The sequence below is a fragment of the Phyllobates terribilis genome, unplaced genomic scaffold, assembly GCF_046119375.1.
Source record: "Phyllobates terribilis strain yellow unplaced genomic scaffold, ASM4611937v1 Scaffold_13__5_contigs__length_258822181, whole genome shotgun sequence".
In the NCBI taxonomy this organism is placed as follows: Eukaryota; Metazoa; Chordata; class Amphibia; order Anura; family Dendrobatidae; genus Phyllobates; species Phyllobates terribilis.
In genome coordinates, this window is record NW_027362773.1 from 212,346,776 (window position 1) to 213,500,208 (window position 1,153,433).

At 44.3% G+C, this 1,153,433-nt stretch overlaps 2 protein-coding genes and 2 long non-coding RNA genes across 4 annotated transcripts in view; 3 read left to right on the plus strand and 1 right to left on the minus strand.

Annotated features, from left to right (window-relative positions):
- PSMD7 (proteasome 26S subunit, non-ATPase 7) overlaps nucleotides 1-624 on the minus strand; it is a 6,733-nt gene extending 6,109 nt beyond the window's left edge. Inside the window, exon 1 of the mRNA XM_073659264.1 lies at nucleotides 466-624. Within this exon, the coding sequence (XP_073515365.1) occupies nucleotides 466-539 (74 nt within the window). The 5' untranslated portion in view covers nucleotides 540-624. The remainder of the gene's footprint in view (nucleotides 1-465) is intronic.
- Nucleotides 601-6,036, plus strand: LOC141174372 (uncharacterized). Its single transcript, XR_012252860.1, has 3 exons — nucleotides 601-689; nucleotides 2,832-2,891; nucleotides 5,956-6,036. It is a non-coding gene; the product is annotated as an uncharacterized lncRNA (long non-coding RNA).
- Nucleotides 6,037-288,251: 282,215 nt separating this feature from the next.
- Nucleotides 288,252-837,677, plus strand: LOC141174665 (uncharacterized). Its single transcript, XR_012252939.1, has 3 exons — nucleotides 288,252-288,466; nucleotides 593,645-593,730; nucleotides 837,533-837,677. It is a non-coding gene; the product is annotated as an uncharacterized lncRNA (long non-coding RNA).
- Nucleotides 837,678-1,064,117: 226,440 nt separating this feature from the next.
- The window catches only part of ZFHX3 (zinc finger homeobox 3), a 253,250-nt gene continuing 163,934 nt past the window's right edge, over nucleotides 1,064,118-1,153,433 (plus strand). The window contains exon 1 of the mRNA XM_073659266.1: nucleotides 1,064,118-1,064,168. The gene's annotated coding sequence lies outside the window, so the exon portion shown is untranslated. The remainder of the gene's footprint in view (nucleotides 1,064,169-1,153,433) is intronic.

Genomic DNA, 1,153,433 nt, shown 5'->3' on the forward strand with positions numbered 1-1,153,433 from the left:
AGCCGTGCGGTATCACTGCAGAGCATAAGGGGTTAAGCTGCGGAAGCTGGGGGCTCATTGCTCCATGTATACATATACAACAGTAACCCCTTGTTGTCAACGTCCTATATATGATGTCGCCAAAGGGTTTAATGGGCACCCATGATATGACCACAGCTGCTAAAATTGCTCCATAGGAGTCCTCAATCCCCGGACAGAGGCGCTTTATGGCTATACAACAGTTGTAGAACTACAAGTACCAGCATGCCCTGCTTTCTCCTAGGTCTGCAGTGTCACCTTTAGTGCCATCCTCCATCCCCAGCTCTGTGTATGCACAGCACATGGTAAAGGAGGGAGCTGAGAGGTAAAGTGCGCTGTCACTGAGGCTGCAGGCCTAGCTGCCTGTGCTGGAGCCGAGGTTGCAGGCAGTGAGGGCCTTCCCGGCCGGTGACTCAGCGGCTTTTCAGTAACACGTGCGAGACTCACCTATTGAAATGATCCACCACACTGAGCAGCACCAGCGGGTGAACCACGACCTTATCTACCGCCAGCTCCGGCATCTTCCCCGGCTACAATGACTCTCACACACCGGCCGGAAACACAACTGACGCTATTCCTACTACTTCCGGAGAAACTACTCCCAGGGTGCACTGCGCGCCGGAAGTGCTCTACCGTCCTGCGGTGGACGCCATGTTTGTGCAGGCAGCTTGGTAATAATTATGTAAAGCTCGTATAGAAGTAACAAAAATCACATTATCACAGCGAGTGTTCATGTTATATAGTAACAGGATGAATTATATTCACATTTCATCTGTTTTAAGTCGGATTTAAGTTATGACTGAAAGATATTATTCTTGCAGCTGCCACACATTGTTGGCACCAAAACACGACCAATTTTCCTTTTTTTTCTTTCGTTTTCCCTCCCCTTCTTCTATAAGTCATAAGTTTGTATTTTTCTGTCGACACAGAGCTTGTATTTTTTGCTGAACGATTAGTTCAAAGGGGTCAATATGATGTACAATACAAAGTTATATTGTGGTACCGTGTTAGCCAGAAATATCGATGTTAATACTTGTATGCCAAAAATGACAAAAGTATTCTTAGGGTGATACCTTTATTGGCTAACCAGAAAATATATATATATGCAAGCTTCCAGAGCACAGAGGCTCCTTCTTCAGGCAAGATATAAAAACCCAATACCACCATTATTTTTAGAGCTTAGTTTTTACGGCGTTCATCGTGCGGTAAAAATGACCGGGCGGTGCGATTCTCCAGGTCAGTATGCCTGTGGCGGATACCAAAGTTGTATAGTTTTTTTTTATTATTATTATTTTTGTGGCTTGAAAAAAATTCTGAACCTTTGTAAAACACAATTTGTGTTTGTTTCGCCATTTTTCGAGACTCGTAACTCTTTTATTGTTCTGTCCATGAAGCTGTGTGACAGCTTGTTTTTTTTGTATGTGCTGAGCTGTAGTTTTTAAAGGTGATCCCAGTCCAGTCAAATTGATGACCTATACATAAGACCCATGAATAGGAGCTGCTCTGCTGTACCCGGCCGCGGCTGCTACACATTGAATGGAGATGCGTTCTGCGTTCAGCTGCTTTCTGGCACTTCCATAAGAATGGAGCTGCAGTGCGCATGATCGACCTCCATTTTTAGGCAGTGGTTTTTAGATTGGGCGAGGGGCAGGAAAGATTTGAAGTAAAGAAAGCCAAGCTGCATCTATCTATGTAATCAATTGTTTTTTCTTTCTCCTTTCCTTCCTTTAATCTTTATCTATTGTATTAATCTTTCTTTCTCTCTTCCTTTCTTCCTTTCTTTCTTTCTTTCACTTTCCTTCTGTATGCCTTCATTCCTTCTTTCTTTTCATCTTTCTTCCTTCATCTTTCTTTCTCTCACTTTTTCTTTCTGTCTTTCTCTATTCTTTCTTCCCTTTCATCTTTCTTCTTTCATATTTATCATTTTATCTTTTTATTTCTTTCTCTGGCTTTATCTCTCTTTCTTTCTCTATTCCTTCTTTCCTTTCTGTCCTTTCATCTTTCTTCTTTCATATTTATCTATCACTTTATCTCCTTCTGTCTTTCTCTATTCCTTTCCTTCTTTCCTTTAATCTCATCTGTCTTTCATATCCATCTAACATTTTATATATTTCTTTTCTTTCTTTCTTTGTTTCTCTGTTCCTTCATTCCTTTCATCTTTCTTCATTCACATTTATCTATCATTTTGTCTTTCATTCTTTCTTTTTCTCTTTCTTTCACTTTCTCTTACTGTCTCTATACCTTCATTCCTTCTTTCTTTTCATCTTTCTTCTTTCATATTCATCCATCACTTTATCTTTCTTTCTCTCGCTTTCTCTCTCTTTCTCTATTCCTTCTTTCCTTTCTGTCCATTCATCTTCTTTCATATTTATTTATCATTTGATCTCCTTTTTTTCTCTCTTTCTTTGTTTCTTTTTTTTCACTTTCTCTTTCTCTATTTCTTCATTCTTTCTTTCCTTTCATCTCTCTTCTTTCATATTTATCTATCATTTTTTCTTTCTTTTTTTCGTTCTCCCTCTGTCTTTCTCTATTCCTTCTTTCCTTTCTGTCCTTTCATCTTTCTTCTTTCATATGTATCTATCATTTTATCTCCTTCTTTCTTTCTTGCTTTCTTATCTATCCATTCCTTCTCTGAATTTACTGTATCTGTTCTTCAATACTGGATCAATTCTGAGAAGAGACTATCTCACAAATGGGGCTGGTGAGGGAGGTGGAGATCTGGTTTATGGTAAATTAGTTGTTTAACTGACGTCCTAACCATTTACTGTAATGAATTTTGCATTGATGTCTTTTATGTATATATTTATTTACAGCTCAAATATGGTAATGACAACAAGGGCCTGGCCCGGCAGGGAAATCAATAAGACTTTCAGGTAAGGACAAATCATTGTGAAAAGGTCTGCTGGAGCAGTAAACGTCTATTGACTTAAGATCACTTGTGCTATTGACATATGTATTTTGTGTTAGGCTTGAATAACGATAAGCCGTCGTCTTGTATTTTCCTGAATGTGATGATCATTCTATTACTCTGTACTTTGTAGAACTTCATAAGTGTATAACTACCAAAGTATATTTAAAATCGACTTTTGCTAAATGTTTTGCTCAATGTTTTTATTTATCTGCAGGCAAACGAAGATCAATGATCCTTAGAGTTAAATTGTTCTGTCTGCTTTAAAGGGAGATCTATAGTGTTTTACATGCACAGGGGTGCAGCTGGGGGTGCTTCCCAAACTTGTGCCCACTGGTGATGAATGCCAGGGGGACACAGAAAAGTTACTTTTCATTTGCTAGGGTGTTTAGAAAGGGCTAAAAAAGGGCAGAAAAGCTTTCAAAGAAAGTCAAGCTACAACCAGGAGTAAATACAGGAAAATTGTTGTTGTTGTGCCCCTATAACAATGACTGACATTGTCAGAAACCTCTATTTTTGATGGGATCTGTCAACTTTCTAATTCTGACTCTACACCAATGGCAGATTTTAGGAGAATGAAGGGTCGGCCATGTTGAATTTCAACATGCCTGATTCTTTGTTCTCACAGTAGAAAAGTTACCACGAGAGATGTTTTACAGTGACTTATTCCGCTTTTTTGATTAATAACACATGCATGCTCTATTGATCCGAGGGTGCACGTGTATGGGAGAGTCAGAAGGAATAGCTATTGACCAAAAGCTATCTAAATGCCCCCATAGACATTGGATGAACATCAGCTGATGTAACTCCCCAGACAGGTGATGTTTGGTGAGAGAAGGGCCAAGAAGTTGAAATTTCAAAGCCCGATCCTTATGTTTGCAGGGGAGATAGAAGAGTCTCATGGTAACTTTCTCCTCTCTCCCCATTAAAAACACATAGCCAAAACTTCATGTGTAAGAGGAGATGGAAGACACATCTGTCTGCCAAACAAATCTTATGTTTATGGTCATCTTAAGATGTATGGCCACCTTTACACAACTGAACTCACTTAACTGGAGCTGTGTTACTGTCTCCTGCATGGTGGGAGCAGTGTCCAGAAGTTTGGACCCCACAGGTCACACTGTTTTGGCATATCCTTGTGATTAGGGATGAGAAGACCCATGGAAGTTCGGGTTCTGGTACATGACCCAAAATTTATTCCAAAGTTTGGTTCAGGTACCAGAACTGTACCCAAACTTGAACCAGAGCCCGATCTCCATTGAAAACCATGGGGACCCGAATGTTTGAGCTGAAAAATGTTCTCTCTCTCTCCTCCCGGACTTCCAATGGAACTCTGGACTTCAGCGAGAAGTCCATGTTCGGAGTTTTGCAACGGACACTAACTGTCCGGTACCACCCCCAAACTTTTGAGTTTGGGTTCGATCATCTCTAATTGTGATATCTTGCATATCTCTCTTTTCCTATACCTTGATAAAGACCCTGCACGGCCAAAACGTTGTGATTTTTCTGCACTAATAAAGTTACCAAAAGGAGGGCGTCTGGTGCCCTGGTTCCTGGATTTCTCTATATCTTTGTAATACCCTTTAAAAGGCAATTTTACCCATTCATGTAGATATGTGACCATAACAGTTGTCACCTCGCTTTCTCAGACTCCTTTTCGAGTAGCAGAAACTAATTAATAATGGAAGAAAAATTGTCATTTTGTAGTTTTGGAAAAGTTTGGTGACAACTTTTACGGGAGTTGTTTTGGTGGCCATATTGGTTGTCAATCAGCCCTCTTAGAAACTGGGTAACTAGTCAACAAACTATAAAGAAAATTTATTTATTTTAAATTAATTTTCAATGGTAATGTTAGAAATTTGTCGAGATTGTCTTTTATTTTCTCATGGACATTGTCTTTTTTTCTATCATGGACATTATTTTTTTTTTGTCATGGTATTTTTTTTTTCTTATAAACCTGATTAAATTTAAGAAAAAAAGAAAATCCAGGGACGCATGAATAAAATCTGGAGGAAGGAAAATGAAGTGGAACATTTGATAGTGAGGGATGATGATGTCCAGCAGAGGGCGTCATCGCTCTTAATATCAGAGAATTGCAGGGCTGGGGCGATCTCTTTTGTCTGTTTTATCAATATACGTATAAAACTCAATGTTCAAATTAACTAGTTCAATAAGTAATTTAGCACATTGATTTTTGGGCATATCCTAAGTGCTATTACAAGCTACGGATACTTTAAATGCCATTACCTAATAGGAGGAATGTTTTAAGCACCTTTTATTGATTTTATTACTGCTTTATTTTGCTGTCTTGGTTTAAAATCATTTTAACCACTTGGTAATCAAGAAGAAATATATTGTTGGTGAAATACAGTCAATTCCCCGAAAACCTTTGACATCGTTAAACAAGGAATTACTGTTGTTAAATCATGTCAGACAGTAACTGTAGCACTGAAAGATTTCACATTTAGAACAATGTATGAGCACACCCGTACCCGTAAATTGTGTTCACCTTTGTCTCTCCGTATGGCAATCAAACTTCAATTCTTTACTTACTTTTTACTGCAGATTAACTTCATTTTTTTTATCTTTGCATGCCAGGAAGTATGTTAAAGATTCTCATAAACATTCTCGTTGTAATGGTTTGATGTTTCGTTATACAGAAATAAACCCCCCTTTTCTACATCGTTACCCTATTATGTTCAATTTTTTCCCCCTAAGATCATATTTATTAAAGTTTTCCTCACATTTGCATTGGAGGGTCAGTTAGGAAATGTCAGGGATCTGATACTAACATTATTTTCTTTGCTCTGCTTCTGTGATGGGGCAGAACAACCGAAATAACCAACTCAAATGTAAACAGATCCTAAATTGTCTTTGAATAACATTTCAGCACCTTGATGTATCGCTTTATAACATACACTATATAACCAACGTAAATGTATTAAAAATAAGTGGTTAAGCAAATTTGTAAATACATTACACTACTTATCCTGTACTAATCCTGTGTTACCTCCTATACTATATTACAGAGCTGCACTTTGGGACTTCCAGGGTCAACTACCCCAACCAGTGGCACCCCATTTTGGTTGAACACCCACAGAGAGGAGGTAGGAGCAAGCTTGGGAATCTGACATTCCATTGAGGTACAAGGCCAGGAGACCCAAGAGTCCTATTCTGGCCTCTCCGAACAACTCCATGGGTTCCAGGTGACCTCATTGTCCTAACCTGGCTTTCTCCGAGTGTCTCCATGGGTTCCAGGTGACCAGATGGTCCGAACCTGGCAACCCAAAACAGCATATCCATAGGGCCAATTGACCTAACTGTCCCCACCTGGTTTCCCGAAATATATCCATGGGTTCTCTGGTCAATGGAGCAGATCTGTATCATTCGAGCCAGGGCCGTGCACCCTTAGGCTGGAATCCTGTAGAATCCAAATCTGTGTCTCTCTGGACGGAGCCATGCTACCAAACTACTGTCCTGAAGAGACTCTCTGATTCTCTCATTCTCCTTGCAGCAGGATAGAAAACCCTCTTTATATTTACATATGTGGCTAAGGACATCATTCACATGTCAGGGGGAAATGTGTGTGGCTCGGGTCTCATTGTTTGAGCATTTAATCAATTTACATAGTTAGTATCCCCTTGCTCTGTAAATCAACAACTTGATGGCTTATTACAATATGTAATTAGCATATTGACAAATACTGAGTCACTGTTCTTCTTAACCAGCCAAAGAAACACATACATTTAAAAGTCAACACAAACACAATAGTGTATTTCTCTTGGCCTAACAAATCTAGACGTCTGGCTAATTAAGATTAGAAGCTGTGTCGTCACATTACTCCCCCATCTTAATTAGCCAGATGTGATAGGATCTCAATCATCCTTCTCCACTTATTGGGGGCAGCCCATCAGCATGTTTTGTAGCACATACGCGAATGTAAGAGGTCTCACCTTCATGAGAACAAAATTTTGTATCATCCAGTTTCCTCAGAGCATATTCCATGTCTTCCTTGCGAATAAACTCCACACGTAATTGACGAGAACCGACTCGTATCCATTGCGTCCACACATGCCGTCCTCAGCATCCTGTGGTTCCTGAATTAAATCCGATGTGTGTTGGTGGCCTCGTATTCAATCCGTTGAAGTTCGCACAGCTCCTGTAGTTCCCGTTTCTTATTGTGGCTGTATTTCCTCTCCGGTATTCCTCCCAAGGGCGGGCTCGTGGGGTTAGACATGGTAGCGTCCGAAACCTGCTGTCTATGCCTCATCTATGGTCTGCTGGGTCTGTCTATATGCCTCCCTGGTTGTGGAGCCCCTTGGATGGTGTGTGCTAATTCCAGTCCCCTTGCAGCTCCCCCAGATCTGCCGAGCTGAGTAGTATCCCACTGCTGCCACCAAAATGTGAAGACCTGGGGTCTTATGTGGGCATAATACTACTCGGACAACACAGGGTGAGGGTAAAACAGTGTGGCAATATTTTCTTGAACCACCAGAAAGACAATAAACATATAGTACAGTCCCAGCAAATACCCAAGATGGTGCAAAATTACACAGTCTCACGCTTCCGCTGGCCCGCCGGGAACAGATCAGCTGGGACTTCCAGGGCCAACCACCTCAACCAGTGGCACCCCGCTTTGGGTGGACACCCACAGAGAGGAGGTAGCGGCAAGCTTAGGAAGCTGACAGTCCATTGAGTTACAAGGCCAGGAGACCCGAGGATTCTTTAATGGTCAATGGAGCAGATCTGTATCCTTCCAGCCAGGGCCTTGTACCCCTAGGCTGGAATCCTGTAGAATCCGAATCTGTGTATCTCTGGATGAAGCCATGCTACCAAACTACTGTCCTGGAGAGTCTCTCTCATTCTCACCAGGATAGAAAACACTTTTTATATTTACATATGTGGCTAAGGTCATCATTCACAGATCAGGGGGAAAGGTGCAGGGCTCAGGTATCATTGTTTGAGTATTTAATCAATTTACATAGTTGGTATCCCCCTGCTCTGTAAATCAAAAACTAGCTTGCTTAGTACAATATGTAATTAGCATATTAACAAACACTATTGTTCTATCTGAGTCACTGTTCTTGACCAGCCAAAGAAACACATACATTCAAAAGTCAACACAAACACAATAGTGTATTGCTCTTGGCCTAACAAATCTAGATGTCTGGCTAATTAAGATTAGAAGCTGTGTCGTCACATAATACATTACTGATCCTGTACTGATCCTGAGTTACATCGTGTATTATACTCCAGAGCTGCACTCACTATTCTGCTGGTGCAGTCACTGTGTATATACATTACATTACTTATCCTGTACTGATCCTGAGTTACATCCTGTATTATACTCCAGAGCTGCGCTCACTATTCTGCTGATACAGTCACTGTGTACATACATTACATTACTGATCCTGTACTGATCCTGAGTTACATCCTGTATTATGCTCCAGAGCTGCACTCCTATTCTGCTGGTGTAGTCACTGTGTACATACGTTACATTACTGATCCTGTACTGATTCTGAGTTATATCTTGTATTATACTCCAGAGCTGCACTCACTATTCTGCTGGTGCAGTCACTGTGTACATACATTACGTTACTGATCCTGAGTTACCTCCTGTATTATACTCCAGAGCTGCACTCACTATTCTGTTGCTGCAGTCACTGTGTACATACATTACTGATCCTGTACTGATCCTGAGTTACATCCTGTATTATACTCCAGAGCTGCACTCACTATTCTGCTGATGCAGTTGACGCGCCCCTGGGCCTGTGTCGCGCTGCGTTGCGCACGCGGGAGCTTACCCGGATCTCTTGAGGGTTGTAGTCTCGTGGCGGTGACCCGGTCCGTGCCCAGGGAGTCAAACTGAGCGGCGATGTAACAGTGGTAGATGTAGGACGACTACGCCACCCGTTGAATGCAGCTATGGAGCTGCCGCTGCAGGACAGTCCGCTGAGGCCGGTGGATGGATGGTGCAGCGTAGATGGTATAACCCCCAACGGGAGGGGTATGGCCTCAGGGCAGCAGATGTGGATGATGGGGGTAGCAGGAACCACTCAGAGACGGTGCGGTGTAATTCAGGGTCTTTACTGGTAACAATGATAGACCCTCCCGGAGTACTTGCTAGTGAACGGGGCCTGGTCAGTCCTTGAGCAGATGGGATCTCCCCTGGCCAGGCGGAGTTGTAGGCCTCCCAAACTGACTGTACTCTTCTGGCTACCTTGCTAGAAGCGGATATAAGTAGCCCACGTCCCTGAGTGTACCGTGTGGTGCTCACCCGTATGGCCGGTGACTCGGGGCCTTCTAATGGCTTCCGCTCCACGATGGCGGTGCTGGTCCCACGCGTGTGACCGTGCCTTCGGGTTTCTGGGCCTGAGGACCTGAAATCCCCTGCCGGTCGGCTTCTGCTGCTGGGTAAGAGTTAGTCCCCACAGCCTCGGACGCCGGGTCCGGTAAGAAAGCTTCTCAGTCAGGGCGAGCTCTGCAGCTGCCAGCCCCTGACTCGTAGTAGTATTGCTCCCACTGAGCTTCTGCTGTTTCTTCCTATGCTGCTTCTTGTCTCTACTCTCCTTGACTCCAGGCTCAGGCCCCTGGACAGGGCCTGCCTGTGGAGCAGAGCCCATAGAGCAGCTCTGCTCCCTGTCTTCTCCTCTCAGAACTCTCTACCCTGCCTCAGCCCAGGGTTTATACAGGGGAAGTTCTTCCCCTCCCAAGACTGGGCAGGAGGTGTGGCATGCACAGGATCCCTGACCAAAGGACCTCCCACCTGCTCTCAGACGTAATATCTCTATCACTGTGGCAACCAGACCCCTGGGGTGTCACACAGTCACTGTGTACATACATTACATTTCTGATCCTGTACTTATCCTGAGTTACATCCTGTATTATACTCCAGAGCTGCACTCACTATTCTGCTGGTGCAGTCACTGTGTATATACATTACTGATCCTGTATTGATCCTGAGTTACATCCTGTATTATACTCCAGAGCTGCACTCACTATTCTGCTGGTGCAGTCACTTTGTACATACATTACATTACTGATCCTGAGTTACATCCTGTATTATACTCCAGAGCTGCGCTCACTATTCTGCTGGTGCAGTCACTGTGTACATACATTACATTACTGATTCTGTACTGATCCTGAGTTACCTCCTGTATTATACTCCTGAGCTGCACTCACTATTCTGCTGGTGCAGTCACTGTGTACATACATTACATTACTGATCCTGTACTGATCCTGAGTTACATCCTGTATTATACCCCAGAGCTGCACTCACTATTCTCCTGGTGCAGTCACTGTGTACATACATTACTAATCCTGTACTGATCCTGAGTTACCTCCTGTATTATACTCCAGAGCTGCACTCACTATTCTGCTGGTGCAGTCACTGTGTACATACATTACTAATCCTGTACTGATCCTGAGTTACCTCCTGTATTATACTCCAGAGCTGCACTCACTATTCTACTGGTGCAGTCACTGTGTACATACATTACATTACTGATCCTGTATACTGATCCTGAGTTACATCCTGTATTATACTCCAGAGCTGCACTCACTATTCTGCTGGTGCAGTCACTGTGTACATACATTACATTACTGATCCTGAGTTACATCCTGTATTACACTCCAGAGCTGCACTCACTATTCTACTGGTGCAGTCACTGTGTACATACATTACATTACTGATCCTGAGTTACATCCTGTATTACACTCCAGAGCTGCACTCACTATTCTCCTGGTGCAGTCACTGTGTACATACATTACATTACTGATCCTGAGTTACATCCTGTATTATACTCCAGAGCTGCACTCACTATTCTCCTGGTGCAGTCACTGTGTACATACATTACATTACTGATCCTGTACTGATCCTGAGTTACATCCTGTATTATACTCCAGAGCTGCACTCACTATTCTGCTGGTGCAGTCACTGTGTACATACATTACATTACTGATCCTGAGTTACATCCTGTATTACACTCCAGAGCTGCACTCACTATTCTCCTGGTGCAGTCACTGTGTACATACATTACATTACTGATCCTGTACTGATCCTGAGTTACATCCTGTATTACACTCCAGAGCTGCACTCACTATTCTACTGGTGCAGTCACTGTGTACATACATTACATTACTGATCCTGAGTTACATCCTGTATTACACTCCAGAGCTGCACTCACTATTCTGCTGGTGCAGACACTGTGTACATACATTACATTACTGATCCTGAGTTACATCCTGTATTACACTCCAGAGCTGCACTCACTATTCTCCTGGTGCAGTCACTGTGTACATACATTACATTACTGATCCTGAGTTACATCCTGTATTACACTCCAGAGCTGCACTCACTATTCTGCTGGTACAGACACTGTGTACATACATTACATTACTGATCCTGAGTTACATCCTGTATTACACTCCAGAGCTGCACTCACTATTCTCCTGGTGCAGTCACTGTGTACATACATTACATTACTGATCCTGTACTGATCCTGAGTTACATCCTGTATTAGGTTAAGTCCACATGTAGTAGACTTTCCTAAATGCTCATCTTATGCAGAATTATGTGAATTTCCACAGCTAACTTCTCCCTTGGATAAAGTCCACCATGCGAGTAGCCATTATGGTAGTGCAGTCCAGCAAATATGTAAAGCAGTGGTGTCCTTGAAGACATGAGAACAGATGTGCGGTGAATGTACATGTTGGGAAGCACAATAACAATCACATTAATAAGCTTTCTCTCTTATTTCTTTGTGAAATATCTCCAGTCTGTGCTGCCGTCCTATAAGTTTTATTTTCCGTTCCTTGATATTTGCACAATTCCAGCATTTGCTAAACTGTTACTACTATTCTATGTGACATTTACATTTTTCAGCCCAGTGATGCAAGTAATATTTGTAGTAGACAACGCTTCACGTGTTTCTACTCCACAGACTTGCTCCGTTACACCTTTAATTTAGCAGCTGGAGATATGTAGTCCAGTTTCCAAGCAACTCATGCGCCCAACGTGTCTAGATATAGCACCTATCATATGTATTAAGGATTTTGTTGGGGTTTTTTAAACTCAGCTTTTTTTATTTAACACTTATCCTTTTTCTTTTCTGTTTCCCATTTCATATACTTACATTTAAAATCACGATTTTTTTAATTAGATGTGACATGGGAAAAAAAAAATTCACGGACAACTGTAAATGTTCATTAGTGGAAGTGTATACTTTCATCCCCTCTGACAGCATAAAAATGTTGCACACACTAAGTTAGAGAGCTGCAGCTACATCCCCCTCCTCCCCCATTCTGTTTGACCAATTAAGGCATCAGGACGAAAGAGGAGTCCTATTAGCTAAAGGGAGATTGCTGCTAAGTAAGACCTTCTTTTACACTGGCAGACAAGTCCCTTTTACGAATTATTTGATAGGGCATCATATCACATTACATTTAAAAAAGATCCATCACTTGCTGTAAATATGTATTTTTTTTACCTGGTGTAAAAGCCGCTGTTGTCCTGAATCCGGCGTTGTTTTTCTTTTATTCCTGCGAGTCTCTATTCCTGAGATATTGCCCCCTTTTCCTTGTATGTAAACCTAGTCTTTTAATCCAAGTAGGCATGTTCCTAAATGCTTTTCTGATGACTACACCCACTTGGCTAATATGACTAGATTTATCTACAGGGAAGAAATGGCTATATCTTGTGAATGGAGAGGAGCAGAAAGAAAAGAAAAACAACGCCGGATTCAGGAGAACCGGGGCATTTCCACTAAGATAAAAAAGTACATATATATGGCAAGCAACAGGTCCACTTTAGAGTTATAACCAGATTCAATAGCTAATTATACCCAAGTCTTCTGTGGCTGAACCTGTGAGGATCAGTGGATCACCAGGACAGCTTAGTTTAGCAGACATGTTGTCATGCTGAGATAATCTGTTTAAGTACAAACTATTACAAACACCTTTTATTATAATATACATTATATGAGGACTGCTACTCAACACAAAGAACACAACCTCCATCAATCATAGTTATCAAACCAGCACAAAACTGTATTGAAACAATTGATTAAAAACAACATGAAAGACAACAATATACGGGAATACATCACATTACTTAGGACAGAAAAGTAGAAGACCTGAGACATTCCATACAGTACAATAAGAATGGTACAAATTATAAAGCATATAGCACAAAACCCTAGGTACAAGTTAAATCAGGCTAATTGCCATGTTATTGTGCAAAAATATCCACGGTGCCATCCAAAGAAAACGTGGGAATAGCTGGTTTAAGAAAAAAAAAGCACATGTACACATATGCTGGCACAGAATTACTGATTTCACAGTTGATCATTCAAAGTTCCACCTATGTAATGCCCAAACAGAATTTATACATATATCAATATACTCGTTGAAGAGAGGGGAGCAGTAATCCTAACCTTAAATTGATACCAATTTGATACCTCCGATGATGCCTGATGTGAAACGCGCGTCAGGGGGTGCCAAATGAGACCTTCGTTAAGTGGGTAAAGTACTCTTTACTTGGTGTAATATTAAATAGGTACTGATTGAGCACGCAGCACTTTTAGTGGGCATAGTACAATGATCTGTGGCTGGATGCTTTAGCACGCCGCACTTTCTAGTGGGCATGGTGCAATGACCTGTGGCCTGATTTTTTTTATGACTACTATGGATAGTACAACATTAAGAGACACTGTGTAATCATATTGTTTTCTGCAATGACTGTTTTCTGAACTCCACTGCCTGCATAGGAGACAAGTGTTTGTCATGAGGACTGTGAACCTTATGAGAGGTCTATTTTGTGTCAGTTTCTCAGAACTTGTGTCTCATGACATCTTTGTGATGTAGAAGCTTTTCACACTGTGTTATGGTATCAATTTAAGGTTGGGATTACTGCTCCCCTCTCTTCAACAAGTATATTGATATATGTATAAATTCTGTTTGGGCATTACACAGGTGAAACTTTGAATTATCAACTGTGAAATCAGCAATTCTGTACCAGCATATACCATATGTACAATCGTTGCTTTTTTTTTCTTACACCTGCTATTCCCACGTTTTCTTTGGATGGTACCACTGCAGATTTTTTTGCACAATAACGTAGCAATTAGCCTGATTTTACTTGTACCTAGTGTTTTGTGCTATATGCTATATAATTTGTACCATTCTTATTGTACTGTATGGAATGTCTCAGGCGTTCTACTTTTCTGTCCTAAATCATGTGATGTATTGTTGTTTTTCATGTTTTTTTAATCAATTGTTTCAATAAGGTTTTGTGCTGGTTTAATAACTATGATTGATGGAGTTCTTGTTCTTGCTTAGGATTATATGCTTTTTTGACCTACCATTATTACTGTTGTGGCCAAGTTGGCTCACTCAACACAAAGAAGACAAAGGTATTGACTATTGCTAGGTAAGACTGGGACACATTTGAGATGGATGGCGACGTACTGGAAGTCGCAAAGGACTTCAACCTACTTGGTTGATCACTCAAAATACAGCGATGACACCAGAAGTCAATAGGAGGTTGGCTTTGGGAAAATCAACAATGACGTCAGTGGACAAGGTCCTCAATTCGAGGAATATTTCACTGGCGACTAAGACATGGCTCATACATAGTTTGGTCTTTTCTGTGGTAACATACGGATGCCAAACCTTGACAATAAAGAACCAAGGCAGAAGAAGAATCAACGCCTTCGAAATGTGGTGTTGGGGAAGGATGTTCTCAATATCATGAATGGCAAGAAGAACAAACAAACCAAGTTTCGATCAAATCCAGCCAGTCATGTCACTAGAAGCAAGGATCACCAAGCTACTATTTGTCTACTTTGGACACATCATACGAAGAGAGCAATCACTGGAGAAGGACATCATGGTTGGAAGAATTGAAGGAAAAAGGCGGAGGCAACGGTGGAGAAGACCCTGGTGGACCTATCTAGACTTGCGCAAGATCGATCTTCCTACAAATCGTTCATCCATCGAGTCATCATGGCTTGAGATCGAGCCGAAGGCCATTAAATAATAATAATATGAGAAATTGTCTCATTGAAACTTACAGAATTTGGATTTAGTACCGATCTAGAATTAGTACTTCTTCCAGCAAACACGGATTAGCTTAAATTAGCAACTTCCAGATAACAAAGAGGAATCCAGGAAGGAAAACCACTTGAAAAATCACAAATCAAAAGCTCCTGTGCTCAATTCTCCATCATGAGTGAACCAGACCAGATTTCCAGAAAGATGACAGAGCCCTGGGATATAGTGAAGGCACCAGAATCAGCATTTTCAGGTTAATTAAATTCTATTCAATCTCCATACAGTATATCTAAAGTCATCATTTTCACATTTTCCCTAATAATTATACATTATGTATATTGTCACGGTCTCCACACTTTCCTTGTCTGCTAGGTTACTATTGTGTGGAGGCTGTCAGTCTGTTTTGGGTTTGCTGGGTTGTTTCTGCTATCATCTGTGTTCACTTCCCTTGATTACTCTTCTATTTAAGCATGCTAGCTCCTTCACCCAGTGTCAATTGTACACTTGGTATTACCTGTGTAGGACTGATCTCTCTGTGCCCTGTGCCTGACCCAGCCTGACTATTTTCACTTACCTGGATTTTGACCATTTGCTTGTTATCTGACTACTCTTTTGTCTGCTCTCTTTGTACTGCGCCATCTTCCTGGACTTGACTTTGGATTGTTTGACCTTCCTATTTTTATCTAGTAAGTAGCTCTAATATTATATTTCTTTCAGTAATATTAGTCGATTCTCTCCTCTTCTGAGACTGTTATTTCTGTAGTGACTCGCGTCACATTACAATTGACCGTTCACTTTTTTTTTTTTTTTTTCCTTTTTCCCACCTATGGATCCTTTACGTACTTTGTGTGATCAGGTGGCGAATCTGACTCAGTTAGTTCAGGATCTGGCCTTGGAACAACACAAACTGGCGTCCTCACAGGCTCAGTTACAAGACCAGATTTCTGGTACGTTTACAGTCCCTCAGAATCTTTCCTCTCCGACCACTGTCATGACTTCTGAACCATCTGATGTATCTTTGAGCCCCCCTGAACCGGCTATAGCACTCCCTGACAAATTTTCGGGGGAGAAAGATCAGTTCAGAACTTTCAAAGAAAGTTGTAAATTATTGTTTACCTTGCGTCCTCGGTCATCAGGGAATGAGTCACAGCGGGTGGGAATTATAATGTCACTTCTGCGGGGGGTCCCCAGACTTGGGCATTTTCTCTACCCCCTTTTTCTCCTGAACGTCTTTCTGTGGACGCTTTCTTTGACGCTTTAGGACAGATCTGTGACGAACCTGACAGGGTCAAGGTGGCAGAGACAAGGATCATGAACCTGACACAGGGGAACCACACAGCAGAAGACTACTGTTCTGAATTTCGTCAGTGGTCTACTGAGGTTCTCTGGAATGACGCGGCTCTCAGGTGCCAATTCCTCAGGAGTCTTTCGGAGCCTCTAAAGGACGCTCTGGCTCTGCATGCTCCACCTGGTTGTTTGGGGGAGGCCATGACTCAGGCTATCCGCATGGATCGGAGGATGCGGGAGAGACGCAAGGTTCAACACGAGGTTCCATTTTGTCCACCGGGCCCGGGTCGTTTACCAGAGGTAGAACCTATGGAGGTTGGAGCTGCCAGCTCAAGGGTTAAGGAGAGGAGACGCCGCCTGGAACTTGGACTTTGTCTGTATTGTGGCCAATCTGGACATCTCTTAAAGGATTGCCCAGCACGACCTGCAACGAATAAGCCGTCGGGAAATGCCTAGGTCTGGGTGATTGTCGAGGAGGTCACCCAGACTTACAGGTACCCTTTTACTCTTCTGATAAAGTGTTGTTGAATGCTGAACTTCTGTTTCAAAAACAGTGTCTTTCAACATTTGACTTTATTGACTGTGGAGCCGTGGCTAATTTCATTGATTCGGGACTTGTTCAGAAATTAGGATTAGGGACAGTTAAGTTAGAAGACCCTATTCAAATTGTGGCTATTGATAGAACACCGTTGCTAAAAAATCTGGTTCAGTTAGTTACGGTGGAGTTCACACTCAAGGTGGGGTCACTGCATACGGAATTAATCTCCTGTTATGTCCTGGACAATTTACCTGCTGGGATTGTGTTGGGTCTTCCTTGGCTGCGCATACATAATCCGATCATTGACTGGTATCAGAAAGATATTGTCAAATGGGACCCTCATTGTATTGAAAAATGTCTTAAATCTGTGCTTGCTTGCTCCATTAGTCTGGAGGGTCTTCCAGAATACCTGAAGGACTTCGGAGATGTTTTTTCGGAAGTAGAGTCTGAGATCTTACCTCCTCACCGTCCCTATGACTGTGCTATTAATCTCATTCCTAATGCCAAATTACCCAAAGCTCGCTTGTATAACTTGTCTGCCCCTGAGCGGGCATCCATGAAGGCTTATATTAACGAAAGTTTACGGAAAGGTCATATTCGTCCTTCCTCATCGCCGGTTGCCGCCAGATTCTTTTTTGTTAAAAAAAAAGATGGAGGTCTCCGTCCCTGCCTCGATTTCCGAGAATTAAACAAGATAACTGTTAAAAATACTTATCCGCTTCCACTTATCCCCGATCTATATAATCAACTTTCGGGGGCCAAATGGTTTTCCAAACTGGATCTTAAAGGGGCATATAACCTGATACGTATTCGAGAGGGTGATGAGTGGAAGACAGCGTTTTTTAACTTCTGAAGGTCTTTTTGAAAATGTCGTCATGCCTTTTGGGTTAACAAATGCACCCGCTGTTTTTCAGAATTTTATGAATGATATTCTCTCTGATTATATTGGGAGATTCATTGTGGTTTATTTAGATGATATTCTAATTTTTTCACCTGATCTGGATATTCATTATAAACATGTCCGTTTGGTTCTGCAAAGGTTAAGAGATAATTGTTTGTTTGCCAAGATTGAAAAATGTACCTTTTCTGTTCAAGAAATATCATTCTTGGGCTTCATTGTGTCAGCCTCCGGGTTTAAGATGGATCCTGGGAAGGTTCAGGCCATCATTGATTGGGTTCAACCCAGCGACCTTAAGAGTCTGCAAGGCTTTTTAGGGTTCGCAAATTATTACAGAAAATTTATCAAAGGTTTTTCTCAAATCGTCAAGCCTCTTACGGACCTCACTCGCAAAGGGGCGGAGCTAAAGGTTTGGTCGTCAGAAGCAGTCGGGGCTTTTGAAAACTTGAAGAAATGTTTTATGTCTGCTCCTGTTCTTGTTCAACCAGATCTCCAGAGGCCTTTCATTGTGGAGGTGGATGCTTCCGAGGTTGGGGTGGGGGCTGTATTGTCTCAAGGTCCTAAAACTTTAACTAATCTGCGACCATGTGCCTTTTTCTCTAAGAAATTTTCTCCTGCTGAAAAAAACTATGATGTGGGTAATCGAGAGTTACTTGCTGTCAAATTGGCTTTTGAAGAATGGAGGCATTTTTTGGAGGGAGCCATTCATCTGGTCACCGTGGTGACAGATCACAAGAATCTAGCGTATATCGAATCTGCTAAGCGGTTGACACCTAGACAGGCCAGATGGTCTTTATTTTTTTCATGATTTAATTTTTCTATTACGTTCAGGCCTGGATCTAAGAACGTGAGGGCGGATGCCCTGTCTCGTAGCCTTGATTCTGTGTCCCCTCCGGAGCCTCCTTTCTCCATTCTTCCTCAGGGTATGGTTGTGGCCATGGTTTCCTCTGAGCTGGAAGCAGAAATTCGTACTGCTCAGTCCTTGGCTCCTTCCAGTCCTTGGCTCCTTCCAATATTCCTGAATGCAAGTTGTTTGTCCCTGTGTATCTCAGATTACGCCTTTTGCAAGAATTCCATGATTCTGTGAGTGGTCATCCTGGAGTTATTGCCACCCTGAAGGCAGTTGCTAGACTCTTTTGGTGGTCTGCTATGCGTAGGGACGTTAAAGATTTTGTGTCTGCTTGTGAAACTTGTGCACGCGCTAAAGTGCAACATTGCCGGCCGGCTGGGGAATTGGCTCCTTTGCCCATTCCAGAAAGACCATGGACTCATTTGTCCATGGATTTCATTTCCGATTTACCTCTGTCTGGGGGGATGACGGCTATTTGGGTGGTAGTCGATCGATTCAGCAAACAGGCTCACTTCGTTCCATTATCCGGGTTACACAATTCAGAGACGCTCTCCAAACTGTTTATTACTCATGTGGTACGATTGCATGGGATTCCTCTTAATATTGTATCTGATAGGGGAGTACAATTCGTCTCTAGATTTTGGAGGGCTTTCTGCAGAAGGTTGGGGATTGATTTGTCCTTTTCTTCTGCTTATCATCCTGAAACTAACGGTCAGACCGAAAGGACAAATCAGTCTTTGGAACAAATTTTAAGATGTGTTGTCGCTGATCAGCAGGAGAATTGGTCATCCTTTCTTCCTCTGGCTGAGTTTATCTTTAACAGTCGGGTTAATCAGTCCACAGGAACCTCTCCGTTTTTCTGTAATTATGGGTTTCATCCTCATTTTGGTGAGTTCTCCAGGATAAGTTCTGGGTGTCCTGGGGTAGATGTAACCATTCAAGAGCTGGGGGATGTCTGGAGGGAGGTTAAAAAGAATATTGGGGTGGCTCAGCATTGGCAGAAACAAAAGGCCGATAGGAAACGCTCGTCAGGTGCCTCCTTCAAGGTAGGGGATAAGGTTTGGCTATCCTCAAAGAATATTAGATTGAAGATACCCTCGCTGAAGTTGGGTCCTAGATTCATTGGTCCATATGAGATTCTGGAGGTGGTCAATCCGGTTTCCTTCCGATTACGACTCCCTCAGTCTTTCCGTATACTTAATGTGTTCCACAAGTCTTTGTTGAAGAAATTTATTCCCCCTGTTCTGTCTCCCTCGCCCCCGCCTCCTCCGGTGTCTATTGAGGGAAGCTTAGAATATGAGGTACAAAAGATCATTGATTCCCGTATGGTCCGGAATTCCCTTCAATATCTTGTACATTGGAAGGGGTATGGACCTGAGGAACGGTCCTGGGTTCCGGCTCATTCTGTGAGGGCTGATCGGTTGGTCCGGGCCTTTCATCGGCGGTTTCCTGGGAGACCTGGGGGTCCGGTGGCCCCCCTTGAAGAGGGGGTACTGTCACGGTCTCCACACTTTCCTTGTCTGCTAGGTTACTATTGTGTGGAGGCTGTCAGTCTGTTTTGGGTTTGCTGGGTTGTTTCTGCTATCATCTGTGTTCACTTCCCTTGATTACTCTTCTACTTAAGCATGCTAGCTCCTTCACCCAGTGTCAATTGTACACTTGGTATTACCTGTGTAGGACTGATCTCTCTGTGCTCTGTGCCTGACCCAGCCTGACTATTTTCCCTTACCTGGATTTTGACCATTTGCTTGTTATCTGACTACTCTTTTGTCTGCTCCCTTTGTACTGCGCCATCTTCCTGGACTTGACTTTGGATTGTTTGACCTTCCTATTTTTATCTAGTAAGTAGCTCTAATATTATATTTCTTTCAGTAATATTAGTCTATTCTCTCCTCTTCTGAGACTGTTATTTCTGTAGTGACTCGCGTCACATATATATTAAATATGTAGGACAATTAATCATACACTTGACCTCAGGTCATATTCCTTCCATGTACAGTACAAACCAAAAGTTTGAACACATCTCATTTAAAGATTTTTCTGTATTTTCTTGACTATGAAAATTGTACATTCACACTGAAGGCATAAAAACTATGAATTAACACATGTGGAATTATATACTTAACAAAAAAGTGTGAAACAACTGAAAATATGTCTTATATTCTAGGTTCTTCAAAGTAGCCACCTTTTGGTTTGATGACTGCTTTGCACACTCTTGGCATTCTCTTGATGAGCTTCAAGAGGTAGTCACCGGAAATGGTCTTCCAACAATCCTGAAGGAGTTCCCAGAGATGCTTAGCACTTGTTGGCCCTTTTGCCTTCACTCTGCGGTTCAGGTCTGGTGACTGTGGAGGCCAGGTCATCTGGCGTAGCACCCCATCACTCTCCCTCTTGGTCAAATAGCCTTACACAGCCTGGAGGTGTGTTTGGGGTCATTGTCCTGTTGAAAAATAAATGATGGTCCAACTAAACGCAAACCGGATGGAATGCAGTGGTAGCCATGCTGGTTCAGTATGCCTTCAATTTTGAATAAATCCCCAACAGTGTCACCAGCAAAGCACCCCCCCCACCATCACACCTCCTCCTCCATGCTTCACGGTGGGAACCAGGCATGTAGAGTCCATCCGTTCACCTTTTCTGCGTCGCACAAAGACACGATGGTTGGAACCAAAGATCTCAGATTTGGACTCATTAGACCAAAGCACAGATTTCCACTGGTCTAATGTCCATTCCTTGTGTTCTTTAGCCCAAACAAGTCTCTTCTGCTTGTTGCCTGTCCTTAGCAGTGGTTTCCTAGCAGCTATTTTACCATGAAGGCCTGCTGCACAAAGTCTCCTCCTAACAGTTGTTGAAGAGATGTGTCTGCTGCTAGAACTCTGTGTGGCATTGACCTGGTCTCTAATCTGAGCTGCTGTTAACCTGCGATTTCTGAGGCTGGTGAGTCGGATAAATTTATCCTCAGAAGCAGAGGTGACTCTTGGTCTTCCTTTCCTGGGGCGGTCTTCATGTGAGCCAGTTTCTTTGTAGCGCTTGATGGTTTTTGCAACTGCACTTGGGGACATTTTCAAAGTTTTCCCAATTTTTCGGACTGACTGACCTTCATTTCTTAAAGTAATGATGGCCACTCGTTTTTCTTTACTTAGCTGCTTTTTTCTTGCCATAATACAAATTCTAACAGTCTATTCAGTAGGACTATCAGCTGTGTATCCACCAGACTTCTGCACAACACAACTGATGGTCCCAACCCCATTTATAAGGCAAGAAATCCCACTTATTAAACCTGACAGGGCACACCTGTGAAATGAAAACCATTTCTGGTGACTACCACTTGAAGCTCATCAAGAGAATGCCAAGAGTGTGCAAAGCAGTCATCAAAGCAAAAGGTGGCTACTTTGAAGAACCTGGAATATAAGACATATTTTCAGTTTCACACTTTTTTGTTACGTATATAATTCTACATGTGTTTTTCATAGTTTTGATGCCTTCAGTGTGAATGTACAGTTTTCATAGTCATGAAAATGCAGAAAAATATTTAAATGAGAAGGTGTGTCCAAAATATATATATATAGATAGATAGATAGATAGATATGTGTATATATATGATTATTATTTTTCGTAGGAGTTTATTTCTACATTTTAGTTGTAAGAAATAAGAAACAACCATTTATACCTTAGCTGCTATATATTATAGATATCTGATAAATGTACAGCTGATGATCTATGTGGCCCATTTTCAAGATTAAGGTGACCTATTGATGGCAATTATCTGATGATTGGTTTGATGGTTATTGTATTGATGTTATTTTTTGTAATTTATAAATGTACAGATTTTGACATATTAATAAAAAAAATCTAATTAATATAGTCAGGTGTTCTGGTTTAATATTGTTCCAGCCTTGGCTGTACACACTGGGTAAAGTCCAATTGTAACGAAAACTAACATGATATTTCATATGTTCCAGCAAACTTTAAAAAACACTGAAAAGCATTCTTATTACCTGCTGTCAGTTCAGTGATTTACAGAGGCAATAAAACACTGTATGGTTCTCATTTGTCATGAGGTTCAGCTCTCCAGAAGCCATATACTAAAGCGGTAAAGCCGAGTGATAAAATGAGTTCTTTTGTTCTATAACCAAGACTTATTCCTTCCATTTAAAAGCCTGTCTATGTTACATCCCAGCTTTACCTACCTTCCTTCATATTAATAAAAAATACTATGTAGCCGATGTATCAAATAGAAGTTACTATTGTATTCTTATATTACTAGATTACTAATATTGTTATTAATAATGTGGAGAAAATCACAACAAAGAAGTTTCCAGGACTAGGATATTGATGACCGATTCTCAGGGTTCTGTGCAGACAACAGTAGTTCCGGTCCAAGTGCGATCTGTCAAAACATCGGATCACACTCGTACCAATGTTATTCAATGAAGGCGTGCACATGTATGATTTTTTCCCAGGATTGAGCAAAAAAATCACAGTATGCACGATTTGTCTCCAATAATTGGATCATACTCGGCCATTCAAGTCTATGGGTTCTAGGAAAAAATTGGACCGCACTTGGATGACATTCGAATGCTGTCCGATTTTCTCAGACTAGCAGAATGGATAAGATGGAGAAACTTTTTTTTTTTTATTCTCCACTTCCAAGAAAAACAGATCCCACTCTGATCATAATCTGATCAAACTCTGATTAGCATAATCAGACCATTTTTCTCAGATGGAGAACATACAGCTGTGTGACCCTAGCCTTACACTGTGTGCAGAATTATTAGGCAAGTTGTATTTTAGAGGATTATTTTTATTATTGATCAACAACTATGTTCTCAATCAACCCAAAAGACTTATAAATATCCAAGCTTAATATTTTTGGAAGTTGGAGTGGTTTTTTTTTAGATTTGGCTATCTTAGGAGGATATCTGTTTGTGCAGGTAACTATTACTGTGCAGAATTATTAGGCAACTTAATAAAAACCAAATATAATCCCATCTCACTTGTTTATTATCACCAGGTAAACCAATATCAGTGCACAAAATTTAGAAATAAACATTTCTGACATGCAAAAACAAAAACCAAAAAAATTAGTGATCAGTATAGCCACCTTTCTTTATGATGACACTCAATAGCCTTCCATCCATAGATTCTGTCAGTTGCTGGATCTATTTTCGATCAACATTGCGTGCAGCAGCCACCACAGCCTCCCAGACACTGTTCCCAGAGGTGTACTGTTTTCCCTCCCTGTAGATATCACATTTTATCATGGACCACAGGTTCTCTTTGGGGTTAAGATCAGGTGAACAAGGGGGCCATGTCATTATTTTTCTTCTTTTAGGCCTTTACTGGCCAGCCACGCTGTGGAGTACTTGGATGCATGTGATGGAGCATTGTCCTGCATGAAGATCATGTTTTTCTTGAACGATACCAACTTCTTCCTGTACCACTGCTTGAAGAAGTTGTCTTCCAGAAGCTGGCAGTAGGTCTTGGAGTTGAGCTTCACTCCATCCTCAACCCGAAAAGGTCCCACAAGTTCATCTTTGATGATACCAGCCCATACCAGTGCCCCACCTCCACCTTGCTGGCGTCTGATTCGGAGTGGAGCTCTCTGCCCTTTACTGATCCAGCCTCTGGCCCATCCATCTGGCCCATCAAGAGTCACCCTCATTTCATCAGTCCATAAAACCTTTGAAAAATCAGTCTTAAGATATTTCTTGGCCCATTCTTGACGTTTTATCTTATGTTTCTTGTTCAAAGGTGGTCGTTTTTCAGCCTTCCTTACCTTGGCCATGTCCCTGAGTATCACACACCTTGTGCTTTTTGATACTCCAGTAACGTTTCAGCTCTGATATATGGCAAAACTGGTGGCGAATGGCATCTTGGCAGCTTCACGCTTGATTTTCCTCAATTCATGGGCAGTTATTTTGCGCCTTTTTTGGCCAACACGTTTCTTGCGACCCGGTTGGCTATTTGCCATGAAACGCTTGATTGTTCGGTGATCACGCCTCAAAAGATTGGAAATTTCAAGACTGCTGCATCCCTCTGCAAGACATCTCACAATTTTGGACTTTTCAGAGCCCGTCAAATCTCTCTTCTGACCCATTTTGCCAAAGGAAAGGAAGTTGCCTAATAATTAAGCACACCTTATATAAGGTGTTGATGTCATTAAACAACACCCCTCCTCATTACAGAGATGCACATCACCAGATTTACTTAATTGGTAGTTGGCTCTCAAGACTATGCAGCTTGGAGTAGGACAACATGTATAAAAAGTATCGAAGTGATCAAAATACGCATTTGCCTAATATTTCTGCACGCAGTGTAGAATAGGTCATCATCACTATCAGATCAATGAAAGTCCAAGGCACCTCCACCGATCCACTGTTAGCCGGTCCCTCGTCCGCTGGAAGTAAACCCCACAGCTTCATACACTGTGGAGTGGTTGATCTCAGATAGTGCAGCTCATCTCCAATTGATCCTTATCATATAGCTTTTTTTATTTTTTATTTTCTTCAAAAATGCTAAAATAATTGCACATTCATATTATTGAAAATTCGAAAAAAAAAAATGTAAATAGCTCCATGAAAATGCCTGAAAGTTATGGGAATAATACAAGCATTTGAAAAGGCTGAATAATTGTTGCATGAAGGAGACCTTTCACAACGCTGTGTGTTCCTGTTGCATCAGTCTCTAGTAGCAGTCCTGCTAATAGTCCTACTTTGGTTGCTATTTGCCACTAGGCACCCGTGGACGGGTGCTTAGGGCGGCGGGTTGAGGGGGGCGGCGCCACCATGAAGGAAGATTTAAAAAAGAAGAAAAAATATTTAAAATCTCCCTCTTTTTTTTACCTCCACTTTACTGGGGAGGAAACCTCCAATCTTTATTTTTTTTTTTGGGGGGTGGATGCATGAGCAGAGGAGTACCGATCAGCTCCCGGCCTCGATGGAAGACGAAAAATCATAGAGGTGAAGGACCTGTGATGACGTCATGCCCATGTGACTTAACGGCGGAGCCATGTTTCAGATTACAACTGAATTGTTTTCCCGGGCAAGAAGAGGCACTGGTGACAGGTAATTAGGGAACAGAGTACATCATGCGATCGCAGGCTGTGTGTGGGGGTACATAAGTTGCAGGGTACATATGGGGGTGCAGGCTACATGTGGGGATACATACAGTGGGTATAGAAAGTATTCAGACCCTTTTAAATTTTTCACTCTTTGTTTCATTGCAGCCATTTGGTAAAATCTAAAAAGTTCATTTTTTTGCATTAATGTACACTCTGCACCCCATCTTGACTGACAAAAAAACAGAAATGTAGAAATTTTTGTAAATTTATTAAAAAATAAAAACTGAAATGTCACATGGTCATAAGTATTCAGACCCTTTGCTCATACACTCATATTTAAGTCACATGCTGTCCATTTCCTTGTGATCCTCCTTGAGATGGTTCTACTCCTTCATTGGAGTCCAGCTGTGTTTAATTAAACTGATAGGACTTGATTTGGAAAGGCACACACCGGTCTATATAAGACCTCACGGCTCACAGTGCATGTCAGACCAAATGAGAATCATGAGCTCAAAGGAACTGCCCAAAGAGCTCAGAGACAGAATTGTGGCAAGGCACAGATCTGGCCAAGGTAACAAAAGAATTTCTGCATTACTCAAGGTTCCTAAGAGCACAGTGGCCTCCATAATCCTTAAATGGAAGAAGTTTGGGACCACCAGAAGTCTTACTAGACCTGTCCGTCCAGCCATACTGACCAATCGTGGGAGAAGAGCCTTGGTGAGAGAGGTAAATAAGAACTCTGAAATCACTGTGGCTGAGCTCCAGAGATGCAGTAGGGAGATGGGAGAAAGTTCCACAAAGTCAACTATCACTGCAGCCCTCCACCAGTCGGGCCTTTATGGCAGAGTGACCCGACGGAAGCCTCTCCTCAGTGCAAGACATATGAAAGCCTGCATAGAGTTTGCTCAAAAACACATGAAGGACTCCCAGACTATGAGAAATAAGATTCTCTGGTCTGATAAGACGAAGATAGAACTTTTTGGTGATAATTCTAAGCGGTATGTGTGGAGAAAACCAGGCACTGCTCATCACCTGCCCAATATAATCCCAACAGTGAAACGTGGTGGCAGCATCATGCTATGGGGGTGTTTTTCAGCTGCAGGGACAGGACGACTGGTTGCAATTGAAGGAAATATGAATACGGCCAAGTACAGAGATATCCTGGATGAAAACCTCTTCCAGAGTGCTCTGGACCTCAGACTTGGCCGAAGGTTCACCTTCCAACAAGACAATGACCCTAAGCACACAGCTAAAATAACAAAGGAGTGGCTTCAGAACAACTCTGTGACCATTCTTGACTGGCCCAGCCAGAGCCCTCACCTAAACCCAATTGTTCATCTCTGGAGAGACCTGAAAATGGCTGTCCACCAATGTTCGCCATCCAACCTGACGGAACTGGAGAGGATCTGCAAGGAAGAATGGCAGAGGATCCCCAAATCCGGGTGTGAAAAACTTGTTGCATCATTCCCAAGAAGACTCATGGCTGTACTAGCACAAAAGGGTGCTTCTACTCAATACTGAGCAAAGAGTCTGAATACTTATGACCATGTGATATTTCTGTTTTTCTTTTTTAATAAATTTACAAAAAATTAAATTTTGAAACCCCTGGACCAATCTCACAAATTTCTCCCTTCAGCTCTCTTTCTCGAAATCAGATTGAAAATATGTCATAGATCTTATTTAACCCCCCAGAAGGGTCATAGAATGGGGCTGTACACAACCTCTGAGTGCTTTAAATGGCGCTCTCCTGAGGCCAATCTATTCCATTGCCTGTGGACATGCCCGATCATTCAGCCCTTGTGGACCAGAATACAACAATTTACCACCACACACCTGACAAACTTTGCTCGTGATGGCTCTTTGGGCCATCTTTGGATACCTAGAGGCAGATAAGAACACATGCTCTCTGGATGCTGCACATGATGGCGGCAGCTGGTGTTAAGGCCATCCTGCAGGTATGGATCCACGACCAAGCTCCTCCTTTTAAGATCTTTTTAGACAAACTGTCATTTCTGCTTCAGATGGATTGGGCTGAGGCCTCCTTACACACGGAGGTAAAGATACAGTCCTTCTTTGAAACTTTGGAAAGTTTCATCCCTTTACTTCCACAACGCATCCAAGATGATATTAGAATTTGCTTCCAACCTACAATATGGTATCAAGAGCAACTACTATAGGGGGAAATGCCCGTGTAGAAATGTGTTAGATAGAGCCGCAGTGTGGAAATACATTTATGTGTCAGAGTTCTATCTTAGTGTCAGTGGGTCACACACAATGTCTGTCTTAGTGTCGGTGGGTCCCGCACAATTTTCAAGGAGAGTATAAGGTTATACACCCCTGTTGGGTGATCTATATATAATGAAAGTACCTGCTTTGGGCATTCTCTTTTCTCCCCCCCACCCCTCCTAGTTTTTGGTTTGTCTTTTGACTTGATATAATCATACTTGGATTGTACACTCTGCTATTTACCATCTTATAACAACTTTGTCATGTATATTTCAAGTTATATTCACATTAATTAATGTATGAAAACTTTATTTTCAATAAAAACAAGGTTTAAAAAAAATTTGCAAAAAATTCTACATTTCTGTTTTTTTTTCAGTGAAGATGGGGTGCAGAGTGTACATTAATGAGAAAAAAAATGAACTATTTAGAATTTACCAAATGGCTGCAATGAAACAAAGAGTGAAAAAATTAAAGGGGTCTGAATACTTTCCGTACCCACTGCATGCTGGTGCAGGGAATATATAGTGATGCAGGGTACATATGCTTGTGCAGACTATATGTGGGGGTACAGGGTACATATGGGGGTGCAGGCTATATGTTCGGGTATATGTAGGGGTGCAGGGTATATATGGGGGTGCAGGCTATATGGGGTGGTACATGGCGGGTGCACGCTATATGTGGGAGTGCAAGCTATATGGGGGATGCAAGCTACTGTGTTTTCTTAGACTCCACATAGAAGACAGGAGAGAAAAAAGCACCAAAATCACACAGTTTAGCAGCGTCTTTAGACCACAGGGGGCGCAAGTTCTCATGAAATCACATCCACTTTGCTTGGACAGTTAAACACAGCAGAATTTGTGTGCAAAAAAAGCAGCAGAAAATATGTAACATTTAAGCTACATGTGAACAAAGTCTAAATTTCCAAGCAGGGTGGATGTGATTCCATGAAATCTCCACGCTCTCTGCGTCTAATAACTGCTGAGCTTTGCAGCTTTGATACATTTTTTCTCTATAGGCTTCATCTGAAAAAAAACGCATGAAAAAAAAAAACACTGTTGCATTTTTAAACGCAGAATGAAAGCTTTTCCATACTATTAAAAAGCGTTAAAAACTCAGCTTCATATATGCCCCAAAATCGCATTAAATAAGGGGGAAAAACATAAAAGAAACCCAGCAAACACATAGTAATAATTCTGCTATGTGAATCATTATGATCTGTGGCTTATTGGTAGAGCAGCAGCTTGCGACCAAGTGAAACATCAGTTTCCTGCTGTTTTCTGATCATTGTAGATCATTGGACCAGTTTCCTGATCATTGGAGAAGGAGCAGTGAATTTGATAATTCAGTGTATGCAGAGAGAAGTGTCAGCACCCAATGACAAGGAGGAGAGACGAAAGCTGTCATGATGGGGTGTATTATAATATTAAATGGTGGATGATGTTTTTTTCATTATCAAGTGTTTTTTATTATTATTTTTTAGTGATTTTATAGGATGAAAAAAATGTTATTCTCCCTCTAGAATACAAATGCATAGAAATACTTTGCTGTAATCAATGTATCTCTATGTAATCTGTCTGTACAGTCAGAGCCTGCAATATAGATCAAGTACACAAAATTCTCCTAGCGGCTTCACCAGAGCTTGTAGCTCAGTAGCTTAGGATCCCACCTATGATGTTAAGATCTTGGGTTCTAATACTGGGGAGACTCACAGAAAAAAATTATAATAGCTTGTAATTATTTTTTCTACTTTTATTGGAACAAAAAAAATCTTTTTCTACACCTCATTATACAGGGAACATAGAAATATGTTGTGATATATACAATGTATCTCTATGGACATGTATATTCTGCTTATGGGTTCACTGCCTACAATAGAGGACAAGATTACCAAATTATCTTATGTGAATCATTATAAGCTATGGCTCATTGGTAGAGCAACAGCTCATGACCGTGGAGATAATGAGTTTAAGTCCCAGGGAGTCCTCACCACAGCAGAAAGAGCATTTAATATTTTGTTACTGTGATGTGGGGAGGGATAGGGTGGCATTTATAATACAAAAGGGGATGGTATGTTTTTCCTCATTATTTTTTAGTAATTTTATCGGATGAAAAAATGTTATTCTCCCTTTAGAATAAAAATACATAGAAATACTTTGTATCTCTATGTAATTTTCCTGTGTAGTCAGAGCCTGCAATGCATATCAAGTACACAAAATTCTCCCAGGGATGTCACCAGTGCTTGTGGCTCATTAGCTTATCCTCCATTGCATATAATGTTAAGATAGTGGGTTCAAATATGGTGGAGACTCACAGGAAAATATCATGTTTTTATAATTGCTCATTATTATTTGTACTACTTTTATAGTAACAAAATTTTTTTTTCTTCAACTCAGTATACAGGGATCATAGAAATAAATTGTTATATATACATATATATACAGTGTATTCTCTGTCTGGGTTCTCTGACTGCAATAGAGATAAAGATGACCAAATCCTCCTACATGTGTCATTATAATATGTGGCTTATTGGTAGAGCAGCAGCTTGCAATCATCCACAAATTCAAGTTCCAGAAAATCCTCATTATAGGAGAAGGAGCAGTAAATTTGATAATTTAGTGTATGTACTAAGCAGAGAGAAGTGGCTGCACCCACTGATGAGTAAGAGTGACAAAGAGAGGAGGCGAAAGCTGACATGATGTGGTGGTCTTATAATATTAAAAGGTGGATGGTGTGTTTTTCATTATTATATTTTAGTGATTTTATAGGTTGAAAAAATGTTATTCTCCTTCTAGAATACAAATGCATAGGAATACTTTGCTGTGTACAATGTATTCTGTCTGTACAGTCAGAGCCTGCAATACAGATCAAGTACACAAAATTCTCCCAGCAGGACTACCAGAGCTTGTTGATCAGTAGCTTAGGTTCCTACCTATAATGTTAAGATCTTGGGTTCTAATATTGGGGAGACTCGCAGAAAAATTATTTTAATTACTCATTATTATTATTATTTTTCTACTTTTATTGGAACAAAAAAAATATTTTTCTACACCTCAGTATACAGGGAACATAGAAATATGTTGTTATACACTGCTCAAAAAAATAAAGGGAATACTCAAATAACACATCCTAGATCTGAATTAATGAAATATTCTCATTGAATACTTTATGTACAAAGTTGAATGTGCTGACAACAAAATCACACAAAAATCATCAATGGAAATCAAATTTATTAACCAATGGAGGCCTGGATTTGGAGTCACCCCCAAAATTAAAGTGGAAAAACACACTACAGGCTGATCCAACGTTGATGTAATGTCCTTAAAACAAGTCAAAATGAGGCTCAGTAGTGTGTGTGGCCTCCACGTGCCTGTATGACCTCCCTACAACGCCTGGGCATGCTCCTGATGAGGTTGCGGATGGTCTCATGTGGGATCTCCTCCCAGACCTGGACTAAAGCATCCGCCAACTCCTGGACAGTCTGTGGTGCAACATGACGTTGGTGGATGGAGCGAGACATGATGTCCCAGATGTGCTCAATCGGATTCAGGTCTGGGGAACGGGCGGGCCAGTCCATAGCGTCAATGCCTTCATCTTGCAGGAACTGTTGACACACTCCAGCCACATGAGGTCTCGCATTGTCCTGTATTAGGAGGAACCCAGGCCCAACCATACCAGCATATGGTCTCACAAGGGGTCTGAGGATCTCCTCTCTGTACCTAATGGCAGTCAGACTACCTCTGGCGAACATATGGAGGGCTGTGCGGCCCTCCAAAGAAATGCCACCCCACACCATTACTGATCCACTGCCAAACCGGTCATGCTGAAGGATGTTGCAGGCAGCAGATCGCTCTCCACGGCGTCTCCACGGCGTCTCCAGACTCTGTCACGTCTGTCACATGTGCTCAGTGTGAACTTGCTTTCATCTGTGAAAAGCACAGGGTGCCAGTGGCGACTTTGCCAATCCTGGTGTTCTGTGGCAAATGCCAAGCATCCTGCACATTGTTGGGCTGTGAGCACAACCTCCATCTGTGGATGTCAGGCCCTCATACCACCCTCATGGAGTCGGTTTCTAACCGTTTGTGCTGACATATGCACATTTGTGGCCCGCTGGAGGTCATTTTGCAGTGCTCCTCCTGTTACTCCTTGCACAAAGGTGGAGGTAGCGTTCCTGCTGCTGGGTTGTTGCCCTCCTGCGGCCACCTCCACATCTCCTGGTGTACTGGCCTCTCTCCTGGTAGCACCTCCAGCCTCTGGACACTACGCTGACAGACACAGCAAACCTTCTTGTCACTGCTCACATTGATGTGCCATCCTGGATTAGCTGCACTACCTGAGCAACTTCTGTGGGATGTAAAGTCCGTCTCATGCTACCACGAGTGTGAAAGCACAACCAACATTCAAAAGTGACCAAAACATCAGTCAGAAAGCATTGGTACTGAGATGTTGTCTGTGGTCCCCACCTACAGAACCACTCCTTTATTGAGTGTGTCTTGATAATTGCCAATAATTTCCATCTATTGTCTATTCCATTTGCACAACAGCATGTGAAATTGATTGTCAATCAGTGTTGCTTCCTAAGTGGACAGTTTGATTTCACAGAAGTTTGATTTCCTTGGAGTTATATTATGTTTAAGTGTTCCCTTTATTTTTTTGAGCAGTTTATATTCAATGTATCTCAATGGACATGTATATTCTGCTTATGGGTTCACTGCCTGCAATAAAGGACAAGATTACCAAATTATCTTATGAGAATCATTATAAGCTGTGGCTCATTGGTAGAGCAGCAGCTCATGACCATGGAGACATGAGTTGAGTCCTCAGCACCACAGAAAGAGCAGTTAGTATTTAATTTATGCACTGTGAGGTGGGGAGGGATTGTGTGGCATTATAATGTAAAGGGGGATGGTATGTTTTTCATCATTATTTTTTAGTAATTTTATAGGATGAAAAAATGTTATTCTCCCTTTAGAATATAAATATATAGAAATAGTTTGCTATGTACAATATATCTCTATGTAGTTTGCCTGTGGAGTCAGAGCCTGCAATACAGATCAAGTACACAAAATTCTCCAAACAATGTCAATAGTGCTTGTGGCTCATTAGGTTAGTCTCTTGTGCCAATAATTTTAAGATTGTGGGTTCAAATATGGGGGAGACTCAAAGAAACATATCATGTTTTTATAATTGCTCATTATTTTTGCTACTTTTATAGTAACAAAAAATGTTTTTTCTTCAGCTAAGTATACAGGGATCATAGAAATACATTGTATTTAAACTAGAACAATGTGGGAAGGGAAGCAAAAGGCCAGAAAAAGCCATACAGCTGACAAATACTATTGAGATCTCTGCTACTGGTGGAAGTGGAAAGGAAGAACAAAGACAAAACAATTTAAATAATAAAAATATTGGAGGAAGAGAAACCAATCACAAACTAAAATGTTTTTATACAAATGCACAAAGCATGGGCAACAAACAAGGAGAATTGGAACTACTAATGCAGGAAAAGAAATATGATGTCATTGGAATCACTGAAACTTGGTGGGACGATACACATGATTGGAATAAAAGGCTAAAGGGATACAACTTATTTGCAAGAAACAGACTTGATAAACGAGGAGGAGGTGTCGCATTGTATGTTAGAAAAGCGTATATCTGCACAGAGATTGAAGCTTCAGAGACTGGGAGTTCTGTGGAAACTGTTTGGGTAAGAATACAAGGAGAGAACAACGGAAAGGACACCATTGTAGGCATTTACTACAGGCCACCTGGGCAAGCTGAAGATATGGATGAACTCTTTATGTATCAAATGACCAAGTTCTCAAAAAAATATGACGTAGTGGTCATGGGAGATTTCAACTATCCAGACATTTGTTGGGAATCTCTCTCAAGTAAAACTAACAGGTCAAGCAAATTCTTATCCTCTCTTGCTGACAACTTTATCTTCCAAAATGTAGGGGAGAAAACAAGGGGATCTGCTACTTTGGATCTAATCCTTATAAACAGGGATGAAATGGTTAAGGAGGTAAAGGTGGCTGGGACCCTAGGAGGCAGCGATCATGCTATTATAGAATTTTCGATAACTAGAGGAGGAAGACATGTGAAGACTCAAACTTCAAGGTTAGATTTTAGAAAGGCAGATTTTAAGAGACTCAGAAAGAGAATAGGAGGGATCCAATGGCTGGATGTCCTTAAGGACAAAAATGTCCAGGAAGGATGGGAAATTTTTAAAACTGAGATTCTCAAAGCACAATCGTTAACAATCCCGAAAAGTAGGAAGAATGGGAAGCATTTAAGGAAACCAGGATGGATGAACACAGAACTTAAACACATGCTAAAAAGAAAGAAATAAATGTTTATTAAATGGAAAGAGGGAGGCATATCTAAAGAAGATTATAATGCAGTCTGCAGATCCTGTAGGGCACGTATCAGGTTAGCTAAAGCTGACAATGAATTAAGGCTTGCAAGAGATGTCAAAAGCAACAAAAAAGGATTTTGGGGGTATGTCAAAAGTAAAAGAAAAGTCAAAGATGCTATAGGATTTTTACAGGATGAAAATGGAGAAATGGTAAGAGAGGATGTTGAGAAGGCCGAACTTTTTAATTCCTATTTTGCATCTGTTTTCTCTCAGAAAGAAAATGTATCATCAACTGATCTTCACTGTCGTTTTAAAGGAATAGAAGAATCCAAGTTATCTGTAAACAGAAAGATTGTGAGGGAATATTTAGCTAACATAAATGAGTTCAAGTCTCCAGGTCCAGATGAATTACACCCCAGAGTACTGAAGGAGATCGTAGAAGAAATTTTAGAACCACTCTCCATAATCTTTGAAAATTCTTGGAGAACAGGAGAAGTCCCAGAAGACTGGAGAAGAGCAAATGTTGTTCCTATCTTCAAAAAGGGGAAGAAGGTGGACCCAGGGAACTATAGGCCGGTGAGTCTGACTTCTATACCAGGAAAGATCTTTGAACAAATTATTAAACAACATGTAGGTAAGTACATGGATAAGAATGAAGTGATTAACCAGAGTCAGCATGGGTTTGTAACTAACAAGTCATGTCAGACAAACTTAATTTCCTTCTATGACAGAATCACTGACTGGGTGGATCAGGGAAATGCTGTAGATATAGTATATCTTGACTTCAGCAAAGCATTTGACAAAGTATCTCACACCATCCTTATTGAAAAAATGACCAAGTATGCAATGGACCAGGCAACTGTTAGGTGGATTAATAACTGGCTTAGTGATCGGACTCAAAGGGTGGTTGTAAATGGCTTCACATCCAGCTGGATGAATGTCTCAAGTGGGGTACCACAGGGCTCCGTCCTGGGACCTGTATTGTTCAACATCTTTATCAATGATTTAGATGAAGGAATTGAGGGTAAACTGATTAAATTTGCTGATGACACAAAGCTAGGAGGGATAGCTAATACTAGAGAAGAGAGAGAGAGGATTCAAAAAGACCTAAATAAACTGGAGCAGTGGGCAGCAACCAACAGAATGGTTTTTAACAGGGAAAAATGCAAAGTACTACATCTGGGCAATAAAAATGAAAAAAGCATATACAGAATGGGAGGAATAGAGCTAAGCAACAGTACATGTGAAAAAGACTTAGGTATACTAATAGATCATAGACTGAACATGAGTCAACAGTGTGATGCAGCAGCAAAAAAGGCAAATACAATTCTGGGATGTATTAACAGAAGCATACAGTCTAGATCACGTGAAGTCATTATCGGACTTTACTCCTCTTTGGTCAGACCTCATCTGGAATACTGTGTACAGTTTTGGGCACCACATTTTAAAAAAGACATAGACAAACTGGAACAAGTTCAGAGAAGAGCGACCAGAATGGTGACTGGTCTGCAAACCATGTCCTATGAGGAACGGTTGCAGGATTTGGGAATGTTTAGCTTGCAAAAAAGAAGACTGAGAGGAGACTTAATAGCTGTCTACAAATATGTCAAGGGCTGTCACATTGTAGAAGGATCATCTTTATTCTCATTTGCACAAGGAAAGACTAGAAGCAATGGGATGAAACTAAATGGGAGGAGACACAGATTAGATATTAGAAAAAACTTTTTGACAGTGAGGGTGATCAATGAGTGGAACAGGCTGCCACGAGAGGTGGTGAGTTCCCCTTCAATGGACGTCTTCAAACAGAGGCTGGACAGACATCTGTTTGAGATGATTTAGTGAATCCTGCTTTGAGCAGGGGGTTGGACCAGATGACCCAGGAGGTCCCTTCCAACTCTACATTCTATGATTCTATGATATATACAGTGTATTCTCCTTCTGGGTTCACTGACTGCAATAGAGGTCAAGATGATCACATTCTCCTACATGTGTTGTTATAAGCTGTGGCTCATTGGCAGAGCAGCAGTTTGCGACCGTGGAGACATGAATTCAAATCCCAGGGAATCCTGATTAGAGATGAGCGTTGTTCTACTCGAACTGTTTGCCAATCTCAAATTCGAGCTGTTTTGGGCGGTGTTCGAGCCGGTCGGCGAACACGAACAATTTGAGAAAAATTCGGCTGTTCGATAACTGTTCGTGCACCAAAATCATAACTGGATTTTTTCTCAGTAATGATGAAAATTAATGTTAATACGCAGTTTGAGTGTACAGCGGGGCGGGGGGAGGGGCAGGGGATGGATCTCTGCAGGAACAATGAAGATCTCCATTTTTTTTTCTCTTTCCCGCATTTGCAGTGGGGAGGTGCAATCTGTCAGCCTATCAGCAGCGCACACACGGAGCGAAGTGCTTTTTTTCACACAAGCAAGGGCATGTGTGATTGGCAGTGTATGTCACATGTCCTTGCCCTATAAGACCAAGCCATTTTCCCCGTCGCCACCATTTTCTCACTGCTGCAGCTGCGTGTTAGACGGCACCGCTGTTGCTGTGTGCGCTATACCTTGTTAATTTCAAGCCAATTTTCGCACAAATATACAGATAGCTTGGGAGTAGGGAATAGTTGTGATTGCAGTCCTTTTAAGGACTAGGTTACAGCATTTCCTACGATTTTTATCAGGCAGGTCTGTGCTCTTAAATAGATAGATTGTGGGAGTAAAGACTAATTGTAATTGGAGTCCTTTTCAGGACTAGGTTACATCAGTTCCTATCAGTTTTTGCCAGGCAGGTCTGTGCCAGTGCTGTGCAAGTTTTTTTCACAGCATTTGGCTGAATCTAGCAAAGCTAATCCTTTTTGGCCTATTGCAGAGTGTGTTAGTCAGTGGAGTAGCCTATCTGTGTTGCAAGATATACCACCTGTGTATAGAATACCAATTTTTTTACTGCACCTAGTGAAGTAAAATCTTTTGGGCATAGCATCATTCTATTAGTCCATCTATACTGACCTCCATCAGGTTGCAAACTGAATATAATTTTTTTCTGCATCTAGCTCTGAAAAAATATTTGGGCTTCTAGCAGTGTGTGGGACTTGGTCTATTAGTCCATCTATACTGACCTCCATCAGGTTGCAAATTAAAAATAATTTTTTTCTTCATTTAGCTCTGAAAAAATATTTGGGCTTCTAGCAGTGTGTGGGACTTGTTCTATTAGTCCTTCTATACTGACCTCCAGCAGGTTGCAAATTGAATATAATTTTTTTCTGCATCTAGCTCTGAAAAAATATTTGGGCTTCTAGCGGTGTGTGGGACTTGGTCTATTAGTCCATCTATACTGACCTCCATCAGGTTGCAAATTAAAAATATTTTTTTTCTGCATCTAGCTCTGAAAAAATATTTGGGCTTCTAGCAGTGTGTGGGACTTGGTCTATTAGTCCATCTATACTGACCTCCATCAGGTTGCAAATTAAAAATAATTTTTTTCTTCATTTATCTCTGAAAAAATATTTGGGCTTCTAGCAGCGTGTGGGACTTGTTCTATTAGTCCATCTATACTGACCTCCATCAGGTTGCAAATTAAAAATAATTTTTTTCTGCATCTAGCTCTGAAAAAATATTTGGGCTTCTAGCAGTGTGTGGGACTTGGTCTATTAGTCCATCTATACTGACCTCCATCAGGTTGCAAATTAAAAATAATTTTTTTCTGCATCTAGCTCTGAAAAAATATTTGGGCTTCTAGCAGTGTGTGGGACTTGGTCTATTAGTCCATCTATACTGACCTCCATCAGGTTGCAAATTGAATAAAAAAATTTTCTGCATCTAGCTCTGAAAAAATATTTGGGCTTCTAGCGGTGTGTGGGACTTGGTCTATTAGTCCATCTATACTGACCTCCATCAGGTTGCAAATTAAAAATAATTTTTTTCTGCATCTAGCTCTGAAAAAATATTTGGGCTTCTAGCAGTGTGTGGGACTTGGTCTATTAGTCCATCTATACTGACCTCCATCAGGTTGCAAATTAAAAATAATTTTTTTCTTCATTTAGCTCTGAAAAAATATTTGGGCTTCTAGCAGTGTGTGGGACTTGTTCTATTAGTCCTTCTATACTGACGTCCAGCAGGTTGCAAATTGAATATAATTTTTTTCTGCATCTAGCTCTGAAAAAATATTTGGGCTTCTAGCGGTGTGTGGGACTTGGTCTATTAGTCCATCTATACTGACCTCCATCAGGTTGCAAATTAAAAATAATTTTTTTCTGCATCTAGCTCTGAAAAAATATTTGGGCTTCTAGCAGTGTGTGGGACTTGGTCTATTAGTCCATCTATACTGACCTCCATCAGGTTGCAAATTAAAAATAATTTTTTTCTGCATCTAGCTCTGAAAAAATATTTGGGCTTCTAGCAGTGTGTGGGACTTGGTCTATTAGTCCATCTATACTGACCTCCATCAGGTTGCAAATTAAAAATAATTTTTTTCTGCATCTAACCCAGCCAATAGTTTTGGCCTAATACCACAGTTTGGCCACTCAGCTCTGCTCGGTTACCATCCATTGTTTTTTTGTGCAAACAACTCCAGAGTTGTGAATTAGTTAACCACCAAAATGAGTGGAAAAAGGCCTGCTGCTGGTGGAAAGGGGAATAGGCGTGTTGGGAAGGGGAAAAAAGGTTGTGTCCGTGGGGTAGGTGCAGAAGACAGACCATCTTCCAGCCAAACTAAAATGTCTACTTCTTTTAGCGGACAATGTGATAAGATCCCTTTCTTACGGCCACGCCAATCGCTACAAATTCCAGATGAGGCACAAAAACAGCAGGTGCTTCAACGGATATCAAGTGCTCCTTTAAGTGGGCTCTCCTCCACATCAACTTCAACATCACAAATACTCCAGTCCTCAAAGGTGTCACCCAAATCACACTTGCTTCCTCACAGCTCCCAAATCTCCAGCTGCCCGTCTGAGTATGAGGTAGAACAGATGGTTGAGTCTGCAGAGCTGTTTACTCATACTATAGCCTGGGAATCAGAGGTCGACTCCAGCGCTTCTGTGAATCCAGACGAGGAAATGATCTGCACTGATGCCCAGAATCTTTATGAGTCGGATCCAGGACCAGACGCAGAAGGTTCTGACCATAATGTAGACCCTCATTCCCAAACTGTAACTCCTGTTGGTGGAGACAATGAGGAAGACGATGATAAGACTCAAATACCTGATTGGAGCGACAACTTTAGTTTTTTGTCAGGGCAGGAACAGGTTGGCTCTGAGGACGACGGGTGTGATAACGCACAGGGTGATGATGATGAGGTCGGAGATCCCACTTACTGTCAACCCACAGTCAGCCAAGAGATGAGGTCAGCAGAGGAGGTGGAGGAAGATGCTAGTGACGACGAGGTCAGGTTGCGCCTTCCTGGACAGAGACGTAGTACTGGAAGCACGTCAACAACTGCATCCTCAAACACAACTCTGCCTCTCACCACAAGTCGTGGTGGCTCTTCAGGTCGCATGGGTGCTAAGCCTTGCATAGCCTGGGCATTTTTTCAGATCGATAAAGATGACCCAACTCGTGTTATCTGTAACATTTGTCAGCAAAAGCTAAGTAGAGGCCAAAAAATACATAGTTTGAGTACTTCATGCATGAACCGGCACATGGACATGAAGCATAAGTTGCAGTGGGAAGCTCAGTGTGCTACAATGCGGTCTAGCCGGCCGGGCCAACCACCGTCTGCCATATCTTGTGCATCCGCGGCCTCTTCATCCTCTGTGACTGGGGGGACAGCAGTCACACCTGTTTTGGGGCGCAGACCTGCCACCTCTTTACCCGCAACAGCCAGCGTGATTGGCAGGTCATCATTTTCTTTGGAGGTGGTAACACCAGCTGGTCTTGAGCGCTGTCCGACATCGATAGCACCACCTTTGGATCAAGGCAACCTAACATGTCCGCCTGCATCTTCCTCACAGACCGGCAGTTTGCCGGGGACACCCTTATCAACCCCGTCTAAGCACAATAGCCAGCCCTCGGTCCCTCAGATGTGGACAAGTAAAAGACCATTTCCTCCTAGCCATGAGAAAGCTAAGAGGTTGAATTTCACCATCTGCAAGCTCTTGGCTACAGAAATGCTGCCTTTCCGCCTTGTGGACACAGAGGATTTTCGAGACCTTATGTCCGTCGCAGTGCCCCAGTACCAGATGCCCAGTCGGCACTACTTCTCAAAGAAAGGTGTGCCTGCGCTCCACCAGCATGTCGCACACAACATCACCGCTTCTTTGAGAAACTCTGTGTGTGACAGGGTGCATTTCACCACAGACACTTGGACGAGTAGGCATGGACAGGGGTGTTACATGTCGCTGACTGGGCACTGGGTAACTATGGTGACAGCAGGACAAGGGGCTGCTGTCCAAGTCTTGCCGTCCCCACGAGTTGTGCGTCAATCCTCTTTATGTCATTTTTCCTCCACTGCTTCTGCCTCCTCAACCTCCTCTCGGTCTTCCACCTGCACCCAAAGCCTGTCTGGTCATGCCACAAGCTTTCTAACTGCGCAGAAGGGATCCTGCACACCTCCTTACTATGCTGGCAGTAGGGCTCAACGTCATCAGGCGGTTTTTACATTGAAATGTCTGGGAAATGTGAGTCACACAGCTGAGGAGTTGTGGTCAGCTCTGGAGAACCAATTTCATGAATGGTTGTCTCCACTGGACCTGAAACCAGGGAAGGCCGTGTGCGACAATGCTGCAAACCTGGGTGCGGCCCTTCGCCGGGGCAATGTCACACACGTGCCTTGTATGGCTCACGTGTTGAACCTGGTTGTCCAGCAATTTTTAGCCCACTATCCCAGACTAGATGGCCTTCTGCAGAGGGCACGGTCGCTGTGTGCTCACTTCCGCCGTTCGCATCCCGCAGCTCAGCGACTTACATCTCTACAGAAGTCGTTGGGCCTGCCACTTCACCGGCTAAAATGCGATGTGCCTACCCGGTGGAATTCAACTCTGCACATGTTGCAGCGACTGTGGCAGCACCGACAAGCCCTGGTGCAATACGTTGTGACGTATAGCCTGGGCCAACGAGATTCAGAGGTGGGGCAAATCACGCTGGAGGAGTGGTCTCAGATCAGGGACCTATGCACCCTTCTGCACAGTTTTGAAATGGCGACGAAGATGTTTAGTGCTGACGATGCCATTATCAGCATGACTATTCCGGTGATTTACATGCTGGAGCACATGTTAAACAGAATTCGGAGTCAGGTGGTGGCACAAGAGGAGGTGGAGGAAGTAGAGGAGGAGGAGTTGTATGCGGAAGGGCTAACATCTGCAAGGTCCAGACGGTCGGCAGCACCAGGGCGGCAGGCATGTGAGGGTGGGGGAGATGATTTTACCAGGGCGCATGGTAGCAGCCAAACTAGTGAGGAAGGTGCAGGAGCCCAGGAAGAAGTGGAGGACGAACTGATGGAAGACTCATCAGATGAGGGAGACCTTGATCACATTTCTGTTGTGCGAGGTTGGGGGGAGAGGACAGAGGAAGGAAGCATGATTGTTACCTCGCCACCAACACAACAGGGACTTGGTGCTCCTGGATGCGCAACACACATGAGTGCCTTCTTGCTGCACTACCTGCAACATGACCCTCGAATTGTGAGAATTAGAAATAATCCTGACTACTGGGTTGCCACACTGTTAGATCCCCGGTACAAAAGTAAATTTGCAGAAATTATTCCTGCCATAGAAAGGGATGCACGCATGCAGGAGTATCAGCAGAGACTGTTGCAGAATCTTACATGTGCTTTTCCACAAAATACCAGTGGTGCACGTAGTGAATCTCACAGTTCCAACTTGCCAACCGTGGGACCGTCAAGTGTTCAGCACTCAAACCGTAACAGAACCACAGTATCTGCTGGTAACATCAATTTTGCGGAATCATTTCACCACTTTTTTAGCCCATCCTTTGCAAGGCCACAGGAGACAAGAAGTCTGACACATAGTCAACGCCTAGAGACGATGGTACAGGAGTATCTCCAAGTAAACATTGAAGCCACGACTGTGTCACTGGACCCTTGCTCTTTTTGGGCTTCCAATCTGGATAAATGGCCGGAGCTAGCCACTTACGCCTTGGAGATCTTGTCATGCCCCGCAGCCAGCGTTCTGTCTGAACGTGTGTTCAGCGCTGCTGGTGGTGTGCTGACAGATAAGCGCACGCGGCTCTCCACTGATAATGTAGACAGACTCACGTTCATAAAGATGAACAAATCATGGATCCGAAACGACTTTTCTACCCCTGTGTCATCCTGGGGAGAGTAAAAGCTTGATGATTGGTTAAAATCACCCTACCAACCGTTTTAAGCTTTCAAATTACTAATCATGTTTATCTGTATCTTGACTGGAAAATAATTTGGGCTTTGTAGCAGTGTGCAGCACTGATCCTATTAGGCCATCTATAATAAGCTTCACCAGATTTAAAATTAAAAATAATTTTTAGCTGCATCTAGCCCGGAAAATAATTTTGGGGCTCCGAGATGCGCAAGACACATAAGTGCCTTCTTGCTGCACTACCTGCAGCATGACCCTCATATTGTCAGAATTCGAAGTGATCATGACTACTGGGTTGCCACACTCTTAGATCCCCCAAACTTTTCGATCAACCTTTTCATTTTAATAAAGACCAAAAAAATGGTCATTTTTGAAATTATAAGCATTAGCAGGTTGTTAGAAACTGAAATCAAACAGTTTTCAACTCAAAACTTTATTCTAGGTGATGTTACATTTTCACATAGGACCCCTTGTTCGAAAGGAGCTTCTGAACTCTCTCGTCCATTGAATTTGTCAGGTTTTGGATGGTTTCTGCTTCAATTGTTTTGCATGAGGACAGAATACCCTCCCAGAGCTGTTGCTTAGATGTGAACTGCCTCCCGCCATCATAGACACTCCTTTTAATGATGCTCCAAAGGTTCTGAATGGGGTAGAGGTCAGGGGAGCATGGGGGTCACACCATAAGTTTGTCCCCTTTTATGCCCATATCAGCCAGAGATGCAGATGTTTTATGTGCAGCATGAGATGGTGCATTATCATGCAGAAAAATGATCTTGCTGTGAAATACACGGTTCTTCTTCTTGAACCATGGCAGGAAGTGCTGTTTGAGAAAATCCACATACATTATGGAGTTCATCTTTAGCGCCTTCAGGGATCCTAAAGGGGCCGACAATCTCTCTCCCCATGATTCCAGCCCAAAACATTACTCCACCTCCTCCTTGTTGGCGCTGTAGCCGTGTTTGCGTGGGGTGTCCATCAACCAGCCATCCTCCACTCCATTCATCTGGACCATCGAGCGCTGCACGGCACTCATCCGTGAACAAAACAGTTTTGAAATCAGTCTTCATGTAATGTTTGGCCCACTGGAGCCGTTTCTGCTTGTGTGAAGTGGATAGAGGAGGTCGACAGGATGGCGTATGCACAGCTGCAAACCTCTGAAGGACCCTGCATCTTGTTGTTCGGGGGACGTTGGAGGCACAAGCAGCTTCAAAAACTTGTCTGCTGCTATGACAAGGCTTTTTTGCCGCTGCTCTTTCAACCTGACGTAATTGCCTGTAGGAAAGAGTCCTCAATTTGCCCTTATCAGCACGCACACATGTGTACTGTGAATCAGCTACATACTTCTTGATTGCCAAGACACTTCATCCTGATCATCGCACAATGTTGATTGTAGTCATGCCTTGACCTAAACACTCCACAATTTGTTGCTTCTCAGCAGCCGACACATCCTTTTTCTTTCCCATTTTGGCAGAAAATGTAGGCTGCTTAATAATGTGAGAGAGCCTTCTTAAGTAGTCTTGCCTTTCATTGGACACACCTGCCAAACTAATTAGCACAGGTGTCTGCAATTGCTTACAGTGATATAAAGAGCCCTGACACACATCACCATCAATGAGTTTAACTGACAAACAAACAAATTCTTCCCTTATCACTCCTAAACACTTTTTGCATAATAATTTGGAACGCGGTGTACATGTGCTTTTCCACAAAACACCAGTGGTTCACGTAGTGAATCTTACAGTTCTAACTTGCCAACCGTGGTCTGTATGGAATTGTTCAATAAAGGGCCCAAAATTAAGATAACATAGATGGGAGAGGTCTCTATGAATAGGAATTCCTAAGTATTTGATACCCTGTGAGGGCCAGGCAAAGGGAAAGTTGGACTGGATGGAATCCTATATGGATTTAGGGAGGGAGACATCGAGGGCCTCAGACTTCGCTGCATTGATTTTAAAATTTTACCATGTAACAAAGTGATCTATTTCAGCCATAACAGCAGGGATGGATATATGTGATTGAGTGATATATACTAGGACATCATCAGCAAATAGAGAGCACTTGTACTCGGTGCCTCCCACCTCAATCCACCTAATATTGGGGTTATGGCGAATTGATGAGAGCAGGTGCTCCGTCACTAGGATGTATAAGAGAGGGGACAGAGGACATCCCTGCCTTGTCCCATTGGTGATTGTGAAAGGTGATGAAAATGTTCTGACGCACCCCCTGGGCCTTGGGACACCCGGAGCCGGACCCTTTTTGGTGGATGCTGGTGGTTGTAGTCTTCGTGGCGGCGATCCGGTTCCGTGGCTCAGGGCGGTCAAACCAGTGGCGGAACTATTTATGTGGTTTTGATGTTTAAATGTCCGACTACGCCACCCGTGGATTGCGGTCAGAGTGAACCGCCGCTACAGGGCAGACCGCTAAGGCTGGTGTTGTGGGTGCAGCAGAGCGTAGCATAACTCCCCACGGGAGGAGTATAGCCTCAGGGCAGTGTATGCGGAGGATGGGGGTGATGGTGCAGGGCAGCAGCAGTAACGACACGGAGTCAGTGATGCAGTTCAGGGCCTTTACTCACAGTTCTTATTATCCAGACCACGTCTGCAGGTAACGGCTGCCCACGTCGTACTGTGCTCACCAGGTGAGGGGCTCAGACAACTCCCAGATAACTTTGGAGCGCTTCACAGGACCCCCTTTGTGTGTCCTTTGTCTGGCCTTTCTTACCAACACTTCTGTCCGGCTGCCTCGGGCCTCCTCTTGGTAAACTTGGTGCCAGTTTCCCTGACCCTATGTGGTGCCTTCCTAGCGGGTGGAGCAAGGGGCTGCGCCACATAAAATGTCAGAGCCTCCGGTTTCTAGCTGAGGGTCGTTTCCTGCCTCCACTAGTTCGGGGAATCGGTCTCCCCCTTTGGCCTGACCCCTCCACGCAGGTGGATTCGGGCGTGCGGTGGCGACTCGCCCGTCCGCACCCCTGGGATCCCTTCATTCCTCGTTCCTGGAGCCTTCTCCGCTCCTCTTCCTTCCTTCTCCCTCTTGCAGGCCTGGGCCTCTGTTACTAGGCCCGCCTCCGGAGCAGAGCTCATGCAGAGCCCCTGCTCCCTGCCACTTCTGCTCAGACTTCTCTGCACTGAACTAAGATGGTGCCCACCTTTTATACTCCCTTCTCAATGCACCCAGGAACTGCTTCCTCCCTGCTCCTGCACTGCAGGGTTCCCCTTCCTCAGTGTTCCCTCCCCCCACTCCAGCCAGGGACAGGGACTGTCGTGCCCATCTCAGGGGCATATTGGTCGCCCTGCCCCACGGCAATGTGGTGTAATGCATGCAGGTGTCGGGTCCTGATCCACACTCCATCCTTATCTGAGAGTGAGATATCACACCTCTGGGTGAGGTGCAATACGTCTGTAGCAACCGAGCCCTCGGTGCTACAGTTCCATTTATCTTCAGCCTAGGTGACGTATTGTGATACAGGGCCGTGATTTTGGCTATAAAAGGGTCCCCTAGACCCCTACCCCAAGCTTTTTAAGAGAATCATATATGGCGTGCCAGGAGACTCTATGGAATGCTTTCTCAGCATCCAACGAGAGTATCTACTTACAAATTTTTAACTGCATCTAGCCCAGGAAATACTTTGTGCCTAGTAGCAGTGTCTGCTAGTCAGCGGAATATCCCGGCTGTTAAGCAAGCTACACCACCTGTAGTTTGGACACTTAATTTTTTCAAAGGAAATGCTTCGGGACCACGGGATACTTAGTGAAGAGCATCAGGAGGCACCCCAAGGCATACGGGCTGGGACTGGCACTAGGATGCCTTGCGGTGGACAGCCGAGCTCGATCCTTATAAAAGCTTTTTAACTGCAGCAGCTTTAGTGGACGCTACTGGAGCTGGAATTACGCGGCTGCTGGCATGAGACTTGCCCTCCAATAGATCCTTGTAAATGGATTTAAAGTGTATTCATTCAAATTAGAGGGACAATTTAAATTAAAAAGCTTAGAGCTGCCTCCACCACAGGGGGGCTCTCTCGACCCACCAGCGGACAGGCACCAGTATTGGGAGAGGGGGGCTGGCCGTCAGGGTTCACCGCGGCTCTGGCACAAACCCGGCGACACGGAGGTGGCACAGGCAGGAGCGGACTGGCCGTCTCGGCTTCTCACTTTTTGGATTTTAGAAGGGCATGACATGCCTATATCTGTGTCTCCCCCTCCTTTTACTCCTCCACCTCTTTTCTTTTCGCATGACTATATGTACTTGTCACTTTTCCATGTGTTAGTTGTGTCTTCTGAGCAGTTTGTCAGCTTTTGGACACCTTTGAAGGTGTTTTCTATGTGTTTCTATGTGTTTTTGTTTGCCTGCCATTGGTTTTAACGGTGTTCGAAGGTGTTCGACGAACAGTTCGACGAACAGTTCGGCGAACACACGGGTGTTCGACGAACCGAACCGAACTCGAACACTACGGGGGTGGCTCAACACTAATCCTGATCACAGGAGAAGAAGCAGAAAATATATTGTTTAGTGTATACACTGAGCTAAGAGAAGTGGCTGTGCTCACAGAGGAGAGGAAAGCTGTGATACTACATGAAGGAGGCAGTCTAAATGGAGAGGTAACACATATAGGGGTGCAGGCTACATGGAAAGAGGCACACATGGGGTTGCAGGATGCATGGAAGGAGGCACATATGGGGTGTAGACTACATGGATGGAAGCAAATATGGGGTGCAATATACATTGAGGGGGTGCAGAATACATGGAAGGGGTGCAGGTTATGTGGAAGGAGGCACACATGGGGTGCAGGATAAATGGAATGAGGTGCACAATTGGAGTTCAGGCTACATGGAAGGAGGCACATTTGGGGTGCAGGATACATCCTGAGCATAGCAGAAATTTAATAAGATTTTTCATCATTATTTTTTAGCAATTTTATAGGATGATAAAATGTTATTCTCCCTCTAGAATATAAATACATAGAAATACTTTGCTATATACAATGTATCTTTATGTAATTTGCCTGTGGAGTCAGAGCCTGCAATGCAGATCAAGTACACAAAATTCTCCTAGTGATTTTGCTGGTGCTTGTGGCTCATTAGCTTACCCTCCTGTGACAATAATGTCAAGATTGTGGGTTCAAATATGGTGGTGACTAAGAAGAATACAATATTTTTATAATTGTTCTTTATTATTTTTTACTACTTTTATAGTAACAATTTTTTTTTCTTCAACTCAGTATACAGGGATCATAGAAATACATTGTTATATATATATATATATATATATATATATATATATATATATTACAGTGTATTCCCTGTCTGGGTTCTCTGACTGCAATAGAGATAAAGATGACCAAATTCTCCTACATGTATCATTATAATCTGTGGCTTATTGGTAGAACAGCAGCTTGTGACCATGGAGATACAAATTCAAGTCCCAGGGAATCCTGATCATTGGAAAAGGAGCAGTGAATTTGATTTAGTGTATGCAGTGTAACGGGTCTGGGAGGCGGAACCTCTGAGCTACTATACAAGGGGGCGGCCCTTGTAAGGGAGCGGGCGGCAGTCTCTGGATGAACGGACAGGGAGATACGGCAAGTGATCAGGGCAGTCTCTGGGTAAAGGGTAGGTACGACCTGTGATGGCAGAGCCTCCGGGTAGGCTAGCAGGCAGATGGTAGATGTGTGCTCCCAGGTGAGCAAGCGAGAGTCTCTGGAATAACAGGTGGTCACGGCACGTGACGGCGGAACCTCCGGGCTGGCAAGCAGGCAGGTAACGGAGAAGCGCTCCCAGGTGAGCGGGCAAGAGTCTCTGAAGTAGCTGATGGTCACAGCACGTGACAACGGAGCCTCCGGGCTGGCAAGCAGGCAGGTAACGGAGAAGCGCTCCCAGGTGAGCGGACAAGAGTCTGAAGTAGCTGATGGTCACAGCACGTGACAACGGAGCCTCCGGGCTGGCAAGCAGGCAGGTAACGGAGAAGCGCTCCCAGGTGAGCGGACAAGAGTCTGAAGTAGCTGATGGTCACAGCACGTGACAACGGAGCCTCCGGGCTGGCAAGCAGGCAGGTAACGGAGAAGCGCTCCCAGGTGAGCGGGCAAGCTGGTCCATAGACAGACTGACAGGAGTTGTAAGGCAGACCGTCGGACCTCAGGAAAGTAGGCAGGTAGCTGATGTGCGCTCCCAGGTGAGCGGGCAGGCTGGTCCTTTAGACAGACTGACAGGAGTAGTAAGGCAGACCGTCGGACCTCAGACTGGCAGACAGGTAACAAGTATTCAGGCAGGAATCAGGCAGGTAACTGGCAGGAAACTGGCAGGTAACTGGCAGGAAACTGGCAACGGGACCTGAGGGCTGAAGCACAGGTGAGACACAGGTGCAAACAACATTGCTCGGGCACCTCCATTTTGGAGGAGGTGCCTTATATATGATGAAGTCCTCCGGCCATTGGCCGGGGACTCCTTAGGACGGCGCGCGCGGCCCCTTTAAGAGGAGGGGAGCGCGCGCGCGCGCGCCCTAAGCACAGGGGCCGGGAAGGAGCGCGCGCTGAGAGCAGAGCGGGAGGAGGACGCCGGGAAGGAGCGCGCGCTGACAGCAGAGCGGGGAGAGGACGCCGGGCACGGAGCAGAGCGGTGAGGGGAGCAGCGTCCCTGCCTAGCAGAGGGCAGGGACGCCAGCGCTACAGTACCCCCCCCTTTAGGCCCCCCCTTTTTTAGGCCAGACAGAAATTTAGCTAGGATGAGAGGGGCATGGATGTTCTCCCGGGGCTCCCACGTTCTCTCCTCAGGACCAAACCCCTTCCAATCTACCAGAAAAAAGGTCTTTCCTCTTACCCTTTTGGTGGCAAGAATGTTCTCTACCTCAAACTCGTCCTCAGCAGAAACCGGAGCAGGAGGCGTACCTGTAGACTTGGAAAAAGAGTTAAGTACCACAGGTTTGAGGAGAGATACATGGAAGGAGTTAGGGATCCGTAAGTTGACCGGGAGTTTCAATTTATAGGCCACCGGGTTGATCTGACTGATGACCTCCAGTGGGCCGATGAACCGAGGCCCTAACTTATAGGAAGGGATCTTGAGCCGGACATATTTGGACGAGAGCCAGACTTTATCCCCAGGACGGAATTGAGGAGGGTCCAGACGTTTTTTGTCAGCGTGTCTTTTCATACGCTCGGAAGACTGAAGGAGTGCGGATTGGGTACTCTCCCAAATGGAGGAAAATTTGCTAACGAGAGATTCCGCAGCCGGGTTGTCCACCGAGGTGGAGACAGGAAAAGGAATCCGAGGATGCTGACCAAAGACTACAAAAAACGGGGATTTGGAGGAGGATTCGCTCTCGTGATTATTGTAAGAGAACTCGGCCCATGGTAGGAGATCCACCCAGTCAGAATGGTGGGCATTAACGAAGTGCCGGAGGTAACTGGTCAGGTTCTGATTGATCCGCTCCACTTGACCATTGGACTGTGGGTGGTAAGCGGAAGAGAAGTCCAGGGAGACGTCTAGTAGTTTACAAGTGGCTCTCCAGAAGCGTGAGGTGAACTGTACCCCACGATCCGACACGATGTGGAGGGGCAGGCCATGAAAACGGAAGATGTGACGAATAAAGTCTCTAGCTAGCTCGGGTGCAGACGGGAGGCCTGGCAGGGGAACGAAATGAGCCATCTTGGAGAAGCGGTCAGCGACCACCCAAATGACCGTACAACCGGCAGAGAGTGGGAGGTCAGTTATGAAGTCCATTGCAATATGCTGCCAGGGGGCAGCAGGTACTGGGAGCGGAAGGAGGCGACCGGCTGGCAGATGTCTCGGAACCTTGTTGCGGGCGCAGGACACACAGGCAGAAACAAAGTCTATTACATCCTTGTGCAGGGTAGGCCACCAGTAGTGCCGGGAAATAAGCTGGAGGGTCTTCTTCTGACCAGCGTGGCCAGCCAGTTTAGACGAGTGACCCCAGTGAAGGATCTTCTCCCGATCAGGTACTGATACGAACGTCTTTCCGGGAGGAAGACGATTTAGACTCACGGGAGCCACCTGCATTACTCTGGCGGGATCGATGATGTGTTTCGGATCTTCCTCGAGATCAGATACCAGAAAGGATCGAGACAAGGCGTCCGCCTTGACGTTTTTGTCAGCCGGGCGAAAATGAAGGACAAAATCAAAACGAGCAAAAAACAAGGACCACCGGGCTTGGCGCGGGTTAAGTCTCTGGGCATGCTGGAGATAAGCCAAGTTCTTGTGGTCAGTGTAAATTATTACCGGGTGAAGAGCCCCCTCAAGCAGGTAACGCCACTCCTCCAATGCCAGTTTGATGGCCAATAACTCTCGATCTCCTATGGAATAATTGCGCTCTGAGGAGGAGAAGAGTTTAGAGAAGAAGCCGCAAGTTACCATCCTCCCGGAAGAAGATTTTTGAGTAAGTACCGCTCCAGCTCCAGAGGAGGAGGCGTCCACTTCCAGGAAGAACTGCTTGTTGCCGTCCGGGCGATGCAGCACCGGGGCGGAAGAGAAGGCCTGTTTTAAGGAAAGAAAGGCTTCTTCTGCTTCGGGCGGCCACTCTTTGGGATTAGTACCCTTACGGGTGAGCGCGGAAATTGGGGCAGTCCGGGAAGAGAAGTGTGGTATGAAGAGGCGGTAGTAGTTGGCGAAGCCCAGGAACCGCTGAATGGCCTTCAGCCCCTCCGGTCGAGGCCATTTCTCGATGGCAGACAGTTTCTCTGGATCCATTCGTAGGCCGGTCTGAGAAATAATGTAGCCCAAAAACGGAAGCGAGGTCTGCTCAAAGAGGCACTTCTCGTATTTAGCGAAGAGGTGATTCTGCCTGAGCCTGAGCAGGACCTGACGAACGTCCCTCCGGTGAGTCTGGAGATCCGGAGAGAAGACCAAGATGTCGTCCAGGTACACCACTACGCAGGAGTAGAGAAGGTCCCGGAAGATGTCATTGACCAACTCTTGAAAGACGGCAGGAGCGTTACAGAGACCAAAGGGCATTACCAGGTATTCATAGTGGCCGTCCCGGGTGTTGAATGCCGTCTTCCATTCATCCCCTTGACGGATACGAACCAGGTTGTACGCCCCACGGAGGTCTAGTTTGGTGAAGATTCTAGCCCCCCTCAGACGATCAAATAATTCTGGAATGAGCGGAAGGGGGTACTTATTCTTCACCGTGATCTGGTTTAGGCCTCTATAGTCTATACAGGGACGGAGAGAGCCGTCCTTCTTTTTAACGAAAAAGAAGCCTGCTCCCGCCGGGGAGGTAGATTTCCGGATGAATCCCCTGGCCAGATTCTCCTCAATATATTCGGACATCGACCGGGTCTCAGCAGCGGATAAAGGATAAATACGCCCACGGGGAGGAGTAGTACCGGGTAACAGGTCGATGGGACAGTCGTATGGTCTATGAGGGGGTAATGTCTCTGCCTCCTTTTTATTAAAGACATCAGCATAAGACCAATAAGGAATTGGAAGTCCAGGTAGATTAGCTGGGGTAGGAGAGGGACGGACGGGATGGACGGGAACCAGGCAGGTCTTATGACAGTCTTGTCCCCAGCGAAGGACTTCTCCGGTTTGCCAGTCAAGCACGGGTGCATGTCTCTGGAGCCAAGGCAGACCTAGCAAGAGGGCGTGAGAGAGTCCAGGCAGAACATGAAAGGAGATACTCTCAGAATGCAGCATTCCCACCTGCAGAGTAATGGATTCGGTGATGAGTTGGATGGGGCGTGGTAAGAGCCCCCCATCCACGGCAGCCACAGACAAGGGTACAGCCAGAGGTTTGGTGGGGATGCGGTATTTTTCTACCAGGGACTGTGAAATAAGATTCCCGGCTGCTCCAGAGTCCAGTTGGGCTAGTTCGAAATAACGGTTCTCCCCGTAGACGATTGAAACTGACAACAGCAGGGATGGAGAGGATTTATTCTTGTCTAGGTGGACCTCTCTGAGCGAACCTAAACACAGGCGTTTCCCGACCTTTCCGGGCAGGCACGGATCTGGTGCTCCTTACTGCCACAGTAGAAGCAGGTCCCCTCGGCACGGCGTAAGTCCTGTCGGGTCTTGACCATCTTGGTCTGGTCGACCTGCATAGGCTCAGGAGGGTGTACCTGGTTAGAGACAGAAGGAGTGACGGGTTTCTGAAAAGTAGGAGCTAGACGTGGTAACCTCCTCTCACGGGTGACCTCTCTGGCACGCTCCTGGAACCGTAGGTCAATCCGGGTGGCAAGAGTTATTAAGTCATCGAGAGTGGTAGGAGTGTCCCGACCGGCAAGTTCGTCTTTAATACGGCCGGACAGACCCTCCCAGAAGACGGAAACTAGAGCGTCGTTATCCCAGGTCAGCTCCGAGGCAAGGGTACGGAACCGTATGGCATATTGGCCCACGGTGAGACTCCCCTGACGGAGGCGTAGCAACGATGATGCAGATGAGGTCTTCCGTCCGGGTTCGTCGAAGACTTTCCGGAAAGCCGTGAGAAAAGCAGGCAAGTTGGACACCAGGGGGTCTCCTCTCTCCCATAGAGGATTTAGCCAGGCCAGGGCCTCCCCGGTGAGATGGGACATGATGAAGGCAATTTTGGCCCGGTCGGAGTTAAACTGGTAGGACAAAAGTTCAAAATGCAGGGTGCACTGATTTAAGAAGCCCCGAGCCTGGACGGAGTCGCCTCCGAAGCGAGGAGGTGCAGAAAGCCGGGGTCCGGGGTAGGATACCATGGTATTAGTGGGCAGCGGAGCTGCCGGATTGCAAGATATGGCACTGGCGGAGGTTGTTGGTGGATCAGACAGAGTGTTCAGGCGAGTATTAACATTCCGCAGGTGACTCAGGATGGACTCCTGTTGGGACCTCTGACGGGACAGTTCAAGACAGAGGTCCGAGAGCGAGGGAGCTTGGGTGCCACCGGGTTCCATGGCCCGAGCAAACTGTAACGGGTCTGGGAGGCGGAACCTCTGAGCTACTATACAAGGGGGCGGCCCTTGTAAGGGAGCGGGCGGCAGTCTCTGGATGAACGGACAGGGAGATACGGCAAGTGATCAGGGCAGTCTCTGGGTAAAGGGTAGGTACGACCTGTGATGGCAGAGCCTCCGGGTAGGCTAGCAGGCAGATGGTAGATGTGTGCTCCCAGGTGAGCAAGCGAGAGTCTCTGGAATAACAGGTGGTCACGGCACGTGACGGCGGAACCTCCGGGCTGGCAAGCAGGCAGGTAACGGAGAAGCGCTCCCAGGTGAGCGGGCAAGAGTCTCTGAAGTAGCTGATGGTCACAGCACGTGACAACGGAGCCTCCGGGCTGGCAAGCAGGCAGGTAACGGAGAAGCGCTCCCAGGTGAGCGGACAAGAGTCTGAAGTAGCTGATGGTCACAGCACGTGACAACGGAGCCTCCGGGCTGGCAAGCAGGCAGGTAACGGAGAAGCGCTCCCAGGTGAGCGGGCAAGCTGGTCCATAGACAGACTGACAGGAGTTGTAAGGCAGACCGTTGGACCTCAGGAAAGTAGGCAGGTAGCTGATGTGCGCTCCCAGGTGAGCGGGCAGGCTGGTCCTTTAGACAGACTGACAGGAGTAGTAAGGCAGACCGTCGGACCTCAGACTGGCAGACAGGTAACAAGTATTCAGGCAGGAATCAGGCAGGTAACTGGCAGGAAACTGGCTGGTAACTGGCAGGAAACTGGCAACGGGACCTGAGGGCTGAAGCACAGGTGAGACACAGGTGCAAACAACATTGCTCGGGCACCTCCATTTTGGAGGAGGTGCCTTATATATGATGAAGTCCTCCGGCCATTGGCCGGGGACTCCTTAGGACGGCGCGCGCGGCCCCTTTAAGAGGAGGGGAGCGCGCGCGCGCGCGCCCTAAGCACAGGGGCCGGGAAGGAGCGCGCGCTGAGAGCAGAGCGGGAGGAGGACGCCGGGAAGGAGCGCGCGCTGACAGCAGAGCGGGGAGAGGACGCCGGGCACGGAGCAGAGCGGTGAGGGGAGCAGCGTCCCTGCCTAGCAGAGGGCAGGGACGCCAGCGCTACATGCAGAGAGTTGTGTCTGCACCCACTCATGAGGAGGAGCGATCAGGAGACGAAAGCTGTCATGATGGGGTGGTATTATAATATTAAAAGGTGGATGGTGTTTTTTTCATTATTAATTTTTAGTGATTTTATAGGATGAAAAAATGTTATTCTCCCTCTAGAATACCAATGCATAGAAATACTTTGCTGTGTACACAAAATTGTCCTTCCATGTAACTTTCACCCCATATGTACCTATTTCCATGTAGCGCACATACTATATGTGTCCCCTTCATGTAGTATCACAGCTTTCCTCTCCAGGCACAGCCACTTCTCTCAGCTCAGTGTATACATTAAGCTATATATTTACTGCTTCTTCTTCTGTGATCAGGACTCCCTGATTTTAACTCATGTCTCCACGGTGTAATACTAAGGAGATCCTGAAAACATGACCTGTGGGGGGCCGTGAGGATGGGGTTTGGGAAACACTGCTCTAGAATATAAATATATAGAAATACTTTGCTATGTACAATGTATCTCTATGTAATTTGCCTGTGGAGTCATAGCCTGCAATAAAGATCAAGTACACAAAATTCTCTCATAGATGTCACCAGTGCTTGTGGCTCATTAGCTTAGTCTCCTGTGCCAATAATGTTAAGATTGTGGGTTCAAATATGGTGGAGACTCAGAAATATATAATGTTTTTATAGTTGTTCATTATTATTTTTTACTACTTTTATAGTAACAAATTTCCCCCAAATTTTTTTCTTCAACCCAGTATACAGGGATCATAGAAATACATTGTTATATATACATATACACTACCGTTCAAAAGTTTTGGGTCACCTAGACAATTTTGTGTTTTCCATGAAAACTCATACTTTTATTTATCAAATGAGTTGCAAAATGAATAGAAAATATAGTCCAGACATTGACAAGGTTAGAAACAATGATTTGTATTTGAAAGAATAATTTACTCCTTCAAACTTTGCATCGTCAAAGAATGCTCCCTTTGCAGCAATTACAGCATTGCAGACATTTGGCATTCTAGCTGTTAATTTGCTGAGGTAATCTTGAGAAATTTCACCCCATGCTTCCTGAAGCCCCTCGCACAAGTTGGATTGGCTTGATGGGCACTTTTTGCGTACCATACGGTCAAGTTGCTCCCACAACAGCTGAATGGGGTTGAGATCTAGTGACTGAGCTGGCCACACCAGCTGCCTGCTTCTTCTCTAAATAGTTCATGCATAATTTGGAGGTGTGCTTTGGGTCATTGTCCTGTTGTAGGATGAAATTGGTTCCAATCAAGCGCTGTCCACAGGGTATGGCATGGCGTTGCAAAATGGAGTGATAGCCTTCCTTATTCAAAATCCCATTTACCTTGTACAAATTTCCCACTTTACCAGCATCAAAGCAACCCCAGACCATCACATTACCTCCACCATGCTTGACAGATGGCTCAGGCACTCTTCCAGCATCTTTTCAGTTGTTATGCGTCTCACAAATGTTCTTCTGTGTGATCCAAACACCTCAAACTTTGATTTGTCTGTCCATAAAACTTTTTTCCAATCTTCCTCTGTCCAATGTCGGTGTTCTTTTGCCCATATTAATCTTTTCCTTTTATTAGCCAGTCTCAGATATGGCTTTTTCTTTGCCACTTTGCCCTGAAGGCCAGCATCCCGGAGTCGCCTCTTCACTGTAGACGTTGACACTGGCGTTTTGCGTGTACTATTTAATGAAGCTGCCAGTTGAGGAGCAGTGAGGCGTCGATTTCTCAAACTAGAGACTCTAATGTACTTGTCTTGTTGCTCAGTTGTGCAGCGGGGCCTCCCACTTCTTTCTACTCTGGTTAGAGCCTGTTTGTGCTCTCCTCTGAAGGGAGTAGTACACACCATTGTAGGAAATCTTCAGTTTCTTGGCAATTTCTCGCATGGTATAGCCTTCATTTCTAAGAACAAGAATAGACTGTCGAGTTTCACATGAAAGTTCTCTTTTTCTGGCCATTTTGAAAGTTTCATAGAACAAACAAATGTAATGCTCCAGATTCTCAACTAGCTCAAAGGAAGGTCAATTTTATAGCTTCTCAAATCAGCCAAGCCGTTTTCAGCTGGGCTTACATACTTGTGCAAGGGTTTTTTTCTAGGGTTTTCTAAACATCCATTAACCTTCTTACACAGATAGCAAACACAATGTACCATTAAAACACTGGAGTGGTGGTTGTTGGAAATGGGCCTCTATACACCTATGTAGATATTGCAATAAAAACAAGACGTTATGCAGCTAGAATAGTCACATTAACAATGTATAGAGTGTATTTCTGATTCATTTAATGTTAGCTTCATTGAAAAAATATGTGTTCTTCTTTCAAAAATAATGAAATTTCTAAATGACCCCAAACTTTTGAACGGTAGTGTATATACAGTTTATTCTCTGTCTGGGTTCTCTGACTGCAATAGAGGTAAAGATGACCAAATTCTCCTACATGTGTCATTATAAGCTGTGGCTCCCTGGTAGAGCAGCAGTTTGCAACTGTGGAGACATGAGTTAAAATTCCAGTGAGTCCTGATCACAGAAGAAGAAGCAGTAAATATGTAGTTTAATGTATACACTGAGCTGAGAGAAGTGGCTGGAGACAGAGGAGAGGAAAGCTGTGATACTACATGGAGGGGGCACACATGGAGTGCAGTCTAAATGGAGAGGTGGCACATATGGGGTGCAGGATACATGGAAGGAGGCACACATGGGGTGCAGGATAAATGAAAAGAGGCACACATGGGATGCAGGGGGTACAAGTTACATGGAAGGAGGCAAACATGGGGTACAGGATACATGGAGGGGGTTCAGGCTACATGGAAGGAGGCACATATGGGATGCAGGATCAAGGGAAGGAGGCATACATGAGGTGCAGGATACATGTAAGGAGGCACATATGGGGTGCAGGATCAATGGGAGGAGGCATATATGGGGTACAGGATACATGTAAGGAGGCACATATGGGGTGCAGGATACATCCTGAGCACATCAGAAAGAGCAGATAATATTTAATTTATGCACTGTGGGGAGGGATCGTGTGGCATTATAATAGAAAGGGGGATGATATGTTTTTCATCATTATTTTTTAGTAATTTTATAGGATGATAAAATGTTATTCTCCCTCTAAAATATAAATACATAGAAATACTTTGCTATACACAATGTATCTCTATGTAATTTGCCTGTGGAGTCAGAGCTTGCAATACAGATCAAGTACACAAAATTATCCATGTGTTGCCTATAATGTTAAGATTGTGGGTTCAAATGTGGTGGAGACTCAGGAAGATATAATTGTTCATTATTATTTTTTACTACTTTTTTAGTAACAAATTTAGAAAAATGTTTTTTTCTTCAACCCAGTATACAGGGATCATAGTAATACATTGTTATATATAGGGGAATTTGAGGAATTTTACTGTAGGAGTGGTATTTGGCTATATTTTATAACTCAGGTTCAGTGTAAAGGGTGGTTTGACAGTTATTGTTCACAAGGAGGACATAGTTCGTGGGGGAGTTATGGGGTGGCAATATAATATAAATGGGGGGATGTTGTGGAGGCAATATTTTAAAGGAGAGGAGCCCACGTATCATAAGAGGGACAGTGTAAGTAAGAAGAGCAATTATTTATTTAGGGAACAGTATGGCCAGCTATTTTTATTTGCACTGCATTACAAAGAAGACTGGAGAAGAGGGACGTCTGCGGAGACGAGCTATAGCATCGGGACCAGATGAAGCAGAAAAAGATGAAAAGAACTTCAGTCAGAGGTGATGTCACCTATAAGGTACCTGGATCTAAGGGTGCAATAACACTGGTCAATCGTAGAGCACAAATGACCACTGATCGGTTTTAGGAAGTCGATCGGCAGTCTTTTATTAGCCTGGTTAGACCGGCCAACTACACTTTCATCTGCACAAAGCAATCCTTAATATGATCGCTTTCTGCATTTAAAAATGTTCTTGATGTTCAATGATATTTACCGTATATTCCGGCGTATAAGACGACCTGGTGTATAAGACGACCCCCCTACTTTCCTGTTAAAATATAGAGTTTAGGATATATTCACCGTATAAGACTACCCCTTTTCCAACGCATACCAAACACCGGTAAAAATTAAAAAAAAACAGATTTGAATTTAACATGGTCCTTTTTTAATTTAAATTCTTATGACATGCAGGTATATAGCAGGAAAACTGTCACTCATAAACATATTAAAATAGGGGGGACCCCACGTCATTTTTTGGGGGGGTCCCCCATTCTAATAGCTAGTAAAGGCTAGGTATTCAGCTGGGGGCTGATATTAGTAGCCTGGGAAGCTCCGTGGGTATTACCCTCTTCCCAGACTTCAAACATCTGCCCCAGCCGTCTGCTTAACCTCCGCTAGAGACTATAATGATGGTGGATCCCACGCCAATTTTCTTTTTAAAAAATCCTTTATTTTAACACTAAATGACAATTGAGGGGTTAATAAAGATGCAGTCCCTAAATTATTAATTTTGTAATTAATTTTTCCCAAAAATGTTGACGTGGGGCTTCGCCATATTTTTGTGTCCAGCCAGGTACAGCAGGCAGGAACGGGCTGCCCCCAACCACCAGCTGCCTATTTGTACCTGGCCGGACACAACAATATAGGGAAGCCCTTTTTTTTTTAATTATTTCATGAAATAATTAAAAAAAAAAATACGTGGGGCTTCGCCCTATTTTTGTGTCCAGCCAGGTACAACTAGGCAGCTGGGGACTGGAATCTGCAGCGCAGGGAGGCCCAAGCTTTCTGGGCCCCACCCGCTGCAAATTGCAGTCCGCAGCCACCCCGGAAAATGGCGCGTTCATAGAAGCGCCATCTTCTGGCGCTGTACCCAACTCATCCAGGGCCCTGGTGCGGTGGCTCACTGGGTAATAAAGGGGTTAAGGCCAGCTTGGCATTATCAGCTGGCCCTAAGCCCGAAATTCATGGGGTCACGCCAATATTAGACATGAACACCATGAATTTCTAGTAAAGTAATTAAAAAAAACACAAACACCCAGAAAAAAGTCCTTTAATTGAAATAAAGACACAATTTTTTAATGTTCTAAATTAAACCATACTTACCATCACGCCCATTCCAGCTGAAGCCAACGATCTCCTGCAATAAAAGTAAAATAATAAAGCAACCTCATCCTTACCTCTCCATGGTTCCCAGGACCGGTCCAGCTCTGCTACATTCACATGACAGGCTGCACCGCAGCAGAACGCTGCCGTTCAGCTTGCCATGCGGCAGACACTGAGAAGCGCAGGCATGCTTGTGCTCCTCAGTGTCTGACTGTGACGGTATCCAGATGAGCCGAGGTCATGTCCAATGAACTCGGCTCACCTCATGCACGTCACTGACAGCGTGGGAAAATTCTCCTGCTCCCCGCATGCGCAGTAGAAGTTTCCCACGCTGTCAGTGACGGACGTCCAGGAGGTGAGCTGAGTTCATTGTCGGCTCATCTGGATGCCGTCACAGCCAGACACTGAGGAGCGCAAGCATGCCTGTGCTTCTCAGTGTCTGCGGGATGACAGGCTGGATGGCAGCGTTCTGCTGCGGTCCAGCCTGTCATCTCGATGTAGCAGAGCTGAAGCTGTCGTGGGAACCATGGAGAGGTAAGGATGAGGTTGCTTTATTATTTTTCTTTTATTGCAGGAGATCGTTGGCTTCAGCTGGAATGGGCGTGATGGTAAGTATGGTTTAATTTAGAACAATAAAGGATTGTGTCTTTATTTCAATTAAAGGACTTTATTCTGGGTGTTTGTGTTTTTTTTAACTTTGACTATGGGGTTAGTAATGGGGGTGTCTTATAGACGCCTCTCCATTACTAACCTGGGCTTGATGTCAGCTGGCATTATAAGCTGACATCAACCCCAGCCCTATTACCCCACTGCCACCGCTACAGGGCAGTGGGAAGAGCGAGGCTAAGTGCCAGATTTGGCGCATCCTATGGATGCGCCATTCCTGGGGCGGCTGACGGCTGGTGTTTCTAGCCTGGGAGGGGGCCAATATTCATGGCACCCTTCCTGGGCTATTAATATCAGCCTCCAGCTGTCTGCCTAGCCTTTGCTAGCTATTAAAATAGGGGGGACCCCACGTCATTTTTTTGGGATCCCCCATTTTAATAGCTAGTAAAGGCTAGGTATTCAGCTGGGGGCTGATATTAGTAGCCTGGGAAGCTCCGTGGGTATTACCCCCTTCCCAGGCTTCAAACATTTGCCCCAGCTGTCTGCTTAACCTCCGCTAGAGACTAAAATTAAGGGGAACCCCACGCCAATTTTTTTTTTAATAAATCCGTTATTTTAACACTAGATGACAAGTACAGTAACCAGCACTGTCACTGTACTTCATATATATGTGACTGACATGTTTCTATCTATCTAATCTATGTGTGAAGCTCTATTCTGTCTGTTATAAATTGTCGGGTACAGATGCTGAATTGCCGGCCGGCTTTTTTAAAGAGACGGTGCATGAAAACACTATTATTTGTTTTAATAAATCCTTTACACTAAATGACAAGTACAGTAAGCAACACTGTCACTGTACTTCATATATATGTGACTGACATGTTTCTATCTATCTAATCTATGTGTGAAGCTCTATTCTTTCTATTCTAAATTGTCGGGTGCCGGCTTATGCCGCTGCTGAATTGCCGGCTTTTCATATATTGTCACAGAAGCGATGCGAACTTCCCTGCTCCGGACACAGCGCAGCGCTTCTGTGACAAGTGAAAGCTGTCGGCACAGAAGCCCTGCGCTGTGTCCGGAGCTGGGAATACGCAGCGATGTGTCCGTTTCAGCACAGAAGCGCTGACCGTCTGGACCTACCGCCGCCGTATTTTAACTCCCTCCACCTTATATTAACTCCGACATGGCAGGGATACGGCAACGGCAGCTTATTAACACCCCCAGAGTATCCCCGCATGTCAATTTCTGAAAGTTCAAAAGCATTACCGGCGTATAAGACGACCCCAGACTAGACAGAAGATTTTTCAGTCTTCAAAAGTCGTCTTATACGCCGGAATATACGGTAAGTAATCTTAAAGGGAATTTTTCGCCACATTTGACCTATCTAAACCATTAATATGGGCTTACAGGTTATAGACTGCTGAGGAGAGTGATACCTGTATACCTTATATCACATGCCTTGTTACTGATAAATCCGTTTATGTAAATGACCATTTCAGGCTATGCCTGGACGCTGCCCGGAAGATAACGCTGCCTCCGCACTTCATCTCCATATATCTCTCCATTTTTTCTCGGTCCAACTATCCTTAAAAAAAAAAATCTCAGTATGCACTACTTTCTACCAAGTCTTGGATGAGACTCACAAATTCAAGTCTATAGGTGCGAGAAAAAAAGCTGATCCCACATGAAACATCCAAGTGCCATCCAATGTTTACAGATAGATTTCTATTATAAACCTAGGACACTGTATGTGATGATGTACATGTTTTAACATAGTTGTATAAAAACGGATCGCATACGGACATAAAAAAACACACATGGATGGCACATGGATTAAAATCTGATGTAAAAAAAATTGTCAGAGTTTTCTGGATGAGACTGTCAGCCGAACCCGGTGATGCTGGCGAGTTTGGCCTACATTAGTCTGGTGTGTATGGGGGACTTTAACTACTATCTAAAGGGAATAGGCACTTTTAGTCTGACTTATTAGTAGGGAAACAGAAACTTGTATGAGACCCACGTTGGTTATGAGAAAATCTACTGCACGCACCGCAAATTAAGCCTTAAAACAATGCAATCGACTAAAAAATAAAAAAGTAATAGCTGTTGAAAAGTGAGGAGGATAAATAGAAAGTGAAGAGGTGCCCACTGGGACTCAGTCGCTCAAAGGGTCTCATGAATCTGGAGATGGAGCTGGCCCTGGCTGTGACTACTGGGAATGTGAAGGGGCTGCATTGACTTCTTGAGAATTGGGGAGATGATACTGTGAGGAAGTAAGATGGTTCTGCTGTGATTACTAGGGAACCAGTGATGGCATGCTATGCTTACTGGGGAATTGGATGTAGGGTTAGCACAATATTTATGTGTCACCCTGGCCTGGATGCCACAAATGTATAATAAAGCTGTGTCTGAGAGCAAGGGGGAGGTTCTCTGGTCAAGGACCATTAGCATGCAATACCTCCTGTCCCAGGCCAGTAGGGGGAGCAGGCTGCCCCTATAAAAGCTGGAGCTGGGGACAGGGTTAGGGGAGAACTGGACAACCTGTCTCTGGATTGAGAGGTGTCCCAGAGCAGGGATAGACAGTTGTGTTGCAGCCTAAGAGGCCGTGTGGCACTAGGAGAGCCACGAGCCAGGGACAAGAGGCGAAGTGAGCCTGTCCTGGAAGATAGAGAAACTAATCTACCAGACTTTGGTGTCTGAGGCTGTGAGGATTCCAAGTCCTACAGCAAATAACCAGTCCGCAGGGGATTGTATGTTCCCTGGCCTAAGAAGCCCGGAGGATCTGCCACAGCAGAAGGGACCAGCAAAGCCATACCAGGCCAAGAGTAAAAAGGGACCCAAGTCGCCAGCCATACGGGTGAGAAGACACGGTGAGCTCAGGAACGTGGGCTATTACACCACGAGGAGGGAAATAGCCAGAGAGAGCGCAGAGAGCACGGTAGGCCTACACCCTCACCCTGATCAGGGCCAGCTTCCCACTTGTTCTCAGACATCTAGGCCCCCTCCTAGCCGGGCCTGTTTTTGGGTCGTTTCACCTGTTCTAATAAAGACCCTGAACTGTTTAAGAGGCCTCCGTTTCCTGGCTATCGCGGTCGGAATCATCCCCTCCATCATCCATTATATACTGCCCTGGGGCCATACTCCTCCCGTGGGGAGTTGTACTATTCAGTGCTGCACATTTATATCAGCCCCAGCGGTCTGCACTGCAGCGGCGGTTAGCCCTGACCGCAATCCACGGGTGGCGTAGTCGGACATTGCAAAACATATAGAAGACTGCCACTGGTCTGACCACCCTGAGCCACGGACCGGGCTGCCACTACTACCCCCATTATTGCCCTGTTGCCTGGATCCGAGTGGCCCACGGCCCAGGGGGCGAGTCATTTACGTCTCAAGGTGAAGGGGGAGAGGAAATGGGTTTAGCTTTTAAATGTGTTATTGCCAGTTCCTAACATTCAGAGCTCGCAGTAATCCATTTTCTGACCTCTGGTGGCATTTTTTTTGCAACTTTTTTGCCCTTTCCATTGATAAAAACACACTTTTTTGCTTGCATGTTTTGATATTTGTTGTAGTCTATGGACTTAAGCGTAATACACAGAGGGTAATGAGGAATAAAATATGAAAATATCATGGATCCGGTGACAAGTGCTAATGAATAAACTAGGTACATGTGATGGATAATAGGATCTGTGAATATAAAACCCTGCTACATCTTTCCTATTGCTTGGGACTCAATAACATTGGCTGTGTTTTTGTCTCCTAATTGCTGTAGATTCAGCTCATACTTATCAGATTGCTAGCTCATCACCCACACTCGGTAATGCATCTTTGTTAACAGTTACACAAGAACCCATATAGGAGGCTTCCTGCTGAGCCACAACTGAGCTTCAATTATCGTATGTGCTATTGAATGCTGCAATCTCAACAAGACCCTTGAAAGCCACAAGATGATTGCCCCCTGAATGTTATTGTGAAGATCTACCCTGGTAACTTAAAATAAAAAATATGAGCAGACTGCTTCTTTTTTCTCTAAATGATTCCAAGAATATCTAAATATTTTTTTCTGTTTTATGCCTTATTCGCAAAAGCATTTATGCATTATATACTGTTTTGCATAGGGCCAATAAAGGACTGCAGTGTGAGATCCCAACCTGGTACTAAAAAAAATGGCCTACGGGTTTGGGCACATGGCGTCCTTTTCGTTTTTTGCCTGGAACCCACCTGAAAAAGCACAAAAAAAATAAATAAATAAACATATGGATTGCAATATCAAATTGACACTTTTTTGGTCACTTTTCACCATTTTGGGCTTTGAAAGTCATGAAGCGGCTAAAAGAAGTGACCTATCCATTCTTCTGGTGGCGAAAACATAGGTATTGGAGTACAGAAATATGGCAGCAGGTGCTCTGGACTGGTGAGTCACAATGTGAAATATTTGGTCTTAGTTTGTTCACCGGAGGGATGGAGAGCGGCACAATAAGTGTCTTTAAGAACAGTGAAGGGTGGTGGAGGGTCTTTGCAAATTTGGGATTGCATTTCAGCAAAATAGAGCTCATGGGTAGCACGGTGGCTCAGTGGTTAGCATTGCAGCACTGGAGTCCTGGTTTCAAATCCCACCAAGGACAACATCTGCAAGGAGTTTGTATGTTCTCCCTGTGTTTGTGTGGGTTTTTTCCTCCGGGTTCTCCGGTTTCCTCCCACACTCCAAAGACATAATGATATAGAATTTAGATTGTGAGCCCCAATGGGGATAGTGCCGATATTGTCTCTGAAGCGCTGTGGAATTAATGGCGCTATATAAGTGAGTTAAATAAATAGAATTCAGGATTTGGTCCAGATTAATGGTGACTTCAGTGCTGAGTAATACAGGCAAATACTTATTCATTATGGAGGAATCCAAACTTATTCTGCATTTAAAGAATTACCCCAAACATACAGCCACTGTCATTAAAACTATCTTCTTCGTAAAGAAGTACGAGGAATCCTGGAAGTAATAACCCTGATCTCAACATCATCAAGTCTGTCTGGGATGACATGAAGAAACAGAAGGATCTGCACAAGCGACATCCACAGAAGATCTGGGGTCAGTTCTCCAAGGTGTTTGGAACAACCTCCCTGCTGAGTTCCTTCAAAAACTGTGTGCAAGTGCCAGGTACCTAGAAAAACTGATGAAGGCAAAGGTCGGTCAAGAAATATTCATCTGATTTATTTAGATTTCTCTTTTGTTCATTCACTTTACATTTTGATAATCAATGAAAATAAAATATTAACCCCTTTAAAGCCCATGACTTACTAATATGCGTCAGTGCCCTGGGCTTTAAGAGCCTGACCCGTATTAGTACGTCATCGCGATCGCGCGCGCACACAGGCTGTGCTGGCGCGATCGCCGCCGGGTGTCAGCTGATTGTCACAGCTGACACCCGGTACTATGTGCAGGGAGCGGTCCCTCACCGCTCCCAGCACATTAACCCCGAAGTCGATCGCAGCATTGCGGAGGCAAGGGGAGGTGATCGCAATACTCACCTCCTCTTCCGGCCTCCAGCGCTGTCTGCCGCGGCTTCCCGGGTGTTGCCATGACGACCCGATGTCGTCATGACAACATCCGGGTCACCAGACAGCAGGAAGATTGTTTGGACATGCGCAGTGCATCTCCAAACTATCCTCTCCCTGTCCAGCGCTGACTGCCTGCATGGCACAGGGATGGTGCTCCATCCCTATGCTGTGCAGGCGATCAGAATAAAAAAAGTGAAAGTCCCATAGTGGGACAAAGTAAAAAGTAAAAAAAACTCCCAAAAAGTGAAAAAAAAATAAATTGTAAAAATATTAAAAAAAAATTAAAAAAATAATCCACTAAAAATAAAAATATAATGTACCCATCAATAAATTTTATTATGAAAAAAAAACAAACAAACAATAAAAGTACACATATTTGGTATCGCTGCGTCCGTAACGACCTGGCCTATAAAACTGTTCCACTAGTTAACCCCTTCAGTGAATACGGTAAAAAAAAAACAAAAAACAAAGCAAAAAACTGCTTTATCATCATACCGCCAAATAAAAAATGGAATAACACGCGATCAAAAAGAATATAAATAAAAATGGTACCGCTGAAAACGTCATCTCGTCCCGCAAAAAACACCATACAGCTCCATCATCTGAAAAATCCAAAAGTTACAGCTCTCAGAATAAAGCGATGCAAAAGAATAATTTTTTCTATAAAATAGCTTTTACTGTGTAAAAGCGCCAAAACATAAAAAACAATATAAATGTGGTACCGCTGTAAACGTACTGACCCGAAGAATAAAGCTACCTTATCAATTTTACCACACCCGGAGCAGAATAAAAAAAAACAAAAAAACACAATTCCTGAATTGTTGGTTTTTGTTTATTCTGCCTCCCAAAAATAGGAATAGAAAGCGATCAAAAAATGTCACGTGCCTGAAAATGGCACCAATAAAAACGTCAACTCATCCCACAAAAAACAAGCCGTCACATGACTCTGTCGGCCAAAATATGGCGATGCAAAAACTAGATTTTACAAAATATGTGTCTTTTAGTGTGTGACAGCTGTCAATCATAAAAACCCGATATGATTTTGGTATCGCTGTAATCGCACCGACCCGAAGAATAAAGTAATCTCATCACTTATACCGCACGAGGAGCGGCGTAAAACATAAACGCTAGGGCTGGGGTTGGGGTTGTGCTAATGTTAGGGTTGGGGTTGTTTTTTTTTTTCAAAAGTAAAAAAAAAAAAGATGACGATATGGCGACTAGTTTCGAGCGCAAGTGCTCGCTACTTGAGTTTACATTGGGTGCTTGGGTATGCACTGAGTATCGCGGGTGCTCGAGTCTCCGCCCCATATGCTTCGCGGCCAAAAAAACCTCGCGGGGATTGCCTACCATGCACGAGCGATCCCCGCATGTTTTTTTTTGGGTGTCTAATAACCGTGAAACATGCGGGCGGGGACTCGATCATTTCACTTGAGCACCCGTGATACATGGTGCATACCTGAGTACCCGATGCAAACTCAAGTAGCGAGCACTTGCTCTCAAGAGTAATGACAACTTATTCAATATGATGACCTAATGTTATCAAATTCTGTGTCGTACCTCTGGGTTCAAAATGTTCACTATACCCCTTAATAAAATCCTTGAGGGGTATAGTTTCCAAAATGGGGTCACTTGTGGGGGAGCTCCACTGTTTAGGCACATCAGGGGCTCTCCAAACGCGACATGGTGTCCGCTAACAAATTGAATGGAAAATCGGCTCAAATTGTTAGCGGACACCATGTTGCGTTTGGAGAGCCCCTGTGTGCCTAAACATTGGAGCTCCCTCACAAGTGACCCCATTTTGGAAACTAGACCACCTATCTAGATGCATAGTGAGCGCTTGGAACCCCCAAGTGCTTCACAAATTGATACGTAAAAATGAAAAAGTGTTTTTTTTTCCACTTTTTCATCTTTACGAATCAATTTGTGAAGCATCTTGGGGATCCAAGTTCTCACTATGCATCTAGATAGGTGCCTTGGGGGGTCTAGTTTCCAAAATGGGGTCACTTGTGGGGGGTTTCCACTGTTTAGGCACATCAGGGGCTCTCCAAACGCAACATGGTGTCCGCTAACAATTTGAGCCGATTTTCCATTCAATTTGTTAGCGGACACCATGTCACGTTTGGAGAGCCCCTGATGTGCCTAAACAGTGGAGCTCCCCCACAAGTGACCCCATTTTGGAAACTAGACCGCCCAAGGCACCAATCTAGATGCATAGTGAGCACTTGGAACCCTCAGGTGCTTCACAAATTGATTCGTAAAAATGAAAAAGTGGAAAAAAAAATACTTTTTCATTTTTACGAATCAATTTGTGAAGCACCTAGGGGTTCCAAGTTCTCACTATGCATCTACATAGGTGCCTTGGGGGTCTAGTTTCCAAAATGGGGTCACTTGTGGGGGGGTTTCCACTGTTTAGGCACATCAGGGGCTCTCCAAACGCAACATGGCGTCCGCTAATTATTCAAGCAAATTTTACAATCAAAAAGTCAAATGACGCTCCTTCCCTTCCGAGCCTTGCCGTGTGCCCAAACAGTGTTTTTTCCCACATAAGGGGTATGTGCGTGCCCAGGGGAAATTGCACAACAAATTTTGGGGTCCATTTTTTCCTGTTACCCCTGCGAAAATAAAAAAAATTGGGTCTAAAGTAACATTTTTGTGAAAAAAGTTAAATGTTCATTTTTTTCTTCCACATTCCAAAAATTCCTGTGAAGCACCTGAAGGGTTAATAAAGTTCTTGAATGTGGTTTTGAGCACCTTGAGGGGTGCAGTTTTTAGAATGGTGTCACTTTTGGGTATTTTCTGTCATAAAGACCCCTCAAAGTAACTTCAAATATGATGTGGTCCCTAAAAAAAATGGTTTTGTAAATTTTGTTGGAAAAATGAGAAATCGCTGGTCAACTTTTAACCCTTATAGCTCCCTAACAAAAAAAAATTTTGGTTCCAAAATTGTGTTGATGTAAAGTAGACATGTGGGAAATGTTATTTATTAACTCTTTTGTGTGACATATCTCTCTGATTTAAGGGCATAAAAATTAAAATTTTGAAAATTGCAAAATTTTCAAAATTTTCGCCAAATTTCCATTTTTTTCACAAATAAACGCAAGTGATATCGAAGAAATTTTACCACAATCATGAAGTACAATATGTCACGAAAAAACATTCTCAGAATCAGGGGGATCCGTTGAAGCGTTCCAGAGTAATTACCTCAAAAAGTGACAGTGGTCAGAATTGTAAAAATTGGCCTAGTCATTAACATGCAAACCACCCTCGGGGGTAAAGGGGTTAAGAATTCAATCTTTGAAAAAAAACAACAGAATCAAGTAAAGTTAAATAGAAAAGGCGCAAATAAAATAATAAAGCGCAGATATAAAAAGTCAATATAAGGGTATAAGGTTATGCACTGTACGTGAGGGTATACATGACTTCTTTCTCAGGCGTTCGAACCCGCCAAGTTTTTCAAGAGGAAGATGCTTCAGGAAACGCTGGCGTATTTTTTTCCTGAAGCGTTTTCTTTCATCAATTTTTTGTCGTGTCCAGAGCACTTCACTTTTTTTTTTTTAGAATTTTTCCCTTTATTTTGGGGTGTCTTTTTTTTACTGGATTTTTCAAACCTTTTCTTTAATTCAACAATGATGAAACCGTTTAATGATTTTTCAAGTAAAAAGTACTGCCAAAACGTTCAAAAAGCCATCGAGGTGTCTTCTGAGCCTTCCCGTTGACTTGTATTGTCGTCTTCAGAGTGAGAAACATCTGAAGAATGAGCAGGCCATCTTTTTTTTTTAACCATTTGGCGTCTTTGGAAACATGAAGCGTTAAAGACGCTCAAAAGACTGAGCATATGAACTGTGAGTCGTTTTTTTTACATAAAGACATTTTCGTAGAACCATTTTTACTTCAGAAAAATGGCATCAAAGTAACGGTACGATTTCTGTCACATGTTGCGGTAAAAAATGAAGTGGGCGATATGTCTCTCAAAATGGTGAATGTGCAAAATAAATTTGACCCAACTTTTCAGTCACGATTTCACTTCTTTACGTTCAATAATGAATTCGGACCCCGGGTTATATTTGGTATTCATTATTGTACGTGTCGGCCAGCTGTGAGGTAACATAAGGAAGTGAAATCATCACTGAAAAGTTGGGTCAAATTTATTTTACCCATTCACCATTTTCGGAGACACCTAGTGTACTTCATTTTTTACTGCAATATGTGACAGAAATGGTCCGTATTTCCCGTATATTTTGTATTTCCTGGTCGGACAGCTTTATGGATGATAACGATGTTATATTAATGAAGAATAATAATGATTACACTACTATTTATTCAGGGGAAGTATATAAAATCAGGTGATAGACAGATGTTGAGGAAAAATAAAGCAGTTGCCCATAGCAACAAATTGGGGCCCATTTTTTTCTTTTTTCAAAACGCCTCAGATATGAAAGCTGGAATCTGATTGGTTGTATTTTTTTTACTCCACTCATCAGCCTGTGATATCATGTGACCATTAAGGGGCGGAGCAGAGAAGAGATGTGTGTGTTACAGGCTGTAATGGCTGCTGTGACTGAAATATGGGAAAAGTCTGAGGTAAAAGTCATTTCTCCTTGGGTCTAAGGCAAATTAATGGCGAGTAATATAAATATATAATACAGGATTTTTCAGAAATGGAGCAATCTGTGATATGTAAGCTCCTCCACACTGCTGGCTCATATTGACATCTTTCCCTGAGGTAAAAATTAGGAGAAGGATGAATGGATGGATAGATATGAGATACATGAGTCAGGTAGATAGATATGACCGGGTCCATCTGCCACGCGGCTGTCGGACAGGAGCCCTTAAAACCTCTCGGCTCTTCTTTTTATTAGCCAGCCTGGCGTTATGTCGTCGTGTGGCGTCGCACCAGGCCAGCTAATCAAAGGAAAAGCCATGGATGCCGTCATGTAAGAGGTGGTTCTCAGGACTCCCATCCAGAAGCCATAGGGTAACTGTGATAAATATGAGATAGATAAAAAAGCATAGAAAGTGGGAAGCCCTCACTAGTAATTTTCATGCAAAAAACTGATGTATTTATTGGACCTTGTGAACTGGTGGCAACGTTTCTGCTCAAGAGCAAGTAAACCTTTGTTACCTCATGCTATTGAATGCTGCCCGCTTTCTTTGAGTTTTTTATATACCATAGGTTGGTGGGTTGCAACCTGTGGGCTGGCACCTATGTCTGCACTTTTGCTTCTCCGGCTTCATTTTTTTTTTTGTTTTGTTTTTCTAGATAAATAGACAAACAGATACTGTAGATTGTTAGACAGACAGACAGATAGATATTAGATAGATAGATAGATAGATAGATGGTTTATTAGCTCAGAATGATTGGCAGCCATTATTGTTGAGGAGAGCTATAGGCTCAAATACTTAATTAACCTCCAGACATAGGAGATTGAGAGGAAAGACCCACAAAGTGTATTATTTCACCTTACATAAGGTTGTTTAGATCAAAAGATGTCTGCCATTTCCTCTTTCATCACACCATGCTCTGTTCTGGGAGGAAGCTGCATTCTATAGAAAGACTAACCCACCTTGATGACCTCATGGACTACGCCCCCTGATGACCTCATGGACTACACCCCCTGATGACCTCATGGACTACGCCCCCTGATGACCTCATGGACTACGCCCCCTGATGACCTCATGGACTACGCCCCCTGATGACCTCATGGACCACGCCCCCTGGACTAACCAATCAATACAGCTGGTTACTCACATTCTGGGCTAACCGAGCCCACATACAGTGTTTATATAAGTCTATGTTCGGGTTGAATAAAGACACTTGGAGCTGTGCCATAGCTGATCAAGGAGAGCTTACATCTGACTGTGTGTGTGTCTGATGTTATTCTTTCTTGCATGCACTTGATCATATCCATTAGGCCAGGAGCAGGCAACTAGTGAACATATTAAAGTGTTCACCCTAACATTATGCCTCCATTTTTTTTCCTGTGTAGATGGTTTGGTTTTTTGCCAGGGAGGCATTGCACCCATATTGTCGTTTTACTTCTCCTATTTTCCCATTTAGATAGATATGAGATAGATGATAGATAGATAGATTATAGATATCGATAGACAGATTGATACAAGACAGATGATAGATAATAGATAGATGATAGATATAGATAGATAGATAAATAGAAAAATTGATAGATACGAGATAGATGATAGATATGAGATAGGTAATAGATAGATATGAGATAGATAGATGATAGATATAGATAGATAGATAGATTGATACTAGATAGATAATAGATAGATATAGATAGACAGATATGAGATAGATAGATATATACGAGATAGATAGATAGAAGGATAGATAGATATGAGATAGATGATAGATAGATATGAGATAGATAATAGATGATAGATATGAGATAGATGACAGATATCGATAGATAGACAGATTGATACAAGACAGATGATAGATATAGATACATAGATAAATAGAAAAATTGATAGATACGAGATAGGTAATAGATAGATATGAGATAGATAGATGATAGATATAGATAGACAGATTGATACTAGATAGATAATAGACAGATAGATGATAGATAGATAGATAGTAGTTTTGAGCGAGCACTAAAATGCTCGGGTGCTCGGGCCGAGCTCACTGTGATACTCGGGTGCTCGACCCGAGCAACGAGCCCAATGTTAGTCTATGGGAGACCCGAACATTTTTGCGGCGGCTCCCCCGGCAGTCTGTAGAAAGCCTAAAAAGTGCCCAAAACGATAGTGACAGTGCTCAAATGACATGGGGACAGCATGGGGATCGCCCCTGGAAGCATTTCTGACCCCCAGGTCACTGCTGTCAACAACGTGGTCAGAGGTATTAAGCCACTTTTACAGGCTCACAATAAAACGTTCAAAAACAAAAGTGAAAGTGCTTTCCTGTGAAATATGTTAACCACTTAACGACCATGGGTCTTTCTGTTTTTGTGTTTTCCTTTTTTGCTCCCCTTCTTCCCAGAGCCAGAACTTTTTTAATTTTCGTTCAATATGGCCATGTGAGGGCTTATTTTTTGCGGGACGAGTTGTACTTTTAAACACCATCACTGGTTTTACCATATCGTGTGCTGGAAAATGGGAAAAAAATTCCAAGTGCAGTGAAACTGCAAAAAAATGCAATTCCACAGTTGTTTTTTGGGTCCTTTTTTTACCACGTTCACAGATTGCTAAAACTGACCTGCCATCATTATTTTCCAGGTCGTTACGAGTTCATAGACACCAAACATGTATAGGTTCTTTTTTATTTAAGTGGTGAAAAAAAAATCCAAAGCTTGTTAAAAATACCAAAAAAAATGACGCCATTTTCCGAGACCCTTAGCTTCTCCATTTTTCGGGATCTGGGGCCAGGTGAGGGTTTATTTTTTGTGTGCCGGGCTGACGTTTTTACTGATACCATTTTGGGGTAGATCCGATGTTTTGATCGCCCGTTATTGCATTTTATTGCAAAGTTGTAGCGACCAAAAAAACTTAATTCTGGCGTTTAAAATTTTTTTCTCATTACGCCGTTTACTGATTGTATTAATTCTTCTTTTATATTGATAGATCGGGCGATTCTGAACGCGGCGATACCAAATATGTGTATGTGTTTTTTTTTTTATATATATATATATATATATTATTTTGAATGGGGCGAAAGGGGGGTGACTTAAACTTTTATATATTTTTTTTTTTTTTAAAAACTTTTTTTTACTCTTTCTGCTTGCTTCTATATTCTCCAGAGGAGACTAGAAGCAGCAGTTGTCTGATTGCTTCTACTGCATACAAGCGATGAGCAGATCGCTTGTATGCGGGAGAAATGCTCACTTGCTATGAGCGCTGACCACTAGGTGGCGCTCATAGCATTTGAGACATGACAACCACAGGTGTCTGCTGCAGACCCTGAGTTGTCATGCCCACCCATTGGTGACCCGCGATCACGTGACGGGGTCACTGATGGGCGGGGCTTAGGACTCCCGGAAGCGCGAGTTAAATGCCACTGTCAGAGATTTAACGTGTTAACAGCCGCGGGTGGATTGCGATTCCAATAATCAGCTGACATGTGCTCGCTTCAGTGCGGGCTCACCGCCGGAGCCCCCGCTGAACCTTCCTTCCCGACCTGGTGCGTACTATTACTGACCAGGTCGGAAAGGGGTTAAGGAACATCCTTTCCAGGGTAAAGACTTGTGTATAAGGTAAAATAAATAACCAAAAACAAAAATACTCCTCCACACCTTGGGCTATGTTCACAAGTAGCATTTTTTATGCGTTTTTGCACGTTTGTATTGCTTTCAACCGTGACAAATGCATTCACCGGGAAATGTCATTTTAACATTTTACAACCTTATCTGGCCATGTGCTGTGTGACACATGCATACAGTGCTAAAAAGACATGGGAACAGCATGGGGAAGACCCCTGGAAGCATCTCTGACACCCAGGTCACTGCCTAAAAGTGTGCCCAACAGAAGTGATCCTTGCCGCATCAGAAGATGCAGACTTGCAACTATCCCCGTGCAAGTCCTTGCCCCAGGGCAGTGTTCAATTGTACCTCCCCCATAACTTGCAATACAAGCGCAAGTATGCAGCCTGCCACCCACCCACCCCCAGGCTGCAATACCATACTGCTAGCTTGCTTGCACTTGAAATTGGGCCTTTTAGGCATGTGGAGGTGGAATCTGGCCACCACGTCATGGCTGCGTCGGTAGCCTGGTATTCATACTCAGTCCCCAGCCGCCCGGCGGCCGGGTGTCCACGCTTGGTCCCCAGTCGCCAGGGGGCGGCCGGGTGTCCATACTCAGTCCCCAGCCGCCCCGCGGCCGGGTGCCCACACACAGTCCCCAGCCGCGTAGGGGTGGCCGGGTGTCCATAAAAGGTCCCCAGCCGCCCCTATTTGTCCCGGTGCGCCTTATACACAAGCGCGCATACCAAAACATTACCTGTGCCCTCCCCAGTGCATTTAGTGGGAAGGACAGCCTAACCACAAACACGTGGACAAGTAAATGTGGCCAGGAATGGTCCATCTCACTGACGCCTTCACACTGGGTTAATATTGTGGAAGCCGGGACACAGTTGGACACTGGGATGCAACACGTCCTCCAGACATAGAGGATTGCGGGTCCTGGGTCAATCAGGCTTCAACACAAAGTTCAGAAGGTAGACAGCAGCAGTGGTCGGCCTCCTACACAACGAGTAAATTATTCATGATCATGAGGCCATCCACCTCCTTAGCTTTCTGTTCCTTGGAATGCAAGCGCATGTATGTAGTAGCAGCTAGGCCTGAGGTGGTCAGCGTTTTGGCGCATATTCTACCTCCTTCGAGGATTGCTGGATGTTTTCCTGCTACTATCCCAGTTCTTTGACTCCCGTTAAAACAAAGCTTCAGGTGATGAATGATGGATGAGGTGGTGGCAAAGGAGAAAGAGCAGGAGGAACAGGGACCATTCACATCAATATCAGGCCAGCCAACCACACATGTCTTGTAGGATATGTTTCTGTACCAAAAGGAGCGGTTCAGCTACACAGTTATAAGGCATACAGTGAATGCAATGCCTACCAAAAATTTCGAGGCACTCCAATGCCCCTTGGAAGTGACATGGAGGTCAGAGGGCCTTAACTAAACCTTTTTTTCCATTTATAGCAACTGGGTCTCCTGTACACTGTTGGCCTAAGCAGGGAATGGAAGGCTTTCGAAAAATTATGAGGCACTGCAATGCCCCTTGAAACAGACGTGGATTACAGCGTATTAAAAACCTTCTACCCATTATTGGGGAGTGGGTCTCCCTTAGTGTTCGCCTATGCATTTAAAAGCAAAAGCTTACAAAAATTAGGAGGAAATGCAATGCCCATTGCAAGAGTCGTGGAGGTTAGAGGTAATTAAAAACAACATGTCAATGCCCCTTGGAAGAGCTGTGGAGTTCAGAGTGGTTTAACAAGACGGTTTTAATGCCCCTTAGAAGAGACGTGGAGTTCAGAGTGGTTTAACAAGACAGTTTTAATGCCCCTTGGAAGAGATGTGGAGGTCACAGTAGCTTAACAAGATGGTTTTAATGCCCCTTGGAAGAGACGTGGAGTTCAGAGTGGTTTAACAAGACAGTTTTAATGCCCCTTGGAAGAGTGGTGGAGGTTACAGTGGAATAAAAAGACAATATCAATGCCCCGTGGAAGAGACGTGGAGGTCACAGTAGCTTAACAAGACGGTTTTAATGCCCCTTGGAAGAGTGGTGGAGGTCGCAGTGGAATAAAAAGACAATATCAATGCCCCTTGGAAGAGTGGTGGAGGTTACAGTGGAATAAAAAGACAATATCAACGCCCTGTGGAAGAGACGTGGAGGTCACAGTAGCTTAACAAGACGCTTTTAATGCCCCTTGGAAGAGTGGTGGAGGTCGCAGTGGAATAAAAAGACAATATTAGCGACCCTTGGAAGAGACGTGGAGGTCACAGTAGCTTAACAAGACGATTTTAATGCCCCTTACAAGAGCCATGCAGTACAGCATATTAAAAACATCATTCCCATTATTGGGGAGTGGGTCTCCCATAGTCTTTGCCTATGCCTTCCAAGCAAAAGCTGCCAAAAATTAGGAAGGGGGAACTTGCAATGTCCCTTACAAGAGCCATGCAGTACAGCATATTAAAAACATTATTCCCATTATTGGGGAGTGGGTCTCCCATAGTCTTTGCCTATGCCTTCCAAGCAAAAGCTGCCAAAAATTAGGACAGAGGAGCTTGCAATGCTGGCAACATGGACCACGGTCACCCTGGTGGTATAGTGGTCGTGGAGGCTGAGGATAAGGAGAAGAGCAAAAAACAGCCGAAATGAGGAAGCGTATACCCATGTGTGGGTGTGAAGCGATGCATGGGAATACACCTCCCGAAATAACACAGTGGATTTGACTTTATGTTACTCTGCTGTCATTTGGTGGTGATGAGAAGTCTGGCCCAATCCAGCCCTTGTTCATTTTGATAAGGGTCAGCTTGTCAGCATTGTCAGTTCACAGGCCAGTGCGCTTATCAGTTATAATTCCCCCAGCGGCACTAAAAACACGCTCCGATAACACGCTAGCGGCAGGGCAGGCCAGGACCTCCAAGGCATACAGAGTGAGTTCATTCCAAGTGTCCAGCTTGGATACCCAATAATTAAAAGGCACAGAGGAATCACGGAGGATGCTTGTACTCCCTTACCATCTTTTGAAACTTTCCACTCCTTGTGAGAGTACCCTGCGCCTCAGGGCCTGTAAGCTGGGCAGGTCTCAGAAAACTGTCCTAGAACATTGACAGTGTTCCCCTGCCTCTGCTGGATTGGAGTTGCGTCTCTCTCGCCTGTATGCCTTAGTTGGGCAGCGAACTGTGACCTCTGCCGCTATCGTGTTCAGATGGGAATTTTTTTAATAGTTCTGCAGCAAGGGCCTTCTGGTACTGCCCCATTTTTGTAGACCTCTCCAACTCAGGAATAAGAGAGTGAAAGTTCTCCTTGTAGAGGGGGTCTAAAAGTGTCATCAACCAGTAATGACTGTCACCCAACATTTTGACAATGCGAGGGTCACGGTTAAGGCAGCGTAACATAAAGTCAGCCATGGGTGCCAGACTTGTAATGGGCAAGACTTCCGTGTCCTCACCAAGATGACGACTGATAGTGTTGAGCGATCACTAAAATGCTCGGGTGCTCGAAGCTCGGGCCGAGCTTACCGTGATACTCGGGTGCTCGACCCGAGCAACGAGCCCAATGTTAGTCTATGAGAGACCCGAGCATTTTTGCGGCAGCACCCCCGGCAGTCTGTAGAAAGCCTAAAAAGTGCCCAAAACGATAGTGACAGTGCTCAAAAGACATGGGGGCAGCATGGGGATCGCCCCTGGAAGCATTTCTGACCCCCAGGTCACTGCTGTCAACAACGTGGTCAGAGGTATTAAGCCACTTTTGCGGGCTCACGATAAAACGTTCAAAAACGAAACTGAAACGGTTTTCCTGTGAAATATGTTAAGGAATTTCCTTTCCAGGGTAAAAACTTGTGTATAAGGTAAAATAAATAACCAAAAACAAAAATACTCCTCCACACCTTGGGCTATGTTCACAAGTAGCATTTTTCATATTTTTTTGCACTTTTGTATTGCTTTCAACCGTGACAAATGCGTTCACCGGGAAATGTAATTTTAACATTTTACAACCTTATCTGGCCATGTGCTGTGTGACACATGCATACAGTGCTGAAAAGACAAGGGATCAGCATGGGGAAGACCCCTGGAAGCATCTCTGCCCCCCAGGTCACTGTCTAAAAGTGTGCCCATCAGAAGTGATCCTTGCCGCATCAGAAGATGCAGACTTGCAACTATCCCCGTGCAAGTCCTTGTCCCAGGGCAGTGTTCAATTGTACCTCCCCCATTCCTTGCAATGCAAGCGAAAATATGCAGCCAACCACCCACCCACCCGCAGGATGCAATACCATACTGCTAGCTTTCACTTGAAATGGGGCCCTTTAGTTTGGAGGAGGCCGAAGCTGGCCACTACCTCATGGCCGCTTCGGCAGCGAGGTATCCATACTCTGTCCCCAGCCGCCCGGCGGCCGGGTGTCCACGCTCGGTCCCCAGCCGCCAGGTGGTGGCCAGGTGTCCATACTCGGTCCCCAGCCGCCCTGATTTCTCCTGTCACCTTCCTCCACACTTTTCTTAGCCTGACCTGCTTTAGGGCAGCATTGGACGAGCCCACCAGAGAACCAGACTCCTCCGGTGGGCCCTGGCTTCTCCATCAGGGGAGTTGAGAGTGCCTAGGTGAGGAGCATGATGATGATGATAGAAGTTAGCATCTGCTTTGTTTTCTTGGAATGCAAGCGCATGTATGTAGTAGTGGCTAGGCCTGAGGTGGTCCGCGTTTTGGCGCATATCCTACCTCCTCCGAGGATTGCTGGATGTTTTCCTGCTACTATCCCAGTTCTATGACTCCCGTTAAAACAAAGCTTCAGGTTATAAATGATGGATGAGGTGGTGGCAAAGGAGAAACAGCAGGAGGAACAGGGACCATTCACATCAATATCAGTCCAGTCAACCAGATATGTCTTGTAGGATATGTTTCTGTAACAAAAGGAGCGGTTCGGCTACACAGTTATAGGGCATACAGTGAGTGCAATGCCTACCAAAAATTTCGAGCCACTCCAATGCCCCTTGGAAATGACATGGAGGTCAGAGGGCGTTAACTAAACCTTTTTTTCGATTTATAGCAACTGGGTCTCCCGTGCACTGTTGGCCTAAGCAGTGAATGGAAGCCTTTCCAAAAATTATGAGGAACTGCAATGCCTCTTACAAGAGCCATGTGCGGCACCCCAGGGGTCTGGTCACCACAGTAATAGAGATATTACGTTGGAGAGCAAGTGGGAGGTTTCCTGGTCAGGATCCCTTAAACATGCAACATCCTCCTGCCCCAGTCCTGGGAGGGGAGAATTCTGCCCTTATAAACTGGATCTGGGGCGGGGTTGAGTGAGTCAGAGAACAGTCAGAGTCAGAGTGAGAGCAAGGGAAAGTAACAGCAAGGAGCTCTGTAGGAGCTAGGAGCTAAAGACCAGGGGCTGGAAGCTGAGCAGAGCTCGCCCTGGCAGAAGACAATAGGAACCGGACACAGGAGTCCGAAGCTGTGAGGACTTATATATCCAGCAGCAGAAACCAGCAGGGGATTTCAGGTCCTCTGGCCATAGAAGCCCGGAGGCTCAGTCACAAGCAAGGGACCAGCACCGCCGTCGTGGAGCGGAGGCTAACAGAAGGCCCCAAGTCACCAGCCATACGGGTGAGCACTACACGGTACACTCAGGGATGTGGGTTACTTCTACCCGCTTACAGCAAGGTAGCCAGGAAGAGTGCAGACAGACGGGGAGGCCTACAACTCCACCTGGCCAGGGGAACTCCTGCTTGCTCACAGACTGACCAGGCCTCTTATGCTAGCCAGTACTCCCGGGAGGGTCTACCTTATAATCATCAGTAAAGACCCTGAACTGCACTGCAAAGACTCTGAGTCGTTCCTGCTGCGCTCGTGCACCATCACCCCCATCATCCACACTCACTGCCCTGAGGCTATACTCCTCCCGAGGGGAGTTATCCCATTCTATGCTGCGCACACAACACCAGCCTCAGCGGTCTGCCTCGCAGCGGTGGTACTCCCTGACCGCAATCCACGGGTGGCGCAGTCGGACAATTAACCTCAAAACCTAAGAAAGACTGCCACTGGTTTGACCAGCCTGAGCCATGGGACCGGGTCACCGCCACGGAGACTACAGACCCCAGAGACCCGGCACCGGGTATCCCACACACGTGTACACACGGCCCAGGGGGCGCGTCACATGCAGTACAGCATATTACAAACATAAGTCCCATTATTGGGGAGTGGGTCTCCCATGGTATTTGCTTATGCCTTGCAAGCAAAAGCTGCCAAAAATTAGGACGGAGCAACTTGCAATGCCCCTTACAAGAGCCATGCAGTACAGCATATTACAAACATAAGTCCCATTATTGGGGAGTGGGTCTCCCATAGTATTTGCTTATGCTTTCCCAGCAAAAGCTGCCAAAAATTAGGATGGAGCAACTTGCAATGCCCCTTACAAGAGCCATGCAGTACAGCATATTACAAACATAAGTCCCATTATTGGGGAGTGGGTGTCCCATGGTATTTGCTTATGCTTTCCCAGCAAAAGCTGCCAAAAATGAGGACGGAGGAACTTGCAATGCTGGCACCCTGGTGGTATAGTGGTGGTGGAGGCTGAGGATAAGGAGAAGAAGATTAAACAGCCGAAATGAGGAAGCGTATACCCATGTGTGGGTGTGAAGCGGTGCATGTGAATACACCTGCCGAAATAACACAGTGGATTTGACTTTATGTTACTCTGCTGTCATTTGGTGGTGATGAGAAGTCTGGCCCAATCCAGCCCTTGTTCATTTTGATAAGGGTCAGACTGTCAGCATTGTCAGTTGACAGGCGAGTGCGCTTATCAGTTATAATTCCCCCAGCGGCACTAAAAACACGCTCCGATAACACGCTAGCGGCAGGGCAGGCCAGGACCTCCAAGGCGTACAGAGCGAGTTCATTCCAAGTGTCCAGCTTGGATACCCAATAATTAAAAGGCACAGAGGAATCACAGAGGACGCTGGTACGATCGGCAAGGTACTCCCTCACCATCTTTTGAAACGTTCCACTCCTTGTGAGAGTACCCCGCGCCTCAGGGCCGGTAAGCTGGGCGGGTGTCAGAAAACTGTCCCAGAATGTTGACAGTGTTCCCCTGCCTCTGCTGGATTGGAGTTGCATCTCTCTCGCCTGTACGCCTTGGTTGGGCAACGAACTGTGACCTCTGCCGCTAGCGTGTTCAGATGGGAATTTTTTTAAGAGTTCTGCCCCATTGCCCCATTTTTGTAGACCTCTCCACCTCAGGAATAAGAGAGTGAAAGTTCTCCTTGTAGCGGGGATCTACAAGTGTCACCAACCAGTAATGACTGTCACCCAACATTTTGACAACGCGAGGGTCATGGTTAAGGCAGCGTAACATAAAGTCAGCCATGCGTGCCAGACTGGTAACGGGCAAGATTTCCGTGTCCTCACTAAGATGACGACTGACCATGCTCTCCTCCTCCTCTTCCTCCTCCTCTTCCTCCTCCCCCTTGTCCTCAGGCCACCCACGCTGAACCGACGGTATGACACTTGTACAGGTACTACCGTCTACAACGCATGATAGCAGCTCCTGTTCTTCCTCCTCCTCCTCCTCCTCCTCTCCCTCATTGTCCCCCAATGCACGTTGGGATGAGATGAGGCTGGGCTGTGTGTAATCGCCCGCTACGGCTTCTTGATCCATCTCATCATACTCTGGCTGCAATGCCTCCTCTTTAATTCTCTGCAGAGAGCGTTGCAAAAGACAGACAAGTGGGTTGCTGACACTAATGATGGCTTCATCGCCACTCACCATCTTGGTGGCCTCCTCAAAGTTTGTCAGGATGGTACATATGTCAGACATCCAGGTCCACTCCTGAGGTCTTATGTGTGGAGTCTGACCTGAATATCGACGGCCTTGTTGCAGCTGGTACTCCACAACTGCTCTCTTCTGCTCACAAATCCTTTGCAACATGTGGAGGGTAGAGTTCCAACGTGTGGGGACATCACACACCAGTCGGTGTGCCGGAAGCTGCAAACGCTGCTGCAACACAGCAAGGGCGGCGGAAGCTGTAGCCGACTTGCGAAAATGAGCTGACAGGTGGAGTACTTTCACGAGCAGATCTGGCAACTCGGGGTATGATTTAAGAAACCGCTGAACCACGAGGTTAAGCACATGAGCCAGGCATGGTACGTGTGTGATCTCACCTCGCCTCAGAGCCGCCACCAGGTTACGGCCATTGTCACACACGACCATGCCGGGATGTAGGTTCAGCGGTCTCAGCCACAGATCTGCCTGCTCTTTCACAGCTGTCCACAACTCACAAGCAGTGTGAGGTTTATCACCTAAGCTTATGAGTTTCAGCACAGCCTGTTGCCGCTTGGCAGAGGCAGTACTGCAATGCTTCCAGCTTGTAACTGATGTGGTGATATCTGAGATGGAGGCTGAACATGAGGAGGAGGAGGAGGAGGAGGATGCGCAGGAGCTGTACACTGTGGGGGCAACTCTGACTGACATAGGGCCCGCAATCCTCGGTGTGGGGAGGGTGTATTCCGTCCCAAGGTCCGACTGGGTCCTGGCTTCCACTATGTTTACCCAGTGTGCCGTCAGAGAGATGTACCGTCCCTGGCCACAAGCACTTGTCCACGTGTCCGTTGTCAGGTGGACTCTCCCAGTAACTGCGTTGTTGAGGGCACGGCAGATGCTTTGGGACACTTGCTTGTGTAGTGCGGGGATGGCACACCGGGCAAAATAGTGTCGGCTGGGGACCGAGTACCGAGGGACGGCCACCGCCATAAGATTGCGGAAGGATGCAAGCAGTCGTGAAATGTGCGAATTTAGGACTGTGGACTGTGGGGCGTTAGCTGCGAATTTCCGCTTTCGTTCAAAGGTCTGGGATATGGACAATTGAACGCTGCGGTGGGACGTGGACGTGGACGTTGATGCTGTTTCTTGAGAAACTGCCATAACAAGTGAAGACTGAGAGGAGGGGGCATCTTTATATGCAGTATGGACAGGGGATTGCCTTGCACACACAACAGGGGGTTCTATTGCACGCACAACAGTGGAAGAAGCAGTGGTGATACCCGCTGACACTGGTCGTGGACCCTGTGTTTCGCCCCACAAAGTCGGGTGCTTTGCTGCCATGTGCTTGATCATGCTGGTGGTGGTCAGGCTGGTAGTTTTGTCACCCCTGCTGATGCTGGCATGGCAGGTGGAACATATGGCCTTTTTGGGGTTATCAGCAGAGTCTTTAAAAAAATTCCAGACTCTGGAAGACCTACCGCTTGTACTGGCAACGTCCCTCGTGTTGGTGTTACGGGGAACGGTTGCCTGCCTTCTGTCTGCGGCCACCACACTGCTTCTTCCTGCCTGTTGGGGTACTCTGCCTCCCTCCCCCTGTGTGCTGCTGGCCTCACTCTGCATGTCCTCCTTCCACGTTGGGTCAGTTACTAGATCATCCACCACCTCCTCCTCTTCCACTTGCGCACCACGATCCTCCTCCTCACTTCCTGGCAATTGTGTCTCGTCATCGTCCACCTCTTGTGACAGATTGCCAACGTCGACTTCCTGTGGCCGTGGCTGTTCAAATATTTGGGCATCGCAACATGGGATCTCCTCTTCCACCACTTCAAGCGTATCAGGCGAGGGGCCCAAATATGGAAATGGACCAGTGAACAGCTCTTCAGAGTGTCCAAGTGTGGGATCACTTGCTGTCTGACGACACTCGGCATGGTGGGAGGAAGGAGCATCAGGGTGAGGAGGAGTATGCGGTCGAGACTCACGGCTACTAAGAGTTGACCTTGTGGAAGACAGACCGGAGGTGGTGGTGCCCAGGTAACTGGAAGTATTGTCTGCTATCCAATTAATAACCTGTTCACACTGATCAGTTCTCAATACTGGTGTTGTTCTGTGCTTCCCTAGTAATTCGGTCAAGAAGTGGGAGCGAGAAGATGTGGCTGTTGGTTGTGGCACATTTTCACCTTGGCCATGGCCCCGTCCTCTGCACGAACCATCACCAGAACGTCCACTTCCACGTCCCTTGCCACGCGCCTTGCCCATTGTAAATGAAGTAAAATAGCTTACACTTGCACTATCAATGGAAAAAGGGTAATAAAGAGTAGATTAGAACCGTGGAAGAGGAAAACCGCAGTTATTGTTTACTGGGGTATACCACACTTTTTTAAATAGAGATATTTGAGGCTGAACAGTGAGCGACACACTCAAACTGCTTTTTTTTTAGATACCAAAGGCCCAAAACTGGATAGTACAGCGATTTGACCCGTGGAACTGCGAAACCACACTGGGATGTCGGGCCTACACAAGATTATTTTCAACAGATATATTTTTGTGTCACAACAGTCAGGAGACACTACTGTTTTTCTTTACGGAAAAAACTACCAAAACCTGAATAATAGAGATTTTTTACCGTGGGATGGCAAAACCACAGTTATTGTTTACTGGGGTATACCACACTTTTTTAAATAGAGATATTTGCGGCTGAACAGTGAGCGACACACTCAAATTGTTTTTTTTAGATACAAATGGCCCAAAAGTGGATAATACAGAGGTTTGAACCGTGAAACTGCAAAGCCACACTTGTATTTCTCGGGCCTACACCAGACTATTTTCAACAGATATATTTGTGTCTGAACAATCAGGAGACACTATTTTTTACGGCAAAAAATGCCAAAAGCAGGATAATAGAGATGTTTTACCGTGGAACAGCAAAACCACAGTTATAATTTACTGGTGTATACCAGACTTTTTTGAATATATATATATTTGCGGCTGAACAGTGAGCGACACACTCAAACTGTTTTTTTTAGATACAAATGGCCCAAAAGTGGATAATACAGAGGTTTGAACCGTGGAACTGCAAAACCACACTTGTATTTCTCGGGCCTACACCAGACTATTTTCAACAGATATATTTGTGTCTGAACAATCAGGAGACACTATTTATTTTTTACGGCAAAAAATGCCAAAAGCAGGATAATAGAGATTTTTTACTGTGGAACAGCAAAACCACAGTTATAATTTACTGGTGTATACCAGGCTTTTTAAAATATATATATATTTGCAGCTGAACAGTGAGCGACACACTCAAACTGTTTTTTTTAGATACAAATGGCCCAAAAGTGGATAATACAGAGGTTTGTACCGTGGAACTGCAAAACCATACTTGTATTTCTCGGGCCTACACCAGACTATTTTCAACAGATATATTTGTGTCTGAAAAATCAGGGAGACACTATTATTTTTTTTTTTTACAGCAAAAAATGCAAAAAGCAGGATAATAGAGATTTTTTTACCGTGGAACAGCAAAAGCACACTTCTGTCTCTCTGGCCTACACCAGACTATTTTCAACAGATATATTTGTGTCTGAAAAATCAGGGAGACACTATTATTATTTTTATACAGCAAAAAATGCCAAAAACAGGATAATAGAGATGTTTTACCGTGGAACATCAAAACCACAGTAATAATTTACTGGTGTATACCAGACTTTTTTAAATATATATATTTGCGGCTGAACAGTGAGCGACACACGCAAACTGTTTTTTTTTAGATACAAATGGCCCATAGAACTGCAAAACCACACTTCTATTTCTCTGGCCTACACCAGACTATTTTCAACAGATATATTTGTGTCTGAAAAATCAGAGGCACACTTTTTTTTTTTTGGGGGGGGGGGGACACCAAAAGGTTAATAAGATGGGTATTTGTACATTGTGAAGGAGGAAAAAAAAAGAGGATTTAGATAAAAAAAAAGGATTTTTCCTGGCCCCCGGGACCTGGAGCTAAGTCCAGCAATTTCAGCAACAGGAGCAGCACACAGGACTGTAATGCAGCGTTTGCTGGTATAACCACTGCGTCTCCTATACAGCCTGCCTGCCTGCCTGATATACCTGGGATGGATATTAGTCCTGAGAAGGACTGTTTGTTTGATCTGGCAGCCTTTACAGACCCTACACTAACTATTTTGCAGGATATATCTCTCCCTAAATCAGCAGCGCTGTCCCTACACTGTCTGATCCGGAGCGACTGTGTCCAAGATGGCGGCGCCCGGTTTTAAATACTCGAGGTGACGCTGTGCGGCCAGCCAATCACTGTAATGCCCACAAACAACATGGCTGCGGCATTACAGTGACTGGCTGGCAATCCCTGCATGTTCATTGGCTCTGTAAAGAGCGCCAAACATGCAGGGCGGAGACCCGAGGTCCCGCCCGAGTAACCCGGAAATGCTCGGTGCTCGCCGAACATCCCGAGTAGCGTGATGCTCGGGCGAGTACCGAGCAGTGTCGAGCATGTTCGCTCAACACTAATAGATAGATTTGAGATAGGTAATAGATGATAGATATGAGATAGGTAATAGATATATATAAGATAGATAGATGATAGATATAGATAGATACGAGATAGATGATAGATAGATAGATATGAGATAGGTGATAAATAGATGATAGATATGAGGTTGGTGATAGATAGATAGATAAATAGATAGATAGATAGATAGACGTGCAAAAATGAAGGCATCACTTCCAAAATAGAAAATTTGAAAAATTTAATAGCCCATTGTAACAACAACGTTTCGGTCCAATTGAGGACCTCTCTCAAGAGACTTTGCACCCCCATCGGGGCAACCACCCCTGTAGCCACCCCCCCCTTAATGCTAAGAAGAACGGAAGGAAGTAGATAGGTGAAGTGATAGATATATAGATAGATATGGTTTTTGAGTAGTGGTGTTCTTATACAGCTTGTTGTACCATCTACAGCTTGGCTGCCTCTCTCTTTACCACATTATTGTACATCATTTATTTTCTGTTCTGGCCGTCTCCCCGATAATTCAGCACTACAGAATTATATTGGTATATGCAAATACCAGCCTGTTACAGTAAGTAATCAGTTATTAGCCAGCTTTATGTACAGAAGTCATGTAATTCTCTGAAGGAATAAGCTTCCACTGTTACTTTGCAGAAATAATGAACGTTATAACTCACTAATTACATATCTGGAAAGAATGCTTATGCACTGTGAAATTAATATATTGCACAAAGAAAAAAAATCAAACGATAGTTTAAGCCGTCTCATCTTTTTCTGGGCACTTTTTCTTCATTTGCAAGAAAATGTTGTCAACGTTGTATGAAACATGGATGCGTTCTTTAACCGATAATAAGTCATTTTTATTTTTGACTGCTTATTGGATTTTGGAAAAGGTTAATTTGTTATCCAGTATGCTCGGTGGAGGAAGATTACTGCAAATGTAATATTATCAAATCTCCTATTGGGGTATGAAGGTAACACCACAAGGGTGTACTATAACTTGATCAAATTTGGCCTAGTAAGTTCATTTATTAAGGTGAAGTGATTACAGCCTGCAGAGTTAATTTTAATATGCTAATACAGCCCAGCAAGTTGGGAACTTAAATAGAATGATACAATTATGGGGAATTTATGTGTGGCGGGAGGCTCGGTAAGGTCATCTGTAGATTCTATTAACCCAGCATGTAGGGGTATCAGCCTAAAAATTCAGTTTTCTTAGAAATGAGTTGTAGATGAAAGCACCGCGCACTTGAATGACCTTTCAATAAGATATAAAAAATGTAATTTTTCACAACCTGCTTTTGGTTTAATGGTAAGATGTAGTTTTCTTTGTTGGTTAATTTCAATACGTCATGATTAGTGATGAGTGAGCATGCTCGTTACTCGAGTTTTACGAGCATGCTCGGGTGTTTTCTGAGTAACTTTGGCGTGCTCGAATGTTATGTTAGAGTCACTCCGTGTGCATGATTTGCGACTGTTTGACAGCTTTAATACATGTGAGGAAAGCCTAACAAACATGCATTCCTCACATGTATTAAAGCTGTCAAACAGTCGCAAATCATGCACACGGAGTGACTCAAACATAACATTCGAGCACTCCGCAAATACTTGGCGAGCACCCGAGCATGCTCGCTGAAAGGGTTAACAGAACACGCTCGCTCATCACTAGTCATGATGACCAAAAATAACATTGTCCTATAGAAGGGACACATGGCTGGTTAGATGAATATTCAGCCTTGTATTGCAAATATACTGGGCGACATTCAGCTTATATTCCCACAGGACCTTTAGGCGGTGTTCACACATTATATATATGGGGCTGATTTTTCCCACGGATTTTACGTATGCAAAATTTGCAGCATTTTTAAGTACCAGCAAAGTGGCTTAAAGAGGTTGTCCGGTCTAAAATGAAAAGTCTGCAGTCACTCTGTGTAATTGCAGACTTTTGAATCCCCCCCCCCAGCGCAGGCATTTTGCACTGCGAGGATTCACCGGTTTCTGAGCCGGAAACGGCGGTGATGTGCGCGATATGCATAATCCCATGCAGAAGCTGTTTAATGGACAAGTGTATAGAGCAAGGCCGCGCCCACTAGCCGGCCATGCCCATTGGATGGCCACACCCACTAGAAGGCCGCGCCCACTAGACCAGACAACCCCTTTAATTACTGTGTGATTTATGTTAATTTTTTGTGAGCTGAATATAGAAAAAAAATATTTTTGGAACAGTTTTTTGTTATTTTTGCTATTATTTTTTATGCTGTCTATGTTTTTATTCTTCGGGTTTTTATAGTCATGTAAATACCTAAAATGTATCGGTGTCACGTGTCAGAGGTCACAGGCTCAAAAAGGCTACCTTGGACAAGCTTGGCACAAGCCACTCTGTCCAATTCCAGAAAACCCCCGACCTTCACCCTTTAACACCTGTACAAGGATTTGGTCTTACAACGGGGTCCAGTGGATTGCTTCCATAGAAGGGCTACCTTCTGGAAGAGTGAACCAGAGGCCGAAAGGGTTGCCAAGCAGGGTCAAAGGCAAGAGGTCATGTCCGGAAAACAATCGTAAAACAAGAGGATAGTCAAAATTCATGCTGAGGCCAGAAAACGGGAAATCAAGAAAACACCATGAGCAAGGACAGGAGCATATATCAGGCAGCAAAATCTAATTCACTAGCAGTGGAAGTCAGAGACCCAGGGGTTTAAATAGCCGGCAGCCCCTCCCAGGGCTCTCAGAAAGGAGCAATCAAAACCAGATATTTAACCCCATAGTTCCGTGATCTCATGGCACCAGAAGTCCCAGAAATAAAACAGTGCTGATTCTGTCAAGCATCACCCACAAAAAAGGCGCAGCGCCGAAGCAGCTGAAGCAGAAACTAGCACAGATGTTACAATAGGGGCTATTTGTGATGTATATACAATTAAAATGTGTTTTATATTAATTAATGGCATTTTTTCGGGGGAAGGAGGAGCTTTATTATTACATTTTTATTTTCTTTTATGTAATTTTTATGTATTTGTTATACCACACGTTCCTAAACAAACACTGAGCATTTTTTTGTTGCTCAGTTTTTCACTGTGACTGGGGCAACTTGTAACAGTTTCCAGTTCTTACCTGGGTCTTCTAAACCCCAACAGCTATTCTATACGTGTCAGATACCCGGCAATCATGTAAATAGTAGGACCAATAGAAACATCGGCTGTTTTGCAGGAAAATGCATTAAAGTAGACATGCACTAAATTAACATCAGCTCCGCATGTCCTTCAGTCTCAGGATCAGTAGAGGTCCCAGAGTTTGGACCCCCAATGATTATACAGCAAAACAGGAATGGGCAATTAATGTTTTGAGGGGCCACTTAAGAGACTGTCACTGTTGTGGAGTGCCAAATCAATAAGCTGAAATTCTGCTCAATATTATTATTATTATGTTATATTAATATTCATTCCCTCAATTAATTTTGAGTGGAATTAAGTATGTTGACCGGCTGCTACTGCCACACAGTATGATGTCCCCATAGCCCTCCAAAACAGTATGATACCCCCTCACACAGCATAATGCCCCCACAGTATGATACTCACAGTTATGATGGCCCCCACAACTCCCAAACAGTTTGAAGCACCCACAGATCCCTCACACAGTATAATGCCCCCACAGTTGCCCAAAATGTATAATCCCCTTCAGACTCCCACACACAGTATGATGCCCCACCGCCCCAACACAGTATGATACTCCCACAGCTCCCTCACACAGTATGAAGCCTCCTCAGCCCTCTCACACTGTTTGCTGCTTTCACAGGACCCTCAAACTGTATAACCCCCACAGAACCCCTCACAGTATGATGCCCCCACAACCCTCACATAGTAGGATACCCCACAGCCTCAACACAATACGATACTCCCACAGCTCCTCCAAACAGTATGAAACCTCCTCAGCTCTCTCACACTGTTTGATGCCGTCAGAGGCCTCCAAACTGAATAATCACTACAGACCGCCACACACAATAGGATGGCCCAACAGCTCATCACACTGTAACATGGACCCACAGCCCCCCACACGGTATAATTTTTTCATAACCTGGGACACAATATGATGCCCACATTGCACTTTTTTTCCCACAAGTACTGCCTGACAAGAAAGAAAAAAATAAAATTGCTAACCTATATCTGTATCCTGAGTACCTATTTCTTATACCTATACCAACCACTAAATCTTACATACTGCATATTGTAGAACATATTATTTTTAATTTTATAGTAGAAAAGTTTTTCTATTGCAGCACTTAGTAGTCTCTTTAACATTTTAAGTCCAATTAGGCAAGCCAATATTCGAGAATCAGCGTTCATTAGAACGCTCATTTCCCTATTTTCTGCCTGTGTAAACATGCCAATAATCCCCCAATGAACGAGCAAAACGCTTGTTATTGGATTGTTCATGCTAACATAAAGATCATCGTTATCGGCAGCACATCGCATTGTGTAAACAGAAAATGTACTCCCGATAACGATAATTTTCTATGCGCATAGAATGATCGTATTAATCATTTTGTGAACATGGAATTCTTCTCGACCTTTCTAAACCGGCTATTAAATGCCAGCGATCTTCAAGTATAAATGACACCAGAGAGTATGATAACGGTGTATATAGATAGTAGTTTATTTATCAGTGGTTTGAAGATTCAGACCTGCAACATCATTGCTTCTGTGTCCCCATGACAAAATTGCCTTTAAGGAATTGTCCACTTCTGGGGAACATTTTTTTTTACTTAAATTCATGTATTTGTGGCTAAAAATCATTTTTGAAATTTGGTTTAATTAAGAATGTTGCACAGTTTGGTTTTTGCAGGCTCTTTGTTTCTCTGCACATTCAACTTTCATGTGGTCTGTGGTCATAAATCAACTGGGAGGAGCAAAAGACATAAAATAGTTAGGAATGCTGTCAGAATGAGCTCACTGACGGATTCTCATTTAACTCAATCTGCAGCCAGCAATGCACAGTGCAACACAGAGGCTATAAAAAGAGAAAAGTGCAAATTTTGGAATGAAACCCAATTCCAAAAATGATTTTTAGCAAAAAAATACATGCATTTAAGTAAGAAAAAAATTGTCTTCGTAGATGGACAATGTCTTTAACGTTTTCTGCTAAGTTAGATTTTATCATAAAGATGTAATAGATCCAAATGACCACCCGTGACAGTTTCGGATTACACTGTGTGTATATTTTTTCATACTGTCCTCTTGATAACGAACCAGCAGAGCAAAGAACAGGATTTTTTGTCAGAGCAACGTAACTGCAAAATTCAGGCCTGTATTGTCAAGCACTGACAAAAAGGCTTATCATATAACCCCCCTCATACTTTTCCTTTAATATTTAGTTTGAAGATGTATTTATGACTATAATAATTTTTGCCCAGAAGGGGGCAGAAGAGACTGATTAAATATCTGTCTGAAAAGCATTAAAAATTAATTTTGTGATTGCCCTTGATAATGTTTCTTCGGATATATGGAAAAGAACAACCTTATTGTAAAAGTTTCTAAGATAGGAGAGAGACTGTCTTAATGGTTGACGGGATGTTCTAGGCAGCATCGGTCATCATTTTCTATCCTTTTGTAAAGGTAGATTTGAATTGTAATTTATTATTGTGTTGTCTGCCTGAGGCATCTCATTTCTACAGAGTCAGGTTTTTAGGCGGGTTTTATGTATAAACTGCTGTATCTGGGCAAAGAAGAGAAAACATCTTCCGTAAGGTAAACTCGAAGACTCAGGAAAACGTTGGTTAAATTCATAAAGATCCATAAAATAGCTGGGAGTGACTTTGGGATTATACTTAGAGGACGGCAGGGACTCTCACCAATCCCGGTTACAGGCATCCCAAAGAGGGAAAGTTCGCATGCGGGACCATCGCACCATTCACTTCTATGGTAATCACGTGTGCATGAAACCTTATTTGGATTTGAAGGATAAATGGAAACATAGACGTGGACTGGATGTCTTTCAGACTATGTTTATATGGCTTTTGGGGAGTGCATTATGATTTTGTTTTTTTATCTGACTTTTTCCATTTTTCATTTTAGCTAAGTGGCCATAAGCTGCCGACGACTGTGTGTGTGAATACAAGCAAGTGGTAAGTCTAATGCTTCAATCTATGTTTACAGTGACGCCACAACACATGAATACTTTTCTTCAACATAACAGTGATTCTCCTTCCAACTTTTCCTTAAAGGGGGACTGTCTGCCCAGACCAAGTACAGACGCTTGGTGCACATCTGGGTACCATCCGCACATTAGAACGCGTGTATTCCGCATGTCTTTATCTAGTGAAGCGGAATGCACGTGTTTTAATGCAAGTCAATGGCGGCGAAAACGCAGCGCTTCTGCAAAATAATTGGTAGTGCTGCGTTTTTTTCCGCAATGATAATCCACAGCGGAAATTTCTGCAGCATGTGCACATGCGGATTATCATTGGGGAACATTGCTGCCCTTCTACCATGCGTTTTTTAATAGTTTCTGCAGCGTTTTTGCCGGTGCGGAAACGCTTAAAAAACGCATCGTGGGCACACACCCTTAAGTGCACCTTCCCAACTACTTGGTTTCCATCTATCTCCGCCCTTCTCTAGCTCTATGAAGCCAGAGCTGTCAATCAAAGATGATTGGGGAGGGAGAGTGGAGATAGACAGAAAATAAGTAGGTGGGAAGATGTACTTAAATGTTTGGCCACACCAAAGGTGCACTGAGTGCCAGTATTTGGTATAAGAAGCCATTCTGTGCAGATTCCCTTTAAATGGAACCTGTCAAGTAAAAAAACGCTGTTAACCTGCAGATATGGGGTTAATCTGCTGGTCTGCTGTTTAGTAGCATACTAAAGCTGCCCGACCGATGCACTGAAAACACGGGAGGAAATGAACTTTATTCCTCCCAGCAGCCTCTGCCTTTTAGTCATAGAGGTGGGCCGGCACGGCTTCAGTCACCACTCAGTACATAGTGAATGGCAACTATAACCGCTCCCCCGACACTGACTGATAGCCAACTCTAGTGCATCAGTGCTGTCCTTTCTCAGTTTCCATGTTGGTTATGTATTATGTATGGTTGACTCTGGGCATCATTGTTCTTGCTGCCATAATAATTACCAATATTCTGTATACAGACCATTTTAGAATAAAGGCAGTGTCAAAGGGTGCTCACAGTCCCTTGGTAAGATAGAGCACTTGGGGTTCCTCCACAATGGATGTAAATTGAGTAACAAAAATCTGATACTAATTTTGCAGAGAATCTGTTGCATGCTGATTTGTCGCAGATTTTGCTGTGGATCCTTTTATGAGGCAGAGAAACCAATTTGCCACCTCAAGTACAATACACATAGTAATACATAAGTGCGACCTCATTCTCTGCACAAGACATACAGGACATGGATAAGGGCCCCAGCAATATCTCCTCACAGGGGATATTAAAAATAGTGAATTCATAGAGAGATAAAATATACAGTAATGCCATAGTGCAGGAGGGATAATGTATAATAATAATAAGAGGTCAATGGTCACAGCGATGTCACAGTGCAGGGATCACAGAGTACTGCCATATAGTGCTAATTCACAAAGTGATGTCACAGATCAGGAATAACAAACAGTGATGTCATTGTCTGTAGTTAAATACTGTGAAGTCATAAGAAAGGGTTTTACACACAATGAAAAGAGATGAAAAAAATAGTCACGTTACTACTAAAGCCAAGAGCTATCATGTAACAGTCCAAAGATAATAATCAAAGCATCATAATCTAAGAATAATGTGTATAGTAATGTCACTGTGTAGAAATAATAAACACCGGTATTTCATTATATGCCAGTGCCAACTGGGCCACCCTCAGGCTGTAGAGCCCAGATAAAACTGCTCGTCCTCTTCAGGTATCAGTTTACAAAAACTTTAAGATAGGGAAAATAATGATGTATCTAAATATAATTTTGCCCAGTCAACAATATATTGACTGTCACTCCTTCTTCTCCATGCTGTAGTATATTAAAGGGAATATGTTGTCAGAAAGTGACCTATTGTTTAAATCAGATTTCTGTGTTACATGTGTGGTTTAAAATTTTTTTTTTTTTTTTTTTTTATCATATCATGAACTTTATTAAAAAACTAAACTTATAATCTTGCAATTTTCACACTGGCCAATGGGACTATTTTAGACCCATGTTATTGTTCTTTCAGGAAGAGTTTACAGCAGTTTACTTATTATCAGAGGATGAATTAAATGAACTTATAAGTGCTTTATACACAGCTGATAACAGAGGATCCTCCAATCACAATAGACGATGTCACCGCTCCCCCTGCTCCCAGTCCTTTCACAATTACCTTTGCACACGCTCATTAGATGCTTCAATACAAATAATAGGATCAGACTCACTCTATTGCGGCTAATGTATGTGTAAATTTCCTGAAAGAAAAAGCCCCAGTGTAAAAATAGCAAAATTGTGATATGGAAATAACAGTGGCAAAAATCATTGAAAAATAATTTTATACTAAAATCTAAGTTGAACAATGTCATTTTTCTGATGACTCATTTTAAGATTAAATGATTTTAATAATACAAGTGGCTGATAAATGTATGAAAAGACATCTGATGTTACTTTTATGTTTTTTTTCTTTGCTTGTATTAGCAGACTGTTGTTCCATTATAGACTAGTGTTTTGCAGCTGCATATTGTGCCATCGCTGTCTTGAGTGCCCAAGTATCTTATCCAACCTCTAAAATCAACTAAGCACATTATGTCTACAACTTCTGCACTTAATCCACCTGCAATTAATACATGAGAGAATTGGCTTCTAAATCTTTATTGTATGGAAATGAGTCCTGTATTAAAGACCAGTTCTAAAATCCACATGCTTTCCCTAGTCAAGCAGAAGGACCAGAACCATTGCGGTTCTGGTCACACTGGGCAATTTATGAGCAGTTTTCCTAGTCAAAATCAGCCTGTATTGAAAAGAAAAGTATAATTATTTATACTTTTTTATATCGGAGTGATGCACTAAGGCCACGATCCCATGTGCAAAAAAAGCAGCTTTTTTACTCTGCTTTTTTTTCTACAAGTGTCGGCACCAAAATACCCAATAGCAATCTGCTATGATTATCGTGTATTTTGCCACATTTTCCCCCCTTTTTTATGCACTTTTTTGGAGCAGACGTAAGGCTGCATTCTTTTATACATTTTTTTTTTCAACATCATTTTTATTTGATTTTTCAAACCATAAATACATAACATGCATCTAATCTGGTACATAGAGAGGTAAGAGTACCCGTACGCCGACTGGGTCTATAACAACTCTATTCACATATTTAATTGGTATAACAGATATAACAAACAACAAAATGAATTAGTTGACAGTATGTCTTATATCTCATTGAAGCCATCATGGATAATTAATGCATTTATATCTATGCCAGAAGTCCTGGCCCATTGATTGTTCTCCTCACCATTCTCTTCTTTATTTTAAGTTAAACGAAGAGGACCTAAGTTATTTTTGAGATCTTCTAGTATATACCATGCTGTAGATGTAAAGGGTTCTACCATTTTCCTTTTATCCTCTATTGAACAGCAATTTATAATAATCTGTTTCCATTTTAGAAGGTATTTGCCTGCTTGCTTCTCTTTCTTACATAGGGCATCTTGTTGTTCTACCTGCATATAATGCTTCATTTGTGCTATTAGTTCCGTAATGGGGGGGGGGGGTATTGGGATCTAGCCAATGTTTTAGGAGCTGTTTTTTTGCCAATATAAGCCAGGTATGTAGTAGCGTGGGGGGACTCCCTATTAATTTGTTAGGGTTGTTCATGTTAGTCCAAACATACAGCAGGGCTAAACATGGAGAAATTACATATCCTGGTCCCCATGTGGTGTTAATAATGTCAACTACCTGGTCCCAATAGGAAACCGATGCAGGACAGGACCAAAGGCCGTGTAGGTCAGAGTGTGGATATTGGTACTTGGGACATGCAATTAGTCTATTAGACAGTGGGTCTTTTTTTGGTAGATTAAAGGCGTATATCGCACCATGCTTGATTTTGAACTGAGTTTCTCTCTACTACTCATTTATAATATGTTTCCTGAATAACCTCCAACCTGTTCTAATCTTCTCGGGGATATCTACATAATCAAATTGTTGTTTCCAGTACTTAAAAAAGGTATCTGGGTGTGTTTCCACAAGGTTAGGTTTCATTGATGAATATAGTGTAGATATTGAGGGGGTACCCATTGGAGATGACAGGATATTATCCAGTTCATTTCGGGAAGTTTCAAAGGTAACATCTCTTAAGTTAGCCACGACGGAGAGTTTGATCTGTTCATATTGGAAATAGTGCTGTGGGGGTAGTTCATATTTTCCTAAAGTTTCTGCACATGTTAGCCTTCTCTGTTCAATTGGGTGAAGAAGGTGAGATATGTTCACAACACCTGCTTGTTGCCATTTTATAAAGAATATATTTTCACTACCTTGGGGGAATTTTGGGTTGTGCCACAACGGAAGGTGTTTTGAGATTTTGAATGAATGGCCAAATTTTTTCCTGACTTCTTTCCATATAGAGATAGTATCTCTAAAGATCACAGATTTCTTGATTACTAAGGGTAGCTAGGTAAAACGTGAATGGAGGAGAGCTGTCTTTTATGCATTTTTAATGCAGAAACACTGAGATTCTGCACTTAGAAACAAAACTATGTTTTTTTTTTACAGTACCCCATAAAACCTATAGGAAAAAAATATGCACAAAAAAAAATGCATCGTTCAACAGCATCCTTAAACACATAGTGGGTATGAGTTTTTATTAAATCATATCCATTTTGCTTGAACTGTTGGGCGCAGCAGATTTTCTGCACAAATAAAATAGCAGAAAAAACGTTGAGTTTGCAATACGTGAGAGCATCGCCTAAATGTCATTCTATGAATGTCTTTACGAAGGTTAATTTATACAAAGCCACTTCCTTTAGGCAAGCACAAAACATGTCTAAAAAGTTACTAAAACATCACAAATGTACAACCCATTTTTGCCTATTTTCTTTATGACCTCATTCTGAGCCCTTTTGCTCCACTTACAGGGCACAGCTATAACAGCATCATGCATATTAACTGCAGGGAAAGTGATAGAAACATAATAAAAAGGACATTGGAAATTTAATGCTGGAGGCTTATATTGCCATGTCTGTTAAGTGGAGAACATCAGGACCACCTTGGAAGACACATGGCGATTGATTGCCATTGTCTTGCAAAGCAGTCGTGTGCTAAGTGAGGACTTTGGCTGAACAGTGATTCTCATTGTTTTGACAGCCATATCTTATACAATTCATAGCAGCCTTAGCAGCTGTCCTAATGCACCGTAACATTTCCTATGGCTCAGAACCAATCCATGCATGTGTTGGAGATGGTGAGTTTTGTTGGATATAACTTCATGTGTTAAACCAAAGCCAAATAGAGAAAACCAATGATAAGAATACGGAAGCATTTTTAGCTGTGCTTTAGTTAGATTTTGTCCCAAACATAGAATTGTTCATAGTATATTTTACTAGAAGTCTCACCATAAAAAAGAGGTTTGCAAGTCAATCTTTCAGTAGGGTAGTATGTCAGTACACAAAATAAATCTTAATGATCTCTAAGGGGTCCTGTAAGGGCAGGTTTATGTCATAGCCCCTAGCTATGTATTATCGAAAGCAGGAAGATACATTCAATGTGGGTTTCTTTAGTTCTGCAGGATGCCCATTGAGTTTAATGCCTGCTCAGTCATGCCTTGCAGGGAAAGTAGTTAGATACCAATTCTTCCTTTGATTACAGCAGATGGTAATGGCTCCCAACAAAGTGGTCCTTCACACCTGCAATGAGAAATGTATAGAGATAAGCCAATGTCACAAATTTAGTTTCCCCTCGGTTCACTCCAATTTGATTCAGTTCGAATATAATTAGTCCAAATCATAATTGCTATGAAAACACTTTTATTATGCCCCGGGGTCTCTCTGGGGGCCAGAAAGGTGTTAAAAAATAATAAAATCTAATAACTGTCTTAGGTCGGCGCCTTGCCTGGCATGCTCCCCACTGGGTGCTTTGCTTGCTCCCTCCGGTCATACTTGACTTTTTGGATCTGCAGGCACTAGGCCTCAGGTGGGGGTGCAACATGCGTCAATGAGTAGAAATACATGGCTGCTTTCTTCCTGATACAGCACCACCCCTGTTTATGTTTTTGTGTCTATTATTACAGTTTTGCACTATTGAAGTGAATGAGACCGAGCTGCATCGGGTCCCACTTCCAGCACCTCCAGCAAACAGCCAAGCATGTAATGTTACATGATGGCCACTTAGATGAATGCCTACTCTTGTAATACAAGGATAGCTCAAATCATCCAGGAAGAAATTGCTTATAATACAGGCCTAAGTGGAGGACCTCCCCTTCTAAGGTCCACATATCCTTATAGAGCATATTGATTGTCTTCATAAACCCCAACCCCAATTTAATTGTACAAGTTTGGTAGCTTATTCTACACAGTGGCTTTATGGGATTCTCTGCTTTTCTGCAACTTGCTATTATACGTGTTCCTTCAACATTTTCTCAGCTTGGTTGACAGTAAATGAAAACATTTTTGCTTATTCCAGTGGATAGAAACCCATTCATATCTAACACTTCTCACAGCTGACAGTTTAGACTTATCCAATCTAGATGATCCTCTATGAGCTAGAAACATCTGCACAAATCTCACTTCTGGATTGTCTTTCACAAAGTATCAGTGCAGGTAAAATGTATCAACCTAAGCTACAAAAAGTTGAAAGAGGTTGTAAAACAAGAAATAAATTATTCGTTATGCCGCCCCCCTTCTCCATCACAGCTGATACAGAGACAGAGAATGTTGCAGGCTTAACTTTTAGGGCACTGTCAGACGGCCGTATAACATCGCAGTGCACGGACTGGCTGGCGGCTCTCCTGACAGCTGCATAGAAATACATGCTGTCATGCTCAGGTCAGGAGAGACGCCTGCCAGTTCGAGCTTTGCAATGCAATCTTCGTCTGTGTTATATAGCCACCTGACTGAGCCCATAAACTGATCCTAAGGCCGAAGTCAGACATCTGTGTATTATGGTCTGAGTATAGACCGCGACTTCTCAACTGATCGTGGGGTCTCCAGACCCGAATTCAACAGACTCGGACTGTATACAAATGTCTGAATTCGGCCTAACAGTGCTGCTTCTAGCACGCCAATAAACATGCCAACACAAGGAAGGGAAAGATGCTGCTTGAATGTGTTGTAATGAAGATGAAAGTGTAATAGGAGAGGGGGGATCTAAAAGAGGACGGTTTGATAAATAATAAATATTAATGAGTTAATTTTTTTAACCCTCCTTTTTTAATTAAATCTTTTTATTTATTTTTTTAATAGTTTTAAAGCAAAAATAATAGTCAAATGCTTATTACACGTTATAAAATATTGGAATATCAAAGAAATTGCACAATTTACAGGTATATTACAATTTACGGTATATATATTTACAGTATGGCTATTAAACTATGTTATATTAAATACATGTAGTTATATAAGGAATGTTGGAATATATTACCCAGATAGTAATGTATATTAGGAGCACCTATGCATGGAAACCCTGTAGAAGAATCATCAAACACTAGTCCTCAAAAAACCTAAATGACGTTCCTCTGTGTAGTCCTGTTCAGGTCTTCAACCTCAAGATACCCAAAGTCCTCCTCAAGTCTTTTGCACAGTACCATTCAGTGTACTGAAATGAGCAGACTAAATCTTGTATCTCCTCCCTGGTGTAGTGGAGTTCAACAAACTTTTTTCTCCTTTAAAAGAATTTACTTGCATCCCGTTTGTGACGACACAGCATTTAATCTTAATTATCCAGACGTCTAAATTCAGTAGGCCAGGAGAAATACACTATTATCTTTATGTTAACTTCTGAATTTATGTGTTTTTCTTTGGTTGGTCAAGAAGGACAGACTCTTATTTGTATAAGCCTAGATGTTGACACTTGAGTTGATATTTACTGCAACTTATTGTCTGTTTTCTCTGGAGGACAGCAACTCAGGGTCATGGAACAATGATGTTTGCTAATATGCTAATTACATAATGAACCAGGCCAGCTAGTTTGTTGATCTGCAGAGCAATGGAAGACAAACTATGCAAATTAATTAAAAGCTCAAATAGTGAGACATGAGCCCCTGCCACCTTCCGCCCTGCCCTGTGAATGATGAGAAAGACTTTACAAAATCACAGCCGAGACTCTTCAGATTCAGAGTGAATTGCCAGAGCAGCAGTTAGGACACATGGCTCCATCCAGAGGGACACAGATTTGGATTCTACAGGATGCCAGACTAAAGGACCACGGCCCTGGCTGGAGGAATACAGATCTGCTCCATTGACTATCACAGAAACCATGGATACATTTGGGGAAACCAGGTTTGGACAGTCAGGTCACCTGGTCCCATGGAGATGTTTGGGGAAGCCAGGTTGGGACCCACTGGTCACCTGGAACCCATCGATATGCTCGGAGAATGCCAGGTTGGGACCCACCGGTTACCTGGTTCTCTGGATATGTTCGGAGGAGCCAGATTGGGACCCTCAGGTCTCCTGGCCACGTACCTCAATGGACTGTCAGCTTCCTAAGCTTGCCGCTATCTCCTCTCTGTGAGTGTCCACCCAAAGCGGGGTTCCACTGGTTGAGGTAGTCGGCCCTGGAAGTCCCAAAATCGCAGTTGCCCTATTCCCGGCAGGTCAGCGGAAGGGTGAGACTGTGTAATTTTGCATCATGTTGGATATTTTCTGGGACTGTTCTATATGTTTATTGTCTGTTTGGTGGTTCAATAAAGTAGTATCACATTGTTTTACCCTCACCCTGTGTTGTCTGAGTAGTATTATACCCACGGGAGACCCCCGTGTTTCCACAACGTTCTTTATGTCTTATCAAGTCGGTCAACACAAAACAATACTGTAGTTTCCATTGTAAAATGAGAGTTGTCATATCTGGCGTCTTTGACCTTAAGCACTGATGGAAGGGACATCGTAAAGAAACTAGCACATCTTGGGCACAATGACACTGCCTGCTGTACCCATCCTCTGTTTTTTTACGCCTTTAAAGTATGTGAAGGTTTTCACTAGAGATGAGAAAACCTGAACTGTAAAGTTTGTGGTTCGTACCACAGTACTGAATTGTGAACACGCCGTTTTACAATTCGGGAGTTCGAGGAGGAGAGAGAGATTTTCCAGCCTAAAGTTTGAGTTCCCATTGCTTTCTATGGGGTTCGTGTTCAGGTTCAAGTTTGGGAACAGTTCTGGTACCCGAAATAAACTTTGTACTAAAGTTCGGTCAAACCTGAACTTCCACGGATCTGCTCATCCCTAATTTTCAGCTCTACAAATGTTAACATTCAGTGACAACAAGCATTACACTGAGAAATCGAAACAGAATATTGAAAAGTTGCAAGCTTTTTACTTATAAATCCAAAAACCCCCTTAGTAAACTTTTAGTGGGATTGGTGAGGTAAAGTTTTGCAGACAAACGAAACAAAGAAGGTTTCAGCGAGGACACCCAGGTTGAGGTATTAGCATATTTTTTTATGACTTCATGGTGGATCAAAGGATTCAGTAAAATTAGGAATCCACATTGTAATTACATGGCTTCCTCAGCTTTAACCATGTTTGCTCTCATTTCTGCCTAGACCTAATTTGCATTGGACACAATTGATAATGTGTGTATTATTTATATACTGTGTTTTTACTTGCATATAATCTGCAGTCCCTGGTTTCAATTAAACATGCATTTTCAAGGCAGTGGAATCATTTGGCGCTGCCGAGGCATTAAATTGCCTCATGCCATCTAAAACATATTGTGCACATTGCCTTCTGGGATAGACAGAAAATAGGCATGAAAGACTTTGGCGGCAGAGGCAGAAGTAATCGATTAGCTTGTCAAGACTAAGTTGATTTAACTTTTTTTTCTGTCTAAACAAGCTGGAAACCATGAAAAGATATTCCAATCTGTCCTTTAAAGTGTGGAATTTATATAACATTTACAGAAATACGAGTGGGAATAACTTCACAGAATTAGTCTGCCGTCCTTCTGGGATACAAGCTGGTTTTTGTTGTATGCTTTTTAATTTTTCTTTCCCCCTTTAAGTACCAGGCATTAGCCGGTCTACCAGTCGGGAATGGCAGTTTACCCAAATGGAAGAAAAATATTGTCTATGTGATGTCATAGGTCAGGAGGCCAACTGACACCTGTTTTATTAGCCCTCAGAAAGTAACTCAAGTAGTTGACACCTTGAAGATTTATTCATGTAATAGAAGCATGTACATTAGGGATTGCGCTTTCCTATATTCTAGTTTTCCTTTTTGTACGAATTAACTTATTCCGACTATCACCTGTGATGTAATATGAAACGCTGCTCTCTTGTAAAACTGCAAATTCCACCCTGGAAATGAAGAGCAGTAAAAAGAGAATTGATTTTTTTTTCTCTTTTGATTCAAGTTTTAATCCATTCTCTGATTATTCATAAGGCCTGTTTACTAAGATGTTGTTAACCCAATATATCTTGCCTTGTATGAAGGCAGTTTTTTTCTGCTGGTTACTAAAAGAAATATATCACTTGACATTAAATTGCTGTGGTCTATAGGCATGGGGTGGTGGTGGCACGGGTCATTGTGTAAGGAAGAATGGAGCTGTGCCTGGCAGGGAAGCACCATGGCCCCTTCAAACAGCTGATGGAAAAGGGTGCCAAGAATTAGATCCCTACTGATTTAATATTGATAGCCTATACTAAGGATAGGTCATTCAATTTAAAGATCTAGGAAAAAAAAAATTTAATCTGTCTGCTTTAAATTGCTTTCTAAACTAATTACATATCTTCGTAAGTGACTTACTCCTTCAAATCTATTGTTCCTTTCATTTATTTGTGCTTGCGCCGTTGACCAAAAAACAGCTGCACATATGCAAATACACCCTTGACGTGGCCACGCAGCTCAGTCCACTGGTCGCCCCTTTTTTTTTGCATACCTCCGTCTCCCTCTCTTCTGATTGACAGCACCGGCATTGTTTTGAGTAACTGCTCCAGTTATCTGCACTAATTTCTATGTATCTCTCCCATTTGTTATAAAAGGGAAATACTGCTTCCATGTGTTTGTAAGGCCCATGGACACACTGTATCACTGATGTTTGTTTTCATCCACAATATGGCACCCATAGTTTACAATGGAACCTCACTGTAGCTCAATGTACCTAATATTTTATATGTGGGCTCACTAAAGCTTTTATCATGGATTTGTATGGTCTTTATGAGCGAAAACGGGGCTGCTCCATTGATGACTGAATTATATCAGGTATATAGCAAAACTTCCTTTATGAAATATGATGCATTACGGAGTCGCTATTCAGAGGTACATGAATTCTTATACTTATAAGAATTATATACTTATATACCGTACTTATACTAATAGTCTTAGACTAGTTAATGTTAGTCTTGGACCCTCAGTACAAGGTCTGTGCACATGGCTTTTCTGTATGCATTAGTACTAAGAGTGACCTATATATAGAGATAATTTTAGGTAACTTATTATTATTCTTTGTGTAAAATGCAACTATTTTAATTAATTTGCATTCACTCTTTCATAATTGATTTAGCCGATGGCATTTCCAACTGAATGGGGAGAGGGAAGTAAGTCAATGTCAGACTCCTGTGAAACTAAGGATCGGGTATGTTGAAGTTCAACATGCCCAATCCTATTTTGCTCAGACATCTGCTATAGGGGGTGAATCGAGATTGTCCATGCATATGGAATACATTTCCTCTCTAATTTATATGTGTCCTTCACTGATGCAGCAGAGTATCCCAATGTGAAAAAGCACCAACATAAATAACTGTAAACATTACAGGGCATTGCACTAAACATTGGGTTAGCCCTGTCTATTTAGGATTTGATATGTCATAAAAGATCTGTGATGTATCTGCGTTGAAACATAGATGGTGAATGCCCAGGAGAATATGAAAGACTGTATAAACACTTAATTTTGTTAATGTTTGGTTTCAACCACAAAGACCACGAAAATACATTAAAATAGCCGTTTACTTGCTCTTTAATCAATAAGTGTTGCAATTTTCTGGTTTTCTAAGCTAATTTATAGTCTGCGGTAATTAAATATAATTACATTTGAGGAACTGTGACCAATTATACATCGTGGTTTCGGCTAAAATTCAGATTCTAGCAAATCATGCCATATTTACATTTCTTTTTATTTAGTTTTATAGAGTGTCTGATACAGCTTGCTTGGAGATTTATGCCCTATCTTGAGCTGGCTTTAGCTCTATTGGTTTTACCATAGTTTGCTGTTTTTTTCTGACTGATGGGGCAGATTATATTAGTAGAATTGATAAAATGATCATTATATCTATGTCCTTATTTTGATAGTATCACACCTCATCTGTCTTACATGCAGGTCCGTCACTTGCACTTGACGAGTAAGTGTCGGGTCCCAATGTATATGGAGTGGACTCAGGGTCTGTGCCCACTCCATACATCGCAGGTGCCGGCTGTGTTTTACCTGAGTCTTACTGCTGCAACCAGAGTTATCTCTGATTGCATCAGTTTAACCCTTTAAATGACGCTGTCAGAATTGACAGAGGAATCTAAGAGGTTGGAAATGGGATGGGATGCCTATGGCAATGTCATGGGATTCAGGGATCTACTGAAAGCCACCTTGTCTGCCACATTTGTAAACGTGTTTATGTTTGCAGTTGGTATCATCATGTGCGTAATTGTCCAAACTATTAAAAAATTATAATATTTATTCCATAAGTTGACCACTGAAATGGGAAAAAAAGCAAAATTTCAGATTTATGGTCACTTCGCCTCTCTAAAAAAAATGGAATAAAAATAGATCAGAAAGTCAAATGGACCCCAGAAGGATACCAATGTAGGCTTCAACTCGTACCGCAAAAAAAAAATCTTTGATACAATTCTATGGAACAAAAATAAAAAAGTTAAAGATACTGGAAAGCGAGAAGGAAAAATCAAGAAGGAAGAGGAGCCCAATGGTACTTGGCCCACATAAACCTACAGTCTACCCTGCTTATTTGTATGCCTAATATCAAAATGACATTTATTTCATTTGTCGTGAAAGATTTGAAATAATCTTCAAAAAGCCAATTTTTCTGAAGTTTGCAGTGCGTGCAGTTATAATGAATGAATTCCCCTAACATCCAGGACCTATTAACTTCTAGTTCAGTCTAATAACTTAAAGAACAACTTTAATATTTTAGTGGAGCATAAATAAGCTCAGAACTGTGGGGGGCTCTTCTCCACTTTTTGTGGGAGGACTTAAAGGAGTTACAAGGGCCTTAAAATTGATAGTATATTCTTAGGGCAGGTACTGCACTGCATTCAAGGGTTTGTTTCATCTTAAGGCTAATGTGTCAAGTGACACAGAAATCGCACCGTCGCATTGCGACATGACATCTAATGATTTCCTGTAGTGTCGCTTTGTGACCTGCGACTGTGACACAGAGTCGGAAATGCTTCCAATTGTGTTGGATTTTCTGTCGCTGGTTGCAAGTCTCACGTGACTCACTTGCTATAGACTTCAGTGCAATTTGTGTGCAAGTCCCCTGCGATTTGGCCAATTTTTTTTTACAGCTCTAAAATAATTGCGAAACAGAAGTTGCTAACAAGTTGCACAGATGTTTTTTGTTGCAGGATTTTTCAGAGAATTGCTAAAATTTCAAAGTGCTTGTTAAAATAAGCAATGTTACATTCTACTTCTTATTACAAATCCTCTCTATTATCTGTTGTGTATCCGTGGTCACCGGTCTCCTAAAAAATAAAAAATATAGAAAACCTCAGCTGGGTTTGTGCATTTATGGGGTGGTAGGAGGAGGTTGCTGTTGATCGAACTAATGCTTAGCCGTCAGTTATCTTATGCATATACAGGATTTACTAACTATTCTAATGGTCGATGTGTAGTTTAGAATGAAAACAAGTATACTTTTATGTAAAATCCATTTAATTATGCTTTTGCTAGTCACATTTTTATATTTTGAGTATCACTTGTGACGACAAATGTTCTTTGAAGAGCTAGATTACTAGAACGTGACATCATGTGATCGTGGGTAAAGATGCAGGACTTCTGGTAGAGAACAAGCAAAAAATATATATGTCACAGAACATCAATATATATCACCTTCAATAAGCCTACATGAAAATGTAACCAACCCTAATTTTCACTTCCTCAGCCCTCACCAATTACTCCTTCAATCCCAGTATTGATTCATTATCTGGACGCACTGTTTGTTTCTCGCATCTTCTGGACATGACATTTCTGCTGTTATCCTCACATGTTGAGCAGGATAGAGGTCAGCCAAAGGCTGAACAATACCCATTTGTACAAGCTGCCACCCGATGAACAAGTAACCATGTCTTCTGATGTGTGATTTAAATGTGTCTTCTCACTCATAAAATCACTCTGTTAATTAAACCTGATTTTTTATGAGCGGAGTTCTGTTCTATTTGCTACCAATAACCATTGTGCAATGTCATAAAATTGTCTTATTAGTGCAAGAGAATGAGTTGGACCATGAAATGGTATGACGTGTAATACAGCATGGGTGATTAACCACTCTCTGAATAAAGGAGGTTGAGTCCTTCATGTCCAGGAAAAGGATGTCTGTTTTATTTTTTATTTTTTTATTGTTCTGAAATCTAATATTATATTTTTACTTCTATTCAACTTTCAGATTTTTGCAAAATGTATGACTTTTTGTTTACAGATCTGTAACATTTCTCAGAGCTTCGTTGACATAAAACTAGATATTTTATACTTAAACCAGTTCTGTGGATTTCTTTCCATATCTTGGAAAATGAATTATTTTACAGTCCCAACAATAGGATTTAAAGTAGTTGTCCTACAAACAAAAATATAACACTTATCCATATCATAGAAGATAAATGTATGATCACTGGGGGTCTAACCACTGGGACCCCCACCTATCATGAGAACAGGGAATGCCAAAGTTCCCTGTATAATTGAAGCATTAGGTCGGTTTCACACTTCTGACATTCACAGTCTAAGGCTATGTTCACACATGTTGTGCTTTTTTGCTGCAGATTTTTATGCAAATTTTCTGCTTCGTTTTGTAGTACCAGCAAAGTCTATGAGAAACCAGAATTCTCTGTTCACACATCATGTTTTTTTGTTGTTGTGTATTTTGTGCCTTGGTTGGGTCTTTGGAAAATAAAGCATGTCACTTCTTCCAGCGTTTTTTCAGCATTTTTTCACCCATAGGAAGTAATCAATGGTGAAAAAAACGCTGAAAAAACGCACCAAAATTTACATCAGCATTTTTGATGGCAAAATAGAATGGGGTTCTTTTTTTCCACAGAACCTTATATACATGCATAAATAGAGACAGAAGGACAGTGAAAAAAACACACAAAAAACGCAGCAAAACCTACGTTTTTGACGCAGCTGATTTCCTGCCAGAGATTGGGTTTTGCTGTAGATTTGTGATGCTGAAAAACCCAACATGTGTGAACATAGCCTACAGTGGTGGCCAAAAGTATTGGCACCCCTGCAATTCTGTCAGATAATACTCAGTTTCTTCCTGAAAATGATAGCAATCACAAATTCTTTGGTATTATTATCTTCATTTAATTTGTCTTCAATGAAAAAACACAAAAAGAATTGTCCTAAAGCCAAATTGGATACAATTCCACACCAAACCTAAAAAAGGGGGTGGACAAAAGTATTGGCACTGTTTGAAAAATCATGTGATGCTTCTCGAATTCGTGTAATTAACAGCACCTGTAACTTACCTGTGGCACCTAACAGGTGTTGGCAATAACTAAATCACACTTGCAGCCAGTTAACATGGATTAAAGTTGACTCAACCTCTGCCCTGTGTCCTTGTGTGTACCACATTGAGCATGGAGAAAAGAAAGAAGACCAAAGAACTATCTGAGGACTTGAGAAACCAAATTGTGAGGAAGCATGAGCAATCTCAAAGCTACAAGTCCATCTCCAAAGACCTGAATGTTCCTGTGTCTTCCGTGCGCAGTGTCATCAAGAAGTTTAACCCCTTAAATACCGGGGACGTATTAGTACACATATTTGCGTACTGCCCGTTCAGTGAGGGCTGCTGCGCTGAGCCCTCACTGAACGGAGCACATGTCTGCTGATTCTTACAGCTGACATGTGCCCCCAACAGCCGCGGGTGGAATCGCGATCCACCCGTGGCTGTTAACATGTTAAATGCCGCTGTCAATCTCTGACAGCAGCATTTAACGCGCGCTTCCGGGTAGCGCGTCATAAGCCCCGCCCACCGGCGACCCTGTCACGTGATCGCGGGTCACCGATGGGTGGGCATGACAACCCAGGGTCTGCAGCAGACGCCTGTGGCTGTCATGAGCTGGTCGCTATGAGCGCCACCTAGTGGTCGGCGCTCATAGCACAGGAGCATTTCTGCTGCATGCAGGGGACCTGCTCGTCCCCTGTATGTAGCAGAGGCGATCGGATAGCTGCTGCTTCTAGTCTCCTATGGAGACTATAGAAGCATGCAAAAAGTAAAAAAAAAAAGTTTTTAAAAATATAAAAAAAAAATAAAAAAAATAAAAGTTTAAATCACCCCCCTTTTGCCCCATTCAAAATAAAATAATAAAAAATAAACCCCACATACACATATTTGGTATCGCCGCGTTCAGAATCGCTCGATCTATCAATATAAAAAAAGAATTAATGCGATCGGTAAACGGCGTAATGAGAAAAAAATTCTAAACGACAGAATTACGTTTTTTGGTCGCTGCAAAATTGCAATAAAATGCAATAACGGGCGATCAAAACATCGGATCTACCCCAAATGTTATCAATAAAAATGTCAGCCCGGTGCGCAAAAAATAAGCCATCAACCAGCCCCAGATCACGAAAAATGGAGACGCTACGGGTCTTAGAATATGGCGCTATTTTTTTATTTTACCAAATTTTGGAATTTTTTTTCACCACTTAAATATAAAAGAACCTATACATGTTTGGTGTCTATGAACTCGTAATGACCTGTAGAATAAGAAGGGCAGGTCAGTTTTAGCATTCAGTGAACGTGGTAAAAAAAATAAATAAAAAACAACTGTGGTATTGCACTTTTTTTGCAATTTTACCACACTTGGAATTTTTTTCCCGTTTTCCCGTACAGGATATGGTAAAACTAGTAATGGCGTTGAAAAGTACAACTCGTCCCGCAAAAAATAAGCCCTCACATGGCCATATTGACCAAAAAATAAAAACACTATGGCTCTGGGAACAAGGGGAGCAAAAACGAAAATGCAAAAACGGAAAATGCTCCGGGGCTTAAGGAGCCCATGGCACTGTGGCTAACCTCCCTAAATGTGGACGGAAAAGAAAAATTGACGAGAGATTTCAACGCAAGATTGTGCGGATGGTGGATAAAGAACCTCGACTAGCATCCAAACAAGTTCAAGCTGCCCTGCAGTCCGAGGGTACAACAGTGTCAACCTGTACTATCCGTCGGCGTCTGAATGAAAAGGGACTGTATGGTAGGATACCCAGGAAGACCCCACTTCTTACCCCGAGACATAAAAAAGCCAGGCTGGAGTTTGCCAAAACTTACCTGAGAAAGCCTAAAACGTTTTGGAAGAATGTTGTCTGGTCAGATGAGACAAAAGTAGAGCTTTTTGGCAAAAAGCATCAACATAGAGTGTACAGGAAAAAAAAAGAGGCATTCAAAGAAAAGAACACGGTCCCTACAGTCAAACATGGCGGAGGTTCCCTGATGTTTTGGGGTTGCTTTGCTGCCTCTGGCACTGGACTGCTTGACCGTGTGCATGGCATTATGAAGTCTGAAGACTACCAACAAATTTTGCAGCATAATGTAGGGCCCAGTGTGAGAAAGCTGGGTCTCCATCAGAGGTCATGGGTCTTCCAGCAGGACAATGACCCAAAACACACTTCCAAAAGCACTATAAAATGGTTTGAGAGAAAGCACTGGAGACTTCTAAGGTGGCCAGCAATGAGTCCAGACCTGAATCCCATAGAACACCTGTGGAGAGATCTCAAAATGGCAGTTTGGAGAAGGCACCCTTCAAATATCAGGGACCTGGAGCAGTTTGCCAAAGAAGAATGGTCTACAATTCCAGCAGAGCATTGTAAGAAACTCATTGATGGTTACCGGAAGCGGTTGTTCGCAGTTATTTTGGCTAAAGGTTGTGCAACCAAGTATTTGGCTGAGGGTGCCAATACTTTTGTCTGGCCCATTTTTGGAGTTTTGTGTGAAATGATCAATGATTTGATTTTTGCTTCATTCTCTTTTGTGTTTTTTCCTTGCAAGCAAATTAAATGAAGATAATAATACCAAAGAATTTGTGATTGCAATCATTTTCAGGAAGAAACTGAGTATTATCTGACAGAATTGCAGGGGTGCCAATACTTTTGGCCACCACTGTAAGTATACATTCACCTTGAAGTCCGGACCAGCCATGAGTCTTCTGACCCAAACTCAACAACCTCCGAAATATTCACTCCTCAACATTGAAATTGCAGCACAAAGAAGGAAAAGTTAAATGGTCCTTTCTATATAGTGCACTCCATCAGATCATTATGGGACCTAACCTACGGGAGAAGATAATGGCTCTATATCATAACCCCACAGCTAAAGTAAAATGCAATGGTATATTTTCAAATTGTTTTAAGATATCAAATGGAACAAGACAAGGCTGCCCCCTGTCACCGCTGCTGTATATTATAGTGATGGAGCATCTAGCGGTAGCCCTTAGAAACAACTCCAATATCACTGGTATACAGGTTGGGCCTAGAATACATAAACTCTCCTTATATGCAGATGACTTATTGTTGTATATCACAAACCCGAGACTTTCACTACCCATGGTCATGAAGGAATTTGCTAAGTATAACAGAGTAAGTAATTTTAAAATAAATCCATCTAAGTCTGAGATACTTAATATTATGATGCCGACTCAGGATAAGGTAGTGCTACAAAATTCATTTCCCTTTCTGTGGCGTTCCACATCAATACAATATCTGGGAGTACAGATGACATCAAAGACTTCCCAATTATATCATTCCAACTTCACCCCTCTTTTAACACGTATTACAGCCGATCGTCAAAAATATGGGAGAGCTAGGTTGTCCTCGTTTGGTAGAATAAATGTAATCAAAATGGATATTCTCCCCAGACTGTTGTACCTGTTCCAGGCAGTCCCGGTGATACTCACAGGTATATTTTTTAAGCGTCTAGATACAGTCTGTAGTAAGTTCATATGGGGACTGAAGAGAGATCGACTTGACCACTCACTGCTTGGCAAACCCAAATCGGAGGGCGGTACGGGGATGCCAAACTTGAGAAACTACCATCGGGCAGCCATAGTGATACGGGCCTTGGTCTGGTTCCATGATCAGGGAGGAAAACAATGGGTCTCGACAGAGAGGTCTCTTTCACTACTGGCATTGACTTCACTACTTTGGATTCCGAAGACACATTGTAATTTGACCAAATGCCTAGCTTTTTTTTTCTGTGCACACAGGCTTCTCCTGGCTTGTAGGGCTCAGGAAACGAACTTTAAACTTTTAGCTAGGTGGTACGGATGTCCAGCACACCTTCATATAAGATATACCCACTGGTATTGACGCGCCCCCTGGGCCAGTGTTGTTTGGGGGATACCCGGAGCCGGATCAGATGGGGGTTGTAGTCTCCGAGTGGCGGTGACCCGGTCCGTGCCCAGGGTGTCAAGCTCAGTGTGTGGCAGTCCTACAGATGTTGCTGGATGTTCTTTAGTGTCAACTACGCCACCCGTTGATTTGCGGTCAGTACGGCCGCCGCTGCAGCAGGGTCCGCTGAGGCTGGTGGTGTGTGTGCAGCTCAGGTAGTATAACCCCCAACGGGAGGGGTATAGCCTCAGGGGGTCAGTTGTAGAGGGTGGTGGTTGTGGTGGTGCAGTGAGAGTGGTAATAAGACTCCGAGTCGGGCTGTGCAGTTCAGGGTTTTACTTACTGCTTTTGTGTTGGTCACTCCGGCCTTGAGTGACCGCCCGAGCCGTGCTGCGTCCACCAGGTCCTGGACTCGGCCAACCCCCAGGTGATTCTGGAGCGTGGTCCTGAGCTCCCTTTCTGACTTGTCCTTCTCTCTGGCCTTCCCCACCAGGGATCCACCTAAGTCCGGCTCCCTCGGGCCTCTTGTTGGTAAAACCCTTGTCTCTGGGTTCCCTGACCCTATTCACGGTTTGCCTTCCGGGTGGATTTAGTGGGTGGTCGTGGCAGATCCTGCCCACGACCTCCGGTCTCTGGCTAAGGATTAGTGCCCTCCACCAGCTTGGGATCCGGTACCCTTGTGCCAACTCTTCACCCTCTGGTCTAATTTTGGGTTCTTGGAGTTCCCTCTTCTCCCCCTCTGGGTCCTTCCTTCTCCTCTCTCTCTCTCTTGGCCTTGGAGCTGGCTGAGCTGCTCTGCTTCTCTGACTCAACTCTGACAGACTGACCCTGATCTAAGATGGTTCCCACCTTATATACTCCCTCTATGTGTGAGCTCAGGTGACCAGCACCCAATGAGCTCCTAGCATTACCCAGACTGCTCCCCCTATCTGCCCCTACACTACTGGGATGTTCCACCCCCCTCCCACTCCAGCCAGGGACAGACGCTGTCGTACCTGCACATTTCTCTAGTGGGAGTACCATTGGTCTGTCCCTCGGAAATGGGATGTGTGTAGTGCATGCAGCCTACTGAGCTCAGTTCCACACTCCATCCTTACCCGGGAGTGGAATACCACACCTCTGGCTTGAGGTGTAATACCCCTGTAGCAGCCGAATCCTCAGGGTGCTACATTCCCCCCTGGTAAATCACAGCACGTCCTCGGGCTGTAAGATATAAAAACATCCAAAACATACAATTTTTTTCATAAACATAAACATATAAAACATCACATAAAACTTTTCATAAAAACTCTTCATAAATAACGTCCTTGTAAACACTCTTGCTCCTCCGGCCACGGTGCAACTTGTGACCGGGAAAAGCGCGACAGTCTCTTTAAGAAAAACAACAGTTTACTATAAAACCGGTAGGGGGCGCCTTAGGAAGCGCAACTATATACAAGGGGAATATGGCCGCTCTCAGTCCTCGGCCAGGTAATGGGAATAGGGACACACGGGTTAACAGTTCACTCTTGTCCCAACGGGGACTTATTTAAAGCAGCAACAGTTCACTGTACCCCGATGGGTAACTATTTACAGTCTCTTTACCGTACTTTAACGACGGCGTCCTCCTGCTCCTTCTTTGGATTTAGACCCGTCCGGGTCCTCCTGCTCCTCCTCACACCGCAACTCCTCCTCCGTCAGGCGATGTACATGGAGGGCGTAGGGTCCTTTGGCACACTTGTGCCGGGTGAAGGTGACCTCGTCCCCTACGTACAGGTCACGACCTCTGTGTCCCTCCGGCAGATGGCTTTCTACGTCTCTGCGTGTGACAAAGACGTCGCCGGGGGTATGATGGTCTTTTATGAAGCCCCACCCATGCTGCAGGTTGAATTTAATCACAGTCCCGGTGGTACGGGGACCATGAGCTGCACGGGGGTTCCTCCTGGTCCGGCTCTTCTGCTCCACGCTCCTTATCTGTGCTTGCTGTTCCCGGACCCGCCTCTCTCTCCGCTCCTTCTCGAAGACCTCGAGCTGCTGGCGGCAGCACTCTGCACGCTCCGCTGCGGCCGCCCGAGTCTCCTGAGTGAACCCCATGAGGTCTCCTCCGGTGGGGTCCCACTCAAACTGTGCCTCCTCTAGCGGGGGCTGGGTCCTCCTGACGGGCTTCGGATCCGGAATCAGGGGTTCATCTAGGGGTCTTTCTTTCCGGAGTCGGGGATGGTGAAACTCCGGTGGCCATATGAAGGGCTGCCCATCCGGGCACGTATGCTGGGCGAACAGGTCCTCACCCAGGTGCGGTACTTTAGGTGTTATGGGCGCTGTGGTGGTAGCGGCGCCCGGGTTGACCAGACCTTGCGACCAGGCTTGGGGCACGCTAAAGGAAAAGGGCACCGTAAGAACGGCGGCGCCCGTGGTTACTCGGCCCTGCGACCAGGCTGGTGGCTCCGCGGAAGTAGGGGGCGCTGTTGGAATGGCGGCGCCCGGGGGTACTAGGCCTTGCGACCAGGCCGATGGTATTTCCTGCTTTGCCGCGCTCAGGGTCGAAGCGCGTGACGTCACAGGGGTCGCGGCCGCGGTTTCCGGTTGAGGCCTAGTCTGCGGCGGTGACGATGCAGCGACGGGCACGGCAGGGGGAATTTCGGGCTCTGCGACGGGGAGCTGGGGCAGGCACGCGGTTTCCCGGCTCGGGGTAGAGACGTCCCCTTTACCTGCCTCCGTCCGTTCAGCTCCCTTCTCGGCGCCGTCTCCGGCCTTGAGTCCTCCTGCACCATCCTCAGAGGCGGTCTGTCTCCTCGTCTCGGGTGGCGTGCTCCGCTGACGGGTTTCGGTCCGCTGGGCCATCTCTCGGCTCCACTCCGCCAACGTCTCTCGCTGCACCGGGGCCATCCTCCGTGCGAGGCCCTCCAGCGCAGTCTGTGCACACTCCCGGTCTCGGGGGAGCTGTGCTAGGATCTCCACTAAGCCTAGTGGAGTTGTGGCTTGTAGCAGGCTCCTGACCACTGGGTCGGTGCTGCCTGACTCTCCCTCCATCTCCGGGTAGGCTTTCTCTGGACTCCTCTCCAGACTTCTTGTCTCCGGGTGCGCTCTCTCCAGACTGCTCCAGGCGACACCCATCTTTGCTCTCTTGTTCTGTCTCCGCCCACATTGAAGGTGGTCCCGGGGCAACTTTGTGATTGTCAGTTCCAGGGGCAGTTCTCTTACGCTGATGAACACTTCCAGCATCACAGTCTCTGTTGGTGGGCGCAGTTTCCGCTTTTGGCGCCATTCTTCGACCTGGCCCACGATGGGAGGTGGCCTTTTGCCACCCTCTGGCACGCCCATAATGGCGTCCGCTCTTCCAAGGCGGGAAATCTTTGGAAATGGCGGGAATCGTCTCCCAGTGGCGGGAAACTCCATGGATGGCGGGAAAAAGCTGTAAATGGTGGACAACCGGCGGGAAACGACCTGTGATGGGGTCCGTTGGCGGGGACCCTCCGGAACCGGCGGGAGACTTCTTGTTAAGGTAACGGTGAACTTTTCTTCAGGCACACAGTACCCGGTTGTTGCGGGCACGTGATCCTGCCGACTACGCCAAAGTTGACGCGCCCCCTGGGCCAGTGTTGTTTGGGGGATACCCGGAGCCGGATCAGATGGGGGTTGTAGTCTCCGAGTGGCGGTGACCCGGTCCGTGCCCAGGGTGTCAAGCTCAGTGTGTGGCAGTCCTACAGATGTTGCTGGATGTTCTTTAGTGTCGACTACGCCACCCGTTGATTTGCGGTCAGTACGGCCGCCGCTGCAGCAGGGTCCGCTGAGGCTGGTGGTGTGTGTGCAGCTCAGGTAGTATAACCCCCAACGGGAGGGATATAGCCTCAGGGGGTCAGTTGTAGAGGGTGGTGGTTGTGGTGGTGCAGTGAGAGTGGTAATAAGACTCCGAGTCGGGCTGTGCAGTTCAGGGTTTTACTTACTGCTTTTGTGTTGGTCACTCCGGCCTTGAGTGACCGCCCGAGCCGTGCTGCGTCCACCAGGTCCTGGACTCGGCCAACCCCCAGGTGATTCTGGAGCGTGGTCCTGAGCTCCCTTTCTGACTTGTCCTTCTCTCTGGCCTTCCCCACCAGGGATCCACCTAAGTCCGGCTCCCTCGGGCCTCTTGTTGGTAAAACCCTTGTCTCTGGGTTCCCTGACCCTATTCACGGTTTGCCTTCCGGGTGGATTTAGTGGGTGGTCGTGGCAGATCCTGCCCACGACCTCCGGTCTCTGGCTAAGGATTAGTGCCCTCCACCAGCTTGGGATCCGGTACCCTTGTGCCAACTCTTCACCCTCTGGTCTAATTTTGGGTTCTTGGAGTTCCCTCTTCTCCCCCTCTGGGTCCTTCCTTCTCCTCTCTCTCTTGGCCTTGGAGCTGGCTGAGCTGCTCTGCTTCTCTGACTCAACTCTGACAGACTGACCCTGATCTAAGATGGTTCCCACCTTATATACTCCCTCTATGTGTGAGCTCAGGTGACCAGCACCCAATGAGCTCCTAGCATTACCCAGACTGCTCCCCCTATCTGCCCCTACACTACTGGGATGTTCCACCCCCCTCCCACTCCAGCCAGGGACAGACGCTGTCGTACCTGCACATTTCTCTAGTGGGAGTACCATTGGTCTGTCCCTCGGAAATGGGATGTGTGTAGTGCATGCAGCCTACTGAGCTCAGTTCCACACTCCATCCTTACCCGGGAGTGGAATACCACACCTCTGGCTTGAGGTGTAATACCCCTGTAGCAGCCGAATCCTCAGGGTGCTACAGTATCTGACCTCTGTTGGACATGCGAGGCATCTGAGGGTACCATGCTCCACATCTGGTGGGATTGTCCACCAATTAAAAGACTTTTGAATAAGGTCTTTGAAATATGCTCAAAGGTTTCTGGTGACATCATTCAAAGTAACCCACAACTGGGCCTACTGTCAATGATTGAAGGCTCCTTTAGGAACATCAAGATAGGACTCCTAAAACATTCCATAACGGCCACTCATACTATCATTCTTAGGAAGTGGCGTTCTAAGACAGTCCCCAATATCGGGGATTGGATAGTTGAAATGGATTTCTTATGTAGGATGGAGAAGCTATCCACTGTTACAACACAGAGTGGGGATACATTTTACAAAACATGGCAGGAATGTATTATGTTTCGCGAATCGCCGTAATTCCTAACACTCTCGGAGACAAATTAGCGGAGTGAGGTAGAACAGAGAGGAAGTTAACACAAACGGGAGAGACTCAACTCTCCTCATATTTCACACCTCAGTTCCCCCCTCTCCCCCGTTTTTTTTTTTTTTCTCCTTCCTCCCTCTTAACCAGACCCTCCCATCTCCTCCTATCCCTTTCCTTATTTTCTATTATCTACTCTACACTCTTTTCTTCTTTTCTCTTTTCATTTTATTTTGTTTCTCGGATGTTTATGATGATAAGGAATATAATACTGAAAACAGCATTATGGCAATGTTCTGGACAGTCAATCAATGTTTTTTGAGTGAATTTGACTCATGTAAGGCGGTTATGTTTTACTTGATTGTCTTGCTGTTCTGTTTGACTGTGTTGCTATTTTTGCTTTTCCTTGTCCCTGAGTGGACACTTGTTACTGTTTGTATGTTATATATGAAAACATCTAACAAAAACTGTTTAAGAGAAAGAAGGAAAAGTTGTGGCATTATGGAAATCACAGATGGATAGACATGTTAATGATATGCAAGTCATGAAAAAATGGAAACAAAATTTTCCAAACATTTTAATTTATTTAATATCAAGTATGTGCACCACACACAGAAATACCGGCACTTAGAGCCTTGGTTGCTGTCAATTAGGTTATTAATGGTTTTCTGAGGAATGTTCTGCCGAGCTGAATGCATTTCGGCACGAAAATCATCAAGATCCGCTGCTGGCAGCTGCCTGTGCAATTGACCACCAATGATGTCCCAGTTGTGCTCAATGGGAGACAAGTCCGGATACGCTGCACGTAGCAGATTTAGGCCATGCAAACTGCTCATATTTGCACGAGAAACATGCGGCCTAGCGTGTGGAAAAATGGTTCCTGGGACACTTTTAAGAAATTACCACACCATTGGTTCCATGATCAAATCAAAGTAATGACGAGCTGTTAGTGTATGTGGAATGAAGTCTAGAGGTGTCCGGTTACCATATATTATGCCACCCACACCATAATCCTGGGAGTAGACTGGTGTGACTTTCCCTCGTGAATGCCTCTTCATGACGCTCCATAGTATCCCAGGAGACATTTTTCAACACAACCATGTTGCTTATGCTACTGTGTTCAGCCGGAGCTGCCTAAAAGTTCTCCCATGGCCTGCAGAATCTCCAGATTTGTATGTCATTGAACATATCTGGGATGGATGTCTTTAGTTGGCCATTGCAAAGGGAGCTGTCAGCAGAGGATCTTGATAATTTTCCTTCCCAAGTGCAGAACATTCCACTGACAACCATTATTGCCTCATTGATAGCATCCAAGGCATGTAAGTGCGGGTATTTCTATGCATGGCATTTATACTCGTTACTGAAAAAAATGAAATGTTTTGAAAATGTTGTTTCCATTTTTTCATCATTTGTCTATCATTAACATGTCTATCCATCCTGTGATTTCCATAATTTCACAATTTTTCCTTTTTGTTGTTGCAATTTCAGTATTGAGGTTTGTATATAAGGCTGTTGAGCTAAGACCTATGGACGTCGCAGTCCATTCTCAGTCCATGAATTTCGGACATGTGAAACTGGCCTTAGTGAGCATGTGAAACCAGTGCTCCATAAACTGGATGACAATTTCAGTTCTCATGTAAACCAGCTTGTGGTACAGATCCAGATCATGCAATAAAGAAATGTGAAGGAATATTAGGATGCTCTTCAAGCATGGAAACAAAGTTGGACAGGCTGAGACCTAAGAGTTGAGTGGCAGCTGATCGCCATAAGTTACATTATTATCCAGTAGCTGTTTGGCTGTTGATTGTCAGAATAAGTGTGAAAGCATATTCGGCTCTGTTCACATCTCGTTCTTTAGCCCCATCGGGAGTATTCCCCCATGTATGCCTCTGATGTATGCTACTGTATGGCTATTGACTTTCATTTTAAAGAAAAACTACTGCCCCCCCTTATGAGGAACATGCAGCTGTAATCACTGCTAGCAGGAATAGCAATCTGTATTTCTTCAGTAAAGATATATCATATCATTGTAAATGTATATACTGCATTTATGCCCATCTGTTTTAATAACTGTTATATGCACTTATTAAATGATGGTGGTGCTTTTTATATAATGAACTAATGTATATATCAGTACAAGAAAGATAGGTGATTGTGCTATATTGATGGTCTTATTTATTTCTGCAGTTTTACAGGCGATTTATTAAACATGGGAAGGAAAATACTAATTAATCCATGATAATAAGGACAAGTCCCCAGTGCACGGTGACATGAATAGTATTTACTGCTGACAGCATTGCCCTTGGGCTACAAGTAGATGATTTTCCACTGCTGGAATTCAAAATGTTAGTGCCAACTTGCCAAGACGTATGAAATGTGATGTTCTCCAAATAATACGCTCGAAACTGTTGATTAATACAGGTTAGCATTAAAGGGGTATTTCAGTCTTATCGAATTGGCATCTCCCATTTTTTTCTGATAAGTAAAGGGTTCATCCTTTAGGATCCCGGTTGATTCTGAGAAGCTAGTGTAGCACCAAGTCCCCTTTTTTGCCCGAGCATAGTGGCACTTCCAGAAATCTGGATGTGCAGAGAATTGCGGCTTGCAATGCGGCCTCTTTGCAGTTTCCTGCCTAGAAGATTACTGGGGCACCGCTGTGCAGGGTAGAAAAGTGATGCAGCATGTGAACAGTGGTAAATGCTCACTCAATTTCTTTGTTGACTAGGAGTCTGGGACTATATCAAATAAACCAGTGGCATACTGCTTGTTACGCTCGCGCCCGGACTGACTGGTGTGAGCGTGATTAGTGATCCCACTGTACCATGAACCGAGGAGTGCCTGGAGGGGCTTAACCAAGTATCAACCCGATCCGACCAAGGTCGCACGGCGGCTTAGTCGACTCCGTGGACCAAGGAAGAACCGAGCAGAGGGACCAGATGCGACTCCAGGTCAGACCCTGGTCACAGTTGTTGACCCACACCGGGGAATGCAGGAACTGGCAGGTTAGACTGGCATATAGGCAGGTGGGTATTGGCAAGTACGGCTGGTATGCAGACAGGTGGGTACTGGCAAGTACGGCTGATATGCAGACAGGTGGGCACTGGCAAGCACGGCTGGTATGCAGACAGGTGGGCACTGGCAAGCACGGCTGGTATGCAGACAGGGAGATACTGGCAAGCACGCCTGGAGTGCAGACAGGGAGGTACTAGCAGGTTGGAGCGCAGGCTGGATAGGGTCCAGTACAGACTGGGAGACAGGTACAGAGCCGCAGATGCAGTAGACAAGCAGAGTAAAGCGAAACCGCCGGAGCGGAGGACAAGGCAGAGCAGAGAGGAACTGCTGGTGCGGTGAGCAAGCAGAGCGGAGCGAAAACCGCAGGTGCAGTGGGCAAGGCAGAGCAGAGCGGAACTGCCGGAGCGGTGGACAAGGCAGAGCAGAGAGAACAGGTGCGGTGGACAAGGCAGAGCAGAGCGGAACCGCCAGAGCAGTGGGCAAGGCAGAGCAGAGGGAAGCCGCCGAAGCGGTGGGCAAGGCAGAGCAGAGAGAAGCCGCCGGAGCGGTGGGCAAGTCAGAGCAGAGAGAAACCGCTGGTGCGGTGAGCAAGGCCGAGCAGAGAGAAGCCGCCGGAGCGGTGGGCAAGTCAGAGCAGAGAGAAGCCGCCGGTGCGGTGGGTAAGGCAGAGCAGAGGGAAGCCGCCGGAGCGGTGGGCAGGTGAGAGCAGAGAGAAACCGCCGGAGCAGTGGGTAAGGCAGAGCAGTGGGAAGCCACCGGAGCGGTGGGCAAGTCAGAGCAGAGAGAAACCGCCGAAGCGGTGGGCAGGTCAGAGCAGAGAGAAACCGCCGGAGCGGTGGGTAAGGCAGAGCAGAGGGAAGCCGCCGGAGCGGTGGGCAAGTCAGAGCAGAGGGAAACCGCCGGAGCAGTGGGCAAGACAGAGCGGAGAGAAACCGCCGGAGCGGTGGGCAAGATAGAGCGGAGCGAAACCGCAGGTGCGGTGGACAAGGCAGAGTGGACAGGGCTCTGTTCACATGGAACAGACTGGAAAATACAGGAAGATGGCTAGAACACAGGAGGAAGATACGGAGGAAGGGAAAAGGGACAAGCAGAACCAGATACACGCAAGGTACTTCCTATGAAGTAGCGAGTGGACACAAATCTCACAAACAGAAGTACAGAGACAACGAGTTGGAGTTAGGTGCAGGTTCAGATACTGCAGGAAAAGGGAAGGTACGGACATAGAGACAAACAGGTAACAGGCTAGGATACAGTTCAGACAGGAACTGCTACTGCAATGAGATACAAGAACGAGCCTGGGTATACAGCCCCCAGAGTGGCGGAAACAGACTAGAAGTAGGGGTGACTCACAGCAATAGGCTGGAGAAGCATTAGGGGTGTGCCCACAGCATCTATAAGAATCAGGAAGTAACCGGGCCGCCGCCCTAAGCAGTCAGTCAAGAGACATGCACACAGCATGAACTGGAGCAAGGTTTGTAGGCTGGACTGACAGGTAAGATTGCGATCTTGCATAGTGGGAGGTGGTGCACTATGCAAGCACGTCGCCAGGGATGTTACAGTACCTCCCCTTTACTCCCCCTCTTCTTCAAGCCTGCAAGGGTCTTCTGCAGAGAATTTGGAGGCCAATCCTTCTCTTCAAGAGGATTACCTCTTCTGTCCACTAGAGGAAACGAAACTGGTCTCATCATCTTGGTGACTAGGATGCTTCCTCCTATCAAGCCATCCTCAGCAACAGATGAAGTGGGTGAAGTACCAGGAACAGCACACAGAAAAGTCTCTCTCCATTTGTTATCAGGTAGCACCCTGGTCGATTCAGGAGACAACTGGAGGTCCTCCGCCTGGTTGGAGGGGTGCAGAGATTCGGGGGTAACCACCGCGTGGCGTACACTTTGCCAAGCTTACTGGATGAAGTGGGCGGCGTACCAGGTACCGGGAGAAGGAAAGTCTCTCTCTGTTTATCAGGTAGCACCCCGGGGAATTCAGGAGACAACTGGAGGTCCTCCGCTTGGTTGGAGGGGTGCAGAGACTCGGGGGTAACCACCGCCTTGACGTACACTTTGCCAAGCTTACTGGATGAAGTGGGCAAAGTACTAGGTACAGGGTGTAGGAAAGTGTCTCTCCCTTTGTTATCAGGGAGCACCCCAGAGGATTCAGGAGACAACTGGAGGTCCTCCGCCTGGTTGGAGGGGTGCAGAGACTCGGGGGTAAACACCGCCTTGATGGACGTAAGACCAGATTTATAAGAGACGGAGGGTCCTTGCTTTAAGATCATCTTCAGACTGGTTTCAGAGATGACATGTCTGTAAGGCGGGACGGTACCTGAAGCCAGATCATTGGTACAATCGTCGAGACTGTGTGGGGACATCGCCTCCGCTTCTCTTCCTTTGGAGACTTCAGTGCACAGCGAGTCAGCAACTAGCAGATCTGGTGAAGAAGAAGAAGAAACTGCTGACTGTCCTGAAGATGTGGGGACTGGACACCCCTTGTACCTTAGCAGTCCCGCAGGATACACCATGCAGGATCTCCTGACCTGAGCGGGCACTAGATCTCTCGGCTCTGGACGACCTGTGGGTAAGCCAGTCAGCACCTGGAATGTGAACTTCTTCATGTGTAATGCTCCAATCTGGAGCTTAATTTGTACAGACATATTTTGACTGTTTCTGAGTAGGGCTCGTCCTTCTGCTGACAATGCCCAAACCGGCTTCTGGAGTTGTCGGACGGGAATCAGACACCGACTCTTCAAGACTTTAAGACCGAAACTTCCAGTTAACCTGAGGCCTTCACTTGCCACGGAGACAGTCATGGTCATCTGTGGAGAGGAAACACTAACGCCAAGGGCAGCCTCTCCTACAGGCCTAATGTCTTGGGATTCTCCAACCTTCGCTGGACAAAGACCGTTAGGGGGTCCCAGACCACCGCAGCGGGACCGCAATCCGATTTTGTGACTGAGTTCTGGCTTCTGCTTTGCCTGACAAACATAGTCATCCTTCATGGATTCTGTGCGGTAGCTGCCTCTACAGGCTGTGAAACAGGAGGTCTTTGGGAGGACAGAACCTGGCGTCACGTTTTACCTCTATGCCTTGCACGTCTGGACTGCCTCTTGAGGTTGGGAAGAGAAGTATTCTGTGGAGCATAGTCATCCTGTGTGGATTCTGGGTGGGCAGCAGTCTCTTCAGGCTGGAGAACTGGTAGGCTACTACACACATTACCCATCGGGGCTGCTCCGGGATATTGGGAAGGGAAGCTTTAGCAGAGGGTTCAGGATTAGGGTCATCGAAGACCATTAGAAAGGCCACCAGGAAGGCCTGCAGGTCAAAGATGATAGGATCCCATGCTTCCCATAGGGGGGTGATCCATTTCAAGGCATCACCCGCTAGGTAGGACATCATGAATGCTACTTTAACCCGATCAGTAGGAAATTAGTGAGCATAGAACTTGAAATGCAGCATGCATTGCTCCACAAATGCATGGCTTCGTTTTGGATCTCCATAGTACCTTGGTGGATCGGCAGGAACGAGTGCTGATAGATCCATTTGGGCTGGTGTGTAAATCGCCTGGGTCATAGCTTGAGAAAATTTTTTTTCTTGGTGCACGTATTCGCCAGACAAGGATTCAAAATGTCTCTGAGAGCGAAAGGCCGTGGGGCTCAACGGGAACCATGGCCTGAGCAAACTGTTACGCTCGCGCCCGGACTGACTGGCGTGAGCGTGATTAGTGATCCCACTGTACCATGAACCGAGCAGTGCCTGGAGGGGCTTAACCAAGTATCAACCCGATCCGACCAAGGTCGCATGGCGGCTTAGTCGACTCCGTGGACCAAGGAGGAACCGAGCAGAGGGACCAGGTGCGACTCCAGGTCAGACCCTGGTCACAGTTGTTGACCCACACTGGGGAATACAGGAACAGGCAGGTTAGACTGGCATACAGGCAGGTGGGTATTCGCAAGTATGGCTGGTATGCAGACAGGTGGGTACTGGCAAGTACAGGTGGTATGAAGACAGGTGGGCACTGGCAAGCACGGCTGGTATGCAGACAGGTGGGCACTGGCAAGCATGGCTGGTATGCAGACAGGGAGATACTGGCAAGCACGCCTGGAGTGCAGACAGGGAGGTACTAGCAGGTTGGAGCGCAGGCTAGATAGGGTCCAGTACAGACTGGGAGAAAGGTAAAGAGCCGCAGATGTGGTAGACAAGCAGAGTAAAGTGAAACCGCCGGAGCGGAGGAAAAGGCAGAACAGAGAGGAACTGCTGGTGCGGTGAGCAAGCAGAGCGGAGCGAAAACCGCAGGTGCGGTGGGCAAGGCTGAGCAGAGCGGAACTGCTGGAGCGGTGGACAAGGCAGAGCAGAGGGAAACCGCAGGTGCAGTGGACAAGGCAGAGCAGAGCGGAACCGCCGGAGCGGTGGGCAAGGCAGAGCAGAGAGAAGCCGCCGGAGCAGTGGGCAAGGCAGAGCAGAGAGAAGCCGCCGGAGCGGTGGGCAGGTCAGAGCAGAGAGAAACCGCCGGAGCGGTGGGTAAGGCAGAGCAGAGGGAAGCCGCCGGAGCCGTGGGCAAGTCAGATCAGAGAGAAACCGCCGGAGCGGTGGGCAGGACAGAGCGGAGCGAAACCGCAGGTGCGGTGGACAAGGCAGAGAGGACAAGGCTCTGTTCACATGGAACAGACTGGAAAATACAGGAAGATGGCTAGTACACAGGAGGAAGATACGGAGGAAGGGAAAAGGGACAAGCAGAACCAGATACACACAAGGTACTTCCTATGAAGTAGCGAGTGGACACAAAACTCACAAACAGAAGTACAGAGACAACGAGTTGGAGTTAGGTGCAGGTTCAGATACTGCAGGAAAAGGGAAGGTACGGACATAGAGACAAATAGGTAACAGGCTAGGACACAGTTCAGACAGGAACTGCTACTGCAATGAGATACAAGAACGAGCCTGGGTATACAGCCCCCAGAGTGGCGGAAACAGACTATAAGTCACAGGTAATAGGCCTGTGTATACAGCCCCCAGAGTGGCGGAAACAGACTAGAAGTCAGAGATAACAGGTCTGGGTATGCAGCCCCCAGAGTGGCGGAAACAGACTAGAAACAGGACAGGACCTGGCAATTCAGTAGCAAAGACTAACTGAGTGAAGGTGTTGCTCAGGCACCTCCTTTTGGGTGGAGGGGGTTTAAATATCCAGAGACTCACAGCAATAGGCTGCAGACGCATTAGGGGTGCGCCCACAGCAGCTATAAGAATCAGGAAGTAACTGGGCCGCCGCCCTAAGCAGTCAGTCAAGAGACATGCACACCGCATGAACTGGAGCAAGGTTTGTAGGCTGGACTGACAGGTAACATTGCGGTCTTGCATAGTGGGAGGTGGTGCACTATGCAAGCACGCCGCCAGCGATGTTACACTGCTAATGGCGGCTGGCCACATGACCGTTATGGGTACCATGAGCATGGGAGAGGGGCCTGTGCTGGAAATCCCATTCCCTGCCTTGTATTCCCCCACATCTCCCGCTATAAATGTTCATCAGTGTAGCATCGGCGTCTCTGCCCCCTGCTAGGCAGAGACGCCGTTCCCCTCACCTCTCTACTCCGTGCTCGGCGTCCTCCTCCCGCGCTGCTGGCAGCGCGCGCTGCTTCCCAGGCATTGTGCTTAGGGTGTGCGCGCGCGCCCTCTCTCTTAAAGGGGCCCCGCGCGCCGTCCTAAGGAGTCCCCGGCCAATTGCTGGAGGATCTCCCATATATAAGGCACCTCCTCCAAAATGGAGGTGCCCGAGCAAAGTTGTTTGCACTGTGTCTTCCGGTGCTTCAGCCCTCAGGTCCCGCTGCTAGCCTGACTTCTCGTCCTGCCTGCCAGCCTGTTATCCGCCAGTTACCTGCCCGTCACCTGCCTTGTCTGTCAGACCGCTCACCTGGAAGCGTCCACCAGTTACCTGCCTGTGACCTGCCTTGTCAGTCAGACCGCTCACCTGGGAGCGTCCACCAGTTACCTACCTGTCACCTGCCTCGTCTGTCAGACCGCTCACCTGGGAGCGTCCACCAGTTACCTGCCTGTCACCTGCCTCGTCTGTCAGACCGCTCACCTGGGAGCGTCCACCAGTTACCTGCTGTCTCCGTCAGCCCGCTCACCTGGGAGCGCCCGCCAGTTACCTGTCAGGTATCCGCCTCGTCTGTCTGCCCGCTCTACTGGGAGCACCTGCTTGCTTTCTGCCAGCCTGCCCAGAGATTGTCCCCGTCACTTGCCGTGACCTCCTGCCTGTCTACCCAGAGACTGTCCCCGTCACTTTCCGTGACCACCTGCCTGTCTACCCAGAGACTTTCCCCGTCACTTGCCGTGACCACCTGCCTGCTTACCCAGAGACTGTCCCCATCATTTGCTGTGGCTACCTGCTTGCCTTCCCTGGGAGTCACCCGCTTCCTTACAAGGACTTCCCCTTTGTAATGCAGCTCAGAGGTTCCACCTCCCGGCCCCGTTACAGTTTGCTCGGGCCATGGAACCCGGTGGCACCCAAGCTCCCTCACTCTCGGACCTATGCCATGAACTATCCCGTCAGAGGTCCCAACAGGAGTCCATCCTGAGTCACCTGCGTAGTGTTAACTCCCGCCTGGACACACTGACTGCATCATCGGGAGCTGCTTCCACTCGCACAACTACTACCCCAGCAGCGTCGCTGCCCATCAATACCATGGCATCCCTTCCCGGTCCCCGCCTTTCCGCCCCGCCTCGTTTTGATGGAGACTCCGGCCTGGCACGGGGCTTCATTAACCAGTGCACCCTGCACTTCGAACTTTTGGCACACCAGTTCACCACCGACCGGGCCAAGGTGGCCTTCATCATATCCCATCTCACTGGGGAGGCACTGGCCTGGCTAAATCCTCTATGGGAGAGAGGAGACCCCCTGGTGTCCAACTTGCCAGCCTTTCTCACGGCTTTCCGGAAAGTCTTTGACGAACCAGGACGAAAGACCTCTTCTGCCTCCTCTCTGCTACGCCTCCGCCAAGGGAGTCTCACCGTGGGGCAATATGCCATACGGTTCCGTACCCTTGCTTCCGAGCTTGCCTGGGATAACGAGACCCTGGTGTCCGTCTTCTGGGAGGGCCTATCCGGCCGGATTAAAGATGAACTTGCCGGTCGGGACATTCCAACCACCCTGGATGACTTGGTGACACTTGCCACCCGGATTGACATCCGGTTCCAGGAGCGTACCAAAGAGGTCACCCGTGAGAGGAAGTTTCCCTGCCTTGCTCCTACTTTCCAGAGACCCGTCTCTTCATCTGTAACTCCCCGGGCGCACTCGCCAGAGCCCATGCAGGTCGACCAGACCAAGATGGTCAAAACCCGTCAAGAGTCACGCCGTGCCGAGGGGAGCTGTTTCTACTGTGGCAGTAAGGAGCACTGGATCCGTTCCTGCCCAGAGAGGCCGGGAAACGCCTGTGTCTAGGATCGCTCAGAGAGGTCGTCCTAGACAAGAGTAAACCCTCTCCATCACTGATGCTGCAGTCTCTATCATCTGCGGGGAGAACCGTTACTTTGAACTAGCTCAACTTGATTCTGGAGCTGCCTGAAATCTCATTTCTCAGTCCCTTGTAGAGAAATACCACATTCCCACTAAACCTCTGGCTGAACCCTTATCTGTCGCCTCCGTGGATGGGGGCCTCTTACCGCAAACCATCCAACTCATCACCGAACCCATAACTCTGCAGGTGGGAATGCTGCACTCTGAGAGCATCTTCTTCCATGTTCTACCTGGACTCTCTCACGCCCTTTTGTTAGGCCTACCTTGGCTCCAGAGACATGCACCCGTGCTGAATTGGCAGACCGGAGAAGTCCTACGCTGGGGGCAGGACTGCCATAAGACTTGTTTAGTTCCTGTTCGTCCTGCTCGTCCCTCTCCTTCTCCAGCCAATCTACCCAGCCTACCGGTCCCTTATTGGTCTTATGCTGATGTTTTCAACAAGAAAGAAGCAGAGACATTACCCCCTCATAGACCATACGATTGCCCAATCGACCTGGTACCCGGCGCTACTCCACCCCGTGGGCGTATTTACCCATTGTCTGCTGCATAGACCCGGGCCATGTCTGAATATATCGAGGAAAATCAGGCCCGGGGATTTATCCGGAAATCTACCTCCCCGACTGGAGCAGGCTTCTTCTTCGTTAAAAAAAAAGGATGGTTCACTCTGTCCCTGTATTGACTATAGAGGTCTTAACCGGATCACGGTGAAGAATAAATATCCCCTTCTGCTCATTCCTGAATTATTTGACCGTCTGAGGGGTGCCAGAATCTTCACCAAGCTGGATCTCCATGGGGCTTATAACCTGGTCCGTATCCGTCGGGGGGATGAATGGAAGACAGCATTCAACACCCGGGACGGCCACTATGAATACCTCGTAATGCCCTTCGGCCTCTGTAATGCTCCCACCGTCTTTCAAGAGTTGGTCAATGACATCTTCCGTGACCTTCTCTACTCCTGCGTGGTGGTATACCTGGACGACATCTTGATCTTCTCTCCGGATCTTCCCACACACCGGAGGGGCATTCGTCAGGTCCTGCTCAGGCTCAGGCAAAACCACCTCTAGGCAAAATTTGAGAAGTGCCTCTTTGAGCAGACCTCGCTTCGATTTCTGGGCTACGTCATCTCCCAGACCGGCCTACGAATGGATCCTGAGAAACTTTCTGCCATCCTGAAGTGGCCCCGACCGGAGGAGTTGAAGGCTATTCAGCGGTTCCTGGGCTTCGCCAACTACTACCGCCTCTTCATTCCGCACTTCTCTTCCCGAACTGCCCCTATCTCCGCGCTCACCCGTAAGGGCGCTAGTCCCAAAGAATGGCCGCCCGAGGCAGAGGAGGCCTTCCTTTCTTTGAAACAAGCTTTCTCCTCCGCTTCTGTGCTGCCCTGTCCGGACTGCAACAAACAATTCTTCTTAGAAGTAGATGCTTCCTCCTCCGGAGCCGGAGCGGTACTCACCCAAAAGTCGTCATCCGGGAGAATGGTAACCTGCGGCTTCTTCTCCAAACTCTTCTCCTCGTCTGAGCGCAATTATTCTATAGGAGACCGAGAATTGTTAGCCGTTAAGTTGGCACTGGAGGAGTGGCGTTACTTGCTCGAGGGGGCTCTTCATCCGGTAATAATTTATACGGACCACAAAAACTTGGCTTACCTCCAGAGTGCCCAAAGACTTAACCCGCGCCAGGCCCGGTGGTCCTTGTTCTTCGCCCGCTTTGATTTCATTCTTCATTTCTGCCTGGCAGACAAAAATATCAAAGCCGATGCCTTGTCCCGATCCTTTCTGTCCTCCGATCTTGAGGAGGAGCCAAAGCACATCATCGACCCCGCCAAGGTAATGCAGGTGGCCCCCCGTGGATCTGAATCGTCTTCCACCCGGTAAGACGTTCGTGACAGTACCTGATCGTGAGAAGGTTCTGCCAGGGGACATTCGTCTAAGCTAGCTGGCCATGCTGGCCAAAAGAAGACCCTCCAGCTTATTACCCGGCATTACTGGTGGCCTACCCTGCAAGGTTCCTAGACATCTGCCAGCCGGCCGCCTTCTGCTTCTTCCTGTACCTGCTGCCCCGTGGCAGCATATAGCCATGGACTTTATAACGGATCTCCCTGTCTCTGCTGGTTGTACAGTCATTTGGGTGGTCGCTGACCGCTTCTCTAAGATGGCTCACTTCATTCCCCTGCCGGGTCTTCCGTCTGCATCTGAGTTGGCTAAGGACTTTATTCATCATATTTTCCGTCTCCATGGTCTTCCTCTCCACATCGTGTCCGATCGAGGGGTCCAGTTCACCTTTCGCTTCTGGAGAGCCACGTGTAAACTGCTGGGGGTCACCTTGGACTTCTCTTCTGCTTATCACCCACAGTCCAATGGTCAAGTAGAGCGGATCAACCAAATTTTAACCAGTTACCTCCGGCACTTTGTTAATGCCCACCATTCCGACTGGGTGGATCTTTTACCGTGGGCCGAATTCTCCTATAATAATCACGAGAGTGAATCCTCTTCCAAATCCCCGTTTTTTACAGTCTACGGTCAAAATCCCCGGATCCCGTTTCCCGTCTCCACCTCCGTGGACAATCCGGCCGCGGAGTCTCTTGTTAGCAAATTCTCCTCCATTTGGGAGAGTACCAGATCCGCACTTCTTCAGTCCTCCGAGCGGATGAAGAAACAGGCTGACAAAAGACGTCTGGATCCGCCCCAATTCCGCCTGACTTCTCGTCCTGCCTGCCAGCCTGTTATCCGCCAGTTACCTGCCTGTTACCTGCCTTGTCTGTCAGACTGCTCACCTGGGAGCGTCCACCAGTTACCTGCCTGTCACCTGCCTTGTCTGTCAGACCGCTCACCTGGGAGCGTCCACCAGTTACCTACCTGTCACCTGCCTCGTCTGTCAGACCGCTCACCTGGGAGCGTCCACCAGTTATTTGCCTGTCACCTGCCTCGTTTGTCAGACCGCTCACCTGGGAGCGTCCACCAGTTACCTGCCTGTTACCTGCTGTCTCCGTCAGCCCGCTCACCTGGGAGCGCCCGCCAGTTACCTGTCAGGTATCCGCCTCGTCTGTCTGCCCGCTCTCCTGGGAGCACCTGCTTGCTTTCTGCCAGCCTGCCCAGAGACTGTCCCCGTCACTTGCCGTGACCTCCTGCCTGTCTACCCAGAGACTGTCTCCGTCACTTTCCCTGACCACCTGCCTGTCTACCCAGAGACTGTCCCCGTCACTTGCCGTGACCACCTGCCTGCTTACCCAGAGACTGTCCCCGTCACTTGCTGTGGCTACCTGCTTGCCTTCCCTGGGAGTCACCCGCTTCCTTACAAGGACTTCCCCTTTGTATTGCAGCTCAGAGGTTCCACCTCCCGGCCCTGTTACAATCAGAAGTCAGGAGGAAATGTATGGAGTGGGCTCATGTGCTAAAACCACTCCATACCCAGCAGACACCCATCAGTAACTGAAGCTGGCTCTTATCGCAGCAATTTAACCCCCTAGATGTCATGGCCAACAGCAGTCATGGCATCTGAGTGATTTGACAGGGTGCCCTCTGTTATGCCCATTAGGCCCACTTGGTGCGCTCACGGAAATGCAATCAGTTGTTTAATGGAAGTTAGGGGCCCCAGTGTGGACGTTCACTTTGAGGCCTCCAGATTTCTTTGTTCACCCCTTGAAAAAGACCCAGATAACACTACCCTTCCCATTCTTGATGGCTTCAATATGGCCGGCTGTCTCTACCCCACTTTGACATTTTTCAGCTGTTCAGAAGCAATTTGTGGAAGGAGAGCTCTGTGCCGGTCAGCATGTGATGTGTTCCTGGGTTAAAGGAAAGAAACAGGACTTTCCATAATAAATGCTCTTTTATGATCTGAGACCAGAGGTAAAGCCTCCGAGCAGAGCTTTAGTTAGTAGTATCTAAATACGATCTAAGTGGAATCACACTCTCACAGGTCTATAGAAACGAAAGAGAAAAAAAAACACAAATAATTTATTTTCTGAAATGAGTTGGCAGATAGCATAATTAGACATCTGCCATTATTTCCCTCATACTATCACTTCTGAGCTGTGCAAAAAAATGAACTCATTTATATCAGGTTGGTAATGCTCCTTCTTTCTGCTCCAACAATTTATCACAAATGTTAATCCAGCAAGCGGTAAGTGGAAAATAGAGAAAGGAGATTTAAAATTAGCTAGGAAATTTTGCACAACTCTCATTAAAATTGTAATCATGCATAAAATGAGATAAATGAAAATGTATCTAAAAGTGCATGGAAAAGCCATTTTCCTGTATGATACAGGATTTAATAGACTGGATTTTAATTTAGTCAGTTTGCTACAAAAATCCCTTCAGGCTAAATAAAACAGTTTTCCCTCCCAGTTATTGTACAGACAGCTAATTTTCTGTTCCTCTCCTTCTAATATTTAATCTTATCTTTTGCCTGTGAGGGGTTTCAGTATACAGAGAATTTGTTTCTTTAACAACCTCCCATCCTCCTCCCTCATATTTGCATGATAAATGATGGTAGGTGGAAATACGATAAGGCAAAGCAGAACGCTTCTTTATTTTTGTTTAAATCCTGTCTTATTGCATCTTTTGTCTATGACAAACCCTTTAGTGATGCATTCCTCTTCACTTTGAAACACTGGGAAAAAAAAAAAAAATACATACCAATCTCTTCATTAAACCGGCAGCATTTGGAAAAAAAAAATATTATCTCGTATTTACATAGAATATTCGTCTGCGCCTGGAATCCTTTCATGCATCCACTTGCAAAGTGAAACTTAGGCAGCGGATTTATGAGGCTCTTGTCAACATGGGAAGTGCAGAAAATTATTAATTATGTTGTCGTCAAATCATGTCGAAAAAAGTATGAGGTATTAAGAATTTCTGTATTTCACTCAGACTGAAGCCACAATATTATGCTAAAATCGGAGAATATTAATGTATACTCTAGGGATTTTATCATGGCTTAGGCTATCAGAAAGACCACAAGTATCGCTTATGTACGTCTCCTCCGTCAGGATTTAGGAAGAACGCTTCTCTCATTAAATTTAGGGAAATAGAAATATAATATTTGCCTACATTTCCACTTGTGCTAGGAGACTTATCTCATTAAAATTAAATCTATGGAAGCAGGTTTATGGGAGCCACCTCGTGGCCATGGTTTGGCACCAGAAGTGGATTTAGCAGAATTCCCACTCCAGTATGTAATACCACCGTATAAAGTAAATGTGTCAATTATCTTTATCATCTCCATTTTTTTTTTTTATAACTGTAATTTTTATTAAATTTTTTCACATATTTTAGCAAACATAGAACACAGAAAAGTCATTCACATTTTCATATCAGGGAAAACACTTAGGCCTCCAACAGGCCGGCCCATTAGAGATCACTTTAAAGCTTTCAAATTCAAATATCTGATGACATCCATTTTAAATAACAGTCCATGAAACACAAAGAAAAAAAAAAAAAAAAGGACAACACAGAGAGAAGGAAGGGAAAGGAAGAACGATATAGACAAAAGATCAAGAAGCAGTTGATCATTCACTACGCTGCGCCCAATAGTAGTCCCATGGGGCCCATACTGTCTCGAACAGGTCCATCTTTGCATTAAGACTTGCAGTCAAGGACTCCATCCGCCTCACATCACAGACCCTAGCGTAGTACTCTTGTCTAGAGGGTGGTGAGTCCCTTTTCCAGCAAAGAGCAATCATGCATCTCGCTGCTGTCAACAAGTGGAGGAGCAATTTGGAAGAATGTCTACCCATTCCCCCAGGGGTCACATTGAGAAGGAAAACAGAGGGCTCCAGAGAAATCTCTGTAAATAGCACCTCCTGAACCAGTTTTCCCAAAAGGGAACTATTTTGCTGCAGGGCCAGAAAACATGTGTCAGAGTGCCGACAGATGATCCACATCTCCAGCATATACTCGGGACCTGCGGGTTCATTTTATTCAGGACATCCGGCGTGTGGGTACCAATGCATTAAAATTTTATATTGGTTCTCCTTGTATAGGGTACAGATTGATGTCTTAGCTGCTTTAGACCATATTGTCTGCCATGTCTGAGGGGAAAGCCTCCTTCCCAAGAATCCCTCCCACTTAGACATATAAGGGTGCTGGAAGATGGGTCCACCCACCGGTGAATTGATTATTTTATATATATCCGAGATCAACCCCTTGGTAGAGGGACCTCTCCTGCACAGCCTCTCAAACTCCGTGGGGATGGACACTTTATATGAGCCAAACAGGAATCTTGCAAAATACTGAATCTGTATGTACTGATAGAATTCCCGGTTAGTGATGTTAAAACTTTCTTTTAAATAATCAAACTGATGTATTACTAAGGTGTTTCTGTCCACTATATCCGCAAATCTAAACAATCCCGCGTTGATCCAGGGATGAGCCACCGATGATTCTTGGCTCTGAGGGAGCAAAGGCTGAAAGACAAACGATATCATCGGGGAGTGTTAAGAAGAAAGAGGAAATCTCCTCCTACAGGTGTCCCATATGTCTCTAGTGAATTGCATAGGGCCCCGTAAAGTGGTTTGGAGTTTAACAGATTTATCAGACCACAGTAGTGAATTCAGATGAACTGGAGCTATCCATATTTTTTCAATTTCTGTCCACTTATTATATGCCCAAAGGGATGACCACGAGGAAATCCTTCTCAAGTGAGCCGCCCAATAGTATTTAACCACATCTGGGACTGATAACCCCCCCTGCTCCCTCCCCGAGATCAGTACCTGCTTGGAGATTCTATGCCTCCCATTATTCCATATAAACTTCATTATACAGGATTGGAGAGCCCTCAACTCCCCCATAGGAACCCCAACTGGCAGAGTTTCAAAATAGTAGTTGAGTTTAGGAATAAGGGACATTTTCACCGCCGATATATGCCCCAAAAATGAGATATGAAGATTGGCCCACTTGACCATAAGACCCTTCAATTCTTTAAAAAGGGGCGGAAAATTATGAGCAAACAGGGTCCCATAGTCTGACGTTATGTTAATCCCCTGATATTTGATACTCTCTGACTTCCACCGGAATTTGTAATTCAGCTTAAGATGATCTAATTCTTCATGGGGAAGGTTTAGTGGAAGTGCCTCTGTTTTTTTAGAATTAATCTTATATCCTGAGATCATGCCATATTCCCGAAGTGTCACTTTAAGATTAGGGAGGGTGATATGCAGATTCGTGAGGGTCAGTAGCACATCGTCTGCAAATAGGAAAATTTTAAATACTTTACCCCTTACCTCCACCCCCGATATGTCAGGATTGACTCTTATTGCTGCCGCTAGAGGCTCGATACACATGGCGAACAAGAGTGGGGATAAAGGACAGCCTTGCCTTGTACCATTTGCTATAGAGAAACTGGGTGATACACAATGGGGAAGTTTAATGGACGCCGTGGGAGAAGAATAAAGGGCCTTTAGTGCTGTTAGAAAAGTACCCGATATCCCAAAAGTCTTCACTGTCTCAAACATAAGTCCAATTAAGGCGATCAAAAGCCTTTTCCGCATCAAGACTGAGGAGAAGCGCCCGAGACTTATTCCTATTGACCACCAGGTCCACAGCCCTCCTTGTGTTGTCTCCTCCCTGCCTGAAGGGCACAAACCCCACCTGATCCTTATGAATCATGTGCGGAAGCCAGACATTCAGTCTATTTGCAAGGAGACGGGTAAATATTTTTAAATCCGAGTTCAAGAGGGCTATGGGCCTATAGTTGGCGCAGTCAAGGGGATCTCTACCAGCCTTGTGAATTAACACCAAATATGAATGAGACAGCGAGCTAGGAATCGGGGTTCCCGTCAGGAAGGAGTTAAAAAGGTCAACCATATAGGGGAGTAGTATATCCGCAAAAGTTTTCTAATATAGATAGGTCAGACCGTCCGGGCCTGGTGACTTACCCAGGGGCAAATCTTTCAAAATGTCAGTTAATTCCTCAAGAGTGATCTGTTTGTTAAGGGACTCTTGTGCCTCCGTTGAAAGAACTGGCAGACTAACTGTTATGCACACGCCCGGACTGACTGGCGTGTGCGGGAGAAGTGGTTCCACTGGACCATGAACCGGAGAGTGCCTGGAGGGGCGTGACTAAGTATCTGGCCGATCCGACCAAGATGGCACGACGGCATACGACGCCAGTGCACCAGGGAGAAACCGGGCAGAGGGACCAGGTGCTACTCCAGGTCAAACTCCAGACACGGGGGTTGACCCACACAGGGATTACTGGAACAGGCAGGTTAGGCTGGCACAGACTGGTGGATATAAGCGAACACGGCAGGTATGCAGACGGGTGGATACAGGCGAATATGCAGGCAGGGAGGTACTGGCCGAAAGGACGGGCTGGAGCACAGAGAGGACAAGACCCAGTACAGACTGGGTCACAGAAACAGAACCGCAGATGCGGTAGCCAAACACAGCAGAGAGGGAACGCCCGAAGCGGTGGGCAAGAGCAGAGCAGGACGGGACTGCCGGAGCAGCGAGCACAAGCAGAGCAGGACAGGACTGCCGGAGCAGCGAGCAGATGCAGAGCAGGACGGGGTTGCCGGAGCAGCGAGCAGAAGCAGAGCAGGACAGGACTGCCGGAGCAGCGAGCAGATGCAGAGCAGAAACCGCAGGAGCGGCAAGCCAGGCAAGAGCAGAGTGGAAACCGCAAGAGCGGTAAACAAGGCAGGAGCAGAGCGGAAACCGCAGAGCGGCTAAGAAGGCCGCAGCAGAGCGGAAACCGCAGAGCGGCAAACAAGGCAGGAGCAGAGCGGAAACCGCAGAGCGGTAAACAAGGCAGGAGCAGAGCGGAAACCGCAGAGCGGCTAAGAAGGCAGGAGCAGAGCGGAAACCACAGAGCGGCTAAGAAGGCAGGAGCAGAGCGGAAACCGCAGAGCGGCAAACAAGGCAGGAGCAAAGCAGAAACCGCAAGAGCGGCAAACAAGGCAGGAGCAGAGCGGAAACCGCAGAGCGGTAAACAAGGCAGGAGCAGAGCGGAAACCGCAGAGCGGTAAACAAGGCAGGAGCAGAGCGGAAACCGCAGAGCGGCTAAGAAGGCAGGAGCAGAGCGGAAACCGCAGAGCGGCAAACAAGGCAGGAGCAAAGCAGAAACCGCAAGAGCGGCAAACAAGGCAGGAGCAGAGCGGAAACCGCAGAGCGGTAGGCGAGGCAGAAGCAGAGCGGAAACCGCAGAGCGGCAAACGAGACAAGGCAAGGGGATAGGACTCTGTTCACAAAGAACAGACGGAGAAGGAAAGGCAGAACCAGAAGCACACAAAGTACTTACAAAGAAGTAGCGAGCGTACACTAAATTCACAACAGAGGTACAGAGACGACGAGAAGGAATTTAGGAGCAAGTTCAGACTCTGCAGAAAGACGCAGAAAACAGACATAGAGGGAAAAGGGAGAAAAGGCTAAAGTAGAAACGAGGCACAGACAACTGGGAACAGAGGAACGGGAACAAATACAGCAAGGCTGGAACACAAACAGGACACTGTTCCGACAGGAACAGATACCGCAAGGCACAGACAGGCAGATCTAGGAATACGGCCCCTAGAAGGCGAAAGAACAGGCTGGAAGCGTGTTCACAAGAACAGACCACAGTTCAGACACAGAACTGGAAAACAGGATAGGACCTGGCACGTCAGAGACAAAAAGCCAACTGACAGGACACAATGCTCAGGCGCCATCTTGAGGAAGAAGGTGGAATAAATACCCAAAGATGGACAGCAATAGGCTGAAGATGCAACAGGGGCGTGTCCGCAGCAGCTACAAGAAACAGGAAGTTCAGCGGGCGTCGCCCTATGCAGCCAAAGTAGAGCAGAGCAGAGCACAAGGAAAGAAGCCAGACCAGGAAGCTGGGCGGGAGATGAAGTTTGCGATCTTGCATGATGAGAGATGGAACACCATGCAAGAACGCCGCCAGGTATGCTACACTAATCCTCCGAAAAAAGCTGTCTATCTCTGATCGCCTATATTCTGGATTGCCTGCCAGTGGGTCCTGAAGATTATATAATTTCTTATAAAATTTATAAAAGATATTTGACAATTCCCCCGGGTCATAGTGGGTAGTTCCCTCATCGTCTCTAAGAGCCTGAGGAGCCGCGGCCACAGAGTGATCCTGCAATTGCCTAGCCAACAGGGTATGGGCCTTGTTCCCTTTTTCATAATATCTCTGTTTTGAAAATACAAGTATCTTCTCCACTTTACGGATGGAGAGATCCTTCAATTTGTCCCTAGTGGCCAACAGCTTCCTCAGAGTCCCAGTCGATGGAGAAGAGGCAAATCTACGTTCCAGAAGGCGAATCTGAGAATGAAGATTCGAGAAAAGTTGCCTTGAATTTTTTTTAAGCCTCGCTCCCTCTGCAATACAACACCCTCTTATTACCACCTTATGCGCTTCCCACAAAATAGGAAGGGAGGGCACAGATCCCAAATTTAGTTCAAAATACTGGGTTAAATGATTTGATAAAGATTTTTGAATACAGGGATCCTTTACCAGAAATTCATTCAGTCGCCAGTGACAGGCTCTGGAGGAACTGAGACCCAACTTTAAATTTAATATTACCGGCGCATGATCCGACCATGTTATGGACCCCACCTCCACATTCTCTAGCATTCTAAGTGTGACAATATTAGCAAAAAAGTAATCGATTCTGGTATGAGTCTGATGCGGATTTGAATAAAAAGTGTAAGCTTTTTCTTTGGGATGATCTATTCTCCACATATCAAAAAGGGAATTTGCCCGGATCAATTTTCTAAATTCCAATGATAATCGGGACGAACCAGCAGATGGCGGGTTCCCCCTCAAAGCAAGCCTATCATTTATTTCTGAGAACGGGATATTAAAGTCCCCCCCCACCAACAATGCCCCAGGCTGCAGCCGTCGAAGGCTAGTTAGAACCTTGCGAATAAAGGGTATTTGGCCCGAATTTGGGGCGTAAATGTTGCACAATATTATTGCTTTGCCCTGAAAAAAGCCCTCCAGTATCAAGAATCTACCTGCCGGGTCCTCATGAGATTTAGAGATTTGAATTGGACATAAAGATGATATAAGTATGGCCACTCCACCCTTTTCATTATTATTATAGGCAGAGTAGGCAGAAGGGTAATGATGGGCCGCAAATCTAAACGTCCCACTCCGGTCGTAATGGGTCTCCTGTAAAAAGGCAATGTCCGCTCTCTGAGACTTCAACTCTTGCAGTGTGAGCCTTCTTTTTCTAGGGGAATTAAGCCCCTTTACATTCAAAGTGATCAATTTAACCATTGCTAGTGAGAAAAGGTGAACTACTGCTTATAATCATACTCACTGACAATCGTTGTAGCCTCCCGCCCCATAATGACCTGCCATGGAGCTTCATGAATGACCCCTGCTCTCTTGATAAGGAAAAGAAAAGGTAAAAAGGAGGGAGGGGAAAGACAGTGGGATGTAGGGGAGACACAGACTGAAGCAAACCAACATTAAGAGAAAACATGTACAAATATCAAAACAGATCAGAACAATTTTCCCAAGAGTAACTCTTGGAGAAGGGTTGTTACCGTGGCACAAGGTGAGCCCACTAAGTTTCAAAAACGTACTATGCAGTTAAGGGAAATCACAATGTCCTTGCTGTCCAACAACCCTTTGGAAAAATATATTGGAGGGAGTCCAGAAAAAGGGAAAAAAAAACCTTCCTGTGAGAAGAGAAACAATAACCAAAATCCTTGTCCCAAAACCCAAGGAACCCCACTGAGCATTTATAAACAGGTTGTCAAAGTGACACTTTAAAATATTCATTCATTTAAGGCATAGAAAAATATCAAACATAAGTATTTCAGAACTTGACGTCGAGTACCGGCTTGTAAGTGAAAAAGAGCGATAAAGACAAAAAGTAAACCCTCAAGCGAAGCCGCTTATGCTCCGGGTTTTACAGTCAACCATAGTTATTCTTATGCACTTCAGAGGGCGGGCCCTGCTCTCCAGGCCTGCGGGGTGTCGTTCCCTCTTTGCCCCGCCTCCCCACCTTTTGCCATACGGGAGGTGGAGCCTCCGGGGGGAGAAGATAGTCTCATTCCGGAATGTTCGGTGCTGTTAGTTGGAGGTCCCCACAAAACTTGGCCAAATCCCCCATAGAGCGGAGCACTGCCGATACCCCATCCCTGCGAGCCATTAAAGCAAAGGGGAAGCCCCACCTATAGGGAATCTTCTTATCCAGGAGCATGCTGAGCAGAGGTTTAAGATGCTTTCTCTTCTGCAGTGTAATTCTAGACAGGTCCGGGAAGAGCTGGATGTCCGCCCCCTATACTTTATGGCTTTCTGGGCCCGTGCCTTGGCCATTATCTTTTCTTTCAGCTCAAAGTCATGCAAGCAGCATATTACATCCCTCGGAAATGCTGTAGTACCTTTTGGCTTCAAGGCTCTGTGAGCTCTGTCAAATTTGATCGAGGCAGGCTGACTATCACCCAGGATAGAGTTAAAGATCTCCTGAAGTATAGCTCTGAGATCCTCCACCCCCTCCGACTCGGGGAGACCCCTCACCCGTATATTGCTCCTTCTTCCCCTATTATCAAGATCTTCAATGTGGGCATGCATATCCTGCATCACTGATTTTTGCTGGGTGGTCACTTGTTGTAGTTTGGTTACATGAGCTCTAGTAGTATTATGATCATCCTCCAGTATTTCTATACGATTTGCCAAGTGCCTCAGGTCTAGTCTCACACAAGCAATCTCTGACCTGCAGGTATCCTTGACTTCCTTTATAAGGTTTTTGAAGTCTGTCTTGGAGGGTAAATGCTCTAGGTAACTCTGCCATGCAGGGGCACAGGGATGCAGGCTCCCAACCCCCCATTCATCCTCAGTACAGCCAGGGGAAGAGGAGAAGTCTCCACCCCCTTTACCATGGACAGTGAAAATATTCCCCTCTCCCTCAGTCTCCCCGGCTGCCTCTCCGTCTTCTGATGGGGGCTGGGGATGATCAGCAGCACATGCTGTTATCTGTGCAATTGTCTGTGGGGAGGAGGGGGAGGGGGGCTCTGATGTGCACCTCGTGTGAGCTGTAACAGTCTTATTTGCAGAGGAGACGACTCTCACAGCTCTGCCTCGGCTTTTTGCTGTTAGGTGCCCCTGCAAATCCACATCAGCAGGGGCCGCAAGCTGAGATTGGTTCCCACTCCCTTCACCTCTGTGCTCTGTCTGAGGCCGCTGCAGCCCGGTCTGTTCCAGCCAAGATGGCTCCGGGACACCATGAGGTGCTGAGTCCTTCTGAAGAAAGGTGTCCAGTGCGGTCGCTATCACTGGCCCTGGAGTGGATGCCGGTGTCCTAGCACGTCGTGGCCCCATGTGTGCTGTAATTGAGGTGAAAATGCCGGCACTCTGCCTCTTCTATGCCTCTATTGTGTTCAAAACAGCAGGAGCTCCTCACACATACTTCTTATCACATTGAGGTCCTGGCCACGCCCCCCTATCATCTCCATTTTATACAGACTGGTATATTGTCCCTGGTGACCCAGTGGTACTAAATCTCTAAAGTTTCAGCATTATGTGCTCCTTCACGTAAACCCTTCATAGTCTGTCTAAATATATAATGGCTAACGGTTGACCTCTTCTTCCATGTCTATAGAAATCAACAGCCTACTATATAGTGTTAATGTTGACAGGGGGGAATCTAGATTGTTCAATATTTTATGAATTAGGTGAACCCCAATTATGCGCTGAACCTTCTTTTCACAAAAATGAACCCCCACTGATGATGTGTAAGTAAGGAGTCAGAAGATTTGTAGAGATAAATCTTCTCTTTAAAGTGAAGGTGCAATAAAAAAAAATGTTTTTCAACAAAAATGTAAAGTATTAATGTTTTAATTTTTTTTTTAAATATTATGATTTATTTTTAACAAAGTAAAATACAAAAAATAATCCAGGGCATATGGCCCCCATCCTGGGTATATGACCCCATCCTGGTATGTGGAATATGGCCCCCATCCTGGTATGTGGAATGTGGCCCCCATCCTGGGTATATGGCCCCCATCCTTGGTATGTGGCCCCCATCCTGTGTATACGGCCCCCATCCTGGGTATATGGCCCCCCATATATTCAATGCAAAGAAAAAAATAAAATAAACCTTTATACTTACCTTACTCACGCTGTCACGCAGCGCTGTGTCTTCTGTGTGCTCCGAAGATGTGAGCGGTGATCACAGCTGACAGGCTGAGATTGCAGCCACAGATGCCTGGGACCTCCGCTCCCTGGCAGCTCCTGTCATAGCACGCACTGACTGAGCAGTGCATGCGATGACAGAGGGAAAATACAGCTCGCAGGTTAGACTGCAGGCTCCACAAAGATGGCTGTGATCTCCTTCCACAGCTGCGACCTGGACAGCCTAGGTTCTCCACACTGAATGTACTTGGGCAAATCATCAAGATCCTCTGCTGGCAGTTCCTTTTGCAATTGCTGACGTAATGGCTAAACCACTGGTTCATCACCAAATCAATGTAACACCGAGCTGTGTGCACCTGGAATGAAGACTAGAGGCGTCGGACCAGTGTGACATTCCCTCTTGAAGGCCTCTTCATGGCATTGCCCATGTGGTCTACAGACCAATCTCCAGCTGTCATTGCATCCAAGAGAAAAGCAGGACTCATCATTGAATAGACTAGATCTCGTGTCCAACCTCCTTTGACCTCTTGCTCTGCACCATGATAACTATTGATATCTGGCTCGTAGCCCAATCCTGTGCATACACCTTCTGATGGTTTGTGTAGTCCTTATATGACGCCTTTGTATGTGACGTCCAAAATCACTTGCAGTACAGAATGGACCAATCATGGAGCCAGTCGTGCGGCCATTTCTTCAAAGTGTCCCAGGAGATGTTTTTCAACACGACAATGACAACACCAGGCTGCATGTTGCTTGTGCTACTGTGAGCAGCCTATGTGGCCTAAGTGTGCTATCATGGCCTGCAGCATCTCTGGACTGCTCTGCCATGCAGCACATCTGGGACGTCATTAGTCAGCAATGGCACAGGAAGCGGCCAGCAGCGGATCTTAATGATTATCAGCCAAGGCATGTAAATGCAGAGATTTTTGCACGTGTGTCACGCAAGGTGTGGGAAAGACTAAGTGCAACACGAAGGGAAGAGGGGAAGGGAGTCCAGAAACTAGGGAAAGGGGGAGTGGAGACCTCCTAGGCTGATCTGATATCACTCTGTCTCCCCTATCGTCCCTATATTGGTTCCTCACCAATCGCCACACTGGAACCTAAACCCTGTATTTCCCTAGAGCTTGGCCCTGGACAGGGAAGGGGGGGTGAACACTAGTCAGTCCCCACTAACAACTAAAGACAACAAGGGAGATAAACACGGGGGAAAGTAATTTAGCTTGAGCTTGCTTCAGAGAGATTACACCACACGTCCTCTTAGCACCAGAGAGGAAGTAAACAGACTGCAATAGCTCCAAGCCTTCACAAGGGAACAAGTGAATATCACCCGCACCTTCCTGTAGCAAATAGAAAGTATTTAAACACCCAAGCCTGGGTGGCAATTAGCGGGAGGGAGGTAGCCACTGGGTCCTAGACAGAGACAGAAGGTGATCTTTTGCAACCAACTGCAGGGCGACTGTCTGTCACATCTGACACACCCATGACAACGTGTCGCTCATACGCAATACCGAATAAATTGAGATTTTTTTTTTTATCATTTGCATATTTTTAATATGCCTATTGATCATGTGATTTTCCAAGACTTTTCCCTGTTGTGTTGCAATTTCAATGTTGTTTAGTGCGTTAGTAGTTTTGTTTCTGCCATACCATTACCTAAAAATGTGTACACCCCTTAACATACCAATTGTTTTCAATACCTAAACTGAATCAGTGCAAAAGTCGGAATGATACATGTATTGTCTTACATAGAAGAGATATGGAGCTCTAACAATTATGCTTTAAATAACCTGCTGAGAGATGTATGTCTGATAGTTTCAACGTTATCAAACAAAATTCCATCACATTGTTACCATCCTCGTCACAGAGTATCCTTTATGGGTTGTGTTGGCCTAATTATCTGTGCATCTATAGCTGTTCTAATTGGAGCTATAAAGAAGTGCATTCTAGCTTGGAATCACTCCATTTCACTTAAATACAACCACAGGAAATCAGAACTGAGGCAAACTCGCGCAAGCATAAGACATTAAAAAGGTTCTCTTGGACTTTGAAATTGCTCCATTCTTTCAGGACAGAAAATGCTGAGTCTGTCTTATTTACACTCAGTTACTAATAAGTCCCTGAGCTGAGATCATAAGACCTATGCAGTAAGTAGGCGTATGTTAAATTATATTTGCATGTCCATAAAACAATGGGCTTGCTGCATACATAGAGCTTTGTGGACGAACACATGCATCCAAATAGCACTGCTCCCAAAACCGCTGCTCAGTGACAGGATTAAATATCAGCAGTTTTAGAGTCCTGGAGATTGTCTCTTCAGAGAAGAAGAGACAATTTGCATATTTCCCAGAGTAACATTGCAGCTTAAAAGTCTCCTCACCTTTACCTGCTTAACATGTCAGTCTCCACAAGGAGAAACGTTACCCCTTGGAGCAGAGTCCTGGAGGACATACAAGTAATCAAGAAGAAGTGAGAGCTGTGGCTGGCCGGTCACTTCCTCTTGATTACTTATACGTCCGGAGGCCAGGACAGTGAGGCAAGCGCTGATTGGGTGCAGGGCTCATGCGACGTAACAACCTCATGTGATCCCTGGGAACGTGACTGCCAATGTAAGGTTGCCAAGAGCGGTAGTAATGAACAAGCTGCTGTCCGGTTATGCTCTGGCACTTTACAGGAAAACAGCGTCTCAGTCCCAGTGTGCTGTCAGCTGTGGGGTGCATCACAGTTACTTGTAGGCCGCAAGCCTTCGCTGTCTCCAGGCCTCCATCTTCATGAGCTGCCGCACACAACTCAGAGGAAACCAAGCAAATGTTTACTGGTCAGTTCAAATTCATCAGGTTGTAGCATGTGGGATAGGGCACAACGCTTTGTTTTCCCTACTTCATTAGCACAGCAAATCTGCAGCCCTACCACTCGTTCGTCCTGGACTATCCCCAAGCCTACTGACTCTGTCAGCTTCATGGATTTCCTGTCCACTTCAGGAGTGCATCCGGGATCCACAATCTTCCATCTCCATGGGTCCCCGTCCATCTTCCATTGTACGCCAGAGGACATGATGTGCCCGGCAGCTCCTATGCCAGACTTTGGACTCCGAACATGACAGGAGAGTCGGCTCGGGATTCCAGTAGGGCTTCCCACTGCTTTAAAAGACTGGTACATGCTGGCACACTCTGCAACGTAAGTGGTCTCCACTTCATGGCTGAATTGCTGCAGTTCCTTCCACTTCTCAATAATATCACTCACAGGTGATGGGGGAAGATTTAGGAGGTAAGAAATATCATGAACGGACTTGTTACATCAGTGGCTCCTATTACAGGACTGTGCTGGTATCAGTGAGCTCATTACAACTAGCCATTCTTTAACAAGTGTTAGTAAAGGCAGATGACATGGCGAGGGACCGGATCTTATGAACTAGAGGCAATGGGGCTGAATGAAAACCTGAGTGCATTGTTTGAGGGCTGTGACCCAATAATTTTGTCTACATATATCAATGGCTCGTATATTCCTATGCATTGAAATTGCAACACCACGAAGGCAAAGTCATAAAATTATCGAAATCACAGGATCAATAGACATGTTAATGATATGCAAATTATGAAAAAAAATCTTGATTTATTCAGTATTCAGTATAAGCATCTTGCACAAAAATATCTGCACTTACAGCCTTGGCTGCTATTAATGAGGTTATTAATAGTCGTCTGGGGGTCTGAGGAATGTTCTCCATGCTGAATGCACTTGAGCAAATCATCAAGATCTATTGCTGGTAGCTCCTATGCAATTGCCGACCAATGATGGCACACAAGTCTGGAGACGCTTCAGGCCATGGTTGCACGTTTAGGCCACTGTCACAGTAGCACGAGCAACATGCGGCCTGGTGTTGTCGTGTTAAAAAAACGGCTCCTGGGACATTTTGGAGAAATGGCCACACCACTGGTTAAACAATTGAACCATTCTGTACAGCAAGTCACATTAGATAATACATATCAAGTCTAATGAGTCAAACAGTGCCTACACAAACCATCAGAAGACATTTGGTAACAAGCTGATGTCCAGCTACAGGTGCTCCACTGACGTCACACCAGCTCTCTCAAAAGTGGTCATGGTGCAGGTTAAGACGACAATAGTGGCTGGAATGGAGGTCTATCCTCTTCAGCAATGAGTCCTGCTCCTGTCTTGGATGCAATGATATCTGGAGATTAGACTGGACATCACCACGCCATGAAGAGGCCCTAATGAGGGAATGTCAAACCGTTCTTCAGTCCAGGTACACTAACAGTTCAGCATTTTATTGATTTAGTCATGGAACAAGTGGTACGGCCGTTTCTCCAAAGTGTCCCAGAAGCCGTTTTTCAACACCAGAACAGCAGGCTACATGTTGATGGTGCTACTGTGAGCAAGCTGCATGGCCTAAACAGGCTACCATGGCCTACATCATCTCTGGACTTGTTTCCCATCGAGCACTTCTAGGACGTCTTCTTGGTTGGCAATGGCAAAGGGAGCTGCCAGTAGCAGATCTTTTAATGACTTGCATCTAGCATTGCAAAACAATCCTCAGACAACCATATAGTAGCCTCATTGATAGCATGCCCAGCTGTGTAAGTGCGAGCATTTTTGGTGTTGATACTCGATAATGGATATAACAAGATGTTTTAAAAAAAATTGTAGACAAGGTATAAATATATATAAACACACACTATATACCTATGACTGAAGCTGCTTGCTTCATAGGAGGTGGAAGTGATCCACCTTACCTCCTACCCCAATTACTACTTCCATCTACTAAGCATCAAGCAGGGCAGACACAGACTGATGAGAGCCCCCCCATGCAAGAAAAAATATATGGGCCCTTTGCGGTCTAAGGCTGCGTGCCCACGATGCGTTTTTCAAGCATTTTTGCTGCGGAATTTCGCAGCGGAAACGCTTTTAAAATGGTTGGTAATACGTGCCCCATGGTCCCCAGTGAAAATCCGCATGTTCTGTGCACATGCTGCGGAATTTTCCGCAGCGGATTTTCTGTGCAGAAAAATCCGTAGCATGTCCATTATTTGTGCGTTTCCGCATGCGGATTTGACTACTCAATGCATTTGAAAAACACAAGTCAAATCCGCATGTAAAAACACTTAAAAAACGTGTGTAAAATCTGCAAGCGTTTTTACTGCCAAGGACATGCAGAAACGCTGCAGAAATTTTCTGCTTCGATTCTGCATCGTGGGCACATACCCTAACAGCTCATTGCCCCCCCACACACACTATTATCTGGAACATTATATAGACAGATGTATTGTAAAACTTCTCTTAATTTTTTCATATATATCCAGTTATAACGAGATTCTGCACATACTGGCTTGTATAAATATGAAGAGGCGTTAGAATTTGATACTCCTTCTGATTCATCACTTTATTTGACTTAAATTGTTTTAATGCACATTGTACCAGCATTTATTTCAGAGGATATATATTTTAGTTGGGATAAGACAGTTAAAAAAATAACAAACGTCTTTAATGTAAATCAAATACTTAATGCTTTTAGAGTCTCCAAAGCTTTAAATGTGTATATTAATGATATTTTTTTTATTTTTCTTCTTCTTCTTGAACACCACTAGGCAGCTTTAGATGTAGGTGACATTGATTGTTTCAGCTTGGAAATGGGTTTCTTTTCAGATGCTAATCACTTTCTCATAGTGCTGTTTCCTTCTTTACTTGCAGTCAGCGGATTGAATAATTCATGGGGTAACTTCTGTTGTATATTTATTGTGTCATAAGCGACTTGTAATTTCACTAACAGTATACTTAAGTTATTAACGAAAAAATAATTTGTCTGATAGGACGGGGCATTAGAAATTCTCATTCTAACACATCTACTTTGTATGTATTTTGAAAACAAACCGTGCGCCTTAATTTTATTCTGAATTTGATCTGAGAGGGGAATTAACAGAACTGGGATTGCATTTCCAACAATATTTCTGACAGAGACAGTCAAAGGACTGAGATTCTGCATGCACAAACATTACATTATATTTCAGGGCTTTTTTTCCCTATTTATCGTCCATTGATTTATGTAATGTTTCCTTTTTATTTTTAAACAGTCGCTGAGGAACATAAAGGAAATAGAGCAGAGTATGATTAAAATACCGGGAAGCACTGAAAAATAATAAAAACAAGCAGTATAATATCACTTAGGGCTAATGCAGATGAATGTGTTACAACCTTGCACAACGTCAACCTTCCTATGGCTCCCTAGGACTTCTTTTGGGTCCTATTTCTGGTTTCTTGAGACATTTTTAATTTAGCACTGTATTCTAGGATTTTTTTTTTATTACCCCACCATGTGTCCATTGAGAATGAATTTTAAAGATTGGGAAAACCGCTTTAGCCTCTCATTATAATGAAGTTAAAAAGGACTTGTACATTTTAATTCTACACTTAATTATGACCATTCATTGTTGTAGGCCCAAAATCTTATATGGTCTGTTGCACTGGGGGGTGAGGTGATTTTAAGAGCTTACTGGTTAAGCATTAACCTCAATAATAAAGCAGTATGCAGTATACTGTACTTACTTTAGTGACAATTGCAGGTAGTCAGATTTGCACTATTTACCATTGGAGCTCAGGATCAGAAAAATGTAGCTGCAGCTGATATAAAGATATATTATAAATAAAGATGAGAAAATGTATTCTAGTGGGATTGAATTATCCTTGAATTTTACAAAAAAAATCATATTGTCCAGAAAACAAATTTTTGGGAATTTGCTCCTCGTGATTTCAGCAAAATGGCGGCCAAGTGAGTCCGCCATTTTTCAGAACCATAGAAAGCCAGGTACACCTCTAAAAAAAAATATATATATATATACGCTCCTCACTGCTCAAAGAAGAGGTGCCCAGAACTAGACAGCAGACTGAGGGGACAGCAAAATAGGTGAGGGTGAGTATTAATTAATTAATTAATTAATTTATTTATTTTTTGATGTCCTACTTTGTTATTCTCAGGGGTATGGAGAGACATAATAAGAAACATTCTATCCGTAGAGAATAACTTCGCTACAAATCAAATTTGCCTGTATAATCCACATGATTTTGTGGAATTAGAATCTCAGCTGATCCGCTCATGTCTAATTAAAAGCTTCAACTTCACTTGTGAAGTTCCTTATACAGAAATAATCAAATTTTTGCTTTAGGCACATTTTTAGAATCTTTTTGTCATGTGCATGGCTTCACAACACGTGGCGTGGCCACTGTAAGGGGTCGGTCTATTACATCTTATGCTTAGGTTGCTTATTGAGCATTACATGCCAACACAATCCATACAGACCAAGATACACAACTTGCTGCCATCACTTTCCTTATGCTCAGTCGATAGCTTCTGAACCTACCGTACTTACACTGTTCTCCAGAATTTAGAATTTAATGAAAAGCTACGGATTCTTAGTGCATACAACGACAACGCTTAAATATATAAAGTACATTGCCTTCAGAAAACAGCCTCAAAAAGAACAAAAACGAGACAAAAAAAAATAGTTACAAAATAAAAGGGAGAAGAAACAAACTAGAGATTTTGTAGAGATTCCTCTGCCTTCTTGAGGGAAGGGAACCAATAGATACATACAGACTTAGATCTGCCCCCATCCCGTGAACCTAATTTTACTGTCCATCTTTAAACTTTTGTATTCTCTCTTGGTTCAGGTTTCTAGATCCTGCCTCTCAGTTCATCAGTCAAATGGGATGTTTATAACTGGATTGTAATAAAGGGGGATGGATTATGAATATATTAAGATAATTGTCCTGTAATTAACCTCCTTATTTTAGGATGCCCATTTGCCCATCTTTTGACATCCCAAGGACCTGTCTTAGATATCAAAGGTCACACTATAAATGATGGTCTTGGACACCCAACACTTCCGCTAAAGTATCCCGACCTCTCTGGCTATTTACAAGGGTATATACATGCTACATACAGTCACAGTACCTTTTCCATTATACAACCACCTCTCTGTCGTCCATGCATATTTCTGCCCATATTATTCAGGGCTTTTCTATCATTCTTATTTAGGGATGAGTGGGCCCGTGGAAGTTCGGGTTCTGGTACCTGACCCAAACTTTATTCCAAAGTGTGGTTCGGTAACCAGAACTGTTACCAAATTTGAGCCAAAACCCGAACCCCATTGAAAATAATGGGGTCCCGAACTGAGCTGGAAAATATTTTCTGCCCCCCCCTCTCCTCCCGGACTTCTCTTGAAGCTCCGAACATTGCAACAGACTTCCGGGAGAAGTCTGTGTTCAGCGTTTAGCACCGGACACTAACTGTCTGGTATGAACCCCGAACTTTAAAATTCGGGTTTGCTCATCTCTTGTCTTAATATGTATGAATAGCTACTCATTCATATAGCCCACCTGATACAGTACATAGCCTTAGCCTAACAAACCCACCTACGTTGCCGATACACCCATTTTAATACACAGGTAAAAATAGGAAGCTTAATGAGGGTGGTTTTGGTGACCTCCAAGGTTAGGTCGGTCTTAGAATCCATTCTCAATTTGGAATACATTGTTTTATGAGATTTGATTCCGATCTTATATTTCCGTATCTTGGCAGTTATGGCAGACAAGGTCACACTTTATAGGGCTAGTGATACATTTAATGTACCCAAATATTTCCTTCAGTGATGAATTATGGAATAAGAAGCTAAAAGATTGAATTTAAAGATGGTTTACTGTAACAATATGGGTAGAAATGGAGCAGAATTAGCTGTCTGCATTGTAATGCATATTACCCTGTCATCCTCATGGCATTTGCTCCATCCTGACTCGGATCAGAGGGGACACTTTAAGCCGGGGATATATATTTATTTCAGGCAAGATGTATTGTGAATTGCAGGTTAATTTTTCAGCTTGGAGTACTCCATTTTTTGCCTCATTTGTAAAAGACAGCGACCTTGTAACCTTGTGGAGAGGAATGATTGAATGCATAATCCTGCACTTTTTATCTGGCCGGTGGTAATACATTTCTCTCCGCCATGGTCTTTGTTCTCTCTAGGTAACCTTTAAATGTGCATTTTAGCAAAAAAAGTAAAAGCAACAAAATCATTGTATTCCTATTACTCCACGCTGTAAGAATTTATTGCATTTACTGTAATACGGATGACTGTATTTATAGCTTGTCTTTTATAAAGCATAAAATATTTTTATGTTCTGTGCATTTACCTCAGGTACTACCTGCAATTAGGAAAGTGAAGTCATAGGCCATCTCTATATTTTTTTTTAGAACTTCTTTTAGAGTTACCAATACGTTTTTGTTAATTTGATGTCTTATTGGTGAAATACTGAAGTCAGCTATAGTCTGCTTTGTTTCAGACAGCGTCTAAGGATTGTAGATAAATCTATGATATGAATGTTGAAAAATTAATTTAAAAAAAGTGTATTTTTGGCTGATCATTGAGCTTCCTATCTACATTAGATAATAGTCATCCAAACTCGGCAATTTCAGTAAAAAATGTCCTATCTATCTATGCATAGAGGGTCTCCGGATTCTCTGGAGGATCAATACAAAGGGCATTTGGATTTCTTTGGTCCTTCCATAGGCAACTGCCTTAAAATTGTACTTTCCCATTCATTTATTTACTTTTCATAGCTTATATAGTGCCAGCATATTCTGCAGCGCAGTACAGAGATTGCATCATCATTCACATCAGTTCCTATCCCCACTGGGACTCACAATCTACTTTCCTTATTTTAGATACAAACACTAGTGTCAGTTGCATTTATTTTTACAATGTAGGAGGTCAGATTTGAATCCAGGGCCCCAGGACTGCCCGGCAACAATCAAATTAAATAATACCACTGTATGTAACTTTTATATGTGATGGTTGCAGGTATACAGAATTTTATTATATAGAAAGTTATTCCCATGTTATGTAAAGGGGTATAGGCATATGCTTCCATTCCCCTGCTATCTGCTTTGGACTGGCCAACTTTTCCACATTGAAACTGTGGCTGTACATGCGCTACTACTTCATGACAGTTTTACACTGTGGCCAGCTGGGACCTTTGTAGTGCACATGCTGGAGCATGCAGGCTAGCTTCTGATCCCAGACATCCACGTTAGCTCCTGATCTTAGATCATGCACATTAGCTCCTGATCCTAGACATCCATGTTAGCTCCTGATCCCAGAGCATACACGTTAGTGTGGCACCCCAGGGGTCTGGTTTCCACAGTAACGGCAATGTTATGTCTGAGAGCAGGTGGGAGGTCTCTTGGTCAGGGATCCTGTGCATGCCACACCTCCTGCCCAGTCCTGGGAGGGGAAGAACTTCCCCTATATAAACCTAGGGCTGAGGCAGGGTTAGGGAGTAGAGAAGAAGTAGAGACAGAGAAGAGAAGCAGCATAGGAAGAAACAACAGGAGCTCTGTGGGAGCAGTACTAGAAAGAGTCAGGGGCTGGCAGCTGCAGAGCTCGCCCTGACTGAGAAGCTATCACCGGACCCGGAGTCCGAGGCTGTGGGGACTAACTCCTATCCAGCAGCAGAAACCGACCGGCAGGGGAATTCAGGTCCTCTGGCCAAGAAACCCGAAGGCACGGTCACACGCGTGGGACCAGCACCGCCGTCGTGGAGCGGAAGCTACTAGAAGGCCCCGAGTCACCGGCCATACGGGTGAGCACCACACGGTACACTCAGGGACGTGGGCTACTTATACCCGCCTCTAGCAAGGTAGCCAGAAGAGTACAGTTAGTTTGGGAGGCCTACAACTCCGCCTGGCCAGGGGAGATCCCATCTGCTCAAGGACTGACCAGGCCCCAATCGCTAGCCAGTACTCCGGGAGGGTCTATCTTTGTCACCAGTAAAGACCCTGAACTACACCGTACCGTCTCCGAGTGGTTCCTGCTACCCCCATCATCCACGTCGGCTGCCCTGAGGCCATACCCCTCCCGTTGGGGGTGATACTATCACGCTGCACAATCCTACCACCGGCCTCAGCGGTCTGCCCTGCAGCGGCAGCTCCTTCGCTGCATTCAACGGGTGGCGTAGTCGTACAACATCTACCACTAATACAGCGCCACTTAGTCTGACTCCCTGGGCACGGACCGGGTCACCGCCACGAGACTACAACCCTCAACATATCCGGCTCCGGGTAAGCTCCCGCGTGCGCAACGCTGCGCGACACAGGCCCAGGGGTGCGTCAACTTTTGGCGTAGTCGGCAGGATCTCATGCCCGCAACCACCGGGTACTGCGTGCCTGAAAAAGACTGTTCAAACTTACCAGTGGTGAAGATTCCCGCCATTCGGCGCCATCTTCTGTCTTCTTCCCGCCATCCGCGAAGTTTTCCCGCCATCCGGCGCCATCTTCTGCCTTCTTCCCGCCATCCGTGGAGTTTTCCCGCCGTTGGACGCCATCTTGAAGACGCCGCGCGGGAAGAAGAGGGGCGTGGACTCCGAAAGCGCGCGAGAACTGAAGCCCCGCCTCACGTCCGGACGTTGCGTAAGGTCCTGGAAGGAGCCCAGCAGACGCCGACGTCACAGGAGCGCGACGGAAGGTCCTCAACCCTGACGATCCACTGCGGAGCCGCGGCCTACGGAAGAGGATCATCGCAAGGTAGGCCACGGTCCACTAGGGGGGAGAAGGATGTCGGATACGGAGGAGAGCTTCACCGCTTCAACCCCCGCCAGCGCCACCGCCGTTGCGGTCATGCCTTTCACCATGCCCTATATCCCGGGGGCAGCCTGGCTACCCCAGTACTCAGGGGAGTCACATACCCTGCATGACTTTAGAGAAAAGCTGGATAGCCTCTTCCAGGTGTATCCCCTCACAGAGGAGCAAAAAGTGAGCATCCTGGTGGCCCAATTAACCGGGGCAGCCCAAAGGGAGGTAAAGTCCTGGCCACCTGGGAGGAGGACTGTCGCAGAGATACTAACCCGGCTGAGGGACACCTTTGATACCCGCACCTCAGCCGAGATCAAGCTTAGATTCTACGGGTGCAAACAGCGGGCACATGAGAGTATAAGGGACTATGCCCTGAACCTACAAGAGGCCCTGAGAGCCATTAAGCAGACCGACCCTGACGGCGTGGGAGACGAGGACAGGCTGTTGACTGAACAATTTATAGAGGGTTTATATTGCAATGCCCACCGAACCCAGTTGCGGGCAATGGCCTTACAGGACCCTCATCTGGGATTTGCACAGTTCAAGGACAGAGCCATCCGGGTGCTCCGAGAACCGGCACCAGGTGGCGTTGTGACCCACAGACGCCCCACTACCACTTACCACCAGGAGGCGGCACCCTTGTCGGCAGGGCCTGTGGGAGCTGATGCGCAGGCTTTGAACAATGACCCGGCTCCAGACCTGCACCATCAGGTCCAAGAGCTAGCTAAAAGCGTTGCCGCGCTAACCCGAGCTGTGCAGTCTTTACAGGTTTCCACTCCAGGGAAGATCCAGCTGGCATCCGGACCGGAGGACATCCCGTGGCGTCGACCAAGGAGGACCCCACCGGCCAGAGGAAGACCCAGCGACCGATACAACGAGGACGGACAACCCATCTGCCGCCGCTGCAATCAACCCGGACATATGGCAAGGTACTGTCCTTTAAACTGGCACAACCTGGGGTAGAGGGCCAAACCCCAGGAAAAAGATCATCAGGCCCATCGAACTGGCGCGACAGATATGTGGGAGGACGTCCAGTCTTGCCTGTGGTACTGGATGGCATCCCTATGAGTGCCCTATTGGACACCGGGTCACAGGTCACCACTATCCCGTACGTGCTCTTCAAGCAGTACTGGAATGACTCGGATATCACCCGCTACCCTGACGACGACTTGAGTATCATCGCCAGCAATGGTCAGCCCGTGCCACAGATTGGATTTAAAGAGGTGACCATTAAAATCGGTAGAGTCGAACTGGCAGCACAGGGACTGATCATTGTAGACATTGATAAACACGAGAGTCACCCAAAGATAACTCTAGGAACTAATGTAATTGAAAATTGTCTTGCAGAGGTGATTTTCCTTTTACAACAGGTTGCCAAGAACGCCAGCTCCGGCCAGCAGCGAGTGCTCCAGAAAGAGATCCGGGCACTGATGCGACGGTAACAGATAGAACTCTCCGGTGGTGAGATTGGTAGCGTAAGAATGTGTGACCCTTTCCCTATTGCCATGCCCCCAAAAAGTGAAATGATGATTTGGTGCCGGGCAGCTATTGGTCTGAGAGGTAGAGATTACCAGGCAATGGTAGAACCAGTTTACTCAGACAGTAGGCCCACCATTTTGACAGCACGGGGGGTGGTTAATGTACGCCATGGGAGGGTGCCCGTTCGCATAATAAATATCGGGAAGAGGGAAGTGTACCTGCCCCGGTATGCCACGCTAGCCAAATTGTATACCATCAATCAAAATTCCATACAGTCCGTAGAACCCTTGCCTCCATCTTCCCCGGAGGAAGGTAACGGCTCTAAAGAAACAATGGAGGACTGGTGTCAGCAACTACATTTGGGTACTGACTCCACTCCCTCACACCAGAAACAGGGAGTCTATCGGGTGGTTCAAGAGTACGAGAGAGTGTTTAGTAAACACCCGTTAGACTTCGGGCGAGTCAAGGGGGTAGAACACCACATCCCCACGGGAGACCATCTTCCCATAAAAGAGAGGTATCGACCCGTACCCCCTGCACACTACCAACACGCCAAGGGGATGCTTAGGGACATGAAGGAGGCTGGGGTGATCAGGGATAGCTGTAGCCCCTGGGCAGCTCCACTAGTCTTAGTCAAAAAGAAAGACAACACCATGAGGATGTGTGTAGATTACCGGAAAATTAACCGTATCACACACAAGGATGCGTACCCCTTACCAAGGATAGAGGAGTCTTTGGCTGCTTTAAGATCTGCTAACTTCTTCTCTACCTTGGATCTCACTAGCGGGTACTGGCAGGTTCCTGTAGCAGAGGCGGACCGGGAGAAGACCGCATTCACCACCCCGATGGGACTTAGCGAGTTTACCTGTATGCCGTTCGGACTCTGCAACGCACCGGGAACCTTCCAACGATTAATGGAGTGCTGTCTGGGCCACAGAAACTTCGAGACGGTCCTGTTGTACCTGGACGATGTCATCGTATATTCCAAGACTTATGAGGACCACCTGAAACACCTGGCGGAAGTGTTCGAAGCTCTGGCAAGCTACGGCTTAAAGGTAAAACCCTCCAAGTGTCACCTCTTGAAACCAAAGGTGCAGTACCTGGGACACGTGGTGAGCGCTGACGGAGTGGCTCCCGACCCTGATAAGATCACCGCAATTAAGGAATGGCCAAGTCCCTCCAGTGTAAAGGAAGTGCGGCAGTTCCTCGGGTTGGTAGGCTATTACCGCAGATTCATTCCCGGTTTCACCAAAAAGGCAGCTCCTATGCAAGACCTCCTGATAGGCCAGTCCCGGAAGGCCAAGAACCAGAAGCCGCCCTTCAAATGGGAGAAGTTAGAAGAAGAGTCCTTCCGCCAGCTGAAGATGGCCCTCACGGGGGATGAAATCCTGGCGTACCCTGATTACAGCCAGCCCTTTATCCTCTACACCGACGCAAGTAACATCGGGCTAGGAGCCGTACTGTCCCAGATCCAGCAGGGGAAAGAACGAGTAATCGCTTACGCTAGCCGAAAACTGCGACCCACCGAAAGAAACCCTGAGAATTACAGCTCATTTAAGCTACAGTTCCTGGCAGTGGTGTGGGCAGTCACCGAACGCTTTAAGCACTACCTCGCTTCTTCCCGGTTCACCGTGTACACGGATAACAACCCGTTGACACACCTGGACACGGCAAGACTCGGTGCCCTAGAGCAGAGATGGATGGCCCGTCTGTCCAACTACGAGTTCACAATCAAATACCGGGCAGGACGCTCCAATACCAACGCGGACGCCCTGTCCAGGATGCCAAACCTACCGGACGTAGGAGAAGATCCAGAGGGACTGGAAGAAGTCGAACTCCCCGCGTTCCACCGTCATGGGACTATCCAGTATTCCCATCGGGTAAGGAGTAAGCAAGCCGCTACGTTTAACCCCTTGCCTCACTACAACTGGGAGGAAACGCAAGACAGTGACCCTGCCGTCCGGCTGGTAAAGGAGATGCTGACTCTGCCAGAGGCTCGCCTTGACCCAGACGCTCCGGAGAAAGCCAAGCAACTGTGGGCTGAGAAGAGTCGACTGTTCCTTTACAAGGGGAAGTTGTGCCGCAGAATGGTTAACTCCCGGACGCATGAACTAATCTGGCAAGTAGTGGTGCCACGGAGAGACGCAGCCATGGTGATGGAGGCATACCACGACGGGGCTGGACACTTCGGATGGAAGAAGCTGGAGTTCCTGCTGCGTGGGCGGTTCCACTGGGTAGGCATGAGGGGAACCATCGAGAGGTGGTGCAGAGACTGTGGCCCGTGCAACCTAAGAAGGAAGGACCGTGCCAGCCAGAAGACTCCCCTGCAGTCCATCGTCACCCGGCAGCCGTTGGAACTGGTAGCCTTGGATCATGTAAAACTGACCCCAAGCAGAAGTGGCTACGTCTACGCGTTAACCATTGTGGATCATTACTCCCGGTTCTTGGTTGTCGTCCCCGTTAAGGACTTAACGGCTCAAACAGCAGCTAGAGCCTTCCAGCAGCACTTCTGCCGTCCACACGGGTACCCGGACCAAGTGCTGACGGACCAGGGACCTGCCTTTGAAGCGGAGGTCTTCCAGGAATTCTGCAATCTGTATGGCTGCCGGAAGATAAGGACGACACCCTATCATCCGCAAACTAATGGACTTTGTGAGAAAATGAACCAGGTGGTAATGGATCTCCTGAAAACGTTGCCTCTGGAAGAACGCAGTCTGTGGCCTGAGAAGCTGCCCGATCTGGTGGACCTATACAACCACATCCCGGTAGGTTCCACCAACTGTACCCCGGCTTACCTAATGAGGGCGAGACCTGGTAAGTTACCTGTTGACCTGGAAATGGGAGTCCTGACACCCGAGGACACTTCACCAGAAGCAGACTGGGACACAGAGAGGCAGCAGCAGTACCGGAAAGTACAGGAGAGCGTGGAGCGAAGTCTCTGTCAGGCTAGGGAAAGACAAGAGAAAACTTACAACCAGTATGCTCCCGCTGTTCCCCTGGTACCCGGAGAGCAGGTCTTGAAGAGGAAAAGACGGCTCCACAAGTTGGACGACCAGTGGGAGAAGGACCCGTACACCGTACTGCCCTCAAGCCACGAGAACCCGAAAGTCTGTACCATCAGTAAAGACGGAGGGGAGACCATAGCCATTGTATCCCGGGATCACCTGAAGAAGTGTCCTGAACAGCTACGGAACCCTGAAGAGGAACAAGAAGACCATCGACCCGTAGAGGAAAGGGAGGATATGGTTAGTACTGTGCTCGGAGACTTCCCTCGGTCCTGGACTCAAGTCAATGGTGCAGTTGTGGTACCCGTCCTCACGTTCCTCCAACCAGCATCCCAAGTGCCTACGGAGCAACAGGTAGAGCTGGAAGAGCAGCCGGTCCAGGAGGCAGAAGACTCCACACAAGCAGAACAGGAGGATCAACCCTCTGCTTATAGTGAGCCTGCCGTACCCCTAGTGAGCCAAAGAGCCGGTAGACAGCTGCCCAGTTTACCCTTGACAGCTCCTACACCCTGTATTTCAGGGCTAGACAGTCAGCTCCGTAGGTCCACTAGGGCCACTAGAGGCCAGTTACCCGCACGTTGGAGGATTTGAAGTGTATAAATTGTTTTATTTGTGGTTACCTGTTTTTCTTGTTGCTTGTGTATAATTATGTGTTTCTAGTTATTTATAGGAGTCCTTGGTGGATTTACCGGGAATCCTTGTACATGGTTGGAGCGTAACCTAGGAATTGACTAAAGACTGTTAAGGACTCGGGGCAGGACAGACCCCTACCTGGTTACGTCTCCCTGTTTTGGTGAAATGGACACCTTGTTTTTCTTCAAAGACTGCACCCGGTTGCGGACATGCCGTAACCATCTTTATGTGTTTTTCTTATTGTATTATTATTGTTTATACCTTGTTATGTTTTTCTAAAAATATGTTTAGTCCCGGAGTACTAAATTTCACTAGGGGGGAATGTGGCACCCCAGGGGTCTGGTTTCCACAGTAACGGCAATGTTATGTCTGAGAGCAGGTGGGAGGTCTCTTGGTCAGGGATCCTGTGCATGCCACACCTCCTGCCCAGTCCTGGGAGGGGAAGAACTTCCCCTATATAAACCTAGGGCTGAGGCAGGGTTAGGGAGTAGAGAAGAAGTAGAGACAGAGAAGAGAAGCAGCATAGGAAGAAACAACAGGAGCTCTGTGGGAGCAGTACTACAAAGAGTCAGGGGCTGGCAGCTGCAGAGCTCGCCCTGACTGAGAAGCTATCACCGGACCCGGAGTCCGAGGCTGTGGGGACTAACTCCTATCCAGCAGCAGAAACCGACCGGCAGGGGAATTCAGGTCCTCTGGCCAAGAAACCCGAAGGCACGGTCACACGCGTGGGACCAGCACCGCCGTCGTGGAGGGGAAGCTACTAGAAGGCCCCGAGTCACCGGCCATACGGGTGAGCACCACACGGTACACTCAGGGACGTGGGCTACTTATACCCGCCTCTAGCAAGGTAGCCAGAAGAGTACAGTTAGTTTGGGAGGCCTACAACTCCGCCTGGCCAGGGGAGATCCCATCTGCTCAAGGACTGACCAGGCCCCAATCGCTAGCCAGTACTCCGGGAGGGTCTATCTTTGTCACCAGTAAAGACCCTGAACTACACCGTACCGTCTCCGAGTGGTTCCTGCTACCCCCATCATCCACGTCGGCTGCCCTGAGGCCATACCCCTCCCGTTGGGGGTGATACTATCACGCTGCACAATCCTACCACCGGCCTCAGCGGTCTGCCCTGCAGCGGCAGCTCCTTCGCTGCATTCAACGGGTGGCGTAGTCGTACAACATCTACCACTAATACAGCGCCACTTAGTCTGACTCCCTGGGCACGGACCGGGTCACCGCCACGAGACTACAACCCTCAACAGACCCGGCTCCGGGTAAGCTCCCGCGTGCGCAACGCTGCGCGACACAGGCCCAGGGGTGCGTCATTAGCTCCTGATCTTAGATCATGCACGTTAGCTCCTGATCCCAGACATCCACGTTAACTCCTGATCCCACAGCATACACGTTAGCTCCTGATCTTAGATCATGCACGTTACCTTCTGATCCCAGATCATGCACGTTAGCTCCTGATCCCAGAGCATACACGTTAGCTTCTGATCCCAGATCATGCACGTTAGCTCCTGATCCCAGATCATGCACGTTAGCTTCTGATCCCAGATCATGCACGTTAGCTCCTGATCCCAGAGCATACACGTTAGCTCCTGATCCCAGATCATGCATGTTAGCTCTTGATCCCAGATAATGCATGTTAGCTCCTGATTCCAGATCATGCACGTTAGCTCCTGATCCCTGATCATGCACGTTAGCTCCTGATCCCAAAGCATGTATACTAGCTCCTGATCCCAGAGCATACACACTACCTCCTGATCCCAGAGCATGCACGTTAGCTCCTGATCCCAGAGCATACACACTACCTCCTGATCCCAGAGCATGCACGCTAGCTCCTGATCCCAGAGCATGCATGTTAGCTCCTAATCCCAGACTCGTCTTTTTTGCCCCATTCATTTCTATAGAACAGCTCCTCAAATAAGCAGCAGCACTGGATCGGGAATCCATGGCATTTGTGCAGTGAGTAAAGGTTTTGTCGAGCATGCGCTATGGGACTATGGGCATAGCAAGGGATATGGAACTGACAAAGTAAGATGGGTATAGTGCTTGTCACTCTAGTGACCATGGGGGTCCTACCGGCGCAGCCCTCAGTGATCAAACATTTGTCACCTATATTGTGGAAGAATAGGGAAATTGGGGCCCCCGTTCTAATGTTTATGGTCCTAGTGGTGTGGCCCCATGTGAACAGACATTTATTACCTGTTCTGTGGATGAACAGTGGAATCAGAACCCCGGTTTTAGTTATCAAGGGGGGTCTCAGTGGTGCGGCCCCCAGTGAACACACATTTATCGCTTACCTGTCAATAGGTAATTATCAATTTTGTAAAAATCCCTGTAACTATATGTGAATTTGGAGCTCTTTTTCAACATTACATTCTTCCCCCTCTTCCTCCAGAGGAAGCTTTTTTTCTGGTATACTTTTATTTACTTTTTCTTTTGTCTGTATTTGTACGTTGTTGCCTTTATAATTATTCCTTTGTCTGATAAAAAAGAAAAAAGAATACCCACATGTGTTGTACTTTACGAAAACAAAGATTTACCGTATCAGTGTTTCAGAGCTGAACCAGCGTCAGCTTTCCCAGCGAGTCGCCTTTAATGATTTTTTTAAGATATCTAATTAATGGTTTGAAGTATTTCATTGAGAGCTTCCCGATTACCATGCACACTGTGTGTGGCTCTTCATATCCTCTTAAAAAGTCAGTTAATTCACAGCACTCCAAAAATCTTTGTCTGCTAAAGTAATTTGAATTTTGTTATTAGTGACTGCTGGAAATCATAATTCAATAAAGTCTAACTCATTTAGAAACATTTCACACTGTGCATACATTAGGTAACTTGGTTAACTCAGGAGACAGAAAAATATATAGTAATAGCCATGTCTACACAGGAAATTGGAACACCACAGAGCGGTTTAAGGATTGTGTTTTTTGTTGTGTTGTTTCACCACTTCTGGAAATAAAGTCACCGCTTTACATACGGATTATGATTTTCCATTTTTTTTTGTCTTTTATAATTTTTAGCTTTCTAACTAGCAAATATGGTACGGACTCTGCCCAGTGTGAAGTAAAGTAAAATTGACGGAATAAAAGTTTGTAAAGTGTTTAAATGTTTGTTCCAGTTTAATTATATTAGAAATGAGTATGAGACTCCTGTGTGGGTGAACATGAAGAAAATATCTAGATCAAAAGAACGGAGAAAGATTCAGTGGGTAGATGAGAGTCAAAGTTTTTTTTACAATATTATTACCCCCCACCATCAGTCACACAATTAGCAGATTTAATAAAATGATTCAAGCATCTCACCTGCAGCAACCAAATTACATACTATCTTTCATCAGTTTGATAACTCTTGTACCTAATCTCTACCCAGGTGATGAGAGTAATGGTAAAGATTGCCTTTTACTTTGGTATTAAAAGAGGCTATATATGGGAATAAAGTACGGTAGCTGTTTTCCACCCAAGGAAAACTGCTAAAAAACAGGAGTGAGAGAACCCAGACCTGTGTCAAATGTTACTAGGGTCTATCCAAAAGCAGATATGTTTGCATGTACCATTAGGCAATACTTCATATTTTTTATTCAACCATTAGTGGACACTGATGGCAAAAGCCACCTGAGCGAGAGTGGTTTCAGAGTTAGGAATGTTATATCTCACCTGGTGTGGTAGATCTCTAAATTCTTGGTCCAGATTGTCAGTTGTAATGGAGAACAGACTGATGGAATTTATGTACCAGGCTGAGCCAGTTAGATCACTAGAGGCTGATGTGGCAGGATGACATCTGGAGGAATAGAACTGGAACCATAGGAGCAGAGAAGAATTCAAGGCTCCTAGAGTATCAATACTGGACAGCAATTAGTCCACTCAGCAGGAAGGAAGCAGAACTGAGTGACACAGTAGATTCTGAGGTAATGTTGGTCCAGCGGTATAGCAGAGTTAGCAACAAAGTTGCAGAGCTAGATTTGTCACAGAGTCCAAGGCAAAGCTGGACCAGTAGATAGACAGGGTACCTCAGTGATAAAGCAGAGCTGGGTTTGTCACAGAATCCTGGCAGAATTGGTCAGCTGTGTAGCAGAGTCACCCAATGATATTGTAGAGTTGGGTTTGTCACAGAGTCCAAGCACAACTGACCTGCAGTGTAGCAGAATTACTTGGTGATGTAGCAAAGCTGGTATATTCAGGAGGTTTAGACAGCACATGAAAGCAGTATACGGTAGTGGTGTGGGTGCCAACAACCTGAATACTCATGTGGCGTCCCACCACTTGAGCCAATCTTTAGGGCTTGAGATCATGGTATCACAGGAGCCCCACGGGTTTCCATAGTAAACTAACATGCAGACATAGCCAGCAGATGAAGCTGTCTGAAGCAGGACTAGACTGCAGCGCCCAGCAATGAGGTTAGGTCAGATGAGTGTCAAAGAATAAAACATTCTCCATATATGTATAAAATGTAATTCTAATAAAATGCATGAGCACCATTTACATGCTGCACACATGTCACACAATAGGCATTTTCTGTGCATGGAATGAATGCAATTAGTGGATGTGGTTGGGCCTGATAAAAGGAGACTAAACTCTTAAAAAGCAGCTTTCCAAAGAGGTGTAGTCTCAAACGGAGGTGTCCACTCTATGGATGGGGTTCATTTATAGGGCATTTTAGTTATGAAGGAAAGCCTTCACAGACTAACTACGTCAATCAGTAAATGTTTGTTGGTAATCTCTGCAGCATGATGGGGTTTGAAGGCAGCACCTTGCAGTAAGGTCACAATCATGGTCATGAGGTTAAAGAACAGGAAAAATGCATTCAAGAGAGATTTTATTTTACTGCTATATACACAAGGAAGGCAAAGGTATGCAGGTAAATAAAGAGAAATATAATATCATTTTCTGGTTTAACAGGCACATATATATAAATATAAAACAAAGGAATTAAGCATTGTTTTTAGTAATATCAACCACAAAATTCCCACCACAATCACTTCTACATCTATTTACTGAGGTTTACTGTTACAAGTGTGTGCCCAAATGTTTCCAAAATTCCATATGATTGTGGGGGGGTCTCATTTTATTCTGCAGATCACCTTTTTTTGCCTGACGGTACTTTACCATCCTGTGATTGTTCTCCCGGTGCCCCTTTACCTCTGCTTGCTCCTATACACTCATTTGTATTCTGCGTGGTGCCAGTTTCCAAACAGCCGCAGAATACAAGCGAGTCTTAGCTGGCGCTGCTTTCACAGCAGGCTGCATCGCTAAGGTTGTTCCCTACTGATTTTGCACCATTAAAAAATGGAAATAAAATATGTTTTGGGATGCATTGTAATAATCGTAGGTGTATTCACTCCAGTTCTGTTGTTTGCTGCTTTGCTGGCAGGAAAAAGAATTTACACAAAAAGCTAAATAAGAGTCATTATGTTTTCTTATTGTTAAAAGTGCTTGTTGCAAGTACCGGGTGAACGACAACAAAACAAATCTTTTCACGGTAATTGACTTGTCTAAAATATTCAATGACTTATTAATCAACACTTCTTTTGTCAGTAGGGGTTTGTTTTTTTCATAACCAGCTGCTGAATGCAAGTTTAACGTGTTTCAATTGTCTGCACAAGGCTGAGAAGAATGAGACAATGTTTGTGAGAATGGAAGCTATCCGATCATTATGTGCCAGTGAGGCAGGAGGCACTACTTGTCTCATATATCAACCATGGCAATAGTTCCTATTTAATTTCCTGGCTGCATATTGTATTTAATTAACTTACTGTATAGTACATGAGTCCTATATTGTGCATTTTATACAGTAGATATGATCCATACTTCCAAACAAGGAATTAATTTAAAATTAAATTTTTTTTTCTTTCACAATAATTCTTCATTCAGAGAGGGGATGGACATCAACCACTAGACTTTTTATTATCTTATCACCTTGCAGCATTTTATGGGTTTCATATTTGATACCTGTATTAAAAGGGTATCCTCCATCTAGGTCATTTATGGAGTATAAATATCAGATAAATGCAGATCCAACCCAGCGTGTTTGGAAGTATTTATAACTCCCAAACAAATAAAAGGATAGAGATCTGCATGTTTGGCCACCCCTCTGTTCGCACAGCCTCAGTGCTGCGTCACTCACTGAAACTAGTGGTGGGACCCACATCTGTTAGACACTTATGAAACATCTTGTGGATATAGAAGTAAAAGATTAATGGCTGCACCGCATTTTGTATAATTTGCACTGGTATATCCTGTAGATATACCATAAATATCGTTAGCATGATTGCCCCAAATTCGGGGTTTGCAGTCAAAGCCTGACGGGCCACAAAAGGTCACTTTTTCCAATACGAAAAGACTGCATGTTTTTACGTTTTTTGTTTTTCGCATATGAAGACACTAGTCATTTATAGCCACAGGACCCCGTTACAGGTTTTACATCTGGATGCTGAAGCTTCCAGTCCACACAGTCTTTACCAGTGGTTCCCAAACTTTTAAATGACGGATGGTTTTGAGCCACACTGAATAGTAAAGAATCCTATTAAATAGTGAGCTGAGTGATGGCTGCCAATAAAATTATTATGACCACTGGCGGACACAGACTATAAAAGGGCCCCTGTGCAAAAACAATATATGAGGCCTTTACAGTCCAACAGCTCATCACAATTCAAAATTTCACCTGCTTTAGAGGTGGTAGTGGCCCCCTTATCTCTTGGGCCCCTGGTTGCACCTATGCTATGTTTGTTCCTGGTTATGACCCTAGTACCAAGTTTTAGTAATGCCTTGCCCAGGTGCAAACAGTGCACAAATATAAGATCCAAATATATGGAGCCAAAAAGTCTCCCTACCACTAATTTATACCTTTGCCAGGGTTAAAAAAATGCATATTACAATATATTATACTAACCAGGGCCGGTTTTAGACAAAGTGGGGCCCTAGGCAAAAGTTTAAAGTGGGGCCCCAAATGCTCACATATTGCCCCTTCACACAGAAACATTTAAACGGGCGTGATTATCAATATTGAAGTCGTTCGACGCTTGTTTCCCTGCTTCTTTACACCGGCTGAGGAAGAATGATGGGGACAGAACGATCACTAGTGGATCAATCTGACCCCATACACATCATGTTATCAGCAGCAGATCTGCAGTTTACACCAGGCGATGTGCTGCTCAGAACAATGATTTGTGTTTCAGCATAAACAATCCACTCACTATATGAACAGGCAGTATTTTGCTTGTTTAGTATAATACACCCCATAGTCTTCCACATAGTATAATGCACACCCCATAGTCCTCCATATTGTATGATGCACACCCCATAGTCCTCCATATTGTATAATGCACACCCCATAGTCCTCCATATAGTATAATACTTGTTTAGTATAATGCACCGCATAGTCCTCCATATAGTATAATACTTGTTTAGTATAAAGCACCCCATAGTCCTCCACATAGTATAATGCTCTCCCCATAGTCCTCCACATAGTATAATGCACATCCCATAGTCCTCCATATAATATAATGCACTCCCCATAGTCCTTCATATAGTGTAATGCACCTCATAGTCCTTGATAGAGTATAATGCAGCCCCCCAGAGTACAATGCAGACACCCCCCAGAGAATAATGCAGCCCCCTTCCAGAGTATAAAGCAGCCCCCGCCAGAGTATAATGCAGCCCCTCACCAGAGTATAATGCAGCTACCCCCCAGAGTATAATGCAGCCCCCCACACAGTATAATGCAGCCACCTCCCTCCAGAGTATGATGCAGCCCCCCGCCAGAGTATAATGCAGCCACCCGCAGAGCATAATGCAGCCCCCCGTAGGGTATAATGCAGCAACCCCCAGAGCATAATGCAGCAACCCACCAGATATAATGCAGCCACCCCTCCGCCCAGAGTATAATGAATGCAGCTACCCCCTCAGAGTATAATGCAGCCCCCAGAGTATAATGCAGCCCTCCAGAGTATAATGCAGGCCTCCATATAGTATAATATAGAGTATAATGCCGCCTCCCATAGTATAATGCAGGCCCCCATAGAGTATAAAGCAACCCCTCCATAGAATAATGCAGCACCCCCAAATATAATACAGCCCCCCAGAGTATAATGCAGCCCCCCATAGTATAATGCAGGCCCCCATAGAGTATAAAGCAACCCCTCCATAGAATAATGCAGCACCCCCAAGTATAATACAGCCCTCCAGAGTATAATGCAGCCCCCCATAGTATAATGCAGGCCCCCATAGAGTATAAAGCAACCCCTCCATAGAATAATGCAGCACCCCCAAGTATAATACAGCCCCCCCAGAGTATAATGCAGCCCCCAGAATATATAACAGGACTCCAGAGTATAATGCAGACCCCATAGTATAATGCAGGCCTCCATAGAGTATAATGCAACCCCTCCATAGAATAATACAGCCCCCCCCGAGTATAATGCAGCCCCCCAGAGTATAATGTAGCCCCCCAGAGTATAATGCAGCCCCCCAGAGTATAATGTAGCCCCCCCAGAGTATAATGCAGTCCCCAGGGTATAATGCAGCCACCCCAGAGCATAATGCAGACCCCCCATATAGTATAATGCAGCCCCCCAGCCCTGCAGTATTATGGCGACCACATAGTCACTGATTTACAAAAAATAAATACAATACTTACCTCTCCTCGTTCCCCCGTTGCCACGGTGTCCGCAGCACGTCTCAGCAGATCTGCTGGCACAGCTCGGCGCGCGATGAAATGACGTCATTGCGCCCGCTGCGGCACAGGCAGAGGGGGAATGATGGGAGAGGGAGGGAGTGTCACATGACTCTCTCTCTTCCATCATTGCTTTCAAGTGTAATGGCATCATAGATCCGATACAGTTGAATGCGCGATGCGGAAGGAGGGGAGGGGGCTCAGCACTGGCGTCAGAGGGGACTCACGCACGGTGCGCCACTGGCTGGAGGTTCCTTGAGAGTGGGGGCCCTAGGCAGATGCCTAGTCTGCCTGCCCCTAACACCGACCCTGATACTAACTCATGTAGACATAGTATTTTGTCTCATACCAATCCAATTCCACAGATCAGAGTCTAGACCGGATATGTATTTTTCTTTACATTTTATCACACTGGTCAAAATAGTCTTTTTAAAAAAGAACAAAAAGAAAGTCTACAATCTGCTCAGTTTCTTTTCTCTTCACTGGGTGAATAGTGATTAATCTGACTACTATGTATTTTTATTTCTATTATATCCACAAATCAACTATCCTCTATTAAAATGAGATTAGGTACTTTGTAAAAGTGGTAAAACCAGGACAAATCATTTAGGATAAAAAAAAGTTGATTTATTGATTAAAAATTATACAAAGCCACTGCACTGTAATTGCGGAGATATTGTACGTTTTTATGACTTCACTGCATTTAATTAATACAGTTATATATGGAAATCTATTGGCTTTTTTTTGCAATGAGTAAATTAATTTTATAGAACATTGATACAGCGCAGTGCTCAAATGTTCCAATGTCTCATCATTGTGACCTTTTACACTATAAAGATTATTTTTACTTTATTATTTATCCAAGTGCACACTGATCTTTCCACAAAGACGATAATAGGGAGATGGTTGAGATCCAATTGCTTGTTAAAATTCTAATTAAAATATTTTAAGATTTTTTTTTCTTTGTTCACTTAAAAAAAGTCACACTCAACCTCATTAGCAAATGTGGTGGGCAAAGAAGGATGCAAATAGCCTAAGAAATACACCTCGTTAACTAAGGAGGGAAGTTTCCACTGACTCTTTGGGAATGTACAGGGCTAGTTCTAGGCAAAATAGCCAGAAAGCACAGTGACCCCCATGACGGTCATAAATCTGACACCAACTGTACTATGCCGCTCAGATATTTCTACAAGCTGGCATTGGGAGAAATAGATTTATTTCTAGGTTCTTTCCTGCGCAGTAAAAAATTTATGAGCATTTTAACAGTGGCCGATATTATTATTGTCCTATATTTATATAGTGGCAACATGGCATGTAGCATTGTACATTGCACAATAGAGGGTGTAAATACAGAGTCTAGTACATACAGTTTAAACCAGAATTTTACATACACTATATGAAAAGACACATATGCATGTTTTTCTCAATATCTGACATGAAATTGTGGCGCCCCTGTGGGTCCAGTTGCTACAGAGGTACTGCATCTCAGCTAGAGGTGTGGTACCCCACTCTCAGGTAAGGAGGGAGCACTACCCGGGACCCACACGCTCACATCCAACACTACACCACTCCTTCAGGGAAGGGCAAGATTGCTCCTAAGGGAGAGCACAGACCCGGTCCCTGTCCGTGAGGTGGGTCACATGACAGAGAGTATAAAAGCAAGGGTAGAAAGATCTAGAGAGTTCCGGTCCTAGGAGCAAGAGCGCAGTAAGAGAGGACCATGGAGGAGTTAGAGAGTTAGTCAGAGGAACTGGTGACAGGAGTCTGTCACAGGGAGTGAAGAGAGAAGACCGGAGCAGTGAGAAGGGCTCCAGAGAGAGAAAGGATCTTAGGGGCACGGGAAGTGCGGAGTCCACCCGTGCGCCCGAGTTCACGCCGACCGTGAAGAGATCAGGTCGCAGTAGGGGACCGGCCGCAGACTAGTGGAGGACTACAAGACTCAGCTGCATTACCTGCCTTGCACTACAACATCAACATCCACAATTCTCCTATTTAACTGCCCTGGGGCCCAGCTCTACTCGTGGAGAGCTGAGCCATCTCTGCTGCATCACCAACAGTCCCAGTGGATCTGAACAGCAGTGGCGGCCACCTCTAGCCGCATACCACGGGTGGCGTCACAAAACCTTATCCCCAAAAACTTTATTTCCCCAATTGACTTTTCTGATTGACCACCCTGGGCCACGGACCGGGTCACTGCCACCGTGACTACCTCAAAAAGGACCGGCCCATCTACCGAGTACCCCACGGCCCCAGGGGGCGCATCAAAATCTGAATAAACCTTTCCCGTTTTAGGTCAATTAGGATTACCATAATTTTTAATATTTGCAAAATGCCAGAGTAATGACAGAGAGAGAGAATGTTTTATGGCATTTTTATTACTTACTGCAAAGTCAAAAGTTTACGTACATTTCATTAGTATTTGGCACCATTGCCCTTAAACTGAATGACTTGGGTCAAACGTTTGGGATATCCTTCCACAAGCTTCTCACAATAGTTGGGAGGAATTTGGGCTCATTCCTCCTGACAAAACTGGTGTAACTGATGCAGGTTTGTAGGTCGCCTTGCTCGCACCTGCCTTTTCAGCTTTGCCCATAAATTTTCAATAGAATTGAGATCAGGGCTTTGTGATGGCCTCTCCAAAACATTGACTTTGTTATCCTTATGCCACTTTGTTACCATTTTGGCAGTATGCTTCAGGTCATTGTCCTTTCGGAAGATCCATTTCCACCCAAGCTTTAACTTCATGGCTGATATCTTGAGATGTTGCTTCAGTATTGCCACGTAATCTTCTTTTCTCATGATGCCATCTATTTTGTGACGTTAACCAGTCCCTCCTGCAGCTGAACAACCCCACAACATGATGCTGCCACCCCCGTGTTTCACAGTTGGGATGGTATTCTTAGGCTTCCAAGCATCTCCCTTTTTCCCCCAAACGTAACGATGGTCATTATGCCCAAAAAGTTCAATTTTAGCTTCATCAGACCACAGGACATGTCTCCAAAAATTAAGGTCTTTGTTCCTGTGTACATTTGCAAACATTAATCTGGCTTTTTTATGTTTCCTTTAGAGTAATGACTTCTTCCTGGCAGAGTGGCCTTTCCGACCATGTTGATACAGTACTTGTTTCACTGTAGTTATTGACACGATCTTACCAGCTTCCGCCGTCATCTTCACAGGGTCTTTTGCTTTTGTCCTTGGGTTGATATGCACATGTCGGACCAAAGCACGTTCATCTCTGGGACACAGAACCCGTCTCCTTCCTGAGCGGTATGATGGCTGGACATTCCCATCTTGTTTGTACTGGCTTATAGTTGTTTGCACAGATGAACAAGGCACCTTCAGGGATCTTGAAATTGTACCCAAGGATGAGCCAGACTTGTGCAAGTCCATAATTCTCTTCCTGATATCTTGGCTGATTTCTTTAGACTTTCCCATGATGATACACAAAGCAGCAGTGTGTTTCAGGTGTGCATTAAAATACACCACACGTGTGTCTCTAATTAACTCAGAAATTGCCAAAAAAACTATCAGAAGCTTCCAAACACATAACATCATCATATGGGCTGTCCAGAATTGTTTAAAGGCATAGTAATCTTAGTGCATGTAAACTTTTGACTTTGCAGTAAGTAATAAAAATCCCTTAAAAAAATGTCTCTCTCTCTCTCATTGTTCTGGCATTTGAGAAATATTAAAAATTATGGTAATCCTAATTGGCCTAAAATAAGAAAGGTTTATTCTGGTTTCATGTCCGATATTGAGAAAACATGCATATGTGTCTTTTTATATAGTGTATGTAAACTTCTGGTTTCAACTGTACATGTAAAACTCTAGCCCGCAGGGTGGTTTTATTTGGCCCGCAACACCAGAGCCACCATCCCTATGTGCGGCCATTATTCTGTATGGAGGACTATGTTCGGCCCATTATTCTGTATAGAGGACATTGTGGGGCCCATTGTTCTGTATGGAGGACTATGTGGGGCCCATTATTCTGTATGGAGGACTATGTTCAGCCAATTATTCTGTATAGAGGACATTGTGGGGCCCATTATTCTGTATGGAGGACTATGTGGGGCCCATTATTCTGTATGGAGGACTTTGTGCGGCCATTATTCTGTATGGAGGACTATGTTCGGCCCATTATTCTGTATAGAGGACATTGTGGGGCCCATTGTTCTGTATGGAGGACTATGTGGGGCCCATTATTCTGTATGGAGGACTATGTTCGGCCCATTATTCTGTATAGAGGACATTGTGGGGCCCATTATTCTGTATGGAGGACTATGTGGGGCCCATTATTCTGTATGGAGGACTATGTGGGGCTCATTATTCTGTATGGAGGACTTTGTGCGGCCATTATTCTGTATGGAGGACTATGTGGTGCCCATTATACTGTATGGAGGACTATGTGGGGCCCATTATACTATATAGAGGACTATGTTCGGCCCATTCTATATGGAGGACTTTGAGGGGCCCATTATTCTGTATGGAGGACTTTGTGGGGCCCATTATACTGTATACTGGTTTGTCCAAGACTTTGTCCAAGCTTTTCATTTTGGCCCTCTGTGTGTTTGAGTTTGACATCACTGGTCTCTGTACAATAGATGATGAAGAAATGCAAAGCACATACAGTGGGGGAAAAAAGTATTTAGTCAGCCACCAATTGTGCAAGTTCTCCCACTTAAAAAGATGAGAGAGTCCTGTAATTGACATCATAGGTAGACCTCAACTATGAGAGACAAAATAAGAAAACAAATCCTGAAAATCATATTGGATGATTTGGAAAGACATTTTTTTTCAAATTTTGGTGGAAAATAAGTATTTGGTCAATTACAAAAGTTCATCTCAATACTTTGTTGTATATCCTTTGTTGGCAATGACAGAGGTCAAACGTTTTCTGTAAGTCTTCACAAGGTTGGCACACACTGTTGCTGGTATGTTGGTCCATGCCTCCATACAGATCTCTAGAGCAGTGATGTTTTGGGGCTGTCGCTGGGAAACACGGATTTTCAACTCCCTCCAAAGGTTTTCTATAGGGTTTACATCTGGAGACTGGCTAGGCCACTCCAGGACCTTGAAATGCTTCTTACGAAGCCACTCCTTCGTTGCCCTGACGGTGTGCTTGGGATCATTGTCATGCTGAAAGACCCAGCCACATTTCATCTCCAATGCCCTTGCCGATGGAAGTAGGTTTGCACTCAAAATCTCACGATACATGGCCCCATTCTTTCTTTCATGTATACGGATCAGTCGTCCTGGTCCCTTGGCAGAGAAACAGCCCCAAAGCATGATGTTGCCACTCCCATGCTTCACAGTAGGTATGGTGTTCTTTGGATGCAACGCAGCATTCTTTTTCCTCTAAAAACGCTGAGTTGTGTTTCTACCAAACAGTTCTACTTTGGTTTCATCTGACCATATGACATTCTCCCAATACCCTTCTGGATCATCCAAATGCTCTCTAGCAAACTTCAGACGGGCCCGGACATGTAATGGCTTAAGAAGGGGGACACGTCTGGCACTGCAGGATCTGAGTCCCTGGCGGCGTAGTATGTTACTGATGGTAGCGTGTGTAACATTGGTCCCAGCTCTCTGCAGGTCATTCACTAGGTCCCCCCATGTGGTTCTGCGATTTTTGATCACCGTTCTTGAGATCATTTTGACCCCACGGGGTGAGATCTTGTGTGGAGCCCCAGATCGAGGGAGATTATCAGTGGTCTTGTATGTCTTCCATTTTCTAATTATTGCTCTCACAGTTGATTTCTTCACACCAAGCTGCTTGCCTATTACAGATTCAGTCTATTCAGTCTTCCCAGCCTGGTGCAGGACTACAATTTTGTTTCTGGTGTCCTTCGACAGCTCTTTGGTCTTCACCATAGTGGAGTTTGGAGTGTGACTGTTTGAGGTTGCGGACAGGTGTCCTTTATACTGATAACAAGTTCAAACAGGTGCCAGTACTACAGGTAATGAGTGGAGGACAGAGGAGTCTCTTAAAGAAGAAGTTACAGGTCTGTGAGAGCCAGAAATCTTGCTTATTTGTAATTGACCAAATACTTATTTTCCACCAAAATTTGAAAACAATTTCTTTACAAATCAGACAATGTGATTTTCAGGATTTGTTTTCTCATTTTGTCTCTCATAGTTGAGGTCTACCTATGATGTCAATTACAGGCCTCTCTCATCTTTTTAAGTGGGAGAACTTGCACAATTGGTGGCTGACTAAATACTTTTTTTCCCCACTGTAATAATTGGTAGAGATAACAGGTTTATTTAGTGTATCGACGGTAGTAGATCCAGCGAATGGAAGAAATATACCAAAAATAAAATCTTAAATATTTTATTAAAACCACAATGCGTTTTGGCTTTATGTAGCCTTCCTCAGGTGTCTGGAGGTTGGTCGGTATACTGGGCTCATATATACCTATCCCGGATGTAAGCGGATGTGGAGCAATTCCAGAAATCTTCCAGAGACCCAGGGCCCATTTACATTAGCCTTGTGTCAGCTGACTTCAATGTGAATAAGGCCAGAGTAAGACAGGAGACCTTCTGTTCAGACACCTGTCCACAGGAAGTTACATAGATGAAATGATAGCGGAAGGAAAAAGGATCCTGGCCATAAACGCTTACAATCTAAGGTTACTTCATACCTGTAAGCCAAACGCTTGTTTGACTTACAGCTGTTTTTCCCATGTCCTCCCCATAAATCTCTATGTCTGATTCTGTATCTTCCATAGGAAGAGAGGAATATTGAGGTGTCTGGCAGCAAAAGATCAGGCAGTAGAAATCCACAATCCTTATCTCCCCTTATATCTGTTGTTAGGGAAATCGTAGGGCCGAACTACATGTGTGCACGTGTTCTTAATGGGGAGGGGGGAGTAAGTGGCTGGCGGCATCTTTACTCATACAGACAAAAGGATCATCAACTGCCTAATTAATCTCTCCTTGACATCTACCAGCATTGACATTGTCAGTCAGTTCCGCAGTTGTATACCATACTACCGGCATCATGGCTTCCATCGCTGAGAGGTGTTCTCAGTAATATGGCACTTGATCATAGTGGCGACCGATTGGCAGTCACACAGAAACTGCTTGTAGTTATAGCGTAGCCTTTTGCTTGATCACAGTTGCAGATGTTCAACACTTTTAACGTTGGAACACAGGTGTAAAGATGAATATAATAGGTAAAGTTAGGGATCTGAATGTTGTCACCTCCTACACAAAAATAATAAGGGGTTCTACATTTGGTGGCAATATGAAGAAATGCTTACTAAATGGGTAGGTGAAGTTAGGTAGGCCGGGATTGCTCCTTGCTGAAACTTTTTCACAAAAGGACAAAATTGAGAGTCCAAATTAGAAAGTCCTAGAGAATGGGAGCAGCTTTAGAGAAAAGCTGTATTTGTAAAGCCTCATTCAGACGTCTGATGTTCTTGTACGAGTGTAAAACATGTCCAATTTTGATCAAGACTGTTACATAGGAGAAAGCAAAGAATTTTTTTTTTCACGTACGAGAAAAGCTGATGACAGTCAGACCACACTCCCATCAAACTCTGATCAAAATATTCGGTCCGTTTTTCTCCTATGTGAGCAAATCTGACGTCTGAATGAGGCCTAAATGGGAATTGGTGATAAAGGAAAAGGAGTAACTCAGCAGTAGGCTGGAGAGGTCAGCCAGGAGGACGTCTTTGATTAAGGGTAGAGATCAGGGGCATACATAACATTGGTGCAACCTGTGCAGCAACACAGGGGCCCAAGAGGTAAGGGGGCCCATTTCTACCTCCAAAGCAGGTAATATTATGCATTATGATGAGTTACTAAACTGGGAAGGGCCCATATATTGTTCTTGCACAGATGCCCTCTTATGTTTGTATCCACTCCTGGTAGAGACAAATCAATTGTGAAGGATTTAAAGGTAAAACATAGTTTAGATGTGATTTGCTAATGGTCGAGAAACAATTGGGGAGACTGGAAAAGAGGGACAGCAGGAAGGATGGATGAATTTAGCAACATAATGTCCATGAAGTTACTTATTATATAGACCCCTGGATCTGTAGATTTCAGTATTTGTGAACTAAATTTTAAAATGTAGGTTGTATATATTTCAACCATCCGAGTGTACCCTTGAAAGTTACAATGAGTGCTGACTATGGATATATGGCAATGAGCAATAAAGGTTTTAGCAGGGGGTGCTACGTTACCAAACCCGGCAAGGTACAGTCCTGCTCATCGTTATTGGCATCCATGAAGTTTAAGTACATAATGTGGAATATCTCCTGAAAAAAAAATGAATAAAGTAGAACAGATTTTTTGTATAGAGCACTCGTGATAAATACAAAACAGCAAATGATAAACAATCATTTAAAAACAAAAAAATGGGAGGGAAAAAACTAAAGCTTGCTGTATCACTGGCATTGGCACCCTTTATATTAATTCAGTATGGAGACACATTTTGACTCGCCTGTGGTAAACCAAAAACAGAGATTCTCCTGTGATTAATTGTCGGTGCCCATGTGACATGAATTAGCCAATGAATGATGACTTCACTGTTTTAAAAAGCAACATGATAGGCCCTGTTCCTTTGTCACAATGGTGAAGATAAAAGAGTTGTCTGAGGACATCAGAACTGCTATTATTAGCAAACACAAGACTTCCAAAGGGTATAAGGCCATCTCCAAAGGCCTTGGTATCCCAGTTTCAACAGTGCGCAGTGTTATTAAGAAGTTTGCCAGGCATAGGACTGTCAAGAACCTCTTTGGACATGGGGGAAAGAGGAAAATTGACAACAGATGTCTTCGAAGGTTGGTGCGAATGGTAGAAAAAACATGCCAAATATCCAAAGACCTGAAGGCCAACCAGGAACAGTCATGGTTTCAACAAGTACCATACGCCGCACACTAAACCAAGCAGAGCTATATGGGCGAAGGCCAAGGAAGAAACCATTGCTGAAGAAAAGACATAAAAACAAAACTACTGATCTTTGCCAAAGAGTACCTTGACAAACCACAATCCTTCTGGGAAAATGTTCTGTGGACAGATGAATCAAAAATAAAGCTTTTTGGCAATGCAAACCAACAGTTTGTTTACAGATGGCGCAATGAAGCTTATTTGGAAAAGAACACCTTACCAACAGTTAAGCATGGTGAAGGATCCATAATACTATGGGGTTGCTTTGCTGCACCCGGTACTGGAGGCCTTGACCGTATCACAGGAATCATGAAATCAGAGAATTATCAAGAGGTTATAGAGCGAAATGTCCTACCCAGTGTAAGACAACTTGCTTTGAGTCGAAGGTCGTGGGTCCTCCAGCAATTCAATGACTAAAAGTACACAGGAATGGTTGAAATAGAGAAAATGGACTGTTTTAAAATGGCCAGCAATGAGTCCTGACCTCAATCCCATTGAAAATCTTTGGGGTCAGCTGAAATCTACCATTGGGAAAAAGAACCCTGCAAACATTCAAGAGCTTGAATAAACTGCAAAGGAAGAGTGGGAGAAAATTCCAGCTGAGAAGTGCAAGAAGCTTATAGATGGCTACAAGAAACATTTGGAGGCTGTCAGCAATGACAAAGGGTGGGCAACCAAGAATTGATTAGAGGTGCCTTTATTGATGCACATGTTGTTTATTCTGTTTTTCCTTTGAAATTGCAACATGGAAGTTGAAAAACAATGTTTTATTGTTGTTTTACTTTGGACCACTAATTAAGAAATCCTGAGGATATAACTTTGGTACATTTCCATTTATTTCTGAAGATATTGTACAGTCTATGAAAAAATGAAGGGGTGCCAATAACGATGAGCAGCACTGTAGATACTGATAATCTATACCTACCATAGGGCCTCAATTTTTCAATCCCAGGAAACCTGTTTAGGTCCATATAATCTTTCCATATTTCAGGTTACACAGATTGGTACTGTATAGAAATGCATTTTATACCGATAATTAAGCATGAATATATATTAAATAACAAGCAGCCTCTTTTTAATGTGTATCGCTATTCTTATAGTAGATAGAAAATAATTTTAATACTATTATGTTTATTTTGCCCCTACTTCATTTTTGTATGAAACAGCTTTTTATAGAATTCAGAAAACACACGGTAGGTTTGCTTAGGCACTGACTTAATTTAAAATTCATGGATCCTTTCAGTTTTCTTTTTTTTTCCTTTTTACTGTGAGGTAAAAATGAAATTAGCAGCAAAAGTATTAAAATATTGATAGTAATCCATTACATGCTGAGGATTTACAAATCAATTATTAATTTAAAATTAAAGGTAAGAGCTGGGTTCCTCCGTTAACATTTCTTGCTTTCCTCTCAGCATATGTTAGGATAGGTATTATTAAAGGAAAAAAAAATAGGACATAATAATCCAGATACAAAATGTTCTGCTGTTAAATAATTATTTTTAATATTTACTAATTCAGGGATAAATTTTCTGTATCAGTATACAGTTTTTGATACATGGTTTATCCATGTAACCAGCATATCACATGAATAATTGCAATCAACCTATGGCTTTCCAGCTGTTGCAAAACTACAACCGCCATCATGCTCTGACTGTCTGTGGCACTGTAGTTTTGTCAAAGGTGGAGACTCACAGTCTGTTCCCCAAGAATTTTATGCACAAAATGAAAACGGTTGTCGTTTTGAGTTGAACGAGTTTTGCACTTTCAAAAATGTTCTCCACAAACAAGTGTATACTTTAAAAAACAAACAAAGATCGTACTCGCCCTCCCACTGGTCTTGTGCCAGCTCCCCGCTTCTGCCTTTGTTTCCATGTTTTAGCTGCAATGATGACAACAAGCTCAAATCATTGCTGCAGTCAGTCACTAAACTTTGATTATGTAATCAGCACAAGCCGCCAAGTAAAGTTCAGTGATTGGCTCCAGCGGTGATGTGTGCTATAGTCATGATGCCACCACTGCAACCAAAACACAGTCTTAAGTAGCAGCAGGCACTGGAACAGAGGAGGGTGAATACTGTCTATGCTTGTTTTTTTTCTTACAAGTAACCATTTAGGGGCCACTTTTTTGAAAGTGGAAAACTCTTAAGTTTGATATGATTTGTTAGTCCTAACTTTTACTTGAAAGGTAGCCTCCCAGCCAATCAGACTGCAGACATAGGTGTTCCTACAAGCTCCTGAGCCCACATGCAAAGTCTGCAACAGGGCTCCCACTTGTGCAAATGTTTTTGTAATCACTAGTTGTGATGATCTGAGCTTGTGGGTTGTAATAATCACCAAGGCAGTTTAACAATGCAAATATTTTTTACTCCTTACATCAATGTTCTTACACCAACTCCAGGTAGATGGGCAAAATACAATACCCCCAGTCCACAAGATCCCAACCCCTGGGCCGGTAGTTTCACTGCCCCCATTTCCAGGCGATACCCACTGTCTCCCAAATTTTGGTTGGCCCACATCTTTTGTATCTCCCGCCAATATAATCTGTAGTCACAGTCAATGCTCCTCCAGATGAAGGATACCACGACCATCGCACATGTATCTAGCTCAAGCTAACAACAACATATAGTACAGTTCCAACCGGGATTCTCCAAACGTCTTATGGGTTCAGTGATGGGCAGAGGAGCAGACCTGTATCCCACCTGATCGAGCTATGGTTCCTTGAGCTCTTCCTGTAGACATCTCTGGAGAGGGAGCCAGAGACTTTATACCCACAGCTCCCATTCAGGAGATTTCTCCACAAGTTTGAGGGAAGGCGGGGGGAGATAATCCTTCACTGTTCGACTGTTCAGCTAACCTGCATATTTGTCCTAAATTGGGTAGATTAGTAAACTGCAGTGGGCTAGTGCCATACGTTCTCAGCAGGCATTTACAAATTAACATACAACAAGAGTCAAAGTACATTTTAATATGAAACAATGGCTCAATTGAGGCCTCTGAGACGCTAACAAGAGTAATGGCATGATTTCTTTACCTGATTACCAATCTCGTGTCTGGCCTTATGTATACCTAAGATCCACGTCTTCCTCTGCTTACTGTCACTGAGTGGAAACCGCGATTCTTGAGGCTGAACACTCTCCAGGAGCGAACCATGCACCCCAATCTGACGAGCAAGCAACTCTCCAATAAAGCACAACAATAAGATCGATATAACCAGTGCTCCATGTTGGAAAAAGTCTGCATCTCTTAGACCCGTGGACTCTGCTCTACGTCCCTTGGTCCAGTACTCTTTAGTCCGTGGCCAGCTCCTCACACTAGTGTTTATGCACAAGTGTCTGCATAGTGCGCCAGAAACGGGTCATTTTTTCCATTCATTTGGAATTCTTGTTCTAATTTTTTTTTAAAGTGTTTGTGCCAAATAATCCCCTTTTTTTCTTTGCATAGTGCTCTATAGAACTACTCTACAAAGGGATACTGATTTTTGCAATTCAACATTTTATCCACAAACTGAATGTTTAAATCTGATTTTTAACTATTGATATGTTTGTTTAAGGAGACATATGACCATAATTTAAAGGGGTTATTCTATGAACCAAGTACATTTTAATTAATAGATCTTAGAATAAAAATAAGTCCCACAATTGGATGTTTTAAAAAAAAAATGTTCCTGTCGCGAGATAATTTTATAAATGTTCCCCTGCTGTGTACTGTGTAATGGCTGTGTCTGACCATGCAGGAACATGGTCTGATCATACCATATCTCCTGGGTAGGGGAGGAAGCAACGTAGTATACAGATATTACAGCAGGGGATCACAGCTGATTCATTCTGTGAGGTAAAACAAGTTTTTAAACAGGCAGGGAAATGATTTCCCTTACAGAAATCAGCAGCTGTGATCCCCTGCTGTAATGTCTGTATACTCTTTTCCTTCCTCCCCTGCCCAGGAGCTGTGGTATGATCCGACCATGTTCCTGCACGGTCAGACACAGACATTACACAGTAAGGCTATGTGCCCACGATGCAGAAATGAAGCAGAAAATTTCTGCAGCATTTCTGCATCTCCCTGCAGAATACATGCGGATCTACATGCGGGTTCACATGCGTTTCCGCATGCAGATTGACAAGCACTTTCCAGGCGATAGCATCACTTGGAAAGTGCTTGACAACTAGGTCACACTGTATAAATCCATGCAAACAGCATGGATTTATACAGTGTGAACCGTAAAAATTAAAACAAATAAAGCTATACTCACCCCCGAGGCCCCGGCGTGGCTGCAGCGCTGCTTCCTGGCTGGTTCCCGGCTGCCGGCATATCGCGAGACAGAGCGGTGAAGGGCCTGCGGTCACATGACTGTGACGTCACCGCAGGTCCTTCAGCGCTGCTGGCATTCAGAGAGAAGCCTTCGGAAAGGTGAGTATAAACTTTATTTGTTATTTTATTCTTTTTTTACAGGTACAATGGTACCCAGGTCTGGATGAGAGTCTCCTCTCCTCCAGAACTGGGTACCATCCGCACATAGAGACGCATAGAAGCCGCTTGTAAAAATGTACAGTTGCGGTTTCTGTGCGTCTCAATGCAAGCCAATGGCGGGAGTTCCGCTGCACTTCCGCAAAATTAAATGACATGCTGCGGATTTTTGTACGCAGCATAAACGCTGCGGAAAAATCCGCAGCATGTGCATAGAACATGCGGAATCCCCTTGGGGACCATGGGGTGCGGATTACCTAGCGTTTTACAAGCGTTTCCGCTGCGGAAATTCCGCAGCATAAACGCTTGAAAAACGCTACGTGGGCACACAGCCTAAGACACAGCCATTACACAGGACACAGCAGGGGCACATTTACAAGATTATCTCAGCACAGGAAAAAAAAAATTGACATCCAATTTTGAAACTTATTTTTATTTCAAGATCTATTAATTAAAGTGAACATTGATTGTGGGAAAACCCCTTTAAGAATCATTTTACAGTCATCTCTCATTTTTCGTATACAGAGGGCTTAAATCATAAGGACACAATTTTTGCGATTAGGTTTCATTAAAGGGAATCAGTCACCAGGTGTTTGCTACATAATCTGAGAGCAGCATAATGTAGAGGCAGAGCCCTTGATTCCAGCAATGTGTCACTTACTGGATTGCTTAGTGTAGTTTTCATAAAATCACAGTTTTATAAGCAGGAGATTATCACTACAGGACTAAGTGTCTCGTGCCTCCTAGTCCAACCATGCCCCCAGCACTGATTGGTAGCTTTCTGCCTATGCACAGTGTACAAGAATGCTACCAATCAGTTGTCTGGACGGGGTTATACACAGCTCAGCTTTCAGAGAACTGCTAAATCTATGGCAGATAAAGCAATTTCTAATCAAAACTGCATCACCCAGTAAACATAGTGACACATCGCTGGAATCAAGGTCTTTGCCCTTACATCATGCTACTCTCAGATGAGGTAGTGAAATCATGCAGACAGATTCCCTCTAAAAAATGTTGCAGCATTTAGCTTTTGAGGCTGTTTGTTTCCTTGCACATCGTTGGCTGCAGAATGGGATGTGTACAGTTTTAAGTCACCATTTTGTTTTTTATTTATTTAAAGGACCAAATTCAGACGTATAATGTACAGGAGTTGTGAAGTGTTAAGTCCAGAACATGAGATACATTTTTAATGGTATTTTATAACAGTGGAGGTGACTTCAGTGATATCTAAATCCGATAATCCAGAACAAGATCTGTGCCAAATGCAATTGTGCTTTACTTATGCTGCAGCTGCTGCGTTTTATTTTGGCACATGGACTTCAGTGTGGAAACATTTGAAATGTACTCGCCTTCTGATTAAATGTCAGATAAAAGCCTATATATGATTTAAGGTGGACGACACACAAGGAACATAGTAAAGGCTCATTACATTACAGAATCTAAGCCTGAGGCTGCTGTGTTCAATTTTTGTCGTATCAGCCTTCACATCCAAGTCCATACTCATAAATGCATTCAACCCATTTAGGCTGTGGGCATATTATAGCATAGGCATTATTATAGCATCAATTTATGGATGTTACTTTGAAGCCCATGAAGTTGAAGACCATTTATTTAGGGTGGACATGTACCTGTCATAGCTGTTGAGCAAACACTTATTCCTCCTAACTTTCCCATAGACTTGAATGGGTGCATGCTATCCGATTTACACTGCAAATTGCTGCATCGAATCGGTATGAGAGAAAATACGCTGATCAGCACTGCCCCATAAAATAACATTGGTCCGAGTGCTATCCGATAAAACATCAGATATCACTCGTCCGATGTATACGCTCCTGTGAGCGAGAACTTAGTGTCTGATTGATGGACTGGTTGCCTCAATTAATTAATTTTCACAAAGTTTTATTTCTTAGTAATTATGTTAAAGGGATTGTCTCACCCAAACAGCTTCATTTGTATAAAAAAATAAGCCGTCTCAGTGATCAATTGATTTTTATGGGTCTGGCAACGTAAACCCAGGAGATCAGCTGTTATTGCTGGTGGAGCCTCATCTTAATATGTTTGCTCTGTATCAGGTTAATAAAATTCTCATAAGTAATTTCCTAGCTAGATTTATTCCAGTGAAAATTAGGTTACCTAATCATTACAGGGTTTATCAAAAACCTTAATAAAGACCTTAGGTTGAAAGTTTCAGAGTTTGTACACACAGGACTGATAAACTGCAAAATTTCCATCTCGAGTTGCAGGGGGGGGGGGGGAATCTGCATTATATTACATGACCAGAAAAATGGGTAAGATTTTACTATATCTCTTCCATGCACTGCTTATATAATTGACCTACGCTGCAGATTTTCGTCACGGATTTCACTCTAGTGATGACTCGTGCAGACAACCATAGTTTCGGTCCGAGTGCGATCCATCAAAACATCGGATCACACTTGGACCAATGTTATTCAATGGGGCCATGGACATGTCTGATTTTTTCCAGGGACCCAGTGGGCAGAGGAAAAAAAATTGCTGCATGCACGATTTGCCTCCGACAACTTCGAACAGGTGAGTATAAGGATTTTTTTTATTTTATTCTTATTTTTACACTTGCTGGACACAGCAGGGGCACAATACAACTGTCAACCTTGTCCCCTGCTGGCGCTCATTGCAGCACAAGCAGGGGACAATGATGACAGATGCCTTCAGCACTCGGGCCTTGGGAACAGCGCAAACTGTACCGCTGATTACCAAGCGCCGGAAAGTGTGATCCTGATCCGGCACACGGTTGCCACACCTGTGCCACACAGGTACACACGGACATGGATATCTCCGATACTGTTTTTTCCAGTACAGGAAATATCTGGACGTGTGAAAGAGCCCTAAGACGTAGAGGAAATCCACAGCAATATCTGCAAGTAACTTGTTGAGTTGTAACTTTTTTAATGTCCCACATAGAGGTAACCTGACATATTGTTGCATGACTTTGCAAGATGACAACTGCTTTGTGAAGAATCGGCCATTATGGTTGTCATTCAAATGCCTTTGAAACAGACATTAGCTAAAGAACAGCTCAATAAGAGGACACCACAAGGGCTTATACTTACTTTTTTTTTCATTTCACAGTTTAGGGGAAAATGCTCTCTAATGAGTTTGGGCATTACATTAATCTCTAAAAGAAAAAAGTCCCAGAACTTTGTCAACATCTTTGTACTTGAATCTGCCCAGATAGCAGTATTCAGTGCTGTTTTGGTAAAAATCACATATTTAGCTACCTGACCCAATTAGTTTCCAGCAGCATATCTGAGATCACTGCTTTTTATAACTTGATTATTAATGTGTAGTGCTGCTAAGAAGCTCTTGGCTGCAAAATGACTACTTTGCATTTTTTTGTTTGACTCTTTCGCATAACTGCTTAACCATGCAATTATGCAGCAACATTAATGACTCTCCTTTTTAGTGGTACACATCTAATTGCATCTATTATTTGTGCATTGTTAATAAACATTAAAAGTGCATCTTAAAAGCAGACGTGGAAAGTGGGGAAGAGAAAACAAATCAAGTGGTGATCCTGAAACCTTCCTTCACCGCAGTCAGCAATTTATTGTTAAGACTTCCATTTAAAAACACAAGACACCCCTTATCAGAGAAATTCAGAGTTTCCATGGAAACAATTAATGGGGAAAGCAATTTATAAGAGTGGGAAAAAAATGAGATCTTCACTAGATTCCCTGCTGATCTACTTATTCCAGTGAAATACATATATACACATATATAAGTATATACCAATACTAGGGTACTGTAGGGGGTGTAAATATATACTGCACAGGATGATGTTATGGAGCTTGTTGTATTAGTGAAATCAGCTGGAAGCTCAATACCACTGAGTACTGCGTGTCACCCATGTTGTACTCTTTTATTTGTAGCTGTGAAAAACAATGGATTCCATCTTTCTGTCCAATGACCCCATCTGTGTCTTGGGAAAATAAGATAAAACAAAGATAAATGCTTGAAGGGTGTATATTGGAGACAGATTGGTGGTGAATGTCCTGGGGGCAAACATAACACACAGCTATCATAGAGGTAGAAATAGAAAATAAAAGCTGCATTTTTCCATGTAAAGATGGGTGCAAAGCCCTCAAGGTAGTCACCAAAATCATCAAAACCTACTGCATATAAAAACTCTAAGAATCATAGAGATATGTATGTCTGGAGCTACATTATAACAAATGCATTGTATGTAAATGTGGGAAATCATGCAAACCACCTCTCCCCTTCACCAAGTAAATGAATAAAAGTAGCTATAATTATACCCCATAGATAAACTTACAGTTTACAGTATTGTTCCCCTGTTATTCCACCTACATATTTATGAATAAATTGACACCTGAATGCTACCATACCCTTTAGCAAAAGGTGTGTCCTTACACAGTCTGAAGGATCCCTATACACAGTAGATGAAAGTCTGCCAAGATTTCAGCGAGATCATCTAGTTGCATCAATTATTGTGCATAATGATTATGTCGGGGGGAAAGAAGGATCTGGAATTTTTAAGGCAGATCCAATTGTTTTCAGGGAAGATAAGCAACAGCACAAAGTGTTACAACTTTTTCCTCCCTCCCAGCTGAGCCAAACACTTGTGAATGTGGGAGTTGGGAGAGAGGCAATCTAAGCAAATGATCGTTGGACAATTTTCTTACGTTTATGGCCAAAGTTAGCGTTTACACAGACCAATTGTTGCCAATGTGCTAGAGTGTTTTTATCCATACAGACCGATGGTTCACATGGAAAAAAAAAATCACAGCATGCACCATTCTGGACTGAGAGCATAGCGTATGCAATAGAAGTCAGCTCCGGCACTCATCGACGAGCACGCGCAGCTGCACCTAGTAGTGCCTGTCACATCCAAAATTTGCAAATGTGACTAACCTGATTTTTAATTTAACTCTCTGAACCAGACCTTAACTCCTTCACGTCATGGCCATTTTCCATTTTTTTCCACTTTTTCCTCCCCTTCTTCCAAGAGCCATAACTTTTTTTCCATCATGAGTTGTACTTTTGAATGACACCATTGATTTTACCATATAGTGTACTGGAAAATGGAAAAAAAATGCAAGTGCTGTGAAATTGCAAAAAAAGTACAATTCCACAATTATTCTTGTTTTTTTTTATCTCCCATGTTCATATGGTAAAACTGACCTGAAAATATGATTCCGCAGGTCAGTACCAGTACACAGATACCAAACATCTATAGTTTAATTTTTTATTGGTAAGAAATTTGTATGAAAAAAAGTTTTTGCATTTGTCGTCATTTTCCAAGACCCATAGCGTCTCCATTTTTTGTGATCTGGGGCTGGGTGAGGGCTTATTTTTTGCGCCCTGAGCTGACGTTTTTATTGATACCATCTTGGGAAAAATACAATGTTTGATCGCCTGCTATTGCATTTTATTGCAATATTGCGGCGGCCAAAAAAATTTAATTCTGGCGTTTCGACTTTTCTCGTTAAGCCGTTTACTGATCTGATTATTTTATTTTATATTTTGATATATTAGACATTTCTGAACACAGCTATGCCAAATATGTGTATTTTTTATTGTTTTTTCAACTTTGATATACAGTAAGGTTTTTAATATAGACAGTATAGGTACCGTCCCAATTTAGGGTCACCTTGCCGCTGGTGGGACGGCTTGTATACTTTTTTTGATCAAAAATAGTTCACTAAGTACCCTATATTTATTATGCAACTTTGCTTTACATTTATATATAATGATGGTAGGGTATGAGAGATATATTTTTGTCTTTTGTAGGTTTTGCTTCTTTTTGCTAGTGTGAACATGCTCCTATTTCTTGCATGTCTACCATCTTAGACCTCAGTTCACATTGCTTGGTTTTATGCCAAATATGTGTATTTTTTATTGTTTTTTTTTTCAATGGGGCAAAAAGGGAGGGGATTTCAAATTATGTGTTTTTTATTTTTTTCATATTTTTAAAAACTTCTTTTTCACTTTTTAATTTATATATTCCCTTCATTTTGAAGCTGCGATCGTCCATTCGCTTGTGCTATACATAGCAATGTCTCAGCACTGCTATGTATATCAAACATCATGATCTCCTATGAACGCCGGCCACGAGCCAGCGTTCACAAGAGATTTACAATGACAGGCATGGTCTTCTGCAGACCCCTGGCTGTCATGACAGGGCGGGATTTGTGACGCACTTCCGGCTGCCGCGTGTTAAATCTCTGTCAGAGATTGGCAGCGGGATTTAACTGGTTAATAGCCGCGGGAGAAGCTCAGATCCACCCAAGACTGTTAAAGGCACATGACAGCTGATTAGTCAGTGCCCGGCACCGATTTCAGCCAGCATAGATGCTATTGACTCGCCCCCCTGTGCCATGGGGCACTCGGATCCGGGCAATAGGGGAACGATGGGGGTAGTAGTGGCGACCCGGTCCGTGGCTCAGGGCGGTCAGACCAGTGGTAGTCCCTTTATAAGTTTTAAGTGATGTCCGACTACGCCACCCGTGGATTGCGGTTATTAGGAACCGCCGCTGCAAGGCAGACCGCTGGGGCTGATGATGTATGCAGCTGGGATGGTGTGACTCCCCACGGGAAAAGTGCGGCCCCAGGGCAGTGTAGTGGATGGTGGGAGTGATGGTGGTGAGAGTCCCGGTACCAATAGTGCTGGAGGCGCAAAGGAGCACACAGACAACAAGTTACAGTCCAGGGTCTTTACTCACAGTTCATTTGTTCCGGGTCACTTCTGTACAGGTAGTGACCACCCAAGCCGTGCTGCGTCCACCAGGTGTGGGGCTCGGTCAACTCCCAGGCAGCTCAGAAGTATGGCTCAGGACCCCCTTCAATCCTTCCTCTGGCCTGTCTCACCAGTGACCCACTTTTGTCCAGCTGCCGCGGACTTGTGCGGTTAAACGTGGATCCCGTTCTCCGCTGTCCTTTATGGTGCCTTCCTAGCAGGTTTGATGAGGTGCTGCACCAATAAATGGTCACAGCCTCCGGTCTTTGGCTGAGGGTTGTTTCTCCTCCACCAACTTGGGATCCGGTACCCTTAATCTGCCTGACCCTTCACCCTGTATTCTCATGGGTTCTTAGGGTCCCTTCCACCTTCTTGTTCCTGAGCCCTTCTGTTTCTCTCTCTCTCTTCTTCTTCTTTCCTGTTCCTTCTTCTTCTCCTTTCTCGTGGAGCTGGGCTGAGAAGAAACCACAGCTCCCCTTCACCTCCTCTCTCTCTCCACTCCACTCTCTTCCTCGGCCTCTCCCTAGGCCCACTCTGGAGTAGAGCTCCTACAGAGCCTCTACTCCCAGTCTTCTCCTCTCTCTGCACAGACTGTCCGACTTCCCAGAGCTAAGATGGTGCCCCCCTCTTATACCTCCCTCTAGCCATGAGCCCAGGTGACCAGCAACCAATGGGCTCCTTCCTACGCTCAGGAACCAACCCCTATCTGCTCCTACATCACTGGGTATTCCTCCCCCCTCCCCACTCCAGCCAGGGACATGGTCTGTCATACCTGCATTTCTGTCTAATGGGAGTACCGTTGAGCTGTCCCCCGGAAATGGGGTGTGTGTGCTGCATGCAGCTAACTGAGCCCTGGTCCATACTCCATCCTTACCCGGGAGTGGAATATCACACCTCTGGCAGAGGTGCAATACCCCTGTAGCGGCCGAGCCCTCGGGGCGCTACACTATCGATTCAGCAGCTTCCGCTGATGTTGTATTGACAGAGCTGACGTTTTTACTGTGCTACTGTATGTCCTTCATCATTTTCCCTTAGGCTAATGTTACATGAATGGCTAAACGGCGGTGGCGCTGCCTCACACTGCAATATCATTGCAAATTATTAGTGCTGTATACAACCGCAAATCAACACTTTAAAAACCTCTTTTAACACATTGAAAATGTACTAATTGTGACTTGAATCCTTAACCAGTCAACTGTATATGCGTGAAAACCTGGTGTATACAATATGATTTTTAGCGGTTCTACAGACATGGTAGATCCCACAAATATCTAATCATAACATATAAATTGTCTGCACAGGTGAGGCAAGGATAAAGTAATCCAGTAGTAGATGAATTATGTATTTTGTGTGGAATTACCTTATAAGCACAGCATACTGTCAAATGTGCCCCATCCATTACTGTAAATGGCTCCATTTTTGTCTCTGTATGCTACTCATGGGACTTATAATTATCTTCCATATATCTCCTCAAAGTTAAAGAATATTGCATTTACTCTACATGATTCTTACATTAGACTCGTTTTCGCTATGTTACAATGTGTATGTGGATTATGAATTAGTGGAGCAAGAGACTTGATGGGAATTCATTAACTAGACACATCCAACGCCTTTACCGTACAAGGATTGTTTGCGAGGGATCCACAGAAAATTAGTGGCTTGTGAACATACTTTGGACCTTAAGAGAGCTAAAAAAATGTAGCAGTTAAAAAATAAAAAACAAAATAGTATATTGATATCGCAGCTTACCAGGTCTCACTGCCAGAGATCCCTACTAATCCTCCGCTGGCTCCTTTTAGCTCTAGTCTTCACTGTTCTTTATAGGAAGGGAACATACTCTTCCTTGTCCTTCTTCACTCTGCGCAAAGCGAAGGAAGACGAGGAAGCGGACATCACCTGCATGAAGAACACACCCGAGTTTGGGGGAGCCGGCTGAAAATTAGCTGTGGCGGTGAGACAGGTAAGTGCCGAGATGGATATACTATTTTTTAAAAAATTTTTTAACTTCTTTCCTGTCCTAAAATCTAGAAAGTGATTCATCATAAAATCTCACAAAGTGAATCACCAGAAATTCAGATATGGGCGAATCCTAATTTGAGGCGTATTCAGTTTCCCTAAAACAGATTTGTTCATCTCTACTATGTACGCACAGTTATATGGAGAAGGCTGTGGCTGTCAATTACTGAATAGGACCAATGGAAAAAATAAAGATGTAAATGAATAAAATACAAGTTAGAGCATTCGAGAGAATCGGGCCGATCATGGAAATGACTCTCTGATCAAACTCTAGTCACAGTTTGATAAGAGTATGATCATAGTGTAATCTGGATGAGGAGAAGATGGCAAAAAAAAAATTCCCCATCTTCTTCATTCTGTGTGTGCGCTGAAATTGGACTGCACTCAGATGTCATCCGAGTGCAGTCCAATGTTTCCTACTCACTCATTGACTTGCATGGCTGAGTACGACCCGAATATCAGATCAAACTCGAGCATGCAGCAAGTTTTTCCTCGGACAGTCTCTGACTGAGGAAAAAATTAGACATTTGCACGGCCACATTGACTAACACTGGTCCGAGTGAGATCCGATATTTTGTTGGATCGCACTCAAACAGCAAATACGTTTGTCTACACCTACCCTTATACTGAATCTTTTCCCACTAGTAAATGTATCAATCTGCTCAGCTCCTTCTGGTCTATAAAATGTTTCCACCCACAAGTGACCACCTCAACAATGGGAATATCTGACTTTACTGTGAAACTTCCAAAACAAAAAAAAACCTCTTTAAGGGGTCGATCAGACAAACGTATTAAACATCCGTTTGTTATAAAATTGCAGCCCACAATACTTTGATCCATATTCTAGATAAGACTCGCCCATAATATGTCAATGAGTGCGTAAAAAAACAGATCACATATGGGTTTCCATCCTTATGTGTTTTTAATGGATACAATTCTAAAGATAGGAAACTGTTTGTCTTTTATTATTTATTAAATTTTTCAGGCAAAAAATGGATGTCATACGGATTTGCAAAATGAACATGTGGACATAAAAACCAGACACACGAAAGGCATATGGATTACATTACGGTTGAAAAATCGTCAGTTTTTTCTGGACGTAAAACACATGATTTTGCATATGCCCGTGCCTAAAAGATATGCATACAAGGCTGTATATAAATCTTCCTTCTTCTTACCTCCTCTCAGCTGATTTATGACCACATGAAAGGTGAGCTGAACTTTGTGGCCAAATACCAGAATCTCTGAAGAATAAAGATAAAACTCAGTCATGAATGAGCTCACTGACAGATTGTCAGTTTACTGCAGCCAGAAATAAAGAGTACAGCGTAGATGCTATAGAAGAAAACCAATGAATATTTTTTAAATAAAGTCCAATTGCAAAAAAAAAAAATAATTTTCAGACCCAAATATTTGCATTTAAGTAAAGAAATGTCCCCGAATGTGTCCATATCATATAATGCTGGAGCTAAAAGGCGACATCTCTTCTCAGGCAGGCACTGTGTTTCTAATGCACTGATCTCATTCTTTTGTGTAAAGTGATACTCTTATGTAATTATACAGTCAAACGTTTTATAATTTCCTTCATAGCCTTCTTATGAAATTGTCTTTCTATACTTCTTGATACAACAAAAAAACAAGGTTGGGGTTAGACCAGTAAGCATGTTGTTGCTTTATAGCACTGTAGCCATTGGTATGAATGAAGACCACCTGGGGACTTGTTTTTCCTCTTGAATTTCTACTACAAAAGCAAGGCTTGTAGTAGAGGATCCACCTATTGTGAATGGTGGATCCTGTGTTATCTACTGTATATAGAGGTGTTATCAGTCATTGTACAGGAGGAGGTGAGCTGTGACATCACCTATTGTGAATGGTGGATCCTGTGTTATCCACTGTATATAGAGGTGTTATCAGTCATTGTACAGGAGGAGGAGGTGAGCTGTGACATCACCTATTGTGAATGGGGGATCCCGTGTTATCTACTGTAAATAGAGATGTTATCAGTCATTGTACAGGAGGAGGAGGTGAGCTGTGACATCACCTATTGTGAATGGTGGATCCTATGTTATCTACTGTATATAGAGGTGTTATCAGTCATTGTACAGGAGGAGGAGGTGAGCTGTGACATCACCTATTGTGAATGGTGGATCCCGTGTTATCTACTGTAAATAGAGATGTTATCAGTCATTGTACAGGAGGAGGAGGTGAGCTGTGACATCCCCTATTGTGAATGGTGGATCCTGTGTTATATACTGTATATAGAGGTGCTGTCAGTCATTGTACAGGAGGAGGAGATGAGCTGTAACATCACCTATTGTGATTGGTGGATCCTGTGTTATCTACTGTAAATAGAGATGTTATCAGTCATTGTATAGGAGGAGGTGAGCTGTGGCATGACTTATTGTGATTGGTGGATCCTGTGTTATCTACTGTATATAGAGATGTTATCAGTCATTGTATAGGAGGAGGTGAGCTGTGGCATGACTTATTGTGATTGGTGGATCCTGTGTTATCTACTGTATATAGAGATGTTATCAGTCATTGTACAGGAGGAGGTGAGCTGTGACATCACCTATTGTGAATGGTGGATCCTGTGTTATCTACTGTAAATAGAGATGTTATCAGTCATTGTACAGGAGGAGGGGGTGAGCTGTTACATCACCTATTGTGAATCCTGTGTTATCTACTTTACATAGAGGTGTTATCAGTCATTATACAGGAGGGGGTGGAGGTGAGCTGTGACATCACCTATTGTGAATGGTGGATACTGTGTTATCTACTGTAAATAGAGATGTTATCAGTAATTGTACAGGAGGAGGAGGTGAGCTGTGACATCACCTATTGTGAATCCTGTGTTATCTACTTTACATAGAGGTGTTATCAGTCACTGCAGCAGGAGAAGGATGAGGTGAGCTGTGACATCACCTATTGTAAATAGTGGATACTGTGTTATCAACAGTATATACAGTACAGACCAAAAGTTTGGACACACCTCATTTAAAGATTTTTCTGCATTTTCATGACTATGAAAATTGTACATTCACACTGAAGGCATCAAAACTATGAATTAACACATGTGGAATGATATACTTAACAAAAAAGTGTGAAACAACTGAAATTATGTCTTATATTCTAGGTTCTTCAAAGTAGCCACCTTTTGCTTTGATGAGTGCTTTGCACACTCTTGGCATTCTCTTGATGAGCTTCAAGAGGTAGTCACCGGAAATGGTTTTCACTTCACAGGTGTGCCCTGTCAGGTTTAATAAGTGGGATTTTTTGCCTTATAAATGGGGTTGGGACCATCAGTTGTGTTGTGCAGAAGTCTGGTGAATACACAGCTGATAGTCCTACTGAATAGACCGTTAGAATTTGTATTATGGCAAGAAAACAGCAGCTAAGTAAAGAAAAACGAGTGGCCATCATTACTTTAATAAATGAAGGTCAGTCAGTCTGAAAAACTGGGCAAACTTTGAAAGTGTCCCCAAGAGCAGTTGCAAAAACCATCAAGCGCTACAAAGAAACTGGATCACATGAGGACCGCCCCAGGAAAGGAAGACCAAGAGTCACCTCTGCTTCTGAGGATAAGTTTATCCGAGTCACCAGCCTCAGAAATCGCAGGTTAACAGCAGCTCAGATTAGAGACCAAGTCAATGCCACACAGCGTTCTAGCAGCAGACACATCTCTTCAACAACTGTTAAGAGGAGACTTTGTGCAGCAGGCCTTCATGGTAAAATAGCTGCTAGGAAACCGCTGCTAAGGACAGGCAACAAGCAGAAGAGACTTGTTTGGGCTAAAGAACACAAGGAATGGACATTAGACGAGTGGAAATCTGTGCTTTGGTCTGATGAGTCCAAATTTAAGATCTTTGGTTCCAACCACCGTGTCTTTGTGCGACGCAGAAAAGGTGAACGGATGGACTCTACATGCCTGGTTCCCACCGTGAAGCATGGAGAAGGTGTGATGGTGTGGGGGTGCTTTGCTGGTGACACTGTTGGGGATTTATTCAAAATTAAAGGCATACTGAACCAGCATGGCTACCACAGCATCTTGCAGCGGCATGCTATTCCATCTGGTTTGCGTTTAGTTGGACCATAATTTATTTTTCAACAGGACAATGACCCCAAACACACCTCCAGGCTGTGTAAGGGCTATTTGACCAAGAAGGAGAGTGATGGGTTGCTACGCCAGATGACATGGCCTCCACAGTCACCAGACCTGAACCCAAACGAGATGGTTTGGCGTGAGCTGGACCGCAGAGTGAAGGCAAAAGGGCAAACAAGTGCTAAGCATCTCTGGGAACTGCTTCAAGATTGTTGTAAGACCATTTCCGGTCACTACCTCTTGAAGCTCATCAAGAGAATGCCAAGAGTGTGCAAAGCAGTCATCAAAGCAAAAGGTGGCTACTTTGAAGAACCTAGAATATAAGACATATTTTCAGTTGTTTCACACTTTTTTGTTAAGTGTATAATTCCACATGTGTTAATTCATAGTTTTGATGCCTTCAGTGTGAATGTACAATTTTCATAGTCATGAAAATGCAGAAAAATCTTTAAATGAGGTGTGTCCAAACTTTTGGTCTGTACTGTATATACTGTTGATAACACAGTATCCACTATTTACAATAGGTGATGTCACAGCTCACCTCATCCTTCTCCTGCTGCAGTGACTGATAACACCTCTATGTAAAGTAGATAACACCGGATTCACAATAGGTGATGGCACAGCTCACCTCCTCCTCCTGTACAATTACTGATAACATCTCTATTTACAGTAGATAACACAGTATCCACCATTCACAATAGGTGATGTCACAACTCTCCTCCACCCCCTCCTGTATAATGACTGATAACACCTCTATGTAAAGTAGATAACACAGGATTCACAATAGGTGATGTAACAGCTCACCTCCTCCTCCTGTACAATGACTGATAACATCTTTATTTACAGTAGATTACACAGGATCCACCATTCACAATAGGTGATGTCACTGCTCACCTCCTCCTGTACAATGACTGATAACATCTCTATATACAGTAGATAACACAGGATCCACCAATCACAATAAGTCATGCCACAGCTCACCTCCTCCTATACAATGACTGATAACATCTCTATTTACAGTAGATAACACAGGATCCACCAATCACAATAGGTGATGTTACAGCTCATCTCCTCCTCCTGTACAATGACTGACAGCACCTCTATATACAGTATATAACACAGGATCCACCATTCACAATAGGTGATGTCACAGCTCACCTCCTCCTCCTGTACAATGACTGATAACATCTCTATTTACAGTAGATACCACGGGATACACCATTCACAATAGGTGATGTCACAGCTCACCTCCTCCTCCTGTACAATGACTGATAACACCTCTATATACAGTAGATAACACAGGATCCACCATTCACAATAGGTGATGTCACAGCTCAAAAGGTGGCTACTTTGAAGAACCTAGAATATAAGACATAATTTCAGTTGTTTCACACTTTTTTGTTAAGTATATAATTCCACATGTGTTAATTCATAGTTTTGATGCCTTCAGTGTGAATGTACAATTTTCATAGTCATGAAAATGCAGAAAAATCTTTAAATGAGAAGGTGTGTCCAAACTTTTGGTCTGTACTGTAGGTATTATCAGTCATTGTACAGGAGGAGGTGAGCTGTGATATCACCAATTGTGAATGGTGGACCCTGTGTTTTCTACTGTTTATAGAGGAGTTATCAGTCATTGTACAGGAGGAGGGGGAGGTGAGCTGTGATATCACCTATTGAGAATGATGGATCCCTTGTTTTCTGCTGTGTACAGAGGTGTTGTCTTTTATTCTAATCCTATCTGTAATGATCATGAGACTGCTGAAAAGTCATCTGTACAAAGTATGAGGTGTGATTTTATAGAGCCAATGAACATGCAGGGATTGCCAGCCAGTCACTGTAATGCCGCAGACATGTTGTTTGTGGGCATTACAGTGATTGGCTGGCTGCACAGTGTCACCTCGAGTATTTAAAACCGGGCGCCGCCATCTTGGACACAGTCGCTCCGGATCAGCCAGTGTAGGATCAGTGCTGCTGAGTTAGGGAGAGATATATAGTGCGAAATAGGTAGTGTAGGGTCTCTAAAGCCTGCCAAATCAAACGCAGTCCTCAGGACTAATATCCATCCCAGATATCAGGCAGGCAGGCTGTATAGGAGATGCAGTGGTTATACCAGCAAATGCTGCATTACAGTCCTGTGTGCTCCTGTTGGTCAAATTGTTAGACTTATCACCCCGGTCTCAGGGGCCAGGAAAAATTATTATTTTTTCATCTAAATCCTGTATTTTTTATTTTCCTCAGTCAGACTGTCCAAATACGCGTCTTATTAACCTTTTGGTATTCCCCGCCCCCCCCCCAAAAAAAAATTGAGTGTGTCTGTGACTGTTCAGACACCAATATATCTGTTTAAAAGAGTCTGGTGTAGGCCAGAAAAATAGAACTGTAGTTTTGCAGTTCCACGGTTCAAATCTCTGTATTATCCTGTTTTTGGCATTTTTTGCCATAAAAAAAAACTGTAATAGTGTCTCCCTGACTGGTCAGACACCAATATATCTGTTTAAAAGAGTCTGGTGTATGCCACATAACTATAACTGTGGTTTTGCAGTTCCACGGGTAAAATCTCTGTATTATCCTGCTTTTTGCATTTTTTGCCGTAAAAAAAAACAGTAATAGTGTCTCCCTGACTGTTCAGACACCAATATATCTGTTTAAAAGAGTCTGGTGTAGGCCAGAAAAATAGAACTGTGGTTTTGCCGTTCCACGGGTCAAATCTCTGTATTATCCTGTTTTTGGAATTTTTTTGTGCCGTAAAAAAAACTGTAATAGTGTCTCCCTGACTGGTCAGACACCAATATATCTGTTTAAAAGATTCTGGGGTACGCCACATAACTATAACTGTGGTTTTGCAGTTCCACGGGTCAAATCTCTGTATTATCCTGCTTTTGACATTTTTTACCGTAAAAAAAACTGTAATACTGTCACCCTGACTGGTCAGACACCAATATATGTGTTTAAAAGAGTCTGATGTACGCCACATAACTATAACTGTGGTTTTGCAGTTCCACGGGTCAAATCTCTGTATTATCCTGCTTTTGGCATTTTTTGCCGTAAAAAAAAACAGTAATAGTGTCTCCCTGACTGTTCAGACACCAATATATCTGTTTAAAAGAGTCTGGTGTAGGCCAGAAAAACAGAACTGTGGTTTTGCAGTTCCATGGGTCAAATCTCTGTATTATCCTGTTTTTAGCATTTTTTTGCCGTAAAAACAAACTGTAATAGTGTCTCCCTGACTGGTCAGACACCAATATATCTGTTTAAAAGAGTCTGGTGTATGCCACATAACTATAACTGTGGTTTTGCAGTTCCACGGGTAAAATCTCTGTATTATCCTGCTTTTTGCATTTTTTGCCGTAAAAAAAAACAGTAATAGTGTCTCCCTGACTGTTCAGACACCAATATATCTGTTTAAAAGAGTCTGGTGTAGGCCAGAAAAATAGAACTGTGGTTTTGCCGTTCCACGGGTCAAATCTCTGTATTATCCTGTTTTTGGAATTTTTTTGTGCCGTAAAAAAAACTGTAATAGTGTCTCCCTGACTGGTCAGACACCAATATATCTGTTTAAAAGATTCTGGGGTACGCCACATAACTATAACTGTGGTTTTGCAGTTCCACGGGTCAAATCTCTGTATTATCCTGCTTTTGACATTTTTTACCGTAAAAAAAACTGTAATACTGTCACCCTGACTGGTCAGACACCAATATATGTGTTTAAAAGAGTCTGATGTACGCCACATAACTATAACTGTGGTTTTGCAGTTCCACGGGTCAAATCTCTGTATTATCCTGCTTTTGGCATTTTTTGCCGTAAAAAAAAACAGTAATAGTGTCTCCCTGACTGTTCAGACACCAATATATCTGTTTAAAAAAGTCTGGTGTACGGCACATAACTATAACTCTGGTTTTGCAGTTCCACGGGTCAAATCTCTGTATTATCCTGTTTTTGGCAGTTTTTGCCGTAAAAAAAGCTTTAATAGTGTCTCCCTGACTGGTCAGACACCAATATATCTGTTTAAAAGATTCTGGTGTACGCCACATAACTATAACTGTGGTTTTGCAGTTCCACGGGTCAAATCTCTGTATTATCCTGCTTTTTGCATTTTTTGCCGTAAAAAAACCCAGTAATAGTGTCTCCCCGACTGTTCAGACACCAATATATCTGTTTAAAAGAGTCTGGTGTAGGCCAGAAAAATAGAACTGTGGTTTTGCAGTTCCACGGGTCAAGTCTCTGTATTATCCTGTTTTTGGAATTTTTTGCCTTAAAAAAAACTGTAATAGTGTCTCCCTGACTGGTCAGACACCAGTATTTCTGTTTAAAAGAGTCTGGTGTACGCCACATAACTATAACTGTGGTTTTGCAGTTCCACGGGTCAAATCTCTGTATTATCCTGCTTTTGGCATTTTTTGCTGTAAAAAAACTGTAATAGTGTCTAACTGACTGGTCAGACACCAATATATCTGTTTAAAAGAGTCTGGTGTACGCCACATAACTATAACTGTGGTTTTGTTGTTCCACGGGTCAAATCTCTGTATTATCCTGCTTTTTGCATTTTTTTGCTGTAAAAAAAACAGTAATAGTGTCTCCCTGACTGTTCAGACACCAATATATCTGTTTAAAAGAGTCTGGTGTAGGCCAGAAAAATAGAACTGTGGTTTTGCCGTTCCACGGGTCAAATCTCTGTATTATCCTGTTTTTGGAATTTTTTTGTGCCGTAAAAAAAACTGTAATAGTGTCTCCCTGACTGGTCAGACACCAATATATCTGTTTAAAAGATTCTGGTGTACGCCACATAACTATAACTGTGGTTTTGCAGTTCCATGGGTCAAATCTCTGTATTATCCTGCTTTTGGCATTTTTTGCTGTAAAAAAAACTGTGATAGTGTCTCCCTGACTGGTCAGACACCAATATATTTGTTTAAAAGAGTCTGGTGTACGCCACATAACTATAACTGTGGTTTTGCAGTTCCACGGGTCAAATCTCTGTATTATCCTGCTTTTGGCATTTTTTGCCATAAAAAAAACTGTAATAGTGTCTCCCTGACTGGTCAGACACCAATATATGTGTTTAAAAGAGTCTGGTGTACGCCACATAGCTATAACTGTGGTTTTGCAGTTCCACGGGTCAAATCTCTGTATTATCCTGCTTTTGGCATTTTTGCCGTAAAAAAAAACAGTAATAGTGTCTCCCTGACTATTCAGAAACCAATATATCTGTTTAAAAGAGTCTGGAGTAGGCCAGAAAAATAGAACTGTGGTTTTGAAGTTCCACCGGTCAAATCTCTGTATTATCCTGTTTTGGGCATTTTTTGGCGTAAAAAAAAACAGTAATAGTGTCTCCCTGACTGTTCAGACACCAATATATCTGTTTAAAAGAGTCTGGTGTAGGCCAGAAAAATAGAACTGTGGTTTTGCAGTTCCACGGGTCAGATCTCTGTATTATCCTGTTTTTGGCATTTTTTGCCATAAAAAAAACTGTAATAGTGTCTCCCTGACTGGTCAGACACCAATATATCTGTTTAAAAGATTCTGGTGTACGCCACATAACTATAACTGTGGTTTTGCAATTCCACGGGTCAAATCTCTGTATTATCCTGCTTTTGCCATTTTTTCCCACAAAAAAAACCTGTAATACTGTCACCCTGACTGGTCAGACACCAATATATCTGTTTAAAAGAGTCTGGTGTACGCCATATAACTATAACTGTGGTTTTGCAGTTCCACGGGTCAAATCTCTGTATTATCCTGCTTTTGGCATTTTTTGCCGTAAAAAAAAACAGAAATAGTGTCTCCCTGACTGTTCAGACACCAATATATATGTTTAAAAGAGTCTGGTGTAGGCCAGAAAAACAGAACTGTGGTTTTGCAGTTCCACGGGTCAAATCTCTGTATTATCCTGCTTTTGGCATTTTTTGCCGTAAAGAAAAACAGTAATAGTGTCTCCCTGACTGTTCAGACACAAATATTTCTGTTTGAAAGATTCTGGTGTACGCCACATAACTATAACTGTGGTTTTGCAGTTCCACGGGTCAAATCTCTGTATTATCCACATTTAGGTCTTTTTTACATAAAAAAAACAGTTTGAGTGTGTCGCTGACTGTTCAGCCCGAAATATATCTATTTAAAAAAGTGTGGTATACGCCAGTAAATTAGAACTGTGGTTTTGCAGTTCCACGGTTCAAATCTAAATATTATCCAGCTTTTGGCCTGTTTTACGTAAAAAAGAAACAGTAATAGTGTCTCCCTGTCTGTTCAGTCACAAATATATCTGTTTAAAAGATTCTGGTGTAGGCCAGACAAATAGAACTGTGGTTTTCCTCTTCCACGGTTCTAATCTCCTTTTTATTACCCTTTTTCCATTGATAGTGCGAGTGTAAGCTATTTTACTTCATTTACAATGGGCAAGGCGCGTGGCAAGGGACGTGGAACTGGATGTTCTGGTGATGGTGCGTGTAGAGGACGGGGCCGTGGCCAAGGTGAAAATGTGCCACAACCAACAGCCACATCTTCTCGCTCCCACTTTTTGACCGAATTACTAGGGAAGCACACTACAACACCAGTATTGCGAACTGATCAGTGTGAACAGGTTATTAATTGGATAGCTGATAATACTTCCAGTTACCTGGGCACCACCACCTCCGGTCTGTCTTCCACACGGTCTAGTTTTAGTAGCCGAGAGCCTCGAACGCATACTCCTCCTCACCCTGATGCTCCTTCCCCCCACCATGCCGACTGTCGTCAGACAGCAACTGATCCCACACTTGGACACTCTGAAGAGCTGTTCTCTGGTCCATTTCCATATTTGTGCCCCTCGCCTGCTCCGCTTGAAGTGGTGGAAGAGGAGATCACATGTAGCGATGCCCAAATATTTGAACAGCCACGGCCAGAGGAAGTCGACGCTGGCAATTTGTCACAAGAGGTGGACGATGACGAGACACTATTGCCACGAAGTGAGGAGGAGGATCGTGGTGCGCAAGTGGAAGAGGAGGAGGTGGTGGATGATCTAGTAACTGACCCAACGTGGCAGGAGGACACGCAGAGCGAGGCCAGCAGCACACAGGGGGAGGGAGGCAGAGTACCCCAACAGGCAGGAAGAAGCAGTGTGCTGGCCTCACACAGAAGGCGGGCAACAGTTCCCCGTAACACCAACACGAGGGATGTTGCCAGTACAACTGGTAGGTCTTCCAGAGTCTGGAATTTTTTTAAAGACTCTGCTGATAACCCCAAAAAGGCCATTTGTACCACCTGCCATGCCAGCATCAGCAGGGGTGACAAAACTACCAGCTTGACCACCACCAGCATGATCAGGCACATGGCAGCAAAGCACCCGACTTTGTGGGGTGAACCCCAGGGTCGACGACCAGTGTCAGCGGGTGTCACCACTGCTTCTTCCACTGTTGTGCATGTGATAGAACCCCTTGTTGTGCGTGCAAGGCAATCCCTTGTCCATACTGCATGCAAAGATGCCCCCTCCTCTCAGTCTTCACTTGTTATGGCAGTTTCTCAAGAAACAGCATCCACGTCCACGTCCCACCGCAGCGTTCAATTGTCCATATCCCAGAGCTTTGAACGAAAGCGCAAATTAGCTGCCAACGCCCCACAGGCCACAGTCCTAAATTCACACATTTCACGACTGCTTGCATTGGAAATGCTGCCTTTAAGGCTGGTGGAGACAGAATCCTTCCGCAACCTTATGGCGGTGGCCGTCCCTCGGTACTCGGTCCCCAGCCGACACTATTTTGCCCGGTGTGCCATCCCCGCACTACACAAGCACGTGTCCCAAAACATCTGCCGTGCCCTCAACAACGCAGTTACTGGGAGAGTCCACCTGACAACGGACACGTGGACAAGTGCTTGTGGCCAGGGATGGTACATCTCCCTGAAGGCACACTGGGTAAACATAGTGGAAGCCAGGACCCAGTCGGACCTTGGGACGGAACACATCCTCCCCACACCGAGGATTGCGGGCCCTATGTCAGTCAGAGTTGCCCCCACTGTTTATAGCTCCTGCGCATCATCCTCCTCATCCTCCTCATGTTCAGCCTCCATCTCAGATATCACCACATCAGTTACAAGCTGGAAGCACTGAAGTACTGCCTCAACCAAAGTGGCAACAGCTGTGCTGAAAATCATAAGCTTAGGTGATAAACCTCACACTGCTTGTGAGTTGTGGACAGCTGTGAAAGAGCAGGCAGATCTGTGGCTGAGACCACTGAACCTACATCCAGGCATGGTCATGTGTGACAATGGCCATAACCTGGTGGCGGCTCTGCGGCGAGGCGAGATCACACACGTACCATGCCTGGCTCATGTGCTTAACCTCGTGGTTCAGCGGTTTCTTAAATCATACCCCGAGTTGCCAGATCTGCTCGTCAAAGTACGCCGCCTGTCAGCTCATTTTCGCAAGTCGGCTACAGCTTCCTCCGCCCTTGCTGTGTGCAGCAGCGTTTGCAGCTTCCGGCACACCGACTGGTGTGTGATGTCTCAACACGTTGGAACTCTACCCTCCACATGTTGTAAAGGATTTGTGAGCAGAAGAGAGCAGTTGTGGAGGCCGTCGATATTCAGGTCAGACTCCACACATAAGACCTCAGGAGTGGACTTGGATGTCTGACATATGTACCATCCTGACAAACTTTGAGAAGTCCACCAAGATGGTGAGTGGCGATGACGCCATCATTAGCGTCAGCATCCCACTTGTCTGTCTTTTGCAACGCTCTCTGCAGAGAATTAAAGAGGAGGCATTGCAGCCAGAGTATGATGAGATGGATCAAGAAGCCGTAGCGGGCGATTACACACAGCCCAGCCTCATCTCATCCAAACGTGCATTGGGGGACAATGAGGGTGAGGAAGAGGAGGAGGAGGAGGAAGAACAGGAGCTGGTATCATGCGCTGTAGACGGTAGTACCTGTACAACTGTCATACCGTCGGTTCAGCGTGGGTGGCCTGAGGACAGGGGGGAGGAGGAGGAGGAGGAGAGCATGGTCAGTCGTCATCTTGGTGAGGACACAGAAGTCTTGCCCGTTACCAGTCTGGCACGCATGGCTGACTTTATGTTACGCTGCCTTAACCGTGACCCTCGCGTTGTCAAAATGTTGGGTGACAGTCATTACTGGGTGGTGACACTTTTAGACCCCCGCTACAAGGAACTTTCACTCTCTTATTCGTGAGGTGGAGAGGTCTACAAAAATGGGTCAGTACCAGAAGGCCCTTGCTGCAGAACTGTTAAAAAAATTCCCATCTGAACACGCTAGCGGCAGAGGTCACAGTCCGTTGCCCAACCAAGGCGTACAGGCGAGAGAGACGCAACTCCAATCCAGCAGAGGCAGGGGAACACTGTCAACATTCTGGGACAGTTTTCTGAGACCCGCTCAGCTTAGAGGCCCTGAGGCGCGGGGTACTCTCACAAGGCGTGGAAAGTTTCAAAAGATGGTGAGGGAGTACCTTGCCGACCGTACCAGCGTCCTCCGTGATTCCTCTGTGCCTTTTAATTTTTGGGTATCCAAGCTGGACACTTGGAATGAACTCGCTCTGTACGCCTTGGAGGTCCTGGCCTGCCCTGCCACTAGCGTGTTATTGGAGTGTGTTTTTAGTGCCGCTGGGGGAATTATAACATTTAAGCGCACTCGCCAGTCAACTGACAATGCTGACAAGCTGACCCTTATCAAAATGAACAAGGGCTGGATTGGGCCAGACTTCTCATCACCACCAAATGACAGCAGAGTAACATAAAGTCAAATCCACTGTGTTATTTCGGGAGGTGTATTCCCATGCACCGCTTCACACCCACACATGGGTATACGCTTCCTCATTTCGGTTGTATTTTGCTATTCTCCTTATCCTCAGCCTCCACCACCACTATACCACCAGGGTGACCTTGGTCCGTGTTGCCAGCATTGCAAGTTCCTCCGTCCTAATTTTTGGCAGCTTTTGCTTAGAAGGCATAGGCAAAGACTATGGGAGACTATTCCCAAATAATGGGAATAATGTTTTTAAGATGCTGTACTGCATGGCTCTTCCAAGGGGCATTTAAACCGTCATGTTAAGCTACTGCAACCTCCACGTCTCTTCCAAGGGGCATTAAAACCGTCTTGTTAAGCTACTGCGACCTTCACCACTTTTCCCAGGGGCATTGATTTTGTCTTTTTATTCCACTGCGACCTACACAATTATTCCAAGGGGCATTAAAACCGTCTTGTTAAGCTACTGCAACCTACACGTCTCTTCCAAGGGCCATTAAAACCATCTTGTTAAGCTACTGCAACCTCCACGTCTCTTCAAAGGGGCATTCAAACCGTCTTGCTAAGCTTCTGCGACCTCCACCACTTTGCACAGGGGCATTAAAACCGTCTTGTTACTGCGACCTCCACCATTCTTCCAAGGGGCATTAAAACCGTCTTGTTAAGCTACTGCAACCTCCAAGTCTCTTCCAAGGGGCGTTAAAACCGTCTTGTTAAGCTACTGCGACCTCCATGTCTCTTCCAAGGGGCATTAAAACCGTCTTGTTAAGCTACTGCGACCTCCACGTCTCTTCCAAGGGGCATTAAAACCGTCTTGTTAAGCTACTGCGACCTCCACCACTTTTCCCAGGGGCATTGAAATTGTCTTTTTTTTCCACTGCGACCTACACGTCTCTATCAAGGGGCATTAAAACCGTCTTGTTAAGCTACTGCAACCTACATGTCTCTTCCAAGGGACATTAAAACAGTCTTGTTGAGCTACTGCAACCTCCACGTCTCTTCCAAGGGGCATTAAAACCGTATTGTTAAGCTACTTCGACCTCCACCACTTTTCCCAGGGGCATTGATATTGTCTTTTTATTCCACTGCGACCTACACAATTATTCCAAGGGGCATTAAAACCGTCTTGTTAAGCTACTGCAACCTACACGTCTCTTCCAAGGGCCATTAAAACCATCTTGTTAAGCTACTGCAACCTCCACGTCTCTTCAAAGGGGCATTCAAACCGTCTTGCTAAGCTACTGCGACCTCCACCACTTTCAACAGGGGCATTAAAACCATCTTGTTAAGCTACTGCGACCTCGACCAACCTCCCCAGGGCATTAAAACCGTCTTGTTAATCTACTGCAACCTCCACCAATCTTCCAAGGGGCATTAAAATCGTCTTGTTAAGCTACTGCAACCTCCACGTCTCTTCCAAGGGGCATTAAAACTGTCTTGTTAAGCTACTGCAACCTCCACGTCTCTTCTAAGAGGCATTAAAACCATCTTGTTAAGCTACTGCGACCTCCACCATTCTTCCAAGGGGCATTAAAACCGTCTTGTTAAGCTACTGCGACCTCCACCATTCTTCCAAGGTGCACTAAAACCATCTTGTTAAGCTACTGCAACCTCCACGTGTCTTCCAAGGGGCATTAAAACTGTCTTGTAAAGCTACTGCGACCTCCACCACTTTCCCCAGGGGCATTAAAACCGTCTTGTTAAGCTACTGCGACCTCCACCATTCTTCTAAGGGGCATTAAAACCGTGTTGTTAAGCTACTGCGACATCCACGTCTATTCCAAGGGGCATTAAAACCGTCTTGCTAAGCTACTGGGACCTCCACTAGTTTTCCCAGGTGCATTGATATTGTCTTTTTATTCCACTGCGACCTCCACGCCTCTTCCAAGGGGCATTAAAACCGTCTTGTTAAGCTACAGCGACCTCAATGTCTCTTCCAAAGGGCATTAAAACCGTCTTGTTAAGCTACTGCAACCTCCAAGTCTCTTCCAAGGTGCATTAAAACCGTATTGTTAAGCTACGGCGACCTCCATGTCTCTTCCAAGGGGCATTAAAACCGTCTTGTTAAGCTGCTGCGACCTCCACGTGTCTTCCAAGGGGCATTAAAACCGTTTTGTTAAGCTACTGCGACCTCCATTGCTTTTCCCATGGGCATTGATATTGTCTTTTTATTCCACTGCGACCTCCACGTCTCTTCCAAGGGGCATTAAAACCGTCTTGTTAAGCTACTGGAACCTCCACGTGTCTACCAAGGGGTATTAAAACCGTCTTGTTAAGCTACTGCGACCTCCACGTCTCTTCCAAGGGGCATTAAAACCGTCTTGTTAAGCTACTGCGACCTCCACCACTTTTCCAAGGGGCATTGATATTGTCTTTTTATTCCACTGTGACCTCCACCATTCTTCCAAGGGGCATTAAAACCATCTTGTTAAGCTACTGCGACCTCCACCAATTTTCCCAGGGGCATTGATATTGTCTTTTTATTCCACTGCGACCTACACATCTCTTCCAAGGGGCATTAAAACCGTCTTGTTAAGCTACTGCCACCTCCATGTCTCCTCCAAAGTTCATTAAAACCGTCTTGTTAAACTACTGCAACCTCCATGTCTCTTCCAAGGGGCAATAAAACCGTCTTGTTAAGCAACTGCGATCTCCACGTCTCTTCCAAGGGGCATTAAAACCGTCTTGTTAAGCTACTGCAACCTCCAAGTCTCTTCCAAGGTGCATTAAAACCGTCTTGTTAAGCTACTGCGACCTCCACGTCTCTTCCAAGGGGCATTAAAACCGTCTTGTTAAGCTACTGTGACCTCCACGTCTCTTCCAAGGGGCATTAAAACCGTCTTTTTAAGCTACTGCAACCTCCACCACTTTTCCCAGGGGCATTGACATTCTCTTTTTATTCCACTGCGACCTCCACGTCTCTTCCAAGGGGCATTAAAACCGTCTTGTTAAGCTACTGCGACCTCCACCACTTTTCCAAGGGGCATTGATAATGTCTTTTTATTCCACTGCGACCTCCACGTCTCTTCCAAGGGGCATTAAAACCGTCTTGTTAAGCTACTGCAACCTCCACGTGTCTACCAAGGGGCATTACAACCGTCTTGTTAAGCTACTTCAACCTCCACGTCTCTTCTAAGGGGCATTAGAACCGTCTTGTTAAGCTACTGCAACCTCCACGTCTCTTCCAAGGGGCAATAAAACCGTCTTGTTAAGGTACTTCAACCTTCACATCTCTTCTAAGGGGCATTAAAACCGTCTTGTTAAGCTACTGCGACCTCCACGTCTCTTCCAAGGGGCATTAAACCCGTCTTGTTAAGCTACTGCGACCTCCACCAATTTCCCCAGGGGCATTAAAACCGTCTTGTTAAGCTAATGCGACCTCCACCATTCTCCCAAGGGGCATTAAAACCGTCTTGTTAAGCTTCTGCAACCTCCACGTCTCTTCCAAGGGGCATTAAAACCGTCTTGTTAAGCTACTGCGACCTCCACCACTTTTCCCAGGGGCATTGATAATGTCTTTTTATTCCACTGCAACCTCAACCATTATTCCAAGAGTCATTAAAACCGTCTTGATAACCTGCTGTGACCTCCACCACCTTTCCCAGGGGCATTGATATTGTCTTGTTAAGCTACTTCAACCTTCACGTCTCTTCCAAGGGGCATTAAAACCGTCTTGTTAAGCTACTGCAACCTTCATGTCTCTTCCAAGGGGCATTAAAACCATCTTGTTAAGCTACTTCAACCTCCACGTCTCTTCCAAGGGGCATTAAAACCGTCTTGTTAAGCTACTGCGACCTCCACCACTCTCCCCAGGGACAATAAAACCATCTTGTTAAGCTGCTGCGACCTCCACCATTCTTCCAAGGGGCATTAAAACCGTCTTGTTAAGCTACTGCAACCTCCAAGTCTCTTCCAAGGGGTGTTAGAACCCTCTTGTTAAACTACTGCAACCTCCACGTCTCTTCCAAGGTGCATTAAAACCGTCTTGTTAAGCTACTGCGACCTCCACGTCTCTTCCAAGGGGCATTAAAACCGTCTTGTTAAGCTACTGTGACCTCCACGTCTCTTCCAAGGGGCATTAAAACCGTCTTGTTAAGCTACTGCAACCTCCACCACTTTTCCCAGGGGCATTGACATTCTCTTTTTATTCCACTGCGACCTCCACGTCTCTTCCAAGGGGCATTAAAACCGTCTTGTTAAGCTACTGCGACCTCCACCACTTTTCCAAGGGGCATTGATAATGTCTTTTTATTCCACTGCGACCTCCACGTCTCTTCCAAGGGGCATTAAAACCGTCTTGTTAAGCTACTGCAACCTCCACGTGTCTACCAAGGGGCATTACAACCGTCTTGTTAAGCTACTTCAACCTCCACGTCTCTTCCAAGGGGCATTAAAACCGTCTTGTTAAGCTACTGCAACCTCCACGTCTCTTCCAAGGGGCAATAAAACCATCTTGTTAAGGTACTTCAACCTTCACATCTCTTCTAAGGGGCATTAAAACCGTCTTGTTAAGCTACTGCGACCTCCATGTCTCTTCCAAGGGGCATTAAACCCGTCTTGTTAAGCTACTGCGACCTCCACCAATTTCCCCAGGGGTATTAAAACCGTCTTGTTAAGCTACTGCGACCTCCACCATTCTCCCAAGGGGCATTAAAACCGTCTTGTTAAGCTACTGCGACCTCCACCACTTTTCCCAGGTGCATTGATAATGTCTTTTTATTCCACTGCAACCTCAACCATTATTCCAAGAGTCATTAAAACCGTCTTGATAACCTGCTGTGACCTCCACCACCTTTCCCAGGGGCATTGATATTGTCTTGTTAAGCTACTTCAACCTTCACGTCTCTTCCAAGGGGCATTAAAACCGTCTTGTTAAGCTACTGCAACCTTCATGTCTCTTCCAAGGGGCATTAAAACCATCTTGTTAAGCTACTTCAACCTCCACGTCTCTTCCAAGGGGCATTAAAACCGTCTTGTTAAGCTACTGCGACCACTACCACTCTCCCCAGGGACAATAAAACCGTCTTGTTAAGCTGCTGCGACCTCCACCATTCTTCCAAGGGGCATTAAAACCGTCTTGTTAAGCTACTGCAACCTCCAAGTCTCTTCCAAGGGGTGTTAGAACCCTCTTATTAAACTACTGCAACCTCCACGTCTCTTCCAAGGGGCATTAAAAGCGTCTTGTTAAGTTACTGCGACCTCCAAGTCTCTTCCAAGGGGCATTAAAACCGTCTTGTTAAGCTACTGCGACCTCCACCATTCTTCCAAGGGGCATTAAAACCGACTTGTTAAGCTACTGCATCCTCCACGTCTCTTCCAAGGGGCATTAAAACCGTCCTGTTAAGCTACTGCAACCTCCACGTCTCTTCCAAGAGGCATTAAAACCATCTTGTTAAGCTACTGCGACCTCCACCATTCTTCCATGGGGCATTAAAACCGTCTTGTTAAGCTACTGCAACCTCCACGTCTCTTCCAAGGGGCATTAAAACCGTCTCGTTAAGCTACTGCAACGTCCACGTCTCTTCCAAGGGGCATTAAAACCGTCTTGTTAAGCTACTGCGACCTCCACCACTTTCCCCAGGGGCATTGATATTCTCTTTTTATTCCACTGCGACCTCCACCATTCTTCCAAGGGGCATTAAAACCGTCTTGTTAAGCTGCTGTGACCTCCACAGCCTTTTCCAGGGGCATTGATATTGTCTTTTTATTCCACTGCGACCTCCACGTCTCTTCCAAGGGGCATTAAAACGTCTTGTTAAGCTACTGCAACCTCCACGTCTCTTCCAAGGGGCATTAAAACCATCTTGTTAAGCTACTGCGACCTCCACCACTCTCCCCAGTGGCATTAAAACCGTCTTGTTAAGCTACTGCGACCTCCACCATTCTTCCAAGGGGCATTAATACCGTCTTGTTAAGCTACTGCAACCTCCAAGTCTCTTCCAAGGGGCGTTATAACCGTCTTGTTAAACTACTGCAACCTCCACGTCTCTTCCAAGGGGCATTAAAACCGTCTTGTTAAGCTACTGCGACCTCCACGTCTCTTCCAAGGGGCCTTAAAACCGTCTTGTTAAGCTACTGCGACCTCCACCACTTTTCCCAGGGGCATTGATATTGTCTTTTTATTCCACTGCGACCTCCACGTCTCTTCCAAGGGGCATTAAAACCGTATTGTTAAGCTACTGCAACAACCACGTCTCTTCCTAGGGGCATTAAGACTGTCTTGTTGAGCTACTGCAACCTCCACGTCTCTTCTAAGGGGCATTAAAACAGTCTTGTTAAGCTACTGCGACCTCCACCACTTTTCCCAGGGGCATTAATATTGTCTTTTTATTCCACTGCGACCTCCTCCATTCTTCCAAGGGGCATTAAAACCATCTTGTTAAGCTACTGCGACCTCCACCACTCTCCCCAGGGGCATTAAAACCGTCTTATTAAGCTACTGCAACCTCCACCATTCTTCCAACGGGCATTAAAACCGTCTTGTTAAGCTACTGCAACCTCCACGTCTCATCCAAGGGGCATTAAAACCGTCTTGTTAAGCTACTGCAACCTCCACGTCTCTTCCAAGAGCCATTAAAACCATCTTGTTAAGCTACTGCGACCGGCACCATTCTTCCAAGGGGCATTAAAACCATGTTGTTAAGCTACTGCGACCTCCACCATTCTTCCAAGGGGCATTAAAACCGTCTTGTTAAGCTACTGCAACCTCCACGTCTCTTCCAAGGGGCATTAAAACCGTCTTGTTAAGCTACTGCATCCTCCACCACTTTCCCCAGGGGCATTAAAACCGTCTTGTTAAGCTACTGCGACCTCCACCATTCTTCCAATGGGCATTAGAACCGTCTTGTTAAGCTACTGTGACCTCCACGTCTCTTCCAAGGGGCATTAAAACAGTCTTGTTAAGCTACTGCAACCTCCACGTCTCTTCAAGGGGCATTAAAACCGTCTTGTTAAGCTACAGCAACCTCCACGTCTCTTCCAAGGGGCAATAAAACCGTCTTGTTAAGCTACTTCAACCTTCACGTTTTTTCCAAGGGGCATTAAAAGCGTCTTGTTAAGCTACTGCGACCTCCATGTCTCTTCCAAGGGGCATTAAACCCGTCTTGTTAAGCTACTGCGACCTCCACCACTTTCCCCAGGGGCATTATAACCGTCTTGTTAAGCTACTGCGACCTCCACCATTCTTCCAAGGGGCATTAAAACCGTCTTGTTAAGCTATTGCAACCTCCATGTCTCTTCCAAGGGGCATTAAAACCGTCTTGTTAAGCTTGTGCAACCTCCACGTCTCTTCCAAGGGGCGTTATAACCGTCTTGTTAAACTACTGCAACCTCCACGTCTCTTCCAAGGGGCATTAAAACCGTCTTGTTAAGCTACTGCGACCTCCACGTCTCTTCCAAGGGGCCTTAAAACCGTCTTGTTAAGCTACTGCTACCTCCACCACTTTTCCCAGGGGCATTGATATTGTCTTTTTATTCCACTGCGACCTCCACGTCTCTTCCAAGGGGCATTAAAACCGTATTGTTAAGCTACTGCAACAACCACGTCTCTTCCAAGGGGCATTAAAACTGTCTTGTTGAGCTACTGCAACCTCCACGTCTCTTCTAAGGGGCATTAAAACCGTATTGTTAAGCTACTGCGACCTCCACCACTTTTCCCAGGGGCATTAATATTGTCTTTTTATTCCACTGCGACCTCCTCCATTCTTCCAAGGGGCATTAAAACCATCTTGTTAAGCTACTGCGACCTCCACCACTCTCCCCAGGGGCATTAAAACCGTCTTGTTAAGCTACTGCAACCTCCACCATTCTTCCAACGGGCATTAAAACCGTCTTGTTAATCTACTGCAACCTCCACGTCTCTTCCAAGGGGCATTAAAACCGTCTTGTTAAGCTACTGCAACCTCCACGTCTCTTCCAAGAGCCATTAAAACCATCTTGTTAAGCTACTGCGACCGGCACCATTGTTCCAAGGGGCATTAAAACCGTGTTGTTAAGCTACTGCGACCTCCACCATTCTTCCAAGGGGCATTAAAACCGTCTTGTTAAGCTACTGTAACCTCCACGTCTCTTCCAAGGGGCATTAAAACCGTCTTGTTAAGCTACTGCATCCTCCACCACTTTCCCCAGGGGCATTAAAACCGTCTTGTTAAGCTACTGCGACCTCCACCATTCTTTCAATGGGCATTAGAACCGTCTTGTTAAGCTAGTGTGACCTACACGTCTCTTCCAAGGGGCATTAAAACAGTCTTGTTAAGCTACTGCAACCTCCACGTCTCTTCAAGGGGCATTAAAACCGTCTTGTTAAGCTACAGCAACCTCCACGTCTCTTCCAAGGGGCAATAAAACCGTCTTGTTAAGCTACTTCAACCTTCACGTTTTTTCCAAGGGGCATTAAAACCGTCTTGTTAAGCTACTGCGACCTCCATGTCTCTTCCAAGGGGCATTAAACCCGTCTTGTTAAGCTACTGCGACCTCCACCACTTTCCCCAGGGGCATTATAACCGTCTTGTTAAGCTACTGCGACCTCCACCATTCTTCCAAGGGGCATTCAAACTGTCTTGATAAGCTACTGCAACCTCCCTGTCTCTTCCAAGGGGCATTAAAACCGTCTTGTTAAGCTTCTGCAACCTCCACGTCTCTTCCAAGGGGCATTAAAACCGTCTTGTTAAGCTACTGCGGCCTCCACCACTTTTCCCAGGGGCATTGATATTGTCTTTTTATTCCACTGCGATCTCCACGTCTCTTTCAAGGGGCATTAAAACGTCTTGTTAAGCTACTGCAACCTCCACGTCTCTTTCAAGGGGCATTAAAACGTCTTGTTATGCTACTGCAATCTCCACGTCTCCTCCAAGGGGCATTAAAACCATCTTGTTAAGCTACTGCAACCTACACGTCTCTTCCAAGGGGCATTAAAACCGTCTTGTTAAGCTACTGCGACCTCCACCACTCTCCCCAGGGGCATTAAAACCGTCTTGTTAAGCTGCTGCGACCTCCACCATTTTTCCAAGGGGCATTAAAACCGTCTTGTTACGCTACTGCAACCTCCAAGTCTCTTCCAAGGGGCGTTAGAACCATCTTGTTAAATTTCTGCAACCTCCACGTCTCTTCCAAGGGGCATTAAAACCGTCTTGTTAAGTTACTGAGACCTCCACGTCTCTTCCAAGGTGCATTAAAACCGTCTTGTTAAGCTACTGCGACCTCCACCATTCTTCCAAGGGGCATTAAAACTGACTTGTTAAGCTACTGCAACCTCCACATCTCTTCCAAGGGGCATTAAAACAGTCTTGTTAAGCTACTGCGACCTCCACCACTTTCCCCAGGGGCATTGATATTGTCTTTTTATTCCACTGCGACCTCCACGTCTCTTCCAAGGGGCATTAAAACGTCCTGTTAAGCTACTGCAACTTCCACGTCTCTTCCAAGGGGCATTAAAACCATCTTGTTAAGCTACTGCAACCTCCACGTCTCTTCCCAGGGGCACTAAAACCATCTTGTTAAGCTACTGCGACCTCCACCACTCTCCCCAGGGGCATTAAAACCGTCTTGTTAAGCTACTGCGACCTCCACCATTCTCCCAAGGGGCATTAAAACCGTCTTGTTAAGCTTCTGCAACCTCGAAGTCTCTTCCAAGGGGCGTTATAACCGTGTTGTTAAACTACTGCAACCTCCACGTCTCTTCCAAGGGGCATTAAAACCGTCTTGTTAAGCTACTGCGACCTACACGTCTCTTCCAAGGGGCATTAAAACCGTCTTGTTAAGCTACTGCGACCTCCACGTCTCTTCCAAGGGGCCTTAAAACCGTCTTGTTAAGCTACTGCGACCTCCACCACTTTTCCCAGGGCCATTGATATTGTCTTTTTATTCCACTGCGACCTCCACGTCTCTTCCAAGGGGCATTAAAACCGTCTTGTTAAGCTACTGCAACCTCCACCATTCTTCCAACGGGCATTAAAACCGTCTTGTTAAGCTACTGCAACCTCCACGTCTCTTCCAAGAGGCATTAAAACCATCTTGTTAAGCTACTGCGACCTCCACCATTCTTCCAAGGGGCATTAAAACCATCTTGTTAAGCTACTGCGACCTCCACCTTTCTTCCAAGGGGCATTAAAACCGTCTTGTTAAGCTACTGCGACCTCCACGTCTCTTCCAAGGGGCATTAAATCCGTCTTGTTAAGCTACTGCAACCTCCACGTCTCTTCCAAGGGGCATTAAAACCATCTTGTTAAGCTACTGCGACCTCCACCACTTTCGCCAGGGGCATTAAAACCGTCTTGCTAAGCTACTGCGACCTCCACCATTCTTCCAATGGGCATTAAAACCGTCTTGTGAAGGTACTGCGACCTCTACGTCTCTTCCAAGGGGCATTAAAACCGTATTGTTAAGCTACTGGGACCTCCACCACTTTCCCCAGGGGCATTGATATTGTGTTTTTATTCCACTGCGACCTCCACGTCTCTTCCAAGGGGCATTAAAACGTCTTGTTAAGCTACTGCAACTTCCACGTCTCTTCCAAGGGGCATTAAAACCATCTTGTTAAGCTACTGCAACCTCCACGTCTCTTCCCAGGGGCACTAAAACCATCTTGTTAAGCTACTGCGACCTCCACCACTCTCCCCAGGGGCATTAAAACCGTCTTGTTAAGCTACTGCGACCTCCACCATTCTCCCAAGGGGCATTAAAACCGTCTTGTTAAGCTACTGCAACCTCCAAGTCTCTTCCAAGGGGCGTTATAACCGTCTTGTTAAACTACTGCAACCTCCACGTCTCTTCCAAGGGGCATTAAAACCGTCTTGTTAAGCTACTGCGACCTACACGTCTCTTCCAAGGGGCATTAAAACCGTCTTGTTAAGCTACTGAGACCTCCACGTCTCTTCCAAGGGGCCTTAAAACCGTCTTGTTAAGCTACTGCGACCTCCACCACTTTTCCCAGGGCCATTGATATTGTCTTTTTATTCCACTGCGACCTCCACGTCTCTTCCAAGGGGCATTAAAACCGTCTTGTTAAGCTACTGCAACCTCCACCATTCTTCCAACGGGCATTAAAACCGTCTTGTTAAGCTACTGCAACCTCCACGTCTCTTCCAAGAGGCATTAAAACCATCTTGTTAAGCTACTGCGACCTCCACCATTCTTCCAAGAGGCATTAAAACCGTCTTGATAACCTGCTGTGACCTCCACCACCTTTCCCAGGGGCATTGATATTGTCTTGTTAAGCTACTTCAACCTTCACGTCTCTTCCAAGGGGTATTAAAACCGTCTTGTTAAGCTACTGCAACCTTCATGTCTCTTCCAAGGGGCATTAAAACCATCTTGTTAAGCTACTTCAACCTCCACGTCTCTTCCAAGGGGCATTAAAACCGTCTTGTTAAGCTACTGCGACCTCTACCACTCTCCCCAGGGACAATAAAACCGTCTTGTTAAGCTGCTGCGACCTCCACCATTCTTCCAAGGGGCATTAAAGCCGTCTTGTTAAGCTACTGAAACTCTAAGTCTCTTCCAAGGGGTGTTAGAACCCTCTTGTTAAACTACTGCAACCTCCACGTCTCTTCCAAGGGGCATTAAAAGCGTCTTGTTAAGTTACTGCGACCTCCAAGTCTCTTCCAAGGGGCATTAAAACCGTCTTGTTAAGCTACTGCGACCTCCACCATTCTTCCAAGGGGCATTAAAACCGACTTGTTAAGCTACTGCATCCTCCACGTCTCTTCCAAGGGGCATTAAAACCGTCCTGTTAAGCTACTGCAACCTCCACGTCTCTTCCAAGAGGCATTAAAACCATCTTGTTAAGCTACTGCGACCTCCACCATTCTTCCATGGGGCATTAAAACCGTCTTGTTAAGCTACTGCAACCTCCACGTCTCTTCCAAGGGGCATTAAAACCGTCTCGTTAAGCTACTGCAACGTCCACGTCTCTTCCAAGGGGCATTAAAACCGTCTTGTTAAGCTACTGCGACCTCCACCACTTTCCCCAGGGGCTTTGATATTCTCTTTTTATTCCACTGCGACCTCCACCATTCTTCCAAGGGGCATTAAAACCGTCTTGTTAAGCTGCTGTGACCTCCACAACCTTTTCCAGGGGCATTGATATTGTCTTTTTATTCCACTGCGACCTCCACGTCTCTTCCAAGGGGCATTAAAAGGTCTTGTTAAGCTACTGCAACCTCCACGTCTCTTCCAAGGGGCATTAAAACCATCTTGTTAAGCTACTGCGACCTCCACCACTCTCCCCAGTGGCATTAAAACCGTCTTGTTAAGCTACTGCGACCTCCACCATTCTTCCAAGGGGCAATAAAACCGTCTTGTTAAGCTACTGCAACCTCCAAGTCTCTTCCAAGGGGCGTTATAACCGTCTTGTTAAACTACTGCAACCTCCACGTCTCTTCCAAGGGGCATTAAAACCGTCTTGTTAAGCTACTGCGACCTCCACGTCTCTTCCAAGGGGCCTTAAAACCGTCTTGTTAAGCTACTGCGACCTCCACCACTTTTCCCAGGGGCATTGATATTGTCTTTTTATTCCACTGCGACCTCCACGTCTCTTCCAAGGGGCATTAAAACCGTATTGTTAAGCTACTGCAACAACCACGTCTCTTCCAAGGGGCATTAAAACTGTCTTGTTGAGCTACTGCCACCTCCACGTCTCTTCTAAGGGGCATTAAAACCGTCTTGTTAAGCTACTGCGACCTCCACCACTTTTCCCAGGGGCATTAATATTGTCTTTTTATTCCACTGCGACCTCATCCATTCTTCCAAGGGGCATTAAAACCATCTTGTTAAGCTACTGCGACCTCCACCACTCTCCCCAGGGGCATTAAAACCGTCTTGTTAAGCTACTGCAACCTCCACCATTCTTCCAACGGGCATTAAAACCGTCTTGTTAAGCTACTGCAACCTCCACGTCTCATCCAAGGGGCATTAAAACCGTCTTGTTAAGCTACTGCAACCTCCACGTCTCTTCCAAGAGCCATTAAAACCATCTTGTTAAGCTACTGCGACCGGCACCATTCTTCCAAGGGGCATTAAACCATGTTGTTAAGCTACTGCATCCTCCACCACTTTCCCCAGGGGCATTAAAACCGTCTTGTTAAGCTACTGCGACCTCCACCATTCTTCCAATGGGCATTAGAACCGTCTTGTTAAGCTACTGTGACCTCCACGTCTCTTCCAAGGGGCATTAAAACAGTCTTGTTAAGCTACTGCAACCTCCACGTCTCATCCAAGGGGCATTAAAACCGTCTTGTTAAGCTACTGCAACCTCCACGTCTCTTCCAAGAGCCATTAAAACCATCTTGTTAAGCTACTGCGACCGGCACCATTCTTCCAAGGGGCATTAAAACCGTCTTGTTAAGCTACTGCATCCTCCACCACTTTCCCCAGGGGCATTAAAACCGTCTTGTTAAGCTACTGCGACCTCCACCATTCTTCCAAAGGGTATTAGAACCGTCTTGTTAAGCTACTGTGACCTCCACGTCTCTTCCAAGGGGCATTAAAACAGTCTTGTTAAGCTACTGCAACCTCCACGTCTCTTCAAGGGGCATTAAAACCGTCTTGTTAAGCTACAGCAACCTCCACGTCTCTTCCAAGGGGCAATAAAACCGTCTTGTTAAGCTACTTCAACCTTCACGTTTTTTCCAAGGGGCATTAAAACCGTCTTGTTAAGCTACTGCGACCTCCATGTCTCTTCCAAGGGGCATTAAACCCGTCTTGTTAAGCTACTGCGACCTCCACCACTTTCCCCAGGGGCATTATAACCGTCTTGTTAAGCTACTGCGACCTCCACCATTCTTCCAAGGGGCATTAAAACCGTCTTGTTAAGCTACTGCAACCTCCATGTCTCTTCCAAGGGGCATTAAAACCGTCTTGTTAAGCTGGTGCAACCTCCACGTCTCTTCCAAGGGGCGTTATAACCGTCTTGTTAAACTACTGCAACCTCCACGTCTCTTCCAAGGGGCATTAAAACCGTCTTGTTAAGCTACTGCGACCTCCACGTCTCTTCCAAGGGGCCTTAAAACCGTCTTGTTAAGCTACTGCTACCTCCACCACTTTTCCCAGGGGCATTGATATTGTCTTTTTATTCCACTGCGACCTCCACGTCTCTTCCAAGGGGCATTAAAACCGTATTGTTAAGCTACTGCAACAACCACGTCTCTTCCAAGGGGCATTAAAACTGTCTTGTTGAGCTACTGCAACCTCCACATCTCTTCTAAGGGGCATTAAAACCGTATTGTTAAGCTACTGCGACCTCCACCACTTTTCCCAGGGGCATTAATATTGTCTTTTTATTCCACTGCGACCTCCTCCATTCTTCCAAGGGGCATTAAAACCATCTTGTTAAGTTACTGCGACCTCCACCACTCTCCCCAGGGGCATTAAAACCATCTTGTTAAGCTACTGCAACCTCCACCATTCTTCCAACGGGCATTAAAACCGTCTTGTTAAGCTACTGCAACCTCCATGTCTCTTCCAAGGGGCATTAAAACCGTCTTGTTAAGCTACTGCAACCTCCACGTCTCTTCCAAGAGCCATTAAAACCATCTTGTTAAGCTACTGCGACCGGCACCATTGTTCCAAGGGGCATTAAAACCGTCTTGTTAAGCTACTTCAACCTTCACGTTTTTTCCAAGGGGCATTAAAACCGTCTTGTTAAGCTACTGCGACCTCCATGTCTCTTCCAAGGGGCATTAAACCCGTCTTGTTAAGCTACTGCGACCTCCACCACTTTCCCCAGGGGCATTATAACCGTCTTGTTAAGCTACTGCGACCTCCACCATTCTTCCAAGGGGCATTCAAACTGTCTTGATAAGCTACTGCAACCTCCATGTCTCTTCCAAGGGGCATTAAAACCGTCTTGTTAAGCTTCTGCAACCTCAACGTCTCTTCCAAGGGGCAATAAAACCGTCTTTTTAAGCTACTGCGACCTCCACGTCTCTTCCAAGGAGCATCAAAACCGTCTTGTTAAGCTACTGCAACCTCCACGTCTCTTCCAAGGGGCATTAAAACCGTCTTGTTAAGCTACTGCGGCCTCCACCACTTTTCCCAGGGGCACTGATATTGACTTTTTATTCCACTGCGACCTCCACGTCTCTTTCAAGGGGCATTAAAACGTCTTGTTAAGCTACTGCAACCTCCACGTCTCTTTCAAGGGGCATTAAAACGTCTTGTTATGCTACTGCAATCTCCACGTCTCCTCCAAGGGGCATTAAAACCATCTTGTTAAGCTACTGCAACCTACACGTCTCTTCTAAGGGGCATTAAAACCGTCTTGTTAAGCTACTGCGACCTCCACCACTCTCCCCAGGGGCATTAAAACCGTCTTGTTAAGCTGCTGCGTCCTCCACCATTTTTCCAAGGGGCATTAAAACCATCTTGTTACGCTACTGCAACCTCCAAGTCTCTTCCAAGGGGCGTTAGAACCATCTTGTTAAATTTCTGCAACCTCCACGTCTCTTCCAAGGGGCATTAAAACCGTCTTGTTAAGTTACTGCGACCTCCAACATTCTTCCAAGGGGCATTAAAACCGTCTTGTTAAGCTACTGCGACCTCCACCATTCTTCCAAGGGGCATTAAAACCGTCTTGTTAAGCTACTGCAACCTCCACGTCTCTTTCAAGGGGCATTAAAACCGTCTTGTTAAGCTACTGCAACCTCCACGTCTCTTCCAAGGGGCATTAAAACCGTCTTGTTAAGCTACTGCGACCTCCACCACTTTCCCCAGGGGCATTGATATTGTCTTTTTATTCCACTGCGACCTCCACGTCTCTTCCAAGGGGCATTAAAACGTCTTGTTAAGCTATTGCAACTTCCACGTCTCTTCCAAGGGGCATTAAAACCATCTTGTTAAGCTACTGCAACCTCCACGTCTCTTCCCAGGGGCACTAAAACCATCTTGTTAAGCTACTTCGACCTCCACCACTCTCCCCAGGGGCATTAAAACCGTCTTGTTAAGCTACTGCGACCTCCACCATTCTCCCAAGGGGCATTAAAACCGTCTTGTTAAGCTACTGCAACCTCCAAGTCTCTTCCAAGGGGCGTTATAACCGTGTTGTTAAACTACTGCAACCTCCACGTCTCTTCCAAGGGGCATTAAAACCGTCTTGTTAAGCTACTGCGACCTACACGTCTCTTCCAAGGGGCATTAAAACCGTCTTGTTAAGCTACTGCGACCTCCACGTCTCTTCCAAGGGGCCTTAAAACCGTCTTGTTAAGCTACTGCGAACTCCACCACTTTTCCCAGGGCCATTGATATTGTCTTTTTATTCCACTGCGACCTCCACGTCTCTTCCAAGGGGCATTAAAACCGTCTTGTTAAGCTACTGCAACCTCCACCATTCTTCCAACGGGCATTAAAACCGTCTTGTTAAGCTACTGCAACCTCCACGTCTCTTCCAAGAGGCATTAAAACCATCTTGTTAAGCTACTGCGACCTCCACCATTCTTCCAAGGGGCATTAAAACCGTCTTGTTAAGCTACTGCGACCTCCACCTTTCTTCCAAGGTGCATTAAAACCGTCTTGTTAAGCTACTGCGACCTCCACGTCTCTTCCAAGGGGCATTAAATCCGTCTTGTTAAGCTACTGCAACCTCCACGTCTCTTCCAAGGGGCATTAAAACCATCTTGTTAAGCTACTGCGACCTCCACCACTTTCGCCAGGGGCATTAAAACCGTCTTGCTAAGCTACTGCGACCTCCACCATTCTTCCAATGGGCATTAAAACCGTCTTGTGAAGGTACTGCGACCTCTACGTCTCTTCCAAGGGGCATTAAAACCGTATTGTTAAGCTACTGGGACCTCCACCACTTTCCCCAGGGGCATTGATATTGTCTTTTTATTCCACTGCGACCTCCACGTCTCTTCCAAGGGGCATTAAAACGTCTTGTTAAGCTACTGCAACTTCCACGTCTCTTCCAAGGGGCATTAAAACCATCTTGTTAAGCTACTGCAACCTCCACGTCTCTTCCCAGGGGCACTAAAACCATCTTGTTAAGCTACTGCGACCTCCACCACTCTCCCCAGGGGCATTAAAACCGTCTTGTTAAGCTACTGCGACCTCCACCATTCTCCCAAGGGGCATTAAAACCGTCTTGTTAAGCTACTGCAACCTCCAAGTCTCTTCCAAGGGGCGTTATAACCGTGTTGTTAAACTACTGCAACCTCCACGTCTCTTCCAAGGGGCATTAAAACCGTCTTGTTAAGCTACTGCGACCTACACGTCTCTTCCAAGGGGCATTAAAACCGTCTTGTTAAGCTACTGAGACCTCCACGTCTCTTCCAAGGGGCCTTAAAACCGTCTTGTTAAGCTACTGCGACCTCCACCACTTTTCCCAGGGCCATTGATATTGTCTTTTTATTCCACTGCGACCTCCACGTCTCTTCCAAGGGGCATTAAAACCGTCTTGTTAAGCTACTGCAACCTCCACCATTCTTCCAACGGGCATTAAAACCGTCTTGTTAAGCTACTGCAACCTCCACGTCTCTTCCAAGAGGCATTAAAACCATCTTGTTAAGCTACTGCGACCTCCACCATTCTTCCAAGGGACATTAAAACCGTCTTGTTAACCTGCTGTGATCTCCACCACCGTTCCCAGGGGCATTGATATTGTCTTTTTATTCCACTGCGACCTCCACCATTCTTCCAAGGGGCATTAAAACTGTCTTGTTAACCTGCTGTGATCTCCACCACCGTTCCCAGGGGCATTGATATTGTCTTTTTATTCCACTGCGACCTCCACTTCTCTTCCAAGCGGCATTAAAACGTCTAGTTAAGCTACTTCAACCTCCACATCTCTTCCAAGTGGCATTAAAACCGTCTTGTTAAGCTACTGCAACCTCCAAGTCTCTTCCAAGGGGCATTAAAACCATCTTGTTAAGCTACTGCAACCTCCACGGCTCTTCCAAGGGGCATTAAAACTGTCATGTTAAGCTACTGCGACTTCCACCACTCTCACCAGGGGCATTAAAACCGTCTTGTTAAGCTACTGCGACCTCCACCATTCTTCCAAGGGGCATTAAAACTGTCTTGTTAAGCTACTGCAGCCTCCACGTCTCTTCCAAGGGGCATTAAAACCGTATTGTTAAGCTACTGGGACCTCCACCATTCTTCCAAGGGGCATTAAAACTGTCTTGTTAAGCTACTGCAGCCTCCAAGTCTCTTTCAAGGGGCGTTAAAACCGACTTGTTAAACTACAGCAACCTCCACGTCTCTTCCAAGGGGCATTAAAACCGTCTTGTTAAGCTACTGCGACCTCCACGTCTCTTCCAAGGGGCATTAAAACCGTCTTGTTAAGCTACTGCGACCTCCACCACTTTCCCCAGGGGCAGTAAAACCGTCTTGTTAAGCTACTGCGACTTCCACCATTCTTCCAATGGGCATTAAAACCATCTTGTTAAGCTACTGCGACCTCCACGTCTCTTCCAAGGGGCATTAAAACCGTATTGTTAAGCTACTGGGACCTCCACCACTTTTCCCAGGTGCATTGATATTGTCTTTTTATTCCACTGCGACCTCCATGTCTCTTCCAAGGGGCATTAAAACCGTCTTGTTAAGCTACTGCAACCTCCACGTCTCTTCCAAGGGGCATTAAAACCATCTTTTTAAGCTACTGCAACCTCCACCACTTTTCCCAGGGGCATTGACATTGTCTTTTTATTCCGCTGCGACCTCCACGTCTCTTCCAAGGGGCATTAAAACCGTCTTGTTAAGCTACTGCAACCTCCACGTCTCTTCCAAGGGTCATTAAAGCCGTCTTCTTAAGCTACTGCGACCTCCACCACTTTTCCAAGGTGCATTGATATTGTCTTTTTATTCCACTGCGACCTCCACGTCTCTTCCAAGGGGCATTAAAACCATCTTGTTAAGCTACTGCAACCTCCACGTGTCTACCAAGGGGCATTAAAACCGTCTTGTTAAGCCACTGCAACCACCACGTCTCTTCCAAGGGGCATTAAAACCATCTTGTTAAGCTACTGCAACCTCCACGTCTCTTCCAAGGGGCATTATAACCGTCTTGTTAAGCTACTGCAACCTCCACGTCTCTTCCAAGGGGCAATAAAACCGTCTTGTTAAGCTACTTCAACCTCCACGTCTCTTCCAAGGGGCACTAAAACCATCTTGTTAAGCTACTGCGACCTCCACCACTCTCCCCAGGGGCATTAAAACCGTCTTGTTAAGCTACTGCGACCTCCACCATTCTCCCAAGGGGCATTAAAACCGTCTTGTTAAGCTACTGCAACCTCCAAGTCTCTTCCAAGGGGCGTTATAACCGTGTTGTTAAACTACTGCAACCTCCACGTCTCTTCCAAGGGGCATTAAAACCGTCTTGTTAAGCTACTGCGACCTACACGTCTCTTCCAAGGGGCATTAAAACCGTCTTGTTAAGCTACTGAGACCTCCACGTCTCTTCCAAGGGGCCTTAAAACCGTCTTGTTAAGCTACTGCGACCTCCACCACTTTTCCCAGGGCCATTGATATTGTCTTTTTATTCCACTGCGACCTCCACGTCTCTTCCAAGGGGCATTAAAACCGTCTTGTTAAGCTACTGCAACCTCCACCATTCTTCCAACGGGCATTAAAACCGTCTTGTTAAGCTACTGCAACCTCCACGTCTCTTCCAAGAGGCATTAAAACCATCTTGTTAAGCTACTGCGACCTCCACCATTCTTCCAAGGGACATTAAAACCGTCTTGTTAACCTGCTGTGATCTCCACCACCGTTCCCAGGGGCATTGATATTGTCTTTTTATTCCACTGCGACCTCCACCATTCTTCCAAGGGGCATTAAAACTGTCTTGTTAACCTGCTGTGATCTCCACCACCGTTCCCAGGGGCATTGATATTGTCTTTTTATTCCACTGCGACCTCCACTTCTCTTCCAAGCGGCATTAAAACGTCTAGTTAAGCTACTTCAACCTCCACATCTCTTCCAAGTGGCATTAAAACCGTCTTGTTAAGCTACTGCAACCTCCAAGTCTCTTCCAAGGGGCATTAAAACCATCTTGTTAAGCTACTGCAACCTCCACGGCTCTTCCAAGGGGCATTAAAACTGTCATGTTAAGCTACTGCGACTTCCACCACTCTCACCAGGGGCATTAAAACCGTCTTGTTAAGCTACTGCGACCTCCACCATTCTTCCAAGGGGCATTAAAACTGTCTTGTTAAGCTACTGCAGCCTCCACGTCTCTTCCAAGGGGCATTAAAACCGTATTGTTAAGCTACTGGGACCTCCACCATTCTTCCAAGGGGCATTAAAACTGTCTTGTTAAGCTACTGCAGCCTCCAAGTCTCTTTCAAGGGGCGTTAAAACCGACTTGTTAAACTACAGCAACCTCCACGTCTCTTCCAAGGGGCATTAAAACCGTCTTGTTAAGCTACTGCGACCTCCACGTCTCTTCCAAGGGGCATTAAAACCGTCTTGTTAAGCTACTGCGACCTCCACCACTTTCCCCAGGGGCAGTAAAACCGTCTTGTTAAGCTACTGCGACTTCCACCATTCTTCCAATGGGCATTAAAACCATCTTGTTAAGCTACTGCGACCTCCACGTCTCTTCCAAGGGGCATTAAAACCGTATTGTTAAGCTACTGGGACCTCCACCACTTTTCCCAGGTGCATTGATATTGTCTTTTTATTCCACTGCGACCTCCATGTCTCTTCCAAGGGGCATTAAAACCGTCTTGTTAAGCTACTGCAACCTCCACGTCTCTTCCAAGGGGCATTAAAACCGTCTTTTTAAGCTACTGCAACCTCCACCACTTTTCCCAGGGGCATTGACATTGTCTTTTTATTCCGCTGCGACCTCCACGTCTCTTCCAAGGGGCATTAAAACCGTCTTGTTAAGCTACTGCAACCTCCACGTCTCTTCCAAGGGTCATTAAAGCCGTCTTCTTAAGCTACTGCGACCTCCACCACTTTTCCAAGGGGCATTGATATTGTCTTTTTATTCCACTGCGACCTCCACGTCTCTTCCAAGGGGCATTAAAACCATCTTGTTAAGCTACTGCAACCTCCACGTGTCTACCAAGGGGCATTAAAACCGTCTTGTTAAGCCACTGCAACCACCACGTCTCTTCCAAGGGGCATTAAAACCATCTTGTTAAGCTACTGCAACCTCCACGTCTCTTCCAAGGGGCATTATAACCGTCTTGTTAAGCTACTGCAACCTCCACGTCTCTTCCAAGGGGCAATAAAACCGTCTTGTTAAGCTACTTCAACCTCCACGTCTCTTCCAAGGGGCATTAAAACCGTCTTGTTATGTTACTGCGACCTCCACGTCTCTTCCAAGGGGCATTAAACCCGTCTTGTTAAGCTACTGCGACCTCCACCACCCTCCCCAGGGGCATTAAAACCGTCTTGTTAAGCTACTGCGACCTCCACCATTCTTCCAAGGGGCATTAAAACCATCTTGTTAAGCTACTGCTACCTCCACGTCTCTTCCAAGGGGCATTAAAACCGTCTAGTTAAGCTTCTGCAACCTCCACGTCTCTTCCAAGGGGCAATAAAACCGTCTTGTTAAGCTACTGCATACATAGTTACATAGTTTATAAGGCCGAAAAAAGACAAGCGTCCATCCAGTTCAACCTATTTCTTGTGCACTGCAGCTATTCCGCAGTGTTGATCCAGGGGAAGGCAAAAAAACCCAAAAACATGCGGTATAGGCCAATTTACATCGTTGAGGAAAAATTCACTTCCCGACACCAATCTGGCAGTCAGATTAAATCCCTGGATTAATTAACTAAGCATAAGATGTAATTTTATTGTTCTCAAGAAAGGCGTCCAGGCCTCTCTTGAACTCATTAAGTAAGTTGGACATCACCACTTCCTCTCCCAGAGAGTTCCAGAGTCTCACGGCTCTGACCGTAAAGAATCCCCTTCTTTGCTGGTGCAGGAACCTCCTTTCCTCCAGACGCATAGTGTGCCCCCTCGTTTTTGTCACCATCCTTGGTATAAACAGGTCATGGGAGAGATCTCTGTACTGCCCCCTGATGTATTTATACATGTTTATGAGGTCTCCCCTAAGCCTTCTCTTTTCTAACGTAAATAGGCCTAATTTTGACAACCTCTCTGGGTATTCTAGTCCCTCCATTCCCTTTATTACCTTAGTCGCCCTCCTTTGTACCCTCTCTAGCTCCAATATGTCTTTCCTGAGCACCGGAGCCCATAACTGTGCACAATATTCTAAGTGCGGCCTTACCAGCGCTTTATACAGAGGATGAACAATGTTCTCATCATATGCCCCTATTCCTCTTCTGATGCATGCCATGACTCTATTTGCCTTCTCAGCTGCTGCCTGACACTGGGCACTCCAATTTAATTTGCTGTTAACAAAGACGCCCAGGTCCTTCTCCATGTCAGATTTCCCCAACGGTTTCCCATTTAATATGTATGGGTGACTGCTGTTTTTCTTTCCCATGTGCATGACCTTACATTTATCGGCATTGAACCCCATTTGCCATTTTTTGGTCCAACTCCCCAATTTATCTAAATCCTCCTGTAGCTGTGCCCTATCCTCATCTGTATTAACTACTTTACAAAGTTTAGTATCATCTGCAAATATTGCTATTTTACTATGCAACCCTTCCACTAGATCATTAATAAATATATTAAATAATATAGGGTCCAAGACTAACCCTTGAGGCACCCCGCTAGTAACCCTGACATACCCTGAGCTTACTCCATTGATAACCACCCTCTGCTTTCTATCACTCAGCCAGCTATTTACCCACTTGCACACATTATCCCCCAGACCAAGCATTCTCATTTTATATACCAACCTTTTGTGTGGCACTGTTTCAAACTGCGACCTCCACGTCTCTTCCAAGGAGCATTAAAACCGTCTTGTTAAGCTACTGCAACCTCCACGTCTCTTCCAAGAGGCATTAAAACCATCTTGTTAAGCTACTGCAACCTCCACGTCTCTTCCAAGGGGCATTAAAACCATCTTGTTAAGCTACTGTGACCTCCACCACTTTTCCAAGGGGCATTGATATTGTCTTTTTATTCCACTGCGACCACCTTTCTTCCAAGGTGCATTAAAACCGTCTTGTTAAGCTACTGCGACCTCCACAACTTTTCCCAGGGGCATTGATATTGTCTTGTTATTCCACTGCGACCTCCACGTCTCTTCCAAGGGGCATTAAAACTGTCTTGTTAAGCTACTGCAACCTCCACGTCTCTTCCAAGGGGCATTAAAACTGTCTTGTTAAGCTACTACAACCTCCACGTCTCTTCCAAGAGGCATTAAAACCATCTTGTTAAGCTACTTCAACCTCCATGTCTCTTCCAAGGGGCATTAAAACCGTTTTGTTAAGCTACTGCGACCTCCACGTCTCTCCCGAGGGACACTAAATCCGTCTTGTTAAGCTACTGCGTCCTCCACCACTTTCCCCAGGGGCATTAAAACCGTCTTGTTAAGCTACTGCAACCTCCACGTCTCTTCCAAGGGGCATTAAAACCGTCTTGTTAAGCTACTGCGACCTCCACCACTTTTCCAAGGGGCATTGATATTGTCTTTTTATTCCACTGCGACCTCCACCTTTCTTCCAATGGGCATTGCATTTCCTCCTAATTTTAGTCACTTTTTGCTTTTCAATGCATAGGTGAACACTAAGGGAGACCCACTCCCCAATAATGGGTAGAAGGTTTTTAGAATGCTGTAATCCACGTCTGTTTCAAGGGGCATTGCAGTTCCTCATAATTTTTGGAAAGCCTTCCATTCACTGCTTAGGTTAACAGTACACAGGAGACCCAGTTGCTATAAATGGAAAAAATGGTTTAGTTAAGGCCCTCTGACCTCCATGTCACTTCCAAGGGGCATTTGAGTGCCTCGAAATTTTTGTTAGGCATTACACTCACTGCATGCCCTATAACTGTGTAGCCGAACCGCTCCTTTTGGTACAGAAACATATCCTACAAGACATGTGTGGTTTACTGGCCTGATATTGATGTGAATGGTCCCTGTTCCTCCTGCTCTTTCTCCTTTGCCACCACCTCATCCATCATTCATCACCTGAAGCTTTGTTTTAACGGGAGTCATAGAACTGGGATATTAGCAGGAAAACATCCAGGAATCCTCGGAGGAGGTAGGATGTGTGCCAAAACGCTGACCACCTCAGGCCTAGCCGCTACTACATACATGCGCTTGCATTCCAAGAAAACAAAGCAGATGCTAACTTCTATCATCATCATCATGCTCCTCACCTTGGCACTCTCAACTCCCCTGATGGAGAAGCCAGGGCCCACCGGAGGAGTCTGGTTCTCTGGTGGGCTCCTCCAATGCTGCCCTAAAGCAGGCCAGGCTAAGAAAAGTGTGGGGGAGAAATAGGGGCGGCTGGGGACCGTTCATGGACACCCGGCCGCCCCCAGGCGGCTGGGGACCGTGTGTGGACACCCGGCCGCGGGGCGACTGGGGACTGAGTATGGACACCCGGTCGCCCCCAGGCGGCTGGGGACCGAGCGTGGACACCAGGCCGCCGGGCGGCTGGGGACTGAGTATGGATACCTCGCTGCCAAAGCAGCCATGAGGTAGTGGCCAGCTTCGGCCTCCTCCAAACTAAAAGGCCCCATTTCAAGTGCAAGCTAGCAGTATGGTATTGCAGCCTTGGGGTGGGTGAGTGGTTGGCTGCACACTTGCGCTTGCATTGCAAGGAATGAGGGAGGTGCAATTGAACACTGCCCTGGGACAAGGACTTGCACGGGGATAGTTGCAAGTCTGCATCTTCTGATGCGGAAAGGATCACTTCTGATGGGCACACTTTTAGGCAGTCACCTGGGTGTCAGAGATGCTTCCAGGGGTCTTCCCCATGCTGTTCCCATGTCTTTTCAGCACTGTATGCATGTGTCACACAGCACATGGCCAGATAAGATTGTAAAATGATAAAATGACATTTCCCGGTGAATGCATTTGTCACGGTTGAAAGCAATACAAAAGTGCAAAAATGCATAAAAAATGCTACTTGTGAACATAGCCCAAGGTGTGGAGGAGTATTTTTGTTTTTGGTTATTTATTTTACCTTATACACAAGTCTTTACCCTGGAAAGGAAGTTACTTAACATATTTCACAGGAAAACCATTTCAGTTTCGTTTTTGAACGTTTTATTGTTAGCCTGTTAAAGTGGCTTAATACCTCTGACCACGTTGTTGACAGCAGTGACCTGGGGGTCAGAAATGCTTCCTGGGGCGATCCCCATGCTGTCCCCATGTCTTTTGAGCACTGTCACTATCGTTTTGGGCACTTTTTAGGCTTTCTACAGACTGCCGGCGGTGCCACCGCAAAAATGCTTGGGTCTCCAATAGAGCTTCGAGCACCCGAGCATTTTAGTGCTCCCTCAACACTAATTAAATATATTTAACTCATAAAGCAGATTTAAAAAGTCATTTTCTGGTGTCACACTCCTGTTCTATCTGTATAATCGGAGTGCTGGGGGGAATGGGATTATGTATAAATAAGAATGCTTGGCATTGGTAGGAGCAAATAACAAAAGAGAGATTGTCCATTTGACAGCAATTATGCATTCTTTTGCCGAAGGTGGCGGGGCGCATTCTTAAACCCCTGCCTTGTCTTACCCCTGGTGCAGACTCTTCACAGATCTTACCTGATGGTCCCCAATTACATTAGAAAAGATGCGCTATTTGCAACAAAGCCCAGGGTTTACACTTTGTATAATTTAGTGGATAAATCCTGCTTAATTACTATCCTGATGGTTTTTAAGACTGATGCAAATGTAGGTGGATTGTCAGCACACAGGTATTTTAGGGATTATTATGGTCACTAAGACAGGAAACAATTGATACTTTTGCATCAGGCTTCATACAGCTGTATGTTATAAATAAAGAGTAATATTGGCCCATTTTGTAAATGAATTACTTAGTAGTCTCAACCTGTTTACTGCATATAATTGCTGTTATATAGATATCTACCCCACAGGTTTATATGATTTTTCTTAACAATAGGATGCAAAGAGATCTCTTCATTATTTATTCTCTTCCATCTTGGCTGGTCATTTCAGTTTTGCCTGTAGAGGGCAGTCTGCTTCCATCAAAGCACCATTCCTTGTAAAATAATACAAAAAAACCCATTTATAATAATTATTATTAAAATTATAACACTTGAAGCCTGCACAAACCACATCGAGCTGCGGGATGGAGCGGTGGACCTGAAAGAACAAAAATATAGCAGTCATGTGCTGGTTGGGATTTTGCTGACCAATCTTAAGAGATTAAAATGAATAAAATAGTAAGATAGCAAAAGATGATAAACAAAACACAATCCAGTGGGGAGAAAATGATAATCCTCCATTGAGATGAAAGCTGTAGATGTAGATAAAAAGATTTCTGTGAACAATAACAAAAAAACTATGCTTAATTATACGGCAGAACAAAAGGAAATGCTGTATATACCAGCAGCCGCAGCATAATGCAGCCTAGTGTTTTGTATTCAAGTAATATTATTCAAGAGAAAAGACATTTTGTACGGGAACCTTTGCTTTGTGCTTGATCTGCAGTATCTCACACAAGAAGGATACCTTCATTACTGTACCCAGTTGTTAAATCAGCTTCTAATTTCTGAAGTATCAGTTTATGTGAAATGGTCTACCTGCTGTTCTGAATGTTTGTCAAATAAAACCGAGGCGCGAGGAATATCAATATTAATTTTGGCCAATTTCATTGTAGGATAAAAGTGTTTTTTTTGTTTTCTGATTATTTGTTTTTTGGTCTGCTTAGTTAGAAATAGGGAAAGACAAACTGCATGAAAAGGAGGTCAGAGGTGCTCGATAATGATATGAAAACAAACCAGGGGATGTAAATCTGAAGAGATGGTTGACTTTGAAAAAAAAAGGAAAAGAAAAGCAAATTTACAGCTAACACAAACTAATGAGGTGGTCTATCTATCCTTCTATGTATACTTCTATCTATCTATCTATCTATCTATCTATCTATCTATCTATCTATCCTTCTAACGTTCTATATATCCATCTATCTATCTATCTATCTATCTATCTATCTATCCTTCTATCTATCTATATATCTATCCTTCTATCTATCTATCTATCTATCTATCTATCTATCTATCTATCTATCTAATCTATCTATCTATGTATCTATCCTTCTATCTATCTATCCTTCTATCTATATATCCATCTATCCTTCTTTCTATCTATCTATCCTTCTATCTATCTATCTATCTATCTATCTATCTATCTATCTATCTATCTATCTATCTATCTATCTATCTATCATTCTATCTATCTATCACAGAAGAGAAGGAAACAGCACCAGTAACAAAATCACTGGGTGCACACCTCCAAAGCATTACCAAAAAGCCTCAACAATTGCCAGAAGAAGAAAGGAAGGCAGCACTCCTATATTCATGTTAAAAAAGACAGGCTCTTTATTTAGTCCATAATGTGCAATGCAATTCAAAAATAGTGAAAATTATGGGACCGCAGTGGCCCATGTGGTGACGTTTCGGTTCATAGTGTGAACCTTTCTCAAGTCATAGAGATGGATGGATAGATAGATAGGTAAAGGTTCAATGTTAAGTCAAAATGTTGCATTGCACTTTATGGGCTAAATAAAAAGTTTATTTTTTTTAACATGAATATAGGAGTGCTTCCTTCCTTTTGTTTTGCTGCCACTTTTTCAGGCTTTTTGCTAATCCTTTGGAAGCGTTCAACTGATGATTTGCTACTGGTGCCACTTCATTCTTTTCTGTAATAGATACTGTAGATACATGGATAGATAGTGGAGGCAACACAAAATGTACAAATGGAGGTAGCACGTTTTCAGTTAATAGAGTGAACCTTTCTCAAAAGGTTCACACTATGACCCAAATCTCACCACATTGGCCATTAAAGTCCTATAATGTACACTATTTTTGTAGTCTGGCTTCCATTTTTTGTTTCTACTATTCGGGCTTATGTCTGGCAAGCATTGCACCCCAATTTACTCTTTTTTTTACATACAGTGGGTACGGAAAGTATTCAGACCCCTTTAAATTTTTCACTCTTTGTTTCATTGCAGCCATTTTGTAAATTCTAAAAAGTTCATTTTTTTCATTAAAGTACACTCTGAATACTTATGACCATGTGATATTTCAGTTTTTCTTTTTTAATAAATTTGCAAAAATCTCTGCATTTCTGTTTTTCTCAGTGTAGATTGGGTGCAGAGTGTACTTTAATGAGAAAAAAAATGAACTTTTTGGAATTTACCAAATGGCTGCAATGAAACAAAGAGTGAAAAATTTAAAGGGGTCTGAATACTTTCCATACCCACTGTATACAGTGAAGGAAATAATTAATAATTATTTGATCCCTTGCTGTTCTTGTAAGTTTGCCCACTGACAAAGACATGAACAGTCTATAATTTTAAGGGTAGGTTAATTTGAACATTGAGAGATAGAATATCCAAAAAAATCAAGAAAATCACATTGTAGAAATTAGATAAATTTATTTGCATTTTGCAGTGAGAAATAAGTATTTGATCCCCTACAAACCATTATGAGTTCTGGCTCCTGGAGACCAGTTAGACGCTCCTAATCAACTCATTACTTGCATTAAAGACAGCTGTCTTACATAGTCACCTGTGTAAAAGACTCCTATCCACAGACTCAACTAATCAGTCAGACTCTAACCTCTACAACATGGGCAAGACCAAAGAGCTTTCTAAGGATGTCAGGGACAAGATCATAGACCTGCACAAAACTGGAATGGGCTACAAAACCATAAGTAAGAAGCTGGGTGAGAAGGAGACAACTGTTGGTGCAATAGTAAGAAAATGGAAGAAATGCAAAATGACTGTCAATCGACATCGATCTGGGGCACCATGCAAAACCTGACCTCGTGGGGTATCCTTGATCATGAGGAAGGTGAGAGATCAGCCTAAAACTACACGGGGGAACTTGTTAATGATCTCAAGGCAGCTGCGACCACAGTCACCAAGAAAACCATTGGTAACACATTACGCCTTAAAGGTTAAAAATCCTGCAGTGCCCGCAAGGTCCCCCCGCTCAAGAAGGCACATGTGCAGGCCCGTCTGAAGTTTGCCAATGAACACCTGGATGATTCTGTGAGTTATTGGGAGAACGTGCTGTGGTCAGATGAAACTAAAATTGAGCTCTTTGGCATTAACTCAACTCGTGTTTGGAGGAAGAGAAATGCTGCCTATGACCCAAAGAACACCGTCCCCACTGTCAAGCATGGAGGTGGAATCATTATGTTTTTGGGGTGTTTCTCTGCTAAGGGCACAGGACTACTTCACCGCATCAGTCGGTAAATAGGTGGAGCCATGTACTGTAAAATCCGAGTGACAACCTCCTTCCCTCCGCCAGGACATTAAAAATGGGTCGTGGCTGGGTCTTCCAACAAGACAATGACCCAAAACATAGAGCCAAGGCAACAAAGGAGTGGCTGAAAAAGAAGCACAGTAAGGTCATGAAGTGGCCTAGCCAGTCTCCAGACCTTAAATCCATAGAAAACTTATGGAGGGAGTTGAAGCTCCGAGTTGCCAAGCGACAGCCTCAAAATCTGAATGATTTAGAGATGATCTGCAAAGAGGAGTGGACCAAAACTCCTCCTGACATGTGTGAAACTACCTCATCAACTCCAAAAAATGTCTGACTGCTGTGCTTGCCAACAAGGGTTTTGCCACCAAGTATTAAGTGTTGTTTGCCAGAGGAATCAAATACTTATTTCACACTGCAAAATGCAAAAAAATGTATCTAATTTATACAATGGGATTTTCTTGATTTTTTTTGGATATTCTATCTCTCAATGTTAAAATTAACCTACCCTTAAAATTATAGACTGTTCATGTCTTTGTCAGTGGGCAAACTTACAAAAACAGCAAGGAATCAAATAATTATTTCTTTCACCGTAGCTGGTACGGCTTTTTTGCCTTTTCTATCTATCTATCTATCTATCTATCTATCTATCTATCTATCTATCTATCTATCTATCTATCTACAGTACAGACCAAAAGTTTGGACACACCTTCTCATTTAAAGAGAATACCAAGAGTGTGCAAAGCAGTCATCAAAGCAAAAGGTGGCTATTTTGAAGAACCTAGAATATAAGACATATTTTCAGTTGTTTCACACTTTTTTGTTAAGTATATAACTCCACATGTGTTAATTCATAGTTTTGATGCCTTCAGTGTGAATGTACAATTTTCATAGTCATGAAAATACAGAAAAATCTTTAAATGAGAAGGTGTGTCCAAACTTTTGGTCTGTACTGTATCTATCTCTATGGCTTAAGAAAGGTTCACACTGTGTTGCCACATGAGTCGTTAAAGTCCTATCATTTTCATTATTTTTGGAGTGTACATTCCATTTTTTTTCCTAATAGATGCTGTAGATATTCAGGTTAGGCCACGGCCCCATTATCAGTATTTGATCAGTATTAGGTCAGTATTTTTTCTCAGGAGTGGGAGCCAAAACCAGGAGTGGGTGATAAATGCACAATTGGTCACTTGTTTCTATTATATCTTTTCTCTGTTGTTCCTCACCTGGTTTTGGCTCCCACTCCTGAAAAAAAATACTGACCGAGTACTGACCAAATACTGATAGTGGGGCCGTGGCCTAAGTCTTATTCCTGGGAAGCATTGCACCCGGATTTTCTCTCTTATATATATATATATATATATATATATATATATATATATATATATATATATATACAGTACAGACCAAAAGCTTGTACACACCTTCTCATTTAAAGTTTTTTCTGTATTTTCATGACTATGAAAATTGTACATTCACACTGAAGGCATCAAAACTATGAATTAACACATGTGGAATTATATACTTAACAAAAAAGTGTGAAACAACTGAAAATATGTCTTATATTCTAGGTTCTTCAAATTAGCCACCTTTTGCTTTGATGACTGCTTTGCACACTCTTGGCATTCTCTTGATGGGCTTCAAGAGGTAGTCACCGGAAATGGTCTTCCAACAATCTTGAAGGAGGTCCCAGAGATGCTTAGCAGTTGTTGGCCCTTTTGCCTTCACTCTGCGGTCCAGCTCACCCCAAACCATCTCGAATGTACAATTTTCATAGTCATGAAAATACAGAAAAATCTATAAATGAGAAGGTGTGTCCAAACTTTTGGTCTGTACTGTATATATATATATATATATATGTTATATCTATCTGTCTACCCAAAAACGATGAAGTCAGCACTCCAGATATCCAAGTATCAATGGTTTATTGACTCATTTGAATAAAAAAAATGGGTCAATCAACCATTGATACTTGGACATCTGGAGTGCTGCCTTCATCTTTTTTGGATATGCATTGAGGTTTGGTTTTGCTTGGTAGGCTTTGCCCCCATCTAAAAATCTTTTTGCCTTGCTGGTGCCTCACCTATATATTTTATCTATCTATCTATCTATCTATCTATCTATCTATCTATCTATCTATCTATCTATCTATCTATCTATCTATCTATCCGTCTCTGTACTTATGTATCTAATCGTTTTTATCCTATTTTTACCTATTCAAAGCCTGTTGTTTTCGTTATGAAATCATGCAGGATCTTTTTCGTTTCTGTTATAATTCACATGGCTGATTTGGTAAATAAGCTGAAATAATTGCATCTGCACAGCATGAATGTTTCATTTGTGTCAGTGTTTATAAATCAAAAGTGAATAAGTTTGCTCGTTTAAAAGTTACCAAAAATGTAATTTATATAATGCATGACTGTACCGCAGGTAAATATCCCCTGTGATTTATACTCCCACAATCATGGTTTTAGTTTCTTTAGTCATATATGCTAAAAAAAAAACAAACACTGAAATATTCTTACTATAGATCAAATGGTGTGATGATCCCTGTAAATTCAGGCAAAGTCCTCTCTGTTGATAGATATAGCTGATAAATAGACAATCTGGATATCACTTTCTTTTTTATATTGCTTTATTTACAAAAAAAATCATTCCACAGAGGCGGATAGTGAGTATCTCCCTTCCCTCTAACTTGCTTTTCCCTAACTGTTGTCAATTGTAAACTGCCACTAGCAGCCGAGACACTGGCACATGTTAGAGGAAGTGGGAGACGGAGCTTGTTCTATCTACAGGAAGTGGAGGTGTAGTTTTGACTTGCTACAGGAAGTGAGGGTAGGTTTCTGTCTCATTGCTATTGCTTTTCTGTCAGTCAAACTGCAAAGAGACATAACAGAATGGCGGGTATTCAGGTGCGTAAAAGTAAGGGAATGAGAGTTCCATCACATACAGTGCTGTCAAGATCCTGTTGATGAATATAGCCAGTTATAGAGCAGGATATTGTGACCATAAAGAGTATACATTTCATTTTGATTAATCCCTGTTGGAAGAAGAAGTCTTAGAATCTGTGTTTTTATTTATCTTCCATGAAAGTAGTGGTATGATAGAATAGATGCTTGTCCCTAAATACAAATGATATACTTTTTTTTTTTAAATAGATTTGATGTGCCAGTCATTGGATTCCTAAAGTAGAAGCCATATGCAAATCAGGCTGGTAGTGCACTGGGGGTACGGAGGGGTATCAGTGGATTCGGATTGGTTCTTCCAATTTTCCCATTGCATTTCTAGCTTGACCTGACACATGGCTTATGTGCTAGATTTTTCATGATTTGCACATTGAATCTCTACACAAAAGTATCATTTTTATCATGGGACAATGACCTTTACAGTTATCCAATAACTTCCCTATATAAAAATGCACAGACTGATTCCTTTTTTAGGCCTCACTCACACACGTGTTTTGGGTAGTGTTTTTCATTAGTAAGTAAAGACTTGTAGTGGGTGACTATCATAAAGGCCCTCACCACTCATGTGACATGGATGCGACTATAAAAAAGTCCCCCTCTCATCAAAATTTTTATCCTCTTAATATATTGCAGTCCTCATATTATACGGCACTGTGTACTTACAGTTGCTCATTTTGCCTTTCTACAAAGCTAATTATTCTGTTTTCCATTAGGTCTATGACATCAACTGACTAGCTGAATGCTTCTAAGCTCTATGTAGAAACAGGAAGTTTTTTTTTCCCTCCATAGCATATCCCCCTCTGCAAGTCCTGACCCTGCTGCTCCTCTCCTCCCCCATACCAGGGATTTTGCAGTGATGTAGAATTGTAGTTCTAGTGCTGACTCATGCAGCAAAAAAAAGAGATAAATAAATAAAATAAATTACAAAGCTTCTCCTATATTTTGCAATGTTAAATACAGACAGAACACAGATGCCATCTGTGTCTTTCACAGACCCATAGACTTGAATTTGCCCTTATAATCTGTGCTGACGGAAAAATACGAATATGTGAACAGCACCATTGTAATGGGTATGTGCTCTATCTGTGAAAAACAGATACAACACGTATGTGCAACATAGATGTGTGAATGAGGCCTTATATCACTACAGAACCACAGAGTGTACAATCTACAGCATATATATATATATATACAGTATATATATATATATATATATATATATATGCAAGTGCTTCTCACTAAATTACAATATCATCAAAAAGTTAATTTATTTCAGTTCTTCAATACAAAACGTGAAACTCATATATTATATAGAGTCATCACAAACAGAGTGATCTATTTCTAGTGTTTATTTCTGTTAATGTTGATGATTATGGCTTACAGCCAATGAAAACACAAAAGTCATTATCTCTGTAAATTAGAATAATTAACAAAAAACACCTGCAAAGGCTTTCGAAGCGTTTAAAAAGGTCCCTTAGTCTGTTTCAGTAAGCTCCACATTCATGGAGAAGACTGCTGACTTGACAGATGTCCAGAAGGCAGTCACTGACACTCCACAAGGAGGGTAAGCCACAAAAGGTCATCGCTAAAGAAGCTGGTTGTTCACAAAGTGCTGTATCCAAGAATATTAATGGAAAGTTGAGTGGAAGGAAAAAGTGTGGTAGAAAAAGGTGCATAAGCAACCGGGATATCTGCAGCCTTGAAAGGTTTAAGAAAAGGCCATCCAAAAATTTGGGGGAGATTCACAAGGAGTGGACTGCTGCTGGAGTCATTGCTTCAAGAGCCACCACACACAGACGTATCCAGGACATGGGCTACAAGTGTCGCATTCTTGTGTCAAGCCACTCATGACCAATAGACAACGCCAGAAGCGTCTTAGCTGGCCAAGGAGAAAAAGACCTGGACTGATGCTCAGTGGTCCAAGGTGTTGTTTTGAGATGAAAGTAAATTTTGCATTTCATTTGGAAATCAAGGTCATTGACACCCTCCATAAGGTCCAAGAGTTCCAATTTTCATTTGGAAATCAAGGTCCCAGAGTCTGGAGGAAGAGCGGAGAGGCCACAATCCAAGCTGCTTGAGGTCTAGTGTGAAGTTTCCACAATCAGTGATGGTTTAGGGAGCCATGTCATCTGCTGGTGTAGGTCCACTGTGTTTTATCAACACCAAAGTCAGCGGAGCCGTCTACCAGGAAATTTTAGAGCACTTCATGCTTCCCTCTGCCGACAAGCTTTTTGGAGATGGAAATTTCATTCTCCAGCAGGACTTGGCCCCTGTCCACACTGCCAGAAGTACCAATACCTGGCTTAAAAACAACAGCATCACTGTGCTTGATTGGCAGCAAACTCACCTGACCTTAACCGCATAGAGAATCTATGGGGTATTATCAAGGGGAAGATGAGAGACACCAGACCCAACAATGCAGACGAGCTGAAGGCTGCTATCAAAGCAACCTGGGCTTCCATAACACCTCAGCAGTGCCACATGCTGATCGCCTCTATGCCACGCATCATTGATGCAGTAATTGATGCAAAAGGAGCCCCGACCAAGTATTGAGGGCATTTAATGAACATACATTTCAGTAGGACAGCATTTCGGATTTTAAAAACATTTTTCAAGCTGTTGTTATAAAGTATTCTAATTTACTGAGATAATGCCTTTTGTGTTTTCATTGTCTGTAAGCCATAATCATCAACATTAACAGAAATAAACACTTGAAATAGATCACTCTGTAATGACTCTATATAATATATGAGTTTCACTTTTTGTATTGAAGAACTGATATAAATTAACTTTTTGATGATATTCTAATTTAGTGAGAAGCACTTGTGTGTATATAGATACATATATTCCCATTACACTTCTTGTCTGTTCATCTTTGGCTAGCTTTGGCTAATAAATATTTTTGCAAAATACTGACCCAAATATGCAAATATGAAAACGTTCTTAATTTCACAAATTCCTTGAAGAGTAAGCTTATGTCTTGTAATGTTTTGAGTTTGCTGTTTAATGTTTTATTGTAAAAAAAAACTAAAATAATTATAACTGTCTAATTTTTCAGAGGTTAACTCAACAGTTGTATTCAGATCCCCTCTATAAATTGTGATCACGGTTTATTTTTATAGCGTGTTTTGTAGTTGGCGGTATATTCTCATTTAGGCATATAATGTCTCCATTTCTCTACATTTGCCGTGTATCAGTGCTACAGCAGCAGCTAAACCGAAATTAATATAAGCATTTAAAGAAAAAGTGTGAAAAATAAGAGTTCCAGATTGCAGATAACAGTTTTACATGTGAATCGTGCTAAATGATGGACTGTTTAATTACTAACAAAATGCAGGTTGTTTGCGCGGTTTACCTAATACATAACTTCTGCTTCTCTGCAATAATGTGCAAGTTAATGTAGCTCAGGCAGAGTAAGTTTTCTGCATAAAGAGCTGGAGTTTACATTTCATTGTTGTGCAGCAACTACTGAACGTGTGACGTTAAACATGCCATTAATGATCATTAGCGCTCAGTTTTAAAGCAAATCTGTCAGCTTAATATTCAGCCCTATGTAAGAGCAGCATATTACAGCTACAGGTCCGTACTGTTAGTACTTAAAACTGCACAAAAAATTATTGTGCTATTTGGCTACTAGAAGCAATGAAAAAGAAATACATAAGACACATCGTTCATGACTCTAGTGTATTTATGAGGATAGCGCTGCGCCTGGCTCTCTACCCTATAAACTTATACACAGCAGCCTATCACTGTAGAGAGGGGCAGGCGGTTTCGAGAGGGGGTGCTGTGCTCATAAATTGACCCGACTCATAAGCGATGTGTCCTTTTGGCTCTCCAGACATGTTTTGTGCCTGTTGTGCATATTTGTGCTGTTTTTACTGCCTTGTTTATGCACTTAGAGTAGCTGATTTGAGCTCCAGGTCTAGCAAATATCCATACTCCAGTGTCAGCTTCTTTGCTGCCCTTCTTCATGCTCAGACACTACTTACAAAATCTCTCCCTGTCCTAGCTTGGGGTAGATAACAGAGAAACTCGCACAGGAGTACGGATATTTGCTAGACCTGAAGTTCAAAACAGCTACTCTACGTGCATGAACAAGGTAGTCAAAACAGCCCTTTCAGCATGTTAGAATGTCCCCTAAAAATAAATTAATCATAGGCTGTTCTATGAGAAGCCTCCCCCCATAGAGTAACCTGATGGCAAGCATGGGGGCGATTCATCAAAGCTCTTTTGCCAGATTTATGGTGAAAAAAGCCTTGAAAAGTCGCATATTTTTTGCGCAACATAAGATTGAGCAGAAAAATGCAACTTCTGGCATTTTTAAGTCATTCTCGTCCTGTTCAGACAAAGTGGGTTTAGCTGGGGTATGATGGGGGAGTGGCGACCCCTGCTCTTCAAATTCATGATGAGTGGCAGCGTTAGTTACACCTCAAATCTTATTCCAGCATGCGCCTATTAATGAATAAGGATCACTGGCTCCAAAACGCCCCCTTATCACAACAGGCGAGAGAATCTCTGATCTTGATGAATTGCCCCCATAATTTCCACGAGATTTACTTGAAAGAAATAGATGCATTATGTAGCCTCAAAGATGGTTTTCTAATCCCATGGTTGGCATGTCTGGTGTTTCCATATTAGTTCCTTCCTGGGAACCAACTTGACAAATATTTTTTTAAGACATGCTGTTGCTAAATTGACTGTATGAACAACACATGGCTTGCACACAGAGAAGGTTTGGCGATCTAACTAAAATAAATCCAGCTACAAATTAAGATATTAACAGGGTAAATAATAAAAAAATGTAGCACTTTTTTTTAAAATAAATTTTGCTGATAAATTTTGACACTTTCTCATTTTTTGCCCTGGCTTAAAAGTGTTGTCCAAAACTACTCTTTTTGTACTCTTTTTGAGGACTACTGGGGGACTACCGGCATCACAGAAAACTTCCTAGGTAGCAAGGTCTCTGCACATTAGTTTAATTAGGTCCAAAGTATACAAACTCAGCAAATTAACTTAATTACATAGTAGAGCCTGATAGTATAAGATACAAGATAAATATGATAGCAGAAGTGTAAATTCAGAGAACATAATAGAGTAATATTTTTCTAATTTATTACTTGTCTTTGCACATATGTTTGCATATTTTGGCTTCCTTCATTGTGTTGTAGGTGACAGGCCCATTTTAATAGAACTTCACTTCTGAGACACATTCTCATCTGGTATGATCCACAGGGACCGGCTCTTTCTGCTGTAATATGAACTGCGGCTAATGCCGATTGATTTGACGTTCATTGTCAATAATTACAAAGTGTTTCCTTTCATTGGATCTCAATATTCACATAAACTGATTAAAGCATCTCAAATTATATTCACTCGAGAGCAGGCATTAATAGCATTAAACATTAATATACTACATGCGTAGCTATGCAGTGTATGCTAACAACATCATGATGGATTAAGCACAGTATAAATGGTATTACTTGCATAATATTAGCCATAATGTTAAATTGGGAAAAGTACGAGCTGCAATAGAATATATAATACGCAAAAGTCTACTGTTTTGCTATAAAATATCATCCATAACTAGTTATTAATTTATATTACTGGATTAAACTGGCTGATTAGAACAAGTTTAAAAAAAAAATCAAAACATACAAATATATTTTTTGGATTAGGAACAGCAGTAAAAATGTTGTCCAGTCTGGATTTTGTATATTGCCATTATTGACCTACTGATGTCATAGATATCGGTGTACAGCTCGGGACTGACCAGAGCAGATTGCTACTGCACGGGACTCAACGGGACCATAAATTATATGGGTGACACAAATGAGCAGCTACAAGGTGCTTCCCAGACAATAACAGCTGATTGCCAGAGGTTGGGGATGCTAGACCAGCACCTTGGACAATCCCTTTAATAGCCTTTAGAGCAATCATTATAGAAAGATATGATAAATATATTTATCTTTACGTGACTGATTTTCTTTCAGTATCTCAAGTACAGGTATCCTGAATATTATCTATATATCTTAACAAATGGCTGCTTATTAGTATTCATGAGGGTTTCTTCCTTTGCGCAACCTTATTTTTAAGCAGCTGATTGGTCGATCATGTCACCTGATACACTTTGCTGCACCTTCAACCTTTAGACTTACTCAGACACAAATCGAACCTTTAGATTCATTGACTTGAAAATAAAAAAAACTTTTAAAAAATGGCACAAAAAAACAATAAAGTAATAAAAGCTATACTTCAACTGAATGTTTTATTGTTGTATTATTTTGGACCACTAATTAAAAAATCCTGAGGATATAACTTTGGTACATTTCCATTTATTTCTGAAGATATTGTACAGTGTATAAAAAAATGAAGGCGTGACAATAATGGTGACCAGCACTGTAGAGATTAACCTCAAATATTGGTGAAATATATATTACACGTCCATAATTTTTTTGGGGGTCCATGCAAAATCATAGAGATATGTTCATGTTGATGTTGATCTGAGTGTAGGATCAAATTCAGTCATGAAACTGTATGGGTCTGTGAAACAGTGTTCGAATGCCATCTGAGCGCCATCTGTTTTTCATAAACTGATAGCAGAGGCGTAACAATCGCGGTTGCAGAGAGAGTGACTGTGACCGGGCCCGTGTGGGAGGTGAGCCCGTCGATACCAACAGCTATTTCATCTGGATGTCGATCTGAGAATGCACATTCAGCTGAAATGTATCGCAGTGCAGAGACCCGCCTTCTCCCTGCACTGCAATACACGGAACTGGCCAATCAGAGGCCGGCAGCTGACATTGGCGTGCAAGTCACTGACAGTGCATGGCAGTGACGTCATGTGCTGCCCATTGCTTGTACGCTGAAGTCAGTTGCCAACCTCTGCACCGGCTATGGAAAAGGACACCGCACGTCATGGAAGCAGGGGAAGGTGAGTAGAGTCGTTTATTTTTTTTACATTTATTGGATAAGAGCAGTAGAACATTATTACTGGAAGAAGCCCATGATGACTCACATTATACCAGGATGGGGGACATTGTTACATGAGGTGGGCAATCATGTATGTCTTCACAGGATCTGGGACGCTACAAGAGCCCATATATCTGACAAATATGCTGGTGTAAGAGGGTGTGCCGTGCAAGATGAGATTCCCCAGAATTGTGAAACATTTGTGACCAGAGACTGCCACCTACTTTTCAATTGGAATCCAGCGGACCTAAAGGATGAGGGAAAGGAAAGTGTTTCGGGAAGGACGGGTCTAAAAAGAGCACCTGCTCAGATGACATCTGTGACTCAGATACCCGATATAAAAGGCCGGTGCGGCAAGGTGTGAAGTCTGTTGGCGCCAATAAGTGAAACCTGCAGGACGTGTGCTGAGAAGGACACATTGGCTGAGTCACCAGGACGTGCTTGGAGGGCTGGCCCAGAGGGGCGACATGAGTCAGTGAGCGGGGTCAGAACCTGTGAGTCTGACTACACTGGTCAAGACCTGAGGCCTAGCCCTACGCCAGTCAAGATCCATGAACATTAAGAACATTTCAAAATATCAATAAATATGGGTTGTTCTGTTCTGTCAAAGTGTTAAGTATCTATATTCAGCCATTCCTTGGTAATAATTGTGTCCTGAAAAGCTGGTTGGCAATCACTTTTCTTGTGCAGAGTAGAAAAGAATTAGACTGGGTTTGGAAGTGGATAACCACAATTATAGAAAAAAGAGCTGGAAAGTAAAACAGGGTGATGTGAGGATCTCATCAAATTGACGATGAACACTTAGGATGTCAAAGTAAGCTTTATGTTAAACAAACAACATCTATAGTACTTTAAGAAGTTAGTAAAAAACTTCATGCAACAAATTATATGAAATCATGCTGATCCTTACAAATGTCTTATTTTAGTCAAGAGCAGTTCTCTACTATAACCTATTGGTGGACATAACCGGACCTTTTGTGTCAAAATGCCCTAACATAAAAATTATATTGGTCTGCGAATACCAAAGACAGACCGAAAGACCAATGTAAAATCAATGCAATAAAACAGAGTGACTAGTGTGCGTGGTTTTTTTTTCCAGACAGATTCTCCAGACGTCCATTAATAATGTTTAAAACGTATTAGTCAAAACTAACGGAATTGATCAGACTATGTAAATATTGAGTTCCTTCCTAAAAGTATATATTTGCAATGACAAATGCAATCAATTCATGATGTAAAAATACAGTCAAATTCATTATTTAAAGCACTTAAAGGGGTTGTCCACTTTGATAAAAAATAAATAAATACAAGAACCAATACTCATCTGCTGTTGTTTTGATGCTTCATCTGCAGATATGTTGTGAATATCTCAAGATTTATATACCAACATGCCCAGAGACTTTAAAGAGGTTGTCCAGACTTGGGGTACAAGTCTGCAGTCACTCCTTGCCACTGCAGACTTGTGAATCCTCACAGCACATACTGTCAAGATTCTTCAGTCATGTGACTGCAAGTAAGTGATTTGCAAACTTCCAGCCACATTCCGACTAGACGTGTCCAGCCTCGCTCAATACAAGTGTGTTGAGCAAGGCTGGACACGTCTAGTCGATACGTGACTGCATGTATGCAAATCGCATGTCTGCTCCTGGCACCGGAGAATCCTGACAGTGTGCGTACTGTGTGCTGTGAGGATTCACAAGTCTGCAGTCAAATAAAGTGACTGCAGACTTGAGCCCCAACCCTGGACAACCCCTTTAAAGTCTCTGGGCATGTTGGTATATAAATCTATAGATTATCACAACATATCGGCAGATGAAGCACCATAGACATGGTATGAATTTAGTTTTTTCTATTATATTTATTCAAATGAATAGGGCTAAATTGCTATACTAGACACTGCCCATGAAAAGGATTGGCACTGATTCTGAAAGAGGAAAAAAACAGCCTTTTCTATTTCATACTGCCCCTTTAACATACTAAAAAAAATGAAAACAATGAGCAATGCTGCCATTGATTTAATTAATGTTTTCCATCCTAAAAGCGAGGAAGTCATAACAGCGCACGCAGCCTAATAGAAAAATGGCATCGTCCCTAGTTTTATTTGTTTTTCACTATTTCCATTTAAAGTTCATTTGTGGAACTTTTGAAACTTATTTCAATCTTTAACCAATTATTTAATATTCAGCTGCTGAGCCGCATTTCTTTTATAGCCGAGATGACTCAGTCTTTCTTGGAAGAAGTCGTCTCGTTAATTTCTCTGTGCACAGAAGCTTAAATGTGTTTCCGATCGCAAGATCAAAACTCATGAAACGCCTTAAAGTTAATTATGCAAAAATGACATTTAATAGGCTAAAGGTAATTAGATAAAATTATCAAAACCATGTTTAATTCCTTTCAAGCTATTAGGTAATGCAGGTAGAGCACTTTTGTTCCGCTCTCAGATGGTGACCTGTCTCACTGCACGTCTCACAAACTGGAACTTGTCTACAAAGGCCAAATCAGGGAAATTATGTTTTGACTTTTCTTAATTTGTGCGGTGCCTGCGTTCTGCCAGTGCAAGTTAAACTCTCTCGTATTGCTGGTTACAGTGGTAACCGCGCTCCATTCATCTTCATGGGACACATTACTGGAATAAAAGAATTGGGTGGAGTTGATGCATTTTTGCTTGTTCTGTTTGACTTTCATAAGGACAGGCACCATCCGCAATCGGTTTAACCTATGGAGTATTCATTCTTAATAGGGTTTCTGGGATTTTAGAAAGTTTGCCTACCAGCAGTCAACATGATAACTCAGTAAAATAGCCATAAGTCACCTTTCAAATCACCATATACAGTGGGGAAAATAAGTATTTGCTACACTGCCGATTTTGCAAGTTTTCCCAACTACAAAGAATGGAGAAGTCTAATCTTTATAGTAGGAACACTTCAGCTGTGAGAGGCAGAATCTAAAAATAAAAGCCAGAAAATCACATTGTATGATTTTTACATAATTAGTTTGCATTTTATTGCATGAAATAAGTATTTGATACAATAGAAAAACAGAAGTTAATATTTGGTACAGAAACCTTTTGTAGCGTCGGCGTCCCTGCCCTCTGCTAGGCAGGGACGCTGTTCCCCTCACCTCTCTGCTCCGAGCCCGGCGTCCTCCTCCCGCTCTGCTGGCAGCGCGCGCTCCTTCCCGGCCACTGTGCTTAGGGCGCGCGCACTCCCTCCCTCTTAAAGGGGCCGCGTGCGCCGTCCTAAGGAGTCCCCGGCCAATGGCCGGAGGACTTCACCATATATAAGGCACCTCCTCCAAAATGGAGGTGCCCGAGCAATGTTGTTGCACTGTTCACTACTCTGCTTCAGCCCTCAGGTCCCGTTGCCAGTTACCTGTCAGTTACCTGCCTGATTCCTGCCAGAGTCCTGCCAGTTTGCTGTCTGTTTCCTGCCTGATATTCCTGCTACCTGCTTGCTAGCCTGAGGTCCGACGGTCTGCCTTCCTACTCCTGTCAGTCTGTCTATGGACCAGCTTGGCCGCTCACCTGGGAGCGCACATCTGCTACCTGCCTGCTAGCCTACCTGGAGGCTCCGCCGTCATGTGCTGTGACCACCTGCTATTCCAGAGACTCTTGCCCGCTCACCTGGGAGCGCTCCTCCACTACCTGCCTGCTTGCCTACCTGGAGGCTCCGCCGTCACGTGCACTGACCACCTGCTATTCCAGAGACTCCTGCCCGCTCACCTGGGAGCGCTCCTCCGCTACCTGCCTGTTTGCCTACCTGGAGGATCCGCCGTCACATGCTGTGACCACCCGTTCATCCAGAGACTCTCGCTTGCTCACCTGGGAGCACACATCTTTCATCTGCCTGCTAGCCTACCTGGAGGTTCAGCCATCACAGGTCGTACCTACCCTTTACCCAGAGACTGCCCCGGTCACTTGCCGTGACCTCCAGCCCGTTCATCCAGAGACTGCCCCGGTCACTTGCCGTGACCTCCAGCCCGTTCATCCAGAGACTGCCCCGGTCACTTGCCGTGATCTCCAGCCCGTTCATCCAGAGACTGCCCCAGTCACTTGCCGTGACCTCCAGCCCGTTCATCCAGAGACTGCCCCGGTCACTTGCCGTGACCTCCTGCCCGTACACCCAGAGACTGTTCCGGTCACCTGCTGTGACTGCCTGCCCGTCTTCCCTGGTCGCCACCCGCTCCCTTACAAGGACCGCCCCCTTTAATAGTAGCTCAGAGGTTCCGCCTCCCAGACCCGTTACACCTTTGTTTGCAATTACAGAGGTCAGACGTTTCCTGTAGTTCTTGACCAAGTTTGCACACACTGCAACAGGGATTTTGGCTGACTCCTCCATACAGATCTTCTCCAGATCTTTCAGGTTTCGGGGCTGTTGCTGGGCAACATTGAGTTTCAGCTCCCTCCAAAGATTTTTTATTGGGTTCAGGTCTGGAGACTGGCTAGACCACTCCAAGGCCTTGAATGCTTTTTACAAAGCCACTCCTTAGTTGCCCTGGCTGTGTGTTTCGGGTTATTGTCATGCTGGAAGACCCAACCATGACCCTTCATCAATGCTCTTACTGAGGAAAGGAGGTTGTTGGCCAAAATCTCGCGATACATGACCCCATCCATCCTCCCCTCAATATGGTGCAGTCATCCTGTCCCCTTAGCAGAAAAGCACTCCCATAGTATGATGTTTCTCCCACCATGCTTCATATTTGGGATGGTGTTTTTTGGGTTGTACTCATCCTTTTTCTTCCTCCAAACACGGCAAGTGGAGTTGATAGTTCTATTTTGGTCTCATCTGACCACATGACCTTCTCCCATGCCTCCTCTGGATCATCCAGATGGTCATTGACGAACTTCAAATGGGCCTGGACATGTGCTGGCGTGAGCAGGGGGACCTTGCATGCCCTGCAGGATTTTAATCCATGACGGTGTAGTGTGTTACTAACAGTAATGTTTGAGACTGTGGTCCCAGCTTTTGTCAGGTCATTGACCAGGTCCTCTCTTTTAGTTCTGGGCTGATTCCTGACCTTTCTCAGAATCACCATTACCCCATGAGGCAAGATTTTGCATGAAGCCCCAGACCGAGGAAGATTGACAGTCATGTTGTGTTTCTTCCATTTTCTAGTAATTGTACCAACCAGGGTTGTGAAGTCGGAGTTGTGGAGTCGGAGCCCATTTTGGTGAAGTCGGAGTCGGTATAAAATGGACTGACTCTGACTCCTAAAATATATAATAAATTGGGTACAGTAGTTCAACGCAGGATGTGCTGTAAATGTTTTCATAAGAATTTGGGAAAGTTAGGAAATGTCCTATAAATGTTTGTTCTATTCCCGATATAAGGATCTAGGCTTTTAGTTGATATGAATCTGCACTGCACTTTATGTATATATTCATAAGTGAGGCAGGGCTGTGGAGTCGGAGTCAGAGTCGTGGAGTCAGAATCGGAAGTCAGGGAAATTGTTGAGTCAGAGTCGGTGGTTTGGCTAACCAACTCCACAGCCCTGGTACCAACAATTGTTGCCTTCTCACCAAGCTGCATGCCTATTGTCCTGTAGCCTATCTCATCTTTGTGCAGGTCTACAATTTTGTCCCTGGTGTCCCAAGACAGCTCTTTAGTCTTGACTATGGTGGAGAGGTTGGAGTGTGATTGAGTGTGTGGACAGGTGTCTTTTATACAGGTAACAAGTTCTTCCTCCAAACACAGCAAGTGGAGTTGATACCAAATATTGGTATTGGTTGATACCACTATTTTGGTCTCATCTAACCACACAACCTTCTCCCTTGCCTCCTTTGGATCATCCAGATGGTCATTGGTGAACTTCAAACAGGCCTGGACATGTGCTGGCGTGAGCAGGGTGACCTTGCGTGCCCTGCAGGATTTTAATGCATGACGGTGTAGTGTGTCATTAATTGTAATGTTTGAGACTGTGGTCCCAGCTCTCTTCAGGTCATTGACCAGGTCCTCCCGTGTAGTTTTGGGCTGATTCCTAACCTTTCTCAGAATCATTCTTACCCCTCGAGGTGAGATCTTGCATGGAGCCCCAGACTGAGGAAGATTGACAGTCACCTTGTGTTTAACCCCTCTGATGCCGCTGTCATTAGTGACAGCGACATTGCGGGGCATCGCAGAGGGAGTGGGCTCCCTCTGTGATTCCATCAACACAACGCAATGCGATCGCGTTGTGTTGATGGTCTCCAGGGTGACCCCCAGATGGCCGCGGGGTCCTGTAGGAAGGTGGCCACTCAGCGCCTGCTCATAGAGCAGAAGCTGAGATGTCTCCTTGCTGCCTGTCAGACGCTGCTCTGGTGCTCTGCAGTGCAGATGCATTGCAGAGCATCAGATCAGTGACAGTTTGAAAATGATGTCCCATCCTGGGACAATGTAAAAAAGTAAAAAAAATCAGTGAATAAAAATGATAAAAGTATTTAAAAAAAAATCACTGAATAAATTTAAAAAAAAAGAAAAAATATTAATCCAATAAATATAATTATCTGTGTAAAAGCGGCAAAATATAAAAAAAACGATAAAATGTAGTATCGCTGTAATCTTACTGACCAGAATAATAAAGTTGCCTTATCAATTTTACCACACGCGAAACGTGATAAAAACAATCCCGAAAAAACAATTCCTGACTTGCTGTTTTTTGTTCATTCTGCCTCCTGAAAAACGTAATAGAAAGCGATCAAGTACCCAAAAATGGTACCAATAAATACTTGTCCTGCAAAAAAACAAGCATTCACATGACTCTGTCGGCAGAAATATGAAAAAAAATATAGCTCTCAAAATATGGCAATGAAAAAACTTGTTTTTACAATAAAAAGCGTCTTTTAGTGTGTGACAGCTGCCAGTAATAAAAACCCGATATAAATCTGGTATTGCTGTAATTGCACCGACCCAAAGAAGAAAGTCTAATCAATTATACCGCATGAGGAACAGCTTAAAAAATAAATAAAACCAATTCTTCACCTGCTGTTGATTGGTTCTTTCTGCCTCCCAAAGATCGCAGTATGGCTCTGCTCACATTTATCCTGCGCTCTGCACTGAACGCTTACACCGGGGTTTCCGTGTAAATATGTGAAATACATGATTCAAACGGAACCCCAGGCAGAAGATTCCCTATAATGAGGCAGATGGAGACTCTGTGGATGCCGTCTGACCTATGATCCGGAGGTATCCATCTTTTTATTAGGTGTGTATAAAAGTGCCGTCAGTCACAGATTTGTGCACTTCTGCAAAGAAGGACACAGCTGAACAGAGGCCAGATGGTGTCCAGAGTAACTCTGCTGCCTCATTTTACTGAATGGATCCCTTGGGGATTTCATCTGAATCACATCACTTGGAGATTTAGATGGAAACCCCGATATAAGTGCTCAGCATAGAGCACAGGATAAACGTGATCCAAAATGTTATGGAAAATGTTCCCAATAAAAGCTTTACCTCCTTTCACAAAAAAGCAAGTCATCCACTCAGGTCCGTCATCTGTTAACAAAAATATAGGGGCTTCCACATTACTGGTAGCACAAAGGCTCTGGAAAAACAAAATGGCTCCTCGCTCTCCAAAAGAAATCCAGTGAATTCTGCACTCCCAAAATCCAAATGTCCCTCTCCCTTCTGAGCTCCAGTGTGTGTCTAAACTGCAGTTAGCGTCCACATGTTTGGCATTCCTGTAGCGATGAGAGCCTGCATAATTTATGGGTACATATCTCCAGAAGAACGAGCTGGGCATAACGTACTGGTCACTACAACATTCTGGTCGCTTCAGCTTACTGGTCACTACAACGGCAGTTTGCAATCTTCACTTAACAACATCCACTGCTGCTTGTTTCTGGAATACACACATGGAGTCAAAATCGTCACTACACCTGTAGATACATTCACAAAGGGGTATAATTTCCAAAATGGGGTCACTTGAGGGGGGAATCTTCTATTCTAGCACTTCAGGGTTCTTTATATGGAGTCTGCATACTATTCTAGGAAAATCTGCGCTCCCGAGTCTCGCCATGTGGCTAAGCAGTACTATACAGCGACATATGGGGTATTTCTACATTCAGCAGAAATTGTGGGACAAATTTTGGTGCCATTTTTACCCATTTTCCAGTGTGAAAATGTAAAATCTGGGGCTAAAACAAAATTTTCGAGGTAAAAAAGTAATTATTTTTTCTTCACTGCCCAATGGTATAAAATTCTGTGACACACCTATGGTGTCAGTATGATCACTGCACCACTAGATCAATTCATTGAGAGGTGTAGTTTGTAAAATGGGGTCACTCATGGGGGGTTCGGCTGATCAGGCACCTCAGGGGCTCAACCAATCTGACATGGCACCCTTCAACCATTCCAGCAAAATATGAATTCCAATATGGCACTTCTTCCCTTCTGAGCTTTTCACTATGCCTCAAAAGTAGCTTTCGAACACATATGGGGTAAAAAACATTCTTGCTGGAAAAATGTGTTTTTTTTATTTTCACGGCTCCATGTTATAAAGTTCTGTGAAGCACCTGGGGGTTCAAAGTGCTCACCACACATCTAGATAAGTTCCCTGAGTGGTCTAGTTTCCAAAATAGTGGGGGGTTTCCACTTTTTAGGCATGTCAGGGGCTCTCCAAACGCGACATGGCGTCTGCTAATTATTCCAGCAAATTTGACATTCAAAAAGTCAAATGGCACTCCTTCACTTCCCAGCCCTGCCTTGCGCCCAAGCAGTGGTTTTCCTCCACATATTGGGTATCTGCGTGCTTTGGAGAAATTGCCAAATAAATTGCATGGTGCAATTTTTCTTGTTACCCTAGTGAAAATGCTAAATTTGGGGCTAAAAAAAAACATTTTTGTGGAACAATGTGATTTCTTTATTTTCACGGCTCAACAATATAAACTTCTGTGAAGCACCCGGGGGTTCACAGTGCTCACTACATATCTATATAAGTTTGTGGGGTCTAGTTTCCAAAATGGTGTCACTTGTGAGTTTTTTTCACCGTTTAGGCACATCAGCGGCCCTCCAAACGCGACATGGCGTCCGTTAATTATGCCAGCAAATTTTACATTCAAAAACTCATTCCCTTCCAAGCCCTGCTGTGTGCCCAAACAATGGTCTTCCCCCACATATGGGATATCAGCGTGCTCAGGAGAAATTGCCCAAGAAATTGTGTTGTCCATTTTGTCCTGTTACCCTTGTGAAAGTAAAAAAAAAATGTTTATTTTTTCCTTCCACATTCCATTAATTCCTCTGAAGCATTTGAAGGATTAATAAACTTCTTGAATGTGGTTTTGAGCACCTTGAGGGGTGCAGTTTTTAGAATGGTGTCACTTTTGGGTATTTTCTGTCATATAGACCCCTCAAAGTCACGTCAAATGTGATGTCGTTCCTAAAAAATGGTTTTGTACATTTTGTTGGAAAAATGAGAAATCGCTGGTCAACTTTTAACCCTTATAACTTCCTAACAAAAAAAATTATGTTTCCAAAATTGTGCTGATGTAAAGTAGACATGTGGGAAATGTTATTTATGAATTATTGTGTGTGACATACAGTACAGACCGAAAGTTTGGACACACCTTCTCATTTAAAGATTTTTCTGTATTTTCATGACTTTCAAAATTGTACATTCACACTGAAGGCATCAAAACTATGAAATAACACATGTGGAATTATATACTTAACAAAAAAGTGTGAAACAACTGAAAATATGTCTTATATTCTAGGTTCTTCAAAGTAGCCACCTTTTGCTTTGATGACTGCTTTGCACACTCTTGGCATTCTCTTGATGAGCTTCAAGAGGTAGTCACCGGAAATGGTTTTCACTTCACAGGTGTGCCCTGTCAGGTTTATTAAGTGGGATTTCTTGCCTTATAAATGGGGTTGGGACCATCAGTTGTGTTGTGCAGAAGTCAGGTGGACACACAGCTGATAGTCCTACTGAATAGACTGTTAGAATTTGTATTATGGCAAGAAAAATGCAGCTAAGTAAAGAAAAATGAGTGGCCATCATTACTTTAAGAAATAAAAGTCAGTCAGTCCGAAAAATTGGGCAAACTTTGAAAGTGTCCCCAAGTGCAGTTGCAAAAACCATCAAGTGCTACAAAGAAACTGGCTCACATGAGGACCGCCCCAGGAAAGAAAGACCAAGAGTCACCTCTGCTTCTGAGGATAAGTTTATCCGAGTCACCAGCCTCAGAAATCGCAGGTTAACAGCAGCTCAGATTAGAGACCAGGTCAATGCCACACAGAGTTCTAGCAGCAGACACATCTCTACAACAACTGTTAAGAGGAGACTTTGTGCAGCAGGCCTTCATGGTAAAATAGCTGCTAGGAAACCACTGCTAAGGACAGGCAACAAGCAGAAGAGACGTATTTGGGCTAAAGAACACAAAGAATGGACATTAGACCAGTGGAAATCTGTGCTTTGGTCTGATGAGTCCAAATTTGAGATCTTTGGTTCCAACCACCGTGTCTTTGTGCAACGCAGAAAAGTGAACGGATGGACTCTACATGCCTGGTTCCCACCGTGAAGCATGGAGGAGGAGGTGTGATGGTGTGGGGGTGCTTTGCTGGTGACACTGTTGGGGATTTATTCAAAATTGAAGGCATACTGAACCAGCATGGCTACCACAGCATCTTGCAGCGGCATGCTATTCCATCCGGTTTGCGTTTAGTTGGACCATCATTTATTTTTCAACAGGACAATGACCCCAAACACACCTCCAGTGTAAGGCTGTGTAAGGCCTATTTGACCAAGAAGGAGAGTGATTGGGTGCTACGCCAGATGACCTGTCCTCCACAGTCACCAGACCTGAACCCAATCGAGATGGTTTGGGGTGAGCTGGACCGCAGAGTGAAGGCAAAAGGGCCAACAAGTGCTAAGCATCTCTGGGAACTCCTTCAAGATTGTTGGAAGACCATTTCCGGTGACTACCTCTTGAAGCTCATCAAGAGAATGCCAAGAGTGTGCAAAGCAGTCATCAAAGCAAAAGGTGGCTACTTTGAAGAACCTAGAATATAAGACATTTTCAATTGTTTCACACTTTTTTGTAAAGTATATAATTCCACATGTGTTAATTCATAGTTTTGATGCCTTCAGTGTGAATTTACAATTTTTATAGTCATGAAAATACAGAAAAATCTTTAAATGAGAAGGTGTGTCCAAACTTTTGGTCTGTACTGTATCTCTCTGATTTAAGGGCATAAAGATTAAAAGTTTGAAAATTGTAAAATTTTCACAATTTTCGTCAAATTTCCAATTTTTTCACAAATAAACGTAAGTCAGATCAAAGAAATTTTACCACTATCATGAAGTACGATATGTCCCGAAAAAACATTCTCAGAATTACCGGGATCCGTTGAAGCGTTCCAGAGTTATTACCTCATAAAGTGACATTGGTCACAATTGTAAAACTTGGCCTGGTCATGAAGGTGAAAACAGGCTTTGGGGTGAAGGGGTTAAAGAAAAACTAACAGGTCTGTGAGAGGCAGAATTGTTGCTGGTTGGTAGGTGATCGAATACTTATTTCATGCAATAAAATACAATTTAATTATTTAAAAATCATACAATGTGATTTTTTTAAAATTTTTTTATTTTTAGATTGTGTCTGTCACAGGTGAAGTGTACGTACAATAAAAATTACAGACCTGTCCATTGTTTGTAGGTGGGAACACTTGTAAAATCAGAAGTGTATCAAATACTTATTTTCTCCACTGTATGAAAGGGGCCGTTACCAGTGTGAGACGTATAGATTAGGAGAGCAGACTGTCAGTCATTACATGTCTCATGCTGGTAATACTGGTTATGTCCCCATCCATTTAAAATAAGCTCTGGAGGCAGATTCTAAGGCACATCTAGGTCCAGCTCAGAGATCTTAACAGCTCATTTACATATTAAGAAAATCACAGATATCAGAGTATCATTTTATTCATGTTTCTATGGCCTGCATGCTCATATAGACGGTTCTGGAGGGTGTGATCTACTGACAGATGCCCTTTAATAATCACTAGATCCCATATTCCGTGTCCCCCATTTCAGTGAAGCAGCAGTGAACATGCTTGGCCATCAGGAAATGGACCCCTCTTCTTGTAATTAGTATAGGTGTCAGTGGCAGGGCCTTCAGTGATCAGGCAACTACGGTATCACTTTTTTTAAGGGGTTGAATTTTTACGACACATCCTTTTTTATCAGCAGAGTCCCCATTAATAAGCAGGGAGTTGCTTTTTGTAGCTCCTCTATTTTTTTCGTAACAGATGAGGGTTCTGGAAAGATGACCTCCCTCTATTAACTCTTTAGAATTTCCGAAAAGGATATTTGAAAATTGGTTTTCTTAACCAGACAAGGTTTTTTTTTGTGTGCAAGATAGATAAGAGCATAATAGTCTGATATAGTCTCATCGAATAGAGGACGTGAGAAATCAGTGGGGAAAAATGGGAATATGTGATATTTTGTGCAAGGTTGTGTTCTCATATCCAGTAGTTATTTCCGTTTTTGGATCCATTTCGTAAAGATAACACAGAAATAAATTAATCCAGTAAAGGATCCATTCATTTGTATAGGGATGGAAATGTCCTAAAGTGCCTTCCGTTTGCCTGTAATCCAGCTGCACTTCAGTTTTTCAACTGCACAACATTTTAGTCTGGCCAAAAAAAATTATATTCTGTTATTTCACACCTTAACTTGTCTGTTTTTTAAGCATTGCGCACGCTCAAAACACTAGAGGTGTTCGGAGACACCTCTGGTAAAAATGATCCGTTACAAATGCAACAAAAACGGATGCAAAACGGAAACTGAATTCTGCATTGATTTTTGCTCTATTTGGAATGGATCCAGTTTTTTTTTTTATATAAAAGGATGACAAATGAACGTGTGAACAGAGCCTGACATGTCACAGTAAATTTCTTTAAAGCTAGTGAATTCTATATGACTGCTCTGGAAAACGATTTGGGTTGCATAATGCTAAATTAATGCTTAATGGTTCATTAATAAATGGGATGCATGTTATTAGCGCCTTGTATTACAACTTCTATGGTAGTTATATGACTTTATTAGTGTTTTTTGTGCCCGGTAAATAGTATGGATTTAATATATATTGCTGAGGAGCAACATATCACTTTTCAGTTTCAGTTGATCTGCGGAATTAAGATCACACTTTCAAAGAAGCAGAGATATTGCAATAAAATTTGGAAAGTTCAAATGAACACACCATAAGCTCTCAAGAAGCACAGCTTTATTATACAGTCTGAAAACAACTAATGTAATATGATAAATAACAAAAAGGTGAAAAAAGGGGTAGGCAATGTCTAAGCTTTAATTTCTCCAAATTTTATGATTGTTGTAAAGGAGTAAGGGAATGAAAATGCAATTAGGTCTAAAAAGGAAGAAATATGTGGTCTGAGTGAGCAATATCTGCTTTTATAGGCACAGTCACATCTCGGAGGCAGAATAATTATTGTGCATTTATCATCGCTAAAATGCGTATTCTGATTTTTGTGCCCCTTTTATAAAGAAGGGGAATGAATTAAAGAAAGGGCAAGCAAAGAGCTGCATTGGAAGGGCAGCTATCACTTGCCCTTGCTTGGAGAAATAGACTTGCTCAATGGGATTACGTCCCTTCTTATAACCTATCAGTCGTCTGATCAGAAATTCATAAAGCCGGCCATCTATTTCTCAGCTCGGCTGGGGCCGCATGATTGAATTTAAATAAGCAAATGCCAGACTTGGGCTTTGACATTCTGTCTGCCTTTTCCCTATCTTCGTCTTTTTTTCCTCTCCTACCTTTATAATCATAATGGCTTTCATTATTACTTACCCCTTCATATACCACCATTTTAAAATCGGTCAGATTGAGCATTATGAAAATTTATCAAGAATTGGAGGATTTGTCGACTGCGGGTGGAAAAAGAGATAGAGATGCTAATTTGTGCAGTGTAATAAGAAAATATAAACATAAACACGTATATATCTTTATCACTTTTTATGATTTAATATTGTTTTAACATTGTTATTATAGTTAATTTGAAAGGGATTAAAATAAACAATTTTTCTACATAAAAAACCTTATAAAAAAGAAAATTTGTCTTAAATACTTTTTAAAAGCTGGTAGTAAATGCTTATGTAATTTCAGTATCAAAATGCATTTATGTCATGTCAGCTTGGCCATAGATAGCTTGGGCATAGAATATATACCAACCAATTACTTCATATTCGATTTTTATAGTGCAGTTTCAAGAATCAGAATTAAAGAGTAATCGTCGTTTACATTTTTGTCTAATAAATCAATAGCACAAATGAAAATAAGCAACTTTGTAATATATCTCATCAGTGAAATCTACGTTTTTCTCCTCTTGGACTAATTTTCTTTCAATATACTGAACTCAAAGGTGAAAATCCGTGTTCAGTGAATACACATTATTTTCCCATTACTGAAATAAAAAATGACAGTTGGTGCTCATAAAGTTCTATGGAGGGGGAGGAGTAGGTAGGAGCCAGAGCCAAACATAGACATTCTACTGCAAGTTCACCTTGCAGGAGAACTTGCAGCAAAATGTTTGTCTGCCTCCAGCTTTCTCTATCTTTTTTTTACAGCGTCTTCTTTGACGCAATAATTTTTTTGTAGCAGCTTTTCTGCTGGTGTCTTTTTTTTTAACTGTGTATTAGAAGCCACCTGAAGAATGGACTGATCACTTGTTTTAGCCGCTTCACATCTTTCAAACCCTGAAGCGTTTAAAAGAAGTTGCAAAAGAAGTAACAAACGCACAGCAAGCTGTTTTGACATTGCAGTGTGTATGTTAATTATTTTTAGCATTCTTTAAGTGTTTTTTTTCAGGTGGATTTCATGCGGAATACGCCTGAAAAAGAATTTGTGTGCACATACTCATAAGCCCCCCATAACACATTATTAGTAATGTCAGCCGCTGCCGCCATTATTGACGGATTTAGCCAACACTCTAAAGTGTATGGCGGTCTAACCAACTGATTGTCAGGAGAGCTGTTGATCAGGTATGTCCGATTTTGGCCTGTCGATTGCTTTGTTCTCCTAAAGATAGGCCGCCACCAGACATGTCAGAATTTTTTTATCAAATGATCAGCCGAAGCATTGTTCCTCTTACAGCCATCTAATGTGTATGGTCGTCTTTATAGTAGAAATAACTACTTACACTCCGTGAGTGATAGCCACCGCCACCCCTCACCACAATTTCATTGCTTCGTAATACAAATGCTATTCTTAACTCCCTTCTATACCATCCTTTATCCACCACAGGATTCTGTTTCAACACTTCCAACAACAAAAACAAACAAGGTAGAGCGCCCTCTCGCACATGATGAGGGAGCATGCTCGGGTATGGAGTTATCCGAGCGTGCTCGGGTTTGGATAGAGGAGCCGGGATGCTCGAGTCAAATGCTCGGATAGCTGCGGCCGCATGTATCGTGGCTGATAGACTGCCGCTAAACATGCGGAGAATGTCCGACATGGTATCTCTTAATATACAGGGTTTTACTCACTCTTTAAGGCCTCTTTCACATGTCACTGTCTCCGATAAGTGTGGTGACAGTTTTCACCGGAAACACTTACACAAGTAGATGAATGGGTCTGCGCACATGTCAGTGTGTTTCCACGGACCGTGTTTGTGGGCACAACACGCTGACATGTCCATTTTTTTCACGCTGCACGGGCTGCAAAACATCCCACACTGATGACACATGAATAATATCTTTATACTCACCTGTCCGAAGTTGAAAAAATCCAGTGTTCTACGCTGTAATCCAGCTGAACGACAGGTGACTGCAGCGAGCGGACCCCTGACCTGCGCTGAGCTCAGTGAGTGACAGGAAACCACTCACTGAGCTCAGCGCAGGTCAGGGGTCCGCTTACTGGCGCGAGTCATTCTGTCCTGCTCCTCAGCGTGTGCAGTCGCCTGTCGGTCAGATGAATTACAGCGTGGGACACTGGATTTTTTCAACTTCGGATAGGTGAGTATAAGGATTTTTTTTATTTTATTCTTATTTTTACACTTGCTGGACACAAAGGGGGCACAATACAACTGTCAACATTGTCCCCTGATCGCAGCGCCAGCAGGGGACAATGATGATAGATGCCTTCAGCACCGGCGCTTGGGAACACCGCTAACTGTGCTGCTGATTCCCAGGCGCCGGTACATGTGATCATGATGGGACACAGATAGATGTCCCAGATAGATAGTAAAAAAAAACAAAAGCAAAAAAACAGTAAAATTAAAAAAAGTTCAAAATAAAGAATGAAAAAAATAACTGAAAAATATTTTGCCAATTAAAACGCTGTTTTATGTACAACAAAAGTAAAAAAGTTACACGTTTGGTAATGCCGCATCCGAAACGACACAAGGTATAAAACTGTATTATAACCCATTCATAATAAACACGGTAAACTCCCCCCCAAAAAAGAAGAAAAACTTCAAAAATATAGCTGTTTAATTATACTAACACACAAAAAATATCTTTTAGCTTTGACGCGTTCCAACTTTGGCAACATTTTTTCGTCGTATCAATGAATCAATATCAAGAGCTATACAATTCCAGAGACATGATCAGACCACATCAGTGGACAGACAACCCGGATCTTCTCTTAAAGTATGTGATCCAGTTGTCAGCAAAATACACAACTGAAACCTGGAACATTTACACATCTGTATGTACCCAATGTGAAAAGGCCAAAAGGAATTTTACCACAATTGTGTTTACTGAAGGCAAAGTTTGTGAACTTTGAACTATAGCTAAGCAGAGGTCGCGACCGGGCCCATGGGGGTGAGCGGTCTGCCGACGCCAGCAAAAGGAGTGGGCCAAAATCCCTGCTGCAGTGTGTGCAAACTTGTTCAAGAACTACAGGAAACGTCTGACTTCTGTAATTGCAAACAAAGGTGTCTGTACCAAATATTAAGTTCTCTTTTTCTATTGTATCAAATACTTATTTTGTGCAATAAAATGAATTACTAGGATGGGGCCCAGAATAAGGGACATATACCAGAAAAGGGACATATACCAGGATTAAGGACCTATTACCAGGATGGGGCCCAGAATAAGGGACATATACCAGGGTAAGGGACCTATTACCAGGATAAGGGACATATATCAGGATAAAGGAGATATACCAGGATAAGGGACATATTACCAGGATGAAGGACATATACCAGGATAAGGGACCTATTACCAGGATGGGGCCCCGAATAAGGGACATATACCAGGATAAGGGACATATTTCCAGGATGGGGCCCAGGATAAGGGAACATATTACCAGGATAAGGGACATATTCCAGGATAACTGACATTTTACCAGGATAAGGGAAATATTACCAGGGTAAGGGACCTATTACTAGGATGGGGCCCAGAATAAGGGACATATACAAAGATAAGGGACATATACCAGGATGGGGGATATATATACATGGATGGGGATATATATTCTAGCTTGGGTGATATATATATCATGATGAGGCCTAGGATAAGGGGCATATTTACCCGGATGGGGGATATATATACCAGGATGGAGGACATATATATATCAGGATGGGGGGGTCCAAATCTTGCATCGGGGCCCATCAGACTTTAGTTACACCACTGTGATAAGTGTCTAAAGATGGGATGACTTTAGTCAAAATTATAAGTATATATATACATATGTGTGTGTGTAATATGTCTATATATGTGTGTAGTCTCATCTATATACACCTTTATAAATCACACAATCCTATTTTATGTATACACTTTTATAAATCACAATGTGATAGTAAAGCAAATGAGAAACTAACTAGCAGTTCAAGCTTGGGTAAACCAGCCTAAGTAATTGCGTGGAAAATAGGTACATGCTATAGCTCCTGCTATGAATTATGTATGAACGTTAATGCACATATGTGTCAATGTATGATTTCAGCCTACTTATCTCCTGCCACTAATGAATATACCCCATTGTGTGTTGTGAGGTGCTGCCATTACGGTGAATGCCTTGCTTTTTATAGCTACACCAGTGTGTTTTATTTTTCCAAGTTGTCTATCCAGAAGTGGTTGAATCGAGGTCATACGGGCTCAGGTGAAGATTATGATCTTAGCAATTGAGATTCCACACAACTCGCTGGTCTAGACTACTGCGGTCAGGCTGAGGAAAAAGTAATTAGCAGGCCGTAAAGTTATTTTTAAACCCTTTCAGTAGTTAACGCTATTAGTCCAGAAGACAAAAATCACATGAACATATTTACTGGAGGAAATGTTGAAAATCAGATGAAAAAGTTGGTTTAAGGTCCTCATTACTAGTTCTGCTTACTTGAAGTTATTTTGCAGATTTACCTAAAATTCAAACAATATTCAAATTGCTAATATAAAAATATAGAAGTCTTCAAATGCGTCAGTCAGAGTTGTCATATTGGACATTGACATCATCTGGTCTTGTTTATCCTTTACATTGGACTTTTTTCTTCTGGTAAAATATGCCTTTTGCTTGAACGGTGGGTTCAAGTCTTTGCTACTTTTTTCCTGGCTTTTTTTTTATGCCGCGGCTAAATGTTAGCTGTCAATAGGGAATAATATTTATTTTTTTTGGTGTGTTATTTTCTTTACTTTTTGTGTATCTGTTTGGTTAGTGTTTTTTCTTTTTTAACTGTTTTCAATATCCTTTTCTGTAGGACTTTAAAAAGGCGTGTAAAAATGGCTGAATAAAAAAAAAAGGAAAAGAACCCCAAAAGCTCCGATAAAAAAGCAAGAAAATCATTGTGTGTTTTCATGCTAAAAAAAACAAGTAAAACAAAGAACATGTTAAGTAGGCCTAACAGGTATGTACATCTTTGCAAACCTTCCTTTTTTCCCATTGTTTCAATGTATCTAAAATTACACGTAGAATTGAAATATTCTCCTATTTTTTTGTACACATCTCGCATGCATACCAAGTCTCTCCATGCAGCTTTATCCTTAAGCGATGCGTTACTTGTCTCCCTGCGCCTCATTCTTCTTGGTAATGTATTAATAATAAGAGAGGGAAAGAACAAGCAGGAGAAACAGGGGCCAGATAGAAAGGAGTTTGACTAAAGGGTGAAAAATACACAGGTTTGTAATCTGTAACCATGGAGATACAAGCAGTTTTTATGGAAACACATATTCCCTCATAGGAGCTGCATACACAAAAACGTTATGACTTTTAAAATCAAGATTATGATTTAAATCAAGATTACTGGCAAAGTTGTTTTTTTTTTTATTATTATTATTATTATTATTATTATTATTTTTACTAATTTTTCTTGCATATATACAACCCCTGGCATAAATTATGGAATCACCGGGCTCGGAGGATGTTCATTCAGTTGTTTAATGTTGTTGAAAAAAAGCAGATCACAGACATGGCACAAAACTAAAGTCATTTCAAATGGCAACTTTAGGGCTTTAAGAAACACTAAAAGAAATCAAGATAAAAAATGTGGTACTCAGTAAGGGTAATTTTTTTCAGACCAAGTAGAGGGAAAAAATTATGGAATCATTCAATTCAGAGGAAAAAATTATGGAATCATGAAAAACAAACACACAAAAGAACACTCCAATACATCACCAGTATTTTGTTGCACCACCTCTGGCTTTAATAACAGCTTGCAGTCTCTGAGGCATGGACATAATGAATAACAAACAGTACTCTTCATCAATTCGGCTCCAACTTTCTCTGATTGCTGTTGCCAGATTAGCTTTGCAGGTTGGAGCCTTGTCATGGACCGTTTTCTTCAACTTCCACCAAAGATTTTCAATTGGATTGAGATCCGGACTATTTGCAGGCCATGACATTGACCTTATTTGTTTTCTTTCAAGGAATGTTTTCACAGTTTTTGCTCTATGGCAGGATGCATTATCATCTTGAAAAATGATGTCATCATCCCCAAACATCCTTTCAATTGATGGGATAAGAAAACTGTCCAAAATATCAATGTAAACTTCGGCATTTATTGAAGATGTAATGACAGCCATCTCTCCAGTGCCTTTACCTGACATGCAGCTCCATATCATCAATGACTGTGGAAATTTGCATGTTCTCTTCATGTAGTCATCTTTATAAATCTCATTGAAACGGCATCAAACAAAAGTTCCAGCATCATCAACTTGCCCAATGCAGATTCGCAATTCATCACTGAATATGACTTTCATTCAGTCATCCACAGTCCACGATTGCTTTTCCTTAGCCCATTGTAACCTTGCTTTTTTCTGTTTAGGTGTTAATGATGGCTTATGTTTAGCTTTTCTGTATGTAAATCCCATTTCCTTTAGGCGGCTTCTTACAGTTCGGTCACAGACATTGACTCCCGTTTCCTCCCATTCATTCCTCATTTGTTTTGTTGTGCATTTCCTGTTTTGGAGACATATTGCTTTAAGTTTCCGGTCTTGACGCTTTGATGTCTTCCTTAGTCTACCAGTATGTTTGCCTTTAACAACCTTCCCATGTTTGGTCCAGATTTTAGACACAGCTGACTGTGAACAAGGAACATCTTTAGCAACATTGCGTGATGATTTACCTTCTTTTAAGAGTTTGATAATCCTCTCCATTGTTTCAATTGACATCTCTCGTGTTGGAGCCATGATTCATGTCAGTCCACTTGGTGCAACAGCTCTCCAAGGTGTGATCACTCCATTTTAGATGCAGACTAACGAGCAGATCTAAATTGATGCAGGTGTTAGTTTTGAAAATGAAAATTTACAGGGTGATTCCATAATGTTTTCCCTCTGCCTGGTCTGAAAAAAATTACCCTTACTGAGTACCACATTTTTAATCTTGATTTCTTTTAGTGTTTCTTAAAGTCCTAAAGTTGCCATTTGAAATTACTTTAGTTTTGTGCCATGTCTGTGATCTGCTTTTTTTCAACAACATTAAACAACTGAATGAACATCCTCCGAGCCCGGTGATTCCATAATTTTTGCTAGGGGTTGTATCAGAAGCATGGGAGTAAACAGTTGAAAGTAAGATTTCTTTCCCAGTGGTTGACAGTCAGACTGTCTAGTGTGAATCAATTTTCTTTTAAATAATATTTTATTTAATATTGTTTTGTTCTATTTTGAAAAGTAAGCGAACACAGGACTACAGTGAAAGTGCTAGGGTGTGTCACATGGGGACGTATTTTCAGAATCCAAGACAAAAACCCGCACAGATTAGAAGCTAAATCCACATACATTTTTCTGTGGAGTTGCATCAGATTTCATCCAATGCATGGCAAAGGGTGAAATCGCCAGTAAATATTTGGAGCAAAAAATCGATACGCTGCAGATTTAAAAGCTCAATTTCTGCCCCGGATTTTGCACAGATAAGCTGGGATTTGATGAACTCTCATTCACTTTGCTACTGTAATATGTTGTTGATTTTTTCCTCCATATGTGAAAATATTATTAGGGAAATTCAGCAGCAAATTTGCGGATATCCGTAGACCCTGTCAATTTATGCAACAGGTTTTCTCTGCAGTGCTTGTATGAGAATTAAGTGCTTCCCGCTACAGTGCTGCCTTTTAACTATTTGGCCACGTTCACACATTCAGTATTTGTAAGCCAATATCAGGAGTGGAACAATCAGAGGAAAAGTATGATATAAACACATCACCACTTCTGTATTTTTCGCTCACTCCAGGTTTTGGCTTCCAAATACTGATGTAAAATACTGACCAAATACTGAAAATGTGAATGTGACCTTAGAGAGTGAAAAATCAGAATTGTGATCTCAGGACTCCCTCTGCCTAACATCACTCACTCCTCGCTGCTGGCACAGACACAACAGCAGGGAATGAGAGCTGTCACTGTTTGCGCTGGCTAAATTAACCCCTTACATGTTGCAGTCAATAGTGACCATGGCATGTAAAGAAATTGACAAAGGGAGATCACTTCCTCTGTCACTCCATCTGCTATCTGCAACACGATTGCAGGGAACCAGTAGTTGCTATAACATTCAGAGGCCTAACAGTGGCCTCCAGTGTCCCGTAGATCAAAGCCTAACAGATTGTGCCAGAGGCGTATTGTATTAGGCTGTCTATGAGTATAAGGGCTCATGCAGACCAGTGTATAAATTGGATGCATGCTGTCCAAATTTTGATTGGATAGCTGAGAGACAATGCACTGTTATTCAATAGGGCTGTTCAGATGAGCAATTTTTCTCTCGCCCCCACTGTCCATGAGAAAAAAAATCTCAGGATGCATTACTTTTTTGCGTATATCGGATGAGACGCACCCAATTTAAGTGCGTAAAAAAAATCGGATCCCAAACATAACATCCGTGTGGCATCCTATTTTTATGGATATATTTCTATAATTAACCTAGGAAACTGTATTTGATCATGTATATTTTTTAATGTAGATGAATGAAAACGGATTGCACACGGATGTCACACAAATATAAGAAATGGACATTCGAATGGCATACAGATGAAAATTAGTTGAAAATCATCTTGATTATCTTGGGCAATTTGTAATGCGCTATTCTGCAGCCAACCTAACACTGAGAGGCTGGATAATGCACTGTACTATATAAGTAATGCAGCATATTATCAATGTGATTAAAGGATCACATGTTTAAGTCCTCTTGTGAGACTAGTAAATATTGCAAAAAAAAAGTAAAAATATTTTCAATTGTTTAATAAAATGACTAAAAATTAATAAATCCTATTATTCAGAATAAAAAGTTGTTTCATCTAAAAACAAAAAAACAAAAACAAAACCCAAATGTTAAAAAAGACATATGTCCCATGTGCTTATTCACCAGCACAATAAAATTATGTCATTATTTATCCTGCATGGTGAGTGCCACAAAAAAAAAATCTATGTAAAACTATCAGAATTGCCATTTTTGTTTATCCTGCTTCACATAAAATGAAATAAAAAATGACCAAAAAGTCGCTTGGCCCCCAAAATGGTACCAATAGCAACTACAGCTCATTAGACAAAAAAAACAAAAAAACAAAAAACAAAACAAGCCGTGACAAAAAAGCATGAACAAGTTATGCCTCAAAGAAAGTGACAAGCAAAAAAAAAAAGATTTTTGTTAAAAGCAATTTTCTTGTGCAAAACTAGTAAAACTTAAAAAAAAAGTTAAAAATTGGGTTTTGTATTGACTTGTAGTATGAAACTGTATATTTATTCCTTACTCTGAGCGCAAAAATACAAAAATCAATGCCAGAATTGCTGTTTTTTTGTTCATCCCTCCTGCAAAAAAATGAAATAAAAAGTAATCAAAAAGCCATGAGGATCAAAAAATGGGACCAGTGAAAATCACAGCTTGTCCCACAAAAAAAAGTAAGCTCTCATACAGTTTATTGGATGGAAAAGTGTTAAACTTAACTGATATAAAATTACATAAATCTGGCATTGCCATAATCCTGCTGACCCAAAGGATAAAGTTAACACGTTATTTGTGCAGCAAATAAGAAGTGTAAATTCTAACTTGTAAAACAAACAAGCAAACAAACAATAACATAATTTTTTTTGCTTTTTCCTATTTCTTCCTAAAGAGAGTTAATAAAACTTAGATATTAGGTTGCATGTACCCAAAAATGGTGACACTGCCATACACAACTCGGCCCACGGAAAGCAAGACTTTTGACAAAAAAACCCCCAAAACTCTTATATTAAAACAATGAAAAAAAAAGATGTGTGGACATTAAGGCCAAATTGGGCCTAGATCTTCAAGGGTTGAAAAAAAGTCCACTATCCTGATACTGTAAAATGCAGCAGCTATCAAAATGGCTCATCTGCAGCAAATACGTCCAGTGTGAACATACCTTTATTCTTCATGAAACAGTGCATACATTTTTTTTACATAAAGATGCAAGTTAACAGAATAGTTTAGTATTCGAGTAAAAAGAAAAGCAATAACAAGGTCTGAATCAATTTTTAATAAAGATCAATATCTTCCGCCCACTTTCAAGGAATTGTCTAAATAAACATCTTTGCATTTTATTTTTTTTAGGAGCTTCTCAATCTCGTAATAAAATACATAGAGAAGAATAAACGGAGAAACATGGTAAAAAAAATGACCGTGTACAGTCCTAGGCACAGGCTGCATGTAACATTTCTGCATGAGATGTAATTTAACCTCAGCTAAACAAGTATTATAGAAGCTGTGGGTCAGGTTAATAGATGCAAATATGCAGAAAAATAAGATTATCAGTGGAAAGTGACTTATTTTATTGCAGATATAAAGAAAAATAGCATGGAATTAAATCCTATTTACAGAGCTCATTGTATCTCCTCTTCCTGTATGAGGGAAGCGACTGGCGCTTAATCCCTACACCAGCTGCACGAGACACACTCTTTATGGAGTGTTTCAGTAATTAGCTTAACACGTATGTTGGTAGCTGTTATAATTGAGAGTAATTGAAGGTTTAGCTTTTTTCATCTGTACATTAAATCATTAACCTACAATTGTTTCATATTGAACCCAGTTCTTAGAATATTTTGTGCATGATGCCACCATTGAGGCACCGATATTCAGCAGGCGAATGCCAAGACTGAAAGGGGAAAAAATATATATTTTCTAAGAGCTAGCTACATAGATAGGTTGAGATTTAAGATGTATACGAAGATAGATAAATAGATAGATATGAGATCAAGGCATAGATAAATGTGAGATGAATGGATAAATAAGAGAGCTTATGTAAGATAAATATTATATATATATATATGTATATATTTATTAATACATATATATTTATATGCACATATCAAATAAAGATATAAAAAAGGTCCTCATATGGACCAAAATGTCGCTATTATAGCCCATTAAACATTTTTTCTATTTTGCTATATTGGTGTGCTGCCTCCATTTTTGGATATTTTGGAGGACCGGTGTTACCTGGAAGGCTTTGCATTTGTTGCTGGTGCTACACCTAAATTTTTAATTGTAGATAGATAGATATTAGTCAAGAAAGTGGAACAGCACTGGACTTAAAGGTTGGGTCAAGGCCTCCCAGACAATGATTCCGTTGTCCAATAATATATATTCAATAAGAAAAGAAGGTAGCACTCCAAAAAATTGTGAAAAAAAGAGCACTTTATTAGTCCATCAGATGTGGCAACGTTTTGGCTGAACACAGCCTTTTTCAAGCGTTCTTGAGTGCTGCATTATTTTCTTATAGAATAGATAGATAGATCGATGTGACATATATAGATAGGAGATAATAATATCATAATAACTTTATTTATATAGCACCACTATATTCCACAGATCTTATTAATTCAGATGTAAACTAAAATAGATTATTCTAAATAAATACATTCTCTAAAATATACATGAAAGAAAGATGCTTGACGTAGACAGATATATTGTACATAGACCATACTGTTGCAGATCTCTAAGGCCGGCCATTCACTTAGATGGCTGTCGGCCGAATGATCATTTGGCTGACAGCCATTTCAGCCAACTCTCCCATACACAGGAGCACTCGTTCAGCCGGGCGCTCTTGTGTCCTCTATGAGAAAGCTGCTTGCTGACAAGTCGCCAGCGGCTTATCTCAGGGATAAAAATACAATTGGTAGTCCGAAATCAGACATGCCTGATCGACATCACTCCCGACCATCATTTGGCTGGAGTAGCCATACACATTAGACCATTGGCTCAACCCGTCGATATCGACAAGTTCGGCCCACATAAGTTTAACGTGCATGACCAACTTTGCTTTCAGCGTCAGCAATCATTGTCGGAGATTGAACTAGTTTACTTGGGACATGCTGCAACTATCATCTGGATCATCACAACATGCGGCATTCAGAAAAACAATGAGCACAAACAGGTATAGAGAGGTAACAGAGTCCAGTCTAGAGAGGAACCACACAGAAACAAGCTAGAACCGTTAACGCAACACCATCTGCTATCTACTCAAGATTGTCCCTGCACAGCATAAGCCTACAGCTGTTACAAACTCCAACACATACTTGCCAACTCACAAGGAACGTCTGAAGGCTCCTGAGAAAGAGGAAACCCGGAGTTGGCAAAATCCCCTTGAAATCTCCTGGAAACCAGGCCTTTTAGGAGATTTTGTATGTGTGATACCAGACACATACCTGGTCTTTAAACAGAGCTGCCATGGTGTCCTATTGCATGTTCAGGGGCTCAGAAACGGTGTGGAGAGGCGGGGAAGGATATGAAGACATTGCTTGCAAAATGAAATGTACATATGGGAAAATTTTGCCCTTTCTTGTGCAGCAAGACTGCATTATCCAGATCACAGCCAGCAAAAGTTAGGATAGATTAGATGGATATAGTTGGATGCTTTCCATCAGATTTGCTTAAAGAAAGAAGTAATACATATATTGTAGTTTTTTTTTTAATGTGCTTAGAAACCTGATGTTAAGCAAATTTTATGTTAGACAAGATCAATTGAAACTTTCCACTTAATTCATGCCAATACAATTCAATATGTCTGACATACATGCCATTAAAATATTTTACTAGATATATTTTTTTTGTGGTGGATATATTTTTGTTTTGTGTGTGTGTGTGGGGGGGGGGGGCAGTTGCATTGTAAAGCATAGTTGTTTATAGTTTATAATACAATTGGGGCAAGTGTATTCTTCAACCCCTAAAACTAGTGTCTTCTATGGCAGAGCAGCACCAACTCGGCACCTCCTATAGCAGCTGAGGATTGTGGCAATTTCATGACACTATAACGTGTGAGTTTTCTGTCCAGCCTTGCCATAGAGACATTGGGAAACATTTACATACATCCGCTCACATTTTATTAGCTAAATATTGCATTATTTGTTACGGTATATTCCAAATTTGTAAAAATCTGTAAATGTGGTACAGATGCTGTGAATGGCAGGAATCAGGCCAAACTTGTTCCCATACATGATAAATAGTTTCCTTTTAAATAAACAAAAAACAAACAAATTTCAAAAGCCCTAATAAATCATTACTTTTATGGCAGTAAGACAACAGAATAATTCTTACAATAAAGTTATGAATAATTTGGATTTTTATCTATAATCCAGTGATAGGTCTAACACCATAGCCATATAGAGAAGACTATTTTACTGTTCATGTAGTGCAAGAATAGGACTCCAAGACCCAAAGCTGGACTAGGATGTTTTTAATAAATAATCACCATTGTGTCAATAAACCTTTCCCGTTTTAGGCCAATTAGGATTACCATAATTTTTAATATTTTCCAAATGCCAAAATAATGAGAGAGAAAGAGAATGTTTTAAGGCATTTTTATTACTTACTACAAAGTCAAAAGTTTACATACACTAAGATTAATATGCCTTTAAACAATTCTGGACTGCCCATATGATGATGTCATGTGTTTGGAAGCTTCTGATAGGTTTTTGGGCAACATCTGAGTTAATTAGAGACACACCTGTGGATGTATTTTAATGCACACCTGAAACACACTGCTTCTTTGTATAGCATCATGGGAAAGTCTAAAGAAATCTGCCAAGATATCAGGAAGAGAATTATGGACTTGCACAAGTCTGGCTCATCCTTAGGTACAATTTCAAGATCCCTGAAGGTGCCTCGTTCATCTGTACAAACAATTATACGCAAGTACAAACAAGATGGGAATGTCCAGCCATTATACCACTCAGGAAGGAGACAGGTTCTGTGTCCCAGAGATGGACGTGTTTTGGTCCGACATGTGCATATCAATCCAAGGACAAAAGCAAAAGACCTTGTGAAGATGATGGCGGAAGCTGGTAAGATTGTGTCAATATCCACTGCGAAACGAGTACTGTATCAACATGGGCTGAAAGGCCACTCTGCCAGGAAGAAGCCATTACTCCAAAAGAAACATAAAAAGCCAGATTAATGTTTGCAAATGCACACAGGAACAAAGACCTTAATTTTTGGAGACATGTCCTGTGGTCTGATGAAAATTGAATTTTTTGGCCATAATGACCATCGTTACGTTTGGAGGAAAAAGAGAGAAGCTTGGAAGCCTAAGAACACCATCCCAACTGTGAAACACGGAGGTGGCAGCATCATGTTGTGGGGTTGTTTTACTGCAGGAGGGACTGGTGCACTTCACAAAATAGATGGCATAATGAGAAAAGAAGATTATGTTGCAACACTGAAGCAACATCTCAAGACATCAGCCAGTTAGAGTTGGGCAGAAATGGGTCTTCCAAATGGACAGTGCCAAAATGGTAACAAAGTGGCTTAAGGATAACAAAGTTAATGTTTTGGAGTGGCCATCACAAAGCCCTGATCTCAATCCTATTGAAAATGTATGGGCAAAGCTGAAAAGGTATGTGCGAGCAAGGCAACCTACAAACCTGGATCAGTTACACCAGTTGTGTCAGGAGAAATAGGCCCAAATTCCGACCAACTATTGTGAGAAGCTTGTGGAAGGATATCCAAAACGTTTCACCCAAGTCATTCAATTTAAGGGCAGTGGTACCAAATACTAATCAAATGTATGTAAACTTTTGACTTTGCAGTATTCTGGCATTTGCAAATATTAAAAATTATGGTAATCCTAATTGACCTAAAACGGGAAAGGTTTATTCTGATTTCATGTCAGACATTGAGAAAAAATGCATATGTGTCTTCTTCATATATAGTGTATGTAAACTTCTGGTTTCAACTGTACCTTCCAAGCCAATAAGGATGTGAATATTTATATGGACGGTAAATTAGACCCGGACAAGGTCTCAACTGAGAGAAATTAGAACATTGAGGACCTGATTCATTATTTGCGTTTGCATTTATTTTTTTAAGTCACTTTTTTTTTTCGTTTTGTGATATTTGCTGATGTTTTCGGCACCGAATTCTTCAAAACGGCGTATGTGGTCCAAGATAACACAAATAGAATTGACTATTAAAAAAGATGCAAATAAAAACAAGAATAAGGAGTTAATGAAAGTCTGGTGAAATACACCAAAAACTAGACGAACAAAAGTGCAAATGCTATAATGAATCAGGCCAAAATGGCATGTTTTCACTCTAGTAAAGCTTTGGGTCTGTAACTTCCAACTCAACATAATCCTAAACTATAAAAAATATCAGTGCGCACTAAACAGCATTTTCTTTATCGCCCTTTGCAATAAATGTTTTTGAACCATCTAAAAGAAAACTAAAGCCACTTTTCCATAGTTGCATCGGTTACAAGGTAGTACAGCCTTGATAAGTGATAAACGACACTGGTAGGGCTGCACTTCGATAATGGCCCTTACACAAGTCGATACAGGTTATTAATGACTGCTAATCGGCTATATACAAGCCACTTGATGGTCGATTACCAGCCCGTATAGACTAACGAACATTGTAATGTTTACACAGGATGATGTGTTGCCAATAATGATGACTTTTATGCCTGCATATAAATCATCGCACCTGACAAAAAAGCATTTACCGTATATTCCGGCGTATAAGACGACCTGGTGTATAAGACGACCCCCCTACTTTCCTGTTAAAATATAGAGTTTAGGATATATTCACCGTATAAGACTACCCCTTTTCCAACGCATACCAAACACCGGTAAAAATTAAAAAAAAACAGATTTGAATTTAACATGGTCCTTTTTTAATTTAAATTCTTATGACATGCAGGTATATAGCAGGAAAACTGTCACTCATAAACATATTAAAATAGGGGGGACCCCACGTCATTTTTTGGGGGGGTCCCCCATTCTAATAGCTAGTAAAGGCTAGGTATTCAGCTGGGGGCTGATATTAGTAGCCTGGGAAGCTCCGTGGGTATTACCCCCTTCCCAGACTTCAAACATCTGCCCCAGCCGTCTGCTTAACCTCCGCTAGAGACTATAATGATGGTGGATCCCACGCCAATTTTCTTTTTAAAAAATCCTTTATTTTAACACTAAATGACAATTGAGGGGTTAATAAAGATGCAGTCCCTAAATTATTATTAATTTTGTAATTAATTTTTCCCAAAAATGTTGACGTGGGCTTCGCCATATTTTTGTGTCCAGCCAGGTACAGCAGGCAGGAACGGGCTGCCCCCAACCACCAGCTGCCTATTTGTACCTGGCCGGACACAACAATATAGGGAAGCCCTTTTTTTTTAAATTATTTCATGAAATAATTAAAAAAAAAGACGTGGGGCTTCGCCCTATTTTTGTGTCCAGCCAGGTACAACTAGGCAGCTGGGGGCTGGAATCTGCAGCGCAGGGAGGCCCAAGCTTTCTGGGCCCCCCCCGCTGCAAATTGCAGTCCGCAGCCACCCCGGAAAATGGCGCGTTCATAGAAGCGCCATCTTCTGGCGCTGTACTCAACTCATCCAGGGCCCTGGTGCGGTGGCTCACTGGGTAATAAAGGGGTTAGGGCCAGCTTGGCATTATCAGCTGGCCCTAAGCCCGAAATTCATGGGGTCACGCCAATATTAGACATGACCACCATGAATTTCTAGTAAAGTAATTAAAAAAAACACAACACCCAGAATAAAGTCCTTTAATTGAAATAAAGACACAATTTTTTAATGTTCTAAATTAAACCATACTTACCGTCACGCCCATTCCAGCTGAAGCCAACGATCTCCTGCAATAAAAGTAAAATAATAAAGCAACCTCATCCTTACCTTTCCATGGTTCCCAGGACCGGTCCAGCTCTGCTACATTCACATGACAGGCTGCACCGCAGCAGAACGCTGCCGTTCAGCTTGCCATGCGGCAGACACTGAGAAGCGTAGGCATGCTTGTGCTCCTCAGTGTCTGACTGTGACGGCATCCAGATGAGCCGAGATCATGTCCAATGAACTCGGCTCACCTCATGCACGTCACTGACAGCGTGGGAAAATTCTCCTGCTCCCCGCATGCGCAGTAGAAGTTTCCCACGCTGTCAGTGACGGACGTCCAGGAGGTGAGCTGAGTTCATTGTCGGCTCATCTGGATGCCGTCACAGCCAGACACTGCAGAGCGCAAGCATGCCTGCGCTTCTCAGTGTCTGCGGGATGACAGGCTGGATGGCGGCGTTCTGCTGCGGTCCAGCCTGTCATCTCGATGTAGCAGAGCTGAAGCTGTCGTGGGAACCATGGAAAGGTAAGGATGATGTTGGTTTATTATTTTTCTTTTATTGCAGGAGATCGTTGGCTTCAGCTGGAATGGGCGTGATGGTAAGTATGGTTTAATTTAGAACAATAAAGAATTGTGTCTTTATTTCAATTAAAGGACTTTATTCTGGGTGTTTGTGTTTTTTTTAACTTTTACTATGGGGTTAGTAATGGGGGTGTCTTATAGACGCCTCTCCATTACTAACCTGGGCTTGATGTCAGCTGGCATTATAAGCTGACATCAACCCCAACCCTATTACCCCCTGCCACCGCACCAGGGCAGCGTGGAAGAGCGAGGCTAAGTGCCAGAATTGGCGCATCCTATGGATGCGCCATTTCTGGGGCGGCTGACGGCTGGTGTTTCTAGCCTGGGAGGGGGCCAATATTCATGGCTCCCTTCCTGGGCTATTAATATCAGCCTCCAGCTGTCTGCCTAGCCTTTGCTAGCTATTAAATTAGGGGGGACCCCACGTCATTTTTTTTGGGGGGTCCCCCATTTTAATAGCTAGTAAAGGCTAGGTATTCAGCTGGGGGCTGATATTAGTAGCCTGGGAAGCTCCGTGGGTATTACCCCCTTCCCAGGCTTCAAACATCTGCCCCAGCTGTCTGCTTAACCTCCGCTAGAGCCTAAAATTAAGGGGAACCCCACGCCAATTTTTTTTAAAATAAATCCTTTATTTTAACACTAGATGACAAGTACAGTAACCAACACTATCACTGTACTTCATATATATGTGACTGACATGTTTCTATCTATCTAATCTATGTGTGAAGCTCTATTCTGTCTGTTATAAATTGTCGGGTACCGCTGCTGAATTGCCGGCCGGCTTTTTTAAAGAGACGGTGCATGAAAACACTATTATTTGTTTTAATAAATCCTTTACACTAAATGACAAGTACAGTAAGCAATACTGTCACTGTACTTCATATATATGTGACTGACATGTTTCTATCTATCTAATCTATGTGTGAAGCTCTATTCTTTCTATTCTAAATTGTCGGGTGCCGGCTTATGCCGCTGCTGAATTGCCGGCTTTTCATATATTGTCACAGAAGCGATGCGAACTTCCCAGCTCCGGACACAGCGCAGCGCTTCTGTGACAAGTGAAAGCTGTCGGCACAGAAGCCCTGCGCTGTGTCCGGAGCTGGGAATACGCAGCGATGTGTCAGTTTCAGCACAGAAGCGCTGACTGTCTGGACCTACCGCCGCCGTATTTTAACTCCCTCCACCTTATATTAACTCCGACATGGCAGGGATACGGCCACGGCAGCTTATTAACACCCCCAGAGTATCCCCGCATGTCAATTTCTGAAAGTTCAAAAGCATTACCGGTGTATAAGACGACCCCAGACTAGACAGAAGATTTTTCAGTCTTCAAAAGTCGTCTTATACGCCGGAATATACGGTACTCCTTTTTTCTGTGATTGCTGCCATGTTTAAACTGGCTAAACAAGGATCCCTATGAATGATTATTGTCTTCTCTAAATGTTTTTTTTTTTCTGTGAGTCTCCCAGTCTCGAACCCACAACCTTAACATTACAGACAAGGCACTTAAGCTGCTGAGCTACAAGCTCTTGTCTAAATGGGCATTAAAGGGCTTGTCCAAATAGTTAAATACTATATTCCCCAGTGTAAAATAAAAATAACAGATACTCACTTCCCGCACCAGGGCCCTTCCTGCCATGTTGGCCCCAGGTATCTCAAGGATAGCACTGTATCCAATCAGCAGTCACTAATGGACTGCTTAGCTCACACGTCTGAGGTCCATTCGAAGGACGTGTGGGAACTGCTGTCCTTTTGCAGTTGCTGTTCGTCTGCGGCGCTCACATGGCTTAACAATGTGATGCGGTCCCTGGGAAACACAGTTCCGACATCGCTGGAACGGTGCTGGAGCCGGAGCTGAGTATCTGTTATTTTTATTTTGCATGGGGTAAAATAGTACTTAAGAAGGGTTTGGCCAAGTCGTAGACAACCCCTTTAATTAGACCCAGCAGCAGACAGAGATCACAGAGCGATCATCTGAAGTCTATTTTCATCTATATGTAACAAACTATAGACAAATATCTATCATCAACAAACAAACTCAAGCAAAATCTGCTCAGTTTCAAGGAAGATATAGATACAATTGTTTAAAATTAATTCATTTTTATTTCCAACAATTTTTTTTTAAATGTATATATATAAAAAACAGGTACTTTCAAGATCACATAGTTAAATCCCAATCATATGCTTCTATTATTTACAGTATATCATGGCAAAAAAAATATATGTGTATATATATATATATATATATATATATATATATACTCCTACTCCACTTATATTGCAATTATTCCCTAATAATAATGTGCTGAATAGATATATTCCTTTTAATATGAATTAGACCCCTTTATATTATTCATATTAAAAGGAATATATCTATTCAGCACATTATTATTAGGGGATAATTGCAATATACGTGGAGTAGGAGTATATATATATATACAGTACAGACCAAAAGTTTGGACACACCTTCTCATTTAAAGATTTTTCTGTATTCTCATGACTTTGAAAATTGTACATTCACACTGAAGGCATCAAAACTATGAATTAACACATGTGGAATTATATACTTAACAAAAAAGTGTGAAACAACTGAAAATATGTGTTATATTCTAGGTTCTTCAAAGTAGCCACCTTTTGCTTTGATGACTGCTTTGCACACTCTTGGCATTCTCTTGATGAGCTTCAATAGGTAGTCACCGGAAATGGTCTTCCAACAATCTTGAAGGAGTTCCCAGAGATGCTTAGCACTTGTTGGCCCTTTTGCCTTCACTCTGCGGTCCAGCTCACCCCAAACCATCTCGATTGGGTTCAGGTCTGGTGACTGTGGAGGCCAGGTTATCTGGCGTAGCACCCCATCACTCTCCTTCTTGGTCAAATAGCCCATACACAGCCTGGAGGTGTGTTTGGGGTCATTGTCCTGTTGAAAAATAAATGATGGTCCAACTAAATGCAAACCGGATGGAATAGCATGCCGCTGCAAGATGCTGTGGTAGCCATGCTGGTTCAGTATGCCTTCAATTTTGAATAAATCCCCAACAGTGTCACCAGCAAAGCACCCCCACACCATCACACCTCCTCCTCCATGCTTCACGGTGGGAACCAGACATGTAGAGTCCATCCGTTCACCTTTTCTGCGTCGCACAAAGACACGGTGGTTGGAACCAAAGATCTCAAATTTGGACTCATCAGACCAAAGCACAGATTTCCACTGGTCTAATGTCCATTCCTTGTGTTCTTTAGCCCAAACAAGTCTCTTCTGCTTGTTGCCTGTCCTTAACAGTGGTTTCCTAGCAGCTATTTTACCATGAAGGCCTGCTGCACAAAGTCTCCTCTTAACAGTTGTTGTAGAGATGTGTCTGCTGCTAGAACTCTGTGTGGCATTGACCGGGTCTCTAATCTGAGCTGCTGTTAACCTGCGATTTCTGAGGCTGGTGACTCGGATAAACTTATCCTCAGAAGCAGAGGTGACTCTTGGTCTTCCTTTCCTGGGGCGGTCCTCATGTGAGCCAGTTTCTTTGTAGCGCTTGATGGTTTTTGCAACTGCACTTGGGGACACTTTCAAAGTTTGCTCAATTTTTCGGACTGACTGACCTTCATTTCTTAACCCCTTCCCGACCCGTGTCACACCGTTTGTGACATGGAAAACAGTTCCTTCCCGACCCATGTCACAGCGTCTGTGACATGGAGGGAAAGAGCCCCTGCAGCGCCTGCGAGCGGGGTGGCTCAGGTTTCACAGTTGCTACTGCAACTGGACATCCTGAAGTCGACCCCCCGGGGGGTGGATTAACCCCCCCGTGCCTGGGACCCCTCCGATTGGCTGTTTCATTTTCACTTTTAATGAAACTGCCAATCGGTATGAATTAAATATTTCACCAATGAAAATTGGTGTAATATTTAAATCTGGGCATGGCCTGATGCTTACAGCATCAGCCATTGGCTGGGGGGAGTGTCACCTCTGTCCCCACCCTCCCCCCAGATCTGATTGGGGGGCTAGCGTCACATGGATACTAGCCCCAATCAGATGTGGAGGGAGTTTTTAATGATGGCCGCAACTGCCCGTCCATGGATCGTGTGCCGGCCGTTGTGGACCCTCTGCTGCTGCCCCCTGTGGACCCTCTGCTGCTGCCCCCCCGTGGACCCTCTGCAGCTGCCCCCCCGTGGACCCTCTGCTGCTGAGCTCGTGGATCGCTTCTGCCGCCGCTGATCGCCTGCTGCCGCCGCTGATCTGCATCAGGTAGTATTGCCCCCGCTCCTCCCGACCCCCCCTCCACTCCACCCTGCCCCCCCTCCACCCCCGACCCCCCCTCCACCCCCCTCCACTTTCATACCTGCACCCCGACCTCCGCTCCCTCTGCTCCCTCTCCCACGTCTTCATCCACCGGCTGCTGCTCTCCTTCTGACAGCCGGTGGACTGTGATCACAGCAGCAGCAGGCTCAGTGTAAATGCCCTGCTCCTGTGATCAAGCCCACCATCCCCCAGTCCCAGTGATATCACCCCTCCCCCCAGTGTTCACCCCCCCTGTCCCCAGTGTTCACCCCCCCAGTGTTCACCCCCCCCTGTCCCCAGTGTTCACCCCCCCTGTCCCCAGTGTTCACCCCCCCCTGTCCCCAGTGTTCACCCCCACCTGTCTCCAGTGTTCACTCCCCATCCCCAGTGTGCACCCCCCCATCCCAGTGATCACCCCCCTGCTGCTGGCTCCTGCTCCGCTTTCTGCCCCAGTAATCACCCCCCTGATGCTGCCGGCCTCCTACCCCCCTTGCTGCTGCCGGCTCCTGCCCCAGTGATCACCCCCCTTGCTGCTGCCGGCTCCTGCCCCAGTGATCACCCCCCTTGCTGCTGCTGGCTCCTGCCCCAGTGATCACCCCCCTTGCTGCAGCTGCTGGCTCCTCCATCTCTTCAGCCCCCCCCTACGCCTGACAGCCCCCTACGCCTGACAGCCCCCTACGCCTGACAGCCCCCACACGTGACTGCAGAAGGTTACACCAAGCACACACACACACACACACACACACACGTACACTCACACTATAATAAAGTTTCGATTTTTTTTTTTTTTTTTTTTACACACGCACACAGCACACAAAATGTCCCGCCCGTCCCACTCATCCCAGTCTAGGGCGTACTCAGCTTAGGAGGCTATGTCAGGTTGGTGTGTGTGTTGTAGTGTGTGTGTGTGTGTGTGTGGTGTATATGTAGCGCCCCGAGGGCTCGGCCGCTACAGGGGTATTGCACCTCTGCCAGAGGTGTGGTATTCCACTCCCGGGTAAGGATGGAGTATGGACCAGGGCTCAGTTAGCTGCATGCAGCACACACACCCCATTTCCGAGGGACAGCTCAACGGTGCTCCCACTAGACAGAAGTGCAGGCACGACCAACCATGTCCCTGCTGGAGTGGGGAGGGAGGGGTGGAACACCCAGTGCTGTAGGGGCAGATAGGGGGCGGTTTCTGAGCGTAGGTAGGAGCCCATTGGTTGCTGGTCACCTGGGGTCATGGTCAGAGGGAGGTATAAAAGGTGGGCACCATCTTAGTTCTGGGTCAGTTCAGCCAGAGGAGAAGACAGGGAGTAGAGGCTCTGTAGGAGCTCTACTCCAGGAGGGCCTAGTGAGAGGCCGAGGAGGAGGTGAAGGGGAGCTGAGATTCTGGCTCATCTCAGCTCCAAGAGAAAGGAACAGAAAGGAACAGAACAGGAACTGCAAAGAAGGAGAGACAGAGAAACAGAAGGGCTCAGGAACAAGAAGGTGGAAGGGACCCTAAGAACCCACGAGAATCCAGGGTGCAGGGTCAGGCAGATTAAGGGTACCGGATCCCAAGTTGGTGGAGGAGAAACAACCCTCAGCCAAAGACCGGTCGTCGTGATCATCTATTGGTGCGACACCTCATCAAACCTGCTAGGAAGGCACCATATAGGACAGCGGAGGACGGGGCCCACGTTTAACCGCACAAGTCCGCGGCAGCTGGACAAAAGTGGGTCACTGGTGAGGCAGGCCAGAGAAAGGATTAAAGGGGGTCCTGTGCCATGCTCCTGAGCTGCCTGGGAGTTGACCGAGCCCCTCACCTGGTGGACGCAGCACGGCTCGGGCGGTCACTGCTGACAGAAGTGACCCGGAACAAACGAACTGTGAGTAAAGACCCTGGACTGTAACTTGTTGTCTGTGTGCTCCTTCGCGCCTCCAGCACTATCAGCACCGGGACTCGCACTACCATCACTCCCACCATCCACTACACTGCCCTGGGGCTGCACTCTTCCCGTGGGGAGTCACATCACCTCAGCTGCACCCATCATCAGCCCCAGCGGACTGCCTTGCAGCGGCGGTTCCTAATAACCGCAATCCACGGGTGGCGTAGTCGGACATTATCTAAAGTACAGTAGCAGACTACCATTGGTCTGACCACCCTGAGCCGCGGGACCGGGCCGCCACTACTACTCCCAGCATCTCCCTATCGCCCGGATCCGCGTGCCCCACGGCCCAGGGGGCGAGTCATATACACTACAATATACCACACCGCACACCAACCTGACATACACTACACAATGGTGTCCACTAACAAATTGGAACCATGTTGCGTTTGGAGAGTCCCTGTGTGCCCAAACATTGGAGCTCCCCAACAAGTGACCCCATTTTGGAAACTAGACCCCCCAAGGCACCTATCTAGATGCATAGTGAGCACTTGAAACCCCCAGGTGCTTCACAAATTGATTCATAAAAATGAAAAAGTGGAAAAAAAAACACTTTTTTATTTTTACGGATTAATTTGTGAAGGACCTGGGGGTTCCAAGTGCTCACTATGCATCTAGATAGGTGCCTTGGGGGGTCTAGTTTCCAAAATGGGGTCACTTGTGGGGGAGCTCCAATGTTTGGGCACACAGCGGCTCTCCAAACGCAACATGGTGTCTTCTAACAATTTGAGCCGACAATTTGTTAGCGGACACCATGTTGCTTTTGGAGAGCCGCTGTGTGCCCAAACATTGGAGCTCCCCCACAAGTGACCCCATTTTGGAAACTAGACCCCCCAAGGCACCTATCTAGATGCATAGTGAGCACTTGGAACCCCCAGGTGCTTCACAAATTGATTCATAAAAATGAAAAAGTGGAAAAAAAAACACTTTTTTATTTTTACGGATTAATTTGTGAAGGACCTGGGGGTTCCAAGTGCTCACTATGCATCTAGATAGGTGCCTTGGGGGGTCTAGTTTCCGAAATGGGGTCACTTGTGGGGGAGCTCCAATGTTTGGCCACACAGTGGCTCTCCAAACGCAACATGGTGTCTTCTAACAATTTGAGCCGACAATTTGTTAGCGGACACCATGTTGCTTTTGGAGAGCCGCTGTGTGCCCAAACATTGGAGCTCCCCCACAAGTGACCCCATTTTGGAAACTAGACCCCCCAAGGCACCTATCTAGATGCACAGTGAGCACTTGGAACCCCCAGGTGCTTCACAAATTGATTCATAAAAATGAAAAAGTGGAAAAAGAAACACTTTTTTATTTTTACGGATTAATTTGTGAAGGACCTGGGGGTTCCAAGTGCTCACTATGCATCTAGATAGGTGCCTTGGGGGGTCTAGTTTCCAAAATGGGGTCACTTGTGGGGGAGCTCCAATGTTTGGCCACACAGCGGCTCTCCAAACGCGACATGGTGTCCGCTAACAAATTGAATGGAAAATCGGCTCAAATTGTTAGCGGACACCATGTTGCGTTTGGAGAGCCCCTAATGTGCCTAAACAGTGGAGCTCCCCCACAAGTGACCCCATTTTGGAAACTAGACCCCCCAAGGCACCTATCTAGATGCATAGTGAGCACTTGGAACCCCCAGGTGCTTCACAAAATGATCTGTGAAAACAAAAAAGTACTTTTTTTTTCACAAAAATTTTCTTTTAGCCTAAATTTTTTAATTTTCACATGGGTAACAGGATAAAATGCATCCTAAAATGTATTGGTCAATTTCTCCTGAGTACACTGATACCTCATATGTGGTCATAAACCACTGTTTGGGCGCATGGCAGGGCTCAGAAGGGAAGGAGCGCCATTTTACTTTTTGAATGGAAAATTAGCTCCAAAAGTCAAATTGCGCTCCTTCTCTTCTGAGCCCTGCCATGCGCCCAAACAGTGGTTTATGACCACATATGAGGTATCACTGTACTAAGGAGAAATTGACCAACAAATTTTAGGATGCATTTTATCCTGTTACCCATGTGAAAATTAAAAAATTTAGGCTAAAAGAAAATTTTTGTTAGAAAAATAAAAATGTTCATTTTTTTCTTCCATGTGGCTTTAGTTCCTGTGATGCACCTGAAGGGTTAATAATCTTCTTGAATGTAGTTTTGAGTAGCTTGAGGGGTGCAGTTTTTGGAATGGTGTCACTTTTGGGTGTTTTCTGTCATAAAGACCCCTCAAAGGGACTTCAAATGTGATGTGGTCACTAAAAAAATGGTTTTGTAAATTTTTTCTGGAAAAAAAGATAAATTGCTGATGAACTTTGAACCGTTCAAACTTCCTACCAAAATTTTTTTTTTTTCCAAAATTGTGCTGATGTAAAGTAGACATGTGGGAAATGTTATTTATAAACTATTTTGTGTCACATCACTCTCTGGTTTAGTAGAATAAAAATTCTAAATTTGAAAATTGAAAAATTTTCAAATTTTTTCCCATATTTTTGATTTTTTCACAAATAAACGCAAATATTATCGACCTAAATTTAATACTAACATGAAGCCCAATATGTCACGAAAAAACAATCTCAGAATCGCTAGGATCCGTTGAAGTGTTCCAGAGTTTTTACTTCGTAAAGGGACACTGGTCAGAATTGACAAAAATGCCAAGGTCTTTAGGGTCAAAATAGGCTGGGTCCTGAAGGGGTTAAAGTAATGATGGCCACTCGTTTATCTTTACTTAGCTGCTTTTTTCTTGCCATAATACAAATTCTAACAGTCTATTCAGTAGGACTATCAGCTGTGTATCCACTATACTTCTGCATAACACAACTGATGGTCCCAACCCCATTTATATGGCAAGAAATCCCACTTATTAAACCTGACAGGGCACACCTGTGAAGTGAAAACCATTTCCGGTGACTACCTCTTGAAGCTCATCAAGAGAATGCCAAGAGTGTGCAAAGCAGTCATCAAAGCAAAAGGTGGCTACTTTGAAGAACCTAGAATATAAGACATATTTTCAGTTGTTTCACACTTTTTTGTTAAGTATATAATTCCACATGTGTTAATTCATAGTTTTGATTCCTTCAGTGTGAATGTACAATTTTCAAAGTCATGAAAATACAGAAAAATCTTTAAATGAGAAGGTGTGTCCAAACTTTTGGGATTTATTCAAAATTGAAGGCATACTGAACCAGCATGGCTACCACAGCATCTTGCAGCGGCATGCTATTCCATCCGGTTTGCGTTTAGTTGGACCATCATTTATTTTTCAACAGGACAATGACCCCAAACACACCTCCAGGCTGTGTAAGGGCTATTTGACCAAGAAGGAGAGTGATGGGGTGCTACGCCAGATGACCTGGCCTCCACAGTCACCAGACCTGAACCCAATCGAGATGGTTTGGGGGGAATATAAGACATATTTTCAGTAGTCTCACACTTTTTTGTTAAGTATATAATTCCACATGTGTTAATTCATAGTTTTGATGACTTCAGTGTGAATGTACAACTTTCATAGTCATGAAAATACAGAAAAATCTTTAAATTAGAAGATGTGTCCAAACTTTTTGTCTGTACTGTACATTTTTTAAAACATTTTTTTAAAAATTGTTGGAAATAAAAATTAATTAATTTTAAACAATTGTATCTATATCTTCCTTGAAACTGAGCGGATTTTGCTTGAGTTTGTTTGTTGATGTTATATCTTGAACTGGAAGCGGTAATCCATCGACCCCATTTTTTGATATAGACAAATATCTATGCAGTATTAAAGGGAAACACCCCACAGTGGACTATGCAGGGGAATGGGATATTTTGCTTTTTCCGCCTAGTACTTTTACCCTCCTCGCTCTCTCTTTTCACCCCGGCCTTCCCCTCTCTTCACATATGTCATTGGCGTTAATATGTATTCACATAGCGCTGACCACTGACCACATTCATGTATGTAAAATATTTGCCAAAATATATTTTTCATTTCACACTAGTACATATTGTTTTTACTTCCCATGTTACAATGTTTCCAGCCTCCTATGCAAAGCTGGATACGTATGTATGGCTGGAAGCAGAGGATGCATTAATCTTATCAGAGAAATATGAGATAGAAATTCCCATTAGGATCAAAGCGTTCGTCCATGATTACTGTGTAACATGGAACTCCGTGATGGTGAGCTAATGGCGAGAATCTAAAGCAGACAAAACATAACTGGACACACATTACAACATCTCATGGATGGGAGTCTAATCCATAGACACTTTACTTAGTGGAGATGAATATGTGACTTTAGGATTTGGGAGCGCTTTTTTTTTTTGCATCATATATCATGATAACTTTCTCAGAGAATGCTGAACCTGCAGTCCTATGTAAGAAGACAACACATATACAATGACAAACTAATCTCCGCTATACCTCTGTTAATATAATAGTGCGGAATATCAGTGTTTCCATACAGTGGGGTGGGTCTTAATGAAATTCAGCAAGTCCAGCCTTTGTCCAGCTATCACTCAAGGTTTTTTTTTTAACAGATAATATAAAGCCAGTTTGTTACTTTAAAATCCCGCATCTCAAGGGCTTTAATGCAGACTTTCATCAGTGCTCTCTAGACTATAATCCCCACTATCTTTACATTATCTTCACACAGACAGTATGAATTGTAGTCCGGCAGCAGCTAGTGATCATACAGTCGTCATGCTCTAATTATCATAGAAAGGCACTTATTCTGCAGTCCCTATTACTTGGGCCTCATCCATTTCCATCACTGGCTCTCGCAGTCACACTGTTCAGCAAGTATTTATTGATGAATTTCCAGCATTTGTATCGTTACCAATAGCTTTACTAATAAAACATCAAATCAAACGAGGTAGCAATGTGTAATTCTGTCCTTTTTCTTATCATCGGTACAATGGAGTCTTGTATATGTGCATTTGTATGTATATTTGTGTATGTACTGTAAGTGTTTCTATGTGTGTATGTATGTGTGTGCATGTGTACAGTATGTGTATTTGTATTTTTGCGTATGTATGTACATGTGTATATATACAGTATATATATTTGTGTGTATGTGTCTGTTTATGCATGTATGTATTTGTGTGTATATATATATATATACATATATACTTATGTGCATATGTATGTGTGTGTATGTACTTGTATTTGTGTATGTATATGTGTGTATATGTATGTGATTTTATGTATGCGTATGTATATATTTGTATATGTATAAGTAAACAAAAATAAGTCCTTTCTTTATAGAATAAAGCTATTTCATAGCATTTCAACACAATACATTAAACTCAACAGCCTGAGATAAGTGAAAAATAAATCCCAAGGCAAAAGAAAGTGATCTAAGAAATGAGTTAGATCTGTATACTTTTATTGCACATTTGATAAATTATAATAACGTATTATAAAGATGCCTCAAAAATAGGACACAGACACAGGCATTAGGACTATAGTACAGTGGTAACATGCAATACCTTATTAAAACCAGTTAGTCACGACCTGGGAACATTAAGTGTTGTGTCACTACACCCCGACGCGCGTTTCAACCAGCTTCTTCCGGTGGGATGTGTATGTGTGCATTTGTGTGTGTATATACAAGTGTATTTATGTGTATATCTATGTATTTGTCTGTGTATACTTGTATATTTATATATGTATGTGCGTGTGTATGTATATATGTATGTGGGTATATATATATGTACGTACTTGTGTTTTAATGTATGTTTTTGTGTGTGTATATGTGTAAGAGTGTATGTATATGTGTGTATGTACATGTGTATGAGTGTATATGTGTGTGTATGTATGTACGTAGGTACTTGTGTATATGTATGTGGGTACTTGTGTCCATATGTGTGTGTTTGTATGTGTATATGCATGTATCTCTATACTTATGATACATATTTATTATATGGAAAATACAATAATAATAATAGGAAGAAGCAGAAGAACTATCATAATATAGAGTGGGAAAATGAAGCCTGGTGTTATAAAAGTACTAACTATAAGAGAAGTAATAATGAATTTACGTTCTTCATACTGAGATGGTGACAGTTGTAAAGATTACCAGTAAATCGTGTACTCTGAGATTAAATAATGAAAATGTGGGGGTTTTCTAGCTTTTTAGTGATGAAGTCTAGACCTCCCCCCAGTTCTATACTAAGGACAATCAGAAGGACAATCCGGCGCCTCGTTGCAAAATCTATTAGTGTGCCTCCCCAATTATCACCTGTCATTTGTAGCACTCCTCTCTAGCAGCGTGGTCATGGTCATTGGGCCCCTATTAGGTGACTGAAACCTGTACACCCACTATTTTAAGCCCCTGGTAACTAAAAAGTATTAATGGGTAACACCACAAATTCTCTAAGACTCATACCATTAAATAATTTGCATGTTAAAAGTATAATTAATTTAAAAAAAAATTGCTGAATGCTACATCTAACTGTTGTTGAGTCCATATCATATTGATAATAATAAGTAAAAAAATAAAGATATGTATAGTGTAATCTGTAGGTATAAAGCATAATAAATTATACACATCTGTATTCTGCAAATCATCCGCCTCATCACTGCAGACCTGGAGTTTATACAAAAGAATCCCCGAATGATGCCTGGTGTCATGCTCACATTGGCCCTTAGAGGGCAGTGGTTTTACACTTATGTCCCTCGCAGGCCTCTCTATTTGCATAGGATTTAAATATGTTGTGCTCCTCTCTTTTTATGATTGCAGCTGACCTAATACTTCTCTTTCAATTGGATATAATGCTGATCACATGAAGAGATGTAAGCCGGCACATAATAATACAATCTAACAGCTTATCATACAATGACAAAGCGCGCCGTTATCTGCCTTTAATATTTATAATATCATAAATATCGCACACAACGACTACACAACATCGCATATATGTAACATGACCTACGACACGGACAAGGCGGAAGAGAAAAACGTATAGATTCTAATGCCAAAGAATTAGACACCATGTACTTATGCCCCAGCGCGGTCATTAGGAGCAGGAACGCTCTTGATTTTTAATGTAACTCCTATTTCGCCATAAATAAGAACAATCCTGATTGAAGAGAGATGATGTTACAACGTATTTCCTCTCCTCTCTCTCTGGCGCTATGAATACACATGGCAAAATGAGCTTGTGCAAACACAAAGGGGAATATTTCCCCAATGCTGTAATGTCGCCCTTACATGTGCGCTCACCTTATTATTGCTAACAGGCTGGTTAGCATTGGGTCACCTCTGCATCTCCGTCTTCCCTCAGCAGGGTCACTTATCTCCAGGCTAGATTTAGGAGGAGGGTTTATGCATTCTCTCATCCCACTTGCTCTTATTATTTTCTGTTTGTCCCCTGTCATATTTTTCTACTGTCTGCCTGACAAGAGATTGGCAACATTAACCCCTTCCCGTCGAGCATGTTGCTATAGGTCCCCTCCATCCTGCGGCTGGCATCCTCCCAGAGACCTACCTACCTGTTTCCTTGTGCCATAAATTGACCGTTCTATAGAAAATACCCTTTATGTGGCCTTTAAAAAATAAATAAATAAATACATATATATATATTTTTATATTATTGTGTGTGCATGCCTTACAAAAAAAAAAAAAAGATGCTCCTACGCTAGGTCATCCGTTCCAATTATACTTGTGTGTTGTTTTGCAGCAGTCCAAAAGAAAATAGCATTTTTTGTTTTTCTCGGTCTCGATTTGTAATGGACTGTGAAAAAAAAAATGATTATGCTCTGTGACTATAGTTCATTAGTTATAACCTCAGAAATATAGGACATTCTTTTTTTTTTTAAATATGTGGATTATTTCCGTAATAAAATTCCTTGCCCTTCCTCAACAGCAGCAAAGCAGACACGAGCGAAATCCTGTTTTTTGTTTTTTTTTATTGAGAAGGCATATAATTCATTTCTTCCCTATCTCTGTTCACCATCCCCCATGTTCCTGCCCAAAAATGAATGTGCTGAAATACTATTAGGCTGTCTGGTTATGTATTTTTGATGAGCCCATGCAAGACACTGGCTGACCCTGCACGGCACGTGTTAGAATTGCACCGAAGAAGCTTTTCATTTAAGTTATGCTATCCAGTCTAGGTGACCTCTATTAAATAAAAAGGGAGCAAACAACCTTTCCTGTGGCCTTTGGGACCTTTTCCTTCAAAGATTATTTTTTTCTATTATCATGTACATTAAATGTAACATTACTATCTTTATGGCCGAACATATTTTCATTCTTTATTTTTTTTTTATCCTTACTGCAGAAGGATTTACAAAAAAAAAAAAAAGCATTATTTCTATAGAAAGTGGAATCTGAAATTCAGTCTCTGTGGTCAGATTATTAAAATTACCTGTTTTTTTTTTTCCGAAGAGACAAAGCTGGAATACAAAACATTTTTTTTTTCCGTGCACAAAGCAGGAATGATAAAAAAAAAAAATAAATAAAGGAAAAATAATTTAGCCGTACACGTGAGCCAAGAGTTCTGTTTCAAATAAAACAAAGAATTTTTATTTTGGTATTTGTGTAACCCTTAGAGTTCACTTAAAATTGCCTTTTCTTAGCATCTCAGACTCATCTTATCTCTTGATTTTTTATTTATAAAATTTCTTATTGTGGTTTGAAATCTTGAATGATGAAGATCTCCTGGTAGAAAAATCGTAGCCGCTGCTCATGCATCTATTAATATTATTTTAAACTGGTCGTCCACTCTCTTTTTTCTTATATTTGTCGTCCACTCTCCCTTTTTTTTAATATTTATTTGTCGTCTATTCGCCCATTGTTTTTTTTATTATTATTATTATTATTTTGCACATGGATCATTTACATATTTGCCTTTTTTTTCTATTGACTTCTTGAGCCCCTTATTTTGAGAGCTATTTATAAAGGACTAGGATGTGACCCACCCCAAGTCATGTCCTCCCCCTTGAGCTGTACACTTCATGATGCTTTGACTGTTCACTTAACATGGAGTTGTCTTTTATTTTTTTTTTTATAAACCCAGGCACAACACACAGAAAGAGGAGGAGGAAGGAGGGAGAGAGAGAGAGAAAGGGAGAGAGAGAGGTAAAAACTAAAAACCCTGAAGGACGGGTCTCAAAAAAATCTAAAGAAACCGCGGGGAATTTCTTTTTTTAAGACCAAGAGAAAGCAAGGCGTCTTGTGGTAAGGTTGCTTTCTATTTTTTTTTTTTATTGGCTTCTGTGGTGTCCTTACGTTTAATCCCGTCCACCTACTTAGTTGTCTAATTGTAGCTTCCTCAGAGGACTGGAGATTGATGGGTGTGGAAAATGAGCGAAGTTCCTCGCTTAAGTCATACGAGGGTGGCACTCATGTAAATATGCAAATTGGGTGGCAGGGCTGCCTTGTTGACACGTGTATGTGTTTCTTGCCTCTCCCCACCTCCCCGTCTGATCTTCTACAGATCGCTCTTGTTTCTTGTGATCACCAGCTCTGCGTGTAGAAAAAGGGGGAATGAATGTGTGTGTGTGTAGGAAAAGGAGGGTTGTAATAAAAATATTACTGCGCTGGAGGGCATTGCTGCAAATTTCCAATATTAATGTGTGCCTTTTTTTTTTTCTATCTACATTTGCATGTCAAAGTACTGAAGGTGTGAAGACCAGAGATTAGTATTGAAATGACATAATGATGTAATGATTAAAATCGGATGACTTCTGTGAGCGAGTGACGGAGGGAGGTGTGTGTGTGTTGTGCGAGGAGTAAAGGGGGAGGTGATGGAGCAAGAAGGGATGTAAAGCATCCTCTCCCTGCTCCGCGCCTGTTCATCACAATGTTTCGATTAGAATGATAATAATAATGATGATGGTGATCGTTCCAGGTAAATAGGAGCCTCCATCTTCATCCCTTAGCCGTATCATTTTATTATGCATACTTAATTATCACTTACCAGCCCCATGTTGCTAATAAAATCTATACATACATAAATTAATCAAGATGTACATAAAACATTTACAAATTTGCTCGTTTTGAACTTTTTCAAAATGTACAAATAAGTTCATATATTTTTTTAAATATTAACATAGGTTTGTGTAATTTGCTCCTAAGTCATTAACATAAACTTTTTACTTTACAACTATCATCATTAGTTATTAGTGTAATATATATGTATATTTAATCATATCTGTAGCTCAGCAAATATTCGCAGATATATATCATCATTGATTATATATGGGTTATATTGGGGACACGTGTGATATATATGTATATTTAATCATATTATCATATTATCTATAGCTCAGCAAATATAAGCTGATATATATCTTCATTGGTTATATATGGGTTATATTAGGGACACATTTAATCATATCTAAAGCTCAGCAAATATGTGCAGATATACAGTATATCATCATTGGTTATATATGGGATATATTGGGGACACATGATATATATGTATATTTAATCATATCTATAGCTCAGCAAATATGTGCAGATATATGTTTCTGAGACCGAAAATCAGTTGCAAACGTGGGAATGGGGTCGTATCTGTAGCATGCATATGAACGGGACAGTCGCAGAAAAAAACCCAATCTACCATATGTGAATGTACTTGTACGAGCTAGTAGGTATCCAAAATCATCGAAACAACCACATCACGGGTCACCAAAATCAACAATGGTGTATTGCCAAGCTCTTCCGAATAAAAAAAATGAATGACATTGGTTCACATTGCACATTCCCTCGGTCACTATGGTGCATTAATAGCTATCGTGGAGATCGGAATATTTCGGGGATCCTGCATCGTCACTACTTATGGCCGAGGATAGAAAAGTCCGCACTCGGTATCAGTTTCACCTGATTTTTTTTTACTCCTGGAGTGATTTTATACTGTTCTCTTGGAACTGTGCAGTGCCAATAAAGAAGAAAGGCAGCAATGAGGATTTGGTGCTATTGATCTGCCCAAGGGGATCATTAGGCATCACTATCAATCTACAAATCAGTAGGCCTGTGTTACTTGCTTGGGCAGTCATTGCCAATTTGTTTCTATTACATAGCCGAGCCCGGAGGTGTTTGATGAGCGAGTCTGGTGTTCAGCTCGACACTGCTGAGAATACACACTTAATGTTGCTGAGATGTTTAAGGGACTTTATATTGCTTTTTTTTCCCCCTCGCTTGCATGTATAGCACTTTTTTTTCCATTTTTTTCCCGTTACACCACAATTATTTAGCTGTCACAATGCATAAAGAGACCTGTGGGCAGTCATGTACACCTATGTTTAAGCGCACACATGGATCAGCTCATGCTATTAACTATTCTGCACTGTAAAAGCATAGTCAATGAAAAAGAAAATGCATACACATTGGATACATTGCCTTGAAATTCGCCATGGACGTGAGAGCTCGTATAGCTTTTGAGTCACATAACAAAAAATACTGGCAAAACAGCTGCCACTTTGTCATGATATGATTACTACAGGAATATGTGGCAAGGGGGTGGGGGTGTTTAACCTTTTCGTCTCCTGGAGAATTCCAGTATGAAAGTGGTTGAGAGGCAAAAGTGTTCAGTCCCCCAGTCCATAATTAGAGTATGTGAATCACAAATGATGTCAACCAGGGTTAACTTTGGCTACAAGGAATATGTATACAGAGGCTCAGACTGGCCCACAGGGGAACAGGTGAAGCCCCCGGTGGGTCCCTGTGCAGGGGTAAGTCACTTAGCCCTCAACATGAGCAGTAGTTGATCCAATACATTTGATTCTCTATGTACAGACAGATGCAGCTCCTCTTCCTTCATTCAACAAACTACTCAGTGTATTATATAGAAGCAGAGATAAACTTGTGAATGAAGGTAATGCAATATTTGTATGTAGCTCAACAGTGGCCCCCAGAATCAATGCCACTGGTGGGCCCTTGCCACCCTCAATTCAACACTTTATATACATCATAATTTGTGAACTTTCAGCATATCTTTTTATCTATCTATCCATTTATTTTGTTTATGTATCTGTGATATCTGTGTTTTGACCTATCTTTGATATTTTCCTATTAATTTATCTCATTTCTATCAGTCTCTCTAGCAATTATCTTGATCATATCTCTCTCTCTATCTATCTAATCAAAAAGAAAACTAGGTAGCACCTGCTTGTGACAAAAACTAAGTCTGGGTGCAAGGCCTCTCTTGTAACTGCCAAACCTGATCATATAAACACACAAATTGAAGCGGCACTCCAAAAAATAAGGTGCAAATTACTGGACTTTATTGGCCCATGTGGCAACGTTTCGATTCATAGCATTGCTGGAGAAAGGTTCACACTATGAATCAAATCTATCTATCTATCTATCTATCTATCTATCTATCTATCTATCTATCTATCTTTCCATCTATCTATCATCTATCTAATATCTATCCATCCATCCAGCCAAACATCTATCTATCTATCTATCTATCTATCTATCTATCTATCTATCTATCTATCTATCATCTAACTCATATCTATCTAATATCTATTGATCTATCTATCTACAGTAATATCTATCTATCCATCCATCTATCTGTCTAATATGTATCTATCTAATAGCTGTCTCTCTAATATCTATCAAATATCTATCTATCTATCCACCTATCTATCATCTAACTCATATCTATCTAATATCTATCAATCTATCTATTTACAGTAATATCTATCTATCCATCCATCTATCTGACTAATATCTAATATCTATCTATCCATCCACCTATCTATCTATTATCTAACTCATATCTATCTATCTATCTATCTATCTATCTATCTATCTATCTATCTATCTATCTATCTATCTATTTATCCATCTATCTAGCTAGCTAATTTTCCTACATATCTATGTGTCTCTCTATCTATGCCCACACGACTCAATGACTGGTTGTGTTTTTATAGACGGATATAATTATTAACATTTTCCGCTAATTTTCAATAATATGTCAGCTCTTTGTTTTCCTCATAAACATGCTATTCCAGAAATAGTAACATCGCCATATGTTTTTTTTTTAAAAAGCTTGTAAAATCCGAGTTATTTTGTGTTTTTCCTCAAACTATCAGCACAAACGTTCCAGCCTTTCCATGTAGTGATGTGCTGGCTGTTATGTTACAGATCAGGACCCCGTCTGAGCTTTTGCATGCCACAAATTGGTCATGCTTCCACATATGCTAGCACTCTAATGAGTTTCATAAAAAATAGGCAGAAATATTCATGACTCTCATAAAAGATATCATGTTTTATCCTCTTCTCCCTGGGCTTGTTCTTACCAGATATTTTATAAGTTCAGGAAAATATTTGTCATGCCACCCAAGCCAAAACCGAAATGGCCAAATTACTACTCCATCCAATCATCCCCCCATAGTCATTGTGAATAATTATACTTTATTTCTGGAGCAGATTGGCAGCACAGGGCACGGTGGTGGACAAAGCAGACACTCAGTTAGATAAATGGTTTGTCACCGGTGACGTATATCATCGCAGGCAGACACAAAAGATATCCAGGACCCTGCCCAGACGACCTTTCCGTCCGGAGGGTCATTTTATAGATTTAGCAAGAATAAAGCCCCCTGACATTATATTTAAATCCTGGAACATCTATTTATTATGTTATTGGGGGATTGCACACGTTTCCATTGTTTTGTTTTTTTTAGTTAAGTGTTATAATAGTCTTGCAGCTCTTGAATAGATATAGCAGCAGTAATGTAATATTTATGACTATACCCAGCTGTATATTGTCTTTGGAGGAGGTCTCAAGTCTTCCTCTCAGATTCAATTTTATGAATAATGTGTTGTTAGTGGATTTTTTAAAGCCCGTTATCTTTGTTATTCACGAAAGGAAACAAATTGTGCAACCTCTCCTTATCAGATACCGCTGGAAAGAAGCTGTGCTTTTTAGTGATTCTGATGTATGAAATACTCGCTTCAAAAGGGAAACATGTCTGCTCGCTCTCATTATAAGAGGACGGCCATTGTTAGAGCACAATTGGGGCCCTCCTTCGTGTTTTTCACTTTGTAACGAAAATCCTGAATGGGGCACCTTGCGGCTTGAAACTTAAGCAACTTTTATTCTTTTTTTTTCCTGCTTTTTTTTGTTGAGAACTGGCGCTTCATAGAATTTTAATTGCTAAGGCAGGAAGTGCAGCTCCTCTCACACTGAATGCAGACGGGATCACGGACATTGCTATTCATTTTAGACCCAAGTTTCCTTGAAGCATGTTGGTTATACAGGAAGTCGCACAGGGAAATTGTAGATCTGATTTTTTTTTACGGCTGTGTATCATCTCTTCTGCGTATGATTAATGAGTATATCTATATTTACTGTGTCAGTTTTTGGGGAGATCAAAGAATCATAGAATGTTAGAGTTGGAAGGGAACTCTAGGGTCATTGTGTTCAATGCCCTGCTCAGTTCAGGATTCACTAAACCATCTCAGACAGATGTCTGTCCAGCCTCTGTGTGAAGACTTCTATTGAAGGAGAACTCACCACCTCTCGTGGCCGCCTGTTCCACTCATTGATCACCATCACTGTCAAAAAGTTTTTTCTAATATCAAATCTGTATCTTCTCCCTCTCAGTTTCATTCCATTGCCTTTCGTGTTTCCATATGCAAATGAGAATAAGGATGATCCCTGTACACTGTGACAGCCCTTCAGATATTTGCAGATAGCTATTAAGTCTCCTCTTAGCCTTCTTTTTTGCAAGCTAAACATTCTCAGATCCTATAACCGTTCCTTGTAGGACATAGTTTGCAGACCGGTCACCATCCTGGTAGCTCTTCTCTGAACTTGCTCGAGTTTTTCAATGTCTTTTCTAAAATGTGGTGCCCATAATTGGACACAGTATTCCAGATGAGGTGTGAACAAGGAGGAGTAGAGAGGGATAATTACTTAACGTCATCTAGTCTCTATACTTCTCTTAATACATCCCAGATTTGTGTTTGCCTTTTCTGCTGCTGCATCACACTGTTGACTCATGGGCAGTCTGTGATCTGTTAAGCCCCCGTCTCACATAGTGAGATCGCTAGCGAGATCGCTGCTGTGTCACGGTTTTGGTGACGCAACAGCAACCTCACCAGCGATGTCGCTATGTGTGACACTTTGCAGCGATCAGGCCCCTGCTGTGAGGTCGCTGATCGCTGCAGAATGTCCTGGACCTTTTTTTGGTTGTTGCCCTCCAGCTGGTCAGCACACATCGCTGTGTGTGACCAGCAGGAGCAGCGATCAGGCTGGTAACCATGATAAACATCGGGTTACTAGGGGCACACGCGCACCTAGTAACCCGCTGTTTATCATGGTTACGAGCCTGCTAAAGTGAGCGGTAACCTCCGGCTCACCGTAGCAGAGTGGTAACCATGATAAACAGCGGGTTACTAGGAGTGCGTGTGCCCCTAGTAACCCGATGTTTACCATGGTTACCAGCCTGCTCCTGCTTCAGCAGGCTGGTAACCAGGAGCAGGACATCGTGGAAAGATTCTTTCCACGATGTCGCTGCTCCCCTGATCGTTGGTGAGCCTGCCTGTTTGACAGCTCACCAGCGACCACATAGCGACGCAGCAACGATCCCTGACAGGTCGTATCGTTGTCGGGATCGTTGCAGCGTCGCTAAGTGTGACGGGGCCTTTAGTATACCCAAATCTTTTTCACACATGCTCTTGCTTAGTTCTATTCTTCCCATTCTGTAGATGTAATTTTCATTTTTCTTGCCCAGATGTAGAATCTTGCATTTCTCCCTGTTAAATATCATTCTATTAGTCGCTGACCATTGTTCAAGCTTATCTACATCCTTCTGAATCCGTTCTCTGTCTTCTCTAGTGTTCAAAACGCTGTCCCTCGCCATCTAGTGCTGTGTCTCCTAGCTTTGAATTGTCTGCAAATTTGATTAGTTCCCTTTTCTAGATCATTTATAAACATGTTGAACAATACTGGGACCAGGACAGACCTTGTGGTACCCCACTTGAAACACTCTTCCAATTGAATGTGCAGTGTGATCACTGCGCCAGTTATGAATCCACCTAACCGTAGCCTTGTCAAGCCCATACTTGGTTATTTTTTCAATAAGGATAGTATGAGATACTTTATCAAATGCTTTGTTGAAGTCGAGATATACTATGTCTACTTCATTTCCCTGATCCAGCCAGTCAGTGATTCTATCATAGTAGGAAATTAGATTAGTCCGGCATGACTTGTTTGCTACAAACCCATGCTGGCTCTGGTTAATTACTGTATTCTTATCCAAGTACTTACAGACATGCTATTTAATAATTTGTTCAAAGATATTTCATGGTATAGAAGTAAGACTCACTGGCCTGTAATTTCCTGGCTCCATCTTCTTTCCTTTTTTGAAGATAGGGACAACATTTGCCCTTCTCCAATCTTCTGGGACTTCTCCTGTTCTCCAGGATTTTTCAAAGATTCTGACTACTGGTTCTGCAATTCCCTCTGCTATCGCTTTCAGTACCCTAGGATGCAATTCATCTGGACCAGGAGATTTAAATTCATTTAAATTAGCTAAGTGTTCCCTCACCATCTCTCTGTTTATACTGTAGATATTGTGGATTCTTTTATTTCTTCAATAGCAGAGTGAAGATCAGTTGATGTTACATTTGCTTTCTTAGAGAACACATGCAAAATAGGAATTTAAAAGTTCAGCCTTCTAAGCATCATTTTTGACCAATTCACCCTTTTCATCCTATTAAAATCCTATAGCATCTTTGACTTTTCTTTTGCTTTTGACATACCTTCAAAATTGATAAACGATGCCACGAAGGTCACATTGATGTTTACACTATATCAGACAGCTGATACATTATGAATGGTGTGCCAGGACATCCTTATGATAGTACTGTTGAAAATCACAGTTTCATCAATCCATATATCTTATGTTGCTCTAACATCTGAAAGGTGCCATCAGCAAAACGCTCAGTTGGTCGACAGCTATCTTTCCCAACCTCCCCATAAACATGCTTGTGTTGTCAATGAAATGAGGGGTGTAAGCTGCTAGACTCCCCCTGTAAGAGAAATGTTAACATCAGTAAAATAACATTAGTTTACGTCTGCCACTAATTTGACTGATACTACACAAAGGGCATAACCTCTATGCATTCTTATTACAGGAACTCAGAACCAAAGGACTACAGAGGGTGTCGGCCTGGTGACCCTGAGCTTCAAAGCTTAGACAGATGGTTACTTCTGGCCAGGCTGGACATTTTCTATTTACTATAAGAAAGGAGGTTGTTGGCGGAAAGAAGGTATTTGATATGCAAGGTGCTCACCCCTAACTAACCCACTAACCCACGGTCCAGTTACTGACCTGTGATTTAAATATTACTATCTAGGGCTTTCTGGAAACTTAAGCCCAGGACTAGACATATAAAAGATGAACTACACAATGGGAAGATGTTCGCATGTGGGAGATCATCTTCAGCTGGATGTGATACATAAACCATTTCTCCTACCCTCGAGAAATCGGAAGAATAACTTTAGACGAAAACATTTAGGTGTTTCTGTTATTTTTCCATTTTAATTTTATAACTGTTTTGCTTATTTGTGTGTTGCTTTATTTTTATATTTTTACACTTTTTTCTGTAAGCACTGTACTTTTTATATTAAAGCTTAAAACTTTAATTCTTGTACTTCTTGTATGTTCTAAAAAATTCCATAGCCTTTCAGTGAGTGTGAGGCCTGCTATCAGACAGTAATATATACTGTATTTCGGGAACTCATCACCCTGTGTCATTGATGAGTGGTGGCAGCGTGTTGTGTGTCCGGGGTGTGTGGACTGTGTTGGGGTGGGATTTATGCTCACTTTGCAGCCTATAACAGAGGCTGAGTGCAAGTTTGAGTGAGAGGAGATAAATGAACCTTTGCAGTTGCATCCCACGTCTCATGCTGAGAAGTGTGTATGTGACCCCTTCCCTGGCAGAAACGTGTTCCTTGTGGGAATAGAAGGATCAGACACTATAATTCAGCATGCCCAATCTGTCTCCCACTGATATAATTTGTCAGGGGACTGTCAGGAGACCAAAATGCTGGTTTGTATAACATTAATGTGTATGGGGGCCTTAAAGGGGTTGTATTATCTGTTTTCCGGTGCCACCCACTCTTCTGCCTCTTGGCTTCCTGCTTGCCAGGGCGTTTAGTTCACTCATGAAGACTAATGGTCGCTCCTCTGGTCCCGACAGAATAAAATGTGATTTTTGCAAAGCTGCAAAAGAATTGCTACATGTAAACCTACTCCGTAATAGTGGCGTGAGATAGCCTACATAAGTCAACAATAGTGTATTAATAAATAGCACATAATTAATGTAATCTGGGCATACTGATTACACCCTCCCTGATTAAGTCGATTTACATATCCACTATTACCGTTAATTGAACATATTAATTACAACACATAATAATGACTTTTAGTTCTTCTATGTAAATTATATTTTAGTGTCTTTTCTTTGAGGAACAATTGCTGTCTGCCCGTTGTCTCCAGATCCGCTCAGGATGATTCTCTTCTATGTGATTGATATAATAGTAGATCAGATATACATGTCTATTTTTAAATCATTCATAATGTCTTTATTGTTCTCTTCACGTCTGCATTCCTCATTTCCGTCTTCCAGCTCCGACATAGGAGCAGAACAAGAAAATGACAGGTGTGCCAGATCAGTTGGACGCCAACGACGGCCCAGGTGACCCAACTGAGTACAAAGGGGTCTGTCAGTTTTCCGACATGTTGTCTGTCTTTGCATGCTATGCTGTTTTGCTTTGTGTTTTTAGGAAGATCTGTGATGGACGAGGCCCCAAATGCAAGTGTGAACATAGTCTTAGCTGTAACATTTTTGCACCAAATTAGATTTTTCTATAATTTTACTTTATGGCTATGCCCTTTTATGCTATGATTGTTTTAGGCATGGGTCTTGGAAATTTTGGATGACTTTGACTTACTGTATATGGGTCCATTAGTTGAAGACTCCAAAATATGGAATCATTATTAGAAATTGAGTTGTTAGCAATCATTGTGGAGAAGTAGGAGGAGGGGAGTTGTGACATCATCTATTATGTATGGTGGATCTTGTGTTAGGAAGAGGAGGTGAGCTGTGACATCACCTTTTGTGAATTGTGGATCCAGTGTTATCTACTGTATATAGAGGTGTCATCTGTCATTGTACAGGAGGAGGAGGTGATCTATGACATCACCTATTGTGAATGGTGGATCCTGTTTTATCTAATGTATATAGAGGTATTATCTGTCATTTTACAGGAGATGCAGGTGAACTGTGACATCACCTATAGTGAATGGTTGCTCCTGGGTTATATACTGGATATAGAGGTGTTATCTGTGATTGTACAGGAGGAGGTGAGCTGTGACATCCTATTGTGAATCGTGGATACTGTGTTATCGACTGTATTTAGAGGTGTTATCAGTCATTGTACAGGTGAGGAAGGTGAGCTGTGACATCACCTATTGTGAATGGTGGATCCTGTGTTATCTATTGTGTAATGTAATCATTATAATCCTGTCTGTGATGATAATGGGATGGTTACTGGAAGTGATTTTTACAGAACAGGAAGCTTCAAGATTATTGTGCAGCTCAGTGGCCAAAGTGAAAAACTTCAAGATTTCAGGATTTTTTATATACAGTAGATATGAACATGAACAATAAAGCAAACTTCAAACAGGAACATTTTGGAAATAATATGTTTAGCATAAAAACAATAAATCATTTTGGTGGCCACATATATGTCAAAAGAATTGCATAGTTTATGTAAGGTGCTATTTACATCACATTTTCAGCGTCTTAATAATATGTATTATGTACACCAGGAAAAGCCCCCAACATTGGCCTACAATGTATTGGCATACAGTGCGATACATTGTTTATAGCTTCTGTGGTTGATCAACTCGCTCGGTTTCTTAAAGGGGTAGGCACAGGAAGCGTTTCTATTTAAAGTGCGGCTGGTTTATTGCAATCCTCATAAACCATGTCACCAGAAAATGTAAATACAGCCTTTGTCCGGCAGAAGGAAAAACAATAGTGCAGGTTAGCTCACCTGGCTTAGAGTCCAGCTTCCATGTCCTTTAGCAAAGGCATTCAGTCCAGGAAAATGCAATCTCCATACATCCACACTGTGAAACAAACAGCTCTCAATTTACCCCCCAGGGCAGTCTCACCCAGGGGTGGAGATTGTAACATTCCTTGCGGCGTACTTGCATAGTGCACCACCTCCCACTATGCAAGACCGCAATCTTACCTGTCTGTCCAGTCTGCTATTCCTGCTCCTGTGCATGCTGTTTGCATGTCCCTTGACTGACTGCTTAGGGCGGCGGCCCGGTTACTTCCTGATTCTTATAGCTGCTGTGGGCGCACCCCTAATGCATCTCCAGCCTATTGCTGTGAGTCACTGGATATTTAAACCCCCTCCACCCAGTAGGAGGTGCCTGAGCAACTCGTTCCTTCAGAGGGCTTCTTTCCTCTGATGTGCCAGGTCCTGTCTGAACTATCTCCTAGCCTGTTGTCTGTCCGCCTTCCTGGAGGCTGCATTTCCAGGCCAGTCTGAACACGCTCCTAGCCTGTTCGTCCCGCCTTCTAGGGGCCGCATACCTAGATCTGTTATCTGTGTTTTCTTGCCTGTCTGTCCGCCTTCCTGGAGGCTGTATTTCCAGGCCAGTCTGAACACGCTCCTAGCCTGTTCGTCCCGCCTTCTAGGGGCCGCATACCTGGATCTGTTATCTGTGTTTTCTTGCCTGTCTGTCCGCCTTCCTGGAGGCTGTATTTCCAGGCCAGTCTGAACACGCTCCTAGCCTGTTCGTCCCGCCTTCTAGGGGCCGCATACCTAGACCCGCTCCTGTGTGTCAGTTCTTGTCTGAACACTCTCCTAGCCTGTTACCTGTTTTTCTCTATGTCCATACCTTCCCTTTTCCTGCAGAGTCTGAACCCGCACCTAACTCCTACTCGTTGTCACTGTACTTTCGTTTGTGAGTTTAGAGTCCACTCGCTACTTCATTGCAAGTACCTTGTGTGTATCTGGTTCTGCCTTTCCCTTCCAGTCTGTTCCGTGTGAACAGAGCCCTGTCTCCTCTGCTCTGCCTTACTCACCGCTCCGGCGGTTCCTGCCTGCTCTGCCTTGATTGCCGCTCCGGCGGTTCCTGCCTGCTCTGCCTTGCTCACCACTCCGGCGGTTCCTGCCTGCTCTGCCTTGCTCGCCGCTCCGGCGGTTCCTGCCTGCTCTTCCTTGCTCGCCGCTCCGGCGGTTCCTGCCTGCTCTGCCTTGCTCACCGCTCCGGCGGTTCCTGCCTGCACTGCCTTGCTCACCGCTCCGGCGGTTCCTGCCTGCTCTGCCTTGCTCACCGCTCCGGCGGTTCCTGCCTGCTCTGCCTTGCTCACCGCTCCGGCGGTTCCTGCCTGCTCTGCCTTGCTCACCGCTCCGGCGGTTTCGCTCTGCTCTGCCTTGCTCACCGCTCCGGCAGTTCCTCTCTGCTCCACCTTGCTCACCGCTCCGGCGGTATCTCTCTGCTCTGTCTTGCCCACCGCATCAGCGGTTCCGTTCCTGAGTCTCAGTCTGTACTGCACCCTATCCAGTCTGCGCGCCAGCCGTGCTTGTCAGTACCCCCCGTCTGCACTCCAGCCGTGTTTGCCAGTACCTCCCCATCTGTACGCCAGCCGTGCCTACCTATACCCACCAGTCTGTGTGCCTGCCTAACCTGCCTGTTCCTGTATTCCCCGGTGTGGGTCAACAGCCGTGTCCGGGGTCTGACCTGGAGTAGCACCTGGCCCCTCTGCTCGGTTCCTCCCTGGTGCACGGCGTCGTTAGCCAGCGTGCGACCTTGGTCGGATCGGGTGGATACTTAGTTACGCCCCTCCAGGCACTCTCCGGTTCATGGCACAGTGGAAACACTAAATCACGCACACGCCAGTCAGTCCGGGCGTGTGCACAACAGAGAAATATGGTGAGGAGCAGTACAGCTGCTCCTAATCAATCTGTCATGGCCAACTAACCCTTTTTAGTCCAACATGAACTAAAGCATTACTTCAAGTTTATCTCCCACCCACTAGGTGTCTAAAAACAACCTTACATACCTCCCCCGTCTGCCTAAAGCCGTGACTTGGCACCTTCTACCACTAGATATGGAATTCTCGAGAGGGGATCGGTATTACTTTGCTCCTTCCGATGATGTAGCCCAGGTGTTTTCCCTTCTTTTTCCCCATGGCACACTTCTTTGGGTTTATGGTAAACCCCCCTTTTTTCAGCAAATCCAGCACGGCCTGGACCTTCTGAAGGTGACTTCCCCAATTCAGGCTGAATATCACAACATCGCCGAGGCAAGCTACGGTGTACTTTTTGTGAGGAGCTAAGATCCGATCCATGACTCTCTGGAAGGTAGCTGGGTCTCTTTGCGGCCCGGACAGCCTTCTGGTATACTGGCAGCAACTGTCAGGTGTAGGAGAGGCCGTCTTCTCCTTTGCACTTTGAGAGAGGAGGATTTGCCAGTAACCTTTCAGTAGGTCCAGGGAGGTGATGTATCGGCTGACCCTAGCTTCTCCATGAGTTCATTGACATGCAATTTAGCCACCTTATTGAGTTTCCTGTAGTTGTTGCAGAAATGCCCCTCTCCAACAGTGGGGCTGAACCCGCCGCTCGTTGACTCCTCGATGGCACCCAGGCTCAACACTCCTCTTCTCATTCACCTCGCGGCGGGCTTTGGGGATTCTACACGGCTTTTGGTTCACCTGCATATGTGGTTCAGTCAGGATTTCATGTTCAACAACCTGCATACGTCCGGGTAACTCTGAAATCAGGTCTTGGTTCCGCTGAAGAAGTTCTCGGCACTGTTGTTTCTGGGACGGTGATAGTGTCTCTTCCTCTGCAACATCCTCAGTGTCCCCTTCTGGCTTGTCCTGCCAACATTGAGATTCAACTGGGTCCCTCTGTTGCCCTGCCTTGATGGGTAGCGGTACGAGAGGATTTTGGAAGAGAGAGGTGGTAATAGTTAACTGGCAGGTGGGACAGGATTTACAATACCTTAGGATTTCCCGGTGACATTTGAGACAATAGAACCTCCGAATGACCTGTTCTTTAGTTTTGCCCACCCCCAGATGTTTACCTAAGACATGTGAATGGGCCCTGTCCAACACCCTTTGTCTATAGGGACCTGGTACCAACAATTGCTCCACTACCTCCTCACTCACCTTAGTAACCCGGTACAATAAGTCCCCACGCAACATGAAATAGGGAAACCTGGTGTCAGCCCCTGACTTCTGTGCTATACCATTTATAACGGTTACCTTATTGAACTCTTCTTTTAGAGTTAGGTCCCTATTTTGGACGACCCCAAAATTTTCCCTCGTCACCCCTATCTCGGGAATGTCAGACTTAGGGGAAGCTGCCTTCTCCGTTTCACTCATTACACAAAAGAGAAACTCGTCAGACTCCGGGGTTGGTGAGACTTTTTTAGGGCCAACCTGCTTCTTACCCGAGTAATCGAGTTCTCTGCCCCTCCACCACAAATCCCAAAACGACACAAAGTTCCGGCCTATGATAATTGGGTGCAACAAGTCCAGGAGCACACTGACCTCATGGGACTCAGTACCTTTGGCTGTTTCAATGACCACTCTGGCCACCGGATAGTCTTTAGCATCCCCGTGAATGCAGCAGATGCCAACCTTCTTCCCAGTGATCAATTGGAGAGTGAGTGTGGCCCTCACGAGGGTCACAAAACTCCCTGAGTCTAGTAGTCCAATCATTTGCAGTCAATTCACTTTTACAGGACAAACTTGAGGCCCCTTGCCTGGTGGACAGTCAACACTGCAAGCTGGATATGCGTAGAAGGAACATCGGCATCCCATGCTACACTCCATTTGCTCAGTGGTCAGGGGACAATGGGCTGCTATGTGACCTGGACCGTGACATCTCCAGCAAATTACATCCACCGATGAGGGCCTTGGCATGACCTCTGGCGTCCCCTTGGACTTTGGACGCCCCACCCCCTTTTTAAACTCCGCACTCCAGTATGGAATGGGTTGCCTCCCCACGGACTCATTGACCCCCTGATACCTTTCGACCAGTCAAACCAAGTCATCGGCATTCCGGGGATCTCCCCGGGCAACCCAAGTCTGCATCTGGCTCGGGAAGGGAGTGCATGAACCAGTCCATTACAAATCGTTCCACCATTTGCGCTGGGGTAGAGGACTCCGAATGTAATCACTTTTGGAGGAGGTGCAGCAGATCAAACATTTGGGAGCGAGGGGGTTTGTCACGGTGATATGCCCAGAGGTGGTCCCGTTGTGCCCTGACAGACATTGTCACCCCCAAGCACGCCAAAATTTCTGTTTTCAATTTTTCATATTCGTTGGCAAAATTCGTAAGGCTAAATCATAGTAGGCCTTTTGTGGCTCCTCCGTTAAGTATGGCGCCAGGACTTCCGCCCACTACTCGGGCGGGAGTTTCTCTCTATCGGCGACCCTTTCAAAAACGGTTAAAAAGGCCTTTATGTCATCACCTGGGGTCATCTTCTGAAAGGCTCTCCTCACCGCCTTCCGGACAGAGAAATCATCAGTTGACATTGGGGTTGGAGCTGCCGCTGTGCCACAAATTGCCTCTGTGAGCACATCAATCTGCTGCTGCTGTTGTCAGCTCTGCTGCTGGTACTGTTGCTGCTGCTGTTGTTGCCGTTGCTGCAGCTGGTGCATCAGCAGCTTACTTGTCTCCTGTTGTGCCAGCTGTTGCTGCTGGAGCTGCTGCTGCTCCTGTTGCTGCTGGAGCTGATGCTGCTGGAACTGTTGCTGTTCCCTGTGCTGCTGCAGCTGCTGATGGTGGTGGCTTTGGACCAGGTGCTTGATCAGTTCCTCCATTTTGTTTGACCGTTGTCCATGCTCACAGCCGCCTTCACCCAGGACATGCAGTTTGTCCACAGCCGTCACACTTGTTTACTGGGGATCTTGCCCACACTTCTAACACCAACTGTGGTAGATCAACGCACTTGGTTTCTTAAAGAGGTTGGCACAGGAATCGTTTCTATTTAAAGTGTGGCTGGTTTATTACAATTATATATTACAATTATATTACAATTATTATAATTTATTACAATCCTCATAAACCACGTCACCAGAAAACGTAAATACAGCCTTTGTACGGCAGAAAGAAAAACATAAAATAACAAGTCCATACAATAGTGCTGGTTAGTCCACCTGGCTTAGAGTCCAGTTTCCATGTCCTTTAGCAAAGGCATTCAGTCCAGGAGACTTGCAATCTCCATACATCCACACTGTGAAACAAACAGCTCTCAATTTACCCCCCAGTCAGTCCCACCCAGGGGTGGACATATATGGTGAGCAGCAGTTCAGCTGCTCCTAATCAACCTGTTATGGCCGATTAACCCTTTTTAGTCCAGCATGCACTTAAGTATTACTTCAAGTTTATCTCCCAACCACTAGGTGTCTAACAACCATCTTACACTTCCTATATACACCAGTCCCTGCGGATACACTTGTATATACTTGTTCTCACCAAGCATAGGACCATAATGTAATGTGAAGTTGCGCATACATTAATCATTTTTGTAACTTTACTCTTTTTCTGCACCATTGTCAGGAGCTCCACTGTCTGTGAATGGAAACATGCTTGCTCATACTTAGAAGCTAAAAACATGTGACCTAGCTTTGCTCCTTCAGCTGTTGAGTTTGCTACAGTGTATCAATGTAGTCAATCTTCTGTAATCTAAACACACTAGCAGAAATTTCTTGCTTTTGCCCTCAAGATTTGTTAAACCATATCATGGTAGCTAATGGATATCGGCCTGTAGTCCAAGATGTTCAACGGCCGTCCATCTCATCTCTGTATCACCAAATAGGTTTAAAGCCACAGCCTCGTCATTCTGGAAATCCATGGTGGATTTACATGGATTAACCTGAAGTGATCATGTCACATCTTTCTATGACATATCGTATCATCAGGATCTCCCTTTAAAGGGGTTATCCCACATTATCACTTATTCACATTAGTGTTGAGCGAATGTGCTCGGATAACTTGTTATCTGAGCATGCTCGTGTGTTATCCGAGTATCTTCAGCGTGCTCTGCTAATATGTCTGACTCTCTGAGGCTGCATGTTGTGCGGCGGTAGACAGACACAACACATGCAGGGATTGCCTGGTTGTTAGGCAATCCCTGTATGTGTTCATCTGCCTACTGCCGCAAAACATGCAGCCGCTAGGAGGCAAACATATTAGCAGAGCACGTGAAGATACTCGGATAACACACGAGCATGCTCAGATAACACGTTATCCGAGCACAATTACTCACCACTAATCCACATTTTCCCCTTGTGCATGAAGTGGGATCATATACATTTTTATGACAATTTTACACAGCTTTTAATTAGTTATATTTAGTGAATTATTTATTTATTTATTCACTATGGTGATGTTTTTAAATATGCATATACATATATATTTTTATATATATATATATATATAATTTTATTTTAGTTTATTATTTTTTTATTTTTAGTTAAACTGCAGCAGAGACTAGCTAGTCCCAGTTAAGTTATTGTATGGGTCTAGACAGCATTACTGGTTATGTATTGTCAAGCTGAATTTGACTCTTAGGGCTCTCTCTCACTTGCTATTAAATTGGACGAATGCAATCCGATAAAAAAATCGGATTGCATTCGGACCAATTTAATCCTATGAGTGTGTGCTCAGTTGCGTTTATTTTTCCAGCGCTGATCGGATTGTGATCGGGCTTGAAAAAAATCGCAGCATGCTGCATTCGGATCACACGCACCCATATAAACTATGGTTGCGTGTGAAACATCGCACTGCACTCAGATAACACCCGAGTGCAGTGCGATTCCCGCCGATGCCAGCAACAGAGGAGATGAAGAAATAGATTTCTCCATCTCTCTCCGTGTGAGAGGATCGCAGCATGGAGCACTGACATTCGGCTTCCGCTCATAGAGGAGCGGGAACCGAATGTCATTAGCATATCGCATCCGATGCTATCGTATCAGATGTGATTCACTAGTAGGACCCCAGCCTTAGAAGCCATATACATAGTACAGTATTTACCCAGATGTATTGTCATTCAGTGATTGCCTTCAGCTTACTCTTTCCTTTTCCTGTCTTTCTATTTTCCAATCTTTCTCATAATACATTTTGGGCTCCATTCACACATCCGTGAATTTTATTGGACAGCACTCAGACCCATTCATAGACTTGTGGGTATATGGTCTGTAAATTGGACTAAACTATGACACATTTGTTTTGTTTTTTGTCTATGTTTTTTTTCCCTTACTATTGGTTTGCAAAAAAAAAAGTGGATAGAAAATGTTCGTGAGTCATGGACACGTGAATGAAATTTTTGGCTAAATATTAGGGCACAGTCATACATCTGTATGAATCGGACCAAAACTGGTCTGCTAATGCCGGAATGGCCGGTGGCTCTCCCGACCCGAGTGTAACTGCTTCATAAATTTCTATGAAGCTGTCAGGCTCGGGTTGGGAGAGCCACTGGCCAGTCCATGCATTGCGGTCCAATCTCGGTCCGATTTATACGGTTGTATGACTGCGCCCTTGCATGCAGTTTTGCTAATAATTGAAATGTGTCATGGATTTTGCATGTCCAAGGACAACTAGGTTCAACTCCACTACACTATGTATAAGCCCAATGTGCTACTGGGAAACAATCATCACAAGTGATCCTTCACACTGGCTTTGTGTTGAAGTCCTATTTTCCTCCTATTTGCCTTGCGAAGGTCAGTACATCGCCCGTTTCATTTGTCTCAAATGACTTCATGTTGAAGCCTTAAGTGCAGATTATAACGATACAAAAAATAATGGCCAAATACTACACCTCTACTAACTACTATGAAGTCTCAAATTTTAGTATAATTTGTACCATAGGAATAATAGGATTGTCATCGTAGAGGAAAGTCAGACATCTGGCATCAATCTTAGTAACCTGTCATTGACTATTAATTAAATCTCTCTGCTTGACATTTCTGCAGATCTCTTTATCTGTATTGACAAATTGACTTTTTAAGTCTTAAAAACATTAATATTATCAGAATTGACAGCAGTTCTAACAAAGGTTGGGTTTTGTATCTCATGGCCGTCATAAGGACCTTAAAATGCCGCCATATCATGGCTTGTTAAACTTGGCTTAGTTGACTTTTAGAACGCTGCGTTGCAAAAAATAAAATGCGGCGATTCATCAGGAAGAATCACTAGAGTCGGCATAACGTAGTTAATTATTTTTAAAGTGGGTTGATTGCAAAGCATTCAGTACTGTATACTATGTGTATTATCAAGCAGAATATTCATATTGTTGCTATACTTTGGGAATAATATCTATTATTCAGTAGTATTTCTGCTTGGTACATAAGGCTGTATTTGTGGTGTATTTGAATTCTGGCAATTGTTCTCTTTTTTTTTTAGTTATTTTAGGCTGTGGAGAAACTCCCATCATTTTTATTTCCAAAAATGGAAATGAATAAATAATATATTTACTCTGGGTTAGTATGAAGCGGGCTTAGAAGCTGAACCCACTTCACATGAAGTGGGTGCCAGTTATATTTTACAGCTACACAATTGCAGCCAGGTTTGTTTTTCTCTGGAAAGCTCTGGCATTTCAGAGAAAACATAGAGCGCAGCCAAGTCAGATCTCCTGCTTTGGACTGAGGAGGGGTAAACACCCCGAAACACGTGTCTGCAATTGTTTTTTTCTGGTTTGGCTCCTTATCCTAAGTCATCTGGCAAGGCTCATTAAAAGGTCGATATTGACTTTTAGGATAGCTACATCCAATAGGTGGCGAGAGATTTCAAGTCCTCTTCCTTTCTAAAGAGGCTATTTGCATACAGAGAAAACATAGTTTGAAGAGCCTTGGATCATAGGCAGTCATGAGACTAAGCTGTCGCCTTCTTGGCTGGATTCTCCCAGCACTGTTCTAGGTGATTGACACGTCTTTGGCAATGTACGCACTCTGATTCATGCTGCCTATCGTTTAGTCATCAGGAATCAAATGACAGGTTCCCTTTGATTCATCAGATGTCACTGTCAATAGTGACCATGGCATCTTAGCAGTTAGACAAGAGGGGGAGCCCCCTATGTCACCCCATCGGCCTTCCATGGGATGCCAGCTGTTTATTATGTCAGCCACGGCCCTAATTAGGCAGCACAGTGGCTCAGTGGTTAGCAATGCAACCTTGAAGCGCTGGGGTCCTGAGTTCAAATCTAACCAAGGACAATAGCTGCAAAGAGTTTGTATGTTCTCCCCATGTTTGCGTAGGTTTCCTCCGGGTTCTCCGGTTTCCTCCTACACTCCAAAGACATACTGATAGGGAATTTAAATTGTGAGTCCCAATGAAGACAGTGATGATAATGTCTGTAAAGCACTGTGGAATATGATGGGGCTATTTAAGCAAAACATAATAAATAATATAATACTGGAATCTTTTGATCAGGGATGTCAAACGCAAACACACAGAGGGCCGAAATGTAAAACTTGGACAAAGTCACGGGCCAACCAGTATACAGTATAATGGACCCCATACCGTCCTCCATACAGTATAATGGGCCCCATGTAAAGTCGTCCATGCAGTATAATGGCCCCATGTAGTCCTCAATACAGTATAATGGGCCCCACAAAGTCCTCCATACAGAATAATGGCCCCACATAGGATGGTGGTTCTGGTGTCACGTGCCAAATATAATCACCCCACCCCATGGGCCAGATTTGGCCCACGGGCCTGAGTTTGACATGTATGTTCTAGATCCACCATGTAACACTGTAAACTTCAAGCTATGCACAAGATACATGTTTTCACTTTCTGTATTGCAGCACTACATATCTCCACATAGGCTTTTGCTTTGACTTAAAGGGGTTGCCCATTTTTGACAATTTATTCAGTTTATTTTAAATTGAAAGACCCTATAAAAAAGCTGATTACATATTGTGCCACTGCTGTAATTTGAGAGGGGACACTGCAAAAACATGTTCAAGTTCCCCACAGTGCCTCCACAGGGCAAATAAAGTATTACACATTTCTCATTGAAATTAGTCGGCTGTCTGTGTAATACAGGAATGTGCTGGGTCCTCCAGAACAGGGTTCCCCAACTCCAGTCCTCAAGGCCCACCAACAGGTCATGTTTTCAGGATTTCCTTAGTATTACACAGGTGATAATTCCATCACCTGCACAGGCAATAATTCCATCACCTGTGCAATGCTAAGGAAATCCTGAAAACATGACCTGTTGGTGGGCCTTGAGGACTGGAGTTGGGGAACCCTGCTCCAGAAAATACAGATCTGTTACTGTTTTTTTTTTTTACACTATACATCTAGTTTTTATAATATGTATCACTTGGAGTTATCGGTTATAATATATATACAATATACCGTGTGTATATATATATATATATATATATATATATATATATATATATATATACATTGTGTATCTATTTAATCCTAGAAGGAGCGGAAAGTGAAATAGATGCATACGAATGAGTTAGGTGTCACATTTTCAATCACAAATTCCCGGTCTGTTTGCAGGCAATGACAGTGCCAGATGTAGTGTGAAAGGGAGCAATCTAAATGACAGAGTTTATTCTCAATACGAAAGTGGCATAAAAATATGCAAAAGCCGATCATATAGCTGCAGAAAGCCCTCCACAAAAATGTGTAACGAAAGCTGTTACTGGGAGTGAAGCTTCATGCACGGAAACAGCTGAGACGGCCTCAAACACTTTAACACTTGTTCAATTATATTGAAACACTTAAAAAAAACATATTAAAATCATACTTAAGACTTCAAAAACCCCAAATCATTAGCCGGGCCTGGACATATCAAGCAAATTGTTGCATGTTTCTGGTGAATTATTACTCCTATATTGTATATTAGCAGTGATGGAAAGTATAAATATATATTTTTTTTTACATAGCTAACAAATTTTGCCATTTGTCAAATTTTTTTTGTAAAGTTTTATGGAAGTGTCGGTAAGAATTTCTCATTTCCAAATTGCATATTACCAAATGATAATAATCATAATGTATTTAAGTCTCACGTCATAATATAGAATTATTGAATATTTTTATTTAAAGTTGGTTTCAATTAAAAAAGTGAAATATATAAATATGATAAAGTCAGATGTATCATGTATAATATAGATTATTGAAAATTGTATAATACTTATAGATTGTATGAATAGGTTGTAAATATACATTTTTTTATTATGTTTAGTATTACTACTAGGTTTAGGCCTAGTTTATGTTACATTTTTACTATATTATTTTCTGCAGCAATATTTGAGCCAACATTTCAAGAAATGTTTTACATTTTCTAAATTAATGAATGTAATTTATATTAATACTTACTAATAAATATACAGTCAGGGCCTATTTAAATGAAGTCTTTATTGTTGTTTTGTTTTTCAAAAAATTAAAAACATACAATTATGAAAAAATAAAATAAAAAAAAATAATAATAATAATAACAATAATACTACATAATAATATTAATAATAATGATAATAAAAAAAACATATTGTGGTTTGTAGTGTGATATACGCCCAGGTATAAACGAGACCTTAGGGCAATGTGATATTACACAAAGTAATGACATTAGTAACAATATTATAACCACCATTAATTAGTTTTTAGCACCTATAATTAAAAGAAAAAAAGATAAAAATATAGTAAAATGCTAAAAAAAAAAGATAATTCTTTTAGGAATACATTTTCATATACAGCCAAATAATTGTCACAGCAAACGAACCTGACTGTGGATAAATACTTATATGATTAGATTAAACATATTTAGCAAAACAATGGCTTTAATTACCGCGCCGACAGCTGATTCACATCCTATTAATGGCGGTGATGTAAACGCATCTGATTGATGCTCAGATCTTTCTGAAACACGTTTCAGGAAATATAATTGAATTTTTAATTGTATCATTAACATCATCCTTATTATGATCATTACAGATTAATTATCATTTGAAGAGTACACATTGTTAGAATATCGCTAAATTACAGGGTGTACAGATCACAGGAGACTCCGTCACCGCGATAAGTGAGTGAGTGTTCCAGCACTTTGGCGCACGTTGGTTTTTTAGGTGTCAGGTAGTCGTCAGATCCTGTTTTGCTATAAGTAACATGTCATTGACGATCGTGTAAGACGCCGGAGCTCTGTGCAAAAGCTGGCAAACTCCTGGGAGCATGGGAAATAAATCACACTACTGCGCAGCTTACACTCGTTGGGTGCAGTAATAGGACATTTGATAGCCTGTCCCTGTGTATAGCATGACATATATATATATTTCTTGCCAGTCAGGCGCATATTTCAGTGGTCCTCTTCCCCTCTGAGAAGTCTACGAGCCAGCTGCAGCCTACAGGCCGACATCTGGTCCTCCGTATATTTTTGTAGACAGGACTAAGGCTACTGACATTGTGCCCTGACCATCCAGATGTGTGGCACGGGCATGATACCCATCGTGGTGAATATTGGGCATCTATAAAGCTTGTGCAACCATTGCCTGGAATGATATTAGTAGATTGCATCAAACAGCATAAAATACTAGGTAGGAAGATTCATTATTTTGAAGGGTTTTGCAATATATACTTTTATGATGAGGAATATGTACTGTGTAATCACCGCAATGGCATCTTTATGATATATAATGGCAGCCATAAAGATATATCAGTGCATTCGATGTCAGCCTGGCCAGCAAATAATGTGTTCAAAATCTGGCGCTATAGCAAAGGTGAGTTTGTCAGATGTAGCTGAGCTGGACAGTTGACATAAAGTGATATCTGTGGTTTTACCCACGACCCCGCGCAATAGATGCAATGATAGCTGTTAGAGAAATAAGAAATTTGGCTCTGCTGTATGCGTTGTAGATTTTACATATGGTCCAAACTTGCATGATTTGGGCATAGGTGCACATGGGGTGTAGTCGGTGCAGCTTTTCCGATTGGATTTCAGCGCAGAAAATTTGCAGCGTAATACAGAACAGTGAGATTTTAAAAATGTCATTTACAAGTTGCAGAAATTTTCTGCGTTGAAATTGACCTGCAGTTCAGATTTTCGAACACTCAGCATGTCAATTCTTTCATGGCAGATTTCAACATTCACATAGGGTGCAATTGATAGCAAAATCCGTATGTGACAATACACAAGTTTTGGTGAAGATTTGCTGCAGAATATATTAAACTAAACTGCTCCGTGTGCATTAACCCTAAGCATTCTCAATGTCTAGTGTTCATCTACCTACTTTTCTGTCTATCCATATCTATAACTATATCTATCTATCTATCTATCTATCTATCTATCTATCTATCTCCTATCTATCTATCTATTTTCTATCTATCCTGCTATCTATCTCATATCTACAGTATCTATCTATGTATTTATATTATCTAGCTATCCAATTATTATTTTTTTTTCAATCTTCTCCTAGCTTCACCTTCACTTCCTCCATTTTTGGGATTGCATATATACTACTTTCTTTGCTTGTTCATACCCTCAGGATTTAGTTTGGTGCAATATAAAATTATCAGTAATTCACAACGCATTTTTGTATAGTTTTCATTCAATAGCAAAGAGACCTGTTTGCAGGTAACACAGTGATGTTCATTACTATGCATAGGGAGCAATTAGTGATTTTTGCATCTACAACATTTTAAGTCACTTTTTTAAAGAGCCTTGGTTTGCACGCCAGCCAGTATTTGGTATTCCTGGTACTGTGCCAGGGAGCGGATGTCTCTTGTGTAAGGGAAGGGTATAGATCCCGGCGCACTCTACCTGGCAGCAGGTGTGCTTCTTTAACTATCGCACAACAGTTTTCTTCACTGTGACACGGTCTCCGGTGAATTTCTGGTTTTCAGCAGTACCATATTATGTGCTGCTCTGGCAGGATCCCGTGCCCCTTCTACTTCTCGCAGTTATCAGTAGACCGCCCAGACTGAAGTCCTTTAAAAACCCTGGAGAAAGATGATGCGTAGCAGAAGAGGGGCTATGAATGAGCAAACATGTGTGGTCCAGCTTCTAGATAAAGGAACTCTCCACAATAGCTGCCTGCTCTCTCAGTATCTGTGAACACGCAGACTAGTCCCCTGACCCTTGGGGGGACACTATATATGAACTGGGAAATGCCACGGCCCAACCACAGCACCAGAGGTCTCAAGGCTCCTATAAGAAAAGAGACTAATAAATAATTTACGCTTTGTAGATAGACTCTGTATGGTAATATATGGTTTTATGTAACACCACCGATATTGTGCAACTTATACTGGAAAGAATCATAGAGAAGTCATTATCCTGTGATAGATACGTAAATATTGGGATAGATATATACATAGATAAATATAGATAGATAAACATAGATAGATAGATAGATTGAGAGATAGATAGATAGATAGATAGATTGAGAGATAGATAGATTGAGAGATAGATTGAGAGACAGATAGATTGATATGAGATATATATAGATAGATAGATATAGATATATAGATAGATAGAAGGATAGATAGATAGATAGATAGATAGATAGATAGAAGGATACATAGATAGATAGATAGATAGATAGATATGAGATATATATAGATAGAGATAGATATGAGATAGATAGATTGATATGAGATAGATATATATAGATAAAGATAGATAGATAGATAGATAGATAGATAGGATTGATAGATAGGATAGATATGAGATAGAAGATAGATAGATAGATTGATATGAGATAGATATATATAGATAAAGATAGATAGATAGATAGAAGGATAGATATGAGATAGATGATAGATAGATAGATAGATAGATAGATAGATAGATAGATAGCAATAAATAAAGGTGCAGCACCATTAAAACAATTTAAAGATGGGTGCAAAGCCTCACAGGTAACACCAAAAAAACTTGAATAAATCCAAAAAAGATCAAGGCAGCACTCCAGAGGATCAATTATATTGTGCTTTTATTGACCCATCATGTCAAAGTGGCAACATTTCGTCCCTAGTGAGGGACTTTTTCAAGATAGAGAGATACAAGGATAGACAGAAATAGATATGAGATAGATATAGATAGACATGAGATAGATAGAAATAGATATGAGATAGATATAGATAGACATGAGATAGATAGAAATATATATGAGATAGATAGACAGATATGACTTTATAGATGATGCTATATAATGGCAATGATATATATAATGTGATATAACGACTCCTTCCTCCTAGTTTCTGGATGTTCCTATCCTCCTGACCTGTACTTGTCGGTCTCAGCTGATTTCTACCTAACCTTATCAGGAGACAAACACCCAATAATATTATCTAAATAATAATATTTGAACAAGAAAATGAACAGATAGACAGGAGATAATCTCAGAAGATGATTGTCAGATATTTTAAGAAAGTTCCACAACTAAACAAAGGCATATGCCTAATTTCCTAATACATGGGACGTGCCGGACCAGAGAATTATCTGTTATTACTGCACATCTATAGAGGATACGCAATGGTTGATTTGCTCCTTATCAGAGCATTAGGGGGGCTTGTTATACATTACAAATAGCATTTCCAAGTTTATTTATGAGAATTATACTGGATTAGACTCCAAACCCTGTATATATAATTCATTTTTTAATCCCATGTCTGCTGTAGTAGCCATCATTACATACATAGAAGACCTCATTAGTGGACTCCCTATATGATTGTCTTATGTCATTATTATTAAGCACTGAACACAATTGTGATATATACATATAAGTCTACAGTACATGCACACAGTATGTAGACAGTTATAGACCACCCCTGTTCCACTGGTCAGTGCCTTTATTAACGATAGATAATTTGTAATATTAATAATAATATTAGCAGTGTTGCCTTCCAGTACTGGGGTCCAGGGAGCTAGTGCTGCATCTGCATAGAGTTTGTCCTTGTCTTTGTGTAGATTTCCTCCAGGTACTCTGTTTTTCTCCTGCACTCCAAAAGACCAACTCTAAGCTTAATCATAGGTCAATCTCGAATATATATATATATATATATATATATATATATATATATTGTGATACCTTATGGGGACATGGACAAATGTGAGTAATGACTATTTCTGTACAGTCATGGAAAAGAACAACATATAAGCAATCATAAGAAATAATATTAATATCTCTGATACAACTAAGTTATTTTTAATATATTCTTTCTTTGTAACACTTTGATGGCAAAGTCATTCAATATAAAATATTCTTTAAAAAATAATGTCATAATATAACTAATCCTGCTTATTGTTCCTAGAATCATTCCAAACAAAAAGAAATAAATGAAAATCTGGTTCATCATCCTGCACTACCTATTATCCCCCAGTAGGTGGCAATGCAGCCTATACTGCAGGCAGGATGAGACCTTGTGTAATATTTAGGTGCAATTTTTTTTTCAAAGCAAGCCTTCCCTTGTTAATTTGTTCTGTGCCGCATTAAATACTGTCTAGGGGGTATTAAATATGAAACTTGTAATTTTCCCTTGCTACCTGTTAGTTTTTAGAGGATTAGCCTAAAACCTAATTTGGTCATTGTTATAGCTGCATCCATAATAATAATAATTCTAAAATAATCTAAAGCAATGACCAAATGCATGGATTTATAATAACACACTCGCAGATATTAAATATTATAATGCATTTTTTTTTTTTAGAAATGTTCCTTGATATGATACTGCGTGCAAGTTGTTTGCACAGGCATCAATTTTCCTTTTAAATAAAGCAGCAATGTAGCTGGGATTCTGCGCTCGCCTACTTGGGTAATCAGATAAAACAGGAAAGATGGGTTATCTTTTTAGAAGACACCTCTGCTGTACATGATCTGTGGATTAATTCTCCAGCAGTGCTTTACAGGCCTGTCTGCTATCAGATGGGTTATGGCTTATTTCTAACACAGTATACCTTCAGACTCTATTCTATATATATATATATATATATATATATATATATATATATTTATTTATATTATTATTATTTTTTATTTGTAGCCTTGCACTTGAATGATACATGGCTGTGAACTAAGGGGAAATAAAAACCTAAATATCAAAATGTAATTTTTTCATCAGTATTACATAGCACCGTAAAAAAATACACACACCCAACTTGATTCCTTTTGAATTAACCGAATCATATTTTATTTTATTTTTTTTCAATATCGCCTATCACCATGGCAACGGCGAGCTGTCAGTTCAGTTTTTGACATTTTTCTCATTTGGTAAGATTTCAGACTTGCCATCCTCCCTGCCAACATGTCATGAACAAGAGAAAAAAAACTGCATGAAAAATCTAATGGGTGTCTGGTCTGATTGTCCTCACTCGTGGCAGGAAAGACAAAACTGATGAATTGTGAAATATATTCAGAAGGATTCACAAAAAAAAATAGCCCAAGTGTCTGGGACCCCCTCCGTCCTCACAAACACCTCCTCATTCTCCTCTTGTTCTGCTTGATGCACCAAACACGCTGCCTATGACACTTAGGTTTGTAGAAATTTAAGATTTACAGTTTTACATTTGCCCTGCGCCCTCCTATGTTTTATATCTGTCATTAACTTATTGAGGATCTTACTTTTATATCATTGCAAAAGAGATCTTTCCTTCAGATCATCACAGATGACCAATACTGCCATAATTTCCCCTTTATATTACATTGCAATATTTGGGGCCTTTATTTTTATTTATTTCTTTTATTTTTATTTTTTGCATTTTATTATATAATTTTTTTTATTGTATCTTTATATTGCATGTGTGGGGCAGTGGAAATAAGACCTCTAAGTTTGCATACATTATGGGTTTTATATAATTATTCCTTCAATAATGATGATGTAAAAATTGATATTAAGTTTATAAAAAAAAAAAAAAGAAAGAAAAAAAATATATATTTTTGGAATTTTAATTTTTCTTCTAGGAAGCGTATTCCTTATTCAAAAATTATTTTTTAATCATACACCCAAGGTGTAGCGTGTATTATGTATAAGGCGAATTATACAGAGATAAGACAACTTCTGCCTTGGTTATGGTTCTGGTTGAGCTGGGAATGGGATTTTCCTCTTATATATTTATTGTCTTTTTATTATTTTTTTTTTACAATTTTAGGCAGAATGGAAGACTCATATCAGCAAATTATTTGATAAGCAGCTGCAGTCCTCAGGTTTTTTTTAACTAATAGGTGACAGTCCCAAACCCCTGCAGTGCTCTGTATGCGCCTTTTTACATTACAGATGATGTTACTTCAGCCCTTAAAAATCAAACAAATAAAAAAAAAATTGCTTTTTAAGACAAGGAGACGCCAAGCTCCCCTCCTCTCTTCCCTCCCAGTTCTCTTAACAGTGCTCATAATATTGTCCTGCTACATTGTATATACAAGGAGGTAGAAAATGCAACAAGAAATAGTAGTATCTTTCTGTACTTTTTATTATTTTTATTATTTCTTGCATGACAACTAATTTGTTAATCAAAATTATTCTAAAAATTAAAAATATATATTCCTATGCAACATAGGCCCCAAAAGGATGTGTAATTGATATTACATTTAATACAAAGGAAATCAAAAACATTTTTTTATAATTTTATTTTTCTTCTAGGAAGTGTGTGGGTTAAATTGTAAAAAAAAATGTCTCAAAAAATGTAATGCATAATTTTTTTATTGATAATGTCTGGAAGGGAAACTATATATTTTTTTTAATTAAAAATAGGGACGATTTTTAAACTCACGTGCGAATTCCTTATCAACACTTTAGCAAAAAAAATAACCCTTATGTTTATTCTGTGATTATAAGGAACTGGCGTTATAAAACACTTGATGTCTATATGGATTGCACATGGACCGGGCATTAACATCCTTCATGTAAAATAAGATTTATTTCTACTAATCATCCAAAACCTTGCTCCTTTCACAGATTAGCTCATGCCCTTAAGTCACTGGTTTATAGGAAATATTCTATAGGCTCCATACAATATGGAAAATCCTAGGTTGTCATTTATATTCAGCTAAAGTCAAGCACATAAATATTAAAATACTGAGGAAACCAAGAGAAAGCCAAGCCATCTAGTACATACTGAACAGAATCAGAGCGCCATCATTTTCTTTAATATTTTTTTTAAAACATTTGTAATATTTTTTAACATATATACTAAATTATAATGTATATATATAAATATTAGAATATATGGACTGTTAAATAAAAACAGTACTCATGTAAGACTGCTTGCATTATGTATTTGCAATAGAAAGGATGTATATTTTGATCCGTAACAGACCACTGTTACATATATAAAAAAAATAATATATATATATATATATATATATATACATACAGTATCTATTTATATATATATTTATATATTTGTAGAAATATATATATGTATATATAAATATACATATATATATATATGTATATATATCTATATATGTATATATAAAAAATTCCAAATATTTTACTAGTGTGACAGTTTATCTAAGCATGCATAGAGGATATAGCAAAGCAAAAATGAAATGTCCTTAAATATAAAAACTGAAAATCTGAGAATAGGAATAAAAAAAAACCCATAATGAGTGTATGTTTGTGACAGAAAGACCTGAGCATATTCATCCCATGCTCAGAACTCGGTTGGAGGGTAAATTGGAATCCAGACATCAAAGAGTTCTTTTGCCAGACTAGGGCTCTGCTTGTATGATTCCTCTTCCATATAGATTGTGCTCATTTTGCAACAGAAGGAAGCACCGCACATGTGCACACAAACAGATGGGGCTGCTCAGGTTTGGTGACAGTCTGAGTGATCATGAGATGGTAAAATAGGGTTTGGGTGTTGTGTCCTTTTATTTCTGATCTCTTCACCCCACAAGGCCTGATAAGGTGTAAGGAAATGAGGAGTAAATAGACTAAGATCAGCCTCATTTGTCATGCCATGGTATGTCTTTGTTTCTATCAGTAAGGGCGGCCCTTAGGGTAGTGCCACCTATGAGGCGCAACTGTTGGCCAAAACAAATCATAGCATTTATGGTATAGCATAATTAATTGGACTTTATCTTAGAATTCTTTATGTACGGAGTTGGTCAGTGTATGTTGGTATTATTTGAACACTGGTTAATGGTATATGGTGTGGCGGCTACATAGACACTCTATAATATACCAGTAGCTAATCAACAGATTAAATACAATTTTGGTTTCGCTTGCCAGCTTCTTCTTGGGGTGGGCTTTATACAACTTTCCTGCTTCTACGCTTCTACAATCTTTAGAGCTGAATCCACATCATCTGGAATCCTCCCTCTCTGTCACACTTCTAGTATCAGTGTACACATCCAATGATGTTACTGTCAATCCAGTAGTTGCACAAGCAATCACCACCAACAATACTGTCACGAGTTTCGGTTAAAGAACAACAGAACATAGAGCAGCAAAGCCGAACAATTTGCTTTCAATTGTTTTCTTTTAATAATTCTTACAAGAATAGTTTAGTTAAAAATGCATAAAAAGTATATGAAACACACGGCATGCCAGTTTCTACTCTATCCTGAGTTTCGCCTGTCAGGTTCTCCTTGGTAAAGGATTTATACAACTTTACTGCATCTACAATCTTTAGAGCTGAATCCACATTATGTGGAATCCTCTCTCTCTGTCACACTTCTAGTATCAGTGTACACATCCAACAGTGTTACTGTCAGACTAGTAGTTCCACAAGTAATCACCACCAACAATACTGTCACGAGTTTCCTTTAACCCCTTCACACATATATTTACGTCAAAGGTTGTGTCCCTGCCTTTGATGCTGGCTCTGACGCTGAGGCCGCATCTTTCCCCGCACTTGATGGCTGATTTAACCAGCCATCAAGTGCCTTTAACAGCTGCAGATGGAGTGACTGACAGCGGGATTTAACACCCACCAGCCGGAAGCACGTCACAAATCCAGCCCATCGGCGCCCCTGTCACATGATAACAGGGTGCCGATGGGTTCTCATGACAGCCTGCACCAGCGTTCATAGCAGATCGTGATTTCTAATATACATAGCAGTGCTGAAGCCCTGCTGTGTTTAGCACAGGCGATTGCCCCTTTTGCCCCATTGAAAATAAAAGAATAAGAAAAAATACACATACATATTTGGTATTGCTGCGTTCAGAAATGTCTGATCTATCAAAATATAAAAACAATCCGATCGGTAAACGGAGTAACGAGAGAAAAAAATAAAAATGGCAGAATTACGTTTTTTTGGCCTTTGCGATATTGCCTTAAGCGGCCGTCAACACATCATATCTAACCTCAAATGGTATCAATAAAAAATGTCAGCTCAGGGCACAAAAAATAAGCCCTCACATAGCCCCAGATCCTGAAAAATGAAAATGCTATATGTCTCGCAAAGTGGCAACATAAGCAAAAAAAATTTTGGTAAATAAAAAACAAAAAAAAAACAATTGTGGAAGTGGACTTTTTTTGCAATTTCACCGCACTTGGAATTTTTTTCCCTTTTTCCAGTACATTATATGGTAAAATCAATTGTGTCATTTAAAAGTACTACTCGTCCCGCAAAACACAGCCTTCATATGGCTATATTAATTGAAAAATAAAAAAGTTATGGCTCTTGAAGGAAGGGGAGGAAAAAACGAAAGCGCAGAAATGAAAAATTGCAAGGTCATGAAGAGGTTAAAGAACAACTGGACATAGAGTAGTGCTGCCAGACAATTTGCTTCCAATTTTTTTGTTATAATTCTTACAAGAATAGTTGACTGTAAAACACATAAAAAGTATACGAAACACACGGCATACCAGCTTCTACTCGATCCTGGGTTTCGCCTGTTGGCTTCTACATGGGGCGAGCTTATGAGGATTCTGGATGATGTGGATTCTTCTCTAAAGATTGTAGATGAAGTAAGGTTATATTTTATCTGGTTTACTATGAAGTGTGGGACCACTTTATTGATCTCTGCTTTGCTGGTGTCCTCGTGGTGGAAAATTGCCCTGTTAAATAATTAAAATGGCCTATCAAGTTGTGCTACAATTAAGACAAACGTCTTTTCTGGGCCATGGTAACTTAAAACCACATTCACCATACCATGCAAACACAGTCTGAATCTTTGAAATGTGCAAAAGGGTGGAGGATATTCCCATATTGCTGAAGTGCATGCTTTGGTCGTCTAGCAGCGCCTCTCAAGGTTACAGTGCGGTTCTACATTTCCCATTTATAAGTGGAAGGTTACAAAATCTGAGAACTGAAACTTTTCTAAGAAAACCATAACATCTTCAGCACCAATGGCTACAGGATGACCTTCAATAGTGTCCTCCTGGTTCTAATTTTTAGCTTTAGAAACGTATGACTATTGTGTCCCCACCACGTTGTGTTCAACCAGTTTACACTTGTGGGCAGTGTATTTGTAAGACTGTGCTAAGTGGCAAAATATTCAACAAGTAACCATAGCCAACTATCGTTTTAAATTATTGCAATTAATTTCTCCAGGAAATCTGAAGCCACAGGATAGTTGGTTTTAATCTCTATGCAGAAGTCCTCATGGTGAAGGAAGCCTCCAGATTTACCAATTTAGTGCTACTGATCACTTGGACAGCCAGATTATAAAATGTTCTCACCGGAGAGATCTTGTTCATACAGGGATTCAAAAAATATATTCCTGTACTGTATCATGAAAGGTATTTAACGGGCTGTTTCCACATTATCCAAATGGGCTACAAAATATTTGCTGTGATCATGCCTCCTTGGGAGCCCAGTGAACCGAGATTAATTAGTATATATTAAAGGGATTGTCCAGTAAAAACAAGTTATCACCTATCCACAGGATAGCTGATAACTTATTGATTGGTGGTGGTCCTCGCCAATCGGCAGAACGGGGCACTTTTATCCTTGTAAGAAAGGAGCGGCAGTGCACCTGCTCGACTGCTTATATGGCTGCCAAGAGCTGCGCTCTGCTTTTATGGCAGGTCCATAGAGAATCTTTGTAGCAGAGCTCGGGCATATACACTAGATAGCACAATATCCAGTACTCACAATAGGTGACGTCACAGCTCACCACCTCCTCCTGTATAATGTCAAATAACACCTCTATGTACTGTAAGGTGGCTGACGGCCAGGTCCTTGAGGAGAGATATGTGTCATCGAAGTTGGTAGTTTCGGTGATGTAAGCCCGGGAAAGCATGCTCCAGCGTGTATAGTGCTGAGAGGGTTAATAGGGTGTATCAAGGCCGGGTTTTATGAGCAGGCATAAGAGATGGGTGGGATTGGCTGCTCACATATGACCACCCCGGGGGTGTGGTTTGGTAAATAAAATGGAGACCAGGTGTCTCATTCAATGTCTGTGTCTGGAGACGTGTGGATCTCCACGGTGTTGGTTTGTGCTAAGGACCTAAGAACTGGACACTAACCCGCAACATTGTATGGACATTTTAATTTGTGTTTCCACTTTCCACTACGGTAAAGGATGTTTTTTTTGTTTTGCTTCCTGAGCGGTTTATGCTGTCTTAATAAACCAGGCTGGATATTCCAATGAAACGCTTTGTGTGCCTACCTCAACCACAGCCGAGTGAGTACCAAACCCTACAGTACATTAGATAACGCAGGATCCACCATTCACAATAGCTGACCTCCTCCTCCTGTACAATGACTTATATATACAGTAGATAACACAGGGACTTCCATTCATAATAGATGATATAATAGCTCACACCCTACTCCTTCTGCACAATGATTGATAACATCTCTATATACAGTAGATAACTTAGGCTTCACCATTCACAAAAGGTTGTATCACAGCTCACCTCCTGCTCCTGTACAAGGACTGATAACATCCCTATATAAAGTAGGTAAAACAGGATCCACCATTCACAATTGGTGTTGTCCCAGCTCACCTCCTCCTCCTCCTGTACAATCACTTATAACACCTCTATATACAGTAAATAACACAGGATCCACCATTCACAATACGTGATGTAACAACTCACCTCCTCCTCCTTCTGTACAATGATTTATAACACCTCTATATACAGTAGATAACACAGGATCCACCATTCCAGGTGTCACAGCTCACCTCCCCCTCCTGAACAATGACTGATAACACCTCTATATTCACTACATAGCACATTCACAATAGGGGATGTCACAGCTCACCTTCTTACCCTCCCTGAGCCTGCTCAGGCAACATCTACTGTATATACAAAGAAATGGGGTCTGAGTCAGTCTATTGCTACTAATGTCATTGTGAATATCTACTATATAATTGTCTGTCCTGGAAATCCCGGGTCGCTGATTGGTCCGGCCGCGGCCAATCAGCGATGCGGCATTTCTGAAAAACATGGCGGCCGTTAGCGGCTCATGTGCGGCACAGAGGTCAGCTGCGATGCAGCCGGGAGATGCAGCCGGCTACTCGCAGCATAAGTCCCCAGACTGCAGGCGCCGTTGACCTACATGCGGCTATCTCCTCTCCCCTACCCTCTCCTCCCGTCCCTCCCCCCGCTCGATCAGGACCCCGGCACCCGGCGTCATACTTACCCCTCCCCTCCTCTCCCCTCCCCTCTCCTCCCATCCCTCCCCTCTCCTCCCGTCCCTCCCCCCCGCTCGATCAGGACCCCGGCACCGGCGTCATACTTACCCCTCCCCGTGCCTCCGCAGCAGCTCCTGTGTCTTCCGCTAATGCTCTGTGACGTCTCAGGTCAGAGGGCGCGGTGACGTCTTTACACCGCGCTCTCTCCTGACCGGTCACAGCGCACAGCGTCAACATGCCGGCTACGCTGGAGTCCAGAGAAGCAGCTGATGAGGGAGGTGAGTATTGGATTTTTTTTTGTATGGGGCCATAGGGGACCTGCATGGGGCACTATGGAGGGATGGATATACAGGGGATATGACTTCCTGCATGGGGCATTATATGGGGGGGAGAGGTGACATCCTACATGGGGCATTATATAGGGGGGAGAGGTGACATCCTACATGGGGCATTATATGGGGGAGAGGTGACATCCTGCATGGGGCATTATATGAGGGGAGAGGTCACATCCTGCATGGGGCATTATATGGGGGGAGAGGTCACATCCTACATGGGGCATTATATGGGGGGAGAGGTCACATCCTACATGGGGCATTATATGGGGGGAGAGGTCACATCCTGCATGGGGCATTATATGGGGGGAGAGGTCACATCCTGCATGGGGCATTATATGGGGGGGAGAGGTGACATCCTACATGGGGCATTATATGGGGGGGAGAGGTGACATCCTACATGGGCCATTATATGGGGGGAGAGGTGACATCCTGCATGGGGCATTATATGGGGGAGAGGTGACATCCTGCATGGGGCATTATATGGGGGGGGAGAGGGGACATCCTGCATGGGGCATTATATGGGGGGGGGGTGACATCCTACATGGGGCATTATATGGGGGGGGAGAGGTGACATCCTACATGGGGGCATTATATGGGGGAGAGGTGACATCCTGCATGGGGCATTATATGGGGGGAGAGGTCACATCCTACATGGGGCATTATATGGGGGGAGAAGTCATATCCTACATGGGGCATTATATGGGGGAGAGGTAACATCCTGCATGGGGCATTATATACGGGGGATGTGACATCCTGCATGGGGTATTATATACGGGGATGTGACTTCCTGCATGGGGCATTATAAAGGAGGGTCGGGAGACATATGCTAGAATACCCGATGCATTAGAATCGGGCCACCATCTAGTTTTTAATATAAATGGTGATATTAAAAAAAAACAAAAAAAACATTAAGTTGTATTATTTAAACACACTTACCATAAAAACCTGATTTTCACAATGGGTCATTTTCTAATGACACTTTCCTTTGAAATTTTATTTCACTTTACTCCAGGGCGGTGGGACCCTTCTGCCCATTTGGAATTGGGCACTATCCTATGGCCAAACTGAGCGTCTACCTCTGCCAGAATCAGCATAAATGAAGCGCCCGGGCCCCAATGACAATTCTGTAAATTATTATACATTATTTCTATTACTGATCTCTTCATATGGGGCAGAGACCTTTAGGTCACCCTCAGACGTTGGATCCCAGAAGTAATTGCAATCTTTATGCCCCCCTATAGTTACACCCCTGGCCTGAATGATTATACCTAAACTCATCTAAAATCCATATTCAGTGCTCACATATATGTATGGATATAGCCCTGTTACACATATTATATTTAGCATTTATTATGGTGGGTTGTCATATATATCAGGCATGGGCATTAATGTGTCACAGGTGAAATATTAGGATGAGAATGAATCTAAAACATGGCCAGAAGTGTGTGCGGTTCTGAAATGTATTCCGCTCTGTGCTCAACCATCGGCCATTCCTAAGGTATTAGCATGAAGTAAGCACAGTTTCCATTACTTGTTCCAAGGACCGATTAAAACTATAATATCATATTCATGACTCTTGGTAACCACTGATCAATAAAACATTACGCTCCTGGGGGTCATTTAAAGAGAGCAGAGCAGACAGCAGTACAAAGCTTTCAGACTCAGTTTGCTGCAAAAATCCGTTCAGAAACCGGCCGTTCCCCAGTATTCAAGAAGCAGAAGGCTATTCATTGTGTGATCTGAAAAGACGTTCTCTAGCCTTCACCACTAAAGATCAAGATATCCATCTCAGTGTGTGTCTTCTATGGACCCAATTTAATAATTAACTACTCATAATTGGTGCATATCATGGAGGCTCAAAAATATTATCTAAAATGACCACTTTAAATACCCCTCATAAGTAGCACAAGTCTCGATTACATTCTGTCTACATTAAATCTGATCATGCTTAATAGTTTTTGCACACATATTACAATTATTGTATTTTATTAATGCTCATATCATGGTTCTGGGGTGTAACAATCCCCTAGCCTGGATGGGGTCTTCTGCTTTTGCAGATCTCTGTTTATCCATGGCCACTGAATAAAGCCACAAACTAGTTTGGGCGTCATGATACAAGATCAATATTTCTTTTAAAGTCTAGTGTAATAGTCAATTTTTGCATGTTTTTTTTACTATACTTACTCTTACTTTAGTTTTTATTTATTTTGTAGCTCTGATATTACCCAGATTGTGACTTAAATTTGTCAAAAAGACAAGTATCAGAGAATCAGGAAAAGAATAGACACTATTCACAAAACTATACCATGTAGGCCCAATCCTAGAGCAGCAAAATTATGCATGTAAATCTGATAATTAGAGATAAAAGAGATAAAAATGTAGACTAGACAGTCTAAAGAAAAGCCACATTTATCAAACAGCAGAAACCACTATGATAAATTTGGCAAATTTTAAGATCAGGTGCACAAGACCATTTATATCGGATGAGTGCTATCAGTGTTTTAGACGGATAGCACTTGTACCCATATTATTCTATGTGGCTGTGCACATGTCCGATTTTTTCCCTCGGACCAAGTGGTCTGATCAGAGGGTCTGATCAAAATAAGCAATGCAGGTCAATGGGTCCATGCAATACATCAGACAGCACATCCGAGTGCGGTACGATTTTCACGGACTGACTGAATGGAGAACATGTAGAAACATTTTTTTCTCCCCACCTCTGAGAAAAACTGATCAAACTCTGATCAAACGCTGATCCGTTTTTCTCGGATGGAGACAAAACGGTCATGTGCACCTGCCCTTAAATTGTCTGATGCAAGTTTGTATTTTCTAAAAGTTAGGTAGTACTGGTGAATAACCCATTTTATGACCCAGGATATAAGTGCATAGTGGGACTATAATATACAGTTAGGAAAATAAGTATTTGATACACTGCCGATTTTGCAAGTTTTCCCACCTGCAAAGAATGGAGAGATCTGTAATTTTTATCGTAGGTAGACTTCACCTGTGAGAGACAGAATCTAAAAATAAAATCCAGAAAATCACACTGTATGATTTTTACATAATTAATTTGCATTTTATTGCATGAAATAAGCATTTGATACAATAGAAAAACAGAAGTTAATATTTGGTACAGAAACTTTTGTTTGCAATTACAGAGGTCAGATGTTTCCTGTAGCTCTTGACCAAGTTTGCACACACTGCAGCAGGGATTTTGTCCCACTCCTCCATACAGATCTTCTCCAGATCTTTCTGGTTTCGGGGCTGTCGCTGGGCAAAATTGAGTTTCAGCTCCCTCCAAAGATTTTCTATTGGGTTCAGGTGTGGAGACTGGCTAGGCCACTCCAGGACCTTGAAATGCTTCTTACGGAGCCACTCCTTTGTTGCCCTGGCTGTGTTTCGGAACATTGTCACGCTGGAAGACCCAGCCACGACCCATCTTCAATGCTCTTACTGACGGAAGGAGGTTGTTGGCCAAAATCTTGCGATACATGACTCTATTCATCCTCCCTTCAATATGGTGCAGTCGTCCTGTCTCCTTTGCAGAAAACCAACCCCAAAGTATGATGTTTCCCCCACCATGCTTCACAGGTGGGACAGTGTTCTAGGGGCTGTACTCATCCTTCTTCTCCCTCCAAACACGGCGAGTGGAGTTAATGCCAAAAAGTCCTATTTTGGTCTCATCTGACCACATGACCTTCTCCCATGCCTCATGTGGGCCATTCAGATGGTAATTAGCGAAGTTCAAACGGGCCTGATCATGTGCTGGCGTGAGCAGGGGGACCTTGCGTGCCCTGCAGGATTTTAATCCATGACGGTGTGGTGTGTTATTAACAGTAATGTTTGAGACTGTGGTCCGAGCTATCTTCAAGTCATTGACCAGGTCCTCCCATGTAGTTCTGGGCTGATTCCTGACCTTTCTCAGAATCATCCTTACCCCACAAGGTGAGACCTTATATGGAACCCCAGAGCGAGGAAGATTGACAGTTATCTTGTGTTTCTTGCATTTTCTGATAATTGTGCCTTCTCAACAAGCTTCTTGCCTATTGTCCTGTAGTCCACCCCAGCCTTGTGCAGGTCTACAATTTTGTTCCTGGTGTCCTTAGACAGCTCTTTGGTCTTGGCCATGGTGGAGAGGTTGGAGTGTGATTGATTGAGTGTGTGGACAGGTGTCTTTCATACAGGTAACAAGTTCAAACAGGTGCAATTAATACAAGTAATGAGTGCAGAGTAGAAGGGCTTCTTAAAGAAAAACTAACAGGTCTATGAGAGGCAGAATTCTTGCTGGTTGGTAGGTGATCACATACTTATTTCATGCAATAAAATGCAATTTAATCATTTAAAAATCATATAATGTGATTTTCTTCTTTTTATTTTTAGATTCTCTCACAGTCGAAGTCTACCTATGATAAAAATTACAGACCTCTCCATTCTTTGTAGGTGTGAAAATTTTCAAAATCGACAGTGTATCAAATACTTATTTTCCCCACTGTATAGTTATACTGTCATCAGGGAGCTCGAGATGTATCACTGTATAACTATATATAATAACACTATAGTTGCTATGCAGAAGTTTTCATCTAGAATATGAGGCGGTACGCAAAAGAAAAAGGACTGTATCTTCTGGAGAACGGGGCGCTTGTAGTATGGGCTTCCGCCATTAGATGAATGTTTGCGGAACCCTTATGAGTCAGTATGCCAGCCAACATTGTTGGGAAAGCTTACGTTTGGGTCCAGTGATTTTTTTTCTTAACAATGTTTTCATTCACTCGCCTATTTTGTCATGGCTGATTCACACAAACAACATGCGGTTATAAAGTTTTGTTTCTTCTTGGGGAAAAAAAAACATTTGAAATGGTTGTTATGAGGGTATTCAAAAAGAAACCAGAATTCATTTATTAAATATATAATATTTTTATTTGTACATTTTGAAACTACAGTCTTCTTCAAAGTGCTCTCCATTCACAGCCATGCGATTGTCCCTCGTCAGGGGTGAGGCACAAATTTTGCTGCAACACATTTCATGCCTAATTCCTCCTTTAAAATTTCGCAGCCTGGGACTCCATGTCATCCCCATAAGTTCATCAATCGTCTGATGGCGATCTTCCAGAATGACTTGACGAATCAATGTAGCTTCCAAAGTCAAAGGCTGCAGGAGGGGTATTAGAGCCAAAATATGTTGTAATGTAATCACTCGATAGATGATAATTGCTAGATTGAGATGGGCCCCAACACTTGGACCCTCACAATCGCCAAGTTTATGAATATAGCTGAACACAGCTATCTTCAGTGGCATTTAGTTGAATGGCCACAAAACTATCTTGGTCACACACATTCTGGCAATCCCGCACGTATCTAACAGTTATCACCTGTCAAATTAATTTAGGCTCCTTTAGAGTGAAATGCGTCAGTCACCAAAACAAAATTTTTGAGAGTTGGTTCACACGATGCGGTCATAGTGCACTTTTTTAATATTTAAGGTTGGTTTCACATTACGCTTGTGTGTTTGCAGAGTTAATCAAGACAAAATCATATTGTTTTTTTTTAATCACAGTAAAAACACTGCAAATTTTACCGTAATTTTAGAAATCACTGCAAAAAAAATCATATACCTCGACTGCATCATATTGAACCATCCCTGATATGTGTAAGGACTATTCATAACACTGGATGATGCACCGGTGCCCTCTTTGGGGGTCAGTCAGAATCAAAATATCTTGATTTTCTAACCCCCTGTGAGCACAGTATAGGTATTCTATGCAATTAATTGCTTTGCCTATACACTTATTAATGTTTCATTTACTGTCCCAGCTGAGGTCTTGCTGCAAAATACTTCAGCAATTACTTCTTTATGGGTAAAGTGGCTCTGGTTGCCAGACTATCTAGCTCTCCCTGGTATAAAAAAAGCTGCAGTTTTTAATTCTGCACTCTCCTTATTACAACAATAATCACCAAAGCAACAAAACAGCACAGGGCTGAAAACCTCGGTGGTCATAAATGTTTAGATTTTTTTTTGTCCTATTGACTTTTTATGTTAAAACTCAATTAATGTAAGCATAAACAAATTAGGCTTGATTACTCCTGGCTGCCTTGCAAGCGTCGAGGGCTCGCCCTCAGTATAGCTACTTTTAAGCACAACGTTTTTCTGTTTTCCTTCATCCTCCTCCCAGGGAGCAGAATTTCAATGCAGTTTTCCCATTAAATAAGCCATTGTAATCATGTTGTGTTAATAGAAGAGGTAAAATTGCCTCTCCTTTTACAAGACATTAGAGCAAAGCTGCATTATTAAACTTTTCTCTTGGACAGGGCATTTAAAATATATTCGCAACGGCTGACGTAAGATGTTTCATTACTGCTGACAGCTTTGCAGTCCTTAATAGGCTGTTCACTATTGGGGTAGAAATTTGCAGACTTTTATTTTTTCTCGTTGAGTTAGACAGTGACATGATAAGTAAAACATGATATGAGGAATTGGCGGAATATATCTGTCACCATGTCCCTGTTCACCTGAATGTAATATAATATGTTACGTATCTGTATTACCGATGTTGAAATCACAGACGGCTTTGGAAGGACTTTATTTTCTTTAATCCAAATTAAAGAGACATTTTTGGGACAACGGAAGATCTGTTGAAGTTCGGGTGAAGAAATGATTGGTTAGGACAAAGCTAGGCAACCTGTGTCGGAAAGTAGAAGTGGAAATTACAGAATGTATCATATATTTTACCTACTTTATCCACATAGTAAGATATACTTTCTCGTAATTTGATTAATTTTCAATGGTAGATTTTTTAATTATTTTATTTTTTGTACTTTTATTTCTTAGTTTCTTGCCTGAGCTGCTATTAACTGGTTAAAGAGGGTATTGTCAAGTTTGGAAGTTATCCCCAACCACAGGATAAGAGATAAATTCCCTGTTGTTGAGTGGACATGTTACACACCAGTCCCAGGTATACCGGTCTCCACGTCCTTCATATCCTTCATCTTGGATGGTGAATTTTTAAATTTTATTTCTTGTACGTTTAATTTTTATTTTGTTGCCTGAGCTGCTATTAACTGATTAAAGGGGGTATTCTCAAGTTTGAAAGTTATCCCCTAACCACAGGATAGGAGATAAATTCCTTATCGCTGAGTGGACATGTTACACACCTGTCCTGGGTATACTGGTCTCTGCTTCCTTCATCTCGGTCCGCTACCCTATGTTGTGCTCCACGTCTGGTTTCGCAGGTTGCCCGGCGTGGATCCATGACATCATCTCCCTATTTGAGGCCCATTGACACAAACCCCTGTGTCTTCGAATTGTGTTTCAATACTCTTGGTTGGTGTACTCCATTTCCTGTGAACACCGTGCCAACCGTCTTCTTCCCTTGTTGACTTCAATACATCCATTCAGCTGCTCCCTAGATTTCTGAGCGTGCCTCTTCATCACTCCCTATGTGCCATCCCCCCAGCTGCACCGACGCCCGGGGACTATGTACCCACCTAGGCTTAGTGAGTCCACTTCACAAAGTGAGCCTGACAGGACCCCCACCGAACCCAAGAACCAGAGCTCAGAAGTTCCCCGTGTAAATGGAGTGGTGATAGATCACATACACCTCCTCTCCATTCATTGTTATTAGGACAGCCATAGAGAGTCGAGCGCCACGCTTGCTTGGTGTTGTACCATAAGAATAGATAGAGTGACAATACACATGATCGACCACCGCTTCATTCACACAGGGCTTTGAAGATCCCTAGTTCTTGGGATCGCTGTCGGTACCCCCAGCGATCGAGAAATTTTCCCCTATCCCATTGATAGGGCGTAACTTTCAAACTTGAGAAAACCTCTTTAAGATATTTGCTTTATATCAGCCACATGGACCAGAAATTGCAATAGACGGACTCTGACTTATTGACATCTATGGAAGTGGTCATGTTTTGTAATCTGTACAGAGGTTTTTGTTCAGGAAGGGTGAGGAGGTGAGCTGTGACATCACCTATTGTGAATGGTGGATTCTATGTTTTCTGTATATAAGTAGTCCTATCTGTTATGATAATGAGATAACTGCTGATGTTACAGAACAGGAAGCATCAGCCTATTATGAGGCTCATTGGCCAGATTGAAAAATGACAATAAATACAAGTAAACAAATTACTAAATATTCTTAAAATGATGATTAGTATGAAAATTAAATTTAAATAAAAGATAATTTTTGTCGTCTTAGGCCTGTTCAAAATGACGTAAAACAAACTTCATATGACCCTGCACATATTTCTACTCAGGTATAGTGGTGTTACTAGTTTGACATGTATGTACTTGGTTTCATCCATGAGTTTGCTCAATGTTTCATTAACTTAGATGCCTGACAAAGGGGTTTCTACTCCGTTCGGTTTCTGTGCACACCTAGATTTGCTGGTCCTTTTCCAGTAGCAATTAATATGGCTGGTTAGTCATCCATCAATCTATGCCGAAAACCTTTGATTTTGGATGTAGCGCAGAACATACATTATTTAGGCCACCTGTTGCCAAGACTGCACTCCACCAGTAAGACCACTTCGGGTGCCATGACTTATGACTTTTCTGTGACCCATATCACCTTTTTTACAGGCTGTAGGTAAAATATAAAGCATGTGTGCAGCTGGGATCTCTAGGTATGTTGGTCAGAGCATGAAAACAAACGGTCCTATAACAGCGTTAGTCCCGCAAATAGACATGCGATACTAGCTGACCAAACCTGTGGGTGACCAGTGATGTACCCAGCACAAATTATTATGCCGCATAGGGTGTCAGAGCAGCACTGAGCTAGGGTGTCAGACCAGCACTGAGGCAGGGTGTCAAAGCAGCACTGAGGGAGGGTGTCAGACCAGCATTGAGGGAGTGTGTCAGAGCAGCACTGAGGAAGGGTGTCAGAGCAGCACTGAGGAAGGGTGTCAGACAAGCACTGAGGGAGTGTGTCAGAGCAGCACTGAGGAAGGGTGTCAGAGCAGCACTGAGGAAGAGTGTCAGAGCAGCACTGAGGGAGGGTGTCAGACCAGCACTGAGGGAGGGTTTCAGAATAGCACTGAGGAAGGGTGTCAGACCAGCACTGATGGAGGGTGTCAGAATAGCATTGAGGAAGGGTGTCAGAGCAGCACTGAGGAAGGGTGTCAGACCAGCACTGAGGGAGGGTGTCAGAATAGCACTGAAGAAGGGTGTCACAGCAGCACTGAGGAAGGGTGTCACACCAGCGCTGAGGGAGGGTGTCAGAGCAGCACTGAGCTAGGGTGTCAGACCAGCACTGAGGGATGGTTTCAGAGCAGCACTGAGGGAGGGTGTCAGACAAGCACTGAAGGAGTGTGTCAGAGCAGCACTGAGGAAGGGTGTCAGAGCAGCACTGAGGGAGGGTGTCAGAGCAGCACTGAGGAAGGGTGTCAGAGCAGCACTGAGGAAGGGTGTCAGAGCAGCACTGAGGGAGGGTGTCAGACAAGCACTGAGGGAGTGTGTCAGAGCAGCACTGAGGAAGGGTATCAGAGCAGCACTGAGGAAGGGTGTCAGACCAGCACTGAGGGAGGGTGTCAGAATAACACTGAGGAAGGGTGTCAGACCAGCACTGAGGGAGAGTGTCAGAGCTGCACTGAGGAAGAGTGTCAGACCAGCACTGAGGGAGGGTGTCAGAGCAGCACTGAGGAAGGGTGTCAGACCAGCACTGAGGGAGGGTGTCAGAATAGCACTGAGGAAGGGTGTCAGACCAGCACTGATGGAGGGTGTCAGAATAGCATTGAGGAAGGGTGTCAGAGCAGCACTGAGGAAGGGTGTCAGACCAGCACTGAGGGAGGGTGTCAGAATAGCACTGAAGAAGGGTGTCACAGCAGGACTGAGGAAGGGTGTCACACCAGCGCTGAGGGAGGGTGTCAGACAAGCACTGAGGGAGTGTGTCAGAGCAGCACTGAGGAAGGGTGTCAGAGCAGCACTGAGGAAGGGTGTCAGAGCAGCACTGAGGGAGGGTGTCAGAGCAGCACTGAGGGAGGGTGTCAGACAAGCACTGAGGGAGTGTGTCAGAGCAGCACTGAGGAAGGGTGTCAGAGCAGCACTGAGGGAGGGTTTCAGAATAGCACTGAGGGAGGGTGTCAGAGCCGCACTGAGGAAGGGTGTCAGACCAGCACTGAGGGAGGGTGTCAGAATAGCACTGAAGGAGGATGTCAGAGCAGCAATGAGAAAGGGTGTCAGACCAGCACTGAGGGAGAGTGTCAGAGCAGCACTGAGGAAGGGTGTCAGAGCAGCACTGAGGAAGGGTGTCAGAGCAGCACTGAGAAAGGGTGTCAGAGCAGCACTGAGGAAGGGTGTCAGAGCAGCACTGAGGGAGGGTGTCAGAGCAGCACTGAGGGAGTGTGTCAGAGCAGCACTGAGGAAGGGTGTCAGAGCAGCACTGAGGAAGGGTGTCAGAGCAGCAGTGAGGAAGAGTGTCAGAGCAGCACTGAGGGAGGGTGTCAGACAAGCACTGAGGGAGTGTGTCAGAGCAGCACTGAGGAAGGGTGTCAGAGCAGCACTGAGGGAGGGTTTCAGAATAGCACTGAGGGAGGGTGTCAGAGCCGCACTGAGGAAGGGTGTCAGACCAGCATTGAGGGAGGGTGTCAGAATAGCACTGAAGGAGGATGTCAGAGTAGCAATGAGGAAGGGTGTCAGACCAGCACTGAGGGAGAGTGTCAGACCAGCACTGAGGGAGGGTGTCAGAGCGGCCAGTACAGCAGGAGAGCCCAGCAGTGATGACTGGGTAAGGCATTAAAAAATTTGCTATGGGGCCTAGTTTCGCCACTGATGGTCGGTGCACAGAGTCAGATCCAGAACAAGACAAGTTGATTTTTTTATGGAAACATTTCTTTTTTTTTAAATCAAATGTTTTTTTATTTTTTTTATTTTTATAAAGATTTTCACAAAGGTAAAAATAAAATAAAACAACAACAACCAGACAAATATTGGAGAAACACAGTTCTCCACCCCTCAACCTTAAGAAGCATTAAACATGAGTTATTTATACATCCTGGCTCTGCAAAGCCAGCATTTATGGAAACATTTCTAGTCAATATTATGTAGATCCTACTTTCTCAACACTAAGGTGTATTATAGTCAAGGTTTGCCAATCAATATGAGCCAGGCCACAGGAACCCCCAATAATAAAGGAGCTTATTCAGAGTGCCCCTCTTGCTACTCGGCAGAGCACATGGATGGATGTGGCACTGTATAGGGAAAATTTCAGAAGAGGTCGCAGAGTATTTCCCTGGTTGGGGTCCGTTCAATGAGCCCTTCACCAATCAGTAAGAATTGTATATCCTATTGTGTCATTTGTCCTCACTGGTATAACCCTCAGTGGCCAGAGCAATTAGCAATAATGGCACGATAGTTCCTCAGACATACAGTAGGTAACCTACACAGTTACAGTCAAGGTGACCTTGGAAGACACTTGAAATAGTAGAGGAGATGTCTTGTAGATCTGTTGTCTACCCAAAGAATGACATTGATTGTCTTTTTGTTTGAGGCCTGAATACACAGACACCAACTTCTGATAGTTACGCCAATTAGATTACCAGGCACTACATGAAATTGGAAGGTAGCGAGACCTTACAGCTACGTCCGCCAGACATCTGAGTGGTAAAACATATATAAGAATTGTGGGGAAATTAAATTAAACTGGTCTTCACCGTCATGACAGTGGCTTTATCCTTGGGCAATTGTGGTCCACTTTGTCATGATTCTGCTTGTTCTATGGCTTGCTTACAGATTTGCCTTTTTAAAGGGATGATTTTTCAGATATAGTAGAACCCAATGGAGGTGCCGTAATACCACAAGGCACGACTCATAGGGTGTACATAGTGGGAATATGGTAGTGTGCATGAAGCCTAACAGACTTAGGAACATCGTAGCCTCCCTCATCTCACAACGTTTTTTCCCTTTTTCTCTTTCAATTTTCAATATTGCATTTTTAATTCTACTTCCCTCTTAACCAAGATAAGTCCTAAATGAAGGAAGTACCATTAATCTGACGTTATACCTGAAAGTTCTCAAATGTAGAACAAATGGTTTTGAAATCCTTGCAAAGTCATTACATAAGTATGCTAGATAGAACATTATTTTCTCAACCGAGTTAACATGGCCGTAAACTTTTATAGGGCTTCTGCTGGCACATGATTATCTGCCAAAAGTGCATTACAGTATCCAATAACCATTAACACAAGGTGAGACTTGTGAGAAGTGAGGATTTCAGCCTTGTGGCACCTATAAGTCTGATAATAAAGATTCCTGATTTCCTCTTTCTTTTGCTCTGTGTCAGAATATCTGTTTTCCATCTTTGTTTTGTGTCTTGGCTTACGACAAGTGGGAAGCATTTATTATGGAAGCTATGGCCTTAAAAGGACAAAGCCTGATACGTTGTATTGTATCTTTATTGGTATTATTCCAAAAAAATGAATTATATCATATTGTTGTCAGTGATGACATTGTGATCACAGAATCTGCACTCTCTTCCATTATTATGACGCGCCCCCTGGGCCATGTTTGGGGAATACCCGGAGCCGGATCTGTTGGGGGTGGTAGTCCTCGTGGCGGTGACCCGGTCCGTGCCCAGGGTGTCAAACTAAGGGGCAATGTTTTTAGTGGCAGATGTGATATTGTTCGACTACGCCACCCGTTGAATGCGGTTACGAAACCGCCGCTGCAGGGCAGACCGCTGAGGCCGGTGGTACAGTTGTGCAGCGTGGATAGTATAACCCCCAACGGGAGGGGTATGGCCTCAGGGCAGCGGACGTGGATGATGGGGATGGTAGAATTGCACGCAGGCACCAGGAACCACTCAGAGACGGTGCGGTGTAGTTCAGGGTCTTTACTGGTGACAAAGATAGACCCTCCCGGGAGTACTGGCTAGTCAGTCCGTGAGCAGACAGGATCTCCCCTGGCCAGGCGGAGTTGTAGGCCTCCCCAACTAACTGTACTCTTCTTGGCTACCTTGCTAGAAGCGGGTAAAAGTAGCCCACGTCCCTGAGTGTACCGTGTGGTGCTCACCCGTATGGCCGGTGACTCGGGGCCTTCTGGTAGCCTCCGCTCCACGACGGCGGTGCTGGTCCCTTGCGTGTGACCGTGCCTTTGGGTTTTTTGGCCAGAGGACCTGAAATCCCCTGCCGGTCGGTTTCTGCTGCTGGGTATGGAACAGTCCCCACAGCCTCGGACTCCGTGTCCGGTGAGATCTCTTCAGTCCGGACGAGCTCTACAGCTTCCAGTCCCGGACTCCTTTTATCACTGCTCCCACAGAGCTCCTGTTCTTATTTTCCCTGTAACTGATCCACACCAGACCAGACTGTGTCTCTGTCTCTGTCTGTGTTCTTTTCTAACCCCACCTCAGCCCCAGTTTATATAGGGGAAGTTCTTCCCCTCCCAGGACTGGGCAGGAGGTGTGGCATGCTTAGGATTCCTGACCAGGAGACCTCCCACCTGCTCACAGACGTAATATTGCTATTACTGTGGTAACCAGACCCCTGGGGTTCCACATTCCCCCCTAGTAAAATTTAGTACTCCGGGACTAAACATTTTTTTTTTTTGAAAACATAACAGGGTATAAACAGAAACAATACAATAAGGAAAAACATGTTAAAGTGGTCACGGCGTGTCCGCAACCGGGTGCAATTTTTGAAGCAACAGGGTGTCCATTTCACCAAAGAACAGGGAGCCGTAACCAGGTAGGGGTCTGTCCTGCCCCGAGTCTTTAACAGTCTTTAGTCCGTTCCTGGGTTACGCTCCAAACATATATACAATAGAGTTCTAGTAAATCCACAAAAGATACCTATAAAATAACTGGAAAAACATAATTATTTACAAGCAACAGTAAACAGGTAAATATTAATAAAACAGTCTAAACACTTTAGATCCTCCAACGTACGGGCAACTGGCCTCTATTGGCTCTAGTGGACCTACGGAGCTCACTAACTGGTCCTGCACTACAGGGTGTAGGAGCTGTTAAAGGTAAGCTGGGCAGCTGTCTACGGACTCTTTGGCTCACTAGGGGCACGGCAGGCTCATTATAAGCAGAGGGTCGATTCTCCTGGTCTGCTTGTGTGGAGTCTTCTGCCTCCTGGACCGGCTGCTCTTCCAGCTCTACCTGTTTTTCCGTAGGCACTTGGGATGCTGGCTGGAGGAAGGTGAGGACGGGTACCACAACCGCGCCATTTACCTGTGTCCAAGACCGAGGGAAGTCTCCGAGTACAGTACTGACCATCTCTTCCCTTTCCTCTGCGGGTCGAGGGTTTTCTTGATCTTCTTCAGGGTTTCGTAGCTGCTCGGGACACTTCTTCAGGTGATCTCGGGAGACAATGGCTGTGGTTTCTCCTCCATCCTTACTGATTGTGCAGACTTTCGAGTTTTCATGGCTTGAGGGCAGTACGGTGTACGGGTCCTTCTCCCACTGGTCGTCCAACTTGTGGAGCCGTCTTTTCCTCTTCAAGACCTGCTCTCCAGGTACCAGGGGAACAGCGGGAGCATACTGGTTGTAAGTCTTCTCCTGTCTTTCTCTTGCTTGACGGAGACTTCGCTCAACGCTCTCCTGTACTTTCCGGTACTGCTGCTGCCTCTCTGTGTCCCAGTCTGCTTCTGGTGAAGTGTCCTCGGGTGTCAGGACTCCCATATCCAGATCAACAGGCAGCTTACCAGGTCTTGCTCTCATTAGGTAAGCCGGGGTACAGTTGGTAGAACCTACAGGGATGTGGTTGTATAGGTCCACCAGATCAGGCAGTTTCTCAGGCCACAGACTGCATTCTTCCAGGGGCAATGTTTTCAGAAGGTCTATCACCACCTGGTTCATCTTCTCGCAGAGTCCATTGGTTTGCGGATGATAGGGTGTTGTTCTTATCTTCCGGCAGCCATACAGAGTGCAGAACTCCTGGAAGACTTCCGCTTCAAAGGCAGGTCCTTGGTCCGTCAGCACCTGCTCTGGGTATCCGTGTGGACGGCAGAAGTGCTGCTGGAAGGCTCTAGCTGCTGTTTGAGCCGTTAAGTCCTTGACGGGGACTACAACCAAGAACCGGGAATAGTGATCCACGATGGTTAACGCATAGACGTAGCCACTTCTGCTGGGGGTCAGTTTTACATGGTCCAAGGCTACCAGTTCCAACGGCTACCTGGTGACGATGGACTGCAGGGGAGTCTTCTGGCTGGCACGGTCCTTCCTTCTTAGGTTGCATGGGCCACAGTCTCTGCACCACCTCTCGATGGTTCCTCTCATGCCTACCCAGTGGAACCGCCCGCGCAGCAGGAACTCCAGCTTCTTCCATCCGAAGTGCCCAGCTCCGTCGTGGTATGCCTCCAGTACCATAGCCGCGTCTCTTCTTGGCACCACTACTTGCCAGACCAGTTCATGCGTCCGGGAGTTAACCATTCTGCGGCACAACTTCCCCTTGTAAAGCAACAGTCGATTCTTCTCAGCCCACAGTTGCTTGGTCTCCTCCGGAGCGTCTGGGTCAAGGCGGGCATCTGGCTGAGTCAGCATCTCCTTCACCCGTCGGATGGCGGGGTCACTGTCTTGCGTTTCCGCCCAGTTGTAATGAGGTAAGGGGTTGAACGTAGTGGATTGCTTACCCCTTACACGGTGGGAATACTGGGTAGTCCCATGACGGTGGAACGCGGGGAGTTCAACCTCTTCCAGTTCCTCTGGATCTTCCCCTACGTCCGGTAGGTTTGGCATTCTGGACAAGGCATCCGCGTTGGTATTGGAGCGTCCTGCCCGGTATTTAATCGTGAACTCATAGTTGGACAGGCGGGCCATCCATCTCTGCTCCAGGGCACCGAGTCTTGCAGTGTCCAGGTGTGTCAACGGGTTGTTATCCGTGTACACGGTGAACCGGGAAGAGGCGAGGTAGTGCTTAAAGCGTTCGGTGACTGCCCACACCACTGCCAGGAACTCTAGCTTAAATGAGCTGTAATTCTCAGGGTTTCTTTCGGTGGGTCGCAGTTTTCGGCTAGCGTAAGCAATTACCCGTTCTCTCCCCTGCTGGATCTGGGACAGTACGGCTCCTAGCCCGATGTTACTTGCGTCGGTGTAGAGGATAAAGGGCTGGCTGTAATCCGGGTACGCCAGGATTTCATCCCCCGTGAGGGCCATCTTCAGCTGGCGGAAGGACTCTTCTTCCAGCTTCTCCCATCTGAAGGGCGGCTTCTGGTTCTTGGCCTTCCTGGACTGGCCTATCAGGAGGTCCTGCATAGGAGCTGCCTTTTTGGTGAAACCAGGAATGAATCTTCGGTAGTAGCCTACCAACCCGAGGAACTGCCGCACTTCCTTTACACTGGAGGGTCTTGGCCATTCCTTAATCGCGGTGATCTTATCAGGGTCGGGAGCCACTCCGTCAGCACTCACCACGTGTCCCAAGTACTGCACTTTTGGTTTTAGCAGGTGACACTTCGACGGTTTCACCTTCAGACCGTAGTTTGCCAGGGCTTCAAACACTTCCGCCAGGTGTTTCAGGTGGTCCTCGTAGGTTTTGGAATAAACTATAACATCGTCCAGGTACAGCAGGACCGTCTCAAAGTTCCGGTGTCCCAGACAGCATTCCATCAATCGCTGGAAGGTTCCTGGTGCGTTGCAGAGTCCGAACGGCATGCAGGTAAACTTGCTAAGTCCCATCGAGGTGGTGAATGCGGTCTTCTCCCGGTCCGCCTCTGCGACAGGAACCTGCCAGTACCCGCTAGTGAGATCCAAAGTGGAGAAGAAGTTAGCAGATTTTAAAGCAGCCAAAGACTCCTCTATCCTTGGTAAGGGGTACGCATCTTTGTGGGTGATACGGTTGATTTTCCGGTAATCTACACACATTCTCATGGTGTTGTCTTTCTTTTTAACCAAGACTAGTGGAGCTGCCCAGGGGCTACAGCTATCCCTGATTACCCCAGCCTCCTTCATGTCTCTAAGCATCCCCTTGGCGTGTTGGTAGTGTGCAGGGGGTACGGGACGATACCTCTCCTTTATGGGAGGATGGTCTCCCGTGGGGATGTGATGTTCCACTCCCTTCACTCGCCCGAAGTCTAGCGGGTGTTTACTGAACACTCTCTCGTATTCCTGGAGCACCCGGTAGACTCCCTGCTTTTGGTGAGCGGGTGTGGAGTCAGTACCCAAATGCAGTTGCTGACACCAGTCCTCCATTTGTTGTTTAGAGCCGTTACCTTCCTCTGGATGAGATGGAGGCAAGGGTTCCACGGACTGTACAGAATTTTGGTTGATGGTATACAATTTGGCTAGCGTAGCATACCGGGGCAGGTACACTTCCCTCTTCCCGATATTTATTATGCGAATGGGCACCCTCCCATGGCGTACATCAACCACCCCCCGTGCCGTCAAAATGGTGGGCCTACTATCTGAGTAGACTGGTTCTACCATTGCCTGGTAATCTCTACCTCTCAGACCAATAGCTGCCCGGCACCAAATCATCATTTCACTTTTCGGGGGCATGGCAATAGGGAAAGGGTCACACATTCTCACGCTACCAATCTCACCACCGGAGAGTTCCACCTGTTGCCGTTGCATCAGTGCCCGGATCTCTTTTTGGAGTACTCGCTGCTGGCCGGAGCTGGCGTTCTTGGCAACCTGCTGTAAAATGAGAATCACCTCTGCAAGACAATTTTCAATCACATTAGTTCCTAGAGTTATCTTTGGGTGACTCTCGCGCTTGTCAATGTCTACAATGTTCAGTCCCTGTGCTGCCAGTTCGACTTTACCGATTTTAATGGTCATCTCTTTAAATCCGATCTGTGGCACGGGCTGACCATTGCTGGCGATGATACTCAAGTCGTCGTCTGGGTAGCGGGTTATATCCGAGTCATTCCAGTACTGCTTGAAGAGCACGTACGGGATGGTGGTGACCTGTGACCCGGTGTCAAGTAGGGCACTCATAGGAATGCCATCCAGTACCACAGGCAAGACTGGACGTCCTCCCACGTATTTGTCACGCCAGTTCGATGGGCCTGGTGATCTTATTCCTAGGGGTTGGCCCTCTACCCCAGGTTGTGCCAGTTTAAAGGACAGTACCTTGCCATATGTCCGGGTTGATTGCAGCGGCGGCAGATGGGTTGTCCGTCCTCGTTGTATCGGTCGCTAGGTCTTCCTCTGGCCGGTGGGGTCCTCCTTGGTCGGCGCCACGGGATATCCTCCGGTCCGGTTGCCAGCTGGATCTTCCCTGGAGTAGAAACCTGTAAAGACTGCACAGTTCGGGTTAGCGCGGCAACGCTTTTAGTTAGCTCTTGGACCTGATGGTGCAGGTCTGTAGCCGGGTCATTGTTTAAAGCCTGCGCATCAGCTCCCACAGGCCCTGCCGACAAGGGCGCCGCCTCCTGGTGGTAAGTGGTAGCAGGGCGTTTGTGGGTCACAGCGCCACCTGGTGCCGGTTCTCGGAGCACCCGGATGGCTCTGTCCTTGAACTGTGCAAAGTCCAGATGAGGGTCCTGTAAGGCCATTGCCCGCAACTGGGTTCGGTGGGCATTAGAATGTAGACCCTCTATAAATTGTTCAGTCAACAGTTTGTCTTTGTTTCCCACGCTGTCAGGGTCGGCCTGCTTAATGGCTCTCAGGGCCTCTTGTAGGTTTAGTGCATAGTCCCTTATATTCTCATGTGCTCGCTGCTTGCACCCGTAGAATCTAAGCTTGATCTCGGCTGAGGTACGGGTATCAAAGGTGTCCTTCAGCCGGGCTAGTATCTCTGCGACAGTCCTCCTCCTCCCAAGTGGCCAGGACTTTACCTCCCTTTGGGCTGCCCCTGTTAATTGAGCCACCAGGATGCTCACTTTTTGCTCTTCTGTGAGGGGGTACACCTGGAAGAGGCTATCCAGCCTTTCTCTGAAGTCATTTAGGGTATGGGACTCCCCTGAGTACCGGGGTAGCCAGGCTGCCCCCGGAATGTAGGGCATGGTGAAAGGCATGACCGCAGCAGCGGTGGTGCTGGCGGTGGCTGTGGCAGTGAAGCTCTCCTCCGTATCCGACATCCTCCTCCCCCCTAGTGGACCGTGGCCTACCTTGCGATGATCCTCTTCCGTAGGCCGCGTCTCCGCAGTGGATCGTCAGGGTTGAGGACCTTCCGTCGCGCTCCTGTGACGTCGGCGTCTGCTGGGCTCCTTCCAGGACCTTACGCAACGTCCGGACGTGAGGCAGGGCTTCAGTTCTCGCGCGCTTTCGGAGTCCACGCCCCTCTTCTTCCCACGCGGCGTCCTCAAGATGGCGTCCAACGGCGGGAAAACTCCACGGATGGCGGGAAGAAGGCAGAAGATGGCGTCGGATGGCGGGAAAACTCCACGGATGGCGGGAAGAAGGCAAAAGATGGCGGGAATCTTCACCACAGGTAAGTTTAACAGTCTTTTTCAGGCACGCAGTACCCGGTGGTTGCGGGCACGAAATCCTGCCAACTACGCCAGAAGTTGACGCGCCCCCTGGGCCATGTTTGGGGAATACCCGGAGCCGGATCTGTTGGGGGTGGTAGTCCTCGTGGCGGTGACCCGGTCCGTGCCCAGGGTGTCAAACTAAGTGGCGATGTTTTTAGTGGCAGATGTGATATTGTTCGACTACGCCACCCGTTGAATGCGGTTACGAAACCGCCGCTGCAGGGCAGACCGCTGAGGCCGGTGGTACAGTTGTGCAGCGTGGATAGTATAACCCCCAACGGGAGGGGTATGGCCTCAGGGCAGCGGACGTGGATGATGGGGATGGTAGAATTGCACGCAGGCACCAGGAACCACTCAGAGACGGTGCGGTGTAGTTCAGGGTCTTTACTGGTGACAAAGATAGACCCTCCCGGGAGTACTGGCTAGCGGTCGGGGTCTGGTCAGTCCGTGAGCAGACAGGATCTCCCCTGGCCAGGCGGAGTTGTAGGCCTCCCCAACTAACTGTACTCTTCTTGGCTACCTTGCTAGAAGCGGGTAAAAGTAGCCCACGTCCCTGAGTGTACCGTGTGGTGCTCACCCATATGGCCGGTGACTCGGGGCCTTCTGGTAGCCTCCGCTCCACGACGGCGGTGCTGGTCCCTTGCGTGTGACCGTGCCTTCGGGTTTCTTGGCCAGAGGACCTGAAATCCCCTGCCGGTCGGTTTCTGCTGCTGGGTATGGAACAGTCCCCACAGCCTCGGACTCTGTGTCCGGTGAGATCTCTTCAGTCCGGACGAGCTCTACAGCTTCCAGTCCCGGACTCCTTTTATCACTGCTCCCACAGAGCTCCTGTTCTTATTTTCCCTGTAACTGATCCACACCAGACCAGACTGTGTCTCTGTCTCTGTCTGTGTTCTTTTCTAACCCCACCTCAGCCCCAGTTTATATAGGGGAAGTTCTTCCCCTCCCAGGACTGGGCAGGAGGTGTGGCATGCTTAGGATTCCTGACCAGGAGACCTCCCACCTGCTCACAGACGTAATATTGCTATTACTGTGGTAACCAGACCCCTGGGGTTCCACATTTACATGTATCAGGAGGCAGTGCTTCTTAAACTACATTTCCTTTTACCCCCCACTCACAATGTGCTGGCTCAAGGAACCAGCCAAAATCTCTTTTCCTGATCTATGCTCAGTCCTCTTATGCTTTCTCCTTTTAGGATGTGCATCTGCTCTTTCACCATCACAGTCCAGTTCTTTTTTCATGAAATTATGTGTGTAGTTGGGCAGCAGTGGGGCATGCCAACAAGTCAGCCTTTGCCAATGTATTTAGATACAGTGCTAGGACAGAGGAATGAACAGGGGCGTAACTATAATTGTGTAGGGGTTGCAATCACACCTGGGCTTTGGAGCCTAGGGGGCCCAAAAGGTCCCTTTGGCCCATATGAAAAGACCACTGCAATTATGGCTAGTGCACATGACAGTATTTTCGGTCACAGTGTTATCCGTTAAAAAACGGATCGCACTTGGACAAATGTTATTGAATGGGGCAGTTCAGATGAACAATTTTGTTCACTGACTGAATCTGCATGTGAAAAAAATCACAGAATGCTCGATTTTCTTCTGTAAATCCGATGAGGCTCAACCATTCAAGTCTATGGATGTGAGAAAAAAATTGCATGCCATATGGAGCCACAGTACAGCATCCGATTTTTACGGATACATTGCAATTCTGTAACATAGGAAACTGTAAATGATTAATAGCTGCTGGGTAAAAAACAGATTGTGCACAGATGACAAATGAGATAAAAATCGTCCCACTTTTCTTGATGAAAATCAGACAAATTTTTTCATACGGTCGTGTGAACCTAACCTTAAAGGGGTTGTCCACTACTAGGACAAATCCTTCTTGAACTAAATGTTTGGCCCTGTTAAAATAAAAAGCCTATACCCAACTCCTTTTCCGGCGCCGGTCCAGCGGTGTCGGCTCTGGTGCGGTGGAATGACATGCTTCAATTTATCTCACTGGGAATACGTTTTTTGCCTTTGTAAAGGAAAACCTAGTTATAATGAAGTAAGAGATACATGAAATCCTTGCAGTTTGGTAAAGGTTGACAGAACTTGTGTTGTAGCCGATAGTCATCACAGTCAACAACATTGTGTATTTGGAGGCCCTTGTAGAAAACTTGTGTCTGGTTTTACTGACTTTAAATACAATGTACCCTCAAATTGGAGATAACCTGGACTGAGATATGTTCCCTTTTTGTCTTGTTCTGTCTTTATAGCTAAAAACTTTCCCTTAGACCCCCTTCACATGTCCACTTAAAAAAGTACGTGTGAGACGGTCCATTTTTACTATCCGTGTGGTTTTCTGTTGGTCATCCGTGTGTATGTGTATATCATACGTATGTACGTGTGCCGTCCGTGTGACACATAGAGAAATAGAATACAGAATAGAAATTACAGATTTTTATGTGTTAAACATGTACAAAGATAGATATAGATGGATAATAGATAGAAAAATACATAATAGATAGATGAATAGATATCTGTCACATATATAATTTGTGCCTTGCATGTGTATCTTACAGGACATCTATTAACATAATAACTAGCTAAATAAATAAAAAAATTATGTGGGACCCCCCCCCCATTTTTTGTAACCAGAAAAGGTAAAGCACACAGCTGTTAGCTGATATTATCAGGCTGGGAAGGTCCATGGTTATTGGGCCCTTCCCATCCTAAAAATACCTGCCTGCTTCCACCCCAGCAGGGGGCATCACATGAGATGTGGCAATTCTGGTGCTTCGCCTTCGCTCTTCCCGATTGCTCTGTTGCTTTGGCAATCGGATAATTGTTTTGGGGGTTGATGTCAATTGTGTAGGGTCCAAAAACACAGCTGGCATCAAGCCCTGGTGTTAGTAATGGAGAGGTGTCTATCAGACACCCCCATTACTAACCAAGTAATCAAAAAAACACACACAAAAAGTATTTTAATGAAATAAACACTCCCCCACACTTTCCCTCGTTCACCGCACCGCACACAGGTCCGCGGTAGTCCAGCGATTCCGACGGACAAAGGCTACGGAGCCTCATTCTGACGCTCCATTGCCTATAGCCACTTTTGGGCCCCGCTGCACAGCGTACGACCCGGCGACTCTGTAGAGCGGTGACGTCAGTAACGTTACTGCTCTTCAGACATTCCGGGTCAAGCTGCCCTCTGCGTGACTCGGCGACTATGAATGATATTACCTCTCCACATATGACTGCTGTCGTCAATCACTGATCATAGCGGTCACTCGAGGCTAGTGATTTGTTGCAGTGGTCACTTGTGTTGGCAGCACAAGACCTGCCGGCAAGCATGGTTCACTGTTGTATATGGTTCCCCCCATACAATACATTACTGTTAAAAAATGACGCAATTCTTTGCTACATCTGGCGCAAATGATAAATACATCTCACGCTAATATTTTTTCCATGTGACACATTGATAAATATCCCCCGCTGACTCTCATAGACACCCAATTATAACGTGTTGTGTTTTATTAAAAAGATAGATGAGATTTTCATAACTGAAGTGAAACTGATTTTTGCAAACCCGTAAAGTCAATAAACCAGATACTGACACTAATTTTTCAAATAGGGTTTTAAATAGGCTACCTGTCATTTTATCATGGATATGAAAAAAATAAATAAATAACACGCTAATTGTCCATTCTAACAACCTCGCCATCTACAGCCATTTATTAATATTAGAACCATCCTGGTTGACTTCGGGAAGAAATGGGAGCAGCCACAGCCATGGTAACATGCAAACCCCATTTCTACGGCTCTGTGCCGAGCAGTAGTAGAAATTATATAAATTATTTTTTTCCTACTTTTCCCTATGCAGAGATTTTCTCTCTACAGGGTTAGTCTCACCACATACAACCCTATTTATTTTGGAGCCCCGCTACTCTACCTTTCTGACTTTTTTGTGTAGCCAATCATATCTGCTGCACTGGGCTTAACCAGAGAAGTGCAATTTCACATACATTCAGGAAGAATTGCAGGACATGTCATACATGGGGGCTCAAGTACACGAGGGTGCCCTCTAATTGAGCATAAGGACATGGGTGACCTGTATAAGGCAACCCCTTTGTTTTACAAGGGTCCAAGTACTCAAAGAACACCACTTTTAGGAGCTGACCTTGTTCTAAAGACTGTTGGACCAATGCACGTAGAGTGGAATCTGCGGCTGTAAGGGATGCAGACTTTTTCTAGCACGGAGCATTGGTTACGTCAATCTAATTGTTGTTTTATTAGAGATTTGCTTGCTGTGTTTTATTAGAGATTTGCTTGCTGTGTTATATTAGAGATTTGCTTGCTGTGTTAGAGGTTTGCTTGCTGGTCAGTTCCATCTCAGGATTCAATGTTTCCTTTCAGTGACAGTAAGCAGAGGAAGACGTGTGGGCTGGATCTTATGCATACATAAGACCCAAGATTGGTAATCAGGTAAAGCAATTATTTCATTACTCTCGTTAGTATCTCTGGGGCCTGAAGCCATTGTTCTCCCAGTTACTAGTCCCATTATGTGGATGGGGATAGTAGACCCAGTGAAGCCGTCACCACAGGGGGTCTCACATGCAGTCCTAGGTGATGGGGCTGTGCCTCAGGAAAATAACTCCACCAATGCACAGTTAGCTTTGGGGGGGAGCGTGTTTCTCGAGGGCCTGGCTAAATTCCGGAAGGGGTGGGGGCAGCCTGGGGTATTTAGGATACTGACGAGGAAATGGAGGGGTTGTTGCTGGCTGGAGTGGGATACATGTGCTACGGTCATGATATCCGTAGTTTAGAGGAGCATAGGCTGTTACTGCAGACTATACCAGCAGGAGATACCAAAAGCCGGGGGCAGTGGAACTACCGATCGGGGGTTTGGATCTTTTGGACTGTAGGCATTGTATTTTGGCCATCTACCTGGAGTTTCTGTATGACCGTCGATGGAAGAAATAAAACTAATTGCATCGTTAACCTGCCTAGGTGATTATTACAACCCACAACCTCAGATCTTCACAACCACCTTACACCATGCTTATAAGTGGTGAAAAATTAAAGAAACCGTATACAATCAGGTCATAACAAAATTTCCAGCAGCAGGAGAGGATTGTGTTGATTTAGTGGTGGGCAATGACCTTCTACGTTATCAGCGACAAGGATGTATATGACACAAGCCAGGTGATGGCGAGAGGAGAAGATGCAGGAATTGGAAAGTAATTATAGCAAGAAGTTCTACAGTAAGATAGATGGGACCCCCATTAGCCTGGGTATTTGAGATTCCTATGAAAAAATATAGATGTAGATAATGCAGATAAACATTCATACGTAGCTATTACATTGACCTTATTTTATCATTCTGGCACTACATCTGTTGAAGTTTGAAGGCAGCAAAAAGTTTGTGCATATAAGCTGTTCTTTTGCATTCAGCATTAGCACTGGGACTCAATTATATGCGAAATGTCATACAATAAATTCTGTGAAGTCCTAAGGGACAAAAGCTAGACGAGGCCGACTCAGGAGACTGTATATTTAAAACTTTAATACTTTATGCAAATACTGAAGATTATTAGAAACATATTATGAACCTAGTACAAGGAAAAATCTGACAGCTTACTAAGTATTAGCCACCAAATTCATAGGCAAGCACAGCTGGGATTACAGGTGTCCCCAAATCCTGCACCGTGTAGACCCAAAAGTCTGGATACATAAGGAGACAAAGAGCAATCATTCCTTTCACGTTCTTGCTGATAGGCCTCATTCAGACGTGCGTTTTTTTTTCCTGCATGTAAACAGTGAAAAATGGACATCACTCAGATGATGCAGGGAGGGCATCCATGTTCTGTGTTTTTACTACGGACGATAACTCAGATCAATAACAAAGATGTCTCCAGAGTCCGCAAAAAAACACATACATTTTTCCCTACATGGATTTTGGAACAAAGTTTGCTCCAAAATCCATATAAAAAGATACCTATGGTGAACACGGTGGTGTTTTTCTGCATATGCTTATTTCCAAGTGTAAAAAGAAGCAACGTTTTAATCCTTCAGTCGCTTCAAATTTGACAACTGTATGAATTGAAGCCGCTCTATAATATGAAATATATATATATATAATATAAAATGCTCTATACGCGAAAACAACGAGAAAAAACACACCTAAAAAAACTCTAAGAGTGTGCTTTTTATGTGAATTTTTCAGCCATAAAAATTCACATTAAAAAAACGTTATGTGAACATACCTTTTAGTTTTTGAGGAGGATTTGGAGAGTTATGGCTATGTGCACATGACATCTTTTTCGGACGGATTCCAACGTGAAATCCGTCCAAGTCAGAAACTGCTCACAGAATGATCATAAGCATTTTTATTAAAAATTTACTTGCTGTTCATAAGTTCAGGCTTTTGAATGTCTTTTAATCACTTCAGGTTTCTAAAAACGACTAAAACGAAGTGACCGGTCTTTTCTTCTGCCATTTTCTACTCGGAAGACACTCTGTACTTTACAATACAAGTCAATGGGGAAGCGCCAAAAATGCCTGGAACATGCCTGTACAATTTTTGGAGCACTTTACCATAGTTTTTTTTTTTTTTTTAATTCTAGGGGTTCCTTCATTATTCAATATTGTGATGAAAACCCAGAGGTCTGTTTCCTAAATCTGCCGTCGTCTTTGTAGCGGCTCTACCTCCACGTCTTTTTTCTATTATTTAAACTATAACTAGCGAGCGGCTTCCGCTATGGAGGATGAGCATGCTACTTCTTTTAACTACTTTATGGTTTCTGACACCGTGAAGAGGTTAAAAGAAGGAACAGAAGACTGAAAATGTTGTATTTACATTGCAGTGCATTATGTTCATTTTTGTGTCGGTTTTGTTGCATTTTTTTTTAAAGTAGGTTCCAAGTGGAATTTGCCTGAAAAAGTGTGCACTTACCCTCAGGGTCATTTCAGACCTGACAATATTTCCAACCCTGTTTTTGTGACATAGCAGTGTTTCCACAGCAAAACCTGCATATGTATTATGCTATGAAAATCTGTGGAACTAGAAAAGTTCAAGTTCCCCGCCCGATACCCTCCATAGGAACCAGAACAGTGATGTGCTGGACAGATACAACTGTCACCCACTTTAGTTTTGAATATGTGATCGCCCATATCGTCACATGGAAGCGGCAGAGAGCTGTCATTTGTGCAGGATTTTTCATATTATGTCACCAAATAAGGGGTTTCTCAAGATGTGTCAATCCCTTTACTTATAACGCTACCCACTGAACATCTAATGTAAATTGAGAAATTTATTTGCATTCTGTGGTTTGGGTCACTTGCTGGAGTGGTTGCACCTTTCTGTATCCTTACATACTACACATCCAGATTTTTATGATACACTTCAGATTTGTATTCCGTAAAGGTAGAGAAGGGAGGGAGAGCCACAGAAAATGACTTCCGTGCTCACATGTGGTTGTAATAATAATCAATCAAGCAAACAAAGGAGTTGCCGGGAAAGACGATTTTCAGAGCCCTAATACTCGGGTCTTTAGAAATCATTGTAGCTCATATTCTTCAAAACAGGAGATAACAAAGTAGATCTGCTTCATGTATTTTGCAGGCACTTACGTAAATGCCAGAGGCCGTCTGCTGTGCAGCAGTTGTCAGCGGATCATGTACAGTACTAAACATTTACTGCGGCTCTCGGACGTGTTTGTAGCCCTGGACCAGTCTGGGAATTCCTGTTATATTGTCATATATTTTAGTACCACTTTTTTCTATATGCTTTGTAGTATTTGTGCTAAGTACCAAAAGAGTCCTGTTCAAGGTAACCTTGGAAAGCTTTTGGTTCCCAAAATATGGAGGACCAGAAAAGGCATGCTGAGACTATCTGACCGTCCATCTATCTGTCGTTAAAATAAATATGTATAAGGAAAAGTAATTGCTGTCAAAACAGCTGAGATATAGTGTAAAGTGAAGAAAATTAGAGTTGAAGACTGTACAGATAAACTTTTGCAAAGGATGAATCAAGACAGATTTTTTTTTAATTCAAAAAGCTCAGGAACATTACATAAGTGTATATTTTCCACTTAGATCTGCCTCAATTGTTCCACTGTGTTGCCCGTTTTCTTTTTTCATGTGTTATCTGGAATAAGTTGAGTAGGTGGTGATACTGTTCAACATTCAAAAGGGTTGTAAAACATGTTCGTGCACCTATAGGACGTGTACATTGTAGTTTGTATTGCCGATATGTTTCTGCACTTGGTAGCTCCCAGGAACTCTAAGCTGAAGGGGATACAGAGAGGACATATAGCTGATTTCTTTTCAAGTTTACTATATAGAAATCAATGTTCTCTTCTCTGCAATTATAGAAAACAAGGGACCTTATGGCAAAAATATAACTGCGCTACCATTGTGTTTGATTCTGCCACCCAGTAAAGAAGCTTGATATTTTTTGCCCCTGTATGTATTCTCCCTCCCCAATAGTAAAGCGCATGGGACCAACAAGGACTGGCCTCCTGTCTCCAAGGACACCATAGCATCTGCAAGGTCTGCCTCTGTGATATGTATGCCCTTGTTCTTCGACCTAACGGCAACAAAACAGCTGGAAGATATCTATACATTGCCCCATGGTCAATGGTCTGGAAAGACCAGTGGTGGCACTACAAAGGTGTCCGCTCATCTAATACAACAATGTGTTGTCACCATCATCTCCTGTCCTTTTTTCTGGAAAACGACATTAGACAGAATTGGGCAACAAAAAGTAAAAGAGGGAAATACTGCTATGGCCAGTTTTGTATTTTTTTTTCAGTGCCCCATTACAGCTGCAAGGTCCTGGCTACACAATTACACTTCTAATAAACCTTTTTTAGATCATCACATCCTCCTGGGTCTCGCAACCAAAATATGACTGCTAAAATGTGCCTAACTTACATATGATACTCAAGTATGGTAAAGGGAATAGGAAAACTTAGGCCTGTCTGAAGTATGATGGGAGTGATGATTGCAATATAAAAGGTATATAGCAAAACCCATCATTTAAAAAATTATTTTTTCCTACTAATCTTTTTGAGACTTTCCCTTTAAAAGGTTGAAATTAAACCATAGCACAGCCGGTAAGGTGCTCCAGTAGGGTCCAGCGCCAGTAGATATATGAAGTAAAACTGGGCACTCAGAAGGGATGAATTTCATCAATTTTAATAGCAGCTTAGGCACAACAAAATGGTAGACGTTTCGGTCGAAACAGACCTTCCTCAGTATGTGCAGACTGCGTGAGGGAAATTAAAATTGATGAAATTCATCCCTTCTGAGTGCCCAGTTTTGCTTCATATTTCTCTTTAGAAGGAACCTGTCAGCTGATCCACACTGCCAGGTCAAGCACAGCATGAATCAGACACTGGCTGCAGGTATGTTTTACTCTGAAACACTGTGCTATTTCAGAGAAAACATATTTTGAAAAGCCTGTCAGGGAGACTATGTGTCTCAGATCACTAATCCAATTGGCAGCTTCTCCCTGCGCCACTTCGCTAGACTAGTAGGTTCCTGCCTATATATATATATATATATTATATATATATATATATATATATATATATATATATATATATATATATATATATAGGGTGAGACATGTCAGTCTAGGGGAGAGAAGATGCCGGGGACTGGCCTCAGACTAGTCATCCGTGCCGCATAGTTCCTGGATGGGGGACGGATTCTCTTTAATGCCAGTTTTCCCATGACAGATAGTAAGCTTTCATGGTAGTTATGGGGGATTCCCTGTTGAGAGGAACAGAGGCCACTATCTGCAGACTGGATATAACCTCAAGAGAAATGTGCTGTCTTCCAGGTGCAAAAATCAAAGATGTGTCTGGACTCTTCAGACCTACAGACCTACAGATGATTGCGCATTCCTGCTAGTACATGTGGGGACAAATGACACTGCAAGAAATGACCTGGAAACCATCTGCGGTGACTTTGAAGACTTAGGCAAAAAAGTGAAAGTGGGAGTGCAGGTGGTCTTCTCATCCATCCATCCTCCCAGTGGATGGCCATGGAACAAGGAGGTGGAACAAGATTAAACAGGTAAACAACTGGCTACGTCGATGGTGCCGTCAGCAAGGATTATCTCCACAGAAATTGAAACTTCAGAGACTGGAAGTTCTGTGGAAACTATTTTGGTAGGAATACAGGGAGAGAACAACGGAAAGGCCACCATTGTAGGCGTTTACTATAAGCCACCTGGGCAAGCTGAAGATATGAATGAACTCTTTATGCATCAGTTGGCCAAGTTATCAAAAAAATATGATGTAGTGATCATGGGAGATTTCAACTATCCAGACATTTGTTTGGAATCTCTCTCAGGCAAAAGTAACAGATCCAGCAAATTCTCTTGCAGGCAGCTTTATCTTCCAAAGTGTAGAACAGAGAACAAGGGGATCTGCTACCTTGGATCTAATCCTCATAAACAGGGAGGAAATGGTTGAGAAGGTAATGGTGGCTGGGACCCTAGGAGGCAGCGATCATGCTATCATAGAATTTTGGATAACTAGAGAAGGAAGACCTGTGAAGAGTCAGACTTTATGGTTGGACTTCAGAAAAGCAGATTTTAAGGGACTCAGAAAGAGGATAGGATAGATCCAATGGCTGGATGTCCTTAAGGACAGAAATGTTCAGGAACGATGGGAAATTTTGAAAAATGAGATTCTGAAAGCACGGTTGTTAACAATCCCTAAAAGAGGGAAGAATAGGAAGCATTTAAGGAATCCAGGATGGATGAACACAGAACTTAAACACATGCTAAAAAGGAAGAAAGAAATGTTTATCAAATGGAAAGAGGGAGGCATATCTAAAGAAGAATGTAATGCTGTCTGCAGAACCTGTAGGGCACGCATCGGATTAGCTAAAGCTGACAATGAATTAAGGCTTGCAAGAGATGTCCAAACCAATAAGAAAGGATTTTGGGGGTATGTCAAAAGTAAAAGAAAAGTCAAAGATGCTATAGGATTTTTACAGGATGAAAGTGATAAAGTGGTAAAAAATAATGTTGAAAAGACCAAACTTTTAAATTCCTAGTTTGCTTCTGTGTTCTCTAAGAAAGTAAATGTAACATCAGGGTAATTCCATGTCAAGTGATCCATATCTGTATATTTTTTTTACCCGATGTCTTTGTATTTTTTTTTCTTTGATTTTTTTTAAAGTGTTACTTTAGTGAATTACAGAAAAAAAGATTTGCATTTTTATCTTCATTAGTTATTTTTTTATAGATTTCTAAAGTTTTGAAAGTCTGAATTTTGGGCTTGTATGATGTTACATTTTTAGCATATTTAGCATAGAAATAAGATAAAGAGACAGGAGAGACACCATTTTGTTTAGAACGGTACTGGCTTTAAGTTGATATGTCACAAGATTATGCTTGTTGATATTTTGTTTTTGAGGAGTCAAACTCTAAATTTCGATGCGCAATTTTGAAAAAACAATATGTTATAAAATTTTAAAAAAAATGCATATGTGTTACTTGAGTTCTTGGTTATATTTGTACCAAGATTTAAGTTGGCCTCTCCTTGGTATCATATTTTTAAGTGTGATTTTCTAAATACAGTCTCATCCTAATCATATATTTAATACTAAAGTAAAAGCAGCAATATTAAATATTTAAATATACGTGTATACATTTTTTTTTATTATTATGACACCAGACATGTCTTTTTTCAAGTTTTTAAACAGAGTATAGTAGTTAAATCATCAAGCTTTAAAATAAAACAAAATGAACTAGACAGAACAATTAATTGTAAGTCTTTAAACTGAGTTTTTTTCATCAATTTGTCCCTTTTACTGGGCAAGATTTAACCTTGTCCACAATCTCTTACTAACAATGGGCATTTCCTTTTGTGTCAGTATACATGGCTGTTATGGGGTTTGGGTCCATCTGAGTTAATATCTGATTTTTTTGCAAATTTAATATCATATTGATTTTTCGGAAATACGTTTTGAAATTTTGCGTTTGATTCGCATGGGTAAAATATTAACAAAGATACTCTTGTTACATATATGTTGAAAGCCTGTATTATTCTGAGTTGAATGATGGTTTTCCCATTTCCCTATCTTGTTTCTTGCCTGAGTTATGAGGAGAAACGTAAAGGCATGCAACACAGAAATTCACATTTTTTCACAACTTTGAAAATTAATTGTAAAAAACCTAATATTTATAGAATTTTTTTTCTTAAAATTTTGCATCTTCACAGTATTACCAAAAGGTATTACTAAAGACCAAATTCTCAAAAGAATTAAAAATATAGTGGTAATATTCATTGGTTCAATTGACATAGAATGACCCATTAACTGATCTTCACTGTACTATTGATGGAATAGAAGAATCTACACTATCTATAAACAAAGAGATAGTGAGGGAATTCTTAGCTAACATAAATTAATTCAAGTCTCCAGGTCCAGATGAATTACATCCTAGGGTACTGAAGGAGATAGCAGAGGAAATTATTGAACCACTCTCCATAATCTTTGAAAATTCTTGGAGAACAGGAGAAGTCCCAGAAGACTGGAGAAGAGCGAATATAGTCCCGATCTTCAAAAAAGGGAAGAAGGTGGGTCCAGGGAACTATAGGCCTGTGAGTCTTACTTCTATACCAGGAAAGATCTTTGAACAAATTATTAAACAGCATGTATGCTAGTACCTTTATAAAAATGAAGTGATTAACCAGAGTCAGCATGGGTTTGTAACTAACAAATCATGTCAGACTAACTTAATTCAGACTAACTTAATTTCCTTCTATGACAGAATCACTGCCTGGATGGATCAGGGAAACACAGTAGATATAGTATATCTTGACTTCAGCAAAGCATTTGACAAAGTATCTCTTACCATTCTTATTGAAAAAATTACCAACTATAGAATAGACAAGGCAAGTGTTAGGTGGATTCATAGCTGGCTTAGTGATTGGACCCAAAGAGTGGTCATAAATTATTGCACATCTAGTTGGAAGAATGTCTCAAGTGGGGTACCACAAGGCTCTGTCCTGGGCCCTGTGTTGTTCAACATCTTTATCAATGATTTTGATGAAGGAATTGAGGGTAAATTGATTAAATGTGCTGATGACACAAAGCTAGGAGGGATAGCTAATACTAGAGAAGAGAGTGAGAGGATTCGAAAGGATCTAAACAAAGTGGAACTGTGGGCAGCAACTAACAGAATGTTTTTTAACAAAGAAAAATGCAAAGTCCTACATCTGGGCAAGAAAAATGAAAAAAGCATATACAGAATGGGAGAAATAGAGAAATAGGGCTAAGCAACAGCACATGTGAAAAAGACTTGGGTATACTAATAGATCACAGACTGAACATGAGTCAACAGTGTGATGTACCAGCAAAAAAGGCAAATACAATTCGGGGTTGCATTAACAGAAGCATACAGTTTAGATCACGTGAAGTAATTATCCCCTTCTACTCCTCTTTGGTCAGACCTCATCTGGAATACTGTGTCCAGTTTGGGGCACCACATCTTAAAGAAGACATGAAGAAACTGAAGCAAGTTCAGAGAAGAGCGACCAAAATGGTGACCGGCCTGCAAGCAATGTCCTATGAGGAACGGTTACAGGATTTGGGAATGTTTTGCTTGCAAAAGAGAAGACTGAGAGGAGACTTGCAGAGGGATCAGCTTTATTCTCATTTGCATAAAGTAAGACTAGAAGCAATGGGATGAAACTGAATGGGAGAAGATACAGATTAGATATTAGAAAAAAGTTTTTGACATTGAGGGTGATTAACGAGTGGAACAGGCTGCCACGAGAGGTGGTGAAATCTCCTTCAATGAATAGCTGGACAGACATCAGTCTGAGATGATTTAGTGAATCCTGCATTGAGCAGGGGGTTGGACCAGATGATGACCCTGGAGGTCCCTTCCATCTCTAACATTCTATGATTCTATGTTAATTTCTACTTTACTCCATGTTATATTTGGACCATTATAGTAATATACAAGAGTAATAATAATTATATCACTTTTTAAATAAGTCTCCAAATAAGAGGCAATTACACACTAAACTTTCTGTCTTGCGGTGATGTAAAGTTTTACTTCCCTTTAATTACTGCCTTGCTCAGCAATCTGTGTTCCCCGCTGTATGATTTTATGTTATGAATATGGACATATTTTTATACATTGCACACAATAATCCTTCTCGGCTCTTGTAACAAAGCGGCGACGCTGTTGTACTTTTTTTTTTTTGCTGTGGACCGAAAATCAATAGGGTTATTTGGAGTAAACTCACAAACTAATTGATTTTACTCTTAATACACTCAAATCAGATGTGGAGTTCTGTCTAAAGATGGATTCAAATCAAGATAGGGAGGAAATTAAAGAGATAAAAGCGGCCCAAACTTGTTATAATATAGATGGATGGCCTTAATAAAGTCATTGACATTTTTTATTACTTCTCTTTACACCTAAAAATTTAGGGAAAAATCATGCTAAGGGATTTACAAAAAAAAGGAAAGCAAAAAATGTTTACAGGGAATCACAAAGTAAGTAGTTATCTGCTCTTGAGTTTCCCAGAAAATTATTTACTACTAATGCGAATGCTACCCATGCAGCCTTTTCTTTGCACTGCAAAAAACAGAGAAACTCCTTATCTTGAAGATGCTTATGAATCTGAGGTCCAATATAGACTCCTTCCTTTATCTTTAGTTCATTTAACCTTGGAAATTTATCAATGAGATACTTGAATGCTTTTGCATTTTTTCTATTACCTTTACAAGGTCTTCATGGAGCCTGACTTGTTATGCAATGTGTCACGATGCTGTTGTCTGACAACCCGGGACCAGGGGCTCCTACCCTGTGCCTAACACTAGGAGCGCCCTATCTATCCCTGTTCCCCAGGTTACTTCAGATGGTGAAGATGCTGGAGCCAAGTAACTTGCTGTTCTCCTGAATCAGCCCTTATCTGTCCCCTCCCCCATTCAGGGAAGTAGGGAGGAATAGTGTATGTAAATACACCAACCAGACAAACAAGGAAGAAAGTACAGGGATAAAATAAAATACCAAGCACACAAAATATGCACTCAGACAACAGAGGGAAACACCGAAGGGATAAGGAAGGTAAACAAAATAAGAAGAGGAAGGGTCTATTCACACAACCAAAATGCCAAGCAACAGTCACAGAACAACTCTCCTTAAACGCCTCTACCGAACACCAAATCCTCCACTCCTTCACCAGACAATACGAGACTTAACACTGGCAATCTAGATTGCCAGAGCAGAGGCTATATAGGAAAGGAGAGTGGCTGATACTGCTCAGCTGAGAACTTCCAAGAAGACTAAAGGCTGAGCAGATTAACTCCTGCACTGCTGAAAAGAACTAGCACCATTTAATTAGAGGGAGAAGTGCTTCTACTCAATACAGGCGTATGTAAACTTAGACGCTGTGGTCTTCTGGCTCCTCTATGTCGCGGTAAACCCATGACACACTGGTGGTAACAAAATCTTATGTGGGTCAACAAGTGCTGGATGCAGGACATTTTTACTCCATGGCTGAAGTGAATGTCTTAGAGGTCAGTCTCTTTTATGGTAGTGATATTCTCTTGCACGACTATCCCATTCACACAGAAAGCTGCAGTATTTTGTGTATCCACCCTGGAGACCAAGTAAGAGGGCATCCACCTTTAAGTCACCACAGAGGAGCCACAAATGTTGGTCATAGTTCAGGCACCTCAACAGCTGTTTCATGTTGTCATAGGTTTCTTTCATGTGAATTGCATTACCAGCTGGAATTGAAGGTAGCGTATTGCCATTATTCGTCAAGAAATCTTTTAGGCTTGTTTTGGACAAATCAATGAAGAGCCTCCATTCCTCTGGATTATTACTTATCTTCAGATCTTTCATTAAACTGTTGATCTTGTTGCATGCCACAAGATCGCCCTCCATGAAGAAGTATTGGACAAGATCTTTATCAGGGCTGCGGAACAAAGAAATCTGAACATCGCCCGCTAGGAGATTCCACTGCTGTAGCCTGATCAGCCTTTCTCTTGGATAGATCCAAATGTCTAACAAGATCGTTCAGTTCACTTTGGTTCAGTTGAGGTTGTTGACAGAAAGTCTGGGTCGTGAGAGGAAGATGCTTCATGACACCAATTGCCTTCTTTTTCCTCACTTGACTCCACTGAAAATGTTTCTGGTGCTTTTGGAACCAGCAGTTCTGATGGATTGTTTGAACACTATAAAGCCCACTTTTTCTTCCTTGAAACTCCTTTCCTAATGTGGCGCACCATGCTGAAATAGCAATTAGTAGGGTGATCGGTTAGCTCTCTCCAGATCATTGGGACTGCAAAAGGCACAGGTTGCCTCTTACTATGCAACCACTAGAAAAGATGTGACGCACATCTATTGCAGCATATGTGTGGAGCTCAACTCTTGTGCTGATCTCCTATTCTGCAGCCAAAATACAGGTTGTAGTTTTTCCTTATCATGGTAGTCAAGTTTTGCCATAGTGACACAAAAGTGACTTCTCCGCATATGTAACAAAAACTATCCGCTTTGCTAATGCAAGAACAATGCACAGAAACATGTCAATATGCTAAGAAACTAAGCCAAGAAATCCTAAAACTGTATACTTTACACAGAGAGCAATTATAAAATTAGGTGGTCCAACTGTAATTAGGATTATGTAATTGGAGCTGAGTTGCGTTTTTTTATTTGTCACCATAAGGTAATAGAATACTGAAGGCTCAATACACTAAATGGATGATCTAATAGAATAGCTACTAACAATGCAATAATGATGTGGAAATAATAAAGATGCAATTTTTCTATAAGACTGCATGAAAGGTGTCATAAGTAATTACAACCTTGTCTGGATCTTAAAAATTAAAGCTAATGGGCAAATTTAAGCATCATATTAGTTTTTAGCACCACAAAATTAGTTGAGTTCAACTGTTTTCATCTCTGAACCAGTTTGGCTGTAGAACAATACTATTTAGTTTTTTGGGACTGTTGGGTGTTGGGAAGTTGTGTTTGCACCATAAATTACCTTTTACTTAGTGCTAGTGACTAGTACTTTTTGAAGGTGTAGTCATATGAAAGGCAACTATTTTACTCAGAGGAAACCCAGGATAACAAAGATAGAAGATACACACTTCATGCAGATATCGACCTTGGTTGGATTTGACCCCAGCACTGGAATTCTTTGCTGTCAACCACTCAGACCTTGTGCAGTCCACTATAAAATTGCAACTGTCCATAGTGCCAAAATGTGACACTAAAAGTACAACGTGTATAAAAATAAATAAGAAACCAAAACAATACAGTTTCCCTAAGTAAACTAAATAGTTCCATTTGCACAAAAATATCAAATATCGTGTTAGAAAAGAAGTGCAGAAGTCAATAGGTGAGCTTAAAAAAATTATCATTTTTATTATTAATACATGATTAAAAGTGACAAAAAACATACAATATCAGACAGGGATGTATACATCAATTAGGGTGAGTATAAAGACTTCAGTATATATCATGTATAGAAGATATAGATCAATTAGTACTCTGCATAGAGGATGAAAGCTCAGAAAGTGATTTATAAGAGTTCTAAAAAATTCTAGCTACACATAAGAAATAAAACCACTCGTATAAGAGTATCCAGTATTGTGTATTCACAGTGGTAAGTATATGCTCACCCAAGAGAACGCACCGACGCACGCTTCACATAATGCATTGTCATTTTGTGCTTTAACATGTGATGTAGTATAAGGAACAATAATTTTTTGTTCCCTCCTTATACAGATAAGTCAATTTACTCCTTTACTGTTTGTACGCTTTAGTAAATTTCCTCCTTTTTTGAAGGTGCAACCCATTTTAGATTTATTGTAATTTTTTTTATTTTGCATTTCTTTTTAGGTTCTACTTTTTTGTCATAGCGTAAACCCAGCGATTATCCTGTTTTATGAGCAGCCCAATGATCTAACATTTATGTCAGAGACACCTTTTTTGCATTACTCTGAGTGTGTTTAAATAAAATATTAACAACAAACAGAAGCAGGCCGTTGATAAAAAAAAAACCATTTATAACATTTTTAGCATTTTTCCCCTATGTTATATGTTATTAAGTACTTTGACATCAATAAACCATGGATTTCTTTTACATAATTTAAAATGATTCATTGTATGACTACGACATGCTTATTTTTCCACAATCCTTTGTCAGTCATGATTGCTTCTAGTACATTATTATGGAGAATTATTCTCTAAAAATATAGTTTAGAAGAAATATATGGTGTTTGTGTTCTCAGTTAAGAGCTTGTACTGGAAAATGTAATCTGTGTAACTATTAAGTACTAACATAGTCAAAGTTATAATAATAACATTGCCTTAAAGGGGTTCTCCGGGAAAACATTCATATATTTTAAGTAATGCTGCAGGAGAAGCTCTCTAAGGTTAAGCTTCCACAATGATTTTTTGAGGTTACGTATTTTCGCTGCACAAAAAAACAGCGTCTTACTGTCCCAGCAAAGTGGATGGGACTTATAGAGATCTCCTGCTCACTGTGTTTTTTTTCTGCATGAAGTGACCAGCGACGCGTGTTTGAAATCCTCAACATGTCCATTTCTCTTGCGGGTACCCTGAATTTTATGTGCAAACTTTCCCCATACATTTGCATTAGATACGGAAAATTCACAGGTATAACACTCATGTTATCCGCACATGACTGTATCCATAAAGTTTTGTCAAAGTCAAATACCAGGAAGTATAAAAAAACAAAGCAGCTTTGTTTAAAACATGACATACCAAAAAGAGACAAGAACCATAGCGTCAAAAACTCGATACAAATGCATGTAAAAGAAGCACTCAAAAACGCAATGAAAAAAACGCAAGTAACCTAATTTACTTAATAGGTGCAGAAATGCTCACAAAATACTCACCAAATACTCATAGTGGGAATGTAACCTTACTTTCTAAAAAAAAAATTAAGTAAATGAGAAAGAAAGAAAAACTACAGCTACAAGCTCCTGGAAACAGTTTTGTAGATAGATTCAGGGGCGCAATGATTGCAGAGGGTGTTGACAATTTTACCTGGATCAATATACCAGAATGGGGACATTATATCTGGATGGGGTCATTATACCAGGATGGGGGACATTATACCAGGATGGGGACATTATATCAGGATGGGGTCATTATACCAGAATGGGGTCATTATACCAGGATGGGTTACATTATACAAAAATGGGGACAATATACAAGAATGGGGTCATTATTTAGGATATGCCATCACTTTGTGTTCTGTAAAGCTGTGTGCCCATGATGAGTTTTTGACTCTGCGTATTTTTGCTTGTCAAAAACGCAGCATCTTTCAGTTCCTGTAAAGTGGATGGGATTTATAGACATCTCATGCCCACTGTGCTTCTTATTTACTCAGCATAAATTGACCTGCAGTGCATGTTTCAAATCCGTGTCACCTTGTCTTGCTGATACCATGAGTTTTCTATGCAGATTTTCCCCAAAGACTTGCATTAGATGTGGAAAATCTGCAGGTAAAAAATGCACATGGATTTTTAGTGCGTTTCCTGAGCTGAAGCGTATGAAAAACACATGTAACCTGCTCATGATTATATCAATAAAGTTTTATCAAATCCAAATACCAAGAAGTATCAAAAACAAAGCAGCTTTACTTATAGTGGTGTGAAAAAGTGTTTGCCCGCTTCCTGATTTCTTATTCTTTGGCTTGTTTCGAACACTTAAATGTTTCAGAACACAAAACAACTTTAAATATTAGACAAAGATAACACAAGTAAACATAAAATGCAGTTTTTAAATGAAGGTCTTTATTATTAAGGGAAAAAGAAATCCAAACCTACAGAGCCCTGTGTAAAAAAGTGATTGCCCCCTAAACCTAATAACTGGTAGGGCCGCCCTTAGCAGCAACAATTGTAAACAAGCGTTTGAGATGCTGTGACATGACCTTAAAAAGGCCGTTCATGCTTGGAAACACTCCAATGTGGCTGATGTTAGAACCCTCCTGTTTGTTTTTTCCTTCTTGTGTTTTGCGGTCATGTGACCACCTGCCTTTATATTCCAGCTCCGCCTTTCTGGCTGTGCTGGACTTCAGTGTTGTTGACTGTTTTTCTAGCCAGGTGCTTCGGTGCCTATCTCTGTCAGTTCGCTTGGTCCTTCTGGGACCTCTAGTACCTTTTTGTCTGTTTTGTCTTTTTGTGTTCTGCAACAACTTCTCTGTTTAGGAGGTGTCCCTTTTTTGTTCTAGTCCTTAGTTCTTTTAGGGACCCCTCCCCTTATGCTATAGGTCTTCGTTCAGACTAGCCAAGGACTAAGTCGGGTCTGTTAACTAGGAACAGGCAGCCCGCTACATCGTAGGGATTCAGCTTAGTCTTACTGTAGGGACAGCTTTCCCCAATCTTTCCTTAGTACATGTTGCAGATCATAACAGCTGAATTACAACAATTTTGCAAAGATGAGTGGGCCAAATTTCCTCCAGAGTGTTGTAAACACTGACTGCCAGTTATCCTAAACGATTGATTGCCGTTGTTGCTGCTAATGATGGCCCAACCAGTTATTAGGTTTAGGGGGCAATCACTTTTTCACAAAGGGCCCTGTAGGTTTGGATTTTTGGTGCATTTTTCAGGATCCCAAAGTTCAGCTTTGCTTACACCACAAAAGCATGAACACAGGTCACCAATGCAACACATATGTGTAATTAATCAGAATTACAAATGTAACAGTGGGGGAGGTGAATTATTCAGGAATAGTTTACCTAAGACATCCACAGAGCATTTCGCTTGTAGGACACTATTTATTTTCACACTATGGTCTGCCATTGAGTTGCTCAGAAATAGTTCAATTTCACACCTCCTTGGGCCACAGGCATTGTTCAATCTCACACCTAGCTCAGCCATTGTTTACATTTACACATTCCTAATTTAATTAAACTGTCCTAATTCAAACTGCCATCTTAGGTGACAAAGACAAGATCGTAAAATCACAAAAATAAATGAGTTTCACATACTGCTGTACTTGCTTTTTTTCACTAAAAATGCAGCAAAACCTGATAGCTATGTTCACACTAGGCGTTTTTTCACCATCCATTACTTTCAATGGGTAAAAAACGCAGAAAAAAACGCTGAAAGAAGTGACATGATCTATTGTGCAAAAAAACATGCAAAGCACAAAATACTGATGACACAAAAACCAATGTGTGTGCTTGAGATTTCTGAAATCTCATAGTCTTTGCTGGTACTGTAAAACACAACTGAAAATTTGCATAAAAAATGCTGAAAAAAAATGTTTAGTGTGAACATAGCCTAAAAGTCAGACCTCAGAAACCTGGAGAATAAGATAAATTCAGATAAGCACATAATACATTTTTCATCCAAAAAAATGTAGCGCTGGTTTAGGGACAGTTTCCCTTATAATTTTTCCCTACACAGCAGTGCTCTCACCCCAAAAGCTGGGTGACCAAGGGGGCAGGGTGCAGGACTAGAACAGGTAAATCAGCACTACATCCTATTTATAATCTCCAGGTTTAACCTCCATGGTCATATTATGGGCTATTCTACAAATATGTCATATCTTAATATAGGAAAACCTTTTTAATAATTTCAAACAACCTCTTTAAGTCGCTTTCTTGCTTCAGTACTCCAACAATACGCACTAGAGAAGCCCTACACTCCTTCTGATAAAAAGATCCAATCTAATAATTAAGTGGAGTGTTAATTTCTAAAGCAAGTATTGAGTCCATCATGTAGAGATTCATTTGCATAGATCTTCAATTAATCTCCGCTTAGTTATCCATTCATTAGATTATTAAAGATACAATGCAACATGCGTCCATTTAATATCATGTCACTACAATAATCCAGTGCCTGAAAAATTTCGAGCTGCAGAAAATTCTATCGATAAACCAGAAAGGCTTTTAGCATTTATGAATGTGATAACAAATGACACTGGCACGAAGTAGTTATCAATACTTGCGTAATGCGCTCTGCATGTTTTGTCTCTGGGAAATTAACTGAATACCATGAATCTCCCAGGGATTGTGTGATCCTCGGATTGCTTGCTGTCTTTGAATGATTTCTGCAGTTTACTAGTTTAAATGGAAAGAAAAAAAAAATCAATGGCCATCAACAGGAACACATGTGAGTACAGGCATCAGGTTTCCCAGAAGATGAAATAACAGGACGGTGTTTAAATAATCTTGTTTGGGGCACTCAGGATCCCTGTTGGCTTAAACTTCCCCGCAATGACATCACCAATGTGGATCCCAAACGCTTTTTACAATAATGTATTACTATGCATGTGCTCTTAGCAAAAGGGGCCGAAGTCTGCAAGAATGCCACAACTAGAAGTTCTCAAAGTAGGGGTTTTCTTCCTTCTGATAATTGTATTGGGGTGTTTGAGGCATTGTGCAACTTTAGCAAAATAATTTATTTTCTATACTTTTATTAGTATTGTCCAGACCTGGCTATTTACTATTGGTGCAATAAACACTTAGAGGCTAATTTATCAAAGAGTAACTAAACTTTTAGATTTTTTTAAAGAATTTTTGTCCAGCATGGAAAGTTATGAAATTTTATAAATCACTTTATTAGGGTATTTGTCTTCATTCCTGTAAAAAAAATTGCATGCAAGTGACATCCAAATCCCGGCTTTTCCCCAGTCTATTTTCCTACCTTCATCTGCATTGATATCACAACGTTCTAATTTGGAGTACACATGAGGGCAGTGATGGGTCAGCTCAGCACCTGTCTCCTCCTCTGAGTGTTCTACTTAGGCCAAGGTTACACGACCATTTATCCACATCCGAGAAAAACGTAGCAAGTACTCTGATCAGACTTTGATCAGAGTGGGATCAGTTTTTATCCGCCACGGAGAGAAAAAAAGAAAAGTTTCCCCACCTTCTCCACTCTGTCAGTCCATGAAAATCAAACCGCACTCAGATGTCATCTGAGTGCAGTTGGATTTTTTTCACGGACTCATAGACTTGAATTTCAGTCTTGAGCCAACACTCAGATCAAAATCAGACATATCTCCAATTTTTGAGGAAGAAATTGGACATGTGCACAGACCCATAAAATATCATAGGTGCTATCTGTGAAAACCATGGATAGCATTCATCCAAGAAAATCAGTCTTGTCCACAAGCCCTTAAAAGAACAATCTCCTGTAGCTGTAGACAGGCAAATAGACTGGGGGAAATGAGGGGTTTGGAAGCCACTTACATGCAATTTTTTTTACAGGAATGAAGACAAATACCCTGCTAAAGTGATTTGCAAAGTTTCATAACTTGCCATGCTGGACAAAATTATTAACCGGTTCCCGACCACCCACTGTAGATAAACGTCGGCGCTTGCTGGGCTCTGTGCAGCGGCGACGTTTAAAAACGGAGGGTGGTCTCGCAGCGCTCAGGACCCCCAGGGTCCTGGAAGCGCTGCGATTCCGGTGCAGAGCGTTAGTTCTGACAGGGGACATCATCGGGACCTGATTGGATCAGGTCCCAGTGATGTTAACCCTTTGCTATGTTCTATATGCCGCGATCTATAGTGATCGCGGCATATAGAAGATAGAAGGAGGAGAGGGGGTCGTCTTACTTACCTCTCCGACGACCCCTGATAGCTTCCAGGACCTGGGGTTGCTATGGCAGCTGGAGGTCACATGACTGCCTCCAGATCTGCCATATATGGGGTCCTGCCTGGCTCAGCCTGCAGCTGAAGCCAGGCAGGAGACAGACTGTGAAACAGTCAGCGAAGATCTCATGTAATGTAATACATGCCTGTTACATTACATGAGATCAGTGATCAGAAAAATAAAAACTAATGTCCCATACAGGGACTAAGTAAAAATGTAAAAAAAAGTAAAAAAAAAGTTTATAAACTGTTAAAAAAAAATCACAAAATAAATAAATAAAATATTAAACCAATAAATCTGTATATTTTTACAAAACCCCAAAAAAGTACACATATTTGGTATCGCCGCGTCCGAAACAACCCGAGCTATAAAACTGTCACACTAAAATAAAAAAGTTATAGCGCTCAGAATAAAGCAATGCAAAAAAAATATTTTTTTCTATAAAATTGTTTTATTGTGTAAAAGCGCCAAAACATAAAAAAAAATACAGTAAGTGTAGTATCGCTGTAAAAGAATAACGCTGCCTGATCACTTTTACCACACGCAGAACGGCATAAAAAAAACCTCAAAAAACAATTCCTGAATTGTTTGTTTTTGTTAATTTTACCTCCCAAAAAACGGAATAGAAAGCGATCAAAAAATGTCACGTACCCAAAAATGGTACCAATAAAAATGTCAACTCGTCCCGCAAAAAACAAGCTGTCACATGACTCTGTCGGCCGAAATATGGAAAAATTATAGCTCTCAAAATATGGTGATGCAAAAACTAGATTTTGCAAAAAAAAGCGTCTTTTAGTTTGTGACAGCTGTCAGTCATAAAAACCCGATATAAATCTGGTATCTCTGTAATCGCACCAACCCGAAGAATAAAGTAATCTAATCAGTTATATCACACTAGGAACGGCGTAAAAAATAAATAAAACCAATTCTTCACCTGCTACTGATTTGTTTATTATGTCTCCCAAAGATCGCAGTAAGGCTCTGCTCACATTTATCCTGCGCTCTGCGCTAAGCGCTTACACCACAGTTTCCGTGTAAATCTCTGAAATACGTGATTCAGCCGGAACCCATGACGGAAGATTCCCTGTAATGAGGCAGATATAGGCCACTGTGGATGCCGTCTGGCCTGTGATCCCACGGTGTCATTTGTTTAGGCGTGCATAAAAGTGCGGTTGGCCACAGTTTTGTGCACTTCTGAAAAAAAGGACACCGCTAAACAGAGGCCAGACGGAGTCCAGAGTAACTCTGCTGCCTCATTACAGTAAATGGATCCGGCAGGGGTTTCATCTGAATTACATCACTTGGAAATTTAGATGGAAACCCCAATGTAAATGCTCAGCCTAGAGCGCCAGATAAATGTTACGTAAAATGTTCCCAATAAAAGCTTCAACTCAGTCCTCAAAAAAAGCTAGTCCCCACTCAGGTCCGTCATCTGTTAAAAATATAAGGGACTTCCAAGTTACTGGTAGCAGAAAGGCTCTGGAAAAGCGAAATGGCCCTTGCCCCCCAAAAGAAATTCAGAAAATTTTGTGCTCCCAAATCCAAATGCCTATTCTACAATAATTTGTTCTCCAATTGTCAAATAGCACTCCGTCCCCCCCAGATCTCGCCGTATGGCTGAGCGGTACGATACATATGGGGTACTGCCACTATTAGAAGAAATTGTGTGACACATTTCGGCACCATTTTTACCCATTGCCCTGTGTGAAAATGTAAAATCTGAGGGTAAAACATTTTTTTGTGGTAAAAATATAATTATGCTTTTTTCACTGCCCAATGATATAAATTAAAAAATTAAAAAATACTCACTACTTCCCTAGATGAATTCCCTGAGAGGTGTAGTTTACAAAATGGGGTCACTTGTGGGGGTTTCTGCTGTTTCGGCATGTCAGCGACTCTTCAAATGTGACATGGTGTCTGCAGCCTATCCCAGCCAACATAGCGCTCCTTTCTCTTCCGAACCCTGCCGTACACCAAAGCAGTGGTTTCCCCCCACATATGGGGTATCGGCGTACTCAGGAGAAATTGTACAACAAATTTCATGGTGCAATTTATCCTGTTACCCTTATGATAATTCAAAATTAGGGAATGAAAAACATTTTTTGTGGGAAAAATGTGAAAATTTTATTTTTACGGCTCAATATTATAAATTTCTGTGAAGCAGCTGGGGGTGCAAGGTGCTCACCACACATCTAGACAAGTTCCCTAAGGGGTCTAGTTTCCAAAATGGTGGCACTTGTGGGGGGTTTCCACTGTTTAGGCACATTAGGGGCTCCCCAAATGCGACATGGCGTCTGCTAATTATTCAAACAAATTTTACATTCAAAAAGTCAAATAGCGCTCCTTCCCTTTCAAACCCTGCCATGCGCCCAAACAGTAATTTGCCTCCACATATGGGGTATCAGCGTGTTCAGGAGAAATTGCACAACAAATTTCATGGTGAAATTTATCCTATTACCCTTATGATAATACAAAACTAAGGGATGAAAAACGGTTTTGTGGGAAAAATGTGAAAATTTTATTTTTACAGCTCAATATTATAATCTTCTGTGAGGCACCTTGGGGTTCAAGATATGCTCACCACACATCTAGATAAGTTCCCTAAGGGGTCTAGTTTCCAAAATGGTGGCACTTGTGGGGGGTTTCCACTGTTTAGGCACATCAGGGGCTCCCCAAATGCAACATGGTGTCCGCTAATTATTCAAACAAATTTTACATTCAAAAAGTCAAATGGCGCTCCTTCCCTTTCAAACCCTACCGTGCACCCAAACAGTGGTTTTCCTCCACATATGGGGTATCAGCGTGTTCAGGAGAAATTGCACAACAAATTTCATGGTGCAATTTTTCCTATTACCCTTATAATAATGCAAAATTAAGGGATGAAAAACGTTTTTGTGGGAAAAATGTGAAAATTTTATTTTTACAGCTCAATATTATAAACTTCTATGAAGCACCTTGGGGTTCAAGGTGCTCACCACACATCTAGATAAGTTCCCTGAGGGGTCTAGTTTCCAAAATGGTGTCACTTGTGGGGGGTTTCCACTGTTTAGGCACATCAGGAGCTCTCCAAACGCAACATGGCGTCTGCTAATTATTCAGACAAATTTTACATTCAAAAAGTCTAATAGCGCTCCTTCCCTTCCGAACCCTGCAGTGCGCCCAAACAGTGGTTTTCCCTCACATATGGGGTATCAGCACGCTCAAGAGAAATTGCACAAAAAAATTTGGGGTCCATTTTTTCCTGTTACCACTGTGAAAATAAAAAAAATTGGGTCTAAAGTAACATTTTTGTGAAAAAAGTTAAACGTTAATTTTTTTCTTCCACATTCCAAAAATTCCTGTGAAGCACCTGAAGGGTTAATAAAGTTCTTGAATGTGGTTTTGAGCACCTTGAGGGGTGCAGTTTTTAGAATGGTGTCACTTTTGGGTATTTTCTGTCACTAAGACCCCTCAAAGTGACTTCAAATATGATGTGGTCCCTAAAAAAATGTTTTTGTAAATTTTGTTGGAAAAATGAGAAATCGCTGGTCAACTTTTAACCCTTATAGCTCCCTAACAAAAAAAAAATTGGGTTCCAAAATTGTGCTGATGTAAAGTAGACATGTGGGAAATGTTAATTATTAACTATTTTGTGTGACATATCTCTCTGATTTAAGGGCATGAAAATTCAAAGTTTGAAAATTGCAAAATTTTCTAAATTTTCGCCAAATTTCCAATTTTTTAACAAATAAACGCAAGTTATATCGAAGAAATTTTACCACTATCATGAAGTACAATATGTCATGAAAAAACAATCTCAGAATCAGGGGAATACGTTGAAGCGTTCCAGAGTAATTACTTCATAAAGTGACAGTGGTCAGAATAGAAAAATTGACCCGGTCACGAAGGCAAAAACAGGCTCTGGTGCGAAGTGGTTAAAAAAAATAAAGCTTAGTTACTCTTCAGGCTTTTGGCAAGCTTATTGGTATCAAAAAGTAATTTTACACCACTCCTACCACTTTAAATGGCAAATAGTTTTAAGACAGATTTTTGAATGGCCACTTTTTAGAAAGTGACAAAAGAGTTGCATTGCTCATTCTCAATCAGGGATGTCAAACTCAGATACAAAGAGGGAGAAAATTAAAAGCTTGGATAAAGTCGCGGGCCAACCTTGATATTTATTAAAAAAATGTCTACAATTGAGGAAGTTTTTCCTTATCAAATATAACGATGAACTTTCTCATATGGAAAAAAACCTTAAAGGAATTGTCCAACGAACAAAGTACATTTAAATTAAAGGCAATCTGTCAGTAGATTTTTGCTATGTAAGCTGAAGACAGCATGCTGTATGGGTTAAAACAAAGATTTCAGTGATGCCTCTCTTATCAAGCTTTGTGGTTTTGTTTCCTTGCTATGATTGTTTTAGCACCAGGAGCTTATCATTGCTGGGACACAGCAGCTCCTGCATGCTAGCCTGACATGCCCCCTCCTGTGATAGGCACCTCATTGTTTATGGACATTGTATAAACAGAGCCTGGTGTGGGCGGGGACAGCTTCCTCAGCTCTGCTGTATTGCTAAATCTAATGATACATCATTGGATTCAGGGTCTCTTATCCTACTGAGGCTGCTCTCAGTTGAGGTAGCAAAAACCTGCTGACAGATTCCCTTTAATAGATCTTAAATTAAAATATTAGAGTAATATAATATGATATATAATAGCAGTTAAAAGCATATGGCCCAATTGGCTAATTTAAATATGTAAAAACAAAGGATAAAAACCTTGCATCATACTTTATCTGTATTATTAAACAAAAGTGCCCCCAAACACAGTATGATACCCTTACAGTAAAATCTTCCACAATACCCTCCACATGCATGGTATGATGATCCTACTGTACCCTCTCTCCCTCAATCCCCCCGACAAAGAATGGTGATCCCATCACAGTATGATTCTTCATGTGTAATTCACACACAGCCCTACATACAGTATAATGCCACAAAAAGTCTTCCATACAGTATAATGAGTCCTAGATAGTCCTCCATACAGTATAATGGGGCCCTGCATTGCCTTCCATACAGTATAATGGGCCCCACATAGTGCTTCATACAGTATAACGGCCTCACATAGTGCTCCATACAGTATAATGGCCTCACATAGTCCTTCATACAGTATAATGGCCTCACATAGTGCTCTATACATTATATTGGGCCCCACATAGTCCTCCATACAGTATAATGGCCTCACATAATCCTCCATACTGTATAATGGCCACAAAAAGTCCTCCATACAGTATAATGGGGCCCTGCATTGCCTTCCATGCAGTATAATGGCCTCACATAGTGCTCCATACAGTACAATGGCCTCACATAGTCCTCCATACAGTTTAATGACCTCACATAGTCCTCCTTCATACAGTATAATGGCCCCACATAGTGCTCCATACAGTATAATGGGCCGCCCCACATAGTGCTCCATACAGTATAATGGGCCCCACATAGTCCTCCATGCAGTATAATTGGCCCCACATAGTCCTCCATACAGTATAATGGCCCCACATAGTGTTCCATACAGTATGATGGGCCCCACATAGTGATCCATGCAGTATAATTGGCTACACATAGTCCTCCATACAGTATAATGGGCCCCACATAGTGCTCCATACAGTATAATGGGCCTCACATAGTCCTCCATACAGTATAATGGGCCCCACAGAGTCCTCCATACAGAATAATGGGTCCCGCATAGTCCTCCATACAGTATAATGGCCCCCGCATAGTGCTCCATACAGTATAATGGCCCGACATAGTCCTCCATACAGTATAATGGGCCCAACATAGTCCTCCATACAGTATAATGGGCCCCACATAGTGATCCATACAGTATAATGGGCCCCACATAGTGCTCCATACAGTATAATGGCCCGACATAGTCCTCCATACAGTATAATGGCCCCACATAGTGCTCCATACAGTATAATAGCCCTGCATAGTCCTCCATACAGTATAATGGCCTCACATAGTCCTTCATACAGTATAATGGGCCCCACATAGTCCTCCATACAGTATAATGGGCCCCACATAGTGATCCATACAGTATAATTGGCCCCACATAGTCCTCCATACAGTATAATGGCCCCACATTAAAAAAAAAAAAATACTCACCTCTGCCTATTCCCCGCTATTCCAAACTCTTCATGGTGTCTTCAGATGCTCTGCACATCTCGGTACAGCGGGCGTGTTGTAGTGACATCATCGCTCCCGCTGCGCTGAGATGTCAGACACAGATGGGGAATGATGGGAGGGGGAGCATCAGCTGAAGCTCCCTCTTCCATCATTGCTTTCAACTGTATCAGCATCTAGGATGCCAATATAGTTGAAAGTGTGATACCGGATGGGGTTCCAGCCGTGGGCCAGAGTTTGACATATGTGCTCTAAGTGGAGAGGGGGGATTTGGAGGAACAGCTCTAGAGAAAAGTGTTACATGTAAAGAGGCACTAAATATATCAAACATCATGTGACCCTTTGATAATTTTGTAACAAACAAAGGCCACACAGCTTCAAGCAATACTGATTTCAAAAAGTTCACTCATGATCCATTGCGCCCAATTTTATCCAGTGTAGAAACCTGTTGGTGCTGAAAGGGATTATCCAATCTTTAAACATCTGCAATTATTAGAGTATAGACAAAAATCACACCACTCATCTTTCCCTTATGGTCCAGCGCTGGCACACAGATGATTCTCTCAGTCTAAGGCATGTGACTACTAAATTCAATCGTAGCGGTCATGTGCCATACAGTTGGCATTACCAAGCAGCAATGGAAGGCATGGTGCCATTGAGGCCACTAATTGACTGCAGCGGTCACATGCCAAACACTTACAAACAAAGGCCAGCAGGACCTCCAAAACATCAGTGCTGGATAGGGGAAAAGTATTGTTTCTTTTGTCGTATTTTAACACTTGCCGCTGTTTTTAAATAGTTTTTAAAACTTGAATAAACCCTTTAATGTCTCAAATGTCCCCTCCCTCCAATTCATGCTATATGTACAGTAGTCAATATTTCAGTGCTGATGGTCCTGGCTTTGAACCTGACCTTAGGTCAACATCTGCTTGGGGTTTGTGTGTTCTCCAGTTTTCTCAAAAACGTAAATGTAGTTAGAGGTTAGTGGCCTACACATGAAATTGACCCTAATGTGCATCTAAAATAGGGAAAGTGTATTGTGAGCTCCATAGTAGACAGGGGTCAATGTGATTGACAGCAATCCCTGTACAGAACTGTGGATTATGTTGTCGCTATATAAACATCAGGGAATGCAATACATGGCAATAGATTTTTTGTAGGAAAGGACAACTTTTTGGTCCTTTAACGGCTACATATTTGAAGTAATATACAGTTGTGCTCAAAAGTTTACATACCCCGGCAGAATTTTTCCTTTCTTGGCCTTGTTGATGCATTAGTACAGATGTCACACGGATGTAAGATACGGACACACGGATGGCATAAGAATGAGAATCGTCTGAGTTTTTTTAGATGAAAATTGGGTGATTCTTCATACGCACGTCTGACCCTGGCCAAATAAAGATGTTGCTGATTTGGAGAAGGTCATAATATTCTCCTCCCTTTCGCCATTTATATTATTTTCCAGCTGAAAGAATTAAAGGGGTTTTCTGGTTTCAGTAAACCCCTGTGCCCAGTTGCAGTTTGTTCCAAAAAAAGACAAACTGTGCTTTACTTACCTTCCCTGGGTCCAGCGCTCAGTCTCTGTCACTGTTCCCGGTGTCTGTTATTGTTTGCAGCACTGAAGTTAGTGAGCTTAATGGCGCTGAGCGGCTTGTGCCATCAACTCGGGCAGAGCTCAATTATTGACGGCATTGGATGTGACATCAGCTCTGGAAACACCTGGAGCAGCGACAGAGACTCAATGCTGGACCTGGGGAGGGTGAGTAAAGGACAGACTGCAGCCGGGAGTTAGGAGTTTTTCTGAAACTGGAAAAGCCCTTTAATTATCCTAAATATACACCTGCACTGAGGTAGGCAAAGTTGTTATACTTTTTAATATATTTTATATTTCTTTCTTTGTTTGTTTGTTTATTTTTAGCTCTTCTCCTATTTTTTTTTATTCAAACAAACAAAAAACTCCCCCTAAACGAAGAAAACCTGAAATCAATACGTGGTAATGTTGTGATGCTGTAACATCAATCAGACACGCTTGAGATGATTTACAGAGTGCAATGTTTCAAACTTGACCCTATCAAATCTCTGAAACCACTTAAAAAATAAATTTACCCTGGCCTCCGTAACCCCATTTTTGTTTAAAAAAAAAAAAGGTGACTAAGATGAAGTAATTTATAAGACATAGTTTTATTAATGCTTTTAAGTTTGCTATGCTCAGCAGTGCAGCGAAAGAGTGACTTCTGATCACACGCTAACCTAAGGCACTTTCAGGGGGTTTGGGGCAAATGATGAACTCATAAATAGGTGCTGCACTGTGTGTTATCCTGCTATAAATTCACCAACCTTTCAAGTACATCAAACAGAGCAAACTGAACCAGCCATTCTGCTTGTAGACTAGCTTATAGACTAATGCGGTTCTAATGAGCAGCTGGGCAGAGTGCTTCCACAGGCATATCTAATGTTTTCCAGGAGAGCGGGGCATGCATATTTGTGCAGCGAATTACAAGTACACTTCATTCATCTACATCAGGGATGAAAACTCAAATACACAGAGGGCCAAAATTAAAAGCTTGGACAAAGCCACGGGCCAATCTTGATACAGAATTTATTAAAAAATGTCTACAGTTGAGGAAGTTTTTCCTTATCACCAAATGTAACAAACTTTTTCATATGGAAACAAAATAAAGGGATTGTCCCACAAACAAAGTACTTTCTAATTAATAGATCTTAGAATAAAATATTGGAATAATATGAAATGAAGAGAAATCCAGCTCCACGAACAGTGAATGTTTTATTCACGAATCAACGCGTTTCAGGTGTATACGTATCCTTAACCATGATAGACACCTGAAACGCGTTGATGCGTGTTTTGTAAGCTGTACCGCTTACTGTGTATGTCCTTGAAGCATTTTTTGTGAATAAAGCATTCACTGTTTGTGGCGCTGGATTTCTCTTCATTTTGCATTTCCCACGCCTTGACGCGGTGTTTCCGTGCTCCGAGCATCTCCTGGATGCTAATCACAGTGAGCTGGACTATATTTTTCAAATAATATAATATGTTATGTAAGAGCAGTAAGGGTATGTGCACACGATCCAGACAGGTAGCGCATTGGACGCAGCATACTTTATGTTGCGTCCAAAGCGCTGCGTTATATGAACGCAGGTGAATCCGCATGTGTTCATTGAATCAATTTAAATATGTAATATCAAAGAATAAAAAACCTTGAATAATAAAGATAATAAAGTATGATGCAAACAAAAGTGCCCCCAAACACAGTAAGATACCCCACACAGTGAATTCCTCCACAGTACCTTCTGCATGCATGATATGATGACCCTACTGTACCCCCCTGACAAAGAATGGTGACCCCATCACAGTATGATTCTCCAACTGTAATCCCCACACAGTCCTCCATACAGTATGATGGCCACAAAAAGTCCTCCATACAGTATAATGGGCACCACACAGTCCTCTATACAGTATAATGGCCACAAAAAGTCCTCCATACAGTATAATGAACCCCACATAGTCCTTCATACAGTATAATGGGGCACTCTATTGCCTTTCATACAGTATAATGGCCCCACATAGTCCTTTATACAGAATACTGGGCCCCCACAGTCCTCCATGCAGTATAATGGCCACAAAAAGTCCTCCATACGGAATAATGAGCCCCACATAGTCCGCCATACAGAATAATGGCCCCACATAGCCCATCATACAGAATAATGGCCCCACATAGTCCTCCATACAGAATATTGGGCCTCACATAGTTCTCCATACAGTATAATGGCCCCACATAGTCCTCCATACAGTATAATGGGCCCCACATAGTCCGCCATACAGAATAATGGCCCCACATAGTCCATCATACAGAGTAATGGCCCCACATAGTCCTCCATACAGAATATTAGGCCCCACATAGTTCTCCATACAGTATAATGGGCACCACATAGTCCTCCATACAGTATAATGGCCACAAAAGGTCCTCCATACAGTGTAATGGCCCCACATAGTCCTTTATACTGTATAATGGCCCCACATAGTCCTCCATACAGAATAATGGGCCCCACATAGTCCTTTATACAGTATAATGGCCCCACATAGTCCTCCATACAGAATAATGGGCCCCACTGTAGCGTCGGCGTCCCTGCCTCCTGCTCTTCCTCCCGCTCTGCTGGCAGCGCGCGCTGCTTCCCGGCCACTGTGCTTAGGGCGCGCGCGCGCTCCCCCTCTCTTAAAGGGGCCGCGCGCGCCGTCCTAAGGAGTCCCCGGCCAATGGCTGGAGGACCTCACCATATATAAGGCACCTCCTCCAAAATGGAGGTGCCCGAGCAATGTTGTTGCATAGCCTATCACTCTGCTTCAGCCCTCAGGTCCCGTTACCAGATACCTGCCAGTTACCTGCCAGTTACCTGCCAGATTCCTGCTTGATACCTGCCTGATACTTGTCTATCTACTTGCATTCCTGCGGTCCGACAGTCTGCCTACCAGCCCTGCCAGTCTGTCTATGGATCTGATTGCCCGCTCACCTGGGAGCGCTCATCTGCTACCTGCCTGCTAGCCTACCTGGAGGCTCTGCCGTCACGTGCTGTGACCACCTGCCTGTCCAGAGACTCTTACCCGCTTACCTGGGAGCGCTCATCTGCTACCTGCCTGCTAGCCTACCTGGAGGCTCTGCCGTCACGTGCTGTGACCACCTGCCTGTCCAGAGACTCTTACCCGCTCACCTGGGAGCGTCCGCCTGCTACCTGCCTGCTAGCCTACCTGGAGGCTCTGCCGTCACGTGCTGTGACCACCTGCCTGTCCAGAGACTCTTACCCGCTCACCTGGGAGCGTCCGCCTGCTACCTGCCTGCTAGCCTACCTGGAGGCTCTGCCGTCACCTGCTGTGACCACCTGCCTGTCCAGAGACTCTTGCCCGCTCACCTGGGAGCCTCCACCTGCTACCTGCCTGCTAGTCTACCTGGAGGCTTAGCCATCACTTGCTGTGACCACCTGCCTGTCCAGAGACTCTTGCCCGCTCACCTGGGAGCGTCCACCTGCTACCCGCCTGCTAGCCTATCTGGAGGCTTAGCCGTCACTTGCCGTGACCACCTGCCCTTCTACCCAGAGACTGTCCCCGTCACTTGCCGTGACCTCCTGCCCTTCTACCCAGAGACTGTCCCCGTCACTTGCCGTGACCTCCTGCCCTTCTACCCAGAGACTGTCCCCGTCACTTGCCGTGACTACCTGCCCCCCTACCCTGGGAGCCACCCGCTTCCTTACAAGGACTGCCCCTTTGTATCGTTGCTCAGAGGTTCCACCTCCCAGACCCGTTACACCCACATAGTCCTCCATACAATATAATGGGCCCGACATAGTCCTCCATACAGTATAATGGGCCCCACATAGTCCTCCATACAGAATAATGGCCCCACATAGTCCTCCATACAGAATAATGGCCCCACATAGTCCTCCATACAGAATATTGGGCCCCACATAGTTCTCCATACAGTATAATGGCCCCACATAGTCCTCCATACAGAATAATGAACCCCACATAGTCCTACATTCAGTATAATGGGCCTCACATATTGCTCCATACAGTATAATGGGCCTCACATAGTCCTCCATGCAGTATAATGGGCCCCACATAGTGCTCCATACAGAATAATGGCCCCACATAGTCCTCCATACAGAATAATGGCCCCACATAGTCCTCCGTACAGAATAATGGCCCCACATAGTCCTCCATACAGTATAATGGCCGCACATAGTTCTCCATACAGAATAATGGCCCCACATAGTCCTCCATACAGAATATTGGGCCCCACATAATTCTCCATACAGTATAATGGCCCCACATAGTCCTCCATACAGAATAATGAACCCCACATAGTCCTACATACAGTATAATGGGCCTCACATATTTCTCCATACTGTATAATGGGCCTCACATAGTGCTCCATACAGAATATTGGGCCCCACATAGTTCTCCATACAGTGTAATGGCCCCACATAGTCCTCCATACAGTATAATGGGCCCCACATAGTCCGCCATACAGAATAATGGCCCCACATAGTCCATCATACAGAATAATGGCCCCACATAGTCCTCCATACAGAATATTAGGCACCACATAGTTCTCCATACAGTATAATGGGCACCACATAGTCCTCCATACAGTATAATGGCCCCACATAGTCCTCCATACAGTATAATGACCCCACATAGTCCTCCATACAGTATAATAGCCTCATATAGTCCTCCATACAGTATAATGGGCCCCACATAGTCTTCCATACAGAATAATGGGACCCACAAAGTCCTCCATACAGTATAATGGCCACAAAAAGTCCTCCATACAGGGTAATGGCCCCACATAGTCCTTTAAACTGTATAATAGCCCCACATAGTCCTCCATACAGAATAATGGGCCCCACATAGTCCTTTATACAGTATAATGGCCCCACAAAGTCCTCCATACAGAATAATGGGCCCCATATAGTCCTCCATACAATATAATGTGCCCGACATAGTCCTCCATACAGTATAATGGGCCCCACATAGTCCTCCATACAGAATAATGGCCCCACATAGTCCTCCATATAGAATAATGGCCCCACATAGTCCTCCATACAGAATATTGGGCCCCACATAGTTCTCCATACAGTATAATGGCCCCACATAGTCCTCCATACAGAATAATGAACCCCACATAGTCCTACATTCAGTATAATGGGCCTCACATATTGCTCCATACAGTATAATGGGCCTCACATAGTCCTCCATACAGTATAATGGGCCCCATATAGTGCTCCATACAGAATAATGGCCCCACATAGTCCTCCGGACAGAATAATGGCCCCACATAGTCCTCCGTACAGAATAATGGCCCCACATAGTCCTCCATACAGTATAATGGCCGCACATAGTCCTCCATACAGAATAATGGCCCCACATAGTCCTCCATACAGAATATTGGGCCCCACATAATTATCCATACAGTATAATGGCCCCACATAGTCCTCCTTACAGAATAATGAACCCCACATAGTCCTACATACAGTATAATGGGCCTCACATATTGCTCCATACAGTATAATGGGCCTCACATAGTCCTCCATACAGAACAATGGGCCCACATAGTCCTCCATACAGTATAATGGGCCCCACATAGTCCTCCATACAGTATAATGAGCCCCACATAGTCCTCCATACAGTATAATGGCCCCACATAGACCTCCATACAGAATAATGGCCCCACATAGTCCTCCATACAGAATAATGGCCCCACATAGGGCGTGTTGTAATGGCGTCATTGCGCCCGCTATGCTGAGATGTCAGACACAGAGCAGGAATGATGGACGAGCATCAGCTGAAGCTCCCTCCTACATCATTGCTTTCAACTGTACCGGCATCAAGAATGCCAATATAGTTGAAAGTGTGCTGCTGGATAAATGAGTGATCGTGAACCAAATATACTCGAGGGATCTGCCCTGCGTCGCGGGCCATATATACTCACCCTGCAGGCCAGATTTGACCCACGGGCCAAAGTTTGACTTATGTGATCTACATGGAACACAGAACAAAAATATCCGCATCCAAATGATATATAGTAGAAAACCTTACTTTATACTATAATGCTACAGAAGCCACTGAAGATCTTAGCCTGTAGGACAATGGTTCTTAAATTTATTTTTTTGCAGCGGTTTGCATAAAAAAGAACCGATTATAATCTGAAGTCTGATGCACTTTCACACCAGTTTGCATCCCACAGACATAAATAAAAACTTGACTAGAGATGAGCAAAAAGATTCAAACCATGGTATAGTACCCAGCTCGCTACTTCTTAGCAGCTAGATCAGGGCAGGGTTCATTTCTGCACTGGAAATTAACGGTCCAGCATCCTGGGCGCCTCTGACACTCATTAAATCCCAGCAACGTCATTACGTCGTGAGAGGTCTAATCACAAAGTCTCACATGATGTCATGACATGCACTGCGCCGTAAAATAATGACATCACAGGCCTAATAAGCAGAAGAGGCAGGGGAATACCAGGTGTTCATGGAAGACCGAACTTGATGTCTGACCAGGGTAGTTCCAGTGTTTTTGCTCATCTCTACAAATATTATTGGTACATTTTCAGGAATACACCTTGGCTTTGTTCACACCTACTTTATACAATTTGGTTGTTCTGCTCCATCATAATGCAGGACATCAGTGGCGCCGGACAAACTCTACTGACTTATAATAGAGGCCATCGGCTTTTGGTCATGATGTCCTTGTTTTTACAAGGGTCAATATTCTATTTTTTTCCAATAAATATGATGGAATTTGTTACGTAGGCCACGAAAGGAGCCCCAAAACATTCTGACATACTCACATTTATACTGTCAGAAATATATTAGCATGTCCACTTTTTTTAACACCATATTGTTTTTCTAGATCAAGAATTCTATCCAGATAATTTTTCTTAATGTTACTTTGTAGCATTCCATAGCATTTTCTGATACAGCTCCCAATCAGCTGCATTGAGAAAGTTGAAAAGTAACATTGGAGCTGCATTCTGTGGACATTAGAGGGAGCTAGAGAACAATATGGTCACATAATTAATAATACAGTCTGCAGTAAGCTCTTAAGCTCCCTCTAGTGGTGGCTACAAGAAAGGTAGAAAGAATTTCCTTGTTATTTTTTGAGCTGTGTATCAGAAAAAAGGAGTTCTGTGCGATATAAATATGTATTAGGAAACTAATCAACACAGGATATGGGATGTAACAAATACATGATGTGAAAGGTGGTTATTTACTTTAAATATATTTGTGGAATATACATTTTAATATTTTTAATATAATATGGTTCAGTTCCTTATCATTTTCAAGAACTCTGCTTAAAATCAGTGAATGGAAGCACTCAATGTCTAAATACTGGGCGAATATGGACAGTATTATTATTTTTTTTACTATATAGAGCAGAAAAGGCGAGAACAGCTGACATTTGCAGCACTGTGGCTTTGTGGTTAGTAGTGTGGTTTTGCAGCAAGTAAAATTCTTTGTCCGGCACCAGGGAATATGGTGGCTTTATGTATGAGTAAGGTAGTGGTTAGCATGGGTGAGACATGTTCTCGCTGTGATTACAGGATTTCCTTTGGACCCTCCTCTCCCCTTCCAAACTCCAGAAACACACTCAAAGGTCAATCATTTTCCTCTGAAGTAGGTCCTAGCTTGTGCGTCTGAGATAGGAAAATGATACCGTGAGTCCCGCTGGGGATTGGAAGAGATATGAGCAAATATACTATGTATGTATAAACTTCACATATTAAATAACTATATAAATAACACAACAGACTAATGGATATTACATTATACTTTTCATGAAGAAGTCTTAATCTCGGCTCAGACAGTTTACTGATAACTTGTGATGCATCATGATTCATGAATACACTTCAGAAACACGATTTTTGCACTATTTAAAGCTCTGTGGTCACATATTAAATATGTATAATCTCCCCTAAGAAGACATGAAGAATTGCAGAGTTTTCCATTGTGTTACCCTTATGATGTCATAATATATTGCCGCCTTTCTCCCAGCCACACATGCAAATGAAATGTTTAATGTCCTCTCAGCTGCTCTCAGATCTCAGATGTTCTTTCTGCCCTGGGGCATTTACAAGCCATTGAAGTGTTTATTTATTTGCACATTAGAAATCTAGCGATACTCTAATGCTCATTATGCCATTAGCACTTTCTATTTTCTTTCAGCGCCGCTTTTCTTTTCAACTAAATCAAAGTACGGCAGCTGGTAAAATTATGTTCCTTGGAAATTCCTGTCAGGTGGGGAGGACTGTATTGCCTTTCTTGCTTTACATCTTGAAATTTAAACTTGAAAGTTTAGCCTTCTGTTCGGCAAAAAAAAAAAAAAGTAGAATTAAAAGCTGTGCAGTTCACGGTGACAGAGGATTGTTCTAAAACAAATGGTCCACGGGTACAAAAGACAAGGATTTTTTTTTAGCTTGCAATACTGTTTGATTCCAGTAGTTGGCGCTGTTATGGGCATGAAGGAGGCATGTGTTGAGGAAGACGAAATGTTTCATTTTTGTATCCATGGGTATGTTATTGTAAATCATTTTTTCCAGATTTAAAGACAAAATATTGTTGTTGCCACAGCTTCGTTTTCTTACTTGCACTTAAAGGGGAAATACATTTTTTCAACTCTTATAGTGTAATTATGTGTATAGAATTATTGTGTGTATTTAATGTATGTATAGAATTATTACAATTAAATCACTACATCTTTTACAAACACTTCTTGTTCTCCGTATGCTCAAATGTTCAACAAAGCGGAGCTATATTTTTAATTAAAAACCTTACCATTTTATGTATACCGTTCCTATGCTCATGTGTCTCTGTGGTGTGTGGTTCCAGACAAGAACAACAAAAAAGCGGTGTGGTCTGATTCTGTTCTCAATATTTAAGAGGTAGCAAGCTAAAAATGTAGTTATTGTGTATACCGTATAACTATCAGTCCTAAGACACATGCTGGCTTAGGCCGTATGCCTCGCCCAGCCCCACCAACCTCTACTGGACTGATAGCTAACTGGTTTGACCATACAGCCAGTGATCTATCAGTCAAGCAGAGGAAGGTCGGGCTGAGCAGGGAATAGAGCCTGGGAGGCAGAGGCTTGGGAAGTGCTTTGAAGTTCTCAGAGCACTTAAAGAGAACCTGATAGCTGATGCATGCTGCTTGATTTACAGGCAGCATGTAGCAGACACTGGCTGCATGATATCAGCCTTATAAGTTTAACTCTGAAAACATAATTTTTATAGTGGGCAGCATGGTGGCTCAGTGGTTAGCACTGTTGCTTTGCAGTCCTGGGTTCAAATCACCGGATAACATCTACAAGGAGTTTGTATGTTCTCCCTGTGCTTCCAGGTTCTTCGTTTCCTCCCACACTCCAAAAACATAATGATAGGGTGTGATGAATGGCAGCAGAGAGACCCCACAGAATCCCACCGCTGCCACCACTTGTGACGGATCCACACCTCGCCACCCACCTGATGTCACAATTACATCAGACGGATCACGTGATACGGATCTGCCCTTTGCACCATTGTGACGTTCCACATCCCCTTGGGGACGTTTAAAGTCAGATTGGTACAGATCTACACCGACACCCCCTGTCCACACGGGTACAGGAAGGCACCGGGAGTGAGAAGAGGTGGCTCACTCAATCACTGATGTGGCACCACACTCGCTCACACCCCTGACAGGCTGAGAGGTCCCTTCATTAGCCCCAGTGAACCTTGTTGGCCTGGTAGAGCTGCCACCAGTTTCTATTAAATATAGTTTCCGCTAGGACCGGGGGATTATATCGGGCCAGGAACCAGCCACGGTAGCGTGTTCGTTGGACCGAACAACGGACGTGAGGATTCGTGGATCAAGATGAAAGAGCAGCCCAAGGTTAAATTATATATTTAATTGCCTTAAGGCCACACTAGACAAAACACTGTATACATAAGGGTTATACATACATAATGGTCAGAGATGCAAACACAATAGTAGTGGTACAAAAGGTATAAGCAGTTATTAAAAGTCAGTTACCAGTCAGATGGAAGGCCTGGCTTGCGGGGTAGGGGCTGCCACATGGGAGGCTTGTGGTCCCCTTTGTTGCAGGACTTCTCCCACACGATGTGTTGTCGCGACCTCCCAGGGAAAAAAGACACTGAGCTAGGGCTGCTGGAGCTCTTAACCCTCTAGGTCACTCCCCCTCCTGCCCCCTGGCTGGACCTAAATCTCCACCCCTGGCTTCTCTCAGCTAAAAACTCCAAAAACTAAAATGGGCTATACTTCCTTAATGGACGGTCCTAGGGAGCCGGTTCTGGTATCATCGGATCCAGCTGGGCTCCTGCTACGCGGGGAGGCCAAACACAGTGGCCCTAAGGGTTTCTAAAAGGCTGTGCCGTGTATCGCCTCATCCCTACACGCTAGACTGTGCTGGAAGCTAGGGTAACATTCCTCCTGTTCGTGTGATTCCAAAAATCTATTTGGTGTATCGCTGGGATGTATCATATTCCCATAACTCGGTATTGAATTATACTTGTCTGACACAGACGACATGCCACATGGCTGGGGTCCACAGGGGGTCTTCCTGTGGCAGCTCCACAGCAGAAGGCGGGCATTTTGTCACTCACTGTCCCTCAGCCCCCTCCCTTCTTCTTTAGCTGCAGAAGTTTCCGATTACAGTTGTACATTGTAGACCTCTATAATCCCCCGCCAAACAGGGCTCAATGATTGACATGGGATTATATCTTCAATATTCTTCACATAGGGTATTTAGATTGTGAGCCTCAATGGGGACAGTGAAGATAATGTATGTAAATCCCTGTGGCATATGATAACATTATATAAGCAAAGCATAATAAATAATATTTTAATAGCCAACAGGGACCGAGACGCACGGGAAACTAGTTATATAGGCTGGTCCCCGGTGGCTTCTCCCCACCCGCTTCCCTGGAGTGATAGGTCTGTTTCTGTACATGCACACAGGGAGAGAACTGTCACTCCAGGGGAGCGAGTGGGGAAAAGCCACTGGTGACCTGCCTGTCTGACTAGTCTCCCATGTGACTTGGTCTATGATGGCTATTAAACTTTTTTTCATAGTTATACATACCTGGCTGAGATCATACAGCCACTATCTGATACATGCTGCCCGTGGATGAGCCAGCATATATCCATTTAAAGAGAACCTGTCAGCAGGATTGATCCCTATAAAGTAAAGGTATGGCCATAATGGTGTTATTATACTGACTAAATTAATATCTTTGCTGAAGGAATCTGATCAGTGGTTCGCTATTTATCATGGTTTTAAGTTTTCTTCTGATGATGCCTTCTGTGCATCAGGGTGGGCTTGGGGCGGGGGGAGGGGTTGGCTCTTCTGCTCCGGGCCCCTCCGCCTGCCTCCTGTGTTACTACAGGTCATTGATTATTCAGTGACCAGCCTCCGTTTTGAAATTTAGCGCTGTCGCTGCCGCCATCATTGGGTCGGCGGCGCATGCCTAGTGACAGATTCAACGGCTGGTCTTCAATAAAATGGCTCCAGAGTCAGCGTATGCGCAGATTGAGATCTCAGATATCGATCTGCGCATGCGCCAACTCTGGTGGCATTTTATTTAAGACCAGATGTGGAATGTTACACTGCGCACGTGCCGCCAACCCAATGATGGTTGCAGCGGCATGAAATTTCAAAACAGAGGCAGGTCACTGAATAATCATTGACGTGTAGAAACACAGGAGGCAGGCGGAGGGGCCCGGAGCTGAAGAGACAACTCCCCCAGGCCCATCTCGATGCACAGAAGACGTCACCAGAAGAAAACTTAAAACCGTAATTAAAAAAGAACCACTAATCGGATTCCTTCAACAAAGGTATCAATTTAATCAGTCTAATAGTGCCATTAAGGCCATACCTCTACTTTATAGCGATAAATCCTGCTGACGGGTTCTCTTTAAGCCTTTTTTTGCATATGAATTAAAACAGCATTTTTTCAGTGAAGGAGCAAGAGATTGTGTAACTAAAGGTGTGGATGACATTATCTTTTACACCACAACATGGCCATATAAACAGTTTGGGGGGGATGGATCGTTCAGACAGATTGTCTTTAATATTCTTTTTTTGACTTGTGTTTTAGTTGTCTGTACTGTATTATCACACTGCCTTTGTTATAATAGAAATCAACTCTCTCCACGCACTGACTAACTGGTGAGCCTGTGTTTATACACCGCAGCCAATCAGAAGAGGCAGAAATGCAGGGAGGAGGGAAAGAGCAGCAGCCTGAACCAATGATGAGATAGGAGGTGTGTCTACGACTACCACAGAATCCCTGGACGCACTGTAGCTAATGTGTAGGCCTAGATCACAACTCTGCTTTATAGCAGCTGAGCTAAAAAAACAGCCAAGGAGGAGGTCTCACTAAATAAATAGAAAATAATCAGCTTTAAGAATTCCAACCATTTCTGACCACATCCACCACATTCACTCCTTTAACACTAGTGAAACTGAGTCATGGCTATCCATAGTCACACATAGGATACAGTAAATTTTTACCATGTAATGGATTTCTTTGGAAAGTGGGACGTTGAGCAACTTTAGATGTCAAACACCAAAAAAATTATCCAGAGCAGCTGTCCAGCCTTCTCCTGGGCATATGATGAATGTGCCTCTCATCGAAGCCCCGCACTGGCCGTGTCATGAATTATTGTTAAGATTTAACGTCAGGTCATCAAAGAGTTTTGTTTTTAATATTTGGCACACAATAACTAATTCACCTTGAATTTCTTCTAAAGAGCTGCTTTTAGATAATTTCTTCTCATTGTCTGACAATATGATTCCAGTATTTCAGCTATTGCTGTCACATACAGGTTTTTATTTTTTATTATTTCGGCAGATAATGCTCCCGCACTTTCATGCATTAGATGTTATAATATGTAACCTATACCTTTCATCTGTTTGACAACGAATATTTCATTCCTTAAACTGTTATTGGAATATTTATGATCCATTTTGGATTTAATGACAGTCTCTAAGTGGCATATTGTTTACTTAAACTATGGATTGACTTAAAATTCAGGCAGATTTGTTTCTTGTTAGGACTGATATGTGTGTGATGAGTACAGGAGGCAAGTCTCGTGTTCCCTTGAGCAAGGTCTCCTCTACCTTTTATGTCTGTTACAGCACATTATTACTGTCTCCACTTGTGTATTTTCTTACTGCTATGTTTATTATCCTGGAATGGGAAATTAGATTTATTCTATAATATTATTAATTTTTATCTTCCAACGACAATAGAAAAAGGTTGTGCTATATAATATATTCATTACTAATACCAGTTTTGTTCCTATTACCGTCTTTTAAAGCGGTTCTCCTTTCAAAGAACATGGTTAAGTTTACATAGTATATGATGAAACTAAAAGTCTGTTAAGCAAAATCTAGTCTGGGTTTATTGGTGGTCTTCTCAGAGGTGGTCTCATGGGGGAGGGAGTCACTGTATATAATTTTATATATACGATCACCCCTAAAACTCGGATTAAACCACATATACAGTCTGGTTTAGATTTAACTTTAAGCGTTTTATTACATGTGCAAATGATGGGTCTTCGGTGCACCCTTGGCGTAGCTAAATGCACAGTACGCTGTCCCGCCCCCTCAGTTAGCATCCTGCGCACTTTCCCTTAGTTTGATTGACAGTGCTCCCTTAGACATAACGAGCTCTATATGAATTGAATCCCTAGACCTGCACATCCGCACTGACACTGCAAGAGCCCAGTGTGCACACATACTTTCCCTTAGTTTCATTGTCAGTGCTTGCTTACCCAGAGTGAGCGCTGACTGAACTGAATACAATGCAGACAGGAGAGAGGGTTTAGATCATGCCTTCATTGACACAGCGTGTGCACGTGCTCGCTGGGCTCCTGCAGTGTCAGTGCGCAAGTGCAGGGCCAGGAATTCAGTTCAGCCAATACTCCCTCTGGGCAAGGTAGCACTGGAAATCAGGCTAAGGCTAGGTCCAGACTGCCGTTTATTTTCTCATCCGAGAGAATAGGCTCAATTATGCAAATCAGACTCTGATCATATTTGGTCAGAGTGTGATAATATTGTGATCCAATTCTCTCGGATGAGGAGAGGATGAAAAAAAAAATGTCTCCTTTTTCTCCATTCTGTCAGTCCGTGGACTACATCAGACTGCACTCACATGTCATGGACTCACTTCCACAGACTCATTGACTTGCATAGTCGAGCGTGATCCGAATATTAGCTCATAGGCATGCAGCAATTTTTTCCTCAGACCGCCTCTTTGTGCATGACCCCATAAAATAACATTGGTCTGCACGTGAACTGGGGTTTTTGTCAGATCGTACTCGAATCGAAAATATGCTCTTCTGCACCTACCCTTAGTCCTGCAATATTTCCACAACTCGGTCGTGATGACTTGGTGTTGTGGAGCCCTTGCTTTAGGATCATGACAAAGTCTCCCTTCTACAAACTTGTCTGTTATGCTCATATGGTATAAATACCAGTTACTTTATAACAATAGAAGGCTGGTACCTGGATTTCTAGAAGAAAAGCACATTGACATGCTAACTTTGGACAATGCAACAGCATGAGGGGGCCGGTGTTTCTGGAGGTCCATAGACCTTCCTTCTATGTAAGAGATCATCCCCTGATGAGGGTCTGACGGAGCTTTCTTGTACAATGATGCCTTGATACTTTAGTTCCCAGTTTGGATTTTGGATCACAGAACCCCGAAGTTCCTGAGGAACAAGGGCATATGTTCACTTAGACGCGGTCCTGATTTTCACAAATGTTTGCTATTAGGGGCCCCAGTCTAAAGATCGGGAGATGTATCTATTTTGAATGTCCAGCTGTAGTGGGCTAGAAAAATACTTTATCGTTGGACAATTACACTCCTTTGGACATTCGGCATCTGAAAAGCCCTCAGAGACTATTATGATCTTTGAGGATCAAGAATAGCGGCACAATGTCTTATGATTTTAGATTTATAACACACTTTTTTTTCCAGATGAACATTTTAACAATGCTGGTATAAAGATTACATTTTTCCACGTAGACCAATCCGGTCTATTTTGCAAATGCCGACCTTAATAGGTAAATGCTTACATACAGTAATGAAAATGCCATCCAAATCATCAGGTGCCCCCTTTATTATGGATACATTTTGTTAAACGGCCCAGCAATGATTAGTAATTTAGCACGGTTTTTATCATGGCTGTTGGTATTTAATGGATCTGTCTGGCACAGAGAGAATAGACTGTATATATTTTATAAATATAATATAAAGCGCAGGCTTTCCAAATTATGAGTACATTTTTTGTCCCACTGATTTATAAATACCAGCATTTTATATATTCCCTTTATACCTCCTACAAAAATTGTAATTACAGTTTAATTGAACTGGTTATAACTGTCAGCTAAGCTGTAAATTACATCTTGTAATTTTGGTTAACAGAATTAAACACTTAGTAATCAGGTGGACACAATGTATTTTTTATTATCAATGTTGGAATGATTTTTTTTTATATCATCTGTGTATATTCTAAATTGTTATTATCATTTAGTAATACTTTTGTCCTATGACAGAGTTGGAAATCTCGCTAATTCCACCAGATACATTTGAAACATTTTGAGAAGTGAAAGTCCTCTTCAGCCATTAGAAGATATCAGTGACCCTTCAAAGTTTTTTTAAACCACACTCAAATAAGAGTGCTTTTGAGGCATAAATGGGCTCCCTTACCCCTTGGGCCCCACGCTATCATAGCTGCTTCCAAAGTCCTCTTCACCCATGCTCTTGTACTGGAAAGGATTGAGAAATTTAAGACCCCCATTCTACTGATCAGTGGAACCCCAGCAATCAGTTAATTATTGCCTATTGTGTTGATAAGGTAATAAATGGTATTTGTGGAAAAAAAACTTAAACTTCATGATTGATTTTTTTTGTATGTATTTAGCAGTATTTTTATAAAGATCAATCAAATTTAGGAGCAAGCGGGATATTTTTGGTACCATATGGCTTTTGTTGTTTGGATGTATTCACAAGCAATAGATTTGTTGTAGACTAGACCATATATCTGAATAGGACTTACAGAAGTCTGTGTGGCAGAAGCAATCAGTCACACCGGTGGCTTGCATGATTTCTCGGCGCCGTTCTACTCACTGGGCTCACCGCTCTGCTCCTCTCAGTCTCAGGCCATCATGCTGAACTCCCTCTTGCAGCATTCCCAGCATTGCTGCATGCTCCTTTTGCTGAAAATCTCCACCTGGCTATAGGGAGGCACAGCCAGACTCTGCAGAATTTAACCTTTGTGTGTCCTGCAGAGTTTAACTTCCCTGACTTATCCCCTGCCAGGAGGGGATATATTAGGCAGCTCCACACTCCACACCGTGCCTGAACTTAGGTTCCTAGTGCAGTTCGTCTTCTAGTATCCTGTCAAGGTGTATTATAGTGTTGTCTCTCCTGTTACCGACCCAGTTCATTTCTTAGTTTCGTCTAACCTCTCTGCCCCTGACCCCGGCTTAATATCCTGATCCTTACTATGTCTCTGCTTGTGCCCTCTGTTCTTCATATACCTGACCCTTTGGTTAGCTGCTGCAGGTCCAGGTACTGCCCTGGAGTGTCACCTGGTGGTTACTCTAATGGCCCAAGTCTATCCTCACCATCAGAGGCTTTAGTGAAGACCAGGTAGCCACTTAGTCACGCCCCTCCAGGGTAAGCCCGGCCAGGGGCGCAGTGGGTCCACAGCCATCGCCGCCACACAATCACATTCAGATATATGTAACTAACTTCCAGGTGCAGACATTTCTTCATCAAATCTGTCGAGTAGGAATATACCATATGTGGTGGTAAAGGTTACCATTCACTGTCGGATACAGACAGAAGAGGCCCCTGTGCAAGAACAATATTTGGGCCCTCTGCAGTCCAATAGCTCATCATAATGCATAATTCCACCTGATTTGGAAGTGGAAATGGGCCCCGTTATCTCTTGGGCCCCTGTGAGGCTGCACAGGTTGCACCAATGGTATGTCCGCCCCTATTACCATTACGTATGTATTGGATATAGGCATTAATCCTCTGCACATATGGGAGACATATTCTACTTGTCGCAGGAGATCCTGTTTGTTTTTCATCTACATGGATGTGTGGCACCCCAGGGGTCTGGTTACCACAGTAATAGAAATATTACGTCTGAGAGCAAGTGGGAGGTTTCCTGGTCAGGAGCCCTTAAGCATGCAACACCTCCTGCCCAGACCTGGGAGGGGACGAATCTGCCCTATATAAACTGGGTCTGGGGCGGGGTTAGACAGAACAAGCAGACACAGGGAAAGAAACAGCAGGAGCTCTGTAGGAGCAGGAACTGAGACCAGGGGCTGGAGCTGAGCAGAGCTCGCCCTGGCAGAAGAATCTAAATACCGGACACCGGAGTCCGAGGCTGCAAGGATCTTCAAGTCCAGCAGCAGAACCCAGCCGGCAGGGGATTCCAGGTCCTCTGGCCATAGAAGCCCGGAGGCTCAGTCACAAGGAAGGGACCAGCACCGCCATCGAGGAGCGGAGGCTATCAGAAGGCCCCAAGTCACCAGCCATACGGGTGAGCACCACACGGTATACTCAGGGACATGGGCTACTTCCACTCGCTTACAGCAAGGTAGCCAGGAAGAGTGCAGATAGACGGGGAGGCCTACAGCTCCACCTGGCCAGGGGAACTCCTGCTTGCTCGCAGACTGACCAGGCCCCTTATGCTAGCCAGTTCTCCCGGGAGGGTCTGCCTTAGTATCATCAGTAAAGACCCTGAACTGCACTGCAAAGACTCTGAGTCGTTACTGCTTTCTCACTGCTACAGCACTACTAGTACTGGGACGCCCGCGCGCCATCACTCCTATCATCCACATTCCCTGCCCTGAGGCCATACTCTTCCCGTGGGGAGTTATCCCATCTTTAGCTGCGCACACCACACCAGCCTCAGCGGACTGCCTCGCAGCGGCGGTACACCCTGACCGCAATCCACGGGTAGCGTAGTCGGACATTAAAGCCACAAAACCCTATAAAGACTGCCACTGGTTTGACCACCCTGAGCCACGGGACCGGGTCGCCGCCACGGAGACTACAACCCCCAGAGACCCGGCTCCGGGTAACCCACACTTGCACACATGGCCCAGGGGGCGCGTCAACTTTGGCGTAGTCGGCAGGATTTCGTGCCCGCAACCACCGGGTACTGCGTGCCTTCAAAAGACTGTCATACCTGCCGTGGTGAAGGTTCCCACCATCCGGAGCCGTTTCCCGCCATCTTCAGAAGGTTCCCGCCATCCGGAACTGTTTCCCGCCATCTTCAGAAGTTTCCCGCCATCCGCAGTTGTTATCCCGCCATCGGACGCCATCTTCGGGACGCCGCGCGGGAAGAAGAGGGGCGTGGATGCCGAAAGCGCGCGAGACCCGAAGCTCCGCCCCACGCACCGACGCTGCGCAAGGTCCTGGAAGGGAGAGAGAGCGACGCTGACGTCACCAGGACGCGACGCAAGGTCCTCGTCCGGAGCAGCACCAGCGGAGCCGCGGCCTACAGAAGAGGATCGTCGGAAGGTAGGCCACACTTAACTAGGGGGGAGGAAGATGACGGACACGGAGGGACCCTCTACCACCAGCGCGGCCACTGCCGCAGTAATGCCATTTACAATGCCTTACATCCCCGGAGCGGCCTGGCTGCCCCAATACTCAGGGGAGTCGCGTACCATAAGCAACTTTAAAGAGAGACTGTACAGCTTATTTAAAGTATACCCCCTGACGGAGGGCCAGAAAGTGAGCATATTTATAGGCCAGCTAACCGGCGCAGCCCAGCGTGAAGTAAAGTCCTGGTCAGTCCGGGACAAGGAGACCGTAAAGGAGATCTTGGCCCGTCTGAAGGACACTTTTGATACCCGCACCTCAGCCGAGATCAAAATGAGATTTTATGGGTGCAAGCAGCGGGCCCAAGACAGTATAAGAGACTATGCTTTGAGTTTGCTAGAGGCCCTGGGAGCCATTAAACAGGCAGACCCTGACAGTGTGCGGAATGCAGATGAACTGTTAACTGAGCAATTCACTGAGGGTCTGCTGTCCAACGCCCACCGAACCCAGTTGCGTGCAATGACCTTGCAGAACCCTGGTTTAGACTTTGCAAAGTTCAAAGACAGGGCCATCCGGGTGCTCCGAGAACCGGCACCGGGTAGCGCTGTAACCCACCGGCGCCCTGCTATTACCTATCACCAGGAGGCGGCGCCCTTGTCTGCAGAGCCTATAGGAGCTGGTGCGCAGGCTTTGGACAACAACCCGGCTACAGACCTGCACCATCAGGTCCAAGAGCTAACTAAAAGCGTAGCCGCGCTAACCCGAACTGTGCAGTCTTTACAGGTCTCTCCTCCAGGAAGGATCAAGCTGGCCACCAGTCCGGAGGACGTCCCGTGGTACCGACAGAGGAGGATCCCATCGTCCAGAGGAAGACCCAGCGACAGATACAACGAGGACGGACAACCCATCTGCCGCCGCTGCAATCAACCCGGACATATGGCAAGGTACTGTCATTTAAACGGGCACAACCTGGGGCAGAGGGCCAACCCCCAGGCATAAGATCATCAGGCCCATCGAACTGGCGTGATAAATACGTAGGGGGACGTCCGGTCTTGCCTGTGGTACTGGATGGCAATCCTATGAGTGTCCTACTAGACACTGGGTCACAGGTGACTACCATCCCGTACGTGCTCTTTAAGCGGTACTGGAATGACTTGGACATAACCCACTACCCAGATGACGACCTGAGTATCATCGCCAGCAATGGTCAGCTCGTGCCGCAGGTGGGGTTCAAAGAGGTGACCATTAAGGTCGGTAAGGTCGAACTGGCGGCACAAAGACTGATTATTGTGGACATTGACCGTCATGAGAGTCACCGTAGAATAACCTTGGGAACTAACGTGATTGAAAATTGTCTTGCAGAGGTGATTCTCATTTTACAGCAGGTTGCCAAGAACGCCAGTTCCAGCCAGCAGCGTGTCCTCCAAAAAGAGATCCGGGCACTGATGAAACGGCAACAGGTGGAATTATCTGGTGGTGAGATTGGTAGCGTGAGAATGTGTGACCCGTTCCCTATTGCCATGCCCCCGAAAAGTGAGATGATATGGTGCCGGGCAGCTATTGGTCTAAGAGGTAGAGACTACCAAGCAATGGTAGAGCCCGTCTACTCAGACAGTAGGCCCACCATTTTGACAGCACGGGGAGTGGTCGATGTACGTCATGGGAGGGTACCTGTCCGCATCGTAAATATCGGGGAGAGAGAAGTACACCTGCCATGGTATGCCACGCTAGCCAAATTGTTCACCATAAACCAAAATTCTGTAAAGGCCATAGAACCCTTGCCTCCATCTCAACCAGAGGAAGGTAACGGCTCTAAGAAACCAATGGAGGACTGGTGTCAGCAACTGCATTTGGGTACTGACTCCACTCCCTCACACCAAAAACAGGGAGTCTACCGGGTGGTTCAGGAGTACGAAAGAGTCTTTAGTAAACACCCGCTAGACTTTGGGCGAGTAAAGGGGGTAGAACATCACATCCCCACAGGAAACCATCCTCCCATAAAGGAAAGATACCGACCTGTACCCCCTGCACACTATCAGCATGCAAAGGGGATGTTGCGGGACATGAAGGAGGCTGGGGTAATCAGGGACAGCTGTAGCCCCTGGGCAGCTCCACTAGTTCTAGTGAAAAAGAAGGACAACACAATGAGAATGTGTGTGGACTACAGAAAGGTCAACCGTATCACACACAAAGATGCGTACCCGTTACCTAGAATAGAAGAATCTTTAGCTGCATTAAAATCTGCTAATTTCTTCTCCACTTTGGATCTTACTAGCGGGTACTGGCAGGTTCCTGTAGCAGAGGCAGACAAGGAGAAGACTGCATTCACCACCCCGATGGGTCTCAGCGAATTCAACTGTATGCCGTTCGGGCTCTGCAACGCACCAGGAACCTTCCAGCGGTTGATGGAATGCTGTCTGGGACACCGGAATTTTGAGACGGTCCTGTTATACCTGGACAATGTCATCGTTTATTCCAAAACCTACGAGAACCATCTGAAACACCTGGCAGAAGTGTTTGACGCCCTGGCACGCTACGGCCTAAAGGTAAAACCCTCCAAGTGTCACCTCCTGAAACCAAAGGTGCAGTACCTGGGACACGTGGTGAGTGCTGACGGAGTGGCTCCCGACCCCGATAAGATCACCATGATTAAAGACTGGCCAAGACCCTCCGGCATAAAGGAAGTGCGGCAGTTCCTCGGGTTGGTAGGCTACTACCGAAGATTCATTCCCGGTTTCACCAAAATGGCAGCTCCTATGCAGGACCTCCTGATAGGTCAATCCAGGAAGGCCAAAAACCAGAAGCCGCCCTTCAGGAGGGAAAAGCTGGAAGAGGAGTCCTTCCGCCAGCTGAAGATGGCCCTCACGGGGGATGAAATCCTGGCGTACCCTGACTACAGCCAGCCCTTTATCCTCCACACGGACGTGAGCAACATCGGGCTAGGAGCCGTACTGTCCCAGATCCAGCAGGGGAAAGAACGGGTAATCGCTTACACCAGCCGAAAACTACGGCCCACAGAGAGAAACCCTGAGAATTATAGCTCATTCAAGCTAGAGTTCCTGGCAGTGGTGTGGGCAGTGACCGAACGTTTCAAGCATTACCTTGCCTCTTCCAAGTTCACCGTGTACACGGATAACAACCCGTTGACACACCTGGACACTGCAAGACTTGGTGCCCTGGAGCAGAGATGGATGGCCCGCCTGTCCAACTATGAATTCACCATCAAATACCGGGCGGGATGCTCAAATGCCAACGCGGATGCCCTGTCCAGAATGCCAAACTTACCGGACATAGGGGAAGATCCAGAAGAACTGGAAGAAGTCGAACTCCCTGCGTTCCACCGTCATGGGATTACCCTGTATTCCCACCGGTTAAGGGACAGGCGCTCTGCCACGTTCAATCCCTTACCCCACTACAGCTGGGCGGAGACACAAGACAGTGATCCCGCAGTCCGTCTGGTGAAGGAAATGCTGACACAGGCTGATGCCCGTTTTGACCCAGACGCTCCGGAGGAGACCAAGCAACTGTGGAAGGAGAAAAGTAAACTGTTTCTTTACAAGGAGAAGCTGTGCCAGAGAATGGTCAACTCTAGAACACATGAGCTGACCTGGCAGGTAGTGGTCCCAAGACGGGATGCGGCTATGGTTCTGGAGGCATACCACGACGGAGCAGGACACTTCGGATGGAAGAAGCTGGAGTTCCTGTTGCGTGGATGGTTCTACTGGATAGGCATGAGAGGAGCCATCGAGAGATGGTGCAGAGACTGTGGCCCGTGCAGCCTAAGAAGGAAGGACCGTGCCAGCCAGAAGACTCCCCTGCAGTCCATCATCACCAGGCAGCCACTGGAACTGGTAGCCATGGACCATGTGAAACTGGCTCCAAGCAGATCTGGGTACGTCTACGCCCTCACAATCGTAGATCACAACTCCCGGTTCCTGGTGGTGGTCCCTGTCAAGGACTTAACGGCTCAAACAGCAGCTAGAGCCTTCCAGCAGCACTTCTGCCGTCCACACGGGTATCCGGAGCAAGTGTTGACTGACCAAGGGCCAGCCTTCGAAGCGGAGGTCTTCCAAGAGTTCTGCAATCTGTATGGCTGCAGGAAGATAAGAACAACACCCTATCACCCTCAGACCAACGGACTATGTGAGAAAATGAACCAGGTGGTGATAGACTTGCTAAAAACGTTGCCCCTGGAAGAGCGCAGTCTCTGGCCTGAAAAACTGCCTGATCTGGTGGACTTATATAATCACATCCCTGTAGGTTCCACCAACTGTACCCCGGCTTACCTAATGAGAGCAAGACCTGGTAAGCTGCCTATTGACCTGGATATGGGAGTCCTGACACCTGAGGACACCTCGCCAGAGGCAGACTGGGATACAGAACGGCAGCAGCAGTATCGGAAAGTACAGGAGAGCGTCGAGCGGAGTCTGTCTCAAGCAAGAGAAAGGCAAGAGAAGACTTATAACCAGCATGTTCCCGCTGTTCCCCTGGTACCTGGAGAGCAGGTCTTGAAGAGAAAAAGGCGGCTCCACAAGTTGGACGACCAGTGGGAGAAGGACCCGTACACAGTACTGCCCTCAAGCCATGACAATCCAAAAGTCTGTATAATCAGTAAGGATGGAGGAGAAACCACAGCCATTGTTTCCAGAGACCACCTGAAAAAGTGTCCCAAGCAGCTGCAAAGCCCTGACGAAGATCAAGAGAACCCTCAACCCGCAAAGGAAAGGGAAGAAATGATTAGTACCGTACTCTGAGACTTTCCCCGGTCCTGGACTCAAATCAACAACGCAGTCGTGGTACCCGTCCTCACCTTTCTCCAGCCAGCCCCTCAAGGGCCTACAGAAGAACAGGTAGTGTCAGAAGAGCAGCCGGCCCAGGAGACAGAAGAATCCATACCAGCAGCCCAGGAGAATCAACCCTCTGCTAGTAGTGAGCCTGCCGTGCCCCTAGTAAGCCAAAGAGTATGCAGAAAGCTGCCAGACCAACCCGTAACACCTCCTACACCCTGTAGTGCAGAGCCAGATAGTGGGTTATGTAGGTCCACCAGGAGCACTAGAGGACAGATGCCCGCTCGCTGGAGAATCTAAAATATAATGTGAATTTGCTTGTAAATTGCCAATGTTGAAAAAGGTTTATGTTTTTGTTACCTGGTTACTAATTATGTTTCTCTAGTTACCCTTCAGGTTTATTTGGACTGACAGGTTATGGACGCTGAGTAACCGGAACTACAATGTAGATAGTTGCACCTTGGTGCCTCTTGCGAAGATGGCCGCGGAAGAGGAAAACCTGTCTGGCGTAGCCTCCTTGTGGCCCAAAGTAGCTAGCCTCAGCCTTGCAGCCACGCCCAGGGCCAACATGTGGGGTTTGCTTTGGACAGGTCCACTACTCGTTTCTAAAAACTTCACCTTGGGTGACATGGACACCCGGTTACAGACACGCCGTGACCTCTAAAGACTAAAGCTTCTTGTACATATGTTGTTGTATTATTGTTTATACCCTATACTTGTGTTTTCTTAAAAATGTGTTTAGTCCCGGAGTACTAAAATTTACTAGGGGGGAATGTGGCACCCCAGGGGTCTGGTTACCACAGTAATAGAAATATTAAGTCTGAGAGCAAGTGGGAGGTTTCCTGGTCAGGAGCCCTTAAGCATGCAACACCTCCTGCCCAGACCTGGGAGGGGAGGAATTTGCCCTATATAAACTGGGTCTGGGGCGGGGTTAGACAGAACAAGCAGACACAGGGAAAGAAACAGCAGGAGCTCTGTAGGAGCAGGAACTGAGACCAGGGGCTGGAGCTGAGCAGAGCTCGCCCTGGCAGAAGAATCTAAATACCGGACACCGGAGTCCGAGGCTGCAAGGATCTTCAAGTCCAGCAGCAGAACCCAGCCGGCAGGGGATTCCAGGTCCTCTGGCCATAGAAGCCCGGAGGCTCAGTCACAAGGAAGGGACCAGCACCGCCATCGAGGAGCGGAGGCTATCAGAAGGCCCCAAGTCACCAGCCATACGGGTGAGCACCACACGGTATACTCAGGGACGTGGGCTACTTCCACTCGCTTACAGCAAGGTAGCCAGGAAGAGTGCAGATAGACGGGGAGGCCTACAACTCCACCTGGCCAGGGGAACTCCTGCTTGCTCGCAGACTGACCAGGCCCCTTATGCTAGCCAGTACTCCCGGGAGGGTCTGCCTTAATATCATCAGTAAAGACCCTGAACTGCACTGCAAAGATTCTGAGTCGTTACTGCTTTCTCACTGCTACAGCACTACTAGTACTGGGACGCCCACGCATCATCACTCCCATCATCCACATTCCCTGCCCTGAGGCCATACTCTTCCCGTGGGGAGTTATCCCATCTTTAGCTGCGCACACCACATCAGCCTCAGCGGACTGCCTCGCAGCGGCGGTACACCCTGACCGCAATCCACGGGTGGCGTAGTCGAACATTAAAACCACAAAACCCTATAAAGACTGCCACTGGTTTGACCACCCTGAGCCACGGGACCGGGTCACCACCACGGAGACTACAACCCCCAGAGACCCGGCTCCGGGTAACCCACACTTGCACACACGGCCCAGGGGGCGCGTCAGATGATTTCCTTATGACCGATTATGATATTATTATTTTGTTAAATGCAAAAAAAGACGGGGTTACACAAAATAATCTTAATATTTTATGGAAATAAAAAAAGAAATCGATGCACGTAATTGCGCCATTTTGCCTAGCTTACACCAATTTTGTTTTTGCAAACAAGGCCGAGTGAATGAGGACAATTTAAAGCATGCTTCTGTTATGCTCATGCATTACCCAGACCAATCTTCTGTCATGTAGCACATGAATAATGGGACTAGCATTTTATGTCAGAATTTCTCAGTCTCCTCATAAATAAAACCAGTCAGAAACCACCCCCCTTAGTCTCCGCCAAGAGGTCATCCATTTTTTAACCTCTGCCTGCATGCAAAATTAAGATTGTGCTCAGAGTCAAGGTTAAAGGTACAGTGTGCAGTATCCTCTTTCAAAAGGCGCATGTCAGCCCCCTTACCATTAATGATAAATAATGCTTTATGTAGGCAGACTCGGGGAATTAGAAAAGAGGATTTGATTTAAAAACACAGAATGGGATTGGTATCTTTAAGTATGAATTATTAAAATAGATACTAGTGTTTTAAAGATACAAATGTTAAACTAGGAAAATGGACCCCAAACTGCAGTATAAACACCTGAAAATGGGTAAAATCTGCATCTGGGGTTCCATTTAGATACAGTTGTGCTCAAAAGTTTACATACCCCAGCAGAATTTTTCCTTTCTTGGCCTTGTTTTGGAGAATATGAATTTATGAATGGACAGCTTTACCATCTGAGAAAATAAAGAACCTCATCCACAACTACCACAAAAGACTTCAAGCTGTCATTGATGTTAGAGGGGGCAATACACGGTATTAAGAACTGGGGTATGTGAACTTTTGATCAGAGTCATTTGGATGTTTTTGGTTGTCATTAAGATTTAAAAAGAGAAAGTACAGTAGTTTGACAATAAATGGCTTAACTCAACCAATAACCATGAGTGGAGAAAACGCATTTTTGTTATCATTCACATTCTCTGAAACAAGGCCAAGAAAGGAAAAATTCTGCCGGGGTATGTAAACTTCTGAGCACAACTGTATATTCATGCTTGTTGACTTTACAGAACAAGCATTCTGCTGAGAAAAAGGGCACTCCAGAGCAAAGAAAAATATGCTCCACCATTATGGTGCTAGGTAGCCACCTAGTAGAAAGAAGCCTGACATGTGTTTCCCCCTCCACACTCTTTCTATGACCTTAGACTACATTGAAAAAAATCTGACGTGGATTTGACCCTCAAATTTCTTCCACAGATTTGGAATTAACATGTCAGTAATCCACACCCAGATTAGCCCCACATGTGGCTACCAACTGTGCTATTACAAGTCTTCACACCATTGACCAATTGGGGAGCTATGGACAACACAGTACCAGTACCAGTAGCCGTCTACTAGTTTTAAAGTGGTTGTCTACCTTTGAGGACATATTTTTACCTATATGCATGTATTTAGGGTTAAAAAAACTTCTGCAATTGGATTTACTTAAAGTTTTTTTGCACCATTTGGCTTTTACTGGCTCTTTGTTTAACTGTATGGTCAACTTTGATGTGGTCTGTGGTCATAAATCAGCTTAAAGCAGCTCAGAAAATGACAGATAAGAGAGTTACAAACTCTCCCATCAGATCGTATAGCGGACGGATTTTCAGTTAAATCAGTTAAATAGACAGTGCAACGCAGAAGTTATAGAAAGCTAATGAAAACCAATAGCCTTGGTTGCATTCAGTAAAGTAAAAAAAAATTGTCCCCAAAGCTGGACAACCCGTTTCATGTAAATATATTCCCTGCAGTACTCAACTTCTTTAAGTAAGGAAATGTGACTAAGCACAATAAGGGCCATTATTTCTACATCATTTAAGCATACACACCATACATTATTCCCCAATTTATTTGATATGCTCCATTGAAAATAATTACCCCACTAAAAGTATTAACTCTTCGGCAGTTAATCTCTACTTTATTATTGCTTAATCTTGTGTCAAGTGGCTACATTTAACTTGATATTGCTTTTTTTTTAAACTTAAAGGAACCCATAGACATCAGATTGCTATCTTCTGCAAACATGCTTATTTGCTTTGGATGAGCGTGCATGATATTTCCATGGGAGAAGAGATAATCTACGGACAACCAACTGATCCTAGCTTTGTTTCCACACAAAAAAGGATATCAGGGAACAGTCAGGCTCTCCCCATGCACAGGGAGATCACACAAGAAATATATAACGTGTAACATTAGAGGGGTTGCCCACTACTCGGACAACCCCTTCTCAATCCCCTTGTAAAATGATAATACCTATACTCACCTCTGGTGCCATTCCAGCGGTGTCAGCGCTTTCTCTCTCAGTGATCGCATGACATTGTTATGTCACACGATCCCTGTGGCCAATCAGTGCTGGCTTCATTCTCCCTGCCTTCAAACAAATCACAAATATCCGGAGAAAGTGAGAGCTGCTCTCACTTATTATTTTACAAGGGGGGAAACACAGTATACTGTTTTTTTTTTTAGTTTCTCTTTTTTATTTCTTTTTTCATCACCGAGTACAAATGTTAAACTTCAAATTGGAAATATCACTTGAGTATTGGTGCTTTTGCTGATAGATGCATTGAGACTGGGGTCCAAATTTAAGCTCTTTGATGTTTTATCTTGATCCTACCAACTACAACGTGAAACTAAGTATTTGACCAATTTCCAATATGTTTAATCCTCCAGCACTCGGGCATTATACGGCTCCGTCCAGCTCTTTAGTTGTACAAAGCTGTAATACAACACCCATACCTGTATGTAGGTCACTACTGTACCACTAAATGCGTCCCATTTCATACGGAGTCGTAGGTATCTTTTCTGATAGATTCCTCAACAGGTTCCATTGGATCCTATATTGCAAAAGTATTTCCTTTTTGAAGCATTTGCTTCTAGGAAAGACATTTCCATAATACAGTGAACTATTACCTCCATCCCTGTGCATGACATAAGGCAGTGTCGACATGTCATTAGTGCTGTGTGTGAAAATGGCTCACTTCACCAACCAATAGCCAAACCCCTTCTCCGTCACGGACATAGAGAGGGAACATGAGCAGACAGCCAGTCACCTTCCTATAGTCACATGCCTATGGGTCGGTAAGCTGGCTTTGTTTAATACTGAAAGGGAAAAAAATTATCCTAGGAAAGCTACAATAAAAAAATCAACCCTTGTATCATCTGAGAACTCGCCTGCCAGTTTACAATTTCATATTTAATAAAGTGCATTCTTCTCAGATAGTGCAATGAGCGTGAAAGTGAGCTCTATAAGTCTATGCGGTGACCTGTTCTGTGTTACAGTCATCATAAGCAAACTACATGGAAAGGACGACATCTGTTTCGGCTTTGTTCGCAAGGTAACGGAGCTGAGGTTGTTCTTACTGGTCAAAGGCCAAGCTGCATGTCATATTTCATTACCTTCAATAATTACATCAGACGGATGCGATCTGCAAGAGAAGAAAAGATTTGCTCTATGCATATGTTACACCCTTTTTTTTTTTTTTCAGTCGAATCCCGTTTGGTTTCTGTTACTTGTCTTCCCTATAACTGGTAATGGAACGGGTTGATGAATTTTGGCTGCATCATTCAGAAGGGTTAAATGTGCTACCGTTTTGATCCTTGAAAACTCCCTATGTGATGGTTTGACATCTGGCAACAGTTAACTTGAGTGCTTTTGTAAGTCCTAAAGGGAAAGTGTGCTGTTTGGCATTAATAACACGTCTCAGAAAGTTTTTCTTTAACTTTTTTTTTTTTATAGTGTTTATTGGATCAGAGTTTGATATGTTCAGGGGAAACTCAGCCCTACTGTGCCACCACCCGAAGCCTCTTTTCTTTTTTTTTTTTCATCAATGCCATAAGTACAAAGTGTGCTGTCATGCATCCAAATTTTACTGTCTCCTATAGTAAATATGTGAGGGGCATTACCTAATAGTGAATGGGTCAATAGACAGGTTACTTTTTTAAGTGCAAACATATGGAAGATGCCCTGAAAGACTTTTATATAGTGGTAGAAAATTGCATTTAGGAAACTAGCTTCCAAGCAAACTAATCAAGAGGACATAAACCAACATACCGCATAAGTTAATAATATCAATGGTGGCCTCCACCTTTTCTCTTTCCAGACTAATATGGTGGATGAATCTTAAACCATGCTGCGAACTTCACATTAGTTTAAGTCTTAATTTTGTCTTCACCAACTCGGGTCACATAGAAAGTATAATATAGCCAGCCTTACGCATTCCTTTAAGCCTTTTTGATATTGTTGATACTATATGTTTTATTTTTCTTACTATAAGACACACTTTTTAGCAAGGAAGAAAACTTTCTAAATTCTTATTAGTTTAAGACTTAGTTTTGCTTTACTAACTAGGGTCAGGTAGAAAGTACAATACCAGCCTTACAAATTCTTTTAAGCCTTTTTTACATTGTTGATACCATATATTGTGTTTTTCTTACGGTAAGACACACTTTTTAGCAAGGAAAAATCTTGCTAAAAAGTATAGTCCATAGGTAGCTTCCTCCTTCATCAAGACAATTGCTCATATAGTGTTCTTCCTATTACTGAAAGAACTCTGTATAGTGGGGAAAGTAAGTACTTGATAAACTGCCGAATTTGTAAGTTTTCCCACCTATAAAGAATGGAGAGGTCTGTAATTTTTTATTATAGGTACACTTCGACTGTGAGAGACAGAATCTAAAAATAAAAAAAAGAAAATCACATTATATGATTTTTAAATGATTAAATTGCATTTTATTGCATGAAATAAGTATTTGATCACCTACCAACCAGCAAGAATTCTGGCTCTCACAGACCTGTTAGTTTTTCTTTAAGAAGCCCTCCTACTCTGCACTCATTACCTGTATTAATTGCACCTGTTTGACCTCGTTACTTGTATAAAAGACACCTGTCCCCATATTCAATCACACTGCTACCTCTCCACCATGGCCAAGACCAAAGAGATGTCTAAGGACACCAGGGACAAAATTGTAGACCTGCACAAGGCTGTGATGAGCTACAGGACAATAGGCAAACATCTTGGTGAGAAGGCAACAACTGTTGGCGCTATTATTAGAAAATAGAAGAAACACAAGATGACTGTCAATCTTCCTCGGTCTGGGGCTCCAAGCAGGGTCTCGCCTCGTGGGGTAAGGATGATTCTGAGAAAGGTCAGGAATCAGCCCATAACTACATGGGAGGACCTGGTCAATGACCTAAAGAGAGCTACGACCAGTCTCAAACATTACCGTTACTAACACACAATCCTGTCTTGGATTAAAATCCTGTAGGGCATGCAAAGGTCCCTCTGCTCACACCAGCACATGTCCAGGCCCATTTGAAGTTCGCCAGTGACCATCTGGATCATCCAGAGGAGGCATGGGAGAAGGTCATGTGGTCAGATAAGACCAAAATAAAACTTTTTGATATCAACTCCACTCGCCGTGTTTGGAGGAAGAAGAAGGATGAGTACAACCCCATGAACACCATCCCAACTGTAAAGCATGGTGGAGGAAACATCATATTTTGGGGGTGCTTTTCTGTAAAGGGGGCAGGATGACTGCACTGTATTGAAGGGAGGATGGATGGGGTCATGTATCGCAAGATTTTGGCCAACAGCATCCTTCCCTCAGTAAGAGCATTGAAAATGGGTCGTGGCTGGGTCTTCCAGCATGACAATGACCCGAAACACACAGCCAGGGCAACTAAGCAGTGGCTCCGTAAGAAGCATTTCAAGGTCCTGGAGCGGCCTAGCCAGTCTCCACACCTGAACCCATTAGAAAATCTTTGGAGGGTGCTGAAACGCAATATTGCCCAATGACAGTCCCGAAACTTGAAAGATCTGGAGAAGATCTGTATGGAGGAGTGGACCAAAATCCCTGCTGCAGAGGCGTAGCTAGGGTTTTGGTTCAGGGGGGGCAATACTTCTGAGTGGGCCCCTAACCAGGTAACCCTGATTACAAAAATAGTGGCGCACCCAGATAGTGGATGTAGGAAAACCTCAGCAGATGACAGCGCTGTTACTGAAAATAATCTCTATACAAAGACCAGCACTGCTATTACCGCCATATGGTGACATATTGCTATATACCATTCCTGCAGTACATATAAGAGATCAGAGCACAGTTATATATAGTAACTTACAGCTGACATTCTTTCTGATTAAATTGTTCACTTTTCCCGTCTTTTCCATCTGGCCCAGTCCGACACGACGACATCTCCATCCAGGACTCAGAGTCTCAGGTCTGCAGAGATCACAACAAAGACACATTTGACTCCTTACATTTCAGGCACCGTCCCCCATCTATTCCCAACTGCACAAACACCTCTTCCTGCTGATACCACAATACTGAGCTTCTGTTGCTGTACGTGTCCATATTACTGCACCTTCTGTGTGCTCTCAAGATGGTAAAACAACCCTCTAGAATATTGTAATGCAGTGTGCAAGTGCCCTAGAAAACAGTGACCACATTTTGCCCCCTAGAAAGTAATAATGCCCTCTGTGTGCCCCTCTGACAGTCACAATAACCTGAGTTCCCCTATAACGATAAGTGCCCACTTAACATTTAATAATGTCCTGAGTCTCACCCCATGTACAGCTCCCCTATACACAGTATGATGCTCTCCTATACACAGTATAATGCCCCCTCACTGTATAGTACCCAACACACAGTATACTGACCCCTTAGTAGCCTCCAAACTGATGTCTCCAACACTGTATGATGGACCCCACACTGTGCAAAGACCCCACATTATCTCCCACACTGTATGATGGCCCCCACACTATGCAAAGACCCCACATTATCTCCCACACTGTATGATGGCCCCCACACTGTGCAAAGACCCCACATTATCTCTCACACTGTATGATGGCCCCCACACTGCACAAAGACCCCACATTATCTCCCACACTGTATGATGGCCTCCACAATATACAAAGACCCCACATTATCTCCCACACTGTATGAAGGTCCCTCCACTGTGCAAAGACCCCACATAATCTCCCACACTGTATGACCCTAACTGTAATCCCCACACTGTATAAATAACCTCCATATAGTATAATGAGCCAGATAATCCTCAATATAGTATAATGCACTCCCCATAGGCAGAGTCTGTAGGATAATCCCCCCCATAATCAGTCTGTAGCATAATCCCCCAACAGGCAGTCTGTAGCATAATCCCCCCCATCCCCCTTAGGCAGTCTGTAGCATAATCCCCCCACCCCCTATAGGCAGTCTGTAGCATAATCCCCCCACCCTCCATAGGAAGTCTGTAGCATAATCCCCCCACCCCCATAGGCAGTCTGTAGCATAACCCCCCCATAAGAAAAAATAAATAAATAAGCACAATACTCACCTCTCTCTCCTACTGGTTCCCCCGCTGCTCTGAGCGCCCAGCCCGCACACATCTTCAGCACAGCGGGCCAGGCGCCAAGTGATGACGTCAGTGTCATCAGACACAGAGGACGCTATGGGGACTGATGGGAGAGGGAGCGTCGACACAAAAGGTAGAATGTACATATATTGTATAATGCAGCTGTTACGGGTCCGAGTGGTGGAACCTCTGTGCCGAGGTGCAAGGAGGGACCCAGAGGGGCGTGACTAAGTATCCACCCGAACCGACCCTGATCGTACGGCAGCTAACGACACCGTGACCAGGGAGGATCCGGGCTGAGGGACCAGGTGCTACTCTGGGGACAACCTTGTAAGAGAGCAGGTGGCTCCCACGGGTCAGATGGCTGGGACTGACCGGTATGGCGGATGGACACGGCAAGCAGGCGGAAGTCTCTGGTAGCAGACAGATAGTCACAGTTCGAGAAAGCAGGGCAAGTAGCAGTCTTTAGGTTTACCAGGAAGGTGGTCACAGCAAGTGACGGCAGGGTCTCCAGGCAGGCTGGCAGGAAACAGGCAGGTGCTCTCAGATGAGCGGGCAGACAGACGAGGCGGGTAACTGGCAGGTGACTGGTGGGTGCTCCCAGGTGAGCCGGCAGACAGACGAGGCAGGTAACTGGCAGGTAACAGGTGGGTGCTCCCAGGTGAGCCGGCAGACAGACGAGGCAGGTAACTGGCAGGTAACAGGTGGGTGCTCCCAGGTGAGCCGGCAGACAGACGAGGCAGGTAACTGGCAGGTAACAGGTGGGCGCTCCCAGGTGAGCGGGCAGACAGACGAGGCAGGTAACTGGCAGGTAACAGGTGGGCGCTCCCAGGTGAGCGGGCAGACAGACGAGGCAGGTAATTGGCAGGTAACAGGTGGGCGCTCCCAGGTGAGCAGACAGATAGCCAAGGCAGGTAACCGGCAGGTAACAGGTGAGCGCTCCAGGTGAGCAGGCTGGCAGGTAACGGGCAGATAATAGGCTGGCAGGCAGGACGAGAAGTCAGGCTAGCAGCGGGACCTGAGGGCTGAAGCACAGATCAGACACGGTGCAAACAACTTTGCTCGGGCACCTCCATTTTGGAGGAGGTGCCTTATATATGGGAGGTCCTCCGGCAATTGGCCGGGGACTCCTTAGGACGGTGCGCGTGGTCCCTTTAAGAGAGGGGGAGCGCGCGCGCGCTAAGTACACAGCCGGGGAAGGAGCGCGTGCCGGAAGCAGCGGGAGAGAAGCGCTAGAGGACGCCGCGCCAGGAGCGGGGAGGTTAGAAGGATGGCGTCTCTGCCTAGCAAGGGGCAGAGACGCCGATGCTACAGTACCCCCCTTTAGGCCCCCTCTTTTTTAGGCCAGAAAGAAATTTTTCAAGGAGAAGCGGGGCGTTGATGTTCTCCCTGGGTTCCCAAGTTCTCTCCTCAGGACCAAACCCCTTCCAATCTACAAGAAAAAAGTTCTTTCCTCTTACCCTCTTGGTGGCCAGAATACTCTCTACCACAAAGACGTCTTCAGCGGAAACCGGAGCAGGGGAGTACCTGGATTGTTGGAAAAAGAGTTAAAGACAATGGGTTTGAGGAGAGATACGTGAAAGGAGTTGGGAATCCGTAAGGTGGCCGGGAGTTTTAATTTGTAGGCCACCGGATTAATTTGCCTGAGAATTTCGAAAGGGCCGATGAAGCGAGGACCTAACTTGTAGGAGGGTATCTTGAGCATTACATGTTTGGAGGAGGGCCAAACCTTGTCTCCCGGACGGAATTGAGGCGGATCCAGACGTCTCTTATCAGCATATCTCTTCATCCGCTCGGAGGACAGAAGAAGTGCGGACCTAGTGCTCTCCCAAATAGTAGAAAACTCGCTGACAAGAGACTGTGCGGCAGGGTTGTCCACAGAGGCGGAGACGGGAAACGGAATCCGGGGGTGCTGGCCATAGACAATAAAGAACGAGGACTTGGAAGAGGATTCGCTCTCGTGGTTATTATAAGAGAATTCGGCCCAAGGAAGGAGGTCCACCCAATCAGAATGGTGGGCATTAACAAAGTGCCGGAGATAGCTGGTAAGGATCAGATTGATCCGCTCCACTTGACCATTGGACTGAGGGTGGTAAGCGGAGGAGAAATCCAGGGTGACGTCCAGCAGTTTACATGTGGCTCTCCAGAAGCGTGAGATGAACTGAACCCCTCGATCCGACACGATGTGGAGGGGTAGGCCATGGAGACGGAAGATATGGTGGATAAAGTCCTTAGCCAGCTCAGGTGCAGACGGGAGACCAGGCAGGGGAATGAAGTGGGCCATTCTAGAAAAGCGGTCCGCGACCACCCAAATGACAGTACACCCGGCAGAAACAGGGAGATCGGTAATAAAGTCCATAGCGATGTGTTGCCACGGGGCAACAGGTATGGGAAGCGGCAGGAGATGACCAGCTGGTAAGTGTCTGGGAACTTTGTTGCGGCCACAAGATGAACAGGCAGAGACGAAGTCTACCACATCCTTACGCAGGGTAGACCACCAGTAATGCCGGGAAATGAGTAGAAAGGTCTTCTTTTGGCCGGCATGGCCAGCTAGTTTAGAAGAATGACCCCAGCGAAGAACCTTCTCACGGTCAGGAGCCGCCACGAATGTCTTACCGGGTGGTAGACGAGTCAAATCCAAGGGGGCCACATTCATCACCTTGGAGGGGTCGATAATGTGCATAGGCTCCTCCTCTTGCTCGGAGGACAGGAAGGATCGGGACAAGGCATCAGCTTTGACATTCTTGTCCGCCGGGCGGAAATGAAGGATGAAATCGAAGTGGGCAAAAGACAAAGACCACCGGGCCTGACGTGGATTAAGTCTCTGGGCATTTTGGAGATATGCCAGGTTTTTGTGATCCGTATAGATGATCACCGGGTATAGCACCCCTTCAAGCAGATAGCGCCACTCTTCCAGCGCCAATTTGACGGCCAGCAGTTCTCGGTCTCCTATGGAGTAATTGCGCTCAGAGGAGGAGAAGATTTTGGAGAAAAAGCTGCAGGTTACCATTCTCCCGGATGAAGACTTTTGGGTGAGCACTGCTCCGGCTCCAGAGGAGGAAGCATCAACCTCCAGGTAGAACTGTTTGTTGCAGTCCGGACGGTGCAGCACAGGGGCAGAGGAGAAGGCTTGCTTCAGGGAAAGGAAGGCCTCCTCAGCTTCGGGTGGCCATACCTTGGGATTCTCTCCCTTACGTGTGAGCGCAGATATGGGAGCAGTCCGAGACGAGAAGTGAGGAATGAAGAGACAATAGTAATTAGCGAAGCCCAGGAATTGCTGTATCGCCTTCAAGCCCTCCGAACGGGACCACTTTAGGACAGCAGAGAGCTTCTCGGGATCCATTCGCAAGCCTGTCTGGGAGATAACATAGCCTAGAAATGGAAGAGAGGTCTGCTCAAAAAGGCACTTCTCGTATTTAGCATAGAGGTGGTTCTGCCTGAGCCTAAGCAGGACCTGACGAACATCCCTCCGGTGTGTGGGAAGATCCGGAGAGAAGACCAAGATGTCGTCCAGGTATACCACCACGCAGGAGTAAAGAAGGTCACGGAAGATGTCGTTGACCAGTTCTTGGAAGACGGCGGGAGCATTGCAAAGGCCGAAGGGCATCACACGATACTCATAGTGTCCGTCCCGGGTATTAAATGCCGTTTTCCACTCGTCTCCTTGACGGATACAGACCAGGTTATATGCTCCACGTAGATCCAGCTTGGAAAAGATCCTGGTGCCTTTAAGGCGATCAAATAACTCAGAGATGAGCGGAAGGGGGTATTTATTTTTAACCGTGATCTGATTGAGTCCTCTATAGTCAATACAGGGGCGTAGCGAGCCATCTTTTTTTTTGACAAAGAAGAATCCGGCTCCAGCCGGGGAAGTAGACTTCCGGATGAATCCCCTGGCCAGATTCTCTTCTATGTACTCAGACATGGCCCGGGTTTCAGCCGCAGACAACGGATAAATACGCCCACGGGGTGGAGTGGCGCCAGGTACCAGGTCGATCGGGCAATCATATGGCCTATGAGGTGGCAATGTCTCTGCTTCCTTTTTACCGAAGACGTCAGCATAGGGCCAGTAAGGAGCCGGAAGACCGGGTAAATTAGCTGGGGTAGGTGGAGGACGAACCGGACGAACCGGAACCAGGCAGGTCTTATGGCAGAGTGGCCCCCACCGGAGTACTTCACCGGAATGCCTGTTCAACACGGGTTCATGTGTCTGGAGCCAAGTTAGACCTAGCAATAGGGAGTGGGAGAGTCCAGGCAACACATGGAAGGAGATTACCTCAGAGTGCAGCATTCCCACCTGCAGGGTTATGGGTTCCGTTACGAGCAGGATGGTAACCGGAAGGAGTCTTCCATCCACGGAGGCGACTGACAAAGGTTCAGCCAGAGACTTGGTGGGAATACGGTATTTCTCAACCAGGGATTGGGAGATGAGGTTTCCAGCGGATCCAGAATCCAGGTGGGCGAGTTCAAAGTGACGGTTCTCTCCCCAGGAGATAGATACAGACAAAGTCAGGGTTGGAGAGGACTTACTTTTGTCTAGGGCGACCTCTCCAAGCGGTCCTAGACACTGGAGTTTCCCGGCCTCTCCGGGCAGGAACGGATCAGGTGCTCCTTATTGCCACAATAGAAACAGCTCCCCTCGGCTCAGTGTGAGTCTTGGCGAGATTTGACCATCTTGGTCTGGTCGATCTGCATGGGCTCGGGTGAGTGCGCCCGGGGAGTGACAGAAGAGGAGACAGGTCTCTGGAAAGTAGGAGCTAGGCGGGGAAACCTTCTCTCACGGGTGGTCTCTTTGGTGCGTTCTTGAAACCGGATGTCAATCCGGGTAGCCAGCGACACCAGGTCATCCAGGGTGGTAGGAATGTCCCGACCGGCGAGCTCATCTTTAATCCGGCCGGAAAGACCCTCCCAGAAGACGGACACCAGGGCCTCGTTATCCCAGGCAAGCTCAGAAGCGAGGGTGCGGAACCGTATGGCAGATTGGCCCACAGTGAGACTCCCTTGGCGGAGACGTAGCAGAGAGGAGGCAGATGAGGTCTTTCGTCCTGGTTCATCGAAGACCCTCCGGAAAGCAGTGAGGAAAGACGACAGGTCGGACACCAGGGGGTCCCCTCTCTCCCACAGGGGGTTAAGCCATGCCAGTGCCTCCCCAGTGAGATGGGACATGATGAATGCCACTTTGGCCCGGTTGGAGATAAACTGGTGAGCCAAGAGTTCAAAGTGCAGGGTGCACTGGTTTATGAAGCCCCGAGCTTGAGCGGGGTCGCCTCCGAAACGAGGAGGTGCAGAAAGCCGGGGTCGGGCAGGATGCCATGGTATTGGTGGGCAGCGGCACTGCCGGGGTGCGAGTCGTGCGACTTGCGGTGGTTGCAGGTGGAGCAGTCAGTGTGTCCAGGTGGGAGTTGACATTCCGCAGGTGGTTCAGGATGGACTACTGCTGGGATCTCTGACGGGAGACTTCCTGGTAGAGGTCAGAGAGCGAGGGAGCTTGGGTGCCACCGGGTTCCATGGCCCGAGCAAACTGTTACGGGTCCGGGTGGTGGAACCTCTGTGCCGAGGTGCAAGGAGGGACCCAGAGGGGCGTGACTAAGTATCCACCCGAACCGACCCTGATTGTACGGCAGCTAACGACACCGTGACCAGGGAGGATCCGGGCTGAGGGACCAGGTGCTACTCTGGGGACGACCTTGTAAGAGAGCAGGTGGCTCCCATGGGTCAGATGGCTGGGACTGACCGGTATGGCGGATGGACACGGCAAGCAGGCGGAAGTCTCTGGTAGCAGACAGGTGGTCACAGTTCGAGAAAGCAGGGCAAGTAGCAGTCTTTAGGTTTACCAGGAAGGTGGTCACAGCAAGTGACGGCAGGGTCTCCAGGCAGGCTGGCAGGAAACAGGCAGGTGCTCCCAGGTGAGCGGGCAGACAGACGAGGCGGGTAACTGGCAGGTAACTGGTGGGTGCTCCCAGGTGAGCGGGCAGACAGACGAGGCAGGTAACTGGCAGGTAACAGGTGGGTTCTCCCAGGTGAGCGGGCAGACAGACGAGGCAGGTAATTGGCAGGTAACAGGTGGGCGCTCCCAGGTGAGCGGGCAGACAGACGAGGCAGGTAACAGGCGGGTGCTCCCAGGTGAGCGGCCAGACAGACGAGGCAGGTAACTGGCAGGTAACTGGTGGGAGCTCCCAGGTGAGCGGTCTGACAGACAAGGCAGGCGGATGCTCCCAGGTGAGCGGACAGATAGCCAAGGCAGGTAACCGGCAGGTAACAGGTGAGCGCTCCAGGTGAGAAGGCTGGCAGGTAACGGGCAGATAATAGGCTGGCAGGCAGGACGAGAAGTCAGGCTAGCAGCGGGACCTGAGGGCTGAAGCACAGATCAGACACGGTGCAAACAACTTTGCTCGGGCACCTCCATTTTGGAGGAGATGCCTTATATATGGGAGGTCCTCCGGCAATTGGCCGGGGACTCCTTAGGACGGCGCGCGCGGTCCCTGTAAGAGAGGGGGAGTGCGCGCGCGCCAAAAGTACACAGCCGGGGAAGGAGCGTGTGCCGGAAGCAGCGGGGAGAGAAGCGCTAGAGGACGCCGCGCCAGGAGCGGGGAGGTTAGAGGGACGGCGTCTCTGCCTAGCAAGGGGCAGAGACGCCGATGCTACAGCAGCCTTGATATACTAAATAGGATAGTAATAATACATGGACTGGTCGCCTGCCAGTATGTGTACAGTCCAGACCGAGGCTATTAAGTACATGGTTGTTATGAACCTGAAATTGAAGAAGATTTTAATATGGGGGAAAACTGGGATGGACAGATAGTGTGTGGAGGCGACACGCCAGTCTAAAGAAATGGGTTTTTAGGGTCCGCTTGAAACTGTGGGTATTGGGAATTAATCGAACTGTCCTGGGTAGTGCATTCCAAAGAATTGGCGCAGCACGCGAGAAATCTTGGAGACGGGAGTGGGAAGTTCAGATTATGGAGGATTTTAGTTTTAACTCATTGGCAGAACGGAGGGCACGTGTAGGGTGGTAGACTGAGACAAGGGAGGAGATGTAGGGGGGTACTGAAGCATGGAGCGCTTTGTGGGTAAGCGTGATAAGTTTAAATTGAACTCTATGTGGGATGGGCAACCAGTGCAATGACTGGCACAGGGAAGAGGCATCGGTGTAGCGGTTGGCGAGGAATATGATCCTGGCTGCTGCGTTAAGGACGGATTGGAGAGGGGAGAGTTTAGTAAGAGGGAGCCCGATAAGTAGAGAGTTGCAGTAGTCCAGACGAGAATGAATAAGAGCCACAGTAAGAGTTTTTGCCGAGTCAAAGGTGAGAAAAGTCCTGATTCTTGAGATGTTTTTGAGGTGTAGATGACATGAACGAGCGAGTGATTTGATGTGAGGAGTGAAGGAAAGATCTGAATCAAAAATGACCCCAAGACAGCGGGCTTGTTTCTGGGGAGTAATGGTTGAGCCACAAACGGAAATGGCAATATCGGGCACAGGTAGGTTAGTGGAGGGAGGAAATATGAGTAGTTCAGTTTTTGCCAGATTCAGTTTTAGACAGAGGGAGGACATAATGTTAGACACAGCAGAAAGACAATCACTGGTCTTTTGTAGTAATGCAGGGGTGATGTCCGGAGCAGAGGTGTATAATTGGATGTCATCAGCATAGAGATGGTACTGAAAACCGAATCTGCTGATTGTTTGTCCAATGGGAGCGATGTATAAGGAGAAAAGAAGAGGGCCTAGGACTGATCCTTGAGGAACCCCGACAGTAAGGGGAAGGAGAGAGGAGGAGGAGCCGGCAAAAGACACAGAGAAGGAGCCGTCAGAGAGATAGGAGGAGAACCAGGAGAGAACAGTGTCCTTGAGGCCAATAGTGTGGAGCATAGTGAGGAGGAGCTGGTGATCCACAGTGTCGAATGCTGCAGAGAGATCCAGGAGAATCAGCAGGGAGTAGTGACCATTAGATTTAGCTGTTAGCAGATCATTAGAGACTTTAGTGAGGGCAGTTTCAGTAGAATGTAAAGAGCGGAAACCAGATTGTAAAGGGTCAAGAAGAGAGTTGTCTGAGAGATAGCGGATTAGACGGGAATGGACCAGGCGTTCCAGGAATTTAGAGATAAAGGGAAGATTAGAAACAGGTCTGTAGTTGGCCGTGCAGTTATGGTCAAGGGATGTTTTTTTCAGTAATGGATGTATGCTGTTTGTTTAAAAGAAGAGGGAAAGATACCAGATGAGAGGGAGAGGTTGAAAATTTTGGTTAGGTGAGTGGTGACAGCTGGAGAAAGGGACTGAAGGAGATGTGAGGGAATAGGGTCACTGGTGCAGGTGGTAGGGCGAGAAGATGCAAGGAGCCTAATCACTTCATCTTCCGTGACTGGTTCAAAATCAGAAAGTGAGCAAGATACAATGTGGCGGGGGAGAGCATGCATAACGTTTGGGGATTGGGAGAAAATTTCCTGTTGGATAAGGTCAATTTTTTCTTTGAAATAATTGGCCAGATCGTCAGCGCTGAGGTCGGTGATTGGGGCCTGTGCTGTTTGATTGAGGAGAGAATGAAACGTGTCAAAGAGTCGTTTAGGATTATTGGAAAGTGAGATGATGAGGTTGTTAAAGTAGGTTTCTGTACCAAATATTAAGTTCCGTTTTTTCTATTGTATCAAATACTTAATTCATGCAATAAAATGCTAATTAATTATGTAAAAATCATACAATGTGATTTTCTGGATTTTTATTTAGATTCTGTCTCTCACAGGTGAAGTGTACCTACAATAAAAATTACAGACCTCTCCATTCTTTGTAGGTGGGAAAACTTGCAAAATCTTCAGTGTATCAAATACTTCTTTTCCCCACTGTAGGTGCACAGCTTTTTCTCCTCCAGCCCCACACTGATCTATCTGATCAGAACAGGCTGGAGAAGAAGCTGAATGGGACTTGTAAAGTCTTCACCACGCCGCTGGTCCTGAAACAACAGTCACATGCCTTGGAGAAAAGCTAGAATCAGAAAATGACCTATTGTTTAAATCAGATGTTTGTTTTACAAGTATTTTCCCAAAAAATTTTTTGCCATTGTTTGTTTTTTTCTTTTATATCACAATCTTTATTAAGAAAATAAAATGAGTAGTCTTGCAATTATCACACTAGCCACTGAAGCATTTTAGACTATTTTCTTCCTTTCTGGAAGACTTTACAGCAGTTTCCTTATCAGTAGAGGCAGGATTACAGTGACAGGTAAAACATCCATACACAACTGATAATAAAGGATCCATCATTCACAATAGGTTTTATCACAGCTGACCCTGCTCCTCCTTCCTTCACAATGTCCTTTGCACACGCAATACAAAAGATAGAATAGGACTCTGACCATTGTGACTATGTACATGGGTTGTTTCCTAAAACAATGGGAAGTATGAATCTTAAAATCTAAAAAAGCCCCAATGGCCAGTGTGAAAATTGCACGATTTCTATTTTTTGTGTTTAATACATACTGTGATATGTAGAAATAATAAAAAAGCAACATTGCCAAAAATGTAAAAAAATATATATACATTTAACACAAAAACCTGATTTATTCAATAAGTCATTTTCTGATGATAGCTTCCCTTTAAGGAAGCTGGAAAGTATGGGGAATAAGAAGACTTTATACCTAATACCTAATAAGCTGTTTGTGTAAGCGAAGTTGTTTATGTATTATGCAGCAGAGCTGTTTGTGTATGTGTTTGTATGCAGTAAAGATGTGTGTGCATGCAGCAGAGATGTGTGTGTATGCAGCAGACATGTGTGTGTATACATGTGTATGCAGCATAATTGTAGTATCGGCGTCTCTGCCCCCTGACAGGCAGAGACGCCGTCCCTCTTACCGCCGCGCTCCCCGCCCGGCGTCCTCCAGCGCTCCTGCTTCTGCTGCTGCTGCTGGCCTAAGGAGTCCCCGGCCAATGGCCGGAGGACCTCTCATATATAAGGCACCTCCTCCAAAATGGAGGTGCCCGTGCAAGGTTGTAGCTTTGTGTGTTAAACTCTGCTTCAGCCCTCAGGTCCCGCTGCTAGCCTGACTACCAGTCCAGCCCGCCAGCCTGACTACAAGTCAGTCCGTCAGCCTGACTACAAGTCCAGTCCGCCAGCCTACCAGCCCAGTCCGCCAGCTTGTCTACTCTCCAGCCCGACAGTCTGTCTACAGTAAAGTCCGCCAGTCTGTTTATGGGCCCTGCCCGCCTGCTTACCTGGAAGCACCTGCCTGTTACCTGCCATGCCTGCCAGCCTGCTTACCTGGAAGCACGTGCCTGTTACCTGCCGTGCCTACCAGCCAGCCTACTAGGAGGCTCCTGCCTGTTACCTGCCGTGCCTACCAGCCAGCCTACCTGGAGGCTCCTGCTTGTTACCTGCCGTGTCTGCCAGTCCGTCTGCCCGGATCACCCGTCAGCCTGCCTGCCGTGCTCATCTGCTGTACCGGTCAGTCCCTGCCTTCTGACCCATGGGAGTCGCCTGCTCTCATACAAGGTCGTTCCCAGAGTAGCACCTGGTCCCTCTGCTCGGTCCTTCCCTGGTCACAGAGTCGATTGAGCCACCGTACGACCTTGGTCGGTCCGAGTTGATACCTAGTTACCCCCCTCTGGTCCCTCCTTGCACCGCAGCACAAAGGTTCCACCACCCGGATCCGTAACAGTTTGCACGGGCCATGGAACCCGGTGGCCCCCAGGCCCCTTCGCTTGCTGACCTGTACCAGGAGGTTTCTCGTCAGAGATCCCAACAGGAAACCATCCTGACCTACCTGCGGTCTGTCAACTCTCGCCTGGACACGTTGTCTGTTCCACCTGTGTCCGCCTCAAGTTAAGCGACACCCACTCCGGCAGCGCCGCTGCCTACCAACACCACGGCATCCAGCCTAGGACCCCGGCTTTCTGCGCCTCCTCGTTTTGGAGGTGACCCCGTCCTATGTTGGGGATTTCTGAACCAGTGCACGCTGCACTTTGAACTTCTGCCACATCAGTTTCCCTCCAACCGGGCCAAGGTGGCGTTCATCATGTCTCACCTCACCGGGGAAGCATTGGCATGGCTAAACCCTCTATGGGAGAGAGGGAATTCCCTGGTGTCCGATCTTCCGGCTTTCCTCACTGCCTTCCGGAGGGTCTTCGATGAACCCGGACAAGGGATTTCTACTGCCTCCTCATTGCTCCGTCTCCGCCAAGGGAGTCTCACCGTGGGCCAGTATGCCATACGGTTCCGTACCCTCGCTTCTGAGCTTGCCTGGGACAACGAGACCCTGGTGTCCACCTTCTGGGAGGGTCTTTCCGGTCAGATTAAGGACGAGTTAGCCGGCCGGGACATTCCTACCACCCTGGATGTCCTGGTGTCACTAGCTACCCGGATTGACATCCATTTCCTAGAACGTGCTAAGGAGACTACCCGGGAGAGAAGATTTCCCCGTCTTGCTCCTGTTTTCCAGAAACCGGCTTCCCAAACAGCAACTCCCCAGGCATGCTCGCCCGAACCCATGCAGATCGACCAGACTAAGATGGTCAAGTCTCGCCAAGAAACACGCCGAGCCGAGGGGAGCTGTTTTTACTGTGGTAGTAAGGAGCACCTGATCCGCACCTGTCTGGTGAAGCCAGGAAACTCCAGTGTCTAGGACCGCTCGGAGAGGTCGTCCTGGGCAAGAGTAAATCCTCTCCGTTCTTGACTTTGTCCGTCTCTATCTCCTGTGGAGAGAACCGCTTCTTTGAAACCGCACATCTGGACTCCGGAGCCGCTGAGAATCTCATTTCCCAGTCCCTTGTAGAGAAGTATCAGATACCTACAAAACGTCTGACTGAACCATTGGCAGTCACTTCCGTGGATGGAAGACTCCTTCCGGTGACCATCTTGCTCGTCACAGAGCCCGTAACCTTGCAGGTGAGAACGCTGCACTCAGAGAGGATCTCCTTCCATGTGCTTTCCGGACTCTCTTACCTCCTTTTGCTAGGTCTGCCCTGGCTACAGAGACATGAACCCGTTCTGAATTGGCAATCTGGTGAGGTGCTCAGTTGGGGGCAGGATTGCCATGAGACCTGCCTGGTTCCGGTTTGCCCGGCTCGACCTCCATCTACTCCAGCTAATTTACCTGGTCTACCGGCACCTTATTGGTCCTATGCTGATGTCTTCGACAAGAAGGAGGCAGAGACACTGCCACCTCATAGGCCATATGATTGCCCTATCGACCTGGTACCCAGTGCCACTCCACCCCGTGGGCGTATTTACCCGTTGTCGTTGGCCGAAACCCAGGCCATGTCGGAGTACATCGAAGAAAATCTGGCAAGGGGATTCATCCGGAAATCTTCCTCCCCAGCTGGAGCCGGATTCTTCTTCGTAAAAAAGAAAGACGGTTCACTACGCCCCTGTATCGATTATAAAGGACTCAACCAAATTACCATCAAAAACAAATACCCCCTACCGCTCATCTCTGAGCTGTTCGACTGCCTTAAAGGCGCGAAGATCTTCACCAAGCTCGATCTTCGTGGGGCGTATAACTTGGTCTGGATCCGCCAAGGAGACGAGTGGAAGACGGCATTCAATACCCGGGACGGTCACTATGAATACCGTGTGATGCCCTTCGGTCTCTGTAATGCTTCCGCCGTCTTCCAAGAATTAGTTAATGACATCTTCCGTGACCTCTTATATTCTTGCGTAGTGGTGTACCTGGATGACATCTTGGTCTTCTCTCCGGATCTTCCTACACACCGGAGGGATGTTCGTCAGGTCCTGCTTAGGCTCAGGCAGAATCACCTATATGCAAAATTTGAGAAATGCCTCTTCAAGCAGACCTCTCTTCCGTTCCTGGGCTATATTATCTCTAAGACAGGTCTACGGATGGACCCCGAGAAGGTCTCTGCCGTCTTAAAGTGGCCCCGTCCGGAGGGATTGAAGGCGATTCAGCGATTCCTGGGCTTCGCCAACTATTACTGTCTCTTCATCCCACATTTCTCTTCCCGGGCTGTTCCCATCTCTGCGCTCACCCGAAAGGGAGCAAATCCTAAGGAATGGCTGTCCAAAGCGGAGGAGGCCTTCCTCTCCTTAAAACAAGCCTTCTCTTCTGCCCCTGTGCTGCACCGTCCGGATAGCAACAAACAGTTCTTTCTGGAGGTTGATGCTTCCTCTTCCGGAGCCGGAGCGGTGCTCACCCAGAAATCTTCATCTGGGAGAATGGTAACCTGCGGCTTCTTCTCCAAGCTCTTCTCCTCGTCTGAGCGCAACTACTCCATAGGAGACCGAGAACTGCTTGCCATCAAATTGGCGCTGGAGGAGTGGCGTTACCTGCTCGACGGGACTCTGCACCCGGTGGTCATCTACACTGGCCACAAAAACCTGGCATATCTACAGAATGCCCAAAGACTCAATCCGCGTCAGGCCCTGTGGTCTTTGTTCTTCGCCCGCTTCGACTTTACCCTTCATTACCGCCCGGGGGACAAGAACGTTAAAGCCAACGCCTTGTCCCGATCCTTCCTGTCTTCCGATCAAGAGGAGGAGCCTATGCATATCATCGATCCCTCCAAAGTGATGAATGTGGCCCCCTTGGACCTGTCTCGTCTCCCACCGGGTAAGACGTTTGTAGCGGTTCCGGATCGTAAGAAGGTTCTTCACTGGGGTCATTCATCCAAACTAGCCGGCCATGCTGGCCAGAAGAAGACCTTCCTGCTCATCACCCGGCATTACTGGTGGCCTACCCTGCGCCAGGATGTGGTAGACTTCGTCATGGCCTGTTCGTCCTGTGCCCGCAACAAGGTTCCCAGACATCTTCCAGCCGGCTGTCTCCTGCCTCTTCCCGTACCTGTTGCCCTGTGGCAACACATTGCTATGGACTTTATTACTGATCTTCCTGTTTCTGCCGGTTGTACGGTCATTTGGGTGGTCGCCGACCGCTTTTCTAAAATGGCCCACTTCATCCCTCTGCCTGGTCTCCCGTCAGCAGCTGTGCTGGCTAAGGACTTCATCCATCACATCTTTCGTCTCCACGGCCTACCCCTCCACATTGTGTCTGATCCGGGGGTCCAGTTCACTTCGCGCTTCTGGAGAGCTACGTGTAAAATGCTGGATGTCACCCTGGATTTCTCCTCTGCTTACCATCCTCAGTCCAATGGCCAAGTGGAACGTATCAACCAGATCCTTACCAGCTTCCTCCGGCACTTCGTCAATGCTCACCATACCAATTGGGTGGAGCTCCTACCATGGGCTGAGTTCTCCTGTAACAACCATGAGAGCGAATCTTCTTCCAAGTCCCCGTTCTTTGTGGTCTACGGGCAACATCCCCGGATTCCGTTTCCCGTTTCCGCTTCAATGGACAACCCTGTCGCGGAGTCTCTGGTCAGCGAATTTTCCACTATTTAGTAGGACACTAGATCCGCACTTCTTCAATCCTCCGAGCGGATGAAGAGACATGCGGATAAGAGACGTCTGGATCCGCCTCAATTCCATCCAGCAGACAAGGTTTGGCTCTCCTCCAAACATGTTCGTCTCAAAATACCCTCCTATAAGTTGGGTCCACGGTTCATCGGTCCATTTGAAGTCCTCAAGCAAATCAACCCAGTAGCCTACAAGTTAAAAATCCCGGCCACCTTACGGATTTCCAACTCCTTCCACGTATCTCTTCTCAAACCAGTTGAGCTTAATTCTTTTTCCGACAATCCAGGTACCCCCCCAGCTTCGGTCTCCACTGAGGACGTCTATGAGGTAGAGAACATTCTGGCCACCAAGAGGATAAGAGGAAAAACCTTTTTTCTGGTGGATTGTAAGGGGTTTGGCCCAGAGGAGAGAACTTGGGAACCCAGGGAGAACATCCACGCCCCGCTTCTCCTTAAAAAATTTCTTTGAGGCCTAAAAAAGAGGGGGCGTAAAGGGGGGGTACTGTAGTATCGGCAGAGACGCCGTCCCTCTTACCGCCGCGCTCCCCGCCCAGTGTCCTCCGGCGCTCCTACTTCTGCTGCTGCCGGCGCGCACAGCTTTCCGGGCACTGTGCTTAGGGCGTGCGCGCGCTCCCTCCCTCTTAAAGGGGCCACGCACGCCTTCCTAAGGTGTCCCCAGCCAATGGCCGGAGGACCTCTCATATATAAGGCACCTCCTCCAAAATGGAGGTGCCCGTGCAAGGTTGTAGCTTTGTGTGTTAATCTCTGCTTCAGCCCTCAGGTCCCACTGCTAGCCTGACTACCAGTCCAGCCCGCCAACCTGACACAAGTCCAGTCCGTCAGCCTGACTACAAGTCCAGTCCGCCAGCCTGACTACCAGCTCAGTCCGCCAGCTTGTCTACTCTCCAGCCCGACAGTCTGTCTACAGTCCAGTCCGCCAGTCTGTCTATGGGCCCTGCCCGCCTGCTTACCTGGAAGCACCTGCCTGTTACCTGCCGTGCCTACCAGCCAGCCTACCTGGAGGCTCCTGCTTGTTACCTGTCGTGTCTGCCAGTCCGTCTGCCCTGATCACCCGTCAGCCTGCCTGCCGTGCTCATCTGCTGTACCGGTCAGTCCCTGCCTTCTGACCCGTGGGAGTCACCTGCTCTCATAAAAGGTCGGTCCCAGAGTAGCACCTGGTCCCTCTGCTCGGTCCTTCCCTGGTCACGGAGTCGATTGAGCCGCCGTACGACCTTGGTCGGTCCGAGTTGATACCTAGTTACGTCCCTCCTTGCACCGCAGCACAGAGGTTCCACCACCCGGATCCGTAACAATAATTGTATGTATGCAGCAGAGATGTGTGTGTGTATGCAGCTGACATGTGTGTCTATACATGTGTATGCAGCATAATTGTATGTATGCAGCAGAGTTGTATATGTATGCAGCAGAGATGTGTGTGTATGCATCAGAGTGATGTTTATATGTGTGTGTGAGCAGAGTTATATGTGTGTGTGAGCTGGAGCTGACTTCTCTACATTTCCTCTCTACAGTGCTTCCTAGAACACTTTATAGACCCCTCTGCTTATTTACCCCACCAAGGAAGTTTTAATTAGTAGGAAATATAGTGTTCCTATTTTCTGATGACTAAAACTGGAATTTGTCAGATGCATCTTAGTCCGAGAAGTACAATAATTTAGATAGTTGTTCGTCGAATGCTCATTTGTATGAGAGCTGTTCATCCCAACTCTCCCAGAGACATGCACGCTCATCTTGGCACAGTGCACTTGCTTTTCAGTGGAGGAGAGGGGGACAAGCCACTGCCAAAGGGGTCTGGCAGAGGCTTATCTCCCTCCCACATGGACAGTGAAAAGACCATGTTGAAATATATCATGTCAGACCTTCCTTCCCCAATATATGCCACCAAGGGAGAGTCAAAAACTCTAAATTGGGTGGTCTCTTGGTGTCACTACACTGCCCCACCTCAAGGAGTTTAATGCAATGTGGGCAGTGGATGTGGACAGGTAAAACCACATGTTCCTACAGGTTAAAGGGGTGAAGTCAACCTCAGCTTGGGGCTTTCTTCTCAAAACTCCCAACAACAACCCTATGGATGTATACCCTGATTGGTTTTATTGTTACTGACTTGTTCCTGGGATACATCAGGTTACATTCCTTTTTGTGCTGCAAATTCGCTTGGAAATAACTGAGATTCCATGAACTCGTCTAAAGGAAACAGGATATTCCGATTTATTAATTTACATTTTTAGTACAGAAGTAAAGGAAAACATTACCTTTACACTATATAGCCATAGAACAGATATTCCTAATAAAACACATAATAAAGTATCAAGGGCTGGCGCTGATTAACGCTCGTTGTTTCAGACGATAAATATCTAAATGAAAAGCGTAACATGATATCCACTGCGGGAGAATTCATACAGGCGTCCATCTTACTTAAGCTTTTCAAATATTATTTTACATTGATTTTTTTCCTTTTTTACTAGAATAAAAAACTAATAAAGGATTTCACACATTTGAGAACATGTCGTGATTAAAAAGGGTATTAGTATTGTCTGTTATTTTTTTTTCTCTCACACTTCTGTTCATGCAATGTGATTTAATTTGCTGCACATAACTCGCTGCTTAAGAATAACATTGTTTTTTTTTTATATTTATGACACATTTTAAAATTTGTTTAATTTGATGTACAGTAAATCACGTGGCATGGGAGAGAAGCCGAGAAGCCTATTTGAAAGGGTAATACCATGGGGTTATTACCGGAGAAAGTGATTAAGTTGTGATTCTGGTGTGAACATGTTTTATTTCCCCTCTAAGAGAAGTTACAATTAATTAACTCTAAATTCAGGGCCTGACTGCAACCCATAATCCACAAGCTGTGGGTTTTGTTTTAGCTGATATTTATCTTAGTATTGTGTTTTTTTTACACCGAATGTAAAAAATTTCCCTAGGGCAAAACATTTGGCCGCAGTCGGCAACAGCTGATCGGCAGGTGTGCCGGGTGTCACACTCCACCGATCAGATATTAATGCCGTTTCTTAAGGATAGGCCATCAATATAAAAAAAAGTAGTGGCTAACTTCTTTAAGTCCCACATGCACATTAGTTAAAAGTTGGACAATTTCAATGGGACTGGACAACCATTTGATGAGGGAGAGAAGAATCAGGCAGCTGGAATTTCAACCCCCAATAATAAAGTCTGTGTGAGGTCGTCGGCTCAAAAAGGCAAACTAGGACAGACTTGGCATTAGCCACTCCATTTGAAGGCTCCCAGATAATCCCCAGCCTTGACCCTGAAAAACTTTAAAGGTACCTTGACTTACAATGGGGTCTTCTGGGTTGCATCTGTGGCGCCCTGCTACGCACTGGTGCCACAGAATCCAGAAGGGTGCATGGATGGACTTCTCCACAAGAGGCCCTCACACATTCACACACTTCCACCCTACCACCTCAGACCAGCAGAGGGAGCCCGTTAGGGATATATAAAGGGAGGGTGGTGCTAGGCAGCTCAGTTCAGTTCCAGATTAGTGTTCAGAGACAGAGAGGAACACAGCTCAGAGTTGAGCAGAGAGCGTGCTGACGCTCAGAGAGCAGCAAAGAGAGCAGCACGCTGGCTGCTGTGCTTAGGCGAGCCAAGGCCTACAGCACGTGTGAAGGGCTAGTGAGGGCCTTGAGTGGGCCGAAGGCGAGAGGAGAAGGAAGAAGTAGTGAGGGGGCAGAGGAGCATACAAGGCTCACCCCAATATATATACCGGACACCGGGTCCGCGCCTACAGGGACATTTATACTCAGTAGGAACCACCGGAACCCCTGGAGGACTACAGGTCCCAGGTTCACCAAACTCTGGCTACAGTACCAGGGCTAGGAGTCACGGAGGTCCCAGTGTCCAGGGAGAGTGATCTCCAAAGAGAAGGCCCTACCACCAGGTCAGCAGGTGCAGAGAGAGACAGTAACCAAGCTAGGCCTAGCTCCAGGCAGGTCGGAAGCTTAGAGAATAAAGCAACGGATCAGGAGGCCCTATACCCGCTCACTGGGGAGAGTCCAAAAGTGTGCCCTTCACCTGGAGTACCCTGGACCGTGCCTGCAGCATCACCAGTAAAGGTACTGAAGCTTACCCCCATGTGAGTGTCCGTCTTTCCTCCGGGACCGTCCTGCCATCTCTCCCCTGCACCACCATCCATTACACCCCACGCTGCCCTGAGGCCCACTCCACCTGTGGGGAGCCATTCCATCACAAGCTGCCCTACCATCTGCCTCAGAGGACTGCTCCGCAGCGGCGGCTCCCTCTAGCCTCAATCCACAGGTGGCGTCACGAACTCTCCAAATCCCCTATATATTCCCCCTTTTTACTGACCGCCCTGGGTCATGGACCGGGCCAGCCACCGTGATATCCCCTGCAAGCAGCCAGAGACCCGGCTGCCGAGTACCCCACGGCCCAGGGGGCGCGTCACATCTATGGATGCAACTGCTGTTCAAAGGAGCGATCCTCAGGCAAGAGTAGTCAAACTAGGCAGGTCAGTAACTGAAGGGACAAAATCGGGAAATAAAACCAAAGTCAGAGGAATAACCGGGGTCAGATACCAGGAGGTCAGTCAAAAGCAAAACCAGACAAGCCAAAATCAAGATTAAGGGGATCACGGAGACACAGTAGGGGTCCGTTTACATGGACTGATTGGCAGCACTAAATGACTAAACAATCATTGGTTGTTTAATAGCCTGTTTACATGGGCAGACTAAGGTAAACTTTGTACACTGAGCGATCTGTTTGCACAGGATGATGCAATGCCGAGAGTGAGGATCTTTTGCACTGCACAAAGGATCATTTCACTGGATGAACAAGTGCTTTGCTCGTTCATCGGGTGATCGTCAGCCTGCTTATGCGATGTGCGATAATCTTTTAGTGTAAATGCACCATCAGGGTCATAATTCATGATCAAGACAACAGAGGCATAGCACCAGAGGTCAGGGAGTAAATATAGCGATAGCTGGCAACTCACAGCAGATTGTTAGGAGTTTAAATAGGGTGTGGTACTGCCCCATTGGCCACAGCAATGAGCTGATTACCTCTGCTGAGCAGCTGTACAGCATACACATATCATATTCACGTTCTCCCTGACTAGGCAGCACCACAAGTCACAGCCACACCAGTATTCTTTGCTGGACAGTGCCTGTTTTGCCCAGTGATGCTGGTAATGGTGCCTACTCCATCACTAGTGCCGTCAGCAGAGCAAATGCGATGGTGCCTGATAACAGGAGCAGATTTAATTGGAACAGATTTAGGTAGGTATATAGCACTGATCCCTATGTTTTCGGAGGTGATAAACCACTTCTAGAGGTATCTAGCAGCAGCTCTTTCCTCTATCACCTCTGAAAACACCTGACCTTTCAACTGTGCTAAGCATTGTGTGTAGGGATGAGCAGACCAGTGGAAGTTCAGGTTCTGCTACACAAGCCGAACTTTATTCCAAACTTCAGTTCGGGAATCAGAACTGTACCCGAACTTCAACCAGAACCCGAGCCCAATTGAAAACAACAGGGATCTGAATTTCGGATTTGGAAAAAAATCTCTTTCTGCAACGAACTTCCCCCGGAACTGCGAACATTGCAGCAGACTTCCATGAGAAGTCTGTGTTTGGCGTTTAACACCGGACACTAACTCTGCGGTACAAACCCCAAACTTTTAAGTTCAGATTCACTCATCTCTAGTTGTGTGTATGGAGAAATTAGGAGAGATAATGGTCTGCCAAATAAATGCTATCTCATGTATATGGTAAACTTTGACCTTTAGGCTATGTGCCCACGATGCAGAAATGCTGCATATTTTTTACGCTTCTCCCTGGCAGGAAAACGCATGCGGCTTTTACATGCATTTTTCCCGCCAGGTAGAAACGTTTGTCAAGCGTTCTTCACATGCATTTCCGCATGTGGGTTATCAAGCGCTTTTCCAAGCGATTTTAGCATCACTTGGAAAAGTGCTTGACAACTTGTTCACACTATATAAATCCATGCAACCGGCATGGATTTATATAGTGTGACCAAGTTAGTTAAAAAAAAAGAATAAGAATGGTGAAAAAATAAAGCTTATACTCACCTTCCGGTGTCCTCCCGGTGTTATCTCCGCTGCGTCCGGTGTCTTGCATTGCTCGTGCTGTTGTGAAGGACCTGCGTTGACGTCATTCAGTCATGTGTCAGGTCACATGACTCAATGACGTCATGGCAGGTCCTTCACAACAGCGCGAGCAATGCAAGAGACCGGACGGAGCAGACAAAACACCGGGAGGACACCGGAAGGTGAGTATAAGCTTTATTTTTTATTTTAAATTCTTTTTTTTACTGTTTCTATGGTACCCAGGTCTGGATGAGAGTCTCCTCTCCTCCAGGCCTGGGTACCATCAGCACATTGAACCGTGTGATATCCGCTTATCCACATGTAGTGATGCGGATGTCATGTGGTCCAATGCAAGTCAATGGCGGCGATTACGCTGCGTGTCCGCAAAATTAATGGACATGCTGCGGATTTTTGAGCGCAGCATAAATGCTGCAGAAAAATCCGCAACATGGGCATTGACATTGCGGCTTGTCATTGGGGACCATGGGGGGCGGATTCCCAAGCGTTTACACTGTGGAAATTCCGCAGCATAAACGCTTGGAAAATGCCTCATGGGCACGCAGCTTTAGTGGAACACTCTACTTTCCTATCTGTGATGTCACATCCTGCAAAGAAAAGCTAACAAGAAAGGCTGGGGATATTGCTTAAGTTGAATAACAGAATTTGTTGGGAGGTTGCAGGAATGTTGCATGCCTAAGCAATTTGCAATTGGTCCAAAGGTCCTGTTTCTAGCTGGACCTCATGTACTCACATATAGAATGAAGAGATTTTACTTTTCTGGTCCATCTATTGAAAAAAAGTCAACTGAATTTAAAAATAAAGAATCAAGCGCCTGCATGCTTTTTTCCATGGTCTCAAAACGTTTTAATCATTTATTAAAGCTTGCATTGTGCAGAGGTGTTCTTCACATAGTACTACCGGAATATGTGGATCAGATTATTCTACATATAAAGATAAATGGCTGTGGCATTTATAGCATTTATCTTGATTGTTTTAATTGCCACATTTATAGTGGCTGTTGTTTGTAGGCTCCTATCCTAATGAAAGTCAATTTTGTAGCCAACGTAGCAAATAAAGGATACAAATGTATGAAGTATGGATGTGTAGGTAAGTATTAATTGTTCTCCTAAGTATTTATGGTTCACCTAAATTATTATTATTCAAGAACTCTTCTTTTTTTTCTTGGTAATATAACGTTTGTAAGAAAATTCAATTTAGAGACGATGGAACAAAAAGAATGTTATAAAGGTGTTGTCTCATTAAGCTAGCTTATCCTAAATCATCAGTAAAAGAAATGGTTGACCATACCATTTTGGCAGCCACTACTGGTGACATGTAATTTTCATCCCATCCATTAAAATGAATTACTAACCATATACTACTAGAGGAGCTGGAGTCTTCCCAGACAAAAAAGTGACACTCTCTTTGTTAGAGACTCTCAAGTTTAACTAATATTAGGGTCTTAAACATTAGACCTCCCACTATTATGCTCCCATAGCCTAGAAGAGCGTCATCGTGATCAACTTGGAATCCACTGTGTTTGCAAAAACGAGGTGGGAAGGAGGAAATAAGAAATAGTATCCTCTAAGATTTGGGAAACTGAAACATGATACTAATTGTGAGAAAAGAATAATAGCTTATTGTAAAGATGTGCGGTTGTGGATTTTAATAATCACCTAGGCAGTAGTGTTGAGAGAGCACTAAAATGCTCGGGTGCTCGAAGCTCGGGCCGAGCTCACCGTGATACTCGGGTGCTCGACCCGAGGAACGAACCCAATGTTAGTCTATGGGAGACCCGAGCATTTTTGCGGCGGCACCCCCGGCAGTCTGTAGAAAGCCTAAAAAGTGCCCAAAATGATAGTGACAGTGCTCAAATGACATGGGGACAGCATGGGGATCGCCCCAGGAAGCATTTCTGACCCCCAGGTCACTGCTGTCAACAACGTGGTCAGAGGTATTAAGCCACTTTTACGGGCTCACACTAAAACGTTCAAAAACGAAACTGAAACGGTTTTCCTGTGAAATATGTTAAGGAACTTCCTTTCCAGGGTAAAGACTTGTGTATAAGGTAAAATAAATAACCAAAAACAAAAATACTCCTCCACACCTTGGGCTGTGTTCACAAGTAGCATTTTTTATGCGTTTTTGCACTTTTGTATTGCTTTCAACCGTGACAAATGCATTCACCGGGAAATGTCATTTTAACATTTTACAACCTTATCTGGCCATGTGCTGTGTGACACATGCATACAGTGCTGAAAAGACATGGGAACAGCATGGGGAAGACCCCTGGAAGCATCTCTGACACCCAGGTCACTGCCTAAAAGTGTGCCCATTAGAAGTGATCCTTGCCGCATCAGAAGATGCAGACTTGCAACTATCCCCGTGCAAGTCCTTGTCCCAGGGCAGTGTTCAATTGTACCTCCCCATTCCTTGCAATGCAAGTGCAAGTATGCAGCCTGCCACCCACCCACCCCCAGGCTGCAATACCATACTGCTTGCTTGCTTGCACTTATAATTGGGCCTTTTAGGCATGTGGAGGCAGAATCTGGCCACCACGTCATGGCTGCGTCGGCGGCCTGGTATCCATACTCAGTCCCCAGCCCCCCGGCGGCCGGGTGTCCACGCTTGGTCCCCAGCCGCCAGGGGGCGGCCGGGTGTCCATACTCAGTCCCCAGCTGCCCCGCGGCCGGGTGTCCACACACGGTCCCCAGCTGCCTGGGGGCGGCCGGGTGTCCTTAAACGGTCCCCAGCCGCCCCTATTTGAAGGACAGCCTAACCACAATCTGACTGATTCCTTCACACTGGGTTAATATTGTGGAAGCCGGGGCACAGTTGGACACTGGGATGCAACATGTCCTCCAGACATAGAAGATTGCAGGTCCGGGGTCAATCAGGCTTCTACACAAAGTTCAGAAGGTAGACAGCAGCAGTGGTCGGCCTCCTACACAACGAATAAATTATTCATGATCATGAGGCCATCCATCTCCTTAGCTTTCTGTTCCTTGGAATGCAAGCGCATGTCTGTAGTAGCGGCTGTTAGAACCTTGCTCTTAGGTTTTTTCTATTGCTAGTCACATGACCTTGTTGGCCTATTTAGTCCTGCTCCGCCCTTCTGGCTTTGCTGGACTTCATTGTATTACTACTCTTTAGCTAGCCGGTGCTCAGTATCTAACTCTGTTAGTTTGCTTGGTCTTCGGACCTCTGTGTTCTTTATATTTTGTTTGTTCGTCTGTCTGCTACTATTTCTGTTAGGAGGTGTCCATTTTGCTTCCAGTCCCTAGTACTTGTAGGGATTCCTTCCCCACATCTATAGGTCTCCGTACAGACTAGCTGAGGACTTTAGCAGGTCTGATCGCAGGATCAGCTTCCCTGTTACATCGTAGGGATCAAGCTGAGTTCTATCGTAGGGACAGATCTCCTCTCTTTCCTTAGCTCTGGTAGCAGAACATAACAGTAAGTCCAGCCCGAAAATTCTCTAAGGAAAGATTTTTCTGTTCCATCATGGTGTCTGTTCTGGATTTGGCTAAACGCCTGCAGGGACTCTCTCTGGAGGTGGCCGAGCTCCATCAGCACGTGAGTAACTGTTCTGGAGCACATTTCTTGGAGCCTAAGGTACGTTTGCCTGATTTATTTTTTGGTGAACACCAAGAATTTTTTTCATTTAAAAATGCTTGCTTATTGTATTTTCGTTTGAGACCCAGGTCCTCTGGGGATGAATCCCAGCGCATAGGGTTCATAATGTCACTTTTGTGCAAAGAGCCTCAGGAGTGGGCCTTTTCTTTGCAACCTAGTGATACATGCTTTAGATCAGTGGATAGTTTTTTTTCTGCTTTGGGGCTATTATATGATGATCCTGATCGTGTCTCATCTGCTGAGACTGAGTTGAGACGTTTGAGACAGGGATCAGGTAATGTGGAAAAATATTGTACTCATTTCCGTCGGTGGTCTACTCAAATAGGGTGGAACGATTCTGCTCTGAAGAGTCTGTTTCTTGCTGGGCTTAGTGAAAGGGTTAAAGATCTGCTAATTGCTTATCCCACACCTGAAGATTTGCAACAGGCTATGCAATCAGCTATACGGGTGGATAGGAGACTGCGTGCAAGGGTTAATGAGAGCAAATCCTCTGCTATGTCAGTTTCTGGTCATGAGAATGTGTGTACTAACAGTGGAGAGCCGATGGAGATTGAAGCGATGGCACCTCGCTCTCAAGAAAAAGACCGCAGATTTTCTGAAGGTTTGTGTTTCTATTGCGGAAATTCTGGTCATTTCATTAAAAGCTGTGTGCTTCGTATGAAGAAAGAAAAAAAAATGGTCAGTCATGCCCGTATTGCCTGTTTAAATTCCAAGGGTGTATTTTTAGCTGCTTCCACTATTGCTCAGGAAAAATTAATGGAATTTCGGGTGTTTGTCGATTGTGGGTCTACTCTGAATGTAATTGATGGGGGATTCTTGAAAAAACTCAATTTAAAACCCGAACCTTTGTCATCCCCCATTGCTGTGGTTTCTGTGGATGGCTCCCCTTTGAAGAATGTTACTCTCAAGGTCTGTGAATTTCCCTTCACTATTAATGGTGTTCACCATGAGAATTTGGATTTGGTAGTTTTGAATAACTTGCCTTCTCCGGTGGTGTTGGGATTGCCCTGGTTAAAATTGCACAATCCTGTACTGGATTGGTCTACCAATGAAATTAAATCCTGGAGCCATAAATGTTATGACAAGTGTTGTAACGGGCGTATTGCAGCTGTGGATAGGGGGGAATTGCCTGTTCCTATTCAGGATTTTTGGAGAGTTTTTTCTGAGAAGGAATCGCAGGTTTTGCCTCCCCATAGAGACTATGATTGTACTATTGAATTTGTCCCTGGAGCGACTCTTCCTAAGAGTCGTTTATTTAATCTTACTATTCCTGAGAGAAAGGCTTTGGAGGAATACATACAGACAAGTTTGGCCGCCGGTCACATTAGGCCCTCTAAGTCTCCTGTGGCGGTTGGATTTTTTTTTGTAAAAAAAAAGGACGGCGGTTTACGTCCTTGTCTGGATTTTCGTGAGATTAACAAAATTACTGTACGCAATCCTTACCCACTGCCATTGATTCCTGATCTGTTTAACCAGTTAGTGGGGGCCAAGTGGTTCTCTAAAATTGACCTTCGGGGGGCATACAATCTGTTGCGCATGAAGGAGGGTGACGAATGGAAGACTGCTTTTAACACTCCTGTGGGTCATTTTGAGAATTTGGTGATGCCTTTTGGTCTTACTAATGCTCCTGCATTTTTTCAGAATCTTATTAATGACATCCTTAGACCTTTGATCGGCAAATATGTGGTTGTGTATTTGGATGACATTTTGATTTATTCGCCGGATCTGGAGTCTCATTGGCAGAGCATACGTGAGGTATTACAGTTATTAATGGACAATTCACTTTTTGCTAAGCTGGAGAAATGTGAGTTCGCTGTACAGAGAATTAGTTTTTTGGGCTACATTATCTCCAGCGAAGGTTTTGAGATGGACCCGGTGAAGGTTCAAGCTGTGCAGGCATGGCCTAGGCCTATTGGTTTGAAGTCGATACAGAGGTTTTTGGGTTTCGCCAATTATTATAGAAAATTCATTAAAAATGTTTCTATTATTGTCAAACCTCTGACCGATCTCACCAGGAAAGGTGCTGATGCGGTTCAGTGGACTTCTGAGGCCATTGAAGCTTTTGTGTATCTCAAGGAGAGGTTCACCTCTGCTCCCATCCTTATGCAGCCTGATGTGACTAAGCCGTTTTTGGTTGAGGTTGATGCTTCCTCTGTGGGGGTTGGCGCAGTATTGTCTCAGGATAACGGGGATGGAGTACATCCCTGTGCCTTTTTTTCAAAAAAATTTTCGGAGACTGAACTGAATTACGATATTGGTAATCGGGAATTATTGGCTATTAAACTCGCATTTGAACACTGGCGCCACCTCTTGGAAGGTGCTGAATTTCCCGTTCAGGTTTTTACGGATCATAAAAATCTGATATATCTTGATGCTGCCAAGCGCCTGAATGCCCGTCAGGCTAGGTGGGCACTGTTTTTCTCGCGGTTTAATTTTTCCGTTACTTACATCCCAGGTACTAAGAATGTTAAGGCGGATGCCTTGTCTCGCAGTTTTTCTCCCATAGTCGGTGCTGAGAAAGAGGAGAACATTTTACAAGAAGGTGTTGTGATAGCTGCTTTGGACTCCGTTTTGGAAGATGAGATTCTTAAAGCACAGGAGAATGCCCCATCTAACACTCCCCATGGGAGGTTGTTTGTGCCTGGGACCTTTAGGAGAGATTTGTTTGTTGAGTGTCACGAATCTCGGTTGGCAGGTCATCCCGGAATCTCTGAGACCAAGAGACTGGTGGGTCGCAGTTTTTGGTGGCCTGGATGGCAGAAGGAAGTCATTAAGTGGGTGCGTCAATGTACTATATGTGCTAGATCTAAGTCCTCACATACTCCTGCTGCGGGGTTGCTTTGCCCTCTGGAGGTTCCCAGTGCTCCTTGGACACATTTGGCTATGGACTTTATAACTGACCTTCCCCCCTCTGAGGGTTTTACTGTCATCTGGGTGGTCGTGGACCGTTTTAGCAAGATGTGTCACTTGGTTCCCTTCGTCAAACTGCCCTGCGCTAAGACTCTCGCTAAGGCCTTTGTCAAGGAAATTGTCAGACTTCATGGCGTTCCTACTGACATTATTTCTGATAGGGGACCTCAGTTCGTGGCTCGTTTTTGGCGCGCTTTTTGTGACAGGTTGGGAGTTCATTTGTCGTTCTCATCCGGATATCATCCTGAATCTAATGGCCAGACAGAAAGGAAAAACCAGGATGTTGAGCAGTTCTTGCGTTGTTTTGTGGCAGACAATCAAGAAGGGTGGTCTGAGTTTCTGCCACTTGCTGAATTTGCTCTGAACAATCATACATCTTCTTCTGCTGGTTGTTCGCCTTTTTTTTGTTGTTCTGGGAGACATCCGTCGTTTGGGTCGTTCTCCAAGTTGGTATCTGCCGTGCCTGAGGAGGAGAATTTTTCCGGCAATTTGGAGAGAGTTTGGATGGATGTGCGTGGTAATCTTCAGGAGGCTAACAGAAAATCTAAAGACTACTTTGATAGGAAACGACAGGAGGTTTTGTTCGCTGTTGGTGACATGGTTTGGTTGTCCTCTAGGAATCTGCGGTTGAGGATTCCTTCTAAGAAATTGGGTCCCAAGTTTGTAGGGCCCTTTAAGGTGCTTCAGGTTGTCAACCAATCTGCTGTTAGGTTGGAGGTTCCTACCTCCTGGAGAATTAATCCGGTGTTTCATGTCTCTCTGTTGAAAAAAGCTGTTGTGTCGGATTGTGATGCCTCTGCCTCTGTTCCTCCGGTGGTGGAGGACGGGGAATATGAAATTTCTCGCATCCTTAATTCTAGACGGTATAGAGGTAGTTTGCAGTATCTCGTGGCCTGGAAAGGTTTCGGACCCGAGGATAACTCATGGGTGAGGTCGGATGATGTTTCCGCGTCCAGACTTATCAGAGCGTTTCATAGGAGATTTCCTGATAAGCCTGGTCCTAGGGGATCCGGAGGATCCTCTTAGAAGGGGGGGTACTGTTAGAACCTTGCTCTTAGGTTTTTTCTATTGCTGGTCACATGACCTTGTTGGCCTATTTAGTCCTGCTCCGCCCTTCTGGCTTTGCTGGACTTCATTGTATTACTACTCTTTAGCTAGCCGGTGCTCAGTATCTAACTCTGTTAGTTTGCTTGGTCTTCGGACCTCTGTGTTCTTTATATTTTGTTTGTTCGTCTGTCTGCTACTATTTCTGTTAGGAGGTGTCCATTTTGCTTCCAGTCCCTAGTACTTGTAGGGATTCCTTCCCCACATCTATAGGTCTCCGTACAGACTAGCTGAGGACTTTAGCAGGTCTGATCGCAGGATCAGGTTCCCTGTTACATCGTATCGATCAAGCTGAGTTCTATCGTAGGGACAGATCTCCTCTCTTTCCTTAGCTCTGGTAGCAGAACATAACAGCGGCTAGGCCTGAGGTGGTCAGCGTTTTGGCGTATATCCTACCTCCTCCGAGGATTGCTGGATGTTTTCCTGCTACTATCCCAGATCTATGACTCCTGTTAAAACAAAGCTTCAGGTGATGAATAATGGATGAGGTGGTGGCAAAGGAGAAAGAGCAGGAGGAACAGGGACCATTCACATCAATATCAGGCCAGTCAACCACACATGTCTTGTAGGATATGTTTCTGTACCAAAAGGAGCGGTTCAGCTACACAGTTATAGGGCATACAGTGAGTGCAATGCCTACCAAAAATTTTGAGGCACTCCAATGCCCCTTGGAAGTGACATGGAGGTCAGAGGGCCTTAACTAAACCGTTTTTTCCATTTATAGCAACTGGGTCTCCTGTACACTGTTGGCCTAAGCAGTGAATGGAAGGCTTTCCAAAAATTATCAGGAACTGCAATGCCCCTTGAAACAGACGTGGATTACAGCGTACTAAAAACCTTCTACCCATTATTGGGGAGTGGGTCTCCCTTAGTGTTCGCCTATGCATTGAAAAGCAAAAGCTGACTAAAATTAGGAGGAAATGCAATGCCCGTTATAAGAGTCATGGAGGTTAGAGGTAATTAAAAACAACATTTCAATGCCCCTTGGAAGAGCTGTGGAGTTCAGAGTGGTTTAACAAGACAGTTTTAATGCCCCTTGGAAGAGACGTGGAGTTCAGAGTGGTTTAACAAGATGGTTTTAATGCCCCTTGGAAGAGACGTAGAGGTCACAGTAGCTTAATGAGACAGTTTTAATGCCCCTTGGAAGAGTGGTGGAGGTCACAGTAGCTTAACAAGACGGTTTTAATGCCCCTTGGAAGAGTGGTGGAGGTCACAGTAGCTTAACAAGACGGTTTTAATGCCCCTTGGAAGAGACGTGGAGTTAAGAGTGGTTTAACAAGACGGTTTTAATGCCCCTTGGAAGAGTGGAGGAGGTCGCAGTGGAATAAAAAGACAATATCAATGCCCCTTGGAAGAGTGGTGGAGGTCACAGTAGCTTAACAAGACGGTTTTAATGCCCCTTGGAAGAGACGTGGAGGTCACAGTAGCTTAACAAGACAGTTTTAATGCCCCTTGGAAGATTGGTGGAGGTCGCAGTGGAATAAAAGGACAATATCAATGCCCCTTGGAAGAGTGGTGGAGGTCACAGTAGCTTAACAAGATGGTTTTAATGCCCCTTGGAAGAGTGGTGTAGGTCACAGTAGGTTAACAAGACGGTTTTAATGCCCCTTGGAAGAGACGTGGAGTTAAGAGTCGTTTAACAAGACGGTTTTAATGCCCCTTGGAAGTGTGGTGGAGGTCGCAGTGGAATAAAAAGACAATATCAATCCCCCTTGGAAGAGTGGTGGAGGTCACAGTAGCTTAACAAGACGGTTTTAATGCCCCTTGTAAGAGTGGTGGAGGTCACAGTAGCTTAACAAGACGGTTTTAATGCCCCTTGGAAGAGTGGTGGAAGTCGCAGTGGAATAAAAAGACAATATCAATGCCCCTTGGAAGAGTGGTGGAGGTCACAGTAGCTTAACAAGATGGTTTTAATGCCCCTTGGAAGAGTTGTGAAGGTCACAGTAGCTTAACAAGACAGTTTTAATGCCCCATGGAAGAGACGTGGAGTTCAGAGTGCTTTAACAAGATGGTTTTCATGCCCCTTGGAAGAGACGTGGAGGTCACAGTAGCTTAACAAGACAGTTTTAATGCCCCTTGGAAGAGTGGTGGAGGTCACAGTAGCTTAAGAAGATGGTTTTAATGCCCCTTGGAAGAGTGGTGGAGGTCACAGTAGCTTAAGAAGATGGTTTTAATGCCCCTTGGAAGAGTGGTGGAGGTCACAGTAGCTTAATAAGACGGATTTAATGCCCTTTCGAAGAGACGTGGAGTTCAGAGTGGTTTAGCAAGACGGTTTTAATGCCCCTTGGAAGAGACGTGGTGGTCACAGTAGCTTAACAAGACAGTTTTAATGCCCCTTGGAAGAGTGGTGGAGGTTACAGTGGAATAAAAAGACAATATCAATGCCCCTTGGAAGAGTGGTGGAGGTCACAGTAACTTAACAAGACGGTTTTAATGCCCCTTGGAAGAGACGTGGAGGTCAAAGTGGTTTAACAAGACGGTTTTAATGCCCCTTGGAAGAGACGTGGAGGTAAGAGTGGTTTAACAAGATGGTTTTAATGCCCCTTGGAAGAGACGTGGAGGTCACAGTATCTTAACAAGACAATTTTAATGCCCCTTGGGAGAGTGGTGGAGGTCGCAGTAGCTTAACAAGACGGTTTTAATGCCCCTTCAAAGAGACGTGGAGTTCAGAGTGGTTTAACAAGACGGTTTTAATGCCCCTTAGAAGAGACATGGAGGTCAGAGTGGTTTAACAAGACGGTTTTAATGCCCCTTGGAAGAGACGTGGAGGTCACAGTAGCTTAAGAAGACAGTTTTAATGCCCCTTGGAAGAGTAGTGAAGGTCGCAGTAGCTTAACAAGACGGTTTTAATGCCCCTTGGAAGAGACGTGGAGTTCAGAGTGGCTTAACAAGATGGTTTTAATGCCCCTTGGAAGAGTGGTGGAGGTCACAGTAGCTTAACAAGATGGTTTTAATGCCCCTTGGAAGAGACGTGGAGTTCAGATTGGTTTAACAAGACGGTTTTAATGCCCCTTGGAAGAGTGGTGGAGGTCGCAGTGGAATAAAAAGACAATATCAATGCCCCTTGGAAGAGTGGCAGAGGTCGCAGTGGAATAAAAAGACAATATCAATGCCCCTTGGAAGAGTGGTGGAGGTCACAGTAGCTTAACAAGACGGTTTTAATGCCCCTTACAAGAGCCATGCAGTACAGCATATTCAAAACATTATTCCCATTATTGGGGAGTGGGTCTCCCATAGTCTTTGCCTATGCCTTTGTGTGACGCCTCTACTCGAAAGCCCTTTTCTTTACCCTGGGAGATGGGGGACTCGGGTCGGGTCCTGTGATGGAGAGTTGGGGTGCAGCCGTGGCCCGGACCCGACCCGTGCTCAGGGCCGTCACAGTTAAAAAAGGATGGTGTGGGCTTATCCGGGTTGAGTGGCTGGTTACGACTACGCCACCTGTGGCACCTGGTGAAGGCCGTCCGCTGAGGCCTGGTGTTATGGCGGCCGTCATTATTACTACTCCCCACAGGCGGAGCAAGGCCTCAGGGTAGAGAGACAGGATGGAGGGGGTAGTAGTAGAAGAGACCGGGTGCCGCGTCGTGCGGTGTAGCGCAGAATAAACAGTCCGGAGGCCATAGCGGTGAACTTCCAAGGCTTTACTCACATAAGAGATGGCAGAAGGAAGGTGACTCCCTGCTCCTCACGGAGTCCTGCGGTCACCAGGGACGGGGGTCCGACAACCTCCGAGTAAGTCCAGCGTTCAATCAGGACCCCGCACCAGAATGTTCCTGAACTACAGACTGTATCCTTTCCCGTCTCTGTGTGTAGATAGGCTGGGTCTCCCTCTGAACTCCTCTCAGAACAAGGGCATGGGTGGCAGCTCCGCTCCTTCCGATACCCGATGGGATCCTCAGGGCCTACCGGGCTTTCCCAACCAGGACATGGAGTAACAAGGTCGGGTGTCGGGGGCCGGTACCCGTCTTGCAGCCGGACTCCCTCTGAATATATCAGGTGGTGAGGACAGGTGGCGTACTCCGCTCCATCTGCATCCTCCCCGGGATCCATTTGCTGTGGAGCTACACTCTTAAGCTCCAGGCCTTCTTGGTCCTGGTCCTCGACCAGGTTGAGACATTCCTGGTCTACAACCTGCCCCTCGACCCAAGGCTAAGGTACGAGGGCTGTGTCTCCATCCGCTGCAGGCCAACACAGGATCCACGTTCAGGGTGGGAGATCAGAGTACTTGACCGCCAAAAGACTTGACTAGCAAGCACTAGGCTAGAAAAGGACCAAGAACCAAGATGGCTTTTTATTAAATATGAAATTTACAGTGTCACTAAATTGTAAGTCCTCCACCCTCACCCACTAACTGATTCCCCTAACTCTTGGTTCCCCAGTCTCCCTGTAACCAGGAGGGTAGCACCTTGTGCATTCTAGCCCCCTCTGGTGGAGAAATGTGGTGTTGGATGTAAAGGTTGAGTCCTGACCATCGCACTGTTCTTACCTCAGAGGAGGAACACTACACTCCATTAGAGAAGTGCAGCATCCCCTGGTGAAACACAGCACGTCCGCGGGCTGCAAAAGAGCAACACCTAGGAAATTTTCTTTTTATATAACCATAAACTATCTTCCCTTTATGGGAGGCACATCTTCTTAAACGTTGCAAATATGACAATACATTATAAAAATACAAAAGTATAAAATTATAAAATTATAAAGGGGCTAGCATTTTCCAGAGACATCTTGTGCAGACAGACGGGTTAAGGTGCAAAGACGCAGAGTCAGTTCAGAAGTGCGAGGGACCTGCCCCAAACCCTCAATGTGGGCCCTGGGGTGGCTGCAGGGCATGAAGATCCCTAGTTGGACCTCCCAGAGAGCCACCCTGACAGGTTTTCCTTGTGAGGTCTTGAGGTAGAAATGTCCGCGGTTTTGTATAAAACCAATATGGAGCACCTAAAAAGATGCAAACTATTTACAAGAAAGGAGTCTGTCTGCTGCAAGTCCGCAGGGACACATGTCTCTAGAAACCGGGGATAGAAAAATCAAAAGATAAATGTCAACATATTAACTATAAACAAATTGCAACCGCCGGGGCTGCTTAAACCTCGGGTTCCCTCCTGGGAAAAGGCTCGTTCCTCCCGACGGAGGCTGACCGGTCCCCTGAGGCCGAGCGCGAGGGGGCGTTGCTCCCGGACACTTTGTGTACATCCAGAGCGTACCACCCCTGCGCCCCCTGGTGGCGAGAGTAAGTCACTATATCGCTCGGGAAGAGGTTCCGGCCAGGGTGTCCCTTCTTTAACCGAGGCTCAACTTCCCACCTGCTGACAAATACGTCGTCCTCATGCTGGGGACTCCTGATGAACCCCCACCCCGCCTCATGGTGGAAGCGGACAACTTGCCCTTCCACACGGGGACTGGGACGGGTGGCCTCTTCCTGACGGGCCCGGGATTTAGCAGCTTTGGCCCGTACCTCGAGGCGTTCGCAGCGGAGCTCCCGTTGACGTTGCTCCCGAGCGAGTTGGAGTATCTGCTCACTGCACCGCTGACTCCTCCTCTGCGCTTCAGCCCTGGTCTCCCGGGGGAAGCCCATCAGGTCCCCCCCTGGTTGTCCCAGGCCCACTCCTCAGCCTCCGGCCAGGTGACTGTTGGTGCGGGTAGCGGTGTCATTAGGGGCTGCTGCGGGTCCTCTGCAAGCGCGGACCAATCTGGGTTGGAGCCGGTGGACACCTCTGCAGCTTCAAGCACTTCGGGTTGGGGAGTAGGGCAACATCGCAGTTCTCCACCTATAGCTGCCGCTTGCAGCTCTGGAGCCAAGACCTGCTCCCAGGTGGCCGCGCCGGGCATGAGATATTCGGCCATGAGGTCCAGGATAGGAACGGTAGGCTCTGCAGCCAGGCAGGGGTAGCACACTCACCCGCCGCTGGGCCGCTCACGACCTCTGTCACCATGTCTCCTTGGGCTTCAACTCCTTGGCGGCGGGCCCGGATGCGTAGCAACATTTCTTCCCGCCACGCAGCCGTCGCCGCCTCCTGGGCCTCTCTCTGTCTCCGCATAAGACCCGGGGCTTCCTGTCGGAAAAACTCAAAATCTCCCGCTGTTAAAACGCTGCCGCCTCGCTCCCTGCCAAGTGAAGGGCCTGAACCGGGTTCAGAAGGCTCAGTAGGTTGCACTCCAGAAGCGTCCATGTCTGCCTCTGAAGATTGCCGACCTCCAACTGCAATGGCCGCACCTTGTTGCTTTTCTTCTTCCTCCTCTTTCGGGGCGTTCCTGGGCGGCATGCTGACAGGCCCGCCTTCGTTCAGCCCATCCGATTTGACATGCATTACCCCGCGGACAGTCTCTGATGGAAGGGGCAGTCCACATTTTTGGCGCCAAGCGGGAGCCCAGCCCACGATGGGAGGTGTTTGAAGGCCGTCTTCTCACAGCATTATGGCGCCTGTTCTTCTTGGGCGGGCACCATTTTAAGTGTAAAACGACAGTTCAAGGTGTAAGGCACACAATACCCGGTAGCAATGGGTAATTTCTTCCTTTGCTGCGGGCACGCGATCCTGCCGACTACGCCAAGTTGTGTGATGCCTCTACTCGAAAACCCTTTTCTTTACCCTGGGAGATGGGGGACTCGGGTCGAGTCCTGTGATGGAGAGTCGGGGTGCAGCCGTGGCCCGGACCCGACCCGTGCTCAGGGCCGTCACAGTTAAGGATGGTGTGGGCTTATCTGGGTTGAGTGGCTGGTTACGACTATGCCACCTGTGGCACCTGGTGAAGGCCACCAGCGCTGCTGCAGTCCGCTGAGGCCTGGTGTTATGGCGGTCGTCGTTATTACTACTCCCCACAGGCGGAGCAAGGCCTCAGGGCCAAGGCCTCAGGGCAGAGAGACAGGATGGAGGGGGTAGTAGTAGAGGAGACCGGGTGCCGCGTCGTGCGGTGTAGCGCAGAATAAACAGTCCGGAGGCCATAGGGGTGAACTTCCAAGGCTTTACTCACATAAGAGATGGCAGAAGGAAGGCGACACCCTGCTCCTCGTGGAGTCTGCGGTCACCAGGGACGGGGGTCCGACAACCTCCGAGTAAGTCCAGCGTTCAATCAGGACCCCGCACCAGAGTGTTCCTGAACTACAGACCGTATCCTTTCCCGTCTGTGTGTGTAGATAGGCCGGGTCTCCCTCTGAACTCCTCTCAGAACAAGGGCACGGGTGGCAGCTCCGCTCCTTCCGATACCCGATGGGATCCTCAGGGCCTACCGGGCTTTCCCAACCAGGACATGGAGTAACAAGGTCGGGTGTCGGGGGCCGGTACCCCTCTTGCAGCCGGACTCCCTCTGAATATATCAGGTGGTGAGGACAGGTGGCGTACTCCGCTACGTCTGCATCCTCCCTGGGATCTATTTGCTGTGGAGCTACACTCTTAAGCTCCAGGCCTTCTTGGTCATGGTCCTTGACCGGGCTGAGACATACATTTTCTGCAGCCTGCCCCTCGACCCAAGGCTAAGGTATGAGGGCTGTGTCTTCATCCGCTGCAGGCCCACACAGGATCCACGTTCAGGGTGGGAGATCACAGTACTTGACCGCCAAAAGACTTGACTAGCAAGCACTAGGCTAGAAAAGGACCAAGAACCAAGATGGATTTTTATTAATTATGAAATTTACAGTGTCACTAAATTGTAAGTCCTCCACCCTCACCCACTAACTGATTCCCCTAACTCTTGGTTCCCCAGTCTCCCTGTAACCAGGAGAGTAGCACCTTGTGCATTCTAGCCCCCTCTGGTGGAGAAATGTGGTGTTGGATGTAAAGGTTGGGTCCTGACCATCGCACTGTTCTTACCTCAGAGGAGGAACACTACACTCCATTAGAGAAGTGCAGTATCCCTGTGGCGGTCGAACCCTCAGGGGCGCCACACCTTCCAAGCAAAAGCTGCCAAAAATCAGGACGGAGGAACTTGCAATGCTGGCAAACAAGAGCCATGCAGTACAGCATATTCAAAACATTATTCCCATTATTGGGGAGTGGGTCTCCCATAGTCTTTGCCTATGCCTTCCAAGCAAAAGCTGCCAAAAATTAGGACGGAGGAACTTGCAATGCTGGCAAACAAGAGCCATGCAGTACACCATATTCAAAACATTATTCCCATTATTAGGGAGTGGGTCTCCCATAGTCTTTGCCTATGCCTTCCAAGCAAAAGCTGCCAAAAATTAGGACGGAGGAACTTGCAATGCTGGCAACATGGTCCACGGTCACCCTGGTGGTATAGTGGTGGTGGAGGCTGAGGATAAGGAGAAGAGCAAAATACAGCCGAAATGAGGAAGCGTATACCCATGTGTGGGTGTGAAGTGGTGCATGAGAATACACCTCCCGAAATAACACAGTGGATTTGACTTTATGTTACTCTGCTGTCATTTGGTGGTGATGAGAAGTCTGGCCCAATCCAGCCCTTGTTCATTTTGATAAGGTTCAGCTTGTCAGCATTGTCAGTTGACAGGCGAGTGCGCTTATCTGTTATAATTCCCCCAGCGGCACTAAAAACACGCTCCGATAACATGGTAGACGCAGGGCAGGCCAGGCCAGGACCTCCAAGGCATACAGAGCGAGTTCATTCTAAGTGTCAAGCTTGGATACCCAATAATTAAAAGGCACGGAGGAATCACGGAGGACGCTGGTACGGTCGGCAAGGTACTCCCTCACCATCTTTTGAAACTTTCCACTCCTTGTGAGAGTACCCCGTGCCTCAGGGCCTGTAAGCTGGCGGGTCTCAGAAAACTGTCCCAGAACGTTGACATTGTTCCCCTGCCTCTGCTGGATTGGAGTTGCGTCTCTCTCACCTGTATGCCTTCGTTGGTCAACGAACTGTGATCTCTGCCGCTAGCGTGTTCAGATGGGAATTTTTTTAACAGTTCTGCAGCAAGGGCCTTCTGGTACTGCCACATTTTTGTAGACCTCTCCACCTCAGGAATAAGAGAGTGAAAGTTCTCCTTGTAGCGGGGGTCTAAAAGTGTCACCAACCAGTAATGACTGTCACCCAACATTTTGCCAACGCGAGGGTCACGGTTAAGGCAGCGTAACATAAAGTCAGCCATGCGTACCAGACTGGTAACGGGCAAGACTTCCGTGTCCTCTCCAAGAGGACGACTGACCATGCTCTCCTCCTCCTCCTCCCCCCTGTCCTCAAGCCCCCACGCTGAACCGACGGTATGACAGTTGTACAGGTACTACCTACCGTCTACAGCGCATGATACCAGCTCCTGTTATTCCTCCTCCTCCTCCTCTCCCTCATTGTCCCCCAATGCACGTTGGGATGAGATGAGGCTGGGCTGTGTGTAATCGCCCGCTACGGCTTCTTGATCCATCTCATCATACTCTGGCTGCAATGCCTCCTCTTTAATTATCTGCAGAGAGCGTTGCAAAAGACAGACAAGTGGGATGCTGACGCTAATGATGGCGTCATCGCCACTCACCATCTCGGTGGGCTCCTCAAAGTTTGTCAAAATGGTACATATGTCAGACATCCAGGTTCACTCCTGAAGTCTTATGTGTGGAGTCTGACCTGAATATCGACGGCCTTGTTGCAGCTGGTACTCCACAACTGCTCTCTTCTGCTCACAAATCCTTTACAACATGTGAAGGGTAGAGTTTCAATGTGTGGGGACATCACACACCAGTCAGTGTGCCGGAAGCTGCAAACGTTGCTGCAACACAGCAAGGGCGGCGGAAGCTGTAGCCGACTTCCGAAATTGAGCTGACAGGCGGCGTACTTTGACGAGCAGATCTGGCAACTCGGGGTACGATTTAAGAAACCTCTGAACCATGAGGTTAAGCACATGAGCCAGGCATGGTAGTGGTGTGATCTCGCCTCAGAGCCGCCACCAGGTTACGGCCATTGTCACACACGACCATGCCTGGAAGTAGTTTCAGCGGTCTCAGTCACAGATCTGCCTGCTCTTTCGCAGCTGTCCACAACTCACAAGCAGTGTGAGGTTTATCACCTAAGATTATGAGTTTCAGCACAGCCTGTTGCCGCTTGGCTGAGGCAGTACTGCAGTACTTCCAGCTTGTAACTGATACGGTGATATCTGAGATGGAGGTTGAACATGAGGACGAGGATGATGCACAGGAGCTGTACACTGTGGGGGCAACTCTGACTGACATAGGGCCCGCAATCCTCGGTGTGGGGAGGATGTGTTCCGTCCCAAGGTCCGACTGGGTCCCGGCTTCCACTATGTTTACCCAGTGTGCCGTCAGGGAGATGTACCGCCCCTGGCCACAAGCACTTGTCCACATGTCCGTTGTCAGGTGGACTCTCCCAGTAACTGTGTTGTTGAGGGCACGGCAGATGTTTTGGGACATGTGCTTGTGTAGTGCGGGGATGGCACACCAGGCAAAATAGTGTCGGCTGGGGACCAAGTACCGAGAGACGGCCACCGCCATAAGGTTGCGGAAGGATTCCGTCTCCACCAGCCTAAAAGGCAGCATTTCCAATGCAAGCAGTCGTGAAATGTGCGAATTTAGGACTGTGGCCTATGGGGCTATGGCTGCGAATTTGCGCTTTTGTTCAAAGGTCTGGGATATGGACAATTGAACGCTGCGGTGGGACGTGGACGTGGACGTTGATGCTGTTTCTTGAGAAACTGCCATAACAAGTGAAGACTGAGAGGAGGGGGCATCTTTGCATGCAGTATGGACAGGGGATTGCCTTGCACGCACAACATGGGGTTCTATTACACGCACAACAGCGGAAGAAGCAGTGGTGACACCCGCTGACACTGGTCGTGGACCCTGGGGTTCGCCCCACAAAGTCGGGTGCTTTGCTGACATGTGCCTGATCATGCTGGTGGTGGTCAAGCTGGTAGTTTTGTCACCCCTGCTGATGCTGGCATGGCAGGTGGTACAAATGGCCTTTTTGGGGTTATCAGCAGAATCTTTAAAAAAAGACTTGCGCACCACGATCCTCCTCCTCACTTCGTGGCAATTGTGTCTCGTTATCGTCCACCTCTTGTGACAAATTGCCAGCGTCGACTTCCTGTGGCCGTGGCTGTTCAAATATTTGGGCATCGCTTCATGGGATCTCCTCTTCCACCACTTCAAGCGGAGCAGGCGAGGGGCACAAATATGGAAATGGACCAGTGAACAGCTCTTCAGAGTGTCCAAGTGTGGGATCAGTTGCTGTCTGACGACACTCGGCATGGTGGGAGGAAGGAGCATCAGGGTGAGGAGGAGTATGCGGTCGAGACTCACGGCTACTAAAACTTGACCGTGTGGAAGACAGACCAGAGGTGGTGGTGCCCAGGTAACTGGAAGTATTATCAGCTATCCAATTAATAACCTGTTCACACTGATCAGTTCGCAATACTGGTGTTGTAGTGTGCTTCCCTAGTAATTCGGTCAAAAAGTGGGAGCGAGAAGATGTGGCTGTTGGTTGTGGCACATTTTCACCTTGGCCACGGCCCCGTCCTCTACACGCACCATCACCAGAACGTCCAGTTCCACGTCCCTTGCCACGCGCCTTGCCCATTGTAAATGAAGTAAAATAGCTTACACTCGCACTATCAATGGAAAAAGGGTAATAGAAAGGAGATTAGAACCGTGGAAGAGGAAAACCACAGTTCTAGTTCTTTGGCCTACACCAGACTCTTTTAAACAGATATATTTGTGTCTGAACAGTCAGGGAGACACTATTACTGTTTTTTTTTACGGAAAAAATGCCAAAAGCAGGATAATACAGAGATTTGAACCGTGGAACTGCAAAAAAACAGTTCTATTTCTCTGGCCTACACCAGACTCTTTTAAACAGATATATTTGTGTCTGAACAGTCGGGGAGACACTATTACTGTTTTTTTTTTACGAAAAAAATGCCAAAAGCAGGATAATACAGAGATTTGAACCATGGAACTGCAAAACCACAGTTCTATTTCTCTGGCCTACACCAGACTCTTTTAAACAGATATATTTGTGTCTGAACAGTCAGGGAGACACTATTACTGTTTTTTTTTACGGAAAAAATGCCAAAAGCAGGATAATACAGAGATTTGAACCGTGGAACTGCAAAACCACAGTTCTATTTCTCTGGCCTATACTAGGCTCTTTTAAACAGTTATATTGGTGTCTGAACAGTCACAGACACACTCAAATTTTTTTTTTCGGGGGGGGTGGGGGGGGGATACCAAAAGGTTAATAAGACGCGTATTTGTACAGTCTGACTGATGAAAAAAAAAAGGATTTTTCCTGGCCCCTGAGACCGGGGAATAAGTCTAGCAATTTGACCAGCAGGAGCACACAAGACTGTAATGCAGCGTTTGTTGGTATAACCACTGCGTCTCCTATACAGCCTGCCTGCCTGATATCTGGGATGGATATTAGTCCTGAGAAGGACTGTTTGTTTGATTTGGCAGGCTTTAGAGACCCTACACTAACTATTTTGGAGTATAAATCTCTCCCTAGCTCAGCAGCACTGACCCTACACTGGCTGATCCGGAGCGACTGTGTCCAAGATGGCGGCGCCCGGTTTTAAATACTCGAGGTGACACTGTGTGACCAGCCAATCACTGTAATGCCCACAAACAACATGGCTGCGGCATTTCAGTGACTGGCTGGCAATCCCTGCATGTTCATTGGCTCTGTAAAGAGCGCCAAACATGCAGGGCGGAGACCCGAGCTCCCGCCCGAGTAACCCGGAAATGCTCGTTTCCCCCCCGAACATCCCGAGTAGTGAGATGCTCGGGCGAGTACCGAGCAGTGTCGAGCATGCTCGCTTAATACTACTAGGCAGGTTATCGATGCAATTAGTTTTATTCCTTCCGACCATGGTGAACAGCAAGTCCAGGTAAATGTCCAACAGGCAATTCTCTTAGTCCTTGAGTTTCCATCCTGGGATCAGTAGTTCCACTGCCCCGTACCAGGTGATACCCACTGTTCCCCAACTTTTGGTTGGCCCACAGCTTTTTGTATCTCCCGCCGGTATATTGGCAGTCACAACATATGCTCCTTCGGATGATGGATATCACGACCGCAGCCCATGATTCCACCCAGCTCTCCGTCCGACTAGCAATGAATCTTCTCTTTCTCCTGCACAGGGTTCAGCCCCCTGAACCGGCAGAAGAGCTCACCCCTCCCTCCCCCAGCTAATTGTGCCTTAAGGCCCCGTCATATTTAGCGACGCTGCAACGATCCCGACAACGATATGACCTGTCAGGGATCGTTGCTGCGTCGCTATGTGGTCGCTGGTGAGCTGTCAAACAGGCAGGCTCACCAACGATCAGGGGAGCAGTGACATCGTGGAAAGAATCTTTCCACGATGTCCTGCTCCTGGTTACCAGCCTACTGCTGAAGCAGGAGCAGGCTGGTAACCATGGTAATCATCGGGTTACTAGGGGCACACGCGCACCTAGTAACCCGTTGTTTATCATGGTTACCACTCTGCTACAGTGAGCGGGAGGTTACCGCTCACTTTAGCAGGCTGGTAACTATGATAAACATCGGGTTACTAGGGGCACACGCGCACCTAATAACCCGTTGTTTATCATGGTTACCACTCTGCTACAGTGAGCAGGAGGTTACCGCTCACTTTAGCAGGCTCGTAACCATGATAAACAACGGGTTACTAGGGGCACGTGTGCCCCTAGTAACCCGATGTTTATCATGGTTACCAGCCTGATCGCTGCTCCCGCTGGTCACACACAGCGATGTGTGCTGACCAGCGGGAGGGCAACGACCAAAAAATGGTCCAGGACACTTTGCAGCGATCAGTGACCTCACAGCAGGGGCCTGATCGCTGCAAAGTGTCATACATAGCGACATCGTTGGTGAGGTCGCTGTTGTGTCACCAAAACCATGACACAGCAGCGATCTCGCTATGTGAGACGGGGGCTTTAGTGGAGATATTTTCTCAGGTGGAACCCATCCCCTGGGTTTGCATGTGAGACTACCTGTGGTGACGGAGAGAACAATGGCCCAAGGTCTCGGAGATATGTTCAGTTAATGGAATAGATACCTGAGGTTGAACTGATGAGCAAACAAATCACTAACAAAAGAAAGCAAGCAAATTTCTAACAAAATACAAAAATAAGATTGATGAAAATGGGTGCTCAGTGCTGGAAAAGTATTTAGTAAGTGGCCAGGTCCTCACACTCCTCCCCCACTTTTTCTGTACAGACACGAATGTAAGAGGTCTCGCCTTTATGAGAACAAAATTTTGTATCATCCAGTTTCCTCAAAGCATATTCCATGTCTCCCTTGTGAATATACTCCACAGTCCCCATTCCACTCTGGTATACTTCAGTATAATAGGCATCTCCAGCTTTTCTCATATGGTCTTTCAGATCCTGCCAACTTCCCGATGGGGGAATCCCTGAGATGAGAACTCTGTATTTAGTTAGCTGGTTCAGGGGTCTGTCCCTTTTTTTGGGTCCTCCATATCCCCCCCCTGATCCCCGGTTTGTCCTGGGAAACTCCCCACGTGCCCAATGAGAACCAAACTTGGATCCATTGCGACCAACCCCAGAGTGCTGACATCCAGATAGAGGGATGGTCACTTGGTGGCCTGGTAAAGGGAGCTCTGGGGGGACAGTATCTGGGCTGACCAGGGTGATGGTAGATCCAGTGTCCCGAAGTCCCTGGGCCTCCTCCCTGATGTAATTTACCTCCCCCAGATTACATTCCTTCATTGTGACAGTCATTGCATTTTGTGCATCACTCACCGCTGACATGTTGATATTGCTCCTTTCCCTATTGGCTGATGCAGTGTGAACCGTTTCTTGGCTTCCGGTTACGACATTGGCCCAGTGGCACACCAATCCTGCTCCCAGATTGTTTCCCAGCAACACATCAACTGGTAGGTGCCGCACTACTCCTACATCCACCATTCCATGACTGTGACCCCAGTCTAAATGTAGTCGGGCCCTCCGAATGTTCAAAGTTTCTCTTCCGGCTATATTGACTAACATACGGCTGCCGGGGACAATACATTGGTCCGGTGCTAAATGGTCTTTTATCAATGTGACTGAGGCTCCGGAGTCACGGAGCCCCACAGCCTCCACGCCCTCTACCCAGACCGGCTGCAGATGCTGGTTAATAGACTCTGAGGTGTCCCATCTAGTCAGGGACACTTCTCTTTGTACCACATATGCCTCTTCTTCCTTCAGTCGGGGTAGTGGGATCCTCTCTCCCTCAGCACTCCAGCCCCATTGCAGCACAGGGTTCATAGGTTGGGGACGCGGATGATGTGGCCTACAATGTTTCTGACATTCCCTGGCAAAGTGTCCCATGTGTCCACAGCTATGGCAGTTAAGCCCTCGTCGCCCTGACGTGGGCCATACTTGGTGGCTTGGGAAACCTCCCCCTTTTTGTGAAGTCCAAAATCCCTGCAGTTCCTCCTCTCGGAGGTCCATGGGTCTCACTGGAATCCGTGTAAGCCCTGGTTCCCGACTCTCTGGGGCTGTACTGCCACGTTGCCCGGGTCGATTGGCAGACCAATCATTAGCCAATCTGGCAGCCTCATCCAGGCTGAGTGGTTTTCTATCTGCCACCCATTCTTTTAAATTACCTGGGAGCTTTGACATAAATTGTTCCAGCATGATTATGTCCATTACATGTTCTGCTTTCCGAGCCCCCAGTTCTTCTATCCACTGAGTGCATGCCGTCCGTAGCGTGTTGACAAACTCCCGATGTGTGTGTGCAGTGGGCTTGTCAGTCTCCCGAAACTTCCTCCGGTAGGTTTCCGGCGTGACGGCATACCTCTCTAGCAATGCACTGCGAATGGTAGAGTAACGTCTCTGATCCCCAGAAGACAAGTTATTAAAAGCTTCTCTTGCTTTTCCAGTCAGGACAACGCTCAAAAATCTGGGCCAGTCACGGACTGACACCTCATGCAGCAGGCAGAGGTTCTCAAATAACCGGAGATGTTCATCAATATCTGAGGTGTCCTCATTAAACTATGGTATATCTCGGTATCTTAAAGATGTAGGCCCCTCTCTCCTGTTATCCATTGTCCTCTGCACTGGGGCGGGTGGGGGTATCGCTACATGCACACCCAGATATTTGCTTAGCACTGCCGCCTTCTCCATCTCTGTGGACCGCTCTCCTAGTGCGTCCAGCAGCCGCCTCAACTCAGTTGGTTGATCCTCTGCCATCTGGATGACAGTCCTGGGCTGTGGTCCCTCCAGGTAGATGCCCTCCTCTATGTCTGAACTGACCTCCTCCTGCGGCTGTTCACGGTCCCAATCGTCCAAGCATTGTATTAGGGTCGCATGGTTATCCTCTGGCAACCACTCTGGCTCTTTCCCAGAGCAAAGAGTTCTCAGCTCCTCCTTTTTGAGCCTCTTGTAGATGGAGTCTGCCATCTCTTCTGCCAAGTCACCGCTCAGTAACTTTCCCTGGTATGCTGTCCAGAGATAGGTGATCCCACCGCTGCCACCACTTGTAAAGATGTGCGGGTGTGGATTTTAATAATCACCTAGGCAGGTTATCGATGCAATTAGTTTTATTCCTTCCGACCATGGTGAACAGCAATTCCAGGTAAATGTCCAACAGGCAATTCTCTTAGTCCTTGAGTTTCCAACCTGGGATCAGTAGTTCCACTGCCCCGTACCAGGTGATACCCACTGTCCCCCAACTTTTGGTTGGCCCACAGCTTTTTGTATCTCCCGCCGGTATATTGGCAGTCACAGCATATGCTCCTTCGGATGATGGATATCACGACCGCAGCCCGTGATTCCACCCAGCTCTCCGTCCGACTAGCAATGAATCTTCTCTTTCTTCTGCACAGGGTTCAGCCCCCTGAATCGGCAGAAGAGCTCACCCCTCCCTCCCCGAGCTAATTGTGCCTTAGTGGAGATACTTTCTCAGCTGGAACCCATCCCCTGGGTTTGCATGTGAGACTACCTGTGGTGACGGAGAGAACAATGGTCCAAGGTCTCGGAGATATGGTCAGTGAATGGAATAGATTCCTGAGGTTGAACTGATGAGCAAACAAATCACTAACAAAATAAAGCAAGCAAATTTCTAACAAAATACAAAAATAAGATTGATGAAAATGGGTGCTCAGTGCTGGAAAAGTATTTAGTAAGTGGCCAGATCCTCACACTTATGATCATGGGTACAACGCTATACAGTGTCATTGAGCAGTGCAAGAATGGAAACTTCAGTCCTTTCTGGATCTTTGGAGGCGTCCTCTAAGTGCGGTAATCCATCAGCCAATGGGTGACGTATTCTAAAAATCAGTCCCGACATTTGGATTTAGGCCATTTATATTGAGCCATTCAGTATAATGGGGCAGATGAAGTCATTTTTAAGTTTGTTTGGCCTCCATTCTGGTGGTGTCTGTCGTTTTTAGGAGGACACAAAAGCTTGGTAGACCACACTAAAAAGATGGATGCTGACAGTATGGATGCCAATCGGAGGCCAAAAGTGACTCAACACCTACCCCATTTTACTGAATGGCTCCGTTGCAGTTCCGATTTTAAGTGGATTTACACAGAAACCTCAACACAGTGTTCAGTATAGAGTACAGTATAAATGTGAACGTAGCCCAAATCTGCTATATACAGTAGAAGATAAAAAATGCGTTAAAATGTAGCACCTTTTATACTACAGATGTGGATACTTGATGAAGTTATTGTATAAAAAAGGTGTTGTCCCCCTTTGGGGACAGTTATTACTTTTTTTAAATTTAATGCATGTATTTAAGGTTAAAATTTATGTTGGTAATTGGGTTTCATTAAAAATGTTGCCCTGTTTTGCTTTTACAGGCTCTATCTTTCTCTGCTCATTCAACTTTGATGTGGTCTGTGGTTATAAATCATCCGAAAGAAGTTCAGAAAAAGACAATCCCCAAAAATGTCCCCAAAGGTGGACAACCCATTTATGACCAATTAATTGCTGGGATTGTTTTTCATCCATATCTACTGACAATGAAGCATTGCCTTTGATTGCCAAATTATTATTTTTTCTAATAGAGTGAAGCAGCATAATGTCAAAGACACACATCCAGTTGAAGTTTGCGCTGGTGTTGGCGGGCCCCTCACCCGCACAGGCCGTTCGCAGTCGCAACCTCTGCGACCGCAATCGTTACACCCCTGCTGCAGAACATATGTGTGGTCAATGCATTGCACAGACGGACAGCACACGGGACCAATGTTAGTCTGTGTGAGCGACAAGCACCAGTTTAATCCGTTTTATGGACATTGTACTGGTTTAAATGGCTGTTGACTTTTGCACCTGTCCACAATGTGGACAAGCACACAGATCTGCAATTTGCAGACATGACTGTTCTGAGGATGGCAATGTTCGTCTGAACATAGCCTTAGACTTTCTTAAGAATAGCATAGAAGGATCATTATGTGACTCTGAGGTTGATCACTGTCTGTTATATAAGTTCTAATTTAACATTTCAGGTTCAGAAAAACATTTATATTTCTCTTGAGACACATGTGGGATTGAAGGATTTGTATTAGAAAGGGTAAGCCAGTTTACAAAGTTGCTGGCAGAAACTATGACAGCAACAGTTATTGAATTTTCGTTAAAAACCATTGTAAACGCCAATCATAGTGCACAGTATAGATACAAAGTGTGGAAAGAGTTAATACGAGAGACATGCATAGCTTCTACCTTAAAATACTATGTCAAGTTTTTCAGACCTTCGACAGCCTTTCCTAAAATTAGAACAGTTTTAGTTTATGAGGCAGAATAAGACATTGAATAATCAGGGAGTCCAACATCTATTGGAACGACACACGTCAAAATAACGTTCTTCTGAGCAAAGCCTGTGGCTGAGAATTCCTAAATTGTAATAAATGGAGGTGCCGCCTCAATACTGGGTGGTTGAGATGGGGTGCATTTTGGGTTTATGTTGTGTTTGGTCTAAACCAAGACTTTTCAAACTATTTCTATTGAGGTCTCATCAAACATACCAAGAAAAGGTTTGGGTCTCAGCTGACAGATGATATCTGGGCTTCACCATCTGTACTGGAAGTCCATGCTAAAATTAAAAATATCTATTTTTATTTTTTATTTTTTGTCTTCTGAACCTAATAAAATGAAATATTGATGCAGCATATGATCACTACTTTGAAACTGTCTCCCCAATTGGCTAGCCTCTCACTGGTGAGGGCAGTCTCACAATTTGAGATGCCCTCATCTAAACTATAGTATATTGCCCAATTATAGAACCCGACAGAAGTCTTCTTGATGACTTTGGGCAGATAAAATTAGAAAAGAAGCAGTACTCATCTGTTCCAACCTCTGCTGCTCCAGGGCTGCCCTCAGTCTTTGTTTACTGTAGTGATGACATCACAGTAATACACACATTCACTGTGACCCCTTTAAAGCTGTTTAGATGGATATTGACTAGGGTTAGGCACCAAAGTAGTTTCTACCAAGATTACCCAAGTGGTGTAGGTACCTTTATTATCATTTCATGTGATGTTACATTAAAGGGATCATCCTAACTGATTTGATATGTCAGGTCCATGAGAAAAGTTAACACTGTTGAAGTCTTTGATCTTAGGCTGCCACTTATTCCAGGGCTTTATAAAGCACTGCTTAGAGATTTCTGCTTCTGGATATCTGATACAATACAATAGTCTAAGTGTATTAAGCTTAATCAATTTAGCACTCCCATTAGAATTAAAAAAAAATGGATACTCAACTCCTGCAGCGGTGCCGTTCAAGTGTTGCTGGTGCCATTGTTCCCGGAGAGTAACGTGACATTGTGCAACCTGTGAGCATTTAACTTTTGGCTGCAGATCATCAGTCATGTCATAGTGAGCTGTTTCCGTCTGACTGTAGATCATCAATATTCTGGTAGGGTGGACATCCACTCATTGGTGGCAGTGGACATGTCATGGTGAGCAGTTGCCATCTAACTGTAGATCATGAATATTCCGGTAGGGTGGACATCCACTCATTGGTTGCAGTGGACATGTCATGGTGAGCAATTGCCGTTTGACTGTAGACCACACGCGTCAAACTCTGGCCCATGGGCAAAATCTGGCCCTCAGGGTGGTTTTGTTTGGGGCTCGACACCAGAACGACCACCCCTATATGGGGCCATTCTGTATGGAGGACTTATACTATATACTGGTTGGCCCGTGAATTTGTCCAAGTTTTTCATTTTGGCCCTCTGTGTGTTTGAGTTTGACATCCCTCCTGTAGATCATGAATATTCCGGTAGGGTGGACATCCACTCATTGGTTGCAGTGGACATATCATGGTGAGCAGTTGCCATCTAACTGTAGATCATGAATATTCCGGTAGGGTGGACATCCACTCATTGGTTGCAGTGGACATATCATGGTGAGCAGTTGCCATCTAACTGTAGATCATGAATATTCCGGTAGGGTGGACATCCACTCATTGGTTGCAATGGACATGTCATGGTGAGCAATTGCCGTTTGACTGTAGATCACATGGGTCAAACTCTGGCCCGTGGGCAAAATCTGGCCCTCGGGGTGGTTTTATTTGGCCCCTGACACCAGAACCACCACCCCTATATGGGGACATTCTGTATGGAGGACTTATAATATATACTGTTTGGCCCGTGACTTTGTAAAAGTTTTTCATTTTGGCCCTCTGTGTGTTTGAGTTTGACATCCCTGCTGTAGAGCATCAATATTCCGGTAGGGTGGACATCTACTCATTGGTTGCTGTGGACATGTCATGGTGAGCAGTTGCCATCTGACTGTCGATCATCAATATTTTGACATGGTGGACATCCACTCATTGGTTGCAGCAGACATGTGATGCAACGTCCCGTCACTGTACGGGAACAGTGGCGACAAAATCGATGGAACAATGCCGCTGCGGGAGGTGAGTATCCATTATTTTTATTTTAATTGAGGTGAGGAATTGATTAACACTGATTTTAATGATGCTTTAAAATCAGTGAAGCCCTTGAAATTAGTGCCCAGAGTAAAGAAATACAGTATGTGGTCAAAATATAAGGCTGTTCACACTTAAATTTTTGTATGTGGATTATTTGGGGGATATTTTTAGTGTGCTTTTTTGTATTTATTTTCTTCTACTGGTTTTGCGAGTTGAGTTTTCTTTTTCTATTGATTCAGTAGTCTTATTTGGATCCCTTTTGTTTATTACTAATGTAATATTTAGTTGATTATTTTTTATTTGTTTCCCTGTTGTGCATACATAAAGGTAAATTGCTCCCCTTTGAAATATATCACTGATATCAGTGTGTTGTGAAAGGTTCCAGTGTGAAAGGTTACAATGATAATTTATTACCTATATCCAGGGTAGTGTATGTGTGGATGCATATTATGAAGTCATCCCTGGAGATTTTCTGATGTGACAATCCATCTATCATGTGCAACTGTAATCCTTTGAAATCACATTGGATTTACAGCATAATAAACCTTTGTTAAGGATTAGCTCTTTGCTGTTCTTATTGTAAGAGCCTTTTTCTACTAAAACATGTCAAAGGAATGTAACCGATTTCTTAAGAGTTAATATCAGCATCATCACGCCGGCCCTGTAATGAGGAAAAGATAATTTTTTTATATAAAATATATATTTTTTATTGAGTCTTAGTGTGGCCAGTTTACTGGGAAGGGGGTTTTCACCAGGCATATATTACATATACTCCATCGGTCTGATACTCATGAGCATTCTCGTAATTGAACTGAGTATAAGCAATTGTTCAACCAGCAATTCACTGAAATCTTGTAATCTCTTTAGCTAAGTCATGTAACCTCTATTTTTGTATCACAACCTTCTCCAGACGTTTGTAAATGAACCCCTCTCCCTCCCACTATAGTCTCTACATACTCTAATTCTTAACAGCATCTCAATTTTTAGAGTACCAAGTTGGGAGTCCCTTAGCTGCAGCTGCAATTTACTTTTTTATTTATGCTGTTTCCCTTTCTTGTCTGAACAGTAGTTTTCAGGAACAGGAGAGGGGACGTGATAAGGGTTTAGGCAACTTTCTGTATCAGAAACCTCCTCCCCTGTTCTGTCTGCACTGGAGGCCAAGTGAAACTGAACCCCACGCCTTTTGTTAGGCCACGCTCCTGTTGACATGCAGTTAAAACTTGGTTAGTTGACATTTTATCTTTAGTAATTTATATTTATTATTTTAATATTCATTATATATACACTGCTCAAAAAAATAAAGGGAACACTTAAACAACAGAATATAACTCCAAGTAAATCAAACTTCTGTGAAATCAAACTGTCCACTTTGGAAGCAACACTGATTGACAATAAATTTCACATGCTGTTGTGCAAATGGAATAGATAATAGATGGAAATTATTGGCAATTATCAAGACACCCTCAATAAAAGAGTGGTTCTGCAGGTGGGGACCACAGACCACATCTCAGTACCAATGCTTTCTGGCTGATGTTTTGGTCACTTTTGAATGTTGGTTGTGCTTTCACACTTGTGGTAGCATGAGACGGACTCTTCAACCCACAGAAGTTGCTCAGGTAGTGCAGCTCATCCAGGATGGCACATCAATGCGAGCTGTGGCAAGAAGGTTTGCTTTGTCTGTCAGCGTAGTGTCCAGAGGCTGGAGGCGCTACCAGGAGACAGGCCAGTACACCAGGAGACGTGGAGGGGGCCGTAGGAGGGCAACAACCCAGCAGCAGGACCGCTACCTCCGCTTTTGTGCAAGGAGGAACAGGAGGAGCGCTGCCAGAGCCCTGCAAAATGACCTCCAGCAGGCCACAAATGTGCATGTGTCTGCACAAACAGTTAGAAACCGACTCCATGAAGGTGGTATGAGGGCCCGACGTCCACAGATGGGGGTTGTGCTCACAGCCCAACACCGTGCAGGACGCTTGGCATTTGCCACAGAACACCAGGATTGGCAAAGTTACCACTGGCGCCCTGTGCTCTTCACAGATGAAAGCAGGTTCACATTGAGCACATGTGACAGACGTGACAAAGTCTGGAGACGCCATGGAGAGCGATCTGCTGCCTGCAGCATCCTTCAGCATGACCGGTTTGGCAGTGGGTCAGTAATGGTGTGGGGTGGCGTTTCTTTGGAGGGCCGCACAGCCCTCCATGTGCTCGCCAGAGGTAGCCTGACTGCCATTAGATACCGAGATGAGATCCTCAGACCTCTTGTGAGACCATATGGTGGTGCGGTTGGCCCTGGGTTCCTCCTAATGCAGGACAATGCCAGACCTCATGTGGCTGGAGTGTGTCAGCAGTTTCTGCAAGATGAAGGCATTGAAGCTATGGACTGGCCTGCCCGTTCCCCAGACCTGAATCCGATTGAGCACATCTGGGACATCATGTCTCGCTCCATCCACCAACGTCACGTCGCACCACAAACTGTCCAGGAGTTGGCGGATGCTTTAGTCCAGGTCTGGGAGGAGATCGCACAGGAGACCATCCGCAACCTCATCAGGAGCATGCCCAGGCGTTGTAGGGAGGTCATACAGGCACGTGGAGGCCACACACAATGCTGAGCCTCATTTTGACTTGTTTTAAGGACATTACATCAAAGTTGGATCAGCCTGTAGTGTGTTTTTCCACTTTTATTTTGGGGGTGACTCCAAATCCAGGCCTCCATTGGTTAATAAATTTGATTTCCATTGATGATTTTTGTGTGATTTTGTTGTCAGCACATTCAACTTTGTACAGAACAAAGTATTCAATGAGAATATTTCATTCATTCAGATCTAGGATGTGTTATTTGAATGTTCCCTTTATTTTTTTGAGCAGTGTATTATTGATATACTTATAGCCAATTTATGATTTTCTCTAATCGGCAGCATTTTACCATTTTTCTTAATTTGAAAGCCAAGCTTTTCTCTAATGGAGACAAACCTGAAGCCATACAATGGGATCACTTTGGTGGACACAAACGTACCATCCACAGCCATATCCATAGATACACACGTTATCACTGATACTATACAAGAGTGTTATAACGTGTTCTTTTTAAGAATTAAAGACGACTATTCAATTTCTATAAACATATCTCTAGAAATAGAAATTATAGAATATATTTATATAAGTATTTTTTTTACTGGTCTAAATGCCGTTGTTCTCCTGAATCCTACATTTTTTTTCTTTTGTTACTGCTCCTTTGCGTTCCTGAGATGTGGCCCATTTTCCCTGTATGTAAATCTAGTCTTTTTACTAAGTGGGAGTGGTCTTCAACACTTCTTTGTGGGCCTCTTGTTGAGAACCTCACCCAGTTTGCTCAAAAGACTAGATTTAAATAGAACAAAAAGGGGTCCATAACTTTAGAATAGAGAGGAGCAGAAATAAAAGAAAAATAATACAAGATTCAGGAGAACAGCTGCATTTACACCAGGTAAAAAAATTACATACTTATGGCAAGTGACCGATGCTCTTTAAAGATACATTTTTTTTTCAATCTTTATGAAAATCTTTAATTGGAACAGCTATTATTTTTTGCCTTGTCGCCCATTATATTAATAGTATTTCCGTATTTTTGTGTATTTTATAACTCATTTGGTATTTGCTACTTACATGATGAAAGTCTTGCATGAGCTTGAATCCTAATCATTTTAACCATCACATACGCTGTTTATGTTGACTTTGGCCATCACTAGAATAAGAAATGAAAGTTTAATACAACTGCAATGTCTTAGTAATTGCTTATGTGCTTGGATAGTCAGCATTTTCATTTTATAATTATCCCCAAAAAGACATGAGCGCTGTCTAAGGGGCAGAAGATGGAAGACTCTTCCTTCCAGAATTACTCACTGTGATATGTAGGTTTTTACTCTTTGGCTGTATGTTACTGGGGTCTTTTTTTTGTTCATATCAGACCATTTTGGAATTTAAAAAAAAGTTTAATCTGTAAATGTGTTCTCTAATGAGGACACAATTTTTCTTAATTTGCCCTCAATGTAAATTAAGGCCAGCTCCTATTTTTTTAATAGGAGCTTTAGTATTATAATTTTCTATGAACCGGAATTTTTTCGCTCAATTGCATGGTGAACGAGCATTTTTGGATACATCGTTAGGTTGCTCAACCCATTACACAATTATTGTGATGATCAATCGATAACTTTAGGAATTGATAGCTGGATGGATCTAAGTAGATAGATGGATAGATTTGATTAATTACTATAATAATAAAGAATCATGCCGTGATTCAGGAAAATGTTCATTTTTTATAGAGATAATTTGTATGGTCTCTTCCAAGGGAGCAGGGCTCACAGGATTCCTTGGGGGCATGTCTTTAGGTTACTCTGCATTACTATCTTGATAGCCACACCCTATTGGTAAAGACCATAAAAAATAACACTAAATAAAAAGGCTCATATATCTGGAACTGGATAGCGGATTTAAATGAAACAAAAACTGATTACTCGAGGGAGCATTGGGAATAAAATAAAAAAAAAAACTAGCACAAAAATGTCTCAAGTGCCACAAGTCTGGAGAGGAAATATAAATGTATAAAATTCAAACTTTTATTAATTAGACATAAACTAGAAACAGTGATTAGATGGAGCCTAAATCTGCCCTATAATTTTGTCCAATTTCCCATCTCTCTCTCTCTAACGTATATATACTGTATATAGCACTATTTTTCTTTACATAACATATATATATATATATATATATACATATAACTTTACTACTTGTTTTCTTGCTACGTTAGTATTTTATTACTTTGGAATGGATTTGGAATTTTAGAGTTATGCTGTTATTTGTGTATTAATGAACGTCTGGTTAGTTTTGCTGATTCTCTCCTGTGAACCTCTGCAGAGCTGAAAGCTTATCCACCAGGGCACTGTGTAATATTATTTTCCAAAGAACAGTCATTGCACTACTTTGTAAAATGACAGCTGGAACACCTTAAAAGGAAGGTTCTCGAATCCGTTGTGAAGCCAGGGAAAGTGGCAGCCTGTACGGACCTGACCTTTATTTGCAATCATAGCTGAGATTTACAGTTTATTACTGATAGCTTTTATAAAGAGCCATTCAGTTCAGAGGTGAGAGGTTTGTCATCTGGAAATGCAATTAACTTTCGTTTATCCCAATCCTTGCAATCTTAGTGTGAGAGAAGCTCTTCACAGAGCTGGGTTTCTAGTTGCGTTAGATACATTTGATATCCCCTCAATTAATAAGTAATTCATGCATGGAGCTGCTGATGTTTGGCAAGGGCAGTGAATAAAGCAGATATAATATAAAACTAATGTATAAATCACATACCATGACCAGTACTACCCTGGTAGTAAAACACAGCTGTTGCAGTTCTATTTTTTACCAATAGGTTGAGCTGGTGTTCAGTTACTAGTTATTGAACTTTGTAGGCTTTTCTAAGGAAGGCAGAATTTACAATTTAACTTATTTCACTTTGAGTAGATATCTTCTGGTGTTATTGAAATTACATTGTAGAATGTTTGTTTACCTTGTATACTGTTGGATTATGTAGCTCATTTTTATTTTGTTTAATTTATATATGTAGTAAAGGGGTTGTTAGTTTATACCATTGTTTTAATCCCAGGGTATCCTGTTATTAGGTTCCCCAGCAATCGGTTGTAATCTGTTTGGGAACCAATCAGTAAGGACTTGATTTTCCTACTACTCCACTGCAGGGGAAAGTATTACACAGTTTTAATTGAACTAAATTATCTATTGTTAGGTGCTCACTTGGTGAGGTGGATTCTCTAAGCCATAGGTCAGGATGAGCAGCATGGACGGACCAGAAGCATTGGTACAGTGGAGACAACAGAGCGGGTGATGCCAGATAGCATGTCGATCAGCAAGGATCAGGACAAAAGGGTAAGCAGGACAGCAGACTGACAAGCGAAGCAGGATGCAAAAGAGCCAGGTTTGCAGATGCATATGATAATAGGAAATGTATATGCAAACTGATGACTTGCTTGCCGAGATGTGGTTATGCATCAAAACAGTAGAAGTATAGACATTCTGATAACTTGCTTGCAGAGATGCGGTTTCAAGTATTTGGCAATCTGGCAACTTGCTTGCAGAGATTTTGTTACACACAGTAATAGTATAGTTGTCAGAATTCCTGTTGTCCTTCTTCAGTTTGACTACTAGTCGCTGCTATTGTTCACCTTAATTATTGTGCTGCAATCCCACTCCTTACCACAGGAGGCTGCTGTTGTGTTCTGCAATTGCCCTTTACTAAGATGGCATATTCTGAACCTGTGGGATCCATTTTGTTTCCTGTTTGGGCCTACTTAAAGCCGCATGGATATCTCACTCATTGCTTGAGTATTGTGTTTAGCTGTTAGCCTAGTTACAGTCTCCAGCTTTTGAACATTCTTACCCAGACTGTTCTCACATATCTACAGGTTGTTTCCTACAATTTTTTGCCAAGAACTTCTACTACCGCCTGCTGCTCCTGCTTGTGCTCCTTCGGCCGCTGGTTTCCAGCTGTACTACGCCAGTGTCGTAACAATAGTAGAGGTATAGGAAATCTGGTGACTTATTTGCAAAGATGCGATTACACACAGGTGTAACTTTCTTAGAGGAATGCAGATCATCACAGGAATAATAGATGTATAGGTAATGAAGTGGATAATTTCAACTGAGATGTGTTTAGATACAGGAACAGAAGATCTGCAAGTATAGGCAGCTTAGAAATAGCAGAGATTAATAATAATTAGGCAACTTGCCTGCAGAGGCAAAGGTGTGAAAAGGACCAGTATTAAAGTGGATGATTAGGCACACTCTTGTAAAACATGTGGTAGCTGTAAACTTTCTCAATCAATTACACATTATTTATTGTTATAATATTTATAAGCTACAATGTCATTTGTTATGAGAAAAGTATCTAGCCCCTTTTTAATGCTAATATAGCATTTGCCATTACCTCTTGTGGTCGGGCATTCCACACTCTGGCTACTCTATTAAAACACTCTTTACTATTTAGATGTCAGAATTTCCTTTTCTCCAGTAATAAAAAATGCCCCTTGTCTTTTGTAAGGTCCTAAAAAGGAATAAATCAGGTGCCAGTTCAGTATTGACACACATGTATTTATACATGGAAATTAAATTACCTCTAATGCCCCTTTTTTTCTAATATGAGCATCCCCATTTTTTTTTTAACTTATCATGATCGATACCTTCCATCCCATTTGATAATCTAGTTGTCCACCTTTTAACACTCTGGTAGTTAAGAGAGAAGAGAATCTCCCAAAATTTAGAATTCAGGAGGTTTGCTCAAATTTGGCCAGGAAATTGGATTCTCTTCTCCTCTCTTCCCTGGATTTCCACTGGATAGGTGATAAATGTTAGATCGGGTGGATTCCACTGTTGGGAACCCTATCGATTGCCAGAAAGGTACACTTTTTTCACCCTTGGTAGCAAACTTGCAACCAAGAAGAGTTGAAAGGTGCGGCGTAACTCACATGTGCCCTGCGGCTCCATTCCAGTTTATGACATTGATTATACCTGATATAGGCAAGCACAAGGACCATGGATTTGATTGGGGTGGCAGAGTGCATATGCGACCCATCCCATTTTTCATCAACTCCTCTCAATGAGTGGTCTGGCTGCGAGGGGAAAAACAGGGAAGAATGGGAGACACAAGTAAACAATTTTTGCTATTGAGGTCCCAATAATTGGATCCAAATCAAACCTAGATAATTAACATCCACCTAACTTCTTTAGGCTGAGATATCACTTTAATCTCCCTTTAAGCTGTGTGTTTTTCGTGGAAACTTGCTTCTATCAACCAGTTTATTTGAAATAATGCAAGGGAAGAGATGGGAAGATAATTGCTGTATTAATCATATATTTGCCAAAAAAGTAAAACTAAATTAGAGAACCTCCTTAAGACCTGACCAGAGACAGCTTTAAGTATTTGTTTCATAAGTATTTCCCTTGAAATAAACCCTGTATTTCTTTCTGATCTGTGCAGTAAAATGCATATACAGGGCTGCAGAGGGATGAGCTTTATTAATGTTGGTTTAGGAGCCTGGAAGACACAGAGCCATGTTGCTGATTAGATAGAAAAGTAAGGATAAGGTCACAGTCTTGGGAATATGTAATGACTAATTATCCCTGTAGATGTAATACGGGCTTTAAATGTTACAAAAGTAGACGCAAGAAATGTTTTCTTTAGCACAGTCCTCGCAGTACTCAGTATGATTCTTTTGTCTCTACTTGCAGACGGGATGGTTAAACATGCCTTTTGTACAAATTACACTTTATTATAGCTCACAGAATCAAAAGGCTACATTTTCTTTCCCAGCTTTATCCTCTGCTGCATGAAACTCCGAGAAAAGGGAGAGAAAAAAAAAGTAAGAAAAATAAGTTTTTGTCTCCCCCCATTCAACAATGGAACAATAAATTAATGAAGTAATTCACAAACTGAAAGACATAAAGCTCAGGACTGATTTAGTTAACCACTTGGATTAAACACTGTTTTCTATTGTAATATAACAAGTGAGCTGTACAGTCAATAGAAGACTAATATGTAATAAGCTAATACAAAGGGAAAGCGCAGATAGCGAACAATGTAATGAGATATAGCAATGACCTGCCATGTTATATACCAGATGTTTCTGCCTACTTTTATTATACTAAATATGTAATTCAGGATTCAGTTTTTTCTTCTTCTTAGAATAATTGGAAACGCCATGAATTTTCAAGGTTATATCTACCTCTCTCCTAGAAATGCAGAGAAAGAAACCATTTTGTCAGCTGAAAATCCAACAATAAGTGATTGACTACAAAAGCAGTGGTATCGCAGAGTAAGAACAGGTTTTAATCCTTCTTCTAAACCAAGGGGACCCACTGGACCCTTCCCCACCTTGGAGAATAGTAATATTATACATGGGCAGAGCAAAAGTGTAATTGGGGTTCAGGAGATTTGGGTGTTGTACAGTATTTTTTTTTTAAATAGGAAAACATTGATAGTACTATTATAATGTGCAGATTATTGACTACTTAGACTTTGTATTACATTGTAAGAGTGTTTATAGTGGGGTACATGGAGGTCATACTTGAGATTTAAAAGCTATGTACATTTTCGCTCAGACTTCCTAAGTGCAAAGTTTATCAACTTTTTAAGCAGTCTTCAGTTTCCTACTATTTTGCTACTGCAGAGCATCTGCAAATTTGTTATCTGGCTGAGTGGACTGCAAAAATGTTAAAAATCTGTCAGGACTGCTGCTCATGGTTCTGATAGCTGTTAATGCTCCTGCCTCCCTTCATTCAGTGTTATAGATAGCAGCAGGGAAAGCAATGGGATTATATACAGATCTACACACATGGTGGGCAAAAAAGGAAAGCTTCTAGTCTCAGAGAAAGAAGAGAAAACAGGCTGCAGATAATGAAGAAAGGACATGAAGAGGAAACGTGCAGGATCGAAACTGTGCTCATATCTGAGCTAACAAGACATAGGCATCCTGGATACACACAGACCTCACATCCAGCCTATATTACTGGGGGGAGACACTCACACAAGAGAACACTTTTAACTTTAGATCAGACTTTAAACTGCATGTCAGCAGGTCTGAAAATGAGTGCAGGAATTAATGTTACAGACTGAAACTTAGTGCAATTTTATTAACTAAAGGTAACCAATAACATGTATAAAATATTTTTTTCTATGGTAAAGGTGACTATAGCCTCCAAGCTGGCTATGCACATCAGATAACAATTGGTTAAAAATAGTTTGGTAAACAGCTATCCGCCCAGGCTTCCCGGTAGATGTGCATGCTCGGCTGGTGCATGCATGTGTTCTCTGTATAGAGAGGAGATCTTCCCTGGCAACAAAATAATTAGTTGTTCAAATTAGAATTGTCATTCTTTCTGTCTTCCAATATCATCTATCACCAAAGAATCGGGATATCCCCCATACACCTCAGATGGTCGTTTGATCCTGTCAAAATTGGCGGTCTTTATCTAAATCTGTCAGGTCTAGTTTTCTGTTTTAGCCATGTTTCTAAATATCCTAGCTCAGGCTCAGGTTTGGAAAACATGCCCCACCAGCCTCCTCATCTGTGGAAGAACAACCAAAGTAATAAGCATATGAGGCCTTTATAAACATAGAACCATATAAAAAAAATAGAAAAACCTTTATTGAGTCAATTTTGCAACCAGATTTACAAACAACACTAAAGGGAACGGGGATTTGACTTGCCCTTTACTATTCCCTTCCTACCTGTTGAGGTTGGCACTCTAAATTGGAACAATATGGCGCCCCTGCTGGGTCCTTAGGGTACCGTGCAGCAAAAATTACAATAAGCATTGTGATAAAGCTGGCACAGCCTACTAATCTCCAGTAGTACTTTAACACATTCAAATCATTACATTACCAGATAAATAAGTGATACATTTGATAATAAAGTTATAGTTCGTTAAGCATTTTAATCTCTAAACAGACCAGCTTGATAGCACTTATTCTGATGTACTGAGCATCATGTAAACATATACAATTATGAGATCTCGTGGTACATATGGAAACAACAGATTCACATTGTTTAGCCGTATTTCCTGCATTTTCATATTTTTATCCCATCTTTCTTGAGGACAATAAGTGAATCCAGAATGATGATATTGGGAATTCAGAGGCTCTGAGAACCTATAAAGTATGACCCTTTCGTGGGGGAAGTCACGAAAAAGGACATTGGAGTCATACACATGAATAATCAGGTTAAATAATGCTTTTTTCTGTTTCTTAACTGCATGTAACCTCATGAATTGATAGGAAGTAACCACTAACAAGTGCAAATACCCTGAATCAAGGCTATGTGATAATGTAATAGCAAAGGAAAATAGTAATCAGCTCACCTATTCACAAATGCAAGTGTGCATTGATCCAAGTTCCAAAGGAAATAGTCCATATAACAGAGGCGGTTGATCCAGCACTTCCAATAAAACGTGTATTTTTATTCAGAAAATTTCATCCATAAAAAATATATAATTCCATAAGAAATCCACAAAGACATATGGGCAAGTGTGTCATCTGAGGAAATAGTCCCAAGGGAAATACATTCAAGGTGTTGGTTGACCCGTTTCGAAGTGGTACTTCTTGTAGCTGCAGGTTATGAATAAGAAGTACCAGTTCGAAACGCATGTGATAATGTAATAGTTACGTTATGTATTATTTTGTTATATAGTGAGACTGGGAACATCTGTAACAACATAAATCTAACAATTTATGCTTAGTATTATATTGTTACTAATCATTAGTTGTTATTTTTTTTTCTCCTCTTTGATTTGTTTTCTTGTCTCTTGGGAAAGTAATAACATATATAATGTTTTGGCATCTGGGACCTCCAAATCATTGAGTACAGGGCAAGTTCTCTATATTAAAGTCAATCCGGTTTCATCTACAGGAAGAGTTGCAAACATTTAGCATGCACCTAAGGCTTGGGACAAATTTGTTATAGATATTGTTGGATTCTCCTAGAACAACTTCACAACTAAATACAATTCTTGAAACTATTTCACATAGCAAGATTACGCTTTACATGAAGAACTCTGTTGTAAAGCACCATCCCAGGCCTTTCTACTTTTTTTAGATCGGGTGTGACTTAGAGACTTGGTTGGTTAGACCTTCAATGTATGAAGTAATAAACAGAGGACTGCGAAGTCAAAAAATGTTCGTAACCTTAACGTGAATAGACAAAGTTGCACAATTTCTCTCCCTGAATCTATTCTTCTAATGGATTTTTCAAATATATATGTTTCTTTTGACAAAGACCACTTGTAGGTCAACAGTATCCAGTTTGTCATTCCATAGCTCCTTCTTTCTAGAGTTTTATGGAAACCCCTGAATTCTGCTTTAGACTAAGGGACCTTCCGATTGAACAGTTATGGTCCAAATTACCATTCTTTGGCCATGGTCTTTGACACACTTGTTCACTTCTAAAATCTGGACTGTAAGTTGGAATTTACCAGTCTTGAAGGCCCCCAAGGCCACCATTCAATAATGTAATCAACCTTTTTTAATGCAGCCACCTCCATTTACCTTACTCTCTTATACTGGTTCTTATGGAAGCCACACTTAACATGACAGAAGATTGTGCATAACTTAGTAGCAGGAATACGCGCCAACTAGGTTATTATGTGAAAAGAGGGGGGGAGTTTGACGATTTTTTTTTTTTGTTCCATCCACAATAACATTTTGCAGGTTATTATTACAGTAGAAATCCCTTTGTTTTGCATGTTTTTTTTTATGCCAGCAGCTATTATGAGTAGTATTTTTATTCCCGTTTTACAAAAGAACTTTCTGTCCTACAACCACTCCCCTGCAATAAAGACGGCTTTGACACCGTCTGACAGGACGCTCAAATTTTTTTTTTTTCTCTTTCATTCTTTGCATGCATGGTTCTTTTGACTTTTCTTTAAGAAATCTGTTGACTTTATTGAAAAGTGACAGGGCAATATTTAACCTGAATAGAGGCATGTTGACTCCTCTTATTAAAAGTGACAGTTAAGGACATCTCTCTTCATTCCTTCTGATACAAGCAGACAACTCTTTCAGTACTTTTCTGGTATACAAATTCAAAAAACAAAAAGTATTTGAAGGGGAGATGAGTACCTTATAAACAATGTATGAATGGCATTCATAAGTTTAATCCAGCAAAGAAACCTTTTTTACCCATTAAAATAAAATTAAAGCCCTTTCAAACGAGTTTGATATTAAAAGACAGGTTGCCAACGTTCAGACAGACTTGACACGCCTTTCTCGCTCTTTACATCCTCCGTAATTTTCCAAGCAGTTGCCTGGCTTCCTCTCTAATGTGGCATCTATAAGTGCATGGCTACATCTTTTACGGAGGTACGAAGAAAGAACCTACATTTGTTCAGCATTATACTTAACCCTTTTGCTCGTTTTCCCATTTTTCTTGAACAGCACCGGTTGTCGTAGACTGTAAAGACTGTCATTAGAAATTTAGAAGTTTTGCGTGCTAACATAGAAGATCCCATTAAAGATATCGACACAATCTTTTTTCCTGGTGGCTTTTATTTATACTGTAAAATTATTTTCATTCTTGTATTTATATCCAGGATAAGTCTTTTTGGTCTTTTTTTTGGTTTCAAAATAAGCATGAGGTCTAAAACTAATACAGATACATGTTGTGTTTTAAGTGGATTGAGATGGGTCATTGATCGAGGGATTTATTGTTCCTTGCTTGCATTTAGGAAGGATTTTCTCCACCTTAACATAAGGAAAATGGCAACTGAAATTGGAGGTTTTTTTGCACTTTTTCTTTTAGATTACCATGGGCTTGTGTCTTTTTCCTACTAAACTTATAATGTTACAAAGTTCTTATCATTTTAAACCAGAAAAAGAGCCAAACTGAAAGTCATGGAAAATTCTGAGACTGAACAAAAACAAGAAAAAAAAGTTTTATTTTTAAAGTTTTTTTTTATGTTTTATAACTTAAATTTTATAAAAGATTTTATGGTTGATTGACCATATCAAAATAATACATTTGCTTTATTTTAGCTCCTCTACATATCTAACTTGATGGCTTCCTTGCCAAGCATGACGTTAGAGAAACTATATAGTTATACTTAATATTTAATAAATGTATATTAATGCTGGAAAAGGATGTTATCAATACGATGGATGGCAACAAATCAATTTTGGAACAAATCAAGACAGACATGTTACTCGAAGCAAGGATCACCAAGCTACGACTTGCCTACTTTGGACACATCATACGAAGAGAGCAATCACTGGAGAAGGACATCATGGTTGGAAGAATAGAAGGAACAAGGCAAAGCGGAAGACCAGCAACCTGATGGCTTGATTCTGTCAAAATAACAACTGAGAAGATCCTCGTGGACCTATCTAGTCTTGCACAAGATTGATCGCCCTATAGAGTGTTCATACATCAATTTGCCATGGCTCAAGATCGAGCCAAAGTGCTCGGTCATGGTAGTAATGGTGGGGATCGATGACCTGCTCAGTATTGAGTTTCATGGCAGTGGTAGTCAGGTATCACTTTGTGAAACTGCTTGGCTTGTAGGACATCTACTTTATCATGGGAAACCAAGACAGTAACAGACAATAACTAGAAAAAAAATACTTGTATCAGTGTTACCTTCAAATCAAATTATCACATATCATGCAATATTTTTCATTATTTTGGAACATTAACAAATAGTAATGGACCCAAATATATTTGGGATACTCTACCCTGTAGTTACATTGACCATATGCCTTAACCCCTTCAGGACCCAGCCTATTTTGACCCTAAAGACCTTGGCATTTTTGTCAATTCTGACCAGTGTCCCTTTACGAAGTAAAAACTCTGGAACACTTCAATGGATCCTAGCGATTCTGAGACTGTTTTTTCGTGACATATTGGGCTTCATGTTAGTATTAAATTTAGGTCGATAATATTAGCGTTTATTTGTGAAAAAATCAAAAATATGGGAAAAAATTTGAAAATTTTGCAATTTTCAAATTTTGAATTTTTTTCTACTAAACCAGAGAGTGATGTGACACAAAATAGTTAATAAATAACATTTCCCACATGTCTACTTTACATCAGCACAATTTTTAAAAAAAAAAAATGTTGGTAGGAAGTTTGAAGGGTTCAAAGTTCATCAGCAATTTATCTTTTTTCCAGCAAAATTTACAAAACCATTTTTTTAGTTACCACATCACATTTGAAGTCCCTTTGAGGGGTCTTTATGACAGAAAACACCCAAAAGTGACACCATTCCAAAAACTGCACCCCTCAAGCTACCCAAAACTACATTCAAGAAGATTATTAACCCTTCAGGTGCATCACAGGAACTAAAGCCACATGGAAGAAAAAAATGAACATTTTTATTTTTCTAACAAAAATTTTCTTTTAGCCTAAATTTTTTAATTTTCACATGGGTAACAGGATAAAATGCATCCTAAAATTTGTTGGTCAATTTCTCCTGAGTACACTGATACCTCATATGTGGTCATAAACTACTGTTTGGGCACACGGCAGGGCTCAGAAGGGAAGGAGCGCCATTTTACTTTTTGAATGGAAAATTAGCTCCAAAAGTCAAATTGCTCTCCTTCACTTCTGAGCCCTGCCATGCGCCCAAACAGTGGTTTATGACCACATATGAGGTATCAGTGTACTCAGGAGAAATTGACCAACACATTTTAGGATGCATTTTATCCTGTTAACCATGTGAAAATTAAAAAATTGAGGCTAAAAGAAATTTTTTGTGAAAAAAAAAGTACTTTTTTGTTTTCACAGATCATTTTGTGAAGCACCTGGGGGTTCCAAGTGCTCACTATGCATCTAGATAGGTGCCTTGGGGGGTCTAGTTTCCAAAATGGGGTCACTTGTGGGGGAGCTCCACTTTTTAGGCACATTAGGGGCTCTCCAAACGCAACATGGTGTCCGCTAACAATTTGAGCCGATTTTCCATTCAATTTGTTTGCGGACACCATGTCCCATTTAGAGAGCCGCTGTGTGCCCAAACATTGGAGCTCACCTACAAGTGACCCCATTTTGGAAACTATACCCCCCAAGGCACCTATCTAGATGCATAGTGAGCACTTGAAACCCCCAGATCCTTCACAAATTAATCCGTAAAAATCAAAAAAGTGTTTTTTTTTCCACTTTTTCATTTTTATGAATCAATTTGTGAAGCACCTGGGGGTTCCAAGTGCTCACTATGCATCTAGATAGGTGCCTTGGGGGATCTAGTTTCCAAAATGGGGTCACTTGTGGGGGAGCTCCAATGTTTGGGCACACAGCGGCTCTCCAAATGCAACATGGTGTCCGCTAACAAATTGTCGGCTCAAATTGTTAGAAGACACCATGTTGCGTTTGGAGAGCCGCTGTGTGCCCAAACATTGGAGCTCCCCCACAAGTGACCCCATTTTGGAAACTAGACCCCCCAAGGCACCTACCTAGATGCATAGTGAGCACTTGGAACCCCCAGGTCCTTCACAAATTAATCCGTAAAAATAAAAAAGTGTTTTTTTTTTCCACTTTTTCATTTTTATGAATCAATTTGTGAAGCACCTGGGGGTTCCAAGTGCTCACTATGCATCTAGATAGGTGCCTTGGGGGGTCTAGTTTCCAAAATGGGGTCACTTGTGGGGGAGCTCCAATGTTTGGGCACACAGCGGCTCTCCAAATGCAACATGGTGTCCGCTAACAAATTGTCGGCTCAAATTGTTAGAAGACACCATGTTGCGTTTGGAGAGCCGCTGTGTGCCCAAACATTGGAGCTCCCCCACAAGTGACCCCATTTTGGAAACTAGACCCCCCAAGGCACCTATCTAGATGCATTGTGAGCACTTGGGACCCCCAGATCCTTAGCAAATTAATCCGTAAAAATAAAAAAGTGTTTTTTTTTTCACTTTTTCATTTTTATCAATCAATTTGTGAAGCACCTGGGGGTTCCAAGTGCTCACTATGCATCTAGATGGGTGCCTTGGGGGGGTCTAGTTTCCAAAATGGGGTCACTTGTTGGGGAGCTCCAATGTTTGGGCACACAGGGACTCTCCAAACGCAACATGGTTCCAATTTGTTAGCGGACACCATTGTGTAGTGCATGTCAGGTTGGTGTGCGGTGTGGTATATTGTAGTGCATACACCACACACACACACACACACACAATCTCATACACTACAACACACACACACCAACCTGACATAGCCTCCTCAGCTGAGTACGCCCTAGACTGGGATGAGCGGGACGGGCGGGACATTTTGTGTGCTTTGTGCGTGTGTAAAAAAAAAAAAAAAAAAAAAAAAAAATCAAAACTTTATTATAGTGTGAGTGTACGTGTGTGTGCTTGGTGTAACCTTCTGCAGTCACGTGTGGGGGCGGTCAGGCGTAGGGGGCGGTCAGGCGTAGGGGGCGGTCAGGAGTAGGGGGCGGTCAGGCGTAGGGGGCGGTCAGGCGTAGGGGGCGGTCAGACGTAGGGGGCGGTCAGACGTATGGGGCGGTCAGACGTAGGAGGGGGCTGAGGAGATGGAGGAGCCAGAAGCAGCAGCAAGGGGGGTGATCACTGGGGCAGGAGCCGGCAGCAGCAAGGGGGGGTAGGAGGCCGGCAGCATCGGGGGGTGATTACTGGGGCAGAAAGGGGAGCAGGAGCTGGCAGGAGCAGGGGGCTGATTACTGGGTTTTCGGGGGGGTGATCACTGGGAACAGGGGGGGTGAACACTGGGAACAGGGGGGGGTGAACACTGGGGGAGGGGGTGATTATTGGGAGGTGGGGGGTGATATCACTGGGACTGGGGGATGGTGGGTTTGATCACAGGAGCAGGGCATTTACACTGAGCCTGCTGCTGCTGTGATCACAGTCCACCGGCTGTCAGAAGGAGAGCAGCAGCCGGTGGATGAAGACGTGGGAGAGGGAGCAGAGGGAGCGGAGGTCGGGGTGCAGGTATGAAAGTGGAGGGGGGGTGGAGAGGGGGGCGGGGAGGGTCGCGGGGGGGGGTGGAGGGGGGTATTGAAGGGGGGGGTCGGGGGGAGTGGCGGCAATACTTACCGCTGATCAGCGGTGGCGGCGGCAGACGCGATCCACAGGGTCCGCAGCAGGGGGTCAGCAGCAGGGGGTCCACAGCAGGGGGTCCACAGCAGGGGGTCTGCAGCAGGGGGTCCGCAGCAGACGATCTAGGGTTGGGAAGGTGCTGGGAGGTTTCAGCCATCCCTCCATATCTGATTGGGGCTAGTATCCATGTGACGCTAGCCCCCCAATCAGATCTGGGGGGAGGGGGGGAACAGAGGTGACACTCCCTCCAGCCAATGGCTGATGCTGTAAGCATCAGGCAATGCCCAGATTTAAATATTACACCAATTTTCATTGGTGAAATATTTAATTCATACCGATTGGCAGTTTCACTAAAAGTGAAAATGAAACAGCCAATCGGAGGGGTCCCAGGCACGGGGGGGTTAATCCACCCCCCGGGGGGTCGACTTCAGGATGTCCAGTTGCAGTAGCAACTGTGACACCTGAGCGACCCCGCTCGCAGGCGCTGCAGGGGCTCTTTCCCTCCATGTCACAGACGCTGTGACATGGGTCGGGAAGGAACTGTTTTCCATGTCACAAACGGTGTGACACGGGTCGGGAAGGGGTTAAAGTAATAACACTAGTGACGTAGAAGCGGATTTGCTACAGTGTGAAATGGATTCATCTAGACTGTGAGGGCCAATTCTTATTGTGTTGTGTATAATATTTATTTTTTAAATTATTTTGAAATATTCTTGGTTTACCCATTGTGGTAACCACATTCTTAAATAACCCTACAACCCTGAACAAAAGCTGTCAGATAACATGATTCAAGAATCCTTCCACCCAATCATTTTTCATCTGAATGTATGAACATTCTCACAAAACGGAGTAATATTTGGCTATTTTCTGCTACCCATCCAACGTCACCTTAAAAACCAATGTTTCTTCTTTTTTGTTTTGTTGGAAATATCATTTAACTTTGGATGTCTGTAATGTATGAAGCCCCCAGTACTCAAAGACCCCTCTTCGACAGTGAATCTCACTCAAGGTGAAACGTTTTTGTTTTCCAGAACCGGGTTAGTGACTGCATCTATTTCTTTTTTTTTCTCCTATTTGTAGAGGAATCAGGAATGTGTCTCTATTTTAGCTAACAACACTCTCGATTTATTGTGACCTTGACGAGAAATAAAATAACCTTGTTTATTTAACAATACTCTTCAAATTTGAGGAGATACTGGAGGAAACTAAACAAACCATTGCTTGTTGGGGATCCAGAACAGAGTTTTCCCAAAGCTGCAAATGACACTTCAGTCATCTGCCTTCATCTCTGTCGCTCTTTTCCACACATAATAACCTCTTCTCTACAGTTATCACTACATAAAGATCATCTGAGTACTCTCAGCAAGTTTTTCTTTTTTTTTTCACTTGCTTGTGAGAATTTTCAACAGCGGCAATTTGTTCCATATCGGTATCCTTTAGCAGAACATAAGTCTTTGGCTGCAGGAATTCAGAGTTACTGCTTCATATTAAAGCCGTGGAAGTATATTTGTTGAATCATAAAACAGATATGCAGGTTTTCGGGCATCTTCTCGAGCATAGGTGATTCCACTTTACAAGAGTGGATTCAGTTTTTAATGTTCTTGGTTTTAACCCAAAATATATAACTGTAGTCATTAATACTAAGTCTTAATATACAGCAAAATACTTCTGTTACTGTTCATTGATAGGAGGGCTCGCCTATGGAGCTGTTTAGATATAGCCACGTTATATAAAAAATATAACCTTTAATGAAGAATCCCCATTATACAGTCCTTATGTGATACCAGTGAGATGGCTATGGCAAAAATCTGGCTACCTATGGACATTTTTTGTTTCTTTATGTTTTACTTTTTCCTTGTGTTTTTGTATTTTTTTGGAACATTGTACCTATCCAAATAGCTTAAAAAAGACCATAGGAGCCCTGATTGCAGGGAATGACAGCCTTCTGTGCTGATCTTCTGGGTCTATGATGGTCATTGCCCTGCCAGGAGACACTCTTCATTCACGTGATTGCAGCAATATTGCAGCTGCCATTGGGTTTTGCAGCTCTGCCCTATTTAATTTAATAATGCCAGACACTAACTAAAGACAAGACTAATCCTATATAGCCCTATTAATCCCTTTGTGACGTGTGACATAATATGTTGTAGTTTGTCACACATTTGGGTACAGGTGGATATTGAGGCCTCATAAGATGAACATGTACTATACCTGGAAGATATCGGTGTGATCTTCCTGTAACAGCATCCATCCTCTTGTAACAGCAGTGACCAGACCTAGCTCCGATTGCTGCTGTTTAACCTTTTAATTACCGCTGTTAGTCACTGTCGGCGGAATTTAAATAGCAAGATTACTGGTGTATGCATGTATCGACTCCCATTGTGTGCCTCCCTCTTTCCTCCACAACATGAGCACAAAGTGCGAATAGATTCTTATCACAGCTGAGAGCCTGATGAAGGTCCCCAGGACTGCCATCTTAGTCCTCCTGTGAAGCATAGCAAAAGGCTTAGTTTTATAGGAGAACGTCATCTTAACTATATACCGCAATACATCAGTATTGCAGTAAATAGAAGAAGCAGTCAAATGCAGGTTCAAATCCCCTAAGGGGACTAAAAAATAAGATAAAAAAAAGTTTTGAAAAATTAAAAAAAAAAAAAAAAAAAAACAATTAAAATCACCCTTTATTTCCCTCTTTATTAAAGGGGTTGTCCGGTCCAAACTGATAAATCTGCAGTCACTCTAAGTGACTGCAGACTTATGAATCCTCCAGCACACGCATTGCAGGGATTCAGCAGAGCCCATCCAGTGGGCAAGGCCGTGCCATCTAGTCAGCCATTAGTCTGGCCATGGCCTTGCTCTGTGCTAGTATATGGATTGAGGCCATGCCCATTGACCGGGCTCTGTCCGGGAGTATGTGCAACGCATACATACTCTCCGGTCCCGGCTCAGAAACCGGAAAAACCCTGCAGCGCACATTGCGTGCGCTGAGGGATTCATAATTATCGATTAGGAACGGATAACCCCTTTAATAAGGAAATTAAGCGAAAATAATAAAATAAGGATATTTGGTATCACAAGGTTTATAAAAGTCCGATCTATCAAAATTATAGCATTATTTGGTAAATGTCATAAAAAGAAAAAGAAAAAAATGCCAGAATTGTGTGTGTGTGTGTGGAATATTTGTTGCCGTACCTCCATAAATATGCAATAAAAGGCTATCATTACATCATATGTACCCCAAAATTGTATCAATAAAAAAACGTCAGCTTACACGCAAGAAACAAGCCGTAATATAGGTCAAGCAAACCGAAAAATAAAAAAGTTATGAGTTTCAGAAAATGGCAACACAAACACATTTTTTTCTTCTTTTTTTTTTTCTTTACAAATTTCTAAAAAAAAATTCACCTCTTAAATTAAAAAAAATAAAATAAAAATAATAAACCCCACATGATTAATATCAACGTAATCGTGTTGCAGGTCATATTATTAATGCAAAAACAAGCCCCACAACAAATAATGGTGCTATAGTGGGAGGTTTTTGCTACTTATCTGCATTTTTTACATTTTTTTAACACATTATGTGGTAAAGTGAATAGTGTGATTAAAAGCTATAACTCCAACAATAAAGCAAAGCCCCTGTACAGCTATGAAAAATAAAAATGTATGGCTGTGGCAAGAAGGCGAGGAGAAAATGATCGTTGCAAAAATGAAAAATTGCTTGGTCATAAAGGGGTTAAATATATAAAAGAAACCAACCCTTCTTAGTAATTATAGCATTTAATACTATTTTATTAATTTAATTTTGCAAGTCCCCATATATTTAAGCAAACTATTTCCAAAACAGAGCTAGACTTTAACATGGATTTACCTCTGCACCCATTGACATTTTTCATGAACAATGTCTTGAAATCTCATCAAGATATTGTCCCATAATTTCCACATGTGTATTCCTTCTCGATACAGATTACCAAATTGTGTTTTTATTTTTTATTTTTCCTTGTCATATCAAATTGTCAAGCCTTCTCCAGTGGCCACGGATTTGGGCCCGTTACACGAGACTGTTAGAACCTGGTAGACGTCCGATGTAGTTAGTTAACCATGGCTGGATACCTGCATATTCCCTACAGTCAACCATGGCTGCAGTTGTGATGGACAGCCTTCCCTTGGGGTTTTAATGATAGGTTGTTATTGCTTTAATCCCCATGTTTTATTGAAATCGCCAAGGACATTATGACTTCCATTAAGTCAAACAAGAAGTGCAATTCTGCCCTTGTTTATTTTCAACCCTACTATTAATAATAAATGCATTTTGCACATATTGGAAATAGTGTAAATGAATGTAAATATGCAGAATTTTTGTAGACCTTAGTTTAATTTAATAAAATAAATGTAATAGAGAATTCCAGTGGAAATTTGCTAATCTGTCTTTAGATTGGTTATAAACATCCTGGACTATTATAATATTAAAACATAAATGCAACCTTGACTAAAAGACTTAAAATGTATTGTCATTGACTATTACAAAGGTAAAGCCCATTAAAATAGTATGAAAATATGAGCATTATGATATAAATATATATAAAGATATAAAGGTGCGGAGAAGGACCTGTCACTAGGTCGAAGGTGACCAATTTTTGTTACTTGATTTTATTCCTGCTTAGTATTATGCATCTTCTTTCCTTATTAATCCGCCATACTGTTCTAGAGATACAGGCCTTTTATATAGTGCTGCCAATATCATAATTGTTATAGTCTTTATCAAAAGGGTAATAATGAAGGGCAGCCTAAAGAATACTGCAAGCATTGCCCTTTTGGTAACGACCATAAAAATTAACATATTGGGTGCATAAAATAAAAAAACCCTTTTATTTAATTATTTTGTATTTATATGAAATAAATACATAAAAAATGGAATACTCAGAGGAGCAGCGAGAATAAAATAAGGGCAAAAACTGGCCTCATCTGACTTAATGGCAGGTCCTTTTTAACCACTTCGAACATTCCCTTTTTTGTTGGAGGCTAGACCCATCAATCAGCTGTAATCTGTAAGCGGACTTTGCAGCAAAGTACCTGTGTTCAATTTCACTGTAGCACCACCACAGGTGGAATAAAACATTACACTTTTTCAGTCCTCCAGAGAAAGATACTTCTTGGACCTGTAGAAGCATTGTGCTTAATGCGAAACAGCTGTCGTCCACCTTTTTTCCTCGCACCCCCTGCATGCCGCCTTCAATAAAGGACTAATTTTTAGGAAATTGGTGAGTGCCGCATTTATTTTTCTTTGAAATGTTTTGCTTTTTGTTGTGTTCAAGTTTCCTCTAGCACCACCACAGATAAAAATAATAAAGCATTACACTTTTTCAGTCCTCCAGAGAACGATGCTCCTTGTTGTGTTCAATTCCCCTGTGTTACAGGTCCGGGTGGTGGAACCTCTGTGCTTCGGTGCAAGGAGGGACCAGAGGGGCGTGACTAAGTGCCTACTCGGCCTGACCCAGATCACACGGCGGCTTAGTCGACTCGGTGAACCAGGGAGGAACCGGGCAGGTGAACGAGGTGCCACTCTGGGACCGACCTTGTGTGAGAGCAGGTGACTCCCACGTGTCAAATGACAGGAACTGACCGGTACAGCGGATGAGCACGGCAGGAAGGCAGACGGGTGGTCCGGGTAGATCAGCAGGCAGATACGGCAGATAGTCAGACAGGTGCTCCGGGTAGGCAGGCTGGTGGGCATGGCAGGTAACTGGCAGGTACTCCAGGTAGGCAGGCTGGCGTGCACGGCAGGTTACTGGCAGACTGGCAGCCAGAACTAATAGACAGACTGGCGGGCTGGAGTGTAGACAGACTGGCGGGCTGGACTGTAAGACAGACTGGCAGGCAGGACAGACTGGCAGCGGGACCTGAGGGCTGAAGCAACTGTTAGCACACGGAACAACAACCTTGCATAGGCACCTCCATTTTGGAGGAGGAGCCTTACATAGAAGAAGTCCTCCGGCCGGGGACTCTTTAGGACGGCACGCGCAGCCCCTTTAAGAGGGAGGGAGCGCGCGCGCCCTAAGCACAGCGTGCGGTGCGCGCCACAGCAGCTGGTGGGCAGGAAGACGCCGGACCAGGACTGCGGCGGTGAGGGGGATGGCGTCTGCCGAGAAGCCGATGCTACACCCTGTAGCACCACTGCAGGTGAAATAAAGCATTACACTTTTTCAGTCCTCCAGAGAGAGATGCACCGTGTAGCCATTCTGTTTTCTCTAGGTAATAGATATTGCTCCTAAAATTAGGGACTGCACTTTGTCACCTATTTCTCTAATACAATATTTTAGCATTTGTTTTCTAAATTAGACACCCTCTTTAATTTTTTTTTCAATTATTTTCAATGCAGTATTCTATTATTTATTTATTTTTCACACCGAAGCTAGCAAACATTTAATAGTACAGGAATGTTGTAAATTTGATCAGCCATATGTTTTCTCAGGTTTAATATATGTTACAGAAGTCATTGCCGCCTACGCCTTAACTGAACTAGTCTTGACCAACAAGAAAACAGAACAGAGACAATTTAATCAGTTTTTGCTTCACACCTTGCCAGATGCTGGAATTCCATTACCTCTGTGTAACACTTCACATATACCATGATTCTCAATCCCCCCTCCTCCTTACTAAGATTTGATATTTCTGTAATTTAACCCAGGTTGCATTAAAATTCTACACCTTAATCTCCTTTAGAGTATAATTGAAGCTAGATTTATTTGAAGAGGGAAGATTATTATGACTATATAATACAATGTATATGACGCACCCCCTGGGCCATGTTCAGGGGATACCCGGAGCCGGATCTGGGTAGGGGTAGTTCAGGGTGCTACATATACTTTTGTGTTTTTATATAATTACAGCCTTGATTTCAAACAAGGTTTCAATTGTTCAATTTTTTTTACCTGTCTTTTTTTTTATTTCCAAAATTATGAATCCTTTTGGTATTTTATTTTGGGTGCTAATAGCATTTAATGAGAACATATAAATATTACAGGACCTCTATAAATTTAGCCATCTGTGTCCATTTAACCCCATACAACGGGGGAGACCTCCAAAGTGAGATGAAAATAAATATGGGAGTTGTCTAACTTAAATGAAACAATGCACTTGCCTGAGATCAAATAGTAAGCTCCTGACATGGGCGATGGAAATGAACATGTCTGTTTTTCAAGAATTGATCATACATCTCTAGCCTTAATGCAATTTATAGCTATTCAGAAAAGCTATAGGCGATTTTCAGAAAATATTTAAATTTTCGCACCATACTTAAAAATACTGTTTTCCTAGTACTTTTCTGCTTACATTTGCTTTTGACTAACATTACTTATTAATATAACTAACAGATACTGATCTTCATAAATTAATAGAAAGGGTCGAGTCAAACAAGATGCAGAATTCAATTTCTTACTATGGGTTTAAACAATGATGCTGATGTGTGCCGGCACAGAGCAGTCACAGACCACTCCTGATGGCGATTCTGTGGCTTCTGCTGACGTCAAGTCAATGGAGGAGAGGCTTATTTTCTACTCTGTTCTACTGATGTGGTGTGACTGTCAATGTCATGCTGATGGACAGCTGGCTCTCCGCTGCCTAACTGCGGGAAGCCAGCTGTCAATCAGCATGATGTCAGCAGTCACGCCTCATCGACGGAGCAGCCCGGAAGAGGAAGAGCTAGCTGGTGGTTTGATAGGAGGCCCACGAATCATGTACTCTTTGGCTCCCCCGATGTGGCTTTTGATTCGTCGGGGCTGGCATGATGTCATCTGTGCATCACGTTGCACAGATAACATTGCACCAGCCTTGACAAATCAAATGCTGCTTCGGGAACGCTGGAAGGTAAGAGATTTAAGAGCTTACTGTGTAGCTGCCAGGTACCACTGAATTCGACCCTGGACTGGAGTCCCGCTAATCCATCTGCTCATCTCTATTATCAATATATAGTGTTGCAGGCACCATAAAATATAAGTCCATATTGATATCAGGAGGGCACAATGGTCTGGAACAAACTAACACCTATTTTGACTCAAAAGTCAAGACACTCCAACATATAATAAAGATACATCCCAAACTATTGAAAAGGCACATCCCACTCCAATGTTTCAGAAGTACTGTTGTTGTGTCTTGTTTTTGTGAACCCTACGGGGACCACTTGAGTGGCGGCATTGGAAGTATTTTTTATTTTATATCATTTCTAACACTTAGGCAAATTATCTTGAATATTCTACAGCTGCTTTGAAATAATTTTTTTTGATTTACCCAAACTATTTCAATGGCAGCTCAAGACTGGTAGAGCAGTAAAGTAAGGGTACGTTCCCACGATCAGTATTTGTTCAGGCTTTCACGCAGCTGAATTTCCGCATGAAACCCGCACCATAGCTCACTTGTGTTTTTCCTTGATGAAAAAACAGTTATGGTGCTGTCTGTGCCACCGAGTTAAATCAAGGTGAAAATCTTCAGGTTACTTCAGTGGAGATTTATTTATATTAATAAAACATTTGAAAAACAAACTGTACATACGATGCGTTTCGGCTGAGTACAGCCTTCTAAAGGAGTATAATAAAAATTAACTTAACTTTTCTTACTTCACTGCACTTTATTGGGAGGTAATATGTATGAACTTTTTATTCACTGTGTGCATGTTATTTTTAATAATTATGATATGCTTTCTTATGTAATTGTTATTAAACACTTTTGATAATTGGGATGATTTAAATATCTTGTATGTGCACTCCTGTAATACTTTAAAACGGTTCTCACTTCAGTACCGAAATGTTGTCATGATGGGCCATTAAACAGCACTTTTTTTCACTCTGAATGTCTGAATGGTGTGCTGCCTCAAATTTTTTGAATTATATTGAAGATTGGTCTGTACCTGGGAGGCTCTGTACCCAATTATTATGTGCCAGTGCCTCTTTTGCTTTTTTTTTTAGAGATAGATAGATATGGGGTAGATAGAAAGATAGAAATATATCTGTGAGCTATATAATTAGTGCTGTGCGTGTGTAGTTTACTGTACAGGCATTAACGTAATGAATAAATAAATGAAAAAAAAAACTTCGTGGGTCACCCTTATTTTTGATAACCAGCCAAGGTAAAGCTGTGAGCTTATATTATCAGGCTGGGAAGGTTTAATGAGCCCTTCCCAGCCTAAAAATACAAGACCGCAGCCACCCCAGAATTGGAGCATCACATAAGATGTGCCAATTCTGGTTCTTTATCCGGCTCTTTCTGATAGTCCTGGAGCAGGGACAATCGGGGTAATGTTAGTTGAAGTTGATGACAGCTGTGATTTTTCAAAAATTACAGCTGCCATCATCCCTTGGGGTTAGTAATGGAGAGGTGTCTATTAGACACCCCCATTACTAACCCGGTAATAGCAGCCAGCTGGCTATATCATTAGCCAAAATAACTCAACATAGCCGAAGCCGTTTAAGATGTTTTTTTCCCACCGATGACTGTTGTTCATCAGCCAATATTTGTCCTATGAGTATGTGTCCTATCAGTCGGAGAACTCGTTGGGCTCTATAATGTCAGTAATGAGTTTTGCGAATTAGCAACACTCCCAAAGCAGTAGACTTGTTAAAGATGAGGTGATTTAGTACCTAAAGTCCTTCATACGTAAATTATATCCTTTAATGGTCTGGACAGTTTAGAAATTATAGAGTATTTATACTTTATTTTCATCAAAAGACCATAATGGCATCTCGGGCACTAGCCATTCCTCCTGAATAATGATCATTTTAGGCAGTCTAACGTCCCGGTCTTTGTTGTTGCAATCTAAGCAGCAAAGATTCCTTGATAACAAATATAGCTAGATAACATACAGGAATAGCTACAGTCCCTATTACTAATGGAAGATGAAACTGATTCTTTAAAGGAAAGTGACAGCAAGAAAAGTGGAAATGTAAGATTTAGATTTATCAGAAGGCCATTATTTTGAGCACTTACGTTTACATGAAGTGAAGATAAGTGCTAAGCCTTTGTACCTTTGATAAATCAAGACCCATACGGCACTGGCTGGTGCTCAGAAATCTCAGCTAAATGATAAATACGTCAAGTCATCATTTGTTTTGGTTTTCCGGGGCCTACAGACAGCAAACACACGCTACTTGTTCTACACCAAGATCCCACACGCCTATATCCTGAAATCTGCTGCGTGACTATCGTCGGAAAGAGAGGAATTAGATGAAAGCTGCTGCATTTGAAATGGCTGCCCTAGCTTGTCATTTGAAGAGGTCTACACAGGTCATCGTCTGCAATCAAGTCTTGTAACATATTAGCCGTATATTTCTGCTGCGGTATACACCATGCCTCTCTTTCCATGGCACTTGTGATACTGCTGCACAAAAAAAAAGAATAAAAAGCCCCTAAATCTATTTCCTGAGAGTATCTGGAGTCTAAGTAACATGATTAATAAATTAATTCTCCACATGTGCACAGCACTTCCCACCCGAATGTTCTTTCTATTCCGCTATATTATTTTACAAATTGTGTTTGATATATTTTAAATATTTTCTTTGATGTTTTATAAATTTCCTTTTGATTCTGCCATAAAACAGCAGCATTGCAATTTCACTCCTTTTTTTTTCCATACAGTAAAGGTTTGTGTTTTGCAAAATCTGGTTTCCAGCTGTAGACATGGGGACATTAGCGGAGAAACTGGAAAGAGTGGTTTTGTAAAAAAAAAAAATAAAATAAGCTTTTGGTACAAAGATGTTAGTGGAAATAAAATCTTCAATCCGTCTTTCCGAGAAAGGCAAAACATCACTTTGGTTGTAACTGTACAGCCGTGTAAGACACATGTTGTACCCTGTTTAGTAAGGGCCAATGGGCTGCGGTATATGGATTTTTTAAGTGTATACTGTTACAAAACATGTTGCTTTATTGAATTTCTACTTTTGCTTCTACTTTTGCTTTTCGTTGCGTCAACACTTTACATTGGCAGTAAATTTAATCTGATGGAAAAACGGATATTACAAAGAGCTTCATCCTTACCTTAAATGCTCTGTTTCATGGAGAATATGTTCCTATTATACCATTTATGATCACATTTATAGTATAAAGATATATATAATAAAAAACGTACAGCAAAATGCTTATGTTTCATCAAACTGGTGAATTGGCCAGATTGATGTTAAATCAGCTTAAAGGGGTTGTCCAGGATTAAAAGAAATAAACAAAACAAGCAGGAAATCTGTTAAAATAAGAAAGGACCCATTATTCACTTGCATGTACAGTAAGTGACCACTAAGGCTAGAGAATGATAGAGAAGACTTCATCGATGTGGGAGCGGGAGTGGCGGCGCTGGAACAGCGAAGGATTGTGTAGGGGAGTAGTTGCTAATATTCTATTCTAATTCGTTTTGCGTTCTTGAACCATTTTTTTTTTAATTTTTCACAACCCCTTTAATAGAAATGCATTATAAACAAATTACTAAAGTAAACTGAAATAGTAACTTATCTTTTGGCAGGAGATCATATTATCTGATTTATTCCACAGCTATGATCAGATAATCCTTCATTTTTGGCAAAATATATTCTTGTTGTTTGCGACTTCAGATTTGTGAGTTTGCATTAAAGTTGGGTTATTGGTTTATTTTCCAAATTAACAAAACATCAAGATCATTTCTTCTGTGCCCAAGACCCTAATCATTGTAATCATTAGGGCAAAAAATAATGGAATTTGTCTGAACTATACATTATTATTACTATACACATTAGATTTATGTTGGCTGAACCTGCCTATATTGCCGATGGTCTAATTTGGATAGGGGAGCCCGCCGACTGATTGTTGGGAGAGATGTCGATCGTGCATGTTCAATTTCAGACTACCAATTGCCTTGTTCTCCGAGAGATAAGCCACTGGGCGATGTGTAATTCGGCAGCTTTCTCATAGAGAACACAGGAGTGCTCATTTTGGTATGGGAGTGTCAGATGGCTGTCAGCTGAACGATCGCCCGAAGCATTGTTCTGCCGACCGCCATGTAATGTGTATAACCGACTTAAAGGTCACGTGACTCTTTGAAATTATTGTAATAATCAGTATCCTTCAAAGTATTGCCATCACTAGCACCACCATAAAAAGACCATCCACAGTAACCTCATTACAGTGATAGTCCAAGAGCCATCGTTATGGTGCCATAAACAGTGTAAACCATAGATGTGGAATCCCCTTTCCCACCATAAGAGATGAAAAGTAGAATTTGGATGAAGTGATAGTTACAATCATATTGATATCTTTTGCCTTGTATATCATTGATGTCTGGATTTTGCTTTTAGGCCACAAATAATCTCCATATAAGTGTAAGATTACGTTCATACTACAAAAGGTCTTCTCTCCGTTTACAACCTTTGGTAACGCGAAAGCAGGATTCAGATATGCTCCGTGATGTATCCACTGACTTCAATGAAGCAAATACAGTCTAAATGATGAACATCTGCATTCATTTCTTTCTGTGTCCTTTTTTGCATAGATAACAAAACAAAACAAGTAGAGCAGAATCCACAGCTCTAAGTGATATAGACTTTTACAGCATAGAGCACCGGTTATGTCGATCTTATTGTTGTGTTTTATTAAAGATTTGCTTGCTATGTGTTATTAGAGATTTGCTTGCTCGTCAGTTTAAGGGCTCAAATCTCTCCTGGAAAGTGTTCAGCCTCAGGACTCAATGTTTCCATTCAGTGACAGTAAGCAGAGGAAGACGTGTGGGCTGGATCTTATACATACATAAGGCCAGACACAAGATTGGTAATCAGGTAAAGCAATCATTCCATTATTCTTGTTAGTGTCTCAGGGGCCTCAAGCCATTGTTCTAACAGCCACTAGTCCTATTATGTGGGTGGGGATAGTAGACCCAGTGGAGCCGTCACCACAGATGGTCTCACATGCAGTCCCAGGTGATGGGCCACAGGAAAATACCTTCACCAATGCACAGTTAGCTTTGGTTGGGGGGGAGGGGGGAATGTTTCCTAAGGGCCAGGCTCAATTCGGGGGTGGGCGGCTTTGGGTATTTAGGACACTGATGAGGGAATGGGGGGTTGTTGCTGGCTGGAGCTGGATACACATACTATGGGCTGGATACACGTGCTATGGTCATGGTATCCGTCATCTGGAGGAGCATATGCTGTGACTGCAGACTATACTGGTGGGAGATATAAAAACTGTGGGTATAGCCTGCTAGGGGGGCAATGGAACTACTGGCCCCAGGTTTGAATCTTGTGGACTGTGGGCATTATATTTTATAGTATACTTGGAGTTGCTATACGACCGTGGACGGAAGAAATAAAACTAATTGCATCGTTAAACTGCCTAGGTGATTAATGCAACCCACACCCTCAGATCTTCACAGAGACTAATATAAAAAATAGACTAATATAGTGATGACGTAGTATGCCACATCTAACAGGACAGTTATTATCAATGCAAAGACTTACGCAGGGGCAAGGTTTGCTCACCAACCATCGCTCTCCAGAATTGCTGCAAATATCTCACCCAGGATGGTCCTAATCTTCATCAATGTACATGATTCTCTTGCCATATAATAGTATCCAAAGTAATGTTGTGAACCACATAAGCCACAAATATTAGTGAAATAGTGTCATAGAAAATATTAAGGATTTCTCCAAACCCCTCATTCTCCTTCCTCTGTACTATTTGTCAGAGTAGAAGAGCTTGCAATCTACGGAGCTGTCTCTATGCAAAACGCCGTACACCGGAGAGGTGGCAAGCTCAATTAACATACGAATGTTGTTGTAGTAGCAGAGGCCTGTGATAAATAGACAAATGAGCATATGGGATTGAAAGAAGAGGAAATTGCTCCTTTAAACTTCAAAGGAATGCTGTCACGCTCCACACAATACCAGGTACACCCTCATTTTCAAAATCCTTTGGTTCAACAGAAATCTGCAGTCTCGTTGGCACCGACACGAAATATGGAATATTGGAAGTTCTATCATTCCGATTGTAGTGGGTCTAGTTAAGGAACAATATGCACATTTTTCCGTATCTGTATGCCCCGCCGGTGAGCTATAATGCAAGAGGGTAGAGATAGCGAACGGCAGATATGCCATGTCTAGTCTCTAGTTTCTAAAGAAAGGTAAATCCGTAATAAAAAACTATGGAATCACTTGCAAACTTCTGCGATCAACTGGAGAAAAGTTATCCCAGCAGTTAGAGATTTTAATAAAAATATGAAGACTGGAGCCCAGCCCATGTGAGGTCATCACAGGGGAGTGTGTGGGCAGGCCCCTCTCCGACATAAAAGACCCAGCCGAAGATGGGTCAATACTCATTGCCGGGAGGTATATATTCTATAAGCAAGGTGTCCCGTTCGATAACGGTCAAATCCCTTGGAGCGCCTTCCCTCCAGCTAGACTGAATCGTCTCTGCGATATGTCGAGTAACTTCTTCTATTAATCCCTTTTATTTTGGTGTAACTGTATATTCTGTACTGTATTGTCTGCATTTGTAAAACCTTTGTATATTTTTCATAAACACTGCCTTCCTTTTGGATTAAATATAAAATGTAATAGTCTGTTTCTTCTGTTTTGTAATCATTCCTCCCCTGAAGCCATACGCTATCAGAAAGCAGGCATCCGATCAGGCCTGTATTTCAAATCTGATCGGTGGTGGCAGCGAATAATATTAATTGGGCTATCGTGAAGCTGGCAGTGACCTACGGGGGCGTATACACATTTTCCATGCATTGGAATGCAGAGGTATGTACGCCATACGCTTACTTTCCGATGCCTACGTAGTGAGTAATCGGGATCGTGTGTGCGCGAATACCTGACAATCCTGACAAAGCGACGGCAGCGGTGGGATATTGTGTGATCCCGGCGGTGACTTCCATGACAAATGGCTAAAATCGCAACATGTTTTGGGGATCATCACATCCTATGTCTCAGGAGTAAGCAGCATAGAACTTTGCAGTACAGAATAGCAAAGTAGACTACACCTGAATCACATTTTTGGGTACAAACCCCCAAAGTAGTGTTCTGAGCACCTTTCTAATGTGAACATGGTGTAAAGAACATGTGCAGAGACTTTTAAAAACAAAAAGTACTCTTTAATATATAGCACAAATCTAGCTTATTTTCCAGTTATATTGTTTGCACATCGAAAGGCTTCCAACCGTCTTTGTTTTTGTTAGGTAAGAGGAGTCTAGCCAGCTGCCATTTTTATTTTTATAACCCCTTATTCCTAAACTTACAAGTAGTAAGGAGGAAATAAATAAAGACTGGAATTAGAGTTATCACCCCAGTGAAGACACCTGGATCGTGCAACCACAGGCAAGGGATCAAAAGAACTCTGCAAGCTTAGCAAGATATTCCGACCGAGAGCGATAAATTGAAAAAAGGACCTTTCAGGCATACGGACCTCATGAAATCTTAACCAGAATTCTATAAAATCACCTCAATTAAAACATCCTCTCCTTTGCAATGCTGCACATAAATTTTGTAGCAGTCGGGGATTTATACACAGCTGCTATTCTCTTTTAATCATATTTCACCTAGTGAAATGGTCACAGAATCCCAGTTGCTGTCATAAAACTCTAGTGTTCCACTGAAGCATATTCTATAGTCAAACAGATGGAATTGTTACTGGGTACAACACACGTCCAGTGAGCGCGCACCTTTATGGAAGCGTTTTCATGCATGGCAGTCTCGTTCCAATCCGGCTATAGAAAGTCAAGGAAGGAGAGGAGAATATTAAAAAATATTATTATTATGCAGTCCTTTTTAATATTTCTTTTCTCCAGGCTGCATATCTTAAGATCTTGTTACTGACAGCCCGCAGCGGCTGCAAATAATATTGAGGTGAATGCAGCCACTTATGACAAAGCTGAGCGTAATAACCATTAAAGGGAACCTGTCAGTCAATTCATGCTGCCCCATCCATGAGCAGCATGAATCAGAGCTTGGCTGCACGATTTTTATCCAGGTATGTTTTTCTCTGAAGTGCTTTGATGTTTTAGAGAAAACATAGTTTGAAAATCTCGAGAGACGTGACTAGTCCGGCTGACATCTCCCCGCCTGGCTCCAGGTGATTGACAGGTCTCTTCCTATGTACATGCATGGAAGTGATCTGTCAATCAACTGGTGAGGAGCAGAAAGAAAGCGGCCGGGGACCACATCAGACTCAACTCACCTCTCCCTATGATTCCCGGCTGGATTTTTAAATAATGTTTTCTTTGAGATGCCAGAACATTTCAGAGAAAAACAATCATGCAGCCAGGCTCTGATTCATTATGTCCATGGTTTGGGTAGCATGAATTGACTGATAGGCTCCCTTTAAGGAGTGAGACTTTTTTTTAGGATCGGTATGTCCCTGGCATCTTGTTTACATGTGTTGACTTGATAACATAGCCACCTTCAAAGTATGAAGATAGTACACTGTAGTATACATCTAAAATGCACAAAGGGAGCCTATCATTATATACTGTACATACTGGGACTAAACCTGTGCCATAGTGTTATACAAGATGGTAATTGGTTTATCCCTCTCTTGCAACGTTAAGGTTATCTTGGCATGACTTTTAGCTCCAGCGGCACCCAATGCATTCGCACTGAATACTGGTATTTTCTATACACTTTTTATAGGGTGTTCACATTGATAGAACTCCTGTCCATCCACTCTAATCAGTTGGGGAATTCTACAACAAGTGTTTCATTTTCCTGCAGCACCTCCGCAGGCAAGATTAAGCATTACATTGAAATCAATAGAATGATAAAGGGGTTATCTAATCAGAGACTACCCTCTATTATAAGGCAGCCTTGGACTGACCAGTTATTAGCTACTTAGTAAGATTACTTACAACCCCAAAAACCATGGCGAATCTGGAATTTCACCTATATGTAGTATTACATGGCAGTCATTCAGACAAGTATCCAGAATAAGATCTAACAGAGTGCCTGTCATTTCCAAGTGGAGCGATCATCTTTATGGACAGGGGGTGTCTTCATAAAACAACCCTATTATTGTAATGTATGAGTATGACAAGTCCTTTAAACTCATGTACACTTTTTGTAGCTGCTCCGATGGCTGTAGATGAGGGTCCCACATGAGGGACCCCCACTCTACTAATTTAACTGATTAAAATAGTAATTCCATTTTTACTGGAGAATATGCGTCTCTGTGTGAAAGCAACTATCCATCGCTGCGAGGAAACGTTGAATATCGATAAGGGTCATAGACTCCCCATCAGTGTTGTGAAAGGGACATGTCAGAAGGTATATAAAGGTAGAGTTCACCTTTACAGGAGAATCAAGTGCAATGACTCTTCAACACATTCTCATTAGTGATCTGCCCAAGATATATGCTGATTTGCCAATATGGAAAACATGGCCAATGTACAGTACCTTAACAAGGAATATATTAATACACAGACATTTACTCATATAAGTATAAAGTATACGTCAGCGAAACAAAATCTTATGTCAGTTTTATTATAGCCATAGCATTCCATTAAGAAAACAGCATCTCTTTACAGTAAGTCTCTGGGGCTGCTGGACCATAATTGTCCTTCTTGTAAGTGAATGCTAATGACACACTCTAATTAGTAATAGATAATCCAATGCTATTGACAGCTAGATCAGCAGTACTATGCTGCCTTCCATTAATGGAAGGTAATGGGTTAATTACTGGCAGCACACAGCCATCTTCTTTCTATGATATGACAGCTTATTACAGGACAGAGATGCTACATTCTCTCATGGAGGTCTTCAGGGATAGTGAGATAATATTACAGACTCTGGTACAATGATCCTTGGTTAGAAATAAATTAGATTATCCCTGATCATGCAGTTACACCTTAAAATGAATGCCTACCTTTAAAATGCCAATTTTTAATTATTTTTTAATATATTGTGTGCTTAATACTTTTTAAAAGCTCAGTTCTTCTAATATTGGCCACCAATAGGGGGAGCTGTTATACAACAGTTTCAATAAGCACTTGAAACTGTTAGACTCCCTCTAGTGGTGTTTAAAGGCAGACAGAATTCTTTCATTTATTTAGAGCTCTGTTTCACAAAAATAGACCTCCACCTGGTATATAGATATATCAAAGGGGTTGTCTGGTCATAACATATTGATGAACCTATCCATAGGTCAATCCAGACAGATGTATGTGCTTCCCGCACTTGAGGTTGTGGCAAGACTCTGTTGTGTATCACTCACTGCACGGAATTAGGCCAGTCCAGGACTACACATTGCAAGAGAGAGAGCACATAACAGCAGACCTTCTTGATAATATGCCAAGGCGTGTATGTCTGTGCAAGGTGCTCATGCTGAATAAATTGAGATGTTTTGAAAATTTTGTTTCCATTTTTTCATTATTTGCATATCATTAACTTTGTCGATCCCGTGATTTTCACAATTCTAAAATTTTTCCTTCTTGGCATTGCAATTTTCAATGTTGTGGAGTGTATATAGAGTGCTGTGCAGACTTTTTAGGCAGGTGTGAAAAAGTGCTGCCGAGTAAGAATGCTTTAAAAAAATAGAAGTGTTAATAGTTTATTCTTATCAACTAACAAAATTCAAAGTGAATAAACCAAAGAGGAGTCTAAATCAGATCGATATTTGGTGACCGCCCTCCTTCAACACAGCAGCAATTCTTCTGGGTCCACTTACACAGTTTTTGAAAGAACTTGGCAGGGAGGTTGTTCCAAAAATCTTGGAGACCGAACCACTGATCTTCTGTGGATGTCGCTTGCGCAAATCCTTCTGTGCCTTCATGTAACCACAGACAGACTGGATGATGTGAGATCAGGGATCTGTCAGGGCCGGATCATCAATTCCAGGACTCCCCGTTCTTCTTTATGCTGAATGTAGTTCTTAATGACATTGGCTGGATGTTTGGGGTCATTGTCTTGCTGCAGAATAAATTTGAAGATAATCGTACGCCTTCCTGAAGGTCTTACATGATGGATAAGTATCTGTCTGTATTTCTCACATTGAAGGAACCATTTATCCTAACCAAATCCTCAACTCGATTTGCCAAAATGCAGCGCCAACTTGTAGGACCCTTTACTGTTGCCTGCAGACACTCATTATTGTACCACTATCCTGCCCTTCCGTGATAAACTGTCTTCTGTTACAGCCAAGTATTTAACATTTTGACTTATAAGTCTCGAGCACTTGCTGCCATCTTTTTTTTGCACCCCAGTTCCCATGTTTTCATGCATAGTTGAGTCGCTTGGCCTTTTTTCCATGTCAAAGGTATGACTTTTTAGCCACAATTCTTCCACAATGACCACTTTTGGTCAAACTCCTCCAAACAGTAGATGGATGTAACTGAGTCCCATTAATTGCTGCCGGTTCTGAGCGGATGATCGATTTCAAAGGGAAGTAAGCATGATGTGTCTTTCATCTGCTGCACTAAGTTTTCTTGGCTGACCCCTGTGTCTACGGTCCTCAGCGTCTCATGTTTCTTGGTGCTTCTTCAGATGAGCTTGAACAGTGCATCCTGAAACTCCAGTCTGCTTTGAAATATTTGCTTGGGAGACATCTTGCTGATGCAGTATAACTACCTTGTGTCTTGTTGAGGTGCACAGTCTCTCCTTGGTGTATGACCTGGGAAAGGAAATTGTCTTCCACAACCATACTCGCCTTTGCAGCAGAATTTGTCTGTTCCTCACCCAGTTTTAAGCCTCCTACATGGCTATTTCTATTCTATTCTATAGAATATTCTATTTATTAATGACTATTTTTCAACCTACATTTGAAAATGATGATCATAATCATATTTGTGGTATAATTGGTTACCCATACACCTGGCTATAGTTTTAGAAAACCTCAGACATTGTGCAAGTGTTCCTATTCTTACTCTGCTTCATTTTAGCACCGTATATATATTTATATTTTTTTTTTCCTGCATGACCTGCTAGCAAATAGAAATGAGATAAATAAATGTGGAGACGAGAAGCTTGTAATGACCTATGTGCAGTTGGATTGCATATGTACTGTTATATGAGTCAAGATGAAATGTGCCAATTGTGAATAGACTGTAGGACATCTCAGGCCTTATTATAGTGAAAATCAATAATGCTTTCTGTAAATTGCTCCTCCCAGAGGAGCTGAACAAATGCTGAAGAGAAAGATGACTGGCCCTGCAAAATGTGGACCATTGCAATTAAGGAACAGCTTGATTTTAGCACAACACCGCAGAATAAAATGCCATGTATCGTAGCCATTTTTTTTTTAATAAAGACCAAGAATAAACTCTGCACTTTTCTATGCATGGAAGACTGAACAAAAGTTTCTAGGGTATTTGAGAATGGTTGAAAAGAGATGATTGCTTAATGAAAGGAGAAGTGATTTCTATGTAATTGTTTATGACAACTGTCAGCTCCCTCCATTAAGGCAGCATTAAGAGCGAAAGGCAGCGTGCGTCGCGGCCACCAAAAATCTCACAATTATCTGCAAAAAAAAAAATAGAGATCATTGTACCCAAGGTTTAATTAGCTGGAAGAATTCTGATTAAAAGAAAAAGAACAATTTGTTAGAACCACTAATCGCTTTTTTTTTTGGTCTGAAAAAATATTTTAATTGCAACCTAAAAATCCTGAGCTTGATCTAAAAAATTAATTGATATGAGATGCATGTGCCGAATGGTCTGTCAGTAATTAAAAATAGGAATTGTTAAAAAAAAAAATAACGAGTAGAGAGTAGAAAAAAGGTTTATTATTCTACCGGAGGCTGACCACGCACAACGCGTCCAATCAGTCATGGCCGTGGAGAGTGGAAGCGATTGACTATCAGGCATTTGCCTTCCGCTCAGTAGGGAAGTTGTGCGGGTTTTAGGTAATACTTACTCTTCAGGAACTAGAAAGTCTTCTAAGCAGGACTGTGAATTGGTTTTCATGCTTGCATTGACAGATTGGGAAAGCAGTTTGTTCTACCAAATTTAACAATGATATATCATTATCACAACTTTGGGGGAAATCTATAAAATCAATACGTTTTGCAGACTGAACAGGATTTGTATGGCTGGCTTGCTGAGCCGGTGTCAAAGCATAAGCATATGGATTGAGTCACAGCCAGAGATCAATGGAATTTGTGGACAGTGAGCTCAATAACAAACCCCTCTGAAAAGAAATAGATGTAAAAAGCAAATTTACTAGAGGATAAAAAGCTCCTCTTTTCCATGAGGCTGTAAAGTGCTGCTTGGCTGCCGCTGGCTGCCTCTCTCGACACCGCTGCCTGGACGGACTATGTGCTTGCAATGCAGAAAGCCTTAGTGGCAGCTATTTACCAAGACCATGCGTATGCATTTTGGGCACTCCAATTTGTGATGCTTGTACTAGGAAACTAGCCAAGATGGGAACGAGGAAGAGAAAGGGAGGGGAGAAGCAATAGAAACCTTTATATTGTAAACTGAATAAAGAATAATACCAGTCAATGTGTCTGCTGGGGAAAGACCATGGTGGCTTTATTTACTTTGTACGGGCAGGACCTGCTAATGGAGAAAAATAAAGAGGCATAATTAAATAGTTTGATGAATTTGCAGCCCTTTTGTTTGGCTGGAGCAGGGAATGCGTGTTCCTTGGGGCCTCACAAAAAGCTTGGCTGGTAGTGAGTTAAATCTAAGAAATCAGTTCTTTGAAGGCATTTTTATACTTCATTATCCCAGCATGTAAAATGACTTGTACTAAATGACTGAGGATTTTTTTTTTTTTTTTTTTACTGCACCCTCCTTTTTTTTTCCTTTCCGAAACAAAGAAGAGCATCAGACGGCTGGTGACTAATTCTTTTTTTGGTATCCTGTAGCTTGTATTACTAAGTCAGCCAGGTGGCTTGTTGTCGGCGCATGCACTTGGACAGCCAATGGTAGAAGCTTTGGAAAGCATCACTTCTAAAAAGGAATTATTTTTCTAGATGGTGTTATTGTCTTTGTAGAAAAATCTGATGATCTGGGAATTCAGTTAATATAATACTTGAATGCGCATTTGCTTTTTAAAAATGGTTTCAACAACTCAAAGCAAGGGCTCATTAAATGTCTAATTCTCACATTCAATATCCGTGGTCCATGTAAAATTGTGGAGACACGTATAATATTGATCCGAGTGTCGGATCAGAATCAATAATGGAAGTAGGTCGGTTCGTGAAAAAATTGGACAGCGTCCATTTGCTGTTTGTTTTTCAGGGACTGCTAGATAGGAGAAAGTAGAGAAACTGAAGAAACTCGGACCAAACGCGGATGAAATTCAGATGACACTGATGAAAATCTGAACAAAATCACTCATGAAACTAAGACCATTTTTCTCATATCTGAAAAAATGGACGTCTAAATGAGCTCTAAGGATTTCTAATCAAATGTTCATTGTCTCATTATTGCACAGTGAAGTCAGCCATAGAGTACAGATATTTATCGGATCTCGTAGAATTCAGGATTATCCACCAACTATATTGTTTATGTAGCCACAAATCCTTCATGCAAAAATAATGTTGCATTATCCCTTTTGGGGTAAAGGATGTCTCATTCATTGAAACCATATCTATGTACTTGTAAGGAGATGGAAATGCTGCTTATGTTCCCACTTGAAGACTGTTTATTGTTGATGTGTAATGTGAACTTGGTATTGTATTCTGCCCAGCAACATGTAGTTGACAGGGGCAGTTAAAGTTAATGGTTGGGACTAGCCCAGAGTGGGAGGAATTAAGCTAAAGGGATAGAGACAGTTCCTGTCAGAAAGGACCCAATGTGTGTAGAGAAAAGACCTAAGATCTAATGCTAGCAGTGCCGCAAGATGTGGGTGTTCCTAACAAAACAGGAGACAACCTGAGGATAGCGTGATCCTAGTGCAGAGAAAGAAAGAGAATTGAAAGATAGGTCCTGGGTCAGGACACCTAGCAGTACGACCTGAAGTTTATAACTTATAGAGGTAACGAGCCTAAACGGGACAGAATACGTAAGACGAATGAGTGCCCCCAGGAGGCAGTTCCAGAGCGTATGAGACAGAAGAGATAAATAATGGCCTTAGAGGCAAAGTAGCTCCCCTAAGGGAAAAATGACGTGAGACCGCGGGTTTGATCAAAGTACTCTTACAAACTAGACTGTAGTACTGAGCTGGACTGTGGTGAAGATAGAGGACAAGAGAGTAAAGAGGAAGGAATCTGCACCCAAAATTGCTCTGTATTATGAAAGAAACGTTCATCAAGTTATGTGTCCGTTATCTCCTGTATATAATCCCTTCCCAGTTATCATTGAGTAAAAAGTTTATTTTTGACTGATGATCTCCCTCATTAAACTGTCAAACACCTGTTCCTGGCAAACCAATGTCACCGGTTACATGCGGACTGCAAGGGTGTATCGCCCCCACAGCACAAGTCCACACACCCAACCAGGACATCCACCTTCATGTAACGTGCCGGAGCGTAAGAGACGAGTACCTCCCCCATTGAATACCACCCCACGCCACGTTACATACTTTAAAGAGAACCAGTCACCTGATTCATTGTAGCCAGGTATATTTTTCTCTGAAATGCTCCAGCACTTCAGAGAAAATATACTTTAAAGATCTGGCCGGGGACCATAGTAAGAAATGAGACTAGTTCAGCTTTGCCCTGGGCCAGTTTTTCCCAGTCCTTTAAGAAGTGATTGACAGGTCTCTCCCATAGCGAGAAACCTGTCAGTCACCTGCAGTGGTGCTGAGAGAAACTGGACGAGAGAAGAGCTGGACTGGTCTCGTCTCTGTCTATGGTCCTCAGCTGCATCTTTAAAGTATATTTTCTCTGAAACTGCTGAGCAACTCAAAGAAAAATATACCTGGCAGCAATCGTATAGCCATGTGGAAATCAGCAGGATCATTGCTCTAATGTGCATGCATACAGTATGGATAGGTATTCAACATCGTAGAGGAATCTTAACCATAAAAACCAAATGAGCACAGAACCGCATGACCCTGGTAGTTTTTGTATTGCTGGTCCCCTACTGCTAAAAAGAAAAACTTTCTTAGCCACTTGGTAAGTGACTTAGTTTCCTAACCTCTATTGCTACCTCCCTAGCAAACTCATCTACCAAGCACATCCATTTGAGACTTGGTTCCTTAAAGTGATACTCAGACTGTTAAAGTATTAAAATAACCCACTGTCATTTACTAGACAGATTTATTACAATAGATGACACCCAGGCATTGATGGATCTGAAATAGGAATTTCATTGTGTATATAAGTGACCATCCTGACCTTCATTGCTACAGAGCCAAGTCACATTTTAAAATAATTTTATTAGAAATAGCAGGAGAAAAATAATGGCTGGAGACATTATCAGATGTAGCTTCACTCTGAGTTCCAACACCATTAGATGACCACCCTCTGTTAGTTTACTTCGCCCTGGACGCCGAGTCTCCACCCGACAATTTCACTTGCATTGCGTACTTTGGATGAAAAGTTTAGTGAACCCTGCCCCAAATTCTACTTCATCATCTGTATAAATTATAAAATGTTAAAAACCTCATTGAATCCATGCACACAACTGAACAATGATTCCTGAGCTCCCATCTGCAGGCCTGCTTAAGTTATGCATCCTTTAATAGAAGTCCCAGGTGTAGGGGCAATTATACCATGCATTAAGAATAACTAATCTGGCTTCTCTACTTGGAAGAAGCTGATCAGAGGATTCCCTCCGGGGAATGATCTCTTCACTCCGTCTCTATCTCATTGCAGAACAATTGAGAAATACAAGTGACTGTCCTTATTGATCAGCGTGACTTCAGAGAGTTTCATGCTCACCTCTGCCATTTAAAGTGGGCAGGAAAGGCCAGAATGACCGGTAATAAGTTACCTAAGGCTGTATAAAGCGATTCCTAGCAAAAAAAAAATGCCTTAATGTTGGATGTTAAGCTGCCTGTTTACCTCTGAACGTTACCTTCATTCTTATAGACATCATATATTGTTAATTGATTTGCAAATCAATTTTTTTTTTGTCAGCTATCACAGAAGCGTAACTTGTCCTAAGGCACACTTGTCAAACTCTGGCCCGCTGGTCAAATCTGGCCCTCAGGGTTATTATATTTGGCCCGCGACACCGGCACCCCCCCATTATACTGTATGGAGGACTCTGTGGGGCCCATTATTCTGTAGGTAGGAATATGTGGGGCTATTATACTGTATGGAGGACTATGTGGGGCCCATTATTCTGTATGGAAGACTATGTGAGGCCATTATTCTGTATGGGGGATTATGTGGGGCTCATTGTTCTGTATGGAGGACTATGTGGTGCCCATTATTCTGTATTGAGGACTATGTGGGGCTCATTGTTCTGTATGGAGGACTATGTGGGGCTCAGTGTTCTGTATATAGGACTATGTCGGGCCATTATACTGTATGGAGGACTATGTGGGGCCCATGATACTGTATGTAGGACTATGTGGGGCCCATTATACTGTATTGAGGACTATGTGGGCCCATTATTCTGTATGGAAGACTATGTGGGGCCCATTATACTGTATAGAGGACTATTTGGCGCCCATTATTCTGTATGTAGGACTATGTGGTGCCCATTATTCTGTATGGAGGACTATGTGGGGCCATTATACTGTATGGAGGACTATGTGGGGCCCATTATTCTGTATGGAGGACTATGTGGGGCCCATTATACTGTATGGAGGACTATGTGGGCCCATTATACTGTATGGAGGACTATGTGGGGCTCATTGTTCTGTATGGAGGACTATGCGGGTTTAAAGAATACATTAGCGCTCTGTATGTGCTAAGATATATGAAGACAGTTTTCACACTGGGCACATGGGCTTTTTTCAGGCTCAGGATATGTGCACATATTAAGTATTTGCAGCAAATTTTTCTGCAGCAAAAACAGAAAGTTGGCAGGAAAAATGCTGCAAAACCTACAAAGATAATTGCATGCACCATAAATATCATCAATAACTTTTATTAATCACAGCATTTAAATATTCATAATAATAATAATATTAAAAATGGTGGATAAGATAAGATAAGATAAGATATACTTATCTTATCTTATCCACCATTTTTAATATTATTATTATTATGAATATTTAAATGCTGTGATTAATAAAAGTTATTGATGATATTTATGGTGCATGCAATTATCTTTGTAGGTTTTGCAGCATTTTTCCTGCCAACTTTCTGTTTTTGCTGCAGAAAAATTATGATGATTATGTCTAAAAGCGTACCAAAGCAGATACAGAAAAATGGAGGTAATCGTACCAAGAACTGCCTGGAGGTAACTTGATGTGTCACCCACATTAGATTGAAAACAAGTGATGTATAAGGTGAATATACAGTACAGACCAAAAGTTTGGACACACCTTCTCATTTAAAGATTTTCCTGCATTTTCTTGACTATGAAAATTGTACATTCACACTGAAGGCATCAAAACTATGAATTAACACATGTGGAATTATATACTTAACAAAAAAGTGTGAAACAACTGAAAATATGTCTTATATTCTAGGTTCTTCAAAGTAGCCACCTTTTGCTTTGATGACTGCTTTGCACACTCTTGGCATTCTCTTGATGAGCTTCAAGGGCTAGTTACCGGAAATGGTTTTCACTTCACAGGTGTGCCCTGTCAGGTTTAATAAGTGAGATTTCTTGCCTTATAAATGGGGTTGGGACCATCAGTTGTGTTGTGCAGAAGTCAGGTGAATGCACAGCTGATAGTCCTACTGAATAGACTGTTAGAATTTGTATTATGGCAAGAAAAAAGCAGCTAAGTAAAGAAAAACGAGTGGCCATCATTACTTTAAGAAATGAAGGTCAGTCAGTCTGAAAAATTGGGCAAACTTTGAAAGTGTCCCCAAGTGCAGTTGCAAAAACCATCAATCGCTGCAAAGAAACTGTCTCACATGAGGACCGCCCCAGGAAAGGAAGACCAAGAGTCACCTCTGCTTCTGAGGATAAGTTTATCCGAGTCACCAGCCTCAGAAATCGCAGGTTAACAGCAGCTCAGATTAGAGACCAGGTCAATGCCACACAGAGTTCTAGCAGCAGACACATCTATTCAACAACTGTTAAGAGGAGACTTTGTGCAGCAGGCCTTCATGGTAAAATAGCTGCTAGGAAACCACTGCTAAGGACATGCAACAAGCAGAAGAGACTTGTTTGGGCTAAAGAACACAAGGAATGGACATTAGACCAGTGGAAATCTGTGCTTTGGTCTGATGAGTCCAAATTTGAGATCTTTGGTTCCAACCACCGTGTCTTTGTGCGACGCAGAAAAGGCCTAGTTCCCACCATGAAGCATGGAGGAGGAGGTGTGATGGTGTGGGGGTGCTTTGCTGGTGACACTGTTGGGGATTTATTCAAAATTGAAGGCATACTGAACCAGCATGGCTACCACAGCATCTTGCAGCGGCATGCTATTCCATCCGGTTTGCGTTTAGTTGTACCATCATTTATTTTTCAACAGGACAATGACCCCAAACACACCTCCAGGCTGTGTAAGGGCTATTTGACCAAGGAGGAGAGTGATGGGGTGCTACGCCAGATGACCTGGCCTCCCCAGTCACCAGACCTGAACCCAATCAAGATGGTTTGGGGTGAGCTGGACTGCATAGCTAAGGCAAAAGGGCCAACAAGTGCTAAGCATCTCTGGGGACTCCTTCAAAATTGTTGGAAGACCATTTCCGGTCACTACCTCTTGAAGCTCATCAAGAGAATGCCAAGAGTGTGCAAAGCAGTCATCAAAGCAAAAGGTGGCTACTTTGAAGAACTTAGAATATAAGACATATTTTCAGTTGTTTCACACTTTTTTGTTAAGTATATAATTCCACATGTGTTAATTCATAGTTTTGATGCCTTCAGTGTGAATGTACAATTTTCATAGTCATGAAAATACAGAAAAATCTTTAAATGAGAAGGTGTGTCCAAACTTTTGGTCTGTACTGTATATACACTTCCGTTCAAAAGTTTGGGGTCATTTAGAAATTTCATTATTTTTTAAAGAAAATCACATTTTTTTTCAATGAAGCTAACATTAAATGAATCAGAAATACACTCTATACATTGTTAATATGGTAAATGACTATTCTAGCTGCAAACGTCTTGTTTTTATTGCAATATCTACATAGGTGTATAGAGGCCCATTTCCAACAACCACCACTCCAGTGTTTTAATGGTACACTGTGTTTGCTAACTTTGTAAGAAGGCTAATGGATGTTTAGAAAACCCTAGAAAACCCTTGCACAAGTATGTTAGCCCAGACGAAAACAGTTTGGCTGATTTGAGAAGCTATAAAATTGACCTTCCTTTCAGCTAGTTGAGAATCTGGAGCATTACATTTGTTTGTTCTATGAAACTCTCAAAAAGGCCAGAAAAAGAGAACTTTCATGTGAAACTCGACAGTCTATTCTTGTTCTTAGAAATGAAGGCTATTGCATGCGAGAAACTGCCAAGAAACTGAAGATTTCCTACAACGGTGTGTACTACTCCCTTCAGAGGAGAGCACAAACAGGCTCTAACCAGAGTAGAAAGAGAAGTGGGAGACCCCGCTGCACAACTGAGCAACAAGACAAGTACATTAGAGTCTCTAGTTTGAGAAATCGACGCTTGACAGCTCCTCAACTGGCATCTTCATTAAATAGTACACGCAAAACGCCAGTGTCAACATCTACAGTGAAGAGGTGACTCCGGGATGCTGGCCTTCAGGGTAAAGTGGCAAAGAAAAACCCATATCTGAGACTGGCTAATAAAAGGAAAAGATTAATATGGGCAAAAGAACACAGACATTGGACAGAGGAAGATTGGAAAAAAGTTTTATGGACAGACAAATCAAAGTTTGAGGTGTTTGGATCACACAGAAGAACATTTGTGAGAGGAAGAACAACTGAAAAGATGCTGGAAGAGTGCCTGACACCATCTGTCAAGCATGGTGGAGGTAATGTGATGGTCTGAGGTTGCTTTGATGCTGGTAAAGTGGGAGATTTGTACAAGGTAAATGGGATTTTGAATAAGGAAGGCTATCACTCCATTTTGCAACGCCATGCCATACCCTGTGGACAGCGCTTGATTGGAGACAATTTCATCCTGCAACAGGACAATGACCCAAAGCACACCTCCAAATTATGCATGAACTATTTAGGGAAGAAGCAGGCAGCTGGTATTCTATCTGTAATGGAGTGGCCAGCGCAGTCACCAGATCTCAACCCCATTGAGCTGTTGTGGGAGCAGCTTGACCGTATGGTACGCAAAAAGTGCCCATCAAGCCAATCCAACTTGTGCGAGGGGCTTCAGGAAGCATGGGGGGAAATTTCTCAAGATTACCTCAGCAAATTAACAGCTAGAATGCCAAAGGTCTGCAATGCTGTAATTGCTGCAAAGGGAGCATTCTGTGACCAAAGCAAAGTATGAAGGAGAAAATTATTCTTTCAAATAAAAATCATTATTTCTAACCTTGTCAATGTCTGGACTATATTTTCTAATCATTTTGCAACTCATTTGATAAAAAAAAGTATGAGCTTTCATGGAAAACACAAAATTGTCTGGGTGACCCCAAACTTTTCAATGATAGTGTGTGTATATATATATATTTATATATATACTGTATATAGTCACAATATTGCATTTGGTGTATACCATCTAAAGTGACAAAGCGTATATGTGTGTTAAAAATCAGTAAAGGACCCTCAATCAATGACAAATAGCAATTTAGCGTATTTACAATAGGAAGTTTGTCTAAAATAGAACCAGTGGTCAGTGTAAAAAATTGCAAGATTTTTATTTTTTGTTTTAATACAAATTGTGTTCTAGAAAACAAACAAACACGTTGACAATTTTTTTATAATGTATATCTGACACAATAACCTTATACAAACAATAGGTAATTTTCTAATGATCGCTTCCCTTTCAACTCAGACACATACATTTTAGAGGGCCTCCTTACTGAATTTGCAATTCAAGTGTGACCTGCGATTTGTCCTCTGGAAATCTCTAACCCTATCTGTCACATGTACCCATAGACCTTCAAGGAGGCCAAATATTCACTGTTGGGCCAATTTTTCATTGTCATATAGGAGCCCACAGATTATGTATGCACAGTATGGCTAAGCAGTGGGTATGTCAGCAGAAAATCCTCTTGACTTACATCTTTGATGTACACTATAACTGCACCCCTTATGTGAATGCACCCTTTAATAAACCGATACATTTCTGTGAGGGATACAACAGTCACAAGGATCTCAAACAGACCAATGGTGATTTGTGAAAGGTAACATCTGGAATTTTTATCAATCCTGGTACTCTAAGGCTATGTGCTCACGATGCAGAAATGCTCCGGATTTTTCCTGAGCATTTCTGCATCTCCCTGGCAGAAAAAACGCATGCGGATTGTACATGCGGATTGTACATGCGTTTTTCCTGCCAGGGACATGCGGATGTGAAGTGTTCTTCACATGCATTTCCGCATGCGGGTTGACAAGTGCTTTCCAAGCGATTTTAGCATCACTTGGAAAGTGCTTGACAACTTGGTCACACTATATAAATCCATGCAACCGGCATGGATTTATATAGTGTGATCCGAGAGAATGTAAAAAAATAAATCTATACTTACCCTCTGATGGCCCCCGCCGTCTTGCTTCACTCGGTGCTGACTGCCGGCAGATCGCGGTACACTGAAGGACCTGCCGACGTCAGCATCGCGTGACCCGTCACATGACTATGACGTTAGCGTAGGTCCTTCAGTCCATCGCGATTTGCCGGCAAGGGAGGAAGAGCGCATGGGGGGCCGTCAGAAGGTAAGTATCATATTTATTTTTTATTTTATTCTTTTTTTTTTTACAGTTTCTACACTGTGTTCCAAATTATTATGCAAATAATATTTTCTCCGATTTTCCCAAATTACCTATATGAATTGCAGTCATTGTAATTTTCCAGTCAAATAACTATTAGAGTACAATTGAAAGGTTTTTGTACAAACTGCCTATGATAACAGTATATTTTTAAAAAAATAAAAAACTCAAACTGCACTCAAAATGCATGTTCCAAATTATTATGCACAGCAGAGTTTTCAACCTTTTCATTTTAATAAAGAACAAAAAAATGGTCATTTTTGAAATTATAAGCATTAGCAGGTTATTACAAACTGAAATCAAACAGTTTTCAACTCTAAACTTTATTCTAGGTGATGTTACATTTGCACATAGGACCCCTTGCTCGAAAGGAGCTTCTGAACTCTCTCGTCCATTGAATTTGTCAGGTTTTGGATGGTTTCTGCTTTAATTGTTTTGCATGAGGACAGAATACCCTCCCAGAGCTGTTGCTTAGATGTGACCTGCCTCCCGCCATCATAGACACTCCTTTTGATGATGCTCCAGAGGTTCTCAATGGGGTTGAGGTCAGGGGAGCATGGGTGCCACACCATAAGTTTGTCCCCTTTTATGCCCATAGCAGCCAGAGATGCAGATGTGTTATGTGCAGCATGAGACGGGGCATTATCATGCAAGAAAATGATCTTGCTGCGGAATGCATGGTTCTTCTTCTTGAACCATGGAAGGAAGTGCTGTTTGAGAAACTCAACATACATTATGGAGTTCATCTTTACCCCTTCAGGGATCCTAAAAGGGCCGACAATCTCTCTCCCCATGATTCCAGTCCAAAACATTACTCCACCTCCTCCTTGTTAGCGCCGTAGCCGTGTTTGCATGGGGTGTCCATCAACCAGCCATCCTCCACTCCATCCATCTGGACCATCGAGATCATTTCATGCATGATAATGCCCCGTCTCATGCAGCACATAACACATCTGCATCTCTGGCTGCTATGGGCATAAAAGGGGACAAACTTATGGTGTGGCACCCATGCTCCCCTGACCTCAACCCCATTGAGAACCTCTGGAGCATCATCAAAAGGAGTGTCTATGATGGCGGGAGGCAGTTCACATCTAAGCAACAGCTCTGGGAGAGTATTCTGTCCTCATGCAAAACAATTAAAGCAGAAACCATCCAAAACCTGACAAATTCAATGGACGAGAGAGTTCAGAAGCTCCTTTCGAACAAGCGGTCCTATGTGCAAATGTAACATCACCTAGAATAAAGTTTAGAGTTGAAAACTGTTTGATTTCAGTTTGTAATAACCTGCTAATGCTTAGAATTTCAAAAATGACCATTTTTTTGTTCTTTATTAAAATGAAAAGGTTGAAAACTCTGCTGTGCATAATAATTTGAAACATGCATTTTGAGTGCAGTTTGAGTTTTTTATTTTTTTAAAAATATACCATTATCATAGGCAGTTTGTACAAAAACCTTTTAATTGTACTCTAATAGTTATTTGACTGGAAAATTACAATGACTGCAATTCATATAGGTAATTTGGGAAAATCTGAGAAAATAATATTTGCATAATAATTTGGAACACAGTGTATGGTACCCGAGTCCAGAGGAGAGTCTCCTCTCCTCCAGACCCGGGTACCATCCGCACATTGAAATGCATGGATTCCGCATCTACATATGCAGTGATGCATAATCCATGCGTTCCAATGCAAGTCAATGGCGGCGAAAATGCAGCACTTCCGCAAAATAATTGGTAGTGCTGCTTTTTTTTCCGCAATGATAATCCGCAGCGGAAATTTCTGCAGCATGTGCACAGCACATGCGGATTATCATTGGGGAACATGGCTGGCCTTCTACCATGCGTTTTTTCAGCATTTCTGCAGTGTTTTTGCCGCTGCGGAAACGCTTAAAAAACGCATCGTGGGCACACAGCCTAAGGGTAAGTGCACACAACGTCTTTTTCAGGCAGATTCCGTCTGCCACAAAACCACTGCAAAAAAATGAACATATTGCGCAGCAATGTAAAAACAACATGTTCAGCCTTTCGTTACTTCCTTTAACCACTTCAGAGTTTGGAAACTATGAAACATTTAAAAGAAGTGACATGTTCTTTCCTCGGGCGGCTTCGTTTGGCAATCGCCTAATCTTTATAACTGAAAGTGTAGGCAAAAGATACCGGCAGTGTGGTTGTCACAAAATCTATGGCGAAGCCGACATAGAAGCTGCTTCAGGAAAAATATTGTGTGCATATACTTTCTAAGGGTACGTCCACATTGAGGATTTTTTTTTTGCTGAGTTGTTGGAGCAGAACCACATGGAGTTCAAAAAACATGAGTTTCGATTGTAGAGTTTCTGCTCCAAAAACTCAGTAAAAAAACCTCAGTGTGAACACACCCTTATGTTTGACTTTAGCTATGTATTCACAATGCGTTTTGTCATAAGGGCAGTGTTTCTGTCTTCAATCATTTTTTTATTGCTCTTATTAATATAAAATTACAAATAAAGCAATTTTGCAAATAATTCATTAACCCCTTTAAAGCCTGGGGCGTAATAGTACGCACCAGGCCATCACCGCCGGTTCAGTGAGGGCTCTGGCGCTGAGCCCCCACTGAACCGGGCACATGTCAGCTGATTTATACAGCTGACATGTGCCCGCAACAGCCGCGGGTGGAATCACGATCCACCTGCGGCTGTTAACATGTTAAATGCCGCTATCAATCTCTGACAGCGGCATTTAACAGCGCTGCGCCGGAAGCGCGTCACTTACCCCGCCCATCGGTGACCCCTTCATGTGATCGCGGGTCACTGATGGGTGGACATAACAACCCTGGGTCTGCAGCAGAACCCAGTGGTTGTCATGTACTGATCGCTATGAGCGCCACCTAGTGGTCGGCGCTCATATCACAGGATCATTTCTGCTACATAGAGGTGATCTGCTGCTTCTAGTCTCCTATAGAAACTATAGAAGCAAGCAAAAAGTGTAAAAAAAATGTTTTTAAAAATATTAAAAAACTAAAAAAATATAAAAGTTTAAATCACCCCCCTTTCGCCGCATTCAAAATAAAATAATAAAAAAAAAAAACACACATACACATATTTGGTATCACCGCGTTCAGAATCGCCCGATTTATCAATATAAAAAACTAATTAATCTGATCGGTAAACGGCGTAACGATAAAAAAATTCTAAACACCAGAATTACATTTTTTGGTTGCCACAACATTGTAATAAAATGCAATAACGGGTGATCAAAACATCGGATCTACCCCAAAATGGTATCAATAAAAACTTCAGCTCGGCGCGCAAAAAATAAGCCCTCACCCAGCCTCAGATCCCGAAAAATGGAGACGCTACGGGTCTAGGAAAATGGCGCCATTTATTATTTTTTTTTTTTACCACTTAAACAAAAAAGAACCTATACATGTTTGGTATCTACGAACTTGTAATGACCTGGAGAATAATAATGGCAGGTCAGTTTTAGCATTCAGTGAACGTGGTAAAAAATTTTTTTTTAAAAATCTGTGGTATTGCACTTTTTTTGCAATTTCACCACACTTGGAATTTTTTTTCCCGTTTTCCCCTACATGATATGGTTAAACCAGTAATGTCGTTCAAAAGTACATCTCGTCCCGCAAAAAATAAGCCCTCACACGGCCATATTGACCAAAAAATAAAAACGTTATGGCTCTGGGAACAAGGTGAGCAAAAAACGAAAATGCAAAAACGGAAAATCCCAGAGTCCTTAAGGGGTTAAAGATCTCCTACTGTTTCATGTATACAACCCCTGCACAGAGCTCTGTGTCTATATGGCTAGAGAGAGCAAACAATCCCTCTAAGTATAATGAGAAGTTAGACTAAAATATCAGCCAACTCATTAGAGAAGATGACCGAGGCAATGGGAAACACATTGCTCATCTTTTTCCTTTGATCTTCAACTTCTTGTAGCCCATTTGAGAGCAACATGATGTAGGGGCAGAGACCCTGATTCTAGCGATGTGTCACTTACTGCGCTGTTTGCAGCAGTCACATCCCGTCGACAGAGCAGAACGGAAGAGAAGCCGTTGCTCTGTCGATGTGATGTCAGCGGAAGCCGCAGAATTGCCGGCAGAAATGGTATGTGACTGCTCTGTGCTGGCAGAGATCGGTGCCAGGCACAACAAGCATGTAGATAGCAACTACCTGCCTGTTAATTCTTACACCCACAGTAAAAAATTAATATAGTCCTGGATAGTGATGAGCGAACCTGGACAGTAAAGTTCAGGGTCCGTACCGAACACCTAGTATCCATGCACGGACCCCGAACATGGACTTCTCCAGGAAGTCCGTGTTACTGTTTTGGATTGGCAGCCCGAACATTGGGTGTTTCCCACGCTGTCATCTGTGTGACAGCACGAGAAAAACCAGCGGCTCTGAACGGTGGTAAGTTTGTTACGCCAGTCAGGATGCTGCGGTTCCCACACTATCAGATGACAGCATGTGAGCCAGCAGCTCTGACTGGCAGTAAAAAGGTTACCGCCGGTCACAGGCGTTGGCTGATGAGAGTACTACTCTTATCATCCTACACCTGCTCTCACTGATAGCAGCAAGAGCAGGCGAAGCTGATGAGAGTATTCCTCAGCCGGCGCCTGTGCAATAAATGAATAAATAATCATAAAAAATGATGTGGGGTCTCTTCTATTCTTGGTAACCAGTGCAGGCAAAACTGACAGCTGTGGGCTGCAGCCCCCAGCTGTTAGCTTTATATTGGCTGGTTATCAAAAATAATTAATTATTTTTAAAAAAATGGCGTGTGGTCACCCCCATTTTTGACCGCCAGCTAAACTAAAGCAGACAGCTGGGAAATGGTATTCTCAGACAGGGAAGGGGCCATGGATATTGGTCCTCCCCAGCCTAAAAATTACATCCCGCAGTCACCCCAGAAAATGCGCATCTATTAGATGTGCCAATTCTGGCGATTTGCCCAGCTCTTCCTACTTGCCCTGGTGCGGTGGCAAGTGGGGTAATAGTTGTGGGGTTGATGTTAGCTTTATGATGTCAGCTGACATCAAGACTACATGTTAGTAATGGAGAGGTGTCTATCAGATGACCCATTACCAAAGTCAAATGTAGTAAAGACAGAGACAGAGTAAAGTCCTTTAACTGAAATAAACAGTAAATCAGTATTTGGTCAGTATTTTTTCTCAGGAGTGGGAGCCAAAACCAGGTGAGAAACAATCAGAGAAAAGGTAGAATAGAAACACGTCACCAATTCTGCATTTATCACCCACTCCTAGTTCTGGCTCTCACTCCTGAGAAAAAATACTGACCGAATACTGATCAAATACTGATAGTGGGGCTGTGGCCTTAGAATGACTTCCAGTTAATCAATATCTTCATACTCATATTGGTTACATCTTAACGTGTACAAGAAATAAAGAAAATATAAAGTAGCAAATAATAATAAAAAAATATTAATAAGGTAGATTTGTGCAAAATAAAAATAAAAATTACTAAAAATATTTTATCCTATAGTTCCTTGTGTATGCAAGCTTATCCTAGGAATCTCTGGCACACATGTGCTTTTCCTGCCCTGTTTACCTTGCGTACAGCACATATGTTGTCTCCCCCCCACCCACATTACCATGACTGCATGTTTCATGGCATAAATATGTCTCGGATACCCAAGAGAGTCTGTCTGACATTTGGAGAGAAAACCTTTTCTCATCCGCTTTCGCTAAGGATAAGACCCATTAACCAAACATCACAGATCTTTAACTGGGATCAATTACTCAGGATTAATTACCGCAGTTAGCTGCGATTTCAATGAAATTAACGAGCCCTAAATTGATTTTAGCAGACATTTCACTTTGTCACAACAAAGAACACATCAGCTGTCTATTTAACCTGAACTTGTGCCAATATGCATGAATGGAGTCTATGGTAAGAGACTGAGGGTGGCATACTAACACAATGAACGGATGCAAATCTGCTGTATCCTCTAGCAACCAAAGCGCTGTATCCAACCTGGTAAATGTCCAAATGGACCATTAGGACTTTTGTACTACATTCAATTAACCCATTGTGTCTTTTTTTGTTGTGTTGTTTATTTGTTGTTTATGCTCTATTGACTTTATCACTTTAAACAAAGGTATCTTCTTACATTGCTATCAATGCTGGGACCATTTGGGTGCATTTAGACTATCCGATTCTCGTGAATGAGACAATCAGGCAGTCCATACAAGCTGCCAATCACCTGACGAAAGAGCCAAACGCTTGTTCATCTGGTGAAATGAATTTTAAGTTTGCTCAAAGAGAACCCTCGGTCAATTTTTGCTCTCATTAATTTCGTTCGATCCTGAGCAATCCATTCCATTATTTTTAATCCTCCATATGCTTCCAGAAATATGGGCCTTTTTATCTAGTACTAATTTTTATGGTCTTTCAAGGGGGCATGTCTTATGGGGTAATAATACAGAGTAGCCTAAAGACACGCCCCAGCGGATCCTATGAACAATGGTCCCTTTGTAAAGGTCATAAAAATTAACACAAAAAGGCCCACATTTCTGGAACCATATGACAAATTAAAAAAAAACAAACTAGAATGCTCAGAGGAGCAGTGGGAATAAAATAAGGGCAAAAACTAGCCACTTTTGACTTAGTGACAGGTTCTTTTTAAAAATCATAATTCTCGGCAGCACATGTCTTGTGCTGTCATTTAACGCCTGCAGATTGTGCAGTGTATATCCAGGCTTAGGTTTGTTTTTATCTTATTATGACTTTATAAGGTCTCTATAGTCTTATCATTAGTCTTACTTTGTGTAAGTCTTCACACCTTTTGTTTTATTTTTGCTCCATTTCATCTGAAATAAAAAAAAACAACGTTGCAAGTAATGATGATTAAAAATCTTCTATCGTTTTGTGTATACAGTGCATATGTGTCTGTATGGTCTGAAAATAATAACAAACCAAATGAGTATTCTGATCCTGCAGAGGCATCTTCCCCTTTTGTGAAGACTTATTCTAGGTTAGAATCCAAGGTGGTCCCAGTTAAAAGTAAGTGATATGTCCAGGAAATATTGGCTGCTTCCATTAACATAACATAGTAACATAGTCTTTCTTCAACCTTAAAAACTAAGTCCATCTAGTTCAACCCATAGCCTAACATGTTGATCCAGAGGAAGGCAAAAAAAAAAACATGTGGCAAACACTAAGCTCCACATTGGGGAAAAAATTCCTTCCTGACTCCATACGACAATCAGACTAGTTCCCTGGATCAACGCCCTATCAAGGAATCTAGTATATATAACCTGTAATATTATACTTTTCAAGAAAGGCATCCAGGCCCTTCTTAAATTTTAATAGTGAATCACTCATTACACCATCATGCGGCAGAGAGTTCCATAGTCTCACTGCCCTTACAGTAAAGAATCCGCGTCTGTGATTATGATTAAACCTTTCCTCCAGACGTAGAAGATGCCCCCTTGTCCCCGTCTCAGGCCTCAGAGTGAAAAGATCAGTAGAAAGGTCTTTGTACTGTCCCCTCATATACTTGTACATAGTAATAAGATCACCCCTAAGCCTTCGTTTTTCCAAAGTAAATAACCCCAAGTGTAATACCCTGTCTTGGTATTGCAGACCCCCCAGTCCTCTAATAACCTTGGTCGCTCTTCTCTGCACCCGCTCTAGTTCAGCTATGTCTTTCTTATACACCGGAGACCAGAACTGTACACAGTATTCTAAGTGTGGTCGCACTAATGACTTGTATAGAGGTAAAATTATGTTCTCCTCATGAGCAGCTATGCCTCTTTTAATGCATCCCATTATTTTATTTGCCTTTGCAGCAGCTGCCTGACACTGGCCACCAAACGTGAGCTTGTCATCCACCAATACACCCAGGTCTTTTTCAGTGACAGTTTTACCTAAGTGTTTTACAATTAAGCATATAATTATACATTTTATTTCCTCTGCTCCAAGTGCATTACCTTACATTTATCCCCATTAAAGCTCATTTGCCATTTATCAGCCCAAGCTTCTAGTTTACATAGATCCTTCTGTAATATAAAATTGTCCTCCTCCGTATTGATTACCCTGCAGAGTTTAGTGTCATCTGCAAATATTGAAATATTACTCTGTATGCCCCCTACAAGGTCATTAATAAATATGTTAAAAAGAAGCTGGCCCAATACTGACCCCTGTGGTACCCCACTGTTAACTGTGACCCAGTCTGAGTGTGTTCCATTAATAACCCACTTACATATATTTTCCCCTATCCCCATTGTTCTCGTTTTATGTATCAACCTTTTGTGTGGAACCGTATCAAAAGCTTTTGAAAAGTCCATATACACAACATCCACTGCATTTCCTTGGTCCAGTCCAGAACTTACCTCTTCATAAAAGCTGATCAGATTAGTTGGACAGGAACGCTCCCTCGTAAACTCACGTTGATATTGGGTCATGAGGTTATTCTTCATCAGGGAAGCTGTTCAAGATCTAGCTATCTAGCTATCGGTCTATATCAATTTATTATGTTTATCTCTTGTTTCTTTTTTTTTTTTTTTTCTCCTTTCCTTCTTTTCCCTTTTTTCTTTCTTTCTTTCTCTCTCCTTTCCTTTCTTTCTTACTTTCTTTCATTCTGCCTTCCTTTCTTTTCTTTTTTTTCCTTCATTTTATTTTCTTTTCTCTTTTTCCTTTCCTTCCTTTTCTTTCCCCTAACCCATTGTCCTGGTTGTATTCTGAATACTAATTGGCTCCTGTATGTAAGCAATATTCAGGCTGATATTTCTCCTTATTTATCCCAGGGAACAAAATTATGACGGGCAATTTTTTAGAATTATGTAGGAGGGTAAAAGGTCCCGTGCAGCATTAGAAGGAAAGGCATTTATAATTACATTGTAATTTAGGCCAGTGATTTATGATTTATACAAGGAGAGACAAATGTGGTTCAGCTGAAAGATCTGGGAAGAAGTTTAGTGAGATACAGCTTAATGAAATAATAAGAAGAATAATGGATTGCATTACCTTGCAGACACTTTCTACCCTCACAGTAGGTTCTTGTAAAGCCTGTGGTGCAAAATGGGGAGGGAGGAGGCAGATTATATTCTGTACATGAGATTCTTTACAGAAACACTGTTCTTTTATGAAACTGGGTGGTAAAAATAAATCTTTATTTAAGGCCATTAGCTGTCTGGGAATATAATTCCTCATGTTTGATCAAGTTGGAGACTTAAAGGGGTAGTCCAGCTGCTGAAACCAACAATGATGGACTTAGCGTCCCTGGGCCCAGTGCTGAGTCTCAGCCACTGCTCCCGGTGTCCAGTATTGGCTCAAACAGACAGCATAGTAGCCAATCAGTGAGTTCATTGGCTCTGAGCATGGCGGTCCATCTACACAGGAAGACCTGCTGACAAGACACTAGCACCACAGCCAATACCAGACACCAGGAGCAGCGGGAAGAGCAGCCAACGAGACGCTGGCACCATAGCTAATACCAGACACCAGGAGCAGCGGGAAGAGCTGCCGACGTGACCCCGGCACCATAGCTAATACCAGACACCAGGAGCAGCGGGAAGAGCTGCCGACGAGACCCCGGCACCACAGCTAATACCAGACACATGGAGCAGCGGGAAGAGCTGCTGACGAGATGCCGGCACCACAGCCAAAATCAAACACCAAGAGCAACAGGAAGAGCTGCCAACGAGGCACCAGCACCACAGCCAATACCAGACACCAGGAGCAGCAGGAAAAGCTGCCGACGAGACGCCGGCATCACAGCCAATACCAGACATATGGAGCAGCGGGAAGAGCTGCCGAGGAGATGTTGACACTACAGCCATTACCTGACACCAGGAGCAGCAGCAGATACTCAAAACTTTTAGTTCCTCAGCTGCTATAGACCTATCCATATTTTATGTAGTTTAACATACATTGACTTTCTCTTCCCCATGTATATAAGTGAAATTCAGAAACAAATTGTGATTATTCCTATGTGGCATCATGAAATGATGAAGATCCGGATCTGACAATTTCTATTTTTTTTCTCTCCCCAAAAGGATTTGGTCTAGTGTGACAGCATAGCCACTGTCTTCCTACCCCACAATGTGTTTTCTTTTCTGGAGCTGTCTCCCACTTATCCCACCACCCTATCCACATGAATCCATTCTACCCATAAAACCTCTTCTTTAACTGTCATCAAAAGAGTTTACACGCTGTGATGCATAGAGGATGCATAGAGTAATCACTGCTCTTATCTCCATTGTATGAGATGCATGCTGATACCAGACAGGTGATATAAAGAAAGGAATAGAATATGTTTTTTTTTCATGGCTGCATTCCTTCAAGTCACTGCAGGATGAAGCAATCACTACAGTGATTACTCCACGGCACCAAGTGCTTCCTCCTGCACATGTAGAGATGGGAGAAACATACTGATCTGACCAGAGATGTGGTGAATACATAATAATGATCCAGTTGACGCGTATTAACCATAATTGATGTACCATGAACCAATAGAAATCTGCTCCAATGGTCAGAACACTTACCCCTTAGTGGGTGTAGCTAGAAGGGCTAATGAGTCAAGTGCCCATGGTACTGGATGTCATGGTGAGCGCCAACTAGCCACATTGCCATGTCCAGGACCTTCGACACAGACAGGGAACCAAAAGGAATATTTTTACTGGGATAAGAAAGACCTAGTTAGTGGTAAGTGCTACAATCAATGTCTCCCAAATATGTCAGGGTCTTATATTATTTTTTTCCCCGAAAGATGGATTAAGGCTTATTTTCAGGGGATTTCTTTTTTTCCCCATGAACTACAATCCACATTTATTCTTGAACAAAAAAATCAACATTCATTCAAATATAATCGTCATGACACACACACATGTATATACATACACACTGCACATACACATTGCACATACACACACGCTGCACATACAAATGTATATACACGCGCTGCACATACACATGTATATTCACACACACACATGTATATACATACACATGTATATTCACACACACACTGTACATACATACACATGTATATAATAATAATCTTTATTTTTATATAGCGCTAACATATTCCGCAGCGCTTTACATACATTATCGTCGCTGTCCCCATCGGGGAACACAATCTAGATTCCCTATCAGTATGTCTTTGGAGTGTGGGAGGAAACCGGAGAACCCGGAGGAAACCCACGCAAACACGGGGAGAACATACAAACTATATACACACACACCGCACATACACATATATCTACACACACACTGTACATACTTACACATGTATATTCACACACTGCATATACATACACATTTATATACACGCACACTGCAGATACATACACATGTATATACACACACTGCACATACATACACATAAAACCAAGCAATGTGAACTGAGGTCTAAGATGGTAGACATGCAAGAAATAGGAGCATGTTCACACTAGCAAAAAGAAGCAAAACCTACAAAAGACAAAAATATATCTCATACCCTACCATCATTATATATAAATGTAAAGCAAAGTTGCATAATAAATATAGGGTACTTAGTGAACTATTTTTGATCAAAAAAAGTATACAAGCCGAGCCACCAGCGGCAAGGTGACCCTAAATTGGGACGGTACCTATACTGCCTATATTAAAAACCTTACTGTATATCAAAGTTGAAGTAATGCATATAAAAGGGTAGACAAATAGGACCGGGTCCCAACTCCAGACCACCTAGGCCCGTGGTAAGCTACATATATACTAATCAGCTCAACAAAGGGGATGCCACACCCTTAAATTGCACAGAATGTAAACAAGACAAAAAACCAAGCAATGTGAACTGAGGTCTAAGATGGTAGACATGCAAGAAATAGGAGCATGCTCACACTAGCAAAAAGAAGCAAAACCTACAAAAGACAAAAATATATCTCATACCCTACCATCATTATATAGAAATGTAAAGCAAAGTTGCATAATAAATATAGGGTACTTAGTGAACTATTTTTGATCAAAAAAAGTATACAAGCCGTCCCACCAGCGGCAAGGTGACCCTAAATTGGGACGGTACCTATACTGCCTATATTAAAAACCTTACTGTATATCAAAGTTGAAGTAATGCATATAAAAGGGTAGACAAATAGGACCGGGTCCCAACTCCAGACCACCTAGGCCCGTGGTAAGCTACATATATACTAATCAGCTCAACAAAGGGGATGCCACACCCTTAAATTGCACAGAATGCAAACAAGACAAAAAACCAAGCAATGTGAACTGAGGTCTAAGATGGTAGACATGCAAGAAATAGGAGCATGTTCACACTAGCAAAAAGAAGCAAAACCTACAAAAGACAAAAATATATCTCATACCCTACCATCATTATATATAAATGTAAAGCAAAGTTGCATAATAAATATAGGGTACTTAGTGAACTATTTTTGATCAAAAAAAGTATACAAGCCGTCCCACCAGCGGCAAGGTGACCCTAAATTGGGACGGTACCTATACTGCCTATATTAAAAACCTTACTGTATATCAAAGTTGAAGTAATGCATATAAAAGGGTAGACAAATAGGACCGGGTCCCAACTCCAGACTACCTAGGCCCGTGGTAAGCTACATATATACTAATCAGCTCAGCAAAGGGGATGCCACACCCTTAAATTGCACAGAATGCAAACAAGACAAAAAACCAAGCAATGTGAACTGAGGTCTAAGATGGTAGACATGCAAGAAATAGGAGCATGTTCACACTAGCAAAAAGAAGCAAAACCTACAAAAGACAAAAATATATCTCATACCCTACCATCATTATATATAAATGTAAAGCAAAGTTGCATAATAAATATAGGGTACTTAGTGAACTATTTTTGATCAAAAAAAGTATACAAGCCGTCCCACCAGCGGCAAGGTGACCCTAAATTGGGACGGTACCTATACTGCCTATATTAAAAACCTTACTGTATATCAAAGTTGAAGTAATGCATATAAAAGGGTAGACAAATAGGACCGGGTCCCAACTCCAGACCACCTAGGCCCGTGGTAAGCTACATATATACTAATCAGCTCAACAAAGGGGATGCCACACCCTTAAATTGCACAGAATGCAAACAAGACAAAAAAACAAGCAATGTGAACTGAGGTCTAACATGGTAGACATGCAAGAAATAGGAGCATGTTCACACTAGCAAAAAGAAGCAAAACCTACAAAAGACAAAAATATATCTCATACCCTACCATCATTATATATAAATGTAAAGCAAAGTTGCATAATAAATATAGGGTACTTAGTGAACTATTTTTGATCAAAAAAAGTATACAAGCCGTCCCACCAGCGGCAAGGTGACCCTAAATTGGGACGGTACCTATACTGCCTATATTAAAAACCTTACTGTATATCAACTTTGCTTTACATTTCTATATAATGATGGTAGGGTATGAGATATATTTTTGTCTTTTGTAGGTTTTGCTTCTTTTTGCTAGTGTGAACATGCTCCTATTTCTTGCATGTCTACCATCTTAGACCTCAGTTCACATTGCTTGGTTTTTTGTCTTGTTTGCATTCTGTGCAATTTAAGGGTGTGGCATCCCCTTTGTTGAGCTGATTAGTATATATGTAGCTTACCACGGGCCTAGGTGGTCTGGAGTTGGGACCCGGTCCTATTTGTCTACCCTTTTATATGCATTACTTCAACTTTGATATACAGTAAGGTTTTTAATATAGGCAGTATAGGTACCGTCCCAATTTAGGGTCACCTTGCCGCTGGTGGGACGGCTTGTATACTTTTTTTGATCAAAAATAGTTCACTAAGTACCCTATATTTATTATGCAACTTTGCTTTACATTTATATATAATGATGGTAGGGTATGAGATATATTTTTGTCTTTTGTAGTTTTTGCTTCTTTTTGCTAGTGTGAACATGCTCTTATTTCTTGCATGTCTACCATCTTAGACCTCAGTTCACATTGCTTGGTTATTTGTCTTGTTTGCATTCTGTGCAATTTAAGGGTGTGGCATCCCCTTTGTTGAGCTGATTAGTATATATGTAGCTTACCACGGGCCTAGGTGGTCTGGAGTTGGGACCCGGTCCTATTTGTCTACCCTTTTATATGCATTACTTCAACTTTGATATACAGTAAGGTTTTTAATATAGGCAGTATAGGTACCGTCCCAATTTAGGGTCACCTTGCCGCTGGTGGGACGGCTTGTATACTTTTTTTGATCAAAAATAGTTCACTAAGTACCCTATATTTATTATGCAACTTTGCTTTACATTTATATATAATGATGGTAGGGTATGAGATATATTTTTGTCTTTTGTAGGTTTTGCTTCTTTTTGCTAGTGTGAACATGCTCCTATTTCTTGCATGTCTACCATCTTAGACCTCAGTTCACATTGCTTGGTTTTTTGTCTTGTTTGCATTCTGTGCAATTTAAGGGTGTGGCATCCCCTTTGTTGAGCTGATTAGTATATATGTAGCTTACCACGGGCCTAGGTGGTCTGGAGTTGGGACCCGGTCCTATTTGTCTACCCTTTTATATGCATTACTTCAACTTTGATATACAGTAAGGTTTTTAATATAGGCAGTATAGGTACCGTCCCAATTTAGGGTCACCTTGCCGCTGGTGGGACGGCTTGTATACTTTTTTTGATCAAAAATAGTTCACTAAGTACCCTATATTTATTATGCAACTTTGCTTTACATTTATATATAATGATGGTAGGGTATGAGATATATTTTTGTCTTTTGTAGGTTTTACATACATACACATGTATATACACACACTGCACATACATACCAGCCTGTATCTTGTTCAGTTCCTCTAGACTCTCGCAGTTATATGACCTTTGGTGACATCATGGCCACATGACCGTGATATCACCAAAGGTCCTTAAGCAGCCTTAACCTCAGAATAGAAAAGTTGGGGGTCCCTAAGAGAGTGGGAGCCCTGGATAAATGCCCAGTTTCCCCTAATGTCGGCCCTGACTGTAACTAGGGCTTATTTTTGGAGTAGGGCTAGCATAATCCAAAAATCTTGTAAAATCATGCTAGCGCTTATTTTCAGGGTAGGTCATCTTTTCAGGGAAACACAATATAACTTTACTTTGTGGGTTAACTAAAAGACAAGATACAGTACAAATGTGTCTTTTGTAAGGCGGCGGTATTCACACCGTGCAGTAACTGAGGCAGCGACCCAAGCAAGTCCAACATAAACAGCTTTATTTAGCAATTCACAGGTAAACAGAAAAGTCCTCCGGTTCGCAGCCTGGTTAACATGAGTTCTTTGACAACGGTTGCCATGGGCAACGGCCGGGCCGCTCAGAGTCTAATGGGTGCAGAGCCTTTCCAGGCGTGGGTTCAGCCCCACTCAGTCCTGCTGAGCTAACCTGCTGTGCTTCTAGCAGGTCCCAACACTGAACAACACTAATCCTTAGTGCAGGGTTTTTAAAGGACCTGTGGCAAGAGCCACTGGAAAACCCGGGTTGGAGGGAGGAGGCCGCCCCACTGCCTCCTGTGACCTCCTCCAAGAAATGAAGGCCCTGCCGGGTTTTACTTAAGCTGCCTTAGCCAGGTAGTCTGACCAGGTGATTGCTCACCTTCATTCCTGCATTGCAGCTGTGTCTGTGACTGTAATGCACTCCAATGGATTTAATAGGTCTCTGTACACATTCTGGGGGATATATAACGTCCCTCGTATACGATCCCGGTCACTGCCTCACACTTTCCTTACCTTTCCTCTTGGCTTGACATATTCCGTGATGAGTGGCGCAAAGTGACCAGTTTTGGAAAATAAAAATAAACATGATTTTGTGATACTGTGTCAAGAAATATTTACACTGTATGTGTCTGTATTGTATTTCAGCCTGTTGAAGGTTTTGCTAGCACGTCACGATAATGTGTTGAATTCGTATGTTGGGAAATTGGGAGTTCTTAAACGAGTTGCCCCAAGATTAAAAATTAAACCTTATCCACGAAATATAGGATAGCTTACTGATCATTAGGGGATCGACCACAGATCCCGTATAAATGGGGCGGAGGTCAAGCATGCGCCTCTCTGCTCCATGCATTGTATACAGGGCTGCCGAGCAATGTACTAAGAAAGGTAAGGGATGGCCACATCTGTATTCTCCGTGATACTGGATTAACTGTTTATGCGCTAGGAAATATCTATACGTGAATTGAGGAGGGAGTGTAGGGGCTCTTTATGTCTATGGCTAGCTTTAGATGATTGTTTCGCTTTTTTACATGGCGGTCTTTGGTCTGATATATCGCACTCGGGTCTTGCAGTAAATCGGGGCAAACACATCAGATTTTATCATTGTTCTTTCTGAGTCTCTGCTCTAAAATCTGAGCCTTTTCCAAGTTTCTAATCTAAAGAGAATCTTCTATAAATAATAAACACGAAGACTTTCCTATTACTTATGTTAACACTCAAATAGGTCAGGTGCATTGTTTTAAATGTCATCTCAACAATAAGATGCATTCCCCAGGTACATCTTCTGATGTGAGCGTGCTGATTTTCTGGACATGCTGTTACAAAGAAAAGCAAGCTGTATGTTTTTACCACTTGCAAGATTAATACGCCGGCTTCATCCCAGCGTTGTTTATTGCGAATCTGCTCAGTCTTCATGTTGCATCTCACAGAGAAACTTAACTAATTTGTGTTGACATTATTAAAAGAAAAAAAAAATACACCAAAGCGAAAATTCTGACCTTCACCTGTCATTGTCTTATATACTGTACATATTACACCTAACATTTTAAGTGTCTGGCCAAAGGCAAGATGCAACGTTTGTGCGCTCTCCTGATTCTGCCTTTTCTTAAGAATTAGCCTCCATCGATATGTCTCACCAACCATGAAGGATGAAGGATAATTTGCCCTTCATATAAGGATCACGCTTAAAAAAAACAATACAAGAATCAAAAAATCATATTTATTGCAAATTCGCAAACCTTTATATTAAAGGGGTTTTCCAGGGAGTAGAAAATGTGTATAAACTTTTATGATTTGTGAAAAAACCTCAACTCTGATTTTGACTGTGCCATTATCCAGAGGACTTTGGGGTTCTCTAGTATCTTTAGTCTTAGCACTGGAGGAGACAGTTCATTACAGTGTCATGTAACCAAGGCACCATAAGCTTTTCATCTCCCTGGCAGGCACACTTCACTGCGGAGAGATAGTTCTCCAACATTATTCATGTTCTGCCCCTTTGCCACCACCGCAGCTTTCATAGAAACAGCCTGGAGTTGTGCGAATGTGATGGTGAGGGGACAAAGAGAGTTAGTGGACGATTTACTATGTGTGTAATGGAAGCTGCATGGCCATAGCATCGGACAGCGTGTGCACATGGCCCAAAACTGCTTGCTGATTGCTTAAAAATGGAAGTGCTGGCACCTTGCTGTCCTATTCCTGCTGTTCCTTTGGCTGCAGATGAGGAACTTCACCTCCATAGGAACTGATCTTTATTGGTAGATCTGTGCAACACAACCTTGGTTGAACTTCCATTGATTTTGATGGCAAAAGTAGCACTGTATATTAACAGTGAAGATAGTAGAAAACTTAATGGATTTCCAACCCTTTACCAAGTCAATGGAGTCTATCAGTCATTACTTGGATCTGTCGTATGATCAGGCACAAACAGAATCTGTTTTCACCCATCCTAACTATGTACATGATGCTTCAACCAGTCATTCCTTAAAACTTGGATAATTCTTTTATTTTTTCATTTTCGCATAATCGTAAAAAGTACTCGAGGTACTTGAATTGAGGCAGGAATTATTATATTATCATTTAGTACTCAGCACTCTGCAGAGACATACCTCAAAATTTCTTTTTAATTAAAAAAAAATAATATGACTACTAAAAATTCTCCTGAATGGACTCAGTTTCCATATTATTACACCATGTACAGAATAAATAGAGCAAACAGAATCAGGCATATAGAACATTTCATGTTTTACAACATTGCCGGGGCTGTCATTTAATGAATATGACAAGTCTCCTGGTCAATGGTATCTTGTGTCAGTTGATTGTTGGTTTTTAGTTTACTGAGATCAGCTCTAAGGAAGAGAATATGTCACTTATAGGAGATATTCTCAAAGGGAGGGGGGGAATTCATGTTTTTGAAAGGACATAATATTATATGGAGAATTATTTACGAGAAATGCTACACGGGAAAAAGAAATCAAATTAGCTCTTTTCCAGCAGGAAGAAAGCAAATTCAAACCAGTGATTTCTGCAAAAGGAAGTGAGATCGATCTGACGCACCCCTGGGCCTGTGTCGCGCAGCGTTGCGCACGCGGGAGCTTACCCGGAGCCGGATCTGTTGAGGGTTGTAGTCTCGTGGCGGTGACCCGGTCCGTGCCCAGGGAGTCAGACTAAGTGGCGCTGTATTAGCGGTAGATGTTGTACGACTACGCCACCCGTTGAATGCAGCGAAGGAGCTGCCGCTGCAGGGCAGACCGCTGAGGCCGGTGGTAGGATTGTGCAGCGTGATAGTATCACCCCCAACGGGAGGGGTATGGCCTCAGGGCAGCCGACGTGGATGATGGGGGTAGCAGGAACCACTCGGAGACGGTACGGTGTAGTTCAGGGTCTTTACTGGTGACAAAGATAGACCCTCCCGGAGTACTGGCTAGCGATTGGGGCCTGGTCAGTCCTTGAGCAGATGGGATCTCCCCTGGCCAGGCGGAGTTGTAGGCCTCCCAAACTAACTGTACTCTTCTGGCTACCTTGCTAGAGGCGGGTATAAGTAGCCCACGTCCTTGAGTGTACCGTGTGGTGCTCACCCGTATGGCCGGTGACTCGGGGCCTTCTAGTAGCTTCCGCTCCACGACGGCGGTGCTGGTCCCACGCGTGTGACCGTGCCTTCGGGTTTCTTGGCCAGAGGACCTGAAATCCCCTGCCGGTCGGTTTCTGCTGCTGGATAGGAGTTAGTCCCCACAGCCTCGGACTCCGGGTCCGGTGATAGCTTCTCAGTCAGGGCGAGCTCTGCAGCTGCCAGCCCCTGACTCCTTGTAGTACTGCTCCCACAGAGCTCCTGTTGTTTCTTCCTATGCTGCTTCTCTTCTCTGTCTCTACTTCTTCTCTACTCACTAACCCTGCCTCAGCCCTAGGTTTATATAGGGGAAGTTCTTCCCCTCCCAGGACTGGGCAGGAGGTGTGGCATGCACAGGATCCCTGACCAAGAGACCTCCCACCTGCTCTCAGACATAACATTGCCGTTACTGTGGAAACCAGACCCCTGGGGTGCCACATTCCCCCCTAGTGAAATTTAGTACTCCGGGACTAAACATATTTTTAGAAAAACATAACAAGGTATAAACAATAATAATACAATAAGAAAAACACATAAAGATGGTTACGGCGTGTCCGCAACCGGGTGCAGTCTTTGAAGAAAAGCAAGGTGTCCATTTCACCAAAACAGGGAGACGTAACCAGGTAGGGGTCTGTCCTGCCCCGAGTCCTTAACAGTCTTTAGTCCATTCCTAGGTTACGCTCCAACCATGTACAAGGATTCCCGGTAAATCCACCAAGGACTCCTATAAATAACTAGAAACACATAATTATACACAAGCAACAAGAAAAACAGGTAACCACAAATAAAACAATTTATACACTTCAAATCCTCCAACGTGCGGGTAACTGGCCTCTAGTGGCCCTAGTGGACCTACGGAGCTGACTGTCTAGCCCTGAACTACAGGGTGTAGGAGCTGTCAAGGGTAAACTGGGAAGCTGTCTACCGGCTCTTTGGCTCACTAGGGGTACGGCAGGCTCACTATAAGCAGAGGGTTGATCCTCCTGTTCTGCTTGTGTGGAGTCTTCTGCCTCCTGGACCGGCTGCTCTTCCAGCTCTACCTGTTGCTCCGTAGGCACTTGGGATGCTGGTTGGAGGAACGTGAGGACGGGTACCACAACTGCACCATTGACTTGAGTCCAGGACCGAGGGAAGTCTCCGAGCACAGTACTAACCATATCTTCCCTTTCCTCTACGGGTCAATGGTCTTCTTGTTCCTCTTCAGGGTTCCGTAGCTGTTCAGGACACTTCTTCAGGTGATCCCGGGATACAATGGCTATGGTCTCCCCTCCGTCTTTACTGATGGTACAGACTTTCGGGTTCTCGTGGCTTGAGGGCAGTACGGTGTACGGGTCCTTCTCCCACTGGTCGTCCAACTTGTGGAGCCGTCTTTTCCTCTTCAAGACCTGCTCTCCGGGTACCAGGGGAACAGCGGGAGCATACTGGTTGTAAGTTTTCTCTTGTCTTTCCCTAGCCTGACAGAGACTTCGCTCCACGCTCTCCTGTACTTTCCGGTACTGCTGCTGCCTCTCTGTGTCCCAGTCTGCTTCTGGTGAAGTGTCCTCGGGTGTCAGGACTCACATTTCCAGGTCAACAGGTAACTTACCAGGTCTCGCCCTCATTAGGTAAGCCGGGGTACAGTTGGTGGAACCTACCGGGATGTGGTTGTATAGGTCCACCAGATCGGGCAGCTTCTCAGGCCACAGACTGCGTTCTTCCAGGGGCAACGTTTTCAGGAGATCCATTACCACCTGGTTCATTTTCTCACAAAGTCCATTAGTTTGCGGATGATAGGGTGTCGTCCTTATCTTCCGGCAGCCATACAGATTGCAGAATTCCTGGAAGACCTCCGCTTCAAAGGCAGGTCCTTGGTCCGTCAGCACTTGGTCCGGGTACCCGTGTGGGCGGCAGAAGTGCTGCTGGAAGGCTCTAGCTGCTGTTTGAGCCGTTAAGTCCTTAACGGGGACGACAACCAAGAACCGGGAGTAATGATCCACAATGGTTAACGCGTAGACGTAGCCACTTCTGCTTGGGGTCAGTTTTACATGATCCAAGGCTACCAGTTCCAACGGCTGCCGGGTGACGATGGACTGCAGGGGAGTCTTCTGGCTGGCACGGTCCTTCCTTCTTAGGTTGCACGGGCCACAGTCTCTGCACCACCTCTCGATGGTTCCCCTCATGCCTACCCAGTGGAACCGCCCACGCAGCAGGAACTCCAGCTTCTTCCATCCGAAGTGTCCAGCCCCGTCGTGGTATGCTTCCATCACCATGGCTGCGTCTCTCCGTGGCACCACTACTTGCCAGATTAGTTCATGCGTCCGGGAGTTAACCATTCTGCGGCACAACTTCCCCTTGTAAAGGAACAGTCGACTCTTCTCAGCCCACAGTTGCTTGGCTTCCTCCGGAGCGTCTGGGTCAAGGCGAGCCTCTGGCCGAGTCAGCATCTCCTTCACCAGCCGGACGGCAGGGTCACTGTCTTGCGTTTCCTCCCAGTTGTAGTGAGGCAAGGGGTTAAACGTAGCGGCTTGCTTACTCCTTACCCGATGGGAATACTGGATAGTCCCATGACGGTGGAACGCGGGGAGTTCGACTTCTTCCAGTCCCTCTGGATCTTCTCCTACGTCCGGTAGGTTTGGCATCCTGGACAGGGCGTCCGCGTTGGTATTGGAGCGTCCTGCCCGGTATTTGATTATGAACTCGTAGTTGGACAGACGGGCCATCCATCTCTGCTCTAGGGCACTGAGTCTTGCCGTGTCCAGGTGTGTCAACGGGTTGTTATCCGTGTACACGGTGAACCTGGAAGAAGCGAGGTAGTGCTTAAAGCGTTCGGTGACTGCCCACACCACTGCCAGGAACCCTAGCTTAAATGAGCTGTAATTCTCAGGGTTTCTTTCGTTGGGTCGCAGTTTTCGGCTAGCGTAAGCGATTACTCGTTCTTTCCCCTGCTGGATCTGGGACAGTACGGCTCCTAGCCCGATGTTACTTGCGTCGGTGTAGAGGATAAAGGGCTGGCTGTAATCAGGGTACGCCAGGATTTCATCCCCCGTGAGGGCCATCTTCAGCTGGCGGAAGGACTCTTCTTCTAACTTCTCCCATTTGAAGGGCGGCTTCTGGTTCTTGGCCTTCCGGGACTGGCCTATCAGGAGGTCCTGCATAGGAGCTGCCTTTTTGGTGAAACCGGGGATGAATCTGCGGTAATAGCCTACCAACCCGAGGAACTGCCGCACTTCCTTTACACTGGAGGGACTTGGCCATTCCTTAATTGCGGTGATCTTAACAGGGTCGGGAGCCACTCCGTCAGCGCTCACCATGTGTCCCAGGTACTGCACCTTTGGTTTCAAGAGTTGACACTTGGAGGGTTTTACCTTTAAGCCGTAGCTTGCCAGAGCTTCGAACACTTCCGCCAGGTGTTTCAGGTGGTCCTCATAAGTCTTGGAATATACGATGACATCGTCCAGGTACAACAGGACCGTCTCGAAGTTTCTGTGGCCCAGACAGCACTCCATTAATCGTTGGAAGGTTCCCGGTGCGTTGCAGAGTCCGAACGGCATACAGGTAAACTCGCTAAGTCCCATCGGGGTGGTGAATGCGGTCTTCTCCCGGTCCGCCTCTGCTACAGGAACCTGCCAGTACCCGCTAGTGAGATCCAAGGTAGAGAAGAAGTTAGCAGATCTTAAAGCAGCCAAAGACTCCTCTATCCTTGGTAAGGGGTACGCATCCTTGTGTGTGATACGGTTAATTTTCCGGTAATCTACACACATCCTCATGGTGTTGTCTTTCTTTTTGACTAAGACCAGTGGAGCTGCCCAGGGGCTACAGCTATCCCTGATCACCCCAGCCTCCTTCACGTCCCTAAGCATCCCCTTGGCGTGTTGGTAGTGTGCAGGGGGTACGGGTCGATACCTCTCTTTTATGGGAAGATGGTCTCCCGTGGGGATGTGGTGTTCTACCCCCTTGACTCGCCCAAAGTCTAACGGGTGTTTACTAAACACTCTCTCGTACTCTTGAACCACCCGATAGACTCCCTGTTTCTGGTGTGAGGGAGTGGAGTCAGTTCCCAAATGTAGTTGCTGACACCAGTCCTCCATTGTTTCTTTAGAGCCGTTACCTTCCTCCGGGGAAGATGGAGGCAAGGGTTCTACGGACTGTATGGAATTTTGATTGATGGTATACAATTTGGCTAGCGTGGCATACCGGGGCAGGTACACTTCCCTCTTCCCGATATTTATTATGCGAACGGGCACCCTCCCATGGCGTACATTGACCACCCCCCGTGCTGTCAAAATGGTGGGCCTACTGTCTGAGTAAACTGGTTCTACCATTGCCTGGTAATCTCTACCTCTCAGACCAATAGCTGCCCGGCACCAAATCATCATTTCACTTTTTGGGGGCATGGCAATAGGGAAAGGGTCACACATTCTTACGCTACCAATCTCACCACCGGAGAGTTCTATCTGTTGCCGTCGCATCAGTGCCCGGATCTCTTTCTGTAGCACTCGCTGCTGGCCGGAGCTGGCGTTCTTGGCAACCTGTTGTAAAAGGAAAATCACCTCTGCAAGACAATTTTCAATTACATTAGTTCCTAGAGTTATCTTTGGGTGACTCTCGTGTTTGCCAATGTCTACAATGATCAGTCCCTGTGCTGCCAGTTCGACTCTACCGATTTTAATGGTCACCTCTTTAAATCCAATCTGTGGCACGGGCTGACCATTGCTGGCGATGATACTCAAGTCGTCGTCAGGGTAGCGGGTGATATCCGAGTCATTCCAGTACTGCTTGAAGAGCACGTACGGGATAGTGGTGACCTGTGACCCGGTGTCCAATAGGGCACTCATAGGGATGCCATCCAGTACCACAGGCAAGACTGGACGTCCTCCCACATATCTGTCGCGCCAGTTCGATGGGCCTGATGATCTTTTTCCTGGGGGTTGGCCCTCTACCCCAGGTTGTGCCAGTTTAAAGGACAGTACCTTGCCATATGTCCGGGTTGATTGCAGCGGCGGCAGATGGGTTGTCCGTCCTCGTTGTATCGGTCGCTGGGTCTTCCTCTGGCCGGTGGGGTCCTCCTTGGTCGACGCCACGGGATGTCCTCCGGTCCGGATGCCAGCTGGATCTTCCCTGGAGTGGAAACCTGTAAAGACTGCACAGTTCGGGTTAGCGCGGCAACGCTTTTAGCTAGCTCTTGGACCTGATGGTGCAGGTCTGGAGCCGGGTCATTGTTCAAAGCCTGCGCATCAGCTCCCACAGGCCCTGCCGACAAGGGTGCCGCCTCCTGGTGGTAAGTGGTAGTGGGGCGTCTGTGGGTCACAACGCCACCTGGTGCCGGTTCTCGGAGCACCCGGATGGCTCTGTCCTTGAACTGTGCAAATCCCAGATGAGGGTCCTGTAAGGCCATTGCCCGCAACTGGGTTCGGTGGGCATTGCAATATAAACCCTCTATAAATTGTTCAGTCAACAGCCTGTCCTCGTCTCCCACGCCGTCAGGGTCGGTCTGCTTAATGGCTCTCAGGGCCTCTTGTAGGTTCAGGGCATAGTCCCTTATTCTCTCATGTGCCCGCTGTTTGCACCCGTAGAATCTAAGCTTGATCTCGGCTGAGGTGCGGGTATCAAAGGTGTCCCTCAGCCGGGTTAGTATCTCTGCGACAGTCCTCCTCCCAGGTGGCCAGGACTTTACCTCCCTTTGGGCTGCCCCGGTTAATTGGGCCTACCTTGCGATGATCCTCTTCCGTAGGCCGCGGCTCCGCAGTGGATCGTCAGGGTTGAGGACCTTCCGTCGCGCTCCTGTGACGTCGGCGTCTGCTGGTCTCCTTCCAGGACCTTACGCGACGTCTGGACGTGAGGCGGGGCTTCAGTTCTCGCGCGCTTTTGGAGTCCACGACCCTCTTCTTCCCGCGTGGCGTCTTCAAGATGGCGTCCAACGGCGGGAAAACTCCATGGAAGGCGGGAAGAAGGCTGAAAATGGCGCCGGATGGCGGGAATCTTCACCGATGGCGGGAAGAAGGCTGAAGATGGCGCCGGATGGCGGGAATCTTCACCACTGGTAAGTTTGAACAGTCTTTTTCAGGCACGCAGTACCCGGTGGTTGCGGGCACGAAATCCTGCCGACTACGCCAAAAGTTGACGCACCCCTGGGCCTGTGTCGCGCAGCGTTGCGCACGCGGGAGCTTACCCGGAGCCGGATCTGTTGAGGGTTGTAGTCTCGTGGTGGTGACCCGGTCCGTGCCCAGAGAGTCAGACTAAGTGGCGCTGTATTAGCGGTAGATGTTGTACGACTACGCCACCCGTTGAATGCAGCGAAGGAGCTGCTGCTGCAGGGCAGACCGCTGAGGCCGGTGGTAGGATTGTGCAGCGTGATAGTATCACCCCCAACGGGAGGGGTATGGCCTCAGGGCAGCCGATGTGGATGATGGGGGTAGCAGGAACCACTCGGAGACGGTACGGTGTAGTTCAGGGTCTTTACTGGTGACAAAGATAGACCCTCCCGGAGTACTGGCTAGCGATTGGGGCCTGGTCAGTCCTTGAGCAGATGGGATCTCCCCTGGCCAGGCGGAGTTGTAGGCCTCCCAAACTAACTGTACTCTTCTGGCTACCTTGCTAGAGGCGGGTATAAGTAGCCCACGTCCCTGAGTGTACAGTGTGGTGCTCACCCGTATGGCCGGTGACTCGGGGCCTTCTAGTAGCTTCCGCTCCACGACGGCGGTGCTGGTCCCACGCGTGTGACCGTGCCTTCGGGTTTCTTGGCCAGAGGACCTGAAATCCCCTGCCGGTCGGTTTCTGCTGCTGGATAGGAGTTAGTCCCCACAGCCTCGGACTCCGGGTCCGGTGATAGCTTCTCAGTCAGGGCGAGCTCTGCAGCTGCCAGCCCCTGACTCCTTGTAGTACTGCTCCCACAGAGCTCCTGTTGTTTCTTCCTTTGCTGCTTCTCTTCTCTGTCTCTACTTCTTCTCTACTCACTAACCCTGCCTCAGCCCTAGGTTTATATAGGGGAAGTTCTTCCCCTCCCAGGACTGGGCAGGAGGTGTGGCATGCACAGGATCCCTGACCAAGAGACCTCCCACCTGCTCTCAGACATAACATTGCCGTTACTGTGGAAACCAGACCCCTGGGGTGCCACAGATCTACAGACACCTGTTTCAGGGTTCTTGCCCCTCATCAGTGCAGAGCGGGGTACTCTTTGGCTGGAAGAGATGCCTTAGAAACAGTTCAGGGCGGTACTGGCTCTCATTGAATAGACACAATGTTGTTTGCAGACCTGCAATGCTTCATGGGAAAAATAGTATGCAAATTAGCTCTTCTCCAGGAGGCAGAAAGATATGGCATATCAGCTAAATCAGAGATTCCTCTAAAATAGGAGAGACCCAACTATAGAAACACTTTTTTGCTATTTTTACCATTTATTAATATGGAGATGGATAACAATTAGCTAGCTTAAATGCCGTGAGCCCCCATACACATTAGCCTAATGTCAGCCGAACCTGCAAATATTGACAGGTTTGGCCAACACTCTAATGTGTATGGGGGAACCAACCTACTGATTGTTGAGGAAAATGTCAATCCACAAGTTTGATTTCAGACTGGCGGTCACTTTGATCTCCTGGAGATTAGCCACTGGCAGAGATGTCTTTCCCATAGAGAACCCAGAAGCACTCGGCCGAATGAGAGGTCTTAAATATGGCGGTCGAGATGACCGTTGGCTGAATGATCAGGCGAAGCATCTAACGTATATGGGTGGACTCTCAGCTCAAGAGAATTTTGACTCTCATTGAAGAGACAGACACTTGATGTAAAGCTATTTACAAGCAAATAGAAGACGAAAGAAAGCTATTTCCTACCAGCCAAACCAGAGATTCCTCCAAAAAGAAACCCATCTACAGACAGCTGTTTCAGGGTTTTCACCCCTCATCAGTGCAGAGAAGGGGACTGGTTAACTGGATTAGGGAATGAAATTGCCATTTATTGTAGAGTTGCAGAGAATTATTTGCAAGCAGTGCTCCCTGGGAAAAAATGGTATGCAAACTAGCTCTTTTCCAGAGGGAAGAAAGAAGATAAAATGAAATACCCCTTTAATGAGGTAGGGGATAATTCCCAGTTCCCATTATATGTGTGATCTATTCTACCCATTGGAGAAAACTAAAGTAGTGTTTGTCTAACCCTAATGAGCAAGCAGCACGCTGAACCTTTATATATGTTATTATCTGCAGAGACCTGTCCCAATGTTCCTCCAAGGATATTCAACTACTTATCAAGGGTCTCACTATAATGAATGTGTGACGCTCAGGTTATATTCACAGATTAGTGTGATGTCAGCTGGAAGAGAAATACTCACAGGACCAATTTGGAGGAATAATTTAAAAGGTTATCTATTAGTCAGATTAACAATTAACGATGGTGGGAAGGTCATTATGGTAGGTGCTCATTGATAAATCCTAGGATTTCCAATGATAAACCAATGAAAAGGGAACACTTTGAAATTCATAACATCATTATATGAGAGATGGTGAGAGATAGTCTTTTTTAATGATCATAGGCAAGTAAAGGACTAGGGACTATTTCCAGCCCTGCCTTTATTAAGAGAATATGAGCTACTGAATTATTAATTATCCAAGAGGACAAAATGGCGACCTCCCGAGAGTCCAGCACAGTCACGCTGCCCTGGAAATATCAAGTGTTTCAAAAACAGCTATTTAATGTTCATTTTTTTGCTTCTCTGCTTGAACAAGGCAGACCCAAATATTTCCAACCTACCTTTATCCTTCCCGTTATTATGCATGATAGGTGGTAACCTGCTGATTGCTGGGTGTCCCACTGCAGAGACCCCCACCAATTTTGAAATTTGGGGTTCTGAAGTTCTCCATTCGAATGGCGTGATGGTTCCTCGTGTCCATTTCCTATTGGGTTGGGCCACATAGCCTGTACTTAGCAATCTCTGGCAGTTCCATAAATAATGAATGGAGGATTGGTACTTATGTGAGACCATTGGTCAATTCATTTGTGGCCCATTTTTCAGATCAGTTAGTGTCTCAGTGGCTGGATCCTCAGCGACCAACAAGGTATCCTGTAACTTGCTTTCATGGTCTAAACTCTATAATGGGGTATTCTCACGTTTGAAAGTTATCCGCTTAACTTTCTGATCGCTGGGGGGTCCGACCGCCATGGCCGCCAGCGATCTCAAAAATTAGGACTTAGAAGAGCCCAGGCTGGATGGAGTGGTGGTCAATTATATGCACTGCCACTCAATCAATGTCTAGTACTATGTCAGATTATATATTTTGTGGCAGTAGGATATTTGATTTCCATGACTGGATGTCTCGGATAAATATCCAAAAATTCCTAAAGGTCCTGGCAGCAGGGTACTTTCCCTTACTGAATTAGTGGAAGCTTGACTTCACAGCCCAACACCAATTTCATCTTCTGACTAGAGATGAGCGAACCCGGAAGTCCGTTGCAATGTTTGGAGTTCTGGGAGAAGTCCATTGCAGAAAGAGAGCAAAAAAAATTCCAGCTCAAAAGTTCAGGTCCTATACATTTCAATGGGGTTCGGGTACTCGTTAAAGCTCAGGTAAAGTTCTGGTACTTGAATCGAACTTTGGACTTAAGTTCGGGTCGGGTACCAGAACCCGAACTTCCACAGGTCTGCTCATCCCTACTTCTGACTTGTCAAAGTTTGCTGTATCCTGATATTTAACAAAATGAGCGTCAAGTCAAAGGGGTTTTCCGGGCCAGGTTTCAATTTCTGCACTCACTCTATCTTACTGCATCTTGCTGATATAACAGTCACATGAGCGCTCATATGCGATATTTGCAGTCACGTGCCGGACAATGCTCTATTGAGAGATGCCGGTTGGCACATGACTGCAAGGATGAGCAATGCGTCAGTCTAACAGAACAGGATTCCTACAGAGTGCATGTTCATACTGTAAGAATTTAGCAAGATGCAATCAAAGTGACTGCAGAAATTCACGACGCTTCATTTTTTGATACTTCTACATATGCATACACGCAGAAAAAAATATAATTATTTATAATTATATAAAACTGACTCCACAAGACCTCTAAATGACCAGACCAGATCCTTAGAGTCATTGATGGGAACTTCATCCATTGGTCTCCAAATCCATGACCCAACCCATCCTTTGTCAACTTCTGGGAAGCACTAACCACTGCATACCGGTAACACCCCACAAGAAGACCTACTCCTTTTAGATATGCTCTGACCCACTTGCCTAGCCATTACTATTTAGCCTTTGTCCAAGTCGCTCAGATCCTTACGCTTGTCTTTTATTTTTGCTTCCTACACATCAATTTCAAGAACTGACCGCGTAATCTTATTTATTTAACACGTCAGTGGTTATCATGTTATAACTGAACGATATATTTATTTTGTTTATTTTTTTATGTATTATTTACACTGTTTACACACGCACTCATACAAATATATATATATAAATATCTAAAAATATATGATTTTAATGTAAAAATAAACTCCTCAGCGCCTAGTGTGTATATTATACTTCACATGTTACCTACTGAAGGGTTGATGATTTGAAAATTGAGTTACATTTTTCTTCATTTAACAAATCAACAGAACACACATTTTTGTACATCTGCACTTGTGGTCACAATGTAGAGGAAAGTTGACAATGTGTGAAAACCACTGTAATATATAAAAGTGACAGAATCACAAATCCCCTTGTCACAAGCCGCAAAATATCTGCATCGGCCAGGTAGCCGCAACCTAGTATCAAACCCATGACTACTGGGATTATTGTTTTTTTTTTACCAGACGGGGAAGATGCTAAAACTCGACACGGTCCTGCGTACAAGGGAAATATTCTCCGATGAGACACTCATCTGACTGGCGCTTTTTTTTTTTTTGCAGGATGGGTGATTAAAGGGGGTGAAATCTGGACTGTCAGGGGAGGAGGGAAAAAAAAGGAGTTAAAATGAAAAATGGAGGATCCTGCTGGGCTTTGGAGTATGTCTGCTGCAGCTTTTAGCAAATCATAGTCTCAGCAGTAGGTTTAGCACAAAAAAAATATATAAAACCCCTCTGCCTTAAAAATATATGTATTTATGTATGAAGGAAAGGATTGTCAACAGCTCCCCACTGCTGGCCTCCCTTAAAATGTCTTTTTCTTTTTTTCTTCCTTCTTCACCTGCCTTTCCTCCAACGTTCCTTCATTATTGTCTTTCTTTATATGTGACCTCCCTTATACTACGTTTTTATTTTTTTACTTCTTTGTTGCGCTCTTTGCGCCATATCCCATTTATTTTATTCCTTACCATTTTTTTTTCTCTTCCCCCTCCAGAAATTAGTGATTGCGACCCGCGTGCAGGAAATGAGTGTATAAAATTGTGATAAAATGTTCCTGTGAAATTGCTTTTGAATTTTCGCCTTCAATCGCAGCGAGATGAAATTGTTCGTGGTTTTTTTTTTTGCCGGAGCTGTTTTGTTTTTGACCCCTTTTTGTGAAATCTCAAAGGAAACAAACATATTCCCATCTTTTATAGTAATCAAATTTATCTGGCATCTCTCAGCCTCCTGAATTACTTATGCTACAGTTGGTCAGCTCCGGGAAGATTTTAGACGTTATTAATTTATTGTTGGAAAGTGAGGGGTTTTGACACAAGGTCCCAACATCATCCTTAGGGAGATGACGGGGGGAGTAGAAAGGTATATTTACTACCATCATTTTTACGTGTTTTATATGAAAATTGTATATGGTTGTGTTTTCAGGAGATACTGTAGATTTGTAAAATAGCGATGCTCCTTTTTTGCAGCTTATCATCGATGTGTCTATTAACCTCTACGTTACTCTCGGCTAAAGCAACACTTATTATAGGGGTCTGCAAACATTTTTGGGGGGAATAACAAACGCTTAGAATCACTAAAATCATTTATAGTAGTTTAAAAATCATAGGTTAAGGTTATCAAACTTAGTGTTACTAAGACTTCCGTGAAGCATATCCTTTTTTTCTCATTTTTCGGTTGTAGATTGTATGTATGTGATTATGTGCGGGCTATCTTGACTGCTTTTAAGAGCAGAGAGATGCTTTACAGCTGCCACACCGGTCATAGGAAGCAATTGTCAGGAGATATTCATTGTCTTCTATGGGACACTGTTAAGGTTATGCTCTGTGACCTTTGCTGAAAGCTTTGAGCAGGGAGGGGGAGGCGGTAAGCTTTAAGATCACCTATTGTGAATGGTGGATACACTATGCTATCTATGGTATATAGGGGTGTTATCAGTCATTATACAGTGGGAGGAGATAAGCTGTGATATTACCTATTGTGAATGGTGGATCCTGTGTTACCTACTGTATATAGAGGTATTATCAGTCATTGTACAGGAGGAGGTGAGCGGTGATATCTATTGTGAATGGTGGATCCTGTGTTACCTACTGTATATAGAGGTGTTATCAGTCATTGTACAGGAGGAGGAGGTGAGCTGTGACATCACCTATTGTGAATGGTGGATCCTGTGTTACCTACTGTATATAGAGGTGTTATCAGTCATTGTACAGGAGGAGGAGGAGGTGAGCTGTGACATCACCTATTGTGAATGGTGGATCCTGTGTTATCTACTGTATATTGAGGTGTTATCAGTCATTGTACAGGAGGAGGTGAGCTGTAACATCACCTATTATAAGTGGTGGATTTATTTTATTACTATCTGTGATAATAATGAGATAACTGATGAGTAAGAACTGCAAGATTTCAGAATTTATTAATATAGATAATGACATCTAAAACAATAATAATAATAATCATAATAAATGGCTACTAAGCCTTGGCTAGACAGCTGTAAAGCATATTTGAACAACTGACAATTGCCTCCCATCCCAAATGGCAGTGGGCCGGGTATGTGCCCAGGATTGCTCAGTCCTGATGTGAGTCCTGCATATGGCATTCAGAATTGCTGCACTTGTTTCTGTCTCAGAAAATAAGGCCACGTTCACACGCTCAGTATTTGGTCAGTATTTTACATCAGCATTTGTAAGTCAAACCAGGAGAGGAACAATCAGAGGCAAAGTATAATAGAAACACGTCACCACTTCTGCATTTTTTATCCTTTCCTGGTTTTGGCTGACAAATATTGATGAAATAAACTTACCAAATACTCAACGTGTGAACGTGGCCTAATAGTTGGATATGTTATGTTAGAGTTGTATTTTTTGCCATTTTTTTTCAGGTTTTTCTAATCTATAAATATCTATTAAACTGTAATGTTTCATTTCCATCTTCAAGATTTAAATCATTTTACTCTGTGTTTTTCTAAAAGATAAAAACAAAAATCTTAACTCAAATATACATAATGTACATAGATAGCAAAAAGTATTTGTGATGTTATAGCATCTGTTTGGTTCCTTTTTTATTGGCGATTGGTGATTTTCGTCCTGGAGGGTCTTTGGGGGTCAGATCTCTAGATTTTGATGTGAGTCTTTGCTTACAAATCCCACATTGCAATTTTTATGGCAATTCTTTAAATGAGCACTGACATAACTTAGGGCTTAAATATGCTGACATTTTAGTCGTGTCTGATCTCTGTTTATGTTCCCGCTCAGCACAGTGTGATTGGATCAGAGCTCAGACGAGGGGATAAATATGGACGCGTGTTTCAGCTGTTATTAAGCATGTCTGGATGGTGAGATCATGCATTCACTTGTAAAATCTGCTTTGTGGACTTGTCACTTTGGAGTTCTGATTTAATATTATGGTAGTGGGGGGGGCATGAAACAAAGTCTTAAAGGTGCATTTGGGGCATTGCTTTTACAGTCTCTCCTCTGTAAGATGGACCTTTAATAAATATTTGATAGCAGCGTTGTCTTCAGGCTTCACCACGTTCTTCATATTTAATGGACAGAATCTTTTGTAAAATATTCTTTTTCTGCTTCTTTCCTGAATCCCCCTCAGTTATTTCTCTTCAAGTCCCTTATGAATTTATAATAACAGTAATGAATTTATAATCCTAGATAATCCTGCCACATAGGGTAGATGCTCTTTAATAGGGTCATCTAGAAGATGCTTTAACTAATAGATGCTAAGAGTACCTAACTGTATATATCCCCAAACTACCCGGGGGCTGCACAATGATTTTCCCATCCTAATGAAATATTTCCACCAATCACCATGGGCTTATCAGAATTTAACTATTTCTAGTTACAATGTAAACGTCTTGATTTCAGTAATTCGCGTATGACATGTGCAATGTCAAAAGCCTATCTTCTGCCTCAGATTGATTCTTTTTTTCTTAAAAAAATACCACTACTGGTATTATCAGTCCCTATCGCAAATATAAAATGGGTGTCACCCTTTTAAATACATTAACCTTAGGGCTCGTGCAGATGACCGTATTATCGGTCCAAGTGCAATCCAACAAAACATGGGATGGCACTCAGACCAATGTTATTGGGGGGCATTGCACGTCCAATTTTTGCCAGTCCGGGGAAAAAAAATCGCCGCATACCCAAATTTGATCCGATATTTGGATTGCACTTGGCCAGTCTTTGGAAATCATTTGACTGCACTCAGATGACATCTGAGTGCAGTTCGATTTTTGCAGACTGACAGAATGGAAGAAATGGAAAATTCTTTTTCCATCTTCTTCTCATCTGAGAAAATTGGATCAAACTGTGATCAGAGTGTGATTAGCATAATCAACCCAATTCTCTTGGAAAGTACGGTTGTGTGAGCCTAGGCATAGGCAGAATCTAGATCGACAGCATTTAGCCTCTTTGGCTTCTTCTCTAGTATACGCCTAGTCAGTGCACACAAAAAATATCTGCAAATCATTTTTGTAAAGTCTACAGAGAGGGAGTTGGCTGCTTGTCATGTTTTCTTCCTAAGATAACTATACTTTTATGTGACTTCTATCTAGGTTTACTGTAAATTCACATTCTTGAAATCAAAATCTCACATTGCATGATCTACACAATTCAAAGTAAAGGTTCTCCTTCAGGCTGTGTGCCCACTATGTGTTTTTCAAGCGTTTTTGATGCGGATTTTCCGCAGCGTAAAAGCTTGCAAAACGCTTGGTAATCCGTGCCCCATGATCCCCAATGAAAATCTGCATGTTCTGTGCCCATGCTGCGGATTTTCCTTGCGGAAAAATCCGCAGCATGTCCATTATTTGTGCGTTTCCACATGCGGATTTGAGGTCCCAATACATTTGAAAAACACAAATCAAATCCGCATGTAAAAACGCTGCAAAAACGCATGTAAAATCTGCAAGCGTTTTTACATGCAGAAACGCTGCAGAAATTTTCTGCTTCATTTCTGCATCGTGGGCACATACCCTCACGGAGATATGCCAGAAGGTGTATGTGATGAGGTTATGTGAACAAATAACCCCACTAGTTGCTAAAACCAAAGGAGTGCGGTGCTCTACTGAATTCAGTGTCTTGTAATGAGCTCCATTTTATGCTGACTGATCTCCTACTCAGGGGCAGATCAAAATTATTATGCAAGAACAATAGATAGACCCCTTGATTTGCATCTGCTAATTTGCTTCATTCAGAGCAGTTATGATTTCACCTGATTGAAAAACAGTTGTGACGTCATAGCAGCTAGCCTAAAGAAAACACACTTGTGATGTCCTGGCTAGTAGCTTGCCTGAACGAAAGACACATATGATGTCACGCATGCCTGAAACTTGTAAATTTCTGGAGTAAAACCCAATTGTGTTGTCACAGCAGCAGCAAAACCCACTTGTGATGTCACAGTAGATTAACTGAGTGAAACTCACTTGTGATGTCACAGTAGATTAACTGAGTGAAACTCACTTGTGATGTCACAGTAGCTTATTTGTCTTAAACCCACTCGTGATGTCGCTAGAGGTTACCAGAATTAAGTTCACCTTTGATGTCACAGTATCTTACCTTACTTATGATGTCAAAGTAGCTTACCTCACTTGTGATGTCACAGTATCTTACATCACTTGTGATGTCACGGTATCCTACCTCACTTGTGATGTCACTGTAGCTTACCTCACTTGTGATGTCACAGTAGTCTATCTCACTTGTGATGCCATAGTATCTTACCTCACTTGTGATGTCATTGTAGCTTATACCTCACTTGTGATGTCACAGTATCTTACCTCACTTGTGATGTCACTGTAGCCTATACCTCACTTGTGATGTCACAGTATCTTACATCACTTGTGATGTCACGGTATTCTACCTCACTTGTGATGTCACTGTAGCTTTCCTCACTTGTGATGTCACTGTAGCTTACCTCACTTGTGATGTCACAGTATCTTACCTCACTTGTGATGTCACAGTATCTTACCTCACTTATGATGTCACAGTAGTCTATCTCACTTGTGATGCCATAGTATCTTACCTCACTTGTGATGTCACTGTAGCTTACCTCACATGTGATGTCACAGTATCTTACCTCACTTATGATGTCACAGTAGTCTATCTCACTTGTGATGCCATAGTATCTTACCTCACTTGTGATGTCACTGTAGCTTACGTCACATGTGATGTCACAGTATCTTACCTCACTTATGATGTCACAGTAGTCTATCTCACTTGTGATGCCATAGTATCTTACCTCACTTGTGATGTCACTGTAGCTTACCTCACATGTGATGTCACAGTATCTTACCTCACTTATGCTGTCACAGTAGTCTATCTCACTTGTGATATCACTTTTGATACCACAGTAGCTTCCTTAATTGAAACCCACTTATGATGTCCCAGCAGTTCACCAGGCGGAAACACACTTGTGCTATCATAGTAACTCACCAGACAGAAACCTTCTTGCAGTGTCACAATAGTTTACTGATTGAAACACTCTTGTTATATTATAGTTACTGACTTAGTGACAGATACAATAGTGATCGTGTGCAAAGTCAGCACATGGGCTCCTATATTTCCAGCTGCATTTGATGACAGTGGGGTACAAGCCATCCCTCACCTCTACCAAGTCATCAGTAATTGTGAGACGTGGATAGGAAGGAGCAGAGCCCCTAACAATAAGATCTAACCTCCCCTGTCAGTAGCAGTCCACTAGTGAAGGCAAAATGTTTTGTGACATTTGAGGATGACATTCACTTTAGTATATGTGACCCTGTGTCATAGCCACATTGAGATGCCCTGATTGCCTGACTTATTGCAATTCATGGGTGCGGATCATATGTATATATATGTTTTTTGTATTGTGTCTCGGTTGCAAGCCACTTGACAGTAGACAAAGGAAAACATAAAATATCAGTATTATCTCTCTTGCTAATAGCACATTTCATTACCGCCCTTAAAAGCTTTTATTGAATTAATTTATTTCTCTATTTTATCCGGGAATCTCACAGAGGGTTTTCTTGCCGATTTCTCTACCCCCCTCCTTGCCTTTTGCAGCCATAGTTTGTCCTAAATCCTTTCTCATGGGGATACACCGTAACAATAGGTAAATGATCAATTTACATGCTGAATCTATACGCAGACATCCAAAGCTTTTATTGCTAGGGTAGAAATCAAATCATTGTCACCCAGAGTGCTAATTATGTCTGATTAATGTGTGATATCTACAGTGTATGTCATACTGATGCACCTCAAATTATAGAAAACCAGTTGGAGAACCAGCTACATCTTCAATGCAAATGGGAATGGATATTTTCAGCTGTCAATATCTTTATTATCTTATTTTTTTTTATATATTTTTTTTCCTATTTGTCTTCCCAAATAATTATTGGAAAAAAAAAGAGATGCTGAATAAGTTATTCGTTGTAGACAATATTATAATTGTGCCACAATAATTTATAAGAAATTAATTGTCTGTAGAGTAGATAATATATCTCTGAAATACATCTAGAAAGTAAAATACAAAATTATGAAGAGCTTCTAGAAGTCAATAAAACTTTTCTATCAAGGGTTGTCTCATTTATAAAACTCAATTTAGATATATCCGATTAAAAAAATAAATAATGGAGTCGTCCCCAAGATAGGATCCTCATCTCTTGGTCAAGGTGGAGAGCAATTAGGAGAACACAAAAGAGAACCTGTCCTGGCCGACATGACACAGACAATTGAAACGGGCACTGGTTAGTGCAGGGAAATTAAAGATTGACTGTAAGGGTCCCAGATTACAGTTGATCACTTTGTCAAGGGACCATTCGAACACGTAGGATCGTCCTAAGTCCCTTTAAAATTTTTTCTGCTGAGAAAGAAACATGGATGAAAATAATAACAGAATACTAGAGGAGAGAAAATCTGAAAGAAATCACCTACTGGAAAGTCAGTAGACGCAGAGAGTGTGAGATTTTTTACTGCGAACTTGAAGATCTTAAGACTTTGTAGTTAGGATATGAAGGAGCTATGGGGTAAGAGGAACAAGGGGCCATGATCAATAAGGGTCACGGGTTACAGATCCCCTACGTTGACATCTACAATGACCTGTCAAAAAGTATTTAAAGGTGAATCTTCCCTTCAATTAGTCTGCGGCTTTGGATCAGGAGGAAAAGCATATAAAGATAAGCTCCACCTGAGATCCCAAAAATTGTATACTTGTATTACAGACATTATTACAGCTGCCTGGACACTAGTGAATGAACCGCTGGATATTTGCAGTAGCCTGTAGTCTAGACTAATTTCCCCAGTATCCCACATTGTCTGATGAAAGCCAGCATACAGTCAGAGGGAGCATAGGGGATAATATTATACTGGCGCATGACAGCTTATACTATTCCAGAATATTTTATGGGGTTTTCAGGATATAAAGCATTATATTAAATGTAAAATTGTCAAATGAAATATTAGAATATTCAATAATAGTAATAATATGAATAATATTTATCAATATTCTTAATTTATAACTTTTGCAATAATAACTAAAAAATGATCAGCATATGTTTTATCAGATTACATTTTCTTAAGTGATTTTTCCCATCTTCATTGATGGATATTGTTGGATAGTGCTTGTAAAAACAAGCAATTTTGGCATTTACTATTTATGAAAATTCCCCTCCCATCTGCTGATATTGCCAGTTTTATTTATGTTTGTTTACGGCTATGTGCAAAGGAGACTGATCACCGCTACAGAAACATATACAGAGCTTACAAGCTCTTTTTGATCAAGCTTGTAAGTACTGTGACTCGCCCAGGGGGATGGAGACGACTCGGTACCCGGGCCTTTGCCTGGCCTTGAGGATGTCGCGGTGGTCGGCTCCCGGGCCCGTACCCTGGGGTCAGCTTTTAAAAGGGGATTATTTGTTATTTATGAAAGTTCGTGACGCCACCTGTGGTTTCTGGTGAGAATCACCAGCGCTGCGCAGTCCACTGAGGCCGGTGATGAGGCAGCTCGATGGTATAGCTCCCCACAGGTGGAGCTAGGCCTCAGGGCAGCGTACGGAGAGGGGATGCAGGACAGAGGGGACCCAGCCGGGTCACAGCAAGAACAGGGACAGACACGATAGTCACTTCAGTACCTTTTACTGTGGAAATTCAGGCACATCCCGGAGCACTGTAGGGTGAAGGGTGCATATCAGGATCCTCCCCAATGAGCGGGTGTAGGGCCTCCTGTTTCTTGCCTCTGCGTAGTAAGTTTCTGACCTGCCTGAAGCTAGGCCAACTTTATCTCTGTCCTGCAACGGCTGACGTTGTGGTAGAGCCTTCTCTTGGAGTCCACGCTCCCAGCTTACGGGGCCTATGTGTCTCCTGGCTCTGTTACGTATCAGCTCTCTGGTGAACCTGGAACCTGTAGTTCTCCAGGGATTCCTGTTATGCCTTACTGGGTCGAAGAGATCCCGGTAAGCCCGCCTGCTTACCTGGAAGCACCTGCCTGTTTCCTGCCGTGCCTGCCTGCCCGCTTTCCTGGAAGCACCCGCCTGTTACCTGCCGTGCTTGCCAGCCCGCTTACCTGGAAGCACCCGCCTGTTACCTGCCGTGCTTGCCAGCCCGCTTACCTGGAAGCACCCGCCTGTTACCTGCCGTGCTTTCCAGCCCGCTTACCTGGAAGCACCTGCCTGTTACCGGCCGTGCCTGCCTGCCCACTTACCTGGAAGCACCAGCCAGCTACCTGTTGTGTCGCCAGCTTGCCTACCCGGAACACTCGCCTGACTATCTGCCTAATCAGCCTGCTTGTCTACCCGGACCAACTGTCAGCCTGCCAGCCGAAGCTCATCCGCTGTACCGGTCAGTTCCTGCCTTCTGACCCGTGGGAGTCACCTGCTCTCATGCAAGGTCGGTCCCAGCGTGGCACCTGGTTCCTCTGCTTGGTTCCTCCCTGGTTCACGGAGTCGACTGAGCCACCGTGAGACCTTGGTCGGACCGAATTGATACTTCGTCACGTCCCTCTGGCCCCTCCTTGCACCGCAGCACAGAGGTTCCACCACCCGGATCCGTAACAGTTTGCACGGGCCATGGAACCCGGTAGCCCCCAGACTCCTTCACTTGCTGACCTGTACCAGGAGGTTTCTCGTCAGAGATCCCAACAGGAAACCATCCTGACTTACCTGCAGTGTGTCAACTCCCGCCTGGACACGCTGTCCGTCCCACCTGTGTCCGCCTCGAGCCGAGCGGCATCCGCTCCGGCGGCGCCTCAGCCTACTGGTGCCATGGCATCCAGCTCTGGACCCCGGCTCTCTGCGCCTCCTCATTTTGGGGGTGACCCCGTCTTATGTCGGGGTTTTCTGAACCAGTGCACGCTGCGCTTTGAACTCCTGGCACAGCAGTTTCCCTCCGACCGGGCCAAGGTGGCGTTCATCATGTCTCACCTCACCGGGGAAGTATTGGCATGGCTAAACCCTTTATGGGGTCCACTGGTGTCCGATCTTCTGGCTTTCCTCATTGCCTTTTGTAAGGTCTTCGATGAGCCCGGATGAAGGACTTCTACTGCCTCCTCATTGCTCCGTCTCCGCCAAGGGAGTCTCACCGTGGGCCAGTATGCCATACAGTTCCGTACCCTCGCATCTGAGCTTGCCTGGAACAACGAGGCCCTGGTGTCCATCTTCTGGGAGGGTCTTTCCGGACGGATCAAGGACAAGCTAGCCGGCCGGGACATTCCTACCACTCTGGATGACCTGGTGTCACTAGCTACCCGGATTGACATCCGTTTCCTGGAACGAGCTAAGGAGACTACCCGGGAGAGAAGATTTCCTTGTCTTGCTCCTGTTTTCCAGAAACCTGCCTCCCAACCAGCAACTCCCCGGGCACGCTCGCCCCAACCCATGCAGATCCACCAGACCAAGATGGTCAAGTCTCGCCAAGAAACACACCGAGCCGAGGGGAGCTGTTTCCACTGTGGTAGTAAGGAGCATCTGATCCGTTCTTGTCCGTTGAAGCCAGGAAACTCCAGTGTCTAGGACCGCTCGGAGAGGTCGTCCTAGGCAAGAGTAAATCCTCTCCGTCCTTGACTCTATCCGTTTCTATTTCCTGTGGAGAGACCTGCTTCTTTGAAACCGCCCACCTGGATTTCGGAGCCGCTGGGAATCTCATTTCTCAGTCCCTTGTGGAGAAGTATCAGATTCCCACCAAATGTCTGGCTGAACCATTGGCAGTCACTTCCGTGGATGGAAGACTCCTTCCGGTGACCATCTTGCTAGTCACAGAGCCTGTAACCCTTCAGGTGGGAATGCTGCACTTGGAGAGGATCTCCTTCCATGTGCTGTCCGGACTCTCTCACTCCCTTTTGCTAGGTCTACCCTGGCTACAGAAACATGAACCCGTTCTGAATTGGCGATCCGGTGAGGTACTCCGTTGGGGGCAGGATTGCCAAGAGACCTGCCTGATTCCGGTTCGCCCGGCTCGACCTCCGTCTACTCCGGCTAATCTACCCAGTCTGCCGGCACTCTACTGGTCCTATGCGGACATCTGCGACAAGAAGGAAGCCGAGACACTACCACCTCATAGGCCGTATGATTGCCCCATCTACCTGGTACCTGGTGCTTCACCTCCCCGCGGGCGTATCTACCCCTTGTCGCTGGCTGAAACCCGGGCCATGTCTGAGTACATCGAGGAGAATCTTGCTAGGGGATTCATTCAGAAATCTACTTTCTCGGCTGGAGCAAGATTCTTCTTCGCTAAAAAGAAAGACTGCTCGCTACGGCCATGTATCGATTACAGGGGGCTTAACCAAATTACCATCAAAAATAAGTACCCCCTGCCTCTCATCTCGGAGCTGTTCGACCACCTTAAAGGCGCGAGGGTCTTCACCAAGCTCGCTCTACATAGGGCGTACAATTTGGTCCGGAACCGCCAGGGAGACGAATAAAAAACGTCATTCAACACCCGGGACGGTCACTATGAATACCGCGTGATGCCCTTTTTTCTCTGTAATGCCCCAGCCGTCTTCCAGGATCTAGTTAACGTCATACTCCGTGACCTCTTGTATTCTTGCGTAATGGTGTACCTGGACGATATCCTAGTCTTCTCTCTGGATCTGCCCTTACACCGGAGGAATGTTTGTCAGGTTCTGCTTAGGCTCCGGCAGAATCGTCTCTACGCTAAATTTGAAAAATGTCTCTTTGAGCAGACTTCCCTTCTGTTCCTGGGATATATTATTTCTGAGACTAGTCTTCGGATGGATCCCGAGAAGGTATCTGCCGTCTCAAAATGGCACCGACCAGAGGGGTTGAAGGCGATTCAGCGATTCCTGGGCTTCGCAAATTATTACCACCTCTTCATTCCTCATTTCTCCTCCCTGACCGCTCCCATCTCCGCGCTCACCCGTAAGGGAGCAAATCCCAAGGAATGAACTGCCGAAGCGGAGGAGGCCTTCGTCTCCCTAAAACAAGCTTTCTCCTCCGCCCCTATGCTGCACCGCCCGGATTGCAACAAGAAGTTCTTCCTGGAGGTTGATGCTTCCTCCTCAGGAGCCGGAGCGGTGCTCACCCAGAAATCCCCGTCCGGGAGAATGGTAACCTGCGGCTTTTTCTCCAAGCTCTTCTCCTCGTCTGAGCGTAACTACTCCATAGGAGATCGTGAGCTGCTTGCCATCAAATTGGCGCTGGAGGAGTGGCACTACCTGCTGGAAGGGGCTCTGCACCCGGTGATCATCTACACAGATCACAAAAACCTGGCCTATCTACAAAACGCCTAGAGACTCAATCCACGTCAGGCCCGGTGGTCTCTGTTCTTTTCCCGATTCTGCTTTTCTCTACATTACCGCCCTGCTGACAAGAACATTAAAGCCGCTCATTCCTGTCCTCCGACCAAGAGGAGGAGCCTCTGCATATCATTGACCCCTCCAGAGTAATGACCGTGTCCCCGTTTGACCTGTCTCATCTTCCACCCGGTAAGACTTTTGTAGCGGTTCCGGATCGTAAGAAGGTTTTTCTCTGGGTCATTCATCTAAACTAGCCGGCCATGCTGGCCAGAGGAAGACCTTCCTGCTCATCGCCCGGCATTACTGGTGGCCTTCGGTACGCAAGGATGTTGCGGATTTCGTCTTGGCTTGTTCCTCCTGTGCCCGTAACAAAGTTCCTAGGCATCTGCCCGCCGGCCATCTCCTGCCTCTACCCGTACCTTCCGCCCCGTGGCAACACATTGCTATGGACTTTATTACGGATCTACCCGTTTCTGCCGGTTGTACTGTCATTTGGGTGGTCGCTGACTCCTTTTCTAAAATGGCCCACGTCATCCCTCTGCCTGGTCTCCCTTCCGCATCTGTGCTGGCTAAGGACTTCATCCTTCACATCTTTCGTCTCCACTGCCTACCCCTCCACATTGTGTCTGATCGCGGGGTCCAGTTCACTTTGTGCTTCTGGAGAGCTACGTGTAAGCTGTTGGATGTCACCCTGGATTTCTCCTCTGCTTATCATCCTCAGTCCAATGATCAAGTGGAACGTATCAACCAGGTCCTTACCAGCTTTCTCCGGCATTTCATCAATGCTCACCATAATGATTGGGTTGAGCTCCTACCTTGGGCCGAGTTCTCCTATAACAACCATGAGAGTGAGTCTTCTTCCAAATCCCTGTTCTTTGTGGTCTACAGTCAACACCCCCGGATCCCTTTTCCCGTCTCCGCTTTAGTGGACAATCCTGCCGTGGAGTCTCTGGTCAGCAAATTTTCTACTATTTGGGAAAACACTAGATCCGCACTTCTTCAGTCCTCTGAACGGATGAAGAGACATGCCGATAAGAGACGTCTGGATCCGCCTCTTTTTCGTCCGGGAGACAGGGTCTGGCTCTCCTCCAAACATGTTCGGCTCAAAATTCCATCGTATAAGTTGGGTCCGTGGTTCATCGGTCTGTTTGAGGTTCTCAAGCAAATCAATCCCGCGGCTTGCAAGCTAAAACTCCCGGCCACCTTCCGGATTCCCAACTCCTTCCACGTATCTCTCCTCAAACCAGTTGTTCTTAATTCTTTTTCTGACGATCCAGGTACCACTCCAGTTCCAGTTTCCACTGAAGACGTCTATGAGGTAGAGAAAATTTTGGCCACCAAAAGGGTAAGAGGAAAAACCTTTTTTCTGGTGGATTAGAAGGGGTTTGGCCCGGAGGAGAGGTCTTGGGAACCCATGGAGAACATCCATGCCCCTCTTCTTCTTAAAAAATTTCTTGCTGGCCTGAAAAAGAGGGGGCGTAAAGGAGGGGGTACTGAAGCATCGGCGTCTCTGCCCCCTGCCAGGCAGAGACGCCGTCCCCCTTACTGCCGCGGTCCTGCTCCAGCGTCTTCCGGCCTCCCTGGTCATCTGCAAGTCAGTCCTGTTCGCCAGTCTAATCTTCTGCTCAGTCCGCTAGCCTGACTTCTCTTCTGCACGACAGTCTATCTACAGTCCAGTCTGCCAGTCTGTCTATGGGCTCTGCCCGCCTGCTTACCTGGAAGCACCTGCCTGTTACCTGCCGTGCCTGCCAGCCTGCTTACCTGGAAGCACCTGCCTGTTACCTGCTGTGCCCGCCTGCCCGCTTACCTGGAAGCACCCGCCTGTTACCTGCCATGCTTGCCAGCCCGCTTACCAGGAAGCACCTGCCTGTTACCTGCCGTGCCTGCCAGCCCACTTACCTGGAAGCACCAGCCAGCTAGCTGTTGTGCCGCCAGCTTGCCTACCCGTAACACTCACCTGACTATCTGCCTAATCAGCCTGCTTGTCTACCCGGACCACCCATCAGCCAGCCAGCCGAAGCTCATCCGCTGAACCGGTCAGTTCCTGCTTTCTGACCCGTGGGAGTCACCTGCTCTCATACAAGGTCTGTTCCAGAATGGCACCTGGTCCCTCTGCTCGGTTCCTCCCTGGTTGACGGAGTTTACTGAGCAGCCATGCGACCTTGGTCGGACCGAGTTGATACTTAGTCACGCCCCTCTGGCCCCTCCTCGCACCGCAGCGCAGAGGTTCCACCACCCGGATCCGTAACATGTTTCATCAGTGTTTGCTCCGTGTGTCTGTTTTTGTCATTTTACCATCTATGATTTTCTCCTATGCAGGGAAAAAAATTGCAAAGCTTCTCCAATCCTTCACAATGTTAGAACGGACATCAATGAAGGTCACGGACCCATAGACTAGTATGCTAGATCTTGATCCATGACTCGAATTAAAAACAGACACGTGTCTAATATTTTTTTGTAAACGCATAGTTCGCAGAACAAAACACAGACTTAGCTCTCACACAGACGTCCGTGGAAATCGGTCCTATCTTGGACCACAGTGCATGGACTGGCCGCATGTCACCCAAACGGAGCATGACAACTTCATATATTTCTATAAAGCTCTGCCCTTCAGGTCAGGAGATCCTCGGCCAGTCTGTGCATTGCGTACTGAGATCGGACCGATTTCCACGGATGTCTGCATGATACCTTACAAACAGCCAATATAAGGTGAAAAAAAAAGTATGTGAAAAACTTTTACAAAAATCAATAAATCCTGCTAGTGTCAGACTTAAGAACATTGGGCTCACCAGAGAATTTGATTCTGAGGGCCCACCTTTCTCCCCCACTCAAGAGCCCCATAGCAGCTGCAAGGTTTGCACTATGAACCCTCCTGAAGGAGAAGCCAGGGCCCACCAGAGGATTCTCCTCTTCTGTGGTGGGCCAGTCCACCCCTGAGTCCTGCTTAATAATATAAATCATTTAATTCTTAGAGACCTATAGAGCTGATTCACATCTGCTCAGATGGATTTTGCAGTGACTTCTACCCATGGAGAGTGACGCTACTGCACTCCGGAGAGGTTGATTGGCAGGAAAATGTACAAAGCCTGGCAAGCATCAGACAGTTGCTGCAGGATGCCATAGCGTCCTTCCATGGATGGAAGAGAGACCTTTAAGTTATGGAAACCTCTTTTAACCAACCCCTATTATATTACTTGCAATTCTCTATGTTGCTGCAGTACCACTAGCATACAACAGGTAGCAGCAGTCTTCCTCTGGCATCTTACCAGACCCCCTGGTTTGTAGTCTATTCTAAGGCATAATTTACATTTATTGAATAATTGCAATGAATGTTTCATATTAATAGGTCTGCATACATACAAGATGATGGTAATTGCTCTTGAACTACAACCAGGGGGATGCATGGCTGCTTGTAAAAGGACAGATAGCACCAATGATCATCGGGCTCGGAGACAGGAGTAGTGTTGAGCCACCCCCGTAGTGTTCGAGTTCGGTTCGGTTCGTCGAACACCCGTGTGTTCGCCGAACTGTTCGTCGAACTGTTCGTCGAACACCTTCGAACACCGTTAAAACCAATGGCAGGCAAACAAAAACACATAGAAACACATAGAAAACACCTTCAAAGGTGTCCAAAAGCTGACAAACTGCTCAGAAGACATAACTAACACATGGAAAAGTGACAAGTACATATAGCCATGCGAAAATAAAAGAGGTGGAGGAGTAAAAGGAGGGGGAGACACAGATATAGGCATGTCATGCCCTTCTAAAATCCAAAAAGTGAGAAGCCGACACGGCCAGTCCGCTCCTGCCCGTGCCACCTCCGTGTCGCCGGGTTTGTGCCAGAGCCGCGGTGAACCCTGATGGCCAGCCCCCCTCTCCCAATACTGGTGCCTGTCCGCTGGTGGGTCGAGCGAGCCCCCCTGTGGTGGAGGCAGCTCTAAGCTTTTTAATTTAAATTGTCTCTCTAATTTGAATGAATACACTTTAAATCCATTTACAAGGATCTATTGGAGGGCAAGTCTCATGCCAGCAGCCGCGTAATTCCAGCTCCAGTAGCGTCCACTAAAGCTGCTGCAGTTAAAAAGCTTTTATAAGGATCGAGCTCGGCTGTCCACCGCAAGGCATCCTACTGCCAGTCCCAGCCCCTATGCCTTGGGGTGCCTCCTGATGCTCTTCACTGAGTATCCCATGGTCCCGAAGCATTTCCTTTGAAAAAATTAAGTGTCTAAACTACAGGTGGTGTAGCTTGCTTAACAGCCGGGATAATCCGCTGACTAGCAGACACTGCTACTAGGCACAAAGTATTTCCTGGGCTAGATGCAGTTAAAAATTTGGAATTAGATACTCTCGTTGGATGCTGAGAAAGCATTCCATAGAGTCTCCTGGCACGCCATATATGATTCTCTTAAAAAGCTTGGGGTAGGGGTCTAGGGGACCCTTTTATAGCCAAAATCACGGCCCTGTATCACAATACGTCACCTAGGCTGAAGATAAATGGAACTGTAGCACCCTGAGGGCTCGGTTGCTACAGAGGTATTGCACCTCACCCAGAGGTGTGATATCTCACTCTCAGGTAAGGATGGAGTGTGGATCAGGACCCGACACCTGCATGCATTACACCACATTGCCGTGGGGCAGGGCGACCAATATGCCTCTGAGATGGGCACGACAGTCCCTGTCCCTGGCTGGAGTGGGGGGAGGGAACACTGAGGAAGGGGAACCCTGTAGTGCAGGAGCAGGGAGGAAGCAGTTCCTGGGTGCATTGAGAAGGGAGTATAAAAGGTGGGCACTATCTTAGTTCAGTGCAGAGAAGTCTGAGCAGAAGTGGCAGGGAGCAGGGGCTCTGCATGAGCTCTGCTCCGGAGGCGGGCCTAGTAACAGAGGCCCAGGCCTGGAAGAGGGAGAAGGAAGGAAGAGGAGCGGAGAAGGCTCCAGGAACGAGGAATGAAGGGATCCCAGGGGTGCGGACGGGCGAGTCGCCACCGCACGCCCGAATCCACCTGCGTGGAGGGGTCAGGCCAAAGGGGGAGACCGGTCCCCGAAACTAGTGGAGGCAGGAAATGACCCTCAGCTAGAAACCGGAGGCTGTGACATTTTATGTGGCGCAGCCCCTCGCTACACCCGCTAGGAAGGCACCACATAGGGTCAGGGAAACTGGCGCCAAGTTTACCAAGAGGAGGCCCGAGGCAGCCGGACAGAAGGGTTGGTAAGAAAGGCCAGACAAAGGACACACAAAGGGGGTCCTGTGAAGCGCTCCAAAGTTATCTGGGAGTTGTCTGAGCCCCTCACCTGGTGAGCACAGTACGACGTGGGCAGCCGTTACCTGCAGACGTGGTCTGGATAATAAGAACTGTGAGTAAAGGCCCTGGACTGCATCACTGACTCCGTGTCGTTACTGCTGCTGCCCTGCACCATCACCCCCATCCTCCGCATACACTGCCCTGAGGCTATACTCCTCCCGAGGGGAGTTATGCTACGCTCTGCTGCACCCACAACACCAGCCTCAGCGGTCTGCCCTGCAGCGGCGGTTCACTCTGACCGCAATCTACGGGTGGCGTAGTCGGACATTTAAACATCAAAACCACATAAATAGTTCCGCCACTGGTTTGACCACCCTGAGCCACGGAACCGGGTCGCCGCCACGAAGACTACAACCACCAGCATCCACCAAAAAGGGTCCGGCTCCGGGTGTCCCAAGGCCCAGGGGGTGCATCAGAACATTTTCATCACCTTTCACAATCACCAATGGGACAAGGCAGGGATGTCCTCTGTCTCCTCTCTTATACATCCTAGTGACGGAGCACCTGCTCTCATCAATTCGCCATAACCCCAATATTAGGTGGATTGAGGTGGGAGGCACCGAGTACAAGTGCTCTCTATTTGCTGATGATGTCCTAGTATATATCACTCAATCACATATATCCATCCATGCTGTTATGGCTGAAATAGATCACTTTGTTACATGGTCAAATTTTAAAATCAATGCAGCGAAGTCTGAGGCCCTCGATGTCTCCCTCCCCAAATCCATATAGGATTCCATCCAGTCCAACTTTCCCTTTGCCTGGCCCTCACAGGGTATCAAATACTTAGGAATTCCTATTCATAGAGACCTCTCCCATCTATGTTATCTTAATTTTGGGCCCTTTATTGAACAACTCCATATAGACCACGGTTGGCAAGTTAGAACTGTAAGATTCACTACGTGAACCACTGGTGTTTTGTGGAAAAGCACATGTACACTGCGTTCCAAATTATTATGCAAAAAGTGTTTAGGAGTGATAAGGGAAGAATTTGTTTGTTTGTCAGTTAAACTCATTGATGGTGATGTGTGTCAGGGCTCTTTATATCACTGTAAGCAATTGCAGACACCTGTGCTAATTAGTTTGGCAGGTGTGTCCAATGAAAGGCAAGACTACTTAAGAAGGTTGTCTCACATTATTAAGCAGCCTACATTTTCTGCCAAAATGGGAAAGAAAATGGATGTGTCGGCTGCTGAGAAGCAACAAATTGTGGAGTGTTTAGGTCAAGGCATGACTACAATCAACATTGTGCGATGATCAGGATGAAGTGTCTTGGCAATCAAGAAGTATGTAGCTGATTCACAGTACACACGTGTGCGTGCTGATAAGGGCAAATTGAGGACTCTTTCCTACAGGCAATTACGTCAGGTTGAAAGAGCAGCGGCAAAAAAGCCTTGTCATAGCAGCAGACAAGTTTTTGAAGCTGCTTGTGCCTCCAACGTCCCCCGAACAACAAGATGCAGGGTCCTTCAGAGGTTTGCAGCTGTGCATACGCCATCCTGTCGACCTCCTCTATCCACTTCACACAAGCAGAAACGGCTCCAGTGGGCCAAACATTACATGAAGACAGATTTCAAAACTGTTTTGTTCACGGATGAGTGCCTTGCAGCGCTCGATGGTCCAGATGGATGGAGTGGAGGATGGCTGGTTGATGGACACCCCACGCAAACACGGCTACAGCGCCAACAAGGAGGAGGTGGAGTAATGTTTTGGGCTGGAATCATGGGGAGAGAGATTGTCGGCCCCTTTAGGATCCCTGAAGGCGTTAAAGATGAACTCCATAATGTATGTGGATTTTCTCAAACAGCACTTCCTGCCATGGTTCAAGAAGAAGAACCGTGTATTTCACAGCAAGATCATTTTTCTGCATGATAATGCACCATCTCATGCTGCACATAAAACATCTGCATCTCTGGCTGATATGGGCATAAAAGGGGACAAACTTATGGTGTGACCCCCATGCTCCCCTGACCTGTACCCCATTCAGAACCTTTGGAGCATCATTAAAAGGAGTGTCTATGATGGCGGGAGGCAGTTCACATCTAAGCAACAGCTCTGGGAGGGTATTCTGTCCTCATGCAAAACAATTGAAGCAGAAACCATCCAAAACCTGACAAATTCAATGGACGAGAGAGTTCAGAAGCTCCTTTCGAACAAGGGGTCCTATGTGAAAATGTAACATCACCTAGAATAAAGTTTTGAGTTGAAAACTGTTTGATTTCAGTTTCTAACAACCTGCTAATGCTTATAATTTCAAAAATGACCATTTTTTTGGTCTTTATTAAAATGAAAAGGTTGATCGAAAAGTTTGGGGGATCTAAGAGTGTGGCAACCCAGTAGTCATGATTACTTCGAATTCTGACAATATGAGGGTCATGCTGCAGGTAGTGCAGCAAGAAGGCACTTATGTGTCTTGCGCATCTCGGAGCCCCAAAATTATTTTCCGGGCTAGATGCAGCTAAAAATTATTATTAATTTTAAATCTGGTGAAGCTTTAGTATAGATGGCCTAATAGGATCAGTGCTGCACACTGCTACAAAGCCCAAATTATTTTCCAGTCAAGATACAGATAAACATGATTAGTAATTTTAAATCTGGTGGAGCTTATTATAGATGGCCTAATAGAATCAGTGCTGCACACTGCTACAAAGCCCAAATTATTTTCCAGCCAAGATACAGATAAACATGATTAGTAATTTGAAAGCTTAAAACGGTTGGTAGGGTGATTTTAACCAATCATCAAGCTTTTACTCTCCCCAGGATGACACAGGGGTAGAAAAGTCGTTTCGGATCCATGATTTGTTCATCTTTATGAACGTGAGTCTGTCTACATTATCAGTGGAGAGCCGCGTGCGCTTATCTGTCAGCACACCACCAGCAGCGCTGAACACACGTTCAGACAGAACGCTGGCTGCGGGGCATGACAAGATCTCCAAGGCGTAAGTGGCTAGCTCCGGCCATTTATCCAGATTGGAAGCCCAAAAAGAGCAAGGGTCCAGTGACACAGTCGTGGCTTCAATGTTTACTTGGAGATACTCCTGTACCATCGTCTCTAGGCGTTGACTATGTGTCAGACTTCTTGTCTCCTGTGGCCTTGCAAAGGATGGGCTAAAAAAGTGGTGAAATGATTCCGCAAAATTGATGTTACCAGCAGATACTGTGGTTCTGTTACGGTTTGAGTGCTGAACACTTGACGGTCCCACGGTTGGCAAGTTGGAACTGTGAGATTCACTACGTGCACCACTGGTATTTTGTGGAAAAGCACATGTAAGATTCTGCAACAGTCTCTGCTGATACTCCTGCATGCGTGCATCCCTTTCTATGGCAGGAATAATTTCTGCAAATTTACTTTTGTACCGGGGATCTAACAGTGTGGCAACCCAGTAGTCAGGATTATTTCTAATTCTCACAATTCGAGGGTCATGTTGCAGGTAGTGCAGCAAGAAGGCACTCATGTGTGTTGCGCATCCAGGAGCACCAAGTCCCTGTTGTGTTGGTGGCGAGGTAACAATCATGCTTCCTTCCTCTGTCCTCTCCCCCCAACCTCGCACAACAGAAATGTGATCAAGGTCTCCCTCATCTGATGAGTCTTCCATCAGTTCGTCCTCCACTTCTTCCTGGGCTCCTGCACCTTCCTCACTAGTTTGGCTGCTACCATGCGCCCTGGTAAAACCATCTCCCCCACCCTCACATGCCTGCCGCCTTGGTGCTGCTGACCGTCTGGACCTTGCAGATGTTAGCGCTTCCGCATACAACTCCTCCTCCTCTACTTCCTCCACCTCCTCTTGTGCCACCACCTGACTCCGAATTCTGTTTAACATGTGCTCCAGCATGTAAATCACCGGAATAGTCATGCTGATAATGGCATCGTCAGCACTAAACATCTTCGTCGCCATTTCAAAACTGTGCAGAAGGGTGCATAGGTCCCTGATCTGAGACCACTCCTCCAGCGTGATTTGCCCCACCTCTGAATCTCGTTGGCCCAGGCTATACGTCAGAACGTATTGCACCAGGGCTTGTCGGTGCTGCCACAGTCGCTGCAACATGTGCAGAGTTGAATTCCACCGGGTAGGCACATCGCATTTTAGCCGGTGAAGTGGCAGGCCCAACGACTTCTGTAGAGATGTAAGTCGCTGAGCTGCGGGATGCGAACGGCGGAAGTGAGCACACAGCGACCGTGCCCTCTGCAGAAGGCCATCTAGTCTGGGATAGTGGGCTAAAAATTGCTGGACAACCAGGTTCAACACGTGAGCCATACAAGGCACGTGTGTGACATTGCCCCGGCGAAGGGCCGCACCCAGGTTTGCAGCATTGTCGCACACGGCCTTCCCTGGTTTCAGGTCCAGTGGAGACAACCATTCATGAAATTGGTTCTCCAGAGCTGACCACAACTCCTCAGCTGTGTGACTCACATTTCCCAGACATTTCAATGTAAAAACCGCCTGATGACGTTGAGCCCTACTGCCAGCATAGTAAGGAGGTGTGCAGGATCCCTTCTGCGCAGTTAGAAAGCTTGTGGCATGACCAGACAGGCTTTGGGTGCAGGTGGAAGACCGAGAGGAGGTTGAGGAGACAGAAGCAGTGGAGGAACTTTGACATAAAGAGGATTGACGCACAACTCGTGGGGACGGCAAGACTTGGACAGCAGCCCCTTGTCCTGCTGTCACCATAGTTACCCAGTGCCCAGTCAGCGACATGTAACGCCCCTGTCCATGCCTACTCGTCCAAGTGTCTGTGGTGAAATGCACCCTGTCACACACAGAGTTTCTCAAAGAAGCGGTGATGTTGTGTGCGACATGCTGGTGGAGCGCAGGCACACCTTTCTTTGAGAAGTAGTGCCGACTGGGCATCTGGTACTGGGGCACTGCGACGGACATAATGTTAGAACCTTGCTGTTAGGTTTTTTTTCCTTTGCTGGTCACATGACCTTGTTGGCCTATTTAATCCTGCTCCGCCCTTCTGGCTTTGCTGGACTTCATTGTATATCTACTTTCTAGCTAGCCTGTGCTCTGTATCTAACTCTGTTAGTTTGCTTGGTCTACGGACCTCTATGTTCTATCTATTTTGTTTGTTCGTCTGTCTGCTACTATTTCTGTTAGGAGGTGTCCCATATTCCTCCCAGTCCTTAGTACTTGTAGGGATTCCCTCCCCACATCTATAGGTCTTCGTACAGACTAGATTAGGACTTTAGCAGGTCTGATCGCAGGATCAGGTTCCCTGTTACATCGTAGGGATTCAGCTGAGTCTTATAGTAGGGACAGATCTCCTCTCTTTCCTTAGCTTTGGTAGCAGAACATAACACATAAGGTCTCGAAAATCCTCTGTGTCCACCAGGCGGAAAGGCAGCATTTCTGTAGCCAAGAGCTTGCAGATGGTGAAATTCAACCTCTTAGCTTTCTCATGGCTAGGAGGAAATGGTCTTTTACTTGTCCACATCTGAGGGACCGAGGGCTGGCTATTGTGCTTAGACGGGGTTGATAAGGGTGTCCCCGGCAAACTGCCGGTCTGTGAGGAAGATGCAGGCGGACATGTTAGGTTGCCTTGATCCAAAGGTGGTGCTATCGATGTCGGACAGCGCTCAACACCAGCTGGTGTTACCACCTCCAAAGAAAATGATGACCTGCCAATCACGCTGGCTGTTGCGGGTAAAGAGGTGGCAGGTCTGCGCCCCAAAACAGGTGTGACTGCTGTCCCCCCAGTCACAGAGGATGAAGAGGCCGCGGATGCACAAGATATGGCAGACGGTGGTTGGCCCGGCCGGCTAGGCCGCATTGTAGCACACTGAGCTTCCCACTGCAACTTATGCTTCATGTCCATGTGCCGGTTCATGCATGAAGTACTCAAACTATGTATTTTTTGGCCTCTACTTAGCTTTTGCTGACAAATGTTACAGATAACACGAGTTGGGTCATCTTTATCGATCTGAAAAAATGCCCAGGCTATGCAAGGCTTAGCACCCATGCGACCTGAAGAGCCACCACGACTTGTGGTGAGAGGCAGAGTTGTGTTTGAGGATGCAGTTTTTGACGTGCTTCCAGTACTACGTCTCTGTCCAGGAAGTCGCAACCTGACCTCGTCGTCACTAGCATCTTCCTCCACCTCCTCTGCTGACCTCATCTCTTGGCTGACTGTGGGTTGACAGTAAGTGGGATCTCCAACCTCATCATCATCACCCTGTGCGTTATCACACCCGTCGTCCTCAGAGCCAACCTGTTCCTGCCCTGACAAAAAACTAAAGTTGTCGCTCCAATCAGGTATTTGAGTCTTATCATCGTCTTCCTCATTGTCTCCACCAACAGGAGTTACAGTTTGGGAATGAGGGTCTACATTATGTTCAGAACCTTCTGCGTCTGGTCCTGGATCCGACTCATAAAGATTCTGGGCATCAGTGCAGATCATTTCCTCGTCTGGATTCACAGAAGCGCTGGAGTCGACCTCTGATTCCCAGGCTATAGTATGAGTAAACAGCTCTGCAGACTCAACCATCTGTTCTACCTCATACTCAGACGGGCAGCTGGAGATTTGGGAGCTGTGAGGAAGCAAGTGCGATTGGGGTGACACCTTTGAGGACTGGAGTATTTGTGATGTTGAAGTTGATGTGGAGGAGAGCCCACTTAAAGGAGCACTTGATATCCGTTGAAGCACCTGCTGTTTTTGTGCCTCATCTGGAATTTGTAGCGATTGGCGTGGCCGTAAGAAAGGGATCTTATCACATTGTCCGCTAAAAGAAGTAGACATTTTAGTTTGGCTGGAAGATGGTCTTTCTTCTGCAGATGTTACTGTTGCTTTAACACCTACCCCACGGACACAACCTTTTTTCCCCTTCCCAACACGCCTATTCCCCTTTCCACCAGCAGCAGGCCTTTTTCCACTCATTTTGGTGGTTAACTAATTCACAACTCTGGAGTTGTTTGCACAAAAAAACAATGGATGGGAACCGAGCAGAGCTGAGTGGCCAAACTGTGGTATTAGGCCAAAACTATTGGCTGGGTTAGATGCAGAAAAAAATTATATTCAATTTGCAACCTGATGGAGGTCTGTATAGATGGATTAATAGAACAAGTCCCACACACAGCTAGAAGCCCAATATTTTTTCAGAGGTAGATGCAGAAAACAATATATTCAGTTTGCAACCTGATGGAGGTCAGTATAGATGGACTAATACAACAAGTCCAACACACAGCTAGAAGCCCAATATTTTTTCAGAGGTAGATGCAGAAAAAAAATATATTCAGTTTGCAACCTGATGGAGGTCTGTATAGATGGATTAATAGAACAAGTCCCACACACAGCTAGAAGCCCAATATTTTTTCAGAGCTAAATGCAGAAAAAAATATATTCAGTTTGCAACCTGATGGAGGTCTGTATAGATGGATTAATAGAACAAGTCCCACACACAGCTAGAAGCCCAATATTTTTTCAGAGGTAGATGCAGAAAAAAATATATTCAGTTTGCAACCTGATGGAGGTCTGTATAGATGGATTAATAGAACAAGTCCCACACACAGCTAGAAGCCCAATATTTTTTCAGAGGTAGATGCAGAAAAAAATATATTCAGTTTGCAACCTGATGGAGGTCTGTATAGATGGATTAATAGAACAAGTCCCACACACAGCTAGAAGCCCAATATTTTTTCAGAGGTAGATGCAGAAAAAAATATATTCAGTTTGCAACCTGATGGAGGTCTGTATAGATGGATTAATAGAACAAGTCCCACACACAGCTAGAAGCCCAATATTTTTTCAGAGGTAGATGCAGAAAAAAATATATTCAGTTTGCAACCTGATGGAGGTCTGTATAGATGGATTAATAGAACAAGTCCCACACACAGCTAGAAGCCCAATATTTTTTCAGAGGTAGATGCAGAAAAAAATATATTCAGTTTGCAACCTGATGGAGGTCTGTATAGATGGATTAATAGAACAAGTCCCACACACAGCTAGAAGCCCAATATTTTTCCAGAGGTAGATGCAGAAAAAAATATATTCAGTTTGCAACCTGATGGAGGTCAGTATAGATGGACTAATACAACAAGTCCCACACACAGCTAGAAGCCCAATATTTTTTCAGAGGTAGATGCAGAAAAAAAATATATTCAGTTTGCAACCTGATGGAGGTCTGTATAGATGGATTAATAGAACAAGTCCCACACACAGCTAGAAGCCCAATATTTTTTCAGAGCTAGATGCAGAAAAAAATATATTCAGTTTGCAACCTGATGGAGGTCTGTATAGATGGATTAATAGAACAAGTCCCACACACAGCTAGAAGCCCAATATTTTTTCAGAGCTAGATGCAGAAAAAAATATATTCAGTTTGCAACCTGATGGAGGTCTGTATAGATGGATTAATAGAACAAGTCCCACACACAGCTAGAAGCCCAATATTTTTTCAGAGGTAGATGCAGAAAAAAATATATTCAGCTTGCAACCTGATGGAGGTCTGTATAGATGGATTAATAGAACAAGTCCCACACACAGCTAGAAGCCCAATATTTTTTCAGAGGTAGATGCAGAAAAAATATATTCAGTTTGCAACCTGATGGAGGTCTGTATAGATGGATTAATAGAACAAGTCCCACACACAGCTAGAAGCCCAATATTTTTTCAGAGGTAGATGCAGAAAAAAATATATTCAGTTTGCAACCTGATGGAGGTCTGTATAGATGGATTAATAGAACAAGTCCCACACACAGCTAGAAGCCCAATATTTTTTCAGAGGTAGATGCAGAAAAAAATATATTCAGTTTGCAACCTGATGGAGGTCTGTATAGATGGATTAATAGAACAAGTCCCACACACAGCTAGAAGCCCAATATTTTTTCAGAGGTAGATGCAGAAAAAAATATATTCAGCTTGCAACCTGATGGAGGTCTGTATAGATGGATTAATAGAACAAGTCCCACACACAGCTAGAAGCCCAATATTTTTTCAGAGGTAGATGCAGAAAAAAATATATTCAGTTTGCAACCTGATGGAGGTCTGTATAGATGGATTAATAGAACAAGTCCCACACACAGCTAGAAGCCCAATATTTTTTCAGAGGTAGATGCAGAAAAAAATATATTCAGTTTGCAACCTGATGGAGGTCTGTATAGATGGATTAATAGAACAAGTCCCACACACAGCTAGAAGCCCAATATTTTTCCAGAGGTAGATGCAGAAAAAAAATATATTCAGTTTGCAACCTGATGGAGGTCTGTATAGATGGATTAATAGAACAAGTCCCACACACAGCTAGAAGCCCAATATTTTTTCAGAGCTAGATGCAGAAAAAAATATATTCAGTTTGCAACCTGATGGAGGTCTGTATAGATGGATTAATAGAACAAGTCCCACACACAGCTAGAAGCCCAATATTTTTTCAGAGGTAGATGCAGAAAAAAATATATTCAGTTTGCAACCTGATGGAGGTCTGTATAGATGGATTAATAGAACAAGTCCCACACACAGCTAGAAGCCCAATATTTTTTCAGAAGTAGATGCAGAAAAAAATATATTCAGTTTGCAACCTGATGGAGGTCAGTATAGATGGACTAATACAACAAGTCCCACACACAGCTAGAAGCCCAATATTTTTTCAGAGGTAGATGCAGAAAAAAAATATATTCAGTTTGCAACCTGATGGAGGTCTGTATAGATGGATTAATAGAACAAGTCCCACACACAGCTAGAAGCCCAATATTTTTTCAGAGCTAGATGCAGAAAAAAATATATTCAGTTTGCAACCTGATGGAGGTCTGTATAGATGGATTAATAGAACAAGTCCCACACACAGCTAGAAGCCCAATATTTTTTCAGAGGTAGATGCAGAAAAAAATATATTCAGCTTGCAACCTGATGGAGGTCTGTATAGATGGATTAATAGAACAAGTCCCACACACAGCTAGAAGCCCAATATTTTTTCAGAGGTAGATGCAGAAAAAAATATATTCAGTTTGCAACCTGATGGAGGTCTGTATAGATGGATTAATAGAACAAGTCCCACACACAGCTAGAAGCCCAATATTTTTTCAGAGGTAGATGCAGAAAAAAATATATTCAGTTTGCAACCTGATGGAGGTCTGTATAGATGGATTAATAGAACAAGTCCCACACACAGCTAGAAGCCCAATATTTTTTCAGAGGTAGATGCAGAAAAAAATATATTCAGTTTGCAACCTGATGGAGGTCTGTATAGATGGATTAATAGAACAAGTCCCACACACAGCTAGAAGCCCAATATTTTTTCAGAGGTAGATGCAGAAAAAAATATATTCAGCTTGCAACCTGATGGAGGTCTGTATAGATGGATTAATAGAACAAGTCCCACACACAGCTAGAAGCCCAATATTTTTTCAGAGGTAGATGCAGAAAAAAATATATTCAGTTTGCAACCTGATGGAGGTCTGTATAGATGGATTAATAGAACAAGTCCCACACACAGCTAGAAGCCCAATATTTTTTCAGAGGTAGATGCAGAAAAAAATATATTCAGTTTGCAACCTGATGGAGGTCAGTATAGATGGATTAATAGAACAAGTCCCACACACAGCTAGAAGCCCAATATTTTTTCAGAGCTAGATGCAGAAAAAAAATTATATTCAATTTGCAACCTGATGGAGGTCAGTATAGATGGACTAATAGAATGATGCTATGCCCAAAAGATTTTACTTCACTAGGTGCAGTAAAAAAATTGGTATTCTATACACAGGTGGTATATCTTGCAACACAGATAGGCTACTCCACTGACTAACACACTCTGCAATAGGCCAAAAAGGATTAGCTTTGCTAGATTCAGCCAAATGCTGTGAAAAAAAACTTGCACAGCACTGGCACAGACCTGCCTGGCAAAAACTGATAGGAACTGATGTAACCTAGTCCTGAAAAGGACTCCAATTACAATTAGTCTTTACTCCCACAACCTATCTATTTAAGAGCACAGACCTGCCTGATAAAAGTCGTAGGAAATGCTGTAACCTAGTCCTTAAAAGGACTGCAATCACAACTATTCCCTACTCCCAAGCTATCTGTAGATTTGTGCGAAAATTGGCTTGAAATTAACAAGGTATAGCGCACACAGCAAGAGTGGTGCCGTCTAACACGCAGCTGCAGCAGTGAGAAAATGGTGGCGACGGGGAAAATGGCTTGGTCTTATAGGGCAAGGACATGTGACATACACTGCCAATGACACATGCCCTTGCTTGTGTGAAAAAAAGCACTTCGCTCCGTGTGTGCGCTGCTGATAGGCTGACAGATTGCACCTCCCCACTGTAAATGCGGGAAAGAGAAAAAAAAATGGAGATCTTCATTATTCCTGCAGAGATCCATCCCCTGCCCCTCCCCCCGCCCCGCTGTACGCTCAAACTGCGTATTAACATTAATTTTCATCATTACTGAGAAAAAATCCAGTTATGATTTTGGTGCACGAACAGTTATCGAACATAACCTCGAACAGCCGAATTTTTCTCAAATTGTTCGTGTTCGCCGAACGGCTCGAACACCGCCCAAAACAGCTCGAATTTGAGATTGGCGAACAGTTCGAGTAGAACAACGCTCATCTCTAGACAGGAGTCTGATTTGTGCATATTTTCCAGCACATTCGCTATTTGTCTTCCATTATAACAGTCTGTCATCTTGCTCATGTGCTGCTGACAATTAAAATCACATTACTCCAGCTACATTGATTAATATATTAAAATATGGTGAGCGGAGGGTTTAATCATCTGTTGTTGGGGTGTTGCTGACAGCAATGTATTTTCATGTTTACTTCCACCAAGCCAGAAACATTTCTTTTCCTCACTTGTGTGTGTAATTGAAATCCTCTTTGGATCCGTGCTCCCTCCAGTCTATTAGAAAAAGCTGTTGGCTGCGGTCTTACTGCAAACAGCATTCTGCAATTCAGAAATTCCTCAGCCGTCTCGAGCTGCGTTACACCACTTGTTATCTGACCCGAAAGGGTAAACCGGGTCACACTTGGGTTCTGGGGGAAGCGGGGGATTTTTGGAAGAAAATAAATGTATCTGCAAATCTTTCAGTGCACCATTGTAGCCCGGGTGCAATGCATGAAATATTTTTCCAATCTCTTTCTCCTCCTGTCAGCAATCCCAGTACTTGGAAGGTCAGCCATTAGATTGGGCTCTCGCTGTCTTGCTCAGGCTGATTCCTGGTCTGTTGGTGATGGATGGCCCAGTTTGAATTCTGACATGCTGCCTTACTTGAATGACCTGCGGTGGCATATGTCAGCCACTTATTTCATGCCTGTTTGCTGCATAAGAAAAACACAGCTCTTCTGGATTTTTCATACAGGAAGATGAGAGAGTCAGAGAGAGTAAAAAGATGGAGGGCGGGGGGGTAAAACAAGAACAAATGTAAGCACAACAAAAGGGCTAAATGAGACATTTTATATCAAAACTAAAGTCTTAAATAAAAGTAGACATTCAGAAGATGAAGAGCTTCAACCAGGCCATGAGTCCACAGAAACTTATTCTCTTGTAGGAGTTTAAAAACTTCCCCCAAAAAATGATGCATGCGTAAGTTCTGTGAACATTTTTACATCATTTTTCTTATCGGCAAGACACATACACAAAGCCTGCCAACTGTAGCTTCCAATATGGAAGTGATCTGCTCTGGACAGTGCCAGACTACTCCTTTAACAGAATCGATAAGCTACGGATTGGAAAATTTGTGCTCAGTTCTGGAAAGTTTTATTTTTCACCAAATGTGGATTTTTTTATTTAAATGTGACCAAATAATGTATTCATCATTCATTCATTATTGTTTCATTTAATTATTGTTATTATTATTAATATATATATTTATTTATTTTTAAATGTTTACTAAATCTGCATTTAAAACACCAGGGAGAACAAGGTTTTTTTTCTGTTAAACCTTATTAACATGCATTGTTGCAGATATTCAGTACAGAATCCGAATGAAAACCTACAAAAATTCTACTATATGTGAATTCACCCTTAGAGTGGGATATGAAGAGACCAGTACTATAAACGACTGGTATGAGTTGGGGCGTGTTACAGACTTTACTTTAGATATTCAAGTTATACTTGTTCATTTTCATCCTTTTCAGCTGCCACACAACTTTCCCAGATTAATTAGCAAATTTGCCAAACACAGTAATGACCTGTTGCCTGGGCATAGAGTGCTTGCAGGTGTCATGCAAGGGAGTTTTAGATCTGGCGTATATTGAAAGACATTGCTTGGATATTCTTTTCCATACTTGCCAACTTTGAGTTATGGCCTTCTGGAAGAGAAGAATATGATGGAAAATAAATATAAGAACGAGGTTCCATGCACCACTCCAATTCTCCATGTGCATGGAACTGCGTCCTGATCCTCAAGTAACAATGTAATGAAAAAAAGAATTGTTCCAGCTCATATCAAATTTGAAAATTCTTTATTTGAAAAATGCTAAAATAGCACGGCACTAGGGAAAATACATATAAAAAATTGAGAGAAAAAGCAACGCGTTTCAACCGCAGTTGCGGTCTTTATCCCAGCTGCGATAAAAACAGGAACTGCGGTTGAAACGCGTCACTTTTTCTCTCTCTTTTTTCTCTCTCATTTTTGTTATATGTATTTGTCCTAGTGCCATGCAATTTTAGCATATTTCATATAAATAATTTTCAAATATATGGGAGCTGGAACAATTTTTTCTTTTCATTATGATTGAAAATGTTTGCTCCATTTTTACAGCCCACACTTCTCCATGTCTTGTACACAGCCTGTTTCCTGCACCCTGAAAGTTTGATTGTGCAGTGTGGCTCTGTCTCATGAATGTGCTGTTTTCAGGGTGGTGTTGGGAGGCTTTTGCATCCCCAAATGGGTATACTATTTCTATTGGGTGTCCGGGAGGTCATCCTTTTGACGGAAGCCTCCAGGACATCCTGGGATAATTGTAAGTATGATCTTAACCGTGTAGACCCCAAATGTCATCTTGAGTAAGCAGTAAAATGTAGAACGGAGTTCTGTGCCACTTGTAATCTTGGGGAGTTTGGCCTTCATTTGAAGGAGTTATCTAGCCTAATGATATTGATGACCTGTCCTCAAGGCCCTCCATACATATTAGATCCCAGTTGACCAAACCTGCCATTTTTGATGAGATTGACTGATTATGTAATTTATTTGGGTGCTTCACATCTCTCTTCCAACAGATGATGTCAGGGAAGAGAAGGATCGGGACTTTCAAATTTCAATGGCTAATACTTTTGTTTTCAGGGGAGATAAGCCTCTGCCAGAGAAGTCTAACAGCGGCTTTGTCCTCTCTCTCCATTGAAAACATACGATCGTTCGATCAAAGAGAAAGCTCAAGTTTATTAGCCGACACTTATCTCATGTATAAGGCCAGCTTTAGGACAGGTCGGTGTGAAGAACCAGGGTCTTCCATGGGCGTAAAACTACTCAGACAACACAGGGGGAGGGTAAAACAGCGTGGCAATACTTTATTGAACCACAAAGCGGACAATAAACAGATAGAACTGTCCCAGCAAATACCCAATATGGTACAACATTACACAGTCTCACCCTTCCGCTCCGCCCGCCTGGGATAGAACAGCTGTGACTTTGGGACTTCCAGGGCCAACTACCTCAACCAGTGGCCCTAACCATTTTTGCGTGCCCCCACAGAGAACAGGTAGCGGCAAGCTTAGGAAGCTAGCAGTCCATCAAGGTGCAAGGCCAGGAGACCTGAGGGTCCCACCCTGGCCTCTCCGAGAGTTTCCATGGGGCCAGATGACTGCCTGGTCCCAATCTGGCTTCTCCTTATGTCTCCTTGGTCCCAGGTGACCGGGCAGTCCCTCCTGGCAACCCCAAACAACATATCCATGGGGCCAGGTGACTTCATCGTCCCAACCTGGTCTGCCCAAATGTATTCATGGGCTCTCTGATGGTCAATGGAGCAGATACGTATGTTTCTAGTCAGGGCTATATACCCTTAGGCTAGAATCATGTAGAATCCAAATCTGTGTCTCTTTGGGCAAAGCCATCCTACCAAGCTGATGGTGTGAAGAGAGTCTGTTCTTTGATTCTCCTTGTAAAGTCTCTTTTCAATCTCTGTCCCAAGTCTCACTGCAACAGAAGCACATGCCCCTTGAAATAGTTCCAGTTGTCCTTGCAAGTATAGATTCACAGGTAAGGGGTTAGGTAGGGCATTACTCACAGGGCTCAGCTATCATTGTTTGAGCTAATCTATTTACATGGTTGGTATAGTAGGGGGCTCCTTAAATCAACATCATTGTTTCAGAATCAAAGAGGAGACAACAATCAGAGTTATACAAATACTGGTCTGTTCTTCTTCACCGGGCACATAAATATACATACATTTACAAGTCAACACAAAGATAATAGTGTATTTCTCTTGAATTAACAAATCTAAACATCTGGTTTATTAAGATTATAGGCTGTATCATCACAGTCGTGAATATCAGATTAGTGGCATCCAGGATCAGTGGTTTTCAGCTCTAGCACTGGATGGAGCTGGATGGTGGCAGAGCTGAAAAGTGTAGTTTGGGGGGATACCCCTAGTGATCTGATATTGGCAACCTTTCCTAAGGATAAGCTATTATATCATAAAGCCTGACAACCCCTTTATACTTTGGCATGAAAAGCCCATAGTTAAAGCTAGTTTAAGCCTCAGAAAAGGACTGTAGATTACAGTGCTCCTTAGTGGGTCCCCATCCTGGCAAATCCACCACACTCCCTGTCCTCGAGCTATACTCCATATTAGACCATTTTTAGTAGTGTATACAGGTTGTTGTTTTGTTTAAAGCTGTAAGAATATGAAAGTGTTAAAATATGTATATTGTACAAAACCTCCAGGGAGAAATAAACATATTACTATATTTGTATTCTGACTATTATTGTGGTTTGCAGCCAACCAACGTGGATATGTCTCACTAATCTTACTCTTCTGCAAAATGTTGTTAGTATTGATTGTAAAACATCTTTACGTGATTTTCATGATTTCTCTGCTTCTCTGAATGCCCTTATTCTGCTGTAAATGTGTGCATATGAGACAAATGCAAGTTATGTGCTCTAAAAAAAACAGGAAAATTAGTGAAAGGGATTCACTTCGTCTCATAAAAGCCCAATGGCCTCTTAATACTGTACAATAATTGTCTGTCATAAATCCTGTTTGTTTTCAGTTCTGCTCCTGAAAATGCTCTGTTTAATGTATTCACAATTTGTTTGTCTTTACACTGAAAATGGACGAGGATAGGATTTCATTTCAGATGGAAATGCGTGTGGTCCCAGCAATCTCTACTAAGGGTTATGTTTGGTGGTCAACCATTTGTCATCTTTTGTAACTTCCTTAAAATGAGCAAAAGATAAAACCCAAGAGAAAAAAAAACAAAAAACCAAAAATGAGCATATACCCTACAGCATGTAAATCAGTATATAGTAATATTAAATGTAAATAACTTAGGGGACTTAGTATCACACATGGTAAGGTTTTACTACTAGAGACAGGTTAGGACTCTCCCGGTGGGTACTCCTTGTCGTGGTAGGATGGCTTTTATGCTTTTTTTTAATCAAAATAACGTTAACTAAGTACCCTATTTTATTTACATGTACTATTAATATTTACTGATTTACTTGCTGTGGGGTATATACTCATTTTTGTTTGTTTTTTGTTTTTCTTTTGGGTTTTGTCTATGAATGGTCACAATGTGAACGTTTTCGTACACTTTGCACGTACACCAGCTTAATACCAACTCAATTTTTTGAGTTTGATGTTTAAAAAGATGTAGATTTTATGGCCTATTCTATAATGATGTTTCCATATGGTGCTGAGACAATAGTCACACGCAGGTCCTCGTAATTAAGGGACCTAAAGGTCCCTTTACCACCTGGGAAGACACCAATGATAGGGCGCATTACGACATCCATGCAAATCGGCCTGAGATTGGATCACAATGCATAGACATGGATTTCTAGGTTAGCTTCATAGAATTATATGAAGCTGTTACACCCGGGTCTGGAGACCTGCGGCCAAGTCCATGCATTGCAATCCGATCTCGGACCGATTTGCACAGATGTTTAAATGCGCCCTTAGAAATGACACATGGTACATGGGTAGTTCTGGTACAGACTTTGCACGAGCCATAGCAAATTCATGTTGCACCTTTGTCCTGATGCTTGAAAGGGCCCCAAATGGTGCCCGGAAATCTTCAATAAGTGTCCGCTGAACTTTCCTTTGGTCAAAAGCTACAATTTCTAGACCTACCGTCACCGGAGCTGAGCATACATATGTTTTTAATGGGGAGAAAAATTAATCCACCTCTTGCACCAGCTTATCTCATTTGAGAACTAAAGGTTTGGCCATTAAACGTAGCGTTAAAGATATTATTTTTACCCCAATTTTATTTATTATAGGAAAGTTGGAACGCCTCCATACTCATAAGCTAGAAATCACCAGCTTTGGTCAACTTTACTCTAACGTGTATCAGAACCATAAAGCTCCATTAAAAAAACAGCAGTGCATGAAACAAACAGAGCAGATGTATCATGGCATTATCAATTAATTCTATTTATTATGCTTTTCTTATATAGCGCCATCATACTCTGCAGCGCTTTACTGACATCATAACTGTACCTTTTGGGACTAAGAATCTAAATCTCTCTCAGTATGTCTTCGGAGTACTGGAAAAAAACAAAGGAAACTCTCAGAAACATGGGGAGAACATTCAAACTCCTTGTAGATGTTGTCCTTGATGGTCCTCAATAACTGTATCATGGTAGCAACTCTACTGTAGAAGTGAATGTGTCACATTTGACAGCATGTATACGTCCAATACAGTTTGAAGTCAGCGCATGTGATACTTGAGGAACCATGATAAAGATTTTTTTTTTTATTAAGAACAAGGAGCTTCTAGCTTTACCTCTTCCACTTAAGATCTTTTTCATACAAATAATGCTTTTAGTTTTAATCACCAAGTACTATTGATAAAGACATAATGCCTCCATATACAGTATATCACAAAAGTGAGTACACCCCTCACATTTCTGGAAATATTTTATTATATCTTTTCATGGGACAACACTGAAGATATGACACTTTGATACAATGTAAAGTAGTCAGTGTACAGCATGTATAACAGTATAAATTTGGTGTGCCCTATAAATAACTCAATACGCAGCCATTAATGTCTAAACCGTTGGCAATAAAAGTGAGTATATCCCTAAGTGAAATTGTGCCCAATTACCCATTTTCCCTCCCCAGTGTCATGTGACTCATTTTAGTGTCACTAAGGTCTCAGGTGTGAATGGGGAGCAAGTGTGTTAAATTTGGCGTTATTGCTCTTACACTCTCTCATACTGGTCACTGGAAGCTCAACATGGCACCTCATGGCAAAGAACTCTCTGAGGATCTAAAAAAAATAATTGTTGCTCTACATAAAGATGGCCTAGGCTATAAGAAGATCGCCAACACCCAGACACTGAGCTTCAGCACGGTGGCCAAAACAATACAAAATAGAGGTATGAGTGCTGCCAGCATTGCTGCAAAGGTTACAGGGATGGAGGGTCAGCCTGACAGTGCTCAGACCATATGCCGCACACTGCATCAAATTGGTTTGCATGGCTGTCTTCCCAGGAGAAAGCCTCTTCTAAAGATGATGCACAAGAAAGCCCGCAAACATTTTGCTGAAGACAAGCAGAGTAAGGACAAGGATTACTGGAACCATGTCCTGTGGTCTCATGAGACCAAGATAAACTTATTTGGTTCAGATGGTGTCAAGTGTGTGTGAAAGTCAGGTGAGGAGTACAAAAACAAGTGAGTCTTGCCACAGTCAAGCATGGTAGTTGAAGTGTCATGGTTTGGGGCTGCATGAGTACTGCCGGCTGTGAGGATCTACAGTTCATTGAGGGAACCATGAATGCCAACACGTACTGTGACGTACTAAAGCAGAGAATGATCCTATCCCTTAGGAAACTGGGCCAAAGGGCAGTATTACAACATGATAACGACCCCAAACACACCTCCAAGACGACCATTGTCTTGTAAAGAAACTTAGGATAAAGGTGCTGGACTGACCAAGCATGTCTCCAGACCTAAACCTTATTGAGCATCTGTGGGGCATCCTCAAATGGAAGGTGGAGGAGGTCAAGGTCTCCAACATCCACCAGCTCCACGATGTCATCATGGAGGATTGGAAGAGGATTCCAGTGGCGACCTGTGAACTCCATGCCCAAGAGAGTTAAGGTAGTGCTTGAAAATAATGGTGGCCACACAAAATAGTCACAGTTTGGGTACAATTTGGCCATTTTCACTTGGGGGTGTACTCACTTTTGTTGCCAGCGGTTTAGACATTAAATGCTGCGTGTTGAGTTACTTAGAGGGCACACCAAATTTACACTGTTATGCAAGCTGTACAGTGACTACTTTACATTATATCAAAGTGTCATATCTTCAGTGTTGTCCAATGAAAAGATATAATAAAATATTTACAAAAATGTGAGGGGTGTACTCACTTTTGTGATATACTGTATATTAGATGAAAGTCAGCCAAATCCGACAATTTCAGTAGGATCGGTCGACCACATGACTTGTATGGAGGCCTCCTAACTCTCCTCTCAAAAGATGTTGTCAGTGGATAGAAGGTTCTGACTGTTGGAATTTTAACGCCCGATCATTTTGTTTTCAGGGAAGATAAGGCACTGCCAAGGAGTGTATGGCAGCAGCTTTCTCCTATCTTCCTTTTAAAATCACATGAACGATTGGTGGAAACAAGTGGTCATGTGCATTGGGAGGACGGGAGAAAGATGTTTGGCTGAAAGCTCTAATGGTTTGCTGGCTATATTGCAATTTTCTGTATTAGTTTTACTTTATATTATGTATGCAAGTTGCTTATAATACTGCTCAAGATTGAAATTGCAACACCAAGAAAGGAACAGAATGGATAGACATGTTAGTGATATGGAAATTATGAAAAAAATTGAAACAAAATTTTCAAAACATCTCGATTTATTCAGTTTCGAGTATCAGCGCCACATACCGAAATCCCACACTTAACCTCATTGATAGGAGACAAAGCTTGGGGCCATTGGTCCCCAAGCGAGTTTGTTTTTGTCATATTTTTGCAAGTCTTGGTAGCTTCCTAGCTTGGGCGCCCATCCCTCCTCAGAGACACGGCATTGATTACACGTACCACAGCGACTATTCGTGCATGTATTTTGGCGCGACTAACTGAAGGTTAATGGTTGTCTGAGGTATCTTCTGAGGCACTGAATGCACTTGGGCCAATCATCAAGATCCGCTGCTTATAGCTCCCTTTACAATTTCCTACTAATGACGTCCCAGATGTGCTTGATAGGAGACAAGACTGGAAACTCTGCAACCCATGGTAGCACGTTTAGGACTTTATGATTTGCCAAGTGCATTCAGTGAGACAGAACATTCCCCAGACAACCATAAATAACATTGTTGATAGCAGTCGCAGCTTATACAGTGAGGAAAATAAGTATTTGATACAGTGCCGTTTTCCCACCTACAAAGAATGGAGAGGTCTGTAATTTTTATCATAGGTACACTTCACCTGTGAGAGACAGACTCTAAAAAAAAATTCAGACAATCACATGGTAGGAGTTTTACATAATTAATTTGCATTTTATTGCATGAAATAAGTATTTGATACCATAGAAAAACAGAACTTAATATTTGGTACAGAAACCTTTGTTTGCAATTACAGAGGTCAGACGTTTCCTGTAGTTCTTGACCAAGTTCCCACATACTGCAGCAAAGATTTTGGCCCACTCCTCCATACAGATCTTCTCCAGATCATTCAGGTTTCGGGGCTGTCACTGGTCAACATTGAGTTTCAGCTCCCTCCAAAAATTATCCACTCCACTCCAGGACCTTGAAATGCTTCTTATGGAGCCACTCCGTAGTTGCCTTGGCTGTGTGTTTCAGGTCATTGTCTAGCTGGAAGAACCACCATAACCCATTTTCAATTCTCTTACTGAGGGAAGGAGATTGTTGGCCAAAATCTCGCGATACATGACCCCATCCATCCACCCTTCAATACCATGCAGTTGTCCTGTCCCCTTTGCACAAAAGCACCTCCAAAGTATGATGTTTCCCCCACCATGCTTCACGGTTGGGACAGTGTTCTTGTGGTTGTATTCATCCTTCTTCCTCCAAATGTGACACCCCAGGGGTCTGGTTGCCACAGTAATAGAGATATTATGTCTGAGAGCAAGTGGGAGGTTTCTCTGGTCAGGATCCCTAAGCATGCAACACGGTCCGCCCAGACCTGGGAGGGGAGTTATCTGCCCTTATAAACTGGGTCTGGGGCGGGATTAGAGCAGTCAGAGCCTGGAGTGAAGTTCCAGACACAGGGAAAGCAAGAACAGGAGCTCTGTAGGAGCAGTAGCAGAAGTCCAGGGGCTGGAGCTGAGCAGAGTTCGCCCTGGACGAAGATACTAAAACCGGACACAGGAGTCCGAGGCTGTGGGGACTGATATACACCCAGCAGCAGAAACCAGCCGGCAGGGGATTCCAGGTCCTCTGGCCATAGAAGCCCGGAGGCTCAGTCACAGAGAAGGGACCAGCGCCGCCATCCAGGAGCGGAGGCTAACAGAAGGCCCCAAGTCACCAGCCATACGGGTGAGCACCACATGGTATACTCAGGGACGTGGGCTACTTGTAACCGCTGACAGCAAGGTAGCCAGGAAGAGTGCAGATAAACGGGGAGGCCTACAACTCCACCTGGCCAGGGAAACTCCTGCTTGCTCGCAGACTGACCAGGCCCCTTATACTAGCCAGTACTCCCGGGAGGGTCTGCCTTGTACCATCAGTAAAGACCCTGAACTGCACCACACGTCTCTGTGATTCCTTGCCGCTCCTGCACCATTAGCACTGGGACCCTCACACCATCACTCCCACCATCTTCCACATTAGCTGCCCTGAGGCAATACTTCTCCCGTGGGGAGTCATCCCATTATCGGCTGCGCAAACAACATCAGCCTCAGCGGTCTGCAGAGCAGCGGCGGTCCCCACTGACCGCAATCCACGAGTGGCGTAGTCGGACACTTATTACAATACAAATAGACTGCCACTGGTTTGACCACCCTGGGCACGGACCGGGTCACCGCCACACGGAGACTACAACCCCCAGCATTCTACAACAGGCCCGGTTCCGGGTTCCCCTGCACAACACAGGCCCAGGGGGCGCGTCAACTTTGGCGTAGTCGGCAGGATTTCGTGCCCGCAACCACCGGGTACTGCGTGCCTGAAAAAGAGACTTTTATACTTACCTGTGGTGAAGTTTCCTGCCGTCCGGAGTCGTTTCCCGCCATCCGGAGCCGATTCCCGCCATCAGACGCCATCTTGGACCGTTTCCCGTCGTCTTCTGCCTTCTTCCCGCCATCCGCAGCTGCTTCCCGCCTTCGGACGCCATCTTCGGGACGCCGCACGGGAAGAAGAGGGGCGTGGACGCCGAAAGCGCGCGAGATCTGAAGCTCCGCCCCATGCTCTGACGCTGCGCAAGGTCCTGGAAGGGAGAAAGAGCGACGCTGACGTCATCGGAGCGCGACGCCAGGTCCTCAACCCCGACGATCGACTGCGGAGCCGCGGCCTACGGAAGAAGAGCATCGCAAGGTAGGCCACGGTCCACTAGGGGGGAGGAGGATGCCGGATACCGAGGGGAGCTCCACTGCCACAGCCACTGCCAGCTCAACCACTGCAACAGTCATGCCATTCACCATTCCCTATATCCCGGGGGCAACCTGGCTACCCCAGTACTCAGGGGAGTCACATACTCTAAATGACTTTAGAGAAAGACTGGATAGCCTCTTCCAGGTGTACCCCCTCACAGAAGAGCAAAAAGTGAGCATCCTGGTGGCCCAATTAATCGGGGCAGCCCAAAGGGAGGTAAAGTCCTGGCCACCTGGGAGGAAGAGGACTGTCAGAGACATACTAACCTGGCTGAAAGACACATTTGACACCCGCACCTCAGCCGAAATAAACTAAGATTTTATGGGTGCAAACAACGGGCACATGAGAGTATAAGAGACTATGCTCTAAACCTACAAGAGGCCCTGAGAGCCATTAAGCAGGCAGACCCTGACAGCGTGGGAAATGAAGATAAGCTGTTGACTGAACAATTTATTGAGGGTCTACTGTGCAATGCCCACCGAACCCAGTTGCGGGCAATGGCCTTACAGGACCCTGACCTGGACTTTGCACAGTTCAAGGACAGAGCCATCCGGGTGCTCCGAGAACCGGCACCAGGTGGCGCTGTGACCCACAGGCGCCCTGCTATCACTTACCACCAGGAGACGGCGCCCTAGTCTGCAGGGCCTGTGGGAGCTGATGCGCAGGCTTTAAACAGTGACCCGGCTACAGACCTGCACCATGAGGTCCAAGAGCTGACTAAGAGCGTTGCCGCGCTAACCAGAACTGTGCAGTCTTTACAGGTCTCTTCTCCAGGAAAGATCCAGCTGGCCTCCGGACCGGAGGACGTCCCGTGGCGCCGACTGAAGAGGACCCCACCGGCCAGAGGAAGACCCAGCGACAGATACAACGAGGACGGACGACCCATCTGCCGCCGCTGCAATCAACCCGGACATGTGGCAAGGTACTGTCATTTAAACGGGCACAACCTGGGGTAGAGGGCCAACCCCCAGGCACAAGACCATCAGGCCCATCAAACTGGCGTGATAAATACGTGGGGGGACGTCCAATCTTGCCTGTGGTACTGGATGGCATTCCTATGAGTGCCCTACTAGACACTGGGTCACAGGTCACCACCATCCCGTACGTGCTCTTCAAGCAGTACTGGAATGACTCGGACATAACCCGCTACCCAGATGACGACCTGAGTATCATCGCCAGCAATGGTCAGCCCGTGCCGCAGGTGGGATTCAAAGAGGTGACCATTAAGATCGGTAAAGTCGAACTGGCGGCACAGGGACTGATTATAGTGGACATAGACCGTCATGAGAGTCACCCTAGAATAACCTTGGGAACTAATGTGATTGAAAATTGTCTTGCAGAGGTGATTCTCATTTTACAGCAGGTTGCCAAGAACGCCAGTTCCGGCCAGCAGCGTGTGCTCCAAAAAGAGATCCGGGCACTGATGAAGCGGCAACAGGTGGAACTATCTGGTGGTGAGATAGGTAGCGTAAGAATGTGTGACCCGTTCCCTATTGCCATGCCCCCAAAAAGTGAGATGATGATTTGGTGCCGGGCAGCTATTGGTCTAAGAGGTAGAGACTACCAAGCAATGGTAGAACCCGTCTACTCAGACAGTAGGCCCACCATTTTGACAGCACGGGGGGTGGTCGATGTACGCCATGGGAGGGTGCCCGTTCGCATCATAAATATCGGGGAGAGAGACGTACACCTGCCCCAGTATGCCACGCTAGCCAAATTGTTCACCATAAACCAGAATTCTGTACAGGCCGTGGAACCCTTGCCTCCATCTCAACCAGAGGAAGGTAATGGCTCTAAGAAACCAATGGAGGACTGGTGTCAGCAACTGCATTTGGGTACTGACTCCACTCCCTCACACCAGAAACAGGGAGTCTATCGGGTGGTTCGAGAGTACGAGAGAGTGTTTAGTAAACACCCGCTAGACTTCGGGCGAGTAAAGGGGGTAGAACATCACATCCCCACGGGAGACCATCCTCCCATAAAGGAGAGATACCGACCTGTACCCCCTGCACACTATCAACACGCCAAGGGGATGCTTAGAGACATGAAGGAGGCTGGGGTAATCAGGGTCAGCTGTAGCCCCTGGGCAGCTCCACTAGTCTTAGTGAAAAAGAAAGACAACACTATGAGAATGTGTGTAGACTACAGGAAGGTCAACCGTATCACACACAAAGATGCGTACCCGTTACCAAGGATAGAAGAGTCCTTAGCTGCATTAAAATCTGCTAACTTCTTCTCTACTTTGGATCTCACTAGCGGGTACTGGCAGGTTCCTGTAGCAGAGGCGGACCGGGAGAAGACCGCATTCACCACCCCGATGGGTCTCAGTGAATTTAACTGCATACCGTTCGGGCTCTGCAACGCACCAGGAACCTTCCAACGGTTGATGGAATGCTGTCTGGGACACCGGAACTTCGAGACGGTCCTGTTATACCTGGACGATGTCATCGTCTATTCCAAGACCTACGAGGACCACCTGAAACACCTGGCAGAAGTGTTTGAAGCTCTGGCAAACTACGGCCTAAAGGTGAGACCCTCCAAGTGTCACCTCCTGAAACCAAAGGTGCAGTACCTGGGACACGTGGTGAGTGCTGACGGAGTGGCTCCCGACCCTGATAAGATCACCGTAATTAAGGACTGGCCAAGACCCTCCAGCATAAAGGAAGTGCGGCAGTTCCTTGGGTTGGTAGGCTACTACCGAAGATTCATTCCCGGTTTCACCAAAATGGCAGCCCCTATGCAGGACCTCCTGATAGGTCAATCTCGGAAAGCCAAAAACCAGAAGCCGCCCTTTAGGTGGGAAAAGCTGGAAGAGGAGTCCTTCTGCCAGCTGAAGATGGCCCTCACGGGGGATGAAATCCTGGCGTATCCAGACTACAGCCAGCCCTTTATCCTCCACACGGACGCAAGCAACATCGGGCTAGGAGCCGTACTGTCCCAGATCCAGCAAGGGAAAGAACGGGTAATCGCTTACGCTAGCCGAAAGCTACGGCCCACGGAGAGGAACCCTGAGAATTATAGCTCATTCAAGCTGGAGTTCCTGGCAGTAGTGTGGGCAGTGACCGAACGTTTCAAGCATTACCTTGCCTCCTCCAAATTCACCGTGTACACGGATAACAACCCGTTGACACACCTGGACACTGCAAGGCTCGGTGCCCTGGAACAGAGATGGATGGCCCGCCTGTCCAACTTTGAATTCACCATCAAATACCGGGCAGGACGCTCAAATGCCAACGCGGATGCCCTGTCTAGAATGCCGAACTTACCGGACGTAGGGGAAGATCCAGAAGATCTGGAAGAAGTTGAGCTCCCTGCGTTCCACCGTCATGGGATTACCCTGTATTCCCACCATGTGAAGGACAGGCGCTCCGTGACGTTCAATCCCTTGCCCCACTACAACTGGGCGGAGACGCAAGACAGTGATCCCGCAGTCCATTTGGTGAAGGAAATGCTGACCCAAGCCGATGCCAGTCTTGACCCAGATGCTCCGGAGGAGACCAAGCAACTGTGGAAGGAGAAAAGTAAGCTGTTCCTCTACAGGGAGAAGCTGTGCCGGAGAATGGTTAACTCTCGAACACATGAGTTGACCTGGCAGGTAGTGGACGAGACGAGGCTATGGTTCTGGAGGCATACCACAACGGAGCAGGGCATTTCGGATGGAAGAAACTGGAGTTCTTGTTGCGTGAACGGTTCTACTGGGTAGGCATGAGAGGAGCCATTGAGAGGTGGTGCAGAGACTGTGGCCCGTGCCACCTGAGAAGAAAGGACCGTGCTAGCCAGAAGACTCCCTTGCAGCCCATCATCACCAGACAGCCACTGGAACTGGTAGCCCTGGACCATGTGAAACTGGCTCCAAGCAGATCTGGGTATGTCTACGCCCTCACAATCGTAGATCATTACTCCCGGTTCCTGGTGGTGGTCCCGGTCAAGGACTTAACGGCTCAAACAGCAGCTAGAGCCTTCCAGCAGCACTTCTGCCGTCCACATGGGTACCCGGACCAAGTGTTGACAGACCAAGGACCATCCTTCGAAGCGGAGGTCTTCCAGGAGTTCTGCAACCTGTATGGCTGCAAGAAGATAAGAACAACGCCCTATCACCCTCAAACCAATGGACTCTGCGAGAAGATGAACCAGGTGGTGATAGATCTGCTAAAAACATTGCCCCTGGAAGAACGCAGTCTGTGGCCTGAGAAACTGCCCGATCTGGTGGACCTGTATAACCACATCCCTGTAGGTTCCACCAACTGTACCCCGGCTTACCTAATGAGAGCAAGACCTGGTAAGCTGCCTATTGACCTGGATATGGGAGTCCTGATGCATGAGGACACCTCGCCAGAGGCAGACTGGGATACAGAACGGCAGCAGCAGTATCGGAAAGTACAGGAGAGCGTCAAGCGAAGTCTGTCTCAAGCTAGAGAAAGGCAAGAGAAGGCTTATAACCAGTATGCTCCCGCTGTTCCCCTGGTACCTGGAGAGCAGGTCTTTAAGAGGAAGAGGCGGCTCCACAAGTTGGACGACCAGTGGGAGAAGGACCCGTACACCGTACTGCCATCAAGCCATGAGAACCCAAAAATCTGCGTAATCAGTAAGGATGGAGGAGAAACCACAGCCATTGTCTCCAGAGACCACCTGAAGAAGTGTCCCGAGCAGCTGCAAAGCCCTGAAGAAGATCAAGAAAACCCTCAACCCGCAGAGGAAAGGGAAGAAATGATCAGTACCGTACTCGGAGACTTCCCCCGGTCTTGGACACAAGTAAACGGCGCTGTCGTGGTACCCGTCCTCACCTTTCTCCAGCCAGCCCCGCAAGTGCCTACAGAGGAACCGGTAGAGCTGGAAGAGCAGCCGGCCCAAGAGGCAGAAGAGTCCACACCAGCAGTACAGGAGGATCAACCCTCTGCTAGTAGTGAGCCTGCCGTGCCCCTAGTGAGCCAAAGAGTGCGCAGAAAGCTGCCCAGCTTGCCCATAACACCTCCTACACCCTGTAGTGCAGAACCAGTTAGTGAGCTCCGTAGGTCCACTAGAGTCACTAGAGGTCAGATGCCCGCTCGCTGGAGAATCTAAACCAATGCACTGTAAAGTTGACTGTTTATTGAAAAATGTTTATGGTTTATGTTTGTTGCCTGTTACTAATTATGTTTCTCAGTTACCCTGCAGATTTATTTGGACTAACAGGTTATGGACACTGGATAACCGGAACAGTATTGTAGATAGTTGCACCTTGGTGCCTCTTGTGAAGACGGTCGCAGAAGAGAAAACCTGTCTGGCGTGGCCTACTTGCGGCCCAAAGTAGCTAGCTCTACCCTTGCAGCCACGCCCAAGGACAACACAAGGGGTTTGCTTTGGACAGGTCCCCTATTCTGTGCCAAGACTTCGCCTTGTTGGGTGACATGGACACCCCTTTGTTTCATAAACTTCACCTTGGGTGATATGGACACCCGGTCACGGAAACGCCGTGACCTCTACAGACTAAAGCTTCTTGTAAATATGTTGTCTTGTGATTATTATACCTTGTATTTATGTTTCTTTAAAAATGTGTTTAGTCCCGGAGTACTAAAATTTACTAGGGGGGAATGTGACACCCCAGGGGTCTGGTTGCCACAGTAATAGAGATATTATGTCTGAGAGCAAGTGGGAGGTTTCTCTGGTCAGGATCCCTAAGCATACAACACGGTCCGCCCAGACCTGGGAGGGGAGGAATCTGCCCTTATAAACTGGGTCTGGGGCGGGATTAGAGCAGTCAGAGCCTGGAGTGAAGTTCCAGACACAGGGAAAGCAAGAACAGGAGCTCTGTAGGAGCAGTAGCAGAAGTCCAGGGGCTGGAGCTGAGCAGAGTTCGCCCTGGACGAAGATACTAAAACCGGACACAGGAGTCCGAGGCTGTGGGGACTGATATACACCCAGCAGCAGAAACCAGCCGGCAGGGGATTCCAGGTCCTCTGGCCATAGAAGCCCGGAGGCTCAGTCACAGAGAAGGGACCAGCGCCGCCATCCAGGAGCGGAGGCTAACAGAAGGCCCCAAGTCACCAGCCATACGGGTGAGCACCACACGGTATACTCAGGGACGTGGGCTACTTGTAACCGCTGACAGCAAGGTAGCCAGGAAGAGTGCAGATAAACGGGGAGGCCTACAACTCCACCTGGCCAGGGGAACTCCTGCTTGCTCGCAGACTGACCAGGCCCCTTATACTAGCCAGTACTCCCGGGAGGGTCTGCCTTGTACCATCAGTAAAGACCCTGAACTGCACCACACGTCTCTGTGATTCTTTGCCGCTCCTGCACCATTAGCACTGGGACCCTCACACCATCACTCCCACCATCTTCCACATTAGCTGCCCTGAGGCAATACTTCTCCCGTGGGGAGTCATCCCATACTCGGCTGCGCAAACAACATCAGCCTCAGCGGTCTGCAGCGCAGCGGCGGTCCCCACTGACCGCAATCCACAGGTGGCGTAGTCGGACACTTATTACAATACAAATAGACTGCCACTGGTTTGACCACCCTGGGCACGGACCGGGTCACCGCCACACGGAGACTACAACCCCCAGCATTCTACAACAGGCCCGGTTCCGGGTTCCCCTGCACAACACAGGCCCAGGGGGCGCGTCACAAACACAGCGAGTTGAATTGATACCAAAAGTCCTATTTTGGTCTCATCTGACCATATGACCTTCTGCCATGCCTCCTCTGGATCATCCAGATGGTCATTGGTGCACTTCAAATGGACCGGGGCATGTGCAGGTGTGAGCAGGGGGACCTTGCGTGCTCTGCAGGATTTTAATCCATGAGGGCGTAGTATCTTACTAATGGTAATGCTTGAGACTGTTGTCCCAGCTCTCTTCAGATCATTGATCAAGTCCTCCCTTGTAGTTCTGTGTTTATTCCTGACCTTTCTCAGAGTCATCCTTACCCCACAAGACGAGATCTTGCATGGAGCCCCAGACCGAGAAAGATTGACAGTCATCTTGTGTTTCTTCCATTTTCTAATAATTGCGCCAACAATTGTTGCCTTCTTAACAAGCTGCTTGCCCGTTGTCCTGTAGCCCATCGCAGCCTTGTGCAGGTCTACAGTTTTGTCCCTGATGTCCTTAGACAACTCTTTGGTCTTGGCCATGGTGGAGAGGTTGGAGTGTGATTGAGTGTGTGGACAGGTGTCTTTTATACAGGTAATGAATTCAGACAGGTGCAATTAATACAGGTAATGAGTGCAGAGAAGGAGGGCTTCTTAAAGAAAAACTAACAGGTCTGTGAGAGGCAAAATTCTTGCTGGTTGGTAGGTGATCAAATACTTATTTTGTGCAATAAAATGCAACTTAATTATTTAAAATCATACAATGTGATTTTCTGTTTTTTATTTTTTAGATTCTGTCTCTCATTGTTGAAGTGTACCTACAATAAAAATTATAGACCTCTACATTCTGTGTGGGTGGGAAAACTTTGTCGGCAGTGTATCAAATACTTATTTTCCCCACTGTAAGTGTGGAAATTTCTGCATGTGGCGCTCATACTTCTTACTGAATAATCCGAGATTTGGAAAATTTGTTTCCATTTTTTCATCATTTAACATGTCTCTGTCCTGTGATTTCCATAATTCCAAGACTTTTTCTTCTTAATGTTGCAATTTTAATTTTGAGGAGTACAGATAGATAAATATGAGATAAATAAATATGAGATAGCTAGATAAAGATTCATACTACCCTAGTCCGGCTGCCATGGATTGCCAAATCCACCAGGGTAGTGTAAATCTTCTTGATCATCTCTAATAGATAGGTAAATAGGTAGATAAATATGGAAAAGATAGACAGACAGACTCATATTCACTGTACCTACGTTTTGATCTTCTGCTGTACAGATTTCCTTTTCGGGCTATTCAGTGCGACCATTTTCCAGATATCTTAAGACTCAACTGTGTAAAAGGAATACAGTAACCTTGTAACGGCAAGATAAATTGGCACACTAAATCTATAATTCTATAATCCACAGCCTTATTTAAATTCAGGTCTCTCTCCGTATTAGTCTTTCCACTTCTCCTACAAGGCTATTCCATTTGTGTTCCTAAAAAACTATTTCTCAAAAAGATATTATTGCCGTCTTGTCCATCTCTAAATTAGAACAATATGACTGAGCTGAAAGCGTCTGCATTATTCACTGTCACAGCCGTAGTTGGCTCAGGAACGAGGTCTTAGCTTGGGGTTTTCTGCCTGCAGAAAAAAATCTCCTATTTAATACAGCAAAAGAATGGCGCACAGACCACAATATGGGTACGATTACCATCAGGCATCAAAGGTACATGCCTATGGCTCTGAGGGCATGTGAGGACTATTGCATCACCTTTGACCTTTCTAAGTAACTTTTATTAATAATTTTATATGCCATGCTAATGCCCTGGCATCTTCAATTCCTTCAGGTATATATAATTATCAGTAATACCTTTTTCTTGTCCTACACACACAGGAAGACAATGCTGTTTGATTGGTACATCGTTCAGTACAGAAACTATTCTAGTAGATATCTTCCTTTCATATCATTAAAGAGCCATTGCGCCATATATGCTTAAGTGAAGTAAATTAAGATATAAATGATAAAATTCTGTCTGCCTACAGTCACCACTAGAGGGAGCATAGGAACTTACCGCATACAAATAACTATTTAGTTCCGTAGGAGCAGTATGGAGTTAGCACCACCTAGTGATCTTTTATTTCTAGATTTTGGTAGCTGAAATAAGGAGATTGGGAGCTCTCTAAAAGGACAAAAAATATATTACCCCTACCTGGATGTATATGGTGGATATTCACATTGAATTATGTTTTTCTTACCCAGAGTCACTTGACAGGTACATACAATCATTCTCCAGCTAATCACCACCAAGGGAAAAAAAGATTTAATGGCAGCTGGAAATAATACCCATGTGAACTCATATAAAAAATATGAGATTTATATATTTCCTTTCTACAGCTCTCATGTGCCCTGTCCTCATACCTGCCCCATGGGAAGTTTACCAGTCTAACATTGTGTAATGACCGGGGCTTTCCTTTAAAGGGAAGGTGTTATGTTAAGAAGTTTTATGTTACTACTATAGTTAAAGCATTTTTGGTAGTTTTTTTTCATTTTCCATGTTATTATCATTAGAAAGAAAAAGTCCTGCAATCTTGCTGTTTTTGCTCAGACCACAGAGCCACATAATAGGCTGATTCTCTCTGTTCTGTATGGATCACTTCTTAGCAGTTATCTTACAGATATGATTACCCTGACAGGTAACATCTATATAAAAACATCAAAAGATCCACTATTCACAAAATGATGTCACAGCTCACCTCCTCCTTCTGTACAATGACTGATAACAACTCTATATGCAGTAGATAACACAGGATCCACCATTCAAAATAGGTGATGTCACAGCTCACCTCCTCCTCCTACTGTACAATGACTGATAAACCTCTATATACAGTAGATGGCAGAGGATCCACCATTCACAATAGGTGATGTCACAGCTCACCTCCTCCTCCTGTATAATGACTGATAAAACGCTTCTGTGTACAATAGATAAGACAGGATCCACCATTCACAATTGGTGATGTCACAGCTCACCTCTTCCTGTACAATGACTGTTAACACCTCTATATACAGTAGATAACACAGGATCCACCATTCACAATAGGTGGTGTCACAGCTCACCTCCTCCTCCTGTACAATGACTGATAATACCTCTATATACAGTAGATAACACAGGATCCACCATTCACAATAGGTGATGTCACAGCTCACCGCCTCCTGTTGTACAATGACTGATACCACCTCTATATAGAGTAGATAACACAGGATCCACCATTCACAATAGGTGATGTCATACGTCACCTCCTCCCCCTCCTGTACAATGACTGATAACCACTCTATATACAGTAGATAACACAGGATCCACCATTCACAATTGATGTCACAGCTCACCTCCTCCTCCTGTACAATGACTGATAACACCTCTGTATACAATAGATAACACAGGATCCGCCATTCACAATAGGTGATGTCACAGCTCACCTCCTCCACCTGTACAATGACTGATAACACCTCTATATACAGTAGATGACACAGGATCCACCATTCACAATAGGTGATGTCACAGCTCACCTCCTCCTGTACAATGAATGATAACACCTCTATATACAGTAGATGACACAGGATCCACCATTCACAATAGGTGATGTCACAGCTCACCTCCTCCTCCTGTACAATGACTGATAACACCTCTATATACAGTAGATAACACAGGATCCACCATTCACAATAGGTGATATCACAGCTTACCTCCTCCTCCTGTACAATGACTGATAACACCTCTATATACAGTAGATAACGCAGGATCCATCATTCACAATAGGTGATGTCAAAGCTCACCTCCTCCCCTTCCGTGCACAGTGACCTTTGCACAAATGATAGAGATTGTCCACAAGACTTCCATAGAAGAATGAACATCTCCATTGTGTTGGTCCCACGAGGCTGCTGTAAAACATATTTTGGAGTGCTTTTAATAGTTCTGGCCAGATAGCCCTCCTGATAAACATGTACAAAAAATAAAATTAAAAAAATGCACTACAAAAATAAAGATAGATTTGAGAAAATAATAATGGTAATATATATATCAGTTTACTATTTATTAATAAAAAGAAGCTATAGTTGATGTTGTCAATTACATAAATATCAGACTTGTGTCTTATTTTCTGTTTCTAATATCCTTCCCCATTGTCATCTGAAGTCCTGTCTTCTTGTAAGTCGCCCTTATAACCTTACCCTCACTAATAGCAAGTCATTTCCTTCCGGTTCATGTAGTGAAGTCTATCGCTTTGATCTGGATCCACTGGTCCTAAATATGAAACTCTGGTTACAGCCCTCCTTAGCTTTACTCCATACCTAAATCCCACTATTTACACCAGATTTACTATCGTTAACTACTATTAATCCTATTACACATCTATCCAACCCTATATACCAGCCCAGTCACCCAGCAGGGGGGGCAAGAAAGAATACTTTTAATGGGAACCCAAAGGATTTTGACTAACAGTCAATCCTTCCAGCTTACTAGGAGTTTTCTTTAAGAACCTCTCTTCTGGGGTCTAGGCATACATGTCTTGTAGGACTGTACTTGTTTATTCTCACGACTAATAATGCTTTCTTTTTAAATCGAAAATATTTTCTAGTCTAAAAGTTAAATTTAGATTTTTTTTTTAGAGATTTATTTTAAAAAATGTTTTAAAGGCAGTTTATTCTTTTTTTCTTCTTTTTAAATAAATATATATCGTTCCATGTTGCAGTGAGGATCACAAATCAATTATTGTTGACTTTGTGTTTACAAAATAATTAAAATATCACTCTCGACCCCAGAATCTTACGTGTCCGCAAGGTGTTTAATTGTTGTTTTCTTACACAGCATTTCCCGAATGACACTTGATAGTGTGAAAAAAAAGAGAGTGGCAAGAGATGTTTTTATTCCTTGCGTCTATTGTATCGACCTGCAAATTATAGTACAACTACGACGTGGTTCTATTTAAGCTACCCCTCCCTGCCTGAGCCAGCTGGCACAGACAGAGAGATGTCATTCTGACCAGAGACTTCATACTGCGACCCACTCCTAAATTGGATCATGCTCTTCCCATACTGCAGTGATAGATGTGCGCCTTTGATGACACGTGAAGGCAGTTGGCTATTTATTTTTTTTGCTGCAGTGGGGGTGGAAATGAGAACAAAGAGGAATCTGGCTGGTTATTGTTTAGTAAATTTCTGAGCCTATTTGATGGAGGCTATACACATTTCATTTTCCATTTTCCATTTAGCCTAGTAAAACAATATATTTTCTGGTTTCGAAAAAGCTTATTGTTTTAATTTTTATTCTATTATTTTATGCATTTAGTATTATATTTTTTTTAATAGATAGATTTTTTCACATTTTTTTTATATATTTTTTTTTACAATTTATTTTAAGTTTTTATTAGGGAAAAAAAAGCAAAGCTTTTAACCATCCAAGTGATGAATAATTATTACATATAAAGTCTAACACTCTAATTGACACTAAAGTACACAGTTTTTATTCCATTTTTGTATGCATTTTGTATTATATGTTTTTTTTAATAGACAGATTTTTTCACATTATTTTATTTTATTTTTTTACAATTTATTTTAAGTTTTTATTAGGAAAAAAAAAGCAAAGCTTTTAACCATCCAAGTGATGAATAATTATTACATATAAAGTCTAACACTCTAATTGCCACTGAAGTGCACAGTTTTTATTCTATTTTTTTATGCATTTGGTATTATATGTTTTTTTAATAGATAGATTTTTTCACATTTTTTTTTTATATTTTTTTTTTACAATTTATTTTAAGTTTTTATTAGAGAAAAAAAACAAAACTTTTAACCATCCAAGTGATGAATAATTATTACATATAAAGTCTAACAGTCTAATTGCCACTGAAGTACACAAGACAATTGACTAAACAAGTATGACACAAAGACGTAAGCCGCTTATGGCTTGCATCAAAAGGATACGCCATATACAATTTTGCATCATTTAATTTGCATAAAATATTCAGGAACTCCGATAAATATATTACGGCATGTCAGATAGTTGGAAAGTTGCACGCAGAGAGCCAGTCGTTTATAGAATGATGGCACAAAATGCTGGTAAGGGAATTTAATGTCACCCGTGTGAAGGAGAAAGAGAGTAGTACAGTGATGACTGATGTAGGAGAGATGGAGAAAAAAAATGCTTAAAAAAATAGTTTTTTGAGTTATTTTTTTATTTAGCATGAATTTTGAGCGATCCTGGAGAAAAATAAGACACATAGGGGCACATTTATGAATACTGTCTAATTCTTAGAAAGCGCAGATTTTAGACTAGACAGTCTTAAAGGTCCTCCAGACTCATCAAAATTTTTCATAGTTAGGAGTTTGACACATCCTTTGGCTATTTAACCTTCAGTTAGTCGTGCCAAAATACTTACACTATTGATCGTGTGGGGTCCATGGGATTCCAGTTTCCATATAAAAGAGTAAATAATACATATTAAAGAAGAATTTTTACTTTATTTTTTATTTTATTTAGGGACTTAAGGTCCAACATCTTAGCTAAACAGTAATATAAAACTTTTAGTAATAAACAAAATTTAAACACCTACTTATGTACTATGAAAAAAACAAGTAATTACTTGGCACAAGAACCACATATCTTAATTATCTCATATAGCAAAGAAGCTACCAAAAAAATACAGTTTCCTAACATCCATACTAATATGACGAAGCAAACTTGATTGTGGTCCATTGTGGTCTAATTAAAGCTTAAAGGGAACCTGTCAGGTCCCCCATGCCCTCCAACCCAGCAGCAGTCAGCTATGTGCGATTAAACGCCCTCCCCAACAATCCCTGTATCACATAATTAAGTTAAATAAATGCTATCAAAAAGCCATCTTCTGGACTTCCGGTAATGCGCAGTGCGCGCCTCTGAAGTTGGGAAGTGTACACCTGGCTTCAGAGACGCAGTGACGCTGCCAGAATGAGCGGCGCACATGCACAGATTTGCATGACCTGGCAATGACGCCGGCTCGTGCAAATTAAGGGGCATGATAACATGGAAAGAGTGCTGACTAGTCTGGGGTCAACTAACGCACCATCGATTAGTCAAAGCCCTAATTAGAATAGCAACATCACTAATTAGTTGGCTTACTTTGTGCCAGAAATTTGCACCACAATTTTGGCTTTGCACCATACCGCTTTCCATTAAGCTACATCCCCTTTCCAGAAATGCCAAGACCCTTGTTGGAGAAAGCGATGCAGAAAGTGTCAAATATGGGACAAGTCATGAAAGACAGTTTTTAAGTGTATTTAGCTTGATACTTATCCCCTAAAATCTCTGAGGAGTGACTTATGGGTCAGTTAGCAGTAAAGCATGTTGGTCAAAATGCCTGAATTTAAGGGCTCGTGCAGACAGTCGTATTTTTGGTCTGAGTACAATCAGACAAAACATCGGATCGCACTCGGACAGATGTGATTCTATAGGGCCGTGCACATATACGACTTTTTCTTCAGAAAGTGCCGACCAAGGAAAAATTGGAGCATGTCCGAGTTTGATCTGATATTCGTATGGCACTCGGCCATGCAAGTCAATGAGTGCGTGGAAACCATCGGACTGCACTTGCTGACATCTGAGTACAACCCTATTTCCGAATGGAAAAGATGGAGACATTTTTTCTCCATATTCTCCTCATCCAAGAGAATTGGATCACACCATGTTCACACTCTGATCAAGCTCTGATCAGAGTGTGATTTGCTTAATTGGCCCGATTCTCTCGGATAAGAGAATAGACGCTCGTCTGCACTTAAGGTCCCGTCACACTTAGCGATGCTGCAACGATCCCGACGATGATACGACCTGTCAGGGATCGTTGCTGCGTCGCTATGTGGTCGTTGGTGAGCTGTCTAACAGGCAGACTCACCAACGATCAGGGGAGCAGCGACATCGTGGAAAGAATCTTTCCACGATGTCCTGCTCCTGGTTACCAACCTGCTGAAGCAGGAGCAGGCTGGTAACTATGGTAAACATCGGGTTACTAGGGCCACACGCACTCCTAGTAACCCGTTGTTTATCATGGTTACCACTCTGCTACAATGAGCGGGAGGTTACCGCTCACTTTAGCAGGCTCGTAACCATGATAAACAACGGGTTACTAGGTGCGCGTGTGCCCCTAGTAACCCGATGTTTATCATGGTTACCAGCCTGATCGCTGCTCCCGCTGGTCACACACAGCGATGTGTGCTGACCAGCGGGAGAGCAACGACCAAAAAATGGTCCAGGACACTTTGCAGCGATCAGCGACCTCACAGCAGGGGCCTGATCGCTGCAAAGTGTCACACATAGCGACATCGCTGGTGAGGTCGCTGTTGCGTCACCAAAACCGTGACACAGCAGCGCTCTCGCTAGCAATCTCGCTATGTGAGACGGGGGCTTAAGCCTGAAAGTTTTAGTCAAGACTGTTAAAAGCAATTCTCTAATCTGTTTTTTTTCCAACTAGTGGTTCTTGTTGCATTTAGCTCTCAAGCAAGTGGAAACCCAAAATATTACATTACCCTATAGTGATGTAATAGCATTACTAATACAATTAGCACTAGGATCATACCCATACCATACATTTATTTTTATTTAGAGTAACTCAAGATCATTTGAGTCACAAGCCGCCAAAACTTTGTAACCCTTAACTCTAGATGCGGATTTTCAAGAGGAAAATGTCAAAAAGTAAATAGTATTTTAGTTGTTTTAAAGCACTTGGATTTTCTGGCTAAAAAAAATCCCCCCCAAAAGAATGATGTTTAGTGAAATCTGGATGCTCAGGTGAACTTTTAAGCTGAAACTGGATGAACTACCTCTCTGAAGGTATCAATGACTGACACTACCCTTTCAAGTAACTAGTTTTCTCTCTGGTGGCCACTAAGACTAACTATATATTATTTCCTCTGACTCTGAGTTTTTATTTTCTGCTAATCATTTTACCTTTAGAATATCGAAATATGTTTTTTTAAATTAATGAATATAATGTAAACTTCTTAATAATTCAAAATTGCAGTGAAATGGTCTTCCATGGAAAACATTCTGTATATACAGTGGGTACGGAAAGTATTCAGACCCCTTTAAATTTTTCACTCTTTATTTCATTGCAGCCATTTGGTAAATTCTAAAAAGTTCAATTTTTTTTCTCATTAAAGTACACTCTGCACCCCATCTTGACTGAAAACAAAACAGAAACGTAGACATTTTTGCAAATTTATTAAAAACGAAAAGCTGAAATATCACATGGTCATAAGTATTCAGACCCGTTGCTCAGTTTTGAGTAGAAGCACCCTTTTGAGCTAGTACAGCCATGAGTCTTCTTGGGAATGATGCAACAAGTTTTTCACACCTGGATTTGGGGATCCTCTGCCATTCTTCCTTGCAGATCCTCTCCAGTTCCGTCAGGTTGGATGGTGAACGTTGGTGGACAGCCATTTTCAGGTCTCTCCAGAGATGCTCAATTGGGTTTAGGTCAGGGCTCTAGCTGGGCCAGTCAAGTATGGGCACAGAGTTGTTCTGAAGTCACTCCTTTGTTATTTTAGCTGTGTGCTTAGGGTCATTGTCTTGTTGGAAGGTGAACCTTCGGCCAAGTCTGAGGTCCAGAGCACTCTGGAAGAGGTTTTCATCCAGGGTATCTCTGTACTTGGCCGCATTCATATTTCCTTCAATTGCAACCAGTCGTCCTGTCCCTGCAACTGAAAAACACCCCCATAGCATGATGCTGCCACCACCATGTTTCACTGTTGGGATTGTATTGGGCAGGTGGATGAGCAGTGCCTGGTTTTCTCCAGACATACCGCTTAGAATTATCACCAAAAAGTTCTATCTTCGTCTCATCAGACCAGAGAATCTTATTTCTCATAGTATGGGAGGCCTTAATGTGTTTTTGATCAAGATCTATGCGGGCTTTCATATGTCTTGCACTGAGGAGAGGCTTCCGTCGGGCTACTCTGCCATAAAGGCCCAACTGGTGGAGGGTTGCAGTGATAGTTGACTTGGTGGAACTTTCTCCCATCTCCCTACTGCATCTCTGGAGCTCAGCCACAGTGATCTTGGGGTTCTTCTTTACCTCTCTCACCAAGGCTCTTCTCCCACGATTGCTCAGTTTGGCTGAACGGCCATGTCTAGGAAGACTTCTGGTGATCCCAAACTTCTTCCATTTAAGGATTATGGAGGCCACTGTGCTCTTAGGAACCTTGAGTACTGCAGAAATTATTTTGTAACCTTGGCCAGATCTATGCCTTGCCACAATTCTGTCTCTGAGATCCTTGGGCAGTTCCTTTGAGCTCATGATTCTCATTTGGTCTGACATGCACTGTGAACTGTGAGGTCTTATATAGACAGGTGTGTGCCTTTCCAAATCAAGTCCTATCAGTTTAATTAAACACAGCTGGACTCCAATGAAGGAGTAGAACCATCTCAATGAGGATCACAAGGAAATGGACAGCATGTGACTTAAATATGAGTGTCTGAGCAAAGGGTCTGAATACTTATGACCATGTGATATTTCAGTTTTTCATTTTTAATAAATTTGCAAAAATATCTACATTTCTGTTTTTTTTCATTCAAGATGGGGTGCAGAGTGTGCTTTAATGAGAAAAAATGAACTTTTTAGAATTTACCAAATGGCTGCAATGAAAACAGAGTGAAAAATTTAAAGGGGTCTGAATACTTTCCGTACCCACTGTATGATATAGGGGAATTAAAAATTCATCAGAGAAATATCTGGTTTAGATCAGGAGTGGTCTTCTCAATCAGGTGGTCTCATTCTAGGCCACTTAGGGATATTATGGGATATAATTGAGCTGACATTGGCCAAGCGACATATCTCTGTCTTTCCTATTTATTTGAGTAGAGCAATACTGTGCATACTTGACCTCCACTCCAATCAAACCGGGGACACTGACTCCTTGGTCTTGTAATCCCAGCCAGAGATCATACATTTATCACGTATCTTAGGTGACAAATTATTTTTTTTTTATCGGTTAACCTCTTTAAACTATTAGACCAGATTACTTCACATACACCTTTGTTATTGTCTTTAATTCTTAAAGGGGTTTTCCGTTTTCTTCAGGTTCAGTTTTTTTTTTGTAAATCAAACTGTTCTTTAAACACCATCCCCGGGTCCAGCATTTACTCTCCGCCGCTGCTCCCAAAATCTGTGGTTGTCTGCAGCCTATAGCGTTGCAGCCAATCAGTGAGCTCAGTGACTGTGAGTGACTTGTACTGTCTACTTGGAAAGATCTCTATGGGGCAAAGGCTAACAAATAAGTCAGTATCGTAAGGAATAAGATGGGGTGAAGGTGATGGTAGCACTCACTTGTAAGGGTTGTGTAAGGACACAACACCTGTAGAAGCCTGATGTGCCGTAGCAGCAGCCCCGTGGTTTTTTACCTTGGGAAAGGCACAGATTCTGCACCAAAACACGGTGTGAATAAAATACCTTGCCTATAGTCTCCAGATCTCATCCTTTCCGTGAGCTCAGCCCACACATCTCTGATAATCTCAACTTAGCAAAACTGCTGTCTACTTGGGGATAGCTACTAAGATCAGTTGCCGACGTTATGTCAGCGGTGTCAACAATATTGGGAGCAGCAACAGGAACTCATCACTGGACCTCGAGAGGGTGAGTAAAGAACAGGTTTGTTTTTTTAAATACCCTGTGCCAGGGGACTGTGGTTTTCTGAAAACAGAAAACCCCTCTAATGACTTTATTATTCAATGCATTGGATGATGAGTCTTAGTAAACAGGTGATTAGATCTCCAGCTTGGTTCCACAACTAAGTTTTTGATAACCAAACTCTCAACCAAACTTTAGATAGAAGTCAAGCAACAATTATATTACTATATAAATAAAATAGTATAGGACATACTACATACAATGCAGCCTTATATATACAATTAGACTTATATGTTTCTCATCGTAAACTCCATCAACAAAATGACTACAGTAAAACCTCCAGAAAAGATGACTTTTCTGAGAAAAACGGCTCCTATCCAACCCAAATTTCCTGTGACGGATTTTAAGCTCCACCAGATATTTCGAATTCCTATGATCTTACTTGGGAAGACCATCCCTCAGAAGACTTTATTTGCCTTTTTAGTGCACCTTACGGTGATTATATTAAAGAGGTTGTGTTGCACATAGAAATTATTGTTCTAAGACCCTGAAACATGACGAAAAATATCATGTTGGTCAAGCAAAAATTGGAAGCAAGAGATAATGAACACTTGAAAGAGCTGAATATCATTGCACAAGCAAAGTTCCTCACAACCAGTGAGATCTATGAGATCTTGGCAAGTGGGTCGAAGGACAGACAAGTATCTCATCGGCAGTCAGGCTTTTTTTCCTTATATCTAGAGAGTTTTATGGTTTCTTCACCTACTCACGTTGTTTAAACCCTGGAGATGTATTCCCTCTACACCAATTATCTTCATTTTTAAAGAAATTACCTTAAATTATTTCTGACAAATGTAGTTGTCTGCCAATATGTCACTACAACATCAATACTTTCCTTCCACGTGAGGTGGGGGCTAACCCTTTGGGAGTCTTGTCTGTCACTAGTGAAACCAGGCAGGAATCACAAGTTTATAACTTACACTTACCGACAGAGAGAAATATGTTTCTACTTGTCAGTCTGCCATGTTTTTACGTTATATTATTTATTTCTAGACAGTAAGTGAGCGGCTCAAAGTGATGGAAAGAGGAAGCACAAATATCTACTAACATAAGAACCCACTCAAAGTTGGACCTACAAGGTAAGAACTCGTTGGCTTTTTTGTTATTACTATGAACAGGCAGAGGTGTTGACGGATTATAGAGCGATTTACAGAGGTTAGAGCATAGTAGCATGAAAAAAAAATCCTAATTGGAATGGTAAAAAATGTAAAAAAATTTGATTTTCAGGCTGGTTTCACACTTATTAGGCAACATTTGACCATTACAAAGTACCTATCGTGGTCTAAGTACTGTATAGGGAAAATCTGCATATTACGGCCGTACTACGAACACTTACAAAAAAATTATTTTGAAATAAATCTTACTCTTAATTTCAAAGGATTAAGAACAAGTAGGAAGATTTTCTAAGATAAAAGCATCACTATTCTGGCTCAGTTTGGTGCAAAATATTGGTGTCAACTAACCCAAATGACCAATAATTGGTATAAAGTTTGCCAAAAGCGTCTAAAGCTGCATACAGACTAGCCAACAATCGGCGATCCAGTGTTCCCGTTTAAACATGCCGGTGATTGGATAGTTTACGCCAGCATCGGCAGCACATCACACCTTGTAAACCAGGGATATACTGCCAATAAAATGATGCAGTAAGGCGGAAAAATAATTGTATTAATAATAGCTTGTTCTCTTCAGTAATTTGTCAGCCTGTCTAAATAGGTCAGTAAATGAGTGTCGGTCAGCGCCTGTTAATTCTTAATTAGTTGGTGGCGTATTCTCAATAAATTAATTTTTAATAATTATAAATATTATTGTAAATATAATTATAATGAATGGGTATTGTAACATTCCTGGCGGCGTGCTTGCATGGTGCACCACCTCCCACCATGCAAGAACGCAATCTTACCTGTCAGTCCAGGCTGCACATTTTGTTTCAGTATCTGCTGTGTCCATGTCTCTGGTCTGACTGCTTAGGGCGTCAGCGCGGCTTCTGCCTGTTTCTTATAATTACTGTGTGCACAGTCCTAAAGCGTCCCCAGCCTATTGCTGTGAGTCACTGGATACTTAAACCCCCTCCACCCAGTAGGAGGTGCCTGAGCAACACTTTCACTCAGTTTGTCTTTTGCAACTGAGTTGCCAGGTCCTGTCCTGTATCTAGCGTGTTCCGCCACCCTGGGGGCTGAATACCCAGGGCCGCTACCTGTATCTCTGACTTCTAGTCTGTTTCCACCACCCTTAGGGCTGAGTTCCCAGGCTCGTTCCTGTATCTTGTTCCCGGTTCAGTTCCTGTCTGCACAGTGTCCTATCCCATTACTTGTTTCGATCTATGTCCGTACCTTCCCTTTTCCTGCAGTGTCTGAACCTGCACCTAACTCCAACTCGTTGTCTCTGTACTTCTGTTTGTGAATTTTGTGTCCACTCGCTACTTCATTGTAAGTACCTTGTGTGTATTTGGTTCTGCTTGTCCCCTTTCCCTCTCTCCGTATCTACAGTACAGACCAAAAGTTTGGACACAACTTCTCATTTAAAGATTTTTCTGTATTTTCATGAGTATGAAACTTGTACATTCACTCTGAAGGCATCAAAACGATGAAGTAACACATGTGGAATTATATACTTAACAAAAAAGTGTGAAACAACTGAAAATATGTCTTATATTCTAGATTCTTCAAAGTAGCCACCTTTTGCTTTGATGACTGCTTTGCACACTCTTGGCATTCTCTTGATGAGCTTCAAGAGGTAGTCACCGGAAATGGTCTTCCAACAATCTTGAAGGAGTTCCCAGAGATGCTTAGCACTTGTTGGCCCTTTTGCCTTCACTCTGCGGTCCAGCTCACCCCAAACCATCTCGATTGGGTTCAGGTCTGGTGACTGTGGAGGCCAGGTAATCTGGCTTAGCACCCCATCACTCTCCTTCTTGGTCAAATAGCCCTTACACAGCCTGGAGGTGTGTTTGGGGTCATTGTCCTGTTGAAAAATAAATGATGGTCCAACTAAAAGCAAACCGGATGGAATAGCATGCCGCTGCAAGATGCTGTGGTAGCCATGCTGGTTCAGTATGCCTTCAATTTTGAATAAATCCCCAACAATGTCACCAGCAAAACACCCCAACACCATCACACCTCCTCCTCCATGCTTCACGGTGGGAACCAGGCATGTAGAGTCCATCCATTCACCTTTTCTGCGTCGCACAAAGACACGGTGGTTGGAACTAAAGATCTCAAATTTAGACTCATCAGACCAAAGCACAGGTTTCCACTGGTCTAATTTCCATTCCTTGTGTTCTTTAGCACAAACAAGTCTCTTCTGCTTGTTGCCTGTCCTGAGCAGTGGTTTCCTAGCAGCTATTTTACCATGAAGTCCTGCTGCACAAAGTCTCCTCTTAACAGTTGTTGAAGAGATGTGTCTGCTGCTGGAACTCTGTGTGGCATTGACCTGGTCTCTAATCTGAGCTGCTGTTAACCTGCGATTTCTGAGGCTGGTGACTCGGATAAACTTATCCTCAGAAGCAGAGGTGACTCTTGGTCTTCCTTTCCTGGGGCGGTCCTCATGTGAGCCAGTTTCTTTGTAGCGCTTGATGGTTTTTGCAACTGCACTTCGGGACACTTTCAAAGTTTTCCAAATTTTTCGGACTGACTGACCTTAATTTCTTAAAGTAATGATGGCCACTCGTTTTTCTTTACTTAGCTGCTTTTTTCTTGCCATAATACAAATTCTAACAGTCTATTCAGTAGGACTATCAGCTGTGTATCCACCAGACTTCTGCACAACACAACTGACGGTCCCAACCCCATTTATATGGCAAGAAATTCCACTTATTAAACCTGACAGGGCACACCTGTGAAGTGAAAACCATTTCCGGTCACTACCTCTTGAAGCTCATCAAGAGAATGCCAAGAGTGTGCAAAGCAGTCATCAAAGCAAAACGTGGCTACTTTGAAGAACCTAGAATATAAGACATATTTTCAGTTGTTTCACACTTTTTTGTTAAGCATATAATTCCACATGTGTTAATTCATCATTTTGACGCCTTCAGTGTGAATGTACAATTTTCATAGTCATGAAAATACAGAAAAATCTTTAAATGAGAAGGTGTGTCCAAACTTTTGGTCTGTACGGTACCTCCTGTGTTCTAACCATCTTCCTGTGTTTTCCAGTCTGTTCCATGTGAACAGAGCCCTGTCCTGTCTACCGCATCTGCGGGTTTTGCTTTGCTCTGCTTGCTCACCGCACCTGCGGTTTTGCTCTGCTTTCCTTGTGCGCCGCATCTGGGGGTTTTGCTCTGCTTTGCTAGCTCACCGCATCTGCGGTTTTGCTCTGCTTTGCTTGTTCACCGCATCTGCGGGTTTTGCTCTGTTTTGCTTGTTCTCCGCATCTGCAGGTTTTGCTCTGCTTTGCTAGTTCACTGCATCTGCTGTTTTGCTCTGCTTTGCTTGTTCACCGCATCTGCGGGTTTTGCTCTGCTTTGCTTGTTCACCGCATCTGCGGTTTTGCTCTGCTTTGCTTGTTCACCGCATCTGCAGGTTTTGCTCTGCTTTGTTTGTTCACCGCATCTGTGGTTTTGCTCTGCTTTGCTTGTTCACTACATCTGTGGGTTTTAATGCAACAAGAAATCCCAAAGGCATATTGCCCTAGAGCACACAGTAAGAACCACAGGCTGTGTGCAATTACAAGTACTAGACTCCAAAAACATGTATACCACGAAAAGAGAAAATGGAGCTTTTTTAGGAAAATAAAAAATGTAAACATTTTATTAACAAGAAGTATAAGACAAAACAAGACACATAATAAAAAGACATGTGCAAGAGGGCTTGAATAGATAGCAGCGGGCACTGGCAAAGCTAGGGGGGGATTGCGGGGGATACATGCCAAAATAGTAATCACACATCAATAAGTGTAGCCCGCACCCATGAATCCCCAAAAACCCTCACTGTGGCAATTAGACTCGACTGGGTAGGGCTCTGCAGGTAAACTGTGGACTGTGGCAATATTATAATTATTCAATCACTGATAGATACTTCAGCCATAGTAGTCCAATAGACAGCAGAGAGAGACCCCCATTGGGGCATAAAAAAACCATAGTAGAGGAGGATGGCAAGTGACAGTGCTTACCCTAGGCCAATGTGCCAGAAGATAGAGGGGATGAGCCGCTTCCCAACGCGCGTTTCGCGTGTAATCTAATCGGCTTTCTCAAGGGAAGGTATGTTGGTGTGGCAGCAGGACCTTGAAATACATCAGGTGGGCGGTCAGGTGGTACACCATGTGCCCGTCAAACAACCAATAACATCCATAGTACGGCGCATGCGCAGTGGAGCGAGCAAGCCCAACAGCAGCAACACGGCGGTCACTTCCGGGAGCACGCAGCGACAGGCTGCGTAGTCACAGAGGGTAGGACGCCGGGCACCGCTGAATGGGGCAAGATCGCATGCGCCATACTATGGATGTTATTGGTTGTTTGACGGTCACGTGGTGTACCACCTGACCGCCCACCTGATGTATTTCAAGGTCCTGCTGCCACACCAACATACCTACCAAAATGTGGCTTAATCTCTATTGAACTAGGTCCTTCTGGTTCTCCAAGAGCATAGACATTCGCAGTCTGCTCTTTTCTCATATATACTTGACATATCAAATGGATTTCCCCTTTAAAACCTGACTGGTTTGAGCATTATACATTGAAATATATGAACAATATGTTGTTACTTGGGCAAAAGTAAAGTTTCTTCTTCTAGGTCTAGGCAGATATTGGTCAGTACATACTAGAGATAAGCAAATAAATTCATAGGGTCCAGAGTCCAGTGATGGCGGCTTTACAACTCTCCATCCGATGCTCAGCATTGTGCTTGGTGATGTAAGGCTCCATGCCGCTGCTCCATCCATACATCTCTTATTACGGTGGTCTCTCTGATCAGCAGTAAAGGGGGGGAAATGACATCTGTGAATAGTCTGTGCCTAAATGCATGGACAAGGAAGTATGCCTAATAATAATACTATTCCAAACAAGGTGAGGACACTACCTTTGATCTAGGCTCATACCTACTCCAAACCAGATTAAGATCTCTGCACCATGGAGTGGCCTGTATTTTTTAGGGTTTTTTCTATAGGAGGTCTGGATTCTGCAGTTATGGGGTCAGCAGAGTGGTGGTGACTTTTTTTCTGCCCTCTGCTCCTTGGCACTCAGCCCCCCCCGCTCTGTAACGTTACGAAGTCGCCACTTCGTAGCTGAGTTCCTTCTATTTCTCAATAATATATCTCACAGGTGATGGGGGAAGATTTAGGAGGGAAGAAATGTCATGAACGGACTTGTTGCACTACTGGTTACAGGACTGCACTGGTATCAGTGAGCTCTGCAACACCGGCCGTTCTGTCACACGTTAGTATAGGAAGACGGCATGGCGGGGGTCTGGATGTTATACACCAGATGCCGTATGTTATATACAGAGAGCAAGGAACTGGATGTTATATACCAGGGACCGGATGTTGTACACTGGGGGCGTGGGTCCGGATGTTAAGCCCAAGTGGATGAGGGGCCAGATGCTATACACCTGGGGTGAGGGGACAGATGTTACAAACCGGGGGCTGGATGTTATACATCGGAGGCAAGAGTCCGGATGTTATACACCAGGGGCAAGGATCCAGATGTTATACACCAGGGGCGAGGTTTCGGTGTTATACCCCGGGGGTGAGGTGCCGCATGTTAAACACCAAGAGCGAGGGGCAAGATGTTATACACCGGGGCCGGATGTTATACACTTGGGGCGAGGTGCCAGATGTTATACATTGAGGGGGGCAAAGGGGCCGGATTTTATACACTGGGGGCGAGGGGCCGGATGTTAAACATCAGGAGCGAGGGGCCAGATGTTATACACCGGGGCTGGATGTTATACACTGGGGGCGAGGTGCTGGATGATATACATCGAGGGGGAAAAGGGGGCCGGATGTTATACACTGGGAGCAAGAGGCCGGTCGTTATACACCATGGAGGGCAAGGGGGCCGGATGTTATACACTGGGGGAAAAGGGACTAAATGAAATCCCGGAATTCAATGGTTAAGACATGTGTCCAATACTTATCTCCATATGGTGTGTTGTCAATAAGATTTAATAAATGAACCGTTCCATAACAAATAGACCCCAGAAGTCAGAAATTATCTCTAAATTCAGTTCCAAGTAGGGATGTCTTCAGCTGGACTTTTGGGGTCCATTATTATAGCAAAGCTCAGACCAAAGGACCCTCATTCCTCTGGTGGGCCATTTTGACCTGGCGTTTTCTTATATGCACATTTTATGCTTCCGATTAATGGTTTGATTTATGCTTTATTCACCATAGTGTTAGCACTTAAATATAACATATGTATAGACTGGTAGCAATTGGTTAAAACCATGATGTCTACAATGGTTTCTAAGCAGACATTAATAAATATGGGGTCAATAAGATGCAGTATGGGGTGTATAAAAATAATGGCCATCAGTGGCATCATAAACCTTCAATGCATCCTTTCTCTTGGTTTGTGACTATTGTTCTTTTCCTAAATCTGCCTGGCTAGTTATGACTTTATAAGCCGGTAACAATCCCGTCTCCTCTCCCCAGCGTTCATAGACCTTTGCTTCCTAATTTTGCTAAAATATCCCTTAGCGAGAGAAAGAAAATAGCAGTATGAGGATAAAAGGCTGGAGAAATGTGTAATAAATGGTTTGGGTGTGGGGAGTCTGCTAGACATCTAATCTCTCGCCTTCGCCCAAGATGGAGGGATTTTTTTTTTTTTTTACGATTCATACAGAAAATGGCTGATTGCTTTGCTCAGCTGCCTTTAACTATCTGCAGTCCCGTGCCCAGCGTCTCTGAGAATTCGTCAGGCAGAAGCGACAGAAGATGTGACCTTTCTCTTTCAGTCACGTGTTGAGTTGAGAGCGAGAGAGGGAACAAAATTAACATGATATGCCAGCACAGGAGACCTTGATGTATGTAGCTCCTTACCTTGTTAGTGATTATATGATGTACCTCAGAAATATCAAAATCTCTCCAGGAAGCGAGCACACTACCTGTTTAAATGGCAAGCAATAACTCGGTTCCTGACAGTGTACATGAACGTTAACAGCTTCAGCGCCGGTTGGGATCCTTCATTCCCTCAACCGAGAGCTCTTACCTCCATGTAGATAAAATCAACATTTCCAATAACGGAGCGGGACAGGTCGAAAAGACAACAGAGTCTACCCAAACACCGAAGCATAAATCAGCGCCTGAAAAATATAACCAAAATCATTGCCAAAGCAAAATATCATTATGTATAATGCTAGATATTCAGAATTAACCCAAGTTTTACTGTTACGTTCCCTGTTTTTGGGAAGCCTATCGCCTTTATTCGGGAACTTTGCAAAATCTGAAAAACTGAAAAAAAAATTATTGCAGCCCAACCAAAGTATTTTCAGTGTCTCTTAAAAAATATGACGTGTTAAAAAGTAGGGGCAAGACAGACATACACAGAAGAGTGTGTTTCAAAATTGCACCTAATTTACAGAGTCCATGTTTTCTTTAAATAGTGGAAAACACAAATGTATTACTACTAATAATAATTCTTTAATATTAATAGGTGTAGATAGAATAATATGCATGCGTGCATATGTGCAGAAATGTATTTAAAAATATCAATTTGTATTAAAGTCATGATAGATAGATTAGCTAGATAGATATGAGATAGACAGGTAGATAGATAGATAGATAGATAGATAGATATAAGGTAGATAGCCAGATAGATAATAGATCGATATAAGATAGATAGATAGCTAGATAGATATATAGATAGAATGATTGATAGATAGATATGAAATTGATAGATATATAGATAGATAGATAGATAGATAGATAGATAGATACGAGATAGATAGATGGATGGTGAAAAGTCTTTCAAACAATAAATCAATTGTTATAATATCTAAAAGAATAATAAAAAGAGGCAGTACCCCAGAAAATAAGGAAAAAAAGGTGGACTTGTAATTAGCCCATGTGGGAACATTTCAGTTCACAGAATTTCTCAAGCGTCAGAGAACGGTTCTGTGAATAATAGATAATAGATAGATGGATAGATAGATGGATAGATAGATAGATAGATAGATATGAGATAGATAATAGATAAATGGATAGATATTGGATAGATAGATAGATAGATAGATAGATAGATAGATAGATAGATAGAAAATAGATAGAGGGATATATATTAAATAGATAGATAGATAGATAGATAGATATGGTAGATAGATATGAGATAGATAATAGATAAATGGATAGATATTGGATAGATAGATAGATAGATAGATAGATATTAGATAGATAATAGATAGATGATAGATAGATAGATAGATAGATAGATAATAGATAGATAGATAGATATTAGATAGATAGATAGATAGATAGATATAAAATAGATAGAGGGATATATATTAAATAGATAAATAGATAGATAGATAGATAGATAGATAGATAGATAGATAGGAGATAGATAGATGGATGGATAGATATGGTAGATAGATAGAGGGATACATAGATAGATAGATAGATAGATAGACAGAGGGATAGATAGATGATAGATAGATAGATAGATAGATAGATGGATAGATATGAGATAGATAATAGATAGATAGATAGATAATAGATAGATAGATAGATAGATAGATGGATAGATATGAGATAGATAATAGATAGATAGAAGGATAGATATGAGATAGATAATAGATAGATAGATAGATAATAGATAGATAGATAGATAGATAGATAGATGGATAGATATGAGATAGATAATAGATAGATAGAAGGATAGACAGATAGATCTATTGATATGCAATAGATAAATATACGATTGAAATGTAAAAAATAAAATCATCACTCTTCCATACAAGGATGGGTGCAGAGAGCCTCCAAGGTTTTCTCCTAAAACCTCTCACATATTAGCCCATGCGACGTTTTGGCTCAAAATGACAGTATGGAGACTAGATGTAAAACAAATAGAGATATTGATATGCGATGATTATAGACAGATAGATTTCTAACTCAGTCACCTACTACTTTTACAATGGACTGCACTTTATAGACATTTCCGCCATGTTGAGTTAACCTTTTCCATACCAGATCTTTTCCGAAAATGCAACGCTCCAGTGATGTTTTCCTGCTCCCTGCTCGGATAATATAGGGTGATACCGTGTGTAAAGATTGAATGACATAGCCCTTATCCCTCACAAATGCATTTTGTACATGTTAGTATTTTTTAAAGATTTCGCCCAGAGCTGCATTTAGCGGTGACAGGCAGAATTCCGTGTGACACTTTTGCAGTAACGTGCCGGAGCAGAAAATCTCTTCTATTAAAGAAGATGGATGAGTGCTATGTAAATATTTGTATTTGTCTCCATCTAATTGCGCCTCTTCAAATTTCATGCACAGATATTTTCCCCGCAAAGCATTAATTAATTGACTCATTAAAATGACAGTGATTTTTTTCGGGCTTTTGTGTCTTTTTTTTATATATATATTTCTAATAATAACTATTGTCTATCACGCAGTGTATGTTAACATACACTCACTCCCAAGTAAAAAAAAAAAATAATAATAATTTGACGACTGGTTGTTTTTTTTCACTCTTTTGCTGAATGTTGCAAAAACTATCAAAAAGAAAAAAAAAATCTTTTTTTTTTATTACTTAAGCACGTGACTAAGCAGATTAAATGGAATCTCATAATTCCTTTCTCATAGGAAAATAGAAATTAAATTGATTTTAATGGGAGAAAATAGTAAAAATATTGAGCCGATTCCTCCCCACCTTGCGAAAATCTTTTAATTTGAATGTCTGATTGTCGTAATCTTACTCTCCATGGTCTGAGCCGGTTAGTCTCCATGTTGGTAAAATATCCGTGTAATACATTGATTAACAAGTAAGCCGCAGCAGGAACTGTCCCAGCTGTCAGGCTGACAGTCCAAGCCTTGATTCAGCTATTTCACTGTGGACTGCTATCAGTGTATCATATGGAAATGATACTATAGAATTGAGCTGACCCGCTGCATGAGCGATAGAGTGTCTGCTTGAGCTAGCACGGTGGCACCTTAACGCTGCCAGGCCATCAGATATCCCTTATTAAACTGGAGGGGAGGAGGAAGAGGATTTTAGGAAGGTACAACTGGAGGGTGAGTGACCACTTTGCTTCGTTTTCTTTTTGTGCACCCTCCCAGGGTGTTCTCCATAGCAAAAAAATAAATAAAATATATATATATATATATATATATATATATATATATATATATAAGAAATATAAACTAAAGATAATTAAATTAAAACTAAGTTACAATGACATTTAATTCGAATTAATTCAATTAAAATTATTCACAAATTCTAAAATATTTTTTCACATTTACATATTCCTAATTTTCACAATTTACAATTTTGTTTTTCCTAAATTAAAATGTGTAATTCTTTTTTTTTTTTAAGCTGTTTTTTTCTCATAGTATACATTTGCTAATTCATTACATTTTAAATTAAGGAAATAAATCTGCATTAATTATTTATTTAAAAAAAAACAAAACCTGTTGAATTTACCATTAATGGGTTTAAAGGGTGTGACATTTACATAGAGAAAGAGTAGGAAAAAACTTTTATAATAATTGTTTAATATGATATGAGTATGTGAATATGTTTTATGTCTATCTGATGGTTAGATTTTTCAATACTGGTTAACATCCCCCCTCCAGTACAAAGTAGATGCTTTATAGGGATGCTGCTATGATTAATCTGGAGTAAAGTAATCATTTACCCTACATGATCATAGTGATAAATGTTCCGAGCATCAAGCATTCAGCCTGTGGCAATTTTTGCTCCCCTTCCAGTCTTTTGTATCTCCCATAAAAGCAAAATTTACTAACAATATTCCTTACAAGCAAAAGCGAGAGAGATCCGAGCTTAATGTTCGATTTTAAGAGAAGGAAGTAAAACACAATCTTTACCTTGTCGGAAATAATATATAATTTATATACTTAAACGGATTAATGTTATTTAAGTGAAATATATTAGAATTACAATATGTAGAAAGTAATATTAGACCATGTGCTATTAATACATATATTAATACATGAATGTATAATTAATAAATAATTATATGTGGGATAAGGAAATATGAAGACTGGAAAAGTCAGGAAAAAATATCATTATTTTAATAACGAGTTTGGATATTGATAATATTACTTCTATTAGAATTATTTGTTCTAATTTTGCATCTAAAACTTATATCCTGATGACTTAGTTCAAGCTATATTGTCATGTAGAGCCTGGTACTTCTAAAGTGGCCTTTATTGGAGATTCTCTGTAAAATGATAGATAGATAGATAGATAGATAGATAGATAGATAGATAGATAGATAGATTGACAGATAGATAGATAGATAGATAGATAGATTGACAGATAGATAGATAGATAGATAGATAGATAGATAGATTGACAGATAGATAGATAGATAGATAGATAGATAGATAGATAATAGATAGATATGAGATAGATAGATAGATAGATAGATAGATAGATAGATAGATAGATAGATAGGATGTATATATGAATTGATTCAAGCTATTCACCTCTTAGCACTATTTTATCTTACATTTCAGAAAATGATTAATTTTCAGTATGTAATTAAATTAATTCCATTTAATGGTAAATACTTTGAGACTTTTTTTTTTACATACCGTATTTTTCAGACTATAAGACGCACCGGACCATAAGACGCACCTAGGTTTTAGAGGAGGAAAATAAAAAATAAAAAATGTAAGCAAAAAATGTGTTCATGATGCACTTTTAAGGGGGAGGGGGTCTTCTGCTGACACTGGTATAGAGGTAATATCCCCCAATTCTGACAATATCCCCTATCTTGGTGAATATTAATTTTCTTTAGCAGCGGGGACAGTGTAGGCTGCAGTGGGCGGCTGCTGCCTCCTGTGCCCCGCTCCTTCACCGCTACCGCTCTCCCCACACCCCACATATATATACACCCCCAACATTCGGACTGTAAGACGCACCCCCCATTTTCCTCCAAAATTTTGGAGGAAAAAAGTGCATCTTATAGTCCGAAAAATACGGTAATTATCTTAATATGAAAAATTATTTTTTTCTTTCTTTTTGTATTTTAAAAATTAATGCGTAAATTAATTAACATTTATTAGTGAGATAAAGATTAATACATAATGGCCCATATTGTTACATAGACCCAGGCTTCGACTGGCCCATCGGAGAACAGGTGAACCTCCTGGTGGGCCCATGTACAGTAGTGGACCATGATTTGCTATGTAAATTATTTTTTTCTTACCTTTTGTATTTTAAAAATTAAAACAATGCGTAAATTAATTTAACATTTATCAGTGAGTTGAAGGTTAATACAAAAAAGCCCATAATGTTACATAGACCAGGCTTGGACTGGCCCTCTGGAGAACAGGTGAATCTCCTGGTAGGCCCCCTGTGCAGTAGTGGACCATGATTTACTATGTACAAACAAAGCCAAGATCTCATAATTCATTTAACAAATTACCTAGTTTGTTACTATATAGAAGTAGGGATACATTTGTGAATGAGGGTAATGTAATATTTTCATGTAGCTGAACAGTGGGCTCCCAGATTCAATGTTTCTGGTGGGCTCTTGGCACCCCAATCCGACACAGCGTTATCTTGCACCTCTCTTTCAGCACTGGACTTAGCACATTGTATATTTTAGGAGTATTCTCTCAAAATCAAGGGCTGTTTAAATGCCCTATTCCATTCTCAGAGCTCCCCTTTATGACCCATCTGTGGTAGAACAATTCCTCTGAATGACCACCATGTAATACTACACTTCCATTACAGATTTAACGTATGGTCAGACAGGACTTTCTCCAACAAAATCAGCTGAGACAGGTGCTGATCTTGCAGCGATCATCTGGTTACCACCGTGGATGCATTTTGGAAAGGGTGTCTTGGCCATTTTAAAGTTTGGAATTGGAAAAGCCTGCTTAAATATATTTTACTCCCATCACTAATCATGTCCTTTCACTTGAAATAAAAATCATAATTTAATTTATAAATTATACAAGAGGGATTAAAAAGACAAAATCATGGAAATAATTGTTCTAAGGGCAGGAAGTTCTGAAATGTCAAATTGACCTGACTGATATGTCGTCAATCTTTCTGAAATTTGTGAAAAAAAAATGTAGCAGTAATCATTGTCTAGGTAGAATGTCCTTACTATTGTGGCATGCAGCCTGCAGAATTACTGAATATAGAAAATTAGGAAGGTGTGGATAGGCAAGAACATACATGATAATTTTATTAATACTATATTGATAATTTTGTACTATTGGATACTATTTTTTGATGCCATATATTATGTAAATATAAATGTAGAAAATAACACAATAATTTCAAAGAATAGTTTTGCAATTTGAATTAATTACATAATTGCATCATTTCAAACAGTTTTACGCCAGAATTTTGGTTTGATGAATTAGGGCTAATTATCCATCAAACCTAAATTCTGGCATAAAACTTTTTGAAATGATGCAATTTTGTTTCTATGAGTTGAAACAATATTTTTAGGCTTTTGCTATTTTTATTTTTACTTTTTTCGCACTTTTTGAAAAGCAGGCAGAGCTTAGTTTAGGTGGGTTTACCAAGTCAAATTTGCACTGTAAAAAAGCAGTATCGCAATGCACTTCTTCTGACCTACACAATTTGTCTACTCCGCTCTTTTGGTTCTGTAGGACACCATAAAATGAGAGTGGGCTTATGACTTTAGTTGTCTATGGTCTGTTAGTCTCGTTTAAGATTTCCACCATTTGATCTTGTCACTAGGGTTGTGGTCTGTTCTTAATTGTCCTTGGATGCCTTGAGGTGGCCATTCACTTTAGACAAATATTTCTGTCGAGACCATTTATTCCAACATATAGTAGAGATCGGGGTCTAGAAGGATTGTCATGTTGGATTTCTACCTGCCCTGGAGATGAGGTACCAGAGGCGTCTGGCAGCAGTTTATGCTCTTCTGCTTATTCAGAATAAATGCAAGGTTGGCTGAGCCAAAATAAATAGTCTAGGATATACCCTTTTAATGTTTTAATGTTATACTCCTTTCTGGGACTGACACCATTCCAGTGTTGTCAGCGCGATGCCTATCAGCAGTCAAGTGACATTTCACCGGTGAAGCCAATCAGTAGTTGCTAATCGGCTGCAGCCTTCACGCTTTGGTCTGAAAGAGCTATAAGCGCTGTAGCCCATCAGTGGCCACTAAAAAGCGCAATGCTCATGTGACATAACAATGTCTCTTGGCCGCTGGGAGACATGGCGCCGACATCGCTGAAATGGCATTAGTTTAGGAGGTTTGTGGGGTTTTTTTCATTTTATCTGGGACACTTTAGCTTTTGAGAAACCGTTGCCCAGTAGTGCACAAACCCTTTAGCTTTTTTAGTAAGCGGTCTGGAAATCTGTGTCAGAAACATGTTGGTGGAGTGTTTGTGTTTTTTGCTGCAGATTTATATGCAAATTTTCAGCTGTGTTTTGTAGTACCGGCAAAATCTATGAGAAATCAGAATTCTCTGTTCACACATCTTGTTTTTTTTCTTGCGTATTTTGTGCCTTGGTTGGGTTTTTGGAAAATAGAGCATGTCACTTCTTTCAGCGTTTTTTCAGCGTTTTTCACCAATTGGAAGTAATGGGTAGTGAATGAACGCTGAAAAAACCATGATTTGTGAACATATCTATTAGGTTTTGCTGCGTTTTTAGTGAAAATAAGCAAGTACAGCAGTATGTGAAAGCCATTTATTTTTGTGATTTTGCCATGTTGTCTTGGTCACTGAGATGGTTGTTTGTATTAGGAGAGTTTAATCAAATTAGTGATGCGTAAACAGTAATCATTGGCTGAGCTAGGTGTGAGATTGAACAATACCTGTGGCCCAGTGAGGTGTGAAATTGAACAATGCATGTGCAACTGAATGGCAGACCCCATAGTGTAAAAGTAAATAGTGTCATACAAACTCAATGCATTGCCAGTGTCTAAACTATTCCTGAACAATTCACCTCCTCCACTATGCCAAAACCAGAATGAGATTTTTTTTCCACTGAACTTTATGTGCATGCATGAAGAGACAAAAGGACCGCGATAAAAACGCTGAAAAAATGCACAAAAAACACCTCAAAACCTTCATTTTAGACGCAGCTGATTTCCTGCCAGAGTTGGGTTTTGTTGCAGATTTGTGACGCTGAAAAAAACCAACATGTGTGAACATAGTCTTATTCCGCTGTTCTACTTTTTAGCCATGTTTATCCTACATTTAGGGTATGCACAGAGCAATAGTCCCTTCTTCATTACTGATAGCCTCCAGTCACAGACATGCTATTAACATAACAAACCTTTAAATCTTTTCATGCAAACAGCGCCACTCTTGTTCATTGGCTGGTATTGCAGCTCCTCCTTATCCATTTGCATGGGGCTACGCTGGATGGTAATTTTGCTGTTTCTTTAAAACAAAGCAAACTCCTTAGTCTAAGCTATTTGATTATAAATAAAAAGTAAAAATGCAAAATATTCAATTGATAATGCATTTTTTTCTCTATTTTTTTCCTATTCTACTAAACCTTTGTTCTATTCTAGAGAAGGCATAACTTTTATATTGTACCAACGTTATCTCACTAAGGGTGGCAATGCGGAGAAAAGATTTTGATGGGACCATGTGGTAAATTTATCTACCAAAATGCAATGCAGCCCTTTGTGTCAATTACTTTCTAATTTGCAGCTGATTACATTTTATCCGCTTTTGAGACGTGATTGATTGGCTTTGGCAATCCGAGAACAAATGTTGACAAATATGCATAACGGGCAAATCACACAAAATCAATGTACGTGTCTTATGAATCCCTGTCTGGTGGAATATAATGCATTCTTAAGGAAAGTGGCTAATTAATAGTTAATTGACTTTCATGCATTATTAACTGGTTCATTGATTATTGGATATATGATTTGAATACACAGAAATAGAAATTTGATACGTTCTACTCTCTAATGAATCTTTAGTTCCAGATAGAAATTAGTTTTTTTCTTAAGAATATTTCAGAATTTAAAGGTTTTTAAGTGGGTAAGGTTAGTTTTGTATTATTGGCCGGGTAAAGATGCGCAAAAAATTGCAGCAAAAAAAATTTGGGCATTGTGTTTCCATATTTCAAGACCTGTAATGTTTTTATTTTTTGGTTATTGGATCTATGTGGCAGCTTATTTTTTGTGGGACCAGACAACGTTTTTATTGATACCATTTTGGGATTGATGTGATGTTTTGTTGGCTTGTTACAGCATTTTTTGTGGAATTGCAGTGACCAAAAGAAAAATAATTTTGGCGTTCTTGATTTCTTTGTCGTTTACGGTGTTTACCGATCAAGTTAATTATTTTTATATTTTGATAGATTGAACTTCTCTGAACGTGGTAATACTACTTGTGTATTTTTTTAATATCTTTACTTTTAATGGGGGAAAAGGGGGTGATTTGTGCTTTTATGTTTTGTTTTTGTTTTTTTTCAGATTTTTTGAAAAAAAAATTTTTCTTTTCATTGATCTTCTTAGTCTCATTAGGGGACTAAAATCTCTTGCTATCTTAGATAGATAGATGGACAGATAGATAGATAGATTAATACATTTCTGTAGTCTATAAATAAATATGAATTACATAATTTTACGCAAAGTCATGTTAATACAATTTTTATTTCTACATTTTCTTTTGGCTTAAATTCACATAACAAAATAATGAACAGAATTAAAATAATCTGTCTCCAAATATTATGTCTTTTTTTTCTAGAAGAATCTCATTTCACAACGCGTTATCCAGGGCACTAACTCATTTCTTCAGTATATATAGACTTATGATAGGATACCAACTTTGGCTAAGGTTTCTAACTTCCATCTGTTCAGTCAGACCCTCGGCCTTGGCCACACAATAAGTTCCTGTGTTGGGTTAGTGTGCATTTTTTGCTGTATTCTCTCGGTATTATATATAGATTTATCTATTATGTCTGGGATTTTCAACTTTCTTTATTGAATCCCTTGAAAGAATCCAAGGACCCAGTATTCATTCACTATCAATCCAACAATGTGTCATAATTGGGAAAGGAATATGTACTTATAAGAAAGGAAGGAAAGGAATATAAAAACAACAAAGAAAGATAATTTGCATCATTGTGTTTAATAGAATCCATCTTTACTTATGTAGTGCGGTGTCGGGCGGTAGCTGCAGGCGAGGCACTCGTCTCCTTTTACGCCCTGGCGCGCTACATGAAAGTGGGTGTGTGGACTTGTGTTGTGTGGGCCTTACACCCGTGCAGCATGTTCATAGCCAGTGGTGTAGACTGGCCAGGACCATATGTTCCGCAGTTCAATGAGGAAGACTGCTATTCAAAGATAAAGTCTTAGTGAACGGTAACTTGGTAAGGGTTATGTACAAGAGATAGTCAAATGGACGTTTCCTTTGCAAAACTAAGCATTTTCCTTTTACACAATATCCTTCCTGTGTAGTCTACTCCAGTGCTAGTGAAGCACACTGTTTCATCCCTACTTAGCCGCAACCCAGCTATAACACTACATTCCTGATCAGCAAGTCTCCTTACTTGCTCTATGGTTCCGTGTCCTGCTTCTTCCACTACTGGTGCTTTGGAACCCTAGCACTCAGGACCCAGACTAGTCCGTCGTACTTAATCCTTCTTACGTCCGTTGCCTTCTGTATTACAAGCTCTAAGGTTGGTGACTTGGCGTCCTCTCCAAGGACCCTTTTTTGGAAGGCCACTCTGTCTCATCACTTACTTTCTCTTCAGGATCTAGCTATCTCTAGCATTTGGTCTTCTCTTATTGTGGATCACCCCAGCCGCAGCACTGTTCACTTCGCACTCCAAACTCCAACTCACTAATTATGGGAAGCAGTCACTTGCCCTAGCACTAACCCCACGCATCAGCCAGCTCCTGTTCCTCTTCCTCAGCCGCCACCTCCTCATTGTTACCCAATCTGCGCTGAGCAGATGAATGAGGCTGGGTAGTATCTCCCTCTCTCATGTTTTCCTCCATCTCCACCTGGTCCAAAAGAAAAAGCTTCATGTTTAATTGTCAGCAGCGAATGTTTAAATTGGCACAGAATTGGGATCGTTGCCCTGATGATGGCGTCATCGACGCTCACCATCTTTGTGGAGTCCTCAAAGTCTTGGCGAACCACACAAATGTCAGACATCCATGCCCACTCTTCAGTTCTTTTGTGTGGAGGCTGACCAGAATACCTACAGGAACTGGAATTCAACAACTGACCTCTGCTGCTCACAAAGCCTAGCCAGTGGGTGCAGTGTGGGGTTTCGGCGCATGGGCACGTAGCACACCAGTTGGTTGAGCTGGCACTTGCATGCGCTGCTGCAGCACTGCCAGAGCGGCGACCTGAATTTCAGAAATGGGCGCTGACGCAGCGTACTTTGACTAGAAGCTCTGGCAAATCTGGGTTGGTTTTCAGAAACCGCTGAACTATCAAGTTGAGTTGGAGGTTCAGCGGCGAGAGCCACATATCTGTCTGTTATTCCTTTCAATAACTCTGAATACAGATCCATTTTTCAACACTTTTTTTAGAGGGCTATATACCACAGAAATGTACTCTAGAGGATTTAATACTTTATGGATGAGTAATTGAATACAGATACATTTTCAACACTTTTTTGGAGGGTTATGTTCCACAAAAATGGACCCCAGGGCACGTAATAGTATGTAGATGAGTAATTAAATACTGAAAAAAAAATTTGAGGGTTATATACCACCCAAATGTAAGAGAAAGCACGTAATACTCAATATAATACCGAAAATTTTTGGAACGCTTTTTTGGAGTGTTATATACCAAAGAAATGTACCACAGTACAGATGAGTAATTGAATCCACAAAAATGTTTCAACACTTTTTGGAGTGTTATATGCCACAGAAATGTACCCCAGTGCTCATAATAGTGTATGAATGAGAGACTGAATCCACAAAAATGTTTCAACGCTTTTTTGGAGTGTTATATGCCACAGAAATGTACCCCGGAGCATGTAATATTGTACGGATGAGTAATTGAATACAGAAAAAATTTTGAACGCTTTTTGGAGGGTTATATACCACCAAAATGTAACACAGAGCACGTAATACTCTATAGACGAATAATTGAATCCACAAAAATGTTTCAACGCTTTTTGGAGTGTTATATGCCATAGAAATGTACCCCAGTGCACATAATAGTGTATGGATGAGTGATTGAATCCAGAAAAATGTTTCAACACTTTTTTGGAGTGTTATATAACACCGAAATGTACCACAGAGCACATAATGCTCTATGGATCACAATATATTACATTTTTTTACAGAAAAAAAGTCAGCACCAGCATCAACACTACAGGACTCTGATTCGTTATACTGTGCACACACACGACTGGACAAGCACTCTCTCCATCCAATAACAACTATTACAGAGTTGTGCAATGACGTCAGTGTGCCGAGCCTGGCGTCGCCTGTCCTTGTATAACCCCTGATAATGTCATACAGCCAGCCAATCACAGTAGTGCCACTACCAAGATGGATATGCATTACAGTGACTTGCAGGCAATCCCCGCATGCTTATTGGCTGTGTAACAGGCAACAAACCTGCGGGGCGGGGATTCGAGTTTACGTCGACAGAGAGGGGCCAGAAGACTGTGGTGTCGGATTTCATTTACTCCTGCACTGATTAGAAGCACTTCACCATTGTATTAAACAGTGCAGATTTCTGCTAGCAGTGCAGGGGTTAATCTATTCAGTTGAGAGCTGCTGGAGCTTTCCTGCTTTGATTTTCTAAGCTGTTCAGTGATGGCCACTTCCCCTCTGCTATATATACTTGTCTATGACAAACAGGGATTGCCAGTGTTAGTTTCATACTGCCTTGGTTCTGCAGTTGGAGGTGTTAGTTGTTTGAGGAGTCGATTAAACTGTTGTCTCAAGACTGTTACATAGTTACATTGTTAGTAAAGCCGAATAAAGACTTGCGTCCATCAAGTTCGACCTGTTAGTTCTGTAATTGCTACAGTTGATCCAGAGGAGGGCAAAAACCCCAAATGACTTAGCCAATCTTCACCTGAGGAAAAATTCCCTCCCGACTCTGAAACCAGCAGTCAGAATAAATCCCTGTATCAACCTACTATTTTATTCTATTTTTAAGTATATGCAGAAATCTGCCTGGTATCTAGAAAAGCATCCAGTCCCCGCTTGAACTGGTTTAGTGAATTCGACATTACCGTCTCCTCACTCAGTGAATTCCATATTCTCACTGCTCTTACCGTAAAGAACCCCTTCCTATGCTGGTGCTGAAACCTTTTCTCTTCCAGTCTTAGTGAATGCCCTCTTGTTACCGTAATATCCCTCCTTTTGAACAAATCCCGGGCAAGGTCTCTATACTGTCCCCTAACATATTTGTACACATTTATTATGTCCCCCCTCAACCTTCTCTTTTCCAGGCTGAATAGTCCTAGTTTTGCCAACCTCTCTGGGTATTGCAGTCCCTCAATTCCCCTTATTAATTTTGTTGCCCTCCTTTGTACCTTTTCAAGCTCATTTATATCCTTTCTATATATTGGGGCCCATAACTGAGCACAGTATTCCAAGTGTGGTCTGACCAGTGCTTTGTACAGTGGAAGAACAATGTTCTCATCCTTTGCAGCTATACCTCTTCTGATACATCCCATTACCCTGTTTGCCCTTACAGCAGCGGCCTGACTTTGGGCACTCCAATTTAGTTTGCTATCAATCAAGATGCCCAAGTCCTTCTCCATCTCTGAATTCCCCAATGGTTTCCCATTCAGTGAGTACTGGTGACTTCCATTTTTCCTTCCCATATGTATGACCTTACATTTCTCCTCGTTAAACCTCATTTGTTGCTTGAAGATTTGTCTGTGTGCATATCCTCATCCTTTCCTATTTGATTTTTCCTTCCTTTACTTCCCAGTGTTACACTGTTGTTTATGAGTGCATATTTGTATGATTGGTATTTTCATTTATCTCTGTACGTCTTCCCTTCTTAGTCTGGTTTGTGTATTCTTACACACTACAACTTTCCTGAATGGGGATAGATAAGGGCTGATTTAGCAGCTCAGAAAGGCTCACTATTAGAAGTAATCCGGGGAGCAGGGACAGCTAAGGTGCCCCTAGCTTTAGTGATAGCGACAAAGCCCGTAGCCCCGGGATATCCGACAACAGTGCTGTGACAGTGCTGTGACCCTTATACTATACATCCTATACTAAACATAACTACATAGTATGCATAACCATATCACAATACATTACAACACAATTCACAAGACATAACATATACAAAGACGCAGGACATTATTCACATGACGCAATTGGTGTATTCAGGGGTAGAAACGTGACAGCACAGTCCACCATCCTTACACTTGGACCATTTATGATGGAAATTCATCAAATGCATTTGGAGGTGTAAGTTTGCACCTTAAGTCCTGCTCATTTTCTCCATGAATCTTTAACACCTCACTGCTCCGCTTACCATACTGGTAAAAGGTTTGGACATCTTTTCCCACAATGGTTTTCCTTGTTTTATGGAATGTGCACATTGTAGGTATGATATCAGATAGATAAATAAATAGATAAGGGATAGATAGACAGATAGATAGATAGATAGATAGATAGATAGATAGAGTTGAAACCAGAAGTTTACATACACTATATAAAAAGACACATATGCATGTTTTTCTCAATATCTGACATGAAATCAGAATAAACCTTTCCCGTTTTAGGTCAATTAGGATTACCATAATTTTTAATATTTGCCAAATGCCAAAATAATGAGAGAGAAAATGTTTTAAGGCATTTTTATTACTTACTGCAAAGTCAAAAGTTTACATACACTAAGATTACTATGCCTTTAAACAATTCTGGACTGCCCATATGATGGTGTCATGTGTTTGGAAGCTTCTGATAGTTTTTTTGGCAACATATGAGTTAATTAGAGACACACCTGTGGATGTATTTTAATACACACCTGAAACACACTGCTTTTTTTGTGTAGCATCATGAAGGTGCCTCGTTCATCTGTACAAACAATTATACACAAATACAAACAAGATGGGAATGTCCAGCCATCATACCGCTCAGGAAGGAGACAGGTTCTGTGTCCCAGAGATGAACGTGCTTTGGTCTGACATGTGCACATCAACCCAAGGACAAAAGCAAAAGACCTTGTGAAGATGATGGCGGAAGCTGGTAAGATTGTGTCAATATCCACAGTAAAACGAGTACTGTATCAACATAGGCTGAAAGGCCACTCTGCCAGGAAGAAGCCATTACTCCAAAAGAAACATAAAAAAGCCAGATTAATGTTTGCAAATGTACACAGGAACAAAGACCTTAATTTTTGGAGACATGTCCTGTGGTGTGATGAAACTAAAATTCAACTTTTTGGGCATAATGACCATCGTTACGTTTGGAGGAAAAAGGGAAAACCTTGGAAGCCTAAAAACACCATTCCAACTGTGAAGCACAGGGGTGGCAGCATCATGTTGTGGGGTTGTTTTGCTACAGGAGGGACTTGTGCACGTCACAAATAAATGGCATCATGAGAATAGAAGATTATGTGTCAATACTGAAGCAACATCTCAAGACATCAGCCAGGAAGTTAAAGCTTGGGCAGAAATGATTCTTCCAAATGAAGAATGACCTGAAGCATACTGCCAAAATAGTAACAAAGTGGCTTAAGGATAACAAAGTAAATATTTTGGAGTGGCCATCACAAAGCCTTGATCTCAATTCTATTGAAAATGTATGGGCAAAGCTGAAAAGGCCGGTGCGAGCAAGGTGACTTACAAACCTGGATCAGTTACACCAGTTTTGTCAGGAGGAATGGGCCCAAATTCTGACCAACTATTGTGAGAAGCTTGTGGAAGGATATCCCAAATGTTTGACCCAAGTCATTCAGTTTAAGGGATATGGTACCAAATACTAATGAAATGTACGTAAACTTTTGACTTTGCATTAAGTAATAAAAATGCCTTAAAACATTCTCTCTCTCTGATTATTCTGGCATTTGGCAAATATTAACAGTTATGGTAATCCTAATTGACCTAAAACGGGAAAGATTTATTCTGATTTCATGTCAAATATTGAGAAAAACATGCATATGTGTCTTTTTATACAGTGTATGTAAACTTCTGGTTTCAACTGTAGATATCTTACTTCCATTTGTTCAGTCAGACCCTCGGCCTTAGCCACACAATAAGTTCCTGTGTTGGGTTAGTGTGCATTTTTTGCTGTATTCTCTTGGTATTATATGTAGATTTACCTATTATGTCTGTGATTTTCAACTTTCTTTATTGAATCCCTTTAAAGAATCCAACGACCCAGTATTCATTCACTACCAATTCAACAATGTGTCATAATTTAGAAAGGAATATGTACTTATAAGAAAGGAAGACAAGGAATATAAAAACAACAAAGTAAAAGGATAGATAGATAGATAGATAGATAGATAGATAGATAGATAGATAGATAGTTTAAGATTAATTAATATAATTCTATAGTCTATGAATAAATATGAATGACATAATTTTGCCCAAAGCTATATTAATAAAAATTTTATTTCTACATTTTGTTTTGTGTTAAACACACATAACATATTTACAAATGTATGACACAAAATAATGTATAAAATTAAAATAATTAGTCTCCAAATTACTTTTTTTTTTGTAGAATAATCCCATTTCACCACTCGTTATACAGGGCACTAACTCATTTTTTCATTATATATAGACTTATGACAAGATGCCAACTTAGGCTAAGGTATCTTAGTTCCATCTGTTCAGGCATAGCCACGGCCGGGGCCACACAATAAGTTTTTGTGTTAATTTAGTGGGCATTTTTTGCTGTATTCTCTTGGTATTATATGTAGATTTATCTATTATGTATGGGATTTTCAACTTTCTTTATTGAATCCCTTTAAAGAATTCAAGAACAATTGATGACTCAGTATTCATTCACTTCCAATTCAACAATGTATCATAATTGGGAAAGGAATATGTACTTATAAGAAAGTAAGGAAAGCAATATAAAAACAACAAAGAAAGATCATATGTCATTTGCATTATTGTGTTTATAAGAGTCCATCTTTACTTGTGTAGAGTAGTGTGGGGTGGCAGTCGTAGATGAGGCACTTGTCTTCTTTTGCGCCTCGGTGTGCTATATGAAAGTGTGGGTCTTGGCTGGGTGTGTGGACTTGTGCTGTGTGGGCCTTACACCCGTAAAGTCTTTGCTGAATGGTAACTTGGTAAGGGTTATGTACAAGGGATAGTCAAATGGATGTTTCCTTTACAGAACGAAGCAATTTCCTTTCCACAGTATCCTTCCTCTGTAGTCTACTCCAGTGCTAGTGAAGCACACTTTTTCATACCTACTTCATCACAACCCAGCTTTAACACTACAGTCCTGATCAGCAAGTCTCCTTACTTGCTCTATGGTTCCGTGTCCTGTTTCTTCCACTACTGGAACGCTGGAACCCTTGCACTCAGGACCCCCACTAGTCCATCATACTTAATTCTGCTTAGGTATGTTACCTTCTGCTTTACAAGTTCTAAGGTTCGTGACTCAGCATCCTCTCCAAGAACCCTTTTCTGGAAGGCCACTCTCGTCAGTCACTCTCTCTTCAGGATCTTACTATCTCTATCCTTTGGTCTTCTCTTACTATGGATCACCCCAACCGCAGCACTGCTCATTTTGCACTCCAACTCACTAATTACGGAAAGCACTCCCTTGCCCTAACACTAAGTCCACCCCTCTGGGCTAGTCCCAAACATTAACTCTGTCCTAACTTAATCTTTCATCACTACCTATACCGCAGTCAACTATCTATCCTTATACTACCTATCAATACTATACCTTACACTATACATCCTATACTATACATTACTACAGAATATGCACAACCATGTCACAATATATTACAACACAATTCACATGACACAATATATACAAAGACGCAGGGCATTATTCACATGACGAGATTGGTGTTTTCAGGGGTAGGAACACGAGATCACAGTCTACCATCCTTACACTTGCATCGTTTATGATGGAAATTCATAAAATGCATTTAGAGGTGTGAGTTTGCATCTTAAGCCCTGCTCATTTTCTCATTTTATGGAATGTGCATATTGTAGATATGATATCAGATAGATAAATAAATAGAAAAGGGATAGATAGATAGATAGATAGATAGATAGATAGATAGATATTTTACTTCCATCTGTTCAGTCAGACCCACGGCCTTGGCCACACAATAAGTTCCTGTGTTGGGTTAGTGTGCATTTTTTGCTGTATTCTCTTGGTATTATATGTAGATTCAGGGTTGGACTGGGGCATCGGGACACCGGACAATTCTCTGGTGGGCCGGGTCCTCAGCGTGCCCCCGAGCAGGACGCACGGGGGTCCCTGCTTAACATGGCCGTTGGTGCTCCGCACTGCAAGGGCCCGGAGGGTCAGGAGGGCCCTTGCAGTGTGGCTGATGAGGGCAATCTGACCTGCTTCTCGAAGCCCCAGGAACTGGAGGCTCATGGCCAGATTGCCCTCATCCTGTGCGACGGGCAGGGAGCAATCCCTCCAGCTCCGCTGCTGACAGGAGGAAAATGGCAGCGGAGCGGAGGGATCCGTTCGCTGCTTCCTGCCCGGCGCTCCTTCCCTGACACAGGCTCGCGCTGCTTGATGACGTCATCATGCAGCGCGAGCCTGTGTCAGGGAGAAAGATGCCAGGCAGGAAGCAGAGAACGGTGCTGTGGGGGAGCGCGCTGAGAGGTAAGTTTTTTGGGTTTTTTTGAGGGAGAGCAAAGGTGATTGAGGAGGTGGGTGAGATATGGCTTGGCAATGGAGGAGGTGGGAGGAGATAGGACATGGTGAGGGATGTATGGCATGGCAATGGTGGAGGTGGGGGGAGATATGCATGGCATGATGATGGAGGAGGTAGGGGGAGATATTCATGGCATGGTAATGGAGGAGGTGGGGGGAGATATGTCAAGGCAATGAGGTAGGTGGGGGGAGATATGACATGGTGGGGGAAGATATGGCATGGCAATGGGGGAGGTGGGGGGAGATATGCATGGCATGATGATGGAGGAGGTAGGGGGAGATATGCATGGCATGGTAATGGAGGAGGTGGGGGGAGATATGGCATGGCAATGGGATAGGTGGGGGGAGATATGACATGGTGGGGAAGGTATGGCATGGCAATGGGGGAGATGGGGGGAGATATGACATGGTGTGGGATATATGGCATGGCAATGGGGGAGGTGGGGAAAGATATGCATGGCATGATGATGGAGGAGGTAGGGGGAGATATGCATGGCATGGTAATGGAGGAGGTGGGGGAGACATGGCATGGCAATGGGGTAGGTGGGGGGAGATATGACATGGTGGGGGAAGATATGGCATAGCAATGGGGGCGGTGGGGGGAGATATGACGGGGGGATATATGGCATGGCAGTGTGGGAGGTGGGGGGAGATATGCATGGCATGGTAATGGAGGAGGTGGGGGAGATATGGCATGGCAATGGGAGAGGTGGGGGGAGATATGACATGGTGGGGGAAGATATGGCATGGCAATGGGGAGGTGGGGGAGATATGACATGGTGGGGCAAGATATGGCATGGCAATGGGGAGATGGGGGGATATGCATGGCATGGTGATGGAGGAGGTAGGGGGAGATATGCATGGCATGGTGATGGAGGAGGTGGGGGAGATATGCATGGCATGGTGATGGAGGAGGTGGGGGGAGATGTGACATGGTATTTGTGATAGAGGAGGTGGGGGAGATATGGCAATGATGACGTAGCAGGTGGGGGGAGATATGGTAATGATGACGGAGCAGGTGGGGGGAGATATGGCAATGATGGAGGAGGTGGGGGGAGATATGGCAATTATGGAGGAGGTGGGGGAGATATGACAATGTTGAAGAAGGTGGGGGAGAGCAATGATGGGGATGAGAGGGAGCAATGATGGAGGAGGTGGGGGGAGAGCCATGATGGGGAGAGCAATTATGGAGGTGGGGGAGAGAAATGATGGGGAATTATTTTAACGCTATATGCTGTTAATATCTGGTCTGGTCATGGAGTGGTGGTATTTCTCCCTTGTATGTGGTATTATTCAGTCACAATGTGGTGGTAATATGTGGTCTGGTCATGGCGTGGTGGTATTTCTCCCTTGTATGTAGTAGTATTATTCAGTCACTATGGGGTGGTAATATCTGCTCTGGTCAAGGTGTGGTGGTATTTCTCCCTTGTATGTAGTATTATTCGGTCACTATGTGGTGGTAATATGTGGTCTGGTCATGGTGTAGTGGTATTTCTCCCTTGTATGTGGCATTATTCGGTCACTATGTGGTGGCAATATGTGGTCTGGTCATGGTGTGGTGGTATTTCTCCTTTGTATGTAGTATTATTCGGTCATTATGTGGTGGTAATATGTAGTCCAGTCATGGTGTGGCAGTTTTTCTCCCTTGTATGTGGTACTATTTGTGTTAGTACAGTTGATTGTGTTGTGTATGACGGTCATTTGTTCTCTCTGATATTAATTAGGAGAAGATTCTTTATTTCCATTAGTGATAAAATACTTGGAACAAGATGCACTTACAGGGGTTCTCCAGGGTAAACAAGTAATCACCTCTCCACAGGATAAGTGATAAATTATTGATTAGTGGTGATCTGACTGCTGGGACCCGCACCGATTGGTAGAATGTGGAGCTTTTATCCCCATTAGACTGGAGCTCATGTGTGACTTGACCACTGATCCATTCATTCCCTCAGTGGCTTTTCTTGTTTTTTTTCTGGAAACCCCAAAGAGAATGAATGGAGCTGCGGTCAGGTGTCCCACCTGCCGCTGCATTTTAAAATGGGGATAACTAAGTGTCCTGACAGGGATAAAGCTTCCCCATTCTTTCGATCGGTGTGGTTTCCAATGTTCGGACCCAAACAATCAGTAAGTTATCACCTATCCTGTGGAGCCCTTGGATCGGTGATAACTTGTTTTAACCAAAGAACCCCTTCACTGCAAACTACCGTAATTGTACATCCCAGTTATATTATGTGCACAGTAGATGTGCCGGAGCCGCCTGTGATTTACAGCAGACGCTGGACTAAAACGGGGATATCGGCTATCAGATATTTGCATATAGCTGTAGGGTGGGCCCCGAGGATCAATTCCTCCTGTGGGCCCCAGACACCCCAATCCGACACTGTGTAGATTTATCTATTATGTAAGGGATTTTCAACTTTCATTATTGAATCCCTTTAAAGAATCCAAGGACCCAGTATTCATTCACTACCAATTCAACAATGCGTCATAATTGGGAGAGGAATATGTTATAAGAAGGGAAGGAAAAGAATATAAAATCAGCAAAGAAAGGTCATGTGTCATTAGCATTATTGTATTTAATAGAGTCCATCTTTTCTTGCACCATTTGAGTGAAATTCATGAAATGCATTTATAGGAGTGAGTTTGCACCTTAAGTCCTGCTCATTTTATCCATGAATCATTAGCACCTCATTGCTCCACTTACCATACTCGTAAAAGGTTTGGACACCTATTCTCACAATGATGTTCCTTGTTTTTATGGAATGTGCATATTGTAGATTCAGACTGAAAGCAGCAAAACAACAAAGTGACAGAGCAGAGTGAAGGCAAAGCAGGCAACAAGTGTTGTTAGAAGCCATTCTGTGTGACTACCCAATGAAACTGTTTGAGAGATTGCCAAGGAGGTATAAAGCTGTCATCAGAGTCAAAGTGTGATACTTTGAGGAATCTAAAGGTTTAACATACATGTGGTTTGTTTCACATGTGTATCTATGCTAATTGTTTCCATATGTGATCCTTCATAATTTTGCTGCCTTCAGCCTGAATCTACAATGTGCACCTTTTAGTAAGAACAAGGAAAACCATTGCATGATCAGGAGTGTACAAACCTTTGACCGGAACTGTATATTAGTAAAAATACAATAAATTACAAAAATATGAATAGTACTTGATTTATAGGGATTCTTCTCCTTGAACAATTCCTATTGCTTAAAATATTCTGCCCATCACAAAATGACCTCCTGCTTGGAATCCAAGTGATATGCTGTCATCTGTGGGGAAACTTGAAAGGAATTGTTCGATTTTCCTGCTGCACCAACACATGAAAAATAAACTTTATGCAGTGAACATCAAACCAAATGGGTGTCCTCTAGGTCCTCCAAAGGAAGATGCTCTTAGTATTTACTCTCTGCTGAGGGAAGGTTCCCAGATGGGAGATCCCAACTATGAACTCAGAATTGCCTACCGTAATTACTGGGACCCACAGCACCTGGGGACCCACTTTATCCAGGATTCAGTACATGACATCTGCCATACTTGTACGATAGATGTGCGCACTGCATGTATAGAGCAGGCTCAGAAGTTGAGCCCCCTCTATACAGCCGAGCTAGCTGTAATCTCTTAGATGCTGTTGTCAATCTTAACAGCAGTATTTAAAGAAGCACTCCCATCTGTATATGTTTTATTAAATTTGTGTCTGTGTACATGCATGTAATGTAGTGTGAGTGTATCAATATACGCACCTACCACCGCTTGCTGATGTCCAGCACTGTGCTGCTTCGCTACTGAGTGACGTCACCACAATTGTGACTAGCTGGCTCACTCTATGCGCATTGTGTGAACAAGAAATCTCTTTTACAATGTAAGCCTATGGAGCCTTTTTCTGACACTCTAGAGACTTACATAGTAAAAGCCACGTCTGGATCATGCAGAAGCGCAGCGTGACCAGGAGAGTCTGCCGAGCGGTGACGTCACTAAGAAGAGGAGAAGAACAGCGCTGTGGTAGGTGAATATATTCATACACTCACACTGCATTATATGTATATAGATGCATATAATAAAAAATATACATGGGAGTGCTTCTTTAAAAGTTTAGAAATGTGGGAAAAGTCCCGTAAAATACTAATAAAAGCTGTGAAAAACAAAAGTAATAAATATATATATACATATATAGATATATATACACTGCTCAAAAAAATAAAGGGAACACTCAAATAACACATCCTAGATCTGAATGAATGAAATATTCTCATTGAATACTTTGTTCTGTACAAAGTTGAATGTGCTGACAACAAAATCACACAAAAATCATCAATGGAAATCAAATTTATTAACCAATGGAGGCCTGGATTTGGAGTCACCCCCAAAATTAAAGTGGAAAAACACACTACAGGCTGATCCAACGTTGATGTAATGTCCTTAAAACAAGTCAAAATGAGGCTCAGTATTGTGTGTGGCCTCCACGTGCCTGTATGACCTCCCTACAATGCCTGGTCATGCTCCTGATGAGGTTGCGGATGGTCTCCTGTGGGATCTCCTCCCAGACCTGGACTAAAGCATCTGCCAATTCCTGGACAGTCTGTGGTGCAACGTAACGTTGGTGGATGGAGCGAGACATGATGTCCCAGATGTGCTCAATCGGATTCAGGTCTGGGGAACGGGCGGGCCAGTCCATAGCTTCAGTGCCTTCATCTTGCAGGAACTGCTGACACACTCCAGCCACATGAGGTCTGGAATTGTCCTGCATTAGGAGGAACCCAGGGCCAACCGCACCAGCATATGGTCTCACAAGGGGTCTGAGGATCTCATCTCGGTACCTAATGGCAGTCAGGCTACCTCTGGCGAGCAAATGGAGGACTGTGCGGCCCTCCAAAGAAATGCCACCCTACACCATTACTGACCCACTGCCAAACCAGTCATGCTGAAGGATGTTGCAGGCAGCAGATCGCTCTCCATGGCATTTCCAGACTCTGTCATGTCTGTCACATGTGCTCAGTGTGAACCTGCTTTCATCTGTGAAGAGCACAGGGCGCCAGTGGCGACTTTGCCAATCCTGGTGTTCTGTGGCAAATGCCAAGCATCCTGCATGGTGTTGGGCTGTAAGCTCAACCCTGTAACGGGTCTGGGAGGTGGAACCTCTGAGCAACTATACAAGGGGGCGGTCCTTGTAAGGAAGCGGGTGGCTCCCAGGGAAGACGGGCAGGTAGTCACGGCAAGTGACAGGGGCTGTCTCTGGGTAGAAGGGCAGGTAGTCACGGCAAGTGACAGGGACAGTCTCTGGGTAGAAGGGCAGGTAGTCACGGCAAGTGACAGGGACAGTCTCTGGGTAGACTAGCAGACAGGTAGCAGGTGGACGCTCCCAGGTGAGCGGGCAAGAGTCTCTGGACGGGCAGGTGGTCACGGCAAGTGATGGCAGAGCCTCCAGGTAGGCTAGCAGGCAGGTAGCAGGTGAGCGCTCCCAGGTGAGCGGGCAAGAGTCTCTGGACAGGCAGGTGGTCACAGAAAGTGACGGCAGAGCCTCCAGGTAGGCTAGCAGGCAGGTAGCAGGTGAGCGCTCCCAGGTGAGCGGGCAGGCTGGTCCATAGACAGACTGACAGGTGTCGGAAGGCAGACCGTTGGACCGCAGGCTTGCAAGCAGGTAAGCGGATATCAGGCAGGTATCAAGCAGGAATCTGGCAGGTGACTGGCAGGTAGCAAGCAGGAATCTGGCAGGTGACTGGCAGGTAACTGGTAACGGGACCTGAGGGCTGAAGCAGAGTGAAGGCTTTGCAACAACATTGCTCGGGCACCTCCATTTTGGAGGAGGTGCCTTATATATGGAGAGATCCTCCGGCCATTGGCCGGGGACTCCTTAGGACGGCGCGCGCGCCCCTTTAAGAGAGGGGAAGCGCGCGCCCTAAGCACAGTGGCCGGGAAGGAGCGTGCGCTGCCAGCAGAGCGGGAGGAAGACGCCGGGCACGGAGCGGAGAGGTGAGGGGAACAGCGTCCCTGCCTACAGGAGGCAGGGACACCGACGCTACAGTACCCCCCCCTTTAGGCCCCCCCTTTTTTAGGCCAGACAGAAATTTATCAAGGATGAGAGGGGCATGGATGTTCTCCCGGGGCTCCCACGTTCTCTCCTCAGGACCAAACCCCTTCCAATCTACTAGAAAAAAGGTCTTTCCTCTTACCCTTTTGGTGGCCAGAATGTTCTCTACCTCAAACTCGTTTTCAGTGGAAACCGGAGCAGGAGGCGTACCTGTAGACTTGGAAAAAGAGTTAAGTACCACGGGTTTGAGGAGAGATACATGGAAGGAATTAGGGATCCGCAAGTTGGCCGGGAGTTTCAATTTATAGGCCACCGGATTGATTTGTTTGATAACTTCCAGTGGGCCGATGAACCGAGGCCCTAACTTGTAGGAAGGAACCTTGAGCCGGACATACTTGGACGAGAGCCAGACTTTATCTCCAGGACGGAATTGTGGAGGATTCAGGCGTTTTTTGTCAGCGTGTTTTTTCATCCGCTTGGACGACTGAAGGAGTGCGGATCGGGTACTCTCCCAAATGGAGGAAAATTTGCTAACGAGAGATTCCGCAGCCGGATTGTCCACCGAGGTGGAGACGGGAAATGGGATCCGAGGATGCTGACCGAAGACTACAAAAAACGGGGCTTTGGAGGAAGATTCGCTCTCGTGATTATTGTAAGAGAATTCGGCCCATGGCAGGAGATCCACCCAGTCTGAATGGTGGGCATTAACGAAGTGCCGGAGGTAACTGGTCAGGACCTAATTGATCCGCTCCACTTGACCATTGGACTGTGGGTGGTATGCGGAGGAGAAGTCCAGGGTGACGTCTAGCAGCTTACATGTGGCTCTCCAGAAGCGTGAGGTGAACTGAACCCCACGATCCGGCACGATGTGGAGGGGCAGGCCATGGAGACGGAAGATGTGGCGGATAAAGTCTTTAGCCAGCTCGGGTGCAGGGGAATGAAATGAGCCATTCTGGAAAAGCGGTCAGCGACCACCCAAATGACCAGGGGAGGAGTCCTGAGGAGATAATTTGCATATTCCCACTGCATTTTGGGGTAAGTGAAGAGTCTCTGCGAGCTCAAAGAACACTGGATTTTGGCTGTTGGAGCTGAAAAGAGGACATCGGTAAACCAGGGGAGGAGTCCTGAGGAGATAATTTGCATATTCCCACTGCATTTTGGGGTAAGTGAAGAGTCTCTGCGAGCTCAAAGAACACTGGATTTTGGCTGTTGGAGCTGAAAAGAGGACATCGGTAAACCAGGGGAGGAGTCCTGAGGAGATAATTTGCATATTCCCACTGCATTTTGGGGTAAGTGAAGAGTCTCTGCGAGCTCAAAGAACACTGGATTTTGGCTGTTGGAGCTGAAAAGAGGACATCGGTAAACCAGGGGAGGAGTCCTGAGGAGATAATTTGCATATTCCCACTGCATTTTGGGGTAAGTGAAGAGTCTCTGCGAGCTCAAAGAACACTGGATTTTGGCTGTTGGAGCTGAAAAGAGGACATCGGTAAACCAGGGGAGGAGTCCTGAGGAGATAATTTGCATATTCCCACTGCATTTTGGGGTAAGTGAAGAGTCTCTGCGAGCTCAAAGAACACTGGATTTTGGCTGTTGGAGCTGAAAAGAGGACATCGGTAAACCAGGGGAGGAGTCCTGAGGAGATAATTTGCATATTCCCACTGCATTTTGGGGTAAGTGAAGAGTCTCTGCGAGCTCAAAGAACACTGGATTTTGGCTGCTGGAGCTGAAAAGAGGACATCGGTAAACCAGGGGAGGAGTCCTGAGGAGATAATTTGCATATTCCCACTGCATTTTGGGGTAAGTGAAGAGTCTCTGCGAGCTCAAAGAACACTGGATTTTGGCTGTTGGAGCTGAAAAGAGGACATCGGTAAACCAGGGGAGGAGTCCTGAGGAGATAATTTGCATATTCCCACTGCATTTTGGGGTAAGTGAAGAGTCTCTGCGAGCTCAAAGAACACTGGATTTTGGCTGTTGGAGCTGAAAAGAGGACATCGGTAAACCAGGGGAGGAGTCCTGAGGAGATAATTTGCATATTCCCACTGCATTTTGGGGTAAGTGAAGAGTCTCTGCGAGCTCAAAGAACACTGGATTTTGGCTGTTGGAGCTGAAAAGAGGACATCGGTAAACCAGGGGAGGAGTTCTGAGGAGATAATTTGCATATTCCCACTGCATTTTGGGGTAAGTGAAGAGTCTCTGCGAGCTCAAAGAACACTGGATTTTGGCTGTTGGAGCTGAAAAGAGGACATCGGTAAACCAGGGGAGGAGTCCTGAGGAGATAATTTGCATATTCCCACTGCATTTTGGGGTAAGTGAAGAGTCTCTGCGAGCTCAAAGAACACTGGATTTTGGCTGTTGGAGCTGAAAAGAGGACATCGGTAAACCAGGGGAGGAGTCCTGAGGAGATAATTTGCATATTCCCACTGCATTTTGGGGTAAGTGAAGAGTCTCTGCGAGCTCAAAGAACACTGGATTTTGGCTGTTGGAGCTGAAAAGAGGACATCGGTAAACCAGGGGAGGAGTCCTGAGGAGATAATTTGCATATTCCCACTGCATTTTGGGGTAAGTGAAGAGTCTCTGCGAGCTCAAAGAACACTGGATTTTGGCTGTTGGAGCTGAAAAGATGACATCGGTAAACCAGGGGAGGAGTCCTGAGGAGATAATTTGCATATTCCCACTGCAGTTTGGGGTAAGTGAAGAGTCTCTGCGAGCTCAAAGAACACTGGATTTTGGCTGTTGGAGCTGAAAAGAGGACATCGGTAAACCAGGGGAGGAGTCCTGAGGAGATAATTTGCATATTCCCACTGCATTTTGGGGTAAGTGAAGAGTCTCTGCGAGCTCAAAGAACACTGGATTTTGGCTGTTGGAGCTGAAAAGATGACATCGGTAAACCAGGGGAGGAGTCCTGAGGAGATAATTTGCATATTCCCACTGCAGTTTGGGGTAAGTGAAGAGTCTCTGCGAGCTCAAAGAACACTGGATTTTGGCTGTTGGAGCTGAAAAGAGGACATCGGTAAACCGCACGCCTACCGGCGCGCGCATTTTGAAGCTTTTTTTTTAAGCTTTTTTCACTGTTTTCAGAACATTAACAATAAGAACATGGAAGAGTCCAGGAGCCATTTGGTGAGCTGCATATCCTGCTACATGTTCACAGACTTGCCAGTGGAAAAACCAAACTTCACATGTCAGAAATGCAAGCTTGTGTCCCTGTTGGAGGAAAAGTTGCGAAATCTAGAAGAGAGGTTAACTACCTTGAAAATCATTAAGGAAGGTGAAGAGTTCTTAGACAGAGCAGAATTATCTCTTCATGATTCAGAAAGAGAAGAAATTCGAACTGCACCTGACGAAACAGAGGAATGGAAGCATGTGACCCACAGAAGCAGGAGGATCGAGAGGCAGTCAGCACCCATACTGCTCAGGAACCAGTACCAGGCTCTCACGCAGGAGAACCATGAAGAAATACAGCAAAATAAGACTTTGCCAGCAATGAATAACCTTGTAAGCCCTCAGAATCCTCCTGGATGGAGAAAGAAGAATGTTGTGAAGAAAAAACGGAGAGTGGTGGTCATGGGGGATTCCCTGTTAAGAGGAACAGAGGCCGCTATCTGCAGACCAGACATAACCTCAAGAGAAATGTGCTGTCTTCCAGGAGCAAAAATTAAAGATGTGTCTGACAGGATATCAAGACTCTTCAGACCTACAGATCACTACCCATTCCTGCTAATACATGTGGGGACAAATGACACCGCAAGAAAGGACCTGGAAACCATCTGCAGTGACTTTGAAGACTTAGGCAAGAAAGTGAAAGAATTGGGAGCGCAGGTGGTCTTCTCATCCATCCTCCCAGTGGATGGCCATGGAACAATGAGGTGGAATAAGATTCTACAGGTGAACAACTGGCTACGTCGATGGTGCCGTCAACAAGGATTTGGATTTCTGGATCACGGAATGAATTACCTATACGATGGACTACTTGCTAGAGATGGGGTGCACCTTACGAAGACTGGAAAACATGTATTTGGAAGTCGCCTTGCTACACTCATCAGAAGAGCTTTAAACTAGAACAATGTGGGAAGGGAAGCAAAAGGCCAGAAAAAGCCATACAGCTGACAAATACTATTGAGATCTCTGCTACTGGAAGTGGAAAAGAAGAACAAAGACAAAACAATTTAAATAATAAAAATATGGGAGGAAGAGAAACCAATCACAAACTAAAATGTTTTTATACAAATGCACAAAGCATGGGCAACAAACAAGGAGAATTGGAACTACTAATGCAGGAAAAGGAATATGATGTCATTGGAATCACTGAAACTTGGTGGGACGATACACATGATTGGAATAAAAGGCTAAAAGGATAGAACTTATTTGCAAGAAACAGACTTGATAAACGAGGAGGAGGTGTTGCATTGTATGTTAGAAAAGCGTATATCTGCACAGAGATTGAAGCTTCAGAGACTGGGAGTTCTGTGGAAACTGTTTGGGTAAGAATACAAGGAGAGAACAACGGAAAGGACACCATTGTAGGCATTTACTACAGGCCACCTGGGCAAGCTGAAGATATGGATGAACTCTTTATGTATCAAATGACCAAGTTCTCCAAAAAATATGACGTAGTGGTCATGGGAGATTTCAACTACCCAGACATTTGTTGGGAATCTCTCTCAAGTAAAACTAACAGGTCAAGCAAATTCTTATCCTCTCTTGCTGACAACTTTATCTTCCAAAAGGTAGGGGAGAAAACAAGGGGATCTGCTACTTTGGATCTAATCCTTATAAACAGGGAGGAAATGGTTGAGGAGGTAAAGGTGGCTGGGACCCTAGGAGGCAGCGATCATGCTATTATAGAATTTTGGATAACTAGAGGAGGAAGACATGTGAAGACTCAAACTTCAAGGTTAGATTTTAGAAAGGCAGATTTTAAGAGACTCAGAAAGAGAATAGGAGGGATCCAATGGCTGGATGTCCTTAAGGACAAAAATGTCCAGGAAGGATGGGAAATTTTTAAAAATGAGATTCTCAAAGCACAATCGTTAACAATCCCGAAAAGTAGGAAGAATGGGAAGCATTTAAGGAAACCAGGATGGATGAACACAGAACTTAAACACATGCTAAAAAGAAAGAAAGAAATGTTTATTAAATGGAAAGAGGGAGGCATATCTAAAGAAGATTATAATGCAGTCTGCAGATCCTGTAGGGCACGTATCAGGTTAGCTAAAGCTGACAATGAATTAAGGCTTGCAAGAGATGTCAAAAGCAATATAAAAGGATTTTGGGGGTATGTCAAAAGTAAAAGAAAAGTCAAAGATGCTATAGGATTTTTACAGGATGAAAATGGAGAAATGGTAAGAGAGGATGTTGAGAAGGCCGAACTTTTTAATTCCTATTTTGCATCTGTTTTCTCTCAGAAAGAAAATGTAACATCAACTGATCTTCACTGTCCTTTTAAAGGAATAGAGGAATCCAAGTTATCTGTAAACAGAAAGATTGTGAGGGAATATTTAGCTAACATGAATGAGTTCAAGTCTCCAGGTCCAGATGAATTACACCCCAGAGTACTGAAGGAGATCGTAGAAGAAATTTTAGAACCACTCTCCATAATCTTTGAAAATTCTTGGAGAACAGGAGAAGTCCCAGAAGACTGGAGAAGAGCAAATGTTGTTCCTATCTTCAAAAAGGGGAAGAAGGTGGACCCAGGGAACTATAGGCCGGTGAGTCTGACTTCTATACCAGGAAAGATCTTTGAACAAATTATTAAACAACATGTATGTAAGTACATGGATAAGAATGAAGTGATTAACCAGAGTCGGCATGGGTTTGTAACTAACAAGTCATGTCAGACTAACTTAATTTCCTTCTATGACAGAATCACTGACTGGGTGGATCAGGGAAATGCTGTAGATATAGTATATCTTGACTTCAGCAAAGCATTTGACAAAGTATCTCACACCATCCTTATTGAAAAAATGACCAAGTATGCAATGGACCAGGCAACTGTTAGGTGGATTCATAACTGGCTTAGTGATCGGACTCAAAGGGTGGTTGTAAATGGCTTCACATCCAGCTGGATGAATGTCTCAAGTGCGGTACCACAGGGCTCCATCCTGGGACCTGTATTGTTCAACATCTTTATCAATGATTTAGATGAAGGAATTGAGGGTAAACTGATTAAATTTGCTGATGACACAAAGCTAGGAGGGATAGCTAATACTAGAGAAGAGAGAGAGAGGATTCAAAAAGACCTAAATAAACTGGAGCAGTGGGCAGCAACCAACAGAATGGCTTTTAACAGGGAAAAATGCAAAGTACTACATCTGGGCAATAAAAATGAAAAAAGCATATACAGAATCGGAGGAATAGAGCTAAGCAACAGTACATGTGAAAAAGACTTAGGTATACTAATAGATCATAGACTGAACATGAGTCAACAGTGTGATGCAGCAGCAAAAAAGGCAAATACAATTCTGGGATGTATTAACAGAAGCATACAGTCTAGATCACGTGAAGTCATTATCGGTCTTTACTCCTCTTTGGTCAGACCTCATCTGGAATACTGTGTACAGTTTTGGGCACCACATTTTAAAAAAGACATAGACAAACTGGAGCAAGTTCAGAGAAGAGCGACCAGAATGGTGACTGGTCTGCAAACCATGTCCTATGAGGAACAGTTGCAGGATTTGGGAATGTTTAGCTTGCAAAAAAGAAGACTGAGAGGAGACTTAATAGCTGTCTACAAATATGTCAAGGGCTGTCACATTGTAGAAGGATCATCTTTATTCTCATTTGCACAAGGAAAGACTAGAAGCAATAGGATGAAACTAAATGGGAGGAGACACAGATTAGATATTAGAAAAAACTTTTTGACAGTTAGGGTGATTAATGAGTGGAACAGGCTGCCACGAGAGGTGGTGAGTTCCCCTTCAATGGACGTCTTCAAACAGAGGCTGGACAGACATCTGTCTGAGATGATCTAGTGAATCCTGCTTTGAGCAGGGGGTTGGACCAGATGACCCAGGAGGTCCCTTCCAACTCTACCATTCTATGATTCTATGATTCTATGAAATGACCGTACAACCGGCAGAGACAGGGAGATCTGTCATGAAGTCCATAGCTATATGCTGCCAGGGGGCAGCAGGTACTGGAAGAGGAAGGAGGCGACCGGCTGGCAGGTGTCTCGGAACCTTGTTGCGGGCGCAGGACACACAGGCAGAAACAAAGTCTATTACGTCCTTGTGCAGGGTAGGCCACCAGTAGTGCCGGGTGATAAGCTGGAGGGTCTTTTTCTGACCGGCGAGGCCAGCTAGCTTAGACGAGTGACCCCAGTGTAGGATCTTCTCCCGATCAGGTACCGTCGAACGTCTTACCGGGAGGGAGACGATTTAGACTCACGGGGGCCACCTGCATTGCTCTGGCGGGATCGATGATGTGTCTAGGTTCCTCCTCAAGATCAGACACCAGGAAGGATCGGGACAAGGCGTCAGCTTTGATGTTTTTGTCAGCCGGGTGAAAATGAAGAACAAAATCAAAGCGAGCAAAAAACAAGGACCACCAGGCTTGGCGCGGGTTAAGTCTCTGGGCACTCTGGAGGTAAGCCAAGTTCTTGTGGTCCGTGTAAATTATTACTGGGTGAAGAGCCCCCTCGAGCAGGTAACGCCACTCCTCCAATGCCAGCTTAATGGCCAATAACTCTCGGTCTCCTATAGAATAGTTGCGCTCGGAAGAGGAGAAGAAGCCGCAAGTTACCATTCTCCCGGAAGACGATTTTTGGGTAAGTACCGCTCCGGCTCCAGAGGAGGAGGCGTCAACTTCCAAGAAGAATTGCTTGTTGCCGTCCGGGCGATGCAGCACCGGGGCGGAAGAGAAAGCCTGTTTTAAGGAAAGAAAGGCTTCCTCTGCTTCGGGCGGACATTCTCTGGGATTAGTACCCTTACGGGTGAGCGCAGAGATTGGGGCAGTCCGGGAAGAGAAGTGCGGTATGAAGAGGCGGTAGTAGTTGGCGAAGCCCAGGAACCGCTGAATAGCCTTCAACCCCTCTGGTCGAGGCCACTTCTCGATGGCAGACAGTTTCTCAGGATCCATTCGTAAGCCGGTCTGAGAAATTATGTAGCCCAAAAACCGAAGCGAGGTCTGCTCAAAGAGGCACTTCTCATATTTAGCGTAGAGGTGGTTCTGCCTGAGCCTGAGCAGAACCTGACGAACATCCCTCTGGTGTGTGGGGAGATCCGGAGAGAAGACCAAGATGTCGTCCAGGTACACCACTACGCAGGAGTAGAGAAGGTCCCGGAAGATGTCATTGACCAACTCATTGACCGGCGGGAGCGTTACAGAGACTGAAGGGCATTACCAGGTATTCATAGTGGCCGTCCCGGGTGTTGAATGCCGTCTTCCATTCATCCCCCTGACGGATACGGACCAGGTTATACGCCCCACGGAGGTCCAGCTTGGTGAAGATTCTAGCCCCCCTCAGACGGTCAAATAATTCCGGAATGAGCGGAAGGGGGTATTTATTCTTCATCGTGATCTGGTTAAGGCCTCTATAGTCTATACAGGGACGAAGTGAGCCGTCCTTCTTTTTGACGAAGAAGAAGCCTGCTCCCGCCGGGGAAGTAGATTTCCGGATGAATCCCCGGACCAGATTCTCCTCAATATATTCTGACATGGATCGGGTCTCAGCAGCGGACAAAGAGTAAATGCGCCCACGGGGAGGAGTAGCGCCGGGCATCAGGTCGATTGGGCAGTCGTATGGTCTATGAGGGGGTAATGTCTCTGCCTCCTTTTTATTAAAGACGTCCGCATACGACCAATAAGGAGCCGGAAGACCAGGTAGATTGGCTGGAGTAGGAGAAGGACGGACAGGATGGACGGGAACTAAACAAGTCTTATGGCAGTCCTGTCCCCAGCGAAGGACTTCTCCGGTCTGCCAATCAAGCACGGGTGCATGTCTCTGAAGCCAAGGTAGGCCTAGTAAGAGGGCGTGAGAGAGTCCAGGCAGAACATGAAAGAAGATGCTCTCAGAGTGCAGCATTCCCACCTGCAGGGTTATGGATTCGGTGATGAGTTGGATGGGATGTGGTAAGAGGCCCCCATCCCCGGCAGCGACAGATAAGGGTACAGCTAGAGGTTTGGTGGGAATGCGGTATTTCTCTACCAGAGACTGAGAAATGAGATTTCCGGCAGCTCCAGAGTCAAGTTGGGCTAGTTCAAAATAACGGTTCTCCCCGCAGATGATAGAGACCGACAGCAACAGAGATGGAGAGGGTTTACTCTTGTCTAGGACGACCTCTCTGAGCGATCCTAGACACAGGCGTTTCCCGACCTCTCCGGGCAGGAACGGATCCGGTGCTCCTTTCTGCCACAGTAGAAGCAGCTCCCCTCGGCACGGCGTAACTCTTGAAGGGTTTTGACCATCTTGGTCTGATCGACCTCCATAGGCTCAGGTGAGTGCGCCTGGGTAGTAACGGGAGAAGTGACAGGTTTCTGGAAGGTAGGAGCGAGACGTGGAAACCTACTCTCACGGCTGACCTCTTTGGCGCGCTCCTGGAACTGGATGTCAATCCGGGTGGCAAGTGTTATTAAGTCGTCGAGAGTGGTAGGAATGTCCCGACCGGCGAGTTCATCTTTAATACGGCCGGACAGACCCTCCCAAAAGACAGACACCAGGGCGTCGTTATCCCAGGCCAGCTCCGAAGCAAGGGTACGGAACCGTATGGCATATTGGCCCACGGTGAGATTTCCTTGATGGAGGCGTAGCAGAGATGATGCGGATGAGGTCCTCCGTCCGGGTTCGTCGAAGACTTTCCGGAAAGCCGTGAGAAAGGCTGGCAGGTTGGACACTAGGGGGTCTCCTCTGTCCCATAGAGGATTTAGCCAAGCCAGTGCCTCCCCCGTGAGATGGGACATAATGAAGGCTATTTTGGCCCGGTCGGAGATAAACTGGTGGGACAGGAGTTCAAAGTGCAGGGTGCACTGGTTTATAAAGCCCCAGGCTTGAGCGGGATCGCCTCCGAAGCGAGGAGGTGCAGAAAGCCGGGGTCCGGGGCAGGATACCATGGTATTGGTGGGCAGCGGCGCTGCCGGGTTGCGAGTCATGACACTAGCGATGGTTACTGGTGGAGCAGTCAGGGTGTCCAGGCGAGAGTTGACATTCAGCAGGTGACTCAGGATGGACTCCTGTTGGGATCTCTGCCGGGACAGTTCATGACATAGGTCCGAGAGCGAGGGAGCTTGGGTGCCACCGGGTTCCATGGCCCGAGCAAACTGTAACGGGTCTGGGAAGCGGAACCTCTGAGCAACTATACAAGGGGGCGGTCCTTGTAAGGAAGCGGGTTGCTCCCAGGGAAGACGGGCAGGTAGTCACGGCAAGTGACGGCAGAGCCTCCAGGTAGGCTAGCAGGCAGGTAGCAGGTGAGCGCTCCCAGGTAGATTTTAAAGGACCTGTGGCAAGAGCCACTGGAAAACCCGGGTTGGAGGGAGGAGGCTGCCCCACTGCCTTCCTGTAGCCTCCTCCAAGAAGTGAAGGCCCGGCCGGGTTTTACTAATTTGCCTTAGCCAGATAGCCTGACCAGGTCAATGCTCACATTCATTCCTGCATTGCAGACACAGGTGTGTCTGTGACTGCAATGCACTTGGGTTTAATAGGTCTCTGTACACATTCTGGGGGATATATGCCGTCCCTCGTATACGATCCCCGTCACAGCCTCACAGTTCAGAAACCTTTATTTGCAATTATAGAGGTCAGACGTTTCCTGTAGTTCTTGACCACGTTTGCACACACTGCAGCAGGAATTTTGGTGCACTCCATACAGATCTTCTCCAGATCTTTCAGGTTTCGGGGCTATCGCTGGGCAACATTGAGTTTCAGCTCCTTCCAAAGATTTTCTATTGGGTTCAGGTCTGGACACTGGCTAGGCCACTCCAGGATCTTGAAATGCTTCTTATGGAGTCTTAGTTGCCCTGGCTGTGTGTTTCGGGTCGTTGTTATGCTGGAAGAACCAACCATTACTGCAATGCTCTTACTAAGAGAAGTAGGTTGTTGGTCAAAATCTCGCGATGCATGACCCCATCCATCCTCCCTTCAGTACGTCCACTTTTCAGAAAAGCACCCGCAAAGTATGATATTTCCTCTTCTATGATTCACGGTTGGGATGGTGTTCTTGGGGTTGTACTCATCCTTCTTCTTCCAAACACAGTGCGTGGAGTTGATACCAAAAAGTTCTATTTTGGTCTCATCTGAACACATGACCTTCTCCCATGCCTCCTGTGGATCATCCAGTTGGTCATTGGCAAATTTCGAACGGGCCTGGACATGTGCTGGTGTGAGCAGGGGACCTTGCGTGCCCTGCAGGATTTTAATCCATGACGGCATAGTGTGTTACTAACGGTAATGTTTGAAACTGTGGTCCCAGTTCTGTTCAGATCATTGATCAGGTTCTCCCATGTAGTTCTGGGCTGATTCCTGACCTTTCTCAGAATCATCCTTTCTCCACGACGCAAGATTTTGCATGGAGCCTCAGACCAAGGGAAATTGACAGTCATCTTGTATTTCTTCCATTTTGTAATAATTCTGCCAAAAGTTGTTGTTTTCTCACCAAGCTGCTTGCCTATTGTCCTGTAGCCCACCCCAGGCTTGTGCAAGTCTACAATTTTGTCCCTGGTGTCCTTAGACAGCTCTTTGGTCTTGGACATGGTGGAGAGGTTGGAGTGTGATTGATTGAGTGTGTGGACAGGTGTCTTTTATACAGGTATTGAGTTCAAACAGGTGCAATTAATACTGGTAATGAGTGCAGAGTAGGAGGGCTTCTTAAAGAAAAACTAACTGTAAGAGGCAGAATTCTTGCTGGGTGGTAGGAGATCAAATACTTATTTCATGCAATAAAATTCAATTTATTTATTTAAAATCATACCATGTGATTTTTTATTTTTAGGTTCTGTCTCTCACAGTTGAAGTGTACCTACGATAAAAATTACAGACCTCTCCATTCTTTGTAGGGGGAAAACTTGCAAAATCGGCAGTGTATCAAATACTTATTGTTCCTACTGTGTGTGTATATATATATATATATATATATATATATATATATACAGTATATATATACTAGATGGTGGCCTGATTCTAACGCATCGGGTATTCTAGAACAGGGGTCTCCTGTTCCGCGTTCCACGGTGAGTGACAGGTTGTGGGCGGGGTTATCCCCCATTGCGTCACACCCGGCATCCACCGAGCGCCCATTCATTGAGAATGCCGGGTGTGACGCGGTGGATGCCGGGTGTGACGCAGTGGGGGATAACCCCGCCCACAGCCCGTCACTCATCGTGGAACGCGGAACAGGAGACCCCTGGCTGCAGCCGAAAATAGTCGTGACGTAAGTGGAAGCAAGAGCTGGCTGCAGCCTGGGGTCACGTGCTGCCTGTGCGCGGTCAGCGATAGCGCCACGCACAGGCAGTATTGGCAACATGAGGTATTTACGAAATTCATTAGGGGCCCCGGGGGGGGATACATTGGGGGGTTAATTTAAAGTAGCCGCGCCAATATCGCTGATTGGTCACGGCCGGCCGGGCGTGACCAATCAGCGAAGCGTGCTTCAAATCCCGCGCCAATTCACGGCCGTACTGCGCCTGTCGCTGATTGGTCGCGGCCGGCTGGCACGACCAATCAGCGACGCTGGATTTCTATTACAGACAAACAGACAGAATTAGATGATTATATATACAGATACATACAGTGGGGAAAAAAGTATTTAGTCAGCCACCAATTGTGCAAGTTCTCCCACTTAAAAAGATGAGAGAGGCCTGTAATTGACATCATAGGTAGACCTCAACTATGAGAGACAAAATGAGAAAACAAATCCTGAAAATCACATTGTCTGATTTGGAAAGAATTTTTTTTAAAATTTTGGTGAAAAATAAGTATTTGGTCACCTACAAAAGTTCAGCTCAATACTTTGTTATATATCCTTTGTTGGCAATGACAGAGGTCAAACGTTTTGCTGTAATTCTTCACAAGGTTGGCTCACAGTGTTGCTGGTATGTTGGCCCATTCCTCCATGCAGATCTCCTCTAGAGCAGTGTTGTTTTGGGGCTGTCGCTGGGCAACACGGCCTTTCAACTCCCTCCAAAGGTTTTCTATAGGGTTTAGCCAGAGTTGCTGTAAGACCATGGATGTAAAGGCACCGTCACACTTAGCGACGCTGCAACGATCCCTACAATGATACGACCTGTCAGGGATTGTTGCTGCGTCGCTATGTGGTCGCTGGTGAGCTGTCAAACAGGCAGGCTCAGCAACGATCAGGGGAGCAGCGACATCGTGGAAAGAATCTTTCCACGATGTCCTGCTCCGGTTACCAGCCTGCTGAAGCAGGAGCAGGCTGGTAACCATGATAAACATCGGGTTACTAGGGGCACACGCGCACCTAGTAACCCGTTGTTTATCATGGTTACCACTCTGCTACGGTGAGCGGGAGGTTACCGCTCACTTTAGCAGGCTCGTAACCATGATAAACAACGGGTTACTAGGTGCGCGTGTGCCCCTAGTAACCCGATGTTTATCATGGTTACCAGCCTGATCGCTGCTCCCGCTGGTCACACACAGCGATGTGTGCTGACCAGCGGGAGGGCAACGACCAAAAAATGGTCCAGGACACTTTGCAGCGATCAGCGACCTCACAGCAGGGGCCTGATTGCTGCAAAGTGTCACACATAGCGACATCACTGGTGAGGTCGCTGTTGCGTCACCAAAACCGTGACACAGCAGCGATCTCGCTAGCGATCCCGCTATGTGAGACGGGAGCTTAAGGAATAAAAAATAGTTGCATTGTTAACCTGCCTAGGTGATTATTACAACCCACAACCTCAGATCTTCACAGTATCTTAGAGTGGTATTCCATTTATTGAAATGTCTAGCACGTAATACAACATTTCACCTACATTGGTCACTGAAGGGAAAAATATATGGCTGGCATCATCTTGCCTTTGTAGTTGATTTATGGGAGATTTTTGCAGCTGGACCTTCAATTATTAGTTGATTGCCTGGATGGCTTCAATCTATAAAAATCAAAATCTATATAGGGTAATGTTGACCTTAGTTTAGGATATACGGGTACTATTAAAACGACCGGTTAGGCGTAATTTAAGTATGTTCATGCGCGTGTCATGCAATAACGTGTAGTGCGGTATTATTGTTTTGTAATTATAACACACCTATAAAATATAAAATAATAGTAAAGCATAAAGGTGAAAGATTTAAACAGCACCTTTCCCTCTGCTTAGTACTAATATTTAAAGAAATCAGTTTCATTCCTTCCTGATTTCTAATGTCCACAATACCACCATCCTAGTGCTCAGTGTGTCCATTGACTATTGTATACATTTCATGACTGCACCTATGTGACATCTCAAGGGCATCCTCTTCCATTTTTGCAGTGATTTAATTCCATAATTAGGATATAATACCCATTCGAGTCTTTTTGTTCAAGGGCATTTGTACTAGTTTACCAAGTGTTTCACCATGTCAAGTGGTTTCTTGTATCTAGAACATAAACTACAAGGATCAAGACATCATCTTGAGTGCCTTACATCCAGGATATGCATTAATAATATATTATTTTTGGACATATGATACAAAACTACTTTTTAATATTTTCTTTCCATAAAACCGAATATTCTTGTACCTTTGCACCCAGATCGTTATGGTCTGAAAGAAAACGTATAGATGGGGATGGATACTTTCTCACAAAGGTCTCCACCACTGACCTCCTTGATCTGAATAGTCCATTTCATGTAAAAGATACAGACTCCATCTGTCACCCGATAAGGTGCATATTAAAGGACATGGCTTCCTTTTCCTGGAAGATGAGAACATGAGTGATAAAAACAGCAACCATCAAAATGTGATCTGCTTTAGTATAAATAGACAAAAAAACACAGATTAAATCTAGATCTAGAGCTTCTTTGTGTCAATTATCTTCCATTTTACACCCATTCTGAACCAAATACAACATAGTATGTTGCCATATATTTATTATATGTGAAGAAAGATCCAGTGTTATTCAATGTAGACTAAATGGGTAGTTGGCCAATCCTGTCGAAATTGATGATTTTTCTTTAATGTGTATATCACCTTTTCACAATCTTACGAAGTTGATAACTTTTCCACACATCAACTATTGATGCATATTATTGGGGGCAGCAAACTGCTTTACCTCCTTACTTAATTGGTCTGAAGCAGGATGCATTTTGCGAAAACTCATGTTTTCATTAAGCGTTTAATGAAAAAGGTTCCAGAATTGCTGATATAGAGCACAGAAACAGGTAGAGTAGTAGAAAAGGATGATGATATGTTGAACGGGCTGCACTGTGATAAATGAGAAGCCTTTTGTGTGCCAAAATAGTGGTCAACGCGTTTTGCCACCGTATCAGTGCCGTTCACAAGATAAGAAACCAAATATCTTTTAGAAAGAGGTAGAGATACCCTACACTTTCGTTCACTTATGCAACTAGCTCAACAGATTTTGGCAACATGCAACTTCATGGGCTGCTTTTTGGCTCCAATATTCTAAGTATCTAAAAAGGTTTTGTAGTGATGATCCAAGGTGTTGTCTAAATTTTACAAAGTAGAGCAAAGCTGCATACTTGTAAATGAGAGAAATTCATCATGCATTAGTCTTGAGTTACAACTTATTTTATTCATAGTTCTCAGTGGAAACAGCAAACTGGTCCACAGCCACATCAACTAGAGCGGACTTATTCTCTCTTTGTGTTGCTTGGCTTAAGTAAGTCACTTCCTAGAGAGCAAATCACCAGGGTAAGATCTGCACATACATTGAGCCAACTAAAAGAATATTGGGAGATTTTTGCTCTGAAGCCCCTGTAGAATAATGAATGCAGTTGTGAACTATTGCATGGGTTGTAGTCCAGGATCGTTACAAAATAAGTGATGTCATGTTGAACCTTCATAACTCTTTAGTATCGATTAATGGAGGAAAAAATCTGTGGATTTGCAAGTTTTTGAGTGGAGGAGCATATGACTGCTGGATCTGAATACACACAGTGTTTGTTAGTAGTAGTAGACATTAAACATTAAAGACACTGACAGGTGAAGTGATTATCTCATGACAATAGCAGCAAGGTGGGATGGAGGGTACATTAGGCAGAAAGTGAACAGTCGGCTCTTGTACTGGATGTTTTGGAAAAATTGGCCACAAGGATTATTTCTGTGGATGTGACACATTCCACCTGCCTAAACCTTGTACAGACCAAATCCCCCTTTGGTATCCCCTAACGGCAGGGAACTTTTTCATAGAATAATGACCCTTACATACTGCAAAAAATGTTCAGCAGTGGTTTGTGGTACACCATGAATATTTTAAGGTGTTAAATTGTCCTCCAAGTCCCCAGATCTCAGTCCCATCGAGCACCTGTGGGATATGCTGGAGAAACAAGTCGAATCCATGGAGACTTAAAGGACCTGTGTCTGACGTCTTGGTGTCAGATACCACAGGACACCTTCAGAGGTCTTTTCAACTCCATGGTTTGACTGGTTTGAACTGTTTTGGTATTATGAGGGGCAACTGCACAATTTTTAATGCAATGGCTGATCGGTGTATAGGAGTTGTGTACAAGAAATAGTGTCATGTTTTTTGCTTTTTTTTATCAGAATTGCTTGCAAAGTTGCTTTGTTTTTTATTTTGGATACCACAGAGATAATTGTATTGCAAAAGTGTTTCTACCCTTTAAATATTGGATTTAACAGTTTAAATAATTTAACAATTTAATCATTTTAACAGTTTTAATAATTTAAAGCGTATCTGTCACCAGATTTCAATAATTCTGACTGTGCACGTTATTAAATGGATTTTTTGGACCTGATGACGCTGGCCTACTTACTATGGAAATCCATTTCAGGATGACAGTGTAATCTTGATATTAAAATTAGTCCAGCTAAACAATGAGAGAGCTGATAAGTCCACGTGTATCCAGCCTCTGCCCACCCAGCCTGACTGACAGCTTCTACTGAGAACTATTATACCTCAAAGAGCCCATATTCTGTTCTTCTGTGTCCACTACTGCCCTCAAAGAAAACTTTGGTCTGCAAGCAGAGATTTCACATATTGGGGTCCAAAAGCAACAAATGTGAATAACTCTGCAATGGAGTGATGCAACGCAAAAAGGAAAGGGGTGGCAGAATTAGGGGAGCTCAGGTTTTTTTCTACAAGGTATTTAGCTTAATTTTTTGGCGCAAGTGACAGGTCCTAAAATATTGTCCTGTAAGATTTAACATACTGCAATTACTCATAGATTTAAACAATCAATTTTGCACAAACTAGGGTCCAAGAAATTTGCCGCTGGTACCAAATATAAAACAGTTTCCTGCAGAAGTTTATCAGAGTTCATATTGCGAGGCCACTGACAAAGTTATCTTGGCTACTGAGGAGGTTTATCCGGCTCCAATCAGTATTTTATCCAGCCCTCACCACACCGTGGTCTCTGCTCGTCTCTTTGTCAGCAGTCATCTAGAGATATGAAATCCTCATTGGTTTGGTCATATATTGAGAAGTAAATATTTGTACTCGTTCTTTGGTTTCCTGGATTCGAACCCGGAGTGACCCTGCATTCATTAGCGCTTGATCTCATTGCTCTGAATTTGCTCAAATGAAAATATTGTTTTTACAACCTGATGGAGGTGCATTGATTTGGGCCCCTTCTATTTTCTTTATCTGATTAAATAATATGTACCAAGGCCACTATGATGGAAATGTGATTGGTTTTCAACTAAATTAAATTGGAAATATCAGCAAACAGTCGTTTGGGTCCATTGATTTGTAGGAAAAAAAAATTACTGTAATATTTTCTTTGGTTCTTAATAACAATAGGACGACTAATGAGGTAGTCGCAGGCTTTACAATTCCAAAATACAAATATGTAACTTCTTGTTTAATACATCTCTCAAAGACATTTCTAATATGGTAAGTTATGTCATTAGGAATGGGCACAAAACCAAATTACGTAACAAGTATTAGAGTAGCTATAAAGCAACTTAGCAAGGCCATGGCAAATTTAAGCCAACGAGGGTGGGCCACTACTCCACAATGGGTAGTGAAACCCGCCCAATAGCTGTCAAAGCAACAATTGAAAAATCAGAGAACACGACAGCAAAATAGGTGAAAGTATAAAAATACATTTTATTCATAATTTGTCATTAAAACATGTATATGCACAGACAACACAAAGGAGGCAAGCAAAAAGCACATATAAAGATAAATCTGGGCCTATACCAAAAAAGTGGTGGAGGTTGTTGGTTATTATGTTGGGAGAAAGGGTTGGGGACAGTGAAAATATACATACACCAAATCTAAAGTAACACACTAAACCCAAATAGATATTGCACTATGCCCTATAGCCAAGAAAATCTAACGCACATGTGTCGCTCTCATAAATATACTGCAACAAGTAAAGAGACTCATACTACATGTGTATGTAGAGGAGCACTTATAGGAAGCAATAAAGTCAGGGTAAAGATATGGGATAGGGGAAACAATGTGGGAAGGTGCTAAGTATTGGTAAAATGTCCCCAAACAGCACCCCACAAAAAATCCTAAAACCTACCAGGTTGTGTGCCAGGGATGGAGTGGAGGTGGTGAGAAGTACACCTGCTCCCGACGCACGTTTCGCGGCAAGACAAGCCGCTTTGTCAAGGTCTGGGAGTATGGAGGGGTATGTGCATGGCCCATAGATATATCCCACAAATAATCACGTGTGTGGGTGGTGCTAAAAACCGGAAGCGCGACCGCGGCAACCGGAAATGCGTCACCCCCATCCCGTGATCAGGTAGTGGTGTGATTGCGGCACATGCGCGCCGCCTGGGAAATGCAACCAAGCGTGCTTCCTGGCCGTCACGCCACCACAACGCGCATGTCAGGGGATCTGACAGCGCACAAGGCAGCACAGAGATAGCTGGGCGCACGTTGTGAACAATCACAGTGGGGCGCAGGCACACCACACAAGTAGATAGAAACACAATCACAAGTAAGCGAAAAAGGTACTATAACCAATATAAAAAGATCAAACAATATACATAGCAGGACATAAAAGGTACATACAAAAACATAGGGACATGATAATATGACACAATGCTGAATGTGTAGGTGATGATTGTCAATGGGCCATGGGTGAAGTTCAGATTCCCAATACTGAAAATACAGAAAACTGAAAAGGAAGAAAAGATAAAAAACATCCAATAAGTAACAAAAACACCGAGCAACAATTAAAAACAATTAAAATTAAACCGCACCACCATTCCAAAGGGAATGTAACAAAGGAAGCTATACATATTAGTATACATATCTAAAAGATTAATTACAAGTATGAGGAGAAGCTCAAAGACTCGTTTAAACCAAAAGGTGACATTGTGTTAAGCCGTACGATCCATTGAGCCTCTCGTTGAGCAAGGTGTTTCCTGACGTCACCTCCCCGTATCCCTAAATGTACCACGTCAATCCCATGAACCATCAAGGAACGGGGATCACAATTGTGTTTAAGCCTGAAATGACGTGGGATGGTCTTCAAAAGGGACGGATCTAGTACCTTCCTGGCTGCACCAATGTCCCTCACGTGTTCGCGAACACGAACTCATAATACTCTCGACGTCAGGCCAACATAGACCAATGAACAAGGATTAGTGTAGCAATGTACATAGCAGCTCATAAGGCTACGGGAAAGGGCAGGTATATGGCAAAGATCAATATAAGTAAATGAGAACCACCTCTAGCCTACTATCTGATCCCAGACTAATTTTACTTTTGCTATGCAGATGTGTTAGTATTAATTACTCTCTTACTGCACCGGTTGTCGTACATCTATTAAACTGAAGCTGATATTTATACCAGTGATACTTACAGGGATTTTCCACTGTAGATTGATTCTTTTAGGGAACCTGGAAGTGCTCAATTTCCCTGCAGTGCCATCACAGGGGGAAATAAAGCATTTCACAATGCCCATCGAAATCAATTCACTGTCTATGTATGTGATGCATGGACATACTAGGTCCTCCTAGGCTGATGACTGTTATACTAGTGTAGCAAGTCACTCGGGAAAATAGGCAAAACATAAAACTGCAGCTGACCCTTCTGGTTCATGTATAGACTAGAAATCCTGACCCTGCAGTCCCTAGTGGTTCCTACATGAACACAGATAGCCCTAATCACAGACTAGACGATGGCAACTCATACTTATACTACCTAAAAGGTCGTCGTCTGCTTCACGTTCCTCCTAAAGAACCGGATGGCAGAGCAGAGTGTGAATTACTTACAAAAGGGAAAGTGAGCTGAAAAAGGAAATATCCCTGAGTGGGTAGCATAAACCATGAAATACAAAATTAAGTATAAAGTACTGTTAGATAATCTGCTGCCTACTACCTAAAAAGAAGAAAGTAAATAGGTGCAGAGAAGAGTACGGAAACAGCAAAGAGATAAACCTTAGCTGGAATTTCACTGATTGGCTTTAAACAACAACAGGATTTATGAACTATCACCAGCAGGAAATGTCAGCAGGGTAAAGAATACAAAGCTGCACCTGAAAGGTGAAAACACAGGCAAATGAAAACACCTGTGTTATGTTAAACTGACTGCAACCAGAGTAACAGAACTAAAAAACCCAGGGAAAGGGTGTGTCTGCAGTGGCTTGGCGGACAGAGAAGTCGACAACCAAACACAGGCTCAAGGGTTTGAACCCAGGAGCATGACAGTGACACATTGCAGCTGATTTCAGCTAATTGATGGAAGTTTCAAATAAAAGACCAAGGGTGCATTTACAATGAATGCATGAGCATTCCCAGGAATTCTTGTTTTCTGATTATAGTGCAGTTTATTACACAGGCAGAATCACCATTCTCAGCAGCACATTGTGCTGTGTAAACAGGATTTGTGCTGCTGAGAACAATGGCAGCTTATACACGCTTATATTACAAACTGCTCACTGCACATCATTTAGTGTAAAAGAGTAGTAATATTTACCAATCTGCAGTCATTTGGTGCCATCGATCGGTTTGTGTAAACAGAGCTATAGGCTAAGATCAAACATTTAGGATTTTCTGTGGACTTCCAGATTCTGCACCAAAAATCTGCAGCAGTTTGCAGTATAATATGATCAAATTTGGATTTCAAAATCCAATTCGAAAAGCAGAATTTTCATACTTGTGAAGATTTTTTTTGCGGATTTCACCCTTTTCAATGCTTCGTAATGGAGTAGGATGAAATATTCAGCCAAATCTGCAACAAACTCCTCAAGTAACACATGTAGATTCTTTTGCAGGTTTCGAAATTGTACGCAACATGTGAACATGGCCTCAGGTTACGTGGACTCAGGACATGTCTGCTGCGGTCCTTCCACAGTGAAAATGCCACAGCCAACAATTTAATTTCATGTATGGTGCTATAAATCCATATACCTGTGGTGCTATCCTGAACACATATTGGCATGCTCCATATTTTTGGACTGCGTATACACCCCGTGGGAACGTAGCCTAAAAGTGCCTAATAGGGTATTTGAACATACGTTTTCTAAAAGAGGCTAAGCCTTTGAGTCTAGATCTGATTTAAGTTTGTTAAGGTGAGTAGTAGGATGTTCTGATGTTGCAGTGATAATGTGGGGTGCAAAAAAGGGCCATATTGTGGGCAAGTATGCCATGTTATAGATCTGTGTTATAGAAATCTGTAATATAGCGTCCATAATATTTTTCATTCCCATACTGCAACTCAGTGGGGTTTTTTTTCAGAGTCCATGAGAATCAAAAATTCTGGCATATTTCATTGCGTGCTGTATCACATAGCTATTCGTCGTAGGAAACAATTAATGTCGATGTATAGGGCTTCATGGATACCAGACAATGTGCAACAGCACAAAGAAATGCTGGTTCCATGCAATCCAGTGCTAAAAGAAGGCTAAGAAAATGCTATCTTTATACAGATGTCACCATGATCTTTTAAGCCCACATCTCTACTGCAGAGAAACACCATTAGCTCTGATTCTACTTTCACACGAAAGGCTTGTGAGCATCACACTTGTAGACTCCACATTTGCAAAGACTGATGTGAATGAAAGTGGATTATCTGATTTCATGGCACTTTGGTGGTTCTATGTTCCTATGTAAACCGGATGGTTAGCACCGTGGCTTTGCAGCGTTGGGGTCTTTAGTTCGAATCCCACCAAGGTTAACATCTGCCAGGAGTTTATATGTTCTCCCCGTGTTTACATGGGTTTCCTCTGGGTTCTCTGGTTTCCTCCTATTCTCCAAAGACATACTGATAAGGAATTTAGAGTGGGGACAGTGATGATAATATTATAAAGCACTGCGGAATATGATGGCGCTATATAGGTGAGTTTATAGGGTGCTCAAGCAGGGCTCCACTCAATATGTAGGAAAGAATTTGTCAATCAATAATTTAATATTTTGCAATACAAAAATAATTCACAAGTTGGGTTTTGGTTTTATACATGTAGAACTACTCAGGTATAAAAACGCTATAGGCACTGCGATTAGCATGGCCAGGATAGAGCGCCTATCGTGGCTACACTGGTTACACTACCTACAGCATGCTTTATTTCAGTCCTCCTTCTAATCTCCTACCCTTGTGAAATCCATATGTCTAAAACAGGTTTAGATTATAAGATCAAAACATCACTTGAAAATTATTTTAGATTGTAAAAAATGTATCTATTGGTTCACCATCACTTATTGCAGTGCCAAATTTTTTCATGCATTCTGTATTAGACAACATAACTCAGCAGCGTTATAGTAAAGGCTGCGGAAATTGAGGTCAAACATGGACATGTTAAAGATCTTTCATTGGGTCCAAGCTTTGTTCCAGACCAATAGCTTAGTGGGTGTGGAGTGGGCATTGGGCATTTGCTCCAAGCAACAGACAATAGCCCTTGCCAATGTTTACAGGGCATCTGGGAAGTGACTCTTTTGCTTATTAACGCAATGAGTTCCCAGTGAGCCGAAGCAGCAGAGTAAGTCAGCCCGCTCGCATGCAGCAGGGCCTATGATCTCAGTATAATGATAGCTTTGATATCTTTGTTGCTGCTTATGCAGAGTGCAGCAATCGATGACAAATTCATCTAGGCTACCGCGCTCTGCCTAGGCAGCGACTGAGATGACAAAGGCTGCACTGTGCTCTTCTACAGCTGCCCAGCTCTCGTCTCATTTGTAATATTGTGACAGAAGAAACAGACCTGCTAAGGAAGCTTTCCCAAATTTGAAAAAAGTGTCCTGTTGAAAAAAAATGATAAAACATTTAATTTGTATATCATTTTTACAACACTAATTTAGGGTTAGGACTAGGTTAAGGTTAGAGGTTAGCGTTAGGGATAGTGCTGGGGTTAAGCCTTCATACACTTTATATGGCTGTTGGATGAACGATGAGCCAGCAGCTATCTTGTCCAACTCTCCCACACACAGGAACGCTCAATCTGCCGTCTACTATATGAGAGAGTCTCTGCCAAAAGAAGTGTCAGTATGAAATTGGTGTAGAGTTGGAGGTCCACATACACAGTAGGATGTTGGTTGAACCCATATATATCGACTGGTTTGGCTACCGCTAATCTGCTCTCTATGGCGACCTTTGGGGATAGGGTTAGGTTTAGGTCTGGGGTAATAAAATATTTATGACTAAGAGCACTACATAAGCCTGAAACGCGTAATTGATGGCTGTTGACGTCTGTTTGTATTTTAAAACCCTGTGAATAAAGCCTCAGAAGTGTTTGATCCGCTGAACATTTCTGTAGCTTCAGGGTAATAAAATAGTTACATAAGAAAAACACAAAAATGTTCTAAAACTAGAATAGAAAAGCTAATAAAAGTATAAGAATGTGTAACCTTAGTTTTAATATTTTGCGTTGGATTTAAGCAAAAAGCAGAGTCAAAGAAACTATAATTATATCAGTATTTTCTTAAAATATATATGCTTGGGGGATATGGAGTTAAATACTGGACGAATGGAAGAGACTCAAGGAGCACTAACCATCCATGGGTAAGGAAGGAGAAAAAATGGTAATCAGCTCACCTTCTGGGTAGGACAATTCAGTGTGAAAACCACTTGTATAGGAACCCTGGTAGACCATGTTTGGTCAGAGTGTGGTGCAAGGCGTATATAAACACACCAGGCTGATATCCAGGTCAGAAATAGAAGAAGGGTCCACGAGGACTGGGCTCTAGCACCATGTACCGGAGCCCAGTCCTCATGGACTCTTCTTCCATCTATAGGTAAGGGCTCATTCAGACATCCGTGCAAATCGGTCTGGTCTTGCACCACAATGCATGGACTTGGCCACTGTTCTTCCGACTGGAGCATGACAGCTTAATATATCTCTAGGAGGCTGTGACCCTCGGGTTGGGCGAGTCCTTGCATTGCGGTCTGAGATCAGACCGAATTGCATGCATGTTTGAATGAGCCCTTAGGGTTCTCAAAATACTTGCTCGGAAACCCATGCTAAACTACTGCCTCTGCCTATGACTTTGTAGCATGTATTTACGGCAGATAATAGCCGTTTGGACCATAGCCACTTATTGTAGTTGTTTTCTCTATCTAAACAAATCAGACCTCATCATGAAGGTTAGAAAATGTAAGTGTGCCGCCCCGGCCGCTGCGGTCACGGTACTGGTGCACGGTGGTCCGAGTACTGATATGGTCAGACCGGGGGAGATCCAGTCTTTATCAATTGTGGGGGTTAATAATAAAAAGGTTTGTGACGCCAGTTGGGATGTTCGGCCTCGTATGGCCGGGCACTGATGAGGGCTCCTGGGAGTTAGGTGGTGATGAGCAGTGCCAGATGATTAACCCTTCCCAACTAGGGCTGGCTCCCAGGGGATTTAGAGTAGGAATGACACAGCAGGAAAGAATCAGCTTGAGACAGGGTAATAACCAGTTTGTACCTTTTACTGGAGTTCTGAAAACAGTTCCAGAAGCTTCTGTACAATTTACATACAGGGTTTTGGACAGACCTGCATGATGAGGGTTCAGACTCTCTGCTGTGAGGTTGTGTAGCCTTCCTGCTGCTAATTATATCTCTGGTAGATGATTCCTTGGATCCCCAGGGATCCAAGGTAAACAGTTACTGGATCTGTGATCCCTTCCAGTAAGCAGGCAACGTGAATCCTGTCAGACCACTCACTTTCTTTTGCAGCAGTGTCTTTGACTCCATGCGGTTGCTGAGCTTCTGGGAAAACACTTCACTGCTCGTTATGTGAAGACCGAGCAGTTTTTCAGTTTAGCACAGACACTGGAAGTCTCTGTGCCCTAGGGACTGGACCCTGCATTGTGCAGCTTTCCCTTGCAGAGAACAGACTTCTCTCCCTTGCACAGGGAACTACTCCACAATGCTCCTTCCTCACACTACAACTAGAACTGAAGCACCTCCTCCCCTCTCTGAGGGATCGTGCACAACTTCCTGGTTTGGACAAAAGTGCACAATCCTCCAGTAAGGGATCGGGTAACAATATGTGTATGTAATGAAAACAGCAGAGAACTTACCCTCACCATTTCTGGCAATACCTATGAATTATATTACACATATAGGCATTTTGTGGCACCATAGACACGGGCGCCACATAAGCAAATCTCGGACTGGCTGCCATGGACAGCACCACTGTTTTTCAACACCAGCGAACTGGATGTCAGCTTGACAAAGAACGCTGGCTGGTGTTGGAAACGCATTGCAATGTGAATTTCCATGTACCTTGTGACCTCATCAGATTTTAAAATGATGTAATAAAAACTTGGAATTTTTTAATATAACTTTTTGGAGCTGGAATTTTTCACTTCTTTTTTGCAGTGATTCCATGTGTGACCACACGTTGTTCCTGGCTTCGACACGCTGAAATCCATGGAGGGTGAGCTGACTTCCATTTGTTCTCTATTGTTAAGCAGAGAACTTACCCTCACCATTGCTGGCAATACATATGAATTGTATTACACATGTAGGCATTTTGTGGCGCCATAGACACGGGCGCCACATAAGCATATCTCAGACTGGCTGCCATGGACAGCACCACTGTTTTTCAACACCAGCGAACTGGATATTATACACAACCCCAATTATCGCCTCCATATTTTGATTATTTTTCCAGGCGTACCAAGGCAGAGACAGAGTAGAAATCATAGTCTTCTCCGTTACCATTCACATAGGGTGCAAGGGTCAGCAATCACTGAAATGGACTTTCAGCGCAGTGTATCGTTACACACATACATATACTTTTCAGAATGAGCGGTATTCACGGACATGTGACAATCAAGCACTAACGATCACATTCTTCAGCTGTCTAAGTTACATGCCTGTTATTTGGCAGTTAAAGTGCTTTACAAGTATCTTCCCATAAACCTTTACAGCTCACTAAGCTAAATAACAGGGTTTACAGGGACATATACACAAATTGAAAAACACTGTTATATATCCACTGCCTGCCGGTTCCTTTCCAATACTCACGCGCTTGAAATGGTAAAGGAATCACAATCTGAATCCTCCTGCTCTCAGTCACATTAACCACATGCAATCAGACAAAACAATACCGCTTATAGCCATTACAATCAATGAGGCCAATAATCTAAACCTGGTTTCCATCTTTTAAAAAGAAAAAAAGTTTAGAATTTTTTTCTTTATTTATTTTATACATTTTTCATGTGGTCTTTTTAATTTATTTTATATATTTTTTCATGTGGTCTTTTTTCTTTATTTATTTTATGCATTTTTTCATTTGAACCTTTTGCCTTTTTTTATTTTTCTTAGTTAATTGCATTTGTTTGAAAAAAAAAAATTGCAATATTTTCATTAAAATTCCACCCTTGTGGAAAATAATCTGAGGATGCAGATATGGTCATCTCTTGAGCCTTAATTCTTAAATCTTATCTCCTTCAATGGTGGCCCTGGAACAGCTGTGCTCAAGTCTCTCATAATAGCTGAGGAGCTGGAAGCAGCTTCAGAAATAGCTTTCTTCCCCGTGAATACAATGAAGGGGACGCTTGTACGAGCCTCGCAGTAAATTTAGATAGTAATTAAATATCCTTGACAATTCATTGAAAGGTTAGGTAATACTAAAACCCCATGTAGACTTCTTTCAAGTTATACCTCTTCACAAGGGGCTTCTCAAAATATCTCAGTCCGTTTTGGTTCTGGCCACTCCAGTGCTCAGCTTGCTACCACATTTGTCAATATTAAATGCAAGTCTACATTGTGACAGCCACAGCGTTACAATCTAGCCTCTCTGTAGGTCTGCCATCGCACAAGCACCGCTCACGATCTGCACCTCATTTACTATCAGCTCCATCCCAGAACCTCCTTAACCTATTACCATGTTTTGAAAATATTGAATATAAAGTAACGTATAGAAGAATTATTTTATGTCCTCATCAATTATTTTTTGTTCTACTAATTGAATGAGATATTTACAATTTTTTTGTACCTCAAAAAGTCAAATAAGTAGATTCGATCCACTGCAAAATTGCAGAACTTTTATGCAAAACTTACGTCAACCCATAACTGTGTACGGATTAATCCCATGTAGGGAAACAATAATGATGTATCGTTTCCAACCTCGGTTTCTGAAAACTTTGCTACTCCGTTATAACTAATATAATATGAGGGATAGGAAAAATGAGTCAGGATAGTTTGAAAGTTATTAAACTTTTAACACATGTTTATTAAATTATAGCTTTGGGATTGAAAAGCAAGAGATTAGAATGAAGTATAAAACCTCCATAAACCAAAACTATAGGAAATATACCATGTCTATGCTTCAGGGAAAACCAGAAAAGGGGATGTAGTTGGAGAAATTGGCTCATGTAGAAATGTTCCTGACCATAATGTGACATAAATAGTAGTCTATGGAGTCTTCCAAATTCATAAAAAATAAATTATTTAGGATTTTGTATAAAATAAATAATCCCATGCACCAATCAGTGCCATATTACAGAGATATCATATATCTCCATAATAATACGCCTTATGATGTCACCATATGGTGCTATATAGAGTGCCCCTATGGCACTTTGTGCCTCTGTACCTCCTCCAAGGGGATCTACATGTATGATGCTGTTAGTTTAGGGCCGTAAGACCCAGGGCCATATTATACTCTTGTAAAACATCCTTAAAATTAGGGGGATGACAGAAAGGAAGTAGAAGAAAAATAAAGATAATTAGGACAGATACACCTAATGGACACCTGGGATGGTGTCCATACAGTTAAAAGACAAACCCCTCCCCAATGTATACTGTCTGAATGGAGGCCATATTGGCTTCTGCTGTGTGAATGGCGCTCTACGCATGAGTTTAACATATGAAGCTTTCCAAGTGCTTATGGAAAATGTACACTGCCAACGCAGTATAAAAGTAGGCTAGTATGTATTTTAGTAATTTTTGCTATGATTTGTAAGCACAGTATAAAAGTTTCCAACCAATTTTTAGGCAAAAACTACAACATTGTACCTATACTATAGCAGCACTAAGCAGAAGCCTTGGCGCCCAACCATGCCTAACTGTATTACATAAGGAAAGGTGACTATTTTACTACAGACCTCGCCAGGTAAAAAGTAGGTAATAAAGAAGAGTACAAAAACAAAACGAAAGAAAAAGACAGCAAAACAATCCAAAATTTTTACTTAATGTGCATCCCATGGAGTCGCAAAATGATCCCCTATTCTCCTATTATAAAATCTGCAATATATTGAAATTGTAAATCAATTTGCCACCGAATTATGAAACGGGCAAATTGTCGAAACACAAATCAATTTAAAAAAATTGCTTCTATCTAGTTAGGAAAATTTTTCTCTTTACATTTTCTCTTAATATAGAAACTATCAATTGTCAGTAATTGCATAATATATCAGTTATTAAAATAATGAAAATGAGGAGAAACCTGTAGCTGATTATTCTGAGCTTTTGTACATAGATGTGCTGCTTTTGTTTCCTTTACACTCGTCCTATAATTTAATACATTCTGTATGTCTCTGTGTGTTTTTCTTCATTTGTCTGTCTGCTCTCAGTGGCATTTCTCTTCAATATCTCTGGCCGTGACACATCACTTGGTGACAAACGAACTTCATCCAAGAGGATTTTTTTTTTTTCTTCCTGTATCATAGGGAAAAATAAAACCTGCATTTGGTATGAAGCGAGCAATAGTTTACTGTAAAAATAGAGCAGGAGTCCCTCATTTTTAGACATTTAAAGGACTTTTTTGTTAATTTCCTGACCTTTCCTTGCGGTATGTACAGTAGGTCAGACCATTAATCTTTTTGTTTTATTTTCAAATCAATCTGTAAGTATTTGGATTGAATCAGCCTGAAGCGCACGAGAATCTGGCTTTTCATCTAATTCAAGAAAGGGCAATTGTTCCCTTTACATAAAGCGACCACTCACTGTGTGAACAGAGATCTATAGCTAGGGACCTGCTTTCTGAAGTACCTTCACTACTTCTGTACAAGTGTATATATACTTATTTTAACAAGTGTATATATATATATATATATATATACAGTTATATAAATATATTTTATAGCTGTGTATAAATATATTTATATATATATATCTATATATATATATATTTTCTAATGTATGAATATACCGATATATTATCTATGTATATATATATATATATATATTTATATGCACACAAATATATATTATATATATCAGTACACAATTTATTGTATAATATATAACTATAATATTATATTAATATTTTTTTACAATATAAAAATATTTGAGCTCTGCTAATTGTGAAAAGATCGTACTAATCTCAAAAGAATCAATCATCTTTGCATATTTTATTATCTTAACTTAATTTCTGTTTTCTTTTTCATTTTCCAGCTTTAAATATTACACCATATAAAAATAAAAAAAATCCTTTTTCTTACAAATTTTCCTAACATTTCAATTTTAAATATAAACCTTTTGTATTAGTGTTTTTTTAAATCATTTATTTTTATACCTATTTAATATACAATATCTATTGTTTCTATTGTGTTAACTCTGTATTTTTATATCTGTATGATAAAGCTCTTTTCTTTATTTTTTGTCCTTTTTAATACATGAAGAAAAATGAGCTTATCTTCCATCAGACTTCATTAAATATTTCACTTTACATAAAAGTGTGTCAGTACACCTAACAGGTCTCGCCTGATGATTTACATAGAAGGGAATTCAGAAACTTCTTTTCTTTTTTTCCCTTTTAATAGAAGCTCATCCTTTTTTTTCTAGACATGATATAAATGTTTTAATATAAACATGAAAATGGACGGCACAGGGAAGAAGAAATAAAAAAAAGAGAAGAAAAAAACATTTTAATCTTAATTATTCATAAAAATCTCGCTCAAGTTCATTCTCACATATTGTCATTTGACCAAGAGAGATGCTTATTTTACATGAGAAAAGGTCTGCAGGAAGAAAGCATTATACATGTATATTTTACTCAAAACGAATTTTGCAAATCAGAATCAGGCATCTATTAGAAAAATGCATTATCCGGATAGGTGAGGTCAGAAAGGAAGGAAATGCAATTTTATGAGTGTTTTAACTCTTCGCGGCACGCTGGAAAATACATGTATGAAAAATACATTTTAAAAGGGTTAGCTGCAGCTTTGGCTGTAATTCTATTGTGCTATATCTCCTGCGGGACTGTGCTGGGTGCTCTTCTGCAGTCACAAGAACATCTTTCTTATTACACTCAGCTCGCAAACCACCCACACAAGACTCACACAGGGGTCACTAATAAATATTGTAGATTGTACAGTTGTGCCACAGTGCAGGCTCGAAATATGTTTATGAAAATGTAGCTTTTCAAGCAATTTACCACAAATATCTCTTTGTTCTTTTCTTTTTTATTTTCCCCATCGGGCTATCATGTAAATATTAAAAAAGAATTTTATGAAATTTGTAAAATACAGATGGAAAAAAAATATAGGTTTGAATTCACAGCAAATGAGATGGGTAGGAATAGATCATTTTTGGATTGTTCTCCTATCTACACGTTAAATAAAATATTAAACTTTAAAATAATAAAGATAAATGAATATAAAAAATATGCAAAATAATTAAATATAAAATACTATAATATTATAATATGTATAATATTCAATATTCTATATTGAAGGCATTGGTTTGATAAGAGAAAAATAACATGCAACACAGCGTGTGATTTTTTTTCTAAAATTGAGATCTTGATTTAACGTAACCAATAAACAATTTATTGTTAGGATCTAAATGTTGCATAAATTAATAAAAATTATGTCCATAAAAAAAATATTTAAACTTGTGTATAATTAAGCTTTTATTTTCACAAATTGTCTTGTTTTATATAAAATAGTTGATAGATATTTTATTTGTATTCATTTTGTATTCTTTTATTTTGTTCATTTTTTTTATTATTTTAGTTAATTTCTTTACTCATTAATTATTTTAGTTTATTTTATTGTTGTATTAATTATTTTTCATTTTTTTTGTATAATTTTATTTTATTTTTATATTATCATTTTATTTGTATTATTTTTTATTATTGTAGTTTATTTTATTGTTTTCTAATTATTTATTATTTTATTTGCATTTTTTAATTATTTATTTTTGTATTAATTATTGTATTTGTATTATTTTTTTATCATTTAATTTATTTTATTGCTATATTAATTATTTATTATTTTATGTGTATTGATTTTTATTATTTTATTTTTTGCATTAATTATTTATTTGTACACATTTTTTTTTATTATTTTAGTTTATTTTATTGTTGAGTTAATTATTTATTATTTTATCTGTATTCATTTTTTTTTTTTTTAATTGTAAAAAAATGACAGATTAGTTATTGTAAGGATAAAAAGAAAGGTAAAATCGTATTTACAGCTGAAACAAAAAAAAGAAGAAAGATCAATGTTGCAGGAATAATGAACACGATAAATAAATATTCCTTGGATAGTAGTTGATCATTTTCTGGTTACTAGAGCTGCAAAGTGTTTGTAAGCATACAGCCTCTGCTGCTTCTTCGTAGACGTCCTTGTACAAGGAACATTGGACAAAGCTACACAACATTAGCAGCTTCATCCGAAAAGAAGCTTATTCCTTCAAACATTAAATTGAGACAATCAAATAATTTGACAGGAAACAAAGTTTTAGGCTGAAGCGTGCCAGCAGCCGGCTCCTGTATTTACCGTATGTTTATCTACGCATTTCATTGACAAGTCTGATTTCAGCATCCATAATTCATGGCTTTGAAACCAATTTGTTATTGTAATAAAATATGTTTTGGATTTTTTTTCCCCTTCTTTCCTCTTTGAGACCTTCATTGAAGGGCCTGAAGAAGAGGATGCTGAATTATACATGCACCCTGACCAAGTGAATTCATTCAGCTCAGTAGGCAGGTGAATCTCCCTGTGACCTTGGAGCTGGAAGGGGTAGCAGGGAATTGCAATCAGAGAGGACTCTGGAAATCTAACCATTTCCAAATATTAACAACTTGCTTCAAAGCAAAAGCTGATTTCAGCATTTATGATAATGAAAGCATCAGTATCTTCTTTCCGAGAAGTAAGAGAGAAAGAAATAAAAGAAAGGGTGGGGGGGGGGCGGATAAGCAAGTCACTGTTTTAATAAGATTAAAAGCAATGCTTGCTTTATTTTGGAATGCTAATTTTCCAGGTCTGTGTGCTTGGCAACTGGAGAGCCTGATGATTTGGTTGAAGGGTCTTCCATGCTGGGTATATACATTATTTCAATATTCGGAGTCACTGTTTATTGGGAAAAAAAAAACATGCAAAATCTCAAATAGCTGTAGGTCAGTAGTGAGTTTCTTTGAATCTTCCTATGGCTGGAGCAGTAAAATAACATTGTGAAATATTTCTAGGAATGTGCGAGGAGTCACAGATGTTGTCGTGGAATTTCACCCCATTCGCACACATTAGCTCCTTCTCTGTTACATATCATCGCGAAGAACATGTACTACAGAAAATATGGGAGGGCTGATGGATACAGCAGTGAAATGCTTATTACTGACCTTGGTGATCCATGGAGGTCAGACTACATGGATATTTTTCTGTGAATGGTCATCTAATGTAAGATTTTAAATACAGTTTCAAGTAAGTGTTCAGTTCCTCCCATTTGGGTTGCGAAAACACACATGCATACAACACAACTTGTGACTCCAGGTTGTCCTAAAATATTTATTAAATAATTTATGACACATTGATCAAGGCAGATCTGGTAAATGAACATGTTAAGTGGTCAGATACATCAGAACAACACAAAAGGTCAGCTGTAGCATGTTGCTATATATATATATATATATATATATATATGTCTATATATATATTTATATATGAATATATGTACATATATAGTACTGTGAAAAAGTTTTAGGCAGGTATTAAAAGAAATATGTAAAATAAGAATGCATTAAAAAATAGAAGTGTTAATGGTTTATTTTTATTTTTAATTAACAAAATGCAATGTGAAAGAACGAAAGGGAAATATAAATCAGATCAATATTTGGTGATCACTCTATACCTTCATCTGTTCTTCTAGGTGCACCTGCAGTTTTTGAAGGAACTCGGTAGGGAGGTTATTCCAAACATCTTGGATAACTAACCACTAATCTACTGTAGATGTCGGCTTATACAAATTCTTCTGTCTACGGTCCTCATCAATGCCCATTTCATTGTGTCCTCAATGCTGAGAGTTACAGGTAGATCCTTATCCATCATGAAGTAACATCAGGGAGGCGTCTGATTGGCTCCAAATTTATTCTGCAGTAGGACAACGACCCCAAACATCCAGCCAATGTCACGAAAAACTATTTTCAGTGTAACAAGGAGTCCTGGAAGTGATTGTTTGGCCCCACAGAGTCCTGATCTCACATCATCCATTACATGAAGAGACAGAAGGAATTGCACAAGCAACATCCACAAAAGATCTGTGGTTAGTTCTCCAAGATCTGTGGTTAGTTTTCTAAGATGTTGGGAACAATCTCCTGTACACTTCCTTCAAAAACTATGCACAAGAGTAACTAGAAGTGATGAAGGCAAACAAATATTGATTTGATTTAGATTTCACTTTTCATTTTTGCTCAGTAATAAAAAATAAACTATTAAAACTTCTATTCTGGAAATCTCTTTACTGTGCAGAATTTTTTGCACACCTGCCTGTCTATATATCTTAATAGCGCACAGAGCAGTTTCTTTCTGATTCAGAGCTCAAAATCCCCTGATGGACATATAGTTTAATGATCAAAACTGCTTACAGTGCTAGGTATGTGATAGGGAAACATTCATGTGTGCCTGGTCATGCAGGTTTTGAATGACCGAGAAATTGAACTGTTAATCCCCGAGATGGTGTGATGGCAAGTATCTAGTGGGTGGTATCATCATGTGCAGTGTCCAAGGCTCTCTGCCCTTAATGATCCCCAACCACAGTCCTCTATGAGAAAAGCGCTACAGCCTTCGAGATTGGGAGCATTCGGGACACTGCAATTGTGGAGACCACCCAATGGGGTTAAAACTAGGATTTCTTGGTCATAAAGCTTTAATGCCCATGCATATAGGTATGCTGAGACTGCGCTCCTTGTCACCTATGTAGCCCTGTCAACAGTTTGAAATTATCAAAACGGCTCACAGATCTCTTTTAAGAGATAAAATTATGCCTCCACCGGAGGGCGCTTTCAAGCTTATTGCATATTCTATTGTTGTGGACAGTATGCGATGAGTTCCCAAGCTCCCCCTAGTGGTGGCTGCAGGCAGACAGAATAGTATCCTTCAGCACCACATAACTGGTTGTACAGGTGTCAGGATCACTGCTGCACTAGTCACAGTTCATCAAATATAACACTCCAAATCTTCATATTCCTATCCAAAAAGAAAATTCCATTATTGTATAGAGTGAACATTGACATATAAATTGCGACGTTTTGGAGTACAGCCCTTTATTGAACTGCAATAACTTGAGGATACACAGACAACAGTAGTTAGAAATACCTAAATGTAAATTATGCACATATATTATACATAGATAATAACTTGAGTAAACAAAAGGAGCGTTTAAATAAGCTGACAACCATCAGTGTCTGACTGACAACCAGTGTACTAAATTACATTTGCACAAATTACTTATTGCATTTCACGGGTAACTATTGTTTTAGAGAATTGCGACTGGGAAAGGTTGTAGCTATTAGGAATCGCTAGTAGTATGGACATATGAGTCCCAGTAGAAGGACGAAGGCAGCAAGGGCCTAATTTACTAAAGGACATTAAGCACATCATCAACGCCTGTTCAAGGGGTATTCCCATCTTCTGTCCACAGGATATGCCACGAAAGTATAGTAGATGTAGATCCCACCAATGGGATCTGCATCTTTCTCAAGAACGGGTTCCAGGAGGCGTCAGGGTCCTTACTGGTGAAATCTGTATCTACCATACATTTATGGCATAGCCACAAGATGTACGAGTTGGAAATACCCCTGCAATAACCAATGTAATGGATCAGTGGCGGACACAGACAGAAGAGGGTCCCTGTGCAAGAACAGTACATGAGTCCCTCTTTGTGTCTGTGACAGAAGATGCTTGCTGCTTTGGAATTGGACGTGGACCCTCTTACCTAATGGTCCCAGGTTGCACCAATGCTGTGTCTGCCCCTATAATGGACAGTATTAAATAGATATTACCTGATGAGGTGCTCTAGGCTGCATCTTGGTGCAGGGGGGCCACAATGCTTGTACTCAAAGTTTATATAGCTTGATGGAGACTCATTAGACAATAGGAACCTGCGGGATCACCACAAGTTTACTATTATTTATTTATTTAATGGCTTTCGGCTCAGTCTCGAGCAATGGCGACTTGATAGATGAACGCTCTGTAGGAAGATTGATCTTGTGTAAGCCTAGATAGGTCCACCATGGTCTTCTCCGCCGTACTCCACCGGTCATCAGCGTACTAACTACTATTCTTTCACTTATGGTTGTGACTAGGCCTAATGTCCTGTATCCATGCATCAGAGGTTGGAGTTGGGTTCATACATTTTTTAAGTATATCATGTGCTGTCATCTTGAACTTGTAGAAATCACACATTGGGACCCAATAAGGCATAATATTGTGGCACCCCAGGGGTCTGGTTTCCACAGTAATAGCAATATTACGTCTGAGAGCAGGTGGGAGGTCTCCTGGCCAGGAATCCTATGCATGCCACACCTCCTGCCCAGTCCTGGGAGGGGAAGAACTTCCCCTATATAAGACTGGGGCTGAGGCAGGGTTAGGAAAAAAGAGGAGAAGAAGAGTCCCAGACAGAGACATAGTCTGGTCTGGAGAGGAGCAGCTATAGGAAAGAAAGATCAGGAGCTCAGTGGGAGCAGTGCTAAAAGGAGTCAGGGGCTGGAAGCTGTAGAGCTCGCCCTGATTGAAGAGTTCTCACCGGACCCGGAGTCCGAGGCTGTCGGGACTAATCCTTACCCAGCAGCAGAAACCGACCGGCAGGGGATTTCAGGTCCTCTGGCCAAGAAACCCGAAGGCACGGTCACACGCAAGGGACCAGCACCGCCGTCGTGGAGCGGAAGCTACCAGAAGGCCCAGAGTCACCGGCCATACGGGTGAGCACCACACGGTACACTCAGTGACGTGGGCTACTTTTACCCGCCTCTAGCAAGGTAGCCAGAAGAGTACAATTAGTTGGGGAGTCCTACAACTCCGCCTGGCCAGGGGAGATCCCATCTGCTCACGGACTGACCAGGCCCCGATCGCTAGCCAGTACTCCGGGAGGGTCTACCTTTGTCATCAGTAAAGACCCTGAACTACACCGCACCGTCTCTGAGTGGTTCCTGCTACCTGCATGCGATTCTGCTACCCCCTTCAAACACGTCGGCTGCCCTGAGGCCATACCCCTCCCGTTGGGGGTTATACCATCTACGCTGCACAATCGTACCACCGGCCTCAGCGGTCTGCCCTGCAGCGGCGGCCTCATAGCCGCATTCAACGGGTGGCGTAGTCGAACACCGTACCATCTTCTGCTAAACTCTGCCACTCAGCTTGACTCCCTGGGCACGGACCGGGTCACCGCCACGAGACTACTACCCCTATCAGATCCGGCTCCGGGTAGGCTCCGCGTGCGCAACGCTGCGCGACTCAGGCCCAGGGGCGCGTCAATATCAGTCAGTAATTCTAGTAACAACTGTTAAATATGTTTCCGCTTTCCAACCTAATTGGCATAGTAGGCATCAAGCAATGCCATAAGAAAAAAAAAACGTGTATTATATTAAGATGATTTTTAGGAGTCACGAGAAAGTCCTTTTGCAGTGGTAATGCATTTTATATAAAACCTTCAGGATTTTATTTCCAGTTCCCCGTGAATTCACATACAAACTTCCGATCAGTATTGGGGTGGGGGGAGCGTTTTAAATCAGACTATGATTTCACTTCTCACGTAGACGATAATATTTAGTAATAAACTAAATCCTGGTAAAATGAAAGCAGGATTTTTGCACCATGGTCTCTTCCTATAACCCCAATCCCAAATTCTCATCTACAATTACTGCTCCAGGCAGGCCAGGATCTAATAGCTGAACATAAGGTCATATGACCTATTTCTCTTATCTCATTCTGAATTCTCTATAACATCCAGTAATATACACTGCTCCAAAAAATAAAGGGAACACTTAAACAACAGAATATAACTCCAAGGAAATCAAACTTCTGTGAAATCAAACTGTCCACTTAGGAAGCAACACTGATTGACAATCAATTTCACATGCTGTTGTGCAAATGGAATAGACAATAGATGGAAATTATTGGCAATTATCAAGACACCCTCAATAAAGGAGTGGTTCTGCAGGTGGGGACCACAGACCACATCTCAGTACCAATGCTTTCTGGCTGATGTTTTGGTCACTTTTGAATGTTGGTTGTGCTTTCACACTCGTGGTAGCATGAGACAGAGTCTACAGAAAGGCACATCAATGTGAGCTGTGGCAAGAAGGCTTGCTGTGTCTGTCAGCGTAGTGTCCAGAGGCTGGAGGCGCTACCAGGAGACAGGCCAGTACACCAGGAGACGTGGAGGGGGCCGTAGGAGGGCAACAGTCCAGCAGCAGGACCGCTACCTTGGCCTTTTTTCAAGGAGGAACAGGAGGAGCACTGCCAGAGCCCTGCAAAATGACCTCCAGCAGGCCACAAATGTGCATGTGTCTGCACAAACGGTTAGAAACCGACTCCATGAGGGTGGTATGAGGGCCCGACGTCCACAGATGGGGGTTGTGCTCACAGCCCAACACCGTGCACGACGCTTGGCATTTGCCACAGAACACGAGGATTGGCAAAGTCGCCACTGGCGTCCTGTGCTCTTCACAGATGAAAGCAGGTTCACACTGAGCACATGTGACAGACATGACAGAGTCTGGAGACGCCGTGGAGAGCGATCTGCTGCCTGCAACATCCTTCAGCATGACCAGTTTGGCAGTGGGTCAGTAATGGTGTGGGGTGGCATTTCTTTGGAGGGCCGCATAGCCCTCCATGTGCTCGTCAGAGGTAGCCTGACTGCCATTAGGTACCGAGATGAGATCCTCAGACCCCTTGTGAGACCATATGCTGGTGCGGTTGGCCCTGGGTTCCTCCTAATGCAGGACAATGCCAGACCTCATGTGGCTGGAGTGTGTCAGCAGTTCCTGCAAGATGAAGGCATTGAAGCTATGGACTGGCCCGCCCGTTCCCCAGACCTGAATCTGATTGAGCACATCTGGGACATCATGTCTCGCTCCATGCACCAATGTCACGTTGCACCACAGACTGTCCAGGAGTTGGCGGATGCTTTAGTCCCGGTCTGGGAGGAGATCCCACAGGAGACCATCCGCAACCTCATCAGGTGCATGCCCAGGCGTTGTAGGGAGGTCATACAGGCACGTGGAGGCCACACACAATACTGAGCCTCATTTTGGCTTGTTTTAAGGACATTACATCAAAGTTGGATCAGCCTGTAGTGTGTTGTTCCACTTTAATTTTGGGGGTGACTCCAAATGCAGGCCTCCATTGGTTAATATATTTGATTTCCATTGATGATTTTTGTGTGATTTTGTTGTCAGCACATTCAACTTTGTACATAAAGTATTCAATGAGAATATTTCATTCATTCAGATCTAGGATGTGTTATTTGAGTGTTCCCTTTATTTTTTTGAGCAGTGTATATTGGAAAGGAAAAATAGTAAAAAAATAAAAGTGAGGCTGTAGATATGAAGAAAAAAAGCAGGTAAATAAATAAATACGAGCCGGTAAATAAAAGCATGGCACCTGAAGAGGGCTGCAGATCTACTGGACCATCTTAAATATTCACGGATTCTGTTTGAGAGCTCGGCTTCATTCACTGCACCCTGTTGCCTCATACATTTCAATACCAGCCTGCAGATGTGCTGAGAATTAAGTTCCTGTGTAATAAACCCTATTTCCCACAGCACTGCTTGGCACCGCAGCTGAAATTTTTGGGGTGGATTTTCACCTCCTCTTTGTGGAATGCAGGGGATGTAGTAAGAAGTATCGCTTAACATGCATCTATTTCCATGAGAGTCTTGCTAGCACGTTTCGGATTAAACCCCTAATAAATTGCTAGGGCTTCCCCGCAACCTCTTAATTGAACACCCACATTGCATATTTGTCTTAAAAAAACGTTCCACAATCGACTTTTACAACTGTTTTCTTTTGTCTTCACTTTGTGACGCTTTGGCACCAATTACAGTGGGCGACAGAGTCTGAGAACACACGTGTGTCCTCGAGTTCATGCTCTAATTTTATTATTTCTTTTTTTATTCTATGTTTCGTGTTCACCCCCATTCTACATGATTATTTTAAGCCTTGGGAAGCTGTGACAGTAGGGCGGTGTGTGGCTTTAAATGCTACTCTGGAAGTACGTTGAATGATCTCCCTTTCCAGAGAAGAATGCGGCTAAGCGTCTGCAAGACACCGTGGCTGTACACACAACAAATGATGTTTTCCTAGTGTTTTTCTCATTTACAGAACAGCTGAAAAAATCATAGAACATGAGCTAGAGTCTTGAATCAATGTCATTTTTTCCTCATTTGTGGCAGCTGCACTTTTCACACAAGCTAAGATATTAACACTTTGGTATTTTTTAGGAAACCACAGAAGTGAAGGTTTTTATTTTTTTCGGGTTAATGGTCCCGCAATTCTGACCTATAACCTACACATTCCAGATTTACAAACAGGCAACATATAAGCAACTATTACTACAAAGACGATTAATGTGTTTTATTCTTCATCGAAAATCTGGAAACATAATGCAATAGTTAGACATATTTAACAGCCTGTGCAATAACGGGAGAATGCTTATTATGCTCCCTTAAAAAAGTGAAAAAAAATTTGGTTTAGTCCCGAATTATCAAGTTGAGATGAAGAGCATATAAACCTCAGCCTGCCATCGACAATAAAGGTCCAGGGCTGGAATCACACAATGCATCCAACCACCTTAGGTTCTTGGAGTTCAGAATGATAGCTGTGGAGCTCAGAATGATTGTTCTTGTTAACACCATCATTTATTTACTTGACTCCTATTGCCCCTCATTTACTACCAATCCCCAGCTTACATTGCACTGTACGGAAGTGCTTCACTTCCACTGAGCCCTGCAGCCTATCACAAACACTGAGATCCCATGTACACACTGCCATATTGTGCAGATTGCTGTGGACCCATATTGTATCTGCATGTCCTTTTACACAAAACTTTTGTTAAAGCATGGTCTAGCTCTGATCAATTAGCAACATCAGTAATCTATGGATGCTGTATGGGTGCCCGGACCAGAGATCCGCCTCCTACCTCCCGGCATCTGCATCTCTTCTTTTGATTAGCTGGCCTAATTCAACGTTTGATTAGCTGGCCTAATGAAGCGCCGGCGTCCCTGCCCTCTGCTAGGCAGGGACGCTGTTCCCCTCACCTCCCTGCTCCGTGCCTGGCGTCCTCCTCCCGCTCTGCTGGCAGCGCGCGCTCCTTCCCGGCCACTGTGCTTAGGGCGCGCACGCGCGCTCTCCCTCCCTCTTAAAGGGGCCGCGCGCGCCGTCCTAAGGAGTCCCCGGCCAATGGCCGGAGGACTTCACCATATATAAGGCATCTCCTCCAAAATGGAGGTGCCCGAGCAATGTTGTTGCACTGTTCACTACTCTGCTTCAGCCCTCAGGTCCCGTTGCCAGTTACCTGCCAGTTACCTGCCAGTTACCTGCCAGATTCCTGCCTGATTATCTGCTACCTGCCTGCTAGTCTGAGGTCCGACGGTCTGCCTTACTACTCCTGTCAGTCTGTCTAAGGACCAGCCTGCCCGCTCACCTGGGAGCGCACACCAGCCACCTGCCTGCTTGCCTGAGGTCCGACGGTCTGCCTTCCTACTCCCGTCAGTCTGTCTATGGACCAGCTTGCCCGCTCACCTGGGAGCACACACCTGCTACCTGCCTGCTAGTCTACCTGGAGGCTCCGCCGTCACATGCTGTGACCACCTGCCTGTCCAGTGACTCCTGCTCGCTCACCTGGGAGCGCTCATCTGCTGCCTGTCTGCTAGCCTACCTGGAGGCTCTGCCGTCACGTGCTGTGACCACCCGCCTGTCCAGAGACTTCTTCCCGCTCACCTGGGAGCGCTCATCTGCCGCCTGTCTGTTGGTCTTCCTGGAGGCTCCGCCGTCACATGCTGTGACCACCCGTTTATCCAGAGACTCTCGCCTGCTCACCTGGGAGCTCAAGTCTACCATCAGCCGCCACAGGTCGTACCAACCCTTAACCCAGAGACTGCCCCGGTCACTTGCCGTGATCATCTGCCCGTTCACCCAGAGACTGCCCCAGTCACTTGCCGTGATCTCCTGCCCGTTCTTCCAGAGACTGTCCCGGTCACTTGCCGTGACCATCTGCCCGTTCACCCAGAGACTGCCCCAGTCACTTGTCGTGATCTCCTGCCCGCTCTTCCAGAGACTGTCCTGGTCACCTGCTGTGACTGCCTGCCTGGTCGCCACCCGCTCCCTTACAAGGACTGCCCCCTTGTATAGTAGCTCAGAGGTTCCGCCTCCCAGACCCGTTACAGTTTGCTCGGGCCATGGAACCCGGTGGCACCCAAGCTCCCTCGCTCTCGGACCTCTGTCATGAACTGTCCCATCAGAGGTCCCAACAGGAGTCCATCCTGGGTCACCTGCGGAATGTCAATGCTCGCCTGGACACTCTGACTGCTCCACCAGCAACCACCGCCTGTGCCATGACTCGCAACCCGGCAGCTCCGCTGCCCACCAATACCATGGTATCCTACCCCGGACCCCGGCTTTCTGCACCTCCTCGCTTCGGAGGCGACCCCGCCCAGGCTCGGGGCTTCATTAATCAGTGCACCCTGCACTTTGAACTATTGTCCCACCAGTTTAACTCCGACCGGGCCAAAATTGCCTTCATCATGTCCCATCTCACCGGGGAGGCCCTGGCCTGGCTAAATCCTCTATGGGAGAGAGGAGACCCCCTGGTGTCCGACCTGCCTGCCTTCCTCACGGCTTTCCGGAAAGTCTTCGACGAACCCGGACGGAAGACCTCATCCGCATCGTCTCTGCTACGCCTCCGTCAGGGAAGTCTCACCGTGGGCCAATATGCCATACGGTTCCGTACCCTTGCCTCGGAGCTGGCCTGGGATAACGACGCTCTGGTATCCGTCTTCTGGGAGGGTCTGTCCGGCCGTATTAAAGATGAACTTGCCGGTCGGGACGTTCCTACCACTCTTGATGACCTAATAACTCTTGCCACCCGGATTGACCTACGGTTCCAGGAGCGTGCCAAAGAGGTCACCCGTGAGAGGAGGTTTCCACGTCTAGCTCCTACTTTTCAGAAACCCGTCACTCCCTCCGTCTCTCCCCAGGTACACTCTCCTGAGCCTATGCAGGTCGACCAGACCAAGATGGTCAAAACCCGTCAGGACTTACGCCGTGCCGAGGGGAGCTGCTTCTACTGTGGCAGTAAGGAGCACCGGATCCGTGCCTGCCCAGAGAGGTCGGGAAACGCCTGTGTCTAGGTTCGCTCAGAGAGGTCGACCTAGACAAGAATAAATCCTCTCCATCTCTGCTGCTGTCAGTTTCAATCGTCTGCGGGGAGAACCGTTATTTCGAACTAGCCCAACTGGACTCTGGAGCAGCCGGGAATCTTATTTCACAGTCCCTGGTAGAGAAGTACCGCATCCCCACCAAACCTCTGGCTGTACCCTTGTCTGTTGCTGCCGTGGATGGGGGTCTCTTACCACGCCCCATCCAACTCATCACCGAATCCATTACTCTGCAAGTGGGAATGCTGCATTCTGAGAGTATCTCCTTTCATGTTCTGCCTGGACTCTCTCACGCCCTCCTGCTAGGTCTACCTTGGCTCCAGAGACATGCACCCGTGCTTGACTGGCAGACCGGAGAAGTCCTTCGCTGGGGACAGGACTGCCATAAGACCTGTCTGGTTCCCGTCCATCCCGTCCGTCCTTCTCCTACCCCAGCTAATCTACCTGGACTTCCGATTCCTTATTGGTCTTATGCTGATGTCTTTAATAAAAAGGAAGCAGAGACACTACCCCCTCATAGACCATACGACTGCCCTATCGACTTGTTACCCGGTACTACTCCTCCCCGTGGGCGTATATATCCATTATCCGCTGCTGAGACCCGGTCGATGTCCGAATATATTGAGGAGAATCTGGCCAGGGGATTCATCCGGAAGTCTACCTCCCCGGCGGGAGCAGGCTTCTTCTTCGTAAAAAAGAAGGACGGCTCTCTCCGTCCCTGTATAGACTATAGAGGCCTTAACCAGATCACGGTGAAAAATAAGTACCCCCTTCCGCTCATTCCGGAGTTATTTGATCGTCTGAGAGGGGCTAGAATCTTCACCAAACTGGACCTCCGTGGGGCTTACAACCTGGTTCGTATCCGTCAGGGGGATGAATGGAAGACGGCATTCAACACCCGGGACGGCCACTATGAATATCTGGTAATGCCCTTTGGTCTCTGTAACGCTCCTGCCGTCTTTCAAGAGTTGGTCAATGACATCTTCCGGGACCTTCTCTACTCCTGCGTAGTGGTGTACCTGGACGACATCTTGGTCTTCTCTCCGGATCTCCAGACTCACCGGAGGGACGTTCGTCAGGTCCTGCTCAGGCTCAGGCAGAATCACCTCTTCGCTAAATACGAGAAGTGCCTCTTTGAGCAGACCTCGCTTCCGTTTTTAGGCTACATTATTTCTCAGACCGGCCTACGAATGGATCTAGAGAAACTGTCTGCCATCGAGAAATGGCCCCGACCGGAGGGGTTGAAGGCCATTCAGCGGTTCCTGGGCTTCGCCAACTACTACCGCCTCTTCATACCACACTTCTCTTCCCGGACTGCCCCAATTTCCGCGCTCACCCGTAAGGGTACTAATCCCAAAGAGTGGCCGCCCGAAGCAGAGGAGGCCTTTCTTTCCTTAAAACAGGCCTTCTCTTCCGCCCCGGTGCTGCATCGCCCGGACGGCAACAAGCAGTTCTTCCTGGAAGTTGACGCCTCCTCCTCTGGAGCCGGAGCGGTACTTACTCAAAAATCATCTTCCGGGAGGATGGTAACTTGCGGCTTCTTCTCTAAACTCTTCTCCTCCTCTGAGCGCAATTATTCCATAGGAGACCGAGAGTTATTGGCCATCAAGCTGGCATTGGAGGAGTGGCGTTACCTGCTCGAGGGGGCTCTTCAACCGGTAATAATTTACACTGACCACAAGAACTTGGCTTACCTCCAGCATGCCCAGAGACTTAACCCGCGCCAAGCCCGGTGGTCCTTGTTTTTTGCTCGCTTTGATTTTGTTCTTCATTTTCGCCCGGCTGACAAAAACGTCAAGGCGGACGCCTTGTCTCGATCCTTTCTGGTGTCTGATCTCGAGGAAGATCCGAAACACATCATCGATCCCGCCAGAGTAATGCAGGTGGCTCCCGTGAGTCTAAATAGTCTCCCTCCCGGAAAGACGTTCGTATCAGTACCTGATCGGGAGAAGATCCTTCACTGGGGTCACTCGTCTAAACTAGCTGGCCATGCCGGTCAGAAAAAGACCCTCCAGCTTATTACCCGGCACTACTGGTGGCCTACCCTGCACAAGGACGTAATAGACTTTGTTTCTGCCTGTGTGTCCTGCGCCCGCAACAAGGTTCCGAGACATCTGCCAGCCGGTCGCCTCCTTCCGCTCCCAGTACCTGCTGCCCCCTGGCAGCATATAGCAATGGACTTTATAACAGACCTCCCAGTCTCTGCCGGTTGTACGGTCATTTGGGTGGTCGCTGACCGCTTCTCCAAGATGGGTCATTTCGTTCCCCTGCCAGGCCTCCCGTCTGCACCCGAGCTAGCTAAAGACTTTATTCATCACATCTTTCGTCTTCATGGCCTGCCCCTCCACATCGTGTCGGATCGTGGGGTACAGTTCACCTCACGCTTCTGGAGAGCCACTTGTAAACTGCTAGATGTCACCCTGGACTTCTCTTCCGCTTACCACCCACAGTCCAATGGTCAAGTGGAGCGGATCAATCAGAACCTGACCAGTTACCTCCGGCACTTCGTTAATGCCCATCATTCTGATTGGGTGGATCTCCTACCATGGGCCGAGTTCTCTTATAATAATCACGAGAGCGAATCCTCCTCTAAATCCCCGTTTTTTGTAGTCTTCGGTCAGCATCCTCGGATTCCTTTTCCTGTCTCCACCTCTGTGGACAACCCGGCTGCGGAATCTCTCGTTAGCAAATTTTCCTCCATTTGGGAGAGTACCCGATCCGCACTCCTTCAGTCGTCCGAACGGATGAAAAGACACGCTGACAAAAAACGCCTGGATCCTCCACAATTTCGTCCCGGAGATAAAGTCTGGCTCTCATCTAAATATGTCCGGCTCAAGATACCTTCTTACAAGTTAGGGCCTCGGTTCATCGGCCCCCTGGAGGTCATCAGTCAGATCAACCCGGTGGCCTATAAATTGAAACTCCCGGCCAACTTACGGATCCCTAACTCCTTCCATGTATCTCTCCTCAAACCTGTGGTACTTAACTCTTTTTCCAAGTCTACAGGTACGCCTCCTGCTCCGGTTTCTGCTGAGGACGAGTTTGAGGTAGAGAACATTCTTGCCACCAAAAGGGTAAGAGGAAAGACCTTTTTTCTAGTAGATTGGAAGGGGTTTGGTCCTGAGGAGAGAACGTGGGAGCCCCGGGAGAACATCCATGCCCCTCTTATCCTTGCTAAATTTCTGTCTGGCCTAAAAAAGGGGGGGCCTAAAGGGGGGGGTACTGTAGCGCCGGCGTCCCTGCCCTCTGCTAGGCAGGGACGCTGTTCCCCTCACCTCCCTGCTCCGTGCCTGGCGTCCTCCTCCCGCTCTGCTGGCAGCGCGCGCTCCTTCCCGGCCACTGTGCTTAGGGCGTGCGCGCGCGCTCTCCCTCCCTCTTAAAGGGGCCGCGCGCGCCGTCCTAAGGAGTCCCCGGCCAATGGCCGGAGGACTTCACCATATATAAGGCACCTCCTCCAAAATGGAGGTGCCCGAGCAATGTTGTTGCACTGTTCACTACTCTGCTTCAGCCCTCAGGTCCCGTTGCCAGTTACCTGCCAGTTACCTGCCAGATTCCTGCCTGATTATCTGCTACCTGCCTGCTAGTCTGAGGTCCGACGGTCTGCCTTACTACTCCTGTCAGTCTGTCTAAGGACCAGCCTGCCCGCTCACCTGGGAGCGCACACCAGCCACCTGCCTGCTTGCCTGAGGTCCGACGGTCTGCCTTCCTATTCCCGTCAGTCTGTCTATGGACCAGCTTGCCCGCTCACCTGGGAGCACACACCTGCTACCTGCCTGCTAGTCTACCTGGAGGCTCCGTCGTCACATGCTGTGACCACCTGCCTGTCCAGTGACTCCTGCTCGCTCACCTGGGAGCGCTCATCTGCTGCCTGTCTGCTAGCCTACCTGGAGGCTCTGCCGTCACGTGCTGTGACCACCCGCCTGTCCAGAGACTTCTTCCCGCTCACCTGGGAGCGCTCATCTGCCGCCTGTCTGTTGGTCTTCCTGGAGGCTCCGCCGTCACATGCTGTGACCACCCGTTTATCCAGAGACTCTCGCCTGCTCACCTGGGAGCTCAAGTCTACCATCAGCCGCCACAGGTCGTACCAACCCTTAACCCAGAGACTGCCCCGGTCACTTGCCGTGATCATCTGCCCGTTCACCCAGAGACTGCCCCAGTCACTTGCCGTGATCTCCTGCCCGTTCTTCCAGAGACTGTCCCGGTCACTTGCCGTGACCATCTGCCCGTTCACCCAGAGACTGCCCCAGTCACTTGTCGTGATCTCCTGCCCGCTCTTCCAGAGACTGTCCCGGTCACCTGCTGTGACTGCCTGCCTGGTCGCCACCCGCTCCCTTACAAGGACTGCCCTCTTGTATAGTAGCTCAGAGGTTCCGCCTCCCAGACCCGTTACACCTAATATTGCGACATGATGCACATGTGACGTTGTCTCAGGCCAGCTAATCAAAAGAAGAGCCACAGGATACTGTCTGGTAGGAGGAATGGACTTAGTCCTGCGAATTGATTCACACCATGTCACGCTTCAACAAGTAGCCAGACGGCACACAGCGAGACGGATGGGAAAGGGAGCACTGCCAAGGGAAAGCTTAGAGGGACACCCCTGAATCTTGCCTTGCACAGCCCTGTGCTGTGTGACGTCCCTAGACGGGCTCTTTCACCCCATGCGGTGATTGCATTCCTATCCCTGTCTTGCCCTAAGCACGGCTTTGGCTAGTGCGTTGGGCAGCAGGAACGCTAGTCCTGCTGTATAATAGATGTAAGGGTGCGACAGGTGCTGTCACATGCCTCTCCCTCTCTAAACAGTGCTCATGCTGATTTGTGACTGTTATCATATGTGAATGTATAATGTTGTTTATGTAAAACACATAGGGTTAAGTGTAGGACATAGGTATGGTATAGGGTTCATAGTTTAGGTTAGTAATGGGAAAGGGCACTATAGTTGAGGAAGTTAGTTAGGTTCAGTATAGAAGTAGTTAAGCATTACACCCACAGCACAAGGGAAATTCCCAGTTGGAGAATTAGAGCAGTTTTATAGAAAATCATTTCTGGGTTGCAGATAGTTGGGGGAGAGTGAGTAGTGAGGAGGATTAGGCAGTGTACGCCTGCCGTTGGGGGAGGCCTGTGTCAGGACACCTCATCGCTGGGTTCAATACCCGCTTGCACAGGACCAGTGTAGTTTCTGTCCCATGTACAGAGAGAGAGGTGGAGTGTGGAGGAAGACTGAGCAGACAGGAAAACAGACTCCATCAGCAGTAGCAGCAGTGAATAAGTGTTTTACTAGTCCAAGTTATCAGAACAGAATGAGAACACATTTGAGATGGAATCTGGAGACTGGCATAGTCCTAGGCTCATGGCCTGTCAGATGTGCTCAAGGCGAGGCCTCTATATCCCAAGAAGGGAGATTCTCCGCTGGGTTGCACAAGAAGTGGATGATGTCGGGTCTCAGGAAGGGACGAGAGCAAACACTGGAAAGGCACATTACCAAGGGTACTTCACTAACCAAAGAACTTGTCTTGATCTGTATACTGCAGCCGCGTATGGGAGAATTGCACAGTAAAAGTGAGTCTGTTAACCCGGATTTCGGATCTCCTGCCTTGCTTGAAGTCAGTGTCTGTTCCATTAACGGTGTAACAGTGAGTAAAGCAAATCCTCCATTGCAGCACACACCCTGGTCTCAGTCCTTAATAATAGAGGGGGCATTGGGCGAAGAGAATATAGTTTTGGCACACAGTGTGATGGTAACGGCCCTGGGTGCTCCCCTCTACATGAAGACACAGATGGAAACAGACAAGGGTAAAGGAATACAGCAATCACTCTAATCGCACCCAGACTACGGAATTGTATATAAAGGGAAAGGCTGGGAGAGGCAAACAAAAAGGGAAATAAGGAAAAGGAAGACAGCAGACAAACGTTCAAACAGCAATCTTCGGAGATGACTCCTAAACGGCTTCTTTTTTCATGGCTCACAGCTCCAAATCAGTTCCAAGATATAGCAAGCTATCATTGCCAACTACCCAAGCTAAGTGGTGAGTACTTATTCCGGGGGAGTTGAGAAATCAGAACAACTGAGATAACTCAAGGCAGAAAGCTTTAGAAGACAAACAGAACTGCTTAACTCGTACAACAAAAGAGCAAGGGAAATCTGTACATCTAACTGGAGAAGCAAAGCTCTCTTTCACGGTATCCCTGTGACACACCAACTCTAGTTAAAACTTATTAATATATACCAGTCTAATGTGACTAGGAACTGTCCAGATTCTCTTGTGTTGTAGCTTGCTATCTAGACTTCAGTGGGTGGTTTCTCTTCATTTGCATTCTGCCAGTATTATGGGTGTTGGAATTTCCTTTCCCTCACATTCCTGCATTGCGCTCAGATCCAGGGATTATCCTAGGACTTGCTTGCCCTAAACTGAAAGTACACTTTTCTGTTATGCCTGTATGCAATTATACAGACAGGAGAGCAGGAGCAGAGACACAAAGTCCTATCATACTTCTTGTAATCCATCCCGGTGTCTCTGCAGTTACTGATGGATTACACTTGACAACAGGCAGTGAACAGAAAGTTACACAGAAGGGAGACACCTTGTGGCCGGCACTTTGCAGTGAGTGCTTTCTATGGTAAGACAACTAACTGGCCAGTGTCTCCATGAACATCACTGATTGCCATTATTTCTATTATCATACATTTTTTTCTATCAAAATTGTCTCGGATGATAAAATTAGCCTTATTGCATTTAAGAGCAAACCACAATTCAGAATTAAATTGTCAAACTGCATATGTCAATTAATTATAGACCATTTATATATACAGTATGAGCTCCTAGCATAATAATAGTTTGATTCTCATTTATCCAGCAAACTAGAATACATTTGCCCACTAAGTTTATAAATGTCTGTAGATCCCTTTAATTCCATGTACATCACACTATTAAGGGCAATATATACTATAAAATACAACGCATAGGACACGGGCTGCCAATTAGCATGTAAAATAGCGCTAACTCCCCTTCCAAGAAGCAAATCAGCAACTTTAGCTCATCATTTTGCAGCTGAATGACATGCAAAAGACCAGTTTAAAGGCACAGCACTATTAAAACAGCATGTGCCTTTATTTATCCCTCCCATTATCTCCCAGCTTTGTTCTCATCTCACCCTTACGATTGATCCTTCACTTGTATTTTGATTTATTAATTATCTGCTTAATTACCACAACAAGTTGCCTTTCATTCTACCAGATGGCGAAATGAAATCATTTTTTCAGATCACGGTTAAAAGAAAAAAATAAAAAATAAAAAAAAATAAAAGCATTTGCAGACTTTATACACACTCAGCAGACTTTATTAAGTACATAATAATAAGCATGTGATTGAGAACACTAAGCAGTTTTTTTTTTCCCTCTGAAATCCCCAGTCAGCAGGATTATTTCTTTGTTTTCTGCGTCTCTTCTTGTTTATGTTGTAATTTATCCTTAAACACTTAGGGGAAAAAAGTTGAAATGAAAAAAAAGCTTCTTGTATGACAATGACTCCAATAGTCGACAAAAAAAAAACAATATACAATTTGCATATTTTTTTGTTGCTTCTGTTGCATTTAACATTATCACTATAGATTAGAGCCGCCATTAGAACCATCAGGAGTCCATAAAGGCAAATGGTCAGGGCCCTTCAACTCTCTTTTAGGTCCACACACCTCAATCCTTAAAGAAGCACTCGCATTATTATCTTTTATTTGCTATACCTGTGTAAATATGTGTAAGTGCAATCAAGTACTTACTGATTGCCGTCTTCTCCAGTTTCCAACACAGCTCCAATCCTCTTCTCACTCACGAGACTGCAGTTACGACCAGTCAGATCAGACCAGGGTTTTCTGTGTGAGCTTGAATGTCATGCTTCTGGGTTCAAACCCTTGAGTCTGTGTTTGGTTGTCAGCTTCTCTATCTGCCGAGCCACTGCAGACACTCCTTCCTCCTGGTGATTTTAATTCTGTTATTCTGGCTGCAGTCCGTTTAGCTAACACAGGTGTTTTCATTTGTCTGCCCTATCACCTTTCAGGTGCAGCTTTGTATTCTTTCCCTCTTTCCCCTGCTGGCATTTCCTGTTGATGATAGTTTCATTTGGATGTTCTGACATTCTGCTGATGTTAAGAGCCAGTCTGAGAAACTCCAGCTAAGGGTTTTCGCTATGCTGTTTCTGTGCTATACTCTCCACCTATCTCTTGTTTATCTTTAGGAAGTAGGCAGTATATTTTTTTTAACAGTACTTGCTTTATCCTTTTTTTGCTATTTCATGATTTACTTTACTCCGTAAAGATCTTTCCTCTTGTAGGTAATTCACACTCTGCTCTCCGGTTCTTTAGGAGGAACGTGATGCAACTCGACGGCCTTTTTAGGCAGTATAGGTCTGAATTTCCATCTCCTAGTCTGTGGTTAGGGCTGTCTCTGCTCACACAGGAACTACTAGGGACTGCGAGGTCAGGATCTCTAGTCTGTACATGTGTTACGATACTGGCATAGTACTGCTGGATACCATTGGCCGAAGGAGCACGAGCAGCAACAGCAAGCAGTAGTAGAAGTTCTTGGATTTAGCAAAGGTGTTGTAGGAAACAATCCGTAGATAGGTGAGAATGTTCAGGAGCTGGAGACGGGAACCAGGCTAACAGCTAGACACAATACTCAAGCAATGAGTGAGAGATCCATGCGGCTTTGAATAGACCCAAACAAGAAAAAATATGGATCCCACAGGTTCAGAATCTGCCATCTTAGTAAAGGGCAAATGCAGAACACAACATAGCCTCCAGTGGTAAGGAGTGGGATTGCAGCACAATTATTAAGGTGAACAATAGCAGCCAATAGTGGTCAAACTGTAGAAGGACAAAGGGAATTCTGACAAAATGAACTGGAAGGGTCAGTTGCAGTTTTTTAGTATGTTACCTATTTTTCTGAGTGAGATGCTACACAAGCATAACACTGAAGTAACTTTTACAAAGTAAGTTCATGGATCCTCGTTCTGATGCTTCATAGACTTACATTGTAAAAGTGACTTCCGCCACACATATAAAGCCAAGTGTGATACGGCAAGCCAAAATTGAACTCATGTAATTTGTAATTAAAAAGAGGTCCGGAGCTGCGCTGGAAACGGGTGATGACAGCGATCGGTAAGTATTTTATTGCACTTACACTACACAACACACATATTTGCACAGGTATAGAAAACAAAAAAATAACAGGAGTGCCTCTTTAATGCAGATAACAGGGGTAATGTGATATGCATTCTCGGGCCTATATTGTACATTTCATGAGTCCATGGGGAGGCGGGATTTGGGCCTGTACATTTTCTCATTAGGTAAATTGAAGGGCACCATATTGGGAAACAGTTTTTCACATGACTTCCATAAAATAGAGCTTTTAAATTCTATAAGCAAAACATTGTAACACTCATAAAGTGGTTGGTGGATAGTAAGTGGATGTCGGCACCAAATTACCTTTATCACCTGTACTCCATAATGAGAGCCCTGCTGAACCAATCATTTTCCCTGATTCACCAGGGTCATCAAGTTGGACATTTTCCAGTCCATGGAGAACAATGAAAGTAACAATTCAGCATCTGCATCTGAATGTCCTAAAGCAAATCTCTTGCTTGGCTGATGATAAGTCCCGCGATCCACAAATCATAACCCACGTTTTAGTGGTCTCTGTTATACATCCCCTGTTTTTCTGCTAAGCTGTTAGTACATGAATTGTACACCTCTAAAAATGCGACGACTACAGTAAATGCCCTTCCCTGGTGACCATAATGCACCATACGGTCGTACACATATGGACTCAGTGTATCTCCTTTGAAGAACTGTGCAGGGATACTAAAAGGGTTATCATTATTTTCACAAGTGGTTTTGTAGGCAAATTTCTAGGATAATTCATAACTTTATGATCGATAGAAGCCTCACCAAAAATTATTTTCCCTTCATGGTGACCTTCAGGCCACTAGCAATGCAGGTAAATACACCATAGCCCCATTCACTGGAACGGGTTGTATTACATAAGATGCCCCAAAATATCCACTGTGTAAAGATGCCAAATGGACCTCCACTCCTACATTCGCCTCATCGACATAATTCCAGAAATCTCTATCCACAAAGGGAGAAAAAAAAGTGCATCATTAAGTTTAGTGATTATATTATACACTCAGACATAGACATCCGTCTTGTCCTCCTATGTTCACTCTGAGGAGCGCTGCTAGACATTATTAATGAGAACCATCAACCAACTCGCAAGGAATCGGCAATTTGTAAAATTCGGCTTTAGTAATTCTGCAGCCCAATTCTCTAAATGACATAAAACCTCTCACATGTAGAATCCCAAATCTCAGCGCCTCCCGGATCATAATTAATATTGCTTACAAGTCTTTACCTTTAATTCACCGGATATTTCTTTACGTTGCCTTTTATTTTCGTAATTCCTTCATCTCATTCTTTGCATCCCATCTTACATCTTACACACACCTAGGAGCAATATTACAACGTTAAACAATTAAATTCTGATTGCTGCTTTCCACAGTGGGCTCTGATCAATAAAACACAAGGGCCGGCACCCAACCCTGAAGTGGAAATTGATTTTGGTATTCTGATATTATTAGTTTTTTTTGTGTGTTTAAAGGCGGCGTGCAGTTACGACTACGTACTTTTTTCAAAAGGAGGTTATGGCCTGTGGATTTTTCATAGTCTTGATAGAGCGATCACCAATTGAATAAGCTAAGACCTCGGTCTCTCCAGTCTGTGTACTTGTTGCTTCTATGGTCACAGTTATACATTTTTCATTGACTTCTTCCCCATCTGTTATGGAAATGAAAAGTATGTAAGTAGTTCTTTATACGCGGCTGGCTGCATACTTCAGCCCCCCCAATAAATGCTTTTGACATGAAGAAGTGCTTTGGTTACCAGCTCTCTGGAGAGGATGCAGGTCTGTGAGTCTTCCCCTTCTCCAGGCCCGTAGCTTGGAAGCTTTTACAAAGCAGTTGTTAACATGAAATGTTTATGAGTAAACGGTCTTCTCATTTACAGGACATCTGCTTTTTTTCCTTACGTCTGAGAGTCCTGAATTTAAGCAAAAGTGGCTAAGGCTCAGGCAGACAGCAATTAGGTTGAATTAATATCGTGGCCACCACTTAACCAGTTCACCTTGTTGTGGGGTTTGTAACACAATGCTTTTTGCTTGTAACCTTCAAGTCATTGATCCATTTCTATGAACTGTCTAGGTTCACAAGGCTAAAACCACAAAACAGCAGTAAAAAAAAGTGCTTTCACGTGTCTAAAGCCACACGAAGCGGAGTGAGTAATATTTCCAGTTGACGTTAGAGGCCAGAACACACCACCAAATGTTTGGAATGACCCAAAAAAAGATTGTATTCAATATTTAATGTGAAAAGCATTCCCGCCTAAAGTAAAATATAATCACCGGCACACACAAGTGTGTGAGTTGCCCTTTGCGGTCAGGTTGTTTAAAATTCTAATTAGCTGTTTGGTAAATTGGTGTTTCCATCTCATAAAACGATGGCTAAGATCTGCAATCACTTTGGGGGTCCGACCTCTGGAATCCTGGCAATGAACTGTTGGCTTGTCCTTGGCCACGCTGTTACTGGGAAAGTAGTCATTTCGCGCTTTGGTAATATTTCACAGTAGCTTTATTACACATTTCAAGTACATATCGAACTTTTTTTCAAAAATAGACTACATACAGGAAAGGTAAAGTTGGGTGGCAACTTGTGTAGGTTCATTGTTAGAAATTCTATTAGTTGTCATCTTACTTTCCTCAAAACAGATATACTATAAAATAGCTTTTCAATTAGCAAACTAACAATAGAGAAGCAATTTCAATAACAGAAGAGTCCATCTAAACAGATCTTGGGTCCTTAAAGGGAACTGTCAACGAATTTTAGGCTTTTAAGCCTCCCCCATGTGGTTAAATTGAGATTCCATGTTATTGTAAAATCTGTCTGTTGCATCATAGTGTAAAAAAATTACCAGTAAAAAGTTATTTGTGTGTTCCCGATCTCTGGCCAGAGTCACACCACTGTATTTTCTCTCATCAGAGAAAATTTATCCTATTATGCTAATCACTCTCTAATCAGAGTTGGGCCAGGGTTTGATCATAGAGTGATCAGATTTTCTCGGCTGTGGAGAAGATGAAGAAAAAAATGTAACACATTGACTTGCATGGCAGAGTGCGATCCAACTTATTCATGCAAATCGTGCATGCTGCGATTTTTTACCTTAGAACAACTCAGCCTAAGGAAAAAATCGGAAATGTGCATGGCCCCATAAAATAACATTGGTCTGAGTGAAATCCGTTGTTTTGTCAGATCGCACTTGGACTGAAAATACATTCGTCTGCACAAACTCTTTGGAGGCGTAATGTAGTCTACTTTTGGTTTGATGCCTCTGACTCATCTGTGCACTGTGCCAGATCCCAGATAGGGGCATGTTTAGGCACTAGACTACAGGACTTCTCCCAAGAGCAAGACCACCCAGATGACTCTTGAGCTGTAATAACTATACAGTGCCTTAGCTTGTAATTTCACTATATACTTTATGCTGCAGCAGACAGTTTTTACCGGGGTGTTGTGACACTGAGACACAGCTCACAGAAAAGCTGGGAGTCAGGGAAGTCAAGAAGTCCGAGGTCAAGAAACAGGTGGTTACATCATAAACAGAGGGAAGAGACAAAGGCATAGTCAGGTCACAGTTTGGGGTCAGAATTCCAAGGTCAGAATGCGTCGATGCAAAAGGGGTAATACAAACAGGTAGTCAAAAGGCAAATCCAAGGTCTGGAATCAAAAGATCAGAATGTCTGAGTTCAGAGCACAAAGAAAACACACCACTGAGCTGAAAGCTATGACTGGCAGATATCTGGGACTGACAGCTTTGTTAAATAGCTGGGTAGTCACTAAGAACGGGGAATACCTGAAGGAAGCTCAGCACTACCCAGTCTCAGATTGGACGGCTGAGCTGTCTATCAAGATATCGACAGCTCAGCATGCACCTGCACTAGATTGGACAACTGAGCTGTCAATCAAAATACCGACAGCTTAGCGCGCGCCTGCACTAGATTGGATGACTGAGCTGTCACTCAACAAACTGACAGCTCAGCATGACCCTGATTCCATAGGGCAGCAAAATTGTCACTTACTGCGTCCAAGACACACTGAGTGGAGAGATCAGGTATATTTAGAAACCTTTTACCATTGATGGTGAGTTTAAGGCCTAAAATATGCTGATAGGTTTTTTTTAAGTATTTGTCCATTTTTTATTAGAGGGGTTCCCTGAAATAAGAAGAATCATGAGTTTTCCACTGCTAGTAATTGGCTAATGTCAGGCTCACCAGGTGAGGTTGATACTCTAAGCCCCAGGTTCGGGTAGGCAAAAGGACTCCGAGTGTTTATGTAGTTAGCTGGAATGATTGTGGGAAAAAATGGACTTGGCACACTCAGGAATCTCAGGAGCAGCAGAACAAATGAAGTGGAACCTAGAAGGGATGGAAGCAAGAAAAGCACAGTATTCACAGAAGGTGGAGCACACCAAAAGTAGAGGTCTAGAGACTCAATGCCAAGACACATGAGTGTGAGTCAATGGGCCTAAATTTGGTCTAGGGATATGGTGTAATTGATCCACGCCGGGCAACCTGTAAAAAACCCAAAGTGGAGCACAACAGAGTGCGGCAGACCCAGGTGAAGGTAGTGAAGCCTGGGATACCCGGGTCAGGTGTGTAATAGCTAAAAGCAAGTATTCAATTCCCCTATAGCTCCACCACAGGAGTAATAGCACATTACATGGTACCTATTGAAATCAGTATACTGTTTATGTGTTGCATGCATGTCTCAGGTTCTTCAGAGAGAGAGAGAGAGATGCTCCGTACAGCTACTTCTTGGTCTATCTAATTGATTTTCATTCCAAACAAGCGATTTGTCTTCTATTAATTCAGAATTTCCTACAAGGTTATGTGAATATGGGTTTTCTAAACCAGGCAGTCCTTTTAATAAATGTTAAATGAGGAACTCTTGTTTTCTCAAGAGCGTTTTGTAAGAATGCGGGGTACAGGGTTGTCAGATTTCTCCCGTGACCATCAAATGGCATCCCATTCGGAGTCAGAGGAGTCAGATAATGCTGAACCCTGCAGAGCCGATAATACATGATTGCCTAATCAATGCTTCAGGATTTGACTTTAGAAACTACAAACTACAAAGCTTACAAGGGTGAATCATGGCTGCTGTCAGGTAATATAGCATATGCTATTTGAGGGAAACCTAGATGAATATTGGCAAAATAGATATTGAAGAAGTAAATCTTAAAGTATATCAAGCATACCCATAAATGAGTTTAAAAAACAAATAAATAAACTATTAAAGTATGTGGTCAAAGCTGGAGGCCTGGTCCCTGGCGCCAGAGCCGAGCAGTACCCTTTTATGTTTTACTTAGCTATTTTATTTATGGTACTCCAAAACAATTTTATTTCTGTACTCGCTTTACAGGGAGCCTGGTGTCTCTCATGGTAACTAAATAATTTAACAAATACATGTATATTCTTCCCTTTTTCTATGGATTAAACAGTAAGACTTCTAAATTAATTTATTAGAGGGCAAACAACCTTTACCTGGATTACTTCTCATGTTTGCTGTGCAGATAGTGATATCTGCCAGCCGGCCTAATAGCGGCCTGAAATGTCATGGATTCATTAGCAGACATTAGGCAATCAGATAGGAAGGTGTCCAGCTATAGGGTTAAGTGCACTTTCAGAATACTATTAAAGCAAAATGTAATTTCTCGGCTTTAGAGTACAAATGGCAGAATTGTATGCTATGTGAACATGACAAGAATCTGCATAACTAATCATATGCAAAATAGTTGTAAGTCAAATTTATGTATGAGGTAGCCAAGATTGTCTATAAAATTATGGTATTCTCAAAGCAGAAGTGGATGGTGAGATATGGAGCCTGAAAGTCAAAAGTTCAAAACATTGTTACCCTTTTGCTCGTCAGTGTACAGCGAGAAATTCAGGCTATGACCCCAAACGTCCTGCGGAATACATTCAACAATATGGAACGGCATGTGCAGGTGTGCTTGGATGCGAACAGTGGACATTTTCAACACCTGCTTTAAAACATCAGTTTCTCATGAACCAAGGTATGTACAGTCCAAATTCCAGTATGACATATCTTCTCTTTTAGAAGTTACAGCAATTTTTCCAGGTAAAGTAGCGAGTGAATAGCCCTGTAAACACTTTTTCTGATCATCTGCCATCAACCTTCCCCTGGTAGGTTAGTTTTGTTGGTACTTCATTGATACCCACCACAGTTTTCCTGGAAATTAGCAAGTTACTATGTAGGTCTGGATCCAGGGTAGTCACCCACTCACTGCAATGTCTACTGCTAGGTAGCATTGTGACACTGATTGTGCAATTTTATTACATTGTATAATGTATAAACATCTACATCAACCTCTAAAGAACCAGGCAATTTTTCATTTTTTACGCTTTTGTTTTTTTCCCTAAAAGTGATGATCGAGCACTAAAATGCTTGAGTGCTCGGTACTCGAATCAATCAGGTCGGACACTTGGATGGACTCGACTCAAGTAACGAGTTTAATGGAAGATAGTATGAAACGCAAGCATTTTTCCGGAAGACCCTAAAAGGAGGGCTGGGGGAGGGGAGGTGCAGGAAACAGAGCTCAAATGGAATAGGAACAGCATGGAGAAGACGTCTGGGAACAGTGTTGTCAAAGTATTACGCAACTTTTACGGACTGACAATAAAACATACAAAACTGAAGATAAAATGAATTTTACAGGAAAAAATGTTAGGAAACATATAGTGACTTGTATATAAAGCAAAATTAAAAAGAGAAAAAACAAACCCCATCTCCCCCCCCCCTGCATTCACTACCCCTTAGTTGCCGGACCATCTCTCACTGTATTTCCCCATCACCGATGACTACAGTAGATGACCTAGTAGAAGGGGAAATAAAACTGCACCCACCGGTAGTCACCAGTAAATGTAATTTTAACATTTTACTACCTTATCTGGGCTGTGATGTGTGTGACATGGTCAGACACATCCTGTTTAATTTATGAAGGAGGGACTTTGAAACTCACAAAGCCTATGCGGATAATGAAAGAACTGTCAAAAATTATAAGGAAGATACACTCCGATACATCCTGTATTAGACTTAATGGTGGGCCTCATACACATTCTGTTAAAATTGTTAGGTAGTGGGACTTCAAGACTGGTAAAGACTTTGCACTAAGTCCAAGCACTGCCAAATTTAGAAGGAAGAGGGACTCCAATACACCCTGTATTAGACTTAAAGGAGGGCCTCATACACATTCTGTTAAAATTGTTAGGTAGTAGGACTCCTAGACTCATAAAGCCTATGCGCAAAATGCAAGGCCTGGCAAAAATTAGAGGGAGGGACTGCGTGAGGGCCACCTGATGACCGTCTAAAAATTTGGATGATGACCCTGTTGATATGGTGGAGGAGGAGGACCAGAAAAAGAAGAAACCATGAACCATATACCCTTTTTTGGGAGGGAACGAGTGCATGGGAATACACAAGAAAAAAAAGGAACATTTGAATTGGCTTTATGTTCTGCTGCTGTCATCCGGTGGGGTTGAGAAGTCTGGGCCAATCCAGGCCTTGTTCATTTTGATAAGAGTTAGCCTGTCAGCATTTTCAGTTGACAACGGATGCGCCTATCAGTTATTATGCCCCCGTCAGTACTGAAAAACAGCTCTGACAAAACGCTAGTGGCATGGCAGGCCAGCACCTCCAAGATATAGAGGAACTGTTTATGCCAAGTGTCCAGCTTGGATATCCAAAAGTTGTATGTCACAGAAGAATCACAGAGGCCGCTGGTATGGTCAGTTAGGTACTCCTTCACCATCTTCCAAAACATTTCCCTCCTTATCAGACTACCCCGCACATCAAGGTCTGGGCGCTGGAAGGGTCTAATGCAACTGTTCCAGACCTTTGATAGTGTTCCCCTGCCTTTGTTGGACCTGGTGTGTTTCTCCCTCAGCTCTCCTCCTTGGTTGCCTAAGGAACATTGAGCTCTGCTGCCAGCATTGTTAGATGGGAATTTTTGTACTAATTGATCGACTAGGGCCTTCTGGTATTGGAAAGATGGAAAGTTCTCCTTGTAGCGTGAGTCGAGAAGGTTGAACAACCAGTAATCAGTGTTGGCCAAAATGCGTACAATATATATAGGGTCACGGGAAAGGCAGCTGAACATTATGTCAGTCATGTGTGTCAGACTCCCAACAGGCAAGACTTCTCTGTCCCCACCAGGAAGATGACCTCTCCATCTTCTCATCCTCCTCCCTCTCCTGTTAATCCTCCTCTTCAGCCTATCCATGTGGTATGTGGTAATTTCCTGAAGAAGTGCTTGAAACTTTGAAACACGTTGAAAGAAGTAAAAAAACAAATAATTTAAATAATCTCTTGAGTACTGACGTCTTCCATACACAGCAGCGCGGGAGGTATCCACAAATTCTTCCTTGTCTTCTATTTACATCAGTTTGACGACCTGTGGATCCGTAGCCGCTGTACAATGACCACTTTTAAATCATGCATCAGGTTAGCATAATCTGATCAATAAACTGTAACTGTATGTCAGATAAGACCCTATTTGCGCTACCTTTTTCCCTAGTGTTTTATCAATGCTGAACAGACGGGATGAAGCTGGTGTGGGTAGTATCCTCTGTAGTGCAGGCAGCCATCTCCTGTTCCTCCTCCTCCTCAGCCTCCTCCTCATTATCACCCAATCCACGCTGAGAATATGAGATGAGGCTAGGCTGGGTAATATCACCCTGTGTACTTTCTTCCTCCATTTACACCTGGTCCACATGCAAAGCTTTCTCTTTAATTGTGAGCAGCAAGCGTTTGAGTAGACACGGAAGCAGGATGGTTACGCTGATGAGGGCATCATCGCTGCTCACCATCTTTGTTGATTCCTCAAAGTTTTGTAGAACCTTACAGATGTCAGACATCCACACCCACTCGTCGGTTGTTATATGTGGAGGCTGACCGGAATACTGATGGGCATGTTGTAGCTAGTATTCAACTACTGCCCTCTGCTGCTCACAAAGCCCTGCCAACATATTAATGTGGTGTTCCAGCATGTTGTCACATCTCACACCTGTTGGTGAGCTGGCACTTGCAAGTGCTGCTGCAGCACTGCCAGACCAGCAGCAGCTGAAACTGACTTGCGGAAATGGGCGCACACGCTACCTTCACAAGTCGCTCCGGCAAATCTCAGTAGGTTTTCAGAAACCGCTGAACCACTAAGTTGAGCACGTGGGCCAGGAATGGTACATGTGTGAGGTTGCCAAGCTTCAGAGCCACCACCAGGTTACAACCAATATAACACACGACCATACCTGAATGTAGGTTCAGCGGCGAGAGCCACAGATCTGTCTGGTCTGTTATACCTTTCAACAACTGTGCGGCAGTGTGCTATTTGTCACCAAAACAAATTAGTTTTAGCAGAGCCTGTTGCCGCTTCACCAAGACAGTGCTGCAGTGCTTCCCGCTTGTGACTGATATGGACAAGGTACTCAGAGATGACAATTCTGATGGAGGAAGAGGGGGTGCATGAACTGATGTAGGAGGTGGAGGAAATGGAACTAAGGCCCTCAATCCTCGGCGTCAGTAGAGCGCTGTCCCAGGGTGCAACTCAGTCCTGTCCTCCACAAGTTTCATCCTGTGTGCCGTTAGGGAAATGTAGCATCTCTGGCCACAAGCACTTGTCTACATGTCGGAAGAGGCAGTGGTATCACCCGCAGACACTGATTGTGGACCCAGGCATTCGACCCGCCTAGTCGGGTGCTTTGATGACATGTGCCTGAGCATGCTCTTAATGGTCATGCTGGTAGTGGCCTGGCCCCTTCTGATCTTGGTACGGCACAGGTTGCAAATTACCGTTCTTTTATCAACCGCACTTTCTTTAAAAAGACGCCAGACAGGGGAACACTTAACCCTTGGCTTGGGAACTTGCCGTGTGTGGATGCTCGGGGGAACAGTTGCCCCCTCCTCCCTCTGGCCACCTCACTGCCTCTTCCTACCTGTTGCAGAGCTGTGGATCCCCCCTCCCTCTGCGCTGCCGTTCTCGCTCCCAGGTTGTGTCAGTGACTTCATCGTCCAACACCACGTCTTCCACTTCCGCACTCTGAACTTGTTGAGACTTAACAACATCACTTGTTGGCAACTGTGTATCACCATCATCTAGCTCTTGAGGCACTAATAGCCGTTCCTCGCCGTTGTCTTCTTTTGACCATTGCTACTCAAATATTTGGGCATCACTACACATGATCTCCTCATGTCCCTCTTGAAACATGCAGGGTGAAAGACCAGAATCAGTAAATGGAAATGTGGAAATGTAAAGAGCTCCTTGAAGTGTTCAAGGAGCATCAGGGTAAGGATTATGTGGTCCAGACTCTTGGCTAGTGAGACTGGATTATGGGGAAGACAGGGTCTTGCTGGGAATCAGACTGGAAGCATTATCTGACATCCAACCGACCACCTGTTCGCACTGTTCTAGCTTCAAGAGTGGTGTCCCGTGCCCGCCTGCAAAGTGGGACAGAAAGCTAGGTCTCATGGATGAGCGTGTTTGTTGTGCTCCCACAGCAGGCACAGTGTCACCTGCAACAGCAAAACTTCCACTTCCTTGTCCCTTACCACATAACTTGCGCATTTTAAACTAAGTTTATATTTGTATGCCTGAAAACTTTCCAGTATAAATTCAAAAGAGAAAATATTTAGGCCTGAAAAGGACTATTGTTTTAACGGTGCAGCAGCCATATACAAGTACTGCAATAGCAATATTAAACCCTGCCTAGATGCCTCTAATCCAAAACTATCCCTCCACTGAATGCAGGTAACAGCGGTTTTACTACAGAAAGGAAAATATTTAGCACTGACAAGGGCTGTTGTTTTAACAGTACAGCAGCGGTATACTAGTACTGCAACAGCAATATTAAACCCTGCCTAGATGCCTCTAATCCAAAACTATCCGTCCACTGAATGCAGGTAACAGTGGTTTTACTACAGAAAGGAAAATATTTAGCCCTGAAAAAGACTGTTGTTTTAATGTTGCAGCAGCAGTATACAAATACTGACTATATCCCTTGTGACAGGGTCACTGGTGTTATATTATATGTGAGGGGAGGTATGTGTCACTACGGCTGCTAGCCTGTGTGAACTGAACCTACAATTTTTCCCCAGCATGTTATATTTTGGGGGTGTAATCACCATTGTGAATGGAGTGGTTTTGTGTGAATGGCATAGAGATCAGGTGGGAAGTCATTCACCCTACCTCCCCTCAGGGTGTGGCTGACCAAGGTTAAATGTTAAATGTACAGCAAGGTGCGTGGCAATGGACGGGGAACTGGACGTGATGGTGACGGTGATGGTACATGCAGAGGTCGAGGCCGTGGGCAAGCTGAAATTGTGCCACAACAAACACCCACATCTTCTCACCCGACCTTCCTGTCCCAATTCCTAGGGGACCGCAGCACACCACTATTGAGCCCAGAGCAGTGTCAAAAGGTTGTTGGTTGGATAGCGGATAATGCTTCCAGTCACTTAGCCACCACCACCACCCTGTCTTCCACATGGTCAAGTCTCAGTGGCCGTGAGTCTGGACCGCATATTCCTCACCCTGATCCTCCTTCCTCCCACCATGCCGAGTGCCCGAAGACAACTGATCCCACACTTGGACACTCTGAAGAGCTGTTCACTTTTCCATTTATACATTCTGGCCTCTCGCCTGGTCCACTTGAAGCGGGGCAAGAGGAGATCGCATGTAGTGATGCCCAAATATTTGAGAAGCCACAGTCACACGAAGGCGACGATGGGAAAGTGTCACAAGAGGTGGACGATGATGAGACACAATTGCCAGAAAGTCAGGAGGAGGACCAGGGTGCAGAAGTGGAAGACGAGGTGGTGGATGATATAGTAACTGACCCAACCTGCAGGAGGACATGCACAGCAAGGACAGCAGCACACAGGGGGAGGGAGGCAGAGCACCCAAACAGGCAGGAAGAAGCAGTGTGGTGGCTGCAGACAGAAGGCAGGCAACCGTTCTCCGTAACACCAACACGAAGGAAGTTGCCAGTACAACTGTTAGGTCTTCCCGAGTCTGGTTGTTTATTAAAGACTCTGCCGATAACCCCAAAAAGACCATTTGCACCAACTGCGAGGCCAGCATCAGCAGGGGGCAAAACTAGCAGCCTGACCACCACCAGCATGATCAGGCACATGGCAGCAAAGCACCCGACTTTGTGGGCCGAATCCCAGGGTCCAGGAACAGTGTCTGCGGGTGGCACCATTGCTTCTTCAGCTGTTGTGCATGCAAGCCAATCCCCTGTCCATGGTGCATGCAAAGATGCCTCCTGCCCTGCACCTGTCGTTGCAGACTCTCAAGTAGCAGCATCAGGAAGCACATCCACATCCTTGTCCCAGAGCAGCGTTCAGTTGTCCATACCCCAGTCCTTGGAACGGGAAGCGCAAATACGCAGCCAACGCCCCAAGGCCACACTACTTAATTCCCACATTTCACGACTGCTTGCGCTCGAAATGTTGCCTTTTAGGCTCGTGGAGACGGAAGCAATCCGCAACCGCAACCGTCCCTTGGTACTCGGTCCCCAGCCGCCACTATTTCTCTTGGTGTGTCGTCCCCGCATTACACAAGCACGTGTCCCAAAACATTAGCCGTGCCCTCAACAACGCGGTTACCGGGAAAGTCCACCTAACCTCGGACACGTGGACAAGTGCTTGTGGGCTGGGACGGTACATCTCGCTGACGGCACACTGGGTTAACATAGTGGAAGCCGGAACCCAGTCAGACCTTGGGACGGAACACGTCCTCCCGACGCCAAGGATTGCGGGCCCTAGGTCAATCAGGGTTGCCCCCACAGTCTACAGCTCCTGCACCTCATCCTCCTCAGCCCCCTCCTCCTCTTCAGCCTCCATCTCCGAAATGACCACATCAGTCACAAGCTGGAAGCACTGCAGAACTGCCTCGGCCAAGCGGCAACAGGCTGTGCTGAAGCTAATATGCTTAGGTGACAAACCGCACAATGCTGAAGAGTTGTGGACAGCTCTGAAAGAGCAGGCAGATCTGTGGCTCACACCACTGAACCTACAGCCAGGCATGGTTGTGTGTGACAATAGCCGGAACCTGGTGGCGGCTCTGAGGCGAGACGAGCTCACACACATACCATGCCTGGCCCATGTGCTTAACCTCGTGGTTCAGTGGTTTCTCAAATCCTACCCGGAGCTGCCGGATCTGATTGTTAAAGTACGCCGCCTGTGTGCCCATTTTAGAAAGTCACCTACAGTTTCCGCCACCCTTGCCGCGTTTCAGCAGCGTTTGCAGCTTCCGTCTCGTAGACTGGTGTGTGATGTCCCCAAGCGTTGGAACTCTACACTGCAGATGTTGGGAAGGATTTGTGAGCAGAAGAGGGCAGTTGTTGAGTACCAGCATCAACAAAGCCATCGGTATTCAGTTCAGACTCCACACATAAGACCTCAGGAGTGGACATGGATGTCAGACATATGTACCGTCCTCCAAAACTTTGAGGACTCCACCAAGATGGTGAGCAGCGATGACGCCATAATTAGCGTCACCATCTCGCTTCTCTATCTTCTGAAATGCTCTCTGCTCACAATCAAAGAGGATGCATTTCAGGCAGAGCACGATGAGATGGAGCAAGGAATCATACAGGATGAGGAGGAGGAGGAAGAACAGGAGTTAGTTTCATGTGCTATAGAAGGTACTACCTGCACAACTGTCATACCGTCTGTTCAGCGTGGATGGCCAGAGGACAGAGAGGAGGAGGAGAAGAGCATGGTCAGTCATCCTCTTGGTGAGGACGCGGAATTCTTGCCTATTAGCAGTCTGGCACGCATGGCTAAGTTTATGTTACGCTGCCTTTCCCATGACCCTCGCGTTCTCAAAATTTTGGGTGACAGTCATTACTGGTTGGTGACAATTCTAGACCCACACTACAAGGAGAACTTTATATCTCTTATTCCTGAGGCGGACTGGTCTACAAAAATGGGGCAGTACCAGAAGGCCCTTGTTGCAGAACTATTAAAAAAATTCCCATCTGAAAACGCTGGCGGCAGAGGTCACAGTTCTTTGGACAACCAAGGAGTACAGGTGAGAGAGACACAACTTCAATCGAGCAGAGGCAGGGGAACACTGTCAAAGTTCTGGGAGAATTTTCTCAGCCCCTCCCATCGCACAGGCCCTGAGGCGCAGGGTACTCTCACAAGGAGTGCAAAGTTTGGGAAGATGCTGAGGGAGTACCTTGCCGACCGTACCAACGTCCTCCATGATTCCTCTGTATCTTATAATTATTGCGAATCCAAGCTGGATACGTGGAATGAACTAGCTCTCTCTACGCATTGGAGGTCCTGGCCTGCCCTGCCGCCTGTGTTTTATCAGAGCGGGTTTTTAGTGCCGCTGGTGGAATTATAACTGATAAGCGCATCCGCCTGTCAACTGAAAATGCTGACAGGCTGACTCTTATAAAAATGAACAAGGGCTGGATTGGGCCAGACTTCTCAACAGCACCGAATGATAGCAGCGTAACATAAACTCAAATGCAGTGTCTTTTTTTGGGAGGTGTATTCCCATGCACCTCTTCACACCCACACATGGGTATACGCTTCCTGATTTGGGCTATTTGCCCTTGTCCTCCTCCTTCTCTTCATCCTCATCCTCCACCACCATATCACCAGGGTGACCGTGGTCCGTGATGTAACACCCACATAATTTTTTTAAAGGGTGTTTATGATGCCGTAAAAAAAATTTTTATACAGTATGTTCATGTATACCCCCCAGGTGTAAATGTTTGTCAGCCCATACACTTAGTGCATGGGCATTACAAGTATAGGAGACCTACTCCTTTCTAATGGGAACATTTTTTATGAGGCCCTCCTCCACGTCTCTTCCAAGGGGCATTGGAGTGCCTCCCAATTATTGGCAGCCCTTGCATTCACTGCATAGGCAAACACAATGGGAGACCCACTTCCTAATAATGGGAACATTTTTTTTCAGGAGGCCCTCCTCTACGTCTCTTCCAGGGGGCATTGGAGTGCCTCCAAATTTTTGTCAACCCTTGCATTCACTGCATAGGCAAACACAATGGGAGACCCACTTCCTAATAATGGGAACATTGTTTTCAGGAGGCCCTCCTCTAAGTCTCTTCAAAGAGGTATTGGGGTGCGTCCAAATTTTCAAAGTGGTATTGGGGTGCGTCCAAATTTTGGGCAGCCCTGCCACTTACTGCATACGCAATAACAGTATAGGAGACCCACTCTTTAGTAATGGGAACAATAAAACATAGCTGGCTGATGGCTCTCTAAGGATAGTAAAGGCCGCCTGATGACCCTATTAAAATAGGCTTTGTGACTTTCAGAGTCCCTCCTTCATAAATGAAACACGATGTGTCTGATGATATCTCACACACCAAATCGCCAGATAAGGTTGTAAAATGTTAAAATGACATTTCCTGGTGAATGCATTTGTCACGGTTGAAAGCAATGCAAAAGTGCAAAAATGCATCAAAAACGCTAAGTGTGAACATAGCCCAAGGTGTGGAGGAGTATTTTTGTTTTTGGTTATTTATTTTGCTTTATATACAAGTCATTACCCTGGAAAGGATGTTTTTGTATGTTTTATTGTGAGTCCATAAAAGTGGCGTAATACCTCTGACAATGTTGTTGACAGAAGTGACCTGAGAGTCAGATGCTTCCAGGGGGTCTTCCCCATTCTGTTTCCATGTTATTTGAGCACTGTTCCCATTGATTTGGGCAATTTTTAGGCCCTCTGCAGACCGCTGGGGGGAGCCGCCTGAAAAATGCTCAAGTTTCCCATAGACTTACATTGGGCTTGTTGCTCGGGTCGAGCACCCGAGTATTCCAATGTGCTTGGTCCGAGCATCGAGCACCCGAGCAATTTAGTGCTCGCCCATCACTAGCGGTAACATTTAATTTTTGTTCAGCAATGGAGTCTTTTATGGTGAGCGTGCATATAGGCCATGGAGGTTGAGTGAATTACTTATTGTTTTCTTTGAAACAATTGTACCTGTTGATTCCAGGTCTTTCTGTAGCTCTCCGCAGGTGGTCCTTGGCTCTTGGACACCTCTTCTGATAATTCTTTTTACTCCTCTATCTGAAATTTTGTGGGGAGCATCTGGTTGCGTCTAGTTTATGGTAAAATTATGTTCTTTCTACTTCAGGATTATGGCCCCAACAGTGCTCACTGGAACCTTCAGTAGTTTAGAAATTCTTCTGAAACCAATACCATCAGTATGTTTTGCAACAATAAGGTTGCAAAGGTCTTGAAACAGCTCACTGGTTTTATGATGAGATGTTTCATGTGTGGCACCTTGGTAATGAGACAACTTTTTATAGGCCATCAGTTGGAACCAACTGATATTATTTTTCACTAAGTGGCAGGATTGCTTTCTAATTTCTGATAGATTTCAGCTGCTGTCATGACTTTTCATGACTTTTTGCACCTCTCGTCATGTGTTCAAAACTTTTTCCCGGTGTCATTTCTCATTATTATGCATAACTTAATTTATGGACATCTATGGTTATATTTCTTTGCCTGCATGGATTGGATGGGTTGTTACCGACATCTGGTGATAATTTCATGTCAATAGCACCTTCAGTAATATATTTATTTAGAAAATTGATGACATCTACTATATAATCGGCTTATCCCGTCTGCCTGTCCGTCCCGGAAATCCCGAGTCGCTGATTGGTCCGGCCGCGGCCAATCAGCGACGCGGGATTTCAGAACAAGATGGCGGCCGTTAGCGGCTCATCTGCCGCACGGAGGTCAGCGGCGATGCAGCTGGGAGATGACCTAGCTGCTGATCTCCCGACGGTAGCCGCATGGAGGCCAGCGGCGATGCAGCCGGGAGTACCCGCACAGGCAGCACCGCTCCCCGGTCCTCACTAACACGGTTCGCTGATTGGTCACGGCCGCCGGCGATATTGGCGCGAAATTTAAAACACTGCTGTCCTGATTGGTCGCGGCCGGCGGCCGCCACCAATCAGCAACGAGCGCAGTCCGGCCGCGAATTGGCGCTGGATTTTAAACACGCTTCGCTGATTGGTCGCACCCGCCCGGCCGCGACCAATCAGCAATATTGGCGCGAAATTTAAAACACCGCTTCTCTGATTGGTCGCGGCCAGCCGGCTGCTCGCAGCGGAAGTACCCGCACAAGCAGCGCCGCTCCCCGGTCCTCACTAACACGGTTTGCTGATTGGTCGCGGCCGTGACCAATCAGCGATATCGGTGCCAAATTTAAACACACTCTCAGAGGTAAGGAAAGAAGGTGAGTATTAGTGTTTATTTTTTTAACTGTGCTGTGGGGATGGGGGAATGAGGAGGTCATACAAAACCAGGATGAGGGGGCCATACAAGCCAGGATGAGGAGGCCATACAAGCCAGGATGAGGGGGCCATACAAGCCAGGTTGAGGAGGCCATACAAGCCAGGATGAGGGGGCCATACAAGCCAAGATAAGGGGGCCATAGAAACCAGGATTAGGGGAATGACGGAGCCTTACAAACCACAATTAGGGGATGAGGGAGCCATACATACCAGGATATGGAAATTTAACAGTAGGTGCTGCATTTCCCACCCTAGGCTTATACTCAAGTCAATAAATTTTCCCAGTTTTTTGTTGTAAAATTAGGGGTCTCGGCTTATACTCGGGTCACCGTGCACAGGCAGCATGTGACCCCCAGCTGCAGCTGGCTCTTGCTTCTGCTTATGTCACGACTATTTGTGGCTGCAGCCAAGGGGTCTCCTGTTTCGCGTTCCACGGTGAGTGATGGGCTGTGGGCGGGGTTATCCCCCGTCCCGTCACACCCAGCATCCATCGCATGCGCATTCATTGACAGAGAGCGCGGTGGATGCTGGGTGTGACACGATGGGGGATAACCCCGCCCACAGCCCGTCATTCACCGTGGTACGCGGAACAGGAGACCCCTGGCTGCAGCCGCAAATACTCGTGATGTAAGCGGACGCAAGAGCCGGCTGCAGCCGGGGGAATTACGTGCTGGCTGTGCGTGGTCAGCGATGTTGTCACAAGCAGTATTGACAACATGACTTAATTACAAAATTCATTAGGGGCCCCGGGGGGGATACATTGGGGGGTTAATTTAAAGTAGTGCACAACCCATTTAAACACTGCTTCGCTGATTAGTCATGCCCGGTCGGCTGCATACATATTCTAGAATACCCGATGCGTTAAAATCGGGCCACCATCTAGTGTTTAATACTTATTTCACCCGGATGATGTGTCCCTTACTGGGTTGTGTGCTGAAGTTTCAATACTAATACAGTGTTTTATCAGCAGGAGATTATCACTAGAGGACTAGGTCTCACATGCATAGCAGTCTAGCAAATCTGTGTAACCCCACACCTGACTAGCAGCTTTCTGCCTATGCACAGTGTACACAGGGAAGCTTCCATTTAGTGGTGTGGGCGGGGTTATACACAGCTCTGCAGTCATATCACTGTTACATCTACAGCAGAGTAAACAAATTCTATCGAAACTACACAAAGCAATACGGTAAGTGACACATCGCTGGAATCACAGGGTCTCTGGCCCTACATTATTCTGCTATCAGATTACACTGCAAAAACCTGCTGACAGATTCCCTTTAAGGGTGTGTTATAGTTTATGTTGTACCATTTTGGGGTTCATAGTACTTTTTGATCCGTTTTTATTAGTTTGTTTTTTGTGAGGTGACGTGACTAAAAAAAAATGGAAATCTGACATTTAGATTTTTCATCATTCATTGCAAGCAAAGGTGTTCACATTTGCTATTTGAATTACGAGAAAAAGGAATGATTTATACTGATTTTTTCTGGGGTTTTATATTTTTTTAATATGTTTTACAGTTATAAAACTTCAATCTCCTATACAGTACATTGCAACACTATATTCGTTCACTAGTCTCCTATTAAGCCCAGACTGTAGAGTAGTAACATGGCTGAAATAGGGGTCTTCAGGAGGACCCCAGCTGCCATGACAACCCTGTAGGCACCCCATATGTCCACGGATTAATGTCACCAAGGATTAATGTTTTAGAGGAAATGTTATAACTCTGTATGTACTATTAGAAATATTTTAGACTGTAATGTGCTGATGATGAATATTTAAGAATCTAAGTGTCAGGAAGAATTCAAGTAGCTGTGTTGTATGTAAATATATAGGAGGGCGTGAACACTTTTACATAATACTGTGAAATGAGAAGACATGTAAATAAGGATCAATTCAACAGTGAAAGTCTCAGTGTAACTCAACTACAGTGTCAAAGTGACAGATTACATAATTTTGATCAATTAATAAGGGTGCATAATCTGTCACTGTGACGGTTTCAGTTGACTGCACCTTTTCCAGGAGAGAGAAGAGAAATAAAAAATACAGACTTTCAGAGGAATTGACAGAAAACAAAATTAGACAAAGCTAGACCCCATTCCAAAAAGAAGAGAGCCCCCGCTTGACAACAATGATCTCTAGAAAACTAAACACCGGAGGAAAACATGTTGACGGTCTTGACTTTGAAGGTCTGTTTTTTAACAGCAACGATTGAGTTTCCAGAGAATAACATTTTGTGTAAAGTGTAACCACATTATCAGAAAACTTTTTATATGTCACCGAAACATGTGAAACATGTAAAAAGTGTATGCACTTTTTCTTTAGTGCCACCAAGAACCTAATTTTGCAATAAAGGTGTTCTAGTCTGACATACTGTTTGGCTAATTCTTTATTTTTAATTCCTTATTATGACCTGGATGTTCAGTTTGTTTTGTTTGGGGTTATGTATAGGGAGTCCCCGGTCGACTTATAAAGTATGTTTTCCTCTATAATTCTGCAATGTTTCATTGTGTACACAGGGATGTTTGATTGTTCTGCATATATCAGCTATCAGGTTCCCTTTTAATGTGTTTTTTTTAAATGTTACCAATGTTTTTTCATTTCACAATCTATATTAAAAAAAAATCAGAAAAAAATTAGAAAGATTCTAGACTCATACGTCTTGTTTTTTCAGAAAATCCACACGTATATTAGCAGCACTGAACTGTCTGAGACCATATCTTTTATATTGAAGCATCTAATGAGAATGTGCAAAGCTCATTGTGAAAGGAAGAGCACAAGGGGGAGCTGTGACATTCCCTATTGTGATTGGTTAATCCTGTGTTATCAGCTGTATAATGCGGTGTTAACTTGTGACCAGGACTTGTCATGTGCTTCTCCCTTGATTAGAAAAACAGTTATAACCCGTGTATACGAAAGTGTTTTATATTGCATAGAACCTTATAGGCACCAAGGTGCATGGTTAATGTATTGCTATAATTTGTGGATGACTCAATATGTTCTGATAAATGTACTAGATATAGGGAGAGGATAAGATTAGTACAAGGGTAAAGAATGAGCTATAAGATAGGATTGGGTAAAGTACAGTGGTGGGCACAATAAGTTCAAGAAGTAGACAGGTTTGGGATAGAAACAGTTAATGTGTTCAGGAACAGCTCCAGTGTGGGAGGGGCAGGGCCAGTTAACAAGAGGAACACTTCCTGGTTAGTGCAATGAGAGTATGAGATTAGGTGGAGAGAGAGCAGTAGTTTGAGGTCTGAGGGCACGAGGAGCACATGCTGTTCAGCACAAAGAGAACATCAGCCAAAAAATCTGAGTGGACATTCCTGGAACGTCCAGGACCTACGGTCCAGCTGAAGCACTGAGAAGCGTGCCTCAATATCTTCCTAGGAGAGGAAGTTGGACGGGGAATTGCGTAAGGGAGTTGGGACAGGACTCATGGAAGCTGCAGAGCCGGACAGAGTATTCCAGGGGTCAGAGATGCCAGAAGGGAAAGGGATAGTTCAGGGCGAGCAAACAGCGGACATCAGAACGTGCTGTGCTATGGACTTTGAAAACGTAAACGTTTGTGCCCAATACTGCACGTTTCAATATGATGAAAATGGACAGTTAAGTAAACTTCTTTATTATAAAACAAATTTGAAATCCCCTAATGTGTGTGCCATGGCTCCTGACGTTGAACAAGCGGAGACAGCAGAGGCTTGCAACCCAAACGTGAGTGTTATGCACCACATGCATAGCGCAGGAGAATTGGTACACCGTTTATTTGTAGGGTGCCAGGGTGTGGGGACACAGTGGCCCCACACCCATGACTACTGCCCTGTGGACCTTACAAACTTATCATTGAAATCCTGTATGTGATTATGATGACACTGCTGAAAACTCTTCCCCTAATGATATAAAGTGTTTTTTAAACCTAATACTTAGAGCTTTTCTTTGACAAAAACATGTTTGTGATGCACATTGCATCACTAATAACACAATGAGGCCAGTTTAATAGCTAGAAACGAAGTGACAGGTTCCCTTTAAACAAGAGGTCATTTTCTGATGATACATTCCCTTTAAAATAAATATTTAGCGTGCTTTTCTATAAAATACTGCATATCCTAAAACTTCACCCAAGTTGCAAATGATCTATGTAGTATGGATGCGTCACATACATTGGAATTTTCTGTACCGTGTCCAAATATAAGAAATAATACGTCCTCATCTTCCTTACATCCACCATGCTAATAATTAGAACTGTCTCTGTTTATTTGAATGTTTGTTTAGAATGCAATTTCTTTGAGTAGCAATACACACAGAATTACATCAAGGTTTCTGTGTGACAGTCCTTGGAGATTATCCAGACCCTCTCTTTTGTGACATGGTACCCGTGGTTAAAGATAACATTGAAATAAAATGTCAACTGCAGAAGAGTAATTTTTATTATCAGTTAATGAAATCAGAGCTAGTTCACAACATTATCCGAAGGAACGCATCCCCCGTCACACAACTTTGATTGGTAAGAAATAACATACAGTGTACTGGAAAGAATATAATGTACGTGTAATATTGTGCAAATGGATGAGAGATAAGATATAATATGTAAAAAAAAATAAATGAATAATAAGTAAAAAAAAATCATGAATTTAAAGGGAAAGTATAGTCAGAAAATTACATAAATAAGAATTTTATTCTGTTATTATAATCATTTGATAATTTTCTAAAGTGATTGTACCAAAAATGCAAATTTTCACCTATCCACTTGAGCGCCCTGTTTGAATACAGCAATGGTCCCACGTGATCACCACGGCTCCATTCATTTTCTATGGCAATGTACAGCAGTCCTATAGACAATGACGCCAATTGATCAAGACCAGAGATTTTCTTGCTGGTCTTGATGAGGGATTTTCGTGGTGGAGTCAGACAATCCTGATGCCTCTTCATTAATCTGGAGCATCTGTCAAGTGCCGTGTGCCTGCATGCACAAGAAATCTTACTCCAGTCAGGGACTAGAGTGAGATTTCTGGCAAAGGGAACACCACAGCTTGTCATGAATTAGACGAGCTATGGTGTCACGCCACATCCCACGCCATCTCTGCCCATTTTGGTGGAGCTGGGAGAAACTGTCATGAAAATGCCAAAAGTCTCAACATTTGTGCACAACTCAAAAATTTCCTCCTTAATTCTAGAGAAATTGCTTCGATGAATTGGGGCCAATGGCTGGTCAAGTGGTGAGCATTCTGGACTATCACTGCCTTCAAACAGGACACTCCAGAGCCCAGTTTTCAGGATCAGTGTTGGTCTCATCGATCACCTGTTCTGTAGAAATAGGTAATAACTCGAATTCTTAGTACAACCTCTTTCATGTGACCATTTAAATAAAAAAAATCTTGAATGTTCCAGAGCACATGCAGTAAACTCACATTTCCTGCTTTCTGCAGCTCACTTCTCAGCTTTGCTGTGTAGACTGGCGCAGCATGAGCAGAGTCATCTCGTTATCATTATAGCCGTGGGAATTTAATCATAACTACAGCTCTTTTGTACTTATGGAGGCCTAAAAAGGTCACACACAGCATATACTTAGATAAGATTCTGTATGTATCTCTCCCTACCACTTATTGGTCTCTGGGGTCTGACTGTATTCCTTCACTTTTTAAAGAAACTATTGACTCTTTTCTGATCATAAACTCCCGTTAATTGATAGTTCTCCAAGGTACAGTGCTACAAAGGGCAAACATCACCCAGATCATTGCATCTGTCCAAAAATGCTATAGTAATGGCTAACGTAACATATTAAAATAATGGAGCGGGAAGTTTAGTAGCTATGAGGGGTGCAAAGTTTTCATGCCTGGTTCCTTATACCTCATGTGGCACAGTCCTAACTGGACAATTCTTCGTTGAATAAGGTGATAACTGGGGCCCCTGGTGCAAATCCGAGCCCAGGATCTCCAGGCTACACTTTTGTTCTTCAGCTGGCCACACATCGTTGGATCATCTAATCACATTATCAGAAAGATCATAAGTGAAGAAACATTAGTGACATTTTACCAGTGTGGCAGGGAAGTTAAAATCTTTTTATAGCACCAAATGAATGTGGTGGCACAAAGTTGGATGGCCGTGCCAACAAATAATTACATCTGTGGTCAACTTTATACACTGGATTTGCTTTTATGGATTTCTAATTTCTATGCGTTTGCTTTCAGCTTCAAAAGGTCGTAGTATAATATATTATCTGGAGCACTGGAGAAGATTATTAAAAGAACATCTGCTGAAGTGGAAATGCTCTTTAAAGGCCTTGCATCGCTATCACCCAATAATATTCTGCGATAGTATTGCTACAGGGGTTACAGTACTGATCCTGTGTGCTTAGAGGGGCTCTAAGAGTCCACAAGATTCCCGGCAGTCCAATAAGAGGGTCATTTGGCATGATCTAAACAGTTGTATCATTGTCAGTAGACACAAAAATATGATTTTGTGACATCATAGGTGATGGTAGATGACATCATTAGCCATTAGGACATGGCACAAGGTACAGTATTTGCACTGGTGCCCAGGAGTTTCTGGCTTTCCTCCTGAGATGCTTTGCTGTTTACAAAATGTTTCAATAAGTAACGGAACAATATTTAAAAAAGTTATCGTATCTCCATAATCCAAACCCAACTTGAAAGATACCATGTAGCCTGACTTTCCAGCCACGTCTCGGCTGCTCGGTGCAATTTATTTGGTTTGTATTTGAGCTGACATGCTGTCACTCTTTGTCCATCCTCAATCACTATTTGTTCAGATCTACTCAGATATGACCCTTTATTTGTCATTTCATGAATATCTGATCCTTGTCTGGAAACCTGAATTTGCAAAATGCCATGGGCAAATAATCATTAAGACTCTCCTTAAAATTCTCCTTTTTTTCTCCCCGCCGCAAAGCTCACCTATCACTCTGTTTTCTACAGACAAAAGGTTGCGGTTTAACATATTTTAATTGTGTAAACCCCTCATTTTGGCACCAAAGGGTACTTGGGGATTGATTTCAAAGAATATTTAAAGACTATGGGGCAGCCATTGCTACATTTCTATATTTTTTTACTCTTATTATGCCATTTTAGCAATGTTATAGTACATTAATTGAAAAAAAAAATACACCAGGCTGCAAGACCTTAACTGGCCAGGTGCTAGAATTAACTAGGCTCCTGAGTCCTCCACCCACTCCAACTTAACTCGTCGTTTGTGTGATCGCTCAAACTCCACAAACAATAACATTTGTCATGAGTCAGTCAGCTTAGGGCAGTCACACAAGCCGGGGTCACCAAGGCAGCCTGTCCGGCATACTCTAGAATCAAACAGATGGTGGAGGTTAAGTGACTGCTCGGTGACTAGCTTTTCAAGTAATTGGAAATCATTTGCGTTTCAAAATTGGAACTTTGACCACGCTAGATGGGGAAAAAAAGGGGTTAATATGTAAACACTTTTGTATATGCCCTCTTTATTTTAAAGTCTTCCTCTATTTTTTTAATGCCCTAAGATGGCTCTCCATTTAATCCTGGCTCCAGGCTATGAGGAAGAAGAAGCACTCTCAGCCTGGTCTGATTCATTTTGGGCTACAGCTCATCTAAGAGCCAGCAACATCTTATTAAAGCCTGTGATAATCTCCTCTACTAATGCATTGTTTCTTTTTATGGTATCCAATTAAGGCTGAAGATCCGAGGAGGCTAAGTACACTTTTCTATCGGCAACATATTCCAAACAATCACACAATCTGCTCCTTGGGATCCTAACTCCAATAGCAATTGACTTTTACTTCTTTTTTAGCGCGTGCATTTAATAAGAACAGTTACTATTATTTCCAAAGTGCCTTGTCGGTGACTATTGACTTTTTTTGTTTCTTCAAAACTGGATGTTTTAGTCATGTTTTAACATCCATATATCTATATCGGTATATATATTGTGTTGTTGTTATCATATTCTTTATATTAGAAGCTTGAACTAATTACAATGATGTACATTTTTTTACTCCATTGAGGTGGAATTTAAAACTTTATAATCAAAATGTGTATTTACTAAACTGGTTAAAGTTTTAAAGGGTCTGTCTATTTCTTTGTGAATGTCCTTCAAATTAAAGCTAATTGCTGTGTTTTTTTGTGTTTTTTTACAACAGTCTGTTGAAGTGAAGGAACAGCAAGCATTTATACTAACTTTTATAGTCTTTACTAAGAAGGCCTGGTTCTCTGGATCCTCAGGGGTGGTGCTCTACCTAATTATCCTGTGAATCACGCCCACTTGGTGAAGACCATAAAAATTTGAACTAAATAAAAAGTCCCATACCTCTGGAACCATTTGGCGAATTAAAAAAAAAAGCAGAGTACTCATGGGAGCAGCGGGAATAAAATTAGAGAACAAACTGGCCACTCTTGACCAGGTGACAGGTCATTTTAAAGGGAATCTGTCAGTAGGATAAACCCTCCTAAGTCGTCTATATGGGCATGTAGTTAAATAAAATGATACCTTGATATCAGGTACCCATTGTCTTAATCCAGAGAAATTCAAATTTTTCTTTATATGTAAATGAGCTGTTAAGATCTATGGGCTGGACATAGATCTCCATGAGAATTTGCTACCAGAGCTTATTATGAATGAAAGGGCCATTACTAGGGTGAGACATGTAATGACTGACAGTCTGCTCTACTGATCTACATGTCTCACACTAGTAATGCCCACTTTTTTATAATAAAGCTCTGGAGGCTAATTTTCAGGGAGATCTATGTCCGGCCCATAGATCTTAACAGCTCATTTGCATATTAAGAAAAATGTGGGTTTCTCGGGAATAAAACATCGGATCACAGATATCAAGGTATCATTTCATTCAACTTTTTATGACTTTCATGCCCAAATAGACAGCTTTAGAGGGGTTGATCCTACTGACAGATGCCCTTTAAGAGTTTTGCTAGGTGCGGCTGTCATCTTAGGTCGCATGGTACTATGGATGCAAAAGTTAAATCTATGGTGATTCTTCTGATCTGAACACAGGTCACAATAGGACCAAATGATAATCTAAGATCCAACTCAATAGAACTGTGGAGCGTTTGGTCTTTGCAACCATAATAATGACCATAAAATGTGTCCATCTGCAACCGGCCTTTAGGAGTGTCAAGGAGAGGAGAGACTTCTTATATTTGTTAATCAAGCTCTTAAGGGAAAAATCTTGCTATTGCCCCATATTAAATAGTAACATAGTTTTTAAGGTTGAAAGAAGACTAAGTCCATCTAGTTCAACCCATAGCCTAACATGTTGATCCAGAGGAAGGCAAAAAAACCCATGTGGCAAACACTAAGCTCCACATTGGGGAAAAAAATTCCTTCCTGACTCCACATACGGCAATCAGACTAGTTCCCTGGATCAATGCCCTATCAAGGAATCTAGTATATATAACCTGTAATATTATACTTTTCAAGAAAGGCATCCATGCCCTTCTTAAATTTTAATAATGAATCACTCATTACTACATCATGCGGCAGAGAGTTCCATAGTCTCACTGCTCTTACAGTAAAGAATCCGTGCCTGTGATTATTATTAAACCTTCTTTCCTCCAGACGTAGAAGATGCCCCCTTGTCCCCGTCTCAGGCCTTAGAGTAAAAAGATCAGTAGAAAGGTCTTTGTACTGTCCCCTCATATACTTGTACATAGTAATAAGATCACCCCTAAGCTTTCTTTTTTCCACAGTAAATAACCCCAAGTGTAATAACCTGTCTTGGTATTGCAGACCCCCCAGTCCTCTAATAACCTTGGTCGCTCTTCTCTGCACCCTCTCTAGTTCAGCTATGTCTTTCTTATACACCGGAGACCAAAACTGTACACAGTATTCTAAGTGTGGTCGCACTAATGACTTGTATAGAGGTAAAATTATGTTCTCCTCATGAGCATCTATGCCTCTTTTAATGCATCCCATTATTTTATTTGCCTTTGCAGCAGCTGCCTGACACTGGTCACTAAATATGAGCTTGTCGTCCACCAATACACCCAGGTCTTTTTCAGTTACAGTTTTGCCCAGTGTTTTACAATTAAGCATATAATTATACATTTTATTTTCTCTGCCCAAGTGCATTACCTTACATTTATCCCCATTAAAGCTCATTTGCCATTTATCAGCCCAATCTTCTAGTTTACATAGATCCTCCTGTAATATAAAATTGTCCTCCTCTGTATTGATTACCCTGCAGAGTTTAGTGTCATCTGCAAATATTGAAATATTACTCTGTTTGCCCCCCTACAAAGTCATTAATAAATATGTTAAAAAGAAGGGGGCCCAATACTGACCCCTGTGGTACCTCACTGTTAACTGAGACCCAGTCTGAGTGTTTTCCATTAATAACCACCCTTTGTTTCCTATCACTGAGCCAATTCTTAACCCACATACATATATTTTCCCCTATCCCCATTGTTCTCATTTTATGTATCAACCTTTTGTGTGGAACCGTATCAAAAGCTTTAGAAAAGTCCATATACACAACATCCACTGCATTTCCTTGGTCCAGTCCAGAACTTGCCTCCTCATGAAAACTGATCAGATTAATTTGACAGGAACGGTCCCTCGTAAACCCATATTGGGAGTTTTTTTTTTCTTTTTTGGGGGGTGTACTAATTTTTATTAATGAGAACAATTGTTTATGGAAAATTATTGGGAAAGAACTAGTTTGCATATGACGCGCCCCCTGGGCCGTGAGTGGAGGAATACCCGGAGCCCGGTCTCTGTGTAATGCTAGGGGTTGTAGTCTCCGTGATGGCGACCCGGTCCCGTGGCTCAGGGTGGTCAAACCAGTGGCGGATCTGTTTACTTAGTTTTTTAATGTTGAAATGTCCGACTACGCCACCCGTGGATTGCGGTCACTGAGAACCGCCAGTGCGGGGCAGACCGCTGAGGCTGATGTTGTGTGCGTAGCAGAGGGTAGTATAACTCCCCAAGGGAGGAGTATAGCCTCAGGGCAGTGAGTGCAGATGGTGGGGGTAATGGTGCGCGGGAGCAACAGTAATGACTCAGAGTCCAGTGATACAGTCCAGGGTCTTTACTCACAGTTTTACACTCCAAGCCACTTTTGCAGGTAATGGCTGCCCATGTCGTACTGTGCTCACCAGGTGAGGGGCTCGGCCAACTCCCAGGTACCTTTGGAATGCTTTTCAGGACCCCCTTCATGTGTCCTTTCTCTGGCCGTCGTACCCCACAATTGACCAAGTTTCTGTCCAGCTGCCTCGGGCCTTGGCGGGCAAACATATGTTCCGTTTCCCTGGGCCCTATATGGTGCCTTCCTAACGGGTGTAGTGAGGGGCCGTAACACGTGCAATGCCACGGCCTCCGGTTACTAGCTGAGGGTAGTTGCTCTCCTCCACTAGATGAGGGATCCAGTTCCCTTTCTTGGCCTGACCCCCCTACTCTGGTAGCGGCGGGCGTACGGTGGCGACTGGCCGGTCCGCACCCCTGGGGTCCCTTCACTCCACTCCTGGAGCCTCCTCCGTTCCTCTCCTCTCTGACTGAACTCAGCAGCTCTTCTCTTCTCTAGGCTCAGGCCTTGAGACTTGGCCTCCCTGCAGAGCAGAGCCCATACAGAGCCCCTACTCCCAGTCTTCTTCTCTCTCTTCTCTCCCTCTTTTCTCACTGACTCCAAGATGGTGCCCACCTTATATACTCCCCTTTCCAGTGCACCTTGGATCTACTCTCCCCACCCACACACTACCGGGTTCCCCCTTTCTAGGTGTTCCCTCCCCCCACTCCAGCCAGGGACAGGGGCAGTTGTGCTCACTCTTGGGAGCATTGTCGCCCTGTCCCCCGGAAATGTGGTGTAGTGCATGTGGGTGTTAGGGTCCTGAGCCACACTCCATCCTTACCTGGAAGTGAGATATCACACCTCTGGGTGAGATGCAATACCTCTGTAGCGATCGAACCCTCGGGGCGCTACATTCTCCCTGGTAAATCACAGCACGTCCGCGGGCTGGAACAGAGCAAAAGACAATTGATTTCAAGACATGCAGAATTAAAGTTTTTTTTTTTGTTGTTTTTTTTTTTAACGTTACTTGTCATAAAACTTTTCTCTTTTTATCAACATATACATTACTTTCATTTACGGTTACTCTTTCCTTGATATAACTTTCAATATACACATATAAAACATTCTTTTAAGTAGAAAATATGAAACATTATCAGCAACATTTCAACGACGAAGTCTCTTTAACAGGCCACAGTCCTTGCCGCGACCAGGTGTCCATGTCACCCAACAAGGTGCAATTTTACTAAGTGCAAACTTTCAAACACCTTCAGGTATTTATTGAGGTAGGAGTTTATAAAACCAATAGGGGGCACTTTAAGAAGTGCAACTATTTACAAGGGTTGGCTGCTCCCAGTCCTCAGCCGGATAGAAAGGGTTGGCTGCTCCCAGTCCTCCGCCGGATAGAAAGGGTTGGCTGCTCCCAGTCCTCAGCCGGATAGAAAGGGTTGGCTGCTCCCAGTCCTCAGCTGGATAGTTCACGGACCCTTTTCGGGTAACCTTAACAAATAAACGGACAGCAATCCCGAACCGGGTGAACTTTTTATAATCCCCAAACGGGCATAACTTGAAACTGTTTTTCTTCTACCCTGACGGGTAACTATATACAGTTCATGCTGCTGCTCTCTAGTAGCGGTGTCCCCCTTGTGGACTTTCCTGCTCATCAAATCCTTCAGACCCGTCCAGGTCCTCCGTGTAGCAGGGTTCAGGGCAGCGCTGTTCTTCTACCCTCTGAACGTTGAGGGCGTACCACCCCCGCAGGCCTCGGTGTTGGGTGTATGACACCTGATCCCCCGGGAACAGATCCCGTTTTGGGTGACCCTCGGGCAGGCGACTCTCCACATCCCTCCGGTCGACGAAGATGTCTGTGTTCGTCGTCGGGTCCCGAAAGAACCCCCACCCCTTCTCCTGTTGGAACCTGACCACAATCCTGGTGACTTTGGGACCGCGTGCAGCCTGGGAGTCTCGGCGGGCCCGGGTCTTTTCCTCCGCGCTCCGGACCTGTAGTTGCTCCTGTTTTGGGCTACGCGCCTGCCTCTCCTTTTCCAGCTGCACCATCTCCCGGAGGCAGAATTCTCGCCTGTGGGCTGCGTCCGCCCACGTCTCTTGCGAGAACCCCATCAGGTCCTCCCCAGTCTGATCCCACTCAATTTGGACCTCTTCATCCGGGAGCTGGAGGATGGTGATTGGCTGCGGAGCGGGCAGGAGCGGAGGAAGCGGGGCTTTGGCCTCCGCGGACGGGTCCCTCCGGTGGCAACGGCAAACCCATCTGCGTAGTAGGGGGACCGCCTCTCCATCAGGACCGGTAATTTGGCTGTACAAGTCCGTGCCCAGGGGTGGTAATGTTGGGACCAGGGGCGCTAGTTGGTGGAAGGCGCCTGGGGGCATCAGGCCTTGCGACCAGGCTTGGAGCGGGCCGCTTCCGACCGCACCCGGGATCAAGGGGCACGGCGTGGGGCATATTCCGGCGGCTGCGCTCGGGGCTTGGGGCCTAGGTGTAGGCGGCGGGAGCGGAGGAGGTGCAGCGACTCCCGGGATGATCGGCTCCGTGACGGGGTCCAGGGGCAGGCTAGTGGCATCAGGGCTTGTAGCAGGGGCGTCCTCCTTACCTGCTCCCATTGCAGTGCTGCTCTCAGCCTCTGGTGGTCTCTCTCTGTCCTCAGGGGCAGGCACGCTGTCAGGTGCTGGCAGCGCCACTTGCTGCCGGGTCGCGACCCGCCGGTCCATTTCCTCTTTCCATCCCGCGATGGCCTCCCGCTGCGCCTGAACCATCCTCCGGTCCAAATCCTCCAGCCCAGCCCGGAGGAATTCAGGGTCCTCTCCGAGGAGCTGGGCCATCAGCTCCGCGAGGCTGCACGGAGCTGCTTCGGCCTGCAGCAGGCCCTTGGTAAGGGTACTGGGGCTGGCGCTCCTCGCCATCTCCGGGTGTGGTCTGCCAAGACTGATCCAAACCACACCCTGCCCTTCGGTTTTCTTTCCCTTCCACCCCTGTTGGGGGTGGTCCCGGGGCAACCTGCTGGCAATCACTCTCAGGGACAGCCCCCCAACGTTGATGGACATCTCTACAGCCGCACTCATGGCTGTTGGGGGTGGGCTCCGTCTTTGGCGCCTTTCTGGGACCTGGCCCACGATGGGAGGTGGCTTCTTGTTGTCTTTTGGCGCGCACATAATTGCGTACGTTCTGCTGGGGCGGGCGCCACATTCAATACAGTGAAACAGTCGCTAGGCACACAATACCCGATGATAACGGGTTGGTTTGAAATCCTGCTGACTACGCCAAAGTTGACACGCCCCACTGGGCCGTGTGTGGGGGAATACCCAGAGCCAGGTCTCTGTGTAATGCTAGGGGTTGTAGTCTCCGTGGTGGTGACCCAGTCCCGTGGCTCAGGGTGGTCAAATCAGTGGCGGATCTGTTTACTTAGTTTTTTAATGTTGAAATGTCCGACTACGCCACCCGTGGATTACGGTCACTGAGAACCGCCGCTGCGGGGCAGACCGCTGAGGCTGATGTTGTGTGCGCAGCAGAGGGTAGTATAACTCCCCACGGGAGGAGTATAGCCTCAGGGTAGTGAGTGCAGATGGTGGGGGTAATGGTGCGCGGGAGCAACAGTAATGACTCAGAGTCCAGTGATGCAGTCCAGAGTCTTTACTCACAGTTTTACACTCCAAGCCACTTCTGCAGGTAATGGCTGCCCACGTCATACTGTGCTCACCAGGTGAGGGGCTCGGCCAACTCCCAGGTACCTTTGGAATGCTTTTCAGGACCCCCTTCGTGTGTCCTTTCTCTGGCCCGTCGTACCCCACAATTGACCACGTTTCTGTCCAGCTGCCTCAGGCCTTGGCGGGCAAACATATGTTCCGTTTCCCTGGGCCCTATATGGTGCCTTCCTAACGGGTGAAGTGAGGGGCCATAACACGTGCAATGCCACGGCCTCCGGTTACTAGCTGAGGATAGCTGCTCTCCTCCACTAGATGAGGGATCCAGTTCCCTTTCTTGGCCTGACCCCCCTACTCTGGTAGCGGTGGGCGTACGGTGGCGACTGGCCGGTCCGCACCCCTGGGGTCCCTTCACTCCACTCCTGGAGCCTCTTCCGTTCCTCTCCTCTCTGACTCAACTCAGCAGCTCTTCTCTTCTCTAGGCTCAGGCCTTGAGACTTGGCCTCCCTGCGGAGCAGAGCCCGTACAGAGCCCCTGCTCCCAGTCTTCTCTCTCTTCTCTCCCTCTTTTCTCACTGACTCCAAGATGGTGCCCACCTTATATACTCCCCTTTCCAGTGCACCCTGGATCTACTCTCCCCACCCACACACTACCGGGTTCCCCCTTTCTAGGTGTTCCCCCCCCCACTCCAGCCAGGGACAGGGGCAGTTGTGCTCACTCTTGGGAGCATTGTCGCCCTGTCCCCCGGAAATGTGGTGTAGTGCATGTGGGTGTTAGGGTCCTGAGCCACACTCCATCCTTACCTGGAAGTGAGATATCACACCTCTGGGTGAGATGCAATACCTTTGTAGCGACCGAACTCTCGGGGCGCTACACATACATTAAAGCAAACTAGAAAAACTGTAAAGACAAAAAGCGCAATAGGGTCTTATCTGGTAAACAGGTGGTGTGAACTGTTAAAAGTGCGCTCACCTGATAGGGTTGTGCCAGTCACAACTCCTATAGAGGCATATGAGGGCTGCTGCAGGACCACCTAGAAGATCTGTTGCAGTAAATGTGGAATATGGTGGTTTCAAAATCCGCGCTGCCCAATAGTTCAAATGTGCGATCACACACGGAGGTGAAGCATGAATGCGGTTTATTATGTCAACGCGTTTCAAGGTTTTCAAACCTCTAATCAGGACTAAACCACAATAATCATTATTGCTGGAAGTGTCCCAGGTTGAGAGACATTATACTAAGAAAAGGCTCAGAATGTGGGACGTTCTTGTAGGATAGGACCCTGGATGGTGGGGGCAATATTACAGGAAAGGGCCAGGAGATGGACATTTTTACTAGAGGGGGCTCAGGAAGGGGCCCAGAATGGAGGACTTTATACCCGTAAGTGGCCCAGGATGGGGGACATTATACCAGGAAGGGACTTAGAATGGGGATCATTATAACAGGAAGGGGACCAGGATGGGGTACATTATACCAGAAAGAGGATCAGGATGGGGGACATTATACCAGGAAAAGGATTAGGATGGGGGACATTGTTATAGCATGGGGAGACATTATTACTGGAAGGGGCCAGGAGATGGACATTATGAATGGAGGACAGGGGACAGTTTTACATGGTGGGCCAATTTGCATGTTTTTATAGGTTCTAGAATGCTACAAGGGCCCATACATCTAACCAACATGCAGGTGGGCGCCCAGGTCCAAATTTTACACTGAGGCCCATCTGACTCTAGTTACACTGCTGTCAATACATTTACTTATCTTGTCTATTACCCAATATCTAGAGTCCTTATTTTAACCATTTCTGTCACCTCATCTTTTTTTTTCTCACTAATATTTAATAACTCATCCTCAGTCATGCATGCGTGCCTGTGGTGCCCACTATGGCCACTCCATGTGTTTTTGTGCTGCCCCTATCCCAGAGCATGTAAGTAATCAATATTTCTCCACCCGCCAGAGGACAAGAGCTTGGCTACAGACACAGAACGGACAATTGCTGAAGTGTTCCTTTATATTACATTGAAGTGCCATCTGTCAGATGAGTGCTACAGGGCAATATATGGGTTTATTCGAATGCATCATGTTTATTACAAAGCCTAGATTTCCCCTAACTTCAAGAAAGCATAAGAGAGATTGTTCTTAACCAGGCAAAGGAAAGAGATGGTTGCAAAACCTTTAGAAGCATTCAAGTACCTTAGTGACTTTCATCAGATGCACTGTGTACAAGAAACGAGGGAAAATTTCTCTCTTTTTTTTTTATTTTTACTTTGCTTTAATCTTATTTGATGATGTCTCAACAGGCTGGGACATGCATTCTTGGATGGCAATTTCTCAGCACCATATGTGTCTTGCACAAGATAGCCGCTGAAAAATGAGTCTTGGCAGGAAGGGACTAAATGCATCGACGAGATGAACCTAAAAAAAGAAAAAAATACTGTTTAACCTCATGTTGTCTGTTGCACAGCCCCTTATTTTGCGCTATGCGTAAGGACAAGGTGAAGCAACACACCAGAGTTTCGTGATTGGGAAAATTTGCATTTTAGGAGGGGTTAGCAGCTTGACACTACAAAGGATTTAATATGAAATGCAGAACACTGACTAAACTACAGGAAGGGAAAAAATTCTGGGACTCATTTCCAAAATATCCCTGATATTTCACAGAACACCACTGATTATAGCCCTATTAAGCAGGTTGCGGCTACAATTGTGAGCACCTGTGAATTTTGAGTGTTAACTCTTTCCTGTCATTAAGAATAAAAATGTAAATGAAAAAGAAATATATATATAGTATGTATATATATATATTTATATATATACATATATATGTGTCTGTGTGAGTGTAAGATTATGAACATCATAGTTGTAGATTAGCCCACATTTACAAAGCAATTTACTCCAGTTTTTGGACTTATGACACTATAAGCACATGCAAAAAAGGGAGACATTTTTATTATTACTTTCCAAATTTGAGAAGTGACTAGAAAAGAAAGCAAAGTATTATTAATTTATTATGCAGAAAGCCTAATAACTGTAGAATGTTGGCAGAAGTTATAAATTGTAGGAACCTTCTGGATACTCCTCCAATCTCTGTACTCCGACCGTATAAGCAGGGCCAGCGTCAGCACCCGGGCAAGTGCTGGGGCCCTGAGCAGGCGGGGGGGCCAACTCACCGTCAGGCACCCCGGCGTGCTATGGGACCCGAGAGCGGTGTGGTGCTGGTGTCAGCGCCCACTCCCCCCTTGCTCAGGGCCCCGGCACAGTACTTACCTCTCCCCGTGCCTCCGCAGCAGCTCCGGTCTTTTTTGCGCCTGCTGCACTGTGACATCTTAGGTCAGAGGGCGCGGTGACGTCTTTGCACTGCGCTCTCTCCTGAGCCGTCACGGGCATCGCAGAGTGGGAAGACGCCGGTGCAGGTGAGGGGTCCGGAGCAGAGGCAGCAAGTGAGAAGTGTGGTGAGTATTTGATTTTTTTTTTATATGTATGGAGGCATGGGGCATTATATGGTGGGTGGGGACAAGTGACATTCTGCATGGGGCATTATATGGGGGGGAGAGGTGTCATCCTGCATGGGGCATTATATGGGGGGGAGAGGTGACATCCTTCATGGGGCATTATATAAGTGGGGGAAAGGTGACATCCTGCATGGGGCATTATATGGAGGGGAGAGGTGACATCCTGCATGGTGCATTTTAAGGGGGGGTGACATCCTGCATGGGGCATTATGTGGGGGCCAGTATTCTGTATAGAGCATTATAAGGGGGCCAGTATCCTCTATGGAGCGTTATATAGGGGCAAGTATCCTGTATGGAGCGTTATATGGGGACCAGTATCCTGTATGGAGCGTTATGTGGGGACCAGTATTCTGCATGTAGCAATATATGGGGCCCATAATACTGTATGGAGGACTATACTGTCCGGTCTGCACTGTGCGCTGCGAGGATTCGCCGGTTTATGAGCTATTGTAGAATTTACAATAGATATCGCTCATGTAGTGTAAGAAGTGAAATCTTCGGCATTGTACTATATATATATTTCTCTGTGGTATCTGTGCATCATGAATCGTGGTATGTTTTAAAGGGGCCACTGAGACTCTTTCGCCCAGGGCCCACAAAAACCTGGAGCCGGCCCTGCGTATAAGTAATCAGTTGCTGTAGAATACTATGGTCTGGAATATTGCTATCCTTTCAAAAGAACTTCTGTCACTTAACACACTTTCTCACTTGTGGCCTTTTCCTCCTAAACAATAATGCTTCTTATCTCTTCAACTTCTCCTCATCATCAACAGCCAGCAACCAGGACCTAGTTTCCTGTGTGCCCATTTAACATCTCCCAACCTAGGCTAGCACTAACTGTTAACCTTCTTCTAGGCCAACTACTGCTGCAGAACACAGTGAATGTAAAATCACATGAAATAAGACGCATAAAAAAGAAGGGCAATACAATAATATATGAGAAGTGTTCAGACAAGGTGTTTAGACGACTTCTCCACCCTTACATGCTCCTGTACAGAATTGTTATTTTATGAAGACTACAAGTACAAATGTTTACACTCTTCGAAAAATTATTGTCTACAGATATACATGTGTTATTGTGGGTCATGTGTTCATTGTTCTTCACCAGGCAACTTTACATGTGGACTGGGTCCTTAGAAAGGCTGAGGTAAAGAAGAAAGAAGGCTAGGACACCTGGGTATAAATAGTATACCAAGATAACAGATACTGTCACGGGTCACAAGGAGTTATGAAGGCAAAAAACAAGTCCAAGTCAAGGGTCAAAGTAGAGTAGTCAAGGAGTTTGTTTGTTCTCGTTGTGTTTCCTCCCACCCTCCAAAGACATATAGATAGGGGATTAAGATTGTAAGTCCCAATGGGGACAGTGATGATATCTGTAAAATGCTACAGAATTAATGGTGTCATATAAGTGAGCATAATAATTAATCATAGCATAGAGTTAAGTTAAAGGGGTTGTCTAGTACTCAGACAACCATGTCTCAATCAGCATGTTTGCCTCCGTAAAATAACAACACTTATACTGATCTTCGAGAGCCGGCGCCGGTCCAGCGGCATCAGTACTGTCTCTCCCGGGCTCATGTGAGATTGCTATGTCATTTGAACCCCGCGCCTAATTAGCGCTGGCTCCACTGTCCCCTCCTTTAGACGTACCAAACATCAAGGGGAAGTGAGTGGCCAGCCACAGCTCTGACTTCCTGTTAATGCCTGATTCGTCCAAAGGCGGGGAGAGTGAAGCCAGTGCTGATTGGGTGCAGGGCTCAAATGACATAGTAATATCTTGTGAGCCTCAGGAGAGCAAATGCCGACACTGCTGGAACAGCATCGGCACCGCAGGTCAGTATAAATGTTGTTATTTTATGGGGGCAAACGTGTAGATTGAGAAGGTGTTGTCTGACTAGTGGACAACCCCTTAAAGCTATTGCTCCAATACATCTAAAATAACAAAAGGCAATTTTTTAAAAAGGTTGTTCTTTGGTATACAGCTCCTATGCTGACCTATGGATCTCCTTGGAAAGTGACTACAAACCCAGTGTTTACAGTGTTTATTGTTATCCTGCAATACTGTGTTACACCTTTCTGTCTGCCCCTTTTTTGCAAGAAGAAGGAGTGGAGTAAGGGTGCTTTCATACTGTGTTCTTGCCCACGTTTAGTGGTCCTGTCAGGGCTTGTGTCAGAACTCCTCTCAAAACAGGATTTGGACTTTTGCGCTGACGGGACCATTGACTATAATGGTGCCGACAAAGTCAACACATGCTTCATTTTCGGGTGTGTATACCTACTGGAGGTGGACACCCAGACGCAGTCTACTACATCTCAGGCGGACACCCAGACGCTGTCTACTTCTTCTGAGTGTCCACCTTCAGTCGGCGTATATGTGACACCCCAGGGGTCTGGTTGCCACAGTGATAGAGATATTATGTCTGAGAGCAGGTGGGAGGTCCTTTGGTCAGGGATCCTGTGCATGCCACACCTCCTGCCCAGTCTTGGGAGGGGAAGAACTTCCCCTATATAAACCCGGGGCTGAAGCAGGGTTGGCAGTCAAGGAGAGTAGAGACAAGAAACAGTCACAGGAAGAAACAGCAGAAGCTCAGTGGGAGCAATACTACTACAAGTCAGGGGCTGGCAGCTGCAGAGCTCGCCCTGACTGAGAAGCTTTCTTACCGGACCCGGCGTCCGAGGCTGTGGGGACTAACTCTTACCCAGCAGCAGAAGCCGACCGGCAGGGGATTTCAGGTCCTCAGGCCCAGAAACCCGAAGGCACGGTCACACGCGTGGGACCAGCACCGCCATCGTGGAACGGAAGCCATTAGAAGGCCCCGAGTCACCGGCCATACGGGTGAGCACCACACGGTACACTCAGGGACGTGGGCTACTTATATCCGCTTCTAGCAAGGTAGCCAGAAGAGTACAGTCAGTTTGGGAGGCCTACAACTCCGCCTGGCCAGGGGAGATCCCATCTGCTCAAGGACTGACCAGGCCCCGTTCACTAGCAAGTACTCCGGGAGGGTCTATCGTTGTTACCAGTAAAGACCCTGAATTACACCGCACCGTCTCTGAGTGGTTCCTGCTACCCCCATCATCCACATCTGCTGCCCTGAGGCCATACCCCTCCCGTTGGGGGTTATACCATCTACGCTGCACCATCCATCCACCGGCCTCAGCGGACTGTCCTGCAGTGGCAGCTCCATAGCTGCATTCAACGGGTGGCGTAGTCGTCCTGCATCTACCGCTGTTACATCGCCGCTCAGTTTGACTCCCTGGGCACGGACCGGGTCACCGCCACGAGACTACAACCCTCAAGAGATCCGGCTCCGGGTAAGCTCCCGCGTGCGCAACGCAGCGCGACACAGGCCCAGGGGCGCGTCAATTTTGGCGTAGTCGGCAGGATTTCGTGCCCGCAACCACCGGGTACTGCGTGCCTGAACAAGAGACTTTCAAACTCACCTGTGGTGAAGATTCCCGCCATCCGGCGCCATTTTCAGCCTTCTTCCCGCCATCCGTGAAGATTCCCGCCATCCGGCGCCATTTTCAGCCTTCTTCCCGCCATCTGTGGAGTTTTCCCGCCGTTGGACGCCATCTTGAGGACGCCGCACGGGAAAAAGAGGGGCGTGGACTCCGAAAAGCCCGCGAGAACTGAAGCCCCGCCTCACGTCCGGACGTTGCGTCAGGTCCTGGAAGGAGCCCAGCAGACGCCGACGTCACAGGAGCGCGACGGAAGGTCCTCAACCCTGACGATCCACTGCGGAGCCGCGGCCTACGGAAGAGGATCATCGCAAGGTAGGCCACGGTCCACTAGGGGGGAGAAGGATGTCGGATACGGAGGAGAGCTTCACCGCTCCAACCCCCGCCAGCGCCACCGCTGTTGCGGTCATGCCTTTCACCATGCCCTATATCCCGGGGGCAGCCTGGCTACCCCAGTACTCAGGGGAGTCACATACCCTGCAGGACTTTAGAGAAAAGCTGGATAGCCTCTTCCAGGTGTACCCCCTCACAGAAGAGCAAAAAGTGAGCATCCTGGTGGCCCAATTAACCGGGGCAGCCCGAAGGGAGGTAAAGTCCTGGCCACCTGGGGGGAGGACTGTCGCAGGGATACTAACCCGGCTGAAGGACACCTTTGATACCTGCACCTCAGCCGAGATTAAGCTTAGATTCTACGGGTGCAAGCAGCGAGCGCATGAGAGTATAAGGGACTATGCACTAAACCTACAAGAGGCCCTGAGGGCCATTAAGCAGACCGACCCTGATGGAGTGGGAAACGAGGACAGGCTGTTGACCGAACAGTTTATAGAGGGACTGTATTGTAATACCCACCGAACCCAGTTGCGGGCAATGGCCTTACAGGATCCCCATCTGGGCTTTGCACAGTTCAAGGACAGAGCCATCCGGGTGCTCCGAGAACCGGCACCGGATGGCGTTGTGACCCACAAGCGCCCTGCTATCACTTACCACCAGGAGGCGGCGCCCTTGTCGGCAGGGCCTGTGGGAGCTGATGCGCAGGCTTTGGACAACGACCCGGCTCCAGACCTACACCATCAGGTCCAAGAGCTAGCTAAGAGCGTTGCTGCGCTAACCCGAACTGTGCAGTCTTTACAGGCTTCCACCCCAGGGAAGATCCAGCTGGCATCCGGACCGGAGGACATGCCGTGGCGTCGACCAAGGAGGACCCCACCGGCCAGAGGAAGACCCAGTGACCGATACAGCGAGGACGGACGACCCATCTGCCGCCGCTGCAATCAACCTGGACATATGGCAAGGTACTGTTCTTTAAACAGGCACAACCTGGGGTAGAGGGCCAACCCCCAGGAAAAAGATCACCAGGCCCATCGAACTGGCGCGACAGATATGTGGGAGGACGTCCAGTCTTGCCTGTGGTACTGGATGGCATTCCCATGAGTGCCCTACTGGACACCGGGTCACAGGTCACCACCATCCCGTACGTGCTCTTTAAGCAGTACTGGAATGACTCGGATATTACCCGCTACCCTGACGACGACTTGAGTATCATCGCCAGCAATGGGCAGCCCCTGCCACAGATCGGATTTAAAGAGGTGACCATCAAAATCGGTAGAGTCGAACTGGCAGCACAGGGACTGATCATTGTAGATATTGACAAACATGAGAGTCACCCAAAAATAACTCTAGGAACTAATGTAATTGAAAATTGTCTTGCAGAGGTGATTTTCCTTTTACAGCAGGTTGCCAAGAACGCCAGCTCCGGCGAGCAGCGGGTGCTCCAGAAAGAGATCCGGGCACTGATGCGACGGCAACAGGTGGAACTCTCCGGCGGTGAGATTGGTAGCATAAGAATGTGTGACCCTTTTCCTATTGCCATGCCCCCAAAAAGTGAAATGATGATTTGGTGCCGGGCAGCTATTGGTCTGAGAGGTAGAGATTACCAGGCAATGGTAGAACCAGTTTACTCAGACAGTAGGCCCACCATTTTGACAGCACGGGGGGTGGTCAATGTACGCCATGGGAGGGTGCCCGTTCGCATAATCAATATCGGGGAGAGGGAAGTGTACCTGCCCCGGTATGCCACGCTAGCCAAATTATATACCATTAACCAAAATGCTATACAATCTGTGGAACCCTTGCCTCCATCTCACCCGGAGGAAGGTAACGGCTCTAAGAAAACAAAGGAGGACTGGTGTCAGCAACTACATTTGGGTACTGACTCCACTCCCTCACATCAGAAACAGGGAGTCTATCGGGTGGTTCAAGAGTACGAGAGAGTGTTTAGTAAACACCCGTTAGACTTCGGGCGAGTCAAGGGGGTAGAACACCACATCCCCACGGGAGACCATCCTCCCATAAAAGAGAGGTATCGACCCGTACCCCCTGCACACTACCAACACGCCAAGGGGATGCTTAGAGACATGAAGGAGGCTGGGGTGATCAGGGATAGCTGTAGCCCCTGGGCAGCTCCACTAGTCTTAGTCCGAAAGAAAGACAACACCATGAGGATGTGTGTAGATTACCGGAAAATCAATCGTATCACACACAAGGATGCGTACCCCTTACCAAGGATAGAGGAGTCATTGGCTGCTTTAAGATCTGCTAACTTCTTCTCTACCTTGGATCTCACTAGCGGGTACTGGCAGGTTCCTGTAGCAGAGGCGGACCGGGAGAAGACCGCATTCACCACCCCGATGGGACTTAGCGAGTTCACCTGCATGCCGTTCGGACTCTGCAACGCACCGGGAACCTTCCAACGACTAATGGAGTGTTGTCTGGGCCACAGAAACTTCGAGACGGTCCTGTTGTACCTGGACGATGTCATCGTATATTCCAAGACGTATGAGGACCACCTGAAACACCTGGCGGAAGTGTTCGAAGCTCTGGCAAGTTACGGCCTAAAGGTGAAACCCTCCAAGTGTCACCTCCTGAAACCAAAGGTGCAGCACCTGGGACACGTGGTGAGCGCTGACGGAGTGGCTCCCGACCCTGATAAGATCACTGCAATTAAGGAATGGCCAAGCCCCTCCAGCGTAAAAGAAGTGCGGCAGTTCCTCGGGTTGGTAGGCTACTACCGAAGGTTTATTCCCGGTTTCACCAAAAAGGCAGCACCTATGCAGGACCTCCTGATAGGCCAGTCCCGGAAGGCCAAGAACCAGAAGCCGCCCTTCAAATGGGAGGAGCTGGAAGAAGAGTCCTTCCGCCAGCTGAAGATGGCCCTCACGGGGGACGAAATCCTGGCGTACCCGGATTATAGCCAGCCCTTTATCCTCTACACCGACGCCAGTAACATCGGGCTAGGAGCCGTACTGTCCCAGATCCAGCAGGGGAAGGAACGAGTAATCGCCTACGCCAGCCGAAAACTGCGACCCACCGAAAGGAACCCCGAGAATTACAGCTCATTTAAGCTAGAGTTCCTGGCCGTAGTATGGGCAGTCACCGAGCGCTTTAAGCATTACCTCGCTTCTTCCCGGTTCACCGTGTACACGGATAACAACCCGTTGACACACCTGGACACGGCAAGACTCGGTGCCCTGGAGCAGAGGTGGATGGCCCGTCTGTCCAACTACGAGTTCACAATCAAATACCGGGCAGGACGCTCCAATACCAACGCGGACGCCCTGTCCAGGATGCCCAACCTGCCGGACGGAGGAGAAGATCCGGAGGGACTGGAAGAAGTTGAACTCCCTGCGTTCCACCGTCATGGGACTATTCAGTATTCCCACCAGGTAAGGAGTAAGCAGACTGCTACGTTGAACCCCTTACCCCACTACAACTGGGCGGAAACGCAAGACAGCGACCCTGCCGTCCGACTGGTGAAGGAGATGCTGACTCGGCCGGAGGCTCGCCTTGAACCAGACGCTCCGGAAGAAGCCAAACAACTATGGGCAGAGAAGAGTCGACTGTTCCTTTACAAAGGGAAGTTGTGCCGCAGAATGGTTAACTCCCGGACGCATGAATTACTCTGGCAAGTAGTGGTGCCACGAAGGGACGCAGCCATGGTGATGGAGGCATACCACGACGGAGCTGGGCACTTCGGGTGGAAGAAGCTGGAGTTCCTGCTGCGCGAGCGGTTCCACTGGGTAGGCATGAGGGGAACCATTGAGAAGTGGTGCAGAGACTGTGGCCCGTGCAACCTGAGAAGGAAGGACCGTGCCAGCCAGAAGACTCCCCTGCAGTCCATCGTCACCCGGCAACCGTTGGAACTGGTAGCCTTGGATCATGTAAAACTGACCCCAAGCAGAAGTGGCTACGTCTACGCGTTAACCATCGTGGATCATTACTCCCGGTTTCTGGTTGTCGTCCCCGTCAAGGACTTAACGGCTCAAACAGCAGCTAGAGCCTTCCAGCAGCACTTTTGCCGTCCACACGGGTACCCGGACCAAGTGCTGACGGACCAGGGACCTGCCTTTGAAGCGGAGGTCTTCCAGGAATTCTGCAATCTGTATGGCTGCCGGAAGATAAGGACGACACCCTACCATCCGCAAACTAATGGACTTTGTGAGAAAATGAACCAGGTGGTAATGGATCTTCTAAAAACGTTGCCCCTGGAAGAACGCAGTCTGTGGCCTGAGAAGTTGCCCGATCTGGTGGACCTATACAACCACATCCCGGTAGGTTCCACCAACTGTACCCCGGCTTACCTAATGAGGGCAAGACCTGGTAAGTTACCTGTTGACCTGGAAATGGGAGTCCTGACACCCGAGGACACTTCACCAGAAACAGACTGGGACACAGAGACGCAGCAGCAGTACCGGAGAGTACAGGAGAGCGTGGAGCGAAGTCTCTGTCAGGCTAGGGAAAGACAAGAGAAAACTTACAACCAGTATGCTCCCACTGTTCCCCTGGTACCCGGAGAGCAGGTCTTGAAGAGGAAGAGACGGCTCCACAAGTTGGATGACCAGTGGGAGAAGGACCCGTACACCGTACTGCCCTCAAGCCACGAGAACCCAAAGGTTTGTACCATCAGTAAAGACGGAGGGGAAACCACCGCCATTGTATCCCGGGACCACCTGAAGAAGTGTCCCGAACAACTGAGGAACCCTGAAGAGGAACAAGAAGACCATCGACCCGTAGAGGAAAGGGAAGATATGGTTAGTACTGTGCTCGGGGACTTCCCTCGGTCTTGGACTCAAGTCAATGGTGCAGTTGTGGTACCCGTACTCACCTTCCTCCAACCAGCATCCCAAGCACCTACGGAGCAACAGGTAGAGCTGGAAGAACAGCCGGTCCAGGAGGCAGAAGACTCCACACAAGCAGAACAGGAGGATCAACCCTCTGCTTATAGTGAGCCTGCTGTACCCCTAGTGAGACAAAGAGCCGGTAGACAGCTGCCCAGTTTACCCTTGACAGCTCCTACACCCTGTAGTTCAGGGCCAGACAGTCAGCTCCGTAGGTCCACTAGGGCCACTAGAGGCCAGTTACCCGCACGCTGGAGGATTTGAAGTGTATAAATTGTTTTATTTATGTTTATCTGTGTATTGTTGCTTGTGTATAATTTTGTGTTTCCAGTTATTTTTAGGAATCCTTGGTGGATTTACCGGGAATCCTTGTAAATAGTTGGAGCGTAACCCAGGATGGACTAGAGACTGTTAAGGACTCGGGGTAGGACAGACCCCTACCTGGTTACGTCTCCCTGTTTTGGTGAAATGGACACCTTGCTTTCTTCAAAGACTGCACCCGGTTACGGACATGCCGTGACCACCTTTATGTGTTTCTTATTGTATTGTTATTGTTATATCTTGTTATGTTTTTCTAAAATATGTTTAGTCCCGGAGTACTAAATTTCACTAGGGGGGAATGTGACACCCCAGGGGTCTGGTTGCCACAGTGATAGAGATATTATGTCTGAGAGCAGGTGGGAGGTCCTTTGGTCAGGGATCCTGTGCATGCCACACCTCCTGCCCAGTCTTGGGAGGGGAAGAACTTCCCCTATATAAACCCGGGGCTGAAGCAGGGTTAGCAGTCAAGGAGAGTAGAGACAAGAAACAGTCACAGGAAGAAACAGCAGAAGCTCAGTGGGAGCAATACTACTACAAGTCAGGGGCTGGCAGCTGCAGAGCTCGCCCTGACTGAGAAGCTTTCTTACCGGACCCGGCGTCCGAGGCTGTGGGGACTAACTCTTACCCAGCAGCAGAAGCCGACCGGCAGGGGATTTCAGGTCCTCAGGCCCAGAAACCCGAAGGCACGGTCACACGCGTGGGACCAGCACCGCCATCGTGGAACGGAAGCCATTAGAAGGCCCCGAGTCACCGGCCATACGGGTGAGCACCACACGGTACACTCAGGGACGTGGGCTACTTATATCCGCTTCTAGCATGGTAGCCAGAAGAGTACAGTCAGTTTGGGAGGCCTACAACTCCGCCTGGCCAGGGGAGATCCCATCTGCTCAAGGACTGACCAGGCCCCGTTCACTAGCAAGTACTCCGGGAGGGTCTATCGTTGTTACCAGTAAAGACCCTGAATTACACCGCACCATCTCTGAGTGGTTCCTGCTACCCCCATCATCCACATCTGCTGCCCTGAGGCCATACCCCTCCCGTTGGGGGTTATACCATCTACGCTGCACCATCCATCCACCGGCCTCAGCGGACTGTCCTGCAGTGGCAGCTCCATAGCTGCATTCAACGGGTGGCGTAGTCGTCCTGCATCTACCGCTGTTACATCGCCGCTCAGTTTGACTCCCTGGGCACGGACCGGGTCACCGCCACGAGACTACAACCCTCAAGAGATCCGGCTCCGGGTAAGCTCCCGCGTGCGCAACGCAGCGCGACACAGGCCCAGGGGCGCGTCATATACACCCAAAAATGATGCACGAAGCACACGTTGACTCTGTCTGCACCATTATAGTCAATGGCCCCGTTGGCGCATACACACGAATCCCGTTTTGTGGGGGGGGTTCGGATGCAAGTCGCGATGGGACCAACGAATGTGAACAAGAACACAATGTGAAAAGAGTCATAGTAGAAAAGAGAGTAAAAGTAGCACTCACCGGTTCTTCAAACTTCAAAATCATTATTTTAAGGCATAAAAATTATTTGCAGGGAGGGATGTAGTGCAGTGAATGGACCATTCACTGTACTACATCCCTCCCTGCATATAATTTTTATGCCTTAAAATAAAGATTTTGAAGTTTGAAGAACCAGTGAGTGGTACTTTTACTCTCTTTTCTACTAAGATATATAGACTGTTTTCACAAGTAAGCACCCGTGAGTTCTGGAGTTCTGTTAGCGATAACCTTGCTCTAAACCAAATTAGTCTACTAAGGGCATGCAGGTTGTTTAGTGCGGGCTTTTTTTCTTTGTTGCCTGGACAATGTGAAAAGAGCCTAACAAATGAATGCTGCATCATGCTACATTGGGTTTGTGGTCTGTGACCATAGAGACACATAGGGTTGTGTATAGGAGCTGCATGGGCAAAACATTACCAGTATTCACATCGGTACACATATAAAGCAGTGAAGGAGAGACTTGTGCTAACCTTAACAAGATAGCTGGCTATTAAAGTCTCAAGCGCATTTACCAATGCCGGTCATCCCAAGAGTGTGCATTCAGAGCTTTTGGGCCTACGGGAGATCTTAAGACACTGTACTAAATATACTGGACAAGCTTTTGGTCTGTTAATAAATGTGAATTTCAAGCCTCTTGAAACTGATACGTGATTTTATGTGCTTCATCCATACTCTGTGTGGCTTTGCAACCTGGAACACAACTGCCTTACTATTTGAGAATCTGGCCTTAGTAGGAATATAACATTAATCTATGATAGGATAGCAATGTCCTAAAGAGGACATATCATGTTTGTTTTAGTAAACTGGAGCTTCTCTTTCTCTGTTAGTCTGCCTAAATTGACAATTGGTAATTTCCCTCTTTTTTGCAAAGAGGTGTGGTCCTACAAAATGTTATCTTGGAGCAGTGATTGGACAAGGTCCGACTGTGCCCTCAACTGGTAAAGCCCAGTTATCAATTTATTTCTTGTTTTTTTAGGAGGAATAACAGAGGGACAGCACAACATACAGTTCTAAGGAAAGATGCTACAGAATTGTTATTTTATGAAGAATACAAGTACAAATGTTTCCACTCCTGAGGTTCTGAGGGGATAAAGCTTGACAACGTCACTTCCCCTCTTTGAATGTTGTCACCTGCTCTCCCTTTTAGGTGGATCATGCCTCTTTTGGGATTGCCTGGAGTGTAAAATAAAAAAAAGACCATCTTTTGGAGAAACAATACCACCCTTGCCAATAGGCTGATTCTAGTAGTGCACCTTCAGTGAATGTGGCTTAGGTGCAATTTAGAAACGGACCATGGATAAAAGTGGCAAGAAAGGAAGCAATTTTTTTTTTAATCCAGGGCATCCCCAATAAAAGTTCCAGAGTCAGATGAAAGTAGAAGGGACATAAATTCCTCCAGAACTGGTGACGTCCTTTCCATCAGTTACCTGACCCCACAAGCAATCAGTGGCCGATGCAGTCAGGTTAACTAGATGGATCGGTCAATCATCACTTCTGGTCCCGGTGGAGACGAGTGTCGACATGAAATCAGAGGGATAAATAACACTTATTTTATGATGCTCCGAATGTTGAAAAAGTGGTAAAAACCTCTTTAACAGAGCAAGTGAGGTAATAAAATGATATAAGGGAACTGCCTAGGATGTTGTAAAAAAAAAGAAGTAAGAGAAGGTCCGCCGCCTTTTATTTGTACATCAGGTCTATGTAACAGACTCTACAACACGTCTGGAAAGCATTTTTTGATGTTTCCATTAGTCAATGCGAATCTCAGAGTGAATATTTTTTATGAATGGAAAAGCCAGGTATGAGGTCCAATCTTTGTCAAAATTAGAAGCCAGACCTGCTCAGGACTCTGAAGACTGAATCTGTTTAACATTTCCTGAGCTAGTTTTAATAGTGGAAGGGAGGCAACATTCTTTTACCTTTCTGACAGTCTGATTCTGCAGAACAATATCATGCTGAGCTTTATTGAAAGTCTATTGACTATCGGCTATTGAAAGACACAGCATGGGATTGTTAGCCAGGACAGGAAGTCTATCGCAAAGGAGGATTGTCAGCCATTGCTACCATCTATGAACAGAACGTGCAGTTTTAAACGTTTAGCTTTGTGTAAGCTCATAAATTCGTGTTAGTATTAGAGAAATATCATTTCAGGTGCAAACCAACGTCAGCTGCGTTCATTGATAGCATGTTATTGTTGAACCCTGCTAATTAACAAGGCACATTTTGTTTTTACAATTCTTAGAGTTTAATGGACTGTGTATAACCACATATGTTTTTATGACATTCAAAAAAAATTGATTGTATAAATTAGGGGAGTGCAATATAGTAAATGAGGAGGACATGGAGGTCCCAAAGGTCCAGATCATATAAGTCATTGGCAGGAGAACGTCTTCCAAAGTCGAAATGGTTGCCCCCTGAAGGGTTCAATTGGTAATAATAATAATAATAATTTTTATTTTCATAGCACCAACATATTCCGCAGCACTTTACAATTTTAAATTGTTATCTGGAGTATAAGGATTGGTTCACACAGGGCATATTTTTACACCATGGATTTAACCTGGAGGTATTTTAATGTGGATTTGGATGCGGAATTTGGTGTTGATTTCAACCCTTGCAAAGGAATGAGGTCCACAGCAAATCAAAAGCAAAGCCACATCCAAGTCTATATTGTGAAATCTGCAGGAATGGAGATTTTAAAGGCAATCTGTCAGTAGGATGTTACGGATCCGGGTGGTGGAACCTCTGTGCTGTGATACAAGGAGGGACCAGAGGGGCGTAACTAAGTACCTACCCGGACCGACCCTGGCCAAACGACGGCTTAGTCGACTCCGTGAACCAAGGAGGCACCGGGAAGGTGAACCAGGTGCCTCTCTGGGACCGACCTTGTGTGAGAGCAGGCGACTCCTACGGGACTGATGGCCGAAGCCGACAGGCACAGCAGATGAGCACGGCTGGTAGACAGGCAGGTGATGCGAGTAGACAAGCAGGCAGGCACGGCAGATAGACAGGCAGGTGGGCAAGGCTGATAGACACGCAGGCAGACACGGCTGATAGACAGGCAGGCGGACACGGCTGATAGACAGGCAGGCGGGCACGGCTGATAGACAGGCAGGTGGGCACGGCTGATAGACAGGTTGGCGGGCACTGGAACCTGAGAGCTGGAGAGAGTGTTAGCACACAAGCAACAATTTTGCACAGGCACCTTCATTGGCCGGGGACTTTTTAGGACGTCGCACGCGTCCCCTTTAAGAGGAAGGGAGTGCGTGCGTGTCCTAAGTACAGAGACTGGGAATCTACACGCGGTGCGCGCACCCTGGACAGACGCTGCGATGAGGCCAGGGGGAGGAGCGGGGAACGCCGGACCAGAGCCGCGGTGGTGAGTACATTGGCGTCTCTGTCGGAAAGGAGGCAGAGACGCCGACGCTACAGTACTTTACGTCCCCTCCTCTTCAAGCCCGCAAGAAACTTTTCAAGAAGAAGAGGAGCATGTATGTCCTCCCTGGGCTCCCATGACCTCTCCTCAGGACCAAACCCCTTCCAATCCACAAGAAAAAAGGTTTTTCCTCTTACCCTCTTGGTAGCCAGAATGTTCTCTACCTCAAAAACATCCTCAGCGCTGACTGGAACTGGAGCGGTACCTGGATCATCAGAGAAAGGATTGAGGACAACAGGCTTGAGGAGTGGTATATGGAAGGAGTTGGGGATCCTTAACGAGGCAGGAAGTTTCAACTTGTATGCCACCGAATTAATTTGGCTCAGAATCTCGAACGGACCAATGAATCGAGGACCCAACTTTTAAGAAGGCATCTTGAGGCGAACATACTTAGAGGAACGCCAGACCTTATCTCCCAGACGGAAAAGAGGCGGATCCAGACGTCTCTTATCAGCGTGTCTCTTCATCCACTCAGAGGACTGTAGGAGCTCAGATCTAGTGTCTTCCCAAATCACCGAAAAGTCACTGACTCTGCGGCAGGATTGTCCACTGAAGAAGAGAAGGAAACGGAATTCGGGGGTGTTGACCGTAAACCACAAAAAACAGAGACTTAGCAGAGGACTCACTCACATGGTTGTTATAAGAAAACTCGCCCCAAGGCAGAAGTTCTACCCAATCGCTATGGTGAGCGTTGACAGAGTGCCGAAGAAAACTGGTGAGGATCTGATTAATAGGTTCCACCTGACCATTGGACTGAGGATGATAGGCCGAAGAAAAGTCCAAAGTGACATCCAGCAGCTTGCACATGGCTCTCCTGAAGCGAGAAGTGAACTGAACTTTTCTGTCCGAAATAATGTGGAGGGGTAAGCCGTGGAGATGAAAGATGTGACGGATGTCCTTAGCCAGCACAGGTACGGACGGAAGACCAGGCAAAGGAATGAAGTGAGCTATCTTGGAGAAGCGGTCAGCGACCACCCATATGATGGTAGAACCATCAGATACCGGAAGATCAGTGATGAAGTCTATAACTATGTGTTGCCAAGGAGCAGAAGGCACGGGGAGAGAAAGAAGACAACCAGCTGGGAGGTGTCTAGGTATCTTGTTACGGGCACAGGAGGAAAAAGCCGCGACAAAATCCGCAACATCTTTGCGCAGGGTGGGCCATGACCAGTCAGTTTGGACGAATGACCCCAGAGTAAGACCCTCTTCCGATCCTGAGCCGCCACAAAAGTCTTACCAGGAGAAAAATGAGACTGGTCAAACGGAGCAACAGTCATTATTCTGGAGGGGCCAATGATGTGTAAAGGCTCCTCCTCTTGGTCGGTAGACAGGAAAGAGCGGGATAGGGCATCAGCTTTAATATTCTTGTCTGCCGGGTGGTAATGGAGAGTAAAGCTGAAACGAACAAAGAACAGAGACCATCTGGCCTGACGCGAATTTAGTCTTTGGGCGTTCTGCAAGTAAGAGAGGTTTTTATAGTCAGTGTAGATGACCACCGAATGCATGGCCCCTTAAAGCGAGTAGCACCACTCCTCCAGCGCAGGCCTCGGAAGTCCATTCCCTGGGATTTGACCATTTACGGGTGAGAGCAGAGATGGGACTAGTCCGGGAGGAGAAATGTGGAATGAAGAGGTGGTAATAGTTAGCGAATCCCAGAAACCTCTGAATAGCCTTGAACCCCTCAGGTCGGGGCCACTTTAAGACGGCAGACACCTTCTCGGGATCCATCCGTCGTCCGGTCTCAGAGATAATATACCCCAAAAATGGTAGGGAGGTCTGCTCAAAGACGCATTTCTCGTACTTAGCATTCAGGCGATTCTTCCGGAGCCTCAGCAGTACCTGACGAACATCCCTCCAATGAGAGGGCCGATCAGGAGAGAACACCAAGATATCGTCCAGGTACACCACCACGCAGGAATACAGGAGATCTCGGAAGATGTCGTTCACTAACTCCAGGAAGACGGCTGGAGCATTACAGAGACCGAAGGGCATCACGCGGTACTATCCCGAGTGTCGAATGCCATCTTCCACTCGTCTCACTGACGAATCCGGACCAGATTGTACGCCCCACGAAGATCACGCTTAGTGAAGATCTTCACGCCTTTTAGGCGGTCAAACAGCTCCGAGATGAGAGGCGGGGCATACTTATTTTTGATGGTAATCTGGTTTAGGCCCCTATAGTTGATACATGGATGAAGAGATCCGTCTTTCTTTTTGACAAAGAAGAATCCTGCTCCAGCCAGAGAGGTAGATTTCTGGATAAATCCTCTAGCAAGATTCTCTTCTATGTACTCAGACATAGCATGGGTCTCGGCCAGCGACAAGGGGTAGATTCGCTCGTGAGGAGGTGAAGCACCAGGTATTAGGTCGATCGGGCAATCATACGGCCTATGAGGTGGTAGTGTCTCTGTAGCGCTGGCGTCCCTGCCCTCTGCTAGGCAGGGACGCTGCTCCCCTCACCGCTCTGCTCCGTGCCCGGCGTCCTCTCCCCGCTCTGCTGTCAGCGCGCGCTCCTTCCCGGCGTCCTCCTCCCGCTCTGCTCTCAGCGCGCGCTCCTTCCCGGCCCCTGTGCTTAGGGCGCGCGCGCGCGCGCTCCCCTCCTCTTAAAGGGGCCGCGCGCGCCGTCCTAAGGAGTCCCCGGCCAATGGCCGGAGGACTTCATCATATATATGGCACCTCCTCCAAAATGGAGGTGCCCGAGCAATGTTGTTTGCACCTGTGTCTCACCTGTGCTTCAGCCCTCAGGTCCCGTTGCCAGTTACCTGCCAGTTACCTGCCAGTTACCTGCCAGTTTCCTGCCAGTTTCCTGCTTGTTACCTGCCTGATTCCTGCCTGAATACTTGTTGCCTGCCTGAGGTCCGACGGTCTGCCTTACAACTCCGGTCAGTCTGTCTAAGGACCAACTTGTCCGCTCACCTGGGAGCGCACATCAGCTACCTGCCTGCTTGCCTGAGGTCCGACGGTCTGCCTTACAACTCCGGTCAGTCTGTCTATGGACCAGCTTGCCCGCTCACCTGGGAGCGCTTCTCCGTTACCTGCCTGCTTGCCAGCCCGGAGGCTCCGTTGTCACGTGCTGTGACCACCAGCTATCTCAGAGACTCTTGCCCGCTCACCTGGGAGCGCATCTCCGTTACCTGCCTGCTTGCCAGCCCGAAGGTCCCGTTGTCACGTGCGGTGACCACCAGCTATTCCAGAGACTCTTGCCCGCTCACCTGGGAGCGCTTCTCCGTTACCTACCTGCCTGCCAGCCCGGAGGTTCCGCCGTCACGTGCCGTGACCACCTGCTATTCCAGAGACTCTCGCTTGCTCACCTGGGAGCACACATCTACCATCTGCCTGCTAGCCTACCCGGAGGCTCCGCCATCACAGGTCGTACCTACCCCTTACCCAGAGACTGCCCTGATCACTTGCCGTAACTCCCTGTCCGTTCACCCAGAGACTGCCACCCGCTCCCTTACAAGGGCCGCCCCCTTGTATAGTAGCTCAGAGGTTCCGCCTCCCGGACCCGCTGCAGTTTGCTCGGGCCATGGAACCCGGTGGCACCCAAGCTCCCTCGCTCTCGGACCTCTGTCTTGAACTGTCCCGTCAGAGGTCCCAACAGGAGGCCATCCTGGGTCACCTGCGGAATGTTAATACTCGCCTGAACACTCTGTCTGATCCACCAACAACCTCCGCCAGTGCCATATCTTGCAATCCGGCAGCTCCGCTGCCCACTAATACTATGGTATCCTACCCCGGACCCCGGCTCTCTGCACCTCCTCGCTTCGGAGGCGACCCCGTCCAGGCTCGGGGCTTCATAAATCAGTGCACCCTGCACTTTGAACTTTTGTCCCATCAGTTTAATTCCGACCGGGCCAAAATTGCCTTTATCATGTCCCATCTCACCGGGGAGGCCCTGGCCTGGCTAAATCCTCTATGGGAGAGAGGAGACCCCCTGGTGTCCAACTTGCCTGCTTTTCTCTCGGCTTTCCGGAAAGTCTTCGACGAACCCGGACGGAAGACCTCATCCGCATCCTCTCTGCTACGCCTCCGTCAGGAGGGTCTCACCGTGGGCCAATATGCCATACGGTTCCGCACCCTTGCCTCGGAGCTGGCCTGGGATAACGACGCTCTGGTATCCGTCTTCTGGGAGGGTCTGTCCGGTCGTATTAAAGATGAACTTGCTGGTCGGGACATTCCTACCTCTCTCGATGATCTAATAACCCTTGCCACCCGGATTGACCTACGGTTCCAGGAGCGTGCCAAAGAGGTCACCCGTGAGAGAAGGATTCCACGTTTAGCTCCTACTTTCCAGAGACCCGTCATTCCCTCCATCTCTCCCCAGGTACACTCTCCTGAGCCTATGCAGGTCGACCAGACCAAGATGGTCAAAACCCGTCAGGACTCACGCCGTGCCGAGGGGAGCTGCTTCTACTGTGGCAGTAAGGAGCACCGGATCCGTGCCTGCCCGGAGAGGTCGGGAAACGCCTGTGTCTAGGTTCGCTCAGAGAGGTCCACCTAGACAAGAATAAATCCTCTCCATCCCTGCTGTTGTCAGTTTCGATCATCTACGGGGAGAACCGTTATTTCGAACTAGCCCAACTTGACTCTGGAGCAGCCGGGAACCTTATTTCACAGTCCCTGGTTGAAAAATACCGCATCCCCACCAAACCTCTGGCTGTACCCTTGTCTGTCGCTGCCGTGGATGGGGGCCTCTTACCTCGCCCCATTCAACTCATCACCGAATCCATTACCCTGCAGGTGGGAATGCTGCATTCTGAAAGTATCTCCTTTCATGTTCTGCCTGGACTCTCTCACGCCCTCTTGCTAGGTCTGCCCTGGCTCCAGAGACATGCACCCGTGCTAGACTGGCAAACCGGAGAGGTCCTTCGCTGGGGACAAGACTGTCATAAAACCTGCCTGGTTCCCGTCCATCCCGTCCGTCCCTCTCCTACCCCAGCTAATCTACCTGGACTTCCGATTCCTTATTGGTCTTATGCAGATGTCTTTAATAAAAAGGAGGCAGAGACATTACCACCACATAGACCATACGACTGTCCCATCGATCTGCTACCCGGTACTACTCCTCCCCGTGGGCGTATCTATCCTTTATCCGCTGCTGAAACCCGGTCAATGTCCGAATATATTGAGGAGAATCTGGCCAGAGGATTCATCCGGAAATCTACCTCCCCGGCGGGAGCAGGCTTCTTTTTCGTCAAAAAGAAGGACGGCTCTCTCCGTCCCTGTATAGACTATAGAGGCCTAAACCTGATCACGGTGAAGAATAAGTACCCCCTTCCGCTCATTCCAGAATTATTTGATCGCCTGAGGGGGGCTAGGATCTTCACCAAACTGGACCTTCGTGGGGCGTACAACCTGGTTCGTATTCGTCAGGGGGATGAATGGAAGACGGCATTCAACACCCGGGACGGCCACTATGAATACCTGGTAATGCCCTTTGGTCTCTGTAACGCTCCTGCCGTCTTTCAAGAGTTGGTCAATGACATCTTCCGGGACCTTCTCTACTCCTGCGTAGTGGTGTACCTGGACGACATCTTGGTCTTCTCTCCGGATCTCCAGACTCACCGGAGGGACGTTCGTCAGGTCCTGCTCAGGCTAAGGCAGAACCATCTCTACGCTAAATTTGAGAAGTGCCTCTTTGAGCAGACCTCGCTTCCGTTTCTGGGCTACATTATCTCTCAGACCGGCCTACAAATGGATCCTGAGAAACTGTCTGCCATCGAGAAATGGCCCCGACCGGAGGGGTTGAAGGCCATTCAGCGATTCCTGGGCTTCGCCAACTACTACCGCCTCTTCATACCACACTTCTCTTCCCGGACGGCCCCAATTTCTGCGCTCACCCGTAAAGGTACTAATCCCAAAGAGTGGCCACCCGAAGCAGAAGAGGCCTTTCTTTCCCTTAAACAGGCCTTCTCTTCCGCCCCGGTGCTGCATCGCCCAGATGGCAACAAACAGTTCTTCCTGGAAGTTGACGCCTCCTCCTCTGGAGCCGGAGCGGTACTTACTCAAAAATCATCTTCCGGGAGGATGGTAACTTGTGGCTTCTTCTCTAAACTCTTCTCCTCCTCTGAGCGCAACTATTCCATAGGAGACCGAGAGTTATTGGCCATCAAACTGGCATTGGAGGAGTGGCGTTACCTGCTCGAGGGGGCTCTTCACCCAGTAATAATTTACACTGACCACAAGAACTTGGCTTACCTCCAGCATGCCCAGAGACTTAACCCGCGCCAAGCCCGGTGGTCCTTGTTTTTTGCTCGTTTTGATTTTGTCCTTCATTTTCGCCCGGCTGACAAAAACGTCAAGGCGGACGCCTTGTCTCGGTCCTTTCTGGTGTCTGATCTCGAGGAGGATCCGAAACATATCATCGATCCCGCCAGAGTAATGCAGGTGGCTCCCGTGAGTCTAAATCGTCTTCCTCCTGGTAAGACGTTCGTACCAGTACCTGATTGGGAGAAGATCCTACACTGGGGTCATTCGTCTAAACTAGCTGGCCACGCCGGTCAGAAAAAGACCCTCCAGCTTATTACCCGGCACTACTGGTGGCCTAACCTGCACAAGGATGTAATAGACTTTGTTTCTGCCTGTGTGTCCTGCGCCCGCAACAAAGTTCCGAGACACCTGCCGGCCGGCCGTCTCCTACCTCTGCCAGTACCTGCTGCCCCCTGGCAGCATATAGCGATGGACTTCATTACTGATCTACCCGTCTCTGCCGGTTGTACGGTCATTTGGGTGGTCGCTGACCGCTTCTCCAAGATGGCTCACTTCATTCCACTGCCAGGTCTTCCGTCTGCACCCGAGCTGGCTAAAGACTTTATCCGCCACATCTTCCGTCTTCATGGCCTGCCCCGTCACATCGTGTCGGATCGTGGGGTACAGTTCACTTCCCGTTTCTGGAGAGCCACTTGTAAATTGCTGGACGTCACCCTGGACTTCTCCTCCGCTTACCACCCACAGTCTAATGGTCAAGTGGAGCGGATCAATCAGAACCTGACCAGTTACCTTCGGCACTTCGTTAATGCCCACCATTCTGACTGGGTGGATCTCCTGCCATGGGCCGAATTCTCGTACAACAATCACGAGAGCGAGTCTTCCTCCAAATCCCCGTTTTTTGTAGTCTACGGTCAGCATCCTCGGATCCCGTTTCCCGTCTCCACCTCGGCGGACAATCCGGCTGCGGAATCTCTTGTTAACAAATTTTCCTCCATATGGGAGAGTACCCGGTCCGCACTCCTTCTGTCATCCGAGCGTATGAAAAGACACGCTGACAAAAAACGTCTGGACCCTCCTCAATTCCGCCCTGGGGATAAAGTCTGGCTCTCGTCCAAATATGTCCGGCTCAAGATCCCTTCCTATAAGTTAGGGCCTCGGTTCATCGGCCCACTGGAGGTCATCAGTCAGATCAACCCGGTGGCCTATAAATTGAAACTCCCGGCCAACTTACGGATCCCTAACTCCTTCCATGTGTCTCTCCTCAAACCTGTGGTGCTTAACTCTTTTTCCAAGTCTACAGGTACGCCTCCTGCTCCGGTTTCTGCTGAGGACGAGTTTGAGGTAGAGAACATTCTTGCCACCAAAAGGGTAAGAGGAAAGACCTTTTTTCTGGTAGATTGGAAGGGGTTTGGTCCTGAGGAGAGAACGTGGGAGCCCCGGGAGAACATCCATGCCCCTCTCATCCTAGCTAAATTTCTATCTGGCCTAAAAAAGGGGGGGCCTAAAGGGGGGGGTACTGTAGCGCTGGCGTCCCTGCCCTCTGCTAGGCAGGGACGCTGCTCCCCTCACCGCTCTGCTCCGTGCCCGGCGTCCTCTCCCCGCTCTGCTGTCAGCGCGCGCTCCTTCCCGGCGTCCTCCTCCCGCTCTGCTCTCAGCGCGCGCTCCTTCCCGGCCCCTGTGCTTAGGGCGCGCGCGCGCTCCCCTCCTCTTAAAGGGGCCGCGCGCGCCGTCCTAAGGAGTCCCCGGCCAATGGCCGGAGGACTTCATCATATATATGGCACCTCCTCCAAAATGGAGGTGCCCGAGCAATGTTGTTTGCACCTGTGTCTCACCTGTGCTTCAGCCCTCAGGTCCCGTTGCCAGTTACCTGCCAGTTACCTGCCAGTTACCTGCCAGTTTCCTGCCAGTTTCCTGCTTGTTACCTGCCTGATTCCTGCCTGAATACTTGTTACCTGCCTGCCTGCCTGAGGTCCGACGGTCTGCCTTACAACTCCGGTCAGTCTGTCTAAGGACCAACTTGTCCGCTCACCTGGGAGCGCACATCAGCTACCTGCCTGCTTGCCTGAGGTCCGACGGTCTGCCTTACAACTCCGGTCAGTCTGTCTATGGACCAGCTTGCCCGCTCACCTGGGAGCGCTTCTCCGTTACCTGCCTGCTTGCCAGCCCGGAGGCTCCGTTGTCACGTGCTGTGACCACCAGCTATCTCAGAGACTCTTGCCCGCTCACCTGGGAGCGCATCTCCGTTACCTGCCTGCTTGCCAGCCCGAAGGTCCCGTTGTCACGTGCGGTGACCACCAGCTATTCCAGAGACTCTTGCCCGCTCACCTGGGAGCGCTTCTCCGTTACCTACCTGCCTGCCAGCCCGGAGGTTCCGCCGTCACGTGCCGTGACCACCTGCTATTCCAGAGACTCTCGCTTGCTCACCTGGGAGCACACATCTACCATCTGCCTGCTAGCCTACCCGGAGGCTCCGCCATCACAGGTCGTACCTACCCCTTACCCAGAGACTGCCCTGATCACTTGCCGTAACTCCCTGTCCGTTCACCCAGAGACTGCCACCCGCTCCCTTACAAGGGCCGCCCCCTTGTATAGTAGCTCAGAGGTTCCGCCTCCCGGACCCGCTACAGTCTCTGCCTCCTTTTTATCAAAGATGTCCGCATATGACTAGTAGGGTGCCGGCAGGCCAGGTAGGTTAGCTGGAGTAGACGGAGGTCAAGCAGGACGAACAGGAACCGGACAGGACTTATCACATTCCTGACCCCAGCGGAGCACCTCACCCAAGCTCCAATTCAGGATGGGCTTGTGTCTCTGTAACCAAGGCAGGCCAAGCAAGAGGGGATGAGAGAGACCGGACAGCATGTAGAAGGAGATCTTCTCCGAATGTAGCATTCCCACCTGAAGAGTTACAGGCTCAGTGACAAACAAGATGGTCTCAGAGAAAAGCTTTCCATTCATGGAGGAAACCGCTAAAGGAATCTGATATCGCTCCACAACGGCCTGTTGAATGAGGTTCCCAGCGGCTCCGGAATCCAGATAGACAATCTCGAAGAAACGAGTCTTATCACTGGTAACCGAAACGGACAGAGTCAAGAGCGGAGAGGAATAACTTTTGCATAGGACGACCTCTCCGAGTGGTCCTAGCCACTGGAGTTTCCCGGTCTCACCAGACAGAAGCGGATTAGATGCTCTATACAGCCACAGTAGAAGCAACCCCCCTTGACGCGGCGGGCCGCCTGGCGAGACTTGACCGTCTTAACTTGGTCTATTTGCATAGACTCTGGAGAAGACACCGGAGGGGATGTTGGTTGCAAGACTGGCCTTTGGAAGGTTGGTGCGAGGTGCGGGGATCTTCTGTCACAGGTCGCCTCCTTAGAACGCTCCTGAAAACGGATGTCGATCCATGTAGCTAATGACACCAGGTCGTCCAGAGAGGGAGGTATGTCACAACCGGCTAGCTCATCTTTGATCTGTCCGGAAAGGCCCTCCCAAAAGGTGGACACCAGAGCCTCATTGTTCCAGGCAAGTTCAGATGCGAGGGTGCGGAAACGCACGGCATACTGACCCACAGAGAGACTCCCTTGGTGGAGTCGGAGAAGAGAGGAGGCTGTCGAAGATTTTCGTCCGGGCTCATCGAACACCTTCCGGAAAGCCGTGAGGAAAGCCTGGAGGTTGAACACCAGAGGATCCCCTCTCTCCCACGGAGGGTTAAGCCATTCCAATGCCTCTCCGGTGAGATGAGACATGATAAATGCCACCTTGGCCCGGTCGGAGGCGAACTGGTGCGCCAGGAGCTCAAAGTGCAGCGTTTACTGATTAATGAAGCCCCGACATAGGGCAGGATCACCACCAAAACATGGAGGAGCAGATAGGCGGGGTTCTATGACGGGTGCCACAGCGCCACTGTGTTGAGGTGCCGCCGGAGCGAGTGCTGCTTGGTTAGAGGAGACTGTCGGGGGGGACAGCGCGTCCAGGCGGGAGTTGACTGTTCGCAGATAGGACAGGATAGTATCCTGTTGGTATCCCTGGCGAGAGACCTCTTGGTACAGGTCTGAAAGCGAAGGAACCTGGGAGCCATCGGATTCCATGGCCTGTGCAAACTGTTACGGATCTGAGTGGTGGAACCTCTGTGCTGTGATATAAAGAGGGACCAGAGGGGTGTAACTAAGTGCCTACCCGAACCGACCCTAGCCACACGGCAGCTTAGTCAACTCCGTGAACCAAGGAGGGACCTGGAAGGTGAACCAGGTGCCACTCTGGGACCGACCTTGTGTGAGAGCAGGTGACTCCCACTGGACTGATGGCCGAAGCTGACAGGCACATCAGATGAGCACGGCTGGAAGACAGGCAGGTGATACGGGTAGACAAACAGGTGGGTATGGCAGATAGACAGGCCGGCGGGCACAGCTGATAGGCAGGCGGGCACGGCTGATAGACAGGCAGGCGGGCACGGCTGATAGACAGACAGGCGGGCACGGCTGATAGACAGGCAGGCGGGCACGGCTGATAGACAGGCTGGCGGGCACTGGAACCTGAGGGCTGGAGAGAGTGTTAGCACACAAACAACAACTTTGCACAGGCACCTTCAATATGGAGGAGGTGCCTTAAGTAGGGGCAGTCCTCCGGCCATTGGCCGGGGACTTTTAACCCCTTTCTGGCCCAGGGTGTACTAATACGTATCTGTGCCCTGGGCCTTATGGGTCTTATACGTATTAGTACTCTGGCGATTTCGCCCGCACACAAGCGGTGCGGGCGAGATCGCCGCCGGGTGTCAGCTGATTGTTACAGCTGACACCTGGTGTTATGTGCAGGGATGGTGCTGCATTCCTGTGCTATACAGCCGATCAGGCTGCAAAAAGTGAAAGTCCTATAGTGGGAAAAAGTGTAAAAGTAAGAAAAATGTCAGAAAGTGAAAAAAAAAAAAAAATTGTAGAAATATAAAAAAAATGGAAAAAATAATCAAAATAAAAATAAAAATATATTGTACCCATAAATAAATAATCTTATGAAAAAAAAAAATAAACCAATAAAAGTACACATATTTGGTATCGCCACATCCGTAACGACCTGACCTATAAAACTGTCCCGCTAGTTAACCCCTTTAGTGAACACGTTAAAAAATAAAAATAAAAAACGAAACATAAAGCAATGTTTTCTCATCATACCCCCAAACAGAAAATGGAATAAAACATGATCAAAAAGACAAATGTAAATAAAAATGGTACCACTTAAAATATCATCTTCTCCCGCAAAAAACAAGCTCCCATACAGCTCCAACGGCCGAAAAATAAAAAAGTTATAGCTCTCAGAATAAAGTGATGCAAAAACAATTCTTTTTTCTATAAAATAGTTTTTATTGTGTAAAAGTGCCAAAATATAAAAAAAATATATAAATGCGGTACAGCTGTAAACGTACTGACCCGAAGAATAAAGCTACCTTATCAATTTTACCACACGCAGAACGACATAAAAAAAATAAAAAAAAAATCCTGAGTTGTTGTTTTTTGTTTATTCTGCCTTCTAAAAATCAGACTAGAAAGTGATCAAAAAATGTCACATGCCCGAAAATGGTACCAATAAAAACGTCAACTTGTTCCACAAAAAACAAGCCGTCACAATTCTTTTGGGCCGAAATATGGAAAAATTATAGCTCTCAAAATATGGTGATGCAAAAACTAGTCTTTGCAAAAAAAATGTTTTTTTAGTGTGTGACAGCTGTCAATCATAAAAACCCAATATGAATCTGGCATCGCTGTAATTGCACCGACCCGAAGAATAATGATGCGTAATCACTTATACCGCACGTGGAACTGCGTAAAAAATAAACTTTAGGGTTAGGGTTGTGCTAGGGTTAGGGTTGTGCTAGGGTTAGGGTTGTGCTAGCGTTAGGGTTAGGGTTGTGCTAGGGTTAGGGTTGTGTTTGGGTTATGGTTGGGCTAGGGTTAGGGTTGGGCTAGGGTTAGAGTTGGGCTAGGGTTGGGCTAGGCTTAGGGTTTGGCTAGGGTTAGGGTTGGGCTAGGGTTGGGCAAGGGTTAGGGTTGGGCTAGGGTTAGGGTTGTGCTAGGGTTAGGGTTGTGCTTGGGTTAGACTAGGGTTAGGTTTAGGCTAGGGTTAGGCTAAGGTTAGAGTTAGGTTAGGGTTAGGCTAGGGTTAGAGTTGGGCAAGGGTTGTGCTAGGGTTAGGGTTGGGCTAAGGCTAAGGTTAGGGTTGGGGTTGGGATTTTTTCAGAAGTAAAGAAAAAAAATGACGACGATATGGTGACTAATGTTGAGCGCAAGTGCTCGCATCAGGTGCTCGGGTATGCACCGAGTATAGCGGGTGCTCGAGTGACATGCTTGAGTCTCTGCCCCAAATGTTTTGGAGCTGTTATACAGCCAAAAAAACATTGCGGGGATTGCCTGCCATGCACGAGCGATCCCCGCATGTCTTTTTTTTGGGTGTCTAATAACCGTGAAACATGCAGGGCGGGGACTTGAGCATGTCAATTGAGCACCCGCGATACTTGGTGCATACCCGAGTACCCGATGCAAACTCAAATAGCGAGCACTTGCACTCAAGACTAATGACAACTTATTCAATATGATGACCTCATGTTATCAAATTCTGTGTCGTACCTCTGGGTTAAAAATGTTCACTATACCCCTTGATAAAATCCTGGAGGAGTGTAGTTTCCAAAATGGAGTCACTGGGGGGGGGGGGTTCCACTATTTAGGCACATCAGGGACTCCCCAAACGCAACATGGCGTCCGCTAATTATTCAAGCAAATTTTACATTCAAAAAGTCAAATGGCGCTCCTTCCCTTCCGAACCCTGTCGTGCGCCCAAACTGTGGTTTTTCCCCACATATTGAGGATCGGATTACTCAGGAGAAATTGCACAACACATTGCATGGTGCAAGTTCTCCTGTTACCGTTATGAAAATGCAAAATTGGGGGCTGAAAAACATTTTTGTTGGAAAAATGTGAAAATTTTATTTTTACTGTTCAATGTTATAAATTTCTGTGAAGCACCTGGGGGTTCAGGGTGCTCACCACACATCTAGATAAGTTCCCTTGGGGGTCTAGTTTCCAAAATGGAGTCACTTGTGAGGGGTTTCCACTGTTTAGGCACATCAGGGGCTCCCCAAACGCAACATGGCGTCCTCTAATTATTCAAGCAAATTTTACATTCAAAACGTCAAATGGTGCTCCTTCCCTTCCGAACCCTGCCGTGCGCCCAAACAGTGGTTTTCCCCCACATATGGGGTATCGGCTTACTCAGGAGAAATTGCACAACAAATTACATGGTGCAATTTCTCCTGTTACCCTTATGAAAATGCAAAATTGGGGGCTGAAAAACATTTTTGTTGAAAAAATGTGAAAATTTTATTTTTACGGTCCAATGTTATAAACTACTGTGAAGCACTTGGGGGTTCAGGGTGCTCACCACACATCTAGATAAGTTCCCTAAGGGGTCTAGTTTCCAAAATGGGGTCACTTGTGGGGGGTTTCCACTGTTTAGGCACATCAGGGGCTCCCCAAACGCAGCATGGCGTCCGCTAATTATTCAAGCAAATTTTACATTCAAAAAGTCAAATGGCGCTCCTTCCCTTCCAAACTCTGCCGTGCGCCCAAACAGTGGTTTTCCCCCACATATGGGGTATCGGCTTACTCAGGAGAAATTTCACAACAAATTGCGTGGTGCAATTTCTCATGTTACCCTTGTGAAAATGCAAAATTGGGGGCTGAAAAACATTTTTGTTGGAAAAATGTGAAAATTTTATTTTTACGGCTCAATGTTATAAACTTCTGTGAAGCACCTGGGGGCTCAAGGTGCACACCACACACCTAGATAAGTTCCCTGGGGGGTCTAGTTTCCAAAATGGGGTCACTTGTAAGGGGTTTCCACTGTTTAGGCACATCAGTGGCTCCTCAAACGCAACATGGCATCCGCTAATTATTCAAGCTAATTTTACATTCAAAAAGTCAAATGGCGCTCCTTTCCTTCCGAACCCTGCCGTGTGCCCAAACAGTGGTTTTCCCCCACATATGGGGTATCGGCTTACTCAGGAGAAATTTCACAACAAATTGCATGGTGCAATTTCTCCTGTTACCCTTGTGAAAATGCAAAATTGGGGGCTGAAAAATATTTTTGTTGGAAAAATGTGAAAATGTTATTTTTACTGCTCAATGTTATTATAAACTTCTGTGAAGCACCTGGAGGTTCAAGGTGCACCCCACACACCTAGATAAGTTCCCTGAGGGGTATAGTTTCCAAAATGTCACTTGTGGGGGGTTTCCACTGTTTAGGCACATCAGGGGCTCCCCAAACGCAACATGGTGTCCGCTAATTATTCAAGCTAATTTTATATTCAAAAAGTCAAATGGCGCTCCTTCCCTTCCGAACCCTGCCGTGCGCCCAAACAGTGTTTTTTCCCCACATATGGGGTATCTGCGTGCTCAGGGGAAATTGCACAACAAATTTTGGGGTCCATTTTTTCCTGTTACCCCTGCAAAAATAAAAAAATTTGGGTCTGAAGTAACATTTTTGTGAAAAAAGTTAAATGTTAATTTTTTTCTTCCACATTCCAAAAATTCCTGTTAAGCACCTGAAGGGTTAATAAACTTCTCGAATATGGTTTTGAGCACCTTGAGGGGTGTAGTTTTTAGAATGGTGTCACTTTTGGGTATTTTCTGTCATAAAGGCCCCTCAAAGTCACGTCAAATGTGATGTGGTCTCTAAAAAAATGGTTTTGTAAATTTTGCTGTAAAAATGAGAAATCGCTGGTCAATTTTTAACCCTTATAGCTCCCTACTAAAAAAAAATGTTGGCTCCAAAATTGTGCTAATGTAAAGTAGACATGTGGGAAATGTTATTTATTAACTATTTTGTGTAACATATCTCTCTGATTTAAGGGCATAAAAATTAAAATTTTGAAAATTGCGAAATTTTCAAAATTTTTGCCAAATTTCCGATTTTTTCACAAATAAACGCAAGTGATATCGAAGAAATTTTACCACTATCATGAAGTACAATATGTCACGAAAAAACAGTCTCAGAATCAGCGGGATCCGTTGAAGCGTTCCAAAGTACCTCATAAAGTGACCGTGGTCAGAATTCTAAAAATTGGCCCGGTCATTAACATGCAAACCACATTCGGGGGTAAAGGGTTTAAGGATGGCACACGCGTCCCCTTCAAGAGGAAGGGAGCGCGCGCGCTTGCCTTAAGTACAGAGACCGGGAATCTACACGAGGTGCCCGCACCTTGGACAGACGCTGCGATGAGGCCAGGGGGAGGAGCAGTGGTGAGTAGATCGGCGTCTCTGTCGGGCAGGAGGCAGAGATGCCAACGCTACATTGGATCAACCCTGCTGAACCATCTATATGGGCATATAGGTCATAGAATGCTTAATAAAATGATACTTTTTGATATGATGTCTTATTCCAGAGAAATCCATGTTTTTCTTAATATGCAAATGAGCTGTTAAGTTCTATGGGCCGGACATAAATCTCCTTGAGAACCTTTCCCCAGAGCTTATTTTAAATGAAAGGAGGTGTTACCAGTGTGAGATATGAAGATCAGGAGAGTAGACTGTCAGTCATTACATGTCTCACACTGGTAACGTCCCATTTCATTTATTATAGCGCTGGAGGCATATTCTCATACAGATCTTAACAGCTCATTTACAAATTAAGAAAAATGTGGATTTCTCTGAAATAAAACATCGGATCACATATATCAAGGTATCATTTTATTTAACTTCCTTTGACTTGTATGCCCATACACAGTAAGGAAAATAAGTATTTGATACACTGCCGATTTTGCAAGTTTTCCCACCTACAAAGAATGGAGAGGTCTATAATTTTTATCGTAGGTACACTTCAACTGTGAGAGACAGAATCTAAAAAAAAATCCAGAAAATCACATTGTATGATTTTTACATAATTAATTTGCATTTTATTTCCTGAAATAAGTATTTGATACAATAAAAAAACACAACCTAATATTTGGTACCGAACCTTTGTTTGCAATTACGGAGGTCAGACATTTCCTGCAGTTCTTCACCAAGTTTTCACACACTGCAGCAGGGATTTTGGCCCACTCCTCCATACAAATCTTCTCCAGATCTTTCAGATTCCGGGGTTGTCGCTGGGCAACATTGAGTTTCAGCTCCCTCCAAAGATTTTCTATTGGGTTCAGGTCTGGAAACTAGCTAGGCTACTCCAGGACCTTGAAATGCTTCTTACGGAGCCACTCCTTAGTTGCTCTGGCTGAGTGTTTCTGGTCATTTTCATGTTGGAAGACCCAGCCATGACCCATCTTCAATGCTCTTACGGAGGGAAGGAGGATGGTGGCCAAAATCTCGCGATACATGACCCCATCCATCTTCCTTCAATATGGTGCAGTCGTCATGTCCCCTTTGCATAAAAATCACCTCCAAAGTATGATATTTCCCCCCACCATGCTTCATGGTTCGGACTGTGTTCTTGGGGTTGTACTCATCCTTCTTCTTCCTCCAAACACGGTGAGTGGCGTTGATACCAAAAATGTTGGTCTCATCTGACCACATGACCTTCTCCCATGCCTCCTCTGGATCATCCAGATGGTCATTGGTGAACTTCAAACGGGCCTGGACATGTGCTGGTGTGAGCAGGAGGACCTTGCGTGCCCTGCAGGATTTTAATCCATGAGGTAGAGTGTTAATAGCTGTAATGTTTGAGACTGTGGTCCCAGCTCTCTTTGGGTCATTGACCTTTCTCAGAATCATCTTTACTCCACGAGGTGAGATCTTGCGTGGAGTCCCAGACCGAGGAAGATTGACAGTCATCTTGTGTTTCTTCCATTTTCTAATAATTGCGCCAACAGTTGTTGTCTTCTCACCAAGCTGCTTGCTTGTTGTCCTATAGCCCATCCCAGCCTTGTGCATGTCTACAATTTTGTCCCTGGTGTCCTTAGACAGCTCTTTGGTTTTGGCCATGATGGACAGGTTGAAGTGTGATTGATTGAACTTGTTAACTTTATAAATGCACCTGTCCGCACACTCAAACAGGTGCAATTAATACAGGTAATTAATGCAGAGTAGGAGGGCTTCTTAAAGAAAAACTAACAGGTTTGTGAGAGACAGATTTGTTGCTGGTTGGTAGGTGATCAAATACTTATTTCATGCAATAAAATGCAATTTAATTATTTAAAATCATACAATGTGATTTTCTGGATTTTTTTTAGATTCTGTCTCTCACGGTTGAAGTGTACCTACATTAAAACTTACAGACCTCTCCATACTTTGTAGGTGGGAAAACTTTCAAAATTGGCAATGTAACAAATACTTATTTTCCCCACTGTAGATGGCTTAGAAGGGTTTGTCCTACTGACAGATTCTCTTTAAGATGCCTACTGATCCTTTGCGCCACTGGTACTTGACTATAAATCATGCTGATGTATTTTGGAAAATTTGGGGCAATTCACAGTATTTCACCAATTGGTTGCAAATTTCGTGTAGAATATTGAGCCCTTTTGATTTTAGCACGCTCTTGTCAAATCCATGCCTAGCTGGAACTTCCACTTATTGGCAGATTAGTCTAACAATAGGGCTATATAAGAATGGGAACTAATAATTTTTTTTTTATAAACCTCCCCCTATAGATAAATGAATGAAAAACTAAGCAAATACTGCGGCATATACTGCCGTATAAAGCCTTGCTCTGCATAAGCCTAGAGTTGGATACATTGAGGTCATAAAAACATAATCCAGAACCTGATCATCATTAGAGATGAGCGTTGTTCTACTCGCACTGTTCGCCAATCTCAAATTCGAGCTGTTTTGGGCGGTGTTCGAGCCGTTCGGCGAACACGAACAATTTGAGAAAAATTCGGCTGTTCGAGGTTATGTTCGATAACTGTTCGTGCACCAAAATCATAACTGGATTTTTTCTCAGTAATGATGAAAATTAATGTTAATACGCAGTTTGAGTGTACAGCGGGATGGGGGGAGGGGCAGGGAATGGATCTCTGCAGGAACAATGAAGATCTCCATTTTTTTTCCTCTTTCCCGCATTTACAGTGGGGAGGTGCAATCTGTCAGCCTATCAGCAGCGCACACACGGAGCGAAGTGCTTTTTTTCACACAAGCAAGGGCATGTGTCATTGGCAGTGTATGTCACATGTCCTTGCCCTATAAGACCAAGCCATTTTCCCCGTCGCCACCATTTTCTCACTGCTGCAGCTGCGTGTTAGACGGCACCGCTGTTGCTGTGTGTGCTATACCTTGTTAATTTCAAGCCAATTTTCGCACAAATCTACAGATAGCTTGGGAGTAGGGAATAGTTGTGATTGCAGTTCTTTTAAGGACTAGGTTACAGCATTTCCTACGACTTTTATCAGGCAGATCTGTGCTCTTAAACAGATAGATTGTGGGAGTAAAGACTAATTGTAATTGGAGTCCTTTTCAGGACTAGGTTACATCAGTTCCTATCAGTTTTTGCCAGGCAGGTCTGTGCCAGTGCTGTGCAAGTTTTTTTCACAGCATTTGGCTGAATCTAGCAAAGCTAATCCTTTTTGGCCTATTGCAGAGTGTGTTAGTCAGTGGAGTAGCCTATCTGTGTTGCAAGATATACCACCTGTGTATAGAATACCAATTTTTTTACTGCACCTAGTGAAGTAAAATCTTTTGGGCATAGCATCATTCTATTAGTCCATCTATACAGACCTCCATCAGGTTGCAAATTGAATATAATTTTTTTCTGCATCTAGCTCTGAAAAAATATTGGGCTTCTAGCTGTGTGTGGGACTTGTTCTATTAATCCATCTATACAGACCTCCATCAGGTTGCAAACTGAATATATTTTTTTCTGCATCTACCTCTGAAAAAATATTGGGCTTCTAGCTGTGTGTGGGACTTGTTCTATTAATCCATCTATACAGACCTCCATCAGGTTGCAAACTGAATATATTTTTTTCTGCATCTACCTCTGAAAGAATATTGGGCTTCTAGCTGTGTGTGGGACTTGTTCTATTAATCCATCTATACAGACCTCCATCAGGTTGCAAACTGAATATATTTTTTTCTGCATCTACCGCTGAAAAAATATTGGGCTTCTAGCTGTGTGTGGGACTTGTTGTATTAGTCCATCTATACTGACCTCCATCAGGTTGCAAACTGAATATATTTTTTTCTGCATCTACCTCTGAAAAAATATTGGGCTTCTAGCTGTGTGTGGGACTTGTTCTATTAATCCATCTATACAGACCTCCATCAGGTTGCAAACTGAATATATTTTTTTCTGCATCTACCTCTGAAAAAATATTGGGCTTCTAGCTGTGTGTGGGACTTGTTCTATTAATCCATCTATACAGACCTCCATCAAGTTGCAAACTGAATATATTTTTTTCTGCATCTACCTCTGAAAAAATATTGGGCTTCTAGCTGTGTGTGGGACTTGTTCTATTAATCCATCTATACAGACCTCCATCAGGTTGCAAACTGAATATATTTTTTTCTGCATCTACCTCTGAAAAAATATTGGGCTTCTAGCTGTGTGTGGGACTTGTTCTATTAATCGATCTATACAGACCTCCATCAGGTTGCAAACTGAATATATTTTTTTCTGCATCTACCTCTGAAAAAATATTGGGCTTCTAGCTGTGTGTGGGACTTGTTGTATTAGTCCATCTATACAGACCTCCATCAGGTTGCAAACTGAATATATTTTTTTCTGCATCTACTTCTGAAAAAATATTGGGCTTCTAGCTGTGTGTGGGACTTGTTCTATTAATCCATCTATACAGACCTCCATCAGGTTGCAAACTGAATATATTTTTTTCTGCATCTACCGCTGAAAAAATATTGGGCTTCTAGCTGTGTGTGGGACTTGTTGTATTAGTCCATCTATACTGACCTCCATCAGGTTGCAAACTGAATATATTTTTTTCTGCATCTACCTCTGAAAAAATATTGGGCTTCTAGCTGTGTGTGGGACTTGTTCTATTAATCCATCTATACAGACCTCCATCAGGTTGCAAACTGAATATATTTTTTTCTGCATCTACCTCTGAAAAAATATTGGGCTTCTAGCTGTGTGTGGGACTTGTTGTATTAGTCCATCTATACTGACCTCCATCAGGTTGCAAACTGAATATATTTTTTTCTGCATCTACCTCTGAAAAAATATTGGGCTTCTAGCTGTGTGTGGGACTTGTTCTATTAATCCATCTATACAGACCTCCATCAGGTTGCAAACTGAATATATTTTTTTCTGCATCTACCTCTGAAAAAATATTGGGCTTCTAGCTGTGTGTGGGACTTGTTGTATTAGTCCATCTATACTGACCTCCATCAGGTTGCAAACTGAATATATTTTTTTCTGCATCTACCTCTGAAAAAATATTGGGCTTCTAGCTGTGTGTGGGACTTGTTCTATTAATCCATCTATACAGACCTCCATCAGGTTGCAAACTGAATATATTTTTTTCTGCATCTACCTCTGAAAAAATATTGGGCTTCTAGCTGTGTGTGGGACTTGTTCTATTAATCCATCTATACAGACCTCCATCAGGTTGCAAACTGAATATATTTTTTTCTGCATCTACCTCTGAAAAAATATTGGGCTTCTAGCTGTGTGTGGGACTTGTTCTATTAATCCATCTATACAGAGCTCCATCAGGTTGCAAACTGAATATATTTTTTTCTGCATCTACCTCTGAAAAAATATTGGGCTTCTAGCTGTGTGTGGGACTTGTTCTATTAATCCATCTATACAGACCTCCATCAGGTTGCAAACTGAATATATTTTTTTCTGCATCTACCTCTGAAAAAATATTGGGCTTCTAGCTGTGTGTGGGACTTGTTCTATTAATCGATCTATACAGACCTCCATCAGGTTGCAAACTGAATATATTTTTTTCTGCATCTACCTCTGAAATAATATTGGGCTTCTAGCTGTGTGTGGGACTTGTTGTATTAGTCCATCTATACTGACCTCCATCAGGTTGCAAACTGAATATATTTTTTTCTGCATCTACCTCTGAAAAAATATTGGGCTTCTAGCTGTGTGTGGGACTTGTTCTATTAATCCATCTATACAGACCTCCATCAGGTTGCAAACTGAATATATTTTTTTCTGCATCTACCTCTGAAAAAATATTGGGCTTCTAGCTGTGTGTGGGACTTGTTGTATTAGTCCATCTATACTGACCTCCATCAGGTTGCAAACTGAATATATTTTTTTCTGCATCTACCTCTGAAAAAATATTGGGCTTCTAGCTGTGTGTGGGACTTGTTCTATTAATCCATCTATAGAGACCTCCATCAAGTTGCAAACTGAATATATTTTTTTCTGCATCTACCTCTGAAAAAATATTGGGCTTCTAGCTGTGTGTGGGACTTGTTCTATTAATCCATCTACACAGACCTCCATCAGGTTGCAAACTGAATATATTTTTTTCTGCATCTACCTCTGAAAAAATATTGGGCTTCTAGCTGTGTGTGGGACTTGTTCTATTAATCCATCTATACAGACCTCCATCAGGTTGCAAACTGAATATATTTTTTTCTGCATCTACCTCTGAAAAAATATTGGGCTTCTAGCTGTGTGTGGGACTTGTTCTATTAATCCATCTATACAGACCTCCATCAGGTTGCAAACTGAATATATTTTTTTCTGCATCTACCTCTGAAAAAATATTGGGCTTCTAGCTGTGTGTGGGACTTGTTGTATTAGTCCATCTATACTGACCTCCATCAGGTTGCAAACTGAATATATTTTTTTCTGCATCTACCTCTGAAAAAATATTGGGCTTCTAGCTGTGTGTGGGACTTGTTGTATTAGTCCATCTATACTGACCTCCATCAGGTTGCAAACTGAATATATTTTTTTCTGCATCTACCTCTGAAAAAATATTGGGCTTCTAGCTGTGTGTGGGACTTGTTCTATTAATCCATCTATACAGACCTCCATCAGGTTGCAAACTGAATATATTTTTTTCTGCATCTACCTCTGAAAAAATATTGGGCTTCTAGCTGTGTGTGGGACTTGTTCTATTAATCCATCTACACAGACCTCCATCAGGTTGCAAACTGAATATATTTTTTTCTGCATCTACCTCTGAAAAAATATTGGGCTTCTAGCTGTGTGTGGGACTTGTTCTATTAATCCATCTATACAGACCTCCATCAGGTTGCAAACTGAATATATTTTTTTCTGCATCTACCTCTGAAAAAATATTGGGCTTCTAGCTGTGTGTGGGACTTGTTGTATTAGTCCATCTATACTGACCTCCATCAGGTTGCAAACTGAATATATTTTTTTCTGCATCTACCTCTGAAAAAATATTGGGCTTCTAGCTGTGTGTGGGACTTGTTGTATTAGTCCATCTATACTGACCTCCATCAGGTTGCAAATTGAATATAATTTTTTTCTGCATCTAACCCAGCCAATAGTTTTGGCCTAATACCACAGTTTGGCCACTCAGCTCTGCTCGGTTCCCATCCATTGTTTTTTTGTGCAAACAACTCCAGAGTTGTTAATTAGTTAACCACCAAAATGAGTGGAAAAAGGCCTGCTGCTGGTGGAAAGGGGAATAGGCGTGTTGGGAAGGGGAAAAAAGGTTGTGTCCGTGGGGTAGGTGTTAAAGCAACAGTAACATCTGCAGAAGAAAGACCATCTTCCAGCCAAACTAAAATGTCTACTTCTTTTAGCGGACAATGTGATAAGATCCCTTTCTTACGGCCACGCCAATCGCTACAAATTCCAGATGAGGCACAAAAACAGCAGGTGCTTCAACGGATATCAAGTGCTCCTTTAAGTGGGCTCTCCTCCACATCAACTTCAACATCACAAATACTCCAGTCCTCAAAGGTGTCACCCCAATCGCACTTGCTTCCTCACAACTCCCAAATCTCCAGCTGCCCGTCTGAGTATGAGGTAGAACAGATGGTTGAGTCTGCAGAGCTGTTTACTCATACTATAGCCTAGGAATCAGAGGTCGACTCCAGCGCTTCTGTGAATCCAGACGAGGAAATGATCTGCACTGATGCCCAGAATCTTTATGAGTCGGATCCAGGACCAGACGCAGAAGGTTCTGACCATAATGTAGACCCTCATTCCCAAACTGTAATTCCTGTTGGTGGAGACAATGAGGAAGACGATGATAAGACTCAAATACCTGATTGGAGCGACAACTTTAGTTTTTTGTCAGGGCAGGAACAGGTTGGCTCTGAGGACGATGGGTGTGATAACGCACAGGGTGATGATGATGAGGTTGGAGATCCCACTTACTGTCAACCCACAGTCAGCCAAGAGATGAGGTCAGCAGAGGAGGTGGAGGAAGATGCTAGTGACGACGAGGTCAGGTTGCGCCTTCCTGGACAGAGACGTAGTACTGGAAGCACGTCAACAACTGCATCCTCAAACACAACTCTGCCTCTCACCACAAGTCGTGGTGGCTCTTCAGGTCGCATGGGTGCTAAGCCTTGCATAGCCTGGGCATTTTTTCAGATCGATAAAGATGACCCAACTCGTGTTATCTGTAACATTTGTCAGCAAAAGCTAAGTAGAGGCCAAAAAATACATAGTTTGAGTACTTCATGCATGAACCGGCACATGGACATGAAGCATAAGTTGCAGTGGGAAGCTCAGTGTGCTACAATGCGGCCTAGCCGGCCGGGCCAACCACTGTCTGCCATATCTTGTGCATCCACGGCCTCTTCATCCTCTGTGACTGGGGGGACAGCAGTCACACCTGTTTTGGGGCGCAGACCTGCCACCTCTTTACCCGCAACAGCCAGCGTGATTGGCAGGTCATCATTTTCTTTGGAGGTGGTAACACCAGCTGGTGTTGAGCGCTGTCCGACATCGATAGCACCACCTTTGGATCAAGGCAACCTAACATGTCCGCCTGCATCTTCCTCACAGACCGGCAGTTTGCCGGGGACACCCTTATCAACCCCGTCTAAGCACAATAGCCAGCCCTCGGTCCCTCAGATGTGGACAAGTAAAAGACCATTTCCTCCTAGCCATGAGAAAGCTAAGAGGTTGAATTTCACCATCTGCAAGTTCTTGGCTACAGAAATGCTGCCTTTCCGCCTGGTGGACACAGAGGATTTTCGAGACCTTATGTCCGTCGCAGTGCCCCAGTACCAGATGCCCAGTCGGCACTACTTCTCAAAGAAAGGTGTGCCTGCGCTCCACCAGCATGTCGCACACAACATCACCGCTTCTTTGAGAAACTCTGTGTGTGACAGGGTGCATTTCACCACAGACACTTGGACGAGTAGGCATGGACAGGGGCGTTACATGTCGCTGACTGGGCACTGGGTAACTATGGTGACAGCAGGACAAGGGGCTGCTGTCCAAGTCTTGCCGTCCCCACGAGTTGTGCGTCAATCCTCTTTATGTCAAAGTTCCTCCACTGCTTCTGCCTCCTCAACCTCCTCTCGGTCTTCCACCTGCACCCAAAGCCTGTCTGGTCATGCCACAAGCTTTCTAACTGCGCAGAAGGGATCCTGCACACCTCCTTACTATGCTGGCAGTAGGGCTCAACGTCATCAGGCGGTTTTTACATTGAAATGTCTGGGAAATGTGAGTCACACAGCTGAGGAGTTGTGGTCAGCTCTGGAGAACCAATTTCATGAATGGTTGTCTCCACTGAACCTGAAACCAGGGAAGGCCGTGTGCGACAATGCTGCAAACCTGGGTGCGGCCCTTCGCCGGGGCAATGTCACACACGTGCCTTGTATGGCTCACGTGTTGAACCTGGTTGTCCAGCAATTTTTAGCCCACTATCCCAGACTAGATGGCCTTCTGCAGAGGGCACGGTCGCTGTGTGCTCACTTTCGCCGTTCGCATCCCGCAGCTCAGCGACTTACATCTCTACAGAAGTCGTTGGGCCTGCCACTTCACCGGCTAAAATGCGATGTGCCTACCCGGTGGAATTCAACTCTGCACATGTTGCAGCGACTGTGGCAGCACCGACAAGCCCTGGTGCAATACGTTCTGACGTATAGCCTGGGCCAACGAGATCCAGAGGTGGGGCAAATCACGCTGGAGGAGTGGTCTCAGATCAGGGACCTATGCACCCTTCTGCACAGTTTTGAAATGGCGACGAAGATGTTTAGTGCTGACGATGCCATTATCAGCATGACTATTCCGGTGATTTACATGCTGGAGCACATGTTAAACAGAATTCGGAGTCAGGTGGTGGCACAAGAGGAGGTGGAGGAAGTAGAGGAGGAGGAGTTGTATGCGGAAGGGCTAACATCTGCAAGGTCCAGACGGTCGGCAGCACCAAGGCGGCAGGCATGTGAGGGTGGGGGAGATGGTTTTACCAGGGCGCATGGTAGCAGCCAAACTAGTGAGGAAGGTGCAGGAGCCCAGGAAGAAGTGGAGGACGAACTGATGGAAGACTCATCAGATGAGGGAGACCTTGATCACATTTCTGTTGTGCGAGGTTGGGGGGAGAGGACAGAGGAAGGAAGCATGATTGTTACCTCGCCACCAACACAACAGGGACTTGGTGCTCCTGGATGCGCAACACACATGAGTGCCTTCTTGCTGCACTACCTGCAACATGACCCTCGAATTGTGAGAATTAGAAATAATCCTGACTACTGGGTTGCCACACTGTTAGATCCCCGGTACAAAAGTAAATTTGCAGAAATTATTCCTGCCATAGAAAGGGATGCACGCATGCAGGAGTATCAGCAGAGACTGTTGCAAAATCTTACATGTGCTTTTCCACAAAATACCAGTGGTGCACGTAGTGAATGTCACAGTTCCAACTTGCCAACCGTGGGACCGTCAAGTGTTCAGCACTCAAACCGTAACAGAACCACAGTATCTGCTGGTAACATCAATTTTGCGGAATCATTTCACCACTTTTTTAGCCCATCCTTTGCAAGGCCACAGGAGACAAGAAGTCTGACACATAGTCAACGCCTAGAGACGATGGTACAGGAGTATCTCCAAGTAAACATTGAAGCCACGACTGTGTCACTGGACCCTTGCTCTTTTTGGGCTTCCAATCTGGATAAATGGCCGGAGCTAGCCACTTACGCCTTGGAGATCTTGTCATGCCCCGCAGCCAGCGTTCTGTCTGAACGTGTGTTCAGCGCTGCTGGTGGTGTGCTGACAGATAAGCGCACGCGGCTCTCCACTGATAATGTAGACAGACTCACGTTCATAAAGATGAACAAATCATGGATCCGAAACGACTTTTCTACCCCTGTGTCATCCTGGGGAGAGTAAAAGCTTGATGATTGGTTAAAATCACCCTACCAACCGTTTTAAGCTTTCAAATTACTAATCATGTTTATCTGTATCTTGGCTGGAAAATAATTTGGGCTTTGTAGCAGTTTGCAGCACTGATTCTATTAGGCCATCTATAATAAGCTCCACCAGATTTAAAATTACTAATCATGTTTATCTGTATCTTGACTGGAAAATAATTTGGGCTTTGTAGCAGTGTGCAGCACTGATCCTATTAGGCCATCTATACTAAAGCTTCACCAGATTTAAAATTAATAATAATTTTTAGCTGCATCTAGCCCAGGAAATACTTTGTGCCTAGTAGCAGTGTCTGCTAGTCAGCGGATTATCCCGGCTGTTAAGCAAGCTACACCACCTGTAGTTTGGACACTTCATTTTTTCAAAGGAAATGCTTCGGGACCACGGGATACTCAGTGAAGAGCATCAGGAGGCACCCCAAGGCATAGGGGCTCGGACTAGCAGTAGGATGCCTTGCGGTCGACAGCTGAGCTCGATCCTTATAAAAGCTTTTTAACTGCAGCAGCTTTAGTGGACGCTACTGGAGCTGGAATTACGCGGCTGCTGGCATGAGACTTGCCCTCCAATAGATCCTTGTAAATGGATTTAAAGTGTATTTATTCAAATTAGAGAGACAATTTAAATTAAAAAGCTTAGAGCTGCCTCCACCACAGGGGGGCTCGCTCGACCCACCAGCGGACAGGCACCAGTATTGGGAGAGGGGGGCTGGCCGTCAGGGTTCACCGCGGCTCTGGCACAAACCCGGCGACACGGAGGTGGCACGGGCAGGAGCGGACTGAACGTGACGGCTTCTCACTTTTTGGATTTTAGAAGGGCATGACATGCCTATATCTGTGTCTCCCCCTCCTTTTACTCCTCCACCTCTTTTCTTTTCGCATGACTATATGTACTTGTCACTTTTCCATGTGTTAGTTGTGTCTTCTGAGCAGTTTGTCAGCTTTTGAACACCTTTGAAGGTGTTTTCTATGTGTTTCTATGTGATTTTGTTTGCCTGCCATTGGTTTTAACGGTGTTCGAAGGTGTTCGACGAACAGTTCGACGAACAGTTCAGCGAACACACGGGTGTTCGACGAACCGAACCGAACTCGAACACTACGGGGTTGGCTCAACACTAATCATCATATCGACTTTCATATGCTAGAGTGCTATTTTCCAGGAAATGGTGGTATCTGAGAAATTTTCCAACTCTTCCACTCTCCCCTTTTTTTGGGAGCCTATCGGACATTCGAGGTGATTTGTCAAGTATGATTTATGGGTGTGAATTATCATTCTTAGTGGAACTCCTCTTTATAATTTTGCAGTCCTTAAAATACGCAAAGTGACAGAATTCCAGAAATTACCTTTAGTGACTAAATGTATCTACCATATATCTATATATAAGCGCTCCGCGGGATATTGATGATTTGTTTGCACCTTCATAATTTATGGGATGAAAACAACTTGTTTAATTCCGCCCAGGAGATAGAAAAAGTTAAGTAAACAGAATTTGTATTAGCATATAATTTGCATGTTATTATGTATGAAGGCTTTAATGTCTGGATGCATATAATAATAGTGAGGAAAATCTTATTATTGCTTGCAATAACTTGCCCAGAAAACATTTTTTTTAAATGTTTTAAAGTAAATTATTACTATATTATATAAAAATATGTAAAACATCGCACAAACAATATTGGATTTAACGTTTGTTGGACGAGATAAAAGACAGACTTTAAGCAATATTTGTCAGGGATAAAGTCACGGGTGTGTCAGGTGTGTTAGAAAGTCACTCTGGATTGAGCTGTAGGAGGTCACTGCGCTTGGCATTACAGATGCCTTCTTAATCCTTGTTCCTTTTGGACCCAGCAGTGACCTCCTTCCTGCTGCTGATTGACACACCCTTGCCTGGGAGTTAAAAACACTCAGTTTGCTCCAGGGAATTGCCGGTGATACTTCTATGTACCTTTGTGCAGGCTTGGAGCACTAGCAGTCGGCTAGCTTCTTCTCTGGTTCCCTTGGAGGACAGTTGGCGTTACTCCTCTGGTGTCTGCTCAAGCTAAGTTTATCCCCTTCGTTTGTCACCTTGTTGTCTTTAGTTTGTAGTGGGACCTGACCAGTGCTCACCCCTCCCCCTCCCTATCTAGGGCCAAGCTCTAGGGACACCCAGGGCTTAGGGTCCTGCTCGGCAATAGGTGTGGAACCTATATAGGGATGGTAGGGTAGGCAGAGTGATATTAGATCTGCCTAGGGGTCTCCACTCCCCCTTTCCATAGTGTTTGGGTTTCCTCCCCCTCGTCCCTTCGTGTTGCACTTAGCCTTTCCCACACCTTGCGTGACAGGTAAGTATTAGTAATGAAAATGGTCATTACCTGTATCAGACAAGCCTCTCCAGCTGAAATAAAAGATCCATGTCCTGGAATAGTCCTCATATGTCATATATTCCAGAACAACCAGCAGCTAGCTCTCCCAGACTCCACTATGGAGGATGGTCAATGACCATTTATCACATGGTCATCCATTAATTAAAAGGGGCAACATGTACAGTGCTGGCCAAAAGTATTGGCACCCCTGCAATTCTGTCAGATAATACTCAGTTTCTTCCTGAAAATGATTGCAATCACAAATTCTTTGGTATTATTCTCTTCATTTAATTTGCTTGCAAGGAAAAAACACAAAAGAGAATGAAGCGAAAATCAAATCCTTGATCATTTCACACAAAACTCCAAAAAAGGGCCGGACAAAAGTATTGGCACCCTCAGCCTAATACTTGGTTGCACAACCTTTAGCCAAAATAACTGCGAACAACCGCTTCCGGTAACCATCAATGAGTTTCTTACAATGCTCTGCTGGAATTGTAGACCATTCTTCTTTGGCAAACTGCTCCAGGTCCCTGATATTTGAAGGGTGCCTTCTCCAAACTGCCATTTTGAGATCTCTCCACAGGTGTTCTATGGGATTCAGGTCTGGACTCATTGCTGGCCACCTTAGAAGTCTCCAGTGCTTTCTCTCAAACCATTTTATAGTGCTTTTGGAAGTGTGTTTTGGGTCATTGTCCTGCTGGAAGACCCATGACCTCTGAGGGAGACCCAGCTTTCTCACACTGGGCCCTACATTATGCTGCAAAATTTGTTGGTAGTCTTCAGACTTCATAATGCCATGCACACGGTCAAGCAGTCCAGTGCCAGAGGCAGCAAAGCAACCCCAAAACATCAGGGAACCTCCGCCATGTTTGACTGTAGAGACCGTGTTCTTTTCTTTGAATGCCTCTTTTTTTTTTCCTGTACACTCTATGTTGATGCTTTTTGCCAAAAAGCTCTACTTTTGTCTCATCTGACCAGAGAACATTCTTCCAAAACGTTTTAGGCTTTCTCAGGTAAGTTTTGGCAAACTCCAGCCTGGCTTTTTTATGTCTCGGGGTAAGAAGTGGGGTCTTCCTGGTTATCCTACCATACAGTCCCTTTTCATTCAGACGCCGACGGATAGTACGGGTTGACACTGTTGTACCCTCGGACTGCAGGGCAGCTTGAACTTGTTTGGATGTTAGTCGAGGTTCTTTATCCACCATCCGCACAATCTTGCGTTGAAATCTCTCGTCAATTTTTCTTTTCCGTCCACATCTAGGGAGGTTAGCCACAGTGCCATGGGCTTTAAGCTTCTTGATGACACTGCGCACGGAAGACACAGGAACATTCAGGTCTTTGGAGATGGACTTGTAGCCTTGAGATTGCTCATGCTTCCTCACAATTTGGTTTCTCAAGTCCTCAGACAGTTCTTTGGTCTTCTTTCTTTTCTCCATGCTCAATGTGGTACACACAAGCACACAGGACAGAGGTTGAGTCAACTTTAATCCATGTTAACTGGCTGCAAGTGTGATTTAGTTATTGCCAACACCTGTTAGGTGCCACAGGTAAGTTACAGGTGCTGTTAATTACGCAAATTAGAGAAGCATCACATTTTTCAAAGGGTGCCAATACTTTTGTCCACCCCTTTTTTTAGGTTTGGTGTAGAATTATATCCAATTTGGCTTTAGGACAATTCCTTTTGTGTTTTTTTCATTGAAGACAAATTAAATGAAGATAATAATACCAAAGAATTTGTGATTGCAATCATTTTCAGGAAGAAACTGAGTACTATCTGACAGAATTGCAGGGGTGCCAATATTTTTGGACAGCACTGTAAGTAAAGGCTCTGCTGGGATTGTCGTACTTCGCCAATAACAGGTTAGATAAGGTGGGCCCCAGATTGGCTTCATTTAATTATGGAGTGATCCAGATTGGGCAACCCCTTTAAGGGTTTTGTCTTTTTGAAGTCTAAAACTTGAGTAATACTTATTGTTGAAGCTCCAATGGAGGCCATGTTTTTTTTTTCATTTTTTAAAATTACGGATCCCAAAAACAGATATCAAAAGACTCAACGACTTGAAATCATAAGTGTACTACTAGTAGAATAGCAGTTTTACTCATTTTACTCCCTAACAATGATGAATAGTGCTAGACCATACACCATAGACCTGCCCAGTAGCTTCTTGTGAGGATCAGTAATGCTAAAAGATGGGAAATTTCAAGATGATTCAAAGTGCTGTCAGGAATAGGTATGCTACCACTAATAAGAAGACATTGCCAAGAAGAAAACTATCTCTGTACTAGGATGCTACCTCCAGTATCATAAGTGTAAAATGCCACTGTATTTCTGTAGGTAAAAAAAGAAAAAGCTCTGCATATTTCCATATGGGATTGGAGTCTTACAGATTTATAGTTGGTCCTCTTAGAAGCGTATAGTTGCTGCATTAAAATGTTTATGCAGGACTATTTTTTTCTATGGGCCTGAGAACTTACAGGTAGTTGCTAACTACTAGTCTGTTGGGCCTGGTGCCGATCTCCGCCAGCACAGAGAGGTCACAGACCACCCGTGCTAGAGATTATGTGGCTTCTGCCGATGTCACATCGACAGAGCAGTGGCTTCTCTTCCGCTGTGCTCTGTTGATGGAGCGTTACTGCCGATGTCATGCTGATTGACAGCCGGCTCCCCACTGTCCAACTGCGGGGAGCCAGTTGTCAATCAGTATGATGTCAGCAGTCATCCCCCATCAACAGAGCGGAAGAAGAAGAGCTGCTCTGTTGACGTTGAGTAGCTGAATCTCTTTCAGCGGCGGTCGGTAACTGCTTTGGGCCAGGACAGGCAGATAGTTAGCAACTACCTGCCTGTTAGTGTTTAGGCCCAGAGTAAAAAAAAATAGTCTTATTAGGAGTGGGTATGAGCCCCTAACCTTACTAGTTCCCTATATTTCCCATTGCCCCTTGATTGGTACATAAGATGTCATCAAAAATGATGGACTTGTCACTCTTTTTTGTGACACCACTGTGGACTGAACACCGCTAATATGTTTAGGTGATATGTAATCACTGTAGTCCTTTTGATTAGCTGATATGTAATCACTGTAGTCCTTATTGTACTTATATTAATTATGGCAGTAATGGCATCCTGTGATGTGTTTACGGTGACCTTACCTTGTGTGACTCAATCCCACATCTTACCAATGTGCGCCAAAGGCGTCCGACATCTCTCTCATATCACCTTTCGTCTCAGATGAAAAGAACGCTCAGAAATATCTGTTTTTTTCCTTTTTTTTTTTTTACCATTCAAAGCATACAATAAATAACCCAGAGTACAGCAGCCCAAGAGAGTACAATAAGCGTAAAGTCAAACACTCCTGTAAAAGTAGAAGTGTTTTATTATGACTCAAAAAAAAATAACAGATGATAATAGCGGTTTACAAGTTCAATATTAGCTTATTTAACCTTCCTCTTCTCACACTGGCTTCACGTCTGACAGAAGATCTCACTTTCTTTCCGCATTTTAATAAATTAAAATAATAGTAATAATAATAAAACAACTATTTATAGAGTTAATAAAGTGCGGGCTGTGATGCAGCATTGAGGGTCAGAAAGTTTAGAAGTATTAATATCAAATCAGCCACTTTCAATTATTTCCGCCTGCCGTCTTCTCTTGTACATTTCCACATCAAATAGTGACTACCAATGATTTTTTTTCTCCCCGTTCACTGTTTAATACACTCCTACTGGGTTTTGAAACTTCTTTGAAACACAGCGGGGAGTTTAACTTGTGATTTTTAAATGACTGTACTACTGAATTACTTGAAACCGTATTTTCAGCATCGCCTTTTATTATGTTTTTGTGTTTAAAGGTGTAAGGAGGGTGCCCAAATTATATATGCGAGTATAGCAAAGAGGAGGGAAATCTATGTACATTTTCCCATTATCCTCTTATGTGAAAGAGGGTTCCCCCTTACTAAGAAGCCGTATATGCCACCGCTCACTAAATATTACCGCACATTGCTACCGGGATTCAACTGTCACACGGCGATACTTTATTTTATAGATGCAGTGTATATAGAAGCTTACAGTAAAATGCCGCTATGAAAAATCTGGAAGCTGCATGGCAAAACGTGTCACATGGCTTAAGGATTGTAGTGTCACATTGCGACATCGCAGCCAAAACTAGGGTTGTGGTAGCTCTGGCTGCACAACTGAAATGATCAGAGAGGTCGTGTGACCAGAAAATATTTCTGTGACTCATCTATAGCTTGTTAATTATGCAAAAATCATACAATGTGTTTTTCTCAATTTTTTTTTTAGATTTTGTCTCTGACAGTTGAAGTGTACAGTACAGACCAAAAGTTTGGACACACCTCATTTAAAGATTTTTCTGTATTTTCATGACTATGAAAATTGTACATTCACACTGAAGGCATCAAAACTATGAAATAACACATGTGGAATTATATACTTAACAAAAAAGTGTGAAACAACTGAAAATATGTCTTATATTCTAGGTTCTTCAAAGTAGCCACCTTTTGCTTTGATGACTGCTTTGCACACTCTTGGCATTCTCTTGATGAGCTTCAAGAGGTAGTCACCGGAAATGGTCTTCCAACAATCTTGAAGGAGTTCCCAGAGATGCTTAGCACTTTTTGGCCCTTTTGCCTTCACTAAGCTGTCCAGCTCACCCCAAACCATCTCGATTGGGTTCAGGTCTGGTGACTGTGGAGGCCATGTCATCTGGCGTAGCACCCCATCATTCTCCCACTTGGTCAAATAGCCCTTACACAGCCTGGAGGTGTGTTTGGGGTCATTGTCCTGTTAAAAATAAATGATGGTCCAACTAAACGCAAACTGGATGGAATAGCATGCCGCTGCAAGATTCTGTGGTAGCCATGCTGGTTCAGTATGCCTTCAATTTTGAATAAATCCACAACAGTGTCACCAGCAAAGCCCCCCCACACCATCACACCTCCTCCTCCATGCTTCACGGTGGGAACCAGGCATGGAGAGTACATCCGTTCACCTTTTCTGCGTCGCACAAAAACAGTGGTTTCCTAGCAGCTATTTTACCATGAAGGCCTGCTGCACAAAGTCTCCTCTTAACAGTTGTTGAAGAGATGTGTCAGCTGCTAGAACTCTGTGTGGCATTGACCTGGTCTCTAATCTGAGCTGCTGTTAACCTGCGATTTCTGAGGCTGGTGACTCGGATAAACTTATCCTCAGAAGCAGAGGTGACTCTTGGTCTTCCTTTCCTGGGGCGGTCCTCATGTGAGCCAGTTTCTTTGTAGCGCTTGATGGTTTTTGCAACTGCACTTGGGGACACTTTCAAAGTTTGCCCAATTTTTCAGACTGACTGACCTTCATTTCTTAAAGTAATGATGGCCACTCGTTAATCTTTACATAGCTGCTTTTTTCTTTCCATAATACAAATTCTAACAGTCTATTCAGTAGGACTATCAGCTGTGTATCCACCTGACTTCTGCACAACACAACTGATGGTCCCAACCCCATTTATAAGGCAAGAAATCCCACTTATTAAACCTGACAGGGCACACCTGTGAAGTGAAAACCATTTCCGGTGAGTACCTCTTGAAGCTCATCAAGAGAATGCCAAGAGTGTGCAAAGCAGTCATCAAAGCAAAAGGTGGCTACTTTGAAGAACCTAGAATATAAGACATATTTTCAGTTGTTTCACACTTTTTTGTTAAGTATATAATTCCACATATGTTAATTCATAGTTTTGATGCCTTCAGTGTGAATGTACAATTTTCATAGTCATGAAAATACAGAAAAATCTTTAAATGAGAAGGTGTGTCCAAACTTTTGGTCTGTACTGTACCTACGATAAAAATTACAGACCTCTCCATTCTTTGCTGGTGGGAAAACTTGCAAAACCGGCAGTGTATCAAATACTTATTTTCAGCACTGTATGTTCAAACGTGTTTTTTCTCCATCCAAAACTGTATAAACGCTTTGTATGAAAGGCAGCAAATAGCTGAATTTTTTTGCTGTGTATTTGTGCTTTTACAGGCAGATGTGAAACGTGTGATTTGTTTACTTTACATTATAATAAAATTGGTTTTATTCACCAAAAACACTGCAAAAACATAGCACAAATGTTATGCTGTTTTTTTGTAGTGTTTTTGGACTTTCTCATTGCTTGCTATGGGTGAAAAAACGCTGTATAAACGCTGAAAGATTTGATATGCTGCAGATTTTGAAAAACGCTGCAATGCTCAAGTTTACTCCAGAAAAAAAATCTGCATGTGCATGAGATTTATGAAATCTTATAGGTTTTGCTCGTACTGTAAAACACAACTTCTTTTCCGCAGAAAAAATGCAGCAAAAAGGCGACACGGGAATATAGCCTAAGAAAGCCGGATCATAAAAAAACAAAGAAACATTATCCAATATTTCTGTCTATTTTCGTAATGAGGTTTCTTTGTTGTTGATGTGATTGGACTACGGACCCTTCCTTGAGCACGTCACTGCTAAGGCAGAGCAGCCAGATTCACCTGACTTGTAAGCAACACAGACAGGTTGAGTTCGCAATGCAAATTGCACATGATTTACATTGAAGCCTAACCCACCAAAGTTGCATGCAACTTGCAACCAGAGACCAAAAATCCAAAAGTCTCGAAATGTGTCTCCCTGTCTCATTGCTGCTGTTAAGGTAGGTTCTGGGTTGCAAAATGACCCCCATTAACAATCATTTGATGAACTGTCACAATGCAATACCACGACCTTCATGACGCGTGACACATGTCTCTGTGTAACCCCAGCCTAATGATTGTCACAATGACATGACTGCAATAGTGACCTTCACAAAAAAATCAAAAATTCAATGCAACTTAACCCCTGAATGTAAGTTGCACGTGATATGTTTGCGATTTGGCTTCATAATATTTGTTGACAATTATTTATACTATTTATTAATATTTTTACTGTTAGATTTATATTGGTGTTTTTTTAGTATTTTTTTATGGATCCTTCATTAAAGTAAACAACGAAACTTACCCATTCTCTTTCAAACAAACCAAACCCTAATATGTCTTGTCATGAAAAATCAGGACCCTCCATCTCAAGATGGGATAGCTGTGGGGTATGCTATTACTATTAATATGCCATGGCCAAGAAGAAAACATGCAACGTGCTCACTTCCCATAGTCATGTTAACCATTGACCCATCTGGCCAGTCATGTGAAGTGCATCAGATGAACAGGGCTTAGAGCATCTGTTCTCCACCTGTTAAGATGGAGAGGATGGTGGCCTTCCTTCACTCACTTATTGCGATGAGGTATGAAAAGTTGTATCTGATTAGTGTACGGGTCTGATAATCAGTACAATGTATAATAATATAAAACATTGTTCATAAAACTCTAGTGGAAGAAGAAACAAGACTGCTGGACCTCAGCGTGATCAGGACTATATCATCAATGCAGCCCAATCTTGAAAAATCAAGAGTTTTAGAAACATTTTCACCATTTTGGTGGTGGAAAAATTAAAGAAAAAAAATCAAAACCCACCTGATAGACCGGTATTGCTTTTCTGTACTTCTATACTTTGCACTGTGGCCCGCTCCAGTCTCTTGACATTTTTTGGATGGGATCATCACATGACAGCTTCAGCCAATCAGCCTTCACATTACATCCAAGCTAAAAAAAAAAAAACAATCTCTCTTCTGGCTCCCATGAAATGTGAAGGCTGCAGCCACTCAGCAGCTACTGATTGGCTGCAGTGGTCATAATACCTCCATGGCAGAAGATGAAGGAGACCAGTGCCGAACATAGTATGAAGTATAGAGGAGCAACACTACTTCAGTAGATGGGTATTGATTTTTTTTGCATTTTATTTTTTTTATTATTTTATTTAGTAGCATTCGGCTCAATCTCGAGCCATGATAACTTGATGAATGCTCTGTAGGAAGCCTAGATAGGTCCACCAGGGTCTTCTCCGCCATTATCTTGATGGTATCAAGCCATCAGGTTGCTGTTCTTCCTCTTCTTCTTGTTCCTTTTATTCTTCTGACCATGATGTCCTTCTTCAGTGATTGCTCTCTTTGTATGATGTGTCCAAATAGGCAAGTCGTAGCTTGGTAATCCTTGCTTCTAGTGACATGTCTGGCTTGATTTGTTCCAAAATTGATTTGTTTGTTCTTCTTGCCATCCATGGTATTGATAATATCCTTCTCCAGCACCACATTTCGAAGATGTTGATTCTTCTTCTATATTGTTTCTTTATCGTCCAGATTTCGCATCCGTATGTTACCACAGAATAGACCAAACTATATATAAGTCGTGTCTTTGTCGCCAATGAAATGTTCCTCGATTTGAAGACTTTGTCCAGTGACTTCATTGTTGATTTGCCCATAGCTATTCTCCTATTGAATCCCGATGTCGTATCTTCATCTTAAGTGATCATTGGTCCCAGTAGGTTGAAGTACTTTTCAACTTCCAGTTCTTGCCGTCCATCTCAAATATAGTGTACTGTAATGTGGCAGTAGTCAATATCTATGACAAGAAGATGGAAGCGTAGTTGGAATGAAGGACTTATTACGAAGTGTCAAGATGGAAAGCTCCAACTTGGGACTGCTACTCAACACAAAAAAGTGTTGAGTAGCAGTCCCATGTTTGAGCTTTTCCATCTTGACACTTCGTAATAAGTCCTTCATTCCATCTATGCTTGTTGCTATCAATGTTGTATCATCTGCGTATTTTCCTACCACTCTATAATGTGTTTTAGAGTAGTGGTGGACCCCATTAAGGTCCCTTAACATGGACAGTTTTATTGACGCTTACAAGTGCTAATTCAAGTTCATTTTCAACTATTATGTTTTATTTTAACTTGTTTATTTTTATATTTGGGTCCTGCTCACAAAATCTCCCATCTTTACGTTGGCCCACCCTGTCATATCCTTGACTCAAGTTGATTTTCCTCTACTCACATTTTTAACTCACTCCAGCCCTCCTCTCCTCCACCTGATGCCTCTAACTTCAGCCAGTCATGTCAACTTTATAGAAGCCACAGATTTATTTCCATTAGTTTTGGGCCGTTAATTTCATATAATCGTTACTTAGTAAACGGAAGGTTTTACTCTGCAGTACAGCAAGTATAACAATGTGTACTTCTGGTAGAAATCAGTAATAATACCACTAACTAGCCATTTCAGGCTTGTCGATTATATCTCATTATCGCAAATACCCTATATAGAATCTCGTAAAACCTACTCTAAAAACTCACATCATCAGAGCCCGCGCTTTATTAGGAAAAAACCCGGACTTGATTTTTGTAATATTCTTCACATTAACCGCGTTCCTGCAGGAAGTCGTGTTTATTCCCAATGTGCTTAATACTAAGAAAAAAAAGAAAAAAGAAAAGCGCTTTCCAGATCCTAACCTTTTTAGTCAGGTGGGAGGGGGGCATGCTCTTTATTGGCCTTATGTTCTCCAGAGGAATGCTTTTTTCCTTATTTTGGGGAAGGGAGGGGGCAACTGCAAAATGATCGGATCAAACGTAACGTGTATAGGTATTAAGAAGGTTCTGCTCTATAAGGGAATAAGAAGGGTTACTCCTTGCATCGACTGATCAAAAGGCCTCACAGCTGTTTTTAACATCTGTGCCCCCTTCTTAATACATTTAATAGTGATCTTTGTACCTCTGCACAGAAGTGTATTTGGGCTTCTATATGTTGACATTTTTCTCATTACAATTTCTTATGACTTACAGATGGCCTGAGATTAATTTGGTCCGTTCTTTCCCCTTCACTGGGGCTCCAGCATTTTGCACATTAAGATTTTTGACTCTTGAATGTGCTTTTTTTTATATTTATATATATGTTTATTATGTGGGATTTATTGATCCTCAAGAGGAAGTCCACTATTTTATAATAAATGCAACACACGCCCGACATTACTTGGGAATGTGTGCTCCATCAGGCTGCGATAAAATGTGGAAACACAGATGCCGCTCACCACTCGTCTAACAGCGAATACACGTCAAAATTTGCTTAAATCGAAGATATAACGATGAGTAACATCATATATTGCGAAACCTCAATCAGTCGGAACAAAGCCCCTTCATTCATTTTCTACTGCCTGTATATTTGTCTTTTTTTTTTTTTTTTGAGGATCCTGCTCAGCAGTGGAGCCCACGTGTCTCTCTCGTACCCTCCCTCCCACCTTTTTTAGCTTTTCAGTTCTTAGAGGAGAAATGACACAAATGAAACGCCTCTCAGAAAACTGCCATTAAAATATATATTAGACACTGTGCTGAATCTATTCTCCAGTTCTGCAGGCTCTTAGAAATCCTGTTTGATCTCCCCTACGGAAACACAGGGCAGAGGAGTTCTTACAGACTGATGTCTTAAAGCAGAGAGAGAGAGAAAAAAAAAAGAAAAAAGAAAACGAGAGAAATAAACAGGCTTGCACAGTGAATAGCTTCTCCTCGCATGGTGCATCGTCACATTGCCGGTCTTAACTAGCCGCAACCTTTTGTTGTTCAAAACACTTTGACCAAACAATGGAAACTCCAGTTTTTCTGTCTAAACAAACCTCATTATTCTCCAGTTAGAAATATCCTTATGATCAATAGATAGATGCAATGCAAAAAATGCAAGGGGCCTTTTGTCACTAATACCAACATGCACTGATAAACAGAATGAGTCCCTCCGATCCGATTCATCGCACAGCCTGCCGCATTTTATCAAGAGAGAAGCTCTTCGGCCTCGTCTGGTGTATTTTTTTTTTGCTTCCTTTCATGCAGATTGGTGCAAGATTGAATTAGGCTACGGTGCAGAGGTCACAAGTGCACCCTGTCTGTGTCGGGCATGGCTGTCAGCGTCCACATGACAGGTCTAAGGCCAAAGCCCAGTTTGTAGACTCTAGTTTATCGTCCACTCTATCAAAGAGTCTAATGGTCAGCAGAGGAGGCACAAACTGTCCCCTGTGGCTTGACATTAACAGAGTGAACTTGTTTAAGTGTTACCGGCGATGTCTGAGGATGATGTGGACGCCAATAACAGTTTTCTTCAATGAGCACTCGCTCAGATCACAACTCAATACGGCTCGACGGTGACACAGCCGAGCTGAAAAACGCTCCCAGGAGGCATGCCCTCACCTCCGAATCCAAAATAGAGAAGGGCTGATCAATGCCCTCTGACAACAAGTGAGGCAGTCACCTCTCGGCCCTTCCTTGCCTCCTCCATGAAGAAAATAGCGATAAATGGGACAATAACGACACACTACAAATGCCCACAGATCTTCTAACGCCATGGCCAACATCATCGAGCGGCCCTACTACAGAGATCAAGAGCAGTCAGCACATATTTACATCCCTCTGTCACCAAAGCCCATTCACTCATATCTATGTGATATATAGCCACCAGTGTTACACTTCATGAAGATGAATTATTTCATTTTGCATTTCCTATTTTTAAGATAATTTTTTTTTATTGTATTTTAGTAGATATTTCTTAAAACATACATTTCCATATACGAAGCAAGAAACGTACTATTGTGGAAATGTTCTATTACTATTGTACTTGTATTTTTTTTTTTAATTTTACTTACAAATGATCCGTAATATAAATACAAATGTATTTATTATTCATGTACAGATAGACTGACAATTAAAAATATCTATATACTGAATAGGAATAATATTAATCCCAAAGTGGAGGAAAAAAATCACCCCCCCCAACCATCATTACCGCATGTCTTTAGCCTCTTATGCACTTTCTTTTTTGCACTGTGCATTGGTGTATTTATATAACAAAAGAATGCAGTCAATCACTACTTCAGCCTCAATGGCAGATTACCAACTACTTTTCTAGCAGCACAAACATTTACTATACTGGCAGGCGCTAGAAAGGATATAAGCCTCTGCTGTGTCAGGAGTCAAGATAACCAGGAGATTGGAAATTCCAGGGCAAAAGGAGAGAAATACATGTACATGTGTGTGTGTGTGTATATAGATAGATAGATAGAAAGATAGATAGATAGATGGATAGATAGATAGATAGATAGATAGATAGATAGATAGATAGATAGATAGATATGTATATATACATATATACAGGTGCATCTCACAAAATTAGAATATCATCAAAAAGTTATTACAAACAGAGTGATCTATTTCACGTGTTTATTTCTGTTAATGTTGATGATTATGGCTTACAGCCGATGAAAACACAAAAGTCATTATCTCAGTAAATTAGAATACTTTATAACAACAGCTTGAAAAATGTTTTTAAAATCCGAAATGTTGTCCTACTGAAATGTATGTTCATTAAATGCCCTCAATACTTGGTCGGGCTCCTTTTACATCAATTACTGCATCAATGCGGCGTGGCATGGAGGTGATCAGCCTGTGGCCCTGCTGAGGTATTATGGAAGCCCAGGTTGCTTTGATAGCAGCCTTCAGCTCGTCTGCATTGTTGGGTCTGGTGTCTCTCATCTTCCTCTTGACAATACCCCATAGATTCTCTATAATAGATTCTCTATGGGGTTAAGGTCAGGCGAGTTTGCTGCCAATCAAGCACAGTGATGCTGTTGTGTGTAAACCAGGTATTGGTACTTTTGGCAGTGTGGACAGGAGCCAAGTCCTGCTGGAGAATGACATTTCCATCTCCAAAAAACTTGTCGGCAGAGGGAAGCATGAAGTGCTCTAAAATGTCCTGGTAGACGACTGAGGTGACTTTGGTGTTGATAAAACACAGTGGACCTACACCAGCAGATGACTAGGCTCCCCAAACCATCACTGATTGTGGAAACTTCACACTAGACCTCCAGCAGCTTGGATTGTGTGCCTCTCCACTCTTCCTCCAGACTCTGGGACCTTGATTTCCAAATGGAAATTGGAACTCTGAGACCTTGTGGAGTGTGTCAATGACTGCCTTCTGGACATCTGTCAAGACAACAGTCTTCCCCATGATTGTGGAGCCTACTCAAACAGACTAAGGGACCTTTTTAAACGCTAAAAGCCTTTGCAGGTGTTTTTTATTAATTATTTTAATTTACTGAGATAATGACTTTTGTGTTTTCGTTGGCTGTAAGCCATAATCATCAACATTAACAGAAATAAACACTTGAAATAGATCACTTTGTTTGTAATGACTCTATATAATATATGAGTTTCACTTTTTGGATTGAAGAACTGAAATAAATTAACTTTTAGATGATATTCTAATTTTGTGAGATGCACCTGTGTATGAAAAAGATATATATTTTTTTCTAGAGTAAAAGGAGAGAAATACCTACACACATACATATATATACATTCAGAAAGGCTCCATGGAGAGAGCTGAAACATAACACAGCTGCTGTTGGTAAATAAAGTATTTAGGATTTTTATATCTTTGATAGAAAGCGAAAGCTTTGCCAGTTTCCTTAGGGGCGATTCCACCCATTTAGGCAGTGCTGCTGTTTTCAGGATTTGTACACATTTGTTTATTAACAGAGAGATATATTGCTATCTATGTGCATTTGTAATGGTTCATTCTGTGCAACATTCTAATTTGGTGTTTTTAAATGTTTCATTTTAACATATGCTAAGCATATAAATAGTGTTTCTTCTAATATAGGTAGAAAAGATATCAGGTAAACACAGAGATAGATAGACAGATAAATATGAGATAGATATGAGTTAAATATGAGATAGCTAGTTAGATAGATAGATAGATAGATAGATAGATAGATAGATAGATAGATAATAGATAGATAGATGAATAGATATGTAGATATGAGATAGATAGATGGGATACACAGATATTAGATAGAAGAATAGATAGATAGATAGATATGATATAGATGAGATAGATAGAAAAATAGATAGATATGAGATAGATAGATAGATAGATAGAACAATAGATAGAACAATAGTTAGATAGAACAATAGATAGATGATAGATATTAGATAGATAGATAGAAGTATAAATATGGAATAGATAGGCGTATAAGAGATAGATAGACATATATGAGATAGATATAAGAATAGATAGATAATATATAGATAGATAGAAGAATTGATAGATAGAAGTATAGATGTGAGATAGATAATGGATAGATAGACAGATAATAGATAGACAGATAGATAGATATGAGATAGATAGATAGATAGATAGAAAAATAGATAGAAGTATAGATATGGAATAGATAGACATATATGAGATAGATATAAGAATATATAGATAGAAGGATAGATAGATAGATAGATAGAAGTATAGATGTGAGATAGATAATAAATAATAGATATATAGACAGATAATAGATAGATAGATAGATAGATAGATATGAGATAGATAGATAGATATGGGATAGATAGATAGATAGATAGATATGAGATAGATAGATAGATAGATAATAGATATATAATAGATAGATAGATAGATAGATAGATAGATAGATAGATAGATAATAGATAGATATGAGATAGATAGATAGATAGATAGATAATAGATATATAATAGATAGATAGATAGATAGATATGAGATAGATAGATAGATATGGGATAGATAGATAGATAGATAGATATGAGATAGATAGATAGATAATAGATATATAATAGATAGATAGATAGATAGATAATAGATAGATATGAGATAGATAGATAGATAGATAGATAGATAATAGATATATAATAGATAGATAGATAGATATGAGATAGATAGATAGATAGATAGATAGATATGAGATAGATAGATAGATAGATAATATATATATAATAGATAGATAGATAGATAATAGATAGATATGAGATAGATAGATAGATAGATAGATAGATAGATAATAGATATATAATAGATAGATAGATAGATAGATAGGTAGACAGATAGAGATGATAGATAGATAGATAGATATGAGATAGATAGATAATAGATATATAATAGATAGATAGATAGATAGATAGATAGATAGATAGATAGATAGATAGATAGATAGATAGATAGATAGATTTGAATGTCTTCACTTATCCCTGCTGATGTGTGGAATAATTTTGCAGGCTGCAGAAAGCAGCTGAGACCTCCAATGACATTTCAGGGTGGCTAGGATACTTATGATGGTAAAACACAGATATACATTGCATGAACCAAAAGGAGAACTGCAAAGCCATTTATTAATTCAGATGTCCAGAGCTCTAATTCTCTGGCCCTATGTCTATGCCGGGAAGTGTATGTATATAAATAAGTAAATCTATATGTATAGGTAAACGTGTGTGTATGTGTATATACATAATATATATATGTAAATATATATATGTAAATGTATCTTTAATGTGCATTTATATATATATATATATATATATATATATATATATATATATATATATATATATATATATATATGAATGTATGTAAACAGGCTGTCTGTGTAGGCCGCCAGTACATCTGATTCCATTTGCAGTTTCAGCATGGGTTCATTTAAATAGCAGTTTGTGTATTGTATAATTTTTAGTATTTTACAAATGGAGACATGTGCAGGAGACAGGCTGTGTCGTGGGGTCTGGAGTTCTTATTTAGCACTATGATTTTTCTTGGCTGTCGCCCCTAAACAAAGGCAGTGAGTGGTAAATGTAGGAAGAGGGGGCCTGAGTGGCCGGGCCAAGGTCTGATGCAGCAGACAAGAGAGATTGGCCAAACAATAGAATGACCCTGACATTGAAGAAATAAATAAAACATGCAAATAGTTGTCCCTGATGGCTGCCTTATCCCCCCACCTCCCACCCCCAACTGTGATTACATTTTCTGTGGTCATTTCCCAAATGTCTACCCAACAGAAGAAAAAAAAAATCACCCACAGCCTTCTCTCACACCATTGCTTAAAGCAAAGCCCCTTCCTGCGGCTTGCAATCTGCAGGCCTGCCAATCACACACACTTCCAGCGTCAGGCACTCTGCTTTCATTAGGCCACAATGCATCACATCTGATTACGGCACAACCCCAAAAAACACCAACTAACAATAAGAAACAGAAGTGTGACACTGCCCCGTTAATAATCAGCACAGCTTCTTTCAGCACACCGCACCCCCAGCCTCATGCACTGGACCTTACCAAAGGGCCTGCTTTAATAAGTCTGCTAGCTAACGCTTGTCGCTATGCAGAGCTGCTCTTTAGAGACTCAACAGCGAGGTGAAAATGCAAGAAGAATAGGAAGGGGGAGACCAATATCTACAGAGCTAATGACAAGTGCCTTAATATCCGGTATTTTCAGTTTCCCATAAGCACATTTGCTTTTCCTATTGGAGCAATTTCTAATTAAAGATTTTAATCTGGTTTCACATTGAGTTAATAAGCCCTTTGATTGATTAGGATTCATAAAATTGTCATTTTCCACCACTGAGACTGCTGCGTGCCTCGGAGACCGGGGTAAGGTGCTACTATTGTTCAGATACCCCCCACGAAGATTCATACGAACGTCAGTCAATAATCGGCCAAAATGGAACCACACAGGCACAGCAAAGAAGAAAAGTTACACATGTGCATTATTCTAATTTCATAATATTTTAATTTTCTTGTCGTAGAGAAATAAAAAGAAAAAACAGATTTCTTAATTAAAATTTTAATTTCAGCAGCGGGGGATTTTTTTTCTGTTGCGCAGAGTTGCTATAACATGAATCGACGTACTAAGCTTGATTAACTGCGGGTTACTATTCAGGATATTGTTCCGTAGGGTCATCTAGCTGAATGGGGAAACAATTCGGAAATCACATACGTTTTAGGAAAATAGTTTTATTCAACAATTGATATATAAAGGGGTTTAGATTATTTAGGTATTTAGATTAGGTTTCTTATGTGCATGGGGGTTAGCGTCAGACATTCATCTAGGTCCCACAGATTTTGGGGATGCTGGTAATTCTTTAGATGGAAGGAAATATTACCATCACCTTGAAGTGTATAAGTTAAGTTCTAGAAATCAGGGCTGTGGGGAAGTATGACCCAAGACTTGTATGAAGGCACATACAAAGATTGGAAGGATGGGCCAGATGACAGTGGGGACCTCTTCTAATTTGGTGACTGCCACAATAGGAATCTTGTAAACCTGTGCTGCATTCTCCATCCTCGCAATACCTAGTCATGTATGGGGCATACATCAGCTACAGTTCGTGTCGTGTCCATCGACTTGGGAATCATACAGTATTGTATTGTAATCATATTGTTGTTACACTGGTATGGAATCAGTTTGCCTTTTAGAAGTTTGCCCTTCCTCTCTCCTTGTACCCTGACTCTGATGTCAGTAACTCCTTCCTTCTTCCTCCTGTCCAGTGGTTGTCAGCCATATTCGTCTGAGGATCATCTCTATACATCTCTTCTCTAGAATTGTCTTTTTCTCTACTGAAATTAATAATACAAGAGTTCAGTTTGACATTAAAACTTCTGGAACCTTCATACGTGCCTCTGTAGTCGAGTTGATGCTATCTGATTAAATCACTTTGTGTGAGTACTGGTCAATACAGACATCCATTGAAACCCTGTGTCAAGAGGCCGACACTCGCAGCCTAGTAATCGAGTCAGAATCGTTTGTCTTCCGAATGCGTGTCCTGCATCTGTAGTATGTACGCCATAGCTTTTCTGTAGAGGTGTACCTCGAAGCTCCTGAGCCCTAATGCATGATATGTAATGGGGTACTCCATCAATTGTGTGTTTTTTGTAATAATAAGAGTTTCTCATGGGTAAAATTGAAAAAGTGCTTGTAAACAAAAAAATAAACTTTCCAATTTACCTCTTATTAAAAATCCCCTGGGAATGCAGAGAATTTTCATCTATAGCTTACTGCTCATTGCCTAGATTACTGGCCACTTCCACAGTGTATTGACTGTGGTCCTCTGTGGTCAGTTTGTGGTCCTCTGTGGTCACCTCTGTGGCCAGTTTGAGCTTGCAAGCACCACTCTGAAGCTTGCACAATTTCTGGATCCAGACAGCTTCAATGCCCCTGTGCTCCAACAATACTACAGAGCAATGCTAGCTGATTTGGAAAGCATACAGTTCAGGCTAGCACCTCAACCATGTTGCTGGTCCAAGCTATCATTCTTCAGGAGCGCACCTTTCTCCGGGAAGCAAGAAGCCAGAGGCTGAGGAGCTGTGTGCTCCTGAAGATAAAGACAAGAATAACCCTTTAAGTAGCAGAGAAGCTGTTGGGCCCCCTTAGGCACTATTGAAGGGGTACTACTGCAACTTCTGTCCCCTATGCTATGCCTCTGCTCCTTTGTAAGATGTAGAGGAGCTGATGCTAGTGAAAAGGTTTAAAATAAGGTTATTATATCATATGTAGTCATCAACAGAAGTAAAGCAGAAGTGGAAGGTGGAAAAACCCTATAAGAAGAGGGCTCCTTGCAGTTAATTAGGAACGGGTGAGATATTACAATTGGTTTTATAATTCATATAGAACCGATGATGAAACGTCCATCTAAAATAGCATAAATTAATGATTGGAACGTATTTACAGGTGAATATAGGCCTTCTAGCTTCTATCAAACCCTGCTGACGATAGTGATAAGATGCATGAACTAAGAAGTTTGCACTCTCACAATACTGTGGGCAGACATAAGCATGTATCACCAATGTGGACAACCAGACATTGGTTGGAATACTGTTTACACTACGCACTGGAGGATATTTTGATTTATTGCATTCATTTATACATCTGAAATTTCAGGCTGTGTCAACATATTCCCCTCCCATAGATGTGTAACCTCATCCTGCCCCCCGGCGCTATGATCTAATATCTCTATGTCAATCACGCACTGTCAGATGAGGGACATTTTCTTGGGTAGCCAGTTGACCTTCCAAAATGTTTTTTTTTTGTGGGATTGGAAGAAGAGGTAGAGGAAGCCTATGCGTGTCCATAGGGAGATGATAAAGAAACCCTCAGGTCAAAGCCAATGCTAAGCATCGCACCTTATAATGTGCACTGCTCCCCATGGTATCACAAGGGTTAAGGGCAATTACAAAACGATATTCAGCACACACTACCACATTGCCTTAATTACTAGCCATTATAGTATTATTAAAGCCCAACAGGACAAGACACATTGTGTATTTTGTTTAAAGTAATGGGCATACATAACAAACAGGACACATTGTTTCCTTGTTTTTTTGTTGTTGTTTTTTTCTTTTCGAGAGAATTCATCTGAATACAATGGTGATACGAGTAAATGTCTCCCATTTCCGCAGTTCTAAATGATCAGGGGTATATAAAAACGATATGGCTTTTACCCCAGCAACCTTGAAACAGTCTCTTTAATTACTGGCATTGCAGTAACGGCCTCTTCTCTTTTGTGTTCAATCTCTATGACTCTCATTGTTCTCACTTGTGCCTATTATCTTACACGGTAGGAGATGGCTCAGGGAAATGGTCAGACAACGTGAGAGGGAGGGGGGCTCCTCTACCTATTCATTCACTAGGAGCTACTTTTGGGGGAACTAGAAAGGAAGAAATGGAGATTTGAAAGAGATAGAAATGAGAGAATGCAAAAACCTGGACTTGAGACAAGGTCATGTCCAGAGCGCTTGCCTTAGTGTAGACACTTCTTAAAAATCGCACACACAGACATATCTGTGAACTTAAGACTTCACAGCATCCAAGGCAGCACACACTCTCCGGCCTCTTTCTATTCCTCAAACGCTTTCATTGTGTTAATTACCTATGACTCAAAAACAGCACACTAGGGTCTTCCAGATCCCAGGGAGATCTGTTGTGCCCTGACAATACAGCAAAATGCAGGAGCCCACGATGCAATCTCAGAAATGTAACACAAAGATGGCTAGGCAGAATGCTGACCTGGAGGGAGATAATAGAGAAGGAGAGTGCTGTGCGGAGACTGACATAATTTAGGTTTTTAAAGCTCTCCATTAGACAGAACAGGCTATTGTTAATTTTTGCCGGCGTGTGAGGCCACTGCTAGCTTCCCATTAGATGTTCAACTAATCGCAAATTCAACAATGTGCGGAAAGGTGCAGGGCCGGCCAATCCCCCCAGTGGGAAAACAATTTGAAATTAATGTTTTTCCTGTTAATAGTTAATGAGATGGTTAGGAGCGGATAGGGCTTTAAAATGAAAGAATGATTTATTTAAGAAAATTAATTGCCGGACTCTAAATTTCGAGATAAATGAGCAAAAAAACGTAGTAAATTTAGATTCATATTTCTGATCCACAATTTCGACAATTAAGACAGTAAATGGAGCAAAATTATTGCGACACATTTATACAAAATGTCCACTCGCTGTAAATATGTCTTTAATCTCAGCTCAGGAAAGTGTAAAGGGCGATATTGGATATTATTATCATTTTTATGATTGCATATTTACAAAATGTTCTGCAGTGATGTGCAAAAATATTCCAAAAAGATTAACTCATTTACTAACTATAGATTTGTAAAATAGTGTGAAATTAAAGGCCCCCATACACATTAGACTAATGTCGGCTGAACCCGCCAATATCGACGATATTGACAAAGACCCACACAGGGTCGAAATGTTGTGTGTTTTGGGATGGCGGAATAAACACCTCTTTTGCAATTGAACACCCTGGCATGGACGCTGTCTTTTACTTTTGTATGGGTTCAGCCGATGGTCTGATGTGTTTGGGGGCAGCGGCTGAAAGCTGGTTGGGACCTGTCTGATTTGGAACTGCTAATTGCATTATTCTCCCTGAGATGAGCCGCCCGTCAATGGGTCAATCGGCAGCTTTCTCATAGAGAACACAGGAGCGCTCATTTGAGGGAGTGCTCCTGTGTATGGGACGATCAGCCGAGATGGCTGCCAGAATGATCCACCGAAGCATCGTTCAGCCAACAGCCATCTAATGTGTATGGCCAGCTTTATTGTGGCACTCCAGAAAGGTGAACTAAATGATAGATATAAAAATTTATAGATAGATATTTCAAAGAGAAAGATTACAAAATAGATTGATAGTTAGATACAATAGGATAGATAGATAGATAGATAGATAGATAGATAGATAGAGAAAACAGGGGGTTTGTGGACAGCAGCATTCAACATCTACTCACAGTGGGTGCCAAGCCTCCAGACAGCTGTCCAATTTGTTCCATAATAGATATTATAAAAAGAAGGCAGTACTCCAAAACAAAAGAAATTTGGAAAAAAAGTGGACTTTATTAAACCCCAATGGCAACGTTTCAGTTCATGGAACCGTTCTCATCAAGAGCGATAGTTAGTTGGTGGATGGGTAAATAGATAGAAATATGTTATACAGATAGAAAAAATAAATAGAGGAGAGAGAGAGGCACTTAGAGATTAGATGGATAAGAGATAGATAGATAGATAGATAGATAGATAGATACTACCATTAATAGTGCTGCTAACTTTTTTATTCTTTTAATGTATCATCTATCTATCTATCTATCTGTAAATTATCCATCTAATCTCTAACTGCCTCTCTCCTTTATCTATTTTTTAAATATTTTTGTAATCTGTGTGTGATGCATCAGCACTAAATAGTCTAAGTTGGTGACGTGAGAAAAATCTAGGCATAAATTAAATTTATGGGATCAAATAATTAAAAATGGGCATGTGCATATGTATTCACCCCTTTTGCTATAAAGCCCCTAAAAATTTTGGTTCAAGCAATTACCTTCATAAGTCACATGCTTAGTGACAGGTCGTCCACCTGTGTGTCAAATGTCTGTCGGTATATACACTTTACCTTTTCTGAAAGGCCACAGAGGCTGCAACCCCATTAAGCAAGAGACACCACTAACCAAACACCACCATGAAGACCAAAGAGATCTCCGAACAAGTCAGCGACAAAATTATTGAGAAGTACAAATCAGGACTGGGTTATAAAAAAATATCCCAATCTCTGATGATCCCCCGGAGCTCCATCAAATCTATTATCGTCAAATGAAAAGAACATGGTACCACAACAAACCAGCCAAGAGAGGGCCGTCCACCAAAATTCTCAGCCTGGCAAGGAGGGCATTAATCAGAGAGGCAGCACAGAGACCAAAGGTAACTCTGAAGGAGCTGCAGAGTTCTCAAGCAAAGACTGGAGTATCTGTCCATAAGACCACAATGAGCCGTACACGCCATAGAAGTAGCCTTTATGGAAGAGTGGGTAGAGAAAAGCCTACTTACACACAAAAATTGTAACGCTTGTTTTGAGTTTTCCAAAAGACATGTGGGAGACTCCCCAAATGTATGGAGGAAGCTGCTGTGGTCAGATGAGACCAAAATTGAACTTTTTGGCCACTGAGGTAATCGCTATGTCTGACATCAAACCAATACAGCGGATCATCTGAAGAACACCATCCCCACAGTGAAACGTGGTGGTGGCAGCATCATGTTGTGGGGACGTGTTTTGGCAGCATGAACAGGGAAAATGGTTTGAGTCGAGGAAAAGATGGATGATGTGAAATACAAGGATATTGGATATTCTTGAGCAAAACTTGTTTCATTTTGTCAGTAATTTGAGATTGAGACACAGGTTCACCTTCAAACAAGACAATGACCCATAGCATACTGCTAAAGCAACATTCGAGTGGTTTAAAGGGAAACATGTAAATGTTTTTTAGAGGCCTAGTCAAAGCCCAGACCATAATCCAATTGAGAATCTTTGGTCAGACTTGAAGATTGCTGTTCACCAGAGAAATCCATCTAACTTGACAAAGCAGAAGCAATTTTACCTTGAGGAATGGGCAAAAATCCCTTTGGCAAGATGTGGAAAGCTCATAGAGACTTATCCAAAGTGATTGCAGCTGTAATTGGCACAAAAGGAGGCTCTACAAAGTACTGACTTTAGGGGGGTGAATAGTTATGCACACTGAAGTTTTCCGTTATTTTGTCCTATTTGTTGTTTGCTTCACAATAAGAAGAAACCCAAATGTTCACAGTTATCAGCATGTTCTTTACATGAACTGAGGCAAACCCTCTAAAAAAAACAGCGAAATTCCAGGTCGTGAGGTAGCAAAACACGAAAAATGCCAAAGGGGATGAATACTTTCGCAAGCCACTGTAGATAGATAGATAGATACTATCGTTAATAGTGCTGCTTACTTTTTTATTTTTTAATCTATCTCTCATCCATCTAATCTCTAACTGCCTATCTCTCTCTTCTTTATCTATTTTTCTATCTATATAACATTTATCTGTTTACCCATCCATTCTCCAACTATCTATCTATCTATCTATCTATCTATCTATCTATCTATCTATATATCCTTCTATCTATCTATCTGCCTGTCTCGCAAAGAAACTTAGATCACTCCACATTCTACATTGTTTAGGGGTTGATATATCATTGGTGCAACCTGTGCAGCCAGACAGGGGCCCAAGACGTAGAGGGGCCACTACCATCTCCAAAGCAGCAGGAATTCTGCATTATAATGGGCTATTGGACTGCAAAGGGCCCATATATTGTCCTTGCACATGGGCCTCTTCTGTCTGTGTCCACTCCGGACATAGTTGGTCTATAATAGTTAGCCATCGCACTTGTCATGTGTCCAATATAATCTACTAACGACAGTAGATGCCTTTCGTATCTAGAAGCTGACAATCCAGTCATCTCCGCTGCTGTGACATTGTATCCACCTACTGTATACACATCTACCAAGACGTTACCAATTGTCCACCAACTCTGCTAGAATAATAGCTACTGTAATTTTGATATATTTTTTCTTGCATGTGCACTTTATTTCCTTACATTTATAAATATATTCTCTTTTTTTTAAATAATCCTGATTTGGGACCATTTTGTTCACATTCCAGAACTGCTGTGCTGAGCTCAAACATCTCAGTCCTTGGAGCCTCCTTTGCAAGGATGTATGAACTTTTAGGATAGACCATGGTGCCTGGAGAGAAGGTGGCCCAGAACAGGTCTGACAAGAATCGGGTGTTCTGAGAAAACCAGGAATCATGGAAAGGAGATGATGACAAATAAGTCCACAAGTCCCCCTGTCTCAGTATGTTTTGGCTGTGGTAGACTTAACCAGCACCAAGAGAGGGCTCCAGTTGTAACTGTAGGCTAGCTATGGGGGCCCCTCACCTCTTTGTATACCCCTGCTCCTCTCTATGGGATCTCTCTCCCTTTCACTCCTATTTAGGGGAACTGAAGAATTAATGTTAAAAATGCCACCCAGCTGAGTTGTCACATTGTTTGGCCCCTGGCCGTTATGCAATTAGTGTGTATGTAATTGCTCTTTAATAAGAATCATTGCCGGTTTTTATGCCTAAATAGCCCTAAACTATATTTTTACCTCATGTTAAATTGAAATTTTTTTTCAACCAGCAAAGAAATATCTTCTAGTTATTCTTTTTCCAATATGATGAATCCTTTTTCTTAAAAAAAAAAAAAAAAGGCCCTATAAAACGTAGAAGGATTTCTGTACCACATATTCGCAGAGAGTTTCTGCTAATGGCAGCGAGCTTTATAATCACAAAAGTATTGGGGGAAAGAATAGGCTGGAGAAGGATAGAAATCTATCATCAGAGAGTGGGCACCAGGGAGAGATTTGTGCAATACTAGGAACATAAAAGGACGCGCTGGGAGTAGCTAGCATGAATCAAGTGCCTCGGAGATCGGATACACAGCTGCCTGTGAATTCCCTGAGAGTTCTTTGCTCACGTATTCTTTTAGGGTCACACTTTGTGCTACTCGCTCAGCTTTATGCAGCTCGATGCAAGTTTTCCTGAATCTTTTTTCATTTTTTTTAGACTAATTATCTCTATATGTATATTTTTAATTGATATACATTTAAATGTACATTATAACTGCAGTCACACCAGTCAAGCAAAACAGCAGCTTGTGACGTCTACCTTGGTACAGCCGGTACGTTGACGACGTGACATCACCGCCACAGCCAAAACACTGAGACCAAAACAGCAGTGAAGAGTCAGCGTTGGACCCGGGGAGGGTGTTTATCTGGTCTGTTAAGTATTTTAAAGTTTTAGGGTCCACTTTTCCCCATTTAAGGCCTCCATACAAATTAGATCGCTGTTGGGCGAAAGATCGTTCAGCCAACAGCAAATCTCCCCAACTCCCCCATAACACAGGAACTTTCGGATCGCCAAGCGCTAATGTCTTCTTTATAAGACTCCGCAGGCAGTAGCTTATCTCAAGGGGAACAAAAAGATCAGCTCATGGAAATCCAACAGATCCTTATCCCTTCAGACATTATCTGTCGAAGGAGGGTTTAGAGGATCCCCTTAAATATTAGACTGTCGACTGATATCAGCGGACTAAGCCAGCTCTAGTCTAATGTATACGAGGGGCCTTAAGTTTGCACTGCCAAAAAGCGTAGAGGTGCGGAAGTGACAACTACTCACTTAGAAATGTGGTTTACAAACGTGGTTGTCACTTATTAATCCCATTCAGTCATCGGCCTGATATAACAATTACCTTTAGGTCTCATTCAGACATCAGATTTTTGCATACGAGTTCTATCCATTGTTTTCACGGATAGCACTCATACCTGTGATAGTCTATGGGACCATTCACATGTCAGTGATTGTTCGCGGACCTTGCAGTCTGCGGAAAATTGCGTAGACATGTTCAGCACTTTGTTTCCAACCGTTTCTGGGTGCTTCTTGAGGCATGTTTGGGGTGATTGTCCTACTAGAAGACCCATGACCTAGGGCGCAACCCAGCTTTCTGACACTAGGCACTACATTGCGACCCCAAATCCTTTGGCAATCTTCAGATTTCATTGTACAAAGTCAAGGCACCCAGTGCCAGAGGCAGTAAAAAAAAACCTTCACCATATTTAACTGTAGGTAGTATGTTCTTTTCTTTGTAGGCCTCATTCCATTTTTGGTAAACAGTACAATGATGTGCTTTACCAAAAAGCTCTACCTTGGTCTCATCTGTTCACAAGACGCTTTCCCAGAAGGAATTTGGCTGACTCACATACATTTTGTCAAACTGCAGTCTAGCTTTTTTATGTCTCTGTGTCAGCAGTGGGGTCCTCCTGGGTCTCCTGCCATAGCATTTCATTTCATTCAAATGTCGAAGGATAGTTTGCACTGACACTGATATACCCTGAGCCTGCAGGACAGCTTTAATTGCTTTGAAACTTGATTGTGGCTGCTTATCCACCATCCGAACTATCCTGCATTGCAACTTTTCATCAATTTATCTTTGCCGTCCACATCCAGGGAGATTAGTTACAGTGTCAAGGGTTGTAAACTTCTTGATTATGTTGCATAATGTGGACAAAGGAAAATCAAGATCTCTGGAGATGGACTTGTAACCTTGAGATTGCTGATATTTTTCAACAATTTTGGTTCTCAAGTCCTCAGACAGTTCTCTTCTCCTCTTTCTGTTCTCCATTGTTAGTGTGGCACACACAGACACACAATGCAAAGATTGAGTCAACTTCTCCCCTTTTTATCTGGTTTCAGGTGTGATTTTCATGTTGCCCACACCTATTACTTGCCACAGGTGACTTTGAATGTGCATCACCTACTTGAAACAAAGTTGTTGACCCACAATTTTGGAAAGGTGCCAACAATTTTGTCCAGCCCATTTTGGGGGTTTTGTGTGAAATTATGTCCAATTTGCCTTTTTTTCTGTTTTTTTTTGTGTTGTTCCAATACACGCAAAAGAAATAAACATGTGTAAAACAAAACGTGTGTAGTTGCACTAGTTTTCTGGCAGAAATGCTTACGTTTCTGGAACAATTTCAAGGGTGCCAACACTTTCGGCCATAAATGTATATCATACATTGGCATCAATGGTGGTGGCTCTTACTTAGCTCGAAGTTTTTTTTTTTACACCCCAGAACATTGTCAAGATGTGTTGAAATACAGCTGCACCCTTAAAAGTGGTATTGTTCCAAACACCTTGGATACTCTTTGATGTATCTAAATCATGAAAATCCTAAAACAGATATATAAAAAAAAGAGTAAAATAGTTCTTGACTTAATTGGGCACCAGAGACTGGGCAATCTATTGTGCTCAGGTCACCGGGGATTGAGCGATATGCTACTCAGGACCCCCAGAGACTGTGCATTATACACTTGGTTATCCTTTTATCAAATATATTTCACTTTTCCATTCTTTCCCTCTGTGTATTAGACTGTTTTTTTTGCATTTTTATATTATGTTTTTTCACTTATTATATATATATTTTTTGCATATCTTTACATTTATATTTGTGACCTCTTCACTAGTGAATCAGTCTTATCCCAGGTGACGGCGAATTGCTTTTTTTTTTTCTGTTTAACTCCCGGTGCTAATATTGATGCTAAAGAAACACGACAATGTCAAGATGGATCAGTATTGGCATTAGAATTACTGGATTTCAGTCCCTTAGGTTTGTCCACCTTAACGCGTCTATAACATATCTCACTTCGCTGCACAGTCCATAAATGTGCATATTCTCAGGGCAAATTCAATAAGCGTTCCCCTTGGTCGACGTGACGGAGAACTAGTAACAGATTCTGAATATTCAATTGCAACAGCTGGGTCATTACCAATTATATTTCTTTTTTTATTCTTCATTTATTTGTTTTATAGATGTATCTATATGTAACCTGCATAATGATCAAAATAGTATAATACGTGGAGCGCTGGTTGATCGCATTTCCATCTGCATGGGTTCATAAATACGGACGACACCAAATTTGTTCCGGTAGTCCTTATTTAGACGTCTTCCTTTACATATTTACTATTCGGGAAGCAGGGCCCCCACTTTACGTTTTGCAACCCTGACTTTTTTCACAATCCCTCTCTAATTAAAAGAAGGACCCTTACGCACATGAGGTCTCATTGGGTCTGTCACTCGTTAATCATGTGACCTTCCCAGCCTTGGGTAATGACCTTGAAAGAATATATCAACCATGATGGCAATGTGCTAGAAATTCAATTGTTTCTCTGAGTGCTCCTGGTCATTGCTGACAATTTCTATGGCACAGCTGGCCTAAACCGGCCAAGGCCCCGCGCCTGTTAATCACTTCTGTATCCAGAAATGATGGTAAGTCTGGAGAAAGGGAGGGCAAGGGAAAGTGAGAACATATGAAGATATTTCAAGAGAGATGAACTTGAGTTATTAAAATCATAGCTACAATCACGTGTCTCGCTGTCAAAACACTAAATTTATGGATCCAATACCGTTCCGTTGATCACATTCTTCCGACTTGAGTCATGGGATCACGGGCTATGGCTTTTCCAAAGGAAAAAAAAACCCTGTGAAATGTATCTTTTTTGGAAAAGGCAAAATGCAGCTGGATTTGTTCCTCAAGGCAATAAGAAGCACATGTCCTATTTTTTTGGGGAACTTCTTTTAAATAATTGGATCATTAACTTGAGGTATTATTATAGCAGAACGGCAATGCACCATGCAGTAAACTAACCGCACATTTCCCTGAAACTAGGCAGACTTATCTTTATTTATATTACCTTTCTGCCAAGAGGAATGGTAAAAAATAAGTCAGCGCTTTGCTCTGACAACACATTCATTTCAGCTCGTCTTCGTCCTTCCTGAACATGGGGAGTTTTCCTGTTGTTCTCGCCTCCTATTAATTGATGCGCTTTATTTTTTAGCTAAATTTTAACTCCATCCAGGAAGTTTAAATTCACCCTGTCCAAGGTTATGTGATCGATGTCAAGAGGTCTTTAAACTGTTCTTTTTATGTTATGAAGGAGAGACCTTAGACCCAACTGATTACAGGGGATAAAATACAACTTTACCGCATCTTTAGAGCAAACTCCACATCATCCGGAATCCTCCCTCATCGTCACACTTCTAGTAGTGAGGTGTTTTATCCAATGATGTTGTTGTCAGTCCTGCCAAGACCAGTAGTTCCACAAGAGATCACCTCCAGTAATACTGTCACGAGTTCCCCTAAGCTAGGGTCACACGCTTGGGTCTCTCATCCAAGAAAATCGGTCCAATTATGGTAATCACACTCTGGTTGATCAGAGTGTGATCCAATTTTCTCAGAGGTGTGGAGAAAAAAAAAGTTTCACCACCTTCTCCATGCAGTCATGTCATCCGAGTGCAGTCCAATGTTTTCCAAGGACCCATAAACTTGAATGGGCGAGTGCAATCCAAACTTCAGAGGCAAATCGTGCTGCATTTTGCGATGAAAAAATCAGACATGTGCACGTCCTCATTGAATAACATGGGGATGAGTGCTATTGGCCAAAATGACGGATTGCACTTGTCCAATATTTACAGTCATGTGTACGAGCCCTTAAAGAACAATTAGACATACTGCCGCAATGACGGACAATTTGCTTCCAATTGAATTTTATTATACTCACAAGAATATATGAATTAAAAACACAGAAAGAATATTTCAAACATGTGGCACATTAGCTTCTACTAGATCCTGGGTTTCACCAGTCAGCTTCTTCATGGGACAAGCAAGATTGCAAGGGCTTCATATAGCAAGGGTTAGTAGCCATTAAAATGGCAAAAACAAGGCTTATTTCATTTTTTCAAGTAAATTTTTATCTTTACTTTTTCAATTGTGAATTTTGTGTCAAATTCATCAAAATGTACCCACAACGTTTGAGGAACTGGGGCAAAATCACATATACTTACTTTTTTAGGATTTTTTGCTCCTTTTTAGTGTAAAAAGTCTCTTGCTCCTTTCAATAAGCTTTAAATTGCTGCTTCTTAAAGTACGTATATACAATGTCTTTTAAACTCGGGCGTACCCACCAAATTTTCCAAGGAGAAGATGCTTTAGGAAAACGCCAGCGTTGTTTTGCCAGAAGCTTCTTTTATTTGCCATCTTTTCATTCATTTTTTGCGTTTTTTTTTTCTTGTATATATAAAATAAGAGGCTTTCAAGCAGAAGCCATCTGAAGAATGGGCCGGTCACTTCTTTTAGCCACTTTGTGGCTTTAGAAACCTACAGCGGTTATAAAAAAAAAGCTCAAATGACTGAACATATGAACATCAAGTCTTTTTTATACTGCTGTGCATACGTTCATTTTTTTAGCATTTTTTAAGCGCTTTTTTAGGTGGGTATTGGAGGCTACCTGCTTCAAAACATGTTGTGTGAACATGCCTTTAGTCTCCAAATACATACAATTTTTTTTAAAGAGATTTTGCACTTCACTTTGGCATTGGAGTAAAATTGGGCAAAAGTTTTGTGACATGACATGATGATTGGCTAAAACATCTGGATCAGTAAAACGGCGCCCATAATGCTGAATTTAAAAAAAAAGAACGGATGAAACCAAGTAAATTTTACTACAAAATGGCATATATTTAATAACGAATAAGGTACATTTAAAAATAAAAAAGTCACTGTTAGAGCCATTTTCTCCAGAAAAAAAGGCATAAATGCAAGGATGAATAGGGCCCTTAATGTTTCATTACAATTTAGAAAAAAAATACATGCTGGTCTTGTAAGGATGTTCTGATCCTATGATATAATTTTTTTTTAGCATTTGCAAATGCTTCTCATCACTGAAGCCCCCAGAATTTGGGTGCATAATGTTCCCCAGCCCTTAACAGTGGAGGCTACACGAGCTCCATAAATATATTTTTTTTTATTTATCAGGTTTATTTCCACTACCTTCCTCTGAAAAGGTTGCCTTGATTAATATTTTCTGCTGTCCGGTAACCATGGCAATTGGGTCAGCAGATATAATACTTAATTTAATCTTCTGACTGTTCTGTGTGCATCTCCACTGTCCCAAATAATAGAAAGGCTTTTGCTTGCCTCTCACTGTTTCTGTTATTCTTTTACCTTGAATATTATATTCTACATCGAAGTCTCTTTTACACAATCCAAAATGAGTAAACAGATTTTTTTTTGTCCATTCGTTCCAGATAAGTTTTGATAAAAAATAGTACTAGAGCTCCATTTCTGACAGTGGTTTTTCCTGTATCTAATGTATTCCTTCCCTTCTCCATCTATAGTCTTCAGCGTCAGTCTGGGATAGGCGTCCTCCTTATAATGGTATTTTTATAGAGGTGCAAACCTAATATTCCATAAAGCAGTAACCAGGAAAAAAGGCATTATTACTAGTACTGTCCATCCAGTATCCCCTGGGAACCCACAACTGCTAGAATGGGGGACCTTGGTCCTCATTTTCCCCAGAGGACTTCAGCAGTCGAGCATGCTACCTGATGCTCTTTTCTAAAGCTGGCCATACACATTAGACTTATGTCGTCCCAACCCGCCAATATCTATGGGTTTAGCCAATGTTCTAATGTGTATGGTGGCGCTGGCCGGCTGATGGTCGGGAGTGAAGTAGATCGGACATGTCCAATTGTGGACCGTCGATCGCATTATTCTTACTAAGATAAGCCACCGGCTGTCAGTCGGCGGCTTTCTCAGTCTTGTCAGTTGGCGGCTTTCTCTGACGTTTCAGTTGGTGGCTTCAAGAGACTTGTCAGTGGGTGGCTTTCTCAGTCGTGTCAGTTGGCGGCTTTCTCAGACGTTTCACTTGCCATCTTTCTTAGATGTATCAGTTGGCGGGATGTGTCAGTCAATGGTTTCCTCAGACGTGTCAGTCGGCGGCTTTCTAATAGAGAACACAGAAGTGCTTGGCTGAACGAGTGCTCCTGTGTTCAAAGGAGTTGGCTGAGATGACTGTTGGCCAAACAATCTTTTGACCATCAACCATCTAATAGCCATCTAGTGTGTATGTGTTACACGCACGCCGCTAGGTTCAGATAAGGCGAGACGGGTTTCATGAATTCTTTGGAATCCTGGGGGAACCGTTACTCAGGGCGACCATAAGCTGCAGCTTCTCTCAGGCACACAATAGATTCAATTGCTGACCAGACACATCTGACAAGAGTCTTTTTCAACAGTTTAACAGTGGAATTTAATCTGAAGCATGGCCAGTGCAATTCAGGGATATTACAGCAACAATCTTCATTACAGTACAGTCTGAGTTTCTTGAGCAACCGGCTCCAGTAACAATACAGTAGTTTCTTCACAAGGCACAGTATTACAGTCTCTTCAGTAGCATAATTCAACATAGATTAGATCTCTTAGCAGCACACTTCTGTGCATACACAACCACAGGCTTTATCTTCACAAGGACACAATAGTACACAGCATTCTTCATCCTGCATGGAGATGGAGGGGGGAGGAGTGATGAGGGAGATGATCCCTGTAACACAATTCCTTCCAGTCCTTATCTTCCTGCCCAATAATACTCTGCACTGTTAGTTCAGGGAGTTTATCTGACCTGTGTTTAGTTTCTCTCCTGATCTGAATCCTGTTCAGTTGCCTTCTGTCAGATCCAGATAACACCACCTTTCTCTTCAGCTTCAGTCAGACTACAATAACAAGTTCCCCACAATCCCCCTGGTGCTCTGCTAAAACATTCCCTGCCTCCTGTGACTGTGTTAACCCCTCTAGTTGCTGTATGCTTCTGAAGCACAACACTTCCTGTCTCCTGTGCATGTGTGCTATCTGTAACAGTTACTGGATGCTTTGGAAGCAACAGCACTACTTCTGCATGTCACACTCTTCCCTCCTTTTTGAATGTCGTCCTCAACATTCGTATTAATTGGTCAATCTGAACAATTCTGAGACAGTGGTGAAAGCTTAGTAACTATATATACGCAGAGTGAAGGCAAAAGGGCCAACAAGTGCTAAGCATCTCTGGGAACTCCTTCAAGATTGTTGGAAGACCATTTCCGGTGACTACCTCTTGAAGCTCATCAAGAGAATGCCAAGAGTGTGCAAAGCAGTCATCAAAGCAAAAGGTGGCTACTTTGAAGAACCTAGAATATAAGACATATTTTCAGTTGTTTCACACTTTTTTGTTAAGTATATAATTCCACATGTTAATTCATAGTTTTGATGCCTTCAGTGTGAATGTACAATTTTCATAGTCATGAAAATACAGAAAAATCTTTAAATGAGAAGGTGTGTCCAAACTTTTGGTCTGTACTGTACATCCCTTTCCTTGCCGGTCCGAGAAATACAACGGTGTGCTTTTCTTCATCGGAACTTTCAAGGTCACTATCCACCACCAAAGCTTCAATCTGTGGTGGTCTCTTAGTCGATTTCGGTCGATGTTGGTCTGGTTCTGGGAAGTCTTGTTATGGTGGGAGATAATCACAGGGTAGTAATAAATTCTGATAGATTATTCTGGTTTTCTTGTCTCCCGTTTCCAATCGGATTTCATACACTGGACTGTCATCGGCTTTCCTTTTTACGACCACATACACCTTGTCTGCCCAGTACGAATGAAGTTTTCCTGGACCACCTTTCTCATGTAGGTTCTTGACTAGCACCCGGCTTCCCGGTGCCAATTCTACTCTATAACATTTTCGATCATAGTAATCCTTACTCTTTCTCTGTCCTTGCGTAACCACTTTGGACGCTATGTTGTATGCCTCTGCCATCCGTTTCTTCCATTTCCCAACCTACTCCAGATACGTTCTGTAAGTCTCTGACATCGGAGTATCGAACATGATGTCGATTGGCAGTCTTTGCTGTCATCCATACAATAGGAAAAAGGGTGAGTAACCCGTTGCATCACTCTTTGTACAGTTATAGGCATGTACCACTTTTAACAGAGAACTCTTCCAGTCTTTCTTCTCGTCAGCTGTTAAAGTGCGCAACATCGACAATAATGTCCGGTTAAAACGTTCCACTTGTCCATTACTCTCTGGGTGATAGGGTGTTGTGTGGGATCTCTGAATTCTTCAGTACTTTTCTAGCTTGGCAAAGAGCTGGTTCTTAAATTCTCTTCCTTGGTCGTGGTATAACCTCGTAGGGAACCCAAACCTCAAAGCAAAATCATTGAAGATCTTCTCTGCCGCAGTTCGACCTGCTTTATTGGTGGTGGCCTATGCTTGGGCAAATCGAGTAAAATGGTCCATCACCACCAAGATGTATTCGTAACCACCCTTGCACGTCTCGAGATGTAGAAAGTCTATTGAGACCATCGCAAATGGATACGTAGTTTGAATGTCGCCTGTAGTATCGGTGTCTCTGCCCCCCTGACAGGCAGAGACGCCGTCCCCCTTACAGCCGCGCTCCCCGCCCCGGCATCTTCTGACTCTCCTGCTGCTGATGCCGGCGCGCGCAGCTTCCCGGGCACTGTGCTTAGGGTGCGCGCGCGCTCCCTCCCTCTTAAAGGGGCCGAGCGCGCCATCCTAAGGAGTCCCCCGGCCAATGGCCGGAGGACTTCTCATATAAAAGGCACCTCCTCCAAAATGGAGGTGCCCATGCAAGGTTGTAGCTTTGTGTTCTAAACTCTGCTTCAGCCCTCAGATCCCACTGCTAGTCTGACTACCAGTCCAGTCCGCCAGCCTGACTACCAGTCCAGCCCGCCAGCCTGACTACCAGTCCAGTCCGCCAGCCTGACTACCAGTCCAGTCCGCCATGCCTGACTACCAGTCCAGTCCGCCAGCCTGACTACCTGTCCAGTCCGCCAGCCTGACTACTAGTCCAGTCCGCCAGCCTGACTACCTGTCTCCGCCAGCAAGTACACTCTCCAGCCCGACGGTCTGCCTACGGTCCAAACCCGCCAGTCTGTCTATGGGCCAGTCTTGCCTGCCTACCCGGAGAACATACCAGTTACCTGCCGTGCCTACCAGCCAGCCTACCTGGAGGCTCCTGCCAGTTACCCGTGGTGTCTGCCAGTCCGTCTTCCTGGATCACCCATCAGCCTTCCTGCCGTGCTCTCCTGCTGTACCGGTCAGTCCCTGCCTTCTGACCCGTGGGAGTCACCTGCTCTCATACAAGGACTGGCCCAGAGTAGCACCTGGTCCCTCTGCTCGGTCCTTCCCTGGTTCACGGAGTCGATTGAGCCGCCGTGCAAGCTTGGTCAGTCCGAGTTGATACCTAGTTACACCCTTCTGGTCCCTCCTTGCACCGCAGCACAGAGGTTCCACCACCCGGATCCGTAACAGTTTTCACGGACCATGGAACCCGGTGGCCCCCAGGCTCCTTTGCTTTCTGATCTCTACCAAGAGGTTTCTCGTCAGAGATCCCAACAGGAAACCATCCTGACCTACCTGCGGTGTGTCAACTCTCGCCTGGACACACTGTCTGTCCCACCTGTGCCCGCCTTGAGTCGAGCGACACCCACTCCGGCAGCGCCGCTGCCTACCAGTACCACGGCACCCAGATCAGGACCACGGCTCTCTGCGCTTCCTCGTTTTGGGGGTGACCCCGTCTTATGTCGGGGTTTTCTGAACCAGTGCACGCTGCACTTTGAACTACTGGCACATCAGTGCAAGGTGGCGTTCATCATGTCTCACCTCACCGGGGAAGCATTGGCATGGCTAAGCCCTCTATGGGAGAGAGGGGATTCCCTGGTGTCCGACCTTCCGGCTTTCCTCACTGCCTTCCGGAGGGTCTTCGATGAGCCCAGACGAAGGACTTCTACTGCCTCTTCATTGCTCCGTCTCCGCCAAGGAAGTCTCACCGTGGGCCAGTATGCCATACAGTTCCGTACCCTCGCTTCTGAGCTTGCCTGGAACAACGAGGCCCTGGTGTCCACCTTCTGGGAGGGTCTTTCTGGTCGGATTAAGGACGAGCTAGCCGGCCGGGACATTCCTACCACCCTAGATGACCTGGTGTCACTAGCTACCCGGATTGACATCCGTTTCCTAGAACGTGCTAAGGAGACTACCCGGGAGATAAGATTTCCTCGTCTTGCTCCTGTTTTCTGGAAACCTGCCTCCCAACCAGCAACTCCCCGGGCACGCTCGCCTGAACCCATGCAGATCGACCGGACCAAGATGGTCAAGTCTCGCCAAGAAACACGCCGAGCCGAGGGGAGCTTTTTCTACTGTGGCAGTAAGGAGCATCTGATCCGTTCCTGTCCGGTGAAGCCGGGAAACTCCAGTGTCTACGCAAAAGTAAATCCTCTCCGTACTTGACTTTATCCGTCTCTATTTCCTGTGGGGAGAACATCCACGCCCCGCTTCTTCTTAAAAAATTTCTTTCAGAGCTAAATAAGAGGGGGCGTAAGGGGGGGGGTACTGTAGTATCGGCGTCTCTGCCCCCTGACAGGCAGAGACGCCGTCCCCCTTACCGCCGCCCTCCCCGCCCAGCGTCTTCCGGCTCTCCTGCTGTACCGGTCAGTCCCTGCCTTCTGACCCTTGGGAGTCACCTGCTCTCATACAAGGACTGGCCCAGAGTAGCACCTGGTCCCTCTGCTCGGTCCTTCCCTGGTTCACGGAGTCGATTGAGCCACCGTGCGACCTTGTTCAGTCCGAGTTGATACCTAGTTACGCCCCTCTGGTCCCTCCTTGCACAGCAGCACAGAGGTTCCACCACCCGGATCCGTAACATTGCCCATAGGAACCCGGGTTGATGTGTTGGGATGTTTATCTTTCAGACACCCACACTCCCTGGTCACGTACCTCTTAATATCTCTCTGCATGTACCGCCAGAAGAAACGTTCACGGATCAAGTTGGTTGTCCTTTGCACTCCCAGGTGTCCCATGTTTTCATGGAGTTCTTTGAAGACCAACCTACGGAATACTCTGGGTAGTACCAACTGCCGGTTTTGTCCTCCTTTACGATGCAGGATACCGTCTTCAGTGAGGTAGAGCTTCGTCAATTCTTTAACTAAAACAGATACTACTGGTGACTCATTCTCTCTCTCCAGTTTACTTGGAAACCGATTTTGGTCCACATAAAGTAGCATTCTGCCAATTATCTGATCTTCCCGTTGTGCTCTATGGATTTTTCCTTTTGGTAGTTGTTGAATGGACAGGGGGTGATCTTATTCTCTCGCTTTTATGGTGGTTTCCACCGTCAACGGACACCAAAATGATGTGTCTTCATCTTGATAAGCTTGCACTGCTTGGGTAGTGCTCTCAATTGCTTCCAGACTGACTTCCTCCAAGCATTCTTGCATGAACTCCTCAGGCTCTAGTGGCATTCTCGACAATCTGTCAGCATCCGCATTGCATTTTCCTGCCTGTACTTGATGCTGAAATTGAAGTCAGCTAGTTCAGCGACCCATCTCTGACCCGTTGTATTCAGTTTTGCTGTAGTGAGGACATAGGTCAAAGGGTTGTTGTCAGTGTATACCTCAAACTCTTTGCTGTGGTAGAGATAATCTCTAAATCATTCACAGATAGCCCATTTATGTAAGGTAATGCACTTGGGCAGAGGAAATAAAATGTATAATTATATGCTTAATTGTAAATCACTGGGCAAAACTGTCACTGAAAAAGACCTGGGTGTATTGGTGGATGACAAGCTCACGTTTGGTGGCCAGTGTCAGGCAGCTGCTGCAAAGGCAAATAAAATAATGGAATGCATTAAAAGAGGCATAGATGCTCATGAGGAGAACATAATTTTACCTCTATACAAGTCACTAGTGCGACCACACTTAGAATACTGTGTACAGTTCTGGTCTCCGGTGTATAAGAAAGACATAGCTGAACTAGAGCGGGTGCAGAGAAGAGCGACCAAGGTTACTGGAGAACTGGGGGGTCTGCAATACCAAGACAGGTTATTAAACTTGGGGTTATTTTGTTTGGAAAAACGAAGGCTTAGGGGTGATCTTATTACTACGTACAAATACATGAGGGGACAGTACTAAGACCTTTCTACTGATATTTTTACTCTGAGGCCTGAGACGGGGACAAGGGGGTATCTTCTACGTCTGGAGGAAAGAAGGTTTAATCATAATCACAGACGCGGATTCTTTTCTGTAAGAGCAGTGAGACTATGGAACTCTCTGCCGCATGATGTTGTAATGAGTGATTCACTACTAAAATTTAAGAAGGGCCTGGATGCCTTTCTTGAAAAGTATAATATTACAGGTTATATATACTAGATTCCTTGATAGGGCATTGATCCAGGGAACTAGTCTGATTGCCGTATGTGGAGTCAGGAAGGAATTTTTTTCCCCAATGTGGAGCTTAGTGTTTGCCACATGTTTTTTTTTTGCCTTCCTCTGGATCAACATGTTAGGTTATGGGTTGAACTAGATGGACTTAGTCTTCTTTCAACCCTAAAAACTATGTTACTATGTTACATTTCAATGCCAGGAACTCCAATTTTCCAGAATGTAGATGGTAATTTTTCTCTGCGTCTGTCAACGTTCTAGAACAGTAATGGATGACTTTCAATTTTCCATCCTGATGCTGATACAAGGCAGCTCCCAGTCCAACTTCAGAAGCGTCACAATGAAGAACAAATGGTAAGTTCAAATCAGGATATCCCAAGATGGGTGGTTTTACCAGGTAGTCTACTAGTTCTTCCAATACCTCCTGGAGGTCTGCTGTCCAGAGAATGGGCTGTTGGGGCGAAACGGTGTTGTTTATTTTAAGCCCGTTCCTACCCGTGTTCTTCTTTTTCTCCGTGGGTGTTGTTGACTCTGTCATCCCCCAAAGAGGAGATATAGCGGGGCGGCAGTCCTGGAGACGTTTCAAACGTAAGTACGATAGTAGGAGAGGAATCCTAAGATCTGCCTCAACTCCCCGACAGTAGAGGGCCGCTTGTCTCTTAAGGCCAGTACCGGAGCAATTTCTGCTGGGTCTATGGTATATCCTTCTCCGGACCCAATTTTCCCTAGAAATCGGACTTGCCTTTTGAACAGTTCACACTTCCTTGGGTCAACTTAACTCCATGTTGTTGATACCACTATAATACGGTCCACATGCTCCCGGAGGAAGGTTTTGCTGTGTACCACATTGTCATCCAAGTACGGCCTCCATGCTCCTCTGAAATTTTGTTGGAGCTTAACTGAGCCCATATGGTATGCGGATCCACTCATATAACCCCGACGGTGTGATGAATGCTGCCAAGGGTCTACTGGATTCTTCAACAAACCCTTGATGGTATGCTTTACCCTGATCGAGGACAGAGAACCAGGTACTTCCTAATAGGCTATCCAGCATATCTTGAATCTTTGGTATCAGGTGCCAATCAGATACTGATTTTCGGTTTAGTTCCCGGTAATCACAGCAGAATCTCAATGTACCCTCCTTCTTCCTAACACAAACAATAGGAGAGGAATTAAACGACTTCGACTTTTGGACCCAACCAATGTTGATTAGATCTTGTAAATACTCTTTCACTTCATGGTATAATGGTTTCGGCACAGACATGTAACTTCTGGTTACTGGGGTCGTGTCTTTCAAATTGATTTTCAATTGCAACGACGGGATACAGCCTATATCAGAGTCATCTTTAAAGAATGCATGACACTCTTCTCTCAGCATCTGTTTAGCTATTGCTATATCTTCAGCACACAAGTGTTCCAGGGATACTGGGGGATCCCAGGACCCTGAGGTGGGTCGTGCAATTTCCTCCCCTGGGCAACTCTTGTTCCTCGGTGGGGAGACTAAATTCACGGTAGACCCCTGGGTGGGCCTCACACTGGCTGGATATACAGTTTTAACGGTTTCGATGTGACCTAACACAGTCTTTGGATCCTGTCTAATTTCGTGTTTCGTAGTATTAATCACCGGTACTGTCACTCGAGCAAACCCACCAGTAGGAATCGTAAGCACAGTCTCACCTTGAAATAGGCCTTCTGGAAGTTCTAAGGAGTCTTTTGGCACGAATAGTCTTTTCTGGACTTTTCTTCCCGGTTCTACCCAGACTCCACACCTCATCCCCACCATTTGGTTTGCAGGGATGATGGTTGGGCGCCAGCCTACCTTGACTTCTTTTAGGTCCATTGTATTCTGTGCTTTCTTTACTCTTTGAATCACATTTTCCGCCACGGCATTGGGTATGGCAAGTGATGTGGCAATTGCATCCACCACCAGCATCCTTGACTTATGCTTCGTGATGACCTCACTGATTACATTATAACCCAGGATAGGATCCTTTGTCACGTTCTGATCACTGGTCACGAGAAAAGGTACCAAAAGCTCAATGGTGTTGCTGTTCTTCGTGGCCCTCAGTTGGAAAGTCACTTCCACCCAGCCTATGGAAGGGATTTCGGTTTGGTTGACAGCTTTGCCGTGGAGTTCCACTGGTCCTAAGAGTTCTTTTAGAGACCTAAGTCAGGTATGTGGCAGGTAGTGCCTTCTCCATTCTTCATTTAAAAGGTTCGCTTGGGCTCCTGTGTCCCACAGTGGTTTTACCAGGAGTCCATCTAGCTGGCACTGTATAAAGCATCTTTCACCGATTAGGCTGATGAGGCTATCTTTACTGATCGAGGAATCCTCTTCCCAGGAGTACATTGTTTGACCTCTGCCCTGGGCATTAAGTAACTGATGCCCCTGTCTCTCTTGCAGCTGTTGTAGAAAGGAACACACTTGGGGATAGTACTGACGCAGCCGTTTTACCTAATGCGCCGTTCTGGGGTTTGGTGAGATTTGTATTTGCTTCTGGGGCTCCTTCGTGTCGCGGTTACCAGTCTCCCCGCACTGGCTACCTCCTGTCTTTTAACCCAAACGACCGTGACCATTGGCATTCCTTGGCATAATGTCCTTCCTCATCACATCTTAGACAGTGGACACACACTGTACTCTGATTTGATGAACGGCACGCTTCACAAGCCGGGTATCTTCTGTTTTGGAACTCACTCCTGGGTCTGAGGGATACAGGTTCTGGCCTGGAACGAATCAACTTTTTCACCTCAATCAACTCGGCTCGCAGTTCTCCTATTACTTCCTCCCACTCAGCGCTGGCGGTCCTCTCTTTTGTTGGTGATTTAGGTTTTCCCTCTCGGAGGTGGCACTGGAGGGTCTCCATGATGATCTTCAGACTGGCCACCGGGGGTCTCCAACTTCAGCTGACTAATTTTGGTGATTTTAGGAGCAGAGCCTTTCTTTAACTGTTGTTCGCTCTCTGACTTTAAATTAGCTGCCTCATTCATTTTTTCAATTAGGACTTTGTCCAGAATGCCAGGATCTTCTAGGTACTATTTCAGCTGCAACTTGATGTCTTTGCTGATTAACCCCATTCCCAATGATCTCAAGAACTTCTTCTGGACTAGTCCAGCATCAAACTTCTCTTCCGCTTCTACATCTCTGGATGCAGACAACAGTCTATCTTTCAGTTCAATTGCTCTGAACAAGAAACTTTGGGGTGATTCATTATTTTTCTGTGAGAGGTTAATGAGTTGGTGGAACAATTCTGAAGTATTCTCTTCTTTATAGTGCACTTTAATTTAAAATCATGTTCAGCTTTTGCAAGGTCAATTGACTCTTCATTTCTAGCATACTACGGAGGTTCCATCCTGGGCTGATCGCTTTCACCACCCCCTCAACTATCTCATCTGGCAGGTAGCCTTTCCGTAAGCCTGCATTGATCTGGTGCACCTGACGCGCCCCCTGGGCCTGTGTTGTGCAGGGAATACGCGGAGCCAGATCGCTGGGGGTTGTAGTCTTCGTGGCGCTGACCCGGTCCGTGCCCAGGGAGGTCAAATCAGAGGCAGGGTTATTGGTATGATGATAGTCCGACTACGCCACCCGTGGATTGCGGTCAATGGGGACCGCCGCTGCAAGGCAGACCACTGAGGCCGGTGTTATGTGTGCAGCTAAGAATGGGATGACTCCCCACGGGAGGAGTACAGCCTCAGGGCAGTTAGCGTGGATGATGGGAGTGATGGTGGAGATAGTCCCAATACCAATAGTGCCGGAGGAGCAAGAAGTCACAGACAACGTGTTGCAATCCAATGTCCTTTACTCACAGTTTGTATTCTCCAGGTCACTCTCGCGAAGCAGTGACCACCCAAGCCGTGCTGCGTCCACCAGGCAAGGGACTCGGTCAACTCCCAGGTCTTTCTGGAGTACGTCTCAAAGCTCCCTTCTGTCTTTTCTCTGGCTCGTGTCCCACCAGTGACCAAGCTTATGTCAAGCTCCCGCGGGCCTTCTCTTGGGAGGGCTACGTGCCCACGTCCCTGACCCTCTATGGTATGCCTTCCTAGCAAGGTGTAGCGAGGGGTCGCACCAAGGGCTGGTCACAACCTCCGGTTCTTGGCTGAAGATGATTCGCTTCCACCAATTTGGGATCCGGTACCCTGTTCTGCCAACCCATCACCCGCAATCTCCTGGGTCCTTAGGGTTCTCTCTTCCTTCTCGTTCCTGAGCCTTTCTGTTTCACTTGTTACTTCTGTTCTGGTCTTGTTCCCTTTCCTTTCCACTGTTCCTTCTCCTCTCTCTCTCTCTCTCTCTCTGGCCCCGGCCTCTGTGCTAGGCCTGCCCAGGGAGCAGAGCCCATGCAGCAGCCCTGCTCCCTGCCTTCTCCACTTCTCACAGACTGAACTTCTTCTTCTTTCTCCCAGAGCTAAGATGGTGCCCACCTTTTATACCTCCCTCTGACCATGAGCCCAGGTGACTAGCAACCAATGGGCTCCTTCCTATGCTCAGGACTCAACCCCTATCTGCCCCTACAGCAGTGGGTATTCCACCCCCCTCCCCACTCCAGCCAGGGACAGATGTTGTCGTGCCTGCACTTCTGTCTAGTGGGAGCACCGTTGAGCTGTCCCTCGGAAATGGGGTGTGTGTGCTGTATGCAGCCTACTGAGCCCTGATCCATACTCCATCCTTACCCAGGAGTGGGATATCACACCTCTGGATGAGGTGCAATACCTCTGTAGCGACCAAGTCCTCGGGGCGCTACACACCAAGTTCATATAAGACAGTTTCTCTTTCTGTTTACACTCTCCAATCTGTCCCAGGATCTTGAATTCTTTCCTTATGATGATTTGTGGTGTTAGAGAGGACTGTCTTCCTGATTTATCTAACCCAAGCAGGGTAAAGATTCGGTCTGAGTCTGTCACCCGTTCAGAGGTTTTGGTCAATTCCTGCAGGGCTTTTTGATATGGCTTTGAATTGTTCTTTCAATTCCTGTAGTTCTGTCTGCGGATGGAGATTCCCGCTTTTGGTAATTGGTGCCGCCCCTCCATTCTCCAACTTCAACCTGGTTAGGAACTGTGTTATCTCCTGGAGGAACATCCACATGACGTCTTCAGCTTCTTTCTTCCCCAGCTCTTACATTTTTGCATTAATGGCAGCTAACAGTTGCCTGCAGTTGTGTAGTTTAGAAATCTGTTGTTCTTCTGAGATCTTTATATGTTCTGCTACTGTTCTCAATTCTTCACAGGTTAACTGAAGAAGCAGCTCACTAATTCTGTCCATTTGTATTTCCACATCCATTGCTGCTAGTGAGTTTTCTTTAGGGCTGGTTCCCTTTATCTAGTGTAGCAGAGTTTAATTGAGGTGCTGTGCTGCTGTGTTTTTCCAGATACGTTTCCTCTTCTCCCTCTACATGCTAACTCCTGCTCAGGATTCCCTGTATGGGCCACCAATGTTACACGCACGCCGCAAGGTTCAGATAGGCCGAGAAGGGTTTCATGAATTCTTTGGAATCCTGGGGGAACCGTTACTCAGGGCGCCCATAAGCTGCAGCTTCTCTCAGGCACACAATAGATTCAGTTGCTGATCAGACACATCTGACAAGAGTCATTTTCAACAGTTTAACAGTGGAATTTAATCTGAAGCATGGCCAGTGCAATTCAGGGATATTACAGCAACAATCTTCATTACAGTCCAGTCTGAGTTTCTTGAGCAACCGGCTCCAGTAACAATACAGTAGTTTCTTCACAAGGCACAGTATCACAGTCTCTTCAGTAGCATAATTCAGCATAGATTAGATCTCTTAGCAGCAAACTTCTATGCATACACAACCACAGGCTTTTCCTTCACAAGGACTCAATAGTACACAGCATTCTTTATCCTGCATGGAGATGGAGGGGGGGGGGTTGATGAGGGAAATGATCCCTGTGACACAATTCATTCCAGTCCTTATCTTCCTGCCCGATAATACTCTGCAATGCTAGTTCAGGGAGCTTATCTGACCTGTGTTTAGTTTCTCTCCTGACTTGAATCGTTTTCACTCTCCTGATCTGAATCCTGTTCAGTTGCCTTCTGTCAGATCCAGATAACACACCAGCTTTCTCTTCAGCTTCAGCCAGGATATATTAACATGTCCCCCACTATCCCTCTGGTGCTCTGCTAAAACACTCCCTGTTTCCTGTGACTGTGTTAACCCCTCTAGTTGCTGGATGCTTCTGAAGCACAACACTTCCTGTCTCCTGTGCTTGTGTTATTTGTAACAGTTGCTGGATGCTTTGGAAGCAACAGCATTACTTCTGCATGTCACATATGTCTATCTTAAAGAAGCACTCTCGTCAAAGTTTTTATCCTCTTAATATATTACAATCATCATATTATATAGCACTGTGGACTTACAATTGCTAATTTTACCGTTCTACCCAGTCTTCTCTTTTTTCTTTTCTCTACTCTATGTAGAAACAGGAAGTCTCTTTTCCCTGCATGAGTCATTCCCCTCTTCAACTCCTGACCCTCCTGCTCTGTCCTCCACCCTGCCAGGGACTTTTAGGCTATGTGCCCACGATGCAGAAATGCTGCATATTTTTTCCGCTTCTCCCTGGCAGGAAAAACGCATGCGTTTTTTACATGCGTTTTTCCCGCCAGGTAGAAGCGTTTGTCAAGCGTTTTTGCATGCATTTCTGCATGCGAGTTATCAAGCGCTTTTCCAAGCGATTTTAGTATCACTTGGAAAAGTGCTTGACAACTTGTTCACACTATATAAATCCATGCAACCGGCATGGATTTATAATAGTGTGACCAAGTTAGTTAAAAAAAAAAAATAAGAATGGTAAAAAATAAAAAAAGAAAGTTTATTACTCACCTTCCGTTGTCCTCCCGGTGTTTTGTCTGCTCCGTCCGGTGTCTTGCATTGCTCGCGGTGATGTGAAGGACCTGCGGTGACGTCATTGAGCCATGTGATGGGTCACATGACTCAGTGACGTCATGGCAGGTCCTTCACAACAGCGTGAGCATTGCAAGACACCGGACGGAGCAGACAAAACACCGGGAGGACAACGGAAGGTGAGTATAAACTTTATTTTTTATTTTAAATTCTTTTTTTTACAGTTTCTATGGTACCCAGGTCTGGATGAGAGTCTCCTCTCCTCCAGACTTGGGTACCATCCGCACATAGAAACGCATAAAATCTGTGTGTACAAATGTACTGACACGGATATTATGCGTTTCAATGCAAGTCAATGGCGGCGATTACGCTGCGTGTCCGCAAAATTAATGGACATGCTGCGGATTTTTGAGCGCAGCATAAATGCTGCGGAGAAATCCGCAACATGGGCATTGACATTGCGGCTTGTCATTGGGGACCATGGGGGGTGGATTACCAAGCGTTTCCCAAGCGTTTATGCTGCGGAAATTCCGCAGCATATACGCTTGTAAAACGCTACGTGGGCACATACCCTAACTCTGCCCTATTCTAGGCCATGTCCTTCCACACCCATTTTTACCCTCTGAATGTGCATTTGGCCACCAGGGCTCAGGCTCATGACAAACCATACCGTCACCATACACAGCTGCACGTAAGCAGCCTTAGGCCTCCATCACATGGCAGAGCCAGTAAATTGGCACATAAATGCCTCAGCAGCTCCTTACTACACAGCTGTAGTAACTCTGAAGGGCACCACGTAAAGCCCTAATCACAAGTCTGATTTTTTATGTATGTGTTTTATCTGTATTATAAACAGGTAGATGATGTCTCCATTATAGTCACAAATTTTCTTTTTTGTCTGAAAAAAAGTAAAGAGGCATGTCTGCTTTTTATCTAATTTGTGGATGCAACTCATCCATTCAAAGTAATGGGTCAATCAAAAAATTGGGTCTGCATGTATCAGGCACTGGCTGTATGATCTCAGCCATGTATGTTTGACTCTGAAACGTTGCGGAATTTCAGAAAATAAAATTCTTTAACAGCCGCCGGGGACAGAGTCGCACGGGAGACTAGTCTGACTTATGGGTCCCGGGTGGATTCTCCTTACCCACTGCCCTTTAGTGGCAGTTCTCTTTCTGTATGTGTGTATAGGGAGAGACCTGTTACACCAGCCAAATGGGTGGGGAGAAGCCGGCGGGAAACCGCCTCTCTGACTAGTCTCTCATGCGGCTTAGTCCTTGGCGGCTTTTAAAGTATGTTTTTCCTCTTAAACACCGCAGATTCAAACATAAGTAGCTGAAATCATGCAGTCAGTGTCTGATATAAAATAAATATTAAATATATTAACCCCTTAAGCCCCGAGGGTGGTTTGCACGTTAATGACCAGGCCAATTTTTACAATTCTGACCACTGTCACTTTATGAGGTAATTACTCTGGAACGCTTCAACGGATCCCCCTGATTCTGAGACTGTTTTTTCGTGACATATTGTACTTCATGATTGTGGTAAAATTTCTTCGATATCACTTGCGTTTATTTGTGAAAAAAACGGAAATTTGGCGAAAATTTTGAAAATTTTGCAATTTTCAAAATTTGAATTTTTATGCCCTTAAATCAGAGAGATATGTCACACAAAAGAGTTAATAAATAACATTTCCCACATATCTACTTTACATCAGCACAATTTTGGAATCAAAATTTTTTTTTGTTAGGGAGCTATAAGGGTTAAAAGTTGACCAGCGATTTCTCATTTTTCCAACAAAATTTACAAAACCATTTTTTTAGGGACCACATCACATTTGAAGTCACTTTGAGAGGTCTTTATGACAGAAAATACCCAAAAGTGACACCATTCTAAAAACTGCACCCCTCAAGGTGCTCAAAACCACATTCAAGAACTTTATTAACCCTTCAGGTGCTTCACAGGAATTTTTTGAATGTGGAAGAAAAAAATGAACATTTAACTTTTTTCACAAAAATGTTTCTTTAGACCCAATTTTTTTTATTTTCACAGAGGTAACAAGAAAAAATGGACCCCAAAATTTGTTGTGCAATTTCCCCTGGGCACGCAGATACCCAATATGTGGGGAAAAAACACTATTTGGGCGCACGGCAGGGCTCGGAAGAGAAGGAGCGCCATTTGACTTTTTGATTGTAAAATTTGCTTGAATAATTAGCGGACGCCATGTTGTGTTTGGAGAGCCCCTGTGTGCCCAAACATTGGAGCTTCCCCACAAGTGACCCCATTTTGGAAACTAGACCCCCCAAGGCACCTATCTAGATGCATAGTAAGCACTTGGAACCCCCAGGTGCTTCACAAATTGATTTGTAAAAATGAAAAAGTGAAAAAAAAAAACACTTTTTCATTTTTATGAATCAATTTGTGAAGCACCTGGGGGTTCCAAGTGCTCACTATGCATCTACATAGGTGCCTTGGGGGGTCTAGTTTCCAAAATGGGGTCACTTGTGGGAGAGCTCCAATGTTTGGGCACACAGGGACTCTCCAAATGCAACATGGTATCCGCTAACAAATTGAATGGAAAATCGGCTCAAATTGTTAGCGGACACCAAGTTGCGTTTGGAGAGCCCCTGTGTGCCCAAACTTTGGAGCTCCCACACAAGTGACCCCATTTTGGAAACTATACCCCCCAAGGCACCTATCTAGATGCATAGTGAGCACTTGGAACCCCCAGGTGTTTCACAAATTGATTCATAAATATGAAAAAGTGTTTTTTTTTTTACTTTTTCATTTTTACGAATCAATTTGTGAAGCACCTGGGGGTTCCAAGTGCTCACTATGCATCTAGATAGGTGCCTTGGGGGGTCTAGTTTCCAAAATGGAGTCACTTGTGGGGGAGCTCCAATGTTTGGGCACGCAGTAGCTCTCCAAACGCAACATGGCGTCCGCTAACAATTTGAGCCGATTTTCCATTAAATTTGCTAGCAGACACCATGTCGCGTTTGGAGAGCCCCTGTGTGCCCAAACTTTGGAGCTCCCGCACAAGTGACCCCATTTTGGAAACGAAACACCCCAAGGCACCTATCTAGATGCATAGTGAGCACTTGGAACCCCCAGGTGCTTCACAAATTGATTCGTAAAAATGAAAAAGTGAAAAAAAAACACTTTTTCATATTTATGAATCAATTTGTGAAACACCTGGGGGTTCCAAGTGCTCACTATGCATCTAGATAGGTGCCTTGGGGGGTCTAGTTTCCAAAATGGGGTCACTTGTGGGGGAGCTCCAATGTTTGGGCACACAGGGACTCTCCAAATGCAACATGGTATCCGCTAGCAAATTGTCGGCTCAAATTGTTAGCGGACATCATGTTGCGTTTGGAGAGCCCCTGTGTGCCCAAACATTGGAGCTCCCCCACAAGTGACCCAATTTTGGAAACTAGACACCCCAAGGCACCTATCTAGATGCATAGTGAGCACTTGGAACCCCCAGGTGCTTCACAAATTGATTCGTAAAAATGAAAAAGTGAAAAAAAAACACTTTTTCATATTTATGAATCAATTTGTGAAACACCTGGGGCTTCCAAGTGCTCACTATGAATCTAGATAGGTGCCTTGGGGGGTCTAGTTTCCAAAATGGTGTCACTTGTGGGAGAGCTCCAATGTTTGGGCACACAGGGGCTCTCCAAATGCAACATGATGTCCACTAACAATTTGAGCCGACAATTTGTTAGCGGATACCATGTTGCATTTGGAGAGTCCCTGTGTGCCCAAACATTGCAGCTCCCCCACAAGTGACCCCATTTTGGAAACTAGACCCCCCAAGGCACCTATCTAGATGCATAGTGAGCACTTGGAACCCCCAGGTGTTTCACAAATTGATTCATAAATATGAAAAAGTGTTTTTTTTTCACTTTTTCATTTTTACGAATCAATTTGTGAAGCACCTGGGGGTTCCAAGTGCTCACTATGCATCTAGATAGGTGCCTTGGGGCGTCTAGTTTCCAAAATGGGGTCACTTGTGGGGGAGCTCCAATGTTTGTGCACGCAGTAGCTCTCCAAACGCAACATGGCGTCCGCTAACAATTTGAGCCGATTTTCCATTCAATTTGTTAGCGGACACCATGTCGTGTTTGGAGAGCCCGTGATGTGCCTAAACAGTGGAGCTCCCCCACAAGTGACCCCATTTTGGAAACTATACCCCTCAAGGATTTTATTAAGGTGTATAGTGAACATTTTGAACCCAGAGGTACGACACAGAATTTGCTTACATTAGGTCATCATATTGAATAAGTTGTCATTAGTCTTGAGCGCAAGTGCTCGCTACTTGAGTTTGCATCGGGTACTCAGGTATGCACCATGTACAGCGTGTGCTCGAGTGACATGCTCGAGTCCCTGCTCCGCATGTTTCACGGTTATTAGACACCCAAAAAAAAACATGCGGGGATCGCTCGTGCATGGCAGGCAATCCCCGTAAAGTTTTTTTGGCCGCGAAGCATATGGGGCAGAGACTCGAGCATGTCACTCAAATACCCACGATACTCAATGCATACCAGAGCACCCGATGCAAACTCAAGTAGCGAGCACTTGCGCTCAACACTAGTCGCCATATCGTCATCTTTTTCTTACTTTTGAAAAAAATCCCAACCCCATCACAACCCTAACCCCAACCCTAACCCCAACCCCAACCCTAACCGTAGCACAACCCTAACCGTAGCACAACCCTAACCGTAGCACAACCCTAACCCTAGCACAACCCTAACCCTAGCACAACCCTAACCCCAAACCCAGCCCTAACCCTAGCCCAATCCTAACCTAAGAGTTTATTTTTGACGCCGTTCCTCGTGCGGTATAAGTGATTAGACGACTTTATTCTTCGGGTCGGTGTGATTACAGCAATACCAGAATCATATGGGGTTTTTATGACTGACAGCTGTCACACACAAAAAGATGCATTTTTTGTAAAATCTAGTTTTTGCATCGCCATATTTTGAGAGCTATAATTTTTCCAGATTTTGGCAGACAGTCATGTGACGGCTCGTTTTTTGCGGGATGAGTTGACGTTGTTATTGGTGCCATTTTCAGGCACGTGACATTTTTTGATCGCTTTCTATTCCGATTTTTGGGAGGCAGAATAAACAAAAACCAACAATTCAGGAATTGTTTTTTTTTTTTTTTATTCTGTTCCGCGTGTGGTAAAAGTGATAAGGCAGCTTTATTCTTCGGGTCAGTACGTTTACAGCGGTACCACATTTATATAGTTTTTCTATGTTTTGCACTTTTACATACCGTAATAAAAGCAATTTTATAGAAAAAAATATTTTTTAGCATAGCTTTATTCTGAGAGCTATAACTTTTTTATTTTTCGGCTGATGGAGCTGTATGTCAGCTTGTTTTTTGCGGGAAGAGATGACATTTTCAGCGGTACCATTTTTATTTATATTCGTCTTTTTGATCGCGTGTTATTCCATTTTTTATTTGGCGGTATGGTGATAAAGCATTGTTTTTTGCTTCGTTTTTTTTTTTTTTTTTTACCGTGTTCACTGAAGGGGTTAACTAGTGGGACAGTTTTATAGGTCAGGTTGTTCCGGACGCGGCGATACCAAATATGTGTACTTTTATTGTTTTTTTTTGTTTTTTTTTTTTTATAATAATATTTATTGATGGGTACATTATATTTTTATTTTTGGTGGATTATTTTATTTATTTATTTTTTATATTTTTGCAATTTTTTTTTTTTTTTCACTTACTGACAGTTTTTATACTTTATTACTTTGTCCCACTATGGGACTTTCACTTTTTTTTCTCTGATCGCCTGCATGGCACAGGAATGCAGCACCATCCCTGTGTCATACAGGCTATCAGCGCTGCACAGTGAGAAGATTGTTTGGAGATGCACTGCACATGTCCAAACAATCTTCCTGCTGTCTGGTGACCCGGATGTTGTCATGACGACATTGGGTCGTCATGGCAACACCCGGGAAGCCTTTGCAGACAGCGCTGGAAGCCGGAAGAGGAGGTGAGTATCTGCGATCACCTCCCCTTGCCCCAGCAATGCTGCGATCGGCTGCGATCGACTGCGATCGCAGCATCGCAGGGGTTAATGTGCTGGGAGCGGTGCAGGACCGCTCCCTGCACATAGTACCGGGTGTCAGCTGTGACAATCAGCTGACACCCGGCGGCGATCGCGCCCGCACAGCCTGTGTGCGCGCGCGATCGTGATGACGTACTAATACAGGTCTGGCTCTTAAGTCCCAGGGCACAGACGCGTATTAGTACGTCAGATGTTATTAAGGGGTTAAATAAAGCCCCTTTGTTTCTGCTTCAGATTAGACTTTGAAAAAAATTTAATGATACAGTCATGTGTGTTTTTTAACTGCGGATTTTCCTCATCTAATGTAATTCTCTGGGGAAAATTTGCGCATAAAGCTCAGTGTAACCGCAAGAGAAATTAACATTTCTTTAAATCCCATCCACTTTCTGGAACTGTTGCACAGTGGAATCCAACTGAAAATGACATCTTGTGGCTGGACCCTTATTGATTTTTTTTTCCAGATGTAGCATGCTCTAGGTGTGGTATTTTTTCATGCATTTTATAGGAGACTTCTCTATAAAAAAAAAAGGTACCTGAAAAAAAAGGCCATTAATTCTACACCACTGTGTTTTATGTGCTTGTGTTTGATGGAATATGCCATTGCTTTCATATTTATATAAAATTCAGCATTAAAAAAAAACACCTCTGTCTGCAATCTAAAGTACACTGGTGGTTACAGTATGGGCCCACAGTTTTCTAGTAGTATTCAGAGGTTGTATGAGGCCTTGGGCGTTTATACAACATATAATTATATAGCGTAATCACATTTTTTGCAACCCATAGCAACTAATTATATTACTGTTTTCAAAAATTGTAACACGTTCTTAGAAATGACAGATATCTGGTTGGCTGCTGGATATTACTTTTGTCTGCGCTGTGCCATGTTGCTAAATAGGCTCTTAAAGGGTAATGTAATAAAGAATATGAATATGAGGATGTTTTAGTGCAACTGAGACTTTTTTCATACAGCATGATATTACTTTCTTCTGCAGCTGATAAACCATACGAGCAAAGAAATTGATCTATAGAATCATAGAATCATAGAATGGTAGAGTTGGAAGGGACCTCCTGGGTCATCTGGTCCAACCCCCTGCTCAAAGCAGGATTCACTAAATCATCTCAGACAGATATCTGTCCAGCCTCTGTTGAAGACCTCCATTGAAGGGGAACTCACCACCTCTCGTGGCAGCCTGTTCCACTCATTGATCACCCTAACTGTCAAAAAGTTTTTTCTAATATCTAATCTGTGTCTCATCCCATTCAGTTTCATCCCATTGCTTCTAGTCTTTCCTTGTGCAAATGAGAATAAAGATGATCCTTCTACAATGTGACAGCCCTTGACATATTTGTAGACAGCTATTAAGTCTCCTCTCAGTCTTCTTTTTTGCAAGCTAAACATTCCCAAATCCTGCAACCGTTCCTCATAGGACATGGTTTGCAGACCAGTCACCATTCTGGTCGCTCTTCTCTGAACTTGCTCCAGTTTGTCAATGTCTTTTTTAAAATGTCGTGCCCAAAACTGGACGCAGTATTCCAGATGAGGTCTGACCAAAGAGGAGTAAAGTGCGATAATGACTTCACGTGATCTAGACTGTATGCTTCTGTTAATACATCCCAGAATTGTATTTGCCTTTTTTGCTGCTGCATCACACTGTTGACTCATGTTCAGTCTAGGATCTATTAGTATACCTAAGTCTTTTTCACATGTACTGTTGCTTAGCTATATTCCTCCCATTCTGTATATGCTTTTTTCATTTTTATTGCCCAGATGTAGTACTTTGCATTTTTCCCTGTTAAAAAACATTCTGTTAGTTACTGCCCACTGCTCCAGTTTATTTAGGTCTTTTTGAAGCCTCTCTCTCTCTTCTCTAGTGTTAGCTATCCCTCCTAGCTTTGTGTCATCAGCAAATTTAATCAGTTTACCCTCAATTCCTTCATCTAAGTCATTGATAAAGATGTTAAACAATATCGGTCCCAGGACAGAGCCCTGTGGTACCCCACTTGAGACATTCATCCAACTGGATGTGAAGCCATTTACGACCACTCTTTGAGTCCGATCACTAAGCCAGTTATGAATCCACCTAACAGTTGCCTTGTCCATTCCATACTTGGTCATTTTTTCAATAAGGATGGTGTGAGATACTTTGTCAAATGCTTTGCTGAAGTCAAGATATACTATATCTACAGCATTTCCCTGATCCACCCAGTCAGTGATTCTGTCATAGAAGGAAATTAAGTTAGTCTGACATGACTTGTTAGTTACAAACCCATGCTGACTCTGGCTAATCACTTCATTCTTATCCAGGTACTTACATACATGTTGTTTAATAATTTGTTCAAAGATCTTTCCTGGTAGAGAAGTCAGACTCACCGGCCTATAGTTCCCTGGGTCCACCTTCTTCCCCTTTTTGAAGATAGGAACAACATTTGCTCTTCTCCAGTCTTCTGGAACTTCTCCTGTTCCCTAAGAATTTTCAAAGATTATGGAGAGTGGTTCTAAAATTTCTTCTACGATCTCCTTCAGTACTCTGGGGTGTAATTCATCTGGACCTGGAGACTGGAACTCATTTATGTTAGCTAAATATTCCCTCACAATCTCTCTGTTTACAGATAACTTGGATTCTTCTATTCCTTTAATAGGACAGTGAAGATCAGTTGATGTTACATTTTCTTTCTGAGAGAAAACAGATGCAAAATAGGAATTAAAAAGTTTGGCCTTCTCAACATCCTTTCTTACCATTTCACCATTTTCATCCTGTAAAAATCCTATAGCATCTTTGACTTTTCTTTTACTTTTGACATACCCCCAAAATCCTTTTTTATTGCTTTTGACATCTCTTGCAAGCCTTAATTCATTGTCAGCTTTAGCTAACCTGATACGTGCCCTACAGGATCTGCAAACTGCATTATAATCTTCTTTAGATATGCCTCCCTCTTTCCATTTGATAAACATTTCTTTCTTTCTTTTTAGCATGTGTTTAAGTTCTGTGTTCATCCATCCTGGTTTCCTTAAATGCTTCCCATTCTTCCTACTTTTTGGGATTGTTAACGATTGTGCTTTGAGAATCTCATTTTTAAAAATTTCCCATCCTTCCTGGACATTTTTGTCCTTAAGGACATCCAGCCATTGGATCCCTCCTATTCTCTTTCTGAGTCACTTAAAATCTGCCTTTCTGAAATCTAACCTTGAAGTTTGAGTCTTCACATGTATTCCACCTCTGGTTATCCAAAATTCTATAATAGCATGATCGCTGCCTCCTACGGTTCCAGTCACTTTTACCTCCTCAACCATTTCCTCCCTGTTTATAAGTATTAGATCCAAAGTAGCAGATCCCCTTGTTTTCTCCCCTACCTTTTGGAAGATAAAGTTGTTAGCAAGAGAGGATAAGAATTTGCTTGACCTGTTAGCTTTACTTGAGAGAGATTCCCAACAAATGTCTGGATAGTTGAAATCTCCCATGACCACTACGTCATATTTTTTGGAGAACTTGGTCATTTGATACAAAAAGTATCCACATCTTCAGCTTGTCCAGGTGGCCTGTAGTATATGCCTACAATGGTGTCCTTTCCGTTGTTTTCTCCTTGTATTCTTACCCAAACAGTTTCCACAGAACTCACAGTCTCTGCTTCAATCTCTCTGCAGATATACGCTTTTCTAAGCGTATATATACTCCTATATACTCCTATTTCTTAGTTTTGGGCCGGAGGTTGTTCTAATTTGTTTTTTTCAACCAAGTCCCCAAAAAATCAATTTTTTCAGTCTAGAACATCTTTTGTAGTGATGAGTGCAAGTGTTCGTTACTCGAATTTGCCGAGGGTGCTCGGGTATGCACCGAGTATCGCGGGTGCTCGAGTGAAATGTTCGTGTCCCCGCGGCTGCATGTTTCTCAGCTGCTAGACCTTAACCTATATGGCTATGTGTTAAAGGATGGTGGCTGTTTTTCACTGTTGTGCTGTCACACACTATCTGCAATGTTTATTCAGTGTTTTAAGGCGTTCTCTTCCTAAGGCCACGTTCACACATTCAGTACTTGCTCAATATTTTATATCAGTATTTGTAAACCACAACCAGGAGTGGAACAATCAGAGGGAAAGTATAATAGAAATAAAATGACCACTTCTGTATTTTTCACCCACTCCTGGTTTTGGCTTACAAATACTGATGCAAAATACTGACCAAATACTGAACGTGTGAACATGGCCTAACTCTATTGCTAAGCTGTGAAGTCTTCTCACTCTCCAGATTCACCACAAAATGGCTACTGCATTCCCTGTCTCGGCTTTTATACAGTCTATGATAGTCTCTACCGTGTAATATGACAACTACAAGTCATTATTGGAAAGCCAGTTGCTCCCGGCTGAGATCATGTGAGACAGCTCTGACTGATGCAATATTTTGCTTTATGAAAAATCTAAAGTTTAATTTTTTGGGGGGCAATTTGCAGAAGATGAATTACAAATTGTTTAAATTCGCTAGGTTCAGAGAATTTCCTAAAATTCAACAAAAATTTGATATGCATCAAATTTATTCTTTCATCTCTAATAGTATGTCAAAATGCTTCCTGAGATGCTGGGTGTATTTCCTTGAGTTATTTTTGTGGTCCATACGGTTGTGCAGAGTCACTGAAGTTTTGCTGCAATTCTGAAAATCTTGGCAAATTTTTTTTTTTTTTACAATTCTCTCCTGACACTGGTTTCTTAGGGTACATCCACTAGAAATAAAAGAATACAAAAAATCTGCTGCAAATCTACGGTTGTGCTGCATTCACATATCTGATTATTACAACCTGTTTAAAAATTGTGTCTTCATGACAGGCCGTGGGTCTCATGACCCATCTCAACTGCCTCATGGATGGCCATGAAGCTGTCGAACTCAGGTCTGAAAATCCGCTGCTGGTCCATGCATCGTACTCAGACCGCGAAACACAGATTTGTGAAACGGACTTGAGCCTGACTAATCTGTGTTTCTAACATGCAGATTTTGCTGTGGATTTGCATCAGAATTTATAGCTGATTTCCCTCCTTGACAACGGAAAGGTTGAAATCTGCAGTGAAAATCTGCACACAAATCTGTACTGTGTGGACACGCCCTGAGACTTTGAGTTTGATCCATATTTACAAAAAAAAAACCCTGCCTCTGCTTTTTCTGCAGGACACTCGGTGTACAAAAAAGCACAGATGTGAACAGCAACCAAGATTTTAATGGGCATGTGTTCTAACTGTGAAAAAAACATTGATAAGATTAGTACGTGAAAAACGGACATCTGAATGAGCCCTAACACTCATTTGAGGGATACATGAATGGCCCAGTTGTTCCATTTGCGCCGTCATAAAATTACATCACAATTACATTGTTTTTGTTATTACTAAAAGCAGATTATAAATTTTTTTTTTGTTGTAAATGTAACCTTACATACAAAAAAATTAATGAAATATCTTAGTTTTTACACTGGACACCGGAGCACTCACACTAAGCCAACATAGTTTCAGCAGACTGTTGTTTGGCTTTTGCCGTTCAGACTGGGACAGGATTAGCAGAGTTATCTCATCATCCTTGGAGAATGGGGGATGATATGAGAGATGACATTTCTATTGTAAAGCAAGGAATTGTAGCAACGAGACCTCGTGAAGAGGTTATACTCCATTTTACCATTGAGGTCTACTTACACTGCTAAATTATAGGAACTCTCCAAGGGACGCTTGCTTCAGTATAATCTTTCAGTCTTAATAGGCTGACGAACATCCGATGAAAGAGCAAAATGCTTGTACATCGCGTGAAATTATCTTTTCAGCTGCACAAAAAAATCAATGTTCTCGGCAGCACATCCTCTTGTGTAAACAGGACTCGTGCTACCGAGAACAATGGCAGACTGTCTATTACAGATCTTTGAGGGTGTATTGTTAACCTCAGTCTGCCTGTGTAAATAGGCTATTAAGCGACCCCCAAATCGTAAATATTTACCGATTGGTGGTCATTTAATGCCGCTGGACAGGTGGTGTAAACCCAACTGTACTCTATAGACAGTTCTCTGTCTATTGACTCCCATTCGCTACAGCTGCCATAGAGCCATAGGGCACACCAAGCCTGCTGCATTGGTAATAGAGGCAATGCAGGAAGCATGTGTGTGCCTTAAATGGGGATTAGCTGCAATTCTGGTCGTAGCCCAATAAACAAGGGTGGCGCTGTTTCTGGGAGAGAAAAAAAAGAGATAAACCATTTTCTAATCTGAGGTAACCTCTGTGGCAAATAAAAAGCATCATAACGCTGGAGTTGAAAAGACACAGAACAGAAGCCTATAGACCCTTACTTTGATTGATTCTGCTGACAGATCAATAGTGCACCATGCTATGCTATTGATTCACATGAAAAATCAATAAGAGTGCACTATCCAGACACATTTCTTCACACCAGTGTCACCCAGTGTCAACCAGGTACCGGATGCCATTCCAAAGGGAATGGATACGACTGTCTCAGCCCTTAGTACACTTGTATCTAGATATTTTATCTTGCTCTAATGAATTAAGTTTCGTTTTTACTTTGATAAACAAAACCAATGTGTCTCAAATTAGTGTCTCCAACTTGTAGGTCGCAGTTGTTGCAAACTTACAACTACAATCTGTGGGTCTTCGCAACAGTTGGAGACTCACAGATTAAAAATCATAGAATCAAAGAATCATAGAATGTTAGAGTTGGAAGGGGCCTCCTGGGTCATCTGGTCCAACCCCTGCTCAATGCAGGATTCACTAAAGCATCTTAGACAGATGTCTGTCCAGCCTCTGTTTGAAAACTTCCATTGAAGGAGAACTCACCACCTCTCGTGGCCGCCTATTCCACTTATTGATCATTGTCACTGTCAAAAAGATTTTTCTAATATCTAATCTGTATCTTCTCCCTTTCAGTTTCATCCCATTGTTTCTCAAGTTTCCATGTGCAAATGAGAATAACGATGATCCCTCTACACTGACATCCCTTCAACTATTTGTAGACAGCAATTAAGTCTCTTCTTAGCCTTCTTTTTTGCAAACTAAACATTCCCAGATCTTTTAACCATTCCGCGTAGGACGTAATTTGCAGTCCGCTCACCATCCTGGTAGCTCTTCCCTGAACTTGCTCCAGTTTTTCGATGTCTTTTTTAAAATGTGGTGTCCAGAACTGGACACAATATTCCAGATGAGGTCTAACCAAGGAGGTATAGAGGAGGATAATTACTTCACGTGATCTTTACTCTATGCATCTCTTAATACATCCCAGAACTGTGTTTGCCGTTTTTACTGCTGTATCACACTGTGGACTCATGGGCAGCCTGTGATCTATTAGTATACCCAAGTCTTTTTTACACGTGCTGTTGATTAATTCTATTCCTCCCATTCTATAGATGTTATTTTTGTTTTTCTTGCCCAGATGTTGAATATTGTATTTCTCCCTGTTAGATACCATTCTATTAGTCGCTGTCCATTGCTCGAGCTTATCTAGATCCTTCTAAATCCTTTCTCTGTCTTCTCTAGTGTTAGCTATCCCTCCTAGCTTTGCATCATCTGCAAATTTGATTAGTTTACCTTCAGTTCTCTTACCTAGAGCATTTATAAAAATATTGAAAACCACTGAGGCTAAGACAGAGACTTTTGGTACCCCACTTGAAATACTCTTCCAAATGGATGTGCAAGAAAAAGTGGGATCATCAACAGTAGGTGAATACAGGGGCTATTCCTCTTCAAAACATATCTCCTAGATACTAGATAGGTGAGAAATGTTATGTTGGGGGTGTCCAACCACTAGGACCCTCACTGATCGCTATTCCATTAAAAGTCAATGACATAGACTTAAAGAAGCACTCCTCCCATCAACATTGTTATCCTGTTACTATATTGCAGTCATCATATTATATAGCACTGTGACTTAAAATTGATAATTTTGCCTTTCCAACCAATTAATTCTTCTCTTTTCTATTAGGTGTATGATATCACGCGATTAAAAACAGACTGGCTGAATTCTTCTAAGCTTTATGCAGAAGCAGGAAGTCTCTTTTCCCTGCATAAGTCATCACTGTAAGGCTGTGTGCCCACGTAGCGTTTTTCAAGCGTATATGCTGCGGAATTTCTGCAGCGTAAACGCTTGAAAAACGCATGTATATCCGCACCCCATGGTCCCCAATGGCATTCCGCAATGTCAATGCCCATGCTGCGGATTTTTCCGCTGCGTATATGCTGCGGTCAAAAATCCGCAGCATGTTCATTAATTTTGCGGAAGCGCAGCGGAATCAATGTGCGGATGGTACCCAAGTCTGGATGAGAGGAGACTCTCATCCAGACCTGGGTACCAAAGAACCTGTAAAAAAAAGAATAAAACAAAGTTTATACTTATCTTCTGATGTTTTCCCTCCGTCGCGCTGTTGTCTGAAGGACCTGCCACGTCATTGAGTCATGTGACCCACCACATGACTCAATGACGTCACCGCAGGTCCTGCACACAACAGCGTGAGCCGCTCAAGCCTCCGGACGGGGCAGAGAATGCATCAGAAGGTGAGTATAAAGTTTATTTTTTTATTTTTTACCATTCTGAACAAGTTGTCAAGCACTTTTCCAAGTGATGCTTGGAGAAGTGCTTGATAACCCGCATGCGGAAATGCATGCAAAGACGCCTCACAAACGCTTCTACCTGGCGGGAAAACCGCATGTAATATCCGCATGCGATTTTCCCGCCAGGGAGAAGCGTAAAAAATATGCTTCAGGTCCGCAACGTGGGCACATAGCCTTAGGCAAAAAAAAATATTCCAGCTCTCCAACAGTATTTCATAAAGTTGGCAAGAATGGATTATGAGATTTATAAAAAATATATATATTTTTATGCCAGGGTATACCTAAAAGACCTCAAATATTTTTTTTTTCGGTAATACTCTGGACCAGAAGAAAGAGAGATTTGTAACCAAAAGCCTCGGAAACATAATGAGAATATATAATTTCTTTAATTGTGCAAAATCCATGTAAAGAGTTTTTATTTGCCCTGGCCATTATTGATATTCGTCGTTCTCTGGTCATTTAGTGGAAGCCCCCAGCCTTCTCCGAGTCCTCATATTTGACTGTGACTTGAGTACTGATTGCAGGTGAGCCTGGTTAACAGCTCTGCAGAGCCAGAAGAAAAGGTCACTCTTTTTTTTTGTTGCACTATTATTATTCGTAACAAAGCCCTTGCTCCATTATTCTTCCTAATTTGCTGGACTCCTAATGGGAGCTGTTCCTCCCAATTACTATGGCTGCCAACGGCTAATTTGGTTACCCTCAGTGTCCACAGTAAAAAAAAAAAAAAGAAAAAAAAGAAAGTGTGATGTTTCTATGGGGGACATTAACATACTATACATCCCAGGAATGGCAAACAGCTGCCTGCAACTTCTTCCTGGATAATTAGGGGTGATTAGCCTCTCCCATTATTTCTATTTTCACCTCCCAGACTTTGGACCATGGATGGAGCAGCTGATAGTAAGCTATAGAGCCTCTTTGTTGAAGTATTGAGGAAGGAATGGGATTGTAAACCTTTCACCTCTGTTCTCATGAAGCTGAGGATCACTGAGTCATTACTGAGTTATTCTGGGTCTGTGGCAAGTAGATGTGTTTAAATATAGGGTGGGTGAAGTCACTAGAGTACTCATCCCGGAGTAGAGGTTGAGTTGCTTCTGAGTCTTCCAGTTGTCAAAGGTGCTCAGGAGCTCTAGAGAAAGCCTCTGACTCTTCAAATACAGAATCAAAAGTTTCTCCGGAGCCTTTTTAAATATTGGACAGAAATTTCATGGTGGATTTTTGCTTAAAATGTGTGGTTGAGACCCCATAACTACAGGAACTTACACAAATTGTAAAAAGAATTTATTTACGAATGTACTTTGCCTTTCCCAACCATTGGCCTATCTCTGCTGGTTCACAGCCTTGTTCTTGTAGTGATGTAGTCTTAAACATTCCCTTTAACAAAAACTGTTAAAGGGTCAGGCGAGATAACTGCCGGCTGCATGATCGAAATGTCTCAAGAAGATCGAATGATCACTTTGTCTCATAAAGATATCCCCTGTCCATATGGCCATATGCCCTATTAGCACTGCCCTATGAGCCTCAATTGAGAGTTGCTCCTGTTCTGGTGGACTTCTTTGACCGTCCAGTAACATTTAACCTACTAAAGAAAACATGACTATGACTAAATATCAGTATAAAATATCATAAGCTTTATTAGTACACAGTAATAAAAACATATAGAAAAAATATATTTAAAAACATGACATATAATCTACACAACGTAAAGCAGAAAAAGGTCTGGGATGGAAGGGCAAATCAAAAAACCCCAGAGTAAACCAAAGTTAAAGATGAATTATGTTAATGTATATGGTATGAGACATATATATGAGTGGCACCAGGAACAAAAATACATATTACAAGTTCAGAAAGTATAGGGTAAATAGTAAATATAGATCTAATAGTACATGGAGGCAGCCATACTAATGAAAGCACATATACAGTATAATGAAATCTTATATACACATATATGAGTCAGATATAATTATTCCAACCAGAGGTAAGGGGAAAGTGAAGATGCCCAGCCAGCCCAACATGCGTTTCGCACACCATGCTTCATCAGAGGTTGTGATGCTCCAGGAACATTACATTGTGAATAATTATAGATTATTTTTTTTACAATGGACTGTTATTAACCTTATGTGTTAGGTTACATAATCTTTTATATTGCTTATTCATATCCCATTGACACAGTTTTTCCAGCCCTGTCCATATGCCCTGTTAGGACCCCTCCTATGGGCCTCATTGGAGAGTTGCTCTATGAGAATGGATCCCATTCTGGTGGACTTCTTTGCACCTCCAGAAACATTATAATATGCACTACGTGAATAATGTTAGGATATATATATATATATTTTTTACAATTGACTTCTGTTACCTTTGTATACTAGGTTATGTTATCCTTTATATCGCTCATACATTTCCCTTTGACTACGGTTTTTCCATAGGTCACTACGAGATGTAAGCTTACACCTTCAGGCACTAAGGACGATATATAGCAGGGGCTTTCCACCACTGACGGCCTCTCTGTCATGGCTGCGGTATTGTTTTCCTATCTTTGCTGGAATTAGCAGAATCTGCTTTCACAAGCACAAACTGTGTGACATCATAGGCTGATTAATGCTATTAATGCAAAATATAATAGCTGGATGAAACTGAGGAGTGTAACATCAGCCCAGTCACTTCTTAATGCTGGCAAGGGTACGTGGTCAGATTCTCAGATGCTGAGGTTTTTTTACTTCTCCGTGATGTGATTTTGGATATTCTCTTTGTGGGAGATTTTTTTAGCTGTACAAGATGAGGATTCCTCATACACATATACTGTACAAACACTGATCATGATCCTCAGAAAAATAACTGTATTTCTGATTCTAAAAGTCATCCTTTTAAAAATTCTATACAGGAGGAATCCAGAATTAGAAAAAAAAATGGTCTGATTTTTTTTGGGGGGTCTAGAAACAGCGCCACGTCTGTCCACAGGATCTGTATGGTATTGCAGCTCAGCTCAAAAGGATATGATTCGCATTTTTCACTCTTCTTTGCATTTCAGCCTACAAAACATTGTTGATATTGATCCACTGGAATCAATAAATTGCATGACATGATTCATACTGTTGTTTGTGTGCCAAACATATCTAATATAAGCCAGTAAATAACCGACTGCTCCAGAGGAATCAGAGGTTAGTGGGAGTCACTGCAATAAGTAATTTTGTGGGAAAATTTCAGAAAAAAAAATTAAATTAAAAAGATCATCCATTTAATTATCCTAAATATTAAGGGGCAGGTAGAGCGCTAGAAAACTGTTAAATCTCTGGAGAAACCGGTACAGTAGAAAAGGCTAATTTTGTATCAGTATGGCCAACACTTCTCTCTGCTTGAAAGGACTGTCTGGATTTAAAAAAAAAAAAAAAAATTAAAAACCCTATCAGGGGATTCTGACCTGGTCCCTCATTTATTATTCAGAGCTAAGAGAAGCTACAAAAAGCATCACTCATTCTAGGGGACCAGTCTCATCCATGCATTGCACAAACAGCCCATTGATTTTAAAAGGCACCTTGTAATGATTCATTTATCCTGTGATGGCGCTACAGGTCATTTGAACAGTTGTAAGAGAGGTGGTTTATAGACCTCTGGCTACTCTCACCATTCCTAGCTTGAGGTTGGTGTATTAACACTTGTGGACTTGGTTCTAGTGTAAGACAACTTATACTTTCCTCTAGATTGGGTACACGTATTAAAGGGGTTGGCCATTTTTGTTATATCAATGACCTCTCCAAAGGACAGGTACTCTATATCAGATTGGTGAAGGTCCGACACCCAATACTTCCAACTAATCAGCTGTTTCCTTCTCCGAGCAGTGTGCAGAGCTGAACAACATGGCTCCGTTCACTGCGTACTGGCTCCTCACAACAACTGCAGCTCAGCTCCTCATTAATTGAATAAGAATTGAGCTGCAATTCTCAACAGTGTCCTCTACATGGTCAACAGGTCTATGCTGTTCTAGCTCCGTTCACTGTTTACATTAATTTGAAGCCACAGTTTCAAACAACTGATTGGTAGGGGGCGCCGCTGTTAGACTCCCACTGATCCAATATTGGTTACCTATGCAGAAGATAGGTCATTAAAATCACATAGCCAGACAACCCCTTTAATTGTTAAAAATTTTGGTACAAATCTTTGGCGTTTATAGTCTTTGCATAAAGCTTAGTTGTTATAGTCCATTGGCAATGAATGATGCTTGGTGGTTACAACCTATTGAAATGATACTTGACGTTTACAGTCTATTGGCGATGATGCTTGGCAGTTACAGTCTGTTAGCAATGATGCTTGGCAGTTACAGTCTATTGACAATGATACTTGGTGGTTACAATCTATTGGCAATGATGCTTGGTGGTTACAATCTATTGACAATGATACTTGGTGGTTACAATCTATTGGCAATGATACTTGGTGGTTACAATCTATCTTGGCGGTTACAATCTATTAGCAATAATGCTTGGTGGTTACAATCTATTAACAATGATGCTTAGCGGTTACAGTCTATTGGCAATGATACTTGGTGGTTAAACCAGGGTAGGAGTCCTGAGGAGATAATTTGCATATTCCCACTGCATTTTGGGGTAAGTGAAGAGTCTCCGCGAGCTCAAAGAACACTGGATTTTGGCTGTTGGAGCTGAAAAGAGGAAATTGGCAAACCGCGCGCCGGCAGGCGCGCGCATTTTGAAGCTTTTTTTTTAAGCTTTTTTCACTGTTTTCAGAACATTAATAATAAGAACATGGAAGAGTCCAGGAGCCATTTGGTGAGCTGCATATCCTGCTATATGTTCACAGACTTGCCAGTGGAAAAGCCAAACTTCACATGCCAGAAATGCAAGCTTGTGTCCCTGTTGGAGGAAAAGTTGCGAAATCTAGAAGAGAGGTTAACTACCTTGAAAATCATTAAGGAAGGTGAAGAGTTCTTAGACAGAGCAGAATTATCTCTTCATGATTCAGAAAGAGAAGAAATTCGAACTGCACCTGACGAAACAGAGGAATGGAAGCATGTGACCCACAGAAGCAGGAGGATCGAGAGGCAGTCAGCACCCATACTGCTCAGGAACCAGTACCAGGCTCTCACGCAGGAGAACCATGAAGAAATACAGCAAAATAAGACTTTGCCAGCAATGAATAACCTTGTAAGCCCTCAGAATCCTCCTGGATGGAGAAAGAAGAATGTTGTGAAGAAAAAACGGAGAGTGGTGGTCATGGGGGATTCCCTGTTAAGAGGAACAGAGGCCGCTATCTGCAGACCAGACATAACCTCAAGAGAAATGTGCTGTCTTCCAGGAGCAAAAATTAAAGATGTGTCTGACAGGATATCAAGACTCTTCAGACCTACAGATCACTACCCATTCCTGCTAATACATGTGGGGACAAATGACACCGCAAGAAAGGACCTGGAAACCATCTGCAGTGACTTTGAAGACTTAGGCAAGAAAGTGAAAGAATTGGGAGCGCAGGTGGTCTTCTCATCCATCCTCCCAGTGGATGGCCATGGAACAATGAGGTGGAATAAGATTCTACAGGTGAACAACTGGCTACGTCGATGGTGCCGTCAACAAGGATTTGGATTTCTGGATCACGGAATGAATTACCTATACGATGGACTACTTGCTAGAGATGGGGTGCACCTTACGAAGACTGGTAAACATGTATTTGGAAGTCGCCTTGCTACACTCATCAGAAGAGCTTTAAACTAGAACAATGTGGGAAGGGAAGCAAAAGGCCAGAAAAAGCCATACAGCTGACAAATACTATTGAGATCTCTGCTACTGGAAGTGGAAAAGAAGAACAAAGACAAAAAAATCTAAATAATAAAAATATGGGAGGAAGAGAAACCAATCACAAACTAAAATGTTTTTATACAAATGCACAAAGCATGGGCAACAAACAAGGAGAATTGGAACTACTAATGCAGGAAAAGGAATATGATGTCATTGGAATCACTGAAACTTGGTGGGACGATACACATGATTGGAATAAAAGGCTAAAAGGATACAACTTATTTGCAAGAAACAGACTTGATAAACGAGGAGGAGGTGTTGCATTGTATGTTAGAAAAGCGTATATCTGCACAGAGATTGAAGCTTCGGAGACTGGGAGTTCTGTGGAAACTGTTTGGGTAAGAATACAAGGAGAGAACAACGGAAAGGACACCATTGTAGGCATTTACTACAGGCCACCTGGGCAAGCTGAAGATATGGATGAACTCTTTATGTATCAAATGACCAAGTTCTCCAAAAAATATGACGTAGTGGTCATGGGAGATTTCAACTATCCAGACATTTGTTGGGAATCTCTCTCAAGTAAAACTAACAGGTCAAGCAAATTCTTATCCTCTCTTGCTGACAACTTTATCTTCCAAAAGGTAGGGGAGAAAACAAGGGGATCTGCTACTTTGGATCTAATCCTTATAAACAGGGAGGAAATGGTTGAGGAGGTAAAGGTGGCTGGGACCCTAGGAGGCAGCGATCATGCTATTATAGAATTTTGGATAGCTAGAGGAGGAAGACATGTGAAGACTCAAACTTCAAGGTTAGATTTTAGAAAGGCAGATTTTAAGAGACTCAGAAAGAGAATAGGAGGGATCCAATGGCTGGATGTCCTTAAGGACAAAAATGTCCAGGAAGGATGGGAAATTTTTAAAAATGAGATTCTCAAAGCACAATCATTAACAATCCCGAAAAGTAGGAAGAATGGGAAGCATTTAAGGAAACCAGGATGGATGAACACAGAACTTAAACACATGCTAAAAAAGAAAGAAATGTTTATTAAATGGAAAGAGGGAGGCATATCTAAAGAAGATTATAATGCAGTCTGCAGATCCTGCAGGGCACGTATCAGGTTAGCTAAAGCTGACAATGAATTAAGGCTTGCAAGAGATGTCAAAAGCAATAAAAAAGGATTTTGGGGGTATGTCAAAAGTAAAAGAAAAGTCAAAGATGCTATAGGATTTTTACAGGATGAAAATGGAGAAATGGTAAGAGAGGATGTTGAGAAGGCCGAACTTTTTAATTCCTATTTTGCATCTGTTTTCTCTCAGAAAGAAAATGTAACATCAACTGATCTTCACTGTCCTTTTAAAGGAATAGAGGAATCCAAGTTATCTGTAAACAGAAAGATTGTGAGGGAAAATTTAGCTAACATAAATGAGTTCAAGTCTCCAGGTCCAGATGAATTACACCCCAGAGTACTGAAGGAGATCGTAGAAGAAATTTTAGAACCACTCTCCATAATCTTTGAAAATTCTTGGAGAACAGGAGAAGTCCCAGAAGACTGGAGAAGAGCAAATGTTGTTCCTATCTTCAAAAAGGGGAAGAAGGTGGACCCAGGGAACTATAGGTCGGTGAGTCTGACTTCTATACCAGGAAAGATCTTTGAACAAATTATTAAACAACATGTATGTAAGTACATGGATAAGAATGAAGTGATTAACCAGAGTCAGCATGGGTTTGTAACTAACAAGTCATGTCAGACTAACTTAATTTCCTTCTATGACAGAATCACTGACTGGGTGGATCAGGGAAATGCTGTAGATATAGTATATCTTGACTTCAGCAAAGCATTTGACAAAGTATCTCACACCATCCTTATTGAAAAAATTACCAAGTATGCAATGGACCAGGCAACTGTTAGGTGGATTCATAACTGGCTTAGTGATCGGACTCAAAGGGTGGTTGTAAATGGCTTTACATCCAGCTGGATGAATGTCTCAAGTGGGGTACCACAGGGCTCCGTCCTGGGACCTGTATTGTTCAACATCTTTATCAATGATTTAGATGAAGGAATTGAGGGTAAACTGATTAAATTTGCTGATGACACAAAGCTAGGAGGGATAGCTAATACTAGAGAAGAGAGAGGGAGGATTCAAAAAGACCTAAATAAACTGGAGCAGTGGGCAGCAACCAACAGAATGGTTTTTAACAGGGAAAAATGCAAAGTACTATATCTGGGCAATAAAAATGAAAAAAGCATATACAGAATGGGAGGAATAGAGCTAAGCAACAGTACATGTGAAAAAGACTTAGGTATACTAATAGATCCTAGACTGAACATGAGTCAACAGTGTGATGCAGCAGCAAAAAAGGCAAATACAATTCTGGGATGTATTAACAGAAGCATACAGTCTAGATCACGTGAAGTCATTATCGGTCTTTACTCCTCTTTGGTCAGACCTCATCTGGAATACTGTGTACAGTTTTGGGCACCACATTTTAAAAAAGACATAGACAAACTGGAGCAAGTTCAGAGAAGAGCGACCAGAATGGTGACTGGTCTGCAAACCATGTCCTATGAGGAACGGTTGCAGGATTTGGGAATGTTTAGCTTGCAAAAAAGAAGACTGAGAGGAGACTTAATAGCTATCTATAAATATGTCAAGGGCTGTCACATTGTAGAAGGATCATCTTTATTCTCATTTGCACAAGGAAAAACTAGAAGCAATGGGATGAAACTAAATGGGAGGAGACACAGATTAGATATTAGAAAAAACTTTTTGACTGTTAGGGTGATTAATGAGTGGAACAGGCTGCCACGAGAGGTGGTGAGTTCCCCTTCAATGGACGTCTTCAAACAGAGGCTGGACAGACATCTGTCTGAGATGATCTAGTGAATCCTGCTTTGAGCAGGGGGTTGGACCAGATGACCCAGGAGGTCCCTTCCAACTCTACCATTCTATGATTCTATGATTCTATTGGCAATGATGCTTGGTGGTTACAATCTATCTTGGCGTTTACAATCTATTAACAATGATGCTTGGTGGTTACAATCTATTGGCAATGATGCTTGGTGGTTACAATCTATTAGCAATAATGCTTGGTGGTTACAATCTATTAATGATGCTTAGCGGTTACAATCTATTGGCAATGATGCTTAGCAGTTACAATCTATTGCAAATTATACTTGATGGTTACAATCTTTTGGCAATGATGCTTGGTGGTTGCAATCTATTAGCAATGATGCTTGGTGGTTACAATCTTTTGGCAATGATGCTTGGTGATTACAATCTATTAGCAATGATGCTTGGTGGTTACAATCTTTTGGCAATGATGCTTGGTGGTTGCAATTGACGCGCCCCCTGGGCCGTGGGGGGTACCCGGAGCCGGGCCTGTAAATGCTGGGGGTTGTAGTCACCGTGACGGTGACCCGGTCTGTGACCCAGGGCGGTCAAACCAGGGTAGTCTATGTGTCTCTGTTATATATAGTCCGACTACGCCACCTGTGGGATGCGGTCATTGGGAACCGCCGCTGCGGAGCACTCCACTGAAGCTGATGGTGTGTGCAGCAAGGTGATGTGACTCCCCACAGGAAGAGTGGAGCTTCAGGGCAGCGTGTATGGATGATGGTGGTGATAGTGCCGGGATCAGTAATGACAACACGGAGTCGTTGCAGTGCAAGTGCAGTCTCAGGGTTTTTACTGGTGGCAATTATATAGGCCCCAATGGGAGTACTTGCTAGGGATGAGGGCCTGGTCAGTCTGGGAGAAATCCTAGAATCCTCCTGGCCAGGTGGAGTTGTAGGCCTGCCGTTCTGACTGTACTCTTTGGCTATCCCGCTTATAGTCGTGTTGTAACCCACGTCCCTGAGTGTGACGTGCTGTGCTCACCCGTATGGCTGGCGACTCGGACCTTGTGGATTCCTCGCTCCTCTGTGGCGGTACTGGTCCTTTCGTGTGGCTGAGCCTCCGGGCTTCTGTGGGCCAGGAGACCTGCAATCTCCTGCCCCGCGGTATCTGCTGCTGGGCCTGAAGGGTCCCACAGCCTCGGACTCCGGTGTCCGGTTCTCTGTCAGTACTTTGGCCAGGACGAGCTCTGCCAGCTCCAGTCCTCAGCTCCTTGCTCCTTCGTGTCCTATTTGACTCCTGACACTGACTAGACTTAGACTGACTAACCCCGCCTCCAGACCCAGTTATAAAGGGCAGGATCCTCCCCTTTCTGGTTTGGAGCAGGAGGTGTTGCATGTAATGTCTTCCTGGCCAGGAAACCCCTGTTTTGCTCCCAGACATGGTATTACTACCACTGTGGCAACCAGACCCTCTGGGGTGCCACATTCGCCCCTAGTAAATTTCAGTACTCCGAGACTGAGCATATTTTGCAAAAATGTAACAGATAACAATGAACAGGGTACATTAGGAATATTTACAAGTATTACAGTCTTTATAGGTCATGGTATCATCCGTAACCAGGTGTCCATTCCACTGAAGATGTAGTTTGAGGGACCCGTCCCAAACCCTCCACGGGGGCCCTGGGGTGGCTACAGGGCATTGATGATCCGGATGTTGGACCACGTCTTCAGCCACCTCCACGGGTTTTTGTTCTGTGGTCTGGCACAAAGGGGCACTTTACAGGTGCAACTATTTACAGGCAAAGTTTTTGGTTATCCATTGTCCATAACCTGAAAGTCTTTTTGGACCCTGTCGGGTAACTGGAAAGACATATTTAGTACACACATATACAACATTTCAGTTATATTTTGCATCTTAAATTCTCCATCGAGCAGGGATCTGACCTCTGGTGATTCTGGTAGACCTACGTAACACACTGTCTGTCTGTGTTCTACCTTGGTCCCCTGTATCTACCCCTGGTGTGGTGGGCTCAATGTTCACCTCACTACAGGTGTTTGGAGGTGTCACTGGTAGGTTGGGCAATTTCCTACGGATTCTTTGGCTAACCGTGGATACGGCGGGTTCGCTACTAGAAGAGGGTAGATTCTCCTGGTCTGCTGATAAGAAATCTTCTGCCTCCGGGGCCAATGGTTCTTCCAACTCTACTGAAACTTCCGTAGCTTCTTGAGGGGCTGGTTGGAGAAATGTAAGGACTGGCACAACTATTGCAATATTTACTTGTGTCCACGACCGTGGAAATTCTCCGAGTACCGTGCTGAACATTTCTTCCACTTCCTCTGCGTGTTGAGGGATATCTTGGCCTTCTTCAGCATGTTGCAGCTGCTGGGGACATTTCTTCAGGTGGTCTCTGGAAACTGTTGCCGTTGTCTCACCTCCGTCCTTACTTATGAGGCACACCTTGGTGTTATCATGACTTGATGGTAGAATGGTGTACGGCTCTTTTTCCCACTGGTCATCCAACTTGTGGATTCGCCTCTTCCTCTTTAGGACTTGCTCTCCAGGTGACAGGGGAACAGCAGGTGCATGTTGATTGTAAGTCATCTCTTGCCTTTCTCTTGCTTGGGACAGACTTCTTTCAACACTTTCCTGTACCTTGCGGTACTGCTGTTGCCACTCAGTATCCCAATCTGCATCTGGTGGGACGGTCTCTGGTGTTAGGACTCCCATATCCAGGTCAATGGGCAGCTTACCAGGTCTTGCTCTCATCAGGTAAGCAGGTGTGCAGTTGGTGGAATTCACTGGGATATGATTGTAGAGGTCCACCAGGTCTGGCAACTTTTCTGGCCACAGGCTGCGTTCCTCCAGGGGCAACGTCTTCAGTAGGTCTATCACCACCTGATTCATCTTTTCACACATCCCGTTGGTCTGGGAGTGATAACGCGTTGTCCTGATCTTCTTGCAGCCGTACAGGTTGCTGAATTCCTGGAATACTTCTCCTTTAAGGGCCTGACCCTGGTTAGTTAGCACACGTTCTGGGTAACCATGCGGGCGGCAGAAGTGCTGTTGGAAAGCTCTGGCTGCTGTCTGAGCCGTTTGGTCCTTGACTGGCACTACTACCAGGAACCGGGAGTAGTGGTCTACGATGGTGAGAGCGTAGACATAGCCTGACCTGCTCGGGGATAGCTTCACATGGTCCAGGACTACCAGTTCGAGTGGCTGCTTGGTGATGATGGGCTGCAGGGGAGCCCTCTGGCTGTCACGGTCTTTTCTTCTCAGGTTGCATGGTCCGCATTCTCGACACCACCTCTCGATTGCTTTCCTCATGCCAGCCCAATAGAACCGTTCACGTAGCAGGACTTCCAGCTTCTTCCATCCGAAGTGTCCTGCTCCAGCGTGGTACGCTTCCAAGACCATAGACGCATCCTGCCTCGGGACTACCACCTGCCTGACCAGCTCATGTATCCCGGAGTTGACAGTTCTTCGACACAGCTTCCCTTCATAGATGAACAGCTTGCTCTTTTCTTTCCACAGCTGTTTGGTCTCTTCTGGAGCATCTGAATCAGGGTATGAGTCAGCTTGTGTCAGCAACTCTTTGACTAGGCGGACAGCTGGGTCACTGTCTTGTGTTTCTGCCCATCCATGGTGGGGCAATGGATTAAATGTGGCCTCTCTGTCGGCAGAGCACCTGTTCTTGACACAATGGGAGCACTGCTTTATCCCATGGCGGTGGAACGCGGGGATTTCTATCTCTTCCAGCTCCTCTGGGTCTTCTCCCCCGTCTGGCAAGTTAGGCATTCTGGACAGCGCATCTGCGTTTGCATTCTTCTGCCCAGCCCGGTACTTGATGGTGAATTCGTAATTAGACAGTCGGGCCATCCATCTTTGTTCCAGGGCACCAAGTTTTGCAGTGTCCACGTGTGTCAGCGGGTTATTATCCTTGAAGACGGTGAATTTGGAGGAGGCGAGATAATGCTTGAAGCGCTCTGTCACGGCCCAGATGATGGCAAGGAACTCCAACTTGAAGGAGCTGTAATTTTCTGGGTTTCTTTCTGTGGGCCAGAGCTTCCTGCTGGCGTAGGCTATTACCCTTTCTCTGCCTTGTTGGATCTGGGACAGCACCGCTCCCAGTCCCACGTTGCTTGCATCCGTGTGAAGGATGAAGGGCTGTCCAAAATCAGGATAGGCCAGGACCTCGTCTCCTGTGAGAGCCATCTTCAGTCTGGTGAAGGACTCATCTTCCAGCTTGTCCCATTTGAATGGTGGTTTCTGGTTCTTGGCCTTTATAGACTGGCCTATCAGGAGGTCCAGCATAGGTGCCGCCATCTTGGTGAAGCCTGGTATAAACCTTCGGTAGTAGCCTACCCACCCAAGGAACTGCCGCACTTCCTTAATAGTGGAGGGTCTTGGCCAGTCCTTGATTACGGTGATCTTGTCGGGGTCTGGTGCTACACCGTCAGCGCTTACCACATGTACTAAGTACTGTACTTTGGGCTTCAGCAGGTGGCACTTTGATGGCTTCACCTTCAGGCCAAAGCCAGCCAGGGCTTCAAACACTTCCGCCAGGTGCTCCAGATGATCCTCATATGTCTTGGAGTATACTATGACGTCATCCAGGTACAGGAGGACTGTCTCGAAATTCTTATGTCCTAGACAGCACTCCATCAACCGCTGGAAGGTTCTTGGGGTGTTGCAGAGCCCGAATGGCATGCAGTTGAACTCGCTGAGGCCCATCGGGGTGGTGAATGCGGTCTTTTCCTTATCCACCTCTGCTACAGGAACCTGCCAATACCCACTAGTAAGATCCAAAGTAGAGAAATAATTAGCAGATTTTAATGCAGCTAGTGACTCCTCTATCCTGGGTAGCGGGTATGCATCTTTATGAGTTATGCGGTTAATTTGCCTGTAGTCTACACACATTCTCATTGTGCCATCCTTTTTCTTTACAAGAACTAATGGAGCTGCCCAGGGGCTACAACTGTCTCTTATTACCCCAGCTTCCTTCATCTCTCGCAACATCCCTTTGGCATTTTGGTAGTGTGCTGGCGGTACAGGCCGGTACCTTTCTTTAATGGGTGGATGGTCTCCCGTGGGGATATGGTGTTGAACCCCCTTTACCTTCCCGAAGTCGAGTGGGTGTTTACTGAAGACCCTTTCATACTCCTCGACCACCCGGTATACTCCTTGTTTTTGATGTGGAGGGGTGGAGTCAGTGCCCACATACAGCTTCTGACACCAGCGCTCCATCTGTCCCTTGGAGCCATTATCCTCCGCCTGTTTGGATGGAGATAAGGGTTCCATTGTCTTTATAGAATTTTGATTGACGGTGAATAGCTTGGCTAGGGTGGCAACCGGGGCAAATGGACTTCTTTTTCCCCAATGTTCAGGATGCGGACTGGCACCCTCCCATGGCGGACATCCACCACCCCCCTGGCTGTCAAAATGATGGGCCTACTGTCAGAGTAGACGGGCTCTACCAGGGCCTGGTAATCTCTACCCCTTAGACCGATGGCTGCCCGGCACCATATCAGCATTTCACTTCTTGGGGGCATGGCAATAGGGAATGGGTCACTCATCCTAACACTGCCAATCTCACCACCAGACAGTTCTTCCTGTTGTCTTTTCATCAGGGCTCTGATCTCTCTTTGTAGAACCCGCTGCTGGCTGGAACTGGCGGTCTCTGCAACCTGCTGTAACAAGACAATTATTTCTGCAAGACAATTTTCAATGACATTAGTGCCTAAGGTTATCATGGGATGACTTTCTCGGCGATCAATGTTGACAATAATCAGTCCTTGTGCTGGCAGTTCGACTTTGCCAACCTTTATGGTCACTTCTTTGAACCCCACCTGTTTTATATATGTTTTTAAGAATTTGTGTAAAAATGTCTGTATGTGTACATATCTGTGTACCATGTGTGTGTACGTGTGTCTGCGTACCGTGTGTGCGTGTGTGTGTCTGCGTACCGCGTGTGCGTGCGCATGTCTGCGTACCGCGCGTGCGTGCTCATGTCTGCGTACCGCGCGTGCGTGCGCCCGTCTGCGTACCGCGCGTGCGTGCGCGCGTCTGCGTACCGCGCGTGCGTGCGCGCGCATGTCTGCGTACCGTATGTGTGTGTGCGCGCGTGCGCCTGTCTGCATATGTGGAGGATAAGGTGGCAGGCTGGGCCCTGTGTACTATATATATATATTTCTCTGTGGTATATGTGCATCATGAATCGTGTATGTGTTAAAAGGGCCCACTGAGACTCTTTCGCCCGGGGCCCAGAAAAACCTGGAGCCGGCCCTGCCCTCAGTGCACCCAGTCCCTAGAATATATAACCGAGCAGTTGTCCATGTTGAATGATCTAAAGAGCCTCCAGGTTCCCATGTTTGATGGTCTAGACAGCTTAGCGCTCATGTCCTATTGTCTTGTACCTCTTGGTGTTGTTTGATTATTATTGAGTACCATCATCTGTGGTATACTATATCCAAGTGCCAAGGCTCCATTAACTGGAATTCCTTATAGATCAGTGCTCAATTCTTCTGGAATTTCACGTTTCTGAGGACGTTTGTCTTGGAATGTCCCCGTGTCCATGTGTCTTGGGATCAGAAGCGCCATGTGTAATTGTTCTGGGACTCCAAGTGCCATTGTGAATTGCTCTTTGACTCCAAATGTCAGTATGTCATTTCTGTATGACCCCAAGTGTCATTGCTCTGCTTCTCATAGTCATCTAGGAAAAAAAACCTGTCACCCAATTGGAGTCACAATGCATCCTTACAAAGAAATTCAGAACAGTTTAACCCCTTGTACTGCAATCTTTGGGGCACTTTTCCAAAACCGCACAGATGCAGTGAGTAGACCTTCACCTACGTAATGTTCTTGCGTGACAGTGACCAATGGGGAAAAAGGCTTAGAGTATTAATGGACTTGTTAATTATTAGATACAGTACATGTTTAGGATCAGAGCCAGGTAAGTCTGTTAATCCTGAATTCCATTTTAAGATTTAATTCACAAAATGACATACTAATGCTCGTGACATCGCCATCTTATTCGTGAACCCGTCGTCACGCAACTGGGACCAGGGGGGAACGCTCATCTCTGCAAAGCGTGCCTTGAAGTGTGTGCACCAGGGGGACAGGAAATCTACATATTCACCCAGACCTCGTTGTCTTTCAATCACCTCATTGCTGAAATGGCAGAGAAATCTGAAATCTCATTTTCTCCATTTGTACAAATTGCTAATAAATCATTTTGAGTGAGGGACATTGGCAGGCAGGCTCACTCCTTGTGAGATTGCATTTCTAATTAGTGGGTAGAGAGAAGGGGCCTTGCATATCACCAAGTGAAGGTGGGCTGCTTGCCCTGTGACCTCATCTCCGCAATGACCTCCTAAAGAAATGAACGTCTGATCAAGACAAAGAGAGGCTCAGCTATCATTTTGTCATGCAATAAAAATATACAGATTTGACTCAGTCGGGTGCGGGATCAATGCACAAAGTGCCGGAAGCCGCAATGACCCGCCCCACAATGAAGACATAAGTATTTTTGTATCACCCTGTAATGTTTTTTGAGGGTCCTGCAGTTGTGAAGGGGTTAAGCGTAATTGCCTGGATTCTGTGCAAGCTTGCGTGAAAACTAGGGTGAAAGGACACCACCTTCTGATATTTGATGGTCCGTTCTATCACCTTAAGCGGCAGCAGAGATTTGGACGAGATCAGAGAAGAGAGAAGATGAAACAATACAATTTGCAACGAGGGCTTTGATATCAAAATTTACAGATTTCATATAAAAATATTATTTATTAGAACAGACGAAGCCGAGTTGAGTTTCCCGTGCAGTTGTGCAGCGCTGCATCCTCTGACCATGAGGATAAGTCGCAAATTTTGCCCGCAGTTCTATGAAAAATTCCAATACCATAGATATCTAATGTAATTCGATGGCAAATGCCACACACAGCTCTGCTACATCCGTAATTGTATAATGCGTTAAATGGATTCCAATATAACCGCAAATTATATAGAAGAATTACTGAATAACCTCTAGGTTCACATACGTCTTACAAAACACAATTTGTATCACTCAAGTCGTTAATCGTTCTTGTTAATTAACAGATCGAAAAAGTTAATTTTGAGGGTAATTTAAATTAAATTCTATTCACTTGTGGTAATTATGTTAAAAGCATTTTTAAAAAAAGTATTTAATAGCAAAAAAAGTGCATTTGTTTATAGATTAAGGAACACAATAAGGTAGCATCTAATATTCAAGGGAAGGTCCAGAGCTTTAAAGGAAACCTGTCACCTAGGCATATAGCATATAATGCTGCATGGCCACTGTAGTGAGATTGTGGCAACCGGGAAGAAAATTAACTTTTTTCTTCTGAGAGCTGCCGGCTTTCAGTCATGGGGGAGTGCACGAAGCAACTACAGTCCTGTGAGCGGTGGCTGTAAGGACGCCCAGGCACTTTGACTGACAGCTCGCTGTGCTCAGACGTGTCTGCAGAGGCGTCTGTCAATCAAAGTGCCGGGGCATGCTTATAGCTGCAACTCACAGCATAATGAGTGATGACTAGCTGCTCTGTTCACACCCCATAACTGAAAGCCGGCGGCTCCTAGGAGGAAGCAAGTTAATTTCCTCCCAGTAGCTTCACTTTCAGTAAGGCGGCCAGACAGCTTTAAAATGCTATTTACCTGCAGATTAACCCTATATGAGCAGGTACATAGTATTTTCTAAGGTCACAGGTTCACGTGCAGCGGTCATGTTGCTGCTTTTAACCACGGCAGCCCTGTACTGCTATGGTCCCTGCATAATCACTTAATCTTGCTGGAAAATCGCCTTTTCATCTGCAAGACCAGGCACCTGATTATAATGCAGTTTTGTAGACGAAACAGTTGTGTCCTTGCGAATTGTGCACTGAATTAGTAAAAAGACCGGGATGGTGTGGTTCAAAGCCGCAGCTTGACCGCTGTGTGTGAATGCATCCTGAGGTGGCCATATACGTTCGATGGTTGTTAAGCTTGTTTGGCTGTGCGAGCATGCATGATTTTTCAATGGCGGAGTGGAGGACACAAATACCAGCAACAGCTTATATGCTGCAGAAAGAAAATGATGAGACATAGATATTCAGCATGTCCAATCCTTTTTTTTCTCTCGACACTCATCTCTTGGGGAATTGTCAGGTGGCCCCCTTAAACATTAGTTGGTTGATCAGTCCTCCATCAATCGGTGGGTTGGGCTGGCATTGTTTTAAGATTTATGGTCCCATTTGGAAGTTCCCAAAATGGCTTAATTGTTCTTTCGCACTAATTTGGGGGAGAGATGTAATTTGTTCATATGCTCTGACAAGATTAAAATCAATGTGTCCGGTGACATTGCACATGCCTCCATCACACATATTATTATCTATATTGGGCCGCAAGTAAAGAGCTAAAGGAACATCCAGCGACCAATGTAACCATGATTATGATGGTGCACGGACTTGTTTATGAGTCGGATGGATAGCCATCATTCCCTCCTCTGCCATGTATTTCTCACACTCCCCTCCTCTGATAATCCCCATTCTCTCTTTTCTATTGAGCATATGTTTATGGAAATCTATTTTTATTGTGTTATTATTGCCGTTATAGGAAAAGCAGTCCAGCAAATCTAAATGCCAATTTCTCACGTATAAAATTGCTCCATGTAGACAGTCGTTCTTTCATCGGATCCATTCTGCTTCTTTAAGCGATAACACATTAGATGAAGCAATCCAGCTACCGTCACTACTTTTTTTTTGCTTTTATTTTAACATACTTTTCTGCTTTTTCAACCTTGCCTCTTAAAGTGACACACCACATTATCAAATAAAATTATAATAAACTTCCCGAGACATTTTACTTCTAAAAACTGGAAGCACATGCACTTAGACTACGTTCACACACTGCTTTTTTTCTGCAGTTAAAACCTGATCTCTTGGCAGTAAAAAAGCTGCAGACAAAAAGCAAGTTTGGCTGGCTTTTTTGCTGCTTTTCTTGCTGCGTTTTTGCAAGCGTTTTTTTGCTGTGTTTTTCAGGATCCCAAAGTTCAACTTTGAATCAACCATACAAGCATGAACCATGCAAGGTATTAGACCACCAATGCAAGACGTATGTGACACCATAAAACATTTTTGGAAAAAGAGGGCAATTTGATCAAATTATTTAATGGAAAAAGATTTTTATGTTTGAAAAAATAGTGACTATTCTGATCAAAAAAGTTCATATGAGTTCATGAAAAATTACACAATTGCAAATGTAAAAACTGCATGGGGAGTTGAATTGGTTGGGCATTGAGTTGGTTGGGCATTGAGTTGGTTGGGCATTGAGTTGATCGGGCTTTGTTTACTTTCACACATATCACTAATTTAATTAAACCGTACTAATATTAACATTCCTGCTAATGTGAGGACACCAAGACATTTTGGTTTAAACTTGGGAAAATCACAAAAATAAATGGGTTTCACATTTACCTACTTTTTTTTCACTAAAAACGCTGCAAAAACTGAACTGATGGCAACGTTTTTTTGCTGCGTTTTTGCACCTACTCATTGATTTCTACGGGTGAAAAAAACGCTGCAAAATCGCTGAAAGAATTGACCTGATGCAGTTTTAAAAAAAGCAGCAGTTTTCCAATTGAGTCAGGAGAAAAAAAAACAAGCATGTGCATGTGATTTCTGAAATCTCATAGCTTTTGCTGATACTGTAAAAAGCAGCTTTTAAGTTGCATAAAAAACGCAGCAAAAACGCAACATGTGAACATAGCCTTTTAGTAAGTCCAAAAATCCAGCACTCAGTCTAGTGAATTTATTTACAATTTGAGGCAAAGTGTATCGAAAAAGTTTCGGTCATTAGACCTTCATCAGTAATACAGTAAATATGGTTCAAACAGATTCAGAAAGGTTAAAACATATAACATAGCATGTGTGTATCTGGCTCTTTTTGATTCAAGCATAAACTTGTGTCTCAGGAAGGTGAGCCTTTTGTAGCCCGCAGGATGGTGACACCGGAGAAATCAGAGTTTGCTCAGAGTGGGATCTGATTTTATCGGAGATGAAGAGAAAAAAAATAAGTTCTCCACCTTCTTCATTATGTCAATCCGTGAAAATTGGATTGTACTCAGATGTCATCCGAGTGCTGTCCGATGCTTTCCACGAACCCATAGACTTGCATTGCAAATCTTGATGCGACACTCAGATCAAAATTGGACATGTCACCGATTTTTTACACTTAGTCCCATAGAATAACATGGGTTTCGAGTGCTATCCATTAAAACCACGGATAGCACTCGTCTGAAATTATCGGTCGTGTGCATGAGCCCTCCGGTGGACATCGCCAGTGAGACGCCACCCCTAGTAGTTGGTGGAGCACAGCTGTTGGAGAGGCAGTTTTAATAGATCTGATGATGATAAATTGCACAGTTGTTTATTTAGCTGTAGCTATAATTTTTAAACATATTTTACTTTATTTTTTTTATTTATTTTTATGCCATATAAAGTTCAGAAGAAATAAATAAAAACTACATTGAGCAATATTTGTCATTTTGCATGGTCTTTGTCCACAGATGGCGAGACCCAGGCATCATCTTGGTCTTTCTGGTGAGATTCCTGTTGCAAAAGTTTGAGAAAATCATATGGTCCATCTTCCATCCTGCAATGTTTGCAAGGGGCAATGCCCTACAGAGGTGACACACAAGGGCGCATGGCTTTTTATATTTTCTCCTTGTGCCACCATACAGGCTCCTCCTGACCAAATCTACTGTAAGAACAACACCTAAAAATTCACAATCTAAAGTGATATTGATAATAAAAAAAAATAAGCAAAAAATAACAACTATATATACGAAGAAATTAAAAATAAAGTGAAAAATGATACATAAACTTTTGGTATCAAGAGGTTTCAGAGATGAATTGACCTCGTGGACCTCTCTATAATGTGCAATTACCCGCACTTCTGCCTGGGTAACACATGGGATACATTTAAGGTGCCATTTTCCCAAATATCGCCTTGATGTATTTCTCCTATACCCCTAAGATGTGATATCCATAGTCCGACATTAGTAACCATAATCACAATAATTCCTCACATCAAAGCTGTCCTCTGCCTGACAATTACAGTGTGATTGCTGGAAAAAAAATCTCCAAAAGAAACATGCTCTGCACTGTGTATATGTGTGTGTGTGTTTTGCTTTTTTTTATGAGGCAAATTGGTTTTTCAGAGGCCAGGGAAGGAGCGGACGAGAAGTTTAAATCCTACTCACTCGCCGGAGGGTTTCATTCAGCCGGGGTTGAAAATGTAAAGATTTATTTATTTATTTTTAAATTGATAGCCAAGAATAAAAGAGAATGGCAGGAGAAGCTGATCAGGAATGAATAAAGTCTCCTTTTAAGCTGAAATAATGCACCCTTCCTCCCAGAAAAGCTGGCCTGTAATTGCTTGCAATCACTCGGCACAAATTGTCCGCTTGAATTTGCTTTTTAATTTTGTATAATCTGGTCCATTTCTTTCTCTCTCTCTGTGTCTTTGAGCTTAACCTGACTCTCTCGCTCTCCCTTTTGCTCCTGGTTTAATTCTTTAGTGCAGTTACAAAAATAGTAATATTTCCCAATGATATTTGATGGCTTTTATTAAGCAGAGGTACTTAAAAGATAGAATGAAAGTGAAGGGGTTTCAACTGCACAAATTCTAAGGTTCTGCCTTTAGAAGACTATTACATTTGTCTGGCTTAAAACCTTGACCTGACTTTGTGGGGTTTTGCATATTCAGAAAGATGCCAGGCTTTTTTATCTTTTATTAAAAGAACTATAGATAGGCTACTGATTATTAGTGGGATGCATAATAAGGGAACATCTTGGGTATTTTTAATTTGGTTGCTGTATGCCAAATTGCAACTTTTACTTTGTGTGGCCATAAATACATAGCCCACTAAAGATTCATGCACATAGTAGAGGAGGCAGTATGGCAAAGCATGGAGTACTGGCAGTTCTATATGAAGGAACAGTAGACCTGTTTTATACTCCAGAACCGCACTCACTATTCTGCTGGTGCAGTCACTGTGTATATACATTACATTACTGATCCTGAGTTACATCCTGTATTATACTCCAGAGCTGCACTCACTATTCTGCTGGTGCAGTCACTGTGTACATACATTACATTACTGATCCTGAGTTACATCCTGTATTATACCCCAGAGCTGCACTCACTATTCTGCTGGTGCAGTCACTGTACATACATTACATTACTAATCCTGTACTGATACTGAGTTACATCCTGTATTATACTCCAGAGCTGCACTCACTATTCTGCTGGTGCAGTCACTGTGTACATACATTACGTTAGCTCCTGCATTATACTCCAGAGCTGTACTCACTATTTTGTTGTGTATATACATTACATTGTTTGTACTGGTCTGGATTGAAAAGGTAAGGTATGGTTCATTTATTTTGTTAACACAATTCCAGTTTTTAAAAAATCCCAGGCAAACCCTTTAATGTAAAGCAATACAAACATTGAGTGGATAAGTAATGTCGGGAGATTTCAGCTCTGAAGCCTGCACTGTTGTAAATGTAGCTGTAAATAAAAATAAAGTCTGTAACTCCGGATCAGAAAAAGAAAATGAATGTCATTCCCTGTATGTACTCAACTTTTTATTTCTTGTGATCACCCTGAACAGAAAAGCTTGCACTTTAACATTGATGATGAAGGAGAACAGGAGGACATGTAATATTACATTTCAAAGTTTTTTTTTATACACGTTATTAACAAAAAGGTCAACAGCATCATTTTTTTTTCGTCTTTTCCAGGAATTGTCCCTTGTGTCTTCTGCCGACAATTCATCTGACCACTGACGTCTGTAAGAGAATAAGACAAATAGATGTTCTCAGTGAGACTTTCTTCAACTTGCGTCAGCACCTTGTGTACGGCCTGAAGAATCAACAGACTTTCATTAACGGTAATGTAACAAACCTTTTCTACATGTGTGGTTTACTGTGAAGTGTCCAGTTTGGAGATCTCAACTGGATATGTATTTTTATGTCATTGCTTTGGGGTTAAATAAATTTACACATTGCAATTATACTTCCCACAATATAAGTTTTACTGACATTTGCAGGTGAGGGTCTTTCTGCACTGATTTTTTTTTTTACAATGTCTGTCAGAGGTATACGTTGAGGGGATCTCCTGATGTGTATCTCCAATGTAGGTATGCAATGGCATCCGTACTCCAAAGTCTCCCTATGTAAAAAAAATAATACATTTTAGGGTCATACATGAATTCATGTAGGGAATAGTACAGTCATCTCGCGCTTATAATAATAATAATTAATAATAATTTTTATTTATATAGCGCCAACATATTCCGCAGCACTTTACAATTAAGCGGGGACATATACAGACAATAAATTCAATACAATTTAAGACAGTTTAAACAGTTACATTAGGAGTGAGGTCCCTGCTCGCAAGCTTACATTCTACAAGGAAATGGGGGTACACAATGGGTGAAAAGTGCTTGCTATTTCAGGTCTGGCAATTATAATAAATAGGGATTTTCATATAAAGCTGCATGATCCGGTCATCAGCCAGTATGTTTAAGTGCAATACTCAAGTACCGAGTGCAGTTATCTTGTGCATGGAGGGTGTGGAGACAGATGAAGAGTAGGGAACAGATTCTGAATAATATTTAGAAGGAGGGAACAGGGGAAAGTTAATTTACTGAGTAGTTAAGGTGGTAGGCTTGTTTGAAGAGATGGGTTTTTAAAGCGCTCTTGAAGACATGGGGGCTAGGCATCAGTTGGATCGCCTGGGGTAGTGCATTCCAGAGAACTGGCGCAGCACGAGAGAAGTCTTGGAGACGGAGGTGCGAGGTTCGGATTATGGGGGATGTTAGTCTTAGGTCATTTGTAGAACGGAGGACACTTGTAGGGCGATAGGAAGAGATGAGAAAGGAGATATAAGGTGGTGCAGAACTGTGTAGAGGTTTGTGGGTGAGACTGATGAGTTTATATTGGACCCTGTAGCGAATGGGCAACCAGTGTAAAGACTGGCACAAAATGGAGGCATCGGTGAAGCGGCTGGACAGAAATACGACCCTGGCTGCCGCATTCAGGACGGATTGGAAAGGAGAAAGTTTGGTAAGAGGGAGATCAATCAGAAGAGAGTTGCAGTAATCCAGACGAGAGTGAATAAGAGCTTACATTGAACCAGCAATACGACTTTTTCTCCAAAGTGTCCCATTAGCCATTTTTCAACGCAACAACTCCAGGCCACATGTTGCTCATGCTTCTGTGAGCAGCCGGCATGGCCTAAACGTGCAACCATGGCCTGCAGCATCTCCGGACATGTCTCCCATCATGAATGAACATCTGGAACATCATTAGTCGCATATGCAAAGGGAGCTGCCAGCATCGGATCTTGATGATTTGTCAAAGTGCATTCGGCGTAGCAGAACATTCCTCAGACATCCATTAAAGGGAACAGCTTTCTTTATACACCGTGTATATGCAGAAAGCTGCCAATCAGAGGTAGGGGCGTGTTTATACTGATGCCATGAATACAAAGGACTACACGGTTTACTAGTCCCCTGGTGATAATCTCCTGAGAAAATAGTGATTTTATTAAAACTATAGGTGGTTTTCTCTCATGGACTGCACACTTCAGGTCCTTCCACAAAATCTCTATAGCATTAAGATCAAGACATTGACATTACAATTCCAAAACTTTAACTTTATTCTTTAACCATTTTTTTTTATAGAACAACTTGTGTGCTTTGAGTCATTGTCTTGCTTCATGACCCACGGTCACTTGAGATTCACCTCATGGACAGAGGTCCTGACTTTATACTTTAGAATTTGCTGATAAAATTCAGAATTCATTGTTCCATCAATGATGGCAGCTGTCTTGGCCGAGATGCAGAAAACAGGTCTAAACCATGATATTACCACCATTGTGTGTTACAAATGATATGAGATTTTTATGCGTAATACCGGGTTTTTCTTTCTCCAAACATAATACTTTTCATTTATACCAAAATGCTCTAATTTAGTCTCATTCGTCCATAAAATCGTCCATAAAATATCGTTCCAATAGCCTTTTGGCTTGTCCAATTGATCTTTAGCAAACAGCTATGCTCTTTTTGGAGAGCAGTGACTTTAACATTAACATTAGCTAATGTGAGAGAAGCCTTTAGTTGCTGAGAGGTGACCTTGGGTTTCTTTGCGACCTTGTAGACAGTTATACCTTTGCTCTTTGATTGATCTTCTTTGTTGGTCAACCACTCTTGCTAATGGGGGGGGGAGGGGTAATAATGGTGTTGAATTTTCTCCATTTGTGCACAATCTGTCTGCAGCTTTTCCCAGCCTAGTGAGCATCAACAACTCTTCTTCTGAGGTCATCAGAAATCTCCCGCAGTGATACACTTCCATAAACTTGTGTTGTGAAGATCAGACTTTGAAAGATCTTTGTTCTTTATGTACAGGTCGCCCATTCACACCTGATTGTCATCCTATTGATTGAAAAGACCAGACTCTAATTTCCACTTCAAATCAAGTTCACTTACTTTTGCCACTCACAGATTTAAAATATTGGATCATTTTCCACATTTAAAAAATAACAAAGTCTAATATTATTTACTCATTAATTTGATTTTTTTCTCAATCTTCTTTTAGGACTCGTGTAGTTTTAGATCAAATTCATGCAGAAATATGGAAACTTCTGAAAGGTTCTCAAACTTTAAAGCATCACTGTATTTCCATATATTGTGTTTGTGTGCTTATTGTACAGTAAAGTTCGCAAACTCAGAATAATATGACGTTTTTCTTTAGACCAGGGCTGATTAAGACACAAAACTGACAACTGGTTACAGCACCCATGGCTGAGCTGTGCTTGGGCATCACTACCGCTGTCTGTACGCCACGCTTAGCACAATACAGCAGTGTAGATACGTCCCGTCTGATCTATGCGTCAAACATTTCATCAGTCGGCAGCTCACAGGAAAAAAGGGACAACAGATTCCTTCCCTTCTCAGACAGAGATTGAAAATCACCTGTTTATTTTTCTGTCCTGTTTGCAGCTGATTTAAATTCAGTGGATTGCACGACTTTCATTTGAAATTCTAAGCAGCGGACAGGCAGGCAATCAGGAGGCAGAAATAAGCTGAACTGAATGAGCTGTAAGAAAAAGAAACAGGACTCTTCTTTTTTTCAGCCCTATAGTGTCTGCCATAAATAGCGGGGAGTGTCCGAATTGATAAAAATTGTGACTATGTGACTCATATTGCCCAATGTGTACAGTGACAGGCTCCTGTGTGCCAAAATATTGAATATCGATGTTGGTCTTATATATAAGAAAATAACATAATAATATACTCTATATAGATATAAAAATCATTAACATCAATAAATTATATATATACACACAGTCATGGCCGAACGTGTTGGCATCCTTGAAATTGTTCCAGAAAAAAAAAATTATTGCAATTATACATGTATTGGAATGTGGCACCCAGGGGATGGGGACTACTCGGCGCCCGGGCCTTAATGCCTGGTCTTGGGGGATGTCACGGTGGTCGGGCCCGTACCCTGGGGTCTCTCTTAAAAAAGGGGAAATGAATGTCAAAGTTCGTGACGCCACCTGTGGTGTCTGGTGAGGATCACCAGCGCTGCGGCAGTCCACTGAGGCCGGTGTTACGGCAGCGTTGATGGTGTAGCTCCCCACTGGTGGAGCTAGGCCTCAGGGCAGTGATGTTTGACGAGGTGCACGATATGGCGGTGACCCAGCCGGGTCCAAGGAAGAACATGGGACACACGCACACGGTTTGCTTCTGTACCTTTTACTGGTGGGAATGCAGGTACCATCCGGAGCACTGTAGGGTGAGGGGTGCACTGCAGTACTCTCCCCAGTGAGCAGGTGTAGGGCCTCCTGTTTCTTCGCAGCTTAGTGCTAGTCTCTGGCCTGCCTGGAGCTAGGCCTAACTTAGTCTCTGTTCCGCACCAGCTGATCCTGTGGTAGGGCCTTCTGTTGGAGTACACACTCTCTGGTATATGGGGCCTCGGTAACTCCTGACCCTGGTATAACAGTCAGCGTTTGGTATTCCTGGGACATGTAGTTCGCCAGGGGTTCTGGTTGTCTTCTGCTGGATGTAAAGAATCCCTGCAGACTCGGACCCGGTGTCCGGAATATGGTTTCTGGGGTGAGCTGGTAAAGCTCCTCTGCCCCCAATGCTACTCACTCCTCTAGCCTTCGGCCTACTCGGGCCCTCACTAGGCTATACACACTGGGAGTTAGCTGGCTGCCTCTTCTGCTGCTCTCTGAGCGTCAGCAACGCTCCTAGCTCACTTAACTCGAGCTGCTTGAGTCTGACTGAGCTCCACTGCAGATTGACCTGTTTCTCTGAGTCTCACTCTGCAGGAACTGGCTGTGGACTCCAGACTGTTCTGTCTCCACTCACTTCCTGAGGAGAACCAACTAACAGACTCACTCTGCCTAGCTCCACCCTCCGTATTTATATCCCTATCTGGGCTCCCTCTGGTGGTCTGAGGTAGGGTGGAGGTGTGTGCATGCTCTGAGGGCCTCTTGTGGAGAAATCCTGAAATGCACCCCTCCAGGAGATAAAAGGGCAAATTGGACAGAACTTCCCCCAGAACCCCAAAAATGGGCCAGACAAAATTGTTGGTACCCTTAACTTAATATTTGGTTGCACACCCTTTGGAATAAATAACTGCAATCAGCCACTTCCTACAACCATCAACAAGCTTCTTACACCTCTCAAATGGAATTTTGGATGACTCTTCTTTTGTAAACTGCTCCAGGTCTCTCATATCGGAAGGCGTCTTCTCCCAAAAGCAATTTTAAGATCTCTCCACAAATGTTCATTGGGATTTAGATCTGGACTCATTGCTGCCACTTCAGAACTCTCCAGCACTTTGTTTCTATCTATTTCTGGGGGCTTCTTGAAGTATGATGGGGTCATTGTCCTTCTGGAAGACCCATGACCTAGGACGCAAACCCAGCTTTCTGACACTGGGCACTACATTGCAACCCAAAATCATTTGCTAATCTTCAGATTCCATGATGCCTTGCACACAGTCAAGGTACCCAGTGCCAGATGCATCAAAACAACCCCAAAACATCTTTGAACCTCCACCATATTTGACTGTAGGAACTGTTATTTCCTTTGTAGGCCTCATTCCACTTAAGGTAAACAGTAGAATGATGTGCTTTACTAAAAAGCCTCATCTTGATCTCATCTGTCCACAATACGCTTTCCCAGAAGGATATTGGCTTACTCATGTACATTATAGCAAACTGCAGTCTAGCTTTTTTATGTCTGTGTCAGCAGTGGGTCTTCCTGGGTCTCCTACCATAGCATGTCATTTCATTCACAGGTTGACGGATAGTTTGCGCTGACACTGATACTCCTGAGCCTGCAGGATAGCTGGAATTTCTTTGGAACTTGATTGGTGCTGCTTAGTCAACATCCGAACTATCCTGCATTGCAACCTTTCATCAACTTTTCTCTATCGTCCACATCTATGGAGATTAGCTACAGTGCCATGGGTTGTAAGCTTCTTGATTATGTCACGCACCGTGGACAAAGGAATATCAAGATCTCTAGAGATGGACTTGTAATGTTGAGATTGTTGATATTTTTCAACAATTTTGGATCTGAAATCCTCAGACAGTTCTCCTCTCCTCTTTCTGTTCTCCATGGTTAGTGTGGCACACACAGACACACAATGCAAATATTGAGTCAACTTCTCCCCTTTTTATCTGGTTTCAGGTGTGATTTTCATATTGCCCACACCTGTCACTTGCCACAGGTGAGTTTGAATGAGCATCACATACTTTAAACAAAGTTGTTTATCCACAATTTTGGAATGGTGCCAACAATTTTATCCAGCCCATTTTTGATGTTTTGTGTGAAATAATGTCCAATTTTCCTTTTTTTCTCAGTTTTTTTTTGTTGTTTCAATACACACAAAGGAAATAAACATGTGTATAACAAAACAGGTGTCATTGCAATAATTTTCTGGGAGAAATACTTCATTTTCTGAAACAATTTCAAGGGTGCCAACACTTTCGGCCATGACTGTATATACCCCCTGCAACTTATAAATCATGATGCAGATCTTGGAGATTTTTTACATCAATTTGATGTCCCCTTGGTCCCTCAATTCTCTGTTATAAGTCATATATGCCGTACGTCCCAATGCTCAATGGTAGGTATATCATGTAGCCAGGTTTATATAGATATTAAAATATTCCCTTTATCGGCATCTGCAAAGGGGATGTATTCCCGGTAACGTCCAGAAATACATCAAACCTGTTTAAAATTACAGCCATGCCTAAAATTACACAATTTCCATCGCCTCACCCCCCCACAACATCCAGTTATTATTTCTGTACATATTGTTAACATATGAACTGCAATGGCCATAAAAAACATACACATGCCAAATAGTATTTTCCAGATCACTTTTGGCACCTTGAAAACATCAAAGTACACGGAGCCATACAGGTGCAGTGCGCTCGCATGGCGGCTCTGCGCGCAGCAATCCCACCCGGATCCACGCTCCGAAGCCTCATCAAATGCACATTCCCTATATACAGGATTATTATTTTTATCACCTACTGATCACTTAATGATGGAGGGGACAAAGAAAACGACTGCTCAAGTGTTAACACATTTCATTTTTATGTTAATGCTTTAATCACACTGTGAATTTATGTAAATACATTAAATGAGCAGCTACAGACGTGATGGATGTTCAATATTTACATCTTGTTTACTTTAACCCCTTCCTCTGCAGGGACGATTCATCCTGTAGGTATATGGCTCCTGCCATGAAATATGTGTTTTGTAAGGTTAAGATGCAAAATGTATGAAAACAAAGTGTCTTACACTGATGCATTTAGACCATCTTTTCCTATAAGCGTCAGTCATTCCGTTTGTTGGCTCTGGATGGTCGCATTTTTCCAAAAGTTGTGACGCGCCCCCTGGGCCGTGGGGTACTCGGCAGCCGGGCCTCTGGTCACTGGGGGGATATCACGGTGGCTGGCCCGGTCCGTGACCAAGGGCGGTCAGTAAAAAGGGGGAATCTTCTATTTATATGGAGTTTTGAAATAATGTTCGTGACGCCACCTGTGGAATGCGGCAAAGGGGTGCCGCCTCTGCGGAGCAGTCCTCTGGAGCTGGTGTTACGGCAGCAGGGATAGAGTGGCTCTCCACAGGTAGAGCTAGCTCCAGGGCAGTGTAGGATGTGGAAGTTGCGCTGGGCGTTGTAGTGCAGTGAGGGAAAGATGGCGCAGATAAAGAATGGACGGAGGCAGTGCGGTGCAGTCATCCGAGTCTTTACTCACAGTTCTTATGACAGTTCCACTGGTGCACTGTACAGTTGTCGGCCTCCCACGTCGCGCTGCGTTCACCAGGCAGGGGTTCAGCACTTCCTCAGGCTGATTAGGAGTACCGGACAGAACCCCACTTTCTTGTGTTCCTAGCTAGACCGACTTCACGCTGAGTCTTTCTCCCTCCTGCCCTGCGCTGCCCACTTTCAATCCCGCTCGGGTGCTCTGAAGTCCCTCCTGTGCGTCGGAGTTCCCGGACCTGCTTGACCCTCCCGGGGATTAGAATGCAGCTTCGGCAACTGACTATATAAGCCAGAAGCCTCCGGTTTTCCCAGCCGAGACCTGGAGTAACACTGCTGGACCAGGGGCCAGTCCCCTTCTTGCGGCCTACGATTCTTCTGTCTTCTGACAGATGCGGGGCGTACGGGTGCCGTCCTGCACTCGCCGTACCCCCTAGGATCCCTTCTTAGAACGGAGCCTACTTCTCTGCTCCCCTCCTGGGCCTCTAGGACTGGGCCCTACTTGTGGAGCAGAGCTCCTAAAGAGCCTCTGCTCCCTGACTGTTCTCCACTGACTCCTCTACCGAACTCTCCTGCCACCCTAAAATGGCTCCCCTTTATATATACCTACTACTATAGTGCTCCCTTAAACTACTTCCTCCACCCACACCCACTACTGGTTCCCTCTACCTCTGGGTTCCCCCCACTCCAGCCAGGGACAGGGCTCAGCAGGAAAACACATTGCATCTTGCCCTTCCAGCCGGCCTGGAGCAGTGTAGTGTTGGATGCAGGTGTTGGGGTTCCGGTCAGCATTCTCTCCATACCTGAGAGAAGGGGATACCACACCTCTGGGTGAGGTGCAGTAACTCTGTGGCGACTGAACCCTCAGGGGCGCCACAGTTGCCTATGCTTTTTTTATGGCATATTTTGTAGGTAATTTAGAAATGACTTTATTGGGAATACTCAATTTATGGGATTGGCTTATGAAGAGACTTTTTTTTTTAATTAAACAGCCTTGAGATCAACAGATCAATGCCGGTCAAGTCTGGTTCATTGGGATGGACCCAAAGCAGGGGACATGCCTCTATGACATCCATATAGAAAGGGGCTGTCTTCATGGTTTCACTAATAACAACAAGTGTATGACTGGTAGAGGTCTGACAGCTGAGACCCCCACAAGAATGCAGGTCTTGGAGCAATATCCCACATACTTGACCACCAGTACATTGATTTCTAAGACAGCGGTAGTGGGCATGTGTGACCACCGGTCACAGGCACAGTGACTGGAGCAGTGATCACACATGCAGGGAACACAGGTCTTACATTCTAGTGATTTGTGGGACGGGCAGTGGTTGGACCTCCACTGATCACACATGCACATAATCACTCCATTCATGAAGGGCGCACAGGACTCCCTTTCTAGTGATTGGTGGGTGGTAGGGCAGTGGTTGGACCTCCATTGACCACGCATGCGCATGATTGCTCCATTGAAGGAGGGCATACAAGACTCCTGTTCTAGTGATTGGTGGGGCAGTGGTTGGACCTCCACTGATCACACATGCGCATGATCACTTCATTCATGAAGGGCACACAGGACTCTCGTTCTAGTGATTGGTGAGTGAGGGGAAAGTGGTTGGACCTCCACTGATCACACATGCGCATGATCGCTTCATTCATGAAGGGCACACAGGACTCTTGTTCTAGTGATTGGTGGGTGGGGGGAGAGTGGTTGGACCTCCACTGAACACACATGAGCATGATCACCCCATTTAAGGAGGGCACACAGGACTCCCGTTCTAGTGATTTTGGGGGGGACAGTGGTATGACCTCCACTGATCACACATGTGCATGATCACCCCATTTAAGGAGGAAACACAGGACTCCCATTCTAGTGATTGTTGGGGGGGGCTGTGGTTGGACTTCCACTGATCACACATGTGCATGATCGCTTCATTCATGAAGGGCACTCAGGACTCTCGTTCTAGTAATTGGTGGGTGGGGGGAGAGTGGTTGGACCTCCACTAAACACACATGAGCATGATCGCTCCATTTAAGGAGGGCACACAGGACTCCCGTTCTAGTGATTGTTGGGGGGGGCAGTGGTATGACCTCCACTGAACACACATGCGCATGATTGCTCCATTTAAGGAGGGCACACAGGACTCCCGTTCTAGTGATTGATGGGGCTGTGGTTGGACCTCCACTGATCACACATGCGCATGATCGCTCCATTTAAGGAGGGAACACAAGACTTCCGTTCTGGTGATTGGTGGGACAGTGGTTGGACCTCCACTGATCACACATGCACATGATCGCTTCATTCATGTAGGGGACAATTCATTATCCTCCTCTTGGTAGATCCTATTAAGCACAGGGGAAGTAATCAATGAAATAAAAAAAATAAAAAAACGTGTCTCTCTTGGAACTAGTATTTAGGGTAATAAAAAAAAATATTTATTTCTTCAGCGTTTATACCATGTTGATACCAACTTGTTATGACCGACCATGCTCTGAGCGAACACAAAGCCTGTTCAGTTGCACAAGTGCCCAGATCGAGAAGGGCCCACGCTGGCCTCAGGAGGTTTTATACTAAGTATCCGTATCCTTCCTTCCTAATGTCCATGCGCCCAAAAAGTTTACAACAATAACCCGCTTACTACCCTAGACTACCAGGGATGTAACAGAAAATCCAGATTCTGCACTAGACTACTGCGGATGTTCTTATTAATCCCATCACTTCCCTTGACCACCAGGGATTTAACTCACTCCCTTAGATCATGACTTCTTGAAAAGATACCCAAGTTCACATGTTAATCGGTCAATTACTTGACATAATAAATACACTGCTCAAAAAAATAAAGGGAACACTCAAATAACACATCCTAGATCTGAATGAATGAAATATTCTCATTGAATACTTTGTTCTGTAAGTTGAATGTGCTGACAACAAAATCACACAAAAATCATCAATGGAAATCAAATTTATTAACCAATGGAGGCCTGGATTTGGAGTCACCCCCAAACTTAAAGTGGAAAAACACACTACAGGCTGATCCAACTTTGATGTAATGTCCTTAAAACAAGTCAAAATGAGGCTCAGTATTGTGTGTGGCCTCCACGTGTCTGTATGACCTCCCTACAAAGCCTGGTCATTCACCTGATGAGGTTGCGGATGGTCTCCTGTGGGATCTCCTCCCAGACCTGGACTAAAGCATCCGCCAATTCCTGGACAGTCTGTGGTGCAACGTGACGTTGGTGGATGGAGCGAGGAACGATGTCCCAGATGTGCTCAATCGGATTCAGGTCTGGGGAACGGGCGGGCCAGTCCATAGCTTCAATGCCTTCATCTTGCAGGAACTGCTGACACACTCCAGCCACATAAGGTCTGGCATTGTCCGGCATTAGGAGGAACCCAGGGCCAACCGCACCAGCATATGGTCTCACAAGGGGCCTGAGGATCTCATCTCGGTACCTAATGGCAGTCAGGCTACCTCTGGCGAGCACATGGAGGGCTGTGCGGCCCTCCAAAGAAATTCCACCCCACACCATTACCGGCCCACTGCCAAACCGGTCATGCTGAAGGATGTTGCAGGCAGCAGATCGCTCTCCACGGTGTCTCCAGACTCTGTCACGTCTGTCACATGTGCTCAGTGTGAACCTGCTTTCATCTGTGAAGAGCACAGGGCGCCAGTGGCGACTTTGCCAATCCTGGTGTTCTGTGGCAAATGCCAAGCGTCCTGCACGGTGTTGGGCTGTGAGCACAACCCCCATCTGTGGACGTCGGGCCTTCATACCACCCTCATGGAGTTGGTTTCTAACCGTTTGTGCAGACACATGCACATTTGTGGCCTGCTGGAGGTCATTTTGCAGGGCTCTGGCAGTGCTCCTCCTGTTCCTTCTTGCACAAAGGCGGAGGTAGCGGTCCTGCTGCTGGGTTGTTGACCTCCTACGGCGTCCCCCACGTCTCCTGGTGTACTGGCCTGTCTCCTGGTAGCGTCTCCAGACTCTGGACACTATGCTGATAGACACAGCAAACCTTCTTGCCACAGCTCGCATTGATGTGCCATCCTGGATGAGCTGCACTACCTGAGCAACTTCTGTGGGTTGTAGAGTCCGTCTCATGCTACCACAAGTGTGAAAGCACAACCAACATTCAAAAGTGACCAAAACATCAGCCAGAAAGCATTGGTACTGAGATGTGGTCTGTGGTCCCCACCTGCAGAACCACTCCTTTATTGAGGGTGTCTTGATAATTGCCAATAATTTCCATCTATTGTCTATTCTATTTACACAACAGCATGTGAAATTGATTGTCAATCAGTGTTGCTTCCTAAGTGGACAGTTTGATTTCACAGAAGTTTGATTTACTTGGAGTTATATTCTGTTGTTTAAGTGTTCCCTTTACTTTTTTGAGCAGTGTATATAAAATTACTGAATGTCACAGAAAAGGGTTTCTTCACTACAGCTACTAGAAAGAGCAATTCTAGAAATGTAATTTCTGCACATGCTGGTGGAAGTTGACCCACACACCAGTAAGGCACAGCAGCCCCTAGTTGTACCATTTCCATAAATAGTGGTCTATGAACCCTCACTACTACTTTCTTATGTTATCCTATATCCATATTATCCTCATGATTCTTCAAACCATTTCCGTGGAAAATAAAAACATCCTGCCCGGTAAAGCTTTGTGTTGGCGGTTGCTGATTGCAGCCGGCCAGATGACCACTTGTAATCATAAAACAATAACTAATGGTGAACAGATCAGTGAATGTCCCTAATGAATGCACCAGCAGGTGAAGCTCTTAATGTCCAGGTTTGAGGTGGGTCAACCATCTGGATAACAACGTCCTAACAAGTGATTAACACATTCCTTACATTTCGAATGATCATTAGCAGATGGAAAACTGGACATAGGAGACTTGGTAATGAGCGTCCGTCACAGCATTACCTATCATGTCTGAAACTGCCTCGGACAATGATGTAACCCAAATTAAGGATCGATTGTTAGGGATAGAAATCAATATCACTTGCTGGAGGATTAGCATAATTTGCTACTTAAGACAGAGTCTTACACGATGAACAGAAGCCATCTGAAATAAGCAAATCTCTTACTGCATCTTTATGCCATGAATGATCAGAAATTATTAAAATAAAGAAGTCATTGACCTATCATCCTCCTCCTCATTTCTGGATCTTGTTGAGGCTGCCGAATCTCCCCCCACCCCTCGTCTAGTGATATTTCTACTAGCTTATTGCATTCTTAATCTTGATTATTTGAAGTCCTCGGAGGAACCTGTTGGATGCGATTCTTGGCGTCTTGTTTATTTTTGAAACTGAGACGTTAAATATGACAGATTTTTGGACTCCGGTTTCACAGCTGACACTTTATGAAAATGAGTCAATACTTTAGGGGGGGGCCTAGTGAATATTCAAGTGGGATTTTCCATTTGACTAGACATATCGCTTCTGCTTTATTATTGACCTTATTAGAGCAGTAAAAGCAATGCGAGAGCTACTAAGCAGCTAATACGTAGGATGATCTCATATAGAATTGTGTCACCCAGGGGGAATATAGGGGACTCGGTACCCGGGCCTTTTACCTTGTTTAGGAGGTCACAGCAGTCGGCTCCCGGGCCTGTACTGTGGGTCTCTCTTTGAAAAAGGGGTTTTAGTGTACAGTTTGTCTCGTGACGCCTCCTGTGGTTTCCGGTAATGGTTACCGGCGCTGCTGCAGACCTCCGGGGGGTGATGGGATGGCAGCTGTGATGTTTCTGCTCCCCACAGGCGGAGCGGGCCCCCGGGGCAGTGTAGGTGCAAATGGTGGTGATGCTGGGGCTTGCAGTGCAGGAGAGATGGCGCAGCAGGAGTAACTGACAGAGACAGGGGATTCACTTCAGTACCTTTATTGGTGCGGATGTCAGGTACGGTCCAGGGTACTCGGAAGGAAGGGTGCACTTCAGGACTTCTCCCCAGTGAGCGGGTATAAGGCCTCCTGGTCTGTGTCTCCCTCTCTCTAAGCTCCTGGCCAGCCTGCAACTGGGCCTAGCTTCTGTGTCGTGCTGTTCCTTCTCCTGTCGCTTGGTAGTAGGACCTTTTTCTGGCAACTTCTATCCCTGGACGCCGGGGCCTTTGTGGTTCCTAGTCCTGTCAAGGGTTTAGCTTCAGGTCGACCAGGGACTTGTAGTCCTGCTGGTATGCCGGTGATCCCTACTGGGTATAAAGGACCCTGTAGGCGCCGACCCGGTGTCCGGTTTGTGTCTTGGGGTGAGCCTATGATGCTCCTCGGCCCCCCAACTCCTCTCACTCTCCTTGTAACGGGTCTGGGAGGCGGAACCTCTGAGCTACTATACAAGGGGGCAGTCCTTGTAAGGGTGCGGGTGGCGACCAGGGAAGACGGGCAGGAGGTCACAGCAGGTGACCGGGACAGTCTCTGAGTGAACGGGCTGGAGGTCACGGCAAGTGACCGGGGCAGTCTCTGGATGAACGGGCTGATGGTCACGGCAAGTGACCGGGGCAGTCTCTGAATGAACGGGCAGATGGTCACGGCAAGTGACCGGGGCAGTCTCTGGATGAACGGGCAGATGGTCACGGCAAGTGACCGGGGCAGTCTCTAGGTAAAGGGTTGGTACGACCTGTGGCGGCTGATGATAGACGTGAGCTCCCAGGTGAGCAGGCGAGAGTCTCTGGATGAATGGGTGGTCACAGCATGTGACGGCGGAGCCTCCAGGAAGACCAACAGACAGGCGGCAGAGGAGCGCTCCCAGGTGAGCGGGCAGAAGTCTCTGGACAGGCGGGTGGTCACAGCACGTGACGGCAGAGCCTCCAGGTAGGCTAGCAGACAGGCAGCAGGTGAGCGCTCCCAGGTGAGCGAGCAGGAGTCACTGGACAGGCAGGTGGTCACAGCACGTGACGGCGGAGCCTCCAGGTAGACTAGCAGGCAGGTAGCAGGTGTGTGCTCCCAGGTGAGCGGGCAAGCTGGTCCATAGACAGACTGACAGGAGTTGGAAGGCAGACCGTCGGACCTCGGGCAAGCAGGCAGGTGGCTGATGTGCGCTCCCAGGTGAGCGGGCAGACTGGTCCTTAGACAGACTGACAGGAGTAGTAAGGCAGACCGTCGGACCTCAGACTAGCAGGCAGGTAGTGGATAATCAGGCAGGAATCTGGCAGGTAACTGGCAGGTAACTGGCAGGTAACTGGCAACGGGACCTGAGGGCTGAAGCAGAGTAGTAAACAGTGCAACAACATTGCTCGGGCACCTCCATTTTGGAGGAGGTGCCTTATATATGGTGAAGTCCTCCGGCCATTGGCCGGGGACTCCTTAGGACGGCGCGCGCGGCCCCTTTAAGAGGGAGGGAGAGCGCGTGCGCCCTAAGCACAGTGGACGGGAAGGAGCGCGCGCTGCCAGCAGAGCGGGAGGAGGACGCCGGGCACGGAGCAGGGAGGTGAGGGGAACAGCGTCCCTGCCTAGCAGAGGGCAGGGACGCCGGCGCTACACTCCTCTTTGCCTCTGGCCACACTCGGGGCCCTCAATACAGCAGCAGACATGCTGCGTCTTCACTGCTCTCAGTGGCAGCACACTCTCTGAACTCTCTCTCAGACTTTCTGACTGCCTAACTCCACCCTCCATATATATATCCCTAATGGGCTCCCTCTGGTGGTATGAGGTGGAAGGGTGGAGGTGTTTGTTTGTAACAAGGGCATCTTGTGGAGAAGTCCATCCATGCACTCTTTTGGGTCCTGTGGTACCTGTGAACAGCAGGATGCCACAGAATCAATGCCAAAACTATAGTGTGCACCAAATCTCACAGATCGGTATGGGATGGGAGGTACAGTGGGTACGGAAAGTATTCAGTCCCCTTTAAATTTTTCACTCTTTGTTTCATTGCAGCCATTTGGTAAATTCTAAAAAGTTCATTTTTTTTCTCATTAAAGTACACTCTGCACCCCATCTTGACTGAAAAAAACAGAAATGTAGAAATTTTTGAAAATTTATTAAAAAAGAAAAGCTGAAATATCACATGGTCAAAAGTATTCAGACCCTTTGCTCAGTATTGAGTAGAAGCACCCCTTTGAGCTAGTACAGCCATGAGTCTTCTTGGGAATGATGCAACAAGTTTTTCACACCTGGATTTGGGGATCCTCTGCCATTCTTCCTTGCAGATCCTCTCCAGTTCCGTCAGGTTGGATGGTGAATGTTGGTGGACAGCCATTTTCAGGTCTCTCCAGAGATGCTCAATTGGGTTTAGGTCAGGGCTTTGGCTGGGCCAGTCAAGAATGGTTACAGAGTTGTTCGACTTTGTTATTTTAGCTGTGTACTTAGGGTCATTGTCTTGTTGGAAGGTGAACCTTCGGCCAAGTCTGGGGTCCAGAGCACTCTGGAAGAGGTTTTTCATCCAGGATATCTCTGTACTTGACCGCATTTATGTTTCCTTCAATTGCAACCAGCCGTCCTGTCCCTGCAGCTGAAAAATACCCCCATAGCATGATGCTGCCACCACCATGTTTCAATGTTGAGATTGTATTGGGCAGGTGATGAGCAGTGCCTGGTTTTCTCCACACAAACCGCTTAGAATTACCACCAAAAAGTTCTATCTTCGTCTCATCAGACCAGAGAATTTTATTTCTCATAGTCTGGTAGTCCTTCATGTGTTTTTGAGCAAACTCTATGCGGGCTTTCATACGTCTTGCACTGAGGAGAGGCTTCCGTCAGGCCACTCTGCCATAAAGGCCCGACTGGTGGAGGGCTGCAGTGATAGTTGACTTTGTGGAACTTTCTCCCATCTCCCTACTGCATCTCTGGAGCTCACAGTGATCTTGGGGTTCTTCTTTACCTCTCTCACCAAGGCTCTTCTCCCACGATTGCTCAGTTTGGCTGGATGGCCAGGTCTAGGAAGACTTTGGGTGGTCCCAAACTTCTTCCATTTAAGGATTATGGAGGCCACTGTGCTCTTAGGAACCTTGAGTAATGCAGAAATTCTTTTGAAACCTTGGCCAGATCTGTGCCTTGCGACAATTCTGTCTCTGAGCTCCTTGGGCAGTTCCTTTGAGCTCATGATTCTCATTTGGTCTGACATGAGCTGTGAGCTGTGAGGTCTTATATAGACAGGTGTGTGCCTTTCCAAATCAAGTCCTATCAGTTTAATTAAACACAGCTGGACTCAAATGAAGGAGTAGAACCATCTCAAGCAGGATCACAAGGAAATGGACAGCTTATGACCATGTGATATTTCAGTTTTTCTTTTTTAATAAATTTGCAAAAAATTCTACATTTCAGTTTTTTTCAGTCAAGATGTGGTGCAGAGTTTACTTTAATAAGAAAAAAAAGAACTTTTTAGAATTTACCAAATGGCTGCAATGAAACAAAGAGTGAAAATTTTAAAGGGGTCTGAATACTTTCCGTACCCACTGTATACTTATAGTGGCTAACGTATCGAAAGTGGGTTTTTTTGCTGGTATTGCAACTTGAACTGGTGGGGGGAGGGGGTGTGGGAAGCTTGTATGATTGAGCTAGACTGTTGTACTTCCGCAAGACAGATGTGAAACCATTGGAAATCTTACTTATTGGGTTTGTCCTACCAGTACATATTATATTTATTATACCTGTAATAGACAAACATGCATTAAAAATATATCTATTGAAGAATCATTACATTAATTTACCAAGTATAATGCCACCTGGTATTCAAAGTGTATATCAGCGAGCACGGCCATCTACTGAACTGCAAGGGTAAATTAAATGGGGACTATATTTATAGCTGCCAGAGGGGAAGGAGACTGATTGAGGATCCCACTAAGGACTGAATACACAGATTTCAGAGAAGGAAATTGAGATTTGATTGGGAACAATATTAACTGATGCCAGATGGGGAAGGAGATTGATTGGGAACAATATTTACAGATGCCAGATGGGGAAGGAGATTGATTGGGGAACTGACTGTGGCTATATTTACAAATATCAGAGATGAGAGGAGACCGACTGATCCTGATGTGAAGCAGAGAAATCTAAAACACTAATGGTTCGTTTACACGGACTGACCGGCGGCACGATACAACCGCCAATCAGTAAACTTTTACCGATCAGCGGTCACTTGACTGCCTGTTTACACAGGCAGAGCAAAGAAAGTGATGCACTGAGTGATCTATGCTAGATCTGATTTCCAAACCAGATTTCTAGAGCAGAGATTGAAAACACACTTCTCCTATGGTGGTGCTGAGTACTTCCATACAGGTTCATCCACCATTTATAGTGGATGGCTGTCCTAACAATTATTCATTATTAACAATTATGATCTGCCCAAACGTGAGGTGTAGCCTTCTAACATAATCAGTTTGTTTTAAGGAGATTGGATTCTTTATATATTCCCAACTATTTCTTTCTTTAGGCCATACTGGGTTATTTTAAATGGCACCATAACATTTATAGTGTAAGGATTTGCACTAAATCCTTTCCAAAACCCTCTTCAAAAACCACTTCAAAAGCGCTTGGAAAACTATTCCAATTTGTTCCTGTTCCAACGAGTTTTTTTGAGCAATTTTTTTCTTGAAGAGGTTTTGAATCGTGTAATTTCTTTACAAACTGATGGAATTTTCTCCAACCAAAGCATTGTCCAAGTCAAAAGGATGGAAAAGAACACTTTAGGAAAACAAAAACTTTTCCAAAACCACTTCAGGAAATGCCGAAAGCAGTGAATTTTAAATGTCGCCTCTGTTACCAGTCTAGTACTATATGTAAAATACATACCCATCTGTATCTTTTGCAGTTTTCAGTGCTGCTCTGGTCTTCTCCTGCATCATGTGACCACAATTGTGACCTGGCGGTTCGCTCAGCATCTTGTATTTGGACGAGAGATCACTTTCTCAAAGTAAGTCTATGAGACTCAGAACGAGACAATAAGAAAGAAAGTAACGGCAGTCCACAGTGTGAATCGGCAAGTTAGAGCGGCTGTCACATGATGCAGGAGAGGACTGGAGCAGCGCTGGAAACGGCAGAAGACAGCAAAAGCTAAGTATTTGAATGTATTCAAAAGCTAAGTATTTGAATGTATTCACTACACACACCCTACTGATTGGTAATAGAGGGGACAATTAAAATACTGGTGTGTTCCTTTAAAGTAAACAAGAACTCCATAAAAAAGGAGTATTTCCGGAAGTGGTTGCTGCTTAAAAAACTAGTGTTTTTTTAACTCCACAAAAAACTCAACATAGCCTAAATCATAAAAATAGACGTAAAAAAGCATCTACTATACAAAGTGTGAGCCTTTTAGATCTATACTTATTGTTATCGGTGATGCAAAGTTCTGTTTCCAGAAGTCTCAGATTATCAGTATTTCTTCTGTCATTTTATACATTTATATTCAGTTTTATACCTTTGAATAAAATAATTTATAACCTATATTATGCACATCATTGCCATCAGATTGATGTTAATCCTCCTTTTCTTGCATTTATTAACCCTTTTTAATACAATTTTCCATGCGTGACGTGCCAAGCGACACAACACCAAACATAATTGCTGTTTACTATGTCTATGTCACAGATGTGAAATTAGCTTCATTTTAATCAAACCAAATTAGGCCATAATAAATCTTGGGACTTTCTTTCATTTACCAAGAAGACAATTCACCCTTCAATATCCTGCACACAGCCAATAACTTTATTAGGTTTTTTTATTTATTTTTTTATGTGATTAAAAATGTTTAAATAAAATAATGATTTAATAAAGAGGCGCTGATGAAAGATGTATTTTTTTTATTTTTAAAAAGGCACTAAATTAAAATCTCATTAATATTTCAGGGAGAATATTTGGTGATTATATCTGTTTCATCTGCATTTTTGACCTGTGGTTTGAAGTTCACAGCAGGAAGGAGATGGTCGGATTTGTTCACTATGGAGTAATTACACGTGAATTACTGCACGAGTGTTCAATCAGCCAAAATAATTGTACATAAAGTGAATTACTGTTGCAGAAAATGTAAAAGTGTGACTGAATTTTATTATTGGTTGTCTCCAGCGTAGACTGATCATGAGTAAACCTCACACCAGGTCCCGCAAAACTGTTGAACGTATGGCAACATTGTCTGAACAAGGGACGGTATTTCACTTTTGTGTTAAGTAATTACCTTCCATTGTCATTAGTAGATAAAGTATATAGTAAAGGAACCGATCACACGCTACACGTTCTCCAACGTCTCCTTGCGATTGGCAACTACTTTGTTTCTAGTCTTTCTACCTCAAGCGGAGATGGTCTACTTTTTCTTTCGATGGTCAGAGATGGACTAATAGCCCGTGGCCAAATAGTATCCAAGTCCCCTCTGTCCATAGGAACACTCCTTAATTTTTATAAGTGTATGGTCTGCAAGAAAAAAATGCAATTTATAATTGTTCTCAAGTTTCTTGTGTTAAGGCAAAAAAAAATTATCATGGTTTGAGTGATTGGTAAATGCCACATGACCTAACAAGTTCAAGAAGTCCTATAGTGCTCAAAAATACTCACTGGCTTTTTTCCCATTCTACCCAAGTCACTGCACTGTGATGTCAGACGTGCATTGCATTCCCATTGAATCTTAAAAGGATTTTCCAACACTTTAATATCGATGACGTATCCCACTGATCAGCTGATTTAAGGGGCAGTGGCTCTGTTGAGATCTCTGGGGGTCATCCTTGAGATCTCTGGGGGTCAAAGCGGTCAGGCCCCCAGCTATCTGCAATTTATTCCCACCCTATGATGGTGAACACAGTCAGAAGAGACCCCTGTGCAAGAACAACACATGGGCCCTTTGCAGTCCAATGGCTCATCATAATCCACAATTCCACCTGCTTTGAGGTAGAAATGGCCCCCCATACCTCTTGGACTGCAGTGCGTCTGCACAGTTACCACAATGATATGTCTGCCCCTGCTATGGATAAGGGGTAACTTTTTATTCAGGGAATAACCCTTTATAGGTACCGTTTGGTACATAAATGCTGTGGGTACAACCATGATCTACTGAAAACTCTATACTTTGCCCTCCCAACAATATGGCACAGATGAGCAAATTGACATGAATATATTTAGAATAAAAGCTCACCCTGGTGATACCCCTAAAAATACACAATATAACAAAAAAAAGTGCAACTTACTCTATAGAGTGCAAATAAAAATTACAGTAAGCTAACCAATATAGCAGAAAAAAAATTGGAAAATAGTAGCCCATATCCTAAATCAATGAATAGTATAATATTATGTAGAAGAAATAAAGCTCAAAATACCCCAGAGATGACCATAAACTTAAGGCAGAAAAAGAAGACCCATGTGTATAGCCACCCACAGTGGCTTCCTCAGGGCTCTTCGTTGTTTAGCAGGCACAGCTCTATACATCTGTCCATAGTGACAGTGACTGTGCCTGGTGCCGCAGTTCATTTCAAGGAATATTTCCAAACTACATACAAACCATATGGCGCCATGCCCGGTAAACAATGACGAGCCTGCAGCACCCGCTGAGGAGCCTCGTCCCTGTCAATCTGTTGATTATTGTATGCCAGAGAGTTAGAACATCATTAATCTGATTTTGATTATCTATTCTAAGGAGAAGTCATCAGTACGAAAGTCCCAGAAAACACTCCAAGAAATGTGAAAAAAGGAGTCGGTTGAAAAGCCAAATGCCACTAGTGGCTGCAGAGGTTTTAAAAAGCATATTTGGGGTATTTAGATAGATCCCAACTATTTCATAAAAAAATTCATATATTTTCATGATGAAATCAAAACTATGTATGAAGTGGAAAGACAGAGGAGCATGGAGGAAGATGTAGAATGACAGAAATTCTTCTGGGCGGTTCTATCTTTTGTTTTCCAGTAGGCTCGATGATTGGCAGGCAAAATAAACACTTGCTGAAAGCTCGTATCAAAGTAATTGTATAATTGCGGGCTGCTCTGGCACGATGTGACGTGCTGATAATCAGGTTGAGATGTTGGTTGGCAGAGGCTGCCGTGACACCATCATGGTAGCAGTCAAGCTTTTCTCTCGTGCTACTCCTGATAAGCCCTTGAAAGGTCCCTCTAATTGCCAGTGACACATGATGTTATTTCAGATGCTGGATTATACTTATTAGATAACAGAGCATGGTATCCGGTGGTTGCTTTGGTGCCAGCATATCTTGGTACTTATCTCTACATTTATGGTCTCCAAGCTCTTGTGAAACCAACAACTCCCAGGATACCCTGTTGGATGATGGCTGTTAAGGCACAATGGCTGGAAAGTTGCAGGTTGAACGCCATTTTGCCATAATATACTTGTGATATCTTGAATACAAAGATGAAAATTGTAGCATCGGCGTCTCTGCCCCCTGCCAGGCAGAGACGCCGTCCCACTCACCTCCTCGCTCCCCGCGTTCCCCGCTCTGCGTTCTCCAGCGCTCCTCTTCCTGCTGCCGGCGCGCGCAGCTCCCCGGGCACTGTGCTTAGGGCGCGCTCCCTCCCTCTTAAAGGGGCCGTGCGCGCCGCCCTAAGGAGTCCCCGGCCAATAGCCGAGGGTCCTCCCATATATAAGGCACCTCCTCCAAAATGGAGGTGCCCGAGCAAAGATGTTGCACAGTGTTTCTTACCTCTGCTTCAGCCCTCAAGGCCCGCTGCTAGCCTGACCACCAGTCTTGCCCGCCAGCCTGTTACCTGCCTGTTACCTGCCTGTTACCTGCCGTGCCTGCCAGCCCGCTCACCTGGGAGCACTTGCCTGTTGCCTGCCTGTTACCTGCCGTGCCTGCCAGCCTGCTCACCTGGGAGCACTTGCCTGTGACCCGCTTGTTACCTGCCGTGCCTACCCGGAGGCTCCTGCCGTCACTTGCCGTGACCACCTGCCTGCCCACCTAGAGACTTCTGCCGTCACTTGCCGTGTCTACCTGATAGCCTACCTGGAGGCTTCTGCTCGCCAGCCTGCCTGCTGTGCCTACCTGCTATTCCGGTCAGTCCCTGCCATCTGTACCGTGGGAGTCACCTGCTCCCTTACAAGGTCGTCCCCAGAGTAGCACCTGGTCCCTCTGCTCGGTCCCTCCCTGGTCACGGAGTCGTTAGCCGCCATACGACCAGGGTCAGTCCGAGTTGATACTTAGTTACGCCCCTCTGGGTCCCTCCTTGCACCGTAGCACAGAGGTTTCACCTCCCGGACCTGTAGCAAAAATGATTACTTTGTGCTCCTTTTCATCCGTTTGAAGAACCTTTCATCTTACACATGTAGGACTCAACCGTAGGGATATCACACCCTACTCTGATGCCTGAGAAAGTCACTTTAGAGTATACCAATACTATTAAAAGGACACTCAAGTGTCATTTTTTTATATACCAGTGCAACAAGGCTCCTGTTGAGGGATGCCTCATGCAATATCATGTACAGTACGATGCATTTATATCAATGCAAACCAAAGTCATCAGATCGTTGATCAGCATCCTCCACTGAGTGACACTTCTTCCAATGGTGCATGTAATTTTATTTGAGGACAGAGCTAGTATCTTGGAGAGATCCTTTTCCCTCCTAGGTAATTGGAACTGGTGGCCCTATTTGGGAATACCAACTGTGCAAAATGGATACCATGCAGAATTAAAGAATAAAATCTCCTTTTTATTAACTCACATAAATACAGAAAACACACTTGTATGCTTTACCGGGATCTACATCAGGCATGTCTGTCCAGGATATTCCACAGCTCCAAAGAATGAATGGGGGAGTTTCTAGAGATATGTTCACATTGATGTGTAATTTGAAGTGGATCCGTTTCAAAAATCAACATTAAAAAATGCTTCAGAAATTCTTTGATGTGGATTTTGAAGTCAATGTCAAAAAATTCTAAAAAGCTGCTCTGGTCCATGTTGGCCAATTAATTTTAGTCCAAAACTGTAGATTTTTGGTGTACTGGGACAGCATTTATCGACCTTTCGCTAACAGTTGGTGTTGGGGGAAAGGTAAAAAGAGCAATTTGAATTGCAACACCCTATTATTTTCTTATGCCTCTTGAGAAAGCCCTGGTATTCCACCCGCGAAACGCGTGTCGAGGCACTCCCTGGCCACCGCTCCACTCCTGTGACGCCCCACGCTGTCTAAGACCCTTCTCTCTTTTGGTGAGCAAATTTCCTTGACTTATATGACTGACACAACTAAGATATTGCTGATGGTTGGACCTTACCACACTGACATGTGTGTCTATCTACTGATTAGTATATTGCTCTGTCTTTTGCCACCAATCTAGAGTTTAGCCAGGCCTTTTTCATTATGTGAGGCCACAGTGCTTGGCTCACTGCACTGTATGTCCCAGTAACATGATGTGATCCATTATTTATTTGATGTATATGTGTTAACTATTTCATCTAATAAAGTTGTTCTTATGCCATTATACTCGCTTTTTCTCCAGTATTTACATGTTTTTGAGTAGGCATGTCCGTGCTATGGCTGGTATATATTTTTTTGATCGGATTTCTAGCCAGTGTTCCATATAATGTGTGCCGCTGTTTTCTTAACCTATTATTTTTGTAGGAGATAAGTTGCCACCTGAGGTACGCAGCAGCGACTTACTCCACTGTTCCCATTAAGAAACACTTGCACAATTGCTTCTGAGCGTGGCTGAATATGAGGGAGCTATGAGAGATAGCTGTTTGCTAAACAAGCTTTCGGCTGAGCACTATTTAAGGTGCACTGACAACAAGTTGACCCTTTCGGCCTGATGAGGTGGATTCTCTAAGCCCCAGGTCCTGTTGGGCACACGGGCCACAGGCATCGTTGCAGTAAACAGGTAAGGCATGAAGGAAACAAGGATGAAAAGTACTGGAGACCGCAGGCAGACAGGACACCGGACAGCAGGAATGGAGCAGATACTAGAAACACTGGAGGCTGAAGACAGGACACAGGAAACAAAATGTCTTAATACCAAGACACAGGTGTGTGCCTTGGTGAGGCTTATATAGGCCTAGGCAGACGTTCACATGGGAGCACACCAGGCCACTTGCAAAACCCGATGTGGAGCACGACAGAGTTCAGCGGACCGGGCCCAGGACAGGTGTGTAACAACCACTGTATCGGACACCGTTAAGCTAAAAAGTGCTCCTCCTCAGATTCTCGCTATACCTAGAGGTATAATTGTTAGCATAATCCTAGAAGCGGCACATACCAAATTACACTCCTTTATATGTTCCTCTATGCAAAAGTGAATGTAACTAAGGTATGGTGAATTGATTGTTTTGCCACAGTTATAAAGCAGATGTACTGAACACATGAAAATATTGCAGGAGACATCTGGATTACAGGACCGCATGGCAACCACATTTAGGCATAGGAAAAACAAAGAAATGTGTATGTAATATAAGTGCACGCCTGCTGGGTGTTATATATCTGCAACCTCCTATATAACCATATCTTCATATAACCCTATAAATACGTCCAGTCGCCTTCTAGTAAATCTATCCCACTTAGCGTTGAAAGTTTGGAAATTAAGCCATAATCAAACAGGTGTAACCTAAGAACACCAGATTCATCAAAAACGTGTGAACCGTTCTGGGCAAGAAAACAACTTATCAAACAGTTGACGTTCATCCTGGCTATTCAATAAACTCCCAAATTATGGATTTCATGCAGCTATTTCTTACTCCAACTAGGTGCAAACTATTTCCAGATGTTTCAATGGCTCCCTATATGTCAGCTTGGCAGTTGTGTTAAAGCATGATGTACTGACCCCAGAACAAGGCCCCCTTTTTTTTTTCTTCCCCCGATGGTTCCATACAGTGGTGTCTGCTGTACAGAAGGTGATTTAAAAGCAGGAGGAAGGTTTCCCGTAATAAGCTTTGAACATCCAGAGCTCGGTAAAAGAGCATTCTCCCTTGAGAATATCTCACAATTCTGGAGAAAACACAGGATCAAAGGAATTAGGTGCCTTCAGAGTGCAAATTCTAAACTGCCATTCAAGCTTGGCACAAATTAGTGTTTCTTTTATTAGACTGATTCTGTAGACTTTGTGCTGCGGTGATTCGATTTCATAAAGCTCCGCTATGAGCAAGCTAAACATGAAACACATGCGGACACAGGAAACCCACTTGGAAACACAAGAAGGTGCGCAAATAAATTCTACGTTGTAATAAAACAGGAGACGTTGGGTCAGACTTAGACAACTTATGGCCCACTACAAGCTCCAGCTAGAAGATTCACCATGAGGGATAAAGAGGACTTATATTCAAGCACCTAAGAACCCCACCACTGCGCCCATCTCCATGGTCATCTCTCGCTACTGGAACAAATCTCATAGGTGCAAGTATTGTATTGCTCTTCATACAAATGCAATGTTTGCCTGGTCAAAGATATTCACATTTTTGGTGACTTGAAGGAACCACCATAAGGACGCCTTTATTCACTGCATTGCTTTACTGCATTTTTGCTGCTTTTGTTAGTACATGTGGGCACACAGCCTTAAACCTTCCGACCGGCGGCACTAAATGCTACTTGGTGATCAGTTGTCGTTTATTAGCCTGTTCAGATGCGCAATGAGCGATCCGTAATAGATCATAGGCAGAAATTGTTCTCAGCAGCGCAGGTTCTGTTTCCACCCAGCAGTATGCTGCTGAGAACGATGATTTTTTGGGCAAACCAAAGATCATTTCACCCAACTCGTTTGTCAGATGATCGGCACTCTGTGTAGACTGCACGACTACCATGAAACATGCGTTCTTAGGAACACGGTTCACGGTGATTGTGCAGTGTAAATTCTTCTTTATTGTGTTTTGCATTTTTGTTGGTGTTTTTGTTGCCCTTTTCACAGTCTTATATTTGCAAAATGTTTAATATGTTCAAACAGCATTTTTTTGCATGGATTTTGAAGTGGATGCACTCCAAAATTCATGTAAAAAAACTCTGTGTGAACCTAGCCCAAGAAGAATCCTTGAATTATATGATTTATAAAAGGGAACATGTCACATCACATAAATTTTGCTCTTCAAACCATGGGCCACATGAATCATAGACAGACTCCCTCATTAAAAGGATATATGTTTTTTTGGTCAATATTCGGTCAGTATTTTTCCTCAGGAGTATGAGAAAAGGTATAGTAGAAACAAGTGCATCAATTCTGCATTTATCACCCACTCCTGGTTTTGGCTCCCACTCCTGAGAAAAAATACTGACTGAATACTGACCAAATACTGATAGTGGGGCCGTGGCCTAACTCTGCGTTCAGGAAAATTTGTGCCGTGATTCATTTTCACATTCTCTTGTCTAGTATTTCCTGTCTTAGGGTATGTGCACACGATGCAGAAATGAAGCAGAAAATTTCTGCATCATTTCTGCATCTCCCTGGCTGAAAAAACGCATGCAGATTGTGCATGCGTTTTTCCTGCGGAATACATGCGGATTCACATGCGTTTCCACATGCGTTTCCGCATGCGGATTGACAAGCGCTTTCCAGGCAATTTTAGCATCACCTGGAAAGTGCTTGACAACTAGGTCACACTATATAAATCCATGCAACCGGCATGGATTTATACACTGTGTTCCAAATTATTATGCAAATAATATTTTCTCAGATTTTTCCAAATTACCTATATGAATTGCAGTCATTGTAATTTTCCTGTCAAATAACTATTAGAGTACAATTGAAAGGTTTTTGTAATTTGGAACACAGTGTATAGTGTGACCCGAGAGAATGGTAAAAATAAAAAATAAATGTATACTTTACCCTCTGATGGCCCCCGGTGTCCTGCTTTACACTCCGTTCTCCCTCGCCGGCAACTTTGAATTGAAAGACCTGCCGACGTCAGCGTCACGTGACCCGTCACATGACTCTGACGTCAGCGCAGGTCCTTCAACTCACTGCCAAGTGCCGGGAACCAAGCAGGAGCGGTGCGCGGGCCGACAGAAGGTAAGTATACATTTATTTTTTATTTGATTCTTTTTTTACAGATTTTTTTCATGGTACCTGGGTGTGGAGGAGACTCTCCTCTCCTCTACACCCGGGTACCATCCGCACATTAGAACACGCCAATAACACAAGTACAAATGCAGTCTTGCGGAATTGGCGCGTTCTAATGCAAGTCAATGGCGGCGAAAAATCCGCATCATGGGCACAGCACATGCGGATTTCAATTGGGGAACATTGCTGCCCTTCTACCATGCGTTTTTAATGCGTTTCCGCGGTGTTTCCGCAACTGCAAAAACGCAGCGGAAACGCATTAAAAACGCATCATGTGAACTCAGCCTTAAGGCTGTTTTTTTTTTTTTTTCGTTTAAGTTGCACCTATATTAAATGTATTTTCTACTTATCTATCTGTTTTTTTTTTATCTGTTCGCCATTGCGGATGTGATGTTTGTATAATTGATGTTTATGGAAAATTAATTCTTTGCGACTTTTTTAAAAGTCGTAATTTTTTTCTCTAATGCACTTGAGTCTTCCCCCCTAGAGTTTTTTTTTTTTGCACACCAAAAGTTTTTGCCCAAATGTTAGAGTTGCATACTACGTTTTAAACAGATTAGGCAACTTATTTGCTCTAAAAAATGACAAAGACAAAAATAAAGAGGATTTTTTTATTTTGTGCAAAATTCATGAACATTTTGAAGATTTTGGTGCAAAAAATGGCAACGAAATCACAGCCTCCTGTTTTTTCTGGAGCATGTGAAAGGCGACATAAAAACGCTATTCTTGCATGAGAGGCTGAATTCTTGCAGATATAATGAGCATTTCAGTGCGGAATCTGCACCAAAATCCTCTTTATAATTCTGGGACAAGTTGTATCTATTTCTCATATGTGCTGAAAGAGCTACCACTTCATATGTCATCAGTATCCTAAGGTCTCATTCACCCAAATGTGTACTTTTTTTAACTATTTGACTGTTAACTAGGGATGAGCTGACCCGTGGAAGTTCGGGTTCTGGTACTGGACTCTAACTTTATTCCAAAGTTCGGGTACTAGAACTATACCTGAACTTGAACTAGAACCTGAACCCCATCGAAAACAATGGGTACTCAAACTTTGGAGCTGGAAAATATTCTCTTTCTCTCTCTGCAACGAACTTTCCCCGGAACACCGAACATTCCAATGGATTTCACCCAGAACTCCGAACATTCCAGCGGACTTCACCCGGAACTCCGAACATTCCAACGGACTTCATCCAGAACTCAGAACATTCCAACGGACTTCTTCCGGAACTCCGAACATTCCAACGGACTTTACCCGGAACTCCGAACATTCCAATGGACTTCACCCAGAACTTCGAACATTCCAAGGGACTTCACCCGGAACTCCGAACATTCCAACGGACTTCACCCGGAACTCCGAACATTCCAACGGACTTCACCCGGAACTCCGAACATTCCAACGGACTTCACCCGGAACTCCGAACATTCCAACGGACTTCACCCGGAACTCCGAACATTCCAGCGGACTTCACCCGGAACTCCGAACATTCCAACGGACTTCACCCGGAACTCCGAACATTCCAACGGACTTCCGGGAGAAGTCCGTGTTCAGCGTTTAGCACCAGACACTAATAGTCGAGTACGATCCCCGAACTTTTAAGTTCAGGTTTGCTCATCTCTAGTGTTAACATATTTACCGACCTGTCGATGATAACATCGGTCGTGCCTGGAGTTGCTCTTTCATTCTCTTTCCACTATACGTCTTTGAAGGAAGAGTAATTTTCCTCTTCTTTCATGAACTGGGTCTATACTGCGTCTACTAATAGCTGAACAACGTCGGCAGTCAATGCCTTAAATTTGCAAACTACATCTGGTTGTAAACCACTTAAGTGGAGTTTATGAGACCGTCCATAAACTGGTATAGAGCTCGCTCTTACTGCTGTGAAGAGAAAGTCCTATTATGTGGCTGGACATCGCAAAGAGCAACATTTAGGGTCTCCAGGGTTGTAATATAAAATTGAAAATCAAAGTGCAATTTTTTTTTTCTGTGCAAACTTGTTAAAACCATCAGATTTTTTCACGTTAGTTATTAAATTAAGTTTAGCAACTAACCGGCATCCTTAGCTAGGCAGAGCACACAAATAAGCTACATGATTATATAAGTCCTACAAGCATAGCTAGGCGGAGCACACAGATAGGCTACATGATTATATATGTTCTACACTTTATACGATTCAAAATGCAATTTTTGTTAGAAACATTTTGAAAACGTTTTACAGAAATAAGTGAGTCAGAAAAATACATCACACTTATACAGACATCTAATTAAGAGACATAACTCCTTGATGGATGTACAAACCTAAAGGTTTGCCATCAGAAATTAGCAAACTTTGCATCAATAAATAGTAATAATGTATAAAACTTTTCAGTTTGTCAGTATCATATTTAAAAATACATAACAGATTAAGCAATATGAAACCATTAATTGCCTAATCTCGAAATGGATGGCTGCACCCCAATATGCGTTTTGCCTTATGCTTTGTCAAGGAGACACATTATTGTCTCAATGTAAATGCACACTTAACAAATTTGCTGCAGATTTTCTACAGCAATATCTGGACCGACATTTGAATGTCTTACATGTGGCAAATTTTGTTGCAGGGAGTGGATTATTGGAGTGAGTATAGCTTTTTTTCTTCTTTAATCAGCACTCTTCTCACTCTGAATTTTTAGAAAAGGATGGAAAATCCCTTTAAGTTGTAAACATCCATTGATCCCAAGAATGGATCAACATACAGCAGATTTTTACTTTTTCAAGTCATTTTCATGGCGTTTTTACGGACAATTTTGAATTGCCTTTTTTGTGCACCAAGATGATAATTTGTAGTCTACGTTGAAGTATGAACTCGTAGTTTTTGTGGGTGTTTTAAGGGTCAGTGGCATTTTTTCCTGTGCTTTGTTCATAGACTTCTCTATAAGATTGAAAAAAGAAATACCAAGAAGATAAAATTATCGCTAATTGTCCCTAAAAACACTTATTATGCTTGGGATTTAAAAAATGAACTTTAAAACACCAGAAAAGAAAAGCTGAATAATAAAATGGCCTTATGGTCATGCGCGACAGAATCTGCTCTGAAACTCCAGAAGCAATTTATAGTACAATACATGTGGACAGGGGCATACATAGGAATCTTGGATCCCCAATGAAAAGGTCCGAATTGGTTCACCTGCTTCTGTGTCAACAAGTCAAATTCTTGTGATTGTGTCGGAAGGTCCTGATCGAGTTGACAGAGTGGGGACTCCCTCTAACCCAGTAGATAACTTGAGGGCACCTGAGCATCTAATGGGTAAAACTGCTGTGATCTGAGCTAGCTGTAATTGCAGCAGTTACATAGCTGGTTCCGGCCGGGTAGGGAGCATGCTTAGTGAGTGATCCTCCTCCATACAACTACCCCTGACTTCTGCCGCACATATTTGATAAAAGTGGATGGACACTGGGCAAGGAACAGAGACATTTGGCATTGGTTCCCCAACAACTCACGGGCCCCATAGCAGCTGCTTGGCAAGCCAGTGCATGTGGATGGGGCTTTAAAAATCCCATCCACATTTAGTGGAAAAATCAATGCACAATCGAGATTTACTAATCTGCAGCATCGCAATTCTGTTGTTAATATTTGCTATAGAGTTAACCCTTTTCCATGCATATAAGGTGCAAATTTTAACTTGGATTCATTGCAGATTTGCAAAAACCATGGTCGCATTATGGCTCTGTGCAAATATTACAACAATCTATAGGGCCTTATTGTACCTTCCTAGTTCCATATCATAAAGCATTGCATCTAGGCTGGATTGAAGGACTTATTACGGAGTGTCAAGATGGAAAGTTCGAACATGGGACTGCTACTCAACACAAAGAAGACAAAAATATTGACTACTGCCAGATACGACCGAGACACATTTGAGATGGACAGCAACAAACTGGAAGTTTTAAAGGACCTCAACCTACTTAAATCAATGATCACTCAAGATTCAGCAACGATTCCAGACGTCAATAGGAGAATAGCTATGGGCAAATCAACAATGAAGTCACTGGACAAGGTCTTCAAATCGAGGAACATTTCACTGGCGACAAAGACATGACTCGTACATAGTTTGGTCTTTTCTGTATTAACATACGGATGAAAAACCTGGATGATAAAGATAAAAGCAGAAGAAGAATCAACACTTTCTAAATGTGGAGCTGGAGAAGGACGTTATCAATGCCATGGAAGGCAAGAAGAACAAACAAATAATTTTTGGAACAAATCAAGCTAGACAAGTCAGTAGAAGACTTGCCTACTTTGGACACATCATATGAAGAGAAGGACATTATGGACGGAAGAATAGAAAGGAACAACGCGAAGAGGAAGACCAGCAACCTGATGGCTTGATACCATCAAGACCCTGGTGGACCTATCTAGACTTACACAAGATCAATCTTCGTACAGATCATTCATCCATCAAGTCGCCGTGGCTCGAGACCGAACCGAAGGCCGTTAAATAATAATAAATAATATGGTAGCATAGAGAGAGGTGCTATAAACAGTTTATAGACCATACCAAAAAAAGAAAATCTGGGAAAAGACTGCTGTAGATACTGATGTGCTCCACATTTGTAAACGGACATATTTTAGTATCTACAATGTATGGAAATAGGTAGCCTCAGTCAGTAACATGGACCCAGCTACGACTCACATGCTCATTTTTTTTACTGGTAAGTTACTTGGCCACATTCTCATAAGGAACAGTTCACAAAAAATGTCCGCCCTCGGTGTGCGCAGGTGTAAACGCAGCTAATGCAGTTTAAGTTCTGAATCACTAGAAATTGTCAACGTTGTGACATTTGCTTCAGATCGACTAAAACACGATTAACAGTTTCCATAAAATCATTAAGAATTTCACGTTATATTCTGTAATAAAGGCATTTAAATAAAAAAAAGCACACGTTTTATCTCTAATGTCAATTTGCACAGAAAAAAAAAAGAGGAGTTAAATGCGGAGACGTGAACGTTTCATCCATTCATTCCAGCGTATCTTCAACAACGTTCTTCACGTCAATATATATTTAGTGCGGGCAGGTATATACCTCCTGATAAGAAGACACCTGCATTACTTCTGCAATAATATATACACAAGCTGCAGGTAGGGAGATCAATTATTTATGCACCTCGCTCCAAAGACGTAAGTAATGGATGGAACGTTCTCCTGGACGGCTAAATTGATGGAGCTTACAAGTTTTCAAGGAACGCTTTAAAATAGACTATTAGGGCCGTATCTAGCAGATCGACTGTTCCTCGTGGTGTATCATATCATTGTTCTAGTGGATACATCTGGATTACTTGTGATACATTGTGCTCGGAGAACTGACACTTCCACAACAATATCCTCCCTATCTATGCTCGCTTTGTTACCACTCAGTCCTTTAAATGTCTCAGGAGCCAGGGGCCGGTAATGTTGCACGAATGGGTCTTTGGCTTTTCCCTAATTAGCACTAATGCTGTGAAGGTTGTTCACTTGCCCTGACTGAGGAGAATGTTAATTAATATGGCAAGAAGATGATGAGGAGACAGACGGAGGGTTCAAGGCCAGCATGTGTGCCCCTGACCTCCGGGTCAAGTGAAACAGGACGAGGGGGGATGTCGCGGGCAGGGAAGCAAGCTGCATCTATACCACTTAGGAGACAATGAGTTGCCTTGCTGTGACTGCATTATAGAATCACAGCCCCAATCTGCTGCATTGAGAGCAAATCAACTTGCTGTGGACTCTTGGGCGGCCTCAGTTCTTTATTTTTTTTTAACTTCGCAAACAATCAAAGGAAGCTTTCAGTGTCAGGAGGCTCCTGTGCGAACATTTAGACACGGGAGCATCACTCCGCCTGAATCGTATCTCTTTCCTTGTGTATTGCGCCTTTCACATCTGAGGACAAGTGTACAGCTCTTCAGCCGGCATAGAATACTCAGGTCAACGTTCCCATACCTGCGTCGTAAAAGTGGCTGGCTAAAGGCGGATTTTGCTTTTATATAGTTACTTATTTGTACAGCCTCGGCACATATAAGTCTCCTGTACTTACAAGACATTTTTTTGAATTTTTTTTTTTTTTGCAGAATTCTGAATGAATTAAAGGGGTGAAAGGTTTTAGGGTAGCATTTTTTGAATTCCTAAAGAGAATCCTTTAAAAAAAACTGCAGGGAAAAGCACCATAGCCTTAATAAGCTGTGTTAAAAAAAAAAAAACATAAATGAAATTCAGAATATATATACACCAACAAAAAGGCCATGACAAACACTGTAAAATGCTGTGTGTGTTGCAGCCTATGCATATGGTATAAGCCCACTCAGTTTTTTTTTTTCTATGGTGTCTTTTCTGGCGTTTTTCCTTTTGAATTGAGAGTCAGGCCAATTATGTAAATGACATTCTGATCAGAATTTGATCAGGGTGTGAGTATAATGTGATCCGATTTTCTCGGATGAGGAGAAGATGGAGAAAAAAAAATGATCCATCTTCTCCATTCTATCAGTCCATGAACATCGGACTGCACTCAGATGTCATCCGAGTGCAGCTCAATGTTTCCCATGGACTCGTTGACTTCTATTGCCAAGTGCAATCCGAATATCAGATCAAGCTCGGGCATGCCACAATGTTTTATCGGATCACACTCGGACCGCAAATACACTCGTCTGCACCTGCCCTTAATAAGCAAAGAACCGAAGAAAGACGATCTAGAAGCCAAAATATAAAACTACAATAATCTTTATTAGTTTCAATAATCAATCACAGGGCATGGAAGTAAACAAAGCTCAGTACAAATGGCTATGTATAGAGACGCACAGCAGTGAAGATACATAGTTAAAGCAGTAAGTTTAAGAGTATAAATTGTATATACAGTACAGACCAAAAGTTTGGACACACCTTCTCATTTAAAGATTTTTCTGTATTTTCATGACTTTGAAAATTGTACATTCACACTGAAGGCATCAAAACTATGAATTAACACATGTGGAATTATATACTTAACAAAAGTATCTGTCCCTGGCTGGAGTGGGGAGGGGGAGGAAAACCCAGTGGTGTAGGAGCAGATAGGGGTTGGGTCTCTGGGCATAGGTAGGAGCCCATTGGTTGCTAGTCACCTGGGCTCACACATAGAGGGAGGTATATAAGGTGGGCACCATCTTAGGACAGGGTCCAGTTCAGTTGAGCCAGTTCAGAGAGGAGTTCAGCCAGAGAGGGCTGACAGGGAGCTGTGGCTCAGTCTGGGCCCAGCTCCAGAGGCAGGCCTGGAGTGGAGGCCAGAAACAGCAGAAAGAGAGAGGAGAAGGAAAGGAAAGGAAAGTAAGAAAGTAACTGGAACAGAGGAGAAAGGAAGCAAGGAACACAGAGAAAGGCCCAGATACACGAGGACAGAAGGAACCCCATATGCCCAGGAGATACAGGGTGAAGGGTTGGCAGAGCAGGGTACCGGAACCCAAATTGGTGGAAGCAACAGATTCCTCAGCCAAAGACCGGAGGTTGTTACCACATCTTGGTGCGACCCCTCACTACATCCACCAGGAAAGCATACCGCATAGGGTCAGGGAAACCGGAGATAGGTTCCGCCAAGAGAAGGCCCGAGGGAGCTGGACAAAGGTGGGTCACTGGTGGGGACGGCCAGAGAAAGGAAAGGAAGGGAGCCCTGTGCCACGCTCTGGAATTGCCTGGGAGTTGGTCGAGCCCCTTGCCTGGTGAACGCAGCACGGCTCAGGCGGTCCCTCATGTGCACAAGTGACCAGAATAACAACTGTGAGTAAAGCATTGGAAACTGCAATTACAAGTCTCTGTGTTTCATTGCCGCACCAGCACCATTAGTCTTGGGGCGCTCACACCATCACTCCTATCATCCACACTAGCTGCCCTGAGGCAATACTTCTCCCGTGGGGAGTTATCCCATACTCGGCTGCGCAAACAACATCAGCCTCAGCGGTCTGCAGCGCAGCGGCGGTCCCCACTGACTGCAATCCACGGGTGGCGTAGTCGGACATTGTTATTACCAAAGACTGCCACTGGTTTGACCGCCCTGAGCACGGACCCGGTCACCGCCACGGAGGACTACTACCCCCAGCGATCCGGCTCCGGGTATCCCCCTGCACAGCACAGGCCCAGGGGGCGCGTCAATCCTTTTTGGCAGTGCTTTGAACGCAGCGCACTCTATGCTGCATTCAAAGCACTGCACGCAGGTGAAGCTGCATGTGTTCATTGAACACATGCGGCTTCACCGCATCCTATACATTGCACTATAGCTCCGTCTCCGCAAGAGAAATTGACATGTTTCAGTCTGTGAAGATGCACCGCATGTCCGTCTCCGCCGGTGATCCGCAGGAGCACGGGAACGCATAGTGGGCATGGGATTTTTATAAATCCCATCCACTATACTGTAACATCTGGCCGCTGTGGATTGGACGCAGCACAAGTGTGCTGCGTCCAATCCGCAGCGTTTACTGACCGTGGGCACATACTCTTATTCTTTAAAAGCACAGTGGTTGCTTCCAAGTGGCCACCGCCAGAAGAATGGACTTCTTTTACCACTTTCTTTTGACACCTGAGGCCATTAAAGAAAGTTATAAAAGTAGTTTTACATTGTTATGCGTATGTTCATTCTTTTTGGCATTTTTTAGCACCTTTTCAGGCAGGTTCCTTGCAGAATCTACCTGAAAAAAGATGCTATGTGCACATATGCTTAGGTGTATGTTCACTTCGGGCAGATTTTCTACCTCATCCACACACTGCAGAAAAAATCCACACAGGACTTGATTTAAAATCATCTGCAAATCAATTTATGCTACTTATTATTACATATGGATGCTGCACTTTGTAATGCACAGACATGACATCCACGTCTAATCCTTTGCAAAATCCATGTCAGTTCTGCATGCCGATTTCGCTATGGATTCATTGCAGATGACTTGTATGAACGTGTCCATAAAGTGATATTTCTCATTTTGCTTTTATATTTAGACGATATGTTTTTATCACTGTGTATTGCTGAGAAATCCTCAATGCGATTGCTGGCGTTGCAACCTACGAATGATTGACATATATGAAAAAAGTCAGGTGTAAATCACATATGCACATACACTGGAAGGACAGATGACCTCTCTGTCTTCCTGTGAGGGCTGACATCTTCACATGGCATCTAAGTCTTTCTTATGAATGTATGTCACGTGAAAAATACAATTCTGTGCAACAGAAGAATTGCAAAAACCTTCTACGGTCTAGTCCAGAGGTTTCATTCCAATGGAATATACTTTTTTTAGACCGTCGGTTGCTCATAAAGTACAGAAAATTGTGTTACTGCTCTTTTTTCCTACAAAGCAATGATAATTTTGTGAAAAAGTTTACTAAATTGTATTGAAAAAAAAAAGAAAAAATGTGAAAAATGATGATGGTTTTGCTGCATGAAATATAAGTACAGTTTAGGGTAACAGGGACTCAATGATTTATGTGCATGTTCAAGTCTGTAAATATTCATATACATTCAGACATACAATTATTTTATCATATGCACTATGCAGAATTTCAGCTTTTTGCCGTCTTAACTCCGATTTCCCCATCTTTCTTGGTTCTCAGCAAATCCCCTTGACTCTGATTTCTCTACCAGTGTCTGTTTTTTTTCTCTGTCTCTCCCTTTGATCCCTGCCTATTCTTTATCCTTCCTCTCCTTTCTCCGCATCTATCTCTTGCTAAGGCGGTCCATTGTCAAGGCAAGTTCACTTCCATCGGGAGGTCAAAGGGTTCCCCACTCCACCCCTCCACCTCCTCCTCTACCAACACATGCATATGCAGAGAGACGGAAAAGAAATTTGATTAATTGAAGTGGCCAGATTGCAGGCACAGCTTAATAGCCATACTGAATTTATCCTCTGAACTAGATCTTGGGTTGATGTGTCCTGAACACTAGCCAGCTGCTCCGTGACCCCAGCTCATGACTATGAACCAGCCCTGTGGTAACTAAACTGTTTGTCTATAGGGGTCTGATCTAGACAAATGAGCTTGTTCAATAATTACTAGAAGACGTCGATAAAATGCAACATTCAATACAATCGGGCGGATTTGTTTCTTCTTTCTTAAGCATAGCAACAAGAGTCAAGAGTCTCTCACTACAATACCAATGTGATGTTAATATTACCGTACAGTCTCCATTATATCGCGGCTTTTACTCTCTCATTATTGGAATGATTATTCTGGGAAATCACGTACAGATTTATAATAAATGGCAATATGTGACCACATTTCGCTCGTGTGTTGGGAAGGCTGAACAAAGACATAGGTCGTCATTCAACCGAGAACCAAAAGAGTGTACCTTAAAGAGGTTATCCACTACTTTTACATTGATACCCTATCCTTAGTATAGGGTATCAATGTCTGATCAGCCGGGGTCCAACACCTGGCACCCCTGCCGATTAGCTGTTACCGGTGGCGATGGTCGTCGGCCAGAAGTACTTACTTGCAGAGCTTGGACGTCTACTTGTAGTGGCTGGGGCTTGGTACTGCACATCCGCCTCCTATTGCTTTGAATAGGAGCTGGATGTGCAGTTCTAATCCCTGGCCACAAGTAGACGGCCAAGCTCCGCAAGTACATCCACCGGTGGCCACCGATAACAGCTGATCTGCGGGGGTGCCGGGTGTCGGACCCGGACGATTAGACATTGATGCCCTATTCTAGGGATAGGGCATCAATGTAAAAGTAGTGGACAACCTCTTTAAGATTCCTGTATGTGTTCATATTACTGTTTTTTAACTCCTAGAAAACTGCAGTGTATTATGCTTTTTTAAGCAAATACATCTAATAAAAAAAGTATATTGTACATAAATGGGTGGGTTCCCATGATGCATCTTTTTTGCCACAGTTTTCCGAAATCGTAGCATAAACTCCAATTGTGTCATGATTCCAGAAAACTGTGGAAAAAAAAAAAATACACAATGGGTAGGTGCACACAGCGTCATTTTCAGACTGTTTCCGCCCATAATTCACCAGAAAAAGTGCAGCAAAAAATGGACATAATGTACAGCAATGTCAAAACGACATTGCTGTGCACACACATTGAGTATTTTGCAGCGTTTATAAGAAGTAACATGTTCATTCTTCCAAACTATACTGCCCACTCTCTATAATAGAAGACATAAGCAAAAGACAGAACACAAAAATGACGATTAGGCAGCTTCAGGAAAAGAGAGGCTAGATCTTTCCTGAAGCGGCTTTGTGAAGAAAACTCCGGTGGCTCCGATGTTGGATTTAAGTCGTTGTGTTCACATAGCCAATGGCTATGATGTCTTTTAAGCACATATCTAATGGCACGGCGTCTCAGACGAACCTGACAAGATTCTCGAGCAGGAATTTTTGGAGTTTTTTATTTCGAAAGAGTCTTTAGTGTATTTTTGAAGAGTTTTCCCATGGTTTTTGTGAAGTCTTTTTTACTGTTTAGCAAAGAAACCGCTAACTTTTTTAAAGTAAAAACGATAGCAAAACCTTTTTTGCCCCGGGTTGTCTTTATGATGCATATTCAGGATTTGCCCCATGGGCTAAGACTACTAAAGATATTTTGCTGAGTGCTAAGCTATATGGTACTGACCAAAAGGGTATCTACCATTTTTATATAAGTGCAGTACGGTGTATACAGCAGGCCAGACAAATAGGCAGTCTGATATCTACATATACGAGATTATTTTCCACCCCCCCCCCCTATATTTATATATAGAAGCAGCTGTATAAAGTACCTCAGTTGACGACCATCTGAAGATTTCCAACAGACAATATAATACTGCATTGCCTACGGGAGCTTAGAAAGAGCATCCACGTATCTTGCCCAGGCCAAATATTTCCACCCAAGCAGAAGAAAGCCACTGCATTTACTTTCAGAGCTGCTTTTACAAGCCCTCAACCCCTTTTCCTGCGGAGTGATGTCCAGTTTCATTCAGGTGGAAAGGCAGCCTTTCAGCTAGCTATGTATTCTCCCTGAGCATGAGTTTATAAAGGGTTGGGGGGGAGACACTTCTGATAAAAGCAAGCATTTTGCTGTAAAAAGAAATGAACAGGGCAAAGGAAGGGCAATGCTCCTATTCCCCAGGCTGTGTCTTTGAAATGAAGGTCTAGCATAGCCTACATAACCCTCTGCCATTGCCTGTATCCATGTCTTTCCGCAATATGTCCTTGTGTAAGAAGGAAAGATCAAAGATGGCTTATCATGTAGCTTGTTTTATTCCCCCTCTGTTTTTGCAACATATATAGGGTGCATGGCAAATTTAAAAATGCAGTCCCAAAAGGTCTAAGTGACGATAGTGTCCCATGGTAAGGTCCTGCACATCCATTGATCTTACCATCACCATTGTCACAATTCCACCTAGACCTGCTCCTGCAACATCTGCTTCTGTCACCAGACACTGCATATTCATTCTATGAGACATCAGGACCAGAAACTCTGGGCAGCGCAGGGTCTGTCCAGCCATAGAGGCTAATGTGATGGGGACCTGTAATGCTATCTAGTCTGGCAGTATGGTTTTGTGAGCTGTCGAATAGAAGTGATTAACTCTCTGCTTTGCCCAAGAGCACAGCACCACACCATACTAAAAGTCCTAGTTTACTGCTAGGAGTTGCGAGTTATAGTTTTACTAGCTCTGGTTCAGTCCTGTTTTACAGCTCATAATCAGTCTATTTTCCGTTTTGTTTTTTTTTGGTGGGTGGGTTGTTCCTTGCCCCATGTTTTGACTATCTTTCATCCTGCTGTTTCTGTTCTTGTTTCTTCGCTCCTGATTTTGACCTGGCAACCTATTTCTGCCAGCCTGTTCCACCGGCCAGCGGCTTTTCCAAGGACTCAATCCAGGGGCACCTGTGTAAGTCCACATTGTTTTACAGGAGTTAAAGGATGAATGCCAGGGAAGACCTGTCCATGGAAAAATTTAGAGCTGCCAGGCAACCATGGACAGAGTCCAATACAACCATAATGCGTTTGGGAAAGATAGTGCCATAGAAAGTAAACATTGTTGACTTCTAGCACCTGAAATATCTACTGTTTGCTTCAGATTTATTTTTTTTACAAGAACGGTCCATTTATGTTTCTTGCCACCAGTAGGGAGCAGATCATACATCCACCTTTGCAGTCAATAGAGGTTGCACAAATGCTACCTACTCTTCAATGGTGGTGGCAAAAACTTAATGTAGTTAGACCCCTGTGATCAGTATTTTATGCTAAGTGGTGGAAGACCACTTTACATGTTTGCTGACACCTTTTTCAATTATAAGAACATTGAGGAGATGGCAACACGTCTTAAAGTAGCTCCAGTTTCTTGCAACATCAACTGGAAGCTTAGAAATTATGTCGAGAGAAGCTGCAATATGCCGTCAGTATCTCATAAGCAAAGCTTATGTAGAGGTGATGTTTAGATTTTTGGCACATCTGAATAGGTTGGTTGGAAGTGTCGAAAAAAGTAATGAGGCCAATGTATGGGTGGAGCTTATGTAACATCTGCAGTGAACTTAGTAGGAGCTCTTTTCACAGTGTGGCAATTAAGGTATGTTATGCATTTTTATTGATAATTTGCAGCCTCTCTTTTATGGAGCTTTCAATATCCCTACTTGTTAGGTCTCTGGACAATAAACTGATCACAAAGTGTCCCTTATGCCGAGACCCCACCCCAGCGATCAGCTGTGATCTCTGGAGACACCTGGCAGTAAGTGTTTCATTTCCCTGCAGCACCACCAGAGGTAGAATTAGGTATTACACCGCGCCCATTCGAATCAATGGGTCTTCTGTGTAATTCATTAGAGGACAGGTCCTCGAGTGCGAGAGATGCTTTTTGTAAACTGGTGTTTAGGCCAAGAAATGAGGATCTTGATCCTCTTCTATCTTAGAATCGTTAATAGTTTTTTGTAAACCAATCCCTTAGAAGAAAAACTAATAAAAGGAGAATGCATGGAACTTATAAGTAGGGCAGCCAATGTAAATCAACAGGAACTGTTAGATCCACTCTGTTTCCTCGCTGTCAAAACGTTCCACTAAATAAAACCGTTAATAGCAAATGAGCACAGCAGTGACGGTAAACGCGGCCGATGCGCCATCAGTGAACGTAGCATTTTATTGCACGCTTATCCGCTCATGGCCCTTGCTACCAGCTATTAACTCTTTCATAAATATGGCTCATTAACAAGGTTATGAGGATTGTTAGGACAAACGCAGTAATTAGGCAATGATGCATTACAACAATCAGCATGTGCAGTTGTTTGCTCTTCTCAATGTAAACATGACCCAGCGAACAATAATATGTTTAACCCGTCATCATAAGGAGCTACATCGTATCATCATACATACCACTTAATAGTGCCGGCATTCCTCGTTACTGACACAAGGGTCTTCTACCTCCATTCAGCCTACCACTTGGCACTTCTATAAAAGGCACTTTTTACACAAGAGCCAAACAAAGCTCTATTGTACCATATTTATGTCGGTCTTTGTAGGATCACACTGCTTATAGTCTCTTATAAACTGCTTTACTCCATGCTGAATTTATAACGGTAGTGATTGTCTAATTGCTTTATTGCCTACTCATCCATTCTTTACAAGACAAGCAGGTATATAGTAAATACAAGCACTGATAGCATTGATCTGTCGGACTTACCTTAAAGGGGCTTATTTATTTTTTTATTTATTTATTTTTTTTTATTCACAATTTTTTTCTACACATATCTGTTCAAATTGATACTCCTTTAAATGTCTATTTTACATGTTGATTTTGAACTTAAAAGCCAGCATTACACTTTACATAGCTGTTGGCTGAACGATGATTCGGCCAGCAGCTATCAGGCCCGTTTCTCCCATACACAGGAGCAATCACACAGACTACTCTGGCAGCAACTTTGATATATTATCGTAATCGGACATGCCGGATCCCATCATCTGTCAGGGGGAGAATCAGGGGCGCCAGTACACATTAGACTGTTGGCCGAACCATCAGCTATCTCGTCTGACTGTGCCATACACAGGAGTGTGTCCACAGACTCCTCTGGCGGCAGCTTCGATTTTATCGAAATCGGACATGCCGAATCCATAGCTCCCTTGACATCATCTGTCTGGGGCAGAGTCAGGGGCGCCTATACACATTAGACCAGTGTTCCCCAACTCCAGTCCTCAAGAGCCACCAACAGATTATGTTTTCAGCTTTCCTTAGTATTGCCCGGTGATGGAATTATTGTCTGTGTAAGTGATGCAATTATCATCTGTGCAATACTAAGGAAATCCTGAAAATATGTCGTGTTAGTGGCTTTTGAGGAGTGGAGTTGGGGAACTCTGCATTAGACTGTCGTCTGGCAGCTATCTTGTCTGACTCTTCTATTCTTCATGCCGGATCCATAGCTCCCTTGACATCTTTTGTCGGGGGAGAGTCAGGGACGCCTATACACATTAGACTGTCGGCCGGCAGCTATCTTACCTGACTCTCCCATACACAGGACCGTGTGCACAGACTCCTCTTGCAGCAACTTCAATATATTATCGAAATTGGATCCATAGCTCCCCTGACATCATCTGTCGGGGGAGAATCAGGGGTGACTATACACATCAGACTATTGACAGAACCATCAGGTATCTTGTCTGACTCTCCCATAAACAGGAGTTCGACCACAGACTCCTCTGTCAGCAACCTCAATATTTTCTCGAACTTGGCATGTTGGAGCCATAGGTCCCCTGACATCATCTGTCGGGGCAAAGTCATGGGCGCTTATACACATTAGACTGTCAGCAGAACCATCTCTATCATGCCTGACACTCTCATACACAGGAGTGCGTGTACAGACTCTTCTGGCTACAACTTCGATATATTATCGAAATTGGACTTGTTGGATCTCTAGCTCCCCTGACATCATCTATCAGAGAAGATTCTGGGAACCTATAGACATTAGACTGTCAATGATATTGGTGGGTTCGGCCAAAATGAATCTTATGTAAAGACTCCCACACATTAGACTAACATTACATTCGGATATAGGCCCCTAGCGCCACTTTTTGGAAAGGGCTCGATGGCTTAGACGCCACTGCAGTATTTTCATAAAGATAGGTGACCTCCTGACCATTTTAAAGGGCTTATCTTATGAAGACAGACCCCGTCTATATGTCTTATTAGAACATACCCTCTCAGAGCCCCCTTTATGAGCCAGAATGGAAACCGATCTATAAAAGCTGCTCATGTTCTCCATGGAAAACATCACAAATCTAGCATCACAGTGGATTTATTTCATAACTTGGCCCATATCATAATTTATTTCTCCAGTCCACATAAAGAAGCCCATTTGTTGGAATGACACCTATTTATCGGCACCTTACATCTCTGCGACATCACCATTTCTGAGGGTCTGTACAGCGCAAATATTGATCCAGCATAAAGGAAAAACACAATTATTCTTAAAATGTAGTCGTGTTGTATAATGCATTGTGTAACACATTCAGTCTATTTTTCTTTTTCTTTTTTTTTTTTTTCGAGAGAACGTTATTACATTGTGCTCCAACCTTCGAGCCACCAGTAGAGAAAGCATACAATATTAATGTACGGAAGCCATCGCCTTTGATTGTACCGTCACAATTAAGAGTATTATGTCAGATAAATTGGGTTTAATTATAGGACTAATGAGCATAGAGAATGGGATGTGATATAAATGCAGATATTTCCTGGAAGATACGCTGCAGTGGACATTTATGAGCCCTAAGTGACACAGATGCTGCCAGTATCTAAGATGGGTGAAAATAGGACAATGCAGAAGTCCAGTGACTTAATGAACCCCTGCGGGACCAACTCTGGTTACTAACAATTTCTCTCCCAGTCATCAGACAAGGAAATCTTAGCCTGCTCTGTTAGCCTTACTCTTCAGTCTTCCTCTACACAAACAACCAATTAGAGAGAAAGAAACAAATTGGGAGCTCTTCCTGTAGACGCTCCTTCAGCCTTTCCATCACCGTGCACATTCTTCGTCCTCCCCTCAATTCAGACACAGATTAAAAAATGCTTCACCATCCAGATATTTTTCTTTTTCTCTACAAAGAAGACTCGGGGTTTATAAGGGTTCCTATGCAGGCCCCTCTGCTTTTAATTAAAAGAGGGATGTCATACTGTAGGCTCTGGAAGGTGGCGTAAGGTGCTTTCATAAGAGTAAGAATCACTGTATAGAGAAATGGAAGGCGGATATAGAGAGAAAAATGAGACAAAGAAACACTGAAATCAAGGAGGGGAACTTGGGTTTATAAAAAAGACAAACAAGATAGAAGACAAATAAAGCCCAAGAAATTAGGATCCCTCACCTTGCAGGCGATAAATTTCGGCAAAGCGAGAACTCTAAATTGGGCAACCCAACTGATTTTCTATAAATTGTTTATTTTTTTTCTTTCAAATGGCAACAATTAATTTTCGAAAGAGTTCAGGAATGTTTTGGATACCTACAGTAGTAGAATTAAAGTGATGTTTTTGCAGCTTACATTTCATATGAGTGAATATCTCGTTATAGTTTGTAGGAAATGTTTTGACCTTATGATAATAACTAAAAAGTTTTTTTTCGTTATTTAGTATTTTTGCGATTTTCAGAAAAAAACAATGAAAAAATATTTTCCATCATTTTTTTTTTCTGAAAATCACAATAAATATTAGGGAACTTTTGATTCCTTATGGTAAAAATTAGAGACATGCTGAGATGGCTGATTTTTTAGGAAGAAAAATACATTAATTTGGAAGAAAATCCCTGGCAACAATTCGAGGCTGACCATTTTATTTGCATTTTGCAATGCCACTAATCTGAGCGAGGCTACTTGGATTTTTGCACTGAATTTGCCTTAGGGCTAATTTAGACGTCTGTGCAAATCGGACGAACTGACCGTGGATCTCCTAACTGGAGCATGACTGCTTCATGTATTGCTATGATGCTGTCATACTCAAGTTGTGGTGGATGCACACAGGAAAGGGCCCTTGTGCAGGAAGAGTATATGGGCCTTTTGTAGACCAATAGCTCATCATAATGAACAAATCCACCTATTTTATTTATTTCCACCTTATCTCTTGAGCCCCTGTGCAACTGCACAGGTTGCACCAATCGTATGGCTGCCCTTGCGCTCAAGTCAGGAGCCCGCGGCCATTCTGTGCATTGTGGTCCAAGATCTTACCAAAATCCACAGATGTTTTCTAGAGCCCTTAGGAGTTGAAGCATCGATTCTTTTTTTTCAACCTCGTGTAAACTGTAAAGCTGATTGCCAATGAAAACAATAGGACGTGGATTTGACCCAGATTTCGGCACTGAATCCAAATGATGGCAAATTGGTTACAACTGTCGATTTATGGCAATAACTAATTGTAACCCAAAACCCGGAGTAGTGAATCTTTCGTTAGAATCGGACACCTTTTCGTTGGTTTATTTGAAGCAGATGTGGAGATCTATTGGATCGGGCATAGCTTTCAGCCCTTGGTTATAAATGGAAGCTCGAATGTTACGGTGAACAAAGCCTTAGGGAATCGGATGGATGCCCTAACAAAGGTCTCTCCATGACAGATGCACTTTAAAAAGAGCAATAAGAGGTGTACATCATATTTATTCAGTACACTCAGAAGATATGCTAACCTCAGGTTCTTTCCTACATCCCAAAAAACATGCCGGCAGGTTAATTGGCTCGCACTGAAGTCAGCTTTTGCGTACATAATTGTGGTAGGCGACTTCTGAGTTCCACCGTGTCAAGCATTCATGTGAATGAATACAATCCTATAATGAGTAATAACTGTGTGCATTTTCCTTCGCCATTTGTATAATTGTTTCTGCAAGAGATGCTGTTACATGTAGCAAAAATTCTTTCTTTCCGTAATTCTGGCAAAAAAAAAAAGTTCAAGACCCTTTATTAGGACACGGCAGAGAGCATTCGATTGCTGTTAGACACAGAGCAATCGCTGACCATCCAAGCGTGGCAGAAGACCCAATGAATGCTCCAGCGCATTACAGCCTTCCAGTAACCCGGAATAAACTCATCAACCCATTTGCACCTATATGAAAATGCATTACAGAGTCAGCTCCGCCAGCATAAGCATCTCTACAGAAAAAGCCAGAATTCGGGCCACTCATTACTTACAACGAGACAGAAGATCCTTCCGTTGATGCAAAAAGCATCTTGTGTACAATTTGGTCCTGCATTGTATCTGGAAAACAGATTAGTGCCACTACAAAAGCCGGAAATCATAGAGGCCCACAGAGAGCTGCGGTTTCTATTCATACTGGGAATATAAAATGCTGGTCTCACCACCAGGCAATATCAGTCACAGTTCTAAAATGGCAATTAATTACAGTCTAAACATCGTGTTATGGCTTTTACAGCGAAAAATTAGTTAAGCAAATTTGCCAACGTGCTGGAAGTCCACATTTCATTCACCATTGGAAGAATATAATGTGTAAAATATGGGTTTGGATGGGATCGTGCTACAATTATCTCCATTTGCAGAACCTCCTGGAAAGTAGAGAGCCCCCCGGTTGTGTTGTGTATCATGCAGTAGTATGTTTTACATTTGATTCACTGATTTAAAGATAGGATTGAATCTCTGGACTGCAGCTTATTATTTCAGGCTTTAGAAGGTAAAAAAAATAGCTGCTGGGCATGTGACAGTGTTCACAAACCTTTAATGTCAGACATAATGATCATGGTAAATTGGAGCTCGTTACCACGAAATGAGAGCTCATCGAGTCTTCCTTTTTTTTCCCCTCTGTAGTGGAGGGAATTGAGCAAGAAAGCTAATCACTAATATCCTTACTCTCAATGGCTCCGGCAAAGTTGGTCTGATTGGGTAATTGTTGTTTATTGCTAGTTAAATTATAAAAATGTATTTAGTAATCCACCTTATGTACAGTATATAGAACGCGTGAGCATAAAGCACACCAGGAAGTAAAGAATTATCTTGTGTTTTTACAAGCTTCTTCTTCGTAGTCTTAGGTTGCATTTATACTAAAAGATTATCATTAATAACACTCGTTTCATGATAATATTCCCATGTAAACAGGCTGCCGATTACCCATTGAACAAGCGAAACGATCATTCAGCGGGTGAAATGATCATTTGCGCAGCATCCTTGCGCTGGATTTGAACACTTGATCCTGTGTCTGTGGTCGGCGTCTCTTTCTGTTGAGCCACAGCAGATAATCCTTTTTTGGGGTGTTTTAGTTCTTTTATCTTTGTTTCTGTTGGTTTTGGCTAATAGGACTTTTTCGTACAAATACTTCCAATTAGAAATGTAGTATATTTTTCTGATTGGCTATGTCTTTTTCCTCATGTGCAGGCATTGCAGGACCTTAGGTATCCATGGTTACGACCACTAGCACCTAGCTAACTCACTATATCAGTGGTCGTAACCATAGATACCTAAGGTCCTGCAATACCTGCACATGAGGAAAGAGACACAGCTAATCAGAAAAACTGTACTACATTTCTAATTGGAAGTATTTGCTAATATTATTATTATTACACCTACTACATATTGGGATAGGATCTTGGAGATGGGAATACCCCTTTAACAACAGACATTGGGAGCAGTGGAAGAGACTCAGCTCTAGACCAAGGGAGGGTGAGTAAAGAACAGTTTGTTTTTAAGACAAAGTGCACACGGGGGACATTGGTTTTTCAAAATGGGAAAAAATCGAAAACACTAGTGTAAAGAAAAAAAAGTAGAATGGGGTTATAGAAATGGTCAATTTATACATCCATATCACTTTTATTTTATGGAGCATCCGCTTATGTCTTACTTCACAGATAATCCAGTTCTTCTTCTAAGCCTTCATGTCCATCCAAGATATTTGAATTGGATATGGATAGACGATTTTCTTAAAATATGCTGGATTTGCCACTTCCCAATAAAATGTTCCAACTTTTTGTTAATAAAGGCAGCAAAGTGCCCAACCCTGTTCACAAAACTTTTTTTTTATATGCGTCAGGAAAAGCTCCCAATGTATATGTTAATATAGGCTGTAAAGGTGCAAAAGGTGCTTAACCACTGTTAAGCATCCATCACCCAAATGTTAATTTGCCAGATAAGTAATGAGATGTGCAACAACTTTTCATGACATATCTGTTAAATGGATGCTGTTATTGCCAATATTCATTCAACCAGCAAAAAAGTCCAGTAGAATGGCACTCATTTCCTCCAATTTTCAAATTTAAATAGACAAAACCAGCATTGAATGAGAACTTAAAAAGTAATTTTTAATAGTACTTATTTTAAAAAATTGTATTACTAAAATCCATGCATACCAACAATGTGGACACAAATTGATATAAAAATAAACGACCTAGCAGGTCAACAAATGTTACCCGAATATGGATAACGACCAGTACCAGAAACCCTCAAAAGAAGATGCAAAGTGACAGTGGTCAACTTAATATATAATATATAATAAAAAAATAGGAACAATCTCACCCATAGTCTTCAGTAGTATTGCAGAGGGGAGCAATAGTCCAAGCATCCTATACACAATTTCTTTTAGCCAGCAGGATTATCGTCAGGTGGAGCATGCGGGAAGACCCTATAAGCCCCTATGAGAGCTACTATGTCCCTCAACACCAAAGCTCCCGCCCTGACAAGGGCTGTCCACAGCAAGCCCTTTTCTGTGAATAGCCCTGTAGTACCACAGCATGTGTCTCCCAGAGCGTTTCCCCTTTCGGTTCTTCAGGGGAGCTCTAAAGCACGTTGTATAGTTAATCAGAAAAGCCATCCTATTTCCCAGTGGTAGTTATAGCATATTACTGGCGTCACATAACTTTTTTTATATTTGCGACAGAAAAAGCTCCCAATGTATATGTTAATATAGGCTGTAAAGGTGTAAAGGGTGCTTAATAGTGGCATCTATCATCCAAATGTTAATTTGCCAGATAAGTAATGAGCTGTGCAACAACTTTTTATGACATTTCTGTTAAATGGATGCTGTTATTGCCAATAGTTTACCAATACCACTGCAAAGCCCCCATGCACTCTTGATAGCTTGTTGGCCCATCGTTCAGCCGGCATCTATCTCCCTCAACTCTCCCTTTACCTCTTGGGCCCCTGTGCAGCTGTACAAGCTGCACCAATGATATGTCCGTCCCGGCTTCGGAGTATTGTGGTCAAGTTGATCGTCTACATCAGGATCTTTCCCAGTGTACACAAAAAACGTGGTTGGTGGGAACAGGCCCAAAGGTTTACATCATCCAGATGTGGGATAAAATGATAACACATTCACCCAGATACTTACAATGCATCGTATCAGACACCCACACATCGCATTGCAAATGTCAAGATGGATATGTTAGAATATTATTCTACAAGTGGATGCTGTAGCTCTTTCTAGTACACAGTATTTTCTCAAGTCTCGTGCTCACTTTATAGGTTGTCTGCAACCTAGGTAAGTCCTATTGTATCATTGAGTGCTATTAGGTCGATTTTTTTCGAACTTATGAGGTCATCTCAACCCGTCCAACAACTGCACATAACAATAAAGAGCATTGACCTTGACTATGCGTGTCACGGCACCTATATATAGGCAGCAATGTTACATACAAGAATATATCATTATGTACAAGCATTGCCTAGAAAGCTTCTAATGTTGAATGTTGCTAGAATAGAGCAAGAATATCCAATACTACTAATATTCATGTCTTTGCTACTAGCTACCACCCTACATTCCCCATTCAATGCCGTGTGCTCGTACACATTTTGTAGGTTGGATTGGTAAAACCATCCAACATCCTTCTTGGCGATGTCTTTTCGATTTTGGTGTTTAGAATTGCGCATGCATACTAAAATTTCAGCCACTGGTCAAGATTGGCCATTAATGTCAACCTTTACCTAATCTCTAAGGAAGTCCTTCTACTTTCTAGTCCATAGTGTCTTATGTACAGGTTGATTGTTCCTATTTCTTTGAGAAAGTCTCGCTCTTTTTTAATTATTCTTCTAAATTCAGAATTGTTTGTTGTTCCACCACGAAGTCTTGTATTTCCAAGATCATCTTCTACATCCAGTAATTTAATTCAACTTCATAGCATTAATGTATGACTAGGATAATTGTTCTCCATTATCCATTTATACATCCAAGACGCGAGTGTAATTCTTCTTTCAATCATTTGTTTAATGTGAATCAACAAAGGATAAGTGGAGGAACCTATATCGCCTTTGTGTTAATATGCATTTCCCGAGATCACACGTTAGAAAATGTCATGAATATTTGCAAAGGGTTCTTTTCATTTGTCCATATTTATTTCACAGTAGCCCAGTTCTGAGAGCGCGTCACATAACATTTCATATATGTTTTACTGCGCTTCGTGTTTACTGGCCGCTCTCGTCCCCCTTGTTTGCCTTTGCCATTCTGTGTCTTCAATATGTCCTTCCCGATTTCTTCTTCCGCCGGTATCAGTATGCAGATCTTGTCTCTCGTAGGTTGATCAGTTCTGTCTCGGGGGAGTCAAGAACTTACTCTAGATGTCACAAATTCAATCGGAGGAGAAGATATTTAACAGCAATAAAAATATCTCCGATGCTTCAGGACATCTTTCTGTCAGAGCAAATTCTGTTACCTAATCGTAGATCGAGAGATGATCAGATAGATATCTTTGTTCGTTTGATTCTGAGAAATTAGAAGCCATTTGTTCACTTACAAGACAATCAGCTTTTACAGTATTAACCTGGACTTGGCTGTGGCTTCCATAACTTAGCATTTGGGTGAAAATTTCGAGACAAAATCTTAAGGGTTTGCACGTTACTGATTTTTGATATACAATGATTATTAACATTACTTCAATATTAGATATACTGATGAGCAAAAGGGTAACAATGCTTTGAACTTTTGACTTTCAGGCTCCATATCTCACTATCCACTTCCGCTTCTTGTTATGTCACTGCATTGTTACTGTTTTGCTTCTAAAAATCAAAATATTTGCTATTTTGTTAGTATTTTGCAAATCCACCTTTGGCTTTCAACACTGCCTGAATGCTTCTGGGCATGCTCTCTATCAGATTCAAGCATGCTTCTACCAAAATCTGATCCAAGGTCTCTTCTACACTTTCCCAAAGTTGGTGCATACTGGTCTACTCACACAGGTATGTATACAGCTTTTTGTTCAACTCTACTCACAAGTGTTCTATTGGGTTGAGGTCTGAGGACTGTAGGGGCCAATCCAGCACCTCTACTTCATTGTCATTGAACAATTTCTTTGCCAATCTCGATGTATGCATCGGGTCATTATCCTGCTGGAACACTATGTCGCCCTTTTCATACCCATTGTACTTAATTGTACGAAGTAACTCGTCTTGTAGGATACAGCTCAGCATTCAGGCCACCACCGATCCTGGTCATGTATCCAACGCCTTTGTCTCTGAAACAACCCCATATCATCAGGCTTCCGCCACTGAAATTGACAATACCTTCAATTTCTCCATCCATTAGCCCCTTTTTCCCTTGTTTCTTCCAGACCCATTTGCACCAATCAAAGCCTTGTCTATTGACTTTCGTCTCATGGCTCCAAATCACTTGTTTCCAATTTTCCACTTTCCACGTTTTGTACTTTTTTGCAAACTCGAGCCGACGCTTCTTATGACGATATTGAAGTCAAGGCTTCTTCATCTTTTTTCGGGCCATCATTCCAGACTTGTGTAATGTGCGTCACACGGTGCTTGCATGGACATCTGTAATCTCACTATTACGAAGCATACGAGCCTCCCCCACTGACGTATTCGCTCCAGAACTGATAGACATTGTCATGAGTCGACTGGTTGACTCTGATATTTTGCCTGCACGTTCACCTCTTGGCTTTTGAATGGATGGACGGACTTCATTTCATATTCTTCCAATTGTCATGGCGCTCTCATGATGCTGTTTGGCAATTTTCTTGGCCAAAAGACAGGTATCAATGAGCTGGATGATGTTGTTTCTCTTTTCTTAGGAAATCTTCATGGCTGCTCCTCAATTTGAACCAGTGACCTTTCGCTCGGGAATCAACCTAATAACACACTTAGCTATTAGGGAATCTGAGAACAGGTTGTAATTTGTAGTATACAGGAAGAAAAAGATTTTTCCACCACCATCAGGAGCAAAACAGTAACAATGCAGTGACATGACAGGAATCTGCATAACTAATCATATGGTAAATAGTTGCAAATCAAATTTATGTATGAGATATCCAAGATGATTGTCTATAAAATGATGGTAGTCTCACGTTCGAAGCAGTAGTGGATGTGAGATATGGAGGCTGAAAGTCAAAAGTTCAAAACATTGTTACCCTTTTGCTCGTCAGTATATATCATAATGGGATTTTCCCATAAACAGCAATTATGATTGTGATCATTGGGGGCCTGGTTGCTGGGACACCCATTTAACCCCCATATTACTCTTGGCAGTATGCCTCCTAGTGTTATGTCATCACTTTATAAGATGGGAATACCCCTTTATTGAAGACATGGGTTAAAAAAAGAAGTTGTCTCAAGTCAGTAGTTTTTCACAGTGAGAGCCATGGAAAGATCTTAAAGAATCAATGGATGGGGGATACTTAACCGCTGTTCTACTGATATGTGAGAGGTGGACCACCTGCCTGTCATGCAGGCAACACAGTTTATATATATCTTTATATATATAGAGAGAGAGTATAAAAGTGCAGAGCTGGGCTAAGTGCGGCCTACGGGCCACATCTGGTCCTCTGGCTGTTCCAGTCCTACCCTCAGACCGAGGCAGCCAAAGGGCTGAAAACAGTGGCCCGCGAGCTGCACTATGCCCTCGCCCGCTGCCTGTCCACTACCGCCTGTTTCCAGAAGTCACCGCTATCTACATTCTTGAGATGCAGACAGCGGTGAATACAATGGTGGAGAATGGAGCCGCCAGCTCCTTCTTCCACCAATCAGGGAGTACGAGTGCAATGCGATGATGTCATTACATCGAGTCTGCTGTGTGGCGTGTCGGTGCATCGGAGACTGGAGCGGAGCGCTGGGGGAACGGGAGCAAAGTGAGTATCTGTTTGGTTTTTTGTTTTATTTCTTTCATATGTGCATAGGATGTTTGCATGTATATAGGGGGCTATGTGAGTGCTCATGTTGTATTCAGGGGGCTATGTAAGGGTTCATATTATATAAGGAGAGGCTATGTGGGGGCTCATACTGTATCTAGAAGGCTATGTGGGGGTCTCACTGTATATAGAGGCTATGTTTGTGCTCACATTTTATAGGGGCTATGAGGGGGCTCATACTGTATATAGGAGGCTATGTGTGAGCTCATATAGTATATAGGGGCTGTGTGCCGGTTCATACAGTATATAGGGGGGTGTCAGCATACTTAATTCTGAGCAGAATTAATTTCAGCCTATTCGTTCGGCCCTCCACAACAGTCATGGTCTCTCATGTGGCCCCTCAGGAAAATTAATTGCCCACCCCTGGTGCAGAGCATCCCAGGAAGAACCACTCCTCCAATTATAGCAAAAAAATCGAGGCATCACACCAATGCAACAATTCGATCCATATGAGGACCTTTCTCAGGCCATATACTGTGCATATATACTGTATATATATATATATATATATATATATATATACACAAATATATATATATATACACAAATATATATATATATATATATATATATATATATATATATATATATATATATATATATATATACACAAATATATGTATACATATACACCAGTCTTGCTTGGCGCTGTATTAATCTGAACTTGTACTTTTGCAGACGTGACACATCTTTAAGTCTCTCTCTAGTTGTAGTCTTCCTTACCGCAAACTGATAGGGTTCCCTGAAAGATCTACGACTTGTCATGTCTACAATTTGTCAGCGGCATTAGACATTGTGACAGCTTGTATAAGATCCGGGTGTCATATGGACATCTGCTGTTCCATGGCATTTCTTTCTTATGTTTCTTTGCTTGCGTTGATAAGTCTGTGGCAGCATGTGTTTGCGGTTTATTTTGGCGCACGCACGATCCCACGAGTGTGTAAAAACATGTGTGCATGCAGCAAGTATATTAATGTCTATGTGAAAATTGGTCCGTGTTTTAAGGTCAGAAGGAGATTGATTTTTGTATAGAGCTGTTTCAGTAGCTGCTAATTTGATAAGACACTATTACAGATTCAGCCTGAATGTGTATTGATCAGAGGCCGGTCTTGTTAGACAGTTTTTTTTTTTAATGATCAAACAGCTATTGGTAAAAGATTACGGGATGGTGATGAATATGCGTAGACTAAACATTTCGGTAGGCATTTTAATACACGTTAGCAGACACCCGCCTGTGGGGGTTTTATTTTTTAGCTTGACGGGATAGTATCTTGTTTCTGGCACTAGGTATATGACACAGGCCTTTGGTATTACTGCAGTATGATCCATACAATAACTATTTCTCGTCTTAGAAATTCTTCCAGCACCACCATACTGTTTGATTACTGTCCTACAAGGATGACATCCATGTCAACTATATGCTCTGCTGCCAATCGTTATCTCAGGAATCATGGATAATTAAAGCTTTGGAACTAAAAATGTGCAGATCACTTGCACGCAACTCCAGTCCATGGTCCAGGTCAGTTGCGTCTGACCGTGGACAGGACCTGCATAAATTTGCTTATCTTTCGACTCATTATTTGCCAGGATGACAAGACTTCTCCTGTGTGCCACACACATGAAATCTGTAAGTCCAACTAATCATAAGCTGAGCCTAGGATCTCAGAGGGTTAGGAAATTAGCGCAGCTGCCGTCCATGGCCAGAGAGCAGTGACCTGGACCATGCACTCGTGTTGCACGCAACAGATTCACTCGTCTCTAGTTGGAACCAATGGAGCAGCAGAGGATTTATTAGGTGAGTAATAAGGCCTCATTGAGTCATCCAATTTTTTCAGATATACAAAAAAGGAACTTTTTTTCAATTTCCATCAGTGAGCTGGATCAGACTTTCATCCGTGGGTCATTTTTTACTGTCAGAGGTTCATCAGGTTTTTCTCGATTGCAAAAAAAACCAAAACATGGAGATTATTCAAGTCTCTCCTAGCGAACAACCAGTGACAAAAAAAGACAACCCTAGGATGCCAATAGTTTGCTTACTGATTTTTTCATACACTGATAGACTTGCATTGGCAAGTTAGACTCCTTAAAAAACACAGACATGTGAACAACCCCATAGACTATAACAGGTGCATGTTCAAGTTGATCTAAGCATTGCATTGTTGTAACTCAGGATTTTCTCCCCATACCACCCATTTCCATTGTAATATTGAGTCTTAAGAGTGGGCTGGATTAAGTGGCCAAAGATTAAAAGCCAACAATTTATATTATATCTACTGTACAAGGTTGAATAATTTATAAAAGGTCCTTTTAAAGAAACAATGCACAATGCAAATACTTTGTAAACCTTAGTGAATATAAAAGAATATTATAAAGCTCCAAGGACTCTGATCACATTTAGGCAGAAGAATTGCTCCTAGGAGAGAATACAATGCCTTACAGAGGTAACTATATGGCGGTGCATGGCACTGCTAATGACTTTGTGTGCTATCATATAGGTTCCTTCCATGAAACTCAGCTGTGGCACTCATGAGACTCTAGTTGCAGGGGTGAAAATAAACCTAGTATTTGCAGCACAGACTTAGTGATATAACAGGAAGCCATTCAGATGTGCGTTGCGTTACAATTTACATTTTCTTTAACTTTTTAAATTGACTAGCAAACCCTTAACTAAACAAAAATTTACAGCACACAATTCATAAGCAAATACAAATGTACTTTATTGTTTTACATAATAGTCTGGTTTTTAATGCTATTTTAACAACAGAAACAGAGAGAACAAGAAGTGGGCAACCCTGAATAATCAAGTGGGTATCACCTCCATGCATGGTACTTAGGAAAATATAATAAAAGAAGTCCCAATTGTAATGCAAGTATCGCTTTCGACCACTTGAAAATCAATAAAGATAGGTTAATAATGCACGAGAATCAAATGTAAAAGAATGTAAAAGAATACGTAACATTGAAAGTCATGAATAAAAAATGTGATATACAAAAACTCACTGAAAACAAGTCTGAATAGTACAAAGTGCACTTGCACTTTGTACTACTTAGACGCGTTTTTATTGAGCTTATGTACAGTGGTGTGAAAAAGTGTTTGCCCCCTTCCTGATTTCTTATTCTTTTGTATGTTTGTCACACTTAAATGTTTCAGATCACAAAATGTATTTAAATATTAGACAAAGATAACACAAGTAAACACAAAATGCAGTTTTTAAATTAAGGTCTTTATTATTAAGGGAAAAAGAAATCCAAACCTAGAGGGCTCTGTGTGAAAAAGTGATTGCCCCCTAAACCTAATATCTGGTTGGGCCGCCCTTAGCAGCAACAACTACAATCAAGCATTTGGGATAACTGACAATGAGTCTTTTCCAGTGCTCTGGAGGAATTTTGGCCCACTCATCTTTGAAAATTGTTGTTATTCAGCCACATTGGAGGGTTTCCGAGGATGAACCTCCTTTTAAAGGTCATGTCACAGCATCTCAATCAGATTAAGTCAAGACTTTGACTAGGCCACCCCAAAGTCTAAATTTTGTTTTTCTTAAGCCACTCAGAGGTGGACTTGCTGGTGTGTTTTGGATCATTGTCCTGCTGCATAACCCAAGTGCAATTCAGCTTGAGGTCACGAACAGATGGCTGGACATTTTTTTTTCAGGATTTTTTGGTAGACAGCAGAATTCATGGATTCATTTACCACAGCAAGTCTTCCAGGTACTGAAACAGTAAAATAGCCCCTGACCATCACACTACCACCACCATATTTTACTTTTGGTATGATATTCCTTTTCTGAAATGCTGTGTTACTTCTACACCAGATGTAATGGGACATACACCTTCTAAAAAGTTCAACTGTTGTTTTGTCAGTCCACAGAGTATTCTCCCAAAAGTCTTGGCAATCACCAAGATGTTTTCTGGCAAAACTGAGACGAGCCTTTACATTTTTTTTTTCTCAGCAGTGTTTAGCGTCTTGGAACTCTGCCATGCATTCCATTTTTGCCCAGTCTCTTTCTTATGGTTGAGTCATGAACACTGACCTTAACTGAGGCAATCAAGCCCTTCAGTACTTTGGATGTTGTTGTGGGGTCTTTTGTGACCTCTTGGATGAATCGTCGCTGCGCTCTTGGGTTAATTTTGGTTGGCCGGCCACTCCTAGGAAAGGTTTGCCACTGTTCCATGTTCGCCATTTGTGGATAATGGTTTTTACTGTGGTTCGCTGGAGTCCCAATGCTTTAGAAATGGCTTTATAATCTTTTCCAGACTGATAGATCTCAATTACTTTGTTTCTCATTTGCTCCTGAATTTCTTTGGATCGCAGAATGATATCTAACTTTTGATGATCTTTTGGCCTACTTCACTTTGTCAGGCAGGTCCTATTTAAATGATTTTTTGATTGATAACAGGTGTGGCAGTAATCAGGCTTGTGTGTGGCTAGGGAAATTGAACTCAGCTTCCCAAAGATGTGATAAACCACAGTTAATTTATGTTTTAAAGGTGAAGGGCAATCACTTTTTCACACAGGGCCCTGTAGGTTTGGATTTCTTTTTTCCTTAATAATAAAGACCTTCATTTAAAAATGGCATTTTGTGTTTACTTGTGTTTTCTTTGTCTAATATTTCAATTTGTTTTGTGATCTGAAACATTTAAGCGTGACAAACATACAAAAGAAGAAAAAATCAGGAAGGGGGCAAACACTTTTTCACACCACTGTATATCACATGGGTCCCAGACAACGTGGCTGGCGAAACGGGCATGTGTTTTTCTTAGTGGGTGTTCCCTTCTTGTTTTACCTCTTCTTACTTTCTTCACACTTCTCATTTCTGCTTGAATATTGCACTATTGCCATGTCTTTGCACGTTGTTCTATTTAGACTTATTTTCAGTGAGTTTGTTTATCATATTCATGTTAGAACTCTCCTGTTAGGTTTTTTTTAGTTTGCTGGTCACATGACCATTTTTGCCTATTTAATCCGGCTCCGCCCTCCTGGTCTTGCTGGACTTCATTGTATTTACTACTCTTGAGCTAGCTTGGTGCTCTGTTGCCGTTCTCTGTTAGTTTTGCTAGGTCTTCTGACCTCTATGCTTTTTGTTGTGTGTTTGTCTTTGACTGCTACTATTTCTGCTAGGAGGTGTCCAACTTATCCCAGTCCCTAGTTCTTGTAGGGATCCCTCCCTCACATCTATAGGTCTTCGTTCAGACTAGCCGAGGACTTTAGCGAGTCTGATCGCAGGATCAGGTTCCCCGTTACATCGTAGGGATCTAGTTTAGTTCTATTGTAGGGACAGTTCTCCTGTCTTTCCTTAGTCCCTGTAACAGATCATAACAGTAAGTCCAGCCCTAAAAGAAAAAAAAAAAATTTTCTCTAAGGAAAGACCTCCAGTTTTCCATCATGGTCTCGGTTCAAGATTTGGCTCAAAGCTTGCAGGGACTCTCTCTGGAGGTGGCCAAGCTCCAACAACATGTGAGTAGCTGTTCTGGAGCACATTTTGTGGAACCAAAGGTACGTCTGCCTGATTTATTTTTTGGCGAGCAACAAGATTTTTTTTCTTTTAAAAATGCTTGTTTATTGTATTTTCGTTTGAGACCCGGATCCTCTGGTGATGAATCACAGCGCATAGGGTTCATAATGTCACTTTTGCGCAAAGATCCTCAGGGATGGGCCTTCTCTCTCCAACCTAGTGATCCGTGCTTTAGATCAGTGGATAGTTTTTTTTCTGCTTTGGATTTGTTGTATGATGATCCTGATCGTGTCTCATCTGCTGAGTCTGAATTGAGACGTTTGAGGCAGGGATCAGGTAATGTGGAAAAATATTGTTCTCACTTCCGTCGGTGGTCTGCCCAGGTGGGGTGGAACGATTCAGCTTTGAAAAGCTTGTTTCTTGCAGGGCTAAGTGAAAGGGTTAAGGATTTACTGATTGCTTATCTCACACCTGGAAACTTGCAGGAGGCAATGCAATTAGCTATACGGGTGGACAGGAGACTGCGTGCAAGGGTTAATGAGAGCAAATCCTCTGCTATGTCAGTTCCGAGTCTTGAGAGGGTCTGTGCTGACAATGGAGAGCCGATGGAGATTGGGGCGATGGCACCCCGCTCTCAGGAAAAAGATCGCAGGCTTTCTGAAGGCTTGTGCTTCTATTGCGGAAATTCTGGTCATTTTATTAAGAACTGTGTGCTTCGTTTGAAGAAAGAAAAAAAAATGGTCAGTTATGCCCGTATTGCCTGTTTAAATTCTAAGGGAGTATTCCTATCTGCCACTACTGCTGCTCAGGATGAATTAATTGAATTTCGGGTATTTGTGGATTGTGGTTCTACTCTGAATGTGATTGATGGGGGATTCTTGGAAAAACTTAGATTAGAACCTAAAACTTTGTCATCCCCTATTGCTGTGGTTTCTGTTGATGGCTCTCCCTTGAAGAGTGTTACTCATAAGGTCTGTGAATTTCCCCTCACTATTAATGGTATTCACCAAGAAAATTTGGATTTGATGGTATTGGATAATTTGCCTTCTCCAGTAATATTGGGGTTACCCTGGTTAAAATTGCACAATCCTGTACTGGATTGGTCTACCAATGAAATTAAGTCCTGGAGCCCTAAGTGTTATGACAAGTGTTGTAACGGATGTATTGCTGCTGTGGATAAAGGGGAATTGCCTGTACCTATTCAGGATTTTTGGAGAGTTTTTTCTGAGGAGGAGTCACAAATTTTGCCTCCCCATAGAGACTATGATTGTACCATTGAATTTGTCCCTGGAGCGACTCTTCCTAAAAGTCGTTTATTTAATCTTACTATTCCTGAGAGGAAGGCTTTGGAGGAATACATACAGACAAGCTTGGCCGCCGGTCATATTAGGCCTTCCAAGTCTCCTGTGGCTGTTGGATTTTTTTTTGTAAAAAAAAAAGATGGCGGTTTACGTCCTTGTCTGGACTTTCGTGAGATTAATAAAATTACTGTACGCAATCCTTACCCACAGCAATTGATTCCTGATTTATTTAACCAGTTAGTGGGGGCCAAGTGGTTCTCTAAAATTGATCTCCGGGGGGCATACAATTTGTTGCGCATGAACGAGGGTGATGAATAGAAGACTGCTTTTAACACTCCTGTGGGTCATTTTGAGAATCTGGTTATGCCTTTTGGTCTTACCAATGCTCCAGCATTTTTTCAGAATCTTATTAATGACATCCTTAGACCTTTAATCGGCAAAAATGTGGTTGTGTATTTGGATGACATTCTGATTTATTCGCCTGATATGGAGTCTCATTGGCGGAGCGTACGTGAGGTATTACAGTTATTAATGGACAATTCGCTTTTTGCTAAGCTGGAGAAATGTGAGTTCGCTGTACAGAGAATTAATTTTTTGGACTACATTATCTCCAGTGAAGGTTTTGAGATGGACCCGGTTAAAGTTCAAGCTGTGCAGGAATGGCCTAGGCCTATTGGTTTGAAATCGATACAGAGGATTTTGGGTTTCGCCAATTATTACAGAAAATTCATAAAAAAAATTTCTATTATTGTCAAACCGCTGACCGATCTCACCAGGAAAGGTGCTAATGCTGTTCAGTGGACTTCTGAGGCCATTGAAGCTTTTGTGTTTCTAAAGGAGAGGTTCACCTCTGCTCCCATCCTTATGCAGCCTGATATGACTAAGCCGTTTTTGGTTGAGGTTGATGCTTCTTCGGTGAGGGTCGGTGCGGTGTTGTCTCAGGAAAACAAGGATGGAGTACATCCCTGTGCCTTTTTTTCAAAAAAAATTTCTGAGACTGAACTTAATTACGATATTGGTAATCGGGAATTGCTGGCGATTAAACTCGCATTTGAACACTGGCGTCACCTCTTGGAAGGTGCTGAATTTCCCATTCAGGTTTTCACTGATCATAAAAATCTGATCTATCTTGATGCTGCCAAGCGCTTGAATGCCCGTCAGGCTAGGTGGGCACTTTTTTTCTCGCGGTTTAATTTTTCCGTTACTTACATCCTGGGTACCAAGAATGTTAAAGCGGATGCTTTGTCTCGCAGCTTTTCTCCCATAGTCGGTGTTGAGGAGGAAGAGGAGAGCATTTTACAAGAAGGTGTTGTGATTGCTGCTTTGGACTCCGTTTTGGAGGATGAGATTCTTAAAGCTCAGGAGAATGCCCCATCTAACACTCCCCATGGGAGGTTGTTTGTGCCTCGGACCTTTAGGAGAGATTTGTTTGTTGAGTGTCATGAGTCTCGGTTGGCAGGTCATCCAGGAATTTCTGAGACCAAGAGACTTGTGGGTCGCAGTTTTTGGTGGCCTGGATGGCAGAAGGAAGTCATTAAGTGGGTGCGCCAATGTACTGTGTGTGCTAGATCCAAGTCTTCGCATGCTCCTGCTGCGGGGTTGCTTTGCCCTCTGGAGGTTCCTAGCGCACCTTGGACACATCTGGCTATGGACTTTATTACTGACCTTCCCCCCTCTGAAGGTTTCACGGTCATCTGGGTGGTCGTGGACCGTTTTAGCAAGATGTGTCACTTGGTTCCCTTCATCAAACTGCCTTGCGCTAAGACACTCGCTAAGGCCTTTGTCAAGGAAATTGTCAGACTACATGGTGTTCCTACTGACATTGTTTCTGATAGGGGACCTCAGTTCGTGGCTCGTTTTTGGCGTGCCTTTTGTGACAGGTTGGGAGTTCATTTGTCATTTTCATCTGGATATCATCCTGAGTCTAATGGCCAGACAGAAATGAAGAACCAGGATGTTGAGCAGTTCTTGCGTTGTTTTGTGGCAGACAATCAAGAGGGGTGGTCTGAGTTTCTGCCACTTGCTGAATTTGCTCTTAACAACCATACATCCTCTTCTGCTGGGTGTTCGCCTTTTTTTTGTTGTTCTGGGAGACATCCGTCTTTTGGGTCATTCTCCAAATTGGTTTCGGCTGTGCCTGAGGAGGAGAGTTTTTCCGGTGATTTGGAGAAAGTTTGGACGGATGTGCGTGGTAATCTTCAGGAGGCTAACAAAAAATCTAAGAGATACTTTGATAGGAAACGGCAAGAGGTTTTGTTTGCTGTTGGTGACATGGTTTGGTTGTCCTCTAAGAATCTGCGATTGAGGATTCCTTCTAAAAAATTGGGTCCCAAGTTCGTAGGGCCCTTTAAGGTGCTTCAGATAGTTAACCAATCTGCTGTTAGGTTGGAGGTTCCTACGTCCTGGAAGATTAACCCAGTGTTTCATGTTTCTCTGTTGAAAAAAGCTGATGTGTCTGATGGTGACGCCTCTGCCACTGTTCCTCCGGTGGTGGAGGACGGGGAATATGAAATTTCCCTTATCCTAAATTCTAGACGGTATAGACGGAGTTTGCAGTATCTCGTCGCTTGGAAGGGTTTCGGACCTGAGGATAACTCATGGGTGAGGGCGGATGATGTTTCTGCTTCCAGACTTGTCAGAGCGTTTCACAGGAGGTTTCCTGGTAGGCCTGGGCCTAGGGGATCCGGAGGATCCTCTTAGAAGAGGGGGTACTGTTAGAACTCTCCTGTTAGATTTTTTTTAGTTTGCTGGTCACATGACCATTTTTGCCTAATTAATCCGGCTCCGCCCTCCTGGTCTTGCTGGACTTCATTGTATTTACTACTCTTGAGCTAGCTTGGTGCTCTGTTGCCGTTCTCTGTTAGTTTTGCTAGGTCTTCTGACCTCTATGCTTTTTGTTGTGTGTTTGTCTTTGACTGCTACTATTTCTGCTAGGAGGTGTCCAACTTATCCCAGTCCCTAGTTCTTGTAGGGATCCCTCCCTCACATCTATAGGTCTTCGTTCAGACTAGCCGAGGACTTTAGCGAGTCTGATCGCAGGATCAGGTTCCCCGTTACATCGTAGGGATCTAGTTTAGTTCTATTGTAGGGACAGTTCTCCTGTCTTTCCTTAGTCCCTGTAGCAGATCATAACAATTCATGACTTTCTATGTTACTTATTCTTTTACATTTGGGACTTGATTCTTGTGCATCATTAACCTGTCTTTATTGATTTTCAAGTGAGCCAAGCAATAATTTCTGTACACTCAGGTTTTAGTCTATTACATTTTTCTATGTATCCAGCATAGAGCTGACCCCTCTTGACATCTCAGGGTCGCCCACCTCTTCTCTCTGTGTTGTTTGTCTGTTTTTTTAATGCTGTTTTATTATGTAAGACACTAAAGTACAATTATATTTTTTCATTAATTTATGTATTTTGTACATATTGAGCACTTACATCATTGATATTTGGGACAACTGCTTTTTCAGTTTCGGTCTTTAACATGACACCAAAAAAATAGCTGTGCCCTAAAAAAATATATATACGCTTCACTCCGAGCTACGCCTATTTCTGGAATTAATTCCTAATTTAGATTGATGTGCAACACAGTCATTAGCAGCTGGTCTTCAAATATTATAATGACAAGTAGATTTGCACCATGGGCTATGCACAGTTTTATGTGACTGTATAACAATTACTTAATTGCATTATCATATGCCCTTAAAACCTGCCTTTTGGGGGAACCGAGCTTTCTTTCTGTAAGAGCAGAGTGAAACAACAGCATGAGACTTGTCAAATATACTGACTGCAGTCCTATAAATTTCTCGTCTCTTGGGCCCTGGTCTATTTCTTGCTATGGGTTTAAGAGCAGTATATGTGTGGATCTATCGAAAAGTCTGGGTTCTAAATGTTATGGAGATTATAGGGTGTATAATTGCAATCAATTCTAAATGGATGGTCTAGATGACAGGAGGTGGGGAGAAGGCTAGCGTTTTACTCCCGACTGTCCTTCTTTCGGATTTAAATTCCCCTGTGTTGTCTTACTTCTTTATTGCTTTTTTTTTCTTCAGATTTTTTAATGGATTTTACTTACATAGACCTTGAAGTGTAGATATCTCCTGCAGAAATAGAACAGGATAAATCCAGGTAATTACTACTGTATTGAGGATTGGTAAGGTAACCAGTCTATTGCCTTCTTGAATAAGTTACTGAATTATGACCTGATTTGCTGTACTTACAAAAAGAGTGACTTTTATCATAGGTTTATTTAAAGTGGTGACTTCAATATCAGATCGGTGGAGGTCTAACACCTGGCGCTTGTGACTCGCCCCCTGGGCCGTGGGGCACTCGGATCCGGGCAATAGGGAACGATGGGAGTAGTAGTGGCAACCCGGTTCCGTGGCTCAGGGTGGTCAGGCCAGTGGTAGTCCGTTATGTGCTATTGATTATGTCCGACTACGCCACCCGTGGATTTGCGGTCATTAGGAACCGCCACTGCAGGGCAGACCACTGGGGCTGATGATATATGCAGCTGGGATGGTGTGACTCCCCACGGGAAGAGTGCGGACCCAGGGCAGTGTGGTGGATGGTGGGAGTGATGGTAGTGAGAGTCCCGGTGCCGATAGTGCTGGAGGAGCAAGGAGCACACAGACAACAAGTTGCAGTCCAGGGTCTTTACTAAAACAGGTAAACTGACCCATAAACAGTCCCGGCTAGGAGGGGACCTGGATGTCTGAGAGCAACAGGGAAATTGGCCCTGGTCAGGGTGAGGGTGTAGGCCTACCGTGCTTTCTGCGCTCCTTCTGGCTATCTCCTCGTTATAGGGTAACAGCCCACGTTTCCGAGCTTTCCGTGTATTCTCGCCTGTATGGCCTGCGACGTGGGTTCCTTTCTGCTCCCAGCCTTGTACGGCTTTACTGGTCCCTTCGGTTGTGGCAGGGCCTCCAGGCTTCTTAGGCCAAGGAATATACAGTCCCTTGCGGACTGGTTCTCTGCTGGAGAATGTGGAATCCTCCCAGCCTCAGACACCAAAGTCTGGTAAAGTAAGTCTTTTATCTGCCAAGACAGGCTCACTTCGCCTCTTGTCTCTGGCTTGTGGCTCTCCTCCTGCCACACTTCCTCTTAGGTGCAATACAACTGTCTGTCCCTGCTCTGCTCTGGGACACGTCTCAGTCCTGAGACAGGCCTTCAAGTTCTCTCTAACCCTGCCCCCAGCACCAGCTTTTATAGGGGCAGCCTGCTCCCCCTACTGGCCTGAGACAGGAGGTACTGCATGCTAATGTTCCCCTGACTAGAGAACCTCCCCTTTGCTCTCAGACACAGCTTTATTACATTTTGTGGCATCCAGGCCAAGGTGACACACTTGCTACAGATCAGCTCCGGCGGTGGTGATGAACTGCACAGCTAGTGGCCGCTGATGGGTACTGCGGATCAGATCAACATCCACTTGAATCGAATTTGATCTGTGGCTAATGTGCCCATAGTGCACATATAATAAATAGCTTCATTCAGAACACTACCTAGAAATTACAGCAACAGAGAGGCGCTTGTATGTTGCTGAATGCATTCGTGAAGCGTTTCCATCCAATTAGGTTAAAATTTTTACTTAAAGATTGATACAATGCTTAACTTTCCAGAGATGAGTTGACATCGCCTAATAATTTTCAACAACTCAAGAGATATTTTTAATGAGAATTCAACACAATGGAGATAATTTATGATACAATCAAGAGCAATGTCAACTCTCTGCTTCTTTCCGTAAGGCTGGCTGCAAAAATCCCCATTTTACGATCCGTCTACGGAAACAGTTTCCAGGTCTCCTGACCCAAACTAACAGCCATATATATATATATATATATATATATATATATATATATAGTATACACATTTATGAGGCAGTTAGTTTGGTTCAGAAGACAGGTCGGGTCTTGCGGTCCCAGCATGGATGGTATGTATTACAGACATGCGAATCCAGCCTAACTTACCTGTCTCTGGATTTGCACATATCATGGTTAATGTAAGGAAATTTTACAGGACAGAGTATAGTGGAAAAAAAGTATCATCCACAGTATAGGAAAGTTCAGTCTGCTGCATTTTCCAATACAGTAAGGCTGTGTGCCCACGATGCGTTTTTTAAGCGTTTCCATAGCGGCAAAAACGCTGCAGAAACGCTTAAAAAACGCATGGTAGAAGGCCTGCCATGTCCCCCAATGATAATCCGCATGTGCTGTGCACATGCTGCGGAAATTTTTCAGCGGATTATCATTGCAGAAAAAAACGCAGCACTACCAATTATTTTGCGGAACTGCGGCGTTTTCGCCGCCATTGACTTGCATTAGAACGCGCCAATTCCGCAAGACTGCATCTGTACTTGTGTAATTGGCGCGTTCTATTGTGCAGATGGTACCCGGGTGTAGAAGAGAGGAGAGTCTCATCCACACCCAGGTACCATTAAAAAAGCTGTAAAAAAAGAATAAAATAAAGAATAAATGTATACTTACCTTCTGGCGGCCCGCGCTGCGCTCCTCCTTGCTTCCCGGCACTTCGCGATGGAATGAAGGACCTGCGCTGACGTCAGAGTCATGTGACGGGTCACGCGACGCTGACGTCGGCAGGTCCTTCAGTGTACCGCTGCCGGCAGCCGGGACCGAGCGAAGCAAGACAGCGCGGGCCATCGGAGGGTAAGTATATTTTTATTTTTTTATTTTTTGACATTCTCTCGGGTCACACTATATAAATCCATGCTGTTTGCATGGATTTATATAGTGTGACCAAGTTGTCAAGCACTTTCCAAGTGATGCTAAAATCGCTTGGAAAGCGCTTGTCAACCCGCATGCGGAAATGCAAGTGAAGAACGCTTCACATCCTCATGTCCCTGGCAGGAAAACGCATGTACAATCCGCATGCGTTTTTTTCTGCCAGGGAGATGCAGAAGCGCTCAGGAAAAAATCCTGAGCATTTCTGCATCGTGGGCACATAGCCTAAGAGAGATATATGGACATTAGAGATGAGGGAATCAGGCAAAATTCGAATTTGCCTGCTTGCGCGTTTTTTTTCACTGGAAATTTGATTCACGGAGAATTTATTCTCCCCAAATTTAATGTCCCTTAGTATGCTCTGGCGTCTCTCCAGACCCAAGAGAAAAACAAATGTGCTTTGTAAAAACGAAAAAAAATCCTTATACTCACCTCACTGCTCACCTCTTCGGCCTTTCCACTCCTCACTATCCACCATCACCTTTCTGGTCCTCACCACATCTTCAGATCGCTGATGCTCATGGGACCATGAGGATTCGGCACTTGCACGTAAGGTCACAGGACATGCTTTGACGTCATGACGCTGTGACATTTCAAGTGTTTGCGCAGAACTCACCTCATTGAAGCCGGAAGTCCCAACCCAGCATGAGAGGTTCGAGGATTTCAGATAGACACCCACTGAAGGCAATCTGAAGATGCAGCGAAGACTGGAGAGGTGACTGTCAGGGAACATCAGGAACGACACCGGGGAGATCACACAATATCCCACCGCTGCCATCACTCCGTCACGATTGAGCAGGGATTTGCGCACACACGATCCCAATTACTCACTACGTAGCTATTGGCAAATGAGCAGAAAGCATATGGCCTACACACCTATGGATTCCAACACATGGAATATGTGTACACGCCCCGATACAGTTACTGCCAGCTTCACGATAGCCCAATTACGATTATTCGCTGCCACCACCGACCAACTTTTAAAATACAATACAGGCCTGATCGGACATCTGCTTTCTGGTAGCGTATATGGCTTTGGGGAGGGAACGATTACAGAGTGAAAGAAAGAGAGCTATTACATTTTATATTTAATCCAAAAGGGAGGCAGTGTTTAGGTAAAATATACAAAGATTTTACAAAAGGAGATAATACAGTATACTATATACAGTTAGACGAAATAAAAAGGATTAATGGAAGACTTACGTACTAGACAGATCACAGAAACCATTCCGTTTAGCTGGAGGAGGGGAGGGGGCGCACAAATGATTTGACCGTTATCAAACGTAATCCTTTGCTTATAGAATCTGTACCCCCCGGCAATGAATACTGACCCATCTTCGGTCGGGTCTTTTATGCCGAAGGGGGAGACATGCCCGCACACCTCTTGTGATGACCTCATGTGGGCTGGGCTCCAGCCTTCATATTTTCTTAAAAATATCTGGCTTCTGCTGTTATGTTCTGCTACCAGAGCTAAGGAAAGAGAGGAGATCTGTCCCTACAATAGAACTCAGCTGAATCCCTACGATGTAACAGGGGACCTGATCCTGCGATCAGACCTGCTAAAGTCCTAAGCTAGTCTGTACGAAGACCTATAGATGTGGGGAGGGAATCCCTACAAGTACTAAGGACTGGGAGGAATATGGGACACCTCCTAACAGAAATAGTAGCAGACAGACGAACAAACAAAATATATAGAACATAGAGGTCAGTAGACCAAGCAAACTAACAGAGCAAGACACAGAGCACAGGCTAGCTAGAAAGTAGATATACAATGAAGTCCAGCAAAGCCAGAAGGGCGGAGCAGGATTAAATAGGCCAACAAGGTCATGTGACCAGCAAAGGAAAAAAAACGTAACAGCAAGGTTCTAACAGTACCCCCCCTTCTAAGAGGATCCTCCGGATCCCCTAGGACCAGGCTTATCAGGAAATCTCCTGTGAAACGCTCTGATAAGTCTGGACGCGGAAACATCATCTGACCTCACCCAAGAGTTATCCTCGGGTCCGAAACCTTTCCAGGCCACAAGATACTGCAAACTACCTCTATACCGTCTAGAGTCAAGGATGCGAGAAATTTCATATTCCCCGTCCTCCACCACAGGAGGAACAGAGGCAGAGGCGTCACCATCCGACACAACAGCTTTTTTTAACAGAGAGACATGAAAGACCGGATTAATTCTCCAGGAGGTAGGAACCTCCAACCTAACAGCAGATTGGTTGACAACCTGAAGCACCTTAAAGGGCCCTACAAACTTGGGACCCAATTTCTTAGAAGGAATCCTCAACCGCAGATTCCTAGAGGACAACCAAACCATGTCACCAACAGCGAACAAAACCTCCTGTCGTTTCCTATCAAAGTAGTCTTTAGATTTTCTGTTGGCCTCCTGAAGATTACCACGCACATCCGTCCAAACTCTTTCCAAATCACCGGAAAAATTCTCCTCCTCAGGCACGGCAGATCCCAACTTGGAGAATGACCCAAACGACGGATGTCTCCCAGAACAACAAAAAAAAGGCGAACAACCAGCAGAAGAAGATGTATGATTGTTCAGAGCAAATTCGGCAAGTGGCAGAAACTCAGACCACCCCTCTTGATTGTCTGCCACAAAACAACGCAAGAACTGCTCAACATCCTGGTTTTTCCTTTCTGTCTGGCCATTAGATTCAGGATGATATCCGGACGAAAACGACAAATGAATTCCCAACCTGTCACAAAAGGCACGCCAAAAACGAGCCACGAACTGAGGACCCCTATCAGAAACAATGTCAGTAGGAACGCCATGAAGTCTGACAATTTCCTTGACAAAGGCCTTAGCGAGAGTTTTAGCGCAGGGCAGTTTGACGAAGGGAACCAAGTGACACATCTTGCTAAAACGGTCCACGACCACCCAGATGACAGTAAAACCCTCAGAGGGGGGAAGGTCAGTTATAAAGTCCATAGCCAAATGTGTCCAAGGAGCACTGGGGACCTCCAAAGGACAAAGCAACCCCGCAGCAGGAGTATGTGAGGACTTAGATCTAGCACATACAGTACATTGGCGCACCCACTTAATGACTTCCTTCTGCCATCCAGGCCACCAAAAACTGCGACCCACCAGTCTCTTGGTCTCAGAGATTCCGGGATGACCTGCTAACCGAGATTCGTGACACTCAACAAACAAATCTCTCCTAAAGGTCCCAGGCACAAACAACCTCCCATGAGGAGTGTTAGAAGGGGCATTCTCCTGAGCTTTAAGAATCTCATCTTCCAAAACGGAGTCTAAAGCAGCTATCACAACACCTTCTTGTAAAATGTTTTCCTCTTTCTCAGCACCGACTATGGGAGAAAAACTGCGAGACAAGGCATCCGCCTTAACATTCTTAGTACCAGGGATGTAAGTAACGGAGAAATTAAACCGCGAGAAAAACAGTGCCCACCTAGCCTGACGGGCATTCAGGTGCTTGGCAGCATCAAGATATATCAGATTTTTATGATCCGTAAGAACCTGAACGGGAAATTCCGCACCTTCCAAGAAGTGGCGCCAGTGTTCAAATGCGAGTTTAATAGCCAATAATTCCCGATTACCAATATCGTAATTCAATTCAGTCTCCGAAAATTTTTTTGAAAAAAAGGCACAGGGATGTAACCCATCCCCGTTATCCTGAGACAATACTGCGCCAACCCCCACAGAGGAAGCATCAACCTCAACCAAAAACGGCCTAGTAACATCAGGCTGCATAAGGATGGGAGCAGAGGTGAACCTCTCCTTGAGATACACAAAAGCTTCAATGGCCTCAGAAGACCACTGAACCGCATCAGCACCTTTCCTGGTGAGATCAGTCAGAGGTTTGACAATACTAGAAAAATTTTTTATGAATTTTCTATAGTAATTGGCGAAACCCAAAAACCTCTGTATCGATTTCAAACCAATAGGCCTAGGCCATTCCTGCACAGCCTGAACCTTAACCGGATCCATCTCAAAACCTTTGCTGGAGATAATGTAGCCCAAAAAACTAATTCTCTGTACAGCGAACTCACATTTCTCCAGCTTAGCAAAAAGCGAATTGTCCATTAATAACTGTAATACCTCACGCACGCTCCGCCAATGAGACTCCAGATCCGGCGAATAAATCAAAATGTCATCCAAATACACAACCACATTTTTACCGATCAAAGGTCTAAGGATGTCATTAATCAGATTCTGAAAAAATGCAGGAGCATTAGTAAGACCAAAAGGCATAACCAGATTCTCAAAATGACCCACAGGAGTGTTAAAAGCAGTCTTCCATTCATCACCCTCCTTCATGCGCAACAGATTGTATGCCCCCTTAAGGTCAATTTTAGAGAACCACTTGGCCCCCAATGTAACGGGTCCGGGAGGCGGAACCTCTGAGCTACTATACAAGGGGGCGGCCCTTGTAAGGGAGCGGGTGGCAGTCTCTGGATGAACGGACAGGGAGATACGGCAAGTGATCAGGGCAGTCTCTGGGTGAACGGACAGGGAGATACGGCAAGTGATCAGGGCAGTCTCTGGGTAAGGGGTAGGTACGACCTGTGATGGCAGAGCCTCCGGGTAGGCTAGCAGGCAGATGGTAGATGGGTGCTCCCAGGTGAGCAGGCGAGAGACTCTGGAATAGCAGGTGGTCACGGCACGTGACGGCGGAGCCTCCGGGCTGGCAGGCAGGCAGGTAACGGAGAAGCGCTCCCAGGTGAGCGGGCAAGAGTCTCTGGAATAGCTGGTGGTCACCGCAAGTGACAACGGGACCTCCGGGCTGGCAAGCAGGCAGGTAACGGAGATGCGCTCCCAGGTGAGCGGGCAAGAGTCTCTGAGATAGCTGGTGGTCACAGCACGTGACAACGGAGCCTCCGGGCTGGCAAGCAGGCAGGTAACGGAGAAGCGCTCCCAGGTGAGCGGGCAAGCTGGTCCATAGACAGACTGACCGGAGTAGTAAGGCAGACCGTCGGACCTCAGGCAAGCAGGCAGGTAACTGATATGCGCTCCCAGGTGAGCGGGCAGGCTGGTCCTTAGACAGACTGACAGGAGTAGTAAGGCAGACCGTCGGACCTCAGACTGGCAGACAGGTAACAAGTATTCAGGCAGGAATCAGGCAGGTAACTGGCAGGTAACTGGCAGGTAACTGGCAACGGGACCTGAGGGCTGAAGCACAGGTGAGACACAGGTGCAAACAACATTGCTCGGGCACCTCCATTTTGGAGGAGGTGCCTTTTATATGATGAAGTCCTCCGGCCATTGGCCGGGGACTCTTTAGGGCGGCGCGCGCGGCCCCTTTAAGAGGAGGGGAGCGCGCGCGCGCGCGCCCTAAGCACAGGGGCCGGGAAGGAGCGCGCACCGAGAGCAGAGCAGGAGGAGGACGCCGGGACGGAGCGCGCGCTGACAGCAGAGCGGGGAGAGGACGCCGGGCAGGAGCGCGCGCTGACAGCAGAGCGAGGAGAGGACGCCGGGCACGGAGCAGAGCGGTGAGGGGAGCAGCGTCCCTGCCTAGCAGAGGGCAGGGACGCCAGCGCTACAGTACCCCCCCCTTTAGGCCCCCCCTTTTTTAGGCCAGACAGAAATTTAGCTAGGATGAGAGGGGCATGGATGTTCTCCCGGGGCTCCCACGTTCTCTCCTCAGGACCAAACCCCCTCCAATCTACCAGGAAAAAGGTCTTTCCTCTTACCCTTTTGCTGGCAAGAATGTTCTCTACCTCAAACTTGTCCTCAGCAGAAACCAGAGCAGGAGGCGTACCTGTAGACTTAGAAAAAGAGTTAAGTACCACAGGTTTGAGGAGAGATACATGGAAGGAGTTAGGGATCCGTAAGTTGGCCGGGAGTTTCAATTTATAGGTTACCGGGTTGATCTGACCGATGACCACCAGTGGGCCGATGAACCGAGACCCTAACTTATAGGAAGGGATCTTGAGTCGGACATATTTGGACGAGAGCCAGACTTTATCCCCAGGACGGAATTGAGGAGGGTCCATCGCTAAATGCTGCCAGGGGGCAGCAGGTACTGGCAGAGGAAGAAGGCGGCCGGCCGACAGGTGTCTCGGAACTTTGTTGCGGGCGCAGGACACACAGGCAGAAACAAAGTCCATAACATCCTTGTGCAGGTTAGGCCACCAGTAGTGTCGGGTAATAAGCTGGAGGGTCTTTTTCCGACCGGCGTGGTCAGCTAGTTTAGACGAATGACCCCAGTGTAGGATTCTCTCCCGATCAGGTACCGATACGAACGTCTTACCAGGAGGGAGACAATTTAGACTCACGGGAGCCACCTGCATTACTCTGGCGGGATCGATGGGGCAGTCACATGGTCTATGAGGTGGTGATGTCTCTGCCTCCTCCTTAACAAAGACATCAGCACTAGACCAATAAGGAATCGGAAGTCCAGGTAGATTAGCTGGGATAGGAGAGGGACGGACGGAATGGACGGGAACCAGGCAGGTTTTATGACAGGCCTGTCCCCAGTGAAGGACTTCTCCGGTTTGCCAGTCAAGCACGGGTGCATGTCTCTGGAGCCAAGGCAGACCTAGCAAGAGGGCGTGAGGGAGACCAGGCAGAACGTGAAAGGAGATACTCTCTGAATGCAGCATTCCCACCTGCAGAGTAATGGATTCGGTGATGAATTGGATGGGGCGAGGTAAGAGGCCCCCATCCACGGCAACAACAGACAAGGGTACAGCCAGAGGTTTGGTGGGGATGCGGAATTTCTCCACCAGGGACTGTGAAATAAGATTTCCGGCTGCTCCAGAGTCAAGTTGGGCTAGTTCGGAATAACGATTCTCCCCGCAGATGATTGAGACTGACAACAGCAGGGATGGAGAGGATTTATTTTTGTCTAGATCGACCCCTCTGAGTGAACCTAGATACAGGCGTTCTCCCGACCTCTCCGGGCAGGCACGGATCAGATGCTCCTTACTGCCACAGTAGAAGCAGCTCCCCTCGGCACGGCGGAAATCCTGACGGGATTTGACCATCTTGGTCTGGTCGACCTGCATAGGCTCAGGAGAGTGTACCTGTGGAGAAACGGAAGGAATGACGGGTTCCTGGAAAGTAGGAGCTAGACGTGGAATCCTTCTCTCACGGGTGACCTCTTTGGCACGCTCCTGGAACCGTAGGTCAATCCGGGTGGCAAGGGTTATTAGATCATCGAGAGTGGTAGGAATGTCCCGACCAGCAAGTTCATCTTTAATACGGCCGGACAGACCCTCCCAGAAGACGGATACCAGGGCTTCGTTATCCCAGGCCAGCTCCGAGGCAAGGGTACGGAACCGTATGGCATATTGACCCACGGTGAGGCTTCCCTGACGGAGGCGTAGCAGAGATGATGCGGATGAGGTCCTCCGTCCGGGTTCGTCGAAGGCTTTCCGGAAAGCCGTGAGAAAGGCAGGCAAGTCGGACACCAGGGGGTCTCCTCTCTCCCACAGAGGATTTAGCCAGGCCAGAGCCTCCCCGGTGAGATGGGACATGATGAATGCAATTTTTGCTCGGTCGGAGTTAAACTGGTGGGACAATAGTTCAAAATGCAGGGTGCACTGATTTATGAAGCCCCGAGCCAGGACGGAGTCGCCTCCGAAGCGAGGAGGTGCAGAGAGCCGGGGTCCGGAAAAGGATACCATGGTACTGGCCGTAGTTGCAGGATCAGACAGGGTGTTCAGGCGAGTATTAACATTCCGCAGATGACCCAGGATGGCCTCCTGTTGGGACTTCAGACGGGACAGTTCAAGACAGAGGTCCGAGAGCGAGGGAGCTTGGGTGCCACCGGGTTCCATGGCCCGAGCAAACTGTAACGGGTCCGGGAGGCGGAACCTCTGAGCTACTATACAAGGGGGCGGCCCTTGTAAGGGAGCGGGTGGCAGTCTCTGGATGAACGGACAGGGAGATACGGCAAGTGATCAGGGCAGTCTCTGGGTGAACGGACAGGGAGATACGGCAAGTGATCAGGGCAGTCTCTGGGTAAGGGGTAGGTACGACCTGTGATGGCAGAGCCTCCGGGTAGGCTAGCAGGCAGATGGTAGATGGGTGCTCCCAGGTGAGCAGGCGAGAGACTCTGGAATAGCAGGTGGTCACGGCACGTGACGGCGGAGCCTCCGGGCTGGCAGGCAGGCAGGTAACGGAGAAGCGCTCCCAGGTGAGCGGGCAAGAGTCTCTGGAATAGCTGGTGGTCACCGCAAGTGACAACGGGACCTCCGGGCTGGCAAGCAGGCAGGTAACGGAGATGCGCTCCCAGGTGAGCGGGCAAGAGTCTCTGAGATAGCTGGTGGTCACAGCACGTGACAACGGAGCCTCCGGGCTGGCAAGCAGGCAGGTAACGGAGAAGCGCTCCCAGGTGAGCGGGCAAGCTGGTCCATAGACAGACTGACCGGAGTAGTAAGGCAGACCGTCGGACCTCAGGCAAGCAGGCAGGTAACTGATATGCGCTCCCAGGTGAGCGGGCAGGCTGGTCCTTAGACAGACTGACAGGAGTAGTAAGGCAGACCGTCGGACCTCAGACTGGCAGACAGGTAACAAGTATTCAGGCAGGAATCAGGCAGGTAACTGGCAGGTAACTGGCAGGTAACTGGCAACGGGACCTGAGGGCTGAAGCACAGGTGAGACACAGGTGCAAACAACATTGCTCGGGCACCTCCATTTTGGAGGAGGTGCCTTTTATATGATGAAGTCCTCCGGCCATTGGCCGGGGACTCTTTAGGGCGGCGCGCGCGGCCCCTTTAAGAGGAGGGGAGCGCGCGCGCGCGCGCCCTAAGCACAGGGGCCGGGAAGGAGCGCGCGCCGAGAGCAGAGCAGGAGGAGGACGCCGGGACGGAGCGCGCGCTGACAGCAGAGCGGGGAGAGGACGCCGGGCAGGAGCGCGCGCTGACAGCAGAGCGAGGAGAGGACGCCGGGCACGGAGCAGAGCGGTGAGGGGAGCAGCGTCCCTGCCTAGCAGAGGGCAGGGACGCCAGCGCTACAGTACCCCCCCCTTTAGGCCCCCCCTTTTTTAGGCCAGACAGAAATTTAGCTAGGATGAGAGGGGCATGGATGTTCTCCCGGGGCTCCCACGTTCTCTCCTCAGGACCAAACCCCCTCCAATCTACCAGGAAAAAGGTCTTTCCTCTTACCCTTTTGCTGGCAAGAATGTTCTCTACCTCAAACTTGTCCTCAGCAGAAACCAGAGCAGGAGGCGTACCTGTAGACTTAGAAAAAGAGTTAAGTACCACAGGTTTGAGGAGAGATACATGGAAGGAGTTAGGGATCCGTAAGTTGGCCGGGAGTTTCAATTTATAGGTTACCGGGTTGATCTGACCGATGACCACCAGTGGGCCGATGAACCGAGACCCTAACTTATAGGAAGGGATCTTGAGTCGGACATATTTGGACGAGAGCCAGACTTTATCCCCAGGACGGAATTGAGGAGGGTCCATCGCTAAATGCTGCCAGGGGGCAGCAGGTACTGGCAGAGGAAGAAGGCGGCCGGCCGACAGGTGTCTCGGAACTTTGTTGCGGGCGCAGGACACACAGGCAGAAACAAAGTCCATAACATCCTTGTGCAGGTTAGGCCACCAGTAGTGTCGGGTAATAAGCTGGAGGGTCTTTTTCCGACCGGCGTGGTCAGCTAGTTTAGACGAATGACCCCAGTGTAGGATTCTCTCCCGATCAGGTACCGATACGAACGTCTTACCAGGAGGGAGACAATTTAGACTCACGGGAGCCACCTGCATTACTCTGGCGGGATCGATGGGGCAGTCACATGGTCTATGAGGTGGTGATGTCTCTGCCTCCTCCTTAACAAAGACATCAGCACTAGACCAATAAGGAATCGGAAGTCCAGGTAGATTAGCTGGGATAGGAGAGGGACGGACGGAATGGACGGGAACCAGGCAGGTTTTATGACAGGCCTGTCCCCAGTGAAGGACTTCTCCGGTTTGCCAGTCAAGCACGGGTGCATGTCTCTGGAGCCAAGGCAGACCTAGCAAGAGGGCGTGAGGGAGACCAGGCAGAACGTGAAAGGAGATACTCTCTGAATGCAGCATTCCCACCTGCAGAGTAATGGATTCGGTGATGAATTGGATGGGGCGAGGTAAGAGGCCCCCATCCACGGCAACAACAGACAAGGGTACAGCCAGAGGTTTGGTGGGGATGCGGAATTTCTCCACCAGGGACTGTGAAATAAGATTTCCGGCTGCTCCAGAGTCAAGTTGGGCTAGTTCGGAATAACGATTCTCCCCGCAGATGATTGAGACTGACAACAGCAGGGATGGAGAGGATTTATTTTTGTCTAGATCGACCCCTCTGAGTGAACCTAGATACAGGCGTTCTCCCGACCTCTCCGGGCAGGCACGGATCAGATGCTCCTTACTGCCACAGTAGAAGCAGCTCCCCTCGGCACGGCGGAAATCCTGACGGGATTTGACCATCTTGGTCTGGTCGACCTGCATAGGCTCAGGAGAGTGTACCTGTGGAGAAACGGAAGGAATGACGGGTTCCTGGAAAGTAGGAGCTAGACGTGGAATCCTTCTCTCACGGGTGACCTCTTTGGCACGCTCCTGGAACCGTAGGTCAATCCGGGTGGCAAGGGTTATTAGATCATCGAGAGTGGTAGGAATGTCCCGACCAGCAAGTTCATCTTTAATACGGCCGGACAGACCCTCCCAGAAGACGGATACCAGGGCTTCGTTATCCCAGGCCAGCTCCGAGGCAAGGGTACGGAACCGTATGGCATATTGACCCACGGTGAGGCTTCCCTGACGGAGGCGTAGCAGAGATGATGCGGATGAGGTCCTCCGTCCGGGTTCGTCGAAGGCTTTCCGGAAAGCCGTGAGAAAGGCAGGCAAGTCGGACACCAGGGGGTCTCCTCTCTCCCACAGAGGATTTAGCCAGGCCAGAGCCTCCCCGGTGAGATGGGACATGATGAATGCAATTTTTGCTCGGTCGGAGTTAAACTGGTGGGACAATAGTTCAAAATGCAGGGTGCACTGATTTATGAAGCCCCGAGCCAGGACGGAGTCGCCTCCGAAGCGAGGAGGTGCAGAGAGCCGGGGTCCGGAAAAGGATACCATGGTACTGGCCGTAGTTGCAGGATCAGACAGGGTGTTCAGGCGAGTATTAACATTCCGCAGATGACCCAGGATGGCCTCCTGTTGGGACTTCAGACGGGACAGTTCAAGACAGAGGTCCGAGAGCGAGGGAGCTTGGGTGCCACCGGGTTCCATGGCCCGAGCAAACTGTAACGGGTCCGGGAGGCGGAACCTCTGAGCTACTATACAAGGGGGCGGCCCTTGTAAGGGAGCGGGTGGCAGTCTCTGGATGAACGGACAGGGAGATACGGCAAGTGATCAGGGCAGTCTCTGGGTGAACGGACAGGGAGATACGGCAAGTGATCAGGGCAGTCTCTGGGTAAGGGGTAGGTACGACCTGTGATGGCAGAGCCTCCGGGTAGGCTAGCAGGCAGATGGTAGATGGGTGCTCCCAGGTGAGCAGGCGAGAGACTCTGGAATAGCAGGTGGTCACGGCACGTGACGGCGGAGCCTCCGGGCTGGCAGGCAGGCAGGTAACGGAGAAGCGCTCCCAGGTGAGCGGGCAAGAGTCTCTGGAATAGCTGGTGGTCACCGCAAGTGACAACGGGACCTCCGGGCTGGCAAGCAGGCAGGTAACGGAGATGCGCTCCCAGGTGAGCGGGCAAGAGTCTCTGAGATAGCTGGTGGTCACAGCACGTGACAACGGAGCCTCCGGGCTGGCAAGCAGGCAGGTAACGGAGAAGCGCTCCCAGGTGAGCGGGCAAGCTGGTCCATAGACAGACTGACCGGAGTAGTAAGGCAGACCGTCGGACCTCAGGCAAGCAGGCAGGTAACTGATATGCGCTCCCAGGTGAGCGGGCAGGCTGGTCCTTAGACAGACTGACAGGAGTAGTAAGGCAGACCGTCGGACCTCAGACTGGCAGACAGGTAACAAGTATTCAGGCAGGAATCAGGCAGGTAACTGGCAGGTAACTGGCAGGTAACTGGCAACGGGACCTGAGGGCTGAAGCACAGGTGAGACACAGGTGCAAACAACATTGCTCGGGCACCTCCATTTTGGAGGAGGTGCCTTTTATATGATGAAGTCCTCCGGCCATTGGCCGGGGACTCTTTAGGGCGGCGCGCGCGGCCCCTTTAAGAGGAGGGGAGCGCGCGCGCGCGCGCCCTAAGCACAGAGGCCGGGAAGGAGCGCGCGCCGAGAGCAGAGCAGGAGGAGGACGCCGGGACGGAGCGCGCGCTGACAGCAGAGCGGGGAGAGGACGCCGGGCAGGAGCGCGCGCTGACAGCAGAGCGAGGAGAGGACGCCGGGCACGGAGCAGAGCGGTGAGGGGAGCAGCGTCCCTGCCTAGCAGAGGGCAGGGACGCCAGCGCTACACCCAATAACTGGTTAAACAGATCAGGAATCAATGGCAGTGGGTAAGGATTGCGTACCGTAATTTTGTTAATCTCACGAAAATCCAGACAAGGACGTAAACCGCCGTCCTTTTTTTTTACAAAAAAAAATCCAACCGCCACAGGAGACTTAGAGGGCCTAATGTGACCGGCGGCCAAACTTGTCTGTATGTATTCCTCCAAAGCCTTCCTCTCAGGAATAGTAAGATTAAATAAACGACTTTTAGGAAGAGTCGCTCCAGGGACAAATTCAATAGAACAATCATAGTCTCTATGGGGAGGCAAAACCTGCGATTCCTTCTCAGAAAAAACTCTCCAAAAATCCTGAATAGGAACAGGCAATTCTCCCCTATCCAAAGCTGCAATACGCCCGTTACAACACTTGTCATAACATTTATGGCTCCAGGATTTAATTTCACTGGTAGACCAATCCAGTACAGGATTGTGAAATTTTAACCAGGGCAAACCCAATATTACTGGAGAAGGCAAGTTATTCAACACTACCAAATCCAATTTCTCATGGTGAACACCATTAATAGTGAGAGGAAATTCACTGACCTTGAGAGTAATATTCTTCAAAGGGGAACCATCCACCGAAACCACAGCAATGGGGGATGATAAAGGTTCAGGTTTTAAATTGAGTTTTTCCACGAATCCCCCATCAATTACATTCAGTGTAAACCCGCAATCAACAAACACCCGAAATTCCATAAATTTTTCCTGAGCAATCGTGGAAGCAGCTAAAAATATACCCTTGGAATTTAAACAGGCAATACGGGCGTGACTGACCATTTTTTTTTCTTTCTTCATACGAAGCTCACAGCCTTTAATCAAATGACCAGATTTTCCGCAATAGAAGCACAAGCCTTCCGAAAAACGACGGTTTTTTTCTTGAGAGCGAGGTGCCACCGATCCAATCTCCATCGGTTCACCACTGTTAGTACACACATTCTCATAACCAGAAACTGACATAGCAGAGGATTTGCTCTCATTAACCCTTGCACGCAGTCTCCTATCCACCCGTATAGCTAATTGCATAGCCTGTTGCAAATCTTCAGGTGTAGGATAAGCAATTAGCAGGTCTTTAACCCTTTCACTGAGCCCAGCAAGAAATAGACTTTTCAGAGCAGAATCGTTCCACCCTGTTTGAGTGGACCAACGACGAAAATGTGTACAATATTTTTCGACATTACCTGATCCTTGTTTTAAACGTCTCAACTCAGTCTCAGCTGATGCCACACGGTCAGGATCATCATATAATAGTCCCAAAGCAGAAAAAAAACTATCCACTGATCTGAAGCATGTATCACTAGGTTGCAAAGAAAAGGCCCACTCCTGAGGCTCTTTGCGCAAAAGTGACATTATGAACCCTACGCGCTGGGATTCATCCCCAGAGGACTTGGGTCTCAAACGAAAATACAATAAGCAAGCATTTTTGAATGAAAAAAATTCTCGATGTTCACCAAAAAATAAATCCGGCAAACATACCTTAGGCTCCAAGAAATGTGCTCCAGGACAGTTACTCACGTGCTGACGGAGCTCGGCCACCTCCAGAGAGAGTCCCTGCAGGCGATGAACCAAATCCTGAACCGACACCATGATGGAACAGAAAAATCTTTCCTTAGAGAATTTGCGGGCTGGACTTACTGTTATGTTCTGCTACCAGAGCTAAGGAAAGAGAGGAGATCTGTCCCTACAATAGAACTCAGCTGAATCCCTACGATGTAACAGGGGACCTGATCCTGCGATCAGACCTGCTAAAGTCCTAAGCTAGTCTGTACGAAGACCTATAGATGTGGGGAGGGAATCCCTACAAGTACTAAGGACTGGGAGGAATATGGGACACCTCCTAACAGAAATAGTAGCAGACAGACGAACAAACAAAATATATAGAACATAGAGGTCAGTAGACCAAGCAAACTAACAGAGCAAGACACAGAGCACAGGCTAGCTAGAAAGTAGATATACAATGAAGTCCAGCAAAGCCAGAAGGGCGGAGCAGGATTAAATAGGCCAACAAGGTCATGTGACCAGCAAAGGAAAAAAAACCTAACAGCAAGGTTCTAACATCTGCGATAACTTATCGCTGGTTGATCGCAGAAGCTTGCAAGTGATGCCATTTTCTTTGTTATGAATTTGCCTTCCTTTAGAGACACACATGACATAGCTGCGGTCTTTTATTTTGTACTTTTGCATTACAGCTCACCAGAGGGGTTCACAGCTACGGAAAATGATGCATATTGTTCCTTAGTTGACCCTGCCACTACAAATATAGGTCCCATGATTATCGGACTTATAGAAGATTTCTGTTGAATTCTTCTGAAGTTCTGGGAATATTTCTTTCTCACTTAGGTGTAGATTTATGGCAAGCCAATGGAAAATACATTCGCATGTTAATTGGTTTTGCCACCTCTTTTTGTACTGGCATCTGCCTCTTAGCCACTTCTCATGTGTGTGCTAATTTGCATGTTGACAACTCTTTACATTGTCAGCTTTTCTGCTCTGACAAATGGTATGGAGGAGGGGGGGAATGAGGGGTTCAGGGGGGGAAAGAAGCCCTTAATATTTTCCTAATATTTTTATGACAGTGACATAGAGGGACCAAAGAGGTGAGTAAACAGATTTTTTTAAAAATTTTGATGCATTTTCACGGTTTAGAAAATTAGTAAAGGAATTGCAAAAAAACTGCATTTTGTCAAATGCAGATTTTTGCAAAATCGAGTAGAAGTCAATTCCTCTCAAATTTATTCGCTCATCTCTAATCGACATGGGACAAGAAGACACTTTTTTGGCCTCTCTCATGTGGATGGAGTCCTATAGATACCTTTGACATACTGTATGTACATTTGGAGCATTTCCAGGCTTAAATGCAGTTTGCACAGGATCCTACTTAAAGAGGTTGTCCACTACTTTATCATTGATGACTTATCCTCAGGATAGGTTATCAATGTCTGATCGGTCGGGGTCCGACACCCGGCAACCCTGCCTATCAGTTGTTCTTCATATATTACTCCAGGCCAACTATGGACCTTCAAACCATAAACTGAATTATGAGAGTAAGATACCTCTACATCCTGTTTAGGAGATCAGTTCTTGCAAAAGGAGAACCTGAACGCTGCTGAAAGGTGAGAAAATTTTCCCCAAGGACAAAATAGGAAATGTTTTCCCTCTATTCAGAAATCCTTTTCTTCTTTGGATCTAAAATAACAAAAAGGAGAAGAGATCTGGTGTAAAAAAGGACCTAAAAAAAGGACCTCAAATCAAGAATGTGCATAGAGATTTTTTTTTCGGACAGTTTTGGTCTCCAAGGGCCAATCCTTACTCCAGTGAGAACAACTGGCTTGATTCACATTGATGTTTCCGTCACTAGTTAAATGTTCAGATCAATAATTGTTTAGATCCCAAAATGGCTGTCTTCATTGTATCCAGTGATGTCAAGGTGATAGCTGTGAAAACGAGGTTGATTGCAGATTTTTGCTCGATAAAGTGAAAATTCTGAAAATGTCAGAACTGTTTGATTGCTCTTGGAATCGACACAATTTCCAAGAACCAACAGATATATCAACCACTAAGTGACATTTCTATGATTTTAATTTTTAATCCTTCCCAACATAAAAATATGTTAAAAAGTTTATGTACTAAATCGCATGTCTTGATGCCTATTGATAATTCACTTGTCAATAGACCTCTGTTCTCCGCGGTCTCCGCTGATCTATTGACTTTATCGGAGGGGCGGATTGGATTATTATAACATATACTGAATTATCTCAGATTCTTCAGTTAAAGAAAACCTCAAGTGCTAACCGAGAGAGGGGTTTGCCAATAGTTATGTGATTGACACAAAAGAGATTATGTGCAATCAGAATCTTAGCCCCTTTGGGGACATCTTTAACATGAGGATTAAACATTTCCAAGACAGGCGTTTGACGTTTTTTATGCTGAAGTATTCCTTTTAGTCTTTGATGTTTTTGTGCAGGAGAGAAGAGGCATGCTGAGGTGCCTCCTTTCTCGGGGTTCCGGTTTGACAAGTTTCTTTACTTTGTTTGGGCCCCGTCACTTTAGATTTAACACTCAATGGGGCTGGCAGGAAAGAGCTGCAGTTTATAAGATTATCTGACATCTGCTCATCACATATGCAGATTTGGCTCCATCATGAAAGCCTTTTTTTTTTGTTACTTGGTCTGCTTTGGTCAACTGCACTTAAGAACACCAGTCAACGACTGCTGTGTGACCTGTCACCGGGGATATTATTGACTCGATCTATGCAAGACACAAAGCCACTAATGCCCTTGCCATACTGGTATTTCTTCAAAATCCAAACTTTATACCTCTCAACAGGGGCTGATTTACATTTTGTTCAGGTCACTCATTCAGTATACTCCCAGTTGTCCAACATTGAAATTCACCATGGTCTCTCCAATTTCCCCCAGCGAAGGACGTGGAAAATATTTTTAGAATATTTACTTAAAATTCTTTAATATGAAATACAGTACATACCAAAAATGCATAAAACGTTAACAAAAAAAACACATACACTGAAAATGTATTCTTCACTTATACCTTGTACAACTATCTACGATGAGTCTCCCATTAACTGAAATTGATATATGCTCACTTTACGCCATTCGAAACATTTGGAACAGCTATAATACTGTACGGCTTCATTTACTTTGTAATTTAGGCATCCATCTATGCTCTTCAGATTAGAGGACGGCAGTCTAACTTCTCTACCTCAAGCAGGTACCGAAGACTGTAAGCATCAGATATGGGTAGATTTTGATATATTAATTTAGCCTCTTCCAGTAATATATTGTCGTTGGTGATTGTTGGACATATTAGCTATTTTACCTGTCTCGCCTATAGCTTGGATCAAGTGTGAATTTTTATGTTAGGTAGAGTGTGATCAGAATGGAAATATCTCAAGGAGAGCAAAGGATTGTGCATGTTGAAACCCAATCTGCATAATCATCACTTTTCAAGTGGGCAAACGTCAGGGCACTGTCATGGGCACAGGTAGGCTGCCCCATACACATTAAACTGTCAGCAGATTGTACCAGTTCACATTTATTTATAATTAAGGATCAGATACAAGGCCTAGTTCTCTAACAGTTCTCTGCAGTTTTACAGAAAATTTCATAAAAGAAAGTATATTATATGAAACTTGACTCACAATTTGGATGACTAACCTAAACTGAACATGTCATCAGAAAATTACTTGTTGTTTAAATCATTTTTATATTAATTGTGTTTTTTTAATGTTGGTTATCTGGTTTTCTGTTTATTTAGTTTCCATATCACTATTTTAATTAAAATAATCCTGACGTTTTTTGCTTTCACTCTTGCCGGTGAGCCTCATCAATAGGCAGACATGTCCCGTTTGGTAGAGATGCCTTTTCACTAGTCATCCTGTTATCATCACAGACAGGATCAACCATTCATAAAAGCTGATCTCACAGCTCACCTCCTCTTGTACAATGACTGATAACATCTCTATATACAGCAGATACACAGGATCCACCATTCATAATAGATGATGTCACAGCTCACCTCCTCCTCCTCCTGTACAATGACTGATAACACCTCTATATACAGTAGATAACACAGGATCCACCATTCACAATAGGGGATGTCACAGCTCACCTCCTCCTCCTGTACAATGACTGATAACACCTCTATATACAGTAGATAACACAGGATCCACCATTCACAATAGGTGATTTCACAACTCACCTTCTCCTCCTGTACAATGACTGATAACACCTCTATATACAGTAGATAACACAGGATCCACTATTCACAATAGGCAATGTCACAGCTCACCTCCTCTCTTCTGTACAATGACTGATAACACCTCTATATACAGTAGATAACACAGGATCCACCATTCACAATAGGTGATGTCACAGCTCACCTCCTTCTCCTTTACAATAAATGATAACACCTCTAAACACAGTAAATAACACTGCATCCACCATTCACTATAAATGTCATAGCTCACCTCCTCCTCATGTACAATGATTTATATCACCTCTATATACAGAAGATAATACAGGATGCACCATTTGCTATAGGTGATGTCACAGCTCACCTCCTCCTCATGTACAATGATTTATATCACTTCTATATACTGTAGATAACACAGTATGCACAAATTCATATAGGTGATGTCACAGCTTACCTCCTCCTCCTGTACAATAGCTGATAACACATCTATATAAAGCTGTTAATACAAGATCCACCATTCACAATAGGTGATTTCACAGCTCACCTCCTCCCATGTCATCTCACCAACTCTTATAGAAGTCAATGAACATATCCAGTCCATTGTTTCCTATGTCCATGTGGCTGCCATAAAGCATATCTTCAAATGCTGTCCGTAGCAGCGCAGGCAGTATGATTGCCCCATAATCATGTACTGCAATTAGATTAAAAAGATAACAACAATTAGAAAATGAAAAGAGATTAGAAAAAAATATGCATCACTATCTGATTGTAACTATTAGTAACTAATATAGGTGATACATTGTCTATCAATCATCCATCCTTGAAAAGTAGAAAATTGTTGCATTTTATTCCATAAAAAAAGAGGAACCATAAGTAATGAAAACTAAGGACATGGTGCTAAGTCAGTCCATGCTTGATTTTTGGCTGTTGCCATAATTTCAGTCCTTTCTCTAGGCACACATTTATCCCGCAATGGGCCTTTGAGCTTTAATTTAAGCATTGTGCAAAATATTATTTTCTACTTAGTGGTAATAAATGGAAGTCCAGGCAATTTAAAAATAGGAAATCATTTCTATGTATTTTAGTTTGTCATGACTAAGAAGCACCATCTTAGTGTTTGCCGGTCATTATCTGGTCCTGGATCGCTCAGAATGTCTTATGTGCTGATGCTGCTTAGAAATACAATTTCTGAATGATGCAGGTTGTTCACATCATCTTCACGAAGACTTAGAAAGTGTTAAAAATCTATGCCTCTTCAACGTTTCTGGTTCCAGGATGAGAAGCAGCTGGTTCCTGTCGGAACGTACATCCCTGAACACACCTCTAGAAGATTATCCCGTCATTAAATATTTGTAGGATAACAGGAGAAGCCTAATTTAGTTTTTGTTTCTTTCTCTCTGTGGTTTAATCACAGATGAAAGAGACTAATAGCACTACAGAGCTTTCTGGTGATCAAAGGCCGATCAATCCTCTTTGTGGAGTAATTAACTATTTGCTAAACTTGCAGAATTGATTTCCATTTAGGGCTAAGAGAGAGGGTTTTAAATGAAGACCGATTTACCAGGCGTGAGGAGGGAATCCAAGCGCTGATGCCAAGAGATATTCTACATGACGAATTAGAGCGCGCCGTATACATGTCGAGAAATACGACTAGTTCCTGGCCTCGTCTCTCCGGGTTGGCAGAAATCAGATCTAAAGGTTGATTTCCCCGATCAGATATAAAGTGGCCTTTAAAAGGGCAGGTCGCGTTACACTTTGGTCATGTTTGTGTCTATTAAAGTGACACTAGAGCCTCTTCTAGATCAGTGACACAGTTGTGTGCCGCTTGTGAATCGTGTTTCCCTGTTAACCTAACTGGCTAATCCTTTCTAGGACCGTAGCTGACCTTATGTTAGTGGTATGTTAAATGGGTCTCTCTTTCCTGGAGCCATCTGATTAACCCATTTACTTGCCAGGGGGCAGAGAGAATCTATAGGCATTAAGAGCATAGGAACACAGACAAATTCTGACACATTTGCACAGGGTTTTGCCACAGTATCTCTCATTTGCTACATTAATGGCGTCCTGTGTAAATAAATATACTTTACAAAGCTTCTTTCGAAAGCCATAAATAAGTTAATGGGGTATTACCATTTAAGACTTTTGTGTTATATCCACAAGTTCCTACTTCTAAAGACCTAATGTCAGCCGTATCCACCGCTATCGACAGGTTCAGACGACAGTCTAATGTGTATTGGAGCTCCGGACAACTGATAACTTATTGAGCATGTTCAATTTCAGACTGCTTATCGCTTTGTTCTCCCGGAGATAACAAAGGAAAGCTTAGCCGAACTAGTGTTTCCCGTGTATAGTAGGGCCAGCCAAGATGGCTGTCGGCCAAACAATTGGCCAAAGCATCATTCAGCCACCAGCCATCTAATATGTATTAAGACCTGCACCTGGCTTAAGACCTGCACTTCTCTCAAGCACTGTCTTGTGGGTTAGCTGTCAGTTGCCACATCCAAGCATAGAATGACCGAAGTGGAGATTTCCTGTACAGGAGAGATAGCTGAGATGACTGTTGGCCAAACGATCGGCAAAGCTTTGCCAACAGCCATCTAATGTGTATGGCTGGCTTAAAATCTGCACTTCTCTCAAGCACTAGAGTCCATATGCCTCCTGGTGAGATAGCCATCAGCTGCCACATCAAGGCAGAGAATTACTGAATGACTGAAAAGGAGACTTACTCTACGGGAGAGCCGGCCGAGATGTCTGTTGGCCAAACAATCAGCCAAAGCTTTTTTCAGACTGCCATCTAATGTGTATGGTTGGCTTAAGACCTGCACTTCTCTCAAGCACTGGGGTCCTTCTGCCTATCTGGTGGGATAGCTGTCAGCTGCCACATCCAGGCATAGAATGATCAAAGAGGAGATTTCCTGTAGAGGAGAGATGGCTGAGATGACTGTTGGCCAAACGATCAGCCAAAGCTTTGCCAACAGCCATCTAATATCTATGACTGGCTTAAAATCTACACTTACCTCCAGTACTGAAGTCCATCGGCCTCCTGGTGGGATAGTCATCAGCTGCTACATCTAGGTGGAGAATGACCGAAGAGGAGACTTACTGTACGGGAGAGCCGACAGCGATGTCTGTTGGTCAAATGATCTGCCAAAGCTATGGCAGACTGCCATCTAATGTGTATGGTTGGCTTAGGACCTGTAATTCTCTCAAACACTAATGTCCCTCTGCCTTCCTGGGGGATAGCCGTCAGCTGCCACATTCAGGCATAGAATGACAAAAGAGGAGACTTCCTCTATGGGAGAGCCGGCTGAGATGACTGTCAGATGAACAATCGGCCAAAGCTTTGGCCGACAGTCATTTAATGTGTATGGCTGGCTCAAGACCTGCACCTCACCCTTGCACTAGGGTCCATCTGCCTTCCTGGTGGGATAGCTGTCATCTGCCACATCCAGGCAGAGAATCACTGAAGAAGAGACTTACTCTATTCCCTTCTATGAAAGCTACAGAAATTACAAGGAAAGAGAATATAGAGAGCAGCGGACATACTTGGTTACCTCCCCAATCATTCTACACCTGAATGCTGCATCAGGAAAGGGGGACCTCTTTTTTTTTTTTAGATACATGAGAGTCTGAAAAGTGAGATATGCCATAAATGTTTAAGAAGGGTAGTTGTGCTCAAAAGTTTACATACCCCCACAGAATTTTTCCTTTCTTGGCCTTGTTTCAGTGAATATGAATGATAATAAAAAAAACTTTTTCTCCACTCATGGTTATTGGTTGGCTGAAGCTATTTATTATCAAACTACTGTGTTTTCTTTTTTTAAATCTTAATGACAACCCAAAACATCCAAATGACCCTGATCAAAAGTTCACATACCACAGTTCTTAATACCGTGTATTGCCCCCTCTGACATCAATGACAGCTTGAAGTTTTGAAGAGTCAGACAGACTCTTGTATCTTTCATCCAGCCACTGATGTTTCTGGGTTGTGAGTCATGGGGAAAGCAAAAAAATTGTCAACGGATCTACGGGAAAAGGTAGTTGAACTGTATAACACAGGAAAGGGATACAAAAAAATATCAAGGAATTGATAATGCAGTCAGCCGCGTTCAAACTGTGATTAACAAATGGAAAAACCAAACCACGGTCAGGTAGACCCACAAAAATTTTGGCCACAACTGCCAGGAAAATTGTTCGGGATGCAAAGAAAAACCCACAAATAACATCAGCTGAAATGAATGCAGCATGTTATCAGCAAATACTGGAGGCAAATTTGCACTCATCAGCCCGGAAGCTGCGCATGGGACATACTTGGACGTTCCAACATGTCAACTATACAAAACACAAGGCCAAGTCGACCTGTCATTGGCTACAGCAGAACAAAGTGAAGGTTCTGGAGTGGCCGTCTCAGTCTCCTGACCTCAATATCATTGAACCATTCTGGGGAGATCTCAAGCGCGCAGTTCATGCTAGACAACCCAGGAATTTACAGGAACTGGAGGCTTTTTGCCAAGAAGAATGGGCAGCTTTACCATCTGAGAAATTAAAGAACCTCATCCACAACTACCACAAAAAACTTCAAGCTGTCATTGATGTTAGAGGGGGCAATACACCGTATTAAGAACTGGGGTATGTGAACTTTTGATCAGGGTCATTTGGATGTTTTTGGTTGTTATTAAGATTTAAAAGAGAAAACACAGTAGTTTGACAATAAATGGCTTCACCCAACCAATAACCATGAGTGGAGAAAAAGTTTTTTTGTTATCTTTCATATTCTCTGAAACAAGGCCAAGAAAGGAAAAATTCTGCCGGGGTATGAAAACTTTTGAGCACAACTGTATATATATATATATATATATATATATATATTGTAGGGTTTGGTACTTACTCAGCTGCTTGAGGTAGGCACAGGAAAAAGTTTGTTTAAGGCTGTGTGCCCACAATGCGTTTTTTAAGCGTTTCCACAGCGGCAATTCCGCTGCAGAAACGTTAAAAAACGCTTGGTAGAAGGCCTGCCATGTTCCCCAATGCTGCGGAAATTTCCGCTGCGGATTATCATTGCGTAAAAAACGCAACACTACCAATTATTTTGCGGAAGCGCTGCGTTTTCGCCGCCATTGACTTGCATTGGAACGCATGGAATCCGCATCACTGGATCTGTACATGCGCATTCCATGCGTTTCAATGTGCAGATGGTACCCGGGTCTGGAGGAGAGGAGAGTCTCCTCCGGACCCGGGTACCATAGTACCTGTAAAAAAAGAATAAAATAAAAAATAAATATTATACTTACCTTCTGATGGCCCCCGGTGTGCTTGTCTCGACTTGCCGGCAGATCGCGGTGGACTCAAGGACCTGCGCTGACGTCATTTAGTCATGTGATGGGTCACACGACCGCTGACGTCGGCAGGTCCTTCAGTGTACCGCAAGCTGCCGGCAAGTCGAGACGCATCGAATAAAGACTCTGGGGGCCTTCAGAAGGTAAGTATATATTTATTTTTTATTTTTTACCATTCTTTACGGTCACACTATATAAATTCATGCCGGTTGCATGGATTTATATAGTGTGATCAAGTTGTCAAGCACTTTCCAAGTGATGCTAAAATCGTTTGGAAATTGCTTGACAACCCGCATGCGGAAATGCATGTGAAGAATGCTTCACATCCGCTTGTCCCTGGCAGGAAAAACGCATGTACAATCCGCATGTAAAATCCGCATGTACAATCCGCATGCGTTTTTTCTGCCAGGGAGATGCAGAAACGCTCAGGAAAAAATCCGGAGCATTTCTGCATCTTGGGCACATAGCCTCAAAATGTCCTTGGCAGGTTCATTGTGATTTCATAAACCGCTCTTGAAAAGTAAATAAAACACAGCCTTGTCCGGCACAGACTAACAAAACAGCAAAACAAACAGTCCATGCAGTACTGTGGGTTGCCCGCTCACAGTCAGTGTCCTTCAATGCAAACAGGCTGAAGGTCTTCACACCTCTAGCCACAGACACTGAATGAGACACTTGGTCTCCATTTTATTTACAATAAACCATGCCCCGGGGTGGGGATATGTGAGCAGCCATTCCCACCCATCTCTTATGACTGCTCGTAAAAACCGACCCTGATACGCCCTATTAACCCTCTCAGCACTATACGTGCTGGAGCATGCCTTCCCGATTTAACATCACCAAAGTTACCAACCTCGGTGATACATACCTCCCCTCAAGGACCTGTCCGGCGGCCATCTTACAATATATATATATATATATATATATATATATAAGCTGGGCCATTTATATGGATACACCTAAATTAAATGGGAATGGTTGGTGATATCAACTTCCTGTTTGTGGCACATTAGTAGATGCTGCACATCTCATATCTTGATGGTATGGAGTGGTATATGGGGTACAAAGATAGTGGGGCTATTCTTCATCAATGGAAACCTGCCACTGGATATCTGAAATTGGTACATGATGATGTGTTGCCCTCTTTATGCACTGAAGATGGCACGTTCCCTGAGTTTTTCCAACAAGATGGTGCACCACCACATTATGGGTGTCAGGTCCGAGCATTCCTACATGAACAGTTTCCTGGAAAGTGGATTGGTCATCGTGGGCCAGTTAAATGGCCACCAAGGTCTCCCGATCTGACTACCTTAGACTTTTATCTTTGGGGTCATCTGAAGGCAATTGTCTATGCTGTGAAGATACGAGATGTGCATCATCTGCAACAACGGATACTGGAAGCCTTTGCTAGCATTTCTTCTGTGGTGTTGCTATCAGTGTGTCAAGAGTGGGAGAAGAGGGTTGCATTGACAATCCAACACAATGGGCAGCACTTTGAACACATTTTATAAGTGGTTATAAACTTGTAAAAAACTCATGAAAGAATAAAGTTATGTTAAAACCAAGCACACCATTGTTTTTCTTATGAAAATCTTAATAAATTTGATGTGTCACATGACCCTCTTCCCATTGAAAAAAATAAAGTTGGATCCAAAATGGCCGATTTCAAAATGGCCACCATGGTCACCACCCATCTGGAAAAGTTTTCCCCCTCCCCATATACTAATGTGCCACAAACAGGAAGTTGATATCACCAACCATTCCCATTTAATTTAGGTGTATCCATATAAATAGCCCAATATATATATATATATATATATATATATATTACAGTACAGACCAAAAGTTTGGACACACCTTCTCATTTAAAGTTTTTCTGTATTTTCATGACTATGAAAATTGTACATTCACACTGAAGGCATCAAAACTATGAATTAACACATGTGGAATTATATACTTAACAAAAAAGTGTGAAACAACTGAAAATATGTCTTATATTCTAGGTTTTTCAAAGTAGCCACCTTTTGCTTTGATGACTGCTTTGCACACTCTTGGCATTCTCTTGATGAGCTTCAAGAGGTAGTCACCGGAAATGGTCTTCCAACAATCTTGAAGGAGTTCCCAGAGATGCTTAGCACTTGTTGGCCCTTTTGCCTTCACTCTGTGGTCCAGCTCACACCAAACCATCTCGATTGGGTTCAGGTCTGGTGACTGTGGAGGCCAGGTCATCTAGCGTAGCACCCCATCACTCTCCTTCTTGGTCAAATAGCCCTTACACAGCCTGGAGGTATGTTTGAGGTCATTGTCCTGTTGAAAAATAAATGATGGTCCAACTAAACGCAAACCGGATGGAATAGAATGCCACTGCAAGATGCTGTGGTAGCCATGCTGGTTCAGTATGCCTTCAATTTTGAATAAATCCCCAACAGTGTCACCAGCAAAGCACCCCCACACCATCACACCTCCTCCTCCATGCTTCACGGTGGGAACCAGGTATGTAGAGTCCATCCGTTCACCTTTTTTGCGTCACACAAAGACACGATGGTTGGAACCAAAGATCTCAAATTTGGACTCATCAGACCAAAGCAGATTTCCACTGGTCTATTGTCCATTCCTTGTGTTCTTTAGCCCAAACAAGTCTCTTCTGCTTGTTGCCTGTCCTTAGCAGTGGTTTCCTAGCAGCTATTTTACCATGAAGGCCTGCTGCACAAAGTCTCCTCTTAACAGTTGTTGAAGAGATGTGTCTGCTGCTAGAACTCTGTGTGGCATTGACCTGGTCTCTAATCTGAGCTGCTGTTAACCTGCGATTTCTGAGGCTGGTGACTCAGATAAACGTATCCTCAGAAGCAGAGGTGACTCTTGGTCTTCCTTTCCAGGGACGTTCCTCATGTGAGCCAGTTTCTTTGTAGCGCTTGATGGTTTTTGCAACTTCACTTGGGGACACTTTCACAGTTTGCCCAATTTTTCGGACTGACTGACCTTCATTTCTTAAAGTAATGATGGCCACTCGTTTTTCTTTACTTAGCTGCTTTTTTCTTGCCATAATACAAATTCTAACAGTCTATTCAGTAGGACTATCAGCTGTGTATTCACTTGACTTCTGCACAACACAACTGATGGTCCCAACCCCATTTATAAGGCAAGAAATCCCACTTATTAAACCAGACAGGGCACACCTGTGAAGTGAAAACCATTTCCGGTGACTACCTCTTGAAGCTCATCAAGAGAATGCCAAGAGTGTGCAAAGCAGTCATCAAAGCAAAAGGTGGCCACTTTGAAGAACCTAGAATATAAGACATATTTTCAGTTGTTTCACACTTTTTTGTTAAGTATGTAATTCCACATGTGTTAATTCATAGTTTTGATGCCTTCAGTGTGAGTGTACAATTTTCAAACTCATGAAAATACAGAAAAATCTTTAAATGAGAAGGTGTGTCCAAACTTTTGGTCTGTACTGTATATATATTGTGACAGAGCTGATAGCCTTGGCAAACGGACTGAACCTACAACTTTCCTCCAGCATGTTATATGAAAGGGGGTTAAATCACCTAAAGGGAGTGGTTTTGTGTGAATGACATAGAGATGGGAGGGAAGTCATTCACCCTACCTCCACCTCAGGGTGTGGCTGAGCAAGGTTAAATGCTCAGTCACTATTTTTTTTCCTGTGGTTGTGTGTCTGGAGAGGCAAGACTCCAGACTGGAAAGCTTCAGCTCAGGAGGAGTTGAAGCATGTGCTATAACTTGTGCGGGCGAACCCTACACACATATGGACTGTGCTATCGTTTATCTTTTGTTTTGCCGTTATGCCAGAAAGGCCGTGTTTATTTTGCTGAACCTGCAGTGCTTTATGCCGTTACAATAAACCTGCAGAGGAAACCGTTTTCCTGAGTCTACTTCTAAAAGCAGCCGAGTGAGTCGTCTTACCACAGTTGGTGTGAGAGTGTGAGCAAGATTCCGGGAACACGTGTACCTGCCACAAAGATCGGTGGATGTCCTGGGTAAAGGATGTCGGGCAGCATGGATTGACTCCTTAAGCACCTGCTTCAAAGTCAACAACAGCAGCACCAGTGTCACACCAGGAGTGGGTGCAATACAAGGGGGAAAGGTAAAGGGAGCCCAGACACTAGGGAAAGGGGAAGTGGTGACCTCCTAAACTGGACTAGCATCACCCTGCCTTCCCCTACCATCCCTATACAGCCTCCGCAGCTGTCGCCGACCACGTGCCTTGCCCTACTATCCCTTGCGTAAGGCTATAGCTGGAGGTGGAATGAGATGAGCATTAGTCAACCTCCGCTAGCACTCTAAAGACAAAAGGGGAAGACAACACAGGGGATTAACAACTTAGCTTTAGAAGAAACTCCAACAGGGCGCACGACCTCAAGACTCCAAAGAGGACGTGATGCTACTTCAGCCAAGTTCCAAGTAGGAATGAATAATACCAGCGACGCCCACCTAGACGCACCAGGTATATATACACCCAGACTAAAGGGAGGCAGTAGCTGGGTCCTAAACACAGCCTCCTATCTAGGCAGCTGTCTGCATTGCCAAACATGGAGATCTCCTGTAAACCACTGCAGGGCGACTGTCTGTCACCTCTGACACACCCGTGACAGTACCCCCCCTTTACGAGTGGCCTCCAGACATTCAGGACCGGGTTTCTCAGGAAAAGAGGTGTGAAAAGAGTGAACCAATCTGGGAGCGTTCACTTCTGACGATGAAACCCACGTCCTCTCTCTGGACTATAGCCTTTCTAGTGCACCAAGTATTGCAGAGAACGACGTTGGAGACGAGAATCTACTATCCTCGAAATCTCGAACTCCAAATTACCATCAACCATTACTGAGGGTGGTGGTAGAGGTGAGGGCTCAAGAGGTTCTACGTACCTTTGAGTAAGGACCTGTGGAACACATTATGAACCTTAAGGGCCCGAGGAAGTTCAAGACGAAGCGTTACTCGGTTAATGACGGTGGCAGTTTTGTAGGGACCAATAAACCTAGGTCCCAGCTTCCAAGAAGGAACTTTCAATCTTATATTCTTGGTAGACAACCACACAAAGTCATTCACATTCAGGTACAGTCCTAGCAAGCGTTTTCTGTCAGCCATACGTTTATACCTGTCACCCATGGTCTTCAAATTACACAGAACACCCTGCCACACCGAGGAGAGCGACGAAGCAAACCGTTCCTCTTCAGGAACTCCTGAAGCTCCTCCCCTACAGAAAGTACCAAACTGTGGATGAGAACTGTATGCACCGAAAAACGGTGACCTGCCGGTGGATTCTTGACGATGATTATTGATGCCAAATTCTGCCAGCGGTAATTAGGATGCCCAATCCTCCTGATTTTCGTAGACAAAACACCTGATGTACAGTACAGACCAAAAGTTTGGACACACCTTCTCATTTAAAGATTTTTCTGTATTTTCATGACTATGAAAATTGTACATTCACACTGAAGGAATCAAAACTATGAATTAACACATGTGGAATTATATACTTAACAAAAAAGTGTGAAACAACTGAAAATATGTCTTATATTCTAGGTTCTTCGAAGTAGCCACCTTTTGCTTTGATGACTGCTTTGCACAGTCTTGGCATTCTCTTGATGAGCTTCAAGAGGTAGTCACCGGAAATGGTTTTCACTTCACAGGTGTGCCCTGTCAGGTTTAATAAGTGGGATTTCTTGCCTTATAAATGGGGTTGGGACCATCAGTTGTGTTGTGCAGAAGTCTGGTGGATACACAGCTGATAGTCCTACTGAATAGACTGTTAAAATTTGTATTAGGGCAAGAAAAATGCAGCTAAGTAAAGAAAAACGAGTGGCCATCATTACTTTAAGAAATGAAGGTCAGTCAGTGTGAAAAAATTGGAAAACTTTGAAAGTGTCCCCAAGTGCAGTTGCAAAAACCATCAAGCGCTACAAAGAAACTGGCTCACATGAGGACCGCCCCAGGAAAGGAAGACCAAGAGTCACCTCTGCTTCTGAGGATAAGTTTATCCGAGTCACCAGCCTCAGAAATCGCAGGTTAACAGCAGCTCAGATTAGAGACCAGGTCAATGCCACACAGAGTTCTAGCAGCAGACACATCTCTACAACAACTGTTAAGAGGAGACTTTGTACAGCAGGCCTTCATGGTAAAATAGCTGCTAGGAAACCACTGCTAAGGACAGGCAACAAGCAGAAGAGACTTGTTTGGGCTAAAGAACACAAGGAATGGACGTTAGACCAGAGGAAATCTGTGCTTTGGTCTGATGAGTCCAAATTTGAGATCTTTGGTTCCAACCACCGTGTCTTTGTGCGACGCAGAAAAGGAGAACGGATGGACTCTACATGCCTGGTTCCCACCGCGAAGCATGGAGGAGGAGGTGTGATGGTGTTGGGGTGCTTTGCTTGAGCCACTGTTGGGGATTTATTCAAAATTGAAGGCATACTGAACCAGCATGGCTACCACAGCATCTTGCAGGGGCATGCTATTCCATCCGGTTTGCGTTTAGTTGGACCATCATTTATTTTTCAACAGGACAATGACCCCAAACACACCTCCAGGCTGTGTAAGGGCTATTTGACCAAGATGGAGAGTGATGGGGTGCTACGACAGATGACCTAGCCTCCACAGTCACCAGACCTGAACCCAATCGAGATTGTTTGGGGTGAGCTGGACCGCAGAGTGAAGGCAAAAGGGCCAACAAGTGCTAAGCATCTCTGGGAACTCCTTCAAGATTGTTGGAAGACCATTTCCGGTGACTACCTCTTGAAGCTCATCAAGAGAATGCCAAGAGTGTGCAAAGCGGTCATCAAAGCAAAAGGTGGCTACTTTGAAGAACCTAGAGTATAAGACATATTTTCAGTTGTTTCACATTTTTTTTGTTATGTATATAATTCCACATGTGTTAATTCATAGTTTTGATGCCTTCAGTGTGAATGCACAATTTTCATAGTCAAGAAAATACAGAAAAATCTTTAAATGAGAAGGTGTATCCAAACTTTTGGTCTGTACTGTATGTCTCCAAGTTCTGATTGACCCGCTCAGTCTGACCCTTCAACTGAGGGTGGAAGGCAGAGGAAAAGGACAGCTGCACCCCCAGTCGAGAACAGAATGCTTTCCAGAACTTGGAAACAAACTGGGTCTCCCGATCAGACACCACATCGAAGGGAACCCCGTGAAGCTTCACAATCTCATTTATGAACACCTGAGCAAGTGTCTTAGCATTGGTAAATGCAGGTAAAGCGACGAAGTGAACCATTTTACTGAACCTATCTACTACTACCAAAACCACCGCTTTGCATGCAGAAACCGGTAGGTCAGTAATAAAATCCATGGACAAGTGTGTCCATGGCCTGCTAGGGATAGGTAGCAGAAGAGTACCAAACGGACAGGTGTGCAAAACCTTAGAATGTGCGCAAATACTGCAAGCAGCTACGTGTTCAATTACATCCCGATGCAACCCCGGCCACCAAAAACGACAAGAGAGGAGGTCTGCGGTTGCCTTACCACCTGGATGCTCAGCAAGCACAGAGTTATGATGTTCCTTGATTACTTTACGGCACAGATGAGGTGGTACAAATAATTTTCCTGAAGGGCAGAAGGCAGGGGCGTCCCCCTGAGCCTTTTGCACCTCACCCTCCAGTTCAGGAAAATGAGCCAAAATAAATACCCCTTTCTGTAATATGGGGGCAGGGTTCTCATGCTCACCACAAGCAGGGAAGCTCCAAGACAAAGCATCAGCCTTGACGTTTTTGACCCCTGGACAAAAAGTGACAACAAAATTGAACCTAATAAAAAACAGGAACCATCTGGCTTGACTAGGGTTGAGATGTTTAGCTGACTGGAGATATGACAGGTTCTTATGGTAAGTAACAACAGTAATTGGATGGACAGCCCCCTCCAACCAGTGTCGTCATTCCTCGAACGCCAATTTGATCACCAAAAGTTCCCTATTACCCACATCATAATTTCTCTCAACTGAAGACAATTTTTTTAGAAAAGAAGGCGCATGGACGCCATTTACCAGGGGACGAACCCTGAGACAACACAGCCCCAACCCCGACATCCTAGGCATCGACCTCCACAATAAAGGGTTGAGAAACATCTGGTTGACTGAGTATAGGTGCAGTGGCAAAATGATTCTTTAAGGAAGAAAAAGCCTAGAGGGAAGCATCCGACCATTTGGAAAAATCAGACCCCTTCTTAGTCATGTCAGTAAGGGGTTTCACTGCAACAGAGTAATTTTGGATGAATTTCCTGTAAAAATTAGTAAAGCCCAGAAAACGTTGTAGGGCTTTCAGGTTCTCGGGACGTTCTCAGTCAAGGACTGCACGGATCTTCTCCGGATCCATCTGAAAACCTGAAGATGACAGCAAGTACCCTAAAAACTGCACCTCCTGAACAGCGAAAACACAATTTTCTAGTTTGGCATAAAGTTTGTTATCCCTTAATATCTGGAGCACCTGCTTAACATGCCCCCGATGTGTCTCAAAAAAATCAGATGAGTAAACCAAAATATCGTCCAGATAGACTACCACAAACCTCCCCACCAAATGATGGAAAATATAATTTATTAAATGCTGGAATACCGCAGGTGCATTGGTCAAACTCAAAGGCATAACCAGACTCTCAAAATGCCCATCAGGGGTACTGAACACTGTTTTCCATCCGTTCCCTTCTCTGATTCTAACCAACTTGGAGAATACCTTACCTCTTACAACCTGGCTGAACAAATCAGGCATCCGAGGAAGAGGGTATGGATCACGGATGGTAATTTGATTTAATTCCTGGAAATCTAAACAGGGACGTACACTGCCATCTTTTTTCTTCACAAAGAAGAACCCTGCCACCACGGGCGAAGATGAGGGTCTGATATGTCCCTTCTTCAGACTTTCCGCAATGAAATCCTTCATGGCTTGTCTCTCAGGGTCAGAAAGATTATACAGTCTGGACTTTGGTGGTTTAGCTCCGGCAGTCAGATTAATAGGTCAGTCATATGCACGATGAGGAGGCAAATCCTGAGACCCCCTCTCAGAAAAAATGTCCTCAAAACCAGACAGAAATGCATGTAATATTTCCGTAGAGACAGTAGCAAGGGAAATATCTAAACAATTCTTATGGCAGTAATCTCCCCATTCAATAATCTCCCCGGTTTGCCAATCCACCAACGGATTATGTTTAACAAGCCAAGGAATACCCAAAACAATTGGGGTGGGAAGATTGTCAAGGACATAGCAAGGGATTATTTCACAATGAACTGACTCCACCCTCAGTTTCACATTATGTACAATCTGAGTAAATGCTTTCTGTGCAAGTGGCGCCGAGTCGATGGCGAAGATGGAAATAGGTTTAGCTAAAGTACAGCAAGCAAGACCATGAGTTTTCACAAACTCAGCATCAACCATGCTGACTCCGGCTCCACTGTCAACAAACACAGAAATTTTCTCAGTTTTGCTCTCTAGCACCACCTCTGCTGTCAGGACAAACTGGGAACTGCAGGTTGGCAACAAATGCACCCCTTGTTTATCCAACTCCAGACTACCAAGAGTTAATCAAGTCTCCTTTTGTTTAGGAATTGAAGAACAGGTCCCAACAAAATGTCCCTTTTTCCCCACAAAAAAAATATGCCTTTTTTCTTGCGAATCTACTGGGAAATGTATGATGAAGAGACACCCCCTAACTGCATGGGTTCCTCCATCTTCCCCAGTACTGGTTCACCCCCAGACTTCCAATGACTGAGGGGTTTCATATACTGCCAAGGCATCTTTCAAAACTCTCAGTAAGCCCCTCACAAAATTGCCTTCTAAGGGCTGAGTCATTCCATTTGGAATCCGTTGCCCATCTACAGAATTCAGAACTGTACGTCTCCACTGCCCGATTCCCATATCCTAGACTCAGCAAAGGTGACTCAGTCAGGGTCATCATAGATGAAGGCCAAAGCCCCGAAAAACCTCTCCACAGACTGGAGACAAACCGAGTCCTGTGGTAAAGAAAACGCCCACGACTGATGATCTCCTTGCAGTAGAGAGATCACAATTCCAACCCGTTGCTCTTCATTTCCGGAGGAGTAAGGACGAAGTTTAAAATACAGTTTGCAGGCCTCCTTAACCACTTCGCGCCAGAACCTGTTTTTGCCTTCGTGACCGGGCCAATTTTTTCAATTCTGACCACTGTCACTTTATGAGGTAATTACTCTGGAACGCTTCAACGGATTCCCCTGATTCTGAGATTGTTTTTTCATGACATATTGTACTTCATGATAGTGGTAAAATTTCATCGATATCACTTGCGTTTATTTGTGAAAAAATCGGAAATTTGGCGAAAATTTTGAACATTTTGCAATTTTCAAACTTTGAATTTTCATGCCCTTAAATCAGAGAGATATGTCACACAAAATAGTTAATAAATAACATTTCTCACATGTCTACTTCACATCAGCACAATTTTGGAACCAAAATTTTTTTTTGTTAGGAAGCTATAAGGGTTAAAAGTTGAGCAGCGATTTCTCATTTTTACAACAAAATTTACAAAAACATTTTTTTAGGGACCACATCTTATTTGAAGTGACTTTGAGGGGCCTTTATGACAGAAAATACCCAAAAGTGACACCATTCTAAAAACTTCACCCCTCAAGGTGCTCAAAACCACATTCAAGAAGTTTATTAACCCTTCAGGTGCTTCACAGGAATTTTTGGAATGTGGAAGAAAACAATGAACATTCAACTTTTTTTCACAAAACTGCTACTTTAACCTCAAATTTTTAATTTTCACAAGGGCAGCCAGAAAAAATGGACCCCAAAATGTGTTGTGCAATTTCTCCTGAGCATGCTGATACCCCATATGTGGTGCAAAGCCACTGTTTGGGCGCACGGCATGGCTTGGAAGGTAAGGAACGCCATTTGACTTTTGGAATGGAAATTTGACTGGAATCGATAGCGGACGCCATGTTGCATTTGGAGAGCCCCTGAGGTGCCTAAACAGTGGAAACCCCCAACAAGTGACCTCATTTTGGAAACTAGACCCCTCAAGGAACTTATCTAGATGTGTGGTGAGCACCTTGAACCCCCAGGGGCTTCACAGAATTTTATAATGTTGAAGTGTGAAAATAAAAAAACACATTTTTAACACAAAACTGCTACTTTAGCCTCAAATTTTTAATTTTCACAAGGGCAGCCAGAAAAAATGGACCCCAAAATGTGTTGTGCAATTTCTCCTGAGCACGCTGATACCCCATATGTGGTGCAAAGCCACTGTTTGGGCGCATGGCATGGCTTGGAAGGTAAGGAGCGCCATTTGACTTTTGGAATGGAAATTTGACTGGAATCGATAGCGGACGCCATGTTGCATTTGGAGAGCCCCTGAGGTGCCTAAACAGTGGAAACCCCCAACAAGTGACCCCATTTTGGAAACTAGACCCCTCAAGGAACTTATCTAGATGTGTGGTGAGCACCTTGAACCCCCAGGGGCTTCACAGAATTTTATAATGTTGAAGTGTGAAAATAAAAAAACACATTTTTAACACAAAACTGCTACTTTAGCCTCAAATTTTTAATTTTCACAAGGGCAGCCAGAAAAAATGGACCTCAAAATGTGTTGTGCAATTTCTCCTGAGCACGCTGATACCCTATATGTGGTGCAAAACCACTGTTTGGGCGCACGGCATGGCTTGGAAGGTAAGGAGCGCCATTTGACTTTTGGAATGGAAATTTGACTGGAATCGATAGCGGACGCCATGTTGCATTTGGAGAGCCCCTGAGGTGCCTAAACAGTGGAAACCCCCAACAAGTGACCCCATTTTGGAAACTAGACCCCTCAAGGAACTTATCTAGATGTGTGGTGAGCACCTTCAACCCCCAGGGGCTTCACAGAATTTTATAATGTTGAAGTGTGAAAATAAAAAAACACATTTTTAACACAAAACTGCTACTTTAGCCTCAAATTTTTAATTTTCACAAGGGCAGCCAGAAAAAATGGACCCCAAAATGTGTTGTGCAATTTCTCCTGAGCACGCTGATACCCCATATGTGGTGCAAAACCACTGTTTGGGCGCACGGCATGGCTTGGAAGGTAAGGAGCGCCATTTGACTTTTGGAATGGAAATTTGACTGGAATTGATAGCGGACGCCATGTTGCATTTGGAGAGCCCCTGAGGTGCCTAAACAGAGGAAACCCCCAACAAGTGACCCCATCTTGGAAATGACACCCCTCTGGGAATTCATCTATGGGTTTAGTGACCATTTTAACTCAATGGATGATTTCCAGAAACAAGCACGCAATGGAAGGTTTAGATTCTGGAGAACCCCCCCTGGAAATTAAGTGAGCTCTACTCGAATGTGTCATTCACTAAATGAACCAAATGTTTGAATGACAAATTGGGATACATTTTTACAGTTTAAAAACGTGGTTCTGTGTGGAAGATTTTAAAGCAGTCAGTGACGCATAAGGCTGGCAATGATGGGCATTGTGGGCAATAGTAGCGGGTATCACGCCTCATTCCTCTCTTAGTACATACACGACATCTTTTCTGGGGGTTCCTTCTTGTTTTCGTTGCTGGAATAAGTGCAATAAAATGTCGCTCAGTGAGTCTTTTCACATCCTCAGATTCTAATGGATGAGCGGGGCAAACACTTTGAAAGACAAGATTTTCAATTACCTTTTCTTGATAATCAAGAAAAGGATCTGAATTTCCTGCTTTTTTGTACAACACAAAAGAATTGTATGTGGCCACCTGAAACAAATAAATAACCAACTATTTATACCAGGTATAGGACTTTCTTGATACCTGGTATGGCTGTAGAACCTGGTCTGTAAGGTCCACACCCCCCATGTGTTTGTTGTAGTCAATGACTGCCCCTTTTGGAACTTTTGGTTGACCAATGGCTGTGGAAACCCCTGACGGTTTTTACGAATGGTCCCACAAGCCCCGATGTTGTGTTCAACCAGACTTTTAAATAGGGGTATGCTGGTGTAATAATTGTCCACATATAGATTGTAGCCTTTTTGAAAAAATGGACTTATCAGCTCCCAAACAATTTTTCCAGATGTCCCCAGATAAGTAGGGCATCCTGGTGGGTTTAGTTGGCTATCTTTCCCCTCGTATATGCGAAAAGCGGATGTGTATCCGGTTGAACTTTCGCACATTTTATAGATCTTTATTCCAAACCTTGCCCTTTTAGATGGGATAAATTGCTTGAGGTGCAGTCTTCCTTTGAATTTTACAAGGGACTCCTCTATAGAAATATTTTGTGTTGGGGTGTAGAGCCTTAGGAATTTTTCTGACAAGTTTTCAATGATGGGTCATTGAAAATCAGGTCCCCATGATGCCACATGTCAGAGCTATCGCTCTGAGCCGGTACCGCAGCGCTAGCAGGACCCTGGGGGTCCTGAGCGCTGCGGGACCACCCACCGTTTTTAAACGTCGGCGCTGCACAGAGCCCAGCAAGCGCCGACGTTTATGTACAGTGGGCGGTCGGGAACCGGTTAAATGCAAAAAACTTGTCCCTACCTTCGGAAAACCTGTCTAGGAGGATAACCTTGGGTTCAGGCTGGACAGGCCTACCTGCAGAGACCCCCACATTGGCGACCTGTAGCCGCTGCTGAACCTCACAGCGGAGATCATTCACCTCCAGAGACTGCTGCTCTGCAAGCTCTGCAATTGAAACCATACCAAGGAAAAAGGAAAAAAAAAAAAACACGGCCAAAAAACACACGCACAGAAAAAAGCAAAGTGTCAGGTTTTTTTTAATTTCAAAATGTGCTCGGCCGGCGATAATGTCACGCAAGGTGTGGGAAAGACTTAGTGCAACACAAAGGGAAGAGGGAAAGGGAACCCAGACTCTAGGGAAAGGGGGAGTGGAGACCTCCTAGGCTGATCTCCAATCACCCTGTCTCCACTAACGTCCCTATATTGGCTCTTCACCAGTCGCCGCATGCGACCCTCGCCCTGTCTTTCCCTGGTGTTTGGACCTGGCTAGGGAAGGAAGGGGGATGAGCGCTAGTTGATCCCCACTGACAACTAAAGACAACAAGGGGGAACAAACAAGGGAAGATAGCTTAGCTTTAAATCGACTTCAGAGAAATGAACACCCGTCCTCATAGCTCCAGAGAGGATGAAGTAATGCACTTGCTCCGAGCCTTCACAAAGGGTAGTTTGAGTATAGTCGGCACCTCCCTAAAGCAGACAGCAGGTATTTATACACCCAAGGCAGGGTGTTAATTAGCCAGAGGAAGGTAGCCGCTGGGTCCTAGGGAGACAGCCTCTAAGAAGGTGTTAGTAATGCCAAATGTAGAGATCTTGTTATGATCTGCAACATGTACTAAGGAAAGATAGGGGAAAGCTGTCCCTACAGTAAGACTAAGCTGAATCCCTACGATGTAGCGGGCTGCCTGTTCCTAGTGAACAGACCTGCCTTAGTTCTCGGCTAGTCTGAACGAAGACCTATAGAATTAAGGGAGGGGTCCCTAAATGGTCTAAGGACTGGGACAAAAATGGGACACCTCCTAAACAGAAGTTGTTGTGACTCGCCCCCTGGGCCGTGGGGCACTCGGAGCCGGGCAATAGGGAGACGATGGGGGTAGTAGTGGCAACCCGGTCCGTGGCTCAGGGTGGTCAGACCAGTGGCAGTCCTTTATAAGTTTTTAAGTAATGTCCGACTGCGCCACCCGTGGATTGCGGTCAGTGCTAACCGCCGCTGCAGTGCAGACCTCTGGGGCAGATGTAAATGTGCAGCTCCGAATAGTACAACTCCCCATGGGAAGAGTATGGCCCCAGGGCAGTGTATGATGGATGATGGAGGGGATGATTCCAACCGCGTTAGCCAGGAAACGGAGGCCTCTTAAACAGTTCAGGGTCTTTATTAGAACAGGTAAAACGACCCAGAAACAGGCCCGGCTAGGAGGGGGCCTGGATGTCTGAGAGCAAGTGGGAAGCTGGCCCTGGTCAAGGTGAGGGTGTCGGCCTACCGTGCTCTCTGTGCTCCTTCTGGCTATTTCCCTTCTGGTAATGTAACAGCCCACATTCCTGAGCTCACCGTGTCCTCTCGCCCGTATGGCTTGCAACTTGGGTCCCTTGCTACTCCCGGCCTGGTATGGCTCTGCTGGTCCCTTCTGCTGCGGCGGAGCCTCCGGGCTTCTTAGGCCAACGAACATACAGTCCCCTGCGGACTGGTTATCTGCTGTAGGATGTGGAATCCTCACAGCCTCAGACACCAAAGTCTGGTAGATTAGTTTCTTTATCTGCCAGAACAGACTCACTTCGCCTTTTGTCCCTGGCTCGTGGCTCTCCTTCTGCCACACGTCCTCTTAGGCTGCAACACAACTGTCTGTCCCTCCTCTGGGACACCTCTCAATCCAGAGACAGGCTGTCCAGTTCTCCCTAACCCTGCCCCCAGCTCCAGCTTTTATAGGGGCAGCCTGCTCCCCCTACTGGTCTGGGACAGGAGGTGCTGCATGCTAATGGTCCTTGACTAGAGGACCTCCCCCTTGCTCTCAGACACAGCTTTATTATATTTGTGGCATCCAGACCAGGGTGACACATTCCCCCCCTAGTAAAATTTAGTACTCCGGGACTAAACAATAAACAAAGATAATATGCATGTGACTCGCCCCCTGGGCCGTGGGGCACACGGATCCGGGCGATAGGGGAACGATGGGGGTAGTAGTGGTGGCCCGGTCCCGCGGCTCAGGGTGGTCAGTCTGCTACGTGCTTTAGATAATGTCCGACTACGCCACCCGTGGATTGCGGTTATTAGGAACCGCCGCTGCAAGGCAGTCCGCTGGGGCCGATGATGAATGCAGCTGGGATGGTGTGACTCCCCACGGGAAGAGTGCGGCCCCAGGGCAGTGTAGTGGATGGTGGGAGTGATGGTGGTGAAGGTCCCAGTACCGGTAGTGCCGGAGGAGCGAAGGAGCATACGGGCAACAAGTTACAGTCCAGGGTCTTTACTCACAGTTCGTTTGTCCCGGGTCACTTCCGTCGGCAGTGACCGCCCAAGCCGTGCTGCGTCCACCAGGTGTGGGGCTCGGTCAACTCCCAAGCAGTCAAGAGCATGGCAAAGGACCCCCTTTAATCCTTTCTCTGGCCTGCCTCACCAGTGACCCACTTTTGTCCGGCTGCCGCGGACTTGTGCGGTTAAACGTGGGCCCCGTCCTCCGCTGTCCTATATGGTGTCTTCCTAGCAGGTTTGATGAGGTGTCGCACCAATAGATGATCACGACGACCGGTCTTTGGCTGAGGGTTGTTTCTCCTCCACCAACTTGGGATCCGGTACCCTTAATCTGCCTGACCCTGCACCCTGGATTCTCGTTGGTTCTTAGGGTCCCTTCCACCTTCTTGTTCCTGAGCCCTTCTGTTTCTCTGTCTCTCCTTCTCTTTCTCTGTTCCTTTCTGTTCCTTTCTGTTCCGTTCTCTTGGAGCTGAGATGAGCCAAAATCCCAGCTCCCCTTCACCTCCTCCTCGGCCTCTCACTAGGCCCTCCTGGAGTAGAGCTCCTACAGAGCCTCTACTCCCTGTCTTCTCCTCTGGCTGAACTGACCCAGAACTAAGATGGTGCCCACCTTTTATACCTCCCTCTGACCATGAGCCCAGGTGACCAGCAACCAATGGGCTCCTATCTACGCTCAGGAACCAACCCCTATCTGCCCCTACAGCACTGGGTGTTCCACCCCCCTCCCCACTCCAGACAGGGACATAGTCGGTCGTGCCTGCACTTCTGTCTAGTGGGAGCACCGTTGAGCTGTCCCTCGGAAATGGGGTGTGTGTGCTGTATGCAGCTAACTGAGCCCTGGTCCATACTCCATCCTTACCCGGGAGTGGAATATCACACCTCTGGACTGAGGTGCAATACCCCTGTAGCGGCCGAACCCTCGGGGCGCTACACATGACCATAAAACATCAGTAGACAAACGACGCACAGGTTGAGTTCTTAAGGTCACAGTGTGGTCTGTGACCGGGTGTCCATATCACCAACACAACGGGGAGCCTTAACCAGGTGGGGGTCTGTCCTAGCCCCAAGTCCTTTACAGTCTTAGTTCATTCCTTGGTTAGGCTCCGAACGCAGTCCATACAAAGTCTCGGTTATTAAAAGTCCATAACCTTTGAGTCCGTACGGTAACTGTAAGAAACTGAAATACACAATTACTAATCATGCATGTAACTTTGCAAACATTTCAACACTTGGCAACAGGGTTATTTACAGTTTTAGTGCAACCTATATTCTCCAGCGAGCGGGTATCTGCCCCTTTGTGCTCCTGGTTGACCTGCATAACCCACTGTCTGGTGGTGGACCGACCTGGTTTTCTTCACTACCATTTAGGGTACAGTCACTGGCTAGACTTACAGGCAGGGCAGGCAGCTGTCTGCGGGTCCTTTGGCTTATCGCAGGCATGGCAGGCTCACTGTCAGCAGAGGGTTGATTCTCCTGGGCTGCTGGTACCGGCTCTTCTGCCTCTGGAACTGCTTGCTCTTCTTCACCTTCCGACTCTGGTGTAGGTTGTTGCTGAGCCGGTTGCAGGAAATGCAGGATGGGTACCACTATGGCATCGTTTATTCGAGTCCTGGACTGAGGGAACTCTCCGAGAACGGTGCTGATCATTTCTTCCTTGTCCTCTGCGGGTTCAAGGTCACTTTGATCCTCTTCTGCACTACGGAGTTGCTCGGGGCACCTTTTTAGGTGGTCTCTGGAGACGGTACTAGTGGTTTCTCCTCCATCCTTGGTGATCACGCACACCTTCGAGTTGTCGTGATCAGACTGCAGTACTGTGTAGGGTTCCCTTTCCCACTAGTCGTCCAACTTATGTAGCCTTCTCTTTCGCTTCAGGACCTGCTCACCAGGTTCTAGGGGACCAGCAGGGGCGTGTTGGTTGAAGAGTCTTTCTTGCCTTTCTCTCACCTGGGCCAGGCTCTTCTCCACACTCTCCTGTACCTTCTTGTACTGCAGTCTCCTTTCCGTATCCCAGTCCGCATCCGGGGAGGTGTCCTCAGGTGTTAGGACTCCCATCTCCAGGTCTATGGGCAGCTTACCTGGTCTGGCCGCATCAGGTAAGCCGGGGTGCAGTTTGTACCATTCACCGGGATATGGTTGTATAAGTCTATTAGGTCCGGCAGTTTTTCTGGCCACAGGCTGCATTCCTCCAGGAGCAACGTCTTCAGGAGATCAATGACTATATTGTTCATTTTCTCACACATCCCGTTGGTTTGTGGGTGGTAAGGCGTTGTACGAATCTTCTTACAGCCATAGAGGTTGCAGAACTCTTGGAAGATTTCAGCTTCGAATGCTGGACCCTGGTCCGTCAGGACCTGTTCCGGATACCCGTGTGGACGGCAGAAGTATTGCTGGAAGGCTCTGGCCGCCGTTTGGGCTGTCAGGTCTTTTACCGGGACCACCACTAGAAAACGGGAATAGTGGTCCACGATTGTCAGGGCGTAGATGTATCCTGACCGGCTTGGAGCCAATTTGACGTGGTCCAGAGCTACCAGCTCAAGAGGCTGCTGGGTGACGATGGGCTTCAAGGGTGTCTTCTGGCTGGTGCGGTCTTTTCTCCTTAAGTTACAAGGGCCACAGTCCCTGCACCACTTCTCTACAGCCTCTCTCATGCCGACCCAAAAGAACCGTCCTCTTAGCAGGAACTCCAGTTTCTTCCAACCGAAGTGCCCCGCTCTGTCATGGTAAGCCCCCAGGACCATAGCTGCATCCCGCCTTGGGACCACGACTTGCCAGGTCAGCTCGTATGTCCGGTGGTTGACAAGTCTTCTGCACAGCTTGCCTTCATAGAGGAACAGCTTGCTCTTCTCTTTCCATAGCTGCTTGGCTTCCTCTGGAGCATCCGTATCTTAGCGGGCGTCTTCCTGGGTCAGCAGATCTTTCACCAGGCGGATTACAGGGTCACTATCTTGGGTCTCGGCCCAGCTGTGGTGAGGTAGGGGATTGATCATAACGATTGTTAAATCTTCCTCCTTCACGCGGTGGGAGTATTGAGCGGCCCCATACCGGTGAAACGCTGGGAGTTCTACCTCCTCCAGCTCTTCTGGGTCTTCGTCACATTCAGGTAAGTGAGACATTCTCGATAGGGCGTCAGCGTTGGCATTGGTTTTGCCTGCCCGGTACTTGATCACGAAGTCATAATTGGAGAGACGGGCCATCCACCGCTGTTCCAGGGCTCCAAGTCTTGCACTGTCTAGGTGTGTTAACGGGTTGTTGTCCGTGTACACAGTGAACTTTGCGGAGGCCAGGTAATGCTTGAAGCATTCCGTTACGGCCCACACCACCGCCAAGAATTCTAGCTTGAAGGAGCTGTAATTCTCCGGGTTCCTCTCGGTGGGCCTCAGCTTCCGGCTGGCGTACGCGATCACTCTTTCTCTGCCCTGTTGATTTTGTGACAGTACGGCTCCCAGTCCCACATTACTGGCGTCTGTGTGGAGAATAAGAGGCTGGCCATAATCAGGGTAGGCCAGGATCTCATCCCCTGTGAGGGCCATCTTCAACTGGCAGAAGGACTCCTCTTCCAGTTTATCCCACTTGAAGGGTGGCTTTTGGCTTCTGGACTTAGACTGTCCTATCAGGAGGTCCTGCATAGGAGCTGCCATCTTAGTGAACCCGGGGATGAACCTTCGGTAGTAGCCTACCAACCTGAGGAATTGCCTCACTTCCTTGATGTTCGAAGGGCTTGGCCAGCTCTTGATTGCCGTGACCTTGTCAGGGTCGGGGGCTACTCCTTCCGCACTTACCACGTGCCCTAGGTACTGGACCTTCGGTTTCAACAGGTGACACTTTGATGGTTTCACCTTCAGGACATAGCCTGCCAGGGCTTCGAACACCTCGGCCAGGTGCTTTAGATGGTCCTTGTAGGTCTTCGAATAGACGATCACGTCGTCCAGGTAAAGGAGGACCGTCTCGAAGTTTCGGTGCCCTAGACAGCATTCCATCAGCCTCTGGAAGGTCCCTGGTGCGTTGCAGAGCCCGAAGGGCATACAGTTGAACTCGCTCAGTCCCATCGGGGTGGTGAAGGCGGTCTTCTCCTTGTCAGCCTCTGCCACAGGAACCTGCCAGTACCCGCTAGTAAGGTCCAAAGTAGAAAAGAAGTTAGCTGATTTTAGTGCGGCTAAAGACTCTTCTATTCTAGGCAGCGGATATGCATCTTTGTGGATGATACAGTTGATTTGTCTATAGTCCACGCACATTCTCATGGTGCCGTCTTTCTTTTTTACCAGAACCAGGGGGGCTGCCCAGGGGCTACAGCTATCTCTAATGACCCCAGCCTCTTTCATTTCTCTTAGCATGCCCTTGGCGTTCTGATAATGTGCAGGGGGTACAGGCCTGTGTCTCTCTTTTATTGGTGGGTGGCTCCCTGTGGGGATGTGGTGTTCTATCCCTTTTACTCTGCCGAAGTCCAGCGGGTGCTTACTAAAGACTCTCTCGTACTCCTGTACCACCCGGTAGACTCCTTGTTTTTGGTGCAGGGGAGTGGAGTCAGCACCCACATGGAGTTTCTGGCACCAGTCCTCCTTTTGTTTCTGGGAGCCATTACCCTCCGCCTGTGGAGATGAAGGCAAAGGCTCCACGGCTCTGATAGCTTTGTGTTCGACAACAAACAGTTTGGCAAGTGTAGCGTACCTGGGTAAGTGTACCTCTCTCTCCCCAATGTTGAGAATGCGAACGGGCACCCTCCCATGTCGGACATCAACCACCCCCGGGCTGTCAAAATGGTGGGCCTGCTGTCTGAGTACACGGGTTCTACCATGGCTTGGTAGTCTCTAACTCTCAACCCGATTGCAGTCCGACACCAGATCATCGTTTCACTTTTGGGAGGCATGGAAATGGGGAATAGGTCACTCAGTCTTACGCTACCGATCTCACCACCAGACAGTTCTACCTGCTGCCGTCTCATCAGGGCTTTTATCTCCTTGTTGAGGACTCTCTGTTGGCTGGAACTAGCATTCACCGCCACCTGTTGTAGAATTACAATTACCTCTGAAAGACAATTTTCAATCACGTTAGTACCCACAGTTATTTTAGGGTGACTTTCACGACGGTCAATGTCCACAATAATCACTCCCTGTGCCGGTAGTTCAACTTTACCAATTTTAATGGTCATCTCCTTGAACCCCATCTGAGGCACGGGCAAGCCATTACTGGCGATGATGCTCAAGTCACTGTCTGGATACCGTGTTATATCAGCATCAGTCCAATACTGCTTAAAAAGTACATAAGGGATAGTAGTTACTTGCGACCCAGTATCCAGCAAGGCGCTCATGGGGATACCGTCCAGCACCACGGGTAAAACCGGGCGCCCCCAAACGTACTTATTGCGCCAATTGTAAGGGCCTGGTGATCTTATGCATTGGGGTTGGCCCTCTGCCCCAGGTTGGACCCGTTTAAATTACAGTACCTGGAAATGTGTCCGGGCTGGTTGCATCGAGGGCAAATGGGCTGTCCATCCTCTGCGTAGCGGTCTGTGGGCCTCCCTCGGAACGACGGGGTCCTCCTCTGTCGACGCCACGGAACATCCTCCGGACTTGAAGCCAACTCGATGTGTCTTGACGGGTCCACTTGTAACGCCTGGACGGTCGTGGTCAACGACGCGACGCTCCTGGTCAGCTCCTGGACTTGGTGGTGCAGATCTTTCGACGGGGCTTGGTTCAGGGCCTGTGCATCGGCCCCCACAGAGTCCATAGAGGAGGGCGCCGCCTCCTGATGGTAGGTGAGAGCAGGGCGCCGGGGGTTTATAGCGCCACTTGTTGCTGGTTCACGGAGCACCCTTATGGCCCTGTCCTTGAATTGGGCAAAGGTCAGATCAGGGTTCTGAAAGAACATGAGGCGCAGCTGGGTCCTGTGGGCGCTAGACAGCAGACCTTCTATGAACTGTTCTGTTAGTAGCTTATCCGTATCCTGCACGCTGCCAGGGTCAGCTTGTTTGATGGCTCTCAAGGCTTCCTGCAAATTTAGGGCATAGTCTTGGATGCTGTCCTGTGCCCGCTGCTTACATCCATAGAACCGCATTTTAATTTCAGCGGAGGTACGGGTATCAAAGGTACCCCGCAGCCGGGCTAGAATGTCCTTTACAGTGCTTTTCTCCTCAGTGGGCCATGACTTTACCTCCCGCTGGGCTGCGCCAGTTAACTGCCCTGTCAGTATGCTAATCCTCTGTTCCTCTGTCAGCTGGTAAACCTGGAACAAACTGTACAGCCTTTCCTTAAAGTCAGTTAGGGCATGGGGCTCCCCTGAATACTTAGGCAGCTAGGCCGCTCCAGGGATGTAGGGCAGGGAAAATGGCATCACCGCTGCTGCAGCTGTGCTGGTGGTAGTGGGCGCCTCCGTGTCCGACATCTTTCTCCCCCCTAGTTAAGCGTGGCCTACCTTCCGACGATCCTCTTCTGTAGGCCGCGGCTCCGCTGGTGCTGCTCCGGACGAGGACCTTGCGTCGCGTCCTGGTGACGTCAGCGTCGCTCTCTCTCCCTTCCAGGACCTTGCGCAGCGTCGGTGCGTGGGGCAGAGCTTCGGGTCTCACGCGGTTTGGACGTCCACGCCCCTCTTCTTCCCGCGTGGCATCCTGAAGATGGCGTCCGATGGCGGGAAAAAGGCTGAAGATGGCGGGAACCGACGGAAGATGGCGGGAGGTGGCTGAAAATGGCGGGAAACGGCTCCGGATGGCGGGAAAACTCTTCTTCAGGTATGTGTACAGTCTTTTTCAGGCACGCAATACCCGTTTGTGGCGGGTTGGTTACTATCCTGCCGACTACGCCAAAGCTGACTCGCCCCCTGGGCCGTGGGGCACTCGGAGCCGGGCAATAGGGAGACGATGGGGGTAGTAGTGGCAACCCGGTCCGTGGCTCAGGGTGGTCAGACCAGTGGCAGTCCTTTATAAGTTTTTAAGTAATGTCCGACTACGCCACCCGTGGATTGCGGTCAGTGCTAACCGCCGCTGCAGTGCAGACCTCTGGGGCAGATGTAAATGTGCAGCTCCGAATAGTACAACTCCCCACGGGAAGAGTAGGGCCCCAGGGCAGTGTATGATGGATGATGGAGGGGATGATTCCAACCGCATTAGCCAGGAAACGGAGGCCTCTTAAACAGTTCAGGGTCTTTATTAGAACAGGTAAAACGACCCAGAAACAGGCCCGGCTAGGAGGGGGCCTGGATGTCTGAGAGCAAGTGGGAAGCTGGCCCTGGTCAAGGTGAGGGTGTCGGCCTACCGTGCTCTCTGTGCTCCTTCTGGCTATTTCCCTTCTGGTAATGTAACAGCCCACATTCCTGAGCTCACCGTGTCCTCTCGCCCGTATGACTTGCAACTTGGGTCCCTTGCTACTCCCGGCCTGGTATGGCTCTGCTGGTCCCTTCTGCTGTGGCGGTGCCTCCGGGCTTCTTTGGCCAAGGAACATACAGTCCTCTGCGGACTGGTTATCTGCTGTAGGATGTGGAATCCTCACAGCCTCAGACACCAAAGTCTGGTAGATTAGTTCCTTTATCTTCCAGGACAGACTCACTTCGCCTTTTGTCCCTGGCTCGTGGCTCTCTTTCTACCACACATCCTCTTAGGCTGCAACACAACTGTCTGTCCCTCCTCTGGGACACCTCTCAATCCAGAGACAGGTTGTCCAGTTCTCCCTAACCCTGCCCCCAGCTCCAGCTTTTATAGGGGCAGCCTGCTCCCCCTACTGGTCTGGGACAGGAGGTGCAGCATGCTAATGGTCCTTGACTAGAGGACCTCCCCCTTGCTCTCAGACACAGCTTTATTATATTTGTGGCATCCCGACCAGGGTGACACAGTTGCAGAACACAAAAGACAAACTGACAAAAAGTACTAGAGGTCCCAGAGGACCAAGCGAACTTGACAGAGAAAGGCACAGAAGCACCTGGCTAGAGAGACAGTCAAACACTGAAGTCCAGCACAGCCAGAAGGGCGGAGCTGGAATATAAAGGCAGATGGTCACATGACCGCAAACCACAAGATAGAAAAAACAAACAGGAGGGTTCTAACAGTACCCCCTCTTCTATGAGGATCCTCCGGATCCTCCAGGCCCAGGCCTATCAGGAAACCTCCTGTGGAAAGCTTTAACAAGCCTAGGAGCAGAGACATCATCCGTCCTTACCCAGGAGTTGTCTTCGGGACCGAAAGCCTTCCAGGAGACAAGATACTGTAATTTCCCTCTATGCCATCTAGAATTCAAGATACGAGAAATTTCATATTCGCCGTCTTCCACCACAGGAGGAACTGTGACAGTGGCGTCCCTATCAGATACGTCAGCCTTTTTCAACAAGGAAACATGAAACACAGGATTAATCCTCCAGGAAGTAGGGGCATCCAACCTAATAGCAGACAGGTTAACAACCTGAAGCACTTTAAATGGACCCACAAACTTAGGACCCAGTTTTTTAGAGGGAATCCTCAACCGCAGGTTCCTCGAGTACAACCAAACCATGTCACCCACAGTAAACAAAACCTCTTTACGTTTCCTGTCAAAATACTTCTTGGACTTCTTGTTAGCCTCTTGAAGGTTACAACGTACATTAGTCCAAACTCTCTCCAAATCACCGGAAAAATTCTCCTCCTCCGGCACCGCCGACCCCAATTTGGAGAACGAACCAAAAGACGGATGTCTCCCAGTACAACATAAAAAAGGAGAACACCCAGCAGAGGAGGATGTATGATTGTTAAGAGCAACTTCTGCGAGAGGCAGAAACTCAAACCACACCTCTTGATTGTCCGCCACAAAACAACGCAAAAACTGTTCAACATCCTGGTTCTTTCTTTCAGTCTGTCCATTCGACTCCGGATGATAACCAGACGAAAATGACAAATGGACTCCCAACCTGTCACAAAAAGCACGCCAAAAGCGAGCCACAAACTGAGGTCCTCTATCAGAAACAATATCCGTGGGAACGCCATGGAGCTTGACATTCTCCTTAACAAACGCCTTAGCGAGTGTCTTGACGCAGGGCAACTTAATGAATGGAGCCAAATGACACATCTTACTAAAACGGTCCACGACCACCCAGATGACAGTAAAACCCTCGGACACAGGAAGATCTGTAATAAAATCCATAGTGAGATGCGTCCAAGGCGCACTAGGAACCTCCAGAGGGAAAAGCAACCCCGCAGCAGGAGTATGTGAAGCCTTTGACCTAGCACACACAGTACACTGATGCACCCACTTGATGACTTCCTTCTGCCATCCAGGCCACCAAAAACTGCGATTGATAAGTCTCTTAGTCTCCAAAATTCCTGGATGACCAGCCAACCGAGACTCATGACACTCCACAAACAAATCTCTCCTAAAGGCTCTAGGCACGAACAACCTCCCATGGGGAGTGTTAGATGGAGCATCATCTTGAGCATTCAGAATCCCATTCTCCAAAACGGAGTCCAAAGCCGCCACCACAACTCCTTTCTGTAAAATGCTCTCCTCCTCCTCGGCGCCGACCGTAGAAGAGAAGCTGCGAGATAAAGCATCGGCTTTAACATTCTTAGTACCAGGGATATAGGTAACAGAAAAATGAAACCGAGAAAAAAAAAGTGCCCACCTAGCTTGACGGGCATTCAAGCGCTTGGCAGCATCCAGATAGATCAAATTCTTATGATTTGTGAAAACCTGAATAGGAAATCTAGCACCTTCCAAAAAATGACGCCAGTGTTCAAACGCAAGTTTAATAGCCAGCAACTCCCGATTTCCAACATCATAATTCAGTCCGGTTTCCGAAAATTTTTTCGAAAAGAAGGCTCAAGGATGTACTCCACCCTTGTTCTCCTGAGACAAAACTGCTCCGACCCCCACTGATGAAGCATCGACCTCGACCAAAAAAGGCTTGGTCTCATCAGGCTGCATAAGGATAGGGGCAGAACTGAACCTCTCTTTGAGATACTCAAACGCTTCAATGGCCTCAGTAGTCCACTGGGCAGTATTCGCACCTTTCCTGGTGAGATCGGTTAGAGGTTTAACAATTACAGAAAAATTCTTAATGAATTTCCTGTAATAATTGGCAAAGCCCAAAAATCTCTGTATAGATTTCAAACCAATAGGCCTAGGTCATTCCTGCACAGCCTGAACCTTCACAGGGTCCATCTCAAAGCCCTCGCTGGAGACAATGTAGCCCAAAAAACTAATTTTCTGCAAAGCGAACTCACATTTCTCCAGCTTAGCAAAGAGTGAATTATCACTCAATAACTGCAAAACTTCACGTACACTCTGCCAATGGGACTCGAGATCTGGTGAATAAATCAAAATGTCATCCAAATACACAACCACATTCTTGCCAATCAAAGGTCTCAGGATGTCATTAATAAGGTTCTGAAAAAATGCAGATGCATTGGTAATACCAAAAGGCATCACCAGATTCTCAAAATGACCTACCGGAGTGTAAAAAGCAGTTTTCCATTCATCACCCTCCTTCACACGTAACAAATTGTATTTTCCCCGGAGATCAATTTTGGAGAACCACTTGGCTCCCACTAACTGGTTAAACAAGTCAGGAATTAACGGCAATAGGTAGGAATTGCGTACGGTAATCTTATTAATTTCACGAAAATCCAGACATGGACGTAAACCGCCGTCCTTTTTTTTTAACAAAGAAGAATCCAACTGCCACAGGTGACTTAGAAGGTCTAATGTGACCAGCAGCCAGGCTAGTCTGTATGTACTCCTCCAAGGCCTTTCTTTCAGGGATAGTCAGATTAAACAAGCGACTTTTGGGAAGAGTAGCACCCGGAACAAACTCAATGGCGCAATCATAATCCCTATGAGGAGGTAAAGCTTGCGACTCCTCCTCCGAAAAAACCCTCCAAAAATCTTGAATAGGTACCAGTAATTCCCCTTTTTCCACAGCCGCAATGCGACCATTACAACATTTATCATAGCACTTCGGACTCCAAGACTTAATCACATTAGTAGACCAGTCCAATAAAGGATTGTGCAGTCTTAACCAAGGCAATCCTAGAACAACTGGAAAGGGCAAATTATTCAAAACAACCAAGTCCAAAATTTCTTGGTGACCTCCATTGATAGTGAGGGGAAATGCAGCAGTCTTGTGAGTAATACATTTCAAAGGAGTGTTATCAATTGCAACCACAGAAATAGGTGATGACAAAGATTTGGATTTCAATTTAAGGTTTTCCAAAAACCCTTTATCAATCACATTAAGTGTTGAACCACAATCCACAAATACCTGAAATTCAATCAAATCTCCCTGCAGAGTAGTACTCCCAGAAAGAAACACTCCTGCAGAGCGTAAACAAGCTATACGGGCGTAACTGACCTTTTTTTTTCTTTACTTAAACGACGCTCACAATACTTAATCAAATGGTCAGCTTTACCACAATCAAGACACAAACCCTCGGCGAATCTCCGGTCTCTTTCCTCAGAGTGCAGTGACATCGCCCCAACCTCAATTGGTTCTCCGCTGTCAGAGCAGATTTTCTGGGAACTAGGACCTGACGTTACAGGAGTTTTTACATCATTCACCCTGGACCTCAGTCTCCTGTCCACACGAACAGCTAACTGCATAGCATCCTGCAGAGTCTCAGGTGCAGGGAATGCAATTAGCAAATCCTTAACCCTTTCACTCAGACCAGCAAAAAATAAACATCTCAGCGCCGGATCATTCCACTTAACTTCTGAGGCCCATCTCCTGAAGTGTGTGCAATAATTTTCAACATCATCTGACCCCTGATTCAAACGTCTAAGTTCTGATTCAGCAGATGAGATTCGATCAGGATCGTCATATAATAGCCCCATAGCAGAAAAAAATTCTTCAACAGACCTTAAACACGGATCATTAGGTTGGAGAGAAAAGGCCCACCCCTGTGGTTCTTTGCGCAAAAGTGACATAATAAAACCAATGCGCTGTGATTCATTCCCAGAGGATCTTGGTCTCAAACGAAAATATAACAAACAAGCATTTTTAAAAGAAAAAAAATCTTGCTGTTTACCATAAAAAACATCAGGCAGTCCTACCTTGGGTTCAACAAAATGCGCTCCAGAACAGCTACTGACGTGTTGCTGGAGCTCGGCCACCTCCAGAGACAATCCCTGCAATCGTTGCGCCAAATCCTGGACGGAAACCATACTGATCCCCGAATTTCTTTCCTTTTAGTTTTTTGGGCTGGACTTACTGTTATGATCTGCAACATGTACTAAGGAAAGATAGGGGAAAGCTGTCCCTACAGTAAGACTAAGCTGAATCCCTACTATGTTGCGGGCTGCCTGTTCCTAGTGAATAGACCCGCCTTAGTCCTCAGCTAGTCTGAACGAAGACCTATAGAATTAAGGGAGGGGTCCCTAAAAGGACTAAGGAATGGGACAAAAATGGGACACCTCCTAAACAGAAGTTGTTGCAGAACATAAAAGACAAACTGACAAAAAGTACTAGAGGTCCCAGAGGACCAAGCGAACTTGACAGAGAAAGGCACAGAAGCACCTGGCTAGAGAGACAGTCAAACACTGAAGTCCAGCACAGCTAGAAGGGCGGAGCAGGAATATAAAGGCAGATGGTCACATGACTGCAAACCACAAGATAGTAAAAACAAACAGGAGGGTTCTAACAGATCTCCCACAACCAACTGCAGGGTGACTGTCTGTCACTTCTGACACACCCCTGACACCCGGGGAGAACTTTGGGTTTCCTCAAGTTCGAGACTTGACCTTGAAGGGGGCGTGGGACAATGTTACTGTTTGTAATGGGGTTGCTCAAGAGGCGGGGGCAGACACCAGATACCCACACTTTGCAGTTCAAGGGGAGTTATCGTACTGAGTGACCAAACTAAGAGATGAAGAGATAGTGGAACAGCTATTAGTTCCAGGGCCATACCATCGGAGGGTATTAGATATGGCCCATTCACATGTTCTGGGGGGACACCTGGGGGTTGAGAAAACCCAGGACAAAATAATGAGTAGGTTCTATTGGCCAAGATGTTACCCGGAGATCCTAAACTATTGTAGTTCCTGCCCCACCTGCCAGATAACCGTGCCTTCCTCCCACTTCCTTAGTCCCTTAGTTCCACTACCTGTGATAGAGGTTCCCTTTGAGAGGATTGCCATGGACCTCGTGGGTCACTTAGTTAAATCGGCCCGGGGCCTCCAACACATCCTGGTGGTCATGGACTATGCGACCCGGTACTCCGAAGCGGTACCCCTAAGGAACTCGCCAAGTAAGAGTATAGCCCGGGAGCTAGTCCACATTTTTGCTCGGACAGGTCTGCCAAAAGAGATTTTGACAGACCAGGGAACCCCGTTCATGAGCAAAGTGATGAAGGAGCTATGTAAAGTCCTTCAGATTGCCAAGATATGGACCTCCGTTTACCATCCACAGATGGACGGCCTAGTGGAACGCTTTAACAAGACCTTAAAGACGATGCTCAGGAAGGTCGTTGAAAAGGATGGCCGAGACTGGGACTACCTTCTTCCATTTCTACTCTTCTCCATCAAAGAAGTTCCTCAAGCCTCCACTGGCTTCTCTCCGTTCGAGCTCCTGTATGGTCGGCATGCAAGAGGTCTCCTAGACATCGCCAAGGAAACCTGGGAGGCCTATGTCACACCCGACTGGAGCATCATCGAACATGTCGCCCGTTGCAGGAGAGAATGGTGAAAGTGATGTCCATCGTGAAAGAACATCTCCTCCAGGCGCAGGAAGCCCAGGCGAGGGTGTATAACCGGTCGGCGAGGACGAGACAATTCCAGCCAGGGGATCGCGTTCTGGGTTTTATTCCCACCATCGAAATCATTTTCTTGGCCAAGTGGCAAGGCCCATATGAGGTGGTGGAGAAACTCAGTGAAGTGAACTACAAAGTCAAACAGCCTGGCCAAAGAAAGCCTCACCAAGTGTACCATGTAAACCTGCTCAAGCTGTGGCGAGATCGGGAACCCAGGAGAGCTCCTTGCCTGGGAGCCGCTCCCGAAAGTAAGGTGGAAGTTGTCACTATAGCGGAGACTCTATCGCCGGCCCAGAAGCAACAGTGTGGAGAACTGCTCCAGAGGAATCGGGACCTCTTCTCAGAGTTGCCGGGGCATATGCAGGTGGCAGAGCATGACATGTTAACAGAGCCGCATGTCAAAGTGAACCTAAAGCCCTATAGGATTCCTGAAGCACGCCGGGAGGTGATCTCGTCCGAAGTGAAAAGGATGTTAGACCTCGGCGTGATAGAGGAGTCAAAGAGTGGGTGATTGAGTCCTATTGTTCTTGTGCCAAAACCCAATGGGGAGTGGAGGTTTTGCAATGACTACCGCCGGCTGAATGAGGTATCCAAGTGTGATGCATACCTGATGCCCCACGTCGATGAGCTCATAGAGAGGCTTGGACCTGCGAGGTATATTACCACATTCGACTTGACGAAGGGCTACTGGCAGATCTCCATGGCCCAGAGGGCCAAGGAGAAGACGGCGTTCTCAACACCTGATGGGTGTTTGCAATACACCCGAATGCCTTTTGGACTGCAGGGGCCTCGGCCACCTTCCAGAGGGCCATGGATCGGATCCTAGCCCCACATAAGAAGTATGCCGCAGCCTACCTTGACGACATTGTGGTCTTTAGCCCAGACTGGGCTAGTCATCTGCCAAAGGTACAGGCGATACTGGATGCTCTGAGGAAGGTGGGGTTTACTATAAATCCGAAAAAATGTGCTGTTGGAAAGGAGGAGGCCAAGTACTTGGGCTATGTCGTCGGGAGAGGTGAAATTAGGCCACAAGTCAGTAAAGTCGAAGCAATCCAGAACTGGCAGCAACCACTCTCCAAGAAGCAAGTGAGAGCATTTCTGGGAATTGTGGGGTATTACCGGCAGTTTATTCCAAACTTTGCCATGATGGCCACGCCAGTTATGGATCTCCTCAAAGGCATCAGATCAACGATAGTCAACTGGACAGATGAATCAAAGACGACGTTCCAACAGCTGAAGCTGGCACTGTGCATGCTGCCGGTCCTGGTCGCACCAGACTTTGAGAAGAAATTTTTTGTCCAGACACACGCTTCAGAAGTTGGCCTAGGAGCCATGCTCTTTCAAGAGATAAATGGGGAGGAACACCCCATTCTCTATCTGAGCAAGAAGCTCTCTTCCTGTGAGAAGAACTACGCTATAGTAGAAAAAGAGTGCTTAGCCATAAAATGGGCCGTAGATACACTGAGATATTACCTACTTGGCCGGAAGTTTAAACTGGTGTCATACCTGCCCCTTTGAGATGGTTGAGGGAAAAAAAGGGTAAGAATGCCCGGATAACTAGGCGTTTCTTGGGTCTCCAGGACTTTAGTTTTCACATGGAGCATAGGCCCGGGAAGTTACAAGGAAACGCTGATTCCCTCTCTGGAATTCCCTGTCTGATGTCTGAAGGTGCCCAAACCCCCGGGTTTGGGCAGAGGTGGGGAGTATGTGACAGAGTCACTGGTGTTATATGTGAGGGGAGGTATGTTTTGCCACGGCTGCTAGCCTTGGCGAACTGAACCTACAACTTTCCTCCATCATGTTATATGTTGGGGGGTTAAATCACCTAAAGGTAGAGGTTTTGTGTGAATGACATAGAGATGGGAGGGAAGTCATTCACCCTACCTCCACCTCAGGGTGTGGCAGAGCAAGGTTAAATGCTCAGTTACTCGTTTTTTTTTCTGTGGTTTTGTGTCTGGAGAGGCAAGACTCCAGACTGGAAAGCGGCAGCTCAGGAGGAGCTGAAACGTGTGCTATAACTTGTGCGGGCGAATCTCACACACATATGGACTGTGCTATCGGTTATCTTTTGTTTTGCTGTTATGCCAGAAAGGCTGTGTTTATTTTGCTGAACCTGCAGTGCTTTATGCCGTTACAATAAACCTGCAGAGGAAACAGTTTTCCTGAGTCTACTTCTGAAAGCAGCCGAGTGAGTCGTCTTACCACAATATATATTATATATACTGTATATAAATATATATACAGTACAGACCAAAAGTTTGGACACACCTTCTCATTTAAAGATTTTTCTGTATTTTCATGACTATAAAAATTGTACATTCACACTGAAGGCATCAATACTATGAAATGTGCAAAGCAGTCATCAAAGCAAAAGGTGGCTACTTTGAAGAACCTAGAATATAAGACATATTTTCAGTTGTTTCACACTTTTTTGTTAAGTATATAATTCCACATGTGTTAATTCATAGTTTTGATGCCTTCAGTGTGAATGTACAATTTTCATAGTCATGAAAATGCAGAAAAATCTTTAAATGAGAAGGTGTGTCCAAACTTTTGGTCTGTACTGTATATGTGTGTATATATATATATATATATATATATTATATACATATATATATATTTATATACAGTATATGTATATATATAATGTGTATATATGTATATATATACTGTATATATATATTTTTTTTTTTTCTGTAGTAATTTACAAAGGACTGATACCTCTTACTGTCTATGACATCATTCTCACTTGCAAATTAAGTTCCAGCAGCCAATTAAATGAAACACATATACAATTGCTCAGGGTTTCGCTAGGTAGATCTGAAACTGAAGTTAATTGTACATAATTATTGCATAATTATTGTACCTCCAAATACCCACATCAAAGGCAGCGTTTAGTCAATTGTAACAACACTTTTTCCATCCTGAATACAAGACGGTTAGATTCCTTGCTCGTTCTGTCATCTTCAATAACCGGTACTATAGTAACATGCATCCCACCTGTCTCCATTTAGAGGGCTCCATAACCAAACTTCTCAGTCTGTCTCACACGTTGGGTCTTATCTGTCAATATACATTACAGTCTCCCTCTAAGGTATAAAAAATAGACTGCATATCATATATATCACCCATTTATGCCCACATTGTCCTCTTGTGTGAAGGCTTTCAATATTTTATTCTGCAGCTGGTTGACAACCCATATGGCCGCCATCACGACAACTCTGAGGAATAATCCTTACCACTTCATCCCCTTCACACGTAATTTATGTTGGCACAAAGCAACTCAGCCCCCAGTGCTCTTCCACTTCTGGATCAGATTGTGTCTGTAGGGTTGACGGGAATATTAAATTCTAATATTACGTAGCACAACAGGCACTGTGGATGTGGTAAAAATAACAAAATAGGACTCACCTGCTGTCTGCCTTCTGTGGATCCAGCAAAGACCACTCTGGTGATCTGCACTGCCACTTGACGATATGATGTCGCTGTTCATCTGTGACATGACTGTGACGACGTTTGATTCGCTACAGGGTCAGAAGGCTAATATCCAAGAAATATCTCAGGACCGATAAGGCGGACCTACCCTCTAAGCATCATGTCTCCCTGCTTAGAATGTTCTTGGTCATATGCACCACTTATATTTGCTTTGTGGTGCATTACGGGTACACTCATCAGACGTGATGGGGACAGAGAGATAAATCACCACCTAGAGTGTCGGACCTCGCTTATTCCCCTCTCCCTGTTAAAATAAACATACACTTTAGACCACACATGTAAACCATGTAGTAATGGGTTGTACAGACAAATCATTGGTTAGGCTTTGTTCATATTTTGTACATAACTTTTATCTTTTTATTGCACATTTTTCCATTTTTATGCAAGATGCAGCCAGGCCCTTTAGTGTTGGTTGGGTGAATTGGGGTGTCTGTCTTGTGGGCGTGCATTTATGATGCTGGGCAGCCCGTCTGATCTACAGTAATAGTAGAGGCATCCTCAATAGGCTGTAAGCCAGAAACTGCATCACGCGTATCTGTGTGACTGTGTGTGCATTTTTAATACTAGGCAACCGCCCCCTCCATGAATTGGTAGGTTTATGAGTGGTTGTTTCATCAGTATTTTGCAGCTGTGCTGCCCCCGCCTTTATCATGTGGGTCTACTGCATCCTGCTAGTGCATTTGTGGCACCCCAGGGGTCTGGTTACCACAGTAATAGCAATATTACGTCTGAGAGCAGGTGGGAGGTCTCCTGGTCAGGAACCCTAAGCATGCAACACTTCCTGCCCAGTCCTGGGAGGGGAAGAACTTCCCCTATATAAACTGGGGCTGAGGCGGGGTTAGGAGAGAAGAAGAGGAGTCCCAGACAGAGACACAGTCTGGTCTGGAGTGGAGCAGATACAGGGAGAGCAAGATCAGGAGCTATGTGGGAGCAGTGATAAAAGGGGTCAGAGACTGGAAGCTATAGAGCTCGTCCTGACTGAAGAGATCTCACCGGACACGGAGTCCGAGGCAGTGGGGACTGATCCATACCCAGCAGCAGAAACCGACCGGCAGGGGATTTCAGGTCCTCTGGCCAAGAAACCCGAAGGCACGGTCACACGCAAGGGACCAGCACCGCCGTTGTGGAGCGGAGGCTACCAGAAGGCCCCGAGTCACCGGCCATACGGGTGAGCACCACACGGTACACTCAGGGAAGTGGGCTACTTTAACCCGCTTCTAGCAAGGTAGCCAGGGAGAGTATAATAAGTTGGGGAGGCCTACAACTCCGCCTGGCCGGGGGAGATCCTATCTGCTCACGGACTGACCAGGCCCCGATCGCTAGCCAGTACTCCCAGGAGGGTCTACCTTTGCCACCAGTAAAGACCCTGAACTACACCGCACCGTCTCTGAGTGGTTCCTGGTGCCTGCGTGCAATTCTGCTATCCCCATCATCCACGTCCGCTGCCCTGAGGCCATACCCCTCCCGTTGTGGGTTATACTATCCACGCTGCACAACTGTACCACCGGCCTCAGTGGTCTGCCCTGCAGCGGCGGCTTCATAACCGCATTCAACGGGTGGCGTAGTTGAACACTATAACATCTTCTACTAAATTCTGCCACTTGGTTTGACACCCTGGGCACGGACCGGATCGTCGCCACGAGGACTACTACCCCTATCAGATCCGGCTCCGGGTAGTCCCCGCGTGCGCAACGCTACACAACAGAGGCCCAGGGGGCGCGTCAACTTTGGCGTAGTCGGCAGGATTCCGTGCCCGCAACCACCGGGTACTGCGTGCCTGAAAAAAAAAAAAGAGACTGTTAAACTTACCTGTGGTGAGGATTCCCGCCATCCGTGGAGTTTTCCCGCCATCCGACGCCATCTTCTGCCTTCTTCCCGCCATCCGTGGAGTTTTCCCGCCATTGGACGCCATCTTGAGGACGCCGCGCGGGAAGAAGAGGGGCGTGGACTCCGAAAGCGCGCGAGAACTGAAGCTCCGCCTCACGTCCGGACGTTGCGTAAGGTCCTGGAAGGAGCCCAGCAGACGCCGACGTCACAGGAGCGCGACGGAAGGTCCTCAACCCTGACGATCCACTGCGGAGCCGCGGCCTACGGAAGAGGATCATCGCAAGGTAGGCCACGGTCCACTAGGGGGGAGGAGGATGTCGGATACAGAGGAGAGCTTCACTGCCACAGCCACCGCCAGCGCCACCGCTGCTGCGGTCATGCCTTTCACTATGCCCTATATCCCGGGGGCAGCCTGGCTACCCCAGTACTCAGGGGAGTCACATACCCTAAATGACTTCAGAGAAAGGCTGGATAGCCTCTTCCAGGTGTACCCCCTCACAGAGGAGCAAAAAGTGAGCACCCTGGTGGCTCAATTAATAGGGGCAGCCCAAAGGGAGGTAAAGTCCTGGCCACTCGGGAGGAGGAGGACTGTCGCAGAGATACTAGCCCGGCTGAAGGACACCTTTGATACCCGTACCTCAGCCGAGATCAAGCTTAGATTCTACGGGTGCAAGCAGCGAGCACATGAGAATATAAGGGACTATGCACTAAACCTACAAGAGGCCCTGAGAGCCATTAAGCAGGCCGACCCTGACGGCGTGGGAAACGAAGACAAGCTGTTGACTGAACAATTTATAGAGGGTCTACATTGCAATGCCCACCGAACCCAGTTGCGGGCAATGGCCTTACAGGACCCTCATCTGGACTTTGCACAGTTCAAGGACAGAGCCATCCGGGTGCTCCGAGAACCGGCACCAGGTGGCGCTGTGACCCACAGACGCCCTACTACCACTTACCACCAGGAGACGGCGCCCTTGTCGGCAGGGCCTGTGGGAGCTGATGCGCAGGCTTTAAACAATGACCCGGCTACAGACCTGCACCATCAGGTCCAAGAGCTAACTAAAAGCGTTGCTGCGCTAACCCGAACTGTGCAGTCTTTACAGGTTTCTACTCCAGGGAAGATCCAGCTGGCATCCGGACCGGAGGACATCCCGTGGCGCCGACCAAGGAGGACCCCACCGGCCAGAGGAAATCCCAGCGACCGATACAACGAGGACGGACAACCCATCTGCCGCCGCTGCAATCAACCCGGACATATGGCAAGGTACTGTCCTTTAAACTGGCACAACCTGGGGTAGAGGGCCAACCCCTAGGAATAAGATCACCAGGCCCATCGAACTGGCGTGACAAATACGTGGAAGGACGTCCAGTCTTGCCTGTGGTACTGGATGGCATTCCTATGAGTGCCCTACTGGACACCGGGTCACAGGTCACCACCATCCCGTACGTGCTCTTCAAGCAGTACTGGAATGACTCGGATATAACCCGCTACCCTGACGACGACTTGAGTATCATCGCCAGCAATGGTCAGCCCATGCCACAGATCGGATTTAAAGAGATGACCATTAAAATCGGTAAAGTCGAACTGGCAGCACAGGGACTGATCATTGTGGACATTGACAAGCGTGAGAGTCACCCAAAGATAACTCTAGGAACTAATGTGATTGAAAATTGTCTTGCAGAGGTGATTCTCATTTTACAGCAGGTTGCCAAGAACGCCAGTTCTGGCCAGCAGCGAGTGCTCCAAAAAGAGATCCGGGCACTGATGCGACGGCAACAGGTGGAACTCTCCGGTGGTGAGATTGGTAGCGTGAGAATGTGTGACCCTTTCCCTATTGCCATGCCCCCGAAAAGTGAAATGATGATTTGGTGCCGGGCAGCTATTGGTCTGAGAGGTAGAGATTACCAGGCAATGGTGGAACCAGTCTACTCAGACAGTAGGCCCACCATTTTGACAGCACGGGGGGCGGTCGATGTACGCCATGGGAGGGTGCCCGTTCGCATCATAAATATCGGGGAGAGAGAAGTACACCTGCCCCGGTATGCCACGCTAGCCAAATTGTTCACCATAAACCAGAATTATGTACAGGCCGTGGAACCCTTGCCTCCATCTCAACCAGAGGAAGGTAACGGCTCTAAGCAACAAATGGAGGACTGGTGTCAGCAACTACATTTGGGTACTGACTCCACTCCCTCACACCAGAAACAGGGAGTCTATCGGGTGGTTCAAGAGTACGAGAGAGTGTTTAGTAAACACCCGTTAGACTTCGGGCGAGTAAAGGGGGTAGAACACCACATCCCCACGGGAGACCATCCTCCCATAAAGGAGAGATACCGACCCGTACCCCCTGCACACTACCAACACGCCAAGGGGATGCTTAGAGACATGAAGGAGGCTGGGGTAATCAGGGATAGCTGTAGTCCCTGGGCAGCTCCACTAGTCTTGGTTAAAAAAAAAGACAACACCATGAGAATGTGTGTAGACTACCGGAAAATCAACCGTATCACACACAAAGATGCGTACCCCTTACCAAGGATAGAGGAGTCTTTGGCTGCTTTAAAATCTGCTAACTTCTTCTCCACTTTGGATCTCACTAGCGGGTACTGGCAGGTTCCTGTAGCAGAGGCGGACCGGGAGAAGACCACATTCACCACCCCGATGGGACTTAGCGAGTTTACCTGCATGCCGTTCGGACTCTGCAATGCACCAGGAACCTTCCAACGATTGATGGAATGCTGTCTGGGACACCGGAACTTTGAGACGGTCCTGCTGTACCTGGACGATGTTATAGTTTATTCCAAAACCTACGAGGACCACCTGAAACACCTGGCGGAAGTGTTTGAAGCCCTGGCAAACTACGGTCTGAAGGTGAAACCGTCGAAGTGTCACCTGCTAAAACCAAAAGTGCAGTACCTGGGACACGTGGTGAGTGCTGACGGAGTGGCTCCCGACCCTGATAAGATCACCGCGATTAAGGAATGGCCAAGACCCTCTAGCGTAAGGGAAGTACGGCAGTTCCTCGGGTTGGTAGGCTACTACCGAAGATTCATTCCCGGTTTCACCAAAAAGGCAGCTCCTATGCAGGACCTCCTGATAGGCCAGTCCAAAAAGGCCAAGAACCAGAAGCCGCCCTTCAGATGGGAGAAGCTGGAAGAAGAGTCCTTCCGCCAGCTGAAGATGGCCCTCACGGGGGATGAAATCCTGGCATACCCTGATTACAGCCAGCCCTTTATCCTCTACACCGACGCAAGTAACATTGGGCTAGGAGCCGTACTGTCCCAGATCCAGCAGGGGAGAGAACGGGTAATTGCTTACGCCAGCCAAAAACTGCGACCCACCGAAAGAAACCCTGAGAATTACAGCTCATTCAAGCTAGAGTTCCTGGCAGTGGTGTGGGCAGTCACCGAACGCTTTAAGCACTACCTCGCCTCTTCCCGGTTCACCGTGTACACGGATAACAACCCGGTGACACACCTGAACTCTGCAAGACTCGGTGCCCTGGAGCAGAGATGGATGGCCCGTCTGTCCAACTATGAATTCACGATCAAATACCGGGCAGGACGCTCCAATACCAACGCGGATGCCTTGTCCAGAATGCCAAACCTACCGGACGTAGGGGAAGATCCAGAGGAACTGGAAGAAGTTGAACTCCCCACGTTCCACCGTCATGGGACTACCCAGTATTCCCACCGTGTAAGGGGTAAGCAATCCGCTACGTTCAACCCCTTACCTCATTACAACTGGGCGGAAACGCAAGACAGTGACCCCGCCGTCCGACTGGTGAAGGAGATGCTGACTCAGCCAGATGCTCGCCTTGACCCAGACGCTCCGGAGGAAACCAAGCAACTGTGGGCTGAGAAGAGTCGACTGTTCCTTTACAAGGGGAAGTTGTGCCGTAGAATGGTTAACTCCCGGACGCATGAACTGATCTGGCAAGTAGTGGTGCCAAGAAGAGACGCGGCTATGGTACTGGAGGCATACCACGACGGAGCTGGGCACTTCGGATGGAAGAAGCTGGAGTTCCTGCTGCGCGGGCGGTTCCACTGGGTAGGCATGAGAGGAACCATCGAGAGGTGGTGCAGAGACTGTGGCCCATGCAACCTAAGAAGGAAGGACCGTGCCAGTCAGAAGACTCCCCTGCAGTCCATCGTCACCAGGCAGCCGTTGGAACTGGTAGCCTTGGATCATGTAAAAGTGACCCCCAGCAGAAGTGGCTACGTCTATGCGTTAACCATCGTGGATCACTACTCCCGGTTCTTGGTTGTAGTCCCCGTCAAGGACTTAACGGCTCAAACAGCAGCTAGAGCCTTTCAGCAGCACTTCTGCCGTCCACACGGATACCCAGAGCAGGTGCTGACGGACCAGGGACCTGCCTTTGAAGCGGAAGTCTTCCAGGAGTTCTGCACTCTGTATGGCTGCCGGAAGATAAGAACAACACCCTATCATCCGCAAACCAATGGACTCTGCGAGAAGATGAACCAGGTGGTGATAGACCTTCTGAAAACGTTGCCCCTGGAAGAACGCAGTCTGTGGCCTGAGAAACTGCCTGATCTGGTGGACCTATACAACCACATCCCTGTAGGTTCTACCAACTGTACCCCGGCTTACCTAATGAGAGCAAGACCTGGTAAGCTGCCTGTTGATCTGGATATGGGAGTCCTGACACCCGAGGACACTTCACCAGAAGCAGACTGGGACACAGAGAGGCAGCAGCAGTACCGGAAAGTACAGGAGAGCGTTGAGCGAAGTCTCTGTCAAGCAAGAGAAAGACAGGAGAAGACTTACAACCAGTATGCTCCCGCTGTTCCCCTGGTACCTGGAGAGCAGGTCTTGAAAAGGAAGAGACGGCTCCACAAGTTGGACGACCAGTGGGAGAAGGACCCATACACCGTACTGCCATCAAGCCATGAAAACCCAAAAATCTGCACAATCAGTAAGGATGGAGGAGAAACCACAGCCATTGTCTCCCGAGATCACCTGAAGAAGTGTCCCGAGCAGCTACGAAACCCTGAAGAAGATCAAGAAAACCCTCGACCCGCAGAGGAAAGGGAAGAAATGGTCAGTACTGTACTCGGAGACTTCCCTCGGTCTTGGACACAAGTAAATGGCGCTGTTGTGGTACCCGTCCTCACCTTCCTCCAGCCAGCATCCCAAGTGCCTACGGAAAAACAGGTAGAGCTGGAAGAGCAGCCGGTCCAGGAGGCAGAAGACCCCACACAAGCAGACCAGGAGAATCGACCCTCTGCTTATAGTGAGCCTGCCGTGCCCCTAGTGAGCCAAAGAACCCGTAGACAGCTGCCCAGCTTACCTTTGACAGCTCCTACACCCTGTAGCTTAGGACCGGTCAGTAAGCTCCGTAGGTCTACTAGGGCCACTAGAGGCCAGTTGCCAGTACGTTGGAGGATCTAAAGTGTTCAGACTGTTTTATTGGTATTTACCTGTTTACTGTTGCTTGTAAATAATTATGTTTTTCCAGTTATTTTATAGGTGTCTTTTGTGGATTAACCGGAATTCTTTGTATATATGTTTGGAGCGTAACCCAGGAATGGACTAAGACTGCTAAAGACTCGGGGTAGGACAGACCCCCACCTGGTTACGGCTCCCTGTTCTTTGGTGAAATGGACACCCTTATTGCTTCAAAAACTGCACCCGGTTGCGGACACGCTGTGACCGCCCTAACGTGTTTTCCCTTATTGTATTGTTCCTGTTTATACCCTGTTATGTTTTCAAAAATATGTTTAGTCCCGGAGTACTAAATTTTACTAGGGGGGAATGTGGCACCCCAGGGGTCTGGTTACCACAGTAATAGCAATATTACGTCTGAGAGCAGGTGGGAGGTCTCCTGGTCAGGAACCCTAAGCATGCAACACTTCCTGCCCAGTCCTGGGAGGGGAAGAACTTCCCCTATATAAACTGGGGCTGAGGCGGGGTTAGGAGAGAAGAAGAGGAGTCCCAGACAGAGACACAGTCTGGTCTGGAGTGGAGCAGATACAGGGAGAGCAAGATCAGGAGCTATGTGGGAGCAGTGATAAAAGGGGTCAGAGACTGGAAGCTATAGAGCTCGTCCTGACTGAAGAGATCTCACCGGACACGGAGTCCGAGGCAGTGGGGACTGATCCATACCCAGCAGCAGAAACCGACCGGCAGGGGATTTCAGGTCCTCTGGCCAAGAAACCCGAAGGCACGGTCACACGCAAGGGACCAGCACCGCCGTTGTGGAGCGGAGGCTACCAGAAGGCCCCGAGTCACCGGCCATACGGGTGAGCACCACACGGTACACTCAGGGACGTGGGCTACTTTTACCCGCTTCTAGCAAGGTAGCCAGGGAGAGTACAATAAGTTGGGGAGGCCTACAACTCCGCCTGGCCGGGGGAGATCCTATCTGCTCACGGACTGACCAGGCCCCGATCGCTAGCCAGTACTCCCGGGAGGGTCTACCTTTGCCACCAGTAAAGACCCTGAACTACACCGCACCGTCTCTGAGTGGTTCCTGGTGCCTGCGTGCAATTCTGCTATCCCCATCATCCACGTCCGCTGCCCTGAGGCCATACCCCTCCCGTTGTGGGTTATACTATCCACGCTGCACAACTGTACCACCGGCCTCAGCGGTCTGCCCTGCAGCGGCGGCTTCATAACCGCATTCAACGGGTGGCGTAGTTGAACACTATAACATCTTCTACTAAATTCTGCCACTTGGTTTGACACCCTGGGCACGGACCGGATCGTCGCCACGAGGACTACTACCCTATCAGATCCGGCTCCGGGTAGTCCCCGCGTGCGCAACGCTACACAACAGAGGCCCAGGGGGCGCGTCACATTGGTAATCCGACCTGGAGTCGTTAAGGTTGTTTCTTTTTCTGTGAGACTTATCTCTAATTTAGGAGCAAAGGATAGTATTTTTTGTCAAAATGACCAACAATTTGGGGATCCAGATAGACCCTATCAGAAGTCTTTGTGGTCCAGTGGGAACACTGCATTGTACTTTCCTTTTATAAGACTTGGGCTTTGCAACAACTTTAGCCAGGACCCACATCGCGCTACCAAAGATCACAGTTTTCAGGTGCTACATGACATCATGAAATGATAGTGGTTGGGTGGTGACTTGTAAGTTGCTATGACATGCGAGCCACAGGAAAGCCAGATCTGCATGACTACTGGTGACCTGCGTTTCGTAGTGGTGGCAACTGCATCATCTGGAAACTGTAAACGTTGGGCGCCGTGGAGCCCCAGCCTGATGGAAACCACAACTCAAATATGAGCGGATCCTAAAGTAGCACATTTATATTTAAAATAAATAAACCCTTTATTCCTGGAAAATCCCTTTAAGTTCTATCGAGCCTATCGAGCCTTTCTGTCTGGCTTTCTACAGCTTGTATACCTCATTGAGCTGACTCATTGCCAGGTAATCGTATTAGGGAGTAATACCGCAGCATGAAAGACAATTCTGCCAGCCCAGTGTATCTGTGTGGGAATCTACTGAGACAATTTGAGAGTATATTAGACTACAGCCTGAGTGGGGTGACCTCTCCAGGATTGGGGTTGACACTTGAACGAAGGCATGTGTCCTCTTAAAGGACAGTGCTACCAGAAGACTTTTATCTCTTTTAAATTACATTACTTGATTCAGCTTGTTCTCTTTAAATATATCTCCTCCGTCCCTTTCTGTCTGTGTCAGTCTGTTACTTGCTGATTACCGCTAAGTTGGTCATTTTCCCACCTTGTGCGTACTTACCCATAATGTCTACGGTTGTTCTTTTCTTCTCACCAGCTTATTGTACGTCTGAAGCTATTGTGTTTTAGGTACGGTTTACAGGTCATTTTCTAGCTGTAGCTTTAAAGAGAATTTCTTACAGCAGCTATTTTGTGGCCTGAACTTTCGCTCCGACCAATGCAGATCTTTTATTAAAGCCATTCAATAAGTTTTGATCTAACTCCCACCAACAGACATCATTTGCCGATATCTTTAACTCATTCTTTTGATTGTATTGATGGATTAAAAGTCCCTATATACAAGACTTTTGGGACAATTTTTAAAAAGGCGTACATTGAAAGTGGAACCATGATGCTGGAATCAGTTAGGAATATAGTGAGCTGCTGAGTCTAAAATCCCCTGTACACATTAGGTGAAAACTCGCCAATTTTGATGGGACCATCCAACCATCTGATGTGTGTGGGGGCCTCCCAATAGATGACGTTGGAGAGAAGGATTGGGCCAATGGGATTTTAACATTCAATTAGTTTTCAGGGAAATAAGCTGCTGTCATAAGTGTCCCTCTCCCCTTGGAGAACACATTGTTATGGAGACCCTCTTTGTTTTAAGGAGAACTTTGGAATAGACAGCAAAGGGTCTTCACATTGTCAGTGAGATTCAAATTAAAATACTTCATCGATGAAGGAAGAGAGACAGAATACATGCGACATGCATTGTCAGCAGGTAAAGTCTTCTGGTGTGGCAACAAAGACTCACCATATTTATTAGCTAGACAAAAAGGAAATACAATTGTTAACTGAACAGGAAACCGAAATTAGACTATCAGTAATAAACACACTTCCCTTGGCCCAACGTAAAACCTTCTCAGGGACTTCACAGGAAACCAGTATCTTGGTCAGACATTCCACAATCTAAGTCTTACACAAAAACTTCAGACATAGAATAGTTTATATAAATTGATTTTTCTAAATTAATAATGATATCTAGATATTAAAAAAATTAACCATAACAATTCCTCCCTTTTTATTATTTTTACAAAACAATTTATTCATCAGCTACTTCCCCATGCTATAAAAGCCTGGAGGGGACAAATCCCGTTCACCGACAAATATCTTGCTTGTAAATCTCATCATATATGTTTTTTGGAGAAGTGGTATTATATTTCGCAGGCCTGTGATGCTTAATCTTACGTGTTTTCTTGCATAGTCTCTTAATAGCAAATATACTAATCCTGGCAACTATATACACTAGTAATATCAAAATTCCTATTTGTAGAATACCTTGTAGGATACCCATTAGCCATCCACCTATACCCTTGAACCAATTGACAGGATTAAGAAATGAGAAAGTGTCGCTCCACAAGGAATCTTTGTTGACATGATGTTCTTGGAGCCACGCATCCCTCATTTCTCTAAGTATCTCTATCTTGGTCTTTACCTGGAAATTTCCGTCAGGGTCTATGTAGTGGCAACAGGTAGGACCTATTATCTGACACATCCCGCCCTCTCTAGCAGTCAAGTAATCTGGTCATCTAGATAATCTGTCGCCTCTACCAACTTATCCCACATTTGCATTATGAATGGGTAAATGAATAAAACACTAAAAAATTTGTTCGCCACCCCCATTTCTACAAGATGTGGTTTACCATTTGGTCTGGCTTGTCCTCTGCAGCTCGTCTGTACAGTGTGTGTAGCGGGATTGCTTTAATATCTACTCTTGTGTGTGGTACTATAAAAGTAGAAGGTGTCAGAAAGGCCAGTGTGCAAACTCCTGTGAAATTATTGGGTAACCACTTGTAAGCCTGATGTCCACATACAATATATAAACTCTCTGGTGCTCCAACTACAGTGTTGTTGAACAGACTAGCAATCCATTTAGATAACAAGGTGGTGCTTAATTTTTCCATAATTTTTCCCTGATACTGAGTGTCATTTGAGGTAAAACCTGATATTAGATTTTGCAAGGTGACATTTACACAATGAAGCTTAGGATTGAGAGTGGCATCAACCGCTATAGACTGTGTAGTAGTGGTAGCAGATCCATTACACTCTGAATAGTCAGCTGTAGAGAAAGGAAACCCTCTGGATTTTATCTGAATACAGCTGCAAGAGGTAAAGTTCGGATAACAGGAGAGGTCGACACGACTGGTCGCCCAAGGCCTTTCAGTCTGACGTAGAGACAGACCACTCCTGTTAAACAACAACCATGGCTCAGTCACCCAAGAAGCTACAGTTAGACCTACAGCCTTCTTTTTTTTTGTTGTTCTTAGTCTAATAGGAAAAGTGTGGTTACTTAAGTAAAACATTTCTTTCAAAGTCACTGGAATAGCTACGTAAATAAGGCATAGTATTGGAGGATATTGGACTATGGGTGCATATCCAACAGTTCTTAGGACGGTCATTAGAGTTCATGTCTTGGAGTAAGACTTGGTGATGCTTTATCAGTTTGTTATCCCAGTTCTCTTTAAGTACTTCATGGAGAGTTAGGGAAAAGGGTACGGTTGCTATCACCATAGTCCAAACAAACAGGGTCATCATCTTTGCTCCTGCTGGGGTTCAAAACTTTTTTACAATGGCTGGCGTGGATCCAAGTGTCCTTGCCTTGAAGCTTGACCGAAATGGCAGTGGTTAACAGCACTTGGAATGGTTCACTGTGTCTGGGCTCCAGTGGTCTCTTCATATATCTCTTTACCACCACCCAGTCTCCTGGTACCAAAGTGTCAGTGCCGCTGAGGCAATTAGGGTCTGGGATAGAGGAAAGAACACGATTATGAGTAACAGTCAAATGTTTATGCAACTCCAGAACATATTCAGTGAGAGAACCATAGGAGGCCTGCAGCTGCTGTGGGAAATACAACTATGTCTTAGGGACACTACCAAACAGTATTTCATATGGGGACAGCTTCTCCCTCCCCCTTGGGGCGGTCCTCACTGAATACAATGCTATGGGCAAACAATCTACCCAGGACAAGTGTGTTTCTTCCATGCACTTTTGGATTTTTAGCTTCAAGGTACCATTGAGTTGTTCCACCTTCCCACTACTTTGTGGATGATAAGGAACATGGAAAGCCTGTTCTATCCCAAGAGTGACCATGATTTGTTTCATTAGTTCCCCAGTAAAGTGGGTTCCTCCGTCACTTTCTACAGTTTCGGGCACCCCATATCTACAAACCACCTCACTGATCAATTTTTTAGCAGTAGTTTTTGTGTTTGCTTTAGTCACCGCCCAAGCTTCTGGCCACCCAGAGAAAAGGTCAATGCATACCAGGGCGTATTCATAATTACCCACCTTAGGTAGCTGTATGTAGTCCACCTGCAGTCTCTGAAATGGGTAATCTGGTTTTGGTGTGCATTTTCGTGGGACTCGAATAGGCCTACCAGGGTTATGTTTTGCACAAACTAGACATTCTTGAACATACTTTGCAGCTGTATTCGGGAACCCTGGGGCACACCAGTTTTGTAGCACCACTGCACACATAACACTCTTTGAGTTATGCACCAGAGAATGTGCAAGGGCAGCCATCATGGGGAACAGGCAGCGTGGAAGGCAAATACGTTTGTTTACCTGCCATACCCCTGACACTGACTGTACGGCGCCCGCTTTGACCCATGCATTCTGCTCTTGCGGGGGGAGCCTGGGTCTGGAAGACCTGCAGTAGTTCAAGGTCCACGGCCACTGGGACCGGTGCAGGGGATGTCTCCTTATTTGAAAGGGGGCTTCCTGCACTCCCTGACTGTGAGTCTCCTGGGGTTCCCGCACATGCGATAGCCAGTATCTCTGTCAGAGGTAATCGTGCTGCTTCCTTAGCCACCTGGTCGGCCAAGGCATTCCCTACTGCAAGTGGAGTTTGTTCCCGAGTGTGTGCTGACACTTTGACTATGGCTGCCCTTCGGGGAAGGTTGAGTGCTGTGAGTAGCTGCTCTACCGCTTGTGCATTCCTTATAGGTTTGCCAGCAGAGGTCAAGAAATTACGGCTTCAGTAAATGGCGCCAAAGTCATGTGCAACACCATAAGCATATTGCGAGTCAGAAAATACATTAATTTCTTTACCTTTTCCCAGATTACACGCTTCAGCGAGTGCTTTAAGCTCTGCCTCTTGCGCAGAGCAGCTGGAGGGGAGTGGTTCTTGTATCACTGCCTTAGCATTGTGGACTACTGCATACCTGGTGATGAATCGTCCTTGTTCACTGTCCCAAGCTCTGGAACCATCTACAAAATACTCAGCAGAGGGGTTAGTGAGTGGTACATCAGTAATATTTGCCAAGCCCTTTATTTCAGCTTCCATCAATGCCTGACAATCATGTTCATGTGCCATATCAATTTGAGCTTCCTCATCTGCTAATTTGAAAAACAGGGGCAGGTCTTGGCTCATGGTCTCTCCCTCTTCCCCATCCTGATACTTTCCTCCCTTTTCTAAATCCACTGGAAGTAGTGTAGCTGGATTTAGAACATTACAGCGTTTGATAGTTATATGGGGAGGTGTAAGGAGTGAGACTTCATATTTTGTCAACCTTGATGCTGAGAGGTGACGGGTCTGAGCTTGTTGAAGTATTTCAGATACAGCATGAGGAAAGAAGTGTGAGGGGGCTTCCTAACACTATGTCATCTGTCTTTTTAACAAGTTCTGAAGCAGCTGCCACAGCTCTAACACAAGTAGGAGAACCCATAATGACTGGATCTAGGGTTACAGAGTAATACCCTAGAGGGCACTGCCTACCACCATGTTCTTGGGTAAGGACACCAGACGCATGTCCAGCCTGTTCGTGGCAGTACAAAGTAAAAAACTTGTCATAATTCGGTATACCTAGAGCTGGTGAGGCAGAAAGAGTGAGCTTGAGGGTGTGAAATGCATCAATAGCCCCAGAATTAATGGCTAAAGGCTCAGTTTTGAGGCATTGGAACAATGGGGCCATAATACTAGAGGCATTCCGTATCCAGAGACAACAGTACTGGACTAGGCCCAAGAATGCCCGAAGGGACTTGGTAGATCTTGGAAGGGGTATTTTTAGTATAGCCTCAATCCTCCCTGGGCTGAGATGCTTAATGCCTGGAGACAGGCAATGCCCAAGGAAAGTGACTGTGGACTTGCACAATTGGAGTTTATCTTTTGAAGCTTTGCACCCATTTTCTGCTAAGAATATCAGCAGAGATTGAGATTCATTGTGGCATATCTAGTCAGTGGTGCAGCAAAAGAGAAGGTCATCCACATATTGTAAGAGTATGGTGGATGAATCAAAGGGGCACCAGTTATCGAGTACAGTCTTTAGGGATGTGGAAAATAAGGAAGGGGAGTTAGAAGCTCCCTGAGGAAGGACTGCCCATGCATACTGAGCACCTCTGTGGGTGAAGGCAAAATAAGAGGTACACTTCGTGGACAAGAAGACAGAGAAAAAGCATTGGACAGATCAATCACTGAAACAGGTGGCTGTGGAGGGGACCTGATTCAGGAGAGTATGGGGGTTGGGTACAAGTGGAGTATCCACTATAGTTACTGCATTAACTGCCCTAAGATTATGTACCATACGATAGGCTACTGGCTGTCCAGATGGGGTTTTCTTTTTGACTGGGTACAGGGGAGTGTTAAATGGGGATGTTATAGGAATAACTAGACCTCTTAACAATAGCTCCTGGACATTCTCATGTATTGCCACATCCTGAGCAGCACTTAAAGGATACTGCTTTATTCAGGGGGGTTGGGCACCTGGTTTAAGTTTTACAGTCACCGGAGGGATGGGTAGTTTTCCCACATCAAGTTTGCTACATGCCCACAATTGACTGGGTATATCCTCAAGCCAAACAGGATGGGAATGAGGTTTAGCATCTGTATTGTCTAGAACTGTTGGAATTGTTAGGAATAGAAGACTACACGATGTGTCATCATCCAGGGGGGTGGTCATCTTGGGGCCATTTGGAGTGAATTCTATGCAGGCCCCAATTTTCTGCAACACATCTGTTCCCAACAAATTAAAAGGCACATCAGGAGAAACTAAAACCTGGGTTACAATTGAAATTGAGTCATGCAAATTTAACCGGAGAGGATGAGTCATTTGTAATTTAGTAAGTCGTCCCTCTACCCCTTCACAAGTCACATAGTCGGGTGACAAAATGTCCTCTGGAACATGTTCTTGCATTAATACTGTACTTGCTGCTCCAGTGTCTACCATGAATGAAATAGTTTGTCCCTCCCCCAGGGACACGGGGACAGTGAGTGTGGGTCCCTGGGGGGTGACAACGGGGCAGAGCGAGACATCTGGATTGCCAGTTTCCTATGGAGGGGGCTGGGCAGTGACTGTTGATTTTGCGGGACATTTGATGGATAGATGTCCTTTTTGCTGGCAAGACCAACATTCTACATTAGTGTAATCTCTATTTCCTCCTTGGTGGTTACTTCCTCCTCTCCCCCCCATCTTCCCTTCCTGGGCTGCATAGGAGCCAAGTTAACCCTTTTCTTTGACATGCTTTCTAGTTCAGCACCTTGGGCTATTTCCTTTAAATCAACCCATTGCATATTGCACCACTCTGGGCGACTAGTGCGAACTACAGTCTGAACCGTAGGTCTAAGACCATTCATAAAACACTGCAACAATAATCTGCGATCCTTATCATCATTATGCTCATATCCAAAATCCAACCATATTTGTTCTAATACAGAGGCATATTCTGAGACTGACTGAGCCTTATCCTGTACTACAGTTTGTAACAGGTCTTGTTTTTTATCCTGCTCTGCCCGTGCCCAGTTTTGCATCCTTTGTATAAACACCGACCCGACTCTGATGTATTTTTAATGGCCGGTTCCTGGCCTGGCAGCATCTGAGTAATTTCCATAAGTAAGGGGTCACTGCCTTTCTGCAGAATGACAGAAACTAGATCATCCCATGTGGCCCGATATGCCTCTTGAACACCCTGGAGGCGCATTCTAAATGTTAAGGTTTTTTTTTTTAGATCTGGGAGCTGTGTAGCGAGTGCGATAAGTTCACTGGGGGACCAAGGCTGATATGTTTCTATTGGCCATACTTGGGGGGGATCGTGTACCTGAACATTATCAACCATCCTAGGAGGTTGAAACTGTACATGACTAGTGGTCCTTATAGGGAACAGAGGCACCCTGGGTGTTGTCCCTGGGTGTGAAGACCCACAGGACCTGCAACAATTAACCCCAGGGGGATTCTGATGACCACAATGTCTGCAAGTCCATCCCATTGACCCAGCATAAGGCGGGGGTGCTAAAGGGGGTGCAGAATTTACATCAGGTACAGTGACTACAGGGGTCTGAGAGTTTTTCAAACTATCATAGATTACATAGACAGTTCCATGCCTGGTTTCCTCTGATTTATGTTCACTCATTGAGAGACGTTTTGCTACTTCTAACCACAGAAGTGGTTTGTTTTTATCTTTCAACCATCCTTCCCAATTGCAGATATAGTTCTCCCATTCCTTCTCTTCCAGATTTCCCCACTTTCCCATACCAAATTTCCTCAATATTATTTCACATCCCTCTACTGCTTCTTTCCCTTTCAGTCTCTCCACTATCTCACATGCTGGAACTGGGGCCACGCCCTTTAGGTTAGTCAATTCCTTACTTTTGCCAGTCCCCATGACTGCAACCACTGTGCCAGAGTTACCACACAACTCTCTTCGGCACACCTAGAGCCTCTCAGACTCTAAATTTGATCCCGTCCCAGTCTCCTCTGATCCTCGAAAGACGGATCTGATCCTGTCCCAGTCTCCTCTGAGCCCCGGAAGACAGATTTTTAAGGAGGTACTAACACCGATTTTCCAGCCCTGTGAGCTAGGGAGATTCTTACACACAACCAAACAAATAACAATACCAAGCCTACTGCTCCACTTACTATTCCAATTATTTCTACATGATAACATTTCCCAGTTCAAAGGTTTTCCTTCTACACCTTGTAAAGGCACTGCGTGACAATTATATCTGCAATAAGTGTTACTTTTTATACTATATGGTTCCTAGTCTGGGCATACAGGATAAGCAAGAACTTCAGCTACTATGATTTTCCCTCTCTTGAGCTTACACAAAAACAGACCACAGACACTGAGGAAAACGATTCTGATTAATCAGAAACGGCTTAACAATACGTCAATCATTCAATGCACACTGCACAATCACTGATATTAATCCCCTTGCTGTATTCAAGCTAAAACTGCATTCAGTTAACCCTTTCTTGAAGGTACCCTTATCAATTTAAAGGGTAATTCAATACCCTCAGAGTACTACCTTACCGTGAAGGATTCCTCTGTTATAGGCAATCACACTTCCCTTATCCTCTTACGGACCAATTTTTCCTCTCCACCACAAGTGAAGGAACACACCTAACGGGATCCCTTATCAAGCAGAGACCGTAGTCCCTTATTGGTCAATCAAAAATCATTCAGTCCCACATTCAAGGATCCTCATAGTTTACAATATCACACCAGACATTTGTGACGTAGACAAAACAAACAACATAAAACAATCCTCCGACTCCTGAAATATACAGAAGAACTGCGGAGGTGCCTAATCCCGACATGCTGGGCAAGGTTGGTTACTCGTCACTTCATTTAATTATCATTCAACCGTCATTCAGTCGTCAATTATACATCTAAAAACCACATGGAAACATATAAGACAACAAATTCAATCACTGGCAAGGGTTCAAAAAAAATGATTGTCTTGTTAGGACCACCAATTACCCGTCCTGGAGCCCTATAGATAGTACTGAATTATTAGTAATACAAGGCATTACATACCGCGGATGATATTCAGTACTTTCCAGAGAGATCCTTGTTGACGGGTCCAGAGGAGGTCCGGTTATGACAATCCTGGGTTTCGGCACCATGTACTGTTATGGAGACCCTCTTTGTTTTAAGGAGAACTTTGGAATAGACAGCAAAGGGTCTTCACATTGCCAGTGAGATTCAAATTAAAATACTTCATCGATGAAGGAAGAGAGACAGCATACATGCGACATGCATTGTCAGCAGGTAGAGTCTTCTGGTGTGGCAACAAAGACTTACCATATTTATTAGCTAGACAAAAAGGAAATACAATTGTTAACTGAACAGGAAACCGAAATTAGACTATCAGTAATAAACACAGGGACTTCACAGGAACCAGTATCTTAGTCAGATATTCCACAATCTAAGTCTTACACTAAAACTACAGATATAGAATAGTTTATATAAATTGATTTTTCTAAATTAATAATGATATCTAGATATTAAAAATATTAACCATAACAATTCCTCCCTTTTTATTATTTTACAAAACAATTTATTCATCAGCTACTTCCCCATGCTATAAAAGCCTGGAGGGGACGAATCCCGCTCACCGACAAATATCTTGGATGTAAATCTCATCATATATGCTTATAGGAGAAGTGGTATTATATTTCGCAGGCCTGTGATGCTTAATCTTATGTGTTTTCTTGCATAGTCTCTTAATAGCAAATATACTAATCCTGGAAACTATACACACTAGTAATATCAAAATTCCTATTTGTAGAATACCTTGTAGGATACCCATTAGCCATCCACCTATACCCTTGAACAAATTGACAGGATTAAGAAATGAGAAAATGTCACTCCACCAGGAATCTTTGTTGACATGATGTTCTTGGAGCCATGCATCCCTCATTTCTCTAACTATCTCTATCTTGGTCTTTACCTGGAAACTTCCGTCAGGGTCTATGTAGTGGCAACAGGTAGGACCTATTATCTGACACATCCCGCCCTCTCTAGCAGTCAAGTAATCTAGCACTATGGTGTGTTGGTTAGTAACTGCAATTAGTTATTTCTGTACAATATTAGACGTATTGAGAACGTCAAGAATCTGGAAGATCTGGTCATCTAGATCAGTCGCCTCTACCAACTTATCCCACATTTGCATTATGAATGGGTAAATGAATAAAACACTAAAAAATGTGTTCGCCACCCCCATTTCTACAAGATGTGGTTTACCATTTGGTCTGGGCTTGTCGTCTGCAGCTCGTCTGCAGATGACATCTCTGGGAACTCCTTCAAGATTGTTGGAAGACCATTTCCAGTGACTACCTCTTGAAGCTCATCAAGAGAATGCCAAGAGTGTGCAAAGCAGTCATCAAAGCAAAAGGTGGCTACTTTGAAGAACCTAGAATATAAGACATATTTTCAGTTGTTTCACACTTTTTAAGTATATAATTCCACATGTGTTAATTCATAGTTTTGATGCCTTCAGTGTGAATGTACATGTAACATACCTGGTGGCGGGCTTGCATGGTGCACCATCTCTCACTATGCAAGATCGCAAACTTGATCTTCAGTCCAGTCTGCTAGCCTGGCTTCTATTCATGCTGTCTGTTTGTCTCTGTTCTGACTGCTTAGGGCAGCGGCCCAGTTACTTCCTGTTTCTTGTAGCTGCTGTGGGCACACTCCTAATGCGTCCTCAGCCTATTGCTGTCTGTCACTGGATATTTAAACCAGCTCCACCTTGAAGCTGGTGCCTGAGCAACTATTATCTTCAGAGGGCTTCTTGCCTCTCATGTGCCAGGTCCTGTTCTGTTTTTCTTGCCTGTCCGCCTTCCTGGAGGCTGTATTCACAGGACTATCTGAACACGCTCCTAGCCTGTTCGTCCTGCCTTCTGGAGGCTGCATACCCAGACCTGTTGTCTGTGTCTTCTAGCCTGTTTGTCCGCCTTCTGGGGACCGCATACCTAGACTCACTCCTGTATCTCGCTGCAGTGTCAGTTCTTGTCTTAACATTCAGTTCCTGTCTGAACACTCTCCTAGCCTGTTACCTGTTTTTCTTTGTCTGTACCTTTCCTTTTTCTGCAGAGTCTGAACCTGCACCTAACTCTTACTCTTTGTCGCTGTACTTCCGTTTGTGAGTTTGGAGTCCACTCGCTACTTCTTTGCAAGTACCTTGTGTGTATCTGGTTCTGCCTTTCCCTTCCAGTCTGTTCCGTGTGAACAGAGCCCTGTCCCCTCTGCTCTGTCCTTGCTCACTGCTTTTGCGGTTTTCCCCTTGCTCTACCTTGCTTACCGCCCCGGCGGTTTATCTCTGCTCTGCCTTACTTACCGCTCTGGCGGTTCCTGCCCGCTCAGCCTTGTCTACCACATCTGCGGTTTCGCTCTGCTCAGCCTTGTCCACCGCATCTGCGGTTTCGCTCTGCTCAGCTTTGTCCACCGCATCTGCGGTTTCGCTCTGCTCAGCTTTGTCCACCGCATCTGCGGTTTCGCTCTCCTCAGCTTTGTCCACCGCATCTGCGGTTTCGCTCTGCTCAGCTTTGTCCACCGCATCTGCGGTTTCGCTCTGCTCCGCCCTGTCCACCGCACCTGCGGTTTCGCTCTGCTCAGCCCTGTCCACCGCACCTGCGGTTTCTCTCTGCTCAGCCCTGTCCACCGCATCAGCGGTTTCGCTCTGCTCAGCCCTGTCCACCGCACCTGCGGTTTCACTCTGCTCAGCCCTGTCCACCGCACCTGCGGTTTCGCTCTGCTCAGCCCTGTCCACCGCACCTGCGGTTTACCTCTGCTCAGCCTTGTCCACCGCACCTGCGGTTTCGCTCTGCTCAGCCTTGTCCACCGCACCTGCGGTTTCGCTCTGCTCAGCCGTGTCCACCGCACCTATGGTTTCGCTCTGCTCAGCCCTGTCCAACACACCTGCGGTTTCGCGCTGCTCAGCCTTGTCCACCGCACCTGCGGTTTCGCTTTACTCTGCTTGATTACCGAATCTGCGGCTCAGAACCCGTCTCCCAGTCTGCACTGGACCCTACCCAGCCTGTGCTCTAACCTGCCTGTTCCTGTATTCCCCGGTGTGGGTCAACAGCCGTGTCCGGGGTCTGACCTGGAGTCGCACCTGGTCCCTCTGCTCGGTTCCTCCCTGGTGCACGGCGTCGTAGCCGTCGTGCGACCTGGGTCGGATCGGGTTGATACTTAGTTACGCCCCTCCAGGCACTCTCCGATTCATGGCACAGTGGCATCACTAATCACGCACACGCCAGTCAGTCCGGGCGTGTGCATAACAGTACAATTTTCATAGTCATGAAAATACAGAAAAATCTTTAAATGAGAGGGTGTGTCCAAACTTTTGGTCTGTACTGTATATATATATATATATATATATATATATATATATGCACATACATGCATTGTAGTTGGAAGGAGTATGAGCCTTCATGCAAATTCCACATGATAATCTAGCTCCTTGCACCGAGAATTCGGGATTTGTACTGCAGAAAGTACATGCCGCTGGCCTGAAGTACCAGTACATAGGTGTATGGCTCAGTGCTAATGTTGCTAGGTGCCAATATGTAACAAGTGTTCTCACAATAACAAGAGATTTATTTTTGCAGAGGTGAAAATTACCCCTGTAGCTCTGGGATACTCTGACCTTTCATGTTCCACAAGGTGTTGTTGATGGATATTAGCTCAATAGAGTTCGCTGGCCAAGAGAAAAGTTATAATAATTTCTTGTCTTTTGTCCATTGTGATCTTTTGCATATTTCATCTGCGAAGACAGCAGCCAATCTTTATTATTGAGACATTTAATGGCAAAGTCCAAAAATATTCTACTCTCTGAGGTGAAATATAAGCGCACTATAGTAGCTCCATAGTCTGGTTCCCCCAGTGAGCTGGAAATTGAACATAATAAAAGTGACAGATGAAGAACAAATCATCTAATATGATTCTAAGTAACTAAACAGGGCGATCCACATTTTTTCCCACCTTAGATGTTTCAACCAAAATGTGTCCTGGTCCTGGAGAATCATAGATCAGTGGGTTCAGGTGCTTCCTATTATCACCTTAAGGGTATAATTTTAGGGGGATGTTGCATTAGAAAATTACCTATTGTTTAAATCACGTTTTCATGTTCAACATTTTGGTGATTTTTTTTTTAAATTTGCTATGTTATTATTTATATAGAAAAGATTAAGTCTGAAATCTGGAATTTCCACTCTAGTCGCTGAGCCTCATAATGGGCAGATACATTCCTGCTCTGTAGAGATCACGTCTGAACAATCCTCTTGTTATCATCACAGACAAGATTACAATGAATGGTAAGATATGTATATAGATAACATAGGATCCACCATTCCCAATATGTTATGTTCAAGGCTACCTTCCTCCTCCTCCCTGCACAGGGACCTCTGCACAGGTCACAGAGCATGCCCTCAATACGCTCCTAAAGAAATTTATGAAAATCTCTAGTTTACAGGTTCTTTTGGTAAATGTGGCTGCTGTGAAGCATATCTATAGGAATGCTATTAACAACAGTTTAGACAAGGTGGCTGTCCCAATAATTATGTAGAGACAATAAAATAAAAATATTTGACCATAAGAGATTACACTCTGCAGAAGAGAGGACCCCACATATCATATGAGCTTACACTTTACAGGTGAGAGAGAGGACCCCGCTGACCATAAGAGCTTACACTCTAGAGAAGAGAGGACCCTACATAGCATATGAGCTTATACTTTACAGGCGAGAGAGGACCCCGCTGACCATAAGAGCTTACACTCTACAGAAGAGAGGACCCTACATAGCATATGAGCTTACACTTTACAGGCGAGAGAGGACCCCACTGACCATAAGAGCTTACACTCTAGAGAAGAGAGGACCCTACATAGCATATGAGCTTATACTTTACAGGCGAAAGAGGACCCCGCTGACCATAAGAGCTTACACTCTACAGAAGAGAGGACCCTACATAGCATATGAGCTTACACTTTACAGGCGAGAGAGGACCCCACTGACCATAAGAGCTTACACTCTACAGGAGAGAGAGGACCCCACTGACCCTAAAAGTTTACACTCTACAGAAGAGAGACTTACCCAGTGACTGTGGAGATGGAAAACAACTCTGCCGTACAAACTGTGCTCCACTGAGAACCACTGATCTGTGATGGCCGAGGTACTGAACATCACTGTACAAGGTGTGATAATCCGCAAGATGTCATAGCCGCAGGGCATTATGGGGAAGCTGTGCTGCTGTGTAAAAAGACATTAGTCCACTTTGTGATGCTTCAGCAGTGCGGGAAATGGTACCGGAACGGTTTTCTTTTGTGAACTACAAGTCAAATCTCAGAGTGTTCTAATTTGCATGAACCCGCGAATTTCAAGAAATTCGACTTGAACTCAGTCCTCCTCGGATTGATCTGTTCATCTCTATTTGGAAGGTATTCTATGCCCTTGAGTCTGACTGACTTATACCTAAGCAACTCTTTCAAGACCTGGTAACTATATTGCTACTCCAAAATAGGGAGGTAGGGGAGGGAGAGGCACCTAATTTTTTTTGTCTTGGTTCTACAATGTATTTGCCAACTAAATGAACTTTCCGAAGGTTAATATCTTCTAGAAATGGAGTTGGATGGTGTCCCCAGACTCATGGAATCAACACATTGTAAGCCTGAATTAGGCCTGAAAGCAAGATGGATCTTAAACTATTTTGAATGGCTAGGGATCTATCAAAATGTTCATCAATCCCTTTTTTATGTAAATGTACGCCACTGAAAAATCTCACATATCATGAAAATATACATTCGCAGTCAACACAGTGTTCAAGGGCCCTGAGGTGTCAGGAGGCCCCATAACTGCTCCTCTCATCTACAGGCTAAATTTATACACAAAATGTTTGCTCCGTAGAGTCCCCACCGTGTTCAGGTTCATCCTGTACATTTCCCTAATGAATTCTGGGGAAACTAGCACAGGTATAAATAGCATTATTAATAAATGAATCTTTGCAGCTGTATGTGAAATTCGCATTATTCTGCACATTTAAGGCAAGGAATTTCATCGCTAGCCTGTTTAGTCGCTCACAGCACAATGATAATAATCTCAGTCGTACTTAATGAAAATAATAGAAATCCAGGCTGCCCTGCTGGACCCCATCAAGACGGGGGTTTTTTTTTTCTGTAGCATAAATATGCTAAATCTGCAAGGGGTCCTAACTCACCCGTGCCGAAAATTTGTATTGTTTAGTTCGTAAACAACAGCAAGTCGGGCTTTGTTCCTTTGTGCTCTTATTAATCCCAGCCCCCCTCCCATTTCCCACCAACGCATGCTGGATTACACAAAGCAAAAGTCATTAATTTTTATCTCTGACTATCTGTAGGGTTTTTAATGTGGCCTGGCTTCCTTATGCACCACCAATTACATGTCATAAGTGCTTGTAGATGCTGAAGCTGTATCATGGGCTGATGAATGACTGCTCGCTGCTTGATTAGTATGCAGGAGCCGTGCTAAGCACCGAGCAGCTGGCATGCCAATGAGGGTCTGACTCCGCTGGTCAAGGCATCTGGACATGAATTCAATATGGATCGCTTTAATTAAATGGCTAAGCGCACAAGAAGCAAAGAAACAACTCCATCATTGAGTCAAACTGGAAAATATAGTCTACATGGGAAAAAAAAAAAGGGCAACTGAAAAAGAGAGAAGGGTAGACATGTAATGTGTCAGGGACAGCAAGGAAAAGGAAACCAGAGGCTGGACAATCGGGGCAAACAGCAGCGGCGCCTTAGATATAAAAGAGGAAAGGTCACATAGTGTGATGAATAGATGCCTTAAATTAGAGAAAAGTCAGGCACAGATAGAAAGATTTCCCCCCAATCAAACAAATCTACTGATATTTTTTTCCTTAACAAAACATATAGATATGGATATTTTTTTTCTTTTGCTTTGATTGATACCATTTTTCCAAGGAAAAATGTAAAACTAAATGCATTCGAACATTGGTGACTGTATTACGAGACGGTATATAGTGGGAAATATGTTCAGATCTGCAAATTTTAATAATAAATCCATGTATTTTTATAAAGTGTTTCAGAAACTGGGCCAACGAGGAATAAAAGTAGCCAGGATGGCCATAGTTTTCAAAGAAAATCTGCCTTAGTGATAGACCTTGTAAAATGATTAGATTTTTGAGTTCAAGCAGCCACCTGATGAACAAGGCTCCCAACAACTCCCAAACTTCAGTTTGTAAAGTCACAAGAGAGCAAATGTCCCCAAATGCTGTTAACCTGCAGATTTTTAAATGGAGGAACACTTCACTGGCAACGAAGACATGGCTCGTACATAGTTTGGTCTATTTTGTGGTAACATACGGATGCGAAACCTGGATGATAAAGAAACAACACAGAAGAAGAATCGACGCCTTCGAAATGTGGTGCTAGAGAAGGAGGTCAGCAGTACCATGGATGGCAAGAAGAACAACCAAATCAATTTTGGAACAAAGCAAGGATCACCAAGATACGACTTGCCTAATTTGGACGTATCATACAAAGAGCAATTACTGAAGAAGGACATCATGTTCAGAAGAATAGAAGGAACAAGGCAAAGAGAAAGACCAGCACCCCAATGGTTTGATACGACTTGCCTAATTTGGACGTATCATACGAAGAGCAATCACTGGAGAAGGACATCATGTTCAGAAGAATAGAAGGAACAAGGCAAAGAGAAAGACCAGCACCCCAATGGTTTGATACTATAAAGATAACAGTGGAGAAGACCCTGGTGGGCCTATCTAGGCTTGCGCAAGATTGATGTGACATGCAGAAGTAGTGCTGTTGCATTGTGTGACATGCTGAAGTTGTGCTGTTGCTCTCAAAGCATTCAGCAACTATTAGAAGTAACACAAGCACGTGAGACAGGAAGTGTTGTGCTCCAGAAGCATCCAGCAACTAGAGGGGTTAACACAGTCACAGGAGAAGGGGAGTGTTTTGGCAGAGCCCGTTGGGGATTGTGGGGAAGTTGTTTACTGTCTGGCTGGAACCGAAGAGAAAGGTGGTGTGTGTGTTCTGTATCTAACAAAAGCGCCCCTGCAAGTGAAAAGGATTCAAGTCAGTAGTGAAGCTAAGCACAGGTCAGGTAGAGTTCCTGAACTAACAGTGCAGAGTATTGTCAGGCAGAAAGATAAGGACTGGAAGAAATGGTGTCACAGGGGTCATCTCCCTCAGCAAACCCCCCCTTCCTCCATCTCACTGTGCTGCAAAGAATGCTGTGTTCATTAATGTGCCTTTGCATTAGAACTGTGCTGTCCTCTGCTACTAGGAAGGCTGTGAACTGCTGTGCTGCTAAGGAAACTGTACTGTTTGTCACTGGAGCCTGTTGCTCATAAGACATAACTTGCACTGGCTGTGCGGCTTTTTATTAAATGCTACTGTTCTACCGTTTATGAGGACTCTTGTCAAGTGTGTCTGGTCAGCAAGTGAAACAACCTACGTGTCTGTGCCTGAGGGTCAATACCCCTGTGTGCCTGATAGAAGCTGCAGCACATGGTCTATGGTCGCCCTGAGTAATGGTTCCCCCAGGATTCCAAAAAATTCATGTAACCTGTCTCGCCCCTATCTGAACCTAGTGGCGTGCGTGTAACATTGATCTTCCTATAGATCGAGCCAAAGACTGTTAAAAACAAAAAAGGGGGTTAATCTGCAGGTCAATAGCGGTCTAAAGCTGCCCAGCCATCACTGCACTGAAAGCCCAGCTGCCGAGAGGAAATTAACTTTTTTCTTCCCAACAGCCTCGAGCTTTCAGTCATAGAGGCTGTCTCATTTCAGTTTACACTCAGTATACAATGAACGACAGCTGTAAGCACGTTGACTGACGCCCAACTCTGCACTGAAATGCTGGAAAAATACATTTAATATGAAACCTGATTTAAATAATAGGTCACTTTCTGACGACACGTTCCTTTTAAGGCCATGGTCCCACTATCAGTAATTGGTCACTATTTGGTCAGTATATTTTCTCAGGAGTGGGAGCCAAAACCAGGTGAGGAACAATCAGAGAAAAGGTATAATAGAAACAAGTCACCAATTCTGCATTTATCACCCACTCCTGGTTTTGGCTCCCACTCCTGAAAATAAATACTGACCGAATACTGACCAAATAGTGATAGAGGGTCCGTGGATAAATGTTGCTTCTTTGGGGATTCTTGATTGATTGAGTGAGATGGATCATGGTCCTTTTTATTGGTACCCTTCTTTCTAAGGTGCCCTGGATGGAGCTACATCTTTGTAAATCACCTGATCAAGTCAACATAGATTTCATACGCAAATGGCAAGGGACCAGGGAAACATCTCTATGGGTGTGAGGGTGTGACGGGATTCGTAAAGTATTGCTCCTGGTATTTTAGACCATTGTAAGCTATCTGTGAAAAAAAAAGTTATGAAGATGGACAACCCCTTTCAGATTTATTATACTATCAATCCTCTTATTCTCAGTCCTCCTGTAATAGTTATATTAATTTTGTTGAACCTACACTACTTTTTTTAAGGAATTGTGCAATATTATCATTGGGCTGGGACTTAATGTAACCAAGGGAATGAACAGGTAATTGGCATTTATGCTGCCGTTACAGTAAAGATTTTAACTACCATTACATCCTGGCCGTCCCGTGATAGCAGTGATCTTGGTATGTCTTTCCTGCAGAGCATGGAGGAAGTTATTCTCCTGGCTTGAACCAACATGTTGAAATGTATAGTAATTCTGTATATAAGGATTTCATGACATCAGTTACTTCACTCATTGATGATGTCATCGGTTTCTAGTATAAAATGCCTCTAGCCTTCCAGATGTCACTCATTGTACAGTAAGTGAATATGTATACCTGGCTGTAGACGGGAAGTAACATGCTCCACTTCTTAGTAGATGTAGCATAGTAGAAACTTAGCTGGACTATGTCCAAGCATCAGTGTTCATGGCTTTCTGGACTCACTGGCCTTCAACGGGAAAGGTTACATTATATTAAGGGGAAGCTCGAGTTTGGAGTTCCTTTAAAACCATATCTTTTTGTAATGACTTTCAGTATACTATTTACTTCTGTAAAAGGGCCTCTGCATTCTGCTTACAGATCCTGCTGGGAAACACAGTTTCTAAATTTCCCTGTAGCATTGCAGGCCTAGGACTAAGTGAAAATGACATTTTATTAAGGTATCTCTTGTTATGTAACTTTATGATATACCGGTAATAATTAGTTAAAGTAGAAGTAACACGAGATCAAACCAATCCCTTTAAAACTTAAACTGTAGCTGTACTTTCAAGTAGCTTTTCAGAATACAGTGATGTGGAAAAAGTGTTTGCCCGCTTCCTGATTTCTTATTCTTTTGTATGTTTGTTACACTTAAATGTTTCAGATCGCAAGACAATTTTAAATATTTGACAAAGAGAACACAAGTGAACACAAAATGCTGTTTTTAAATGAAGGTCTTTATCCACAAATGGCGAAAACATGGAACAGTGGTGAACCTTCTCAGGAGTGGCCGGCCAACCAAAATTCCCAAAAGCGCAGCGACGACTCATCCAAGAGGTCACAAAATACCCCACAACAACATCCAAAGAACTGCAGGCCTCACTTGCTTCAGTTAAGGTCAGTGTTCATGACTCCACCATAAGAAAGAGACTGGGCAAAAATATCATGCATGGCAGAGTTCCAAGACAAAAACCACTGCTGAGCAAAAAGAACATAAAGATTCGTCTCAGTTTTGCCAGAAAACATCTTGCTGATCACCAAGATTTTTGGGAGAACACTCTGTGGACTGATGAGACAAAAGTTGAACTTTTTGGAAGGTATATGTCCCATTACATCTGGCATAGAAGTAACACAGCATTTCAGAAAAGGAACATCATACCAAAAGTAAAATATGATAATGGTAGTGTGATGGTCTGGGGCTGTTTTGCTGCTTCAGAACCTGGAAGACTTCCTGTGGTAAATGGAACCATGAATTCTGCTGTCTACCAAAAAATCTTGAAGAAGACTCTCTGGCCATCTGTTCATGACCTCAAGCTGAAGCGCACTTTGGTTATGCAGCAGGACAATGATCCAAAACACACCAGCAAGTCAACCTCTGAATGTCTTAGGAAAAACAAAATTAAGACTTCGGAGTGGCCTAGTCAAAGTCCTGACCTTAATCCAATTTAGATGTTGTGGCAAAACCTTAAAAAGGCGGTTCATGCTCAGAAACCCTCCAATGTGACTGAATGACAACAATTTTGCAAAAATAAGTGGCCAAAATTCCTCCAGAGCATTGGAAAATACTCATTGCAAGTTATCGCAAATGCTTGATTGTAGTTGTTTCTGCTAAGGGCAGCCCAATCAGTTATTAGGTTTAGGGGGAAATCACTTTTTCACACAGGGCCCTGTAGGTTTGGATTTATTTTTCCCTTAATAATAAAGACCTTCATTTAAAAACTGCATTTTGTGTTTACTTGTGTTATCTTTGTCTAATATTTACATTTGTTTTGTGATCTGAGACATTTAAGTGTGACAAACATGCAAAGAATAAGAAATCAGGAAGGGGGCAAACACTTTTTCACACCACTGTATATTATTGTGTGTGTGTGAACATGAGCCATTATATGTCTGGTATCCTGCAGTTTCACCAGTTTTCCCCTACACAGGCTATGTTTTAATTCGCAAATGATTCTGATAGGCAACGAGCTGCAATGATGTCTCCTATAAAAAGCACAGCACACAGGGATGGATTCATATATTTTATTTCTTAGTCCACATACAGAGAAAGCAGCATCATGGAGAAAATTATACCGCAGTACTGAGCAGTGTCAATGTGAATACAGCTCTCAAGTTAGGTAAAAGACTTGTTAGAAAGCTCGTTATGATTTTTCTGTATCTGCCTCTACCTGTTCTCTTATTCCTCTTGCTATCTCTCCATAGAGTATAATAGAAGGTGTGTAACCTGATGCTTCGCTGTGCTGGCAGTCCATCTTGTCTTGATCAAGACAGAGTTGAGCTGTTTTTTTTAGAGTGGATGGTGAATTCAGGAGTGAGAGGGAGAAGTGGCTCATAAGTTGGGAATAAAACAGATTTCTCTAAGATATATTACTTTTTTTATATTTGATTGCACCATTTAAAATGATGATCAACAAGGGTCCTGCTGATGAAGCCTAATGAACCATGAGAAGACACTGCTAACACCTACACATTTGCAGCAGTCTCAAACTTTGATGCACATCTTAGTTGCCAAAAAATTTGTGAATTCTTTCTCTTTATTCCAGTTTTAAAAAGTGATGTGACAAGTGGGCAGAGTAATCGGAAGGGTCATGGTCAGCAAAAATCAAACTCATTTATTGAAGAAAATGGTGCAAATTTTAGAGCAAATCTACACCACTTTGTTTCAGACATAGATTTTATTTTCTGTCTTTAGAACATTCCACGATGCTCCAATCTTATTTAGAGGGTCACATTTTGAAAAATTTACTGCAAATTATTCACTTTGGTTTAAGACTGGAATATGAAAAGTCAATTTTAATGAATGTCCCGCGTAGTGTTCAATGGTCTCTATTGGAATCTATTGTGCTGCCAGAAATTGCATAATTGGGGTAAGTTCTAAAGCCTCATTCAGACGACCATGATTGTTCACATACACAAAAAAAAAATGGTACGAGTGTCATCAATATTTGGTCAGTATGTCAGCTTTTACCAACAGTGTTTCATTAGTGATTTTCACTTATGGATAAATTAATAAATTACAAAGCTTCTCCTCTTCATTGCAATGTTAATCACTGACGGCACACGGATGACGTGATTTTCACAGAACCATAGACTTGTATTGCTACTTTTCATCCATGATGCCGGTAGAAAATGGACATGTCTCCATTATTTTTGCACAGCCACACGACAAATGTTTCAGTGAGGTCTAAAGAGTGAATGTTGTTCTTTGCGGAGGATATTCACATAGGCAGGGGCCCAAGACATAAGGGGAACCATTTCCACTTTCAAAGCAGGAGGAATTGTGCATTTTGATGAGCTATTGGACTGCAAAGTACCATATACTGTCCTTGTACAGGGGCTGTTTTCTGTCCATGTCCACCAGTGCACATAGGCTTATAGAGTTAGGATCAGAGCATTGCAACAATCCTTATTAGGCCAGGGTCACATTAACGTATAGCATCCGATGCGATATGTTAATGACACTCGGCTCAAACTCTACTGTGAGTGTGAGCCGAGTGTCATGCTACTGTGATCCGATCCTCTTGCATGCAAGAATCAGATCACAGGTGAGAAGAAGGAGAGATTAATCTTTCCATCTTCTCCATTGTCTCTGTTGGCGTATATCGGACTGCATTCGGATGACATCTGAGTGCAGTCCAATGTTTTGCATACACCCATTGACTTGAATGGGTGCTTGCCTCGCGAGATACGCTCTCAATCGCACAACGCTGCAATCTTTTTTCTCATGCCGAATCGGCATGAGAAATAAATTGCAGATCTGCTCTGCCTCATTGAATAACACTGGTCAGAGTGCAATGCTAGATTTTCTCGCATCACACTTTTCCGTATTATATGCCAGTGTGAGCGAGCCCTAATTAAAATAGATTTCCATTTTGGACAACCCCTGTCCCCTGGCGACAGTTTATTTTAATACAAACTGCGCTTTACTCACTCTACGCGGGTCCAGCACTGAGTCTCTGCCGTTACTCTCTGTGTCTGTTATTGTCTGCAGCATTGATGTCACGTCACCAGCGCACCAATCAATGAGCTCAGTGCTTCTGCCCGAGTTACTGAGGTGCTGAGCTCAGTTTTTGGCTGCCGTGCCATCAGACACTAGGAGCAATGGCTGAGACTCAGCAATGGACCTGGGGAGGATGAGTAAAGCATAATTTGCGGGTTGGGGGGGGTGTTAAAACTACAATTGGGGGAAGAGGTTTTCTGAAACTGGAAAATCCCTTTAGGGTACGTTCCGACCTCAAATCTGCTTCAAAAAGCGCTCAATAAACGTAAATGCATAGCAATGTCAAAACTATTATCTGTGCACATGTTGCATCTTTTTTTTTAGTTTCTTTCAACCACTTCAGGCTTCGAAAGCTAAAAGAAGTGACCGGTTCATTCTTTGGGAGGCGCCACCACTATCTGATAAAAAAAAAAAATGTTAAAAAAAATACACTGGTGGCAAAAATGGCGCAAAAATTACAAAAAAGACAACAAAGAGTACACTTCAGGAAAAACACTTCTATAAAAGCCGTGTGCAGCAGCTTTCCAAACAGCCATTGTATTGTACAGTTTTGCGTCACATTGCTGTTTGTGACATGGTAGCGCTTAGTAGATAAGTGGCCATATACAGTACATATATATTGTAACACAATGAGTACAGACACTGTTACATTTTATTTTTATCATCAATGTTGCATAAAAAAAAAAAAAACAACAACTAAGAATTCTGAATTTCCGGACATTAATCTTCCAGCCCAATTTATTGAAGCTTGCAAATTGCCCTTTTAGGAACTGCTTGTTTAGGGAAAGCGAACGATGATCAGTTCCTGAACAAGACGGCACCAGCCTTGCCAACGTAGTAAAAAAAAAATAAAAAATACATATTTTGCACTTTTTGATAATTGTTACAAATAAAAGGCTGTTTAGAAAATTCACCATTAGGTTTAATAGTGTAAACCTGTAGCTGTGAGCACACAGAATAATCTGCACTGCTCATCGCCTCATGCTGCAGAGCTGACACCTCCCAAGATTCATTCACAGGGGCCTCATTAAGCAGCGAGTGAGCAGATTTCTCATCTACCAATCTAACAAGTTCATGCTCCTCTTCATACTGAGTTGCAAATAATATTTTTGTCACTTCAGCCGCCTTGCAGCAGCCGCCTTGTCCCGAGTCTCGGCTAGTACATTGAGGTTAGAAAGTGAAAGCGGCGGGGAAGTGATATTAATATTTATTTGCAAAAAGCGACCACCTTTTTCTCTTTTTTGGGGGGGATTAGGGAAAGCTGTATGGCCGGGATGACCATTAAAACGGAATTTTTTTTTTTTTTATGGTCATAATAAGCAGCGGCAGATCATCCGGCAGGCAAAGGGTTATGAGCATCCATATGCATTCACTATCTTGCTCATCTCATCACTTTAATAGTGGACCGCAGGTATGTTGCCATGTGAACAGGCCGACATGTCTCCATGGAAACAGCCAGATTGCAGCACACCAGTCTGGGATCTAGACAATTTTTTTTTTTTTTTATTATCGTTCCTGATTTTTTTTTCCTTTTGTTAAATTTGCAGAAGTGCTTCCAGGGGGAGTGCGGCTGCTTCTCTCTCCTGCCTCTCTCTCCCCGTCCAGTATCTCCCTACCTATCTGACTCCTACTAAGATCTTCCTCCATGCTTATCCCTGGCTTTTGTCAGCGGCAATGAAGGTCACTTTAGGATGGAATTTCTGCTTACTGCATAGATTTCAGTTCACACTGAATTGGTTTGTTTTACGGAGCGTGCAGTTGTGACAAAGGTACCTAGGAGCAGTCTATATCTGGCCTTTTTACAGCACACTTAGGGGGTTATTCATCAACAGTTCTGGCAAAAAAAGCTTTGAAAAGTCACAACATTTTGCTCAAAAATTGCAACTTCTGGCGTTTTCACACCATTCTCTGGCAAAGCAGGCAGAGCTGGGGCGGGACGGAGTTGTGATGGGGTGTGGTGACCCCCACCTGTGAACGTCATGACACGCTGCAGCGTTCGCTACACTACAAATTTTATCCCAGCAGAGGAGGCTAGGGTAAGATTTGTGTCAAGGGGCATATAGTGGCGCATGCCACTACCCGCCTCCCTGATTCATTAAGAGGCATGCGCATCCGCTCCAACCCGTGAGATATACCAGTCACGATGAAGGGTATGTGCACACAATGCCTTTTAGACACCAACGTACCCATATAGTTTTTGAAACAGAAGACACTTCAGGAAAATGCTTTTACGGGACATCTTTTGATGCTGCTTTGGTGCCAGTGTTTGTTTTTTTTTAAATTCCTAAATAACATAATGGCAGCTTTCAGACAAATGGTCCGGTCACTTCTTTTTAGCCGCTTCATGGCTTTTTAAATGTGAAGCAGTTAAAACAAATTGCAAAACACAGAACATATTCACAGCAAGATGTTTTTACATTGCTGCAGTCATGTTCATTCTTTTTGATGTTTTTGAAGCGCTTTTTACTTTTACTTTTTACTGCGGATTGCTGGCGGAATCCGTCTGAAAAAAGACATTGTGTGCAAATACATTTTTTCTGGTTTCACAGATACATCTAGGTGTCTTTAAGCACAAAAATTGTAGTCCTGCATCTTACAATGTACATAGCTGTCTTTAGTGATGCAGAACAAAGGGGCATGGCTTACTGGAAAAGGGGTATGGCTTAGTGGAAAAGGGGCATGGCTTAGTGGAAAGAGAGCATGGTGTAGTGGAAAAGGGGCATGACTTAGTGGAAAGGGGGCATGGCTTAGTGGAAAGGGGGCATGGCTTAGTGGAAAAGGGACATGCCTATGGCTTAGTGGAAAGGTGGTATGGCTTAGTGGAAAAGGAGTATGGCTTAGTAGAAAGGGGGCATGGCTTAAAATTATTAAAAATCCCCTACATTTTCAAGAATTTTGACATTTTTTTTCCACTGTGTACAGCTCATTGCCTAGATTACTGGCCACACTGCAGTCTCAGAGTGGCTGGGTAGCTTGGTAAACAGGGCATCACTTGCAGGTGCGTGCTCTAGAGCCTACTCATGCAGCTTTGAAGCTAGCCGAAAAGCTGGAACCAATGCTGAAAAGATGCAACTCCCTTTGCTAGCTGTCTGGGAGAGCACTCAGTTCGGATCAGGGGCGCGACCATGCCACTGGTTTGAAAAGTCACCCATCAAGAGCGCACCATCTGTTGCAAAGAAAGGAAAACGTGGGCTGGGAACGGTGTGCTGATGAGGAAGAGAAGTTGACAAAATCTATTAAAACGCTATGTTGTCCTTTTGCTTTTTAATTGGTTTTGCCAATAAATGAAATTAAAAATAAACTTTATTTGCAGTAGGTCTTGAATAAAAATTTACAATCATTTTCTTTTTACAGCTTCTTTGCAAATCTCTATAGGAACGGACAATTTTTTGATAATCTACTCAATGAACATCACCATAAATCATGCTTGCCAACTTGTCCTGCTGGCAGTCTGGGAGCTTTTTATTTGTAATGCTGTAACACAGGTACTTTAGATGCAGTGACACAGAAACACAGAGCAGCCAGTACAGGGTTAATAAACAAGGGGGATTTACTGTAACAGGGTCAATCCCCACACAGGGAGTAACAAGGGAAATATGTGGACAACAAGGGAAGTAGCAGGTAATCTGCTATAACTGATAATCCACAGTTGGGCTAGATGTAGCAGAGTCGACACGGTTGTAATTGGCAGTTTTTACACTTAGCTGACTCTTGTTCCTCACAAGGCAGTTGCCGGCTGGTGCCAGTGTTGCTTTCTTCCGGCTTCCCCACCTAAACAATGCTCCGTCTTCTGGCGGCAGCGGGCGGTCTCCGGTTTGACCCGCTGAGCCCCTAGTCCATAACAGTGCACCTCACTTGCTCTGCTCCAGGGATCCTGCATCTCTTCTCCCTCTAGTCGGGCTTGACTCCCACTGTCCACTGCCGCTTTTCCCGCGCAAAAACTCCTTTTCCACCCTCTTCCTAGACAGGAGCTCAGCTCCCCAGTCACCTGACTGCTCAGCTCTTTCTCTGGATACACCCCCAGCTTCCCGGTCACCTGACTCCTGTCTCGCAGTCTGTCTTCCCCCTGCAACAAGAGGCACGGCCCCGGCAGTTCCGGATCCCTTGTTCTGAAAGTACTTACACCCCGGTCTTCCCCCTTACACTCCCGCTCTCCTTTAACTCGCCATTCCACGGGCGAGAGTTTCTTCACCAAACGTTCACATTCTTGGACTTCCTGGACGACACGTTGCCATATAAATTGATCTTGTTCGTAACGGTGAGGAGGCACTCCTGCTGTTGTCCGTTCTGACCGGCGTAACTCAGTTTGACCGATGGGGGGTGCAGGGTCACTTGGATTCCCAATCTCCACCTGCCCGGTGGCTTCAACCGATGGTGTTCCCTCGCCACCTGCACTGAGGACTGCAGGTAATCCAGTGCTGGGGCTCGGAGGTAGAATCAACAATTCTTCTTCATCCACATCGTGGCTTGGGGCAACTGTGACAGGACCCTCTCTAGAAGCAGGTGATTCTTCTTCATCCTCGTCATCTTAAGACAGACAGGGCCGCAGCATACTACGATGAACCACTCTGGTAAGGGCGCCTTCAGTCCCCTCGGGTTGAACTTCATACACAGGTCCTTGAGCGCCAAACCTGTGCTTCACTTGGTGCGGGGTCCGTTCCCACAGCCTACTCAATTTGCCCTGGGGCCGCCTGTCTCGAACCAACACCCACTCAGAGCTGTCCTTCGAAGAGGCAATGTCTCATGATGTTTGAGCTCCCGAAACTTTTGTTGTACCAACCGTCGGAGGGTCTGCAGTCGATGCCGGTGTTCTCGGACCCAGGAAGACATCCCCGTCCGTGGGTAGTCCTCCTCGGGGTCCAGCTCTAACTCGGTAATCTCTCGCCCCTTTCGCCCGAACAGTAATGTATAAGGAGTGAACCCCGTCGTACTATTCACTCGGTTGTTGTAGACCCACACCAGCTCGGCTACAAACTCAGGCCATCGCACCTTCCGATCTTCCTCCAACGTGCGGAGCATTTGGATCAGTGTCCGATTAAAGAGTTCACAGTCCCCATTTCCTTGAGGGTGATAAGGAGTAGTCCGTGACTTCTCAATCCTGTACAACCGGTGCAGCTCTTCCATCACCCAGCCCTGGAAGCAGACGCCTTGATCGGAGTGATCCTCTTTGGGCAGCCGTACACCCGAATGAAGTCTCGGCAGATGGGCTGCGCAGCTGATTCGGCGGTCTGCTCTCTGGTCGGGGGTCACCACCGCAAACTTTGTGAAATGGTCTGTCATTACTAGGCAATGTTCATACCCGAAATGCGCCTGTCCAACAGTTAGGTAGTCGATCATCAGCACCTCCAAGGGGGCAGAAGTCACAATGGTTTGTATGAGGACTCGCTGCTCCGGGGGCTTAACCAGCTCACAGCTCCGGCATCTTTGACAAGTGTCTTCTATATTTGCTCGCAGTCGGGGGTGATACACCTGCCTCTGCAACCACTGAAATGTCTTCTCTGGTCCGAAGTGAGCCCCTCGTTCATGAGCCTCCTTAGCCACTACTCCGACCAACTTCTCTGGGATCACCACTTGCCAAGTGGTCCCGAACTCTCGCAGTAGCTGTACCCGTCGGTACAGCAGCCCATCTTGCAAACACAGTCTCTCCCATTGTCCCAGCATTTTCAGTGCTCTCGAGGACAGGGTACTCCACTCTTCTCGACTGGGGACTTGCCTCAAAGCCACCCATTGACGTAATTGAGCAACTTCTCTGTCAGTCTGTTGAAGTCGGATCCAGTCATCTCTTGGCCGCCCTAGCACTTCCGACGTCTCTCCGATCTGTCCCTGCGCCGCGACCAGCGGTCCCACGAAACTTCGGAAGCTAGGGATCTCATCTGCCTCCAAATCTTCATCGCAGTCATGATCAGGCAGTTCATATGTTAATCTGGAGAGGGTGTCGGCATTAGTATTCTCTGCCTTAGACCGGTAGGCGATTGTATACCAGTACCTGGCCATGCGGGCCACCCACCGCTGTTCCAGGGCCCCCAACTTCACATTCCCCAGGTGAGCCAACGGGTTGTTATCTGTTCTCACCAGTACTTCAGACCCGGACAAATACTCTGCAAACTTCTCGGTCATTGCCCAAACCAGAGGCAGCAACTCTAATTTGAAAGAGCTATAATTATCTTGGTTCCTCTCGGAGTCGTGAAGGGAGCGACTGGCGTACGCAATCACGCGCTCTTTCTTCTCCTGTACTTGGGATAACACGGCTCCCAGACTATGTAGGCTCCCATCAGTGTGGAGTATGAATGGTTGGGATAAATCCGCATAGGGAAGTATTGGGGCCTTGGTCAGGGCCATTTTTAGGGCACGGAAGGCCTCTTCCTGGCTGCTTTTCCACCGAATCGCCCGATTCTTGGAGCCCGCCAGCACTCCCTTAAGTAGCTCCAGCAATGGGTTGGCTATGCGGGTGAAGTTCTTCACGAATCTTCGGTAGTACCCGGCAAGTCCCAGGAAGACCCGAACGTCCTTCACTGTCTTCGGGGTAGGCCACTCCGGTACGGCGGCTACCTTTTCCCAGGTGGGCCTGACTCCTTCACCGGACACAGTATGACCGAGATATTCGATCTATTTGCAGAACAGGTGGCACTTCTGGGGCTTCACCTTTAGACCATGACTCTGTAGGCGGCTCAGTACTTGCTCCAGTCGCTGGAGGTGCTCCTCGAAGGTGGCATAAACAATTATGTTGTCAAGATAAATCAGTGTCGCCTTGAAGTTCAAATCGCCCAGGCACCTCTCCATCAGACGCTGGAATGTCCCGGGGGCGTTAGTCAGGCCAAAGGGCATCCGATTGAACTGGAACAGTCCCATGGGTAATATGAACGCCGTCTTCGCACGGTCATGTTCGGCCACAGGCACCTGCCAGTACCCACTGGCCAGATCTAAGGAGGAGAAGTATCTTGCCTTCCCTAAGGCCGACAGAGACTCCTCGATTCGGGGTAGTGGGTAAGAGTCTCGTACTGTACAGGCATTCAGTCGTCTATAGTCCACACAGAACCGCAGGGTCCCATCTTTCTTCCGGACCAGGACAATCGGGGCTGCCCACGGACTCTGACTCTGACTCTCCTGTATCACACCATTTTGTAACATATGGGCTAGCATCTCCTTAACCTCTTTATACATCTGGGGAGGAATCTCGTGGGTAATAGCTTCGGTGCAACCAAAATCATCCTCATGGCGAGCAAAGACTTCCTGGTACCGCTCCAGTACCTCCTCAACCTGCTGCACCTGTCGAGGTGAAAGTCCCATCAATTCAGCCCGCATTCGTTCTAGGATTCTTCGTCCACCCTTCGTACCAGCACGGTGGGATTCCGGCAACACGGTGACCGCCAGACTCCAGGGGTCTCCTCGTACAGCGGAAAGCTGTACCGCATCAGGTCGCCCCAACTTCTCTGGCATTCCCAGAATGTGGGCTATTTCTGCCCTGGGAGGGAGTGTGAGATCACCTTCGCCCAGATTAACGCACCGCACTATAACATTGCCACCCTGGACGGTGGCCAGTGTCCGAGCCACCAGGAGTCCGGGGGGTACTTTGTCCATCGATGTGGGTTCTATCTGTACTTTGACCCCCTCAAGAGGTGTGCAGGCCCGTGCGGGTAACATGTTTACAGTTTGTCCTGGCGGTAAGGTGAGCACCGTAGCTGCTGGTACTATTACTTTCCCCAGGACCTTCCCTTCACTCGACGTCTCCTGAGCCTGGGTGGCTCGGATTAATTGTTGAAAAACCCTCCTTTGGGGGGTTCGTGGGTCCCACCGGTCTAGAGGAATCTCCTTCGGCTCACTAATCAGGATTTGCCTGATCTTTTTCAGCACATTCATTCCGAGGGTCACCGGGGGTCCACTTCCGGTTCCCCCTGCGACCAAGACGACCCCTTTTTTTCCCACATCTTTTCCACACACTCGGATCTTCATCCACACCACCCCTGCGACCGGGATGGGTAATTGATTAGCTGCCATGAGTCTAATTACTAGTCCCCATTCAGGCCGCACTATCTCTGGAAATCGCTGTTGAAAGTAGGCTTCTGTCATCGTAGTCACCTGGGATCCCGTGTCAATCAGGCAGTGAACAGCCCGACCGCTCATTTCGGCCTAGACAGTCGGGCTGGTGGAAACAAGGCCCTTTGGACTTCCTCTTTTTCTTTCCCCTTCCTTAGGCTCCGGGCTGTGTCCCCCAAACACGGAGCCCGCTAGTTTAACGGCTGCTGCGACAGGGGCCGCCCTCGGCTAGCACAGCCACTGGCGTAATGTCCTGCGCCTCCACACTTCCAGCAGGTCGTGTCTCTGTCTGTGTAGGGCTGCCTCACTTCTCTACGGAACTCTCCTGCGGGGCGGGGCCTGAATTCAATTCTTTCCCTACCTGGGGCAATCGATCTGGGTATCTCTGGTGTCGGTGCAGGGGTCTTCTTGAGCCTGGACCATTCACTCCGCATCTCCTGCATCTCCTTTCGCATCTCTCGAGCCCATTCCGGTTCAGCTGCAGGCGGAGTGGGTACCTCGTTACTCTGGACCATCCCTGCCAGGGCCGTCACCCCCATCTCCTGCTCTTTCACACGTACCTCCACCCCCACTTCTAGAAAAGTCATACGTGGGTTAGCGCGCAGGCGCTCCCGCAAGGCCTGCTTCAGCTGCACATCCCTGAGGCCTGCCACAAATTGGTCCCTTAAGATCACGTCAGGGGGGCCCATTCCCAAATTCCCCATGTCGTCTTTTCTAGTGATATAGGCATGCACCCTCTGTAATGCATTAACATATTGCGTCACAGTCTCCCCCTCCTGCTGCACTTGGTGAAACAGTCATATCCTCAGCTCTCCTACATTGGTGGGATCCCCATGCATCTCCTCCAATATCCGCACCACTTTTTCTACAGTATCCCGGTCATGGGGAGAGAGGTACATCACGGATTGGTGGGCCTCGCCGTCCAGGGCCAGTAAGGCTATTTCGGCTTGCATAGCTGGGGTCATCGGATGCATATATAACATACTCCTCACTCTCTCATCCCAGTCCCACAGCATCATATTGTCCCCGGTGAACTTTGGGAGATTGCTGAGCATGGCCCCCAGCAGCAAGCTAGATCTAGGGGCTCCCAGGATGGACTGATCTGCAGTGTCTGTGTCTAAAGACTTCATCCTGCCAACTATGCCAAATGTAACACAGGTACTTTAGATGCAGTGACACAGAAACACAGAGCAGCCAGTACAGGGTTAATAAACAAGGGGGATTTACTGTAACAGGGTCAATCTCCACACAGGGAGTAACAAGGGAAATATGTGGACAACAAGGGAAGTAGCAGGTAATCTGCTATAACTGACAATCTACAGTTGGGCTAGATGTAGCAGAGTCGACACGGTTGTAATTGGCAGTTTTTACACTTAGCTGACTCTTGTTCCTCACAAGGCAGTTGCCGGCTGGTGCCGGTGTTGCTTTCTTCCGGCTTCCCCGCCTAAACAATGCTCCGTCTTCTGGCGGCAGCGGGCGGTCTCCGGTTGGACCTGCTGAGCCCCTAGCCCATAACAGTGCACCTCACTTGCTCGGCTCCAGGGATCCTGCGTCTCTTCTCTCTCTAGTGACTCCCACTGTCCACTGCCGCTTTTCCCGCGCAAAAACTCCTTTTCCACTCTCTTCCTAGACAGGAGCTCAGCTCCCCGGTCACTTGACTCCTCAGCTCTCTCTCTGGACACACCCCCAGCTTCCCGGTCACCTGACTCCTGTCTCGCAGTCTGTCTTCCCCCTGCAACAAGAGGCACGGCCCCGGCAGTTCCGGATCCCTTTTTCTGAAAGTACTTACACCCCGGTCTTCCCCCTTACAATGCCATCCCTTTTTTCAAACCATGCCCCTCAATATTCCTTTTCCCAACCCCTAAATATGTGATTGGACACCAAGCACTATCTTACTGACGCGCCCCCTGGGCCATATTCTTTAGGGGGAATATCCGGAGCCGGATCAGATGGGAGTTGTAGTCTTCCGAGTGGCTGTGACCCGGTCCGTGCCCAGGGTGTCAAACTCAGTTGTATGTGGCAGTCCTACAGATGTTAATAAGTTCTTAATGTCGACTACGCCACCCGTTGTATTGCGGTCACTACGGCCGCCGCTGCAGCAGGGTCCGCTGAGGCTGATGGTGTAGGTGCAGCTTTGGTGATATAACCCCCAACGGGTGGGGTATAGCCTCAGGGGGATCAGGTGCAGAGGATGGGGGTTGTGGTGATGCAGTGTAGACGGCAATCAGAGACAGAGTCGGGTTATGCAGTTTAGGATGTTTACTCACTGCTGATGTTCCGGTCACTCCAGCTTCGAGTGACCTCCCGAGCCGTGCTGCGTCCACCAGGTTCTGGATCCAGCCAACCCCCAAATAAGTCCGGAGCATGACCCTGAGCTCTCCTTCTGTCCTTTCTCTGGCCGTCCCCACTATTGATCCACCCAGGTCCAGCTCCCTCGGGCCTTCTGTTGGGAGACCCTTGGCCTTGGGTTCCCTGACCCTCCTCGTGGTATGCCTTCGTGGTGGATGTGGTGGGTGGCCGTGGCAGACGCTGCCCACGGCCTCCGGTCTCTGGCTGGGGTGTGTTTTTGCCCCCACCAGCTTGGGTTCCGGTACCCTGATGCCGACTCTTCACCCGGGGATTTAATTTGGGTTCTTAGAGTCCTCTCTTCTGTTTCCCCCTCTGGGTCTCTCTTTCTCCTCTCTCACTCTGGGTCTCTCTTCTCCTCTGCTCGCTGACTTTCTCTCTGCAACTGACCCTGTTCTTTGTTGGTGCCCACCTTATATATCCCTCTATGTGTGAGCTCAGGTGACCAGCACCCAATGAGCTCCTATCTTTACCCAGGCTGCTCCCCCTATCTGCCCCTACACTACTTGGGATGTACCACCCCCCTCCCACTCCAGCCAGGAACAGACTCGGTCGTACCTGCACAATTCTAAGTGGGAGTACCGTCGGCCTGTTCCTCGGAAATGGGATGTATGTAGTGCATGCAGCCTACCGAGCCCAGTTCCACACTCCATCCTTACCCGGGAGTGAAATATCACACCTCTGGGTTGAGGTGCAATACCCCTGTAGCAGCCGAATCCTCAGGGTGCTACATTCCCCCCTGGTAAATCACAGCACGTCCTCGGGCTGTAAGACATAACACCAAAAACATACAAATTTTTGCATAAACATATAAAACATATAAAAACATTATATATATATAAAACATTCTCGTCGCCTCTGGCTCCTCCTCCGGTCACTGTGCAACGTGTGACCGGGTAAAGTGCGACAGTCTCTCTGGAAAAACTGGTTTTCCTATAAAACCGGTAGGGGGCGCTTTAGGACGCGCAACTATATACAGGGAATATGGCCGCTCTCAGTCCTCGGCCAGGTATTGGGGAGGAATGACCGTTCTCAGTCCTCGGTCAGTGGGATTATGGGAAATACGGGTAACAGTTCACACATGCTGGTCCCAACGGGGACTATATTAGCAACAACAGTTTCAGTTTCAGTTTACTGTTTCAGTTTACTGTGCCCCGACGGGCAACTATATACAGCTTCTGCTTCGCTGTCCTTAGCGACGGCGTCCTCCTGCTCTTGCTTTATGGTTACCTTTGGCTTCGTACAGGTCCTCTCCCAGATGCGGCACTCTTGGTCTTATGGGCGCGGTGGTGGTGGCGCCCGGGTTGCCCGGGCCTTGCGGCCAGGCCTGGGGTATCTGGAAGGTAAAGGGCACCGTAAGGACGGCGGCGCCCTGGGCTAATTGGCCCTGCGACCAGGCCGGGGGCTCCGCGGAGGTAGGGGGCGCTGTTGGTATTGCGGCGCCCGGGGGTACTAGGCCTTGCGACCAGGCTGGTGGTACTTCCTGCTTGGTCACGCTCGGGGTCGAGGCGTGTGACGTCACAGGGGTCGCGGCTCCCGTTTGAGGCCTAGTCTGCGGCGGTGACGTTGCAGCGACGGGCACGGCAGGATAGACTTCGGGCTCTGCGACGGGGAGCTGGGGCAGGTGCGCGGTTTCCCGGTTTGGGGTATAGACGTCCCCTTTACCTGCCTCCACTCGTTCGGCTCCCTTCTCGGCGCCGTCTCCAGCCTTCAGTCCTCCCGCGCCATCCTCAGAGGCGGTCTGTCTCCTCATCTCGGGTGGCGTGCTCCGCTGACAGGTCTCGGTCTGCTGGGCCATCTCACGGCTCCACTCCGCCAACGTCTCTCGCTGCACCCGGGCCATCCTCCTTGCGAGGCCCTCCAGAGCGGTCTGTGCACACTCCCGGTCTCGGGGGAGCTGTGCTAGGACCTCCACTAGTCCTAGTGGGGTCGTTGTTTCCAGCAGGCTCCTGACCAACGGGTCGGTGCTGCTCTGCTCTCCTACAGTCGTCTCCAGCAGGCTCCTGGCCAGCGGGCCGGTGCTGCTCTGCTCTCCCTCCTCGGTTTCTAGCAGGCTCCTGGCCAACGGGCCGGTGCTGCTCTGCTTTCTCGCCATCTCCGGGTAAGCTCCTCCGATACTCTTCTCCAGGCTTCTTACCTCCGGGTGCGCTCGCTCTAGACTGCTCCAGGCGGCACCCATCTTTGTTCTCTCCTTTCGTCTCCTCCCACTTCGAGGGCGGTCCCGGGGCCACTTGGTGACTGTCAGCTCCAGGGGCAGTTCTTTCACGCTGACAGACACCTCTAGCATCACAGTCTCTGTTGGTGGGGGCGGTTTCCACTTTTGGCGCCATTTTCGGTCCTGGCCCACGATGGGAGGTGGCCTCTCGCCACCCTCTGGCACGCCCATAATGGCGTCCGCTCTTCCAAGGCGGGAAACCTTTGGAAATGGCGGGAATCGCTTCCCAGTGGCGGGAAACTCTGCAGATGGCGGGAAAACGCTGTTAATGGCGGACAACCGGCTGGAATCGACTGGTGATGGGGTCCGATGGCGGGGACCCTCCGGAACCGGCAGGAGACTTCTTTTTGAGGTAAACTTGCACTTTTCTTCAGGCACGCAGTACCCGGGTGTTGCGGGCACGTAATCCTGCCGACTACGCCAAAGTTGACGCGCCCCCTGGGCCATATTCTTTAGGGGGAATATCCGGAGCCGGATCAGATGGGAGTTGTAGTCTTCCGAGTGGCTGTGACCCGGTCCGTGCCCAGGGTGTCAAACTCAGTTGTATGTGGCAGTCCTACAGATGTTAATAAGTTCTTAATGTCGACTACGCCACCCGTTGTATTGCGGTCACTACGGCCGCCGCTGCAGCAGGGTCCGCTGAGGCTGATGGTGTAGGTGCAGCTTTGGTGATATAACCCCCAACGGGTGGGGTATAGCCTCAGGGGGATCAGGTGCAGAGGATGGGGGTTGTGGTGATGCAGTGTAGACGGCAATCAGAGACAGAGTCGGGTTATGCAGTTTAGGATGTTTACTCACTGCTGATGTTCCGGTCACTCCAGCTTCGAGTGACCTCCCGAGCCGTGCTGCGTCCACCAGGTTCTGGATCCAGCCAACCCCCAAATAAGTCCGGAGCGTGACCCTGAGCTCTCCTTCTGTCCTTTCTCTGGCCGTCCCCACTATTGATCCACCCAGGTCCAGCTCCCTCGGGCCTTCTGTTGGGAGACCCTTGGCCTTGGGTTCCCTGACCCTCCTCGTGGTATGCCTTCGTGGTGGATGTGGTGGGTGGCCGTGGCAGACGCTGCCCACGGCCTCCGGTCTCTGGCTGGGGTGTGTTTTTGCCCCCACCAGCTTGGGTTCCGGTACCCTGATGCCGACTCTTCACCCGGGGATTTAATTTGGGTTCTTAGAGTCCTCTCTTCTGTTTCCCCCTCTGGGTCTCTCTTTCTCCTCTCTCACTCTGGGTCTCTCTTCTCCTCTGCTCGCTGACTTTCTCTCTGCAACTGACCCTGTTCTTTGTTGGTGCCCACCTTATATATCCCTCTATGTGTGAGCTCAGGTGACCAGCACCCAATGAGCTCCTATCTTTACCCAGGCTGCTCCCCCTATCTGCCCCTACACTACTTGGGATGTACCACCCCCCTCCCACTCCAGCCAGGAACAGACTCGGTCGTACCTGCACAATTCTAAGTGGGAGTACCGTCGGCCTGTTCCTCGGAAATGGGATGTATGTAGTGCATGCAGCCTACCGAGCCCAGTTCCACACTCCATCCTTACCCGGGAGTGGAATATCACACCTCTGGGTTGAGGTGCAATACCCCTGTAGCAGCCGAATCCTCAGGGTGCTACATTACCCTAAAGTAGCCTTGCAAGTTGCACAAGAAACTCTCAAGAGCACAGTTTTGTTTCCTGGAAGATAGTCCCTATGTACTGGAGAGTTGGCACACAATTAGGAACAATAATTGATGGAAGAGTGATGCCAATTACCAATCCCTAAAACCTAGAGGCACAACTGCATCAATTGGTGTCATATAGCCTCCACACTGCATCACATCATGACTTATCCAGGCTAAATACCTCCATTTTTTGGACCTCCAGGTCCCCTTGAAAAACCCCTACTAGGACTACAAAGAGAAGGGGGAATGTTGTTGACAGATAAGTATAAGATTACAGGCCACATTTAAACAGGGACCAGTTTTGGAAAGATTAGCTTCCGTATTTGGCATTTTGGTTTGTAAATTTCTACAGAAGACGTGATTAATCTGTTGTCAATGCTTTTATTTTTTAAATAGAAAGTTTATTGGTGAATGTTTACAACATATTTGTTTGTTCTTTGTTACAATGGAAAAGTTTGGAACCGCACAGAGCTGTGGGCCCAAAACGACCAAAACATATTGCAGAGTTACTCTGTTTTTTATTCTAGTTGTACTGAGAGAATAAAAAAAATATTGGTTGCAAAGAAAGTTATGGCCTTTATATGGTTGAAACAAATAACGAAAAAGTTGTTCTTGAGTTGTTCTACATTGCAAGATCAGATATCATAAAGCACAAGAGGTTATGTTTCACAGTCTGACATTTCTAAAGTTACATTATTTTTTTTTGCTTAAAATTATGGTAATGCAATCTGCAGTACAACAAGACATAGACAAGTTGGTGAACATCAACCATCCCACTGCTAGCAGAAGTTGCTAGATTATGGTTGGAAAACTTTACTGTTCCTATGAGACTACCAGAACTTCCTGCTTAAGTAGTTGAACTAGTCTGCCATAATATGGCCATTGCTGCTGTGGGGGAATCAGTGTACGGCTGCATGTTGGAAATAGTATAGATGATGCAATTGGTAATTTCCCCACCCTGTTTCAGGGTCTGAGTATCTGTATCTTCAATTCAGAAAGGAAAGAGTTCTCCCAAACTGGTTTGGAAGTTCTGTGACATTCAGATGTGGAACATATTCTACAGATCATCTATGATCAAAAGAAATGAAGTCATGACCAACTACTTTTAGGGTTTAAGTAATCAGAGCATACCTATGTAGGGTGCAGAGGCAGCGGTCAGACCTTATTCTTGGAGTATGAAGGCCTCTCTGCCATAGAAAAAAGGATTAGTTTTATTAACAGCCATATTTGCCAACTAGTGATGAGCGAGCATACTCGCAAGAACTCGGTACTCGCCCGAGCATCTCAGTACTCGAAATGCTCGGAGCTCACCGAGTACTTGCGAGATGCTCGGGCGGATGCTTGGGTCCCCTCCCTGCATGTTTGGCGCTCTTTAGAGTGACAATCAACATGCAGGGATTGCCTGCCACTCACTGTAATGCCGCAGCCATGTTGGTTGTGGCATTACAGTGATTGGCTGGCCGCACAGCGTCAACAGGTCTATATCAGACTTGGCGCCGCTGTGCTCGTCAGTCTACTCCGCAATCAGGCAGTGTAGGGAGGTTCTGCTGAGCTAGGGAGAGATTTGGTTGTGTATTAGGTAGTGTAGATAGAAAACAAGTACATTACACATATCCATCATTTTGAGCTTTTACCGACGGCCTCGGTAAATGTCCAGATTGACCGGTAAATCCTAGGTTTTACCGGCCTTCTGACTTTTACAGTAACATATATAGCAGACTGCAGTGCATATAGCACAAGAGGCTCCATTCCAGTTCTGCCTTCTGCTGCTGTTAGACATTTCTAGACAAGGGCCCAGGTCTCAGGGGCCAGGAATATTTTTTTGGGGATCTTAATCCTCTTTATTTGCTTAAAAAGCAATCCAGAGAACACAGTTTTTCTTCGCCATTTGCTTGTTGGCACTTCAGAATACAGCCAGGTCCTTTCCATATTACAGCGCTAAAAATCCACCTATTTAAAACTGTGGTTTGTCCGTCACACGGATCACATATGATTGCGCTGAAAACGCTGTCATTTTTGGCCTCCATTCTAATTTTTTTTCAGTGTGTCAGCAAAGTTTTTGACACCGGTTTGCTGTTCAAAATAGTTACCTACAGGCCAGGTATTTAAAACTGTGGTTTGTCCGTCACACGGATCACATATATCTTTTCTGAAAATTCTGCCATTTCTGGCCTCCATTCTAATTTTTTTTCAGTGTGTATGCAAAGTTTTTGACACCGGTTTGCTGTTCAAAATAGTTACCTACAGGCCAGGTATTTAAAACTATGGTTTCTCCGTCACACGGATTACATATAACTTCGCTCCAAATTCAACCATTTGTAGTGAGCGTGGAAGATATTGTCCTCCATTTAAAATGGGCAAGGCGTGTGGCAAGGGACGGGGAACTGGACGTGATGGTGCATGCAGAGACCGAGGTCGTGGGCAAGCTGAAGTTGTGCCACAACAAACACCCACATCTTCTCGCCCGACCTTCCTGTCCCAATTCCTAGGGGACCGCAGCACACCACTATTGGACCCAAAGCAGTGTCAAAAGGTTGTTGGTTGGATAGCAGATAATACTTCCAGTCACTTTGCCACCACCAACACCACCCTGTCTTCCACATGGTCAAGTCTCAGTAGCCATGAGTCTGGATTGCATATTCCTCACCCTGATCCTCCTTCCTCCCACCATGCCGAGTGCCCGGAGACAACTAATCCCACACTTGGACACTCCGAAGAGCTGTTCACTTTTCCATTTATAGATTCGGGCCTCTCGCCCAGTCCATTTGAAGCAGGGCAAGAGGAGATCGCATGTAGCGATGCCCGAATATTTGAGCATCCACGGTCACACGAAGGCGACGGTGGGAAAGTGTCACAAGAGGTGGACGATGATGAGACACAATTGCCAGAAAGTCAGGAGGAGGACCAGGGTGCAGAAGTGGAAGACGAGGTGGTGGATGATATAGTAACTGACCCAACCTGGCAGGAGGACATGCAGAGCAAGGACAGTAGCACACAGGAGAGGGAGGCACAGCACCCCAACAGGCAGGAAGAAGCAGTGTGGTGGCCGCAGAAAGTAGGCAGGCAACCGTTCCCCATAACACCAACACGAAGGAAGTTGCCAGTACAACTGTTAGGTCTTCCTGAGTCTCTGCCAATAACCCCAAAAAGGCCATTTGCACCACCTGCCAGGCCAGCATCAGCAGGGGTGGCAAAACTACCAGCCTGACCACCACCAGCATGATCAGGCACATGGCAGCAAAGCACCTGTCTTTGTGGGCCAAACCCCAGAGTCCAGGAACAGTGTCTGCGGGTGGCACCACTGCTTCTTCCGCTGTTGGGCATGCAAGCCAATCCCCTGTCCATGGTGCATGCGAAGATGCCTCCTGCCCTGCACCTGTCGTTGCACACTCTCAAGTAGCAGCATCAGGAAGTACGTCCACGTCCTTGTCCCAGTGCAGAGTTCAGTTGTCCATACCCCAGTCCTTGGAACACAAGCGCAAATACGCAGCCAATGCCCCACAGGCCACACTACTAAATTCCCACATTTCCCGACTGCTTGCGCTCGAAATGTTGCCTTTTAAGCTCGTGGAGACAAAAGCATTCCACAACCTGATGGCGGCGGCCGTCCCTCGGTACTTGGTCCCCAGCCGCCACTATTTAACCCGGTGTGCCGTCCCCGCATTACACAAGCACGTGTCCAAAACATTAGCCGTGCCCTCAACAACGCAGTTACCAGGAAAGTCCACCTAACCATGGACACGTGGACAAGTGCTTGTGGGCAGGGACGGTACATCTCGCTGATGGCACACTGGGTTAACATAGTGGAAGCCGGGATCCAGTCGGACCTTGGGACGGAACACGTTCTCCCGACGCCAAGGATTGCGGGCCCTAGGTCAATCAGGGTTGCCCCCACAGTCTACAGCTCCTGCACCTCATCCTCCTCAGCCTCCTCCTCCTCTTCAGCCTCTATCTCCGAAATGACCACATCAGTCACAAGCTGGAAGCACTGTAGCACTGCCTCGGCCAAGCGGCAACAGGTTGTGCTGAAGGTAATATGCTTAGGGGACAAACCGCACAATGCTGAAGAGTTGTGGACAGCTCTGAAAGAGCAGGCAGATCTGTGGCTCACACCGCTGAACCTACAGCCAGGCATGGTCGTGTGTGACAATGGCCGGAATCTGGTGGTGGCCCTGAGGCGAGGCGAGCTCACACACATACCATGCCTGGCCCATGTGCTTAACCTCGTGGTTTAGCGGTTTCTCAAATCCTACCCAGAGCTACCGGATCTGCTTGTTAAAGTACGCCGCCTGTGTGCCCATTTTAGAAAGTGAGCTACAGCTTCCGCCGCTCTTGCCGTGTTTCAGCAGCGTTTGCAGCTTCTGGCTCACAGACTAGTGTGTGATGTCCCCACGCATTGGAACTCTACACTGCAGATGTTGGGAAGGATTTGTGAGCAGAAAGAAGAGGGCAGTTGTTGAGTACCAGCATCAACAAGGCCGTCGGTATTCAGTTCAGACTCCACACATAAGACCTCAGGAGTGGACATGGATGTCAGACATATGTACCATCCTCCAAAACTTTGAGGACTCCATCAAAATGGTGAGCGGCGATGATGCCATAATTAGCGTCACCATCCCGCTTCTCTGTCTTCTGAAGCGCTCTCTGCTCACAATCAAAGAGGATGCATTGCAGGCGGAGCACGATGAGATGGAGCAAGGAACCATACAGGATGATTACACACAGCCCAGCCTCATCTCATCCCAATGTGGATTGGGTGACAATGAGGAAGAGGAGGAGGAGGAGGAAGAACAGGAGCTAGTTTCATGCGCTATAGACGGTACTACCTGCACAACTGTCATACCGTCTGTTCAGCGTGGATGGCCTGAGGACAGAGAGAAGGAGGAGGAGGAGAGCAAGGTCAGTCATCCTCTTGGTGAGGACACGGAAGTCTTGCCTGTTAGCAGTCTGGCACGTATGGCTGAGTTTATGCTACGCTGCCTTTCCCCTGACCCTCGCGTTCTCAAAATTTTGTCTGACAGTCATTACTGGCTGGTGACACTTCTAGACCCACGCTACAAGGAGAACTTTATATCTCTTATTCCTAGGCAGACTGGTCTACAAAAATGGGGCAGTTCCAAAAGGCCCTTGTTGCGGAACTATTAAAAAAATCCCATCTGAAAACACTGGCGGCAGAGGTCACAGTTCGTTGGACATCCAAGGAGTACAGGCGAGAAAGACACAACTTCAATCCTGCAGAGGCAGGGGATCACTGTCAAAGTTCTGGGAGAATTTTCTCAGCCCCTCCCATCGCACAGGCCCTGAGGCGCGGGGTACTCTCACAAGGAGTGCAAAGTTTGGGAACATGCTAAGGGAGTACCTTGCCGACCATGCCAATGTCCTCCGTGATTCCTCTGTGCCTTATAATTATTGGGTATCCAAGCTGGATATGTGGAATGAACTGGCTCTCTACACCTTGGAGGTCCTGGCCTGTCCTGCCGCTAGCGTTTTATCAGAGCAGGTTTTTAGTGCCGCTGGTGGAATTATAGCTGATAAGCGCATCCGCCTGTCAACGGAAAATGCTGACAGTCTGAACAAGGGCTGAATTGGGCCAGACTTCTCAACACCACCGAATGATAGCAGTGTATTTTTTGGGAGGTGTATTCCCATGCACCTCTTCACACCCACACATGGGTATACGCTTCCTGATTTTGGCTATTTGCTCTTGTCCTCCTCCTTCTCCTCATCCTCATCCTCCACCACCATATCACCAGGGTGACCCTGGTCCGTGATGCAACACCCACATAATTTTTTAAAAGGGTGTTTATGCCCGTAAAAAAAAAAAATTATACAGTATGTTCGTGTATACCCACCCAGGGGTAAATGTTTGTCAGCCCATACACTTAGTGCATGGGCATTACAAGTATAGGAGACCCGCTCCTTTCTAATGGGAACATTTTTTATGAGGACCTCCTCCACGTCTCTTCCAAGGGGCATTGGAGTGCCCCCCAATTTTTGGCAGCCCTTGCATTCCATGCATAGGCCAACACTATGGGAAACCTACTTCCTAATAATGGGAACATTTTTTCAAGAGGCTCTCTACGTCTCTTCCAAGGGGCATTGGAGTGCCTCCAAATTTTTGGCAACCCTTGCATTCACTGCATAGGCAAACACAATGGGAGACCCACTTCCTAATAATGGGAACATTGTTTTCAGGAGGCCCTCCTCCAAGTCTCTTCAAAGAGGTATTGGGGTGCGTCCAAATTTTCAAAGTGGTATTGGGATGCGTCCAAATTTTGGGCAGCCCTGCCACTCACTGCATACGCAATAACAGTATAGTAGACCCACTCTTTAGTAATGAGAACAATAAAACATAGCCGGCTGATGGCTCTCTAAGAGTAGTGAGGGCCGACTGCTGGCCCTTTAAGAATAGTAAAGGGTGCCTGATGGCCCTATAAAAATAGGCTTTATATCTCACACACCACATTGCCAGATAAGGTTGTAAAATGTTAAAATGACATTTCCTGGTGAATCCATTTGTCATAGTTGAAAGCAATGCAAAAGTGCAAAAACGCATCAAAAATGCTAAGTGTGAACATAGCCCAAGGTGTGGACGAGTATTTTTGTTTATTTATTTTGCTTTATATACAAGTCATTACCCTGGAAAGGATGTTCCTTAACATATTTGCCAGGAAAATCCATTTTAGTTTCATTTTTTGTATGTTTTATTGTGAGTCCATAAAAGTGGCGTTGTTGACAGAAGTGACATGGGAGTCAGAAATGCTTCCAGGGGTCTTCCCCATGCGGCTCCCATGTCATTTGAGCACTGTTCCCATAGATTTGGGCAATTTTTAGGCCCTCTGCAGACCGCCGGGGGGAGCCACCTGAAAAATGCTTGAGTTTCCCATAGACTTACATTGGGCTCGTTGCTCGGGTCAAGCACCCGAGTATTCCAATGTGCTCGACCCGAGCATCGAGCACCCGAGCATTTTAGTGCTCGCCCATCACTATTGCCAAACCATAAAAACATGAGCCCTCCTAAATTCCCTGAAAAATTGGTAAATCTCTTGCGTCCCACCAAAACCTCCGAAAAAGTAGAGTTTATGGAAAGTTTCACCAGGATGCCAAAACAATAGATGGAGAGATGGAGAATCCAGGTCCATACGCATATTAAGGGGGTGTAAGAATTGTGGAGTGAAAGCATATAAGAGGTTGAAAAAGAGAGCTTGCCTATCAGGAACATTATTTTGTATGCCACAGTCACTTTAGAGTGAGCTAGCTTAATAGAAGTTGGCTAGTATGTGAAAAGCAATATTATGTGGGCCAGATTTTTCTCTGGGGTCCAGGGTTTTGAGGCTACACCTCTGATTAAGATGTCCATATAAAGAGAAGGCAGTATTTGCTAAATATCCTCACTAAGCACATGGTAGCAAAAGTAGGGTTTGGTAAAGACACAACCAAAGTTTCTAGGTGCCTCAAGGGACATGTTCTGTCTGATGTTTTTGGGGTTAATAGAAAAATTAAAATGAACCAATAGGGTCCTGAGCAACTTTTATTTTGCATATTACCCAATGTAGGCCAATATATCCCCCAGGTACTATATAGATGGCTAGGAAACATTTAATGCCCCTTTCTATTTTATAGGAAGTTGCAAAATGGGTAGTATGACAGAGAGAGCAACAGAAATGTTGGTGGCTCTCAATGCTTAGAGAAACGTCATTTGCTGTGGTAGTATCACATGTTGCCAGGTTGTATAGCGGCTGGTATGACAAGTCATTACCCTACATCTTTATATGTGTTGGCCCAAATCTGATGTTAACTCTGCTTGGCCTTCAGCTGGTTGATTGATGTTAGGGGGTCGATGACTCCTTTACCTTTTGTTTAGCTCAGGGGAGGTGACTCCACGCTATCCAGTGAGGAAACTAATTACGTTATAATTAAACCGTGACACTCGGATATTATAGTGTGGGTTTACTAATGACACTGCATAGCGGTACCGGCAACACAGGACGCTGATTATGCCTCATATATTATTTAGCCTTTTGCTAAATGAGATGGTGACATTTTCAAAAATTACTTTGAGGTTTCTTAATTGTCAGTGGCGAGATGGGAAGACGAGGCAGATCCGGTCGCCAGATTTTTTTTTTTTAATTTCTTTTTGTTTTTTTTGCGGCTCCAGAAGGTGGAAGATAAAATTGTGTCGAATCAAGTTCAACACGTAACAATTTGTCAGTGGCAGCAACATGCATAAGAAATTATGGCTAATGTGATCCATTACTGACCACATGTAGGGCGGCTAGACAAAGACGTTTTATCTTGTGGCATGGTATTTACGTGTAACTCAAAGTTATGCAACTTCCATTTCCTTTTGCAGTGGATGCACATAATTTCCGTTGTCTTCAAGGTGCAAACTGTCGCTAAAATTGCATTACGACGCAAACCTTTATAGCTGCCATGTATTGTTTGGGCCATTTAGTGCTTTATTATTTTCATAATTCACAAGCACTTCACTGGAGAATGACTGGACATGTGTGGCCACGTGTTCATTGATGGCCAAGACCTGAGTGGCACCATCTTATTTCTAACAATGGATATCCTGATTTTGACCCTTCATCCCTACAAGAAGGTTGGGACTGGAGGAAGATTTTCAGGTCATGGTCCCCACAAGATTCATAGATTGGCTGTAATGCAGTAATAGCATTGGATGTAACCAGGGGTTGTCATCAGGAGAGAGGTCAAAATGAGACAAGCCAAACAGAGAGATGGAAGCGTTGTCAATGACGTAGCCAAGGATCAGAACCAGGAGCAGAAGCAAAGTTCATAGGAGGAGTAGACAATACTCATCTTTATGAGAACTTACTAATCATCCACTGAGAACACAAATGTCAGCCATCTTGTTGGTTGAATGAATATTCATTAAACGTCATCCTATTGGTTCACACATGTCCCCAGCAGCCAAGAAAACCACGGCCAACCAAGTATTTAATCTGCAACTGCCCCTGGATGACTTCTTATCCATCGTAGGCTGTATATGAGGACCAGCTACACATCTGCCATGGGTCCAAGAAATCACATTGAACTTGGGTGCTACAATTCTCGCCAGTTCAGACATACAAGCATTGAGAGAAAATGAGCCTCCCTACCCAAAGCTCAGACTTTAGAAGGCTATTTAAAAATAAAAAAAAAATCATAATAATTCTACCTCATCTTGCCACTTCTTTTATACCTGTAACAACACCCCATTGTTATATCTCACCCAATCCCAGCCCCATATTTTTCCCTCTGCCTCTCTTCCACCGTCCACTCTCCTTCTTTACTTACTCCCAGCATCATCTTTGCTCTATCATGCACCTGTAAATCGTACCGTCTAGCTAAATCTAGAGGGGTAATCTCAAGTTTGGAAGTTATCCCCTATCCAAAGGATAGAGGGTAACTTCCTGATCGCTGGAGGTCCATTCCTGATTCCTGATCACTGGAGGTCCATCTGTAGCACCCTGAGGATTCGGCTGCTACAGGGGTATTGCACCTCAACCCAGAGGTGTGATATTCCACTCCCGGGTAAGGATGGAGTGTGGAACTGAGCTCAGTTAGCTGCATGCACTACACACATCCCATTTCCGGGGAACAGACCGATGGTACTCCCACTAGAGAAATGTGCAGGTACGACAGTGTCTGTTCCTGGCTGGAGTGGGAGGGGGGTGGAACATCCCAGTAGTGTAGGGGCAGATAGGGGGAGCAGTCTGGGTAATGCTAGGAGCTCATTGGGTGCTGGTCACCTGAGCTCACACATAGAGGGAGTATATAAGGTGGGAACCATCTTAGATCAGGGTCAGTCAGTCTGTGAAAAGTCAGTCAGTCTGTGAGAAGTCGGTCAGTCAGTCTGTCAGTCTTTTTGCAGAGTCAGAGGAAGAGAGCAGAGGAGAAGAGCAGCTCCAAGGCCCAGAGAGAGAGAGGAGAAAGAAAGACCCAGAGGGGGAGAACGAAGGAACTCCAAGAGCCCAAATTAGACCAAAGGGTGAAGAGTTGGCAACAGGGTACCGGATCCCAAGCTGGCAGAGGCTACAGCACACCTTAGCCAGGAACCGGAGGTCGTGGGCAGGATCTGCCACGACCACCCACTAAATCCACCCGGAAGGCAGACCAGGAATAGGGTCAGGGAACCCAGAGACAAGGGTTTACCACCAAGAGGCCCGAGGGAGCCGGACATAGGTGGATCCCTGGTGGGGAAGGCCAGAGAAGAGGACAGGACAGAAAGGGAGCTCAGGACCACGCTCCAGAATCACCTGGGGGTTGGCCGAGTCCAGGACCTGGTGGACGCAGCACGGCTCGGGTGGTCACTCAAGGCCGGAGTGACCAGAACAACTGCAGTAAGTAAAAACCCTGAACTGCACAGCCCGACTCTGAGTCTCATTTCCATCCTCGCTGCACCACCACAACCCCCATCCTCTGCAACTGACCCCCTGAGGCTATACCCCTCCCGTTGGAGGTTATACTACCTGAGCTGCACATACATCACCAGCCTCAGCGGACCCTGCTGCAGCGGCGGCCGTATTGACCGCAATTCAACGGGTGGCGTAGTCGACACAAAAGAACATCTAGTAACAGCATAAGGACTGCCACACACTGAGCTTGACACCCTGGGCACGGACCGGGTCACAGCCACTCGTAGACTACAACCCCCATCTGATCCGGCTCCGGGTATCCCTAACAACACTGGCCCAGGGGGCGCGTCAACTTTGGCGTAGTCGGCAGGATCACGTGCCCGCAACAACCGGGTACTGCGTGCCTGAAGAAAAGTTCATCGTTACCTTAAAAAGAAGTCTCCTGCCGGTTCCGGAGGGTCCCCGCCATCGGGCCCCATCACAGGTCGTTTCCCGCCGGTTGTCCGCCATCTGCAGTGTTTCCCGCCACTGGGAAGCGATTCCCGCCATTTCCGAAGATTTCCCGCCTTGGAAGAGCGGACGCCATTATGGGCGTGCCAGAGGGTGGCAAGAGGCCACCTCCCATCGTGGGCCAGGTCGAAGAATGGCGCCAAAAGCAGAAACCGCGCCCACCAACAGAGACTGTGATGCTGGAAGTGTCCATCAGCGTAAGAGAACTGCCCCTGGAACTGAAATTGCCCCGGGACCACCCTCAATGTGGGCGGAGACAGAACAAGAGAGCAAAGATGGGTGTCGCCTGGAGCAGTCTGGAGAGAGCGCACCCGGAGACAAGACGTCTGGAAGAGAGTCCAGAGAGAGCCTACCCGGAGATGGAGGGAGAGGCAGGCAGCACCGACCCAGTGGTCAGGAGCCTGTTGCAGGTCGCCACTCCAGAAGGCCTGCTGGAGATCCTAGCACAGCTCCCCCGAGACCGGGAGTGTGCATAGACCGCGCTGGAGGGCCTCGCACGGAGGATGGCCCGGGTGCAGCGAGAGACGTTGGCGGAGTGGAGCCGAGAGATGGCCCAGCAGACCGGCACCCGTCAGCGGAGCACGCCACCTGAGACGAGGAGACAGACCGCCTCTGAGGATGGCGCAGGAGGAATGAAGGCAGGAGACGGCGCCGAGAAGGGAGCTGAACGGACGGAGGCAGGTAAAGGGGACGTCTATACCCCGAGCCGGGAAACCGCGTGCCTGCCCCAGCTCCCCGTCGCAGAGCCCGAAATTCCCCCTGCCGTGCCCGTCGCTGCATCGTCACCACCGCCGACTAGGCCTCAACCGGAAACCGCGGCCGCGACCCCTGTGACGTCACACGCCTCAACCTCGAGCGCGACCAAACAGGAAATACCACCGGCCTGGTCGCAAGGCCTAGTACCCCCGGGCGCCGCTATTCCAACAGCGCCCCCTACCTCCGCGGAGCCACCGGCCTGGTCGCAGGGCCGAATAACCCAGGGCGCCGCCGTTCTTACGGTGCCCTTTGCCTTTAAGGTGCCCCAGGCCTGGTCGCAAGGCCTGGTTAACCCGGGCGCCGCTACCATCAACGCGCCCTCAACATCTCGAGTGCCGCACCTGGGTGAAAATCTATTCGCCCAGCATACGTGCCCGGATGGGCAGCCCTTCATCTGGCCCCAGGAGTACATTCAGCTAGAACTCCAGAGAGCAAGGCCCATGTGCGAGCCCCTGATTCCGGCTCCGAAGCCTGTAAGGAGGACCTCGCCCCCGCTGGAGGAGGCACAGTTCGAGTGGGACCCCACCGGAGAAGACCTCATGGGGTTCACTCAGGAGACTCGGGCGGCCGCAGCAGAGCGTGCAGAGTGCTGCCGGCAGCAGCTCGAGGTCTTCGAGAAGGAGCGGAGAGAGAGGCGGGTCCGGGAACAGCAAGCGCAGATAAGGAGCGCGGAGCAGAAGAGCCGGACCAGGAGGAATCCCCGTGCAGCACATGGTCCCCCTTCCACCGGGACTGTGATAAAGTTCAATATGCAGCACGGATGGGGCTTTATCAGAGACCATCATACCCCCGGTGACGTCTTTGTAACCCGCAGAGACGTAGAAAGCCATCTGCCGGAGGGACACAGAGGTCGTGACCTGTACGTAGGGGACGAGGTCACCTTCACCCGGCACAAGTGTGCCAAAGGACCCTACGCCCTCCATGTGCATTGCCTGACGGAGGAGGAGCTGCGGTGTGAGGAGGAGCAAGAGGACCCGGACGGGTCTGAAGATAAAGAAGGAGCAGGAGGACGCCGTCATTAAAGTACGGTAAAGAGACTGTACATAGTTACCCGTCAGGGTATAAGAACTGTTGCTAGTTAAAATATAGTCCCCGTTGGGACCAGCCAATTGAACTGTTAACCCCGTGTGTCCCTATTCCCATTACCTGGCCGAGGACTGAGAGCGGCCATACCTTCCCTTTGTATATAGTTGCGCTTCCTAAAGCGCCCCCTACTGGTTTTATAGGAAAACCGTGTTTCTTCAAGAGACTGTCGCACTTTACCCGGTCACAAGTTGCACCGTGACCGGAGGAACCAGAGACAGGAATGTTTACAAAAATGTTATTTATATGAAAAGTTTATTGCTGATAATATATGTGATGTTTTATATGTTTATATGTTGATGTTTTATGAAAAAAATTGTATGTTTTGGATGTTTTTATATCTTACAGCCCGAGGACGTGCTGTGATTTACCAGGGGGGAATGTAGGACCCTGAGGATTCGGCTGCTACAGGGGTATTGCACCTCAACCCAGAGGTGTGATATTCCACTCTCGGGTAAGGATGGAGTGTGGAACTGAGCTCAGTTAGCTGCATGCACTACACACATCCCATTTCCGGGGAACAGACCGATGGTACTCCCACTAGAGAAATGTGCAGGTACGACAGTGTCTGTTCCTGGCTGGAGTGGGAGGGGGGTGGAACATCCCAGTAGTGTAGGGGCAGATAGGGGGAGCAGTCTGGGTAATGCTAGGAGCTCATTGGGTGCTGGTCACCTGAGCTCACACATAGAGGGAGTATATAAGGTGGGAACCATCTTAGATCAGGGTCAGTCAGTCTGTGAGAAGTCAGTCAGTCTGTGAGAAGTCGGTCAGTCAGTCTGTCAGTCTTTTTGCAGAGTCAGAGGAAGAGAGCAGAGGAGAAGAGCAGCTCCAAGGCCCAGAGAGAGAGAGGAGAAAGAAAGACCCAGAGGGGGAGAACGAAGGAACTCCAAGAGCCCAAATTAGACCAAAGGGTGAAGAGTTGGCAACAGGGTACCGGATCCCAAGCTGGCAGAGGCTACAGCACACCTTAGCCAGGAACCGGAGGTCGTGGGCAGGATCTGCCACGACCACCCACTAAATCCACCCGGAAGGCAGACCAGGAATAGGGTCAGGGAACCCAGAGACAAGGGTTTACCACCAAGAGGCCCGAGGGAGCCGGACATAGGTGGATCCCTGGTGGGGAAGGCCAGAGAAGAGGACAGGACAGAAAGGGAGCTCAGGACCACGCTCCAGAATCACCTGGGGGTTGGCCGAGTCCAGGACCTGGTGGGCGCAGCACGGCTCGGGTGGTCACTCAAGGCCGGAGTGACCAGAACAACTGCAGTAAGTAAAAACCCTGAACTGCACAGCCCGACTCTGAGTCTCATTTCCATCCTCGCTGCACCACCACAACCCCCATCCTCTGCAAATGACCCCCTGAGGCTATACCCCTCCCGTTGGGGGTTATACTACCTGAGCTGCACATACATCACCAGCCTCAGCGGACCCTGCTGCAGCGGCGGCCGTATTGACCGCAATTCAACGGGTGGCGTAGTCGACACAAAAGAACATCTAGTAACATCATAAGGACTGCCACACACTGAGCTTGACACCCTGGGCACGGACCGGATCACAGCCACTCGTAGACTACAACCCCCATCTGATCCGGCTCCGGGTATCCCTAACAACACTGGCCCAGGGGGCGCGTCAACTTTGGCGTAGTCGGCAGGATCACGTGCCCGCAACAACCGGGTACTGCGTGCCTGAAGAAAAGTTCATCGTTACCTTAAAAAGAAGTCTCCTGCCGGTTCCGGAGGGTCCCCGCCATCGGGCCCCATCACAGGTCGTTTCCCGCCGGTTGTCCGCCATCTGCAGTGTTTCCCGCCACTGGGAAGCGATTCCCGCCATTTCCGAAGATTTCCCGCCTTGGAAGAGCGGACGCCATTATGGGCGTGCCAGAGGGTGGCAAGAGGCCACCTCCCATCGTGGGCCAGGTCGAAGAATGGCGCCAAAAGCGGAAACCGCGCCCACCAACAGAGACTGTGATGCTGGAAGTGTCCATCAGCGTAAGAGAACTGCCCCTGGAACTGAAATTGCCCCGGGACCACCCTCAATGTGGGCGGAGACAGAACAAGAGAGCAAAGATGGGTGTCGCCTGGAGCAGTCTGGAGAGAGCGCACCCGGAGACAAGACGTCTGGAAGAGAGTCCAGAGAGAGCCTACCCGGAGATGGAGGGAGAGGCAGGCAGCACCGACCCAGTGGTCAGGAGCCTGTTGCAGGTCGCCACTCCAGAAGGCCTGCTGGAGATCCTAGCACAGCTCCCCCGAGACCGGGAGTGTGCATAGACCGCGCTGGAGGGCCTCGCACGGAGGATGGCCCGGGTGCAGCGAGAGACGTTGGCGGAGTGGAGCCGAGAGATGGCCCAGCAGACCGGCACCCGTCAGCGGAGCACGCCACCTGAGACGAGGAGACAGACCGCCTCTGAGGATGGCGCAGGAGGAATGAAGGCAGGAGACGGCGCCGAGAAGGGAGCTGAACGGACGGAGGCAGGTAAAGGGGACGTCTATACCCCGAGCCGGGAAACCGCGTGCCTGCCCCAGCTCCCCGTCGCAGAGCCCGAAATTCCCCCTGCCGTGCCCGTCGCTGCATCGTCACCACCGCCGACTAGGCCTCAACCGGAAACCGCGGCCGCGACCCCTGTGACGTCACACGCCTCAACCTCGAGCGCGACCAAACAGGAAATACCACCGGCCTGGTCGCAAGGCCTAGTACCCCCGGGCGCCGCTATTCCAACAGCGCCCCCTACCTCCGCGGAGCCACCGGCCTGGTCGCAGGGCCGAATAACCCAGGGCGCCGCCGTTCTTACGGTGCCCTTTGCCTTTAAGGTGCCCCAGGCCTGGTCGCAAGGCCTGGTTAACCCGGGCGCCGCTACCATCAACGCGCCCTCAACATCTCGAGTGCCGCACCTGGGTGAAAATCTATTCGCCCAGCATACGTGCCCGGATGGGCAGCCCTTCATCTGGCCCCAGGAGTACATTCAGCTAGAACTCCAGAGAGCAAGGCCCATGTGCGAGCCCCTGATTCCGGCTCCGAAGCCTGTAAGGAGGACCTCGCCCCCGCTGGAGGAGGCACAGTTCGAGTGGGACCCCACCGGAGAAGACCTCATGGGGTTCACTCAGGAGACTCGGGCGGCCGCAGCAGAGCGTGCAGAGTGCTGCCGGCAGCAGCTCGAGGTCTTCGAGAAGGAGCGGAGAGAGAGGCGGGTCCGGGAACAGCAAGCGCAGATAAGGAGCGCGGAGCAGAAGAGCCGGACCAGGAGGAATCCCCGTGCAGCACATGGTCCCCCTTCCACCGGGACTGTGATAAAGTTCAATATGCAGCACGGATGGGGCTTTATCAGAGACCATCATACCCCCGGTGACGTCTTTGTAACCCGCAGAGACGTAGAAAGCCATCTGCCGGAGGGACACAGAGGTCGTGACCTGTACGTAGGGGACGAGGTCACCTTCACCCGGCACAAGTGTGCCAAAGGACCCTACGCCCTCCATGTGCATTGCCTGACGGAGGAGGAGCTGCGGTGTGAGGAGGAGCAAGAGGACCCGGACGGGTCTGAAGATAAAGAAGGAGCAGGAGGACGCCGTCATTAAAGTACGGTAAAGAGACTGTACATAGTTACCCGTCAGGGTATAAGAACTGTTGCTAGTTAAAATATAGTCCCCGTTGGGACCAGCCAATTGAACTGTTAACCCCGTGTGTCCCTATTCCCATTACCTGGCCGAGGACTGAGAGCGGCCATACCTTCCCTTTGTATATAGTTGCGCTTCCTAAAGCGCCCCCTACTGGTTTTATAGGAAAACCGTGTTTCTTCAAGAGACTGTCGCACTTTACCCGGTCACAAGTTGCACCGTGACCGGAGGAACCAGAGACAGGAATGTTTACAAAAATGTTATTTATATGAAAAGTTTATTGCTGATAATATATGTGATGTTTTATATGTTTATATGTTGATGTTTTATGAAAAAAATTGTATGTTTTGGATGTTTTTATATCTTACAGCCCGAGGACGTGCTGTGATTTACCAGGGGGGAATGTAGGACCCTGAGGATTCGGCTGCTACAGGGGTATTGCACCTCAACCCAGAGGTGTGATATTCCACTCCCGGGTAAGGATGGAGTGTGGAACTGAGCTCAGTTAGCTGCATGCACTACACACATCCCATTTCCGGGGAACAGACCGATGGTACTCCCACTAGAGAAATGTGCAGGTACGACAGTGTCTGTTCCTGGCTGGAGTGGGAGGGGGGTGGAACATCCCAGTAGTGTAGGGGCAGATAGGGGGAGCAGTCTGGGTAATGCTAGGAGCTCATTGGGTGCTGGTCACCTGAGCTCACACATAGAGGGAGTATATAAGGTGGGAACCATCTTAGATCAGGGTCAGTCAGTCTGTGAAAAGTCAGTCAGTCTGTGAGAAGTCGGTCAGTCAGTCTGTCAGTCTTTTTGCAGAGTCAGAGGAAGAGAGCAGAGGAGAAGAGCAGCTCCAAGGCCCAGAGAGAGAGAGGAGAAAGAAAGACCCAGAGGGGGAGAACGAAGGAACTCCAAGAGCCCAAATTAGACCAAAGGGTGAAGAGTTGGCAACAGGGTACCGGATCCCAAGCTGGCAGAGGCTACAGCACACCTTAGCCAGGAACCGGAGGTCGTGGGCAGGATCTGCCACGACCACCCACTTAATCCACCCGGAAGACAGACCAGGAATAGGGTCAGGGAACCCAGAGACAAGGGTTTACCACCAAGAGGCCCGAGGGAGCCGGACATAGGTGGATCCCTGGTGGGGAAGGCCAGAGAAGAGGACAGGACAGAAAGGGAGCTCAGGACCACGCTCCAGAATCACCTGGGGGTTGGCCGAGTCCAGGACCTGGTGGGCGCAGCACGGCTCGGGTGGTCACTCAAGGCCGGAGTGACCAGAACAACTGCAGTAAGTAAAAACCCTGAACTGCACAGCCCGACTCTGAGTCTCATTTCCATCCTCGCTGCACCACCACAACCCCCATCCTCTGCAACTGACCCCCTGAGGCTATACCCCTCCCGTTGGGGGTTATACTACCTGAGCTGCACATACATCACCAGCCTCAGCGGACCCTGCTGCAGCGGCGGCCGTATTGACCGCAATTCAACGGGTGGCGTAGTCGACACAAAAGAACATCTAGTAACATCATAAGGACTGCCACACACTGAGCTTGACACCCTGGGCACGGACCGGGTCACAGCCACTCGGAGACTACAACCCCCATCTGATCCGGCTCCGGGTATCCCTAACAACACTGGCCCAGGGGGCGCGTCACATCCATTGGGCCCCCCACCAATGCTGAGAATTGGGGCTCTGAAGAGCCACATGTGAATGGAGCAGGGGTTGATCATGTGCACTGCCGCTCCATTCATCCTTATGGGAGAGCTGAAGACCAGCCAAGCATATCGCTTGGCTATCTCCAGCGATCCCATTCAGAATGAATACAGAGCTCGTAATTGACCTCCGCTCCATTCGAAGGTGGTTCTTCAGAGCCCCAGTTCTTGGGATCGGTGGGAGGCCCAGTGGATGGACCTCCTGCGATCAAGAAGTTATCCCATGCCCCATGGATAGGGTATAATTTCCAAACTCCAATATTGACCATAGAGACATCCCCTATGATATCTTACAAGAAGTCCAGCCTCATTAGTTACAATCATTAATCAACAAAATATCTTGAAAATGTATAGTAATAAACATTAGTGTGCTAAATACTAATGTGCCATATACAGTATATAGATTATTGTTTTGTTATGTCCGGTAATACAGTGTAGCCTATTTCTCTGAAACAATGCTTTTTTCTCCCGTAGTTCTTGCATATCGAGAGAGATCATTTTGCAGACACCAGTGGTTAGTAGTAATGGTCTGTTACAGCCACTGGGACCTGGAGGAAAAGTCACAGGGGGCCACATTGAAAATATTAATATTTATAGCATATTAGCCGGTTTCATTATGTCATTTCTATGGTAGTTGCACTGTGTGCACTTTCAGGTTGACATTTTTTGCCCCCAATAAACTCCATGCCGTTCATGTCCCTCCTCTTCTGCTGTTTTCCCATTTGCACCTTTCAATTATTCACTTTATCACAGTCTGGAAGAGGATAAAAAAGGTGGAAAAAAGCAACTCCCCCCCACCCCCGTCACTTGGCCGCCCTGGGCACGAGCCGTCATATCCCGTCAACAGGGTCCGTTACTGCCTTAGACGTCAGGGTTTTTGAACCTACAAATTGATTCACCCGGATAGGATGGACTGCTATCCTTTGCCTCCTCTGCTTTTATTTCATTTTACCATTTTTCTCTATGACAAATGGATTGAAAGTCCAAAAATAGTGAGTGGATCTGGGCTTATTGGAGCATGTTTATTTACATAGATCATTGCATCTCGGCGCATTAATGTGGCTTGATTACGCTGACATTAATCATGTCCACAGTACAATGAAAGATTCATCATGAGCAGCTAAGGGAGGAGGTTTTGTTGCTTAGCCCTTTCTATCCTCTTACGGCTCATTGGGGTCACAGACACTACAAGGTGCAGTCAGCCCGTTGGCCAATAACCTCAGAGTAACCCCGCTGGTAATGCAATCTACTCCTCATCAAAAGCTCGGCTGGACGTCTCAGACCAGGTTTCATTTCTCTCACTGTAATGGCATCCGGCATCTATAATTATGCTATTTTCTCTCTTGTGCTGATTAAATACGATTTACCCAGAGAGCTAAATGATGAATATTTAAGTGAAATCTCCGGCTGAAATAGACCCAATAAATAAACTTATAGCAACCCAAGGAGTCGCGAGGCCGAGGTGGGTGACTAGATACATTACCCGGTAGACAGGCCAGCACTTGCCAGAGCCTGTAATGTCTCTTGCCTCTAAGATGCCACTAATCACCTTGTACATTTTTTTAAACGACTCTTTTAATAAAGGTGCGACGTGAACCGAACAGACAGCCAAGGTCTAACACGTTACTTTTATAGAGTCAGAGTTAATTGTGCCATCTTGAAATCAATAAGACCGTATAGCATGCACGACCATCACGTCTTTAAACTGTCTGAAGCTAGCCACGGATGTAAGGACCCTGCACACAATAAGACCATAACTGGACGATCAATAATCAGTACTGAAGTCATCGGCTACGATCAAGTTTTTTTTTATTATTTCTAGATTAATCGGCAATAATTCAGCTTGAAGAACATTTTACCTTTTTAGCAAAAATCAACAACAGATAAAAGAGCTTAAGTTGCTCTAATGTATAAAGTATTGTTTTTTGTTCCTGCATTAGACTCAGGGTAAGTAATATGGCTGCCTTTCAAGGGGGACATTGCGATAAAGGGTACAGAGGATGAAATCGCAACTGAGTCGAAGGAATCCAACAAAGGTCATCAGTACTGGTGAAATAGAGCAGTATTAGAGCTCAAGCACATGACTGTATTTTCGGTCCAAGTAAGATATGACAAAACATCAGATCGCAGTAAGACCAATGTTATTCTATGGGGCCATGTGCATGTCCGATATTTTCCTCGGACCTAGCTGGTCCCAGGAAAAAAATCACAGCGTGCCCGAGTTGGATCCGATTATCTGATCACACTCAGCCATGCAAGTCAATGAGTCTGTGGAAACCATTGGACCACACTGAGTGCAGTCCAATTTTCACAGACTGATAGAATGGAGAAGATGGGACATTTTTTTCCCCATATTCTCCTCATCCGAGAAAATCGGATCACGCTATGATCACACTTTGATCTAACTCCGATCAAAGTGTGATTTGCATAATCGGCCTGATTCTCTTGGATGAGAGAATATACGCTGGTGTGACCTTACCCTTACAAAACTGTGCATAAAACATAACTGTTCACAACAACCTCTAAAATTCACCTAAAAAGTGTCAACAATGCAGCTAATAAATCCAAAATCTTCTCTAGTGCTGAGCTTTGTATAACCCTGCCCACACCACTGATTGGCTGCTTTATGCCTATGCACAGTGGACACATTATGCTGCCAATTAGTGGAGGGGTGGGATTATACAGAGCTCCTAAATAAGGAGCAGGTGTGAGGAGCAGCACCTACATGGCAGCAGGTTTACTAGTCCATGATTGATAATCTCCTGCTGATAAAATTGTGATTTTATCAAAACTAAAGCAAAAGAAGATAATAATAAGGGAAGGAATGTGAGAGAGAGAATGATAATGGAGTCAAGCATTCGTAAGACCGTTACATGATGTACCCTATGTTAAGAAACTGTTTTAATGTTTTCTTTTTGCTTTTTTTGGAGGTTGAGGGATTTTTTTGTTTTTCATTCTTTAAATAAAAGACAATTTTAGGTGAGGTTATGGGGATTAGGGTTAAGGCACTAGGTTTTCTTAGGGAGGCCAGATGTTTATTGAGTTTTATTGGCAAAAAGTATACTAATTATCCCTCTTCCAGAGGAAAGAAAGAATGTCTTGCTAGTACCACCTATTCAAAGTGGCCACCCTATAATTCGGTGTCTGATCCTTTGACTAGCCCTGTAGCAAGACTAGGGATGTAATCCAAGTCAGACAGCTATTTTAGGTTACTTGCCCCTTGTGAGGGCAGAGGAGCTGAATAAGATGTCCCCCTTGCTTAAGTTCAAGGAAAATGTGTCTCTCCTTATCAGGGCTCACTCAGACGTAATTTTTTCTCAGTCACGAGAAAAATTAACCCATTATTTGATAGATAAGGGTGAGGTCCGAGTAATGGCATCTGTGGAGAGAGAAAAAAAGGTTTCTCCACCTTCTCCTTTCTGAGAGTCTGTGAAAATCGGACTTTACTCAGATGTCTTCCGAGTGAGGTTGTATTTTTTCACGAACCCATAGACTTGCATTGCCGATTTTGATCTGACCCTCGAATCAAAATTGTACATGTCTCTGTGATTTTCCGCGAACATGTCTGTGAATGGCCCCTAGACTATCACAGGTACAAGTGTTATCCATGAAAACCACAGAAATCGAATGTCTGAATGTGGCCTAAGAAGACAAAAGGCCAACTGTGTATGGAGACTTTTTAGCAATTCTTTAAGAGAGACTTTATAATCTTCTATCTTCAGAAACTCACCGCTGGATCCAACGTTCAGCCCAGTGCTTGCAGGCTCTATAGCAAACATCTTCCTAGATTGCAGAAGTGGCCGGTAACGTAGGCAATGGGCAATCTATACAATTAAAAATCCCTCAGTTCTTGAGAATGGAGAGGATTTTTACTAAGAGGTAAATTTTAACCATTTAAGAAGTCGAGACTCTACATCCAATTGTTGAAATGGAATTTCACCTTTTTTTTATTGTAAACCTTCTTTTTTGCCACAAAGATGTTGCTTTTGATTAATGAAAAGATGAAGGACAGGTAATGATTAATAATAGTATTACATGTTCCTTCCAGCCTGGTGCCTTATTCATATTCCAAGGCCTCTTTAAAGCATATTTTGAATAAACATATTTAGAATTGTTGAAAAGCGATAACTTTACCGACAGAGTGAATTCATTCCTCGCCCTTCGTTCAGTGCCGGTTAACCTCAGACTCAGGAAGATGTTTTTGCTGCGTTTGTACCATTGTCTCCCTGCATCTTCTTCCACCAGGAATCTCATCCCTCATCTCATGGCCTCTATCAAAGTCTCCAGCTCTAATTCTCCCTCTGGCTTTCCACCCCTGCTGATTGCCGGGCTCTAAATTTAGGTCACCCAAGGCAATTAGAAGAGAGAGCTGCTGTTTGTGAAAAGGTATTCAGCAGGCATGGAGCCCAGTTTCCAAATGAGTTATCAGGTGATATGATGTTTGGCTGCAGCCGGTGTGATTGACAAGGTGCTTCTGTGTTCACAGATACATTATTTAAACCCGGTGAGTTATAAGAGATCCTCCGCACTAATTACTTAGAAGGCTGTATTAATCACAAGACACTTTAATACCCGATCAATACTCGCATCTGTCAACGACCTTGTAAATCACCTCCAGTTTCACTCTGCTTTATGGCACAAGCCACCTCTATAAGACGGAGGACTGTAGGTACAGTAGGAAGTTGCATGTGTGTGGCCTGTTAATGAACATGCACACCAGGTCTCCTGCTATCACTTTAATTTGCCCTGGAGACTGCAAATTGCATGATGGTGATGGCAGGAAGTGGCACACACCGAAGGGCTTTGGCCATATTTATAAATTAAATAATAATTGGGGGTTTTATTATGGGTAAAGAGGTGCAATTTTGTAGCTGATGCATATTAAATTTGGTGTACATTTTATTATTTTATTTATGTAAAGATGTTTATATCTTGTGCCACTTATCAAAGAGTTATATTCCCATTTGTCCTATAATTGTTTATAGCAGTGGTTTGCCTCCACAGACATTTAATTGTCAGCATGTCTCCTTCTCTCTATCTTCTTTCTTTCTGTTCCCTCTCAGTCTTGGGTACAGGGCTTAACTCCAGGTAAAGAACCAAAAAGGCTCCAAAAATAAAATAATTCACATAAAAAAGGAAGCACTTCAAACTCTGATTCAGCGCAAAAGCAAAAAGGCAAACAAAAAAACTTTAAATGGCAAATAATTATGATGTCACATCTATGGACCACCAAAAGTTAGTTTTTGCACTGAATCAGAGCATGGAGTGATGCCTATTTTTCTTTGGATTTGTATCTATCTATCTCATATCTATCCATCTCATATCTATCTATCTGTATCTACCTATTATGTATCTAATATCTATCTATCTCATATCTATCTATCTATCTGTCTATCTCATATCTATCTATTATCTATCTATCTCATATCTATCTATCATCTATCATTCTGTCTGTCCATCTATCTTATCTATCTATCTCATATATATATATATATATATATATATATATATATGAGATAGATAGATAAGATAGATGGACAGAATATATATATATATATATATATATATATATATATATGAGATAGATAGATAAGATAGATGGACAGACAGAATGATAGATGATAGATAGATAGATAGATAGATAGATAGATAGATAGATAGATAGATAGACCTTTCTATCTATCTAACTATCCGCCTAGTCAGGTATGGAAAAAAAATGCTGCAAAGTAAGAATGCTTTCAACAATAGAAATGATAACAGTTGATTTTTATCAATTAATAAAATATAAAGTTAATGAACAAAAGAGAAATATAAATAATATCAATATTTGGTGTGAATAGTCATTGACTCCAAAACTGCATCAATTCTTCTAGGTACTTGACACTTGTACACAGTTTTTGAATGAACATGGCAGGGTGTTTGTTCCAAACATCTTAGAGAACTAACCCTAGATCTTTAGATGTCGCCTCTGCAAATCGTTCTGTTTTTTAATGTAATCGCAGACAGATTGGATGATGTGAAATCGAGGCTCTGTGGGAGCCGAATCATCACCCTGGACTAATTGTTTTTAATGACATTGGCTGGGTGTTTGGGGTTGTTGTCCTTCTGCAAAATAAATTTGTAGCCAATCAGACGTCTCCCTGATGGTATTACATGATGGATAAGTATCTGCCTGTATCTCTCAGCATTGAGGACTCCATTAATCCTGACCAAATTCCCATCTCCATTTGTTGAAATTCAGTCCCAAACTTGAAAGGATCCTCCACTATGCTTCACTGTTCCTCCAGACACTCATTATTATAACCCTCTCCAGCACTTTGGCGAACAAACTGTTTTCTTGTACAGCCAAATATTTCAAATTTTACTCATCAGTCCAGAGCAGGATCTGCCATTTTCCTGAACCCCAGTTCCTATGTTTTGTCCCTTGTCTTGCTTCCATTTGAAGCTATGGTTTTAATAAAATTCTTTTGTGAAGACCATTTCTGGACAGAATTCTCTGAACAGTAATTGGATGTAGCTGGGTCTCCCTTGGTTGCTACTAGTTCTGAGCTGATGGCACTGCTGTACATCTTCAGATTTAGAAGGGAAGTAATATGATGTGTCTTTCATCTGCTGCACTAAGATTCCTTGATCGACCACTGCTTCTATTGTCCTCATTGATGCCCATTTCTTGGTGCTTCTACGAAATAGCTTAATCAGCACATCTTCAAACCCCAGTCTGCTTTGTAATCTTTGCCTGGTAGAGACCTTGCTGATGCAGTATAACTACCTTGTGTCTTGTTGCAGCACTCAGTCTTGCTATAGTGTATTACCTTTGACATGAAACTTGTCCTCCACAACCTCACCTTTATAACAGTGTGGCTGTTCTTCACCCAGGTTTAAGCTTCCTACACAGCTGCAATGCCTTTCAACCTATATAAGAAAATGATGATGATGATCACATATTTAATATAATTGGCTACTCATACACCTGGCTATAATCCCACAAAATCTTTGACTTTTTGCAAGTATACCTAGAAAAATTGATGAAGGCAAAGGATGGTCGCAAAAATTACTGATTTGATTTAGATTTCTCATTTGTTCTTTCACTTTGCATTTTATTAATTATTAAAAATAAACTATGATCTAAGTAATCTATATATCTGCAGTAGGTATCTATATATATTTTTTCTGCCCATCTATTTATGTATCTCATATCTTTTTATTCTTTCCATCTATAATTTTTTCATCCCATCTCATATGTATTATTCCATTCATTTTCTCTGAAGCTATTTTTATGCGTCGCTTCTTTTTTATATCATTTTATTTGTGGCCCCTGTCATTCCATTGGGGCAAAGGGGTAAAGAGAGCTGACACTGAGATCAGCAGTGTGCTGTATCTGGAATCTATCTTCCAGGGCAAAGAAGAGTAAGAATTCATGGCAGAACAGCCGCTGCTGACACACTCCCGGAGACATATTGCAGGTAGTGTTATTTATTGTGGCACAGAGTTCAGGGAAGTGCTGGCTGGGAGCACCCTGAGAGATCCTAAAAATCTCATCGCCTATCAGGTGAGGCAGATTTATGAGCGCTTCTGGCAGAGGGGTCAGGCTGCTCAGCACAGGCAGGGAAGGAGCTTTTTAAGCCTTTCTTCTTTCTAGTATATTCACTGCTGGCTGGTTGCAAGAAACAATGAACTGATACAGGAACACTCTCCATTAAATTGCTCCGATAAGCAGCTTCATGTAAAGAGCTTGTAGGGACAGATGATGCTTAATATAAATTTCTGTAGCACTAATGTGTCCCACATAATCAGAATAATATATAGGATAATTTTGAAGCATTAAGTATAGACACGCATATCATCCTGTAAATTCTGCATCCGACCTGGATCTTAGAGTCATCATGGACTGGGGTGGCTTATAATATCATTTTTATTAAATCTATATTACTAAGAATATATACTGTATTTATTAGGGATGAGCGAGCATGCTCGGATAAGGAGTTATCCGAGCGTGCTTCGGTTCCGATAGAGGAGCCAGCGTGCTCGAGTCAAATGCCCGGGTGCCAGCGAGCGCATGTATGATGGCAGATAGATAGCCGCTAACCATTTAGAGAATGCTCGTGTATCGCGCATTCTCCACATGTTTAGCAGTAGTGTATCTGCCACGATACATGCGGCCGCTAGTATTTGACTCGAGCACACTGGCTCCTCTATCCGAACCCGAGCATGCTCGGATAACTCTTTATCCGAGCATGCTCGCTCATCCCTAATATTTATATAATCAAGTTATTTAAGGGGTTGTCCACTACACAGACACCCCTTCTCAATTACTATAGTAGCCCCCAATGTTAAAATATAAGCAACCTGTACTCACCTCTGTTGCCGGCGCCATGTCTCCCGGGGATCACGTGACATTGTTATGTTATGTGAGCCCTGCAGCCAATCAGCAGCTGCTAATGGGCCGCTTCGCTCTCACTTCCTTAAGACGAAGTGAGAGAGCAGCAGCAGTTCTTACTTCCTCTAGATGGCAGTTTAGTCCGGAAAAAGTAAGAGCGAAGTGGACACCAGCTAGCTGCAGGGCTCACGTGACATAACAATGTCATGTGATTCCCGGGAGACCTGGTGCCGACATTGGTAGAACTGTTGTCCCACCACCAGAGGTGAGTACAAGCTGTTTTCATTTTGACATGGGAAAATATAGAAATTGAGAGGGTGGTTTTCTGAATAGTGGACATAAATGGGTCATCCACTTCTCAAAAAAATGCTGCCCTGTGTGGATATTTCCAGGGGATGCTGCACTTGAGCTTTGATGGTGTCCACTGGTGTAGTGTTACTTTGTCCACATCTATATAACACCTCTATGACGTCCATATGCTCTATTGAAGTTTACCCTTTAAAGGGGTTGTTTGGCCTCAGCAAAAACTTTATAATTGATTGGATAACTTAAGGAAAATCTGTTGTGACGATACAGCGTAAAATCTTAATTATGCCACACATACTTTCTGATGGCAAGAGCAGTATACCTTTATTTTTATGTTGACTTTCTAACCTGTGTTCTTCTTTAGTTGATTAACACAGACTGGTATTTGTATAACCCTGAATGTTGAATTCTATTCATTTGGAAACAATCATGTTTACTATGATAATGACAAATTGTACTAAAAGGAGCATCAGAAAGACTTTACAAGGAGAATGAGAAACATCCTTCAGGAAAGTAGATGGATAGCATGGCAGATCCATCCAAAGAGACACAGATTTGGATTTTACATGATTCCAGCCTAAGTGTCCCGACCCTGACTGGAAAGATACAGATCTGTTCCATTGACCATCAGAGAGACCATGGATACATTTTGGGGAGACCAGGGTGGGACGAGAAAGTCACCTGGCCCCATGGATATGTTGTTTGGGGTTTCAGGAGGGACCATCTGGTCTCCTGCAACCCATGGAGACATTCGGAGAAGCCAGATTGTGACCCGCCGGTCATCTGGCTCCATGGAAACTCTTGGAGAGACCAGTTTGGGACCCTCGGGTCTCCTGTCCTTGTATCTCGATGAACTGTCAGCTTTCTAAGCTTGCCGCTACTTTCTCTCTGTGGGGGCCCGCCAGAAGCGGGGGGGCCTCTGGTTGAGGTAGTAGGCCCTGGAAGTCTCCAAAGACGCAGCTGTTCTATCCCAGGCCGGCGGAGAAGGAAGGGTGAGACTGTGTAATGTTGTACCTTCTTGGGTATTTGCTGGGACTATTCTATGTGTTTATTGTCTACTTTGTGGTTCAATAAAGTATTGGCATGCTGTTTTACCCTCAACCTGTGTTGTCTGAGCAGCGTTACACCCACGTAAGGCCCCGTATCTGGTGGTATCTGACATGATGTTATAGAGCAGGATAAGCTGATCAGAAAAATATAGGAAAGGTTTCAGTAAAATGCGCATTTTATTAATTGAAAACCCTGGTGTTTGTATGCATATGAGTCCAGGGGGTGGTCCTATTCAGTGATTGACAGTTTATCCTGTATGATTGTGCATGCAGAGATAGCTGTCAATCATTAGTAGATCCACCCACTGAACTCAAGGGCATTCAAACAGCAGCGATTTCAATGAATAAAATACAAGTTATACTGAATCTTTTCCAACAAACCCTTATATCCACAGATCGGACGGCATGTACAACATGACAGGTTCCATTTAATAATAATAAAAATCAGGTATACTCACCTGCTGTCTGCCCTTGTGGATCCAACTTTGGCCTAAGCTAGGACCAGAAATGAGGATGTCCCGTTCTTCGGTTACCTGACTGCTGAGGCTTGTGATTGCCTGCAGCAATCAGTTGACTAGCTGGCATGTCAAAGGATTTGCCTCTGATGATGCACCATTCCAATCAATTGACTGTTGCAGCTAATCACAGGCCTTAGTGGTGAGTTGACCGAAGAACAGAACATTGTCGCTGCCACTCTCACTGCAGAATGCCCGAGTGGCTTGCACTGGATGCACAGGAGCGACAGCAAGTGAGTATGTTTGACTTTGCTATGTTTAAGCCATTCATGTCACCTGTAAAGTGCTTGTTGAGGCCCGAAAACCCATGTAATATTTAGGGTTACCAGTAAAACCCAAAAGTGGAGAATTCTTGGCTTTAAATGGTCATTGTCAGTTAAGCAAACTTTAAACAAATAATAGTACAGATTCTAAAAAACTTTTAAATATATCTTATCCGAAAAATCTGCTCCTTCCTCCACTTATGAGCTACTTTTTCTCCTTCCTGCATCCTGAATTCACCATTTACTGTGAAGAACAGCTAAAACCCATCTTCCTCAAGACAACGGGACTGCCAGCTCACTGAGGGATCAGATTATAGCTGCCTTTTGAGTTCTTTGGAGAAGGGAAGGAGAAAGAGTGAAAGAACAGCCAGCTACTGATTTTCAGTAAATGTTTATTTCGGCCCAGCGCTGGATTCAGACCTACACAGCTCAGTACTTCTGTATAATGACTTTAATGCTGTTATTGTTTATGGAACATGTGCTACATAGATACAGGAGAGCAGGAAACCCCCATGTCTGTGTGTGCTGTCTATGAGAGACATTAGTTAAAACTATAGAAAATTAAAGATAGAGGCCGCAAAAAAGAAAATTGGTGATAAATGCAAGAGACAAGTCTTAAAATGGTCAGAAATAGTGTTATCTCTCATGTAAATTCACAACAGCTTGTTCTGTAATATCACCTAAAATGACAGGTACCTGAATTTTTTTTTTTTGCTTGATTATTGCATTGACTTTGTTCCAATGCTATACCTAACCACACTACCTAACTGGCAATATGCTGTCATATATAATCATGCTCTATCAGGTCTGTACATACTATAAGGCTATGTTCACACTGAAATTTTTCCTTCTCAAAACTCACTTGAAAACACTTGGAAAACTCTGTGTAATTTTTATAAATAAATATTTTTGACCTTTGCAAATCCTTTGGGCAGTGCCACCTTAATCCTGCTTACTCCTCTGCACCACAAGGCCACATGTCAGAAGGTTTTATAGGAGGCTGAGTCCTGAGACCCCCCGCAGATCGCCAAGAGCAGTGCCGCTCAGGTGATTCTCAGAGCATGAGTAGAATAATGCATGGAGTCCCAACGATCAAAACTTCTAGCATGTGTCTATAACATTTCTAAAGTTTATTTACCCTTTAATTAAAACATTTCATTATTGTACAAATATAATATATGCATTTATTGAAAATTATTTATATTGTATGGGTTTTTCTAAAGGAATCACATATTTGAATATATGCCAACTCATAATAAAATCTTTTTATATCTATATAAAAGAAAAATATTTCTTGGGAATGGGACAAAGTAGCAGTTGTAAAAGCCGTACACTTGTCTGTAACTTCCTTAAACCTCTGAGGGTATTCTAAGTCATGATTCCCTTGTTCAGCTGCCTGTGCCTTTCCTGAGGATGGCTAATCCCTCAGCGTGACCAGTGGAAGCCGCAGTATTGATTTCTGTGTCTTTCTAAACCTTCGTTGCGTTAGTTGCTTGTTAGACATCTGAAGGAATATCCACTGGGCTCTGAGGCAATTGGAGTGCAGAGCTCAATGGGCAGTTCTTAAGAGATGTTTCCGTGAGGTTACCGGTCAAAGCCAAGTGAAGGGATTAGGAGTAAAGGAAAGAATAGATTCAGGGTACGAAGATCTCTTGAAGGGCTCAGACTCGCTTGGCATCTTTGTCTTGGCCTTCTACGTCTAATAAAAGAGCACCTTTCTTTCTCCAAAGAATGAGCGCTCTACTTGAGAACCTGCCAACAACATTGGGGAAAATGCTGATTAGTATGTGTTTAGATTGTGAAGTACAGGCCGCATCCTAGGAGACTATATTTTCTCTTTTGCCAATTGTAATTAAGAAACAATCTGTATTGATGGAAAGAGGCCTCCAGACCTTTTGTGTCTGTATCCGAAATATCATCACAGATGGAGGCACTCTTGCCGGTCACCACCTGTAAACATCACACCATGATACAATACCAGTCACCCAATGAAATGGCAACAGCACCTCAGAAGTAAGGACATTTTTTTACAAATGTTTGTATACACTTTGGTTAATTTCATTTTTTGCTTAGTTTTGGTTTAATAAAAATATTTTTATACCTTTTGATATGTTATAGAACTGGTTGTAACGCTGGTGCTTTGGGCTTTTCCTGAAAGGGCGTAAATAAGTGACTACCGGGTATTCTCTAGAGCATCTGATGGTGAGAATAGGCTTTGCCGCCGGTAGTCACCAGGTACCACTCCAGGGCAGTCCATGGGTCTGCAGCAGCTGACCGGAGGGTCAGAGGCACAGGTACGAGATACAGGAGGGCGAGACAGGGGCATAGTCAGATGGGTTGAGGTCGGGGCAGGCAGCGCAGGATTAGTAAACTAAGCCGAGTTCAGGAGAGGAGAAGTCAGATAGGAGGGGTAAAGAAAATGGGTCGAAAACGAGGGAGTCAAAATACATACACGCTAGCAGACTACCTGACTAGGAACCAACATTCGAGCCAGGAATGGATGGTGGATTCGCCTGATATATCACCTGCTAGCAGATGATAGGCTGGGGAAGCAAATCTCTGCAGGACAGGGTGGATATAAAGTCCTGCAGAGTTTGGCTGCGCCCCCCTATGACTCGTCACCAGCTCAAGACAACTCAGAGCGATAGTCAGGTACTGGATGGAGCAGAGCGAAATGCACGGTGAGTAGCCCGATCTGCAGACACGATGTTACAGAGCAGGAGGAGCTGATCAGATTGATAGATGTTTTTATGGGTAAAGTTTCTGTAATATTTGTGTTTTATTTATTGAAATCCTTAAAGTTTGAGAGTATAGGAGTCCAGAAGGCGTTCCTATTTAGTGATTAACAGCTATCTGTACATGGAGTCATGCAGAAGTAATGTCAATCCCCAGTAGGACGGCCCACTGGACTCATATGAATACGAACACCAGGGATTTCAATGAATAAATTGCAACTTATGCTAAATCTTTTCCAACAAACCTGTATATTATTCTGCTCAGCTTTTTCTTTTCTATAACTTGTGTCCATATATTGAATTGCTGGTACAACGTGACTGGTTCCCTTTAATTGTTGGGTTTCTGGGTCCAAGTCCTGAGAAACCTGCAGATTGACAGTAGAGAACAGAGGCTATAACATATCTAACAGTTTAATTACAGTAACTATAATCTTTCTTATTTCCCTATTGGGGCATTTGGGTGTCTTACATGAAGGGTTCCCTACTTGAGACCCCTCTAAGTGCTCCGATTCTGGTGGAATTAAGCCATTCTTGTTTTACAAGGGTCGCCATTCATCTGGCATCCCCCTGGTCTCATTGTCCTAGAGGAGAAAACCTCTTTATAGAGTTCATAATCTTTACATAATCTCCTCTTATATGGCCTAGTACAGCATGTTTAGGTGAAAGGAGTGGTTATACATGGAATTGCTTATGAGACTCCCCTCTATAAAGCTGCAATGGCGCATGCAACAGTCTTGTGCATTAAGATTCTGCATGAGAGAAAGAGTTCTGTGTGCCATTATGTTTTTTTCTTTTAATACTTTTAAGGGTTTTTTTACTTTTTTTTTTAAACAGGGTGCACTCATCTTCAATCTGTCTCCCGATGCTCCTGATGATTGACAGTTCGACTCGGCGGCTCAGCCATGATCTCCGATGCAGCAAGCAAGGGCAGCTTTGTCTCTGCCGCATGGGAACTGAAGCTAGCCGGATCCGGCGATCTGACTTGCTTCAGGGCATGGCTTGCAGTCTTACAGTGCACGCTCCTTGCCTGGGAAACCAGCCACAGGTTGGCAGGTTTGTGAGTTGGCCGGTAAACTTGCCATTAAAATGTAAACTATAGAATTAAGAATCCCTCTATTCTTGAGAATGGAGAGTATGTTTGATAAGAGGTAAATTGGAATGTTGATTGTTTTTTGTAAGAACGTTGCAATTGTAACCATTAGAGAATAAATTCTGTGCGTATTGGAAACATCAGCAGTGGAAAAACTACAAATTTATTTTCAGTTTTGCACATAAGAAAATAACAATAGGCAGATATCGTTTAATTCAGGTGACGCCCCCACCTTAGATCTATGTCTTCCAGGTACATGGAATATTATGTATACCCTTTTAGTTTATCATAGTGGGTGATGTTTTGGGCTGCAGTATCAGAGACGATGAATACCTGCAGAGTGAAGATTAAAAGCACACTAACAATCTCTGTGTCACTAAGCAGGAAATAGCAGATGCTTCTCCATCTGTCTGTGATGAGATGGATGATAGACTATGAAAATGCTCATATTTTGCAGTGTTGCTAAAAGAAGGGATTATGTGTTGTTGGTATCCAGGGAATATAATCCTGTACTGAGGAGACCTGCAGTGTCTGGCTTCCCTTACCATCAGGCCACCGAGATGCTCTAGTCATCGCTCAAAATAGGTTTTCTCCGAGAAAATAACTTCATTTTATTCTGCTGTGTTTGATCATCCCGCTACAAATTTACATTTCAGAAGGCTAATCACTTCTCTACCCCTCTTCTCTTTCATCTCCAGGAAGGTGACAAATTGGTGACCTATTCCAGTTCCAAGAATTTTTCCTTGCAGCCCTGGGGGGGGTTGGAAATCGTCGGTTTATCAGCAAAAGACGATTCGTGCTTCTATGCAGCGGTTACATTTCAATTTTAACTTAAATGGCTGATGAAAATGTTTGTTACAGGTGGGTCAGTGAAAAGTCAATCACAAGCCACAGAAAACATACCCGAATACAATCCTATCTAAAATTTCAGTAATAGGCGCCTTTACTTATCAAAATTGGTGCACATACTCCATTAAAAAAAAAGTCTGTGGGTTAATCGGCAGTTTAGGGCTGTGTACATACTACATATGCTAGTTGTACGTCCTTTGCAGAAAAGAACAGACCGGAAATGTCTGATTAAATTACACATACAGTACAGACCAAAAGTTTGGACACACCTTCTCAGTTACAGATTTTTCTGTATTTTCATGACTGAAAATTGTACATTCACACTGAAGGCATCAAAACTATGAATTAACACATGTGGAATTATATACTTAACAAAAAAGTGTGAAACAACTGAAAATATGTCTTATATTCTAGGTTCTTCAAAGTAGCCACCTTTTGCTTTGATGACTGTTTTGCACACTCTTGGCATTCTCTTGATGAGCTTCAAGAGGTAGTCACCGGAAATGGTCTTCCAACAATCTTGAAGGAGTTCCCAGAGATGCTTAGCACTTGTTGGCCCTTTTGCCTTCACTCTGCGGTCGAGCTCACCCCAAACCATCTCGATTGGGTTCAGGTCTGGTGACTGTGGAGGCCAGGTCATCTGGCATAGCACCCCATCACTCTCCTTCTTGGTCAAATAGCCCTTACACAGCCTGGAGGTGTGTTTGGAGTCATTGTCCTGTTGAAAAATAAATGATGGTCCAACTAAACGCAAACCGGATGGAATAGCATGACGCTGCAAGATGCTGTGGTAGCAATGCTGGTTCAGTATGCCTTCAATTTTGAATAAATCCCCAACAGTGTCACCAGCAAAGCACCCCCACACCATCACACCTCCTCCTCCATGCTTCACGGTGGGAACCAGGCATGTAGAGTCCATCCGTTCTCCTTTTCTGCGTCGCACAAAGACACGGTGGTTAGAGCCAAAGATCTCAAATTTGGACTCATCAGACCAAAGCACAGATTTCCACTAGTCTAATGTCCATTCCTTGTGTTCTTTAGCCCAAACAAGTCTCTTCTGCTTGTTGCCTGTCCTTAGCAGTGGTTTCCTAGCAGCTATTTTACCATGAAGGCCTGCTGCACAAAGTCTCCTCTTAACAGTTGTTGAAGAGATGTGTCTGCTGCTAGAACTCTGTGTGGCATTGACCTGGTCTCTAATCTGAGCTGCTGTTAACCTGCAATTTATGAGGCTGCTGACTCAGATAAACTTATCCTCAGAAGCAAAGGTGACTCCTGGTCTTCCTTTCCTGGGGCGGTCCTCATGTGAGCCAGTTTCTTTGTAGCGCTTGATGGTTTTTGCAACTGCTCTTGGGGACACTTTCAAAGTTTTCCCAATTTTTCTGACTGACTGACCTTCATTTCTTAAAGTAATGATGGCCACTCGTTTTTCTTTACTTAGCTGCTTTTTTCTTGCCATAATACAAATTCTAACAGTCTATTCAGTAGGACTATCAGCTGTGTATCCACCAAACTTCTGCCCAACACAACTGATGGTCCCAACCCCATTTATAAGGCAAGAAATCCCACTTATTAAACCTGATAGGGCACACCTGTGAAGTGAAAACCATTTCCGGTGACTACCTCTTGAAGCTCATCAAGAGAATGCCAAGAGTGTGCAAAGCAGTCATCAAAGCAAAAGGTGGCTACTTTGAAGAATCTAGAATATAAGACATATTTTCAGTTGTTTCACACTTTTTTGTTAAGTATATAATTCCACATGTGTTAATTCATAGTTTTGAAGCCTTCAGTGTGAATGTACAATTTTCATAGTCATGAAAATACAGAAAAATCTTTAACTGAGAAGGTGTGTCCAAACTTTTGGTCTGTACTGTACATCTGAGGATAACTTTCCATGGGATCGTTCTGCCGAATGTAAGCTCCGGACGTACCCAGTTGTGTTCTTATACCTTTGACAGTGACACATTCATCTGATGCAATTGTATCACCTGCCGTATTTAACATATATGCCAAGAAAACTTTTTTTGCCAAACATTTAGCTATTAACTTTTTTTATGTGTTTTTTTTTGCAGGTATTATTGATGTCGACTTGTTTGCCAATTTTTCTAATTTTACTTTAGTGCCATATTTTTTGCCTTTTCATTGTGTTGGGCTGCAAAGTGTTCATTTTTCTTCTTAAATTGATAACACTGTAAGAGAATACAATCACTTTGACGGTAGGGTCACACGACCGTATTCTCTCCATCCGAGAAAAACGGTCCAATTATTATGATCAGACTCTGATCAGAGATTGAGCAGAGTGGGATCAGTTTTTCTCAGACATGGAGAGAGGAAGAACAAAAGTTTCTCCACCTTCTCCAGTCTGTCAGAAAATCGGACCGCACTCCAGTGTCATCCAATGTTTTTTCATGTACCAATAGACTTGCATTGCCAATTTTGACCTGACACTCTGATCAAAATCGGACATGTCTCGGATTTTTACCTCCACTCGGTCCAAGGAAAAAATCAGACATGTGCACAGACCCAGAGAATATCATGGGTATGAGGGCTGTCCATGAAAACCATGCAGAACACTTGTCTGAGATAATCGATTGTGTGCACGAGCCCTGACACAAGTTCACCACTTGAACACCTGGATGATCCATCTGGAATCTGCTCATGAAAAATCAACTATTTAAAAAAGCACCAGCTGTAACGCCGGCTTCCCTGCCCTTCCCCTGGCAGGGATGTCGACATACTCACCGTCATTGCCGCCCAGCTGCTCCGGCTCCCACTGTGTCTTCTGCCAGGAGACCTGTGCACAGGTCTCCTGGCAGCGTGCTTAGGGCGTGTGCACACTCCACGCTTCTTGAAGGGGCAGCGAACGCACTCCGGTTGTGTCCCCAGCCAATAGTTGGAAGGTGCTAAGTATTTAAGGTACCTTCCCCAGTAGGGAGGTGCCTGGGCAACGTCAGAGTTTAGTTTTTATTCAAGCTGCTAAGTCTGTTGTCAGGTCCCAGTTTCCGCAACCTGTCCTGTTTCTCTGTACCAGAACTTGTCTAGTAATCCAAGCCCATCTTGTACCAGTACCAGTGGTCGTCCAATCTTGTAGTTGAGAAGCTGCACTATCTGAACCAGTACCCTAGGGGTCAGCTGCTACAGTACTGGACAGTGTCCTGCTGTGGTACCTGGCGGCTACCTGCAGCTCAAACCTGACCTCACCATCAGAGGAACCAGTAAAAACTAGGTAGCCGCTTAGTTACGCCCCTCCAGGGTAAGCCCAGCCCGTGACGTAGTGGGTCCACGATCCACCAGCGTGACATCAGTCTTGTGGATGAGATTTTATTAAATTTCATCTGCACACTACAGAGAAATTTTGCAGCAGTTACATTGGAGATTTCATCTTCCTGCAGTAAATTCTCATTATTTCCGCAGCAAACTGCTCAACAAAATTCAATTTGGTGCACATTTTGCCACTGTAGATTTTCTCATGTGAAACATGTTCCTTGGCCCCACTATCAACATTTGGTCAGTATTCAGTCAGTATTTTTTCTCAGGAGTGGGAGACAAAACCAGGTGAGGAACAATCAGAGAAAAGGTATAATAGAAACAAGTCACCAATTCTGCATTTATCACCCACTCCTGCTTTTGGCTCCCACTCCTGAGAAAAAATACTGACCGAATACTGATAGTGGGGCCGTGGCCTAAAGTGTAGTTCACATCAACAGTAGTTCTTGTCCTTTTTCTTTTCGGTCACCCTATCACTCAAAGAGTCTTCCTTCTCCCCGATAGTGGTCATACACATGATGGATGGATATCGGCCAAATGTGCCTTTATTGGCAGGACCAGCTATTGTGTATGGAAGTGTTGTGACATCTAAGTGAGATTGCAACCATCTTCAATTTTGTTTTATTTTTTAATGATCCTTTGTTTGCTCCGTGTATATTCACGCCAAAGTGTATTTTGGGTTTTTTTAGCGTATGACTATGATCTTTCTTTCGACACCCGTATTTTAAGCACAAACACTTGTTTTGGAGCAGTAAGTATCGGCACGAGGGAAAAGGCCTTTCCAAGCTGATAACATGATGGTGTATTAATCATGGAGAGGGACCTGTGCTCTAGACTTGCTTTGTCTGTGATGTGGATGTAAGAAGAGGCTTGTGTGCACGCTCTGTGTATTACCTTGTCCTCTCTTGAAGGAAACTGGTTTACTGAATTCTGAGGGGACATGGTGACATTAATGGCTGTGTTTTATGCAGCCCCAGTTATTATGAAGTGCATCCCAGATCATAAAATGCAAGTACAGAGCAGGCGGCCAGTGGGGCTTCTCTCCCTTGAAGATAATAGCAGTCAACATGAAAAGAAAAGGGCAGAGGTTATTTTGCCACTATCTGATTGGCTGCTGATGTTCCGCAATGACATTTCTACACTTTGATCAGAAACTCTAAATAATCCATGAAGAAGAAACAGGTTATTTACGGAAAATGAGCAGTGGAAAAATTGGAAATTCAGGGTATATAAAATGTAATTATAGTGGACAGGATACAGTATATACAGTACTTTACATTCACTGTGTGCAATCATAATGCTCTACATATAGTGAGTGTGATGATAGTATTCTACATACAGTGAGTGTGATGATAGTACTCTATATACAGTGAGTGTGATCATAGTGCTCTACATACAGTGAGTGTGATCATAGTACTCTACATACAGTGAGTGTGATGATAGTACTCTATATACAGTGAGTGTGATCATAGTGCTCTACATACAGTGAGTGGGATCATAGTGCTCTACATACAGAGAGTGTGATCACAGTGCTCTACATACAGTGAGTGTGATCATAGTGCTCTACATACAGTGAGTGTGATCATAGTACTCTACATACAGTGAGTGTGATCACAGTGCTCTACATACAGTGAGTGGGATCATAGTACTCTACATACAGTGAGTGGGATCATAGTGCTCTACATACAGAGTGTGTGATCATAGTGCTCTACATACAGTGAGTGTGATCATAGTGCTCTACATACAGTGAGTGTGATCATAGTGCTCTACATACAGAGAGTGTGATCATAGTGCTCTACATACAGTGAGTGGGATCATAGTACTCTACATACAGTGAGTGTGATGATAGTACTCTACATACAGTGAGTGGGATCATAGTGCTCTACATACAGTGAGTGTGATGATAGTACTCTACATACAGTGAGTGGGATCATAGTACTCTACATACAGTGAGTGTGATGATAGTACTCTACATACAATGAGTGGGATCATAGTGCTCTACATACAGTGAGTGTGATGATAGTACTCTATATACAGTGAGTGTGATCATAGTGCTCTACATACAGAGAGTGTGATCATAGTGCTCTACATACAGTGAGTATGATCACAGTGCTCTACATACAGTGAGTGTGATCATAGTACTCTACATACAGTGAGTGTGATCATAGTACTCTACATACAGTGAGTGTGATGATAGTACTCTAGATACAGTGAGTGTGATGATAGTACTCTAGATATAGTGAGTGGGATCATAGTACTCTACATACAGTGAGTGGGATCATAGTGCTCTACATACAGAGAGTGTGATCATAGTGCTCTACATACAGTGAGTGTGATCATAGTGCTCTACATACAGTGAGTGTGATCATAGTGCTCTACATACAGTGAGTGTGATCACAGTGCTCTACATACAGTGAGTGTGATCACAGTGCTCTACATACAGTGAGTGGGATCATAGTTCTCTACATACAGAGTGTGATCATAGTGCTCTACATACAGAGAGTGTGATCATAGTGCTCTACATACAGTGAGTGGGATCATAGTTTTCTACATACAGAGTGTGTGATCATAGTGCTCTACATACAGAGAGTGTGAACATAGTGCTCCACATACAGTGAGAGTGATCATATTACTTTACATACAGAGTGTGTGATCATAGTGCTCTACATACAGAGAGTGTGATCATAGTGCTCTACATACAGTGAGTGTGATCACAGTGCTCTACATACAGAGAGTGTGATCATAGTGCTCTACATACAGTGAGTGGGATCATAGTTCTCTAGATACAGAGTGTGTGATCATAGTGCTCTACATACAGAGAGTGTGATCATACTGCTCAACATACAGAGTGTGTGATCATAGTGCTCTACATACAGAGTGTGTGATCATAGTTCTCTACATACAGAGAGTGTGATCATAGTGCTCTACATACAGTGAGTGTGATCACAGTGCTCTACATACAGAGAGTGTGATCATAGTGCTCTACATACAGTGAGTGGGATCATAGTTCTCTACATACAGAGTGTGTGATCATAGTGCTCTACATACAGAGTGTGTGATCATAGTGCTCTACATACAGAGAGTGTGATCATACTGCTCAACATACAGAGTGTGTGATCATAGTGCTCTACATACAGAGTGTGTGATCATAGTTCTCTACATACAGAGTGTGTGATCATAGTGCTCTACATACAGAGTGTGTGATCATAGTTCTCTACATACAGAGTGTGTGATCATAGTTCTCTACATACAGAGTGTGTGATTATAGTGCTCTACATACAGTGAGTGGGATCATAGTTCTCTACATACAGAGTGTGTGATCATAGTGCTCTACATACAGAGAGTGTGATGATAGTACTCTACATACAGTGAGTGTGATGATAGTACTCTACATACAGTGAGTGTGATCATAGTGCTCTACATACAGAGAGTGTGATCATAGTGCTCTACATACAGAGAGTGTGATCATAGTGCTCTACATACAGTGAGTGTGATCATAGTGCTCTACATACAGTGAGTGTGATCACAGTGCTCTACATACAGTGAGTGTGATCATAGTGCTCTACATACAGAGAGTGTGATGATAGTACTCTACATACAGTGAGTGTGATGATAGTACTCTACATACAGTGAGTGTGATCATAGTGCTCTACATACAGAGAGTGTGATCATAGTGCTCTACATACAGAGAGTGTGATCATAGTGCTCTACATACAGTGAGTGTGATCATAGTGCTCTACATACAGTGAGTGTGATCACAGTGCTCTACATACAGTGAGTGTGATCATAGTGCTCTACATACAGTGAGTGTGATCATAGTGCTCTACATACAGAGAGTGTGATCATAGTGCTCTACATACAGTGAGTGGGATCATAGTTCTCTACATACAGAGTGTGTGATCATAGTGCTCTAGATACAGAGAGTGTGATCATAGTGCTCTAGATACAGAGAGTGTGATCATAGTGCTCTACATACAGTGAGTGGGATCATAGTTCTCTACATACAGAGTGTGTGATCATAGTACGTTACATACAGTGAGTGTGATCATAGTACTCTACATACAGTGTGTGCAATCATAGTACTCTACATACAGTGAGTGCGATCATAGTACTTTACATAAAGTGAGCGTGATCATAGTGCTCTACATACAGTGAGTGTGATCACAGTGCTCTACATACAGTGAGTGTGAACATAGTACTCTACATACAGTGAATGTGATCATAGTGTTCTACATACAGTGAGTGTGATCGTAGTGCTCTACATACAGTGAGTGTGATCATAGTGCTCTACATTCAGTGAGCATGATGATAGTGCTCTACATACAGTGAGTGCGATCATAGTACTCTACATATATTGAGTGTGATCATAGTGCTCCACATACAGTGAGTGGGATCATAGTACTCTACATGCAGTGAGTGGGATCATAGTACTCTACATGCAGTGAGTGGGATCATAGTACTCTACATACAGTGAGTGGGATCATAGTACTCTACATACAGTGAGTGGGATCATAGTACTCTACATACAGTGAGTGGGATCATAGTACTCTACATACAGGGAGTGGGATCATAGTGCTCTGCATACAGTGAGTGTGATCATAGTCCTCTATATACAGTGTAGGGTTTGTACTCACTCAGCTGCGGTTGAGGTAGGCACAGGAAGCATTTTCATTGGAATATCCAGGTTGGTTTAATAAAACAGCATAAAGCGCTCCGGAAGCAAAACAGAAAAATAGCCTTTTTCGGCTTAAAGTGGAAAGTAAAATGTACATACAATATTGCGGGTTTGCCTGCTCAGGTCAGTGTACAGTTCTTAGGTCCTTAGCACAGACCAATACACTGGAGATCCACACATTTCCTGACACAGACCATGAATGAGATACTTGGTCTCCATTTTATTTACAAAACCACGCCCCCGTGGTGGGGATATGTGAGCAGCCATTCCCACCCATGTCTTATGACTGCCCTTAAAACTCGGCCCTGATACGCCCTATTAACCAACTCAGCACTGTACATGATGGAGCATGCTTTCCCGGGTTTACATCACTGAAGCTACCAACCTCGATGATACATGTCTCCCCTCAAGGACCTGTCCGGTGACATCTTACATACTCCCCCTCTGCCCAAAGGCTTGTCACCTTCCGCTATCAAACAGTGGACCCTCGACAGTGTGCGTTAGCATTGCCATGCAGTTTCCCGGGCCTATGCTCTACATGGCAGCTAAAATCCTGAAGGGATTCTTGGCGCCAAAAACAACACACGGTCTACTATACCTTTGCTGTTCCTACCCTCTCATGCCCGTTTCCTCTGCTAGTGTCTTAGTCTAATTTTCCAATGGGGAACATCACGTGACCCACTGCATCAAAACTTCAGTATGAGTATAAAACTTTCAGAGTGCGGACCCTTCTCTCCAACCTCAGCGAAGGGTGTGAGGAGAATGAGCACGAAACCACAGAAGTGATGTCTACATCAGCTATATACCTGAGGAAATGGACTGGACGTCCACAAAACATATAGTAATTGTAGCTTTAAGTAATTAAGTAATAGATAAAAGATTGTTAATATCATAAATCTCCCAGCACTATTCTTCATCACGGAGGAGCGCGGTCCTGGTCTGGCACCATCTTCATCTTACTACTAGCTTCCAACTTAAATACATTATGGGATGCTCTTACACGTTCACCTCTTGTGATAGGACAGCACCCAGCCCGACATCTGACACGTCCGTATGGACCACAAACTCAGAGAAATCTGGTGCCACCAGCACTGGCTGTTTACACAGAGCTAGCTTAAGTTCCTGGAAGGCCGTCTCAGCTTCTGGAGACCACTTAGCCATAGCCGACTTTGTCCCTTTAAGGAGGTCTGTCAAAGGGGTGGTTATCATAGCGAAGTTAGAGATAAACCGGCAGTAATAGCCCACTATGCCCAAGAACGCTCTGACCTGTTTCGACTTTATTTATTTGAGGCTTTATTTTGCCTCTGCCTATGACATAGCCCAAATATTTGGCTTCCTCCATGCCCATAGCACATTTCTTCGGGTTTATGGAAAACCTCACCTTCCATAGAGCATCAAGTATCGCCTGGACTTTGCTCAGATGGCTTCCCCAATCCTGGCTATAGATCACAATGTCATCCAGGTAGGCCGCTGAGTACTTCTTGTGGGGAGCTAGGATCCGGTCCATGGCTCTCTGGAAGGTAGCCAGGACTCCTTGCAACCCAAACAGCATCCTTGCGTACTGGAAACAACCTTCTGGCTTTGAGAAGGCCGTCTTCTCCTTGTCATCTTGGGACATGAATATTTGCCAAAATCCCTTCGTCAGGACAAGGGTGGTAATATATCTGTCCAGCCCCAACTTTTCAATCAGTTCATCTACCCTGGGCATTGGGTAGGTGTCAAACTTTGAGACCTCGTTGAGCTTCCTATAGTCATTGCAAAACTGCCATTCTCGGCAATAAGACTATGGGACTGGACCAGCCACTCTTGGACTCTTCAATGACTCCCAGGCTCAGCATCCGCTTCACCTCTTTCGAGATCACCTCTCGGCGGGCTTCAGGAATCCGATACAACTTCATATTTACTCGAACATGGGGTTCATGCTCTACACCCCGGTAGTTCTGAGAACAGGTCTCTGTTCCGCTGTAGCAACTCTCGGCACTGTTGGTTTTAGACACGTGACAGCAACTCTGCCACCTTGACCTCCGGCAAGTCGGCTTCAGAATTCGCCACCATACACGGAACTTCCACAGGCTCCCTATCTCGCCATGGCTTAATCAGTTTGAGCTGGTAGGGTTTCCTTCTCCCTGGTTGATCGACTCTATAGTTGACGTTGCCAACTATTTCATATGGGCCCTGCCACTTGGCCAGGAATTTACTCTCCATCATAGGTACTAGCACCAGTACCCGATGTCCAGGGTTGAAGTGTCTCACCCTCGCCGATCTATTGTACACCCTCAACTGTGACTCCTGTGCTTTAAGGAGGTGTTCTTTCACAACTGGCATCACCTCAACAATCCTCTCTTGCATCTGGGCCACATGTTCGATTACACTCCTGTAGGGTGAAGACTCCGCCTTTCAGGTCTCCTTTGCTATGTCCAGGAGTCCGCAGGGGTGCCGGCCATATAACAGCTCAAAAGGGGAGCATCCAGCAGAGGCCTGTGGGACTTCTCTGATGGAGAACAGAAGGTACGGCAGTAGACAGTCCCAGTCCCGGCCGTCTTTCTCTACGACCTTCTTCAACATGGCCTTCAAGGTTTTATTAAACCTCTCCACTAAGCTGTCTATCTGGGGGTGGTAGACTGAGATCCCGAGTTGTGTGATTTGCAGGGTTTTGCATAACTCCCTCATCACCCTTGACATCAATGAGGTCCCTTGGTCCATTAGGATCTCTTTAGACAACCCGTTCTCAAAAAGACGTGGACCAACTCCTGGGCTATGCACTTGGCAGAGGAGTTTCGTAGTGGTACTGCCTCAGGGTATCGTGTAGCGTAGTTCAGCACCACCAGGATATACTGATGTCCTCTGGCGGACTTGACCAGGGGTCCCACTAGATCCGGGGCGATGCGATCGAATGGGACCTCAATGATAGGTAATGGCATTAAGGGACTACGGAAGTGAGCCACAAGGGAGGTCAGCTGGCAGGTGGGACAGGACATACAATAATTCACGATCTCTCGGTGACAACCAGGCCAGAAGAACCTCTGGAGGATTCTCTCCTGGGTTTTTTCTACCCCCAGATGACCACCTAAGACATGTGCATGGGCCATATCTATCACCCTGCGTCTGTATGGCCCGGGTACTAGTAACTGCTTGATTACCTCTCCTCTGAGCTTGGTGACCCAATATAGTAATTCCCCATTAACGGCAAAGTATGGATATCGGGTGTCAGCCACCGGCTCTTGAACAGCACCATTAAGAACAGTGACATTATTAAACGCCCCTGTTAGAGTTAAGTCTCTGAGTTGGGCGGTTCCAAAATTTCCCCCCATACACCTCCAGCTCAGGGATGTTGACCTCTTGGGATGCTGCCTCATCCTCATCCCCAAGAAGCACACAAAAGGGAAACCTGTCAGCTGCGTCCTGCGACAAGATTTCTTCAGGAGCAACCTGGCTGTTGTCCAGACAACCCAACTTCCTCCCTTTCCCCCACAAGTCCCAAAACAAGGCAAAGTCTCGTCCTATTATAACAGGGTGTAACAGATCCTTGACTATACCCACCTCATGGGACTCGGCGCCCCAGTTTGTGTCTATGAGCACTCGGGCCACAGGGTAGTCCTTAGCGTGCCCATGGATTTAGCGGACGCCCACCTTTTTCCACAGAATCAGACAATGAGGAATTGTGGCCCTCACTAGGGTTACCAAACTCCCCGAGTCCAACAGACCAGTCACTTGCACACCATTCACTGACACAGGGCATGCCTGCGGTTCCTCGCCTAGTTGAGGGACAGCACTGCAGGCCAGATATGCAAAATACGAGCAGCTCCGTCCTATGCTGAAGTCAATTGGCTCATTGTTCATGGGGCATCGGGTGGCTATATGACCCGGGGTGTGACATCTCCAACAAATTACTTTATTGGATGGGGCCTTTGGCAGCAACTCAGACCCCTCCGGGGCTGTTAGACGCCCCCCAGATGTGGCTCTAGTTCCCTTCTTTTGGATGTCCGCCCCCCATTGGGAACCCCAGTATGGAGATGCTATGACCCCTTGCTTCCCCAAAGCACTCTCGACCTCCTGGTACCTCTACCCTATCCCCACCAGATCATCGGCATTATGGAGATCTCCATGCACAACCCAGGACTGCTCCGGCCTTGGAAGGGAGTGTATGAACCTGTTTATGACAACCCTCTCCACCATCTGTGCTGGGGAGGAAGATTCCGATTGCAACTACTTTTGTACCAAGTGTAGGAGGTCAAACATTTGGGACCGGGGAGGTTTGTCATTGTAATAGGCCCAGTGTTGCACCCGTTGCGTCCTGACAGTCAGAGTCAGTGCTAAGTGCGACAAGACGTTGTGAAGGACCTGCCATGACGTCATTGAGTCATTTGACCTGTCACATGACTCAATGACATCACCGCAGGTCCTTCACACCACCGCGAGCAGTGCAAGAGACCGGACGCGGCAGAGAAAACACCGGGATGACATCGGAAGATAAGTATAATCTTTTTTTTTTATTTTTTACCATTCTTATTCTTTTTTTTTCAACTAACTTGGTCACACTACAATAAATCCATGCCGGTTGCATGGATTTATATAGTGTGAACAAGTTGTCAAGCACTTTTCCAAGTGATGCTAAAATCGCTTGGAAAAGCACTTGATAACCCGCATGCAGAAATGCATGCAAAAACGCTTGACAAACGCCGCATGCGTTTTTCCTGCCAGGGAGAAGCGTAAAAAATATGCAGCATTTCTGCATCGTGGCACATAGCCTAAGTGCAATCATAGTACTCTACATACAGTGAGTGTGAGCATATTACATTACATACAGTGAGTGTGATCATAGTGCTCTACATACAGTGAGTGTGATCATAGTACTCTACATACAGGGAGTGGGATCATAGTGCTCTACATACAGTGAGTGGGATCATAGAGCTCTACATACAGGGATTGTGAGCATAGTACTCTACATGCAGTAAGTGAGATCATAGTGCTCTACATACAGTGAGTGTGATCATAGTGCTCTACATACAGTGAGTGTGATCATAGTGCTCTACATACAGAGAGTGTGATCATAGTACTCTACATGCAGTAAGTGAGATCATAGTGCTCTACATACAGTGAGTGTGATCATAGTGCTCTACATACAGGGATTGTTAGCATAGTACTCTACATGCAGTAAGTGTGATTATAGTACTCTATATACAGAGAGTGTGATCATAGTGCTCTATATACAGTGAGTGTGATCATAGTGCTTTACATACAGTGAGTGTGATCATAGTGCTCTACATACAGTGAGTGTGATCATAGTGCTTTACATACAGTGAGTGTGATCATAGTGCTCTACATACAGTGAGTGTGATCATAGTACTCTACATACAGTGAGTGTGATCATAGTACTCTACATACAGTGAGTGTGATCATAGTACTCTACTACTCAACATTCAGTGAGTGTGATCATAGAACTCTACATACAGTGAGTGTGATCATAGTACTCTATATACAGAGAGTGTGATCACAGTGCTCTATATACAGAGAGTGTGATCATAGTGCTCTACATACAGTGAGTGTGATCGTAGTGCTCTACATACAGTGAGTGTGATCATAGTACTCTATATACAGAGAGTGTGATCATAGTGCTCTACATACAGTGAGTGTGATCATAGTATTCCATATACAGAGAGTGTGATCATAGTATTTTGCATACAGTGAGTGCAATCAGAGTGCTTTACATACAATGAATATGATCATAGAACTCTACATACAGTAAGTCTGATCACAGTACTCTATATACAGTGAGTGTGATCATAGTACTCTATATACAGAGAGTGTGATCATAGTGCTCTACATACAGTGACTGAAATCATAGTGCTCTACATACAGTGAGTGTGATCATAGTGCTCTACATACAGTGAGTGTGATCATATTACTCTATATACAGTGAATGGGATCATAGTGCTCTACATACAGTGAGTGTGATCATAGTGCTCTACATACAGTGAGTGTGATCATAGTACTCTATATACAGTGAATGGGATCATAGTACTCTACATACAGTGAATGTGATCATAGTACTCTACTACTCAACATTCAGTGAGTGTGATCATAGAACTCTACATACAGTGAGTGTGATCATAGTGCTCTACATACAGTGAGTGTGATCATAGTACTCTATATACAGAGAGTGTGATCATAGTATTTTGCATGCAGTGAGTGCAATCATAGTGTTTTACATACAATGAATATGATCATAGAACTCTACATACAGTAAGTCTGATCAAAGTGCTCTACATACAGTAAGTGTCATCATAGACCTCTACATACAGTGAGTGTGATCATAGTGCTTTACATACAGTAAGTGTCATCATAGACCTCTACATACAGTGAATATGATCATAGTACGTTACATACAGTGAGTGTGATCATAGTACTCTACATACAGTGAGTGTGATCATAGTGCGTTACATACAGTGAGTGTGATAATAGTGCTCTACATACACTGAGTGTGATCATAGTGCTCTACATACAGTGAGTGTGATCATAGTGCGTTACATACAGTGAGTGTGATAATAGTGCTCTACATACACTGAGTGTGATCATAGTGCTCTACATACAGTGAGTGTGATCATAGTGCTTTACATACAGTGAGTGTGATCATAGTGCTCTACATACAGTGAGTGTGATCATAGTACTCTACATACAGTGAGTGTGATCATAGTACTCTATATACAGTGAATGGGATCATAGTGCTCTACATACAGTGAGTGTGATCATAGTGCTCTACATACAGTGAGTGTGATCATAGTGCTCTACATACAGTGAGTGTGATCATAGTACTCTATATACAGTGAATGGGATCATAGTACTCTACATACAGTGAATGTGATCATAGTACTCTACTACTCAACATTCAGTGAGTGTGATCATAGTACTCTACATACAGTGAGTGTGATCATAGTGCGCTACATACAGTGTGATCAGGGCCGGCTCCAGGTTTTTCTGGGCCCCGGGCGAAAGAGTCTCAGTGGACCCTTTTAACACATACACGATTCATGATGCACAGATACTGCGGAGAAATATATATATATAGTACACAGGGCCCAGCCTGCCACCTCATCCTTCACATATGCAGACATGCGCACGCACACACGGTACGCAGACACACGCACACACACGGTACGCAGACACGCGCACACACACGCGGTACGCAGACACACGCGCACACACACGGTACGCAGACACGCGCACACACACGGTACGCAGACACGCGCACACACACGGTACGCAGACACACGCACACACACGGTACGCAGACACGCGCACACACACGGTACGCAGACATGCGCACACACACGGTACGCAGACACGCGCACACACACGGTACGCAGACACGCGCGCACACACACGGTACGCAGACACGCGCACACACACACGGTACACAGACACGCGCACACACACGTTACGCAGACACGCGCACACACACGGTACGCAGACACGCGCACACACACGGTACGCAGACACGCGCACACACACGGTACGCAGACACGCGCACACACACGGTACGCAGACACGCTCACACACACGGTACGCAGACACGCACACACACGGTACGCAGACACGCACACACACGGTACGCAGACACGCACACACACGATACGCAGACACGCACACACGGTACGCAGACACGCACACACGGTACGCAGACACGCACACACGGTACGCAGACATGCACACACACGGTACGCAGACACACGCACACACGGTACGCAGACACACGCACACACACGGTACGCAGGCACATGCACACATGGTACGCAGACACACGCACACACACGGTACACAGACATGCACACACGGTACGCAGACACGCGCGCACACACACGGTACGCAGACACGCGCACACACACACGGTACGCAGACACGCGCACACACACGGTACGCAGACACGCGCACACACACGGTACGCAGACACGCGCACACACACGGTACGCAGACACGCTCACACACACGGTACACAGACACGCACACACACGGTACGCAGACACGCACACACACGGTACGCAGACACGCACACACACGGTACGCAGACACGCACACACGGTACGCAGACACGCACACACGGTACGCAGACACGCACACACGGTACGCAGACATACGCACACACACGGTACGCAGACACATGCACACATGGTACGCAGACACACGCACACACACAGTACGCAGACATGCACACACGGTACGCAGATATGCACACACACGGTACGCAGATGACGCACCCCCTGGGCCATGTGCAAGGGATACCCGGAGCCGGATCTGGATAGGGGTAGTAGTCCTTGTGGCGGTGACCCGGTCCGTGCCCAGGGTGTCAAACTAAGTGGCAGTCTATGGCAGTAGATGTTAACTTGATTGTCGACTACGCCACCCGTTGAGTGCGGCTTTGACGCCGCCGCTGCAGAGCAGTCCGCTGAGGCCGGTGGTATATGTGCAGCAGTGATGGTATAACCCCCAACGGGAGGGGTATGGCCTCAGGGCAGCAGGTGTGGATGATGGGGGTTGTGATGATGCAGAAAGAAGACTCAGAGTCAGGAGATGCAGTTCAGGGTTTTTACTTACTGGTGTTCTTTTGGTCACTCTGGCCTTGAGTGACCACCCGAGCCGTGCTGCGTCCACCAGGTCCTGGACTCGGCTAACCCCCAGGCGATTCCGAAGCGTAGTCCTGAGCTCCCTTCTGACTCTCTCTCTCTCTCTGGCCGTTCCCACCAGGGATCCACCTGTGTCCGGCTCCCTTGGGTCTCTTGTTGGTTGAACCTTCCCTGGCTTCCCTGACCCTATGCTCGGTGTGCCATTCTGGTGGATTTGGTGAGGGTCGTGGCAGATCCTGCCCACGACCTCCGGTTCCTGGCTAAGGTTTGTTTTGGCCTCTGCCAGCTTGGGATCCGGTACCCTTGTCCTACAACCCTTCACCCTTTTGTCTTTATTCTGGGATCTTGGGGTTCCCTTCTTGTCTTTCTCTCTGGGTCCTTCTTTTCTCCTCTCTCCCTCTGCAGGCTTGGCTCTGGAGCTGGGCCCAGCCGGAGCCACAGCTCCCTGTCAGCCCTCCTGGCTGAGCTCCTCTGCTCTGCTCCTCAGGCTAAAAAGACCCTGTCCTAAGATGGTGCCCACCATATATACTCCCTCTATGTGTGAGCCCAGGTGACTAGCACCCAATGAGCTCCTAGCTTTACCCAGACTACTCCCCCTATCTGCCCCTACACTACTGGGATGTTCCACCCCCCTCCCACTCCAGCCAGGGACAGACGCTGTCGTACCTGCACATATACTGGTGGGAGTACCGTAGTTCTGTCCCCCGGAAATGGGATGTATGTAGTGCATGCAGCCTACTGAGCTCAGTTCCACACTCCATCCTTACCCGGGAGTGGAATACCACACCTCTGGCTTGAGGTGTAATACCCCTGTAGCAGCCGAATCCTCAGGGTGCTACACAGACATGCACACACACGGTACGCAGACATGCACACACACGGTACGCAGACATGCACACACACGGTACGCAGACATGCACACACACGGTACGCAGACATGCACACACACGGTACGCAGACATGCACACACACGGTACGCAGACACACGCACATACAGACAAACATTTTTACACAAATTCTTAAAGACATATATAAAACAGACAAATATATATACACAGTCATACACACTGACATTCACATACATGCACTCACACAGACCCATTACAAGTATTTTTAATATGGGGATTGGGGAAGCCTCACTCACCTGTCCCCGGTCCAGTGTCCTGTCCAGCAGCTCCTCAGGTATGGGGCAGTGCAGGGCCCCCGGCGTGTCACAGATTTCATGGCCCTGGACCATCAGAGGGGCCCACTTGCGGTCGGGTCCGGGCCGCTCCCCCCCCATCTGTGCAGGACCTCCGCTCCGAAGGTGTTTGATGGCACTCCCCCAGACATGGCTGCGCGCTGTGCGACTGTGTCTGCTAGTAATGACGCGGCAGGGGCGACACACAAGCAAAATTAAAGGTGCAGTGCTGTCGACCCTGCCGTGTCATTACTAGCAGACACAGCCTGACAGCGCGCGGCCATTTCTGGGACTGGGGGAGTGCCGGCAATCAAGCAGCGCCTGCGTCACTGAACAGGTGCCGAAGATGCGGCCATGGCCCCGACAGTGAGTGGGCGGGTGGGTGTGTGGGCCCGGGCCCGGCCCCGACAGTGAGTGAGTGGGCGGGCGGGCGGGTGTTTGGGCCGGGCCCCGACAGTGAGTGAGTGGGCGGCTGGGCCCCTCTGATTTTCCAGGGCCCCGGCACTTGCCCGGGTACGCCGGGTGCTGACGCCGGCCCTGAGTGTGATCATAGTACTCTATATACAGAGTGTGTGATCATAGTGTTCTACATACAGTGAGTGTGATCATAGTACTCTATATACAGAGAGTGTGATCATAGTGCTCTACATACAGAGAGTGTGATCATAGTATTTTGCATACAGTGAGTGCAATCAGAGTGCTTTACATACAATGAATATGATCATAGAACTCTACATACAGTAAGTCTGATCACAGTACTCTATATACAGTGAGTGTGATCATAGTACTCTATATACAGAGAGTGTGATCATAGTGCTCTACATACAGTGAGTGTGATCATAGTACTCTATATACAGTGAATGGGATCATAGTGCTCTACATACAGTGAGTGTGATCATAGTGCTCTACATACAGTGAGTGTGATCATAGTACTCTATATACAGTGAATGGGATCATAGTACTCTACATACAGTGAATGTGATCATAGTACTCTACTACTCAACATTCAGTGAGTGTGATCATAGAACTCTACATACAGTGAGTGTGATCATAGTGCTCTACATACAGTGAGTGTGATCATAGTACTCTATATACAGAGAGTGTGATCATAGTATTTTGCATGCAGTGAGTGCAATCATAGTGTTTTACATACAATGAATATGATCATAGAACTCTACATACAGTAAGTCTGATCAAAGTGCTCTACATACAGTAAGTGTCATCATAGACCTCTACATACAGTGAGTGTGATCATAGTGCTATACATACAGTAAGTGTCATCATAGACCTCTACATACAGTGAATATGATCATAGTACGTTACATACAGTGAGTGTGATCATAGTACTCTACATACAGTGTGTGATCATAGTGCGTTACATACAGTGAGTGTGATCATAGTGCTTTACATACAGTGAGTGTGGTCATAGTGCTCTACATACAGTGAGTGTGATCATAGTGCTCTACGTACAGTGAGTGTGATCATAGTACTCTATATACAGTGAGTGTGATCATAGTACTCTATATACAGAGTGTGTGATCATAGTACTCTAAATACAGTGAGTGTGATCATAGTGCTCTACATACAGTGAGTGTGATCATAGTGCTCTACATACAGTGAGTGTGATCATAGTGCTTTACATACAGTGAGTGTGATCATAGTGCTCTACATACAGTGAGTGTGATCATAGTACTCTACATACAGTGAGTGTGATCATAGTGCGCTACATACAGTGTGATCATAGTACTCTATATACAGAGTGTGTGATCATAGTGTTCTACATACAGAGAGTGTGATCATAGTGCTCTACACACAGTGAGAGTGATCATAGTACTTTACATACAGTGAGTGTGATCACAGTGCTCTACATACAGTGAGTGTGATCATAGTACTCTATATACAGTGAGTGTGCTCATAGTACGCTACATACAGTGAGTGTGATCATAGTACTATACATACAGTGAGTGTGATCATAGTACTCTACATACAGTGAGTGTGATCATAGTACTCTAAATACAGTGAGTGTGATCATAGTGCTCTACATACAGTGAGTGTGATCATAGAACTCTACATACAGTGAGTGTGATCATAGTGCATATACACAGGGAGTGTGATCATAGTGCTCTACATACAGTGAGTGTGATCATAGTACTCTAAATACAGTGAGTGTGATCATAGTGCTCTACATACAGTTAGTGTGATCATAGACCTCTACATACAGTGAGTGTGATACTAGTGCTCTTCATACACTGAGTGTGATTATAGTGCTCTACATACAGTGAGAGTGATCATAGTGCTTCACATACAGTGAGTGTGATCATAGTGCTTCACATACAGTGAGTGTGATCATAGTGCTTCACATACAGTGAGTGTGATCATAGTGCTTCACATACAGTGAGTGTGATCATAGTGCTCTGCATACAGTACAGTGAGTGTGATCATAGTACTCTATATATAGAGTGTGTGATCAAAGTGCTCTACATACAGTGAGAGTGATCATAGTACTTTACATACAGTGAGTGTGATGATAGTGCTCTACATACAGTGAGTGTGATCATAGTACTTTACATACAGTGAGTGTGATCAAAGTGCTCTACATACAGTGAGTATGATCATAGTACTCTATATACAGTGAGTGTGATCATAGTACTCTACATACAGTGAGTGTGATCATAGTGCTCTACATACAGTGAGTGTGATCATAGTACTTTACATACAGTGAGTGTGATCAAAGTGCTGTACATACAGTGAGTATGATCATAGTACTCTATATACAGTGAGTGTGATCATAGTGCTCTAAATACAGTGAGTGTGATCATAGTGCTCTACATACAGTTAGTGTGATCATAGACCTCTACATACAGTGAGTGTGATACTAGTGCTCTTCATACACTGAGTGTGATTATAGTGCTCTACATACAGTGAGAGTGATCATAGTGCTTCACATACAGTGAGTGTGATCATAGTGCTTCACATACAGTGAGTGTGATCATAGTGCTTCACATACAGTGAGTGTGATCATAGTGCTTCACATACAGTGAGTGTGATCATAGTGCTCTGCATACAGTACAGTGAGTGTGATCATAGTACTCTATATATAGAGTGTGTGATCAAAGTGCTCTACATACAGTGAGTGTGATCATAGTACTTTACATACAGTGAGTGTGATCAAAGTGCTCTACATACAGTGAGTATGATCATAGTACTCTATATACAGTGAGTGTGATCATAGTACTCTACATACAGTGAGTGTGATCATAGTGCTCTACATACAGTGAGTGTGATCAAAGTGCTCTACATACAGTGAGTATGATCATAGTACTCTATATACAGTGAGTGTGATCATAGTACTCTACATACAGTGAGTGTGATCACAGTGCTCTACATACTGGGAGTGTGATCATAGTTCTCTACATACAGTGAGTGTAATCATAGTGCTCTACATACAGTGAGAATGATCATAGTGCTCTACATACAGTGAGTGTGATCATAGTGCTCTGCTACTCAACATTCAGTGAGTGTGATCATAGTGCTCTACATACAGTGAGTGTGATCATAGTTCTCTACATACAGTGAGTGTGATCATAGAACTCTACATACAGTGAGTGTGATCATAGTTCTCTACATACAGTGAGTGTGATCATAGAGCTCTACATACAGTGAGAATGATCATAGTGCTCTACATACAGTGAGTGTGATCATAGTGCTCTACATACAGTGAGTGTGATCATAGTGCTCTACATACAGTGAGTGTGATCATAGTGCTCTACATACAGTGAGTGTGATCATAGTACTGTACAGTCCTGCTCATTGTTATTAGCACCCATGAAGTTTAAGTACATAATGTGGAATATCTCCTGAAAAAAATGAATCAAGTGAAACAGTTTTTTGTATAGAGCACTCGTGTTAAATACAAAAGAGCAAAAGATAAACAATAATTTAAAACCAAAAACAATGGGAGGGAAAAATAGAAAAACCTAAAGCTTGCTGTATCACTGGAATTTTCACCCTTTACATTAATTTAGTATGGAAACACATTTTGACTCTCATGTGGTAAATAACAAAAGAGATTGTCCTGTGTTTAATTGTCTGTGCCCATGTGACATGAATTAGCCAATGAGTGATGACTTCACTGTTTTAAAAAGCCACATAGTAGACCCTGTTCCTTTGTCACAATGGTGAAGACAAAGGAGCTCTCTGAGGACATCAGAACTACTGTTATTATAAAACACAAGACTTCCAAAGGGTATAAGGCTATCTCCAAAGACCTTGGTATCCCAATTTAATCAATGCTCAATGTTATTAAAAAGTTTGCCAAGCATGAAACCATCAAGAATCTCCCTTGACGTGGGGTAAGGAGGAAAATTGACAAGTGATGTCTTCGAAAGTTGGTGTGAATGGTGGAATAAACACGTCAAACATCCAAAGACTTGAAAGCCAACCTGGGACAGTCTGGGGTCATGGTTTCAACAAGTACCATACGCCGAACATTAAACCAAGCAGAGCTTTATGGGCGAAAGCTAAGGAAGAAACCATTGCTGAAGAAAAGACATTAAAAGAAACGACTGATCTTTGCCAAAGAGTACCTTGACAAACCACAATCCCTCTGGGAAAATGTTCTGTGGATAGATGAAATAAAAATAGAGCTTTTTGGCAATGCAAAGCAACAGATTGTTTACAGATGGCGCAATGAAGCTTATAAGGAAAAGAACACCTTACCAACAGTTAAGCATGGTGGAGGATGCATAATGCTGTGGGATTGCTTTGCTGCCTCTGGTACTGGAGGCCTTGATCGTATCAAAGGAATCATGAAATCAGAGAATTATGAAGAGATTTTAGAACAAAATGTCCTACCCAGTGTAAGACAACTTGGTTTGAGTTTAAGATCATGGGTCCTCCAGCCAGACAATGACCCAAAGCACACATCCAAAAGTACACAGGAATGGTTAAAAAAGAAAAAATTGACTGTTTTAAAATGGCCAGAAATGAGTCCTGACCTCAATCCCATTGAAAATCTTTGGGGTGAGCTGAAATCTGCAATTGGGAAAAAGAACCCTGCAAACATTCAAGAGCTTGAACCAACTGCAAAGGAAGAGTGGGAGAAAATTCCAGTTGAGAAGTGCTAGAAGCTTATAGATGGCTACAAGAAACGTCTGGAGGCTGTCAGCAATGCCAAAGGATGGGCAACCAAGTATTAATTAGAGGTGCCTTTATTGCTGCACATGTTGTTTATTCTGTTTCTTCTTTGAAATTGCAACATGGAAGTTGAAAAACAATGTTTTATTGTTGTATTACTTTGGACCACTAATTAAAAAATGCTGAGGATATAACTTTGGTACATTTCCATTTATTTCTGAAGATATTATACAGTCTATGAATAAAATGAAGAGGTGCCAATAATGGTGAGCAGCACTGTACATACAGTGAGTGTTAACAAGAGCAAGTTCTTTAGAATTAGGCAAAATAAAAATTTCACAAGCATAAATATGCTATGATGCATCAGGTGATAGGGTACGGAGAAATTTATAGAAATATATTGAGAATGGAAATTATTATCAAGACTTGACACCTATAGAAAACAATACAAATACACAATACTACACACTTGTACAAAACACTATAATTATTATTATTATTATTACTACGGTAATTATAACATAATGAGTTGTAAACAATACAATATATTTACTGAACAGCTGTAAAAACTATATGATATGATATATTTCGAGTCACATGTGTTTGTAAGTAAAAGAAACATAATTTTCAAACATTCGCTACTGATTTACTAGAATATGGCCATTTTTATATTTTAGGTGAAAGTTTTCATTGGGTTGTTGTCATTTCCTGCATGAGCTCCTGAATGGGTCATGACAATCTTTACTAGGACTTGAGCGTATTAGTGGGCTGCAAGAAGACCCTCTTTGGATGTACAGGTCAACTTGGACCAGGTGAATATTACATTGGAGATGAGGTGGTCGCCTTTACTGTGGCAAATGACTTTTTAAAATTTTTACTGATTAAAAGTAAATAAATAAATCTGGAATTATTTTTTTTTAGGCACCTATTTTGTTAAAGGGTTTTTAGTGTTCCTGAGAATAGGGATTTGCAGAACCTGATCTGAATGGAGCAGAAAACGAGCATGGCCACCTCCACCAGATCGATGGTGGTCCGGATCCTGAGACCCCCACTAATCTAGTAAAAAAATGTTCAGAAGCAGACAGACTCAATAAAAAGAGGAGGAGCCGGTACACCGCCCTGAACCCGCGTTCATGCAGGATCATGAGCATGCTATTGCGTTGCATAAGATACACTACTGTAGACTCTCCATCTTGTTCTGTTCTTAAAGTGTGCCTAGACTTTACATCTTCTTTATACACTGTATGTGCTTAGACGTTGCTAGATCATGGCGGACCGTGTCATGAGTTTCCCAATGACTGCTCAAAACACTATGCTGAAGCATTGACTTCAGGAGGCAGAAGCATGAACGTAGGCACAGAGCGGTGTACCGGCTCATCGACTTTTTATCAAGTCGATGCACGTGCTCATGCAGGACCTGTCGCTTCTGAACAGTGTTTTGCGCGATTGGTGAGGGTTTCAGGACCCGGACCACCACTAATCTGCAGGACATTTAAAGTGGTTTAAAGTGAAGGTCACAACCCGAGCCGTAGTCACCCTCCCCAGTTCCAAAGACAAGTCTCTGCTGCTGCTCCTCGTGTCTGGCGTATGCTGCGGCACGGACTTCATGTCGACAGCGCAGCAGCCAATCAGTGCACTCAGCGGCTCTGAACAGGCCGCTCCATCTACACTGGCAGAGCCACTTATCTCACCGATTGGCTGACACCCTAGTCGTTGTGACGACAGCCCCACAGCCAATGCCAGACACCGTGAGCATCGGTGTAGAATCAGTGCTGATCCCAGAGAAGGTGAATAAAGTACAGCTTGTTTCTTTATAGTAACTTGCAGCTGGGGACGTTCATTTACTGAAAGGGAGCAACCTCTTTAAGGACATACTCTATATATTTTTTTTCTTTTTATATATATTTTTTCTTTTTTCAAATTTATATATATATATATATATATATATATATATATATATACAGTGTATATATATATATATATATATATATATATATAAATTTCAAAAAAAGAAAAAAGTTTTTTCCACCTCACCAACTTCTTACGAAGTGTTTCTCCAGAAAGTGCACGGATCCAGAAAGGACTTGTGTTGGTGCAAGTTGAACAAAGGCAAAAAATGAAGAACGATGCAGCCAGCACTGGAAATCCGGAGAAGTTAAAGGGGTTGTCCACTACTATTTAAAATATGCCAAAGCGTTTTTATGATGAAAAGCAACTTCTTTATAATTACCTCCCTCGCCTTTTTCTGCCTGTGAGAGGCGCTATCAGTGACCGCTCACAGGCAGCACGTGACCCCCCTCTGAGGTCCTGGCTATTGAGGCGTGACTCAGCGCTGACGTCCCCGCGGTGGCTGCTGGGTTGTGGGCAGGATTACCCCACTGCGTCACAACCAGCATCCACCGTGCGCTTTCCCAATGAATGGGGAGAGGCAGAGCGCGCGGTGGATGCTGGGTGTGACGTGGTGGGGTAACCCCGTCCACAACCCAGCAGCCACCATGGAACGCGGAAGAGAGAGACCCCCGGCTGAAGCCTGGATTTATCGTGACATCAGAGCCAGCTGCAACCGGGGGTCACGTGATGCCTGTGAGTGGCCAGCGATAGCACCCTTCACAGGCAGAAAAGGCAGAGGGAGGTAATTACAAAGAAGCTGTTTTTCATCATAAAAACGCTTTGGCGTATTTTAAATAGTAGTGGACAACCCCTTTAAATGTCTATTTAAAAAACAAAATTTTATTGAAAAAAAAATTAAAAAACATGATTTTTTAAAAAAGGCGTATTAGTGAGCATGACCCTGACCATACGCCTTTTTTAAAAAAATCATGCTTTTTAATTGTTTTTTTTTCAATAAAATGTTGTTTTTTAAATAGACATTTAACTTCTCCGGATTTCCAGTGCTGGATGCATCGTTCTTCATTTTTTGCCAATATATGTACAGTACAGACCAAAAGTAATGGGGTTGGGACCATCAGTTGTGTTGTGCAGAAGTCAGGTGGATACACAGCTGATAGTCCTACTGAATAGACTGTTAGAATTTGTATTATGGCAAGAAAAAAGCAGCTAAGTAAAGAAAAACGAGTGGCCATCATTACTTTAAGAAATGAAGGTCAGTCAGTGTGAAAAATTGGGAAATCTTTGAAAGTGTCCCCAAGTGCAGTTGCAAAAACCATCAAGCGCTACAAAGAAACTGGCTCACATGAGGACCGCTCCAGGAAAGGAAGACCAAGAGTCACCTCTGCTTCTGAGGATAAGTTTATCCGAGTCACCAGCCTCAGAAATCGCAGGTTAACAGCAGCTCAGATTAGAGACCAGGTCAATGCCACACCGAGTTCTAGCAGCAGACACATCTCTTCAACAACTGTTAAGAGGAGACTTTGTGCAGCAGGCCTTCATGGTAAAATAGCTGCTAGGAAACCACTGCTAAGGACAGGCAACAAGCAGAAGAGACTTGTTTGGGCTAAAGAACACAAGGAATGGACATTAGACCAGTGGAAATCTGTGCTTTAGTCTGATAAGTCCAAATTTGAGATCTTTGGTTCCAACCACCGTGTCTTTGTGCGACGCAGAAAAGGTGAATGGATGGACTCTACATGCCTGGTTCCCACCGTGAAGCATGGAGAAGGAGGTGTGATGGTGTGGGGGTGCTTTGCTGGTGACACTGTTGGGGATTTATTCAAAATTGAAGGCATACTGAACCAGCATGGCTACCACAGAATCTTGCAGCGGCATGCTATTCCATCCGGTTTGCGTTTAGTTGGACCATCATTTATTTTTCAACAGGACAATGACCCCAAACACACCTCCATGCTGCGTAAGGGCTATTTGACAAAGGAGGAGAGTGATGGGGTGCTACGCCAGATGACCTGGCCTCCACAGTCACCAGACCTGAACCCAATCGAGATGGTTTGGGGTGAGCTGGACCGCAGAGTGAAGGCAAAAGGGCCAACAAGTGCTAAGCATCTCTGGGAACTCCTTCAAGATTGTTGGAAGACCATTTCCGGTGACTACCTCTTGAAGCCCATCAAGAGAATGAATGCCAAGAGTGTGCAAAGCAGTCATCAAAGCAAAAGGTGGCTACTTTGCAGAACCTAGAATATAAGACATATTTTCAGTTGTTTCACACTTTTTTGTTAAGTATATAATTCCACATGTGTTAATTCATAGTTTTGATGCCTCCAGTGTGAATGTACAATTTTCATAGTCAAGAAAATACAGAAAAATCTTTAAATGAGAAGGTGTGTCCAAACTTTTGGTCTGTACTGTATATATATAATATATATTACAATATTATAAATAATATATATATATATATATATATATATATATACAGTACAGACCAAAAGTTTAGACACACCTTCTCATTTAAAGATTTTTCTGTATTTTCATGACTTTGAAAATTGTATATTCACACTGAAGGCATCAAAACTATGAATTAACACATGTGGAATTATATACTTAACAAAAAAGTGTGAAACAACTGAAAATATGTCTTATATTCTAGGTTCTTCAAAGTAGCCACCTTTTGCTTTGATGACTGCTTTGCACACTCTTGGCATTCTCTTGATGAGCTTCAAGAGGTAGTCACCGGAAATGGTCTTCCAACAATCTTGAAGGAGTTCCCAGAGATGCTTAGCACTTGTTGGCCCTTTTGCCTTCACTCTGTGGTCCAGCTCACCCCAAACCATCTCGATTGGGTTCAGGTCTGGTGACTGTGGAGGCCAGGTCATCTGGCGTAGCACCCCATCACTCTCCTCCTTGGTCAAATAGCCCTTACACAGCCTGGAGGTGTGTTTGGGGTCATTGAAAAATAAATGATGGTCCAACTAAACGCAAACCGGATGGAATAGCATGCTGCTGCAAGATGCTGTGGTAGCCATGCTGGTTCAGGATGCCTTCAATTTTGAATAAATTCTCAACAGTGCCACCAGCAAAGCACCACCACACCATCACACCTCCTCCTCCATGCTTCACGGTGGGAACCAGGCATGTAGAGTCCATCCGTTCACCTTTTCTGCGTCGCACAAAGACACGGCGGTTGGAGCCAAAGATCTCAAATTTGGACTTATCAGACCAAAGCACAGATTTCCACTGGTCTAATGTCCTTTCCTTGTGTTTTTTAGCCCAAACAAGTCTCTTCTGCTTGTTGCCTGTCCTTAGCAGTGGTTTCCTAGCAGCTATTTTACCATGAAGGCCTGCTGCACAAAGTCTCCTCTTAACAGTTGTTGAAGAGATGTGTCTGCTGCTAGAACTCTGTGTGACATTGACCTGGTCTCTAATCTGAGCTGCTGTTAACCTGCGATTTCTGAGGCTGGTGACTCGGATAAACTTATCCTCAGAAGCAGAGGTGACTCTTGGTCTTTCTTTCCTGGGGCGGGCCTCATGTGAGCCAGTTTCTTTGTACCGCTTGATGGTTTTTGTAATTGCACTTGGGGACACTTTCAAAGTTTGCCCAATTTTTTGGACTGACTGACCTTCATTTCTTAAAGTAATGACGGCCACTCGTTTTTCTTTACTTAGCTGCTTTTTTCTTGCCATAATACAAATTCTAACAGTCTATTCAGTAGGACTATCAGCTGTGTATTTACCAGACTTCTGCACAGCACAACTGATGGTCCCAACCCCATTTATAAGGCAAGAAATCCCACTTATTAAACCTGACAGGGCACACCTGTGAAGTGAAAACCATTTCCGGTGACTACCTCTTGAAGCTCATCAAGAGAATGCCAAAAGTTTGCAAAGCAGTCATCAAAGCAAAAGGTGGCTACTTTGAAGAACCTAGAATATAAGACATATTTTCAGTTGTTTCACACTTTTTTGTTAAGTATATAATTCCACATGTGTTAATTCATAGTTTTGATGCCTTCGGTGTGAATGTACAATTTTCATAGTCATGAAAATACAGAAAAATCTTTAAATGAGAAGGTGTGTCCAAACTTTTGGTCTGTACTGTATATATGTTTATTTATTATTAGTTTTATTTATTTTTTCATTTTTTCTTTTTTATTTATCTATTTTTTTAATAAAATGTAGATACTCTTCAATTTAAAGAGTAACCATCGGTTTAATTTCGTAAATCAATTTCAGAAATCAATAATACACTTGAAAATAAGAAACTTTGTTATATATCTTATTAGAAGAATCTGCTTCTTTCTCCCTCTAGAACATTCAGTCTGAAAATTCTCAAATCTGTATTCGGTGAATACAGGCTTTCCAATTACTGAGACTGGAGATGCCAGTTAGTGCTCATAAAGTTCTATGGAGAACTTCAACTGACATGTCAACGGAATGTCTGTGTCTTCTTCTAGCTCCTCCCCCTCCACACGCCATAGAATTTTAAAAGCACTAACTGTCATCACTTTTTTTTTTTTAGCTTGAAAAAAAGCGCCAGTCGGCACCGAAACATATTGGTTGAATAAAAACTTGTATTTTTCTACCATCGAGGAGCCTTAATTCTTGCGAGCGCAGCCCAGGTACCATGATATTTCCACTGAAGTGAACTGTCATCTCCTATCTCAGTAATATGAAAATCTGTCTTCACTGAATACAGATTTTACCCTGAATTGAGATTGAAAGAAGCAAATTTCCCCAATATGATATATTAGAAAGTTGCTTATTTTCATGTATACTATTGTTCTATGAAATAAAAATTAAATGTTTAAATGTAAAGCCATGAACAATAACATAACAAATATACATACATATGTTCCAAGATGTGATATATCTCTAGGGTTAAGTATCTGATGCATACATGGGCATATGTATACTGCTTTATATACAGTATATGCTTTATATTCCAATCAACATGGGCTTTTCTTGAGTCCGGTATACTTGTTACTCCATTTCTGACATATGCCCTGATGAACTTACATAGCTCATAGGTCAGACATATCTAAAGACACATGGAGAACCTTTCATGATATTTGATACATAATGTATAAATATCTATTCCTTGTGTCATGAAACATACAAAGTTTGACACATAGCCTAACATGTTGCAATAGTCATATGTTCCCTGGCACTAAAGCTGAACATATAACTATAACCTAGAATGCAATTGTGCATTGGGGTCCAGTGCAGGTGTATACATGCGGATCTAGAGAAATGCATTCTACCTGTAGAGATATACTACTTGTGTACATACCTATATTAGCTGAACACATGTCTACTAGAGGCATTTTGTAGTATTGGCTGCCCCTTTTATCTGGCTGTAAAGTATACGCTGCGCTTGTGTAATTAGTAGAGACATTTAATTGATCCAAGGATATACGCATGCATTGCAAGAGACATATACATATTAACATGCACATCGATCCAGACATACAGAAAAGCAAAAGATACGACCACTACTGTGTATTCATCCCACCTTATAATAAGAGAATAGAATCACACACAGCCTTAAATTTACATCACATGGCAGCCCCAGCGTCCTAGATGACATATAATAGTATACATGTTACAGGGTAGTTGTATGCTTCCGTCTATTTTATATAAATATGCACACCACAATGATAAACCAGCTATTGATCTTCATAGCTACATAGTGACCTTTGTATATAAAAAGCAGCATTCACAGTAAAATACGCAGGGCACCCGGAGATGTGACCCACACAGTTGCAGACGTGGAGCCTGACAGTCCATAGAAACAGCACAGAGATGCAGACTGTGTATTATGGGTATTATAGCACATGGTGGTATCAGCATCCATCTGCCTGCTGCTGATGGTGCGTGATGGACAAGGCTTTTCTGTGCAGGCTTGTACAGTTATCTTGCACTTGGCCTCTGAATGAACAGCCCTTCCTGCCCATCACAGATACCTTTGGTTGTGAATAACACAATATGCAGCCAATCACCAATGAATCCCATCAGATTGTGTAGTCCTAGTAAATGTCTCCTTTGGCTGATTCCTTCCCCCGTCTGTTACCATACTCCACTCTGTGCTTCTCCCATCGCTCAGCGCTTGTCTTCCTGAGATTTCGCTCCTTATTTTATTGACTTTGGCACATGTCCAAACGCGAATCCCATCCTACGTGGCGCATCCTGTTTGGGTGATCCCATTAATTAACCCGACAATTAGCTAATTCCATGCGTTCAAAGCAGATGATCTGCCGCGCGCTGATATTTATCCGTTAGAAAATTACAGCCTCCTTCACGCGCAGAGTAGAACCCGAAAAAAGCATCGCTCCTTCTCCCTGGAAAACGCAGCTGATTGCTCCTAGCTTCCAGGCTTTGCTGGTGCCAACTTCTGTTGGCGAGGCGCCTGCCAAGGCACAGAACTACAACAGCGCGTCGCTCCTCTCATCACGTCCTTCCATGTTTCCTGTTTTCCTCGCAAGAAGCCAAAGAAATCATTCTGGATCACAGTCTCCTGCGTGGAACAGTTAACCAAGCACAGAAAGGTGGCAGCGACTGGTGGAAGGGTATCAAAACTCTCCATGTGCCCTGGAACAAGTTTGCTGGATGTGACATTTCTCTCTCTTTCCATTTTGCTGTTCCTGCTTTTCTGACTCTCTCCTTTTTGCCGTCTTGGCTTCACCCTGAACAGCAGCTCGGTCCCCCCCACTTCCTGCTCTGCAGCAGCTCGCACTGTGCCAGAGCTCTATGGCCAGAGACATAGAACTCGCTCACAATGAATAATCAATACAGCTATTGATCTGAGGGAAATGTTTGTAAATTCCAAGGAGGGAATCATGAACGAGCCGTGCAACGAAGGGGAGGCGTATGTGTCAGGACCATAGACTCCTGGGAATGCCAAGGTAGCGACGTTCATATCGTACCTCTCTGCGTCTGCCAAGCGATGGGCACCGGAATGTCACGGGCACCCGTCCTGGCTTTCTTCTCGGCTGCTTCTACAGAAAAAAAAAAAATCAGGAGGCACAGATTTGCCTAAGGCTCCCTGAGTGCCACTGCTTGGCAGAACGCCAGCACAGCTTTGTTTTCATTATCTCACGCCACTCTACAATTTGCATAAATGCATATGCTTATTTACTTCTGACGCCTCATCAGCACAATTCCCGAAGAGGGGGGAAAAAAAAAATGAGAAAAGTATGTGCATCGTGCTCGCCAAGCGAAACCACTCCGAACGGGGGAAAGGATTTTGTCGAAAAAGCGCAGGAGAGTGGAAGCTCCAGACATCGATCAATGTGTATATAGTGAGAAAGAAAACTACATCAAGGCAGAGAGAAAGCAAAGGGAAGTGCCGCAAGAGAGAGGAGGGAGAACAACACATGGAGCAGAGAGAAGATTTTTATAAGGGAATATGGCCATTCTCTTTTAGCCCTTGCTGCTTTTTCACCTGAGCTCCTCTGCCCACCATTGTCTTAAATTGCTTTCCCTTTCAGCACCGGATGCACATTGTCCTAAGAGCGTGTCACTCTTCTCTTAAGCCTCAAGTGCCATTGGCTGACAGTGCAAACCAAGAAGACATAGACACGTCCAACCAGCTCTCAAAAGCACCTGTCTGCCTTTCAGATTGTCCTAATAAATCTTTACTATCTCTAGTCTCTGGTTCTCGAAAGGTCAGTGAACATCTGCTGCATGCCAAGTTAATCCAGAAGAACCAACTCTGCAGAATTGTCTTGACCTTGAATGCCCACCAACATGGCAACCTCTTGCAAGTGCCCTTGTTAGTTCATGATTATTGTGCCAATCTATCTAAGATATCAATATGCCATTTATAGATGTCACGCTGTTCGGTACTTTGCATTGCCTGATTTGTTCCAGACAGACTTGGTTTCATAGCGGGTTCTACAATGTTTGTTACTTGATTAAACCACTAAAAAATGTCTCCCCCAACTTCAGTAAAGTTAAAAGTTTTGCATGTGCCATTTGTCACACTCATGGTGGTCTTTTTCCCTCTTTATTGGAATTGCACAGAGCAGGCCAAGGTCTCCTTGGAACTGAGGAGCTGTCCATGGTATTCATCTTGGTCAAAAGGGATATTTCCCCATGTGTTGGAATGCTCTTTTGTATTCATACTTTTATGTCCCGGTGCAATTTTGCATACTTAATCCAAAGGATAAAACTGTACTTTATCGTATAAATGATGCTAAAATATAATATATGTTATTAAGTTGAAGCTAAGGCTCCTTTTACACAGCCTTCGGGCTATAACTTTGGTTTATATGCCTGGAAATGCTTCCAATGTCAATAGTAGCCTATACAGTTCTATTGGCCAGGTGTATGCCAAAAAATGCAACCTGGGGTTTACCTTTGACTGATATCGATATATACATATCTTTTATACAAAACTATAGTCAAAAAATACACAAGATACTGCAAAGTAAGTAATGAAAGTCAATGTAAGACATATTCAACTGTTTAGGCATACAATTGCCTAAGTGTAGAACATACTGTTATCGGTATTGTTTGCTTAAAGGGATTATCCGGGACTTTGGGATTTTTTTTTTTTATTGGGCTAAGAACCTAGCCTGTTCTGCCCTGCAACGATCTTTCACGGCTGAGGTGGCGACTCTCCTGCTTCCGGTGACACCACGTCAATAGAACAGCTCCTTCTCTTCCGCTCTGCTCTGTCGATGGGGCATCATTGCGGACGTGCTGCTGATTGACGATTCTGATTGACAGCCAGTTTCCCGCAGTTAGGCAGTGGGGAGCATGCCATCGGCAGTGACGCCCCATCGACAGAGCAGAGCGGAAGGGAAGGAGCTGTTCTGTTGACATGATGCCACCGGAAGCGGGAGATTCGACAACAGAAGTGGTACATGACTGATCTGAGCCAAGAAAGATCGTAACAAGACAGTACAGGCAGGTGCTTAGCAACTACCTGCGGGTACGTTCTTCGCTCCATAGCAAAAAAAAACCAAACAAGTCTTAGACAGCCCCTTTAACATATAACCAAAATCTGCTGTGAACAGAGGGATTTTTCAGGTTTATGTAACAAACTTTATAATATACCGCATGTTTAAAGTACCATACTCAAAGGGGATAGTTTTCTGTTCCCTATGTCAGCATATGTTTAGTGCTGTATGTAAAGGGGGATGTCTGGCTCATTTCAGTAGCTCAGCCAGCCCCCTTCTCTGTATATGTATGGGCCAGAATAGAGAGGTGTGCAGCCAATCAACCAGCGTCCTTACAAACATCACTGGTCGCGTACCAACACTGGAAGTTCTCTCCTGTGTCACATGCATGGCCGAAATGGGCTCAGGGAAATGAGATTGGGACATTTTTCTTAATTTAAGTATATTAGCATGTTGTATATATTTCTATTTTATCCACAAGACATTTTTTTCTAGCTGGTCACCCCTCTTAGGATCACTGCTTGTAAATGGAAATGATCCTTTTTTGTTGATGACTAAGAGTTGACAATCTGTGCCATTTATGTCCAACTGTGTCGAAGCCTGGAAACATGGGATCTAGTCGATTTTTAGGGAAACTTCTAAGAGACTTTGTTTGCGTGATTGAAACTAGGCTTTTCAGAGTTTTTTCTCTAGTAAGAACACAATTATGTCTGAGTCTGAAATGCTTCATATTAAAGTAGTTGAGAAGCAGTCCTTAAAATCTATCGGAGTGGTGCTGATGAAAAATAAACTCATTGTTGCTGTATGTATGAAAAGAAAGTCCAGCTCACCCGCATAAATGGTTGCAGCAATCAGAACAAAAAAACTGTCTGTGCCAGGACGTAGTTAGAGAGGAAAAGAAGAAAATGTTCAGCTCCACAATGGTGCAAAATAGTTTTATCGGTGGAAGAGTACAAAAAATAGCCATGTGAAAAGTATAATTAAAATGTGCGAGGAAAAAATAAATAAAAAACATCATATCAACGTGTTTCTGGTGCAATAGTACTCTTAATCATGATCATTTTTGCTGTATTTCACACAATAGTGTCGCCGGACCTCTCGCTTTTTGAAAGAAGACCCTCTCAAAAGCCTCTTCGAGTGTCGTCTCATTGTCAGTTGGGTATATTAGGTACATGACTTTAGCAAACACCATCTTGAATTCTGGCAGTCTTGCCTATGAAATGCGTTTATTCCATAAGTGACTCATACAAGCTCAAGTGATACAAGTACAAGATCTTTTATTTGTATCAAAACTTTCACTTGCAATTATATATCTTGAAATTTACGAGGATTGAAATATTCGGTTGCAAGTTGGAAAACTTTAAATTATGGAATAAATAAAATCTTCACTTTCAGAAAACATTACGTATAGTAGATACATGTCGAACGTGCGGATTGGTCTATTCCAATATGCCATCATCTTTGTACTACCTGTAGAAGTGACTTTGGTATTGTGGTATTATGATGATGAATGTTTTTCTACTCGTACTTAGAAAGTTATACATTCTTAAAGGCGTTGCATTACTCCCCGGCTTTCAGCTTTCATCTTGCTGGGTGGTGGTGAGCTCTTGCAGATTTACCGTACGGACCAGTGACATGGCTAAGCCATTGGGCCGAACTGACCGCTTTCCAGTGCTGCAAGCAGCGGCAACTACGTCTCCACAGCATCTGAGTAGCGCAAGGGCACTAGAACTGGCCAGATCCATTATGCTTGCAAATGCATGCTTCTTGCCACTGAGGTGGTCAGTAACCTTTACAACAAGTACACTTTAGAATTAGAAATCCCTTTATTCTTGAGAACAATGAGGATTTTTAATAAGAGGTAAATTTCAAAGTTGCTTGTTTTTTTTTACAAGCACTTGGCAAATATACTCATTTGATAAGAGGAAGCAATCCCTTTAATGATTGACCTTAGTTACATTTGCCATACAGAGACTGAAGGAGTCATCATATGTCATTACACTGCTGAGCAAGGGAAAGAATACCTTATTCTATCTTTATAGATTTCAGTTGAAAAATTTATAATATATTTATTATATAGTATACATTTCTTGCACATGGCAGCCTTTCGGTGAAGGATTTCACTGTTAGGTACTCCTTAGCAGTGCTGTTTAACATATAATCTGAAATATTTTCCGGCTTTTACAATTAATGGAGGCCATAAATGCAGTGTGAACATAGACTTAGGGAGATATTCTTCCCTACAAGCTATACCTCTAGAGCAGAATACATTTCTATAACATCTGATGGTATGATTTCCTAAACTCAGATATCACATGTCAATTACAGAAAAGCATGTATGAAATCACAGGCGTACAGAGATACAGTATGGCCATCGGGGGCAGTATCACCGCTACATTAAACTTGAAGGTTGTGCAGATCCATTGAATGAGTGGGTCCATGGACTACCCTCTCGTTTTTCTACAGGCTTTCCTACAATGATTAATTTGTCTTTAGTTTGGAATGATTAAATGAAATATTGGTGACTATTATATATACAGGAGCACGCAGGTCAAAAGTGGTTAGTTTTGCTCTTATGTTATTCCTGCGGATCCTCTGAGTATCCCGTTATTTTTTTATGTTTTTGTTATGTTTTTTTAAATTTTTTAAATCCGCCAAATGGTTTTAGAGAAATGGACTAATTTTTTTGCTCTGTACCAATCGGGCTTGGCTCATTGGATAATAGTATAGAGCAGCCTAAAGACACATCCCCAGAAAATCTTTTGAGCCACGCCCCCTTATAAAAGACCATAAAAATGAATACTTAAAAGGATTACATCTCTGGTATTGTATGGCAGATTAAAAAAAAAAGGTTACCCAAAGGGAAAGCAGGAATAAGAGAGAAATACAGTATGTCTGAATTAAGTTACAATTGTAAGTAGAAAATACTTTAACTTGAGTCCAACTCAATTGAAAACTAGTAATTGTCGACCCAAAAGAAGTAAAAATTTGGAGTAAAGACACAATGGGCAGAAAAACTAGTACAAATATAACTAGTTTTTAGAAAGTCAGAAAGGATTGCCGGAAGGCATGAGTCCTTTTTCTGTGATGAGGACAGGAGCTTCTTCAGGGTCCTGTACAGTACATAAAGTACCAGAAAATAGAATGGAGCTACCTTGTCCTGGTGCCCAAACAGGCCGAAATGTGCTGTGGAGAGGCGCTAATACTGTAGATTGCCAGACAGTATATGCACATTTACAAGTGAAATATCTGTGCTGATTGGCTGGATTTTTGCATGTGCCTCAAATCTGCAGTGCCCATTTTTAGACGAACCATCAAAAAAGTGTGAAAGGCCCCCCCAAAAATTGTTTATTCAAGATGGAAAATTTGTCAGCGGCTCATCTCCCAGAGAACCAAAGGATCAGCCTTCAAAACTCCAGTGGCCGTATCCTTCTCACCCCCAACATCATCTGTTCGAAAAGAGTCTAATGTGATGGGGGCTTCAAAAGCTGCTCCCAAACAGGATACGTGTACGCATAATACTCTATGGTGCTGTTCATGTGTACTCAAAAAAGTCACAGAGACATGTCCATTCTTGATCCAAGTCACAAATCAAAATCACCAAACCACTCCCATGAGTGCATGAAAATCACGGACAGCACACATTATCCATGTAAAAACTGACACACTGAACAGACAGTGAAGAAAACTGGATCATCTGAATGAGGTCTTAAAGAGTTTTCTGGGTACAATAAGAAATGTTGAGGATCATAATGAAAGGGGCTTACTAAGATTAGAAAAACGGGTCTTCTTTTTTTCAAGAAACAGCATAAGGCCTCATTCAGATGTCCGATTTTTTCATGTACGAGCGAAATGCACCAATTTTTTTGATCAGACTTTGATCAGAGTTTGGTCCGAGTGTCATAAGTTTTTCTCGTACATGGCATTCGAGTGTGGTCAGATATTTTTCACTGAGCCATTGATTTGCATTGCCGAATTTGATCCGACCCTATGACATGCTTCCGCCTGGTTTTCCATGAAAAATCACAGACATGTGAATGGTCTAATTGGCTATCGGCGAAAATCATGGATAACACTCATATGCGAAAATCAGACTTCTGAATGAGGTCTTCACTGTTGTCATTAGGATGAAATTGATATTGCAACTCGGCTCCAATTCACACAAACTGGTTATTGGGGATCAGCTCAGTTTTTCTCGGGTGACTTACATTGAGATTTGGCACGGTTAGGGTACGTCATATCGAGGCGGGCGACCTGATGAGTTTTTCAAGAGGAAGACGCGTTAGGAAGTTCCAGGATTTTTTTTCTGTAGCATCTTTTTTTATGGTTTTTTGGTTGTTTCTTGAGTGTTTTGTTGACGTTTTTGACCGCCCGCGTTTTTCCATCGATTTTGTTGGGGCATCTTTTTGCTGATGTTTTTTGGTTATTTTTTTTTTTTACTCCATTCATCAATGAAGTAACTGCCGGCAAAATGCTGAAAAAGACACCCTGGCATCTTTTGAGCCCTCCCATTGTTTATAAAGTAACGTCTCCAGAGCGGAAAATGTCTGATTAATGGTCAGGTCACTTCTTTTAACCATTTGGCGTTTTTCATAGAATCATAGAATCATAGAATGGTAGAGTTGGAAGGGACCTCCTGGGTCATCTGGTCCAACCCCCTGCTCAAAGCAGGATTCACTAAATCATCTCAGACAGATGTCTGTCCAGCCTCTGTTTGAAGACGTCCATTGAAGGGGAACTCACCACCTCTCGTGGCAGCCTGTTCCACTCATTAATCACCCTAACTGTCAAAAAGTTTTTTCTAATATCTAATCTGTGTCTCCTCCCATTTAGTTTCATCCCATTGCTTCTAGTCTTTCCTTGTGCAAATGAGAATAAAGATGATCCTTCTACAATGTGACAGCTCTTGACATATTTGTAGACAGTTATTAAGTCTCCTCTCAGTCTTCTTTTTTGCAAGCTAAACATTCCCAAATCCTGCAACCGTTCCTCATAGGACATGGTTTGCAGACCAGTCACCATTCTGGTCGCTCTTCTCTGAACTTGCTCCAGTTTGTCTATGTCTTTTTTAAAATGTGGTGCCCAAAACTGTACACAGTATTCCAGATGCGGTCTGACCAAAGAGGAGTAGAGACCGATAATGACTTCACGTGATCTAGACTGTATGCTTCTGTTAATACATCCCAGAATTGTATTTGCCTTTTTTGCTGCTGCATCACACTGTTGACTCATGTTCAGTCTATGATCTATTAGTATACCTAAGTCTTTTTCACATGTACTGTTGCTTAGCTCTATTCCTCCCATTCTGTATATGCTTTTTTCATTTTTATTGCCCAGATGTAGTACTTTGCATTTTTCCCTGTTAAAAACCATTCTGTTGGTTGCTGCCCACTGCTCCAGTTTATTTAGGTCTTTTTGAATCCTCTCTCTCTCTTCTCTAGTATTAGCTATCCCTCCTAGCTTTGTGTCATCAGCAAATTTAATCAGTTTACCCTCAATTCCTTCATCTAAATCATTGATAAAGATGTTGAACAATACAGGTCCCAGGACGGAGCCCTGTGGTACCCCACTTGAGACATTCATCCAGCTGGATGTGAAGCCATTTACAACCACCCTTTGAGTCCGATCACTAAGCCAGTTATGAATCCACCTAACAGTTGCCTGGTCCATTGCATACTTGGTCATTTTTTCAATAAGGATGGTGTGAGATACTTTGTCAAATGCTTTGCTGAAGTCAAGATATACTATATCTACAGCATTTCCCTGATCCACCCAGTCAGTGATTCTGTCATAGAAGGAAATTAAGTTAGTCTGACATGACTTGTTAGTTACAAACCCATGCTGACTCTGGTTAATCACTTCATTCTTATCCATGTACTTACATACATGTTGTTTAATAATTTGTTCAAAGATCTTTCCTGGTATAGAAGTCAGACTCACCGGCCTATAGTTCCCTGGGTCCACATTCTTCCCCTTTTTGAAGATAGGAACAACATTTGCTCTTCTCCAGTCTTCTGGGACTTCTCCTGTTTTCCAAGAATTTTCAAAGATTATGGAGAGTGGTTCTAAAATTTCTTCTACGATCTCCTTCAGTACTCTGGGGTGTAATTCATCTGGACCTGGAGACTTGAACTCATTTATGTTAGCTAAATATTCCCTCACAATCTTTCTGTTTACAGATAACTTGGATTCCTCTATTCCTTTAAAAGGACAGTGAAGATCAGTTGATGTTACATTTTCTTTCTGAGAGAAAACAGATGCAAAATAGGAGTTAAAAAGTTCGGCCTTCTCAACATCCTCTCTTACCATTTCTCCATTTTCATCCTGTAAAAATCCTATAGCATCTTTGACTTTTCTTTTACTTTTGACATACCCCCAAAATCCTTTTTTATTGATTTTGACATCTCTTGCAAGCCTTAATTCATTGTCAGCTTTAGCTAACCTGATACGTGCCCTGCAGGATCTGCAGACTGCATTATAATCTTCTTTAGATATGCCTCCCTCTTTCCATTTAATGAACATTTCTTTCTTTCTTTTTAGCATGTGTTTAAGTTCTGTGTTAATCCATCCTGGTTTCCTTAAATGCTTCCCATTCTTCCTACTTTTCGGGATTGTTAACGATTGTGCTTTGAGAATCTCATTTTTAAAAATTTCCCATCCTTCCTGGACATTTTTGTCCTTAAGGACATCCAGCCATTGGATCCCTCCTATTCTCTTTCTGAGTCTCTTAAAATCTGCCTTTCTAAAATCTAACCTTGAAGTTTGAGTCTTCACATGTCTTCCTCCTCTAGTTATTCAAAATTCTATAATAGCATGATCGCTGCCTCCTAGGGTCCCAGCCACCTTTACCTCCTCAACCATTTCCTCCCTGTTTATAAGGATTAGATCCAAAGTAGCAGATCCCCTTGTTTTCTCCCCTACCTTTTGGAAGATAAAGTTGTCAGCAAGAGAGGATAAGAATTTGCTTGACCTGTTAGTTTTACTTGAGAGAGATTCCCAACAAATGTCTGGATAGTTGAAATCTCCCATGACCACTACGTCATATTTTTTGAAGAACTTGGTCATTTGATACATAAAGAGTTCATCCATATCTTCAGCTTGCCCAGGTGGCCTGTAGTAAATGCCTACAATTGTGTCCTTTCCGTTGTTCTCTCCTTGTATTCTTACCCAAACAGTTTTTGGAAGCCTGAAGCTGTTAAAAGACACTCGGAAGCTCAGACATATGTACCGCGAGTCGTTTTTACATAGAAACGCATACATTCATTCTTTTGAGCGTTTGGTTAGCGCTTCTTCAGGCAGTTTTTAGAGCCGAATCCACCTGAAAAAGCAGTTGTGTGCACACTAAAATTTTCAGAATGGTGTAGAATAATTAAGTAATAAGTAATAATAGTAATAAGTTATATTCCTGCCACTTCCACTCTTTACATCCTCCTGCAGCTGGACAGACATGTGACCACAACTGCCAATCACTGGTAGTAGCTTTGCTGAGTTGGTTCCAGTGATTGGCTGCAGTGGTCACATGTCTGTCCGGACTATGGGGTATTATTTCTCATTATTTTACTCCAATTTTAATTTTCTTTAAATTAAGTGAGCAGACAATCCCTTTAAATGAAAAAACTTCTTTAAGTCTGTTCCTAGACAGATAGAAGTGTCTCGGCGGACAAGAAGTTTCCTTGTTTGTTTTCCCCATCTTGGTCTGGTCTTGTCATGCTGCTCATTCATGAAGTCTGTAATTCCCGTGTTGTTTTCATTTCGCGATTAAAAAAAAAAATGTCCTTTGTTTCTCTCCATGTTAGATGTTTGCATTTTCCCAGCTTGTGGATCCAATTACTCAGATTCTCATTTAGACAAATGATAGAAGATGAGGAGAGATCAAAGCGGAGCGCATTGTGAGAGATTGTTGGGAGGTGGACGCTTGTTCACGCCTCTTCCTTACGAGTGTCAGTTTACTAAGCAGAACCAGTTTTGTGAGGAGCTAAGGAGAGCCCATAAATATCATTTAAATATTTGCCTGGGGTAAATATTAACCTCAGAGGTCAGATCTAAATAAATCCATGGTATTACTGTATGAACCACCCTTTCTGCTGGAACACAATTATTAGCACAGTATGCGAGAATGTGAGTGAAAGGTGAGACCGAGCCTGGCGTTCAGCGAGCTGCATGCAAGTGTCGTGTTCGGCTGCAGGGGCTCACTGAAGGGATTAAAGGCTCCCGTACACATTAGATCGTTTGGGCGACAGGTATCTCTCCTGACTCCTCTATATACAGGGACTAAACGATCAGCTGATGAAATTCAGCAGGCCGGGTCCTACTATCCCCTGACACAGGGCCACCATCAGGGCATTACTGCCATTATTGGGGCCCGATGAGCAGAAGCAAAGAGGGGGATGGCCCAGACTGGGTGAGACACGCTGCACAGCCGATCCACTGTATAAACGGCCTGGCAGACTGCATGGCACACTGGGGCACAGGTTAAGTAAGCCCTGGGGCCCCAGTCACTCACAGCCGCAGCTACTTACATTGCATGGCCGCAGCAGAGAGGGCCGGCCGTGTCTGACATGAGTGACGTCAGACGCTGTCGGCCCACCCTCTTTTTCTAAGCACGGACCCTTGCGGCACATTATATGCAGGAGTTGAGGGCCCAAAAGTGATGAGGTGCACATGCCCGCCCACTCGCCCATGCAACCTCCCATTCCCCCATGCGACCTCCCATTCACCCACCCGCTGGCCCACCCACCCGCTTCTCTTCCTGTTCACGCAGTGTGAAGTTGGAAGCCATCTATGTCTGCTGCCTGCAAACTACTAAGTTCAACCCTACTGACTGCTGCCTGCCTGCAATAAGGTACAGTTGCATGTCTTAAAGGGAATATTCTAGTAACCTAATACTTATCCTTTATACACAACATATGGGATAATTATTAGGGACAGTTCACATGACGGATCTTCAAGAAGAAGCCACACCAACATTCTGCTGAATATCCATGGCGGCCGCTTCTTTCATGCCTCCCATTCATCTCTATGGGAGATAGCGATGAGGATTGCGGAACTTCAACATAGCCTATATTTCTATTTCCCATATTTAATATTTAGTGCCGAAATTCAAGAAAAGCCAAAATAGTAAGTGCCTTATCATCTCAGACACATTGGTCAACAACAACCAGAAAATGGCCAATCCTTTTAATCATAGTTTAAAGTTTTGGAAGAATTTACTTTAAAGTTTATCATAAAATAATAAATAAACAGAAACTGCTTTTCTAATAGACTGACAAGTCCAGAAGAGATCCATTTTCAGCAGTCACCTCATTATCATAACAAGCAGGATTACAATGAGAGATAACAGAATCCACCATTCACAGTAGGTAGTGTCACAGCTCACCTCTTCCCCCTTCCTGCACAATGACATCTGCATGTCACTAAACATGAAAACATGTATAGAAAACTCTCTCCATGAAATAGAGTCACCTATAATGTCTTGTGATATATATACCTGCATATGTCCAATGTCCATATCTCCAAACAGGCAAGAGAGCAGCTTCCATCAATGTACAGAAAAAATAATACAATAATCTGCAATCAGAAATACAGATTATAAAAAAATGACCACTATCCGGTTTCAATTAGTTTAAGCAATGCATGTGACACATTCCCTTAAAGAAAAATAAGTAAAAAATATACCTAAAAAGAGTAATGGGTATTTTAAGAAATTTTTAATAGGTTAGAGTGGAGTAGGGCCTGGCCAAAGAGTCTCCTTGTTGTGGTGGTGGGTTCAAAAATCTTTTGGTCAAAAGAAAAGCTGCTGGCTATGTGTGTGATCTGGTGTTCGATGGGAACAGTTAATGTGTGATTGGTGAGGACGTGGTGCAGAAGTGGAGTTTTTCCAAGAGTCGGCGGTGGGACTGTAGAAGGTTCAAGGGGTGGAGGTGGAGCTGGGGTGGAGCCTGGCTGGAGTCTCAAGGGGGCCCGAAAATTTTGTCAGCATGGGGCCCTAAAATTCCTGGTGGCAGCCCTACCCTGACATAATCTGTCGAGGAGAGAGTCAGGACGCCCCCATACATATTAGACTTCGGACGATATCCCAACGTGCATGCTACATGTGATCATATAGTTACATTAGCTTAATGGAAGCTTCTGGTGTCCAATTTTTAAAAAATAAATATATAGGGCGCAATTCATCAAAGCTTTCACGCCAGAATTCTGTTGTAAAAGCTTTGAAAAGTTGCAAAACTTAGGCGCAACTCAGAGATGCACCTAAATTTTGAAACTTTTCCCGTCTTCACAACACTTTCTCCCAGTTCTTCAGAGCTGGGGTGAGACGGGACGTGGTAGAGGCGTGACACCACAGCTCATCTAATTCATGACGATCTGTGGCATTCCCTAGGCCAGAAATCTTCCTCCAGTACCTGACTGGTGTGGTGCACAGAGGTGCACGTCACTGGTCAGACACTCCAGTTTCATGAAGAGGCAGGCACCAAGCCCATGGACTTTGGCATGGTTCTCACATCTACTAGATGGGTAGGGTTTGGGTGTATGGATGGGTGGGATTTGGGTGGATGGGTGGAACTTGGATGGGTGGGATATGGGTGGGTGGATGAATGGATAGGTAGATGGGTGGATGGATGAATGGATCTGTAGGTAGGTGGATGGATGGAATTTGGGTGGATGGATGGGTGGGATTTGGATGGATGGATGGATGGATAGATGGACAGGTGGGATTTTGGTGGGTGGATGAATAGATAGATAGATAGATAGATAGATAGATAGATAAAGGCTCATTGAATGTTTATGAACCAAAATGTTGCATTTCACTTTATGGACTAGATAAAGGTTATTTCTTTTTTGGACATAAAAAATAGGTGTGCTGCCTTCCTTTCTTTTGCTGGCAATTTTTGAGGCTTTTTAGTAAACCTTTGAAAGTGTGTACTTTAATACGATAGATAGATCGTTTTGATAGATATATATGAGATAGATAGATAGATAGATAGATAGATAGATATGAGATAGATAGATATAAGATAGACAGAGGGGATAGATATAAAATAGATAGATAGATATGTGATATAAGAAGACACTAGTATTTGTAATTGCTGATGTTTATAATTTTGCAGCCTTGTGACAGATTTTGCCTTGTGCCCTTCATCTTTAGGTGACGCCTCAGTAGATATAACGCATATGTATAATTGTCACTGGTTGCAGCATATATTTACTTGTCATTTGTGCCTCAGACCAGAGATCTCCCCCATCCACCGCTGACAAAATGGCCATAGCCCACACATGCAGACATAATACATCACTTTTATTTCCCCCTCCAGAACACCCACACCCCCGGAGCTACATTAACAAACATCTCTAAGCTACAGCTTCCAAGCCGCTAAAGTCATTTAGCAGGCAGTGGTCCTCCTGGGGGCTGCAGCACAGTTACGTTGGCGACTACTCTGTGATCAATTTTGTTCCACCACTGTAATTCACGGCACAGGTAGCCATCGGTTTGCTTTTCAGAGCAGTATTATACCTGACAGTTGCTATTCTTTTTTATTAATCAGATGCACAGTACCACTTCTGTAACGAGCACTGTTCTCAGGGTCTGTCGCATTGCTCATGCATGGCTAACTGCACAGGACTGCTTCCCTTGTTTAGCATGCTACATGCACTTGTCAATATCTGTCATCCTGATGGTATGGGTGACTGCACAGTGTTACTTCTCCTGCTCTGTATATTGATTTCTCAGGACATTTTTGCATTTCTTAGCATTGGAACTGGTGTAGTCACCACTCTCTTATGTACTAATTAGTGTCTACTTTGTCCTCTGTGTATGCACCTTTCCGAAGGTGTCAATTCCAGCTCCACAGCCTTGCTTAAAAATCCTGTATGCACTTGCAGACAGTTTTATATGATTACATCACGACATGTACAATCTATATCCATTGTAGTCGTTGAGTAGATATATATTTTCTGGGTTCAATAGTTTACCATAATTATATTTTTGTGGTATTTTCATGACATACCTGTGCCTTTGTCGCCAATTTTTTAAATTAAAGAGCTCCTATCAGTCACGGCACCATGTAGACAACATAGCCATAATGCCATTGGTAAGCCTTATACTAGGCTCAATGGCAACTAATACACTTCTGATAGCAAAATCCAGAGTAAAATCGGTCAAAAATCACTATTTTAAGCTCATTTGACACTCCATTATTTCTCCAGAATTAGAGGGTTGTCCGAATCTTGGGATATATTCACATAAAGCAGAAATTTTTGCAATTATGCCATCCACCCATGTGCTTGTTGCCAATAAAACCTCATTTAGATGAATGGAGATGAGTTTTAGTTGTAGACATTTGTACACGAAGTATGCAAATTAAATCTTAGGGTTGGACCATACGAGACCGAAAAGGCTGCGGATTCCATCTGCGGACTTGCACAGGTGCAGCAGAATACAGCAGCAGGAATGTAGCAAGAATTTTCCGATGGAAATTGCCACCCTGTGTGCATTTTAAAAACAGCAGCCATGCCAATTTCTGATGTGGATTTACACTGCAGATTTCAGATCTTTCAACACGTGCAGATGTGTGTCGCTTGTGGATTAGACCTAATGACAAATTTAGATGTGTCGACCACAGCCGTGAAGCCAGAACTTGCATGTTGCTAAATGGCGATTTACAACTAAGAACGATCAGTAATCTGATCATTATTTGCGCATAGAATATGTTATCGGCAGCACATGTCCTGTTTACTTGGGTAAATGTGGTGCCGATCACGATTTTTAAGCCGGCCTAAAAATTATCAAACCGGACCAAAGAGCGTTTTGCTTGTTTCTCAGATGATCACCAGACTTTTTAAACAGGGCCGATAATCGGAAATGAGTGTTCCTACGATCCCTCTTTCTCCAAGTATCAACCATCTATATGGATATAATTCTATAGTTACCATCAAAACATATAACATAAAGTACAAATAGAGCCTTTTCAAATAGTATAACAACTTTATTATTGAACAAATTTGAACACAGCTACAAACAACAAAAACCCTTAAAAAAAACATAAAACCCAAGTAAAAGGAAATTGGGCCGTGTGGTCCGGAAAGACATGAAAATGTATAAATCAGACAATTTAATAAATTGGTAAGGGCATACAGTTATCGCAGATACTAGGAACATATAATCTATATGACAGCTTATGCAATATCAGTACAGCCTGTCCCTGAATATATGTAGCTCCAACTTAGATAATCACATCATTGATGTATATAGCCTGAGACAATATGAACCCCTATATTGGTGCCCATAATGTATGAATTAGCCATTATACACACCATGTGCCATTATGAATCAAGGACCACACAGCGCAGCACCCCGACGCGCGTTTCATGTGCAGCTTCATCAGGGGTTTATATTGTGGGTATAATGGCTAATTTATACATTCATATGGGCACCAATATAGAGGGTTCTTATTGTCTCAGGCTATATACATCAATGATGTGATAGATTATCTAAGTTGGTGCTACATATATTCAGGGACAGGCTGTACTGATATTGCATTAGCTGTCATATAGATTATATGTTCCTGGTATCTGTGATAACTTTATGCCCTTACCAATTAACTAAATTGTCTGACTTGTACATTTTCATGTCTTTCCTGATCATATTGCCCAATTTCCTTTTATTTGGGATTTATGTTTTTTTTTTAGGGTTTTTTGTTGTTTAAATTTGTTGGGTATTAATCAGTGGAGGTCTCACTGTTAGAAACCCCAACAATCTCGAGAACAGGAGTAGTAATGCGCCATTAGTACCCACTGCTCTAGGCACATCTATGGGATCTTTAGTCTGCATGTGTGACCACTGACATAGACTGTAAATGGAGTGGTGGTCACAAATGTGCACTCTCTTTCCATTCACGCAGGGGATACGGGCACCATTTCTGGTGATGGGTGAGAATCACTACTTTGGACATTGTAGATGACAATGACATGATAATTTCATCGGTATTTTCAGGAGGGACAGTATATTCTGACAGTAGTAATCTGCTGTAACGTGTCTGAAGAATACCTCCACCTACTGTATGTCACAGAGCTGTGATAATTGCGCCCAGTTGGCGACTAGCACAGCAGGTAATTCCTCTATAGGCATAAAGGTGCTTTTCATTTTTTTTTTCTGCAGCTTGACTTAAACTCCAATTATATGATGTTAAAGTGACTTTGGTTAATATCTTCCTACACTGCAATTAACGTTAATCAACTTTAATGGTGTCCCAGCAAGTCCAAGAGCGATCAAAAATTTAGAATCCACGAATCATTCTCTAATTACAGCATAAAATGTTAATAGAAATAATCCCTCGTACCGTAAAATATCAGTAAATTCAGCTGTGAATATCTCAGTGGGTTCTGAATATTTGTCGCAGCTTCCGATGAATGAAATGAATGTCGGAGAGAACTGTAGGAACGGAGCCTCCTCCTCTGCATTTCGGCGCACCAATCATGGACACTATATTTAATCTGTCATTTAAGCCATCAGTCAGGACTGGGCAGTTAGATATTGGGAGTATGATTCAGAGCAGTCAGCGGAATTAGCATCAGAAGCAAGGGTTCACTGCAGTCAATCACAGCCTAATCATAATATATGCTTTGTATAAATGCATGGAGATTATGTTTCCTTATTACAAGAAGCAATATTTGCATCTGCAAGATGAATTAACATGGACTCTACCTGGACGTTTTAATGTAGCGGCTCGCAGACGTCCTAATTTAGGATTTAATAAATAGATTGGATTATTTTTAAATTATTTGCATATTATAGTGTCACTTTGTCATATATTTATTTTATTAGCGGTTGGTATGGAGCATAAAAAATTTATTTCCTGCACACTGGAGCTATTTTAAAAGGAGTTGTCCAGAGCCAACCGGCCGCTCCATTCATTCTCTAAGGGGCTGCCAAGCGTAGCGCTCATCAGTCCCACTGGTGGACACAGACAAGAACAATATATGGGCCCTTTGCAGTCCAATAGCTCATCATTACGCATAATTCCATCTGTTTTAGAGGTGGAAATGAGCCCCCTTATCTTTCAGGCCCCTGTGAGACTGCATAGGTTGAACCAATCTGTCCGCCCCCAGTGGCGTAACTAGAGTCCCAGGTGCCCTGGTGCAAAATTTGGACCTGGCTCCCACTTCCATGTTGGTCAAATGTAAGGGCATTTGTAGTGTCCTAGATCCTATAAAGACATACTGGACCCCTTCCTTGTATAATGACCTCCATCCAGGGCCCCTTCCTTGTATAATGTTCCCCTGTCCACCATCTTGGGCCCCTTCTTGGTAGAATGTCCACATCTCCTGGGCCCGTTCCTGGTATAATGGCACCCATCCCGGGCCTCTTCCTGGTATAATGCCCCCCTTCCTACACCTTTTCCTTGTATAATGTCCTTTCTATTTTCCAAAACATAAAAAAAATGATTCTTCTTACCTTCCTCTTCTCCCACGACATGCTGCGTCCTTTTTTGTAGCTGGCATCTGACTTCATTGTGCAAGTGATTGGCAGCACATGACATCACTGCCATGTGATCCTTGTGACTGGCATGCCGACGTCAGCTGCCAGCCTCTGATTGGTCGGCGGCTTGTATTGCAGCACATGGGGGCCAGCAGGTGCCTGCGCTGCAATACACTTCAGCTGAATTTGTGTCCGAGAACGTATATCCAGCTGAAGTACGAATCGGTGGGCCCCCCTTCCGCACAGGCCCATTACACCCCTGTCCACCCATTTTCAGTCCCATAGAGAATTATTAAAGCGGAGGTCAGGCATGTCGCTCTATTCTGACAGTGATGAAAGTGCCCCATTATACCGATTGGTGTGGACGGACCCTCCCTGATGTAGAAGTTACCACCTACCCTGTCAATATATCTATATGTGTCTATAAAATTAGAAATATAGGTACACCACCAGAAATAAGTTAATAATAGGGTGCAAAGCCTCCCAGGTACAACCAGTCTTCCAATATATCCAAAAATAGAGTGGAACACCAATATATAATAGAAAAATATCTGATTACCCATAGTGGCAGTGGTGACATTTCGGTCCATATGAGGCTTGAGAAAGGGCCTCATCTGGAGCGAAAGGTCGCCACTGCCACTATGGGTCATTAAATATTTTTCTACATTGGTGTGTTGCCTATACTTTTGGATATATGTGTATATATACATTTATGTATATGTATTGCGACAGGGTCACTGGTAAAGTACTGGAGGGGAGATATGTATCACAGAGGTTGCTAGCTTCAGTCATATGATCCTGGGGAAAATGCTCCAGCAGACTGAGTGCTGACAGGGGTTCATCGGCCATGTTAAGGGCTGGGTTTTTTGTGAGCAGCTAAAAAGTGGGTGGGAGGCTGTTCACCATATCTCCACCCCAGGGTGGGGTTTAGAAGGTGAATTCCCAGCCTTCTCGACCATTCAGTGTTGGATGTGCCTGGAGATGCGAGCTTCAGAGCTGTGCTTTTGTGATAAGGAAAGCTGAACCTTGTTCTGTTTGTTCCTTAGCGGGCGGATCCCCGCAGCAACACGGACTGTGCCATACGTTATATTTTGTTTTCCCATTAGGTTAGAAAGGCCATGTTTATTTTGCTAAACACTGCACTAGTTTATGCAGTACTTTTAATAAACCAGTGGAAGACTTAAAGAGACAGCGTTCCTGTGTCTACCTCTATGTGCAACAGAGTGAGCAGATCTACCATAATATATATGAAAAATATTGGAACAGCATCTAAAGGTAGTGATTTTGGGGGCAAGTTTTCCCCCCAAAAATCAAATTGTATATAGCCAGCCTTGAGAAAGTTTCTGAAAACCGAAACGTTGCCACATGGGCTAATTAAAGTCCACCTTCTTCTTTACACAATTTATTGGAGTGCTGCATCTCCTTATTTTTCTATGAGTATATATATACTGTATATGGATCTGACAAAGAGTAATTTGCGTGAGATGTAAGCATTTGTGCCCACCTCACCGTTCATTGCATTCAGTACCTTACTGAGTATATTCGTTCATCATATACATTCATTGTTCTACCATAGGAAGTTTTTTCTCTATCGTGAGTCAATTTTTGTGGTTGTAGTTAACCTTTAGCTACATTTTAATAGTAACGGAGACAGGGCCCTGTGAAACTCCTAGTAATTTAATGAAAAAGAGATTGTCAAAATTTGGGTAGAACTCCATAGCAACACAGAGAACCCCGTAATTTTGGGTAAAATTTGTAACATTACCAGAAAATGCAAAGTGAAGATAATTGCAAGTTTCTTTCACAGAGGGAAACCTTAGAAGAACTATACTTTCCACCAACTTTGCATAAATGAATAATAAAAGCAAATCTAAGAAACTTTTTGTAATATATCTTAAAAAGAATTTTGCTCCCACTTAAGGGACACCTCTTCCTCTCCCTCCCGCCTCCTGAACTCACCATTCACTCTGAAATGAAAAAACGATCAACTCTGTAAGACAGACTTTTGTATACTCTTAGGAGAGGGGTAAGGAACAGACTGAGAAAATGGGTCAATGGAGAAACGTAAAGATCAGTGCTGAGCTTTCTAACAAGTCTATTACCTCATCCCAGAGCTGAATTTATTCCTCAATGCTTAGCAATGCTGTATAATTTCCTCCATACTGCTGCTGTTTTCTAGTTAGTGTTTATCTCCCCCTAAAGCTGAATACACTTCTGCACTGCTCAGTACTGCTGTATAAATTCCTCCTATGCCCCTGTTTCTAGTAAGTGTTGTATCTCATTCCAGATCTGTATTCACATCTGCACTGCTGAGTACTGCTGTTTAAATTCCTCCTATGTTCCTGATTTACATTAAGTGTTAAATCTCACCCCAGAGCTGTATTCACATCTACACTGCTTAGTACTACTGTTTCATTTCCTCCTATGTTCCTGCTCTACTGTAAGTGTTATATCTCACCCCTGAGCTAGATTCACATCTACACTGCTCATTTCTGATGTGTAATCTCCTCCATGCTGCATTTTTCTGAGTGATAACTAAGGAGTGAAGAGAAGGAATCAATCCCTTTGTGTGCTGTGTATGGTAGCCATCATAGCATCTGGTTTCATCCTTCCACCTCAATTGCAAATTAAGAGTTAGAGGCTGCAAAGGGGAAAACTGGTGCTAAATGCAGGATACAAATCCTATAATAGCCATAAATAGTGTCATTCCTCATGTACACAAACAGGAAAGCTTATACTGAAAAGTTACCTGAAAATATAGTTATCCTTTAACCCAAAAGTTGTTTAATATAAACACAACTAATGAGAAATATCATGAAATTCACGTGTTACTGGAATGGAAGGGGAATCTGTTTTTCCATGAAGCCCCAGCCTAAGGCTCTGGGCACATAAGAGGGTAATACTTTGTTCATGAGCAACGTATTTAGAGCTGTGGATGTTATTGGGTCTTTTTATCTAAGGAAATTCACAGATTTTGGGAAAGGCTTTTCTAAACTCATAGGGCAATACTCAATATTGTCTTTGGGTGTGAATATGTGAAATATATTGTGCCATTTGTAACCTATAACTGCTCATTTTTTTCCATTTTTCGTGATCTGTGCTTACTACAAGGATCCCTTGATGATGACAGTAAGTTGTCAGCTTCCCTGCAGCGCCACCACAAGATAAATTAAGCATTACACAGTGCCCATTCAAATCAATGGGCAGTCTGCATAAAACAGGACAGGACAGGCCCTCTAGAGACTGTGGAAAATATATTGCTGAACAAAGGACCCCCTACCTCTTCTATTAACTCAGAATTCCTTATGAGGTTTATCAAAATGGGTTTTCATAATTGGCAGATAAAGGCCCGATATGACTGCACAGATTTTTAGTTTGTATTATAAATAGGACATCCACTTAAAGGGAAGCTGTCAACAGTTTTTTTGCTGTTTAATCTGAGAGCAACATAGTGTGGGGGCAGAGAGCCTGATTCCAGTGATGTGTCACTTACTGGGCTGCTTGCTGTAGTTTCAATACAATCAGTGTTTTCTCAGCAGGAGATTATCACTGCAGGACTAGGTGTCACATGCCAGATAGTCCAGCTAATCTGGAACCCCGCCCCCACCACTGATTGGCAGTGTGTACAGGAAGCTATCAATCAGGGGTGTGGGCGGGGTTATACACAGCTCAGCAGTCAGAGAACTGTTACATCTACAGCAGAGAAAACAGGGATTCTATCAAACCTGCACCAAGCAGCTCAGTAAGTGACACATCGCTGGAATCACACTCTCTGCCCCTACACCATGCTGCTCTCAGATTCCACAGCAAAAAAACTGCATATAACATTATAAATATATGAAAGTTTCTAAACTGTGGCATCACACTGTGTATAACTGCAGCTGTGATAACCAGGCTTGTTTCTGTTCACACAGATGTGTCCACATGTAAATTCGTCTCCAGACTTCTTTCTTTTTTTCACAACTCGCGGCTGTGATATACAGGTGCAGAATGTGCGTCTTACAAGTCTGTATTTTCTCAGCAGTACAGGCCGTGCTCCTGGGTTCTTGGCTGCGGCAGGAACATGTGTGTGCATAATATTTACATTTTCGTTCCAATTTTTGTAAGTTCCAAGTGAAACTGATTTGCAGTCTTGGATCCAAGTCTGCTCAGAGACATATACAAGTTGCCGAGGGAAAACTGCCAAACATAGCACAGACACAGCTTTGTGACTTTTTAGGGTCACCGGGAAAAAAAAAGAAAGAAAGGAATGGAAACAGCAGTGAAATACTGGAAGATATCAAGCAGCAAATCCACTTCATTTTAATATTTTAATTGCACAATCTGCAAGAAATTTGAAAGGAGATAAAACAAATGAGTAGAACTGTTCACTGGGATAGACAAGACAATAGACAATGCAGAATGCAGCAAATAGTTTCAGGGAATGAGAGAAGCAGGTGCTAGAATGGACCACTCCGAGGACACGACCTGCACAAAGATCATATCCCCATGAGGAGTTTCCAAAAGTGAAGATTGAAAAATCTCTCGTGGGTGCCCTGCTTTGTTCCAAAAACTGATTGTGACAAGTGTACAATAAACATCAAACATTCAGGTTTTGTATTATGCATAAAAAAAGGAAAAACCTCTGATACAGTTATATATAAAATACAAGGGCGGACATATCATTGGTGCAACCTGTACAGCCGCACAGGGGCCCAAGAGATAAGGGGACCCAGTTCCACCTTTAAAACAAGTGTAATGGTACACTATGATGAACTATTGGGCTGCAAAGGGCCCTTATATTGTTCTTGCCCAAGAGCCCTCTTCTGTCTGTGTCCGCCAGTGATAAAATATGCATTTTATTCAGTAAGGTTCTTCCAGGCCAACAGGGTTACCTGATAGAAAGGAGTCTGCAGGAGTGAGATAAGACATAGGGTCTGTCTGGAATGATGTGGACCCATTGAATTGCTGCAGATTTGGTGTTGGGCCAAACTGAGGAGCAGCATGTAAGGGAATCCTAGGAGCATACTTTTTTTTTTAACTTTCGTATGGAAATGGGAATTTTGCGGCAGGAAATCCCCAGGTAAAGTGCGGACATATATGCAGGGCCCAAGAGGTAAGGGGGACCATTTCCACCTCCGAAACAGGTGTGATTATCGATTATGATGAGTTACTGAACTGCAAAGGGTCCATATATTGTTCTTGCACAGGGGTCCTTTTCTGTCTTTGTCCACCAGTGCTCCAGGTTGCTACAACTTGATCAGCAATAGTCAGAAGAGCTACACAGCTCAATAACCAGTTGTAGCAATTTACTCAGATAATAGCAATGGGTACTTGAAGGGCTTTTCCAGGTTTCTGATGATTACCTATCCTTGGGTGCGACGTCCGGCCCCCCCCCACCACCACCAATTAGCTGTTTTCGGCTCTGTTGGAGGCTGTATGCCTTAGCATAGCTGAGTTCAATGTGTAGTAGCTATTCCCAGGTTCTGTAGCTTAGATCCTGTTCACTTCAATAGAGGGACTGCTGAACTGCAATACCTGAAAATGACCATTACACATGGAACTCAATTGTGCTGTGCTGGCTCAATTCACTGTTTAAATGGATTTTCCCACGAAAAAAGTTAATTTTACAGTTGATTTTAATCAATAGATCTTGGAATAATAATAATTTTCACAATTGAATGTGTTTAAAAAAAATGTTCCTGTGCTGAGATAATCTTATAAATGTGCCCCTGCTGTGTACTGTGTAATGGCTGTGTCTGACCGTGCAGGGACATGGTCTGATCATACCACATCTCCTAGGGAGGAGAGGAAACAAAAGAGAGTATACAGACAGGGCAGCCGGGGATCACAGCTGATTCTTTCTGTGAGATAGGCAGGGAAAAGCTTTTAGTTTTATCTCAAATAAATAATTGTTTGCGATCCCATGCTGTCCTGTCTGTATACTCTTTTGCTTTCTCCCCTGCCAGGTGCTGTGGTATGATCAGACCATGTTCCTGCACGGTCAGACACAGCCATTACACAGTACACAGCAGGGGCACATTTATAAGATTATCTCAGAACAGGGACATTTTTTTAGACATCCAATTGTGGAACTTACTATTATTCCAAGACCTATTGATTAAAATGAACGTTGTTAGTCAGACAACAACCCCTTTAAGTCCTGCCTCCACTGTATATGAACACAGCTGATCGGTGGGGGTGCCGGATGTCGCACCCATGGCACGGTCATCATAATCGTAAGCCGGGAAAACCCCTTTAAGAACCCGGGAGCACAAGTGCATTGGCTGAAAACGGCGATCACCACAGGGTGTCAGCTGATTCTAACAGCTGACACCCAGTAATATATGCCAGGAGCGGTTCCGCAACTGTGTGCGCGGGGTCCCGATCGTTGCCATGGTGACCCGATATCATCATGACGACATCCGGGTCACCAGGCATTAGGAAGTTAGATAGATCGTGCGCAGTGCTTGATCTATCTAACTTGTGCCAGTGCAGAGCTGACAGCCTTCATAGCCTAAGGATGCTGCTGCATCTCTATGCTATGCAAGCGATCAGCCTGCAAAAAATGGAAGTCCCATAGTGGGACAAAGTATAAAAGTGAAAGAAAGTGTCATAATAGGTAAAAAAAAAAATTGTGAAAATATTTAAAAAATAATCCCAAAAAACTAAAAATATACTGTACTCATAAATAAATATTATTATAAAAAAAATGTACACATTTTAGGTACTGCCGCGCCCAGAAGGACCTGACCTATAAAACTGTCCCACTAGTTAACCCCTTTAGTGAACACGGTAAAAAAAAAAAACTAAGCAAAAAACGATGCTTTATCACCATACCGCCAAACAAAAAATGGAATAAAACGCGATCAAAACGACGAATGTAAATTAAAATGTTACCGCTGAAAATGTCATCTTGTCCCCTCAAAACAACAAGCTGCCATACAGCTCCATCAATGGAAAAATAAAAAAGTTATAGCTCTCAGAATAAAGCGATGCAAAAAAAATATTTTTCTATAAAATAGTTTTTATTGTGTAAAAGCGCAAAACATAAAAAAAATATATAAATGTAGTATCATTGTAAACGTACTGACCTGAAGAATACAGCTGCCTTATCAATTTTACCACACGCGGAACAGCATAAAAAATAAATAAATAACAATTGATGAATTGTTGGTTTTTGTTTATTCTGCCTCCCAAAAATCGGAATAGAAAGCGATCAAAAAATGTAATTTGCCCGAAAATTGTACCAATAAAAACATCAACTTATCCCGCAAAAAACAAGCCCTTACATGACTCTGTCGGCCTAAATATGGAAAAATAATTGCAAAAACTAGTCTTTGCAAAAGAAAGCGTCTTTTTAGTGTGTGACAGCTGCCAAGCATAAAACCCTGATATGAATCTGGTATCGCTGTAATCGCACCGACCCGAAGAATAAAGTCGTCTAATCACTTATACCGCACGAGGAATGGAGTAAAAAATAAACTTCAGGGTTAAGATTGTGCTAGGGTTAGGGTTGTGTTAAGGTTAGGGTTGTGTTAGGGTTGTGCTAGGGTTAGGGTTGTGTTAGGGTTAGGGTTGTGCTAGGGTTAGGGTTGTGCTAGGGTTAGGGATGTGCTAGGGTTAGGGTTGTGCTAGGGTTAGGGATGTGCTAGGGTTAGGGTAATGCTAGAGTTAGAATTGTGTTAGGGTTGTGTTAGGGTTAGGGTTGTGTTAGGGATGTATTAGGGTTGGGGTTGTATTAGGTGTAACATACCTGGCAGCGTCTTTGCATAGTGGTCCATCTCCCACTGTGCAAGAGCGAGCACTTGAGAATGTCTCTCTGGCTTCCCTCCATGCTGTCTGTTTGTGTCTGTTTCTGCTGCTTAAGGGCGGCGCCCGATCACTTCCTGCTTTTTGTACCTGCTGTGGGTCACACCCCTTGTGCGTCCTCAGCCTATTGCTGTCTGTCACCTGGTATTTAACCCAGCTGCTCCAATCAATCCCTGCCTGAGCATCTTGCCCTGTCAGTTGGCTTTTGTCTCTGACATGCCAGGTCCTGTCTATGTTACCTGTCTTGCAGTATCTGTTCCCATGTCTGTACTGTGTCCTATCTGTGTACCCTAACCTGCAGTCTGTACACGTTCCTTGCCTCTTGTCTGCCTATCCTGGAGGCTGTATTTCCAGGCCCGTCTGAACACGCTCCTAGCCTGTTCCTCCCGCCTTCTAGGGGCCGATTACCTAGACCTGCTCCTGTATCTTGTCTGTCCTGTCTGAACATGCTCCTTGCCTGTTCGTCCCGCCTCTCTGGGGGCCGTATTCCCAGACCCGCTCCTGTATTCCGCTGCAGTGTCGGTCTCCTCCGTACACTCAGTTCCAGTCTGAACTCTCTCCTATCTTTTACCTGTTTTTTCTCTATGTCCGTTCCTTTCCTTTTTCTGCAGAGTCTGAACTCGTACCTAACTCCTGCTTGTTGTCTCTGTACTCCCGTTTGTGAGTTTGTGATCCACTCGCTACTTCTCTGCAAGTACCCTGTGGGTATCTGGCTCTGCCTTTCCCTTCCTGTCTGTTCCGTGTGAACAGAGCCCTGTCCCCCCTGCTCTGCTTTGCTCTCCGCTCCAGGCGGCCTCGTCCTGCTCTGCTCTTGCTCTCCGCCCCAGGCGGCCTCGTCCTGCTCTGCTCTTGCTCACCGCTCCAGGCGGTCTCGTCCTGCTCTGCTCTTGCTCACCGCTCCAGGCGGTCTCGTCCTGCTCTGCTCTTGCTCACCGCTCCAGGCGGTCTCGTCCTGCTCTGCTCTTGCTCACCGCTCCAGGCGGTCTCGTCCTGCTCTGCTCTTGCTCACCGCTCCGGGCGGTCTCGTCCTGCTCTGCTCTTGCTCACCGCTCCAGGCGGTCTCGTCCTGCTCTGCTCTTGCTCACCGCTCCAGGCGGTCTCGTCCTGCTCTGCTCTTGCTCACCGCTCCAGGCGGTCTCGTCCTGCTCTGCTCTTTCTCACTGCTCTGGCAGTCTCGTTCTGCTCTCTCCCTTTACCTCACTGCTCCCGCAGTCTCGCTCAGCTCCCTCTTTCTCACTGCTCCGGCAGTCTCGTTCTGCTCTCTCCTTCTTTCTCACTGCTCCAGCAGTCTCGCTCTGCTCCTTCTTTCTCACTGCTCCGGCAGTCTCATTCTGCTCTCTCCCCTTTGCTCGCTGCCCTGGCAGTCTCGCTCTGCTCCCTCTTGCTCGCTGCTCCAGCAGTCTGCTCTGACCCTTTGCTCGCTGCTCCGGCAGTCTCGCTCTGCTCTGACCCTTTGCTCGCTGCTCTGGCAGTCTCGCTCTGCTCTGACCCTTTGCTCGCTGCTCCGGCAGTCCTACTCTGCTCTGACCCTTTGCTCGCTGCTCCGGCAGTCCTACTCTGCTCTGACCCTTTGCTCGCTGCTCCGGCAGCCTCGCCCTGCTCCCTCTTGCTCGCTGCTCCGGCAGTCTCGCCCTGCTCCCTCTAGATTGCTGCTCCGGTAGTTTGCTCTGACCCTTTGCTCGCTGCTCCGGCAGTCTCGCCCTGCTCCCTCTAGATTGCTGCTCCGGTAGTTTGCTCTGACCCTTTGCTCGCTGCTCCGGCAGTCTCGCTCTGTTTCCTCTTGCTCACTGCTCCGGCAGTCCTACCCTGCTCTTACCCTTTGCTCGCTGCTCCGGCAGTCTCGCTCTGCTCAGACCCTTTGCTCGCTGCTCCGGCAGCCTCGCTCTGCTCTGACTCTTTGCTCCGCTCCTGGTGGCCTCGTCTTGCTCTCAACCTGCTGTGTTTGTACACCGCTTCTGCGGTTCTGTTCCAGAGGTCCCAGTCTGTACTGGGTTCTATCCTCTCTGTGCTCCAACCTGTTGTACCTGCCAGTACCTCCCCGTCTGCATACCAGTGTGCCAGCCTAAACCTTCCAGTTCCTGTATTCCCCGGTGTGGGCCAACAGCCGTGTCCGGAGTCTGACCTGGAGTAGACCCTGGTACCTCTGCTAGGTTCCTCCCTGGTGCACTGGCGTCTTATGCCGTCGTGCGATCTTGGTCGGATCGGGCAGACACTTAGTTACGCCCCTCCAGGCACTCTCCGGTACGGTACAGTGGAATCACTACAATCACACGCACACGCCGCTCAGCCCGGGCGTGTGCATTACAGCATGCTCAGGACATGGTTCCCGTTGAGCCCCACGGCCTTCGCTCTCTGAGACGTTTTCCAGCGAATACGTGCATTAAAAATAAATAAATAATTTTTTTTTTTCCTTAGCTGAGTTCCAGGCGAATTACGCACCCGTCCAGATGGATCTATCAGCTCTCGTTCCTGCGGATCCGCCACGTTACTATGGGGATCCAAGACAGAGTCGTGCATTTGTGGAGCAATGCATGCTACACTTCAAGTTCTACCCTCTATGTTTTCCCACAGATCGGGTTAAGGTGGGATTCATGATGTCTTACCTAGCGGGTGATGCCTTGAATTGGATCATCCCCCTATGGGACGCACAGGATCCTATCGTCCTGGACATAATGGCCTTCTTGGTGGCCTTTCTAATGGTCTTCGATGATCCTAACCCGGAGGCTCCTGCTGAAGCTTCACTTCCCAGTATCCCGGAGCAGCCCCGATGGGTAATGTGTGTGGGTAGCACAATAGTCCTCCAGCCCAATGAGACTACTGCCCATCCAGAATCCTCACAGGGTGACTACACTCTCCGGAATACTTCTCCCAACCTCAAGAGGCAGTCCAGACGTGCTAGACGTAGAGGCAAGCCGTCACGCCAGGGTCTGTCCTCCCTGAGACCTCCTGACCCCAACCTTGAAGTCCCTACTGAAGCTTCATCTCCCTGTATCCCGGAGAAGCCCCAACGGGTAATGTGCGTGGGTAGTGCACCAGTTCTCCTGCCCGAAGAGACTGCTGCCCATCCAGAATCCACACCGGAGGACCCCCTGTTGCCTCCTGAAACCCCCGGGATACCACTTGATGACAATTGGAGAGAGACTTCCCTATACTCTGCACCTGATACCTCGCCCGCTTCGTCCAGTGAGTCCAACCTGGTGTTCTCCGAAGCAGAGATTACCCCCGAGTCTCTACACCCCTCCGATCAGGCGGAGGATCTCCAGTTGTCTCCTGAACCCTTCGGGGTGCTACCTGGTAGCGAATGGACAGAGACTTTCCTATACTTGGTACCTGATACCTTGGCTGCTTCATCCAGTGAGTCCGACCTAGTGTACTCCGAAGCAGAGGTTACCCATGAGTCTCTTCACCCCTCCGACCTGGCGGAGGACCTCCAGTTGTCTCCTGAGCCCTTCGGGGTGCTACCTGGTAGCGAAAGGACAGAGACTCTCCTATACTCTGTACCTGATACCTTGCTCGCTTCGTCCAGTGAGTCCAACCTAGTGTACTCCGAAGCAGAGGTTACTCCCGAGTCTCTACACCCCTCCGATCAGGCGGAGGACCTCCAGTTGTCTCCAGAACCCTTCGGGGTGCCACCTGGTGGTGAATGGACAGAGACTTTCCTATATCCTGGATATGATACCTCGCTCGCTTCGCCTAGTGAGTCTAACCTAGTGTACTCCGAAGCAGAGGTTATTCTTGAGTCTCTACACCCCTCCGACCAGGCGGAGGACCTCCAGTTGTCTCCAGAACCCTTCGGGGTGCCACCTGGTGGTGAATGGACAGAGACTTCCCTATACTCGGCACCCGATACCTCGCCTGCTTCGTCCAGTGTGTCCGACCTAGTGTACTCTGAAGCAGATATTTTCCCCGAGCCTCTGCACTCTTCTGACCCGGCGGAGGTCCTTCAGTTGTTTCCTGAATCCTCTGGGGTACCACCAGATAACAAAGAGACAGTTACTTTTTCTCACCCTGTACCTGATAACCCGTCTATTTCTTCCTGTGAGTTTGACAAGATGTACCTCGAAGCAGAGATTACCCCCAAGTCTCTGCTCCCCTCCAACCCGGTGGAGGACTTCCAGTTGTCTCCTGTACCCTCTGGGGTGCCACCTGAAAATATGTGGAGAGAGACTTCCTTGTGTGCTGTTCCTGGTACTCCACCCGTTTCGTCTGTTGCTGAGGAAGGCTGGATAGGAGGTAGCATCCTAGCTAACCAGATGAGACCAGTTTTTCCTGTGGACAGTGGAAGTGATCTCCTTGAAGTGAAGGATTGGCCCTCGAATTCCCTGCGGAAGATTCTGGCAGGCCTGAAGAAGAGGGGGCATAAGGGGGGGTACTGTAACATACCTGGCGGCGTCTTTGCATAGTGGTCCATCTCCCACTGTGCAAGAGCGCGCACTTGAGAATGTCTCTATGGCTTCCCTCCATGCTGTCTGTTTGTGTCTGTGTCTGCTGCTTAAGGGCGGCGCCCGATCACTTCCTGCTTTTTGTACCTGCTGTGGGTCACACCCCTTGTGCGTCCTCAGCCTATTGCTGTCTGTCACCTGGTATTTAACCCAGCTGCTCCAATCAATCCCTGCCTGAGCATCTTGCCCTGTCAGTTGGCTTTTGTCTCTGACATGCCAGGTCCTGTCTATGTTACCTGTCTTGCAGTATCTGTTCCCATGTCTGTACTGTGTCCTATCTGTGTACCCTAACCTGCAGTCTGTACACGTTCCTTGCCTCTTGTCTGCCTATCCTGGAGGCTGTATTTCCAGGCCCGTCTGAACACGCTCCTAGCCTGTTCCTCCCGCCTTCTAGGGGCCGATTACCTAGACCTGCTCCTGTATCTTGTCTGTCCTGTCTGAACACGCTCCTTGCCTGTTCGTCCCGCCTCTCTGGGGGCCGTATTCCCAGACCCGCTCCTGTATTCCGCTGCAGTGTCGGTCTCCTCCGTACACTCAGTTCCAGTCTGAACTCTCTCCTATCTTTTACCTGTTTTTTCTCTATGTCCGTTCCTTTCCTTTTTCTGCAATCTGAACTCGTACCTAACTCCTGCTTGTTGTCTCTGTACTCCCGTTTGTGAGTTTGTGATCCACTCGCTACTTCTCTGCAAGTACCCTGTGGGTATCTGGCTCTGCCTTTCCCTTCCTGTCTGTTCCGTGTGAACAGAGCCCTGTCCCCCCTGCTCTGCCTTGCTCTCCGCTCCAGGCGGCCTCGTCCTGCTCTGCTCTTGCTCTCCGCCCCAGGCGGCCTCGTCCTGCTCTGCTCTTGCTCACCGCTCCAGGCGGTCTCGTCCTGCTCTGCTCTTGCTCACCGCTCCAGGCGGTCTCGTCCTGCTCTGCTCTTGCTCACCGCTCCAGGCGGTCTCGTCCTGCTCTGCTCTTGCTCACCGCTCCAGGCGGTCTCGTCCTGCTCTGCTCTTGCTCACCGCTCCAGGCGGTCTGGTCCTGCTCTGCTCTTGCTCACCGCTCCAGGCGGTCTCGTCCTGCTCTGCTCTTTCTCACTGCTCCGGCAGTCTCGTTCTGCTCTCTCCCTTTACCTCACTGCTCCGGCAGTCTCGCTCAGCTCCCTCTTTCTCACTGCTCCGGCAGTCTCGTTCTGCTCTCTCCTTCTTTCTCACTGCTCCAGCAGTCTCGCTCTGCTCCTTCTTTCTCACTGCTCCGGCAGTCTCGTTCTGCTCTCTCCCCTTTGCTCACTGCCCTGGCAGTCTCGCTCTGCTCCCTCTTGCTCGCTGCTCCGGCAGTCTGCTCTGACCCTTTGCTCGCTGCTCCGGCAGTCTCGCTCTGCTCTGACCCTTTGCTCGCTGCTCCGGCAGTCTCGCTCTGCTCTGACCCTTTGCTCGCTGCTCCGGCAGTCCTACTCTGCTCTGACCCTTTGCTCGCTGCTCCGGCAGCCTCGCCCTGCTCCCTCTTGCTCGCTGCTCCGGCAGTCTCGCCCTGCTCCCTCTAGATTGCTGCTCCGGTAGTTTGCTCTGACCCTTTGCTCGCTGCTCCGGCAGTCTCGCTCTGTTTCCTCTTGCTCACTGCTCCGGCAGTCCTACCCTGCTCGTACCCTTTGTTCGCTGCTCCGGCAGTCTCGCTCTGCTCAGACCCTTTGCTCGCTGCTCCGGCAGCCTCGCTCTGCTCTGACTCTTTGCTCCGCTCCTGGCGGCCTCGTCTTGCTCTCAACCTGCTGTGTTTGTATACCACTTCTGCGGTTCTGTTCCAGAAGTCCCAGTCTGTACTGGGTTCTATCCTCTCTGTGCTCCAACCTGTTGTACCTGCCAGTACCTCCCCATCTGCATACCAGTGTGCCAGCCTAAACCTTCCAGTTCCTGTATTCCCCGGTGTGGGCCAACAGCCGTGTCCGGAGTCTGACCTGGAGTAGACCCTGGTACCTCTGCTCGGTTCCTCCCTGGTGCACTGGCGTCTTATGCCGTCGTGCGATCTTGGTCGGATCGAGCAGACACTTAGTTACGCCCCTCCAGGCACTCTCCGGTACGGTACAGTGGAATCACTACAATCACACGCACACGCCGCTCAGCCCGGGCGTGTGCATTACATTAGGGTTGGGGTTAGGGTTGTGTTGGGGTTGGGATTTTTTCAAAAATAAAGAAAAAAAAATTATGACGATATGGCGACTAGTGTTGAGTGCAAGTGCTCGCTACTTGAGTTTGTATCGGGTGCTCGGGTATGCACCGAGTATCGCGGGTGCTTGAGTGACATGCTCGAGTCTCTGCCCCATATGTTTCACAGTTGTTATACAGCCAAAAAATACACGCGGGGATTGCCTGCCATGCACGAGCGATCTCTGCATGTTTTTTTTTTGGGTGTATAACAACCATTAAACATGCGGGGCGGGGACTCGAGCATGTCACTCAAGCACCCGCGATACATGCTGCATACCCGAGTACCCGATGCAAAATCAAGTAGCGAGCACTTGCGCTCAAGACTAATGACAACTTATTCAATATGATGACCTAATGTTATCAAATTCTGTGTCATACCTCTGGGTACTCCTTGATAAAATCCTTGAGAGTTCTAGTTTCCAAAATAGGGTCACTTGTTTGTTTCCACTGTTTATGCGCATCAGGGGCTCTCCAAACGCGACATGGCATCCGCGCTCGATTCCAGCCAATTTTACGTAAAAAAAGTCACACAGTGCTCCTTCCCTTCTGAACCCTGCCGTGCGCCCAAACAGTGTATTTTCTCCAGATATGGGGGATCAGCGTACTCAGGAGAAATTGCACAACAGTTTTTGTGGTCCATTTTCTCCTCTTACCCTTGTGAAGATAAAAAATTTGGCGCTAAAATATCATTTTTGTGGAAAAAGTTTGATTTTTTTATTTTCACGGTGGTACGTTATAAACTTCTGTGAAGCACCTGGGGGTTCAGGGTGCTCACCACACATATAGAGAAGTTCCTTGAGAGGTTTAGTTTCCAAAATGGGGTCAGTTGTGGGTGGTTTCCTTTGTGTCCGCACATCAGGGGCTCTCCAAATGCAACATGGCGTCCGCTAATTATTCAAGCAAATTTTACATTCAAAAAGTCAAATGGTGCTCCTTCCTTTCTGAACCCTGCCGTGCGCCCAAACAGTGTTTTTCCCCCCCATATAGGGTATCAGCGTGTTCAGGAGAAATAGCACAACAAATAGTATGGTGCAATTTCTCCTGTTACCCTTCTGAAAATGCAAAATTGGGGCTGAAAAACATTTTTGTGGAAAAAATGTGAAAATTTTATTTTTACGGCTCAATGTTATAAATTTCTGTGAAGCACCTGCAGTTTCAAGGTGCTCACCACACATCTACATAAGTTCCCTGAGGGGTCTAGTTTCCAAAATGGTGTCACTTGTGGGGGGTTTCCACTGTTTAGGCACATCAGGGGCTCTCCAAACACGACATGGCGTCCGCTAATTATTCAAGCAAATTTTACATTCAAAAAGTCAAATGGCACTCCTTCCTTTCCGAGTCCTGCCATTTGCCCAAAAAATGGTTTTCCCCCACAATTGGGGTATTGGCGTGCTCAGGAGAAATTGCACAACAAATTTTGTGATCCATTTTTTTCTGTTACCCTTGCGAAAATAAAAAAAATTGGGTCTAAAATAACATTTTTGCAAAAAAAAAGTTAAATGTTCATTGTTTTCTTCCACATTCCAAAAATTCCTGTTAAGCACCTGAAGGGTTAATAAACTTCTTGAATGTGGTTTTGAGCACCTTTAGGGATGCAATTTTTAGAATGGTGTCACTTTTGTGTATTTTCTGTCATATAGACACCTCAAAGTCACTTCAAATGTGATGTGGTCTCTAAAAAATGGTTTTGTAAATTTTGTTGGAAAAATGAGAAATGAGAAATCGCTTGTCAACTTTTAACCTTTATAACTTCCAAATCAAAAAAAAATTTGGTTCCAAAATTGTGCTGATGTAAAGTAGACATGTGGGAAATGTTATTTATTAACTATTTGTGACATATCTCTCTGATTTAAGGGCATGAAAATCCAAAGTTTGAAAATTGAAAAAATTCTCAAAATTTTCACCAAATTTTCGATTTTTTCACAAAGTATCGCAAGTGATATCGAAGAAATTTTCTCACTATCATGAAGTACAATATGTCACGAAAAAACAATCTCAGAATCAGGGGGATCCGTTGAAGCATTCCAGAGTTATTACCTCATAAAGTGACAGTGGTCAGAATTGTTAAAATTGGCCTGGTCATTAACGTGCAAACCAGTAAAGGGGTTAATCAGTTTTTCAGCACCAAAAGTCACAAAAAATTCCCCAAAATGAAAACTCCTCCAGAAACCTTACTCTAGGACGGAACTGGAGTGAGACGCGCAAAAGAAAATACAACATTTGATTAAAGACGCGTTTCATTGATCCATCTAAAACATCTGTCAATGAAAAAGAAAAAAAAAAGACTTAAAAAAGGAAAGACTGCTTAAAAAGTGACACAAAAGGTATATAGAATAAGGAACAAATACAAAAGAAAATACAAGGAGAAAATTACTCCAGAAAACTGTCAACACAACAATGATAAATCGGGGCCGTAGTCTTTTCCAACCTTTTATATTAAAGTGGAGTGGAATATATTTGCTAGGGACAGCAATCCCAATAAAATTACTTTTCTTAAGATATGGCTAAGAAGTTAGCAAGTGAAGAATCAGTGCATTTGTGAATATTCCTTACTGTGTACTGTCAAAGTGTCGCTGAATGTACAGTCCGGGACTTGTTGTCCCATAAGCCATTTAGCAGCGTTTGTAGCGAATGCCATAGGACATTTAGCGGTGCACACCTCTCATAGACTCGAGCTGCACTCGGGCAGAACTTGTTTGCTCTGTGTCTCAAGTGTGTTCCTCTGAAGAAGAGTTCTTTACTTGACTCACAATCCACAACAAGGCGGACAATTGGACAGCAATAGCAATAAGTGAAAGGGCAGCCGGAGACATGCCAGCATGGAATTAAAGAGGATGCTGGAGGGCTCTCTGCTCGTACGGTGCTTTTGTGAAGCCAAGAGGCAAAGAGCCTTTTAACCAGCCACCGCACAATAATATTGTGAATATGGACTGAAACTATCCGCATTGGGGATTTTTCTCCATTAGGACAGAACACTGTAGCTGAGCTGGTATTGAAAGGTTATCAATATTAGACAGCAATTGTCATTTACAAAGGATTATAGGGCACACTTTGTAATTCTGACCATTCCAGTGATCTTAATATTAAACCAGAGCTAAGGTTCAGCCAGTTAGTCTGACCTCAACAAAAAAAAAAGCGCAGTGTTTCTTCCAGTTTCAGGCACAGCTTATAAACCTACGAGATATACATTGATTTTTTTTTTTTTTAAACACAACTTGAGAAGTGTCCGTCCTTCTATAACTGCATTAACCTTTCCAAGATGTTTGCATAGCAAATAAATCACAGAAAATTGAGAAGAAGAGAAAGAGAAAAATTATCTGACAATCCTCATTGTCACTGACTGTCTAAACTTTTTTGGTATTAGTGCACTCCATACTTACTCCAAAAAGCATTGTATTTTCATTACCCTAATCCAGGTTCAGACGGCCTTATGAAAAATCAAACCAATCGCAACTGCAAATTGTGGACGTGTGTGACTGCTTGTTCAGCTAAGTTTGCTCATCCGCATTGCGGACCGGTGCCAGAGCTACCTTTTTCATTAATTGCACTATTCTGGACCGAAGTAGTCCAAACTGCAATATTTTTCCACACAGGCCATCGGTCCACTTGGAAAATTGGCCACGTGCATTGACAGACTGGCTATAATGTGTCTATGTGCGGTCCATGGCACACGTATTCAGTAGACGGATCAATAATATGCTCGTCTGAACTAGCCCTTAGACTAGATTCACACATCTACTTGACACATACAAAGGCTGTCCGTTTTTTTTTCTTAGATAGCACATAGACTCATAGTTTCATTGATCCCTACGCAAACCTATTTTAAAAACGAATCCATGTCTCTAGTCCATGAGACTCAGAGCGTGTCCTATTCTCATCTGTCCTGTGGATTAGACTCAACCATTAAAGTCTATGAAAATCCGTGTAAAATGGATGAAAGGTGGAAGACACTCCTTGTTTTTGCATAGTTCCACTCACACGGATATGTGAATGCAGTCTTAAAGAGGTTGTCCCATAAATGTATAATCTCAGGGTGTCCAACTGCTGTGACCTCAACCAATTACGTGAATGGGTTTCTCAAAATTCACTGTATGAACATAGCGGTAGTGATCATGAACGACCACAACTTAATTCGCTGTCCGTAGGAGTGGTAGCAGCACTTTCTTACTACTCTTCCATCCGGACAAATGACTGTGCAGCCGACGTTCTCAGGTTCATTGGGGGTCTCAGAAGCAGGATCCCCAGAAATACATTTATCACCTATATTCTGGATAAGTAATAAAGTTTTATGGGACTACCCCTTAGAGAAAATTGTTGGCGAATTACAATTAGCATTACAACTAAATATACCCCATCCCTGTAGTAGACCCCATTTACAAATTCACAATATTATGAATGACCTTAAACTGGACCCTGTTCCTCCTCACTATATGACTACAAGGAAGAGGAATTTGCATGGAGCGGGGGTCAACCATATGTATGTTCGTTTAAGCACAACATTAGCGATGAATCTACAAAGGTTAATATCAAACGTCTTATCCGGCATCAAGCCTGACTGGTCTACATGTATAATTTCAGCTAGAACTCCATTGATCCTAGTTGCCAGAATTTTGGCTAAAATCATAATATCATTATTTAGGAGCGAAATGGGTCTATAAGACCCACAATTTGTGGGATCCTTACCAGGTTTAGGAATCAGGTCTACCAGGGCTTATCGCAAAGAATCCAACAACAGTCCAGGTTGTAGGATAGAATTGTACAGCATGAATACTTTTGGTGTAAAAAAAAATCTACATTCTGTTTGTACCACTCGATAGAAAGATCGGCAGTCCCCAGGGATTTTCTATTAGAGAAGGACATAATGGCATCAGTCAACTCCTTTTCAGTTAGGTCTAAATCAAACAAGGGTGCAGTGTTCGAAGAGAGCATCGGAAAGGAGAGGACATCCAAATACCTGGCTAATTCTTCATCCCATTGAGCTAACCTAGAGGTGTATAAAAACTTGTAAAACACTGCAAAGTGCTGCAATTATATTTAATGACTATGGGATGATTGAAACAGCTGGTCCAACTCTCCAATTCTGTCAGGATTGGTTTGCATGGGAGCACCTAGACTGTTCCACGATATCACATGTCGAAAAGTAGAATCAGACATGTTGGATTTTTGGTGTCTGTCAGCTGCCTTAACATGTATTATGAATTAATTATTTCAAACTGGTACTGTCTATATGTCTGGTCTCTGAAGGTTATCACTAAGAATGACAAGTTAAAAAGATAAAATCGCCAATTGATCTCTTCCTTGATCCGTTTACTGGTCTTTATCAGATGTAGATTTATGGTTTAGTATTGCCGACTTTCCAACAACGACTAAATAAATCCAGGACAAAGATATCTGCTATCAATTGGCCATTGTCACTCCTTTGTCATATAAAAGTGCCGAAAGTTTTCAGAAAACAGTCTAAAATCTCTATTGCATGGTGAGCTTTAATTAGCATAGTTTACCAAAACCCCCATACACATTACACTAACGTCGACCTAACCTGCCGATATGGACAGGTTTGGACAACAGTCTACTTTGGTTGGAAACCTCCCGACTCTACTACGATAGATGTTGGCGGAGGACAGAAGGATCCAGCATGTCCGATTCCGGACTGCCGAAATTTTCTTCTCTAAGAGATAAACCGCCCCCAGAGAAGTTTGGCAGCGGCTCTCTCATAGAGAACATAGGAGCACTCAGCTGTATGAGAGAGTAGGCTATCAGCTGAATGATAGCTATCTAAGTGTATGGGGGGCTTTAGGTGTTTAGACCCACTTCCACAACACCTGATTGATAGCTGTTGGCTGAAAGCTTTTTAGACCGATACGTAAATCTCTCATCCCCCAAAACACATTCAAGCTTGGGAAGATGCAAGAGGAGGGTTGTTGGTCACTGTCAAAAACCCCTAACGGCAGCTGAGAACTAAAGGATTAGGTAGGTAAAATCCAACAGTGTTATCCTCATCTTCCCGAACATCAGCTTTGAGTTTGACCATTATATATCTTATGTGTACGGTCAGCTTTCCTTTGTAGTAACTTTAATAAAAATGTACATTTCGACTTGGAAAAAAAATGCAGAGAGCTGTACAATAAAACCTGCTCCATCTTGCAATACTTCATACTTACATTTACCTCTGTAGATTTTTCCCAGTTTGTGTGTTTTAGGTTTACTTGATTATTTATTGAATTTAGGATCAACTAAAGAGCGGACGATGAGGAGGTTGGTTTTCAAGTGTGTAGATTTGCTGAAGGCAACAAGGACTTGTGTAAATTACAGACATATAGCAGAAGGGTGAGGAGATCGATACATAATGAAATAGAATACCAGTGAAGTAGCCAGGGAGCATTGGGTGGAAAATCCCAAGGACCACAGATCGTTTTGTCAGAGACAAAAGGAAGCCTCAACTGTATGTTCTGTGAAATTATCTACGTTCAGAAGAATAAAGAACAGGAAATTGGAAATGAAGAGGTGGAAAGGAACAAGGGGCAATGAGGGGAGAAATTGACCTAACTGAGAAGACAGAACAGATGTCAATAGCGGACCGTCGGTTCTGGGACAACATTTTTCACCAATCATCCATTTATTTCCTTCCCTGTCTTGAATATCTGGTTCACTTGCCATTTAGATGAATCACGGATTGAACCATTATTAGCCAAACATCAGGACGTCGATGGCTAATATGAAACAGGCTTAAGCACCAACCACTGAGGTTACTCTCTCGTCAGATATGGATAAAACCAGTATGTTATACTCGAGACATTGTTAATTAAATGCCAGACATTGTGTGAAGGTCACTAGCTGCAACCTCTTCTGGAAAAGAAAACAGATATAGATAATTTCCTAAATGAAAGCTTGAGGGCAAAAACTAAGCTGAATATAGTTTGTCTAAAAGCGTGGCAAGAACAGGACATGCAACTCCGTCATTATATACTGTATCCTGCAGTTCACAGTTTCTGATTTCTTAATATATATGTATATTGCATGGCCTACAGTACAGGAATACCCCTCTAATTGGTCAGGAATACAACCATGCTTGCGCCATAGACATTTTAGCAGAAAACCTTGTATGGAAGAACTCAGAATGGCATAGTTATAGGATTTCTACATTTGAACTGCACATCTGTAAAACTTTAGCTTCAAGCAAGTCTCTCTCCATTTGGCGGAAAAGAGTCTGCGCTTAACGTTAGGCCTCATTCACATGTTTGATTATTGCGTTTTTCACAGATAGCACTCATACCAATGATATTCTATGTGTAACGGGAATTGTGGTGGAACCACTGTGCCGTGGATGGAGGAGATCCTGGAGGGGCAAACACCTGACTCTTCGCTAGAGTTCCTGATAGTGGGGTTAGACTTGGCTCCAGATGGACGCCAGGTGCTATTGACGCGCCCCTGGGCCTGCTGCGTCGCGCGGCATCGCGCGCACGGGGGAGCTTACCCGGATCCGGATCAGATGGGGGTAGTAGTCTCGTGGCGGTGACCCGGTCCGTGCCCAGGGAGTCAAGCTGAGCGGCAGTGTCTTGAATAGTAGGGTGTTGTACGACTACGCCACCCGTTGAATGCAGCTTTAGGGCCGCTGCTGCAGGACAGTCCGCTGAGGCCGGTGATATGGTTGTGCAGCGTAGATGGTATAACGCCCAACGGGAGGGGTACGGCCTCAGGGCAGCAAGTGTATATGATGGTGGTAGCGATGGTGCGGCAAGGAAGCTCAGAGACGTGTGATGCAGTTTCAGGGTTTTTACTCACAGGTGTTGCTCCGGTCACTCCGGCCTTGAGTGACCACCCGAGTCGTGCTGCGTCCACCAGGTGTGGGACTCGGCCAACCCCCAGGCAGTTCCAGAGCGTGGTCCTGAGCTCCCCTCTCTTCCTTCCTACTGGCCGTCCCCACCAGGGACCCACCTTTGTCCGGCTCCCACGGGCCTCTTGGTGGTAAAACCTTCTCTGGCTTTCCTGACCCTATTCGTGGTATGCCTTCCTGGTGAGTGTGGTGAGGGTCGTGCCAAAGCTTGACCACGACCTCCGGTTCCTGGTTAAGGATATCTTGCCTCTGCCAGCTTGGGATCCGGTACCCTTTTCTGCCAACCCTTCACCCGTCCACTTGTGGGATCTCAGGGTTCCCTCTTGTCCTGCGTCTCTGGGCCTTTCTTCCTCCTCCTCTCCACTACAGGCCTGGCCCTGGAGCTGGGCCCAGCCGGAGCCACAGCTCCCTGTCAGCCCTCCTGGCTGAGCTCCTCTCTGAACTCACTCCCTGAACTCACCCTGTTCCTAGATGGTGCCCACCTTATATACTCCCTCTATGTGTGAGCCCAGGTGACTAGCACCCAATGGGCTCCTACTTCTATGCCCAGAGTCCCTCCCCTATCTGCCCCTACACTACTGGGATGTTCCTCCCCCCCTCCCACTCCAGCCAGGGACAGACGCTGTCGTACCTGCACATCTACTTGGTGGGAGTACCGTTGTTCTGTCCCCCGGAAATGGGATGAGTGTAGTGCATGCAGCTATCTGAGCTCAGTCCCACACTCCATCCTTACCCGGGAGTGGAATACCACACCTCTGGTTTGAGGTGTAATACCCCTGTAGCAGCCGAGTCCTCGGGGTGCTACACTATTCCATGACAGACCTTGGACACACAGCTGCTGACCCCCAAAGGAGCAGGTACTGTAGATGGAACGGTCAGGAATGGGTAGACTTGGCTAGTACAGACAGGCACGGCAGGAATATTGGAAGACAAGACAGGTGTAGAGGGGTACGGCTGGTATACAGACTGGCACAACTGGTGCCGGCAGGTACGACTGGCACGGCAGGTATGGCTGGTATACAGAATAGCACGGCAGGTGCAGGCAAGTACGGCTGATATACAGACTGGCACGGCCGGTATGGCTGGTATACAGACTGCCACAGAGGGTGCAGGCAGGCACGGCTGGTATACAGACTGGCACGGCAGGTGCAGGCAGGTACAGCTGGTATACAGACTGGCACGGCAGGTGCAAGCAGGTACGGCTAGTATACAGACTGGCATGGCAGGTACGGCTGGTATATTGGCAGACACATTCACGTACTGGCAGGGACTGCAAGATAAGCTAGGACAGGGGACCTGAAAATTAGCAAACATGCAGACAAGCAGAGTATACATGTTGTCCAGGAACCTCCCAACAGGTGGAGGTGCCTTAAATAATAATTGTCTCCCAATCATTGCCTGGAGACACTTTAGGACGGCGAGTGCTGTTTCTTTAAGAGACAGGGAGTGAGCACGCGCGCCCTTAGAACAGTGCATGGGGATCTTCCAGGCGTGTGCAGTCCCCAGGAAACAGGAAGAGGAGAGGATGTGCGCGCCGAGTGCCGGGGTGGTGAGTAAGTCGGCGTCCCTGCCGGGGGAGAGGAGGATGGGAAGCGTGCATTGACGCCGGCGCTATACTACGGGACCATTCACATGTCCGATTTTTTTCCTTGGGTCGAGTGGTCTGTGGCAAATATCAGAGATATGTCCGATTTGATCTGAGGGTCGGATAAAAATCGGCTATGCAAGTCAATGGGTCCATGAAAGAAGTGAAAGAAATGGACCGCACTCTGATTACATCCGAGTGCAGTCTGAATTTCATGGACTCTCAGAATGGAGAAGGAGGAGAATTTTTTTTTAATTTCGTGAATTTTTTTTTAGTATGAGAAAATCGAATGATACTCGTACCACACTCCGATCAAACGCTGAGCAAATTCTGATCAGATTCTGATCAGAATTATCAGTATGATTTTCTCATACGTAAAAAATATCAGACATGTGAATGAGGCTTTATGCTGAGTGGCACACAGCACATGCACTAGTACACAATTCGGCAGGCACACAGACTACAGTCACGTCCTCAATGTGCAGATATGACCTGCTTGAGAATTCACATCTGGTGTGAACCTGACCATAGACAAACACAAATAGTTGAGTGATCTGCCAATCAATTACAAGAAAGGCTTTTCATACTATTTTTTTTATTTCTGGGCCTTCACTAGACAGCCCAGCGTGATGCCAACCAAAGAGACCAAGTACCGTAGATGTCTGTCCCTCACCATTAGTGATGAAGGGTCATGCCAAAATTAAAAATATTACTTAATTTATTTTTCAATTAACATAAGTCCAAATAAAGTGAACAATTTGGCTAAACCAGAAATTTCTAACACCAAAAAAAACTGTTCAGCTTCAAATTATTCTGTAAAAAACACCTTACCAACAACTACGGGAGTGGCTTTTTAATGAACTTGAACAAGACCTATAAAGAGTCAGAGAAAAATATAAAAAAATAGCTTTTTTAACCAGATCCATTTTCTAATTTGTTATCTTGCTATATTTCACTTCTTGGCATTTCTGTATTTAAGTATTGAAGTATTATTGCATATTAACCATTTATGTTATTTTATTTATTTTATTTTATTTATTTATTTTATTTGTTATTTATTTATTATTAAAATGTATTTGTAAAACTAAAGTCAGGTTACACTCCAGTCTATCATGGCTGTCCATTTCTTATCTAGGTAGGCCTGAGATAGTAAAACTTTGTAAGAAAGAGTCGGTTAGACGGCTGGACATACCATCGGAACACAAGAAAAGGCATTTACACACACTATATATGTAAAACCTTCAGTTTTAATACATAGGATAAGTTCAGGGTCCAACCATGAATTGAGCATCGTATGTGGTTGCATTATTCCAGCTGCTCAGTGCAATCATTAATGGGAAGAGTCACTGAATAAATCTCATTACTCATTGCATCTGCCATGTAGCAGAATATAAAATAGATAACATAGAAATAACGAATACAATTAGATATACCTATACAATATAGACATATCTAATACAGCATACTAATATATAGCTCAATTCTCAAAGTTGCCCCGATCTGAAACCATGCATTCTGCGGTGCCGACAGGTTCACTTCTGTCATGTGCTATTCATTGGACATTGTTTTCTGGGTTTGCACTGATTTGCTTATTTTCAGTAGCTAAGCCAGCCCCCTTCTCAGTTACAGCGAGTTCTTAGATTTCACATACAGCATTGATGCCAATGCAGGAAACACTGTCTCGGGCTTAAGCCACAAGTGGACCTGCCAGGATCGGAGTGGATATCTGCACTTTGGGACACCATTGATAATTGGACTTTTTTTTTTTTCAACTGGACAATCAATCCTTTTAAAAGAACTGCTGTATGCAAATACATCCCACATAAATCCTTTTCTTCCAAAAAGTATGTGAGTTGGAAAAGATAGCAAATGCCATGTTAAATTTTGGGACCCACGTCTCATCAATACCCAGGAAATTCCTTTTCCAAAAGAATAAACACCTAGGGCCAAATTCTAATATATTTATCCTCCGCCACTACACGAAAAGTCCAAAAATCTCGAAAATAATCACAAAAAGATTTAGGCTGACAATGAATAGAAAAAAACAAGGCTGATAATGCAAGCAAACAAGAAAACATTGGATTGCACTTGGACCAATGTTACTCTACGGAGCCGTGCACGTGTCCAATTTTTCACTCGTTCCAAAGAAAAATATCTCAGCATACCCGTGTTGGATCTGATTATTATTATTATTTATTATTATAGCGCCATTTATTCCATGGCACTTTACATGTGAAAAAGGGCTATACATACAAGAACAATTACAATAATCTTGAACACAATGTGACAGCGACTGGTACAGGAGGAGCGAGGACCCGACCCGTGAGGGCTCACAATCTACAAGGGATGGGTGAGGATACAGTAGGTGAGGGTAGAGCTGGTCGTGCAGCGGTGGTTACTGCAGGTTGTAGGCTTGTCGGAAGAGGTGGGTCTTCAGGCTCCTTTTGAAAATTTCCACGGTCGACGAGAGTCTGATGTGTTGGGGTAGAGAGTTCCAGAGTAGGGGGGAAGCACGGGTGAAATCTTGTATGCAATTGTGGGAGGAGGAGATAAGAGGGGAGTAGAGAAGGAGATCTTGTGAGGATCGTTGGTTGCGTGCGGGTATGTAACTGGAGACTAGGTCAGATATATATGGAGGAGATAGGTTGTGAATGGCTTTGTATGTCATGTTTAGGGTTTTGAACTGGAGTCTCTGAGCAATGGGGAGCCAGTGAAGAGATTGACAGAGAGGAGAGGAGAGGCCGGCGAATAGCGGGGGGACAGGTGGATTAGTCGGGCAGCAGAGTTTAGGATGGATTGGATGCGTGCGAGAGTGTTGGAAGGGAGGCCACAGAGCAGGAGGTTGCAGTAGTCGCTGCGGGAGATGATGAGGGTGTGCACTAGTGTTTTTGCAGATTCATGGTTGAGGAATGTGCGGATCCGGGAGATATTTTTGAGTTGGAGTAGGCAGGAAGTGGAAAGGGCTTGGATATGTGGTTTGAAGGAGAGTTCAGAGTCCAGGGTTACCCCAAGGCAGCGAGCTTGAGGGACTGGGGAGAGTGGACAGCCATTGATGTTGATAGATAGGTCAGTTGGGGGGGGTGAATGAGATGGTGGAAAGATGATGAATTCTGTTTTGTCCATGTTAAGTTTTAGAAATCTAGCAGAGAAGAAGGATGAAATAGCAGACAGACATTGTGGGATTTTGGTTAGTAAGGAGTTGATATCGGGTCCAGAGAGGTAGATCTGTGTGTCATCAGCATAGAGGTGATAATGAAAGCCATGAGACTCTATGAGCTGTCCCAGGCCTAAGGTGTAGATGGAGAAGAGCAGAGGTCCTAGAACTGAACCTTGGGGGACACCGACAGATAGGGGGCAAGATGAGGAGGTGATGTGTGAGTGGGAGACACTGAATGTCCTGTCTGTTAGGTATGAGGAAATCCAGGATAGGGCCAAGTCTGTGATGCCGAGAGATGAGAGAGTTTATAGTAAGAGGGAATGGTCCACTGTGTCGAAGGCAGATGACAGGTCTAGGAGGAGGAGGACAGAGTAGTGTCACTTAGATTTGGCGGTTAGTAGGTCGTTGGTGACTTTAGTCAGTGCAGTTTCAGTAGAATGGTGCCAGATTGTAGGCGGTCAAAGAGGGAGCAGGAGGAGAGGTGTGAGGACAGCTCAGAATGGACGTGTTGTTCCAGTAGTTTTGAGGTATAGGGGAGAAGTGATATGGGGCGATAGCCAGTCAGAGAGGATGGGTCAAGGGAGGGCTTTTTGAGGATGGGTGTGATTGAGGCATGTTTGAAGCTTGAGGAGAAGACACCAGTTGTTAGTGACAGGTTGAAGAGGTCGGCTAGGGCTGGGATGAAGATAGTGGTAAGGTTTGGGATGAGGAGGGACGGGATTGGGTCAAGTTTACAGGTGGTGAGGTGTGATTTGGATAGTAAAGAGGAAAGTTGATCTTCTGTAATGGTGGAGAAGGTGGTTTTGGAGGAGGAGGGTTGAATAGGTGTGGGGAGGGGCTGTGGGGGCTTTAGGCAAAAGCTTTGTCTGATGGTGTCAATCTTCTGCTTGAAGAATGAGGCTAAGTCTTCTGCTGAAATAAGAGAAGAGGGAGGAGGCACTGGGGGACGGAGGAGAGAATTTAAGGTGTTGAATAGTTGTTTGGGGTTGTGAGACAGGGAGGATATGAGAGATGCGAAATATGTTTGTTTTGCTGCAGTGAGTGTGGACTTGAAGGTAGTGAGAAACTGTTTGAATGCGATGAAGTGCTCATTGGAGTGGGACCTTTTCCATCTATGCTCAGCAACCCTGGAGGCCTGTCGCAGTTCTTTAGTTAGGCTGGTGTGCCAGGGTTGTCTGTTGATTGTGCGAGCTTTGGTATGAGTGAGGGGGGCAACCGGATCGAGAGCTGCAGCTGTTGTGGTGTTGTATAAAGTGGCAGAAACATCTGCATCATGTAAGGAACTAATGTTTGTAAGAGGGAGAAGGGATTCAGAGAGTGAGTGTAGGTCAAGGTGTTTGAGATTTCTGCGAGGGTATGCAAGTTTGTGGAGTGGGGTTTGTTGCCCTGGAGCGGAGAGGGAAGAGAATGTAAGTAGGTTGTAGTCAGAGAGAGGTGAGTTAGAGAGGTTAGATAGGGAACAGAGGCGGGTGAAGATGAGGTCCAGTGTGTGGCCGTCTTTGTGGGTGAGTGTGTAAGACCACTGAGTAAGACCGAAGGAGGAAGTGAGGGATAGAAGCTTAGAGGCAGCTGAGAGGGAAGTGTCAATGGGGATGTTAAAGTCGCCCATGAGGATAGTGGGGATGTCAACAGAGAGAAAATGAAGTAGCCAAGTGGTGAAGTGGTCAAAGAAAGTGGTGGCTGATCCTGGGGGGTGGTAAATGACAGCCAGTTGGAGGTTGGAGGGGGAGTAGATGCGCACGCAGTGCACTTCAAAAGAGGGGAGAGTAATTGAGGCCGGCAGTGGGATATGGGTGAAGGAGCAGTTATCTGAGAGGAGGAAACCTATTCCTCCACCGTGCTTGTCGGTGGGGCGGGGGGTATGGGAGAGGTGGAATCCGCCGTACGAAAGTGCAGTAGGAGAAGCCGTGTCAGAGGGGGCGAGCCAGGTTTCAGTGATACCGAGGAAGGAAAGCTTGTTAGTGATGAAGAGGTTGTGAATGTAGGAAAGTTTGTTGCAGACGGAGCGAGCGTTCCATAGAGCTCCTGTTAGAGGGACTGGGGAAGCGAGGGCTTACGAGAGTTTGGGATAGTTTGTGGGTAGGAGGTGGAAGTGATTGTAGGGATGTGGTGAGGAGGGCCAGGATGTGGAGAGATGTCGCCGGCAGTGAGGAGGAGCAGAGAAAGCATTAGTAGGTGGGAGCAGGAGAGGGCATGAGGTGGCTGTCTGTGTTTGGAGACAAAGGATTGTATGTTGAGGAATAGCTCTGAGGAGAAGGTGAGATGGGTGGTGAGAATGGAGGGAGAGATGAAGAGTTCATTACTAGGTGTTTGGATTAGGGGTGGTTGGAAAAGGTGAATGATTATCAGATTGTACTTGGCCATGGAAGTCAATGAGTATGTGGAAAACATCGGACTGCACTCAGATGACAACTGAAAGGGAGAAGATACAGATTAGACATTAGAAAAAACTTTTTGACAGTGAGGGTGATCAATGAGTGGAATAGGCGGCCATGAGACGTGGTGAGGTCTCCTTCAATGGAAGTCTTCAAACAGAGGCTGAGAAGTCTTCAAATCAATGGAAGTCTTCAAACCATCTGTCTGAGATGGTTTGGTGAATTCTGCATTGAGCAGGGGGTTGGACACGATAACCCTGGAGATCCCCTCCAACTCTAACATTCTATGATTCTAGTAGTGCATTCCGATTTCCACAAACTGACAGAATGGAGAAGATGGAGAATGTTCTCCTCGTCCGAGAAAATCGATCACACTGTGATCAAACTCTAATCTGAGATTGATCTACATAATCGATCCGATTCTCTTGGATGAGAGAAAATACGCTGATTTTTTTGCTATTTTGAGCTATAATTTCATTTTTGGGTGAAGTTATCATATAAAGTAGCAGACTGTTAAATAATGTTGGTAACAGGTTTCTTCAGACTAGTAAAGCAAATCATTCAGTGGTATTGATTTTGTCATTCCTGACCCTGTGCCCAGGCTTCAGATTTAGTTTGGTGGTGAAAAGCCACCTTTCAAACCCAAGACTGATGCTCTTAACAGCAACACGTCTGTATGTTTCTCTCTAGCTCTTCCCTGATCCCTCGGCTGCTAGCCTGCAGCTCTCATTATCTCAGCTAAGCACTGGTGCTTCTTACGTTCAATGTCAATAGCTAGTTAGAGGAGGGCGTGTGGGTCAAGGGATTAGGACTCAGAGCTGTCCTTGGTCTTTGGCTGCTTGATCTGCAGAATACATCATCTGAATCAAAAAAAATCCTTCTATCTCTGCCAAGATCAGAACATAGAAATGTCATTTTGGGGGCTGTCAGAATTTTGATAAGAAAAGGCAGAGAAAAAAAAATCAAGGGTATGTTTTGTTTGACGAAGCCAGCGTGTAAGTGGATGATCCGGACGCCAGCAGCACACCGGCTTAGGACGGTTTCTGACAAAATTGCACCAAACCAAGTGTTAATTTTACAGGGACAATTATAGATTGGCTAAATCGTTTCTCAAGCTGTAAAATATATTGAGAATTCTCATATTTTGTATCAAATATTATGCTTTGTTTCTAAAAATGTTTAATTTTTCTATATGAATGGGTCTATATGGATCTATATGGCTCAAGAGCCCGTTATTCGATGCAGTCCTGTTAGTCGGGTGTATTTACTTTTAACACAAGTGGTTTCTGGCCATCATTCATTGCTGTGCAATAGAACACCAAGGAATTCTAGCATTTATAGTCATTAAGGAGGAGACCAATGAAAGGTTGATCCTTAAGTAGAAAGATATTTTGCATTTTGATCAATTTGGGTTCTTATTATTTACAGAATGATCCTTTGCGTTTCTTAAAAATTTCCAAAAAGTCAAGAAGTACCCATTACTTAAATCCCTACTGCCCCGATTGTCCCATCCATCAATTCACATGACCACTGCAGCCAATCACTGGCTTTTGCATTCATGGCACATGACCTCAGAAGCCATTGATTGACTGTAAGAGCTACTACCATTCTGGTTGACTTGAGCTCTGCTTGTTTAAAAAGGACAACTATTTATCTGATTGCTATGTAATACTACATATCCCCTAGGGCTGGTTTCTCTGGCAAAATGTGCTAGAAGCGGAATCCGCAGCAAATAGCAGATTTCCCTTACTGTGTTTTATTCTTGTCTGGGTTATTTTGCTCAACAAAGGCCATTTTGGCCGAAACGCTTCAATGCGTTTTTTTTTTGCTTTTTAGATGGATTAAAGAGGTTGGCCATTACTTTACATATCCCTTTCATGTGAACTAACTCCCATAGATAATCACTTAACTAAATACGTTTCTTTGTCAAATCCTGCTGTAACCTGAGCTTCTCTTCTGGTCACATGATCTCTGGCTGACAATCTCCTGCTTGATCTTTGTGCTTGTCACATGGGTAGGTGGAGCTACATTCAGCAGAGCTCACTCTGGTTCTGTGAATGCAGCTCTCCCTGCAGACCCAGCTCTCTCCTATCTGTGTGTATACAGCAGGGTGTATATAGATGTATACACCTTGCTGTATTCACTGTATAATGTAATATATATAATGAATATGTAGCACCCTGAGGATTCGGCTGCTACAGGGGTATTGCACCTCAACCCAGAGGTGTGATATTCCACTCCCGGGTAAGGATGGAGTGTGGAACTGAGCTCGGTAGGCTGCATGCACTACACACATCCCATTTCCGAGGAGCAGACCGACGGTACTCCCACTTAGAAATGTGCAGGTACGACCGAGTCTGTTCCTGGCTGGAGTGGGAGGGGGGTGGTACATCCCAAGTAGTGTAGGGGCAGATAGGGGGAGCAGCCTGGGTAAAGTTAGGAGCTCATTGGGTGCTGGTCACCTGAGCTCACACATAGAGGGTGTATATAAGGTGGGCACCAACTAAGAACAGGGTCAGATGCAGAGAACAAGTCAGCGAGCAGAGGAGAAGGAAAGACCCAGAGTGAGAGAGGAGAGAGAGAGACCCAGAGGCACAGAAGAAAAGGACTCCAAGATCCCAACTTAAATCCCCGGGTGAAGAGTCGGCATCAGGGTACCGGAACCCAAGCTGGTGGGGGTAAAAACATTCCCCAGCCAGAGACCGGAGACCGTGGGCAGCATTTGCCACGGTCACCCACCACATCCACCCCGAAGGCACACCACATGAAGGGTCAGGGAACCCAAGGCCAAGGGTGTCCCAACAGAAGGCCCGAGGGAGCTGGACCTAGGTGGATCACTGGTGGGGACGGCCAGAGAACGGGACAGAAGGAGAGCTCAGGGCCACGCTCCGGACTTGTTTGGGGGTTGGCTGGATCCAGGACCTGGTGGACGCAGCACGGCTCGGGTGGTCACTCGAAGCTGGAGTGACCAGTACAACATCTGCAGTAAGTAAACACCCTTAACTGCACAACCCGACTCTGTCTTCACTGCCGTCTGCACTGCACCACCACAACCCCCATCCTCTGCACCTGTCCCCCCTGAGGCTATACCCCACCCGTTGGGGGTTATACCATCTCAAGCTGCACCTGCACCATCAGCCTCAGCGGACCCTGCTGCAGCGGCGGCCACAGTGACCGCATCACAACGGGTGGCGTAGTCGACACAAAAGAACTCTTAATAACATCTGTAGGACTGCCACATAACACAGAGCTTGACGCCCTGGGCACGGGCCGGGTCACAGCCGCTCGGAGACTACAACCCCCCATCTGATCCGGTGCCGGGTATTCCCCTCAAAAAAGGAATATGTCCCAGGGGGCGCGTCAACTTTGGCGTAGTCGGCAGGATTACGTGCCCACAACAACCGGGTACTGCGTGCCTGAAGAAAAGTGCAAGTTTACCTCAGAAAGAAGTCTCCCGCCGGTTCCGGAGGGTCCACGCCATCGGACCCCATCACAGGTCGTTTCCCGCCGATTGTCCGCCATTTCCAGCTTGTTCCCGCCATCTGCAGAGTTTCCCGCCACTGGGCGACGCTTCCCGCCAAATCCGAAGATTTCCCGCCTTGGAAGAGCAGCGGACGCCATTATGGGCGTGCCAAAGGAGGGCAAGAGGCCGCCTCCCATCGTGGGCCGGGACAGAAAATGGCGCCAAAAGTGGAAACCGCCCCCACCAACAGAGACTGTGATGCTGGAGGTGTCTGTCAGCGTGAAAGAACTACCCCTGGAGCTGACAGTCACCGAGTTGTCCCGGGACCGCCCTCGAAGTGGGAGGAGACGAGAGAAAAGAACGAAGATGGGTGCCGCCTGGAGCAGTCTGGAGCGAGCGCACCCGGAGGCAAGAAGCCTGGAGAGGAGCAGCAGAAAAGCTCACCCGGAGATGTCCAGAGAGCAGAGCAGCACCGGCCCGCTGGCCAGGAGCCTGCTGGAAGAAGAGCAGAGCAGCACCGACCCATTGGTCAGGAGCCTGCTAGACACCACGACCCCACTAGGCCTAGTGGAGGTCCTTGCACAGCTCCCCCGAGACCGGGAGTGTGCACAGACTGCCCTGGAGGGCCTCGCACGGAGGATGGCCCGGGTACAGCGCGAGATATTGGCGGAATGGAGCCGGGAGATGGCCCAGCAAGCTGAAACCAAGACCCGGAGCACGCCAGCCAAGATGAGGAGACAGACCGCCTCTGAGGATGGCGCGGGAGGACCAAAGGCCGGAGACGGCGCCGAGAAGGGAGCCGAGCGCATGGAGGCAGGTAAAGGGGACGTCTACACCCCAAGCCGGGACACCGCTTACCTGCCCCAGCTCCCCGTCGCAGAGCCCGAAAGTCCCCCTGCTGTGCCCGAAAACGCCATGTCACCGACGCAGACTAGGCCTCAACCGGAAGCCGCCGCTGCGACCCCTGTGACGTCACACGCCTCGACCCCGAGCGTGACCAAGCAGGAAGTACCACCAGCCTGGTCGCAAGGCCTAGTACCCCCGGGCGCCGCAATACCAACAGCGCCCCCTACCTCCGCGGAGCCTCCGGCCTGGCCGCAAGGCCAGGTAGCCCAGGGTGCCGCCGTCCTAACGGTGCCCTTCACCTTCCAGGTGCCCCAGGCCTGGCCGCAAGGCCTGGGCAACCCGGGCGCCACCACCACCGCGCCCGCACCCGTAAAACCAAGGGTGCCGCGTCTGGGAGAGGACTTGTTTGCCCAGCACACGTGGCCGGACGGGCAGCCTTTCATCTGGCCCCAGAAATATTATGAACTGGAGCACCAGAGGAGGGTTGGGGCCATGTGTGCACCCCTGATTCCGGCTCCGAAGCCCGTGATAAGGATCTCGCCTCCTCTGGAAGAAGCCCAATTTGAGTGGGACCCCACCGGAGAAGACCTAATGGGGTTCACTCAGGAAACCAGGGCAGCTGCAGCGGAGCGTGCTGAGTGTTGCCGACAGCAGCTTGAAGAGTTTGCGAGGGAGCGGAGAGAGAGGCGGGTCCGAGAGCAACAGGCCCAAGTACGGAGCGCCGAGCAGAAGAGCCGGACCAGGAGGGACCCCCGTGCAGCGCATTGTCCCCGCACCATCGGGACAGTGATAAAGTTTAACCTGCAGCATGGGTGGGGCTTCATCAGAGACAACAACACCCCCGGCGACGTCTTTGTCACGCGCAGAGATGTGGAGTCCCATCTGCCGGAGGGGCACAGAGGTCGTGACCTCTACATTAGAGACGAGGTCACCTTCACCCGGCACAAGTGTGCCAAAGGACCTTACGCCCTCCATGTGCATCGCCTGACAGAGGAGGAGCTGCGATGTGAGGAGGAAGAGCAAGAGGACCCGGACGGGTCTGAAGTTACCACCAGCTACAAGCAAAGAGCAGGAGGAAGACGCCGTTGAGTGCGGCAGAGCAGTAGATGTAAATAGTTACCCGATCGGGGTATAAAGAAACTGAAACTGTTGCTATATATATATAGTCCCCGTTGGGACCAGCTGAGTGAACTGTTCACCCGTTAACCCCTTAATCCCACAGGCTGAGGACTGTGAGCAGCCATTCCCTTTCCCTCCTTACCTGGCCGAGGACTGAGAGCGGCCAACTTCCCCTGTATATAGTTGCGCTTCCTAAAGCGCCCCCTACCGGTTTTATAGAAAACCAGTTTTTCTAAGAGACTGTCGCACTTTTCCCGGACACACGTTGCACAAGTGTCCGGAGGAGGAACCAGAAACAAGAGACGACGAGAAAGTTTTATCTGCTAAGATATGTTATTTATATAATGTTTTATATGTTTTATATGTTTATAAAAATTTGTATGCTTTGGGGTTTTATGTCTTACAGCCCGAGGACGTGCTGTGATTTACCAGGGGGGAATGTAGCACCCTGAGGATTCGGCTGCTACAGGGGTATTGCACCTCAACCCAGAGGTGTGATATTCCACTCCCGGGTAAGGATGGAGTGTGGAACTGAGCTCGGTAGGCTGCATGCACTACACACTTCCCATTTCCGAGGAGCAGACCGACGGTACTCCCACTTAGAAATGTGCAGGTACGACCGAGTCTGTTCCTGGCTGGAGTGGGAGGGGGGTGGTACATCCCAAGTAGTGTAGGGGCAGATAGGGGGAGCAGCCTGGGTAAAGTTAGGAGCTCATTGGGTGCTGGTCACCTGAGCTCACACATAGAGGGTGTATATAAGGTGGGCACCAACTAAGAACAGGGTCAGATGCAGAGAACAAGTCAGCGAGCAGAGGAGAAGGAAAGACCCAGAGTGAGAGAGGAGAGAGAGAGACCCAGAGGCACAGAAGAAAAGGACTCCAAGATCCCAACTTAAATCCCCGGGTGAAGAGTCGGCATCAGGGTACCGGAACCCAAGCTGGTGGGGGTAAAAACATTCCCCAGCCAGAGACCGGAGACCGTGGGCAGCGTTTGCCACGGTCACCCACCACATCCACCCCGAAGGCACACCACATGAAGGGTCAGGGAACCCAAGGCCAAGGGTGTCCCAACAGAAGGCCCGAGGGAGCTGGACCTAGGTGGATCACTGGTGGGGACGGCCAGAGAACGGGACAGAAGGAGAGCTCAGGGCCACGCTCCGGACTTGTTTGGGGGTTGGCTGGATCCAGGACCTGGTGGACGCAGCACGGCTCGGGTGGTCACTCGAAGCTGGAGTGACCAGTACAACATCTGCAGTAAGTAAACACCCTTAACTGCACAACCCGACTCTGTCTTCACTGCCGTCTGCACTGCACCACCACAACCCCCATCCTCTGCACCTGTCCCCCCTGAGGCTATACCCCACCCGTTGGGGGTTATACCATCTCAAGCTGCACCTGCACCATCAGCCTCAGCGGACCCTGCTGCAGCGGCGGCCACAGTGACCGCATCACAACGGGTGGCGTAGTCGACACAAAAGAACTCTTAATAACATCTGTAGGACTGCCACATAACACAGAGCTTGACGCCCTGGGCACGGGCCGGGTCACAGCCGCTCGGAGACTACAACCCCCCATCTGATCCGGTGCCGGGTATTCCCCTCAAAAAAGGAATATGTCCCAGGGGGCGCGTCAAATACACCATGGGGCTTTGTCAAATCCTGCTGTAACCTGAGCTTCTCTTCTGGTCACATGATCTCTGGCTGACAATCTCCTGCTTGATCTTTGTGCTTGTCACATGGGTAGGTGGAGCTACATTCAGCAGAGCTCACTCTGGTTCTGTGAATGCAGCTCTCCCTGCAGACCCAGCTCTCTCCTATCTGTGTGTATACAGCAGGGTGTATATAGATGTATACACCTTGCTGTATTCACTGTATAATGTAATATATATAATGAATACACCATGGGGCTTTGTCAAATCCTGCTGTAACCTGAGCTTCTCTTCTGGTCACATGATCTCTGGCTGACAATCTCCTGCTTGATCTTTGTGCTTGTCACATGGGTAGGTGGAGCTACATTCAGCAGAGCTCACTCTGGTTCTGTGAATGCAGCTCTCCCTGCAGACCCAGCTCTCTTCTATCTGTGTGTATACAGCAGGGTGTATATAGATGTATACACCTTGCTGTATTCACTGTATAATGTAATATATATAATGAATACACCATGGGGCTTTGTCAAATCCTGCTGTAACCTGAGCTTCTCTTCTGGTCACATGATCTCTGGCTGACAATCTCCTGCTTGATCTTTGTGCTTGTCACATGGGTAGGTGGAGCTACATTCAGCAGAGCTCACTCTGGTTCTGTGAATGCAGCTCTCCCTGCAGACCCAGCTCTCTCCTATCTGTGTGTATACAGCAGGGTGTATATAGATGTATACACCTTGCTGTATTCACTGTATAATGTAATATATATATAATGAATACACCAGGGCCCCCAATCAAAGAACTCAAGATGCAATGTTGACACACTGCTGTTACTAGAGATAAAAGACAACTACTTAAGAGGCAATGCCATACACCAAAGACTGAATAAATCTACTTGCTATAGCCACGGGACAACTACTATGCATCTTTCATCATATGGACACACACTGAACATTTATAACATATATAGAGAGGGTAATTTACTTCCTATCTCTCACCATAGTATGCTATTTATATTTTGTTCTATTTAGCAACCTTGTTTTTATTATTTCATCTGTGATACAGCCATCATTTTTGTACGAGGTGCTTTTTAAACTTACAGTTATTGTTAGCAATTTAATCAAGTTGTTGCTTTTAAGCAGTTGTCTTTGGTGTATGGCATTGCCAATTAAGCAGTTGTCTTCATTATACTAATAATGCAGAGATTATTTACATTCAGATCTCTCCCCATCCATTGATCTATCCCATCATCCATGTCAGTGATGGGGAGTAGGGATACTCTTTGTCAGGGCTGGTGTAATTGTGCTTTGTACATTAATTCTATTCCTATAGAAAAGATGGGCCTGGGCCTGTGTGTATAAAGTTGGAGGACTGGCAGGGATGTAGGTGGAGTTACAGGTCTGTGCTCACTGCTGGCTTGCAGCCCAGCACAAGGAATGATGGGAAATGTAGATAGAAGCGAGCAGAGTATTCTGTAGAGGAAGTGATCACTATAACAGCAGAGCTGGTGCTGTATATGATTAGGGGCATTATCATTAAGCACTTATGGCAAAACTAGTAACTGAGTCAGGGTAGTAGACAACCTCTTTAAATATAACTATATTTTTTCATCAAATCGTTTGGTACAATGACCTTCTGAAGAATAGCTGATTGTGCTTGTGGCTGCTATCTGGAAAGGACTTCTCTAATGATACAACCCGTTGAACTGAAGCATGAATGAATATGGGTTTTATAAACAATTCAGCCCCTTTAATTGTGAACATAAACCACCCATAGAATCAAGTGGGGGAATAAAGTTAACATGCCGTATCCTAATCAACCCATGGTTTGGAGAATGTCATTAAACCTCATGATCATTCAAAAGCACCTAGGGCTTAAATGTTATGTTGCCACATTTCTTTGAAACTTCTAATTTCTATAGTCTAGGGTTGGAGTTAAGCCCCCCATACACAATGGATGGCACCTATCTCAGCCATCTTCTCCATATACAGGAGCGCTCGCTCGGCCAAGTGCTGCTGTGTCCTCTACGAGAAAGCCGCCGACTTGACATGTCAAAGAGAACTAAAGGATCAGCAGTCCGAAATCAGACATCGATTGTCTGGGGCTCCCATCGCATTAGACTGACGATATTGGCTTGTTCAACCACCATTAGTCTAGTGTGTAGGGAGGCTTGAGGCTGAGGCAAGTTTAAGTCTGAACAATGCCTTTTATTCTTGACCCTGGACACTTTGGAAGAACATTTGGAGGATTTCATTGTAGCTACTCGTTCATTGTTATTAGGGTGACCTAATTTACCAAAAGTCTGTCCTGGTGACAGATACCAATTTAGTGGAGGAGCACCTTCTTTTCAGATCCAGATCCTAAATATAAGTACACAGACATTTTCGTTAAACTGAGTAAGAAAAAAAAGAAATTATAAAATCTGGTTCAACACATGAAACAACAATAATGGGATTTTCTTTGGAATTACATGTAGATACAAAAATATCAATAAAACCTAAATAGAACTACAGGAAAACAAGTTTTAACAGACAGAAGACTGACAAAACAAGTTCACAAAAATGTCATCATTAATAAAAATGCACCGGATGAGGAGTTCACAAGAAATTCCAACTAAATCTAAAAATTTTAAAGCTGGAAATTAGAATTTGATTGAATTATTACTGAGCGAAGTTTATACCATTTAGTCAGATCAAGTAGGTAGACACGGGGTACAGGCATCCTCCTAGGTAATAGGTATCCTTTTTTCATGAGCTGATCCTCTCGGTTTTCAGCATTACTACATAGTATTTCAGTTATGGGTCTCATGTATAAACGGAGTATTTCTGCCATTTGCAGATCTGATATATTGCTGCGGCAATGTAATAAGAGCAGGCCTGGCTACCTGACAACTTCCATTGCATCTAACTCGGTTCAGGTTATATTGCTCTCATTCTGCACTTTCTGTTAGCTTTCAATAATTTCTATAAAACCGCTAGAGATGAGCAAATAGATGTGCAAGAACTTGGTCCAACGGCCGGTCAGTATTTTGTGACCACTGGATGGTTCCCATATTGTATGGGAACACTTATGGGCATCACTAGGGGCAGCATTCTTGCGTCAACACATATAAACGACTGGGTGAGTTTTGGGAAGTGGCTTAGTATAAAATAAAAGTTGCCATCGCACACAGTGAGCGCCACGCCAAGTTGGGAGTTATGGATATAATATTTGAGACTATACATGTCTCATCTTATCAGCTCTATGTTAGAACAGTGCCGGCGCCCTGCACGAGTCCCCTTCCTGCTCTCAGCAGGAACGCCAGCGTGTTCACTTACCCTCCACTCTGCTTCGGTCCCTGCAGTGTTTGCTTCCTCCCAGGACCTGCACACAGCACGCAGGTCTCCTTGGAGTGTGTTTAGGGCATGTGTGTGCTCCCTGCATCTTAAATGGTCAGTGTATGCACTTCTGAAAACGTCCCCAGCCAATAGCTGTTAGCCGTCTGATATTTAAGGCACCTTCCCCTATTGGGAGATGCCTTAGCAACATTAGTATCAGTGTTCTATCCTGCTACCTAGTTGTAAGGTCCCTGTACCTGTGCTCCCTGAATCTGACCCTGCCTGTCCTCTCTACCTGATTCTGTCCATCCTGTCTGAACTTGATCCTGCTTGTTCCACTGTAACCTGTTCCTGAGCCCATCCTACTTCTACCTAGTCCTGAGCCTGATCCATCTTGTCCGCACCTGTACAGCTACCCTCACCTGTCCAGTCTAAACCATTATCTGTGTTTCTGCATCCGAGTCCGTCCTGTGTTCCTGAACCTATCCTGTCCGTTCCTGATCCAGAACCTGGTCTGTCTACAAGCTGTGCAGCCCTATCCTATCCTGCCGCATGTCCTTCAGTTAACCAGTTCCTGGCTGGTCCTGATTCTCTTCCACTTTGGGGGTCAGCTTCAGCAGCTACGGGGTCTTTCCTGGAGTGGCACCTGGGATCCACCTGGGTTCAAGTCTAACCACACCATCAGAGGCTCTAGTGAAGAACCAGGTGGTCACTTAGTTACGCCCTTCCAGGCTCTCACGAGACCGTGCCACAACCACATGCTTAATACTCTACCCCGTCAGCCATTAGTAAATCACAGAGCAGTTTGGAGGAGTAGCTAATGATAGGGGACACCATGTAGCCCCGAGAAGAAGAAAGGTAGTTGTGGGAAATGTAGTTTACAGTAGTCACATGAGCAGCACTGAAGGACTCTCCACTTCTCACTGACCAGAGAGACACGATAATGGACATTGGATCCAGAATAAGATATAAGACATTAGCCAGTGACTGTCTGAAAGCAAGAACAGATTACTTAAGAGGGATTATTATACTATTATTATTTAACAGCCTTCAGCTCGATCTCGAACCATTGCGACTTTGATGAATTAATGATCTGTAGGAAGATCAATCTTGCGCAACCCTAGATAGGTCCACCAAGGTCTTCTCCGCCGTTATCTTGGTAGTACCAAGCCATTGGGTTTCTGGTATTCCTCTTTGCCTTGTTCCTTTTATTCTTCTGACCACAAAGTCCTTCTCCAGTGATTGCTCTCTTCGTATGATGTGTCCAAAGTAGACAAGTCATAGCTTGGTGATCCTTGCTTCTAGTGACATGTCTAGCTTGATTTGTTCCAAAATTGATGTGTTTGTTCTTCTTGCCATCCATGGTATTGGTAACATCCTACTCCAGCACCACATTTCGAAGTTGTCAATTTAGAGTACATGGAGTTTGAAATAAAAAAATCCTGAGATAACCCCTTTAAGGCTACATTCAGGAACAGCAGTTTTGGTTTTAGATATTTGATGTAAAATCCACAACAAATTACAGTACGATGCAAGAGAAAGGTGTTTTCAAAACCTTATTCAAAGGCAGCAGAAAAAAATGTAGGACCTGCTGTGGATTTGTAATGCCGCCATCAATGTGGACTTTGACACCCATTGCAGATTTGTGGCATAATCGGTAGCATTGTAAATCTGCCTTATCTGACCTCTGAGGAATAAGGAAGTCGTACATCTTAGTTGAATGTTGTCAGGACCATTTGTCCATCTTAGTGGTAAGGTTCTAACTCTTCCCCAATGGCAGGACCATTTGTCCATCTTAGTGGTAAGGTTCTAACTCTTCCCCAATGGCAGACATTAATGGGAAAAAAGGATTGGACTGTTGATTTTCATCATGCCCAATCCTTTTGTTCTAAATGGAGATAGCCCACCACAAGAGGAGTTTTGCAGTGGCTTATTGTCCTTTTAAAGGTTTATTGAAAAAAAAAGTTATCCCCATCTGTTGGATCGGGGATAACTTAAGAAGGGAGCTCTGCAGGCCTGTCCTGAATGGAGTGAAGGAGCGCATTCTTGGCATCTGCTGCATTCATTGTCTGTGGAACTAGCAAGAACTGCGCTCAGTTATTTCTGGCAGTCCCATAAATACTCAGAGGGGGTAGTCAAGCATGCACATCTCCGCTCTGTTCAAGACAGGGCTGTAAAGCCCCAGTCTCAGTGTTTCATAGCTCCGATTTCAGAATCACTGAGTGTCCCAGTAATCGGACCTCAGGGATCTGCAAGTTACCCCTTATCAATGGGATAGGGGAAAACTTTTTTTTAAATAATCCTTCAAGAATACATCCATACTCAGCCACATCCAGAGTGAATGCGTATGGGGGGATATTTTGTGTCGCGTACACATCACTCCATATTGGTGGTTACTCAGAAGGAGAACCACCCTGTGTAAATAAAGAAGAAGAAGGAGTCTCTTTAATAATGCAATCCAAAACAAATATCGTGAAGAGAAGAAGGAGGATTGGTGGTGATGCCCTGGCACTGCCAAGGATGTCACAGATGGTAAGGATAAAACTGTTTATTAATACAACGCGTTTCGGAGTTGGTTCTCCTTCTTCTCTTCATATTCCAATTTCTACCTGGGTGGGTGTGATTCCAGCGGCCAGAGAAGCGGCCACACAGCGATCCCCTTCACACACATAGCGATGTTGTACCACACACAACTCAATCAGGTGCACAATTAACATCTATTCAGGCTTACAACTCATCTGTGATTTCACACAAGGAGGCCTCTTTTCTTTCTTCTTTGGGAAACAAATATCGTGACATTAGATCTTCATCAGATGGATTGCCATAGTATATAACTGGAAAAGAGAAGTATGTTACAGCACTGTATGGCGGGAGCAATATGTATTACTGGTGAAGAAAGCCCTTGGGGGGGAGGCAGGAGGAATAGATGTCCATCTTTCGGGAAACAGCTATCTGTACAATGCCAGCTTTACTGACATATGACCTAACAGCAGACATTATGTTTGGACAGTCACAGAGTTCTCTTTGATGATGACTACTGAACAAATGACTGATGTCCGCCTCGTCCCCAACAAAAATACAAAAAAATGAGTCCCTCTGATCCTATTCTGGGCCACATCTGTCGCATGGAGTCGGTGGTTTAGACCCTGGTGAGTGAAGTCAACAGCTTGTGCCCACCTGCTTCATTGACTGTCTGATGGGGCACAGCACAAAAAAGTGGGCCATCTCGGCTACTTCTTCACCTTTATTGGCACTGCGAATAAGAAGGAACATGAAGCCATGGTGATAACTGTCCCAAATTGTTGCGACTTTTACTTGCGTTCCTTTTGTCGTACCGATTATTAAGCGTCTACAATATATTTTTTCATGAGGATTTTCAGACTCGTAACTTAATCATTGATTAATCAGGAGTGCCATGTGATGAGAAGCGTAATGTTCCAGCGTATTCTATCTTAATCGTTCCTGTTACTGTAGACGCTAATTTATTACATCTCCTAGGGAAAACAGGTAAAGTCCACGACTCTGGCTCATTAGTCCTAAGGCGACCCTGATTACCATTAATACGACGGCACCTCTCCACCCACATCGTCAGGGCATCACCCCGTCATCTGAATGGCAGGAAAGATATATAGGGCTGCATAAAGTGGAACAGTGTCTATAAATGATATTTAAAGAGCTCTTGGATCGTGACCTCAGTCAGGCTCTGCATATGTAGTAGAAGTTGTGTCATTTTCCCTCAGACAGTCATTCCCTGGCTTGTTTCACATGCGTTCTCACAGACTGGCCTCGGGAAAAGGCTGAAGTTATTTTGGTTTGGTTTGTTTTTAATGGTTTTCCACAACCTTTTTTAAGCATCTGAGCGGTCAGCATTCCTGGCCTGCAAGATGCTAATGTCTTCCCTCCCACAGACGGCCTCGCTGAGGGACCGATGGCACTTTTTTCGAGTCCCTCGCTGCACGTCACATTGGCCAGGAAAAGCCCGTTCTCAGGCTCAGGACTGCAGATGACCAGTGGGAAATAAAAGGGGAGATCAAGTAGCTCAAAGTTCATGAGTATTATTATTATTTATGCAGCACAAGCCATAAGCACACTGTCTGCATTGGTCTTATGGCCAGACACAAGGTGAAATTTAATTTCGAGCATTTGTAGGCTGAGTTGAATTAGTAAATCCATCCTTGGCTTGTCGTGCTTCATGTCCTATGAACTGGTATCTACGTTCACACATCCGTATTTTCGGTCCAAGTGCTGTCCGTGTACAACACTAAGGCTGCGTGCACACAATGCGTTTTTCATGCGTTTCCGCTGAGGAATTTCCGCAGCGGAAACGCATCAAAAACGCATGGTAATCCGCACCCCATGGTCCCCAATGGCATTCCGCAATGTCAATGCACATGCTGCAGATTTTTCCGCAGCGTTTCTGCAGCGTTCATAAATCCGCAGCATGTTCATTAATTTTGCGGAAGCGCAGCGGAAGCTCCGCCATTGACTTGCATTGAGACGCACATAATCCGTGTCTGTACATTTTTACAAGCGGCTTCTATGCGTTTCAATGTGCGGATGGTACCCAGTTCTGGAGGAGAGGAGACTCTCATCCAGACCTGGGTACCATTGTACCTGTGAAAAAAAGAATAAAATAACAAATAAAGTTTATATTCACCTGTCCGGCGGCCCCTGCAGCGCTTCTCCTTCCAGGACCTGAGATGACGTCGCGGTCATGTGACCGCAGGCTGTCTCGCGAGATACCGGCAAGCCAGGAAGGAGAGCGACAGCACACGCGGCGGCATCGGAGGTAAGTATAGCTTTATTTTTTTATTTTTACGGTCACACTGTATAAATCCATGCCGTTTGCATGGATTTATACAGTGTGACCTAGTTGTCAAGCACTTTCCAAGTGATGCTATCGCCTGGAAAGTGCTTGTCAATCTGCATGCGGAAGCACATACGTTAACGCATGTGGATACCCATGTGAATCCGCATGTATTCTGCAGGAAAAACGCATGCATAATCTGCATGCGTTTTTTTCTGCCAGGGAGATGCAGAAATGCTGCAGAAATTTTCTGCTTCATTTCTGCATCGTGGGCACATAGCCTTAATGCCACAGCCCCACTATCAGTATTTGGTCAGTACTCGGTCAGTATTTTTTCTCAGGAGTGGAAGCCAAAACCAGGTGAGGAACAATCAGAGAAAAGGTATAATAGAAACAAATCACCAATTCTGCATTTATCACCCACTCCTGGTTTTGGCTCCCTCTCCAGAGAAAAAAATACTGACCGAATACTGACCGAATACTGACAAAATACTTATAGTGGGGCCGTGGCCTAACCTCACGTCTTATTCAGTTGGGCTGTTTTGATGACAGCATGCACAAAAAAAAATTGGACCCCATACAGTTATGTTTGTATGGCATCCGATACTTACAGATACATTGCATATCTTAACATAGGAAACTGTATTTTGTCATATATTTTATTCAAGGGAATCTGTCACCAGGTTTTTGCTATGTAATCCAAGAGCATCATGATGTAGGGGCGGATACCCTGATTCCACCGATATGTCAATTACTGGGCTGTTTGCTGTCATTTTGATATAATCACTGTTTTCTCTGCAGCAGATCTGGCAGAGCTCGGGATAACCCCCCCCCCATACCTCTGATTGGTAGATTTTTGTGTACCCTGTGCATAGGTAGAGCACTGCCAATCAGTGATGGGGGTGTGATTGGACCACAAGGCACGAGATACCTAGTCATGCAGTGATAATCTCCTGCTGATAAAACAATGATTTTATTGAGTAAGTAACACAGCAAAGGAATTAGGCTCTCAGCCTCTACATCATGCTGCTCTCAGGTTACATAGCAAAAACCTAATGATAGATTTCCTTTAACTGCTGATGTATAAAAACAGATGCAATATGGATGTAGAAAACAGGCATATGGATGGCCATACAGATGAAAAATCATGTTTTTTCCAGATGCTCTTGTAAACATAGCCTTATCTGGATGCAGCCATCACAATGCAGCTTATCAATTCCCTGTTTGTTAGGACAATACCATTCAACAGTGTTTAAATGGATTAATAAAGAAATATCTCATAATGCAGAGCCCTTTCAACATTAAGATTGGCCACACGTACATTATTTGTTTTAGCTGCATTAGAGTAAAATACCAAAAATTGGTTGCAAAGTTGTGCTTAACCCCTGTCAAGGTTCATATGAACACTGACTGCACCCCAGCTTGGCCGAGCTGCTGGGTCTTAGCAGATCCAGGTCAGCCCTAATGTCTAATGTCCTAGAGGGGAGTAGTTTCCCCTGTGATCGGGGCTCCTATGGATGCCCCAGTTACAGTGGAAAGCTGCAAAAAATGAAAAAGAAAATTGCCCCCAGTGGGCTTTTATGATTTCATATGGGACATAATTATGTTAAAAAGTACATATACAAACACTGTAATATAAGCCGACACCATAGCCATCCTGTTCACTATCAAAGTAAAATAAACAACCAATCCTAACACACTATTTCAGTGTGAATTTGCAAACTTAAATACCATAATTTTGTTTAACATTTTTATTCATTATAAAATAAAAAAAATAATAATTTCTGTATACATCTATGTAACATAAGGTATTAAAAATCAACCCTATAAGTCATGGGAAAAAAGTGACAAAAATGTATTTCAGGGACCCAAAAGTAAAGTTAGGCCTGTGAATATGCACATTCTCCAAAATAATGTATGGTCATTTTAAACACCACCATTTTTGTCTTTTTTTTAATATGTCATGTTTTAAATAAAGCTGCTTGGTTTTTGATACTTCTTGGTATTTGGCTTTGACAAAACTTTATTACTACAGTCATGTGCGGATCACATGCATTTTTTACCTGTGGATTTTCCATCCAATGTAATTCTATGTGGAAAATCTGCACATAAAACAAAAATACATCATGGGAACTTCAGGATCTAAAGACTCTGGTCGTTAAGAGATTAATTAGTTGGACTGTATAGCCGCACTATGGGCGCAGACGCCTGTATAACACGGACAACAATCGTGTCGCAGTGCTTGGACTGGCTGTCGGCACTTCTGACCCGAGGATGACAGCTGCATAGAAATACATGCTATCATGCCCGGGTTAGGAGAGCCGCCGGCCAGTCCGAGCATTGAGATGCAATTGTCATCTGTGTTATACGGCTGTCTGACTGCGCCCTAAAAGTTGTTTTGTAATGTTTAAAATGGAAAGTGATTAAAATTATTGACATACTTTAAAGCGTTTATCTAGGACTATTTCATTTTTTTACTAGCGGCCTAATAACTAACAGGCAGTAACTGCCTGTTGTCCCCAGCACTGATCTCTGCCATCACAGATCGCTCCCACCGACGATTCTGCAGCTTCCGCTGACGTTGTGTGGACAGATCAGTGGCTTCTCTTCCGCTCTGTTCTGTTGACGGGGCGTGACTGCCTACATCATGCTGATTGACAGCCGGCTCCCCGCTGCCTAACTTCAGGGAGCCGGCTGTCAATCAGCATGACGTCGGAAGTCACGCCCCGTCGACAGAGCAGCCCAGAAGAAGAAAAGCTGCTCTGTTGATGTGGAGTAGCTGAATCACCTTCACGAGAGGTCCATGGCCACTCTGAGCCGGCATCAAGCAGAACAGGCAGGTAATTGCTTCTGTTAGGAGGTTTCTGTTCTTCGCTTCCTCATTTATTCTGACAGCTTTTCCCTCCTTTCTGTATGTTAGCATGTAATGAAGGGGGCTGTCTGTCTGGCTCAGTTTATTAGCTAAGCCAGCCTCCTTCTATGTCTCTGCACCAGTACCGGGTTAGCTAATGGACCGAGCCTGAGGGGGCGAAGCTTGGTGAGTGTGTAGGAACGACTGTGGAGCTGGGCTCTTATAGTTCTATTTAACTCCCGATTGTCTTTGATGTCATTCTGAATTTCTACGTACAAGAAATCATATTTTTTGGAGCAATTGGGGAGCAGTGAAACTTCGAAGACCAAATGAAGACAAATATTTCCTAAGGCAAAACTTGGCACTGACTCTGGAAATTGTGCATCTTGCATGAGTGTTGTAATACGGGCCTTCGTGACGTCATGGACGGATACTTCATCATGAGTAATGTTTCTGCTTTCCGATAAATATTTTTTTCACGCCTTTCTGGAGTTGCATCAGTTCTACAAATCAGCGCCCTCTGCAACTTTAGCAATGCAGCTTCTCCCAGCTCTTACCTTCAGCTTGATAAAATGCAGACAGAGAGGAGGGAGCTGGGAAAGCAGACGGGGGCCAGTCTTCCACTGTGCTGGCTCTTGTAACTTGGAATATTTTCACAGCCAGGAATCAGCAGATGGTTTGAATAATCTGAGCCTTGCTGAAGGATGCCTCTGTCTGGACTTTACATTCATTCACACATGACATGGAACACATGGGCTGAGCATGTGGTGCACACATTACATGGAATCTGTGATCTCTCCTCAGCAAGCCACATTATCCCATCCCAGTCTCTCCCCATTAACTGCACATTGTCAGAAGCACTTTTAAAATTGTTGTGATGCATTATTAACTGCTTCAGTGCAGACGGCCGCGTGACGCGCGTTATGCAAAATGAAGACATGTGGTTGTAACGTAATCTACTCAAAACTCCTCCTGGCTGATAGATGTCAAAGTTAATTAGCATTAGTTCAGCTCTGACTAAGAATTTACCTTAAAGGGAATCTGTCACCGGGGTTTTTTTTGCTACCATAATGTAGGGGCTGAGACCCTGATTCCAGCGATGTATCACTTTCTGGACTGCTTGCTTTAGTTTTGATAAAATCACAGTTTTCTCTGCTGAGCTCTGTATAACCCCTCACACACCACTGATTGGCAGCTTTCTATGTTCACTGTGCATAGGCAGAAAGCTGCCAATCAATGGTAGGGGCAGTGCTGTACAGAGCGCATGAATATGGAGGACTACATGGCAGCAGTTTTACTAGTCCTCTAGTGATAATCTCCAGCTGATAAAACAGTGATTTTATCAAAACTACTCCAAGTAGCCCAGTAATTGATACGTTGCTGCAATCAGGGTCTCTGCCCCTACTTTATGCTGCTCTCAGATTAGGTGTCAAAAACCTGGTGACAGAATCTCTTTAACACCTTCACGACATATGACGTATCTATACCTCATTTGTCGTATCTCCACCCCTTGTGTCTCCGATGCTGAGCCCGCATCTTTTCAGACACATGACGGCTGATCTGATCAGCTGACATGTGCCTCTAACAGCCGCGGATGGAATCATGAGCCACCTGCGGCTGTTAACATGTTAAATGTCGCTGTCAATCTCAGACTGCAGCACTTAACATGCCCGCGCCGGAAGCGCATCATAAGACCCACCCATCGGCACCCCTGTCACATGATTGTGGGGCACTGATGAGTTGGCATAACAATAGGGGGTCTGCAGGAGACCCCCATGCTTGTCATTGCAGATCTGCTATGAGCGCCACCCCGTGGCCGGCGTCCATAGCAGATGATCAATTCTGCTGCACATAGCAGGGCTGAAGCCCTGCTACGAGTAGCACATGCGATCAGATGGTCCTAAGGAGACTATTGAAGCAAGTAAAAAGTAAAAAAAAATGTTTTGAAAAATTAAAAAAAAATAGAAAAATTTAAAAGTTCAGATGACCCCCCTTTTGCCCCATTCAAAAAACAATTAAAAAAAAATACATATATTTGGTATCGCTGCGTTCAGAATCACCTAATCTATCAATGTATGAAAATAATTAATCCGATCTGTAAACGGTGTAACGAGAAAATAATCAAAACGCCAGAATTATATTTTTTTGGTAGGTGTGAAGGGGTTAAGAAACACGTAGCAAATAAAAATATAATATGGAAACGTTCAGTGGGCTATGGGATGGGGGTGGTAAGCGAGTGTCCAAATTATGGCTACCAAGACATCTGTATTATAAAATTGCATTCACATTCAGTCATTGATAGGAGCCCCGCTAATCTACTCCTAATGGATGGCATCACCAACTTCGTTATGCCTGGCTCGTCATGTATGATGACATAATGGAGGGCCTCCAAATCAGAACAGGTGATGGGGATGCTGGCAGGTAAGAGGCGGTTCTCGGGGCTCACGTTTGATGGCCACGGACTACTGCATTGCTCTCTTCTGATGACCATTAACTGCTGACGTGGTCAACGCAAATCGATTCACTCATCTCTAGTGTTGTCATATCACCAACAGTACTTTTAAAGGGAACCTGTCAGATAAGTGATGGGGAATCCATCATTATAGTTGATATCAACATTATAATAAACCATTTGAAGTTAGAATCTAACATTTTTGTGTTTTATAAAAGGTCTTTAATTCTGCACTTTGTCATACAGTCATGGCCAAAAGTGTTGGCACCCTTGAAATTGTTCCAGAAAATTAAGTATTTATCCCAGAATATTATTGCAATTTCACCTGTTTGTTATATACATGTTTAGTTTGTTTGTGTGTATTGGAACAACACAAAAAAATAGAGAAAAAAAAGGCAAATTGGACATAATTTCACACAGAACCCCAAAAATGGGCCGGACAAAATTGTTGAAACCCTCAGCTTAATATTTAGTTGCACTCCCTTTGGAATAAATAACTGCAATCAATCGCTTCCTACAACTATCAACAAGCTTCTTACACCTCTCAACTGGAATTTTGGACCACCCTTCTCTTGCAAACTGCTGCCGGTCTCTCATATTTGAAGGCGACTTCTCCCAACAGTAATTTTAAGATCTCTCCACAGGTGTTCAATGGGAATTAGATCCGGACTCATTGCTGGCCACTTCACAACTCTCCAGCACTTTGTTTCCATCTATTTCTGGGTGCTTCTTGAAGTATGTTTGGTGTCATTATCCTGCTGGAAGACCCATGGACCTAGGATGCAAACCCAGCTTTCTGACACTCGGCACTACATTGCGACCCAAAGCCCTTTGGTAATCTTCAGATTTCATGATGCCTTTTGCCAGAGGCAGCAAATCAACCCCAAAACATCTTTAAACCTCCACCATATTTGAATGTAGGTAGTGTGTTCTTTTCTTTGTAAGCCTCATTACGTTTTCGGTAAACAGTAGAATGATGTGCTTTACCAAAAAGCTCTATTTTGGTCTCATCTGTCCACAAGACACTTTCCCAGAAGGATTTTGGCTTACTCATGTACATTTTGGCAAACTACAAACTTGCTTTTTTACATCTCTGTGTCAGCAGTGGGGTCCTCCTGGGTCTCCTGCCATAATGTTTCATTTCATTCAAATGTCAACGGATAGTTCGCACTGACATTGATGCACCCTGAGCGTGCTGGACAGCTTGAATTTCTTTGGAACTTGATTGGAGCTGCTTATCCACCATCCGGACTATCCTGCTTTGCAGCCTTTCATAAATTTTTCTCTCCCATCCATGTCCAGAGAGATTAGCTACAGTGCCATGGGTTGTAAAATTCTTGATTATGTTTCGCACTGTGGACAAAGTAACATCAAGATCTTTAGAAATGGACTTGTAACATTGAGATTGCTGATATTTTTCAACAATTTTGGTTCTCAATTCCTCAGCCAGTTCTCTTCTCCTCTTACTGTTCTCCGTGCTTCGTGTGGCACACACAGACACACAATGCAAAGAATGAGTCAACTTCTCCCCTTTTTATCTGGTTTCAGGTGTGATCTTCATATTGTTCGCACCTGTTACTTTCCACGGGTGAGTTTGAATGAGCATAACATACTTGAAACAAAGATGTTTACTCACATTTTTAAAAAGGTGCCAAAAATTTTGTCTGGCCCATTTTTGGGGTTTTGTGTGAAATTATGTCCAATTTGCCTTTTTTTTCTTTTTTTTTGTGTTGTTCCAATTCACTCAAAGGAAATAAACATGTGTAACTGCAATAATTGACTTGGAGAAATATTTCCTTTTTGGAACATCATCAGTGGTGACAAACACTTTCGGCCATGACTGTAAATGAGACTGAGCCACGACTTGTAGGTCGGGGTGTTGCTTCCCCCAGACTAGTCCTGGGTTGACTTCTTCCATGCACTCCACTCTATGGCAGGACCTTCAGAGATTTCACACATGTGCAATTGGCCGGGGGTCCCACCTTGAAGTGGATTGTGTAAAAAAAAAAAAAGAAAATGTCAATCATGCCCCACTTCATGGTAGAACTGCCTCGATGTTGTGCACATGTGTGAGATTTTAGGCAGGCCTGCCATGAAGTAGAGTCTATGGAAAATATCAATTTAGCACTAGTCTGGGGGAAGGAAGGAATTCCTCGCCGGACAAGTCCTGGCTCATTTACATATAACAAACTGCAGGATAAAAAAATTGGAACTTTAAAAGTTGTATTATACTGCTGCTATCAGAGTATAGAACAGCGTTCAAAACTATAATGGCGATTTCCAACACTAAAGAGATCTGACAGGTTCACATTAATATGAAATCCACCATGTAAATGTCTGTAAAGTGCAGTGCAATTGGTTGATAACTATATAACATTATATATCAGTATATACAAGCTTAATAATAACTGGTAATCAGATGATTGAGGGAATTCTGGTTCACTGTCAGCAGCTTATTTTCCCTGCAGTGGCCACTGCTGGAGAAATGTAGTATTACATGGAGAGCATTCAAATGTATATCTGCAATGGGATGATTATGGACCCCCTAACTTTGATCTTACCTTTTAATTTTACTTTATTTTTAGTATTTATTTACTTTAACTATGTGGGTGCTCAAGAACGAATTCTGGATCGCAAGACCACATTGGACATTTGGCACCCAGGGGTTAATGACTCATCTTCCTTTAAATAACTGCCAATGTGAGGCTTGAATAATGACTTTTATTCCTTTATTGCAATTAATTACGTAACTATTTCTCATTAAGGATAGAACACGAAAGCAGCGAGGAACTTTATGACTAAGTGGTCTTTTTCCTGAGTCCTGGCCCTGAAGGATATCGCATCATTTTCTTATTGTTCTGGCTATTAATGTACTTTTTTTATTAGGCTGAGTAACAGTAATATTATTCTATCTGTAAAGAATTGCTAATTAAGTCAACGTGTTATTACTATTTAAAATTTATAAGTAACCTATTTCGGAGGAACACTCAGGGCTGTAAAAAGAGAGGCACATGGCCGCCATATGAATCACCAACGTAGATTTGCTCAGAATGGAAAACCTGAAGGTTTTAGCTAGATGTCTGAATTAGATCTTATAAAGAGCCATGTGGATGAGGTTGTACAGTGGCACATGGAGTCATTGCATTCAATACTATTGATCAGTAGGCATCCACGTGCCAGTGTATGCTGCCTCATATGGCCCTGTACTGAGCTCACCCATATGGTTACTCTCCGTTGGAAGCTGGGCTGTAGAACATGGCGTCTGATGGAGCGTGGCATGTTTTTTTTTCTGTCAGATACATATGGGATCCATGAGTAACATCTCTGGCTATCTCTATATGAAATCGGAGGCACACAAAGATAAAATCCCACCCCAGCCAAGTCTACAAGCGCCGTATGATGGTTCCAGACAACTGCCGAGCCATAACACACTCTAGTGCACGACTAACGTCTTGTTCTCATCAAATTAGAGCCATATGTTTGGTGTTGAGAAAACTTTATTTGAATATTCTATTCTATGCAGAGATATTTATCAAAAAGTGATTCATTTGGAGCCTTCTGGGCAACACATTAGATGTATACATCTGTCGGAAGGCTCTAACCTAATGTGAACAGGGCCAAAAATTCTGGATCTCTAACCTAATGTGAACAGGGCCAAAAATTCTGGATGCAGTGCAGGATCCGCCAATATCGAAGATGTATAAACTACTGCACACTAATCTTTTTTACATGGACTAAGTGAGTGTCATTTTTCTATAGCCCAAATTTCAGAGGTGACCTTTATCTCCCCTGTTAATCATGGCCCATAACGACTGCATAAATAATTCATACATGGACATATATGAGATTTAAGCATGCTTCTACACAACATGAAAAATTCAGTGCTAAAATGAGATCATACTAATTTACACGCTCCCATGATATGGTAAACCGGATGCTCCAGTACAGGTGCCCAACGCGAAGCTCCATCTTGGAGCAATCTTTCAATGTTATATCAGCGTAATGCAACATCAGCAGTTCCCATATGTATATTTATATATATATATTACCCTAATCACTTCACTTACAACCAGAGGTTAATTAGGTGCAGACACTTCGTACAGTTCTCTGCGTATATTGGAAATTACATGGTGGAGCTTACAGCCACTTGTGTGCCTATTACAGATAGAATACAGGCTGCTGTACATGTCACTTATGTCCTGCTGATGAGACCACCAAGATCACCAAGTTAGATCTGACTTTTTTAATCTGCAATGCTAGGTTGACTGAATCTGTCCCTCTAGTACAGTGGTCCAAAACCTTTCTTACCTTGAGAGCTACATTTACCTCGGAGAGATGGTCACAAGCCACATTCAGAGCCCTCCGAGCAGTGACATCCAGCTCCTGCCTCCATCACAGTGGTGGCACCCAGAGCCCATATAGGCAGTATACTTACATCCCATCTTACCCCCTTTTAGTATTGTTGCATCCGGTAGTCCCACCACGTTATTGTGTCCGGCTTTGAGCAACCCTCTAACTGGAAAAATCATGATATCTCCAGCTTACCATATCTCTCCACCCCCAAGGCAAGTACATGCTCATCCAGAGCTGCTCTCCTGGGCAATGCTACCCAAAAAAGTCTCATCTGGATACCCGCTCTTCATAACTGTTAGACCTGGTGCTAATGCACCAAACTGGCACACAGCCACGAGCCACACATCATGGACCTGTGTGCCACATGTGGCTCCCAAGCCATAGGTTGGGGACCTCTGCTCTAATTGAAGATTATTGTCGGTGAGATTTGTCCACTACTATGATATTGATGACCAATCATTAAGGGTCCATATGGGAATGTTAAAATATATGTTTGGTAAAGATTCTTACTAGAGTTGATATGAATTGATTTGCAGGACCAAGTCCATCTACTACGTCAGTTATCTGTGGCTGCTGGACGGGAACCCTGAGAACAGCCTCTTACACTCCCGGCATTGAAGGCTATTCTTTCGACTAGTTGGCTTCACAAAAAATCATCGTTTCGGTGTAAAACACGTGACCTCATGCCAGGTAGAGCCTTGGAGGCCGTCAGGTAGAAGGTGGTTCTCATGGCTCCTGTCCAGGGCCACAGATTACTGACATGGTCCATGGACTGGGTCCTGTGAATCGAATCACCCCAATTCTACTTCTAATATATACTGTAGGCTAAGTGCACAGTCACAGAGTGCCCTTCACTTAATCATGTTTAATAATTAGGCAACATGAACTGAAAATGCATCAAATTTATCCAAGTGACTCATGCTTGGTAAATTTGGACACTTTTGGCTGATTTTACATCACTGCTAGCCTTACTTTTATAGTATGTTTGACTAGGATTTTAGAATAAAAACTGCTCTAACATCCACATAAAAAAAAACAATTTAAATACTCAATTTCAATCACTTTCTTATTGATTTTAATGAGAAATGCACAAAAAAAACATTAAAAAATAGCACTATGTGCAACAATAGAGTTTTTTTTCCATTGAAATCAGTAGGAAGCTTGTTTGAAGCAGTTTTTGATGTGGATTTTGGAGCAGAATTTGCTCCAAAATCCATGTAAAAAAAACTCGGTGTGAACATATCATTAAGGCCCCACACACATTGGACTAAAGTGAATTGAACCCTCTGATATCGCTAATGTCACGCCAGGTGTGGGAAAGACTTAGTGCAACACAGAGGGAAAAGGGAAAGGGAGCCCAGACACTAGGGAAAGGGGAAAATGGAGACCTCCTAGTCTGGTCTAGCGTCACCCTGTCTCAAATACCGTCCCTATATTGCCTCTTCAGCAATCGCCGCACGCGTGCCTCGCCCTACTTTCCCTGGCGTAAGGCTAAGGCTAGGGATGGGAAGAGATGAGCACTAGTCAACCTCCACTAAACAATATAGACAACAAGGGTAGACAAAACAGGGGGAAATAACTTAGCTTTAGATGACTCCAAAAATGCACACGGCCTCATGCTCCAGAGAGGACGAAGTACTGCTCCTGCTAAGCCTCACAAGTAGATATGAATATAGCCGACAACTCCCTCTCAGACATACCAGGTATATATACACCCAGGCCAGAGAGCTAATTAGCAAGAGGGAAGTAGCCGCTAGGTCCTAAAGACAGCCTCTCATCTAAGAAGCTGTCTGCAATGCCAAACGTAGAGATCTCCTGCAACCAACTGCAGGGCAACTGTCTGTCACCTCTGACACACCCGTGACAGCTGGGTTCGGCTCACAGTCTCCCCTAACAGTTGATGTCGTGGGAGAGAAGGATCGGCACAATGGAATTTCAATGGCATATCCTTTTGTTCAACAGGAAGTTAAGAGAATCATCCTTCGAACTCTCTTATATGGAGCACTCGGCCGAGCCGAGCTTTTCTGTTCTTAAGGTAATCAGGAGGAATAGCTGACAGCCGAACAACCATCTTAATGTGTATGGAGGCCTTTAAAGAAGCACTCTCATCAAAGTTTTTATCCTCTTAATATATTGCAGTCATCATGTTATATGACACTGTGTACATACAATTGCTCATTTTGCCTTTATGACCAGCTAATTTTTCTCTTTTCTCTGCCATATGTTGAAACAGGAAGTCTGTTGTCCCTGCATTTATCATTCCCCTCTTCAACTCCTGACGCAGCTGCTCTCTCCTCCCCTGCCACGGACTTTTGCAGTGACTTATGACGTATACAGGGAAAAATGACCTCCTGTTTCTACATAGAGCTCAGAATGATTCAGCTAGTCAGTTTTCAATCACATGATGTCATAGACCTAATGGAAAAGAGAAGAATTATAAAAATAGATCTAAGAAAGCAGAATAATTAGCTGGGTAGAAAAGCAAAATGAGCAATTGTAAGTACACAGTGCTATATAATATAATGATTGCAATATATTAAGAGGATACAAATTGTCATGGGTGTGCTTCTTTAAGCAATTTTTTTTTCAGCAAAAGTTTAATGCACAGTGGCTCATTTTAAGCCAGACCCTCCCATCAAAGTCACACATCCCTTTTTGCAGGTAATGGAGAAACAAATGGGTTAATTCTGCACTGCCATGTATGAAGGATAAGGGATGCCAATCCGAGTTTAAGTGGAGTTTGAGTTGGAGTCGACAGGAGGTGGAAAGGGCTTTTATATGTGGTCTGAAGGAGAGAGCAGAGTCAAGGTTTACCCCGAGGCAGCGAGCTTGCGGGGCTGGGGAAAGTGAGCAGCCATTGATTTTGATGGATAGGTCTGTTGAGGGGTTGAGTGAGATGGTGGAAAGACGAATATATAGAAAAACAGATAGATGCACTGCCAACTTTAACCCTCCGTCAGGAGCAATATGTTTCATAACGAGTTTAGGGGCATTGCGCCTGTCAGGCACAGGCTAGAAAATTGGCTATATTTTCCTTTTTTTTAAATTGCAATGCTCTAAAAGTGATCAGTTACCTTAATAGGAATGTAATAAATGAGAATACACATAATCAGGTGGAAAAAAAAATGTTTACTAACCAGAAAATTAATATGTTTCAAAGTGCACACTGAAAATAGAGAAATGAAACTAAGTGAGCTGCACCTGTCAGATCAGTTGCCCCTGACGGAGGGTTAAAGGGAAATTTGACACCTAATCTGAGAGCAGCATAATATAGAGACCCGTATTCCAGCCATGTGTCACTTACTGGGCTGCTACTGTGCCACACCTCCACCACTGATTGGCAGCTTTATGTACAGTGCACACAGGAAAGTTCCAATCAGTGGTTTGGGCGGAGTTATACACAGCACAGGATTCAGAGAACTGCTAGATCTGTGTAGCATCGGCGTCTCTGCCTCCTGCCCGGCAGAGACGCCGCCCCCCTTATCGCCGCGGTCCTGCTCCGGCATCCTCTGGCCTCCCTGCAGCTGCTGCTGGTGCACGCAGCTTCCCTGGCTCTGAGCTTAGGGCGCGCGCTCCCTCCCTCTTAAAGGGGCCGCGCACGCCGTCCTAAAAAGTCCCCGGCCAATGGCTGGAGGACTTTCCCTATAAAAGGCACCTCCTCCAATATGGAGGTGCCCGTGCAAGGTTGTTGCTCTGTATGCTAAACTCTGCTTCAGCCCACAGGTCCTACTGCCTGTCTGACTACCAGTCCAGTCCGTCTGACTATCAGTCCAGTCTGCCAGCCTGATTACCAGTCCAGCACGACAGTCTGCTTAAAGCCCAGTCCACTAGTCTGTCTATGGGCTTGGCCAGTCCGCTTATCCGGAGCCTTCACCTGCTACCTGTCTCCGCCTGCCAAGGACACTCTCCAGCCCGACGGTCTGCCTGCGGTCAAACCCGCCAGTCTGTCAATGGGCTAGGCTAGCCTGCCTACCTGGAGAACTTGCCTGTCACCTGGAGGCTCCTGCCTGCACCTGCCGTGTATACCTGCCAGCCTACCTAGAGGCTCCTGCCCGTCACTTGCCGTGACCATCTGACAGCCTACCTAGAGGCTCCTGCCTGTCACTTGCCGTGACCACCTGACAGCCTACCTAGAGGCTCCTGCCCGTCACTTGCTGTGCCTGCCTGACAGCCTACCTAGAGGCTCCTGCCTGTTACCTGCCATGCCTACCTGTCAGTCTACCTAGAGGCTCCTGCCCGTCACTTGCCGTGCCTGCCTGACAGCCTACCTAGAGGCTCCCGCCTGTTACCTGCCGTGCCTACCTGTCAGCCTACCTGGAGGCTCCTGCTTGTTCCTGCCGTGTCTGCCAGTCCGGCTGTCCAGACTACCCGTCAGCCAGCTTGCCGTGCTCATCTGCTGTACCGGTCAGTCCTTGCCATCTGACCTGTGGGAGTCACCTGCTCTCTTACAGGGTCGTCCCCAGAGTACCACCTGGTCCCTCTGCTCGGTCCCTCCCTGGTCACGGAGTCGATTGAGCCGCCGTACGACCTTGGTCGGTCCGAGTTGATACCTAGTTACGCCCCTCTGGGTCCCTCCTTGCAACGCAGCACAGAGGTTCCACCACCCGGATCCGTAACAATCTGCAGCAGATAAAATAGTGATATTATCAAAACTACAGCAAGCAACCCAGTAAGTGACACATCACTGGAATGTTGCGAAAACCTGCTGAAAGATTCCCTCTGACTTGACATGTAACTGATCACATAGCATCTAAATGTCAACGTACAGTTTGGTAAATAGATCATAGATAGATAGGAGATACTGTAGATACTCATTGAACACTATCTCTCTAATCTAGCTACCTATGAGTGGTTTAGATTCCCCACTTTTTACCGAGGTTGTCTCGCTATTGCCCTGACTGTCAGCATTTCTCAGGTGTTCCCTGAAGGTTTTTCATCTATCAAAAGAAACTTTGTAAAAGTGAAAGGTCCCTGGTTTTAATAGCGCTCGCACAAGGGATGCAGCTTTGACTGCCCGTAATGAGTAGAACATTTCCAGCTTGAAGGTGAAAGAACGGTGTGGGTTATGAGAGCGGTGCTGAATTTGCACCACAAAAATCCCAGGAAGGTTGAGTTAGGTGTGTACTTCATATAACAGCTGCTGCGTGTACTCAAAGACAAGTGACACAGCTGGAAAGAGCCTGTGAAAAACAAAGGAAATGACAAAGTGTTTTGTTAAAGCGTGGAAAGAGGATAAAACTGGGAGATGAAAGGGCACAGCTTCCGCAGGCCAGGGGTGCTACACACTGCGGCCGTCAGAGCGTATAGCAAACCCAGCTCCAAAAAAGTACAAAGGGCCTTCAGTGTGAGCTAATGAGGCGCATCTAATTATATTTAAGAAAGTACAGCAAGACTTACTAAGGAATCCAGGCCCTCCCCATTTCTCTTCTGCAATGGAGTCAGCATTCCACAATTCTGTATTCAGGGAAGGGGGGTGAGCAGCTAAGGCTTACAGCTTCTTAGTTTCCCAGCGTTGTGAAATCTAAAAATTATATTAATTTCTAAATATATGCAGTGCATTTTCCTTCGGTATTCCCATCACAGTTGTCACCATGCCCTTCTAGTTTCTAATGGACTGAGCTCCCCGTTGCATTAAGCACACTCTTGCATGTGGCTGATTACTATAAATTTGGTAAGTGCATACAGCCATTGTGCTCTCTGAATGCTGCAACCAGGGTCCTATTTCAGTCCAGCTGCTTCACCGACGCCTCCACCCTGTGCCAGTCATTGCACTGGTTACCCATCTGCTACAGAGTACAATATAAAATCATCTCTCTCACCCAAAAAGCTCTCCACAGTTCTGGGCGATGTCAAAGGAATATTTTATAAACTTTGCTGTCTGGGTCCAGCAGTCTTTTAATATCTGACCTTAAATGGCTTCCAGTTAAAAAATATCTTTAGATGTGATTAAAATATAAATGCATACAAATGAAATCCTAATATAATTGTATTAAGAATGGTGTCCCGGTCTTCAGATATCAGCACGGTCTATTTTCCAGCTTCACTTGAGCTTGACACAAGAGCTAAGATGGCATGTAACCAGTGTGGTGTGTGATGGGGCTGGCTCATTTCAATAGCAAAGCCAGCCCCCTTCTCCGTGTGTTGGCAGTAATAGAAAAGGGGAATGGCTTCGCTATTGAAATGAGCCAGTTCACATTTTCATGTCTCAACACAGTAAACTCTCTAAGAAAGAAGTGGAGCCAACCGGACCAACGGCTGACACTGATAACTAGAGACACCTTTGTAAAAAAAAAAAAAGTATATTAGTAAGTTATATATATTTTTATTTCAAAATACATCTAAAAAAAATTTGACAACCCCTTTACTCTATACTTGAGAGCTCAGCCAGAACATTGAGTAGGCTCCGAGAAAAAAGGAGGAGACCTAATGGACTCCTGGAAGAGTTGGCAAAAACTTCCTGAAAATTCCAAAGATCAACTCTTCCCCTGTTTTATTTGGTGCCCCGCCATTCAGAGACACATTTAGGGGTGGGGATGGGCGTGGTCTATCCAATAGGAGGGTAAATCAAATGAAGGCTGTCTCCTACAAAAGGATTTAGAAAAGTTGGCAAGTGTGCTTTAACTCCACACACCCCAGTCGGATTGATCTGTGCATTTTTGGCCACCCCTTTATCCATGTTTAGCACCTGTTTCTGAGTCCAAGACTGCGGTCTGTGCCAAGCCGTGGCCTCTTTGGAGATTTGTCAGCAATAGTGAATAGCTACTAGCCCGTGTTCCCCAACATGTGTTTCTCATTTGCCTGCTATGAGCTGGTCCTGGTTATATGTACTTTGGCAGCGGGCCCTGCTTGGCATACTGCCTGTCTCTGTGTCTTTGTCTCAAGCACTCACTGCATACCTTTTCTTTCTCAATGAGAAAACCAGCTTTAACGAACAGTAAATTTGCAGAGCCTGCACCATGCCCAGTGCATCTTGTATCCCTGTAAGTACTGCACCCCCTCCTCATGCTCCCCCCATAGCACACCCCGGCAATAAAGCAATGAAAAGGCTGCCCACAGCTGAGGGCAAGCTAAACACAAAAGCAGTGGAAATTAAAACAAATTGGCCCATTAAGAACTTCATGTTGCTATAAATACTGAGCAGCTAAACTGAACTGAGGGACGGAGCCATGGGAAAAATTCTCCCTGGAAACTTGCTTGTGTCAAACAAGATACTTGTATCCAGCAAGCCTGGGAAGAGAGGAGAGGCGGAAGATAGGGGAGGGATCGGAGCATGTGAACATCAAAGATGAATTCATTAACCTAATGGAAGAAACACAGGACAGTAAAGCATTACTGAACATTTCTACAGATACAGATTGGTATATACAGTAGATTGCAAACTAACGAGGGCAGAAACATTTGTTTCAACCAAAGTACTTTTCATAAGAGTTGGCAAAAACTTCACGACTACAGTATGGGGTCTTGGTAGACCAGTTGTAATCAGTTGGCCTCCTGCTTTCAGAAGGAGGTGCCCCCTAAAGCGGGTTAAATGTTGACCTTGTGAACAAGTCAGTTTGGCCTCTTTGATCCTAGAATTCCCATCCAAGTGCATCCCTGAAACCTATGGATGGCCACCTAATTATTTTTTCTTGCTATCTTCTCCTAAAATGTGAAACCTTCTTGTGAGGCTCAAGGCTTATGATAATCACTATTGATGAGTAGATTGATTTGATATAAATCAAATTTGTGTCAAATTTTAAAAAGTTTTGAACAAATTTTCGGTTTGATTAGTGCAAATTACCAAAAATAGAGGCTGATATTTTACATAATGCAGAAGATTGCATCACACAGAGAAGGCTCACATGACCTTGGGTATGACTGGGTTTGCTTCCTAATAAAGCTTTGCAGTTATTAAATCACATAGTATAACACATTCCTTGGTAAAGTGTAGCCTGTATAAAAGCTGAGTCCAGGCATCAGCGCCAGCTCCAGGTTTTCGTGGGCCCTGGACGAAAGAATCTCAGTGGGCCCCTTTAACACATACCACGATTCATGATGCAAAGATAAGGTAGAGAAATATATATATAGTACAATGCCAAAGATTTCACTTACTTTTTACATTACATGAGCGATATCTTTTGTAAATCCTACAATATCTCAGAAACCGGTGAATCCTCGCAGCGCACAGTGCAGACCGGACAGTATAGTCCTCCATACAGTATTATGAGCCCCATATAATGCTCCATACAGAATACTGGCCCCCATATAATGCTCCATACAGAATAATGGAACCCATATAATGCTCCATACAGAATAATGGACCCCATATATTGCTCCATACAGGATACTGGCCCCATATAATGCTCCATACAGAATACTGGCCCCCATATAAAGCAGCTCCATACAGAACACTGGCCCCCATATAATGCTTCATGCAGGCTGGGCAGCATATAATGCTTTATGCAGTATGGGCCCCGTATAATGCTCCATGCATTCTGGGCCCCCATATAATGCTCCATGCAGGCTGGGCCCCATATAATGCTCCATGCAGTATGGGCCCCATATAATGCTCCATGCAGGCTGGGCCCCCATATAATGCTCCATGTAGGCTGGACCCCATATAATGCTCCATGCAGTATGGGCCCCATATAATGCTCCATGCAGGCTGGGCCCCCATATAATGCTCCATGCAGGCTTGGCCCCAAATAATGCTCCATGTAGGCTGGACCCCATATAATGCTCCATGCAGTATGGGCCCCATATAATGCTCCATGCAGGCTGGGCCCCCATATAATGCTCCATGCAGGCTTGGCCCCAAATAATGCTCCATGCAGGCTGGGCCCCATATAATGCTCCATGCAAGCTGGGCCCCATATAATGCTCCATGCAGGCTGGGCACCATTTAATGCTCCATGCAGGCTGGGCCCCATATAATGCCCCATGACTCCATACATATAAAAAAAGAAAATACTCACCTCACCTCTCCTGCTGCCGCTGCTCTGCTCTTGTCTCCTCAGCGTCACCGTCTTCCTGCTCTCTGCACTGCGACGGCTCAGCAGAGGGCGAGCTGGAAAGACATCACCGCGCCCTTTGACCTGAGACGTCACAGTCAGGAGACGCGGAAGATACAGGACCTGTGGAGGAATGGGCTGGGGAGAGGTAAGTTTTGTGCCGGTGCCCTGAGCAAGCGGGAGGGGGCCCAGTTGCGGGTACTGGCATCGGACTCCTCCACTCACGGGCCCCATAGCGTGCCGCGTGCCTGACGGCGAATGGGCCCCCCCCCGCTTTCTCAGGGCCCCGGCACTTGCCCGGGTGCGCTGGATGCTGACGCCTGGCCTGCAGGGAATGCAGTGCGGCAACCATTTTGGGGTGAACCTTTTTAGTGAATAGATGTCACAGATTACAGTAATAAAAAGGGGGGGGGGGGGCAAAAAAAAAAACACTGAATATACTGTACAAATAGTGTGTGTGACCAAACAAAAGTTCAGCATGGTTGCCAGCCATTTATCCATAGCTATTTTCTCTATGTGGAGGTCATTTGACATTACTAAGACTGTGTTTGCATTCAAAGAACACGAAAGGGGTTCAATACAGTCCGAGGAGACCTAAGACTCATCGTTAAGGCAATTGGAGTACCGGTGATTCACAGCCAATTTATATTT